General features: G+C 42.4%; 19 protein-coding genes and 5 long non-coding RNA genes across 46 annotated transcripts; 10 read left to right on the top strand and 14 right to left on the bottom strand.

The window, feature by feature from the left end:
* Positions 1–205,017: 205,017 nt before the first annotated feature.
* LOC309375068 lies at positions 205,018–810,285 on the top strand. Its single transcript, XR_014170792.1, has 2 exons — positions 205,018–205,138; positions 808,645–810,285. It is a non-coding gene; the product is annotated as an uncharacterized lncRNA (long non-coding RNA).
* Positions 297,680–326,071, bottom strand: LOC309375073. Its single transcript, XR_014170798.1, has 3 exons — positions 326,006–326,071; positions 299,832–300,014; positions 297,680–299,146 (listed from the first exon to the last, which is right to left on the bottom strand). It is a non-coding gene; the product is annotated as an uncharacterized lncRNA (long non-coding RNA).
* Positions 666,106–697,445, top strand: CDH5 (cadherin 5). Of its 2 annotated transcripts, XM_081921635.1 has the most exons (13): positions 666,106–666,269; positions 680,702–680,886; positions 682,129–682,328; positions 685,453–685,741; positions 687,212–687,328; positions 688,244–688,411; positions 689,426–689,613; positions 690,540–690,793; positions 691,256–691,386; positions 692,418–692,542; positions 693,870–693,978; positions 694,704–694,949; positions 695,225–697,445. In XM_081921635.1, the coding sequence occupies exons 2-13, from the start codon at positions 680,880–680,882 to the stop codon at positions 695,731–695,733; spliced, it is 2,343 nt and encodes a 780-aa protein (XP_081777761.1). In that variant the 5' UTR covers positions 666,106–666,269; positions 680,702–680,879; the 3' UTR covers positions 695,734–697,445. The 2 variants fall into 2 exon arrangements, with proteins under 2 accessions (XP_081777761.1, XP_081777762.1); XM_081921636.1 differs by lacking the exon at positions 680,702–680,886 and having other exon boundaries at positions 666,107–666,269.
* On the top strand, positions 707,739–753,353 carry BEAN1 (brain expressed associated with NEDD4 1). The gene is made up of 6 exons (XM_081920429.1): positions 707,739–707,913; positions 721,002–721,077; positions 724,981–725,100; positions 744,390–744,599; positions 745,754–745,886; positions 752,854–753,353. The coding sequence occupies exons 2-6, from the start codon at positions 721,071–721,073 to the stop codon at positions 753,206–753,208; spliced, it is 825 nt and encodes a 274-aa protein (XP_081776555.1). The 5' UTR covers positions 707,739–707,913; positions 721,002–721,070; the 3' UTR covers positions 753,209–753,353.
* On the top strand, positions 759,773–764,717 carry LOC309374997 (uncharacterized protein). The gene is made up of 2 exons (XM_081920334.1): positions 759,773–760,265; positions 762,600–764,717. The coding sequence occupies exons 1-2, from the start codon at positions 759,933–759,935 to the stop codon at positions 764,034–764,036; spliced, it is 1,770 nt and encodes a 589-aa protein (XP_081776460.1). The 5' UTR covers positions 759,773–759,932; the 3' UTR covers positions 764,037–764,717.
* Positions 767,074–783,072, bottom strand: TK2 (thymidine kinase 2). 2 transcript variants are annotated; one of them, XM_081920438.1, is made up of 10 exons: positions 782,735–783,072; positions 779,746–779,783; positions 777,783–777,857; positions 775,896–775,949; positions 774,812–774,901; positions 773,701–773,774; positions 771,084–771,172; positions 770,170–770,249; positions 768,660–768,740; positions 767,074–768,370 (listed from the first exon to the last, which is right to left on the bottom strand). In XM_081920438.1, exons 1-10 carry the CDS (start codon positions 782,907–782,909, stop codon positions 768,272–768,274), a joined length of 855 nt encoding a protein of 284 aa, XP_081776564.1. In that variant the 5' UTR covers positions 782,910–783,072; the 3' UTR covers positions 767,074–768,271. The 2 variants fall into 2 exon arrangements, with proteins under 2 accessions (XP_081776564.1, XP_081776563.1); XM_081920437.1 differs by lacking the exon at positions 768,660–768,740 and having other exon boundaries at positions 782,735–783,018.
* On the top strand, positions 784,329–791,478 carry LOC309376590 (chemokine-like factor). The gene is made up of 4 exons (XM_081923039.1): positions 784,329–784,599; positions 786,264–786,422; positions 789,191–789,286; positions 790,925–791,478. The coding sequence occupies exons 1-4, from the start codon at positions 784,537–784,539 to the stop codon at positions 791,027–791,029; spliced, it is 423 nt and encodes a 140-aa protein (XP_081779165.1). The 5' UTR covers positions 784,329–784,536; the 3' UTR covers positions 791,030–791,478.
* CMTM3 (CKLF like MARVEL transmembrane domain containing 3) lies at positions 793,554–810,285 on the top strand. The gene is made up of 5 exons (XM_081920452.1): positions 793,554–793,906; positions 801,625–801,780; positions 805,458–805,553; positions 807,062–807,182; positions 807,559–810,285. Exons 1-5 carry the CDS (start codon positions 793,784–793,786, stop codon positions 807,585–807,587), a joined length of 525 nt encoding a protein of 174 aa, XP_081776578.1. The 5' UTR covers positions 793,554–793,783; the 3' UTR covers positions 807,588–810,285.
* A 1,089-nt stretch (positions 810,286–811,374) lies between these two features.
* CMTM4 (CKLF like MARVEL transmembrane domain containing 4) lies at positions 811,375–853,742 on the bottom strand. Its single transcript, XM_081920445.1, has 4 exons — positions 853,127–853,742; positions 828,247–828,423; positions 821,082–821,180; positions 811,375–818,990 (listed from the first exon to the last, which is right to left on the bottom strand). Exons 1-4 carry the CDS (start codon positions 853,310–853,312, stop codon positions 818,817–818,819), a joined length of 636 nt encoding a protein of 211 aa, XP_081776571.1. The 5' UTR covers positions 853,313–853,742; the 3' UTR covers positions 811,375–818,816.
* LOC309375409 lies at positions 838,265–838,772 on the top strand. The gene is made up of 2 exons (XR_014170916.1): positions 838,265–838,539; positions 838,570–838,772. It is a non-coding gene; the product is annotated as an uncharacterized lncRNA (long non-coding RNA).
* Positions 853,743–858,332: 4,590 nt separating the features above from the next.
* On the bottom strand, positions 858,333–880,399 carry DYNC1LI2 (dynein cytoplasmic 1 light intermediate chain 2). 2 transcript variants are annotated; one of them, XM_081920357.1, is made up of 13 exons: positions 880,242–880,399; positions 875,627–875,700; positions 875,004–875,120; positions 873,532–873,762; positions 869,767–869,930; positions 868,975–869,068; positions 868,051–868,186; positions 866,842–866,953; positions 865,219–865,278; positions 864,607–864,648; positions 862,957–863,074; positions 862,023–862,139; positions 858,333–861,537 (listed from the first exon to the last, which is right to left on the bottom strand). In XM_081920357.1, exons 1-13 carry the CDS (start codon positions 880,370–880,372, stop codon positions 861,431–861,433), a joined length of 1,503 nt encoding a protein of 500 aa, XP_081776483.1. In that variant the 5' UTR covers positions 880,373–880,399; the 3' UTR covers positions 858,333–861,430. The 2 variants fall into 2 exon arrangements, with proteins under 2 accessions (XP_081776483.1, XP_081776484.1); XM_081920358.1 differs by having other exon boundaries at positions 875,623–875,700; positions 880,242–880,258.
* On the bottom strand, positions 870,180–873,523 carry LOC309375082. Its single transcript, XR_014170807.1, has 2 exons — positions 873,243–873,523; positions 870,180–873,014 (listed from the first exon to the last, which is right to left on the bottom strand). It is a non-coding gene; the product is annotated as an uncharacterized lncRNA (long non-coding RNA).
* A 2,654-nt stretch (positions 880,400–883,053) lies between the features above and the next one.
* Positions 883,054–901,392, bottom strand: TERB1 (telomere repeat binding bouquet formation protein 1). 11 transcript variants are annotated; one of them, XM_081920289.1, is made up of 19 exons: positions 901,272–901,392; positions 898,921–898,984; positions 898,384–898,494; positions 898,160–898,288; positions 896,824–896,955; positions 896,059–896,119; positions 895,851–895,963; positions 895,617–895,739; positions 894,010–894,153; positions 892,845–892,976; positions 891,991–892,116; positions 891,426–891,589; positions 889,886–890,253; positions 889,354–889,418; positions 887,739–887,819; positions 886,953–887,123; positions 886,022–886,134; positions 885,428–885,637; positions 883,058–883,315 (listed from the first exon to the last, which is right to left on the bottom strand). In XM_081920289.1, the coding sequence occupies exons 1-19, from the start codon at positions 901,371–901,373 to the stop codon at positions 883,289–883,291; spliced, it is 2,436 nt and encodes an 811-aa protein (XP_081776415.1). In that variant the 5' UTR covers positions 901,374–901,392; the 3' UTR covers positions 883,058–883,288. The 11 variants fall into 11 exon arrangements, with proteins under 11 accessions (XP_081776412.1, XP_081776413.1, XP_081776415.1 ...); XM_081920290.1 differs by lacking the exon at positions 883,058–883,315 and adding an exon at positions 883,534–883,996; XM_081920286.1 differs by lacking the exon at positions 886,953–887,123 and having other exon boundaries at positions 883,054–883,315.
* Positions 901,393–904,236: 2,844 nt separating this feature from the next.
* On the bottom strand, positions 904,237–920,826 carry NAE1 (NEDD8 activating enzyme E1 subunit 1). The gene is made up of 20 exons (XM_081920332.1): positions 920,679–920,826; positions 919,222–919,325; positions 919,076–919,136; positions 918,462–918,492; positions 916,998–917,069; positions 916,229–916,308; positions 915,256–915,365; positions 914,476–914,585; positions 913,687–913,749; positions 912,748–912,811; positions 911,589–911,680; positions 911,432–911,491; positions 911,216–911,349; positions 910,293–910,368; positions 908,884–908,923; positions 908,248–908,334; positions 905,975–906,067; positions 905,574–905,688; positions 905,439–905,488; positions 904,237–904,691 (listed from the first exon to the last, which is right to left on the bottom strand). The coding sequence occupies exons 1-20, from the start codon at positions 920,744–920,746 to the stop codon at positions 904,582–904,584; spliced, it is 1,620 nt and encodes a 539-aa protein (XP_081776458.1). The 5' UTR covers positions 920,747–920,826; the 3' UTR covers positions 904,237–904,581.
* Positions 920,827–920,874: 48 nt separating this feature from the next.
* Positions 920,875–935,412, top strand: CA7 (carbonic anhydrase 7). Of its 2 annotated transcripts, none has more exons than XM_081920424.1 (7): positions 920,875–921,135; positions 927,267–927,464; positions 930,200–930,318; positions 930,704–930,799; positions 932,614–932,676; positions 933,976–934,131; positions 934,570–935,412. In XM_081920424.1, the coding sequence occupies exons 1-7, from the start codon at positions 921,045–921,047 to the stop codon at positions 934,690–934,692; spliced, it is 846 nt and encodes a 281-aa protein (XP_081776550.1). In that variant the 5' UTR covers positions 920,875–921,044; the 3' UTR covers positions 934,693–935,412. The 2 variants fall into 2 exon arrangements, with proteins under 2 accessions (XP_081776550.1, XP_081776551.1); XM_081920425.1 differs by lacking the exon at positions 920,875–921,135 and adding an exon at positions 924,918–924,974.
* A 15,499-nt stretch (positions 935,413–950,911) lies between these two features.
* On the top strand, positions 950,912–960,863 carry PDP2 (pyruvate dehydrogenase phosphatase catalytic subunit 2). The gene is made up of 3 exons (XM_081922777.1): positions 950,912–951,206; positions 953,094–953,157; positions 956,257–960,863. Exon 3 carries the CDS (start codon positions 956,300–956,302, stop codon positions 957,911–957,913), a length of 1,614 nt encoding a protein of 537 aa, XP_081778903.1. The 5' UTR covers positions 950,912–951,206; positions 953,094–953,157; positions 956,257–956,299; the 3' UTR covers positions 957,914–960,863.
* A 29,823-nt stretch (positions 960,864–990,686) lies between these two features.
* On the bottom strand, positions 990,687–994,320 carry LOC309376670. Of its 2 annotated transcripts, none has more exons than XR_014171264.1 (3): positions 994,206–994,320; positions 994,007–994,106; positions 990,687–990,731 (listed from the first exon to the last, which is right to left on the bottom strand). It is a non-coding gene; the product is annotated as an uncharacterized lncRNA (long non-coding RNA). The 2 variants fall into 2 exon arrangements; XR_014171265.1 differs by lacking the exon at positions 990,687–990,731 and adding an exon at positions 992,044–992,145.
* A 19,114-nt stretch (positions 994,321–1,013,434) lies between these two features.
* On the bottom strand, positions 1,013,435–1,021,147 carry RRAD (RRAD, Ras related glycolysis inhibitor and calcium channel regulator). The gene is made up of 5 exons (XM_081920420.1): positions 1,021,018–1,021,147; positions 1,019,739–1,020,134; positions 1,016,938–1,017,011; positions 1,015,412–1,015,616; positions 1,013,435–1,014,353 (listed from the first exon to the last, which is right to left on the bottom strand). Exons 2-5 carry the CDS (start codon positions 1,020,124–1,020,126, stop codon positions 1,014,076–1,014,078), a joined length of 945 nt encoding a protein of 314 aa, XP_081776546.1. The 5' UTR covers positions 1,020,127–1,020,134; positions 1,021,018–1,021,147; the 3' UTR covers positions 1,013,435–1,014,075.
* A 17,510-nt stretch (positions 1,021,148–1,038,657) lies between these two features.
* TPPP3 (tubulin polymerization promoting protein family member 3) lies at positions 1,038,658–1,053,649 on the bottom strand. Of its 2 annotated transcripts, none has more exons than XM_081920451.1 (5): positions 1,053,551–1,053,649; positions 1,050,926–1,051,006; positions 1,044,807–1,045,000; positions 1,041,140–1,041,293; positions 1,038,658–1,039,416 (listed from the first exon to the last, which is right to left on the bottom strand). In XM_081920451.1, the coding sequence occupies exons 3-5, from the start codon at positions 1,044,992–1,044,994 to the stop codon at positions 1,039,228–1,039,230; spliced, it is 531 nt and encodes a 176-aa protein (XP_081776577.1). In that variant the 5' UTR covers positions 1,044,995–1,045,000; positions 1,050,926–1,051,006; positions 1,053,551–1,053,649; the 3' UTR covers positions 1,038,658–1,039,227. The 2 variants fall into 2 exon arrangements, with proteins under 2 accessions (XP_081776577.1, XP_081776576.1); XM_081920450.1 differs by lacking the exon at positions 1,053,551–1,053,649 and adding an exon at positions 1,052,376–1,052,435.
* Positions 1,053,650–1,067,056: 13,407 nt separating this feature from the next.
* Positions 1,067,057–1,086,256, bottom strand: ZDHHC1 (zDHHC palmitoyltransferase 1). 3 transcript variants are annotated; one of them, XM_081920338.1, is made up of 12 exons: positions 1,085,971–1,086,256; positions 1,081,175–1,081,273; positions 1,079,615–1,079,833; positions 1,078,609–1,078,784; positions 1,077,704–1,077,805; positions 1,076,642–1,076,766; positions 1,076,167–1,076,325; positions 1,075,233–1,075,345; positions 1,073,825–1,073,910; positions 1,069,882–1,069,951; positions 1,068,512–1,068,626; positions 1,067,057–1,067,669 (listed from the first exon to the last, which is right to left on the bottom strand). In XM_081920338.1, the coding sequence occupies exons 3-12, from the start codon at positions 1,079,831–1,079,833 to the stop codon at positions 1,067,134–1,067,136; spliced, it is 1,701 nt and encodes a 566-aa protein (XP_081776464.1). In that variant the 5' UTR covers positions 1,081,175–1,081,273; positions 1,085,971–1,086,256; the 3' UTR covers positions 1,067,057–1,067,133. The 3 variants fall into 3 exon arrangements, with proteins under 3 accessions (XP_081776464.1, XP_081776462.1, XP_081776463.1); XM_081920336.1 differs by having other exon boundaries at positions 1,069,882–1,069,975; positions 1,085,971–1,086,254; XM_081920337.1 differs by lacking the exon at positions 1,085,971–1,086,256 and adding an exon at positions 1,083,422–1,083,543 and having other exon boundaries at positions 1,069,882–1,069,975.
* A 2,433-nt stretch (positions 1,086,257–1,088,689) lies between these two features.
* Positions 1,088,690–1,096,400, bottom strand: TMEM208 (transmembrane protein 208). The gene is made up of 6 exons (XM_081922932.1): positions 1,096,264–1,096,400; positions 1,095,264–1,095,359; positions 1,092,783–1,092,842; positions 1,091,526–1,091,662; positions 1,090,459–1,090,543; positions 1,088,690–1,089,319 (listed from the first exon to the last, which is right to left on the bottom strand). Exons 1-6 carry the CDS (start codon positions 1,096,267–1,096,269, stop codon positions 1,089,182–1,089,184), a joined length of 522 nt encoding a protein of 173 aa, XP_081779058.1. The 5' UTR covers positions 1,096,270–1,096,400; the 3' UTR covers positions 1,088,690–1,089,181.
* Positions 1,096,401–1,096,485: 85 nt separating this feature from the next.
* Positions 1,096,486–1,111,015, top strand: LOC309376460 (uncharacterized protein). 3 transcript variants are annotated; one of them, XM_081922825.1, is made up of 7 exons: positions 1,096,486–1,096,605; positions 1,103,801–1,103,902; positions 1,104,726–1,105,709; positions 1,106,044–1,106,256; positions 1,108,175–1,108,321; positions 1,109,679–1,109,896; positions 1,110,057–1,111,015. In XM_081922825.1, the coding sequence occupies exons 1-7, from the start codon at positions 1,096,579–1,096,581 to the stop codon at positions 1,110,229–1,110,231; spliced, it is 1,866 nt and encodes a 621-aa protein (XP_081778951.1). In that variant the 5' UTR covers positions 1,096,486–1,096,578; the 3' UTR covers positions 1,110,232–1,111,015. The 3 variants fall into 3 exon arrangements, with proteins under 3 accessions (XP_081778951.1, XP_081778950.1, XP_081778949.1); XM_081922824.1 differs by having other exon boundaries at positions 1,108,112–1,108,321; XM_081922823.1 differs by having other exon boundaries at positions 1,108,109–1,108,321.
* Positions 1,111,016–1,112,281: 1,266 nt separating this feature from the next.
* On the bottom strand, positions 1,112,282–1,133,307 carry ELMO3 (engulfment and cell motility 3). Of its 3 annotated transcripts, none has more exons than XM_081920318.1 (21): positions 1,132,650–1,133,307; positions 1,132,378–1,132,478; positions 1,132,137–1,132,177; positions 1,130,343–1,130,415; positions 1,130,175–1,130,225; positions 1,128,982–1,129,151; positions 1,127,052–1,127,151; positions 1,126,042–1,126,193; positions 1,125,482–1,125,560; positions 1,124,405–1,124,455; positions 1,123,655–1,123,777; positions 1,122,504–1,122,635; positions 1,121,509–1,121,613; positions 1,120,986–1,121,094; positions 1,119,537–1,119,673; positions 1,118,526–1,118,689; positions 1,117,899–1,118,011; positions 1,117,590–1,117,694; positions 1,116,521–1,116,603; positions 1,115,749–1,115,826; positions 1,112,282–1,114,763 (listed from the first exon to the last, which is right to left on the bottom strand). In XM_081920318.1, the coding sequence occupies exons 2-21, from the start codon at positions 1,132,453–1,132,455 to the stop codon at positions 1,114,551–1,114,553; spliced, it is 2,157 nt and encodes a 718-aa protein (XP_081776444.1). In that variant the 5' UTR covers positions 1,132,456–1,132,478; positions 1,132,650–1,133,307; the 3' UTR covers positions 1,112,282–1,114,550. The 3 variants fall into 3 exon arrangements, with proteins under 3 accessions (XP_081776444.1, XP_081776443.1, XP_081776445.1); XM_081920317.1 differs by having other exon boundaries at positions 1,132,696–1,133,307; XM_081920319.1 differs by lacking the exons at positions 1,130,175–1,130,225; positions 1,130,343–1,130,415; positions 1,132,137–1,132,177; positions 1,132,378–1,132,478; positions 1,132,650–1,133,307 and having other exon boundaries at positions 1,127,052–1,127,267; positions 1,128,982–1,129,117.
* Positions 1,133,308–1,135,778: 2,471 nt separating this feature from the next.
* On the bottom strand, positions 1,135,779–1,153,165 carry E2F4 (E2F transcription factor 4). The gene is made up of 10 exons (XM_081920388.1): positions 1,152,930–1,153,165; positions 1,148,860–1,148,969; positions 1,147,523–1,147,684; positions 1,146,224–1,146,267; positions 1,145,353–1,145,414; positions 1,144,506–1,144,794; positions 1,141,523–1,141,714; positions 1,140,097–1,140,144; positions 1,139,388–1,139,432; positions 1,135,779–1,138,027 (listed from the first exon to the last, which is right to left on the bottom strand). Exons 1-10 carry the CDS (start codon positions 1,153,056–1,153,058, stop codon positions 1,137,912–1,137,914), a joined length of 1,197 nt encoding a protein of 398 aa, XP_081776514.1. The 5' UTR covers positions 1,153,059–1,153,165; the 3' UTR covers positions 1,135,779–1,137,911.
* Positions 1,153,166–1,153,433: the final 268 nt, after the last annotated feature.

Below are 1,153,433 nucleotides of genomic sequence, written 5' to 3'. Positions count from 1 at the left end.
TGAGTCTTCCCCCAGGCAATCTCCTGAGTGGGAAAACGGACTTGGCCTATAGTTTGACACTGCTAAATTCAGTGTCTGTCACTCAGGAATTAGAGGGGAGGCAGGAATTGATATACACACTTTTGCAAAGCACTGTTCCCTAATATAATACACTTTTGTATGTTACTTTCATGAACATATGCATTTTTATGCACCCTTTACACTAGTAAGTGCATTTTTGTACATATTACTTACGGAGAGCTGCACTGCAAAATTTGGAGAAGTGCAAATTTACATATTACTTTACTTCATGGATGAGCCTGTGGTCCTTGATATGCTGTTGGACTCCAACTTCCATCAGCCCTAGCTAGTTTGGCCAGTGGGCATTGGCCAGGAACAATGGGAGCAGCAGTCCAGCAACATCACATATTTTCCATCCCCACTTGCTTGCTTCAGCTTACTTTGTATGGAATAGTTATAGAGAAAAGGGGGAGGTGGCTCATTTAAAGTTAACAAATGCAGCTTGTACCTTGACAAAAACAACCATCTCATTTCTGAAAAACTAGAATTGGAGCCACATAATTAGCTAAAAATACCCGGTTCTCAGCACGTCCAACTAACTAAGGAGATTTTTTTTGCTATTTAATAACATTACTGAGAATATGGAAACTGTACTCTAATTACTTGCTGGCTAGTATACAAACAAGATAGAGAACATATTTTTGCCAGATCTATCACAATTCTCAGAGAGGCTCCCCAGCTCCCAATAAATTGTCTTCCTTGACATCTTTTTATCTTTCATCATGGAAATATACTCCAATTATATTATACTGCATGAAGATTGAATTCCCCTTCAGCAGTACCAGTAAATTTTCGGCACACGATGGAAGTTGTGAGCTCTCCAGAAGTTCCTAGCAATTTACAAAAGAATTTGGCACCATATAACTTCCAAGTGCCTTTGTCGCCTTTTATTGACAATGAAATCCATTCCATGATGTGAACTTTGGGATACTGTAGAAAAAACCTGATTGTTCACTTATCAAATGCCTGGGTAAACAAGCATTTCTTTTTTAAATATTCCTTTTGAACATCAGTAATGAGGTAGACAGACACACCAGATTAGGAAGGGCATTCCACAGGCTGGGAACCACCATCGAGGAAGCCTTGTAATAGATCAATGCCAAGTGGGCAGCACTCAGCAAGGGCACCACCAGCAGTGCCTCTCTTGCTGATCAGGGTGCCCAGGATGGTTGATTCTATCACACTCAACCTGCTCTATTCCAAAGTGACCTTTGAGCCTAAGGAGAGAAAGACTACTACAGTCCTCTGGCCGTAGACCAAGAACAGCAAATCTTACTTGCATTTTACCACAAACATACCATATTGGCCCGATATAAGCAGCACCCAAATATAAGCCGCACCTTTAAAATTGGAGGGGGGGAGAGAGAAAAAGAAAAAAAATACCTGAATATAAGCCTCTCCATTCCTCGCTGCTCTTGACTGCATACTGGGGGGGGGGGGGAGCCATGCTGCATTGCCACCGGCTTTTCTCCTTCCTCACTCTCTCCCTTCCTGGCCTTGGGGGAGGAGACGGGCAACTACACTCTCCTGGTGCTGTTTGCCCCACGCTCCTGGTTACATGTTGTAGGGTCACAAATATAAGCCGCACTTTAACTTTTCATGGTCAGAATTTGGGGGGAAAGTGTGGCTTATATTCAGGCCAATACGGTACATGCATCAGCCCCTCAGAACATATCCACTTCAACTGGTCTGTAAACTACAGTCACTTTGTGGTTCAAGGTCACTTTTGAAATTATCTCACACTTCTGAGGTGATGTTGTACTTACAGTGGCTTTCATGCTATGTTCCAGGTAACTTGGAACTCCTCTGTAGTTCCTCAGTGACAGGGTCAGGAATGGCAACTTTATTTTCTTGTATGTTAAGTCACCCGCTATCAACAATATTCTACCATCATGTGATGGACATGTATTGCAGGGGCAGGCAGACTTCAGCATCTCAGGATCTGTTTGGATGTTTACTCAAATGTTTACTCCATGAACTGGAGCTAAATGCAAATATATTGTGAGTCCATAAATTATAGTTTAATGCCAGAACTGAGCTCACAGTCCAGTTGCACAAAATCCACTCCTAGTGTCCCACCCACATCCCACGTTTTCACAACTCAGCAACTTAATTTAGAAGAGGGGGGAAATATTGACTCAAACAGTATCCCCTGTAAGTTTCCAAAAAGTAGCTAGTGGGATTATAACAAAAAGTAACCGGGTGCCAGCCCTTCTCTGGCACCCCTGTGAGTCAAACACTGCTCAGTCGCAATACCAGCACTGTAGCCAAGATTTGTGATTTTTGAGCCGCTCACTTGACAGCCTCTGGACATTTCTGCTTCTTCATTTTGCATTTGACTCCCTTTCTTAATTAGGACTTGCAATGAAGTATGAATGAATGCTCTGGCTGTCTGGCAACAAAGGTATGCTGGCACTTACTTCCCTGCTGTTACGAACACCTGTGCTAGAAGCATGTCGACATGACACAGAACCACAATGTGAAAAATGGTTAAAAGTGAGAATATGTTAGAGGGAGAAAACATCATTCTCATCATCACATTTCACATCTACAATGCACTTTATTCTCAGAAGGCTCCTCATAATAATTAGCTGTGGCTGTGGGTTATTGACACAACTTTTTCCTCATCTCCCCTTGCTAGAAAAAAGAACAAAAGGTGCCAGTTTGACTGTAGAGCAATTGGAAAAGAAGATAGCAAAACACCTCCTCATATATTCATCCATCTTTCTGTCATCTACAGGACTGCTCTTCTCCCAGGAGTCCATTCCCAACCGCTTCCTGCCAACTACTTTGAAATGTCTTCAAGTGACAAGGCTTCTACCATCCGCAAGAGCATTTTGCAGTCCCCAAAGTCTGATGTCTGGTTTGATTAAAGATTTGCTAACCATCAGCCGCACTGACGCTGGGTAGTTTAATGGTGAGAATATTGGACTTGGTCCTGAATTCTAATCTGTCTCCTTGTGCTGGTCTTTTCTTTCCAGAACTCTTTTGCACATATAAGTCACCCCCTGTGCAGAAGATATGGCATCTGTGTGCTGTGCTTTTCGGAGACTGGGAGGTGACATGATAAACCCATCAATGCTCCCATTGTTTGTGTTCTGCTCTGCTCACTTGTCAGAAGTGTTTTTAAAGCATTACAGATGTAGGATGTTGTGTGAATCACAGAATGTGGTTCTGACATGTATGCACATATGTCTATTATGTCTACAGCTGGGTGAAGAATGTCAGTGGGGGACACCCCTCCCCAATATGAATCACTCTGGAATGATGCTATTTCATGATGTAGCATTATTCCATCTGAACCATGGTGGGAGACATGCTGTCAGAGACAATATACCTCTGGGTAAAGTTGCTGGGAAACTCCTGGGGATATTGCTGCTGTGCTCATGTATTCCTTGTGGGCTGGTTTGGGAAGATGACACCCTTCATTTAGTATGAAAGGCCTGAGAAGGTTTCGTGTTTAGCATTCAAAGAAGGAGAGATAGATAAGCCCTCTGCTGATGCATGGAGTGAATAATAATCATCATCATCATCATCATCATCATCATTATTATTATTATTATTATTATTTCTATCCTGCCCATCTGGCTGGGTTTCCCCAGCCACTCTGGGCGGCTTTCAATAGAACATTAAAAACAGAATAAAACTTCAAACATTAAAAACTTCCCTAAACAGAGCTGCCTTCAGACATCTTCTAAAAGTCAGATAGTTGTTTATTTCCTTGACAACTGATAGAAGGGCATTCCACAGGGCGGGTGCCACTACCAAGAAGGCCCTCTGCCTGGTTCCCTGTAACAACAATAATAATTTATTATTTCTAATAATAATAATAATTTATTATTTCCATTATAAATAATCAGGACACCAAGAAGGAAATAGACTACCCACCATCCTTACTCCCAACCTCCATACATTCCTCCACAGGTCTGAATAGAACCATGCATATATGAATTGTGCTTTGATGTGCTCTCCCCATACAATAAAAGATTTTTATAGTGAGGTGACTCAGCCTCTGATAAGGATAAAGTTTGTTGTTTGGGGGGACATTCAGAGGGACTTCTACAATGCCAGCTGTGGCTTGGTGAGCCCTTTTTTCTAGCTGTGACTGATTTAGCAGCTCACCGCTGAAACAGAGAAGCATAGTCATTGTCATTCATGCTTTGGCAACATCTTTATCAGATAGCTGTTATGTGCTCTGTCTGTGTCCTTGAAGACTGTTTAGAAACTTCAATGAGTTCAGAAGATGCTGTCCATCTTTTGACTGAGGCAAGCCAGCAAGCACCCCTGTTTTCCAACAACTGTGTTGGTTGCGTGTTGAGGCCCTGTGTCCACCTGATTCCCTGAGGATTAAATAACAAGACAGTGCACAGTATATTGGTTTTATAGGATCGAAAAAGGCCACAACTTTATTGGTTACAGGTGTGAAGGATTTGGCCATAGGCATTGGGATAAGCAGCTAGGTATACCACTCTAGCCCATCTGCTGGCAGTCTCTCTAAGGGTAGAGCCAAGTGGTTCTAGTTGGAAGAGTGGTATGGCCCTAGCCCCTCTTTGGATGCCAGACAGGAGCCACGCCTCCCAGATACTTTTAACAGGATACCCTTACCTATGGAGGGGCAGACGGAGGCTACAACCTCACCTCCAACCAAGATCTGGGCATGGGGCCAAGTGGGCCCATTGGGCAGTTGGTCCTGTGCCCAAGAAAATGTTCTCCAAGTCCTGTCGCCATTGGCAGCAGGTGGACGATCTGGCCTACCATTAGCCAGTTCACAAAGGGAGGTCAGGGCCCTGCCCACAAAGCCACACATTGCAAAAGGCAAACGGACCTTCCAGGAGACTTGAAGTACTGGTTTTAAGTTACATATGAAGCCCTGAACTGCCAGGGTGCAGACTCAAAGTATATCAAGAATTATACCATCCGATAGTAGCCCTACACCAATGAAATTCTTTCCAAGGGATGTGTATTAAGTCCATCCTTGGCTGTTTTCTAAGAAAAACATATTTGATTTAACTGGATATTGAAACCAGTTGATAATCGCCTGCTGTCTGGCCCTGCTCAGCTATGCTTTTTCAGTTATGTTGTGGGGGTTTCAGCATTTTATTATCTGTTATTTGTTCTAAACTTCTTTGTAAAGCATTGTATAAATATTGTAAATGAATAAATAAGTAGGGCTTACTAAATGTGATGCTTCAAGTGACATTCTGCGGGAGGAAATTTGCTTTCTAAGCACAAACTGCTCTGATGTGTAAGGGGTAGCTGATAGTGGTTAAAATGCTGGATTGTGCTGAGGGGGAGTCAGGTTCAAATCCTACTCAGCTACTGGTGACCTCGGACTAGTTGCACTCTCTTATCCTAACCTACCTGAGGGGGTTGCTGTGATGATAAAATTGGTAGCAGGGAGTCACTGCTTTGGGTCCTTGGAAGAAGGCTGAAGTAAACATAATAAGTAAATAAAACAGGGGAAATGAAAATTCCCATATATAATGCCTCCCCCAAACACACACACTCTCCATTATTGATTTGGCAACGCAGCTTTGTATATTATGTTCACTTCCAAATCACCTGTTCATTGAGCACTCAACCTGATTTGTTTGCAAAAGTTTGTAGGGAGGTTATATGGCATCCCCTGTTTATTTAGCATTCATTCTGAGTTTGCAAGGAGATTATACAATATCGCATCAACCCATTGTTATATCATACTTTCCAGTGCCTTTTTCTTTAATTTACTGATATGCAGTTGAATTCCACTTGTAGGAAGGCATCTAAGATGATGCTGGTGCTGATATCTCTGGATTTTATGATGCTAACATACACACTATAAATGTTAGGTGCATGACCTCCATACACTATATATAAAGAAAAGAAATGCACCATTGAAATGACACTAAGGCAGCAAGGGAGCTGTTTTTCTGTGGTCTGGAGGACATCTTCATTCTGCAGAGATGGGTGATTGACAGCCGGGTCAAACTGCACTGTGTAGGAAAGGACACTGGTCCGGAGAGTGGTGGAAGATTTGCACCACTTGATTGTGAGCAGCCCTACATGAATGTGGACCAACTTTACAAAGCCAAGGGAGGCCAGAAAAACTGAGTGACATTTTCAGCAATTGAAATACCTCTCTCGCGCTCCTCCTCCGGCTTTGTTATACTGTCCCTGTTCTCCAAGTGCCGTTGAGTCAGCACTGGAGTTTGAGATTAAAGGTAGCAGCTACATCCAGCTTTAGCACAAGGTCACAGTTCAAGAGGAAAAGGTATTTTAAGCAGAAAAGTCTGACAAAAGAGATCCAACAGAAGAAATAATAGGTGTGCTGGGGATTCTAATAGTCTATGACCCTGTGCGATCTATCAGATAAGTAGGATTTGACTCTCAGGCACCAAGTTATGATCCTATCTCTGTCCTGGTGTTGGAGAAGTGAATGACATTCCTTCTCAGTTCCCTGGGTATAGAATGGGATCAGCTAACATCTTCATGTTAGTCATGCACAGTTGGAGTAAGAAAAAGTGGCTCATGGGGTAGAACCACTACAATAACTTCCTGGCAGGTGGGCTTAGGGGGAGGAGGGAGGTCAGTAAAGTGCTGATGCTGGAAGGGCTGCAACAAAATGGTGGGAAGGGACTGACCTCATCCCCACTGCTGAAATACTATTCCACTCCTGCTTAGGAAATTATTCAGTGGGTTGTGTGAGGATGAATCAGGTGCTATCCACTCTTACCCTGTTTCTTTCTCCAGAATGCACCCACTAGTGACTTTAGGCCTACTTGAGTCATCTCCCTAAACCTAAACACTGAATAGCAATATCCTTGGTTCACGAAATCCTGGAACATAAGGGTAGTGCCTGATATTCTTATCACTCAGGCATCCTAGAAAACAACATGTCTCAGGGTTCTTGGTGCATGGATATTGTTATTTTGGTGATTTTTGGTACCAATCTTGAGCAATGGAGGCTTCATGAAGGGATTCCCCCCAACCGTGCCACTGAGATGTATGTTATGTAGGAAAAGGAGAGAGAGAGAGAGAGAGAGAGAGAGAGAGAGAGAGAGAGAGAGAGAGAGAGAATAAAACAGGGATAGCTGCTCCTCTGCTGAGCTGCAACCTTTCCCCATTGGCCATGCTGGTTGGGCCTGACGTGGGTTGTATTCCAACAACATTGACTATCCCTGGCTTAGAAGCTTACAGTGGGAGGCAGTGAGGCTCTATCACAATCCCTATGAGGTCACAAGGAGCAGTATATTTTCAGGTGGGGATAAGGGGAGATGCGTCCTTTAGCCAAGCCAAATTGAGATGGTGGGGTTTCATCCGTTACTAACCTAGACAGACAAATGAGACAATCCTAAATTGTGTTGTGGGGGCAGGGGAAACTGAAAGGTTTTGTTGAGGCAGTAGAGCACTTTAAATATCTTCAGAAGAACCAAAACAACATAAAAAGGATCCCATCAGTTTTATGATGTACTTTTGCTCTTAATGTGGAAAGAATATATCTTCCAGTCTTTTTGTTCATTATTCTGACAGGCACAATGCTCTCTTTTTTTTAATCAAATGAAAGGAGGATGGAAATGAAAGTCAACTTTAAAATAAAAATAAACTAGAGGCAGACATCAGCCTGTGAGCAGAGAGTTCTGGTAGGCGGAAGTGGGGTGGGCAAGGAGGTCAAATTTAAGCAGAATAGCAAGACAAGCCTTTTTCTTGGAATGTTTTTTACAAAGGATTCTATGGAGCGTTCAGGTCTGCACTAAATAACAGGAAGATTACAGGGCTGTATGAAATAAAGCCGCCACATCAGATAAACTCATCCTATGTAGAGAAGCCAGTTGCTTGCTCCTCACTCTTTGTCACACTCTAGCATGACCCAGAAAAAATGCTCAGAGTCAGGGCATGAAGACCAACCATGTGAGTATTTTGTACATTTATATATGTCCAACTTGTTTTCCAAGGAAAATCAAGGCAGATAACAATAACATTACAAACTGTGCCCAGTATGATAACGCACAAATTTAACCCCCCTAAAAAACCCCATTATTTTATCAACCTTTAAAAAGCAGGTTTTCACCAAGCACCTGAAAGAATACAATGAAAGAGAGTGGTGTCTCTTGCTTGGCAGAGCAAACTGCAGGGTGGGTGCCAGAACAGAAAAAGGACCTAACCCTGGTTGCGACTGGTAGGGATGGAGGATGACTCTAATTAAATGGGATATATACATAGAATTTTGTGGTTTCAACAAGATCCAGCTTTGCTCACATGACACCACCTCTTTCATCAAGTGATCATTCATGCCCAAATTGCTTATGCATTGTTTAAAAACCTACTAATTAAAACCTAATTATTATTTTTAAAAGCCCCAGCTAATTACATGCAGAAAAGACACACACATGCGCGCACGCGCACATACACAGAGAAGGAGTCTGGGAATTAGGTATGCATCCTGTTCTGTGAGGGGATTGCACTTCCTCGGAAGGACCAGGTTCATTGTTTGGGAGCACTCGATTCCAACTTGCCACTGAGGCCTCAAATAGCTTCAGTGTTGTAGGAGAGCTTATGCCCATCTTAGGTTGATTCTCCAGCTAGGGCCATTCCTGAATCTATGGTACAGTCTGGCCTTCACTCTCTAGTGACCTCCAGCTTGGATTACTATAGGAAACCTGGAGCGCATATGCAAATTATAATGCATATAATACGAAAGAATTGCATGTCTTTTTAGTGGAACTGGTTTTTTAAAAAATGCACTTGCCAAGATCAAGTTGTTGTTGTTGTTGTTTAGTTGTTTAGTCATGTCCGACTCTTCGTGACCCCATGGACCAGAGCACGCCAGGCACTCCTGTTTTCCACTGCCTCCCGCAGTTTGGTCAAACTCATACTGGTAGCTTCGAGAACACTGTCCAACCATCTCGTCCTCTGTTGTCCCCTTCTCCTTGTGCCCTCAATCTTTCCCAACATCAGGGTCTTTTCCAGGGAGTCTTCTCTTCTCAAGAAGGCTCCCTGGAAAAGTATTGGAGACTCCCTGGCCTAAGTATTGGAGCCTCAGCTTCAGGATCTGTCCTTCCAGTGAGCACTCAGGGCTGATTTCCTTCAGAATGGAAATTGGGAAAACAAAATCTGTGCAGATATGCTTGACATGGAGATTAAAAATATAAATAAATCTATCCCTAGACACCAGCCCCACCTCACCAGCTCATAGGATCTGAAGCAGAGTCTCAGATGATGTGGGAAGGGGCATACAGAAAAAGGCAGTCCTGAAAATATCCATGTCCCATGGATGGAAAGTATCCATGTCCCAAGGGCTTTTCACAATAATGCAGTAGCAGCACCTTGAATTGCACCTGGAAACTAATTGGTTATCATTGCAAATAACAAAGGACTAGTGTGATGGAAGGGACGCGGGTGGCACTGTGGGTTAAACCACAGAGCCTAAGACTTGCCGATCAGAAGGTTGGCAGTTCGAATCCCCGCGACAGTAAACGGCGTTTCCGTGCGCTGCTCTGGTTCGCCAGATGCAGCTTAGTCATGCTGGCCACATGACCCGGAAGCTGTATGCCGGCTCCCTCGGCCAATAAAGCGAGATGAGCACCGCAACTCCAGAGTCGGTCACGACTGGACCTAATGGTCGGGGGCCCCTTTACCTTTTTAGTGTGATGGAGTCAAATTGCTGGGCATTGATCAGCATCATTCAACATTTTTAAAAGATGATCTGCCTTTTAAATTATCCACAAATACTTCAGTATGGCATGTGATTTACATTGCTAAGTAATCCAGAATGCAAGTGAGGTGGCCTAACCTAGCAGCTGACTTGAGTATGATGGCTGCCTCAGCATCAGGTGATAATCTTCAGGAGTGAGGAACCTATCCTAGATCAAGTCCTGCAGGTAAAACTTTTCAAGCCACCTGCAAATAAAGTACTGCTCACTGAAGGCAGCTCATGGACCAAATATCCTTGGATGGGCAAATCATCCCAAATAAGTCTCAGTAGCCTCCATCTACAGAGTTTGCAACACACTTCACTTTGTAAAGGTGACCAATGAGATTGAAAGTTTAATTAAAATCTGTAGAGGTTGATCTTCTATTTAAATAAAATGGTCTATTTGTGTACTAAATGCTTGCAAAGTCAGCTCATTGATGGGACATCCATATTTGATTCCCCAAGCTATGTGTCTGTTTCTGTCTTGAATACATAAATAGTTAGCAATCCTGTACAACACTTTTATGTACTGCAGCCCGGTTAATTGGAAAAGGTGTGATTTGTACTAATTGAATATGACCATGGCTAAATAGTAATATCAATACCTCAGTTTCTGCCCCTAATCAATCACAGCCCAGAGCTTCATGTGGAAGTGGCTCAGCTAAGGATGAGCAAAACTAGGTATGGACAAATCAGTTTAACTCTGATTTGTGTGATTTTCAAATGGGATTGCAAATTAGTCCATTTGCTTCCATTTCCATACTAATTTGTGGTTTTATTTTATTTTTTAAAATCTCCATGGCTGATGAAGTGAAAGTGGAAGGAACCTTGGGGAAGCATGACACTAACCCCATTCTGGTGTTTATAGGAATAAAGAATATACCTTCTACTGAGTCAGATCAGAGGCTTATCTACATTGACTGGCAGCTGCTCCCCATGGTTTTAGACTGGGGATTACCTACATTGCAAAGTGAACCTGGGACCTTGTGCATGCAAGGCAGGTGTTTTATCACTGAGCAAAGACCCTTCTTGGATACACAAAGGGCAAAAGTGAGTTGAGGTGCACAGTAGTGTGGGCAGGAGGCAATGGCGATGCACGTGCCCCCACCCCCTGCACACCTTTGCAATTGAAAGTCCAAGCTGAACACATGGAAGGATTTCAAGTCATCTTGGATACTGTGATAGCAAAGGATGTAAAAACTGAGCATAGTCAAGATGCTTTATTCTGGACTTTAGGAAAACCGCATTCATACAGCTCAGATTAAAATTGTGTAGGATCCATAGCTAGAAATTCTGAAAGAATTCAAGAGAAATGGGAGATCCAAAAAAATGAAACACGACAGGGTTTGTGTACCTCTATCATAAGGGTCAAAAATGGCCCCCAGGCCTCTCTACGTGACCCTCACCCTTCATGTCATACACCCTTCCAAAGCCACACCTACTCTCCCCTGGTCACACTAACCCTATTGTGTGCTCTCCTTGAGTCCTTTTGTCTGACTGGAATATTTCCATGTGCCGAGCTTGTGTGTGTGTGAAAACCTCAGATTTTTGTATGACTTTTTTGTACTGTACAAAAAAAAAAAACCCTGTTGCCTCACTTCACTCTGCACCCCACCACCACCACCAATGGTATTTGCCCCCTTCAGGGTTGCCCAAGAGGAGAAAATTGCCCTTTGTCTGAAAAAGGTCCCTCTTCTGTGTACTAACAACATGATCCCAAATTATCACAAGAAGGAAATATGGGAGAGAACTAACTCTAACTCAGACCTTTTAAAACAAACAAACTTGGCAAAAACATTTGTTGGGATGTTGTTCTTTTTTCTTTCCCAAACTACAAGTCAATGAGTTTACTATGGTGCACAGCATAGTGAAATATTCCGAAATCAAACCAAGGATGTGGTGTCAAGAAATCTGCTCCCTTGTATAAACATTTATTTGAGAAAACCACTGTGTTTTTTTATTCTAAAATGTTAACTTTGGCTTGGAGAACTAAGCTCCCCAGTTGAAGAGGGGAAACCCCAAAAGATCTGGGTGGAGGTGTTGTGTCCCCAATTCTTTATTGTTTTGTGTCCCCTATTGTTTTCAAAAAGAAAACTCTGGTCAAGCACTTAAACTCACCTCACTGGATCAGTTTACGCTGGTGTGGGATGTATTACTGACCAAAAAACAAACAAAAAACTACCTCCACATGTAATGTTTCATTGAGATACAGTTGATGTTCTCAGAAGTGGGAGGCTGCTTGCTTGAAGGTTTTGCCATGAACAAATGTTCCCCGTATAGAGAAAATGAGAATGTCAGGATTTGTTGGCCCCTTGCTCAATGGCATATTAATTTTCCATGAGTATGTAGGCATTTGTTCCATAGGAGAGCACTGACTATCAGTTGATATTGTGTAATGTCTCAACTGGTCCATAGTTTCCCAGATTTCTCACACTACCATCCATTCCAGGTGCACGGTTAACTCTGTCACTAGATGAAAATCAAGCAGCTGTTCAACCAAATGTGCTTCCCTGCTCATGCTGTGAAGCTCCATAGATGGGGATTATGTTTTGTTTGAAAGCAGTTAGATGTTGTTAATATGCAAAATGTTGCTGGCACATGTTTCTTTTCTTGCAAAATATGTATACCATGGGGATTTCCAACCATTTGTTCTTAAGACACCTAAAGTGTGCACAGAAAGGGGCAATAGAGGGTAACAAAGTTACAAATGTGACGTAGTGGTGGGAGTGAGGGTATGAATAGGGGGTGTATTAGGTATGGATGTGCCCCAGATTCAGCCAAAGCCCAAAGCCTAAACTAAATGAGGATAATTTGGAGGACTCTGGGTTCAATCAAGTCTGTTGGAGATAGTCCCAAATCACCATGTCAGGCCACCTGGAGCGATCTAGGGCTTTCAGGATGTTGGATGTTGGCAGCCGCCCCAGTGCATTCTACCACAGAAACACATTGTTGAAGCAAACCAAAGCAGCAATGATCCTCCATTCAGGATTCAGTATTGTGGGGGGCAGGGTGCTCCTTCGCAAGAGCCTTTCCCCAAGGGAAGGTGCTTGTAAAGAAGCATCCCACGGAATCTTGATTTTGGTTAGAGAAGGGGCCTGTGCACAGCCCTAGTGTCAGGGCAAATAGGCATGGCTCTCCCTATAGGGTTTCTGGTGAGGTTGGCAACACAAAGATCATTTGTCATCTTCAACACAGTGGTGACAGTTGCCGTCTGTCCAGGCTGCTGGAGAGCTGGGTACAGGGGCAAAAACAGCTTGCTGTGCTAGATCCTAAGGGTAGGCTCTGGGATACTACATAGGGGTTTTTTTTGGTTGGGAGGTAGGGTTGTTGCTGTTATTGATTTTGTGTGTGTGTGTCTTTATTTTGTATCTTGATTCATGTGGAAACTGTTAAATTTGGTTGTGTGTTTTGGATGTTTTATCTATTGTTTATAACTACAGCGGTACTTCAGATTACAAACACCTCGGGTTACAAACACTTCAGGTTACAGACTCCACTAACCCGGGGGTAGTACCTCGGGTTAAGAACTTTACCTCAGTATGAGAACAGAAATCGTGCGCTGGCAGCACGGTGGCAGCCGGAGGCCCCATTAGCTAAAGTGGTACCTCAGGTTAAGAACAGTTTCAGGTTAAGAATGAACCTCTGGAACAAATTAAGTTCGTAACCAGAAGTACCACTGTACTTTTGTTTTGAGTTGTGTAACTTTTTCATGTTGTAAGCTGCCTTTAGCATGGTTTTAACTGTGGAAAGAAAGCATACAAATAAAATGATTTGTGTATGTAAGCTTCGTGCTCAGTCTCCACTCTGTTGGTGAATACGGTTTCTTTCTTTCTTTCTTTCTTTCTTTCTTTCTTTCTTTCTTTCTTTCTTTCTTTCTTTCTTTCTTTCTTTCTTTCTTTCTCTTTTTTTGTCTTCCTACTTATGCTAATTAGGAGCAGGCATGCTCTAATGACTACACTTATGATTAAAAACAAATGTCAGAGCAAGATTCTTTCTATCACGTCAAGCATGAATTCTTCCCCCCTGCCGTCACCAGATGCTTCAAGAGGTAAGGGCATCGTAACAAAAGTCCCATACCCCAACACAAGGCTCCACCCTGCCAACACTACGATGGCCTCTGACTGTATTGGTTTCATTACATTTCACAGAAGGGGGGCATCACTCCCTGATAAGGAATCTGACCCGTAAGAGACCTGCTCAGTTTGTTTTAAAAGGTTTGATTATCGTCACCTACTCTTTCCGGCAGCTTTTATCTTTATTTATTGCCTAGAAACATTTGGACCAACTTATCTGGTGTTTATACTAAATGTTTCGCTGTTCCTAACCTTTCTTAGCACTTCCCCCAGCCCCCACAAGGGTTGCCCTCCTGTATCCATTCCATCAATTCATTACACTGGTCAACAACAAATTTGTTGTCTGCGTTTTTTCAGTTGATTTAGGACGAATCTGATGCGCTGAATCAAAAAACCACATTGGTTTTGCTCAATCAGGTCAAGTTTTTGAGCTATGGCCACATGTCTTTTTATGTTTTTGTTCACATGTACACTTGTGTGGAGCATTTTAGAAGAAGTTGGTGGGGGTAAAATGCCATGTCGAATAATTGTTTTGATTGGTAATGATTATTTTAATGACAAGAAGTATTCAGGTCTGATAGTTCTGGGTGATTATGTTGAAAAGGGATCAGTTTGAAGTCATAAAACCCCGAAATCTTCCATAAATTGGTGCGGCTCCATAAATTGATGGGATCAACAGAAAGAACCGGAGCAGCCTCAAGTATCCTGATCTTCAATCAGCATGTCGTCCTGTAGCTCACTGTGATGAAATTCCAGTGCCTATCTTCGGAGAACTTCCTGACATTAGTGACGAAGATGCCTCCAGTGTTAAAGGACATGAAGAAGAAGTGGTTCTTGAAGATGATGCTCCACATCCATTTTCCCAAAAGGAGTTGAATGATCTAGTTCGTGACCTCAGCTTGTCAAAGGACTCTGCCAAACTGTTGGCATCCAGATTGAAGGGAAAAAAACCTCCTCTCTGACAGTGCTCGCATCAGCTTCCTCCGCAACAGGCATCAAGAGTACCTCCATTTTCTCTCGGAAGAGAAGGACTTGGTGTACTGTGCAGATATTGTGCAGCTTCTGCTCAAGCTTGGAGTGCCACAGTACGAACCCAAAGATTGGAGACTGTTCATTGACAGCAGCAAGCGATCACTGAAATGTGTTCTGCTACACAACGGCAACCAGTTTGCCTCTATACCCCTGGCTCACTCGAGTACACTGAAGGAGAACTATGAAGCGGTGAAGTATGTGCTGGAGAAAATTGGCTATGATCAGCATAAGTGGTTTATTTGTGTTGACCTGAAGATGGTGAACTTTTTGTTGGGACAACAGTCTGGCTTCACCAAGTACCCATGTTTTCTGTACATGTGGGATAGTAGGGACCGTGCTCAGCATTGCACAAAGAAGGACTGGCCTGTGCGGGAGGAATTGGTGCCTTGCAAAGAAAGGAATGTCATCAACGACCCTCTGGTGGACAGAGACAGAATACTCTTCCCACCGCTGCACATCAAGCTCGGCTTAATCAAGCAGTTCACCAAGGCTCTGGACAAGGATGGTGACTGCTTCACTTACTTGTGCCAGGCTTTTCCAGGATTGGCCATGGAGAAGTTGAAAGCTGGCATCTTTGATGGTCCTCAGATCCGTCAGCTCATCAGAGATCCAGAGTTCGGAAACTCAGTGAACGAAGTGGTACTGGAAGCGTGGAAGGCATTTGTTCTGGTAGTGAAGAACTTTCCTGGCAACAATAAGGCCAGAAACTACGCAGAACTTGTCAACAACATGCTGACTGCTTTCAGAAACCTGGGCTGCAACATGAACGTCAAGATGCACTACCTATTTTCACATATGGACCAGTTTCCTGAGAACCTGGGTTCAATGAGTGATGAGCAGGGGGAGAGATTCCATCAGGACATGAAAGAGATGGAGACCAGGTATCAGGGTCGGTGGGATGCAGTCATGATGGCTGACTACTGTTGGACTCTGAAGAGAGACCTCTGTGCTGCTGAGCATTCCAGGAGTTCCAAGAAACGGAAGTTCAAGCCCTGAAGTTTGAAAAATGGCGAAGCGACATGCAATTTACGTGTACTTACCTTTATCAATGCCCACCATTCAGTTTACAGAAAACCTGACCTGATGGAGAGAAACGGATGCCATTTCCTGATTCAGCAGTGCAAGAATACCCTAAATCAGTTGTAGAAATCCAGAAAACATTCAAAAAGTAAAAAAATTGTTGCCCAGTGTTATTGACCAAGGTTGGGAGGAAAGACTAGATATAAAATGTTTTTTTTTTAAAAAAACAGGACTTTCTTTTTGCTATCCCAAAAATTAATCAATATGTCATATGATATCTTCCATGCAGCTATTTGCGTGTCAAGGCCCTGTGGCCACTCCGTTCCCTAAGAATTAAATAACTAGACAGCACACAGAATATTGGTTTTGGGGATCAAATAAGGCCACAACTTTATTGGTTACAGATGTGAAGGATTTGACCATAGGCATTGGGATAAGCAACTGTCTGCTGGCAGTGCCACTAAGGGTCAAGCCAACTGGAAGGGATGGCCCATGACCTATGTCAAATTGGTGCATGTCCCAAGTGGTCTCCATTGGAGGAGTGCTATGGCCCTAGTGGTATGATCTGGACATTGGACAGGAGCCACACCTCCCGAATCTTTTCAACAGGATACCCTTACCCATGGAGAGGCAGGAAGAAGCTGCAACCTCCCCTCCAACCAAGATCTAAGCTTACACAATGCCCATCTGCCTTACAAGGTTGTGACGATTGCTATGAGGTAGGCAAAAACCAAATGGCTGGTGCCAGTTTGCCAGATGGGAAAATTCCTGCCTGGCTCTGAATACGGTGACCAAAATTGTCCTCAGCAAGGTTGTACCATCCTCAAACAACCATAAATTGAGTGAGGGTGGGTGGGAGAACTGGCGCACAGAAAGAGAGGCTGAAAGGCAAGTTTGATCAATCTGAATATATCCTGGCCGTGGGCACACAGCCAAGTGCCGCCATTGTGAAGTTGGTCCCACACCCAGGGGAATGCCCTCAAATTTCTGCCATCATTGGCTGATTTGGCAGCAGGCAGATGATCCAACCTGCCATTCACAGGGAGGCCCAGGGCCCAGCTGCAAAGCCGCCTGCCCGAGAAGGGAAAATGGACTTAACAGAGACACAGTTGTCATGTTTATTCTTATATATATATTTTCTCTCAGAGAGTTAAATACTACTCCTGGAATTGTTGCCAAGATGGAAGGGCAGTCACAGAAAAGTGGCTTCCTTGCAATTCAGTTCCCTGTTGCTTTATTCATCATATGTAAGTGTTTTCTAGAAAGTAGATCCCATTGAATTCAGTAGGTCTATTTCTTTGATTGTCTCCACTACCCGTTCATAAAGAACTCTTGTGTTTTGCACATGTCTGTCTTCCTCCGAAACAGAGACCATATTGATGTGGTGGTGGGGAGACATGTCCCATAATTTGTGAAGCAAAGAGTGAGTGTTTATTTTGGCATGAGTACACAGGTCAGCAGACCAGTGCATACAATGGCATCTTGACTCATGTATTGCAGCAAAATAAACAGTCATGTCACTCAGAAGTGACATAATTTCCTATGTAGAAATAATGGATTGTATCCAACTTTCCAAAATAGACCTATTGAAATTAATTGATCTAAGTTAGTCATGTCCATTTTTTTTCAATGGATCTACTCTGAGGATAAGCACCCAAAGTTTTGTGTGAAGTGGCTCTGATAAATTAAGCATAATTTAAATGATTCCATAAAAGGTAAAGGTACCCCTGCCCGTACGGGCCAGTCTTGCCAGACTCTGGGGTTGTGCGCCCATCTCACTCAAGAGGCCAGGGGCCAGCGCTGTCCGGAGACACTTCCGGGTCACATGGCCAGTGTGACATCGCTGCTCTGCCGAGCCAGAGCTGCACACGGAAACGCCGTTTACCTTCCCGCTAGAAAGCGGTCCCTATTTATCTACTTGCACCCGAGGGTGCTTTCGAACTGCTAGGTTGGCAGGCGCTGGGACCGAACAACGGGAGCGCACCCCGCCGCGGGGATTCGAACCGCCGACCTTTCGATCGGGGATTCGAACCGCCGACCTTTCGAACCGCCGACCTTTCGATCGGCAAGCCCTAGGCGCTGAGGCTTTAACCCACAGCGCCACCCGCGTCCCTCAGTATGATTCCATACTGTTGCCCAAACCAAGAATGGTGCCAATTTTCATACATCGCTGTCTATCACTCACCACTAGCGATGGGGAAGTAATTTGGTTCTTTTCATACATGAATGTCAACCTATCTAACTCACAGTTCTCAGAACGATACACAAATTGAAACAAACCTATCCTTTGAAAATTGCATGTCTCTGAATTTCGTGGTGCAGTTCTCTGACCCCCAAATATGTATAAATATGTGCAGTGCTTTTTTCTGGGGGATACACAGCGGTACGCATACCCCTAAACATTTTGTGAATCTTTGTACTTTTGTCCATTTACTGTATTTATTTTTCCTGATTAGAACTATAAAATGGTGATTTTCTTGAGTCAAAAAAAAAAGCACTGAATATGTTTATATTAGGAAACATGTATAAAAAGGCATATATTAGTGAAAACAACAGACCAAAATCCATGTCATTGTTTGCAAATGAAAACAATAGGCAAAACTGCTTGCAAAAAAATAAAGATATTGTATTAGGAAATGTATACTAAAATTCTGTTGTTTTTTAATTGCAAACTTCTGCAGAAATCTGGCAAACTGAATTTAAGACTGGGGGGGAAACGATAAAGTGAGAGAAACTGAAACTGACAGACTTGTGTATTCTGACTCACAACACAACATGCACAATCCTAAGCAGCTAATTATAGCATGCCTTTGGGGCTGAAGAAAACATTACAGATGATGATGCTGCAGTTACAATCACTTCCACAGCTGACAAGACAGTTAGCAGAACAGGCCTGGATCAACTCTGCAGACATCCCTTCCCTTCCTGTAAACAACTTTAATAATCTAACAGGCAAGATCACCAACTGGCCATCTGTGTTAGTTAAAAGTGGAGATTCCCCAGTCAACTTTTTTATCACATGCTAGTTCCGTCCCTTTGATGGAGATGAAGGTCCTCTGGACAAATGTTTTCAGACTGCAAGAGATAATGTAACATAAACAACCTGGGCCAGCTCAGCCTCAAAGCATCTCAAAGCACCCCTTAAGGAAGCCATTGGTTTCTGATACTGCTTTGTTACCCACCAGCTGCAGAATAGGTATTCTAAGATTAGGGTAAGTGATACTGGTTTGAACTATTGGCTAGCTCACTACAGAAAACAATTGTCGCTCATTAGGAATTAATGTCCGGTATTCATCTTGCTTTCCCAATTCATTTCCAGTTTTCACTCTTTTGGTAGATCTTGTTTCTGTTGCATAGCCTTCTGGCCTCTCTTTGTAGTAGCTGCAGCAAAATGTAAAGAACTCCTGTCCATGGAGCAAGCCAACCAGCTACAGCCTTTCCTAAGACACTCCATTCTACCCACCTCCCTGGGTTTCCATTCCCCTGTCAACAACCAGCCCCATTGCACACCCACTGAGAAGGTCTGGTTTTTATAGGACTGTTTTTCATAAAATGAAATAAAAACAGCTTTTAGGATTTTTAAAAATAAAAGGTTCCCTCTTGTTTCCTTTTAGAAACCACAAGGCTCCCCAGGCTGATCTCCTTCCTTGGAGGTTTTTAAGCAGAGGTTGAACAGCCATTTGCAGGGGGTTATTTAACTTGTGATTCCTGCATCGCAGGGTGTTCCAACTCTACAATTGATTCTATGATTCCATGGTTGATGCCATTTTGGCTCCAATATAAACTATGGGAGAACAAGCTAGGGTTAGTATCTAGAATATCCTCCCTGCTCCTTTGGTCAGCACACACACACACACCCCGCAACTGAGATTAACACCCATTTATCTTATGAATTGAGCTCCTGCCCATTAAAGCTCATGCTACAATAAGACTTCGTTGTTTTTGTTACTCTCTTAATAGTTCTGCATGTACAATGGATTGTGCTGGCTGTGGCTGATGGGAGTTGTAGCACAAAAGATCAATCCCCCAAAAAATTCTAGTCCAAAACTGGATCATTGTTATCAGAATTGAAACCCATAAGGAGAGGAGGCTTAACCCTTCCCGCTCTAGCTGTGGTTCCACACTACAATATGTTGCTTGACCATGGGGGCTGCCATGTTGAAACTGGAACAGTGCCAAAAATCCATCTAACATTGGATCCCTACCTAGAATTTGAGATTGTGTTGATGAAGAAGTTTGTGTTATTTGTTGTTGTTGTATCCTAACTTCTACTCAGAGTAGACACATTGAAATTAATGGGCCTCAGTCATGCACATTAACTTCAATGGGTCTGCTTTGAGGAGAACCAGCAATAGATAAGACGGGTTGTTGTTCTCAGCAAATATCAAATTCACAAATGTCCCTGTGCTTTTGGGTGACGGAGAAAGGGACTGCAAGTCCATTCACCAATATAAGAACCTAACCATTCCCTTAACAAAATGGCTACATTTTCTTAACTTAAATACTTTTAAATGAATAAATGAAGCAATTCAGTCTTTCCTCATCTGTTTTAAAATCCATTTTGTTGACTTTTCAGAGAAATTAAAATGAGTGTAACCAACAGAAAGTGGCATTTGTTCATACTGTGGGAATAGAGATATGCTATTTGTCCAGAAGACAACCTGAAAGCTTTTCATGTGTGTCTCATTTCCATGTACTTGGTGAGCATGAAAGTGAAGGATTATCAGTGCCAACCAGAGGCAGGTGCAGTGAAGGCAGACAGCGGGTGTGAGTTTCACCATATAACCGTGACAATTAGGTATGATCCTGGCCGGTAATTCTTCGCTTGCTGTAAAGTGGTTGGTATATGACTTTTTATTTATTTTTTGCCAGGGAACACTGGACTAATGTTTACCAGGGCCTTGAAAGTCAGCTACAGATTTATTTTCACTTTGGACTTTTCCAGCCCAAGTGACTTTCGTTCTTTCACTGTAAACCACAAATCAGTAACTCAAAATGGCCTTCCCTCTAATTTCAGAAATGGGAACATAATTTGACATCCCCTGGCTGTTCCTGAGGGATCCTCAAGCAGCAGGAATGGCATGATTCCTGACAGATTCTTGAGAGAACATGACATAATTCCTAAGAGAATCACTGCTAACAACACTGATCAAATGAGATCTTCAAGGACCCTGGGTGAGAATTTCAGTATGGAGTGTTTTACTCTCCCTGTCAACCAGGGCAGGGGTGGGGGGGTAATGTTTGTGTGGAAAGCAATGTAAACCCCAAGGCAGGAAGATTAAGGATCAAACTGAAGGTGAAACTACACATTATTTTTCATAAGTGGCATTTAATACAGTAAGTGGCATTAATATGTGGCTACGCCACTTTCACCCCTTAAATAACTCACAGCTTTCCTCTCTCCCCCCAAGTTGCTTTCAGAACCAAAACCCAATAAGGAGAGGTTTATCCCTTCCCTCTTCAGCTGTGACCCCCCAAAAAACCCCCACCCCTCATGAGGCAATAACACCTGGTAAATAAGGTCCCAATTATGCCAGTTTTAAAAAACTAATTCTCATAGCTGAATGGGTGGGAAATATCTTAGCTGGGGGGTTGCAGCAGAGAAGGGAAAGGAAAATACATGCTGTATATTTGAAAAGAATCACTCCACCCAGCAGCTGCATTTAATTTAAGAAAAGTAAGATGCATCACTGCATGCTACACATTAAGCATAACCTGTCATTTGACCTTGGTGGCTGCCATGTTTGACAGTTGTTGAAACTGTAATAGTCTTGAGAGTCCATCCATCCAACACTGGATCCCAACCTATGATTTGAGATTGGGTTGACTAGCAAGTTTATGTTATTTTTGTTGTTAGTAAAAGCTCCAAAGCAGCAGTAATCTACATTTAGGGAAGGTAATAAAAACCTACATCCAATTTAAATGGGTGAGGAGAAATGTGGTTACGTACAATAAGACTGAACATTGATTAAAGATTGGGGGCTAACATTTCTATTACTGTGGGGTGGGTGGGTTCCCATTTGGTTAAAGTTAAGTGCACTTCCAGACCACTGCTATATTTAAGCAGGATTCCATCACACATTGGTAAATTCAACTTGTACAACCAAAAGCTGATTTGGTGCTTTTGTGCAAAAAAATCTGCTTCTGCTCCACCCCACCCCCCCAATAATAATAATAATAATAATAATCAGGCAATTTGTTTTAAGAAAAGAAATGGGGAAATGCATTGGGGAAAACACTGAATAACATTTGCTTGATGCAACATCATTTACCTCTCCCTCAAAAAGAGTCCAAAAATTGCTCAATGAATAACTGACATCCTCTAAGTTCCTTACAAACTTTATTCAGACACATCAAGATGAATGCTCAATAAAAAGGTCATAAGGAAGCAGCCACCATCATTGTCAACATATAACTGACAAGATGTTCTTTGTTGTATCAATTCATTTTTAAAAATGCATAGATTGAGATTTTAGTAATGTGTAAATGTATTTGCATTCATCAACTATAATCCTTTAGATGCTGATAGCCCTACTTCGTTATACCCTCCCCTTCCTACACCACACACACACACACACACACACACACACACACCATTCTAATATCTTCATGGATTTGTCTGTAATAGCCTTTCTATCCTTGTCTTGCCATTATGCTGCAGAGCTGCTCCGTTTATATATATATGCTCTTTACTTTGGTTCATTGCCTACACATTGATTATTTCACATTTGTCTACATTAGATGCTAAACAGTATTTTCCACTTACTGAGTTTGCCACCTGAAAGAATGAAATCCATTTGAATTTGGCTGGCTTCCACTCCCCCCTCCCACCCCACCGCCCCAATTTTGTTATTTCTTATATATTTAATTTGGTTGATGTTAACAATCCATCATCTGAACCATCTGTATGCTTTGTTTAGTTTTTTTGCCATTTGCCATCATGGAGATCAGCCTCATCATTTTCTGAGCCTGCCATTATGCAATGTTTTTTCAGCCTTTGTTGTGCAAAATCTTGCAGACATCCTGCTCTGAATCCTTCTGTGGTAGTGGAGGGAGAGAGACTAGAACCAGACCTTGCATACAAGCACAGTCCAAATCCCTCTCTTCCTCCAGGAGAACAGTTTCTGATTCCTGTATGGGAAGGGGAATTCATCATGGTACCACACAGGGATAGGGAACCTGAGGCCCTTTGGATGTTGCTGGGGGCTACAGCTCCCTCATCTCTAACCATCACTCAAACTGACTGGGGATAATGGAAATTGGAGTCCAACAACATCTGGAGGGTTGTGAAAGGTCATGGAAATGCTGGAACAAGATTGCACAAGAGCAGTGAAGTTTGAGAGTACCTTTATCATTTGTAACACATATAGCCATGGTGTACATACCAGCTGATACTAGCTTGATACAGTTAATGCAACAGTTGAATGTGGAAGGATCCCATAGGATAGGGATGGGGGACTTATGTCACTCCAGATGTTGTTAAGATTCTAGCTCCCATCAGTCCCAGCCAGTGTGGCCAATGGTCAAGGGATGATAGGAGCCAAATCATTAACTTGACCATTTCAGTTGCAAAACTAGACTCTTAACCTAGCCAGCGCCCCATTGTACTAGAAAGTAAAAGCAAAACATCATGCTCTACACTACAGAGGCCTCAATCTCTTCTGCTTTTATTTCTCAGTTCTCCATTTTTATGGGCCAATTACCCCCTTTTTATCACCAGTAAAATGAAAGAGTGTATCAACTAACTTTATGTTATGTTGCAAAAAGAACTGCAGCTTTAATGAATCTGAAATTTTACTTGGGAAAAAGAATTTGAGTAAATAGAGTATCATGCTATTTAAAGAAATCATAAAATACAGACTGAAAATATGCAAATCTCTTAGGCAGAAAGTCCACAGGCCTGTGCAATAGTGCTGTTTAAGGGATCCCACTGTGGCCCAAATCTTGAGAAAGCCTCACTTAAGTTTCCTTAAAATTTGTGCAATCTATGTGAGTGATGTGAGTCAGTTTATTCCCATGTGACTTAAGCACATCTAACTTGCTCTGGTCTGGGGACAATGGGATTTAAGCAATCAAAACTGTGTGTGGCATTACAGACTTAATATTAAGATCCCCTGTTAATCTGTTTATTCTGCAGTTCTCATCTGATTTTTTTCTCCTTAAAAATGTGTTATGGGAGAGCCCAAAGCTATTTGCAGGTGAGAAGTCCCAGGTTCAGTCACTGGTCTCTCCAGTGGCATTATATCTGATGCTCTTGAGCATAAGATTTGCTTGCTCACTTCCCAAGGTAAGTGTGTATAAGATTATTTGGGAGTTGATCCCGTCACTTCCTCCCATTGAAACCTTGAAATGTATCTATGCAGGCATTATGGGCCAGGCCCATGCTGTATGCATGCCATGCAGGCCTAGGCTATGAGGCACCTGGAGCTCAGGGATTTACTAATAAACTTCTAAATCAGTTTTGCATGTTGTTTTGACTAATCGCTTGCAAATAATTTCCCCTAATATATCCTTGATATAATATAATTCTGTATGCTATGTTCACAAAAGTATGTGCTTGTATACGTATTTTCTCCTAATATAGGCATGTTGGTACATATTATTCAGTTGGAGACCAGCATCAAAAAGCTCAGAGTAGTGTAGAACAGTGGCAAGAAAAATTGATGACTTATGCAGAACTGGCTAAATTGACATACAAACTGCGAGACAAGGACAACTGTGGCTTTAAGGAAGAATGGAAGCTTTTCACAAATTATCTAAAGAGACAACAAAATGAACTGGACTCTTTGGCAGGGTTTGAATAAACATACACAAATTTATTGGCTGATAACATGATAGATAATGTAAGGATATGTACAAGTTTATAACGTGCAGAGAATAACATGTGTTGAGAAATCAGAGAGAGGAGCCGAGGGAAGTCTTTGTGGCGGAGGGAGGGGAGGGGGGGAAAGGGGGGGAATGATGAATATGATACTTTGTGAAAAAATTTTTTGCTGGAATTGTAAATGAAATTTTTTTTAAAAAAAACCAACAAAACAAAACAAACCTCAGAGTAGTGCAAATTTAAGACAGCTAAGTTTCGGTTCACATATTGGTCCCCCATCCAGTTTGAAATTGCCATACCTGACCCTGCTTGGCTTTGCAAAGATGCTAGCAGTTTTATTGCTGCACCACTAGGAGGTGACTTGTAGTTCAGTTTCCTTCCAGGGCTGTTTTAAAACATGTTGCTGCCCAAAGTGGCCAAGGACAATACAGTGGTACCTCAGGTTAAGAACTTAATTCATTCTGGAGGTCCGTTCTTAACCTGAAACTGTTCTTAACCTGAGGTACCACTTTAGCCAATGGGGCCTCCCACTGCCGCCGCACCACTGCCACACGATTTCTGTTCTCATCCTGAAGCAAAGTTCTTAACCCGAGGTACTATTTCTGGGTTAGCAGAGTCTGTAACCTGAAGCGTCTGTAAACCTGAGGTACCACTGTATGTCCCTTTCCTACTCCATATTCAAGAGCTGACCATGAATCTTAGTTCAACATTGCTTTGCATGTTGGTTTTTTGATCACTGATGGTCAAATTTCATTTCAGTCTTGCAAAACTAAATGTACTCCCCATGTTCCACTCCCCACAAACTCAGGAAATAACTTGGTTAATTCCAAACACTATTCTGAGAAAATGCCAGGACCTAAGAATGCCAAACGTATATATAGCTTTCAGTACTAGAGTGACCCAACACAGTGGAATTCCTTCTAGAAAGTCCAGTGGGTTTGAAACAGGTGCATAATGAGAAAATCCATTCTCCTGTGATTTACTGAAGCCATGAACAATGTTTCAAAGAGTTCGAGGGAGCAATGTTAGCCACTTTATCCATATAGTATTCTTTAAAAAAAAAAGAAAAAATACCTGATATATTTCTGTAGAGTTTATTTCTAACTTATTGTACAATACTCTTGTATCATATTTCTCCCTGGATAGCAGACACAGAAAATGGCCTGTGTTTTCAGAACAGTGTTTGGCCTTCAGCAAGATGTTTCATTTTGCTGCAGAAGAGGCCATTCTAATTTTTCAGGAAGAGAGACTGATGGTGACTCACAGGATTTCCCATTTCTTTAGGTTTTGTTAACTGCCTTCTCCAAATATATGAACATAAGAAGCCTTGCTGGATCATGCAAAATGCTCAGCTAGACCAATATCCTGTTTTCAGAGTGGGCGACCAGATGCCTATGGGAAGCCTTCATGCAGGACCTGAATGCAACAGCACTCTCCCCACTTGTGCATTGTAAGGAATGATTGTATCCCCCATGCATCCAGACTCTAACTTTGGATGTAGAAGATAGTCATTATGTCCTATATATGTGAGGGGGGGCAGGGTGTCACAACAAGACAGCACATGTTCACTTATTACTCACTTGAGGTTAACAGAAATAAATGAGTTCACTGCAGAGTTCTTAAGAAGAACCCACTGGATAATTTGAGAGTTATTTTTATTTTTATTTATTATATTCAGAGTTGTATTTATTATATACAGCTTGATTATAATTAAATCCTTTTTAAAAAAAAGTAAAACATGAAACATGACGACCATCAATAAAAACAGTTAAAACATGTATCAAAAGCATTCAAAAGATAATCATAGGATAAGACAAATCTATGTTGTGACCACCCTTGGAATGCTTTGTTCTCTTCTGGTTTCATCACACTAAAAAGGAAAGGGTTTTGTAAAGGGAAACCAAAATTATGAAGGAACTGGGTCAACATACGCATTATTACATTTGGGGCTTTTAGTTTCTTTTTTGAAAAATCAAATGAGGGTAGGGCATGATAGAGGTCCATGGGATGGAGAAAATGTATAGGGAGAGGTCCATCCCCCCACCTCATAATTCTAGAATTTGGGGGCATCCAATGAAGCTGAATTTTGGAAGATTCAAGACAGGGAAAAGAAAGTATGTCTTCAAACAGTGCATAGTTAAACCATGGAATTCATGCTCATAAGATGTGGTGATGACCACCAACTTGGATAGCTTTAAAAAGAGACTTAGACAAGTCATGGAAGATAGGACTGCCAATAGTTACCAATCCTGATGGCTATCTATGTTTGGAATCATAAGTGGAGAGAGTTCTGCCGCACTCATGTCCTACTTCCCAGAGGCATCTGGTTGGCCACTGTGAAAACTGGATGCTGAACTAGATGGGATTTTGTTCTGTGCAGCAGGGCTTGTCTTGTGTTCTCTGGTACATATGCAAAGAGCCCAAGAGAACATACACACGCCTAAAAAAAGACTTGTTCAGTTCAAGTGATACAGATTTACACAAATTATTATTTTTCTCTTATCAAGCAAGTGGATATAAATATGTGTGAACTAGCAGATACTGGATACAGTCAAGAGCAAATAATATAACAGTGTTTTCTGTTAAAATTGCCGTGATAATTTTAAAAAGTAGACTGTAGCTAACTAAAACCGTGTGTGTGTGTGTGTGTATTTCTCTAAAAGAAAGACCATATTCAGGGAAGCCTGTAACTGCTGATATGGTGAAAAAGATGTATTGCATGAACTGGCCCTGAGATCACTTATATTCCAACAATAAGAAGCTCTTGACAGCAAGTGTATAGAATAATTTGCAGATGTCATCAGCTCCCTGGTTGCCAAGTCTTTTTCGGAAGGGGAATATGAATTGACTGAGAAATTCTGTTTTTCAATGCAAAAGCTAAGTGTGTATTAGCTTAAATTTTCTTTGCTGTATTTCTCTGACACTTACATTTATATCAGTGTGTAATAAATAAAGGAAGCACAAAGCGAGGTTGAGGTGAATATATCAAAGCTTGTCAGAGAAATTACTTTTTTTCTCCCCACTCGCATTTATACTTATTTGAATGGCCTACGAGCATTATACTGAAAAGAATAATATATTCATTCACTCCTTAGCACAGAGGGTACCAAAACACTTCTGGCATTATTTCCACATTGGACATCTTTCATCATTTTTAAAACCAATGACTAAATTTTGTAATGGATATGTTGCATTTGGCTCCATAGACACTAGACATTTGACAACAGTATCTAGAGAAGGTTGCTTCTTCTTCTTCTTCTTCTTCTTCTTCTTCTTCTTCTTCTTCTTCTTCTTCTTCTTCTTCTTCTTCTTCTTCATCTTCCTCTTCTTCTTCTTCTTCTTCTTCTTCTTCTTCTTCTTCTTCTTCTTCAACAACAACAGAGATAAGGTGCACCAGACACAAATTGGGAATTACTTCACAACAGGAATGTGCAGGCTTCCAAGAGGCATCTGGTTGGCCACTACTGTGAGAAGAGGATGCTGGTTTAGTTAGACTTTTGGCCTGATCATGCACAGATACTGATAATATGTGGTGCTCAAAGAGGGCAGGGAATGATGCCGATGTGTTATATGACAAAGCTGTGCATGCTATCTGCCTTGTGCTCTGTGTGAGGGGGGTCACTGTTTTTTTTTCCCTCAGAGTAGAGGCATTGAATTTAATGGACCTTAAATAAGTTATGTTCATTAATTTCAATGAGTTTATACTGAGTAAAATTAGTATTAGACACAGCCCTCTGTTTTATGAACTGCAGTGTTGTGTGTGTGTGTGTGTGTATCACAAATATCTTCACAAAATGGTAATATTTAAATAATATTTTTAACATATTTCTTCTAAACTGCAAAGGCCAATGAATTTTATTATTAGTGTTACTTCTTTTGAATACTTGCCCACTATTTACTAGAAGGTCCCAGGTTCGGTTTCAACACTATGATAATTGATTTTTTTTCCAGAACAATATACAATCAGAAGAAGAGGGTGGGTCCTAAAGCATATTTCTTAGGGAAAGGGATGTGTCTTCAGCACACACACACACACACACACACAAATACCGGTACACACCCTATACCAGTGTTTCCCAACCTTGTGCCTCCAGATGTTTTTGGCCTACAACTCCCATCATCCCTAGCTAGCAAGACCAGTGGTCAGGGATGATGGGAATTGTAGTTCAAAAACAGCTGGAGGCCCAAGGTTGGGAAACACTGCCCTATACAATGAAGCTGCCAGACAAACATGTCTTCTCCTGCTCCCCCACCCCCCAAAAAATATCTTCTGAACTATACTTTGGTCTAGGAGGTGCAGAGCAGGTCAGTTCAATATTGGAGTTCACACAGACCACATTCCTAAACATCCCTATGACAAAGAGTACATTACCATGGCAAAACTATCGTGTGCAGCAGCAACGAATAAGAATGAAAGGCAAATAAAATTTCAGCTTCCCACAACCACAACTGAGGGTGGGGGAAGGAATAGCTTGCTCTTCAGACAACTGACATGTGGGATGCATCAAGAGTAAAATTCTTCCCTTCCCTTCCTACTTTGCTCTACGTAAGGACAAGCCATTACTTGAAAGATTGGCTGAGTGTATATGCACTTAGTCTGCCTCCAAACATTTCCGTTCAAGCATGCCAGAGAATAAACTTTTAATGGTTCTTATATGAAAGGACTTTAATTATTATTTTTTATAAGAGAGTGTCCCTCCAGGGATGCGTAAACAATTGTGTTTAGTAGAACTGCTCCACATTCCTCAGGTACCAGATTCAGTGGCTCAGCTAAGTCATTAAACTCTAGAAACCCACCTCCACTGCAACATCCATGAAATTCAAAACAGTGAAGGATTATCTTAGTTCTATCTAAGAGGTACAGGAGAATGTAGTTGAGTCTGCATTCATTTTTAGTGAATCAGCTTGATTCACATTCCCAAATATGCAGATTGGGATTCAGATAGCTGTCAAATTGTGCATTCTTAGAATTTTGGGTTGCAGTTCTTGGTTTAAACAAAGGTGTATAAAAATGCACATTTTAGAAATGAATGCAAAATGCATATTTTAGAGGTGAATGTGTACAATTTCAGAGTGATTTTTGGTGTGTGTTTTTGGTTCAGAAAACAGGATGGGACTGACTTAAGAGTGAACATGTGTAAGACTTATTGGAATATGACTGATCTAACCAACCCTTGTTACAGCTGTTCGTGAAATGATGGAAGGGAAAGAGAGAAATAATATGATAGGGAAATTCCCACTCCTTCCTCCTTCTTCTTACTGAATGTAGCTTAACAAAGTGCTACTGTGTAAGGAAAGAAAACTGTGAGTTTAAAATATTTTCTTGCCAAGGAAATTGCACCTTAGATAAAACAATGTAGGAGGGATGGATAGAAATCAGAAAGAATCACCTTGCTTGGTGTAGATTTTCAGGTACTTCACATTGGTGTAAAAGATAATCTGCAGTTGTAGCTGTACAACTAACACAGTTGTGGTTCACTTTGAACTGTCAGTTCTCTATGGCAACTGATGTGCTGGATAAAGATGCTGCTTCTCCTTACAGATGTGGAAGTCATGTATTGAAATAGACCTCTTTCAGCTGATGTGGAAGCTTGGTAGAATTTGCATGCTTTTGTATTTATTTCAAAGAACCTGGTGCAGTTCCTTGGCATAGGATACAATATGAAAGGAACTGAAGAACGTTGGAGTGGCTTATCAATGCCAGGGAGTGTCAACACAGTGACCTCCAGTTGTTGTTGCAGGTGGGAAGAGCCAGAGGGAGAACTGGGTAGAGTAATGAATATGAATGTTACCTTTATGCAATAGGCTAGTTTTTATGTGCGAACATACAACCCACACACTACTCTATACTCCAAGGAAGCAAGAGGCATTGTCAGAGTTCAAGGACATATTCCAGGCAGGTATAAACCCTCAAGGATGGTGCAAAGCAAGGCCAGTGACAGGTGTGGCTTGGGGAGACAGGTGTGGTTGAGCCAGGCGTATGGCCCGAGAAGAGTCCTATGGCCCAGATAAGGAGTTTTGGGGGGCTGCACAGTTCTCCATCCCTACCTTAGTCAGTTGATGATACTGGACTTAGTTCTATCTGTGGAAGACAAACAGCCGAACGTCAGTTAGCATGAGAAGGGGCTACATCAATAGAGCTGTATTGCTGATACAGTCAATCTTCGGTTGTTGAATGTAATCCCTTCCAGAAGCCGGTTCAACTTCTGAAATGTTTAACAACCAAGGCTCTCAAGCAGAAGCCGTGTCAGACTTTCGGCTTCCGAAAAACATTCAAAAACCAGAACACTTACTTTTGGGAGCCAAAACGTTCCAAAACGGAGACATTTGGGAACCGAGGTTTGCCTGTAAGCAGAAACTCAGACCTCAAAAATAAAATTGGTAGAGATGGCTCTATGTGTGATGTCGTTTCCTCTCCTCTCCTTGACTTGAAGGAGTATATAGTACTTCCTGTTCCTCTCTCTCTCTTCCTTGGACCAGCCATGAGGGCAGTTCATGCACATGGCTGAAGCTGGCTAAACAGTAAAAAGGTAAAGGACCCCTGACAGTTAAGTCCAGTTGCAAACGACTCTGGGGTTGTGGCACTCATCTCGCTTTACTAGCCGAGGGAGCCAATGTTTGTCCACAGACAGTTTTTCTGGGTCATGTGGCCAGCATGACTAAGCTGCTTCTGATGAAACCAGAGCAGCACACAGAAACACCATTTACCTTCCCACCGGAGCGGTACCTATTTATCTACTTGCACTTTGATGTGCTTTTGAACTGCTAGGTTAGCAGGAGGCTATACTGTATATAGAAGTAATTTGACTTCATAGTTTTTACTTCTGACATTGCTGTGAACCAATGCAAGACTATAAGTAAGTAAATTATATTTTAAAACTTACTTCCCAGGTTGTTGCCTGATACTTTATTAAGTGGCGTAAGAATGGGGAGCCAACTAACTTCACAGCTGGATTTGCTCAAAACAAGGCTTCACAGCTTAATTCCCATGCTTTTAATTTTGTTGCCAAGGGTGGGCTTTTGAAACTGTTCAACCCCCACACGTGGGCACCTGGAGGGATAAATTGCAATTAATATGTCCTCCCCTATCCATTAAAAACTATCCCAGAGTATGGGGGGGGGAGTCAGGTGTTTTCATATTCCTGTTCTTATTTAAGACAAATAAACTTAATGTAAGGATTCCAGATTTCTGTGACACTGGGTATGTCAGCTTTCTTTCCCAGTATGGCCATCATATCTCCAGCCTCAGGCACACCTGGTATTTAGCTGAAAACCCCAGGCATCAGTACTCCACCCCCAGTCTTCATGTATCTCAGAGTGAGAGTGCTTAGAGGACTTCATGTCTGACTTCCACCTCACGCCTCCCTTTAAAAAAATAAAAATAAAACTGCTCTTTTAGCTATTGCAAATAACAACTTGGCAGAAAGCAGGCACACATTCTTTCATAAAAAGACAAACAAGAATTCCTAGAGGGAAAGTTAACCATGTCTGTAGCTCAGGTTGCGAGCACAAGTCATTTAGACTCGGCAGGTTTTCTACTACATCAAGTGAAACGGCATTGGAAAGCCATGTAGCCACCTACGAAACAGCTGTTATTCTTTCTGTCGAGCATTACAGGAGTCCTTTTTTGCAATGAAGGAACATCCAAGGGAACACTGCAGTGTGTCACTTCTGCCTGCCAACCTGAGAAAATAACTCATTCCATGGAGCAGGACCAAAGGGTGCCTGGAGCTTCCTTTTGCACTTGGTGAAGTGATAAATAAATCAGAAGCGCTTTTGCAGAGAGCAGAACCACCAACTGTATATTCAACGTGTTGCCTTCCGTGTCTCTCCTGCTACGAGTGTCAGAAACACACAAGATAATATAATAGACACTTTATCCCATGGAGAAACTGGAAGTTAATGCAATCACTCTCTATCTCTATATATAATCAAAATGTCATCATGCAACCCCTGTTGAAGAATTTCAAGGGCTGCATCACAATTCTAGGTTTGCATTAAGTCAGGGTGGATGGGAAGCAAAAGCAAAGAGAGGTTGCACAACTGCCATGACTATGGCATGGAAGCCACAGGGGAGGAACAATGGGGGGGCTGTTATGTTTTAAAACAATGGCAGAAGGCTGAATGAAGCAGGGGTGGAGGAAACAAAGGAAAACTGAAGTTTTAAATGGCAACAGTTTGCGTAACTACTTTTATACACATGAATAATTTAGGGCAACACATTCTTTATCTTTCTCACATGAGGCAGCTGAGGAATGGAAGAGAGTGGTGTTTAAGCACAGCAAAAAGGGAGGAACAATGAAAGCAGGAAAGTGGCTGTTTTAAACAACAGCAGAAGTGAGGTACAGAGACCTTGGTAAATAGTGGCGATGTCAGAAATGGCAGAGGTTTGAGTAGAGTGAGCAGGGTGTGGCATGTTGGGGAATGGAAGTTTAAAACAAGATTTGAGTACAGTGAGAAGGATGTTTGGAAAGGCTTTGTTGTGTTAGATTTCTAGTGTTGAATTCTGTGTTGTGTGGCGAGTTTCCTCCTCCCCCCAGTGGAAATAAAGACACATGACACAGATATTTAAGGGTAATGGGCTAAATATGGCCACAACTTTATGGGTTACAGGTGATGAGCGGTATTGGCTTAGGCATTGGTCCTAACCGACTATCCAGCTTCAGCCTGTTTGCTTGAAGTCCGGGAAGCGTTAACCACCAGTAGGGGGAGTCCTCCTGGTGCACATCAACTAGGAACTCCCCCGGGGTCACTGCTTGGGGGCGTGCCTTAGGCCCTCATCTCCATAGGCTTTGGACAGGGCCACACTCCCCGGAATCCTTTATCGGACTACGCTTCAATATGCGGGGGAGGTGATGGCGCTTCCTCCCCCCCTTCCATCTACATAACAATATCAATACCAATACCAATACCAATGCCTAACCACCAAGGAAGTTGTGACGATTTGCTACGAGGCAGGCGAAAAACCAAGTGGCTGGTGCCAATTTGCCAGGCCCCTTAACGACGACCAACTGAGGTCCATAGCAAGGTCAAAGATGAAAACCTTAAAGGGTGGGAGGGTGGGAAACTGGAGCAGCTGGAAGAGGCAAAGAGGGAGATCCCCGACCGCCCCTGCAATATTTTTGCTCCTTCTCGACAGGTCAGCCAAATCTCCGTAATTAAAACTAAAGTCCAGAAGATATTTTAGGACGTGTTTCAAAGTCCCTCCAAAACTGAAGGTCCCCACAACTCCAATCTCCTCCTGACCCAAGTCCAGGTCCCAAAAGTCAGTACATCCCTGCATGAGGGAATCTATCCAACTTTCCTTCTCCAGTCCAAGCAGGGCTCCAATCCTCAGAATCTGACTTTCTCTAAATTCAGTCATAGAAGGCAACAACTTATATTCATCAAATTGCCTCTGTAAGGCTGGGGCTCTCTCCACTTGTATTACATGAGGTTCAACAACAACTTTCTCCCTCACCTTCTCTGCCTGAATAGTTTCTGTATAGATGTTCACTTTTTGTCCCAAGTCAGTAACCTTTTGACCCAGATTATCAATTTTGATAGTCATCACATCCGTCTTCTGATGAAGCTGTTCCAATGAAGCACTTATCTTGCATAGTGCAATCACTATGGCTTCTTCTGTCGACATTCTTGCCAGTCCAAGAATGGTTCTCACGGTTTTTTATCTCTGCAGCTGGAAATTCCCCCAGTTCCACTCCTGTAACAGTCTCAAAGGCTCCCTCTAGAGGGAAACAATTTCTATTTGTATCAATCCTTTTAAACACCGATCAAGCAACAAATTTAGTTTCAATTTTCAGTTACTTTTACTCCTTTTTAAGTGCAGAAGGAAACAATGGAAACAATATATTTCTCTTCTTTAACTATCTGTCAACATACGTTTTATTCACAGTCAATGAACTTTCCCCAAACGTCCGTCTTACTAGCAGCCAGTTTCCAGGTTCAAAGCGGTGGTGATTTATGTTTCTTCACTCTCTCTCTGCAGGCTTACGCGATCCAGAATTTTCCCCCTCTTCTCCTGCTTCCAAGGGGAGTTTAATGATTTTAGCTGATGGAGATTTAATCCTTTGCAAAAGACTTTCCAAGACTTTAGCTTGCAACCTCTTTGCTTCAGTCTATTTACAAAAGGGGAAGGCGGGCTTCCTGTTTTAAACCTCCCCGTTTCAGTGCCAAATTAAGACGTTTAACAATCCAATTTTCCATTCTACTCACGGGTAGTTGTTTTTAAGAAAAAATTGTCCACAGGAAAAAGTCAGCGCTCTCCGGCAACAGCAATGCGGCTTCACTCCATGAAAAAAGCAGTCGATTCAAAGCACCGCGCCACCTACCCCACGTCACTCCGGATCCCCGAAACTGGGTTCCCCCGCGAGTAGGGGAGGTGCAAAAGGTGCCAGCCAAATCCCACGTTCACAGGCTTCTCCCGCCTGTGATTTTTATGGGTCCCCACCTTTGCCGTGGCGGCCAGACCCTGATTTCCATGGAGCAAATTCCTCCCGATCAGAAGAATTCCACCATTGTCCGAAGGCGCTAACCCGGAAGTTCTACAGATGCATTTTCTAAATAAATAAATAAAATCTCAATGTGTTTTGAGCTGAGAATTGTGTCGGACCATTCAGAAAGTTCAAAAGCTGGTCAAAAACCAGGTTTCAAACTGTACCTTAGCCGAGGGGGTGCAGATCATGTTAGTTCATATCAGAAGACTGGATTCTTCAGGTATCCCTAGTGTTGACACTACTTAGGGTGACAATGCATGGCCATTGGAAGGAAATGTCATGAAATATGTTTCAGAAAGGGATGGGTCAAACACTCCACCCAGCTGAAGATTGGTGTTGTTGAGGTGTTTGGGGCGGAAGAACCCTGAAATGTAGATACATTGAAAAGGTCCATAGCTCAGTGGTCGAGCATAGGTTGTGCATACAGAAGGTTCCATGTTCAATCCAAGGCATCACCAGGTTAGCTTGGGAAGGTCCTCTTTCAGAAAGCATGAAAAGTCATTGCCAGTCAGAGTGTAGACAATACTGAGTCAGGAGGGGTTGGACCTTCAGAAGGGACATTTCACTAGAGCAGAAGTGGCAGACAGAGGCAGAGCAAGGTGGGTGTGGTGGGTGTGGCACGTTCCATGTTCACTGGTTGGGGTGGAAACAGGTTCAAATTCTTGTTCAGCCATGAATCTTACATGGGCTTGAGCCAGTCATGTCAGCCTAACCTACCTCACAAGGGGTTATGATGATCTTTCAGTGGTGGCAGGAAAACAGTGTATGAAGCTGCCTTAAGGCAGAGTACAACTATAATAAATGAATGAATGTGTCAGTCACCATATAAAATGAAGTAACAATTAAATGTTGTATGGAAAATAGAAGGTTTGTGCAAGTAGAAAATTGGTCTAGGCAAATTCTCCTCCTTCTTCAAAGAAGCCTGTTATTTCCTTTAATTCGTCAGCATTTATCATGCATGCAAAAAGCATCTTTGGTGCCAGTTACGCTCTATAGATTTGATGTTTGATTATATAGCTGTGACTAGGAGGGGATGAAATCTATCTGCCTGTCTGCCTGTCCATCCATCTATCCATCCATCCATCCATCCATCCATCCATCCATCCATCCATAATTTCTGAACAATAAACAGGTACTGCAGGCTGTGGAAGTGAACACAGAGCCTTGAGAATTCTTTCTTAAATAGCTCAAAAAGATCTATCATTCTCCCCACACTTTATTTTAGTCAGAAATCCATTTACTATGGAAAGGCAGCACACAAATAAATGATTGATAATGCTGATGATGCTTAGAACCCTGTAATGCATCCCTTGAACTCTGATAATGCCACTTGTTCACCTACATGGAGGATAGAGAGGGGTGTGTGAATATCTTTGTGACATGGCCCTACTGCACAACAGTAAATTTTACCTTGGTTATTCCACCCACTTTTGCTAGGCCCCCAGTCACCCTTGGCATCCGGCCCTCAGAAGGTTGGCCCTCTGGCTAAAAAGGGTTCTCCACCACTGTTCTAGCTGGAGATTGAACTTAGACCTTCCAAATGAAAATTATGTGCTGTACAACAGGTCTCACATGTCCTCTGCTAGATTTGATGTGGCAGCACAAGGTCACCCCATTGGCTGTGTGCTTGTTTAATTGTCATGTGTGAAAATATATTTGCATAGCATTCCATGAAAAGAACATTGTCCTCTGGCTTTTGTGATGAATGTGTTGGTGCTAAAGATTGGCATGAAGGATAGTACTATAAATAAGCTTCTAATAAGGTTAGACTATAATTGTTTTATTGACACAGGGCTGATGGATATGACTCGAAGGTGTAAACAAATCTAGAAATTATTAGGCATGATTGCCCCACAGATGAGAAATTAATTCTTTCTAAATGAGCTGTTGTGATATGAAAGAGATGTGAAGTCATGCAGCTGGTGGGGGGGGGGGGCTGAATCAGTACACATGCATGGTCTCCATGCTGTATTGATTGAATGGAGATTGGTTTAGGTATTTTTTGTTGTAATAAAAATAAATAAATGTGCCATTAGCCAGTGAAGGTGAAAATTAAAGAATTCAATTCTACAAAGTAAAAAACTAAACACAATGTGCAGCTGGATCATCTAGAAAGATGAAGAATTAATAGGCTGCTTGAGAAATGCTCACCACCACTACATGTGGGGATTTGATGCTTTTGGTACCTTGTCAACAAATATGCCCACCCAGTAGGGTGTGGGTGTGCGTGCGCACGTGTTTGCTAATCTGCAACATTCTCTGACTCTCATAGGCCTCCTCAATATAGTCATAAAAAAGTAAAAGACCCCTGGATGGTTAAGTCCAGTCAAAGGCGACTATGGGGCTGCAGCGCTCATCTCACTTTCGGGCCAAGGGAGCCAGCGTTTGTCCATAGAAAGCTTTCTGGGTCATGTGGCCAGCATGACTAAACCGTTTCTGGTGCAATGGAGCACCGTGACAGAAACCAGAGCGCACAAAAACACTGTTTACCTTCCTGCCACAGCAGTACCTATTTACCTATTTACCTACTTGCACTGGTGTGCTTTCGAACTGCTAGGTTGGCAGGAGCTGAGACAGAGTGGTAATATTTGCATGTCATACTATGCCAAACTATGGCTTGGTGGCACAGACTGGAGAAAGAGAGGTGCAGCTGGAGGATGACACATGTGCAGGGGCCAAAGAAAGAACTGTGGGTGGAGAGGTGTCCTATTTGCCATCCTTTGGATACTTTAAGAAACTCCCCAAAGTCAATGCTTCAGCTTATGGAACTGGGTGTGTGCAGTGCGGCCGACTGAGTGCTGAAGGGGATACAACTAAGGGCAGCCTGAGGAAACTCCATCAGCCTTGACAAATAGCCATACAATCGAGCCTAGAGTGAGGGACGAGGGTGGTACTAGCAGGTTCCAATATTTCAATTCATTATGAGATTCTTGTGGGTGATTTGTGAATTTGAGCCTTGGGTGAGAGCTAGGAGGCTGAGAGGTGGAGGTCTGGTGGCTGAAGAGCTGTGTAGTGAAGTTCCAGTTATAACCACCACCACCACCATTTCCCCAAAATGCCTAAAGACCCCACATTGGTGGTCCGACATCTGGTCAATTTAGTTTTTAAAGACAAAACCTTTTTAAAAAAGTTTCTTATGCCAACATAGTATCTGCCTGCTCTAAACAAGCATCTCAAGTAGGGATGAAAGGGAAGTTCAATTCCATGTGCATTTTAATGTGAACCTAACTGATATGCAGTTTCTGAAACAAGGTGCAAACTGAAATGTAGCCAAAAGAATGTACAAAAATGTGTATATTAGAGGAAAGCAATAAAGAAGAAGAAGAAGAAGAAGAAGAAGAAGAAGAAGAAGAAGAAGAAGAAGAAGAAGAAGAAGAAGAAGAAGAAGAAGAATTCTTATACCGCACCCATCTGACTGGGCTGCCCCAGCCACTGCAGGCAGCTTTCAACAAAAACACAGGAGGAAAAACAACCACCATTTAAAGCTTACTGAAACAGGGCTGTCTTCAGATGTCTATGAAAAATTATACAGTTGTTTAACTTTTTGACATCTGCCGGAGGGCATTCCACAGAATGGGTGTGAATACCGAAAAGGCCTTCTGTCTGGTTCCCTGGAGTTTCAATTCTTGCAGGGAGGGAATCGCCAGAAGGCCCTTGGAACTGGACCTCAGTGCCCAGGCTGAATGATGAGGTTGGAGACGTTCCTTCAGGTATATATAACTGGAAAAAATTACCAGTACATTAAAGAGTAAAATGTTTGAAAAACTGTGCATTAGGTGAAATGCACAAAAATGTTGATGTTTTTGTGATGGCTTTGTGTGTGGGTGTGTATTTTTTTTTTAAAAAAATGCAAACAGATACAGAGCTATGAACAGGGCGAAATGAGAAACACAGAAACCAAAAGTGACTAATTCAGCCTGCTATATAAAATCTAGATATGAAAGGATATCACAAAATGCTACCATGAATTTGTTTGTACATAGCATACTTGCTTTGCCACTGAGCTGATGTTGCCATTTCACTGAAATAAATAAAATTGTTTTGTGTTCCCCCACCCCTTGCACACCCATGAGCATTAGGACTTAGTCAAAGTCAGTTTACTTGAAAACCTTTCTGATGAAATCCAGCTTTTATAGATCAGTGTTATTATCACCATATTGCAGATGGAGTGACTGAGGCTGAGAGAGAGTGGCATGCTGGTCAAAAACAAGGAATTTCTTGGCTCACACATTAATTGCTCAGCCACTATGCTGTACCAGCTGCCAAATGTACAACTGTGACAAATATATATGTTAAGCAGATTGGAAGCTGCATTTACAAATAGTGTTAAAATAGCAGCATTCCTTAGCAACGGCTGCAGCCCCTTACCCTGACCAACTGTTTTTTTGTCAACTAACTACAAAGCTAGCTGCAAACCATCACAGAGTCTTGGCAGCCAAGGCAAAAAAGTTGTTCTTTCCAGGTTCCTGGGCATCCTGGGGGCGATGCAAGGGGAACAGTTCTCCTTTAATTGTTGAGACATAATCCAGATTCTCAGCTTTTATATATATAAACTTTCTAGCATTTGTAGAACCTGGAATATGAAGCAAACTCTGCAAGCTCATTCATTCATAATTTTATTTGTATGCTGCTTTCCCTCACACAAAAATTGCACTCAAAGTGCCTTACAAACAAGAAAATAAGGCATTTCAAAATCAAACAATACAAAAACAATTTCAAAATAAAAGAACAACACAGAAGGAAACATACCAAAAAGAACATTTCAGCATGATAAATACAACATGATTACACTAACAACACCCATTAGCAAAAATAACAAGGGCCTTGACAAGTTTACCTTGGTCTTGCCAACAGTCCCTCTCCTGCAGCAGCTTCTTATTAGGCTTGTAAAGGCAAGGAGTGGGGCAGCTGGGAACACCTCTTCCAGGTGTTACTGATTTGTTTCTTAAGAAACTACTCACATTTCAATTTTTTGGCCAATTTTTTTAGCAATATCCAGTATTCAGGAAATCAGAATCTAACCAAATTGATAAAGGCTAGAGTGAAATACCCATAATCTAGACTTGGTTTCTAAGCCTTCCCATTGTGCCTGCAAGCTCCTTTTGGGCCCAGTCATGTCTCATCTTGATCTTCGCCCTGCACCTGGTGCCAGGTGTTGGGCAGGTGGTTGTGGTGGCTCAGCCAAAGCAGCCCTGCAGGCTGAATGCGGAGGCTCCCCAGGCTTAAATAGGCCTATGAACTAGAGCAGTTATCCCCAACCTTCGACCCTCCAGATGTTTTGGACTACAATTCCCATCACCCCTGAACACTGGTCCTGTTAGCTAGGGATCATGGGAGTTGTAGGCCAAAACATCTGGAGGGCCACAGGTTGGGGATGCCTGGAGTAGAGATTCCCCACCAATGGTGTATCTGGCACCGTTAAAAGAAAATGAAATGCAATTGGGAGGGGGTCAACAAAATTAATTATAGAAGCAGTGGGGTTCATGAAGGGTTGGAGAAGATGAAGGGAACCAGGGAAAGAAATCAGAATTTCAACAGTGAGTGGGATTATGTTGCATGGATAGCAGGTCCATCTGTAGATGGGCAACAATACAGCAGAGGTTTGAGAACCAATGGAGGGGTAGACCTAGAACAGATGTTTCTTGCAGGCCAGGTCTACCCAGGCCTAACCTCTGCTTAGTCACCAGATCTACCAGAAATTGTTGACTAATTCTCTGCTAGTTATGCATGTTTGATTTATTTATTTAGAGTAACTGCTTTACCCTCCTGAAAAATTACTGTGAATGCTTATGAAGTGTCTGTTCCTCCCAGCCAATTTGGCTGATGCTCAGCAGAGTTGCTCAGAATGCAGCTGTCAAAAATCAACTGGTGGCCTTTCCCACTTCCCTTCTGTGGAATAAAATGTGGTTGGGGACATGTTGCCTGCCCAAAATTCAGTTCCCTCCCTTGTGCCAAGACTGCTTCTTCAAGACACCGGTGTCAGTCCCTGTGCCGGCACAGAGGTGTGGACTTCAATGCTAGCAGACTTTCATTTCCTATCAATTAGCCACTAAGCTGGACAGACAATGGCTCATCATAACAATATGTTATTATGAACGTTTGGTGTAATACATTAAGGAATTAAGGCTAAAAATAGGAGGAATACTAAAGGATAATGATGGAAGAGCTGAATTTGCATGGCGCTTGAGAGAAGCGAAGTCTTATGCCTGCTATCGTGTATGGATGTCAGCCCCAAGAAAAGATGTCTCAAAGCAGAAATGGTAGCAAAGGCTTAAGACTCCTCAATGTGTCCACTGGAGTTACAAACCATTTCAAGCATTATTTAAACATTGTTATTTCGGCAAACATGCCAGCCTGTGATAAGCTTCTGTGCTGTACCACATCAAAATGCAGATTGGTGCTGAATGCATAAGAGGGGCTTCATAGAGGTAACAGTTCATTAAGCCTCAGAGGAATTTAAATTGCAAACCCTTAAAAAAAAGAGGAAGGAGGATTTGTAATGTGTTCTCCCTTTAATCATGTGATTTGCACAACATAGGGGCAGTTATAATTTCGTGAGGGTGTCTGAGAACCATCAGGATATTATTCTGTAGCTGCTTCATTTAATCTAATTGTTTCCATTTAGGCAATTTTCATGTGTTTTAATCTGTTTCATGATCACCTCTGAGTTGATTTACTGTGGCTGAATCTATAGAGTACCTGTACATAATTTGCACTACTAGAGGCTCAAGCTCAGTGTTGTAAGTGATAAAAGGTGGAGGAACTCCAGTCAATATAACACAGTTTCATAGTTTCAGATCCTATAAATCATACTTTTTTATTGGTGTAGTAATGTTAGGACTTGTCAAATTGCGAGGAGGGGTGTCAATAAGGCTCAGGTCATGGAAAGCTTAGAGGACATATCAGTAAGGAAGCTAGAATTTTTTATTTTTTTATTGTCCCTCTCCAACAAGAAAAGAATAGCAAGACAAAATGAAATCAAATGCCACCAAAGTCTTTTCTGGAAGTTATTCATATTTATTTTATTTATTTAAAAGCATGTATAAACCACTTAGTATTTTAAAAATCTCTAAGTGGCATGCAATATAAAAAAGCAAACATCATTAAGACAAAAGTACAACATAAAACCAATAAAACAGTTGTATAAAAACACATAAAAGATACACTTTTATGTGTTTTTATACGGATATATATAGAGAGGCAGGGTGGGGTAGGGTTCAAAAACATGAAAACAGAATCCAATCTTTTGGGTCAGGAAAAGTCTAGGAAAAAATATCACTCTTTATAAGACATCTGAAGCTACTAATGGTGTTTCACATATTGCAGAGGAAAGGGCATTCCATAGGGTTAACAACAGAAAATACCCAGTTTGGGGTCACCACCCTAAGGTATTCTGTGCTGTGCCACAAATAGAATTTCCCTAGATCATAGAATTGTAGAGTTGGAAGGGACTCATGGGGTCATCTAGTCCAACCCCCTGCAATGCAGGAATCTCAGCTAAAGCATTCATGACTAACAGCCAAGTAAGATCTAAGTCAGGGGTAAGCAACCTAAGGCCCGTGGGCCGGATGCAGCCCAATCGCCTTCTCAATCCAGCCCGTGGACAATCTGGGAATCAGCATGTTTTTACATGAATAGAATGTGTGCTTTTATTTAAAATGCATCTCTGGGTTATTTGTGGGGCATAGGAAATCGTTCTTCTTCTTTTTTTCAAAATATAGTCTGGCCCACCACATGGTCTAAGGGATGGCCCATGGCTGAAAAAGGTTGCTGATCTAAGTGATCTTACTGGTATGTACAGGGGCAGATGGTCTTCCAGGTAACCTGGTCCCAAGTTGTCCAGGGCTTAATATGTTAACAGGAAGACCTTGAATTTGGCCTGGAAGGGTGCATCAAAGCATGAGGTTACTAACAGAAGAATCACAGAGGCTAAGGGGCATAAAAGGGCAATGCAGATACTCAGACCATTGGGCCACCGGACACCTCCAGGGCAGAGGCCCTTTTCAGAACTGCCAGCAAATGTACAATTATTTATATTTGTTTTATTATTATTTGTATTTGCATTTGTAACCCGCCCTTAAGAACATTGAAAGCTGTCTTATCAGACCATTGGTCTATCAAGTTCTTTAGTGGCTCTTTGGGGTTTCAGACAGGGCTGGCCAGTGGCCCTACATAGAGATGCCAGAGATTACACCTTCTGCATGTAAGCTGTACCCCTAAGCTAGGGCTTTCAACAAATGGTGCCAGGACAGGTTTGCTAGAGATACTTCCAGGTATTGAACCTGCTTCTCTCTATTCAGAAAGCACATGCTATAGTCTCTCTTACATATTATTCATTACATTCTAGATAATGTTATCATCTGAAATGTGTGTAGGTGGCAGAACCAACCCCCATCTACCATGGCAAAATTCAGATCTAAATCTGGAGAAAACGTCTGCACTCTCTTTAACCACCCACCCCATCCCACCTCCCGATGATTGTGTACTTTCCCATGTCAGAAGGGGAATGAGGAAGAGGAAGAGGAGGAAAGTGGAGTCTCTGAATGATTTGGAAACCTTTGATAGAATTATGGGCAGGTGATAGGGAGCAATCAGCAAATATATTTGGAATGAGCCAGAGAGACTTAGCTATTAGCAGATAATGAGATCACGGAGTTCAGGCTATAAAACGTAAGATAATGAGACTGGAAAATAAATATACTGTACGTATTAGAACCTCCAGCCTGTGTAACACGAACATAAAGGCAGTTCCAGAATTGCAACATGAACATAACATTATAATGAAAATATGCAACCGTATTTTGTTATGCAGCCATGTAACAAATAGCTCCATAGGCTAGATGAACAAACTATTAGCTGTTTACTATAGATGGAAGCAACAAAAGGCTTTTCCCACCAAGCTGCCCTTGTGTGATGATTCCGTCAGCATCCATTATTTATTTATTTCCTTACTTTCCCATGAAAGAATCTTGCAGTAGCAGCAGCAATACAGTAAAGCAATTTTATTATAGAGTTATAGAATAACCCAACAACAACAATCCATGAAGCATTAAGACACAAATGACTCACAACAGAGAAGAATAAAACCCATTCCAAAGATCTGGTCAGTTAGTTCATTTACTTAATTCCTGCAAAGCAGAAGTCCTTTGGAGAGGTAGGGAGTAGAGATGTGCAAATCTGTCAGTTTAGTTTCTCATAGTTTCTCATTGGTACACATTACTTGACTGGAGAACTACATTGCAAAATTCAATGATGTGTGAATTTTGAATGATGGCTGTGTTTTGGTTTGCATATTTTTTTTGAAAAGGTGTAAAGTATGTAGGTTTGCCTTTAAATATGAATTACATAGAATTTATTCCTTGTCCCTACCCCAGCAGAGATAAAATTTCCAGCCCCATATTTATACGACGTAAGGCATGGGGCAGATGGGTGCGGCTTGCAGGAAACAGGCTCATGGGCCAAATCAATCTGGGCTTAATCTGGCCCGCAAACCAGAGGTTCCTCCTGCATGTGTGCTACATGAGCCAACATCTTCTCCAGTTGGATATTTCACATTTGAGGCAATAAGCAGTATTTTTAAAATAAGGAAGAAAGGAGAAGCTCTCATTACCAGCATATGGGTTACACCGTAATCACATAAATCTCAGTTCCTCTCATGGCAGATTCATAAGAGGAAGACGTAATGACAGCTACTACAGAAGAGAGCTAAGTTAGGATGGATAGGAGGGAAGCTAGCAGAAAAATGTCCTTCCTGATGGGCAATGAGCAATTATTTGGCAACCTATTGAGATATTGAGAGTGTGTGGGGAAACCAGTCTTAACTACTGGAGTCTAGCTTATACATTCATTGATAGGAGGTCATACAAAAGTATTAGAAGGTTTTATTTAATTATTTTTTGCATCAGATAGGGAGGCAGAGAATCGCCAATATAATAAATTTGTATTAATGGCATTTAAGATCAGTAAATTAAATGTTTCAGTTCCAGGGTCTTCAAATGTCATGACATTAATGCAGACTTCCCCAACCTGGGGCCTTCTAGATATTTGGGACTCCCATCAGTCTAGTTGTAGTCCAAGAAGTTTAGAAGGCACCATCTTGGGGAAGGTTGCCTTAATGCTTTTCCATTGCTTGGAAATTTGTTGAGATTGTTTTACATTTCCAGTTTGTAAGATTATTTTAATTCTTATATTTACGTAGTGGAATATTGTTGTGAAACTTTTCATGGACATGCCATTTTTATCTATTCATCATTTTTTATGGATAACCTTGCGAAGTTGTTGTTGTTGTTTAGTCGTGTAGTTGTGTCCGACTCTTCATGACCAGAGCATGCCAGGCACTCATGTCTTCCACTGCCTCCTGCAGTTTGGTCAAACTCATGCTGGTGGCTTTGAGAACACTGTCCAACCATCTCTGTTGTTCCCTTCTCCTTGTGCCCTCCATCTTTCCCAACATCAGGGTCTTTTCCAGGGAGTCTTCTCTTCTCATGAAGTGGCCAAAGTATTGGAGCCTCAGCTTCACGATCTGTCCTTCCAGTGAGCACTCAGGGCTGATTTCCTTAAGAATGGATAGGTTTGATCTTCTTGTAGTCCATGGGACTCTCCTCCAGCACCATAATTCAAAAGCATCAATTCTTCGGCGATCAGCCTTCTTTATGGTCCAGCTCTCACTTTCCATACATCACTACTGGGAAAACCATAGCTCTATACAGACCTTTGTTGGCAAGGTGATGTCTCTACTTTTTAAGATGCTGTCTAGGTTTGTCATTCCTTTTCTCCCAAGAAGCAGGCGTCTTAATTTCATGGCTGCTGTCACCATCTGCAGTGATCACGGAGCCCAAGAAAGTAAAATCTTTCACTACCCCATTTGCGAAGTAGGTTACCTCAATTTCTGTTCCCAGTTTCGAAAGTTGCCCTTCCTCAAAGCTTTGTTTCACAGACTAAGCTGATCTCATGAGAGTTGGAGTTTCCCCTCCTTCTGCCTTATTCTTCTTCTTGTCACACCCATGCCCACTCATAGAATTATAGACTTTGAAGGGATCCTGAGGATCATCTAGTCCAACCCCCTGCAATGCAGGAAATACAACCAAGAGCATTGTGCAAATCCATTATGTTTTGTATGGTTATGGAGGTGGTTGTCAGCACAATTATGTTTGCCCTAACATGTGGGTGGCGGTGGGCATGGCTAACCTGCAGAGCCCTGCAAACTCCTCATGTGCTTTTTCAAATTGCAGATGTGGAGTGGTAGTTATGCAAATATTCTTCCTGAAGAGATAGGACTACAGTTCACCATAAGAAATGTTTGACCAGTTTAGATGTTTATAGAAAGCGACCTTTAATTGAGAATAGATCTATAAACAATTATGTGTCATAATAACTCAATGGACTTCTGTGCACACATACTTTGGAATCCCCGTTCCTGGGGACAGCCCCAAGGAGATAGCTATTCATTGCTCATAATTTGCCAGAGAAGAAAGGGTCTTTGGGGAAGGGCTGTAGATCAGCGGTAGAGCATCTGTTTTGGAGACAATCGCAGGTTCAGTCCCTGGAATCTCCAGGTAGAACAGGGAGAGTCTGCAGCTTGAGAGTCACTGCTAGTCAATGTAGACTATACTGAGCTAGATGGAGTAATGTTCTGACTCAATAGAAGGCAGGTTCCTATGTTCTTCCTTGAGGGATCAGATGTTCATTGTAAAGTTACAGCTGTAGGAAACTGCATGGATGCCAGCAGGACTGGCCCAATACATTTTGCAGCCTGGGATGAAGGACAAGATGTCCTGCTGCTCATCTGCCCTCTTTCCATTCCACATACAGAAGTCAACTAGACTAGTGGTGCAATAGTATCCTCTACTGCATGTGAGGCAGCAGGGCAGTTAAAGGAGGACAGGACTGACTGTGAAGGCTTAGAAGAGGCAACCAAAGGATTGCTGCAGTTTCCCCAACATCTGCTGCCTGAAGTGACTGCCTCATTTTGCCTAATAGTAGGGCAGGCCATGGATGCCAGTGGGGGTTAATGGATTGAATTGTACTGCACAGCTGCAGTATTATGCCTGCTTCCTCTGTAGTAGGCTGTAATGAACTCAGTGCTGTTTACTTCCAAGGAAACATGCACAGTATTCATCTGATTGATTGCAACACAATTTGGCCCACCAGTTTAAAATCTTTAAAGTAAGTTTTTGTATGAGTGTATGTTTGTGTAATAAACACACAGCTCTTAAAATTGTTCATTTCCCCACTATTCAATTCCGCAGAACCTAATCAGCAATAAGAGGTCAATTTTAAAACTTTGCTTGTCAGCAAAAGGGATTTGTTTTGCATTTATGAATGGGTAATAAGCCTGCATCTCACAATGATTAATGGTTATTAACCTTCCAAAGCTTATTCAGGTACCTGAGCATCCCCTTGTCTGTTAGTTTCTATGAGTGAGTTCAAGTGCTTTATTGCACAAAGGTCTTCCATCTGTCTCTCAACTGCTTGCCATGAAGACACAATAATTAAAACTTTGGAATAATTAAAAATAAATTAATTATATGGCTGCATATGAACGATGTAGGAATTGGTTAAAAAAAGGAACTGCTAAAAATAATACTATGGGTGATGATATGAAACAATCTCAAATACCAACTGCTGATCGACAGACACAGGACCCTGTGTGGGTAGTTTAACGAAAAAGACAAAGACATTCCCGAGGTTAAAACCACTTAAGCAGCCCTTCTTCCACTCAATTCAGTCAAGAGAGGTTCACATGTCAATGTTATTCACATGATAAGGGCCTTTATTGTTAGATTGTATATGTAGCTATTCCTACATGAATCAGTGTATCATTTACAAAAGGAACTTTAAATACTTAACAGTTTTATTGTGGCATATGTTGTGGCATGCAGCCTACAACCAGATGTTATAATACATAGATGTTTAATATAAAAGCCTGCCCGATATTGAGCCAGGCCACAGGTCCATTTAGACCAGGGGTGTCCAACTTCCAAGAGACTGCGATCTACTCCCACTATAAATAAACTGGCAATGATCTGCAATCTTGCAGTAGATCATAATCAGCCTGTTGGACACCCCTGATTTAGAAAGTTATATAGTTGCATAGTCAGACAGTTATACAGTTTTAGAATTATATACATTTTAGCTTTACAGTGGTACCTTGGTTCTAAAACACGGTGGTACTCAAACAACTTGGAACCCAAACACTGCAAAAATGAGTGTTCCAGTTTGCGAACATTTTTTGGAAGCTGAACATGCTTCATTTTGAGTGCTACACTTCCGTTTTGAGTGTTACACTGAAGTCTGTCTGTTTTTGCTATTTATTTTGTGTTTTTGTTTTTGCAGCTTTTTTGTTTTGTTTTTGTGACTGTGTGGAACCCAGTTCAGCTACTGATTGATTGACTGATTGATTGTGTGACTGCAGTACATTGTTTATTGCTGTCATTTTATGGATCAATGGTCTCGTTAGATAGTAAAATTCATGTTAAATAGCTGTCTTAGGGGTTGTTTTTAAAAGTCTGGAACGTATTAATTCATTTTGCATTACTTTCTATGGGAAAGCGCGCCTTGGTTTTGGAATGGATTTCCGGAACAGATTAAGTTTGAGAACCAAGGAAATGTCATGGAAAGTACTTCTGTGTTTTCCTGGTCTTATGTATCGGCCAACTGAGGTTTAGGGAAGCCTGGTCCTAAAGCCCATGTTTTGTACATAGAACGTCTCGGGTACAATTCCCAGTTGAAACAATTTAAGGTAACAGAGCTGAGAAAGACTCTGAAGCCACCACCAGTCAACAGTAGACTAGATAATATCAGTCTAAACCAAGCTCCTCCAACTGCTGCCTTCTAGACAGCACAGGAAGGAAAGTACGCTGGGTTATGGTCCTCCCTGGATGCTTCCGATAGTCATCAGGCTGGCCACTGTGAGAATAGGATGCTGGACTAGGAATCTCTTTTTGAGCATTCATCCTAATTTCTTTGCAGGGAGATTAGAACACACTGGCTATTTAATGAACTTACATTGTTTCTGGAGATGCTATATGTAGTGGGATAGGATTGAGTTGGATACACTCTTACGTATATTATTGGTGCATTTTAGGTTGTTTTTACTCTAGGTTTTTAATGTTCAATTTTGTAAGTCACTTTGAGTTCACTTTTCTGAAAAAGGAAATAAATAAATAATAATAATAATAATAATAATAATAATAATAATAATAATAATAATACCCTCCCACCCTTACCCTCTCTCACATTACCTAGGGTTTTTTGACACCTATCCTGGAAGCGTTTGTTGACTTCTCACACTATCAAGCAACCTCTAAAAAATTACCTTGTACAAAGGTCAAACTTTTGACTCAAACAAGATTCAAAAGCCAAGGGTCAAGTACCACTGAAGAAGCCAGAAATTTATAGGAGTGTATCCTCCTATATGAATAGGATTCCAGGTGAATGGAAATCAGTGCTCAAAAGGCTTTCAGTTTTACATAGTGCAAATATATTGTCCTTCTTTGAAGGGTAGAAGAAGGAAGAAAACCACAAGACTGTGTGGTGATCTTCCGGTCTTGTAAATCCATGTATTAGAGAAGCATATTTTCAAAACCTGGCATGGATAGTTCAAGGCTAAAGTATGAATGAGCTCCCATTAATTAGCAAGGATTGCAGGATCGGGGTAGCTCTGCGCAATGTCAGCATCTCCCATAAAAGAAAACGGCAGGGTCACATTCTCCAATTCTTCTATTCTCCTCTGAAAATTCTCAGCATGAGAAAAGCTGCCTTAACCTGAACTTTATTAATGAGACATCCATTTAGTTCTTGTCAATGCTAAGGTCATATGTGTTCTACGTGTGAGAGTCAGGCATGCCAATGGGACAAGCACTTGCGTTATGTCCAACTAGACACTTCCCAATTAATGAACTAATTACATAGTATTGTCAATACTCTCCCTCCTTTCTCCCCCACCATTTTCATTCTTTTTAAAAAATTATTATTTGAAATGCAGACAGCCCCAAACATCTGCTAATCTCTGTCTGTTCATTATCAGGAGGGGGGTGGGCAGGTATGGCAGACACTTGAAGTCACTGCTGTTATGTTAACCAACCACATATTATTCAGTAGCCAATGCAAAGAAACCCCACTAGCATTTTTCTCCAGAGTGGTACATCCAATCCTATGCTCAGGTTATCTTTTTAAATGAGCAAGCCATTCATGCAAGCATATTGTTGCTTCTAATAGAGAATTAGGATGATTGAGCACCTAATGGGCCTTTCAGCACTGGTTGCTGTTTGAGCCAACATTTTCAACAGTAAATTTGTAGCTGATTATTATCTGCACATTTGATCATGTGATGCTGTTATTAGAGAGCTGGTGTAGGGTTTCCCTTTTCACGCTAATGCTGAGTTGTACCCAAATTAAGAAAATTTCATGGCTGTAGTCACACCCATTATATACAGTGGTACCTTGGTTCTCAAACTTAATCCGTTCTGGAAGTCCATTCCAAAACCTAAGTGTTCCAAAACCAAGGTGCGCTTTCACATAGAAAGTAATGCAAAATGGATTAAACCATCCCAGACTTTTAAAAACAACCCCTAAAACAGCAAATTAACATGAATTTTACTGTCTAAAGAGACCATTGATCCATAAAATGAAAGCAATAAACAATGTACTGCAATCACACAATCAACCAGTAGCTGAACTGGGTTCCACACAGTCAGAAAAACAAAAAAAGAGGCACAAAAACAGAAACTCAAAATAAATAGCAAAAGCAGAGAGACTTAGGTGTAACACTCAAAACGGAAGTGTAACACTCAAAATGGAGCATGTTTAGTCTCCAAAAAATGTTCGCAAACTGGAACACTCATTTTTGCAGTGTTTGGGTTCCAAGTTGTTTGAGTATCAAGGCATTTGAGAACCAAGGTACCACTGTACCTTCTTATGCCTCCAGCTGGTAAATGTTGATGTTATGAGCATGCACACAGGGGTAGCACTTTCACATCATTTTGGCATATATATATATATATATATATATATATATATATATATATGCAGGTTTTGGTGTCCTCGGGTGTATATACATACATATATCCCACTTTTCCTCCAGAGAGCTCAAGGTGGTCTTCCCTTCCTCTCCATTTTATTTTCACAACAACCCTTTGAGTTATGTCAGGCTGAGAGTGAGTGAGTAAGATCACCCAGTGAGTTTCACAGCTGAGTGGGAATTTTAATCCTGGTCTCCTAGGTCCTAGTTTGATGCTATAACCACTATACCACACTGGCTCTCATTGTGCAGTATTCCAGAATTCTTATCTTGTTGGAGTGCAGGAGATAAGGAAATATGTGTCTACCTGAGGCATGACAGATCTGGTTATTGTGATGACATCTTGTCTGTAGCTAATGACTGCTCTCATGGGCAGTACTTTGACTCAGCACCATCTCTGTCTGCCATCTCTCTCCTTTGAACTGAGCTCATGAAGCGAAAAATCTTGATGGTCAAAGAGAAGTGGCAGCAAACAGATATCACCCAAACACACCCACCAGCCCAACCCCCTCTGCACAGAAACTGGAATGATGCTTCTACATATGCCACACAAATGAAAATTAGAGGATCTATTCCGGATCTCTCACAAAGTCAGAATTTTTGCAGTAGAAAAAGAGGGTTTTTCTCTGGTGCATTATTCCAGAACATGAGATGAATAATGACACCATCTGGCAACATGCCGAAAAATCCAAACAAACAGTGGGGAGTGCAGAAAGGTTCTCAGTCTGGAAATAAAACAGGTCCACCCAAAAATATACTATTGGTTTCTATATAGTTGCAGAATCCCTGTGTACACAGGAAAGGTTTCGAATCCACAATGGCAACCAGTCTGGCTCGACCAGTCATGGAAGTGGGTCCTCAGACTACATTTCTCACAGGTTCTCTCTAACCTTTGGTGGAAGTGTGACCCAAGAGTTCAAAGGCAAAGTTTTATATAGGCATACAGAGACAGCACCCAGCTTTAATACAACTCACACTTTAGCTCAAGCAGCATGAATCCAAATGAGGTAGGCACATCAGGGGGAAATACTCCTTTGGATCTGGCATAAATTCACAAAAGAACCCTAACAGATAATTTTAATAGTTTCTAAAGTTTAATAGAGCACAAGCAAAGAGGCAGAAAGGTGCTTTAAGAAAATAAAGGTTTTTAGAAAACTAGCTAAGCCAGGGTAGCATGCACTGGCACAAAGGTTTATGCTCACAAGCAACTCTGCATCTTTGATGGGGATAGGGCACACTCCATTTTTTGAAGCATTCAAATTTGTAAGGACTCTTGAGCCAAGTGAGCACTGATCAGCCAGTTACAGAAGTTGCACATAGCCCAGACAATGGGCACAGCAACAAGGTAGCAACATCAAGGAGATGGAGGCAATCAAAATGTTAGCTTCTGTTGAAGTCCCTCAACTCGCTTGCCAGGTGAGAAGCTTGTGTACAGGAGAGGAAACATACCCTCTTCACTTATACATGACTAGAGAAACTTGGTAATCTTAAAGGAGCAGGCTGGGGTAGGGCAGAAATGCACACATACAGAAGTATATATGTTTGTATATTGTGTTAGCTTCACATTGAAATTAATGGAGCGGAATAACATAATGACAACATAATTTTGTTCAATTCATGTAATTAATTACGTAGGTTTTGTTATTTGCCACAGTGGACAGCGAGACAAATAATGCAGTTTCTGGCAGAAGACAAACTGCAGTGGAACTGGAAATAGTGCTTTATGCGACAAATACAGGGCAGAATAGAAAATGATGCCTTCTTATGTCCCTACTGCTCACTTAGAACCAGAAGGTTAAGCTCATTTTCTGCTTTGCAGATAAATCCTCACAAGGCTACATCATCCCCTCTCAAGAAAGCCACTGGTCACTGACTCACCATCTTCAGACAAGGGGCATGAAAGGGTGCTCACCCACCAGTGTTGCTCTGGCCCCTTCTTTAATAATTTTCTAGCAAACTGTAAAAACATGTTTATTTCCGTTTCACCAAGCCTTTGGGCTGACTTAAATTTATTGTTTTCACCTATGAGTTCTGTTTGCTGCTGGCTTTGTAAGGAAAAAAGATGTAACTCTCTGTTTGTATTGTTATATTGTGTGTGTGTGTGTACACACACATAGAGAAGTGTCCTATAAAATTGGAAAAATACATGTAATAAACAAAGCAAAGTGTCTGCTGAATCTGCTAGTTAGGCACTAACTGTTGATGGACAACTTCAAAGGACAATGCTCTCTCTTCTTAAGCTCTTTTTATCTTTAAGCTGGACTTTGACTAGACAGCTTTTCAAACTGAGGATTCTTTCAGATGGAGGCTGTCCTCTGTAAGGCAGGATACACGTCCACCCTGACAAGTACCTAAAACCAATGGGGAGAAACACCCAGGGTAGTGGGTACCATTTGCATCACTGGAATTTAGATGAGGCCTATGTCAGGCTTACAGCATGCTGGAAGATATTTTTGCCATTAATCCTGCTGTTAGTTTGACAAGGCAATTTCATCTTTCCCTTACCAATCCTCCTGTATGACACCTGCACAGAGACAGGTTGCTTGGAGTTCTCAGGATTTCTGCATAATTGGCTAATGAAACCATCTGTAATTCAGCGCTTGTTAAGTGAAATTCATTCCTGCTTGACTCCCCAAATAAGCCTTATGATTGTAGAGACACGAGCAGAACAGCTGCAAGGGAGGAGGGAGGAGAGCTTTCCAAGACCTCATGCTGTTGATTCTGAACCTGGCTATTATGCCAAGTCTTGGGCGTGTTCAGGTGAAATCTATGGGACTTATTTCCAGGTAAACATACAGGACAGGGCTGTCAATGTGTTGCTGGTATTTAATTAAGGAGCACTCTTTTTTTTGTCTATTAGCACACGATTTATTTTTACCAAGTAACTATAATAAGTAAATATTAAGAGATTTTAAAACTCTGATTACAATATTTCATCTAATATGTTCTGGTTCTGTTCAAAGATTTAAAAACAAACAAATAAACACAGAATCCTGCCTGCAGGCTTACAATCCAACAGAAATAATACAAAGGAAAAATAAATGGGGGAAAAAAAGAAAGTCTCAGGCACCTAATCTTTAAGCAGAGCCCTTCAATCTTCAATCTTTAAGCAGAGCCCTTCAAAAGTCTCAGGCACCTAATCTTTAAGCAGAGCCCTTCAAATGTTGTGGGACTCCAGCCCTATCATGCCTGACTACTTTTTAGAGCTAGTGATGGACAAATCTTTCAGTTTTGGTGTCTTATCAGTTTCTTATTTTTCCAATCTCAAATTCATTTTGCCTCACTTCTGCAAAGTCCACATGAAAACATGCATTTGTGTGCATGCTTCTAAAAATCCACATTTTGTTCATAATTTTGACTTATATACACATTTTTGCAAGCAATTTTCCTGGATATAACACATGCATGTATGTGATTTCCCCCCAATATATACTGTTACATTCCACCCCAATCTCTGAGCTGTGTGAGATTACAGGAGTTCCAGGCGCTTACCCAGGGTTAGTGTTTCCTTCGGAATGAGGCACAGCAGAGACTGTGTCATTTTTATGGCCTATTGTTTATTTACCCATGAGTCTATGAGTTTATTTACCTGAGTCTACGATGGAAGGGTTCACAGCATTAGCACCCCAAAAGGGTTATGCTTCTCCCATAGCTGATGCCTTGGATTTAAAGAGGATTCAAGCATCGGTCTGGCTTTCCAGCTTGCTGCTTTTCGCTTCTAGCTCACATAACTCTCTGGCCTTTGCTTTCCTAACTACCAACCATATTTCTTCTGGGACTGAGCCATTTTCTTTGTTCCTTTAATGACCCATTAACTAGGCTATCACCTTATCAGAAAGCTAGCCTGGCTATTCCAGGAATTAGAAGGGGGGGCAGGCATGCAGCCAGGGCTGTCTTTAGCATATGCACCACTGGGGTGCAAAGATCCTCCCAGCACCCCCAAATTTAGTTTAGCCCCCAAATTAACATTTATTATGCTGATGTCAGACACCATGTCTATGCCTTATATCTTTTTTATGAAAGAAGGGAGGGAAAAGGGAAAAAAAAGTGTCCTGCTGCGGGGCAGCTCCAGGAGGGGTCAGCGAGGCTCCAATGCCCAGCACCAGCCAGCAGGCGGCCAGCAGCAGCGCAGCCAGGGCCCCCCTCTGAGCTGCCCCATTCATGCCAATCTCCCCCTTTTAAAAAAAATAATAATATTTATTACTTTTAAACACTACAAAAGAGAAAAGAAAGAAAAAAGAAAATGAAAAGAAAAACAATACAATACAATATATAAACATTACACAGCACAGCACAACATTTACACAATAAACAAAACCTAACCAAACAAAAACAATTTAAAACTCAAATCATATCATTTCAATATCTTACCTTTCATTCACTTGTTTCAAGGACCTCCTCACACCTCCCTTTTTGTCTTCCACTTCTATTAATTGTTTCAGCAAATCCTTTCCATGTTCCTCTATTTTCTGTCATGTAGTTATCTTAACATATTTTAATCTTATTTCCCTTTTAATACTCTAATAGTCTAATTGTACTTAATCCCTTATAACATTTCTACTAAAGCCATGTAACTTCATTCCAACATTTTTCTAACACTCATTAATTTACAATATTTCTATAAATAGTCTTTAAACTTTTTCCAATCTTCTTCCACCGTCTCTTCTCCCTGGTCTCGGAATCTGCCAGTCATTTCCACTAATTCCATATAGTTCATCAACCTGGTCATCTTCTGTCCGAGGTTCTTAACTCTTTTCCAAGTCCCTTCTGCAAATCTTCTTCGTACTTATACATGCACTTTACTTTGTCTTCTGCTGATCTTATTTTTGTATTCCTTCCTTTGAGGCTGGAGAGCAGATCTCGGGGAAGCTCCCACCTAGAGATGATTTTATTCCTTCTCGACAGGGCGACCAAATCTCCGTAGCATTCATGCCAATCTCCAGGCAGCTCCGGCAGGGCGGTGTGACAATCTGAGCTGGCGGGCGCCCGAGAGGGGTGCACGGAACTCAAGGGGGCAGCCAGGCGCCAGGAAGGATGCTGTGTTTGGGAGGATGGGGGTGGCTGGCAAGTCGGATCCGGGCATCCCCCTTGGCATGCCAGCCAGTGAGCGGGTCAGCAGGAGGCAAGGCGGCAAGTTGGGTGCAGGTCTGTTGAGAGCGGCAGGGTTGGGGGCCGGAGGAGGGCTCCCGGAGAGCCCTAGTCCCCTGGCGGCCTCCTGGCAGTCAGTTGCCAGTGGGCATCTACGAAGCCGGCAGCTCCTGCTTCATAGTTTCAGTTTGTTCGCCTCACCTTGTGCAGAGTCCAGCCAAAAAGGAAAAAAGAGGGATGGGGGAGTGCAGACACCGGGGGTGAGTGAGGAGGAGAGTGATCTTTTTTGTGTGTGAATGACAAGCACTGCTGCTGGCGCGACACGTCTTTGGTAGATGAGCGCGCAAAGTCGAAAGTCCTTTTGTTTTTCTAGCTTCATAAAAATTATTTATTATTTCATAACAGGTAGATAGTTAAGAGCTTAGGCAGCTTCAGCGATGGGTGCCAGGTGCCCCCCAGAACTCAGCGCCTGGGTGCCCCAGCACTCCTTGCACCCCCAGGTAAAGACGGCCCTGCATGCAGCCTACCCTCCCACTGCTCTGCTCTATGCATATTCCATAGGATTGCAACCTAAGATTTCTGTTTGAAACCATTACGAATTGTTTCCAGTTGCTGCAGTCCCCACTGTAAGCAGCACAATATTGAGCTAGATGGACCAACAGTCTAATTCAGTATAAGGCAGTTCCCTAAGTTCCTATGATCAGTTTTGGTTCTAGTTGCATACTAATTTCTCTCAATGCTTGTGCTGTAGCACAAGTCCAGGACCTTGCATTTAGACATAGTTGGCTGGTTTTTCTTGTAACATAGCTCAGACTCTAGCTACCTCCAGTTGCTGCCAGGTAAGCCTGAGGGAGTCTATTAACAGAGGAGGAAGCCAACAGAGGTAATATGCTTAGGGTAGGAATGGGGAACCTGTGGTCCTCCAGACATTATAATCATAGAATTGTAGAGTTGGAAGGGACTCTGAGAATCATCTAGTCCAACCCCCAGCAATTCAGCTGTTCCATATGACGATTGAAGCTGCAACCTTGGCATTATCAGCACCATGCTCTAACCAACTGAGCTATCCATGCACTAAACACTGTTGGATTGAAACTCTCTTCATCCCCAGTTAGCATTGCCAGTTGCCAGGGATTAAATAATTACTTAATTGTTAAATTTCTATCCTGTTCTTATGCCCAAAGGAGCCCAAGGTGCCAAACAGTAATGTGCTGAAACAACACAATTAAATATTATTATTATTAAAATAAAAACAATGAGTATCTAAAAACATGTAGAACTGTCACATACAGTCACATAATTTCAAGGTTGCCAAGTTAATAATGATGGAGACAGACACTAGGGAGGGCATTCTACAAACTTGGAACCACCACCAAAGATGTTCTGTCACATGTTAAAGGACAGCACTCAGTGGAAGAATCACCCATGGAGCCTCATCTGACTGTAGGGCCTGATATGGTAGATGATTTTGGGAGAACTTGAACAACATTTTGAGGTTCACAGGTCCTCACCTCTGGCCTAAGAAATACTCAGATCTGAAACGAGACCGTTTCTGAAAGCACCTTGAAAGTTGAGGTAGAGACTCTGGGACAGATATCCAAGACAACAGTTTTATGAAACGCAAGATATAGTATACAGAGCAGAATAATAAACTCTACTGCAACAATAATTGTAGTTTTCCCCATGGCCTTTCTGGCAGGTTTCATTGCACTCTCTTAACTGTATGACATGTTGCTATTTATTCTGCATTTTTTAAAAAAAGGCCTTTCCAGAGGGATTTCTTCTGATAGGTATGCTTTAAAAGGCACCATTCAGTGTGCCAGCTGTGCAGGAATTTCTCAGGTGGGAATGACTAGAGGAGGTTTTCCCCTGCAATCTGTCCACACTACTTCTGCAGACAGGATAAACCGTGCAGAAATTAATGGAGGGTATCCCACACCATTTGTATATATAAACACTGAATGGGGAAATGTTTTGCAACAACACCGTCAGACTTGTGTTGGTAAACCTCAGGTCAATGGGGAATCTAGTAGACCTGTGGTCCAATTGTTCTAAGTCTATTTGCAAAAGCAGCCTCATGCAGTATTTCAAGGGTTGCTCTTAAGCTTGCATTAGAATAAAAGAACTTTGCTGTATGTCCCCAGATCTTTCTGTGAAATTGCCTCTACCAGGACACAACATGCATTCATAATACACATCTGGTCTAGGTGAGCCACAACCCAGTTCAAAGGATACATTTTAGAGGATATGCAAATATGAAGTATAAAGCACTCGGTGGAGTGTGCTTACTTGAATGAAAATTACCACATGCTGCTATTGCAGAGAAATATTCATAAACATGAAATCTGTAGAGGGATGCAGCACATATAAACTATTGTTTAATAATAACTATGGTTTAATAATAACTACTACCTTTTTTAAACTACTATGAAAACCACAAATTACCAAACAGAAAAAAGGATGTTCCCTTAAATGAGTGCTCTTTCAGTCATAATTGCAATATACAACAAAAGGGACCCATTTCTGGAACAGTCCATCACAATTTCTGCTGTATCAATCTTGTTAATTTGTCCATTTCAGCAAGTGAAAATACTGCCTTCAACCACTCCACAGTGTGGGCAGTGGACCATTAGATTCCAGAGTTTTGCAGCAACAATCTTAGCAGCCACTAACAGATTTTCAATAACAACCTGACGATCTTGTGCATATCTTTTAAAAAATGAATCATAACAGAATCCAATCTTGACTTTAAACTCTTTAACCAAGGACACACTCATCATAAAACTTTAATTTTACAAGGAGCCCTCTCCTAGGGGCCAACTAGATGACCAAGTGGAATCAACACACATATAAAAATTGTTCTGAAAATCCTTTTTTAAAAAGAGTTTTTAAAAATACATTGAATTTTCCATAAGGCTCGCAATCACCATCTAATGTCACATTGTATATTGCACTTGAAACACACTTAAAACATTTTATTTGACCCTTTGTGTATGGCTATGCCAACACCTTGCCAACAAAGGTCCGTATAGTAAAAGCTATGGTTTTCCTAGTAGTGATGCATTGAAGTGAGAGCTGGACCATAAAGAAGGCTGATCGCTGAAGAATTGATGCTTTTGAATTATGGTGCTGGAGGAGACTCTTGAGAGTCCCATGGACTGCAAGAAGATCAAACCTATCCATTCTTAAGGAAATCAGCCCTGAGTGCTCACTGGAAGGACAGATCGGGAAGCTGAGGCTCCAATAATTTGGCCACCTCATGAGAAGAGAAGACTCCCTGGAAAAGACCCTGATGTTGGGAAAGATGGAGGGCACAAGAAGAAGGGGACGACAGAGGACGAGATGGTTGGATAGTGTTCTCGAAGCTACCAGCATGAGTTTGACCAAACTATGGGAGGCAGTGGAAGACAGGAGTGCCTGGCATGCTTTGATCCATGGGGTCACGAAGTGTCGGACACGACTAAACGACTAAACAACAACATGCCGAGTCCTAACAGGAACACTTACAAGTGTCTTTTGATCGAAGGCAATACATTTCAACAGTATGCATCCCTAACTTGGTTCCCATCATATGTTTTGGACCATGACTGCTATCTTTGCTTAGCATTGGCTATGCTATCAGGGCTGATGGGATTTGTAGTCCAAAACATGTAGAAAGCACCAATTTGGGGAAGTCTGCTATAGACACGTCTGTTGGAAATATGCATTTGATCCTCATCAATCCCCATGCTTTATTGTAGTCTTTGATCTACCCTCAGTCCCAACCTTGTACAGTGGTACCTCGGGTTAAGTACTTAATTCGTTCCAGAGGTCTGTTCTAACCTGAAACTGTTCTTAACCTGAAGCACCACTTTAGCTAATGGGGCCTCCCGCTGCCGCCGTGCCGCTGGAGCACGATTTCTGTTCTCATCCTGAAGCAAAGTTCTTAACCCGAGGTAATATTTCCGGGTTAGCGGAGTCTGTAACCTGAAGCGTATATAACCTGAAGTGTATGTAACCCGAAGTACCACTGTACCCCTACTGGGAAATGTGAATGCAAGGCACACAATGTGGCAGCACTCAATCAGCTGACTTCAAGGCTTGGTCTGCTTCCATCAAGACTTACCTAACACCAAACTTTGGTCCTGAAGCCAGTTCATCAGAGAGTACCCAGCCCTTGTAACCTTCTGCTTCCTTGGATTGTGTTACCTGCTTCAGATACTTTTGGTCTGTGGTTCCGGTACATGCAACTTGACCCTTTCTTAACACTTGTTTGGCACTCTTTGCTTCTAGCACCACTAAACTGTGACCTTCTTCTTCCACCAAGTATTATATTTAGCTGTGCAAATGTGTGGGTGGGGGGGTCTTGGTAGAAGATAAGGAGCTTTCTAGATCAGACCAATAGCCCATCTAGGCAAGTGTCCTGCTCCTGCAATGGCTAACAGATCCCATTTAGGGGCCTAAAACGAGGATCCCAGTGCAACCTCACCTGTGATTCCAAGAAACTGGAGGCATATTGCCTCCAACAGTAGAGTTAGAACAGCCATTGGGGCTAGCAGCCATTGATAGCCTTATTGTCTAGTCCTCTTCTAAAGCCATGTTAATTCCGGGCTATCACTAATTCTTGTGGGAGCTTGTAGTGTGATTGCATCCCCAGAAGGTAGGCTGGGAAGGGAGGTCTGGAAAATAATACAGGGATAGTAGGTTTAGCATCCCTTCTTTCTGTGTCACTATCCCAGTTGCTTTTACATCTTTTTAAAAGAACATCTGGAGATCTTGTCACAAATCTCTCACATCACATCTGTTTCCTTGGCACTTAAATTCCTTTTTGCTCAACATGGTTGGACAACCAGGTTTGCCTCCCTCTGCAACTCATTCCTGAAACAAGTTGCTTAGCATTGGGATTCCATTCATGCAAAGCCAATTTATTTCTAAATATAAATCAACAGCAAGGTGGTTCATCAGCCCCTTAAGTTTCATTAAGATACCATCCTTATTAACTTGTAATTTAGTGTATGTTAAATTACATCTCTCCTCCTCCCTACCTCTTGCTATTTTGAAGTTGGTTTTGTTTAGGGTACTCCCACCTCCAGAGAATAATACTTCATAGAGGTAATAAAAGCATCTTGTGCCTGTTGATTTTGGGTCTCCATGACAGAGGATGTTATTAGATAATGTCTTAGTCCTAGAGGTTGGTGCAATCTAATTTCATTATCCTAAATTATGCATGCATTTTCAGCTAAATGTTCTCTTCCAAAGGAACTGCTTAATCTATAGTGTTTGGCTTGTTTTAATACTATTCTGTAGGCGACATTTCTTGCTGAAATATTGTGAATGTAAAGAGGCCTTTAACTCTGTGAAGTTTTTTTTTTTTTTGGCAAATATCTGTGTGCTAGCACTAATTTTCTTCCTCTCAGAGATAAAGTGGTTTCCTGCAACCTCTTAATGTATAATGTATCTTGGGTAAACTCAGGGAACCAGTCTTCAGAATTAAATAAAAAGGGCAGAAACTACTTGAAGGTAATCTTTCTTTTTTTGTTTTGTTTTTTAATGTAACCCATGAGAGAGGTAGTAAAATATGAAAGCCTACTACGATCTCCATTATCCACATCCCATGCTTTTTTTTTTGTTTTGTTTTCAGGCTACTGTAGCTCATGCTTTCTTATTTTATAGATTAAAAAACCCCAACCCCTCGCTTTTGCTAAATGATTTGGATTCATTTTACCTTCTTCCAGCAAAGGAATGTTTAATTTTATGGATCCTGATTTAGCACAATGTTTCAGTACAAGATTGTTTGTAAACCGGAAGGTCTTAATCTAGGAGGAATGGTCCATTAGTGCAATTGGGACACTACTTCACTAGCCCCAGTCTGTCCCCAGAGAGTCCTCACCTACCTGCCTTCTTAATTACATCTAGCCCAGTGGATGGTAAAAGTAAAGGTAAAGGGACCCCTGACCATTAGGTCCAGTCTTGACCAAATCTGGGGTTGCGGCGCTCATCTTGCTTTATTGGCCGAGGGAGCCAGCGTATGTCCGCAGACAGCTTCCGGGTCATGTGGCCAGCATGACTAAGCCACTTCTGGTGAACCAGAGCAGCACACGAAAATGCTGTTTACCTTCCCGCCGGAGCAGTACCTATTTATCTACTTGCACTTTGACATGCTTTCGAACTGCTAGGTTGGCAGGAGCAGGGACCGAGCAACGGGAGCTCACCCCACTAGCTCGTAAAATTTATTGGAGAGGACACACAGAGAAGAGTGCCTGCAGGTGTTTGATGTCAGGGTTTCAGCAGTTTTATATGGTGGTCCTTAAATTGGTGGGGTATTTATAGGTCAAAGCTGGGCTCAAAAGATGGGCAGCATTCCTGCTACTTCAGGGCAAATATAAATCCAAGTAGAAAACAAGTTTCACTTTACCCATTGGGATTGCGGAACCATCTTCTAATGAGGATCTCTATATTATCTGTATTGAACTTCAGTTTGCTGGCCCACATTCAGACACCAGGTCTGCACATCAATCACCACATCTGCTTATGATGTAAAGGAGAATCAGACCTATATACAGGGGTACCTCGGGTTACAGAAGCTTCAGGTTACAGACGCTTCAGGTTACAGACTCCACTAACCCAGAAATAGTACCTTGGGTTAAGAACTTTGCTTCATGATGATAACAGAAATTGTGCGGCAGCAGTGGGAGGCCCCATTAGCTAAAGTGGTACCTCGGGTTAAGAACAGTTTCAGGTAAAGAACGGACCTCCAGAACGAATTAAGTTCTTAACCCGAGGTACCACTGTATCATCAACTTGAGATGACAAGGCATTCCATTTTTTTTTTAAAAAAAAACAATTTTATTGTTTTTCATCAAGAACAATCCAATGGAGGCCACATTAATACAATGTTCATGCCAAATCACAATACAATCAAAAAAGTAAATTAATCAGTTCCGAATTCAATGTTTTTGGATGACTTCCCGTGTTCCGGTTAGCTGGAATTGATGTTAATCCTTGGTCCTGCTCCATTTCTCTTAATTAATACAAATTCCACAATTCCGATCTTAATCCTTTGTTTTAGCAGCTGCTGGTGTGATCACTTTCATTCGTATTTAATAAATCCATATCCATTAACTTGTAGAGGGAATTTATATCCCATAGTTTCTGTATGAAATATTTGTTTACCTTCTTCTTTTCCTTCATGTTGTAATCAATCAATTTTCTTCAACATTGCCCTGCCTTCAAAAACTCCTTTCTAAGTACAACACAACTGCATTTTGCCTCTCCAAAACTGAAAGCATTCCAGCGTCCGGCCACAACTCCTAGCTTACTTCCAGCACGTATCTCCTTTACTCCTTTCCAACTTTCTAATATATTATTATTATTATTATTATTATTATTATTATTATTATTATTATTATTATTATTATCTCCTTTACTCCTTTCCAACCTTCTAATGAACTGGTGTCTTGCCAAAACCATAATAAATCAAAATTAGAGTTCTCTTTAGTAGGCAATGTCACAAATCATCACAGTATTTCACACAGTCTATTCTTTCAAGTAGTCCGTAAAGAAAATTATAGGTTCTTGTTGAATCCCTCTTGTATTTCATATATAGTTGTAGTGCATTCAGTGAAGGCTTGCTGAATCATAGCACAGCAAATATAATGTAAATATAATGTAAAAAGGGAATAAAGGCTCCCCTTCGCTTACATAGTGTTCCAATTACGATAGCAAGAGTTCTCCAGATCAAAACCTTGGCACTCAGTACCTGACTCATTTAGCAAGTTATCTTTCTCCTTCTTCCAGAACACGTCTGTTTCTTAAGTCCAAATTCAGATCCCTCTTAAAAGAAACAGAAGTACCTCCACTCATGGTGAACACATTGGGGAGTTTCCAATACGTACAGTGCTATGCACTCTGCGTTCCTGCCCTCGCATTCCATTGGAGCAAGAGGCAGTCATTGGACAAACCGCAAGTGAAAGCTTCCCTCCCCCTGACCTGGGGGGGGGGGGCTTGCATGGATTATCCTTAATTAACTGCATGGCTGGCATCCGCTATTGTGGGATCCGCTGTTTGCCATGGCAGGAGTGCCAGAAGTCCTGATGACAAGGCATTCCAAAACTCTGGATGACCCCATTCAGCAGTTTTATGAAGATGTAACAACACAGGGGAGGGAGAACAAATTCTATGGAATACCACACTGAAAATTACACTAGGCTTAATAATACCACCACCAGGAGCTGGCAATCCAAGTGGAACAGAAACACTGCAAAACAGTGCCCCCAACTCCCGTCCTCAACCATATTTTATAGCTGCAGGCCAAATAAGCCCCTTTTTTCAGGACGTAAAGGAAGGTTATATTATTCAGTAGCCTCTGCCTATCAATCAGTGATGCTGATGAAGATCTTCTGAACCAGGTTTGGAAAAGAACTTTGGGAACTTACAGAAACCCACCATGAAAGGGAGGAAAAACCTCAAATTCTCCTGCTCTGAATGAAATCTCAGCATGAGAAGAATGCGTTGCAAAGCCTGAGCAAGGGTTTGCAAGATGGATGAAGCCTGCATTGTTTTGGCCTCCAGAATCTCCACAAACTTCCTAAAATTGGCCCAGCACTATACAGTTGTTGTTGTTGTTGGCATCCATCTGCTCCAGGAAACGATGGAAGAGTGTCCTTTTGGGGGTAAAGTTAAACTGTTGGAAGGTTACAGTGCCTGCTGTGGCTGTTGAGACCGATACAGAAGAGACATGTTTTACTGAAGACATATGAAGGTGTCCAGTTTTGCCGCTACAGGTGCACCATGGTATTTCTTCTCTCTGCACTCTTCCCAGAGGTTATGCCTCCTCTGGTCACTGCTGTAGATACACAAACTGTATGGCTCCAGGCACTCCAGTTCCTTCATCTGAAAGGAACTCCCATACAGCAGGGTTAATGTTGCCAGGCTTCATGATACGTTTGCTGACACCTTTGTAAAGCAGAGTTTGTCTTCTAGCAGGTCTTGTGCCTGAAGCCAGCTCCCTGTAAAGCACGCCCTTGGGGAGCCTACTCTGTTCCATGAAGTGTACATGACCAAACCAGGGCAGACATTAATGAGCTAGAGAATGCAGACTTAGGAGATCACAACTTTGTTTGAGACTTTGTCCTGGTGCCTGATGCCCAAAATCTTCCTGAGGCAGCACATATGGAAGGCATTGAGGCGTTGCTCCTGGTGGGTGTAAGTTGCCTATGACTCACTTCTATATAGAAAACAGAGTGGAGCCAGCTCATTCCATTAAATTGCAGAGGGCCTATTTTAAGAGGTATATGGGTGAAATTGGGGGATGGAGAATCAATATCACCCACCCAGGGAGAGACTTTTTTCTTCTTTGGTGATTTCCCCCCACTCCCACCAAAATTAATGGAGCAGTTTGTTCCTTATTCAGCTTGGGTAAAGGCTCAAGAGATACTGTGTAATTTTCACAGTATCTCAGATTAGTTCAGAAAAGTCCCATTTTTAATTAGCAATATCAATTAATTAAAATTATTGGGGGGTTTTTTCCTTTTAAAAAGTCTGAATTAATTTGAGAGTACAGTAGCTTGAGGAAATTTGCTTCTCCACTGATGGTACATATGAAACAAACATGTCAGGAAACAAGTTGTATGTTCAATATTTCCCCCTCTGATATGTTACTTAATAAACCCCACCCCTGAGGAGAGGATTCAAACATAATCTTCCATCAGCAGGTTGAAGTAATGCAGCCCAGCAAGTATTGCAAATTACGTGATTCTCTCACACTTGTAGATGAGTTCTAAAAACCACTTAATGCTAAGCTACTGTGAGTGATGTGAAATCTCTTCCATTGTGGTACCAGATATGAAATAACAATACCTTTAAAATTGTATATTGTACTATATACAGAAAAGTGACTGATGTCATGGTCTCCACCAATACTGACTGAATACGTAGGCTGGATAAATGTGGATGCAGGTACAGCATTTTAGTCACTCATAATGCTGAGAAATGAAGAAATACCTATACTATCAAATAAAGTTGAGTCCCAACCAGTAGTTTTCATCTTAGCAATCCAAATATTTCATGGTTTGCTAAATGTTTGTATCCAGCTTTACACTGTATGTTATTTCCTATTTCATCTTTGTTGGTAGTAATTATTATAAAATCATTTCAGAAAAGATAAGAGTTCCATTGGGCTTTGTTAAATGGCATTACATTAGAAACATTTGCAGCCTTAAAAGCCCCCCCCCCATTGGATTTCCAGCAGTGGAATGTAAGTATAATGTAGAGAAAGGTTACATATCTGAATGTTATTTAAAAATTCAATTCTTCTGTCTCCTGTCTTTCTCTATTCACTTTCAGCTAGGAAGCAGTAATATGAGATAATTGAAGTCACCTATAGATATATCTATACTGACTTGTTTGTTTTTGGTTTTTGGGAGTATTTCCACCCAGGATGAATCATGGGGTGGCCAAATGTTCAGGGACAAACATCTTTAGCATGGAAGAATGCAGCTGTTTACTATCACAGTGCCAAGCTGATTTGGTTGTGTGGAGACTTCATAGTCAAATGCTGAGACTTTAAATGAAGTCAAGTTTAAGAGGCTCCATATCCTTACAAAACAATAAATAAAAGTTTCTATTATTCTATCAGGACAATCAAGGCATCAAAACAATAAACTTAAATATTTGCAATCCAGCACCTGAAAACTGACACTCTCAGTAAAACCTAATCATGCAAAACTTGACTTTAATAATGACAAAAAAAAGTATTTAGAGGCCCCTCATAATCTGAGGTCCTAAACTTTAGCTTCCTTAGCTGATGAATAAATCCAGCACTGCTTCACTATGCTGTATGTTTAACTTGCATGTCTTCTGCTGCATAACTCCCTTTGCCAGGACTGTGTCCTCCAACTTTGCTTTCTTAAACCACCCACTTTTACTGCTTTCAAATCACTCTTCAAAACCTACTTCTCCTACAAAGGAAACCCCTGAGGGAGATTCCCATTAGCCTTTCATGTACTCCCCTGCTCTGGCTCCAGCCCTCTCTGTAAAAGCTGTCTCGTACAACTAACCCTGTAGTTTTGGAGGGAAAACAATTTTACTTCTCCTCAGTGATTTGTGTGACAGGCCAAACGCCTACACAGAGGCAAGGCCCAAGAGGCAGCACACATAGATTTTCTTCATGAAATTTCCCTCTGTGCACATAAGAATGTTCCCTTTCTGAAACAGAATTTCCCTCCAGACATATTAGGGTTATCAGAGCAAATTTTATGTATTAGAACCAGCAAAATAAGTTTTCAATGTAAGGCAAGAGGCATCAAGTCATGCATGTAAAAAGTAGTTTTCTTTCTTGATGTATGTTAGAGGCACTATGCAGGTACTAGATTTTAGGAAGAAGAGCTATCTCAAAGCCAGCAAGACTAGGCAGCTACTTTCTTCCTATTGAATATCATTCCCTTACACCATGAACACTCTTGACAGCAGGGTGGACAAGGGTGGGGTTGTTGTTTTTTAAGAGAATGAAAGAAAGGGGGTTATTATTTTGTTTCACAAAAATGTGTATATTAGGCAAAATTACATACAAAGATGTGTACATCAAAATAAATTTGCATGAAATTTTTCATGAGTACTTGTTTATTAACAAATTAGCACGCTGTGGAAATGTGAAGAACAGAACTTAAGAGTATGGGGTGGAGGAATGAAAGACCAAGAGAAACCTAAATTGACAAATTTGCCAAATAGTAGCTGGTCATTAACTTTCCTGTATAAATTGTGTACAAGGAAGGCTCCAAGTAGTCTCTGAGATGCAGTTGGGTGTTCAGGCATCAATGGCTGTTTACTGTATTGCACGTGATTCCCTTCTGTTCGTTGCATCATGCAAAAAATCAACATCTAATAGAATTGGAGAGATGCCAGGTCATTAGATGGAGATTCTGAGTAGGAGATGCTGGACATCATGTGTTTTTATTACAGCTGATCAGACAGTTCTGCAATAACGTATTTTCCTACACAGTAAAAAGCACAGCCAGGCAGGCCATCTGAGTCCTCTAAGCTTTTAATTCATAGTGGTCCAGCAGGGAATGAGTGTTTTGACATATAATGGGTTATTATCAGACCCAACTCCCCTCCTTTCTCTTTTGATCCTCCCTACAATCTGTAACTTCAGAGCAGAATCAGTTATGCTATAAGCAAACAACACACTGGGAGCATTTCAGAAATTCCTCTTTCTAATGAAAATATTTCAGTCTCATTCTAAATGAAATCATGAGCCCAAGAGTCTTGAGCAGAGAACAGCAAGTGCCTTTCTCCTGGAGGAATGGTAGCATGAAATGTAGAAATGAAAGATTATGTATGCATTGGTTTGCTTCTGATAAGAAGAAACATCATGCTGTTATTTCAGCATCAACGTTGTCATCTCTACATTGTGATTGTACTTGGTCCAGTGAAGAGAGCTACCTACTTTGTTCTAAGTCCAGAAGAGCTGAGGACCAGCTCCCTATGTCCCATCATGGTTTTTTCTGGTCAGCTGAGGGGGGGAAATCTAGTTAGTGCATTCTGCACAGGCAGTACATCAGATTGTTCTGAAAGCCGAACCTAATCAGGGACATCCAGGCTTAGGTCAAAGATTGCACCAGGTTGAATTGGGCTGCCCAGAGTAATCTGATGTTGTCAGGGTGTTGGCTGGGAAGGATGCAGGAATCTGCTTCGTTAGTGTGTTTCCTGCAGTGACCATGCTGAGGAACTTAATCCTCTACTTACTAAGTGGTCAGTAAAGGATACAGTCCCATAAGTTGCAGGTTGCTCCTTCACAAGTGTCTTCCCCACTACATTGCACTCTCCTGAACTCAGTGGTGGGGGAAGGAGACATAGTGTCTCCCTATTACCGCTCCCCGCCCCCCATGAACATAGGTCTTAATTCCATTACGACATTAGTACCACCACCAAATTGATTTGAGGCCAGAATATTGGGTGTTCCCTGGGTCAGCCTGGGTGATGGTCAGGGAGGGGGCTGTGCTGTAGTGCACAGATCAGCCATCTGACTTTGGGCTATGTCACATAGGAGTGGGAAGAGGGAGCTTTGGCACCATTGGGCAAAAGAAGGTATAGAGGGGGAGATTTGCTGGAATTCCTGGAGGCTACAGATGATGAGTGATGTTGACAGGCTCACTTATATTGTCCTCAGAATGTGGTGCAGCTATGGACAATATGGGGAACACTGCAAGATGGTCCACCTCTTTTCAGTAACCTTAATAAGTGTCACTGAACTTAGTAAGAGATTTTATTCTGAGTAAACATGCAGACATTTGGGAAACATAAGGCCTCACTTGCCTTCCTAGCAACTGCATTTACTACTGCACATGTACAAAGTTGTTTGTAATTAGTATCTTTTGTGAGTTGCTGGGGACAAAGTAATCCAAGCTATTAAATACATTTTATAGCCAAGTCAGTAGAAACATTTATTTCCATTTTGGTTCAGCTTTGATGCATGATGATATGCATATTACATGTGTATTAGCATACACAGCAAGGGGAGTTCCCTCTGCACACAAATTTCTGCCCAGCTGTCATAATCATAGGCTCTTATTAATAATAAAAAATGCTGCTTTGATCTCTACTGTTCATGCTGTTCCTAGGGAGCACAACCTATCCAAGAGTGTTTCCCACCTGCTCTGTGTAGGAGACAAACTGAATTGAACCCATACAGGTGGCATAGATACATCCAAGGGGAGTTTTGAACTGTTCACTGTGCTAGAAATAACACAAACAGGAATAAAGAGTTATAAATAACAACATGGGGAGTCATAAAAATGTTGGGCATCATACTTTAGAGGCTTCATCAAATCTGTTTTTAAAAGAATAAGATTCCAACTGGGTTTGACAGTGACATCCTTCAAAGTCCACAACTATGCCTCAAAGCTTGGGCTAGGTGCCTGTGGTGTGCTGCCTTTCTCTGCACAAATTGAGCAGAAATGAGGAACCGGTGGCCTTCTAGATATCCTTGGACTTCCATTACCTCCAGTCTGCTTGTTCAACAACTCTCCTCAGTGTCCCACTGCCAATTTCCTGGTTCTGGGCTCCCTTCCTATGGGATTTCCCTTGTTTGGTGGGGGGGGGGTCCCCAGCTGGTGCCTGCCACCATGCTTAATCATCCAGCCAGTCCCTAACAGTACATGGCATTCACAGCTCCAGCCCCTCCCTACAGCAGCTCCCCATTCTGCCTCATTGGAGGACCAGCTGTGGCCATTATTCACCCTTCAGCCAAAGGTTCCAGGGTTGGTCACAGAAATTTAAAATACAATCCTAGTGGTTTAAAACAAGTCACAAGAAAAGGGTGAATCCTGAAAATATATCTCTCATGTGTCAGAGGCCAGGCTAAAGAGGCATGTCGTCAGTATATGATGGAATCCATATGCTGCACATGTGTTTGTAGGGGAAATCCACCACTTAGGGGCTAACACAGAGGATGCCTTCCCCCAGGCCACCACTCCACAAGTTTCTGAGGGTGGTGAAGCTACCTAGGGAGGTCCCTTCTGCTGATCTTAAGGCGAGAGAGAAAGAAGGAGGCATCTTTTCACATATCTGTGGCCTAAGCTTTTTAGGACTTTAAACACTAGTATAAGCACCTTGAATTGGGCCCAGAAACAAACATAGTGTTGGATTACGGGAGACAGCAGTGTGAGCAGGGCCAGTTCCAAGTCTGAGGGACCCTCAGTAAAGCACCACATCAACTGCAGTCATTTAGGAGCTGCCTATAAAATTCCCTGCAGAGTTGCGTCACTCTCTGGCAATCTAGGGAATTTAAAGGGCAGTTCACAGACCCAGCTGCCTATTGCTGATCGTAGCTGGGAATAATTTAAGTGGGGTGCAGGGCAGGTGTCAGAATGGACACTGCCAGAGCATTGCCGGGGGTGTTGTGTGATGATGTCAGGCCCAACCCTAGGAGTGCCCTTGAGCCTACTTGTGTTATTTCCCCAGTTTAGCTGTAAAGCATCAACTAAAGATGGGTTGTCATTACTACAAAGCTCTTCTGTGCACTAGAAAATGCAATAGAAATGAAATATTTCTCCTGAGGATGCATCAGATGATTCAGACTTTGTAGAAAAGTTGAAATTTATTCTTTCCTGCCTAAACCCTTTCAAATATGCATGCCACCAATATGTTCCAAATTCAATGAGTGGGTTTAATTCTTAATTAAGTTGGATCTTTCCATTTGTTCTAGAGATTTTGACAATAGAATACTCAGATTTATTTTATTTTATTTTATTATTTTGTGCGGTGCTGCGCAGATGGAAACCCAGATGCAAGCTGTGTACTGTGATCTAAATCTTTATCAGATGGCCTAATCTGGCTAGATAATTTGCATAGACTTTACTTTAAAAGGAGAGACAGACCCACTTCTTTAGCGCATCTACAATGACGGGGCAGCTTTCCAATTCTGAGTCTGCAGAGCTCATCTCACTTTTTGCAGATTAAAACTGCGGCAGCCTCAAAAGTGACTCAAAGTGACTGAAGAGCAAGACATGGGGAGAGGAAGACAAAATTTCAATGTTTGGCAAAGCACTGGAAAAAGCACAGCTATATCTGTGACTTGGTCATTGAACTAGTTCAATGAATAGCACTGCAGTTTTTCTGCTTCATTGCAAGCACAACAGTTTCTGACAAATCCTTTTATATCTTGAATTGGAAAAGAGAAAGAGGGAGGGGGCAGAGTGGCTGTGTGTTCATGGAAGGATTTTGACATAGTTTCTTAAAATTCCATCAAAGCCACAGTATACTTTGCTTTCCTTCTAATTCAAAATAGCTGTTATTAAATTATAAATCTGCTCCACTCATAAAAAAACAACCAAACAAAAAAAACACACAGTCCTGATTTAAAGGAGTTATAAATCTACAAATGAGTATAGTGGGCATGGAGTATTGTCTTTTTTTAATCCTTGCCTATTAGTAAAAATAGGCCTGATAGCCAAAGGCTTCCAAGACAGTGTATTTCATAAATATATATAGTGGATAATTAATGCAAGGAACACACACAACATATATTTGAAAACAGAAACATTCCTCAAGGTTTCTTAGCATTCCACAAAGCAGAGCTTTTCAAATTCTGACTTAGAGGGCCTAGATTGTCTCACACTTTGTCAATTTGGAGGATACTATAAAAAAATTCATTCCAGTAGCACCTTAAAGACCAACTAAGTTAGTTCTTGGTATGAGCTTTCGTGTGCATGCACGTACATAGAATCTCTCTGGAAAAGAATAATGTTGCATGTTAATTGGCCTCTCTATGGATACATGAGCATCCTTTCGTTTGCCCTAAAAAAGGCTCAGTCTGCATTCCAGCCATCATGGGCAAAGGGTCAATGTTTTGTGTGATCCAAGTGAGCATACACAAAATGCTCACAGAGGCTCAAAATGCATGCCGCTGCCTCTGCTGAAACCAGCATCTTTCCCAGCCCACTTCAGGGTCCTTTACCTGGGACAGACTTACCTGGGGCAGAAAAAGGGGCAGCAACAGTGGCAGAGATGGTGGCAAGGATGCTTGGAGTATTCATTTCCCTAATGTCCCGGCATCCACTCAATGGGAAGTAGAGATGGGAAAGAAATTCAACTCAGTTCACGTTTAAAGACAAACCTACATCATCCACATTTTTTGAAACCAGAACAAAAACACAACCATCCTTCAAAATTCATGCTTTCCCACAAGGAGTGGGAAGCTTTAGGATTTTAATGCGGTGGGGAGTGGTAGGGAGGTTGGCGAGCAGAGTGAGTAGGGGCACATTCAGCAATTTTTTGCTACACTCTTCAGCCATAGCTCTCAAAAGGCTTCTATAGGAAGCCTTTATGAAAGGAATGGCAGCTGATTCAGCTATGCATTTTTTGTGAGTCACAGCTGGATGAGGAGCTTGGTATGTATGGAATTCTTAAGCTTAGGAATTTTGGCCACCCAAAATAAAACCCAAAAAGAACTCAAAGTGTTCTTATCTGGGAAGATAATATTAGCACAGCATTTGAAGGCAATGTGAATCATACGCGAGCTATGAGATGTCTACATTTTCTAATTAAATTTCAGCCAGAGAGTCTGAAGGCGAAAAATGAAGGAAAAAAAAGTTTGTGTGTGACACTCTTTAAATAACTGCCATGTCTGTTGTCATTTTGGGTTGAGCCTGACACAGGAGTGTGTCTCAGAGACTTGCAAGTTTTCATGATGTCTGACAGTGAGTGATTCTGGCTAAAGAAGACAAATTCCAGACACTGGTGAGTGTTGTATTCTGTGGCAACTTGTGTTATCAGCCCATCTGCCAAAAGGGTCTTCAGTTTTCTAATTATCTTAAGAATGTGCCAGTGATCCTGATGAACCTTTTAAGGTTATGGAATGCCAGAATGTCACAAAATCATTTAAGGTGGGCCCTAAATGATGGGAGTTGTGTTTGAATGCTTGGGATTTATGGGTGGAGAGAGTCATGGATGGCATTGGAAAGAAAAGGGGTTATTATTATCATCTGGCCTTCACCATGAGGCCAGATGATATTGATATCAGTGAAAGCAAATTTTAGAACTTGATCCCCATCTAAAACAGTTTTGTAGAATGGAGAGCACTCTCCTCCACAAGGGCAGGCAGGCTGACAGGCAGGCAGTGCGCTCTCTCTCTCTCTCTCTCTCTCTCTCTCTCTCTCTCTCTCTCTTCCCACCTTTTCTCTAAGGAGCTCAAGGTGGTCTCATGGTTCCAAGGGCAGAATTGTTAAATTCACATTTAAATGAGAACTGAATCAAATTTCTGCCCAATCCCTATGTAGAAAATTGTCAAATAGGTAGGTAGGTGGGTAGATAGGTGGGTGGGTAGGTAGGTAGGTAAATAAATGAATGAATGAATGAATGAATGTTGTGTGAACATCCCCCTTCCCTGGGGGAAATTTCTCTAGCTATGTTCTTACTTCTTAGATTTCCTTCAGCCGCCTTCTGATGTTTTGCCTGAGAACAACGTTCCCAGATTTGCTTCCATTTTCTCTTTTGGTGAGAAAGTGATGAGCCTGACAAACTTTGGCAGTCAACTCTTTTTGGCTTCCACAAAAGTCTTCAAGTGGTACTCCTGAGGAGGAACCTTGACATTTACTTTGGATTTCACTTTAGGCAAGATTTTGGTATTGATTCTGCTTAGGACCAATGGTTATTTTCCCTGGACTGTGACTGAAACAGTAGTAAGGATAGTGTGTGGTGAGCTTGCATCTGCACACTAAAAAAATCACTAGACTTTTTTCATTAATTTTTTAAAACATCATTTGGATAAATTTAAATACACCTTCATAAAAAAACCCCTCTAATCAGAGATTTTTATTATTTCACTCCCAAATCCACTTGCAACATAGTTAACCTCCAAAATTGGGGGGGGGGGGAATTGAGGTGGTATTCTGGCATGTAATTATTTCCTGCTGTTTAGTATATTTAGTATATTGATCTAAAAGCGACAGTTCCTTCCATAACACAACATGTAATGCAGTGTGAAAGGCTTCTTAGAATTGATACAGAAGGGCTAGCATGATAACCAGGAAAACTAACACAACAATCCTCACCTCTGAATGCACCCCATAATCAACAAACAGCAAAATCATCATAATCCATCAAATTCCTGGAAGAAGAGATAAGTTCTTACCTGGTGCCAGACAAACATTACTGTGGATGGCATTTCACATGGAGCAATCAACAAATGAAAAGGCCATCTCCCATGTCACTACCCTCTGAACCTCTGTCAGAGTTGTCACTATCTATTCTGTACAATAAGGATCTGTACAGTTCTTCAGCTTACACTGGTTTCTGTTTGACCAAATAGCTGACACACCACACCATCTACATTGCTGGCTTTCTGGCTTGAACAGAGACCCATCCGAGGGAAGCAAAGGTACTTAAATTTCATCCTGGGAACTGGAGTGTTATTCCCTTTGCAATTAGATGAAGCCCCTTGTCCTTTGTGATCTAGTGACAGAGCCTTGCAAAGCAGCTCATCATATCATTACATAATAAATCTGTGATGGTGTTCTCAGTTATCACACTTCCGCTATGTAAGAAGTCCATGGAAGGGACTAATACCACATGCTTGTCCCAATCAAGTCTTCAAGCAAAGATGCAAGGGCTTAAACTGGGAAAGGAAGGAGGGTTGTGGATGAGTTGGGTTTACCATGGTAGTAGCAGCAGTCCTCTTTGTTTTGATTTAAAGGGGGGGGGGTAGAGTTTAACCAATAAATAAAGCTCCTAACATTGAAGTCAAGGTCTGATCATCCATAACTTCCTCATTTCTCAGTGCTCTTAAAATAGTTCCTTGGACACTGAACATTTTGTAAACTATTGGATCTTGCCAACATACTATAGGGCATGGTTGGTAGATCTCGGATTAGTAGAATTTAGCTTGAGTGAACCATTCAACACAAACACCTTAATGGATGAACATATTCCATTACCAGGCATAAGAGACAGACAGCTTAAGAGAGCTGACAATGTTCAGCCCTGAGATAATATGGCTCTGTGCCAAGAAAGGAATCCAGCTTCAACAGAGAATTTATGAAAAATTCTGTGTATCTGAAGAAGTGTGCATGCACACGAAAGCTCATACCAAGAACTAACTTAGTTGGTCTTTAAGGTGCTACTGGAAGGATTTTTTTTTGTTTTGACTATGGCAGACCAACACGGCTACCTATCTGTAAGAGAATTTATGGTGAGCTTTCTTAACACATAATGGAGATTTTTGTGTGTGTTTCCATTAGACTATTTTAAGTATTAACTTCAAATTTGTTCACGCTTAAGGAATTTTGCCTACATGTGAATTAAGAGGGGACATTTTTTTAAAAAAAGATTATTGAACTGCACTGCTGCAAGGGGAAGAATTTCTGCTAAAAACTGAAAGGCAGATAACATGTACATTTCCTGGGTTTTAAAATCAAATCAACTTGTGTGGCACTACACAAAACCACTCAGACCATGATTTGTCCAATTTACTTTAGTGGAGTGGTTACCTTGGTGTTGAGTAGGAGTTTAATTCAGTCCCATCATCCCTAGCTAACAGAACCAGTGTCCAGGGATGACGGGAATTGTAGTCCTAAAACAGCTGGAGGGCCAAATTTGGTCATCGCTGGTTTAATTGATTGGTTTGGAACACAACATACTAATTTCACCATGTGATACAACTTCTTCCATTTTTTTCCTATCTTCATAGCTACAAGGAATACGGAAATGCCTCCAAAAATAACTGAGGCATTTACATATGGTTTAATCTGGCACGAGATGTCGATGGGCATGGCAAATCCAATTGAGACAATTGGTTCAGCAAGGGAAGCTTGAGAAATTCAATAATTGTGAATTCCAGTACAAACTGACTTAATCTGTACCTCCTGCAGCTTTGACTGGTCCTGAATGTCCTGGTGCAGTTCTCAAAGACATAATATGTTCCAAAAAGGTTTGTTGGGGGGGGGGGAATAAATTTGGAAATGTTTATTTTGAAAAAAAATAAAAAATAGGCTTTAAATCTATTCAAATGCAAATTTTCCCACAGCTCTTAAAAAGAAACAAATGTATTAATGGAGAAATAGGATGGAATGTATTTATGCACAAACACACGTGGAAGTAGAAAAGACTTTGCTTATTGCTAACTTAAAATGGTGGCAGGGATTCCAGGTAAGACACTACAAACTGTTACTATTCAGCATGACAACTTCCTATTGGTTAATCACGGACTCTGTTACAAACACACACACACACACATTCTTATTTTTAAATCTGGTTTATTATTATTGGCATATTTTAATGTAAAGACATGTTTTGGTTGATGCTGTTTCTCAATATTGTATATTTGTTGGAAAAACACACACAATAAACTAGCCAACTAGCAATATAGGGATGGAGTAGAAACCTTTAACAATGGAAAAAAGGCAGGGGAAAACAAATGATTCTTCCTGTGAAAATAAGAGTATTGCAGGAATATTATCATCTGTGAAATACTGGGGGATATAAAATCCCACCAATCTGGATATATATCCACCAGCTATGTGTACTTGCAACAATAGCTGCATTAAATCCCTTAGCAGTGTGCTCCACTGAAGTAGCATTGCTACCATTTATTTATACCCAGCCTTTCCACTATAAAAGCCCTCAAGATAACTAACAAATGCAACTAAAAGCAACATCAAAGACGTCTCATATCAATGTCAAAGAGACTTTTTTTTTTTTTTAAAAAAAAAAAAGCAATCAAACCTGCATAGAGCAGCAGCAGAGGACAGAAGTTGTTAATATAAGAGTGGGAAATGTGGTGCTGGGCTGCAGCTCCCATCACCCCTGACCATTGGCCAGCAGAGGTGGGGCTTATAGGAGTTGGTATCTTAACTGAAAGGCCACCGGTTCCCCACTTCTGCATTGGAGCCATGCTCAGGCAAAAAGGATGAACTTTGCCTGACATCCAAGAAAGAGCAATAAGAGGAGTTCTCATTAATCTGTGGTGCACTATTACAGAAGAGGCTTTCTAATGGGCAGCCACAAGCCTGAATTCTAGATGGGAGTATCTACAGCAGAGCCTCAGCAGAAGACACAGTGCAAGACACTGTGGCGATGAGGGACAAAGTGGAATTGCAAGAAGAAAGCTGGAGGACACAAGGCCTGTTGTCTCTACTTCATCAACAATAATTAAATTCAAGTACACACAAATTATTTCCAAGGAGCCTTGGCAACTGCAATCCGCAAAGGGAACAAACCCTAATTGGCTGGGATCACTCCACAAAGGAGAAGTGCTTCAAGAACATCTCTATAGCAGCAGCAGAACTGCTAAAGGTTAACTGAAGGAATTCTCCCTCCCTACATTGTTTCCTACAGATGTGTGAATAGAAAAAGCATTTTTGAGAGCCTTAATGTAATTAAGCTGTTTTCATTTGTTAAGCAACAGGTGAAGTGTGCAATTGTTTTTTCTCACAGTGTTTTTATTTTAGTTTATTTTCAGATAGTTTAAAATGCACTTTTGCATCTACTGGACATCTTATAAAATCTCCAAAAGAACATTTTGGCTTTTAGCATCCTTAGTTATACCTTCCTGTTAATTCTAATATATTTGATTCTGAATGTCACGTGGTAACTTTCAGCAGATTATGAGACTATGATCTCAGGTCATTTTTGTAAAAAGTGAGACAAACTACTGGGTCAGTGCTAATAACTGCTTCTAATTGATCGTTATTCTGCTTTCATGTCCATGCATGGTTTAATATCAATACCCTTTGACCCACCAAGAAATTGTTATATAACTGCATTCTCACAATTTGGAGATAAAGCACACAAACTTATAAGTGGAGAGACAGTCTGAAGCTGAACACTTTGATTCAAAACCTAGCAACTCAGATACAAAGCAGAAATTACGGGTCTTTTTTTGTTAAGAGAGAAATGAAAGTTAAGATGAAGCAATAAAGACATACAACATAACAAAGCATATGGAAATTATTCATTGCACTATTATGGAAAACGTTTCCCCACCCTGCTAAAAAGACTGCATGCAATATGGTTCTTAAAGTGTATAGATGACAAACTGGGGTGTTGTCCCCCCCCTTCTATTCATTTGCATTTTCTGATTATAATGGATTTTCTAGCAGTGTGCTCTGTGATTTAGCACAGATTTACAGTGAGGCAATTTTGCTTCAGTTGTATCTATGAAGGAGATACAATTTAGCCATCTGAAGGAGAACTTCAATAGAAGAAGGAAGAAAGCCCAATAGGAGTCATCAAAGCAGAGGGGCTTTAAGGAGCTGCTTTTTTCTCCCATAAGAGGGCATACATCAAATCCCACATTCTCCTATGTCACATTTGTAGTTTTTGTGAGATGCCATTCACGTCTCTTAGGCCCCACCCAGACTGGTCTCTATTGCCTGCCTCTCCAGGTCTCTGTTGCCCCAGCCAACCTAGAGGTGCACAATGCTAGGAAAGAAGACTGGCAACAGACAGAAGTAGGGCATAAGAAGAAACTGAGTGCAACAGCACACTGCCTGCCTGAGATTCCCAACAACCGGTCTTTAGGAGCAGACTGCCTTTACCAGTGGAGGTGGAACATAGCATGAAAGATTCATGAAGAATCAAAGGTTTCTAGCAACACAGTTTGAGAAGACTATAGCCCAAGATAATGGGGGGGGGGGATGAATATTGCTAAAGTCACATAGAGCTTTTTGTTAATTCGGTTCAGCATATTGTTCAACTGAAAAGATTCTTAACTTGGTCCTCCCACACAGTAACTATCACCACTGAAGCTGGATCTGGTCTGTACATCCATGTTGACGGTTTGTGTGGCACTTCCAGAAGTGGGCCTACACTGAGTTAATAGTTCTGTAGTTCAGTGGTAGAGTACAAGGTTCAATCCCTGGCTTCTCCAGGTAGGGCTGAGAAAGTCCCCTGTCCAAAATCCTGGAAAGCCACTGCCATACAGGATGTCAGGGATTGGTCTGGACAAGAGAGATGGGAAGGGTCCCCTCGGTCTGCTCAGCTCCTCTCGGAAGAAGAGAGGGAGTGGCAATTTTTGCCCTCTCTGTCTCCAGCAGTTTCAGAAGGAGGAGGAGACAGGGCTGCGTCACAGCTGCATGAATAAATGCCTAGCTCTGAGATAGTGGAGGAGAAGGGGGGAGTTAGAGAGCAGCCAGCAGAGACCTTCCTGGAGAGCCTGGAAGATCCTCCTTCATCAAGGGCTTGTAGGTCCCTATGCATTCAAGAACAAAGGATGCAAAGGAGTATGGCTCCTGGGACTTCCCGTAGATTTTCAGGGTGTTGTTGGGAATGGAAGAGGAGGGGCTACTGCCAACATCTCCTGTGCGTGGAGACATGGATCTCTTGTCTTGCAACCAGATGACTAAATAAAAAGCCATAAAATACAAGCTGTTTGTTCTTCTTGTCTCTGAGACTAATGGGGAATGAGAGGATACTCCCCGCCTGACACAGTTTAGTCAATACTGAGCTAGATGGACTCAGTATATGACAGCATCCTTTGCTGCAATGGAGAAGGTACCAGCAAGTTATTCTTACAGCTGCTGTGCAGCGTATACTATAGTCTTTAAAACTTTGCTTTTCTCTGAGTTTTCCAGACATCAAAACCAATTTCACATTGACTAAGTTCACAAAGGAAATGAACAAGAAAGCTTTGGGATTGTTTGTGTCATTTGAAAGTGAAGACCCCTGTGACTAAAATTAACAAGACAGAGGCTCCTTTGCCATCATAAAGCATTTAGATTTGCTTAGCTTCCATTTTGATTAAAATGCCTCATGACAGCTTTATAGTATTAATTTCCAATTCACATACTCTACTTTTAAATGTTTTCTTTGCAATATAAATCACATTTGCTCGCATTGCACCAGCCAAATACACAAAGGCACAGATAGATGGTTCGAATGGATCCTAAATCGCAAACATACTGTAACTGATCATGATTACCCATTGATTATTCATGGTGATTGAAGGGAGCGTTCTGAATCCAGCATGGTGTTAGAAAAATGGACCAATAAAGGTAAATGACATTTAATTAAATGCTTTCTAAAGACAGTTTTCCCATTAGCCATGAAAAAGCCTAATGAGATAGTATGTGTGGTAACAATAATATTAATCTCATTAATCAGCTTCAGCAATCTTTTCATGTCAGCACTGGTTCAACACATGTTCATCTTTTAATGTAGGCTGGCCAAGCTGTGGCCTTCCACATGATGCTGTATCATCCCTGACCATCATCTGTGACTACTGGCCACACTGGCAGGAGTTGACAGGAGTTGTAGTTCAGCTGCCTCTGGAGAGACCACCCCTGCTTTAATGCCTTCAGCATGAAGTAGTAATTCACATGTGTAAAATCAGACACCACAGATAGCGCTGCCATATCACCCTGTTTCAGTCCTCAGCCAGTGCCTTTCAGCGGAGTCAAGTCACGTAATTTAGCTGCAAGTCGTCAAGGGATGAGTGATCGCATGATGTACATGCATGTATGTGAGGGAGTATTTTAGAAATCTAGGGATGAAGATTTCATTTTTAAAATAGTAATACAGCTAATATACAAGTAATTAAATAACAACCCTATTAAAAGAATAGCACTGAAAACACTCGAACCTATTTAAAAGTAGGTAAAAGGACCCCTGACCATTAGTCGCGGATGACTCTGGGGCTGCGGCGCTCATCTTGCTTTATTGGCCGAGGGAGTCGGCGTACAGCTTCCAGGTCATGTGACCAGCATGACTAAGCTGCGTCTGGCGAACCAGAGCAGTGCACGGAAACGCTGCTTACCTTCCTGCCGGAGCGGTACCTATTTATCTACTTGCACTTTGACATGCTTTCGAACTGCTAGGTTGACAGGAGCAGGGACCAAGCAATGGGAGCTCACCCTGTCGCGGGGATTCGAACCGCCAACCTTCTGATCGGCAAGCCCTAGGCTCTGTGGTTTAACCCACAAAGCACATACAGAAAAGCATAGTGACCACTGTTAGGCACCATCGTATGAGGACAAGTAATGGTGGGCATATCTGACAGGAGGTGTGGGCAGTAGGAGCACTCTAATAAGTACTGGGAGGCTGGGAGCCACTTTCCCTCATGGCCAGCAAGGTAGCATTGTAATTCTCTCTTCTTCTTTTTAAGAATAATTTTTTATTAACCGACCAATCACATCAAATCAAACCAAATTACATAAATTCCAAATTACACAGCCGAATTTTAAATTTTTGTTGGGGATACCCATATTTCAAGTTCCGAAGGGGATCCAATCAACTTCTTGCTTCTTACTGCTGTTTTAATGTCCACAAATCTAACCTTATGATGTTCACAGTTATATCCAGTCCTTTCTTATTGTTTTTCCACATCTCTTGTTGTTATTTTCATATATTTTTCCTTTCTCTTTGTGACCTCTGATAGTCTCCGCAAGCTGGTTAGAACAGTTTGTAATCCTGCATGGATAAAATCCAGACGTTTTCCATATAACATCACTTCCATACATCAAAACAGTCTTAGCGTCATTAATCTTCACCAATCTGCCTCCTTTCTCAAAACCTCTGAGGAGATTCACTAGGAATGCAGTCTGAAAACAAGTCCGTTCTTCCTCCCGGCTATAAATCCTTTGGCAAAATGGCGACTCCAAATTAATTGCTGCGCCATTCCCAAAAGCTCTTATTACTTCTCGATCTCCATAAAGCATACTTTTGGTTAAAGTTTATCTCCACACAGACCTTAATCATCCTGCTTGGGTCAGTTCAACCGATGATTCTAATGAAGAGGAGTTCTTGTAAATCACATAGAAGGAAAGTAAAAAAGGTCCCCTCCCCATTCAGTACCGTTGTCAACATACCCAGCCTTTGGTGTATCTTCATCATAAAATATTCCTGTTTCTCCAACCCATCGTCTTCTTTCACAGAGGTCACTTAAATTAGCAGACTTCACTCCCCTTCTTCACTTGAAATATGTGCATTTGCTTCTTTTGTAATTAATTATTCCAAATTGCTGCAACTAGTGCGTGATCAGAGACAGCGTCCAGGAGAGCCGAGGTCCACACAGGGGCATTCTGCCTAGGGCCCTCACCCCCTTCTTTCAAATTAGGGGGTGATTTATGGGCACAGCAGGCAAGGGCAGTGTTCCCCATTTCCTTGGGGTAACAAGGGAGGCTGCCTACTCCCATAACAGCCTCTTAATTACCCCGTGTGGGTCGGAGAGATGGTATTGTCGGCCATCTTCCAATGCACCCCCTAGAGGCCCACCGATAGCATTGTAGTTCTCAGAGCCAGCCACCTGTTACGGATTTTTCTCAGACTTTTATTAAAGAACTGCAATGTTTCAAAAAGGCTCATTTTCTTCCAACAGCATCATGAATACTGGGCTTTTAGGTTTTTCCAATTACTTTCTCAGACAACAAGACATAACTCTGGGGGGGGGGGAAACCTTTTACTTTCTCTGGAAGTGATTAGAATTTAGGCACATCCTCCTCTATAAGTCAGGTGTAAGTCTGTAAGTCAGAATGAACTAGTTATTATATGATTCCAATTCCCTTTTGGCATTACGCTGGGTTGGGTGGCTGAAATTAAGACCAGCTTGTCACTTGCTGTGATGTTCAGATGTGGGGGGCGGGGTGGGGAATGAAATGAAATTGGGAACCTTGGTCTGGTCTGCAGAGCATGGATTTGGTTGTCCTTAGCGGAGCAGGATGGGGTGGAGCAAAATCAAATGAGTTTCTCCTAAAAAGGAAGTGAATTTTGTGTGAGAAAGAGGGATCCTCTGGAGGGTACTTTTTTCACTCTTAAAACAGGGGTGGGAAAAGGTTTTTTAAACTGTTCTGGACAATCTTCCTAGGGCCACTTGCCAGCGGTGGGCAGAGTAAAAGACAAATCAACAAACATGCATGTTAGGTTTGCACAGTAGGCATGTTTCTACATATACATGGGTGCCAACACATTTTTGCTGTGGATGCCTGGCCTCTGGCCGCTCCCCAACCACAGCGCGCCATGCACCGCTGACCGACCACCCTGTAAAAAGTGGCAGAAAAAAAGAGCACCTATTTGTCAGAGAGCAAAAACGTTCTTGAAAATGAGGTCTAGGGTTTGGCCCAGGAATAGCTGTGACTTTCTATGACCTGATAAGAGGGTCATAGAGGGGTGGCTAACTATAGCCTTTCTAATATTTTTGGACCATCATTCCTGACCGTTGGTCATTCTGGCTGGGAATGACGGCAGAGGTGTTGGAGCCTGACAAGAAGTGGAGGAAGACTACAGGTTAACCAACCCTACCTTATAACCTTTTCTTGCAAGGAGTTGTGGTTCTATAACCCTCCGTTCCAGCCCTCGGCTCCCTCAGAGAAGCTTAGTTTCAGATGTTTCCTCCAGCAGTGAAATAAAATTTGTTTTGTAAAATAATAATGATGATCAAATTATGAATTAAAGAATTTCATTACATCTCAAGAAGCCGCTCTTTCAGATCAGACCTGAAATGATAATGTGTGTTTACTTGTCATGGCGCTCTACTGAACTGAAACTTTTATTTAATATTTCTTCTGTTGGAAATTAGCATCATAACTGCAGGATTTATATTTGCAAAACAGGAACTAAATTTTAATAATCAAGGTATGAATATATACCTTGAGTTGAAGGTGCCTTACTTGTGACAGGGCAATATTGGCTTTGAAAGCAAAGGTCCCTGAACTAATATGTTGATATATCAACAGAAGTCGCATAAATGCATCCCTTGCTGATGGCACATTATGCTGTCTTGACAGTCATAGCTATTCTTTAGTGCTAGTTTCTTTGTTCTGCATTTGCCACTCTCCCAAATCCTTAACAAAAAGTAAGAGACTTTCATTATCCTGATGATAGAAGACTGATGAGAAATAATTTAGTGAAGAGTTTCAATTTGGGAGTGGGGGCAGTCCTTATGTCTAAAGACTTTGGGGGAAATCTCCAGCTGTTCCTAAGACACAGATCCCTATTTACATATAAATAGAAATGTACACACCCATACAACCATGTGCACATGCACCCCAAATTGATCCACACAAAATGAAATGTGCAGGCTTAGATCCCCCTTAATCTAATTGATTCTGCTGCTATTTACACAGTTCTGTCGTCGGTAACTTCCTTGCAGCCGTGTGTATTTGTTAAAGACAAAAAAACAACCTTAAAAATCTGACAGAAGAAGGTAGTGACAAGGAATAGTGAAATCCAGGCTTTGAAAAACCAGCTAGGAAAGGTGACTTTCTTCCTGTTGTCAAATGTCAAACCAATTCTCCCCACTTTCCTTAATGTAAGTAGTTATGGGCATACATTTGCTTGGGAACATAATTCCAGCTCTCCGATGCTCAGTAGTAAAATACTGCAATAAGGCAACATTTATAGAATTTTCAGATGGTAAAGGTAAAGGTACCCCTTCCCATACGGGCCAGTCTTGCCAGACTCTAGGGTTGTGCGCTCATCTCACTCTAGAGGCCAGGAGCCAGTGCTGTCCGCAGACACTTCCAGGTCACGTGGCCAGCGTGACAAGCTGCATCTGGTGAGCCAGCACCAGCGCAGCACACAGAACGCCGTTTACCTTCCCGCTGGTAAGCGGTCCCTATTTATCTACTTGCACTTAAGGGTGCTTTTGAACTGCTAGGTTGGCAGGCGCTGGGACCAAACGACGGGAGCGCACCCCGCGGCGGGGATTCGAACCACCGACCATGCGATCGGCAAGTCCTAGGCGCTGATGTTTTACCCACAGCACCACCCGCATCCCTTTCAGATGGTAGTATTTATTAATTAATTGAAAATATTGACACTCTGCCCTTCCTGCAAAGCCCCCAGGATGGAAATACATAAACTTCAAAATCAAATTTAAGAATAAAAACTGCAAACAGTAGAAAACAAACAAACAAACTTATGAATGAAAGTAGTGAGACCCTTTTTGCGTGGAGCTATACCAATGGGCAAGTGTTTGTGCATCCATTTATAAAATTGTGCACAAAAAGAATCCTGATGCAGTCAAACACAGGCCAGTTTCAAGATGGCTCTTTTGTAGTGTTTTCACAATGCATACATAGCGGGAAGGGGAGATGTGAAGACACTGAAATGTGCCCCAGTACTACAATTTCTTATAGCATATATAGTTAAACTAGAATTCAGGAGAAGTGGAATACAGAGCAAGGGAGGCCTACATAAGTATAAAGGAATGAAACAAGGAAGAGGTGACGTGACCATAACTCTCATGGAACCAATGCTCTTTCCTTCATTTGCTACGTTGGTAGATCAAGCTATATGGGAGAGAAGGACCTTGGAATCAGTGTACTTATGGTAAAAAGGTAAAGGTAAAGGGACCCTGACCATTAGGTCCAGTCATGGCTGACTCTGTGGTTGCGGTGCTCATCTCACTTTATTGGCCGAGGGAGCCGGCGTACAGCTTCTGGGTCATGTGGCCAGCATGACTAAGCCGCTTCTGGTGAACCAGAGCAGCGCACGGAAACGCCATTTACCTTCCTGCCGGAGTGGTACCTATTTATCTGCTTGCACTCTGACATGCTTTCAAACCCACAGCGCCACCAGCATCCCTATGGTACTTATGGTAGGGTAGACCTCATACATTTTGGTACCTGAGGTGGACACAAAAATGGCACCCCCTTCCCAGACCAGGGAAGAAGGGGTAACAGAAGTTATCAGTGCTATTAACCCCTTAGGCTGCTGCTGTCTAACAGCTTATGCAGAGGTCTTCTTATGTGACACTGAAAATGTCTCCTGCTTTTGAAATAAAACAAAATGACATTTTTCATCATGTGATGAGAAAATAAATTGCATTTGAAATCTATCAAAGAGGAGAAAAATTTCAAAGAAATTTTCATGGGTGTGGTGCAAGGTTTTTGTAATGTTCACAGTTGTACCTCGGGTTACATATGCTTCAGGTTACAGATTCTGCTAACCCAGAAATAGTACCTCGGGTTAAGAACTTTGCTTCAGGATGAGAAAAGAAATCGTGCGGTGGCGACGTGGCAGCAGCTGGAAGCCCCATTAGCTAAAGTGGTGCTTCAGGTTAAGAACAGTTTCAGGTTAAGAACGGACCTCTGGAACGAATTAAGTACGTAACCAGTGGTACCACTGTACTTTGTTTTTAAGGTAGGCTACGAAGTGCTGGAGAAATGTTTGTTGGAAAGAAAGAAACACCCCTCATTTGTACACCAGAATACACACTCACAGCCCAACATTCTGAAAAAAATTGAAAGGAATTCCACAGCTCTCTGAGAATGAAGTCACTTTTACTGGGGAAGAAATCTTTTGAGAAATTGGAGGACAGGTTTTGGCACAGCACTGGTCTGTTCCAGCCTACATTCCTTTTTACCAGACTGCCTAGGAACTGAATCAGGGACCTTGAGCATGCAAAACATGTGCTTTGCCACTGAGCTATGATCCTCTCTCATTATTCCACATGGATGCATGCAATTAATGGTCTGTTGTCACCAAAGATGGAAAAAAGAGCTCTGGATTTTAGAGAAACTTGAAGAATAATGAATCTCTCTCTCTCTCTCTCTCTCTCTCTCTCTATATATATATATATATATGCAGCCATTGCCAGTCACTGTTGACTATACTGAACTAGATAGACCAATGTTCTGATTTGGTATATGGAAGATTCCTATGTTCTCATGTTTTTATGCGTTTGGGATAAGCATTGTTATTATTGATTTCAATTAGGAATCAGTTCCCATGAGGCATCCCAAAATGATTTACAGTATAATAAAATATATGAAACAGTTTCATGTATAAATGCACTTCAAACAATTGCATATAGAAAAAGAACTTTATTAAAACAATATAAAATTCTGGTATGATCACAAGGTCGAACCCTGGAATTCTGCCTATCACATTGAAGTAATGTTCTCAACACTTATGATATCAGAAGCACACACTTCCCCCAAAATTAAAACTGGAAGAACAGTTCAATATTACACCCCAAAAGTTTTACCGGTATTTTACATAGTACCCATACTCACAGGTGAATTCAAAGGACAGGAGATTTTCCTTTGTGTTTTGTGTTGTTGGGTGGTGGTGAGAGGGAGTAAAAACAATGAATTTCAGAGATTGAGAATGTCCAACCTCCAGTCAACTGGTGAACTATTTCTTCCATACTTCGAATGTCCTGGAATGACACTATTTCACTACATTAGTGGTCATTTTAAAGCACTTTCCAATGGGAAAATGGCAGCTGTCAGTTTGGCCACTGAACCCTTGCCCTTCCTGCCTACCTCAAGGTGTGTTCTGTAGCCCTTGTGAGGGCAGGGGAAAGAAAAGCAGGATGAGTTAAAGCAGAGGCAGGGAAGACCTCTATTCTGCTCACTAAAATTTGAATGTGGCTGCACCACTATGGAAGCAGCCCATTTGAATTTTTGCAACAACCCTGCTTGGGACTGCTGTTCAGAATGTCTAGCATTGTGACTATCACAGGCACCTCTCACATGTATTTTGCAATGTGATTAGTTAAGAGTGACACGGCTTCAGCCTCACCAACATGCCTGCTCCTTTATTTGAAAGTTGCTTTGGGTTAGTGTAGAATCTCCTGCTTCCTTCTGCAATGCTCCTGTCATGGTGTCACATTTAATTTTGCTATGCAAGTGGGATCTGCCCTTCAGCTATGCATTGCGTTGGTGTATAGGCACCAGCTATACAGTGGATTTGCATATACACCTAATTATCTCCTCATCAATGTGTCTGTTATGTATAATTAAAGCTGTATATTTTAAAAGTGTTTTTCAAGACTGATGTTAATTATATTTGGTTACATTTTTCACAATTACTGTTAGTTACATTATATCTGAAGATAAACACATGCCAATATTTGGCAAGCTCTCATCCTGGTAAATGACATATTGTGCAATTATATATTGTGGGAAGTTTACTCAGCTCTGATTATTACCTGCTAATATTATTTAGGTTTGCTGTATTTACCTGTAGGATAAGAGAGAGGGGGATCATCTGTAGTTTGCGACCTGAGGGCTGAATAAAGTGTCTGGCCCAAAGGCCGAGTTGAACTGGGGCCATTTTGTTTAAGCTTAAACCAATAAAAAAAACCTGCAGGTGGAAACAACTGTGGCAGATCATTTTCACCTGAGGCAAACTGCAGCCACTATGGTGACCAAAAACTCCTAGCTGCAGGAAATAGAGGCATGGCTGTACTGCCTATCCCTTCCCCCAGCCTATACCATGATAGAAAGTGGGTGTTGCTGAATCACCCTGCACAGGGCCTATGGCTCCAGGCAGATTTGGTAGGTTGTCCTCAAAAGTATCCCCCTATCCTGACTCAGGGTTGCATAGCCCAGGGGGCAAGTCTTAAGACCAGCTCACCACCCTGAATGCTTCCTAGGGGGGCAGGGGGTCACCTGGCTGAAACTTTACTTCTCCCCTTCCTTCACCTAATTTCCAAAAGTGGTCAGATTAATGTATGTAGCTCTTCACTCACTCCTTCTTCTTTGGTTGGTAGGAAAGCACCATATTGTGGTCCATCAGGTGCCAAAATGTCTTGGGCTGGCCCTAGCTGTACCACTAAATGTCAGGTGTAATCAGTGTGGGCTTCCAAGAGGTGGTTGGCCAGCCTCTGTGGGAATCAAATTATGTTTATTAGTCTTTCCTGCTCCAAAAAAATTAACTTATTAGTTATTATTAGTCTTTCCTCCCCAAAAAAGAATGCTTGCAAAACAAGCATTAAGAACAGCCAAATACCACAAATTTGTATGCTTCTTTGTTTGCATCTGAAAAGAGCTGTGATTTTGTTGACTACATGCTTCTAAAATGGAATATTTGCAAATGGGGTGTTTGTTTAGGAGGGTGTGGATGACAATTTTGCCCAAAACGCCCCCCCCAATATTTCCCTATGGGTAACTGGAGACATTAATGTATATTTCATTCCAGTTTGTTACTGTATGTGAAAGCAGCAGGAACAAAGTTGTCCTGTATTCAGTACTTTATGTAATGTGCAGTTATCATAGATGTTGCAGTCAAGGAAAGCCAGTATACTTTAACACATATACATTCAGGTGAGAGCTATGGAAATACTTATTTTAGGGACAAAAATGTGCTCATTAATGTTAATAGGAATGTATGAGGACTGAGCAAAACACTGAATTAACTCAAGGTATTTGTTTGCGTGTCGAGGTTCCCAAGCCACCCCAAATAACTCACACATCAGACAGAATTTTTCTGCAAGGTTTTTGGCATAATTTTGGCCACAACTTTATTAAAATACAAAAAATGTGAATGGTTGCTTAGGCATTGGTTGTGACTATCTGCCCCCAGTGGGGACAGACTGACATTTTGCAAGCTTGAGCAAGTCAGAAAAGGGGAATACGTTTTGGGGATAGTGACGAAGCAGGGAACCTGCCCTCAGCCCTCCCCAAATACAACCAGGGGCTCTTGCGTGGCCCTAACCCCTTGACAGGGTTCGGACAAAAGCAATGGTGAGTCCCTGTATTCCTTTAACGGAATACCCTTGCAGCAGCATCATTAGAGGGGCAGGCACATGCAATCCATGCCCCTCAACCAACCAAACCATAAACCAATGTCTAACCACAACCTTGCAAGTTGTGACAAGTTGCTACGCAGTAGGCAAAAACCAAATGGCCCCAGCCAATCAGCCAGATGGACAAAATTCTACTGGGCCCCTGCCCCAAGAGCAGACAACCCCCTGACAGGCATAGCAAGGTCAAGCGAACAGCCTAAAATAGGGAGGGGGGACAGGCAATCCGATGCACGGAGCGAAAAGAGGGAGCTCTACGCCTCGTGCAGGGAGTTTTAACATTTCTGGCTGTCAATCACAGAATGGCAACATTAACTTCTTCCCAACAACAAAGGAAGCCCAATCACAACAGTGGCCAATGATCAATTAGCTCCCCCCCACAACTTTGGAGTGTCTTGTAGGCCCCCACCACAACACGTGCTCTCCATGAAGGAGAACATGCTTTATCAGTACAGGGCTTTCGTTTGTACTTAAACTCTTCTCTGTAGTGTTAAGTGTTTTCTTTTGGGGAGGAAGAAAGAAAAGGAGAGCTTGAATGTTCCTTTCTCAGAACTCAAATGAAGAAATTTCTCAACAATTAATGAGCATATATTTTAAAATGTCACATTGAACTTTAGAGGGACACTTACGGTGATGAGAGGGGAGCTAATGTATACTTGTGTTCTCCAAATCTATGAAGGCCCTAGAAGGGGTCCATAAAACACACCATGTGTTTTAAGAACACAGGCTAACTCCACTCTACCAACAAGTAGGAATTGGGGAGAAAAATGCTTTGATTCACATTGTACCTCTTCCCAGCACACACTTCTCACCAGCCCTATTTCACACTCACATTCAGAGTTGTTCCTCCTGGTAAGAATGTGTCCTTGAACTCTGTTCATGCCCGAATGGAATATAGAGAGGTGTGGGTAGAAACTAGCCCATTGTACAAAGGTAACATTCACATGGATTGTTTGGTCACCTTTGTCTCTGGCTCTGCCCACCACTACCATGTGGTCCCCAGAATGTTGCCCAGAAGAGAATGTGGCCTTCTGGCTGAAAAAATTTCCTGCCCTGGTCTACACAGATGCTCAGATCTAAAATAGTTTTTAATTCAGCCCTGCTGAATTTAATTAACCAAATCCTTTCCTTTCAATATCTAAAACATAAATACCATATACTAGGTGACTTTGGAGAAATCTAAATTATTTTCCTGGTTGATATTTTCTTGGCTTCTTTATGAAGTACACACACACTGTTTCTGAAGGGCTTTCTTTATCTTTCAAGATATCTGTTGCAAATTCGCCCCACCAGGAGATGGTCAATACCAAAATGACAAATCTTTTGTTCGAAAGATGGGTGGGAACCAGTTATGTATTGCTGTGGTTACCTAACCTTGCTATTTCCTTCACCCCAGATTTTTGGGAAGTAGTATTGGGTACTCCATTGATTTTAAATAAAGCTGTAACACCAGATTGTTATCCCCTGCCTGCAACTGAGATGATAGTGGGTATATGAGATTATGTGCTATCAAGTAACATGGATAAAAATAAAATAAAGGGATTTCTTTTTATTTTCAGCGATCCCAGCAATTCAGAAGAACCTTAAATACTTCCATTACAAGTTGAGGATTACTATTTATTTCCCACATATACATTTTTGCACTGCTATCCACATGGTTCTATTTTCAGAACTGTGAGATTCCAACTAAACACCAGGAAGAACTTTCTGAAAGTAAGAGCTGTGTGACCGTGGAACAGACTCCCACAAGAGGTGGTGGACTCCCTTTCCCTGGTTTAAGCAGAGGTCAGGTGGCCATCTGTCATGGATGCTTTAACTGAGATTTCTGCATTGCAGGGAGTTGGACTAGATAATTCTATGATAATTTACCATAATCGTGTATCTTTGCTGACATTCTTTCTCTTTCTAGTGACAGCGAGAGGAGATAAACCTAACCAGTACAATAGAGGTGAGGAACCTGTGGGCTTCCAGATGTTGCTAGACTCATTTCTAATTCCTTTTTATTCTTGATCATGGCGATGCTAGCTAGAGTGGATGGGAGTGTCACAGGTTCCCAAACCTTGGTTCTACATCAGGAACAGGAAAACTCTGGGCTTCCAGATATTGTTGGACTCCAGCTTCCATCATCCTTGACCACTGGCCATGCATTCAGTGTAGGAGAAGCTGTGTCAGTACAAACAGAGTAGGATTTCTTAGGTGATATTGATTGAGGCTTTATGTGGGTGCCAGAGGAGGTACTACCAGGTACAGTCATACCTCAGGTGACGAACGCTGCGGGTTGCACCTTTTCAGGTTGCAGACTGTGCTGAACCCAGAAGTTACTTCTGGGTTTTGGTTCTCACGCATGCACAGAAGACAAAATGACATCACACACATGTGTAGAAGTGCCTAATAGTGTCACGCACATGCGCAGACGCGGCGCTTTAGGCTGTGAACACTGTGGGTTGTGAACGTGCCTCCCGCACAGATCACGTTTGCAACTGGAGGTATGACTGTACACTGGAGCCTGTGAGCAAGGCATTGGGACCCTAGATCTATACTGGCTGGCAGCAGTCCTCTAGGGTCACAGGCAGAGGTTATTTCCATTGCCACCTCCTTGCTCATTTTACTGGAGATGCTAAGGTATGAACCTGAGGCATTCTGCATGCAAAGCATGTACTCTACCACTGAGTTATGGTCCCTCCTCACAGATATGGTCCTACTGGGAGGGGAAGACTTCAAAGCAGAGTTGGAGTTGATCAGAGAACAAAGCGTATCTGCCCTACCAACTGCTGTTCTATTTCTCTTAGATGTCCTTGACTCATGCTTTTCGAGTACACTAGTTACATGGAAGATAATAGCAATACATATGTGAATGTTGCTGTTCATGTGGCTGCCTCTCTGGAGAGTGGATGCATTAGCAAGCAGTTTGGCCTCACCTTGCGAAAGAACAGGAAGAAACTCCGTTCGCTGATTATACCTTAGAGTCCTAAGCAAACTCTTGTATTTTCCAGCCTCATGTTGAGTGCAATTCTTGCTCACAGGGTCACTCTTATCACTCTTTCAAGGGCAGTTCTGCTGTTTTCTGCAGGGCACAGTAACATAATGAAAGCGAAGACAGATGTTACCAGAGATGTGAGGTTGTGTGGTTCTAACATAAAAGAGTAACAACCTCAGCATGATAGCACTGCCTGAAATGATAAACTCATTTCCCTTGGTGTGGTGTTGTCCTAAGAGGCAGTGCACTGGGAGAGATATGCAAGTCTCCTTCTAGTTCATTTGGCTGATTGTTGCCTTTGCTTCTTACTACAATCCTTACCATGAAGTAAGTGCATGGAACAAATAAAAGGCTCTTCTATCAATGCCTGTTGCACAGTAGGGGTAGAATGGTGACCATGGCCTTATTGCAGGGATGGGGGACTTCGGGCCTGGAGGCTAAATGCAGCCTCCTCCCCAACCTCTTTGTCTGGCCCTGAGAACTCTCTCCCTCTCTATTCCTGCTCCGTACCCTGAGTGTTGAACCATAGCTGTCAAGCGTCCCTTATTTGAAGGGACAGTCCCTTATTCCAGCGCCATGTCCCGCTGCTGTCCCTTATTGATGGATGTCCCTTAAATTTCCCTTAAATGATGTCCCTTAAATTTCAAAGGAAGCAGCTCCTCTCCCTCCCTCCCTTCCTCCCAGCCAGGGAGGAGGGAGGCTCCAACTGTGTTGCTTGGCTGTGTTGCTCACCCAATAAGAAATCTAAGAACGACTGGGGGGTGGAGCTTGCATGCCTTGTGCTGATCAAATCGGCTGCATTCCCTGGGGACTCGCCTTTGCTCAGCGCTTCCCAGCGGAGAGGTGACGGTGGTTTTCCTTGAGGCTTCGCTTGGCTGCTGGCTGGGCTTTCTGCCTTTGGCTCAGAGGGGCTCAGAAGTTGAACATACCCGTGCTGAGTGCTTGGATCGGAATTGGATGGATACGTCATCAACGGCCCACTCACCCTTGCCGGCGAAAAGGTCTTTCTGGAGCGGGGGCACATGGTGGGGGAAAAGGAAAGGAGATCTCGTGGGGGGGGGCTTTTGAATTTGTTTTGGAGGCTCCTTCGATTGACTTATGGGGGAAAATAAAGGAGCTGGTTGACTAAAATGGTGGGTGACTGGCGATCCCGTGGCGAGGGGGGGGAGGCTGTGTGTGTGTGTGGCTAGCTAATGCAAGCTGAGGGGTTTTTGAAATGCTGGATGCCATTTTGTTGCACGTGCTGCTGCAAACTTTGCAGTGCAAAGCCAGGCCAGGGAGCCATCTTAAGTTGAGGCTGCATAGGCCTTGTGGTGCATGTGATTCAGATTCAGTTGAACCTCTGGTTACAAAGTTGGTTGGACAGTGTTCTTGTAGCTACCAGCATGAGTTTGATCAGACTGCAGGAGGACAGGAAGACTGGAGTGCCTGGAACAGGTGAGGCTGCAGGTCCCTTATTTTCAAGGCTGCTGGTCCCTTATTTTCAAGGCTGCTGGTCCCTTATTTTCAAATCTGTAAGTTGACAGCTATGTGTTGAACTCTGATCATGCTTGATAGAAAAGGGTGTGTGAGTCTGTGTAGAAAGTAGCCTACTGTAGAAAGGTAAAATTCACACCCGCATTCTGCCCACATACAACTGTGGCATGCCTTAAGTGCATTGGAAGAAAGGTGGGGAATTCAATCAGTTGAGAAATAGGTTTTATAGATAATGCTATAATGATCTTTGTTTACATGGGCGATAAACCTGTGGTTGTTTCAAGCTTTTCCTCGCTATTTGTCTCACAGCCAATTCATACCAATTATATTTGACATGATTGCCATGATGCAGTTTGAACACTTACCTTTCATCTGCACTTTCCAGGCAGAGTCCATGCTTTAAAGCACTCTTTTTGTTTTTTTGTTCTGTTTTTTGCTCTGGCGCTTTCCTCACTCAAGCCTGCTCTTTGCCACTGATTTGGAGCAAATGGCAATCCACTTGAAACTTGAATTGCCATTTGTTGTGCTTCAGCTTTAAAGATTTTTTTTTTTTGCGGGGAAAGCTCTGGGGTGAAAATAGAGCACTCGGACACAGGGCAAAAGGTAAGTTATTTTACAAAACAGATCCATGCACAAAGTAAATTGGTAATTCTGAATGTGCAATGATGAAATAGAGATGAATGAAGAGCCCCAGTTCAATCTGGGACTCTCACTATCCATCAGCTTGAGTCTCTAACATGGGATTCATTCAGAGACGGAGGTTATTTAAGGAGTTGTCAGTCTGGGAAAAGTGATCATGGTCACACACACACACCACACTTTTTTTGATGTAGTATGTAAGAATAGTATCATAATGGTGTTTTTATAGTATAATCCTATACATGTCTTCTCAGAAGGAAGTACTGTAAGGTACAATGGTATTTATTTCCAGATAAATATGTATAGGATGCAGCCTTATTTGTTTGTATGTGTGTGTATTTTAAAACTAGGCAACTTTTATTATGAACAGTTTTATTAAAATGATCATGGTCTATTAAATATTTTAAAGCTTTTTTAAAAAAAAACCCTATATTTTATTCATCATCACCATTATGAACATAGATATTGAACTCACATAGCAGCATGTTGAGTTATTTTTTATACAGCTACCTAACTGTGGCTGGTATATCACCACGTCTTGTGTTAAAATATTTAAATATCCATTTAATTATTTTTTGCATTTAGAAAGAAGGCGAAAGGGAAGAAAATGTACCTTCCATGCTTTTAATGAAGACTTATTCATGTATTCACAAGGACAGCGGTACTTACACATACACATATTATATTTTATGTATGTGGATATAAATAAGAGGAGGATGCACTTTTAAAAATAAATAAATAAAGCATATGGGTTCAGTAGGTGGGTATCTCATCCCTGCATTCAGTGAAATGTGGGCAAGTTTAAAGGTTAAAGTCAATGTAGGATAGGCTGAGCTAGTGCAAACAGGAACTGACAAGGAAAACAGTCTCTTGTTCATTCTAGATCTGTTTTCTCTGATGGCAGCAGAGTTCTAAAATTTCAGGCAGAAGCTTTTTGCTTTTTTCTGCAGTCCCTCCCCCAAGCCTGCCTAGTGGAGATACTTTGGAAATTCTTTTAACTATACTAGGGACTTTCTGTGTGGGAAGCAAGTGTTCTGCTGTGGGGCTTCTGCGTGAATTTAGACACACTCAGTTCTTTCAATTTTGTTGTTTCCTGTTTTTACATGGGCTTAGCTCAGGACAGGGATCATATAAAATCAGTTTGAGGCCTATCTGGGATTCAGTTGAACTCTTTCATGAACCAAGAAAACAGAATTATACTGGTTATCCTGTCCATGTGCTGTGGTTGACTCTCTCAATAAACGTACACATACCCCATGTTGCACACCCTGCAAATTATTGTATGGCTGCTATTGGCATATCTTATAGTGAAGCATACAGGGTTTGGAGGGCCCATAGGCAAGATGACCAATGGAAACCATGCATAGCAACTGAATGATACTGCTCTTAACTGAACATTCTGGTAGCTGCTTGCTTGCTCAGAGATGGGAAGTGAACAGGCAGTGATAGCCAGGAAGGAGCAGCATCAGGACCAGCAGGTTCCAGGGATTAACAATGCCCCATCCTTGCAAGGGCGTGGGCCTTGACAATAGCCCATCAGTGCCAACCCCAGCTGCCAGCCTCAAACACAAAGATTCAGAGATGCATTTACTTCTGATGCCACACATTTAAATTAATGTATACAATGGAGTTCAGAAGGTCACACTCATGGCAGAGTGTGCATGTTCAAAGTGGCTCCAGAAGTCTCAGTTTATTTATGACGGTCGCACACTGAGCTCTTTTTCATCTTCAGCATCCAGGCTCCTCTCCCTGTCTCATCTATTAACTTTGCTCTCTGGCTTCAATCTACAAACTAGTCTTGTCTGTTGTTTGCAAAGTTGGCATTTCATCCCCTAGGCAACTGGGTCAACACAACAGACTTTATTCCAGATAGAGAAGAAGGGACAATATAAGTGGTGTTTCTTATGGTTTTTGTTGCTGTGTTGTTGTTGTTGTTTGGAAATACCATGCACACACTGTTTGGATTTCAGGTGGATTAATTTATTCAGTGTCTTCTAAAACTTGACCAAAGAATCAGTCAAGCCAAGTCACTTAAATGAGTAAAAGTGCTGGCCATTTTCTAAGGCTGTCTTTCTCAAGGTAAGTATCTGCAGAATTAGCCAATCCAAACAATTTATAAGAATTTCTTTTTGTGTCCACAAGACTGTCTTTGGACTTGCTATAAAGTTGCATTTCCATCCACATTCCTATTGGTGTGATGGGACTCTCTATATTCTCCCAGATCTAAAGTCTTACCAACCATCTTTATTTCTGCCCAGACCCTCCAAGTGTCCCTGATTTAGAGAAGCAGTCCTGGTTTCTGACTGGAGCCTGCAATGTCCCGCTTTTCCTTAGGACATCCCTATTTTCATCAGAGAAATGTTGACAGGTAGCTCCATTTTGTTGTATGAGTCAAAACACCCTCCCTGTAATTTACACTCCTAGACCTAGAAATAGTGTAGTGAATTTAGGAATTCAGAACACTAGAGATGAGGGAGAAAATGGATCCAGTTTGCCTTTAAAGGTCAGGTAATGTGGACAAAAATGCAAATGCCGGGTTTAGGTATGCATAAAAATGCATATATTGGCAAAAACAAGGCAGAGAAATGCATTATATTTGGAAAAGGTCCCTCTAAAAATGTGTATATGCAGATAAATTTGCATTAAAATGCTGATATATTGCAATGAGGACTTCAAGAAAGGATTGGCAAGGTAAGGTGGAGCACTGGGAGAAACTAAAACTGACAGTTTTTTATCATCCCTCCTTATAATCTCTCCTCATTCCCTTCCTTTTCACCCTCCCCATTTCATTGTATGCGATTAAAATCACATGAACTATGCAAGACACACACACCCGCCCACCCTTTGGCTGAAATTGAAAGCAACTCTTTAATTTACTCTCCATCTTCACATGACTCTCCTTTCTTTTAAATTCCAAAAGAGGACTTGGAAGCCACTTCCTCTCTCTAGGGTTTCTGACCAAAATCCTTTCCCCTGCAATACGAAAGCAATGCAAGAGGCTTGTGGTGTGCCTTGCTGAGGGACCCTTCTTTGTTTTTTTCTTTTCTGTTTACCTTGGTAGAAGCCAATGAGCTGCAGAGCAGCCTCATTCCCTCCCCATTCTACAGGGACCACTTCTATGCTTTGAAACTTTGGAGAAGCCACAGAAAGAGCTTTGTGGGCCAGAAGAACAAAGAGGTCATAAGTCAGCCTGAAAACTGTAAACAAAGCACAAAAGTGTCATTGAATTGAATTGGCAGTTGCCACCATGGTTGAAAGTTATTGTAACAGAGGTCACCTCTGCATAGCAGCAAGAAACAGAGTGGTAGCTTGTCAGTACATACACATATAGGGCCCTGCTCAGTTGTTTATTCTGGCGTATACCAAATGTCTGAGCAGGCTTCTGAGAATGGACCAGGAGGACTATAGGCATGTTGGTCATACCTGATGTACAACATACATCTACAATTGCACACTGGTCTCCTTTAGATTGATTCAATTAACTCTCTTAGACCCATCAACAAAAAACTTTCAGTTTCCCCAGTCACATTAAGGTTTCCCAAATCCAAAATGCCCAGAAATTGCAGCTATTATGGGCCATATCCTTCTTAGACACATCAGAGATTCTTTAGTTGTGATTCCTGCATTGCAGTGGGTTAGACTAGATGACTCTTGTGGTCCCACTGTGGTTAGGGGGTGGTGCTCCTTATATCTGAGTCACTACTGTTCACTGGGAGGGAGAGGGGGAGGCAGGGAGGTCAGCATGGGGCAAAGGTGGCAGCAGAGCTACTGCTCCCAACCTATCTAGAAATGAGCCCAGACCAGCAGCTTACTGATCAGAATATTTCTCGTTCTACTCTCACACTGCTTCTGGTTGGCTCTAGCAAATCTAAGAAGAAATTATGGCACATCCCATATAGATGCAATACAATAAAGATTTATTGCTCGTAGCTGTGAGCCATTGAAACTATTACACATGAAATGTCTCTTGACACAAACACGCAGCATGAGCAAATACGCTTCCTGTTTAAGATGAGAACAACCCACGGAGATGTAGTGAACTAATTTTGCATAAAAATCCATAAACAGATTACCCTCATTTTTTATCATGGTAATGGGCTGGCCCAAGACGCTTTGCTGCCTGAGGCAAATGACAAGGTAGCACCCTCCCCTTTCCATGTACAGATTGGATGGAGAGCTGAATCGTCCTTCAGCAAAGGGGTCAAGATGAGCTCCAATGAACCCAAGGGCTCCAGTGCACCCAAGGGCAGCAGGCCAACTGAAGGCATGCAGGGCATGTGGTGCACACGACTCGCTCCCACTGCTATTGCCAACCCCTCAAAATTTGCTCCCTGAGGCAGCTACCTCTCATTGCCTAATGGTAGGGCCAGCTCTGGGGCTGGAATGTATTTTTCTTCTCCTGTAACACCTCTTACATCCCTGGAAGAGGGACAGATAAGAGCTTGTGAGGGCATGTAGGAACTAGCTTCCCATGCAAAGAAGGTAAACTTAACATTCAGTGCTCCACCACCTCCAGCCCCTCCCACCCCTGGCAAGTGGCCCCCAGATGACTGCTGAGATGGGAATGTGGCCCTTGAGTTGAAAAAGATTTCTCCACCCCTAATTACACGATAAATTAACTGAATCTAAAAAAGCACATTCCCATTAATTGCCACTGTTCTCTCCTCAATTATGTCTAAATAAGCCTATATTGTGCATAACCATCCCTGACCATGGGACATGAGAGAGAAATTGTCTATCGAGGAGAATCGCAGTCAGTGGATGCTGTTTGATAAGAGGCCAAGAACTGTTTTCCCCTGCCTAGCCATCTCATTCCAGACCTACAAATGTTGTTTCCTTTACCTCCTTGAAAACAATACTTCGGGCAAGTGGGCAGTATGCATGTTTATTATGCCTTAATAATACACTTGTATGATTTAAAGGCTTATGATCCTGAACTGAAGCTGAAACAGAATGCAATATCCACTTCACCCTCTGGCTTTCCTTTCCTTTCGGGGGGGGGGGAGCATTGCATTTCTTCAGTGCAAATTACCACACTTGTTTCTGTCTCCATTTCAGAAGCACAGCTCCGACTTTGTTTAAATATTAATGTGCACTTCTTTGGGATATCAACACAATGGTGTTGAAAGAGCCCAGACAATTAGAATTAGGCTACCTAAGGTGTCAGAAGCTGAAGAGGTAACAGGGTTTAGTGCGCAGGAAGAGTCTGTGGCAGAGAGCAGTACAGAAGCAGAGGCAGAAGCAGAGACTGGCAAGGAGCGGGTCAAGAGGCTGAGATAAGTCAGGCTGATGAAGAATCCAGGTTGTCTCCCCCTGCTGCTGAGATTTATTGCTGACCTGCTCCTGACACAGAACCACTGTAGAGTTGGAAGGTTCCACAATGATCATTTAGCTCAACCCCCTGCAATGCAGGAATTACTGCTGAATAATCCCTTACAGTTGGCCATCCAGCTTCTGCTTAAAAACCTGGTAGCTCTTATAATCAAAGTTCTTCCCAATGTTTGGTCCAAGTCAATCAATCTTTTTTTATTGCATATAGCCAAAGGCCTTTACAATGGACAACAGAGAATAAAAGGAAACTTTCGTCTAAAATCATACACATGACCTGTAGCAGTTTACAACATGAAAAGAAAGTTACAACATTAAGACTTAAGATTGGAGTGCATTCACATAGCTGGAACCAAGCTTCTTGGCTGCCAGAGCAAATTTGACTATCTGATGTGTAATATATAGATGGTTATCTGCTAGGAATTCCAACTGTCACTTCCTGTACAGATCAACCTGGTAGCTAATTAAGAATTCGCAATATAAATCTTCCTCTGGGCATTGTATACAGGGGGCAAGTCAGCAGGTAGTCTGTGATGTCCTCTTCCTGATTGCATCCATGTACATTGTATACTGTACATTTACGATCCATATGGGGAATTCCCAGGATCTCCCCTCTAAATATGTTGAGGGCATCTGTTGAAATCTTAGTTATACAAAGGTCCTGTGTAGTTGTGGGAAGGTCAGAGTCTCAAGGTAATGGGGACTTGAGTGATTGCTCTTAATTTGGGGGTACCAAGTAGAGTAGCAGGCAGCAATGATGGCTGCTCTGTCTTGGTTGGCATCCTGATCAAAAACCCAATTTCTAAGGTCACATAGGCTAAGGGCTAAGTAGCTCTCCATTTGGAGATTAAAAGCACTAAGCTTATCATGGCACTTTTGCCTGCACCAGTATCCCAGATAGGCTAGATAAATTCTGCCTGCTAGCAAGGGAATGCCCAATTTGGCTCTGAGGTGGGCTGCCAGTATCCTGCAGGGAAGCCCCAAAATCTGCCTCATATTTTGTAGGACCTCAATTTCAGATTTGACACCAGTTCCCCATAGAGCATTTGGGTGATGATTTTTGAGACAAAGATCTTAATAGCTGGGTTGATTAACTGCCTGCCCTTTGAATGGAAGAACCTATATAGCTGCCCAGCTTGCTAACATCTTCCATGTGACAGCCCCTTAGATATTTAAAGATGACTATCATATCACTTCTCAGTCACTCAGTCATCATCAGTTTATCTATGTAACACATTTTCCCACAAGCTTTGAAATGATGCTTTCTGGGTACAGAGCTAAGCTGGCTCAGGGTGCATTGGATCCCAAGCTAGCCCCACTGCCATCACATGATGGCAACAGGTGCAATCCAGGACCACCTGCTGCACCAAATCCAGGCAGGAACAACCATCTGCCTGTACAACCTCCAGCCACTGTCACAGTAAGACTGAGGATGCAGCTGTGGCCCCATCCATTCATAAAACTTCACTGGGTTTGGGGCAAATGTGTTCTATAGTATACACCTGTAGGATTGCAGCAAGTGTCCATTATTCAAAAAGTTTTATGGCAAACTCCAACTTTACACTTCCTGACAATGCAGCACATCAGTATCCTTTTCATATTTTGTACTTTTTTGCTTTGTTTTTTGTTCCTCAAACGCTGTGGCAAACACAACCCTATAAATATGTGACATGACTAAATGATGAAACAGCAGCTTCCTGCTGAAATTTTAAAGCGAGACAGGCATTGTTTTAGCTGAGGAAGCCATTTACAGACCAGCTGTTCCCGCTGAAAAGAGGTGGCAACAATCAGCAGAAAAGGAGAACTGCTTTCTCGGTACATATTGAAATTAGTGTTATTTCCCTCTCCCTCACTCGGCTTGGATGACGGAGACAAAAGCTTTTACTCCTAAGTAATAATGAGGAACGTAATAACAGCAAAAAGCCTCACTTTAATGAAAGGCATCAATGTTTCCTTATTCGATCTATGCACTTAGGTGGGGGGGGGGGGGAAAGTTGCCAGGTTGGTTACACAGAGGAGCCTGGTTCTTTATATAGGATCATAATCTCACACAAAAGCCTCAGTTCCCACCTACAAAAGATATACAAAGTTATTAACTGCAAGGGGGATGTAGAGTAAGCAGTCCACATGATTCTTTCCTCCTTCCCCAAACACTTGGAAGTATGTTTCAAAATGTCATATAACCTTTAGATTAGATTACTGCAATGCTACTTGAGGCTGTCTTTGAAGACAGCTTGAAATTGCAGTGAGTACAAAATTTGGTGGCCAGTTTCTTGACTGGGACCAGGTGGTCTAAGCATATCACACTGATTCTGCATTGGCCATCAGTTGGTTTCTGAGCTCACTTCAAAAGTGCTGCTTCTGACCTATAAAGCCTTATGAAGCTTAGGACCTCAATAGCCTAAGAACTTCCTCAATCTGTATGTACCGGCCCGGACCTAATTACAGTGGTACCTCGGGTTACAGACGCTCAGGTTACATACGCTTCAGGTTACAGACTCCGCTAACCCAGAAATATTACCTCTGGTTAAGAACTTTGCTTCAGGATGAGAACAGAAATCGTGCAGCAGTGGTACAGCGGCAGCAGGAGGCCCTATTAGCTAAAGTGGTGCTTCAGGTTAAGAACAGTTTCAGGTTAAGAACAGACCTCCAGAACAAATTAAGTTCTTAACCCGAGGTACCACTGTATTGTAATCTGAAGCTCATCTCCATGTGCTTCTGCTATGGGGAGGAGCCAGGGGAGGAGCAAAAGGTCCAAACTATATAAAGGACTATAACAGTGGTGGTCTCTTGACTGTGGAATGCTTCCTCTAAGGAAATGCCAACATGGTCCATTTCTGGCTCTAAGCAAAGGGATTCCTGTATGCCCAGGCATTTGGATCTTAATTTAGATGGTACTTCAGTATGATTTATGCCTTGTTTCCAGTGATCATCTTGGATAAGATTTGTCCTTCATACTCTTGTTGGATGAATGCCCTTAGTAATTTGTTTGTCTTATTTGTTCTTTGTTTCTGGTTCCTAAATGTTTGGTATGTCTACAGTATTTTGGTAAATCTACAATATTTTGAAACACTTTGGTAAAAAACAATGATTATGGCAAGGGTGATAATGATGATGATAATAGTAGTAGTAGCAATTTATTATCTATACCCCGCCCATCTGGCTGGGTTTCCCCAGCCACTCTGGGTGGCTTCCAACAAAGTATTAAAATACAGTGGTCTATTAAACATTAAAAGCTTCCTTAAACAGGGCTGCCTTCAGATGTCTTCTAAAAGTCTGGTAGTTGTTCTTCTCTTTGACATCTGGTGGGAGGGCATTCCACAGGGTGGGTGCCACTACTGAGAAGGTCCTCTGCCTGGTTCCCTGTAACTTGGCTTCTTGCAGTGAGGGAACCACCAGAAGGCCCTCAGCACTGGACCTCAGTGTCCGGGCAGAATGATGGGGGTGGAGATGCTCCTTTAGGTATACTGGACCGAGGCCGTTTAGGGCTTTAAAGGTCAGCACCAACACTTTGAATTGTGCTTGGAAACATACTGGTAGTAGTAGACAGTATACTGTGCCTCTGCAGTTTGACCTCTGAGTACTTCCAGATGGCTCCCTAGGGAATATCCTTGACCCCTCCCTGAATTTTCACTTCTCATGAATAAATGCCTATTCAAACCCTCTTACTTGTGGAGGTAAAGAAATATATAAAGGTGAAAGTTTACCCAATTGCTCACTGTGAATTAAACCTCCACCTCCCAAAATTAGTAGAAAGGCACTAGGATGTGACAAGGACCAGACCAGGGATTGGGAATGTTTAGCCCTTCAGTTGTTCTTGAACTACAACGCCCACTATCTCTGACCATTGAATATGTTGACTAATGGGAGTTGGAGCCACAAAACATCTTGGGGGCCACAAGTTCCCAATCCCTACTGAAGGACCTCCTGTGAACATGTTAGACTTTTAACATTTTAGCAGTGTGCAATGACTTTAAATACAACTGGCTCCTGAGTTTATATCCAGACTAATCTGCAATGCTTCTCTCACCAAAAACATTTACTTTAGATGTCTTACATGTGTATACGGAATAGGAAATAGTGAATTCCAGTAACAGAATGTTGAGAAACTGGAGGTGGATAACAGATAGGGTTCTGCCCTCATGATTATTCAAAACACTTTAGAATATTAAAACATCATAATTGCAATAGCCAATTTAGCACTACTAATTTGCACTGTTCATTCTTGTATACATTAAGCATAATAATGATTCTGATAGTATATTTGTTATATTTTGCATACCAAAAAATAAAATAAAAAGTCAGACACATGAACTAGACATAACTAATATCTGTCCTTAGGGAAGGGTATAAAATGCATGTTGCCATATTAACAATGTTGGTTCCATTGCCCCAGGCAATCAATTCAGAATTATTTGATTAAAAAAGCATTGCATTAGCATTGCATTCTCAAGCTGCCTCCTATTATCATTTTCCTGTTGCTTACTATAATGGCAATCAGTATCAACTCTCATTATTCCAAGCAAAGAGTATAGTCATTTTCATCTTAATGATTGAAGTTATACACCTCTATGGGGACCAATTTTGTTCTACTCGTTTAAGTTATAATGTTTTCATTGTTAATACTTGATAGAGTGCTCCTGTAGCCTTCAAGGTTTCCTTGACTCTCCTTGAAAATATCCTGGATTTGCTTTTGCTTTTTCTAAGAAAGTATCAGTGCTCCACTACTTCATACCTAACTTCATAACAGCAGCTAGAAATTGCATACAAACTTGCTGGGAAGCATCACAGCTGGAAGCTGTGTACAGACTTACTGGAAAATATCACAAGTGTCACCAGTCATGGAACAGCTAAAATAGAGCTGGGAAATTCCTTTATTAACCAAGTTATCACAATGTTTTATTGACAAATAAATAATAATATGCTTTGGAACAATAATTTTCAAGACAAGTTACAACCATTTGTTTCCCTTTCAGCATTAATAGTTAAGGATATATGTATATTATCTGTACTGTTATATTTTCTGTAATGTGTGTGTGGTTTAAAATTGAAGCCAAGTTGGCCAACATTCATATTTTTAATCTGAAGTGCAGTTGGCAAGAGCACACGAAACCACATTTAAATTAATACAGTGAAACAAGAACCATCTTTAAAAAACAGGGGAAGCAGATAAAAAACGCCAACTGTCACAAACTTAAAACAGACTGGTAGTCTCCCGGAACATAAACATATTCTAACAATGCTAGTTTAACAGCAAGGAAAAGATACAGAAAGTACCTGGAGAGAACTAATCCCCAAAGCACCACCAGCTCCACAAAGCTGCAAAGATCACCACCTTATTTTGCAGAGCTATCAACAACAAATTCAGATTTCACCCAGATGTTAGCTTCAAATACTCCTTCTAATTGTCTAGTTAGCCATCTGTAATCAATAGGCACATCCGGAATAGAATCATGGTTGAACTGCAGAATTAGAAGTAGTGTCATTTTTATTGTGCCTCTAGTGAGATTCTAATGTGATTTTAATAAAAATCTAATTGAAGGTAATGCCATGTGAATTGATTGTTCAGGGGATGCATTGCACAGTTTATCACGTCTATAAGAATGCTTTGCAATTAACTCAAAACTGCAGAGCAATAATGTAATTCTGTTCTTAGCAACTCTTAAAGCTCTTCAAATATGTTTAAACAGTTCATTTAAATTACAATAACATATAAAATGCCTTTAATGTTAAATACTAATGAAAAGCTAATCAATATTTGTTAAGTATTCCAATTAATTGAGCAATCTAATTTCTGCTACCTCTGAAGCTATTTAAATACCCAGAGGCATACTTAATAATACTTAATAATCAATTATATATTACTTTAATTCATTACGAATATATGTATTAAGGCAAGTGCATTTGGACCAGGTTTTACCAGCGAATGACCTATGACCTCTCTCTTGAATTATAAATTAAGCTCAGCACATATAATCAGACTGAAAGCAAATGATTTTTTTTTTAAAAAAAAAAAGTTTTTCACCCTCTCCTCTTTTTTTTCTTCCTCCTGGAGAGATCTGGTATTACAAGAAATAACAAGTTTTACAACTTGAAAAGATTGACAAAGTGATACACCTCCATGCATAAGCTTCTGTATGAAAGAAGCTTGCCCACCATTTATATCTAAACAGCAGCTGATCTCGATCTAGGACTGCATCTTTTGCAATGACCATCCAGCTTTAGTTTCTCCTGGCTCTTGCAGATCCTGAAAGTGACAGCTGCAAATAGTTTGGCGATATAAGGTTGTCTTCAATTTAAGTTCTCCTCAGTGTAGACCTATTGAAATTAATAACCTTAAATGAGTTCTGCCCTTTAATTGTGCAATGGGTCTACTCTTGCATATGACTATCATGGGATTCAAGCTATATTGTCTCTTAAAAAAATCATTTATGAATTGCTTCCAATGAAACACTGTGAAGCTATCAACAATTAAACGTAAACATTTTCAGTTATTTAGTTTAAGCAGATAAAATGGGATAAAAATCTTCACTCAAAAGATCTCATGGGAGGGTGAAATCTTCAAGCGGCCAATTCTTTATGAAATTGAATGCATGTTTGTACTTAATTTTGCAGACCTTTTATTAAAATTTGGACTTATCCCCCACTTTCATTTGTAATCGTTGTTTGTTAATTTAATTTGTTTATTAAAAAAAACCTCCACCAAACAAAACCTAGTTTGATATCCTAATAACTGTACTGAAATGGTGGGCTATTCCTGGGCCAGTCTTTCACCATTATGAAACATATTTCACCACCTCCTTGTTTGACACATAGTTATCCTTGGAGAAAGCAAGAAAACCCATCATGCAGTGAAGATACAGTTTGGTGGGTTTATGGTCACAGCAGCTACAGTGAAGTTCAGTCATCGTTCACCATTTTTACAGCAGTACACATGGTGGTGTAAAACAACAACAGCAATATAATGCAACACAGTGTAAGATATGGCATAAACATGGCAGCCAGAGAGCCAATAGATAGAACAAAACAGAAGCACATGAAATAAAGCCTGCTTGAAGGTGTGCAGTGATGGGGCCAGGTGCTCCTGTATTGGGAGGCCATCCCTAATCCTGGATTGCCACAGTGACAAAGGCTCATTCTTTGTTACCTAGTCCCTTACTTAAAACAGAAGCAAGACTTAGGACTTCCGGAGGCGGCGCAAAACGGCAATGGCGGTCCTCTTTACTCAGTGAAGAGGGGCTCCGCGAAAAAGGGTCGTCCGCTACGGCGAAGCGGAGACCCATTCAGACAAACCGCAGGCAGAGCGAGCCTGTGGCCGTGGGACTCGGCGGGTGCCAGAAGCCCCCCCAGAAGCGAGGAAGGGACCTCGTAAGAGGCTCCGGATCGTGAACGGGGGAGCGGCGCTGTGAGTTCATCGCTCTTTTCGCGGAAGTGAAGCCGCGCTGCTGTTGCTGATGAGCGCCGACCTTTCTTCTTGAAAAACATCGAAATTGGCTGCAATCTACCCGTGAGTAAGGGGTACCAAAGAACTGATTAAGGATTAGTTTAAATTTGTCTATTTCGGCTGAAAACGGGAGGCGAGTAACAGGAAGTCCGCCTTCCGGTCCTGCTAATCAGAGCAAAGCAAAAGAACCCGATGCGGGCTGAAGCGCTAAAAAGAGATTTTGAAAGAAGTAAGAAGGGGCATTAATAGACTGTGTGTTTCTAGAAATTGAAAAGAGTGAAGAAGTAAATTTTTTGGTTCATTGTGTTAGAGAATCCTCCTCCTACTGTGAAGAGATGTGGAATTGAAGGGGATAACCGAGTTATTGGACTGCCAGTGTTGTAAAGGAGTATTGTCAGGCTGCTGAAACTTTTTTCTTAACATAAACTGTTGCATTGATGGATACACTATCGCTTTAATACTGTCATTGAAACCTCTCCGTTACCTTGTGGCACTAATTTGAAACAGAACTTTCTGAAAGCCTCCTTTCTGAACTTGGGGACTTCAGTTGAAATAGGAGCTTTGATGGTGGAAAAGAAACTTTCTTTCCTATGAAAACCCCCCCTAGTGGATTTGCGGAGGCATTGAGGTCTGGGAACTGTATCCTATTGGGATTTTTTGTGGTTTAATTGTTTATACTCTGGGCTTGCCTTTCTCATGGATTGAAAGACTATTTGACCTTGAACAGCAGCTGGGGAATGAGTGGCCCAGCGAAAACAAGAGCAGCTAAAGCTAAGGAAGCTTTAGCTGAGGAAGCTAAAGAAAAGAAAAAAGATAAGAGAGCTGGGCAGCTTGTCCAAACAACCTTGATTCATCATCGTAGATCCTCGGTGCCAACTGTGCTGACGGCGCAGGAGGAAGAAGTTGAAACGCCTGCTACAGAAGAAATGGCAGCTGGAGGAACTGATCTAGTCTTGAAACAAATTTTGGAACAACTGGCACTTTTGAATAAGAAGGTGGACGATCAGTCATCTAAAATTGATAGAGCTACATCTACTATCAGCAAGTTAACAGATCAGGTTTCGCAGCACACCCAGGCTATTGAGAAACTGCAAGGAGCTACGGCGGAGAACTACAAACTAGCTGCGGAAGCCAATCAAAAAGCTGAGCAAGCGTGCAAGAAGGTGGAAGAGATCAAAGGGGAAGTAAGACCTTTGAAAAGACAGGTAGGAGAACAGCAAGCCTACCTGTCAATGGTGGAACTGAAAAGTAAGGAATGTAATCTTAGGCTGAGGGCTGTCCCAGAGTTGGAACAGGGCAACCTAGAGAAATTCTTGACGGAGTTGTTTTCTAAATTTTGGGGGGTTGAAGAAGATAAAGATTTCAGGATTGTGACGGCCTTCAGACTGGGAAGATCGGTTAAGAAAGATAAGTCCAGAGACTGTTTGGTTTGTTTGAGAACAAGAGAGGAAAGAGACAAGATATTAGGCCAACATTTTAAAAAATCCCTGGAAGTTGAAGGCAAAAGGGCAGAAATTTATAGAGATATTTCTAAATATTTGTTGGACCTTAGAGCCACATACACAGACTTGGCCAAATTGTTAAGATACAACGCAATCCCTTATAGGTGGGAATTTCCTCAAGGTCTGTCATTCACCTATAGAGGAAAGAAGGTAAGAATTAAAACACCAGAAGACCACCAGAAGTTCCTACACGACAACGAGGAGGACCTCCAAAAGAAAGCTGCAGATTCCTGGCCTCCACCACCGGGATTGCCACCAGGAGCCATACCATCTGGAGGCGGCCCGGCACCACAGCTTCCGGAAAAGGACGACAAATTAGATACCCAACTGTGATACCCAAGAAGTAGGCCGGGATGTCTCTACAGCTTCTTAGTTGGAATATAAATGGCGGGAATTCTCCAGAAAAACGCAGAAAAGTATTTCATATTTTGAAAAAAGAACAATTGGACATTATTTGCCTGCAAGAAACGCATGTGACAAGACTCCACAGAAAAGTGTTAATTAATAAAAGGTTAGGCCAAGAATTTATTTCATCGGATAAAGTTAAGAAAAGAGGAGTGGTGATTTATGCAAAGGAGAACTTGTCCCCAAAATTTGTATTTAAAGATGAACAGGGCAGAATTTTGGCAATTGAAATCCAGACACAAGGAGAAAAGTTTTTAATTCTAGGAATCTACGCCCCAAATGATGGAAAATCGGAATTTTTTAAGAAGCTGCACGAGATTATGCTGGACTATTTGGACTACAACAACATTATCATGTTGGGAGACATGAACGGTGTCGCCTCAGTGAATATGGATAAGTCACAAAGTGCTAATATAACGAAAGATGGCAGACTACCAAAAACCTTTTTTGAAATGACTGACAATTTGGATTTGATTGACATATGGAGGATCAAGAACCCTCTAGGGAAAGAAGGAACTTTTTTTTCTGAGGCTCATATGACATGGACGCGAATCGACCAAATATGGACAACTAGAGGGCTGGCACCTAAGACCAGAAAAGTGGAACAATCCTGAACTGTAATATTACAACTCAAGAAATTGAATGCGCCATTCAGAACCTTCAACTGGGCAAATCCCCGGGACCTGACGGGCTTACTTCCAAATATTATAAGGTATTGAAGGATTCATTGATACAACCATTGCTGGAAGTTTGCAACCAGATTATGGAGGGGAGGAAGGCACCGGAAACGTGGAAAGAAGCTTTCATCACGTTGATCCCAAAACTAGAATCTGAAAAAACTCAACTTAAAAACTACCGTCCTATCTCACTCCTAAATGTGGATTACAAAATTTTTGCAGACATTTTGGCAAGTAGGTTTAAGAAAGTCTTAAATGAAGTGATTCATAAGGACCAAGCAGGCTTTCTCCCTGGTAGGCATTTAGTTGACAACACAAGAAACATCATCGACATTTTGGAGTTTTTACAGATTAATTCAAACACAAGAGCGGTGTTGATTTTTATTGATGCGGAGAAGGCCTTTGACAACATTTCTTGGCTGTTTATGAAGAAGAATTTGGAAAGGATGGGAGTAGGGCGGGGGTTTGAAAATGGAATAGAAGCAATTTATTCAGAACAAAAAGCTAAATTGATAGTAAATAACGTGGTGACAGAGGAGTTCAAAATTGAAAAAGGGACACGACAGGGGTGCCCTCTATCTCCTCTGCTGTTTATTTCAGTCCTGGAGGTGCTATTGAACATGATTAGAAATGACCGGTTGGCACAGGGAATTGTGGTCGGAGAGAAACAATATAAACTGAAAGCATTTGCAGATGACTTGGTATTAACACTACAGGAGCCAGCCTCTAGTACTAAAAGAGCGTTAGAATTAATTTCTGACTTTGGTCGGGTGGCGGGATTTAAGCTGAACAAACAAAAAACTAAAGTCCTAGCAAAAAATTTGACAACTACTGAAATAGAGGAGTTCAGAAAAGAAACGGAATTAAATGTGGTTAAAAAAGTAAAGTACTTAGGGGTGCACTTGACCTCCAAAAATTTGAATTTGTTTAAGGACAATTATGAGAAATGTTGGTCAGAGATCAAAAGAGACTTGGAAACATGGTCAAGACTGAAACTTTCCTTGCTGGGTAGAATAGCTGCTATAAAGATGAATGTATTGCCGAAAATGTTATTTTTGTTTCAGGCCCTCCAGATCGTGGACAAGGTGGAATGTTTTGGAAGATGGCAGAGGGATTTATCTAAATTTGTCTGGCAGGGCAAAAAGCCCCGAATAAAGTTTAAAATACTAACAGATGCGAAAGAAAGAGGGGGGTTTGCCCTGCCGGACTTGAGGTTATATTATGAAGCAGCAGCCCTCTGCTGGTTGAAGGATTGGATTTTATTGGAGAACACCGATGTCCTTGACCTGGAGGGATTTGATAATGCTTTTGGGTGGCATGCATATTTGTGGTATGACAAGGTTAAAGTTCATAAATTGTTCAAAAACCATATTGTCAGAAGGGCAATTTTCATGGTCTGGTCAAAATATAAAGACTTATTGGAGAGTAAAACTCCGAGGTGGCTCTCACCGATGGAGGCCAAAGCACGTAAAAGACTCAATATGGAGGCCCACTGGCCTAAATATTGGGAAATAATTGAAAAAATTGGAGATAAATGGAGGCTACAGAGTATGGAAAAGTTAAAAAACAAGGTGCGAGATTGGTTGCATTATGCTCAAATTCAGGAAGTTTTTAAAGCAGACAAAAAAGTGGGTTTTCAGGAGGAAAAATCGAAACTAGAAACAGAGTTGCTTGAGCCAAAATCTAAGCTAATCTCGAGAATGTATAACTTGCTGCTTAAATGGAACACACAGGATGAGATGGTCAAATCCTCTATGATAAAGTGGGCACAGGACTTGGGGCATAACATTATGTTTGAAGACTGGGAAAGGTTATGGAACACCGGAATGAAATTCACGGCATGTACTGCCTTGAAGGAAAACATTATGAAAATGATATACCGGTGGTACATGACCCCAGTCAAGCTTGCAAAGATATATCACCTGTCCGATAATAAATGTTGGAAATGTAAGGAAGAGGAAGGGACATTTTTACACCTCTGGTGGACCTGCCCGAAAGTGAAGGCCTTCTGGGAAATGATACATAATGAACTAAAAAAGGTGCTGAGATTCACCTTACCTAAGAAACCGGAGGCCTTCCTTCTGGGCATGGTAGACCAGAGGATGGTCAAGAAAGATAGAACTTTCTTTATGTACGCTACTACAGCAGCGAGGATTTTGTTGGCAAAGCACTGGAAGACACAAAATCTACCCACATTGGAAGAATGGCAGACGCAGCTGATGGACTATATGGAGTTGGCTGAAATGACTGGCAGAATTCGAGACTCGGGAGAAAAAGAAACGGAGGAAGTATGGGAAAATTTTAAGGACTATTTGAAAAAGCATTATAAGTTGTATGAATGTTAAAAATGCTCCTATCTAGGAAGGTATAGCTTCAGTATCGGCAAATTTCTGAATTGATAAATAAGACACTATAAGATAGAAGTGAGACAATGAAATATTTTTATTGTGTGGAAATTAAAAATTAATGCAATTGTACTGAAATGTTTACATCAGATAACACGATAAAATGGAAGATATATTGTTATGTATAAAATAAGTTAACAAATTGCTGAGGTTTTGGTTACACAGGGAATGCAGTGCTCGGGAGAAGGGGGGAGTCCATTGGATCTATGGAAGTTTGTATTTGAAAGTGGAAATTTGTTTATTAAAAACCTAATAAAATATTTATAAAAAAAAAATAAATAAAACAGAAGCAAGACTTGAAGAATCTATTCAGTTTTGCAACAAAGTTCCTGGGTAAGTTTATATTGTAGCTCATTAGGATCCCAGCGCCTTAATTTGAGATTGGAAGCAAACAGGTAACCAGTGAAGCCACTGGAAGATTAGTGTCATGTTATCTGAATGGGCATGATCAGAACCCTCGCAACTGCATTCTGGATCAGTTGACGCTTCCAGGCTGTCTTCCAGAGAAGCCCCACATTAAGTGCATTGTTTTAATCTAATCTGGAGGTGAAGAAAAAAATATGATGGCATGGAAAGAGGTAGCTGTGGTCAAAAGCTAAAGAGGAAAGCCTAAGCAGGAAGGGCTATATAGGCCACCTGCTGAAACAATTTTGAATTATTTCAAAGGTTACAAATATCAGGAGCCAGCAACAATTGGGATTCCCTACAATGGTGGAACAATATTACCTTCTATTAGCTTTTTAAAGCTGGTTGAAGTTTCTGTTCCAGTGCAAAGGAATTTCAGTTCTAGTCTTGTGGAGAGGAAACATTGCAACACAAGTTGTAAAAGGTATTAAATCTAATACATTTTCTAATCTAATACTATCTAAATCTAGATGGTAAAAGTGAAAAAGACCAGTTGCCTCCTTGACCCGCGCCTTCAAAATTAACATGTTAGGAATGGCAATTTTGAATATTTGGTGATGTTGCAAATCTGGGCGCCTACCATACTAAATTTAGTTTGTCATATTCTATGGGTTAAATGACTAATGATGGGAGCATGTTCTTATTCATGAAAGTGGCTGCTAGGAAGTGTGTTGTCCTAAGATATACCTTCCTGTCGGTAGAACTGACAGCCATGAAATGATGGAATCAGGTTCTTGTCCTTCAGTGTTGCTTACAGTTAAAGCTGTCACACACTTTTGAAAACAGGCTGTCAAAGAAAGAGCCCTCATTCTGACACAATGTGGAAAGCAAGTACTTGGAAATGTCTTAGACTGTCGGCACTGTTAAATGTTGCTGCAATTGGGTGCATTTAGGTGGGGGGAATCTCACTTCCAGATTTATTTCCCTACCTTTCAAGATTTATTTTTAAAGCTTGTGGGACCTTTCATGCAACGTTTGCTTGCCCTCACCCAAATCAATAGGCCTAGCTATTATAGCAGCCTTTCTCTGTCCTAGTGCCCTCCAAACAATGTGGACTGAAATTCCCATCAGCACCCAACAATGTGAGCCATTGCCAGGGATTGCACCAGGTTGGGAGAAGGCTGTTTCAGAAGAATATGTGTAATATCAGCTTCCCCCTGGACTACATTTCAGGAATTGAACCATGCAGCTTAAACACAAACAGAAAGTGTGAAAGTTTGGGAGATTGTGGCCTCCCACAACCCTCCAAACTTTATTCACAATAGTGATGTGAAATTGCAAAAATGTATCCTACTGCCACATGGTTCCATAAGTTACGTTTTTTACAATAATGTTCAGTCTTTACCAAACTTGGGTCTCCAGCTCTTTTTGGACTGCAACTCCCATCATTCCAACCTGGCAAGACTAGTGGTCAGGGATGATGGGAACTGTAGTCCAAAAACAGCTGGAGACCCAAGTTTGGGAAACCTTGCTGTAGATGAGATATTTAGAAGATTCAGTGGCCAGAAGAACATTGGATACCAGGTACAGATGACAATATGGAGGGTGGTGGTAGGATAACTGTGGTTGAGAAAGTTAATGCCCAACTATGTTAGAACAGTTCTGTGATGATCAAACATACAACAGGCTTGCTGCCGCCCATCTAAGCTGGTTCCCATTATTCAGCAGATGCCTGCTAAGATACAACAGAATGGCTGTTGGGAACAGTCCTGCATGTTAAATAACGGAATGTTCAATCATGCACAGCAGTTACTTGGCTTCTCAGCATTGGGCAGCTTGCAGCCGAATGTGTGAACTAATTGCATTTAAAAGCATTGGGTCCAACATGATATGAAAACTCTGTTTTATTTCATATGCAATTCTGATTTACAAACATATCAGATTATGTAGCAGTCTTTGAGAGTTGACCACACATGTGTGATCCAGCCCTGAATATCTTCTGAATTCATCACACTGGAGCAACGTGGGGGGAATGCAGACTCAGTGTAGAGCTGAAAACATTAAGTTTGATTTACCAGCAGAACTCAAAGACACACTTAGAACAAAAGCAAATTTACTGCTACAACATCCTTGATAAGTGACCATTCAGCTTCTGTTTTTTAAAAAAATCCAATGAAGGGATGGCGCTCAGTAGCAGAGTATCTGCTTTGTATGCAGTATCCCAGATTCAATCACCAGAATCTTCAGGTATGATTGGGAATGTCCTCAGTCTGAAAACCTGGAGTGCTACTGCAAGCTCAATACTAAGTGAGATGAACAAATCATCTGATAAAGCAGCTCCCAAAACACAGCCATCCTTCAAAATGTGCACTTCTCTGAATTTTGCAATGCAGCTTTCCAGCAAAGTAATTGTTATAAAAATGCATATACTGGTATAAAGTGTGCATAAAGATGTATCTATTAGTGAAAATGAGAGAGGGGGGGAATGCATTACATTCAAGAAAATTGGTTTGCAAAAAAACTGCATAGAAAAAAATGTGTCTATTAAGAGAATTTTGCACTAAAATGCTGATGAATTTTCATGAGGACTCATTAAACAAAATGCAAGCTGATGTGGGAAACTTCTTTTAAGAGTGAAAAAAATTGAGAAGCTGAAAATGACATGGGTGCACATTGCTACCTGTACCAGCCAACCCATGTTTTGAGATCCGCAGGGGAAGCCAACTTTGTGGTGCCTTCAGTGAATGGGGCCTAGAGGGGTCACCACACAAGATGGATGTCTTGCCTATGGAATGCCTTCCCTGTTGAGATTAGACCACTCCCCATGTTATATGCCTATAGGTGACAACTCAAGGCCTACTTGTCTGACATATTTTTGGCACATAATTAGAGTGGCATCACTTGTTGTCTTGTCTGCTATAGTCTGTACTGTTAATTTATTTTAAATGCTGTACCTTGTTAGCCATCCAGGACCCAGGAAGGCTAGAACATAAGAAATAAAACAACAGCAAAAACAAACAGCATTTTAAAAAAACTGCTGCCAGTTTTCATCTGCTGTTTTATGCCTGTTATTCATTTACTTATTTCATTTTTACCTGACGAACAGAAGGATTTCCTTGACCACAAGGGAAAGCCTAGGGAAAGCAAAGGAGAGTGAAGGCAAAATAGAAGGAAAGGATCAGACTAGACCAGAACATATAGTAGAAGCACAGGGACATAAGAAGTTGCCTTGTACAGGATCAGACCATTGGTCTATCTAGCTCAGTAAAGTTTGCACCGTCAGCAGTTCCTCAGGGACTCTTTCCAGCCCTACCTAGAGGTGTCACATGCTGAATCTGGAAATGCTGGCATGCAAAGCATGTTATCTACCACTGAGTTACAGACTTCCAAGGGAAGGAGGGAAGGTACAATAACACGTCTTAGTTCATGACAATCTCATCTACACTGACCTCCAACAGCGGGGTCTCCTTTAGTTCACTGTCTCATTTTAGCACTTGCATAGGAGTTATAGGATTCTCTAGTGGCTTCATGTAATGCACTTTTTTTTTTCTTAGAAGGTCACCCTCTGATGGGAGAAAGGTGTCCTGGCAATGCTCAATTACTGTCAGAGTTCCCTCACTTGATTCACAGTCTTTAGCGCCTGTCAGTCAGCTCTATTACACCAAACAGAAAAGTGTCCCACAGAATTTTCTGGGCAATAGTGTGGCCTGTGACTAAGCCCTTACTAACCCAATCAATTCTGGTGCATTATTTGTTGCAAGGCTGCATTACTATTCTGATTTCCCTGCTTCTCATTATTGGAATTTCTATCCCACTCTTCCTCCCAAAGGAGTCCAAGGTGGCAAACAACAAAGTACTAGAACAGCACAATTAAAAATAAAGTTGGTAAAAAACATTTAAAAGCAATCACATATCCTCATTATCACTGGCATGCTATTTTTATTGCTATATTATTTATTCATGACGTAGAAGTGAAGCAGGTTTCCCTTTTCTAAAAGCAAGGCTTCATAAATCTATTATTCTGTACTTTAAAAAAAACAAAAAAAACCCCACTAACTCCTGCTAATGCCAAACCAACATTTATCAAAAGTGTGGCTTTTTAGATCTGCAGAAGAGAAAAAGCTGGGCAGAATGTTGTAACTGTTTGAGAACACTTTGGAATACGGTTACTATTGAAATCAGGCAGACACTCATAATTCTGATGTTTAACTGCCTGTGGAAGAACTTTCTGTTTCAGCTAGCATTTTTAGAGAATTAGTTTGATTCAGACTTAGTTATTTGATCTGCATTCTATCATTCTATCATTTTATTATGTTCTAATGATTTTACTGTACACTGCCATGATTATTATTTTTTTAATGAAGAAACCTCCTGTTCTGAGTTGGCAGGTAGGAGGAGATGCAGAAGCCCTAATTAAACATTAACCCTGCCCACAAACTAATTTGGGACAAGATCTGGGATGAGTGGTCCCCAGATTGATCCAAAGTGGGTCAGCCTAATTGTGACCTTATGTTTCAGGGCTATGGGACAATGGGAGGGGGGCATATCAAAGACCTAGTGAATACCAACCATATTTGTTACTTGGTTTTTCATTTCAGTTCAGACAAGGTATACATGATTTTATTATATATGATAAACATTCATTCACAAGGAGCTGGATAACAAATTCATGGCTGTGGCCATCAGATGTTACAAGAACAGAACAATCTTTTTTTAGATCATCCTAAAGGATGTGGATCTGACCTTCAGCTTCAAGGAGTTGTCCATGCATCCAGGTGCTAAACTGGTTAAACACTTGGTATGTAAGAGAAGCTAAAAATCAATACAACATTTAACCAGAAACCAGCGTAGCATAGCAAACACAGGAACAATGTGCTGACGGGCAAGCATCTCCACACCACTGGAAGTCAATTTAGAACAGTCATGGGTAAACAAGAAAAAAGAAAAAGAAAGAGAGAATTGCAGTCATCAATCCCAGAGTAGAAAAAGGCCTGAATCGGAACCTCGGCATCAGCAGGAGACAGCAAATACTGCAACCAGGAAGCTGTGCTTCTTAGATGGTAATGAGAAACCTCAGAGACTTTAGTTATGTGAAACCTGAAAGCAGAGTCTAATATGAGCTCAAGCTTGCTATTAGCTGACCTCCATGTAAACTGCAGCCCATCAAAGTCCACTGGTGAAGGGGACGGAGGGGGAAATGGGCTCTGCAGAGAATGGAATAGTGTGGAGATCAAATTATCATGACCTTTGTCTCACTAAAAAGGCGCTCTATAAGCAATTGTGATGCACTGAGTTCTCTCTATTCCAGAAACAAAAGATGCAAACACAGAGACACTCAAAGTTTAAAAGATTGTGCTAAAAGTCAGACCCATGCAAAGCTTGTCTGAAGCCCGTCACAGGAGTCTTGTTAGAATAAAGTTATAAAGATTTTTTTTTTAATGCAGCCTGTCCCTGGCAGCCCCCCCCCAGGGACTTAGCCCTCCAAGGCCCAGGGCAAGTGTACCCAGCTGCCTCCCCCACCACCACCTGCACAGGTCTGCTAAAAGTTACTCAGAACTGTGGCAGGCAGGGGCAACATTAATGCACTGGCTCAGAAAAAAATGTAGCAGTCAAAAATGTCCCCCAGCCTCCACTCCTAGACTTGGAAGACAAGAACAGTTTTGATGTAATATTTTTTATAAATAAATAAATAAATTTGACCTAAACAGTCAAATTCAGAGGGTTTGGGCAAGTGAAAATCTGTATAAATCTAGTGGGAACATGCTCCTCTAGTCTCCTGGGCATGTTTACAGCCACAGTCTGTAAGAAATGGAAGCAATTTCCCCCTTCCTTGCTAGGTGAGCCTTGCGTATGTGAAACCAACAGAAAACTCTGCAAATGCACAGGGGTTTGTACAAAAGCCCAGTTCTTAGATAAGTCAGACACAGTGGAATCCTAGTCATGTCTCCTCAAAATTAAGTCAATGGAGCTTACCCCTTGGAAAACTTGTACAGAGTTGTAACCTGAAGCGTATGTAACCTGAACCGTATGTAACCCGAGGTACCACTGTATAGGAAACTGCTTTATATCAAGCCAGATTGTTCCCAAGTCTATACTGACTGGCATGGTTCTGCAGGGTTTCAGATAAAGGAGTCTCTCCCAGCCCTACCAGGAGATGCTGCAGATTCAACCTGAGATCTTCTGCATGAAAAGCAAATACTCTGCCACTGAGCTGTGGCCATTTCCCTAAGGAATCAGACAGTTCTTAAAGTACCCTGGACCCAAGTTATTAAGCATCCTGTTAATTCATACATTGAGTCCTGAGCTTGGCCCAGTAGCATATGGGCAGTCAGTTTTACTCCCAGAGCTATGTGCTGGCAGTCAGTAGTCTGCCCCCACCAACAGTCTAGCTGCAGCATTTTGCGCCAGCTGAACAGGCTTCTATGACAGCGTCGAAAGAGATCTTCATTCCAGATTAGCATCCCCTTATGTAGTTACATTCTTTCTAATTTTATGTTACATTTATCAAAATTTGTCAGTGCAGACAAGCATCCCCCCATGTAAAACAATGATTTTAACAGGAGCAGGTATGATACGCTGCACCTCATATTGTGGCATGGAACAAAACGCTTACTAAAATTCTGATCAGACTCCCAACTTTAATGGCTCCTCATAAAATACAAAGGGGACCAAGAGAAAGGGGAGGGAGGAGGGAAAGGCATCTGGAGAAATTGTCATTCCTGCGAAAGTGACATCTGGATCAGCATTTTGCGGTCTTCTATACTGCTAAATGCCTTGCTGTATTATGCGCCAGATTCATTAGTACGAATTAGGCTCTGTTCGCATTATGGTATGTAATCAATTATATTAGATAGGGAATATCTTCTGCATAATTCTGAGTTATAATATCCTTGCTGCCTGGACTGTGGGGAAGTTCATAAATTGACATTGTTGAGTTTGCAGGCATCTGAGATGGGATCACATATTCTTGCTCCAGTCTGCCTCTCTCTTGCTCTGTACTGGATAATTAGTTCTGAAGGAAATAAGGCTGCAAGGCAGACATGGCCAGATTACTGAAGCTGGGGGCTACAATATTGGGTGATCATTTAGCAGAATCAGCACTGAGGAAAGGAAGTAGGATGGCGCCCATTGGCATCCACACACTGATTATTCCCATGTATACAGAGTCTACATATGCATAGCAGGTGAGCATGCAGTCTAGTACCTTGCATTTTGTACAATAGTAGTTCACACAGAGAGCACCTATGTGCACACAGTTTGCACAGGTCTAGGGTGTTTTGTATGTGCACATACAATGAAAGCAACGTACTGGACTAGATTGACAACTGGAATGACCAAACCCCAGGGTGTTCACCAATGATTCCTCATCATCCTGGGGGGAAAGTGACAAGTAGGGTGCCCAAATAATCCTGGGAACTTCAGTTGGCCCTCACAGGACTACAGTTTCCAACACCCTTAATAAACTTCAGTTCCCTAGAGTTTTGGGAGTAGGAATGAAAAGTGCTTCAGATCCATTGTGTGCACGCAGCATAAATGTTTTCTAAAGCTGTTAAATTTGCCAATGGCTTTGACAGGAACAGCAGAACACTAGGCTCCCCCTGCTTTCCCAGAAACATTCTGCAATGGACACTAGCTGGATTCCCTCCCAGCTGTACTCCAGCAAGGAAGAACAGAGAGTGTCAGCTCTCCACTGTCATTGCCAGGCTGCCTGGGACACTAGCAAAGCCAGCATCTTTGAAAACAAATATTTAAAAGGACGAAACTAAAAGAAGGGAAACATAAGAAGCCCCTGCCAGCCACAACTGTATGCCCCACTCCCAGAATCACGACTTCCAAACTGGAACTTAGATGGTTGCTCCTAATGGGTTCCATTTCACCTCATCCATAATATCACTCCTTTGTGATGATTAACAGAAAGACAAAGAGAGAGAGATTGCTACCATTTTTTTCTTGGTGTAAATTTTTAAGCAACTTCATGAACTGAGCATTTTCTGGGGAAAGCACCTCAGCCCCCTACCCCAAAAGGAAATTCTTTTATTTAGAAGTCTCTCAAGAGGATCTACCTAAGATTTGCCACAGTTTGCTATTTTTTCAGTGACCCATACCTAATGAGCAGCATGGCACCACTTAGCAACAACACACACTGACAGCATCATTTCTGCAAATTAGAACATCCTTGTTGTTAATCTCAGGGAAGAAGCCAATGGAGTCGGAAGGCAAACACTCTTCCCACTCCTAACTGCTTCTCAACATTTCTGTGTAGGGAAAAGAGTGTGAGAAGAACCACAGGTAGCTTGTCAGGTGAGACTTTTGCATACTGCTTCTGTGGTATTGCACAAACACCTGAATTTAGTGATCAGAGGACTTTAGACATTCTCTGACCCCTCCCTGCCTTCCACTCTTTGATTCTAGTTGAACTGAGAAAATTCCCCCAGCTAATTCCAGCATTTCAGACAGTTGTGGTATGGTACATCTTCTAGCTCCTTTAGCTCTTTTGCATCCAGTTTGTTCCCCATCAACAATTCTGATGTGTGGAAATAAACATTAATAAAAACACAATCTGGATGAGACTATATGTGTGATTGCAATTTTTAAAACTGATTGCACATGGACTCTTGCACACTGGTGATGCACACACACATTAGGAAAGGAATTGAAAGTAGTACCTCCATTGTGTGGCTGCATTTGGAAGCCTGTGTACAGTTCTGGTTGTCTCACCTCAAAAGGGATATTGTAAAGATGAAAAAAGTTCGGGGAAAAAGAAATCAAAATTATCAAGGAGATGGAGTCAAGGCTTTTTTCAGCCAGAACTCACTCAAACTCAGTTCTGGCCCCTCTCAGGTGGGGGCCATTGCAATGTAAGAGAACAAGGAAGGCTTTCACGATGAATTCTGGCGCCTCTTTTTCTAGAAAAATAGCACTGGATGTAGTCATTTCCCAGTTAGGAAGATTACATTATTTAGTTTAGAGAAAAGACACATAAGAGGCAATGTGATTGAAATGTATATGCATGGCATGAAAATGGGGGGGGGTGGATAAAGGAAAGGTCTTCCTTCCTCTCTCATAATGTTAGAACTCTTGGACATCCACAAGTGACTGTGGAGAGCTACTGAAATAATGAAATATGTTTTGATTTAAAAATCACTTGGCTAGGTCCCTAAATCTCTATTATCATGATCAGAGTGGGTCTCTAAAAGCAAGCAGATGGCGACATACATTCTGGTGGCCAACCCTTCAGATATTGCTTGATTTCCAGTTTCTTTGAGCCCCAGCCAACCTGGTCAGTGATGATAGGAGTTGTAGTCTATCAGCTTTTGGAGGATCACTGCATCATAAAAATGCAGACATGAAGAAATGAAGGTGACTTATGTTGGGTCACATTATTGGTCCACCTAGGTCAGTAATTGTCTACACTAACTGACAATAGCCATCCAGGATTTCAGATGGCAATCTTTCCCAGCGCTACCTAGAGATGCCAGGAAATGAACCTGGGGCCATCTGCATGCAAAGTGTGTGCTCTTATCACTGAGCTATGGACCCCTCCTGTGCTCGCCTGTCTGAATAAATCTGTCTTTTAGGAAGGCTCTTGTGAATTTCCATGGCTCGAGTGAGAGTTGTTATTGGGGGAATATGGAACAAAACGATAGGGCTTTTCTCAGAACACTGGAGTTTCTTAGGATTACTGGACCGTGGTGTGATGTGACAAGTATCTGCCACGTACAATTCACTTTCTTCCCTACACTCGCTCTGGAGAGGGAATTGTGTATGCAACATGGTGATTTGTTTTGCCTTACATTGACGGTATCATTTAAATAGGCTCATGTGGCAATACAGAAGGCACTGTCTTCCCCCCCCCCAAAAAAAGGAAAGAAAAAGAAAAGAAAAGCATGTATGTCACAGAAGAAATGTCAACCCATAACTTCCAGTTCACCTTAAAACTTTAAGAGGACAAGGCTAGATTTTAAATGAATTAATGATTTTAGTGATTTTCTTGATTTTTTTCTGCCTGGATTCCACCATAGCCAGCAACCTCTCCATCGATGGTGGGCAAGGCAGGTACAGCAATGGCTCAGCTCACCAAAAGGGTATGGGAGAATGTGATGCTAAAGTCCAACGCCAAGATGAAGATCTACCAGGCTTGTGTGTTGAGCATGCTGCTTTATGGAAGTGAGTAATGGCCATCTTACCATCACTACAGCAACACCTCCTAATGCCCTTCACATGCACTGCATCAGGAAGATTTTGGGTGTCACATGGCAGGACAGAGTTTCAAAGATGCACTCTCCCAAGCCCACATTCGCAGCATGTTTGCACTGCTGTCTCCATGACATTTACGCTGGCTTGGTCATGTTCACAGAGTGGAAGATGGCAGTATCCGCAAGGACATACTATATGGGGAGCTGACTTCAAGCACCAGGCCCATTGGCAAACCATCTCTGCATTATAAAGATGTCTGCAAACATGACATGAAGGCTGGCAACATCAACCCAGCTGTGTGGCAATACCTCTTGCAAACGACTGTGGTGCCTGGAGACAGATAGACAGATTGTGTACAGCAGTGACCAGAGAAGGAATGACTGCTGGGAGGAGCGCAGAGAGAAGAAACACAATGGAACATCTGCAGCAGCACAACTGGATGCCTTCATCTGCCCCAGCTGAAAGCAAACATGTCTCTCCCCTATTGGTCCCTACAGCCACATCAGGTGCTGCAACCTTCCAACAGTTTGACTTCACCCCAAAGCGCACTCCTCCATTGTCTCCTGAGACAGACAGATGCCATAATACCAGCAACACCATAAGAATAATAATAAGCTCATGAAAGTTCACAAACATTTTAGTGTGCATTTATCTTAATACACATTTTTTGCAAGCAATTTTTTCCTTACTATAATGCATTTTTAATGCTATATATTTTGTATGCAATTCTATACACAATGTCTCCCAATATAGTGCACATGATTTGGTTGGAGAACGGCATGGAAGAATTCCAAGCAGCACAGCTTTTGAAGAACAGCTTCATTTCAGTTTACATATAGTTTTGGGAACTAGACTGGGCAGACTTGGGTGTGTGTTTGCTGGAAGGAAAGCGTAGTGCTAATGTGCTCCAGGTGATTGCCATCACTGCAATCATCTGCTTTTCCACCAGGTACGTAGGTGAAGAGCTGCCTAAGGCAGCTCCTTGGCAATGTGCCAAGTGTGATGCTATTTAACACTGCACTTGGAGTTGATTCAGAGTCTCAGAGCCTCTCTGCTAGCTGTGCCAGCAGCAAGTTACTTAGTGCATACCCAGGCCATTGAGACCAAGCTCCTGCAATCACCGCCCACCATAAACCACCATTGGCAGCAACAGCAGCAGATGTTCTATGTTCCAGACAATATTTTATTCTCTGCCAAATTATGCTGTTTCAAATGTGTATTCTATATTTGGGCACCTTCAGTAATGTCTTATTTTGAAATCTTTAAGATAATATTTTAGTTTCCTGTTCACTGTGTTGCTTTTAATGCACACTTCATGCTTTGATTTTTTCCTAGAATGGCTTATTTTGGATTGTTTTGTTTGATGTTTTAAGGTAGGCTGTAAACCACTGAGATTTCCCCCCATCAAAATATAAAGCAGTGTAGGAATAATAAATAGTATGTTCACATTCATTAGGTAGGTTCTTATTAAAATGTGAAATGAAACCAAATTTCCCCCCCTTCCCTTATGTTTCTCAACTCAGCACCAAGTTTTGGTAGACGGTAAGCTTGTTTGTCCACAGTCACTGATGAGTGACGTAAGATGCAGTGAAAATTTGCCAATTCGCTCATGATTTGAAAGAACAACATCATAATATTGGATAATAGAAGGGATACTGCTGTTAATTAAACAGATGACAGGTATTTAAATGAGGCAGACACATGGACAGCCTGCATTCCTGCAGCCTGAACAACAGAACTTTTTCTCAAAAAAAGAAAAGCAAAACATTGTAACTGCTGCCAGTCAGACAAGACAACTTGCAGACATCGTCTGGAATATGAATGGCACTGCACAATAGGCAGAAGCTTTGTAGAAAGTACATTTTCCCCGTCTCCTCTTGCAATGTCATCTCCGTTAACAGATGCCAAAATGCCATTAGAACAGGGAGATGTCAAGAAACAATAGTGTCAGCAGCTGTATTAACAGCTAAGCGATGATCAAGACTTTGCTTTGGAAGTTGACGAGGGAATCTCAAAATAATCCCAGCCACTCAAGAAGAGTCGCAGAGAAATAAAGTTGCTGCCCACAGACACTTTTGTCCAGTCTGCCGGTTACTTTTCTGAAATGATCCAAGCCTATTTTCCAGCTGGAGGAGTGGTATCAGACACTGATCTCAGCACCTATTAGATTTGTCTATCTGTCTCCACCTTTAAATCAGGGGTGGAAAATGTTGGTTCAAGGGTTTAAAAATAAATTAAAAAGACATAGAAAGGAAAATTCCTGAATGCCAAGATCCAATTTTGGGGCAAGTACTCTTGGTGAAAGAACCTCAGCACAGATTTAAAATCACAAAACAAGGAGGCTGTTGTACCTGGAGGCCAAATTGATATTTTGCTGCCTTCAGCAACCAGTGCCTTGTATGAAAAAGTATACAGGCGATTTCACTCACTTTATCATTTCCACCCATTTTATAATGAGATATCCTCAAAGTTGTTGCTTTGAGGCATCAAATACAGTTTATGGTCTGAGATGGTAATCTGTAATCCTAACTAGAATATTCATGAATTGTGAAATGTCATTCTCGTCCCCATCGGCTGTAGAAAACTACTCCATTAAAAACAATCATAATATTGGGCAGAGTTTGTCCCATACTAAATGGGAACCAGGCAAATTACAGAAAGGAATACAGAGGTCTCTTATTTCATTACCCCAGCAAGTATGACAATTGACAGTGCAATTCGCTACAGCAGGGGTGTGGGGTCTTCTTAAACTTTAGGACCACATTCCCTTCCAGGTGACCTCTGTGTAGTAGAAAATGTGCAAGAAAAATCTAGGAGGTGTAGGTTTGGCCTTAAGCAGCCAACCCTTCCTGCGAGTCCTCGCAAGAGCACTCCTGCCCTTGGGGGTGGCCCAGCTGGGGCTTGATTACCCGGATTAGGAGCCCTAATCATCACAGGTGGTGGCTACAGAGACATCCAGCCCTGTCTGGTTGAGGCAGGTACAAATGGTGCAGGGCAACATAGTCAAGTAGGGTGAAGATGATAGACCAAAGGCTGTTGAGGCTCCCTATGACTGGATCTGGTGCTGTATGTGAGTGAAGGTCTGGTGAGCGAATTGTGTCTTTGGACTTGTTCCTTTGGGGTTATTTCTCAGTGTAAGAGGGTTTTCATAGAATCATAGAGTTGGAAGAGACCACAAGGGCCATCGAGTCCAACCCCCTGCCAAGCAGGAAACACCATCAGAGCACTCCTCACATATGGTTGTCGAGCCTCTGCTTAAAGACCTCCAAAGAAGGAGACTCCACCACACTCCTTGGCAGCAAATTCCACTATCGAACAGCTCTTACTGTCAGGAAGTTCTTCCTAATGTTTAGGTGGAATCTTCTTTCTTGTAGTTTGGATCCATTGCTCCATGTCCGCTTCTCTGGAGCAGCAGAAAACAACCTTTCTCCCTCCTCTATGTGACATCCTTTTAATGCTGTGTAAGGTGGTTTACTGTTTGAAGGGTTTTTCTGTTGCTGTTTGAGGAGATTTTCTTATTCTGTTCAAATAAAAATATATTTTCCCTCATACATTGACTACCAAAGATGCTTTAAGGAACCTGCGGTGTTAACTGGCAAAACACTCTGGGAGGTTGGGTACGTGCTAGTGGTGGGTGGGGCCAGAACAGCAGCATTAAAAGCTGTTTCCTTAAAAACAGTCAGTTCCTCAAAAGTCTGTCAGAATAAAATGGTGCCCACTTGCTGTCAAAAAGAAACAAGGAAGGAACCGTCTAGCTTCTCTAGAAAAGGAGTTCCAAAGTCTGGAAGCAGCCACTGAGAAGGCCTTCTTCTGCATCCTCACCAAATGTACCAGTGAGGGTGATGGGACTGAGGGAAGGGCCTGCCCTGAAATTCTCAGAGCCCAGGCAGGTTCATGTGGGAGAATATGGTCCTTCAGATAGCTTGGACCTAAGCCTATCTCCCATTCCTTTCCCCCTGTGTGTTGTGTGTCATAGATGTTAAGTTGGCACTTAAAACTACAATGATTGCAGTAAGCAACACACACACACACACACACACACACACACTGGGCTGCACTTAATTTAATGGGTTGAAATTATGGTCCAAAATTGCCAGTACCACTATGCAATAAATTCTTAACTATTCTGGGGGTGACTTGTAGTTCAGTGGTACAGGATGAGATTTACATGTACAATGTACCCGGGTCAATTCCTAGTGTCTCCAGTTAAAAGACCATGTGGGCCATTGATATGAAACCTTTTTCAGCAGTACAGACCAGGAGCAGCCAATGTGATGCTCTCCAGATATTGTTGGACTACAGCTCGCATCATTCAATGTGGCTGGAGCTAATGGGAGTTGCAGTCTAACAGCATATGGAGGGTACCACCCTGGCTAGCTCTGATGCAGGCCTTACTGACCTGGTTAGGCAAATACTTCTACCATTACCAAGACTCTTAAGCAGAATCATAGATTCATAATCAGTGATTATTATTACAAATTTCTATAGCTCCAATTGCATTGCATTGCTTTGGTGTGCTGGAAAACCTATGCTGGCATTATTATAAATCAAGAGCCTGAAGAAATCTTTCTTTTTTTAAAGGAAACAAAAGGGGAAAGTCAATTTCCCCCTTCTCTAATCTGTTACAGTTTTTACGAGTCAAGTCAATAAATCTTGGAATTCAGCAGAGCATATTTCTGTGTTTTGTTATTATTACCTCATCTGGTCACCTAGGGTGAATGTCATCCTTTCGATTGCAATATTTCTATCGATTGCTTTCCTGTCCTCTGCTTAATGGTCACATATCTGTGACTTGTTTCTTGGTTCTTTAAAGCCATAACGTACCTCAGTACTAATCGATCCTGACAAGCAAGAGAAGCAAACTAATAATGTGACCTCCAAGTTTAAAAATCTCTCTCTTACATTAAAGTTGCAGCTGTGTTCAGGGCAGTAGGAGAAACAACATTAATGCAGCCTAATGAAAGTGGGTGTGAGCCATAATGAAAGTGGGTGTGAGCCAAGCCCAGCTTTGCTATACATAATGGTGGAAAGGGTTTGACACACCAGCATATATGTGCTTACAAGGAAATATTTCACTGTTATGGTGCCTATGCCCATCCAGATGTTGTTTTATTCTAAGCAACCTAACCAACTCAGTCCAGTGAAACCTGGAGGCCGCAGTCTTCCTGCCCTTGAACTGTACCAAGTACTGGTACCAGCTGTGGTAGTCCTCCAGATGTTGTACTTATAATGCCCATCATCCCTGACTATTGGCTGTGCTGGCTGAGGCTGAGAGCAGCAATAGTCCAATGTCAGGAGGGTGCCACGTTTACTTGCTGTGTGACGGGTCATCACATTATCATGGAACGAAACAGTGTGGCAGCATTCCAGGGGTAGTTCACCCTGTTTTTAAGGTGGATTAACATCTGACTTGAAGGCAGGCTCCTATGTACTCTTTCATCAGAAGATCATGACTGTATATGGCATATTTGCAACAATCTATATACAAAGCTCATTGGTTCTGCCAAGCAAGAACAGAGTCATGTTTCATATCCACAAGGGAAAGCTTATAACTTGTAACATCCTTGCCCACCTTCTTGCAGATCATCCCCAATAGCAATCTCCAGAATTGTGTTTTTAATCTGTTGCCTCTCACCTCTGTTCTCAGCATTTAAAAAATATATATTTCCCAGGAGGGAGACTGATAGAAAATCACTAATATGTTGCTTGCTGAATCCCCCTGCCCTTTCTAGGAACACCGCCAATAGTAAGTAGTGAAACACACTTAGAAACTTACAGATAATGGTATTGATCATCTTTCTGTGTGGCTCTGTGTATATCGCTCTGACTCTTAAGTAACAATATTTCACCACAGAAGCATTTAAGCTCTCCTGCTCCTTCAAATTCTTGTGAATTGACTCAATAGCAGATGAATAGCTAATGGGGGAAATAGACTGAAAAGATTATTTCTGCAAAACTATTAGGACCATTTCCACCCTCCATTTCCATGTGAAAATAAATAGAATGTGATGAATGTTCCATAATTTATATTTTTATTTTTTTTAAAGTACACACATACTCAAAGCCAGCATTGGAGTACATCTTAGCAGTAATCACGGAAGAATAAGCCTTTGCAGAGACTGAAACAGCTCTTAAATATCTGTAACATAAACATTTTTACTTTCTTAGAAAGTTCCCATTAACAATGCTAAAGTTGCTGTTAATTATCAGTCACATAGCTAGTAATAGCATGTTGTAAGAGAACAACATTTCCAGTTTGAGCATATATGCTTCTGTTATGCATCCTGGGAGTGGGATTAGGGTGCCTTAGTTATGATAGCTACTTATGCATCACCCCAAAAGTGGAAATCAACCAACCAGAAAAAGAAAGAGGGGTATGGTTTTGCATAATATTTGACTATATTAATATTTATATTTCTTACCCATCCTTCACCAGGAGATCCCAGGGCAGATTATAAACATTTTAAAATACATTAAAAGCAGGTAAAACTATATTGCAGGAGGGGGGAGATAAACTAGTGTGGGTCCTAAAATATATATCTTAGGTGACAAATTCCAGGATAAAGAGAGACATACATAATGAACATGCCAAATCCAGCTCTGTGGGGAGGGATTTCCGTGGTTTAGGGGATGCTACAGTGAATGCCTTCTTCTGAACCACCACCTCAACCTTCTGAGAGCAATATAACTACCTTCTGAAGATCTTAAGACCCAAGAGGGACTGTAGGGAAGGAGCTGGTCTTTCCATGTTGAAGCAAGGGGGGGAAGGGGCATATGCCCCGAGGGGCAGCAAAATCACCAACCAGCTGGAAAGCAGTGTGGGTGCAGAGTAGTGAGCCACATCATAGGTGGTGTAGCTGGGGGTGTACAATGGCACAATCAATGGATAGTGTGAGTGGGCATGGAACTCATCATTAGTAGTGGTAGTATCATTGCTTTGTTGTTGCTGCTATTGTAAATAGCTATGTTGGCAGTCTGGCCACCATTCTGCATTCTCCCCAATGCTCTTGAAGTAGCTGTCTGAGGTTTGGTGGGTAAGACATGGACTTCTCTGTTGTGGCATCCTCACTGAAAAATGCTGTCTCTGCAGAAGCCTGTCAGACCCTATCACTGCTCAGTTTTCATTGCTTGGTGGCTTTTTGTGTGTGAAGACTTTGGTGAGTGTATAAAATTAAATGGTGCTTTTGACCTTTTGCTGTAGGACAGTGGGCTAGGTGGAGACATTGCCTGTTCTTTCCTTTTTCAGCCATCAAACACCCACAAACCAACTATTGTATTGTAGCCATTTTTATATACAAATGTCATAAAATTCATATGCAACAACTGTGTATTGTTTTATAATTTCTTCTTTTATGTAAGTTAATTTTTCATTTTTAAAAAAGATGTCAAGAAATGTTGATATGCCACTGTGACTACTAAGTACTGGTTCCAATCGGTTTATTGGGTGGAGGAGGTTCATGGACACCATGCTTTCAGTGTCCCCCCCCCCCTCTGAGCCCCATCATTACTACTGACACTGCCTCCCATTCGCTTTTCACACAACCAGCCACAGGGAGAGTAGGTTGCATGCATCTCCGCTTTCCTGCTCAGGGAGGGCAGGTTGTCCCCCTCCCCATCTGGAACAAGAAACCCACCCTCCCTGCCCTACGCAATGTTCTGACTAGCAATAGAAGCTTATCTTAGAAAAGCTCTGAAATTATATCAAGGAAGCCTATAATGCAGAGCCATCTGTCTTGAGTGAAGGCCAGTGCTGGATGAAATTGATGGATCTATAACCAATAATATTTCACTCAGTTGGGCTCCTGCTGCCGGTGCCACAGTGATAATCTCCTCCCCTTATGTCAGCTGCAGGAATGTGTGGTATTTAATGAAGTATGGCTCAATCACAAGCACATCAACTGCAGGGAAAGGGTATCTGGGCTGTCAGCATTTGCTGCTGCTCAACAATGTGGAAACTGAGAGGGGGGATGAAGAGGGACTCTCTTATATATGTTGCAGGCCAGAGCATGGTGTGTGTGATCTTAAAACATGTTTGATGTGACCTCACCCATTATTCCAATGACCTGGGTAATCAACATGAAGCCCTGGAATGTTTGAGAAATGTGTCCCAGTTCAGTGCATCATTAAGACATATTCTTGAGCGAATGTATCTTCAGATACACTTAATTCTCTGACAATATCAAGGAGTCAAGGCTAAAGCAAGCTGCAAGCATAGGTTGGTTGGGATAGGGGTGGTGTAGGGGAAACAACCCCTGAAGAATCAGGGGCTGTTGAGTCACATCAGCTTGTGACAATGACATGATGCTTATTTCAGCAGTTCAGGATTCACTGCCAGTCCACCATTTAGAAAGTGACTGATGATCCTGATGGGTGCAATTAATGCACCTTTCCTGCCTATATGAGCAAGGACTGCTGAGTCATAATTGAATTAACCTTAGCTGTCACTGAGTGCATAAACCTTAGCTGTCCCATGTGCAAAGGCTCCCCTAAGCAATGTGAGTCTTTTGTGCACTCACATGAACATCTGAGATCCTGCTTGTGTCCAGCCACTGTTAGAGATACAGAAGGTGAGACTACAAGGCACAGGTTTCTTAGTGGTGGTATTATAGTCTCTCCTAAGTGGCATGTTAGGCTGTCAGTTCTCCTTAACAAGAATTCAACAAGACCTTGGGCTTAATTCTGGGTGGTTTTGTGATTTAACTATTTATTTGCGGGAGGTAGGCATACTTGGTGTTTCTGCAAGTTTGTCAGGGGAGGAAGGTGGTGGTTTGGGCTTCTTTGAGTGTTAATGATTGTGTTTTCTAAGGACTAGGCATGGACAGATCTGTCAATTCTGGTTCTCTCAGTTTCTCATTTATCCAATCTTAAATTAAGTTCTCCACATTCTGCAGCAATTTGATTAAAAAAAATCCTCATGAAAATTCATCAGAATTTTATTGCAAATCGTGTGAATTAATGAATAGTAAATAACTATGGATTACTGTTTTACTATATGACCACAGCAGAGAGACTCCTGTGGGAATAAAGATGTTTGTTTCTCAACAAGGAGGAATGATTGCTGAAGTTTTTGGAAGTAAAGTTGTTATGCTGGACTAAAGGAAGACTATCATGGACATTTAGTGATCACAACAATTGGAGAGCCCCTTTGAGACTTTTTGTGTGGAAGGGAAATGAATGAACCTTTACATTCACCTTTAAATATGAACTGAATCTAATTTCTCCCCCATTCTTGCTAAGGACCAAGCCTTTCATGTGGCAGGTCACAGAAGCTTCTAAGCAGGAATCGCCCAAGCCCACTTTTTGACATCTCCTGAAAACTGCTATTCAAACAGACCTTTGAAATATGAATCCTTTCCCCCAACCTGTTTTTCTGGTGTGTTTCTGGATCTTACTGTAATTTTGAATGTTGTAGATCACCTCATGGTATATTTTATGAAAAAGCATGGTCTATAGATATTTAAAGAAATTAATAATGAAATCTACTCAACAACAATAGCAAAAGAGCATAGAGGTATTTTTAATAAATAAAAATATGGTGTTTGGGTTTTCTTAAAGTCCAATCATTTTAGCAGTCATTCAAGTTTTTGTTTTTGTTTTAAACCCACCAACTCTCCTTTCAGATTGTAAAGAGTATCAATGGGAGAAGGACCCCTTCTGCTGATTAATTTAAAGCACTTGTTCATTAACTGTCTGACAGTTCTGACAATTAACGGTTTGGGTTGCACTGTCCTCATGTAGCAATATTCCCAGTTGGACTGTCCTGCTGTTTACAATGGGTACTACAATTAGAAGAAGCCCCAGGCAAAGTTATAATTTTCTAGCCAGCAATAAAACTGTGAGATTAACAATGGTTCTGCATAATTACTATTTCCCAGCAGAACCTTGATATTTATTTATTTATTTTAAAAAATGTCTTTAGCACACTCAAAAGAGTACCCTATAGCAGCCATTTCATTACCTCTTATCTTGGCAGACCAATATTAGGTCCATATTAAATTCACATACGTTAATTGCCCTAAAAGGGCATCAAGGAAGAAAAACACACAGACCAATTCCAGCCTGCCTTCAACATATAATTTCATATGTCCTTTTATGATCAAACAATGCTCTGTGAAACAAATATTTAAAACTTATCTTTCAAACAGAACTGCCCTGATAAGAATGATTTGTAAACCTTTAATGAATTCACCTCAATTAGCCTTTAATTAAGTAGCTCATTAAAATCTTATTTGAATACTGCTCCAAAACCGAGGAGCAACCAACCTTACTTTGCTGTTATAACAGAACAGGCAGCCAATAAAGTTAAAATTAAACAGTTTCGGAACAGGATAGAAGTCTGATGGTTAGTCCAATAACATTTAGAGTTCCAAGTTTGAAGAACAATGATCTAGGGCACAGATGTCATACAGTATACTGGTCCAGCCTGTTTGACCATGCCCAAGCAGGGGAAGAGCTATGGCTCAGTGGTAAATCATGTCCTAAATTCAATCCCCAGCATTTCCAGGTATCACTGGGAGAGACCCATTCATGAAACTATGGGGAGCTGTTGCCTGCCAATGCTGGAGTACATGGACTAATGATCTTACTTGGTATAAGGCAGCTTCCTATGTCCTGCTTTCCTGCAGTTTCACATAGCAAGAAAAGTTCAGTAATGGTGGTCGAACTATTTTAATAATAATAATATTTTTTTATTTATACCCCGCCCTCCCCAGCCAAGGCCGGGCTCAGGGCAGCTTACAAGCAATAATAAAAACAAAAACATTTGTTTAGCAAAAATTATCTACCACTTACCATAACCATCATCACAGACGATGATAAAGATTTCTTATATCCCTGTTCAACCTGTCTGCATTCAACTTTCTTTCACCATACATGGGGTAGTTGCCTGAGATGACCAGAAATGCTTACAGGAAACTTGGCAAGGAAACTTTTCTACACTGGAAAAGAATTATTTCGTTTCTTTCAGCTAATCAATGTTGTCAAAGAGCTATTCATGGGAAAGTAGACTAGAACTAAAATCAGCTGCCTAGGAACTACATATATGTCCTATATGTCTAAACAGAAATAGGGATGGAAGGATCTGTCAATTTCAGTTCTCTCACATTCAGATTTTCCCAGTCTTAAATTCAGTTCTTCACATTTTGTAATGATTTGCAGTGCTTTGGAGGTAGGGCTCATGAAAATTTATCAGCATTTTACTGCAATTTTCTCCTGATATTTTATATGAAGTTTTGACTAATGTATCCATTTTTTGTAAGCAATTTCCCCTGATATGCATTCTTGTGTGCTATTTTAAACAATATATTAATTTTTATGCACACTTCCCACTACCATATGGATGTATGTAAGCTTTGGTTTATTGCAGAACTACATTGCAAAATTCAGATAAGTGCAAATTTCAAACAACAGCTATATTTCATTTCACATATTGTTTTGGAAAGTGCAAATTTGATAGATACAACTTTGAATTTCCCATCCGTTTCTACTAAAAATAAAATACTAATGGTGAATTGAATTTCTTCTCCATCCCTTCTCAGAGAGAAACATGCACAGAGAGTAAATTCAGGACTGCAGCACAAGTAGGTTTAACTTCCCAACTTCGTTTGCCATCTTATAATGAGAAATAATAATAAAACAGTCACAAAATGGCATTTCTCCAGGTTTGCATTCTAAAATGACACATTGCTGCCTGGAATTCCATTTCCAGAAGGGAATTACACAGAAAACAACATTTCCTCCTTCCCTCAAATCCTTCAGAAGCAAATGTGTATATAATGAATCTGCCTTTCTTATGAGTATAAATGTGTAGTTGAAACCTGTGCATGTTTACCTGAAATGAGGTCCCACTGCAATCTTCTGCTTAGATTTGGGAGCAAGCCCTCTTGAACTAAGCAAGATTCACCCCTGAGTAAAGATACTCAGTGTATTGGGTTGTAAGTTTTTTAAAACAATGTTTCAATACAACAGGAAAGAGAATCAATATAGATCCGGCACTACCTGCATAATGCTGCTCCAAATACCTGTAGGACAGTATGACAGAACAGGGGGAAATTGTGGCAAAAACCATTATGAATTTTAGCTCAGCCACTCAACGTATCAGAGCATTCTTTCATAGGCTGAATCCCAGATATATCAGGAAGAGAAACATGGACCCTGAAATGCACATTTTTATGCAACTTTGCCCATTATGGACATTTTTTTGCTAAGAAATTTTACCCAATACAATGTATTTTTATAATTTATTTCTGCGTTTTTATGCACACTCTGCCATAGCACATGCATTTTTGTATGGGATACTCGGCTGGAGAACTGCATTGCAAAATTTGGAGAAGTGTGAATTTCAAAGGAAGGCTGTGCATACCTGGAGATTTCTGCATTTTTCCAGAAAGTGAACATTTAGTAGATTAAACCTTTCAGTGCACGATTATTGAATTTCTTCCCCATCCTTACCTGGAGGTCTCATCATATGGGAGCTCTTCAAGGAATATGTGAGGATTAAGAAAGATTATTGTCATTGGTCCCACATACTTATGTGGCTCCTGGTCATGTCTCTTGCAGCAGAATGAATATATAGTGTAAGCAGAGATTCCTCACAATGCATTTTCTGTGGGTGGTGTCCAATCGAGTTCTACTCAGAGTGGAAAGTAATGGACCTAAGTTAGTCGTGTTCATTAATTTCATTGGGTCTACTCTGTGTAGAACAACCACGTGATGCATCCTTGTGACTATTTGCAGTGTGGGGTGGAAACATGAAACCTGTGGCAATCTATGTATTCTCAGTTCTATGTGACTCCTGCATCACAGGGGTTCATGTAGATGACCCTTGATGTCTCTTCCAACTCTACAGTTCTATGATTCTATCATCGGCATCACTTTTAATTTGTATACCGTCTTTCTATCTTACAATACTCAAGGCGGTTTACAAGCTGAAGAAACAACTTATAACAATCTAATGCAATACAAAAATCTGATAATAAACATAGCTTTAAAATAAACAACCTACATCAAATAAAGTAACATTCAACAATCATTAGAATAGTGTAGAATAATGATATCAGCATGTAAAAATTAAACAGAAATCCACTCTTAACAGTTACAATAAATAATTTCTAAACTACAATCAATAAAACAACGGTGCATAAAATAATACAATACAAATTGAGAAGTAGAGACTGGAGGGTGGGGCAAGGCAGTTGGAAGGAGGCCTTGCCTGATGGAGTCTCTCCCCTCACAGTTCTTCCTCCAGGCACAGCTTTCTTATGAGGAGGGTAATTTCAGAAGCATCCTGAAACCAAAAGGAAGCTACAGTCATCCCAACGTCAGTGCAACAATGCTTTCTCCACTCCAGTCATGCACAGGAACATGGTAGAGTTGCAAACCTCAGTTTTAAGTAGTGGGAGAAAAATCAACCCTCAGTACATTGGTTTGTTGCTAATGCCTCATTTGAAATCACCCTTGCCTAAAATTGATTTGTAAAGGATCAACATCTCATTTAAAATAGGCTAATATGTATCATTCGGTCATTGCAATGTGACCTTAAACTCCATTTAAGGCCCCAGTGCACTGCCAGATTTATGCAAAGAAGACCTAAGTGCAAATGAGGATAGAATACACACACACATACATGTTGATTCCATAAGATGTCAGAATCTGCTAGCAATTACTAATGTACAGCATTATTTCTTTCAGTGAGGTGTAAATTATTGCATATTTGGTGCTAATCTGATTTATGCAGCTCTGCTTCCTAATTCTAAAAGTTATTTGGCACCTCATCAATGGACATTGCCATTTGAGGTTTATTCAGTGAGCTGAAGCTGTGTTGTTTATTAATGAGGTTCCTTGCATCTGCAGAAAGTTCAAAATGTCTGTCACCTGACATTGTAGATGTGACCTTGAAAATGCCTTTACACCAAAGAATTTTCATAGCCAACAATATGACTTGATAACCAATGCTCAGACTCAATTTAAAACTCTGAAGTTCATGTATCATTAGCACCAAAAACCAGTGAAATTGCATTACGTAAACAAGAGTCTGGAGGGGCTGTGAAGCTAGGGCTGCCTTTCCCAGCCTGGTGCCCAGACTATAACTCCCATCAGAACGGTGTAGTATGGGAGTTGTTGTCCAAAACATTTGGAGGACAGGTTGGCAAAGGGTGGACTTTGGGAATGTTGATGTTGCCAGTTTCTGGAGGTTGAGTATTGGGATCATATGGGGGGGGGGGAATGACACAGTAAGAGTTTTCAAAATACTCTTTAGCTTTATTGCATAGAAAATTGACATTACTATCCTTGGCTATGGCTAGGATGGAGAACTGTAGGGGCTGGAAAACATCTGATGGATATTAGTTGCAGGCAGTGCTATTTTTCTAGGAAAAGAGGTGCCAGAACTCACCACGAAGGCCTGTCTTGTTTGATAGTAATGGCGCCCACCTGAGAGGTGCCAATACAGAATTCCCGCTGACAAAAAGGCCCTGACTCCAGGGATGGTATACAAGGATTTGGAGCATGCATAATACATGATCGAGAGGATTACAGCATCTAGCATCTTATTTAGATATTTATAACTTATGTAAATGTTGGTATGAAGAGCCATGTAAGACCTTTAGGAGGGATGCTTTGGTATAAGTAAGATCCATGGTGTATTAGAAAGTCATGAATGAACTACAATATTGTCTTGCATAATCACTTCAACTGTGTAAAAATCCTGAATGATGAGAATAGCCATGTTGAGGTTATATGACTGTTTTGGGTTCAGAACTTGGGTATTATGTTAATGTGCTTTCATCTTTAAGGCAGTTAATTCTTTTGGGAGGTATTGTATGGGATAATTTCTTCCTGGTTCTAGTCTAGGTACATTGTGGCCCAGGGGGATTTAGTGTACCACAGGCAGAGAAGAAAAAGAAGAAGAGGAGGAGGAGTTTGGATTTGATATCCCGCTTTATCACTACCCAAAGGAGTCTCAAAGTGGCTAACATTCTCCTTTCCCTTCCTCCCCCACAACAAACACTCTGTGAGGTGAGTGGGGCTGAGAGACTTCAGAGAAGTGTGACTAGCCCAAGGTCACCCAGCAGCTGCATGTGGAGGAGCGGGGACGCGAACCCGGTTCCCCAGATTACGAGTCTACCGCTCTTAACCACTACACCACACTGGCTCTCAGAGAACGCAACATACCATACAGATAAGGTTCAGGATTCTTCAAATTCTGGAAGATTTGCCTTTGCATTGCCCTTCTTGGAATATACTTTGAGAAGGACTGTAGCTCAGTGATGATAATAATAATAATAATAATAATAATAATAATAATAATAATAATAATAAATTTTATTTATATCCCGCCCTCCCCAGCCGAAGCCGGGCTCAGAGCAGCTAACATCAAATGTATAACACATTAACATAAAATCAGACAATAAATTAAAATACATCCTCAAATCAGATGAAACTTATGCCTTGCAAGCAGAAGGTTCTGTGTTCAATCCCCAGCATCTCAAGGTGGGAAAGACCTGTCTGAACCCCTGGTCTGACATGGTATAAAGCAACTTCCTATGTTCTGTGGCTTGGATCAATATTTTTGCTGTATATCAAAACGAAGAACTCACATCCACTTCTTTGACCAAAGAACAATGAAGTAGAGATGTAAGCCCTGAATGGACACTCATGCCTATACCTATTAGGGTGGGGGATTAGGATGGCACCCACATTCCCTGCTTCCAGCCTCTATATGTATATCTGAATCCAAGTTGTATATTCATAGGTTCTGGATGGATATAGAATCAAGTCACCCACATAAGTCTCTACATATATAGGCTCTATTCAGATCTTATCTGAACACATGGAGGTTTGGCGCAGACATACCAGGTGTATTACTGATTTATATTCTGTACAAAGGCAATTTCTTCTCGGCACACATGCAACCCCCCTCCTACAGAGCCATATTCACAAAAATATGCTATTCAGGGCTATAGAGAAAACATTCAAGACCTCATGCAGTTTAGAGCTTTTTAACCCAGGTATATTTAGGCTGCATACACATGGCATTTTATTCTACACTCAACAGAGACTGTGTTTATTGTTTTCTACTTAGTCCACACACAGTCTAGATCTATTGCATATTTTTTGCAGCAGGAAAGCACCTCTCGAGAAACTGATTTCATTTCAAAAATAAAAGTTCATTGTCTAGTGATCCTGCATTACTCTGCAGTGTGTCCATTTGAAGACAGATGTAGGCAATGTGGGGATGTATTCAAACCTGTCAGATTATGTTGGAGGTGGACGTATATTGAGATGACAATCACTTCTTCCTTCTTCATTCACCTGGGCCATTTGTAAGGAGGAAAAGGCATGGATCACTTAATAAAGGGGAGGATTTTCAAATGGGAATCCACACCTGCTCTTGTGGGTGGCAGGATCTAGAATCAATCGAGACTGAAAGCAGCATGTTGACAGCAAGCACAAATGATTTTAGATTGAAAAGAAGTACATTTTTGTACTACAAACAGGTTAGTGTGTATGCAGCTTCTAATTACCATTCTAGTCAAATTATGGCCTTTTTCCTAGTGAAACAGACCCACAGTAATGCCTAATAAATTAATGAAATTTTATCTAGACTGATGGGTGGCCAATTTGCTGAGGGTTCAAAAAAACAGCATGCCCATCAAATTATATTTGTGTAGCTGATATGCTCTCACACATGATTGTTAAACAATGTGAGTTTATCCTGCACAATATAATTCATTGCAGTGATCTGTTCTGTCAATGGCTCCCTCTTCCACAACTTCCAGTTTATTGCACTCTAACACAACTGGGAGATTGAGATGCTCCCTTTCATGCATTAAAAGCTCATGCAAAGGGATCATGGAAACATGGGGCTAGTCATAGAATCATAGAATTCTAGAGTTGGAAGTTCAACCCCCTGCAATGCAGGAATCTCAACTAAAGAATCCATGACAGATGACTATCCATCCTCTGCTTAAAAACCTCCAATGAAGACGACCACCTTTTGAGGGAGTCTGTTCCACTGTCAACAGCTCGTACCATCAGAATGCTTCCCCTCATTAGTTGGGATCTCCTTTCTTGTAACTTGAATCTATTGGCTTGGATTCTACCCTCTGGAGCTGGAGAAAACAAGCTTGCTCCATTTTCCATGTTCCAGTCCTTTAAATACTCAAAGATTGCTGTGATATCTCCTCTGTCTCCTCTTTTCCAGCCTAAACATACCCAACTCCCTCAACTGTTCCTCATAAGGCTTGGTTTCCAGACCCTTTATTATTGTAGTTGCCCTTCTCTGCCCACCTCCCGCTTTTCAATAGCTTTCTTTAATTGTGGTGCCCAGAACAGAACACAGTAATCCAGGTGTGGTACTGTTACTTCCCTTGAGCTGGACACTATATTTCTGTTGATGCAGCCTATAATATCAGTAGCTTTTTTGCTATTGCATCACATTGTGGACTCATGTTAAATTTGTGGCCTACTAAGACCCCTTGATCATTTTCCCGAGTACTACTGGCAAGCCTGGTGTCCCATATCTTAGATTTTGCTAGTTTTGGCCAAGTTCTCCAATCTGCTAAGGTCATCTTGAATCCTGATTCTGTCTTCTGCAGCATTAGCTACTCTTCCCAGTTTGGTGTCATCTGCAAATTTGATGATAATTCCCTTGAATTCTTCATGCTACTTATTTATAAATAAATTGAACAACAATGGGTCTAGGACAGTCCCCACATTCTATTGGCACTGTACCCTTTGTACCCCTTCCATGGTCATAGGCATCAGATAGGACTTTAGGGGGCAGGTAAAACACTTGTATACTATTGGTAGGTCTGTTGTCGAGATATACGTGAGAACCAATGTTTATATCAATTTCTTGTATCTACAAGAATCTTTCCACTCCACTGTGGATAATCTGGCATGAATACTGAAGAGAAAGAAAAACTTGCAGAAGCCTTAACATGTTAGAACTGGAGCTCCACCTGCCCTGCACATTAAAAGCAGGATCATAAAACTTTCAATAGTCTAGTGGTGCCACACCTCCAATAATTATAGGAACTGTAGTTTGTTAAGTGTGCTGACAGTAGTTCAGGGCCCCACTAATCTCTACACAAAACTACAGTTCCCAGAATTCCCTGGGAAGAATTATTGATTGTTAAACCACTCTGAAAATTCCAACTCCCCACAGCCTCAGCCAGCATTGACAGTGCTCAGTGCCTTATACTGGTTACACTTGCAGTAGAACATTTAATCTGGATTTGCTTTTTTTCTGGGGAAATCTGATAAGTAAAAAACAAACAAACAAAACAGCTGCCTGTGTCCCATCTTAATGCTCCATTTATATTATAAAAAATGCAGTCCTAATCCCAATCACCTGAGAGTAAGCCCATTGAATTTAATCAGACTTACTTCTTATTACGCATGGTTAGGATTGTACCTGAACCTCTAAATGGAAGCACCCAAAGAGATGTCACAATCAACTGTATTACAAAAGTAAAGTTTCCTAAAAGAGGGGTGCTATTTTTGTGACTGATATAACAAATAAAACAGAACAGAATTGTCTGTGACAGGAAACACAGTTTGGGGAAAATGATAATTCTTAAAGTCTTTATGGTGATTCAGAAGAAAATAACTACAATAGATCTCTTGCAGTGTGTCAGTTTTGATGCATGTAAACCTTAAGCCCCTTAATTTTAAACATCTTATCAGGCCTGTATCAAATGGATTTAATAATGCCTCCTTGAGATATACTCCTAATTTCTCTTGCATATTAATGCACCTCTTGATATTTACAATTTTATCTGTCTGCCTCAAGGAGTGGAACATTATTCCCCCACTCCCTGCTTTAAAACTGAAGTCATTTGGTACATTAACAGCATATCCAACACCCAAAATGAAAGCATTGCTGCCATCCCACATTGCTTCTAGGGATTTATGCCACTGGGGGAGCCTAAGCAGTGCTTCCATCCCACCATACCTGGAATTCATGGGATTAGAATTGACACATAAAGGTTACTGGATGCTGGATTACAGGAGAATATGTGGGTTGCTCCTCAGGCAAAACCTCTGAGAAATGTTGAGGGCATGTCAAAAGAGCTTCAGTAAGAGCAGTGAAATTTCCGAGGATGGTTCAACACATCCCTCCAGGAGTGTTATGTTCTTCTAGCTATACACAGCACAGCAGAAATAATATAACTGAGACCCTTGTACAGAGCAAAGTACATCTTTTAAATACCAGCAATTGAGTAAGATCTCATAACAAAGAACAGCATACGGGAAGTGTAATAAAGTGTAATAAAAATGTGGGGTTTCGACAAACAGAAATATTGTTTATTTACTTACATTTATATCCCACTTTTCTTCCATCATGGGATCGAAGGCAACGTGCAGGTGTTTGCAGATGGATAGCCATCCAGGCACTGACCAGACACAGGCCTGCTAAGCTTTAGCAAGGTGGTAATAGGTGGCGCTGTGGGTTAAAGCCTCAGCGCCTAGGACTTGCTGATCGAAAGGTCGGCGGTTCGAATCCCTGCTGCGGGGTGCGCTCCCGCTGCTCGGTCCCAGCGCCTGCCAACCTAGCAGTTCGAAAGCACCTCCGGGTGCAAGTAGATAAATAGGGACCGCTTACCAGCGGGAAGGTAAACGGCGTTTCCGTGTGCGGCTCTGGCTCGCCAGAGCAGCGATGTCACACTGGCCATGTGACCCGGAAGTGTCTCCGGACAGCGCTGGCCCCTGGCCTCTTAAGTGAGATGGGCGCACAACCCCAGAGTCTGGCAAGACTGGCCCGTACGGGCAGGGGTACCTTTACCTTTACCTTTAATCTGATGTGCCTTTTAGATCATACCATGGGACATTTCCTTCATTTATTTATTACTTCTCTTCCAGAACTAGCAAAGTTAACAGTTTATTGTGCTTTATTGTACATGACATGGAGTCAGTCACAGGGTCATTTTCCATCTACCTCTAGGTTTCTCTTGGTCCATGAGATTTGTAAGAAGGGGAGCTGTCCCAAATGTTGCCTGCGGCACACTAAAGAGCTCTGAGTCATGTTATCAAATCACAAGAATTGGTGGTTTGGAGTTAACTCACTGGAATCAAAGCACTCCAGAAAGGCGTCCTATATGTCATTGCGAACTGAAAGGAACAACTAAAGTGAATACCATTTGCATTCACTGGGTTGGTTTCTGTTCCAGACATGGGACGAATAAGCGAACATTGGCAATTTCTGATCCCATTTCCTTTTCCATCCAAATTCTCCAGCATCCCTATCAGGTAAGAGGTTTAAGAAGGCAGCCTCAATCATGTGGACTCTCATTTGCTGTTGTTGCTGTTTAAAACAGTTTAAACTTAAATTCCTATTTCACAATAGGGCTATTTTGGGCCTAATGATTCTTGGAAGTTTGGCTCAGGATGCATTTTTGCATGGGTGTTTTCAATTTTTAACCTCCCCCACCCTTCCCCCCTGCTGCTCTGTGGTATATCTGTGGTATATATCCGTCTCCTGCGGTATCCTTGTGCTTTCCCTTGTAAACCAAGGCAACCAAAATTGAACCTGCCATGTACTAATGAAGATAAGAATGTATGGCTGAGGAGACTAAATAGTTTTCCTCCACAAGGAGATTTTCATCACATTTTTCATTTCGGAACAGCCCACCTAAAATCTGAAAAATAATTAAATGCGCACCTAAGCCTTTTTTAAAAAAAGAATCTCATAGAATCCTTATTAATAACACTTTCTTGGGTTTGTTTATGAGATTAATGAGGTTCAATCATTTTATTGATCAGGAGGGAGTGGAAAAAACACAACTGCAGAGAAAATCATATAGATAGAGATTTGTCTGGGGAGCAGTACAGGCATTATTAAGCCTGAACTCTCTTCCTGACTTGTTTGTATTTATGTACTGTGTGTTTCACAAATCAGACAATTCCAGATTTTTCACACAATGTTGGTGCAAGATATGGAAGCCCACCTGATTCACAGAGTGAATATTGTGTGGCTCTTGGCCCCATTTTCTAGAGCTGTCTGCAAAGAAGCAGTTCTGACATCTGGCAAAAGCTATCTCTCCTTTTCTAGGTAGCCTGTTTGGCATGAAGGAAGTGGGGTGCTTGTGCAAAAGAGAAGCGTGAGGAGGAGCAGGGGAAGGGAATGACTTCTACTTTTGTCTCTGTCATCATCAGCTGCTGACTTAGGCCCTGCCACTGGAAAGGTCAGATGAGTATAAGAAGGAGGACGGGGATGAGCAGTGGTTGTAAGTAAGAAGCAGGCAGGCAGGGCTGGTTGAGGGCATATGGAGATAGGTGGGCCAATGTCCCATTCACCCTAATGGACCAACGTCCATTGGGCGTTTGGCAGGAAAATAACCAAGGCACAGAGAGCCAGCATGGTGTATTGGTTAAGAGCGGTGGACTCGTAATCTGGTGAACCGGGTTCGTGTCCCCGCTCCTCCACATGCAGCTGCTAGGTGATCTTGGGCCAATCACACCTCTTTGAAGTCTTTCAGCCTCATGTACCTCACAGAGTGTTTGTTGTGGGGAAGGAAGGGAAAGGAAATTGTGAGCCACTTTGAGACTCCTTAAGGGGAGTGAAAGGCAGGATATCAAGTCCAAACTCCTCCTTCTCCTCTTCCTCCTCTTCTTCTTCTTCTTCATCATCATCATGATCATCATAGCACTGGTACCAAACAGGTAACCCTATGCAGTGTGAAACTGGCACTGTTAGAGGTGCCACATTAGATTTGTTCCACATTTGTAAGAAATAGATCTCTTTAGTTGTGGCCTCACCTACAATTTGGAACAAGTTGTAGAATGTTGGTGCAGATTTTCATCTGTTTTTAGCTTATTGCTGGTTTTAATTTTAAAATGTTTGGGTTTCATTCAGCCAAGTGTTACTCAGGGTGGACCCACTGAAATTAATGGTCTCGAGTTATTTATATGTAGGACTCTCAGTAGGTCTCCTCTGATTAAGAATTACATTGAATATCACTCTTCATGTCTATTGCCAAAAATATTTAGCAGATCACCTGCAGTTCACATCTATATATGAAACTAGCAAAGGAGAGTGTCACCTTTCCTATTGATCAGTGAGTCCTCTCCTTTTTTGTTTTCACTTTCAGAATTTAACAATAACCTGAAATACCATAGGAAAATATGCATTGGTGGAGGGATTTTTTAAATTAAATATTATTTGTGAGTTACTGTTATATATATTCCATTATTTTATTCTCCGCCACACTTTCTTCCTGGAGTTTGTCTGTGGCAAGATAGTTTTACAAATTGTGCAGCCCAGCAGTCGTTTCACACTTTCATATGTTTGCTAATGATTACTTGAAGGATTAGGTTTCCATCCAGTGCTGCATCTGTCTTCATTTGGAAGAGGCTCTTTGATTGCTTCAATTTCTATGGTTTGAATATGATTTCGCGTTGCAGGAGGTGGAGGCAACAAGGGAATGCAGATTTCTTAAGGTCCCTTGGCTTATTCAGGAGGAGTGCTAATCAAGTTGGAAAGCAAGACAACTTTTCTCGACTTCAGAAAAAACTCCTCAGCCACAATAGCAAGCCATGGCTTCCTGCTATATGATGAGATATAGCAGATATAGAAATGTATTTTAGAAGTAAACTTGTGAGGGTCAGTGGCGGGTGGAGCATAGGCAAATATGGGAGGAGCAACAAATATGGGAGGAGCAACAAATGTAAATGTTACCTTTGTACAGTAGACTAGTTTCTGCACACACTCAAATACAAGCAAGAGACATTATCAGAGTTTAAGGATAAATACCAGCCATGCAAAAACACTTGGGATGTAAAGCAGGGCCAGTGAGGACTTGGGACAATTCTGAGGGTCAGACAAGGAGCTTGGAGGGCCATATTTGACCCCTGGGTCAATAGGTTAGGAAAATTAGTTTAAAGGTCCATAGCTTTATCATAAGGAATCTGCTTTGTATGCAGAAGGTCCCAGATTCAATTCCTTGAATCTCCAGTTAGGGCTGGGAGAGTACCCTGGAGAGTTGCTGCTAGTCAGTGTATAGAATGATGAGCTAGATGAACCAATGGTCTAACTCGGTATAAGGCAGTTTCCTATTTTCCTAAGGTCCTAGTCTCACTTTAAAAAATTGAGATGCATCAAGCTGTCAATATGATCATTCCTGAGTGCCCTCTCTAGTGACGTGGGGGCCACAGTGCTCTTTAGTATTCTTGAAAGGTGTGGGTGATGAAATAGGCAGGATGACAACGAGAACACAAGTGGTATAGGACTCAGCATGAAGCTAATCAACTTCGCATTAAAGCACACCTTTATTTTTATTATTGATTGATTGATTGATTGATTTCTGATTCTCTCTAAGTTCCCAATACAGTGGTACCTCGGGTTACAAACACTTCAGGTTACAGACTCCGCTAACCCAGAAATAGTAAAGGTAAAGGTAAAGGTACCTCTGCCCGTAGGGGCCAGTCTTGACAGACTCTGGGGTTGTGCGCCCATCTCACTTAAGAGGCCAGGGGCCAGCGCTGTCCGGAGACACTTCCGGGTCACATGGCCAGCGTGACATCGCTGCTCTGGCGAGCCAGAGCCGCACACGGAAACGCCGTTTACCTTCCCGCTGGTAAGCGGTCCCTATTTATCTACTTGCACCCGGAGGTGCTTTCGAACTGCTAGGTTGGCAGGCGCTGGGACCGAGCAGCGGGAGCGCACCCCGCCGCAGGGATTCGAACCGCCGACCTTTCGATCGGCAAGTCCTAGGCGCTGAGGCTTTAACCCACAGCGCCACCTGCCTTGAGTTAAGAACTTTGCTTCAGGATGAGAACAGAAATCACTCAGTGGCGGTGCGGCGGCAGCGGGAGGCCCCATTAGCTAAAGTGGTACCTCAGGTTAAGAACAGTTTCAGGTTAACAGCAGACCTCCAGAATGAATTAAGTTCTTAACCCGAGGTACCACTGTAGAGGAATTTATGCAGCTTAGCGGTTACCACAGAAAATGCCCTTTCCTGGGACATCAGCTCATGAACTTGTGAGGGCAGTGGAACTATCCAGAGGCCACCCTCTCCCCATCTCTACATTGAGAGGGTCTGCAGGCAAGACATGAAGCTGCCATTTTATTCACTAGTTGCAACCTCTCTGAACCATCTTCATATTTAGATGCATGTAGCACACATTACAAGTTCATTCTGGACATAGGCCCCTGGGTACCTGAGAACCCACAAAATTCCCCATGAAGGGGCCGGGTGCCCACAAATTTCAGTGCCAGGGCCATGCACACTGCATGGCACCCATGGCCGCGGGCACCCACAGTTGCGGGGCCAAGTTGACACTCCTAATAATAATAATAATAATAATTTATTATTTATACCCAGCCCATCTGGCTGAGTTTCCCCAGCCACTCTGGGCAGCTTCCAATCAATTGTTAAAAACAATACAGCATTAAATATTAAAAACTTCCCTAAACAGGGCTGCCTTCAGATGTCTTTTAAAGAGAAGATAGCTGCTTATTTCCTTCACATCTGAAGGGAGGGCGTTCTACAGGGCGGGCACCACTACCGAGAAGGCCCTCTCTGTGAGTGAGGACAGTGTGGAGGGCTTATTTCGCTGCCTCCATTACATCCTCAAGTTGCCATCCAGCACGGCTGTTCAGGGCTGTTAGGAACTTGTTAACATCTGTTCCAGTGAATGAAGTGCTGGGACTGTCAGAAGCCTGCTTTTGCAAAGCAAGTTGAATGTAAAATAGTTCATCTGCACAATCTTAACACCAATCTTGCTTCAGAATCCTTACTTATGTGTAATGTACTGCTTGGTCTTGCTTTGTTGGATTAGTTTGAGTTGTTGTGGCCTGAGGATGTGGACAAAGTGATTGAAGCATTATGGCGGGACACATGTTCTATTCATCCTTGCCTCTCTGGGCTGATAAGAGCCATTTGTGACCAAGTGGCTCCAGGGCGTGGTAAACACCTTGTTGTGACTTCCTGTATTACAATTAATGAACCAACCAATCTGCCCACAAACATGCCTCCACTTAGAAACATCTATTTTTCCTCTTTTAACTTTTTCCCATTAACATCATTCAGGAGTGCTATATAGTTGAAAAGCTTGCTCACACATTGCAGAATATGCTGCAATGGTTTTGTGTAGCTATTGTTGACCTTCATGTCAACTAGCAGGAAGGCTGGAAGACTTTCTGAACTCACAGTGAAAGTGACAAAAAGGGCCAGCTGCATGTGTGCAACACTTCATATCTTCAGTTATAGCCAACCTTTTGTGACCTTAAATGTCCCAGAAGGGCAGTCCTTATGCATAGCATGAAATGTTAGTCTGACTGTTGAATGAAGAGAGCGCTTAACCAGGTCACTTACTTGGCCACATGAGTCAAACATCTGATAGGTGCCTCAACACTGTTATCACTCTTACAACTCCTTTTCTATTTTAGTTATCCATTTTCTCAAAGATGAGAAAGGAGAAATTGCTAGAAAGGTGAGAAACCTACACACACTTTTTCAGCTTTACAGTGTGTGTGTGTGTGTGTGTGTGTGTGTGTGTGTTTGTCACAGTCAGTTATATCTCTAATCAACGCTGACTGTGAATTTAAAAAACTAGTCCAGAGCTCACACTGGATAAAATAATGTTTAGTTAAACACCTCTATAAACGTGTATCTCTGTACATATGTGGGCACTGTGCAGAATATCCGATGACTTGATAGAAGTGGCAGTTGGGAGCAGCAAGTGTGATTCAGGTTCATAGTTTCCCCACTGTTCATTGATCACTGATGTTGCTGACAGAATAAGGCCCTACCTGCACTATACATTTAACACACCATTACACCATTTTAAATAGCCAGGGCTTTTCCCAAAGAATCCTGAGAACTGTAGTTTGTAATCATGTTGAGAGTTGTTAGGTGACCACACTTCCCTCACAGAGCTACAATTCCTGGAGCGGTTTGATAGTCAATGCTACTTCTCAGGGAACTCTGTTGTTAAAACAAATGATGAACATCAAAACTATATTTTATTTCCCTAATTTTTACACCGGAACTAAAATGGACTCCAGTAACAATCCAGTCAGTGGTGCAGTTTGGTATTTTTTTTACTCTGGACTTAATGGCTTTTCTTTTTTGAGAGGGGGGTGCTTACTAGATGGTGATGTTTATTGCTTCACTTACTTCAAAAATGTGGTAAGTCAGCCTAGCTGTGTTTCAGGACTTTCCTACTCATTCTGCTGCAGAATCCAGGTGTGTGTGTGTGTTTTTTTTAAAAAAAACTGAGTCCTACCCATTGTAACTGGACACACCATTTAGGTCACAGCTACATCTTTCATTAAAGAAACATTGTACCACAGTAAAGTAATGGGTACCCACAAAGCATGCTGGGAACTGCAGTTCACACCATAGAGCTAGAGTTTCCTGGGAAGAGGAATTGATTGTTAGTCCACCCTGGGAATTGTAGTTCTGTGAGGGGTATCCTTGCAACACTTAGCACCCTTAACAAACAACACTGCACAGGATTATTTGGGGGAAGCCATGACTGTTAAAGTGGCATAGTCGTCCTTTAAACGTAAGCTGCAGATGTGGTCTCAATCAAGTAAACCTCTATCTGAATTACTCACCATCAATTATATTCCGTTTAAAGCATGCAGCTACATTAGATACAGATGGTGTTTCTCTTGACATTCCTATTCACAATTGGAGACAGCACTTCTCAGGGTATATAGCTCTTTTCAATTCGGAGGCTAGAATTCAGAATATACAAGGTCTGAAGTACTTTCACATTCATCAGAGAGACGTTCAAAAGCAGGACATCACTCACATGAGACAATCCCTGAGGATGAAAAGAATAATATACAGCTGATGCCCAAATTGTCAAACCTATAAAATGGGGAAGGGGAAATATACATTTTTGAGGGTTCACCCGAGAGCAAAGCAAATATAATTTTATGATTAACTGTAAATTTAAATCCACAATGGAGATATATATTGTATGAAAAGAAAACACTCTGAAGCTTTTAATATTCCTGGGATATTTTCCCATACAAGGGAACTAATGAACACCCCCTTTGCCGCCCAACTAGTCTTAAACTCTAGAATGTTGAGTAAGTAAAAATATCTGAGACGTTTGCTAGCTTGCTTGATACAGTTTCTGAAAAGTTCCCTTTTGTCTGCTTTGTTTCCTTTCCTGGAGATTTCACCCACTGCTGCAGGGGGAAAATGGTGTTATTTCAGCTGGATCTCATTTAAGGAGTCTTGTTGTAAATTCTGCAGGAACCTCAAACAAATATGAGAAAATGGCCAGTGAGGGTTAGCCAAAGAAAAGGAGGTGAGTGGGATGGCAGGAAGAGAAAAATAGAATAATTTCAGCCACTCTGCTTTGTTTCTTGCAATAATAATAATATCATAGAATTGCTTGATTCTCCAAAGCCACAATAAACCTTGAGTAAATAACAACCACCACCGTTATTTTTTAATATAAAGGATTAATTACATTCTGCCCAAAATGCCAGAAGTCTGGTTTTGATCCAGCTCAAAATATGTATGGCCTTCTGAGCCACTGAAATGGAGGAAATCTGCCCAGATTAGCTCTTTTTTTAAAAAAAAAATTGCTAATTTATACAGAAGAAAGGTCACTGGTTTAAGTTGCCCAGATGCAGAGTTGCAGTGGAGCCAAGAAGCTGTATGTAATATTGGGAATGGAAAATGCATAGAGAGCCACAATTCTCCTAATAAAAATTGTTGTTCTTCCATTCAGAGAATCCTTTCCTGTAATCTAAAACGCTGACAGTTGAGTGCCAATGGGATTGTAGCCAAAATGGGCCCACTGAAAAAAGAAGAACATGCTGGGGGGGGGGACACCTCAAGGTTTGCAGAAGAACAAAAAGAATGGGGGGAAAAACAAAAGGTTGAAAAGCAAGCAAACCCAAAAACAGTGCAATGAGGACTGAGAATGCTCAGCAGAGTGTTGATTGCCAGTTTGGAAAAGCAGAACAACAAGCACACACAAATTAAAAACATTTATAAACAATCAAATGTCCCCACAGCTAGATAAGTTCAAGGTTACCAAGAACAATGTATTTCAGTCATCCAATACTCAGGTGAACAGGAATGCTTTTTGATTTCACCTTTGTTTTAATAATGATGGAGGGAGACAGACAGCAGCCCAGAGGGCATTCTATAATAACGTTGAACAATGGCCACCCTACACTAGCACTGAGATCACCAGCAACCTTGTTTTAGATTTTAGAAACTGAAAAGACTGAGAAATAATTGTTGAAAATGGAACCCCATTGAGTATTCACTCTGTACAGTGAATGTGGTCTCCCCCCAGATATTGTTGGACTGCAACTTGCATCAGCACTAATGAGCATGACCAATGGTCAGAGATGATGGGAATGGTGGTCCAGAAGCCTCTAGAGGGTGCCAGGTTTGTTACCCCTGCTCTACACATATCCCACAGTTATGCTGAAAAGCTCTCGAGCCACAGAGGACACCATCCTGTTCTTTTGAGCATCACTGTCCCCAGTGGCCTCCAGTGACATGGATGGATGCAAATAAAAATACACAAAGCATAATTTTATTTTACTTTGTTTCCTTTTCCAGACAAATATTGTCTCCTAAAGCAGCACACATCAATTAAACAAAGTTAGGTGACGTGCTCTGCTTTGGGGGGTGTCAAAGGATTCCATTAGAAATGGAAACAGGAACAGAAATCACCACAATTTGCTTGTTCATCCAAGGTCAAGAACAGTAATCATGCAAGCAAATATGTGTGGTATTGTTTGTCTGTAAGCGTTATGTAAATAATTCTGTTATTTCTGGCATTGTTTTTGATGTCTCCATTCCACTGAAATGCATAGAATTTATTTCCATAATTAATTATTTTAGTTTCGGACATACTGGATAGCAAGATGAACAGCACAGGTTTTAGTGAAAGCCAAACTGCAGTCTAGTAGAATGGAAACAATGGTAACTGCTATGAACACAAAATGGGATGGAAATCACTCCCTCCTTACATCCATATCTGATTGCTAATTCCCAGAGCAGTTAAACCATTAATCCCTCTTCCCAGGAAATTCTGGGAATTCTAGCTCTTTGAAGGAAATAGGGAACGCCTAACAACTCTCAGCATTCTTAACACAGTTCCGAGGATACTTTGGAGAAAGCCAGGACTGTTTAAGAATGGTATACAGTACTAGTGCTTCAAATGTATAGTACATACAGTGCCTCAGTTCCATGGAATTCAGGAACTCATCGGTGCCATTGACTCCACATCCCATTCTACTCTGGACCTCTTCATTCTACCTTGGGAGCAACATTGCTCTCTCTCCACTGAGATGTTTCTCATTTAATTAACAGATGTTTCACAACTGTTAATAAAAATGCCCAGCCCTCTTTTTGAACATCTGTTTTCTTTGTGTTTCCCACATATGACATAGTAGACATAACACGCTACACAAGGCACAAAAAACCTCCAAATGTCCTCTCTTTGTGTTCCAGCATACTGTGGTGGTCTCTCCTTTCATTCTGGAGGACAATTAAGAGTCCAATCCTTTAGCAAAAGGCAATCTGACAAGGGGAAAGGAATTGTCTTCATTCTCCCCCTGCCCTCTAGCATCATCTGAATTTTATAGGACAAAAGTCCTATGTGGCCTTTTAAAAGGCTCAGATGAAGAGGAGAGGGCATGGGTGTTCACCCTGGCTGACCCTCTGACCTATTCCTATCAGGATTTGTAGCCTTGATCATGCAGTGTTCTAAACTGCATTGTGTACCTAAACCGCATTTACAGCAGGCACCACCCTGCTCCAGACCTTGTCCTTCTTCCAAATTTTGTGCACAGCAATGTGCAATGGGAGTTTGCCATTGATTTCCATTCCTTCTGTTCAGTGAGTGGGAAGAGCAGAGACAATGTGCTAGGATCATTAAAAGAACCCAAGTAGATCTGGCCAAAGGCACACCTTGTTATCACAGTAACCAACCCGATGCTTCTGGGAAGCCTGAAAGCTAGACATGAGAGAAACAATTCACTCTCCACTCTCCACAGTAGCATACTGCTACTGACAGAGAGCCATCCATGTGGTCTTCCACAAGTTGGGGGTCCTCTTTTAATCATGGAGGTGTTCTGGGTGTTCTAAGGTTCTAAACTGAGTTAAGAACATTCATGAATATGAGAAGTCTCCCTGCTTCAGAAGTTCACCCTCCAACTCATAGAAGTTGATGATTAATGGGGATAGGGTGTCCATGCTTGTTTGCATGTGTGCCTGTGCCAAGATTCTTCCTGCAAAGTATCTTACCAATGCAAATGACATCAATAAAACACTGTACAAAATGAGTTGTGATGCAATCATGTGCAAAAATCACATTGATGCCTTTTTTGCAGTGTGTAATCAGTATACACATGCAATGAACTGACAGGACTGAAAGATGCAAAGTATATAAAAAACAAGGGGATGCAAAGGGAGAAATCCATTCATCTCTAGTCACACTGTGTTGTCTGATTGACCAGCCTATTAATTTCAGTAACTGAAAAAGATAATCCTCCACACATGGTTGCAGTTGGAGGGAGGTTCCAGTTGTGTGTGATTCGAGCAAGAAAGCAGCACATCAGCTAATGTATCTTAACTGCAGATAATGTTCTGCTTTAACTGAAACAGGATGATTCTTAGATTTCAAAAGACAGGATTTTGGAAAAGTTATTCTTCCACTTTTTTAATAAATAAAGATTAAAGAGCAGCCTTGAAGCTGAAAAGAACGATGGGTTCCTTCCCTTAGCAGTCTGGATAAAAAGTATTTGTATATTTTGGCTTCTAGTAGTCGAACTAGAATTGCTATATAAACGTCAGCTGGAACTGAGAGAGCCAACAACTTGGCCTCCCCTTCCCTACATCTAAATTCTTATTATTGCCAGACCAAACTACCCCACCCCCTTTCTGAATGCAACTTTTAAGAATGGCTTCATTGTAAAAAAAGGGGGGGGCAAGAAATTAACTCAGTTTTCCAATGGAAAGGCTATAATCTGGCAACAGCTGTTTATAGTTATATGCAACCCATGGTTAAAGCTTTTAAAGTCTGCTTCTTGTTTAGCTGGCTTGCAAATGGTGTGTGTGCATGTGTGTGTGTGCATGTATGAGTGAGAGAGAAGTGGGTGGCAGGTTGAGAGGCAGGTTAACCCCTTATTGCATCTTAACAACACAAGGCCATTTAAACAAGGACAGGGGGGTGGGAAATCCTCCATGGCTGACGTGGCAAAGAATTCTAGCCAGCATCTGTGAATGAGAAGTCTCTCCCCTTTGTTTTCCTGGCTTGAAAGTTAGAGACTAATGAGTGGTGAACATTTCTTGAAGCAAATCAGCAGAAACATTGCCAGAACCATTTATATAAGCCCACATACACAGCATGCATCTCTTACACTCTTGAGTTAAAATATGAACAAAAGAAGAAATTTCTGGGTAGCTCTCTCCTTCTATCCAATTCGGGGGGGGGATGTTTGCTTCAAAGTATTATTTGCTTGCACTTGGAATTTCTTTGTTTTCCCCAGGTTCTCCTTTTGTAGAATGAGGTGTGAGGATAGTGAGAAGGAGATCTTTCGACAGTAGTTGAGTGTTAGTGATCATCTTTTATGCCTGACAACTCCACAATGGCAAGACAAATGACTAGTCTAATCTGTTACATACCGTTGGGCTGTATTTCAAGGGTCCATTTAAAAAAGAAGTTGAGATGAAGAGAGAATGAAGCTATTGCTGTAAATAGAAAGTTTGGCTAATGCGAGACAGCAAAGCGACTCAAGAAAGGAGAGGGGGGGAAGGTTTTATGTGCAAACTAATTATTCTACTGGGTCAGCCAAGCCTCCAGGAAATAGTTTGCAGTACAGCTGGCCACAGTTGTCCAGGGAACACATACTTAGCTAATCTATCGGCAAGCATGCCATTTTGTATTTTTGTGTTTTTTTAAAATGATGTGTAAGCGTATTTTGGAAGTGTTTTAATTCATACCAAGTGGAAAATATTACTTGAGCTAGAGAAGTTACATATTCACTTGCATTTTTGTGTTTCAGAGAAGACTTACTATTTCAGGGAAATATTCATAACTGAAATACTGTAAACTGGGGAAAACAACAACAATAACAAGGAATGATATCAGTGGTGGTTGCACAATGGCACTGGTAGGCCAGAAGGCAGGGAACCGAAACAGTAAGTGGAGCCTAAGTCAGGGACAGGCAGAGCAAACTCATTCCAGTTTTGTCCCTATCTTCCTCTCTGCAAGGGTAAAGTTGAGACTGTGGAGGAGGAAGCTGAAAGCCAGTCAGTGGGCACAGAACATGGCAGCTAGGTTGCTTGTGATGGCAAAATCCCACCAGCATATAGCACCCTGCTTGTCGGATTTGCACTGGCTAGTAACCAGCTGCTGGGTCAAGTTCAAGGGGTTGGTACAAACATGCAAGGCCCTATACCGTTCAGAACCTGGCTACCTGAGAGATTGGTAGCCAGAACACTCCAAGCAGCCTTTGAAAGGCACAGCCCTGATACTCCCCAGAGGAGGAGAGGAGTGGTGGTGATAGATGGCTCCCTACTGAGGGGAACAGAGGCAGTAGTGTGTGGAGGAAACAGAATGTCATGGGAGGTGTGCTATCTTCCAGGTGCAAAGATTCACAATATAATGGAGAAGTCGCCAAGTCTTATAAAGCCATTGACCACTACCCCTTCTTTCTGATTCATGTTGGTACAAATATTACTGCCACAATAGCCTGCAACACATAGCAAGGGACTATGAGACACTGGGAAGGGAGCTGAAGAGACATGGGGCACTCCTTTCATCACTCCTTCCTGTTGAAGGTCATGGCTGAAGAATAGAAAGGAAAATACTTGAGATAAACCACTGGCTGTGCAGGTGGTGTCGTCAGAAAGGATTTGGCTTCTTGGATCATGGTCTCCACTTCCTTGAGGTAGCACTTCTGGCAAGAGATGCACCTCACAGCAGCTGGTAAGAATGTGTTTGCCAAGAGTCTTGAGAATCTGATTAGGATAGCATTAAACTAGATCTTGAAGGGGAGGGAGAAAATAACATGAACGACAAAAGAGCACCTGGCACTGGGGATAGTAGCTCCATTGATGCACAGGAAACTGAGGTGGTGCTCCAGAAACCTGCTAAAGGGCAAAAAACTACAGGAAGGAAGCAGCTGCAGGGAACAACTCATGATTTCAATTGTCTCTACACAAATGCACAGAGTAGGGGAAACAAACAAGATGAACTGGAGCTTTTAACACAGGGTGGCAAATATGACCTGGCGGGATGAAACTCATGACTAGAATGTAGGAACTGAGGAGTATATCCTGTTCAAAAGGAATAGACCCAACAGGAAAGGAGGGGGAGTAGCATTATATATAAAGGATGTATACACTTGTGAAGAAATCCATGACCTGGAGCATGAAAAGCAGATTGAGAGTGTATGGGTAAAAACTGTAGGAGAGATAAACAACAGTGACCTTACTGTGGGTGTCTGCTATAGACTGCCAAACCAGATTGGAGACTTGGATGATGCCTTACTAGAGCAGATTACCAAACCTTCCTAAAGGAGGGAAATAGTAATCATGGGGGACTTCAGCTCCCCCAATATCTGTTGGGACTCAAACTCTGCCAAGACTGTAAGGTCTGACAAATTCCTCTATTGCCTTGCTGAAAATTTCATTTACCAGAAAGTGGCAGAACTAACAAGGGGATCAATTTATCTTGGACCTAGTCCTCACCAGTAGGGAGGAACTGATGGATGAAGTGGAAGTGCTTGGAAACTTTGGAGGAAGTGATCATGCTCTCCTGGGTTTCAGGATACAGAGGCAAGGGAAAACTGAGAGTAGTCAGACACACACTCTGGACTTTAAGAAGGCCAATTTTGAAAAGCTGAAGGAGTTACTGGGTGTGATCTTATGAGGAGCACTGGAAGGAGCTTGGTATGTTTAGCCTGGAAAAGAGGAGACTGAGAGGAGATATAGTCATCTTCAAATATCTTAAGGGCTGTCACATGGAGAAGGGAGCTTGTTTTCTCCTGCTCTGGAGGGTAGTACTTGAACCAATGGCTTCAAGTTGCAAGAAAGGAGATTCTGACTAAACATTCAGAAAACTTTCTGACAATAAGAGCTGTTCAGCAGTAGAACAGGCACCCAGGAGAGGTGGTGGACTCTTCTTTCTTATAGGTTTTTAAACAGAGGTTGGATGGCCATCTGTCATGGATGCTTTAGCTGAGATTCCTGCATTGCAAGGGGTTGGACTAGATAACCCACAGGGACCCTTCCAACTCTAAGATTCTATGATTCTACGATCCCTTATATACCCAGCAAATCCTTGCAGTCTGTGAGAAAGTTTTTTCTGCAATTCTGTAGCCGTCTCAGTCCATGCTAAATAGGTTGCCCCCCAATGTCCCTAAGTTGACCTACACTAACTTATGTACCATTTCAAGCATTACATTTATCCTTTGGTGGTGGGGGGGATGTATTGTACTGTAAATAACCAAGTTCAGCTCCAGCATTTCCCCCCCAACATAGCAATTGTGTTTAATGAGCAGCACTCCATTGTCTTGCTTCACATGCACAAATCTAAACTCAATTCAGCTGGCTAAGTCTTCAATGAAGCATTGCATTTATGGGAGGAGACAGCCTATAAAAAGGCAACTGATTGCAGCAATTAGAATATCTTGATGACACCATCAGCTGAAAGAAAACAACAGCAACTCCATTTACCCCAACTAGGGGGTTCCGGGTTGTTCTTTGGAACTCGTGTCAAGCCTAACATACAAATTAAGGGGTTGAAAGGCATGCTCAGTTACCATGGTTACATGTAGGAAAATGTCAGCTGCACTACTGGAGTAAATGTACGAATGAAAACTCCTGACATGTGTACAGACAAGAATTATTCCAGCCCATGGATTCTGGAAAATGAAAATCATCTGGAGAAATTAAATAGTTATCATGTTCACTTAGCAGCGCCCCTTTCTCAGTTTAGGTGTAAAACTGCCCCGATAATCGGTGACAGCGGGATGCATGAAGCTGAAGAACAGAAAGTTGAATTGCCCGTCTTCTTGTCACAGGAACACAGGAAGCTGTCTAACAGTGAGTGAGGCCATTGGTCCATCCAGATCAGTATCATCTACAGCTCTAGCAGGGAGTACTTCCCTGTCCCACCCGGAAATGCTGCAGGCTGAACCTAGGAACTCTTGCATGCAAAACAAATGTTCCAGTATTGAACTATGCCCCTTCCCCCAGTGTGTTTTCGAACTTTGGTAATGCCTCTCGCTTGCCTTAATCTTCCCAAGTTTTGTTCCCACCAAAGTTTTGTTCCCACCAAAGAAAGATACAGCTTCTACTGCAGAAAGACTTTTCAATGCTTTTTATGCTGAAAGAACTGATTTCAGCGAGATGTTTCTTTCTGAAATATAGTTGGAGAAACGAGAATCTGCTTGCAGATGACATCTCTTATCTTCTTTCAACAAAATGTGAATCTTCCCAGCTGTGATGCATTCAATTTGAGAATTAAAATATTGAAGCCAAAAAATAAAAAATGAAAGACAGCGTATGAGTGTGTACAGAAACAAGCCTTCTGTAGGAAGGTAACATGTAAATCCATTTCTCCACCCACCTTTGTTCCTCTTCCACTGGCATATGGCCTTATTTATTTGTTTGCTAGTTTATTTCATTTATAGCTCACCTATTCTTCAGGGACTCAGGTGGCGCTGTGGGTTAAACCACAGAGCCTAGGACTTGCCGATCAGAAGGTTGGCGGTTCGAATCCCCGCGACGGGGTGAGCTCCTGTTGCTCGGTCCCTGCTCCTGCCAACCTAGCAGTTCGAAAGCACATCAAAGTGGAAGTAGATAAATAGATACCGCTCTGGCAGGAAGGTAAACGGGGTTTCCGTGCACTGCTCTGGTTCACCAGAAGCGGCTTAGTCATGCTGGCCCCATGACCAGGAAGCTGTACGCCGGCTCCCTCGGCCAATAAAGCGAAATGAGCGCCACAACCCCAGAGTTGGCCACGACTGGACCTAATGGTCAGGGGTCCCTTTACCTTTACCTATTCTTTAAGGAGCTCAAGGTGTTGTTCATTGTTCTCTTGCTACTCATTTAATCCCCACCACAACCCTGCTGGGTATGTTAGACTGAGAGGCAGTCACTGGCCCAAGGTCACCCAGAGAGCTTCATGGCTGAGTGGGGATTGTCCCTGGTTGATAGTTGTTTGCAGTCCAAGGGGTCCAGATTCTTAAGGAGTACCACTGCTGCAGAGATCATGCCCTCATGTGGCGAAGCATTAACCACACTCTGGACCAGGGGTCAGCAAACTTTTTCAGCAGGTGGCTGGTTGGTCCATTGTCCCTCAGGGGGCCAGACTATACACACACACACACACACACACACACACACACACACACACACATATGTGTGTGTGTGTGTGTGTGTGTGTGTGTGTGTGTATTGAGGGGAATGAACGAATTCCTATGCCCCACAAATAACCCAGAGATGCATTTTAAATAAAAGGTCACATTCTACTCATGTAAAAACACGCAAATTCCCAGACCGTCCGCAGGCTATATTTAGAAGACTATTGGGCCTACCCATGCTCTGGACCTAACCAGTTGGGACCCCTTTGATAGATTTAATAAGCCAGAAGGGATAGGAGTTAAGAGAGCACATGGTCAGGCATATTGCAGCAAGCAATACTGAAATTGATTCCACATCATCGATCTTGACATTAGATACTTCAACTGGAGCTGAAACCACTGCAGAATCAAGTACACTCCAAAGTGATAACAAAGTTATAATAAATGCAGGAGGCACATCCCATACTGTAAGGAGGAAGATGATAAGTCCACTTCTCCCTCCCCTCCTTGGCGGACCTTGAGGTCTCAAATTTCAGTGACCTCCTGTTTGACGCCAAAATTTGGAACTCCTGCCACCTCTAACACTCCACTCTAAATCCTAATTGTGACATCCCCTGTGGTGCCCCCAAGGCTGCAAGCCCAGTGTCATTGAACCAGCTGCACTCTCCTAAATCCAGCTCTGCTCCCCTTGTCTCTCATTCAAGGGGAATGCCATGAAACCAAAGTTCCTTTCTACCAGTTTCTCACTCCTGGTTCAAGTTACATGTGTGTCTCCCACAGTGCCTGCCTCAGGCCTGTGCAGGGAGGGGGCAGCCAGGTAAACTTGCCTTGGAGGGCTAAGTTGGACAGGACCCCCCATCAGGGATCAATTGCCTTTTTGTTTGAGTTTATAACCTAATTCTATCAAGACTCCCACCCCAGGCCTCAGACAAGCTCTGCACAGGCCTTCCTGGCCTACAACTCCATATTCTGAGTGACAGTGGTGGGTGCCCCTGCCTCTGTGACCTCCCAAAGTGTCAACCCAAAGTGGCAAGCCCTTTGGCATTGGCCCCTTTAGGGATGGCCCTGCCAGGATCGACCCCACTGCTTGCAGAAGAGCCTGTTCTCATAGCAAGGCAGGCTCTGGATCCCATCCACAGCCAGCTGTGTTCACTCAGCCTGGAATCAAACAGTACCCCACACTGCAATCAGCACAAGCTCTCTCTTACCCACAGGCAGATATTTCACAGGACGAACTGATGTAAACAAAAAAGCACACCCACTCTTGCTGCCTAGGAGAGCAGACCAAGCAGGGGCCAGGAAGCTGCCAACCAACCCCTTGTTTAGTCCTTGGTAGGTTTGCTCCCAGTGCTGGGATAAATTGCCCTAAATAAATATTGAAACAGTGCGGTCCTCTCCATCCTTGTGCTCCCAGTTTCTCATCACCTGTCCCACCTAGCTTTTGGAGGGTGTTGTGCCCAAGTGCCTTCCAAACCCTGGAGTTGGTACTGTGTAAGGACACACACAGAGCTTCCTTTGAAAGTCTAATTGTGAGATAATATCCTTCTCCCTGCTGCCTTTAACTATGTCTGGAGTAAATCCAAAATAATAATACAAAAAGATTGATTCCATGACTTTTGCCAGTGTAGCAGAGAAATGAGTTAGGCCCCAGTTGCTCGTGATTAATGTATAAATGTGCAAGAGATTAGTAATGCAATTGAAATCACAGGGTTGTGGGCTACAGGAATGCAGCTCCATCATTCTTGGCCCTACAGTCTTAAGTGACAAAAATAATTTCAAAGGCATATGAAAAATGTTAGAAAAAGTTTAAAGCAAATGCCAATTGAGAGAAGGGTAATGTGTTACATCACCTTCAAGTTTGTTCGGATTTTATACAGCAGTATACATTTAGATGAGAGTGTATGCATTTCCAGGGCTGGCCCCTACCATTAGGCAGAGTGAGGCAACCGCCTCAGGTGGCAAATGCTGGAGGGAGGGCAAACAGCAGCTGTTGAAGAACAGAGCTGGGTGGGTCAGGCAGCTTGCCCTTTGTCTCCTTAGCTAGCTGCCCTCAAATGCCATGGACCACACTGTTTGGTCACCAGTGTTGAGATCACATTCAACTGCAAGTCTGGTTGGCTTATCTATGAGTAATGAGAGGAAGCATCTTGCCCTTTGCATCAGGTAGGAAACGGTTGTGGTCTGGACCAGCCTGTTCCATCCAATTTAGCAGCACTCATGTATATCAGTGGTTCCCAAACTTTCTCCCCCCATGGACCACTTGAAAATTGCTGAGAGTGTTGGCGGACCACTTAATGTTTTTTCTGCCTGCTGTAGCAATTGTAAAGTGCTGTGCTAGATGCTGTATGGTTTTTAATTGGATTTTACTGCTTCTTTTATTTCTTATATATTATATTGAATATAATGAAATACAGTTTGAGGAATAAAAGAAGCAATCAAAATGCAATTAAAAATCAATATGAATATTTAATATGATGGATGTGCCATCTCTTGTCTTCAACCACAACTCCATAAACATACCACCCCTGAATATGGCTCATGGACCACTGGTGGTCTGCAGACCACACTTTATATGGAAGCATATGAATTTGTTTATTTTAAGGTATGTTCTGCTTTGGTGTTTGGACAGAAACAACGAGAGAGAGAGAGAGAGAGAGAGAGAGAGAGAGAGAGAGAGAGAGAGAGAGAGAGATGATAGATATAGATATCCCAGCCATATTGCCATTGGGAGGGTGTCCTTGGAAGCAGTGTCCTAAGCATATTCTGATATTCTGGTTTTCCCCCTCCAAGAGATCCCAGCGCCCTGCCATGATGGAAAGTTTGTTTTTTTAAAAAAAAATAATGTTTTATTATGTTTTTATATATGTTGGAAGCTGCCCAGAGTGGCTGGGGCAACCCAGTAAGAGGTGTGGGGTGTGAATAGTAAAATTATCATTATGGAATGGGACGTCCCTATTTTCATCTGAGAAATGTTGCAGGGTAGGGAACTGGCATTTGTGGTTTCATTGACATGGGGAGAAAATGGAAGAGAATCCGTTTCCACACAGAAAGAGCAGAAGGAAAAATGCTTTAGCTATATCAGAGCCTCTTCTGTTGTTTCTTCACAGCCACCTACCAGTAGGACTGCTATCTGAAATTGTTATTGTTAGTTTTAATACAAAATGTGTAAACAACTTACAGCAATTATTAAAAATAAAATACACAATGCAAAACATTAGTGAAACAATAAATAATAAAAGCAGATGATTTTTAAAAGCCAGCAGACATAAAAAGCAGCAAACAGCCCCCAAGGGGCTAAAATAATAGACTAAGGTTGCAGTCTGAACCCTAATTACCAAGGAGATAGCGCCAGTGCATTAAATAAGGGCTTGCTTCTGAGTAGACATGATTAGGAGTGTCAAATGACATGTGATGGTAATGAGAGAGAGAGAGAGAGTCCTCAAGGACATGGGGGTCCTTTCAGAGAGACTGGGGGTCCAATCTGGATCATGAGCCTGTGATAGGGATCTGTTCAGCACAGATATGCTTCAGTAACATATTGGGAATGAAGGAAGAGAAAATTGAACAAAAAGAAGCAAATGCTGCAGAAAATTGCCCATGTCCCAGTGCCAGCATTAATTTTAGAAATTCTTCTCATTAAACTGGAATCCAGGAGGAGGAGAACACTGGATAGACCAAACCGATGGAACAGCACAGGAACGGAATGCAGGTTTCTATTCATCCCTAATTTTCTTTAAAACCAATCATCCTATTTTGGACCTGTGTCACTAGCCTGATTCACTTGTTCTTTCTCTATCCCCCTTCCCGTTCTTCAATTTCCATGCAACACCCATTCTGTTTCTTCCTATTTCCACAACAGTGGAAATGTTTTAGCTGTTTTTAATTGATCTTAAATATACTTTTATTTTTATTATATTGTTTTATCATGTAAATCCTGGGCTCCTTTGGGAGAAAGGGCAGGATATAAATGTAATTGTTGTTGTTGTTACACCAAGCCCACAACTTAACTTGTGTGCATTCAGGTTTACGTGTGTGACAAAATAAAAATAAAAAGTGGGTGGGATGTGGGTGGGGTTCCAGAAAAAATAACTTTGGCTGTTCCACTTGCCATTGAACCCAGTGTGTTTTGATAATTTTGGCTTTAGGCACAATCCCTGGAATGTAACCCCAACCTAAATTGTGGGCTTACTGCATTCTGATTGTTTTTTTTTAAATGGGGGGTTTAGAATGTATACAGTATATTTTCTCTCAAATTTCTCTACATTTCTCAATGTAGTTATTCACAAAATACACATTATTTAAAATGGGTTGAAGTCATGCCAAAATCAGATTTTGGTATGCCATCTTAATACAAAATGGTGGCTAGCAGCCCAGCTTTAATGACAACCACTGCTCCAGTGTGGTGTAGTGGTTAAGAACGGTGGACTTGCATTCTGGTAATCGCATCCCCACTCCTCCACATGCAGCTGCTGGGTGACCTTGGGCCAGTCACACTTCTTTGAAGTCTCTCAGCCTCACTCACCTCACAGAGTGTTTGCTGTGGGGGAGGAAGGGAAAGGAGAAGGTTAGCCGCTTTGAGACTCCTTAGGGTAGTGATAAAGCGGGGTATCAAATCCAAACTCCTCTTCTTCTTCTTCCAACCTCAGGAACCCTTGGGCCAAGTATGGCAATGATATCTTGGGAGGCAGCTGAACCTATAGAGAGCTGATAGGCAGACAGGGAGACAAATCGCTTTCCAAAATATATACAGTAGATGGATTACTGGTGGATTAGGTCAGTTATTATTGGAATTCATGAAGAACAAATCCTCAAGCATCCCCACTGGGGACTGCCATCGCTTCAAAGACCAGGAGCCCTCCAAGAGGGGGACCCAGATGCTCTGCATTACACCCCTTAGATGATAAGTTGTAGAATCCCATCACAGTGATGCCAGCTTAGTAAGCAATTTTAGATTCATGGATGAAAAATGGAATAGAACTATTGGCGCACAGCTGACTCCCATTCTAATAAGTGCTTATTAAGACGTGGGCAGCCTTTCAATTATTTTAACATTATTATAGTGCATTTGTATTTATGAAACTCAGTTGTGTCTGTAGTATTAAGTGACGTTTCTGCCAGCAACCCACTGAGCAGTATTACCAAAATGAAATGCCGAGTCTAATAACATTCATGGGTCTTATCATGCAATTAGCATAACTGTAGGAGATCATGCAAGTGGAATGATATTGCAGCTGACCCATTATCAAGGCAATGATATTTTACATGGAAATGAAATAAATCTGGGGCCCACAGACAGCAGGAGGGGGAGTGTAATTGTTTGTTTGCAGAGAAAGAAAAGACAGAACCCAGAAACGAAGGCATGTTTGCTGTACAAATAAGACAATAAATGAGTTCTAGTTTTAAAAGAATGGAACAGCGGCCCTTATTCGTCACTCAAATTCCAGAACTGCTCTAAAGTAGAAATGACAAAGGGTACAAACAAAATGTTTCAGCTTTATAATACAGTATGAGTCCCCTGTTCCCTGAGGTCTATTGTATCAGATACTATTGCTCAAACAGATAGAAATATCACATCCTTTGATAATGAATGGCGATGATATGGCCTAACTCAGATTCTGCTTTGTAGATTATTATCAATGAGAGATTACTGGTGTTTTCGTGATATAAACCCATGGTCCAGACTTGGCTTGCCATGGGTTCAAACTTGCCCCATGAGGCTCTTTCCCCCAATCATAGATACAGGTATCTGAAGAAGTGTGCATGCACATGAAAGCTCACACCAATAACAAACTTAGTTGGTCTCTAAGGTGCTACTGGAAGGAATGACCACCTGCCCCACATACGAGCCAAAGTGTTTCCCCTCCCTTGATATAAAGGCTGAATACCCTCATAGGCAAATTTCTAGGGGCCATTTGTCAGCAGTGAGCAAGGTCTCAAAGTTAGAGTGGATAAAGCTTTTGTAAAAAAACAAGAAGCAGCTACATTTCCAGCCATACAAAGTGAGAGGCTTCTATGCAAACCCACAGGGCTGGCCCACCCATGAGACAAGGTGAGGCAATCACCTCAAATGGCAGGATCCACAGGTGGTTGCAATGGCTATGGAACACTTATTGGATCTGCCACCTTCACGGCAGCCCCCCACCCCCACCCCACATGTCACCTCTATAGCAGCCTCTTGGTGGAAAGGAGGAGCTGCTGGTCTCCTCCTACCCTTGTTCCCAATGTAGATATTTATTAATTTATTTCATAATATTTATATACTGCTTGTTTGTAGGGGGCCCCCACAAAGCAGTTTACAAAAAAAGATAAAATAATCAATTTATTGAACATATACAACCATAATTATAAAGATGGTTAAAACCACAACAAGGATAGACTCAAATAAATTGTAACCCATACAAACTTTATAAACATTGATTTCCCCCTTTGTTCCTGGTGTAGAACTTCATTCACACCTCATTCCCTGGCTGGAGATGCCATTTTGTGGTTCACCTCAGATGCCGAAATGTCTGGGGCTGGCCCAGCACACCCATGTCTGTTTCCATTCAGGCATGCAAGAGGCATTACCACAATTCAAGGACACATTCCAGCTGGGCAAAAATACTCAAGAAGGAGTAGAGCAGGACCAGTGATGGGCATGGTCTGGGATGGGACATGACTTGGAGAGAATCCCAAGGGGTGGCTCAAGAAGCTTGTCACACTTACATGATTCAGACACCACTAGTGTAAAAGTTTGTCAGAGCTGAACAAGCAACCCCCATGGAAAACAGCAGCCAAACATCTTCACAGTCCAGGAATTGATAGTTGAGGGTCAGAGTGAGAGGACACATTCACACCGTACATTTAAAGTATTAAAGTACAGCACTCCTGGCTGTAGAGAGAAACCCTGTATATGGAAGCTGTTTAATGGTTTATTATATTTTTATATATGTTGTGGCAACCCAGTCAGATGGGCGGGGTACAAATAATACATTAGTAGTAGTAGTAGTAGTAGTAGTATTGTTTGTTAAGGATGCTGACAGTTGTTAGCAAACCCCTATTCCATTCCCAGAGTTACAGTTCCAGAGTGGTTTTGCATTGAGTCCCTCTTCACCTGGAACTCTTGTTTGTCTTGGGACTCCTCCAAGCTATAGCTTGGATTGTTCTCTGTATGACACAAACAATTCCCAGTTCTAGCCCTGGAGTAGCTCTTAAGAACATGGCTGCTGCTGTGCCATATTGCATCACCATTGTTAAGCCAAAGAAAAGCCATGCCGTGACAGATCTCCTTGCTTGATTGGTACAAGTAATGCTAAATTGTCTCAAAACAGCTGTTGGGTGAGCTCAGACACCTGAATCCCCATATTCAAACCAGACATAGCTTTTCCTGTTGTGTCAAGCTTTTACCGCTGACCTGGGTGAAGAGAAACTGTTAACGCCAGACACCAAGCTCTTGCTTTTCAATAAATAAGCCAGATATATATTTTAACTCACATGTCAGACACATAAGTTTAACTTTAGGTTGTTGTTCTTTAAAGCAAAGAAAAATGCAACATATTTCAGTCCAATCACACTTACCAGAAATTATATATTAATCAGGGATTTCAATTTTGATAAGATGTCTGGGTACTTCCTATCCAAATAAGCTTCTTAAAATGGCAATTCTTTATATTTGCTCTATCCCAATTATTTTAGTTATTTAATATATTTATATATTGCTTAATACAAAGACAGTCTCTAAGCAGTGTACAAATATTACCAATATTATTTTTGCCTTGAAGATATTTTTCATTAAGCTTCAGTTTTGTTGTATTAATTATAAACAAACTAAAACATGAAAGAGACAGGCAATAATGATTAGGAATAAATGTTACCTTATTGTTAAAGAAGAATATAAATGGGGGAAATTGCTGGTATTAAGGTGAGATTTTCTTTTTATGTATAATTCTCTGGTTGTGTGATAGCAGATCCGATAGGCCATTAAGACATTTATAAGCGATAATTGTTTCTATAAGCCATAATTATGGCATGCCTTGCTATTACATATCATCAGTGTTGTGGTGCTATATGATTAAGAACTAATTCATTTTGTATTCTGTAGCTGATTGAATAGTAAAGAAAATAATTTTTCATCAGCCTGGCTTTAGAAAATATTTTTTTATAAATAGTCTGGATGTGCCTGATTTTCAGATAAAACACTCATCTGATGGAAACAGTTGGTCTAATAAACTAATACAGTTAAATAAAAGGAGGTCTATGACTTCAAAGTACTGGAGTATAAATTAGGGAATTCTTAGGCAAGGCTTAATCTGCCACCATGTTCTTTTCAGGTACCTTTCAGATCTGGACTCCAGCCCCCCATCAGTGCCAGTCAGCATGGCCAATAGTCTGGGATGGTTGGAGGTGAGGGCACCATCTTGGGGAAAACTGGCATATGTTATTGACAGCATATTTAATTATAGACCTGATTGTACCATTGAAGAGCTGCAGGTGACCTGTGATAGCAAGTAATGAACAAAGAGGGACTCAATGAATCTCACTTCTTGGGATACTCCTATTCGAGCATTCCTGTTCGACAGAAAATAATTCCCATCCCCACCAAAATACCTAGTTGGACAACTGTAGATGATGAGGCTTGCTGCTCCTGAAGAATCCTGAAAAAATCCATAGGAAAGGCTTTGGAGGGCTGAACTATCATGCACTGGCCTTGGTAAAAAGATTTGTAATTGCAGTCAATCTTAAGGTAGAAAGTTCAACACACTTCTTTTCCAGATTGTGCATTTACTATATCTCCCCCACATTTCCTTTAGAAAAATTATAAGGAACTACTACCACTTCCATTAAGTAATTTAGGTCTACATATTCTTCCAAATGTTGATTTTCAACACTGCTCAAATCAATATTGATCTTCTTTCTGAAGTGCTAATAAAATGCAGTTAATGCCATTATAGTGGGGAAGATCATCAGTTCCATACAATCTAAGGGGCAAGCAAACACGGAATATAAGAATCTCTCTATATGAAACCTCTTGAGATTAGGCAAGAGAAAAGAAAAGAAAACCTCAAATACATCTGCATCCACAAATCACTATTTGCCTGAACTCCGCATCATCCACACAAAATATTGATATCAAGGGAGCTTTTCTTGGGAACAAGTGGTGCTTTCTTCAGAGCAGTTTGCACAGCAGTGTAACAATATTGCAAGAACTGCAATTATCCAGCCTTCATTATTTTGTAGTATACCCACTGATCTCAAAAAACCCTTTGTTATATATATGTACAAACTGAGGTACAGTATAAGCATCACCAGCTGAGAGAAATCCTGCAATGAAAAACACATGTCTATGGAAATAAAGCCTATTGCTCCTCATTATACAGAAGCTTATATAATAGTCCAAAATGTGAAAATAACCTCATGAATTGCAATAACGCCCTTGTGGGATTCCACTATTCAGATGCAGTCGAATCTCAGTTCATATTTTCCGAGCTGCCCCTTTGTTCGACTCGGGTGGCCTGGGGCAAGCTAACAGCAAGGAAACTTTCCCAGGTTAGGGTGAAAAATGGAGTGTTTGTTAATGTTAAGGTTGTTGCTGATGTAACAGACCATGTCCGGGGACTGTGTTTGGAGGTGAAGAGGGAGGAAATTGCTAGGAGTAGAGAATGTTGGGTGTGGAATTGGAAGGAGCATGGAATGACAGTTTCAGTGCTGGCAGGAACTTGTCCCATTGGTAATTGGACCAGGTGTCCATGGGCCCTAATTTACAGTCCTCTGTTCAAAGGATCTTAGAGGGCACTCCTCTATCTAATGGGCTGCTTCATCAAAGTCTGGTTTGCAGATAAAGAGTTCTAGAGAAGTGAATCTGGCATCCTCCTCTAGGAGATAAGACTATAGCTTGGTTTTAATGCACATTACCAACAAGCAGAAGGTCCCAGATTCCATGGTTGGCATCACAACTTAAAAGGATCATGTAGCAAATAATCTACTGACTTGTGCTGGCTACAGAGAGTTTTGCTCAGTGCTTCCCAAGTGTCAGCTGCTTGTCAGCACTGGACAGTGTTAGAAACTGAGATATGAAAGATTGGAGCTAAATGACACCTTAAACCTAGGTGATGTGCGCAACAACAGAATGTCTCGACATGCTTTTTTGTAACAAGAATACAAAGCTGAAAATGAATGAAGTGCAGCTAAAATATTATGTTCATTTTTCACATGGTCTAGACTCTAGTGCTTCCTCCACCCAGCCCCCTAATATCCTTAAGAGGGTCTTTTCCCCAGTCTTCAGAGAGAAGCAGGGAGGTAGAAAAAGGTCCTCCTTTCTTTCCACTCTGCAGTTTTAATCTGATATCTTAGGCGCAGTACTGTGCCCAGAGCTGAGAAACTGCTTGCGCTAATAAAATTCCCTGTTGCAAAATGCACCTGGAACAATAGGAGTTTCAAACACTGCTGGAGAAACCCTAGGCCACTGCTTCACAAGTGGTGACAATCAGCTGATTGTTGGTGCCAGGAGAGCACTGCACAGACTTTTGTGACTGCACAGTTTGCTTTCAAACTGTGTAGGCAAAAATGCTTCAATTGGCACTATCCACCTGCCAAACTTAGCCTAAGGGTATATGTGGAGATAATTGTCAGGCTTGCTGGGCAGTTCCAGTAACCCCCCCCCCCCTGGCCCACATGCCCCTGTTTCTGCTTGGTTGCAGGGCATTGTGATGCTTAGAATAACTTCTCTGGTTTGTAAATGTGGCCACAGAGCCCCACCTCCAATTCTGAACCTTGTTCTCCTCCGTAACTAGGAGGTCCCACTTGAGCTTAGTGAGGCTTACTTCTGAGTAAGCATATATAAGGTCACATTTTTTGAACACTCTTGTCTTGTTAAAATAAGGTTTTGCTTTTGAACTTGAAACATGTCTTTTGTGAATGTTGTAAATGTGACGAGAGCTACATTTTAAAGCAAATATACCTTGCAGTCAATGTAATGTTGACTTTCACTTGATGTTGACAAAGTATGCAAAGTGATTTTAAAATTCAGAGCAAAAATTGATTGGCTAATTCATGCTTGTCTAAAGGGGTCTTAATCTCTGCCTTAGTTGTTACATTGCTAGTTTTCAAAAATCTGAAATTATTTTACATGCCTAACCTATTTCACCGGATTTCAGAACTAAGAAACTGGCAATACAACAGAACAATCAATAATATTATACCTTGTGACTCTGAAAACTTTCTTTTGCTGTCTGTTTTTACAGCATTGCTTTACTATCACAATCCTTCCAAAGCATCCATTTTAGGGATTGAGATGTATTTGTTGGCAAAATACAAGAGCAAAAGGCTTAAGGAAGGGATCTAACAGAATTAAATGTTTGGCAATTCAGCATTCAGCAGAAAGCTGAAGCAAGGTGCAACATAATCCTTTGTAGCTTACACAACATGTAATTAATCAAGAATTAGGTTTAATACTGTTCTTTGCCATTGAAGTGTTTGGCCCAGAAGCTTTAGGGGGACAGCTGTTCTCAGCTAGATTTGAATTTAGATATCCACTTTCTGCCTGTAATAGCAAAGCATGGGGTGACAATTGTGTTTGTTGACTGCTGGATTCAAGCTCCACAATGATATTGGTAAGTTTCAGACTAATTTAGAAGATTCTGTACAACTCATTGGAAGAATATCAGTCCCACTCTTGCAGGAGGATCCATTTGGTCTCAGGGGAATGATTCTCAAGGAGAAGGGGCTGACTGGTGGACCCAGTGTCTAAGAAAGCAGGGGGTTGGAATGTGCTGCTCCTCTGAGCCCTTCCACTTTGTAATTTTGCTGCACCATCACTCTCCTCCTATATGCAGCACTGGCTGTTAGTGGGATTTTTTTTTTTGGGGGGGGGATTCCTTGATTGGACTTTAAGTGCCTTCCTGTTGTCAGCTAGTCCAAAATGCTGGGAATAATTTGAGTGGCATTCTGGGTGTCATGGATTAGTTGGTCATCAAACACTGAGTTCAGGCAGGTGAAGTAGCTGGGGAGAAAAACTTCAGGTTTTATTGAATTAAGGGTAACCCTTGGGGACATGCCAGTGTTTTCTGCTTGCTGGGACTTTGGGGTGGGTTGTCCTTTAGGCCTGGCATGTGCATTTTGGGTGAATTCTGGACAACAGGACACAGGTGCATGTGTCTGGCTTATACCCAAGGCTCATCGAGTCATCACTTCTCATCTTTTGTTGGGGAGTGGTAGTCTGTGACAGTAGCACATACCTAGGGGTCTGGAGGAATGCTTTCCTACCAGAGTTAAATAAATTCCTCACCTGTCTTTGCTATCTGATTAATTTGTTGTTGTTGTTTGTAGTTCCTTCAAGTTGTTCTGTTAATAAATACTACCATCATCCCAATGTCTGGTCTCATAAGTCTTTTTTGTGAGTGTAGGTATCAAGGAGAAAAATTGAGCAGCACATCATGACAGCCCCCAAAGCAACACACCTTGAGGAGAGTAAAATAAAAAGGTGTCAGACACTTTTGGATTCATTATTATCACACGCATACGAGAGAGAGAAAGGGAGAGTGAGAGAGAGAGCACTAGTTTAGTGAGTGGTTAGAGCACTGGAATAGGAGCTGGGGGACCAGGGTTCAAATCCCCACTTAACCATGATGCTCATTGAGAAACTTGGCTCAGTCAAAGCCTCCCAGCCTAACCTAACTCATAAGGTGGTTGTAGGGATTAACTGAGGAGGGGGAGAATCATGTACACCACTCTGAGCTCATAGGAGGAAAACATGGGATATAAATGCTGTATTACAGTTTCCAGATGTGCCTATGGGCAAACAAACATTTGTGAGCCTATGTCTTATCACTTGAAAAGAATTTTGAGTTCTGCTCTTAAAGAGCATCTCACATCCAAATTGATTAATTAAACTCCTGTCCAGAGAGATGTCCACTACCTCCTCAAAGAGAACACACACACACACACAGAGAGAGAGAGAGAGAGAGAGAGAGAGAGAGAGAGAGAGAGAGAGAATTTCAGTTCCTATATCCAAGCACAAACAGGTAGGTTTGCATTGAAATGAAAACCAAACTGAATTTCTACCCTATCCTTATTTATAACCTTTTTCGGGCATGTACTTTCCATGTCGAGGGGAAACATTGTTCCAGCCAGTAATTTTATAGCACAAAAGGCAAGCGGGAAACATGACCTGATGTTTTAAATTATACTCCTAGGTATAAATAGTCATTCTACTTTGTTGCGAACCAAAGTTTAATTGCTTCAGCCATCAATTACAGGGTGTGCTTTAGTTCAGGAAGTGCATGAAATACATAATAAACTTGGTTTAAGTCAATGATTTAAAATTGCCTCCCCCCACCCAGTTGGTTCAAAATTACTGTTTTAAGTTGCCATGGGGCAATTCCAGATGGGGGCAAGGGAGGGCTTTATTTTGTAAATGGGTTGTGCAGATTTGATTTTTCTGTGTACATGATTGGCACATTTATTTGTTATTTACTGAATATATTTCTATCTCACTTTCTCCAGTGCGAAATCCTCCTAATATGCTTTTTTTTGTGCAAAATAATCTCCCCTAATATAATGCATATTTGTATGCTGATTTCACTAACATGTACATTTTAGGCACGCTTTCCCCAGTATATGCATTTTTATACACATTACTTAGCTGAAGAAATGCATTCCAAAATTGAGAGAAGAGTGAATTTCGAACATTGGCTTCTGTTTTGGAACTTGTGAATTAAATATTAACTGAATTAAATTTCTGCCTCATGCCTACCTGTGTGTACATATGTACCTTTAAACAAAAGGCCTGGAAAGGTGGGGCCCTGACTTACTACAGCTTCCAAAGCCGAGGCTGCTTATATTTTTACTCATTTAATTTCCCATGCTTAGGGGAAAGCTGGATTGGCATTTACATTATGACTATGTCATACGGATTGAGCAAGAAAGTTGTGTGTATGTGTAGCTCTAATTCCATAATAAGCTCCTGTCTGGAAGCATCCACATTTTAAGTCAATTCACCTAGGGTGACAAAGGTTTAGAATCAATAGCGCAAGATTGAGTCACACATATTTGAGCAGGTGACATTCTCCCTCACTTTTAATTCTCAGTTGTATTGGGGAAGGAAGAACAAAGAATTCAACTTTCAATTTTCGTTTTAACAATGAATTGAGAGGATTGTTATTACCCTGCATTTTTTCTTATTTGGTTACCTTGACTATCTTCTCCCTTTGCAAATCCATTTGCACGATTTGGCTGTGTGCTTACTGACTTGCTCATTGCTTGCCACTTTTTTTAAAAAAAGTAGGAAGCTTCCTATTCCACCTGCTGACAGAAATCCATGTTGAAATGAGTAGCTCTTGCCTACAGGTGTATCAACAAAAGGAAACATACACATTGCATGGTGCCAAAAACATTACCAGACAAAAGTAGTTATTTGAGTGAGTGCATTTCATTTGCAGAGCCTACAATGTAATGTTTGCTCAACAGCTGACATTTTAATAGGAAGGATTACATGCCCATTACTTCCCTTCAAGCAGTTCCATTTCCACTGCCACAGCCATCAGGCATCCTGGTGTGCAGCACACCTCTGACATCCTTTAAATTCTTCTTCATAACACACCTTTTCCATAAAGCCTTTGGCTCAACCTTCTCAGTCTCATGTCCTGCTGTAACTCAGCCTGTAACTAATAGAACAGTGCATCCAGTGTGGGCAAATCCTGGATCTTGAACTGAATCAGGCCAATCTGAGGCAATCTAGGATTTGCTTAGAATGGGCTGAGGCAGCCCTGGTTTGCCCTGGGTCAGATCAACCCAGAGCGAGCTGGAGCTGTCAAGAAAAAGGGGGGAGTGGAGGAGGAGGCAATTCAGATGAGACTCTCTGCCCATCCTCATCTCTATCTGACCCTAGGGCTGTGCAAGGTCCTCAGTTTGGTTCAGGCCTTGGATCGTTTCAGATTCAGAGCAATCCAACTGAATCAGGACCTGATCAAGATAACTGAACCAGGCACTGATATGAATTAGGGGGATTGAAGAAGGAATCCATTTTAAATTGATTTGTACATTTAATTTGGTGGTTCCCACCAAATCAAGCTTTAACCACATAGAACTGTGTCTTTCATTGCCTTATGTCCAAGCCACTTATGCACTGTCAAGTTTTGTTATTGTTTTAAAAAGCCCAAATAATTATGTGCACAAATGTGTGTGTCTGTGTGTTGTTGTTGTTTTTTGTTGTGTGTGTGTGTGTGTGTGCTGTAGCCAAGCCCAATGCAGTGCTATATTTCTACAGCATTTTTATGAGTATTATTTATATTTGTATACATTTTTTGACTTATCTGTTTATGTGCTGGGTATGTTAGGAAACATAGAGTGCATATGCAAGCAATGCATTTAATAATATACTGTATATAATAAATCATGAATTGTTTCTTTTTTATCAGAGCAGGCAAATAAAACCCTCACTTTTCACTAGAATCAAGGAATAAGATGTGAACTAGAAAAAAATCCATTTGGGTAAGCTCAACATAAAGATTGTTAGGGGGGGAATGTCCCTATATGCAGGTGAAACAATGAACTATTCTTCTATTTGTTTGCTCTGTCTTCATTTCCCCTTCCACTGGTATTTCCCTGTTAATATTGTCTAAAGAGTGTCAATGGTTAAGTATGTCTCCTATAAGGAAAAAAGTTGTTTCAATATATTACCTTGCTCATTTCACCTGATGTATTCTAGAAGGAGTTCTATATCCCTGCCTAGTTATCTCTTTTCTAAGTTGAAGTCTCCTAGCTACTTCTCCTCTGTTTTTTGTTCATCTCTAAGTCTTTTCCATTTCTTTTACATCCTCATTATAACAGGGAGCTGGAAACTAAACACGGCAAATTTATGCAGTGACATTGTGACATTTTCTGTCACAGTGTCACTCATCCCACTGTTAACACTCCCTAAGACTTTACCTCTGACTGCAGCGGTCAAGAATCTATGACAACTGTAAGATTGGTTTCTTGAGCAGTGAAAGTTAATTTAGAGCCCTACAACTTGGTACAGAGACCTTAGATTACTTTTCTGAATGCATCAAGCTATGCTTGCCACAACTGTCATTCATCTGCCATTTGACCTATCATGAAAAAGAACATAAATAATCCCCTAATATTAAAATGATACTTCACTCTGCCCTGTTTACCTTTTGTATTATTCCATCACTCATTGATCCACCAAGTAACCTTGCATGACATCCCAGGACTATTTCATTTTGAACCAAGGGTCTACTTTCTGTAGATTCAACTCGCTGTGTTACCTAGATCACATTGATCAACTGTGTCCAGTTCCATGAGATCTCAAGGTTTATAGAGGATATCCACTGGTGCACCTTCAGGACCTTGGAGAGCTCCCAGGGTCCTTCTGGTGCAGCTTTGCAAGTCATCTTCATAAGCATCTTGCTCCAACTGAAGCCTTATATACGTTTTCTGGACCTGGACCACAGCCTCCTTCCCAGAGGAGCTGACTGGCTGTTAAAAGATCCTTACCTTATTCATTTGAACCCACCCAGATTTTGCAATCATAATCTGCGACCCTTCTTCGTGTGCTCCCTCCATGGACGGTCAGGAGGGTGGCAATATGAGAACAGGCCTTTTCAGAGGTGGCTACCTGCTTGTGGAATGCTCTCCCCAGTGAGGCTCACTTGTTGCCATCATTACACATTTTAGTTTTAAATTTTCTATGAGTAACTTAGAGGTTATATCCTGTTTTTAAATATTTAATATTTATATTTTTTCTTTGCTTTCTCTTTTAAAAGGTTTTAATGTTTGTGGAAATAGCATACAAAAAAATCAGTATATTATGAAAAGTTGCTTGCTAAACTGCACATTAGTCAACACTGCAGACAAAATGTATTTATTATGATAAATCTGCATTATAATGCTAAAGAATATCTGCAGAAATGAGAGAACTGAAATTGACGTATCCTTTCATCCCTACTCGAGAGCAAGGCATTGTGGTGCAAGCCGTCCCTGGGTTGTTGCTCCCACCACCATCTATACAAGTGGGATTTGCAACAAAATGTTGCAGCATAAGGTCCTCATGGTTCAGAATCCCAGTCACTTTATTCTCCTGCACCATGCTATCTCAATTTACATGCTGACCCCACAATTACTAGTCCGTATCCCATTCTTACTGGACATGTTCAGACCTACTGAGACTCAGGTTTTCTATTTTTTAAAAAAAAACTTTTTCAACTTAGCTCACTGCTACCTTACTTTTATGAGTGGATGATGCCACTGTATGGTCTTCTTGGTTAAAAGGACAAATTAAATACATAAATGCAGTTATACTAAAAACCAGAGACATCACTTTGCCAACAAAGGTCCATATAGTTAAAGCTATGGTTTTCCCAGTAGTGATGTATGGAAGTGAAAGCTGGATCATAAAGAAGATAATTTTGAATTATGGTGCTGGAGGAGACTCTTGAGAGTCCCATGGACTGCAAGAAGATCAAACCTATCCATTCTTGAGGAAATCAGCCCTGAGTGCTCACTGGAAGGACAGATCCTGAAGCTGAGACTCCAATACTTTGGCCACCTCATGGGAAGAGAAGACTCCCTGGAAAAGACCCTGATGTTGGGAAAGATGGAGGGCACAAGGAGAAGGGGAGGACAGAGGACAAGATGGTTGGATAGTGTTCTTGAATCTACCAGCATGAGTTTGACCAAACTGCGGGAGGCAGTGGAAGACAGGAGTGCCTGGCGTGCTCTGGTCCATGGGGCCACGAAGAGTCGGACACGACTAAACAACTAAACAACAACAACAATAACAAAGACATCTCAGTACTGGCTTGACATATAAATCTTTGTTCTGTCCTGTTCTGTTTCACTTTGCTTTGAGGGAATTGTTATTATTCATAAGGATAAAATGTAACATTGTTCACTTATAACCCAATAATAATAATAAATAAATAAATAAGGGAATAAAACTACCTTTATTCACAGATATTGTGTTCTGCTCTCATGGCTAGTAACTAAGTTATGCTGAACTGAGCTAATTCTGATTTGCATTGTAAAATCCTTACAGTTTAAAACACATGTGCAAAAGTACCCATTTCCGAAACAGAAAGCTAAACAACCCTCTGACCTGATTGCCAACAGTTACAAACTCTGTTGTCAGATCATCTTCAGATGCTGCCCTTGAAAGAAAGCAAAGGAAGGAAGCATAATCAGATCTGGATTAATTATTTACCCCATTAACCTCTAGTAATTTATAACAAGCTATCATTAACACTTTGAGTCAATAACTGTTGTCTGTACACTTCCAGTCCCATGTTCACGGTGTCCTCGAGCTTCAGAGAGAATGTGCTGATTAATTGAGCATTCAAAGGAGTAACGATATTTATAAAACAACACCCTTGACATTCTGTTAGGTGGTCATCTTTTGTTGATTTTAGTAACTTTGGTAATGTTTAGTATATATGCTGATTCTATAACAGAGCTAGAGCAAAAAAGTGGGAAATATTTTCAGATCTCTCTTCCCCCACCCCACAAAGCATTTATTTGTTAGCAGCTTTTCCCGTATGTATGGCCCTTTACAAAGTAAAGAGGGCAGGTCCCTGGCTGAAGGAGCTTCCAATGTAAAATTTGATGCGGGAGAAACTACAGAGGAAGGGGATAAAAGGGAAAGAGAAAAGGGAGGGGGAAAACCTCTGGTCCTCCAGACTTTTAATCTTTTATTTTGATACTGTTGTAAATTTGTCCCCCACCCCACAGGACCATATGATGAATTGTTGGTAAGAACTCCTAATAGTAGTAGCAGTAGTAGTAGTAGTAGTCATAGTAATACCATTTAAACAAAAAAACTAAAAATTATCATGCCATATTTTAGTGCATTGAACACCTGATGCACCTGATGCACAATGATAATGAGAGCTTTTGGAGGTTTGTATGAGTTCTCATCCTTTAAATGGTTTTAATAAGGTTTCTGTGGAGGGATTAGTTCTCTAGGCCCACTAACCTAAGCAGCAAAAGTCATTAATTAAAATCAACTTTTTGTGTATCATGTTAAATGAAGGACTGCTATGCACCAATCGGTGCCTGTGCTATAAACATCAGCAAAGACCTCTAGAGCAATTTCTTGATAGATGGATTTACATATTAGTGGAGTAAATTTAGCATACACTGGTGCTCTGTGTTCCGGAGGACTGAGGTGCTAGGGGAAGAGCCCCATCAATCCATCTATGTTATGAACTATATTGTCAATTGGAAAAACAAGTGGTGCATACAAATTGATGCTTGTGCAAACCTCTCTCTTTTATTCCCCTGTGATGGAAGGGAACTTCAGAATACAAGCAATTTTTTTTTAATGAAATATAACAGCTAGCTAGTCGATTTATGTGCCAGTTAAGCTGCAGTCATTAGCCTTACTTAGGCACTGGAGAGAGAGCATGTACACCAGCACCACTGCCTCCATTCCTGGATTTTCTTTGCAGAGAGTGGAAAGGTTTGAACAGAGATTCTAGTTCCGTGTGCATTTGTCTGAACACACTTACAACCTTTCTTTCAACCACTAACAGTGGACCAGAGGAAGCTGCCTTACATCCAGACCATTGCTCCATGTAGCTCAGTACAGTGGTACCTCGGTTTAAGAACAGGCCTGTTTACAAACTATTCGGTTTACGAACTCTGCAAAACCCTCTTTGTGGGTTTAGGCATGAGGCATTCCTGGTCCAACTTGAAGATGCCAGGGATTGAACTTGGGACCTTCTGCCTGCAAGGCAGATGCTCCACCACTGAGCTATGGCTCATCCCTGCTAACCTTGATTACACAGAGTTCCCAGTCAGGGGGTAATGATAATGATGTACAGCCAAGCACAGTTACTGAGTAGCCCTTTGGCTGTCCCTCTCAATGCCTGTGGAAGCAGGCCAATGGGCCTTCTAGTCTTATATCAAAGGGTTTAGGGAGACCCTGGTGTATTGCTACCAGTAATACTGCCCTGATAGTGTTATACACTGCCTCTCAGTTTGCCTGCATGGTTTAGAGAAAGCTTGCATTGCACATCAACATTTTTTCCCCTTTCTAAAAGCATCTAGATAAATAGATGTTCTTTATAATAGCTTCATTGTATAGTGTTACATTGCATGGCAACCTCTATTTCCTATTAGCACTTTGCAGCTGCTTTGAAATTAACGTGACCAACAGGAATAGAACTTTTCTGACTCTTGTATTATGCCCTTGGCTTGACTGTCCTCTCTTCTATAGCATTATGTTAGGCTTTCAATCAAATCCTGCTACAATTCGGTACTTATGCCTTAATCTTCCACTGAGGGAAAACATGATAGCACAATTTCCCCTGGCATATACCTTTGGAAAATCTTCAAATTATGGGTTCAAAATATGTTCTTTAAAAATTCAATGTTTCCACAACAATGATACATCATAATGAGTCAAATTCAGGATGTACTTTTAAAGCTTTGCATGAACTGAATTTAGATATTTTGTATCCCTGCTCCTTTAATTAACATTATTATTACTATTATTGTTATTATTGTTATTATTTTACCCAAACTCCCCAGTAATTTTTTGTAACATGTCCATACAATTTCTATAAAGAAAATTAATTTAATGGCCCATCAGTTCTGCCACATATATAGAATCATTGAATCACAGAATTCTAGAGTTGGAAGGACCCTGAGGATCATATAGCACTACCCCCAGCAAAATGAGGTGTGTGTATGTGTGTGCGTGCACACACACACACACACACACACAATTTGAGCTGCAAACTTCAATTGGTTGCATCAAAATAATAAACCAATTAAAGCTTTGTTTCCGTTATTAACTGGTGAGAAGACATATTTCCAGACTATTTGGGTACAGGTGTATCACTGTGAATAGGGAATTAATATAATGAGGAATGAATCTGAGTGGGTTGAAACCAATGCTAGTCCTGCTCAGAGTAGACTCATTGAAAATGGTTACCATAACTAACTTAGGTACATTAATTTCAATGGGTTTGCTCTGAACAGAACCTAGATAAGACTCATTACTTTTTATTTCTCTTTGTAATAGCAATACGTAATAGTAATATGTTGGCAGGGATAGGGAAGCCTGCAACACTCATGGTGCATGCCATTTCTGACATGAGACCTTTTAGTATCTGTACTGTAATTTGAAAATCATTCAACAATTTCATGAATGATTCAAGTTCTTCAAGACTTAATGCAAAAACTTGTTGGTGTGAGCCTGGTTTTGAAAACTGTTACAGAATTACCTTTTTTTTTTTAGCGTATAACACGCCCCCGTGTATAAGACGCCCACTATTTCTGGGCACTCAAATTTAAGAAAATTGAAGAAATTGGGGGGGGGAGGATTGCCCAGAGTTGTGGAGCTTTTTGGGGGGAGGGGGTTGCCCAAGGTTGCAGAGCTTTTTTGTGGGGGGGGGGTTATGTAATCACTAACCCGACTGACAAACGCTGACAATTGCTCGACAACAGCCACCGGCAATCACACACCCAATAGCTTCAGCGGCAGAGAATCCACAGCCATCCTTGCCACAGCAACCAATCACCCACCCAGTTCCCGCAGCAGCAGCCAATCCAAAGCAGCCCTTGCCGCAGCCAACAATCACCAACCAAAGCACCATTGATAAGCTGCAGCTTGCAGCTGCAACCAATCAGCTGTCCCCCGCTATGCACTATCTATGTATAAGACGCCCCCCGTTTTTAAACATTATTTCAGAGTTAAAAAACCTCGTCTTGTACATGGAAAAGTATGGTGGAAAGTTTCCACTTTTGTAAACACTTTGCTCTGTGTGTTAATGTGAGTGTCAACAAGGTTTATAATCTTGCTCAGCTAAGTGAACTGACTTAATTTGCTCCTCCTTGAGCAATACAGAGATCACAATATAATTAATTACCATTTGAACTTCTTCAAATTTTGTGATACATTTCTTGTGTACATTTTGAAACAAAACACATTTTAAACACATGTGTACATTGAGAGAGATGAATTATGTTTTTTAAACATATTTTGTGATAATATACATTATATGAGTACAGCTGAATGCAATTTTGGGTGTGGATTCCCCCCCCCCATCATAAATTAATGCAGAAATTGGACAGATTTACAAATGAGCACATGGGAAGTTGACATTGAAAGTGACTGATGTGTCCATCATTCTAGTGCAAATACTGTATACCAGCTGAGAATGGTGCGAAAGCAACTTCCATTTCTGGATTGGAAGAACTCCAAGCATTGGTGACTTCCAGATGGGATTCCTGCAGTGTACTCCATGTGAAGCTTCCCTTATGCTTGATTTGGAACATGCAGCTAGTGCAAAAAGTTGAAGGTGTGAGTCCTTGTCAGCATATATCAAAGATCTGCACTCAGTGATTTGTTACTTTTCCATGTTCAATATGTTACATTTGAAGAAGAAGAGTTTGGATTTGATATCCCGCCTTTCACTCCCTTTAAGGAGTCTCAAAGTGGCTAACATTCTCCTTTCCCTTCCTCCCCCACAACAGACACTCTGTGAGGTGAGTGGAGCTGAGAGACTTCAAAGAAGTGTGACTGGCCCAAGGTCACCCAGCAGCTGCATGTGGAGGAGCGGAGATGCGAACCCGTTTCCCCAGATTACGAGACTACCGCTCTTAACCACTACACCACACTGGCTCTCATTTGGTATATAAAGCCCTTAATGGCTTGGGACCATTAACTTGTGGGATCATCTTACCTCATATGTGCCAACTCAACCTGTGAAACTTGCACTGTTGCAGGTGCCACACAGTACTTGGCCAGCACTTGTAATGTGTCAGCACATACCCTTTGGAACTCCCTATCGATTGACAATAGCCAAGTGCTTTCACTGTACTCCTTTCAGCACCTCCTTAAAACATTTTTCTTTAGGCAAGCCTAGCCAGACATGTAGAAGGTAGCTTCACTTTATTACTTTTTAACTACTGTGTTATTTTAGTCAACTCTTCAAATACCTATTTTCATCTGCTTTATGCCAACAATTTTAATGTTTTAATATAATTTTTGTAAACTTCTCAGAGGTCTTTGCATTTTGTTAAATAAAGTACTGAAAACATGAAAGTACTGCTTTAAAGCCCATTTACTCTACGCTAATGCACATAAATACCTGGATTTTTTAAAAAATCAAGTGATTCCCTGTGAACATTCTTTTGAGTGTCAACCCCCCCCCCCAAACGCACACACAAATAGACATGAAAGTAATCACAAAACTTTATTGTCCAAGTTCAGTTCAGGACTAGTAAATGATCCTATAATTGCATGATATAGCCCACTTCACATATTCTGGGGCCAAATCCCAGAAAACATTGAGTTTTTGCGCAGCCCAAGTCATGACTGGGAAAACATACAATGCTAAATGCTAGAGAAATACTGTAATGCAGCTTAAATCAAACATTCCGACCCTGTAACCTACAGTTATCCTAATCTCCTTTGGAAAGCCCCTACATCTTAGACTAGTCATTTTCCCCTTCTAAACAACCTCCAATTCTCTAACCACTTCAGAAACTATATTTCTGTGCATCATTTATTTTTCCTCTTCCTCTTCTCAAAGAGATTATGACTACCCCACTTTAGAAGAAAAGAGGAAATTATACAGTCACATGCAGTTATTATGGCAAAATCTTTGGTTTACAGAAGCATCTATTTATGGCCCCTAGCTCGAACCAAAGTCTGACATTTTCTTCAGGGAATGATAGTTTCCTTTAATAGAAATCAACTGTAGTGGTCGTAACAGGAAACTGTAATTCTCTTCTGTACTGTAATACTTGTTAGTTTTCAGTGTCTCGTCATCATACGTGTTATCTATAAACTGGGCTATATATTAAAATATAATTAAAATGAGAAACGGTGATATAAAAATTTTGAGTTTAGGATTAGCCGGTTGCGACATGAAAGACCACCCAGAGCCTTGTGCCTGAGAATTCAAATACTGTGCTTTTCCTAAAGAAATAACAGATGTCACATCTGCAGCATGCATTTAAAGCAGTATCATACCACTTTAAACAGTCATTGTTTTCCCCCCCCCCCCACACACAAAGCATTGTGGGAACTGTAGTTTGTTAAGGGTGCTGTTAGGGGACCTCTATTTTCCTCATAGAGCTACAATTCCCAAAGCAACCTGGGAAGAGAGATTGACTATTAAACCACTCTGGAAACTGTTGCTCTGTGAGGGGACCAGTGGGTCTCCTAACAACTCTTGTGGTGCTTTTCCAACATAAGGGAAGTATCAAGCACTCTGAAATTATCTTCTAATTCCCAGAGTGTGAATGCCCCTGAGGAGAGGAAGGAGATGAGAAGTTTGCTGCTCAGTAGGCAAGGTGCCTCAGAATTGCTCCCTATCATATTATCTCATATTCACAGTGGTGCCATTGGGGTGGGACTTTGGGGCAGATGCCTAGGACCCTGTTCAGCAGAATGAGCAGGAGGACCCCCAACCCACATAGGACCATTAAGTCCAGAGACTAATGGTAACCAACTGCTTCTCTTTTGCTTTTGGTATTCACTGGTGAACAAATGAAAAATGGCTCCTCAGCTGTGAGGTTGCATGAAGTTCTGCTGTGCAGCAGTGGGTGGATAATGAAATGCTAACCAGAGCTAACAAGGCACTCTGTCTGGAGAGCACTAAACTGCCCATTTGCCCCTTTTCAAGCCTAACGATGCCAGCTGTTCTTAATGAAGCTAGAATCTTAAGTTGCTTTGCACTGTTTTAGTCTATTTGGAGAACAGAAAACACAAACCATCTGAATAAACATATTCCATTCAAATTAGAGGCCTATACTGTGGTCATCTTTAACTTTTTTTGAGGCGGAAGGGCAAATATGTGTTATTCTTCCTGATTCAGAGCAGCTGGTGTTAAATCTCTGCAGCCCTTTTGATGAGATGATTATATATGGAAGGATGTAATGGGAATATGAAATTGTAAGAAGTGATGGGCAAAGCTTTCAATTTCAGCTTCTTTTCTTCTTTCTCGTATCTTAAATTCAGTTCTCCACATTTCCACATCAGGGTGCTGCTTTTTTTTTGCTTTTTTAAGAAGTACTCATAAAAAATCATCAGCATATTTGTGCAAATTTCTCTTAATACACTCCCTTTTTACGCAACTTTGTCCAATAAATATACTTGCAAAAAAAATCCCCCAATAGGATACATTTATTGTGTGTTTTTTGGTACATATATACACACCTGCATGCACTTTACCCTAGTGTATACATTTTTGTGCACATAATTTGGCTGGAGAAGAGCACTGCAAAATTCAGAGAATTTTGAAGGATTGCTGCGTTTCAGTTTGTGTAATGCTTCAGAAAGGTAAAATTAAGTAGGTATGCTCAATCAAGCAATGTAAAAGTTCAAACACTAGAGGTGGGACTGCTTGGGAATGGGGAAGGAAGAAAGAAGTCTCAGAATTCCAGGCATGTATAATGCCCCAACATTACGCAGAGGAAAGCAACTGTCTCAGGCAGCACTGTATGGGTTGTGATGGGGCAGTGGTGGCAATTATCCCAAGCCATTCCTCTTGAGCCCCCCAGACCACAGGACACAGCTATGTGTGCCATATTGCCTGCCCTGAACCTTGTAGATTAGCCTGCTACTATGATTCAGCTTGCCATCTTCCTGGCTTCTGTACATCAAATGGGAGGACTATCATAGGCTCCTATTGACAGTCCTCCCATTTGATGTACAGAAGCCAGCCAGATAGCAAGCTGAACCTGCTGGATTATGCCTACAGTATCCTGAATCAAGTACCTAAAGGGGGCCTGAAAGCAGGGCCTTACTGCAATAGCCCTATCCTCACTTGTGAGTCCCAGCAACTGATATTCTGAAGCATCCTGCATCCAACAGTGGAGGGAGAACATAGACATTGTGGCTAGTTGCCTTATCCTTCATGAATTGGTCTGATTCTCTTTGAAGGCCATCAAAGTTTGTGGCCATTGCTACTTCTTGTGGGAGCAAATTCCATTGTTTAATTATGTCTTTTGTCTCAGGCAGAAAAAAATAATGCCTTGGATCAGCCTCAGATCTCTCTGTCTCCTAAGCAATTTCATATATTTTGGATTAATGGTAGACACCACTAAGAGGCTGCACACATGTGTTTCATTACATGTACACAACCATGACCCTCAACCTATTGCGTGAAACATATGGAGAAACAGATGTAGACCACCACTTCAAAACATGATGATGAACACTCTTAAGCTACAACAGCAGGCGGTCCCTTTCCCCCCTTATAGCATCTCACAGATGGTAAAGACCATTATTTTTACCCACCGACTGTGCTCCCTATGTCCTTGTGTTTGGGGGCTCTGAGTATATAGAACATGAACCTGTGGTCCTCCAGATGTTGTTGGACTCCATCTCTGACTCCATCTATGAACTCCCCTTAGAGCCAGCCAGCACGGCCAATGGTCAGAGATGATGGGAATTGCAGTCTGACAATATTTGGAAAGCCACATACCCCCCAGCCCTGATATAGGGCTGAAGTATGCACACCTGAACACACATCAACTTCTGTATATGCAAAGAGATTCACATTATGAACTCCTGACCTTAGAGGTAGGTAGGTATTCTTCTTTGCCCAGTTCCTGCAAAACAAAAACAAAACTCAACCTAATGAAATATCTAAGCTGTGGATATAACTTTTGACCTGGATCTGAATTGCTAATACTGCCAGTTCCCAGATTCATATTAGGAGCTTGTTTTGCTTCTGTTGCTGATGTCCATACTGGTCAATGGTGGACATTGTTTCAAGTTGTATAGTCAAACAGTTACTGGGGGCAATAAAAAATTGTGAGCTCTGCCTGCCCTCCTCAGAATCTTCTCTACCTACAGTCTGATCCTGTGTGCATAGCTCTAGCTGAGAGGTTAAAAGTGTTCCAGTATGTTTTACAACCTATTCTTTATTTATTTGTTTGCTTAACTCATTAATAGCCTTATACAAAGCTGGATCTAGACACATCAAAGAAGCGTTTCAGTTCAAAGCCTTGTAAATTTAAGCAGGGAAAACAGGTAGAGAAAAACGGGACTCTATGTTTCCATCTGATGGCACAATGTTATATTGCACATATAACATATATAAATAGCTTTTTCTTTAGTAGTCCAGCTGCATCTCAAGACTCAATTATGCATAAAATTTAACTGCAACAATGGATGACATTCAGTGATGTGCACCTGTTTGTGCAATGGAGATCCATTTATGCAATGCAACCTCTGACTAATCTTCTCCTCCACCAGCCTCCCATATGCATCCAAAATCTGCTTCAGAGGTCCCAAAACATGCAGAGCTGATGATGGGGTGCACATGGGCTGCAAGGGGGAAAATTCCATTGCATCAATAGACACTTCCTTGTGCTATGTTGGATCTCATGACAGCCGTCCACTACAAAGGATCATCCAAATAATTCTCAATACATTAATCCACAACCTCCCAGTCACTATAAAATCAAACAACTCACAAATCCTGCCCAACAGCAGTGATGAAATCACTTCAATCAAATGCCTATTGGATTTTGTGATCATAAGTGATAGTTGTTTGCCTATTCCTAAGTAAATCTTAGAAACTAAATAACTTACATGGCAAAAAAAAAAAGTATTTTGTGATACCTTTAGTTTCTTCCTGATAAATATGCATTCAGAACTGGTCAGAGGAAACTTTTAGAACTCCATTGCCCTTCCACAATGCCCGCAAGGCATGCTGTCAGTAATGTGATTTTACTGTACCATCTCCTTGGAATGCTGTACATTTTTATACTTTTTAAGGTGAACACTTACTGTCACTTTAAAGATTACATATCGTGGAAGTGTTCTTATTCAGTGATTTCCCATGCACCCTGAGCATTTGCATTGCTCGAGGTGGTTTCTACTTTGAAGAACTTTAAAATCACAGAGGAGCTGTCCCTTACAAAGATTTTTACATCACTGGGTAACTGCTCTCCCTTTGAGAGTTTTCATGTTATTGTGCAATTCCCCCTTTGAAGATTTACATAGTGATGAAGGAGAGCCTTTGAAGATGGAGTCATTACCAGGGTGGGAATAACCTTTTTTAAATATAAAAAAGAGGATAAACCCCCAGAAAAGTTTCCATCATTAGACTACCCATCCATGAAAAGCTCCTCTAATAATTAATTATTCAAAACAAAAATATCTCACAGCACTTTTTTGTTCTAGAGAAGCGTATGTAGAATGATGCAAATCCAATGATGTGGATCAATCCAACCACAACTTGGTGGCCCAGATTAAATCACCAGGATGTATGGAATACTTCCAGTTCATAAGAGCACCAACTCATGGGGGCCGAGCTGTTTTGGAACCCCACAATAGCTTTTGGGAGGGGGCTACCTCCCAATGCTGAGGGGACAAAGATCAAACATTCAGTGGCTGGCTCCTCCTTCTCCTGCCACCTCCTCCAGACAATGTGATGTTGTGTGTGTGATGTCACACACACACACACACATCATGCACAATGCCAGGCCTCCTCAATCTTTGGCGCAAGTTGACGCTCTGTAAGAGTATAAGTATTGTCTTACTGGAACTGGATTGTGCCATAATCCAACTAATCCAGCAGACATTGGCCACATTCACACCATGCATTTAATTTAAAGCTCTATGATACCACTTTAGACACTCGTAAAAAGGTAAAGGACCCCTGACAGTTAAGTCCAGTCGCGAACAACTCTGGGGTTGCGGCACTCATCTCGCTTTACTGGCCGAGGGAGCCAACATTTGTCTGCAGACAGTTTTTCCGGGTCATGTGGCCAGCATGACTAAGCTGCTTCTGGCGAAACCAGAGCAGCACACGGAAATGCCATTTACCTTCCCGCCAGAGCGGTACCTATTTTTCTACTTGCACTTTGACGTGCTTTCGAACTGCTAGGTTGGCAGGAGCTGGGACCGAGCAACGGGAGTTCACCCCGCCGCGGGAATCGAACCACTGACCTTCTGATCGGCAAGCCCTAGGCTCAGTGGTTTAGACCACAGTGCCACCCATGTCCGTTAAATGCTCATGGATTCCCCCAAATAATTCTAGAAGCTCTAGCTTAAGAGTTGTTAGGGGACCTATATTCTCCCTCACACAGCTACAATTCCCAGAGTGATTTAACAATCACACTTCCCAGGGAACTCTGGGAAATGTACCTCTGCGAGGGTAAGAGACAGTATGCTTCTGAATACCAGTTGTTGGGAATCACAAGTTGGGAGAGTGATATTGTTCCCTGCTTGTGGGCCTCCCATGTGGTTGGCAATGTGAAAATAGGATGCTAGACTAGATAGGCCATTGCTCTGATCCAGAAGGCTCTTCTCAGGCTCTTATATTCTTAGGATAAGAGAGAGTCCCAGGCACCTTTGCATCACTACTTAAGAATACTTACTTTGGTGTCCACTGTATGGGGAATGCATGGGACAGGAACAAGTGGCTTTGAGATTTTGAGGAAAACTACAGTATATTTAAAAAATCTAACATTTCACTTGGTTGGACTAAGCCCTGGTTACCCTAATGGCCCAGCCTCAGCTGACTTTAATCAGGGAGTAGAAGAAATGAAGAGTGGAAACAACACAGTAAATAAAAATTCTAGAATTCAAAGAGGGCATTTCATCATATGAAATCACATTTCAAAGGCATCCTTTCAGTTATCTATGTAAACTAATAACTCAGCCACATAGGGGCCTAGTTTTGCCCAAACTCTGAGTATCTATAAAATCCACCACTAGGTAGAGGGGAGAAACAGAATGACAAGAATGAAGAAAGGAAAAAGAGAAAGAGGGGGGGAAGAGACTCAGAAAACGTAAGGAAGAAAAACGAATGTGCTAGAGTCCATTTAATGTCACAGCTACCATGGCTACATCACCACATTTGTCCATAACATTATGGTATAATGATTTGCCAGGGTAATATTTAAACTTACATCATAGCCAATATAATTTATAGAACTTGCTTTTTGCTTTCTAATGATGCTCTAATGTTAAATCCACATGGTTTTCATTCCATGTACAGAATCTGCAAGCATTTCTAAAAAGTCAAGGCCAGACATCATTTCCAGTAAAAATATATACCTTTCAGTGCTGTGGAACTTGATTGTGACATTTCACATGTGGCAGCTAATGCCTGCAGTAAATTTTGATCACTGTTTCAAAAACAGAAATCTGTCATCACATCTTAAGATTGTCCAAATGCAAAAACCAGATGCCCAGTTCTCAAAAATGTTTAGGCTGCAATCCTGTGCCCAGTTACCTGGGAGTAGATACCATTGAACTGAATGGGATTGACACCTGGATAGACATTGTGCTGTTCATGGTTATATAATCCCCCCCCCAAAAAAACCCCACTCTATAAAAAGAAAGGTACTTCTTAAAGTTATAATGACTTTTATCTTAGGCCATACACTTCATTTCAACCTAATGAAAGTAGGACAGGAAGAGTTGCCAATAGGCTCTAGAAACCTTAATGCTTAATGTGTTTTTTATTGTAACCCCACCCTCTGTCAAGTCCTAAACACTACTCTTTGAACAATCAGAAGTAAGGAAACATCCTCAAATAGGTGGTTTGTTTTTTGTTCTTGTTTTTTTTAAAAAAAATAAAAGATTTTCATGAAATATAAAAGAACGAGCAATATGTCTCTCTTTTTGTTCAGATTATAAAGTCTTTTGGTTACCTTCAGTGCAAGACAATATGGTATCTAGAGGTAGGAGGAGAGAGTAGAAGGGACAGGGTGGGTGATAAACTTACACACCTTTTTTGTCTTTCCATCCTTGCACACAGACCATGCTAATCTTCCCTACTTCATTCCAATGTTCATATATGCACTGCCAAAGCGAATACTCAGAAGATGGCAAAACAAAGGCAGCCCTGGCTTTTGAGGAGAAGAGGAAGAAAGTTCTTCTGGGGGTTCTTGCGATGGATGACTTCATTCCAAACTGATTTGGGGAGAGTGTGTCCTTCACTACGAGCCATTCGCAAAGCAGGGGAATGCTTTGTATTTTATCCTACGGCCTTTATCATTGTTTCTCTGTTCTGTCTGAGAATCACACAAGGAGAAGAGATTCGTGGCTCTGAATATGGGTCATCAGCCTTCTGCACATCATTTAATCCAGCACAGCTAGCGAAAAAATGGCCGTGCATTCTCATACTCATTTTTAGAACCAGGTATTTTAAAACAAACCCTTGACATATTGAGAGCTGGTACTTGAAGTTAGTCAGGCCTTAGCCTTTTCCCATCCTTCTATTGAATATTCTGCCGCTAAATGTGAAAGGTGTGGAGACTTCCTTTAGAAATAACTTTGTTTGAGTAGAAAGCAGTAAGAGTTGAACAAAAGATGTATTGACTGAGCGGAGAGCGTTTGCCCTTCTGGGTCTCAAGAGGGGTGGGGTTACAAATGAAGTGAAATACAATCTTTGTGTTAAATTCTTACAATGATTTTTCCATATCAAAGATTCCATCTGAATAAATTTAGTGCTGGGGTGTGTGTGGAATAACATTTCGTGTTTTTTTTTAAAAAAAAGAGCAGCTGAAATCGCTTTAGTACTGCAACATCCCTCAGTGCCTCTAAGAATAATTTCCTGAATTTTTCCAACTGCTTCCTATTGCAATACAAAGGGAGCGATTTGTACAGGGTGATGGGGATTCCTTTGCACTAATTATTTGCATTGATTAACAGGGAGAAGTTGAAGCTGTGGGGATGAATTGTTTTCAAGTAAGTCCTGGCAGACCTCAGCGAAACCATTTCAGCCTATCATTTCTTTTAAACATTTCTAAACTGCTCCTCATCTAAATGAATCACAGAATGAAGCACAATGATTAACTCCAAAAACAAGACAATATAAAAATGTAGGGTGGTATTCAACATTAGTCCTACGCCAAGTAGATCCATAAATATTAATAACTATGACTAGTTTAGGTTCATTAATTTAAGTGGGTCAACTCTAAGTAGGAGTTATTTGAACGCAACCTATAATCCATTGTTATGCAGCAGAAACTAAATGCACATACATATAAACACACACAGCTAAAACCAAAAAGCTAATCACACAAAATATAATGCATTTAAAAATGCCTGGGCAGGTGAAAAAGTCTTAATCTGGTGGCAAAAATGCTGTAATGTCCACACACCCAGAAAGAAGACTTAAGAAGCAATGAAGGGATAGAAAATTATAGATTTATGAAATATAGCAAATAGAACATCTGCATCATGACTGGCCAAGTTCAGAAAGTTTGGGCAGCTGTGGTTCTATATAAATCCGGCTGGAATACATCCCTCCAGTCCTCTGGGCATGTTTATAGCTGCAGCATGTGACTGACTTCCCAGCCAAGAAGTGGCAGACCCTCCAAGAATCCCTAATTTCCAGGGACAGTGTCAGACTTACAGAAGCTGTCCAAGATTCTGATTTGCAAACTGAGACAGGAGCTGCTCCAGTCAGCCTTGTGTGGGAGGGGCTTATCCTCTATATCCCTGACTCTGTGTGATTTGCTGTTCAGAGGTCCCAAAGAAAGCGGATTTCCTGAGGGAGGGTCCTGTCAGTGCACTGTGCAGGAAAACCCAGGGACAAGCAAGAGGGCTGGCTTTTCACCACTCCTCTCTCCTCCCCTCAGCAGTGCTCCCTTGCACCAGTCACACTGTCCTAGATCTGCCTCTGCAGGAACCACAGCTAAAGAATCTCTGATTGGCCATTAAACTTCTGTTGAAAAACTATAATGAGCAGACTGCCACTTTCCATCAAATGCATGGAGTTGGTTATGTGTGTGTGTTTCAGCAAAACATGCTAAGATTCTCAGGGAACTAAATCCTTTTCAAGATACTATGACTGGCTGGCATGGAATAGGGCCCAGTAGGCAGAATAGCCCTCTTATTTCCCACATGCATGTGGAAGGTGCATCACTATGATTTCCAGTGGCTAGGGAATGAAGCATCGACTTTGCAGGGCCGCTTATCTCTCTGCTATGAGCAGCAAATGCTAAGCAAATCAGCAAACTAGATGTGAAACTCTTGGATTTGCATAATTTATACAGACACACCATTTGAATGTTTAGTGTGCAGAAGAGTGGGCTGCCTAGGAGAGACATTATTTCTGGCCTCACAGAAATGGTAGGATATACAAGGAGACCCGGCTATCTCACTTGATGCAGAGTGCTCCAAACTGCTTTCCATTCTACTCTGCATCCTTTAACATAGTTTGTCATTATCACATAAGAAGCTACTTTATACTGAGTCAGGCTGTTGGTCCATCTAGCTCAGTACTGACTGACTGGCAGCAGCTTTCCAGAGTTTCAGACAGGGGATAATTCCAGCCCTGTGTAGAGATGCTGGGTCTGGAACCTAGGACCTTCTATATGCATGCAGATGTTCTACCACTGAGCTATGACTCCCCCCCCTTGTAGATTTTGGATTGCATGTGTGTAGGGTGCTTTAGCATTAGGTATGGAAGGACCAGTCTGTTTCTGGTTTGTGTAGCTTCCACCTGTTTTCATTCTGTCCTGTTTCCACATTAAACTGCAAATTCTTCACCTTTCCAAAAGCTCACCTTAAAAAAAAATCTGCATAAGAATTCAGCTTAAAATGCACATTTAAACACATATTTTTGTAAGTATTTTCTCCCAAAACAAGCATTTGTAAATCTATTTTGTTATTTCTTTGTACTTCTAATGTTACTCAGTTCTGAGGTCAAAAGAATGATGGATTGCTATGTTCCAGTTTCCACAATAGTCTGGGGAAAGTGTGGATCAGGTCAGGTCTTATTAGCACTTACAAAGTCTGAATTCCTCAAGCCACTCTATTTGGTATATATGTCCCATTTCAATCAGGGCACAGCACAAACCAATCATAAATATTACATTCAATCATCCTAATCAAAAACGCCAATTCTTGTTTTCATGGTTTGAGCAGCAAGCAACCAGTTCAATGGCACATGTCCACTCTCTGCAGAGACTAATGGCATATTATGCATTTTTGCTGCTATCACTCACCCTCATCTCACAGTCAGGATGCATTCTACACTTTCCAGCCCATTATTTGTTCCCAAAGCCTGAGATAACTGATGGGATGCTTCACTGGTTCTTAAAGTTATTCATAATGATACATGTATGTTTTGAAATGCAATGATACTGAAATGCTGAAGTAGGCAGCCCTTCCCCACAATATCTATCAAAGTGAAAACTATCTGACACTGCAGTCTATACATTACTGGCGATTATAGGAAATTGACTTCTTAAACGATATGGCAGCTGCAGACACGACTGAGGTTAATTTCATCTCTTAATGAGCCTATTTGCAACCCACCCCTTCAGAAGCTGCATGGCTATACTCTGTTTAGCAACAAGAAAATCCAAATTGTCACACTCATAGAGGTTAAATACAAGTGTGTGTGTGTGTGTGTGTGTGTGTGTGTACATATAAGCACATAGAAGGGACTATCACTCAATTTAAAAAAAGCTTAGGCTGAAAGTGTAAAAGGAAAAGGGAGAGAAAATTGAGGGTAATCGAACTGCTGGATCCACTGACCTAATGGGGCTTATAAAAGCAGAGAATCATGGAGTTGGAAGGCAACTCAAGGGTCATCCAGTCTAGCCCCTGCCACACAGGAATCACAGCAGGGAATTATGCTAACAGGGGAGGGGTAAAAAAGGGGGAGGGGAAATCACTGTATCAACAACTGCTTCCTAGTTTGGGATCATGTCAGGGGGCTGGGAACAGTGGCAGAGGAACCCTCTCTGGTACTCGGGGTGGGACGCCGAGGGGCGGGGTGAACCGCCCGGTGGCACATGCATACCATCCATATGGGCGTCTGTATGGGCTGCCTTTCGCATGGTGATGCCGCACATGCGCAGTCCGTATGGACATTGCGCATGTGCCACCGGGCGGTTCACCCTGCCCCTCGGCGTCCCACCCCGACAGCCTGCACGGATGCCGCGCAAGTGGTGCCCATACTGACTGTGCGCGCCCTCGGCCACTCTACAGCTGGGGGGAGGCCATCTTGTCACACACACCCCAGAGTGGCACCTGGGGTGGACCGCTCCCTCCACCCCCCATTTCATACGCCCCTGGCTGAGAAGGCTATGGCCCCTGCCCCAGCAAGCCTTACTTTTGGTCCAACCAATGTTGAGCTCTAAAGACAATGGGGCAAGGGTCACAGAAATTAATTCGGCTTTGTCAAGGAGGCACCCAATATCCATATCTCCTTTTTTTTAGATACTCTCTCTTCAGAGGGAGAGGGAGATCTGATGATTCCCATGGCCCCTAGGATGACCACTCAGGAACCAACACACCCATAAAGACGCAGGAATGGCAAAATGGTTAGATTTATTGAACATAACTGTAGATGATCCGCAAAGCCAAATTATAAAAGTGCAGGGTTTGAATTCATTGCTGGACAAGATGACATTTGGGGTCCCCCTTCCAACTCTACAATTCTATTATTCCCATTGGGCTCTAGTGCCCATGTGATCTCAAACTCCCTGCCCTTGGGGGAGGCCATTTCAAGTATTCTCACTAAGGGATGGGGGGTGGGGGGCTAATTTGTGTTTTAGTGGGCTAGGCTGGGTTTCTCCCCCTTAGTTTTTTCTTTTAAAAGAATGATTTTGGAAATCTTGGCATCTCCTTCTTGCTGCCATTTTGGCAAAAGAGTATCAGGCTCTCTCCTGTGAACACCAGGAACAGAATATATAAGACGATGCATGGAAGAGATAGAGAATATACCTTTTCAGAGCTATCTACACAGGTGTCGTGTTTTGTTCCTTCTGGTCTTGAATCTTTTGTGTGCTGTGCACCTCAATAGGAATAATGAATTTGGTCTGATGCTGAGCTAGTGATAGCAGCAAACTACAGGGCTTCAAGTGGTGATTGTTTAGCCGATGCAGACTGCAGAGTCGGAATCATTCTGGGAAGGGAGGAATACATTCAAGCGGCTGAATTACCTCTTGCATTGAAGGGAAGGTTATCTGTGTTAGTCAGGGCTGAGGCACAGCTTAACAAACTATTACAGAATGGTATCTTTGATTCTAAATTAAATGTCAAGCATAGTTACACAATGGCAAGCTGGCCCAGTTGTCTGGCAAAAAAAATGAAAAAGTGCCCTGCATTGCATAAGTAATGTAAAAGGAAAAGAATGTCTTCTGGAGGAGGCATGAAATGACTGTGTTCTGACTAAAGAAGTGACAGGAGAGGGAAGCCACAAATAATGGGCAGAGAGATGTAAGTGGTTAAGAATGTGGGACAGAGAGAAGGGACTCTTGCTTTGAAATTGCTGCTCCGTAGTAAAGCTTACCAGGCCTCAGCAGGTATGATATTCTCAGCATAAGTGACTTCACAGGGTTGTTACAAGAAGAAAAATGAGGGAGGGGAAAACCTACAGACCAGTCACATTTTACGCAGACTTCACTAACAGAATTGCAACTCTGAGTGCTTGACCAAAAAGAGAGAGAAAAGAATAAAATGAATAAAAGTGGGTGGGACAACATTGCTTGCTGGGGTGTTTCCCTTTACAACCTTGCCTGCCAGGGTTTTTTTTCAGACTTTTTAAGCTCTCCAACTTGCTTTCTAGGCTCCGGGAGGTTCTTGTGAGAGACCACACAGCCCCAATCCCAGGAAATCTTCAGCAGACGGGGTGGTTCCTGGGGTTGTTTGGCTTTGCATCATTTTGCTTTTTACCTGCAAACCGCCAGAAAGTAACACACATGTAAGTAACCCTGAGGTGGCAGAGGCAGGGCAGGAGGTTTAGGTGGCAGTGACAGCAGCAACAGGGCAGGGCGGCCACCGCTGTCTAAATCATAGCTGTCAATGTTTCCCTTTTTTAAAAAAGGGAAATTCCCTTATTCTGAATAGGATTCCTCACAAGAAAAGGGAGAAGTTGACAGCTATGGTCTAAATACATAGAGCACCTAAATCCACTCCCCCAAGTCAACAGCACACAAGTTCTATGGCTTAATGGGTTGCCTCTATTTTTGTATTTATTATGTATCTTGTATTTTTTTATATTGTAGTTCTATGAACCACCCTGAGATCTACGAGTATAGGGCGATATTCAAATTTAAATAGTAGTATAATCATTATTATTATCATCATCATTATCTTCATACACACCTGCAGCTTGATCTTCATCTGCTGAAGTTATAGCTCTTTTGTTTTTGTTTTTCTACTTTTTTTTTTTTTTGGTCTTCCAAACAAAGACAGATGGATACTGCGGTTCCCAGTCCATCTCAATGCCCTAGAGGAAAATGTCCTGCTGGTTCCTTGAAAAGTACTGCTCTGAAAAAGAACAGATTTATGGAGGTGTCAGAGATGCTGTGTGTTTCTTTCCCATAATTCAGTGCTTCTGTACTAGAAAGAAGAGCTTTTTTCTTTGAAGAATAATAATAATGAAAAGTTGAAATGGATCTCTTGTTTAACACAGTGCATACAGAATGTCCAGGTCCCAACTAGTGATATTTGACACATTAGTTATTTACTAGAAGGATGGCTACACCAAAAAATGGAGATATTTAACACTCACCACACTAAGTTGCACCATGATTCAGATTCTAAATTTGAGGAAAGGGTTGGGGAACCTGTAGCTCTCCAGATGTGAATGAACTCCAAATCCCATCAGCCCTAGCCATTATGGTCAATGGTAAGGGATGATGGGAGCAGAGCCCAGCAACATCTGAAGGCAACAGTTTTCTCATCCCTGTTTTGGAATCCACAGCAGGCATCCCTAAACTTAGCCCTCAAGCTGTTTGTTTGTTTGTTTGTTTTTTGACTACAACTCCCATCATCCCTAGCTAACAGAACCAGTGGTCAGGGATGATGGGAATTGTAGTCCCAAAACAGCTGGAGGGCTGAGTTTGGGGATGCCTGCTGTGGATTCTAAAACAAGTATGCTGTGAGTGTTGAATTTTCAATTGAGTAAATGGGATGGAAAAAACAAAGGTAAAGTTGGCTCATTGGCTTTTGCTGTTATGAAGACTCTTTGCTCTGCATGGGGACAGCCCCTTTCCTTCCTGGTTTCCCTACTTATTTATTTACTGCTTAATAGATTAAAATATCTCCAAATAGTATACAACAAGCTAAAACAACAACAAATTACACAGTATGTTGTTGTTGTTGTTGTTGTTGTTGTTGTTATTATTATTATTATTATTATTATTATTATTATTATTATTCTGCCCTTCATCTGAGAATCACAGGGCAGTTTACAATATAAGAACACAAAAATGCAGAACACAGTAACTTACAAAAGCAATACCCACCCATTTTAAAAGGCCATAGATTGTTTAATTAGCCAAAGACCTGGGAGAAGAGAAATGTTTTTATCTGACGCCTATATATATGTATTAACCTTTAATACAAGTTACTAGCAAATGAATACTAATATAATTTATTTATTCTGACACACTTCCCCATCCAACCCCTCTCAGATTCCTGATTCTCATTCAGGATCATACCTATCCACCCCAACTCTGTTTGGACCCCAAGCGAAACTCACCGATCACTCCCAAAATCTCACAACAAAGAGGATTTATGGGTTTAATGGCGCTTCCTCAGGCTGCCCACAGCCATGTTCCAATCAGCACTCAAATCAGCTGTGCTGCACACACCCAGTTCCAGGCTACAGCCGGTTTGGGCTGGTGGGTTCCCCGGGTGGGGGAGAGAGAGTCCAATGGGTGGAAAATAGGACACCCCTCCACCCACAGTTCTCTCTCTGGCCTCTGCACACTATACATTTATTCTTCCAGCTGCAATCTTCTACTGACACAACTACACACGATTTTAGGTGTAAGGCGAATAAAAGACAGATCCCTCCTTCAAGCATCTTCAAATAATAGAACTGGTGCTGCTGCCAATACTCAAAATTAGTCAAATTTTAATAATTCCCAGATGTATAATGAGCCCTGACTTCAAGTCAATGAATTTTAATATTTTTGTCATTCAAAAAGAGATTGATTATGAGTTAATCAGAAGAAGAACATAAAATATAAATTACGACCAGGATGGAAGGAGTCTTTGAAAACCTTGTATTAAAATGCCTAGGCAGACTGGTATGAACTACTTGCCAAGATGTCTCATTGGCATAGCTCAGCTCAGTCTTAGAGGAAAAGGTGAGTGTGAGCTTGAATCCCCACTGAGGCCACCTACAAGCCTGTGGATTGTACCATACCTTTGCAACCATGGAGCACAGCTGGACTCATGGGGATGTCCTGCCATCCCACACCTCAACTGAGGCAGATCATACATTCTCACAATGCTTCTACTGTTGATGTTACAGTGGTACCTCTGGTTCTGGACACGATCCATTCCGGGGTGCCATTCGCACCCTGAAAAGTCCATAACCAGAGCGGCGCTTCTGCACATGTGCGAAGTGCAATAGAGCGCTTCTGCACATGTGTGAACAGCACAGAACACTTCTGCACGTGCGCGCATGGCAAAACCCGGAAGTAAACACTTCCAGGTTTGTCGCGTTCTTAACCTGAAAAAAACGCAACATGAAGCGTTCACAAGAAGAGGTATGACTGTATTCCATGCTTGTCTACAATGATCCTTCTGCCATAGGACGTAACAGAAAACAAGCAATGAGCAAAACCACTGAGCTCAACCTATTTACAATCACAAGTAAGACCAAAGATCTTTGGTAGAGCATCTACTTTGTATACAGAAGGTTCTGTTTCATTCCCTGGCATCTCTAGAAAAGTCTCCTCCTCTGAAACCCTGGAGAGCCTCTGACAGTTAGCATAGACCAGTGTTTCCCAACCTTGGGCCTCCAGCTGTTTTTGGACTACAACTCCCATCATCCCTAGCTAGCAAGACCAGTGGTCAGGGATTAAGGGAACTGTAGTCCATAAACATCTGGAGGCCCAAGGTTGGGAAACACTGGCATAGACGATACTGAGCTAGATGGACCAATTGTCTGGCTCAATATAGGACAGCTTCTTGTGTTCCTATGACTTAATATCCCCAGATCTCACGGCAAAGACGGCAAAGCTGTTGGAATATTGTAGCATATGGATTTTAAAGCCTCTATTAATTTGCACTGGTTTTTAAAATGATGAAAACATTTAACACACCTGTCATTTATCACACATTGTGCTATTAACACATTCAGCTAAATACTAATTAATTAGTAGTGGCTTTCTTCAAAAAAAACAGCTGGGTTGGTTAGCCATGGACAATGGGTCCCTGAGTCTTCATTAACTTTCATTGCTGTCTCTGATGGATTTGTTCTCACAATTCATAGATGACAAACCTCCTCTCGCCTCCTCTCTCCTTAAGAAATAACTTCTTGTTCAACAAGGATGTGCAAGCAGATGTTGATCTGTTGCTGACTTGTCTGCTCGTGCTTTCTAATTGAAGCCACATAGCTGTGAATATTTTTACAAGCCTAAGGTTGGTTATTCAGTTTCCTGCAAAAAAAAAAATGTTAATAGCCCTACTCTTTCACCCCATTTATTCTGGACACTTGAGAAGAAGAAAAGGTTACAGTGCTAAGATTTGCCATGCATGGTTTCAGCTGTTTCCTATTTCCTCTGAGTATTATAGAGTTCACCTTGGGGTGTACTTGAATTTGCCTAATTGGCTAAGGGCAAGTCAAAACCACAGGCTTAAACTAGTTGAAGTGTCACCACTGTGGATTGGAAGAATGTGGGAAGCTCTCTGATCACTACTGCCCATACAGGCAGGCAGCACCTACCCTGGGTTTCAAGCACAGAGTATTTCCAGCCCTACCTGGAAGATGCCAGGAATTAAACTAGATACCTTTTGTATATAAAGCAGATTCTTTACCACTGAGCCATAGCCCTTTGAGGCAACTTGGAAGATGCAGAAAAAGACCGACCAAACTAATAGCTCCAAAATTCCTTGGGGAAGCCATGGTAGTCAAACATTTAAATAGGCAGTGTAGACACGTTGTTTAAGAGCTTACAGCCATGCTGGATCAGGAGAAATGCTGATCTTGCCCAACATCCTGGTTCCTACAGTGCCCAATCAGATGCTTATGGAGAACCCACGGGCACAGAATGAGTATAATCCCTCTCTCTCATTTGATTTAAATCAGTAGGTCAAACAACTGAAGTTTTAATTACAGATAGAACTCTTCCTACCCATCAGGGAGAATGAGATTCAAGGGCATTCCACCGTGCAGATGAGCATCATGGAGCTACCTCTCTTCCCCATTACAAATCTGATTCCCTTCTTTCTGGATTCTGGACTCAAAACAAGTAGGGTTTGCTTGTTTTTTTGGATTTCAGAGTGCAAGTACTTTATTTCTTTATTTATCAGTCAATCACTTAATTATCACAACCTCTGAGCGGTTTCCACAAAACAGAAAATATGCATTAATATTGACGATAAAATCAGATATCAAAAACAGATCAGCTTAAATTTGTTCGAAATAAAGTCAGCACTTTTAAGAATATACACTATATATATAAAAAAAACATATTGAAATGTGTGCCAAAGGTCCATGTCTGAGGAGTCTTGCTTAAACAGTGAAGTTTTTAGCTGGTGCAGAAAACAGCACAGCTAAGTTATCCGTGGGCAGGGAATTCCAAAGCATAGGTGCTGCCCCACTAAAAGATGGATTCCTTGCAACTGTGGAATGAACATTATATGGCATTATGATCTCGCTTCTACCAAGTAACATCCATTGGCCTTTAGTGCACAGCTGAATCAAAGTAACAGCCCTCTTTAGGTATTTGTCTACAGTGCACATAGAAACGGGAGAAGAGGGAGAAGCCGGCTAGCTTTTTCCTGCCACTGTCCCCATCGTTCTCCATGTGATGAAGGGCACAAGTCTGCATCTGGAATCCCCTATATATATGGAGGCTCCTTATGTGGTGTTGATTTTCCAGGGATCTGCATCATGTGGGGAGCCTACACAAATACAGCAGGCCTTCCACTGCAGACAATCAGGGAACCAGCAGTAGTGGTCAGCAATGCAGCGGTGCTTACTTGACCTCACATCACCAGCGTTCCTGCCAGGAAGGGAAGGGGTGAGGTGGCAATGAGGGTGGCACAGTAAAAATGCACCTGTAGAGCCCACCTGGTGGTCCCATTTGCAATGCACTGACCTCGTCACCACCTCAACCCTGCTCTCTACCCCCCTGCAGTGATGTTGTTGATGGAGTGTCAGGTAACTGCCCCCCACCTGCTACTGAGTTGTGGGAGGAAAGCTAGCATGCTCACTGATGCTCTCCCTCCTCAAGTGTTCACTGAATACAAATGCTCAAAGAGAGGTGTAATGTTCCTTATAGCCATACCTTCCAGGATGCTGATGGGATTTGAACTTGTTCTTGAGCTATTTCCAATAGTTTCATTCTAATATCTCAGAAGCCAAACATGACAAAGTACAAAGCACATTGGAGCTAGCTCCAAGCTATGCTAGGTAGTTCTCTCCTGCTGAAGTGGTTTTGATAACATGCAAATTTATTTAGATTTAATTGGCTAATCAATTAGAAGCTGGATGGTTAATGAACTAAGAGTCTTTAGTCAATCAATAGGCCTAATTACATTGTCTCTCTTTATCCATTACCTGCCCTCACTGAATTAAGTAATATTTCAAAAGGTGCTTTGAGAAACCGAGGTCATCAGCCACATGGGGCTGCATAAATCGAAAGCAGTATTTTATTACATCAATATCTGCCTTCGTTCTGGGGGGAAATATAATGATGTTTTTGGAACCTAATAGAGTCCAGTCTTTACAGAGGACAGACTTTATTCCCTGTTAGGTTCAGACCTTTCAGCAGTTCCCTTGGTAATAATTTCTGACATTGGAAATAGCTCCGAGGTATTTATATAGTTAATCCTGTTTCTGCCGATAGCCTTGGCTGCCGAGACAATTTTGTAAGAAAATGTTCAGCAGTTTGTTCAAGACCTTGTATGCTGGCAACATTGATACATTTTTATTCCTTCCAAAATTTTGTGACATGGCCGATCACTGATTTACGTCAGAGGAAGTGATTGTCTCAGGTGTTATAAGGATGGAGTCATTTTAGTCAACCCCCCAGGCCTGTGCTCAACCATTTTCTTTGGGCAGAAACACTACAGGTATATCAATATCCTACTGCTATGTAGTTTTTTAATTTATATGTCTATGCAGAATCCAGCCATTCTCACCTGAGAGCGAATCATATTTGTCCCCATCAGCCTACACTCAATCCCTCACCCTAACAAACAAAAACACACAACATCTGTTTCACCAATCGATTCAAAGTCAGGCAACATTTGCACAAGCATAATGAAGTAATAGAGTTCTAACATGAAAGAATGGACAGTACCACTTTAGGCTGCCATTGCCAGAATGCATTCCTAAATGCTCCCCTGGGCAAACAATAACAGCAACAACAAAAACACCTCTCACCAGGAGGAAAAGCTTAATGCTTCACTTTTCAGCTGTTTCTGGCTGCTGCTTTCAAGCTTGTTTTTCAGGGCTAGGGATTGAGAGAAAATTGATTCAGATCACATTTAATGGCACCTCATCACCCTTTTTGAAACAATCTGAAATGGAGCCATCCTTCAAAATTCGCACTTCTCTGAATTTTGCAGTGCAGTGCAAAATTTTGCAGGGGTGCCTCTTTAGACCTAATGGACCAGCCATTGCTGCTTTAAAGTTTGTCCCATGTTGTACTGATTTACCACAGGTATTGGAGATTTTTATTTTATTTTAAAAATATTTAATCTGTTGATGTGTAAACCTGCCATTAGTGATGGGATTAGACAGCTTCTTTGGGGCCCATCAAAACACGTTTCTCACTAACTACATTGTCCATAGTATCAGCAAGAGGGCAAGAAAGAGAAGGAGAGAGAGAAATCAAAGGCAAGGGAGGGAGACAAGGCTCCCCAACAGAGCATACATCTCTGTAAATAAGTGGATTTCAAAGGAGGAAAGATAAAGCCTTAGCTGTTTAAGTTGAAAGTCAAAGCTGAATATACAGTTAAGTCAAGCAAGGAAAGCTCTTTATTTATTTATTTTTCCTTGCTAAGGAACACAAACTCAGCCTGAATTAAGCTTTCGTATCAAAGCCCTTCTTGAACGCTCACAAGATTAATTTTCACATTTAATAGCTCCGCTCCTTAAATGTTGTATTTGAGATTAAAGTACACTGATGAGGCTGACACCACTAAATGTAGGCAGGCAGCTCTTCTTTTGTTGCATTTTTGGGGCTCATCATTCCTGCTTTTTGCTACCTGTCAAGTGTGTTGTACTTAAACACAGGGATGACCCAAGATGATTTGTTGCTAAAGGGCAAAGAGTTTCCTCCCCATTGTCCTGCCTCCCATCCAACATACGCAGACAAAGGCTCTTATGTGCAAGTAAGAAAAAGATCTTTATGCAGGCAAGTAACGGTACAGGCTTGGCAGCAGACACAGGGTTCAAAGGTCATGATCCAGGAGTTGAGGAGTTCAGGCAAGATGTTCAGAATTGCACAGAAGCCATGGTGATGTCTCAACAGTTTCCACACCCTGCCTGCCAAGCTTTTAAAGATGAGGAGTGACACACTCACTTATGAGACTTGCTTGTTTTGCAGGCTTGCAAATTCACACTCCTCCATGATTGGTGGTAGAGCTCCCATCTGCGAAGGTGCTGCCTGGTTCTAGGCAATAATATTTCACCCTCTTGTTCAGGCTTCCTCATTCACTACTGTCTCCTGAATTTCCTGTACTCTTAGCTGCCCACAGCCCTCCCCAGCCTCCACTGAGAGTCTCCACTGTGCCTGGAGGCTGGGAGAAGGAGCCAGCATCCCTGGAGTTCCTGGAGTGGGGCACACTGGGAAGAACAGTTCATACCAATCAGCCACTCTCCCTGTTTCTTCTTCCTCCTTCTCCAAGCCCAACCCTGATAGTGCTGTGAGGCTCATGACACCCGCTCCCATCACACTGTCTGGTTCAAGGCTTCCTGGGACAACTGCCTCCAGAGCCAGCCCAACAAAGAGGCAGGATCAAGCAGCCACCTCATGCAGCACCCAAGAGAGGTGGCCCCAAGGAGGAAGAGGAAGAGGAAGCTGGCTCCCTGATGCTGCTTTACATGGTGGAGTTGCCATAGTGGCTGTGTAAAGTGGCAGCAGAAGTGGGACTGTGACTTCTTTTCCTCCCCCTCCAGGTGCTGCCCCTTTATGAGCAGCCTTGGCAAATACAGTGGTGCCTCGGGTTAAGAACTTAATTCGTTCTGGAGGTCCATTCTTAACCTGAAACTGTTCTTAACCTGAGGTACCACTTTAGCTAATGGAGCCTCCCGCTACCACCATGCCGCCGCCGCGTGATTTCTGTTCTCATCCTGAAGCAAAGTTCTTAACCCAAGGTACTATTTCTGGGTTAGCAGAGTCTGTAACCTGAAGCATCTGTAACCCAAGATACCACTGTAAGCTTATCATGAGGCAAAGTGAGGCAGCCAGGGCCAGCCAAATACATTTTGGCACCTGAGGTGAACAAAAAATGTTCCCTCTTCCACCGTGCAACCTGATTGGAACATTTCCATGTTTGTACAGTACCAAGCAATAATAATAATGAAGATATTTTTTGCAGTTATACTGGTGTGGGACAGTGGGGAAGTGCAAATAAGGCTGGAAAGATGAGAAACTGAGAGAAACCAAAACTGACATATTTGTCTATTCCTAGCTGCAGTTGTTATGAAGACCCCTTCCTGAGACTGCTGCTGCCAAGTGGAATAAATCATACTGAACTGGGATAGATGGCCAAGATAATCTGACTTTGTACTAGGCAGCTTCCTAACCAAGTGCCCTGAAGCCTAATGGAAACCATGTTGTTTGGGAGGTCCTCAAATACAGGAGCATCCACTGACTCCCCATCTGTCCCCCTTGTGGGTCAAAACAGCATCATACAATTAAGTTTAGATTGCTTTCCATATCTCACAATTTCAAACCAAACCAACAATGCTTAAAAAAAAAACCTATTACAATTTGCTTTTTCACCAAGTGCCTATGTTAAAATAGAAGAATTTTTCATCTCTCCATTGGACTGAGATTTTAAATTCAACAGCCATTCAGAAAAGAACGTAGAACAATATATTTCAAATTCTCTTGAAAAAGTCCTACATCTGTATTAGGAGCGAGAAAACGAGGAGGGAGGAGAGAGACGACAGAACAGAACGGTGACATTTTCAAAGAGATCTTCCATAGCTATATTATCTTTTCAGTTCGACATATTAAATTCATCCTGAATCTCTGACCTTGTTCGGGAGCCATAGCTGGAAATGAATATACGGATAGTCAAATAATCAACATTCTTTTAGAAGTCGTGCTTGCAAGTGCGACAGAATGAACAGATACGGCATGTGATTTACATAAAGCACAACCAGTTACTTTGGTCTTGAACTTTTCATGAGAGAAAGACATAATTTAAAATGTGATCATGAATGGCTTCTAATTAATGTGATATAAAGAGGTCATTGAAATTGATTAAGAGACATTTTATGAAAATGAAGATGCTGCGCTCTTTGAAAATGCTCAGAGGTTCACACAAGTGTGCAGTATTTTTAAGCTTCCTGTGCCAGTATTCCACAAACACCAGAGTAATGACTGTCCCCGGGTAGTTTCCCATCCATCTGTTGAGATTATAAGTCCAGGAACAGAATAAACGCTCTTGTCATTAATGTTAGGCTTATACATTAAAAAGAAACTAGTTAAATCAGTTTCCAGTTCTCAGAGGTGGTTTACATAAATGTAAACTGCATTAAAAATTCTTTGTTGACCTACCTTTTAAAATAATTATTCTATTCTGCTGAATGCAAAGGATGCAAAAAAAGGTCAAGTAAAATGAGTAGAAGCATTTTCCCTAGAAGCACAGATGAAATCATTTGGATCTTTTTAGCTTAGAAAAAAATAAAACCTCAAAGGGATGGAAGTCTGGAGAAAGTGGAAAGAGTTTTTCTCCTTCTCCCAAGTAGACTTGGGAGGGTCATCCAATGAAATTGATTAGCAATAGATTAACATCTGATATGTATTTCTACAGAATGTGTAATTCATTTATTGGATTCATTTCCACAAGATGTGATAATAGTTTAGCTATACAGTGGTACCTCAGGTTATATACGCTTCAGGTTACAGCCTCCGCTAACCCAGAAATAGTACCTTGGGTTAAGAACTTTGCTTCAGGATGAGAACAGAAATCGTGTTCCGGCAGCACGGCGGCCGCAGGAGGCCCCATTAGCTAAAGTGGTGTTTCAGGTTAAGAACAGTTTCAGGTTAAGTACGGACCTCCGGAACGAATTAAGTACTTAACCTGAGGTACCACTGTATTTAAAAAGAAAAGAAAAGAAATTCATGGAGAAGAGGCATATCAATGGCTTTTACTTATTCTGGGGAAGTATCTGATTAGCACATGTGGGAACCAGAATGTTGGGTAACATGAGCCTTTGTTCTGATCCAACAAGACTCTTATCATGTGGTTCACTTCCAGATTTTTCTAAAATTCATTCATTTGTTTGTTTGTATATTTAATTTGTATGCCACGCTTCATCCAAAGATCTTAAAGCAGTTCACAGCATAAAAACACAGAATAAAACCACAATGTACATAATAAAAACAAGAACAGCACAAAACAATAATCATTCTAGAGAAATGTTGATACCCTTTTAGGGGTGTGCAAAAGGAAAAAGAATCAAAACAGGCTACTTGGAATGGATTCAGGGTTTGTCCAAGCAAAAGTGGACTATTTCTGAAGCACCCCAAAACAGTGACCTCCAAAGTACTTCAAAGTCCTTTGATGACTGGGATGTTTTTAAAAAACCAACACATTTCTCCTGAAACTTGCCTTATAAGGAAGGTACATTAGCACATATAGGGTGTGGGAAACTGGGGCAGGGTGCTAAACAAGTATCGGCAACTCCCATTTATGTTTTGAGGCACTGCGTATGTCAACAGGCTGCGCATAAACCTGTCCCGCTCCCTTCCGTTCTGCCCCACCCTGTTCTGCCCCTGCCCCTCCCCCTTCCGGTGCCAAAAATTGCACGCACGTCAGCAGTCACATGAGTGCCAACCACCCTCAACTTGGGAGTTGCCAGTATGCTCAATGAGTGTTCGCTGAGTGTTGAAAGGGAGGAACGAGTGTGTGAGAGTGTGGAATGACCACTCCCCGCTTAAAACGGGGGGCACCCTTTGCGTGGACGCGTGCAGCCCCTAGATCTGGAGCGGCTCCAACAGCATAGGCTTGGCTTTGCCTTCCCTCAGGTGGGATACCTGGAGGTCTCCGTCTACCTCAGTCAGTTGTCCAATCCCACCTGGGGGAAGCGTTGCCAAGGAGACCAGGCCAGGTAGGGGAGGGATTACCTGCCCACACAATAGAGGGAGGATCTTACCTGGGAATCCTCACTTGGCTCCAGAGCTTCTCCCACCCTACCCACCCTCAGTTAATGTCTTATTTTGCAGGTTAACTTTTCTTCACAGGTATGCGGGCGCTGCTACGTTAAGGTCGCTGTTAAAGGGCTGGAAAGGAATTTCCCTGCATTGGCAGGTTTCACCTTTCCCGTAGCAAAACGTCACATCTTTGGCGGTATCAGGCCTTGGGCGGAATCCTTTAGTCCATCTTCCTCTTTGCGGCAGCGATACCAGGGTTCCCTGTTAAAGGGGTTTTCTGAAGGGAGGCTTTGACCGTACGCTGAAAGGTCGTCATTGCTCTCCCCTGCGGCAGCGGCGTAATGGGGGCGGTTATCTCTGCTTCAACATATGTTCTCCAGAGCCGGCCCATCCCCCCCCCACACACACTGGATAACCCTGATGCTCCCTAGGTCCCCGGCTGGGGACTGGGGAGGGAGAACGCCCAATGCCTGAGCCAAGGTCTACCCACATTTGAAATTTAATAAAGTTGTGGCCAATTTAATCCCATAGCACGTTGTCTTGAGTCGTTATTCCACATGACGGGGGGACCGCACGGGATCTGGGGACTCCGCCTGTCCACGCAATGGAGTATCTTGAAGGAGGCCAGGGCATGACTGGTCACCTAGAACCATTGTAAAATGGGATGTGGGATGTAAAACTGCAGTCAAGTACAACATTCCTACAGTGGACATGTTAGGGGATGTTTTGTACCGCTCAGGAGAAGACTTTCTGTTTCCTCCTGAGCTGGGACAGACTTTCACTACATGTGACTTGAAGAGGGTGTGTGGTCTGTTGTACTAGCATAAGGGACCACATGGCCTCCATGTTCTGATCAGTGTGTGTTCTCCATTTTCTATGTTGCTGCGTTTTTGGAGAAGTGACTGCTTAGTCATAGCCACTTGGGACTAGCTTCTTTATGGAATAGTTCTAGTTGTTATGTAACCTAAGCCTGCCTTCAGGGATATGTCTGTGAACCTGAATGAATCTGTGAGTAAACTACTTTTATATTAACGTTAATCAGATTCTTGGGTTTATTCTTTTTAAGAGGGATTAGAAGGGATTTTACCAGGAAGGAATCTTTAATAGTAAGACTCAGATGACTCAGCAACTAGCTGATCACTGCGTAATTTAAAAAGGGGGATGTTTGGAACTCTGCTAGAATATGGAACTTGCTAGCGCAAGTTAGGAAGGATATCATTAAATAATATATCCTCTCCTTCCTCCCTAATCACCCCACAAACTTTAATACACAAAAGTAATAGGTAAGTAATGGATGCACCCTTCAGTTGTCCAGCTATTTGTAGTCCCCATAGTTATTCATTGATTCATTCATAAATATACAGTTCTATGCAGTTCTATGAAGAGCTCCTATCACTGTACAGCTGCCACGCTTTTCAGGAACTTCCACGATGCTGACCTTCCAATGACTCAGTGCTACATGGACCCCCCTTCAATTATTTCAAGTCCTCTCATCTGAATGTAGTAAGCTAAAGAGGTTTCATGCGATGAAGGGCAGTCTCAAAGCAGAATAAATAGATGAAAGCCTAAGCCAGCCTTTCTGTGATGGGACGATGAGCTGCTTGTGCGTAAAATGCAAGTCCCTCAGAGTTTGATCAGGTTTTCAAACCTCTGCCTGTGACGGAGCCCCTCCAGCATGGCTGCGTCAATCACTAGTAGAATCCGAAAGTGGCTGCTTTCGGAAACGTTTCCAACATAAAAGCTCCTTAACGGAAACACGTCGTCTGGCCTCTCGGCGTGACAGTTTCCGTCGAGGTGTGGGTGTCCCTATAGGAGGTCCTGAGACCTCCCCACTGGTTTCGCTTGAAGCGTCTCTGAGCCATCCCTCCGACTCACTTTCCCTTGGAGTTCTTGCTCGCCCTCTACTGGTTCCCTCTTCCGCTGCTACTGCTCTCTCAACCTCAGGGAGCCTTTGCACCTGCGGCGCTTTAGATGTCAGTTCCCTGACATCCACCTCCCCTCCAGGGCCCCCTTCACCCCCTCCCGTCTCCTCTCCTACTGGCGGTGAGGAGGTAAAACCCCTGAAAGAACCTCCCTCATCTTCCGACGTCGCGAACACTTCCTTCCACTTGTTGCTGTTCCTACTCTCTAGGTACTCTTCGTCATCAGAGTCCACTCCATCTTCCAACTCCGACTCCGTGAACCCTTCCATTTCCTCTTCCTCATCGGTGGTGCCGAAATACTCCCTCCTAAACCTTGCTATAGGCTGAGGTTTCCTCGGGAACCTTTGGTGGAACGTTTCTGTTAAAACCTCGTCATTGACTTCCTCTGCACTTACCCAGGTGTTTTCTGACTCCGGTTCCCCTTCCCACGCCACCAAATACTCCACCTGATTTCCCTTCCACCTGGAATCGAGGATTTCCGCTACATGGTTGCGGCGTTCCCTCTCTTCCAAGGCTGGTCCCCTGACGTGCTCCCCTTCACGTCCCCCCCTGTATGGTGACAGTAACGACCTGTGGAACACTGGGTGCAATTTCATGTGGTTGGGTAATCGGAGTTTGAAAGCTACCGGGTTGACCTGCTGAATCACCTCAAAGGGTCCCAATCTTCTGGGCCTCAGTTTCTTACAACCCCCTTTGAACGGCAACCCTTGGGTTGACAACCACACTTGATCCCCCACCCTTATGGTTTCACCTTCCCTTCTGTTCTTGTCTGCCTGCTTCTTATATTGTGCCTTGGCCCTTTCTAAGTTGAGCTGGAGCTGCTGATGGATGGCTTCCATCTCTTCTACAAAATGTTCAGCCGCTGGAACGCTCCATCTCTCCCCTCCTTCCCCTGGAAATGCCCTGGGGTGACACCCGTAATTAGCCAAAAAGGGACTCATCCCTGTGGACACATTCTCCGCATTATTGTAGGCAAATTCTGCCAACGCCAACTTTTCGACCCAATCGTTCTCTCTGTCATTGACATAACACCTAAGATATTGTTGAAGAATGCCATTTGCCCTTTCCGCCTGCCCGTTGGTTTCAGGGTGCCGGGCAGTTGAAAAATTAACTTCCACGTGTAGCAAGCTCATGAGCTTCCTCCAGAACCTGGAAGTAAATTGTTTGCCTCGATCTGAGATCACCCTCGAGGGAGCCCCGTGCAACCTAAAGATATGTTCCACAAACAACTTCGCCGTTTCTTCCGCTGTGACTGCATGTGAGCATGCTACAAAATGGCACATCTTAGTTAACAGGTCTACTACTACCATGATGGCTGTTTTCCCCTTGGACCTTGGCAGATCCGTCATAAAATCTATTGATATCGCTTCCCAAGGCCGTTCTGGTGTGGGTAAAGGTTCTAATAACCCTGCCGGCGCCCTTCTTTCCCCTTTGGCTCGCTGACATTGGTCACACCCTCTTACATACTCCCTTACATCTTCCCTCACCTTAGGCCACCAAAATTCCCTGGTAACCAACCACATGGTTTTGTGTTGCCCAAAATGTCCCGCCGTGGGGCTATCATGCAACTGCTTGAGTACTCTCCCCCTCAATTCACCTTCGGGTATATACAGTGCCCCTTTGTAATACAATGCCCCATTTCTTTCCTCAAAACCTCCGGGGCTCTCGCCCTCCCCCCTGAGACCTCTGAGCTTATCCTGGGCATATTCATCATTTTCCGTTTCCTCCACCAGTTCCCGTTGCCCCACCAGCGCCGCCCCACACACCCAGCGGTCCTCCGGGATGACATGTCTCTCTTCGATCACCTCCTCCCCTTCCCAATATTCTGGTTTGCGTGAGAGCGCATCCGCCCTGACGTTTTCTGGGCCTGGCACATAACAAATCTCAAAGTTAAATTTGGAGAATTCCTGTGCCCATCTCACTTGTCGTTGGTTGAGCACTCGAGCTGTTCTCCAATACTCTAAATTTTTGTGGTCGGTGCACACTTGCACCTTGTGTTGTGCCCCAATTAATAAATGTCTCCACCTCCGGAATGCTTCGTGAATGGCAAGTAGTTCCCTGTCATACACCGTGTAATTCCTCTCGGACTTATTCAGTTTCCGCGAGAAGAATGCACACGGTCTCCACTCCGACGCACTCCTCCCCGGTTGAAGAAGGACCGCCCCTATAGCCCGGTCGGATGCATCTGTTTCCACTCTCATGGGTTTTTGTAAATCCACATGCAGAAGTTGTTCTTCCGAGGCGAAAGCCCTTTTCAGTTCTTCAAAGGCTCGATCCGCCTCCACCGTCCAAACAAATTTCTTCTTGCTGCTGAGGCAGTCGGTGATGGGCGCCGTCAAGTGGGCAAAGTTCTTGATGAACTTCCGATAAAAGTTCCCAAACCCCAAGAATCTTTGCACGTCCTTCTTGGTCTTCGGTGTCTTCCATTCCAGTACCGCTTGAACCTTGCCTGGATCCATGGCCAATCCCTTGTCTGACAAGCGGTACCCCAGGAATTCCACCTCCTTGGTATGAAACTGGCACTTCTCCAGTTTCACCCACAGCTGGTTGGCTTGCAGCCTGCCCAACACCTCTCGAACGTCCCTCACATGCTGTTCCTCATCTTCCGAATACACCAACACGTCGTCTAAAAAGGCCACACAGTTCTTGTAGAGCAAAGGTCCCAGAACGTGGTTTATAAAAGCTTGAAAACAGGCGGAGCCCCCTTGTAGACCGAAGGGCATAACGAGGTATTCAAAGGCTCCCAAAGGGGTAAACATGGTGGTCTTCCATTCATCTCCCTTCCTTATGCGTATCAGATTGTACGCCCCCCGCAGGTCCAGTTTTGTAAAAATCTTTCCCTTCCTTACTCTGGTCAAAATGTCGTCAATTCGGGGCATAGGGAAAGCCAGGGGCTCCGACACTGCATTGAGGCCCCTAAAGTCACACACCAGTCTCGGTTTGTCTGTGTTCTTTTTGTCCACAAAAAACACTGGGCTGCCCCCCACCGCTCGGGACTCTCTGATGAAACCTCGCTTCAAGTTTTTGTCAATGAACTCCCTCAGCTCCTGCATCTCCCTGTCTGACATGGCGTACAGCTTGCCTACTGGGAGTTGGGCCCCTGGGAGTAGGTTGATTTGACAGTCAAAGGGTCTATGCGGTGGCAGTTTGTCTGCTTCCCTTTCGCTGAATACGTTGCTCAGATCTGCGTATTGCAGGGGCACCTTCCCTTTGCCCATCACTTCCATCCCCGCTAGGGTGACTCTGTCTCCTCCCGAGACCTTCCCCTCCTTGCAGTGTTCTAGGCAATGCGCTGACCCAAAGGAGACCACCCTCTGATGCCAGCCCACTAGCGGATCGTGTAGCGCCAGCCAGCTCATCCCCAAAATGATGGGCGCTCCTCCCAGGATGGCCACATTAAACGCTATCTGTTCGGTGTGCCTTGCCACTCTCATTATCATCGGGACAGTCTGTTGGCTAACTTCTCCCCCCAACAGCTCTCTGCCGTCAATCGTAGTCACCTGCAAGGGGTTACTTAAAGGGATGGTCTGTATCTGGTGCTCAGCTGCAAACTCCTTACTCATGAAATTACAGGAGCTGCCTGAATCCAAAAGCGCCTTGACCTTTAGTGGGTGTCCGTTTGGCAGTTCTAGTAACACCTCTATCACTAAAGCAGGTCTGGGAGGTTCTGGCATGGGCACTTTCATTGCTCTTTGGCCTGGCTGCTGTGCCCCGACGGTGGCAGCCAGGCGTTGGCTTTTACTTGCTCCTTGCTTTCCTCTTCCTTTCCCCCAACAGCTCCTGCCATCCCTTGCCATTCCTTTCTTTGTGGGCAGACTCTGGCAAAGTGCCCTGGCTGTTGGCAGAGATAACATCTCTTGGCGCTCTTTCCCTCCTTCTTCCGCCCTTCACTGGGATTTGAAACTGCGCGCGCCCGCGCTGTTCCAACTTCCATCGGCTCTGCCGGCGGGAAAGATGGCTCTGGAATGTCTGGAATGCGGAACTCCCTCCAACGGTCTCCTTTCCCTTCCCGCCTTTCCAAAGCCCTCGCCTCCTGGCGCGCTCCTATGCCCAGCGCAGATTTGGTTAATTGGTCCATAGACTCCGCCCTGGGCCCCCGGGAAAGCTCATCTTTGACGGTTGAAGAAAGCCCCTCTTCGAAAAGCATTTGGATGGGCTCCGCCGATAGGTCCCACCCCAATTTATGAATCAGCATAGTAAATTCAGTCCAGTACTCACGGACAGATCTGCTTCCTTGCTGGCAAGCCATTAACTGCCTTCGCACCACCCCCTGCTCAATATCGCTGGAAAACATCAGGTCCATGGCACGAAAAAACTTCCTCGTGTCCTTTAAGATCTCATTATTCGCTGCCATCAGGGGTCTAACCCAATCTTTCGCCCCGGATTCGAGATGGCCAATCACATACGCCACTCGCGATTCCTCGTCGGGGAAGTCATCAAACTGCAAGTTTAGAGCGTATTGCATCTCTGTTCTAAAGGCATGATAGTTCCTGGGATCCCCCCCGAATTTCTGCACCAATCCTGGTACCTTTCTGGCGAGCGGGGTGGTTTTCTCCTTTCCCTTTTCTGCATCCTGAGCCCTCCTCTCCTCAAGCCTCGCCGTTTGCAGCGCCAACTGGATCTCCAACGCTCTGTACCTTTCTTCCAGGCTTGGACCCCCTCCAGCTGCTCCTGCACCCCCGGTTCCGGCTGGGTTGCTCATGATGCTTCTCTCTGCACAAGCTGGCTTTCGGTGACTTTCGGATTGCTGTGATGGGACGATGAGCTGCTTGTGCGTAAAATGCAAGTCCCTCAGAGTTTGATCAGGTTTTCAAACCTCTGCCTGTGACGGAGCCCCTCCAGCATGGCTGCGTCAATCACTAGTAGAATCCGAAAGTGGCTGCTTTCGGAAACGTTTCCAACATAAAAGCTCCTTAACGGAAACACGTCGTCTGGCCTCTCGGCGTGACAGTTTCCGTCGAGGTGTGGGTGTCCCTATAGGAGGTCCTGAGACCTCCCCACTGGTTTCGCTTGAAGCGTCTCTGAGCCATCCCTCCGACTCACTTTCCCTTGGAGTTCTTGCTCGCCCTCTACTGGTTCCCTCTTCCGCTGCTACTGCTCTCTCAACCTCAGGGAGCCTTTGCACCTGCGGCGCTTTAGATGTCAGTTCCCTGACACTTTCTAAAACTTGTTTAGAAATATCTGTGCAGTTCAAAAATATCAAAAGTATTGAACGTTCATGTATTCAGCACTAGAAAATCAGGAGGAAACACAAACGCAATCACATTAGCTGAGTAAATCTGACTCTTGTTCAACAGAGGCAGTGAACATTACAACCCCAAAGCTTTAAACAGCCATACCATACTGGGATATTGCCAGAAGATATTGTTTTTGCAAAGTATCTCATGATTATCAGTACATATTATCCCTCGGTAAGGGAAAAAACCAAACCCTTGGCAGATGTGAGGCTATATTAGGTCTCGCAATTCTACTTCTCTCATGACCTGCCTTTTATTGGCTAAAGATGGTGAGTTAAGTCTGTCTCCAAGATGGCTATAAAAAATATAATGTTTCAATTTCTCATGGCTCCCATGTTCATTAAAGCCTTCTCTTTTTCCTCCAGCAATCTGCCTCGCTTGCAAAGGGCATTAGAAATAAAGATTGTATTTCAGCTGAAGACAGAGCGAGCACAAAAGCTCCCCTAATTACGTTACTAATTACTTGAATAGTCCTCCATTTGACAGTATAATTACACCAAAGGAGGGTGAAATGTCTCCATTACCAGGGAAAGAACTGGAATTTGTTTTCATTCCAGAATTCATAGACTATGAAGCTGGATGTATAAACTTCACATGAACTCCAAAGGGCAGACAAACTTTCTAAAAATAGCTATTTTTCAAACACATGTCTTGTAGAAAAAAATAATAATTTGTGGAACATGTGCTTTTCATTAAACCCATCAGACATCTGAGCTCCAGGACCTGTTCACCTCCAACCTCTATGCTTGATTTTCACTGCTGTTCATTACAGATATTGCCCTCCTGCGTTTCGCCCATTTATAAACCATGACTGATCCAATGGGATCCTAACATTTTTAGTACATGCATCAGACAAAAAGCATTTAATGACTTGCTAGGGATGAGGAAGAAAATGGATTTTATTTGCATGTCCATGAGAAACTACCCAATTTGCACTTCTCAAACCAATCCATGAACCAAGACACAATTATCCTTCAAAATTCAAGCTCCTCTGATTTTTGTCATGCAGTTCTCCAGCCAAATAACATGTACAAAATGCATACACTGGGGAAAGCTGCACATAAAAAAGGAATAGCTGCATATATAATAGTGAAAACTATATACAATAAATGTTTTATTTTTTGGGGGGGATGCTTGCACAAATGTGTATATTTCTAAAAATAAAAATTAATCCATCTATTTAGTGAAATGCCCACTAAAATGCTGGTGAATTTTCATGAGAATTTTTTTAAAATCCTCACAGATTGCTGCAGAAATGTAGAGAGCTGAATTTAAGATTGGAAAAATAAGAAACACAGAAAAACAGAAATCCATCCCTTTACCTGGCACATCATTAGCATATTCCCCCCACCAAGGGTAGGGCAACTAATTCATGATGAATTCAACTCTAGCTCTCTTTTCTTAATGCATTTTGATATATTTTGCAAAATTAGCAACTCTGCCTAAAACTCTGGAGGATTCCTGCCTGTCAGTTTGGGCAATACTAGAAAACTCGTGCAACTTCTTACACAGCTTTGTATACCTTCTGAATAGGAGAACTGAAGCCCCACATTAGTAAAGTCCTGTTCAGCCTCCTTCTGGTTTTGGGGGTAGATAGGTGAGCTATTAATAGCATCTAGGCCAGGGGTGAGGAAGTGGAATCCAGCCAATTTGACAGCTTGGTGGGGGATACAAAGCAAAGTCTCAGAACCTAATTTGGGGAGTTTCATACTCCTGGCATCCTTGGGCAACTGCCATGGCCCCTATTGCTTGAGCAGGGCCTGCTTCTAATGCTTGAAGTTCTTTTTGACTGGGTCTAGCTGCCCAGTTTCATTTTTCCAAAATGTCCCCGGTGCAGTATCACTCAAGGGCAGTATGGGAATGCAGCTAGCCTCAGCCACTTGGTGCTTTTTGCAATGTTGCTCAAAGCATTGCTGCCTAATAAGCCCAAGGCGGGCACAGAAGTGGAAGAGGGGTCCACAAGAGGTCACTTTGATTTTTGTGCACAGACACCTGGGGGCTGGAGCCAACCACGATCCTTAGCCAAACAATGGCTTTTCCGTGTCTGCGCTTGAATGCTGTATTTAAATATGGCTTCTCAGCTTATACTACACATTTTCAAGCTCATTGTTGCATCTATTTTATTTATTTTATTTCAATGATTTCTGTATTGCTTACTTAAAAAGGTAAAGGCACCCCTGACTGTTAGGTCCAGTCACGGATGACTCTGGGGTTGCGCGCTCATCTCACTCTATATGCAAGGGAGGCGGTGTTTGTCTGCAGACAGCTGCCGGGTCATGTGGCCAGCATATCTAAGCCGCTTCTGGCAAACCAGAGCAGCACACGGAAACACTGTTTGCCTTCCCGCCGGAGCAGTACCTATTTATCTATTTGCACTTTGGCGTGCTTTCGAACTGCTAGGTGGGCAGGAGCTGGGACCGAACAACGGGAGCTCACCCCATCGCGGAGATTTGAACCACCAACCTTCTGATTGGCAAGCCCTAGGCTCTGTGGTTTAGACCACAGCACCACTCGCATCCCTGTATTGCTTACTTACAATAGCCTAAAGCAAACAACAACAACAAGAAAACTCAGTACAAATAAATATGTTATAATTATAAAATCAGAATTCAGTTAAATGCTGGCTGGAATAATAAAAAAAATACGCTCCAGTATGCACTAGAAGTTCAACAGGGAGAGAACCTGTTTTGCCTCAACTGGCAGGGAGTTCCATAAAATCGGGTCCACAATACGGAATGTGCAGTGCCTGGTTAATACAAGACTTGCATCTGAGCCATGGGGGACCACAAACAGTGACTCATGTGAAGACCTCAATGACTGATCAGGGATAGAATAATGTATTTTTACAGGAAATTGCCCCAAACGACGCTGCCAACCTGGGTTTCCATACATTTTTAGCAATTTCCGTCCAGATACTACTTTGACTACACTGTTCCATATATGTCTGAAAATTTCGGAAATATGGCACCCTAGGATAGTGGAACCTTTGGCCCTCTGTATGTTGCTGAACTACAAGTTCCTGTTAGTAAATTCAGCTCTGGTCCTCCGAGCTGATACGGCTCATCTTGGCTTGAGCCCAGCAGAGTATATACCCAGAGTCCGCAACGAAAGGATGAGGCAGGTATGGCTACATTGCTAAGCTTTATTCCTAAGCTATGCAGAGAGCATACAAATATACATCTTGTCTCTGTGAGAAGCAGAGAGCAACTCCAACAAAGAAACAACAGAACAAGGAAACAGGAAACCAGTAAACGTCACATCCCGTCTCCCTTTCCCGTGGGAATCCAACAGTATCTGGACTGTGTAATGAAAAACATAGTCTTGTGACTACCAGCAGCTGCTCAGTGAGGGGAACAGAAACCAACAGTTCCACCAGTCATAGCAAGAATGGCCAATGGCCAGGGAAACTGGGAGCTGTAGTTCAGCAACATCTGAAGGGCCAAAGGTCCCCCACACTCGTAATAATGGACATAATCTATAAAGCCGTTAGGGAATGTCAAGATGATACATGCAATATTTAGTACTTGGTGGAATCACAGGATGTGTGGACTCTACATGGCTCTGATGTAAAAACTCACTTCAGAAAAGTAGTTCCAGGCAGCAGCATTAAGCTACATAATAAACCACAAATCAGCAACATTTGTGCTTACAAGAATTTTACCTATTTTTCACCAGCCAAACAGCAAAGCTGCCTCCAAAACTGCTGCAATATACCAAATTCCATGTGAATGCCCCACTGAAGCAAGACTATTATTAAGAATCTGTTTTACATTAGTAGCAGGATCTCCAACCCACTTACATTTTTCTCCTGCTGAGCTGACAACCTCCATCAACACCGGCCTGTCTGCACATCTAACATCAGGAAACACCTAACATAGCTATAATAAATTCAAGCCTTTAGACTCCATCCTGCCCAGCGGCATATAAATCAGATTCAAACTTTTGAACTGTGTTTATTTTTTCACCAGGGGGAAAAACCCCTCCTCTTATTTGTTCAGATATGCAATGACTGACCAAATTGAAATACTAGAAAAAATACAGCCTGCTTTGAAGAGAGTCCAGCATAAGGCACTGAAACATATCTGGCTATTACTAAGAAAATGGATACACATCTCAGGAATTTGTACCAATGATTTTAAATTAAATATGATTTGCTTTCTAAGCATGGGATATAAGAGTTTATTGTTCCATTCTTGGAGGAACACAGGAGAAATATTTTTGCCACAGTGCAGCAAAAATGGGAGGCATCTAGCAAGAGTTGTCCCATAGTGTCTGCCCCTAAATAACAGAATGACAAAATGTTTAAATGAATGCTGCAGATGAGAGGAGGACATCTGTGCCGCAGTAAAAATAGTACAACAGGCCAGTCATCAAAAATATCTGGAGGGCTCCCCTCAACCCCAGCTGAGGCTGATGCAGGTTGTAGTCTAAAGTGTCTGGAGGGCACCAGGTTGGTAAATGGGATCATCTTAATAGATGGTCCTGGTTGCAGGCAGGCTCTCAACCTGGTTCCCCCCACCCTGGCATGGGTGGAGCTATCGCACTCACGCCAGGGTGGCACCACATTTACCCAGGGCTATTGCCCAATCATGTCAAAGGGTGATAGTGGGGTGAAGTATAAAAGAAACAGCGCGACGTGTGCCAGGCTCCTGCTTCGCACTGCTGAACACCCGCCCACCCTCCCTTTAATTTAGATCCTTTGGCCTTGCTTTGGACTTTGGCTGGTTGTCTGGCTTGAGTCAGGGGCCGGGTAAGAATTTTTCCATTTGGCAAATTGGCACTGGCCACTTGGTTTTTGCCTACCTCTTAGCAATTGTCACAATTTTGTAAGGTTTGGCGGTTAGGCATTGGCTTATGGTGAATGGGGGAAGGGAGGTCAGCCATCACCTGCCCCTCCAGTTTCTAGGGTATTCTGTTAAAGGAAGCGGGGGCCTGGTTCCTGTCTGAAGTCTGCTTGAAGGGTGAGGGCTATGCCAAGCCTCCGGGAACACCAGGGGAGATGCAGGCGGGTTCCCCCGAAGCAATTTCCCTTTGGGTGGTTTACCCTTACAGACTTCCTGCAAAGGGAACAGGAGTCAGATATAGTCTTGCCAATGCCTAAGCCAATACTGCTCTCATTCCTGTAATCAATAAAGCTGTGGCCAAATTTTTGCCCTGAAACAAAACCTTAAAAAACCTTAAACAAAATAACCGTGTCCGTGTGAATTTAGTTATCCTAATGGGGGGTTGGCTTGAGGGTCTTGCCACACAAAGGCTGCAACACACATTTTCCAACATGCACACTGTTTGAGGCTTTTTAATAGGGAAGTGTATGTTTATATCTGTCCGGTGATCAGTTGACTGAAAGCTAGACAAATTTATATCCAATTAAGGTCTACTCACAGTAAACCCATTGACAGTAATGAGCATGACTAACTTGGCCCCATTAATTCTTGAGCAAGGCTAGCATTGGCTGCCACCCAAAAACTCAGTCAGTAAAGCACACAACTCTTAATTTCAGGGCAGTGGGTTCGAGACCCACATTAGGCAAAAGATTCCTGCATTGCAAGATCCACATGGTCCCTTCGAACACTACGGTTCTCTGATTCTCTGATTCTCTGACCCTCCCACACATCGGTTGTAGGAACAGATGCAGCTCAAATGGGAAATGTACAAAACTGACTACAAGTGGAGAATGTTCAATGCATAAAACAATATAGCAACAGGCCATTGCAGTCTTCAAATGCCACCTATGGGGAGTAAAACAGATGTGCCTTAAAGAGGAAGGGCCATAGCTCAGTGGTAGAGCACATTGTTTTGCATGCAAAATGTCCCAGGTTCAATTCCTGGCATCTCCAGGAAGGATTAGGAGAAATTCATGTCTGAACCCCTGGAATGCCTCTGACACTTACTGTTGACTATACTAGGCAAGATGGACCAATGGTCTGACTCAGTAGAAAGCAGCTTCCTACAATACTATCAAACACTTTGAATAACTAATTTGGAAACTGTGCAATGAGAGGAGGGGGGATTTAATGTGGTGTCACACAAGTTGAGATTTAAACATAGAACATAAGGTAACTGAGGCTGCTGTGCTTCTGAACTTTTTTTTTTTAAAGCTATATGAAAAGGCATATTCAAAGATTTTCCTGCCGTTCTGAATCACTGTGTCATGTACTCTCCCGAGGATTCTGCACCGTACAAGGTGGAACCTCTTTAAAAATGGCGTCAGCATTATAGCATGAGACGCCAGGTAATTTGTAATTGCAAGTGACTTAGAAAAGTCACAGGGGACTTTATCCAATTCAGTAATTATTCCTTTCTACTGAGCCCTGGTCTTTCACTGTTTCAGATCAGTAGGGGTTGGCCTTGTAGAGAATACTTTGCGGTAACTTAATTATATCAGATTCAATTCCTGATAAAGGTGCTGTTTTATGCTTTCAAACAGGGACATTGCAAATACGCAAACAATTATAAAAAAGTTACATTATTAGATTGAAAAGTTATTAGGTTCCCACCACCTGTATTTATGCGGGAATCTTATAACTGTGTATTTTAAGCCAGCCCCTCTGAAATCAGCGGGACTTTTTGCTGCATAGGTATGTATAGAATTGCACGGTTGATCAGAAATGTGGTGAATTAGAGACTGCTCGTGAAAAGATTTGCATGTGCTCTTTTGAAATCAAGTATGGGCTGTTGGTTTTAATTCCTCTCATTAAGCATTTGTTTTCATTTCATTTCAGCCAGTCTTCCTTATCAGCTGAGTCCATTACCATTTGATACCCAAACCAGAGGAGTTTTTGTTTTATTTTAAAATCCGCATTCTGTCAAGATCCAGTTGCTTCTAATTTATTGCAATGAACCCTGGGCAACAAGATCCTCAAGGTTTCCTCTCCTAATGCACACCACCTGGTTTCTGTTAGGCTTAAGGTAGACAAGGACATTAGGTCATGTCACTCTGCACGTTGTAAAAACAACCATTTTAGAAGGTGGCAGACTTGCATGTGAAGTGAAACAAAAGCTTCCACTGTGCCTTGACACCCTAGAAGTTCCACAGGGTTTCAATTAAATACAGATTGAATAAATAGGTATTCCTGTGACTTGGGTTTTACCTTCTCTCTTTCTTCATCATGCCATGAAAAATTCCAGGACTGGAGGAGGGGGATAAACTCCTTTTTTTTTTTTAAAGAGAGAGAATGAGAAACCTTTCTGTATGGACCCAGGAGACAAGAAGCCAAAAATATAGCTGGTTAGGTCAACTCAGCATACAATAAGTATGCCAGAAAATTTGAAAGATCAGTAGCAAGCCTAAAAATATATATAAAAAACTATTACGGATGGACAGCTGTCACTCTGTTTCCTCTTTTTGTCCATTTTGCATAGCATGTTCATTCCATCCTCTTTCTGTATTAATCTGTTGTTGTTTTTTTAAAAAAAGGAATTTCATATGAAAGTTTGTATTTATAATTATTTTATCTCAAGGGACACATTTCCAGGCCTTCTTTACCCTGAAAAACACATTTTGTAATGCATTTCTCTACATTATTTGAGCCAAGAACTCTATCACAAATTTCAGACAAAAGCAAAAATTTGAAAAGATGAGTATGTCCTGAGCCACTCATTGCTCCAGGAAGTTCTGTTCAGACTATTTCTCATTATAATCAACAGATACTAAAGCTGTATAAAAGCTTCACCTGGTCCAAAATGATGTGGACAGACTGCTGACTGGGACCAGTTACAGAGAACACTTTACTCTTTAAAAACAAACAAACGGACGAACAAACTTAATTGACTACTAGGCCACTTCCTAAATCCAGAGATTTCCTATGCAATCCATGTAGCTACTGTATTTGGGTTTTCAAAAGGCAGGGGTTCTCTGGGTTTAGGAAGAGAAGTAGTGAAGGAGAACACCACATAAACGAGGAGGAATTAAAGGAGTCACAAGGGGTACACAACCCCCATTAAGCTTAGGTATGGATGAGCCTTTAGTCAAGAATATTAGTGAGACACTTGGGAAGTGTCAGTTCATACTGGAATTTGAAGCACGTCTAGTTTTAAGAGTTACTGCTTTAAAGGCTTATAAAGACCTTGTCTCAAAGTACATCCATTTTTAAATTACTGAAAGAAAACAAAATGTGCATCATTGTTATTTTTGCTATTTATCATTTGCCAGCTATGTGATGCTGACAATCCCTTTTGAATTTTAAGGATTAAGAATGCCAGAGGGCATTACATTAACATTATGTCTGGGTTCCCTCTCCGCCTACTCTTGTCAAAACAAAAAAACTGAGAAATCTGTCACAGAGAGATAGAAAAATTGAAGAAATCTAATTAGTGCTATATGTTTGGAAACTATTGCCAACAAAATCTGTTGGTTTAAGTCATATTATGGAACAAAGACGTTTATATTGTTTAATTATGATTAGATCCTGAGTTGGGAATATTCCAGTCTGCTCCTCATATTACCAAAAACATAATTTCCACAATCTTGAGAAACATCTCTTGTTCTTGCCATGATAGACGTGAATATTATAATTCTATTATTTTTAATGTATTTTCAGATGTGTGACTGCTACAGAGGCTCAAATAAAGTATTATCCCCTGGACAATAGACGATATGCTGCAAGAGCCAAAGGAAGAAAATGAATTTCATTAGAATAATCACAATATAAAGGATTCAGCTTCATGCCCCGTGACAGTCATTTTCCCTCAATGGGGAATCCTCTTCGTATTGACTTTTCTGATAAGTAAAGCCTGCTGCAACTTTTCCGCATATTGCAAAAGGATTGTAGGGAGGGTTTCTGTGAGGGGTGAATCCATTGCTGCAGGCTACACAGCCTGCAAATTTCACCCACTTCTTTCATGAAGAAAAAAAAAGTTATAGCCATTTTAAAAAATCCCAGTAGGTGAGGGAAGCAAAGGAAATTCAAATTGCTAAGCTGAACTGAGCAGCCTCTGAATTGGTCAAAGCTGAACTGGACTGTTTTCCAAAGCACTTAATCAGGTGGGGCAAAGCAAATCCTGTAGTCAGTGCACACTCCAGCCACATACAATCTTCTATGTGACAATAGAAGGGGGTCCCCATTCTGACTGAGCCAAAGAGATTATTGAACCTCCATTTGCCATAGGGCTAAAGCAGGATGGGGTATCAGGTCCAAATACTAGTTTATCTGTGCAATTTGGATTTGCACCTGAAATCCAGCAGGGAATAAGCATAACCCCCTGCGTCCAGTAGGGTTGAGTGATGTATTGAGACATTGTCCAAAATCAGTTTGAAGTCCACATCATGGTAACGGGTTCATAATATTCAACATGGTGATATATCATGAATCACAATGTTTGTGTGTCCTATGTAAAAGACATAACGACGTGGGGAAAACCATGAAGCTGGTTGTCACTTCTCTCGTGATTGCTGCTGCCCCAGTTGCTCTGTACTGTAGAATAACAGTTGTAAGAATGTTACAATGGGAAAATTACAGCAAACATATTGTATTCCGTCCCAGATAACTTTAGCAATTCTCCCCATTTAACCAAAATTCAGAAAGTAAATCTGCTTGCCAGGTTGGATGGAGGTGCTATCTTCCTGGCTTTTGGGTAGCTGTTGGTTACTGGAGGGGGGATGGAGTAGATAGCGGGGAGGTTGGCACAGTACAGACACACCAGTGAAATTCATCTAATTTGAATTCCATTTTTGAACTGGCCTAATCCACATCTTCCAGTCTACTATGAAGAACATAATTGTTTTTCAAATTTCACTGTACCAAGATGTGTCAAAAATGCATATTTTAGAATTAAATATAAATATTCATGCAGGACAAAACAAATGCATAAGAACATGCATGAAATAGATGCAGCTCAGGAAACAGACTGAGATGTTCGTGCCTAACTAGAGTAGGAAGACAAAATTAAAGCCCAGGATGAAGTAGGCTACCATAAAGGAGATTAAGTGCCATATGCAAGTCTTCTCAGTTCATTTCGTTCGAGAGTTAGCATGTCTCTAAACGAAGCTTTCTAGATGTTTATGTTGGTTTTCAAACTGTTTATGAAACCCCAGCCTTGAAGGTTTACAGATGGGACAGTAAAACTTCGCAGTGGTGTTGGCCTTTCGTTTGCTTTTCTTCAACATCCACTTTCCCTCCCCCAGTTGCCTTTAAAACACCAATCTGGGCCAAGAATTGGGAAGCCATTTATTATTGTGCTTGCTGCCAAATAGTTTCAGCATGAAAATAAGCCCTGTCAAGGCCAAAGATAATACCAGGCCTCCTCCAGGTACAACTGGCCACACTTATTAAAACAAAGCCAGGCTTTAGCTTGGAATCTGATGAAAAAGAACACCAGGTGTCCGTTACTTAGTTTTATCGGGGTGGAGGATATGAATGCCCTAACAAATAATCTGTCCTCAGCACGGGGATCAAGCTCTTGCTTCATCCTTCTCTTTCCCTTCTGTTGTGAAGACGGCTGACCTGACCACACCCAGCTTCACTGTGCAACTATTGGAGTGTGTGCACGTGTACACATGTGCTCACACGTGATAGGTGCTGCCAGATCAGCATCGTGTTAAGAATGATCCTGTTATTTTAACTGATTCTCGGTTTGTTTCTGAGCTCAGGTCAAGGGGCTGGCTAGGACCTTTGAAGCCCTAAATGGTCTGGGACAATATCATATCAGGAACCACATTCCCTTCCCATGTGAACCCTTGTGAAATAGTGGGCCATCAGGAGTGGAGGTGTGGCTTGTGGATAGTTATGAAGGCCTGGAGAGGAACATTGGGCATCCGGGCCTGAGGTTTCCCAACTTTGCTCTAAAAGCGTTGCTTTATTACATACAACCAATCAGGGGAGCATGAATGCCAAATCCCAACCGACATATGTTAGGCTTTTGAAAGGCTTCCTTGAATGACTTAAAAGTAGCTGAATTAATGATCCTAGTATTTGGTATTTTGCATGGTTGTTTGCTACAAGCTTTTTAATAAAAGGGTTTTCGTAGGACAAATAAAGGGAAGGGAGGAGGCAGGGAGGGTTCGTTCCTCTAACAACCTTGCCATTGGGACGGGACTTTGGGGTAGATATCCAGGGCTCCATGAAACAGAATGAGGAGGAGGGCCTCAGACACAGCAGGGCCAACTGACCACATCTGTACACCAGATTTGGCCAAAGCCTTGGCCCATAAGTAAAGTGTACCAAAATGGACAGATCTGATAAGCAGCTGGATTGGGTTGAGACAGCTCTGGATTGCCCTGGGTTGATTCATCCCCTTTTGCAATGAACAGAGGCTGTCAAAAGGTGGGGTGGTTGGGTGCAGGGGGAGAAAGAAGAGCAGGTAGCAACAACACAAAGTTGTTTTTGTTTTGCAAAAGGGCTTTCAAACAGCCCCACATTGCAATTTGGCTATGCATGCCTGTTCCCAGCACCACTGATATCCAGCTCTCTGGTTTCTCCCCCCCCCCACCCTTTTCCTCAGATGCAACAAATGGGCACATTAATTTCACTCAAGCATATCTTATATTTTGTTACCTAAAAGCACCACTTATGCTTTGAAGCTGTTCTTCAACTGTTTTTCGGGCTTTTATTGCTGGTTCTCCTAAGCAGACAAAACAAGGCAACATTACGTAGGTATCTACTGTTGAAGGAAACAGACATGAAAAGGTCGGTGTCTTGTGTGGTATTCAGTTCTTTAACCGTGCAATTTCTTTTATTTTTAAAGAGGAAAGCTACCATCTACTCCATAGCAGAGGTTTGATTTGTTGCTACTGCTGTTCTTTTTAAACATGCTCCTATCTGCCACCACAACAATAGCAGCTCCAGTGAAATAAGTGGTGGGCTCCAAATCCCACATGAAAGATCAACAAGATACCACTTAATATATTAAAAATATCTCTAAGCAGTGTACAAAAAACTGAAGCAACAACAGACAACTTAAACAGAATATTGCAAAAAAATGCAGTTACATATAAAACAAAAACGTAACACCAGTTTTTTTCAAGGTCCTGCTTCAAATGCAGATGAAGAGAAAGTTAAATTGCAGTTCCCTACCCATATTTTGACGTGGGTATGAAATAAGTTACATTATCAGCTTCTACCAGAAACTCTTTTGAGGTTCTGTTCATTTAGGATTTGTGTTCTGCACTGGAAGCCAGTGCAAAGGGTACCTAAGAATGCTAATGCTATGGCTTGTAAAAGCAATACTTGTGCCTAGTAATGACTCTGTTAGAAGAACACAACAAATCTTGTAACAGTAACATAAGGATAACCAAGTCAGGAAAAGGCATCAGTGTCAATTCATCTGAGAGTGTTTGGATAGAATCCAAATAATATGCTTTTAAAAGGGGAGCTAATAGTAATAATAGGTATTTGTATTCTACATGCATCTCAGACTCTGGGGAACAGAAGAGGTCCAGATTACTAATTAGTTTAAATAATGATTGACATCATTAAGGTGATAATGGGTCTGGAAACCAAGCCTTATGAGAAATGATTGTGGGAGCTGGGTATGTTTAGCCTGGAGAAGAAAAGACTGAGAAGTGATACGATCTCCATTGTCTAAAATCTGAAGGGTTGTCACATGGAAGATGGAGCAAGCTTGTTTCTCGTGCTCCAGAGCACAGGACCCACACCAATGGATTCAAATTCCAACTAAACATTGAGGAGATTCCCCATGAGTTTATGGATTTCTTTTTCTTTTTAAGTCCTCGTGAAAATTAATCAACAGATCAGGATAAAAGCATTCCTTAATTCTTATGTGGACAAAAGTGCACATTTTTGTATGCAAATTTGGCTAATATACACATGTTTGCAAAGCAATGTTCCCTAACAGAATGCTTTTCATATGTTACTTTCACTAATATATGCATTTTTATGTACATTTTACTGTAGTACATGCATTTTGTGCATACTACTTGGTTGGGGGGGTGTGGGTGGTGCTGTGGGTTAAACTACAGAGCCTAAGGCTTGCCGATCACAAGGTCAGCAGTTCGAATCCCCATGACGGGGTGAGCTCCTATTGCTCGGTCCCTGCTCCTGCCAACCTAGCAGTTTGAAAGCATGTCAAAGTACAAGTAGATAAATAGGTACCGCTCTGGCATTTCTGTGCACTGCTCTGGTTCGCCAGAAGCAGCTTAGTCATGCTGGCCACATAACCCGGAAACTGTATGCCGGCTCCCTCGGCCAATAAAGCGAGATGAGCGCTGCAACCCCAGAGTCAGCCACGACTGGACCTAATGGTCAGGGGTTTCTTTACCTTTACCTTTTACTTGGTTGGGGAGCAGCATTGCAAAATTCAGAGAAATGCTAATTTTGAAGGATGGCTATGTTTCAGAAATTGCAAAACAGGTAGGTTCACCTTTAAATGTAAAGTGAATCAAATTTCTCCCTCGTCCCTACTAATGGATCCATCCATCCCAAGCAACACGTTGGCTATGCATGTCTTAAAGAAAAAGCAGAGAGCAATGTTCCTCTATAGGATGGAGAAATATCACCAGTGTAGAATTTTTTCTACAACTGGATTTAGTTTTTATAATGCTATAGCTATAAAATGAACTCTTTCAAAGGGGGGGCTGGGGAGCTGCAGAGATTGCAGTTGTAATGGTATATTGAGAATGGGTTCATTTTGCAATGTTACCCTATCTTCATTAAATCATTGATTAATCTCTCCCACTTTCTGTTCTTTTTATGGTCTTTTGCAATAAAACGATCATCATCATGAACTTTTAATTTGTATTATATCATGTAAGTTATGGTGCCACGCCATTGAGGTTTTACAGTTCAAGCTTCTGAATTATGACACACATACATTAAGCTTTTATTTCGTCCTGCCATCTTAATTTGCTTATCAAGATAGGGGGTGCAAAAGAGCCCCTCGAGATAGATGCCATTTATGATCAAAAATGTCACTGTCGTACGCTAGATTTCTAATTCATTTCATAGAGTATTTTGTTCACTAAGGACTCAGCTAAATGCTTAACATTATTCCACCACTACTGCTACTTGCATGAAGAATAAATTTAAATTTAAATTGCTGTTTTAGGTATTTTAGAATATGCAGGCACTTAATAGATGGTCTTGTTTGGTGTGTGTTTTTTTAAAAAAATACCTCAAATACCTTACCATTCACTTGAAGAGGGAAGGGAGGCAGCTACAAATATTTGGAAATTACTGTTAGTTCCACACTGTCTGAATTGCAGCTCAGAAATGGTAATGATCTCATACATTTCTAATTAATGGCAAAATATGTGTTGCCATGTAATTTCCTCAGCCTTAAATTCCACCAGTTACATTGAAGGATTCTGTTCTGTTCTCTGTATGATATCCAGACCCCGCCTAAAAGACCCTGAAGTGCGGCTGACAGCCAGTGTGCACAGTACTGAGCCAGATGGGCCAATGGTCTGATTCAGTATAAGGAAGCCTCCTATTTTCCTATGCTGTGGTCACACTGAATCGTCTGTTCTACCGTAAACAGGTGCCTTCTCTTCCATGTGTTGAAATACAGAGAATATAAAATATATCCCAAAGGACTGTTGGGGGGAAATAACAGCAAAAGGGTAATCAATAAATGCTGGCATGAAGATTAATGATTACCAGGTACTGAGGAGCAACAGTACAAGAGGGCTATATAGCCTTTATATCTTGCTTGTGGGCTTCATGGAGACATAATCAAAGCTTCAGTTTTCCAAGGTTTTCCTAGAACAGGCGTCAGCAAACTTTTTCAGCAGGGGGCCAGTCCACTGTCCCTCAGACCTTGGGGGGGCTGGACTATATTTTTTTTGGGGGGGTGAACGAATTCCTATGCCCCACAAATAACCCAGAGATGCATTTTAAATAAAAGGACACATTCTACTCATGTAAAAACACACTGATTCCCGGACCATCCGCAGGCCAGATTTAGAAGGCGATTGGGCCGGATCTGGCCCCTGGGCCTTAGTTTGCCTACCCATGCCCTAGAACAACTCCACCCATCTCCCCTTTCTGGTCCTTATATCCAGAACTAACAACGTGTCACCAGCTTCTATCTTTTTAAAAAAGTCACTACCAGGAAAATAACCATAGCATGCCATAATAGGCATGTCACAGCAGAGGAGGGCTTGAAGAAAGTCTCCCCAAGTTCCAGGGTTAAAGGATTCTATCACCAAAACTGCATCATTCTGTGTTGTCATAAGGAGACAAGGGAGCAGACCGGGAGTGGGCATCAGCTGCTGAAGAATCCATGAAGTCTTCCCCTCCTGCTGCGATTAGTTCTCCTCCCCCCTGGTTTCCCAAAACACAGAGAGAGATGGAGAGGGTGGAGCAATGAGAGAGAAGATGATGGAGCCTAGGACTGCAGGGATGCATCACATTAGCAGTGGGGTCATTTTCCCCACAATGCATTTCAAGCTGTGTTTGTATGATGTTGTTCATATCAGAGTAAGGGCAGATAATTATTTAGCCAACATACATAATGTTTTGGGTTTTTCTGACCCTGGACACACACACACTCATGTGCCTCCATGCTCATCTGCGCATGCAGATGACCTGTCAGGACATTTTCACATCACTGTACTCCACATCTGGTTTTCTGGTCACTCTGAAGCGGCTTTGAGAAAAGAATTTGTCAGAAAGCAGTACAGGGGTACCTCGGGTTAAGTACTTAATTCGTTCCGGAGGTCCGTTCTTAACCTGAAACTGTTCTTAACCTGAAGCACCACTTTAGCTAATAGGGCCTCCCGCTGCCGCTGTGCCACCGGAGCACGGTTTCTGTTCTCATCCTGAAGCAAAGTTCTTAACCTGAGGTAATATTTCTGGGTTAGCCGAGTCTGTAACCTGAAGCGTATGTAACGCGAGGTACCACTGTATTTGTTAGGATTGATATGGAGTGTGGCTACATGTGAATGTGGCTTAGAAAACCAGCAGTGGGAGGACACTGGATGTGGAGAAAACAGTAATGTGAACATACCTTAAGACTCACAAGCCTGTTCATGTCGACTCAGAAGTAAGCCCCACAGAGTTAAATGGAAGTAAATGTACATAAGACTTCACCTTTAATAAAAAGGTTTCATTGTCTTACAGCATGCTAAGAGAACAGAAAATACATCAGCAGTGCCCAAGGTCGGCACAGGATAATGAAAGGTTTGCAGTGGCCAAAGATAATCAGCCACGGGGTGCTTTCAAGCTTGTTGTGTATTTTACCTCTAACTTACATTTTATTGAATGCATTTTTCAAGTGCTGTGTTTCTAACTGATCCTGTTGGGAGGAGGAGATGGACTAGCTATAAGCTTAACTACTACTACTACTTTTTAAAATTGAGGTTTAGTAATATTTACCCAAGTAATTATAGCAAATTGGTACATAGAAGGGTTAGTCTCCTTTCATTTTGCTTTGAGGGCTTGGCTGAATTTGGCTTTTTTTATTGGGGGGAGGTTAAGAACTGTAGCAAGGGGGGCTTCTTTCTTTCTTCTGCTTTTCTCCAGCTTTTCTATAATTTCGCTTGCTTTTTAATTCTTGCTTATAAGGATAGGGCCCAAGGTCGCATCCAGCAAGCTTCATGGCTGAGTGGGGATTGGATCCAAGGTCTCCTTTGTCCATGTCTGTACTTGGAAGCCATTGTTGAAAGTTGGATAAAAAAATATGGAGCTAATAATAATTAGCAATGGACAAACTCCCTCAGTTTCATTTGGAATGCTAAGCCAAACTATTTTAATCTTTTTTTAAAAAAAATGTTAAATGCTTGCAAGCCTAACTCCAAACATTCATAAACCCCACCATGCACCAAACAATGTCACAAGCACAGGATTTGAAATTATCACTGCCTGTAACCATACACTTTCAAAACATTCTGTGGGTTATAACCTTGTTTTCTGAGGAAGCTCCACAGCTTTTTGATTTTTGTTCTCAGGGATGAGAGCAAGGAACCTCAAGTCTAGGAAGCAAATGTGGCCCTCAATGCCTCCCTATCTATACTTCCATATTTTCCCCACATTATGGCCCACCTTCCAGGCCACCCCGTTCCTCTCAAGACCAGGCTCATGCCCTCTTCAAGTTCTTTTGCCTGGCTGGAATCTGTCCCTGAGCTGTGATAATGCCTCTTGCTTGTATGGGTGAGGATGGAGGAGCATATGGGTAGAAACCTCTGGCTTTGTGGAGCTGGAATGCAACCCACTGTTCAAAGGTAAGTGTCTCATCCTTTGCTCCATCCACTTTGCCTCCTGCCCCACCTGCTGCTTCTTTGCAGCCCACAGAAGATTGCCTACCAGGGAATGCGGTCCTGGGCCTAGGGATGCAGCATACTGTCAATTCCCATGGTGACATTCCTTAAAGAAAGGGCTTTCTCCATTTCATGGCTCCTTGCACTCCACAAAACAAACCACAATTTGTTTTGTTTGTTTGTTTCGATGACAGTTCTTTACGTAATTAACCTCAGCATGTTTTCCTTTCATATTGGCTCTAGAGGCAGATGCATCTCATCCCCTCAGGGAGTTAAAAAGATGCTTGGCATGGCTACCTTGACTGGCCGGGAGGGGGCACCTCTACATCTCTGGTGCTCAGGCAGAGACAAGGAGAACTGAGAGCTGAGTAAACGTCTCACAATTTCTGGGGCTGGGCAAATACAGTCACAGTGCAAACCTAAAATGCCTGCTCAGAAGTGTCACTGAATTCAGTGGCACTTACTCCTAGGTAAGTATATGACTCTAGCATTAAATATAAGATAGATGGATTAATAAATCTTATTTCTCCCATTCTATATTTGCCTAAGTCTGTCATCACATAGCAGTTTGCTTGGTCACCCGCAGATGGCACTGTGAAATACAGCATGATGGCAGCCTTCTGAGAGTTGCCAAGCCAATGCAACAGTGGCAGAATGGGGAGGGGGGAGGTGGTGGCAGGTGGCCCAGGTGAACCAATGGTGCCATTTCAACCGAAGTAGCAGAGAGCAAGGAGGAAGGAAGCAGCAGCCAGTGGGAGAGTAGGGCAGGAGCTGAGGAGATACCCTGTTCTGTCTTGAGTGTTCCTTTGCAGCTTCCTATGGCACCAACCTTCCTGTATCTCTCACATCTTTTTGTTCTGTTCTTATGTGTCCTCATGCCTAGCATTAGGATGGCTTAGGTTGCTTTAGCCTGCAACAATCCAACCACCCACACATGTGGGAAGAAGTCCAATTTAATTCAATAGGACTTAGTTCCGAGTCAACATTGTTAGGGCTGCTCTGCAAGACTTCAAATGCCGATGCACTACTTCACCCCACAAATGCTAATATGAAACAGTAGCAGAAGGTGCGAACACACAATTACATGCAAGAATCTTTGCACAATGCAGAAGAAATGGCTGGTATCAAACAGAGGAACACCGGAAGGCGTCAAAAATTTGCAGGGGATGCGAAATATTGGGGAAAGTCCAGATAATAGGACCTGTTCCAGTGGGAGCCTTGGAGAAAGCAACAAAGCAACTGCCTTGCGTCAACACAGAGTCAAAACCCAATTTTATGTATGAGATTTACAGGGTAATCCTATGCATGTTTACTCAGAAGCTTCACTGGGTTCAATGGAGTTTCCATCCAAGTAATGTAATAAAACTTCAATAACATTATTCATTTCATAATATTTGCAGATTTGAAGGTGGGGGGTGATTCTGGGTCAGCAATTGCTGCTCACATTTGCGTGAAGTACCGGTATATCTGGGCCTGACAACAAGCACATGTATGAACAGTGGGGTAAGGTAGGTTCCCTACCCCTGCTCAACCAACATTTCTATACTTTCTGTCAGGCTCTAGCAAGGTGGAAACATCAGATCATTATTTGCAGTGTCCTCAAAACAGAACACCCCCAGCATAGCTGATGCAGAGAATAAACCTCTTCCTGAAAATGACGTAAAACTATCACAGGCCTTGACTTAACTGTGCAGGAAATATACAGTTTATGTGGGGGCGGGGGCATTGTTCCAGGCTTTGAGGGGTTTTACAAGAAGTGGGATATCAGATACCACTTAGTCCTTTGGTACTTTTTTTCTTCTTTAAAAAAGGTTGCATTATGTAGAAATGTAGGCAGTTACTGCACAATGGTATCTCCGAAATGACGCCACTGCATTCAGTAAGGCTTACTCTAAGGCAGCGGTAGAAAAAGTAGCAGGAGTGGCGAATCTTGGGTCCTTCAGATATTGCTGAACTACAGTTTCTGTCCAACCTAGAAGGCACTGCCAGTGGTCATGGGTGGTGTGGGAAGATGGGAGTTAAGAGACAGAGAGGACCAAAGAATCCTGGGAGCTGTAGTCTGTTAAGGGTACTGAGAGTTATTAGGAGACTCCTCTTCCCCTCACAGAGTTACAGTTCCTGAGTTTCTTGGGGGAGGGATTGATTGTTAAATCATTCTGGGGACTGGAGCTCTAGAAGGGTTATCCTAACAACTCTCAGCACATGGAACAAACTACAGTTCCCATGAATCTTTGGAGGAGGCTAAGACTGCTAAAGCAGATATGGCTAAGTGAGCTAAAGAGAGCTTTCGGAGTAAAAAAAAGTGGGTTAATTGAGGAGGCCTTTTACTTTCTCTCTCTCTCTCTCTCTCTCTCTCTCTCTCTCACACACACACACACACACACACACACACACACACTATAAATTTCAATTTGTGTACCTCCTAAATGGTAGCTCAGGCTTACACTTGATCAGATACAACAAAAGGTCCCATTGACTTGCAATTGCAAATTGACACTAAGACTCTGCTCTGGACATTGTTGGCTCTCTCCTTGTTTTTTGTTTTTATTGACTCTCTTCCACTCTAGTTGCCTGGATTACTCACTCCAGACATCATTTGGTATCTGATATTGTGTGGTGCCCTCTAAAGCCCTCATGTACACCTTGACCTAAATCACTGCATCTCTGCAGTTCATCCTGAATAAATCTTTCCCTTGACCTCACAACAATACAAATTTAGCTCTTTCATATCCCCTGTTCTTGCCCTCTTTGCTCTTTCCAGCTGGCTTTTCCCGTCTTTTTTTTATCTCAACTTGGCATTAACTTTAGAAAACAATTTCTCCCTTTCTTGTTAGAGAGACCACGTGCGTGTGTATGTGTACGGATAACTCTATTTGCATTTGTAAATTACAACTTGATTCTGTCATTAGGGATAATTTGAGGAAAAAACTAAATTTACATGAAATTAAACACAGAATTAATAAATTGCATTACGGTTGGTTATGCCAGTTGTCTCAAAGGTAACTTTAGAATAGAATTAGACACATTTAAGGAGGGTAGTTCAATGTCTAGTAGATTTTGACCACTGGAAACACTAGTAGAAAGGTAGATGTGTGTCTGTGTATAAACAAAGGATTGAATGCCATGGTGACTGGTGGCCATTGGAACTGGTAAGTTGGAAGGAAGGAAGAGCAATAGGAGGTGGAGCCAGAATCAATGGCAGGCAGGGCCAACTAAATCTAGTTTGGTCCCCATCCTCTTCCTCCCTGCTAATTAAGACAAAGTAAGAGAAAGCTGAAAGTCAGTGCCAGTCCCTGGACTGGCTATAAGTAAGAATGCATGCAGGTGGGACTTCCTGAGAACAGACTAAGGTTGATGGGGTATTGCCCAATCCACCCTACTGGACCAGCTACCCCTGACCAGAAGAAAGGGACATATTAAAGTACTCCATTGATACTCACACTCTTTCCTGACACAATGCTCCCCTGAAGTTTTGGACCACAACTCCCATCAGCTCCAGCCAGCACAGCCATGGCTGAGACTGATGGGAGTTATAGTTCAAAGCATTTGGAGTGCATTAGGCTGTCAAGGCTGCTTTACCCCTTTTAGCAGGGTGGTAGGTCTCAGCAAACCTTCTTCAAAGTCCAGGAGCCAACCATGCAATGTAAGAAGTTCTTTTTTCTCCAAATACTGTGGCCATCATTAAAACAAAACATGCTAATGAAAAATGCTAATGCTAACAAAAAATTAGCTTGCCTCTAATGCATAAGGCACAAAGATGTGATTGGTCAGAAATCCAAAAATGAGTTTTGTGATAAATTGGGGGGGGATCTACAGTTCCAACATGACTTTAATGGCTTTCATCACCCAGTTATGACACAATTTTTGACATTACTCTAGCACAAAATTATGTCTTGTTATTTTGCTGAGACTCATTAGACATAAATCATGCAAGGCCTTTGCCAGATAGATAAAGAGGCAAGCGTGTCTCCTGCAATCATTTTTTTGTTAGTACTACCTGTACCTTTTGGCTGGTGTGAGATGATGACTGTAGACAGGTGCCCTGTTTATTGTTTGTTGCACTTTGCCCAGGGAACATGAGCCGGCTGCACTTTTCATTGCTTTTTACTCTGCCGTGTATTAAAAGGACAAACTTCCCCTCTCTGACACATGTATTGTCTGGCAGAACAAAAGATCTGCCATGGCAGGACCAGCCACCGTCTGTGGAGGATAAACAAATAAATGTACTCACTTATGTGTCTGTCACTTTTATGAGTTGCTCCGAGAGGTGCATCACTCACCGCTTTCCTGCACCCTTTAGTTAAATCCCTGTCGGCATCTTATTATCGCCACTGCCACCCTTCACCTTTGAAGTGGCTGCAGAATTAAAAGGTTCGTTTTCTGGGCCCTTCCTATGGATTCCATTGTTTTGATGGCAACTAGTCAGCCCTGCAAGCCCACGGCAACTTGCAGCGAGCAACGGGCACATCGCACGGGGGTAGCGATTAATCTCCTCTCAGGCACACAGGTGACATTTCTATTGTCAAGACATAAACCAGTGTAGCTTGCAGGGAAATAAGCAGGCTCTTCAGGAAGGATAATATGTTACACAGACAGCATTCAGTGCCAAAGAGTCTTCTTTCTTTTCTTTTCTCTTACTGGTAATGTTTAATAGTAATTGCCAAAAGCTACTGTTTATTGAGGGCATGAATGCATTTGCTGAATATAAACAGTTCTGCTCCAGAGACCAATCTCCATTCCTTTCCAAGAAATTTGCCTGTGACACTTCCCTGGGGAGTTAAACCTGACACTTGTGAGGCTGCGTGTGCACACAAAATAATTAGGTGACCAAGGTAGAAGTTGCTTTACCATTCTGTGGGTACAAACCAGGTCATAAAGAGTTGGGGAAGAACCAAAGATCAGTAGTAGAGCACATGCTTCACATGCAGAATGTGCCACACTGCAGTGGCTTAAAAAATGCTTCTGCCATTGTGGAAATTGTAGGTGGGTGGCACAGTTTATAGGGCCTTTTTGTGTATGTTGCATTGTTTAGACATAGAACTACTTAGGGGTAACATGATGTGGCAAGAAAAGTTTTTCTCCTCTGTTGTCTTACTAGAATTCATGCACATCCAATGAAGCTGAATGCTGGAAAATTCAGGACAGACAAAAATAAATAACTTTTTCACACAGAGCATAGATAAACTATGGAATTTATTCCCCAAAGACGTAGCGATGACCACCAACTTGAATGGCTTTAGAAGAGAAGTAGACAGGATGTGGCCACCCATGGCCACCAGCTACCACCTTCAATGTCAATATTATTTCTAGTAGCAAAGGTGGCATGACTCTGAATACCAGTTGATGAAAACTGCTGGACATTACAGGTGGTGTAAGTGTTTTTGGGTGTAGGTCCAAACATTTCTATAGCTAGTGTAGGCTTCTCATAGGCCACTGTGAGAACAGGATACTGGACTAGCTGGGTCTTTAGCCTGGTCCACAGGGGTCCCAGAACTTCTGCCCCTCTTTCCTTTTAACATGTTTGTAAGAACAAAACACATTTGCTTACGCAGCAGCTTTCCTACCAAAAACCAGCCCAAATTTTGTTTATACATATAAACATGCAGATTTGTGCCCTGAGTCTTTTAAAGACCTAGCAATGTCTCCACAAGGCATGCTTTCTTTGCTTTCTAGCTTCATGCTTTCTGAGATTCAGTTCAAAGCTGCAGCACATGGAATAAAGTGGAATCATCATTCCATAAACCAATAATCGGAAACACCTGAAAGCAGTTATAAACCATCACTTCAATCAAGCAGATTGCTCAGCCTGTTTGTAGCTGCACCATCCAAGCAGTACTTATTTACCAGTAAATTATTAAGGTGCAAAGTCCATAAATCTTAGAAAGGGTGAGGAAGGGCTGTGGCTCAGCAGTAGAGAACCTGCTATGCATGCAAATAGCTCCAGGTTCCATTCCCCACATTTCAATTTAGGGCTTGGACATACCCCTGCCTGAAAAACCTGGACAGCAACTACCAGGCAGTATAGAAAGTACTGACCTAGATGCTCCGAGTCAGTCAGAAGAAGGCAGCTTCTTATGAGGAGACATAGGTGGGAGCTGAGTGGGAACCAAAGGTGGACAAACTACCCCAGAACTAGCATGGCATGTCCTCCACCACCCCTCTCTTAACATCCCATACACAACAAACAAACACATATACCTCGGGTCACAAACACTTCAGGTTACAGACTCTGCTAACCCAGAAGTAGCACCTCGGGTTAAGAACTTTACTTCAGGATGAGAACAAAATCGCACGGCAGCAGTGGGAGGCCCCATTAGCTAAAGTGGTACCTCAGGTTAAGAACAGTTTCAGGTTAAGAACGGACCTCTGGAACGAATTAAGTTATTAACCAGAGGTACCACTGTATAATTAATTACAAAACATTTTACTGGGTGGACATTGAGATGTATAATGTAAACTATTTTTGGTCAGACCTCCAGCAGAATGGAAACAGCGCTGCATGCATCAAACAAAGGGCAGAATATATACCAATATTTCCTTACACCTCTACACAGGTTGCTACTGCTTGAGGTGGGGGGTTTTCCCTTCATATAATTTCATTTCATTTCATTAAATTTATATTCCACCCTTTCTCTCTCAACGGAGTCTGGGTAGCCCAACATAGCAGCCATCCCAAATAAATGGCATTTTGCTCATTTACCTTGCCATTTGCTTGGAATCACAGCTACTAGTTCCGTACAGGTAGAATATCTATTCACAAAAGAATAATGGCAATTCTTTTTCACGAGACACTTTAAAACCCTCCTGCTGTGCCATCGATAAAGGTGTGAAAAGCTTCTCTATGGGGAGATATTGTAAAACAACCCTTTATGTATGATTATAACGCAGATTAATGCTGTGCATTAATCCAGGTTCAGGCGCTTGCTGTTTGCGAGAGCACTCTGCGGTTTGCCAAACAACCAGTCATAAATGCTACTGCTCAATATTACTCCCAATGACATTTGAGCAATATCCTCCTCCTGCTTTCTTTCATAGCCCTTTAGGAATTTGTCCTGCTTCATTGTATAACGGCCTTGGAGAGCAGGAAATTAGAGGTGGGAATACAAAAGGACAAAGTAATCCTGCTTGCGGTGTCAAATTAGAAGATACAGTGCAGTGAAAGAATGCCACGTCCTCCTCCCCCCTCCACCCCCTCCCAACTCAGACACTACAGTTGTTAATCCAGTACAGAAAGAATAGAAATCACTCTTAGGGGTTGGTGTGTTTACCAAACAGCTACTTTCAAAGCCCCTTTAGTAGGGACAAGCAATTCCCTGTTCTCCAAGAACAGCCTAATGCATAATGCATAAGGTTATGGGGAGGGGGGAGTGTATTCACGAGGGTGGCTTGGCTTCCATCAAAAAGAGAACAGTGAGAAATTATGATAGAACAATTTTCATTTCTGCCACATTGTTTTTATAGTACATTCATGCCTGGGAATTGAAGGCTTTGGAGTTTGGTCTGCTGTAGATGTTGTGGGGCCTGTCGCTATTTTCTCGCTGACAGTGACACTAAAAACAACAGCACCCCGAGACAAAAAAAAAACATTAAAAAAACCACACGCCTGGAGATAGTTGTGGAATGCAAGTTGAATCCCTGCCTGTCCACTTTTGCTGTGTTACAAAAGAAAGAAAGAAACAGTTTAGGGAATGTTGCAGGGAGGGGGGGAGCAAATACATTCTGCAGCTGGCATAGGATGGTGTCAACAGAATTGGAGCTTCATGGTCCCCTATTGAAGAACCTCACATTGTGTATGATGATGTGTGATGATGCGGCTGAGCAGTGGCAAAGGCAGGTAGAAAGCAAGGAAAGCTTTAGTAAACCTGCCAAGTAAATATTTCTAAAAGAATGCTCCTCATTCCTTGGCCATCTCTTAATAACTTTCTGTGAACATATTGAGAATAAACAAATAAAAAGAAGTGCGGGCTTTTTTCCATTTCCATTTCATATTTTTTTTTTTAACAAATCATCTCCCCTAGTGGCTTTCATCTGATCAAACATTGGAGTCTTCTTAACAGCTGGTTTAATTTTCTCCTTTACCTGTAAGAGCAAAGGCATGGTAAAATCAGCAGCATATTGGAATTCCCTGGTACAATTAGCAAGCAAAAAGACTTTGTTTAATGTATAGGCTGTTTGTTTTTTATGGAAATTAGAGGGATAGATTGTGCAAACAACATCAAGTATCTCTTATCTTTGGATGAGCCATTAGACCTGCAATCCTACGTGCACCTACTCAGGAGGAAGACCCATTTGGATGTAGCCGGGATGCTTCAGAGTAGAAATGCCTAGGTAACCCACGCTGTTATTCTTATTATTAAGGGCAAGAGAATACATTGCAAAACCAATAGAAGGTCTATTCAGCTGACTTTTCATCCTCTTTTCCCCACACTACTGGAGTACTATACTGGAGTATAGTAGTGATGTATGGAAGTGAGAGCTGGACCATAAGGAAGGCTGATCGCCGAAGAATTGATGCTTTTGAATTATGGTGCTGGAGGAGACTCTTGAGAGTCCCATGGACTGCAAGAAGATCAAACCTATCAATTCTTAAGGAAATCAGCCCTGAGTGCTCACTGGAAGGACAGATCGTGAAGCTGAGGCTCCAATACTTTGGCCACCTCGTGAGAAGAGAAGACTCCCTGGAAAAGACTCTGATGTTGGGAAAGATGGGGGGCACAAGGAGAAGGGGACGACAGAGGACAAGAAGGTTGAACAGTGTTCTCGAAGCTACCAGCATGAGTTTGACCAAACTGCGGGAGGCAGTGGAAGACAGAAGTGCCTGGTGTGCTCTGGTCCATGGGGTCACGAAGAGTCAGACACGACTAAATGACTAAACATCAACAACACTGGAATACACCTAGTAACCTGCTTTTCAGGGAAAATTCCAGAAAGTCAGTTTGAAAGATGAGGCAGAGGGGCTGTTCCACAGGAGTTTGGATGAGACCTGGGTGTTGTTTTGAGCCTGTTTTCAGCCACTGCAGTTTTCTCCAGGTTCCATGTTGTGTGATGCAGCAGAGAATGCATGAAAGGAAATGTAAACTTTATCCTAATCAGAACATGTGCTTCAAATGTTGAAATCTCCTGAAGTGTTACTTCTTCAAAGTGTTTTTCTTCTCTTTTGTCTAGTGGAGCCCCAGGGCTGCTAAAGATGTGGTATACCCTGCTTGATGTGTATTCAGTGAGCAATAGTTATATATACAGTAGAAACATATATTTAGTTTATAAATTATTTGCTACTGGTGTTTTCTTCATTAGATAGGCTAGCGCAAGCATGGATGGAGGGACCACTTTGCAGATCAGACTGAACCTGCGAACTGCTGGTGATTTGTGGCCACATATAGGATTACATTGTTGAGTGGAGAGCAAGTTGACTAAAGATAGTTGTAAACCTAGTGTCTGTTTCAGGGTGTTCTGGACATCTAGGTTAAACCATGATAAATTAATTTTCAGACATTGTACTAAACCAGCCAGCTGGGAGAGTTTGAAAATGTTATTCTCAGCAGTTTCCATGCACTTTGAGCTAGGATCTTCGTGACAATTTCATCAAACTATTTTCATTTCACTTCTCAGCCCAAAAGCTGCAGGCATCTGCTCTTGACCCTACCAATCAGGATCTTGAGCTAGTGTGTCATCAGGATTCACTAATATTAATTTCCTCACTGAATGATAAGGGAAAGAATGCTAAGATTGTGTCTAGTATATTAAGAGTACACTAGAACAAGATAGTAAAAGTAAGTTGCAAGGAATAGCAAAGTACTAGAATGGTTCATGAGGCATAATAGATTAATTCATAATTATATAGAAATCCAAAGAAACTAAAGATACCTTAATTAAAGATCTAGTAATTTGCCACAGCTATACACAACATTACAGTCATTAAACATCAGGGGTGGTGAACCAGAAACAAACTCAAGTGTTGTATGATTGCACACTGTGTCCAATCTAATTTTTCAGCTAATTTTAGTAGCTCATGAGATGTTTAGCCAACTGAATACAGTTTGCTTTTGCTTGTTTCAAATCATTTTGGATACTGCAGAGCCCTATGGTAAGGGAAACAATGGGAAAAAAATTGCAACCTAATTATCACTGGTTGTATGCTCTATAATGTACTTGTATAAAATCAGGTGTGATGTAAAGATATTGTAATAGTGAGTTAATTCATTGTTTCACTGCCGGGAAAAGCATGAGTTCTCCAACTTACAGCTAGTGTCTCATCTGTTTTGGCCTTAATAAACAGCTGTCCCTCCTCACAAACTCTCTTTCTTTCTAGTTACATCCAGGAGCAGAACTGGTGACCACCTCCAGGCCAGAACAGGGGAACTACTACTACACAGTTCTTCACGTGAGACAGCAGGCTTGATGGCAACTATAATGTCTCCCATTTCTTAGTGGTCATACAAATTACTTGTGGGGATGAGTTCCTCATTTTTTCCAGATCAGTTTTCCATATTTACACAACAGTTTGTAATTAAAGAAGAAAAAAAATTCTCATGTAAATTTATCTGCTTTTTATTTCATTTTTTTCCTGTAACATTCTGTATGCACTTTTACCCAATATGATACATTTTTGTACACTATATTCAATAATCTATGCATTTTTATGCCCATGTCTACATGACATATGCATTTTATGCATGTTGTTTCACTGAATACTTGCATTTCAAGATTTGGAGCATTACAGATTTAGAAGGGTGGATGTGCTTTGGTTCACATCCAGTTTCAGAAAGTGAATTTGGTAAGTTCACCTTTAAAAGAGAAGTGAATTGAATTTCTCCCTCATTTCTAATAATAGCTGTGGATTTTATTTAGAAATGTACATGTTAAATATCTATTTTCTTGCATTTTAATTCTATTTTACATTCTGTAATTTGGGATTCTTTATTTTATTTTAATGAAATTTATGTATTGCTGAATTGTGAAAAAATAAACACCTTTATGCAGTCTGCTAAGATTTTAAAATTATCAATCAAAACCATAAAAAAGCAATTAAACCATTTTAAAATAATTGAAAATAATGGTAAAAGAAATTTAAATGTGCCAACATTTATGTGATTGAATAAATATTTTCCTTCTTTTTCTATTCTCTCCCCGCCCCCATTCCTTCTTTACGCTGGATGTCTGAATACCAGCTTCCTTGCCTTTCAAAAGATGTCTCATGAGCATAGGCCACTGAGGAAAGAAACAATGCCTTTTGGTGGATGTTTTACAAGGCTAGAGTATTGAGAAAAGACACAATTCTGAAGGCTGGTCAGATTGTTTGCTCAATGGCTTGCTCACCTCATTTGGAAGGCTTTGGAAGGGGTTCCCTAGTGAACAGAGCTATGCAGACACTTACCTGCAGGCTTCTAAGAGATAAAGAAATTATCTCTACTGAGAGGAGCAGATGAGAACTTCAGTAAGGTCAGGTTAATACAGTAAGAGAACAGCAGAAAATTGAATTGTTTCTCATCAATGCAGGGCATACGCTGAGAAGACCAGAAAAAGCTGGGAACTTAAAGGGACATGAAGGCAGCTGTAATCTAACAGGCATTATTCAGGCTTTGTCCGACAAGACGATCAGAATTCAGAAGTCATCTGATCTTGGAAACGTCAGGCTCCAGACAGACAATCAAGTTCTGGAATTAGTGGGGAAAGGGAGAGAGAGAGAAGAAGTGAAAAAAGCAGCTGCATCATCCAAATCAGGTAGGAGTCCAATTCCAGAGTAGTGGAGGCCAGATGCAGCCACACAGAGGAAGCAAACATGAGAACATAAGAAGATCCTGTTGGAGCGGGCCAATGCCCCATCTAGTCCAGCATCTAGTCCAGCATCTTATACTCCCCAAGGCCAGCCAGACACTCTGAGAAGCCTGCAAGCAGAACCTGAGTACAACAGTTCACTTCCCACTTGCAATGTCCAGTGAGTGGTATTCAAAGTTGTTCTTACTCCAGCAGTGAGAAGGTATAACACTGGAGGTATAACATAGCCTTGTCCTTCATGAATTTGTTTAATCTGCTTTTTGAGTTATCAAAATTGATGGCTATCACTATCTTTTGTGGGAGAAAAATTCAATTTCTTTGCACTGTGCAAAGAAATCATTTGTTTGGTCTGTCTTGATTGAATATTTTGACATTCAGCTTCATTGCAGTCTTATACAGTCCCTCCCCCCTTCCTTATCTCTTTTATCCCCTATACTAGAAAGCCTGAAATGTTAGTCTAGTTGATCCAGCCCCTTGATCATCTTGGTTTCCCTTTTCTGAACCTTTGCCAACTATACAATGTGCTTTTTGAACTGAAGCAAGCAGAACTGTACACAGTATTACCTACCCTCCAACATTTCTGTGATGAAAATGGGGACATCCGATTCCATAATTATAATTTTACTATTTATACCCCACACATCTTACTGGGTTACCCCAGCCACTCTGGGCAGCTTCCCACATATACACAGTTTTGTATGTGTAATTTTTGTCTAATGTACACATTTTTGTAAGCACTTCTCCCTTTTATAACGCATTTTTGTATGTTATTTTCTCTAATATATGCATTTTTATGTACACTTTACCTAGTGTATGCATTTTTGGGCAGATTATCTGGTTTGGAGAACTGCACTGCAGAACTCAGAGAAGTATGAATTTGAAGGATAACAAAAAGTAATTTGTACAATTTTACTAGGAAAAAAATGTTCATATAAATAAACACACAAACGAACATTAGAGAACACTGATTTGCAAAAATGAGGCAGTTAGGCAAAATTGCATATGGAAATGTGTACATTGGGAGAAATTTGCCCTAAAATGCTGAGGAATTTTCATGGGATCTCTCATGGTGAAGCAATGCAGACATTTAAACTTAGGTTTGGAAAAATGAGAAACTGAAATTCGCATGTTCGCCCAGCTTTAGTTACGGAACATGTTTGTAAACTGCACTGTGTCCCCTAAGCTAGCCTTCTGCCCTCCCATATAGTGGAGGATGTGGCCACATTGCCAGTCTTAGAGTACATTTAGACTTTTGTCATGTGGAATTGGGGGAAGAATCTAGTCAGTAACATGTTTTGGGCTCAGCCTGCTCCCTGACTGCTAAGGTTGGGGAGCTTCCATGACTTGTGCCCATATATCAATAGCACTGTTCCACCAGGCTTTTCTTTTAAGTGGGCCTTAGTGCCTTTTTTGCAAAACTCACTCTGAAGTGTGATTAATATCCAGGACTTAGACCAATCAGAGAAAAACTTTCAGATTTCATGCTATTTGTTTAGCTGTTCAAGAAAAGGTTCTCTCTCTCATCAAACATGCAAATTTTGACACTTCTGCTCAACTCTGTGATTCAGCAGGGACAACGAACTGTTAACAGAAGACGCAAAGGAAAGCAGAGTCCTTCCATCTTCACAGTAAGTTGAAATGTGGTCAGACGAGATAGAGGAAAATAAACTTAAGGATGGAGGACAAAGGAATTCAGGTCAAGATAATAAAAGAACATGTCAGAGGATATCTGGTATGCTTCAGTGAACTCAAGTCATCAGAGGCTGATGCAGTGAACCCAAAGATTCTGAAGAACATGGCTGAATAAGGTCAGGTCACTGGGTATTTTTTTTTCCTGGTGGGTGACAATTGAGAGACAGGAAGAGCTGAATTTTATTTTATAAAAATCCCATTGTTACCTCTGAGCAGAAAGTATGTCCTTCTGGTGGTCTGGGATGGTCCTCTACATTGGATGCCCAGCTGTCGGGAAGCAAAGTATCTTCAAAATCCTCAAGCGGCTCCTTCTTCTTGAAGTTCAGTTAACATTCTGCCTTCAGCAGAGAATGCCAACTTTGTGCTGCAGGTTGAGCAGAGGTTTTTTGTTGTTGTTTTTGTCTTCCCTTAGCCAGTTCTTTGATCAGTATCTCAGGGCTGAGCACTGTCAATCCAAGAACCAGTACGGAACAGATTTGATCATTCTGACTTGATTGCTTCAAGCTAGGAATGAAATATTTCCCACAATGTGTAACTTGATTCCTCGTGGATGCAGCATGCATCCCCCAAGGCAACCTTCCCAACCTTATGCCTTCCAGATTAAAAACTCTTATGACTCTCATCAGCCCCAGGCCCCCAACATGGCCAATTGTCAGGGAGAATGGGAGTGGTGGTCTAAAACATCTAGAGGACACCAAGGGGAAAACAACAACAAGGTGCCGTATTTGATCACATGCCTTATGCAGTGGAGATTCATGGTTCAGTTCCTAGAATCTACAGGTTAGGCTTTCTCAAAATTCAGATGAGAAGAATGGGCATGGACACAACCTCAGAGGCAATTTAGCCAAAAAGCTCTTTTATATTATCTATTAATATATCATTTTTTTCAGTGGGCCTACTATTACAGCACACACTGGGAGTACAATAAGGACCACAAAAGATCACAATACTTAAAATAAATTCCTAGAAGTCTTAGTACTCATTTACTCCTCAATTTCAGCAACAACGTATGCTTCCTGTTAACCACTCTCCAGAGGAAATCCTAGAACAGGGTTGCCCTTGTGGTCCTCCAGATATTGCTAGACTGAAACTCCCATCCTTACTGACCATGCTGAGTGGGCTGATGGGAGCTAGAGTCACCACATTGGAAGTCACCACATTGGCTATCTCTGTCACAGGAGAAGCCAAACGTTATTGTTCCTCATAGCAGTGGCACAAAATTGAAGAATAGGGAGAGGACCCTAAAACATTCATCTCTTCAAGCACTTGGCAGAATGTGTCCACTGAAGAAACTCAGAGATTATCATGTTCCTTATAATGTATGAATAGCTAATCTATGAATATATAATTTAACTGAGGCTAGCTGTTTACTGTTTAAGATTCAGATAGTTCTTCCCCACAAAACCTGATCTCCAGAGCAAGAACTCTGTGAAAAAGATACTTTAGACCCCTCTAAACATAAACTTCATGGAGCATTTGCAGTTCTATGTTCTGCTCCCTTCTGGAATTAAAGGGTTGTACCCCAGTTTGCATGTGCACAGTCTTGAATCGCTCACCAGATTGTCTCTTCTTGATGCCCCCTCACCACTTATATAAAAAAAACCTCTAAGTGTTTACATGATGAATAGAAAAGATATGTAAGAAAATACCAAGTAGATATAATTTTTTATTTTTTTAAAAAAAGATAAAAATCAGCAGCTTTAAAACAAATATGCATAAGAAAATTATATATTTAAGGAGGTGCATTCAAAGTACACAAGGGCCACTGAAGTTAATTTGGCACTTGAGCCAGAAAATCTCTCAACTGTGCCTTTCCTCCTCCAGTAAAAAGATGCAATAATAATAGAAGTGTGCTGTCCTTTCATGAGGGCAACTCAGCTGCTGAGGCAGCTGCCTCAGTCTCCTTAATGGTAGGGCCGGCCTATGAAAATAATCCCCAAAGAACATACAATGACCTCGTGCTGGCAACATCATCTTTTTTTAGAAAGGATGTTTTCCCTTATGAAATGCCAACAGGTTTCTTCCTATGAACTCTTATCCTTCACATCAACTAACGCTCCCTGCTGTAATCATTTGGCTTTAAATATTTAATTTAGAAGACTTCCCCTGGTTTTTATTCTTAAGATAAATATTATCACAGCAGTTATTTATAAATACAGTTCCAACAGCCTTTTTAAAATGTGCTCTGGTTTTGCATCTTTGCCATCAATGTTAATGTGCAATAACCCATTTAATTACTGTAGCAACATTTGTGTTAACCGATGCAAGTGTCTCTTTAAGGCAGCGGCCAGATTCATTCTTGAAGAGAAAGTAAGTACGTTAGGGAATGGGGAGCAACATAAAGCCATTACCATGGTTTCTGTCATCACGTTCAGCTGTCTCTGATAGCCTGTGACATCTGCGACATCTGTCATGTCGGCTGGGGAAAACAATCTTAGTGTCCTCTTTCATGCAATGCTTTCCTCCTCACTGAAAAATGCTAAGTTGAAGGAAGAAGTGGAAATACCTGAAGAACAAAGGTTAGGAAGCATATTCCAGGCTATGAGATGTATGTAACTAAGTCCTACTCAGAGTAGACTTGTTGAAATTAATAAACCTAATTTAGCCCCATATAGAATTCCACACTGGGGCTACATACAACTGAGACGTATTGAGCTTCCACAATTTCAGAAAAGGGCACATAGGAGCAATCTTGTTGAGGCCCCGCCCTCTTTTTGTCTCACTGTTTCACAGTGCAAACAGGGCTTTGGCAGAAGTGCTGATCACATCAGGTAGAAACTCTCTTGGAACATTCAGGAAACCCTAAGTCTCCACAAGCTTTGCAGAAGGGATATCCTCACTATCAAATTAACCCACTCCAGGTTTAATGGTTCATTCATGACATATTAAACCCCTCATCATTTCCCTGTAGGAAAGACCAGACCAAGGTCTATCACCTGTTCCATAGGTTTGGCCTTTGAAGTACTGAGACAGCCACATGCATGTCATTGAGGCCATGACGTCCCAAGCTGCCATTGTGGCAGTGGCCTCAGCATGGATGTTGAATTCCCCCAACACAATAGGGGAGAGGTTCTCCAATGCCACATCTGAGACCACATCAGTGAATCCAGTCAAGGATGTTGTTGGAAAGCAGGGTGAGAGTTATACCAACAGCAACCCTATTCCAGTCACAAATCAAGAACAGACCATCAAATCTGGTAACAGGGCAAGGAAGATTGAACTTTCATGAATGACAGAGAATCTTCTCCATCTGCCACTTCAGTCTGGGTCGGTGGCTGCATTTTATACCTGGTTCTGGAAGCAGATCTGGGTCAAAAGTTGCAAAAATTACTCTGTGCCGTAAGTTGTGATTATTGTACAGTTATCTTATTTTTTTTAAAAGAGAGAGAGAGAGAGCGCATTATATATGAAAACAAACCATATGTGTAGTTAAATAGGGTGTTAGTCAAAGCTCTCCATACAAAGTTCCCCACTCACTCTTCTCAATGAAGTTAAATGACTCTGCACATCTGCAATAGGTTTGCACAGATTCATTTAAGCATTAAAAATATACACAAATAGTAATATAAGAAGCATCACATACTGCATATTGTCCATCTATTTCAGTCTTACAGGATCCCAGGGGTATTTTCGATCACCTGTTCTTTGATCCCTTTAACTGGAAATGCCAAGGATTGAATTAGGCTTGAGTCAAAATGTCAGGGGGCTGAAGTATTCTCCAAAATATTCTCCCAGACTACTTTCACATCATCAAAGCATGTTCATTTCTCCCCTTGACAGGTGCTTTGGCATTTTTAAAGAAAGTTCTTGGTGACTGCATGATCCAGCCAACCGGGTAACAGTGCGATGACATCATGCTGGCACATAGCCATTCAGATTTTGCTACATGCTGACATAACAAACCCAAATCAAAGCTTGAACAATGCTTCCTACCATCACTCTGAATAGGGAAACATTTCGGGGTACCCAAATTATCATTGAAAGGGGAGGACAAAGTTTTCAGATGTGATTTTTTTTTTAATGTGCTCTGTCCCATTTTGATTCAGGCTTACACTGAACCCAAGATCTTCCTCATGCAAAATGTTCTTGTCACTTAATAAGGCTTCCCTTCCATGAGCAACATTAGATTATGGCACATGAGTTGAACCACATTCAATTTCAGGTTCTTAAAAAAAAAATCCAATTTCTCATTTAATATTTTTGATATTAGTAGTTTAGAAACTCTCTCTCTGCTAACATGAGGACTATAATCTTACCATATATCTTAGTGGAGGCTGGAGTTCCTTGCAAATGAGACCCCCAAGTCCTTTAAGGGTTTCAAACTGGTCATCCCTGTCTGTTGGCATCTGTCCATCTCAAGAGACAATAGAGTACACCTTCGAGGGTGAAGCCAAACTGTTAGAGAATCACAGTGTCTGGTGCCTCCCATGCTGCTTTTGCTGCGTTGCTGTCCGGGGCACACCTTGGCAGTGTGTATGGAGATGTTGGGCTGCCCAGATGGCAAGACCCCCCTATCAGCCTCGTTGATGGGGTTCAGAGGAAAGCAGAGCAATATATTTGGCACCAGTTTGGCTGCAGGAGTTGCTGGAGATGATGCTATCCAACTGCATTAGGGACTCCACTCTAGATTTGTGTAGACTTTACTCCTTGGCCTTTTCTTCTCCTGAAGATGCCCCACAAGGCAGTGGGTATTGATTTTTTTTTCTCAGGGTTTACTCCTCAAACCTTTCTCATGCATGAGTGGGGCAGTGGAGGTTTAGGATCAGAGTTTTCCTTCTCCTAGACGGTCTACCTTCCCAGGTTGAAAAGCCCCACTTGACTCTCATTTTACACGCAGTGGTTCTCAACTTGTGGGCCCCCAGATGTTGTTGGACTACAATTCCCATCATCCCTGAGCTCTGGCCTTGCTAGCTAGGGGTGATGGGAGTTGTAGTTCAACAACATCTGGGGACCCGCAGGTTGAGAAAGGCTGCTCTACAGCATGTGCAGTAAGTACCTTCTTGAGTGTTGGACCCATATTGGTCTCGTTCACTCAATCCACCAGAGCCTGTCTTCACATGCAGGGGAAGTCCCTAATTCATCAAGCATTTCAGACCCATTGGCGACCATCACCTGGTTTAGCCAATCAGTGGAAGCTGTTTCCAAGGTGTGGCTGCTGTCGCATGCTGACAGCTTCTAGGAGCCACAAGTGAGAGCTGAGTGCAGACAGAGGACCAAAGGTGGACAAGCTACCCCAGAAGGAGCATGGTGTGGCCCTCACCAGAGGTACCACCCCTCCCCTAACACCTCTGACCATCCTGGTACTTTCGTATTACTATGAGGCTTGTGAGCTCTGTGTCTTGCTTTTATTCAGGTATATTTAATAAATCTCTGAATCTTTTATGACATGATGCTTCATTCTGTGACCTAGTTACCTGAGTTGGCTTTCACTTGGTGCTTTGGTTCTTCCCAGGAGTCAAATATTTGCCATGCATAGTTCCCGGAAATAGCTAGCATATGCATTGCTAACTCTCCATTTTAATTACATATGTTTGACAGCGCATTAAAAAATGGCAAGATAAATACAGATTTTGAGCGTATTCTTTGGGGAAAGTTTACAAATGGAGAACATTTCTGTAGCGAAAGTAGTCAGCGTACAGCTACAGGGCAAAATATTTGATGTGCAATCACTCAAGTGAAAGTTAGCACCGGCCAGATTTGCTGATTGGTTATGATTAATCAAGTGGCCACCAGCAGTTTCCTCCTTTTAAGAATAAAATTATTCTCATTCATTTCCTACAATGCCAACTTTGAGTAGCTGAAATAAGTAATTGATTAGGAGGGCAGTTGCTTTCATGCCTGGCTGGCATCTGGTTGGCCATCTATGTTAGAAACAGGATTTCAGAGTAGTGCTACATTTAGAGTTGGGGCTTATTCCACTAGCTTTCCTGGTTATAGTGGGGGGGGGGCATGGAAATGAGCACTAAAGTTCCACTAGATTTCCTGAAATGGCTTTAATGTCACATGCAGGATCATATAAAAGGCAGAGACAATCAGGTAAGGAAACATCAGGGAAAAAGGAATAAAGTGATGTCTGAATGCAAGTTAGATAAGGGATGGGGATCCTGCAGCCCTACAGATGTTCCTGGATTCCAGACCTCAGCAGCACTGGCAATGCTTTGGGATGATTAGAGTTGTTGTTTAGCATCAGCTGAAGGCCTACAGGTTCCCCATCCATAGCCGGGGTGGGTCTAACAATACTCCTATTTTGTTCATATAGTTACCCAAATATCTAGAAGTTGTTAGCAAGGAAAAGCTGTGTGAGCCTTGCAAGTTTAAATTTTTATACTCTCTCAAACAAGATAAAAGTCCAATAAAACAGATCTTTCTAGAATTAAAAAGCCCCCTATACCTAAACAAGAATGCAATCCACAGACTGGGACTCCCTAAATTCTCCTTTCTGTGCCTCCTCATGCTACGTTAAATGCCATTAAATGCCATTGCAGGTGGTCTCTTAACTTCCCAGAACATCTTCTGAGAGATGCAAAGGACAGTAGATGAGAACAACCTGTGGTGAGAGAGGCCATGCAAAGGTCAGAGGTTTCCACACTCAAGGGACTGTGGAGCAGGTCTGGAGAGCAGTTGTGGCCAAAGGGCCAGATAGGCAGGCATGGAGAGCCACATTCAGCTTCCAGGTCTGGGGTTTTCCACCCTCCTGCAATATAGACCCCACTCTCATTCTTGCTGGGACAGTCATAAGCACTCTGCAGAAGCTGTTAGATAATATAGCAAAGGTTCTAAGGTGGTAAATCAGCAGGTAACAAAGGCTCTGTGCTTTCTTTCTCAAAGACGGATAGTAATGCAGCATTGAAGAGATGAGCAGCAGGGATTCAGCAATGGACCAAGTAACAGAAGGGATAGTTGTATGTTTTTCAACCACTTAATTCTATGCAACTTTTACTTCAGACACCCAGCATGCATGCATGAATGAATGAATATTGTATTTGCATGTTGGCACTCCCTATGCATACAGATGTACACAAGGGAGGGGACTCTTCTGATATTGCGGGAGCATAGTGGTGGGGTGCAGCAGGCCCCCTCTACACATTCATCAATATGTGCAGAGGGTCAAGTGTACCCCTCTAACATCTTCACAACTTGTATGTTACAGCTAATGCCTAAATGAAACTGAACTGAAAGAGATGCACAGTCTCAAAGGTTTTGATCGATGTAATTTTCATTGGAGGCTAACTCAGTTCCAGTGGAATATTTTTACATTTGCTTTCTAAATTTTCTTGCTACTTTCTTGCTTCTTTCCACAGGCCTTCAGGGCTGAGAAGGCAGCAGACATAAACAAAATACATTACTACCTCAGCTAAATATGAAACAATTTGCTATCTCCCTCTCTTCCCCCCCCCCCACGTCAGAGGTGATAGGAAGTCCTATTTTGTCTGATACTGCCAAATACTTCACTCCACACACACCCTTTCCTCAAAAAAAATATGATATAAATAGTTAAGTATTTTGTTTTCCATTTCAATTACTTTCTGAAGCTTTTAGTGCTTCCAATAACTATGTGAGTGATGAATTGGCATAAATAAAATTTTCGCTTTGTGCTGTGTGATAGCCAGCTCCAGCTCCCAAGAGCAAGCTAGCTCATGGGCCGCCAGTGTTTGATCGCACACTCATTGAACACTAAAATCTCCCTGGCTGAAATTCTCAGGGGAGGCAGGATTGGGGCCGTCACATCCATTCACTCTCCTGTTTAGCTTTCTAGTAACGTTTGGCAGATGCATCCCCGGGGAATGCAGCGTTCCAAGTGGTAAGAGCTTTCAGTGCTGTGATTAAGATTAATAACCTTGTGGGCACACATTTTCACACAGTGGCTTTATTTTAGAAAGACATAACCAGATGTGCCTTCACTACCGCTCTGATTCTGTCCTCAGTGCTTATTTCAACTCTAGCACACACACAAATTGGAAATACAGATACATCCACATCTGTGCATGGGGGAAAAAAACCCACCACAAATGTATTGAGGATCTACCTGCCCAGTCCCCATTGTACTTCCGACAAAAAAAGGGGAGAGCTTCATTTATTAAATATATTTCCAGCATCTTCATGTAAATTGCAAACACTCTATGTACACATCTCAGCAGAACATGACTGTGGCACAAAGGCTGTTCTTCTGCATTCATTTGCTTGATATTTATCTCATCTAATATGTAAATTAAGATGCTGCAGCAGTCATTAGCATGAGCTAATGTTTCCTTTAAGCTAAGAGAAATCTCTAGCTGATGCAGAGTGGAAGAAATAACTGTACCCATCTCTAGAGCTAATGACGGTCTTATCAGCTTTTCCTTTGTTGTGAACTGGAGAATGAGCACATAAAAAGAAGAGAGAAAGTACATGAATAAAAAATGGAAGGGAAACGCTTTTTCAGCCCAAAGACTGCATTCCTTTTTGAGCAATCTTCCTGAAGTCACATCCCAGTTGTGCTGGGAAGGTTCAGAGTCAAAAGTGGGCAGAGAAATAAATGTATATTGGACCTTTGTACAGGAGGGTAGTTAATACAGAGACCCACACATCCCTCTCTGTGCTCTGTCCAGGGCAAGCAAGAAGCAATATCGGGACTTCAGGGAAAGATTCCAGCCAGACAAAAACACTCAAGGTGGGAGAATCCTGAAGGTCAGCTAGAGAAGTCTGGAGGGCCAAACAGTGAGGCCTATTATATGACCATATTTTCTATTAAAATAAAAGGCTACAACCTGGGTAATAATTTCCATTTAGCTACTTTCTTTTTCTGGGCAGGTAGGGGGCAAGTATTCCTTAAGGCAGGCATTTAACCGGAAATGGCACCATATTCATTAGCAGACCTATACCTTGCTGACAACCAACGAAGGAGGATTCAAGTAGCTTCGAGTAAAATACCTCAGAAACGAGGAAATGTTCCATAGGTTGCCTGCTTGGTGGCCAGTGGGGAGGGAGGCAGGAAGGGAAAGACTCTGAGTGTGTGTGGTTTTATATTTTAAAACTCCACTTAAATCACAGCACCTTCATGACCACAGGAATAAAACAGAGTTGGATTCTGCTTCCTGATGCTAAGCACCTTTACTTGGGAATAAGCACCATTTTGTTGGCTAATACATTTTTAAAGCAAAACTAATAAAATGAGCATCTGTAACTATGTACATGCCTGGCTGGCTGCCATTTGACTCTAAAAATCTTGTTTTTCTTTTTTAAGGACAATCTTGCAACCAGTATCAGCCATAGTGAACTGCGGAAATGCCCATGCCAGCCAAGGTGCTGATGGAAAGTATGTTTGCTACTGTCTCCATCATCTGCTGCTCTTTGGGTGGCTTTCTGGGCTGTGAGGTTCTAGATTTGTCCCCAAAGCCCTGCCCTAGCTGTACCATTCTTGGTGCCACAGCCTTTCCAGAGGTACCTCCAGACATCCGTTTTACCTGTGCATTCATGATTATATGTTCTCATTATGGTTCTGCTTTCAACACCATTTGCCCCTGCTAAAGTTTTGGGGGCAGACATACTGTTTTATTTCCAATTGGTTCCCTGGTCTCTTGCAGAAATCCTGTAGCTTTTCATACCACAAATGCTCTGGGGCTGATGTTTGCTTTTGTTTTGTCCTGCTTTTGTTGTGCTATAGCACAAGAGTGTTTTTCCTGATGACAGTAATGTGATAACACCAGGGAAGCATCACAAAACAACTATTAAATTGGAATGGTGTGTGGAGGGCCTGGCATAAATCCACTACTAATGCACTATTATTACAATAATGCACTATTATTGCATCAATGACATGCTGCAGAATATACCCTCCCCAAAACCTAAAATCCAACCAGCCTGAAGCCTCACTCACCCACCCCTATATTTTCCTTTCAATGCCAACATGATCTACAGGTTTATTGGGAAAGAAAATCTTGCTGTTCTGCTAAAGGAGGATGGCTTTGCATTGCTTATTAAATCCGTGTGAAATCCAGTACTGTCTGCAATTATCTCCTTTGATTTGTAATTTGGTTTGGAATGCCTGCTTCTCACCTGGGAACTTATTTTTTTGAACCTTACAGCTCTTGGCAGACTCCTAAGGACCACAAAGCTGCTGCTGTTGCTGCTGCTAAGGACCTCGGTTGATTTCCATAAAGTCGCTAATCATGTCAAGTGTCACTCTTGTTGGCAAACTTGAGAGTTCCCAGGGATGAATGTAGAGGGAATAGGGAGGTCAGCGGGAAGAAAGAAAAATGTTAACTCACTAAAGTGAAGGGAAACAAGAGAACAAAATGTCGCAGCTATCTGTTACCTTTGGGCCACACTAATTAGACATGGAAGTTAGTCTGCCATTGATTGTGTAGGATGTAGCGGGGAGTTTAAGTTGGGGCATTTGGAAGACATCAGGAGCACAGGTGGGAACTGCCACTGGTCCCAGGGAAGAGCAAAGAAAGAGAGAAATTGTTGAGAGAGACAAGGCGGTGTGTGTGAGCTGCAATTGAGATCTTGATTGATTGTGCGTGTGCGCACGCGCACACACACACACACATACACATACAAAACCACTAGAGATGGGGGAGAAATTGGATTCAGTTTGTATTTTATTCCAAAACAATACAGAAACAGAAGCATAGCCATCCTTCAAAATTCTCACTTGTCAGAATTTTGCAGTGACATTCTCCAGCCAAGTAAAGTGTACAAAAATCATATCCTGGAGCAAACTGTGCAAAGTGTGTATATTGGTTAAAACAGCATAAAAATGCATTATATTAGAGAAAGTTGGTTTACAGAAATGTGTATGCAAAATTGTTTAGAAAAATGTGTACACGAGGAGAAGTTTGCAGTCAAATGCTGTCAAATTTTCATGAGGACTCTATAAAAAATTGCATTCTTATGTGGAAATATAAAAAACAGGGAAACTGAAATTGACAGACTTGCTGATCCTGAGTTGATTCATGCACATGTGTTTGAATATAAAACATGAGAAGCATAACAGGCTGCCAATGAGGCCAATGGCCCATGTCATCCAGCATCCTGTTCTCACAGTGTCCAACCAGATGCCTGAGGGAAAGATGTGCAGAGAAATCTTATGCATACTTACTTGGAAGCATTTCTCACTGTCTACCTCTACATGACAACCTAGTGTCTCTGGGAACAGTATACCATAACCAGGACACCACCATAACCACAAAGGCCACCCCAAAATGGTGCCCCTCTCCCCACCTGGGAAGAAGGAGTGAGGAAAGATCTACATCAGGGATAAGGAAGGCTGCCCTGGTGAATGCTGCCACATGAGGTAGTTTCCTCAACTTGCCTCATGTGCATACTGGCCCTGCTGACAGAGTTGATAGGTATACAGTACTGGGACTGGTGCTCATTGGGACTGATAGGGTTGAAGGCAGGGAGACCAGCACTAGGTGGAATCAGAGCCAATGAGAGGCAGAATCATTGAGGACAATGAGAGGACAAAATTTTAGTTTTGTCCTCCTCATCCTCCCTTAGCACTGAGAGTAAAGAGGAGGAAGCTGACAGGCAGTGCTGTCCCCTGGGAATATTGTAAGCCGGAAGGTGGAGATTGGTGGAGGGTAGAATGAGGTTGGGACACTGGTGGCGCTGTGGTCTAAAACACTGAGCCTCTTGGGCTTGCTGATCAGAAGGTCGGTGGTTCAAATCCTCGTGATGGGGTGAGCACCTCTTGCTCGGTCCTAGCTCTTGCCAACCTAGCAGTTTGAAAGCATGACAAAAAGTGCAAGTAGACAAATAGGTACTGCTCTGGCGGGAAGGTAAACAGTGTTTCCGTGGGCTGCTCTGGTTTCAGTATTCCATTGTGCCAGAAGCGGCCTAGTCATGCAGGCCACATGACCCAGAAAATCTGTCTGCGGACAAACACTGGCTCCCTCGGCCTGTAAAGCGAGACGAGCGCCCCAACCCCAGAGTCATCTGCGACTGGACTTGACTGTAAGGGGTCCTTTACCTTTTTTTTTTAGAATGAGGTTGGTGAGACAGAGCCCTATTCACCCTAATGGACTAACCTCTGCTACAGAGATAAGGAGAGACAGACAAGTGGGAGTGAGATGAAGTAAGTAGTCCTGGGAAATGGGTGAAACTCTAAATGTTAGACTGAAGAAAGAAACCATATTTTTAAAAACCACCACATATAGTATGGGGGCTGAACTATTTAATTTACTGTATTCTTTTTACCTCCTGCCCTTCTTCTAAAGATGCTTTATCTTTGCAGCAAAATACACAGATTATTGAGGTTCAAGGCTAAGCGGAGATTTGAAACTTGGACATTTAAACTTAACCCTCTAATCACTACCCTGTGCTTTCTTTCAGATGGTGCTAATTAAAAGCCATGACCATGTTTGTAAAGAGACTAAAAAAATAAAATAAATCCCAGAATGAAGTTTTTATCAAAGTAGTTGGACTGCATAACTTAAGGCTGGGTTGGGATATGTGTAAGTCTCTCCGTACCGACCAAAATTCTAAACCACCCCAAGAATGAGGCAGAAAAATTGAAGCCCCTTTCGTGGGGGAAGGAAACTCTTAGAGAAATTGGAGGAGAGATTTCAGCACAGCTCTAGCTTGGATGCTGTTGTGATAGCTAAGAAATTGGAGACTCATGAAGGCATAAGCATCCCACTGGCACAACAGGCAATATATTTCTGAACTTGAATTTGTACTGATGTCAAGGTAATTATTTTTGGCTTAGTGTTCCCAGAATCTAAAGAGTAGGATGTCAGGTTTAGCCATCTATGTAAAATAGGATCTCACTTTGCACTGTTTCCGTATATGACTGTGAAGCAGAACTAATATATTTTAACTGATAAATACATCAAAGGGAGTATGTCTGAAGCAATAAACAGTTCCTATGGTTGGGGAGCTGTTTATGCACTACAGGAGAGTGTAGTTTGGGGTTGGCTTTTTTTTAAAAAAGCAAAGCTTTGATGTAGCTATCATGGTTATAATGAAAGTAGTAGCTGGATTTTATTGCTGTTTAAACATCTCTAGATTCATGACAGAGGCACTACAGGGTCTCAGTGGTTGCAGTCACCTCGCTCTGAAGACCTGTTTGCCCTCTTCCACAGCAGAGAACCATTACTGGAGTTGGCATGACATGGAGCTGCAGAATGAGCAAATGATTTTGTTTGTGGGCAGACTCATCAACTCAGGTGTACCCACAAAAGTCTGCCTTTAGGGGCTACTAGTTTTTCAGGCTCATCTCTGCTGTGGCTCAGAGTATACAGGATGGTCTTTTCATGGGCAGAGATGGAGAAGAATGTTCTGGGTCCCTGTGTTGACAGACCTGGAGTTTGATTTTGAGTGGTTGAGAGTATTCCCGTAGCCTTTTGATGCAAACATCACCACAAAATGTATGGAAGAAATGGGTAGCACCTATGCTCTGGGACACCTTGTTGATTGCCATTATAAAACACCACTGTTTTTAGATGCCTGCTGAAAACTTGTCCTTTTTAGCAAGCCTATCCAGACACATCATTAGCAATAAATGTTTGTTTTAAATGCTCCATTTGTTCTTATATGTATTTTCAATTATGTATATTTGTTTTTATTTGATTTGTATATTTCATATATGTATATAATTGGGCTTGTATATTGCTTGGAGATTTATTTATCTTTTGCTGGTCTTCAGTTCTTCTAAATAAAATGCATTGTCTCAAAACATGATGATTAACATGCGTCAAAATATTTCACGGAAGGCGTGTAAGTGGCAATATGATAGAAGTCTTTAAAATTAGGCATAGCATGGAGAAAGTGGCTAGAGAAAGTTTTTCTCCCTTTCTCATAGCACCAGAACTCATGGACACCCAAAGAAACTGAATGCTGGAAGATGCAGGACAGATAATAGAAAGCATTTCATGCAGCACATGGCTAAACTATAGAACCCACTCCCCTAGGAGGCAGGGATGGCCACCAACTTGGATGGCTTCAAAAGAGAATTACATAAATTCATAGAAGTGAAAGCTATCAGTGGCTACTAGCCACAATGGTGTCAGGCTTGAGGGATTCTATCCTCCCCCAACAGCATCAAGGAAGAAGCAAGAAAGTTCATATTTATCTTGTTATTTAGTTCTCATTGTGCAAGAATCCAGTTCTTAACTCCATAGTGACGTTGCTCACCCTGAGCTCCTCCCCTTCTTTCTCCAGCAACAGCCTGTGGCCCTATGGGTGGCCTCAGGAGTCAAATGGCTTTGAGCCCTTTGCTCTTGAATTTGCTTTCCAAGGACGTCTCTGCTGGCAATTCTCTCCCTTCCCCCCTCCTAACATAACACCTCATAACTTGGCAGCTCTGTGTTCTGCTGTAGTTCAATCCTGTCTCCTTCTTCTCTTGAAACTACTGGGGAGGGGAGGTGATCCCCCCACTTCTTCTCCTCCGAGGGAAGCAAAGGAGAAGGAGGGGGAGCTTCCCAGCCTTCCCCTCCAGCCTTCCCAGTTCAGTCCCTGACAAATGACTATTTTCAGCCTCCATAGTTGGAGGCAGTAATGTTTCCAAATACCAGTTGCTGGAGACCACAGGAGGGGAGACTGCTCTTGTACTCAGGACCTCCTTGTGCATTTCCCATTGCCATCTAGTTGGCCACTGTGAGAACAGGATGCTGGACCAGATGGGCCATTGGCCTAATCCAGCAGCCTCTTCATATTTTTGCTAGCATTCCTTGCTAGTATTTTCGTGGTGGTGTTTGTGTGTGTGTGTTTTAAAGAGATTAACAGAAAAGAACTCAAGTAACAAGCAAGAATATTTTGCTCACCTGAAGTCTCACTGGATTTTTTTATTTTAAAATAATGGATTTTTATTGAATCTTTTACAGTTCATGGCATGCTGCTGCCTGTATTTTGATCTTCAGCCTTTGGTGAACAGAATGTAAAAGAAAAAGAAGAAGAAAGCATGCATACAGTTTAGCTTTGGAAGGTCAAATTGATTTTGCAACACTAAAATGAAATTGAATTTCTGTACATTTATTTGCAAATCAGCTTTCTTAACCTATGGTATGAGATTGGTCACAGGGAAAGAGAGGTGGGGAAATGCAATATATATTCAGAGCAACTTTGTACTTTAGACCAAAAAGCCAAATGCACCATCACTAATATGAATCTGGCTGGTGGTGCTTTTTGTAATCACTGAAAGAGAAACTGGCACACCTTGTCCCGTGACCAAATGCTCTGATGCAGGGAAAGCTTTCACATCTAACTGTGGGGATGGATGTGTGAGTCCAAACATTAAAAAATACAGAATCATAAGACTGTAGAGTTGGAATGTACCCCTAGTTCAACGCCTTGCAATGCAGGAATAAGTTGCCTTATACTGAGTCAGACCATTTGTCTGCCATCGTGTCAGCATCCATACTTTACCACTTTGCTGTTATTTCTTTCCCCAACAGTCCTTTGGGAAATATTTTATAGTCTCTATATTTCAGTACATGGAAGATAGGGTACCTGTTTATGGTAGAACACAAAGCTCAGAACAAACATAGTCCAGAAAGCAGCCTTATATTGAGTCGTAGCATTGGTCAATCTAAACTCGGTATTGTCTATACTGAGTGGCAGCTGTTCTTCAGGATTTCAGATGGCAGTCTCTACCAGCTCTACTGAGAAATGCCAGGGACTAAACTGGAGAGCTTCTGTATGGAGAAAGGAACTGCTCTACCACTGAGCTATGGAACTTCCTCTAAAGGGAAGTTTTAAAAAGTTAAAAGGGAAGTTTCCTAAAACAATGAATTTGTCCCTTTAAAGTGTTGCAGCTACAAATGTGTGAATCTGTCATTCTTGCTCAACTGGGCAATCTTGGCTCAGTCATTCAGCCTATCAGCCTAATCTACCCCATGTGATGATAAACACAACCTCATATACTCTATTCTAAGTTCCCCAAGTGAAAAAAGGTATGGATTCCATGTAATAATTAAGCCAATGCTGTTATTGAGTTGAGACTTTGACTAAGGAATGCAAACACATCATGAGAACAGGTGATACATTGTTCTAGCCTTATATCCTTTGGTAAAAAATAAATGATAACATTGAAAAATAATTAGACACATTGATGGCTTTAGAGAATGTATAAAATAAGTTAGAACTGACTGGTCTAATTCTTGTAAAAGGAGAAGTTACAACTTTCTTCCACAAAAGACCTATCGAAGAATATTTCCTCTTTCACTCGCTGTGACCAATCCCTTATAAGTCAGCCACATGCTGTCTACCCATCCCTCAATGGTTATCACCTCTCACTTTTGGGATTCTCCTTATTCAAAGCCTGGATGCAGCTGTTCCTCATCAGGCCCCCTTGTGCTTTGTACCATAAGGGCCCTAATTAAAATCGCTTTTCAGCTGCAGCATGAGGTGGGTGGAGCTTTTCCTCTTCCTCTCAGTCTTCCACATTTCCAGCACTTCAATGCTTTCGTGAAACGTACGGCAGCACTCATTGTTCCTTTTTATGATGATGTCGAACAGAAGTTTGTGTAAAACATCCAGGAGCTTTTATTGGCTGAGTAGGATTTGTTCTTTGTAATAACTTAACTACTGTATTCAGACTTGAATGCATTTGAAAGCTGCAACAAGAGACGTGGGTAGGAGAGAGAGCTGCTATTAGCATCTGCTACATGCCATTTCCCTAGCTTTATCTTCCTAAATGTTATTGTTAAACATGTCGCCCCTTCCTACCCCCAAAAAAATCATTTTCCCAAAGTTGCTGTGCACCTTTTAATTCCCCTGGGAGGAAAGCCTATGTTTTCCTACCTTTCTAAAGCCTTTTCGGCCCCTCCCCAACACACTCTTTGTTTAAGGTTTTTTAAAATCCTAATTTATGAAGAATCCGAAAGAGTGAATTAAATGGCTTGGTTATTACTTTTGTCCCTTTGTGTCATCATCTTACTGAATATGCTTGACTAAATTATAAGGTATTTCAGAAATATATATGTTGATTGCTTTGTTATATACAACTGCTACCAGATATTGGGAATTATAGCATAATGTTAATTTATCTACTATAAATTTTGGAAAGTTGCTTGTCTGTCTGTTTTCTATAGGTTTGGATGCTCCTTATTGTTGCCAAACTTGGTGTGAAGGTTCCCAGGAACTGCATTTTGGTAGGTGGGCGAGATGGATGTACTATCTAAAGATAGTGCTAGGTTTCTGCAGGGGTAGAAGTAGCTCCAGTATTTTATTTATATTTAATCTTTTTTTAGTGAGGATTCTTCAGGATCAAAAGGCAGGCTAGCACCAACAAAATGGAATGTGCCTGAACCCTCTGGACTTCCTATGAGTACATTTTCAACACCAGCTTTCCAAGGACAACGCCAGTGACCTTCTCTCATGCACTACCAGCAGCCCAAAATGAACTATGAAGCAAAATTATATTAAACCCTCAGCAATCTTAATTGTTTTCATTTGCCTCTGTTCACTTTGAAATTCTAAGGATTAAAAAAAAAGACATCCGAATAAGCTAAGAATAATAGAGTTTTAAAAAGCTTAGCAGCACTTCCGGTTCCGGTCGCGGCAGCGAGGAAGCGCGGAAAACCCCCAGCTCGGGTTTTTTCGATCACCACGGAGGCTTGGGGTTTCGTAAGGGCTCTACGTACCCCAAAAACCCCAAGGGGGAGACCCTGGGGGGATAGGTCGCCTGGCAGCGCGGGGAGCGGGACCGCCGACTTTTCGGGCTTTTCGTCAGAGAGGTCACGAGAGTGGCGGATCTGCGAGCGCAAGCAGGGAAAGACCGACTCCGTGGTGAGAAGCCTCTAGCTTCCACTGAGAAAAGCGACGGACTACCATAGGATTTTGACGGATTCCCCAGTGTGTATACTTAGAAAAAGACGCTGGTTAAAGCTGGGAGAACCCTGGATGTCGTTGGATTTTATTTGTTTGGTGTCCTCCCGGCGGACGGATAAAATGGCGCTGATACGAAGTCGCAGGAATGAGGAAGGAGATACACGCCAATCCGACTGAGTGAGTAGAACAAACCCACGACGAGAGAAGAGACTATGGATTTTAAATTTTGATTTAATTTAAAAGAAGAGGAGGACGTGGTTTGGTTACTTTATTCAGCATTCAGTCAAGCAGGGATTTTGTTCTTTGTACTTTCCGTTGAAGCGCCAGAAGACCTGCTGGAGCTTCTAGTGTACTAAGCCCAGTATTACTGGTGAAGAATTAGGAGAAAGAGAACTTTAGACTTAGATTTTGTGGCTACAATATCACAGACTGGTGCCATAAGGTGTACAGAGGTTTCTAGGTCAGCCCCCACAGCGCTAATGTTTCTTTTTAAACTGATGCGCAGGGGCTTATTAGCTGCCTTATTTGAATATAGACTTGAATACAGACTTGAATATAGACTCTCGGACATTCCTTTATATTCGGACAATCTATTGGACTGTATATCGGACATTCTATTGGATGTGCTACGGGACATACTATTGGAAAACTAAAGGGGGGTAGTTTATTGTTTTACTTCATTAATATTTTACTGCTGCTGGATTACCTCACCCCCTGGTGGACGGGTCGGCGTATATAAGAGAATTGATAAGAGACCTCCCGAAGACCCCGAAGAGTGTGGCTGGTGGATTCGGCGGGAGACGGTGATGGTACTCTAAGACTTTACCCATTAACCTTATCCACTAACAGCTACAGGGGGAGTTTATTTGCTAATCCTCCCCCCCCTCCATTCATTCAACCGGACGGGAAACACCCCACTTTACCCCATCCTACCCTCCCCTTCCTTGGGTTAATTCTATTGATCGCTGTTTAATTTTTTATCGGCCCTGGTCCCTCTCTATTGCACCTGGTCCCCGGCCCCTTCTCTCTGTAACCTATCCCTGCCTTCAACAGTAGTGGATTTAATCCCCCCCCCTCCCCTCTCCGTTACATGAGAGTAAAGAGTGTGAGCCCGATAAGGGAGAGATAAGGGAGAGATTTAGCGATGATGGGGAGAGATGGGAAAAGGGGAGGAGGGACTCCTGGAGATAGGAAACCCTCAAAACAGGAAGAGATCAGAGACTTGGACTGCCTCTGGATTAAAATTAAAGAGGAATTCAAACAAAATGAGGTACACATAGAAACCAAACTGGAAGAAATACAGGAGATGATTGATAAGAAAATAGAATGTGCAGTAGGAGAACTTTCAGTTAAGATTCAAGAGTTAACAACTAAATCTAAAATAATTGAAGAATCCAACAAAAAAATGCAGAAAGAGATAAGGGAACAGAAAAGGGAGTCAGCAAAGATGAAAGAAGATCTGAGGGATTTAAACAAAGAACAAGAGCGGATCTGGGATAACCTAGCCATGACTGAACTAAGACAAAAACAACTCCATCTAAAATTTAGGGGAGTGGAAGAGGAAAGGAACGAGGATATAAAAGGAAAAATGGTTAAGGAATTATCAAATTGGCTGGGTTTAAAAGAAGAAGAAGTGGCCCTTACCATTGAGAATGCATTTAGAATTAAAACAAAACCCCAACACCTAAAAGCAAATAAATTTATAGGGGACTGTCTAGTAATTCTCAACTCGTTGGAAATGAAAAATCTGATCTTAAAAACAAGTTACCGGAATAAATTAAAAATTGGCGGGAGGCCCATTATTATATACAAAGAAATACCAACAAGACTGTTGCGTAAAAGAGAAGGATTTAGACAGGTGGTGGGCATTTTGAAAAGAAACGACATACAGTATAGATGGGAATTCCCGGAAGGGATCACCTTTTTCTATAAAGATAAGAAATTTAGACTACTGGATTCCCAGGAAGCTGAAAAATTCATGAGAAGATATGAGAAGGAGCTTGGCAGGATAGAAAGCAAGTCACTAGATGGGGAGGTGGATGAAAAACAAGAGAGATGGAGAGGGAGGGGACCGGGAAGGGAAGAGGGAGGGACCGAGGATGAAAATGAAAAGAGTGAAGCCGCAGTGGGAAGGGAAGCGGCAGGAGAGGAGGAGGTCCTAGAGAACAAGGGCGCCAGACTTTAAGCTGGTAGAACGGTTCTGAGAGTTTACTGTATTGCAAACTTAAACGATAACTTCTTCACTGAAATTTTTATCCTGGAATGTGAACGGACTGAACGAGAAACATAAAAGGAATAAAATCGAGAAAGTTTTGAAAAACAAGAACTATGACGTAATATGTTTTCAAGAGACGCACATAGCAAAAAAACATAGACATATTTTGGTAAATAAAAAATTAGGAGTAGAATTTGTCAACTCGGGAATAAATAAGAAAAAGGGAGTAGTGATATATGTTAAAGAAAAATGGGACCCGACTTTAATTTGTAAAGATGATGAAGGAAGAATAGTAGGAATTCAACTCAACTGTCAGGGAGAAAAATTAAATGTGGTAACGGTGTATGCCCCTAATACAAACAAAGCCGAATTCTTTGAAAAATTAGAGCAAATATTATTAGAATTGGAAGATCATAAATTAATACTGCTCGGGGACCTAAACGGGGTACCTATACCGAATATGGATAGAAACATAAAAAAGGGGAAAATAAACCAAGGGAAGTTACCAAGATCTTTTACAAATCTTGAGGAAAACCTCGACCTAATTGATATATGGAGGTATAGAAACCCGGCAGTAAAACAATTCACTTTTTTCTCAGAACCCCACCAGAGCTGGGGTAGAATAGACCAGATATGGGTATCTAGAGCAATTGTGACGAGAGTAGGGGAATGCGAAATTCACCCTAGAACCCTATCAGACCACTGCCCAATAACTGTGGAAATAAAAAAGAAGCCTTCAGGCCCATACAGATGGAGGATGAATGATTACCTCCTTGAAAATGAGGAGGTTATGGACAAAGCCAAAGACACCCTTAAGAATTTTTTAGAGTTAAATTTGAATAAGGGTACGACCATCGACATAGTCTGGGACGCCAGTAAGGCGGTCATGAGAGGCCTCCTGATACAACAAAATAGCTACAGGAAGAGATTGAGAAATCAAAAGAAAGAAGAGATCCTCACTCAACTAAAAGATTGTGAAAAAAAACAAGCGATAAAACCAGGAGACGATAGAGTTAAACAAACCCTTAACATACTACAGGCACAATATTCAGCTTTACTAGAACAGGAGGTGGAGTGGAAAATTAAATATATGAAGCAGAGATATTTCGAGTCAGCTAATAAACCTGGAAAGCTGCTGGCGTGGCAGTTAAGGAAAAGAAAAAAGCAAAATGTGATAAATAAACTTATAATAGATGATCAAAGAGTGGAAGAGACAGCTGAAATAGAAAAAAGATTTGTCCAATTTTATGGAAAGTTGTACGAAAAGGGAGAGGAAGAGGAAGCAGAAATAGAAAGATACCTGGTAGAATGTGGAGGGATTTGCTTAACCGAAGAGGAAAAAAAACATCTAAATAAGAGGATCACGATAGAGGAAACAAAAGAGGCCATTAAGAAAATGAAAATCGGGAAAGCCCCTGGCCCGGACGGATTAACTGCCAAATATTATAAGTCATTAGGAGACTACATTGCACCGGTACTTACTGAGGTCATTAATAACATCTTGCAGGGAGGGACGATTCCCGAGTCATGGAGGGAAGCACATATTACGTTAATACCAAAATCCGAAACAGAGAAAACAGACATAAGAAATTACAGACCAATCTCCCTGCTTAATAATGACTATAAGATCTTTGCAGAGATCTTGGCGAATAGGATTAAAAAGTCCCTAATGAGGATCATTCATAAAGATCAAGTGGGATTTCTACCGAATAGACAACTAAAAGACAATGTCAGACATGTAGTGAACATCATTGAATATTTAGATATGAAGATTGATATCCCGGCCGCATTGATATTTATTGATGCTGAAAAAGCATTCGATAATGTTTCTTGGAATTTCCTAATACGGTGCATGAAGACATTGGGAATAGAGGGCCCTTTTCTCGAAGGAATAAAAGCAATTTACTCAGGACAAAGGGCCAGCCTGATCATAAATGACAATCTCTCCAGCCCCTTCCCAATAAGAAAAGGCACAAGACAAGGTTGCCCCTTGTCCCCCCTTCTATTTATCACGGTTTTAGAGATATTGGCAAATAAGATAAGGGAATCATTAAGAATAAGGGGAATAAAAATTGGGGAGAAGGAATACAAGTTGAAGGCTTACGCCGACGACCTGGTGTTAACCCTAGAGGAGCCAATGGACAGCGTTAGTAACACTGTAAAGATTATAGAAGAATTCGGTAAGCTGTCGGGGTTCAAACTGAATAAAAATAAAACTAAAATTTTAGTGAAGAACCTAGATGGACCCGCCAAGAACCAGCTGGAACAATCGGTAGGCATTAAAGTAGTGAAAAAAGTTAAATACTTGGGAATATGGATCTCGCCAAAGAATATAAATTTATTAGAAGACAATTATACCAAGGTCTGGAAGGAAATTAAAAAAGACTTAGATACCTGGAGTAGATTAAAGTTGTCATGGTCTGGCAGGATGTCCGCGATCAAGATGAACATCCTACCAAAATTACTGTTTCTTTTCCAGAGTATCCCCATAATTAGAGGAACAGCCTGCTTTAAGACCTGGCAGAGAACTTTGGCGAGGTTCATATGGCAAGGAAAAAGGGCCAGAATTAAGTTTAAACACCTGACAGATGCAAGAGAGAGGGGGGGCTTTGCAGTCCCAGATTTGAGGCTCTACTATGATGCCGCCTGCCTCTGCTGGGTAAAGGAATGGGCGACCCTAAAAAACCCAGACTTATTAGATCTTGAAGGTTTTGATGCCAGATTTGGATGGCATGCCTACTTGTGGCAGGATAAGGGAAAAGCCCATAAGAGTTTTTCAAATCATATCATCAGGGGTGCCTTGCTTGAAGCTTGGAATAGGAATAAAAAAGTGATAGAAAACAACACGCCCTGGTGGCTATCCCCAATCGACATCATAACACTTAAAAAAATAAATCAAGAAGGGGAAAGATGGACATATGAAGATCTATTAGTTAAACGGGAAGGGGGCTGGAGGATTAGACCTTATGATGAGTTAAAAGGGAAATTAAACAGTTGGCTTCAATACCATCAGATTAATGCACTGTGGCTGGAACATAAAAAAACTGGCATGAGTGAGAGAAAATCGAAATATCAGGTAGAAATATTGGACTCAAATAGTAAACTCCTCTCTAAAATGTATAAGCAGTTGCTGTCCTGGGAAACCAAAGATGAGATAGTTAAGGGGGTAATGGTTAAATGGGACAGAGATTTGGGACATAAGTTGGAACAGGAGAAATGGCAGGAATTATGGACGAAAGGAATGAAGTTTACGGCTTGTGCTGCCCTTATAGAGAACTTAGAAAAGATGATGTACCGTTGGTACATCACCCCGGCTAGTCTGGGGAAGATGTATAAAACCGGAGACAGCAATTGCTGGAGGTGTAAGAACAGGGTAGGAAACTTCTTCCACATGTGGTGGACCTGTGAGGCGGTGAAAGGATTTTGGGACCAAATCTACGACGAATTAAAGAAAATATTAAAGTATAATTTCCCAAAGACACCGGAGGCGTTCCTGTTGGGAATGGTAGGGGGCGTGATAAAGAGAGAGGATGAAACCCTGTTCCAGTATGCCACGGCAGCGGCTAGGCTCTTACTGGCACAGAATTGGAAAACATCTTATACACCTACAGTTGAAGAATGGCAGTTAAAACTATTCCAATACATGGAACTAGCGAGACTGACACAGAGACTTAGACATCATAATAACACCAAACTAAAAAATGACTGGAGTAAATTCCTGGGTTATGTTGAGGTAAATTTAGGGGTGAAAAAAACCTCAGTGGATGGACTTTAATACCTGCAACGTTTAAACAACAGATTTAATTTTGTAAGCAGTGACTAAGCTATAAGAATTTCTGTAACCCAAACCGGGTTGGATGGAAGTTAACATGTATGTAATATTTGTTTTTCTTATTTTCTTTTTGCTTATTGACTCTTTTTTCCTTCTCTTTCTTTTCTTTTTTTCTTTTTTTTTCTTTCTTTTGGCTTTTTCTTTGTTACTGTTTTAAATGAATGTATGTTGATTTGTGTAAAACTCAATAAACAGATTTAAAAAAAAAAAAAATAAAAAGCTTAGCAGCAGGGCTTATTTTCACTTCTGAGCTAAAAATGCTTTAACACCAGATGATGGGGGGGGGGGAGCTCTGTGCTTCTGATTCCAGACATAATACCTACAGCAGTGCTTTGCAAAATGTGAATGGGCCTCCTGGAATTGTCAGTGGAAATGTGAGCTTTCCCATGAGGCACAGAGTCCTCCTAGAATATGAATTGATTTGGGTCAGAAGAGTGACACTGAGCTAACCTCCATCATCTTTCGAATTTTAGAATCCCTGGAGTGGAATGTCAGTTTCGGCACTCTGTCTTTCTCTTCGTTATGAGAAAATCCTTCTGGATTTAGAGTGGTCACTTACATACTATCAACAACAAAAGAAGAGACAGGTTTGCATAAAACATGTATATGCTAATTTATGTGTGTAGATGCAGATTTAGAAATAATGACTATAATTTAAATGAAACTACAACCCGCCTTACCCGAGTGGAGAAGCCTCTCACCACATGACCTGTGTGCTTTGGCTCAGTCTACTGTCTAGGTCCTAACTCTTGATGGACAACTTCAAGGTCCCTGCTCTCCCTTCTGAACGTTATTCTTCTTTCAGTTTCAGTTTAGATCTTCTTTCAGTTTAGATCAGGATAATCCTCCAAACCTACAGAGTGCCCTCTGCAAAGTAGAAACCATGGCCACCCTTTCAGAGCTCACTTCAGTACTAGGCTTGACAAACTGAATTATTTCCTTAAAAATTATAAGCATCCTCTCTCTTCTGAAACCAGAAAATCTGGCTGGAACATGAGAGATATTCTTCTTTCTGATGGTCCTCAGCCTCCGGAACTCCCTGTTCCAAGAGACCCATCTGGCTTTCATATTAGTATCTTTTCAGTGTCTTCTTAAGACTTTTTCCTGTGCAGGCAGACACTTATCTTGGCCAAATACAGCCCACTAGCTACATATTCTAGCCTGCTGGGGACTGTTGCTTTTGTGCTTGAAAACAAACAAACCCAGCTTTATCAAGTCTCTGTGGTCATCAAACATGGCCAGCGGACAACACTCTGCTTAGTGGGTCACAAGATGTGCTGGCCTGCCTTCATGTTTTGCAAAGAAAAGGATGGCCAGTTTTAATTTCCGCTTGATGTTTTATGTAAATAATGTTAACTAAAAACCAGTTATCAAAAGCAGAAAACCCTTTAAAGGCATTTGCAGCTTCTGTTACCCAAATCCTCATGCATATTCCTATCCCTGTTCCCAAGAATTTCCTCCCGAGGTCCACACATTGCCCTTGATGTCAGTGGCAGCACTGCATGCAAATTGAACGCAAAAGCACGGCTGTGAATATTGCAAGTTGCTTTTCCCGCCTTCCGAGCTGCACAAGTAGGTATCCCCCCCCCCCCATACTTTGCTATAAATTCATGGGGGAAACTATGAAATTTACCATCTTGCCCTGAGATATCTATAAATGTATGATAGTTTTTACAATTCATAACATAAAAAATGCAAATGATTTACTGCATTCTGCAATAACCACCAACAACCAAGGACGTTTGTGGTGTGCTCTTTATGCACAACATGCCATAAATAATTTTAGCATGAGTCATTATCATGTAGCTATAAAAATGCCTGCCCAGCCCTATAGAGACAGGCCTCTGGTGACGGAAGGGAGTAGACCATCCAAATGCCTTGCATATTGGGTAAGTGGGTTTCTAGCCTGGCTCTTTGGCCCTCCTTCTCCCTGCCCCATAAATGCTATTTCCAGAAGCTACACTGAGACTTTTAACAAAAGGACCTTTGGACTGCAGTCCTAGGCACACTTACTTGGGAACAAGCCCTGTGGAACTTTGTTGAACCTGCTTCCAAATAGGAATAGAGGAGTAATTCAATTAAATTTGCATTCAAAGGTAAATCTATCAAATCTGCATTTTGGGTGTGCGGGTGGGATATGAGAACCAAAACACAGTCATCCTTCAAAATTCACATTTATCCAAATTTTGCAGTGCAGTTCTCTAGCCAAACCATGTTTACAAAAATGTATATATTAGAAGGGAAATGTCCCCCAAATTGAATATATTAGTGAAAATAACATACAAAGATGCATTATATTATGATAAATTTGCACTAAAATGCTGAAGCATTTTCATGAGCATTTAAAGAAAAAAAACCTCAAATTGCTGAACAAATGTAGGAAAGTGAATTGAAATTAGGGAAAATGATAAATGAAGGGAACAAAAATTTCCATCCTTACTTCCAGGTAGGGGGCCACCTGCCAGTGGTACGCAAGCCAGAAGCAAAAGTGGGTGGGGCAATGAATGCAAATCTTCTTTTACTGTAGGCTAGTTTCTTTGACCAAACTGTGGGAGGCAGTGAGAGACAGGAGTGCCTGGCGAGCTCTGGTCCATGGGGTCACAAAGAGTCGGACATGACTAAACAACAAACAAGTTGCTACACACTCTCCTACACCTATCTTTGTCCTCCATCCAGATCATCAAGAGGCATTATCAGAGTTTAAGGACACATTTCAGCCAGGCAAAAACACTGGAAGAAGATGTGAGCAGGTGAATGCATAACCTTGCTGCAGGTTATGGCCTGTGGAGAGCTGAGAGGGCCAGAAAGAGCACCTGGAAAAAACAAACATGGACAGATTTGTCCATCTTACATGTATATGTGTGTGTGTCTATGGCCTTTTAGTTTCTGCTGCAGGACAAATGTTGCCTATGACCAAATGAGATCCAATGCAATTCAGTGCAATTGGGGAAAAGAGATAGCTCGGAGGGAGAACATATGTTTGGTACAGGAAAATCCCAGATTCAGTCTCTGGCATCTTCAGGTAGAGCTGGGGACACTCCTGCCTGAAACCCAGGACCGGCAATACCATTAGGCAGAGTGAGGAAACAATCTCAGGTGGTAGACACTGGGGGCAACAACTATTCAACCCTTCCTTCTGAACCCTCTAGCCATTTCCCTCCGCTGGAGATCAGAATGATTTCCACTACATGTCGGTTAAACACCCTCTTGAGTAGCTTGCTGGCTTACATTGCACTAGAGGATGCCATTCCACCACAATTCACAGCCCCGGCCCACCCATGAGGCCAGGTGCAGCAACCGCCTCAGGTGACAAAATGCCTTAGGCTGGCTCTGACCATTTAAGTAACAAGATTTAACTGCCAATCCACTTAGCTTATGTATATGCAATGGGCTGCTGGTGCTGGTACCATCTTCTCCTTTGCCTCAAGCAGCAAAATGTCTTCGGCCGGCCCTACTGAAACCTTGGAGAGCAGCTGCCAGCTAGTCTGTCAGTTGTCTTACTTGGCATCAGTCAGCTTCCTATGTTCTCAGTTCATGCTTCTGGGGCCTCCACGCCGTCTCCAAATTTTATGGCACATTTCTAGAGTACGGAACATCTCTTAGAAATCTGACTGCTGAGCAGCAAGGCTAAATAATGTACAGCAGGTGCTGATTAGAATAATAAATGACACAAAATGATGCCTGGCGTATAAAGGAAATTTTGTTCCTACCATTGTCAGCGGAATAATTGCACTTCTCAAAGCTCCAAAATAAGGGTAATTCCAGCTGCATGGGAGTAAACAAAAACCTCCCCACTCCTTTCACTTAATATTCTTTTCTCTCTCCTTTGCCCTATTCCTCAGCTTCCGTATTATTATCTCCTTCTGCATTTTGAAATAATGATCAAGTGTCATTACTGATTAACACATTTTTTTTTTACAAAAGCCACTCAAAGAACCAAAAGGAATCTCCCAAAGGTGCATGATATAAAGAAGGACAACCCCCACCTCCCAATTATTTGCATCTGCAGAAAGAATAAGTTATTCCATTGTCTTCTCCTTTGAAACTATCATGCTTCAGCCTTTTGCAAGCTTCCAGTCAGATTCCATTAATCATAGCTGATCTGGCCAGAATGATTTGCTTTATCTTTGTTTGTTTTTTCCCAGCGCAGGTTGTGGACTAATTGATGGGGGCAGCCTGGGCCTGTCCTCTCCTTACAGAAAGGAGCTGTGGTGGTGCAGATACTTGAGAGCTAAGTCCCTGTGTTTGCTTGATAGTTTTGCCTCCTTTCTAGGCCACTGAGTAGGAAATAATAAGACACCTAGGGTGTGTACACATTACCGGTGGTAGAGCTCAGTGAAGTTGTCCCCCCATCTCAGTGTGTTTTACAGTGCTTTCCCTCCTCTCTGTTTATATCAACATGCTCAGTAAGTGTCAGATTCATTTCTCTTTGTGTTTACACCAGGAGGCATTGACAGGGCAGGGATGTCTTTACCCTATGCAAATATTTTTACACCTTGGCTAGAAATGAATTAGGAATGGCTGTGAGTGTGAAGCTGCTTTGAGAAACAATGCATCAAACAGCAGTATTTTGCAACAAAGTACTAACAGCTTTGTTGCTGGCTGCAGCCAGGCTAGAAAACCCATTCTGTGCCCAATAACCGGTGCTGTGGCCCATTGATTACAGCAAAATACTGGGCAAGGCTTCTCTGTGTGATGGGATCATGGGGAAAAGCTGTCACACGAACCCATGCTGCAGAGGAGAGGGGAAGCCTATATAAGGCTGCTTCCCCTGGAACTCACATCCATTTTGCTTTGAAAGCTTCCTACCCATCCACCCTGGGGTTAGAGCCTTCACTGAGCAATTTTGGGTCACTGGTTGACAGGGCTGAAAATGATTTCCGCCCCCCCCCCTCAACCTGATAGGCACTTGGTTTGCAGATGGGTGTGTTTTGCCTTTCCCTCAGTGAAATTATGGCTTTCCTTTGTTAGGCAGAAGAACACTGTTTGTATGAGGGTGGAATTGGTATTGGGCATGATCAACATAGTATAGGGGAGCCTATAAGGGGCTTGAGATATGGATTGATCATGGCAAACCCAAGCGTGGGTTCGGTATCTGCCTGGTTGGAATTTGCCCCCTGTTGATCATGCCCAATACCACAGTTGATCATGCCCAATACCACAGCTTGTACCACAGCAAGGTTCAACACTGGCCAGCTCCTGTCATACAGGTTTGGAGTGATCCAATCCCAGTGGATCCATTCTGTCAACATGGGGCTTGTGGAATGATGAACTGATCCTTAGACCCAATGCCATGCCAACCCTTGCCCTGCCTGCTGCTGTCAATAAAGGTTCGTCCTGATTTGGTTGTACAGTCTGGTTAGTTTGCTGCTCTCATGGTTCACATAATGCATCTGCCTTGACAAATAGCAAGTTATTGGAAATCAAAGGGATTTACCGTGAAGGGCTAGCTCAACAGAAAATGGGATGCAGCAATTCTGGAATGTCTACCATATCACAACCGATTGGTTAGGGACCTTGCCAAAAAAAGAAAAATTTAATATTGTGTGGTGGTCATTCATAACATATGCTAACACCAATGAACACTCATTGGAACCTCTATTGAGTCAGTTGTATTATGCAACATGTACCATCCCTCTGTGGTCTCAAGAGTGGCTATCTCTGCTCATATTTGTTAATACCAGAGTTCCCTGTGAAGAAGGAATGCCCACTAGTTGCCCACCCTGCAAGAGAAAACCAAACCCTGAAATGTACAAATATAAGAGCATCAGCCCCGGTGGAATCAGGCCAGAGGCTGAACAGGAAGTTCTAGGAGTAGGCAACCAGATGCCAACGGGAAGCCTGCAAGCAGGATTTGTGTGGAACATCCTTCTCCCCACTTGCAATTCCCAGCAGATTCAGAGGCACAAAGCGAAGGTTCAGCCTTTAAAAATATATATTAATGCCCTTGATTAGACTTGGCTTTTGTCTGGCTGTACCCAGGATCTCTGGTTAGATCCTGCAAAGAAAAGAAATTGTGAACATTCAAAAGGGTGATAGAATTTCTGGATGAAAGAAAAACTGTATTTGCTATAGAAAAGGGGGGGCAGGGCTACACTTATTATGTGTGGTTTGATAACACACAATATCCTTGTGAAAGAGTTATCAGCAATTCCTAATGCTGCCATTTCTGCTCTCCTGACAGTGGCCACAAGGGAGGCAAAAGAAACCTTGCTTGTGTTATAAATTCTATAGGCACAAGACAAAGAAAACTGACAGCAGCTATGTTGTGACCCTTGTATTAATAAGATCCAGAAAGTGGAGAAGCTTGTAGACATGCAGTCAGGAAAAAAGAGAACAATTAACATGCCTTTGATGATCTCAGGCTACCCCTTCGCCACCACTAAGCAAGATCTGAATCTTCAAAGATGCTGATTAAACGACCACAAATTCTGGAACTGGAATGAGTTACTTGATACTAATCTTTCTTTCTTTCTCCTTCTCAAAGACAACATGTCATCACAATTCTGGAATGTTGCACAGTCAGGGGAACTGATGGCAATCATGCATCAGAAGCCGTGTATTAAATCAAGGGAGGGCAAAGCGGTGCTCATCACTGGAGGAGCCTAATAAAGGTGATTTCTTTTGTTTGGGGTTTTGCTGCAATTGAATCCTAGAATAAAGGAAAGGGAGCAAAGGAGACTTACCTAAAGCAGAAGCCTCTGACGCCTCCATAGCAAATCATATTCTAATCTCCATTTGTGTGACATATTTCATTCCCCTTAGACTAAGCAGTAGCCTGGGATAACTATGAAAATCGTTTTCATTAAATATGATGCTTTATGCCCCCAACAGTCATGAGGTACCCGATTAAAAAGTGTGTGTGTACCTATAGATCTATATCTTCCATACATACACTTCCCTCCACCCTCTCCTGAAAGGCCTAAATCCTATAATACTTTATAAAGATCTTATTATACACCAACTAAGCTCTCTCTCTTTCTCTCTTCCTCTTCTTCCTCTCCCCCTGCCCTCTCTCTCCTGTCCACTTTCATCTTATTCAGTTTGATTAAGGTCATTGGTGTAAAGTTGTTCCTGGTGTAATCCTATGGACATCAGAAGAGCTGCATCTCAGATCAGTTAGGCACACTGAGCCAATATTTGGTGCCCTACCTTTGTCAAAAATAAAATGATAATGTCCCCTTTTATGGTTGGACCCTGCATATCAGCATCCCATAATAAGATAAAACCAGATTCTATTACTTCAGAGCTCAAATAATTTGTACCTACTAGGGCTGTGTAAAAGATTCAGATGAATTCCAAATCTATAACTAAAGTGGAGCTGCTTCCGGCTGAATGGGATTGTCTGAAATGAACTGGGGTCTCTCTGAATTGCCCCAACACAAAACGGGGATCTTAAAAGTGCCGAAGAGACTCAGATGTTAAAAAGCCACCAGAAACATTGTGTCTGCAAAACTGAAACCTTTTACACTTAACTCTCCATATAAGGAAAACACCAGTGTAGAACTGTACACACAAAACAAATGTACAACAACATGTTCTGCTGTAATCCAAATCCCATGTGTATTTTCCAGAAACAATTAAATAATCAGGTATCAAATTAGTGATAGGCATCTGTTCCTCCACTCAGATAGCACTGAGGCAAAAGTTTTCTGTAGATCGGTTTTGGATGGGGGGGAAATGCCATTGGAAATAAGAGGATGGATTGCCAATCAGCTGAAAGTTCCAGGTGTGACAGCACTGCACTCACACACAAAACTTTGGGCAGTGCAGGACTAACTAGTTTATGGTTGATCTGAGTTGGAGAGAGGTAGTCAATGTGCTTCTCTCATGAAAATGATGGACTACAACTCCCATCAGCACCATAAAGGATGATGGGATTTGGACTCAAACAACACCAGGAGGGCACTATGTTGCCTGCCCTTGGAATAGGGATGTGTTGGTTCCCAATCCTAAATTGGCTTGGGGGAGGAACTTGTTTTGCATGCTCTGTGTTATTTCATTGTTTTGGTGCACCACTTGGTTTTATCCAGCCTTAAGTCTTTTATGATAGATAGGTCACAATGGCCAGATTCAAAGTGGATTCTGGGGAATGAGAGATATGACTGACTTTGGTGAGCATCATGAAGCATCAGGGTAGTGAAGAGGGAGCTTACTTGTTCAAGGGGATCTGGGCTAGGGAATGCCACCTCCCTTGGGCTTTGATGACCTTATTGACTCCTAGACTTACTTCTCTTCCCAGTTCTATGTGTCACTGCCAGTTCTTGGGAGGAATAGGAGTGGGGAGCTCGGCATGGTGTGGGTGCAGCGGAAGGGAAGTCAGGTTGGCTTTGTTGCCATGCGCACACAACACAGAGCTCCTCATACCTCTCAGGAACTGGCAACAATGTTCAACATTGAGAAAGCAGGTGAAGAACACCAACCACTCCTAGGATAGGGTGGTCAGTCACCCACATAAAGTGAGCAGCAGGTAATGCAAAATTCTAGCTCCTACCTTGGTATCAATAATACCTGCACTTTGTCAAGGGAGATGGGCTTTAACTAATTAATAATGTTGTGGATCAGGCACTGACATTAATAAAGTCATGGCTCATAGTTCAACCTATTTACAGTTTCTCATTTCCAGGGATATGGGAATGAAAGTATTTAAACAAACGAATCTGCCAGCATCATGCTGACTTTGTCCCAGAGCTCTCAGAACCAGACATAACAAGTTGCTCATCCCATTTCTGCTTGTATACTCTGCATTCCTCTGTTTTCTTTCTATTAATAATAAAGCAGTGTCACGGATAATTAAAAAGAAACTCAGTCCCAATATTTATTAAAGAATAAAAATATGATCTTTGGGGAAAGCTGTCACATACAATAAAGCCACACTATCTGCCTAGAGTTACAGTGATTTTTTTAAAAAACTGTTAAGTCTAGAGGAAGAAATCTAGTGAAATGCTGTTAAATTAATTGCTGCTCTACAAGGGAAGCTTTAAAATGCTGTAATTAATTGACCTACTGCTTGAGACAATTTTCATATAGTTAACAACCACTCTTGCAAGAGAGGAGAGTGACAGCTCTCTTTCATTTGGAAAGAAAGAAGGAGAGTAGAGAGGGGACAAGAAGCATGGAACATTTTTTATCATGCATGTTGATGCGCTTTCTAATTATTCCCTCTTTGATAGAAAGATTGTAAAAAAGAGAAAACAAATCAAAATAGTGCAACAACATAGTCTACTTTTTCATCACCATACATTATTTTTCAGAAAAGCTCTAAATTTACACCATATGCTGACTAAATTAATAATGATCATTACTCAGGAAGGAAGATACAGACATTGTATATTGGATGAAATTAGGATGCAACTTAATTTTTTAAAGCAGGGGTGGGGAATCTCAGCCCTTCATGCCTTTTACCTGGCCCTTGAAATTCTCCCAAGGGTTGCCATATTTCAAAAAATGAATTTTTTAAAGGAAATTCACCACAGAAGAATCAACACTTCTGACATGGGTTGCCATATGCCCAGGTTTTCCTGGACATTTTTTACCATTTTTTTAACCAATTTTTTAATAATTATAATTTTTACCAATTCAGCCTGGGTGCTATTTCCAACAGACAACAGATATATCCAGAAGATTCCAGGTGTATGGCAGCCCTCCCCAAGGCCATTTTGTCAAACTAGACCAAGGTAGTTTGTTTTTGGCTGGCTGGCATGTATCATTGAATTTTGATAATACTTCTTGCTTGTCTGGATGGAGGATAGGGATGGGGTGGGGAGTGAGAAGGTAGAAATTATTCTGCTGTACAAATGTAAAATTCACATTCATAAGGCCCACTTTTGGCTTTAGCTCTACTCATCATTGGCATGTGGCACTGAGACAATTGCCCAGAAGGGGATGCAGCCCTCAGTTGTTGTAAGGAGACCACTGATCTCAGGTAAGAGAAGTTACAGTGTAAAGCTTGGCCACATGAGATGATAGCTCTGATTTTACTTCAGCAATCATCAAACTGACCCTGAGTCATATATAGCTGCAGCTGCAGCATCCATCTTGCTAGCCCCACTGTCACTGGAAGGTGGCTTGCCAGCCTGCTCCATCGTTCTTCTCCTTTGACAGAGCAGGGGAGATTGTGGTCTCAAAGGGGCCTCTGTGATGTAGTCCTCTGTGTCTGTGGCACTACAACCACAGGGTGGAAGGACACTGGCACCACAGGCTCTTCTGGTGGAAGTGCTTTTGGGAGCTGGACCTGTGAGCCCTTCTGCTCCAGAGTTCTCACCCTCATCCTCAAATTCCAGCTTATCCTGCCAAAGGTTTTGGTTGCCAAAGACTGTGTTCTTTCTGATTTGAAGGCAATAAGCATACTTATGGATAAAGGCTATAGGTTTTATTGGTTACACAGAAAGCATTGGACATTAAGAATCACATCAGACCTCCATCGAACCTAATTAGACTAAGCAAGGCAGACTACTGAGATCTTACATTATACATGAAGAGCAGATGTTCTACCACTGAGCAATGGCCCTTCCCAATAAGAGGTGTGTGTGTGAAGCTGCCTTACACTGAGATAGACCACTGGTCCTTCTAGCTCAGTATTGTACACAATGACTGGCAGCAACTCACAGTCTGACTTGGAGATACCAGGGATTGGAACTGGGACCTCCTGCCATTGAGCTGACTCCTGGTGTGTGGCTACAGCCAAGTAAGCAGTGCTTGTTTGTGGCAGGAGAGGTGGAGCATAATTGCCTCTCCCTCTCCAAATCATGCTGCACATGTGTGTGCATGCAAAACCAACTGAAATCACATGTCCATCTGAAAATGGTACAGCTACCATTATATGGCATTGCAATTGTATGAGTATACAAAGCTATCACTGTGCCCATATAATCTTCTTTCAAATATGAGTCGTCGTGTGTTGTACTATGCTTAGAGTTTGGATTTTAATCTGCCTTCTTCCCTTCCCTTCCCCACCCCATTTTTTTCCCATGTTGCAGCTATTGGGTACTATCCACATCCCACTGGATAGCAACCCCCACCCTCATCCAAAAAAATAATCTGAATGGCTTTTGTTTGCACTATGCATTTGCATGTAATGGATTCTGCTTAGGTTGATTGGAAAAATAAAGGAGCTTTATTTAATGTGGAAATTTGGGTTTTCTGCTCTACTGGATGAGATTACATAACAAAGGAAGAACTGTGGCAGAAATTGCTCTGGCAAAAAGAAAATCAGTTTGGCCAGCACACATCAAAGAAGATATCTTTTGGCAATGGTTCAGACAAAGGAAAATAAAACGTCAAGAGAATTTGGTTTGCAGCTAAATGGTATGTATAATTAAAGAATCTGGAAACACAAACCTCAGAGTATCCCCTTGGCATAAGGTCCATGTCCCATCATATAGGTTTGGAATGAGAAAGATTCACTAGCCAACAGGGATGGGGCAAAATTTTGCTTCAGTTTGCATTGAAAGGCAAGCTGATCTAATTTGCACTTTTGATGTGGACATGTATTAAGGAAAACCAAACCGTAACACTTTCCAAAACAATATGCAAACCTGATGGCAACCATCCTTCAAAATGTGCATCTCTCTAAAGTTAGCAATGTGGTTCTCCAGTCAAGTAATGTGTTCAAAAATTCATCTACTGGGATAACACACACATTAGAAATGCACATATTTGTGAAGCTAACATACAAAAATGCATTATATGTGTTAAATTGCTTTGCTGGGGGAAAAAGTACGGTAATTAGAAAAAGCTGCATTTAAAATTTATATATTAGGAGAAATTTGTGCTAAAATTGTGGTTAATTTTCATGAGTACGTAAAAGAAGAAAGTGCAAACTGATGAGGAAATGTGGGCAACCAAATTTAAGATTGGAAAAATGAGAAATTGAAATGGGCAGATTTGCCAATGAACGTTGAGAATTGGCACCCGTGACAGGTTCCCATTCTGCATACATGGTGGCTGTCAGCTTTCAGAACCGAAAAAAGATCTCTACTGTTAATCATGCTAACCATCCACTTAGCAAATGGAAACAAGAATCATTAGAACACTGCCATTTGGAGAGATAATAGATATATCTTCTGCATAATATTCATTAAATGGTCTATGCAAAAAAAGAAGAAGACGAAATACATTGTTGCATTAATCAGAAGAGAAATAGCTAAACCCGGCATTGTATTCCTCAATTCATGTACAACTGCTTAAGCTGATTACAACAAAATCTAACGGACTGAATATTTTTCATCTGAAGGTTAAATTCTCAATTAATTTTCCAGCATGTTGCCGTCTCTAGTAAGTGCTGCTGCTAATTGCACTGAAACAATAGCATTCTCTGTTTGAAAGGGAGTGTGTGGATTCCAGACACTGTCAGAGATCTAATGGGCCCAGAAGTGTTTCAGTGCATATAAGAATTGCTCTATAAAGCCACAATCCAAATTCCCAACCCCACTTGCTTTTAAAAGATGGCTTGTGTGGTAAGAGAGCTGTTTATTGTACATTTTCTTCTTTTTAAAACTTGAATTCAGAGCTTTAAATGACTGCTATTTACAATAATTTCTGACAAACCCTTTCTATGAAAATTACTGTGTACTGAAGCCATTCTTCTTTCTTGGAGTACAACAGAAATATGATTTCTAAAGCATTTTTTCAGTTCAAAACAATCAGGAAGAGGAGCAAAAAAAAGTGTTATGTTATTTACTGGTCGGGGGTGTATTTTTGTATTTTTGTTTTATTGGAATACTTCCCGTTTTCAGTTAACAACTGTTAAAGCAAGAGTCATATTGAGAACAGAATATCATGAGACCATTTTCATTGACTGCACCACTTAAGGGTTATAGGCAGGGGGTTGCCATGCCTGAAATCCAGCATACTTTGATTGACATAGAAAACTAGCAGGCATTATAATAATATATTAGTGAAATAATATAATATAAACACTGTGTTTGATCGTGGCCACATTTTTAACCTACCTGAAGAGAGATGCTGTTGTTTAAAATTAAAGATCATAATTTTGGGGGGAAATAAATAAAACAAGTGTGTGTGTGTGTGTGTGTGTGTGTGTTGATGTTTTCTTAGTCTTCTTAAGCATATTTTTAACTTTAACAGCTTGGAAAATTATGACGGCTAGTGGGGGGAAATACGAAGGATCAATAAAATAGTATCAAAATACATTTTAGTCATCATCTTGTGAGCTGGTACATTTGGATATGAGCATTTTTATATGCAATACTTACGTTTATAATTTATTTTATTATATTTTTAATACATAACAGCGTTTAATTTTCTATCATCAATGCCATTCCTTATATATGCTACATATTTGAAATAAGTCACACACACACACACACACACACACACACACACACACACAAATATCAATAGACTATATATACACAATAAACAAATAATAAATAGCAAGTACGTCATATTTTGTATTTTCAACCACCTGAAAACCAGCATTTTCATTATCTCCCTGAACCCCAGGGATGAGGAACATATGGTACCCTCCAGATGTTGCTGGACTCCAGCTGTCATCATCCTCCACCATTGGCCACACTGGCTGAGTCTGGTGGGAACTGGGGTCCACTTACAACTGGAGGAGCACAAGTTCCCCCTTCCTGCTTTAAAGCATTGCAGAAGCAGATGAGCCAGCCCACTCTTCGCTGTTCCAAGTTCTTTTCATACTTATTCCAACTGACCTCCATTTAGTCTTTCTTTATCATCTCCCTGCATCTAGTTTATTATTGCTAACTTGATCATTTTTCAAGTGGAATTTATTTATTTATTTTTTAAAAAAAACATTAATGCAGAAACAAGGATGGGATCGATGAACAAATATGGAAGTAACACCGACTAGAAATAAACTGATTCATCCACCTATAACTGTGGTCTCTTATTTAGTGGCGTGACATGTCCACAGACAGCTGTGATAATACTTTCATACTAGAAGGCAGACTACATGAGGAAAGATTAAACAAAATGGGTATAGTGTAGGGATGGGGAACCTCAGCCTGGAGTCATTTCTGTCTGGCCCTCTAGACTCTCCCCTGGGCCACACCCACGTCCCAAGTCCCATCCCTCGCTAAGTTTGCTTTGCAGTCTCCTTTCGTTTACTTTGTTGGAATGGATGCTTTCCTGATAGAAAACTCAACTTCTCTCTCTCTCTCTCTCTCTCTCTCTCTCTCTCTCTCTCTCTCGTCGTTTAGTCATGTCTGACTCTTCATGACCCCATGGACCAGAGCACGCCAGGCACTCCTGTCTTCCACTGCCTCCCGCAGTTTGGTCAAACTCATGCTGGTAGCTTCGACAACACTGTCCAACCATCTCGTCCTCTGTCATTCCCTTCTCCTTGTGCCCTCCATCTTTCCCAACATCAGGGTCTTTTCCAAGGAGTCTTCTCTTCTCATGAGGTGGCCAAAGTATTGGAGCCGCAGCTTCAGGATCTGTCATTCCAGTGAGCACTCAGGACTGATTTCCTTAAGAATGGATAGGTTTGATCTTCTTGCAGTCTATGGGACTCTCAAGAGTCTCCTCCAGCACCATAATTCAAAAGCATCAATTCTTCGGCAATCAGCCTTCTTTATGGTCCAGCTCTTACTTCCATACATCACTACTGGGAAAACCATATGGTGAAATTCACATTCAGTGCTGTGCCCCCTTTTGCCCTTTTGTCAACCCACTACTGGTATGTGGCCGCTGCCCAAAAGGCTGAATAAGGTCCCCCACCCTGCTACAGTGAATATAGGTGTTCAATAATAATAATAATAATAATAACATGGTGGGAATAAGTCCAACTTTGCAAAAGAAAGTCAGGAAGAATGGTGAGCCAGTTGGGACTATGAAGAACATAATGGTCAAGATCCAAAGAAATGAACTATATACCAAATTCTATACCAAAGAAATGAATTTATTCCCCCTAGGAAAATTTAGAGTTTGGTTTCTCCAAAAAGCAGCTCTCCAAGTTGCATGGCATGCATCAAAATGTCATTTTTAATATGGCACTGGAAACTTTAAATGATAAAAAGTATTTTTTTAAAAAAAAAATTCCATAAGGAATGTGAAGCTCTCAGGTGCAAATCTTTAGATTCTGGCCAAGGAATGGAAAGGAGGAGCAGAAAAATAAACAAAAGCACTGGAACAAGCCACGTGAAAATTTCACTCCACGCGAAAATTTCAAGATTAATTTTCTTGCTGACAGTATCCATCACTGTAATTCACATTAATTTGGGGCATTCGTTTGTCTCAGACTAGCCAATCATGGGAACAAGTGACAGAGCATCATGATTTCCAAAGAGTAGCAAAATATTAGTCTACTTTGCCAGAAGCCTTTTTACAGATTAAACACTGCAATAAATGCTATCTGGGAATCAAGTAGCATGCGTAAAATTCATGGTGGTGATTCTTAAATGAAGCAATTTCCATGCATTTGAAATGATGTCAGGACTTCCGGTCGGCACCAGCGTTAATGGCGGTCCTTGCTTCGAGCTCCGAAGCAGGACTGCTCCGTGAGTTCGGGTCTGACCCGCTACGGCGAGCGGGGGACCCCTAAAATCACAGGCGCTGAAGCCTGTGAACAAGGAGATTCGGTGGGCACCTTTGCGCCCCCCGGTATCGCGAAAGAGCCTTTTTAAAGGCTCCGGAGCGGCATCGGGTGTGAGCGCGGTGCTGAGGATCGCAACCCAGCTCACGGAGCGAAGCCGCGTCGCCATTGACGGAGAGCGCCGATTCCTTCCTGAAACTACCGATTGGAAACAACACCCGTGAGTAAGAACAGTAAATAAAGGGAACGGGACTTTAAAATTTAAGAAGATTTGGCTGAAAACGGGAGAGGCAAAAAATAAGGAAGTCTGCCCCCCGGAACTACATGATTGACTGAGCAACGAAAAGAGCAAGCTGTGTTTAAAGGGGACGTTTTTATGCTTTTTAAATTGGTTAAACTTGACATCGGAAGAGGACCTCCCCCCCCAACGAGCAGGAGAGGGGGGGAAGAAATCTGACTTAATTTTATCTGCTCAAGAAAGGAGACTTGAATGGGAAACCTTCCACTGCCGATACCTCTGGCCAGGCTGCCGGGGCAGTGAGCGCCTGAAGTGAGCTGTCAAACTTGATTGAGGATACAAAGTAAGATTTGTCTGATACAAAATAACGGGACTTTAGCGGACAAAAACTGTAACATTTTAAACTGCAAAAAAGTAGGGTTTTTATTTGGACTTTCGCTTTTGGAACTTTGCACGGCTATTTCTTTCCCTGTTTCTTTGTCTCTGCATTGGATACAATGTACTCCCTCTAGAGGCTTAAAAGAGAGACTGCTGCATTGAGATATAAACAGTGGGATTTTCCAACTGCAACTGTTCCTGTGGGAACGACCTTGAGATATGAGTGGCCCACTGGATGAAATATCAACAAGATCCAAGGCAAAACAGGCTCAGGCTCAAAAGAAAAGAGGCTCCTTGACAGGAGCAACAGCAACACAGGAAAGAACAACAACGGTATCAATGGATTCCATGACACAGGCTCTACTCAGGATAAATGAATCTTTAGAATCGCTTACTAGGCAATCTACAGAGAACTCCAAGAAACTGACTGAACTGACAACAAGATTGGATTTGAACACGACAATAATATCGACTAATACAGACTCTATAAACCGTTTAATTCAGGAAAGCGCAGAGACGAGGAAAATAGCCGAAAACGCGAGGACCACGGCCGAGGAAACCAAAGGGAAATTTGTTCCTATTGCAAAGAAGGTACATGAGCATGATGAAGCCCTGGCCCTTATGGAACTCGAGAGGAAAGGCAAGAACTTGAAATTGAGACTGGTACCTGAGGAGGAGGAGGACAAGCTCGGGGAATTTCTTACAGACAAGTTCCAAGAATTTTGGAGTGAAGAGTTGGGAGAAGAGGAAGAGGAATTTACAATAACTACAGCCTTCCGGATTGGAAGAAAGCAAGGTAAGAAGCCAAGGGATTGTTTAATAACTTTTAGATCCAAGGAAGAGAGAGATAAAATATTGAACCTACATTTCCAGAGGGCATTGGTTATCAAAAATTCCCAAATACAGATCTTCAAAGATATTCCTAGATACTTTTTGGAGGTGAGAACACAATTTAAAGACCTAGTCGACATATTAAAACAAAACAACATTCAATTCAGGTGGGAATTCCCACAAGGACTGTCATTTAACTTCAAAGGGAAGAAAACTAAAATAAAAACAATTCAAGACAAAGAACACTTTTTGGAGAGAAACTTTGAGGACTTTCAGAAAGGAACTGTAGAGGGGGGAACACTGGACATTACCAACCTATCGTTTGGATTGAACCAAGCACCGACTGACGAGGAACAAGAACTTGGAGCAGTGGGTGGGAAAAGTACCCAATAACAAAAATGTCTCTGCAACTTCTGAGTTGGAACTGTAATGGTCTAAACCATCCCCGAAAAAGAGATCAAGTTTTTCATATACTAAAGAAAGAACAGTTAGATATAATTTGCTTGCAAGAAACTCATATTGCCAGGATACACAGGAAACTTCTGATAAATAAGAGATTAGGATTGGAATTTGTTTCCTCGGACAAAGTTAAGAAAAGAGGGGTGGTGATTTATGCCAAGGAAAAATGGGAACCAAAAATGATCTTTAAAGATGATGAAGGAAGATACCTGGCAGTAGAAATCCAAATTCAAGGAGAAAAGATTTTAATTGTTGGAGTTTATGCACCTAACGAGGGGAAGGCAGAGTTCTTCAAGAAGTTGCATGAGACTTTAATGGACTTTATGGACCTTAAAATTATAATGATGGGAGATTTCAACGGAGTTGTCTCCACAAACATGGACAAGGCACAAAGGCAAGTAATATCCAAGGATGGGAGACTACCAAAGACTTTTTTTGAACTCACTGACACCATGGACTTGATCGACATTTGGAGAACTAGGAACCCTCTGGAAAGCTAAGAATGTTTGCCGAGATAAAACAAAGTGAGAAAAACGTTGAGCTCAAGTTAGAACAATTAGAAAATAGAATGGAGAAAATGGATAAAAAGATAGATGAAACTGTTAACGAATTGAAGGGCCAACTAAAAGAGGTATTCAGAAGGACACAGGCAGTGGAAGAAGGTTTGAAAAAGACAAGATCAGAAATGAAAGATGTGAGACGTGAGGAGGATAAGATAAAAGCCGAGATACTGGAATTAAATAAAAGTCAAGAAGATATGAAAGATTTAATTGCTATGAATGAACTTAGACAAAGAGAAGCCAATCTTAGGATGAGAGCCGTTCCCGAAGTGCAAGGAGAAAACATAAAAGAGAAATTAACAACTGAGCTAGCCCTCTGGTTGGGAATCCCAATAGAAGAGATGGGAAAGGCAATACAATCTGCATTTAGATTGAAAGCAAAACCAACCAGAAATAAAAAAATTTTAGGAGACTGTTTAGTTACATTTAAGGAAAAGGAAATGAGAAATATGATCCTCCAAAAAAACAGAGGGAAAAGGCTGAATATAGGGGGAAACTACATAGTAATCTTTAAAGACATTCCAGTTAGGCTTCTAAAACGCAGGGAACCATATAAGGAACTGGCCCAGACGTTGAAAAGGAACAATATTGAGTTTAAGTGGGAGTTCCCTGAAGGAGTCTCCTTTACTTACAGGAGTAAGAGACAAAAATTGACAAACTTAGAAGAAACCAGTAAATTCTTAAGGAAATACAAAGAACTAAAAATACAAAAAGAAGAAGATAAATGCGAGGAGGCAGAAGAAGGAAAAGACCTAGAGGGTGAAACAGAGAGGACAGAGGGGGAGGCAGAAGAAGAGGAGGAGGAGACAGTGGGAAGGGTTTAAGGGGAGACAGTAGGTTCACATAAAAATTAACAATCATGGCGTTAAAAGTTTGGAGCTGGAATGTTAACGGGTTGAATGACAAAAGCAAGAGGAATAAAATTGAGCACATCCTAAAGAGAGAATGTTTAGATATTATTTGTTTACAGGAAACCCACATAGCAAGAAAGCACAAAAGAATCCTGATTAATAAAAGACTAGGGAATGAATTCGCATCGTCGGACCGAAGCAAAAAAAGGGGGGTGGTTATTTACATCAATAAACAAATTGAAGCGCAACAAATCTTTAAAGACGAAGAAGGGAGGGTAGTGGGAGTTCAGATTAATTGGCAAGGAGAAAACATAATAATAGTGGGGACATATGCACCCAATGACAAAAAATCGGAGTTTTACAAGGTGATAGAAGGAATGTTATCCGATTACCTTGATCAGAAAATTATACTACTAGGAGATATGAACGGGGTGGTGTCCCTAGAGATGGATAGGTTAAGGGATAGTACAGGTAAAGAAGGAAAGCTACCCCAAACCTTTTTCTCAATGGTTCAAAATTGTAATCTGGTAGACATTGGAGATTTAAACACCCCCAGGAAAAGCAATACACTTTCCATTCAGAACCGAATGACTCATCCTCGAGATTAGACCAGATTTGGATCTCAGCAGAATTAGTGCCAAGATCGGTACGGGTGGAGATCCAGGCTAAAACGATCTCCGACCACAACCCAATAAAAATGGAACTGAAAGGTCTGGAAAGAAGATCATATAGATGGAGAATGAAAGACTACTTGTTAGATGACCAAGAGGTAGTAGAGAAAGCTAAAAAAAGGCTAAAGGAATACTTTGAGGACAACTTAGGTAACGAAATAAGACCAAATGTGGTGTGGGATGCAGGAAAGGCGGTGATGCGGGGCTTCTTCATCCAACAAAGTGTAATTAAGAATAAAAAAAAGAGAAAAAGGGAAAAAAGAAATCCTCCAGCAGATATGGGAGAACGAACAAAAACTAATTAAAAATCCCAAAAATAAGAGAATAAAAGAGAATATCAAAGTTTTGCAAGCTCAGTATGCGATGCTGATAAATAGGGAAATAGAATGGAAAGTCAAAAAAATAAGACAGAGAAGTTTCGAATATGCTAATAAATCAGGGAAGCTACTAGCTTGGCAACTCAAAAAAAGGAAGGAACAGAACACAATAAATAAAATAGAGGTGGAGGGAGAAGAAAAAAACAAGCCTAAAGAAATAAGGAAAGCCTTTCTGGATTTCTATAGAGGGCTCTTCAGTAACACCGAAAAGAACAATCTGAGGAAAATAGAAAGGTTTCTAAGAGGTAAGAATATAAAAAAGATCCCTATAGAGGCGAAAGGAAAATTGAGTGCCCCAATAGAGGAAGAAGAAATTAAAGTAATAATAAAGGATTTAAAAAAAGGGAAAGCCCCAGGACCAGATGGGTTCACCGGCAGATTCTATAAAGAGATGGAGACAGCTGTGTTGAACCCACTGCAAGAGGTAATGAATAATATCCTCAAAGAGAGAGAAATCCCAGAGACATGGAAGGAGGCATTAATTACATTAATCCCCAAACAGGACTCAGACCTACAACTGATTAAGAATTACAGACCAATCTCCCTATTAAATATCGATTATAAAATCTTTGCAGGAATTCTGGCAAGGAGACTAAAAGAGGTTCTGGTAGAAAGAATAAACACAGATCAAGCGGGCTTTCTGCCAGGCAGGCAGATGAAGGACAACATAAGAAACATCGTAAATATCATAGAATACCTAACGGATAGGTGCGATAAACAAGGTCTGTTGCTATTCGTGGACGCTGAAAAAGCGTTCGACAACATAATTTGGGATTTCTTATTAAGACAACTGGAATACATGGAAGTGGGCACTGAATTTTATAATGGGATAAAGGCAATCTATACGGACCAAAAGGCAAGACTAATCATAAATAATGTGGAGACTGCAGAAATAACAATAACAAAGGGAACAAGACAGGGATGTCCATTGTCCCCACTGCTATTCATAATGGTGCTAGAAGTCTTACTAAATTCAATAAGAGAAAACAAAGGTATAATGGGTGTTACAGTTGGGCGGAATGAATACAAAATCAAGGCATTCGCAGACGATCTGGTTGTTACAATGGAAGACCCAAATGACTCCATAAAAGAGGTACTTGCAGAATTTGACCAATTTGGGAAGGTGGCAGGTTTTAAACTAAACAAAAGAAAAACAAAAATGATAGTTAAGAACATGTATACGGATAAAGTCGAGGAGCTGCAAAGAGAAACGGAAATAGAGGTGACCAGGAAGGTGAAATATCTAGGAATATGGGTAACGCCAAAAAATATAGATCTATTTAAAAACAACTACGAAACAGTATGGAAGGGAGTCAAGAAAGATATTGAAACATGGGGTAGGCTTAAACTGTCATTTTGGGGCAGAATAGCCACAATTAAGATGTCCGTGCTCCCAAGAGTACTGTTTCTATTCCAGAACATCCCCGTGATTAAAGGCATGAAGATATTTAAGGACTGGCAGAGGGTGATCTCAAAATTCGTCTGGCAGGGCAAAAAACAGAGAATAAAATATAAATTGTTAACAGATGTGAAGGAAAGGGGCGGCTTTGCCCTGCCAGACCTGAAACTATACTATGAGGCGTCATGCCTTTGCTGGGTGAAAACATGGATAAAACTGGAAGATAGGGAAGTGTTAGATCTAGAGGGACACGACAACCGGTCCGGGTGGCATGCCTATTTATGGCACGGCCGCAGAAAAACACACAAAGAATTCGGAAACCATATTTTCAAGGGCCCATTGATTGAGGTATGGGAGAGGTATAGAGATATACTAGAGCCCAAAACACCACACTGGCTGTCGCCATTAGAAGTTATGAGTGTTAAAAAAACAAACATGAGGGCTAACTGGGCTACTTATGAACAACTATTAATGAAAGAAGAAGGAAAGTGGAAAATGAAGCCGTACGACCAGGTTAAAGAACAAGTTTACGATTGGCTGCATTACCTGCAGATAAATAATATGTTTAAGAAAGACATTAAAGAAAAAGGATATATTGACAAACCCTCTAGATTTCAGACTGAGACACTTAACAATAATTACAAAACCCTATCTAAAACATATAGTTTGTTACTAGATTGGAACTTAATAGATGAAGAAGTCAAGCCGGCAATCATATACTGGGCTAGAGACCTTGGCCATAACATTTATTTTGAAGAATGGGAAAAACTTTGGAAACAACATATTAAGTTTACGGCTTGTGTGACACTGAAGGAGAACCTAATGAAAATGTTTTACCGCTGGTACCTGACTCCTGCAAAATTAGCTAAAATGTATGGATCCTGCAATAAGTGTTGGAAGTGTAAGATATGGGAGGGGTCTTTCTACCATATGTGGTGGGAATGCCAAAAGGTCAAAGAGTTTTGGGAGAGTGTGTATAACGAATTGAAAAAAATTTTAAGATACACCTTTGCTAAAAAACCCGAGGCTTTCTTGCTGGGCTTGCTAGGGAAGGAGGTAAAAAGGAAAGATCACAAGCTGTTCCAGTACGCAACAACGGCGGCAAGAGTTTTATTGGCCGAAAGTTGGAAATCAGAGGGTCTGCCGACGATTGAGGAATGGAGAGCAAAACTGCTAGAATATGTGGAGATGGACAAAATGACAGGGAAAATCAGATACTTAAAAGATCAGAGGTTTATCAAGGACTGGGAAAGCTTTACGAATTACCTGGAAAATTTAAGTGAGGGACAAATAACATTGGTGGGTTTTAAGGGAGTTCTGTAACGAGCAAAGGGTATTGTCGAAAGAGAAATGGTAGAATCAAATCGATCAATGACATTACAAACTAACAAACGCGAAATTTTACAAAAAGGTTAGTACGGATGATTTGAGGAAAGGTTGAAGGAAGTCATATTTAAAATCTGTGAAAATGAGAATTTAATTTTGTGTATTATGTTTCTGTACCTTTTATTTTGAAAATTAATAAAAAGCACGTGGGGAGAAAAAAAAGGAACCCTCTGGAAAGAGAGGGAACCTTTTTCTCGGAAGCAAAAATGACCTGGACTAGAATTGATCAAATTTGGATTTCTAGCAGTCTGGCACCAAGAGTGAAAAAAACAGAAATCTGCACAAAAACCTGCTCCGACCATAACGCAGTAAAGATGGAAATGAAATTAACAACGGCTGGAACCTTCAGATGGAGAATGAATGACACCCTATTGAGAGACGAAGAAATTTATCAGAAGGCCCAAAAAATATTGAAGGATTACTTTGAGATAAATTTGAGAACGGAGGTGGAAAAAAGAATAGTATGGGACGCAAGCAAGGCCGTGATGCGTGGATTCCTAATTCAGCAAAATTCTATAAAAAGGAAGAAACAAAATGAGAGGAAGGAAAAGATTTTGAACCAGATAAAGGAAGGAGAAAAGAAACTGAGATCTAAGCCGAAGTCTCAAGAGATCTTAAGAGAAATAAAGTACCATCAAATGCAATACATGGAGTTGATGAATCAGGAAATAGAATGGAAGATAAAGCAAATGAGACAAAGGACATTTGAATCGGCAGATAAATGCGGGAAACTGCTGTCATGGCAACTGAAAAAGAGGCAAAAATTAAACACGGTGACATCCCTGGAAATAGATGGGAAAATCATCAACAAACCAAATGAAATAAGTAATTGTTTTCAAAGTTTCTTCAAAAAACTTTATGCACAAGGGCCTACAAATGAACAAGAAATAGAAGAATTTGTTAAAAAATATGGACTACCAAAGATTTCAGAACAAAATAAAAGGATCTTGAATGAAAAAATTACAGAACAAGAAATAGAGGGTGCCATTCAGAACACAAAACTAGGGAAATCACCAGGACCAGATGGTTTGACTGCAAAATACTACAAAGATCTTAAAGAATGGCTAACACAGCCATTGAAGGAAGTATGCAACCAGATATTAGAGGGGAAAAAGGCTCCCGAATCGTGGAAAGACGCATTCATCTCACTTATACCGAAGACAGAAACTGAGAAACATCAAGTTAAAAACTACCGCCCTATATCACTCTTGAATGTGGATTACAAAATTTTTGCAGACGTTTTAGCAAAAAGATTTAAGAGAGTTTTGATGGAGGAGATTCATAAGAACCAAACAGGCTTTCTCCCAGGGAGACATATGGCAGAGAATGTGAGGAACATTATAGACATTTTGGAGATGCTAGAGGTGGACATTAATAGGAAGGCAGTGCTGATCTTTGTGGATGCGGAGAAAGCCTTTGACAACATTTCTTGGAAATTTATGAAGAAGAATCTCCATGGGATGGGGGTAGGTCAAGGGTTTGAAAACGGTATAGGTGCAATATATTTTGAACAAAGAGCGAAACTAATTGTGAACAATGTGGTAATGGATGAAATACCAATAGAGAAAGGTACACGACAGGGATGCCCTATATCCCCTTTACTGTTTATATCGGTCCTGGAGGTTTTGTTAAATATGATCAGGAGGGACCAGCTGGTAAAAGGAATACAGGTCGGATCTAAACAATATAAGTTAAGGGCATTTGCAGATGATTTAGTGCTAACTTTGCAACAGCCAGAAGCTAGTACCAAAAGAGTTTTAGAATTAATGGAGATATTCGGCCAGGTCGCAGGATTTAAATTGAACAAACAGAAAACAAAGGTGCTGGAAAAAATCTAACAAAAGAGGAGAAAGATAGGCTTCAAAGTGAAACTGGGTTGGAAATAGAAAAAAAGGTCAAATACCTGGGGGTGAATCTGACATCAAAAAATGTGAATCTATTTAAAGATAACTATGAAAAATGTTGGACAGAAGTTAAGAAAGACCTAGACATATGGTCCAGGCTGAAACTTTCCTTGTTAGGCCGAATTGCTGTTATCAAGATGAATGTATTGCCAAGAATGTTGTTTTTATTTCAGACGCTGCAGATTCTAGACAAAATGGACTGTTTCAAGAAGTGGCAGAAAGACATATCTAAATTTGTCTGGCAGGGCAAAAAGCCCAGAATTAAATTTAAGATTTTAACCGATGCAAAAGATAGAGGGGGCTTCGCCCTGCCAGACTTAAGACTTTATTATGAATCAGCAGCTTTTTGCTGGTTGAAGCAATGGCTACTTCTTGAAGACACAGACATTCTTGATCTGGAAGGATATGACAATAGTTTTGGTTGGCATGCATATCTGTGGTATGACAAGGTAAAGGTTTATAAAAGTTTTAAAAACCATATTGTCAGGAAAGCATTGTACAATGTTTGGAATAGATATAAGGATTTATTGGAAAGTAAAACCCCTAGGTGGTTGTCACCAATGGAAGCGAAAGCAGTGAAAAAAATCAACATGGACTCTAATTGGCCTAAGTATTATGAAATTTTAGAATATGATGGCGAGAAACTGAAGCTACAAAGTTTTGAGAAGCTAAAGCATAAAGTTCGAGATTGGTTACACTACCGTCAGATAAATGAGATGTTTAAGCAGGACAGGAAACTTGGTTTTCAGAAGGAGAGGTCAAAGTTAGAAACAGAATTGTTAGAATCCAATACTAAAAATCTATCTAAAATGTATAATTTGCTGCTGAAATGGAACACACAGGATGAAACAGTGAAATCAGCTATGATTAAATGGGCACAGGATATTGGTCATGACATTATGTTTGATGACTGGGAACAGTTATGGACCACCGGTGTTAAATTTACGGCATGTAATGCCCTGAAAGAGAATATAATGAAAATGATCTATAGGTGGTACATGACCCCAGTCAAACTTGCAAAGATCTACCATCTGCCCAATAACAAATGCTGGAAATGTAATGAGGCTGAAGGTACCTTCTATCACCTTTGGTGGACTTGCCCAAAGATTAAAGCCTACTGGGAAATGATCTATAATGAAATTAAGAAAGTCCTTAAGTGGACATTTGTAAAGAAACCGGAGGCTTTTCTCTTGGGCATGGTCGGCCAATTGGTACCAAAGAAGGACAAGACATTTTTTATGTATGCAACTACAGCAGCAAGAATCTTGTTGGCAAAGTATTGGAAGATGCAAGAATTACCTACTCTGGAAGAATGGCAATCGAAGGTGATGGAATATATGGGACTGGCAGAGATGACCGGCAGAATCCGTGACCAGAGGAAAGAGACAGTGGAAGAGGACTGGGGGAAATTTAAAATATATTTAAAAAATTATTGTAAAATTGCGGACTGATAAGATGACAAGCGGTAAGAAACAAAGAATTACAGCTGTAAACCCTAAACTTTAAGAAAATGTAAAAGGGACTAGATTAAATACTGACTGATGAGTTGCTCGAAAAAATGGCAAAATAAGGATGTGGTGAAGGGAAGGCATGGGGAAGTCAAATTTTTGTTGTACGTCTTTGATGTTTGTGTTTTGTTTTGTATTGTCTTTAATATGTGTAAAAACCAATAAAAATATTATAAAAAAAAAATGAAATGATGTCAAACTCTTATACAGGATTACACTAACTCATCTGCAACATGAAATGTACAGCCAATACTTTTTTTAATATAGTTTAACATCTTCTTCTGAATTGCAATCCCTCCTTAGTTATGTTTCCCAACCAACTCACCCAAAAGCAAGGCACAGATGAATAAAAGGTTATGGACTAATTCAGACAAATACATGGGAGAGCATCTTCTTCCACCACTGACTGACCTGTGCAATACATTAAGCAGAAGAGGTCTCGTGCATTGCCCTGGTCATAACAGAGACTAGAAGCATTGGAGCCAACTCCTACGGGCTGAGGTCCCTTCAGCTGCTCCATAAAATATTTGAGGAGGCTGCCCCCCCCACAAGATTTATGGGCATTGCCATTCAAATGGTGTTCATGCACCACATCTTGAGATTGATTATGTGGCATGGGGCACCCCAGACTAGGAGGGTGATGGCATGAGATAGTAAATTCTTGGTGTTTGACCCACAACTGCTCACACCCTTCCAAGTGATTTTCAGTCTGCCCCCCACTGTAGCAATATTTATGAAAAGGCTAAAGACATTTTTATTTGGCCAGGCAATTGATCCATGAAGCAATTTTTTTCTGGGGGGTGGGGGGCTACAGATATAATGGCCGCTGCCTATCCTATTTGATTTGATTTTGTGGTTTTAGTGTTGTTTTACTGACATATTGTGGATTTATTATTCTTGGTGTTCATTGTCCTGTGCTCCAGACTGGAGGAAGTTTGGGACAGAAAATATTCAATAAATCTATAAAACTCGAGTTAAGGTTGTTTGTGTTCCACAGTGCTTCTTCCAGAAGAAGTTCTATACTTGCCTGTAAATTTTGTCTGGGGTAGGTGACAGAAAATTCTACAATAGGTAGCATGTTGTTCGTAAACCTCCATTCATCTCACAACAGCACTCTTAAACTATTCTAACTGAAACTTTTCTCACATTGTAAATGACATAAACACATTATTGTGAGTTATAAAAGAGCCTGCATGGAGGAACGTTCCAAGATAGGTAAAGATTCTAAAGGGGATGATAAATCGATGGAGAAATGCACAGCACAGTGGAAATTGCTCTTCAGCAATTTGGACCAGAAGGCTAGAAAGATTTTACTCCAAGCAGAGACTTTTATAGCAGTATTAAAGCATGTCCAGCTGTCATTGGATAGCCCCGCTCCTTGTGGCCTCAAAGACAGAGATAACATAGCCTGCTAATTGTGTTAGGTGAGTTTTTCATCCTGAGGGCCACATTCGTCATGGGCAAACTCCCAGGGGCTGAAGGTGGGTGGGGCCAGAGGAAAAACTGGGAGGAGCAACAGACTTGAGTCTTTGTAGAGTAGGTCACATGAAAGCCAGACATTTCTACAGGCATATCACTTCAGCTGCAAGAGGCATTTCATAGTTTAAGGACATGTTCCAGCCAGGGAAAGCAATAAAAGAGGGCTGCAGAGGGATGTGGTGTGGGGAGAATCCCAAGAGCCACACAGAGAGGTCTGGAGGATCGTATTTATCACAAACACCCCAGCCTGAGGTTCCTCTTCAGCCTTCCAAAGAGTGGTTTCCAGTCCTAGCAATGATTTCATTAAAACTTTGGCTAGGTCTCTAAAGATTATGCTTATTCCATGCTACTAGGTGCCAACATGGGAAGCAGGGGTGTAATAATGGCAACTTTCAAGATGTGTGTTGTTTTGTGTGATTGTGGGCATTTTCCTCCTAGGCATAGATAGTATCAAAACAAGGTTTACTTTCTTTTTCTGTAGTATATACATTTTGAATACTTTTTGGACATACTCTTCCTCTAAAGTAAACATTTTTGTCCATTTTTCAATGCTTCCCCCCTAACATGAACACATTTTTGTGTCCATATTTAATTGAAACTGCAAGTTCCTGCATTTTCCCTGATACAAGACAATCCTTTATGCATGTAAGGGAGGGGGATATACAAGCCAGGAGGAATGAAAGGCTCGATGAGGGTGGGAACTGAACTGGCCCATGATCACAACTTAAGCCATTACAATCAGAAACAGAAGCACTAATCAATGGAGAAGCGGTTTTTGAAAACTCACAAAAGAGAAATAATCAAAACCATTAAAAATGCAATCACTTCCAACTGGCTGTGCCTTTGTTTGCCTTTGCTGCTCCCGTTGACCAGGTAGACTGTGCTGAGAGAAAGCAGGCAAGTCAACAGACAGCAAGGAAGACCCACTCACTGATATCATCTTGACCAAGTGTTCCCCAAAACCTGAATCTGGCACCAAATTAGACCCCTCCTCTGCTGCCTACCCACTTTTAACTGGCATATAACTCCAGCAGCATAAAAGCAATTTACTTTCCAGACACTGTGCTTGGCCATCTCATTGATTAGAGCTTCCTAATTATTTTCAAGTGATGTTTAATGGAAGAAAATACTTTCAGGATTAGATTTGTCTCATTAGCAACATGTAGCATTTCAATTAAGCCCATTCACTGTATCACCAACCATACATTTTTCTCAACCGCTGCTTCTCACTTCAGCTCTCCATTCCATTTTGACCAGCTTCTCATTGCTGTGCTTCTGTGCATTTTAATTGAAGGATTTCTTAAAGCTGGATGGTTTGACACATGTACTTTATGAGATTTTATAAAATAAAAATAAAAAATAGAGGGGAGAGAGAAAGAGATAAATGCTATTGGAAGCAGTGTGGAAAGAAAAGTCATCTGGAGGTGAGAATAGAAAAAACTGCAGGGGTACGAATGATGCACAGAGCTCTCTAAGGAAAGAAAATTTGTTCATGGTGCACTTCGCAGTGTGAATCATGCTGTTTTTCAGATAAGCTGCAAAATAAAGTTTAGCAGGGCATGTTGTTTTACAAGTTGATGATGATCTTTAGGGCCGTGTGAACTTTCAGTGCAAACAATCTTCTGGCTTTGATTTGAAAACCTTTCCTTTTATTTTGCTTCGCTGTTGCATAAGATGTACTCCTACCTCTCATTTGGGGATTTATTTATTATTGTAACATACTCACGGTCCTGCTTCTTTTCTGGACCCCCACTTTTTGCCCACAGACATTTCCCACACATAATCTTCAATGCCAGCCCTCTTGTAGGCACACCCATCCACATGTTTTACATCCTTCCACATAGAATGCCTGGAAGAAAATGAAAAGGAATACTTAAATAATTCCCAGGATGATGTGTTCAATATTGCAAGAAAATTAGATGTTTCCTCATTGTAACTTATTTACATTCAAATTTTATTTTTGCCTCTCTAGGCTCAAATGTCCATTCAAGGTCACATACAATATATTGAAACCCATTCTTATTTTTCATATTATTTGTTATATTTGCCTATTGTTTTTTTTACAAAAATCTCAAAGCAACTTCCAGATCATTAACATAGAAAATCCACAACACAGAATAAAACACAATAATAAGGATATTCATCCAGCAAGAATAAAAAGGGCAAATTCTACCCCACTAAAAATAAGCAACCAAAACACACATCATGGTTGCTAATTCCATTTTTAACATTGGATGTGTTAGGTCATTACCTTTCCTTCTGAAATGGTGGGTGTGTAGAGAGTACAAAAGAGAAAAACAACAGCTGCCAAGATTACAGTTCCTAGAGTATGTAGGAACATAGCAGTCATAGCTGTCAACGTTTCCCTTTTTAAAAGGGAAATTCCCTTATTCTGAATAGGATTCCTCACAAGAAAAGGGAAAAGTTAACAGCTATGATAGCAGTGATGGCTGATCCATTAAGGCAAGTGGGGTGCTTCCCCACCAACATCAGTCTTCCCTCAGCCAACCTCAAGCCCATGCCTTGTTACTTACATCCCGTCCAGGTGGTGACACCGGCTGTCAGATCCCTCCTCCTTAAGTCTCCAAGTTGCAATTAGGCAGGTGTATGGAGAGAAAGAAACAGAATTGTTTGGTTCTGCCTATCAATCACTCTGGATTCACTTCCTGTTGACTTCATTATCTTCTGTCTTACCAGCCTCAGTGGACACCAGCCACCTGTGGAACAAGTTAGCCAATTGGTCCCTATAGCTCAGTGTTGTCTAGATTGACCAGCAGCAGCCCCCCAGGGTTTCACACTGGGATGTTTCCAGCCCTACCAGGAGATGTCACTGAAAACTGAACCTGGGACCTTCTGTATGCAAAGTAGATGCTTTACCATTGAGCCACACCCTTTCTCTGTAGAAAACTATGCCTATTTGAGAACATAAGTGCAAAAACTATGCATATCAAGTTACTAGAACTACCTCTTTATTTTTAACAGTGCTAAAAAAATTTTTTTTACTAACATCCAAGTGTCAGTGCAAACAATAAATATTGCAGACGGCTAAATGATTCACATGGGCTCAGCGTTCTCTTGAAGACAGCAGCTCATGCCTACGAAATAATTCCAGTGTTGCCTGTGTGTATTCTAAAGCCAAGGAAAATGGAGTTTAAGCCTCCATTTTGGCTCCTCTCCAGGTTTCCAATATCAAATAACTTGAGTTCAGTTTAATGCTATGCTTTCAGGATTACCTCAGGATATTTGATTTAATGGCAAACTTCTCGGGCACAACTCTCTGTCGTCTTTTTTCTTTTTTTCCCTTTGGAAAGGAGAAAGTTAGGAGGACCTATTTTATTTTTAATTAATTTTATGGGGTATCATGTTCAAGGTCTTGCACCTTGGTAGCTTTCCATGTATTCATAAGTGTTGTGCTTTAAATGGTCTCCGTAGTGAATCGTTTACTGACTTTCCCTCCATTGTCTTCTCTTTCTGTTAATTCTTTGGCACAACCTTGAAGGTTACAAACTTCCTTTATGTGTGCATCTGTGTCTTTTGTCAAAGTCTACTAATGCGATGGAACATGACGCATCAGTGCATTCATTAAAGCCACAGAGCAAACTCAAGGTTTCTTTCCCTTCCTGTTATGGTTAACAAGGTGCTCTATATTGCATTTTAATCTTGCTCATCTCTTGCCCTGCCCCTTGGCCATTGTGATTAGTGCCGAAAACACAATCCAGAATCGATCATTTGCAGTTTGCTTTATAGTGCTGGTGTCCCAGGGTCACATTCCCTTCTGTACAACCACCTGAGGGCCACATATGCCAGCAGTGTGTTCATCCAGCGGTAACAGTGGCTGGAGCAACCAATGTATGTTTTGCCATTGCACAGTAGGGTAGGTTCTAGACACACTCACACACCCCTCTCTGTGCTCTGTCTAGGCAAGCAAGAGGCATTATCATAGTTCAATGACACATCCCAGCCAAACAAAAGCAGCAAAGAAGTGTGTGAATCAGGGCCAATGTGGGGTGTGGCTGGTGAGAGGGTGTGCAAGGAGAGTCCCAAGGTCCAGAAAGAGAAGCTTGGGGGTTGCATTTGGCCCTCAGGCATGAGGTTCTCCACCCTTACTTTTGTAAATCAATTAATAAAGGAAGCTGCCTTGTGCTGGGTGAGACCATTGGTAATTCTAGTGCCCTATTGCCTACAGTGCCTCTCTCCAGGATTTGCAGCTGGAGTCCTGCCCTGTGCCCAAGGTTCCTTTCGGGCCTAATACACTCAGGTTTTATTGTCAACAACTGAGCTGAGGTCCCTCCTTACACAACCAGCAGCCCTTTCTTGAGTTACACTGAGTCAAATGGCTCAGTGTAGCTCAAGAAAGGGCTGGCGAAGTCAGATGGCTCAGGTGGTGAACTGGGGGGGGCAGAAGATTGCATGCCTCTAGAGCAGGGGTCGGCAACCTGCGGCTCCGGAGCCGCATGCGGCTCTTTAACGCCTTTGCCGCGGCTCCGGGGTGGAGGCGAGGGGAGGAGGCGCATTTCCCTTTGTTCCTGTGCAGTCGCTGTCATCTGTGAAGCGGCGATGGAGAGCAGAAGGCAGCGCCGCTCTCCTCGCGAGTTGGGCGCAGGGCAGCGGCAGCAGGAAGGCTCCCCAAGGGCCGAGCGGCGCGCGCCCGCCTTCCCCGCGAGCCATTGTTTTTAGTGCGCCGCCTTTCACTCATTGTTGCTGACTGGCTTGAGGTTGTGCAAACAAGGCTAGGCTTTCCCTCCGCACGAAATCTGGCTGCCACTTTAGCGCGCAGAAGGCGAAGCGCACGAGAGTCCGGCTCCGAGCAGCAAAGGGGGAAAGGAGGCACGCGCCGTCCCACCCCTTTCTCCCCCCCCCGGAGAGAAAAATGCCAGACAAGCCATAGTACGTTCCTAAAGGAGGGCTCTCCCCTCCACGCTGCCCAATAGCAAGCCATGACCGTTCCTGCTAGCCAATGGCGAGGCGACAGAGGACTTTTCCTTTTCGGGCGGTGGCGTTTTGGCGCGCCAGCCGAGCTCGGGGGATCCGAGCGCCGGATTCACGCCTGCTCAGCGGCTCGCTCTGCAGAGCTTTCTCCGAAAAGCAGTTGTTGCGGAGAAAAAGATATCAAGTTATAGGTTCCTCTCTCCGCGCCTCCCCGGTTGGCACCAGCGGCAACCACGCGAAAAAGCGTGCTGGTTTCTAAAGAAGTCTCGTTCCTCCCAAGGCACGTGTTCACTTTTTGCAGAGAGGCAGTTGCAAGGCGAGGAAAGCTCCTGGTAATCATAAAAATCCCATAAGGATAATTAAATTGGGATGGGGAAACTAGCTGGGAATTGCATTAGGGCCACGATCCGCAAACCGCTTCCTCCGGAGCAAACAAATAAATCCCAGTGGAACTTCGACCTTGCTTGTCGACATAATAGAGTGGTTACTCCTGTCGCAGGGTCTATTGTTCAAGAAGTGGCAGTTTAAACTATTTGCAGGCTACCGATCCACATCAGCCGCTAACGCAACGTAAGGAGTTTGTGGATTGGTCTGAACGTGACCATTTGTGCTCTGCGAGCAACCCTTCGCTGGGGAGAGGCTGTTTAGCGCGGGAAAGACTCTTGCCTTAACCCTTGCAGAGCCGCTGCTAGTCAGCCGTGCTCAACCCTCACGGTCGCCAGATATGGCTGGGAAAGACTCTTGCCTTAACCCTTGCAGAGCCGCTGCTAGTCAGTGCCTGGCAGTGCCGGGCTAGATGGACCAATGGTCCGAATCGAATTGTTACAATACTGATGAGACAAATACACCAGTCGATGGCAAACCTTTATTCTGAATGTGGCGGTGATTTGGAATCACTACCCTGCTCCAATTTCACCTTGTCAGTCACTAATGTGGATTAAAATGCCACCCACACACGCGAAAGCACGTATTGGAAATCAGGCTTTGGTAGTTACAGCACGTTAACCAGTCTTGAGTAAGGTACCAGTACTTACTGCCTGGAATAAAATTGGCGTGATGCATGTGGGTACTGGGAAGACAAAAGCAAAATACTGCTAGATACAGGACTCACGGGATTAATGATAATAATAATAATAATAATAATAATAATAATAATAATAATAATAATACTTTATTTATACCCCGCAATGGTTTTGCGGCTCCCAGTTGTTGTTTTTTCTTCGGAAACGGGTCCAAGTGGCTCTTTGACTTCTATCACTCACCCCCTACTCTTCTTCTTGCTGCTCCTCTTTTCTCTTTCACTCTGAGGAAAAGGTGTGATCTATTATGGGTTTGGTCACCAAGAGAATCCCAAGTACCATCCTCTTCTTTATTTATACGGCTATTAGCCCATAAAGTATGTACGAACATAAGAGCACAGAAGCATAAAGACCCATATATCTAACAACAGAAGGTGAACACCACGATGCAAGGGTGGGTCATCGAGCAGTGACAAATAACAGCTTGGGGCCCGGAAAGATCCAAGGGGCGGTTCACAGAAAAAGGAAAACTGGAGACGAGATCCGTAATGCACTCTCATCATAACTGTCCGATTAGTTTTTGATGTTGTTGTTGTTTTTTGGTGGTTTTTGTATGTGAGATAACCGCATTCAGGAATCTCGCCACCTGCAGAGTTACAGAAGGATCTGTATCCTGCAAAAGCAGTGCGGCATGTGACTCAACAGGCCTGCCAACCAAGCGCAGTAAAGCAGGATCCAAGAATTTAGTCCTGGCTATGCTATGTAGGGGACAGTTGAACATTATATGTGGAAGAGATTCAACTCTTTCCCCGTCACACTCGCATAGTGGAGATACCAAACCCTTGGAAAATCTGTGGCTCAGCAGGTTCGATGGAAAAACATTGAACCTTGCACGAATAAATGCAAGTCGGTGTGGTACAGATGAAAGAGATGACATGTATGATGGAAGGCCAAGTGGTGGGGTTATTCCGTGATACCTGGGGGAGCAGACACCCCCACCCCGGAGAGGTTGTGTTGATTTTCAATGTCTGCTAATCTTTGCTCAATAAGGCTTTTGGCTGAGCGTAAGTTCATCTTTAAGGAGTCCGCTGGGGAAATTCCGATGCTCAGAAGTTTGGCATGGATTTTTCCTACCATCCTCACTTCCCTGTGGTGGCAGCAAGTTACTTTAAAAAAAAAAAACAATGTGACAGGGGCAGGGAATAAAAGAAGCAGTGGTTGAAGAGGAGGATGAAGAGGGAAAGCAGAAGTATCAGGGAGGAGGAGACAGTCGTGGAGAGCAGGGGGAGGTGGCATAGTCTACTCAACTTAGGTGGCACCATGTACAGCACCAGCTCTACTTTCTCCAATATGCTCTAGATGGCTGCCGTGTGTTTTAATCAACCAATGAATATGTTACAAATTGGAAAAGTTTACATCAAAGTTTACAGGGATGGGAACCTGTGAGTCTTCAGATGTTGCTGAATTACAACTCCCACCATTCCTGATCATTGGCCATGCTGGCTGGGACTGATGGGAATTGGAGTCTAGCTGCTTCTAAGGGGGCCAAAGGTTCCTCATTCCTGGCTTTACACGATTTGTAATTCCCAGAGTGTGAATTGTAGCTTTGTTAGGACAATAGGGGTCTCCCAACAACTTTCAGCACCTTTAACTACAATTCCCAGGCTTCTTTTGGAGGAAGCCGTGCCTGTACAATCATACAGGCAGATGGTGCCTAAGTTTATATAGTTGCCTTTTTTATTGCATTCCTCCATGCACACCTGGTATGTATTTGCCAGATTGAAGTCAATCACATATGGAAATAAATACCCTCTTCTGTTCATAACTTTTCAGGAGAGAGGTTTTGGGCTTCCAATACGCATAGAAAGCAGAGCACCAGCTGTGTGTGTGTGTGTGTGTGTGCCTAGCCTGCTTTTCCTTCTTGTTCTCCTTTTGATAGGGTGCTGCAAAATTTATAAGCCGTATATGAGGCTATGTTAAGGGTTTCCTCTGTAGTTTATGATTCTATTACAATTGAGACTTCACATACGCCATAATCCTCTATTTGATAGACTTGGCCAGCTGTACACCTTAATCAAAGAGGCATATATGACATTCAGGAGTGTGCTTAGAATTTGAGTGCAGTGGTAGGGGACAAAGACAAAGAAAAAAAAGCTGGAGATTTGAAGACTGCATCAGCAATAAAATACTGAAACAATAGGACTCTGGTGATGTTCTGTCAGGGTTAAAATGATATGTGAAAGAAGCACCTGGCTTGACAGTAGTACATGTGAAAAGGATCTAGGAGTCTTAGTAGACCACAAACTTAACATGAGTCCACAGCATAATGCAGCAGGAAGAAAACGGTAATGCTATTCTTGGTTGTATCAACAGAAGTATAGTGTACAGGTCAGGGGAAGTAATACCACCACTCTAGAGTGCCTTGGTCAGACCACACTTGGAACAATGTGTCCAGTTCTGAGCATTACAGTTTAAGAAAGATATTGACAAACTGGAACATGTGCAGAGGAGGGCAACCAAGATGATCAAGGGTTCGGAAACCATGCCTTATGAGCAACAGTCGAGGGAGTTGGATATGTTTAGCCTGAAGTAGAGAAGACTGAGAAGTGATATGCTAGCCCCCTTCAATGATCTGAATTGCTGTCATGTGGAAGATGGATCAAGCTTGTTTTTTCCTGCTCCAAGAGAGTAGGACCTGAACCAAAGAATTCAAATGACAATAAAGGAGATTCTGACTAAACATTAGGAAGAACTTTTAGATGGTAAGATCTGCTCTACGGTGGAATTAGCTGTCTCGGAAGGTAGTAAAGACTTCTTCACTGGTGACTTTTAAATGGAGGTTGGATTGCCATCTGTCAGTGATTCATTAGCAAGGGGGTGGAGTATGATAGCTGTATATACAACTATAGACTCATAGAAATGGAGAGTTGGACAGAATCCTGAAGGTCATCTAGGCAAAGCATGTCTTTCTAACTGCTCACAGTTCAACCATTTAATTATCTGTTCTGGGACGTTTCCTGGCATCGACGTCAAGCTGACTGGTCAGTTGTTACCTGGGTCTTCTCTCCCCACCACCACCTTTTTGAAAATGGGCACAACATTTGCCCACACCCAGACTGTAGGGACCTCGCTTGTTCTACTAAAATTCTCACAAGTCTGTGAGGCAGGTTAGACTGAAAGACAAAGTAGCCCAAAGTCACCCAGTTAGCTTCATGGCTGAGGGGGGATTTGAACCCTGGTATCCCAGATCCTAGTCTGACCCTCACACCTAGGAGTTGGGAACTGTTGGCCCACCGTATGTTGTTGAACTATGTCTCCCATCAGCCCCAGCATGCATGGCCATTGGCCAATGGGCATGGGGTGTTGGGAGTTGTAGCTCAGGAACACCTGTAGGGTCAAAGGTTCCCTACATCTTCTCTAACCACTACACACACTGGCTATTGACCGGAATACATCAGATCGGACATGCAGAAATTGGGTGGCTGTGAATCCCATGTTACAAAGAACAGTGTTTTGTTTGATGGGGTCTCAGAGGAGAAAGATCTATTTGACAGAGAACTCTATTTGAAGTATTGTCTGCTCCAAGTCCAATTTAAAGATAAACAACTCTCAGAAAGGAGAGCAGTTGCTTTGAATTTTCCCACCAACAGCTAGCAATTGGACAGCAAACTTAGCAGGCACAAAGGTCAGGGGGGCACAGTCTTCTCCAGTATGACAAGATGTTTTATATTTCTAACAAAATTGTAGCCCCAATTTCTAAGCTTACATCTGTATATGAGAATATGCAAATTTTAGGCAAATTATTGCCCTCTCTCTTGACGATGTGTAAATGACCACCTTGTATGACAAAGGGGCCCTGCTCTCCCTTTAAGGTACTGAGATTCTCATGCAATTTAGGGCATGAGTTGGTTGGTTGTTTTGGCACCTCACTGCTGCAACTGGCACCTACATTTATGCTTTGGAAGACCGCCGAGGCAATACTTTAGCCAGGAACTGAAACGTGTGGGTCAGTGGCTCTCTGCCTAATGCAGCCTCACTTTATTGGTGCACTGTAAAAATGACTGGGGTCATTCTGTTAAAAACAAAAAAAAGCCCAAATTGATACCAAGTTCTTCTTCTTCTGGAAACTGCTATAAAACACATAAAACAATGTGAAATAAATCTATCCTTTTCTGCAAAGCAGTATGTTGCTTTTTGAACGCCAGCTTTATGTAGCAACATGACATCTACTCATCAGCAATATTTTAGGAGCTCGTTGAAATAATGAAATAGCTTCCGTTAGATCCATTAAATTTTTTATAAATTATACCTGCAGTTTAGTCCATTAAAGTGAGAAGTGATGAGTTGCTCTTAGAATATCAGCTAGACCTTCCCAGAGACCATTTAATTATTCCATTCAAGAGTTTGTTTATTTTATTTTTATTATTATTATTTTGCATAGCTCTGTATACTTCTACTTAGTTCTTTAATCTGAATGAGTGTGACTCCCCTTATAAACCAAGAGTGAGCAACATTTTATCTGTTGAAGGCCACATTAAGGGAAAACCTGTCACGGGCCACATGGCAACAGTCATGACATGATAGCAGGAGATAGAACCTAAGATGACAAAGGTGTTCTGGATTAGAAGTAGGATTGCAGAGGCAACCCTTCATGGGCTATACAGTCAGAGACTCAGTTTGCACAAACTATGGCTTAACATGACTATGTGAGTTCCCAGAGAGGCTGCTGAGTTCCTCCCACAGTCCTTCAGCTGCTGCACCAACCAGGGTTATGTCATTGTTTGGCTCAACCCATGATCTCCTCCAGACAAACCATATGCTGTAAACTAAGAACAAATTTTCAGATTTTTGGACCCATCGCCACCAGCCAACGTGGCCAATGATGATGGGGATTGTAGTCCAAAACACCAGGTTAGGAAAGTTTGGCCTATGGTGATCCATTCCAACCTTCTCCTTTCATGGACTGGCTGGGTGAGGAAGAGTGGTGTGTGCCGCCTGCCCAAGCACCCTCCAGGCACGACTCAGAGGAAGAAGACTTAGACCCAGGAGAGTGGTAGTAGGATGCTGGAGACCAGTAGGAGGAGGGAACAAGTTGGGAGGTGGTAGAAGCAGGAAGCATGAGTGAGCATGGGGAGTCAGAAGAAGAAAGCCATTCAAGGACAGTGGGGTTGCTGAGGGTCTCATTGTGAGCACAGACTCTGAAAGAGAGGACAGAGAGGAGTCAGGGACTGTTTCAGTTTCACAGCAATGGGCTGGTCACTCTAGAGCAGCAGCTCTCAACGTGTGGGCCCTCACATGTTGTTGGACTACAACTCCCATCATCCCTGAGCTCTGGCCTTGCTAGCTAGGGGTGATGGGAGTTGTAGTCCAACAACATCTGGGGACCTACAGGTTGAGAAATGCTGCTCTAGAGCGAGCTCTCCTCCCCTCACACTGAGAACACAAGAGCATTGCACATTGCTGAGCAATGGACCAGACAGGCCCAGAGGGGGGTCCCTCCTTCTCACTGTAGGTTACACCTGCCTGCGAGGTTTAGTCTATTTGAACTCTATTGTGTTCTGACTTTTTTAAATGAAAAAGTTGGTTGTACCTTGAGTCTCAATCATCCCTCTGACCTGTGCCTTCCTCACAGCCCTGACATCTCCCCTCTTACCAACCCAGGAAAATTCTGAAGAAATGGACCAAGGGTACATCCATCCACTTTAGCTAGCCTTAAATTTCCATTTCCACAAATTTGTTTCAATACATCCAAGTGAACAAATAGGGTAATTATAATCTATTAAGAAATGTGCTTGCAAAACATTATTGGCTAATTCATTTTTCTTTTCTTTTTTATAGGCAATCAAGTGAGAAACTAGAAATAATTTAATATATTGTTGTAAGGTTAGTTGCACTGCCATAAACAGTTGTACAGAAGACTGCAAAATCAATTGCAGAAATAAACGCATTTGCAATTAAAGTTTAGAAGAGTGTGTAAAACAAGCTCTTTTACTCCTCACAACTCTTTAAATCAAACTGACTCACGCTATGGGTAAGGAGAGAAACCTTCATTTGTCCTCAATGGTGGGTTTGGCCACAGATATGTTATTCCCCAGCCCACCCCCCTGCCTAGGTCGAGTCTGGGGAAAGTCTGAGGGAAATGCTATTTTTGCATGTTTCAGTCATCCTTTAGAATATGGTAGTTAATGAAGTGCCCTCCACATGTTGCTGAACTCCCATAAAGTCCAGCCAGGGTTGGGTGAATTTCTCAATTTCAGTTTGTCTGAGTTCCACATTTTTCCAATATTCAGTTACCTATATTTTCACACCAGTTAGCTTTAATGAACAAGCAAACAAACCAGTCCTCTTGACAATTTAGCAACATTTTATGTGAATTTCTTCTGTCAACATTTTTATATGCGATTCCCAGTAACATACACATTTTTACAAAGTACTTTCCTACAATATAATGCATTTTAGTATGTTATTTTCACCAATATGTGCATTTTATACCCTAGTATATACTTTTTTATTTTTAAGCACTGCTTGGCTGGCCAACTGAATTGCAAAATTTGGCAACGTGCAAATTTTGAAGGATGTCTGTGCATTGTTTCAGGAAGTGAAAATTAGATATGTTAACCTTTACAAGTGAAGTAAATTGAATCCACCACCCACATTCCTAAGCATGGTCAATCATCAGAGTTGATGGGAGTTGTAGTCCACATCATCTGCAGCAGCTCTAATTGCTTTAGAAAATCTGATGACCCTTGAGGTCCCTTGCAACTCTACAGTTCTGTGATTCTTGGTCTTCATGACTGATATCTTTTTTAAAAATTATCACCTTAGTTAACTTAAACATAGCAGAGTTGTTGTGGAATAGAGGAGTACTCAAGCCACAATGCCAAGGGCTACTGTTGCTGATTCATGAGCTCTGGGACTGGGATCAAGCTTGAGGAGATACACTGGGGAACCAATTGAACTGCTGTTTTTCATTAGCAGCTTGTTGGACCAGGCCAACCCTTCCCCCAATTCCCTTTCATTTCCCCCCCAATAAGTTTCCAGCAAAGAGGAGGTGGTACTTATCAATGAGAATGCCTGGAAGAGAAAGTTGCCACTGTAATTTTTAAAAAGTGTCAATCACGTCAAGCTTCTATTCTCCCCAGGATAAACACAGATCTATCAGAATAATGGTGGGTTTGGTATTTTGTCTGCTGTGTTTACAGCGTACATGTGTCATTCTTAGCTTATCAGATAAAGGTTACTGCTAGGAACAAGGTTAGCTGTCCAGGGACAGAGGGAAGAGCTATGCTGAAGATCGACCAAAGAAAAATTAGAATTCATAATAAGTCTCATTATTGTGACAATGATTTTTTTTTATTCATACATCTTTTTAGGTTGATACTTTTCATAGCATAGAACCACTTCCGACTGAAAAAGAAAACTCTGATTACAAGAAAGTACAAGTCTTGAACCAAAGCTCAAAATTACTCAGATTAAAATGTTCCTCAAACAAGCCTATTTCAAAACTCCTATGGGGTCAAAAATCTCTATTTTCTGCATTATTTTACTGTCTATTGCAGTCCTTTGACACACACACAATTTTAAAAGCTTTTATTTCTTCCCCCTTTAAATCTGAGCCATGTAGTCTTTTAGACACTATTCTGTGCAAAAAAATATCTACCAGTTTTTTCAAGTTCTACAGACAGAAGTCAAGGCCAAAGTCAATACAACCTATTTATTCATTATTAATCTATTTGTTGCATTTCTATCCCAATTTTTCTCCAAGGAGTTCAAGGTGGCTTGCATGTGTCTACCCCTCATTGTTTGACCCCACAGCAATGCTTTGAGGTAGGGTAGGTTGAGTCACTAACTGGCCCCAGGTAATTCAATGAGCTTCATAGCTGAGGATTTGAACCCAGGTCTCCCAAGTCCTAGTCCAACACACTAACCACTATGCCACACTGGCTTTCTACACTTAGGGACTCTCACAGGAGTGTTATTCATATGACAAGTTGAACTGCTGATTAAAAAATACTTGCAACTTAAGGGATATAGGTGGCACTGAGGAAAAGATGCTGCAGTACAGAGTGCTTTGTTTCCATGTGTCTGCCAGCCAGCCATGCCTTCTTTCAGGATACTCCATTCCATTCCTCCCTAGTTTACCACTACCACTCCAAAACCGTTCTTTGCCAAATGTGCATGTTCAGTTCTCACTGGGCTCAGTTTTGGTCCACCCCTTCCCCACCAGTAAAGAATGTTTGTACTTTGTCAAATCCCCCAAGTTTGTGATTATCTTTCATTTGTGTGTAGATGATATCATTTTGGCAACATAACTACCCACATTTTGTTAATGTGTCTGCTATTAGCATATGAGTTTTACACAGGAAGAGTGCAGATGTGCATACAAAGTTTACAGAGTCCTTGATGAGCCATCTTGCCTGGCTGATGGGGGGCAGGACTGCCTTTCAACAACTCTATGATGTAGGTCATTATTACTATCCTATACTACAGGTGGAAGTCAGAAGCTGAGAAATAGTGCCTTGCCAAAGGCAACTTAGCAAGTTCTTGTCAGAGGTAAGAGAAATGAACCCAGGACACATTTCAGCTCATAGCAGACGACTCTTTGTGTACAGCTGCTGTAGCACTCTACAGCAGTTAAAATGGTACAAAAAAAGGTAAAATGGAAATCTCTCTGCTAATATACTAACATTAGGAGTTTAGGATGCAATGTAATTTTAAAGATAAAATTTAAAGTACTGGATTTATGGTATATATGACTTAGTACTTCTGGTTTTTGTGTCATTAACAGCCAATCTATATTATGCTCAGTTGCATAATACAAACATCCTTGGGACTGTACCATTCCAGGTTGTGGGACTGCATAATTAAATGTTCTTCCACATCAAAACCATACAGAGCACACAGAGCTAGCCTGACTGGGAGAAGGTTCTTGGCTCCTTTTCCTCCATGACCTGCTGTAGTTTCTACATTCAGAAACAGTCCCCCCCATGTGGTTCAAAATTCAGTGCCCCATCAGTTTGAAACTATAGAGCCTTACAAACTCTCTAGTGCATTATTTATCTGGACATGAAGATTGACTTCGTATACACCATCCATGAGCACAACCTCATAAGCAACAATGACACCCCAATGTGATGAGAGCACCAGGAGATATAGATTGGAGGCTATATATAGAATGCAAATACATTCAAGCACTCTTGCCAGTTTTGCTTTGCCCTTACTGTGCAAAGACAAGAAAAGGCACGGCCTGCACCACCCCTTTCCTATAGCCCCTGTGCTAAAAAATAACTGTGAGGGTTGGCTAATGCAAACTACTGCAGCAATGGAGCCTTAGAAACAATGGATGCCATCCGGCGATAATGCCCCATCTATATGGTTCAGTAAGGCCAGTTCCTGGGATTTATGCAAACCCTTTTGTAATGAAAGTAGGAGTAGTTGTTGGCTTGTGTTTCATGTTATGTTAGTTTTAAGGCATATCACAGCAGCAGCAGCCCACTCATATATGCTACTCCACAATCTCCAACCAGTAGTGAAACCACAGGATGACTTTGGAGCCACAGCTTAGACTCTAATCCTAGCCATGTCTGTGGATAAATAGATCTTAATTCTATGGGGCTTATCCCCACTGGCTGAGGAAGAGGGGGACGGGGGGAGCGTACCGCCCCCGGCAGCACGATCCCGTGGGGTTCCATCGCAGCTGCCCCCCCCATGCTGGGCACCCTGCCCCCAGAATGCATGCCACACCCCTTTGGGCAGCGTGCCCCACCCCTGCCTGCTCTCTGCCCCCGGTGCTGGAGCATGAAGCTCCGCCACTGCTTATCTCCAGTTTAGTGGGGTTAGGATTGCAGCCTCCTCCTTTCCTTTTAAGAAGTCAAAACAATCCTTTACCATCTTTTCAAATCTACCCCTCCCAAAAAGACAATATTGGGGGAGAATATTCATCATCTCATCTACAAGCGCTGAAAAAGAATCTCCAGTCCAGCACTAACATGAATGGCCTTAATATGAGCTCATTTAAAACATTTGGTACAGGTGGATGGAGGGGGAGGAGACAGCTCACCAGGCTTGTTTTGCTATCTGTCTGTTGCTGGGACTGCAAAACCAGAAGGTGCATCAAGCACTTGTGCGAGATCTTTATCTCTCCACCCGAGTCTCCTGTTTTAATAACTCTCTTGTTTCATTGCACATTTTGCCTATAGATATTCATACATAAATGTTTTCTTATACGATTGTGTATTTTAACTATAGAAGTTCATATTTCACTGCTGCTGTGACTTTATACTTGCAAACTGTTTAGAGGCCTATTTGGGTAGGAAGCGCTATGCGAATTAGTAAATAATAATTATGTATAGTGGTTCATGTGTTGTCTGGTGTACTAGGATTTATGCAATTCGTTCTTTTCCATTGTTTTTAATGTAGTTCCTAAAACTATTTTTGCAGAGAGGGCTAGTGGTGGATGTTCCAGTCGAAGAAGCAATTGGTAAATATTTCAGCACCGGTGTCTTGCTAGTTAAAAGTGCTGCAGAGGCAAATAGCCATCAGAAGTGACATGAAGGCAATGGAATCAATCAGGCTTACTACCCTAGGCAAGCTCAGAGGCAGTGCCAGTGATCTGAGCTGAAACAATGAAGTTTTGTGACTAGAATATTACTGATTTAAACTGCCCAGGGAGCTCTTGTGGGCTTCTGTTGCCAGTAATCCAATATAAGTTTTACTGGCTCATTACTGCCAATTAGATTAGCCTTTTACTTTAAATAAATTATTGAGAGCTGACAGTGAACAATGCAAACTTTTACAAAGTGGAGCATTAATTAGGTGTCTCACTCTTTGTAAACCTCTCATTTTGAAGAGGGCTCAAATAGTCCCATTTTCTCTCATTTTAGAAAAGCATTGCAGTAACAAGACAATCACTGTTGTAGAAGAAGAAAACCATTTGATTTAAGTTACTCTTTCAAATTGCCTCTTCTTGCTTAAAATTCCTCTTTGGGAATGTAGGAAGGACTAAACTGGTGGGGGGGGGTGGATTAAAAGGTTATGTCATGTTAGCTTAGGTTCTAAATAGATGCACACATTCTTAAATCAAATGATGTTCTTTTTAAAAATGTCTCTTGGGAAACTGGCCATGCCAAGTTGGGCATGCCAAATCTATTCTTTACGGAAACTGTATTTTGTAATGTTGGTAGTGCCATCTCTCTCACACTCCCTCCCTCACTAAGGGTCAAACTACTCATATTTTCTGGGAGTGTCTTTATGGTATAGCATAAAGAAAGTTCTGTGTTCAAAACTTCTCGGTAGCAAGTGATGTGACAGACTTCTGACTTAGACCATTGCTTGTTTTATTGGGGCTTGGGTTATGCAACAGAAGAGGTCCATTGAGTATGGGAAACTCAGGCCCAGTCAGGTTAGTCCACGTATGTCACGTTAAGTTCTGGCCAAGACAAACGGGTTCCCTACTGGCTCAGTCACATGAGATTCTGATGAGCAGCGATCAGGACCATAGACAGCTCCAAAGCATCCTGTTAGCTGAGCTGTAGAAATATATGTTTATAATATATTGAAAATCAATTTTAAAAATTCTATTTTAAAACGAACAAAAAAGAAATGTTTGGTGCCTCAGGTAGAGCTTCACCTTCCAGTTACTCCACCTCCCCGGGACTCACTACCATCTTTAAAGGGCCTGTGGCTGATCCTGCAGTCATATGCTCCTGCATGGCTGTGGAGCAGAAGAAGCTACAGGTAAGTTCTCCTCCAGAATCTGAGGACCATGGGACAGCTACATCCTCAGACTAGGGTGGTGTAAAAGGGGATGGTGAGGGTTCTGTCCAGAGAGGGGGACCCGTAATTCTTCCAAATTTGAATTCTATTTGAAGCAATTCTGGGACTTGGATGCAAGGGACATGACATTAGAGAGCCACTGGCAGCTGGATAAATAGTCTCATCTACTTTGCATGCAGAAACCCCAAGGTTCAATCCATGGCATCTCCAGGTAGGGCTTGGAGAGAATGCTGGCTCAGTTGCTGGATAGCCACTGCCAGTCAGACAATATTGAGCTAGATGGACCAATGATCTGACTCACAATAAGGCAGCTTCCTGTGTCCTGATGTTGCACGATTTTATTTCATTTTTTTTTAAAAAAGCAAAGTAATATGTATACTAATCTGGAGACAAAGTTCTTTGCACTTTTTAAAATGCAATTTTATTCCCAAGAGCGACTTTTGGGGGGGAGGTGAGTTATAAATTTGAAAAAGCAAATAAATGTTCCTTAAAATCACTTCTTCCTACCATATACCATCCCATCACCTATGCTAAAAGCAAATCCCCAAAATTTGGATAGGGTGTTTCTTTTCCCCTTCTCTCTCTCTCCCTTCCTCCACCCCCCCCCCCCCCGTCTCTCTCTCTCACACACACACAAAATTTTAAGCTCTCAATTAATACACTTCTAGGCTGCAAATCTTATCTTACTTATCTTAATTAACCTGCAAAAAAAACAAACCCTTGCAAAGAGCTTTGTTTTAGATCATCTAACAGTTCAGCTCTTGAATCGCTTATCCAGCACGTCCAAGTTCGTATAAGATTCTTTAGCAAAGAATTCACTGCTTTGTAAGACTACAGATAACACTAACCTGTGCATCAGCAAAATGTGGTGATGAATACTTGTTATGCTGCTTTGATTTAAGTGGATATTTTATGCACACATTCATGTTTTAATGTCCTTTCTCCTGGCTGGAATCTTCAGGAGCAGATGAGGTGGGGGGAAGTCACATACAATTTGCAAAAGTCCCCCACATCAATATGATCCACATTTTCAAGCTTAACACAGTGAGGTTTTGTTTTTGTTTTTCATTTTTTAAGCAGAATAAAAAGTTAGAGGAACAACAACTTCCCACCCCTGCAAATAATCCCTAAAGGTATAAAGTCTGCTGACGTTTTACATGCCAGGCCACAGCCACTAGAGGATTCCTATAAAAAGTGTTTATATGTTTTCTTTGTCATTCCCATAATTATGAACTCCAGAGCCTGCAAGTCACTCACCAGGGGATGCTATAGACTGTCTGCCTGCAAGGAGTCATTTTTTTAAAGTTGGTCTAGGCTGGGAAAAGTTTAATAATGACTCATTAAAGTGGGGTTATAAAACGGAGGTGGTAAGAGAGCAGTAAAGCACAAGTAGGAGGAAAATAATGGGAGTGTGATGAAGAGCTACATTGCAGTGCAGAGTAGATTGGGTACTTTAAGGCTCATTCCAGTTGTTTACTGAGGAAGTTTTTTATTTTTAAAAAAATCACTGTTAATTGCAGATGGATGCAGAGTGCATACGTAACAGTGGTTGTGCTGAGGTGTGTATGTTTGTAGATAATTACTTCCAGTATTGCACTGTCACATATAGAAATTATATACTCTTTCCAGCCCAAGGTCTGCACTGATGGTCAACCACCCTTCCAAGGGTCACATGCCAGCAGGGGCCAATTTATATGCAGTTACACAATCAATCTCTCTCTCTCTTTTTCTCTCATTAACATACAGCAAACACAGGCATACACACAACCAACATTTCCAGCTCTCTCCATTGGGGTGGCAGTGGTGTGGGCATAAAGCATGTTCTCCCTCATGGAGAGCACGTGTTGCAGTGGGGTTTACCAGGCAACCCCTGTTGCCAGGCAGGATTCCTATGGAAGCCTGTGGCAACGATTGGATGGCTGGGTTGCTGGAGTAAATTCTATGTTGCAATTTGGTGGGAGGGATCAGATGTTTTATTTTTTTTTTTTTATAAATATTTTATTAGGTTTTTAATAAACAAATTTCCACTTTCAAATACATACTTCCATGAATCCAATGGACTTCCCCCATCTCCCGAGCACTACATTCCCTGTGTAACCAAAACCTCAGCAATTTGTTGACTTGTTTTATACATACCAATATATCTTCCATTTTATCGTGTTATCTGATGTAAACATTTCGATACAATTGCATTAATTTTTAATTTCCACACAATAAAAATATTTCGTTACCTCACTTCTGTCTTATAGTGTCTTATTTATCAATTCAGAAATTTGCCGATACTGAAGCTATACCTTCCTAAAAAGGAGCATTTTTTAACATTCATACAACTTATAATGCTTTTTCAAATAGTCCTTAAAATTTTTCCAAACTTCCTCCGTTTCTTCTTCTCCCGAGTCTCGAATTCTGCCAGTCATTTCAGCCAACTCCATATAGTCCATCAGCTGCGTCTGCCATTCTTCCAATGTGGGTAGATTTTGTGTCTTCCAGTGCTTTGCCAACAGAATCCTCGCTGCTGTAGTAGCGTACATAAAGAAAGTTCTATCTTTCTTGACCATCCTCTGGTCTACCATGCCCAGAAGGAAGGCCTCCGGTTTCTTAGGTAAGGTGAATCTCAGCACCTTTTTTAGTTCATTATGTATCATTTCCCAGAAGGCCTTCACTTTCGGGCAGATCCACCAGAGGTGTAAAAATGTCCCTTCCTCTTCCTTACATTTCCAGCATTTATTATCAGACAGGTGATATATCTTTGCAAGCTTGACTGGGGTCATGTACCACCGGTATATCATTTTCATAATGTTTTCCTTCAAGGCAGTACATGCCGTAAATTTCATTCCGGTGTTCCATAACCTTTCCCAGTCTTCAAACATAATGTTATGCCCCAAGTCCTGTGCCCACTTTATCATAGAGGATTTGACAATCTCATCCTGTGTGTTCCATTTAAGCAGCAAGTTATACATTCTCGAAATTAGCTTGGATTTTGGCTCAAGCAACTCTGTTTCTAGTTTCGATTTTTCCTCCTGAAAACCCACTTTTTTGTCTGCTTTAAAAACTTCCTGGATTTGAGCATAATGCAACCAATCTCGCACCTTGTTTTTTAACTTTTCCATACTCTGTAACCTCCATTTATCTCCAATTTTTTCAATTATTTCCCAATATTTAGGCCAGTGGGCCTCCATATTGAGTCTTTTACGTGCTTTAGCCTCCATCGGTGAGAGCCACCTCGGAGTTTTACTCTCCAATAAGTCTTTATATTTTGACCAGACCATGAAAATTGTCCTTCTGACAATATGGTTTTTGAACAATTTATGAACTTTAACCTTGTCATACCACAAATATGCATGCCACCCAAAAGCATTATCAAATCCCTCCAGGTCAAGGACATCGGTGTTCTCCAATAGGATCCAATCCTTCAACCAGCAGAGGGCTGCAGCTTCGTAATATAACCTCAAGTCCGGCAGGGCAAACCCCCCTCTTTCTTTCGCATCTGTTAGTATTTTAAACTTTATTCGGGGCTTTTTGCCCTGCCAGACAAATTTGGATAAATCCCTCTGCCATTTTCCAAAACATTCCACCTTATCCACGATCTGGAGGGACTGAAACAAAAATAGCATTTTCGGCAATACATTCATCTTTATAGCAGCTATTCTGCCCAACAAGGAAAGTTTTAATCTTGACCATGTTTCCAAATCTCTTTTTATCTCTGACCAACATTTCTCATAGTTGTCCTTAAATAAATTCAAATTTTTGGAGGTCAAGTGCACCCCTAGGTACTTTACTTTTTTAACCACATTTAGTTCTGTTTCTTTTCTGAACTCCTCTATTTCAGTAGTTGTCAAGTTTTTTGCTAAAACTTTAGTTTTTTGTTTATTCAGCTTGAATCCCGCCACCCGACCAAAATCAGAAATTAATTCTAACGCTCTTTTAGTACTAGAGGCTGGCTCCTGTAATGTTAATACCAAGTCATCTGCGAAAGCTTTCAGTTTATATTGTTTCTCTCCGACCACAATTCCCTGTGTCAACCGGTCGTTTCTAATCATGTTCAGTAGCACCTCCAGGACTGAAATAAACAGCAGAGGAGATAGAGGGCACCCCTGTCGTGTCCCTTTTTCAATTTTAAACTCCTCTGTCACCACGTTGTTTACTATCAATTTGGCCTTTTGTTCTGAATAAATTGCTTCTATTCCATTTTCAAACCCCCGCCCTACTCCCATCCTTTCCAAATTTTTCTTCATAAACAGCCAAGAAATGTTGTCAAAGGCCTTCTCCGCATCAATAAAGATCAACACCGCTCTTGTGTTTGAATTAATCTGTAAAAACTCCAAAATGTCAATGATGTTTCTTGTGTTGTCAAATAAATGCCTACCAGGGAGAAAGCCTGCTTGGTCCTTATGAATAACTTCATTTAAGACTTTCTTAAACCTACTTGCCAAAATGTCTGCAAAAATTTTATAATCCACATTTAGGAGTGAGATAGGACGGTAGTTTTTAAGTTGAGTTTTTTCAGATTCTAGTTTTAAGATCAACGTGATGAAGGCTTCTTTCCACGTTTCCGGTGCCTTCCTCCCCTCCATAATCTGGTTGCAAACTTCCAGCAATGGTTGTGTCAATGAGTCCTTCAGTACCTTATAATATTTGGAAGTAAGCCCATCAGGTCCCGGAGATTTGCCCAGTTGGAGGTTCTGGATGGCGCATTCAATTTCTTGGGTTGTGATATTACAGTTCAGGGTTGCTCTCATTTCCTGGGGTATTTTTTGTAATCCATTAGTTATAACAAATTGGTCCACCTCTGAGCTTTTTTGTGGCCTTTGAGAATAGAGTTCTTTAAAATATTTCTGAAAGGACCTTCTGATTTCATCGGGTTTCTGAACCATTCTCCCTTCAATCTCTAGATTTGTAACTGTGTTAAGTTTTTGTCTCTTTTTCAACTGCCAGGCTAACAATTTTCCACATTTGTTTGCAGATTCAAAGGATCTTTGTTTCATTTGTTTAATTTTCCATTCCACCTCTTGATTTATCAGTTTCGAATATTGTGCCTGGAAAAACTTCACTTCTCTCAATACTTCCTTCGATTTAGGCCTGGATCTCAGTTTTCTCTCTCCTTCTCTTATTTTCTCCAAGATCTTCTCCTTCTTTTCATTCCAGAGTCTTTTTTTTAATACAATGGGATCAGATGTTTTAAATCCTGTGCTCTTTCGCTGCGAGCTACGGAACACCCGCCAACCCGCCCTAATTTTATCGGTTTGTGTTGACCTTGCTATGCCTGTCATGGGGTCGTCTACTGTTGGGGCAGGGGCCTGGTAAGAATTTAGTCCATCTGGCCGATTGGCTAGGCCATTTGGTTTTTGCCTACTGCGTAGCAAATCGTCGCAACTTGTAAGGTTGCGCTTAGGCATTGGTTATCAATTGGTTGGAGGAGGGGTTAGGATTGGCTGGGCCTGCCCCTCCATGGTTGCTGCGGAAAGGGAAATTCCATTAAAGGAATTCAGGGGCTTGCCATCTTTTTGTCTGAATCCCTGGAATGGGCCTAGGGCCGGCAAGCCCTGGGGAGCATGCGGGGAGAGGTGAGGGTCTGTGACTCAGCTCCTTCTCCCCAATATTGTTTTTCCCTTATACTGGCTTTCGGTGGTACCCGGAAGTCAGTTCTGTCCCCAGGCGGGGGAACAGATTGTCATAACCAATGCCTAAGCAACCACTCACATTTATGTATTTCAATAAAGTTGAAAAACCTTAAACAAAAATTATGTTTGTGTTGTGAGTTATTTGAGGGGTGGCTTGGGGACCTCGACACGCAACTGGAAATGTTGCTTTTTACTTTAAGTAGGTAATTCTTGACTAATTCAGGAAAGAGACATTAGCTGAGGAAACAATTGCATTAAAAAGGTGCATATTTGTACATTTTAATACATTTTTTAAAACAAAAATACCCTGCCAATGCTGCTAATTGTATTTCTTTCTCCTCCTCAATTTATTTGAATTCTCCCATGAAGCTGCTTCCACGTGCAAAACATTCAACAATAATTTTCCTGTCTTTATGCATCAGTAATAGGGAGCCTGTGGCTCTCCAGATGTTGTGGGACTGTAACTCTCATAAACTCTGGTGACAGGGTAAAGTGGCTGGGGCTGCTGGGTCCTGGGGTCCAGCAGCTTATGGAGGGCCACAGGTCCCCCACCCCCATTGTACACTGTGCAGAATCTAGTTACCACAGTGAGCTCATTTACCAGTGTTGCTAGCATTACAAAGATTTCCATGGAAACAGATTCTAAAAACCCATTATTATGCCATGCATTTTGGATCAATGGTTACAGAACAGAGAATTATGAGGAAAACACATATTCCTGCTCAGATGTGGTCAATAGACTTCACAGCACTATCTAAAGGAAACACACAAATGCTAAGCAGAAGTAGCATTTTACAGCATTGATTTTACTTAAAGGACAGGAACACATATCCATGACTGCATTGGATGCTCATTTACCATGTGAAAGTCTATCCTTTTGTGTGCATTATGGTGCTCCCATCACCTATGCAAACATATACTTGAAGCACCCATTTCTACTACTCTGAAAAGTAACACATCACCCAAAAACTCACCATGTTCTGAAATAGTATATTATACCTGTTACACATGTATCTGAAATGAGAAGATTGGGATGTGAGGCTTATCATGCCAGTGTTGCAAAGTGGTTAGTGTGCCAGACTAAGGCCTGTGAAACCAAGCTTCAAATCCCTCTTTAGTCATGAAGTTCACTGACCACTCTTGGACCAATTATTAACTCTCAACCTATCCGACCTCACAGGGTTGTTCTGAGGATAATAGGGAGAGTGGTAGAGCCATATATGCCACCTTTACCCTTTTCTGGGGAGAGGAGAAGGGTGCGATATAAATGCCATAAATTAAAAAATCCACTCAGTGAATTAAGCATGACGGAATGCATTTTTGAAACCGATCTTACAAAACAATCCTGTGCATAGAAGAAAGTTCCATTCAGTACGTGTGGGACATATGCTCAGGTCAAGTGCATATAGTATATGGGGTCTGCATAATGTTGCCCTTCCAGGTGCACTTCTACAGGACCTCTAGGGTGTTGCTATTTATGGACCTTAAGGTCCTCCGTGGGGCATACCGGGAGAGGCGGTCCCATAGGTACGAGGGTCCTAGGCTGTGAAGGACTTTAAAGGTCAAAACCAGCACCTTAAATCTGACCCTGTACTCCACCGGGAGCAAGTGCAGCTGGAAAAGCACTGGGTGAATATGCTCCCATGGCAGACACCCCGTGAGGAGCCTCACTGCGGCATTCTGCACCCTCTGGAGTTTCTGGGACAGCTTCAAGGGCAGCTCCGCGTAGAGCGAATTACAGTAGTCAAGCCTGGAGGTGACCGTTGCATGGATCACTGTGGCCAGATCAGGGCGGGAAAGGTAAGGGACCGACTGCTTGATGCGGTGAAGGTGGAAAAATGTCGCCTTGGCTGTTGCTGTAACCTGCGCCTCCATGGAAAGGGAGGTGTCAAGGATTACACCCGAACTCTTAACGGAAGGCAATGGCACTAATTGGGCCCCCACAAGAAAAGGGAGTTGTTCCCTCATCCCCATACCATCCCAACCCAGCCAGAGGACCTCTTTCTTTGAAGGATTTAGTTTCAATCGGCTCCCATGAAACCATCCAGCCACAGCTTTCAAGTATCTGGTCAGTGTGTCCGGGGCTGAGTCAGTGTGGCCATCCACCTCTGTTGTTAACCTTGTGTTGCTTCAGACTGCAGAGGATATTGCATGTTCGAATATTCCTAAATATTAGAATCTAGAAGGTACTAGAAGGTAAAAGTAACCTAGACCTTTTTGGTTTTCCATCCGTAGGGTTTTAAAAAGAGAGAAAGAGAGAACGTGTGATCATGATTTCCTGCTTTCATTCCAAACTGATATTTTCCAGAAACATTTTACCAACATGATGAACTATTTGTCTAGACTGGGCCTTGTAAAATACAATTGGCCTATGGTCACTTTAGTAATCACAAGCCAAGTTTGTCCTTCCTTGAACTGAGAAAATAATGTCCAAGCCAAAAGAGCAGAGGCAGAGGAGGTGGCAGCTGGCTACTTAGTACCACCTGCAAGGTTAGTGCTGGGGATCACATTTCCCATCTGTCTCATGAACACAGAAAACAGATATTTTACATCCAAACTATCCTGACAGATTTCCCCTTTTATGGCTGAACGGAAAGCCAAATCACCACTTCAGCCGATACTCTTTTTAAAAAAACACACAGCAACTGTAGCTTTTTAAAAAAAATTCTGAATGAATCAATATGGGGGTGATACAAAGGATCTCCCTCCCCTTGACCCCATACAGAGAAACTTGGATAACATCAATATCTCCTGGGAGTTCAAATTATAGAAGAAGCTCCCCATCATCTCCAAAATTTGGAGCAAATTGTACTCACATTTGTGTCATCAGAGAAATTGTGCTGTGAGATTTAACAGGGCTGCTATGAAAGCAGCCTCCAAAACACGAAAGACAATTAAATTCTGTGTGTTTACAAGTGGAAATCTGCTGTAAATAACCATGTCAATTGGATCCTACTGTGAGAAGCTTGGATCGGAATATCGATATGCAGTGACTGTGAAGAAAAAGAACAGGGGAGGAACTGGTGGAAAGAACTTACGGAAAAGAGTAGGAAGGGGGGGAGGGATAGGCTAAACTGAGTTCTAGAAATAATGTTCAAGCTAGATCTGCAAAATTAATTTGCTTCCTAAATTTCACCTCTAGATTTTTCTTTGTGAATGTTATTACCAAATAGATGGTGATTGTTATTATTGTTATCATTATTATTACAATGATTGTAATTGTTGTTACAATTGTTTTTATTACCCACCCTTCACCCTAAGATTCTAGGGCAGGTTCATCCCCACTGTCAAACAAGGGGTAAACCCTCTTTGGTTTGACTGTGGGCATCTGTTAGAATTAATGAATCATAGAGTTGGAAGGGATCCCAAGGATCACAGGGGAAAAAAAACCCTGCAACACAGGAATCTCAGCTAAAGCATCCATGACAGGCCATCCAACCTCTGCTTAGAAACCTCCAATGAAGAAGAGTCTACAACCTCCCAAGGGAGTCCATTCCACTGTCAAACAGCTCTTACTGTCAGAAAGTTCTTCCTGATGTTTTGTTAGAATCTCCTTTCTTGTAACAAGGAAGCCATTGGTTCAAGCCCTACCCTCCAGAGCAGGAGGAAACAAGTTTGCTCCTTACTTCAAACATTCCACATCTAAACCCAACTTGAAATTTCACAATTTAAGATTTGAATGGAAAAACCGGGGATTTTCTTGCCATTTGCAACTGGCTGCAAGATAGTGGGGAATGTACAGTATTGGTACACATCAGGAAATGAGTGCAGCAGAATAGACACTGAATAGAAACTGTGGGGTGGATAAAAAATATACAGAGGACATCACGGAGAAATGGACCTTAAGTCCTGTGTTTATATGACATTCTTTACAAAGCATCTGCGATTTCTCTTTGTGCACAAGAATGTGGAGTCCCTTTCTGTTCTCATTGCTTAAGATAAGCAAAGTTGGAAATGTTTTCAATAAATTCTCCACTTGGCTCTATTTGACTAGGAGTGGCTGGAAAACTGTCCTTCATTAGCAATGGCACCAGAGTTTCATAGCTATTAAAGTAAATATTTGCATAATTCCCATAGTATTAAACAATGACATTTCAACCTGAATCTTGAATTGTCCCACCGGTGTCTTGTATGTGAAAATAACCAACACTTAGGCAAGAGAGTATTCCATCACCATAACAGACACATTTCAGGAATATTCTAAAAGCAGCTCAGTAGTTTAAACCCAACTTTTTCAAGTTGGCTTCATGTTTGATTCTAATTTCTCTCTACTCATCAGTCCTTCCCATCACTATGGCTTGGCACAACAGCCTGAGTGCTGCCCCTAGTTGTCCTAGGTGTGGTTGAAGGGAAGGGCAGAAGTTCTCCTCTTTCCTCTCCAGCACCACAAGGCAGCAAATAGTCCCTGAAGAAAACATGGCTTAAAGAGATGGCAAAGAGCACAGATTGGAAGAGAATTTTTCTCCAGTTTGGATAGAAATCAGAACCAGAGAATAATTCGGGGGCTGTTGATATTCGCCCTTTAGTTGAACTGTGTATTATCAGTTGTGTACTTGTGAGCATGGTGCTCACTGGGATAAAGTTATAAGTGCTTCCATCATCTGATAGATGTCAATCTATTTACTTGAAATATTTCTATCCTGGCTACAAACAAGTAGTTCTGTAGGCTGCTTATGGAATATAAGACATCAAAGTTTGATATAAATTACACAGAGAATAGTCAGTCTCTGCTTGCTTGAATGTTTTCTAACTAGACAATACTTGACATCAAAATTTGCAAAAGATAAAAGATAACACCAATGTGAAGTTTTGGAGGGAAATTTATTTGAGCTTAAAGCTGGTGTATGCTATTCTTGGAGTACAATTGCCCTGTTTAAATAACCCATTAATAATCATAATATTACTTGTGTAAATACAACCATCTTCTCCTCCCCCAATATTGTGTGAAAAAGTTCAAACAAACCTCAATTTACAGCATATTTACACTTGCACTAATATATGAATTCTAGCTATTGGAAATTTCATTTTCATTTTATTCCCCCCAACACACTTTGAATAGCTGCAGCAGCAATTACTTAACAATCTTTACTAAAGAGGCTTCATTTCAAAAAGCAATGAACTAAGGCAAAAGCCTATTATTTACCAACCAATTCAGCAATAAATATAGATAAGAAAAGACTGCTTGGCTGATATTCATTTATGATTACAACTCAGCTATAAAAGCAGATGCCATTCAAAAAAAAGAGAGAGAGAGCATCCCGTTTCACTGTGTGGCTCCAGGTCTTGCGGAAGAGCAGGCAGAGCCAGAAGCCAAACCCTTGAAGGGTAATCAAATGTGATTGAGTTTGAAAAGCAATACATTACCTGGAGGAGGTGAAAGTTCAGGTGGCTCATTCATGCATCAGAGGAAGGCTTGCTCAGACAAAAGACGCATCTGCATTAGAAAAAGAGGCTGCATTTCGAGTCTTACTGGCTTGGCTTTGGCAAGATGATCTTGAGCATTTCTAAACTGGATCCGCATAATAACTAACATCTCAAAAGTACAGATTACTACTACTTTTGAAACATCTCACGCTTTTCGCCCAAAGTTTGAAAGGTTCAGACCCAGAGTGTTAAAGAGGAGACAAAACTGATGTCAGGATTTCTCTTTATTTAACAGGCTTTTTACACCACTTCTAAGCAATTTATGCAAAATGTAAATTAACTTTACTAGTAAAATAAACAAACAAGCCTATTTTTCCCCCAAATGATAAATAAAATCAGCAGTTTTTAAAACATACATTACGAAGGTTGGGCTTTCGGCAAGGCAAGATGGCAACTGCCATGGGCTTGGTGAGCTGTCTCCGTTTCATAGCTGTTAAAGTATTGGTCTCTTTCATAGAGACAGTCTGCTTTGGCCAATGTAAACAGCAGGAGAGCATTGAATTAAGGATGAAGAGGATGGTGAAAAGCGGACATGAGGATTCTACCAGCAATGGGCAGGCATGGTGACTGAGATTCCAGTTTAATTCACTATATTTATCCATACACATTTTGTTTGTCATGCTATGATGCGCTTCAGTGGCACAATTTAATCCCTTCCAAGTCCAGGACAGTTCTGAACATGGTAAATCAGGTGTTACTCCAATTCCCAGCCATGCCTGGCACAGATGCCACGGATGAGACGGGAGCTAAACTCACAGTAAATTGAGATTAATGTTTGGTGTGGTGCCAGCTGAGGGAGGTTTTAGCATGTTTTATATACGCCTGTAGGGAAAATATGAAACAGCCTTTTCTCTTTTAATTCTGTCACTCACAATTCTACTCGGTGGAGACTAACAGAGCTGTTCCACAGAAACCAAGCTGGCTGCTCTGCTCAAGGGGAAAAAAATAACACATCTCATTGCTATTGAAAGAAACTTCAGCATGTTGAAAGTTTTTGCTTTCTTATGCATTTTTTTCTTCACCAGTGCAAGCCACTACCCAAGTCTGAGGAAGAACTTATGAAGAGCCTTGTTGGTTCAAATGAAAGGCCTAATTAATTGAGCACTAATAGTTTCCACAGAAGCCAACCAGATGGGAGGCCCACTAGCTGCCCATGAGCATTCTCCCATATATGTTCCCCAGCAACTTGTATTTAGAACCATGCTTCCCCTGATCCTGAACAAAGCATGCAGCCTTTATAACTAGGGACCACTGATAGCCTTGTTCTCCATGAAATTGTCTAGACCCTTTGAAAAGTCATCTGACTGATGGGCATCACTACATCTTCTGGTAGCAAATTCCATACTTTTCTATGTGGTTCATTGTATCCTGTCCTTTATCTCCCACCTTTCAGCTTCATTGCAGGACCCTTCATTAAGTAGGGGAACTTCTCTTTATACACTCTCTCCATGCCGTGTAAAATTTTGTATTCCTCTATCAATCCCCTTCCCATTTATCCTTCACTTCGTTGGACAGCCAAGGCCACAGTGCAACCTGCAGGGATGTAAGAACGCATTGATCTTCATTCAGTCCTGTTTTCGTCCCGTGCAGTCCTGTTTTAGCAACATTGCAGTTCAGCTTCTAGCAAAAAACCTGCATTATTTGCTTCACTGTCTGCATAATTTTACACAATTAATTACACAATTGTTTCACACCATTCAGTCCAATGCAAAGAAAGCACAATCCAAATGGAGGGGGAGTCATGATTATGAATCATTTGCAGACTAAAAAAATACAAGTACCACAAATATTAATTGCATTCAATAGATCGATTTTCCATTCCAAATATGGGGTAAGTGAAGATTGGTAATTTACACTCCTGTTTCTGTCAGCATTCTCGATATCCCTAGCGACTCAGAAGCTTGGGGAGTCCCTGATCTGACTTGCGAAGGATGCGATCTGGCATGGAAACATGACAGCCTTCCCTGGATCACCTCGATTCATTTCTTAGTTCCACTATCTCCACTTCACATGGCTGTTTTTTTTTTAAGGGACATGCCTGTCACTCATCGATCAGGTCCATTGGACTTACAACCCTGTTCGGAGTTCAAACAGATTGCAGTCTCAGATAACAACATCCAACTAACCAGAATTCATGCTATATTTATACGGCAACTGAGGTGGGTGGTGGGTTAGGGATTTGACTGTTGTCTCTATTTTAGTACTGCATACCACAGAACAAAGGCACCATTTCATGTATTTTTAAAAATGGCAAGCTGCCACCCCCTGTGTTGTCAGAAGCCCTAGCCCTGTCTTACTAACAAATAAAATCCCAGACCTTGCTTTGCCTGAAATGAGATATTCATGTATACTCAATTCCGGCAGGATAATGCCCCTCCAGCCAAATGGCTTTCAGTTTCTTCCTCATGAAATTAAAATGGCTCTGCGACCCCCGTGCTAGGCCAGCCTACACATTCACAAACAGCCAGATTAAAAATCAAAGCCTAGGTAGGGTTTTTTGTTTTTGTTTTTGTTTCTTAAAAGTAATGCTATGGTTTTCCCTTGCATGACAATATTTTGCGCTGCTCAGGATAGACTCTTAACACGTGTGGGAGGAAAATTGCAAAGTTATTTCTCCTATAGACAGGATGATATATTTCCTAATGAGCAGCTTTCAGCAAGAGGCCTACTCTGGGTTTTTAAATGGCATTTAACCCAGAATGTTCAACAATGTGTGTGTATGTGTGTGTGTGTGCCTAAATCTTCTTAAAACAGGCTTCCGTTGCTGGGGTTTAGTAATCACCGAGGGATGTTTATGATAACAACTCACTCAGTAATTAAAACTGAATGCGGTGGCTGTTCATGAATGCCCAGACTTCACGATGGCTGAGAACAATTAGCAATGGATACTCAAGCCACACTAATTACACTGAGCTTGCAATCAACATTTTTGAATAGCATGTTTTTATGTGAAATTCGCTTTGTCTCCATGTAGGATTCTGGGACTATGTGTTTGGTTCTCTTGAGGCTCTTTGCACTGAGAGACTTGGAAAGTTTTGTGTGTTTTTTCCCAGCTTTACTGATGCATTCTTAATAAACAAACTCCAAGGCTTAATGTAATTGCACCAGGATGTCAAAACCAGAAAGCAAATGTAAAATAAGCCTTAAACAGAATCTTAAACTGACTACCCCCTAAGTATCCAAAAGAATCCTGATTATTCTAACGCCTCATGGGACAGAACATATAAATGGCTGCATTCATGCAAATTCTAAAATGTCCAGAATATTTCAAAGGGTCTTTCTAAACAAGAACATATGGCAGAGTTTCCCAGAAACTTTCCAATTTAGGGATTGGAACTGGAATTCTCCAGGAAGGCAGTTCCAAAGAAGTGGAGCTGTTATCAAGTCTCCATCCTCTCACCATCTCTCCTCTGGTGACATTTGGTAACATAAACGTATGTAAGGATACCACTAACCATTTTCAGTCCTTCAGAAGATGGGGAGAGCGGGTCAAACTAGGAAAGGGGTATATATTCATAAGCCCCCACTCTCAACATTCTTGCATACACTGGCCTCATTTTCTCCTCTCTCAACCTTCATGCATTCCATGACAAAGCCAGCAGGAATATTCTAACCATATTCTGCTCAACACAGAGCACTGATTGGGAAGACTGATTGCACTGTGCTGCTGATTGTGGGAAGGATTCAGCTGCAATGCAGTCAGGTCTTTGCTTTGAACGCACCAAGGACAGGAGAGGAGAGATGGGCTTGCAGGCGGCACATGATGCACCCATGCCACGACACAATATGAGCTCTCCAGGATGCCGTTGAACACTGAAAGAGGGCTACTGCGTTGTGCATTTCTCATTTTTTGCACCAAAAATGCATTGGGGTTGGCAGCACAGCCAATGAAAACTGTGGATGGTAGCTAACTAAGTTCTACTCAGAGTGGGCCCATTCAAATTAATGGCTATGGCTAATTTAGATACATTAATTCCAGCAGGTCTAAGTAGAATATAACTTAGTTGGATACAACCCTCTATTTCTAAATGAAATGAGCAAGCTTTTTCTAAGCCCTTTTTTTTCTGGAGCAGGCAAACTGATGAAGTGAACTTCATGGTTGAAGAGAGATTTGAACTCTGGTCTTGGTCTGACAGTCTTAGTTCTATGCTGCATTGCCTGTTATGATGATGCAATGATAGGAAATGGAGAGCTGGTCTGCCTCTGGTCTGCTGGATGTTCACTATGTCCCCATAGCAGGAGTGACAACGGTAGAACTAGGCTTGACTCTGCACCTGGTAAGGGATTCTTCCTAAGTCAGGAGTAGTCAACATGGTGCTCTCCATGTGGTTGGACAACAACTCTCAGCAGCCCCAGCCAGCATGGGAAATGATCAGGGATTATGGAAGTTGTAGTCAAGAACGTATGGAGAACACTGTTACTCCTATGCTTTGGGTTACTCCAGTTCTATGTCACTTCAGGAAAGACCACTGTCCTCCTATATTTTTATGAAACTGCATGAGATAGATTTTATTTAGCCTTGGCAAGCCATTCATCTGACTAAGAGAAGGCTTCTGAAAGCACAATTTTAATCATTTCCAAATTGACCTCACTTATTTTTCAGGAATTGAAATTAGCTTCCACCAGAAATAAATTTAGCTTCTTACTAGCATTTTTTAAAGTTATTATTAGCTCACTATAATTTTACCATAAATATATTATTATAAATAAAATTATTATGAAGTTGTAGGCTGATCAGGAAAGACTCTGAAAATTTATATTGATTTGAAAACATTCAATTATGATACGGATAAGTGGCTCTCTAGACTACTCTGAAGCCAGTGAGAGTGAGGCTACTTTAAATGTTTAGTATAATATAATCCAAATAGCTACAAACTGCATTTAATGAAATTCTCCAGAATGGAAACAGCCTATTGACTCCTAAAACTATTTCATAATAGGCTCTCACTATCCATACAACACTGCACCATAACGATGATTAAAAATCCATCTGGGATTCATAAGCAGCTGTCCTCCGAGGCCAAGTCATCTGACCCAAGTAGAAAAATATATAACTCCTTCTAAAGAATAAGACCACTGTCAACCCATTGAGCAGAGGAAGTGCAGTTTCTAAGGAGTAAACTACACAGAGCTCAGTGGTACGTGCTGCTGAGAAAACCTGCTTGGATTGTACTATGCATTTCAGAGTCAGAGGTGCGGAGCCACTGAAGGATTAAGTTATTTCCCCAAAAGAAATATGGGAATTTGTATTATTCAGATGTACAATAAATCCAAATGTTAGCTGATATCTTCCTTTCTGTAGCATATCTCCAGCCATGGGCCAGATCTACAAACTTGCAGTGCACCAAACCAGAACTTATCCATCAATGACCGCTCCCCGCTTAAAACGGGGGGTGCCCTTTGCGTGGACACGTGCAGGCCCTAGATCTGGAGCGGCTCCAACAGCCGCTTTGCCTTGGCTTTGCCTTCCCTCAGGTGGGATATCTGGAGGTCTCCGCCTACCTCAGTCAGTTGTCCAATCCCACCTGGGGGAAGAGTTGCCAAGGAGACCAGGCCAGGTAGGGGAGGGATTACCTGCCCACACAAAGGAGGGAAGATCTTACCTGGGAATTCTCACTTGGCTCCAGAGCTTCTCCCACCCTACCCACCCTCAGTTAATGTCTTATTTTGCAGGTTAATTTTTCCTCACAGGTTTTGCAGATTAACTTTTCTTCACAGGTATGCGGGCGCTGCTATGTTAAGGTCGCTGTTAAAGGGCCGGAAAGGAATTTCCCTGCATTGGCAGGTTTCGCCTTTCCCGTAGCAAAACGTCACAACTTTGGCGGTATCAGGCCTTGGGCGGAATCCTTTTGTCCATCTTCCTCTTTGTGGTGGCGATACCAGGGTTCCCCGTTAAAGGGGTTTTCTGAAGGGAGGCTTTGACCGTACGCCGAAAGGTCGTCATTGCTCTCCCCTGCGGCGGCGGCGTTACGGGGGCGGCTATCTCTGCTTGAACATATGTTCTCCAGAGCCGGCCCACCCCCCCCACACACACACACTGGATAACCCTGATGCTCCCTAGGTCCCCGGCTGGGGACTGGGGAGGGAGAACGCCCAATGCCTGAGCCAAGGTCTACCCACATTTGAAATTTAATAAAGTTGTGGCCAATTTAATCCCATAGCACGTTGTCTTGAGTCGTTATTCCACATGACGGGGGGACCGCGCGGGATCTGGGGACTCTGCCTGTCCACGCAATCATCTGTTGTGGCCTATCAGATACTTGACAAAACCACCATTTTTGAAGCCACAGCAAACTAAGCAGCTTTTTGAGCCTCCTGCAGCCCCAGTACATCCAAACTTCCCTTTGATTTGTGGTCCATAAGCAAGCAGACCTGTTCTACAGGAGAGTTTTAAGCTGCTTATGTTGTATTATTATTTTTTAAATTACTTTCTCCGTCTATCAGCTGTGCAGTAACAATAACAAGCAATCTCTCAACCACACCCCATACCAGAGAGGCCATTTGCACACAGTTTTGCACTGATAAATTTTCTAACCAAAGCTTTTAATGTGCCATGAACTTTGACATGGTGAAGGAGAGGATGGAATTGTTCAGGCATCCACCTTCACTCTGAAATGATGGTGGTTCCAGGCCTGGCAGATCAGGGTTTTGTTTTTGTTTTCTGAATCTGTTGACTGAATTGACCATTCTCACAGGAGAGAATGTAAAGATCCATGCAAGAATGTAATTGACATGGCAGGGCCAGCTTTTTCATTAGGCAGAGTAAGACAGCTGCCGCCCAAAAAACAGTTTTGGGTTTCCTGAAAGGATAGCAAATGCTCCCTTCCTTTATTTATTACTGTTAGATTTTTACTGCTAGGGAAATGGAGAGGCAGTTGTGTGATTTTCTGCACCAGGCACAGCTGTTTATGTACCTTGAGTTGTGGCGGTTGAACTGATGGGGCAATTCCACCTCAGGGAGCAAAATGTCTTAGACCAGACTTGTGGAATGCGGCAGTCGGTTTTAAGTACCTGAGTACCACTATTACAGTAGTAATCAATAAACACACGTACATATTTAAAAGATGGAATTCCTGAAAAGTGTCCCAGAGACATATCACGTGGAAATTTTCTTCTAAAGCAACGCTCCATATGCATTGACTGGGTCATACCTGGGGCTGCCATACATCTGGATTTTCCTGGACTTTACCGGTTTTCAAAGGCGGAATTGACGTCCAGGGGGGATTTCCAAAAGAGTGGATCTTAGGCAAGTCAATTGAAAAATTGTGGTTTTTGGTGTGTGTGTTTTGGGGGGGACTCAATAATTTTGGGGGTGTCCTTGTTTTTACTTTTTGAAATATGTTATACCCCTTTAACTAAACATCTTTTCTAGAGCACAAATATACCAGTCTGTTGATCCATACTGCACTTCAAGATTGCCATATTCAATTTCTGTTGAAATACTGCTTTTTCCTTTGGTATTTGACAAGCTTTTTCCATTCAGCTTTTGTCCCAGAGGCTTTGGTATTAAAACAGAATGGGCAATGCAATGTATGCATGTATGTCAACAGCAAGGAAGACTTACAGAGCCTTATAAATCATGTGGACTGCTAGCAAAGTCTTGATTTTTAAAAAGGGGGAACCATGATTGTAGTTCTATGGAGCTTTTGTCATGTATCTCAGCTCAACATTGTTTGTAGTTTGACTGTACAATGAACAAAGCTTGCTAGTGTGCAAGGAAGGTCACGTATACACTGAGACACAGTATTACTAAATGAGATAAGGTGTTTCTGCAAAAATTCATATTTTTTTCAATTAGCTGTATTTTGCAAACTGGAAATGAGAAGCGGAGACCTATGAAATTTAATTGAAAGGACTCAATGCTATAGTCCATATGTAGCCTTTAGCTTACTTTTCTGCAGATGGTAACATGGGGGGAAATGGATGGCAGAAAGAGAGGAACTGGGGGAGAGGGAGAGAGAGGATGGGATGGGATAAAAAGTAAAAAGGGGTGGTGCCAACATCCTTTGGCTCTGCCTCCACCCATTTTGGTGTATAACCTCCTGATGTTGTGAATAAAACCTTAGATTTTCATAAAGCCAGCCCCAAACCATGTCATGTTCATGGGTTGTTGTTGGTTTTTTTAATAAATCAATACTGTTATTATGATCTAAGCCAAAGGATCATGAACAGTACCAAAGAAAGCATCCCTAACTTGTCAAGGGAGTGATTTTGACAGCGTAGTGCCCCTTTTTTGGGGGGGGGGAGAAACCAAACAAACACCATCCTTTCTTGAGAAATGTCGACATCAATTTACAAATTCATGTTCTCAATTGACACAATCCATTCTTGGTAATCTAATTGGTCATGTGTCACTCCCATCCCATTGGCTGTATCTCCCATGGGACTGATTCAGGAAGCATTGTCCTCACTTACAACTGCTTTCATGTGCCTTCACCATACACACACACACATTTAATTGGCTACTTAATTGTCTTACCATCTATGATCCCTGCTTGACTGCAGTCAACTATGAGCTAATCCAGAAAGGGAAAAGAACAAACCAAAAGGAAAACATGTTGTGTAATAGCAGCCAGGACAAGTCAAACAGAATCAAAATAAAGAAGGTCTTTGTTTCATAACACCAAAACTGTGTTGTTGTTTTTAACTTGCAATTTGAAACTGGAAAACATAATTGCAGTTCAGCTTTTTGAGTTTCATCATTTCGTTTCATTTCATTTCATTTAATGTGCCTTTCCAGGTTAAGCATGTTATTCTAAATCCTTAAAGTCACTATAAAGGACCATTACTCCACCACTGCTAATTAGCAGGATTCTAGGAAACTTTTTTTTTTTACAGTTTAAACCAAACCTTACCTGGCCTTTCCTACTAATTCCTTATCAGCATTCTGTACATCCCAGGGCTGAGCTCATATTGATTTGTTCTACTTAAAGGAACCATGCCAATCAAATGTCCCAAAAGAATATGGTGTGTGTGTGTGTGTGTGTGTGTGTGGTGAAGAAAACCTAGTAAAATGAAAAAAAAAACCTGTAATACAGGGCAAGAGAAATAGCCTAAGCATTTTAATCTCTCCTGTACAGTGGTATAATATCAGAGTGGTATAATACCTTAGCATTAAATGATAGATCTTTGTTAGGAAAACACCTACTCCCTGAAAGAGTGCTTGCAATACAATGTGCTGAAATTCTTCCTTGGAGTCTGCCTTGGTGGATCTTGGAGTCTCAAATTTCAGCAGTTTCCCATGTGATGCCAAAATTCAGTGCCCCCACATCTCATGCCACATTCTAAATAATAATTGTGGTTCCCCCCTGCAGCGCTCCTAAGGCTCCATGCCCAGTGCCGCCAAGCGGTTGCACCCCCCTGCATCTGCTCCTTTAGACTTGCCAGCTGGCCCTGGAGATCCTGCCTGTACCTTGGAAGAATTTGACATATTATGGCTGTCTAACCAGTTCCTTCCCAAACCTTCTTTCCTACCTTCTGTGAACCCTCCTTTGCCAAGATAATCTCCTGGGTGAAACACTGCATTGTTGTAGTCATAGAACGGAAGACATAGTGGCTTTGGCTACTTCTGACAATCTTCTGGTTAACATCTTGTACTCCTTAATCCACCTTCCCAATTCAGAAGTCAATGAGAGATGTGTGAGCAACCTCTGCTTCAAAACTGGACACCCCCCTTGCACTCTGCCCTTTCATGCACCTACGGCGAAGGCTCAGCCCTGAGTGATTGGCTTATCTTAACAAGTAGGAACCCTAGGCTCAAATCAGGGGCCCTATAGATTCACCCACTGAGGTTTCTTTTTTGGGGGGAGGGCAGCTTATTCAGACCTATTTCTGCTTCTAGGACAAAACTATAGAACCTGAAATGTCAACAGGAGGCAATTACAGAGAGGGTTCCAATAAGGCCAGGAACTCATCAGGTTTCATTCACAATAGTCTTATATGTTGCTATAGCTTGGGGATTATGGGGGCTGTAATTCCCTTGACCCTTGGATGCTTCTGATATACTGCACATGCTTAGCAATATCCAAAACAATTGAGAAACCTAAGTACTTACATAAGAACATTAGAACAGCCCCGCTGGATGAGGCCAATGACAAAGCTGAAAATAGGCATTCATAGCTACAGAGGTCACGTGACAAGGTTGGCACAAAGAGTACCTCCAAACAATGTACCTGCTTCTTCAGAATGAGTGCAACCCCATCCTTATCTTCTCAGTACAAGAGCCACCCACCCACAAGGAATCTGCCTTCCCAGGGTTCAGACACAGGATATCTTTCCTCATCAGATACATTGTTCACGCACAGCAGCCACATCTTAGGCCTTCATTAAACTTCACCTTGCACTCATCCTGGCCAGATAGGACCCTGATGCCCCACCTCTGATAAGGAATGCAAAGTGTTGGAGGCACATGCTTCAGCCATGCTTCCAGGCCCCATCACATTCCCAAATACATCGCTGTGAATTCAATAGAACTGATTCAGAATGGGTTCAGTTTTAACCTGAATTAATTTAGGGCATCCAATGTAAGATGCTCTCCAAGGTAACTGGAATAAGTACCCCCATTCCAAATCAGATAGTGGGCATCAGCCTACTGTTAGCTGTAATTTATTGACAAACCGCCAGAAATCTTTATACAAAAATGTTCTCCCTTTGTAGAAGCTTTTATTCTTTTGCATGAAAGTCGGGTGTTCCAGGAACTTGGACTCATATGTATGCCCTTCACGTTGTGTTTTTAAATAAAGTTCTTCAGAGTGACACGGTTGTACAGTCTGGAGTTTTGCCAGATGGAGCTTCATTGATCTTTTAGTCAACCTCTGTTTATTCAGCACCTGATATTCTGGACAGTTGTGAAGGAGAATAGAAAGAGCCATAAGCAGGGAAGTGGATTTATTTGTAGAACTGTCCTAACGGAGAAGCCTCAAGGGACACCAGAGTAAGAGATGAGTTTCCGACAGCAGGAGCAAAAATGGCTAAACCGTTTCCAGACATCTCCTCTGTGGACTCAAATGAATTTCTCAGTTTTCAAAAGGAGTATCTGATAGGCGTGTACACTGGTCACAACAATCCGATCTGTATCTCTAACTTTGGAAAGTCCTAAGTGTCAGATAGGGATGTCTGGAGAACTGCATTTGGCCCCTGAGTGTGATATTCCCAACCCCTGCAAAAGGGGGGTTGTACATAGGGCCAGCCTACTCTTACTCAATACTATTGCACTGCCACATTCTGACTCATAGAATGTAGCATTGTAGAATTGAAAGGTACCCCCAAAGGTACTTCATCTAATCCCCTGCAATGCAGGAATCACAGCTAAAGAATCCCTGTCAGATAGCCATCCTACCTCTGCTTAAAAACCTCCATCAAACATAGTCCACCACCTTCCAAGGTAGTCCATTCCACTGCTGAACAGTTCAGCAGACTCTATGGCAGAATTCCCAGGGCAACCAGAATCTCCCCCATTCCATTGGAGCAAAAGATTGCTGGAGTGGATCATAGAATCCTAGAGTTGGAAGAGACCACAAGGGCCATCAAGTCCAACCCCCTGCCAAGCAGGAAACTGCCAAGGTTGTCAAGCCTCTGCTTAAAGACCTCCAAAGAAGGAGACTCCACCACACTCCTTGGCAGCAAATTCCACTGTCGAACAGCTCTTACTGTCAGGAAGTTCTTCCTAATGTTTAGGTGGATTCTTCTTTCTTGTAGTTTGGATCCATTGCTCCATGTCCGCTTCTCTGGAGCAGCAGAAAACAACCTTTCTCCCTCCTCTATGTGACATCCTTTTATATATTTGAACATGGCTATCATATCACCCCTTAACCTCTTCTTCTTCAGGCTAAACATGCCCAGCTCCCTTAGCCGTTCCTCATAGGGCATCGTTTCCAGGCCTTTGACCATTTTGGTTGCCCTCCTCTGGACACGATCAGGGCCCTTTACTTGAAGAGGCACCTTTTAATAAAAGCGGAGCTTACAATTGAGACAGATCTGATATTCCTATATAAAGCTGCCTATTGCTCAAGAGTTCTTTTCAACAGAGGACAGCCCAGGGCTTCAAATGTCCCTGGTATAGCATATCTCTGGAGAAGTGTGGAAAGTTAAAAAGGCAGCCCTTGGGATCATAGTAGGAAATCAAGATGGCTGCTGCCTAGTCACTCAGTGCCAAGCGTTATAAAAAATAAAAAAGGGGAATTGATGGTGAGCACTGTTGGGGTGTGATACATCATTTTAATTATATTGCAGAAGCAGGTTTTTAAAAACAACAACCATGTTTCTTAATTTGAATATCATATCTGCTTGAAGATGCACACCCCCCCCCCCCGTAAAATTTTCTTGTGAACAGGTCAGACCCAAGGGTCTTGTGTTTTCAGCTGGATCCTATTCCCTTGAAAGGAAGTTGGTTAAACAGGGATGGCAAGAATGTATGGTGTTTAAGCAACATTCCTTTGCACGCCATCTCCATTCCTAGCAGGAAGTGGCTGCCAAGCTGCCCTCAAGCATAGCGCTGGAGCTGTGGTCTGTCAAACAAAGCAGGCTCAGCATATTATGTCTCTAGTGGGCTGTGGTCCGAAGCAGATGATTAATCTGTCAGGTCTTACTGGAATGCTTAGGAAACCTGGCTGGCAAAGGCAGGAAGAAAGGTCAAAGCGTAAATTACACTTGCAGTGGGTTTAAAGCAGCCCCGTATATTAACCAAGCTATTCCCAAGTGAACACCTCCCTGCTTCCCTTGCACTTAACACTTTCCCTCTAATTTGATCACAGAAAAGTCTCTAACGGAGATGCAGCTTATTATTATGACTCAGCCTTTCTTTACTGTGCTTGTTTTTTTGGCCTAGAGGATAGATAAATAGATCGGCAGATGATGGATAGAATCCAGACAGTGTTAAGCATGTTTAAGTTCTACTGATTTCATTTAGAAATTGAAGTAGGTGGTGGTGAAATTTTACCCCAAAGTATGAATGAGATCACTGAAACATCCAGTCCAATATTGTCTATCCTGAGTGGCAGAAAATCTCCTGGATTTGTGACACCGGTCTTTCCCAGGGGTGCTGCCCAATCCTTTGAGCTAGAGCTTGAACTTGGGACCTTCTGCTTGTGAATTATGTGTTTTGCATGTGAGCCATAACCAAGGGATGGAGGAAGAATCTCAAGAGCCACAATTCTGAAGTGGAGCACTTCAACCAGTTTGTCCAGACCAGGGATGGAGGAGAAATTTGATACAGGTCTCATTTAAACCCAAATCTCTCAAACGCACACTTTCCAAAATAATACGCAAAACAAAATTGGCACTTATCCAAATTTTACAAAGAATTTCGCAAACCAAACACTGTTTACAAAAATGCATATGTTAGGGGAAAGATTTGTAGTGTGACCTTGGCGCTAAGCTTCATTCTGAATGGTGCTCACCACAAATGTATAATTCCCAGAATGCTTTGCCATGTCATCTCATTACTATTTTCCAGAACGACTTCAAGACTTAAAAAAGTTTGCTGTACTTGCTGTTCTTGACACACACAAAAAGACGCAGTACCCACCAAGTGCTGCATTTTCTAGTGAAATTTCACTGCAGGTTCTCAGACCTACTGTGTTTAAAACAGTCAAACTGAAATTACCATAATTTCAAGGCAAGGGGAGGGAGATAAAAACACTGATGACATTTTTTAAAATATATATATATGAAAGAACACGAAATGGTAAGAACAGTTTTGACTCAGCCTCATATTAATACGCAACCTTACAAGACGGCGCTTCCTAGCACTTACTTTACAGGTTCTAATTACATTTCCATCTAAACTTCTCCTGAAAAGAATATCTCCTGTGTATCCGACTGTGGGATTTGCAATGCTAATGAAGTCAACACCTGGCACAGTGCACAGCTGACACGACTCCCATCTTCTCTCCCCACCCCACATATTTTTGTCGTCGTCTTTTGGCAGATTTCAAATCTGTTGCTGTTTCATCTTAGTCTAAAACAGGAGCGGGGAACTGCAGGGCTGAAGGCCAAATGTAGCACCCCTGGCTTCTCTTACATGGCCTTCAGGATTCTCCCAAGGCCATGCACCTGCCCAAGTAACACCCCTCTCCCGTCCTGCTTTCCTTGTGGCTTTTTGCACAGCTGCAATGTGTCATTGAACTCTGATAATGCCTCTTTCTCACTTGGAAGGGGGGCAAAGGGGGGTATTTCTGGGATGATTTGAAGCATGTTAGAGCACATAACCGTGCCTACTGAATTGTCATGAAAGCAGCATGGGGGGCATCCTTGAGTAACCACCCAGCAGAGCTCTTCAAAGTGATCAATAAGCTGTTGGCACCTATATTGGTTGGATAGGGTCTGGACAACTCAGAGAACCTCTCTGAATTGCTTACTGGGCACTTTTGAGACAAAACTGTTCGTCTCCATTGTGGACTAGTTCAAGCAGCTCCAAGTGAGCTTTGTCCTTTATGGGATCAGAATCCATTTTTGCAGCCTAGTGGCATGGGCAAGGTGCTTGCAAGTATATGCCCAACAGCATGCTCTGTTGACCCTTGCCCTTCATGCCTGATAAAGGCTAGTTGGGGATATGACTGTGTGTGTTCAAAGTGTGGTGAAGGTGGTGGTGCCTGCCCCCTTGATATTGCAGCCACTCTTGGGGGGCACCCTGGACCCAACGGAATTTAAGAAGTACTGCCCAGTTGAATTTATTCCACTTTGGGGCAAGAGGCTTGACAAGGTTGTAATGGGGTGCCTGCAGGATTTAGCACTAAAGAGTGGGTTTTCTGGGGGAAGGCAAAACTGCTCAGATCAGACCTGTGCCTAGAAAGCACAAGACAAGCAGAAAATTGCTCAGACAAGTGGAAATGTGGAAAAGCCCTCACAAGGTCTGGTCAATGGTCAAAGATGATGGGAGTTATATTCCAACAACAGCTAGAGGGTCACAAATTTCCCAACCCTACTTTATAGTCCTTCTTGATCAAAGCTATCCAATGGCCAATCTCTGGGTGGGCAGAGCAGCTCTAAAATCTTATTGCCCCAGACCCATGGGTTTCCAGTTCAAGCGCCATTTGGAGGACAATTTCAATTCAGTTCACATTTCATAGAATCATAGGGTTGGAAGGGACCCTAATGGTCATCTAGTCCAACCCCCTGCAATGCAAGGATCTCAAAACGCCGTTCCCCATCCAATTTGAAACCATAGTGGACCCTGCTTAGCTTTGCATCTGTGCTAGCAATTTTATTGCCACACCACTTAATTCCCACTTTCCAAAGTGATATATGAATCGACACACAGCCAGCTTTCAACATTTTTACTTCTCTGAATTATTTTGAAATGCAGTTTGCCTGCCAAGGGATGTGCACAAAGATGCACATGCAAAGGCAAAATGTGAATACAAATGCATGAATTAGTGAAAATAACATGTAAAAATGCATTGTATTAGGGAACTTGCTTTGCAAAAATGTTAGAAAAATTGAATGCATTTTTATGAAGTATTTTTTTTTGTAAAGGAAGGAAGGAAGGAAGGAAGGAAGGAAGGAAGGAAGGAAGGAAGGAAGGAAAAAAAGAACTTGCAAACTGATATGGAAATGTGGGGAGCTGAAGACTGAAAAAATGAGAGAAACAAAAACTGATATAGTCACCTCCTCACAGTGTTAGATCACGATCATACAAATTTCAGGCTTCCCCCTGCCTTCTAACACATTTAAGAATTGGGTCCAAAGTCTTCCAGGTACAGCCATTTATGTCACAGGAGGGTATGGCTCTTCTGAAATTAGCCACAGGCCCATTGCCTGAAATATACTTTTGGAACTAGATTATTCAAGCCAAATAACATCAGAAAGCAAAGTCAAGATCTATTTTAGACCTGAAGTATTGGAAGAGAGTGAGTCATAAATGTTGGGAAAATGCATGAGATAATAATTGTAAATTGTTTAGATATATCATGGTTGGTGGGCAGAAACATCAAAACAAGACGTATTGTCACAAACGTGTTATTAAGAATGTGGGGGAGAACCTAGAATTTTCTTTAAGAGCTATTAGAAAATCTCCAACAATGCTGAAGCTGGGGTTTTTGAAATACCACCATCCATCTTTCCTAATTATTTGCTCTCTTTGCATGTCACTTTCCCCATCTGTTAGTATTTCACATCTAAGCAGATAAAAATATTCTCTATATGTTATGTATGCAAAACTGAGAATATGATTTAGATCTCCCAGAAAACTGTTAAGGAATTCCCCTACCTCCATTTTATTTATTTATTTAGGAGGGGGGCACTTCTTTCTCAAACACCTTTTTGGATTCCAAGAGTAGAACAATGAATTTTATAAGCTCAAAGGCTCTCATTGGGGTGTATGGGGAGCTAGGGGAGGGGTAGTCCCCCCTCTGGTGGGAGACATGTCAGGCCCCTTCTGGGGAAGAAGTAGTAGTAGTAATAATAATAATAATAATAATAATAATAATAATAATAATGATGATGATGATGATGATGTATTTATACCCTGCCCATCTGGCTGGGCTTCCCCAGCCACTCTGGGTGGCTTCCAACAAAATATTAAAATACAGTAATGCATCAGACATTAAACCTAAACAGGGCTGCCTTCAGATGTCTTCATCTAGTTCATCCAACCTTGTTCTCACCCTGCATTCAGCTCTCACCTGTGGCTTCTAGAGGCTGTCAGCATGCAACAGCGACCACACCCCAGGAATGGTTCTGACTACACCAGGTGAGGGTAGCAGATTGTGGCATTTGTCCATTCTTTTGAAAATGTTTGTACAGGGGGAAAGAAAGAGTTAATAGGCAGACCAATAGAAAAGCCAGAGGCAGAGCCTACCTGTTTATAAAAGGGCTTAGCCCGAGGGTTAGTTGTTTGGTTGGTTGGTTAGGAAAAGGCAGTTGGGAAAGCAGTTGGCAGACAGATTGAAATAGAGAGAGAGTTAGTGCAGTTGGTTCTTGTGTGAGGGGAGGTAGAAGTTAGAGACAGAATAAAATAAGACTAAGAGGGTAAAGGGTAACAGCGTTTCGAATGCATTTAAAGTTTATTTGTGTTTGCAATAAACTACAATCTTCATTGTTAACTTAAGAACCTGACTGAGACTAAGTGATTTACTGAGGAGGACCTGGTTGGTGGCAGTGGATTAGTGGTGTACGAGTCAATAGTCCGTGAGACAGCCGGGGGCTCCGTATGAATGCCACATAGATGAATCTCAATCCTTCAGCGAAGAAAGGCTCCAGTGGATTGAGCAGACAGACCAACAGTGGGTCCAATGGTCAAGAAGGCAGCTTCTGCATGTGCTGTAGGAAGAAGTGATGGGCAGATGGGGATCATGAACCTGGGAAGAAAAAATATCCTGCCTTGCAAGACATCTTGGGGAGAAGAAAAAGCCAAGGAGTAAACCCTACACAAATGCAGAGCTGAGTCCCCAAGACAGTGGAATGATGTTGTGGTGCTCATCTTGCTCTTCAGGCCAAGGGAGCCAGCATTTGTCCACAGACAGCTTTCTGGGTCATGTGGCTAGCATGACTAAACCGCTTCTAGTGCAATGGAGCCAGAGCGCATGGAAACGCCGTTTACCTTCCCGCCGCAGCAGTATCTATTTATCTACTTGCACTGGTGTGCTTTTGAACTGCTAGGTTGTCAGAAGTTGGGACAGAGCAACAGGAGTTCACCCTGTCACAGCGATCTCAAGGAGCTCAGTGGTTTAGACCACAGCGCCACCCTGTGTGCCTCCTTCTGGCAACTCCTGCAGCCAAGCTGGTGCCAAATGTATTGCTCTGCTTTCCCTTGCAGCACAAATCAGCCAGGCTGAGGGAGAGGTCTTGTCATCTGGGCAGCCTAAAACCTCCATACACACTGCCCAGCCTTGTGCCCAAGGGAGGTCACTGCAAACGCAACGGTTTGACTTTACCTCCAGAAATGCACTCCATTGTCTCTTAAGCCAGACAGATGCCAACAACAAAGCTCTCACCTTGATTGTTTCATGAAAAACATTGTTTTATCTTTTTGACCATGTTATGTTATTCCTTTGTGTCAAAGATAAAGGAAAGCTAGGGATTTAGTATATGAATAATTTTCTTTCTTTCTTTTTAAACTTCCTTTCCCTTACCCACAGGTTTCAGCGAGAGTCCTGCCGCTTTTATTCCCCCCCCCCACATTTGATTAAGAAATAAATATGATGTGCTGCCTTTTGTAGTTGAGTGAAGAGCTTTTGAAATGTGGAACCTTGCTGATGCTTAAGGAAATGAAAGTTGTGTAAGGATTGTAAGAGAGGTTTGATTTCAAAACGTAATGAGAGAAGAAAAGCACCTTGCAGGTTGAACTGACAGATGAATTAGCTCTTTAGGAGTCTCATTTTGAAGGTTTGATCAAAGTGATTTGGACCACAAAGTTATGCAGTATGCTGGCTGTCGAGGCAAGTGCAGTGATCCATGCAAGCAGAGGCTTCCCTGCTCTCTTCAGTGTTGCAAAATGAGTTGGGAATATTTTCTGGTTGCTAGAGGGATGTTTGCAAATTTCTTCTCCAAATTCCCCCCCCCCCCCCCAGATTTTGAGGCTCCAAATTACCTAGTCTTGTTTTCAAATTGGAATGGATGCATTATTTATTAATTATGTTTCTTACACACATTTGGGACGCGGGTGGTGCTGTGGGTTAACCACAAAGCCTAGGACTTGCCTATCAGAAGGTCAGAGGTTCAAATCACCGTGATGGGGTGAGCTCCCATTGCTCGGTCCCTGCTCCTGCCAACCTAGCAGTTCGGAAGCACACCAGTTCAAGTAGATAGATACTGTTGCGGCAGGAAGGTAAATGGCGTTTCTGTGTGCTTTGGTTTCCATCACAGTGTTCTGTTGCACCAGAAGCAGTTTAGTCATGCTGGCCACGTGACCCAGAAAGCTGTCTGTGGACAAATGGTGGTTCGCTTGGCCTGGAACGAGATGGACGCCGCAACCCCATTACTGGACTTAACTGTCCAGGGGTCCTTTACCTTTACCCAATTCAGAACTAGAAATGGTTTTAAACAAACAAAGAAAATGACTTTACGCGAGGGAAATGATAATTTTTCTTTAAAAATAGGAGCCAAGCAACACCCCCAAAATGCTGTTAATTAGGCACAGCAGCAGCAACAAGAGCAACCAGCCACAACGGCCAGCTTAAAACACTGCCACAGCAGCAACCATCACCAACAACAACACATCTTCATGTCAGATATATTTTGGCCCTTATTTGGAATGAATTTGCATATCATGTTTAACCTTGGACTTGACACAATTCCACTTTGGACATATGAAATTCAGGAAAAGAGACAGAGAAGTTGGACTATCTGATCGAACTGGAGCCAAACCTAAGTCTTAAGCCTGTTGGGATTTGTCTGGTTCTTTACTGGGAGGAAAATGTGAATAAAGGTTATATTGTAGTAGAAGGGGAAAATCTTGAGCTGTTTTTACTTAAAATGTGTACATTTAGCAAGACAAGGCAGACATATAAACAGTGTGTTCCTGCATCCTAAATGTCTAGACAGTGCAGAAAATGTTAATAATTGGAGAAATGTTTTAATGGGCCTTTTCCCTCCTAAGGAGAACATAACATGTCAGGGTTGAAAGTGCCAGCATTGCAACTATTGTATTACTTGAACTTGATGCAAGTGATTTCCTATTCAAGTTTTGAAATATAAGTCTTGAAGTTATAAGGGAATAAGCTTCCAAAAATCTCTCAAGTTATGGTTAGCAAGACCTCTGAGTTAAACAATTGAGAGGTGTGAAATCCATGCATCCTTTTAGTTTTGCACTGTTTTTCTACACGGCATACATTTTAAAATACAGTGGTACCTCGGGTTACAAACTTAATTCATTCCGGAGGTCTGTTCTTAACACGAAACTATTCTTAACCTGAGGCGCACTTTCACTAATGGGGCCTCCTGCTGCCACCACACCGCTGGCACACGATTTCCATTCTCATCCTGGTTCAAAGTTCACAACCTGGAGCAACTACTTCCGGGTTAGCGGAGTTTGTAACCCGAAGAGTTTGTAACCCGAGGTACCACTGTGGTCACTTTTTTGCATTTCGTACCAAGCTGCCTTTACAACAGTAGTGGGAAACCTTTGCATTCCAAGGGTTGCATTCCTTTGCTGGGAACTTTATGGGAACCGTATGGCCAAAAAGTAGGTAGAGGAATGGAAGTGACTTACCTTTTCCCAGTTGGATACATTTATTATTTTAAAGCTGAACAAAAGTATACTTAGTTTTTCATTTATTATATGAAATCTTTGTTCCTTTTAATTTGATCAGAGATTGAACATTAAACCCATTACTGCAATGTAGCAAGATTACCAAGCTGCTGCTTGATAGCCCAGAGAACCTAAACTCATTACAGTTTTCCTTAGCTTACATATTGTTAGGGACTTTCGTTATACATACCAGGATACCTTATCCTTGGGGTCCCTTCCAACTCAACAATACTGTGATTCTGTGAACATGAAGAGATGTGCTCATAAAATCCAGTCTTTGCCTAAGCAATCAAGCTATCTGGAAATTTCCACTTTCTTTGTCTAGTTGGTTGGTTTCAGGTACATATTCCAAAAAACAAAATATGTCCCAGAGGGAGGGTTGCATGAAGCATTTCCTTATTTCACCCTTCAGAAGTACATTCCAAGAGAACTTACCTCAGAGGATGAATTCCCCTGTTCTGTCTCTTCCAGCCCAACAAGCCCTACCTCTCTTGGGGGGGGGGGGTGAAAAGCAACCCTTCCAGCTCTACCCCAAATCTCAAATGGCACTTTGGCTCCCGAGTCCCAAGACTGCATACTACCTTTCAATTCCCTGATCTTCCCTTCAAGCTATGTGATCCCCCTTCTACCTTTAAGTTACCTCTCCATGTCTCCTTTTATATGACAGCCTTAGGAATGTAGAAGTGAATATTTTATTGGCTGCATTTCTCTTTCTGAGCCATATCTTTGCTTTGTTTACTTTCGGCACAACTGAGGTGCACCTTGTGTTGACCCTACATGTCACTCAGTTCTTTTTTGATGCATTTGCCAAAGGGACTAAGTTGAAGCCATTGGTTGACTGCTCTCCTGTTGCTCCAACCACATCAGGTCAGGGCCACCCTACCTACAAGTGAAGCAACCACCTCAGATAGCAGATGCTGGGGGAGAGTGAAAACAGACTCCTAGCTTTTCTCCCTAAGTACCAGGGCCATTCGCCTCTGTTGGAGATCATAGTCATGCATGCAAAGAACTACTGAAATAACAACTAAATATGGGGAACATATGGGTCAAACTGAATATATTATGATGCTCACTTATGAAATGAGTCGAGCTGCAGCCATCCTGTCCCTTGGCATCATGGATAATGGCTACTGATGGTAGGCCCTCTATTAATGACTGCTGAAGTCAACTGAAAAGACTCGTGATTTAATTTGACATTTTGAGCAGCCCATTAATGTTCAGAAAGGTCAAGATCAACCTGGTGTCTCTCCGTCCCTTGGTTGTACTTGTCTTCCATTGTATGAAACCATCCTGTCCCCCATGAATTGTCGGCACATAGGACATTTTTATCTGGACAATGGGTTGCAATGAATCTCTGCTTGCTCATTTTTCTCACATTTCCATCAGCTATGATGCTGCTGTCACAAGGGTGAGTTGTAATAAATTCTTAAAAATAGACCCCCATCTTTCCATCAGCAGTCTCCAGGGTAGCTTACATACACAATTTCAAGAATACAAGAACAAAATACAAAATAAATCAAGCTAGAACCAAGCATAAAAGCAGTGTGTTATAAGCACAATATCACAAAGAGTCACATAATTAAATCCATGCAAAAGGTGCTGGATAATGTGGCTGGTTTCACCTGGTATCTGAAGGAGGGGTGAGCAATCTGCAGCCCCATAGCCCCCATGGATCTGTGACCCTTGACTTCATTTTAGGGAGGAGGAAGACCTGACAGTGTGAAGCAGGGGCAGTGGGGACTGCAGACAGGGGAGGGTTCCAAAGGCAGTGGTGGAGCATATGCTACTGACATCCGGGGTGGTCACATGGCACTCAGGGCATGTGGGGGGCTAGGCACAGAGGCAGCCCGCGGTGGCTGCACCAGCCCCCGCTTCCCCCAATGCCAAGTCACTGTCCAAAGGCTAGATGAAAGGCCTGGAAGATTAGATTTGGCCTTCATTTCTGAGGTTCTCCAACCCTGGTCTACTGACATCTAGGCAGGGTAGATCCAGAAATTGGTCTCTTAGTCGTATGAAGTGGAGCTGCCCAGTTGTAAGCTTTTGTTCAGGTGAAATGAAGAAGGAGGAGGAGGAGGAGGAGGAGGAGGAGGAGGGGGAGGAGGAGGAGGTGGTGGTGGTTCTGGAAACCTCAGTACATTTCAAAGATACACATACGGTATTTTAGCCCACTTCTGACCCTCATGTTTAGGGTTTATGGCCAGACCATGAACAAATGAGTCATGTGTGCATTATGGACAACAAAATACATGATGTTCCAGCACTTGGATGAAGGAGTCATTGGCCTTTCGTAAAACAAGGGATTAGCAATTTGCACTCCCTGTCCTTATCTGAACTGGCAGTATATTGACAAAAGTGCAAAGAAGAAAAATATGTGAACATTAGCTCAGCTTTTCTTGAGACTTTGACATTGCAGTCGGCAGGGTAGTTTGTTTTTCTTTCCAATTTATATGGTCAAAACATCTCATCCAAGTTGTTTACTTTTGTAAGTCAGTGGTAGAGCATCTGCTTGGCATACAGAAGTTCCCAAGTTCATTCCCTATCATTTCCAGGTAGAAATGGGAAAGATACATTTGCCAAGATCCTGGAGAGCCACTTCCAGTCATTGTAGACAATAGTGAGGTAGATGGACCAAGGGTTTGACTCAGTGTAAGGCCACTACTAATATGTATTTTTGTTTGAATGTCGCTTTATTTGATTCATTCAAAGCATCCTAATAAACAACCCCTTTAGGTCTGTTTAACACACACACGTACACACATACTCTAGAAGTCAATTAGTGGAATGTTCAAGTCAAACACTTTAAAAAATGAAAGGGAATTTTTTTGGAGCATTCCACTTGAACACTGAAGCATCTGACTCCTCCCTGCGTCTAACACCCTTCCAGTTCACATCCTTACCTCAAGAAAGGAGAGAGCAACTGGAGACCACACAAATGGAACAGACAGCTCCATCTACTTCAGGAGACGCCATCTGCCGTATATCCCCTGACCGCAATTGACAAAAGTGCTGCTGAGATCATGGGGTCACTGATTGCAGATGGGAATCATGGGGTATGTCAGCTATGCAATCTCCAGCTACAACCTTTGAGAATCCCAGAACACCTCACCTGGGCTGCATGGAGCTGTCATTTTGCAGCCAAGGATCAAGGGGCTAGCAAGCTCCACAATTCACAGCTATAAATACTTGAGAGCACTGTGTGGCATCTCTCACAGGCAGAGATCACATGGCACCATAATTTCCACTGCAATCTTTGTGGACTGCAAGCAGAGATCATGGGTCATTGTAACTGCTCCTAGGCTGCTCTGAACTGACACAAGCTACACAGCAAAGTGTGGTACAGTCAGCTGCAGCTGTTGGTCTTTGGGCTGTCACATAGTCTGAATTATTTGGGACTCCATGAAGCCTCTCCTAGACAGTTGAGGGTCATTTCACTGGGAAATCCTCAATTTCTGTCTGCAAATGTTTGTGGAAGTGGAGTGTGAGAACCAAATCAAATCAAACTCAATGGGGATGTTCACCTTGAACTGGGACCTCTAATTTGTGGGTGGGTGCTCATATCTGCCACCCAGGAATACAGTGTTAGAATATCAACCTCTTCCTCCAACTGGAGCATTTCTTCCCCTGCAGATGTCTGTAGGGATGGGGGGAATGTTCCATTTGAAAGAAGTAGCGCAAGACACCTTCCTAAGCCACTTAGATGTTTGTTTTTGCAATCAAGCAGTATATAAATTTTATAAAATAAATAAACATAGGGCTAATTTATCTGCAGAATGGAAAATGGTGCGTTTGGAAGGAATGTATCTGATTCAAACCATTCCCTTGAAACAAACTCTGAAGGGACTCCTTATAAAGGCTGATCAAAGGTTGCCTCTCAGTACCAATCAACTGATGCTGAAAGCACACCTTCAAAGGATTTTTCTGTAACCACGGATCAGCTGTGACCTCCTTTGATGGGCAGATGAATGGTCCCACTTACCTATCAAAATTGGCCTGCAAGAAGTGGGGGCTTGCTGGCTGGATCCAGTTCCCCACCACTAATTTAGCTTAACACTTTTACGCTCTTATGGATGGGGAAAGACTTCATTTGGACCAATATTCACAATGGACTGACCCAAGCCAACCCTCCCAAACTTTCTTGTGGATTAGAATGGAGCTCTCTGTCAAATTCTGCACTTCTCCAGATTTTACAATGCCATTTTGGTGCACAAAACCTATGCTCAAAAGTATGTGTAAAGTGTAGAAAATGTACATTTTAAGGAGAAATGTATTATAAACCACTGAAAATGTGCAGGCAAAACAGAAATGGGACAGAATTAGGCCACAGAATTCTCCTCAGGTAGAATTCTTTTCCTATCCCATCCCCTGATATCCTTTCACTGTGGATGCCTAGAGTGGAATCCCATAATGTAGCCACTGAAGCTTTGCGACAATGACTAGAAACTCAGCCTCTGAGATTTTACCACATGCTTTCAAATATACCTTGAAAAACTTGAGAACTAGATACTCTGCTCATTACTAAACAAAAACAAAACAGACTAGAAGAGAAACCCTACAAGAAGAAAGAGCTGAAAGAACAACTCAGCAAATATTCCCTGCTGACGGAACTGTGACTTCTTCTTTTCTATTGCCCTGTGAACTACCACTGTCAACAATATTAGTTCCATTGACTTTAAAGTACCCCGAAAATATTCTGTCGTGCTTTATTACCTTGACGATAATTGTATGATACCTCAGCAACAAACTGTGTCAGTACACACCTCATTTGAATTTCTCGGAGGGGCTTTCTGTGCCTGCCTTTCTGTTTGCATTCTCTCCAGACCTCTGCTAATTCATATTTTATGCCTGCTGCAAGATTCCATTATCAATTTAAGTTTAAAAAATGTCACACAAAATGGCAAAGAGGATCATAAAACTGAATCCATTCAGCTCACATTACAATTTGCCTTCTTTCCAAGAGCGGTCCTATGGAGATCATTCATCTCTGAGGTTTCACACACCATCAAGCCAGGAATGAGCTAAAAGGGTGTGTGTTGCTTTTTATGAGCATTTTCTGTAGGTGCAAGAAGTTCCCTTTCAGAAACTTTTCAGGGACTGTGACAAAATGTTCTCCCATTCAGAGTTAAAGGAATCAGGAATCCCCCTTGACTGGCCTCGAGAGGAATCCAGGAGATGTGATACTCATCCACAGTCACTTTTGTTTGCCTTCAGTGATATAGTCACACACACAAAACATCCTTTCCTACATAACACTGTGATTATTATTTACTCTACAAGTGGCTTCATGCTCCCTGACTGGATGAAGGTCATGCAGCAAAAGGAGAAAGAAGTTACATCCAAGTGGAGGGAATGTATCAAAGCAGTAACATATCAAAGGAACAAAAGCTGTGAATGAGTGTGAAAAAAAGTAAAAGTTCTTCAATTGGAAAAAAAAGTTTAGAGGAACATTATCGTGCATTCCCAAAATACCGATTTTGTCCCCAAACTGTTGAATATTTTATTGACTTGAAATATTGACATAATTTGTTTTGCAATTTTCATAGGACTGTTAGTTTTAGGTTATTTACATAACATTTATTGTTAACTAAAATTGCTATTATGCATTCAATAGCTTTACTTTGAGCACTGGATGAAAATACCCATTTAGTACTGAACAAAGAATACTCATTTGTAGGTGCTGAACTGAAGGACATTTTGGTGGGAGATTTTGGGGGAGGGAGATATTTAAAGGTTGTTGTTTTTTTAAAGACATTGGGCATGCCACTGTGTTGGCAGTAGTGGTCTTTTTTAAAAGAAAAGAAAAACCACATTACTTTTTAACACTGTTTTAGTTTGTGGCCTCTTTTTTAATGGCTGCTACTTGACACCCCCCTTTATTTTTACCCAGCATGCCACAGAACTTAGCAACATCACTGGGCAATCAGGGGTGTGGTGGCTGCTACAGGTGGGCTGCCAACCCACCCCTTAAAAACACTGTATTCTAATTACAACTGGGGCATGGGGGGGATAACCTTAAAGAGTTCTGGCAAGACAAACATATTTAAGAACTACATGCAGCACTGGCCACCACTAACAAGGCCTCCTCCCCCCCCAAAAAACCAGGATTTCCCCTCATCCTTACCTCATAGCACACAAGCCCACTTTTGCCCCTAATAACTCCTCAAAACCTCTCCCCTGAAATCTCCCCCCTTTTCCGAGCTCCAAGTTCTCATTTGAGAACTTTCTGATAGTTATACATAATGCTGCAACTTTTATAAATAAATGCAACTTGTATAAAGCCAATACTGAAACAACTTGTCAAATGGATATTAATCACAGCTCTAAATAAAGTTATAAACAATGATGGAGGGATTTCTAAGTTTCAGATTTCAGAATTCATACAGGCACCACTGTTGCAGTTTCTACCTCTTTCAAAAGTCACCTCTGCATTCCAGTCCAAGAAAGATGTCTGGGAGGCTGCAAAGTGTCTTGTGTCTGCAAGTGAAACACCTAAATCAAGAGCTCAGCAACCTTGCTCATTTAAAAACAGGAAGCGTGTTCAACGGCCAGGGATGGTGGGAGTTGTAGTTCTGGTGCATCTGGAGGGCTAAAGGTTCCCTAAACCTGCTTTAAAACTAAGCCGCCGCCCAAAAAAGGGAGGGGGAAAGAATGGAAGGAGAGCCCTGTTGGATCAGGCCAGAGGCTCACCTAGTCTTGCATCCTGTTCCTCACACTGGCCTGGCATATGCCTATGGGAAACCTGCAAGCAGGTCCTGGGCACCACAACACTCTCCCCATCTGTGATTCCCAGCAACTGATATTCAGAGGCATTCTGCCTCGGACAGTGGAGGTAGAGCATAGCCATTAAGCTCTGAAAGCCATATCCTCCATAAGGAATTTGCTAGACTTCTGGGTGTGTTTTATTCCCTCTACACAACCTTGCAAATCAGTGAAATAAGCTTAAACATACTCATCTACTTTCTGCAGTGATGGTGGGCTTCTATGCATTGAGTGAGTGTCAAGCAGTACTATGATTATTGCTGGTTATACTTGAGTTACTATTCCAATATATGCTTTCTTTTCCCTGCTGTCTGCTCTCCCCCCCCCCCCCGCCCCTTCTACAAACAAACAACAAAAATTCTTTTGCTGGCACCTTCTGCCTTTCCTATTTCGATAAATGAAACCCCTACTGTCTCTAATGCCAGTTTCCATTCAAGCCACTTTGCAGGTCCTGAGTGTGGATGACATGACTTGATGGCCTCCCTCGCCTAGTTCCATCCCCTGCATGCTACTTCTGTCTGCCTCTTTCACCCTCTTTTCCTTGCTGTTATCATGACACAAATGCATTCTCTCTCTCTCTCTCTCTCACACACACACACACAAATTGCTTTCAAAACCAATACTTTTGCCTCCTTTTGTGCTTAAAGTAATTATAACCTACTTCCCTCTCTCATTTACCAGCACAGCATTCCTCTTGTTTATTGGAGCCTGTATTGCTATGTTCACCACCACAGCAGCAGTGCAATTTGACACTCCACCCAGATCTTTGGTTTCCTCTTGCAGCTTCAGTCCTCTTATTCATTGCAGGGATGATTGCTTTGGCTTCTTGCACAGGAAAGCAGTACAAAACAACAACAACGAAAAACCTTCAGGAACAGAGCTAGAGAGCTCCATATCCAGAAAGAGAATGAGGGTATTTACAATGCTGTTGTTTTTGACTTTGCTCTGGTGCAAATTCAGGCCAGATAGGAAGACTTCTTTCTGCCTGAAGGCTACATTGCCCTCTGGGGGCCACATGCAAGTGGTGGCCAAAATAGGTGGTGCATCTGATTTTAAAATGAATGCTGCTTTTTGCACTAGACTAGTTTCAACACACACACACTCCCTCTATCCAGGGAAGCAAGTGTCATTATCAGAGTTCAAGGGCGCATTCCAGGCAGGCAAAAACACTAAATAAGGGTGTGAAGCAAGGGCAGTGAGGAGCATGGCCCAGAGAGAGAGGGTGTGGCCTGAGGAGAGACCCAAGTGGCCTGGTGGCCATGTTTGACATCCAGAGTTGAGGTTCACTACAACATCCTTTAGGAATCCCTCCAATGGCAGCTTTTTTCTTGATAGTTGCATAAGGGTTAAAGAAGCCTTACCATGACGTAGCATGAGATAGCCATCTTAGGCAGGAGATGGTAAGGAATAAGAATGGTGGCAATGTGTTAGAGGACAAAACTGTGTTCCCTGTGTCCCTGCACCCTGTAAACTAGACTGCTACCTTCAGGTATAGCAGAGTAGACTGTTCCATCATCAGTCTGATCAGCTTCTGTACTTGTAACCTGGGCAAGGACACTTTCCTGTCCTTTGTGCCTCAGGCGGCAAAATATCTTGGACTAGCCCAGCACATTGGCACTGGGCTGACCAAAGCACAAGCTGACCAAACGAAGGGTCAAACATGGTTCCATGCTAGATATTCAATGTGGCTTCAAGCTAGAGTGGCTGCAGGAAATGGAATCACAATGCTACAGTCACCAACACAGCCATGTCAAAAGAGAACAAATAAAAGGTAGACAAAAGAGTAAGCAGAAGGGAGACAGAGTAATCCATGAAACTTTGGTTGGAGAAGGGGAAGGCAATGGACCTAAAGAGCTTTAAAAATAGAACCCTATTGAACTGCTTAGTCTAATTCCATTTACATATGCAAATAATAGAATCCCGAACTGGCCATTCAGTGAAACTCAATGGTGGGAGATTTAGGACAGACAATAGGAGGAACTTCTTCACCTAGCATTCAGTTAGCTGCATGCTGCTGCAAGATGGGCAATTGTCACTAGCTTGGATGGTTGTAAAAGGAGATTAGATGAATTCATAAAAGATATCAATGGCTGCAAATCATGATGGTCATATGCTGCCTCAAAGTGCTGAGGTTGCCTCTGAATTTCCCATCACTGGGGAACAGGTGTGGGTTATTGCGCTTGTGTCCTGCTTGTGGGCTACCCAAAGGCATTAGTTTGCCCACTGTGAGAAACAGGGTGTGGGGCTAGACAAACCTTTGGTCTGGTCCAGCAGGACTCATCTTAGAGTTGCTAGTAGTTGAATGCAGATCATATGTTGATAAAAAGCCAGTCAATTCATAAATACATTTTCATAGCTCTGCCTAAGAACCTGGTACGATGAATACCTTATTAATGAACTTCCATGCACTAACAATAATTGATAGATCTCATCCATATTAACAAAATTTTATATGTGGCAGTCTTCCAGTACATCCCCAAATGTGCCTCTGGGGTCAAAGAATGTTGTCAGAAAACCCAAAGCTCATACGATTTCAGGTGCCATAAGAATCACCATGAGAAATGATCAAAAGATGTTTGAAGTAAGTCATTTCCAGGAGCTAATATGTTAAAGTAGTTGCTATGAATGAATTGGTGGATTTTTAAAAAAGTTTAGCCAACCAACTTGATCAAACTACATATTTCTACAGTCTGGAATATCTACTTTCCCTCTGCTTCTTTATATCTGTTTGCATCTCTGGGCTGATTAATACTTTTCTCTAAACAAGTATAGATGGAAGAAAGGAAATCTAATGAGAATCTTTCAATAGGATCTGATAAAAAAAAATTCAGCTGGAACATGAATAGATCAGCACATTCTTACCAATTTAAAAAGTTCCAATTACCACTACCTAATCTTCACCTCTCGGAGTAAAGGGGGAAAGTGTTAGAGACTTCCTCAGTAGATCATCAAGAGAACTTTCATCCATAAAAACAGAAGTGATCGGTTTTATCTAAGTCTGTAAGGGTTACTCCTAACCAAGAACACTCTTTAGAAATCACACACACAAACACAAACATAGCACAAACATCTCTTGTTGCAATCTCTCAAGAATGTCAGCTTTTCAACAAAAAAGGTCTCTTAGAATTTCTCGTTCATTTCTTCTGGGACTTGAAAACACGCAGGGCTAATAGAGCCATGAAACCATAGCAACTTCGGATACACCACATGAGAGCAACTTATGAATGAAATCTCTATATGTGCTAAGTTAATTAAGTAGGAAAAGTACACAAGACATGGTACCACAGCTGCTAGTTCTGAGAGACAATGTAGAGAATGGAAAGAGAAATATAATGGGGAGGACAATAGCCCAGTCATGACACTGCCTACAATATTTATTGGAATTTTTGGTGCTTTTAATTGTGAAATGTTTTGAGAATCCAAAAGGGTTATTAAGTGGGGTGAAAATAATACCGATAAGGGCTTATCCACACTTTCTTTTGTGCTGCATTTTTAGGCACAGTTCTGGGATTTCTTTTCCAACTGAAGTTTCTGAACAGTCTTCAGAGGCAGCCCCACATATAATGCGCTATAGTAATCTAACCTAGCGGTTACCAGAACATAATTGTCCCTCTACACCTTTGAAGCCTTTCCCAACCAGATGGCCCCCATAGGTTTTGGAAGACCATCAGCCTCAGCGAAAAGGGAACGCTATACTTCTGACTGCTCTAGCATGACATCCATTCACACAACTCAAATCTAGGTCACAGGGCTGGGGACCTGCGGCCTTTCAGATGTTTCCGACCATAACTTCCAACATGTCCAGCCATCATGGCCAGGAGTCAGGCATAATGGAAGTTGTAGTTCAATGACATCTGGAGGGCCACCTGTTCCCCAGTCCTACCACACTAGAAAAGAACATATAGAGAAGATGAATACACAGAATTGTTTGTGGGTTCATATCCCAATTCCATTATGAAACTCAACTGTGTGACTCTCAGCCTAGCCTAACGCACTGAGTTGTTATAAGAATGAAATGGGAGGAGAAAGACAATTTTTTTTTAATGTCAGTAAATAAAGTCAGCAAAAGTTGAGTAGACAGCAAGAACCTCCAGTGATTTTGGACGGGCTACAACTTGGTCTTTATTTATTTATTTATTGTAGACATCTATCACAATTGGTAGCAACATCTCTCTGAAGGCTTAACCATTGTCAGAAAGTCCGCATGTGTTTTCACAAATTAAAATGAAAAAAGGAGCCTGGAAAAAATACTTTTAATTAACACTGATTAAAATTTAAAGCATGAAGCAGGGACATGAATATGAATTATAATTGTTATGGGGGACCAAAAAAAGCATTCTTTGCCAAGCACAGCATCACTTTTTTTTTTCTTTATGAAAATCATTATGCGGCAAATACATACCACAGAGTAAAGGACATGAAAGTAACCTCTTTTAGTTGTTATGTGTTCCTAATTCAATTAAATGGGAACAAAACTAAAAAGAGGGATTACACTTGCAAAACCACTTAGCATTGCTAGTGGGAGCCTGCTAGAGACCATTTGCTTACACAGAAATTTCCAGTGATCCCTTATCAGTCCTCTTCATATCTGAAATAATAGCAAAACCCACAAAGGCAACATTCCAAGCCACCAGCTATTTTTCGATCCTATGACTTGAGGAATCTGACAACATGATCACCTTTCTTTAAGGTGACCGTTGGCAATGGCAATTCCACCAGTATATATAATCTGCAATGGCCTATGGCAACAAACTATAAATATTTATTGACCTGATATATCAAAAGTACAAAAGTGGGCATGACTAGGTATCAGTGAATTTGTCAATTTCTATTTCTCTCAGGATCCATTTTTTTTTCAGTCATAAGTTCATTTCTCCACATTTCCACGTCAGTTTCAGATTTTTTTAAAAAACAAAAAGCTCTCATGAAAATTAATCAGCAACATATTGAGAAATTATCCTAATTTACACATTTTAATGTGATTTCCCCTACTACAATGCATTTATGTATTTATTTTCATTAATACATGTATTTCTTAGCACACTTTATCCTAGTGTGTCCTTTTTTGCACTTTGTTTCTTTGGAGAACAGCATCAAAAATTTGAGGAAGTGCAAGTTGAGTAAGATAGCTGGGTATCAGTTTGAGTATAATTTTGGAATGTGTGAATTAGGTACGTTCACATTGAAATTTGAACCAAGCCACCCTCCACCCAGTCCCTAGTAGAGATTAGGTATGGCCCAGGGGACATGAGCCTCACACATATGTATTCTTCATGGCCATCTAAACAGAACTTCACTGGGTAGAAGCTGATGTTAGCCACAAAGATAAGTGTGTCAGAGAAATAATCACATTTTATCTGAAACAAAGGGAAGGGTTTCTTCCACACTGGGCATTTGATGTGGAATAGCCATGATTTGCTCACTCACTTTTTACAGAACATCTGCAGGATGTGGTGAGCAAGACTTTTTCCTCCCATGTCATCTCTGTTCACCCCCCCCCCCAATTTGTTTGAGAGCTCAAAAAAACCTGACTTATTCTGCATATTGAAACAGCTGTACTATTTCCCTAGGTGTTGATGAGATATCACACAGCTGTTCTGGACTATGTGCACCATTAATGTGCTCTAGACATTTCTCTCTCTATGGTCTGCTTTTCCTCTCTGGAAATCGACTATTACCACTTTCACCCTGCCCTTTAAAAATAGCATTTTCTTTATATCCTTTTCTTTTCTCCCCTCCCTATATTGCGGCAGGGGAATTGTGGTTGTGCAGTCAACTCCCCCCTGGCCGCGACCCCACTATTTTCCCAAATAAAATTTTGTGCGTGTGTGTGCACACACACAAAATATTTGGGACTGAGGAGAAAGGGGACTGATCATTTAGCTACATCATGCTATTTGGATTCCAGGAGTCCAGAGCAGAGCAAGCCTCTGCTTCCTAATTGGTTCCTCTGCAGCTGCACCTTTAATGCCAGCTTTAATCTCATTGTTTAACCAAAGGAAACTGTAAACTGGCCGTGTATTGCCATTAACAGAGGCTACATGTCAAGGAATGAGATGGCTGTGCTAAGCATAATGTATGCCGCCGAGCTTCTAACAAGTTGTTTCTGGCCTCTTGGAGAACAATATGCTGCCGTCTCCCCTCCCCTTCTCCCCGCCAATTCCCTCCCTCTCCCCCCCACCCCTTTGCAAATGTCTGTCCTTTTACCGCTCATTCACTGAAGGCATTTGTCTGCTGCAGAAATCGAGGCTGACAGGGAAGGTCATTGTGACCAATTGTAAGTCTCAGCATACAAATGTGCCTTTTAGCTGTTGGCTCTGCAAACAGTGACCGTGTCATATTATTGATAAATCCTTGAAAAGGCTCTAATGTATCTTCATTTCAGGAGATGTTGCGGGTGGGGCTGGGGAGAAAAAGAGAACCAACCTCAAAATGAGCACCTTCAAGGTTGCTCTGAGAAAAGAAAAAAAGAGCGCAAGTGAGGCAAAGTATTCGAGAGAGAGAGAGAGAAACAGGAGAAAGTTGCCATTCTCCTGAAGATTAAAAGATAATAACGCTTCTATCAGAACCACTCGGCTACACTGTATTGATCTCATCAGGGAGGCCACCGCAGGTCTAATACGAACAGAGCCATTTTGGAATTAATCACGGGGGGTTTATTATGGTTCATAGGGCTTCTCATTCAAATGGCGTTGTTTGCAATATTTATGGCCTAGATTGGTTGCCATTATTAAGTGTGAACGTGCCACATGGAGATGGGCCCGCTGAGTTTCCAACACAAAGCCATTTTTCAAAAGTAAATCTTATCTAAACTATGCACAAAAAGCCAATTACTTTTTGATTTACATTTTAATTTCACATTCTTTGCTCTACTCCCCCCGCTCCACGTCTATACAGATGCTTCTCTCAATCATTTTGTTTGGATTAACAGGGGGTAGCACGAAGGCCACGATCCCCTCACATCTTTAAGCAGACCATGCTAATGCACATAGATTTAAGGGTGGGGGAAGAACACCTTTTTCTTTACCAAAAAGAATATATATATATATATATATATATATATATATATATATATATGGTGAAATCTGAACTGTAATTTCTCTGCTGGAGAAGCAAATGAAGGAAGGTAAGAAATACAATCTCCCGGGAAGGTTATTGACCATCTGCTGAGCTGGAAGATAAAATTGCACCATTAGGGATTCCATTTGGGGAGCGAAGTAGGCATTTTGCTGTGTCGTTATCGTCCCCCCTGGGTCAGCCACAGCTAATTGCTGTTTAAGTTTCACATTCTCTCCTTCCCTCTTTTTACTCACTTTGTTTATGCCAAAATCTATTAGACTCCCCTTGTCGTTCCTCCAAAAGAATTTGCTGCTCATATGAACTCTGCTGAAAAATCAGCTTTCCAAATCAAAACCCCGTAATTCCTTTCCTCTTAGAAATTCAGGCTTTCTGGAAAACAAGGTGATAGCTGTCTGAGAAAGCAAAGTGGACTGTACCACTTCCAAGATGGCATTTTTTACTTACTAGAAAATATGATTTGCTGGTTGTTCTGGTTTATAGAGCAGCTTCCTCTAGTACATGCTTTTTCTCTGGACCTTCCTGTCAGCAGTGATGATATAGTGAAAGAAAGCTTTTTACCATTAATGCAGTGTGTGTGTGTGTGTGTGTGGCGCACCAGAGACAGCCTAGCTATTAGCCAAGGTGAGGCTGCAGTGTCAGGTGGCAAAAGCACCCCGGCGGCACACCCAGAGGTGCCGCACCACTTCTGCCAGTGGCAGAGAAGCACCACTGCCAGCAGCGCCCATTTCGGGCAAGAGCGCATACATTTTGAGTGAGATCTCAAGCAAAATTAGCATGAACTTGCCCAAAATCAGTACCATCGGCAGTGCCGCTTCTCCGCCAGTGGCAGATACAACAAGGTTCATGGCAGCAGCAGGAGCAGGTAGCTGGCGGCATTGCAAAGTAGCACTTCCTGTTCCACCTCAAGCAGCAAAACGAGACACACTGCCCCTATTTAGTACCATCTATGGCATGTTACAGTTTATTGCAGGACAGGTCTCTTTTCCAAGGAGCCTAAAAATCATAAGAATGAACAGGTTCTAAATTGGGGCCACATCCATACCATACATTTAAAGCCCTACTACACCACCTGGACAGTCATGTCTTTCCCTAAAATATCCCATCAGCTGTTGTTAAGGTTGCTGAGAGTTTCTCGGAGACCCTTATTCTACCCACAGGGCTACAATTCCTATAGTTTCATGGGAAGAGAGATTGATTGTTAAACCTCTGAGAATTGTAGCTCTGTGGTGGAATTAGGAATCTCTTAACAACTCAGCATTCTTAACAAACTATGCTTCCTAGAACCCTTGTGGGGAAGCCGTGAGTATTTAAAATGGTATAATACTGCTTTAAATGTATGCTGCAGATATGGCCTGGCTTACATTTGTTGTATGGATATGACCACTAGAGCTTCTGCCTATATGTGTCTACTCCGTCCCATCTAGCTGGAATCCATTGTCATAGCAAATGAGTTGCATTTTCTGAATTTTCCAAGTATTTACATTTCATTTTGTTGTCCTCTGAATTACGATATAGCTGTTAGCTGTCATTACTCCAGTATAAAAGCATGCCCCGGGCATCTGAATCACCCATTAGGATTAATGGGGCTGTGGCTGCATATTCAAAATGCCAATGTCCTAAAATAATGATGGTGATGATGATGGGTTACAGATCGCCACACCCTTTCATTATGATTAGTTTTGGCATTTCATCAATTCCATTCCAGTAATGACTATCCAGTGTATGGCACTGCAGCTGTGACAAAAGTTTATGGCTCATCTAATTTTTGGAGGTTTCATGCACATGATAAGACACATAGATACTTACTTTACAATGTAAAGATTCCTCTGAATTATTATACTGTATCTAAAAAAAAATTAAGCAAAGGCAGCACTGGCAACAGCTCAACAGCAAGCTGATGACCCAAATAATCAATCCATTTGCTTTGCTAGTCTATTCAGATCTATTCAGACTATTCAGTCACAAATTTCCCATAAACGTGACCAAGAATTTTCAGCAATTTACAATAAGAAAGGCAAAGAATTGGAGTTCGCATTTGATTCATAAGGGCGCACTAAGAAATTCAGTAAGCTGCAGAAATCAATCAATTTCAACCAGACAAAGGTTTCCAGATGTCTGTGAGATGGAGAGGAGGGCTATAAAGTTTGGTCTGAGGTCATGGCTTGGAGACCAGACATAGCTAGATTCTCACATTCTTGTGGGTCTGAGAGTGAGTTGAGGAGAGGAAGGAAATGACCTTGTCTCACATTATGTCTCATTTCACATGAGATCTTAGAATCAAACCTACATCTCAGCCTGATTTACCCTGTGTTAACAGTGGGGAACTTACAGCCCTTGGGCCTAATTAGGTCCCAATTTGGCCCACAAGGTCATTTTCCCCCAAACCACACTGACCTCATCTGTTGGCCAAGGAAGGATATAGCTACAAAAGAACAATCAGGAGCTTAAAGTGAGCTCTCCACTTCTCCTTTGAAAAGTGTTCACAGCTGATCAGCAGTGACAGGTGGAACCATAGAGATCTGCTATACTAGGAAGTTCTCTAGTGCATCTGAGGGGGCTCTGTTTCGAAGCAGTTTGCATTGAAGTGGTTTGCTAAAACAGAGTGTTTGTTCCCTCTGCAGGGGGCCAACAGTCTCCTTCCTTCTTTCTCCCTTCCCCGAAGACTGTGCTGCGAATGATAGGCTATTTTTACAATGCAGGAGTCACCCAATAACAGAAAATTCAGAACCACACATTTTAAAATGGAGAGACAGCTGTCCATAGAATTTCAGAAAATAACCCCACAATGTTTTTTGTTGTTTTCTCCAGTTCTTTCTTTTACACTATAATAAAAAATAAAATAAAGGTTCACTATGATAGATAGATCTGGTATTATGCCTAACTCATGGCAGCAATCTATAATTATTCCAATCTTTAAAAAGGGTGAGAAAAAGCTGCCGTCCAACTATCGGCCAATAAGTCTACTGTCAAGCATTGGGAAATTGTACGCCAAACATCTGTTAAATAAACTAACTGCTTGACTTGATGAGAATAACATCATAGGTCCAGAGCAGTGCAAATTTCTCCTAATGTATGCATTTTTATATTCAGTGTTGCCTACTACTGTACAGACAAGTCCACAGACCATTTCCCCCATATACAATGCATTTTGTAGGTTACTTTCACCAATATATCAATTTAAATGTGCATTTTAGTATATGTAATTGTGTACACATCACTGCAATGAACTGCAATGCAAAATTCAGAGAAATGTGAATTTCAAAGGATGGCTATGCTGCAGTTAACTCTGTATCAGAAAGTGCAAATTAGGTAGATTAACCTTTAAATATGGACTGATTCAGATTTCTCCCTCATCACGAGGACGGGAAATGATGCTTATATTCTGGACCCAGAACCAGGTTTCCCAATCAAAGGCTGGGGTTGTATTCAACTAACTATAACTAGAGTGCACCCATTGAAATTTATGCCCATTACCAACTTACGTCCATTAAATTCAATATTTCTACTCTGAATACAAGTTGGTTGGTTGGTTACAACCTAGGGATTCTATCCATGTTCAGTTAAATGTGGTTAGATTTTCCTTGCAGACATTAGTGCTAAACATGCACAGGTAAGGGGTGGAAGGTGAGGTCAGCACATCCCCCCAATATCATCATCATCATAATTTATTATTTATACCCCGCCCATCTGGCTGGGTTTCCCCAGTCACTCTGGGCGGCTTCCAACTGAATATTAAAAACAGTACAGCATCAGACATTACAAACTTCCCTAAAGAGGACTGCCTTCAGTTGTCTTTTAAAAGTAAAATAGTTGTTTATTGCTTTGACATCTGATGGGATGGCATTCGACAGTGTGGGCGCCACTACCGAGAAGGCCCTCTGCCTGGTTCCCTGTAACCTTACTTCTCGCAATGAGGGAACCACCAGAAGGCCCTCGGCACTGGATCTCAGTGTCCGGGCTGAACGATGGGTTTGGAGACGCTCCTTCAGGTATACAGGACCAAGGGCATTTAGGGCTTTAAAGGTCAGCACCAACACTTTGAATTGTGCTCGGAAACGTACTGGGAGCCAATGCAGATCTCTCAGAACTGGTGTTATGTGGTCCCGGTGGCCACTCCCAGTCACCAGTCTAGCTGCCGCATTCTGGATTAATTGCAGTTTCTGGGTCACCTTCAAAGGTAGCCCCACGTAGAGCGTGTTGCAGTAGTCCAAGCGGGAGATAACTAGAGCATGCACCACTCTGGCAAGACAGTCCGCGGGCAGGTAGGGTCATAGCCTGCGTACCAGGTGGAGCTGGTAGACAGCTGTCTGGACACAGAATTAACCTGTGCCTCCATGGACAGCTGGGAGTCATTTTGGACTGGTCCTTCAGGGGCACAGTTACCCCATTCAGGACCAGGGAATCCCCCACACTCGCCCGCCCCCTGTCCCCCCAAAACAGTACTTCTGTCTTGTCAGGATTCAACCTCAATCTGTTAGCCGCCATCCATCCTCCAACAGCCTCCAGGCACTCACACAGGACCTTCACCGCCTTCACTGGTTCTGATTTAAAGGAGAGGTAGAGCTGGGTGTCATCTGCATACTGATGAACACCCAGCCCAAACCCCCTAATGATCTCTCCCAGCGGCTTCATATAGATATTAAAAAGCATGGGGTAGAGGACGGAACCCTGAGGCACCCCACAAGTGAGAGCTCAGGGGTCTGAACACTCATCCCCCACCACCACTTTCTGGACACGGCCCAGGAGAAAGGAGCGGAACAACCGTATAACAGTGCCCCCAGCTCCCAGCCCCTCTAGATGGTCCAGAAGGATGCTATGGTCGATGGTGTCAAAGGCCGCTGAGAGATCCAACAGAACTAGGAAACAGCTCTCACCTTGTCCCTAGTCCACTGGAGATCATCAACCAGCACGACCAAGGCAGTTTCAGTCCCATGGTGAGGCTTGAATCCCGATTGGAAGGGATCCAAATGGTCTGCATCCTCCAGGCGTGCTTGGAGTTGTTTGGCAACCACCTGCTCAATCACCTTGCCCAAGAATGGTAAATTTGAGACTGGGCGATAGTTGGCCAAATTGGCTGGGTCTAAAGATGTTTTTTTAAGAAGCCATTTAATGACCGCCTCTTTCATCAGGTCTGGGAAGGCTACCTCACAGAGGGAAGCATTCACCACCCCGCAGAGCCCATTGCCCAGCCCTTCCCGAATTGCTTTTATCAGCCAGGATGGGCAAGGATCAAGGAGACAGGTGGTCGGTTTCACTTGTCTAAGCAGCCTGTCCACATCCTCGGAAGTAACAGATTGGAATCGATCCATCCCATGTAACAGGACTAGACAGAACTCTAGCACTCTCCCACCCTGGCCCTGCTCCCACGGTGGAGTCTACCTCCTTCTGAATCTGAGTGACTTTATCTGCAAAGAACTTTGCAAAAGCATTGCAGGAGATCTTGGGGTCCCTACCAGGCCCCGGTGGTGCAGGTGGTTCCGATAGATTGCGAACCACCTGAAAAAGTCTCCTGCTACTGTTTTCTGCAGATGCAATGGAGGCGGTGAAGAAGGCCCTCTTCGCCGTCGCCATTGCCACTTGGTAGGCTCGACGTTGAGCTCTAGCCCGTGTCCGGTCTGATTCAGAATGAGTTTTCTGCCACCAGCGCTCTAGCCATCTCAATGATTGTTTCATCACCCTCAGCTCCGGGGAAAAACACGGGGCTGTCTGGGCCCCATGCAATCGGAGAGGGCGCTTCGGAGCCAGACAGTCAAGAGCCCTGGTTAACTCCGCATTCCAGCGGGCCACCAGGGAATCAGCTGAAAGGCCATCAACTTGGTATAAAACATCCCCTACCACTCTCTGGAAGCCAATTGGATCCATTAAGTGGCGGGGGCTTTGAGATCTCTAACATTCGTTTAACTACCTGAAGAGTTGAATTGGTAGATGGATTATTGCAGCAGCACACAAGGATGCATGTAAAGAAGGATCCTTTTGCTTTCTGGCTGCCAACTGAAGTTTTATTTACTGCAAGATTTGCAGATAGTACTTTCAAAAATTGCACTCCTTATTTGTATACTCCATGTGGGTGCTGGTTAGGGAATGTTCTGATGGCCCTGGTGGCAACTGAGTTAGAAAATGTGTGTGGCTCTTATTACTTTTTTATCTTCTCAGAACTGCTGAAAGCATAGTTCCTGACAACACTGCAAGTGCAAAAATGCATTTTGGGAAATCCCCACAGTAGAGGCAGTCACACATGAAATGGCAACCTTTCAACTTGCATCAGTTTAATGGCCAGCTGAGAAGTTCTAAACTTACCCAAAGTGAGATGGGGGAGGGGAAAACTGGTTTCTGTCTTTATAATTGAAGAGCCATGCATGTAAATCTGCTCAAAAGAACAACCTTTTTCAGGAGTTTGAACAAACATGTGAGAGAATAAACTGGAGAAATTGAGGTGGCATGCACCCAAGCTCTCCCCCCATCTTATTGTTAGATATATGGGTGGTGTTCACCTATGTTTTACTCAGAAGAGACCAAGGAAATTAACAGCCCTAACTTAGTTATGTTCATTAATTTCAGTGGGTCTACTTACAATGAGTAAATATAGTTGAATACCACCCTGTGTTTGCAATTGTACCTGGTGAAATGAGTAGGTAATAACTTACATTGTGAGATAGGTCAGATAGGATATTTATTTATTAGACTCTGTAGGCCCCATCTGCACTATAAATGTAAAGCATCATCATACCACTTTAAACGACCATGGCTTTCCCCGAATTCTGGTAGTTGCAGTTAGTTAAGAATTCTGAGCGTGGTTAGGAGACCCCTCTTCTCCTCAAAAAGGGGGCTACAATTCTCAGAGTGGTTTAACAATCCATCCCTCTTCCCAGGGAACTCTGAATTATAACTATGGGGAAAGGAGGAGAGGGGTCTCTTAAGAACTCTCCACACATATATCAAACACCTTATGATTCTTGGCTCCCAAGACTGATACCTCCCCTCCATGTCTTCATGTAACAACGGACTAGGCTAGGTCACTGGAGGAGAACCTCCAACCTGCAGACAAGCAGCAGCCCTCCAGCTCCTGCTATCTTTCCATTCCTTTCCCCTCTCCCTAGGCTACAGCTCCCTCCACACTCTCAAATACTTTTTGCCTGGCTTGAATTGCAGGCTCTAGCCCCACCCACCATCACTGCCATCTGAACCACAGAAGGTTGTCCACTGCTAGGGTTGCCATACATCTGGAACTGCCAGGCCATAGCCTGCAATCAGTCGTTGGAAACTGTGTCCAGGCAGAAATTGCTTAAACGTCTGGGAAAACCCGTACATATGGCAACCCTTGTTGGCAGTGTCATTTTTGGCGATTTCCCTTAAAAATCTTAAATTTTTAAAGAGTTTTTGCACACACACACCTGCCCAAAAAAGCTCTTGTGTCTGGATTTTCACTTTTTGAAATATGGCAACCCTATCCAGTGTAATGTAGCCCTCAGACAAGAAAAGTTCCTTCATCCCTGAGCTAAAAGCTGTTAGAGGAGTACAACTGAGAGACCTCTATGAGAGACTCTGTAGCTATATATACTGTATATATTAAAGGATTAAATATCCATTTGTCTTTGTGTGAGAAAGTCAACGTGTGAAGCTAATATTGCTAGGCCTTTAGCCATCCTCAATTCCAAACATGTCTCTGAAAAATTAGCTGCCAGCTGAAGAGTTAAGGTTGCTTTCTATTACTAGAGTGCTGTTATTCACTAATCCCATATGGAAAAAAAGTTTGTGGCCATTAAGCTAAGTATAAACCTGTAAGCACAACAATGCTGCCTTCTTATAACTTAAAGACCTTTACATGTGTTTAGAAATAGGCCTAAATGATGAAAAGTCTGAGGAGCACTTAAATGGTTTTTTAAGTGCTCCAACAATCCTATTTGGTTTTTGAGTTTAAGGAAAACTATTGTCTGCTGCTTACTCACCCACTTATAAATGAATTAATCAACAGTTATTTACAAGGATTGAGAACTGAAGGGTTGTAAGAAGTCTGAAGGAAAGTGGTCACAACCTTATTTATTTTTTTTCAGTCACAGGGAAAAGTTAATGAAATTTTAACTAGTGCTGTACAGTGATACTTCGGGTTAAGAACTTAATTTGTTCTGGAGGTCCGTTCTTAACCTGAAACTGTTCTTAACCTGAGGTACCACTTCAGCTAATGGAGCCTCCCACTAGCGCCGCACCACCACCGCCCAATTTCTGTTCTCATCCTGAAGCAAAGTTCTTAACCCGAGGTACTATTTCTGGGTTAGCGGAGTCTGTAACCTGAAGTGTCTGTAACCTAAAGCATCTGTAACCCGAGGTACCACTGTATAGTGATGGAGGAAAGGCCACCATTTGAAAAAGAACAAAGGGTTTACTTTAAAACTGTAGAGAATTGTTTTGCCATAACTAGATAAGCAACATTTCTTTATTTATTTCTAACTTCCTTCTTCACATTTTCAATTCTCTCATTCTATTTGATTAAATATGTATTTTCCAGATGAGTCAATTGCATCAGGTACATGTATGTAACCCCCTGCCCATTATTTATTTGTTGCTTTTGTCTTATTTTGTATCGGTTTCTCTTTTTTATATATTGTATTGCAGTACTGAAAACCTTAATAAAAATGATTACAGCAAAAAATGTGCACCTGGCAAATTTCCCCTTCTCTGTCACTTGTGCATTGAGAGAGAGATTTTATCTCAGTCCTACTCAGAGTCAACCCACTGAAATGAATGAACCTAAGTTAGTCAAGTTTCTTAATTTCAATGAATCTACTCTGTGTAGAGCTCACTGGAAGGACAGATCGTGAAGCTGAGGCTCCAGTATTTTGGCCACCTCATGAGAAGAGAAGACTCACTGGAAAAGACCCTGATGTTGGGAAAGATGGAGGGCACAAGGAGAAGGGGATGACAGAGGACGAGATGGTTGGATAGTGTTCTCGAAGCTACCAGCATGAGTTTGACCAAACTGCGGGAGGCAGTGGAAGACAGGAGTGCCTGGAGTGCTCTGGTCCATGGGGTCACAAAGAGTCGGGCACGACTAAACGACTAAACAACAACAACTCTGTGTAGAACTTTGACAACACCCCTTTGCCAAAAAGAAAGAAATAAAAGAAAGTCAAAGAGGACATAGGAAATAATTCCTATGTATAGACACAAAATTCAGAAGTAATAGAAATGCAGTGCTTCTCACCATAGTAGGGAAAGCATCAGGGAGCATGTGTGCTTGCTCACTCTGATGATCAGGTATTTCTAACTGTTGATGGGAGACTTCAAGACTCCTGCTTTCGTTTCTTATGACTTCTAAGCTTTACACCAGACCTGGATTGGAATAGCCCTCAAACAGAAGACACTTTCAGATTCAAACAAGGACTATCCTCTGTTAAGTAGAATACACGGCCACATAATCTGTTTGCATAACTAAGCCCCCACCACTGAATCATTGCTCTGCACAGGCAGATGAGGGCATGCTTGTGCTTGAATGGTGATGTATCTCATAGGCTTCTCACATATCGGAAGTAATGCTCAACTTCTTGGGCCCTAGCAAGTAATAAAAAGAAGAAAGTGAATCTCAGCATGTGCAGAGGCTATGAAGCTTTGCAGCATGGAGTGAGCAGGAGGCTATGAGGATCTGATTGATCCAGAAGGAGGAGATATTTATGGATCAATTCCCCCGCCCTGGGGTGAACTCAAAAAGGTGGCACTTTTGTGTCATGCCAAGACATACCTTTTTAAAACATTCATTCATTTCAATAATGAAATACCATGATGTATCTCAATGTGAAATGATGGTGGTTATTTTAGGAAACTTAAGCTGTGCATTGAAAATGTCCAGAATTCTGAAAGAATTTTTAACACTAAATCCCACCAGCATAAATCTCCAACAGACTTTTAAACGTGTGAATTAAGGAGAGTTTATTTAATCACATAAATGTGTTCAAGGACACGTTCCAGCCTGGCAAAAGAACTCAATAGGGATGTGGACCAGGGCCATAGTATGGTCTGGTCCATGGAGGAGGAATGGGCTGTGGACAATCCTAAGGGCCAAACAGAGAAACAGGTAAACTAGCTGAAGCAAAAGATACAGGTGCTCTCAGGTGTTAAGGTCAACAAAGCCCTCCTTCCCCTATGCAATAGCTCTACCATCATCAGAAGCTAAGGGAGGGTGGCAGCCCAGAAGAGGGCATTCTCTGTGGCAGCCCCTAAGTTGTGGAATTCCTTCCCTTCAGAGGCACACCTAGCAACTTCACTTTACAGCTTTCACTCCTGACGCTGTAATTTGTCTTTACTGTTTTTAATTCTGAATTTTATTTTGTTATAACCTGTCCTGGCACCTGCTGGTGAAGGATGGGTAACTTATAAAAATATTAATATTAATTAGCATATTTGTGTTTGCTCTGTTAATTTAATGAAAATGAAGGCAAGCTGGCTTTTTATTAAAATCCCTGCTTCCTGTTCTGGTCACATCAACCAACTATATTACCTGGACATCTAATGAAGCTCTGGGGCATTTCCTTCCTTTCCCCCCCAGTTTCCCTCACTGTCGCTTCAATGGCTATTGGTATAATAAAGCACAGTCACTGCTGCTATCTAACATAACTAGCAGAGAGATGTGATTTGAGCAGACCGATTTTCTGTTCGTGTGGGAAGGCGACAAATGGCAAGGCATAGAATCAGCTAATGAGTAATTGAGATAATTGAAGAAATTTGGTGTCAGGCCAGAGAATCCATGTATCACTACTGTACCCAAAAGCGAGGCTGAAGAATGTTGAGAAATATCAAGAATGTTGTGCTGCTGTTAGCCCCCTCCCCCCATCTTTACATGCAATACTTCAGTGGCAATGATTGAAAAATGCCACCTCTGAAAGGCAATAGGCCTTGGATTTATATATTTTGGAACGGCCATCATAAAAAGGTATCCATTGAACCTGTGATTCTAAGGCTATGCCAGTGTTTGTCAGCCTTAGAGTTGATTACACTCATTTTCTGTTTTAGCCCAAAGCACATTTTTATGGGATCCTCCTCCGTAGATGTTCTCTGACACAATCTGCTCTTGGTTATTGAAGTTGCTGAGCATGTTTATAGCAGTGGAATTAAGGAAATGGAATTATGATAATAAAATCTGCTTTCCCTACATGACCTGTTTTATTCAATACCGCTATCTGTATCAAACAGAGAAACTCAGAGCAAGGTTTCTTCTCTTTGGGGATGACTTCAGTGGGTTGCAAGTGCTCCCCAAAAATATCATCTTCAGGCTTTCTTGGGTGTAATGGATTATCTTGACCATTTCAATCCAGCTCCTAGCACTGACATTTTGGCAAAGAAACTGCGATATTTGCCCTGATGGATGGCCTATTTTCCTCTTCAATCTTGCCAGGGTTTTTGTTATCCTCAGCCATGATATTCTTCTGTGGGGATGTGATTGTGGGGACATAATTATATTGCAATTCCTCCCCTACCTGTAGAGGCAGCACCTGAAAGCAGTACTATGAATTTTTGCTTCACCTCCATGATACCTATATCAATTGGGGGGGGGGGGGAGTCCTATAGGATTCACTGAATGTTCTTCAACTGATGGGTAAGATGAGGGTATGAAGGTGCTGAACTGGTGCCTGAATGTAGTAATGGGCAGGAGGGGGACCAATAAATTGAAAGCGAGTCCTGATAAGATGGAGGCACTGTTGGTAGATGGTTCTATGGACCACGAAAGTGGCTTGGGCACAGTTGTATGGTCCATGACAGCGTAGGTACACAGCTTGGAGGTACTCTTAGAATCTTACATCCAGCTATGTCGCTAGAGATTTTGGTGGCCTTAAGTACTTTTACAAGCTTCAAGGGGCTGCCCATGAAGACAATGCAGAAGCTTTAGTTGGTGCAGACCAGGGCTGCAACTGCTAGACGTATGTGGATAATGCTAATTTCTAAAGAACTTCATTGGAAGCCTTTTTACTTCCATGTCCAATTCAAGGTGATGGTGCAGACCTCCAAAGCCCCAATGGTTTGAGGCACAGCAAGGAGTCCCTCTTCCTATACCAGCTAGTCTGTGCTTTAAGATCTTCTGCTGAGGCTCTTTTTGGAGACTGTCTTAATCAAAGGTACTCAAGGGAGAAGAATTATTCACCTTTTGGAGTATGAAACATTTTCAAAGAAAAGGTTGGCCTGATGCCCACACTGCAATTTTTTCACCACCAGGATAAAACATTTCAACCCACACAGGCATTTTAAATCATTATGGCTTCATCTTATTATTTTTAATGAAAATATTTTGAAGGGTTTTACTTCTTCTTTCATTTAATTGTATTAATGAATATCAATGGATTGCACACTGTGGGAAGAAGAATGATAAATAAATGTTTTATATAAACAAATTAAAATGACCTAGTCATTTCCAGACTGTCACTATTTTGCAGGAGCAATTCAACTGCATACAAACCAATTTAGGTTTCTGCAATTAAAACAGCACTCTTGCAAAAGAAAAGAAAAACCCTTCTTCTTTTTTTTTAAAAAAAGGACTTTTGCAGTAAGAAAATTAATGGTACAATGTGCTAGAAAGTGTGGGGAAACAATTGATTGATGAAAAGTCATATATACACAAAGAAATCAGGATGAATAAAGAGTGTACATTGTATAACCTCCACAGAAGCCTTATGCAAACAAATGAGGATGCATGATCAATAAAGAGACGACACTGTAGTACCACAATGCAAACTTTGTGCAAACAAACCAAAATGCATGCTCAATACTGAGCAGACATTGTATGGCATCCATGCAAACTTTCTGCAAACGGATTAACTGAACGCTGTAGCCCCTGCTCCCCATTCCCTCAAGCTTTTGGCAACAGTATATTAAGGTCCTCTAAAATGTTGATTAACCTTTGATTCCCAAATCATGGCCTCTGTCTTTCCTTTGCTTCCTCACACTAGTTTTTAGGAGAGCCACCCTTGTTTGTCTTAAAAAACAGTTGGTGGAAGGAAATTCCCATTCATTTAAGGATTGCCTTTTTCAAACACTATTTATTTCAAGAAGGGGAGTTAGTGCAGTCAATTAGTTTTTATGTTCATGAATCCAAGCAAAAGTGTGACCAAGAAAGCTGTATTTTGAATTTCACACTGTGATGTTTTATTGTTTGAAAAACGCTGCCTCCAAAAGGCAATAAGGCCTTAGATTTATACAATGTTTCGTCAGTGAAAAATGCAGCATCCGAGAGGCAGCGGACCTTAGATTTGCATGACCAATTTTATATCTAGAAAATCTAATCACCTTTCCATCATTAGATTTTCTAGATATAAAATTGGTCATGCAGTGAACAGTTCATGCATAGCAACATTGTAACACATTATAGGGTAGAATTCAAAATGCAAGTTTCCAGAAATTCATCCTGCTGCTCTTCATTTTAATGCCTAGCCCATGCCCTACCCCACTGCCCTCAATCCCTTCCTACTTGCAATTTCTACTGTCTTTTGTTGATGGTTCTTTATCTCTAGACTGGGCTTGAACTGGCCACCCCTGCAAACAGAAGACTCCTTTTCAAATACAACAGGGGTGGAGAATCCCATAACACATTAACTGGGGGACATCCAATGAAGCTGAATGTTGGAAGATTTAGGACAGAGAAAAGAAAGTTCTTAGCTACATAGTACATAGTTAAAACTATGGAATGCTGCCACAGGAGGCAGTGATTGCCACCAGCAGGGCTATTCCTATGTTCTTATATTTCACCAACAAAGGTGAATACCCACATATTTGTAGTGAAATATTATGCCGTAACTCTGCGTGCAGTGTCAACATTTTGCGTGGAATTTCTCCAGTCATCTGGAGATTATAAACCTGCTATTTGCCCTGTTTTCATGTTTTCCCCTTCTGAGAAGGAATTTGAATAGGAAAGCAAAATGTGGGCATATTTATTTCTCTCAGTTATATAAATCTGAGGGACTGAATGTTTTCCACTGAGCCAGTGTACTGGTCAGTAAGGATCTCTGCCAGCATCTCTGAATGGCATCCGTTCAATGGCAAAGCCGGCCAAAACCTAACAGCCGACAACATCTAATTTCTGAGCATATTATAGGGTTACGTCTCTGACCAATTTTACTCTTATTACACGTTTAGATTGAATCTGCTCTCTCATTCTGAGCCAATGATGAAAACTAAACTCTCCATATGCTTAATTGCTGTCATAATGGGAACATCAAAGTGTGCACTGGGTTTGGTATGACAATTGCTGTTTATGGAATCGTTCCCTTATTCCCTATAATGTTTTTCTGGTAAACCGATGGCTGTTGTTCTCCCCCCCGATCTTTACGCATATCCATTGAATTTGGCACAGTGGGAAGTGCAAAAGAACTGTTCATTAAATGCCCCTGGCCTTAAAAAGTGCAGCTGGATATAAAAGTAAGCCAAAGAAGGTAATGTAACGAGGTGAAATACAAACATACTCTTGTTGGTATGTTCAGAAAAGTGGGTAAGTTCCCAGTTATTGTTAATTTATGTGCTCCAAAATCTTTACAGGAGAGTTGGGCACTTTGCTCAAAGTATCTGAGATCTAGTCTATCCATGAAGCTGAACAAGGTTATGGAGTTGTGTTGAGTGGACCACTTTGGATCATGGGAGTGTGTGTGGAACACATAGGATTCCGCTTCACTCTACCCTTGGAAGCCTTGTACAGAACAAAAAAAGCATGATACATGGGGGTTGCCATCTCCCCTTCCCCGTACAATTATTCAGGAAATGGACTGCATCTGTTGAGTCACTTCCTATGAGAGTTTCCACCTTCTGTGGCAGGAAATTACATACTTTACCTATTTAGATATTTTATTCTTCAGTGCACTGGGAGAGTTAGCAACAAGCCGGAGTTTAGAGTAGGAATAAGTAACCTGTGGCCTTTCAGACATTGTCGGACTACAACTCCCATTGACCATGCTGACTGTGGTCAGTCAAAGCTGGTACTAAAAAGGCAACAGAGATGTTTCCTGTCTGATATTCAAGGAGATGGTATCTGCAGAAGGCCCTCGCCTGCAGAGCACAATAGGTGATTGGGTATATTGCAGCAACCTTTTAGGGTATCCTGGTCCCAAGATGTAAAGGGCTTTATAGCTTTATAGACCAAAACTGGCAAGGTGAACTAGTAGCTAACTGCTAGAACACGTAATTCAACAAAACAAAAACATAGCATGCATAGAGGAATGGATGAGCAAAGCAGCTGTCAGAGTTCAGCATAAGTTAACCAGCCACTCCATGGTGAGAACCCAAGGTTAGCTCCTACACACAAATACTTTTCAGAGTTGCACTTTCCTATCCGATTATGTCACCATTTATAGGTAGCAGCATTCTGCAGTCATGTGATATATGAAATGCTCCAGCCTTTCAATGCAGCCTTGAACTGTCAAATACCAATCATGATAGATAGATCTCCAGCATACCAGGAGGTAAGTGTGTTAATTATTTATAAAAGGCTCTACAGGCTCTACAAGCACTCAGGCGTGCATTAAACTTGGTCTGAGGAATTACAGGGAGTCGGTTTTTCTATTGATTTGGTCACAAAAGAGTTACTAAAGGAGAAAACGTATAGCCTTTTTAGTGGAAAGGTAATGGCAGCTAACATGAAATGATGCTATACAACTATCTCCAAGCTACTTACAACATTCTCTTTATTGCCCTTGCTTACATAATTTAGCAATGCCTCCAAGTGATAAATTGACATTTAAGCTGAAAGTGAAAATTAGTTGCTTGGGTAAAAAAAAGAAAGAAAGGTGGAGATTTTTAACCTTCCTTCTGTGGGCTGATAAAGCACAATCACATTATTGATTATTATTCCATTCATACTACAGTTTTCAGCATCTGAAGTTCAATTCTTACTAGCTGATCTTGCTCTAACACTGACAGAAGATGCTACTGAACTTTGCTTGATGACAAGCTTTTTGCCATCACCATACCACACATGTATATTACCTAGGGAAGGGTGGCTCTGAGCAATTTTGGGTTCTCCTCTTTCTCGTTCTTTCTCCTCCTCCTCCTCTATATTATTTATTATTTATATCCTGCCTTTTCTTTAGTCTGGGACTCGAGATGGCTTACACAGCTAAAACAGAACAAGCTAAAACCATAGAAAGGGCAATCATTAAAATGTGATGGTGCGGGAGAGACCAGTTTACCAATATCTTCCGATCATTCTCAATAGTGGCACAGCTTCTTTCTTTCTGTTCATTCCCCACAATGCCCAGATCATAACATTATTCTAGGTTGTTCTGGGGAAATGCATGCACAAAATGGTGGCGAATATTTGGAGAATATTCAGCAGGTGTCCATCTTTTGGGGAGGCTTGACAAAGGAAATTCTCAGAAATTTTCTCAGAATTATGAGAAATTTCAACTCAGCTCTGCAGTCACTAATACATCCTTTCCAACCCATGTTCAACTTTTAATGGGACAAAAATCCACAGCAACCATCTCTTTCATTGCTAACTCCCCAGTATTTTGCTTTTGTCACTACACCCCCTGATCCTTAAATCCTAATTCATCCATAAATTGGGCATGTTATGCAGATATTTATGAATCATGAAATTTGAAAGGCTGGCTATAAATTCAATTTTTTATCCCCCAAATGGAAGTTTTTCTTGAAATTTTGTCCTCTGAATCTTCCCCCCTCTCTACTACAATCTACCACTAGAGCTTAAATTGGCAAAACTCACAGCTCAAGGGCAGCTATAAAACACCCCTTGTGACCACTCTCTCATTTTTAATAGATTTTCAGTTTTATATCAGTGACATTTATATATGCCAAGACTGAACATGCTCATTATGAGTGTTTATTAAACAAAAAGGCTACTAGTGGTATGGTGATTAATCAGTCAGTGTTGATTGAAATCCTTGATGAAATGAAGCACGAGCTGTTTGAAAAATAATTGAATGGAATCATATAATCCATGAATCATCTCCGGAATGCACATTTATTAAAGCAGAATTCATCACTAAGGTATTTTGTCAAGCAGGTTTTGGTACCCTTGGGAGATTTTACTAGTGGATAAAAAAAAGCACGCCAGATGTTGCTATATCTAAACTGAAAAGAACAGACATCAATTAAATATAAAGTGCAGCTGTGTAATATTCTAAAGACTTCTGATGTGTGAACTTATTGAGGAATAAAATCAAACAAGCATTTACAGCAGACAGAGATCTGAAATTCAACAGCAGTAGCATTCCAATTAACATTACCTCTCTAGGGTAAGTGGGGGCAGATGACCCCCCCCCCACCAGCATTGAAAGAATGTATGGGGGTGTTGTTGCATGGGGGGTGTGGACTAGCCTCCTCACTGCTGATGCATGCAGCAGACATGTGCTATTGCATGCACATGGTAGTGCTACAAACAAGGCAGACCTTGGGGGAAAAAAATCAGAGATGATATTATTGTACATATCATTTGCATCATGGGCCATTGTGCTACCAGTGGCTACTAGTCATGATGCCAAATCACCCCCATTATCAGAAGGAATACTCCCCCTCCACAAGGCACTCTTGGGTGAGGGAGGGGGTGTCTTGCCAATCATCTCCCATTGGTCGTTGGCTTGGAGGATTAGTTGATGTGGGGTCTCACCGTACCAAATGCTGAGCAGCAGAGGAAGCGTCTCATCAACTTGAAGCCAGAGTAATGTTGCCCATGTTAAGGAGCAGGGGCTCTGAATCACACACCCCCAATCGCACACACATTTCTTTGTCCACAGAAGGAAAGCAATGCTGCAATATTGCTGCATATGATCATTTTACAATCAATTTGCAATGTAGTTATTTGCACAGGTGTCCATACTGCCAATGTGAAGGGGGAAATATCATGGCAGTGAACAGGATAAAATCAGCAATAAAATTTCATTCATAATACAAGTACAAAATAAAGCGCAGATCAATAGATCAGCTCAATTAGGCAACGTAGTAGATCACTCTTACATTGATCACCTCTCAAGGAAGCCTGACCAAACAGAGGAGATTTAAGCAGGCATCTAATTGCCAATACTGTAGGTGCAGTTCAGGTATAGAAAACCTTTGGCCTTCCATGTGCCAATAAACTACAACTCCCATCAGCCCTAAGGATTATGTTCAGTGGCCAGCATTTGAAGGTCCAAGGTTTCCCAACACAAAGTGTAGTTAATGAAGCTATTACTGTTTGTCTTGCGGGGAGGGGGATGTCACCACAGGTGTAGTGGACAACCAAATTTCCCTGACTGTGTGGGGCAACGGGGGGGGACCTACTATATATGGCCATGATAATCTATATCTGGACCATGATAACCCATCACAAACCACTCAGTGACTGGTCAAAGAGAAAGGCTTTAATCTTGTACAGAAAATATGGTATTACACCTACATTTTAAAGTTACAGTGTGCAGCCACATAACCCACATTAAAGCCACACTATTGTGTCTCTGTGTTTTCATCCACTTCAAGAGCCAGACATTCCAGATGTCCCAGAAATGTCATTGTATATCAGCACCTTCAATTGATTCATCATCTGTTTCCTGCATTTTTCACCTTTTCTTATATGTAAATGAGACAGAGCATTAGCATGAGGAGGGGTTTAATGGTCTATTAGCAGAACATAATTGACCATAAGGGAAAATTATGGCTAGTTTTGAGACATACGTGTTTTAATAGGACAATATCCTCCTATGTAATCGCTTCATTTATCTTCCAGGTAAGACAAATAATTAGAAAGGTCATGTCAGAGGATCAGATCCATGCCAGATTAATTATGGCCAATGGTGGGGCTTGGAACAAGGAGCAGATGATGAAGGGAAGGCAAGAGGGGACAAGCGGAACATTCCGGGTGCACATGAAAAAAACTTTATGCAAAGTAGTTTAATTTCTAAAACTACAAATGTTTAATTTTTCAAGCCTACATAGTTTGCTTACTTATTTGTTTGAGCTCCAGGTGCAGTACATTTTGAAACAACCAACAAAACGCAATGCAGGATGCAAACAATTCATAATGGTAAGCAAGCCAAGAATAAGAAGGAATGTGGTTTCCCCAATCAGCATTGCAGAGGTTCTTCAGAGTCATCTTTGCGAATGGGGGTGAAGGGAAACCCAGAGAGCAGGCACAGCCATGATGTGCACCCTGCCATGTTAGCTTAGTCGTAGGAAATGGACAATTTTTAAATGTGCAAAGACATTTCCTTACAGTGGGAGCGACCTTATTCATACAAATTGCATTTACCTCTTGGGAATGGGATGGGAAGGCATGCATTTCAACTACAATGAATGTCGTGTGTGTGTGTGTGTGTGTGTGTGTGTCCTCCTTTAAACAAGCACTTTGTAATCTATTACTATTACTACTTAGTGTTACTGCTGCTGATTATTTTCCTATCTTGCTGGGAGCACATACTGGAAGATGCTGTACTTTTAGTGAATTCAAGATGTGTCATTTATATTTAAAATATCTATAAGCAGCTGGGAATCAAGCAGGGGAAATGATCGCATTTTGCTCAGCTGAAGATAAATGTTTGCCACTTTAGAACTTCAGGAGGGATGACATTTTGTCAGACTCCCATGCCAGATTGTTATGACGCCGGCTCCGCTCTAACTGCAGCTACATAATGCTCCTAAGTGATGAATGTAAGAAGAGGGTTAGAAATAGCAAAAAAGAAGAAGAAAGGAAACAAACTTATTCGGAGAGAGAGAGAGAAATTCTATCTAAATTTATCTATTCTACTTTACAGCAAAAGAAAAAGGGAGGAAGCATATATGTATGGTGGGAAAACACTACCAACTCTGTGTCCTGTATGAGTTTCTCATAGGCATCTGTGACCACTGACAGAAACCAGATACTGGGCTAAATAGTCCTTGGATCTGATTCTTATTTTCTTTTTGTTAGCTAAGTCCTTTAGTAATGCAGAGTCCAGAGAGAAAAATCCTGATAACACTTTACTGATCAAAATGGAACCAAAACAGTATAATTTAAGGAGAAAGAAACAGAGATTTTGTTTTTCTGTATTTAGGTCTTGTGCATAGCAGGGAGATGTCCAAACACACATAAAGAGAAAAAAATCTCCCTCAGAACTACAGAGCCAATCAGAGCACATCCTAACTCAGTGAAGATCAAGCCACTTTGCCTGGTTGCTAAGCAGCACTGCCATTTGTCCCCCTCTTGGGAAGTTGTCTCAAAATCTTAACAATATTAACTCTTAGGTCACAGCATGATCTGATCCAACAAGACATTTCTTTTAAAATTATAGGCTTGCAGAATTAGAAGGGACCCCCCACAGATCATCTAGTTCAACCCCCTGTCAATGAAAACAATCCACTGTGACAGAGCACTTGATAGGTGACCATCCAGCCCCTGCTTAAGTATTTGCAACGAAGGAGAATCCACCACTTTCTGAGGCAGTCTGCTCCTCTACCAAACAGCTTTTATCATCCAAAAGTCCCCCTCTCCTGCCACGCGTGCACACACACACAGAAACACACAACGTTCAGTCTAAACTATCTAACTTGTAATTTGAACACATTGGGTTTCGGTTCTACCTTCTGAAGCACACGCTATTTATCACCCGGTTCATAGGCTGAGGCTTTGTTACTGGCGACTTCCATTGTGATTGAAAATCACAAAGGCTGCAGGCTTTGCAATCTTCTCTTCCATCTATTGCATATACGTTCCCAACATAAAATGAAAACTTTTTTTATTCATATTTATTGCCTTTGCAAATATTGCTAGCAAAGGACTTGCTCCCTCCTGAAAACTGTCAATACCCCCTTTTTTGCCATTGTGTATTCTGCTGTGCAAAGGCGATATAGATATATACAGCTATAGTTATGCAGTGTCAGACATGAAGCATCAATTCTAAATAAACATGAGGTCACAGAGCTCAAGATTCAGAAAGCCATTATAGAAAATTGCAGCCTTTGACTGATTCCAAAATCCCAAAGCTCACATAAAAGCTCCAGCCTTATAATTAAAAGTGGGTCAGCTTAAAAAGGGACCATTCTTATCACCTACCTGCCAACTCTACCTCAGTGGGTGGTGGACTCCCAGATGCAGCCCACAAGCTTTTCCCACTGCTGGCTAGGAATTCACAAAATGGAAACCATGCAGAAGGGAGGAAAGAGCTTTCTGCTGCCACCAGTGATGGCAGAACTATATATAATGGACTTAAGTCAGGGGTCAGCAACCTTTTTCAGCCATGGGCTGTTCCACCGTCCCTCAGACCATGTGGTGGGCCGGACTTTTTTGGGGGGGATGAACGAATTCCTATGCCCCACAAATAACCCAGAGATACATTTTAAATAAAAGGACACATTCTACTCATGTAAAAACACGCTGGTTCCTGGACCATCCACGGGCTGGATTGAGAAGGCAATTGGGCCGCATCCGGCCCCCGGGCCTCAGGCTGCCTACCCCTGGCTTAGGTTATAGCCTACTGGAGCTATAGGGAACCATAGCTCAGAGATAGAGGATTCACTTTGCACACGGAAGGTTCTGGGTTCAATCCTTGGCATCTCCAGGTTTGAAACCTATGCATCATGCATTCTGTTATTCATTTTTTTTTATTAACAATTTTGGGGTAACTTTTGTCTATCTGCCATTTTCCACAACTTTCAGGTCCTTCATCTATCACTCTCCTTCACCCCAATACTTCTTGGGTCCATACATGCTGACTTTTTGGTGGCATTTTATTCACTTTAACTTGCTCTTATGGGGAGAGATTACCCTCATTCATTGGCCAGGGAGATGTGGCAGCTGCAGAGAGCTTGCTTTCGCCACCCTGCCAGAAGTAACACACTGTGGCCATGGCTCAGTGATAGAGGATGCAGAAGGTCCCGGCTTCAACCCCCAGAATCTTCAGGTAGCGCTGAAAATGTGACCTGTTTGAAATCCTGAACAGTAACTACCAGTCTTCATGGACAATGCTGAGCCAGATGGACCTAGGGTCTAACTCAGTATAAGGCAGTGTCTTATGCTTAAACTACCCAGAGTCCTGAGGCTGCAGAACTGAAAAGAAGCACTCTGGCCCCATCCATTGGCCAGAGGATTAAAGACTGCCGACTTGTGTAGTTTTGATGTGTTTTTGATATTGCAATGTTCCTGTAAGCCACCAAGACAATAATTTGATTGAAAGCCAGGGGTACTAAATAAATAAATTTTGCTTCATATTTATGTTCTTCATACAAAAAAGGGGGGTGAGCAGGACCTAGGCATGCATCACCCAAACAGCTTAAATAACTTACCCATTGGTTTTAAGGTGGCTGCAGGATCGCAAGCGGCTCATACAAACCCGCATGCTAGAAGCTGTGCAAGAGCCTCATTCTGTGTGCTAGTCACCACTGCCAGTCTGTTAAAATGTCACATTCACAGCCACAAGTTAAATCCATTCCTCATCATGATTATGTACGGTTCATTGCTATATAATGAGCTGATCAAACTGTTTGTCTCGCTTCATATTCCTCGCTGTCTAATGCTTTCAATAATTATTTATATTCCAATAGGCAATCAGGAATTCTAGAGTTTCTCAATACCCCTTCTGCTTTTATTTGGGGATGTGGAGATAAAGAGCTGCTGTTGGCTCTGTTTCCACAACTTATTTGATGGTATGATATGAGTGCATGCAGGTGGATTATTATTATTTTTATTATTATTACTTTATAATCTGCATTCTCCAAAATAGGCTTAACTTTTGCTTGGATTGTGTTTGTTTGTTTTGGTGAGTTACTAGAGGCTGCACCTCCGCTCACTCTGCTCATCATTCTCTTTGCCAGTCCACCAACATTAAACCCTTAGAACTTCCCTTTCCCACCCCATGCAACTCCTAAGCTCCCTTTTCCCTTTTCCAGCCCCATTTCTGAAGTAACTTCTCTCCTCTTTCTGCAGCCCTGCTTTGCACTTCCATGTCTATTTTTTGTCATCCTCCTCTTGTGCTACCATGCTGGTCACAAACCACCCCATGGTAACCTCATACATTTTCCTCCTTGCAAACTTTGCAACTACTATGCACCCTTTTAATCTTCCACCCTATTATGAAGCCGCCATCCCCTCTTATTCTTCAGACCTTTACATGTCCTTGCTTTCATCTTCAAACCCATTCCCATTCCTCCTACTCCCCCTTTTATGCAACCCCTTTGGACCCCCATTTTTACCTTCATTCCGTTTTTCCCTCCACCCTATTACTTTTATTTCAACTCTTCTTACACACAGATCACCTCAATTTCACACACCATCATCACCTTCCCCTAGCTTTTCCTACTCATTTCTTCAGCTCCTGTCTGCACACATACCACTTCCATTGCCATGCTTGCTCCTCTCTCCTCCTCCTTTGCACACTGTCCTGAACCCCTGGCCTACCTGGCAGCAAGTCAGTATGCCAAGTCCAAAGTTCAAATTCTGTGGGTTGATCCATGCAAGCAAAGTCCAAAGGTCTGGAAACAAGGTCCAGGGTCAATCCAAGTAGTCAAGGATACAGTCTAGAGTCAATCCTGAAGCACAGTCCTGTGGAGGTCCAGGAGCCTCCAAGTCAAGGTCCAGCAGCATTGGTATTTGAGCAGACACCAATCAGCATTGGTATTTGAGCAGACACAGCACCTCAGTTCTGCTGCCCTTTTATACATGGTGATTGCAGCATCCAGGCTTGATGAGGCATGTGACCCTCACCTGATCCAAGCCTACAGCTGAGAAAACACACACCTCCCCCCCCCTAGCTAGTGAGCTCCACCTGGCCAGCTAGGGAGCTGGGTTGTGGGTCCTTGCCTGTCTCAGCCTCTTGGAGCGCCCCACCCACTGCTCCCTATCCCTCAACGTGCCATATTTGTGGAGAAAGGGGCTCCTCTGACTCTGGTGATGGGCCCTATGGCTCTGGTTCCTGTGCACTGTCCCTCATCCCCTCATCATTCTCTGTTGCCCCATTACTATTTCCTATACCAACCTCTCCTTTTCCCATCCCCAGCTTGCCTCAGTGTTTCCCAGTCCTGGCTACACCCCTTTCTGGGGTCCTCTTCCTCCTTCATCTGGACACACACACACACCATACTGATTTATGTTACTGTATTTTTAAGATGAATACAATCTTAAGAGCAAGACAATCATGCTTGTTTAATTACAGAATGTTCAGTTCAGTTGATGGATGTTGGACATGTATGTATTTGAATGCTACTAAATATTGCTTGTAAATGAGTATAATGCATCTGGGAGAAGTTTAAAACAACCCTTCCCCCCCCCCTCCTTTCAGTGTATCTCTCTTTTCACTCTACTCAAAAGGTTGAGTAAAGTGGGGGCAGAGGGTAACTGAGAAAAGAAAATGTGATTTTAAACAACGGTATGGATTTGAGTAAAGCAGTCATCTCTAGTACCTGGGACACTGGGAGATGCCCAGAACAGGGTTTCCACACAGCAAAGTCAATATCAAAGGCTGTTGTCTAGCAGATCACATCAAACACTATATAGCTTTCTTTAGAGGTTGCTCCCCTCATGCTGTAAGCCTTCCAAAGAGAGCTTACCTCTCACATAAATGTAGCCCCCCCTGCATAGCATTCTGGGAGATCATGAATGTAATTCATTTGCTATTATGTAGGAAGATGGCAACTGTCATTTACCGTACATTGAAAATAATGCTGTAGCTTGTGCCTCTATGCAGAGGAAATCTGAGTGTCTCTCCCCCGCCCCCCGATATGTATCTTCAAAATACATTATCTTTAAAAGTATTACCTTTGATTCTATATTTCCTCCCAAAGTACTTTCATTTTCATACTACTGAAACACTGCTGACATTTAGAGAGACCTTTACAGAAATGATATACATAGATATCTTTACTGATATGCATAGGATAAGAAGTAGTGTGGAGTAGTTCCCCCACCCTCACCATCGTGACAACAGCATTTAAAGTAGGCCTAGCCCTCCTGTTAGGCAGAAGCTCCCTGGCTGTATCCATCTGGTGGAAGACAGAAGCTCTATTTTGCCCTTTGTCTTGTGGTGAGCCTGGAGAAATGGAACAAAATCCAATCACATAGAACAAGGCAATTAAGAATGAAGAGTCAAGGGTGGGCTAAGGGAGTTCAATTTTCAATAGTGGTGACATTGCCTCCTCTTAGATCAGCTGTACAAGTTCATATATACCAGGCCCTTTCCCCACGTAGCTGCAGCACTGTAGGAACTGCCTTTCTATGATAACATTTTAGTTGGCATGCATGTTCGAATGATCCAGCCAATTGCAGACCATTTTGCCATGCAATTGGCATCGTCCCTTCCAACTAAGTGCCAACCACTTGAGGGAAAACTCAGCCTGCCTCTTTGGTTGCATCAGACATATACAACCCACTGTCATCTGGCTTTGCCTCACTAGAAAGCACTCACAGCACTGCTGTGAAGTCATGCTTTCTTAATTCAGAAAACCTTTCTAAATCCAAAGATTGCTCCAAGACACTTTGCGGCCAGAAGCGATGGGCAATATGGTGCCTTCTTCTTTCCACATACAGAAGCCAATTGGACTGGCAGTTCAATCTTTCTATAATACTGGCAACAGCATAGTGTCTTCCACAGCACCTGGGGGCAGTAGAGTGTCTTTTGCAGATTCCCACCCTCTTGAAGTGTGGGCAAGGTTTTACCCTCAGTTCTTGTTCTCAAAGTCTACTTTTTTAAAAATAAAAATTAATTGTGAGATTATTTTCATTTGCCTTAATCACTGTAGTGGATAATTGTTGGGAAAACGTGTAATTAATTGATGCAACAGTTTGACATAAGACACAATTGACAAAAAGCTTTGTAGACATTTTTATCTGAAGACATGGAATGAAGTAATTAATACCTCATTAGTTCTGAATGCTTTCAAATGCTTTGGAATATGTCTGCATTTAGTGCTTAATCTTTAAGATAATATATCTTCTACTGGTGTAAACTACAGAAGATAATAATAATAATAATAATAATAATAATAATAATAATAATAATAATAATTCCTTTTCTGAGTTTTTATTTTTTAAATTAATTATTTGACATCCTCCAAATGTTGCTGGACTCCAACTCACATCAGTCCCAGTCAGAATGGTCAATGATTAGAGATGTTGAGAGTTGGAGTCCAGTGACAACTGAAAGGCGCCATATTGGTCAACCCTGTACCTTCAATGGAACCTTCATTCCAACCTTCATTGGAAGCTTTGAAACAGAGGCTGGATGGCTATCTGTCATGGATTATTTAGCTGAGATTCCTGTATTGCAGGGAGTTGAACTAGATGACCCCTTCCAACTCCATGATTCTCTGAAACCAGCATGAACAGTATAAAATGTCAATGTTTTCCTTCACACCTTTTCTGATCCCATTAATTATCAACTCCCTCTCCGCCAACACAACTGATTCAATTTGCATTTTTTAATTAAAAAAGCACAATAACTTGTGTCTTAAATGTAAAGGTCTATTAACATAATGTATTGATTGGCCCTGATTATATTGAATGTGCAGATCAGTTCTTATTCCCTAAGCACCTACATCCCATCACCACAAGATTTTCTGAGCTGCACTGAAGATGCCCATTTGTTCAACTGAGAATCAGGATTTGATATGATGTTTCAATATATTTCTCCTAGAAACGTCCCAGTGTAGGGAAAAAAGTGCTTTGCTTCAGACCCCTGAAGGTATCAGATGGTTTGAAGGAGCTCATTTGATGTTGAATGACAAGCACTTTCATAGGCAAGGACAGTTAAAGAAAATGGGGATGCGAAAAAAAGAGAGATTTTTCAAGAATTTACAAAGAATAGCCTTTTACTAGTGAGAGCAATGGGGTCAAGGGGAATTGGGAAATAAATGACACTTTGCAGGATCTGCTCCCCATTGTATGCAATGTTGGAAAAAAACTTTGGAGAGGGCTTTGACTTATTCTCTTACACAGGACAAACTTTGGTCTCATGGAAATACTTTAACGTCAGGCGTCCATAGTCTTGCACATCTTAACTATCTGAGTTCCCTGGTGCCCCATGAAGTCCCTTTTAATGTGAGCAAGGGCAGATTCAGCTTTGCAACCTTTCTCTTGAATGCTCACATTTTAACCACTCCTTTGTTCTTAAAATGCTTTCATTCTCAGCCTCAAATCATCCAATTGTATTCTACTGAAAATAATACTGTACTTAGGTTTTGCACTATGCATACAGGTTGCAGGTACATTCTTTATTTCTCAACAGCTTTGGGGTTTACCTGCTAAGTGTTCTACCAGTTTATCTGGCCTACTTATTGGGATCTTTTCTGATCTGATATCTCTGAACTTTGCTAAAGCGTGCTACATTTGGAAATTCTGGAAATATTCATAGGTGAGTAATGGAAATAATGTCTGATATCAAACCATGAAAGTGTCTTTAGATGTAAAGGCACATATCAAACATAATTTGGCAGGGGATATATGTCTCCCTGGCTTACTTATTTACTTCGCCACACTGTGAAGTTAGTATTAGTGCCAAACACAGGTAATAATGGACTTCTATTAAATGTCTGTAATAGAGACATGTGGAGCATCACTAAGAGATTTCTCTAGTCTTGCTGAACCTTTTTTTTTTTTTTTACATCCTAGATGATCCGTGGGTGGGTGGATTGCTCCAACTCTCATTCTATAAGTCTTTTTTTTCCTTCTCTTTAGCACACCTACATGTAAATGCATGGACATGGACATTAAGGCTCTATGAAATTCCAACTCTGCCATTTCACATACTACAGCTGCAGAAGTATATTTTGAGCAGATGATATAACCAGTTCTAGGACAATTATGTTTTGCAAATATGTTTTTACCCCAAAGAACAAATTCTTCAGGCTTTTAAATCAATGGAAGATTGTGTATTTATTATAATTTCTTTTTTATGAACCAAGCCTGGTATTGCTGAATAAGTTTATGAAACTATGTTTGCAAAAGTTCTTTTACATTTAATGACTGTGGCTGCAGGCCAAATCCTTGATGTACTGTGCTTGTTTGTGTGTGGATGGCACAGAAGTATCCCTATTCTCAACCTAAACAAAGCTCTGTGAGTGTGATGGCCTGGGATTCGGACTCGGAGGCTGAACCTGAGGAATCCCAGCCTGCACAGGAGTCCCCGCCTCCAGAACCAGCTGAGCCAGGGCTGGGGCTTGAGCCTGAAGGGTCCTCACCTGTGCTGGATCCTCAAGTGCAGGCACCATCTGAGTCTGCTCTGGCTCCTGAGGTGATAGAGGACCCATTGCCTGCAGGTGCTCCACTCTCAGCCCCGTCAGGGAAAGCTGAGGTTGCCTCTGAGTCCGGTAACCCTCCAGCCTCTCCTGAGCTGCAGAGGCTCAGGGCAGAGAGGCGGAGGGAACTAAGTTCCCACAGGAGGAGTGGTCGCCTGAGGGCCAGGAGAGGTGGGTCACCTGTGGACCGGGGCCGCCCTATGCCTCGGGGCAGATAAAAGCCAACCACCCCCAGTCCCAGGTTGTGGGAGCAACATTGTTGGTAGCCTGTTCCTGCCTGCACTCTGTCCTGTTCTTCTGCCAGAGTTCCTGACCTCACCCGATTCCCTGCCTTGGACCCAGCTGCAGCTTTGACGGACAGCCTCCATACCGCACCCTCAACCTTGGACTAGACCCAGACCTCACCGCGTGGTTAACCCTCGGGACCAGCACAGTGAGCTTCCACCTACAAAAAGATGCTGGCATTCTCTCCTCTGCTACAAAGTCCCCCAAAATAGGGTGGAGAGGGAGTAAGCCAGCCTAGGATCCACTGGTTGCCAACCCAGCCCCACTGCCATCACTGGGTGGCATTGGACCCAAACCCTGTGCCAACTCCAGGTTGGTATAGGACAGAGCAGGGATTTGCTGGCTTTCACACCACAGCCAATGGTGTGAATGATATTTAATACAACATGGCAAAAAGCCACAGTGCCATAATGAAACAAGTAATGCAGTGTAAAAGGAACATTGGAAACAGAGACAGAAGTGCTATCATTATAGCCAAGAAAACTAATGCAGTAATTCCCATATCTGAAAGCATCCAATACTTTGTTTTTGTATGAGTTGAGGCTTATGACTCAGACAATGTTTTTGTTTTGAAACTTGCTGAAATCAAATAAAAATATTCCCAGTATTTTTTTTTAATCAATGGAAAATAAACAATTGCAGAATGGGTCAGCCTTCCCCAGCCTGCTTCCCAGATGTTTTGAACTAAAATTCATCAGGGCCAATGTTCAATGTTAAAGAAAATTGCAGTCTAAAACATCTGGAGGGTGCCAGCTTGGGGAAGGCAGTTAGGTAAGAAAGATTAAGGCAGGTATGCTTCTGCAACTTCTTATGGCATCTTCTAGCAGAAGCAAGCCAAAGCAGGTGTGTGAGGAGCCCTGGAACAAGCAAGTCACTGATATGAGAGATTATATTGAGGACTTCAACAGGCTTGCACACCATACAGCTAGGAATGTAAATGCCACTTGTGTTAGATCATAATCACTGCCTGCCATCAATAATGGGTAAACATTCACAGTGTAATAAAATTGAACGCTAACCAGAATAGCCATCAATTAAGGGAGTAACTTCCCTATATAATGGCAAATTAATTTTAACAAAATATCATACTGCACATTTGATGTTCAGGCTTGGTTTGAAAGGGTCATAAATAAGGTGGCCTTAGGAGCTACTTTCCAGAGAGCAGTCCTCTGTTGAAAGGCTTCCTGGTGTACATCTGGTTGAAAGATAAATAACTCTTAGAATGGGGATAAGAGTCCTTGGAGCGGCTTCATCAAGAGCGAGCACATAAGCAGCCTCTGCTTGGTGCTGAAAAAAGAAAGGGGCAAAGAAGAGTGGCCATGTATCCAACTTGACAAGAACCATCCTCTGTTTGAAGGACTCACAGACTACTGTCTGAAGGAGACCTGTTTGAAAGACAGCCTGATCCAAATCCAGTTTGAAGAACCCTGGGAAGCGAAAGCAGGGACCTTTAAGCTGCCCATTAACTGTTAGCACCCGGAGAACAGACTGCAAAGGTGCAAATGTTGCCTGTGGTCACAGTGTTCCCCCCTAAGGTGAAATATGGTTTTCTCAGTAGTGATGTATGGAAGTGAGAGCTGGAACATAAAGAAGGCTGATCGCCAAAGAATTGATGCTTTTGAATTATGGTGCTGGAGGAGACTCTTGAGAGGCCCATGGACTGCAGGAAGATCAAACCTATCCATTCAGCCTTGATTGCTCACTGGAAGGACACATCCTGAAGCTGAGGCTCCAATACTTTGGCCACCTCATGAGAAGAGAAGACTCCCTGGAAAAGACCCTGATGTTGGGAAAGATCGAGGGCACAAGGAGAAGGGGACAACAGAGGATGAGATGGTTGGACAGTGTTCTCAAAGCTACTAGCACGAGTTTGACCAAACTGCGGGAGGCAGTGGAAGACAGAAGTGCCTGGCGTGCTCTGGTCCATGGGGTCACGAAGAGTCGGACACGACTAAACGACTAAACAACAACAACAATAATTAGTCACTTTGTGTCTATTATCATGTGCAAATCTGTGTCCTCTTTTTGACCTCATTTTTGGTGATGTATTTCCTCTGTTTTGGTGAGGGGTAAGTGACCAACTCAAACATCAAGCCCAGCAGGACAAGTGGCACGTAATTTTGATGGTACAAGTTCCATCAAAATAAAGCTCATGAGATGACTTTCAATTGGCATGTTTCTAACACTCTAAAGGAAAGCAAATGGAAGGGAACCTACTACTGTATTACACCATATTTTAGTGAAAAGGCAAAGTTTTGATATGCCATTCTGAGAACTCAACTTGCTCACAGAGTTCAGGTTGTGTGTACGAAGCTACCATGCATGGTGCCAGATCACCGGGCTACTTATCCCAGTGCTATATATTCTACACAGAAACAGTTGCAATATTTCTTTTTCCCCTGCTGCAAATATTCATAAAGAGATTCATCAAGATTTTTGGCAATGTCAATTTCATTTCCTTCGGTTTCTGACCTAAACTGAGTCTTCAGTTATCCACAATTCTGCATCAATATGAGAATTTTAAAAATAAAAATCCTCACAAAAAATCTACAGCTTTTCAGTATGAATTTTTCCTAACAAACACATATTTACATGCAATACTGACTAAAATACATATCTTTACAAGCAATTTCTCTTAATATAATATAATTTTTTGTATCCTATTTTCACATATGTGCATTACTATCTACACTTTTGCAATAGTATGTTTATTTTTGTAAACATTGGTTGGAAAACTGCATCGCAATATTCGGGTCACTGTGAATTTTTAAGGATGGTTGTGCTTCGGGGTGAAGAGGGTACAGAGAAAGATTGATTGCATGAGCTGTCTTCTGTTCACACAATCACTGGATTCCATCTGGTTATATTCCAGCTATTTTCTCTAATATCCATATAAAACAAATAAATAAAAACTTCCTTTTCACATACACCTTCAAAACATACTAGATGTCATGAATTGGCTGGTTCTGAGACATAGGAAGCATTGGGCAGGGTGCTGCAGGTGGCTGAGGCAGGCAAGGCCCATAGCATGTTTTCTGACCCTTGACTTTGGATTTTGGACTATGAACTTTGGATTTTGCTTGTGTGGATTGAACCCTGGTCTTTGAACTTTGGACTTGACATACTGACTTGCTGCCAGGTAAGCCAGGGGTTCAGGACACTAGAATATATTCTCTCTGATGTCCTGAGTCAACTTTATTATATATCCTCTTTTCTGTTTGAAACTCAAACTTCAACTCAAAAGTAGTTATAAATCTAGACTGTTGTTATTGCTGTTGTTATGTTCAATAGTTAAGTTTTGAAGTTTGTACAATTTTTCTTTTGGATTAATTCACCCTCAAAAAGATATTACACACACACACACACACACACACACACACACTAACCAAGGATGATTAATCCTGTTCATCTTATTCCCGAGCTCACTGCAGGCTAGGATATTGTTGTCTACACTAACTTCACTGTATCTGTGTACAGAATACCCTTGGCATTCTCTAGAGTCTATCTTCTCCAGGATCTATATTGAAATCTGGATAATCTGTTGCTGATGCAACTGGTGATTTTGGAGGTCTTAACTAAGCTTTATATCTCTAATAAGTTAGAGAAAAGAAGTTATTTTGGCTGTTGAACAATGATTTGTCCACAATATTGTTGTTGCTACATGATTACATTTATTCTCAGTACGGGGGGGGGGGGAATGTGGGGAGTGACCGAGCTTGGAAAGTATGCTTGTGGAATCACTATATTAACAAGCAAATATTCCCTGTATGTGGTTCGCACAAGTAGCTCTTTCCTATGAGCTAAAAATGATATGCAAATAAGCATCTGATTCTAATGTGTCAGATTGCCTCAACCTGGAGTCAGTAAAAGGCTTTCCCACCCCACCCCACCCCACCTTGTATCCTATCCTAGCCACACTGGATCCAATGAGACACCAAGAATGGTGGCCATATATATGAGTAAGTAGAACCTTATAGTCTATATGGATTTCCCTGCATTAGCAAGACTCATATATGCAGTTATTTGTAAGTACATATCGTGTACTTATGTTATACCAATATTTCTGTAGAATACACATCTGAAGAATACTACATTGTGTGAATTATTGGTAGCAATATAAATTATGGACATGTGGTTTGTCTCATTCCTCAGTGGTCCACCTCTTCCACAGCTGGTTGCACTAGTTAAGAGTAAGTACAAAATGCCACTGTTCACTCTTAAGTACACTTAACATCCTTTTTAACTCAGCATATGGTGCATAAGAAAAGAGTACAGAGCACAGCAGAATATCAAATTAAGATAACACAGAGGCCAAAAAGCCTGATGTGCAAACATATGGAATCAACAACTAAGCCTTGATGTCTGAAGATGGACTTTTTGCATTTTAGACTAACAATTACCAGAGCTGAAGTTAATATTTTCAGTGGGGGCGAAGTCAGGAGTTCCTCCCGTTGTCCCCCCTCCTCATTTTTGCCAATGTGATTTTATTATGACTTCCCCAGATTTGAATTATGGTGTTAGATTTAGAAGGAAAATTTCTAAATTTAGGGTACCAGCTGGATGTGGAAACCTATGCCTCTCTATATACTGTTGGACTCCAGCTCCCATCAGACTTAGTAGTGGCCAGTTGTCAGGAATCATGGAAGCTGTAATGAGTGCAGCAACATCTGGGAGGGATGCATAGGTTCCCCACTCCTGGTGTAACCAATTGGATTGGGTAACATACCTTTAAAGCTGATCAATGATAATTAAGAAACAGGAGTGTTTAGCAGCCAGTAAGGAGACCCACTTTGTGTTTACATCCTGGTTTAATTAAAACACACTGGTCTCTTACATTCAAAACATAATTCAATGTCAGTTTATGAAATTCAAATTGTGGTTTAAGATCCTGGTTAGTGAATTGTCATTAAACCACAGTTCCCCATTTTTGAAAATGCACCTAACTTAAAACAAAAAAAAATTCCTTCCAGTAGCACCTTAAAGACCAACTAAGTTAGTTCTTGGTATGAGCTTTCGTGTGCATGCACACTTCTTCAGAAGCATGCACACGAAAGCTCATACCAAGAACTAACTTAGTTGGTCTTTAAGGTGCTACTGGAAGGAATTTTTTTTGTTTTGACTATGGCAGACCAACTATCTGTAACTGAACCTAACTTAAAATTTAGGACACATCCACACCATACTGCTCTATCAAATGACTTTCTCCAAAGCATCATGGGGAGTGTAGTTTGAGGCTTCTGAGAATTGTTAGAAGACCCATATTCCCTTGACAAAGCTCCTTGGGAAGAGGGATTGACTGGTAAACCAGTTTTGGAATGCTTGGGAACAGAGGAGGAAAGGGAATGGGAAATCAGGGAATTGAGTATGCAAACCAGGTTGATTTTTCCAATGTCCATTGTAACTGGAGTGGGGAACCTCTGGTATGGGGGCCAAATGTGGCTCTCCAGGTCACTCTCAGGAGTCTCCCCAGTGATGACATAGCCTTCATCAGTCCTGCCCTGCTTGTGGCTGCTGGAAAATGTGACCCTGAATTCTTGCTTTACTTTGCCTTTCACCTCACACATCACTGGTATGCAGCCTGCGGAAGATTCCCCATGGATAAATGTGGCCCTCAGGCTAAGTAGGCTTCTCTTGCTGCTCTATGTGCAACCCCAGAATTCTGAATAGCTTCAAGTATTTCATGTTTGGTGATTTGACATTGCGATAAAAAGCCAGTCCCCCCAAAAAATATTACTTGTGGAATCTAATTCAACTTTCAAACAAAACTTGAGCTGCTCTAGCAGGCAAGAAAACCCGCAAAATTATTTGTTATACCTGCCAAACATGATATACATTCACAACTGAGGTATTGCACATAAATCACTGAAAAATTACATCTCACTTTGCTATACAGTTGTATTTGCATTTTCTTTACAAAAACATTAGATGTTTTGTTTATGTTGGTTCCCAGCAGGGAAGCTTATGTTTAAAATGTGCATGTCAAATGAGTTTGCAAATGATTCAAGAAGCTAAGGGAAATTACAGTCACACCATGTATTTGTGCTTTGCCCCCAAATTGTACAGTTAAGAACCTCTGGGGTGCTTGAGCATTGATTGGGGCTGACCATTACATGACCCAGCATGAGGATATAGCTCACCAAGCATAATCACTCTACCAAGTCTTCTAAAACAGCATGTCTGATGCTTAAGATTTGCAGCACAAAGCATTTTTTGGAAATTTCCAAACTGTGTCCCGAAGCAGCCACAAGTGAGGTGCCACAGGGTTCTGTCCTGGGACTGTTATTGTTCAGTGTCTCTGTAAATGACTTAGACAAAGGAATTGAGGGGATGCTCATCAAATTTGCAGATGACACGTCACCTTATACCTAGAGACTCCAAGAAGATGGCTGGGATGTCAGTTCCAGTTGTGAGACCAGGCAACCCTATCCTGATGACACCAGTGAAGCTTCAAGAGTGCACTAGCATATCGGATTCCAGTTCCAATTCAATAGTGTTTCCTGCATTGAAGGAATGCAGTCCCTTGGGGTCCCTTCCCCAATTCTATGATTCAGAAAGCAGCTCCCCATAATCCCAGAACCACACCTGGGTGGTAGAGCTTGTTCCAAATTTAGAAGACTTATTGGCAATATATATATATATATATATATATGCTTTCGTAGATTTTCACGGGTACAGGAATGCAGGTTTTGGTGTCCTCGGGTGTCTTCCCGTGTAAAAGTTGGGGTGTCTAGGCGACGTTTCGACGAGGTCTCACTCGTCATCTTCAGGCTGGTGCTTTCGGCTTCTTGTTACTGGAACAGAGCAGGATCTCAGTGTTTGAGTTCCTATAAATACTGTTGAGGGGGTGTGGTGTATAGCCTCCAATGTTCTGGGCAGAGAGGAAGTTCCCAGGCTAGTGTGCCTTTTCTTCTTTTGTTCCTTAATTACTTGAGGGATATCTCATCACTGAGTTGCACATCACTTTAAATTCCAGAGAGGTGCCAAACCATGGTGGCACCTCCGGATGCTGCACCCCCCTGCAATCCCTACACAGATCTGGCTGACACAGGCCACAAAACCACAGCTCGCCCCTATACACGAAGCCAAGCCAGAGCACAACTAAGTGCAGTACAGCCATCTTCTCAGAAAAACTCTTCACAAAGTTCAAGAGGTCAAGACACAAAGACTTTAGCAACTAATCCACACCTAATGACCCACCTAAGTGGTACTCAGGATATCACTCAAGAAATCACTCAAGATATCCCTCAAGTAATTAAGGAACAAAAGAAGAAAAGGCACACTAGCCTGGGAACTTCCTCTCTGCCCAGAACATTGGAGGCTATACACCACACCCCCTCAACAGTATTTATAGGAACTCAAACACTGAGATCCTGCTCTGTTCCAGTAACAAGAAGCCGAAAGCACCAGCCTGAAGATGACGAGTGAGACCTCGTCGAAACGTCGCCTAGACACCCCAACTTTTACACGGGAAGACACCCGAGGACACCAAAACCTGCATATATATATATATATATATATATATATATATATATATATATATATAAAACCAGCATAGAGGGCAATATCCACACTCACACCCCTGCAGGCTTTTAGGTGACTTCAGAAAGTGGGCAGCATCACTGAGTTGCACATCACTTTAAATTCCTTGCAATGCTCTAAAGTAGCATCATTCCAAAGCATTGCAGGGAATTCTGAAAGGCAGCTACCAGCCACATGAAGTAATATTCAACCAAAGTGAAGTGGGCAAGCAGGTGAAGCCAGCAGGCACCAGCACCAAAGGACTTTCCAAATGGATTCTGGTGTTACTAGGTGGCAAACATCTCTCCCTTGATCAGGGGTGGGGAACTTGTGGCCTTCCAGATACTGATGGACTAGAGTTCCCATTGGCCCTGACCATGCTGTCTAAGCTTGATGCGTCCAGCAATATCTGGAGGGCAACAGGTTCAACATCCCCACTTTTAAGTATAATATGTTAGGATTTCACGTAACTGATGCTGGTTAGTGTGATTAGTATAAATCACATGAGATGTCTAAGAAGAGTGTGGGAGCGGAAGACTGCCTTATCTCTTCCATCTGAGAGTGTTATTGGACTGTACTTTCACTTTTGCTGTATGCTTTCTGTTTTCTGCCAGAGTTTGGAGAACACAGACGTGATTATGGATTCTCTGTATATATTGTGACTAAAACGTAGTTTAGATCTACAGATGTCTCTGTCTTCTTGCTGTGTGATGCCAGAAGACTTGTGTGCACTTTTCATATGAGAAGTGTCGCAGAGGGACACTCTGGAGTGAAGGGACATGCCATTCCAGAGACGTGCCTACTGGGAGACGCTCAGAGGTACTGGGGGGTCTGCCCTCACCCCAGGAACGTTGACCCTCAACATAATAATGGTATTTCTGGTTCCAATTGGTGTGGATCATAATATTTGTATTTAAGAACAGAATGACTCTCTCTCTCTCTCTCTCTCTCTCTCTCTCTCTCTCTCTCTCTCTCTTACACACACACACACACACACACTTAAAAAAACTGCCAACAACACACAAATGTGCAACAGCTAAATCATGTCAGTTTCAACATCAGGTACAAGTGAGAAAACACTGTTTTTCTTTCGCTTTTAAAGAACTGATTATTTTTCAAAGTAAGGAAAACCTGATGTGATTTTTTTTTAATGCTTTCCTCCTTTATACACCTGACTACACTGGCTGCCGCTTTCTCAAAGAAACATCTGTTCGTCGACATCTAGAATTGTAGTCTACAAGCATAAATACTGATTATGTCAAGGAAAGTAGAGGAGCAAACTAGTAAGATTCCTCTTAGAGAGTGTCTTTTGGACAATGATACACAATTTCAAATGACATTTTTGCATCCTGCTATCAAAATGAAAATGCCAGTAAAATACACCTCCTTTTTGTTTTGTATTTCAGTTATCCACAGTTACTACACAACTGAAATGGCTGCAGCTTTGGAGGCAGTGTTAAGATGTACAAGAGAGGAAAGTTTAATGGGTAGGTTTTTCTCACTGCATGGGGGAGAAAACTTTTGCATTTACCATCACTGGGAGATTTCCCTGACATTTCTGCAAAATTTCATCCTAAATTTACAAGCTTTCCTTCTGAGATTTTCTTCTTTTATTCTCCAGGATGGTCCATTTGTTTTCTAGGCATTCTGGCAAAGAAGGGCGAAGCTCATTCCTGATCTGGTTACATGCTTCTTCAGATTTTGCAGTGCAGTTTCAGTACACATAAGTATGTATTTTATGATAAAATGCATACTTTACAGAAAAAGTATGAAAAGCTGCGAGAAATACTTATTGTAGGGAATATGCATAAAAATGTTCTTGGAAAATGGAAGAAAAGACAAAAGTTCTATTCAATGAATCAATTTGGAAATTGAATTGAGAGACAAGTCCCACAAACTTTGGCCTGCCACCTTACTCTTGTTTACAGCTGAAGAGCAAATTTCTGAAGTGGGGTCCTCCTGTGCATATAGAGGCTCTGCATTGCAGAAATTTGCAACTCACAGAGAGCTGTAAACAAGGCTTATAAATAGAGCACTGAAATGGGGAAGAATCCTTGGCAGTGTGCACCCATTCATACTTGCAGAATTTGCATCATGTGTGAATAACCAGTGAATAACCAAATAGGGCTAAAACATGGGAGGGGAGTTGGTTGAAGGCGAAACATTCAGAGCAGAAGCTGCAGTGATTTAATTGAGATACCCGATAAGAAAATAGCTATCCATTCCCCCCCCCCCCCCGCACACACACCCAAAGCTGAGCATCTATTCTAACAGCAATGACTTGCATTCCCCACCCCCACAAGATCAGTAGAGCATTACCCTTCTCAACATTCTCTGAGGAAATGGATTCCTGATTTTAAAATTCAATAGTGTATCTATGACATACAATAGTCCTACCCAACCTGATGCCCACCTGATTTTGTTGTTTCACAACTCCCATCATCCTTTGCCAATTGCCATGTTATCTGGGGCTGATGGATGTTATAGAGACTATCGTGACTATAAATCCTGGAAGACCTGCTCCCTGCCTTGCAGGTCTTTGCCACATGGCCTGGGAGAGTTGGGTCCTGGCTGACTCCAACTACAAAAGCTGAGACTATGGAACAGAGACTTGGGCTGGGGGAGAGGCATAGCATGGGGTGGTGGGTTGGGGTGGCAGCCATGACCCTGGGTGCATTTTTGTGAGGGGGCGCAAACAGACACCCCCACAGCAGGCTCCTGCAATGGAGCCTGGCTCTGCACAATGGAGCCTGGCCACAGCTCCACCCTGGGTCAGGCCTGACCAGGGGGAGGAAAAGCAGAAGAGTGGGTGGCAACACTGCTGCCCACCTTCCTTGGACACATCTCACCCGATGGTGGAGAGCAGGATAAGAGTCGGCAGCAACTTCCTCACCCCTCTCCTCTCCTGGAATGTGTGGCACACAGGAGGGTGTCCTCCATCTCCTGCCCCCTTGGGGGAATGCCCTGCATACCTGCCCTGGGCAGTCTGGGCATACGCTTTGCTCCTGGGCTGGGGTATTGTTGGGGGAGGTTTTATTGGGGGGTGTTGTTGCTGCTGCTGCTGTTATTGACATTTTTTTGTATCTTTGGTTTAGATTTTATGATTTAAGTGAAAATTGGTTGTGTGTGTGTTTTTTTAGTTTTGCTTCAGTTATGTTTATAATTATGTAATTATTTTCATGTTGTAAGCCACCTTGTGCATGGTTTTGATTAAGAAAAGGTGTCACACAAATAAAATGATGGCTGGATAGATGTAGCCTAACAACATCTGAAGAATACCAGATTGCAGAAGGAATGTATAGACAAGAACCTCTGTTAATGGAGATTCCACAACATTTTAGGAAATTGAGTCAACTAATTAGCACATTAAATGTATTTATCTGGTCTTAACTGGCTTATCTCTTTAACGTTAGCTGATGGGCTTTTCAACGGTCTACTCCTGTGTTAGCATCGGGCTGCCTTTGCTTTTGAGTTTGAAAGAGCAGTAAGAACAATTTGGTTGTTATCCAGCATGGGTTTTATGGATTTGTCCACTCCTGTTGAGCTAAAAAAGCACCTGTGTTCAAGCCATCACTGCTGGAGGTGCAGCATAGGTAGTTGATGGCACTTTCCTCCTATGCCAGCAGAATCTTCGATGATGCTATGTGTGTGAACCCTGGGCAAAAGTGCCCTGAACTGGCTAGAGCTCACAGTATCCAATTTTATTCTCAAGATGAAAAGGGCTGGAATGGAATGCTCAGAAGAGCTGGAGCACACTCTTGACAATTGACAGCTGACAGAGATGTATCGATCAGGCACAAGGTACAAGGCTTCGGGATCCTGTAATTAAAAGGGCAGAGTCTTAGCTGTGCTCATCAGAGAAGACAGAAGCCCCTGTTTTAATAAGACATTTCCAAACTGCTGTATAGCGAGCTGGTTTTGCCTTCCCCAGAACTCAGCCCTGAAATGTTCTTTCCTTGTGCACTCAAGTTCTGTTCACAAATGGTTTAGGTTTTTAAGCACATCTATGCAGAGAAAGCAGAGATGAAGAAATTGTCTATAATCTTTTGAAAATGTTCCTTGCTGTTTTGAGGTTACTGATCTTCATTTGGTATCTTGCCTGAAGAATTTGTCCTAATTAATTGAGTATTACAATTCTGATATTTACACTATTGCAAACATGGACTGCAGCTGTTTTCTCTTTATCTCTCATTTGCATTGGAACTAAATGAGTTAATCCATGTTAGACTCCTTGTTCAATAATATAACCCCATCATTGGCCTTTTCAAGGTAAACATCCCGCCAGCTGTCACCAGCTCCAGCATCTTTGTCTGACTTTCTGGTTCTTTTCATTTCTACCACTGTCAAATTAGCGGCATTTCAGTATGGTTTGTTTGAAGTGCATTCACACTCACATGCACACATGCAAGCAAGCAAGCACAAAGCTGAGACCGGCTGATCTTTTATTTTATTAAAAAGCCATGCTTATCTTATCTTAGAAGCTGTCGTGGTAGACACATTTCTTTCTAGCATTTCAGAATCAGAAGACCCCCAGGGCGTTTCAAAGAGGTGTGATGACTGATGGAGCAAGGGAAATTTGATCATCTCCTCCGTGAATCGGACACCCACGTCTTTGTAGCAGAGAATTCCCCCAAGAGCGTCAATGAAAATGGAATAGAAGTCAAAATACATTTTTCCAGCTCTTGTCACCAAGAGTTGGATTCTTAAAAAAAATAACAATCCCGTCATTATATATGGAGAAGACATAACACAGTGGCAGAGCACATGATCTGCCTGCAGAAGGTGCCACAAACATAGGGCATTAAAAGCTGTCATTGGTCTATGTAGCTGCCAATCCTGAGCAAATAGTCTGAACTGCTATATGACATCTTCCATTGCTTATATATAACATGAAATCATGTTATCGAATTACACTGAGATGCTACCAAGCTATTTTCAAATTACGGAGGGGCATTTTTGGAATAATAAGTATGAGTGTACAAATTTTATCAGATATTAGGGAATATGAGGCTGAAACTAAATTTTTGGAAATTTCTTCAGTGAGAGTTCTTTACAAGAAGTTTCTGGGTGTGAGGAATTCAGATCTGTTGTTTTTTGTGATTGGACAGTATTTAGCTTGGTAAGTCTATGTTTGATGAAGAATCACATAAACTGCTTTCAGAAAACCTGACCTTGCCTGACCTTGCCTCTGAATCAAATTTTGGACCTGAACTGATTCCCTGGCTGGTTTGGACTGCACTGCACCTTCAACCTTGCTCTCTGTGTGAAGTGTTTTGATAAAGGGCTTATGCCTTATGGAACTAGGAACCTAGCTCATGAGGGAACCCAGGGGGTGTGATGGAAGGGTTAAATTTATCCACTCAGTCATGAATCTCACTGGGTGTCCTTGGGATGGTCACCATTTCTCAGCCTAACCTCTTTAATAGGGTTGCTGTAAGCGTAAAATGGGGAAAGGGAAGAATTATGTACACCATCCTGAATTCCTTGGAGGAAAAGTGTGAAATAAATATATTCATTCTTGATGTTCTTTCCTTGAAGGAGCATTGAAAGACAACCTACTATAGACCAAGGATTCATTCTGGTATTCATTCATGTAAGGATCTCTAGATATTTGGCAGATCTTCACACTGGGCAAGATTTCAAGTCCTATCTTGCCAAAATAGCTTTTGGAGTGGTTGTAAGTCAAAAGGGGAACTCACATCGATTTGAGAAAGTCTGTATGTTTTTCTACAATAAATTTCTTAAATCTTTATATATGTGGAGAGCATATAATGAATGGAAACTGTGAGACTATGTGCCTACAAATGATCTCACCTCCCTGCCACAGATGTTTACAGAAGCGCAAACTGAAAAATAATGAACTAAGACACAATTATCTTTGAAGCTGAATTTATAGCATCCACCTTGTACATTCAGGGGAATTGTCTCCCAAAGCTCATTTTGGCAGGATCCCTAAATAAGTTTTCAAATTGATTTTAATTCTATCCTATCATGAGATGATTCATTACTGTACACATCCATTCACTGAAGTGCAGCCCATTCAAATATTTGTAGGCTTCATGCAAATACTTTAGGGAAATCGGGTACTTGATTTCATTTTATTCATGCACAAGCATAGAGGCAAAGCTAATTATATTTTCAAATTTGCATGTCTTTTGACCTAATCTGTTCACTTTAACTGAATTCCATGAGAACTAACTATGCCAGAAAATGGCCATTTTAAACAGTATTTTTATTGCTCACGTGTAGCTTGACATGTGTCCGCCAGCCCCATTTAAACAGTTCCATTTAACACATTTGCTTGCACAACAGCCCTGAAGGGAATTAATTGGAGAGCTATTATAAGCAATGCAGGGCCTTACAACACACACACACAAAGAAGGAAATACCACCTTAACTATTATGGCTCTGTCTCCAAAAGCATCGTGGCAATTGTAGTTTGGCAAAGTGTTGAGAATTCTGTTAGCAATCTCTCTCTACTCCCACCCCACAGGCTTTGTGTGCTTCCTATTAGAGGACACTTTAGAAGGAGTATTGCTGCAGAGGGTCAGTAGGAAAATGTGTAACATTTAGAGCAGTGGCTCCAAATTAGCTGAGTACTGCGGACACCCTGTTTTTCAAAAGCCAAGCCATGGACCTCCTATGTTTGAAAAGCTTGATATCTTTGTGGTAGTTTTTGTTATGTGAATGGTGTCATGGACCTCCTGGGTGGGTTATGCAGAACTCTTGGGGTCTGCAGAACACTAATTGGGTATCATTGATTTAGAGGTTTTTAGTTTAGAGAAAAGACAAGTAAAGGTGGGGTGAGGAAAATAATTGCACAAAAATAATAATTGCACATAAAGTGCATATATTGGTCAAATAACATACAAAAATATTAAGAGGGAAATGCTTTGCATATGAGGTAAAATTGGACACAAGCGTGTATTTTAGGAGAAATCTGCCAATGAATTTTTATGAGGATTCTTTTTCTTAATGCAAACAGATGTAGAAATAAAAAATAAAAAAGAATTTAAGATTGGAGGAAATGAGAAACAGAGAGAAACAAACGACAGATTCACTCATCCCTAGTGAAGGCCACCAACATGGACAGATTTTAAAGAGGATGAGACAAATTCATGGAGGTAAAGCCAAGAGGGTTTGTTCCACTGCTTCCACTGTTGGTAGATAGCATGCCTCAGAATACCAGCCATTGGCAATAGCACTGTGGCACTCAGTTCCTAACTGCAGACTTACCAGACACATGGTTGGCCACTGTGAAAACAAGATGCTGGACTAGTTTGGCCACTGGGCTGACCCAGTAGCACTCTTCTTAGGTCCCTCTGCATGTGAGGGTTTCTTGCAGTGCACACAGAGTAACATACTAGAGCTGCATGCTAGGGTTGTGCCAATAAAAAATAAAAAACCTTTCCCAACCAGTCACTGAGTGGGCAATATCATACACTTGGCTTGGGGGCTCTTTAGGTTGTTGTTTTGTTTCTGTTTTTTTACTAGAACCCTAAGATCCACTAACAAAAAGAGAGAGATCAAGTACTAAGGAATGTTGAGCCCATGAATGTTCTTTGTGCACTATAACTCATAGTCCTTCCTCACGAAAATCCACTCCTGGTTGCTTCCATTTCCAGCATACTTCATTTCAGCTATACAGTTTAAAGGAGGGCACATTTGTTGCTGTTGTTAAACAAATTGGGAATCAGAATTTCTTGCCCATCTGCTTCAAATACTCCAGAGGTCTATAGTAAATCCTGATCTGCCTTCAGCCTGTCCCTGGTGTAGCTGAATAGTAATCTCCCTACAACCAGTCACTGTAAAAGTATTAACAGCACCCACACCATTTCCAATTGCTTCTCATCCTTTCATGTCTGCAAAACAAACATATACTGGACAGGGAAACGGAAATGCCTCTCTGGCTTATTTCTCCGCCCCCAGCTCTCTCCTATGTGTAGCAATGGGAGTTTATAACACAGGTATCAAGTTGACTGAAAAAAGACAATTGTTGATATCCAGTACTTGCTAATAGGGAAAGATCTACATTAATATGGTTTTTGCACATTGGTGTAAACAATTAAAAAATCCATACGTGGGTGTCCCCCCAGCAAACAACAAACAATTACCAAGTTTCTTGCAGCACACCTACCTGAAGAACTAATGTGTCATGAGGCACCCTAAATGGAGATTGTTCTAGAAGGCTATTTCAATTTTCAAATGGTTTTAAAAAGCACATCAGTGTACAATAAAACTCAGCTGGAAATGGATTTAGAAATTTGCTACCACTGCGATAGTGCCTGGTACAATGTTGACTTTTTAATTGGCAACTGTATATAGTAATACTCAAAAATTATGATAATCATGGTGATTAAAGTATTAGGTGATTTTTGCCAGACAAGACTAGTTATTTAAATAGAAGATTACATCCCTGTATTAAGGGGGGGGGTGCAAGAGGTTTGTATCTTTTGTGGGGGAAATGTGACTATTCACCATGAATGGATAACCTGTGGCCTTTCAGATGATGTTGAACTACAGTCCCCACCATTCCTGACCATTGGTCAAGCTGAAGAGCTGGAGATGATACGATATGGAATCCAAGTACACTCAGAACACAGCAGGTTCCCTATCTGTGATGTAAACAATAGTAGGAATTTTATGGAAAAATGTTTATCCAGTACACACCTTTAGCCAAGGAATGGATCCCGCAAGGCATCCACTTCAGACAACATAGCCCCAGGGTTGCAAAAAGTTTCAATGTACTCAGAAATAAACCATACAAACTTCAGTGGGACATACTTTCAAGTAAACTTTCACAGGACTTGAGCTTTGGTGTTGTGGCACACACTATAGGTAAATTTCCCAAGCTTTTAGAAGTTCAAGAGATAGCATTTACCCAGATTTGTTTCTTTTGGAAGAAAGATAAGTGGAGACTGGGGACAGACAAATCAGTCAATTTTGGTTTCTCCCCATTGATCATTTTTTCCCAATCTTAAATTAATTTCTCCTCATTTCTTTTCATGAAAATTTGTCAACATTTTAGTGCAAATTTCTCCAAAGAAATGCATTCTTATGCAGTTTTGATAAAAACACATATTTTTGCTAGCTATCTGCCATGCTTTAAAGCATTTTGTATGTTGTTTCTCCTAATGTATGCATTTTTATTTACACATTTTCCTAATATATGCATTCTATACACATTGTCTGGTTAGAAAACTGGATTGAAAAATTCGGAGAAGCTTGAATGATAGCTGTGTTTTGGTATGCATCCTGAAAAGGTTGGTTTTCATTAGAAGAAGAAGAGTTTGGATTTGATATCCCGCCTTTCACTCCCTTTAAGAAGTCTCAAAGCGGCTAACATTCTCCTTTCCTTTCCTCCCCCACAACAAACACTCTGTGAGGTGAGTGGGGCTGAGAGACGTCAGAGAAGTGTGACTGGCCCAAGGTCACCCAGCAGCTGCATGTGGAGGAGCGGAGACACAAACCCAGTTCCCCAGATTACGAGTCTACCGCTCTTAACCACTACACCACCCTGGCTCTACATTTACAAATGCAAATGTAGTAAAATTTCTTTCACATCCCTACAATGCTTAAGATGTTCTCATGACTTTGAGCTTATTTACAAATATACAATTTGAACATTGGTTTAGCACTCTTAAAAGCAGTTATCTCATGTAAAATCCCCAAGGAGATGCACTCGGAGATACTTGGAGTCCTCCAGAGCTCAAAGCTCACTCTCTCTGCTTCTTTCTCAAACAGCAGCTTCAATGGGGGGTATGTTCAACTAACTGAGTCTGGCTCAAGCCCAGTGACTTTGCTGTAACATGGGGTTGCTAAGGGAATGCTCTCTAGATGTTTTTAGATTACAGCTTTCATCAGCTCCAACCATCATAACCAGTGATCAAGGGTGATGGTGGTTGTATTCCAGCAACTTCTGGAAGGCATCATGTTGACTTCCCTTGCTTCAACTCATTATAGAAAGGATCAAGAAATGCCAATGGACCCAAACCACAAAGGCTTCAGTTTCCAACTCCTCTTTTTAAGAGGGATAGACTATGAGCCTAAAGAGGCACAAAGAAATCAACCAGCAACTAAGCAAATAAAAGGAGAAACTATCAATCTGTTTATACAGCTTTGCAATTTCTAAGCTTCTTCCACTGGGATGTGTGTACAGTGCACTGTAAACACATACAGGTGAGAGTCACCTGGTCACTTTGTATACAGCCACATATCTTGTGATCGACCAATCTGGAAGTCACACACTGTAACCATTAAGAATGAGGATAACCACCACCCTCATAGAATCAATAAGCATTCGGAGTTCAAAGCGTTATTACATTTTCAATTTCTGTCCTAGTGAAAGAATGTGATCTCTCACCCTCTGGGTTTCCAAAAGCCATTACAATAAATCAAAATCCAAGGCATGCCAATGTAACATGAAGGGACCAAGGATAATTCCCCCCCCTTTTTTTAACAGGAGGCAAACTCAGACTCTTCCATTTCCTGTTAAAAGTTGTTTCTATTGCCACTCAAAAAGAAAATCTGCAGGTGGATGGAAAACGTACTTAGTTTGAACACAATGCACATCTGCGTTCCCAGAAGTGAAACTTGACAAATAAGCAAACCAAGACTTCATGTTTATTTCAAAAATGTTAATGGCATTTTAAATATGCTTCTACAAATGTGTGTGTATGATGACAGATGCAAGCAGGCTTGATCCTTAGATGAATTCAATTGGAATATCATGGGCATTCATGATCCTCTCTGTCTCGCCTTCCTTTCTTTTCTGCTTGGACACTTCCATAGGAGGAAGGAGTTCAAATTGTGTGTTTGAATTAGCATATTGTCACTTTCTTCCAGCTGAAATTTACTCAAGATTAAGGGTGGCCAAGGTTGTCATTTTTCCAGTCTTACATTTATTACTCTACATTTTCACACCAGTTTGCTATTTTTATTTTTTAAAAAATCTTATGAAAATTCAGCAGCATACTGCAAATTTCTTCTGCTATACACATCACATTCAAATCTGTCTTACATTATTGCAAAGCTCTTGCTCCTTAAATAATGAATTTTGTTGTGCTCTTTTCACTAATATATGAGTGTTTATGCATTCTTCACCCTAGTATATACATTTTTGTACAATTGCTTGGATGGTGATCTACATTATGGAGTTCAGAGAACTGTAAATTTCAAAGGGTCACTGCATTTTGGTTCATGAATTGTTTTGGAAAGCATGAGTTAGCTAACTTGGCCTATCAATGTGAACTGAATCAAATTTCTTCCCTATCTCTACTCATGAGTTATGAAAAGCAGCATTTTCAATAAGCTCTGCCCTTATACATGGCTATAACATTCTTTTCAAGTATGTCAAACGTAAAACCAGGTTTCCTTGAAGGATCACTCAGATATTGCTAACACAAAATCAGTCAGACTTTTCAAAAGGTATCAGGGCCATTCATCTCTTCCATATTCAGAACTTGACCACATTTTGGGAGAACTAAACTATTCATGCCTCCCTTTGTTGAGCATCTTAAACCTTAGACCTGAGAGCATGAAAACATGACACACACCCCAAACATAGCTCATGTTACAAACCAAATGACAAGCTGAAAATAAAAGCTTCCATTTTTTTGATGATTTTGTGAGTACCATTGCCTTCTAAACTGGTGCTGGTAAACTAGACACCTCCTTATTGCTTCCATAGATAGCTGAAATATTATTTCCCTCATGTGTTTGGGGGAGAATGAGAGACTAGAAGCCCTAATGTGAACAGTACAGCTAAATTGTATCAGTATGGTATTCAGGGGTGGGTTTAAATGTTGTGCGATACAGGCATCCAATGCATCCTGTCACACTAGTAGAAATTAGTATGATACTACTGTATATGAATCATGCAGATAGATATTCAACTTGTATACATTTTAAGACAGGGGAAAAAATCTTAAAGTAAATTGGCTGGAGGGAGGGGGGGAGGCCACTGTTCTGTACCGGCGTTACTGACATGAATATTTCATAATCCCCAATAATGTTTACTTTGTAACATGATGGGTTTAATCTGTCTTCCCACTAGGAGGCTGTTATCTTCCATAATATGTTTGTTCCCTCAGGATCTCATCTTATCAAAGATTTCATCTCATTCTTAACCTTCAGGCCAGCTGTTGCATTTTCATTACAGGCAGCTCTTTGTTCTCGTCGACTCTCCTCCATCTAAAATATCAATCAAGGATCCTCTGATCAGCCGGTCCAGATGGCAGGAATTGTTCATGTAGGTCTGTTGGAAAAGATATGTTACATTGATACCCAAACGGAATCCGGCTAAAAGGGATAAAGTTGCTACTAAAAGTATATTTCCAGCACTTTGAACCACCAGTGGGATAGTCAACACATATCTTGAAAGATGCCTCAGGAGATAGCCTTACAGCATTGATCTTGATTTCTTTCATTCGGCTTCTGTTAGAAGCAGCATTGCGAGCAATTACATTTGTTTTAAAAATAAAATACATGTAGATCAGCCTTCACCAACCTGGTGTCCCCTAAACATGTTGAACTACAACTCCCAACAGCTCCAGACAGCTCAGAAAGCTGATGGGAGTTGTAGTCCAAAACATCTGGATGACACCAGGTTGGCAAAACACACTGGAGCTGCAAGCAAATAGCTTCTCAAAATTCTCCAGCACATTTCTGGGCAGAGAATTGGGGTTGAGGGAGGCTTTCATCCCCACTTGCTTTCAGACTACTCTTGAAAACTGTTACTCAGACAGGCCACTGCTCTTTTATCCTAGTTAATGTAATTTTGTATGTTGAATACAACCTTGCTGTGTTTTTAAAGAAAAGTCTGTAATTATTATTATTATTATTTTCAAAATCACCCCTTCATCAGCTTCCTCTGTACAGTACCCTTAAAATATTTGTAAGCTCCGTTATCACCTTATCCACTTGAAAGAACAAAGAGAGAATGTCAGTTCTATGGTACTCCTGTCTGAAATCATCCTGAGGCTGTGCTCTCAGCATTCCCTATCCACTAGGTCACTGGTCACATTCTCTTTGTGACTTAAGAAGTCACTTTTGGTCAGAGAAATTCCCTAACATTTAGCCTTTCCATGCTCATCCTCTGTCCTATTTCTTCCCCAGGCACTTTCCATTTACCTGCACTCATTTGCTGGCCTTTCACTTCTCTAGCTTTGAATGTTAAGTCAGGTCCCACAAGATTTCTCTTGATAGCTTCCCGAGGGTCTGCTGAACTCATCAGGTCAGCCTTGCTTTGAACCACTGTCTCTCCTGCAGCCTCTTGCCTGGTTCATAATTTCCCCAGGGAAAACTGACCCACTTCTAAACTTAACCTCTTAAATAGGCACTGGGAAAAGTATACAAATTATTCTATTTATAAGCAAGTTTATACCACTGCTGACAGCAAAAAGGCTGATAAAATGCACCACACATAACTTGATTTCATATATATATATATATATATATATATATATATATATATATATATATATATATATATCGCTGTTGTGCTGACAATAAGTAATCCCATCAGGATTGCAGCACAGATTGTGCAAAACCCAAGGGAGAGTTTGTGAGATTTACATGCTAGTGAAAGAAAACGCTACTAGCTGGCAAGAATCACTTGGAAGTGTCATGATTACCTGGATGATTAATTCAAATTTATAACTCAGTTTTGTCATTCAGTCCTTATAGAAGACTGGGCTATCAATGACCACTAACAATGATTGACCTGATCTAACAGGGCTCTTCTCATGTTACAAAAATAAACATATAAATATCTACTTGCTGCAATTGTTGAATGAAAACCAAATACATTCCATATTTTTAAAGAGTATCACAGAATACAATGTGGTTTGGTAGGTTAGAACCACGTACAACAGGACCTTCCCTCTTACTCTGTGTGTAATAAAAGATACTGTACTCATTTCTGACCACATCTTGAGGGTGTTCTAATCTAAACAGAAGGCTTTGGGGTTGCTTACTCTGTTGCTGATTTCTGTCCATTTTTTTAAAAAAAAAAGGGTTTCTTATTTGGTTTCTATACTATCTGCTGTCTCCAGGATGCTGGCTTGTATTCTTTGTTGTGGAGTTATTGTTTCATTAATTAGTTGTTGCAAGACACCATACAGCACAAAATAATCTAGATGCATATAATGAAATAGATATAAGTTCCCACCCCGGCTTCCAGTTGGGGTTACAACCAATTGAGTCCTACTGGGAGTAGAACCATTGAAAGTAATAAGCCTAAATTGGCCATGTCCATTAACTTTAATGGGTCTACTGTGAGTAGGGCTAGCATTGGATACTAGCCCAGAACTCAAAAGGGAGACCCCAATATGAAATTGTTGGAAGCAGTATTTTCAAGCATATATGATTCTATTCATTTAGGACTCAGTCAAGACATGGCTACCAGCCTCCACATGGCAGGCAGTGTGCTTTCAAATACTAGTTTCTGGAAACCACAGGAGGAAAGAGTGCTCTTGTGCTTGGGTCCTGCTTGCAGGCTTTCCAGAGGCATCTAGTTGGCCATTATGAGAACACGATATTGGACTAGATGGATCTTAGGCCTGATCCAGCAGGATCTTCTTATGTTCTTAAGCATCTCTCTCACACAGCAAGTGTTGAACTAGCATAATGAAACTGGGAATATTGGGTTGTTGTCTGTTATACTGCTGTTCTGAACAGTGACTGTGCTTATCTTGTATATATTTCAGCTTTTCATTGAAATGTGGCATACTGTATGACTTGCATTTCATGGTCTTTTGATCTACTCAGCTATTAATCTGTATCCATCTTTCCAATGAGACTAACACTTCTTGCATTTGATGAAGTGAACATTAGTCCATGAAGGTTTTGCCACAATAAATCTGTTAGTCATTAATGTGCAAAAGATTCTTGTGCTTGTTGTGAGATTAACATAGCTGACTTAAGTTTTCAAATGTTTAATCCAGCAATTTTATCCTAAGAATTCTTTAATTAAGTAACAGGCATTTTTAAATAATATGCACCCAGGGTCCCAAACCTTTTTGGGTCTGTGGACACATTTGCAAACCAGAGAAACAGTTGTGGGCAGCACATATACACTGCAACCAAGCACACATCTCAACCTATTATGTTGGATTCAACAGAATGCTTTCTTTCAAATCTAATTTTGGAGTGGGACGGGAGCCTGTGTCAGGGAAGACCTCTGTGGGTCAATAGGCACCCATGGACATAACCTTTAGGACACATGATATAGACTAATGCATTGCTGCATCTAGCTTTTGTAGTTCTTTTGCAATTGAAATATATGTTTGCTGTTCTGCATTTTAAAAAAGAATAAATCTTTTCTAACCATGTCCCCTTTGTCTAAATTGGAAATTGTCTTACTTAGGCTCAAGCCCCACTGAAGTCTGAATGGATTTTAACTCCAAATGGACATGTATAAGATCATGCTGTAAGACTTCAGAAATGCATCATGCATTGTTTCACAACTGAAAAATGAGCAGCATGTAAGATTTGCTGTGAAATAAGTTTAATTCTTTCCTCCTTCCCACTTTCCAATTCCATCCCTCCATAATATAATTAAACTCTTCCGGCCAACCTACTGTTTCAGGTAAACTCAACAAATGGACTGATGGCATAATTAAAGTGACTCATATGCAATTTAAATGGAGCAGATAGCACTGAGTACTATTTTGTGCCCAGTAAAGATAATAGAACAAAGAGGAATGTGTAGAAAGTTTTGTTTTGTTTCCAAAAAGCCAATTTTATAACAGAATTGCTGGAAGCCATCTTTCATTGAGAAGATCATAAATGTATAAGAGAAGCTCATTGGGAGAAATTACTGAAGGAGAAATGACATTGCTAGATATCAGTTGTGTTTCCATCAGAATATTTAGAAATACAGAAAAGACTTCCCTAAGTCATTACTCTAAAATAAATGTTTGCTGTACTTAGAATATTTGTTTTATTTATAAAATATATTTTTCTGTATCTCACTGTGCATGATCTCAGGGCAGGTCACATCTATTTAAAACAAACTATACAAATAAAACAAATAGAATACACTTTGAAATGCAGGCATCCTCCATCTATTAAAAGCATAATTGTGAATAGCTCTGGAATATGTCGGGTGTCGGGTGTTTCCTGACCCAGGAACCATCTGGGCTCCATAACAGTATAGAAGGTGCTCAGAATTACCATGTCTATGGACCTTTCTTATGTGGCCATTCCACAATTAGTCTTGAGCCTTGACAGGGGCTCCAGATGTATTAACTGGAAGACCTTCAGAACATTAAGAAGCCATTAGAATTCCATAAGTCTCTGGGGGTGGACATTCTTAAATACGCCCCTTGCAAGCACTAAAAGTGCTATGGTCAGACCAAGCCAACCATTAAAATGTAGCTCTATCAACCAGCTGACCAGTTGAAGCTTGGCTAGTCAGAATAGAAAGAAAGAATCAGGAAGGATAAATGTTTCAAAAGGGTTGGCATACTGTCTCTGACCCTGGAGGCAGAACGTAGCCATCATGACTAGCAGCCATTGATAGCCTTATGAAAGCTTAAGATAAGGAAAGCATCCAGGACACTTACAGAGGTTCTGTCATGAAGTAGGCCTCAGGTCAGAGTGGCAGCAGAGCCAGGGGGTGCACTTGTGAATAAGTAGGTTCTGTAGAGTCCCTAGAGCAGGGATAACGATCGCATGGAAATGGAAACAAATGATTTTGAACATGCAGCCTGTCAGAGTGGAGCTGCTGAATGCATAATCCTGTAGGCCTGTAAAAGTGTTTGCATGCAAAACACCCATTTCACATGGTCTGTCCTGAATTATTTCAAGGAAAGAGTGTTAATAATAGAAGGGGCTTGAAATGTCTAAACTGTGCAGGGAAGATCAAATGCCCAGGAACATCTGCCAATCAATTCAAAGGGTGAAAATCTACCTGCCCAGTGGCTAAAGAAGCTGACCCTGGCAAACTCGAGTGTTGTTTTCTTTGCTTCAGAAGTACTTTACTATTTTGCTTGAGTTTCCCTTGACATTCTGACAGTGCTTCAACAGTCTTTTCACCCTCAAAATAAAGAGCATCATTATCGCTGCACAATATTGAATGCTCAAATATTTATTGACTTCAAGATCCTGGTTTTAATAAGCTGTTTATTAATATTTCAACTCTGTTATATATAATCAGCAAGGAAGTATCAGAGTAATAAAGCAATTCTATCATCAGCAAGAAACATTTCAATAAACCAGAATCAAAACATCACAAGAATAAGAAATACTGATGATATTAAAAGGAGGGTGATAACAGTGTTTGTTTATGGTGTCACTAATGAACATAAGAAGCATTGTAGTGCCTTAGACTGGCCTTCCCCAGTTTGATGCCTTCCAAAAGTTCTGAACTCCTAGTCTGTCCCAGAGATCATGGCTAATAGTCAGCAATAACAGCAATTGTAGCCCCAAACATCTGGAAAGTACCATGTTGGAGAGGGCTGCCTTAGATTGCAAGTCTGTGCACAGGGTACATGTGTCTTGTTTATTTATGTATTTATTGCATGGTGTTTATATACACCCCAACCAGCCCTACTTACCCAGGCCAATTCCTGGGGGGGGGGTATATCTTTATCCTTGGTGAACTATTGTTGTTGCTGCTGTTATTATTCCTTGCACACATTTCTGTGTGAACTTCTATTGCGGTTCTCAGGTTGCAGAACTCCTTCTCTAGAAAGGCTCATTTGGCCTTAGGATGGCATTTATGCCTCCTATTGCCAAAACTTACCACAAATTTGCTTAATATATAATGTGCTAATGCATATAGATGCGCCTTTAGAAATAACTACTATAATTTAAATAGAAATACAATATACCTCACCCTAGTGGGGAAGATTTTGACCACAGATAATCAGTCTCCTCTCCAGGTGCTAACAGTTAATGAGCAGATTCAATGCTGTGCACTTTGGGTTTTGTAATGCAGCCAGCACAACAATGCTTATAAATGTATAAAAATACTTATGTGTTAGTACATATAAAATTGCACTGAAGAAATATAGTACTGCAATGGGTTTGAAACATATGTATATATACAGAGGGAGAGGGAGAGAGTATAATTTTGCCTCAGACTTCTTTTCTAACAACACATGAGCAACTCAGATAACTGAGTGTGCAATGCAGCAGGTGGTCCAATGTGGGTACCTGGTCAGAACTAACTAACAAATCCCACATAAAAATGATCCGTCCTCCATCTTTACTGATTGCTTCCATTTAGGGGAATATATTTAAAATGTATTCTCCATCATTCCTCTTATCTCTTCAATAAAAAATATTTACTGGTTCCACCGGAAGGCCATATCCAATTATTATTATTTTTTATGAGTTTTACCCAAGACTATTTCAAAATTTTCAGCAATCTTCTTGCAGTTGTGGCAGATCTGCTTGTAACCAGCTACAGAAATGGAAAGACCTCCAGCCAAACACAGCACAGCCTTCACAATGTTGTTAATCCACCTTCTGTTCTCTCTTCTTCCATTTCTGGATTGAAATATGTATTTAAACATGTAATAGGTAAGGATGAAATTGTTGGGAAACACATGCAAAATGAACACTTGCCATAAATACACAGTGAAGATGAGCAAAAGACAGTAAAAATGCCATGCCTTCTTCATTCAATAGGACATTTTTCAAGGACAATGGGTTGTAAATTTGTTGTATACAACACAGCTTTACCAATTGGTCAGTTACTTGATAAATGTATAGCCTGCTTCTCCAAAGCTGAAAAAGAGACAGGAAATTTCAGCAGTAATCAAGAGCAATTTAGAAACCAAGCTGAAAAACACAACAGAAGTGAAATGTTTTTACTTGACATTGAAAACTCAACAAAGGTATTACCCAGCATCTCTCCCTCAGGAGAGAATTAAGGAGACCTGACACCTTAGCTCCCACTGATTTAATCCTGAAACAAAGTCTATCCATAAGATCTTAAGAAGGATCACAGGGGATCCTCTGACAATGAAAGCCATAAGTCATAAACATAGCATTGGAAGTGTTCGTAGAATGTATATGTTTTCAAGCAATGATAATCACAAGACATAATGATATCATAAGCAATTGGCTTGAGTACAAGAAGACCACCTGGGTAAAGCTATAATCATCACGTAACCAGAACTGTAGAGCAGTGACCCTCCAAACATATGGAGAGAACAGCTTTGTTGTGGAGAAGAGACTAGCAACTTCTCTCTTTCTCAGGGGACATTGTGTTATTCTAAAGCAGCAATGCGGCAGCAAGCAAAGGCTATAGCAGCCAAGACTGCTGCTTGTGGCTGGAAAGCCAAACAGGAAGTTTGTGACTGTTGCCATGGGAACAAAGGGGCAGTCCATTCTGTGCTGAGCACCGGATGTTAGCTCAGTGGGTTTGTCATATGACCTGTGCTGGAAGTACATGGGTGGAGTTTATTCTAACTGCTGATGAGTGCAGACATGTTTTCTCTGTACTGAAGTAAAAGACAGGAATAAAAGATGTAAATAGATTTCTGTCTGCTTCTTTCCCCTCCCTGGGGACACCAAAGGGGAGAGAGGAGCAGTTGGTGTGTTTTCCTCACAGCCTGAGGAAAATCGCCGGAACGGACCTCGCGTATGTTGTTTCCTGCCGGGAGTCGCCGGAGGGAGGTCTAAGGAATTCAGCCGGTGCCTGAACAGATAGGCACATACCTCAAGACGGGCCAGAATTCCAACACATTGTAGCAGGGAGAAAGGAAGAGTCAGACCATTGCTCCATCCAGTATTGTCTACACTGACAGTCAATGGCTGTGAAGGATTATACACAGGGGAAGATTCCTAGAGATGCCAGGGATTGAACTTGGGACATTCTGCATTCAAAGCAGATGCTCTGCCCAGTGTTGATAGCATGCCTATTTGTTTGCTGTAAACCTGGTGTGCATGAACTTTACCTGCCATTAATTTTAGCTGGTGCTCTGTAGAAGGAGGGGCTACAGCAGTCTCCCTGCTTATCCTTATATTTTGCCCCCCCTTTTTAATGCCATTTTGTTCCTTCGCATGTATGTACATTCTTCCACCGACAGCCACTCTAATTACAGACAGCCCTGCAGATAATTTTGTGGGTGGTTGATCTATTTTCTTTTCTCTTTTTTAAGGCATAGTGTATACTCTTAAACTAGAGTGTTATTTAAGAATTAACTGGGCTCTTACAGTGACACTGTGCTCTGCGTAATTGAGTCAAAATCGCTATTCTGCACAGTCTGCCATCACTATGTAATTAGTACTCAGCCAGCCTCTTCTGGCAACACACATCTCTTGCCCTCTTACTGCAGGGTCAGGCTGTGTAAGTGCCCCTTAAAAACAAAGACAGCGTTTCTCCTTTGATTTCCATTTAAAAGTAACAGATCAGCAGACCCTTGGGTGAAAAACACACCGAAAGGGAAGAGAAGCAGAGGAGGAGAAGGATGAAGCGATCAAAGAATCCTGATGAACACACGGAAATGGGCTAAACAGTCTCAAATCTCCATCCCACTATGCATTTCTGTCCGTGAGAAGCGTCCTCAATATCTCCCCTCCCGGCCCTCCCTTCTTTATCAACCAATGCAAACTGTTTCCCCAAAGCAGTTCCAGCTTGGGGCTTAAGCCTAGGAACCCAATTGCTGTCCGGAGCTATTTCAAATGTTTGCCTCCATTGTCAATTTTCCATTTATGGAAGAAATTGAATGCTGGCTTCAGGCCATAATGAGATTCCCTGATTGTTAAGTCTCATCAGTTTTTCTCCCCAGTAATTCCCTTCTCTCGTATTTTGCTATCTTCTCCTATAATCTTAAAGGCAGAAACAGGCTTAGGAAAAGGAATACTACAGAAGGTCATTCAGGTGTGTTTTTTCCAAGTTGTTTTTTCTTTTTTTTAAAAAAAAGCATGGTTGTCACGACTAGGGATGGGCAAATGTGTAAGTCTCCATTTCTCTCATATTTTCCCTATCTTAAATTCACTTCTCCACATTTCCGGGTCAGTTTGCATTTAGTAATAATAATAAAAAAGTCTTCAAGAAAATTCATCAGCATTTCAGTGTGATTTTTCTTCTAATATATACATTCCTGTACATAAGCAATTTTGCCTTTTATGCACATTTTTACAAAGCAATTTCCCTTTTAGAATGGATATTTGTATGATATTTTCACTGCCGTAGAATTTTTTTTACACATTTAGCAAGGGCTAAAGGATTCTAGGAGCAGCCAGGATGACTATGGAGCAGCTTCCAATTTCTACCACACTTGTCATAGACTCCAACCCAAATTCTTATGAATGCAAATGAAATAAAAGAAATATCAATCTATAATCAATATTTATTGATCACCAATCGCCATCATTAGGAATAAAAAAAATGTATAAAAAAAGGAATACTGTGGATTTGAGGAATCATCTCGTTAAACACAGAGTTCCCTAATTGGCAAGGGAGGTGCACTCTGCACATGCCTATAGCCTTAATTTCTGAAGCTCATAGTTTCAACTTATTTTTTTTACATTATTCTTTGTTAACCTATTTTCTGCTCTAGGTCCTTTCTGACCTTTTAAAAAATTATTCCTAGGACTTTATTCATCCCCTGAACATTCCCATCAGCCCAAAGGGGTCAATATGGACTACTTTTGGAAACCTTGTGCTAGTGTATGGTATAGCTGACCAGGATGAAGGTGGCTCTGAGCATGCATGTTAAACCTACACACCTTACAGCACACAAAGCCAAAGCAGCCTGCCAGCCACAAACTGCCTGACAAGCCCTTCTCTGAATACATTGTGTGCATTACCAAGAAGCCAGAAAAAAATAATCAGTACTTTGGTGGGATATGTTCAGCCTTGTGCATAATGAAGTATGTAGTTTTGTGATCCTCCATAAATATACTCAGTTATTATTCCCTCTGCCTGCAAACAGAAGGAGGAGTAGGGGTGGGTAGAGTAAGTAGGTTAATTGACAATTTGGAAGTCTTGAATAATAAATATAAATAATTTGTGTGTGTGTTTGCTGTGTAGTCTTGACTTACATTATACCTGTGATGGGATTTTTTCCTCTGCTAATCATCTTGGCAAAAAAAATATGTGATTGTTTGATGGTACCTTTCTCAAATTCATCAATTTTAATGCAGGAGAAATACCTTACAACATATGGTAGATTCCTGGAAAGCTGTGGCCATGAATATTAGAAGCACTTATTCAGGACAGGCCATTTTAAAACAACAATTTTAACATAAAGCAGGACATACACTTTTCAGCTGCTTGCAGGCATAGTAGTTTCGAGAAAGTGATTCATTCCATAGCAAAGTAGAGCCTTCTTGCTGATGCCTATGGACTGCCGATGAATTACATCCCCTTAGGAACTTATTCAATGAACTATTAACTTGTTGATCCAGGAGAAAGATCACTTTCAGAAATCAGTATCAAAAAGGGCAGCCATTTCTATATAATGTAACTACCAACCAATTTCAGCTGTACCCATATTAGGGTTGCCATATTTGTCTTTGCCCAAAATTGTTGAGGTTGTTGTTGTTGATGATTTTGCAAAATCGCAAGGAATTTGGACGTTTTTGAGCTGTTTCTGAGGAAAATTAGCAAAAACAACACTGCTGACATGGGCTGTGATATGTCCAGATTTTCCCAGACTTTTTCTTTTTTTTGCCAATTTCCACCCGGACACTGCTTGCAGCTGCAGTATTCCAGATATGTCCAGGAAATTCCAGACGTTTGGAAACCCTAAAATTTCCTTTCCTAGCTCTCTGCTTCTTTCTAGCTTTTAAAAATAGGCAAACAGTATGAAATTGATGGCTCATCCCCACATATCACTGGAATGAGACCCCTGGAAAGTGGTCCACAAGCAGGACATAAGAGCAATAGCCTTCTCCCATTGTGGTTTCTAAGGGACTGGAATTCAGCTGCTGCCTTTGATCTTAGAGGCAGCATACAGTCACCGTAACAAGTAGCTACTGGTAGCCTTATCCTCCACAAATATGTCTAATCTAATATTACAGCTGTTTAAATTGATGGGTGCCACCAGATCTAGTGGTATCAATTTCCATGTTTGACTGTGTGCTCTGTACAGAAGTGCTTCCTTTGTCTGTCCTGGATTCACCTCTTTGCCCAAGGACTCAACTTAAATTACCGTATTTTTTGCTCTATAAGACTCACTTTTTCCCTCCTAAAAGGTAAGGGGGAATGTGTGTGCGTCTTATGGAGCAAATGCAGGCTGCGCAGCTATCCCAAAAGCCAGAACAGCAAGAGGGATTGCTGCTTTCACTGCGCAGCGATCCCTCTTGCTGTTCTGGCTTCTGAGATTCAGAATATTTTTTTTCTTGTTTTCCTCCTCCAAAAACTAGGTGTGTCTTGTGGTTTGGTGCATCTTATAGAGCGAAAAATACGGTAAACTTTATTTTGGTCTACCAAGAAAGGATTCTAGTTTTGCTAGGTGTCTGACAGCATATAATTAGCCATGTGCATTCATCTCTCATAATCTCTAGTTTGTAGTTGGATCATTTTATCTCCACCATTTCCTCCCTGGAAAGCAGCAGAGAGGACGCAACCACGTAATATTTTTCATTACACACTGTTGACTATTCAGTTTTTTCCCCCTTCCTTTTTACTGTACAGTAATCTAAAATAAATCAGTTATGTATCTGTCAGCTTAATCTTCATTACAATCTATTATTGCAAAGGTTTCTACAATCTGACAGAAGATTTACTGGGTATAAAAGCCTGCCTGAGGGCAGAATGTAATTAGAGGAGGGACAGAATCAAAGTACACAGCGCTTGTTAGTCCTGCTAGAGAGGAAGATGTAAAAAATTCTCACCATCAGTAGAACCCATAAAAAAATCAATTTTTTCTAGCTTTGCAAGAACAGAGGGACCTGCATAACTGACATCCATTTACCACAGAGGAAACAAAGCCAAGAATAACTAACTGCAAATGACATGAGCATGAGGTTAAGAAAGTCAAGAATCAAAATCAATAGACGGTATCCACATGTTTAGCCCCCTAAATCTCTTGCTTTAAAAGCCCCTTTCCAACATTCCATCCTGCGACCAAGAGAGCAAACCTAGGCTGCAAAATCAGAATAGCAGATTTTCAATGGGTGAGGTGACCAGAAGCAGAAAACAAGATTATTTCCCACACCCTTGTAGAGCTGGCGCTACCATTCAGCCAGGGGCGGGCAGATTTTTAGCTCACCAAATTCTTGCCCATTGTAACAATCTGTAAGATTTGGGTGGGGGTGTTTTTAGCCATCATTTTCCATATTGTAGTTCTGCATTTCTGTAATGTGGACTCCCACCATCAAGGTCAATGTTCAAGAATGATGAGATTTGTAATTTGCCAACATTTCCCTATCCCTGCGTTATGACCTATGGACAATGTGGAAATAAAACCAAACTGTACAAATCTGAAAGTCCGCCAGTTACTTGATGTCAAAGTCATCAAGTGATAGGCCATTATTCCAGAGGCCGAGAAAAGGTGTGTGAGTTGGGCCAGCTTAGAATTAAGACATTATAAGGAGAATACCGCAACAAAACGTTGCACTGTATTGCCAGTGCCTCTTGTTCAGGATTTCAACCAGTTTGAAACAATAGCCTTGTAGGCTGTAGTTTAGGGACTACAGAGGACACATTTTCACCACACTCCTGAAACCTTTCCCCACAGTCCGATGAAGTTCTAAAAGACTTAGGACCACTTTTGGAGGTCAGACCTGAATCTGGATGCTTTATTACAATATAGCCAAGGAGTGTTTGACATGGGAAAGAGAGTGTGAACCTTCTGGCATGCATCTCTGTCTTCTGCACACACTGAGTATATACTATAAGAAGTTAAAGGTCCAAACAGGCTAATCCCTTCTTCATTATTTCATCGCTCCCCATTAATGGACACCCTCAACATTCCACAACTCAATTGTGCTCAACCATTGACTTTATTTCTAGCCTTAGTCTGCCCAATGTCTAACTCATTCTCAGTAATGGCACCCGCCCTGTGGAACACCCTCCCTCCAGATGTAAAGGAAATAAACAACTATCTGACTTTTAGAAGACATCTAAAGGCAGTATAGGGGAATTTTTAATGTCTGATGTTTTACAATTTTTTATATATGCTGTAAGCCTCCCAGAGTGGCTGGGGAAGCCCAACCAGTTGGGTGGGATATAAATAATACATTATTATTATTATCATTATTATTATTATTATTATTATTATTAGACTTCCTTCGTTATGTAACTGGTCCATAAAACAAAATGTAGAAAGTAGGATTTTAGCAGAGTTGTGAATGGGTACCAGCGTATACCATTCCAAACAGAAATGGCATTGGCATTCAGTGTAAATTTTGGCATTCCCTCTGCAGACAAGGAGAATAATTGTTCTAGATTTCTTATCTGCATGCCCTCGGCATTTCATAGGTCCTGGAAGCTCGCAAGCAGTTTTTGAGGTATTTTATGTCTTTAACTTACAAACCTCTAGACTTTTGTGTAACTAAGGGTTCCCCTGAGTATTCAGAAACCACTCCCTTATTTTTGGGTAGCTCTGCTTCACTTCCAAAGTGGTAGGCAGTCGACCACCCAAGTCTTCTATTAGAGGGAATGATGATGATAGATAGATAATGTCAGTTCCATTACCACTTTTTTCAACTGCACTTAGCTGGTTAATAACATCCAAAGTACCACTGCCATATTCAGCTGTTGTCTAGCATACTTAGTTGCAGCTCATTTAGTCCTGCATATGCGATAATAAATGTAAACCACTTTCCACTTCAAACTAGAAATTAAGGAATTGTTGCATACTCAGATCGTTTGTCACCTTGTTGTTGTAGTTTCAGAACTATAATGTTTAGAAGATTTCAGTTTCATATCTTTTATACTTGACATTCCAATGTAGTTCTGTGTCTGTGAGTGGATCACAGTAGCCTTAAAAATCTCCAGTTATGGCTAGTGATGGGGAGGAGTTTGATTCAGTTTGTGTTTAAAGGAGAACGTACCTAATTTGCATTTTTCAAAACAATATGTGAGCCAAACCCATATTTTCAAATTCACACTTCTCTGAATTTTGCAATGCAGTTCTCCAACAAGGTAATGTGTCCAAAAACTCCACGTACTAGGGTAGTTTGTGCATAAACAGATATATATAGTAGTGAAGGTAACACACGCAAAAGCATTAGATTAAGAAATCTGCTTTGCAAAAGTGTTTAGCTTGTGCAAATTTGCATATTTTAGGAGAGATTCACATGGAAATGTTAATGATTTTCATGAGGACTTTTTAAAAATGCAACCTGATACAGAAATGTGGATAAATGTGGAGGTTGGAAAAATGAGAAATAAAACCAACATTGACAGAGGTGTCCATCCCTATTACGACTAGCATAGGCTCTGTGCCAGGCTTTTGTGGGCCCAAAAGGGTTTGTTACATATTTCCATCTTCTTGTAATCCACCCCAGGACCTTGTGCTGAAGGGCTAATAAGGAATCCAAATAACAATAACACCTATCTTTTCACTGCTGGGTATCCGCCTGTAGATTGCTGCTCCCAGGAAGGAGGTTATTAGGCATAGTTGTGGCCTCTTGCTTGCTTGTCTTTTCATGAAGTGGGTTGTCTTTGACCTGCCTTTTTAGACATACTAAGGATGTGTTTTCATTTTGTTCTGGGTTTTTTATACTTGGTTTCAATAATTGTATCATTTTGTAAGTCACTTTGGGTCATGCTTGGGGGGGGGGAGCAACTAATAGATGCAATTAATAACAATTCATCATAATATTTAATAGACCCGGCTAGCTCTTGATCAGCTCTCACTGCTTTTTCTTTTGAGGAAATTAATACTGGGAATCAGAGCTAAGTTTAGAACATGGAAGGGGGTTGAGGGAGTTGAAAGCATCCTTTGCATTTTCTATTCTGGTAACTAACATCTTCCAAGGAGATTTCACTTGCCCACCTTGCAGTTTTTCACTCTGTAATTTAATTATAGAAAGCTTGTCTTCTATTTCAAGCCAAGTCAAGGACAACCATCAAATCGAGGAGCAGAGCCAAGCTGGGCTGACTGAGCCTTTCTCTGGAATGTGTGGAATTGCTCCATGAGAGCCAAGGATTTTTTTTTCTTCTTCTTCTGCAGAATCCTCTGAGATTTGACATGGGACTGATTTGATTCCCTCCCATTAACTAGATGAAGTATAAGCCAGAAAAGCAAATATTTGCTTAATGGTAGCTGACAGGCCATAAAATTAATGTGCTGCATGTACACTGATAGAAGCTCAGAAGAGCATCTGATGCTTTTCACATGATCATATAGACATACTTTTAGATTATGAAAGCTTTAATGCACATCACAGTAAATGGTCTCCATATTAGAAATTAAGTAGGCCACAACTAGACATATTTTTAAATTTAGACTGTACCATCATTTAGCCAACATTTCTATTAAAAGAAATGTAGAGGAATAGACTGCAAGTATATTAATATCTCATTCATTATTATGTTTACTGCTCTTTCTCATCCTGCATGTGAAATGTAGTCCTAAGCTACATTTAAAAACATCCCGCCTCAATGAATGAGAAAAAGGCATTGCAATTAAATACTGTTGAAGGGGACAAGACATCATGAGGTTACTTCCTCCCATTGAGCTTTTTCAAATCAATAAGCACAGGACACTAGGAAGACTGCAGAGTGATGGAGAAAACAGTTTCCAGAAGACTGCACTGTGTTATGTTCTTGAATATACTGGTGGCTCTTACTGTACAAAAAATGTCCACACAATAACTATTTTCATTAGAAGGCAGAGATCACAGGACTGTCACCCCTCTCTGCCTGAAGCTATTTGCTTTGATCCATATATGTTTTGCATAAGTGAAAAAGCAATTCCAGTTACAGACCATTTGAAAAGATTCCTCAGGAGTGGCTTTTGGAGGGCATGTAGGGAGGAGGAGTCGGAGGAGTCAGGAAAGTCCCACTGCATGAGCAAAGTTCCACTCATTTATTTCTTGCTCCAATTCATTGTCTTTGGACTTGTTACCTCCCTCAATGTATAATAAAATGCTCTCATAATGGAGGCCTATTATGTACAGCACTATGAAGATACAGTGGTACCTCTCGTTAAGAACTAAATTCGTTCTGGAGGTTCGTTCTTAACCTAAAGTACCACTTTAGCTAATGGGGCCTCCCGTTGCCACCATACCACGGTAGCGCAATTTCTGTTTTTATCCTGAAGCAAAGTTCTTAACCCGAGGTACTATTTCTGGGTTAGCGGAGTCTGTAACCTGAAGCGACTGTAACCTGAAGCATCTGTAACCCGAGGTACCACTGTAAAATGGGTACACAAGTGTGCAGCTTGATACTTCTGGTGTCCCAGCAGACCCAATGGAATGACCCTGCTTCCCATGTCTTCCTGTGTTGCAGTCTGATGGAATGGTTGCTTCCAGATGACAGCTGAGGCAGCTGCCTAATTGGGCTATTATTTTAAGAGAGCCAATTGGGTACCTCTGCTTGCCATCTCTTTTTCCCCCTCTCTCCCTGCTACAGCCTGCTATGTGACAGTTGAGGGAGGAGTTATTTTTTCAGCAGAGATGATTGAGAAGCCCTGCTGGTCAACTCTCTTTCTCCATGTTGCAGCCTGATAAGAATAGCTGCTGCCAGATGACATGTGAAGAAGTGATGACCCAATGAAATTGAACCATTTGCCTCGCCAATGGAGTGGCCCAGTGATGTCTGTCCTTTTGCTGCAGCCTGATGGAAGAAATCATTCAAACTTCTACATAGTGGCCTATGTGTCCACACATGTGTCCCACATGCATAGCAACTCAAATTATCTGTACCCTACAAAAATGAAGGGTCTGTGATGCAAATCTCTTATGTGTCAGGGATATTGCTCTGACTCAAGTCAGACTTTAAAGGAAACAAAAAAAATTTATATTTTTATTTAAGGACTATTAAATGTATGCTACACCATTATGGGAAGTTTATTGACTTTATCTGCTGAAGGCAATTTGCTATAGCATTGAGAAGCTAAAGAGCCATGTTATCTACAATAACCAAGTTTTTTAAAGCAGTAAACTTCAGTTCCATTATCAACCCTTCCAGTTCTTAATTACATACACAGGAGGATAATTAAGATTACCAAGAGCTTTTCTGACCTAGTGTATCTCTGATCTATCCATCCTCATCCAACACACCATCAGTATAATAACTTGTTTGAAGATTTGTTGACCAAAGAAAATTGATGAACATGCTAGATGGGAAAAGCAAGGCCTTCTGTTGAGATCATCATAGGGTTAAGCTGTTTTAATTGTTTTTCTTCTTCTTCAGAGAATCTTGGGAATTACTGTTCTGCTAGGGGGAAAGCTGCAGGAACCCCTAACAGGAAATTCCTGTTAAATCAAGATTCTAGGATACTATGAGAGAAACCACAAGGATTAAGTTTACTTTGAATTCTTGGATAGGCCCAAGGGATTATTTTGTGATTATTGCAATTAATGTACTCATCTCCTTTTAAACCATGGCCTCAAGACAATTTACACATAAAATAATTTAAAACAGTTAAAAATACAATAACAACAACAGACACACTTAAAACAAAAGGACACTCATGGTAAAGACCCATTTATTGTTTCCAGACAGTACAGATACTGTGTGCCTGCATATCTCAACAGGAATGTTATCCAGAGAATTGGGGGAACCCCACTAACAGTCCCACTCTGTGTTACTGTGGTGTGGGCTTCAAAAATCTTTGCTTTCAGTTTCATATTTCTCCAATCTTAAATTTTGTTCTCCACAACAATTAGTGACTTTCTTTAACCTCATGAAAATTCATCAGCATTTAATTGTGACTGCCTCTCAGTATATATTTTTGTATGCAGTTTGGATTTATATAGACATTTCCTCCAACAATCTATTTTAATATAATACAGTATTATAACAACAACAACAACAGTTTCCACTAATGCATTATACATACATTCTTGCACACATTGCCCTAATACACACAGGTCCCACTTCCCGAACATAATGAGTTCCCAAGAAATCATTTGGTAGGTAAGTTTTCCCCTAATGAGTTGACTATTTCCATTATTTCCTATGGAAATGTTTCTAATCCATGATTTATCCAATCTCTCTCCCTCCCTCCATGATTTGTCTGAACTCTCCTGCTCCCTGATTTGTCTGATTTCTCTCCATCCCTCCTTCTACAGATTCAGCCCAAAATGACTGCTGCCAACCAGCAAAAAAAGGAAGGAAGTGGACAAACTCCAGCTGCTTGAATATCAGCCATTTGTGTAGCAAAACTATTCATCTCGTCCACTTAATTCATGGAGTCTGTCTTCACATGCAGGGGAAGTCCTTAACTCTCTGGGGGTTTGAGACTCATCGGCTACCCTGTACAAGTTTGCTAAATCCTTCATTAAAGCCATCCAAGCCAGCAACTATCATCACATCTTGTGGGGGAAAGTCCTGTAAATCAACAGTTGTATTTTATGGAGCACTTTCTGTTGTGCCTCTGTGCTCCTTGTGGTACAGCCCTTTTGAATCCACTGCTCAGTTCTCTAATAAAATACATTTAAGCAACTTTATTTCATTCTGAAGAAGGGTCTTTGGAGAACTGAACACTGCATTCAGAGAAATGAATCCAATAATGGAAAACATCATACCTATGTTATCTATCTCTTTTCCCAGGTATAATAGGGTAGGACATACGAATATATGTTGCCCTCTTCTGGATTGTGCTGTAATTAACATGGGGAAATGCTCCATTGCTTTCTGCTCTGCTTCCATTTAGTGCGGGATGAAGTGTGTGTGTGTGTGTGTGTGTGTGTGTGTGTCCAGTTTTAAAAGCACCATTTGCTTTAATGGATTGTCATTTCCAGGTCACTTGAGGTCAATCTATATGAACAATGTTTTTGAGCTGCTCCTGTGTTATGTAATCAACCCAGGGCTGGTTGAGCCTCCAGCCATTTAATTTTCAGAGCCTGAATTTAGCTGACTGTAAAGCTAGTGAAAAGCCAGCTTGCAGAAAGAGATTGGTTGCTACCAACGATGTAGCCGTACTTACTAAATGCCTAACTCTCTAAATCAATTAGGGTCAGAAAGAGAAAAAACTGAAAAGAGACGCTTGATTCTAAACAGCTTAAAGCTATCATTCTGCAAAGATTACTTCCTTCCCTCTTGACAACATCTGCTTTTCTGGGGATAAGCAATACTCTTACCACCAATTGTGCCAATACTTTCAATTTAGGGAAGTTTCATCCAAATTTCTCTCTGGATTTTGGGATTAGAATCAGTTGGCCTTCTTGCCAAAGTGGAGCCAATGCATTTGGAATTCTCCTTTGTCTTTAAAGACAAGAGGAAAATACTTCCCAAATTTTGTATGAAGCACTGAGCCTTTTGGGTTTTGTATAGTTTTCAGTTCTTTAATCAGTATCTTCCTTCTACGCCTCCTTGATGAAAAGCAAATTCCTGATGTGAACTTGATGTGTCTTTGAAGCAGCTCTCCTGAATTTGATAACCCCATTGCCAATCGCACATGCACACATCAGTGAGGCAGGGGATGAGGAACAATATGTGGAGGAACAGAAGTAACTCAGAGCTGGCAAATTGACTGTGCTTCAATTCCAGAATTAATTTTAGGAATTCTCTTAAATCTTCTGCTGGAAAATCCTCCAGCAGCACATGTGAGAATGCAGTGGAAATGAGCACTAGCTCCACCTCCCTTCATGTTGTTCTATAGTCACCTTCCAGTTTGAGTACGTTGTCACAGTATGGAGCTTTTTGTTTCCATGAGGATTCCCTGTAGATTTGAGAACCATGATTCTTCAGAGTTCTAAAGGGCCCAGGGAACATCTGCAGAAACAACAAAAGAAGAGCCTGCTGGATCAGGCCAGTTATCCACTATGACCTCAAGGTCTCACTCTTGGTCAGTCTCCTCATCAGCATAGTTTAAGAATACAAAAACGTAAGGAGAGCCAGCTGGAAAAGTCCAGTCACCCATCTAGCCCAGCATCTTGTGCTCACAGTGGCCAACCAGATGCCTGTGGGAGGACTGCAACCAGGACCTGAGCACAACAGCGCTCTTCCCTCTGGGAGCCTCCATCAACAAGTATTCAGAAGCATACTGCCTCCAGAAGTGGTGGTAGAACATAGCCATAAGCCTTTGTAGCTATTTATAACTTTATCCTCGCTTAATTCCAAGTTGGTGGTCATCACGCTCTCCTGTGGGAGTGAATTAGGTTATGCATGCACTGTGTGAATAAGTACATACATACTCTTATCTGTCCTGAAACTTCCAACATTCAGCTTCACTGGATGCCATGGGAAAGTTACAAAAGGCTCCCTGCGGCAGACATTCACCTTCCACCGACCTGTCCCTAATTTGTAATGACTGAAGAGGGGGATTAAGCTTGAATTTGGAAGGAGTTGTATATAAGAGAGAATCAGAGGCATGAAAAGGAAACATAAATGGGGCAATTCTCTCTCCTCTAACTTTCCACAGATTTAGAGCTCAACTCTCCAAGGTCTCGGGTCTAAGGCTCTTAGACTCAGCCTGTGGCCTATTAAGTGAAGGTTCTAGGAGTCAGGCCTTTGGCCTCGTATCTGAAAAATAGCTGACTAGCCACTGATGCCCTGTTCAAAGGAAGCATCATGCATATATGCTTACTTAATACAAGGGAACATGAAAAGGGATACCATTAAAGCCTTCTGTAGAAGTGCAATGCTCTTTTGGAAGTAGCAATCTTGCATAGGCAAGATTCAACTGAAGAAAAATGTCTCATCAAACCTTGTATGTTTCTTAAGAAAATGAAAGACTTTTTTTTAAAGCCTTTAATAGCTATCATAAAAAGGAAGGATAAAATTTGTGAAAGGCTAAAGCTGTCTTGCTGAGTGGAGATGATTGATGGTGGTATGCAATTCATAACAAACAGCTAAGTGAGCATTATAGCCATGAGATGTTGCCCAGAATATTGCAATAGGCTAACTTTTGCAAAGACAATTAAAGTTGTCTTTGCAAAGGGTTGGCATTTTTTCCAGGTCTGCTTGGTATATTTGTTAGATTATCAGACTAGGGAGATGATTTCGGTCTCTCTCAGTCTTGCATCTTCCCATTCTTAAATTCATTCCACCCTATTTCTGCATCAATTTGTGCTTTTTAAAAAAAAGAAAAAGAAAAACCTATGTGGAAATGAATACATTTTTCTGCACATTTCTCCAAAATCAGTTTTCATGAGTAATGCATTTGTAATGTTATTTTCACAAATATATGAATTTTGTGCACACTTTCCCCTAATACATGCATTTCCACATGCACTTTTTATTGGCGAACTGCATTCACTATTAAGAAACAAACTTGATCAATCTTTTAATATGTATTTCTCCTAATAAACAAATTATGCATATTATTTTCACTAATGTATGTGTTCTAATGCACATTTCCCCCTGATTCACACATTTTTGTATGCATCCTTTGGTTGGAGAAATGCATTAGAAATGTGAATATCAAAGGATAGATGTGTTCCAAGAACTGTATTATTTGGAGAAGTGAGAAATAAGTTTATACCTTTGTTGGTATCTGTCTGTCTTGAGAGACAATGGAATGTGCCGCTGGGGTGAAGTCAAACTTCTGCTTTAACAGCAGCAAAGTGACCTCCTCAGGACACAAGCCTGTGGAAGTCCAGGGCTGCCCAGATGACAATACCCCCATCTTAGCCTTGCTGATGTTGTCCAAAGGAAAGCAGAGCAATATGTTTGGCAACAGCTTGGCTGCAGGAGTTGCTGGAAGGAGGCATACAAGGTGCTGTCCAACTGTCTTAGGGACTCCACTCCGGATTTGTGTAGGATTTACTCCTTATACTTTTATTCTCCCAAATATATCCCACAAGGCAGCAGAGGCTTAGGACCAGAGATTTCCTTCTCCTAGAAGGGCTACCTTCCAAGGTTGATAAGCCCCATTTGCCTCTCACTTTCCTCTACAACACATGGATAAACTGCCTTCTTGACCACTGGACCCACTATTGGTCCCACTAGAAGTCCCTAACTCACCAAAGGTTTGAGTGCCATCAGCTACCCTCACCTGGTTTAGCAGCCAGTTGAAGCCGTTCCCAGGTTGTGGCTGCTATCACATGCTGGCAGCTTCTAGGAATCACAAGTGAGAGGTGAGTGCTGGGTGAATACCAAAGGTCAACAAACTACTCCAGAAGAAGCACAACATGTCCCCCATCAGAGGTACCATCCAAAATAAGGTAGGTTGGTAATAATATGTGAACTGAACCAAATGTCTCCCCTCTCCTTAGCCATGGAGTTTACTGGGTTACCTTAAGCCACTGTTTCATTACTGCTTGTCCCAAATCCTGCCACTGAGTTTTTGCATAATTAGCTCCCACCCCCACTTGATCAGACTAGTAAAAATAAATTTTAAAAAAACTACCTCTAACTTATGCTAAAAATAGTTCCACCCACTTTTTGCTTCTAGCCTTCCCTACCTACCACTGGTGTGCAGCCCCATAAGTTGCTTGGGAGGGAATGTGGCCCACAGTATTAGGGCTGCCTTTCTGCATACATCCCTGCCTGTTCTTTGAGCTCTGCTGGAGAAGCATTGCTAAAAAGCCCCTTATGACATCCATCTGGTGACCACAAGGAATGTGGTGTTTAGCATAGCAGCGTAGTAGCACCGATATTGTTGAACGCAGCACCTAGTTTTAGATGACAGCTTAAACTGTCTTTATTTACACACGCTTATCCTGCCATGTTGCCGCATTTTATGTTCTTCTTATCTTTGCCTTTTTATGTTTTTTACTTTTGATTTTATGTGCTCTGCTTCAAGAACATTTTTGTCTTGATTCAGCTGTATAGGAATAAAATAAAATAACACACATGTGTTTCCAGGCATGGTAATCATTTGCAAGGAGGAGGATTTTGTGTCTGAAAAATCCAGGCTAAACCTGTCCATGGAGGCCTGAAATGCCAACCCCTGGGAGGAAAAAAATACATACTTTTCAGAATGCAACTCTCAGCAAGATAAGCCTTGAGAGTGCCCTACGTTGCTCTTTCCCAAGGCGGGCTGGTGGGAATTTTATGTTGTGAACTGCCCTGAGACCGGCAGGTATAGGGCGGTATACAAATTTAATAAATAATAATAATGATAAAAACAAAGGTGTCTCCATGTGATTGTATCTCTCTCTCTCTCTCTCTCTCTCTGTGTGTGTGTGTGTGTAGCAATTTATTCAGTGTGCACATGTGTGGAGTATACTGGCAGTCTGCAAGGAAAAAATATGCACTATGATTTTGTTTTCTTTCTTTTCTTTTTAAAAAGTACCATTTCTGACATTACTTTTGGAAATTCTCCCAGTTACACTGGAAGGGAAAGGGGGGGGGAAGAGAGGGCAGCATGAAGCCACAGAATGATAACAGTATGTAACGAGGAAATTTGCCCATCCTCAAATGGGAGCAGAGGAAACAGCAGAAGCGGGGTGAGCTGTGAACCATTGCTTATGATTGCTGCAGCCTTTGCCCTCAAATTCTTGGCTGTGATTCACCTCTTTGCCTGCTTCCTTCCTGCCTGGCTGCTCTTACCTCACAGTTGTTTTGGTCCTGATGAATATCCTTTCTGGACTGGATGCTGCTTAATCTCACTGCCTGGATTCTGCACAAGATGCTCATACATTGTTATGCCCTCGGTTGTGTTTCCCAAATGCTTGCCATGCCTGTGAAAATTGAGCCAATGTCCAAGTTTGATGTAACTCCTCATTCTCATCCTAAAATATTCTCAATTTAAAATAAAGGGGTCATTCAAAACCTCTCTTGTAAAGCTTAGCCACTCCTCCACCCAATCCAGTGGGTTTTGGCTGGGAATAAAGTTATACTAGGGAGGCAGCGCACAGATCGAATTGGCATTTGGATGCATATAAACTCAGCCCCAACACTGACCTTTTCCAGTTTCTGGTATCTCAAGATTAACTGGTTGCTTTGGGGCCAAATAAGGTATTTTATTTTTCTTTCCTATCTATGTATTAGATATGTTGGCAGATTTTTTCATCTCCTCTGGACCTATGAGCTGGGGTAAAGAGCGGTAAATTGTTCAGGTTAATTTGGTCACATTGGTCAGCCATTTTACTAGGTAAGGATGAGGTTAGGTAAGTACTCTTAGGCAACTTGGTGAATGAATAGCAATCCCTGAGACTTGCTGATCTGGCCTGCGGGCAAAGTACAGATAGACCTTTAGCAGAGATAGACCAGAAAATGATTATTGTCCTTCAGCATATCATCTCTGGTTCACAATATTCCTGAGCAACAGCGCTGCTTTAACGTTTATGGTTCATGAGCACCATAGCTCAGTGGTTACCAAAAGGTAACCTCTACTTTAGGTTTGCAGTGCAACAGCAGGCAAACAAGAGAAAGCTGAAGGATAAATGGCAATGTTAGCACTTGCTACTCTCTATACTCAACAAAGCAAACCTGCATTTTTGAGAAATGTGAAGTGATACGTCATGGCACAGTGTCAAAAGCTGCAGGCGCTGGATGAATGGGCTTAAGAAGGAAAAGTCCTGAGCAGAAAAGCAGACCTTCAATCCGCATATTATCTCTCGGCAATATAGAGAAGTGGTTTTTATTTTTTTAAGAAAGGAGGGTGAAGAGCAATGTGGGGGAAGGAAATTAGGCTTCTCTGAGTAGGTAATTTAAGATTATAGTGTAAATTCAAGAAAATGATGATAAGGTTAAGCAGCTGGTATGACTCACTTAGAATATATGCACAGAGCTGGTTACTACATTGGGAAATGATGTTGTAACGTCTGAAAAGATAAAGAGGTTTATTCTGGAGATGGAGATGAAAAGGGATGGCCGGAAGGCAAACCATAAAAGGTGAATGTCACTGTTTTAGAATAAAAGAGCAGAAAAAGAAAGGAGTAAAGTGCCTCACTTGGAGATGTTTAGAGGCACTGAAATTGCTGACCTATTGTTGTTGTTGCTGCTGCTGCTGCTGCTGCTGCTGCTGTTATAAGGTATTTAATATACCACTTTTGCTTTTACTTTCTTTTTGTGAGCGCAGTCCCCCACTACCACAAATTATGCAGTTGAGTTTCTTGTATTTGGGGAAATCGCAGGGGTCAGCACACCTAAAGTGCAATGGATGAGCCACACGCTAGGAAAACCACCTTCAGGATCATGGTGTCTCCCCTGCCAGGTAAGTATATACCACTTTTCATAAAGCAGTTTGAAGGTACGGGCCACAGAAGCCTGAACAGTTTCCCATCAATGGCAAACAAAAATGAATGGAATTGCAGAAGTGAATCAGTAACAAAATGGATCACTTAGTCGATCTTAAAGCAGACTCACTGAAATCAATGGGACTTGTAACAAACTTAAATCCCATTGATTTCAGTTGGTCTACACTAAAAGTATGAAGAGAAGTCGTGATCCAACCCAATGAATGTAATTCTTATGAGCAAGTAACAAAATTAATTGAACTTTTAATAATGAAGAATACAACTAAATGGAGAAAACCAGTCGCAGGCAGTAGTTCCAAATTTGGAAAAACAATCTTAGCTCTCCTCCTTCTTCTACTTGTAACAATTGATTCAAGGATGAATGAGAGCTGAAGAGAGGAGGTAGTGAAGCTGGCTAGGGAGTTGAGTTTGAAAAGGGACTAAAAGCTCAAGAAGTGCCCTGCTGAATAAGACAAAATGTTCATCTATTCCAGCATCCTGTCATTACATTGGCCAACCAGATGCCTATGGGAAGCCCAGGAGCAGGACCTGAGTGCACCAGCACTCTCTCCACTAGAGGTTCCCACCTACTGGTATTCAGAGGCATTCTGCCACTGGCTATCTATCCCTCCCTCCTCCACCTATCAGACAGGACGGGACAGGACACTTGCTGACTATAAATAAATGTTGTATTTCAATGGACCTCCAGCATAATGATTGTTTATAGGCAGCTTTGCTTCACAGGGCAGCTTGGAACAAACAACATGATATCATATTTCACACAGGGGCATAAGTCCACCCTTTGAAAACGATGAGTAAATGCTTCTGTTTCATAACTTTACAAGTATGCAAACAAAATGATGCATACAAGGGAAGAAGCATACCGGCCTTTCATTTTTGAGCTGATGCGTCACCCAGCAAAGCAGAAGAGCTCTTGATTAGTTTTATGAGTGCTGACACCCTAATGGAATGGACTTTCTAGGCAACCACTCTTTCAGATTAGCCTTTTTAAAGCATTTTGCTAATTGTTTTTCCCTCACTTGTATCAGCAGGAGAGCCAATTATAGCTCTGTCTTCATTTTATGATAACCTTCTTTTTCAATAGCGTCAGCCACCTTTTCACCTTTTCATTACTGAGATACGGCTTGAAGCTCAGGGATAGAAACAGGGCCAACGTTAAAAGTCCATTTTTCAAAAATGGGATTTTGCAGTCACTGCTCACCTTTTTCAATTTGATTTCACACACCTTTACACCTTGATACTTACTAAAGAATATAGTGCCTCCAACAGGAGCAAACTTAGGCATATATTTTGCGGTGCATAAATTTGCTTTATTAGCCATACTTTTGCCTAACATTTCTTTGGCAAACCATGTCATTATGTTGTTGATGTTTTCTTTGTGATACCAGTTTGTGTTCTCGTTCTCTCTCTCTCTCTCTCTCTCTCTCTCTCTCTCTCTCTCTCTCTTTCTCTCTTTCTCTCTCATGGTAATTTCAAACAAATTCCTCTAAGGCTGTCATGTGACCTAGCCCCAAAAGTACATTCAAATAAACATGTAAACAGGCCTTTAAACACAACCCTGTGAGCTGCTTTGATGGGTGGAGGGTTTTCATTCATGTGCATGCAAAATTCACCTTGAGCAATCAGAATCCAGCACAAACAGCACTGTTTCCTACTGCAAGCCTCCAGACTGAACTCTGTGTTTTAAGGGTGGCATATAGGCTGCAGTACCAGTCTACCTGAGCCCTCTGTCAGCTGGCCCCTATGGGTCATTCCTGGTCCACTAGACCCTACAAGTCCTAGTCTCAGAGCTTGTCTCTTGTAGAGATTTCTCATCAACAAGCAAGTTGCTTCTACTATGGAGAAAGCCAGCCTAGTGCCCTCCAGATTGCAGAGAGGAATCAGTAACAATAGGGGATAGAATAGCAGAAATAATTGGCAAAGAGATATGACAAAAAGTTGGAGGAACATGGGAGGGGAAAATATCCAAGAGTTTGGGGAATGCATGTGAAATTTCATAGAATCATAGAACCGTAGAGTTGGAATTGTAAAGTTGGAAGGAACCCCAGGGGTCATCTAGTCCTGCAACGCTAACAATCCCTAACAGATGGCCATTTCATGGTCTTCTAAGAATGCTAAGCCACTTCCAAGATTCCATCATATTTGCATTTAATTGATAGCAATGGACTTTCAGCACATCCAAAATGTCACTGGCCATGACAACTGATTTTTTAAAACTTTATTTTTTTAAAAAAAAGAAAAGAAATTCTTCTGCACACATATGTGTGTGTGCATGTCACACCAATTACTGTACTGAGTGAGAGTCTATGATTCCAGCAAAATAACAAAATAGGTGCTTTCAAAATGCAATGTGGTGGGTTTTATTTTTATTTTGGAAGTGTCTAGAGAAAACCAATATGCAAAAATAATTTAAAAGTAAGATAGCTGAGACCCAGTTTATATAGGAGAGGAATGGAGATGTACTTTTTAATACCAAGCTGTGAAAACAGCTAGGCTGGGTACCGATGTGAGTGTAATTAATAAATAACACTTGGAAGCAGAATGACATTCAGGGAGTTGATGGAGGGGGAGCAAAAGTCTAGCAGAGAATGAAAGAATGTAAGAGGCAGCAGAGCACTGATAAAGATCATTCTCTAGAGTTGCTGATCTACGCAAACAATAAAAACATTATGGCATATGGGGTGGAATCTATATGATGCCAACACTAGCAATGGAGAAGAAATGCAGTACACATTTAAAGGCAAATTCATTCATCTGGGAGATTGGGGGGCAGGAGAGCTGGTCACAGCAGGAGGGAGAGATTTCCTGGATTCTTCAGCAGCCTGCTTCATCTCTGTCTCCTGGCACTCCTCCTCTCCTGCCTCTTATTCTGAACCCTTCTCTGTGCCAGTCACTTCCTGCTCACTAAACCCCATTGCCTCTTCAGCTTCTGACATCTCCTCCTTCCAGTCTGCTCCCTCTCCCCCCTCTGACCACTCGTCGTCATCCCACCACCAATCTCCTGGCTCTGAGCCTTCTTCCCCTGGAGGTTCCCTTGGGGATTCTCCATCTGGTGCCTCCCACCACTCTCCTGCATCCAGCCAGTACATGATATCATGTCACATTTGCAGACATCTTTATAATGCAGAGTCGATCTACCAACAGGCCTAGTTCCAGAAGTCAAGCACATCCTTGGGGTTCCTGCCATCTTCCATTCTGTGTACCTGACCAAGCCAGTGTACACATCACTTAGACATAAGTGTGAACACTCTGGGAATATGAGCTTGAAGAGCACATCTTTGTTTGAGACTCTATCTTGCCCTGTGCTGCTCCAAATCTTCCTGACACTGTGCATATGGAAGGCATGGAGGTGTCACTCCTAGCGGGTGTAAGTTGCCCATGACTCACTTCCATAAAGCAGTGTGCTCAACATGCAAGCCTAGTAGACATTTCATCTTGGTATTGGTCATTAGCATCACATTTTCCCATACCCATTTAGAGAGGTGAGCCATTGCTGTAGCTGCCTTGCCAATACCCTTGTCCAGCTCAGCATCAAAGGAAAGGCTACTGGTTATGGTAGTAGACAAAACTCTCTACTATATAATGTGTGTGGTCACCCTTGCTGATGCATGGAGTGCTGGTGATGTCTTGACCCAAGATGTTGGTCTTTGTCAGGCTGATTGTAAGGCTGAACTCACTGCAGGCTTGGGCAAATCGGCTGATGAATCTCTCTAGAGTTTCCTCGGAATGTGCTGTCAAGGCTGTGTCATCTGCAAACAACATCTCACAGATAAGAACCCACCACACTTTTGTCTGGAGATGTGCCAAGTTGAACAGAGCCACGTTGCTCCTTGAATGGAAGTACACACTGTCTTCAAGTTGAAGGCATATGAAAGCAACAGGGAGAAGACTGTGCCAAAGAGTCAGGGTTGAGAACACAGCCCTGTTTCACACTGCTCTTTATAGAGAAGGTGTCAGACTGGACAGTGCTGCACATGTTCTTGTGGAAGGTCACAATCATATTTTGGAGCTAAGGTGGGCATCCTATCTTGTGGAGCAGTGTGAAGAGTCATTTCGGCTGACAAAGTCAAGGGCATTCATCAAGTCTATGAAGGTGATGTATAAGGAGTGTATCTGCTCTCGGCATTTCTCCTGCCACTGACGCAGTGAGAAAATCATGTTAACTGTTCATCTTTGAGTTCTAAAGCTGCACTGTGACTCAGGATAGACTCTGTCAGTGAGTAACTGTAATCTGTTGGGAACTACATTGGTGAAGGCTTTCTCCACAATTCTCAGCAGGGAGATTCCATGGTAGTTGTTACAGTCATGGCAGTCACTTTGTTCTTGTAGAGCAGGGGTCAGCAAGCTTTTTCAGCTGTGGGCCGGTCCACCGTCCATCAGACCATGTGGTGGGCTGGACTATATTTGGGGGGGGGGGGATGAACGAGTTCCTATGCCCCATAAATAACCCAGAGATGCATTTTAAATAAAAACACACATTCTACTCATGTAAAAAAACCAGGCAGGCCCCACAAATAACCCAGTGTTGCATTTTAAATAAAAGGACACATTCTACTCATGTAAAAACATACTCATACCTGGACCATCCGTGGGCCGGATTGAGAAGGCGACTGGGCAGCATCCAGCACCCGGGCCTTAGGTTGTCTACCCCTGTTGTAGAGAGTCACAATGCTGGAGTCATGCATGTCTTGTGGCATGGGTCTGTTTCCCAACACTGCAAGATAAGGGCCCGGAGAGTTTCTTCAAATAGCGCCCAGTTAAACTCCTACAAGAAATAGTGATGGCTGCCAACTTGGATGGCTATAAAATAGAATTAGACAAAATCACAGAGGATATGGATTTCAGTAGCTACTCACTCTGGTGTCTATGTTGTACCTCCACCATCGGAGGCAGTATGCTGGGAATCGCAAGTGGGGGGAGGGGAGTGCTGTTGCATTCAGGTCCTGCTTTCCCAAAGGCATCTCTTCAGCCACTATGAGAACAGCACGTTGGACTGGGAGAGGGGTGGCCACTGGCTTTTCTTCTGCTCTTATGGGAGTGAACTGGGAATTGAGTCACATATGAAGGAACTGTTTGTACATGCACTTCCTCATCCAGCTGGGAAATCACACACCAGCCCTCTGCAGTAGCTTATGGATCAGCATGCCAGCTTATCACAGCACTGTAGAACCAGCCATGTAGAAACATACCCCCATGTCAGAAGTTAAGCACTGCTGTACCAATTAGATAGGTAGCATTGGAACAGAAACCTGTGCTTTCTACTTCTTGAGCCACAACTCAGCAACTCAAAAAGCGGAAAAACACCAAACAAGTTTTTTAAAAAATAATAATAATAAAAATCAGGCATGTTCTATTATTAATAAGGTGGTTGTAAGTCATCATGGTAATTAAATTTTCATTATACTTTAAAATTCCTTGTGACCCTAATGCTGTGCCTGTGATGCTGTTTTTGTCACTGCACTGTGAAAAACAGTGATAAATGTGAGCACAGTGTGAGAACATAATCAGGGATGCTAATTTGTTATAAATGCTTTTAAACATTGTCTTTTGGTAATGTGCACTGGCAGCAAAATAGCGCAATGGGAGACTCATCAAGATTTAGACCACCGTTCTCCTGACTCTTTAGTTTTATTTGTTTCTAATTTACTATGATGCCCACTGCTTATTACTAATATTCTTAGAGGGCGGAAATGACCATGGGTATTATTTGTAGCCTAATTAGATTATTTTCTCGCTGTGCCATTTTCTAATGCATGGGATGAGTGAAGTATACAGTACTATCAAAACTACTTAAAACCAGTCATGTTCATTCACACTGTCCAATGTAACACCTCTGGCAACGTGGCTTCTCAGTGACTACAAAGGTAGTCTGTTCTTTTGATGTCTTCCCCCTTCACCACAAGTGATGACACTGAAATTGGGAGCAAATTGAAGTTCAAGTTTCCCAAGTTAGTAATTCTCAGATATAATTTGAACTAGCTACTTTCGTCTACCACCGCACCAGCTGTTATGGGTCCTTTCCTGACTCACATTGTGATCCTCACTGGCAGTGGTACTTGGCTGCCCATTGGGGCTGTTGACAGAAAACAGGGAGACCAACAGAAGGGGGCACCACAGCCAAGGGCAGGCACAGCTAGAGCCAATGACTGATCACAAAGGGAAACCTTTCTTGCAATTTGCATCCAAAAATAATAAAACATTTCCCTACACAACCCCCAGGATGGATCTGGCTGAAATTTGGCACAATAATTCCTCTTTGGAGGATGGAGGGGTTGCCTGCAAATTTAATCCATCTAAATGGGGGGGGGGGAGTTGTAGCTATTTTTAGATTTCCCATTATGGCAAGAAAAGAGAGTTTCCTATTTAACAGCTCAGTTTAGGACCAGAATAAAGGAACAAACTGGAATGTTACACAATGGATCCAAAGCTTTCAATATGGTGCAGATGCTGATAGGAGGCAAATCAGTAGTCACTGCACACCCCAAACATTCAGAACAGATATTCCCTATTTGCAGTCTGAAGAGTCTAGAGTCTATTTTGCCACTCATCTTTCTTGCACTTCATTTCCCTGCATGCTTAAACCAGGCATGACATATACCCCTCTTGTGCTACTTTTTTTATTCTGCAGTTTCATCACAATTAAAGAGAGAAAATATTTGTATAGCTTCAAGGTGTGTCCAGAGACAAAAACCCATTAATGTATTTGAAGTGTGCTTTGATAAGACCATAGTGTGATGTTAACAAAACATTATTGTCTGTGTACAAGACAAACAATGGCCTATTTGCCAATCCTCCACAAAGGCTCTTCAACTTGAGCAGAGATACATGGACATGGGAGCTTGCCAGAAAAGTTAATATTAGTTGGCTACATTTACTCAGGGTGTGGGTGGGATGAGAGAGGGAATCTTCCACTGGCATATTCCATAGACACAATATACATAGAAAGAAGATCCACTACATAAAATGGCACTGATCATCTTTTCATCTTAACTGGAGAAAGGATGCCGAATGAAATTGATATCCCTGAACTGAAATGTAATTATGATAAGGACATAAGAGGAAATCTGTGCTATCAGGCCAAAGTCCAATATCCAGTTCTCACAGTGGCCAACCAGATGCCAACATGAAGCCTGCAAGCGGGAACTGAGTGCAACCACACTCTCCCTACGTGCAGTTCCCAGGAACTGGTATTCAAAAGTGAACTGCCTCCAACAATGGACATAGCCATCAGGGCTAGTAGCCATTGATAGTCTTACCCTCTGAATTTGTCTGTTATAATGAGGGCTGTTTTAATGAATCAAATCACTTTTCTGACCATTCAGAATCATTACATGTTGAATTTTTGGAGCAGAGAAAGAATTTACAAGTAACAGAGCCCTTTCCCGGGCCAATTCCAAAAGCATGGATAGTAGCATGGTGAGGATAGCTTGCGTGGCACCACCATCCTTGCAGCCACGTTTTTACTGGATTTGTATGAACATCCCACCAGACAATGCCCTTGCTGTGAAAACACAACTTTTTTTAAAAAAAAAAAGGACTTGGGTTAAAGCACTAAAGCTAAATTCAGATTTGGGCTGAAGCATTGAAGCTAAGAGAATAAAGAAATTCATTGGCCTTCACGTCCACCTCTGAATTCAACATGCCTTAAGCTACCATTGAATCCTCCTCTAAGATTGAGGCAACCACCTCTTGCCAGCAGACTTAATGTCAGCAGTGATTATGATTTCAAATGGAAATGGTCTGGAACATCAACCTCCAGCCACTGACCCAGAGGCCAGAGCAGCATTTCCAGCCTTCCTTTGCCCTGGTCTCTCTGGTCGAGTTGCCAGAGACATGAAAGAAAATGACACTCAGCATTAAGCAGCAAAACAGCCATCGCTCCTTGCACAACCTATTCAAGCAGAAAATGAGATATAAGGCAGTTGGCGTCCTGCGTGTGCCAGGGAGAACAGTGTGGGTAAGGGAGGGGGGAATCCCATTCTACAAATTACTAGGAGCATTTTCTTGAATGACTTTAAAAGCTTCTCTTGGGTTAGAATCACAGAATTACAGAGTTGGAAAGAACCTTGAAGGCAGCCTAGTCCAGCCCTGATGACCAAGGCTCTGTTTTCTCATCTATATTATTGATATTTTAACAATGCATAAAAAGAAGAAAACAGATGGGCATAAAGTGTAAAATAAAGTAGACAAACAAAATAAAATGACCATTGGGGATCTGAATAATCACATATCCTAAGTTTTTCTAATTCTTCAACACCTAATAAATGGAGAAGCTGACACATTTTTCCCTGTCTATTGCAGTCAGTAAGACATACAGCACAGCCAAAGGGATGAATTAATAATGGGTATTCTTTTGTAAAGATAGGTAATACAAATTACAGAAAAGATTACCTTCATATGTATTCATACCATTGCACATGGACTGTTGCTAGGCATTTTTGTCTAGTTCCCCCATTTTGTTGATTTTTATTACATGTACATTACCTTTATAACTGCTTCCTTAAGTTCTTGTGTTGTACAGTGGTGCCTCGGGTTAAGAACTTAATTCGTTCCGGAGGTCCGTTTTTAACCTGAAACTGTTCTTAACCTGAAGTACCACTTTAGCTAATGGGGCCTCCCACTGCCACCACATGATTTCTGTTCTCAACCTGAAGCAAAGTCCTTAAGCCAAGGTTCTATTTCTGGGTTAGCAGAGTCTGTAACCTGAAGCGTATGTAACCTGAGGTACCACTGTATTTGGTTTCTTTGGTTAAGGATCTCTCCTTTTACAGGTGGAGGCCAGCTGGATTTAAGTGCCCGAGGGTCAGACCAGAGTGAAGTCTGCTGGCTCAGTCTAATCCACCTCTGGGGCAGAGCCAGCCAAGTGGCCTGGCCAGTTAGTGGGCAGGCTACAAACCACTTCCCAGGCCAGCACAAAGCCCACTGTAGGGTTGCGCCGGCCTGTGAAAAAACCCTAAAGCGTGCGCCTCACTAGATCATGGTGGGTGAGAGAGGCACTGTCCCACAAAGGTTCCTGACCATCTAAGGTAAGTGTGCTTCCTTAAGTTATTGTGTTGCATTTGGTTTCTTTGGTAAACTAGTTCTCCTTTTACTGTTATCCATGGTTTGGTAGAAAATATTCATTGTGTGTGTGTGTGTGTGTGTGTGTGCGCGCGCGCGTGCGCGCATTAAAGTCTTAAAGCAAATTTTTTCAATTGTTGAAGAAGGCAGAAGCCAAAATGTTTTACTCTAAGACTTCAATAAGTATGTTACGCTAGTCACTATAATAAACATATAGTCTTAGGATGCAATCTAACCCTAGTTAGATTGGGCATAAGTGCTACAGAATTTGATAGGATTTACTTCTTTTCTGACTAGATATTGTTAAGATTGTGCTGATATATATCCACTATAAAGAAATGTGACAAATTATAACTGCACAGTGTGCTGTCTCTTTCCTTCTGGAACTTCAGGGTGAAGACCTGCAAAATTGCCAGTGCTGCTGGCTTCTGGGTACATCTAAGTGCAGCACTGTGGTATCTGACATAGAAAGCTACTAACCTATGATTTATATAAAAAAATATAAAAAACTTCAAGTGGATTTCCTCTTCTCAAGAAATTGAGATCCTCAAAGTGATGCTATTTTCTTATGGGTAGTTTAGGGTTTTGCTTCCCAAAATGTCAGCTTTCATCTTTATTTTATTTTTTTCTACTGGTGAGGAATGGAAGCCACAAAATTGTGGAGCCATGTCTAGAATATGAAAGACACACCGTGAGCTGACATCTTTGAAGTCTCAGAGAGGATATAAACACCACATAATTAAGAAGCTACAAATGCAGTGGGATCTGGGAGGTCAGCATTCTACATTTTAAATATATATGTTCTTCAGATCTCATCTAATGTTCATAGAACAGGAGTGGGGAATTTATTTTTTATTTATTTTTTGTCTTGTGGGCAGGCAAACTATTCATTTTGAATTTCCCAGTAAGCCCTACCAACAACAAATGGTCTGGTTTCAGGCAGCCTGGCATTAGTTATCCATGTTCTGGTAACCTCTTAATTAGATGACCGCAATGTGTCATATGTTGAGCTGCCCTTCAGAATGCTCCAGGAATTTACTCTGGTTCAAAACACAACAGCTAAAAGATTGCCAATAGGGAGTGGTCAGTATGAGCATATTCCACTGGTGCTTTGCCAGTTGTACTGCCTCCTGGTCTGTTTCTGCTCCCTTTGCCATGGAGATATAGATCACATAGTCCTTCAGAGGTGGTTGGACTACAGCATCCATCACTCCTGATTATTGGTTTGATGGGAGTTGGAGGACAATGACATCTGGAGGGCCACAAGTTCCCCATCCCTCCTTGCAGCTTTGGACCAGGTAACATTAAGGATCACCTCATGCAACTAGACCCAGAGGTCTTCATTGGAGGCCCTTCTCCAAGTGCTCCTGCCAAGTGAGAGGTGGTGAGTGGCCCCTGAAGAAAGGGCCATTCTAATTGTGTCTCCCTAACTTCAGAGGTTCGAATCCCCGTGACGGGGTGTGCTCCCGCTGCTCGGTCCCAGCGCCTGCCAACCTAGCAGTTCGAAAGCACCCTCGGGTGCAAGTAGATAAATAGGGACCGCTTTCTAGCGGGAAGGTAAACGGCGTTTCCGTGTGCAGCTCTGGCTCGCCAGAGCAGCAATGTCACGCTGGCCACGTGACCCGGAAGTGTCTTCGGACAGCGCTGGCCCCTGGCCTCTTGAGTGAGATGGGCGCACAACCCCAGAGTCTGGCAAGACTGGCCCGCATGTGCAGGGGTACCTTTACCTTTACCTTTAACTTCAGAGAGCCCACCCAGAGCTGCTACCCTTTTTGATATTTTCACAGCACCAGATGAAGATCTTTTTTTTATAAAGAAAACAATCTTCCAGACCTTTAATTTATTGCTCAGTTTAAACTTGTATCTCTCCCATGGGGGTGCTTACATTTTAATTTGTACTTTTATCTTGTCTTTTGGACTTCAGATATTTTGTATTCTTCATAATTTTAGCTGTTCTGAGAACCAAGCTAAAGAATGGCATATAATACACAAAATAAATATACAAACAAAAGTGGACATTGTGTATCTGTGTCCTTTGTACACAAAAGCATATGTATACTTTCCCCTCATGTGCACATATAAAGAAGACATATAAATTGAAAGGTCCAGGAGTTTATTTTTTCTTGGAAGCCATATCTTCTTGCTTAAACCTAGGCAGGAATATTGGGATAACCCAATATGGGTCGTCTTGCATGTTACAGAGGGGCAAGAAAGATACAAGTCTTGGCTCATCACAAAATATCCATACAAGAAGCAGCAGCTATAGTCAATCTCTGCTTCCTTACAAGTGCATCTATATCAGGGATGGGGAACCTGTGACCCATCAGCAGTTACGGGAATCCAACCCCATCAGCATATCCAAATGTTTAGGCATGTAGTGTAGTCCAACAACATTGGGAGGGTCACAAGTTCTCCTCCTAGATCTATGTGATATACAACTTCCTAAGCACCTACATTTACACCGTACTGCAAATTTTTATGTAAAACCTTCAAGAGCAGTGCAGTGCCAAAATCTCACCCCACCACCTCCCAGTTATTGAAAGTCTTTTTTCCTTCTTGCAGAGGCTTCTACATTTCTGCATCATTTTCATGGAACTTTAGAAACCCCTTATAATTTTTGCAAGTGTGGTGTTTTGAGTGTGGTGTTTTGAACTTACTTATCATGTTGAGATGACCAAGGTTGATGTAGGTGTTTTTTCTCTCCATTAAACATTCCCCCAGTGTTTTGCAGCATCCCCAACTGCCTGTGCTTCCTTGAAGTGTGGGCATCTGGGGAGACTGCAGAATGCAGACTACTGGTAAGATGATTTATAAAATTAAAGGAAATATATGCACAATCTTCAACCACATCAAAAGCAATATATGCATGGCAAAAAAAACCATGCACCCCTACCATGAGAATTTGACGAAAATTGTCTCTTTTGACAATTTTCAAATGCAATTCACCTTTTCATTATTTAATTGAGAATTGATGTGAGGGTGGGGGTTTTTTTGGAACAACACTACTTCTAGAGCAGGAATGGGCAACCTGTGACCCTTCAGATGTTTTGCATTATAACTCCCTTGAGTCATGGTCATTGGCCTTGGGTTGATGGGCGTTGAGCTGCAACAACATCAGGAGACCCACAATTTGCCCATTCTAGAGCCAAATGGAAATACCTACTTCACAATTCCAAAGCCCTGTTCTCAGGCCATGAAATGGAAAGAGCTATTCTGGTGGTTTTCAGTGGGGATTGTGATGAGAGAAACACACTGCAGCTTCTCACAGTTGCAATTGGCTAACAGCCACCATTATTTTTCCCCAGAATGCCACATTCTGAAGGGAAGTCAAGGGGGGAGAGATGGCCACCACCCAAATACAGCATCTGTCACTCAAGCAAAATAAACATCCCTTTCCAGAAGATTCTGTTCAGATACAGAATGCAAGAAAGAAGTATGTTTTCTTGTTGGGCTATTAATAGCATAACTTTTAAAAATGGCAATGAGTTCTACAAATAACTGAAAACTACCGAATCAACGAGCCTGATTAAGTGATTTCAAGAATGGCTTGTATGTATTTCTTTGCTCCTATATACTGTATTAGCATATATGTTATATGCAAGGGACTTTGCCTTACATAACAATATATCAGCCATACACTGCTGTGAAGGAAACAGGTCATTCAAATGAACTCTGTACAGGAAGAAACTTCATCCACTCACAGAGTCACATTACCCAGAAGGACTCCCTTGAGGGTAATAAAATAGGTTTGCCACAGTTTCTGTGGTGTCCTGCTTTAAAAATCACCATTAGGAAAATTGGCTGTAGCCTGCACAGGCTTGAAAATGAAGAACATCTGCAGTGCTCTTTAGGACTGGAGATCAAAATTTGCAACTAAGTCTGTACTTGTCTTCGGGCATTCCTTTTTTATATAAATATTTATTAAGGTTTTTAGGGGAAAAAAATACAATAATAATAAACATTATTGCTTTGTTTTAACAAAGTTTCATAATATTCTTGAGCTTCCTCACGTCTCCCGCTCCCATTTACATCTTTAATAAATTTTGTCAAGCAAATTATCATCTTATTTCCAAATCTATAACCACGTGCTTAAATACCATAAATTAATTCTCCTACTAATTGTTTCTCTTAATCTCTCTTATCCTCAATTCTTAATCTATTTTAATGATGGCCAATTATTTATAACCAAGCATCCTTCTTAACATTCCACTAAGTCACAATATTTCTGCAGGTAGGTCTTGAATTTCTTCCAATCTTCTTCAATCCTTTCTTCTCCCAGGTCTCGGATTCTGCCAGTCATCTCCGCCAGTTGCATATAGTCCATCAGTTGCATCTGCCATTCTTCCAGCGTGGGTAGATCTTGGGTTTTCCAATTCTTAGCAAGTAGTATCCTTGCTGCTGTTGTTGCGTACATGAAAAATGTTCTATCTTTCTTTAACACCTTCTGGTCGACAATGCCCAGAAGAAAGGCCTCTGGTTTCTTGGTAAAGGTATACTTAAACACCTTTTTCAACTCATTATATATCATTTCCCAGAAGGCCTTCACTTTAGGGCAAGTCCACCAGAGGTGGAAGAATGTTCCTTCATTTTCTTTACATTTCCAACATTTATTATCAGACGAATGGTATATTTTGGCAAGTTTAACTGGGGTCATGTACCATCTGTATATCATTTTCATTACATTTTCTTTCAAAGCATTACATGCAGTGAAATTCAACCCAGTGGTCCACAACCTTTCCCAGTCCTCAAACATAATGTTATGCCCAATGTCCTGTGCCCATTTTATCATAGCCGACTTAACCATTTCGTCTTGTGTATTCCATTTCAGCAGCAAATTATACATTCTTGAAAGTACCTTAGTCTTAGGTTCTAACAGTTCTGTTTCCAGCTTCGATTTCTCCACCTGGAATCCTAACTTTTTGTCACTTTTAAAAATTTCCTTAATCTGAGCGTAATGTAACCAGTCTCGCACTTTATCCTTCATTTTCTCCATACTCTGCAATTTCCAGTTGTCCCCATCTTTTTCTAAGAGTTCCCAATATTTTGGCCAGTAGGCTTCCATATTGGGTCTTTTCCAAGCCTTAGCTTCCAAGGGTGAAAGCCACCTCGGAGTTTTATTTTCCAATAAGTCTTTGTATTTTGTCCAGACATTAAACACTGCTTTTCTGACAATATGGTTCTTAAAGGCCTTGTTTATCTTAACTTTGTCATACCACAAATATGCGTGCCAACTAAAAGCATTGTTATAACCTTCCAAATCTAACACGTCAGTGTCTTCGAGAAGAAAGCTTTCGCAGATGACCTAGTTTTGACATTGCAGGAGCCAGAATCTAGTACGAAAAGAGTATTACAACTGATACATGATTTTGGACAGGTCGCAGGATTTAAGCTAAATAAACAAAAAACGAAGGTGTTAGGGAAAAATATGACAGATACAGAGTCAGAACGGTTTCAGAGAGAAACAGAATTATCATTGGTAAAAAAGGTAAAGTACCTAGGGGTTAATATAACAGCCAAGAATCTGAGTCTATTTAAGGATAATTATGAAAAATGTTGGTCTGAAATTAAGAGAGACTTGGAAAGTTGGGCAAAATTGAAACTTTCTTTGTTAGGCCGAATTGCTGCCATTAAGATGAATGTGTTGCCAAAGATGTTGTTTTTGTTTCAAACATTGCAAATTGTGGACAAAACGGAGTGTTTTCGGAGGTGGCAGAGAGACATTTCTAAATTTGTCTGGCAGGGCAAAAAGCCCCGAATCAAGTTTAAGATATTAACAGATGCAAAGGAAAGAGGGGGCTTTGCCCTGCCAGACTTAAGGCTGTATTATGAAGCTGCAGCTTTCTGTTGGCTGAAAGATTGGCTACGTCTTCGGGCATTCCAAGGTAGTCAAAGGAAATGCTTGAAGGCACACTCTATTGGAAAACGCACTGGATATCACTTCAGAGCAACTAATCGAAGTCAGTGGTAGGCAACATGGTGCTCTTCGGAAGTTGTTCAACTGTAACACCCATTATTCCTCATCATTGGCTATGCTGGCTGGAACTTGGAATTGTAGGTCAACAACATCTGGAAGGGACTGCATTGGCAATCCCTGATCTAAACACTCACTGGGCTGGGTTGGATGATGTGAACTCCATTTACTCTGCTGGGTATAGGTAGAAGAGGGGAGAGGGAGAGAGTGTGCTTTACTTTCTTATCACTCCACATGACTAGTCCACATCCACTGGCCATGCATATGCAGTGGGATATGGGTGGGCGTGGTAACATTCCAGTAGTGAAAGCTAGATTTTTCCCTTTTTCATATCTTTTCAGACTTTATTTATTTGGACAATTTATATACCATATATATATATGGGGGTGTATCTAAGCAATTTACAACATATCTCAGAACAACCTAAATAAAATCAAAGAAGACTTGGAAAAATTCCACATTATGGTCCCATTTACAGTGCCCCCTCTCCCGGGAGCAAGGCCCAATGTAGGAAGGTGAACAAACTAGAAAAGGCAAAAATGCTTGCAAAAATGGGCCCGTGAGGCAAAATTGCTTACAAAAATGTGTATATTAACAGAAATCAGACTCAAATGCTGATGAATTTTCATGACTGTTATTTTTTAAGTTGTAATCATCGTCATCATTGCAAGCTGATGGTAATGTGGAGAACTGAGTTTAAGATTGGGGAAAGGGGAAATGGAGAGAAACTAAAATCGACAGATCTGCCTCTCCGATAACATAGGTGAAGAAATGTTCAACCCAGCTGAGCAGTCAGATACATGTCAGTTTACCCAGTGGAACCAAAGGATCCTAAATCCAAGCACGTCTTTTCAAAGAGATTGTGGAATTGGCTTAAAGATGCAAATGCCTTAGAAGTTCAAAGGTTATTGACTGCTTTCTGCATACATCAATTTTTTTGTAACCAATTTTGGATATTTTGATGGAGAGCAGTTCAAAGGTATATTTCAGCTGTGATGCGCACTGTGGCTCTATATTGTCTCACTGAACTGATTAAGCCTCTCCATCTTTGATTGGTGGCTTCCATGTTCTAAAACGGCATGGTAAGCATCAAAAGAAGTGAGTGTTTGCAAAACTAAAGCAGCAAAGCACTTTCTTCTTGAAACAATCCACTTTCCTTATTCAAATCTACCTCCCCTTCCCACACACATTTTAGGAGCTCAGATAGCATAAATAATGCAATATTAATCATTAAAAAGTGTTGTTAGCAGACCCCCATTCCCTTCACAGAGCTACAATTTCTAGAATGTCCTGGGGAAAGGGATTGACTGTTAAACTACTCCAGGAACTGTAAGCTCTGTAAGGGCAATAGGGGCCTCCTAACACCTATCAGCAGCGTTAACAAAGGATAACTCCCAGGATTCACTGAGGGAAACCATGGCTATTTAAAGAGGTAAAATACTGCTTTAAAGCTAGAGTATAGGATGCGGGTTGCGCTGTGGTCTAAACCACTGAGCCTCTTGGGTTTGCCAACCAGAAGGTTGGCGGTTCTAATCCCCACAATGGAATGAGCTCCCATTGCTCTGTCCCAGCTCCTGCTAACCTAGCAGTTTGAAAGCACACCAGTGCAAGTAGATAAATAGGTACCATTGTGGCGGGAAGGTAAACGGCATTTCCGTGTGCTCTGGCTTCTGTCACAGTGTTCCGTTGCTCCAGAAGCAGTTTAGTCATGCTGGCCACATGACCCAGAAAGTTGTCTGTGGACAAACACCAGCTCTCTCGTCCTGAAAGCGAGATGAGCGCCACAACCCCATTGTCGCCTTTGACAGGACTTAACCATCCAGGGACATGGGTGGCGCTGTGGGTTAAACCACAGAGCCTAGGACTTGCTGATCAGAAGAACGGTGGTTCAAATCTCCGCGACAGGGTGAGCTCCCATTGCTCGGTCCCTGCTCCTGCCAACCTAGCAGTTTGAAAGCACGTCAAAGTGCAAGTAGATAAATAGGTACCGCTCTGGCGGGAAGGTAAACGGCGTTTCCGTGCGCTGCTCTGGTTCGCCAGAAGTGGCTTAGTCATGCTGGCCACATGACCCGGAAGCTGTACGCCGGCTCCCTCGGCCAATAAAGCAAGATGAGCGCCGCAACCCCAGAGTTGGTCACGACTGAACCTAATGATTAGGGGTCCCTTTACCTTTACCTTTAACAATTCAGGGGTCCTTTATCTTTTACCTTTACAGATGGGGTCTTAGTCCCAAGGTCATCCAATGAAGTTGAAGATTGGGAGATTCAAGACAAGCAAAAGGAAGGGCTTATTCACACCAGACACAAAGTTAAATGATGGAATTTACTGCCACAAATTGTAGAGATGGCCACCAACTTCAATGTCTTTAGAAGGGAATTCAGTAAATTCATGGAGGATAAGTCTATTATTCATGATGACTAGATCAAGTATCAGAGCCAGAATTCCTCTCAATATCTGTTGTTGGGGATCATCAGCAGACGAGTGCTTTTCCATTCATGTACTGCTTGTGAGCTTCCCATAGGAATCTAGAACTAATGTGGGAAACAGGACGCTTAGCTAGACATGCCTATAGTCTGATCCAGCAGGCCTGCTCTTTATGTACATGAAACATTTTATACAATAGATGATGAATCTAAAACTTCATTGGGCAAATTCCCTTTCCTTCATATGGTCTCAAAATCAACTTTTATACTCAGTCTTCCTTTTTTAAAATATTACAATGGTGTACTGCATTGCCATGACCTTTTCAGTATATCATCCGTTGATTGGGCAGCCATTTCACTGTTTCTTATGTTAATCCCAGAGCCCCACTGGGAACATACAAAATGGCAAAGATATTTCAAAAGCTTAAGATTAAAATGCTGCAACAGTGCTTCGGATGTTAAAAGTGGCAGTGCTTTTATTGGTTCCAATTAAAAATAAGAACTGTGGAAGAGGCAGGTGCCTCGTGTCATAATGATCCCACAATATAATATCGGTTTTCTTTTTTTAAAAAGGGGGAAAAATTATGCATAAAAAAGCACAGAGTATCCGTATTTTCATTGACCTTCATGGGGTTTGTTGCTTCTCAGCACATTAGGAAACCAATCCATCGATCACGGGTAGCAGGAAGCTTCAAATGAATGTGTCACCAATGTTACGGAAGCAAATGTGTATTAACTGCACACTTATTGCAAAGGAAACATTTAGAGGGTGTCAATGGTTCTATGATCATGCATAATACTCCAGGTGTTAAAAAAAAAATCTGACATACTGCTCTCCAGGGAAGGGTTGTATAAGGAAGTAGAAAATGTCAAATAAATGTATTCAATGAACTATCATGAAACAAATGGGGCAGGGGCTGCTCATTCTTGCTACCACTCTCATCATGCAATAATACCCTGGGAGTTTTACTACTGATAATGGGAGCTGCCCTGTTAGCTCCAAGCTAATTTGGCCTGAGGATTTGCAAAGCCACATCCTCCAGCATGACTATAAGGACATGTTTGCAGTTTGACAATTTTTATCTGTGGCTCCATCAGGGCCCCACTTAGCAGAATTAGTGCTAAGTGCAGGGGTGCCTTCTCACATTTTATTTTTCAATTAAATTTCAATACTTTATTATTCTACATCCATCACAAATACGATTAGATCAAATATGTCTTTGAAAAACAAAACATGAGGATGATATAACATAATAATCCAGAAATTTGGGGCATATTAAATTTATCGCTCTTTGAAGTAAGTGGAATTCTACATGTTGCCATTTTGAAAGCCATCCCTCGTGAAGACCAGAGTCTAAAATTACTTCACAGAGGACTTAAAAGTAGCCTTAAAAGATAAGACGTTTCCTGCCTTCAGGCTTACAATCTAAAAGACACAGCACAAAAGGAAAAGGGATTGGGAAAGAGGGAGGGAGGGAGGGAGGGAGGGAGGGAGGGAGGGAGGGAGGGAGGGAGGCGAGAGGGTGTGGCATGGGGAGAGAAGGGGAGATGGAGGGAGGGAGGAGAGAGGGAAAGTCTTGAGGGCCAAACAGAGAGGTCTGAAGTTCCTCACCAGTGATATGGATAGTATTATTAATCAGAGAATTTAAATAAATTTCCACCCATCAAATGAAAATTCAGATGCAAAGAGGGTAGAGAAGTGTTCTATAACATTTTTTTTTCCAGGGAATGGAAGCAACATAAAAAGAATGACAGAAACCTTTGGGTCCTGCCAAGTAGGCATTGCTCCCAGTGAATGCCTGTTCATTTCCATGACTTGTAAATATCGCCTGAAAAGTATACTGAAATGAAGATCACAGGGTTTTTAGACAGCTCCTCAAGTATACAAAGAATGGGTGAGGTGGGTGAAGCCATGGAGACCAGCCCTATTCTTTGCTGCCAATGTACCCTGCAGCCTTATGCACATTGGACACACATGAGAATGTGAGTTTTTGAAGAGGTCTTCCATGTATGAGTAAGGAATCTCCATGTGCGGAGGACCTCTGTGCTTGTATGTTGATATGCATATAGACACTTCTCCAGGGCACCAAACAAGTGTAGGGTCACTGGGCATGACCCTTTCCCTTCAGTAAGGGGATTCTGTTGCCTGAACACGGCTTAGATAACCTGGAAGCTTGCACCCGTGTAAGGAGGGATTAACTTGCCTCCTGTTACATACAGGGTGGGGACTTACTGAGGATTTTTTAGGTAGGGTTGCCATATGTAGGGGATTTCCCAGACACAGCCGGTTTCTGGGGGCCAGCATCTTGGTTTGGAGGGGTTATTTTTTATGTTTTTTAAATTATGTTTTTGTGGGGCACACACATGCTCAGAAGGCACTGTGCCCTGGAACAGGCCTGGAACAGGCTGCTGGGGGTCACACTAGGTTTGGTGCTGTTCCTGGCTGCCTTCAGGGCTTGTGCAGCCTTCCCAGGGCCGCACTATGCCCTGTGTCGTTTCCGGTGGTCGCCTGGTCTTACATGACCTTTCCGAGGCCACTCAGCCTCCCATTGTGAGCAGGAGGCTGAAGACAGCAAAGGTAAGAGAGGGGAGGAGTAGGGGTGTGAAGAAGGGGTTAGCAGCAAGGAGGGGGTGAGCAAGGGAGATGTGGCGGGTGGGGGTACCCCGATGGGGGGTTGTCTTGGTTTTTGATCCCCAGAACATGGCAACCCTATTTTTAGGGAATTGCTACAAGCTGTCCTAGATCCGCATGTACAAATTCCAGGGAGCCAACAAATCCTGGGCCTAGGGGTATTGTAGAAGTCCTGCTTTTCCATTCCAGCTAGCATTGGGTTGCTTTGAACCAAGTGATTAGTGACATAGGGATTTTATGCATTAAATTTCCTTTAGCAGATTAGAAGAGCTAATGTTTTGCACACAGAAGATCCCAGATTATATATCTGAGATTTGTGCTGTGGGAACTCATGAGCTAAGTAGGTCTGGGAGATGCCCCTGTCTTGGGGCCCTGAAGGAACAACTGCCAGTCAGTGTAGGCCATGGGTAGCCAACATGGTACCCTCCATATGTTGTGGACTCCAGCTTCCATCAGTCCTACCCAGCATGGCCAGTTGTCAGGGATTGTGGGAGTTGTAGTCCAAAGTATCCGGAATGTACCACACTGGATATCTCTGGTGTAGATAACAATGATGCAGATGGACCAATGACCTGAATACATGATAAGGCAACTTCTGGGCATTGTCGACCAGAACGTGTTAAAGAAGGACAGAACATTTTTTATGTACGCTACAACGGCGGCAAGGATACTTATTGCTAAGAGCTGGAAAACCCAAGATCTACCAACACTGGAAGAATGGCAGATGCAGCTGATGGACTATATGCAACTGGCTGAGATGACTGGCAGAATCCGCGACCTGGGAGAGGAGAGGGTTGAAGAAGACTGGAAGAAATTTAAGATTTATTTACAAAAGTACTGTAATTTGGTTGAATCCTAACAAGGAAGCCAGAGCAGAAATAACTGTCTACCATTAAATTATAATTTTTTATTTGAGTTTAACCTAAATATTGTAATTAAGAGCATAAACAAGATGATAATTTGCTTGGAAAAATTCGTTTTTAATGATGAAAGTGGAAGCGGGAGACGTGAGGGAGTCCGCAATAGAATGAAAGGATGTTATGAAACCTATTCTGTTTGTTAATCTGTAAAAAATCTTAATAAAAATTTTTATTAAAAAAAAAAAAAAACAGATGCTCAAGGCCCATGGAATGGCAACTCTCCACATTCAACTTTTAAACAAACTTGCTGAATTCAATAATTCACATTTTTTCATTTTGTAATAGCGATTAACTGCATTTTCATCAGGAACATTTTAAAACATGTTTCACTTTTCACAATATTAATGTTGACAGTGCTCCTTTATCAGTGTTTTAATTAACAACAGGTAAGGGAGCCCCAGCGAGGATGACATGCTGCTACTTCTCCTTGATTTAATGTCTGCTCTGGAGACTTTGCCTGCAACTCAGAGCTCAAATTGTCTTATCTTGTACATTTCTGCCTAGCATTGCTGCCTCATGTAATTGTCATTTTCACCGTCTGAAATATTTAAAAACACAGCACTTCTGCAGAACAACTGTCTGTTCTTGAGAGGCACACGGGAAGCTGGATGCTTTTGATCAAAGACAAGATCCTAACTTGAAAGGAACACTTCACTGGCAAATACATTATACGGGGTTTTCTGGGTGTGTTGTAAAGGAATGGGGCTATCTTGATTTTAAATAGAGTGAAATTTGCATTGTGGCTATTGTCCATATTTTCAGACCTTAGGAAAACAGAGAAGAAAGAGCTCAAAAAGCCAATGAGTTCTAAATTATCCATTTGGACTATTGCATAAATTGCTAGGGGAGGGGAAGCCCTTGAATTCATGAGACACCATGTATGGAAGCCTCCATGTACCTGTAGTGTCCTTCATATGAAGTCTCCAGGTATATGAACGGCTATTCAATTCTTTCCTTCCCATATCTCCTGCATAGGATAAGCTGACCGCCATGCAATGCAAACACACATTTCTCTCTCCTTTTCCAACTGAAGTAATCTCGAAGGGTATGACCCTGTTCAGCTGGCCATAGACATGGTGGGTTCATCTGCCCCTTGTCTTATTGCATGTTGAAGGGAAACAATATCCAGCTGGATCCAGGAAGTAATACAATCATCTTTGTGAGGGCATGATGTCACCCTTATTAAAGAAGATGGTCACATGGCTACTCATGAAGAAACCTTATTTGAACCCAGAAGATCTGAATAACTATTGAATAATGCTAAATACTCCCTCCTTGGGGAAGATAAGCATCACTTAAGCGAGAGGTTCCCAGACAAGTTCAGGCACCCTTTGATGAGACTGCTTTTCTGGATTCATTTCAGCTGTGGTTTTGACACTCAAACAGTGTGGGTCTGTCTGTGAGATAACCTCTATCAGGAGAGAGAAGGGAGGGATGACAGCCTTTTGATTCTTGGCAACTTTTGATACCATCTAGCATGGTACCTTTCTGGAAAGGCTGTTTGAATTGAGTCTGGGGCATGGGGCTTCATGGCAGTCTTCCCATATGTAGTTGAATAGCCATTTCCATGATTAGACAGTGCTGCAGAATTTCTGTGCAATCCCATGGCAATTATGTTTTGGGGTCCTGCAAAGTTCTGTGCTTTTTCATACCAGAAACTGCTGAGTGAAGTCATCCAGTGAATCTGAGGACCCATCTGCATTATACACTTATAAGCAGTATCGTACATTTGGGAAATGTAGTTTGTTAAGTCAATCCCTCTTCCCAGGGAACCTTGGGAATTGCAGCTTTGTGGGAAACCTCAGGTCAGGTCAGGAGCCAGACTGTGGACAGAAACCAGAGGCCTTCCTCCTGGGCATAGTTGATCAAACAGTGTCAAAGAAGGATAGAACTTTTTTTATGTATGCCACAGCAGCAGCAAGAATTCTTATCGCGAAGCATTGGAAGAAACAAGACCTACCCACACTGGAAGAATGGCAGACGCAATTGATGGACTATATGGAACTGGCGGAGATGACAGGCAGAGTCCGAGACCAGGGAGAAGAGTTGGTGGAAGAAGATTGGAGGAAATTTAAAATTTATTTACAGAGGCACTGTAAAATTTTTGAATGTTGATGGTATTGATTTGAATTGAAGGGGTTCTAGTAACAAGGTTAGATCGGACTTATAACAGATAAATAGATAAACTAAATAATTAAATTTAATTAATTTGCTGAATTAAATTTTAAAAGGGATACAAAAAAGGGAGATGTGAGGAAGTCAGGAAAATAAGTTAATCAAAGATGAGAAACTAAAAAAGAGGGATTTTTGTTTTTTCTTTTCTTTTTTTCTTGTATGTGCCTTTTTATTTTTATCTCTTTCTCTTTCATGCTTTAATGTTTGTATTTTTGTATTTTGTGACTTTGTATTTTTGTATTTTTGTTTTTTCTGTATTTTTCTAAATCTTTTATTCCTAAAATCTAATAAAATATTATTATTATTTAAAAAAAGGAGCCAGACTGTGGACACCCAAACCTCACTTTCTGGCATTCTAAGCCCCCCTCAATTCACACCCCTCCCCCCCAGGCCACCCCCTTACCGTGCTTACTTCATATCATAATACATATACACACACCTGGTTGGAATGTATCATTGAACTCCAATAATGCCTCCTGTTTGTCTAGTTGGAGGCTAGAAAGTGAGCGTGTGTACAAAGGTAGATTATACATTTGCTGCTCTGCCCACTTTTTGCCTGGGCCCACCTGTCACTGATATGTGGCTCTTCGAAGATTACTGGGAAGGGAATGTGGCCCTCAGGTTACACACCCCTGATATGTTTTACTTTTTATGCAGTTTGAATCTAATTTTGTATACTGCCTAGTGAGTTTGTTGCATGAAGTGACTGAGAAATGCAAATGATAAATAAATATATATCCCTCAATCTTTATTATAAGTCATTAATGGAACTGCTGCATCCATGGACCTGTGCATCTCTCTTTGAAATGCTATGCCTCTTGTTGTCTGGTTTTGATATTGAGATAAGAGCCTCTCATCTTCTCAAGTGCTGTTGCCTCAGTGACATAGCAATCGACTCTATGGAATGGGAAAGTTATAAATATGCATGAAAGCAGTATTGGGCCTCATTTCTATAACTGTCTTACTAGTTACACACACATGATTTTGAGCATTCATGAAGAATTCAATGTCTGACATTCATTCAAACTCCCAGAATATATTTTTTTTCAAAGGAAGAGAAACTGCTGAGGCAAATTAAACATGCAGCAGAATGAAGTGGGAGAGTCATGAGGGGGCAAAATGGAGTGTTGCAATTGAGACTTCAGGCCAGCGTTGGAGGCTAAGGGACTCCCCTTAGAAACACAGAATTGTAGAGTTGGAAGAGCCCCCGAGGGTCATCTAGTCCAACCCCTGAAATGTGGTAATTTCAACTAAAGCATCCATGACATATAGCCATGCAATATCTGCTTAAAAACCTTCAATGCAAGACTCCAAAATCTTCCAAGGAAGTCCATTCCACTGTTGAACAGTTCTTACCATCAGAAAGGTATTCCTGATATTTAGTAGGCATCTCCTTTCTTATAAATGGTTACTCATAAGTAAGGATGTCAGAGAATTCCAAAGAAAACAGGACAGGAGTGGAAATTGCTAATGTTCACTGATTTGTTCCATGTCTGGAATGGAAATCAATCTAGTGAATACAATCTGCATTTGCTGCTGCTGTTACTTTGAGTCCTCAAAGAAAATGCAATTGATTACAAACCCCATTTTCATTGTGTTTCCTTTGCATTGAAATTAATGGGATAGAATGATGAAATGCCAATATAATTTATGCCAATTATTACATAAATAATGTAAGTTATATACTTTGACCACAGTGGGAAGTGAGATGAATAAAATAGGTTTTTGGCAGAAGACAAACTGTGGAAGGACGGAAACAGTGCTGCATGCATCAAATACAGGGTTGAATGAAAAACGATGCTTTCCTGCATTCCTACTGATGAGTAATTGTATGTGAGAAGACAATGAACAGGGTCCTGGCTCAGCACACATCTAAAACCACCATCTTCCCCTACTTCACCTCCTGTAAACCACCATCCCCCAATAAAACCCTTTCTATGGCAAGAAAAGAGGGAGTCTGTGATGGCAAAGGCAGGCATTTCAGATTCCCAGTGAAATGGTACTTTCCTGCTGAGGAGGGCAAAGGAACTAAATGCCCCAGTGTTCCTGATGAGAATGTGATGCAGATTGCATCTCCTTCCACCAGGGGAGTTCTCTGCTTCCAACTTTGCTACTAGCACCTTCCCCTGGTCCTCCTGATGTGTGCTTGGAGATCCCAACTATTGATAGTGCAACAGCGAATATCAATCCATGTGCAACCTAAGGACTCTTTCTATTGGTGCTAAAGTTAACTAGCCAAGAGGGAATGGGTGGAGCTGTTTAGCACGCAGGCAGAGTGGCATGGTATTTACAAGAGTGGCATGTGCTCTGATTGACTGTGTAGTTCTGAATGAGGGTTTTTTCTGTATGTTTGATTGTATATCTCTGCTATGTGCAAGGCCTGAAGTAAGAAAGAGAAAACCTCTATGCTCCTTTCTCCTCAAATAATATGCTGTTTTCCATCTGGTTTCCTTAGTTAAGTGCTGCCAGGATTCCTTTTCTCTCTGGACTCCGTCTATGTTACGTTAACACTGGAAAGTAGAGGAAGGCAATTAAGGTGGCTTTTGAAGTGCTGCGAGTGTTTTGTGTGTGCTCATTTGGATCAATTTCCTTTTGATAGCAAAGCCTATTGGGGGCTATAAATGGATGTGCAAGCATCCCTCACTGCCGTCATATCCTCTACAAACCATGGAAATAATTTTGCAGCTCTGCTTACACACACAAACATTTCCATCACCTCTAGATGGAATTGCAAAAGGAGAGCAGTGTCATTCAGCACTTGTACAGGCCCTGGGAGAGAGCAAGGAAAGGAAGATGGGATGAGCAAGTGATTGGTACCATTAAACACATCATTGGCTACTGTGTCTGCTGCACCACACACATGGGCCTAACCCCTGGCTTGGGGAAGGACTGTACCTGGGTGGTGGAGCGTCTGCTCTGCATGCATAAAGTCCCAAATTAAATTCCTGGCATCCAGATATGGCTGCAAGAAACCTCTGGTTGAAATCCCTGAGAGCTGCTGCCAGCCATTGCAGGCATTAGTGAGCTAGAGGGATCGATATTCTGACTCAGTATGAGGCAGCTTCCTGTGTTCCTGTTGTGCTTTGCCATGCCACACATATTGCAGTAAGGCAGGGACTAATTAGGGGCAGTCACCTGCCCATTTTACTTGCATCACACTTAGCGTGCATGCTTAGTATACATATATAAGGACATGCAATGTCCTTAATAAATAAACACTACAAATAAATTATTCATTGCCATGAATAAGAATTGGGCTATAAAAATACTAATAAGCCCATTCAAAGTACCACAGTTCTGTCACCAGAAAACAACTATAAATTCAACTTTTAATAAAATGTGCTCTCCATCATTCTCTCTTCATAAGACTTCTCTTGCTTCTTCTTTTTTACTATTATTATTGCAGTCTGTCTAATGAATTATCAGAATTCTGCTCAATAATCTATTGACAAGCATGCCAGGGTCAGTCCAGCATTTCTCTTTTATCTTTACTGTCTCTTCCTGCAGGCAGCTCAGCCGATCACTACATGCCAGAAAAATCACATGCGGCAGTTTCTAATATTGATGTTAAAAAAAAATTCTGGATACAATTGCATTCTTACCCTGTTCTGAAAACTTTTGCCTCTATGGGGCATGATTTGCATTCATTGCACCAGGTTGTTTCATCTGAAAGCAATCCTTAACTGGTGGTGCTGGGAACCCAACTTTTCCTCTAACCTTTGTTGATCAGGTCAACTGGGAATAACTTTCCCTGCCACACTTAAGTATTTATTTAAGTCAGTCAGTCAGAGAAGAGGAGTAAGAAGAGGGAACAGCAACTTCTGAACACCTTGTCCTCTCCTTCAACAAGGTGGTGCAGATAAGGCCCAGCAGGAAATGTAAGTGAATGAACAGCAGCAAACATGGCAAAGGGAAGCAGAGGGCACCGTCCACGAAAAATTTGCCCGACAGCTTCCCAAAACCTGGGATTTCAGATTATCCCCAAACCTCCTGGGGCAAAGCACGCATAACCTTATCATGGGGTGGGTGAAATTTTCAACCCAAGGGCCAGAGTCCAATCTTGATAGGTGATAAATAATTATAGAAGTCATCTGAAGGAAGCCCTGTATAGGGAGATTTTAAATGTTTGCTGTTTTATTATGTTTTTTATATCTGTTAAAAGGCGCTCAGAGTGGCTGGAGCAACCTGGTCAGATGGGTGGGATACAAATAATAAAATTGTTGTTGTTGTTGTTTCTTCTGGGGGCCACATTCCAGTGGTGAATGGGATCAATAGTGGGCACAGCAACAAATGCAAGTTTCATCCTTTGTTCAAAAGGCTGGTTGCTACATACGCTCGCACCCTCTGCCATCAATCCTAGCAAGCGAGGGACATTTTTAGAGCCCATGTGTACATTCCAGCCAGGAAAAGAACTTATCAAGGAGAATACAATGAAGGTTTGGTGAGAGATGTGCTCTGGTGAAAATGCCAAGGGCCAGATAGAGGACTTGTGGGCCACATTTGCCCTCCCTAGCCCTATGCAGCTGCAGAAGACTTAGAATCATTACTTCAAATAAGTCAGACAGTCACCACCTGACTTGCCCACCACAACTAGTACCATAGGTATGAAGTGGGAGGCTGGAATGGATATACATCCAATGCCTGGGCCAAAGTTCCACCTAGATCTGTAATCAAATAAAGTTGTGGCCATTTTTAATCCAGATTGTTGTCCACTTGAGGTTGTACTGTCACACCTCACATAGTATTAGGCCAGGGAGGGAGGGAGGAACTGGGACTGGCCCTGTAACATTGACTGTTTGGTCTTCCTGACCACTCTAATTGTGGTTGTTTTCTTCGGGGGCGGGGTGTTTTGGGGTTTTTTTGTGTATGTGTGTGTGTGTTTTGTCTCTTTGCCTCTTCCTTGCCCTTATTTGACTCCATGTTTCCCCTCCTTTCTTTCTTTTCTAAAATAAATAAATAAATTCCCTGGGCACACACCCTAATGAAATATGCTGTGCACGCCTACAAACAACGCAATGGCTGAAAGTTATTGTGCTTTCACTGTGACCACAATAACAAGCAATGAGCTTTCAGAGAAAGCAACCCATGCCACCAGAGGTCTATATATATGAAACAGGCTTCTGCCTTCTCAATCCAGTTCATGCTTCTGATGAACTAAGTTGTTGCCTGTCAAAACTCTGGCCAAAATAAACTGGCTCAGCTGTAAATAGGAATCTATGTATATTCCAGTGTGAACTGATCGGATTTGCACCTCCAGGACTCATTTGCAAATTGGAACATAATTATCCTTCAGAATTTGCACTTCTTTGAACGTGTGATACACTTAGCTATGAAAGGAGTACCAAAATGAAAGCATACATTGAGATTAAATGTTTATAAATGCAAGTTTTGTGGTAAAATGTTATTTAAATAGTAATTAAATATAATTCTTTTCATAAAGATATTTTGTGGGGAAATTTGGAAATTGAGATGGAAGTGGTATTGAAGTGAATTGTGAGTGTAACCTGCTACAACATTTGAGTTCTGCTTCCGCATCAGTTTTCTGCTCATCAAGCTTCTTTGCTAGGTCATAAGGCTAGCTTGGTAGTAGTGAAAAACGTATTGTCTGTCCTTTAAAGCACAATGCTAAACACTGTTCAAATATTGTTAATCTCCTTCAATTAATGATCTGCCTTTTTAAAATCCTTCTTAGATGGGGATTGGGGAAATATGCAATCTTTTTTTCAATTGACTTTTAGGATATAGAAATGATGGTGTTCACATTTAGCTCCCACTACATCCCCTTTAATTCCTGTACTGGACAACCTATCTTTCCTCCTTACAGTTAAATATGTAAAATATAAACAATGGAAGACAGGAGATTTATAGAATTAAAGGTATTCTTCCTAATAGTCAACCTATTTTCATGTCTGCCCTAAAAGGGGGTGGGGGTGGAAATATACTACATACATAGATTCAGTTAATTCAAATTATTACATTTGCTAAATCTTTAGCTTGTAAGGGGGATTGCTTACGTTCTCTAACTGCTTTTGAATCCTTATTTGCTGAAATATCTCTGAATTCTAAAGGCTTGGAATCCAGTATTTACAAATTTCTAATAAGACAGGCAATGTCAGACTGGTGAACATAAATGGGATCAAATTTGAGTAAATGATCCTTTAAAAACTATATAGGATTCAAGAATCCACTTTAAAAATGATACTTAGGTGGCATTGGAATCCAGTATGTCTTTCCGAAATCAATACAACTATCTCTCCACTGTGCTTGTGATGCTGTGATTCTATTGGAACTTATATGCATATGTGGTGAGAATGTGAAGTTTTAACCATTGTCTCAAAAATCATAGATCAATCACTAATACCAGATCGAGTCTTGGCTATGCTTTTGATAGAAAGCCATACAAATCCCAGAGTATCTCATAAGACACATGTCTTTCCATTACCGGCAGTGGCAGGAACATCAACAGTCAGTAAATGGAAATCTGCTCACCTCCCTCTGTTGATTATAGGTGTCATAAAGTCTGGGATATAGGTCTCTGAGCTTCTCACATATCAAAGAAAAGTAACTATGGGAGAATCTAAATCAGATCATTTTTATGCCATCTGGTCTAAATTTTTGATATACATCAATACAACAGGGACAGAAAATAGACTCCCAGTAATCCAATTAAGTTTGTGAAGAGGTTATATTTTAGAAGAGTAGGGTAAAATGATTTATCAGTGTCTTGTGACTATAATATGCATATTATAAATTAATGTAGCACATTATTTTCCCCTTTCTTCACCTCCCTGTTATCCATTCTGGTTCCTGCCCCCCCCCCTCCTATCAGTATGTTTGATGCTGGTTGTATTTTGTCCTTACTTTAAAAATTAATAAAGTTACTTTAAAAAATATTGTTAAACTTTCTGACAAAGTTTTGCAGAAATGAATGCACACCCTTTTGTTCCATTTGATATGGCATACCTGCTTCTTATAGTTTATTTTTGTTCTTATAGAGCAGTAAATGCATATATCGTCTTCCTATGTACAGAAACATTCCATCAACTATTAGTGCAAGAATACATTTTTTTTGTACCTTATTGCCTAGATAATAGAGTAAACCTTCCTGGCTCGGTGCAATCTCTAAAATACAAATTTGGCAAATTGCCCCTAAACTTTGCAATGCAATTATCCCTTGTGTTGAACATGTATTGACTTTACTTTAGACATGTAGGAGACTTCCTTATCCTGAGTCAAAAGACCAGTCCATCCAGATCAGTATTGTCCATGCTGACTGGTAGCAACTCACCAGGATTTCAGGAAAGAGACTTCTCCAGCCCTACCTAGAAATGTGGGATTGAGCCTGGGACCTTTTAAATGCTAAGCACATGCTCTTCCACTGAGCCACGGCCCTTCTCAATAATAATAATAAACGGCCCTTCTGAATCCATATAGACCTCTGAATCAAGCATCAACACATCCAGTGTTGTGTCAAGTCACTGTTTGGTCAGCTATTAAAGTTTCAAGCATTTCCATACATTTCTAAAACCAGTTTTGACACAGAAGGAGCAGACTTTGCACTAAAGGAAATCAGATGCTCAAAGCACACAAATCACTGGCTTTTTTTGAAGCACTGGGAAAGCGTTGATTCTCTCTAGGGTAGCTGTCATTCCTTCCACAACAGCCTGGCATTATAGCAACCTCCCACCCCTGCTCAGCTACATTTCCCTACCTCCACTCAAAATGTATTTTCCAGCTAAAACAAAGAAATGTCCAAAATGTTGATCTCAGAACACGAGGCATGACGTTTTGCAGATGGGAGTACTTTCTTGCTTGTTTAAATAGCCTGCTTTTCAGAAGAACCCCACAAAATGGTCTAACTAGAAATATTAAAACAAATGTCATTAATTAAAACAATGTAATACAGCAGCAAAAAATGAGCTGCAAGGGATTTGTAAAACAAGAAAGATAGTATTTAGAGTGCCCTGGTGGTGCTGGTGGTTAGAGAAGGGAGAGGACACCTTGGATAGAATATCAGGAGCTAGACGTTGGACAGCTCTCTAGAGTGTTCCAGCTCCCCTTATGGCAAAATGGTGCTCAGGTGGACCCTTGGTGGTGGCGGGGAAGGAGTGCTCATCTCAACTGGCCACTGGGAGTTAGGTGGTGGGCATCTCTCCAGACTGTTCTGTCTTCCTTCTCTCCCCAGAGTTCCACTCAAGGTCATCTGTTTGAATTATTTTTAATATTATGTTCTTAAATTATTTCAACTGTCTTGAGACCTCATGATGAAGGGCACATAAAGAATCTTAATACAAAAAACATTTGAAGAATAATAAAACAATAATCAGCACTTAAAGCATATTAAGGTTTAGATTAGAACATTTAAGTGTTGATTATTGTTTAAAATTTACACAATCCAACACACTCACTCATCCAAAGAACAGATTATTTAAATGCTGAAAACAACTTGAAATACCTAGGTTAATTTTTTTAAAAGGTCTTCTTCATCGAGCAGTTGAAACTTAAAAGTGAGAGTTCGCTAGCTAGAGTGTGGCCTCAGAAATGGACCCCTCATATATCCATGCTTAGTATCCACCCATATTGGGAGGCGGAGAAGGGCACCCTTATCAAGTGTGGCAGGGTTGTCTGGGAGGAGGGTGCCCTTTATGTTTTGGTGAAAGCCCTGAGGATCTCATGCGGCAGGGATGGGAAACGTGTGGCAGCCTTATTAGACTACCAACTCCCATCAGCCCCAGCAAGCATGGTCAAAGATCAGGGATGAGGGGATGAGTCTGTTGACACTTTAAGAACTATAGGTTCCCCAGCCCTGATGGAAGGTGTAGGTGAACACGTGAACCACACCAAAATCCCAATTTAAACTGCATAATTGTAAATTCGGGTGTGGGGAAGGATAGTAGAAAGATGGGTTTCCAATTTTAAAAATATAATAATAACTAAAAATGTGACCTGGAGCAATTTTTCTTTTTCTTTTACTTTTTGCATATTTGATAGCTTGTATGAGCTGGACCATAAAGAAGGCTGATTGCTGAAGAATTGATGCTTTTGAACTATGGTGCTGGAGGATACTCTTGAGAGGCCCATGGACTGCAGGAAGATCAAACCTATCCATTCTTAAGGAAATCAGCCCTGAGTGCTCACTGGAAGGACAGATCGTGAAGCTGAGGCTCCAATACTTTGGCCACCTCATGAGAAGAGAAGACTCCCTGGAAAAGACCCCGATGTTGGGAAAGTTTGAGGGCACAAGGAGAAGGGGACGACAGAGGACGAGATGGTGGGACAGTTTTCTCGAAGCTACCAACATGAGTTTGACCAAACTGCAGGAGACAGTGCAAGACAGGAGTGCCTGGCGTGCTCTGGTCCATGGGGTCACGAAGAGTTGGACACGACTAAACGACTAAACCACAACAAAAATGAGGCACAAAATTGGAAAACCCCAAATCCCCGACCATTAAAGATTGGCAAATTAAATTATTTGAGTATATGGATCTGGCAAAAATGACGCAGAACATTAGACAGCAAAAAGGTTCAAGGTTTATCGACAATTGGTCTAAATTCATAACATATATGGAAACCAATTCTAGAGATATAAAAATCACAGTAGGTTTAATATAACCCTTGCGATGTGTTTACGCTAGAAAATGAAAAACTGCAGAATGGATTTAATATTCACATAACCCAAAACCGAGATGGAGGGAAGTCAAACATTATTTATTGTTAATTAATGTTTGTTTTTTGGTTGGTTTAGGTGTTTTGATTTGGTTGATGTTTTCTTTTCTTTTTTTTTCTTTTTTTGGTATGTGTTGGCTATTTTTCTTTTTCTTTCTTTGCTGTTGTTTGGTTATAGAAAATGAATAAAAAGAAGTTAAAAAAATGAGGCACAAAGGAGACAAAACATGTGCATACATCTTGGAAAGGATGGCAGCATTAATTAATTCCTCTTAAGGGTAAGCAAGATGTCATCTGAGAACAGAATCATGTAGAAACACAAGAAAATGTTAAAATGCAAAACAATTCCTACAATCAAGCTTTCAGAGTAATAGAGGATTTTGTATTTTGAGTTATTTTAGGGAAGGAGGGTAGGTTTCTATGTCACAAATCCGGACTTGTAAGAGTGTCGCTATCTCCCAAATGACTTTAATCAAGTGGAAGAGATGCAGAAGAAATGCTTTCAAGCAGGAGGAGTGCTTTTGGCAAGCAGATACATGGAACATACTGATATCGGTTTCTTTTTTCTGTGTACAGTTATCACTGTTGCATTTTTATTATTTCAAGATGTTTGCAAAAGCCCAGCATCAAAGCTATAACTTTCACAAATGGAAGAGACCATCTCTAAGCAGTGAGGGATATGTGTGATTACATTGTATCAAACACATACATGCTGCCCCATAAAGATTTTAGGTCTGGGACATTGTGTAACACGCAGAATGTTGTTGGCCAAGCTGCCAACACAGTCATTGTTGCAGTTGCTACAGTTTGAAGAGGCGACATATGTGAGCATCCGTGACAAGTAGGGAACCCTCCCCACCACACACACACACACACACACAAACACAAAGATGGAACCACAACTCCCAGATTCCCAGTTTTCATTCAACACAAAGAATCAATTTCGAGCATTTGTAGAACCTGAGATACAAAGTGAAATGGGCAGGCACCGATTTTCGTATTTTTTCCTGTGAAATTAGCCTGCTATCCCCTTTCCATGTCTTACTTTGAGATAACATAACATTTAAAATAGGGTGGAGAATTTTGAAAGACCATTTACGTACATCTATCTCCAACCATCTATGCCACATCCAACATTGCTCAGAAGATTCCCCAACAATCAGGAGTTTGTTTGTTTGTTTGTTTGTTTGTTTGTTTGTTTATTATATAAATAAATATATCCCAAAGGTGCCCCAGGTGGCAAACACTTCAGTGCTAAATATACAATTAAAAAGAAAGTGCTAAATTTAAAAACTGTGGTAAAACATCTGAAGCAAATTTAAGAACAAATATAACCAAAATATGTCTATGGATAGGCCCACCAAAACAGAAAGGTTTTCAGCAGATGTTTAAAGGAAAGCAGTAGTGGTGGCTTCTTAATGTGAACAGACGGGGAGTTCCAAAGAATAGGTGCTATTTCACTAAAGTAATGACTTCTCACAAACACAGACTGCCAGGTGTGTGGGTGGGTGTGGGTGTGTAAGAGATTACATCAAGAAAGAGGTTTGAAAGCTCAGCTATTTAAAGCTCACCTATTGAAAGCTCACTTTTAAAGCCCTAAATGGCCTCGGTCCAGTATACCTGAAGGAGCGTCTCCACCCCCATCATTCTGCCTGGACACTGAGGTCCAGCGCTGAGGGCCTTATGGGGGTTCCCTCATTGCGAGAAGCAAAGCTACAGGGAACCAGGCAGAGGGCCTTCTCGGCAGTGGCACCCGCCCTGTGGAACGCCCTCCCATCAGATGCCAAAGAGATAAACAAGTACCTGACATTCAGAAGACATCTTAAGGCAGCCCTGTTCAGGGAAGTTTTTAACGTGTGATATTTTACTGTATTTTTGGTTTCTATGGAAGCCGCCTAGAGTGGCTGGGGAGGCCCAGCCAGATGGGCGGGGTATAAATAAATTATTATTATTATTATTATTATTATTATTATTATTATTATTATTATTATTCCCCACACTTGCAATTCCCTGGATCCTGCAAAAATGGTTGCAATTGCTTAGATCCATTTTTGCAGTGTATGTATATGTGTGTGTTGAAATAACTTCCACCATGGATTAGAATACTGTCTAACTTCAGTCAAGTAGCCATCAACTTGGAGGGCTTTGAAAGTCATTTAGGCAATTTCCTGGAGAATAAGTCTTTCAGTGGCTGCTAGCCATGATGGTTCTGTCACCATCCAGCATTTCAGTTGGTGTGCTCCCCAGCAACTGGTCTTCAGAGGCATAAGTGAGAAGAACAGTAGTCCTGTCTCATTTGTGAGCATCCCAAAGGCATCTAGCCGGCCACTGTGAGGACAAGACCTCCTTGTCACTTTCCCCTCCATATAATTCCCCACGATGATCTCATTGTTTGTCTTCTTCTTCTTCTTTAATTAAATGCTTCTGCTTGCATCTTTGCAAGACTGGAGATACTGAGAAGATGCCAAAAGCTGCCAATTATATTGTCTTATCAAATTTGCACAGGCTATTAAGTAGGTCAATTGTAAAAAGAAAAGATTAATGTCTTTGAATGTACGGAAGAAGCACCTAAACACACTGCTGACGGCTTACTCTGTCGAACAAGTTCTTTAATCTTTGGGAAGCTTAACGGAACTCATTAGGGAATTTAAAGATGGAAAGTAAACTGGGGTAATGAATGCTATATGGGTGATTATATTGCATTACTGAGTCCAGTTCACAAAAGCATTTTCACCGGCACTCTTTCTCCATATAAACTCTCCCAAGCCATGCTTGACAATGATGTGCATAATCGATAGTCATCTTTCTTTCTTTTTTTCCAATTCTTTTTCATTATTCCCACCCTTTCTTCTCTCATTTGGATACTTCTGTTTATTTGATTTTCACTTTATCACATGTATCAGTATAAAGGGGGTCTGGCTATTAAAAGACTCATTTATATTGTTACTTGGCTTTTTAATCACTAATTTTAATGTTTTATTTTATATTTTTGTAAACCATTTAGGGCTTTTCTTACAATTGAACAACATATATATTTTGTTAAATAAATCAGGAAGTTTGAAACAGTAAGAGTTGGGTTGTATTGAAAGGTAAGGGGGTGAATATATGTCTGATCAGCTCTGCTAAAACCAATGTAGTAGTTGGCAAGTATTTAATAAAACATAAGTAAAAATAGTAATAGACAGGTACCAGCATGCATCAGACTATACACAGACAAACCTGGTAGCTACTTCCATGATCATTGCAATACTCCTTCCAGGCAGGATCAGTGATGGAAGACAGGGAAGGCACATTTTATTGACAGCAACAGAGTTTTGCCTCACCCCAAAATAAGAACTTTCCAACTTTGTCTAAAGGAAAATATGGGAAGTTGCCTTTCTGATCAAAAGAACTTACCAAAGAAGAGCAAGGATATTGATTTATTGAAAGATGGGATCCAGGACTGGCCCCAAGACATTTTGGTGCCTGAGGTGAACCACAAAATGGTCCCCCTCCCAACCAGGGAAGAAGGGGCAAGTGAAGATCTACATTAGCAAGGGGGGGGGTGAAGATCTACATCAGAAACAAAGGGGTGAATCAAATCAACTTTACCCAATGGTGGGAAGCAAAGGCCTTCTCAGGAGACCCCAGAGGGCAGCCCCTGCCATTTCCTCCCTAGAGTGAGGAGAGACCAGCGATGCCTCCTATTCACCGAGAGGCCACTGCGGCATTGGATGAGGTGTCAAGGATGTGTCAGATCCAGCCTCCCATGGGTGCACCACAACCATCACTACGGCAGCAGAATATGATGCATCCCTTGGAGGCCAGATCTGCTGCCCTCATGGCTGCTGCCACTCAAGGCTATCACCTCACCTTGCCTTATCAAATCAAAGAAAATACTCCATATAAGTCATTTTTGCTTTTTTAACTGCTTTGATTAAGAGAAGAGCTTAATGTGTAGAACATGGACTATCATAGTCCCATTACCTGATTCTGTAATCTATAACTTATATAGGTACTTAGAAATCAGGTTTTTTTATTTTGTTTTGCCTTACAAACGGGAGAACTTCTTACTTCCTTTAATTATGTTCCCCCTTTTCCTCATTTTCCTTATTTCTCCTCTATTTTTTCAGTCTGTTTTCTTCTGCTCTTTCTTTAAGTATATATAATTTCAGATATATTTATAAAAAAATAATTTATTCATAGTGATTTGCTCTTTACATGATTCTTCTCTTCAGAGACCACTTTTGTATATGTTATTTTATTAAATTTCTGTCACTCAATTTTTCTCTTTTTCTTCCAGTACTTAAATGCACATAACTTTCCCCCATCGTTTATCAATATGGCTCTAACATTCTAACAGATTGTTTCATAATATCTGCTTATATGACTGCTTAACAACCCCTCAGTTTTCTCTTCATTTATTTTTGGTTTTTTGATTAGATAGGTACTTTCACAAAGCAGTTGTGAGACAATGCTGTTCTATCTGAATCAACCACATGATGACATGGAAGTATATTTCTTAGCTGAAAAAGAGGAGAGGAACAAGTAGCTCCTTATTCTTCAGGTGGGCACTGACCAAGTCTACACTATTAGGTATGGATGCTCCCCCTGACTTGGTGACAGCTCAGCTTCCACTTCCGAATCTGTATAAGGGCCTTATAGTGGAAGGGGTTGGAGTGCCAAGCACCCAGGTCTCCCTGCTTTGTTTATCTGTACATTTGACACAGCCTGCTCATATGTAATGTGTTTTTTGGGGGGAGCAATGGTCCTCCTCTGAAAAGGATACCTCCAATGGGAACATGATAGTTATTGTATCAAAAGAGGTATTCAGTGCAGTGCAGTTTTGACAGGTTCGGTCAGCAATCTTGATTTAGAATTACACCTAATCATACCCAAGCATTGGCCCCAACCTGCTCCTTGATCTCAGTAATGATTCTTCCAAATTTGGTGACAATATCTTCAGTGAATTGACAGACACACAGAGAGACAAACAGACAACTTTCCAAAATATATAATAGACAAGGAGATGCTGTGGGGAGGATCTGAACGTAGACATGAACAAAAGAAAAAAGAGACACCAACCAAGACATTTTTTAAAAAAGAAGAAGTAGGAAATGTAGCAGGGAGTGTAGTCACACCTTAAATGGAACAGCAGGAGACCTTTGAAGAAAAGATCTTGGCACATGCAAAAGAAAGGACATCTGGTGTAGAAAAACAACAATATGGCAAAGGCTGATGCCTTAATGTCAGAAGAAGAAGGGGAAAGGCATTACATGCCAGCCGTCTGCCTTGTATTTCATTAAAGGTCAAGAAACCAATCGTGTTCCCCAAGCTGAACAATGCAATTAAGATCCAACCTATATACATAGCAGATTATATAATAAAAATGTTCTGCGGTATTCCTGAAATAGCAGATTACACAGTAAATATGTTCTGGGAATGTACCATTTCAGACTGCAGGAAGCGGAATGCTTCCCCTCCCCAATATGAAAGGCTCCATCCATATGCTTGGCACACATACTTTGCACACAGAGAGTCCCTGACACCTCCAGTTGAAAGGATCTGCCTGAAAACCATGGAGAACAACTGCCTGAGCAGACAACTCTGGGCTAGATGGAAAAAATAGCTGCCTGGGTTTAAAGCAGGTTCCTATGAAGCTGTGCAATCCAGGAACAGCTGTGCCAAATGATTAGCTGATCAGGGCTGAAGGACACCTCCAGATACTGCTGAACTACAACTCCCACCATCCTTAGCCATTGCCCATGCTTGCTAGGGCTGATGGGAGTTGTAATTCAACAGCATCCAGCCCTGGAGTGGTGGTAGGACATAGCCATTGCGGCTCATAGCTATTGATATTCTGCAGGGTAAAAACATACAAGCATAAGAAGAGTCCTGCTGGGTAAGTCCATAGGTACATCTAATCCTGCATCCTCTTGCCCACAGTGGCCAACCAGATACTTCCATAAACCTTATAAGTAGGGCATCAAGGTAGCATCCATTCTAGGGTGTTGTCCCTCCCAGCAAATATTACTCAGTGGCATACTACCTCTGAAGTTGGAAGTAGCATACAGTCATCATAAATAGTAGCCATAAACAGATCTATCATCCATAAATATGTTTAATTATCTTTGAAAGTCATCTAAAAACTGGAGGCCATCAACACAACTTACAAAGAAAGACTGTTTGTGTGTGTGTTTTATTATCTGTTCCTTCATCTCCTCCACCACCTCCAAAACTAGGATAATGATCATTTGACAAGAATATTGATCTTACTAACAGCATGCTAAGGGGGGGGGGGGAGCAGAAGTCAGGACATAAATTTGATATTTTTTTTAGCAGAGCTAAACCTTAACAAAGCTCTCAGCCCATTTAAGCATGTGAAATTAGCTGAATGAATGAGAGTAACACAGCTGGTGGCTATTGTGGGAGGAAAAGCTCAATTGTTGGTAAGTTCAAACTGTGATGTTAAAGAAATAAACAACCCAAAATCTGATGTTTTGGAAAATACTCAAGCCATGCTCAATCTATTTCCTTAATAGGCATCTATGACTTTAATTATGACAATGGATTACTGGAGGAGGGAATGGAAGAAAGAAATTAAAAATACAGTTTGCATACTAGACATGTTTACTTAAGCCCACGCCTACGGATATGATATATCATGGATAGATGTAGATATAACAAACCAGCACAAAAGCAAAATAGTCAGTGACAGCAGAAGCCTCCTGCCCATCACTGCATGGGTCGCCATTACTCATTGGTCCCATAGGATATGAATAAAATGATTTCAACAGAGAATACTGACTTCTGAAAGCAATGGTCAACCTTTTAATGCTCTCCCAACATTGCCAAAAACAACTCCCCAGGATTTACAATTATCAGAGCAGCTCCATTGCATGCCTACGCACAGTATAGATTTTTGCATAATACAAAATACCAACAATGGACAAGCTTCACAGCTTCTCTCCCTTAGTCCCATTTGATATCTAGGTAAAGTCACTGAGGACACATTTGGTTCTGATCCTGACTGCATCTTTGACATTGCTTGCAGCCCCAGCTATTAGTAGCAATTTGACAAGAATATGCTGTAATCATTTCTCTCCTTTAATGGTATCATTCAAACAGAATTCTGAAGAATAGTACATTAACTCTCTTAGGCATCATGTAAAGAGATTTGTCAAAATTCGATTTGTACAAAATTCTCCTGAAGGTTAAAAAAAAAAGGTGCAGAGAAAAAGAAATTACAGCCAAATAAAGCAACTTGATTAATCTCACTTTTCAATCAACCTGTAAAACAAAAAAAAGACACTTGACTCAAACTGTTGGCAGAGTTAGACATATCTGATCAAATTGTTGGAAATCATTTTTATCAGTGTTATGATGAATAAGATGAGCTTACTCAGGCAGGGAAAGGAGAGCAATCAGCTTGGTGCTGTTGGAACAAAGCACACTCCTCCACCCCACCCCACCCCCACCCATATCAGCACAGCTTGCTCCAGCAAAGAAATAACTGGGAACTCAACAGGCTCCTGGGTGCTCTTCTGTAGCTGTGCAAGTGCGTGTCCCACAACAGGCATCACATATGATGTCAGAGTGGGGCAGGTGGGCATGGTTTAAAGAAAATGACTTCACAAGCCAAATGGGGAGGCTGGGGGGGTCTGGCCCATGGGCTGCAGGCTTCCCACCTCTGCCTCAAACAAAATGCTATATTAATGAAACAGGGCTCTTGTAACTCCAAATAATTCATATATGGACACCTATACGGCCTAGGACCCTCGTACCTACGGGACCACCTGTCCTGGTATGCCCCAGAGAGAAACTTACAGTCTTCAAATAAAAACATCTTGAAGGTCCCAGGCCACAGAGAAGTTAGGCTGGCCTCAACTAGAGCCAGGGCTTTTTCGGCTGTGGCTCCGTCCTGGTGGAACACTCTGTCACAAGAGACTAGGGCCCTGTGGGACTTGACATCTTTCCGCAGGGCCTGCAAGACAGAGCTGTTCTGCCAGGCCTTGGTCAGGGCACAGCCTGACTCCCTCCCTTGGCAATCTTCGCGGAGCTTTGGCCCAATGGTGGCCAGTGACTTGAATTTAATTAATTTTATAATGAATGATTTTAGAGTGTGGTTTGTGCTGTACATTTGTACTATTTTATTGTTGTTAGCCGCCCTGAGCCCGGCTTCGGCTGGGGAGGGCGGGATATAAATAAAATTTATTATTATTATTATTATTATTATTATTATTATTATTATTATTATTATTATTATTATAGTGGGATGCATAATGGGGCAGGGAATCACTGCAAAATGCCAAGAAGATAAATGAAGATGGCATGAGACATTTAGCAGAGCATTCCTATACATGTCTAAAGGTAAAGGTAAAGAACCCCTGACAGCTAAGTCCAGTCACAGATGACTCTGGGGTTGCAGTGCTCATCTCACTTTACAGGCTAAGGGAACTGGCGTTTGTCTGCAGACAGTTTTTCCAGGTCATGTGGCTAGCATGACTAAGCCACTTCTGGCACAGCAGAACATCAAAACCAGAGCAGCGCATGGAAACACCATTTACCTTCCCACCAGAGCGGTACCTGTTTATCTACTTGCACTTTTTGGCGTGCTTTCGAACTGCTAGGTTGGCAAGAGCTGGGACTGAGCAACGGGAGCTCACCTCGTCGCAGGGATTCAAACTGACAATCTTCCAATCGGCAAGCCCAGGAGGCTCAGTGGTTTAGACCACAGCACCACCCGCATCCCATTATACATGTCTACTCTCATTCAATTCAGTGGGACTTGCTCCACAGCCGAAAACGTAATAACGAGCAACTGGGTAGATTGCTGCTTGCATGCTTTCACTTATATCGCCACAAGTAATAGGGTGAAAAACTTAATTTTAAACATGAAAGCGAAACATTCAAAGAGGGGAGTCTTGAGAGGGCTGAGACTCCTGTGGTCAAGGCCCTGAGATCCAGCCTCCAGCTTCAATGAAAATGAAAGGAACCTTTAAGGCTTTGAGTGATTATGATGCCTGAGTTTGCTTGTCACACAAACAACTAGCAGTGCATTGCAGTACATATGCTTGTTCTCTGTTATGAAGAACATTCTTGCTCAAATATCACACACTTTCTCTGGCTGGCTTATTTTCAACAATTAAAGTCAGCCCTACTGTTGTGAAATGTCAGCAGTGCAGCCACCCACGCTGGGCATCAACACCTCCTCCTCTTCTGTCTTGTCTCGCTCCTTTAGAGTAAGACACCAGCAACTAGTTTCCCCACTCTCACATTACTAGAAAGGAAGGGGGAAAGGCAACAGCAAACTCAAACGCTTTTCACATTTGCACTCAGTTTCACTGGCACATGAAGTGTGATAAGCAAAGGACTTTGCTGTGTCCAAATGTTGAAAGCCACACAGAAGGCCATTGCCCATCCATGCTTTCAATTTCTGACTGGTGGATCTGACCAAAGTCCAGTTAACTTAATGCTTCAACCCACACTAGGAATGGGTAACTTTGTCAATTTCAGTCTCTCTTGGTTTCTCTCCCTGCCTCCCAGTTTTAAATTAAGTCATTCACCATTTGTGTATCAGTTTGCATTTTTTAAAAAGTCTTGAAAATTCATCACCACATTAGTTTGAATTTCCCCAAATATAAACATTTTTGTATGCAATTTGGCATAATATACACATTTTTGCAGAGCAGTAGTTCCTAACCTAATTTGCTTTTGTATGCCGTTTCTGCTAATATATGCATTTCCATACACAATTTACCCTAGAATATGGATTTTTGTAATCATTCATTTGCTGAAGAACTGCATTGCAAAATTTGGAGAGGTGTTAATTTCAAGGAATGGGTTTTGGTTTGCACATTGTATTGAAACATGCAAATTAGTAGGTTCACCTTTAAATGCAAACTGAATTGAATTCCTCGCCCCCTCCCTGACCCAATCTATAATTCGTAATTGTGTGACCTTTGAAATGGGACTCAGGTGGCACTGTGGTCTAAACCACTGAGACTAGGACTTGCTGATCGGAAGGTAGGCGGTTTGAATCTCCAGAACGGGGTGAGCTCCCATTGCTCAGTCCCTGCTCCTGCCAACCTAGCAGTTCGAAAGCATGTCAAAGTGCAAGTAGAGAAATAGGTACCTCTCTGGCGGGAAGGTAAACGGCATTTCCGTGCGCTGCTCTGGTTCGCCACAAGCGGCTTAGTCATGATGGCCACATGACCCGGAAAAACTGTCTGTGGACAAACGTCGGCTCCCTCGGCCAATAAAGCGAGATGAGTGCCACAACCCCAGAGTCATTCGCGGCTGGACATAACTGTCAGGGATCCTTTACCTTTACCTTTTTTAACCTTTGAAAGGATAAATTGCATTCATACCAAGTATAGTGTGGTCTGGTATAATCCAAAGATGGGAAGAATTGTTGCATTTGTGGTATTCTTACACATGTTATCACTAGCTGCAGCAGTCCTCAGGCAATGACGCATGTGTAAGTGAGGTTCAAGTGCAAAGAAACCACCAAACTCACAGAAAGGCAGACTAGTCAGACTGTTCTCACTACAGGTATTCCGCTCTCAAAAAGGGCAACTCTCAGTCAAATAAATCTGCCGCACCCAAAGATCCAAAAAAAGGAAATAAAAGAAAATAAATAAAGGCAAGCTTAGCCTGTAAAATCAATTATTTATACAAAGTTTCATCTAGGAATATAAATGTCACCAAAAAACATCTATTCCCAAGCAATTATTTTAAAGCAGGGGTGAAAAGGGGTAGTAAGATAAACGGCAGGCAGCTCAGAGAATTTTCTTTTTTTTAAACCAGACACACAACTACAAAAAGCAACCAAGTGTGATTTATGAAGCAGCCGTCCTATGGGATCAAACCCCATTGAACACATTGGGACTTACTTTAAAGTAAATATGCATTGGATCAAGCTGCAAGTTTGGGTACCTTGCTGCTTTGCTCAAATTATTCCTTTTTAAAGCCCATTCATTTCTATTCTATGCTACACAAGAGCTATTGCTCAAGCTCTGTTTTGATGGCGTGCCATGTTTTCATATGAGGAAGGGAGAAAGCATTTAGCTTCCAGAGAGAAGTCTCAGACTTAAATAACACAAAACCAAAGACACTGTTGGCAGACTTCAGTCAAACAACTGCTGATTTTTTTTTATCACATGACATCTTAATGCAGTCTTGGGCTTAAATACTAATTAATTTGCCACCAGAAACCTGCTGTTAATCAGTTGCATTTTAACATACATTCTGAGTGACATTTAAATTATCAGCTACACTGGGATTATCTGCACTCTTGCAAATTACCTCTTTATAAAAGTCAGAGTAAACATAATATGTGCAATGGAACCATTATTAATGTCCTGTTTACCCCCTGTGTTGTGCACTAGATTGTGGGACGTCTTTTTAGATTGTTTCAGTCTGCATGTTTCAAACCACAGCAGTCAGAAAACGTCCAGGAACTAAGGATGCTACTTTCAACAGAGTGGTTTAACAATCATTCTCCTTTGACTGTAACTCAATTGTAGCTCTCTGAGTTGAACAGAGGTCTCCTAACAACACTCAGCACCCATAAGAAACTACAGTTCCAAGGATCCTTTGTGAGAAGCCATGACTGTTTGAAGTGGTGTGATACTGGTTTAAATGTGCAGTGCAGATGGGACCTCACAGTCTCCCACCTCTCCCACCACTGTTGTGTGCCCCCCTGGAGCGGTGCCCACAAGGGAATGCCATGGATGCTTTTGTTGAGATCCCTGAAATTGCAGGGGGTTGGACTAGATGACTTCTGGGGTACCCAGAAACTATCTAGTTCTATGTTTCTGTTATTCTATTAATATGGCTCCCAGGCTGGAAAAGGTTCCCCCTACCCCTGCCTTACAAAAGAAAAGTGAAACAAAAGTAGAAAGGCACCAATTTCTTACAGAAAGAAGAAAAAGGCAAAGAGGTGAAAAAAGGTAAGAAAGGCATGGAGCAGAAGCCTGGAGCCAAACTAAAAGAAAGAAAAAAGATCACACTAGGGAGAAAGAACATATTTTTAAAAGTGAGCTCATTCAGCCATAGGTTAATTTCCTTGGGGAGGGGATGGCATAGCACCAGTACTGGATGGATTCCAGAGAAAGTTAAAAATTGTGTCCAAACTCTGCCCTCAGAGGACTGCCAAGGGCACTGACTGGATGCATTTGGAGCTCCACATGTGTATCCATGAGGAAATGTTGACCTTTCATGGTGGGTGCAGCGGGGGGGGGGGGAGCTCCAGAACTTTCTGCTTTCCATTTGGGCAACTGCGGTTAGGCCTTTTATCATTTTACAATCTAATCTATGCATTGTATTTAAAAGCCTCATTATGATGAAGGCATATGAAAACGACATAGTCAACCTGTTCAGACAAGCCACTGATGCACAAAAACAGCAGCATTTTTCCAAAATGCAAGAGTTTGCCACTCTTCACAGTGGTGGGGGGACTTTTTTTTTTCAACTTGAAGGCCACATTCCCTCCTGGGCAGCCTTTTAGGGGCTGCATGCCAATGGCAGGCAGGGGCAAAGTTAAAAGTGGGTGGAGAAATTGATATACATTTTACTTTAGTACATTAGGCTGGATTCTACACACACTGAAAAATATATCTATCCTTCATCCAAGCAAGCAAGAGCCATTATAAGATTTCAGGGACACATTTTAGCCAGGCAAAAACACTCAAGGAAGGTATGAAGCAAGGCTGCAGAAGGGTGTGTGGCCTGAGGAGAGTCCCGAGGGCCAAATAAATAGTCTTGTCAGGCTGTGTTCAGCTCCCAGGCCTGAGGTTCTCCACCCCTGAAATAACTGCGCTGCCATCACGACTTGTTCCCAAACCAGCTGCAGCTTATGGTATCTTACACACCTCAATTAAAATGAGAAACACAGACTGCTGGTGATAAAAAAGAAGTAAATATAAACCAATGCTTCCCACTCTAATTGTATCTAAAATAAACCTTTTTGTAAACCTGATTCCTTTTCTTGTTATTATTTGTAACTCTTCAGAGAGGGTGTAATGGGGGGGGGGAGCTAAGGTTGACACAATGGAGGGCAGACTAATCAAATCAAAATAGTCACAAATCACCAGCTTTAGCTTGCTAAATTCGGTTTCACACTTAAAGTATTACTTTCATTAAATTCCTCCCACACCCACACACGCCCAGTGGGAGATGCAATCAGCCGGCCAACTCTCATCTTTTCCCCTCTAAAGGGAGAAATTCTAATAGGCTCAGACCTGCTTAGATGGGAATGACTTCAAGGAACTGCCAGCCAATTGCATTTAAAATTGGAAAGAGTCACAAACCACATACTTTTTCTGATGTTTTCTATTCCTCTTCCTACAATGTGCTTCTCCCTCCCCTTAAACAAAACACTATGTGTATGTGTTTACACAAGCTATTATTTTCAGAGTTATCCACCTGACATTTCATTTTAAATAGAAAAGAGGCGTAGGAGGTGTGTGTGTTCTTCCCACCTCAGTAGTTCTTCCAATTTTTCTTTTTTTAAGAAATCTTACTTAAAAACATCTCCTCCATTAAAATAAAAACCAGTGCGTGCTGAAATTCTACATTTTCATTATAAATGTCTCTCACCACCTGAATTAAACCTGAAGTCTTTATTAAGAGCAATAAAAGCACTATTGGTTTTATAGAAATCTGGAGAGAGTGGCCAAAAATTCCCTTAAAGAAGGAGTAATAAAAAACCAAAGCCTTCTGGCAGGGTATCTGGTCCAGACTGCAGGGCTATGCACCCAATCCAGCCGTATCCTGGACTCTGAACTGCACTAGGTTGACCCAGGATTTGATCAAATCAGGTTGAGGCAACCCTGGGTTGCCAGAGATCAGATGTAGCCCAACAGGTGCTAGACTAGATGGACTTTTATGAAAGAGAATAAGATGAGCCTTTACATAAGAAGTGCCCTGCTGGATCAGGTCAAAGCGATAGTTTCACCTTTGCTATTAGCCACCTTCAAAGTTATTTTATTGGTTAAATTACTGTAATGTGCCTGGCTGCCTTTCTAGGCTGTTTGGAAGCTGCAGTTAATTCAGAATGTGGCAGCTAGACTTCTAACTTGGTCTGAGTATCATGCCAGACTGTTGCCAGTTGCCGTGTGTTTCTGAGTCCAATTAATTATTGTTGTGTGTGTTGTTGGTTTTTTCCCCTTTTGGGTAAGCCACCCTTGGAATTTCTGGTGCAGAGTGGCATAGGGGACCTCAGTGTCAGAACCTCTACTTTGAACACAGAAGGTCCCAGGTTCAGTTCCCAGCATCTTCTGGCAGGCCTGGGCACTCTCCCATCTGAAACCCCAGAGAGCTGGCTGTCATGTTAAGAGCTGCTGCAAGCAAAATCCCTATTTGGGCCTTGTGTAGGGTAGGAAAAAAATTGCTATCCACCACGAAGAATGAACTTCAAGATTTACTGCAGAACAGCCTTGAACTAGTTACAAATAAACATTACAAAGATACACATTGCACTTAAACAAACCAGCCGTGTGGTCCAGTCTTCTTTTTTTGTCCTTAATGCAGTTCAGTAAACGTTCCTTTCTATAGTATGCAAGTTTCTTGCTCATAATTACAGCGCTTAGCCACTACTACTGCTACTGCTACTGCTGCTGGATCCACCAACAGACAAAGAAGCTGAGCTCTCAGGTTTCACCTTCCTGCTAGGTCGGGTTGCCATATTTCAAAAAGTTAAAACCAGGACACCCCGAAGGTTGTTGAGCTTTCCTCACCCTAAATTTCAGTGCATATAAACATTTACATTTTTTGCATATTAAATATGTATCTTTAACATGCCAGTGAGTGGTCTGTCTCAGTACAAGGCAACTTCCTATGCTCCATATCAATAAACAAAATAATAGGTTTTTAAATAATAAAATAAGTAAAACTGATATGGCATTGTCAGGCTCTGGTGCTACACTCAGCTCTGTTAAATATCAACTCAAAGCAAAAAAGGATGAGAAAGAAAATAGGGTTGCACACCTTTTATTTATGGATGTCATCAAATTATTTTGCTGAATCTCCAGCTCAACCCGGAAGCCTTATAATGCTGAAAAAGAGAAAAGAAACAGCAAAGATATAAAAATGTTCAACTATCCACATAATAGCCTTGAAAAATGTTCAGCTCTAAACATAATTGAAAGTTAAAAGTGAGGTTCTTCAGCAAGCAACACCTGTAAACATAAATAGCTTGTTTGGAAGTTCACGTACACAGATGTGGAAATCAGTTCTTTTATTTAAAAAATCCCACTCAGATTTAAAATCCTCTTCCATCTCTTAAACTCCTGAAAATCAGGCTTACGGCTAAGAATAAAACAATGGTACTAAATACCTAGGCAGTTCCAGCTCTGACTTACTCCATGGGTATAATTAAGAGACCTGATGCAGCTATAAACGTGTTTGCTAGATTAACCCGCACACTTGTAAGAAAGTTCAGAATTCAGCATCTAAATGCCACATTGAATAGGCAATGCATCCCAAGTTGAAGAGGTAAACATATATGCATTCTTCAAAAGTTGTATATCCAAACTCTGTAACTACTTCAGGCTATCTGATGATCCAGTTGTAAAAGCAGTGGTCAAGGCTGGCCAACACGTCAGTCCCCTGAACCTCAGTAATGGATGCTTCCTGTCTGCTCCAGTAAATAAAACTGGAGAGCCCATACAGACTAGTCTAGATTAAATTAAATCATTTTCATCCTCTTTTTCTGCCTCAAGGACACACAACGCTCTTTTAAATTGTGGTGGCTTTTTTGAGGGGGTTATTAGGTTGTTGCTGCTTTTATTTTGATTATGTATTTTGTGGTTTTATATTTTTATTTTATTCTGTGAAACATCCTGAGACCTGCGGGTATAGGGCAGTATATAAATTCAATAAATAAATATAAATAAATAAATTTAAAAATGAAAATGAAATGAGGACATAAGTAAAACATAATCATGACAAAAGCAAAACTTTGTGGCCTAAAGAAAACCCCACCCTTAGACCAAAGTCATACAGAAACAAAATTGTTCTCCATAAGTGTCTAAAAAGAAATGGGAGCCCAATAACTCTCCAAGGAGAGCAGATTGTAGAATTATGGTGCCACCAGCGAAAAGGTCCTACCACAGGCACTCACACATTTGATCTCACATAAGAGCAGGACCACAAGCAATGCCTCAGATAGCTTAACTGGTGGGTGGGTAGACTCATAAGGGGACAGGAGATACCAAAGGTAGCCTGGCCCCAAGCCATGTCCACATAGGAACACAAGAAGCTGCCTTATAATGAGTCAGACCATTGGTCCATCTAGCTTTGTGTTGTCTTCTCTAACTGGCAGGAGCTTTCCTGGACTTCAGACTTGAGATTTCCCCAGCTCTCCATGGAGATGCCACAGGTTGAACCTGGGACCTTCTGCGTGCAAAGAAGATGCTCTACCACTGAGCTATGGTATTTCCCCATGAAGAAGCATGGGTGGAAGCCCACTGCACAAATGGCACAGGAAGGAATAGAAGTCTTGGGCAGTTCTAGAGAAGAGCTAGAGAAGCTTTGGGCCAGGGTAAGGCAATGAATCCAGGCTGCCTGTCTTCCTTCCTTCCTTCCTTCCTTCCTTCCTTCCTTCCTTCCTTCCTTCCTTCCTTCTTTCCTTTCTTCACTGCAATGAACAGACTAACAGCAAAACCACCCCAAAGCTTGAATGGGCTCCATATTTGTAGCTGCTGGGGTTCAACTGACCATTGGCCATACTGGTAGGCTTATAGGGAATGAAGTCCTACAGCATCCAGGGGGTCATAGGTAGGCAACCCCTAATCTAAATTTAGACAGTGGATGGTAGAAGAGAAAGACCAGGGAAGGATGGGAGAGAAGAGGGAATTGATTGTTGCTGACAAATGCAGTTGCATGCATTTAGTTATGGCTACAGATGAGGACTGTGGGACTACATTAACTGAATATGAAATTCCATTGCTCCTACCAAAGACACCCTGTTAACAACATCGCCTGCAGTTGATGTACAGTAATGTAACACTGTGTCAGGTTCCCTGACACGTTTTAAATTAAAATGAAGCAGATAGTTGCTTTGCATAGCAAACCCGACTCTGTTAACAAGCCACATATTGCTCCTGAAACCCAATTGTGTTTTTTTTAACAAAAAGCAGCCGTGACATTAATTCAAAGTGATTTGTAGGTACAGATGGGCACCTATGTAGATGCTAAGTGAGATAGACGTTGACCTTCCAACATCTCCATCAGATGTAAGCTGCTAACAAACCCACATGGGTTTCAGACATCTTAGGACACACTGATACCGTATGCAGATGTAACTGCACAGATTGTGCCGTGCTCATTCCAATTCAAAACCCAAATTAATTATCACAAATAACACATAAACATACATACCAATTACAGATTGACTAGATTCTTCTCCCAGCTGATGGTGTTGGGTACAGGAAGTATCCTTAATAGGTAATCCTTCGCCCAGCGCCCTACTCATCCAAATTAGGCCCTCTCCACTAGGGATGGGGAGGAATTCAAGTCAGTTTGCATTTAAAGATGATCCTACTTAATGTGCCCTTTCTGAAGCAATATATGAACTGAAACACATTGAACCTTCAACACCTGCACTTCTCTGAATTTAGAAATGCAGTAATGTATACAAAAAATGCATGTATTGGGCTGAAATGTGTATTAAAATACATGTCAGTGAAAATAAACACAGTAAAATAAACAGAGTAAAAATGTGTTCCAGTAGGGAAATGTGTATTATAATGCTTTAATCATATGTGGTATAATATGCTTTTGAGACCTGTTTTTTTGCTTGCTTGTTTTTGGCTATAACTTGTATCTGGCTCACCAATTAAATTTGATGATGATGATGATGACAATGACAATGATGGCTAGGGGAAATTGCTTTGCAAAAATGTGTACATTGGGAGAAATTTACACTGAAATGCTGCTCCACTCCAATGACGACATTGTTTTTTAAAAAAAATCACAAATTGATGCATAATTGTGATGCATGAGAATCTAAGAAAAAACAAAATTGACAATAAGTGGGGAAATGAGAGAGGTTTATAAAATTGTGTCTATTTAAAAAAACAATAAAAGATTAATTGTGAGAACTGCAGTTTTTCTCTCTCCCTTATTATTAAAACTTGTAGTCATTCAGTGAAAATGCTTGGCAGTAGATTCAGGACTACTGAAACTTCAGCTTCAGGTTTCAGCTTCAAGAACGACATCTTCGCAAAACAGTTGTAGAAGTCACTTCAGTAAGATATGGTTAGTTAGATGGCTTTCAAATGGTTAGTTAGATGACTTTCAAATGAGGTTAGACAGATGCATGGGGTGAATCTATTGATGACTGCTAGTTGTGATAGCTAGGAGGGACGTGGGTGGTGCTGTGGTCTAAACCACAGAGCCTAGGGTTTGCTGATCAGAAGGTCGGTGGTTCGATTCCCCACGGCGGGGTGAGCGCCTGTTCCTCTGTCCCAGCTCCCGCCAACCTAGCAGTTCAAAAGCACGTCAAAGTGCAAGTAGATAAATAGGTACCGCTCTGGCAGGAAGGTAAACAGTGTTTCTGTGCACAGCTCTGGTTCGCCAGAAGCGGCTTAGTCATGCTGACCACATAACCTGGAAGCTATACTCCAGCTCCCTCGGCCAGTGAAGTGAGATGAGCGGCACAACCCCAGAGTCATCTGTGACTGGAACTAACGGTCAGGGGTCCCTTTACCTTTTAGTTGTGATAGATATTTGTAACCCCCAGGGCCAGAGGCAGTATGCTAATGAATACTAGGGGTGTGCAAAAGTGTTGAACAAATTCTGAAACAAGAAATGAAGCAGAGCTTCTTTGGACAACTTCAGAGCTTATTCAAGACAAAGAGAACTCCGCTAACCCAGAAATAGTGCTTTAAGTTAAGAACTTTGCTTCAGGATGAGAACAGAAATTGTGCTCTGGTGGCGCAGCAGCAGCAGGAGGCCCCATTAGCTAAAGTGGTGCTTCAGGTTAAGAACAGTTTCAGGTTAAGTACGGACCTCCAGAACAAATTAAGTACTTAACCCGAGGTACCACTGTATTTTAAAAAATGCTGCAGAGAGTGCACCTGCAAAAACAAAAAACATTTCTTCCATATAAGGAAAATGTACCAGTGGTGGAAAGCAGGAGGGAAAGATCTTTTAGGGCTGACAGGTCCAGCTTTCAGTCAGAGGGATGATTTTTACCAGAACTCTCCAATCACAGTGCTTTGGGGAAGAAATGGTAAAGTATCACTTTGTTCTTGTCTGTTTTGTGCTCTGCTAGTGGTGCTTGCTTAGGAAATGTTAGACAATCAAGTCTTTTGGCCTCTGTGCCGCATCCCCACACATTAAATCAGAGCACACTTGGTTTCTAGGATGTTTGGTGTCAGTTGAGCACAACACAAGCTCAAAAGTGTTCCCCTGCCTCTCATCAAGATCCTGCCCCATCATTCTGATGTTTTCCACCTCTATATGGCAAGACAGACCTATTTTCAAATCATGGAGATCTCAGCTCGTACTTCAAACTGAATGAGTACTGATGGTTCTAGGTTCATCCTGCTCCCTCCTGACCCATTTCCTCCCCATCCTTCAAATGCCCCCCTGTGCTTTGCAGATGCAGACTTCACAAATAGCTATGACTGAGTTATGACTAATTCACTGCACATAGTGTTGAAAATCTACCCTAGAGCTACGAAATAATAATAAAACCCATGTATGATTGAGAAAGGGTTTAATCACTGAGATGCAAGAATCCACACCATTTAGAAGCTATAAAATTGTTTGTTTGTTTGTTTGTAACTTGTGACATGGGGGAACAAACCAAAATCCCCAGTTGGGCAATACTTTTATCAGAAGCAACCAAAATGCTTCTGAATACCAGTTGCTGGAAACCAGAGGAGGGGAGTGCTGTTGCACTCAGGTCCTGCTTGTGGGCATCTGGTTGGTCACTGTAAAGACAGGACTAGACTAGATGGACCACTAACCTGAGCCAGCCAGCTCTTCATACAGGAAAGCCAGTGTGGTATAGTGGTTAAAGCATTGGACTAAGACCTAGGAGACAAGAGTTCTAGGCCCTGCACAGCCATGAAGCTCACCGGGGAACCATGGACCAGGCACTGTATCTCAGCCTAACCTACCTCAGAGGGTCAAATGGTTGATATCCATCTGTCTTAGGAGATAGTGCAAGAATGCATCTTTGGAGGTGAAGTCAAACCGTTTGAGAGTTGCAGCACCTGCTGTGGCTGTAGAGGCTGATGTGGGAGATAGATGTTTTGTTGCAGAACAGAGTGGTATGTTTTATGTAGTACCCCTTCGTCAAAGGTTGGGGACCTTTTCCAACCTGAGGGCGACATTCCATTCTGGGCAATCTTCCTGAGGACCACATGCCAGTGGTGGATGGGGCCAGATGCAAAATTGTTTTTTCCTACCTTTGTACACTAGGCTACTTTCTACACTCACATACCTCTCTTATATCCTCCATCCGGAAAAGCTAGAGGTATTACCAGAGTTCAAGGACACATTGTAGCCAGACAAAGCAAGGCAAGTGAAGGGTGGGACTTGGGAAAGTGTGTGTGGCCTCATGAGAGCTCCAAGGGTCAGACAGAGACCTGGAAGGCCACAGTTGACCCCCACCCCCAGGACTGAGGTTCTCATCAGGGCATACTGGCGAATGCCTCTGATGTCAAAATAAGATCTGACTGCTAGTATGGTTGTCTTCGATTTGTGGTTTGGGGGAGGCACTTCTCCTTCACCTCATGCAACAAAGTACCTTGAGCAAGACCTGCTGTTTTCCATTTGGTAACTATTCAACAGTAATTAGTCAGCAATGTTTGTGAGATGCCCACATGGCTCCAAAAAGAGGGGGGGAGCAAAACAGGAGGAAAGAACACAGCCAACGCCGTTTCTCATTTTTAATCTCTGCTAATAACAATAAAGCAGAACAACCCAGGGATGCTTAAAAGGATAATATTTGCTTTTCAATTACCATACTGACTGAAGCTGCAGAAGTCACTTCACAACACTGGGTGCTCCCAATATTGTCTCTCCAAATACCCACTTGTCAAGGCAGTGGCCTCTTTCTGCATCGTGATGCTTAGAAAACAGAAACTGTAATTAAAACATTTATTAAGCCAAACAGATCCCTGCCTCCCCAGTGTAGGGCTAGGAGGAAAAGGTGCAGCCTTGCTTTAAGGAGTAGAACAGCCTCAGGCAGGAGGTTTTATGAGGGTGGTGTGTGTGCTTGGGCGACTGAAGAAATGAAGTATGCACGGCACAGTAACCTCACTCCCATGCTGGTGCCTCCCTCCGGCTTCATTTATTTTATAATGTACTAAGTGAAGCATTCGGTTTTTGTAGCATTTCTAATTTTCTGAACCCATTCTTAGGTTTTATCGAATCTTGAATGGTGTTTGAAGAGTCCTTAAGAATTCAAAATCATCCCTAGCGGAACAAACATCTAAGTTCAGCAATTATGCACTAAGATATTTCAGGTTATGATTATGCACAGTGCCTCTCTTAGTCCCATAGAAATAAACCTTTTATTGTTGTTTGTAATGTGCTCTTTTAGAACGAAGCTCAAAGAAACTCCACTTCTGCCTTCAGGCATAACTGCAGAGCTTTGAAAAGTTCCTCTAGTTCTTTGGGGAGAGGGAGACGGATGGAGTTTATCAGTTTCATATATTTCTATCTGACAATAAGGCCAAGGGTGAACTCACCAATTTCCCAACCCAAAGGATGGATTAATCCAGGGGTAGCCAATATGCTGGTGGACAACAACACCCACATTGGCTGTGGCTGATGAGATCTGGAATCCAACAACATCTGAAGGGCAGCACTTTGGCTAGCCCTGGATTAATGCATTTGTTATAAAGGTTTTCTTCCTGACACTGTTGGAACTTCCTTTAATGAAGAACTTAAGAAGTTGTGCATTGAACTATTGATCTAGTGTTGTTGGTTTAGACTAAAGGAAGGTCCAGCATGTTCCAACCAAGACTAATCAGATGTCCTTTCGAAGTTCACAAAAATGGCATGATGGCTATTCTCAAGGACTTAACAAGCCTTCTAGACACAAATTCATCTGATTACATTTTTGTTTTGGCAGGCTTTCAGCATGACTTCTGATTGCTTTTTAGCCTTCCAGTTTGTGGAGAGATGGTGAAGAGGCTACCAGCCTCCACTATGTCCCACTTTCAGCCCAGCATGATGCAACACATCCAATCTGGAAGTGGAGCATAACGATAGCGGTACTTCTAGAAATGCTTGCCAGAGCACACTACACCTGCATAAGTGGTAGCTGTAACATGTTGGAATGTCACAAGAGAAGTTATCTGGATGAGGAAACCTTAAAGTAGAGTGCCACAGAGTTGACACCCGTCAGAAAAGCACAAGATTTTTCAAGTGGTTTGGGATGTACGATGCTTTGGACATTTTCTAAGGGAGCACTCAAAGCCCAAGATCCACTGGGATGTGGGGTGTTAGGAATAGTGAATATCTGGCTGAGCCTAGGCTCAGACATGGTTACACCAGCGTCCCAGTGTCAATCTTCCATCCTATCTCAGCCAAGGTTGGCATAAGCCCTGAAAAGGGGGTGTGGGGCTTATCCTTATTCCAAACTCCTTTCAGCCTGGTCACATGACCTATTAACAAGCAGAAGTTACACTGACAAACAGTTTGGTATGGTTTTATAGAATTTGTTTTCCCTCTACCAGGCTTAGGCATATTATTATTATTATTATTATTATTATTATTATTATTATTATTATTATTATTATTCCACCCATCTGGCTGGGTTTCCCCAGCCACTCTGGGTGGCTCCCAACAGAATTAAAAGCACAATAAACCATCAAACATTAAAAACTTCCCTAAACAGGGCTGCCTTCAGATGTGTTCTAAAAGTCAGATAGTTGTTTATTTCTTTGACATCTGATGGGAGGGCATTCCATAGGGTGGGCGGCACTACCAAAAAGGCCTCTGCCTGGTTCTCTGTAACCTCACTTTTTGCAGGGAAGGAACCACCATGTTAGGAATGAGCCAGCTCCCAGTAAAGATTTGCAGCCAACTGCAGAAAGCAGCCAGGAACAGAGTGGGTTAATTTTCATGCAGGATGAACAACAGAGAGAGCTAACTCCCCTGCCCCTTGGAACGCTGGTTGATAAGGGAACGGCTGCGAGTGGGCTGGAACCCAGCCAAAGCTCTTGGGAAGTTCAATCAGGCGGGAACAGAGAAGGAAGTAGTTTGTCACACCAGGAAGAAGATGGAGCTGATCCAGTCCCTCCTAAGAGTCAACTAAGGGGCGGGCTGTTAGATTGGAAACAAAGCAAGAGGCGCAAGGTTCACAAATTCAATATCTTCTGTAAAAACCAGAAACAGTCTTCAGAAGGGTCATCTTGATTAATGATGCCGGAAGCTATGTTACAGCCGTCCGAAGCTATCTATTTGTTTTTGCAATAATTTCTCCTTTTTAATTAATGTCGTTTACTGTGTTATCAAGCCACAAACTTGAATGCATGACACGCCAGAAGGCCCTAGGAGCTGGACCTCAGTGTCCGGGCAGAATGATGGGAGTGGTTCCTTTAGGCATAGTGGGCCAAGGCCATTCAGAAACCTACTGGGAGCCATTGAAAATCCTTTAGGACCGGTGTTATGTGGTCTCAGTGGCCACTCCCAGTCACCAGTCTAGCTGCCACATTCTGGATTAGTTGCAGTTTCTGGGTCACCTTCAAAGGTATCCCCACGTAGAGCGCATTGCAGTAGTCCAAGCAGGAGAGAGCATGGACCACTCTGGTGAGACAATCCACAGGAAGGTAGGGTCTCAGCCTGCGTACCAGATGGAGCTGGTAGACAGCTGCCCTGGACACAGAATTGACCTGCGCCTCCATGGACAGCTGTGAGTCCAGAATGACTCCCAGGCTGCGCACCTGGTCCTTCAGGGGCACAGTTACCCCATTCAGGACCAGGGAGTCCTCCACACCTGCCCATCTCCTGTCCCCCCAAAACAGTACTTCTGTCTTGTCAGGATTCAACCTCAATCTGTTAGCCGCCATCCATCCTCCAACTGCCTCCAGACACTCACACAGGACCTTCACAGCAGAAGTACCCCTACTTCTGAAAAGAGTTTGCTGTAGATGTAAACTTCTACACCAGCATAATTTACTGCCACATAAATTACACTGGCTTTCTAGGATTTGCATTGTTCTGGCTGCTGAGTTCTAGGGGTTGGATCCAACTAAGTTCTACTTATTAGACTTTTTGAAATTAATGAAATGAAGTTACTTACGTCTATTAATTTCAAAGGATTTGTTGTTGTTGTTTAGTCGTTCAGTCATGTCTGGCTCTTCGTGACCCCATGGACCAGAGCACGCCATTCAAAGGATTTACTCCAGAGTAAAACTAACAATGACTACAAAGCTATAAATCTATGCAGATATAATTGCCATGCGAACCTCTTTCAGCCCTAAGAATGCTTACCTGCCATCCATTTGCTATGCTGTGGAAAATCCAGCTTTATGTCATTTTAGATGTTCTTGTGCACCACAGCATTAAAAAGATCCGAAAAATGTGTGGCAAAAAATGTGTGTTCCATTGATATATGAATCTCATTTTGATTTTCCTGCTGAGAAGATTTTAAAAGTTAAATCCAAAGGGTTATTTGAAACCTAGCTCCTGCATCAAAAGCAGTGTGACACGATGAAGGACAAAACAGAAGTTTTCACCCGGCAGATGCAACACATATTTCCAGCAATGCCAGTAAATATATATCATAAGATGCTTCTTTAATGCATAGGTTGATTGTCGCTCTCCAGAACAGTCTTGCTTTCATCATTGTAATTTTTATGGGGATTCTGTTACTCTACTTCATTGCCATAATGTTTTATTATTGACATAACTTTGCTACAAAGCACAGTGCTGAGTTTTGCAGACCACAGGGGAGCATTATATTATACAACATCTTCTATCAGCAAATAAATAGGTTTCTTGCAAAACTTGCATTTGTTAATCTTTCTAGGGCAGGGTCAAAGCATTAAAAGTGTGCTTTATTGACTCATTGTGGTTCCCTGACAATAACAACAAAAGATACCCCCAACACTAACATCCACCGCTGAGTCGTCACCCTGGCCCAATGCATGTTTTGTACATTTTAAGTTGTCTCTTAACTGTTCTTATCCATTGTTCCCTTCTCTATTCAGTCTCAGCCATTTGACTTTTTGTTAACAGTACATGATCTGATATACGTCTACTCTGCTGATACACAGATTGAAATGCAATTATCCATTGGTTTTCACACTTCTCCAGATTTTGCAATGCAGTTCTCAGTTCAAAAAATATACTCAAATAGAAAGTAAAATGTGTGTTTTAGCTTAAGATGCATACATTGCTTAAGATGCATTGTGGGAAAGGACCACATTAAAAATTAATGCTAATTTTGTGCATTTTTTTCTAACTTGCAGATTCATGTGGAAATGGGACCGAAGAGTCATCTGTCCACTCATTCACCACCTGCTTTGCTTCTGAATTCCCCCACTCTCATAGTTCCTTCATTCCAAAATTGCCAAAGGATGCTGGGAACTAGCTAAGGAACCTGAATGAAGAAAACTGCTTCTAGTCACACAAAGGCATTGAAAACTGTATTCAGTGTAGACAAGGCCTCCAGATGTTATTGGACTTCAGCTCCCATCGTCCCTGGCTATTGGTCATGCAGGCTGAGGCTGATGAGAGTTGGAGGGCATCACATTAACAAACTTTGGTATGGGAAGTGCTGAGCAAAATGGCCTAACTGGACTGCCTTGGTTCAGCTTCCTGTGTGAGTTTTGTGTTTGACTCCCATGAACAATTATGTTATTCTCACACTGCATGAAAACAGATTGATTTCTTGTCTGTTCAGTGATGCTTTGTGTTCTGCTTTGTTTTCTTACTTTCTTGCTTCATCTAAAAATAGATGCTGGGATCCTTCACGTGCTTCAGAGACCTATTTCACCAATTGTTCATCTCTGAGAAGGACAGAAGGGCACGAAAGAGAGTTGTCCCTCTGCACAAAAGGACCAATGTGCCCTGGAAATGGCAAATAGCAGCTCTTTTCTAGTCTTTTGTCATTCCTGCAGTCTCTTGAAAAAATTCATATCACTATAGTGCTTTGAGAATGTTGCAGAACAGACTGTTCCAATGCTACATCAAAGATCCTCTCCCATTGCTGCCATACATTTATCCTTTCTTTAAGCTTATGTAATATTTAAGAACATTAGGATTTAAGTACTAAGAATGAGCTAAAACAGGCCTCCCAGAAATTCTCCATGCTATTTGTTGGCAGGAAAAATGGATTTAACCAAAGATTCTTGTAGAGGGAAGGAAAGTGAAATTATTCAACCGTTTTGTCTCAGAACCCACTCTTCTGGGAAAGTCCAGCTTGCTTAATACTGAATTAAACTCTATTGTTCATTGATATTGGTGGATGAAGGAAGCTGCTCCAGAACCCAGCAACCCCCCTTGATGCAATCAAAAAACAATGGGAGGATGACATAGGCTATGAAATTAACCCCACCCAACAGACTAGAAAGTGGACTAAACCTCCCTTTATATCCATATCAACAAAAAGAAGAGAACTCACTCTGAAAGTCACTTACAGATGGTACTTAACACCATGGAAGCTGGCGCTGATATATCCAGGAACCTCACCAAAATGCTGGAGAGTCTGTACTTCCACAGGCACATACCTCCACATGTGTTGGGTATGCCCCCAAATCCATTTTTTTCTGGACAGCAGTCATGCAAGGAACAAGCAAATAGCTAAACAGGTACTAGAACTCACCCCAGAACTGGCCCTACTGAACATCTTCTAAGATAACAATGCCTACTCATGCTATAAAGAGCTCATATCCCACCTACTCTCAGCAGCCAGAAACATCATAGCCAGACACTGGAGGGACCTGTCAGGAATAAACAAGGATCACTAGTATCAAGTAGTATGGGAAACAGCCTTACTAGAAAAGCTAACTAATAGACTGAAACTAACACAGGACAAATAGACGAGGATGCCTTCACTCTAGTATGGCTCCCCTTTATCACATACACAGCCCAACAAGACAACAGCATGAACCCACCGACAGCATACGAATCAATATGACTAACTTAATCCAACCCGCGTGCCCCTCACACACAAACAAACAAATCCCACTGCAGCCAACCAAAGACAATCAACCACACTACCAAGGGAACATAACAGGTGAATAGAAAGAGAACCTACCCAAGTGATGCTGACCCAAATCCCCACACACATACACTAAGTAAAAGAACATAAGTTTTACCACCCCATCCCCTCTCTCCTGTCTCCCGCCCTCTTTCCTTCCCAATCCTATACTGCATATAACACCAGTGTCTCACAATAAATGATCTGTAGAAAACACAATCTGAAGAAAGAGACAATGCATGTGCTTTTGTAAACAAGGAAAATCTTTAATACAAAATAGTTTTTTAAAAAAAAATACACTAGGGGTTAGCTAAGCCGGTGAATGCAGATCAGTTGCTTGGGGTGAAGTTAAGATCCTAGAAGGGGCTGGGAATGTTTTACTGGTAGTGTAAGACACGCACTCCAGGTTCCGCCCAACTTGGGGGGGGCTGGCTGTGGCTGTGGGTAGGCCCCACAAGGCCCAACAGCCAAAAGTGTGTCATAGCTGCCAAACAGTTGTGAGTTTTGCCATTCCTTGTAAATCGAGGCATTGTGTTTACTGGGCTGCTATTTCCCCAACATGCTAAACAGCTGAACAACTCCAACACAATCAATGGATGCTCACATGTTCAACATTCACCTAAAGATTCACAACATGTCCAAGTTTACTGAATGCAGTCATATTGGCTGAGTGTTAGGAAGCAAAATTTGCAAACTTTTCTGTGTTGAAATAAATCCTCTCTCTCTCTCCTCAGAGAGATCAAACCATTAATAATGAGCTTATACATCAAATATATAAATATTCATAACATCTCCCATGGGTAAAAAGCCAATAAGTTCAGCAATGTGCAGGACACTATTTTCATTTATATTTAGAATATTGTGACTGTTACAGTCCCAGAGTTACAAGTACTTGCATTTTATGATTAGTGGCAGCTATTAAAAGTAGCGCTAACAAAGTATGTTTTGCAGAAATATACCACTCCCTCCGGTGTGTAGGCTGCAGCTAAAATATGGAAACCTTTAAAAGCAGGGATAGCGAAAGGTAACAATTTAAACTATTTCCCAGAGGAAGCAAAAATGTACCTTTTCTAATGAAATAATTGGTTGTAGTAGAGAAAAGAGGAAAGATACTAGCACAGTGATGCTGTAATGATGGTATATATTTATAACTGTTTTCTAATTGCAGGTACAATTTCCTTGGGGATTTTATTTCTGTGAATCTCAGGGCAATCCCTGCCTGATTAGCACCTCCTGGACTAATGACCTTCAGATTTCCTACTTTCTTCTTGATCTGCAATATACTTCTGGGCTCAAGAAAGCACTAAGTTCTGTTACAAAATACACTTAGAAATGTCTACATTGAGATTATCTGATTTATATAATGCAACTGATTACTTTGGGTGTCGGAATGTCAGGCCCTCTGGTTCTCAAGTTCTGGCCCTTGGAACTATCCCAAGACCTGGGGACTATCTCCCCAGGTCACACACCCTCACAGACCTTGCTTCACACTCTAAGTATTTTTGCCTAGCTGGAATGTCCCACTGAACTCTATTAGAGGCATTATTAATGCCTCTTGTTTTTCTGGATGGAGGACAGAGAAAGGTGTGAGAGAGCATGCGAAGAAATCAGCCTATTGTGCAAAGGTAAATTTTATACTGATTCCTTTGTTCACTCTAGCATGTGACTCCTGGAGGGTTGCCTTTTATATGACTAATGCCCCTCCTGTTTTAGAGTATGTATAACACTTATAGTGCATGGAGGCCCATTTCAAATGAGCTGTGGATGATATGCATGCAAAAGGTTCATCTCTGGAATCTGATCTGGAAAAGACTCTTCTCTACAATCCTCATGAACTTCTGCCAGCCAGTGCAGATACTGAGCTGGTTGGACCGATAGTCTGGTGCTTCCTGTGCTTGAGATACTAGGCACATGCAATGGCATTTCAGTAAGCTCTTGTTAAAGTTGTTTTTAAATTGGATCCAAGTTATCAGGTGTTATGAGCACGGAAGAGGCTTCTATATTCTGTGTTAGTGCTAACGGTACATATGCAGCAAGCTTAAAAGAACTACAGCTGGTACAGCTGTCTTGCACTGGAGTTTGGTAGGTCCATGCAGCAATCACCAATGTGTCTTGGAAGATGGCGAGTTAACTTTCCTCTCCCTTTGGTATCGTCCACATCTTTGCCAGGCAGTCTTTGGGAAGGGCTATAACTCAGTGGTAGAGCATTTGCTTTGCATGAAGGATCTCCAGCATCTACAGGTAATGCTGGGCGAGACCTTTGCCTGGACCTCTAGAGAGCTGCTACCAGCCAGTAGGCAATACTGAGCTAGATTGACCTATGGTGTGGTGTGACTTAGTATTAGGCAGCTTCCCCTCTGCTCTCCACAAAAGCCAGAAGTAAAGTAACTGGGTCTATAGAGGGCCTCACTCTATATTAGTATTGAATGTGAGTAGACTAGAGAGAATATCCCCTGGTCTGCTCAAGCTTCTGCCTTCAACCCATCCAACATTTGGTTATCAGGCAGGGAGCTGGCCAATGCTATGACAGACCATTCCAGCAGCTTCCCGCATATTGGACTCAGATTAGAACTGTGGCAGAGTAGGATTATCAATTGCACATGGAGCAGCAGATGCCCCCATTGCATACATTCAACTCCCAAACACATAGGAGTTGCATAAACAGTGATGGGAATATGCCAACAGGAGGTGGGTACAACAGGCTTAATCCCACTCTGCCTCTTATGGTAATCATGGTAGGAGGTGCAAAATGACTGAATATGACTAGAGCAGGGGTCACAACATTTTGAGTCCTGTTGGTACATTTGGTTTTTGAATGAGCACCATGGGTGCCACTCCCTCTGGTCACTTCTGTCTTCCTGTCTGGAGATCAACCCTCACTTGAGACACAGAGAGATAGAAAGCACACAAATATACACTTCACTTTTCCAATGGATCTTGGTAAAATCAGATGCAGTTGAACTAATCTGAGCCTTGAAAGGCACATAGAGCTGAAGAGAAAATAGAAACAGGTGTTGCTCTTCCAACTTCCTCCTTCAGCTTTATGTACCGTCTTTTCTGTGTATAACCCCCGTGTATAACACGATCCCTGTTTTTGGGGACTCCAAATAAAGAAATCCCCCATATGCACTATCCATGTATAAGACTACCCCCAATTTTAAATGTGAAAAAATAGGGGGGAAATATGGTCTCTTATACATAGAAAAATACGGTGTATTTCAAGGGGGGAAATGGGTAACCATCCTTTCTGTCTCATTACCAATGGTAGTAAATGGTAAGGACTCAGAGGTTTTATGGGTGCCAGAGTGTCATTGTGTCCATAGGCATCATATTGGTGACCCCTGGGCTACTGTCTGCCATGATTTCCCAGCATGTGCAATACTTACAGGTCTTTTGCATAGGGCCTTTTGTCAATCCTGTTCCATACCACTTACTATTATTATAGTATCATCTGGCCATGACAGGAATTCCTTACCTAGCCATTGGAAAATGTTGTACAACCTTATGTTAAAGATCTAATTAAGGCAATTCAAACTGATGCTCATTTGGAGTTTCTAAGAACTGAATAATTGCCACTGCCCTTGTCCCTGGCCATAAAATGTTAATGAAATATTTCCTATTGACTTTGACAAGCATAGGATCAAGGCCCGTATTAGCATTGGAGCAGATCCCCCCTCCATAAAAAAATGTAAAAAGCACAAGGAATCCTTTTAAAAGATATTTCCATTTTAATGACGTTTCTTAATCCTGAAAAGCACTTAACCCTAAGGGAGTAACTCAGTGGCACATGGCTGATGGGAACAGCAAAAGCAGTTGACCTACTACCCACAGAACAATAGCTTGCCAATGAAATTAATCTCACTTATGAATGCCAAACTACAAGCAAATCGTTTTCATTAAGCCAACAATGGGGAATATTGTAGGCAGCAAACAAAGCAAACCAAAAACATGTTGCTAAAGAAAAGGCTGGGTGATTTGATGCTGTCTAGAACAGTCTCCACTTTGTATTATGGCTTCTGTTTTCTTTTATAGGCAGATTTTACAAGCCAGTGTCTCAATGCTAAGCGTACTCAGGTTATGGGATTCATGAGCTAGTTATTGTTGGTGGTTTCTGAAGCTGTTGTTATCCCCACTGTCTTCAGCTGAGTGCAGGGCAGATTGATTTTAGCATGTTCCCCCTCTGCTCTGTAGCGGGACAGCACTGTGTGAGTTTGGCTCCCTTGGGATGAAAAAGAACAGGACACACATAGTGTGCTTTTTGTTATACTGTACTGTATTCACTTTCTTCACAGGAGCATAAATGGAGGCAAATGTATGCCAACAGTGATATAGGCACCAGCCTACAACAGCTCTCCCAGGTCGAAAAAGAATGGTCTGTCAAAAGCCATAGAACCATTTTACATATACAGTTGTACCTTGGATCCTGAACACCTTGCAAGTCGAATGTTTTGGCTCCCAAATGCCACAAACCAGAAATGAGTGTTCCAGTTTGTGAACGTTCTTTGGAACCCGAATGTTCAACAGGAGCTTCCTGCAGCCAACCAGAAGCCGTGCTTTGGTCTCGGAACATTTTTGAAGTCGAACGGACTTCTGGAACGGATTCCATGCAACTTCCAAGGTACGGCTGTAATGTGGAAATTCACTTCCCAGTTTTCTTTTACACTCTTGAGCAGGGCTGGGGAGCTTCAGGTCCAGGGCTCAAACATACCTTGCCCTCTACCTACTCTCATCAGCTCACAATCCCTCTCCCCAGGCCACAGCTTTCACTGGATCTGCTCTGAACCCCAAATCTCTGTGCCTGGCTGGAATGTGTCCCTGAGCTCTGGTAATGGCTCTTGATTGGGTGGAGAACAGAGAGATGTGTGTGAATGTTTGCAAATACGAGTTTCTTATATGAAGCTAAGACATATATTTGTTGTTCTGCATATGACCCTCTGAACAGAAGAGAACGTGGTCCTTCGGCTGAAAAGGTCCCCCACCCCTGCTCTGAAATAACCAAGAAACAAACCCCAGAATACTAGTGAAATGACAATAGCATGTTTTATTTTTAAATACTGGGTTAAAACGAGCAGTTCTCCAGCCAAGTAATGTATTCAAAAATGCAGTGTGCATAAGAGTGCATGTGTTGGCAAAAATAACACAAAAATGCAGTATATTAGGGAAAACCACTTTATAGAAATTTGTATATTAGACGAATCTGAACACAAAAATATGTATATTGGAAGAAATTCATGCTGATGAATTTTCACAAGGACTTCTTCTGTAAAAACAAATCACAAACTGAAATGGAATTACAGAAAATCGAATCTAAGATTGGAAAATTATAAATTAAGCGAAACAGAAATTGACAGATTTGCCCATCCCTACTAGCAACATAGAAGCCTTGCATTCAGACCCGCACAATACTGGAAACCATGCCTGTGAGATTCCTATAGACTACTGTGGGAAATAGGATGCTAGACTAGATCTGGTCTAATGATCCAGCAGGGTTCTTATTATGTTCTTGTTGGTTTTTACACCAGGAACAGCATAGCTGTTGCAGCACATTAAAATCTATACAAATAGAAAGGAAGGATGTTTCACCCACCGCTGCAAACCATACACAGATATCAAGCACACTTCTTGCCAAGCCATCACAAGGTCTTTCAGCTTTAGTCAACAAGGATAATAAACTGGAATTTTGGATTTGAAAGAAATATAGACCGAAAAATTTAATGTGATGCAGAAAAGTTTTATGCATACATAGTTACAGTGAACTAGTTATGTGGGGCGGGGTGGGAATCAACAGTTGGCATTCATATCATTTGTTCCCAAATAATAGGCTCACACACACAAAAAGGTAACTTTTCTATGAAATATAATTAATAGTCCTTGGGCAAAAGTGAAGAGGTGGAATACTAATGGAAAATTTAATCTTGAGGATAAAAATGCTGAAAACATTTGAATATTTCACAAACACATATCCATTATTTAATATTCAGGACTAATTCAAGTCCCCCCCCCCCCAAAAAAAAGAAAGTTAAATGTTCCATTTGTTTTCCATTTAAGTTGGTTCAGATATTATCTCACAAACAGTGAGGGATTTTGGAGAAGATAAATGCAACCAATGTTGTCAATCGTATTATTTGACTCTAGCCTTCCCTGTCTTAAGGGAGACTTTCACGAATCTGAGATTCCAAACAATGACTGGCATCCATGTAAGTCCTTGCCCAAACAAAAGGCATTTTTGCTCACACAATACTGTTCTCACTGATTTCCACAAGTTTCCTATTCTGCTACACACCACCCTGTGCAACAGCTACCCCCATTTTGGAATGTTCTCCAAACTCCAGGTGAATGAACAGTGTTCTGGTTACACTTCCATGGATTCAACCCAAAACCTTCTCTTAATGGCAGATAAAGGTAAAGGTAAAGGTACCCCTGCCCGTACGGGCCAGTCTTGACAGACTCTGGGGTTGTGCGCCCATCTCACTTAAGAGGCCAGGGGCCAGCGCTGTCCAGAGACACTTCCGGGTCACGTGGCCAGCGTGACATCGCTGCTCTGGCGCGCCAGAGCTGCACACGGAAACGCCGTTTACCTTCCCGCTAGAAAGCGGTCCCTATTTATCTACTTGCACCCGAGGGTGCTTTCGAACTGCTAGGTTGGCAGGCGCTGGGACCGAGCAGCGGGAGCGCACCCTGCCGCAGGGATTCGAACCGCCGACCTTTCAATCGGCAAGTCCTAGGCGCTGAGGCTTTAACCCACAGCGCCACCTGCGTCCCTAATGGCAGATAACATGATGTTATTTTAGATCAGCCTTTTGAAACCTGGTACCCTCTATTGGTTTTGGACTGCAACTCCCATCAACCTTAATTATTGACCATGCTGGCTGGGGTGATGGGACTTGTAGGCCATCTGGGGGGAGCTCAAGGTATCATACATGGTTTCCCCCCCTCCTCATTTTATCCCTACAACAACACATGCCCTCCCAGTTCCTAGTCCAAAACTCTAAGCACTACATCACACTGGCCAAGGTGATGGAATGGAAATCATACAAGCAAATACAAGTACCGTTCTCTACTTTTTTCCAGTTGGCAAACATTATGAAAATAATTAAGTTATTTTCTGCATTGTGTTTGATGTTGCCATTCCACTGAAATGCATTGAAACTGATTCTATTATTAATTAGATTAGTGTTGGCCACTTGGATAGGAAGGTGAATAACACAGGTTTATGTGGAAGTTGAACTGCAGTGGAACAGAAACAGCTCCGACTGCAACAAACATAGGATAGAAACCCCTGCCTCCTTACCTCCCTCCCTGTGTCTTGCAAATGTAGCATCAGAAAGAACCCTCCATGACCCCTCTGGATAGTGGACCGCATGTACACAATCATCACATTACTTCTTCAAATATAATCACTATACAGTTGGATTGGCAGCTCAGTGTGTGAACTGACCATTTTTAGAAATAGCGTGTTGAACTCCATCTATGGTACTATTACTATGATGGTCCATTGACACACACTCACATGTTGCCACTTGGTGTTATAGCCCCAGTGCTGGACAGAATAGGGAATCCAAACTAATTCAGTCTCTATTGGCAGGGATGATGTTTGGGTGGAAAAGACCTCTCTCAAAAAGACTTTGCTAGATTATAAGACTAACTGGCTTGGAAGTAACCCGGACAAGAAAGGTATTGACCTGAAGGGAGGTATTGAAGGTGTTTTTTATTTCATTTTAATATACCAAAAGGTGATGGATACAGACTGCACAATGCATGCTCAGACATCTCCTAATAAATAGAAGAGGGCTAGGTGTGTTTCCGTGCAAACTAATCCTACAGCCCACAATGAGCACCTGACAGCCATCATAAGGGGAAAGAGGAGGAGAAATATTAGGAAAGAAACAACAGGACAGACGAACAAGATAAAAATAGATTAAAGAAAAAGAAATGGGAAGTATAACAGCTTTGCTGCAGGTGTGAATTGCTGTTCCTTGGTGTTACATCTCAGTAAACAGAGAAGATGCTTGGCAGAGTGTGACTGCTTTCCAATCAGGGGGAGCGACGTGCTGTGACTGGTAATGGGACGCTCTCTCAGCCTGCCTTTCAGAGGGCAAGAGGAGAGGGCAGCAGCAATGATTATAGGACAGATAGACCAGGAAAGGGATGCCCCATCACTCAACTAAGCCGGGAAATGCTAGCATTTCACAATATCTAATCATCATCAAAGCACTGTTTGTTTTGTATCTGCAGATACAGGGCCAAAACAGATGCGACATGGGAGGTCTAGGTTTTAAGTTCTGAAACTATTATAAGTTCATGTGTTTGTCTGTAAGATTTCTTTCCCACCCTTCACCATACAGTCCCAGGGTGGGTTGCAATGCTAGAATACGCAATTATAAAAATAGATAAAGCCATTGCAGTTATAAAGCAAGCAAAAGAATTCCAAGTGGAACAGAACACTGCATTCCTTTGGGTGACTCCAAGGTGTAGTATTACAAAAGGGAGAAAATGTCACTTAACCATTTGCTGTACAACATAACTTGGCAAATCTTTGCAAAGGGATGGGGAACTTGTGGCACTTCAGATGCTGAAGGACTACAACTCCCATCATCCCTGATCAGTAGCCAGGATAGCTGGGGCTGATGGGAGCTGGAGTTCAACAACATAGGGAGGGATACAAGTTCCCCAGCCTTTCTCTTTCATGTCCCCCCATTTAGTCAGTACAATGCAGCATGTGGACGTGAGCTGAATTTTAGTCAGAGCAGTGGCACTTATGGAGGAGCATTTCTCTGATCAAAGTGCTTCCTAAAGCTACCATTTCCATGCCAAGGTAAGAGAGACAGACAGAGAGAGATTCCTGCAATTGTAATATGAAGTAGTACAGTCCTGGACAATTTGAGTAGCTCCATGCATATACAGTGAAACTGTAATGTCTCCACATGCATTGCCCACAGCAAAAGTGCATCGAGTGAGCCACCCGAGATCTGCTTAGAGTCAGAAAAGTTTAGCACCAAGGCCCTAAAGTCAAATCAGACTTGGAAATGCCTGCTTAGGCAAAACTTCCAAAGACCATTACGTCCAAAGGTGCTTGAAGAAGAAAAGTAAGAAATGCAGACCAGTCCTAAACAGGCTAAACCTGATGCACATATGCACACAGAACACTAGAATTCTTTCAACTTTGGGACTAGCAGCTAAACTCAGCTGAAAACAACTGAAATTGATTGGCCTCCATAAGCTGCTGTATTTAGAGTTCAGTGCAGATGCAATACCTGAACACTTGTGGCGCAGGAACCAGGCTCAGCTGATAATCTGTGGTGGCAAAAATAAAAATGAGCACCCATTCCTGCTATAAGTGAGCCGTGTGACTACTACAAAACTGCTTTTTTTCCTTCCTAAAAGAGAATAACTAGGCATTTGACCTTTTCAAAATCCAGCTGCATACATATCCTAGTACACAAGCTACAGAAGACATTCTAGTTACAAGTAAGATTGACATCACTTATCTTTTCCAAACCCTGTTTTTTATTATTTACTGTCTCGTCTCCTTTGGAATTCGTTGAACTGGAACATTTGATATAAGTTGCTTGGTAGTCCAGAAGCAAATTTTACATACTTATAAATAAAGGCTGTAAGGCTACCATTAAATTACACCCTCACTACTAAAAATTCCATTTTTTATTATTACTATTTTTCCTCCATGTGCTTTTTTGGATCATAAGATACTTATTTTTATATATGAAACAGCCACAGAGGTAGTGATCAGAACTTGAAATTGACTCATCTCCTCCCATTATTCACAATAAAAAAGGGTCTAATATGAAAAACACCCTGTCTCTCAGGAGGCTGAGACAATGCCACAAAAAGCTCATTGAACTCTTTTAAAAACTGAGCATTCTTTTAAGCTGTATGCATACTTTTTATTTTTTTAGAAAAACGTATTCAGAATATTAGACCCACAATAGACCCACATCAACAGATAAATGATGCCAACCACTCAGAGCCACCAGCAAGCAGAAGTTATCATAAATGACTATGAAGAGGCACTGCATATCAGAGCAAGATATAAATAACAATGTTTTTTTAAAAAAATAACAACACTAAATTGACAATCTAATGAAAGAGGCGAGAATCACAATATATATTATAATCAGAGCTCTGCATCCCATGTTCGTCCTACTCAGAGTAGACCTATTAATTTAAATGTGTCTACTTGAATACGACTTAGTTGGAAGCAAAGGAAAAAAGAGGCACAAAACCACCAGGGTTGGCGGTTGGATAATCTAGTCCAACCCGCAATGCAAAAATATGCAGCTGTCCCATATGGGGATCAAACTTGCAACCTTGGCATCAACAGCACCATGATCTAACCAGCTGAGCTATCCAGGCTGAGTCCTTGTGACTAGGTCTACTTCAGGGGTGAGAAACTAAAGCCCTGAGGGCCAACCAAATGCCAACAGGTCTCTCTGTCCAGCCCTTGTGGTTCTCCTCAAGCCATGCCCATTCCCCAAGCCACACCCCTCACTGGCCCTGTCCCGCATTCTCCTTGAATGTTTTTCCTTGGCTGGAATGTGTCCTTGAACTGTGATGATGTGTTTTGCCTGCCTGTATGAAAGATGGATGTGGATGTGTGTGTGTGTATTTTGTGAAGCTAGAACACAGCCTACTGTACAAAGATAACACTGGGCAACAATTTTTTACTTTTTGAATGTTGTCTAGATTTCTACAACCAATTTAGGGTATTTTTGCACTGCTGAATCAGGAAATGGCATCCGTTTCTCTCCATCAGGTCAGGTTTTCTGTAAACTGAATGGTGGGCATTGATAAAGGTAAGTACACGTAAATTGCATGTTGCTTCACCATTTTTCAAACTTCAGGGCTTGAACTTCTGTTTCTTGGAACTCCTGGAATGCTCAGCAGCACGGAGGTCTCTCTTCAGAGTCCAACAATAGTCAGCCATCATGACTGCATCCCAGCGACCCTGATACCTGGTCTCCATCTCTTTCATGTCCTGATGGAATCTCTCCCCCTGCTCGTCACTCATTGAACCCAGGTTCTCAGGAAACGGTCCATATGTGAAAATAGGTAGTGCATCTTGATGCTCATGTTGCAGCCCAGGTTTCTGAAAGCAGTCAGCATGTTGTTGACAAGTTCTGCGTAGTTTCTGGCCTTATTGTTGCCAAGAAAGTTCTTCACTACCAGAACAAATGCTTTCCACGCTTCCAGTTCCACTTCGTTCATTGAGTTTCCGAACTCTGGATCTCTGATGAGCTGACGGATCTGAGGACCATCAAAGATGCCAGCTTTCAACTTCTCCCTGGTCAATCCTGGAAAAGCCTGGCACAAGTAAATGAAGCAGTCACCATCCTTGCCCAGAGCCTTGGTGAACTGCTTGATTAAGCCAAGCTTGATGTGCAGCGGTGGGAAGAGTATTCTGTCTCTGTCCACCAGAGGGTCGTTGATGACGTTCCTTTCTTTGCAAGGCACCAATTCCTCCTGCACAGGCCAGTCCTTCTTTGTGTAATGCTGAGCACGGTCCCTACTATGCCACATGCACAGAAAACATGGGTACTTGGTGAAGCCAGACTGTTGTCCCAACAAAAAGTTCACCATCTTCAGGTCAACACAAATAAACCACTTATGCTGATCAAAACCAATTTTCTCCAGCACATACTTCACTGCTTCATAGTTCTCCTTCAGTGTACTCGAGTGAGCCAGGGGTATAGAGGCAAACTGGTTGCCGTTGTGTAGCAGAACACATTTCAGTGATCGCTTGCTGCTGTCAATGAACAGTCTTCAATCTTTGGGTTCGTACTGTGGCACTCCAAGCTTGAGCAGAAGCTGCACAATATCTGCACAGTACACCAAGTCCTTCTCTTCTGAGAAAAAACAGAGGTATTCTTGATGCCTGTTGCACAAGAAGCTGATGCGAGCACTGTCAGAGAGGAGGTTTTCCTTCAATCTGGATGCCAACAGTTCGGCAGAGTCCTTTTACAGGTCGCAAACTAGATCATTTTGGGAAAATGGATGTGGAGCATCATCTTCAAGAACCACTTCTTCTTCTTCATGTCCTTCAACACTGGAGGCATCTTCGTCACTAATGTCAGGAAGTTCTCTGAAGATAGGCACTGGAATTTCATCACAATGAGCTACAGGACGACGTGCTGATTGAAGATCAGGATACTTCGTGGGGCGGCTGCCCCATTAACTTAGTTTTGATCCCCCAACTTTATGCTTTGCTGGACCAATTTATGAAAGATTTCGAGGTTTTATGACTTCAAACTGATCCCTTTTCGACGTAATCACCCAGAACTATTGGACCTGAATACTTCTTGTCATTAAAATAATCATTTCCAATCAAAATAATTATTTGACAAGGCATTTTACGCCCACCAACTTCTTCTAAAATGCTCCACACAAGCGTACATGTGAACAAAAACGTAAAAAAAGACATGTGGCCATAGCTCAAAAACTTGACCTGATTGAGCAAAACCTATGTAATTTTTGGATTCAGCGCATCAGATTCATCCTAAATCAGCTGAAAAAACGCAGACAACAAATTTGTTGTTGACCAATGTAATAGTCCCATCTGTTGCTCCTCCCACTTTTGCCTCTGGTCACATGCACCACTGGTCACATGCATCCTTGGAAGGTTGCCCAGAAGGAAATGTAGACCTCAGGCTGCAAAAGGTTCCCCATCCTGCTCTAGATAGTTAGTGGCAGATTTCAGCGGAGTGCTACTGTAGATCAAAATTAATCTCTTCTCCAGATCGAATACAGACTCTCAGTACCCACAGATGTGATGTCATACAAACCTCTTTTCCAAGATTGCCACCCACCCACTCTTCAGAAATTTCTATCTCCTAAAAAGAAAAAGCAGTTCATAAACATATGGCTTGCTTTGCGTAGAACAATGAATCTCTGGTGTCATGCTAATTAAAAAGCCACTATTACATTACATCCTCAAGGGCTCATTTTATAATTTTTTAGGATTATAGCACATTGATTAATTTATACCCATTTTTAATCCCTTAGTATTTAATGAAGCCTAGGAACTTGGGAGCATGTGTGTATAATTTAGGTCTGAATAATTTTGTTACATTAGCCAGAAAGTTGAACCAGCAATTTCATTAGTGGATGTCGGAACATGGCCAAGGATGCCTACACAGCTTACATCAAGCTTATAATTTAGACTCAAAGAATCTCACATTTTCTCAACACAATGCAAATGTGTTGGATTCTGCCTTTGTTTAGTCAGCCTCTGCTGGCTCTAGGATAAGGGACAAGAATTATAAACTGGAAGAAATACCATCCATGCCTGGCATAAGGAATGCTCAAAACTTTCATTTGGTCCACACTTTTAAGGAAAACAGATTAAATATGGACTAATAAGTGAATTGGCAGGCAGCGACCCTTCAGTTTTTGCACTTCTCTGAATTTTGTGATACAGTTCTTAGCTCAAAATCATTTGCAAAATACAAATATTTTGTTGCAATGTATGCATATTTGGAGGTAAAGTGCATAATGAAAAAATGTGATGTCATTTTTAAAAGCAAAACAATGCCAGCATGGGATAGAGCAAACTTATGAACGAACACATGCAGAACAGACAAGGCCAGAAATAAACTGTTCTGTCCAAACACTAGGGATGGAGGAGAAATTCTATTCAGTTCCCATTGAAATGTGAACCTACCTAAACTGCGCTTTATGAAACAATAAGGGAACTGAAATGCATCCACCCTCTGAAATTCACACTTCAGCAAATTTTGGATTGCAGTTCTCCAGTTATGGAACATGGAGAAGAACACATGTACTGGGGAAAGGTATGCATTAAAATGCACATATTCATGCAAATAACATACAAAATTGCATTATCTTAGGGCAAATTGCTTTACAAAGATGTGTATATTAGGCAAAATCGCATACAAACAACTGTACAACAGTAAAATGCTGGTGAATTTTCTTGAGGACTTTTTAATTTAAAAATCACAAATGGGTGTGCAAATGGGAAGAAATGTACTTAAGAGTGGAAAAAACGAGAAACCCAGAGAATGGAAAGTATAAAAAATTGCCACTCCTTACTCTGGACCTCCAGCTTCAACCATAATTGTGGCATGTATATGCCTTGCATGTCAAGGAGATCTTCAAACCATACACAACATCTTTGTTTTGCTCAGTTAATTGAAAGAGTCACTCCACCACCCGCACCCTGCCTTTGCCTACATTTTAGGGACTTGGAATCATTTATCCTCTACAGTCATCCTGAATGCTGGCACTGCCATTTTATGGAAGTACATTTCAGTTTCCTTTCAGAGACCATGTGTGGTGCACAGCTCTTGCTAAGGACAGATAATTAATCAGCAGGCAGATTACTCCCTGCAAAGGAGGTGGGCAGAAATAGCGTTATTTACTTGGACTCCCCACAATTACACTCATTTTCTAAATATTTTTGAAAAATTGATTGGCCTGTCATGTTTCCACTTCACACGGCAGAATATGATTACAGTATGATTAAGAGGCGCATTTTTCTTTGACAGTGAAGTGCACAGTTTGAAGAGAGCACTAATTATGGGCTCAGTTTCTTGGAGAGCTTAAATATAACACATCGAATGCTGTGACAGGGGCTTCATTGTAAGCCCTTTTAATTGCTGTCTCAATGAGCAACATGTAATTTGTGGTGTGTGCGCAGTTTAACGAAACAGATTCACTAGATTGTTCTTTCGTTTTTTAGCATTTGTAACCCGGGGTGGAATACACGGTACAAGCAGGATATGCTGGGATCATCACATTGGGACAGTGGGGTGAGGAGATGTCAATGTGTTTTTCTGCCTGGAGATGGGTGGGAAGGGCCCTTCAGGCAATAGCAATAGTTTTGGTTTGGGATTGGCTGAGCAGTGGAAAGAGCCGATTAGCCAAAGAATGAGAGATTGACAGAAATGGCAGTTCAAATGGAAGGGAAGCAGGCATGTGGGGGAAAGAACATATTGTGGTAATGGGAGAGTATTGTGGAGGAACATTTAAAAAAAAAATCACCCTTTAAACTCCATGTGATGGGATATTCCCCCAGTTACCCTCCACTGTACCATAATATAGGGATAGCAAACATGGTGGCCTATAGCACCCATCATCCCTGGTCATTGGCCATGATGACTAGGGCTACCCCTACCATAATAAATCTGTTAGTCATCAAGTGTCACAAGACTGTTGTTTTTGTAGCTTAAAAGTGATAGTTGGATTTTAAGAAATACTACCTAAAATAGACAGTAGCCCAAACAAAGTATTGTTTTGCTGCATTGTCTCTGACTATTTTTGTACATGACTTTAGCAACATTAGTGTTTCTTCCTGAAGGTTCCTGTATGTAGGTAGGATAGCTAAATGATTCATGACTTGCTGAATCAATAAAAGCAACCAGTGAAGCTGAAAATGCCTTTTGAAGTGAAGTATCCCAGGTTGTCTTTATAGTGCCTGCCTAAAGTTCAAAATAAGCAAGACATAAGGGAGATGGAGGATTAATTTCTGGAAAGCTTGACCTGCAGTCTGAGGCAGAATTTGCTGAGAAAGCAGTGTAAGTTAGATCAAGATCAGCCCTACCATTAGGCAAAGTGAGGCAGTCCCATACTTTTGCTCCTGAGCCCTGCAGCCATTTTTTTTATATATAAATTTTTATTAAGATTTTTTTTTAAAGGTTACAGAAAAACAAGAAAAAACAAATAGAGAAAAAGTATAAGTAAAAAACAGACAATACAATAAAAAACAATACACAAACAATACAAAAACAATACATAAAAGAAAACAGTACATAAAAACGCTTTACTTGCTTTCATTCACTTACTTCCTTGACCTCCTCACACCTCCCATTTTTGTATTCTAGTTCAGTTAGATATTTCAGCAAATCCTTTCCATCTTAATATACTGTAATTTAATTTCTCTTCTTTCATCAATTCATTTTTACTTAATTCTTTATATCTTTTCTGCTAAAACCACATAGTTTTATTCCAACATCTTTCTAACATTCCTTAATTTTACAATATTTCTGTAGATAAACTTTAAATTTCTTCCACTCTTCTTCCACTGACTCTTCTCCTTGGTCTCGGATTCTGCCAGTCATCTCAGCCAGTTCCATGTAGTCCATCACCTTCATCTGCCATTCTTCCCGGGTGGGTAGATCTTGTGTTTTCCAGTACTTTGCGAAAAGTATTCTTGCTGCTGTTGTGGCGTACATAAAGAAAGTTCTATCCTCTTTTAACACCAATTGGCCGACCATGCCCAAGAGAAAGGCCTCTGGTTTCTTCTGGAAGGTATATTTAAATACCTTTTTCATTTCATTATAAATCATCTCCCAAAAAGTCTTAATCTTTGGACATGTCCACCAAAGGTGAAAAAATGTACCTTCAATCTCTTTACATTTCCTCCTGCAGCCATTTCCCTCAGTTGCTATATGGCATGTCCTGGAACCCTGCTGCCTCAGGTGTGGTGGAGAACACTATCCCATCACCAGTGCCTTCCTAAAGTAAATAAACAGTCCATCCGGTCAACTTCCACATTTGAAATGGGAGCACCTTCTTGTCCTTTGCCTCAGGTAGGAAAATCTATTTGGCCATCCCCAGTTTGACTGATGGATAAATGTTTGTGTCAACCAGATGCAGGGGGCTGGAGAGATGATGACATCTATCTGTGTAATTGCACATTAACATAGCATATCTCAGGGGGTAGAATAACTCCCAGTGGCAACGTCATTCTCCAAAGAAATCTGAATGCTGCCATCATATGCGCTTCAGCTTGTGAAGAAATAATGTTAGTCGCAGAAGCACTATTCAGACATAAAAAAAAATCACATGAGGACATACACTGCATAGGGGCCCTGTAACCAATGTCCCTGGCCCCACCCACTCCAAACCACAAAAAAGTCTACCACTTGCACGTCCAGATGGTGTATAGAGAGGGATATATGAGCATGTGCAGAAAATAGCCTGTAGTTCAAAGATAAAGTCTACATTGGTTGTTATATTAGTTTTAGTCTCCATTCGCACACACCACTGGTTTGTGGCCATTAAAAGGTGGTGCAAAAGGGAATGTGGTCTTTTGGCTGAAAATGTTCCCTCAGCCCTGTGCTAGTCACAAGTGTTGTCATGCTATACAGTTTATCCACAGTCTTATATGTTCAGGAGTGAGATGCCAAGCCCCAGCCTCTTTGGTGTGTCACTTTCATCCTGTTTTACAGCCTCCATAACTTGGAGGGTGAAAATCTGAAGCAAGGAATCTCTTGTACTCAAGGTGGAGATCAGGTTGGGGATCTTCCACAGGTATAAGACACTTCCTGCTTCTGACATTCAGACCTGATTTTAAAGTTTTACAGCCAGTAGGGAGGGGGTTAGCCAATTTCAGTGCATTTGTTATCTCAGTGATGCTAAACCTATGGCCCACCAAATATTTGGTGGACTCCAATTCCCATCATCCTTGACCATTGGCCATGCTAGATGGGACTGCTGGGAGTTGGAGTTCAGTGACATCTGGAGGGTCATGTGTTCCCCACCCCTGCATCATTGTAGGATGTCTTTCAAAATCTGTTGAAAGCAACTCTGATGCAGTATTGGAAGAGTGGGTTATAATGCAAGCCCATTATAATTTAAGCCCTGCCAGAATTCATTTTTATTGTGCATTCATGCTTGTGTTTGTACCTTCAAAAGTTTTGCAACTTCCTGCTGAACTCCCATATCTTTTTATACCACAAATTTTCTGCTTTATCCTTGTTCCACTTGTGATGCACTAAAGCCTCTCTGGGTAAACAACAATATTGGTGCATTTGGATGTGAGAAGTATTGTGTTATATTTCTGGGTTATAATGCTAGCACTTCTGGTTTCTAATGTTCCTTTTACACTACCCACAAGTCACTCATGAAAACAGTGAGAAAAAGCTGTATGGTGGAATATCACCCCAACTTTTATCATATGCCATGACACATGGAAAAAGTGGAAAAATTACAATGCAAAACTCTGATTTTATGGGTTAATGGGGTTGCAAACAGATGCAGCTTTTACATTGTGTGAAATATCACGTGAAACATAGAAATCATCAGGCAAGGAAAATTGGGGAAGTGGGGGTGGGGGTGGGAACTGTGGTCTGAATGCAGCCTTTGTCCCACCTTTGTTGTGCTAAAGCCCCTCCAAACAAAAATAATGTAATGGCTCTCAGGAAGCATGGCAGAACAAACTAAAGCAGAATAAATTCAGCCACAGTTGCACTATTATTTAGTCCATAGCATGTTGCACCACAACAAAGCATCAGTCTGGAGGGGCCCTCAATGGCTGTGCTGGCTAGAGCTGTCATCCAAAACACCTGGAGGGCACGAGGTAGGGGGTGATTTAAACAAACAAAACAGTTTCCAGAAATCTTAGTGACCTGTGGGCAACTTCTAATATTCAGCAAAGGAAACTGACTCAGATTGAGGGTTTCCAACTTTTTGCTGGCCCCAGTCCATTGCCTTTCACAGCAACCCAACCTGAAGAAATTAAAGCAGGTGATGATTTGCCAGTAGTATCAATCCATGCCAAGAAAAGCACCTGCTACGTTTCTTTGTGTCAGGCTGCTGTTAAAAGTACAGAAGCAGAACTTTTTTTTAAAAAAAAAAAAAAGACGTCTGGCAATCTTATTAAAATATTCTGTGATTCCCAGCTCACATAAACATGGGTTATTCCAAAATAAGTTCTGAAAACTACTTCAGTTGCCAAGATGAAGGCTCATGTGTCTGGTGAGAATAAGCATCCCTTCTGGGTGTGTAAGTTCATCTTTCCCCCACCCCACCCCACCCCCAGTCCAATACAGGTAAGCACAGGTGTTGAAATGGTAGTCACTAACACTTTGGGCAGGATAAGTCCCACATAGAGAACAGAGGGAAGCTGGTTTCAGGGATTAGGAGCCTAGTATCCAGTCCTTGATTTCCAAGCCTTGATTAAATTCTAACACCTACTGCACCTATGAATTTAGAGGAGTCTACAAACTCAGGAGGTCCGATCACCTCCTGGCAAATAGAAGGGGAAGAAATGGAGGCAGTGAGAGATTTTACTTTCTTGGGCTCCATGATCACTGCAGATGGTGACAACAGTCACGAAATTAAAAGATGCCTGCTTCTTGAGAGAAAAGTGATGACAAACCTAGACAGCATCTTAAAAAGCAGAGACATCACCTTGCTGACAAAGGTTTGTATAAAGCTATGGTTTTCCCAGTAGTGATGTATGGAAGTGAGAGCTGGACCATAAAGAAGGCTGATCGCCGAAGAATTGACGCTTTTGAATTATGGTGCTGGAGGAGACTCTTGCAAGTCCCATGGACTGTAAAAAGATCAAACCTATCCATTCTGAAGGAAATCAGCCCTGAGTGCTCACTGGAAGGACAGATCCTGAAGCTGAGGCTCCAATATTTTGGCCACCTCATGAGAAGAGAAAACTCCCTGGAAAAGACCCAGATGTTGGGAAAGATGGAGGGCACAAGGAGAAGGGGACAACAGAGGATGAGATAGTGGGACGGTGTTCTCGAAGCTACGAACATGAGTTTGACCAAACTGTAGGAGGCAGTGGAAGACAGGAGTGCCTGGCGTGCTCTGGTCCATGGGGTAACGAAGTGTCAGACATGACTAAACAACTAAACAACAACAAACTCAACACTACGAATGTACCAACAAATTGCAAAACAATACCGAGCAATGATTTGCAGATATAAATGATGCTTTCTCTGCTTCAACAGACTCTTGAGATGGGACTGATTCAGACATGCCCGCCACATTCCTTGATGTTCCAACATTTGACTTCTCAGAGATTGCTGCTTGGCAGCTAAATAAATTAATCACATTCATCAGACCCATCTTAGCATCTGTATTCAGTAACTGGGAGGGGAAGAGAAATGAATCCACCCACACTTGCTATCGGGGACATATACTGTATAAATACAGATAGCAAAGCATGACTAACCATTTACAAATGATCTCTTTGATCTCACAAGAATATGTCAAACCCTTCCTTCCTCAAAGCTCTTTTCTCCCATATAGTTTACACTCCCAATTTAGATGTGTGTGTATGAGTTTTTTAAAAATTGGTTTTATTTAAAGGAAATATAAAAAGGATAGACAGCACTGAACTTTGAAGCCTGCATCTTCACTTGCATGGTGTGAACAAATTATTTAAGACAAATTATGGTGCTGTCAGGTTCATACTCCATGTTTTGAAATAAATGTTGTCATCTAATTATACAGGAGTTGGAGTTTGTTTAACAAAATTCCTCCGATCCCCCCCCCACCCATGTTGCCTTTCCTTGCTCCTTTGATTGCATTGAGGCACTTTAGGTTTCTTTGCCCTTTGTGGCATTTCATTGTACTGCTTAGTGGGATGCTTTTATCATATCTCTTCAGCCATATACCAAAGAGAGGGGGAAGCATTGAAGTCTCAGCAGAGCCCTTGACAGTTTTCAATTAAAGAATCATTAAAAATCATAGATGTAAAAGAGATAAATAAAAACTTTCCACTAATGACTTTGACATTCTGAGGTTTGCAGGGAGGAAATATAAACAATCTCATGATCCAGATTTCCTCACTCCTATTTTTAATCTGCAGATACTAATTTCCAACCCAAATGTCTCCAAGCTGGTTCTGCCTCAGGGGTGGGGAACCTGTGACCCTCCAGATGTTGCCGGACTCCAATTTCTAGAGCCTCAGGCAGAATGGTGAATGGTCTGGGGTGATGGGAGTCCAGCAGCATCTGCAAGACCATTAGTTCCCCATCCTGGTCTATTGCTCCTGCCATTCATGGCCTAGGATAGCCTGACCTTAGTAGTTCATGCTTAATTGATGTCCTCCCACCACCACCCATCTAGACTACTGCAATATGCTCCATGTGGCGCTGCCCTTGAAGATGGTCCAGAAGCTGCAGCTAGTGGAGACTGTGGCTGCCAGGTTGATGAGTGGGGCAGCCTGATGGGAATATGTGTCACTGATGCTGAAGGCACAGCAACGATGAGCCACTGCACCCACTTCAAGGTGCTAGTACTTATGTAAAAAGTCCTAAAAGGGTTGGAACTCAAGTACCTAAAAGATTGCTTTCCCTGTTATCTTGGGCCTTACAAGAGCAGAAGAACAGAACCACCACAATGTGGTGCTCCCTGTACCCAACTCAGTCAGTCACCCCAGAAGGATACCATTTCTGATGGTACTGGAAGCTGATGAGAAATCAAGGAAGATTAACAGAGTCACATTCCCTTTGTGTCTCTCCTCAGGGCAATGAAGGCAGCTTCTGTACTCAAACCAGGCCTCAAACACAGTTGAAATGGATCTAGAAAATCTGTCTCCTCCAAGAGGATCTGGAACTGGTTGGCAACCGCCCTCTTAAGAAAAAGTGGGCATTTGCAACTGATCTAAAATTATTAGTACCATCCAGGTCTAAGGAGGGCTTTTTCTCCAAATTTTAAACTGCCAAACTCACACACTATTTCATAACCCAGCAAGTAAAGTTACTACTCAGGAAACAGTCACAGCTTTTGAAAATTATTAAGGGCTTTGTGTCAAACCTCAGGTTCCCATCCAGAGACACTTTAGGCAAGACTAGAGTGATAGATCCATTCACAGAGTTCAGACAGCAATCTCATAATCAAATAAAAAAGTGGGGAGGAATCAGTGAGAACCTATCTACAGGTATTGATGGCCAGAAAATGGTTTGACAAGCTGAACAAGAAGGCAGGGGCCTCCTCTCTTTCTCTACCTATTGTTCACATGCCAGTTAACAGAGCACTCAAAATAGCACTTTGTTTAACCATTGTTTAAGAAGAAAACTTGCTGGAGTTTCATCCCTATAATTAGCACAGAAAGGAAAAAGAATGAGCACAGCTTTAAAAGCATTGGATGCAGAGAGGAAAATAAGTGATTGAAATTGCAGCTCTGTAGCAAAGTTTTTTGTTTGTTTAGATTTTAAAGTGGAGTTTACCAGGATCCCTAGAAGGCTACCCTATTTCATTTTTAGTTATTTTTGTTTTGTTTGTGTTTTTATTCTGCAGAACAGAACGAAGCTGAGATAGATTCCTTTTTGGGCCAGGGAGAGCTCAGGGCCACTGTTAAGAAGAACCACCCCCAGATAGCTCTCACCTATTTCAAAATGTTGACCATACCTGACGTAAGCAATGGGAAGAGGGCTACCACAGTGAATATTACATACTCAACACATACCTGGGAGTGGGCCTCCCCAGTTCTTTAGGTTCCCTGTGGATGCTTTGCCCTCGACTCAGTAGCTCAGGGAACAGGCTGTTCAGTCTGTTGGGTCAGGGAAATCAAGAACTGTTTCTGAGCAAGCTTGGTGGGGAGGAGGAGGGACAACCTGGTCAAGTTCAAAGGTCTGAGTTCTTTGGAGTGGCAGGTATCAGTTATGAAGAAAAACATAGCTAAATTTGCTTCCCAATGGTGTAGTGGTAGCCACTGGCTTGGGTTGCTTTACAGAGGAATTTGATGGCTATGTTTCATTCCCCACTGCTGAGAGCATTATAATTCTAAATAAGAGTTGCTAGGACTGCCCTTCTTGCAGGCTTCTTTCCCAGCAGGTTGGCCAGTGTAAGAACAAGATGCTGGACTAGAAGAGCCTTTGGCTTGATCTGGCAGACCTTTTCTTATGTTCTTACGATGGTTGGTGTTGCCCAGAGTTGGCTTTTCACCTTTATCAAAACATAATGCATCAGTTGTGGTTGTTTATCACATTAAAATGTAGTGGCTAAGGAAATACCACAGGACAGTGGCAGAGCACATGTGTTGCATGCTAAAGGTCTGGGGGTTCAACCACTGGAACCTCCAGATAAAAAGAAAGAATCAGGCATATGATGATGTGAAAGGCCCTGGAGAATTGCTGCCTGTTAGAGCCAGTAGCACTAGGCTGGCTGGACAAATCGCCTGGCAGCTTCCCATAATCACAAGCTCCAAGTGAAATGTTACCTTCCCTCCCCATTAATCTTCACACAATCTCCTGTCGCTTGAGTAATCATATTGTGCCCGCAACTCTCAAATCCAATTTTATCTTCTTCTTCTTTTTTCTTTTTTACTTCCGAGTGCTTTAATTGTGTTAATTGAGTCCTCTAACTATGGTTTATGGCTTAAAAACTACCACTGGGCTTTCATGAGATGAATTAATTGGATATATAAATCCATCTTCTCCTGTAGAAGGCAACTTCAACAACAACAAAACGGGCCGATGTTCAGCTGAAAACAACTCAGTGATTTCTCACTCGATCTGAAATATTTTTGTTTTATCCTCACTAGTGTGCAGAGCCATTTGTCACTGGGCCTTTCATTTGCTTTGAGGTGAAAGGACTGACCCTTCTTATATTAGTTTATTTAAATGCCACTGAACCTTTTCAAAGATGCTGCCCCATAAGTAATGCTACATTTACTGTAAATCAGACTTGGCAAAAGCATAGCTGGCCTTCACATTTTGCGAGATTAGCCCCCGAAAATAAGTCTTGTATCAAAGCATGGCCTGGTGTATTCTGGCACTTATCTGCTTCTCTATAGTCTAACCAGAACATGCATGGTGGGGATAGACGGGGAAAGGGAGCAGGTAGATAAGGGGGGTGAACTCCAAGAGAGTATAACAGAACAAGAGTAAGCATTGCCCAATGAAGTTCACACATTCAGCACATTACAAGTCAGGGGTGAGAAGTTTCAGGCCCCAGGGATCAAATATGGTCCTCCAAGCCCTCTCTTTCTCAGAACCCACCTCACACGACACTCTCCCCAGGCCATTCTGCTTACCAGTCCTTGTTTCTCTTTATTTACTGCAACTGCATCCCACCTCTTCCTCCAAGAAGCTCAAGGCGGTGTACGTGGTTCTCTCCCTCCTTTTTTTAATCCCTTCAACAACCCCATGAGGTAAATTAGGCTGAGGCCTAAGGCCACCCAGTGAGCTTCATGGCCAAGTGGAGATTTGAACCCTTGTCTCCCAGGTCCTAGAAGCAAATGATATGGAAAAGAACAACAAACTTGCATTATATTTCACTACAATTCCAGAAGTGGTTTTCACGTTGTGTGAAAGCACAGATATAAAGTGGAACTTAACAGGAAGAAGTCCATTAAATTCTGGTGGATACTACTGTGTGTGTGCCCATGCGTGCCACTCTGGTGTGTGCATGGTGCCTACAACAGTTTCTCCAGTTCACAAATGTGCCCTCAGGTCCCCAAAAGGTTGGTGGCCCTGCCTTAAGCTGAGAAGCTAAATGACATCGTGTAGATGAAGCCAAGCATTTTGTTTAGCTTCGTTTTGTTTTAAACTCACCATTTAAGAAACCATTAATCTTGCAAGATCTAAGCAAGCATTAAACACGCTTCAAAGAGATTTCTTTTATTTACTGCACTTAGAACTTTCCGAAGGCTAGAAGTCGCTTGCTTAAGGGCACAAAGTGTACACATGCTGGGAAACTGTGATCAGCATGATTCCCTGGCATATGTCCATGCTCTGCGCGGCCCTTGCTCACTTTATGCACTTACTGCAGTAAACACCCTGTGACAGCAGTGGAGCTGAGAGTGTGGTACAAAGAATAAGTATCAGGGACAGACTCAATGCAGTCCACATTTAAATGCGAATTTAGCTAATTTGCATGTTCTGAAACCAGAACACAGCCAGTCACTGTCCTTCAGCCTAGCCTACCTAATAAGGTTGTTGTGGGGTTGAAATGAGGAGGAGAACCATGTATGCCATGATAGAAATACAAGAAATAAATGAATAAATAAATCCTTAGAACTGTGCACGTCTCTGAATTTTGCACTGCAGTTCTCCAGACAAGTAATGTTTGCAGACGTGCACATTCTAGGATAAGTTGTGCTTAAATATACGTAGGCAAAAAAGTACCGTATTTTTCGCCCTATGGGACGCACTTTTTCCCCTCCAAAAATGAAGGGGAAATGTGTGTGCATCCTATGGGGCGAATGCAGGCTTTCACTGAAGCCTGGAGAGCGAGAGGGGTCAGTGCGCACGGACCTCTCTCGCTCTCCAGGTTTCAGGAAGCTCTCTGCAAGCGTTGGGAGCCCACGGGAGTTCCCGTCAGGCTCCCTAGGCTGGCGGATAGCAGCCTGCATCTCGAAGCCAGGGGCACACACAGCTTCGGTTCCCTGACCTGGTTTGGTGCTTCTCCCCGCCGCCAGCCTCCAAACCAGGTCGGGGGACAGCAGGAAGGTGCGCCCCTGGCTTCGAGATGCAGGCTACTATCTGCCAGCCTAGGGAGCCCGACGGGAGCCCGCGCTTCTCCCCGCCGCCAGCCCCACAAGCTGGGGGACAGCGGGGAGGTGGAGCGGCACCATCCCGCTATTCCCCGACCTGGTTTGGGCTTCAGGCAGATATCCGCAAGGCGTGGAAGCCCGGCAGGAAGTCGCGCCGGTCTCCCAAGGCTTGTGGAGAGCTGCCTGTTCTGGGAGCTGGAGTCGGGGGAAGCTCAGGGTTCCCCCGCCCCAGCCTGAGCTTCCCCCGCGCCTGGGGGGGGAATTTTTTTTTCTTTATTTCCCCCCCCAAAAAAAAAAACTAGGTGCATCCTATGGGCCGGTGCAACCTATGGGGCAAAAAATACAGAATACAAAAGCAGATTGTAGTAACAAAACCAATTTGCAAAAATATGTATATTCTGTATATTCGGCAAAATTACATACAGAAATGTATGTGTTGGGGAGACAACACACGCTCAACAAATTTGGAGAACTGAATTTAGGATTGGAAAAATGAGAAGCTGTGAGACACTGACAATGGCATATTCACCCAGTGACTTCTCCCATACAAATAACAGCCACCACTGGGATGGATCTATACTGTGCAAGTTTCTTTCTGTTTTCTGCAAAATTAGTTTCATTATGTCCCTTTTGTGGGCTGACTTTTTAAAAAGACATTGTATGTACAAAAAGAAAGATGGCTGACCCCAGAGGTACTTGGGGGCAGCTGTTGTTGTTGTTCTCTGTACAGTTTCCCCAGGAACAGACAGTACCTTATGACATATAGTCATTTCCTGGGAGCATTTTCAAGGAGAGATTTCAGCATGCGGCTACAGGGCTTAAACACAGCAGCTCAAACTGTTACAAAAAAGAAAGAGGCAGCCCTCAGACCACCTCACAAGTACAATATGGGTCCCTGTGCAGTTAGGTCTGTTGATTATGTGGCATTACCTGCAGATCAATGTTCCACTCTGTGCATGGGTCCAAGGGAGGCAAAATGATGAAGTTCACTTCAAAACGAAGAGCAACCTAGAATCCTCCCCATCTGCAGCCACTATAAACAATGGGGTTTAAGGGACATCCCAAATAATCTGAACATCCCACTGCTGCATCTTTCTGAAACATCCACATTCATAGAGACAATAGAAGGCAAAGCAAATATGTTTCCCTTTATCCCCTCCTTCTGTCTTCATTTTGCCAGCTTAACAATATCCCCCCCTTAATATTACTTTATTGATCATGGGCTGCCACTATGGGAGAAAGACTGAAATTGCAATACTCAAACATAGACTTCATCATTCCTCCCTTTGGCCTTTCCTAATGCACTGCAAGTATTGCTGATTTGTTTTTCTGACAACTCGGTCCTTTGACCCTGAAACAGTGCATTTGCCACCACCGTTTATCCAAACCTGCCCCATTCAGAACCACTTCTCCTCGCTTGTTATTGCACTATTGAATGGCCCAAGTGCAGTCTGCTTAATTAGATGTAAGCAAGAATGCCGCTATTGAGATCCAACCTCAATCTCATCCATTTCTAGAGCCCGGCAGGTCAAGTGTAGATTAAACTCAAGAGCTGCTATAGCTTTTCTTATTATTTATTCAATAATGTCAAGTTTGGCGCTTCGGTGGGTAGATTACAAAGTCTTATTTCAAACTCCTCGCTCAGAGTCGGTAAGAGACCTGGAAGCTGGCCACCTTTCACATCGCACAAGAGGCACCAAAGTGATGCTGACACAAATATATCCATGCCCCCAGCTGAAATTGCAAATGTTTGCCAGTATGAAACCCGCTTTCAAGTTCAAAACTGAATAAACAATGTGTGTCCCATTCCTTCACCTCAAAGGGAAATAAAACAAAATCTGGTGGAAAAAGAGGTTTGTGTCCATCCTGTTGGCTCAGTAGCAGGGACCTGTAGTGTTCCTCCTTGTCATGCAAATGAAATGTACTCGTCTAGATGCTTGTGTTGCTCAGGGCTTCCTTTGACATCATGCTCTGCTTTTCAGAGGGCTCCAAAAGGAGTTCAGGACCTGTACTCATGAATGCTAATAAAAAAAAAAGCAGGCTGATTCTATCCATTTTTGGATGTCATCCAGGGGTTCTTGCCATCTGAGGGTGTGTGTGTGTATGTGTGTGTGTGTGTGAAAAGGTATGGAAATAGGCTCCAGGAAACCAAGTATATTTGTGCATTGACAGAAACAACTTCCCAGCAAATGCAAGTCCGTGCAACCATTTTATTATGACAGATGAATAATAAAATTCTTCTCTTTCCACAGGGTATGCAGACAAAGGCCCTCAGTCATAAAAGCACATATTTCACTGCATTCTGATTTTGGGCTCTTAATATAAAAAGAGGACACATTTGACGGCTTCCACCATAAATTGTCATGACTGGCTTTTGGTTCGTGAGCATTTTCAAGTTGTTTGCATATCTTAACTATAGACTAACAGCCTTCTGCTCCTCCAAGTCATGTGTTTCATTGTATCTTTCAGCTATAGAACTACAGTGTTTGTTTCATTGTTGTGCTGTGACTTTTGTAGGCAGGAAATCTGAGACCACATCTGGAATGTTACATTTGATGAATATTTTAAGTGCAATATTTATCTGTGAACATCTGGTTTTAATAAGGGGAAATCCAAATCATGAATGTTCAGTTCTTGTCTTGCCCCTATCCTGTACAACAGGGAATGGGCACCTGTGGCCCTGCAAATGGTGTTGGACGGCAGTTCCCCTAATCCATGTCTCATGGAGTTGAAGCCAGCAACATATGGAGGGCCACATATTAAGTACCCCCTGGTATAGGGTCAGTTGGACTGTGAAGCACAGCAAATATTGTCTTCTAGGCAGCGACTGTGCATGTGTGTGAGGAATAGTGGGGCATCTCTTGCATTCTCATGACTGCCTTGCCATGAATTGAGCAGGCAACACTCACCATCTGACCACTAACTGTTGATCTTTTTCCTGCAGCCATCATACACTGTGGTCTAAAGAGTAGTCCCTAAGCTTCTAGCTCTTGTGGTTTTGGAAGGTGCCTTGGAAATTAGTACAATGAAGTCCACAAGTCCACAAGTGGCTCAGAGGTCTCAAGGGGTTCAGAGTGTGAGGTTGCAATTAATTCCACAATGACCTGTTCTTCTCCTGTAGCTGTTGTTATCTATTCCCTTATTCCTGTTGCCCACAGCTAGCTGATCTATGCATTCTTCCCTCTTTCCATTCCAACTACCCTTGCCAAAAAAGAAAGAAATGCACAGGACCTAGACAACTGAATAAATCACATGAAACAAGCAAAAAGATGCAAATAGGCTTCATTTACACCATGCATTTGAAGGGCCCATTTTGGATTCTGACATTTGTGTTTGCACAGCCTCAGCCTAACCCACCATTTTCACGTTGAGATGAAGTGTTTTATGCATGTTGATGTCACACACAAAAGCAGGACTGCAGGAATATTTTTCTCCCTGGAGACCCCTCTTTCTTTCAATCTTTTAACAAATGCTTTTGCTACCAAATGGAGACTAGCCCAGGTTTGTATTTAGAAGTAAATTTTCATCAAGGATGCAAAAGTGTATATATTAGCTGGCAAGGAGGTTTACACAGCCTTAGTAATAAAGGGCAGGATCGTGACGTTCTAGTGTGGGGTGTCCCAATTTAGCATTCCATTTATTTGTAGAAGTCCTACAGAAGTTGATTGAATGCTTGGGTCAAAGCAACACTTGGAATATCACGTTCTCCGATCATGAGTAAGAGTACTTGTCTAAACAATGTGAAACAGTCATATTTGGTCCTCCCCTATTGTAATTATAGTGCCTACACAGTAATTTTCCCGGTGTACAAACCTAGTAGGCAGCTATCTTTTATGCAAAAACACCAAAACAGTAAGAAAACTCAAACACCACCCTTCTCCTGAAACCATTAATTTGCCGCTCTTAAAAAAAAAAACTTTCAAAAGAAAAGAAAACTCCTTCATACTAGCAGCAAGCTATTACGTTTTAGGAAACTGAAAGTGCTTACCACTTTGTTTTAATTTATTTCATACTTTTTAAAATCCCATGTTTCTTCCAAAATATTGCCTCACTTTTATCATCACAATGATGTCGGCTGAACTGAGATATCCTGACTAGTTCAAGAATTCACAGAAAGTGAATGGCTGAGTGAGGGGTTGAACTCACTGTTCCCTGGACTGGATGCCTCTATCTGACGCTACATCTGCACATTTTAACACTCACTGCTTCACCCCAAATAATTATGGGAGCTGTAGTTTGTTAAGGATGCTGAGAGTTTTATGCATGGTCACAGAATGGCAATTCCCAGAGTCAGAGCTGTCTTTACCTGGAGGGCACCAAATTCAGGGGGGCGCCACGCGCCTGCTGCTGAAGCTGCCTAAGCTCATAACTATCTACCTGTTGTGAAATAATAAATAATTTTGATCAAGCTAGAAAAACAAAATACATATATACCTAGATATTACAGAAATGTATACCTACTGTTTCACTAAAAGACTTTCAACTTTGTGCGCTCATTTACCAAAGACGCACCACACCAGCGGTGGCACTTGTCATTCACAATGGCGGGGCTTGTCAGACTCAACGGCACTGTGCAGGAGAAATTAACTAAATTTGGGGGCGCTGGACAGGTCTTTGCACCCCGGTGGCACCTATGCTAAAGACTGCCCTGTCCAGAGTGAATTTACAGTCACAGAACGGCAATTCCCAGAGTGAATTGACAGTCATAGAATTATAGAATTATAGAGTTAGAAGGGACCCCGAGGGTCATCTAGTAATTTCCTTTTCCCAGGGAACTCTGAGAATTGTAACTCTGTGAGACGATGGTGCAAACAAACCAGAAATAATGCAGGATTAGCTCTGCCAGTGTGTTCACACTGTGCTGGCTACCCTCCCACCTCACTCCCTTCCCTACCTGCTAGGAAGTTAGTATAGTCTGTCCCCCACACCATCCACTTCTAATTGCCATGCATTTTATTAGAAGGATTCACTGACATATGAAAAGTAGCTCTTTTCTGCACCCATGATTGGAGGAAGGAACTCAGTGGATACCCTGAGAGGAAGGGGGAAATGTACCAATTCAAGTAGGGGTGGGGAACCTGTACCCTTCAGCTTAATTTCATGTAGTCATTGGCCTAATTTCAATACCCACTGCAAATAATCTGTTCAGACAAGAGTGATCTGTCTCTACTGCAGTAGCCTGTTTGGTGGATGGGAATAGAGAGTGGGAGGGTCAGAAAAAGAAAGAGAGCAAAGAGTGGGAGAATAAGAGAAGAGCGGGATTAGGGGGAGCAGAAGTAGAGATGGATAGGGTTGGGTTCCATTCTGTTGGGTTTTGTCCCCACCCACTGCTGGCAAGCGGCCTCCAAAAGATTATGCCCAAAAGAATAGTCCCAAAGAAGAAGAAATATTGTCTACCTGGGGGTGGTTGATCTGAGAGAAGACTCTTAAAACAAGACTGTTTTGGTACCTCACTCCTTCGCTCAAACTGGTGATGCATTCAGTTAAATAATTTCCCACATCTGGAGCATGTGTGAATCAGCCTATAGTGACAGTGATCATAGAAGAATGATGGCAATTATTTCAGAATAACGTGGAATGCAAAACTGTCATTTTAGGCTGGGTCACACATGCACATGCAGAGTTGTAGGGCTTAGAAAATCTCACCTGGGCTAATGAGACGTAGCTTCAAATCCGCAGTCAGCCATGGTACTCAATGGGTAGCCTCAGACTAATCACACTCTTGCAGCCGACCTTATCCTGGGGCTGGTCTTCTGTGCATAAGATGGAATTTGGACACTCAGGGGGTGGGGAAAGAAAACTGGGGCAAGGATTGGGAACACTCCAAGCTGCAATATTTTGTTGCAGCAGCACCCCTCCTTTGTTACTTTATACTTCTGCTGGTCTTCTACAGTGAAAAATGAATTGAATCTTTGCATGCACATACCCAAGAATGTCTCATTTCCTCACTGCTTTGATGTTTGTTATGATTTTGACTGATTTGTTTGCTGCATATATTATCATTGTGCTGACCTGGAGTCATTATGGAAGTGATTGCCAGTTTGCTTCAAAAGTGAAGAAAAGATATTATTCATGTTGCAAACAAATCTGTCAGCTGCTTTTACTATAGAACCAGCCTGAGTTTCTACAGACTGTTTATCCCCCTCACTTTACCTTGGCAAATTTCATTATAATGTACAGAAACATTTGTGCGAGCTACAACGTTCATACTTAGTGGGATTGGGTCTCCCTCTACAGATGAATTGATAATTGCACTTCGATTTGCTGCTTATCGCTACACCATTAGTCAAATAGCCTTGATAATTCATTGATATCCTGCCAGCATTTTGTACTCGATTTGGCAAAATCATTATCCGCTTTATCATCGCGATCAGACATGCACTCTTCATCCCCCTCTCTGAGAACCGATACCAGATTTCAGGCTGTCAGACACTTTCAAATGCCATTCCTCCTGATAATCGGTTTTGCTCTGTTGCTCATTTTGGAAGGAAGCCATGTAGCACTGATATTTAACAATGTCCTGGGAAATGATAGGAATTTTTATTTTATTTTTGCTCTAGACACATTTGAAAATATGTAATATCACTTCCAGTGGTGTAGGAAGGAAAAACAGACATTGCAAGGACTTTGGATCAGAACAGAATTCCAGCTTTTGGGGATCCAGTAACTTGAATTTCATCCTAGAATTTCTTTCACTACATAAAAGTGTGGATGAAGAGGAGATAGAGGGAGACATGAGGTTGGATCCAGAGACGAGAAAATCTGTGAGCTACAGTTTCTCTCAGTGTCTCATTTTTCCAGTCTTATTCAAGTCTCCAAATTTCCATGTCTGTGTGCGAATTCTATTTTGTAAGTCCTCATGGACATTAGCAATCATTTTAAGGTTAACTCTTCCTAATATACATATTTTTGCAATGTTCCCTAATATATATGCATATGTATATATTATTTTCAGAAATGTATGCAATTTCATTCACACTTTATATGAATTTTTCTATGCACTTATTAGTTAGAGAACTGCACTGCAAAATCTGAGAATTCCAGATGATGGGATTCAGGAATTGTGTCCTTTTGGAAAGTACAGAGTAGGTAGGTTTTCCTTTAAATGCAGACCAAATCAATTTTCTCCCTTATTCCTAATCCAGATTTAGTCATGTTTAGAATAGTCCCATTTAAATCAACAAGACCTACTTCTTTAATTCCCATTGATTTCAATGGGGCTGCTCTGTGCATGACTAAGCTTGGCCCCAACTCACTGCTTTCACATGACAGGAAGCTAGAATGCAAAATTAATTCCTGTAAGAGATTAAGTCAGCTCTGCTTTTTAGAACTAAATGTACATTTAATTTCTAATTTAGCTCTCCTTCAATTATTTATTCCCACATACGCCTGTATAGCGCAGTGTTTTCACTCATGCAGATAACACATAAATAAACAACCAAAACTCTCTATAAATTAATCAGGTTATTTTTCCTGCAGAATGCAAGAGATGAGGGGGAAAGTATGAATAAAATTGTAATTCTGCCTTTATGTAGCAGCTTGCTACTGTGGGGATATAATTTAAGGTTGTATCCAACTAGGTTCTACTCAGAGTAGACCCAGTGAAATTAATGAACTGAAGTTTGACATGTGCAATAACTTTAATGGGTAGCCTTAAGTGCTTCATTTTAAATTAATTAGTTAGTTCTTAAGGGGCTCTTCCCTCTTTTTAACGCCCTTCTGGCCATTATAAATTTATTTGCTTTATTTATTTTGCAGATTTATAAACCACTTCACAGCCCGAAGCTATCAAAGCAGTGTCCAAAAGATAGAATGGGATAAACTTCCACAGATGCAGAATTTAAATACAAGTTAAGATATAATAGATACAGATATTAAATGCAGAGCTATAGGCTCATAAGCAAAATAAAAATGTTTCTGAAAAATTGTTCAGTTAACATCGGGACATAAAGCAACCTTCTAATATCCACTGGCAATTCCAGAGGGCTGAAACTGAAACACTAAAAGCCTAGTTTCTATTACAAACTAAGCTCACCTCTAGGTCCTATGGTACTCTCAGCAGTGCCCCATCTGAGAAGTGCAGTTGTCAGGCAGGAATATATGGGGAGAAGTGGTCCCACCTGTAGTCTGAAGTGTTCCTGCCCATTGCCAACACACCAAAGAAGAGTTGAGACTATACATTCTAGAAGAAGGTTATATTTAATACATTGGAGGATCTGCAACAAACAAATTGAAACACAAGAAAAGAAAGAAGAGTGTGGGATGGAGCCAGTTGAAATAGCCTGGTTTCCACCTCATCCCTCATGAGCTATTTGGCTCCCACATGCCATAGCATGCTCTACTCTGGAATGAACCAACTCTCTATTCTTGTAGGAGTGTAGGGTGGAAAATTCACTTAACCCTCAAAAGGAAGGATGACATTCTCCCCTCTTTTTTCTGTTCCACTGTCCAGGCTGAGGAATTGCAGAGGAAGTTCTATGGCAAGACTAGTGCAGTGACTTGGGCAGTTGACAAGGCAAGTGTCCATACATCCCTAACTTAAATATACATTTTCAAGTAAGTCCAGTTTTAATACAGCTATAAATCTTATCTCTGTATCAGCCAGTCAATTACGTCAGGCTTCTTTGTTCAGAGACAGCCTTCCTACTTGATTAATTATGGGTATTAAGGACTAGCAATTTGCGGTATTTTGCCACTTCTGTGCCATGTTCAGCAATGAACGGAGTCGTGGTGCTTACAAGTGTAATTTAGGAATAAATTAGCATAATAATTACAAGTGCCGCCTAAAAGTCTTGATAGTGCTTTTAATATTTATGCTTGATAAATATTGCTCGATCCATCAGTTTATGCAGCACAAAGTGAAACTTAATGCAGGAAGGTTATTAACATAAAAATTAGCATAAAGAGGAGAAAACAAGACACAAAGGTAATAAAAAAATAACAGAGGTGGCTTCCCATTGTTCTCTCAGAGGACAGACTTTTACACCCACAAAAAAACCCTGTGTTCATGAAAGGAAATTTCAATTAATTATGAATTTCTATTATGTACCTAACACACAGTCACACTTTAAAAATTTCACCCTAAAATAGAGTTCTTTTCATTGTTATTCTATCCCTTGGCTAGTGTGTTTCACATTTTGTCATGTCTATGAATGGCCATCTTTCTCACATACTCTCTCTCTTTCTCATTTCTTGGGAAATTGAAAGAAAGAAAGAAAGAAAGAAAGAAAGAAAGAAAGAAAGAAAGAAAGAAAGAAAGAAAGAAAGAAAGAAAGAAAGAAAGAAAGAAAGAAAGAAAGAAAGAATTTAGACAATTTACTGCTGTTACTTACTGATAAAAATTGCCTGCCAGGATCAGATACACTACCTACACTAGCATTCTTTTGTTTTCAAAAGCTGCTGGCCAGGGGCTTCAGAAAGCCATGCCTCAAAATGGTGGCCATTCCCAGCATCTGCTAAGTAGAGATATACTATCTTTGAAGATGAAGGCTCCATCTTCTTATCATGGCCGAGGCCCAGCACAAAGCATACTAGGGCAACTGCTGTGGCCCTGATGTCACAGGAGGACCCACCCATTTTTATCTGATTCAGCAGGGCTCCTACTGTGTCATGAAGTATTTCTTTCTGATAGGAACCCTAGAATTTCAACATCCATCTGCAGGGTTTTTTTTTGGGGGGGGGGGTTCGTATTGTTTTCAAAAGTTATTTTTAGCTAAGTGTGTGTATGTCACTGCTTTCTTTTGTGTGCACACTGCCCCATGATGAATATGGCCACAGTTGCTACAGGTGAATAAGGAAACCGTTGCTGCCCATTTTTAGTCTCAGACTGAAATGTCAGAGACATGTTGGAGGAGCCTGGAGAGCTGATGCTAATCAGCGTAGATCAGGGTTCGCCAAACTTTGGGGGCTTGGGTAAACATTTGGGAATCTAAGAGCCAGGAAAAAAATAGAAAACAGTGATGCTCAGAAACACTTCTAAAAAAACAGGCAAAACACCAAGAAACTCTATTATTTTTTTATTTTTTTTTTTTATTATTATTATTATTATTATTATTATTATTATTATTATTAGTTTGTATTGTTTTTGCTGTTTTGCTGCTTGCTGCCCTGGCTCCTTTGGGAGGAACAGCAAGATAACTAGTAAATTAATTAATTAGTAGTAGCAGTGACTTTTTTAAAATGAACATTTAAAAATACTAAAAAGTATAAATGACCTGAAACACACATGTATATGCATATGTGTGATCCAATTTCACCCCACTCCCTTAAAAGATTTAATATCTAAAGGCTGGGGTGAATAATAATGTATTTACCTGGTGCATAAAAGCAAATAATGATGGTGCCAGGCATCCCTCCCTGGGGAGAGCATTCCATAACAAAACTATATTCCATAATTCCATAATACACATACCCCAGAACAGATAAGGCACAGACCAAAACAACAAGCCAACCGCCAAACAAGGCCCCTATTTTTATGTATTTATTTTTTTTAAGTGGCAGGGCAATGGGTTCGTTATTTGTCAAGGAAGGCATTTGAGAGTAGCATTGTGCCCAAAGTCAACACACTGGGGAAGCTAGGAGTAGCTAATATTGAGTTGGAAGAGTTAATGGCCTGACTTGATATAGACAAGCTTCCTATACTAAACAAGATGGCCTGAAATTCCTTGACAGTATACACCATGAAAAGCTGCCCTCCCCTTCCAACTTTAATTGACCATATCTACTTTAGCATCGCCTATCAGAAGATCATTCTGGGGGCCCTGCTACTAATCCCTTGACAATATTCAGAAGAACTGCTAATTGCCAACTTAGACATTTGGCAGCAAAGATATAGTAACCTCACAAACAGAGTTTTGTTTTTTTTAAAAAAATTAACAAGCATAATAATTGCACAGACACAACAGATGCTAATAACGATTTTAATTTCTGAGAGGAAAAATATTAAGATTTAAAAGCACTATAATAAAGAGGCCTAAGAACAGAACAAGAGGGTGGGGGAGCATCGCTAGCATGAGACAATTTATGTTTGATCACAATCTGTAATTGAAAAAGAACCTTCACACACTGCAATAATCTTGAAAGTGGCTCCTGGAATATGAATCTGCTCCCCTATTCATGTGATGCATCTACTTTCCCCTCACCCTCATTTCTGCTAATTGTCAAAGCTATTTGCAGCTAAGTATCATTTTCCTCTTTCACAGGGTTTTCGATGTCTCAGAAGTGTAAATGCAAAGTTACTAGCTGGGGTCACTAATGGCTTCCCTCACACCTGCCACAAGAATGGGGGTGCGACAGAAATTTCCATGGGCTTCTGGATGTTGATGGTCTGTTTTTTTTGTTCTGCTCTTGAATTATTGTTTCTCATGGAACAGCTGGGAAGATAACTGATGTTCCTTTTGTTTTGTTTTTGTGAACATTTTTAGATCACTTAACAGCTTTTAAATAAATAAATAAATAAACAGTGTGCTAGATATTAACTCAGTATCTTACTCTCTGATAAAAATGGAGGGATGTTGTCCCATTGCTGTTTGCAATAGCAGATGGCACTGCAAACTACAGCATGATGACAGAACACCAGCAATGGAGGGTGATGGGGAGGGAAACAAAGATGGAGATTGGGGCAGGCAGGCACGCAAGCAAACAGATTGGTGGCCCAGGCAGGTGCATAAGCAAGAGGGTGAGCAGCCAAAGAAGGTCAGAAGCTCAGGCAGGTTGGTAAGCAGCTGACCCAGGCAAACCATGGAGTGAGCAGGCAGCCTAGATAGGCAGTCTGCTTCAGGTGAGCTGCAGAAAAACACCCAGAACAGGTTGGGGCAGCTCTCCAGCAACCCTCCTCACAGTGACAATGCCATGTTCCCTCAGCAGTATTGGAGGCTAAGGGGGAGGTAAGCAGAGGAAGGTGGGCATCCCAAGAGAGCCTCTGAGGAGCAGTCAGGATAAACCAGGGCATAGTCTTGCTCTGCTGCAGCAGCAGCCTGACACTTCTCTCCTCCTTGGCCTCTGATGCAGTTTGTGCAAGCTGTAATGGGAAAGGGCATGTTTTGGGAGAGCTGTAAGGGGGTTGGCAAGGTTAAAAGGCATCAGGAGATATTGAGGGGGCAGGATTGGGAATGAAGTTATATATAAGGTAAATAGTCTGAAATCAATGGTGGTTAAGCAGCTGTTGAAATAAAGTAACTAAAGACAGAATTTCTTTCCACTTTTTAAAAAAGGTAAGCTTACAGAAACAGAAAGGTCTGGACAAAACCCTCTCAGGAGGTCCCAAAAACAGATCACTGAAGGTGCCTTGTGAATCACTGAGGGAAGTGTCTTATTTGTCTTATTAGGTGATTGCCAACCTACAGTTCTGAGCCAAAGGCTGTCAATGAAGATGTGCAGATCCTAGATAAATATGTCACATCAGATGTTACTGTACAGCCAGGTGGATAATGCACATCCCACTAGATATTGGTAGTCTACAACTTGCATCATCCCTGACTAAGCTGGCTAAAGTCAGAGTCCAACAACAACTGGTGGGACCATGTTGGCTATCCTCATGTTGGACTAGGACCAGGGAGGCCCAGCTTCAAATCCACACTTGGCCCCTCACACTGGGTGACCTTGGGTCAGTCACTTTGCTCCTCTTCTCGGTGTAACACACTTTGCAGGGTTGCTGTGGTATAATCATGGGAGACTAGAATCACATATGCCTCTCCAAGTTCCTGGTAGAGAAAGTGGGGAAAAAATATTGGGTACCAACTTTATCACATTGTTCCATATTGAGTTGAAGTGGAAAGGTCAAAGAAGCAGACAGGTGAAGGCTCTTTAGGTAGGATAGAAGAAGAGGTGGAAAAATATTTATGAGATTTGAGAAACTTCTACATCATGTAATAAGCACTGGGCCTGGTATTCGGTCTCTGTTGTAGTTTATTATGCCACACATTTTTAAAGGTTGCTTCTTTCCAGATTTCCTTCTTAACTATCACTAAATATTACATTGTGCTGGGAAATGGGATTTTAGCAGCCATGAACACAGCTAAGCGCACTGACACCCCTCTGATTTGGTTCCCCCCACCCTCTTTTGCACTTCTAAAGAGCTTTGAGATCCACTGGGATGAAAGGGTCTCTCTAAATGCAAGCTACGGCTCAGGTCTCTGGCTCCTAAACCCTCACTGCTTACAAGTGAAGTTGCCCTAATGATTAACCGGCAGTACCATGCTCATTTCTGTCAAAAGGCTTGCAGCATCACAAAGACAGGATTACGGTTTCATTCCATGATCAAACAGGAAGGTGAACTTGATTGCAAGACCAAGGAAAGGAGAGGGGGAATGGGGGGGGGAGCCCTCACTCACAGTGAGTTGCAAATCTCTCTAGACCATAGCAAGAGGATACCAGATACGGAGATTTTATAGGTATACATATGGAAATCAAACCTACAACATAACTGAGATCTGCTAAGTATAGTAAAGGTAAAGGTAAAGGGACCCCTGACCATTAGGTCCAGTCATGACCGACTCTGGGGTTGTGGTGCTCATTTTGCTCCATTTGCCAAGGACGCCAGCGTACAGCCTCCGGGTCATGTGGCCAGCATGAATAAGCCGCTTCTGGCGAACCAGAGCAGCGCACGGAAAACGCCATTTACCTTCCCGCTGGAGCGGTACCTATTTATCTACTTGCACTTTGACGTGCTTTCGAACTGCTGGGTTGGCAGGAGCAGGGACCGAGTAACGGGAGCTCATCCCTTCGCGGGGATTCGAACCACCGACCTTCTGATCGGCAAGTCCTAGGCTCTGTGGTTTAACCCACAGCACCACTCGTGTCCCTTAGCTGAGTATAGTAGCTAAGGCTAAATTCACATGTCCATAACTTGATTTTCCATAGAGTGGAGAAGGAAGTGTGCATGTGTTTTCATTGTTTGCATGTGAGATTGAGTGAGAGAAAGAGGTGTCTTCTTAGATGCTCGATAAGACCTGATTTAGTTTTAATAAGCAGCAGCTCTTGTCAATACATTGCAGGTTGAGTGGAAGAACCAATCCCATACTGTGTACTTTGTCCAGAATATCCTGCTGGCTTCCTATATCTCAATATATGCCCTTACAGCAAGAGCTAGAGTTCACTTCTTCTTCTTTTCCCCTCTGAAATTTGGCCTAAATTTACATTAATATGTACAAATTAGCATATGCAAAATATATGCAAATTTGTAGTATGGACCTCTACCCCAAGTTTTTTAAGTACCTAGAAATACCCCACACTGGGGGTCTCAGGCAAGGATGTGTGCCTTCATCACCCACCTGCTTCTTTTAACTGGAGACACCAAGGATGAAACCTGGGACCATGCGCACACAAACTGTGGACTCTGTGCCTTAAGTATTGTCCTGTCTCCTTTGTGGATACTTGGAATCTGTACTGTCAGCCACAGGAATTCTCAATCTCTTTATTGCAACTGTGGCAGGCTCAGCTTTCACCATGAACTGTTGTCACTGTTGTAGTTTTTATCAGACTGTCACCTGCTGGACAATCATGTCTTCTTTTTAGTATTGTGCAAGTCTTATTTGTCTTGTATCGTTTCATTTTAAGCTGGTCCAAGTCTGCCCAGAGAAAAATGTTGTTGAAAAAAAATAAACAAAATGGACGCTGACTTTGGTGCTAGCAATAATTGTTGAAAAGCAGGGAGTGAAGGAAACAGACATAATCAATCAAACATAATATTTCTTTTCTAAACTGCATATGAATGGCTTTTAAACTTCCAAGCAGTGAGTTGCCACGAGAGTCCTGCTCCCATCTATATTTACAAGTAAACAGTCGGCACCAGCCTATTAGATCTCTCATCTGTGTCCTTCTAGCTGGATCAAGCAGTGAAGGGAGAACAAATTTTTCATGGGTGATGTCATCTCGATAGACTCCAGATACCTAAATGCTCACCCAGAGATGTTCTGCAAAGCCGCGGAAACCACTTATGGTGGCACAGTGATCCTTCAGATAAATGTGTGCCCTTTTCTGCGCACTCAGTAGATGCTGTATAAAAAGGTTTAAATTGGTTTTAAAGTTCTGCCTAATTTAACACCTACTGCAGAATGCAACTTTAACTGCCCTTACGGTTAAGAAAAACAGAAGTGTTGCTAAGCCCAGAGGGCATTCTTGTACATCTTGCATACAGTTGGATTATAAAAGAAGGAAAGAATAAATGGGGAAATGAATTGCATCTTTGTGGATTAAGGTGTCCAAAGACCAAGAAGGACAGCGCTCCTGTACCTTTCATTCCTTTGAAGAAGTGACAGGTTGGCAGGTGCAGTTTGTTGTGCAGAAGAGGGATAATAAACACAGATATAAGATTCAGAAATTACTTAGCAACAGAATAACATAAGGCTTCGTTAGAAGCTTGATTTGACTCAGAGGGGTAATGGCAATACAGTTCAACTCAGGAGGGGGAGAAAAGACCCTGGATATCATTCTTAATCTATCATTGGCCTCAGGTAACCAGTGCTAAAGCTATGTTATGTAAAGCAAATTACATTTGCGTGTTGAGGTCCCCAATCCACCCCCCAAAATAATTCACAACGGACACGTAATTTTTGTTTAAGATTTTTGGCATGATTTTGGCCACAACTTTATTAAAATACAAACTGTGAGTGGTTGTTTAGGCATTGGTTAAGACTATCTGTCCCCCCGCCTGGGGACAGAACTGACTTCCGGGCACCACCGAAAGACAGTGCGGGGGAAAGCAAGTCGGGGAAGAATTGGAGCTGAGACACAGACCCTCAACTCTCACCCGCCTGCTCCCCGAAGGCTTGCCGGCCCTAGTCCCATTCCAGGGATTGGACGAAAAGATGGCAAGCCCCAGGATTCCTTTAACGGAATTCCCTTTCCGCAGCAACCATGGAGGGGCAGGCCCAGCCTATCCTGAACCCCTCCATGGAGGGGTAGGCCCAGCCTATCCTAAACCCCTCCTCCACCAGATTTATAACCAATGCCTAACCACAACCTTACAAGTTGTGACGATTTGCTACGCAGTAGGCAAAAACCACCCAGCCAGCCAATTTGCCAGGTGGAAAAATTCCTACCAGGCCCCTGCTCAAAGGCAGACGACCCCATGACAGGCATAGCAAGGTCAACGCAACAAACCCCTTATTCTAGGGCAGGTGGGCGGGTGATCCGTTGCATGCAGCAAAAGAGAAAGTACAAGGCTGCGTGCAGAGTATTTAAACCTTTTACCCCTCCCACCAAAATTGCAACATAACTTTTGCCCCAGCAACTTGGCAATCCAATCAATGCCCCCTGGCCATCTTGGAGAACTTACCCAGCAACAAAGGGGTGGCTCAGTAGACCCCACCGCAACACGTGCTCTCCCTGAAGGAGAACACGCTTTATGGTACATTGCATCTTCCCTTATCCACTCTACTCCCGACACTTTTAAAAATATACTGTGCAGGACATAAAAATCTATGAAAAGTACAAACTAGTTACAGATTCTGAAGGAAAGCTGTTTCTTGTCCATATTGCTGTTTGAACAAGTGTCTCTGTTTATATGCTGAGACAGGAAACATAACAACTCGACTCAGTTCTTCTGTAGGGTCTCACTCATGTTGATGGCGATCCCATATATCATCAAGAAAACATTAATCCATTTAAGATGCCCAGGGTGAAATTCTGGCTAATATGCAGACAAATGAGAATGGACAACAAAATCTACAGGCTTGGTTAAAGGTTGCATTTGAATCTTCTGCAGTCCAAAAATCTTAATGAAAAAAGCACTTGAAATTGAGCATCACTTTAATGCAACACAAATGGCACTCAGGCAATCCAGTTGGGGTCCCAAGGTGCCTCCCCATGAGAAGGGCTTTGGAAGTGCCAGTCAAAGCAAACAAGAAAGGCTTTGAGTTCTCTCTTTCTCTCTCTATTTTTTTAAAAAACACAGAGATGGATTGAGCATGAAGAACTGCCAAAGGCAATGAATTTCAGATCGGAAGGGGAGAGGGAACTAAAAGCAAAGTATCCAAAACAAGATCTCAAGTTTCTGAAACCAGGAAAAAGTATTCTATGATAAACTGTAATGCAGGGAACTTCAGGCCCGGGGGCCAAATAAGGCCCTCCAGGTCTCTCTATCTGGCCCTCAGGATTCTCCTCCAGCCACACACCCTGCCAAGCACCTCCGTTCACCAATTCTGTTTTGCACCCTCCTTGAACGTTTTTGCCTGGCTGGAATGTGTGCTTGAACATCTCTAGTTGGGCTGTATTTTTTTCTGCTCTAGGAAACACTTAAACTGTTGAAGAAGAAGAAGAAGAAGAAGAAGAAGAAGAAGAAGAAGAAGAAGAAGAAGAAGAAGAAGAAGAAGAAGAAGAAGAGGAGGAGGAGTAGTAGTAGTAGTAGTAGTAGTAGTAGTTTGGATTTGATATCCCGCTTTATCACTACCTGAAGGAGTCTCAAAGCAGCTAACATTCTCCTTTCCCTTCCTCCCCCACAACAAACACTCCCTTGAGGTGAGTGGGGCTGAGAGACTTCAGAGAAGTGTGACTAGCCCAAGGTGACCCAGCAGCTGCATGTGGAGGAGCAGGGAAGCGAACCCGGTTCACCAGATTACAAGTCCACCGCTCTTAACCACTAATTTTTCTCTGCCACACAGCGGATAAAAGTGAAAGAGCCCTGTTCTTCCTCAGTGCCGACACTAAACTGTGCAAGAACTCAAGTTAAATGTGTTTTAAAACCACATTACTGTAGGCCTATTGGTCTTAGGTTGGCAATGCTTAGGGGAGCAGGGTTAAAACAGATTGAAGATTTACAGTGAGCTGGGTTCAGATGCTCATGCTTGGGTAAATTCAAGATTGAATTGTTAAAAAGCAAGCAAGGTGTTCTAAAAGCATTTGTTGTCACTATTTATTATTTATACCCTATAATAACTACAGCAATGTTATCAGGACAGATCAAAGAGCCACCTTTCTCTCTTTTATTTTTAGCTAAAAGGATTTGAGCCTTTGACATGTCCTCATGTACTTTGAATGTACTCATCTTAGTGTGTGGACCACTACCAGCAACCCACGCCCCAAGCTCCCCACAATGGCATTATTCTAAAACATACACAGAGGATAACACTGGTCTACACCGTAGGGTTGTCACAAGCTACTCTCTCACACTCTTGGCACCATAATATTGGTGCACCGATACTGGGATACTTTGCAGGGCTAAGAAAACCTGTAATTTCTCAATCACAATACTTCCTGCAATACAGATACACTAATGATAGATTTTATTTGTATTTACATTAGCAGAGTGGTTTTTTTAAATGTTCACAAACTCAGGGGGGAAATTGCATGAAATTAAACCTGAAATGGGATGAGCATCAGCTCCTGTTTTCACTCCTACATTTTTCTTTTGAGCAGAGATTCTGTTGGAAAGTCAAAACTACACTAAAATCCTGGGTTCCTCAGTTACTTTCTCTGGTCAACTATCTACCATGGAAGAAGAAGAAGAAACCCCTTCAGAATGAACCAGTAAGTCCTTTTTCCATTGTTTGAATCTAGAGAGAAATTCTACAGTGACACATCCACCAAAGAAGACCCCAAAGAATGAAGCAACAATTCAATTCTCTAGAGAAGAGATGTCCTAGGTCTTTCTGGAACCCTTTTTGGGTCCCCCCTCAGGGTTGTATGACCCTCAAGTTGAATCACAGCTTTGACTTCACTCATTGGCTGAAAATACTGAACAGTGGGAGCAATCTCACAAAGCAATTGGGTTGCATGGCACATTTTGCCTCATAGCTTTTATTCTAAAGGGACGCCCATATCTCACAAAAAGGGGAGAAGCTCAGAGTCTGGACCATCTACTGGCTCTAGGACCAGCATGTGTGATACCCGTACAGCTTGCTGGGTGGGCCAGAGCTGCTTTGCTAGATTCCTGGCAGGTAAGGAGGTTGGTGCAGTGCAATCAGACCAGTGTAGCCAATCCAGGGTTCCTACCAACGTGTTAGCACCATGCTGACTTCCCCACCACCTTGACCCTGCCTCCCATTAGGCAACAGTGACCCACCTACTGAGAAGCTAGCGTAGCCCCCAGCAAGTCATTTCTCAATAGCCCTATTCATCATTTACCTCCATCCTCCATTCTAAGCAATTGAAGATATATTGGCTGAGTCATCTCAGAGTCTCTTTGCCAAAATAAATAAATAAAAGGAAACCAATGCCAGTGACTTGCCTTACAGCAGGTTGTTGCAAGGAGAAACAAGCAAAGACATGTGCATTGCTTTGAACCTTCAGAAGCAACGTGCAAAGGAATAATAAAACAACTTCAAAACAATGAAGGGAAACCTTGATGCCATTTGCAGTATGGATTTCAGCAGTAATAATCTCAGCAAGGGGTAAAGGCCCCTCTTTGGTTTCTCCATGATAACATTTATGTACACCTACAATCAAACTAGAGTGACTACTTATATACATCACCAAAACAGAGGAAATGTGCCCTTTGAGAAGGGACAAAGGAGGACATGGGTTTACCCAAATTTTGCACATAGAAACATGTATGTATAGAGGTAAATATATTTATTTGTTTTTACTTATTTAGCAGAATTTGTATAGCACTTAACTGTAAATAAAACTTCCAAGCAACTTACAAAAAAATATAAAGTATACATTAAAATTGTCAATCAAATTCAATGTTAAAAACAAATTTTTGAAAAAAGCAAACTGAATAAAATCAGCAGTTAAAATTATACATTCTAAACTCAAGTTACAGATAGCCTTTATATGTCTGGGTAAACATGACTACACATAGAAGATTTTAGCAAGCACCAAAAAGAAAACTGCAGAATATGCCGGCCTGATGTCATATATGGGGTAATATGAACCTTCAGATAAACTGTTCCCAAGCTGTTAATGGATGTATACACTAATTATAACCTAATAGTCCCCTTGAAGTTGGCTCAGTTAACACATTGAAAGCCAGCAAGGATGTTGTAGGCCAGGCATCCCCAACCTGCGGCCCTCCAGAGTTTTGGCCTTCAACTCCCATGATCCCTAGCTAACAGGACCAGTGATCAGGAATGATGAGAATTGTAGTCCAAAACATCTGGAGGGCCAAAGGTTGGGGATGCCTGTTATAGGCTGATAAGGTCTCACTCCCATCAGCTATCATGCTGCAACACTATGCACTAACTGCAGTTTCAAGACCAAGCACAAAGGAAGTCCTCCATAGAATGCACTGAAGTGATCCAAATTACTATATTTTAAATAGAAAAACAATAATCTCACCTAGTGTGGAAGATTGGAAGCAGGTGATCTATGTACCTGCTCAGCCTGCTGAGCAACAGTTGCTAAATGTTGGTGGGCAACTTCAAGAGCCTTCCAGCTCTCCCTTCTTAAGGTTATTTATCTCTAAATCAAACTTTTTTTGTATTGGACAGCCCTCAAAACAGAGGTCACCTTCAAACAGAGGACTGTCCCCTGTAAAGTAGGACATATATCCACTCTGACCAAAACACACACAGCAGTGAATGGCAACAATATTTGTCATTAGTTTTTTTTATACCTCACAGTAAACAACCACACTATTATCAACACAGATTTGATTGACGTTTTTGGTATACATAGGAAATTTAGGCAATAACCACATATTACTCAAATCAAACAAGACAGAACTGTGTACACAAAGGTCCCAATGCATGTTTCTGTCCATATCATGACGCTCATCCAAGTCCCACTGATCTGATTGAGTGACTCTTTTGAGTGAATGAAGTTGCACACTCAAGTTCTGACGCACCAGCAGTGGAATGTAACTTATAGTACATGACTAACAGGTGACAAGTTGTCAAGAGCCACTGAGCTGGCCAGAAACATAGGTACTCCTAAGAAATGAATGAATGAGAGTAGAACCAACATTTTTTTTGGAACATCTATTTGAGATTTTTCTCATTCCTTAGGAAAAATACACTTTGCCAAATTTTCTTCATATATTCTCTACATTTTTTGTGCCTCCCACCACCACCACCACCCGACACACAAAATGCCCAGACATGACTCTAGGTCTGAGACATTGTAGAAGATGCAAAATGGTGGTTAGGCTGCCAACACAGTTGCTGTGTAATGTTAAGGGATCTGCTCCAAGTAAAACATAAACAGAGATGGTCCATTTCAATAGTCACCCCATATTCTCTGTCAACTAATAGGCTGGAGAATTTTAAGAGGCTGTTCTCTCACATGTCTAGTCTCGATACAGCACACACACACACACACCCTCCAGATAGCATTCCTTCTTGCTGATAATAAATGGCAACATAAGAGTTCTGGAATTGAGCAAAATCCAATATTCACTGTGAATAATATAATTTGTTCTGCCTATGACAATGGAAATGTTTTTTTCATTATAGTATATTGTTCTTGGATGGTTACAATTTAGATTAATTAATGGAGCACTATTCCGTTTTCTGTTCTTTTGTTTAAAAGCAGCCCATAGATTAACATATCGCTCATGAATATTCAGTTGTTCACTCACCCCTAAAAACATATTTAAAAATTAACCAGTTGGAGTTTCTTCTTCCTGTGTTGGCAATTAAACATGCTGATAGGGTAAATCCTGACCTTGAAGATGGCTGTATTATCACAGGACAGCTGCATAAACTGCATTTGAAACAGGGGAAAACATGCCTGTGATGTGAACAGTGACCTTTCACCTTCAAGGCTTTAATGTTCTTTTAAAAATAATTGGAGAAGCTGAGCATCTAATGGGTATGGAAAAGGTGTGAGCACACGAAAAGGCCACAGGCAAACTGAAATCTTTTAAATATGAAAATCATTCTGAATTGCAGAGGATTTTCGGCATAGTTTTTGTTTATGAGCTTTATATCTACATATGAAGCTTCTGTGTATTGAATGCAATGTACTGAGGTCCCTGGGAGGGTCCCTACACCTCCTTCTTTAAGATGGCACCACAGGAGGTTACGGAATAAGCCACATCTGATAGGCATCTTCTTATTCCTTTCATTGCCACTTAAAGTAAACCCACCCTAAAATATCTGAAACAATCAGTAACTGCTACCACCAACTGGATTAAAGAGCAGTAGGGCTCTTAGGTATTACAAAGGAGAGCTCTAACAGGAGTATCAAGTTGTAATTCCGCAAACAGGGCCATGGCTCAGTGGCAGAGCACAGAGTATGGGAAACAAGCAAGGAAGAACTAGCTGCACAAATACAGGATGGGGGGCACCTGGCTTACTAGCAGTAGACGTGAAAAGGATCTAGGGGTCTTGGTGAATCACAAGCTTAACGTGAGTCAACAGTGTGATGCAGCAGCAGCAAAAAAAGCTAATGCTATTCTAGGCTGCATCAACAGAAGTTTAGTGGAGGTCGTTAAGCAGAGGTTGGATGGCCAACTGTCTTGGATCCTTTAGTTGAGATTCTTGCATTGTAAGGGATTGGACTAGATGACCCTTGGGGTCCCTTCCAGCTTTACAATTCTATGATTCTTTGCATTCAAAGAAGAACTCCAGTTCAACCATTGGCATCTCCATGTAGAGTTGGGAAAGATAACTTAGACGGATGTGCACATAAATGTGCATATTTTAGGTTAAAATATGTACTGAAATGTGTTTTTCTTCATTACTTCTGTTCTAAAATAATGCAAATTTGTGTGGATACTTTTTTCTTTAAAAATATTCATATGAAAACAGATATGGCCCCAAATAGACTGGTCTTAACAGCCCTTCCAATTACTACCCTAGAAAGGCTGGTCCTGGTATTAGCCACGTAAGCAATAAACTGTTTACTAGCCTACAGTTTGAACAAACTAACTCACCCAGTATATGTTTCTAAGGGAAATAATTTCTATCTGGAAATATTTGTTTTATGAGTATCCATAATTCCACCATCCCTTATTATGAAGGATCTTTTCTTGAATGCATAGTCTTTATTTTTATCTGTATTTCTTGTACTCTACTGATCACCCTGCACCTGAGGTTATAATTACAGCTTTGCAGAGACTGCAGCTGACTGCAAGGGGAGGAGGAGGAGGAGGAGGATGCTATCAGAAAATTGTGAATTCAGGTGAGCACTATCAGCAGGGAGCCTTACATACGTAGAAACAAAAGCCCCGTTGTTATGCAAATGCTCCTGTTTAATGAGCAAATGAAAAGGATATATGACACCACTGAACTTTCTTATTCTTTTTTTGCATTCTTTCAGGGGTGCTGTTGCGCAAATTAGAGCATTTATTAGTTACCAGGCAATGAGAAAGATTGTGACCTCTGGGTTTCCCATCCCTTCTATGCTTAAACTTCCCTCTGCTGAATAAAGAGCCCAGTTTGACAGTAAATATGGGCAGCAAATATCAGACATACCAACAGGTTCCTGGACTGCCAAAGTCATCATTTGCTGTTTGTGCTTGTTGGAGATGGTTGGTAACAGCAGCAGCAACCGTTGCAAAGAAGTTCTGCAATGATGAACAAGCTTAGGATCTCCCTCTGGGACAAGAGAAATGGCAAGTTCACTGAACTACATATAGGAATGAACCTCATTGCTTGTTTGCAATGCGTTACTTTGTTATCTTGTAACAATTATCTTATTGTAACTAGTATTTAAGGCTGTTCTGCAGTAAAGCTTTAAGGTGCATTCTTGTGGTGGAGAGAATTCATATCTGCACAAGGTCCAGATCAGGGATTCTGCTGAACAACTGGAAGAAGGAAGGTGTTAGGGGAAGCCTAATGTACTCTGACCTCTTAAACCACACCCCAGCCACAGCTGGTGGCAGTGAAGGAGCTTCAGAGACTCCTTACTTACACACTCACAAATAGATGGACTCTCCTGGGTCTGTACACTCATGCTGTGCCATCATACTTATATTGTGTCATCACACTTCAACCTGAACCCAAATATTTTCTCCATGACATATTCAAGGGCTGGTGGAGATGTGCTCCACCTCCTCCTCTGACAGTTCCAGGGGCCTTTCATCAGATACCAACCCAGAAGGCCCCTCAAGGGAATCCTCAGCACTAGATTCATGGGGCCCTGCCTGCTCCTCAAGATCCTCAACCTGTGGTGTGTCCAGTTTGTCCTCTAAGGGCCCTGTGCCTGATAGAAGTTCAAGGCTAGACATATTGTCCTTCACCTCAGGGAACAACATGTCTTGAGCCAACCCTGCTTGGTAGCAAAAGTTCTAAGACCAGGAAACCAGATATAAAAGAAGACTGGGTTCCTTTTCCTTTATGCTTAGTAGTTGTGAACGAATGCATATTTTACTACTCACTCCTGTGTGACAAGCTGTTAACTGGGGAAGAAGAAGAAAATGGCACACACACCCTTTATACAGCTATTAAAAATATAGGATCCCTGAAAACCTTTGCATTTGGTCACCCTAAAATGGAGGAGGGAGTGCACATGTGGTGAGGCAAATAAAGTGAGTACTCTGTTGCAGTTTAGGATTACAGATGAGTCCTAATTCTGAAAAGGTTGAAGGCTACAAGCCATAAAAGAATAGGGATGATGATATATCAGGGATTAGTTACCGTATTTTTTGCTCTGTAAGACTCATTTCTTCCCTCCTAAAAAGTAAGGGGAAATGTGTGTGCGTCTTATGGAGCGAATGCAGGCTGCGCAGCTATCCCAGAAGCCAGAACAGCAAGAGGGTTCGCTGCTTTCGCTGCACAGTGATCCCTCTTGTTGTTCTGGCTTCTGAGATTCAGAATATTTTTTTCTTGTTTTCCTCCTCCAAAAACTAGGTGCGTCTTGCAGTCTGGTGCGTCTTATAGGGCAAAAAATACGGTATATGGAAAGGGAAACACTGAGGGGAAATCACTCCACAGCCCCTTCTTTGTGGTGGGATTAGCTGGAAAGGTTAGACTGTGCATTATCAAGTATCACTCTAATGATGTATCAGTGCATGGATTTTATCAAAGTAATCTCGAGATAATAAGGCATTATGCAGGTTTGATGCACACCAGGTCAGCCAAAAGCTGCACTTGCAGATAAAGGGAGAGAGAGCATACTGGAGCCACACACCAGAGCTTTAAAAATCCATTAATTTTTCAATGATTCTGAGACTTAAAATGAAGATAAGATATTCTCTTCTACATATTAAACTACAAACCTAACTTATCAGACCATTTATTGTTTTTTCCACAACTGATGTGGATGAAAATAAGTTATTGACAACTGTCATGATCCACAAGAGTGTCCACCACCAAGGAGGGGTACTGGCTGAAACAAAGTTCCTGACTCCCCAGGCAGGAAAGACATTGGAGTAGGGCAAAACAAAGTAAGGGAAGACAAAAATGTGACCTTTTCAAGGTGTGGATTCAAGTTCACAGACAGAGCTTTTGCATCAGAAGACATCAAAGCTGTTCTTTTAATTTGGGTGGGGGGGAAAGTGTTTTGGTTTAATAGTTAAATGTCAAACATGTGAGGGATTAGGCTGCTGGTAGGAAAGCTCTTACTCCATATGCTATTCTGAGGCCTTTCCACCATGGCAGATATGGAAGGAGTCAGGACTACTTCAAAATCAGCCTTATGCGGTAACATTAGCCTGTCAGAATCATGCATTGGTTCAGAGCATGGTCAGAGCTGCTTCCCTGAAAGTCAGAGAAAGAAGGAGCATCACATACAGCCACCATGAGACCAAATCATGAATGCACAATAAAAAGGACATCTGGAACAGCCCAGAGAAGTAAATCCTGGGTTGGATGAACAAGTAGTCTGATGAGATAAAAGTATCTGTTTTGTTTCCCACAATGGGATAAAAGCAGCTGAAGGGGGGGGGGAAATTTGGAGGTGGAAAATTGGCAGGGAGGGTTAAGTTGCTCCTTCCTCCTCTGTGGCCTCCTGTTGGAGATGGCAGCCTTGATGACTGCTTTAGGTTAAAAAGCAAAACAAAAAACATTGGAGCAAGGGAAAACTATGCATGATTACCACCATGTGTCATTTGAACCTGTTTAGAAGAGACGGTAACGGGGTGTTCCAGGAGGATTTGGCATCCAGCCTAGCTGAAGAATTGCATTTCAGATCCTTTGCACTTCTTCCTGGCTGCTGCTTTTCCTATTTTGTTTTTATTACTGTGGGGTATTCTGCTTTTATCTTTGTTTCCTTGAAAGGTCACCCAGGAAAGTGAATACAAACTACCTTTGCATTTTACTTTATTTTTGCCTCCTCCCTTATTCTCCAAAGCAAGCAGGCATAATAAGAGTACATTTAACTATTTGCATAACACTTTTGTTCGCCAGCTCAGAGAGGCTGGGGAGAAAACAGACTCTTCAAAACTCTTCTTTTTTTCTTTTCTTTCTTTTTTTAAAGAAAAACGTCCATTGGATCTATTTTCTTTTATTTATTCCAAAATCGGTGGTTCTGTTGTGAGCATTAAGTCAACTGTCACACTAAAGTAAAAATCTTCATCTGACTTTGATAGCCTATTCTGCAATACCTTGTCCTTCTGCATTTAGCATTCTGCACCAGTTAGAAGGGTAGGAGAACACCTTAAAGCAGAAGTGGGGAACCTGGAGAAAGGGGCTGTGATGTAGGGAGAGATGAAAGGACCAGATAGTAAGGTCTGGGGGCCAGATAGTAAGGTCTGGGCCTGTGGTTCCACTGCTTTGAAGACTAATGAATTTATTATGGCATAATCATTTGTAGACTGTCATCTACTCCATCAGATGTATCAAGAGCGTCCTCAATTCCATGTAGAATTGGGGAGGATGCTGGTTTGCTCCGCATTTTGGAGACAACCTTCCAAGTTTTCTCCCCTCAAACCCCCACACAGGTCAGAACTTTGATCTGAATATTAAGCCATTTAATCAATGGACTGAATAGTGCAAGGGTCTGCACTGTACTTATGAGGTCATCTGAGGGCCATATTTCTTTCAATTCAATTACCCAGAAAGTGGCAGTGCACTACTGGGAGCAAAATACCTGTGGCCCTCCTGAAGTAGATTCAAATTGCTCAGGCCAGGATGGCCAATTGTTAGGGAATATGAGAGTTGTAGTACAGACTCCCACAGGTTCCTCAGACTTGTTTTAGTGAATGCACCCTTACGAATCTTTGGGCTTGTGAAGTCCTCCTCGCCTCTTTCATGCATGAGAGGAGAAGATATAAAACATTCACTTTGGCACAAACCATGGTTTCCTGAGTTCATGCATAACAGGAAACTGAGGGTTGTTCTAAAGCGAAAGCAGTAGATTTGTTCCTTGAACATGAAGGAAGAGGGGATCGTGAGGCCTATGCAAGCTCATTTGCTGTCATCTGAAAAGAGCTATAGTCAAACAGTGAAATTTTGCCCCATGTTACAGATTAGGGTTAAGGGTGGGTTCCCAGTCTGAAAAGGTTGAAGGCAAAATGGGATCAAAGATGTATAGCTGTACACTATTTTCCTCCCTCCCTTTTCTTTTCTTTCCTTTTCTGTGCCTACTGATGTTGGTCACACCTGTCTGAATGCACAGCCTAACTCTTTTTATACTCTCTGGATCTTCTTGGCAAGAATTGTGATTCTTCCCAGATCTGACATAAAGCAGATTGGTTTCATAATAGCACTGAATATTAAGTACAATTCTGGCTAGACATCTAAATTGCCAAAGGGACTAGGAGACACCAAAGAGCATGCCAGACTGGCAAACAGAATATATGCAGAGTAGCCCTCTGGAGCAGAATAAAATACTTAATGCGGAAGAAGCAAAAAAGAAAAGAAAAGCAACCACAGAAGGTTAAGTATAACGACAGCACAACAGTAGACGGGATAAATGGCACTTTTGACAGGCAGTATATTTGGAGAAATGAGACAATTAGACTGTAGTGAGTGAGTGATTAGCTGTTTGGGGTAAAACAGAAGTTGGCTTTTCACTGGTGGCACCAGTATTGTGAAATGCACTCCTTGCACCCGCTGGGTGTTGCTAGAGACCCCCTCAGTACAGTGGTACCTCGGGTTAAGTACTTAATTCATTCCGGAAGTCCGTTCTTAACCTGAAACTGTTCTTAACCTGAAGCACCACTTTAGCTAATGGGGCCTTCCGCTGCTGCTGCACCGCCGGAGCACGATTTCTGTTCTCATCCTGAAGCAAAGTTCTTAACCTGAAGTACAATTTCTGGGTTAGCGGAGTCTGTAACCTGAAGCGTATGTAACCCGAGGTACCACTGTATTGGCATTCCACCAGCTCTTGAAGACATACCTGTTTAGGCAAGCATTCCCCTGAACTGGAAGATCTAATTGTTTTAATTGTTCTGTAAACTGTTTTAATTGCTATGCTTCTTAGTGGACTTGGTTAATTGTAAATTTTAATTATGTATGGATTTTATAATTGATTTTGTGCTTTTAAACTGCTTACAAGCCATTGTGGCATTAAGCTGTAGAGATGATAGATAGATGATAGATTAGATAGATGATAGATAGATGATAGATAGATAGATGATAGATAGATAGATAGATAGATGATAGATAGATGATAGATAGATAGATAGATAGATAGATAGATAGATAGATAGATAGATAGATAGATGATAGATAGATACCGGTAGATAGATAGATAGATAGATAGATAGATAGATAGATAGATAGATAGATAGATAGATAGATATAGATAGATGATAGATAGATAGATAGATAGATAGATAGATAGATAGATAGATAGAGATAGATAGATAGATAGATAGATAGATAGATAGATAGATAGATAGATGATAGATAGATGATAGATAGATGATAGATAGATAGATAGATATAGATAGATAGATGATGATAGATAGATAGATAGATAGATAGATAGATAGATAGATAGATAGATGATATAGATAGATATAGATAGATGATGATAGATAGATAGATAGATAGATAGATAGATAGATAGATAGATAGATAGATGATAGATAGATGATAGATATTTTCTTACAATACTTGGCCAATTGACACTGATCTACATTTGAAGAACACCCTCCCTATTCACCCAGGCATTTGATGCCTGGTGGAACTCATCAACCTGGGAAGATAGTCCATCTAGGAGAAGGAAAACTCTGGTGCTAAACCTCTCCTGCCTTGCAGGTTATCTCCAGAAGAAAAGGCTAAGGAGTAAACCGTGCATAAATCCAGAGTGGAGTCCCTAAGACGGTTGGATGGTGCCTTCTACCCCTTCTTCCAGCAACTTCTGCAGCCAAGCTGGTGCCAAACATATTGCTCTGCTTTCCTTTGGACCACATCAGTGAGGCTGAGAGGGGGGGTCTTTTCATCTGGGCAGCTCAGGACCTCCATACACACTTGCGCCCTGGGGAGGTCATTTCAGTGGTTTGACTTCACCTCCAGAAGCACACTCCATTGTCTCTCAGCACAGATGGATGCCAACAACTGTTCCTGGCAACCTTGAAATTATTACCTACAGGGGTATGTGAGTGCTTTAAATGTTCATCATTGTTTTTCCCCCCTATTATACCATTTTACTACTTCACTGTTTATCACCCTGGGGTCCTTAATAGGAAGGGTAGGTTGCATTTTTTTAACAACAGCAGCAATTTCCCCTGAAGGTTATTTATAGATGGCCTAAAGAGGCTGTAACCCTCATGCATGCTTACTTGGAAGGAAGCCCCATTGAACTCAGTGGAATGTTCAACATGCAGAAGATGGTGCTGCAGATTATTCTGCTATCCTGTATCCTCAAAATCAGATCCTACTTACAATGCTCATTGCTTTGCCCAATGAGAGTTATGAATGCAAGTCACATTCTACAATGAGGTAGTCTTCCTAGTAACCCATGCTCCCCTTCCCCCTTCTCTTTCAAATTGCTTTCAGTGGAAATCTCCATAACAATACCCTAATTGCCCATATATTTATTCAGACTGGGCATTCTTCATTATTGCATTTTCTTGTTTGTGCAATTAAAACAATTAGCACTGCCCTGGTTTATTTTCCTCTTCCTCATAGGAATGCCCCTTCCTCATGGAAAGCTGAACTGGCATTTATTCCTAAAATATTGCAACATATGTACACGTCTACCTATAGGATTATAACTAAGTGCTACTCAAACCCATGGAAATTAATAGACCTTAGTCAGGAGTGTTAATTAATTTAAATGGGCCTACTCTGAAACAACGCAGGTGGCGCTGTGGGTTAAAGCCTCAGCGCCTAGGACTTGCCGATCGAAAGGTCAGCGGTTCGAATCCCTGCGGCGGGGTGCGCTCCCGCTGCTCGGTCCCAGCTCCTGCCAACCCAGCAGTTCGAAAGCACCTCCAGGTGCAAGTAGATAAATAGGGACCGCTTACCAGCGGGAAGGTAAACGGCGTTTCCGTGTGTGGCTCTGGCTCACCAGATGCAGCTTTGTCACGCTGGCCACGTGACCCGGAAGTGTCTCCGGACAGCGCTGGCCCCTGGCCTCTTAAGTGAGATGGGCGCACAACCCCAGAGTCTGTCAAGACTGGCCCGTACGGGCAGGGGTACCTTTACCTTTACCTTTACTCTGAAACTGGGATGTGGGTGGCGCTGTGGGTTAAACCACAGAGCCTAGGACTTGCCGATCAGAAGGTCGGCAGTTCGTATCCCCGTGACGGGGTGAGCTCCCGTTGCTCAGTCCCTGCTCCTGCCAACCTTGCAGTTCGAAAGCACATCAAAGTGCAAGTAGATAAATAGGTACCACTCCGGCGGGAAGGTAAATGGCGTTTCTGTGCGCTGCTCTGGTTCACCAGAAGCAGCTTAGTCATGCTGGCCACATGACCCAGAAGCTGTACGCTGGCATCCTCGGCCAATAAAGCGAGATGAGCGCCACGACCCTAGAGTCAGCCATGACTGGATCTAATGGTCAGGGGTACCTTTACCTTTACTCTGAAACTAACACTGAACACAACCCATAGCAACAGACTTATCTGGGTGTTCAATCCCTCATGAGATTTGAATCACATAAAGGGGAAGGCTTGCAGGCATTGCCCCCACATCCCATCCCTATTGTGCTTGAGATGAATGTCTGAAGCAGGAAGCCTGTTCTCTGTGCATTCATCAACCTGATGCCCTCCAGATGTGCTTGACTAACTCCCATCAGCTTCAGCCAACACAGCCCCCCTGAAATTTATAAACTTGCATGATCAGGATTCCGAAGCCCAATGGGAGCATGCAGTGCTTTTTTTCTGGGGGGACCCAGGGGTACGCATACCCCTAAGCATTTTGTGAATCTAAGTTTAAGGGACAGTATTTCAATATTAGTAGGAAAATGAAAGTACCCATAAACATTTTTTTAGGGGGAAAAGCACTAGGAGTATGGTACAGCATTCTACACCTGGTTTGGGGAAATTATTATTATTATTATTATTATTATTATTACCCTCTTAAATTGTAAGATCCATAAATTATGGACATTCAGATGGCACGGTGCAGTAGAAGCTTTAATTTCCTAATAACATTGGCTGGTTAGGATAACAAGAGTGTTAACTGCTAATTAGGTTACAGAGTGGATATAATAACAACACAGAAAATGTTGATGTGTTCATGGATTCTACACAGTCCTTTGATACCTATTACTTAAATTAGCTATGGTCACTTGTATCCCAAATTAGCTAATAAATCACAGCCTATTTGTGGTCTGCAAAGCGTACACAATTATAAAACGCTCTTGGTTTTACAGCATATATTCCGGAGCTGAGCAGTAAAACAAAGTCAGTCAGACTTCAGCTGTCTGAGTGGGCATCTCCATTCTACAGTAATTCCTGCTTCATTTGGCTTTATAGCTTCACACATTTTATCTACACTGAAAGGCTATCTCAGTGAGAACATGCACTGTTTTCTGATATAAATTTAGCTCAGTTCTTGCTAAAATATACAGCCACTTTGAAGGTCACTGAGTGCACAGTCCCACCCCTCTCCAAACATGATTTAGCCTGTGAAACACCCAGCCTGGATCCAGCCCCAAATCAATTAAGAGGCAGGGGTAACGTTTAATTAGTTGTTGTTTTTTTAAGAAAACAACTAATGAAATGCATGGTCAGGAGGAGAACTGGGAAGGAGGAGATGCTAGTCCCATTCCCTGCCCCTGGACCAAAAGCAAGATGGTTAAATCCTGTGAGGAACATTCTGGCAAGGCAGACCCCTACAGACATCCTGCCCATGTCCCACCCTCTGATCACTCCAGACAGCCTCACCTGAACCAATCCAGTGCTGTCTCAACCCCTCCAGATTGGCCCAGTTTGGTTCAGGCCTCAGCCAAATCCAATGCACAACCCTAGAGTCCTATCTGAGGGGCCTTGAATCAAAGAACCTTTGGATTTGATAAGATTCTGTGGGGTCAGGATCAACCTAATACATTTTGCTACCTGATAGGAAGTACAGGATGGTGTGTGTTCCTCTCACATTCCATGTACCATGTACCAACCAGACAAGCAGTGGAATTTATTTACTTTGAGCATTTGTACCCTACTCTTCAGATGAAACGGCCCCTAGAGTGGCTTTCGTAAATCAATTAAAATAAGTCCCTGCTTGCAGGCTTACAATCTTAAAAATAAAAATACAAAGGACAAGGAGGGAAGAGAGAAAACTCAAACAGTTGTTCTTATAATGACCAGTTGACACAGTTCAGGAGTAGGAGGTTCCTGATACAGCTGGTCTTTCAGCAAAGCTGATGGAATGAGCTCTGCTTCCTGTCTCTCCCACGGATAGAATCTGCCTACAACAATAACAGCAGGATACCCCTCTCCACCTGAGGGAAACTGGCTAGCTTAGAGGATGCAGAGCAGGCTGTATGGTAAGACACGTAACCCTGTATTCCAACAATGTACCACTGCTCCCCACTCCTGGATGGGCTGGGTTGCATATGGTGCTTAAGGTACCACCTTACCTTCAAGGATGGGAACCATTTGGCCTTGGTGTCAGAGGCTGAACTCACCTTTCTCAGCTTTGTAACAGCATCCCAGCTCCTCATTCCCAGGTGGAAGGCTTGGTGTACTTGGTGTACATCCAGGGTTTGGTGGTCTCCTGCTCCCCAGCTAGGACACGACCCTGATAGGCTAGAGCTCCCTGTTGAAGATAGCCCTATTCTTTAGGGTAGAGAATTCTTCCTAGTAGTTAAGCAATTAATAGGCAATATTCTTCCTATATTTTCACAGGGAGACCATTGAGGCTGAAAGATAATAACTTCCTGACAACCACACAGATCATGAGTCCACCACAGGGATACGCCTTTGAACTTGGCTGTGAAGGTCAAGTTCAAGATTTCACACATTTTAACATGGTGCAAAACTGAGCTACCACATCACCCCAACCAGCAGTGCCCTGATACTGGCATGCAGTGCATTGTTCCAGCTTGCTTGCCACATGTCACAAAAATGTTTTGAGAGTAAAGCACGATGCGCATTCGACTTGAATGTTGTATTCATATTGCTTTTTGTGAATTAGATATGATATCATCCGAAGGGCACGGGATTTATTTTTGAAGAAGAGCCTGTGGATACTTATTGGTCTGTGATTTTGTTATCGTCGGCTACAAATACTGCAGGGAATGGTTCTCTCCCAACTGTTTTTATTCCTTTTTAGCAGAAATACATTGCACCAGTGGCAGAGGACACGATTATGCGACAGCAATGAATGAAGCCATAATTCTGTTTACCAGATATTACTTACACTAGGAGAACAATTGAGTGTGATCATTGAAAGTGACCATGGGGATTACTGGGAGACATTTACTTGAGCACTTTTATTACATTTTCTTTATAAGTCTTTATTGAGCCAAGGCATACGACAATAAAACTGGATTATGTTTTTATCTTCTATTTCAGTATAGAGTTATAAGGTTAAATATTAATAGTTTTTTTCTCACCAGCCTTAAAATATCTAATTATCACTAAGCAACATTTATTATATTTGGAGGGACTTATCTCATATTTTGTTGATTTTTTTATTTAGAAAATACACTACTCTAGCTATAACCACACTACTGGTATGTTCTGTGATGTACACTAGTAGTTTTTAAGCTGTGCTCAGGGCAAGCATTCTTGGACAGCTCTCTTGATCCCCTAACTCTTGCAGGGCCATTGTTGGTGCCTGCCCTTGGGGCACCTTGGAATAACAGAATTGTAGACTTGTAGAATTGGAAGGGAACCCATGCAACGCAGGCTCTCAACTAAAGCATCCCATGCGAGACACCCATGCGAGGTGGAACCCCAAAACATGGAAACCCCAAACACAGAGACAACTGCTCCTTAGCCTGATTGTGCCTGTGTGAAAAGAGTTGTGAACTCCTGGTACACACACCTTGTGTGAACGAATAGAACTTTTTGCCATTTTGTGTTGGGTTTGGAGTTGTAAAACTTGGGTTGTATGATGGTTGCTTTTTCCTTTAAAGGTTCTTCTGCATAGGAGGGTCAAAGTTAAAGGTACATGGGGATGTTTTGCTCCAGAAGGACAAAGGAAACTTCTAATTAAGGGGCAATAGAAACTCAACCAAGATACTGTTCTCCTCCTGATTGGTTAAAAGGTTGGGAGGGGAAGTGAAAATATTGACTGTAGCTCAAGGTAGGAAATAGGATACTAAGAAAGCTATGGAGTCAAAAATCAAGGAGTTGGAGTTGAAAAGCTGCAAGTAAATAAGGAGAGGCAATAATTTCCACCTCTCCCTAAAGGGCAGTACTGTGTTTGTGTGTTAATTTATTGGTACCGCCACCCCTATTCAGCATTCAGCAGGTAGCAGACACCACCACAAAAGAAGCAGCCTCACAAGATGCTCAGCAATAGTGCTTCAGTTCACTTTCCTGTCTGCACTAAATGCCCATTGCAATTCAAATCAAAAAGACCAGACCTACCAGAAGCCAAGCAAATTAAGGGCAGCATGGAGTAACTGGGAAAAGGTGCACCCAAGGCCAACTAAAGAACACCCCAAAACTTCTTATTCATCTCTCAAGGGTTTAGCAAAGGATGGGAGGGCAGATGCTACCAATGAAGAAGAGGATGAGCTCAGGGTGGCATTGCCAATAAAAAGGAATGATTGGCTCAACAAGCTGATTGGCTCATCAGACTCACATGTTCTCTTTCCTTCATACCCTTCGTCCTTCACAGGGTGTGGGGGGGGGTCTGCTCCCATCAGAAGGACAGGAATGGCATTCTATGTTCCGTCTCTGGAAACATCGGATTCTTGAACCTGTTCCAGTACATTTCATTAAGAGAGCCTAGCAAATGATTTAAATTAGTTCCAAACACTACTAGTTTGCCTTCAGCTCTTGAGATAATTAGTGTCAAAATATTTAGCACCCTATCATTCAATACCTATAACATATGCTGCAAGACTGGCATCAATAATTAAAAAGTAGCTGCAACTTTACAGTATTGTGTGTGCGCGTATGCTTTCTACAGCAATTGGCTTGGATTTCTTGTTGTTTTACAAGCAAATTGCTCATTAGAAGCAAATGCTGTGTGTCCATAAATTTATGCACTAGGGAGCTGGGGAGTGCATCTTGTGCCAGATTTTGAAATCTGGCATCCATAATTTTTGTGGCTCATGTTTAAGGGGGTGGGACACAAATCATTTGTAAAATATAATTTAGCGGAGGCAAGGGAGAGAGAGAGATTGGCCAGGCAAGCCTCTTTCACCCACGCAATGGCTGGATCTGCCACCTGGTTTCTCTCATCCCAGGTAAGCTTTTTTGAGGGTGGGACAGGGGGAAAGAATCAGCCTGGGGGTAGAGAAGGAAGGAAGCTGAAAAGTGCCCAATCACCCACGCAGAAGGATTGCAAAATTTGAGATTCCCAATTCATTTCAGATCCCACAGCTTGCTGCTTTTCAGGCTTGTTTCCTGACCTCCAGCCCCCACACTGGAGCTGTTTTTTCTAATTACCATTGGTAATAATAATAATAATAATAATAATAATAATAATAATTATTATTATTATTATTATTATTATTATTATTATTATTATTATTATTATTATCAATTTCTACCCCACCCATCTGGCTGGGTTTTCCCAGCCACTCTGGGCGGCATTCAACAGAACATTCAAAACAGAATAAAACTTCAAACATTAAAAACTAAACAGGGCTGCCTTCAGGTGTCTTCTAAAAGTCATATAGTTGTTTATTTCCTTGACATCTGATGGGAGGGAGTTCCACAAGGTGCGTGCCACTACCAAACGGCCCTCTGCCTGGTTCCCTGTAACCTCACTTCTTGCAGTGAGGGAACCGCCAGAAGGTCCTTGGCGCTGGACCTCAGTGTCCGGGTAGAACGATGGGGGTGGAGACTCTCCTTCAGGGAGACCGTTTAGGGCTTTAAGGGTCAGCACCAACACTTTGAATTGTGCTTGGAAACATACTGGGAGCCAATGTAGGTCTTTCAAGACCAGTGTTATATGGTCTCAGTGGCCACTCCCAGTCACCAGTCTAGCTGCTGCATCCTGGATTAGTTGCAGTTTCCAGGTCACCTTCAAAGGTAGCCCCACGTAGAGCACATTGCAGTAGTCCAAGCGGGAGATAACCAGAGAATGCACCACGCTGGTGAGACAGTCCGTGGGCAGGTAGGGTCTCAGCCTGTGTACCAGATGAAGCTGGTAGACAGCTGCCCTGGACACAGAATTGACCTGCGCCTAGTATTGTACTAAAAATGGAAAAGACAGTAGAAGCAAGCAAATATGATGTGGAATGAGTGCAAGACTAACTAAAGAGGACTGTCTTGCATGCACACTTGAAAAGACCTTTCGACTACTTTGGATCTGTCCAGCACATGGTATATATGAGAGTTTCGCTTCACTTAAAGAGTGCTCTCACATTAAGCTGTACCTAAGCAACAAGTCATCTCCAGACTACACAGAATTGGATAAGATGACAGGGAGAATTTGAAACCAGCAGGACCAGAAATTCTTGAAAGATTGGAGTAAATATACAAGTTATTTGAAAGACAATTGTAACCAACTGACTACGCTTGTAGGACTACAAGAAGTTTTGTAAGTAGAGCTATATGAAATATTGCAGAAAAGATTTATGAGGATGGATTTTAAGTTATGGACTATTAAAAGTAATAATTAGGATAACAACTGTAAGATTAAGAGATGAGTTTTGAAAATCATTAGATGTTGTTGATGGAAGTCTCAGGCTAAAATAGCCAAAATGTTGTATAAGATGAGATGAGATGTTCTGTTTGGAAAATATATGTAAAAACTAATAAAATGTATATTTAAAAAAAGCAACAAGTCATCCCTACCTAGGCTCAGCTACTCGTGACATAGGATGCTGCATTGTCAATAACCTCTTACCACATCATTGCAGCTATGCATATCCATAAGGCATTAGGCTGTGATTTTTAACTAATATGGAGGGAAAGTCACCCAGCTCAATGGCTATGAGATCTATTGATTGATTATCTCTGTGATTAGCATGTTCTTTCCTAATATGGCCTATTATGCTTTATGGAAGTTCCTCAGGGTAATTCAATTGTAGGTTAGGTTTACTGAATTTATGAGAAACTTCCCACAACAGAAAGACCCAAAGTGGCTTGCAATATGAATACAACATAGTAATAAACTGCATATTAAAAACATAGTCAGGAGTCAAAACATCCCATCATTGGCGCTGCCTTAGGGCCAGGAAAACAAAAAAGTACTTTCCTGGTGCCAAAACAACGAGATTTTTTAAAGCATTTTATGATGTGAGAAGCTAACAATAGATTCACATTTGCTCACTTTCAAAATTACTATTTGTGATCAGATCAGACGAATCTTTATTTGAATCAGCCACTAGCCATAGCAATGAAATAAAATACAATGTACTGAAGATAGAGGTAAAGGCTTAGGTATACAAAATACATTGTACTATTTGTGATCTTCTGCCATCATCCAAGAAGGAAAAGAAAATGCAAGTGAGATCTAGACTTGGGGGGGGGGGGTCCATTCTAATTTTTACGAGAATCTGCCTAATTCGCATTCGATAGAAAATTTATATATTACTTGATTGTAAAAAAACAACAACAATGAAATTATCAGTAAAAAAAAACCAACCAGTTAAAAAGAACAATTTAAAACCTTCAAAGAATCATTAAAGTCAACGATAAATTTAAAAACGCATGACAGCATTTTATTATTGTAATATGTGTGAATCACTTAGACATTTTGTTATTTTAAGCAGTATATAAGCTTTGAAAATGAAATGACATTAACATTATGTGATGTTTCTCCAACCTTTGGAAGTATGAAATGTTGGTTTGGATGGTTCTGGGCTGGCACAGAGACACAGTGGAAAATATTTTCCCCTACTTAGTTCAAAATAGATGGCCCTGAATTATGCCTCCACAGAACTGTTTTAAATTGCTGCTTTCCTTCAAGACTTGAAACCCTTCTCCTTCTAGTTAGTGCTTCAAATATCTTTTGGAGGTCTATATGGGCCACCTACAATTTCTCTAGAGTAAATGTTCTCCCTTTTATTACAAAAGACATTTTCTTTAAGTTAATAATAATAATAAAAACTTCCCATACAAAGGGGCAGTAAGGTTTTTTTCCTTCAAAGGGATGAGTTCTTTGGCAATCCCTTTAGAAATCAAAAAGAAATTGCTGTAACTGATCTCTCTTTTCTGCTCCTGAGCCTCAAGCGCAGCTGCCAGTTCCCAATACAATTGGTCTTCTTGCAGTTATGTTAACAGCATTCATGACAGAGGAAAGCAAGAAAGAAGGGAGGGGCAGTGGAAGAGGGAGAGAGCCAAGGCAATGCTGTAATGCCGCATGAGTTTAAAGACAGGCACACCATGATGCAGTGTTTTGTTTGGAACACAGGTAAGAGCAAGAGACTCAAGGGCAGGGCTGCATCAAGACAGTTCCCAAGGCAAAATGGCAGAGGATGGGCTGAATACTCCACTCTGAGATAGATAAAGTAAGCCAGAAATAGGCCACATGCACATAACACATTTAAAACACTCATATACTACTTTGGCATGGGTTTCCCCCAAAGAATCTTGAGAACGATAGTTTGTTAAGGGTGCTGACTCCTTATTCCCCTCACAGAGCTTAAACTGTGACAGCGGTTTTACAGTCCATCCCTCTTCCCAGGGAACTCTGGGAATGACTGCTCTGTGAGGGGAACAGGGACCTCCAACAACTCTCAACACCCATAGCAAACTGCACTCCCCAGGATTCTTTGACAGACACCATTACTGTTGAAGTGACATCATAATGCTTTAAATTTAAGGTTCAAATGTGACCATAGTTTCTAGGCCCAATTCAAAGCACTCATTTTGACCTATAAAGCCTTAATAGCTCAAGACTACAATACCTCAAGGACTGTCTGCTCCCATATGAACCGAGCTGGACCTTGCAATCATCATCCGAGGCCATTTTTTGGGTGTCTCCCTCACAAGGTGGCAACATGGGAACAGGTCTTTTCTTCAGTCGTGTGTTTTGCTTTTGTTTTATTATGTACTTTTTATTATTCATTTTATATTTTTATGTTGTGAACCACTCTGTGCTCTTCAGAAGAAAGGAGGTATACAAATTTAACTAACAGCAACAACTGTTGTAGCATAATGGCTAAGAGTGTGTATTGTCAGGAGCTCGTCCTACACTCAAGTAGGACCCTGGCAGAGACACATGCCCGACTGGCATGTTCTCTCCCTCCTGGTCGATCGTTCGGGAGTTTCAAAAGCTTTCTTCAGCTCGAACATCACAACGACCAATGTCAACAGACACTGGCACACTTAGGGATCTGCAGTGTCTTCGTGGTTCGCGTGACAGACCTCAGCAACTCAGCATTTTGGCTAATCTACTTTATTTACATATAAACATACACGGAGCACTGCAACATGGCTCCCTCTCTCTCTAGCATCAGACAGCAAAGAGAAAAAACAAAGGACAATAGTCCCACTTCACAGAACACAGTAACATTAACATCCTGCCTCCATCACTTCCCACTCTGTGGAGTCAAAACATATACCGTCATGTGAAAGACAACAATCCCATGGCTGCAATCACAGAGCAGGAATTCTAACATGTATCAGGTGTTTTGCCAACCCTCTAAAGCAGGGATAAGGAAGCTCTTTTCAGCCTAATGGCTGCTTTATCCTCTGGGCAATATTGTGGAAGGATACATACCGATGGTGGGTGGGCCCAGAGACTAAAGTGTGTGGAACTACATTTTACTTTTGTATCACATTCTTACACACCCTCTCTATCCTTCATCCAGACAAGCAAAAGGTGTTATCAGAATTCAAGAATGCATTGCAGCCAAGCAAAAACACTTAAGGGAGGCGTGAAGAAAAGCTGGTGAAAGGTATGACCTGAAAAGAGGGAATGTGGCTAGGGAGGGAATGTGTCCTGAAGAGAGTTCTCAAGGTTGGCTAGAGAGTCCTGGAGGATGACATTCCACTCCTAGGCCTGAGGTTCCCCACCCCTCCTCTATGGTGTGACAAGGTTCCTCTCATCATACTACACTAGGGAGCTGTCCAGCAGAGCAAGAGTAGAACCAAGGCAACAACCATTTAAGGAATCATCATATTAGGAGCTGGGTAGAAGGAAATGTTTAAAAGATAACCCTGTTATTTCACCCGTTTCTGGAGCATCGGTTTCGGTTGCTTCTCCGGAATAAGGCACAGGTAGGAAAGTTCTTGTGCTCATTAGCGCTGATTGCAAATCCTGTTGGAATCAGCTGCACTCAGCACGAAGCATCCATTTGGTGCTGACTGCAAACTCTCTTTGCAGCCCAACTTGAGTTCAAGCCGGGCTGCAAAGGAAGGAACTGGAAGCACACTTGAGAGTGCACTCCCAATTATTTCCTTTGAAGATGGGTCACCTGGCATCATAGTGATGTCAGCCAATTGACAGGTGGGCAGCCCCACCCAACTGTCAAAGTGACCCATGGAAGGTGGGGGAGCAGAGGATCCACCCCACCTGCTGGACATTGTTCACTTCTGGTGTATATGAAATGATGATACAAACTGAAGGGGAAAGTTTTCTATGAAGCTAACCTGTAAAGGAAGTTGCATCCAATTAGTGGAGCTATTCCTATCCCAGCATTGCCTGGGGTAAGTGGTTACAATCAATACCAGGTTCTTCAACTTATAATGTTTGGGTCCATGTTCTCTATCCATTGATTTACCTTTGATGCCTCAATCAAACTGTTGTTTATAACAACAGCAACTTTAGCTAATCTCTCAGAAATAATGAGATTAATCACAGTAAGCAGTACAGAAACCTTGTTTTGACTGCTTCTACCTCTTCAGGGACAACAAGCTTCATTTTCAATGTAAGAGAGGGAGAAATATTTGATTTTGTCTTTTGAGTTTTGTCTTTTTCAAAGTCCTTCATTATTCAATATGCAAGGTTCCACCACAACCACTTGAGAGATTTGCAGTGGATATGGAACTCTTAGCCATATTTATTAACATTTTTTTAAAAAATCTAAATATTATTATTAAAACTAGGCATAAAGGTAAAGATACCCCTGACCATTAGGTCCAGTCATGACCGACTCTGGGGTTGCGTGCTCATCTCACTCTATAGGCCGAGGGAGCCGGCATTTGTCCACAGACAGCTTCCGGGTCATGTGGCCAGCACGACAAAGCCACTTCTGGCGAACCAGAGCAGCACACGGAGACGTCATTTACCTTCCCACCAGAGCGGTACCTATTTATCTACTTGCACTTTGAGGTGCTTTTGAACTGCTAGGTGGGCAGGACCTGGGACCGAACAATGGGAGCTCACCCCATCGTGGGGATTCAAACTGCCGACCTTCTGATTGGCAAATCCTAGCCTCTGTGGTTTAACCCACAGCGCCACCCGTGTCCCAAAACTAGGCATACAATGCTCCAAAAATCACATAAACATTTTGAGCAGCTTATTCAGTTCCAAAGGTAAATGCTATATATGGTAAACCATTGTTTCTAAGATGTCATTTGACACCCCTTCTAGCCCTTCAATTTGATGATTCTTTTATTCCAAATCTTCTCTTTAAAAAATGAAATGGGGGGGGGGAATCTTTTCAGCAACTTCCAAGACAAAGACATTCACATCTTAAGTTCTCTTTTTAGGCAAAGAGAACTAATGCAAAACAAAGGGAGTCATCTTGAGCCATAACGATGGTGAATCTTCCAGAATCCCAATTTGGACAACCCTAGTTTTGTATTGTTTTTTATTTTGGAACCAATCCAGGTCACTGTTCTTGCAATGACTCTTATGAACAGAAGACCTGCAGCAGCACTCACCCCTCCTATTGTTTCCAGTAACTGATATTCAAAAACATACTGTGTGCAATAGTGGAAGCAGAATATAGCCATCAGGATTAGACCCTTGTGTTTTGAGGGTTCTGTGTCCTTACCTGCCAGTGAGGAGATGGCTGCCAAAGGGATTGCAGGGTTTAAAACAGGGTCGAGAAACTGTGGCCTTTCAGTTGTTGTTTTACTTAATCATCAATCAGTCCTAGCCATCATGGACAATGGTAAGTGAAGTTCTGAAGTGCAGCAACATCTGGAGAACCATAGGTTCTCCATCTCTGGTTTAGAAGTTAGAGTGAGTTCAAAGGGGGCAGAAGTTCAAAAAACTCCCTCCTCCACTCTCAGTCCTTCCCTATTGATTCCTACCCAGCCAGATTCTAAACACATGCTTGCGGAGTAAAGAAGGAGAAAGCAGGTGGGAAGAGGGTTGCAGGAGAAAAGCAGGGGGTAGGGGAGAAGTGAAGTGTGTTCATTTACCCCAATTCCTTCCCCACTGCACATCACCACATCTCTCAGAGCTTTAGAAGCAACATGGTGCAAGCCTATCTTACATTGTGTCCAATTATGCACCCACACACAGGGAAACAAATCAAGAAAGCCAGCAATGCTGCTCCACGTTTTGGAAGTCCCAATCTTTCTTTCTTTTTGTGGTTTTCTCTGCTTCCCCAGTCCAGTCTTGGCTCAGCATGCCTTTTGAAACCAGACAAGGCTTGTCTCTTGCATTAGCAGAGATCAATCTTGAGTTGAGAAATCCATTCTTGGAATTGACCTTTTGAAGTGGCAGCCATGGAGTCTTCAGGGAAACCTCTCTTGGTTCCAGAGCTCTGAATTCAGCCCAATCATTCAACGACATGATCGAGGGCACAGAAAGAGCAAAAAATCCAATTGCCGTTCAGGGTGCCGGCAACTATTAAGCTTAGCGAGCACGGCTAAAGCTTCAGTTGTGCTTTTGACTGCAGAGCTGATAAATAACTTTCCAAGTGTAATTAATAATCACAACAGCCTGTCCAGAAAATGGAAAATGAGAAGGTCAAGGGCAATGATTAATCCAAAATATCCCCTAATGTACCAGACTCCTGTGGTCATTTTAGCACATGTTCAAAATGGTGATGTGCTCATTCAGACTTGCAGTTGCCTTAAAGCATGAGTACAGAGCTTATGCGCCCCCCCTCTGATGGTTTTATATTACACACATCAACCTCAGCTAGCATGACCAATGGAGATGGGAAGAGCTGTGGTCCAGGGGTAGAGCATCTGATCTGCATGCAGAAAGCCCAAGGTTCAATTCACTGCATGTCCAGGTAGATCTGGAAGATACCTCTGTCTGAAATCCTGGAGTACTGGTTCCAATCATTATAAACAATACTGAGCTAGATGGATCCTAATGGTCCGACTCAGTATGAGGCAGTTTTCTGTGTTCAGGATATGAAAGAAGATGCAGTTCAGAAATATTCTTATTACTCTATGAACAATAATCTGTGTATTGGGGGACTCAGCCAGCACTGCATTAGTAGAAGACAAGAACAGGGCATCTCAGAAGTATTTCTCGGAAGTGCCCCTCCATTTTCATTGTTGTTGTTGAATGGGTGAAGGAGGGACCAGCCCTTTCCCACCATGTCTACTAGATCCACCCTCCTCACTTTCATTCATCTCGCAGCAGGTCTGAACAGGGACCTTATGCACCTACTGTACATGTGTAGACCCTGTGCAATCAAGGTTTTTGATGGCATGATTGAGAGCCTGCACCCATAATACTTAGTACGAACCTTCCCAAATCACTTTGCCAAAGAAACTGTGGTAGTGTGAATCCCCTTACTACCGCATTCTTTTCAATGAAACTTTGCTTTTTCTTGCTCCGTCACTGTCTTTCTCATTTCCCCAAATTTCAAGCCTTCTTCCTGTGATTTTTTTCTTCTTCTTCCCTGCCTCTTTCTGTGTTAATTCTTATTTTCTCTTCCCTCTTTCATTTCCTATCATTCATTTTGGGGATGGGCAGTATGCTGGCTGCTTGGGGGGAGTCAGAGCTTAGAATAAACCCCACTTACACATACACTCCCATATTTTATCCCCCCAATGCACACATAAGAGTGTAAAAAGATGGTGACTTACAGTGCCATCCTATGCTTGTCTACTCAGAAGCAACTCCCATTCAGTTCAATGGGACTTCTAGATAAATTGCTACAGAATTTCACAGGATTCAATCCCACGGACATGCTTATTTGGGGCTGAGGAGCTCAATGGGGCTTACTTCTGAGTAATCCTCTACGCACTTTGAAGTAAGAACCGCTGAATTTAATGGATCGGACTCCTAAATATATATGCATATATATGCATAATTAACCAAGTAATGTGGAGAAGCAGGGTTTGAACTCTCTAATCCCTACACTAGCTGTCCTCAGAAAGTTATTTACACTCTCAACCATTTGTTTGGAAACCTGAAAGTTTAACTTAACTGGGAAGCTTAACTGGGACTGACTGAACTCAATGACTGAGCTCAATTTCTCTCACTTTCCTTCTCCCTCCCTCTGGCTTCCTTCCTTCCTTCCCTCTCACTTTCCTTCTCCCTCCCTGAGATATCCGTGCCCCCTCTTGCTTCCATGCAAGCTCGGATAGGTAGCCTAAAGCCTCCCTTCACAGCTGAGAGATCCCCCACCCCACTCCTGCTTGCACGCAAGTAGGAGTTGGGATCAGGGCTGCTCTGATAGGCAGCATGAAGCCTCCCTTCACAGCACTGGGGTCAGGGAAGGTGGAGGCAGCCTGGAAGCTGCATCTTAGAGCCCCTGCACCACCATTATATGGGGACTTCCCATTGCCTTGGAACTCTGTGCTGGGGGAAAGGAGAGAGGAGGGGAGCGTCTGGGTTTGGGAGAGAGGCGGGGAAGAGACGACGGCGGGATGGACAACGGCGGGGAAGAGAGAGATTACGGTATTTGCAAAGCGCAAGTTCCCTGAGAGCGCCAAAAGAAGGAAACAGTCCAACTTTGCTCCTGAAAAGCTCCCGCGGGAAAATTCCCGCACAGAAAAAAAAGTGGGGAGGGGGGAGGAAACAGGAAAAGGGAAAGTGCGGGGGAAAGCAAACCCACTCCCCCCCATGGGCGGGCAGCAGTTTGCCCCGCCCAGGTGCAATTTATCCTTCGTTCGCCACTGCCTCATCCTGGCGCCCTGCCATCGCGTGGAGACCTCCCTGGGTCCCGGACTCCCGCTGATGGGCTCCCCTGATGGGCGCGTGCCGTGGCGTAGGGTACCACTAACCCTAATGGGTAATACACCCCTGGTTTGACCATACTGCGGGAGGCAGTGGAAGACAGGAGTGCCTGGCGTGCTCTGGTCCTTGGGGTCATGAAGAGTCCGACACGACTACACAACAACAGCAAATATATATACTGAAAGCGACCTATATGCTAACCCTTCAGGCTTTCTACTGAATGCAGAAGGTCAAGAAGATAGAAGACATGGCCCTGATCCCCCTCATTATGTTCTGGAAACATGTTGAAAGCCACCTTTGAAAAAGATTAGACTCCCTTCCAGAACAGCCTGCCCAAGGATCATGGAGAAGCTGCCATGACCAAAAGCTTCCATATATTCCCTGCCTCTTTGCAGAGCAGGTCTGCCAGCTGCAAATGAAAACTGTGTCTGCTGGGAGGAAGGTATCTCTGGTTCTGACCCTCCCTGGAACTTTATAATTTCCATCCAGATTCGTGTGTCCCAAGCAGATGTGTGATGTGCTCCTTATTGAGAGAGACTAAACCATGTGAATATCTGAGGGTTATGAGTACTATAACCTGAAAACCACTGTGATATTGATGTTCTCAAGTGACGTATCTTGACATTGCAAAACCCAGGTTCAAATTCCCTCTCAGCTATGAAACTCACCTAGGTTCAGTCACAATCTCTCAGCCTACACTACCTCACAGGGTTGCTGTGAAGATACATTGAGAGGCATGAACCTGATATGCCACCTGAGTTCCTTAGAGAGAAGACAGGTAAAAATAACACATAAGCATAAGGTACTGCCACAGAAAATGAAGAGAGATGCCAGACGGCATATGTAATCTTTGGTCTAATCGCAACCTCCCAAAAGGTCTTTGAGAGATCACTGTCAGAAGAATACAAGGCAAGATGAAAGAGAATGAAAGTAGCCAAAATGACATAATGGGAACTGGTGGGGAGGCCACCCAAGAGATGTGTGATCAGTTGGAGGGAACAAAAGCTCCAGTTTAATTGCATTTTATTATTTTATGATAGTGTCCTTCGGGATCTTTTTGCATCAGATGGTAAGGCTGAAACAAAAAGCAAATGAGTAATCCACATCCGCAGTGGACCAAGCTTGAAGCCTGGTCTTCCATCATCACGGCTTAACTGGTGTACTTCGTAGAACTGGAAGGGACTTTGGTGGCCATTTACTTCAACCCCTACTCCATGCAAGATCTGCAGTGCAATCTACAGCACCCCTGACAGATGGCCATCCAGTCTCTGTTTAAATACCTCCCTCGAAGGAGAGCCCATGATATCCTGCAGATGTCTGTTGCACTGCTGAACACCTCTTGCCATTAGGAAGCATCTTCTAATGTTTTTTCTGCCATCCCCACCCCACCCCCCGTCATTCTGCTTCCCTTTGGGCAACAAAACTGCTCTGTCTTTGACAAGGCAGAATATGTCGCATGCAGTTTTCCCTCCATTTGCAGTGTGCTTCAATTAGAAAATTTGAAGAAAGTAGGTGCAGTCCAGCAGTGTCAACAAAGTTGTCTTGCTGTTGAGCTCTTCAACAATGCCGGAAATGCTCTTGACAGACTAAGACTTGGGAGAGCAGGGTTCAGATTCCTACTCAGTCATGGGCCTGCCACTGACTCTCAGTCTAACCGACTTCACAAGGTGATTAAATGTGGAAGGGGAGATCTATTTATGCCATCTTGTGCTGTTTGGGGGAACAGTGGGATAAAAAAGCATTAAATAAACCAACAAATAAATAAATTACCAAATTACAGACAATCAGTTTCAGTGTGCTGGGCACATTTACACCACTTGTTACTTTTTTCCAGGATAATGAGGAACCATTAATGAGTACGGTACTCTTTGGGTACTACTCTATTCTGCCTTGGTCAGACTACACCTGGAATACTGTGTTGAGCTGTTTGGCTTCGGTCAGTGAACCAGCTACAAATCCACCTAACAGTTACCTCATTCAACCCATATTTTACCAGCTTCCTCGTAAGAATATTATGGGGGCTTTGTCTAAAGGCACACCACTCCTGGGGGCTTCTGGGAGTACTATTGGTGGTTCACTGCCACTTTTGTCCTTGTGGGCCAGCTACGTACACCTTCTCCAAGGTTCATTCCCTGGGAGCCAGTATTATGCAGTGGTTAGATTGCTAGACTAGGACCTGGGAGACCAGAATTCAAATCTCCACTCAGACATGGAGCTCACTGGGCAACCTTGGACCAGTCACTGCCTCTCAGCCTAACCTATCTCAGAGGGTTGTTGTGGGGATTAAATGAGGAGGGAGAGAACCATGTTCCTTGGGAGAGAGAGAAAAGTGGATATAAATGCAACAAGTAAATAAACTCCAGTTAAAAAGGTCAAGTATCAAATGATGACAAAGACTTTGGCCTGAGACTGGAGCCACTATCAGTCAGAGTTGACACTAGTGAGCCAGATGATGTGGTATGAGACACTACCGTGTGTTCCTGCAAGAGAACAGTTAGATAGTTATTTATGAATTCACTTCTTGGTGGGGAGGAAAGGAGAGAGACAAATATCCTTCCTTCTAGGGCACAAAATCCCTTATGAGGAATGGCACTCCTAGAAAAATCACTGTGGTAACTTGTCTTTCTGGAATCCTGTTTCCTGCAGAAAGTAAAGGGGGAGAAGACAGCTAAGATTATCTGTCAACTACCTCGCAACTTAAAGGAGACAGCAGTTGTGGGAGCAAAGTCAGTGCTAAGAGGGAAAGTGTTTTCTCTTGAAGATTTGTTGCACGACAGTTAAAATAAATGTGCTTCTAAATGCCATTTGAAAAACCCTGTGACACACCCTTCATCATAAAACTGGCGTGGTATGGCCAGGGAGAAAAAGTGGGAGTGAGAATGCGTTTGGCAAGTCTGCTACCTTTCTTTCCCAAAGCCATACACTCAGCGCCATCTCTCTCTCCGTATGACAAACCTCCATCTGTTATTTACCAGTTTTCACTGCCATCTCTTTCCCAATGGAACTTGGGAAGGAAAGGCTGGTGACCAGGTTGAAAATTCTCAGGTAGTGGTCTTAGCTAATAAAATTATTATTGTTGTGATTATGATTATTACTCTCCCTTTCAAAGAGTCACAGTTCCTAGAGTTCTCTAGGGATAGGGAACAACTATGAAGCCCTATATTCAATGGTCGAATGGTCAATCCCTCTTCATAGGGAACTCTGGGAATTGTAGCTTTCTGAGGGGAATATGGGATTTCCTAACAACTCCCAGCACCCTTAAGAAAGTTCCCAAGGTTCTTTGAGAGAAGCCATGCTGCTTAAAGTGGTAGGATCCTGCTTTAAATGTATTGTGCAGATGGGGCCCCGGCTGTAAAGGCAAGCCCTTCCTCACCCACAGATTCTGAGAATTTGCCCACCCTGAATATTGCCAGTTTTCCCCAAGACACCTTGTGGGGAAAGTGTGTGATTTATGGGAGGTTATTAGGTTCTTACATTGTAGCTCAGGAACAGGAAACCTCAAGCTTGGGGCTGAATGCAGCCCTCCAGACCTCCCCATCTGGCCCTCAGAAATCTCCCTATACCATACTCCCTACCCAGGCACAGCCCCAAACCCAACCCACAACCTTCTCTGCCCCTCCTTCGCAGCCTCCTTGAGGGTCTTTTGCCTAGCTGAAACACAATGTGATAATGCCTCTTGCTTGGCTGGATGAGGGATGAAGAAGGGTGTGTGAGTGCGTGTAGAAAGTAGCCTACTGTAAAATTCATGTTCTTCCTTTATCCACTTTTGCCTCTGGCCCCGCCCACCACTGGCATGTGATTCTCAGAAAGCTCCCAAAAGGGAATGTGGCCCTTGGGTCAGAAAAAAAGGTTTCCCATTTCTGCTTTATAATGTGTGTGTGTGTGTGTGTGTGTGTGTGTGTGTGTGTGTGTGTTTCTCTATATACGTTGTAATGAACAATGAATTCTTTGTGCATGGAAAACAGCTGAGCTTAATACCTTACAGATCTCTCAAAGAGACGTCTGTCTGCTCCCAAATGAATTTTTCCAAAGCGTTGTTCTCCTTTTCGGGCTGTATGCTTTAGAAGCCTCCTGTGGGTTGGAGGAAGTCAGAATGAATTTACACTTTTCCCTACTCCCACCAACCCTCCTCCCCCTTTGTGAGCTTGACAATTATCCCTTTTTATTAGAGAGTGTGGCTGTGATTTAGAGAATATGATCCTGTTTAATACAAGTGAATTTCATGATAAAAGCTCTTCAGGTAACCGAGGCATAACACACACAAAATGAATAGCTCTTTTCTTTGAATATACAAGCCTTTCTTCCCTACAAGAACATTGTCACTTTATCTTAGTACCTGCAAGATTTGCTCCCATGTCACAATGACTATCTTTCCTCTCTTACATGCTCTTGTGGCTTTTAGAAAGGAAACAAAACCTTATCACTCTAAGAACTACCCAGATTGCATAGGTGGGGGGAAAGTTATAGAATGTGATAGGACTTTTGGGGTGGGGATGGCAAAGTGAGGATACAGTGCCGTTCCAAATGTGACTATAAAGTCTTTGGATTTGTTGTTGTTGTAGTCTCATTAAAGAGCGAAATTTTGCACTTCTGAAATTTCCTCACTGCAACATCTGAGAAGTGTAACACAAACAGATATTACATTTCAGACATTGAAAGTAAAACAGTCCCTGCCAGGGCTTTTTTTCAGCTGGAAATCACCGGAGCTCAAATTCGGCACCTCTCTTAGAATGGCCATTCCAAGAGAATGAGGGAGGCATTCATGATGAGTTACAGCACCTCTTTTTCTAGAAAAAAATAGCACTGGCCCCTGCTCAGACCATCTCCCCCCAGACATCAATTCTGTCTTTGAAATCCCAAAAATGTCCAGAGAAATCCAGACGTATGGCAGCCTTAAAGAAGGCATAGTGTATTCTTGGAGGATCAAACTTATTCTCTCCTCATGCTCCTGCCTCCCAGCATGGCAACAAGAAGAATTTGGAAGCTTTCGCTTCCATTTTTTATTAACCACTGCATCTTGTGTTAATTTGTCTGAAACGAACCAACTTCAAAGTGTGGTTTATGAAGCTGCCTTCTTTCAACAAACCATAGTTAAGATAAGCACAGTTTAGGGCTTGCGCCGAACACTAAACTGTGGTTAACTGGTGATAACTGTAGCATCCACAATGCATTCACTGTAGAAATGATGATGTGAGAAGTTGGGGGAGGGGGGAATCACAGCAACAGGTTTGCCCCTGACCCTTAATTATTTATCACAAATTATGCTCAGGCTCTGGGGGACGCGGGTGGCGCTGTGGGTTAAAGCCTCAGTGCCTAGGGCTTGCCGATCGAAAGATCGGCGGTTCGAATCCCCGCGGCGGGGTGCGCTCCTGCTGCTCGGTCCCAGCGCCTGCCAACCTAGCAGTTCGAAAGCACCCTCGGGTGCAAGTAGATAAATAGGGACCGCTTTCTAGCGGGAAGGTAAACGGCGTTTCCGTGTGCAGCTCTGGCTCGCCAGAGCAGCGATGTCACGCTGGCCACGTGACCCGGAAGTGTCTTCGGACAGCGCTGGCCCCTGGCCTCTTGAGTGAGATGGGCGCACAACCCCAGAGTCTGGCAAGACTGGCCCGTATGGGCAGGGGTACCTTTACCTTTACCTTTATGCTCAGGCTCTTATGCACATCAAACAACACTGCTCATAGCCACATATTGCAGAGTTGGAGACTACATCAAGGTGTGCTCATGCAAGATTCTGTTCACAAGGTCCAGTCAATGCATGGAATGTTGTTGCCTGCAGACATGATCCCATCCTCCTTCCACGTGTTCACCATGGCCATCAGTCATAGAGGCTTTCGTTGGGATTTCAGGGAGTTGGACTAGATGACCACAGGGTCCCTTCCAACTCTACAATTCTATGATTCCAGGATTCTATTATTTCTATCCTGTTCCATTGCCTGCACAGCTAATTTGATTTACTTAGATCTAATTTGATCTAAGGCAGGGACAGCTAATGTCAAACCCTCCAGATATTGTTGGGCTACAACTCTCATCATCCCTGACCATTTCCCATGCTGGCTGAGGCTGATACAAGCTGTAGTCCAGCACCATCTGGAGAGCAGCACATTGACTACCCCTGACCAACGTTACAGGTGTGTCTCCATCCAAGCTATTCTCAAGATCCATATACTGTTTGGGAGGTCAAAGTCATGCATAGAATTTTAGCAAATCGCCAATCTTCCCTGAGTGTTCTCTCTCTCTCTCTCTCTCTCTCTCTCTCTCTCTCTCTCTCTCTCTCTCTCCCCCCCCCCCCAATAGCTTCATCTGCAAAGTGGAATTTTACAAAGAGCAGAACAATCCAAAAAGAAAGAAAACCAACTCTACAAAGTTCACGCTGCCTGAATTTAATTAGAACCATTCCTCCCTGCACTATTTATCAACAAAGAATCCTGTTTCCCACTACTCAGCATGTAGCCAGTGCCACTTACTGGAGTTTAAATGTTCAAGGAGTGAGCACTGCCAAAAATGACCGCATTACCCAGATACTTTCCTGCATCTCATTAACAGAGTTTTCATGTGAAGGGGGGAAAAAGAGCAACGTTTGATTTTTGTTTCAACTTGGACACAGGATGGGATTGCAATAATAATGGTTGTCAAAGGCATGAAATGCCCACAAGGATTTGGTCAGAGACGTTACAGATGGAAATATCTGCATGTCCTGCCAAAATACCCACAAGTAATCTTTTTAAAGTTTAGAACCTCTCTGTCTTGCTGTGTGTGGGATACAATAGTTCCTAATATCTGGCACGGGGAGAGGAAAGCCTCCAGGACACACTGGGGTGGGTGGCTTAGAGCATTGGGGGGATTTCTTTCAAAATCTTTCAATATAGTGCTCCTTTGTCTGAAAGAACGCTACAGTATTCCAATCTAATAAGCCAAAACCACAGTTAGCTAAACTGTGTCTCAACCCTTTTTGTGGGGAAAGGAGGGGGGAGTACTTCGCAGCAACAGACTTCTTTTCTGTGTTCTTCATGAATTAGTTCATAAAAACCCAGCCACACTGGAAAAGAAGGAACTTTGGGTGGAGTTTTTTAAATCACGTAGGTGGAATCAGACCTAGAACTGGGGTGGAGAACATTCAGATAGTCATTTTCCCTTCTGGGAAGGACCAGAGGCAAAAGACTTCTGTTTGTTTTTATGAGGTCAGTGAGATCAGACCTTAAACTTGAACCTTTTTGAGACTGGGGGTCGCATTCCCTTCTGGGTTTCCTTCCAAGGGGCACATGATAGCTGTAGATGTGGCCAGAAGCAAAAGGCTTAGTCCTGGTGAGGTTGGCAGGTAGATGGCATAAGATATAGAATAAAGCCTATGGAACAAGATTTAATGCTGTAAGTTAACCCTAAGGCTAGGCTACACACACCCCTTCCACTTTCGTGAAAATATTCTACCCCAGGAAAAATGAAGCGGTTATTTTCTGCTGCTTTCAGTTGGACTAGGCTTCCTCTTAAATTTTCAAGAGAGGGGTTGCGCAACTTACCTTACTGCATCTCACCAGGAAGCTTTGCAGAGAACCTCATGTTGCTTCCAGCAAGCCATACTTCTCAGAATGCCTTGGGATCAGTGTGGTGCAAAGTGACATGATGTGCTGCCGTCAATGGCGACTAACCCAGATTGCTATGTTCTACCTCCACTGTCAGAAGCAGCATCACTGTGGAGGGATGTGTGGGTCCAGAATTGGCCTCCACAGTCACTTATGGACACACTTGTGTTTATGGAAGACAATCTTACTTGGCTGCGAGTGATCACTGAAGAAGAAGAAGAAGAAGAAGAAGAAGAAGAAGAAGAAGAAGAAGAAGAAGCAGCAGCAGCAGCAGCAGCAGCAGCAGCAGCTTGCAGGAAACTGTAGGAAGGGAATAAGGGAATGTGCTCTTGTGCTCATGTCCTGTTTGTGGTCTTCCTAAAGGCTTCTAGTTGGCTCTTGTGTGAACAGGATGGTGGACTGGACAGGCCATTGGCCTGCTCCAGCAGGCTTGCCTTATTTTCTTATGACACTGAGCCCAAGGTATTCACAGTGCTGGATCTACATACAGTCCCTGGACCCCCAAGCCAGAAATGCTTAAGGAATGTAAGCCTTGAAAAAATGCCAGAAATGTGTGGCAACCTTTGTTGCTGCTGAAAGAATGCTGGTTTTACCCCTTTAAATATTTTTAAGCAGACTCCTCTCTGCTTATAATGGAAGATTTTTATACCTGAATAATGCATCTTCTTCTAACATAAAAAGGAACAGCATGGGGTATCTAGCTGTTTTAATAATCCCCCTGAGGGCACAACATTTTCTTTCCCCAATTGATTCTTTTTGTTCATTCTACCCACACAACTGCAGTTCAGACAATTCCTTTTTTAAAAAAAAATCATCTGTTTTCACTTCTATTGGCAAAATAGAAAGCCTTTGGGGTCATTTGTTTATTACTGAAGGCACTCTTGAAATTCACAATTTTGCTGAGAGCACCAATCATCTAAGAACTATGGAAATATCTAACAATTCACACAGTAAAGAACTGATTGCTTACGTATCAGGCAAAGTGTCAACATACTAAGAGTGAAGACAGATAGGCAATATCAAGGCTGCATACACGCTATACATTTAAAGCACATTTCATCCGAAGAATCCAGAGAACTAGTTTGTATTCTTTGGAATATGTTTTAAATGTAGGGTGTGTACACAGCCCAAGTATGGAAGAATTGGTTGAACCCTTATCCTGTCAATGTCTACTCAGATGTAAGCAGCGCTTAATTCAGTGGGAGTTACTTCCAGGTAAAACGTGCACTGGACTGCAGCCTTTGTCCGTCATATATTGTTGATGAGCAACTCAGAAATCTCTCATTTGAGTCTCATTTCTGATTATGTCCAGATTGAATTGTGGAATATATGCCTCATTATATGCTGTGAAGTTCAATTTCAGTGCAAGCTTGTTGTACATTTCTCTATCATTACTGAAGTGGAGACAGTATTGGTTGGATTTGCAGGAGAGAGAAAAAATTGATTATTGACTGGCAAAGTCCAGTAAGAACATCATTAGATTAACTTCAGCTAATGCAGAGTCAGCCACTAAATCTTGCCAAAAAAAGTCTCGATATTTACACAATTGACTTTGGACTTGACCTGTGTGATGACTGATAAGCTCTTGTTAATGTTTTATTGATAGAAATGCTTTTGCTTATTTGTTTATTTGTTTATTTATGAATATTTAATTCTTATCTATAGCTCAGGAACTGTTGTATAAATGTACCATTTCCTTTCGGTTATGTCCTGTAACACATACACAACAAATTACTATGAAATTTATCAACGGTTGCAAAATATATGTGTGATTATCTACTGAGAGAAGCATATAAAGAAGGGCCAGGCTTGGCTTGAAGATGAATAGGTGTGCAGGGCAGCTGCATACTTAGACATTCCCATTCCCTAACATCTCCTTCCGTTCAACCATGTTCTGACATCTCAACATTAAACATTTCTCTTCTTTTGCCCTGCATTGATTGTGTTGGAAGCAAGGATCATTCAGTTTGTAACTTAGGGGTTAACTCTGTTAGCAGTAAGTCAGCCAACCAAGGCTGTGTGTAGAGGTGTTGCCATTTCCTCCAAGAGAGCAAAGGATCATTGGCCTCTTCTACCTCCCAGAGCAGTTCAGGAGAACTAATCCCATGCTCCGTTGCAGAAAACCGTTCACTTAGGCTGCAATCCTAAAACCATGTACGGTAATCAGCATTCACCAAAAGCTGTATGTTGAAGGTATCAGATGCACCTCTGTGGGGAAGGAGTTTCACAACTTCAGTTTGCAAACACACACACACACATACACACACACACATGCAGAGAAAAAGATAGCTCCACCTGAACATTCATATCCATTTTGGGGCATATTTTTTCTTCATTGGGTGCATTTTTACATGCACTTTTCCCCCCTAACAAGCATTTTTGCAATCAATGAACATTGCTTTACCAAATACAATGCATTTGGGGGGGGCACCTTTCCCTATTCTTGGGAACAGCAAACCACAAATTCCAAAAGATAGTAGTGCTTTGGTCAGTATATTAGCTCGAGAGGGCAATTTAGGTAGGTTTGCATCAAAATATGAATGGGACAAAAAATTTCCTCGGCCCTAACTTCCACCAATGGTACACTCCCCCCCCCAAAAAAAATGAATCACTTAAAATAAAATCCCCTGAAAATTCAGCTCTGCAGCTATTCAAGACCTGGCAGCTCTTGACCCCTAAAGAGCGAAAGCTGTTCTGCATACATAACAAAAGAGTCTGAAACACTCAATTGGAGTGCTATAATTTCTGATGTAGTAAATAATTTTAACATTTAGCAAAAAAATGTAGGGGTGGGGGAGAGAGAGAACCATACGAGCTCTTAATATCTCCCATCATGTCTTTTCAACCTCTTGCTCTCCTAGCAAGAAGGGCCTTTGGGGGGAGAGAGATGGAACCTAACTAACAGCAACCGGTTAGAAGTAAATGAATCAAAACCATTGATCAATAATGGATGAATTCACTGGCTGGAAAGATTTCCAATACAGGCTCTGGGGCCAGAGGGGCAGCATAGGCAATGGACAATGAGCACTGCCTGTTTCTTCTTGCTGACCAAAGTGAAAACTGAAAAGGCATTTTTTATAATAATAAAAAAATGTGTTAAGGTATGCTAAAGAGAAGCCTCTTAAGCAAGTTAAGCTATCCCCATTTGGAGTATGTTTGGTCCTGGCTGGCATTTAATTAGCATCCTGCCATTTGACAAGGTGAGATGCATTCCCGCCTCCCCCCCCCCCCACTACAGCAAACAGAGGGCTTAGACTCCAAAGACTCTTTAAACTCAGGCATGGGTTGTTTTGGCGGCTTCCTCCCTGCGGCAAAACCAGTCGAGACATCAAAGGGTAGAACGTCTCTCTCTCCAAGTGATATAAAACAAATAATTTGGAAACAGTTATACTCTGTGAGATTAAATGGCCCTGGATGGCAAATTAATTCTTTCAAGCGACAAAGTGACAGGATCCCTCACTTTCTTTGTACTGAACCTCAGCAATCACAGGTCTGACAAGGCCCTACCCTCTCAGGAAGCTATAAAACACAATGATGGATTTTGGCATGTTTGTATAGATGGCGTGCATGCAAATGATCTGTTTGTTTAGTAGCGCTTCCTACGTGTTTGAACTCAGCATTAAAAATAAATACATCCTTATGCAACTTAAGGAAAAACGCTTTAATACCAAGCAAAATAACTCAGCAGGGGACTTTCTGTCATCTGCACTAGGGATCCCAGATCAAAATCTCAGATGTGACACTTGGGAGAGAAAGTGTCTGAAATAAAGAACATTCATTACGGTTCTATTTAAAAAGTGATTCAAGAAGAACAGAAGAAGAGTCTGACTGGCGCAGAACAAAACACGGGTAAGGACCGTAGCTAAGTGGGAGAGCATATTCTAGGCAAACAGAAGATCCCAGTTTCAATTCTTCACATCTCCAATTAGGGCTGGAAAAATGCCAGTCTGAAACCTTGGAGAGCCACTTCTAGGAACTGTAGACAATCCCGAGATGGATGGACCTGGGAAGAGGCCTCTTCCCTAAACATAGCAGCAGCTGCACACTCCAAAGCAACAAGTTCTGCCATAGTTTTTAGTCTCAACTTTTTCACCCTCCAAAAGAGAAATCAATCACCTCAAGAAGTTACCTCCAGGAAGTCCTGAAGCAGAACTTGAGGGCAACAGTCTCTCCCACTGTGACTTCCCAGTAACTAGCATGCAGTGGCACAATACTGATGAGCATGAAGATGGCATCCAGCCATCACAGGTAGACCAATCCTTCATGGCATTGTCTAGTCATCTAAGCCAGTAGCTATATTGTAGCAGTGAATTCTGCAAAGCAGTTCTGCACTGTGATAAGAATAGCCCTGCTTGATGACACTAAAATGCCCATCTGCTCTAGCATCCTGTTCTCACAACGGCCAATCAGATGCCTATGGGAAACCCACAAGCAGGACCTCAGTGCAATAACTCTCTCTCCCCACTTGTGATTCCCAGCACCTGGTATTCAGAGGCATGCCACCTCTGAAACTGGAGGAAGCACATAGCCATTATGGCTAATAGCCATTGGTATCCTCCATGAATTCATCTAATTCCCCATTTAAAATCATCCAGGATACGAGTCTTGTGATAGTGAATTCTGTAGTTTACCTGGATGCTGTGTGACATAGTACATCCAAAAAGCAACTAGCAAAAACCCACACTGTAGGGAGGAAGAGCTTAAATAGCAGCCTGATTGCTTCTCTCCTATTGGGCACTCCTGCCCATGTGTTCCCCAATACTCCTCCCTTCCCCATAGGAGAGCCCAGCTCATGTCTTCTCCCAAGTAAAAGATATATGGCAAATTAAGCTTCACTGTGAGGGAAATTTAGCAAAGATTTTTTTCTTTCCTCTGTTGAACCACAGCCCCCAACTAAAAGCCTTCCACAGTCTTCAGCCACCTTCATGGAACAGGATGCTTCTGAGAAAAATCCTACATCATGAAACTTCTTAACCAGATCGCTACCCCAAAGGTCACCAAATATTTATCCATTGACACCACTGTGAGACCACCTACCTACCCAAGTCTTCTGGGTGGCTTCCCAAGAAACCAACAGTATACAGAGATACAGCACCATTAAATAAATAATTAGTCCCACTACATATGTCTTTAAAACTCAGAACCAGCGTGATGATATAGCTTAGAAATAGACTAGCATAAAATTAATATGAAACCCCACCCCACAGAAGAAGAAAAAGCCTCTTCTGACTATATTAAAGATTAAAAGGCATGTGAGAATTTAAATTTAATTTAAATTTAAAAAGGGGTCTTCACCACCACCACTTTGCAGGGGACAAATGGCCCGAGGAATGGGGATATTCTACACACTTTTCATTTCTATGAAGTACAGCAAAACTCTGTTTTTATATAGTATTTGTTGCTTTCCTAATAAGGAGCTTTCGAATACAACTGATTTGGCACTGGTGTACATGTGTAAGTCGAATTTGACATTTGCCAATCAGAAGCACATTCTTCTGAGCCTGCCATCAGCTGCTATTTGAGGGAACATTGTGTGGTAATTGTTTTAAATGCTGACAGTTTTAATGGGGGCCGACATGTTGCCATCCTACCAGTTATATTATTAGTGTCGGCAAGGAGCCATTTAGACTTCAACAGTTATTTTGCCATTCAGTTCTTGCTCTTTGTTTCTGGATGGATGGACAGTAAGCTGTAAACACATTTCTGCAATGCTGTCTTAACACAATTACAGTGTGCAGCCTTGACTGGCTGCATGGGGTGGGGGTACTGTTATTTGTTGAAAGCAGGACTCCGGAGGTAGAATCTTAGCTGGTGGCAGTCAGAAACCAACGCAGAAAGTCAATCATTGTGAACTGTCTATGGGGAATTAAAAATGAACTGCTGTGTTCTTTTTCTTCTCTCTCTCTCTCTCTCTCTCTCTCTCTCTCTCTCTTAAAAAAAAGAAGAGATATCTTGCCAATTCACTGCATTTATATATCTCACTTCAATTCAGTCTGAATCATAAGTACGGATGGGCAACTCTGTCAATCTTGGTTTCACTCACATTCTCACTTTTCTGAAAAGTGCAATTCTCTACACTTCCACATCAGTGTGCTTTTCTTTTTCTTCAAAAAAAGTTGTCATGAAAATTCATCAGCACATTATTGCAATTTCCCCCCTAATATACACATTTTTGTATGTAGTTTCTAATGTTTGCATTTTTTTTTGCAAAGCAATGCCCCCCAATACATTTTATATGTTATTTCCACTAACATATACAATTTTATGCATGTTCCACCATAGTGAATAAATACAGTTTTGTACATGATCCTTTAGAAACTGCATTGCAAAATCCATTAAGGTCTTTCATCTTCTAAAATGGAGATTCAGAGACTTGGTCCATCTACAAATACTTCTTAGCATGTATAAAAAGTCACCTGCACCTGATTCTGAAAACTTCAAGATCAGGCTCAACTCCATCAAAAGAAGAGGGGAAGAAATGACATCTCGCCTTTTCAGCCTAACATAAATAAAAGCTGACATTTTATTTCAAGCACAAGTCATCATTTCTGCAGATGAAGGCACACAGAAGGAAGAGGAACATAACTGTCCAGCTGGCTTATTTTTGATGTTTGCTCTGCTTCCTCAGAGCAAATTCTAGATCCAGCTTGCCATAAATGAATGATGAAAGGCCTAATAGTGAACTGGAACCACCATACAAATATATACAGTACAGGAAAGAAGCTTAAGTAAATACTTAGTTTAAAATCCTGTCCCTCTTTGCCTACCATGTTACTTCATGTCCTGTATTATAGTGCACAAACTCTGTGGGCCCCTCCAGACTGATATTTCCTTGTGAGTTATTCTGCAACATGCTCTTTAAACAATAACAGTGCACTAGTGGTGAATTTATTCTGCGTTAGTTTATTCTGCAACATTTCCCCTATGCTACTGCATTTCTGCTTTCCAGGGGGGCTACAATGCAACAAAAGTGAAACAAAAATAAATCAGAATATTTGTAGTATAAAAAGTCATGGGATTTCATCAGGACATTACATGATATACATTGGTTGGAAATAAAGCAGTTTGGCCATCCCAAAAGGCCAGTAGCATCATGAGTGTGCAATAAAAAAGATATTTACAGGGGACCTATAGATGATTATACAGGAACTCTTGCTCAGCTCCCATTGCTTTTAACAGAGTTTGCATGGAAGAATTTCCAGGTCAATTGCGCCCAGTGCATACTTTTCTCTGGCCAGTCCAGAATAGTCTTCTGATAGTGATCCAAGCCACGTACCATGTTTGAAAGGCTAAAGGAGCATAAACAAGTATCCTGGGTGGTTTCTCCCCAACTTTGGAGCTGCAATCCTTCAGAGACTGTACAACTTGTAAAAAAAATCAATCTGGCATGGTTTTATTACATATGTAATATTGCATGAACCTAGTTATAGGCCTCCAAGAACATTGGTGATTTGTGGAATGATGCCTTTGCTTAAAAACTGAAATGATTTTAAAGTTAAATATAGTTACATCTGGTCCAAGGGGGGTGTTGTAAAAAGAAAACAAAAAAGTCAGCTGCATCTGAATCATTGTTTATGACTGATATATATTGCAAATAAAGAAAAACACAATGATAAAAAAGGTAGGCAAGGATTTTGTGGCCACACATAAGCAACGACTCTGTTGCTTTAAAGAACAGAGCTATCCAACATCTTGAGAATCTATTGTTTGCCTCGTGCCAAGGTAATAAAGATTATGAGCTCTTCAGTTAAGTTTGGGCGGCGTATTAATATACCTCACAAAGCAGCATGATTGCTTTTATGCTTCAAATGCTCTTGAAGACATGTGCGTTTATGTATCCTATTGTTTCTTTTAATAATCTCCTAAGGAAGAACTGTTAGGTCCTTGTGCTAGAATGAAAGGCTGGGCATCAGTGTATAAGTAGAACAAATTTAATATTTACCAGCATTATTTAACAAATACAACACTTTTAAAAATAGTGCAATTTGCTGCATTAGTGGCTAAATGTCCACAAGTCCTGGTGATTAGGAATGCAGCAGATTGCACAGATGCTAATTAAAATAACTAAGCTCTATTTCTTTTTCCTAACCCTTTCACATTTTTTTAATCTTGATATTAGTTTAACGTTATCGAAAGTAAGTAGCCATGAGTGAATTTCCCTAGGCTTTAATTGAACTGTATCAGATTAACCCAAACAATCTCACTCTAACATAAAGAAGTAGCTTAATTAGAGACAGTTGGAAGAGTCAAACCTCATCATGCCCCTACCCATTGATAGGCTCTCTAACCCTCCCCTCTATGAGCATCTCCATTCCTCCCCTACCCACTCACCATTTTCATATCCCAGTTCATTTCTGGGCCCCATTCCACTAGCATTTAAAGCCCTAAACAACTTAGGTCCCAAGATAGCTGAGACTGCCTCCTTCCCTCCATACCATCTTGGGTGTTAAGATGAACAGAAGGGCCCCATTTGGTAGTTGTGCGGGTGGCCCAAGAGACTAATTTGTTTCGATTGCTTTTAATTTTTGAATTTTATATGGTGGTAACCTGCTCTGGGCCTTGCTAGTGAAGAGCAAGGAGGAAGAAGAAGGAGGAGGAGGAGGAGGAGGAGGAGGAGGAGGAGGAGGAGGAGGAGGAGGAGGAGAGGAAGAAGAGGAAGAAGAAGAAAACACAAATATGAGACTAAGGCTTCAATACTGTACCCACACCTGTGCAGGTTAGTCTCCCTGAATTCCATGTGACTTTCTCCTGAGTAGACATGGATGGGTCTAAAGCATCCCCTCCCAAGAATCCTGGGAATTATAGTTTACTCCTCATGGAAACTACAATTAAAAAACTAGACTTCTCAGGATTCTTAGGGGAGGCTCTAACGGTATGGTATGCATGCAGCCATACAGTGACTCGTGCTGTAAATACAAAAGCAATCACCCACAAACTCATGATGTTTTCCAGTGTGGTTCAGGTTAGCTCCTTTCATCTTCACCCTATCCTGGATGTTGACTGTACCAATCAATCAAATCAATTACTCACATCAAATTGAATGCAAATTAACGTAATTGTCTATTAACGCAAGTAGCATCACAGACAGAACTCATTTTGATTCTCATTGTGCTTTTCAGTATCGCAAACTGGGTGTTAAGCCTTGTCAGCCTGCAACGTCTTTCCGGGAGAGCAGTGACACAGACGCTGCCCCCAAATTGAAATGCCAAGCAGCAAGAAGGCTAAGAAACCCCAAGAGGTTTCTGCCACATTTAACTCAAGCCATTGGTATTCTGCTTAAATGCTCTTAAATGTAACAAACAGAATGGGTGATGGCAGCTAACCCAAGTTAATAGGCCAAGCGTCCATCAGGATGTCTCTATTCCTCTGGCACTCACATTTGTCCCATACTTTTCCTAACCTACATCCTCCAACACACACCACAAATTCACATTTCAAAAAAGGCCACCTTTTTACTCTCAAATAGATAAAGATCTCCATTCAGCTGTGTTGCCAATTGATCCTTGGCACGAGGTGGAGAACCATTCCTAAGAGATATCGCAAGGGACCCTTTGCCCGTGCAGCCTTTGGCAGCAAAGTAGCCCAAAGAGCCATTGTGGAGGATGGAAGGCTGGTGCATGGAAGTAATAGCAAGCAGGAAGTGGCAGAATGAAATGGGTGAATGAGCACCTCCCATTCTAGCGCATTAAGGGAATAGCAGAAGTGGGAGAGCAAGAGCAGAATACAGATGAAGACGACAGACAGGTGGCTCATGAGAAGCCAAATTGCTCTGTGATTTGATCTAATGGGCAAGTGACAGGTGCAGGAGAACAGCAAACGAGTTCAGGAACCAGTCTGATGAACTTGGAAGAGGGAGGATTGGGCAGCGGCGATATTTAAGTCTTTATGTACAATGGATTTCTTTTCACGAAACATATAGCGCACCCAAAGATTCTAATAGGAGAGGTGTTCCCATGTTACATTCAACGAGTGTACAGTCTGTGTACCTATGTACACAAAAAGTCAAGCTGTCCTCTTATTCACATGTAGCATTCAATGAGTGTGCAGTCTGTGTACACAGAAGCTGAGCTGTACAAATCAACAAATCTTTCAGACACACACATACACAAAAAGCCTGCTGGATCAAGTCAATGGACCATCTAGGGCAGCATCTTGTTTTCACAGTGGCAAACCAGATGCTTGTGGGAAACCCGCAAGCAGGATTCACGTGCAAGAGCACTCTCCCCTCCTGTGGTTTCCAGCAACTGATTTTCATTACTGCCTCCAGCTGTGAGGCCATAGCACAACCAACATGGCTGGTAGCCATCAATAGCCCTCTCCTCCATGAATTTGTCTCTACACACTTACATGTGTGTAGAGACACTACACATGTTCCTGTGTTCAGTGTAATGTGTGAGGAAGCCTAATGCATCTCCAAAAGATACTCAATATTGAGCTTGTTTTATCTATGAAATGTATGCACTTTATCCCTTGAAAACTGGGAGACTTACAGCTTACCCTGGGCAACTGAGTTAAAGCAGAAGGGACGGGATCTTCCCGAGAAACCAATTATGAATCAGCATTCCTTTGCTTGGTTTTTTTGACTCCATCTGTCCAAGCATCTTACAAAATGTCAAGGCAAAGACTTGTGGCAGTGCCTTCCACCATAATACCTCCTTGAAATTTTAACAGCACAATGCTTTACACCTCCGCACGTAATATTCCTGCAGGGTAATCATACAATCATTATAAACACACACACAGCCTCACAGCCTAACTCGCAGCACCCAAGGGAGAAGTCTGCTTTGTCAGCTCCTGACCCTGAGGCCATCCAGCTCAGCATTGCCTTCACTGGCTAGAGGCAGAGAGGCACCAGGATTTCAGACCAAAGTCTCCCAGTCCTACCTGAAGTTTCAGGGATTGAACTTGGGACCTTTTGCATGCTCTGCCACTGAGCTATGACCCTTTCCTGAAGGACATACAATCTCCATGTTGCAGATAGTAAATATTGCACATTTTGAAGCGACTGGAAGCATCAAAACTGACTGCTTTGTCCAGGCCCATGGAAATATTATTCAAACTTTTACTGGCAAAACTTCTTCAAAACAGAACTGAAACATCAAAAATATCCATACACTATCTTGTACTGTCCAGCACAGGCTCAGCATCTTACAAAATATGAAATAATCCAAACAAACCTATAAGCAAAGGTTTCTCTCTCTCCAGCCTGCTTTCCAGCTGTCAGGCTGTTTGCTCCTGGAGAGCCATTATTACATGCTTTGTTCTCTGCTGAGTTCAGAGGAAGACTAACAGAAACCACCCTTTCAAGATGGCAAATTTGCAACTCAATACCTTCATCATATGATCAAAGGTTCACTCTCAGTACAGAATATAGAAATAATCAAGAGGTAATCATTAACTAGTTACAGCTCAGAGTCCTTTAGAAAAAAGTGTCCATTGGTGGGGGGGGGCAATATTAGCAATACACATTTAGCCATTTTCCATTTTAAACCTTCATTAATACATATACACTTTTCATTTCTGTGTGAATTAAACCATTCTACTTAACACTCAATGCCAACATGGCCACAACCTGCACTCAATATAAAGGGACAACACCCTTGTCCAGGACAATTTCCATTTTAAGCTACAGTTCAAAATAAAGAGTAGTAAGCCTCAAAAAGAGTTCTTGTAGGCAGCTCTCTCATGGAAGACGGAGCTGCACTTTGTCACCTCTCAATGCAAAGTTCAATCTCTCTGGACAATTCAACTGGACAGCTGGAAGCTGGTTCAGCTTATCCTCTGTAAGTAAGTGATGCAGAATCCCTGTTCTTGCATATCCACAGCAGAGGAAAGCAGTTCACTTCTGTCTGAGTTTGAGTTTCCTCTTCCCCCACCCCCATTTGGTATCAAGACAGACAATAATATAGTATTTAGACTTCACTGAAACAAAAACTGACAACATGCTATACAGCAATTGCCTACCATGCTCTCTTTTTCTAACCACTCTTATGGTCTTCCACACTCCAATTTAGAAGCACTATAAAACCTGTCATAGTTGATGAGAAGTGCCACAAAGCTGCAGTATCAGCAACTTGTATCATCAATTGGAATGCTGGCAAATCCACAGTGGGACACCTTAACTGTCAAGCTGTGGGTTGATTTTTTTCTCCCCTTTTCTGGATTTATTGTCAGAGAGTGTGTGTGTTTAAGACTTCCGTGCATAGCTCAAAACTTTGTGTGTGTGTGTGCATATGTACTACTCTACTGGATGTGAGAACTTAAGAAGATCCCTTCTGAATCAGTGCAAAGCCTCTCTTACTCCAAAAACTGATGAATCAATCAATTTAAGTTTCTCACATTTTCTCATTTCTCCAACCTTAAATTCAGGTTCTCCCTATTTGTGCATCAGTTATTTGGTGATTATTATTTTTTAACTGCTCACAAAAAAATTGTCAGCATTTCAGTGCACATTTTTCAAGCAATTTCCCCAATATAATGCATTTTTAAATGTTGTTTTCACTAATACATGCATTTCTATGCACACTTTCCCCTAACACATACATTTATGTACACGCTGATTGAAAAACTAGGTTGCAAAATTCAGAGGACAATGAATTTCAAAGGATAGCCGTGTTGCGGTTCATATTTTGTTTCAGATAATGTAAATGAGGTAGTTTCATATTGAAATGTGAACCAAATTGAATTTCTCCCTCATACCCAGCCTCCTATCTCTCACAGTGACCCATTTGCACATCCCCACCAATCCATACATCAGGAGATAGTGGGCTACCAGCAGCCACCTTTTTTGGGGGTAGCAGCTATCCATTCCCCGCCACAAAATACTCCTCAGAGGGGGCAGTCTAGTAAATCTAAAAGGACAACAGGAACATAGGAAATTGCATTATACCAAGCCAAAGACTTGGTCTAACCAGTTCAGTATTGTCCACACTGATAGGCAGCAGCTCTAAAGGGTTTCAGGGGTTCAAAGTTTAAGACAAACTAAAAAAAATTTAAAAATTGAAGTAGAAATGGAGGAGAAATTTCCAGAGGGAAATACTAATCCCAGAGGAAGAGCAGAAGACAGACAGACAGACATCAAAATGCAAATTTAATTAGGATTATACACGTTGCCAAATTTTGCAATACAGCTTTGGTTCAAAAAAGGGTGCCCCAAAATGCATATTTTGCAGGAGGGAAATGCATACAAAGATACATATTTTCAGAAGAAGAATGCATTCAATTTAAATGCAATTTTATGCATTTTAAAAACTGCAAAAGAAGGGAAAGAAAAGACCTATTAAAGGACACGTGTGAAGTTGACTTGAAACAGAAAGAGGACTTCTAGAAGTGAGGCAGGGGGGACCTGTGGCTCTCCAAATATTGCTGGACTGAAACTCCCATCATTCCTGGCCATTGGCCATGCCGGCTGGTGATAGGAGCTGCAGTCCAACAATCTCAGGAGAGCCACAAGCTCTCTCTCTCTCTCTCTCTCTCTCACACACACACACACAGAGAGAGAGAGAGAGAGAGAGAGAGAGAGAGAGAGAGAGAGACTCATTTGAAGGTGATACAAGTGTTAGACAGCCTATTCCTAAAACTTTGGAGTAGACAAGAAATATATTGAGATGAAACACAGATTAGACTACAATCCTAGCTGGGACAAATTCTTTCAAAAGTGTGGATCACTGAGGAATAAATCAGCTGAATTGACATAGTAACTTGCTAATGATGGCCATCTGCAAATCCTACCCAGCAAAGAAAAATGAGAGCACTATCAGCAGTGATACTTGTAAGGTGGAATGGTTTGGTTGACCAGATTTTTCTTTTTCTGAAGATCTAATTTCAATCCAATAAAATCATGGCCTCTTTGAACTCAATTACCATATCCATACCTCCTTTTGACCTCAAGGGAATAGTGTGCTATTAGAGTTTGGTATTACAACCTCCATTGCATAGATTCCTTCCCCCCTTTTATTTTATTTTTTTACAAAAGCCTTCCCCTTTGAAAAACTTAAACTGGACATATTTAGCAGCTGTTTGCTCTAGCTGACCTTAATTTAATCTAGTTTTTACAGAGGTATTGCTTAGGGGGGTTAAACATTCTTGTTGCTAACCATACTCCTTCTAATTCTGGGCCCCTGAGAGTTTCCCAGCTCACAGAGGGGAAATTCACTTAGTGAAGCGCCATTGGAGTTATCATTTTATATATATGCATATAATTGATTTGTAATTATCATCAGGGAGGCAATGCCAGTGCTAACCTAATTGTAAAATATATCGTTCCTTTCAAGTCTTAATGTATCGCCTCGAGTGAGCCTCACTTAGGCTCCGACAGACTACAGTAAATAGACTGACAGCAGGAAGCCAGGGAAATAGAGTTCCCCACCTCTCAGCACAATAAAAGATGTTCTCTTTTAGACTATTGTTCAGTCCATTAGTGTAATGCCTGGATGTTTTTCTCACAGTGGGATGCAGACCAGGTGTCAGGGCTTCAAAGCAACACCATATTTTGCAATAAAACCCAACTTGCTGTAAATTTTCTACCATCTGTTCGTCTCAGCAATAAAGAGAATTGCTGTCTCATCTGCATTTTCTTCTTGGTATCTCATATACATGCAGCATTCGTTTACCCCAAAGTTTAGTAACAGATCGTCCAAACCCCACAACACCAATTGAAGGAGTGAGTTATTTGGGCTTGTTGCCTTGACTTATGAACATTCTGATGTACTCCATTTATCAAAGTACTGATAGATAAAATCTGCATTCTGCAATCATAGATTGAGGTTACCCCCCTGGCTGCCAGTTATAGAATAAGGACAGGCAGGAGGGAGGCAACGGCTCTGGTAGAGATGGAAGGAAGGGAGGAGTTGAGCTTAGCATTTGCCTCAGCAGAGGAGGAGGAGGAGGGAGGAGAAAGCAAGGCAGGAATAGCAGCATTTTTCCTTGGAATATGGGACAGTCGCTTACAGTATTATAAGGGACAGGTGGCAACCCTAAGGCATGATTCTGGTGCTCCTGCTGTGATGATCCACCAGCAGACCAGATTGCCCAACTTCTGGGTGGCACAACGTCTAAATGTCAGTTACCAAGAGTGGGGTATCTGTTGCCTCAGAGCCCTGCTTGGCCACTGGGAGAAGCAGAAATGCCGGACAGATCTGAGCAGCTTCTCTGCTGGGTGGTCTTTGTTTTTATTTTTATACTGTGAATTAATTTTGTTACCGCCCTGAGACCTGTGGTATAGGGCAGCATACAACTTTAATAAATAATAGTAAAAAAATAATAAGGAAAATTTGAGACTACAGTGGTGCCTCGCAAGACGAAAATAATCCATTCTGCGAGTCTCTTCGTCTAGCGGTTTTTTGTCTTGCGAAGCAACCCTATTAGTGGCTTAGCAGATTAGCGCTATTAGCGGCTTAGCAGCTTAGCGGCTATTAAAGGCTTAGCGGCTTAGCGGCTAAAAGGCTATTAGCAGCTAAGCGGCTTAGAAAAAGGGGGAGCGAAAAAAATCGCAAGACTCGCAAGACGTTTTTGTCTTGCGAAGCAAGCCCATAGGGAAATTCGTCTTGCAAAGCACATCGAAAAACGGAAAACCCTTTCGTCTAGCGGGTTTTTCGTCTTGCGAAGCATTCGTCTTGCGGGGCACCACTGTATGTGTGAATGCCTCATGTACACTAAGCCATGGCACAGCAGCTTAGAGTGTCTTTATTTCAACCCAGAATAAAACTTTGTAATTTCAGAATTATGGCACAGCAGCAACAGCTGAGACCAAAAATGTTTCCTTTAGGTTCTTTATCAATATGAAAGCTCTACAAGGAATGTTCGCTCATTAGCATACCATGCAAACTCCAACAAAAACATAGCCTATCCCCATATTTCTGTGATTCAGATTCACAGGTTGCAGGCTTCTTTAGACCTAATATCTCTATTTAGTCATTCATTCAAAATGTTTCTATGTCACCTTACTGCTTGACAACATACTTCCAAAGCAATTGACAGTAAATTAAAATACAATAACCATGAAGCGTTTGTTTAGTTTTTAAGGGCAATGGTGACTTTGGGAAATGATTATTTAAAATATACTATTGCTTGTCTGTTGGTTTTCCTAAAGCTTGTGAAGGAATTGGACATTACTGTCCTGAACTGCTTGTATATAAAATGAGAGTGCATATTTTCACTCATTGGGAGAGTATAGGGTTAATTTGGAGTCCTAGCGAGTGCCCCAAAACTCAACATGGAGGCAAAGGCACCCAGTCACTGCTGATGTGATTAACTGCACATCTCTCCCTTGAGCAGGTATCTCAAGGGGAGGAGTACATGATTGACAAGGGAGGTCTTTAAAAAAATATAGACATCCAAAAGGTAGGTAGACCAAGGGGTCACAGCCCTAGTAAATATATAGTGTAGGTACAAGGCAGAAAGTTAGGTACAAGGCACAGTGCTAGTAGAAAAACATGGTTCCAGCAGCTCTTTAAGTTAGGAACTGAAGCTTTTGCACTGAAGCTGCTGGAACCACACCCTGTTGGGAAAAGGGGGGGGGCAAGTTTCCATCCGCTTTTTGTGTTGCCATCACTCAAGAAGGCTCCATGCCCTTTCAGCCTCAGTTTATGAAGCTGAACTATCCTGACAAGCCCTAGCTGCCTTGTCTGGGAGTCCTGACTCATCCTATGGCTGAGTGTTGGGCTGGAGCCTGGGTTCAAATACCCACTTAACTCAAAAAGCTTATTTAGTGATCTTGGGAAAGTAGCTATTTCTCAGCCTAACCTACCTTAAAAGTTATTAGGAGAAAGGGGGCTAGGGGTATGGAGCTTGAGCTCCTTAGAGGAACATGGGTGGGACAAAAAAAATGTTATGAATAAAAGCCAGTTTTTAAAAAGCTAGAAGAGAAATTGACAGCATATTTCCCTGCAAAAAGAATACCCAAGCCACTCAAAGCCAAGGAATAGTTTACAAAAAGAGGGGTGGGTTATAGTCCAGTAGTTTTGCTGGAATAAACAAGAAGGCCTCACACCAAGAGTCAATGATTCACTGATGTATCATTAAAAATCCACTACACCTACACATCAATTGTGTTGCCTCCAGATATTTCCTGACCCAAACAGCTGGCTCTCTTCCTGCATGCTTTTAAAGGAAAATACTTGGCTGCAAGCCTCCTCCTCTCAATACCTAACCAAATGTTTAAAACAGAACATCCATTCACAGAAAAGTATTGATAACATTTCACTCAGGGGGTCCAGTTAGGGAATGTCATTGTCTACTTTCCATGTTTCAAACCGCATGTATTGTACTGCAGAAAGACCTTACATAAAGACAGGAAGGTGCTATTATTACATTGAAAATGGGCCTATATACTAGCCAAGCTTCTCAGTCCAAAGGCACAAGTCCCATTGCTTCGTCAGCAACAAGAAAAGCAAATGTTGCTGATAATGTTGCTCAAATGGTCGTTAAAAATTACAAAGCTGGAGGAAGGCACTGTCCTGTGCCCAGTTCAAATTGAGAGAGTAAACCTAACTCTATGGAAGGAAGATCTAAGGTTTTAAGGCGTGCTTTACTTTGAAATAAAATTTTGTGAAAATGTTATATTGCTGGTATTTAACTCCATCAAAGCTAACAAAAATGTATAGAAATAGCTCAAGCAGTTGTTGGAGATGCGGTGAGGCAGAAGGCACACTGTTACATATGTGGTAAAAGTGCAGGAAAGTAAAGGAATTTTGGGAGATAATTAATAACAAACTTTAAAAGGTATTTAAAATCTACATTACAAAAAAAAAACCCGAAGCCTTCCTACTAGGCATGATAGGCACAAACATCCCAAAAATATGAGCTAGCTACAAATTGGAAGGGAGACACAATCCCAACCAAACTGGAGTGGGAAGCAAAACTGCTGGAATACACAGAGTTGGCACAAATGATGGGGAAACTAAGAGACCACATGAAACAAACATTCAGGAGAGAGTGGGACTTGTATAGAAAATATCTCTGTGAGAATTGTAAAATATGACTTCATTGGCAGGTCTAGAATGACTGCTGCAGAAGTATAGAAAACTACAGGAAAATAAAATAATGGAGATTGATTTAGACTGATAAAGAAAAGTGTGACATGTTAAAGCATTTAGGATCCACAATGGGGTGATGGGAAGTCGTTATAGAAATTGTGTATAAGGGGGGATAAAACTAAGAATATGGGAATATGTACTTTTCTTTTTTTGAATGTATGGTTTCTTTTTGAATTATCTAATTTTCTCTTTCCAAAAGAATGTTCCAACCAAAACACAGTCACCTTTCAAAAGTCATACTTATTCTGCATTTTGCAGTGCAGTTCTCCAGCCAAGTAAAGTGTCCAAAAAAGCATATACTGTGTTAAAATGCGCATGTAAATGCATATGTCAATGGATAAAACATAGAAAATGCATTACATCAGGGGAAATTGCTTCACAAATGTGTGTCTTAGGCAAAATTCCTTCCAAATGCTGAAAATTAGGAGAAATTTGCCCTAAAGTGCTAGTGAATTTTTATGAAGACTTTTTTTTAAAAAAATCACAAAACGGGTGTGGAAATGTGGAGAACTGAACTTAAGATTGGAAAAATGTGAAACTGAGTGAAACTGAAATTGATAAATTCATAGACTCCTACCTATGAGGCAGTACAAAGACTTCAAAATAGCATTCAGCAAATTACAATCTGCAAAATAAGGCAAGCTGTGCATGGCATGTTCCCTTTGCTTTTAAGTGCATATGCACTTAATGGCAAGATGCTTCCACCCATCACTCACATCTTTGAGTTCTGGAGACTCAGATCCTGCTTGGGACATTCCCAGTGGATTCTTTTGCCCACTGTGGGAAGCAGTTTGCTAGAAGAGATAGGCCTTTGATCTGATCCAGTAGGACAAAGAAACGTTTTTCTCCCTCTTTCATAATATTAGAACCTAGGCCCATCCACTGAAGCTGAGCAATGGGAGAATAAGGACAGACAAAAGAAAGTACAGTGGTACCTCCGGTTAAGAACTTAATTCGTTCTGGAGGTCCATTCTTAACCTGAAACTGTTCTTTACCTGAGGTACCACTTTAGCTAATGGGGCCTCCCACTGCCGCTGCCGCTGTGCAATTTCTGTTCTCATCCTGAAACAAAGTTCTTAACCTGAGGCACTATTTCTGGGTTAACGGAGTCTGTAACCTGAAGTGTCTGTGACCCAAGGTACCACTGCACTTCATCACATAGCACATAGTTAAACTGTGGAACTTGCTCCCCCCAAAGGGAGTGGTGGCCACCAATTTGGATGGGTTCAAAGGAGAGTTAGAGAGGTTTGTGGAGAATAAGGCTACCAATGACTACCAGTCAGTAAACTCCTGAATGCCATCTGCTCAAGATCACAAGTGAGAGATTTCTGTTGCCCCCATGTCCTGCTTGTGGGTTTCCCAGAGGCAACTGACTGTCTCCTGTGAGAACAGGAGTCTGACCAAGCAGGAATAATCTTATCTGAAGTTTCAGGGAGGATGTCTGAGCATTGTTCTGGGAACTGACATTGTGTGTAACAGGGAGAGTGCATTTCTAGACCAGACCTTAATCGTCACACATACAAAACTAAAAAGCCAAAAATGCTTTAACTTTTCCTCATAATGGAGGTGCTTTATAAATGTCCCACTAGCCTCAAATTCAATAGAATTTACAGCAGCTTTCAGCTAACGTTCCACTGGGACTGAAAGAAATCAGGAGGGACAGCCTGAGCAGTGAGAGACAGTGAGAGAGACAGAGCCAAGAATTATATTTTTCCTTCTTTCCATAAGTCACCTCCGTAACATAAAATATTTGCGGCTGATGGAATGTCAGGTATTATGTTCCAACACAGAAAATTACATCAGTACTCACAAATACGCTATCCCCCCAGCACAACCGCAACACACACTACAAATAAAACATCAAGGCTGCACACACGTACAAAAAAGGGGGGGACACACTTACACACATACCCAGCAAATCATGTTGCAAAGCTGCTGCCCCCAGTACAACTGGGAAGATTTCAGAACCTAAAGTCATCATCTGTCATTCATGAATATTTTATCGCGTATAGATCTCTGAAGGAATTTTATTACTGCTCCATTCCAAGTAATAGATTAGGCCAGATAGTGCTCAAAAAAGGGCTTGCACTGGTGCTCTGAGAAATGGCAGGAGACCCGACAGCCTATTATCTGAATTCTAAACTCTGCAATGTGTTCAAGAGGCACGTTATGAAGGCCTAACAAGGCAATGGATTTGTAGATATCTCAATTATGGTTGTAGGAAAACCCACCATGGGGATGGCAAGATGACTTTTACTGTTGCTGTTGAGTAGAAGAAAGGATGCTTCAGGAACCCAAAATAATTTCTATCTGAGTCAAGCTTGCTGTGAAGATGATGATGATGCATCTTTATCTTCCTGTCTGTCCCATTTGATTAGTGTCACATGCTACTGCAATCTCCATGTGATTGTCCCATGTGGTGATCCACTGAACTTCATGAGGCAGCAAAGAACTCCCAGACTGACTCCACTCACCCAGGCTCACTATTATCTCTTAGGGCAGAAAGGAGTAGCAAAGAGCTTCCTTTGGAGCCGAAGGTTTTCTGAGCAACAAGGTCTACCTGAGCTCTTATGTAGGGATTAGGGAATCTCTGGGCCTCCAGATGTTGCTGGACCAGAACTCCCATCTTTCCTGAACATTGGCACGGTTGGTTGAGGGTGATGGCAGGTGGAGTCTAACAAAATCTGGAGGGCCACATGTTCCCCATGCTTGCTGTGTTTCTGGTCTTGCTCTTTTGACCTGACTTGAGCCTTCTGGGTTGCCATTTGATCCTGATTGCTCTTTGCTACTGAGTCCTGGCCAGTGGCTCTCTAGGATTTCAGACAGGAGTTTTTGTTTTTTTGTTTTTTTCCCAGCCCTGCCTGGAGATGCTGAGAATTGAATCTGGGACTCTTGGCATGTCAACACTTCCTCCAAATTTCTGCCATCAAGACACATACATGTTAATCTGGTGAGAGCACAGTGAGGAAAGGAAGGAGATCTTTCTCTTCTGCCTCTAGGGCCTGGTATGCTCTTTGGCTATGAACAACAAGAATGCTGTGAACTGCAGTTTTCCTAAAAGTATTGTTACAAGAAAACTCATTTCCAAACCAGGAAATATGCAACTCATTGACATCACTTCCTGGCAGAAAATCCCATGGAATTTATGGGACTTTCTTCCAAGTAAGCATGAATAGGATTGAGCTGTAAATCCTCTCCCATGTTGTACCTTCATTCAAATATTTTAAAAGGATTTTCAACACAATGTGGGCAACAACAACAACAAAAACAACAAACCCTCTGCCAGTCTGAAAATGCCATAGCCTTGTCTCAGCAGCCCCAAGATCCAATGTGCTCAGAATAAAAAGCAAGATAGAGATGTAATTGCCTTGCCTGTTACAACTCACTTGTGCATCATAGATTTTTTAATATCCTGCAAAACACATGTACTGTGGAAAGGAACCAGGTGAGAGCCATAAACACATGTAGTGTTATTTTTCTTTATGATAGATACTAATGGGGAGCTCGAAATGAAGGCTTAGGTTTTTAAATAATAATCAATTGCAGCCTTCCTGCTTTTGTTTATTTACCATGAGAACAACTCTGGAATGGCCGCATTGCAGGGCTACGTATAAGTTATTGTTAGCCATAAAGGGAATGGCTGAGCAATCAAAAGCATCCATTCACCCCCACATTTGCAGTCTTGTCTGCCTCTGATGCCTCCCTCTTTGCTAGTGCAAGTTTGGTTCCCCTACTGATAACATTATAGGGCCTTTCAAATGTTAAGTATTGGCATAATTCTACTGCAACTGAAAACAACCAAGATTTTTGGAGGGGAGAGTGAGTTGCTCAAGGCCTTGGGCAATTCACTTGCTATAGTAGAAAAGGCAAGCACAGAGGAAGAGGGATGTTGGAGAAGTCCAAAGGGAATGAGAATAGCTGATCTTCACTGATTTGTCCCATGTCCAGAATGGAAATCAATCCAGTAAATATGATCAGTATTTGCTGCTTTAGCTGCTTTCACTCCACAAACAATATTTTTGCATTGTGTTTCCTTTGAATTGAATGAATGTGGTAGAATAATGCAATTACCACATAATTTACATACATAATGTAGGTTACATAATTTTGCCACAGCCAACAATGGGACAAATAACCTGGTTTGGAAGATGGCCTGCAGCAGAGTGGAAACAGTGCTGCATGTGAAAAATACAGGTTAGGATGAAAAATGCTGCCTTCTTACCTCCCTACATATGCCCCTAATATGCTTAATATGTTGTTCTCAGAAAACTCAAGAGTTCTTCAGATGTTCTAGTCATCTGCAAAACCAACAGACAGTGAAAATCATCAGCCAGGTGCCTTCTCTACTCATGAAGACTCCCAGCACATTTTAGAATCTGAGAGCAAGGGCAAAGAGCCTTAGGTCTGACAACCAAAGGTGGTCCTCCAAACCTCTCCATGCTACACCTCCTTCTCAACCACACACTATCACCGCAGGACACAGCTCTCAACTACTGTCCTCCCCACCTGCAAGTGCTTTTGCCTGGCTAAAATGTGTCCATGATCTCTGATAATGCCTGTCTGGATGGAGAACAGGTGTGTGTGAATGCATACAGAAACTAGTCAACTATACGAAAGTAAAATTTGCATTTGTTGCTCTGCCCACTTTTGCTTCTTTCCCTGCCTGGATAAATATAGAAAGTAGCTACACTTTAATGCTGCAAGGGATGGTGTTTTAAACTCTGCAAACTAATTGTTTAAGGGAGGATAAGCAGTAAAATAATACATCCTATCCTGCCCACAAATCCATCCAACATTCATTGCTAGAGAAAAATCCTTTCATTTGCTTGCATAGATAAAGGCCGACTTATTGATCATGGTTGCCTTTCAAATTGCATTTGTAGCAAAGTGCCATTCTATAATGATGCTACATTATTAAATTAGGGATTTTAGAGGTCTGAAAAATACCTGTAAGGGGAAAAAATAGATCTATCTCAAGTTGTAATAAATGGAATTAAATCCACTAAGTTAATTCAGAGATATTAGCTATGGGAATGTCTCTCAAACTTAGTTCTGAGGACACAAACTTAATTTGATAAATCAGTTGTGAAGCAAACAATTTGTGGGTTTCAGACAGGTTTTCTACAGATCCTTACTGGGATATGATTAATTAACTAAGCCCAAGTGGTCTAGGACAGTTATAAGCTGAACCTGTACTGCAGATTTGAGAGAAATGGGGACAACACACTTATCAGTACAGATCATGCCCATTGTGGTAGATTCTTGATCACATCAGGGGCGTAGGAAGGGGAGGCAGTGGGGGAGGTTGGCCCCGGGTGCCATAACTGAGGGGGAGTGACAAAATCCCCCCTGGGCGTGATCGCCCTGCCCCCTGGGTGCCCAAGCAGCTAGCTCCGCTGCTGGATCACACCAGGTCCAAGAATCACATGGCCGTTAGTCCTGTTTCATTCATTTAGTCAGGCAGTAAATACAGGGTCTTTTCAATGATGGCACCTATCCTATGAAATTTCATTCTGAGAGATGTGCCTGTGCACCTATGTTTCTTTAAATCCAGTTCAGTAATTTGAAAAACTCATCTGTTTTTGTCTTGCATTTAATTGAAGCTTTTATTGTACATGCTTCTGGGGGAGGTGTTGATATCTCTCCCAAACTTTATTGCATTGGGTTTATTTAACCTGCATTAGATTTACACAGGCCCTCTGTCTTAACCAATAGCAGTGTGTACTAGTCATCCTTTTGCTTTTCACAAAAACATATTGCATGAGTAACCACCTTAATAAGAATATTTTGTGTCATGGATTCATGAAGTGCTTTGGTCAGTTCAGATTCCAAGCTGTTCCTTAACCATAATGGATGTCTTAAAGATTTCACATAAATTACTGTCTTCATTTAGCTTCAAATAATCAAAGAGTATAGCATGAAATCATTTTGCAAAATTGGTCACGTTGAATAGTCATCATTAACCAGTCTTCTGATGGGTTGCAGTCCAATAAGCTCAGAATGATTTAGTTCAGGCCAATAGACTGATGAACAGCAATGTGCAGGAACCAACATGCTTTGGGTATTAAATGTGACACCTCTAGTAATTTAATAACCCATCTGTGTACTGGACTTAGGTCAAGGGGGCCTGGGTTCAAACCTCTACTCAACCATGGAACTCATTGTGTGATGCTAGGCTACTCACCAATGAAATTTGAGCAAGCCATTGTAGCTAAGACAATTTATGTTTAGATCTCACATTTCTTCTTTGGAATTTAAGGTGACATAAGATTCAGGTGGTATTTCAGAGCCAGACCTGCTTAGCTTCAACAACTGCTTCATGTACCTTTAGATAAGAGATAGTGAATCTATGGTTGTCTTCCAGCTCTAATCATCCTTCTCCACTGGACATGCGGTCTGAGGCTGATGGGAGTTGGAGTCCAATAGCACCTGGAGGACCACAGAATCCCCATCAGTGCTTTAGGTCATACCCTTGAACCATGGATAGCACTGCCCCTATTTATTGACCCATAAATCCTATCAAAGCATATAATCAAGTAACCCTCCTTCAACCAAACAGAGGTTGCCAGTATTTGCATGCACCAAATGTCAGAAAACTGAACATCTCTGACCCTTGTTTTCTTACCTTTTGGTATATCTTGTACAGTGGACCCTCGGGTTACGCTACCTTCGGGTAACATAATCTTCGGGTTGTGAACGTGGCAAAACCGGAACGTGACAAACTTCACGCATGCACAGAAGCGGTCCTCCAGTTATGAAATTTTCGGGATATGGCCGGGCCTCCGGAACAGATCCTGTTCTTAACTGGAGGTACCACTGTATATTTTTGAGCTTTTTTGTTACAGAAATCTTTAGAAATAAAAAGGTGTGGAGGTTCAAGGAAATAAAGCATACCCACTTTTTATTTACTCTGCTCATTTACAACTGGTGAGCCAAACTTTCTTGGCTACAACATGCCTCAGCATGAGTACAGAAAAAACTATAGTTTTTCTGACATATTGGCTCAAACTCTAAACAACAAATGAAACTGCATGACAAGAATGAAATGACTTGCTTTTATGTTACTGTCGGATGAGGGAGCAGCTGGATTTATATGTGTGTGTTTTTAAAATGAGTCTGAGCCTATTGCCAGCATCTTTGCAGGAAGGATGGAGAGTTAAATGGACTTTCGTATATTGTGAGCTAGTTTCCACAATACAATGTGCACCAGTGGAGAACTGTACAGAGTACAGTTCTGGTGTTCTTTGCACCAGGCACCATCTGCTGGAGCATTTGCCAGTGCTTTAAGCTGGGAGAGTTGGAGAACAATTCTGCTCAGAGTCATCTGACACATGGTACCTTTGTTAGGTGCACTAGCCTCAAACAGTGAGTGGCCCCAGCTTACCCCCTGACCTTCATGGCTCACCAGAAATGTGAACCCAGGCCTCCCCAGCCAAAGTCAAGCATGCTAATCATGTCACTGTTGGGATTTGCAGGATACTGGATAAGCCTGCAGGCTTCAGGATGATGCAATACTCTGCTGGGTCAGAGTGACTCAGCAGGAGTGTAATTAGTATCACCTGCTTTAAAAGGAGAGCCTGTGTAACAGTGGGTGTGGTTGGTGTGGTGGTTGTCCTGTATGGTGGTTGTGCTGTAGAGCTGTGGTGGAGGAGAGTATTCGTTTGTAAGTACTCTGTATGGACTGTTTCTTTTGTACATGCCTGTGTAAATAGCTCACATTAAAAAAGACAGAACTGGACAAACCTGGAACTCTTAGCGTCTCTGCTGAAAGCTTCGCGTAGAATACGCGACAGGGTTATGGGCCCAGCACGCTTCCGCTGCGCAAGAGTACAGGTGGCAGGTATCTAGCCGTGGGTGCTGGAGGTGAGCTGCAGGGATGGAGCAGTCCAGAACTGGCGTGTTGCTGGAGAAGCTGACGGCCACAAACTACAGCATCTGGTCGGTCCGCATGCAACACTTCCTCAAGCGTGAGGGACTGTGGAAGGTGGTGGAAACTCCACCGCAGCCCCCTGAGGAAGATGAGGACGACGACGAAAAGCTGGCACTAGCAGAGGCCCAGCTAGAAAAGGATGAGAAAGCTTTGGCTACGATCATCCTTGGAGTGGACGACAGCCAGCTAGTCTACGTAGCTGATAAGGTGACGGCAAGTGAGGCGTGGAATGCGCTCAAGGCTGTCCATGTGCGAGAGACAGCTGGCTCACTGATAACACTGACCAGGAGACTGTACCGGTGTCGGAAGAAACCGGGGGACTCCCTGGTAAACCACCTAAAATTCCTAACAGGCTGTTTCCAGGAGCTAGCCTTAAGAGGGAGGCCTGTGGGGGAAGAGGACAAAGTCTTTATAGTCCTGAGTTCCCTTGATGACAGCTATGATATGCTGGTCAACTCCCTCGAGTCTGTAGAGACTGATAAGCTGACTCTGGAATACGTTACCGGACGGTTGTATGCAGAGGAGGACAGGCGTGCAGAGCGAAAGATGACCTCAGCCCAGCTGTTGGAGCATCCCAGAGGGAACAACAGCCGGGAAGAGCAGAGGTCTCGGGAGCCGGAGAAACAGCCAGGAGGAGCTGCTGCAGACCAGCCGGTGGTCAACAAAGTAAAAAGGTGTTTTTGCTGCAACTCCAGTGGACATCTGCTGCGGGACTGCCCGAGAAAACAACAAAAACAGCAGAAGCACAAGAGGCAGCAGAGAGAGTCTACCGCTTGGGTGTCTGCAGATGGTCAAGAAAATGAAGAGCTGTGGGTTCTGGACAGTGGAGCTTCTCAAACCTTTTGTAAAAGAAAAGGACTGCTAACTGATGCTAGGGCTTCAAACAAAAAACATGTAAGTCTTGCTACGGGCCAGAAAGCTAATGTGGTTTGTGAGGGGGAGGTTGTGTTCCCACAACTGGGACACACATTCAGGAATGTGTTGTGTGTGCCTAGTTTGCAAAACAATCTCCTAAGCATTCCTGACTTGGCAAAAGCAGGCTTTGAAGTAAACTTTGTGGGAGACCAGTGCCAGATAAAGCAAAATGGGGCAGTGTTGGCAAATGCTAACCTTAGAGCTAATATGTATGTACTGCAGTGTGAGTCTAAGGTTGCTAATGTGCAAAATGTCCCAACCCATGATATGTGTATTCATCTCCTGCACAGGCGTCTGGCTCATGCTAGCTATAAGGTGCTAAACAAAACATTGGAGTTGTGTGGGGGGATGAAAAACATAAAAAGTTGTGATAATTACTTAGACTGTAATATCTGCAAGGAGGTTAAAAGCAGGGCTTGCCCAGTAGCAAGAGCAAGCCAGAGAGAAACCAAAAAACCACTGGAGTTGATTCATGCTGATGTAACTGGTCCTTTTCCACCAAGTGTCTCCCATAACAAGTACTGTTTGATCCTGGTGGATGACTATTCTAGATTTGGCTGGGTCTATCCATTAAAGCAAAAGTCTGACGTTGCCCAAACTTTGAAGTTCTGGGTAAGAAGGGTAGAAAGGCAACTTGGCGAAAAGGTGTGCTCTATTCAGACAGACAGGGGAGGAGAGTTTATGGCAAGCTCCCTACGAAACTGGTTGCGTTCCCAAGGGATCAAACATAGGCTTACCAATGTGGCGACGTCTCAGGAGAATGGGGTAGCAGAGCGTAGGGGAGGTGTCTTGCAGACACAAATGAAAGCATTGTTAGCAGATGCAAATCTCCCAATTAAGTACTGGGCTGAGAGTATTAAGACCGCAAATTATATTGGGAATCGCTTGTGGTCAAGGGTACTAGATGACATACCCTATAAAATTCTCTATAACAAAAGTCCCAGTTTGCAACATTTGAGAATCTTTGGGACAAAGGCATGGGTTGACATACCTGTAAAGAACCGAAGAAAAGGTGGGAAAAGGGCACAGCAGTTGCTATTTCTTGGGTATGAAAGTGGTACGAAAGCTTACAGGTTTGAAGATGATAAAAATCTTTTGAGTTATAGTCGATCAGCCAGCTTTAATGAGCAAAGAAATTGGCCCAAGATACATGCAAACCTGCTGCCAGAAAAAGTTTTACTGCCGAGCATACCTGATAATGCAGTTGAAACAAAGCTGAGAATTGGCAACTCTCCCAGAGAAACTGAAAGGGAGGAGGTAAAGGTTGAGCATTTTTCTCCAGCTGCTAGTATGGAGCAGGGGAAAAAAGAAAGTGCAACAGGGACAGGAGGAGGTAGATCTACAGAGTCAATCCACCCCAAAAGCAGTCCTGAAGGTAGCCCAAGGGATGAGATTAATGAACCCAGGAGGTCTGCAAGAAGTAATAAAGGTCAGCCTCCAGACCGTTATGGGTTCCCAGCCACCATAAACCAGGTTTGTGTAACTGAGCCAGAAAACTTTGAAGAAGTGCAAGAGTTACCTACTCTAGAGAAAGAGGCGTGGTTAAAGGCAATGCAGGCAGAGTATAACTCTCTGCTAAACAACAATGTGTTTGTCCCTACAAAATTGCCTGAAGGTAAAAAGCCCATAAGCTGTAAGTGGGTTTTTAAAGTGAAAAAGCTGGCTGATGGTAGTTGTCAGAGGAAAGCCAGGTTGGTGGCAAGGGGCTTTACACAAAGGAAAATGATACATTATGATGAAGTGTTTGCCCCAACAGCAAAGGCTGAAACAGTAAAATCAGTTTTAGCAATGGCAAGTCTGAGAGGGTTAAAAGTTAATCATTTTGATGTTGCCTCAGCATATTTAAATGCTCCTATAGACGCCGAGGTGTATTTACAGCAAATACCAGGTTATGAGCTGGAAAAAGACAGCATGGTGTTAAAGCTGCAAAGGGCATTATACGGGTTGCACCAAAGTGCACGTCTATGGCATGAATGCATAGACACAACTTTGAAAAAGATGGGATTCAAACAAAGCCTGGCTGATTCCTGCTTATATTCAGCAGTGGTGCAAGGAAGTGTTTGTTATTTACTTTTGTATGTTGACGATATCTGTCTGATAACAACTGCACAAAAGCAAGTGTCTTGGTTTATGAACAGCCTAGGTAACAAATACAAACTGAAGTATTTGGGAGAGATTCAGAATTACTTAGGAGTAGAGGTTCAGAGAAATGAAAAGGGCATCTACTCTCTGAGTCAGAAGGAAAAAATCGAAAAATTACTAAAGACATATGGAATGGAGAGGGCAAATGAGGTTGATACTCCCATAACTACCCAGTACAAAAATGAACCAGAAGGGCAAAAATGTGAGAATGCAACAGCGTTTCATTCTCTGTTGGGTTCTCTGTTATATTTAAGTTGTTGGACAAGACCTGACATAACATTGGCAGTGCACATGTTAAGCCAAAGAAGTGCAGACCCGGCTCAGAGAGATTGGCTAGCACTTAAAAGAATCCTAAGGTATCTGAAAGGCACAAAAGATTACAAACTGGTGCTGGATACAGGATATGATCAGCAAGTGTATGCATACGCTGATGCCAGCTGGGGGGACAGAGAAAATGGAAAGTCTACCACTGGCTATGCCATATATATTGGAAATGCCCTGGTTCAGTGGAAATCCCAGAAACAAACATTTGTTGCCACAAGTACTTGTGAAGCAGAGTACTCAGCCATAAGTGAATGTGTATCACAAATAGAATGGTTTGCTTGCCTAACAAAAGAGCTTGGAATACCTTCTGAAATGCCAATCACTGTGCTAAGTGACAACATGGCTGCACAACAGCTTGCTAACCAACAGAACTTTAAAAGCAAGAGCAAACATATAGCTATAAGATACGGAAATGTGAAAAATGCTTTGGAAAGAAATGTGTTAAAGGTACAGCACTGTAACACAAAATGTAATGTGGCAGATTTGTATACAAAATGTTTGGATGCTCCTAAATTTCGAGACTTAAGAGAATTATTAGGTCTGAAGCCTTTGACTTAAGGAGGAGTGTTGGGATTTGCAGGATACTGGATAAGCCTGCAGGCTTCAGGATGATGCAATACTCTGCTGGGTCAGAGTGACTCAGCAGGAGTGTAATTAGTATCACCTGCTTTAAAAGGAGAGCCTGTGTAACAGTGGGTGTGGTTGGTGTGGTGGTTGTCCTGTATGGTGGTTGTGCTGTAGAGCTGTGGTGGAGGAGAGTATTCGTTTGTAAGTACTCTGTATGGACTGTTTCTTTTGTACATGCCTGTGTAAATAGCTCACATTAAAAAAGACAGAACTGGACAAACCTGGAACTCTTAGCGTCTCTGCTGAAAGCTTCGCGTAGAATACGCGACAGTCACCCCCCTTATGAACTCACTATGCCATGACTCTTGGATGGAGACAGCTGCCAGCATTTTTGGACGTGGGTACAGGTTCTTCTTTGGCTTTCATGATGAGCTCTTGCACTTCAAAATATATCACTACACCACTGTTACCTTGGTGTATCAGCCATAATGGCACCAGTAGATTTATTACCCCTGTGTGGTACTCACAGTGACAGCAAAATCATGTCCCAAGGTTCATGTTTGCACATTTCAGCTGGTTTCTGCTTGGCACGTCTGTCTTTAGAAGCCAGCTCTTTCTGTGGCAGAAGCTTGTTGTTTCAGTTGTGTTTTCAGCCTGCTGAAGTAATGCAGCAAAGCCATATAAAGCAGCAAGGATGTTTACATCATGGGGAGAAGCCTGAAAACTACCAGATTTCACTGCAACTAATCTAACCCAGGCGTGGAAACACTGCAGAGAGCAGCTTAAACTATATCTGGATCTTGTCTTGGAGGGACATGAACAAAAGTTACACAAAAAGGTTTCTTCTTATATGAGAAATGGAGCAAGAGTATGCAAGCCGAATTCTGCACCAACAGAAGTTTAAAACCATCTTCAAATGCAGCCCCACATATAACAAACTGCAGTAATCCAACCTATGTCTTACCAGAGCATAGACAACTGATGTCCAGATAGAAGTGCAACTGGGCCACCAGTTGAAGTTGATGGACTGCACTCCATGCCACAAAGGCCACTTGAGCCTCAATTAGCAGAAATGGATCCCGTCCTTCTTCCCAAAGGAGCCCAGGGCTCCAGAACATGAATCACATATATTATTTATTCCCTTTGCTTACATTTCTATCTCAACTTTCCTCCAAGGAATTCTAGGTGATTTACATAGTTCTTCCCATCTCCATTTTATCTACAACCCTCTGGGTTAGGTTAATCTGAGAGTCAGTGAGTGGCCCAAGGGTACCCAGTAAGCAGTATGGCTGATTGGGGATTTGAACCCCCAGGTTGTAGTCCAACATGCAAATCACACTGACTCTCATAATCTTTCCCCTGTTGCCTGTTTTCCCACTTAAAAAATACCCCCCCCCGACTAAAATATTTGAGAGGGCAAATATTGACGGTGGGAGATGATTTAGACTGGGAAAACAAGCATCACAGAAAGGTTCAAGCATATACATTTGCCTACTTTAGCCTACTTCAAGGTTCTATAGCACTGAAGACACAGTGATTTGGTAGTTCTGATTTTGTGTGGCCTAGCACTTTGACTTTAGGTGAACCTTGGGACTAAAGCACAACAGGTCCAGATATGGATAGGCCACCTGTTTTCCATGTTTGAGCTGATAGCTCAGAAATATATTCCTCAGGGGCTACGTCATTAGTTGTTTGCACCAGGCAATTCTATTTTCCTTAATTTTCCTCAGCTGGCAAACTGAGACCATGGACCTTTGGAAGCATAAATGGCTTCATCACCTGAACATCAGGGTTTTGTTTGGGTGAAGGGAATACTGGAACTCTCCTGCTGTCCAGATGATAACTGCTCCTGGGGCCTTCAGGGGCCCTGCTCTCCTTTCTTATGGTTCTTTATCTATAAACACGCACACAGCATCCACACTCACCCCTCTGCTCCCCATTGCGCCATCTCACACCTGCTTTGAATTAAAAGAAAAACCTGCAGTGGTAAAGTTACACTCATCTGCATCTAACCTTTAATTTGGTTCTTAGAATAAAAGCAAAGCCAGATCTCAAAATAGAGGGAAGGAAGTCAGCCTTAAGATATGGCATCAGCACTCCCAGCTAAGATGTTTTCCAAAGGAAGAGGTCATGGTTCAGACTTCTGAAAGTCCTGCAGTTTCTTCAGATGCTATCTGCAGAAAATGGCTACAGCCTGCCTACCAGCTTACTCACATTATGTAGATTTTACATCTTTAGATAGCCAGTATTCCCTTTTCATGCAAAATGTGTTCCATGCTTTGTTCGCCGCTGTGCTTTTCCACAGTGAGAAGATTTGTGTGCCATCCGCCCTCTGCACACCCTCCTGTTGCTTAGAAAGGGCTTTTGCATGCAAGTATTGCATTTCAATAAAAGTCAGATCATTCTCTGCCCAAGACAAATTGCAATTGCCAGAAAGCCTTGCATAGGGTTGTTTTTTTCCTCTTTTCTTTTTTTCCAATTTCAGCTTGAGTTTTTGTATGACAAATCCTAGGCTGATAGCCTCTTTCCCTGCACAAAATATATGGCGCTGGCTATAAGTCTTTAAAAGCCTTGATGTATTCCACCCCATTAGTTTTTATGGTTGAATTTATGTTGTATTACAAAGAGATGTGCTGAACTGCCTGAAACTACAGATTTGCCAAACTATCCAAAAATACTTAAGAGAACAAGCACATACACAAAAAAGAGAAAAGATAAAGTTGCAATCCTGGCCAGCCTATAGGCACCTAGTCCATTTTGCCACTCTTGTCACTGGCAATAATAATTATTTTATTTTATTTTAAGTGCTGTAAAACACATCCAACTGAACCCGACTTTAAATCACACTTTGGCTGGGTGCTTAGAGAACTATTGATTTAAAAATGCAGCAAGTGCACACCAGTGACTGATACAGCCTGACACAGTCTAGCCTGCCCCATCACTCACAGAGATTCCATCCTTTTGGTGCCTTACAATATGCAATTCAACAATCCCCTCTGTTCTGGCTCAAAGAGAGGAAAAGGGAGAGAGAGAGACAACCTCTGCATAAATGCTTTAGCATGTCAAAGCCAGCTCACAAAGGAGTTGTTCTCCCCTCGAAGAAGCAGCTTCATTAGCAGCATAATAGATCATCTACCCTTATACTGGTTTCAAATACTGTCAAATTAGGTTTATCTTCTGAACAGCTCATTCAAAATGAACATTGCTAGTCGCCTGAGCCCTTACATGATTATAATTAAAAGGGCAATGAGAGGTACACCTCTAGAGGAGAAACACCAGAAATTAAAGTCGGCTTCAGAGTGATTGCAGCCTGGACAGCTCCATGCATAATAGAAATTACAGGGCACAAACCTGCAAGTCTGCAGTGTTCCTCACCATGTTCATCTTGTCTTCAACATGGGCCACAAGGAGTCATGTCTTTACTAGGGTCTATGAAGAGTAGAGCACAGCATTATAAAAAGACGAATAGTCCCTTAGATATTTGTTTAAAACGTTTCAATTGTATACTGTCTAAATCCTATATTAACCATCCCCAGAGGATTTTGATGGTATCAATAAATGTTCTACATGAATCTACATCAGGCTTCCTCAACCTCAGCCCTCCAGATGTTTTGAGACTACAGTTCCCATCATCCCTGACCACTGGTCCTGCTAGCTAGGGATCATGGGAGTTGTAGACCAAAAACATCTGGAGGGCCGAGGTTGAGGAAGCCTGATCTACATAGATACATCATAGGGGACACCAGAGCAAGAGTGGCCTACAAGTTTGATTCCTATAACTTCCGTAACTTGTGAAACATTCACATGGATCTCACTAACATGCCTTGCTACATTCACAGATCTGTCAGAGCTCATCCTCTGGGTGATCAGAATGTGGGGCCATAGCTGACTGGCAGAGCAGCTGTTTTGCATGCAGAAGGTTGCTGGCTCCATCACCTCCATCACCTGGAAAACTTAGAGAACCATCACCAGTCAGCATAAATAATACTGAACTAGATGGATCTATGTGCCAGCTTCCTTTGTGCCTAAATTGTTAATAAAGTGTCTCTTCCAAATTACTACAGTATATGGAACCTGGAACTTCATGTTGAAGACAACTATGGTAACAGGAGTGAACTACATTGTGTGAAGATACTGAATAGTTGAGGGCTGCACATACTTTACCTCTCACAGGAGGCAACTGAGGAATGGAATAGGGTAAAGTGTAAAACTGTTTTTTTTCCCTTTCCGTGTCTCTCCCTTCTCATTGTACCCAAAGAATGTACCCACTGAGCCTATAAGGTTCCCTTCCCCTTCAGCTCTATGATACAATTACTCTCAACCCTCAAGGTGTATTCTCTTTCTTATATGTATAGCTTCTCTTTTCATAACATGAAAGAGAAAGCCTTGTGCATGCAGAACTGTGGGTCATGGCAGTGTTTGTAGATGGCAACTCCCTGGTCTCAAAATGGTATATAACCATCATAATTCAGATTGAAAGTCACCTGTAAAGAGATACCCAAGGTCCATTATCAAACAGGCAAATATGCTGGCCAGATGCTACAGCTGGAAGACAATTGCATATTCATTCCCTTTCTTGAGATGTATATTTTTACCGTGTCATAAACAGTTTTCCGCAACTCTACATCATGGTGTTCAGATTCACTCCAAATTCAGCCTGTTCAGGCCTCAGAAAATGAACTTTTAACAAGTAGCAAATTAAAATGTCAAGACCAATCATACCGGAGCCTTGTTTACAAGATGGTTATTATTTTGGTTTCCAAAGCCTAGAAGGTTTGTCTTTTCGGGAATTAGCCAGCTACTGTTATCACATAAAGAAACTGCACCCGATAACATTCTCTGGCTTTCTGACATCTCAATTTAAATTGCAATCTTCCTCGACCAGGCCACTGTGCTTCCCAATTCTGAAGCCTTTCAGAATCAATTTCAATAAAAATGTGCCGCTCGGTGCTGGAGGCGAAGCATGGGACTAGGCACCCTCCTAACAGATATTTATTCGTTTAGGCCAGCTGATGTGAGGTGGGAGGAATGACCTTCACGTTCTGCATTCAGCACAAGAAACCGTGATCTCCACAGAAGATGCTTTTCCCTGAACTAAGTAAGCTTTGCAGGATCCTAAGCCCTACTTTCTTGAGTTTTAAGAGGACAAACACAATCCACACACATTAAAAAGATATCTGAAGATATCTGATATCTGAATGTATCTGAAGAAGTGTGCATGCACACGAAAACTCATACCAAGAACTAACTTAGTTGGTCTTTAAGGTGCTACTGGAAGGAATTTTTTTTGTTTTGACATTTAAAAGACTAAGCTTTCGTAGCATTTTCATTAGGGGTGAGTTTCCTCTCCCAATTCCACAACAGAAATAATTCAGAGGATCCAGATTATTTTGCTAAATGCCCTCCAAATGTTCAGCAACATAATCCTGAACCTGAATTGGTTCCAGAGGCTACGGAACCCGTATTTAAATGCTTGACTAAAGGCATTCCTTGCTTGCTAAAGTGGCCTTGTGTCCCACAGAAGACAGGCTTCTATTTGAAAGGCTGTTAAAGCACAGTTCTCTGTTTAAATCGATCATTTGAAGCCCATTGGTAACAACTGGGTTGAAGCCAATGACAGGCAGAGCCAACTAATTCTTCCTCCTTGCTGCCGAGTTCTGCACAGGAAGCAGGGTCATCTTACCTATAGGCACTAGGGGTGCGGGGCACCCGGGCACCGGGCTCTCAGGGGCACCAGGCTGAGAGTCCAGGGCCCGAGAGTTGAGTCCAGGAAAGAGCCCACCCATCGGTCAGAGCACTGCAGTGGGCTCTTCTGCTGTGGGTGGCTTTGCGCCACAAGTTCGAAGGCGACTGAACCAGCGAGATACTAAGGTAACTGGCTGGCTCTGCCCTCCTGCGCACCTGGGACTGGGCAACCGGGGGGGTTGAGCTTGGTGAGGCAGTGTCCACATTCGACCTAATAGACCAGCCTCTACTGATTTGAAGGACTGTCCATCCAAGTCAAGTTAAATATAAAGAAATGAGATTATGTAGCACCTGCACAGCAGGGCCTCCCTTTCCAATTTTGTAAGGGTTTCGGGTTTTTGTCCTTTGGAAAGCTCCAGTTTCCCCCTCACTAATGCTAAACCCTGATGCTCAGATGGTGCAGCCATCTAGCTTTCCAAAGATCCATGGTCTATCAAGGTGCATGTTTGCTAGGTGGGGAAAATTATATACAAAACGATTGCTTGGTACAACAACTAATGAAGCAGCCCCAAGGCATACATTTTGAACTGTCAGCTCAGACGCTATGAAAACCCAGGATTAGGCCAAATAGTTTCATCTTTATCTTATTTATTTGAAACAGCCTACCTCAACCAAATGCTTTGGACAGCAACTTCCATCAGCCCCAGTCAGCATGGTCAGTGGTCAGGGTGAGGAAAACTTATCAAATGCTTAGAGTCGAATATGCATCCCTGGCATCCTAAAAAGGTAATCAGTTATCCCAGCTAGTGACACCTCCCTGCAGCATGCAAGTAAGGGTGGGGGGGCAGAAACGCTGCCTAAACCTATAACCACTTACACAGAGCATCATACAAAGTGAGATTAGTGAACTTCAGTGGTTAATGCTAGAGGATATCAATGTAATGGACGTCTATGAAACTAGGCAGGATGTCCCGATCGATAGTGAATCTCACTGGTCTGCATCTATGACCTTGGGAGCTCACAGTACTTAAACAAAACAAAAATCAAAGGGCAGCTAGAATTAAGAGCCTGTGGAATTGGGATTCATTTTAAAAAATCTGATTGCATTTCTTAGGTCTTCAATAACCGCTGCAGATGGTTTCCCCACTACAAAAAATAACTGTCTACCCATTTGATTTTGTGTTATATTTAAGATTCCCAGGTGTGCGGACATGATTTTCATATTTTCTTTGGTTCATACCTTGGAATGTTAACTCCATTCCAGTTTAGTTTCAGGTCTGGTTTTGAGATTGAAACAGCCTTGTGACCCTGTTAGAGGACTTTGTACTTGTTAGATAAATCAATATAGTGTGGCTTCAGGATAAAGCAGGGCTGGCCGGCCCATGAAGTGAGCTGAGGCAGCCGCCTCAGGCAGCAGAATAGCAAGAGGTAGCATGCCCTGCTGCCTCTGCTGCCAGTGGAGCAGCAAAATACTGCAAGATGCTACAAGATCTTGCTGGAACCTGTCATCATCGCCACCACTTTGTGGTGCTGAGGTACTTTGGTTCTATTCATTGGATGTTAGCCTATATAGGAACACAGGAAGCTGCCTTATACAGAGTGAGACCATTGGTCCATATAGTTCACTATTGTCTACACTGACTGGGAGTGGGGATAGGGGACAATTCCCAGTCTTACCTGGAGATACCAGGAATCAATCCTGGTAGCCAGATGCTGTACCGCTGAGCTATTGTCCTTCCCCTTCAAGGATCACTCTTGTTCCCCTTATGCTCTTTAATACCTACGTGACACTGCTGAAGAAAGTGTTTGAAGGTTTGGGCTGCAAAGTCATCAGAATGCCAGTGGCATCTAGCTCTAGTGCTCATTTCAGAGGCAGTTCTTGGGTGAATGGGGGCTAACAAGTTAAATCCAGGCAAGACAAAAGTGCTGTAAGTCGGAAGGTCACCATTTCCAGTGGGTGGTTTCTACTTGGTCTTCAATGAGGTTTCACTTCCCGTGAAGATGAAGTACACAGTTTGAGAGCTTGAGTAGTAGCAGTAGCCAATACAGTTGTACCTTGGTTCTCGGACGCCTTGGTACTCGTACATTTTGGCCCCCAAATACTGCAAACCCAGAAGTGGGTGTTCCAGTTTGCGAATGTTTTTTGGATACCAAACATCTGATGCAGCTTCCAATTGAGTGCAGGAAGCTCCTGAAGCAAATCAGAAGCCGCACCTTGGTTGTCGAACGTTTCGGAAGTCGAATGTCCTTCCGGAACGGATTATGTTTGAGAACCAAGGTATTACTGTAGTGCACTCCATCAATTTTGGCCAATGTGGCAAATTGGGACATAAATGGAGAAGTTGCACTTGGCCATAATAATCTATGCCCTAGTCACTTCTAGGCTTGACTACTCTAAAACTGTGCATTCTTTCTGGGCTGGATATGTAGTTGTTATTATCACTAGTTCCATTAATGTAGAGGTTATATTGGGAAGTTTTGTACTGTACTTTTCTTACCACTGTTTATTTTTAATTGTTTTGTTTTATTTTATATAGCAAATAAAACCAGCAACAATAACAATTTACTACTGCTCATTTTTACTTGTGCGTAAGATGCCCTGAGACAGTTCTGCTCATAAAGTTGACCTATAAAAACCTTTAGATAAATAAACGTTGCAAGCTGATTATTGATCCAATAGTTTTTCTCCACTGACTGAAGAAATTTATTAAATTTAATTTCAGCTGACTAATTCCTATGTTGTAGTAAATGCCAGCTGAACCAAAATTAAACAAAGATTATTTACCAACTATACTGATACACTGCCAAAATTGGGTAAATATTGGGGATGAAGATATCCAAAGGTATTGAGGCAGAAGGTTTTTTTGGGGGGGTGTTAATGGCCACGTTGCAAATTTCTGCTGAGACAACTAATTGGGGGGAAAGCCTTGAGTTTGAGCAAAAGTTTGGTGTGCAATAAAGTGAGGCTTGTATAGTGATGGGAAATTACATTTTGGGTTACAGTTGTGATGCCTTTCATGATGATCTTACATTTGAAAAAGCTTCAAAATGATAGAGGGCTTAATAACCTATACTTGGAAGGCAGAACGTTGAGTGCTGTGTAGGACTTATTTCATGATATTCACTCTACAAGGCATTCTGCTTTGCACAAGGGGATTGCTGTTATTATTTTACAAGGAGAAAATAATGAGGATTGGGAAATTTTAAAGAAGCAAATATCTGGACCATGTACCACCTGGGTTTATTGTGCAATTGAGATATTTCTTGTTGACTTAATTCCCAGAGGATTCAACCTGCAAAGAGGAATATGTTCAACTTAATGTCATGTCCCATAAGATAACAGAATATTTTTATTTATGAGCATTGTACAAATATATCTACCAGAAGTATGCATCAGATTCAAACAAATCTCAAATCCTGAGCCAAATTGAGGTGCATCAAAAGGAAGTTGGGCTATTCAGAGGTAAAGCAAGGTATGTGAAAGGCAATACAAGTCCAAACAGGGTCTGCTGAAGCTCACTGTGGTGCCTCAGCAGTCCATTAAAAAAAAAGAAAAAGGGGGGGGGGACCTGGTATGAAATTGTCTGGCAAACAGCCATAATGGAAACGTTGTCACAAAAATTGAAGGTGGCAAGAGGGGGGAACATAATGTTTACACTGTACGGTATAATTTTCAAAAAATATACAAGTGAAGCAGCACATGTATGAGAAGTACCTAAAGCATATTTAGCTCACTCCTAAAAAAATTTAGCTCTGATTATTCTGCGTTCCCAAGTTGATTTATGGAAGAATCCATTGAATTGGTTTGCTGTAACCAGCTCATTATGTAGTGTAAAATAATTGTTTTGTATTTACCCCCCTAGTGATTTTCATCAGTCATGTTTTATGATTTATGTGTGTACCATTTTGCAACAGAAAATTATATATATATACACACCCCACTCACCCCCTGTCATGTAAAAATCTGAAAGGGTATCTAATGAGGAGTTGAGTGCCCCATCTTCCCCTATTTAGAAGAGGGGGGGTCACAAAATGTGGTAGGTAGCCAATGCTAGTACTACTCAGAGTAGGCCTGCTGAAATTGAACATAAGGTACTCAGCCTTGTTCATTTCAACAGGTCTACTCTAGGTAGGACAAGCATCAGATACAACCCCAAGTCTCTTCTGTTATTAAGAGGTAGGTTTTGTGACTCATCCCTAAACCTTCTTCTTTTGTGGGACATTACACCTACCCATCCAAGTGTTGTTTTGGACACTGAACCCCATCCCCCAATGGCCAGATTGATTTTCAGGCTCAGCAGCAGCCTTCTGCTTGCCAGTCTCTAGTTGCAATTTACCCATTCTACCTGGACAGACAGAAAGGGAAAAGTCTGCATTGTGAAGGCTGAAAGCTGCTGCTTACAGTTTAGATTCCATACTGTTTGCACATTTGTTCTTAAGCAACTGGGGGGAAAATATCTCCCACCTCACCCTAAAAAAATAAATAAATGGGGTGGCTTATCATGCTGAAAGCTAAGACTCACAAAGCAATTACATATTATTATTATTAGTTTTCTTAAATGGGAATCTATTACATTTTACAAGTTCTGTTTCAGAGTCAACCCATTTGAAAAGCTGTCAAAACTCAAAATGTGATAATAAGTTATTATTATCTACCCAGCGGGTGGTGCCAAGATACTTGCAAAGGAGAGAGAAAGTAAGGGGTAATTGTAGGATCTCTGTTATCTTTATCCTTTAAAAAGGGAGAATAGCTATTAAGATCTGGGTTTTCGAACAATAAAGCTCCCCACAGTTCAGCTGTGGCCCAGTTTAAAGTAAAATGTAGCTGATCGTAGGTAATGCTTTAAAATTCAACAGTATTTTAAATAATCCTTTGTCTAGACATCAAACATCTCAGCACTGTACCCTGTAAAGCTGATGGATTTCTAGTTAAAGATTAAAACTTTAATAAATAAATAAACAAACACTGGCCACAGTTCAAAGAAATCTCTCCAGTGATGCTGGGAGGTTAAAGCTATATTATACTGTATTCATCTAAACTTTCAAAATCTGTAGTTTAACAGTTAAAGGGCAGCTTAACAGTTAAAGCAGAACAAAGACCCATACAAAAAGTGCTTCACATGGGTTTCTTCCACAACCAGGTGCCAAAAATGTTTTTAAAAACCACTGTATTCACGGCCCCTCCAGGAAAAAAAATCAACTCAGCCTCAGCTAGCTAAGTTCTTTGATAAATCGCTTTTTTCATTTGCCCTGGAAAGCCACACATATACCCACCCATAAGATGAAACCTAAGATCATTTACAGAGCACAAGGGGGTCTCCATATGAAGCAGCAAACCAGGGCAGTTTTTGAGGATTTAAAGTTTTCTGCCATTATATTTTATGGCAAACATTACTCGCCCCTTACTTTGTTTTGAATTAAATGCGACAACTAATATATCCTGTCCAAAAAGTTGTGCCATTATAGATTGGAAGAGGGGTACGGGAAGAGGAAGCGGCAGGGGGAAAGCGTATACAGTATATTTCTTCAGGGTCGTAACAAACTTTCTGAGTTGATCATGTATCAGGAATGCCAGTTATAAACTTGTCAAGGCTGTTGCACAACCCGCACTGTGAAAAACAGGGAAAGCACGATAATTCATTTCACCAAGAGGTTCAATGGCGACACATGGCATCCCCTTTATTTTTAACTCCGTCTGTGCTACATCCTGAACGACACACCAGAGAGTCAATTTAGCAGGGCGTCCAAAAGTGTGGGATGTCTGTCTGCAGGGAGAGAAGTGCAGGTGGGGGGAGCTGGAAAAAAAAAGTTATAACAATCGATAAAAATTGACAGCAGGAATAAACCAAAACCAAACTGACAAATCTCATATTCATGGCACTCTCGTAAGTTCTTATGAGGAGAGGCAATACCTGTTAAAATGGAACATCAGGAGCTCTCATCAAAATGAAATAGCACAAATGACATCAGGCAGCACATGGACGGAAGTAGGGCAGGTGGCTCGGAAGAACTTTTGTCAATTCAAGTCACTCCCGTCACCTCTCACAGACGGTTTGTGGCAGTGAGTGGGATGGAGAGTAGCTAGGAAAATCCACTCACAGAACAGCAGCCTTTGGGTTTCATCTCAGGGTTAGAGCAGAACATTTCACCGCCTGAGGTGAAGCAGCAAATGGTGCCCTTCCCCCTCCAAGTCCAAGGCCAGATAAGTTATTTGCAACTTGAGTAATGGCCCCTCCAGGCATATCTTTCCTTGTGCATTTGTGACTATTTGCATGCATGATGCTATCAGGGTGGTTACACGTGATTCCACTTTCAGTGCCATTTGTGTCTGCAAACAAATTGAGGTGGTCACACAGCTTCATTTCCAGTCAGTGCATATCCTGTAACTTCCTGCTGAAATCCTGTAGCTTTTCTATACAAGTGTTTTCATGTGTTTTTTGTCCCACTTTCATTGTGCTATAGCAGACAGCCCTGGTGTGATAGCACTAGGGAAGCAACACAGAACAAAACACAGCAGAATAAATTCACCGCTAATGCACTATTATGGTATTAAGAGCATGTGGCAGAACAAACCTACAATAAAATACCAGTCTGCAGGGGCTCTAAAAACAACTTGTTTCTTGCCTTTCATGACACCCAAAATCAGTTGCCTGAGGTGACTCCCTCACTCTGCCTAATGACCAAGTTGGCCCTGCTTCAACTTTGGCACACATCAGCTGGAAGAATTACCACCAAGAAAGTTATTCTGTGAGCACAACTAGGGACAAAACAAGTTTATTATTCATTCCTTCTCTCCAAGAGAACTCTGGGAACTACAGTGCCAGAAAAGAGGGAGAAATCTCTAACAGAAACCTCAGGACAAATGCTTACTCCTGGCCCTTCCATATCTGATGGTCTACACATGGCTCCACAACATTATATAATGTTAATCTGATCTAAAGGTCCCAAATATGAAATCTTGAATGGCTGGGTGAGTGTGAACCCATGTTTGACAGGATTTACTTACCTTATGAAACAGTTACATAATGAAAACAGACTAGCACTATTTTTCTCACTGGGTTTAATGAAGTCTTACAATTCTCCCCCTGCTCCCCCCCTCGCTTTCTTTACATGTGAGCCAAGATAACATAAAGTATGGCACATAATCTATGCTCATTATGTACTGGATCCCATACTCCCTACACAATCAAAACTTCTATTGATTTCAGAAACAGGATTCTCACAACATCAGATCTCCAGTGTGCAGGTATTAATCAAATAAGGATCTTTACCCAAGTTATATTAATCAAATCTTTAACAATCATAGCATGACATAGTCTCTCAAGGAAGGTCATGAAGCACAACTGATTAAGTAAAAAGCTGAATGTTAAATGATGGGGGGGTTCACACAGTGGGTCTCTGGTGCATCTCCCCCTCAAAGGACAAGCCAATGGTGTTCAGACCCACTATACTTTCTAATTGAGATATCCGACACTTGGAGTCTGGATAATGAGTAACCGCAAATATATTGCAGAGGTCTGCACTCAAGTGAATGAGTGAGAGTCTCCTGTGCCAGAAAATCAGTTCAGCGATAACAAGAATGCTCGAGTGATTTTTAGGCAATTCTGTTCAGCATGGGCTTTTCAACCAGTCAGGGATGGATATTACACAGATGAAAGGAGTTGTCAACGCTTGGTTGAAAATGCAGAACACCATTCAAATTTTAGTGGCAATAATAGCACACAAAACAGGCCGCAGAATGGCCAATCTTGTGTTGGGGGGAAGCATCTGCATATGGAAAGCAATTTACTTCTGTTATCAAGCCATGCTTTATTCCAAATTAATAGAAAACCATGACAGTAAAGTCATTGCCCAGAATTGCTTGGTCTCTGAGCACACACACACAGTAACCGCACGGCAGGGTTTAAATTTCAGAATAGGACCAGTAGGCCCAAGCCGTTCCACCACATTTCCAGTATAGAGGCTACCCATCACTTGAGATGTTGAAGAATTCTGGCAAAAATAGAAATGGGAATGGGAATTGCTGGTGTTCGCTTATTCATCCAACAACCAGAACGTAAATCAATCCGGTGAACAGTCAGTATTCACTGTTCTTGTTGCTTTCTGTCCACAAATGATACATCATCGATTATGTACCTCCATCCTCCATTTGCAATTTGTCTCCTTTGCACTGAAATGAATGGAGTGAAATTATGTAATGACAACACAATTTACATCATTTATATAATTAATTAAATTGCATAATTTCACCACAATGGACAGTGAGGCAAATAACATAGTTTCTGACAGATGAATCGCAGCAGAAAGGAAACAATGGTGCATGTGATGAATATAGGGCGGAACAGAAAGCAAAGCCCTACCTATCTCTTTCACCAGTTCTGCTGACTCCCATTGGTTAATAAAATGATACAACTAGTATCAATATAAGGGATCAACATTTTGCTCCTTTTGTTTCCTCTGTGTTTTCAATGTTTTTCTTGTGCTGTTCTTCAGTTCCTACCACCTGAGCTTAAGGCATTACAGAAAGGGCTATGCTAGGAACAAGGTGGAGATTTGGCACTGTGTTGCATTCAGCTGCTGTTTGCTTGTTTACACTATCTAGGACAGGTAAGCTTTGAAGAAATAACATTTGTTTTGCACATCTTTTCTTGGGAACCATTTACAGATATATATACTATATATATATATTCTTGCCAAATACAGATTTTTCTGTCCATTTAATCACTGTTTTCTAGCATTATGCTTTAAAAATAAATAAATAGCAGTAAGATCCAACAGGGCGAATTATATGCTGATTCTTTGTTAAAGTAAGCATCTGGTAAGTACACTCCTGCCAACACACGCTTTAAGAAAAATAAAAAGAGCTTTTGGATCATAATTTCATTTTTCAAGCTTTCCTTCTTCCTATGCTGCCAGCTGCAAAAATACAATGTCTTCCATACCCAGGAGACTGTCAGTCCTCTCTCCATCTCTAGTAGCCTCCCATTATTGTGCACTGTCCATAGGTGAAAGGGCCACCCAAGAAATCAAAGCAAATTTAACCACTGCTACCAGGACTAGGATGGGATGCGCGGATGGAACTAGCTCCCAGGACTAGCTCCCATTGCTCGGTCCCTGCTCCTGCCAACCTAGCAGTTTGAAAGCACGTCAAAGTGCAAGTAGATAAATAGGTACCGCTCCAGCAGGAAGGTAAATGGCATTTCCGTGCGCTGCTCTGGTTCGCCAGAAGCGGCTTAGTCATGCTGGCCACGTGACCCGGAAGCTGTACACCGGCTCCCTCGGCCAATAAAGCGAGATGAGCGCCACAACCCCAGAGTTGGCCACGACTGGACCTAATGGTCAGGGGTCCCTTTACCTTTACCAGGACTAGAATCAGAAATCTTTGGATTTGTGCGTAAGTGTACTGGTATGCAGAGTCACCAGAGCATCTTTCTGAACTGACCCTAACAAGACGGTCTAAAAAAGGACTTCCTGTCTGAGTCAGAACTTCCTGTCTTGAGTGGATTTTAGTTTGCTCCTTGGTTCCAGCTCCTGGCCCTTTCTTCAGATCTAATTCCTTAAATTATACTACTGGTTGCTGTTTCTGGAGTTCAGTTTGTCACATTTCTCCATTAAGTTGAGGGGTTTTTTAAGGAGTGCTTTCTTCAGGGGATACTCAAGTAGCAGCACCTCTTTTTTGTTGTTGTTAAAAGTGTGGCACTTACTGTAGCAACTTCATGGTGAGTGCTGGCACCTATTTTTCTAGAAAAACAGCACTAGGTTTAAGTCCTCATGAAAATTTGTCAGCATTTTAGTGCACATTTCTCTTAATATGCACATTTCAGCAAAAATACATTTGTGTATGTTAGTTTCACCAATATATTCATTTTTAAGCACGCTTCCCTTATAAAAGCACTTACTAAAACATATTTGGTGGGGGCAGGGGGTTAGACAGCTACAACAAAATTTGCAGAAACAAATATTTCAATGGGTAGCTGTGTTTTGATCAGTGTATTGTTTTGTGAAATGCAAATTAAGTAGGTCTGCATGAAGATGTGAAGCAATCCAAATTTCACCCCATCCCTACCTAATTCCTCAGCTCCCATGAGGGATTATTGACCAAATGGTCCCAGAAACCAGCTTGAAATCCTTGTTGTATTTTAACCAGCTGTTCCCTTTGTGTAGTGTGTAAGGAATCGCACATGACACTTCCCAAAGGAAACCGGTGTCCCTAAAGGCAGGCCAGAACATCCTGCAGCTCAGGAAAGGGAAAGCAAATCTGACTGATGTCAAAGGGCAGTAAGTGAAGAAATACAGATCTTTAAGACAAAGCTACAAAAGCTGGTCACATGCAGACTGAATTCTCCAACAAACAACCCACTGCAGCTTCCACTTACAGAGTTCATAATTGTTCTGGGAGGTGCATTACGAAGTAATCAAAATGATAACAATTCTCAAAAATTACAGTGGGTTGTAGGGAAAGATTAAACAGCTTGGTCTTATTCTCCCTGGGAAACAAGAGACTTAGCAAACACTGAATTAACATTTTTTAATATTGTGAAAGGGAATTAATAAGCACCAACCACAAGGGAGAAATGTCAGGCATTAGAACTATAAGCAACAGGCATTCTGCAGTTGTTTGGGAAGAGGAGTCTTTTCGTTTTCTCCATATGGGTGGACTATATCTAAAGGTAAAAGTAGGGCACTCATGAAACAATGCATGTCACTTGACTTCTCAGTCCTTTGCTCACTGCTAGTGATGGGAGAACCCCAACCCACCTTGTAATTGGCTCATGCTAGGGCTTCAATTTGTAATTGGCTCATGCTAGGGCTTCGGTTTGTAGGCAGTGGTCCAGAGAGAGTCAAGAGTTCAGAACTAAGAGCTTGGACCAAAGAGCAATCAGGACCTGAAAACAAACCAGAAGACGGGACCTGGCAACAAGCCAGGAATCAGAACCAAAGTGCAATTAGGGTCAGAGGGGAAACCAGAAGACAGGCTCAGAAAACGGAAGGATAGAAGAAGCTGGAGTACAGAACAGAGGGAGAATCAGATCAGAAACACAAGGTATGCTCTCGCACACGTACTCAAGGTAAGGCTTCCTGTCCAGGGGGAGTCAATGGTCAGCCTGAGTGGGTGGGCCAGGCCAGATCTAGAATATTTTCCCTTAAGAGCTACATGGCTCACCACATGGTACCCTGGTCAGCAGAAGTGAAGTTTTCAAATGATTATTGTGTTTTGACCAGTAACTTCTGAAACTAGCAAGGACTCTTCACCTCTTATCAGCTTCAAGCCAACAAGATCACTGCCCTCCACATGTTACTCAGAAGAAGAGGAGAGAGCAAGCATGGTGGCAGGGGGCTGCAAGGCCAGGCATTAAGCCACTCACCCCTAAAGCCATGCAGCCCTTCCCTCCTATCTCTGTATTGGCCATTATTTCTGCAACTTCCAAGGAACACATTTTGGAAATCACACAGCTCCAAAATAAAGTTCTCTTAGTGTGTAATCCAAAGCTCTTTGAAAGCACTGGGAACCCTTGGGTTTCAATTGTGAGACTGATTTCTCCAAAACAGTGCCTCTGAAGTGGCCTTAGTGGGGATTTTGATTAGGCTTTAATTAAGGAATTAATTAGTTTGGGAATTTTTTTCTCGGAGCCTTCTGAACATTCTGTTCCCTTGTGCCATTTTGAACCCACATGGCTTTGATAGACTTGAAGCTTATCTCTTAAGTCTATATGCTATACATCTGAGTGGCATTCATGGAAATACCTGCCGGTGAGAACATAAACCTATCAAAGATTTTTAAAAAACCAAGAATGTGCTTTTGAATGGCCAGGCTTTAATTGAATTTCAGGCCTAGTTTGTGACTGTGTTTCATTGTGTATGTGCCATAAAAATGAACTGAGCCAAACAGAAGTATTTCTATTGGGAGGGGTGTTAAATATAAATATATATATCACTTTATCTTGATGTAGGAATTGGAGATCTTTAACCAACCCTTGTGGGGATTTTTCCTAGAGATTTATGGAACCTATTTCCCCAAATTAAAATTGAAGATTCAGATATTCATTTAATATTATCCCAACAGCAATTCTGTTGCCAAGTACTTCTAGTAATGAAGAGTAACTGCTTTCTTGGTTTGATCTCTGCGTTTAAGGTAGCTCATCCTTGGCAGAATATTGGCTGCTGCACTCTGAAACATGACCAGGAGTATGGAGAGGTGGGGAGGCGCTGTCTTAAATTTCAAATGCATTCTGTTAGCTTGTTCTTATTTTATTTTTTGCACTTGATAAACCAGCAAAGCACTTGAAGCTGCATTCAATAAAAACAAGATATGAAAAAAACAATCATTAAAAAAGAGCATAAGCAGCAGAACACCAAAAGGGGCCTGATAAATAAATAACAAATAATAAATAATAATTGTATTACTACCCTTCATGCAAAAATTCACAACATAAAAATACAAAATGAGACACAAAATATGGTACATAACAAAACAAAAACAAACAAATACCTGCCTCCCACCAACACATTGTGTGTGAGAATGGGTGTGTGTGTGTACAGAATGCATCAAAATAAAGGTCTACTTAAATAAAGATGTTTTCACTAGCTCTCAAAAAATCAAAAAGGAGTAGGCTAGGTGGGCCTCCTGGAAGAGGGAGTTCGGAAGTCTCAATAAGGCTCTGTCATGTGACCAGCAACCAGTGGTAGCTGGTGCATATTGGTACTGGTAGTTAGTAATGGTGGACAGAGTTTCCTGTACAAAACCAAGCCCACCACCACTAGTGACCCCAAAATGCATGGATGCAGGGCTAGGTTTAATGGTGAGGCCCATTTGTGGACTGAAAACAACAAGAACAGCAAACACCAACTGTATTCACTGAATTGAGTTCCACCGGTTACAAGTATGTGTCTGAACCCACATGCGTGTCCAGCACTCACATGTATTCATACACACACATGCTGACACACAGTCACACACATAATGCCATAAGGGAAGAAAGAAATGGGAGATCATACAATGCATCAGTATATCGCCCACCCTATAAATAATATTATTTATAAATAAATAATAATAACAAACATTAACTATACAGTGGTACCTTGGCACTCGAATGTAATCTGTTCTGGGAGTCTGTTTGACTCCCAAAACCATTCGAAAACCAAGGTGTGGCTTCCGATTGGCTGTGGGAGCTCCTTGCACTCAATCGGAAGCCGCGTTGGACATGTGGCTTCTGAAAAATGTTCACAAACCGGAACACTTACTTCCAGGTTTGCGGCATTCGGGAGCTGATTTGTTCAGGAGCCAAGCTGTTTGAGTACCAAGGTACCACTGTACTCAAATAGTAAACAAAAAATACTCTGACCCACCAATTAGCAGATAAACAACTACCGCCCCACTTTTAGCCTCCCCGCTACACCCAAAAATCTGGAGCCCAGCAGTGGGTGAGTCCAGCATCTTTTTCCAGGGATGTCTAGCATCTCTTCTCTCCCTTCAGAGGGGAGCAGCAGCAAGGCAAAACAGGAAGATGGCAGCAAAAGTTTTACCTGCTTTGCAGTTGGTCTGGCAACTGCTCTTCTCCTGCTGTATATTGTCTATAATTCAAATAGAAATGCAATGAATCTTACATTGAGGCCAGCTGACCTGTGTGCTTCCTTAGGCTGCTGTTCATGTGGCAGCTGTTGATGGGAGTCCAGGCCCCTCCTCCTCTACCTCCTTAAGGTTTCTTCCCTCTAAACTGGACAGCCCTTCAAACAGAAAAAGCTTCTAAAACAGAGGACTGTCCTCCAAAGAAGGACCCATAGCCTCCTGCCAGCAACAGGAGATGGTTTGAATTGATTATCTTTACCCTGCTTTTTTGTCCGTGGACAAACAAAGTGGCTTACAAAATTTACAATCATTCAAACATGAAAGTGTGTGGGGGTGGGGATGTAACCTAAAGATAGCAACAGATTTTACAAAACCAGAATCCAAAACAGCAGGTTGTAAAGCTAGCTACTGTAGATGCTTTTAAAAAAAAGCCAAACTAAATGTAAAGCTAAATGTGTATTTCTATGTACCATGGGTTGCTTTTTTTAATAATGCAAATAGCATCCTTGGAGAGGACTGATAATTACCAGAATCTCAATAGGGACAAAGAGGAAATGTAACCCTTTCATCTCCTTGATAAGGCTCAGAAAGAATTGTCTCCCCTAAAACAGCTATTTGCATTGGGAATACACACACACACACACACACACACACACACACACACTTATTCCATGAAATAGTAAAATATTATTTCCCTTGCATGGAGGTACAGTGATCTGGAAAGCTCCAGATGTTGATTTTCTCTCTGTTTGCCATGCATTTGTTTATGCTGTAATGTAGTAAACTGTAAAGATCTGTAGAAATTTAATATCTGGCTTCCTGTGTACTGTACTAACCTAACTTCCCTTAGGCTATTAATAATTGTGATCCATTCTGATGGATTATTATTATTTTTCCTGATCTTTTCATATTGGCTTGCCAATTGTATTTTATTATTCATTTTACAGCTTCTGCTTGTCAATACTGTGTTTTATTTTGTGACGGCATGTTCTTGGTTATGCCATTTAACCCACACCTGTGCTTCTTTCTGATGGCTTTGTAGTAGAAAGAACCTGGGGAGCCTTGTGTGATTAGAATTGTGTGCGTTGGTTCCAATTTGCTTCTTTTCTTTGTTCTCATATACCTGAGAAAGCAATGACCTTTCTGTAGAACAGCCTTCCTCAACCTGAAGCCCTCCAGACAATTTCAGCGTCAACTCTCTCATCCTGGACCATTGGCCACAGTGGTTGTGGCTGATGAGAGTTATAGTCAGGGATGGGCAAATCTGTCAATTTCACTTTCTCATTTTTCCAATCCTAAATTCAATACTCCACATTTCCACATCAGTTTGTGATTTTTTTAAATGTTCTCATCAGCATTTCAGTGTGAATTTCTCCCTATATATAATTCTTATATATATAGAGGTCCTTCCTATCCCTACCTGGGGATGTCAGAGAATAAACCTGGGACTTTCTGCATGCACACTCAGCAACATCCCTTCCCCTATCCAGTTCATATTCTGTAACAGAAATGCCTTATTGTAGTATAGCCCATACATTCTTTCCCCCAGACAGTGGCCATCTGTTTGGGAACAGCTTTTCCCAAAGGCCTGCTTGTTAAAAACAACTTTTCTGGAGTCAGGATGCCGGTGAGAATTACTTCCAGCCAAATTTCTGTGGGTCTGCATTGTTAGGAAAACATATTATGGAGTATTTAAAATGACTGCCGGAATGTAATGAAGTGCAATGGCTTTATTCGCTATCATCACTATCTTGGGTGCCAGTGTTAATGAAGGGCTATCACACCTTCAACTCTTAATTCCCACATCCTGTTGTTTTGGGGGGCAGGGGTGGACTCCAGTCAGCAGCTCTTTTCCCCTTAATGATTTCAGCAATTCCATCCCCTGCCTGAAGCCTTCCTCCCCCTTCAAATAAATAAATAACCAATAAAAACCTTCAGGGTTGTTCATAGCAAAAGCAGGCTTAAGCTTAACTAGCTTGGCAACAGGGAATAGAGAACATACACTCCAAATGTCCCCAATTATAAGGGACAGTTTCTATTTTCTAGTCCCTATCCATCATAGATCATGACCCCTGTTTCTCTCTTAATATTTTGCTAACAGAGGCAAAAATTTAGCCCAGGCACCCCCAAACTTGGCCCTCCAGATGCTTTGGGGCTACAATTCCCATCATCCCTGACCACTGGTCCTGTTAGCTAGGTATGATGGGAGCTGTAGTCCCAAAACATCTGGAGGGCCGAGTTTGAGGGTGCCTGATTTAGCCCATCCCCAGGATCTCTAAGAGTTAAATATCTGAGTACAGTTCTCTATTTGAAGCATTATTTGGTCTAGTCTCAAGGAGACATGCATGAATCTCCTCCTCCTCATTCAATACCCACAGCGACCCTGTGGGAGGTTGAAGCTGGTACTCACCTGCCCAGTCCTCATCCCCATATGTTTTCTCTGCAATCTGGGCCTCTGGCTAACATTTCTTAGGAACATGTGTAGTTGCCTTATACTAACTCAGTATTTTTCATATTTCTGGCTACAGGAGTTTCTAACTATGGAGTTGCCAGGTCTTTCCAATTCTAACTGGAGATGCCAGGTTTTGAACCTGGCACCCAGGGCAGGCAAGTCAGATGCTCTTAAGTTGAGCCACAGCCCTTCCAAATAACAGGGATGTGTATGAACATAGGAATCTGCCTTGTTTCAGGTCAGCCCCTTGATTCATTGTCTGCACCACTGGTTCCCATCCCCCCCCTGACCACGTGAAAATTGCTGGTGGTCTTAGCAGACCAATTATTGGTTTTTCTGCTGGTTGTATCAACTGTATTGTGCTGTGGTTTTTAATTGTATTTTTTCCATAGAATTCAAATTGTAATCCAATAGAATAAAATACGCAATAAAGCTCAATATGAATAATTAATACCAACATGCCATAAACCTCTTGAATGGAACTCATGGCCCACTGGTCCTTGGACCATGTTTTGAGAACACCTGGTCTATACTGACTGACAGCAGCTCTCCAGAGTTTCAGGCAGGAGTTTTCCAAGGCTTACCTAGAGATGCTGGTGTTTGAGCCTGGGACCTAATTTATGCAAAGCCTGCATTCTGCCTTTGAGCTATGACCTCTCTTTCTCCTCCTTGCAAATCAACCCATAATCTGCTTCCATTTCACTCTAGTATCTTCTCTGCAGAAAAGGTGGACTGCCCTTCCAATCATTTTAGCTGCAAAGCTAGTCCAACTTCTAGTGTCTATTCCTCTCCTCTACCCTTCCCCCCAGTCTCCTTCTCCGTTTCTTAAACGAAGCAAACACTTAAATAAGCCACCCATGAGAAACTCTTTGCAGATGATTTCCAGAGATCCCACACAATGAATTGAGGGCATCCAGTCTCCTCAAACTTATCTTGGCTAAAAATATAGATGATCAGCATGTTTCGGCCTTGATATACGGCAGAGCTGACAACCTAAAATAAGACATTTTCCCCCAGCGTGAAAATAATACAAGGATTTATGTTGACATCATGCAATGCTTTCCCTATCACAGAGATGATCCTTTTGCCTGGCATAGATTCAGCGAATACGCATTTCAGCTTTGACATAAGGCTGCGTATATAACCAGCCTCTCTATGCATGTTACCATGAACTGTGTTTTTCCCCCACTGGGATTCAGAACTATGAATACCTGCAGAGGAAATGTTAGCTCTCCTTTTTTTAAAGAAACAAAACATTTCAATGCTTTGCTGCAGATTAAGAGAGACATCTTATCCCTGAACATCTGAATTCAAAAAAGTATGCTGAGGCAAGTAATTATTGAGGGTTTAGATCTTGAACCTAAGTCATCCAATTCTACAATAGCTGCTCAAGTCCTGGTCAATCAAGCATATAGACCTCCAAAAGGAATGCCCTGCTATTATCCTAACTAAGATAATAGGAAATGGCCTTGTAACAAGTCAGACCATTGTTGGGATAGCTAACACAATGCCCTCTGGATGTTGTTGGGCAGGCATAGGCAAACTCAGGCCCTCCAGATGTTTGGGACTACAATTCCCATCATCCCTAGCTAACAGGACCAGTAGTCAGGGTTGATGGGAGTTGCAGTCCAATGATACCAGGATGACATCAGTTCTCCTAAGTTTCTGAGTTTCCAAACGCTACCTGGAGGTCTAACAGTCTATATTTCCATGCTTCACTTTACTGCCTATTTTATTATTTTACATCTCTGTTGAGGTTCTCTCACCAAAATGTAAATGCCCCACTCTTAAATCCTGGCATCGAGGGTTCTTTATTTTTCCTTGAACCAACAAAATTAATATTGGATATTTATTAGTTCACAATCCACACTTTTATAACAATACATCAATATGGTATACAACATGCAAAGTATAATAAAATCAGTAAAAGTATCCATAAAAACTATTTAAAACAGCAATAAATACTGATTGGTTAAAAGGAGAAATGCATATGGTGCAGGCATGTCTGAAAATACTGTTTTCAGAAGACATCTAGGAAAGGAAAGCAAGGGTGGTTTCTTATGAACATCTACTGGTTCTACCACACTAAACAAAGGCTTGGTCCCTTGCAAAGGCCAATCAAACCTCAGGGACATGGGGAACCACCAGAAGTGCCCCAACAGAGGAGCTCAGTGATTTAGATGGAGCATGATGGCATATAGTATAAATTGTGCAGACTAGTCATCACTGCTCTGAGACCCTTCTTCCTCTTGGCATTCTGACCATCTCTCACCTCTTTCTGAATAGATTTTGGGGCAAATTCTGAAGCTTGCAGCCAATATCTCTGTCACCTCACATCCTTCATTTGGCTTTGATACTGTATTTGAACTTCCAGGGGGGTCCCTGACTTTCCCTTGAACCTATGCTCCACCAATCCAGCTTTCCCGTAGACAGTTCTAGATCCTGCAAAAGCCACCCAGTAAGGTATGAATAAGCTGTTCCCATGCAAAGCTGAAAGCTAGACAAATGATAGGCAAAAGATATACATGTTGCAACTGTTGGATATTATGACATGCTCAGCTTTCAAGATGACATCATGCTGCAGAACACTATTTGGGACGCAAGCATTATAACCCCCACACATCAGGTTTATAATATGTCCGCCCCACTCGAGACCACAAAGCCTTGGACAGCCACTTTGCTATATACAGTGTGGCCAAAATCAACATTGAATTTTAGTGAATCACTGTGGGGAGTTACCTTTTTATCAAGGGTAGATGGTGACCATAGGGACTGGTGGGGCATAAGGCAGGCCCCCATATTACATATTTGTTGCCAGAACAGGTGACGAACTTGCCAAGCCCCACACCTACCTGCACATCTAAAATATAACAAAACATTTTGCTGCTGGAAAAGTTATGAAGCAAAAGAAAAGGAACCAACCAAGGATGAATTACATTTTGGAGGCCCTCCAGGTGACAAACAAGTTATGCGCTGTGCATTCAAGGCCCAGATGGATTTCCTAAAAGCTGAGAGTTCTTTATATGCTGGAAGGACTATTTTTACTCCTTACATATTGAGCAGACAGTCATAAGCCCACATGTTGATCTGAAGAGAGAACACAATCTGTGATAATCAGCTCATTGGTATTCTTACAGCTATCCACTGCCCTCTATCACTGCGTACCCTCTATCTACTGAATTCCATCGGGGATCAAGAGCCCATGTGCAGACTTTGTTTGGAGGCTGAATCAACTGGAAAGAGAAAACCAATTGGAAAAGAGAGCTCCAGTTATATAAAAGAAGATGTGGGGGATGTGAACAGATAGGATTGACTGGTTAAAGCAGAAAACAAGAAAACAGAGGCTGCCAAAAACAGGACTGCTCTCTTAGGTCACATCCACACTCTTTATTTAAAGCACTATTATACCACTTGAACAGTCATGAAGAATCCTGGGAAATGTAGTTTGTTAAGGATGCTGGGAATTACAGTTCTGTAAAGTCAGCACTAACAACAAACTTCAATTCCCAGGATTCTCTGCAGCTGTTAAAGTGGTATAATGGCACGTGTATGATGTGGATGGGATGCTAGTGACAGTGAAATAGTTCTGAATAGTGGTGCAGTTAGGTAAGTTTTAAACTCTGGACTTAATGATCTTAGGTGGTACCTCACCTACTTCATACTAAGCAGAGCTTTAGACTTCTGTGCTGGTTGTACCATTCCACCTAAAAAAAAAAAGAGTGCTGCTCAGCTTCCATGGGGCGTTACCTTTTTATTTGTTGTGGCTATTGGGATTGGAAGGCTGTAGGGCAAGAGGTCAATAGTAGGTGAAGCCAGAGCAGGCACAACCACGATGGCAGGCACCACCACAGCCAATGATAGGCAGAACCAATTAATTCCAGTTTAACCCCCATCCTCCTCTCTGCTGAGTTCTGTGAGGGCAACACCAAAAATAGGGAGGAGGAAGCCAAAAGCCAGTGCCCTCTACACTGCTTGGAAGCAAGAAGAAAGGCAAGAGGGAGATAGAGCATTGACAGGCAGTGCCTCACTCAATCTAATAGAGCAGCCTCTACTGCTTTTTATGTCCTGAGAAGAGCTACAATATACAATAGCACTATACTGTACACTTCTAAATGCCAGCTTTCAAGGAAGGCAACAGTGACAAACTGTTGCCTTCTTGCCTTGCTTATAAACTTCCCAGAAGCACCTGGCTGGACACTGATGGAAGCAGAATGCAGGACTACATAAGCCAGACTTCCCAGCCTGGTATTCTCCAAATGTTTTGGGCTACAGCTCCTGTTTTCTCTTCATGGTCACTGCTGCCAGACAGTGGGCAGCTCATAGCAGCTGCTGCAGAGTATCCTGAACCCCTGGCCTACCAGGCAACAAGTCAGTATGTCAAGTCCCCAACCCAAGTTCAATCCACATGTCCAAAGTCCAAACCGAAGCACAGTCCCACAGAGATCGTGGAACATCCAAGCTGAGACCCATCAACATCAGCAGTTGAGCAGACACAACACCTCAGCTCTGCTGCCCTTTTGTACTTTGCATGCTGACTGCAGCATCTGGGATTGATGAGGCATGTGACCCTCACCTGTTCCAAGCTTACTCCAGCTGAGGAGAACCAACAAGAACCAACTAGTGGGCCCATCTGGCCCACTAGTGAGCTGGGTTGTGGGCCTTCCCTGCCTCAGCCTCTTGGAGTGCCTCACCCACTGCTCTGTATGCCCCATATTCATGGAAACAGGGGCTCCTCTGGTTTTGGTGATGGGTCCTGCTGCTCTGGTTCCTGTACACTGACCCCCCATTCCCTCGTCATCCTCCATCACCCCATGAGTATTTCCCACACCCACCTCTCCTTCCCCATCCCCAACATTCCCTGGTGTGTCTCAGTCCTGGCTATGCCCCTCACCAGAATCCTCTTCTTCCTCCCCAGTGTCCAGCAAGTTCATAATAGAGAGTGGGTGAGGAGGAGAAGAGTCTGCCACCGCCAAGGCCTTCCACATGTGATGCACTGGCCTTGAGGTGTTGGCAGAGGGCAGAGCCACCCTGGGGGGAAAGAAAGTGGGAGTGGAGTGGAGCACAAGGAGGTTTTGCGTGCCGTGTCCCGTTGGTGGAAATGCTCTGCAGGGGGGCACAAAAGATGGGAGGGTTGAGGAGGGTCAGTTGGGGGGAGTGAGAACTGTCCCTATTTTCATCTGAGGAATGTTGGAGGGTATGTGCTACAGTGGTACCTCTGGTTACATACTTAATTCGTTCCGGAGGTCCGTTCTTAACCTGAAACTGTTCTTAACCTGAAGCACCACTTTAGCTAATGGGGCCTCCCGCTGCTGCTGCGCCGCTGCCACACAATTTCTGTTCTCATCCTGAAGCCAAGTTCTTAACCCGAGGTAATATTTCTGGGTTAGCGGAGTCTGTAACCTGAAGCGTATGTAACCTGAAGCGTATGTAACCCGAGGTACCACTGTACTGCATTTAAAAGTTTAAATGTTTATTTGATTGCCCTTGAATCTTCCCACCACTCTTGTCATCCTCTTTGAAGGCCTAGGGAATGTGTGGAGAGATGAAAATTCACATTGCACATTTTGTATTCCTTTACTTTTGTAATCTATTTTAAAACACACAAAAATAAAGATTGGGTTTTTTAAGAGAGGGAACATGTGTGTGAGAGAAGTGACAGTTCTTCAGTACATACTCTAGGAGGAAACCGATTCTCTCAACCCATTTCAGCCTAGGTTCAACTCCGGATTTGTGACAAAATGGGCTTTCATTGCCCTGATGGATGACCATCTTAGGGACAGGGCAAATGTAATCCTTTTGTTCTTTGTTGATATCTCAATAATTTTGATACCCTTGACCAGGGTACCATCCTGGAGCATCTCTGTGAGTTATGAGTTAATGGCATTGTTTCACAGTGGTTCCACTCCAACTTAAGGGGCCAGGTTCAGAAAATAGTATGAAGGAGGATCAAGTGTCTTCCTTATGGCATTTTCATTAGGATTTTCTTGGGGGGGGGCGGATATAAACCTGAAGAAGAAAATGGAATTTAAGTTTAGGAAAATGAGAAACTGACAGATTTGCCCATCCTTACTTTCAGTTGAGTTTAGCCTCTGGTTCCTGCCTTTCAAACCAGAGTCCTGTTGTCAAAGGATGCTCTATTGTATAAACAAGTCCATATCATCTGCACCTCCCAGAATTATGATCCAGATATCAGAAAAAAATTAATTTGTAGCAGAGCATTCTTCGTGAAAAGAAAAGGCAAACCAGGGCTTAAGCAACTTTATTTTGATTCAGAAACATTCTCCAAATCTTTTGGAATGTTTATTTAAGAGGAAACTCTGCTAGCAATTAGAAACTGAGCACAGCATTAACTAACGTTCCCGAATCAGATTTCTAGCATAACCCATAATATCTACCCTTAGCTATGCAGATCTCTTGATACTAACAACATAGTTTTCTCAGGAAGAACTCCTTAAAATTCCTTGGGATTTAGTTACATCCCTTTCTTGAGTAATAGAAAACACAAAACTTAGTCACTACCACTACCCTACAAACATTAGTGCTTTGGAGGGGGGAGAGTGATATAAACCACAGGTCAAGAGTTCAAGCCTGAAGCACAACTGGGAATGTTACATGTGTACATAATTGGTTCCAGACTCTGAGTGCTGGTTCAAAGTATATTTTCTTTCCTGCCCAACATCAACAGGTCTCATTTCCATTCATTTGGGATTCCAGACATTCACAGCAGCTGATACCCAACGAATCCAGCAAAATCAAGTCTCTAGCTGCTAAAACAGCCAACAAAGCATTTTGTGTTGATACAAATTCTATTGGGTTGGTCATTGCAAACATCAAGTGCCCGATTAACAATGGAACCCTCCAGGCAACCTATTTGTTGAGCATTACAAAAACTTATGGGGAGGTTAGACTATATCCAATCTTTGTTGAGCATTCATTCCAAAATTGGCTTGTGGGGTGATTACACAACAATGAGCATTCACAGTGCTTTGCTTGCAGAGTGGCTATACATCTTTCCAGTAATCCTTTGTTTGTCTCATGCTTTTCAATGCATTTCCCTGTCACTTTCCAAACCGCAAAAAGTCTGTTTGTGTCTTTTAAGTGGCTGTGGCACTTTAATCCACTTTAAGGATGCAAACCTAATTTTTTTGTACGCTTCCATAAAAGTCAGCAGTTCGGAGCCTGCCTACGTTGCCAGTGTAAAAAAGACTAGCTTTCTTGCACTTGCACAGCAATAGCACATAGTCAACAAGCACATAATGGGTGTGAACTATTGTTTACAATAGGTATGAAAAATTGTTAACTATTTAGCACATTAAAAATAGCAAATTTAAGAAAGAAGAAAAAAGAAAGGAAAACCAAAGGACGAAAACCCTTTAGGATAAAGTAATCATCAGTACATCCTAAAATTGAACATATAAATTGATACAAGTCATCCAAACATTCACACAAAATTGGTGTTTATAGGAAATATGTTCAAATTTAACAAAGGTAGTAAGGTCCTCAGGCTACTGAGTAATAGAGAGTTAGTGTTTATCTTTACAGGCTCAAAGTGTAAGTCTCTTAGCTGCCATGAGGGCCCACAAAATCCACTTTTGTTATTCATAGTTAACATGATTTATATACTACTTGATTATAAATAGAACCTCTAGGTCTGGTACTCCACAAATGGCAAAGATTTCTGCCTAACGCTCCCAATCAAGTTCTCTGTACTCATTCTGTGCAGATTTGTGAGCTTGACTGGGTTAAATATATATATACAGATGCCTAGATATGCACAGTTTAAAATGTTCTTTGTGCAACAAAACATGTTATAGTATAAACTTTTAAAGAAAGAAAATGGAAACCGATTGCTCATTGCTCATGTTGCTTTTAGGATAGAGGCACATAGATATGTATCAAAGCAGCATGAGATGTATCAGAGGAAAGGAGGTGCATCTTAAACCCCTAAATTCTAATGAGCCTACACCCAGGGACATGAGATGCTCAATCTGTCCCATTAGTTTTTCGTGCTTCTGAAAACCACAAGGATCCCATTACTTCGCTCTTGTTTTCCACTGGTCCTGTTTTTAACCCAGTCCCGTCGACACAGGAACGCTGAGCTAGCTGCTAAAGGGGGCAGTTGTACTCTGTACACCCAGCCCTGCATGGCATTCTGCACACACTGAACCACAAAAGCAAGCTGCACGCATCTCTTCCCGTGCTGAAGATCCCATTATGCTCATAAACTCATTTTAACCACAGTCTCGCTTTTTAAAGAAAATGTTAATATGAATCACATGTTCAGTCAGCTAGGCTCCAAATGGCCAGCAGTCATATTTGAGCTTACTTAAAAGCAGCCTCAGCACATAAAACTCTCCAGGTGTCAAAAGATGATCAAATAAGCACACCCCAGAAAGCTGTAATTAAAACAAGGAACATGATCCAGCTAAGAGAGTCATAAAGCAACCTGGGGGGGGAAATGTATATGAATGAATGCATCAGAAAAGAATTTTTCAGCTGCGATAGTTGGCCATGCGACGCACAGAGCTCTCATAACCTGAGGTTGCATATAATCTTAGATGGAAGTATAAAGTATGCTTGAGAAATGAGTGATTCCAGTTTGAATGTGGAAGTTAAATGGAAGGAGAGAATGCAACAGACAGTATTGGCATTTTGGTCTGATTGCAAAGTTTCCTACAGAGGACCTTGAGAACGTCTAAAGTCACCTACAGATACCTCCTTCACCAGAGCATTTTGATCATTGTTTGTACTATCTCTGCCTGGGACTCATGCAGATCTTTATAATAATACTATTTTTAAAATCCTTCCGAACATGCATTGGCCTCAGAGTTAGGCATCCAGCATGTCCTTTTCCATTTACACAGTAGCTTAGACACAAACCAGGAGCACTAAGCACCAAGTACAATAAATCACACTCGAAGGACGTAAAACAATTTATCTGTCATTTTACATCACCAGTTAGAGGCATACATTTTTGTTTCCAGCTGAAAATCTCTATATGTACACACTGCTTAAATCAAAACTGCCGAGTGAATTTGGCCACGTTTTGCCGAAGAAAAAAATGTCTGCAAGCATTTTGGAGACGGGGTGAAAATCAGATTGTTAAACTGCATTTTGTTCCCATTTATAAAATGCTACAGTTTGACACTGTCATACATTTAGAAATTTGGGGGCTGATGGATTGAGGAAGGGACTCCCAATACTTTGCTGTCAACACTTTCCCAGCTTGTGAAGCGGCAAAACATGAACTCTATAACTCTACTGCCCTCTGCTGATACTTTGGGCATTTTTCTACCCTGTGCATATTAATAATAATAATTAAGCAAGATACCTGATTTTTTTATATATATCAGCCTCTTATGTTGCTAAAACATATCAAACCATAGTCTGATAAAATCAAAGACGGACTCCACTACAAAATATATTAACATACTGCAAAACTATTGATTTTTAAAGTGTAGGAAATGTTCAGATTGGGGTTTGAATGTAACTCTGAGAGTGAGAGAAATTAATAGGCTGCACCCTCTGATACCACCTCTCTAAGTGTCCCTGCATTGCACTTAGACCTTGGGCATACAGCTGGTGCAATCAATAATGACTTTAGCAGTAATAATAATACTGCTGATTTAAATGATGATGATGATGATGATGATGATGATGCTTACTAGTAGGGGGCTGAAACTAAATATAGCAGCGCACCCTCCCTCCCTGCAAGAATGCTCCTATTCAGAATTTGACTCAGCCATGTTTAACAGAGGCAGATGCTTCAGATAGCAGTTTGCCAAAGTGTTCTCTGAAGTACCTTACCACCTCTGTTAAATCTCATTGCTGCTGTGTTTAACAAAGGGGTGTATGTGCTTCAGACAGTGTTTTGGCAAAGCACTCCCTTCTCCTTTAAGCAGTTTTGGTGGTTCACCTGCCACCTGCCACTTTCCTGGGCCACAAACTGCAGCATGACAACAGCCTTACATTGTTATGTATATAGTATGGGGGGAATAGGTGGTCCGATCATCTATGCTTCATAGGTTTTTCACAAATATGTTCATATTTCATGGACAACCAGTAACCACTAAACCTTACAATCCAGTTGTAAAAACAACATAAAGCTCTCTTCAATCATTCACCCCTTATGCGATGAGAGCAGTCGCTCACTGGCCCTGTCCTCCCTCATCAAGTTCCTTGCCAGCCTCAGGCCTCACTGTCTACACATTGGACACATATGTGCGTAGATAGGCTCCCAACACCACTTAGAACCTTCATATTTATTCCCAACCCATCGGGGGAAAACTATTGTGGGAAAATACTGATTGACTCTGAACTTGTGTCAGTACTGGGAAGCTATAGCTCGACCTAGCAGTACAGGAGTGAATTCTCCTATTCACACAGTATCTCTTCACTCCTTTGATTTGAGAGAGAGAGAGAGAGAGAGAGAGAGAGAGAGAGAGAGAGAGAGAGAAAGAGAGAGAGTTTCCCCTATTCATATTAACACATAGGCGACAACCCTGCCAAAAGTGCAAAAACCATACTAGCACTTCAAATTAATGCCTGCAAATGCGTGCAGCACCATGAGGGGAGAAAACGAGGACACGGAACACAGCTGTCACAAAAGCAGGCTGCAGTCTAGAGAGTCGAGCTATACTCATACAAGCGGCTGCAACAAGCTTAAAACAAAAGAGCTGCAAATGAAAGGGTTGTCAGCTTTTAATTACGATAATGGACAGGAAATCAGCACCCTTCTTGCAGTCACCCACAGTTGTTGAGTCAAAAAATGTTGCCCAGACATTTGATGGTTGAGGACTTCTCTGTACTCCCAGCTGCCCTGGACTCCTTTGGTAGGAAGACAGACAGACAGACAGACAGACAGACGGACAGACAGACAGGATAAATGCACTAAAAAATCATCAAAGATTTTTCTCTGTGGGTTCATAGCAGGCATGGGAAACCTCAGGCCCAGGGACCAAAACGTGACCCTCTCTAGTCTCTCTGTCTGGCCCTGGGGACTCTCCAGGCCTATTTTGCACCCTCCCTGACTGGAATGCATCTGTGAACTCTGATATTTTCTCACGAGCTCAAAGCACAGGGGAAACAGAGCAGATCATCCACCTGCTGTCCCTGTTCTGGACTTCCACACATCCATTGGCCTTTTGTGAACAGGGAGCCTATCTACATATAATTGGTATGCATGTACACTCCAAATAAATTTACAAAGGAAAGTGCAAACTGGGGGCAGGCAAGGAGAGCCACCAAGATCCTGTTCCCTCTTTCATGCACTCATGGTACATGCTTCTGGGTCATACTGAAAGGCCTTGAATCCACAGCCCATGTTCCCACAGCTGTCTCCCAAGAGACAGAAGGAGGCCCTCACTACCCAGCAAAAGGACAATAACGATATGTACAAGAACATCTATGAAGAAACTGATTATTGGCTTTATTGATGCTCTTGGAACATTTATGTTCTACCTAAGGGGAAACTACTCAAGTGCTACATATCAGGAGATCAGATAACTTATCTGTTTAAAAGTGCAACCTTTTTGGCCATCATTGCTAGCACTTAACCTTCTCCTCTGCCATAAAGTATATATTCTACCCTACTACAATTGGAAACAAGGCACAGGCGGTGGAGATAATGTGAAGCTTTAAAGTAGCAGGGGAGGACCACCATACCACTGATGTTACACTCCCCTGCCAAAAAAAAGCTCCCAAAAAATTTTCTGCCTCTGAAAAATCAGCAAAATGCCTATGTCTGAATTACCAGAATGGATATGACTATTTCTGACATGTACCAATTTCACATGTGTGTTCATTCAGAATTTTATCCCAGTATATGCATTTTGGAACATTTTTGGAGCCAACAATTATATAGCAAAATTATGATTCAGTATTGTCTACATGGACTGGTAGCAGTCCTTCAGGGTTTCATAAGAACATAAAATATGCCTACTGGATCAAGCCAGCATTCTGTTCACACATTGGCTGACCAGATGCCTGTGACATGGGTACAACAGCACTCTGCCCACCTGTGATTCCCAGCAACGGGTATTCAGAGGCACGGCCCTTATTACTCTCCCCATTGCACCACACTGGCCACTCCATGCAGCATTCAGTTTCTGGACCGTGACAATAAATATTGCCTTTGAAGAAGTTGAAACTCAAATCCAGTGCCTGGACAGTAACTTACTAGCTGACTAGGGACCAGAGGGCAGCATATACAGTTCCCACAGCTACCACAGTCCAAAACAGCTAAATATCCCCTTCTACAAGAGCCTATGGCTCATAGGGGCAACTCAGCAGTGTCCCAATAAAAGGCTAAGTCAGGCACACTTGCAGAACCTTGGAGGACACCCAATGCCCTGCTGAGATAGCTTCACCAGTTGTTGTCTGGCAAGTCCCAGACTCTGGCTGAAGCTTTGTATACATACCTGTGGTTCAGTAAGCCCTGCCTCTCTTGCAGAATTGGCTGGCTGTGAAAGGGACATCATCTTATTCTATAGCCTTTGGTTCCTGCAGGCCTGGGAAGATAAGGGTCCCATGGTAGGGTCATCCTCTAAAACAGAGGAGGATACCCAGGCTGTGTCCTCCTGTCAGTAGGGTTCCAAAGGTGGTCCTGGCAATTCTCCTTCCACCCACCACCACACAGCAAATACAAAGATGGTGCTTCATCCTCCCCTGAGTCCTCTCCTGCACAGTTCATGGTTTCTGGGTTGTGGGTCATAGTTTCAAGCTAGCACAGTGGAACCTTGGTTCCTGAACAGCTTAGTTACCTGGAAGAAAGTGTTCCGATTTGTGAATTTTTTTGGAAGACGAACGTCCAGCATGGCTTCTGATTGGCTGCAGGAGCTTTCTGCACTCAAGCAGAATTTGCATCTTGGTTTTGGAACAGTTTTGGAAGTCAAACAGACTCCCGGAACGGATTAAGTTTGAGAACCAAGGTACTACTGTACTGCCTTTTCCATGTAAAAATGTAAAATTAGAGTGTAACTAGTATTTTGCCACTTTCTTTCAGGTACAGTGGTACTTTGGTTCTCAAACGTAATCCGTTCTGGAAGTCTGTTCCAAAACCAAAGCGTTCTAAAACCAAGGTGCGTTTTCCCATAGAAAGTAATGCAAAGTGGATTTATCCGTTCCAGACTTTTAAAAACAACCCCTAAAACAGCAATTTAACATGAATTTTACTATCTAACGAGACCATTGGTCCATAAAATGAAAGCAATAAACCATGTACTGAAGTCACACAAACAATCAATCAATCAATCAATCAGTATATGAATTGGGTTCCACACAGTCACACACCCCAAAAAAGAGCCACAAAAACAAAAACGCAAAATAAATAGCAAAAACAGACAGACCTCAGTGTAACACTCAAATCATCAGCATAACACTCAAAATAGAAGTGTGGCACTCAAAACAGAGCATGTTCGGCTTCCGAAGAAAGTTCGCAAACCGGAACACTTACCAAGGTACCACTGTACTCATAAGCCAATGCTTTATGCTTGTCTCTGCATTCCTTCCACTTTTCTTCCTTTGCACTGCCAAACACAAATTATTGTTATTATTCTTTTTTTTTTCCTCCCTCACTTCATTTTTGGAAGGAGCTCATATTAATGCAGTTATTTTGCTTAGCAGTTGCTGCAGTCTAAACTTTCAATGAGCCTTTTTACACCAATAACATCTCTGTTTGTGCACAACGATTAATGTCAACACAGCTCTGTGGATTGTGTTTGTTAATTAACTGCCACTGTAGAGCTAGTAGGCAGAGTACAAAACAAGGTGTTTCTAATAGTTATTGCTTTCCCCTTTAAAGAAAAAAAAATCCAACATTCTTTGGCAGTTTTATTATTCCTATGCGTTGTTTAGTTTTAATCATTAACAACAACACTCCACAACTGGGTGTTTGGGGCCTTGTTTTCTTTCACCAGAGCTGAACTAAACAAGTCTGTGTGTGGCCACTTTCTGGCTGTCTCTGTTTTGCAGATGGGATTCAGTTGTATTCCAGGAAAACTAGGCTGGGCAATAAAAATGGATTTAGTGCTCTTGTGCAACAAATCTGAATAATAATAAAAACAAATCATGAGGTTGTAGCCCACATTAGCCATAATAATAATAATAATAATATAATAATTTATTATTTATACCCCGCCCATCTGGCAGGGTTTCCCCAGCCACTCTGGGCAGCTTCCAACAAAAGATTAAAAGTACATTAAAACATCAGTCATTAAAAACTTTCATAAACAAGGCTGCCTTCAGATGTCTTCTAAATGTCTGGTAGTTGTTTATTTCTTTGACATCTGAGGGGAGGGCGTTCCACAGGGCACGCGCCACTACTGAGAAGGCCCTCTGCCTGGTTCCCTGTAACTTCGCTTCTCGCAGTGAGGGAACTGCCAGAAGGCCCTCGGCGCTGGATCTCAAAAATAGGACCATTGAAATTATTGGACAATGTATAGCCTCATTCATTTCACAGTTACCTGGCTGCAACCCATAGTCTTTTAGCAGTGTGTTCTATCTATAACCTCCACCTAAACAGTCAGAAGGAATGCTCAACAGAGAACATCATAGAACCTCCATGCAAACTTTGTGAAAGCAAATCGGGATGAATGCTTAGTGAACAGGTCATCTGGAACAGTGCTGTGTGATCCTCTCTGCACCTCACTCATGAAGGTGGCTCAAAATGCATCTATCCAGGGTCAATAAGTTGCCTACAGAGGGGGCCATAACTCTGGCAGATTATGATGATTCCATTTTATATCCCACCTTTCGTCCAGGGCGTATACAACTAACCTCTCCTCCATCTTATTCTCACAACAGCCCTGTGAGAGGCTGAGAGGCTGTGACTGGCCCAAGGTCAGCCAGAGAGTTTCATGACTGTTGGGAGGTTTGAACCCTGGTCTCCCAGTTCCTAGTCCAACATTCTAACCACTGTGCCACACTGGTGAACATACAGTTTGCTCCAAGTTCAATCGATAGCCTCTCCAATTCAAAAAGGATGGAAGACCACTATTCAGGGGTAGAAGATCTGCTTTGCATACAGATGGTCCAAAGTTCAATCTCTGGTGAAAAGCACGGATGTAAGGCACCTCTCAGTGCACATACGTGCCAGTTGTATCTAATTGCTGGGGATGATTCCATATTTCTGGTACTGGCACCTGGCAAAACTGTATTTGCATTTTGCCTACTTGGGGAGCAGCTGTAGCAATCAGGACTGGAGCCCCGTGATCCCAGTTTCAAAAGGAAACTCCTTCAACCTGTAAGTTAACAAAGTCCTATACTGGGTACAAGTTCAGGCATCTGCTGCGTAACGGAGCTGATCCGTCACTCTCAAGAATTTCTTTTCGTTGGAGACATGAAAATACAACATTAATTGTAACTCTGTATTCACTTGATGTTTTTGGAGTACCACTCCTATTGGAGTACTGCTTGTATGTATTGAATTCCTTGTAATAGCAGGTACATTGTGACGAATACATATGTTGTACTTTGTTTGCTACATATTGTGTTTGGCCTGAACCTCTGTCTTTTCTATTGGTGCATGCTTTCGTAGGTTCCTTCATTTCTGGAAAAAGTCTGGCAGCTTTATATCTTCAACAGCTTTCAGCACTGTACTTTCCTGTAATAACTTGCCAGCTTAATAAGGGTGCTGTGGAGAGGATCCTTGCATAAATCACTACAAAAAGGCAGATAATATAATGTCATACTGCCCTCTGCTGAACCCAGTAATATCCAAGTTGTTTTTGCATACCTTATTGTCACTAGTCTACACTGATTGCATGGTTGGTTCAGTTTACACTGTTCTGCTCATCTCTCTTGCCTGAGTGGTGCTTACCTGGAATCCCACAGTGCTTACCTGTTCCTTGTTTCCCTTTGGAAGGGAGTCACTGGAGGCTTCTTGACATTTGGTAATACATGACTTTAATTTGGCTGTATTTTTGAAGGTTCTCTTAGTTCACATCAGTTGGAGACCCAAGAGGCCTGCACGGTGAGGATGCTGCCTAGAACACTCCCCAGAATCCTCTGCAACACAGAGTGGTATGGTGGCAAATCATTCCCTCTATTTATTCTCAGTGTTCACCAGGCTTACGGGTATCCCATAGCTTGCAGAAGTATAAAATATATTTAGCAAAAAGCAGGGAGATCCCCAGGACAGCCCACTGAGGAATGAAAATACTACTGTGGTCATGGAATGATGCCTATTGGGAAAGGGGAAAACAGAAAGCTGGAGAGGGATAGGATGACAGGAATCCTATACAACTGTGTCAACTGAAGAGCAAATACAGTGGTACCTCAGATTACAGATGCTTTAGGTTACAGACGCTTCAGGTTACAGATGCTTCAGGTTACAGACTCTGCTAACCCAGAAATAGTACCTCAGGTTAAGAACTTTGCTTCAGGATGAGAACAGAAATCGTGCTCCGGTGGCGTGGCAGCAGGAGCAGGCCCCATTAGCTAAAGTGGTGCTTCAGGTTAAGAACAGTTTCAGGTTAAGAACAGACCTCCAGAACGAATTAAGTTCTTAACCCGAGGTACCACTGTATGTCAGTTTCAGTTTCTCATTTTACCAGTCTTAGGTTCAGTGCACCACAGGTCCATACCTGTTTACAAAACAAACAAACAAAAATTAAGTTATTATGAAAATTCAACAGAATTTTAGTGTGCATTTCTCCTAATGTACACATTTTCTGCAAAGCATTTCCCCTTAATAGACTGCATTTTTGTACACTATTTGCAGTAATACATGCATTTTTATAGCATATGATTTTTTGTACACAGGATTTGGCTGGAGACGTATATTGCAAAAAAAAATTTAAGTGCAAATTTAGGACAGCTGTGTTTCAGCCTCCACATTGTTTTGGAAAGTGTGAATTAGGTATGTTTCCTTTAAATGCAAACTTAATCTTTTTTTTTCATCTCTACCCCAGAGAAAACTTTCAAAAACTCTTTGTGACACACCTGAGTTCCCTGGTGTGTATGCAGGGGTTCCACAAAAGCCAACGTTGATAGGAAAAATGGCTCCCTGAAGACAGAAAGTTTTAAAATGCACTGCTGTGGACAAACAGGAAGTGAAGTGGTATTACAATGCACAAGGAGAAGAATGAGGAACACAATATGTTCCTGTTTACAGTCCTTAGAATTTCACAGTTCACTTTTTTGGGTGGGAGGGGGTTGCAATCTTTACATGAGCAGACTTTGTTCATGTACAGCTAAAAGGACAGGATATATTCTGAGCTATTTACAGATTTACAACTACTTCATCCTCATTTTTACAGCTGTGCATTCCACAAAACGAGCCCCAGTCTCCAACAAATCTGTTGTGGTTAAGTCCTTTGAAGGCAATCCCTCCCTCCCTTTCTCTCAACTGAGCCATATATCTGAGCAGGTAAAAGTGTACACACATTTAAACACTTAGCAAACATCAGCTCTAATCAGAGGCACAGCACTCAGAACAGACAACACCAGTAAATGTCATTAAAACTCTTTTTATAGCTTCGTCTGGTACATATTCCCTTTATTGTCAATTACTGTCCATGGTTGACATGTGGTTTCTTTTCACCTGAAGCAAAAGAATAATAATGTCATGCACACAGACATGTGTGTGGGAGCATTATTATTTTTTTAACCATGTGGAGTCAGAGCAAACTTCTGCTTTGGCAGACCATGTCCCCCTATTTCTGAGACAAGAGATTTTATTTTTATTTTTCTGATTTATTTTTTAGAGTGTCTTTCAGCTGACATTCTCAGGGTGGTTTACAAAAGATACCATAAAATAAAACATAAAAATCACAAAATGGCAGCAATTAGGGATAGAATTCTCTGAAAAACTTTATTTCAGGCTTATTGAGCTTTATCCACATGGATTTGTTCTAATTCCTGTCTCAGTTCTTGATCTTGATGAGAAACTAAGGGTTGTCTGCTATTTTACCAGAAAAAAATATTGAATAGTATATGCATGCATTATTTCACATCCATTATTAGAAGTATAATATAATACACCCCATGTTTCCTAAAATAACCTGAACATAACCAGATAAAGTGCAAGTAGATCAATAGGTACCGCTCTGGCGGGAAGGTAAACGGCGTTTCTGTGCTCTGCTCTGGTTCGCCAGAAGTGGCTTAGTCATGCTGGCCACATGACCCGGAAGCTGTATGCCGGCTCCCTCGGCCAATAAAGTGAGGTGAGCACCGCAACCCCAGAGTTGGCCACGACTGGACCTAATGGTCAGGGGTCCCTTTACCTTTAACCAGATAAAACAATGCATGTAACAGCTTAAAAACACCTCTTTTTTAATGCATACAGAATTATGTTGCAGAGGTAGAGTGCTGTATGGGACTTAATTCTTGTACACATATGAAGTTGTATCCAACTAAGTTCTACTTGGAGTAAATCCATTGGAATTAGTGGAATGAAAAAATGGAAGCAGTGTTACATGTAACATACAAGTACAAGGTGGAACAAAAAAATGACATCTCCTTACATCCCTCAACTGGACCCTGTGCTATGAATCAGCTCCTAAAGCAATTGTACAATTAGTTTTAAGTTGTTCTGAGCCTCATTCTGTGGGAATCACTATCCAAAGTCCCCACTCTCAGAAAACTTTATCCAAAAAAAAAACACCCTCAAAAAGTTGGAGGGAAGAAATATGGGAAGTGATCTGTGCTAATACAGTACATAGTGTAATCTCTCTTTCCCCGTTCTGCATCTTTGAAAATAAAAATGTAGAGATGAAGGCACCCTGAGGCAACCTAACTTGCACAGCTTGCATTTTTCCAAGCAAGCTACAGCTTCACAGTGACCTTGGAGATATCTTTTCAGCTGAATGAACTTCTCTCCATCATTCTCCCTTCCTTGCTCAGGGTGAGGACATCCTTCTTTCATTAAATTACTGTCTTCCACGCCATCTTCTTCTGCTTTGATTCTTATTCTGCTCTCAACCTTGAACATTTCCACTTTTAATTTCTCTGTTTCTTCCCGGAGAAGAACACAAGAATTGCTGCCTTTTTCTTTTTCCTGTAATGTTGTGACTGCAATGGCACATCAGACATTTTCTCTAATGCATTTGCAGCGCAATGGGGTATCTTCATTAGCAATGGTGTGGAGAATTTTTGGAGGTTCAGGGAGCTTTCTGGATCAAGACTCTTAGTGCAGGGTGGCGGGTGGGGGCTGCTTTTACACTCTGCTCCCCACTGCAGTTCCAGACCAGCTCAGTTGGCCTGTTGATCTGAAATGTGCATGAGAAAAAGCCCCCATTACTTTAAACAAGCCAATTTCATGATTAAGAAAGTTGTGCAAGCTTATTTAATGTCAGACCCAAAGGAAATGTACATACATTTCTAACTTCTGGCTGGGATCATTGAGGAACTTCTGAATGGAGGGGGCGGAACAGAGAAATCTTTTCCTTTTTTCTGCCTGCTACAAATGTGAGTTTCTGTGTAGAACACTGTTTAGACAGCTCTAAAGTCAAAAATTAATTAGCTAATTGTTGAAGTGAGATTACAAGGTGCTAAAGTGCTGAGTTGGTTCAGGTTGCCAGTCTCCAATGTTATTTTTTCCCTTCAAAGTGTTAATATGTACTTAAATGTAATGTACCCTGTCAAGTAAACTGTCTTGGCACAACGAAGTGTGCATATTCTTTTTACTGCGGTTAAATGTTGTCGTATATGCCCATCAAGCTGGTCCCTAATAAGCCGTGCACCAACATACCTATGACAAAAGCTATGCATGACCCTAACTGCAAACCGTACTTCTGCCCTTGAGTCAGTAGTAGCCTGCATGGAAGGAGGCAGCACACCTGACCTCCTGGCATCAGAGATACTGCTATTTATTTAGAAGGAGAGGGGCAAGACATCCAGCATGTGAAACCCAATCCATATCAGAACCCTAGAGTGGGAGGTGCAGAAGGGGTTTTAACCGTTTGTCTCTCACTGCAGTCCTGATTCAGATCTGTGGGGGACTGCATCTGAAATCTATACATTGCAAACAGTGGCGTAGCGTGGGGGTGCAGGGGGGGCCAGCCGCACCGGGCGCAACATCTGGGGGTTAGGGTTAGGGGGCGCAAATCCACGGGTTAGGGGGTCAAATTACTTGCCTTGCCCCAGGTGCTGACAACCCACGCTACGCCACTGATTGCAAATAAAGTCTCATTCATGGCAATGTGGCCTTTTTGTGTTTTGCAATGCAAATTGCATGCATAGTTCCCCCTCCATAAATCCAGATCAGGACCACAATGGAGGGGCCAAAGGGTTGAATTTCCCATACCCCCCTCATGCCAGGGTTCTGATACAGACCAGGGCACATGAGGGAAATTAGTAGAAGACCCTCTGCACTCAAGAGCCAACTGCACATTAAGGTCATCTGTCACTTAGAAATCATACTCAGCCCTGTGTTCCATCACAACTTCTAAGGTCCATCAGGATCACTATGGGGACAGTCATGAACTACATTTAAAGTACACTACTACAATACCACTTTAAATACTCATGGCTTCCCTCAAAGAACCTGGTGACTAGTTTGATAAGGATGCTGAGAATCCCTATTCCCCTCACAGAACTACAATTCCCAGAGTTCCCTGGGAAGAGGGATTGGTTGTTAAACCTTCCGACGCCCTCTATTTATTTGTATTTAGAACATATTTATAAACCGCTTAATAATAAAACTGCAAACAGTGTACATAAAACAATATAAAATTAACATCAATGAAGCCCTCATGAAATCAGCAAATGTTAAAAACTAGGATACATTATTGAAATGATGTATCTGGAGAGGCTTGTTGAACTGAAAATGTTTTTTGCAGGCATCTAAAATGGTATAGTGAGGTGTCATCCCTAATGCCAATTTTGTATTATTATTTTTTTATTCTCTGGCATTTCAAGGCTTTCTTTGCTATTCATTATAGATTTCAGCTCCCTTTTTAGTGTTTAATTGCCACTTGAATTCCCTGCCTTTCCATTTTTTTCACCTTTTGCACAATGCACAGAGATGCTATTGATCATCTAGCCAGTTTAGTAAATACATAACTGTGGTTGTGAACAGAGGTGTTCTGGAACAATTGCCTTCAACCTTTTCACACCTTTAACCCAAATGTGCATTTGAGGATTCACTTCTTAATTTCCTACCATGTATTTGGTAATGCTGCTGTCATGACCCACCTTACGTTAGGCTGAGACCCAGTAGTATGTCCTGTTGAAGAGGGTGGGCTCTACCTACTGCAGGCTAGTTGCTGAGAGATGGTAGACAGTGCCCTCTGAGGACATAGAAAGTTGTTGGAGAAATAATTACTGGGGTTGCTACACTCTTAGGGACATTCCCGAGTTGTTTGGGACTGCCAAGTCCTCTTTTGCTCCATGCTTTCCACCATGAATAGGCTGCTTACTCCAGTCCCAGGACTCAGCTACATTAGTAAAGAAAAAGCACATTGTATGAGTTATGACACTGTGACACCAGATGGCGCTGTGGAGTCCCGTCTTTTGCCAAAGGGAATTCCCCTTTATGAAGTTTACAACACGTTTGACTGAATCGCTTTTTTGATGTGTCTAGATCCAGCCTCAATCGCCTCCAGCCCCAAACCCCAGCATCAGTGCCGGCCCTTGATCCTTCATACCAGGGAGCAGTGATCTCTTTCTCACTCATTTCAAGAGCATTCTGCTGTTATTTATCCAGCCTAGTTTTAGCACATGCTTTTAGGAAAACGCTGCAGGGTGTTGATTCAGTTCTCTTTTGGAGCACTCCGCTGCTGCATGTCTCGCAAAACTCCCAAGGACCAGATCAAGCCAACCTTTGGGGCTTCCAACTGTCTCTTGCAGCATTAAGTAAGTGAAGGGAGTGAGCATTATTAATTCACTCGTGGCTGCCGTTGCAGATCCATTTTCACTGAGCTCTTGAAGTCAATGTAAGTCATGCAGCTAAAATCCTTCTCATGGCTTAGAAACTCCACAACACCCCATAGTCTAAATTACCTTGGCTCTCTGCCAGCCGCTTTAAATAAAGGAAAACTGCCGAATACATTAGCACCGTAGAGCCCCATGCTTCTTGTTTACCATGGAGGCTGCGCGCATCATTTGCTTCAGCTGCACACAATTTATTTTTATTTTTTATTTTTCTTAGGTCTGCTTATTAAGGATGCTAGTAACACTCCCAGCGGGACTAGCAGATATTACCTTTCATACTTCACAAAACAAAAACACAGCCATTTCAATGGCTGTATTCATTGTTTCCAAAGGTCTTAACACTACCAAATCCTTCAAAGCCACAAGGCCAGGCCTGGACAACTTGTAAGCTCTGGAGCAGAACATAGTCTATTAGCCATGAATGACAGCCCAGCGTAGGTTTGATAAGCCCTATGGTTCGGCTGACAGCAGGGCCAGCCCTTTCCCAAAGGCACACTATGCAATTGCAGGGGGGGGGCAGAATGCCAAGTGTATCTGCTGCATAAGTGATGGCATTCCATTCAGGGCAACCTTTTAGGGGCTACATGCTAGTGATGGGCAGGGCCAGAGGCCAAAGGGAACAGGCCAATGAATGTACACCTTTGTACATTAGACTCATTTCTACACACACTTGCACGCCCCTCTCTATTCTCCAGCCAGACAAGCAACAGGCATTGTCAGAGTTCAAAGACACATTGCAGCCAGGGCTGGTGAGGTGTGTGGCCTGGGGAGAGTCCCAAGGGCCAGAAAGAGAGGCTGGGAAGGTCTTCTTCGGCCCCTGGGGCCTAAGGTTGCCAACCCCAAGGAAGTGAATACCTCACCCACCTTTAAGTTTAAAGTCCCAAATAGCTTGGGACATAAATACCTGAAGGAGTATTTCCTCCCACACCAGTTTGCCTAAGAAGTAAGCTATTCTAATGAGGTTCTTCTCCAAGTAGCCCTAGCTGGTGCAGCGTGTTGTGTAAGTACAAAGAAAAGGGCCTTGTCTGTGGTGGCACCCCACTTTTCAATACCCTTCCCTGGGGAATTCAGTTGCTGCTACTACAACCTTTTCAGCACCAAGTAACAATATCAACCCAGCTATTTTGAACTTGTGTTATGAACTCTGTTTCCTTAATCATTTTGTGGTTTTGCGCCTCAGTTTCATTGACTTTTATGGAGGATGTTGTGCTCTGCAGGAGCAGCCAGTGAAGAGTGGTGGTGTCGTGGATCTGGCCTCCTGGAAGCTGCATTGCTGCTGTGTACCGGGAAGGTGTGGAGGTGGGTCAGGGAGGTAACAAGGTGGGGATGGTGGAGACATTTCTGGTTGGTTCCACAAGTGTGGCTGTACCACCCCAACCTCACCACCAACCTGCCCCCGGCCACCCCATTCTGATAAGTGGCTGTGACACTGGTGCCAGGTGGCGAGGTCCACTTGGCACTGCATCACCAGACCAGCAAACACTCCTTGTGTTATTACATTGGTTTTTATATTTTTGTGCAGTGCTCTGGGATGCATTTGTATGTAGACTTGGGTTTAGATTTTAAAAAATAAATAAATCAAAAGCAGCCACCAGGATGCCCCAGTTTTCCTGGAATGTGAGTTAATAGGACAAATATATATTTACATTGAATCTCAGTGATTATATATATATATATATTTCTTTGCAGCTTAATAAAAACTTCCCCCAGATTTCTTGGAAGAAGAACAGCATCATTTTTTTTTGCTCTCTTTTCCTTTTTGCAATTCAGAGAAGTGCCATTTGTGTACGGCTCTGTAATCTGTACTTAAAGCAGCTGGGATGCATCTGCTATAAATCTTTTTCAAATGTTGCAGTCGGAAGCTAATCCTGGGCATGAGCAGAAACCTTAGAAAAACCTCAGAACTCAATATGAAAGTCGATACCGATAGATTCCATCACCGAAGGCCCCTGACAACACACGGCAGCCTCCACCTGCCATGGGTAACAAACTGGAGTATGAAAATTGAATCCTTCTCCAGTGGTATGTCACCATCTGCTGGCAGATGAGCACCACCAATGCAAATAAATCACTCCATTCTCATAAAAGGGATGCACACTGCTCACACACACGCCTTTTCCCACATATGCAACAGTTTTAACTCATTCCTCAATTCAGCTTCAAAGTCTATTCTACCTCCAGGGTAAGAATGGATCACATTTAATTGAGTGGAATGTGGTGCATTTAAAACATGGAACATGCAGACATATGGGTCAGCTTAAGCCTCGCTAGCACAAGAATCACAGTTATAAGCATGATCCAATATAATGACCTGCCTCTCAAAACCACAGTAGGTGATCGCAAAATGTGAACCTATGTTTCATGACGGATCTACTCGCTGGCATTAAGAAAGAAAGAGAAAACCCTGGGATAGACTGAACACAGCCTCTCACATGTGCAAATCCTCAAGCACTCTTCTTTTTCCTACTGTACAGGAGAAAACAGCCAATACAGAGAAAAGGTCACTTTCATTCTTTGAAATAATTAAGTAGAGCACTGCAGAAACCGTTTGATGGGATTTACTGCAGAGATTGTGTTTAAGTAACTATCCGAGTAAAGGTATTAAATCAAATCCACATATACTCTGAGGTTAGCATAAGATCCAAAGAAAAACATGACATTCCCCACGCAAAAGGCTAGCAGTACTGTGTTTTCCTAAATCTTCAGGCCAGCAAAGACACACAAGGTTTTACTTACTTTTCCTTAGTTTTGTGGGAAAGAAAATCGGTTTTCAGAGACAAAACGATCCAAACCTTTCTAGGAAAAACTATCATACAAGATCAATTGGGCAGGCATGTGCTATGGCAGCTTAGAGAAGAGGTGAGGAGCTACAGGACCAAGGGTTGAATGTAACTTTACATCCCTCACCAGCCCTGCTTTGCACTCACCCCTTCACCTCACTGGAGCACTTGTTTGGGTAATGAACAGAAAGGGGGGGTGAAGAAAATAGTCCATAGTATGAAGGTAAAATATGTTGGCAGTTTGGGTGCTGAGAAGAGTAGCTGACTTCCAGCTTTCAAGACTATCCCTGTAACTTTATCTCTATATTGACCTCTCTCTATCGCTTTCATGTTTATAGTAATAAACCTGAGGTTGCATCTAGCTTGACAACTCCATGCTCCCTCTCACATTCTTTTTCTGGACTTCAAGGAGAGAGGTCATTTTGAATTTATACTCCTGAGAACAAAGGGTTCTTTCTTTCTCCAACTAGACAGCTAGCTAGGACTACAGCACTCTTTCCTATTAAGAATATACTTCCTTTAATAAACATAAGCTTTCTTATTTTACACCAAGTCTCAGTTTGATAACCTTTCAGCTGAAGGTGTGCTCCAAGCAAGGATTTGTTCAACTGAAGTTAACTTCTGCTGCTGCTGCTGCTGCTGCTGCTGCTGCTGCTGCTGCTGCTGCTGCATATACAGTGGTATCTTGGGTTACATACACTTCAGGTTATATACGCTTCAGGTTACAGACTCCGCCAACCCAGAAATATTACCTCGGGTTAAGAACATTGCTTCAGGATGAGAACAGAAATTGTGCTCTGGTGGCGTGGCAGCAGCGGGAGGCCCCATTAGCTAAAGTGGTGCTTCAGGTTAAGAATAGTTTCAGGTTAAGAACAGACCTCCAGAACGAATTAAGTTCTTAACCCAAGGTACCACTGTAAACTCCATTTGCTAACAAGATCCACTTTTGCCTCTAGCCCTGCCCGACATTTTTTTAAAGGGTTGAAAAGAGAGGCACCTACCTTCACAGTTATTAATTTCCAGGTTGCAGGTTATTAATATGTCAGCCATATAAATTGTTGACAAGAGGACAATTGGGAATTGGAAACTCTTGCTGATTTAACTCCAAGTCACTGTGAGTTCTACCAGTAGCTCCTGATCGACCTTCCACCCACTGCTGGTTTAGATAGGTTTGCACTATAAAAGTGGGGAAGGTATGCAAATTTATGGAAGGCATGTCTAGTGACAGCTATAACCCAAGTAGTTACATGGATTCTTAGTTTTCACGGGCAGCCACCCAGTACCAGATGTTGGGATCAAAAGGGGGAGTTGTCCTCACCATTGTCTCCTCCAGTATGGGTGCACACCCACCCATAATGCATCATAATTATGGGCTATTGCTGGCTCACAAGAATAGCTACGTGTTGTCAATTAACACTTGTGATAGCTAGAATGGTTGCAATATATCTTTCAGGCAGCAGGTGGTGGTAGTACAGACAGATGTGGTGACATTTGTGTTGCTGATGCCACAAAACTGAAACGGGGAGCAGAACTGTCATCTTTGGCAATGCTAGTATTTCTTTTTTAAAAAAAAATCTGTAGCAGCTGGCTTAGGAACACAGGAAACTGCCTTATACCAAGGCAGACCATTAGTACGTCCAGCTCAGAATTATCTACATGGACTGGCAGAAGCTCTCAAGGGTTTCTGATTGGGGGTATTTTCAGATGGGGGGGTATTTTCAGTATGTACTACTTGGAGTTGCTGAGGATTGAACCTAGAACCTGCTGCATGCAAAGCAAATACTGTACCACTGAGCTACAGCACTTTCCTTGTGACTTTTAAAGGACCAATCTGTTGATCCAACAGAGCTGATCCTTTGTTTCTATTCTTCTTATTTTATGCACAGCATAATCTACAACACTGGTTTAAACCTGACATACAGTTAATAACATATTTCTAGGCAACCAAAGCTTAAAGCAAGAATGACATACCTACTGATTTGGAACATATTCATGCCACAAAGGTATATTGATTGATACCATTTTGAAACTGCTGTGACTTTCCTTATATGATGGATGGAGACTCTGTGGCCCTCCAGATATTGTTGAATACAAGCTCCCATCTGCGAACAGTGGATGTAAATAGTAGGCCTTTTCTGAACACAACTGAGGAATATGTACAGTTGGTGTAAGTGTAGGAGCTAAGAATGTCAGAACATCAGCCCTCCTTCTGCAATATGGAGATAATGCTGTCCTACCTTACTGTTGATGGCAAGGAAAAATAGGTATATAAAAGGAGAAGTCCTTGGGTGTTAAGATCCAGGTTTGGAGCTGGTGAGAGGACACCAGCAGAAATCTAAAATCAGCCTGGAAATATAGTCTGTTAGGCCTTTAAAATATGCTCTTGTGAGTTACGTTTTTCCCCTAGCATAGAAAAACACCACACATTTGGAAAGTTAAAAATGGTTTACTTACAAATTCTTCAAATGTCAGGTTCATGTGCTTTTCCATTCATCAGTCAGAAAACACACGTGTTACAGCCTGGCTTAGTTACAGTGATGAAAGTTCCTAAATTATTGGTATAGGAACACAACAATGGCTTGTAAGAGCCATCCGGTCTGAGCTGCAGCAACCAACTCAAACTCTCTCCACACACTGAGCTTCTTTGATAGACTGAAGGGGAAACAATGGGCTTAATTACCTTCCTCACAAGGTGAGGAGAAGTGAGATAGCAAAGCATAGCAAGACAGCTAAATCTATGGCATTAACCTCTTCATGCACGAATTAGACTTAAGCGTGTTGTAGGGGACACGGGTGGTGCTGTGGTCTAAACCACTGAGCCTAGGACTTGCCAATCGGAAGGTCGGCGGTTCAAATCCCCATGACTGGGTGAGCTCCCATTGCTGAGTCCCAGCTCCTGCCAACCTAGCAGTTCAAAAGCACGTCAAAGTGCAAGTAGATAAATAGGTACTGCTCCGGCAGGAGGGTGCACTGCTCTGGTTTCGCCAGAAGCGGCTTAGTCATGCTGGCCACATGACCCGGAAAAACTGTCTGCAGACAAACGTCAGCTCCCTCGGCCAGTAAAGCGAGATGAGCACCACAACCCCAGAGTTGTTCGCAAATGGACTTAACTGTCAGGGGTCCTTTACTTTTTTATGTTGTAAGGATTTAAAATGTGTTTGAGCACTTTGCAGGAGCTCAGGAGTTCACATGCATTATCCTTAAAGATATCCTGTAAATATATCCCCCCATCACCACCTCATATTGCAAGATGTGACATACTGTGGTTCAGTGGGCAAGGTTGGCTGCCATGAAGTGAGTTCATGGCAGAGATGAAAATCAAACTAGGGATATCTTGATTCACCGCTCAGTCTCTCAGCCAGTTTGTTGCACTCTGCATGAAGGCCTTTCAATGGATGTGAAGCTTCAATTTTTCAAAGATTCAAATTTTCTAAATGCCAGATATTTGTTATTTAATGCATCCTCAGATTAAAAATATTTATGACCCCTGTGGATTTCACCAAAGTTGGCACTTTGCCACTTCACTTTCATCGCAAGCCACCAGTAAACTATTTACAGATTTCCCCAAAGGATCAGCCAGTCAAACAAGAAGATGACTTAAGCTTGTCTCATCATTTGCAGCTGCTGTCGGGTGGATGAGTTTTTTGTAATAAATAAAAAGTCAAGGCCCACAGATACTTCTGGCATCAGCATCCAGGAATTTACTTCTCTGATGTGAATAACAATGGCACATCTGCAGACTGTAAGGAAATATAAATAATGGGAAGGGATTTCTGGAGAATTTGTCTACATCTGTACTTTGAAGCCACTGAAAAATGTTGGGAGTTGACATGAAAACCTGAACATACACTGTCAACATTGCAGAATCCCTTTGAAACAGCATCTTATGCACTTGCTATGTATTAGCCCAGTCCTTCGTTAACAAGGGAGAAGCTTGTAGTGCCATAAAGATGAAAACAATGTATTATTGAATAATAATAAATAGTATTTTTTCATAAAAATAAATAGAAACAACAACATATTAGCCTTTTAAAGTGCCACATGTATGTCTTAGCTGTATGCAAAAGGCTAAATGCAGCCAGCTACAGCTCTGAAAACTGGTCAGAGCCTTTCCCAGTTGCCAGTGATTTGGAAAACACATTTTGAAATGTTCATTTTGTGATTTCTAAATGTACACCTACATATGCAAAATGTAAGTGTAATAAATACATGTATTAAACAGGGAACACTCAACCAAAGTACAGAAATGGCTCCACAGCAGAGAGAGTCAGTGTGGTGTAGTGATTAGAGTGTTGGACTAGGACCTAGGAGACCCAAGTTCAAATCCCCACTCAGCCATGAAACTCACTAGATGAACCAGACAGAGGGCCTTCTCGGTAGAGGCGCCCACCCTGTGGAACACCCTCCCTTCAGATTTGAAGGAAATAAGTAGTTATCCTATCTTTAAAAGACATCTGAAGGCAGCCCTGTTTAGGGAAGTTTTTAATATTTAATGCTGTACTGTTTTTAACACTTGATTGGGAGCCGCCCAGAGTGGCTGGGGAAACTCAGCCAGATGGGCGGGGTACAAATAATAAATTATAATTATTATTATTATTATTATTATTATTATTATTATTAGGCCAAGCACTGCCTCTCAACCCAACTGACCTCACAGGATAATATGGAGAAGAAGATACCTTTGTGTGCTACCTTTGTGTGCCACCTTGAATTCTTTGGAAGAAAGGTGGGATTAAAATAAATAAAATACATAAATATCCCAGCTGAATATGCTGGGACGCAAATAATTGAAATATAATAGAGGGAGCTGAAACAAAATGTTGAAGTGTGAACTACTTCTTTTCAGGGTTCTAGCCAGCCAGCCATGCCCTTTCCCGGATACTCCATTCCATGCATTCCCTATCCCCTTCTTCATAGTATTCCATGGCAATGAAGCATGCTCAATCATCTCAGGTTTGCTTGGGAAAAAGCTTCACCATTACATTCTTTTCTCCACTACTTCAAATCTTAGGTTGCATAACTTTTACTAGTTACAATGCTGAGGCTTCTATCCTGATTGCTAACATTTCTTTTACACTGCGGTACTTTGCTGTGGAACCATGACTTTGTGATTGATATACCATATTTTAAGTGGCAGGAAAGAACTGTATGTCAGCATACTGCTACAAATTTCATCAGCACAAAACTCCCAGGTTTTTCCAAGGTAGTAGGGTAGCAAATGGATGGCTGTTGTTGTTTTTTCTGGAAACAATAAAAATGGAGGGGGGCAGCTAAATCTCCACTAGATTTCCAGAAGTGGCTTCAGTGTCATGTGAAAGATCACATAAAAGTCCAAAATGAACAGGCATGGAAACATTGTGAAGATGGAATAAAAGGCTGTCCTTAGTATTTACTGGCTGCCCCAGGTTGACTACATAGCACCTGAGTTTGCTAGTCCTTCTCATCTTAGGGTAGACCCACACTGGCATCAGTAAGGCTTCTCCCTCCAGAAGTGTGACCAATTTCCTCCCACATCACTGTGCTATAATTTATACCCCCATGTTTTTCACTACTAAATGCATTACAAGCCTAATGTACAATACCTGACAGAATTCAGAATGATTATGAGTATTTATAGCCATCTTGCCATGGAAAGATCAGACATAACTTACAATTGGCAAGGCTACAAAACGTTGATAGCCTTCCAATCAGCCTCATTTGTAATCCGATGGGAATTCATTATTAGAATTTTAGCTTGATGGTATTTGATGCCACACACAACTGCTCTTTAGCTCATTATTTTTAGGAAAGCTAATGGCAAGAGAAGAAAAATGATAAGAAAGAGATGCTGTGAGAAATCTGCTAGGTGCGCTCATAAAAACAAATACGCCTGTTCAATTTCTCATAAGTAGGTACAAGTCAAGCAGGATATGCACAGGATATGCTAATCCACACCTCAGGAGCCCTCTGCAACCTTCCCCTTGCCTGTCAAGGGCCCACCAAATTTGCCTGGGGCAGGAGAAGGTGAGGCAACAGCAAAGGCAATGGAAAAGACTCTAGCTCCTTGGCAGAACATCCATCAGAGATGGGGAGCCCATGACCTTCCAGATGTTATTGAACCACAACTCCTCTCATCCTTGTTCATTGGCAGAGAAAAGTGCTCAGTCACTTTTAACATCAAAAAGGTCTGATGCCTGTCTGCACCCATCAAAAGAGCAAGCCAAGTAGACTCAGGGATGTAGCTGGTTGCTGGTTTGCCAGGATCTACAGTTCCCATCATCCTTGGCCATTGGTGATACTGGCTGAGGCTGATGGGAGTCAGAATCTGGCAACACCTGGAGGGTCTCAAGTTCCCCAGCCTGATAACAAGGGAGACGACTAGGACTACAAATTCCAGTGTTTTCCACAAAAATGTGAAGCTATTTTGATAATTTCACTGGGGAGAGAGCCCTCCTAATTTATAAACCTTGGGCCAAGGGCCACATTCCATCCTAGGCAGCCTTCCAGGGGCCACCAGGCTAGAATGGGCAAAGTAATGAATGCAAAATGTACCTTTATAGAATAGGCTAGTTTCTACACACACATACCTTTGTGTTCTCTATCTTGCAAACAAGAAGCATTATCAGAGTTCAAGGACATATTCCAGCCAGGCAAAAACTCTCAAGGAATCCAGGAGGGTACATAGCAGGACTGGTCAGGGGTGTGGCCACAGTGGTGCTGCTTGGACCAGATAAAGAGTTTTGCATTTGGAGCCCTGGCTTCTTTACACATTTAAAGAGTCAGAGGAGATCTGAGGTGCAGCTTGGCAACTCTACGAACAAGGTGGGGGAAGCAGTTTCAGTTTCTTTCACTTTCTCATTTTACCAATCTTCAGTTGCCCACCTTTCCACATCAGTTTGCAATTTGGGGAGGCAGGAATTCTCATGAAAATTCATTAGCATTTTAGTGCAAATTTCTCCTAGTATACACATTATTATGCACAATTTCCCAAAGCAATTTTTTTCTACTGCACTTTTGTAATTTAGTTTCATTTTATGTACCTTTTGCACTCACACACGCATTTTTGTACACTTTCCTTGACTAGAGAAGTGCATTGCAAAATTCAGAGACGTGTGAATTTCAAAGGACAGCTGTGCTTCAGTTTTAGAAAGTGTGGATCAGGCAGGTTCACCTTTAACTGTGAAATGAATAAAATTTCTCCTCCATCCCTAGACAAAGTATAAGGCAGCTTCCTAGGTAACAGCCACACCATGCACTGAAAGCATTTGGCTCTCTCCTCCCCCCCCCCAAGGTATCCTGGGAACTATAGATTGTCCCTTACAAGACTGCAGTGCCCAGCACCTTTAACAAACTACAGTTCACAGAATTCTTTGGGGAAAACTGTGTGCTTTAAATGTATTGTGTGGATGTTGATTCTGGTTATTTTGCCTTTCTGAGGTCAATATTTGCCAAAATGGTTACAGCTGTCTCTTTAGCAATAACCTCTTGCCCCCAGCAATGAACTGTATATCTGTTGTGATCTACTACCAAGATAAACATGACCACAGACCACAGCCTCCGACCATAGACAAATACCCATTCTACTATATACAGCGTTGTTGCTGAAGGCTAGGTTGTAAAGCAATGTTTGAACACACCCTGGGCTTCAGCTCGCATTCTTATGACTTCTTAAACTTATGCCTTCCCATGAGATCTGTCTTACGCTATGATGGATCCAATGTGTTTTACTCATTTCCTTAAGCCTTCGTTCACTTCCAAAAGGTGGGGCTACATTTTTTAAATGCTGGACTTCAGGCAGACCTGAACACTATGTATGAAAAGCCAGCAGGCAAAGGTAGTTATTGTAGCTAATTGAGAAGGCAGATTTGACTGAGTCAGGAATCCAAAAGGGTCAAGAAAAGTGCATTAATCTATCTTGATAATCCAAAGAATTTGGGAATTCAATACCCTCTCAACATGCATTCTAGTTTAGACTTCACAAAAAGATTACAGGCTCGTGGGCATAGCCCGGGGGGGGCAGGGAGGGGCATCTGCCCCTCCAAATCAATAAAAAATACATAGCAAACACAGCTTCTGCCCACCACCCAACCAAATGTCTGCCCCTCCTAACGAAAATCCTGGCTACGCCCATGTACAGGCTAATGTAATTACGGTAACACAGAATGCTGCATAGAAGCTTTCCCCTTACTCAGAGCAAAACTTCAGAAAACACATGTCTAAAAAGGGATATGGAGAGCTAGTGTAGCATGGCAACTTAAAGTATATATGTATTTCAAACAAACTGATTTAATATAGGCATCTCCTCTTTACATGGAGCCCTGGGGAATGAAATTCTGTGGAGGGCGTGGGGACTGCAAGTCCCCTGCCATATTCTGATTCCAAACACTTCAGCTGTTTATAATGCACAGGAAATTTTGTATGGCAGCCCTAAGTGGTACGATACCGGTCTGAGTTTGTGCTGAGGATATGTTTCTCTCCTATGTTTTTATGTCAGCCTTCCACAACCTGGTTCCCTCAAAATGCTTTGCAACACAACTGCCTCCAGCTCCAGCTAGGCAAAAATCAGAAAGGATGGAAGTGACAGTCCAGCAACATCTGGATGGCACCATGTTGAGGAAGCGTGATTTATGCAGTGCAGGGATGGTACAACCTTGGCTCGCCAGATGTTGCTTGATTGTATCTGCAGGACCACAGGTTCCCCATGCCTACCCTTAAGCATCACTGGGAAAGTGTCTGGAGGATCCTAGCTTGGATACTAGATATGTACTTGCATGTATGGGTAGGTGGGTGAGCATTATCTGTGTGTCCATGTATCTATATCTATCTATATATGTGTGTGTGAAGGGAAATGCTAGTTATATTATTTGAGTGTACAGCGACAACTAGAGGAAATGTGACTTCTGCAGTTATTGATGGGTTGTATCCAACTAAGTTTTACACAGCGAAGAACCATTGACATTAATGGACCTAGGTTTGTGACACTGGATACAACCCAATATTTTGAGTACCGCTTAAAGAGTGTTTGTAGCAAATGCCTTCCTTCCTTCCTTTCTCTCTCTTTCTTTCTTTCTTTCTTTCTTTCTTTCTTTCTTTCTTTCTTTCTTTCCCCCCCCCTCTCCCCACATGTCTCTCCAAATTTTCTCTAATATACCAAAAAATGGTATTTTTTTAATTTTAAAAAATGAAAGAAAATACATTTTGAGGAACAGGGTCAGAGGTCTAAGACTCGCTAAGCACAACTTCACCCTGCACTATGTTTTGGGAAGACAGGACATACAATGTGTTTCCGTCCATTTATAGCCAGCCTGGAGATTTGTATACAGAGGAAATCCTCTTGATAGAAACCCCACTGGACTCAAGCACTGAGTCTAACTGCATTGCTCAGCAAAGGAAACAAGGAGTTCCGTTCTTCCCCAGGCCTTTCTGGTGTTGCCAAGGCCACTGAAGCCATGGGTCTGCAGCAAAAATGTTAAGAACTCAGAGAGACAACCAAATGGGATGATGAGCATTGGCTAACCCTGCACTGGCTAGCATTGGGTCCCCAAACACTTTGCTACTTTCACACAGAATAACTGCCTTGCAGTGGCACCTCAGGTTAAGTACTTAATTCGTTCCGGAGGTCCATTCTTAACCTGAAACTGTTCTTAACCTGAGGTACCACTTTAGCTAACGAGGCCTCCTGCTGCCGCCGCACAATTTCTGTTCTCATCCTGAAGCAAAGTTCTTAACCCGAGCTACTATTTCTGGGTTAGCAGAGTCTGTAACCTGAAGTGTCTATAACCTGAAGCATAAGGATTTCTTCACTGGATTAGACCCAAGTCCATTTGCTCTTTGTTCAACACTAGCCAGCTTGATATTTCTAAAAGTTCAGAGCCAAACTAGATGTTACTTTAATTGTTAGCAAACACAAGTGTTTTTCTTTTCTTTTCTTTTAAATCAGCATGGGGTCCCAGTTTGCTGTGGAGCCACATTGCACAGAAAGTTTTAACTTTTCCCTCCTCAGCAAGTTTCAACACACACACCCCTATGCCACAGTTAGAATCACACCTGCAAAAAGCTCAATGAGATTAACATCCACAGGCTCTCCAAATGTTGTTGGACTCCACTGCTCATCGATCCCAGCCCAGTGGAGGCTGGTCCATTAAGATTAAGGGGTTGCCATTCCACCAACCTCAGCCAGCCCCCACTTCCCTGCTTTCTAACAACCAATCCAGAAGGTCACATTTGATGCCAGCTTCCTCCACCTCTTCTCCTCTTTCTTAGGCTCATTGTTGCCTTTGTAGAACTTAGCAGGGAGGAGGATGGAGGAAACTAGACTTTGTTGTCTCTGCCTGCAGTTGGCTGTGTCTCCACCCACTGCTGGGCTCCCCATCAGTCCCTATGTGCACCAACCACCACTGTCCAGCCTGCATGGCCAGTGATCAGAGGTGATTGAAATTGCAGTTCTACAATGCCTGCAGGTCGACAGGTTCCCCACCATGTCCTGTGAGGAGGGGGAAGGAAGCACAGATGTAGAGCTAATAGCAGCCTTAGGGGGATTCAGATGGGGGGAGCAGAGAAAGCACAGGAAAAAGAGATTAAACCCTTCCTGGATCTTCAAAGCACCCTACAGCACTACTAATCAGCACAACAATAACATGGGGAGATCCTAATCATCTCCTGCATCCTGCCTGTTTTCTGTGCATCAGGGATGGGAAGCCGATGGCCCCACAGATGTTGCTGGACTCCAGCTCCCATCAAGCTCCACTCAGCACAGCCCATGGTGAGGGATGAACTACCATTCCATCGCATTATCATTTTAAGATAGCTTCATCATCACAATAACAATGCAATGAGACGCAAAAATGTGTATATTAGTCAAAACAAATACATGTTTCTTAGGATATGTTTGCCCTGAAATGCTGGTGATTTGTTTAAAATAAAAATAAAAATTGTGGAAATGTGCAGAAGTGAGTTTTAGAAGGGAAACATGAGAAACGTGGAGAATGAAATTTGTCCACCCTGAGTGGGAGCAGACTATTGTTGACTTTTATTCCCAAGCAGGTTACAGGTGTGAGGACACAGTTCCAAATGAAGACAGCAGTAAAGAGCAAAGGGTTAACCCACCTACCCCCACACACCCCAACAGTAGGGATCCAACAACAGGAATCTAGATCGGGATGCTCTGCACCTATTTATTTTTATAAAGCAATTGCTAATTGAGCAAATGGTGTTGTTGTTCACTTTGATGGTAAAGGTAAAGGTAAAGGTACCCCTGCCCGTACGGGCCAGTCTTGACAGACTCTGGGGTTGTGCGCCCATCTCACTTAAGAGGCCAGGGGCCAGCGCTGTCCGGAGACACTTCCGGGTCACGTGGCCAGTGTGACAAAGCTGCATCTGGCGAGCCAGAGCCGCACACGGAAACGCCGTTTACCTTCCCGCTAGTAAGCGGTCCCTATTTATCTACTTGCACCCGGAGGTGCTTTCGAACTGCTAGGTTGGCAGGCGCTGGGACCGAGCAGCGGGAGCGCACCCCGCCGCAGGGATTCGAACCGCCGACTTTTTGATCGGCAAGTCCTAGGCGCTGAGGCTTTAACCCACAGCGCCACCTGCGTCCCCACGTACTTTGATGGTACTTCCACCTTAAAATTTCCCCGCTTTGCAAGGATGAGCAAGACGTATATCTGTGAAATAAATTAAAGAATTTTTAAAAATTCATTTTGAAAAAGAACACTCTTTGCTGAGGAATCATGCAGTTTTAATGTCTAGCAAATCTCCTTACAGGAAACTGAATTCGGACCTGCTCTAGGATATAATCAACACTTGGTGAGAAAAGAGTAACTGGAAGTGACCGGCATCATTACCCAATTCTGATGCAAGTTCCTTGAAACAATTATAATGTTCTGACTCATGAGAACAAGGAGGTTTTTTTGTACACTGTTCAGTTAAGATGTGCCATTGCTCCATCTTAGCCCTTATATATAAATTTCTTTTCCTCTCCAAGAGCCCCTTGTTTCAATGCATTAGATTACTGACGTTATTTCTTTTTCTTAAAAAAAGACTCTATTAAGGTTCCATGTATGCACATGTAAAAAGAGTAGGCATTCTGCAGTAGATTTGGAGAGGGGGGTGGCAAATCAATCCCTCTTCCCAGGGAACTCTGGGAATTGGAGATCTTCCCTGCTCTTAAGTAACCAACTACAGTGTACAAAAGCATAGTATAAAGAGCAGCAGGTGAGCCTCCAAGACATCATAAGGAAGCAAAATACACTGGATGAAAAGGGCAAGAATGGCTTGCCTTAAAATAACACACACAAAAACCAAGTAGCACTCCCTAAGTCTTAGCTTATGGCATAAGGTAAGTGAGAAAAATGATTTAAAAACCTTATCATCAATGGAATAGCAACTCAAAAAGAAAAATGATCTGCAGATGCAAGGCCAGGAGCCGTACATGTATAATTCAGTGATGTTGTGCTTTTGCACTGCATATTTATTTGCTTGGATTTTTTAAAAAAGGTTTTCTAAAGTGTACCTTCTTTTGTTACATGGGGCGGTATCCCACTAAACAGCTCCACTAGCACAAGGTCTGTGCAATGGAACTTCACTGCTGTCTCATTTTTCCATACAACCCCTAAATCCGTTCTGAGGGTTCCCCACACACACACCTCCCAGAGCAGATTTAGGGGGGTACAGGGCATCCACAGGAAGAGGAGAGGGCAGGAGAGTCCCACTGCTCAGCTAAAACTATTTTTTCAGAACGGTTTAGCTGTATACCACCCATGGTATCTACCCATGGGTAGAGTTTATTAAAATCAATAAGTAAAGGTACCCCTGACCAAAATCAATAAGTATACAACATTTGTTGTTGTTGTTTAGTCGTTTAGTCAAGTTCGACTCTTCCTGACCCCATGGACCAGAGCACGCCAGGCACTTCTGTCTTCCACTGCCTCCCACAGTTTGATCAGACTCATGTTTGTGGCTTCGAGAACACTGTCCACTTCTCATGAGGTGGCCAAAGTATTGGAGCCTCAGCTTCAGGATCTGTCCTTCCAGTGACCACTCAGGGCTGATTTCCTTAAGAATGGATGCGTTTGATCTTCTTGCAGTCCATGGGACTCTCAAGAGTCTCCTCCAGCACCATAATTCAAAAGCATCAATTCTTCGGCGATCAGCCTTCTTGATGGTCCAGCTCTCACTTCCATACATCACTACTGGGAAAACCATGGCTTTAACTATACGGACCTTTGTTGGCAAGGTGATGTCTCTGCTTTTTAAGACGCTGTCTAGGTTTGCCATCACCTTTCTCCCAAGGAGCAGGCGTCTTTTAATTTCGTGACTGCTGTCACCATCTGCAGTGATCATGGAGCCCAAGAAAGTAAAATCTCTCACTGCCTCCATTTCTTCCCCTTCTATTTGCCAGGAGGTGATGGGCCCAGTGGCCATGATCTTCGTTTTTTTGATGTTGAGCTTCAGACCATATTTTGCGCTCTCCTCTTTCACCCTCATTAAAAGGTTCTTTAATTCCTCTTCACTTTCTGCCATCAAGGTTGTGTCATCTGCATATCTGAGGTTGTTGATATTTCTTCCGGCGATCTTTATTCCGGCTTGGGATTCATCTAGCCCAGCCTTTCACATGATGAATTCTGCATATAAGTTAAATAAGCAGGGAGACAATATACAACCTTGCCGTACTCCTTTCCCAATTTTGAACCAAACAGTTGTTCCATATCCAGTTCTAACTGTAGCTTCTTGTCCCACATAGAGATTTCTCAGGAGACAGATGAGGTGATCAGGCACTCCCATTTCTTTAAGAACTTGCCATAGTTTGCTGTGGTCGACACAGTCAAAGGCTTTTGCATAGTCAATGAAGCAGAAGTAGATGTCTTTCTGGAACTCTCTAGCTTTCTCCATAATCCAGCGCATGTTTGCAATTTGTTCTCTGGTTCCTCTGCCCCTTCGAAATCCAGCTTGCACTTCTGGGAGTTCTCCATCCACATACTGCTTAAGCCTGCCTTGTAGAATTTTAAGCATAACCTTGCTAGCATGTGAAATGAGTGCAATTGTGCGGTAGTTGGAGCATTCTTTGACACTGCCCTTCTTGGAGATTGGGATGTAGACTGATCTTCTCCAATCCTCTGGCCACTGCTGAGTTTTCCAAATTTGCTGGCATATTGAGTGTAGCACCTTAATGGCATCATCTTTTAATATTTTAAATAGTTCAGCTGAAATATAATAACTTCCACTGGCCTTGTTATTAGCAATGCTTTCTAAGGCCCATTTGACTTCACTCTGCAGGATGTCTGGCTCAAGGTCAGAAACCACACTACCTGGGGTATACGAGACATCCATTTCTTTCTGGTATAGTTCTTCTGTGTATTCTTGCCACCTCTTCTTGATGTCTTCTGCTTCTGTTAGGTCCTTTCCACTTTTGTCTTTTATTATGGTAATCTTTGTACGAAATGTTCCTTTAATATCTCCAATTTTCTTGAACAGATCTCTGGTTTTTCCCATTCTATTGTTTTCCTCTATTTCTTTGCATTGCTCGTTTAAGAAGGCCTTCTTGTCTCTCCTTGCTATTTTTTGGAAAGCTGCATTCAATTTCCTGTATCTTTCACTATCTCCCTCGCATTTTGCTTGCCTTCTCTCCCCCACTATTTGTAAGGCCTTGTTGGACAGCCACTTTGCTTTCTTGCATTTCCTTTTCGTTGGGATGTTTTTAGTTGCTGCCTCCTGTATAATGTTACGAGCCTCCATCCATAGTTCTTCAGGCACTCTGTCCACCAAATCTAAATCCTTAAACTTGTTCCTCACTTCCACTGTGTATTCCTAAGGGATTTGACTTAGATTGTATCTTACCGGCCCAGTGGTTTTTCCTACTTTCTTCAGTTTAAGCTTGAATTTTGCTATAAGAAGCTGATGATCTAAGCCACAGTCAGCTCCAGGTCTTGTTTTTGCTGACTGTATAGAGCTTCTCCATCTTTCGCTGCAGAGAATATAATCAATCTGATTTCGATGCTGCCCATCTGGTGATGTCCATGTGTAGAGTCGTCTCTTGTGTTGTTGGAAAAGAGTGTTTGTGATGACCAGCTTGTTATCTTGGCAGAACTCTATTAGCCTTTGCCCTGCTTCGTTTTGAACTCCAAGGCCAAACTTGCCAGTTGTTCCTTTTATCTCTTGACTCCCTACTTTAGCATTCCAATCCCCTATAATGAGAAGAACATCCTTCTCTGGTGTCATTTCTATAAGGTGTTGTAAGTCTTTATAGAATTGCTCAGTTTCAGTTTCTTCAGCACCAGTGGTTGGTGCATAAACTTGGATTACTGTGATGTTAAAAGGTCTGCCTTGGATTTGTATCGAGATCATTCTATCATTTTTGAGATTGCATCCCAGTACAGCTTTTGCCACTCTTTTGTTGACTATGAGGGCTACTCCATTTCTTTTACGGGATTCTTGCCCACAGTAGTAGATATGATGGTCATCCGAACTGAATTCACCCATTCATGTCCATTTTAGTTCACTGATGCCCAGTATGTCAATATTTATTCTTGCCATCTCATTTTTTACCACATCCAACTTACCCAGGTTCATGGTTCTTACATTCCAGGTTCCTATGCAATATTTTTCTTTACAGCATTGGACTTTCCTTTCGCTTCCAGGCATATCCGCAACTGAACGTCCTTTCGGCTTTGGCCCAGCCGCTTCATCAGCTCTGAATCTACTTGTACTTGTCCTCTGCTCTTCCTCAGTAGCATGTTGGACGCCTTCCAACCTGAGGGGCTCATCTTCCAGCGTCATATCTTTTATATGCCTGTTGTCTTTGTCCATGGAGTTTTCTTGGCAGGGATACTGGAGTGGCTTGCCGGTTCCTCCTCCAGGTGGATCACGTTTGGTCAAAACTCTCCACTATGACCTGTCCATCTTGGGTGGCCCTGCACAGCATAGCTCATAGCTTCTCTGAGTTATTCAAGCCCCTTCGCCACGGCAAGGCATTGATCCATGAAGGGGATACAACATTAAAACAAAAGAAAATCAAAGCAAGGTAGTAAATCTCAGAAATCACAATGCTAAAACTATTCAACAAGAGAATAAAATAAATTTTAAAGGCTTGTGCAAACAGAAACATCTTTACCCAGCACCAAAAAGAGTGGCCACATTCACACCATTCATTTAAAGCATTATTATATCACTTTAGACAGCCATGGTTTCCGCCAATGAATTCTGGGAGCTGTATAGCTTGTTATGGGTACTGAGAGTTATTAGAAGACCCATATTCCTCTCACAGAGCTACAGTTCTCTGAGTGGTTTAATGGTCAATCTCACTTCACAGGGGACTCTGGGAATTGTAGCGCTGTGAGGGGAATAGGAGTCTCCTAACAACTCTCTTTGGTGCGACGTGCTTGCAGCTCAGAACACAGACGTAGCCTGGATCAATAACTCAACCCTTGCTGTGTTGCATTCAGCAAAATAACTTCAGCTCATTATAAGACATTCAACATCCTTCCTGGATTCCTCCTCTCTCCTCCTGGAATCCCAGCCATGTACTTTCTTATGAGGAAACTTAATTGTAAACAGCCTCTGCCAAGAAGGCTTTGAAAAATGTTCCCTCATTAGTTGCTTAACCTTCCTGAATAATAGATGAAACAGATTTTTTTTAAAAGTGTAATTCATCTTTAGGGCTCTGTGTCATAAAAATGTAAAATAATGTAAGCAGAGCTCAGTCATCATGAATGCAGTGAGAAAAAGCAGTCCCTTTATCCATTTTAAGCTGTAGTGAATAACAGAGGTGAGAGATTATCTAACTCAGGATTGTTATCAAAGTCGCCTATAAAGAGATGTGGTTCCTTTGGCTACATTTATTATAACAGAGCTGTGAAGCCTTCAAATTAAGCTCTTTTTTCCTTGTCTATCCCCAGCGTTGCATAATTATTCTTGCATTATTTAAAGAAGACATCCCATTCCTGCTTAAATGCAGCACTGGAAGAGTCTGGGTTGGATTTCCTACTGGTTTTTAAAAGGTTAACAGCAGCTACCACTGAAGTGGAGAGTTCATCTGATCAGGACTGTCACACTCCTTAGTGGTTAGCTAGTTTAAACTCTGGACTCTGGGCAGGGGGTGCTCTTTAGATCACATTTGCTTTACTGAAGGGCCACGATTCTTCATAGGCAACCTTCTGTGGGCCACATGCCTGTGGTGCACAGGGCCAGCCATAAACAAGAAAGTGGATGGTGCAATGGGTGTGACTCTTTCCTTTGTTATGGTGGGCTATATCAGAGGTAGCTCTAGAGACACAGAGCTTCTGGAGCACCCCAGCAGGCACAAACACTACCGTGTGCAATGGGAGAGGCAGGGGGCGCCAGATTTCGGCATCACAAAAATTTGGGACGCCAAGGTCTGCCACAAGCTACATTTCCAGCCCTTCCCCTCAAAGAACTACAATTCCCAGAGTGGTTTAAGAACCAATCCTTCTTCCCAGGGAACTCTGTACAGTGGTATCTTGGGTTAAGAACTTAATTCGTTCTGGAGGTCTGTTCTTAATCTGAAACTGTTCTTAACCTGAAGCACCACTTTAGCTAATGGGGCCTCCTGTTGCTGCCGCGCCGCTGGAGCACGATTTCTGTTCTCATCCTGAAGCAAATTCTTAACCTGAAGCACTATTTCTGGGTTAGCGGAGTCTGTAACCTGAAGCATATGTAACCTGAAGCGTATGTAACCTGAAGTACCACTGTATAACATTACGCACCATGTGGAGAAAGCGAATGAGGAGAACCTATGTTCATTCTCTCCGAATACTGGAATTTTGGGGCATACAATGAAGCTGAACTTTGGGAAATTCAGGCTAGTATTTATTCACACAGCACATAATGTAGTTAAGTCATGGAATTTGCTCCCAAAAGATGCGGCGACGGCCACCAACTTTGATGGCTCAAATAGAGGATTGGATAAATGGATGTAGGATAAGGCTGTCAATGGCTATGTTCCACCTCCATTGTCAGAGGCTGTGTGCCTCTCAATACCAGTTGCCAGGTATCGCAAATGGGGAGAGGTCTGTTGCACCCAGGCACTGCTTGTGCCCATCTGCTTAGCCATTGTAAGAACAGGAGGCTGGAGTAGATGGGCCTTTGGCCTGATCCAACAGGGCTCTTCTTATGTTGTTAAGGCAGCTCCCTTTGTTCCTCTCAGATTTCAAACCTTATACTCATGGTGCATCACTATAGAGAGATGCATTTTGGCTGCCGCATCTGCCGATGGACTGCAGTGTTTAAACTGACCCTTAGCTTGCCAAGGAAAATTGAGGAAAACGCAGGCCTCTCTTTCAGGGGTCTAATAAAAGTCGGTTGTTACCATTCTTACATTGTACTGATGTTAGATGATGACAACGATCCTGAAGTCTTTCCCCCACCCCTCTCCTGTGGCCTGTCCCCTGTGCTGCCTCTTTTGCGACTAGCTGGCTGAAGGTAAGTTGAACCAGTAATGAGTCAAAAAAAGTTTTTATCTGGTTTCCTCCACTCCCTTCTCTCCCTGGCATTAGTAAGGCTTGGAACAATAACAGGATGCAGGATGGGAAAAAGGCGGACACCCAGCTGGGAAACCTTGGAGACTGTAAAGCTGAACACTCCCTGTATTGCTTAATGCAGTGAAATAACGGATTTCACTTAGTTCTTTATATTCACTCTACTTTATCCAATCGAGGCTTGGAGGCTGATTTCGGATTCTTCCTGATTTGGAATAAAGCCCAGCCCAGGTAAGAAACGTGGTCTTTGGGGAGTGTTGTTCTTGGGATTTTTAAATCTGCTACTTAAAAGCAGCTTTGTCAAAGTTTGGTGGACTAAGGTTCCCTTTAAAACATTGTGGTGGAACTTTAGCCCTCCAGATGTTGCTGAACTACAACTCTCATCGGATCCAACAGGCATGGCCAATGGCCAGGGATGGTGAGAAGTGTCGTTCGGCAACATCCAGGGGATCAAGGGTTCCTCACACCTGCTTTAAAGCATCCAATAGTCCAGGATGTACTTTTACAACAAGCTAGCTTTCTTGATCCTGCCACTGTACAAAAACTGCGTTGCTGGGAAGGACTACCTGGAGTTGCCATAACAATCTCAGATGGCATAGTGGAGGATTTGTGTTTTTGAGAAAGGATGTTCAGGTCAGGTCACCAAGAACCCAAGCTGCTGCCAATAAAAATTTAACAAGGAAATTGAGGGGTGGGGGACAGAAAGATGTTCAGTTATCCAATGTGTACCTGGAGAGCCTTAATGCAAACGTTTGTTTGAGAGACAGGAAAGCTTTCCCCAAAGAATGCTAGGAGCCATAGTTTGCTAAGCATGCTGGGAATTGTTTTGTGAGGGGATTAGCTGTCTCCTCACAAACCTCAGCAGCCAGGGAACTGCAGGTGGTATAAGCATGCTTCAAATGTATCCTGTCTGTGTGACCTTAGAACTAATATATGCCTTAAATTTTGTCATGTGGATCGGCACCATGTAGCTGATTTATGTTAAATGAAATAGCCTGAGTTAGACTGGGCCCATAATATAAAGAATGAGGGATGGTGAGTGGACTGGGACCACAGAGCAACAAAGACTTAAAACCACCCTTCCCTCATATCATGGTCCTGATCCAGCTCAGGGGAAACAATACCAGCTATTTATTTAACAAAAATCATCCACACAACACCAAACCATGTGTAGTATTCAATTAAGGTTTGCTCAGAGTAAGTCTATTGTAATTGATGGGCCAAACCTAGTCATGTCTGTTCATTTCACTGGGTCTGCTATGAGTAAAACATATTTTTGTACCACCCTATGTAAAAAACATAATGTATACATTGACACTTGTCTACTGTAAAAGTGTCAGATTTTCTTTCTAACAAATACTCTGCTAATATGTGAAAACACGGGCTGTAGCTTATTGCTGAACATATGTAGATGAATCAGAAATAAGACTTACAGAGTCAGATACATATGTGTATATATTGGCTGTTCTATCAAAAATTGATAAAATGGCCTTGAAAGCTTGCTTTGATATCTTACTGGTTTGGGACAATAAACTGAGGCACAAGCCAGACAAGATGGAAATGCTCTTAACAGATGTTTCATCAGCCCAAGTGAGTGCTGTTCAGCCTCTTCTGGTGTGGGCTGCACTCTCCCTAAAGCAGGGGTGTTGAACTGAGTCTGGATAGTAAACCAGACCTTGACCTCTCGCAAGCCTTGTTGGTCACTTTGAAAGGTGGGCAGAGTTGTCAAATTTGTCAGTCACTTGACATCACCACAATGCCAGGTGAAACTTTTTAAACTTGTTTTCATTTGAAATCAAGTCAAAAGGGCAAAGTCTCAGGGGGTTTCAGGTTCGGCCAAGCAGCTGATGCGTGACACCTGCAAGCCCTGCTTTAATCCATCAGGGAATCATGTCTTTACCTGCCTCATATCTGACAAAATATATGATGTCAGGATAGGTAGGCATAGCTTGGGGGGAAATGGTCTTTAGAAGGCTTACTTAGACTTGCAGGACAGAGGTGCCCAGCCACCACACTTAAGGTTCAGAAAGGATAGGGAAGAGATTTGGTTCAGCCTTCCTGAAATATGAGAATGAAAAATACAGCTAGTCTTCAACATCAGTTCTTCTCCAGAATTTTGCAATGTTTTCCTATCCCCAGAAAATATGTAAAAGATGCATATAATAGAAGAAAGTGTGCATGGAACACATATATGTTATAATAATATACAAAATTGCATTGTATTAGGGGAAATTGCACAAAAAATGTGAATATTAGACAAAACAGCCTACAAAATATGTGTGCGTTAGGATGTTAGTATAATGCCTTATAGAGCTGTTGTAATGATGACTGAGAAAATGCATAAAAAATACTTAGAGCACTGCAAAGAGCTATGCAGTCTTTTATCTATTGTTAAATATATATATTTTAAAAACTGATATAGGTCTGGAGAAAAGGATTCTGATTTGTTTTTAGTTCTCAGATGAGCAATTCACTTTGTCAAGTTTTGGGAAATGAGAACACACATCAGCCCAGAATAACTGGTTAGCTTCACGTATGCAAAGTCCCAAACTGTTTTAGGCTTCAACCATTCATGTGAAGATTATAGCAAAAACTGTACAGATTCAAGTATGAAGCTTAATTTATGTAGAAGCAGGGAAATGCATGTATGCATTGAATAGGGTTGCCAACTGTTCAGACCCCAAGATGCAAAGGGGCAAAGAGCTTGTGAGCAGAGAGGTGGAACCTGGCAGATCAAGGGGCCCCTTGTGGAATGGGGCAAAGTGGGGGTTCTGTGGGGGCAAATGACTGCATGTGGAAGGTCAATGCAAGATCTTCACCATGCCCAGTGTCATGAGGGTGGAGCCTGATGGGGTTGGAGGAAGAGGGAAAAGCAAATGGCAAACATTCTCAAACTTAGCAGAAAGTCACCCTGAGATATTACTCCATTCCCTGGAGAGCCCAAAGGTCAGACTACAAACTCTGGTCCCTTCCAGATGACCTGTTTATTGAACCTCCATCCTGATTTGTTTGCAGAGAGATCATTGGCTACTTAATGAGCACTTGCTCTCATTTGTTCACCATAGTGTCAGAGCAAGTGTTATCCCGCACTTTCTGAGGCATTTTCCTATAGCTTTCCTTATGACAAAAAGTTTATGGGGGTGGGTTGTGGGGGCTGTTTCACAAGAGCTGCCAATCAGTTTTAATTGCACAATTTGAATTAGCTGGTATGTGGTCAAAAGCCACCCCAAAGGAGTGATGGCATGGAAATGCCTTGTGTGTTGAGAAACTGAGGAGACCTGGATTCAAATCCTCACGCAGCCATGAAGCTCCTGGGTGACCTTGAACTGGTCATCCCATCTCTCTCTCAGCCAGGTTTGTCCTGAGGATAAAGCACAGAAGACCTTGTACACCACCTTGAGCTCCTTGGAGGAAAGTTGGGGTTCCATAAATAAAATAACAGAAGAGATCAAGGGGCAAACTTTCACTTAAACAGTTAACAGTTTGCAAAGAGCTTTGCCAAGCTGAATAGACTTGCCTCATATCCTGCTTTTGTTGAAGCAAAATGGAGTAATTGAAAACAGGATATATGTAAAGGGATTTGTATAGTCTTTTTAACCTTTGGAGGCATTTTTGATGGATTGCCTTTGCCAAGTTGAATTGTATGAACATCAGATACTATTTAAAGAGAAATCCCTCTCTTTCTCCTCTTCTCAAGAAAACAGAAATCACATGGCTTCCTAGCACAGTAGTAATTGGCATTTGAGTGCCCTTCTTTGACAACAGAGGGAGGAGATGTTATTTGGGTGTTTGTTTGCATTTGTTAATTTATGCTAGATGGGGGGAAAGCAGAAGCAGGTTCGGTTTCTTGCAGCACAACAAACTTGGCTGCAAAGTGCAGGAAAATCTACAAACATACCCCTTCCTTGTAGGGTACCCACATGTTCTACTTCAGTTGTCTATTTGAAAGTGTTGCATGTTTGAATTGCTCAAAGTCCAGTCCAACATCAGTTTAAAGAAGGGAGAGTAATTTGCTAAGTTGCTCACCAACAATTATCACCTGGATAGCAAACAGGGGTCACCTCACCACAGTCTTCCACACTGTGGCAAGAGGTATTCCTAAATGACTTGATGGGTGGGGCAGAGCTGCTATGGCAGCTTCCCAGCATGTGGGTGGCTGCTGCTGGAGAAGGAGGGGTGAGGTGCTGGGGAGTCAGGCGTGGTGCAAGCGCACCAGCAGGAGTGCCAGATTGCATTTTACACCATGCTGACCTCTCCACCCACTCAGTAAGCAACAGTAACCCACCTGCTGGGAAGCTAGCATAGTGGCTCTGCCTCATCTAGTGAGCAGCTTCTGGAGGCACTCTTTTGAATGACAGTAATTATTTTTTCCATTTCTAACTCTCCATATGCATTGGCATATGCAAATTGTATGTAGACCTGTATACTGTTTTGTCCTCTTATTTTGATGGTGCATAAGTAGCCATCCTTGAGTGATAGCGGTGATAGCGGTGGGGGGTAGTTTCTTACAATGCAATCGATTTGGCAGGGTATACATGAATAATGGGTGTGAACCACACACACACACACATATTCCTTTTCAAGCTAGGCTAGGCATAGTCTGAAAGAACATGAAATAGCTGAACCTAAGCAAGTTTGAATTTGGTTAGTACCTGGATGTACGACTGCTTGTTATGTGCCCTGAGTTTGCTGCCTTGAGTTCCCTAATGAACAAACTACACAAACCATTGCAACCAAAACAGATAACCATGGTCAGATTTTGGGACAAGCATTCATGCTTTAGTAACCCCCAAAATGGGGGTTCTTCCATTCACTCTACATGAAGCAGTCCTCTATAAACATCCCAGAAACTTCACTTGGAATAAAATGCCACATCAGACTTCTTACTGGGTGAAGTATTTCACTCCAGTATCATTCAGCCTGTCTTTGCTACATAAGCACATAAAGCATAAGAAAAGGGAGCGTGTGGTCCTCCAGAAGTTGTTGGCCTGTGGTCAAGGATTAGGGGGATTGTAATCAAGCAATCACCAGGGGACCACAGGTTCCCCACTCCGGAAAGGAGAACAGTCCTGCTGGATCAGACCCAGGCCTATCTAATCCAGCATTCTGTTCTCACAGAAGTCCACCAGATGCATACAGGAAGATAACTTCTGACAAGGAGTAGGAACTGCATCAAAGAAAAAAGGAGGGCGTATCCAGCATTCCTCTCCCCTCATTTTCTGACTTCCTCTATGATTATCTATACACAAACAGAGAAATGTGGAAGCCTCCTTATCACTTGGTGGCGCAAGGAAGTTCCACCAATTACCCTGGAGCTCCACGGGAGATCATCAATGCTCCTAAGAAATTATCTTATATTGAGTTGAAGCATCTAGCTCAATATTGACTACAGACAGTGCTCACAAAGTAGCACCCCCAACCCTACCTAGAGATGCTGGGGATTGAATTTGGGACCTTCTGCACCCAAAGCAAATGCTATACCACTGGCAATGAGATCTTCCCACTTTTTTCCTGTTGGGGTTGGGGGGAATCCTAGAGCTATGATCTCCTGCAATCTGACCTGCCCTCCTCATACACCACTGCCTGCTAGATTAGACCAGAGGCCTATCTAGTCCAGCATTCTGCTCTCATAACCACCAATGGGAAGCTGGCAAGCAGGACATAAGAACATCAGGAGTGCCCTGCTGGGTGAATCTGCCAGTTTTGGTTCTCTTAGCTCTTAGTTCTCTTAGTTCTCACATGAACATTTGCCAGCATTTTAGTGCATGATAAACTCATGCTGGTGTGTAGATTTCACTAATATGCATGTTTCTACTAGCAGTTTCCCCTAATTTCATGCATTTTGCATGTTATTATTTCTATTCCCCTAATATATTCATTTTTGTACACATCATTTGGTTCAAGAAACACATCACAAAATTCAGAGAAGGGCGAATTTTGAAGGCTCCCTGAATTTCAGTTCACATATCGTTTTGAGAAATGTGAATTTAGTAGCTTCTCGCTAAAATAAGAACAAACCTGAATTCCCTGCCCGATCCCTACCCAAGCTACATTAATCCATTGTCTTTGTCTTGCCAGGGATAGAATAGCGTGACCTTTAGGTCATAGTATCCATTGAAATCACTGGAGTTTCCATTCTTCTGCCATCTGCAGGAAGCCAGCCATCTGGCCGTCCTCTGCCCATTCCTCACTTCCCAGCCAACTCATGGAAACCTTCTGACAGCACAGAGCTGGAACTGAACACGTCCGCAGAGTCAGGGTCACAGTTTCTCATTCTTCAAATTTTAAACTCAGTTCTCCACAGTTCTACAGCAATTTGAGAGTTATTGTTATTTTTTAATCCTCATGAAAACTCGCTGGTAGTTTGGTGTGTATTTCTCCTAATAAACACATTTTTGTATGCAGTTTCCCTAGTGTACTCATCTTTGCAAGCAAATTCCTCTAATGTAATGCATTTTTTATTTTATCTTCATGGATATATTCATTTTTATGCATGCTTCCCCCTAATATATGCAGTTTCATAAACATTGATTGGTTGGACAAGTTTATCACAAAATTCAGGTAAATGCAAATTTTGAAGGATGACTACATTTCAGTCCTTGTATTGTTTCAGAAAGTGTGGATATGATAAATTCACCTTTAAAGGTGAACAGAACCCAATTTCTTCCCCATCCCTACTCCTGAAGAACCTTCGTGAATGGTGAGATGTGGTTGTTACAGACTAACCACTCCCTTTCAAAAGATCGGTTTTGTAGAACTATTTTACAAAGCCACTCCAGCTGTGAACTTTCTTCCTGGCACTCAGCACACTTTTTGCTCTGCTCAGAGCTCTTGGGTGCCAGAAGGAACTCAAAGTGGGTGGAGATGCAAAACAATGTGATCTCATGAACAGTCAGAGGCTTGCAAACTGTTGGCTGTTGCCCTCTGTCGCCTCTGTGCCAAACTGTAATTGTTGTATCTTTTTCTAGCTCACTCCCAACAACATCATCCAGGCCAAGAAATCCTAATAAGCACAGGTTCTATTAAGGATATGAATGTGAAAAGTGTTTCCTGCTGAAATAAGTAAAACTAAAAGCAACTGTGTGATCACAGAAGTAATTAAAGCTATGAGGCCCACTCATAGCTAGTTTACAACATGGTATGGGCATTTCCTTTGCTAGGTCATATTTATCTACTCATGAAGCAACATGGGTACAACAGGGCCACACATTTAGATCCATCCCTGAGATCATGCAACCCTTCCCAGTTTCAAACACACGGATAGTGTTGGGTGAATCTGGACCTCAAAAACACATTGATGGTTTAACATTAAAAAATATTTTCCCCTGTTCTATCTGTTAGCAAAGTCACTTAATTAACACAAAGTCCAGAGAGAAAATACCTGATATCATTTTACTGAGCAAAACTGAACAAAAACAGAGTATAATTTGAGGAGGAAGGAACAGAGAGGTTTTGTCTTTCTTTCTTCAGGCCTTGCAGAGAAATTTAATTCAGTTCACATTATATGCAGAATTTATCACATTTGCACTTTCCTAAATACTTTGAGAAGTGAAACATAGCCTTCCATTGAAATTTGCACTTATTCAAACTTTGTAATGCAATTCTCTACCCAACCAGTGTTTACAAAAATGTATATATTAGGTAAAAGTAGGCATAAAAATGAGTATGTTGATGAAAATGACATACATTACATTTGGAGAACTTGCTTGCAAAAATGTGTACATTTTTCAAAACTGCATACAAAATGTATTTATTAGGAGAAATTTGCACTAAAATGCTGAATAATTTTTATGAGGATATTTTGAAAGAAAATGTGTAAATTGCTGCAGAAATGCAGAGAACCAAATTTAAGACTGGAAAAATGAGAAACCAGGAGAATCAAAACTGCCAATTCCTTCCATCTCAATTCCTTAGGTTCATGGTTCAATGGAAACATAAGAACCCTGTTTAATTAGGCCAAAGGCTCATCTAACTCAGTATCCTCTTCTCATAGTGGCTCACCAGAACTTTGATCAAGACAGTGTTCCATTTTCAAAATGTAACCTCTGTTTTATTTGGGGTGCAGGGGAAGAGAGCTAACCTAAAGGAAACTAAGATGCCTTGAACTTTTTTGACATGTTGTGATCATTGCAAAACTGCTTAGTGCAGCATTTTATGGAATGAACTAAGATGACCATTTCTGCTGTTGCTTCAAAGTCCAAAGGCACTAATACTCATCTGGTGGGTGTAATTCTCTAGCAGAAGCAACAGGATAAGGTATCGCCATTTCTCATTTTTAATGCCCTTATTTCCTATTTTGCCTTCTTTAAAATAGACCTTGCATGAATGTTGTATGCACTCCTAAAGTGCCTATATCAGGAATGACCCTTTTTGGTCAAAGATAGAAATAATTACCTCTAGTAATTTTTAAATAACTAGAGGTTCTTTTAATGCACACAGAGAGCTAGATGATGTTTTCTTCGTAACTTTTGATGGTCCATATTATGAGCTAATCAGACATGCCTGATGTGGAAGCTGGAGAGAAATAATGTGGCAGTAATAAGAACTCAGTAACTAGAGACTGAAATCAAAATAGTCACTGTTGTAATACTGGAAGGCGTGATACAGAATCTTCTTTCCGGGGTTGCCTCTAGACTTTCATTATTTTGCACTGGAGCTTAGTTTTGAACACTTAAAGTGGAGTGTTCAGTCATCCTGGGGCAACAGTTCCACTTTTAAAAAAGGACTTTTGTAGTTAGGAAAGTGACAGAAATGTGCTGAACAGTGAGTGATGAACAACTGATTGTGCTACAGGCTGTATAGTGAATGTAGATAGAGATTGATTCTCCCTCTAATAAGAATTCTTCATGGAAGATCTCCTGAAGATCTCCTGTTTTGCTTAAGGGATGTTTCCTCTAGATCACTGAGTAGTTGCAATAAATAAATAAATTCTGACTTCAGTGAGGATCAGGAGAAATTTTCTGCTGGCTACTTGAGAGAGAGGAAGAGGAAAAAATGGAGACTTTAAATGCATCTGCATTTAATTGTTTTAACTAGTCATACGTTTCATTTGTGCATCTAATTTTATTGATCTGTGACTGCTGTAAAGAATTCATTCAGTTAATGAGAAGACTGTAAGCACCATGCAAGCAAATCAGGATGACTGCTCATTGTCATATAACGTTGCAGCAAACAAATCATAATGAGCGCTCAATAAAGACCGGATATAGTATGACTTCTGTGTAAGCCTTGGGCAAGCAAATCAGGATGAATGCTTGATTAACAGGTTGCCTGGTGAAGCTCTGATAAAGGTTGGATATGTCACTCTCTGTGGTAAAGGACCACAGATTGAGGGCTTCTCAATAGTCCACTTCTTTACTTGAGATGTGGCTTGGAATTCTCACCACCGACCAAGGTTGTAGAGAGATGCAAGTGTCTGTGTGTATTGTTCAGTTTCCTTGGAATGAAGGACAGCAAAGACTGTGGTGTCTTTAGGATATATGGTTTATCTGCACATATTTACAGCCTAAGCCTATGATGAAGGGGCTCACAGCATTAGGTCTTGCTTCTCCCATAGCAACAGCCTTGGATCCCAGGAGAAATCAGGCATGACTCTGTCTCTCAGCTGCCCAGCCTGCTTCTAGCCTCTAGCTTGCACACAACTCAGCTGGGACCTTTGTCTTTCTAACCACAAGCCAGCTGGGGGAGTGAGGTACCCATTTCCCTTGTGTCATAGAGACACTTCCTTTGGCATCTTAATGGCCCATACTTAGACCATTACTTCACCAGGAAGCTGGCCTGCCTATTTCAGCAATTGAATCCTTGTTGGATCCAGGAATTAGAAGGGACTCAGGCATATAGCCTAACTACTCCCCACACAACACTAATACAATAAGGTAGTTGCTCAGGTTCATAGTAAAACACAATCAAGGCCAGTCATTGCACTAGCTCTAGCTTCTGAACAGCCTTCAATGGCAACTTCTTGTAAAAAACATGATAAGAGTCAATCCTTGAGATCACCTGATCATGAATGAAAGCACTACCAGATCTGGAGAAGGGACTGAGCAAAGTTGCATGTATAAAAGCTGATAGAAGACTTTGGTTGGGAGAGAGGATACAGATGAGGTGCAGAAGTGTAATAAGAGTTTATTTGCTCCTTGGCATGGTGTTCCAGAAAAATTGCTTACCACAGCAATTTCCTAGTCAGTTGATGGCCTTCTGGATACATACAGTATACATACAGTATATCCCAAATGTCCTGTTATATGTTTATGTCTGAACCCTCATACATGCCCAGCTTGCATGAGAACCCTAATATACCGTTTTTGATGAGAAACAGAGCGTTGTATGTGGAGACAAAGGTGCATTGTTCTAAAAGTGTGAGTGTTCCAACCTTTATACCAAAAAAAGAACTTTCCACAGCAAGAACTAACAAAAGAATTATTACAAGGAAAAGAGAGTAGGCATCCTACAGAGACAGTAAACCATGTGAGATAAACATAGACATATACACCATGGCAGCATTTTACTGTAGCTACATTCCTAGCACTCCCGCTTAAAGATAAAAGACCTTAGAATCCTAAGAAGCATACGCATAGAGAGTGAACATGGCATGTGTTATGGGACTCATGAAAAATAGGGATAGAGGCAAGATTATACCTTATCTAGGAGGCTCTGGACCAAAAGTCAGAATGAAGATTTCGATATCTGTGAGAATTAAGCTCTCACCTCTGAAACCATCACCTTTGTCAGGCAATAGAGATCTCGCCCTTTCCTTGGTCTGATCTCCAGCAGAGTGCTAAAACTCAGAGTGGCGTGAAGTGGGGTGGAAATTGTTAGAGCTTTAGGGTGCTGCCTGAACCTGCGCAAAACCTGTCCTTGAACATGATTTGGGGTCTCATATACTTGCATGTAAAATGACTTGCAAAAGGGGACAGGAAAAGATTCCTTTCAACTATAACGTTTAATGATTGTTCTCAAGATTATCATGGTGTCTATGGAGGTGAGCAGGGCAAATTCATATGTTCAGGCAAAACAAGCTTTATCTTACTATTTCTAAGTGTTATCAATTAAGCCTTAAACGAAATCGGTGTTTGTTTGAAATCCAACTTACAAATCCCTGAGGAAACTGATTAGCAGGCTTTCCTGGTGGCGAAATAGTTTATCAGTATATGCTTCCTTGCAATCAGTCAAAAAGCCTGATGTTTCATTCTACATCACAAGCAGGGTAAGGGGTCACTGAGAGGTTGATACTTCAATATAACACAAGCAAGATTGAAGCCCTGATCCATAAAAATGAACCAAAGAAAAGTCATATCAAGTGTCCCTAATTTCAGCCTAGTGAAAGTTAGGGACAGAAAGAAAGACAAAACACTGTTTAAGACACACACACCCTGCCTTACTTAAAATGCTTGGAAACTTCTGAAAATAAGAACTTTCCAACATTACAAAATGTATCCTTACATTAAAAAAAAAAACTGAAAGGACTCTTTCAATGAAAAAAAATTCCTTTGTAAATGCAAGCAGAAAATTGGTTTCTTCCAGTAATAGCATTCTATTTATGTTAGGAGTTGCAATAAAGCCCTTTGTCTATATAACATAAATGCATTGCTCATCCAGTCATAGATGCCTTGTGGTGAAGAAAAAAGCACATATATCTGAAAGTGTCTTTATTATCTCTTTTAGCTGAGTATCATGAGGCTTCACTTACTGAAGTAATATTCACTCATTATCCAAATCCTCTGTCAACACTAGATTGGTAGATGAGATTGTAACCATGCATAAATGGAAATTAATCAAGTGTGGTGCCCATCATATGTAGATTCAGGGCATGATCCACAGCCTCCTTCTGCATCTTTTATAATACCAGCATACCTTTCCCAACCCTCACCCGTACAAGACTATAGAATAGTCTTTGTTTTGCTCATCTCTGTATAGGGATGGCAGGGGGAATTCAATTCAGTTCACAAATAAAGGCAAACTTACCTTGTTTACACATGAACTAAAATACAGCCATATTTTGAAATTTGCATTTCTCCAAATTTTGGAATGCTGTTTCCAGCCAAGTATTGTAAACAAAAATGCGTATGCTAGGGTAAAATGTGTATGGAATGCATATATTTGTGGAAAATAATATACAAAGAAGCATTATATTCAGGGAAATAGCTCTGCAAAAAATTGTATATCAGGAAAAATTATAGACAAACGTGTTTATCAGGAGAAATTTGCACTAAAATGCTGGTGAATTTTCATGAGGACATTTAAAAGGAAAAATTGCAAAATGATGTGGAAACATGAGGAACTGAACTTGAGAATAAGCTATCAATGGTTACAAATCCTGATGGCCATGTTCTACTTCCACTGTCAAATCTCTAGATACCAGTTGCTGGTAACCACAAGAGGGGAGAGCAGTGTTAAGTTCATGTCCTGCTTGTGGGTTTCCCATAGGCATTGGGTTGGCCACCGTGAGAACAAGATTTTGGACTAGATGGGTCATTGGGCTGCTGTCAGTGTGGTTCATGATATGATGAGTCCTGCCCTGTCTGAAACAGGTCTTTAATTTGACTCCCAGCTCAGTGGCAGAGCTCATGTGTTTTGTGTGTGTGTGTGTGTGTGTGTGTGTGTGTGTGTGTGTGTGTTTAAAAAGGTCTTAGGTTCAGTTGTTCTAATCTTCAGACAGAGGTGGGAAACTCTGACACCTTGGAAGGTTGCTATCTGTCACTGTAGATGAGAGTGGGGAACCTGAGGCCTGAGGACAGCATGTGGCCCTCCAGGGTTCTGGGATTGCCCCAGGCCATAGCTCTCATTTGTCCTGCTCCATGCCCTCTGAGTATTTTTGCCTGGCTGGAAAGTGTCCATGGAATAGCTGTCAACTTACAGATTTGAAAATAAGGGACCAGCAGCCTTGAAAATAAGGGACCTGCAGCCTCACCTGTTCCAGGCACTCAAGTCTTCCTGTCCTCCTGCAGTCTGGTCAAACTCATGCTGGGTAGCTTCGAGAACACTGTCCAACCAACTTTGTAACCAGAGGTTCAACTGAATAGAATCTGAATCACATGCACCACAAGGCCTATGCAGCCTCAACTTAAGATGGCTCCCCGGCCTGGCTTTGCACTGCAAAGTTTGCAGCAGCACGTGCAACAAAATGGCATCCAGCAATCAAAAAACCCCTCAGCTTGCATTAACTAGCCACACACAAGGCATGCAAGCTCCACCCCCCAGTCATTCGTAGACTTCTTCTTGGGTGAGCAACACAGCCAAGCAACACAGTTGGAGCCTCCCTCCTCCCTGGCCGGCAGGGAGGGAGAGGAGCTGCTTCCTTTGAAATTTAAGGGACATCATTTAAGGGACATTTAAGGGACATCCATCAATAAGGGACAGCAGCGGGACATGGCGCTGGAATAAGGGACTGTCCCTTCAAATAAGGGACACTTGACAGCTATGGTCCATGGACTGTGATAACAATGTAGTTGGACCTGTGGTCTGATTCAGGGCCCTTCCAGACTTTCTTTTTATTGCACATTCATGATTATTTGTACTAATGACATGATCCTGTTTTTAATCCTATTTGCACTTGCAAACCTTTGGGGACGAACAGACTGATTCACTTCAAATCAGTGTATATCTGATAACTTTCTGCTGAGATCCCATAGCTTTTTATACCACAAATGGAGGGGAGGGGGTTGCCCCACGTTTGTTATGCTACAACCCCTCCAGGCAGCAATAATGCAATAGCACTGGGGGAGTGTTGCAGAACAAATTAGAGCAGGATAAATCCACAGTTGGTGCTCTATTGTGTCAATGACATGTTGCAGAATATACCCACTGCAACAAAACACCAATATGCAGGGGCCCAGAGTATAAGCCAGTTTCCTGTGTTCTCAAATTACTGGCAAGAAGGGATTTGCAAGTGGAAACATGCAAGTTCCAAACTTTTTACTCATGATGCAAACGTTGTAATATTAGAGGAATCTTGTGGCTGGTTTGGAAAACTTCAAGAGAAATGGTATATTGGCTTCAGCAAACAAACTGTTCCAGGGAAGAAGGGGCTGACAATCCAGTTCCCAAAAGTCAAGAAGAGACAAATGTATTTTATCTGGCGACACAAAGTCTGCTCAAAAAAGCACTTGGAGGAAGTGAAACCCTTTGCAAGTTTTCGGAATGTAAAAAGAAATGAATCTGAATGAAATGGAAGGAAAGGGCCAGACGAGAAGTACTGTAGCCATCTTTTCAATGATGCAGGGAAGCTGCTGTTTTTGGGGTCGGATCATTCGTCCATCTAGTTCAGTACTGTCTCCACAACCTGCTCATCTCCCCCTTGAGTTGAGCATGTCCTACACACAACTCACAGCCACCAGTGCCCAGCATCAACTGCCTGAGGCAGCTACCTCACTGTGCCTAATTATAGGACTGGCCCTGAGGTGGTGTTTCATAAATTATAATCAATAAATGTCACCTGGTATCAGGCATGTTTGCAATGAGAATGCAGTGATGTGAGCTTAGATAGACCACCACTTCCACACCTGATAAAACAATGCAGCTGCAACCCCATCACACCCATGATTCATCAAAATCTGGGCAGGTTAAGGTAATCACAAGAATAAAGGCTCCCATAGTATTTAGATGTATTGTGATATACCAGGGTCCTCCAGATATTGCTGACTACAGCTCTCTTCATTTCTTAGCTCTGGTCATGCTAGCTGAGCCTGATGGCCGTTGGAGGCCCACAATAGCTCACCACCCACAAATTTCACGTCCCTTCAATAAACTGAATTCAGTGTGGTCTCACTCTGTTGAACCATCAGACTTTGGAGGCCTGTAAAACTCCAGGCTGGTTCAGACATTGCCAAGAGGTGCAGAAAGATGGCAGGTGAGAGACCTGTGCTTCAGTTTCCTCTCTTAATGTAATATATTTAGTTATTAGTTCAGTTAAATTGATTGTAGGCTGTTTCCCCCAAAATGCTGCCTGAAATGCCACACACCCTTTGCTGTTTTACATTGCTGTTTATTTATATGCTGCCTATTGACCAAAAAAAGGCCACCAAGGCAGCTCAGAAAGAGTAAACAAATACATGCAAATACAATAATGCAAATGCAAAATAATACAAATGCAAGTGATATGATTCAAAGCAAAATCATAACATTTCAAAAGTATTAAAAAACCAGCATATACCGGTATTTGTTCCTGCCAAAAACAAACACTTAAGCAGCAGCTTTGCCTTATAAGGGTCAGTGAGAGCCAGTGTGGTGTAGTGATTAAGAGCGGTAGACCCGTTATCTGGGGAACCGGGTTTGTGTCTCCGCTCCTCCACATGCCGCTGCTGGGTGACCTTGGGCCAGTCACACTTCTTTGAAGTCTCTCAGCCCCACTCACCTCACAGAGTGTTAGTTGTGGGGGAGGAAGGGAAAGGAGAACGTTAGCCGCTTTGAGACTCCTTTGGGTAGTGATAAAGCAGGATATCAAATCCAAACTCTTCTTCTTCTTCCCAGGCAGGGGGAGTGGGGCAAGCAGATAGAAAATCTGCTTGAAGGCTCTTTTGGAATTTTCTGGTGGAATATGTGGTGATTGCCACCCAATGGATAGTTGTAAGGGATGCGTAGAAAAGTTCAAGGAGGAGGAGACTATCATTGGCTAATAGTTTTGGTGGTGATATACTACCGTGGTACCTCAGGTTAAGAACTTAAATCGTTTTGGAGGTCCGTTCTTAACCTGAAACTGTTCTTAACCTGAGGTACCACTTTAGCTAATGGGGCCTCCCGCTACCGCTGCGCCGCGTGATATCTGTTCTCATCCTGAAGCAAAGTTCTTAACCTGAGGTACTTATTTCTGGGTTAGCGGAGTCTGTAACCTGACGCGTCTGTAACCTGAAGCATCTGTAACCCAAGGTACCACTGTACCACCAAACCTAGAGGTGGCATGCTACTGAATAGCAGCTACTAGGGAGCAACAGGGAGAGAGGGCTATTGTCCTCATGGCCTGCTTCCCAGAGGCATCTGATTGGCCATTGTAGGAAGCTGGATGCTAGACAAGATAGGGCTTCAGGTGCATGGGGAGAGTTTCATTGGAAAGACCCCAACAACATCTGTAGTCATTGTTTGTATTGCTTTACAGGGCTTTCTTCCACAGAGATGGCAAGATGCTGCCTTCTCCTGCTTTCTTTGACGCTGGTTCCCACTAGTGCTCATGGAGAAGATTTCACAAAGACTGCTGTTAACAGCAATATTAACAAGCGCATAAAGAGAGAGTGGATCTGGAATAAAATGCATATTATCGAAGAACACAATGGGACTCTACCACATCATGTTGGGAGGGTAAGAATATATTTGTTGAATTTCAGTCCTGCCCATCCTCCCAAATGAATGTAATTTTTACCCTGTTCTTTTACAATTAATGATTGATGAACCATCAATTCATAGTTCAGTTGTAAAGGATGTGCTTTATATGCAGAAAGGCATAAGTACAATTCCTGGAGTCTCCAGTTGAAAGAAACTATCAACGGCTACTAGCTAGGATGGCTATGTTCTGCTTCCATGGCCCAAGGCACTTGCTGTGAATACTGTTGCATGAAGGTCTTGCTTTTGGGCTTCCCATAGGCCTCTGGGTTGGCCTCTGCAAAAACAGGATACTGGATCAGATGGGTCATTGGCCTGATCCATCAGGCTCTTCTTATGTTCTTACAAGCAGGTAACTAGTGACAAGGAAGATCTCTGCCTATGAGTTGCAGAGTTGAGATAGGTTGACAAATTGTCCAGCGTTGTATGAAGTAGCTTCCTATGTTTTCCCAGATTCCTTTTCATTTCTATAGTCTGCCTGTGTGCCAGCCTCTCATCCAACCTGTGGCTGCTGTTGCTGAATGCCAGCTCAGCTCTGAGAAGACCTTGCTCACTCATGATCTGGGCACCACAGTTCAAGAAGGACACTGACAAACTGGAACGTGTCCAGAGGAGGGCAACCAAAATGGTCAAAGGCCTGGAAACGATGCCTTATGAGCTGGGCATGTTTAGGGAGCTGGGCATGTTTAGCCTGGAGCTGGGCATGTTTAGCCTGGAGAAGAGGAGGTTAAGGGGTGATATGATAGCCATGTTCAAATATATAAAAGGATGTCACATAGAGGAGGGAGAAAGGTTGTTTTCTGCTGCTCCAGAGAAGTGGACACAGAGCAATGGATCCAAACTACAAGAAAGAAGATTCCACCTAAACATTAGGAAGAACTTCCTGACAGTAAGAGCTGTTCGACAGTGGAATTTGCTGCCAAGGAGTGTGGTGGAGTCTCCTTCTTTGGAGGTCTTTAAGCAGAGGCTTGACAACCATATGTCAGGAGTGCTCTGATGGTGTTTCCTGCTTGGCAGGGGGTTGGACTTGATGGCCCTTGTGGTCTCTTCCAACTCTATGATTCTATGATCTGATTATGGATGAGGAGGCCAATCTGGTCTGAGACCTGGGTGCTCCCCTGTGTATTCAGTGCAGTATCAGGGAGGGTGAGTTGCTGTGGTCTATAGAGATTCTCTCTCCCCCTTCAAACTCTCTGTCCAGTTTGGGGGGAGATCTAGAGTGTGTGTTCCTGGCCCTGGGCAATTGGGACAGATTGGAGATTCTGCTGGTTTACTGCCTGCCTCACTGAAGATCAGTCCACATAAGACTGAGGAACTGTTAGTGGGTGGTTCCCTACACTGGATGGCTGAGAGGTTGCCTACTCTTGATGGGGTTGTACTCCCTCTGAAAGAGTGGGTATGCAGCTTGGGGGTCCTTTTAGATCCATTGCTGTTCTCAGATGGCCTTGGTGGCTTGGAGTGCCTTCCATCAGTTTCAGCTGGTGGCCCAGCAGCACCCCTATCTTGACAGGGATGGCCTAATGTTTGTCATCTATGCTCTGGTAACCTCTAGGTTATACATTATATACATTATACACAGGGCTGCCTCTGGAGATGGTTTAGAAACTTCAGCTGGTGCAGAATTCAGTGGCCAGGTTTCTCATTAGGGCAAGACAGTTTGAGCATATAAAACCAATCCTGACCCAGCTGCTCTGGCTGCCAATTAGTTTCTGGGCCCAATTCAAAGTGCTGGTTTTGATGTATAAAGTCTAAAATGGCTCAGGACCGCAATGCCTCAAGGATGTCCTCTCTCCATATGAACTGACACTGAGAACATGCTCTGAGGCCCTTTTTCATGTGCCTCCTCAGCGAGAGGTCCGGAGAGTGTCAACACATGAACGGGCCTTTTCTGCAGTGGCTCCCCACTTGTGGAATGGTCTCCCAAGGGAGGCTCACCTGGCGCCTTCCTTACATATCTTTACATGTAAGACAAAAACATTCTTCTCCCAGGCCTCTGGCTAATTAAACAATTTATGGCCTTTTAAACTGGGTGGGAAGGGATATTGTTTTTGTTTGTTACTATGTTATGCATTTTTGTGTTTATATATTGTAAACAGCTAGTCATTTTCAGGTGAAGGGCCATATAGAAATTTAATAAATAAATAAAATAAATAGAAATTATTCAGCAAACATTAAACAAGCGGTGCACACCACAGCAGTTCCAGGAAATTATTTTGCCCATGAATCTACATGAAAGTACCTAAAGTCATGAAAGCTGGAAATCTATCATTTTCTACGAAGCCCTAGTATTATAGCACTATGACCTTTCTGCAAAGCTTAGATGCATTTGCGGGTCTGAGAGCTAACACAAGCATGTTGAGAAGGAGTCAGATATATGCTGTTCCTTTCTTGGAAGACGAACGAGCAAACATACAAGGGAAGGAACTCTCTTTGGGGACAATTCCAGGAAAAGAGAGGAAGCTTTGCCATGTCCTACAGAACAAGCTCACATTAGCAGACAGTACTTGTTGCAGTACTCACAGACTGTCAGGCAAATGCACTGATCCAGAAAGGTCCCCTTCACTTCACTATGACAGCCTGACAGAACCCTGCTAACATTCAGGGAGATGAAAACATACAGCTGCCTCCATCAAGGACAGCATCAAACTCAGCAATGAACACCATCTGAAAAGCTTTGCCTGAGTCACATGCAGTCAATCGAGGGGATTTCATAATGTACTGTTCCATTGACTATATTGTTGTATGCCACCCCTATCTCCATGCGGGACGAGACTCTAGGGGTTCCAAGCAGCTTACCCAGGGTTTGTGTTTTCTTTTGGAAATGGGGCACAGCAAAGACTTTGGTGTCTATATATATATATATATATATATATATATATATATATATATATATATATATATATATAGTTTATTTACACATATATACAACCTGAGCAATGGGTTTTATGAGTCCCTGGCCATTGGCTAGGCTTCCTATGGCTTCTGGGAGTTGTAGTTCAGCAGCATCTGAGGATTATGTTCCTAGGATTCCTTACTGACTGTCACAATTTTGTTCTGCTTTCACATTTTAATTCTTATTTACAGACTTTGTTGTACTTTTTAGATCACATCAACCATCAGGAATCCCAATGCTAAATACGTTCTTGAAGGGGAAGGTGCTGGGACTCTGTTTAGAGTGGAAGACAGCACTGGAGATGTGTCTGCAAATGAGAGGCTGGACCGAGAGAAGAAAGCTGAGTACCACTTGAAGGCTCACATTCTTGACCGTTTCACTAATAAGTCATTGGAACAACCCTCCGTGTTTCGTATCATAGTCTATGACATCAATGACAATGCCCCAGTATTTGTACAAAAAGTGTTTAATGGTTCTGTCTTGGAAATGTCACCACTAGGTAAGCTCATCTCTCTTTTTTAAAAAATGCTACTGTGCTTGCATGCAAAAAAAGAGTACCTTAACAGAAACTAGGCATGGGGAGTCACTTTCTGCCCAAGGGACAGATTCAAACCTAGCCAACCTAGGACCCTAGAAGTTGTTTCTCTGCCCAATAGCAGGCAAGGCTACTGGGCAGAGAAAGGGGGGGGGGGCAAAAGTCAGCAGGTTGAAAGGCCAACAAAACAAAAAGACCAGCAAAACATTTTTTTAAAAACAATGCATTTAAAAAAAATTTAATTTAATTTAATTTTTATGTATTCTGCAAACATTTTACATATTCTTAAATTTAAGTCTCCTTTAAGGCTTAGTCTTTAAAGCATCTAAAATGAATGTAAGATACATAAAATGTTAAGTTTAATCAGGGGAAAGCCACAGATAACATGGAAAGTGGCAGGACAAATAAAAATGATAGATGGGTAACATCAAATGATGTCACATGATTGGCAAGTGGGCAGAATTTGCTAGAAATGGGTTCAGAGGCCGGAGGTTTCCCACCACTAATATAAATGAAAAGAAGCATAGATCATCCAGTTGCAGTAAGAAAGCTAACTCTCCCTTAGTTTCTTACGCTGAATACTTGCAGAAACAGACCATGGCTCAGAGCCACTCTAGTCATGTGGAGCTAGGTGTGCAGTGATTTATGGCCTTGGATGGAGGTTCAAGAGACATCTAGCCAGCTCAGCCAAGCCCAGATTAGCACTTAGATGCATAATGTTCTTTGAGAGCTTACACACACACACACACACACACACACACACACACACACACAGTACCCACCCTAGATCCCTGGTCTGTAAGTAACCTCTCCCTTCTCTTAGTTAACCCTTTCCATCCTTGACTCACCACTTGTATGGCTAGCCCCAGAATAGCTTCCTCTTTCACCAAGCCTTTTAAGCTGATATCTTTCCCAGTCTACATCTGCATTGGAATCGTTTTAAATATATTTTTATTGTTTCATCACTTGTTTGTCACCCTGGGCTCCTTTGTGAGGCAGAGCAGGCTATACATTTATTTATTTGATTGATTAATTGAGCATTCTTATTACAACCAGTGTGGAGAAGTGCACTAGAGTTCTGGACCAGAAGCCTGGGTCAGTCACTGTCTCTCAGCCTGGCCTACCTCACAGGGTTGTGGCAGTGATGAAATGGGGAGAGGAGGGAACTGTGTACACTTACATGGCCTAAAGTGCTTTGGAGCAAATGTAGGATAGAAATGTCCTAACAGCAGCAGCATTAAATAGGAGGGTTCAAAGTGGTGAGGGAGGAAAAGGTTTGTCTCAGGAGAGTCAATTTTTCACACCTCTTTAAGCAGATTCATCACAGTTCTTGTTGGCAGTTTTTTACACGAACAGAATATGAACACTAATAATGGAGTATCATCTTTTGGTAACAATCTCTCTCCCCGCCACCCTTACTCTTGCTCTCTCTAGGAACATCAGTCACTAAAGTGACAGCTGTAGATGCTGATGACCCCACAATTCTTGGCAATACTCGTGTTTCCTACAAAGTTATTCAGGGAAACCAATACTTCAAAATAGATGATACTGGTAGGTATGATATCAATAAATCAGCTGGTGAAAAGTAATCCTGCCAGACTCAACTCCTCCCAATTCAGGAAAGCTAGTCCTGGGAAGTCTGAGATCTATAAGTAGAACAAAGCACTCTTATTGTTCACGCTAACAGGCAAGCCTGAGTAGAAAACTTCTGTGTAGAAGGCAGGCCACACCACATCATCTGTCAAGTCAGCTTGTTGATCTGTCAGCCTTTGAGAACTTTCAGACTCACTGTGAAATAATATACTTCTGCATACCCACCTGCTGAGTCTTCCAAGCAAGCAGAAACCAATGCCTTTTTGACAGGAGTACCAACTTGGCCCTGTAAACATGGGTACCCGGGGCTGTGAGTGCCATGCAGTGTGCATGGCCCTGGCACTAAAATTGTGGGTGCCCAGCCCCTTCGTGGGGAATTTTGTGGGAGCTCAGGCACTCAGGGCCCCAGGGAGTTGGCACCTATGCTTTCTGATGGTCCCATTTAGTTTCCAAACCAATAGATATGAAACCACCAAAGTTTGGGATTAGAAGGATCTTTGAAAAGTTCAAAGGATTTCTCACCCCCTCATCTGCTGATGAGGAGCAAACAATGACAGCTGGCTTTTCTAGATTTGAAGCAGGTAGGTAGGTAGGTAGGTAGGTAGACCACACCACACATAAAGTTTACCTTGGAAGGATGAAAAGGGAGAAGAGAGGACTGCCTTGGAGAAGACGGCTGGACAACCAAAACTGGCAAGTAGTGATCTGAGGGAGGGGGTCAGAATTCTGTTAACTCTTTTGAAAATTAAAAATGCTAAATTAAAGGCAAGCAGTAGAAATTTAGGTTATACAGATTAATCTAATAGTAAAAAAAAAATGTTGAGGTGATAGATGAGGCAGATACATGTTTAGCTTTCTTCTTTTCTTTTACAGGAACAATCTACACAGCTGTACCGGATTTGGACAGAGAAAAAACCCCTGTTTATACAATTGTGGTAGAAGCAGTGGATGGCCATGGTCTACACTCAGAAGAATCAGGCACTGCTACAGTCCGCATCTCACTGACTGACATCAATGACAACTTCCCAACATTTAGGAAAAGTTAGTTTTGCCAAATCAATGAATTAAATTTAATGAAGCCATCTACTCCTAACTCAGTTGATGGAAATTGCATTCAGTTGAATGTAATGCAGTGGGGGGTCTAAATCTGACTAGATATTTAGAACATTTGTATATTGCATGACAGCATGTCAGACCACTGATGCATCCAGTACAGCATGTCTACACTGGCTGGCAGTGGCTGTCCAGCATTTCCATGCAGGGGGCACTGCATACTGCTAGGCAGAGTAGACAGTATTAAGCTAGATGAATCAATGGTCTGACTCTTTCTATGGGTGTTATGCAATTCTACTTTTACTCAGAGTAGACCCATTGAGGTTCATGGACACGCCTAACTTAAATTCATTAATTTCAGTGGGTCAGCTCTGAGCAGGACTAAGTTGGTTACAGCCCTGTGTTCCTTGAAGCTAACACAGCCTTCTGTCCATGCCACCAACTGACACACCATCATTTCCCATTCATTCAGTGAAAACAAAGAATGAATGGGTGGGTCTACAGCAAACAGTTAGATTTACACACAGAAGCTACAGTTTAGGGCCTCAAATTAGAAGGGGCCTCTAAATACAAAAATATTGAATTTCAAGTTTTACATAACTGGTTAAAAATAAACAGGCATATTGCAAATGGGGATGTAAGAAGGCTGCACTTTCTGTTGTGATCTGTATTTGTCACAATCAGTGCTGTTTCAATTCTGCTGCAGTTTGGTTTCTGCCAAATATTCTGTTATTCATCATGTGGTCCATTAGTTAACGTATGTTATGTAAGCTACTCCAGGGGCACCCTGTTTCCAACAGCTGATCCTGATACAGCCCCTTAGCCAAAAGGATACCCAGGCCTCAGAGCATGAAAACACTCAAGATGGCCACACATAAGGCCAATGCCACACAATTTAGTGATAAAAACTGAAATGAGCAAAATGATGATCCTTTTGTTATCAAGAACATATGTTCTGATTTTCCTTTTATTCCAACGTACTTTTATTTGTTTGTTTTCCAGAAAACTTCCATTTTGAAGTCCCTGAAAATACCAGGTTAGATGGTGAAGTTGGTAGACTGGAAGTTGAAGACATTGATGAGCCACAGAACAGAAATACAAAGTACAGTTTTGTCCAAGGACCTTACCAAGATACCTTCAGAATAGAACCAAACCCCTTCACAAACGAAGGAATAATTAGACCTAAGAAGGTATGGTAATGATCAGGGTATCATTGTTTACATCAGGGGTGGGGAATCTTTGTGAGCCCAAGAACTACCTTCACTTAATTTTCCAGGAGCATGTGCCCATGGTTGGTAGGGCCAGTACAAAAGGCACACACACATCCATTCATACATCTAGACACATCCAGTAGACCTGAAGGAGTGTCTCCACCCCCATCGTTCAGCCCGGCCACTGAGGTCCAGCTCTGAGGGTCTTCTGGCAGTTCCCTCACTGCAAGAAGTGAGATTACAGGGAACCAGGCAGAGGGCCTTCTTGGTAGTGGTGCCCGCCCTGTGGAATGCCCTCCCATCAGATGTCAAGGAAATAAACAACTATCTGACTTTTAGAAGACATTTGAAGGCAGCCCTGTTTAGGGAAGTTTTTAATGTCTGGCGTTTTATCATTTTTATTATTATTATTATTATCATTAATTCTGTTGGGAGCCACCCAGAGTGGCTGAAAAACCCAGTCAGATGGGCAGAGTATAAATAAATAACTATTATTATTATTATTATTATTACCCACTCTCACACAACAGGCTAATAATTGACTAAATAAATCTACATGTGTACAAAACTTCCAGAAGAGTTTGCAAGAGTTTCCATTAAATTCCAGGTTCATTCCAAATTGGCCTTTGCAGACCAGAAAAATATATATAACTCTCTCCATAGGAGCAGGGCCATAGCTCAATGGTAGAGCATCTGCCTTGCATGCAAACACCTCGGGTTCAATTTCCAACATCTCCAGGTAGCACTGGGAAAGACCTCAGTCTCAGACCCTGCAGAGCTTCTGTCAGTTAGTGTAGATAATAGTGACCTAGCTTCCTGTGTTCCTAAATATTAAAAAAATGTTTGTTGTATAAACAGTGTCCCTTTTTATTGTGTACTGATAATGTTTGCATGTGTGTTTTTAGCCACTGGACTTTGAGAAGGTATCCTCCTACAAGTTTGATGTTGAAGCAACTGATGCCGACATTAACTATGCATATTCCAGAACGAAAGGATCCAAGAGTATTGCAAGTGTAACCATCAAAGTTCTCGATGTTGATGAACCACCTGTCTTTTCCCAACCTTTCTATATATTTGAAGTTCAAGAAGAAAGTGACATCAAAAAGGTTATCGGATCTGTGTCGGCACATGACCCAGATAGAGCAAAACGGAAAATAAGGTAACAGAAAGTTTCTTCTGTACCCAAAAGGTGCTTAGTCAACTGAGTTTGCATCCCTTGCAACAACACTTTATCCACAATACAGCCCAAGATAATGTGTTGAAGAAATGAATTTTTATACTGTATAATGCAGGGATGAAGAGCCTATGGCCCTCCAGATGTTGTTAAACCAGAGACATAGCCTGGGCAGGGCCAATGAGGCCATGGCCCCAGGTGCACATTTCTGATGGGGCGCAACTAGGCACCCCCATCACATGTGACTGGGCCTTTGGGGCTGGGGCAGTGGCAGAGCCTCCTTCTCGTGGTCGCATGCCCTGCCCCTGAACTAACCGTGAGGGAGGGAGAGAGCACCATGCTTCATGTTCCCCTTCCAACAACTCATCCCCCAGCCCCAACTCTGTCTCTGCCTTGGCTCCTCCTCAGATACTACTTTGATACCATTTTTTAATGCACCCTACACAGATATCACATCCTGAGATCCAATTATTTCAAAATATCCACCACGGGATATATTTCTGCCTTGAAGCCTTTGGACAGGGAAGAAAGTGCCTGGCATAACATAACTGTGGCAGCCAATGAACTGGAGCAAGACAGTAAGTATGAACTTGTGTCACTAGGGAATTTGACAAGAGTGAGGCACCCAGCCATTCCCTCTTCTTTGCAGATTGCAATAAGCAGGCAAACTACAAGTCCTCCCTCTTTGAACCTTTTTACTGTTGTATCCATGCCGTGAAAGTCATTCTGCAGTGGGGACCATCCCAAGGCCTTGTGCCAAGTGGATGGCACCAATCATGAGGGTCTTACTATCTGATTCACTCCTTCACTCCTCCAATCCTGTCAAGGATATGATTTTATGTTAAAAACCCATATTTGCATGATAATACAGCATCACGGAATGCAGGGAGGGAGGGAGAAATTCAAATCAGTTCACATTTAAAGGTGTATCTACCTAGTTCGCACTTTCCTAAACTATAGCTATACAGCCATCCTTCAAAATTCACAGTTGTTTGACATTTGCAATGCAGGTTTCTCACCAAGACATGCTTATAAAAATGCATAGAGTGAACATAAAAAATGTGTGCATTGGTGACAATGCCATACAAAAACATGTTATCTTGGGGGAAATTGCTTTGAAAACATACATACATTAGGTCCTGCATACAAAAACGTGTATATTGGGAGAAATTTGCACTAAAATACTGGTGAATTTTCATGAGAATGTTTTTGGAGGGTGGAATCACAAACTGATGTAGAAAAGTGGAGAGCTGACAGAAACCAAAATTGATAGATTTGCCTATGTGGAATGAACCATCTAAAAAGCATATTCCTCAGCTCTCTGCAAGTTGCATCCAATGGATATTAGAATTGGATGCAACCCTATGTGAGCCAAAACCCTGCTTTTTAGGATTCAAGATCGCATGAAGATAGCCCTAAGCAAACAATTGTGCATTACGTGTGGCAGTTCTCTGCAGAAATTCTTACATGTCTCAGAGTTGAGGCCAGCCACCAAGGTTCCTCTGCTCCAATTCACTCACCGCACTGTTGTGGTGTGAATACTGGTTGCCTCTATTTGATTTCAGATAGATGCCTGATTGATAAATCTGTGATTTTCTTCTTGCTTCAGGAATTGTGCCCAATCTAGAAACCCACGTACCAGTTTACATTAAAGTTACTGATATAAATGACAATGCACCAGAATTTGCTGATGTTTACAATCCTAGAGTGTGTGAAAATGCCGCACCAGGAAAGGTAATGTATCAGAACCAAACTGCTAATACTACTCAGCTGCACAAACCAGCAATCCTTGCCAGGACTGAATCTTCCCATTTTGCCCCCCTTAAACCTATGTGCAAATCAGAACACTGATCTGCAGATATATTCTCAGAAAATATTTCCCAAAATTAAACCCCTTATTAAGGAAATGTCTTTGGGGTTCTTCAACTCCAAAAGTATCATTATTAAAAATGCAATTGCAAATAAAACAAGGCGGATTTGGTATTATATCACCAAGCTTATTTATTGACAAATACTAGAAACTTGAAACCCAAAATTAGTGATAACTTCCCAACTTGGGAAACCCTAGAATATAGATGTATAGCTCCTTTATCTTGATGGACTGCACTAGGATCACAATATATTAAAACCTAGGATTCTCCTGAAACAGGATTGACAGCTAGAAAATATGGAACACAATGTCTAGTAAAAATTGACCGATTTTCCTATGCTAAACTGACTTTGTGGGGAAATCCCACTTTAAAAATCAGGGTTTGGTGGGGAATGGTAAAATGAAAGAACAGGATGGAGGCAGGCATATTGACTTTAGACCAATTAATAGATGAGAATGATGAATTTTATACTTGTGCTATATTAAAAGAAAAACACCACCTATTTGATTCAGCCCAGTGGCAATATTTGCAGCTGCACCATATGCTAACATCTTTATTTGGACCGGCAGCTTTTACAGCATCTAATACACCTAAGATAATAAAACAATTGGTTAAATCCTCTCAGACTAAAAAGCCAGTGAATGTTTTCCACAGATACCTGGTCTCAATTAATCAATTTGACATACAGCATCTGAGAAATGAATAGAATAAAGAATTCTATTTTACCTAAGCAGTGGGACAATAATTTAGCTTCTATAGTTAATTTTTTCTACAACAAAAAATAATATTAAGAATCTATTGCCCTTAGTTTCAAAGCTGTTTATTTCATATTGTATCACAATTTCAAGTATTTTTATATTTTTCTTTAATTTTTGCTTTTGTTTTGTTCCTTTTCCTTTACTTTTTTTTCTCACTGAAATTTTTCGATAAAATATAACTAAGAAAAAACTGATCTGCAGATGAAGCCACATAATCAAACCTGTACTTATGAGGTGCTTCAAGGACTGGCTCTTTCTTCTTTTTAACCTTTTACACTGCTCCACAAAAGCCCGTGGCTGTGTGGTACAATATATTTTTCAAATTGCTCCCAGGGAGTAACTGTACCTCATAACATGAAGTCCCTTCCTGGGCAATTGTTTGAGGGAAAAGATGGCCATGTATATTCACAACAACCTTTTCAATTCCTGTAGACTGTTATCATGATTTCTGCTGTGGACAAGGATGAAATGTCACCAGGAGTGAAATTCAAGTTTTCCTTGGTGTCTGAAGAGAGCAACTTCACTCTAATTGACAATCACGGTACGTTTCTGTGGATTTCATGAGATGGCAAAAAGGAAACATTGCGTGAATGTTAACTAGCCATGCTCCAAATACAGCTTCATGGTTTGCTTGTCCCTATTTATAAATTACTTAGGGCTGTCTATATATTGTATTGTATATATTGTATACAGTGGTACCTCGGGTTACATACGCTTCAGGTTACATATGCTTCAGCTTACAGACTCCGCTAACCCAGAAATAGTACCTCAGGTTAAGAACTTTGCTTCAGGATGAGAACAGAAATCGTGCTGCGGCGGTGTGGCAGCAGCAGGAGGCTCCATTAGCTAAAGTGGTGCTTCAGGTTAAGAACAGTTTCAGGTTAAGAACAGACCTCTGGAACGAATTAAGTACTTAACCCGAGGTACCACTGTATTGTATTATCATTTATAAAACATTTCTAAACTGCCATCTCATTCAAAACTATCATGGTGATGTACAGCACAAGCACTAAAACATCACAAAATTATAAAATACAGAACAAATGACCAACACTGAATCAAACTGGTTCTCTAAAACTGCTAATTTCCCAGAACAAACCACTCCTGTATAGAAGAAGTCTTGATAACTCCTGGCCACCCAGACATTTTCTGGGTTCCTTAAAATATTACTTTGCCTCAGGAGCCTCAGGAGCAGATGGCTGGCATTCCTACAAGGCAATCACCATTTGAGATTATCACTTAATGAGACACTATTGCCTTCCTCAGATAGCACAGCGAATGTCACCGTCAAATACGGACAGTTTAATCGGGAACTAGTCAAAACCCATTACTTGCCTATCATCATCTCTGACAACGGCTCACCCCAGCAGAGCAGCACAAACACCCTTGCCATCCATGTCTGCAAGTGCAACGAGGAAGGAGACTTCACTTTCTGCGAAGAGCCAGCAAAACAAATGGGAGTCAGCGTCCAAGCACTACTTGCCATCTTGATCTGCATCCTCACCATCATTGGTAAATCTACTCATAAATATTCACATTTCTGGCCTTCCCAGGGGATAGGGGAAAAGACCCCTTATATTACATATAAGGAACATAAAGGGGTGGCTGAAAGGGATATGAAAATGGAGTAATTTTGCTCTTTAAGGTCATGCGGTAGCAACCATTTTTCAGAGATGGCTACTTCTCCCACCTTGCCAAACCTCAGGTTGAATCAGGTTATGTTTTCTATTCAACCGCATGCTTGTTTTGCTTCTCCATTCTACAACTAATTTATTATTTGTTTGCAGTGATTATGGTGCTAATAGTTATGAGGAAGCGACACAGGAAAGACCTGAACATTCTCAGGAAGAATGTGACGGATATCCATGAGCAGCTGGTGGCCTACGATGAAGAAGGTGGTGGTGAAATGGACACCACCAGCTACGATGTGTCAGTCCTCAACTCAGTCCGCCAGACCAGCATGAGGTCACCGAGGATGACCATGGAGAACAGGCCTTGCGTGTACTCCCGGGTACAAAAGCCCCCAGGAAATGGGATCTCAGGCACCGGAGAAATGGGCATTATGATTGAGATGAAAAAAGACGAAGCTGACAACGACGGGGATTTGCTGCCGTATGACACTCTCCACATATACGGTTATGAAGGGGCCGAGTCCATTGCAGAATCCTTAAGCTCTTTGGGATCAGGATCCTCAGACTCTGACATCGACTATGATTTTCTGAATGACTGGGGTCCCAGGTTTAAAATGCTGGCAGAGCTTTATGGGCTGGAACCCAGTGAAGATCTTCTGTATTGAGCGTTCTGTATTGACAGGTTCCCCCAGCCTTAGCCACAGACAATGTGGCTAAGAGAATGTTGGTTCAGAAGACAGAACCAACTAGCAATTCCTGCATCCCCAATACCTAAATCAGCTCAACATACTTTTTTCTGAGCAGGTTTACATGACCAGGATGATAGACAGCAAAAGCGATGACTTTTGAGCACTTCAGAAGGGACTCCATGAGCATACTAATGCATCCTGCACATGAGGGAGGACCCTGATTGGGCCACATAGAGTCCTTTCTGGTGCACTCTGACACATGTATGAATAGCAAGGGAAGGGCTAGATCTCCAGGCACACACACATTTCGAAGTGTGGCTCTTTCCCAGCCAAGCATTAATGATCCTTTCTTGCTTATTTTAGTTACTTAGAATATCTGCCCTTTTAAGTCAAAACCCACCCATGATTCTGGAAGGAACAATTTCCAGGACTTCAGGGAGTGCAAATTTCCTAGTCTCGAGTGTAGGTTTCATTTGATTGCAATTTCCATTATGCATGTATATACAGGCTAACTTTTTATTCATTTTTTAATGTTCTTTTTTTTCTTTTCAAACACAGCTGAAGAAATTCAGCTGCATCAGGGAACTTTTCCAAGTTACAAGCCTCATTAACTGTGAAACTATCTTAATATTTTTCTTCTTGCTGGTGCCCCCCACCCCTTCTTCCAGGTACTGTAAACATGGATATTTCAAGCATTTGATGCTTCCAAAACACCAATAGGAGATTCATCACTGATTTGACCTTTCCAAAACTACCCTAGACCTTTCCCAGGTGCTGTGTTGCCTGTTATCCAGTGGAAGCTGGTGTCCATTGAGAATGGAAGAGCAGAAGATAAGGAGGCCAACAGTAGGGGGCACTAAAGCGAGTGATAGGAGGGGCCAACTAATTCTAGTTTTGTCCCCATTCTCCTCTCTGCTGTGTTAGACAATGGCAACTCTGAGACTAAGGATGAGGAAGCTGACAGCCTGTGCTACCTCTTGGACCTGTGAGGAAGTAGCTAGGTGGGGGCCAGCTGAGGACAGACCCAACTTGGAGGGGCCAATGCCCCACTTGCCCTAGTGGACTAGTCTCCATTGCTGTTACCTCCTCCCCCAGTCTACCTTACGACTGTGCCCAAATATCTACTGGTTCTTCATCCGCCAAGTCCCGCCCCCACCATCCCCATTCTTCTGTTTACCATGCTGTCTAATGAAGACTTCTTTTAGAAAAACTCCAAATCTTGCCACCTATTGTGTCATATTTTGGTTGCCCTGATACAGATTTTCTTTTTTTTCTAATGGGCCAGCATGACTACCTTTACTTTTTCTGTGAGCAGGGTATACTCATTTTCACTAGCATGCAAAATCCAAACTATACATATAAGTATGGTTCTACTAAATAATGTATGGCTATTATTTGTTTAACAAAATATTCCTACTAATGAAAGTAGTTGGGTGTAATTAATGTATGTGATGTTTAACCAGTGAGGTTAACTATAAAATCATTTAAAGCTATTGTAAGGCAATTGTAAACAATATCCAGTTTTTAAAGTGTCCTATGATCCTTGTATTTTGTAATCTGTTTGTGTTAAAAGCTACTCTACTGTACATCAATGGTTTTTGCACTGGATAGTTTCATTTCCTATTTAAGTTGTATGTATGTACGTTGTGGGTGGGGAGGGTTACCTACATAAAAGCCAAATTCATGTATACTTGCATTTGTCTGCTCATTAGTAAGATTTTCAGGCAAACCTGTGGTATCTTTAGTGCATTTAAAAGCAGGGAAATCTACAAACCGGATGATAATATCTGCTTATCAGATTGCTGAGGAACCACTTCTTCCCTTATGTTTGTAAGTCACCCCCAAGGCATAAAGGGCTATAAATGTAGTGAGGAATGGGGTGTAGCTCAGTGGCACAGCACATCCTTTGCATGCAGAAATTCCCAAATTCAGTCCCTGGCATCTCCAAGCAGAACTGGGAGATCTTCCTGACTGAAACCCTGAAGAGAAACCCAGCCAACCAGCATCCACTATACTGAGACAGGTGGATTAATAGCCTGGCTCAATATAAGGTGATATTGTTCCTGTGTTCCTAGAGCAGCACTCTCTCATTTGTTGGATTTGTCTTACTGTATGGCACACTTACCACAAAAAGTGCCTATCTCAGGGATAAGCTCATTGAACTCGGGGGGGGGGGGTTTCTTCAAAATAAAATAAACACTCCATAGCCTAGAGAGTGAAACATGGCCTAGTTAGCAAACATGGTTCTTGCCGACTTAAAAGATGCTTTGCGAAATAATTGCTAACATCCAGCATATTTGTCAAACAAAGTAGCAGAGAACAGCTGCTGAATTATGTTTCACCCCTGGGCACCTTTCAAAATAATCACTTGTGCTGGCCTATTTATGCCTTCCAAGGTGTCAATGAAAATTCCCTTCAAAGAACTGTGGCACACCTGAGAAGGAGCTTGTGCTTGCACTTGGTGAAGGCATCACATAAGCAAGGTGCTTGGAGCAATGTTCATGTGACCTATGTAAAAGGATACAGGATGGTGTGCAATGTTGCAAATATTCATCGAAAGGTTGGGTTGGAGCCTGTTCAGGTACAGCTGTATACCTTTTGGGTCTCTCATGGAGGTTCAAGACCCTGTGTTTTGTAAGGGTATTATTTGCATTGATGGAATCTGCTAATGCATATTTCTTCCTGCATAGGCTCTGTTCTAACCTAACAATGAACACATTGTGATATATTGGTCACAAGTGAGACCTGATGGCATGGTCTTGTTCCCGATAACCATACATTTGCATTTATGTAAATAGGGTTTGGACTTCTTCACTCACTCACCCTTGCCCTGAGACATGGAGATTACAAGCCCAGAAACAGGATCGTCTTGCATGCCCTTCATGGAAGGCTCGGTATAGGAAGCCTCGTTCATCTTTCAAACCAGCACTCCTGCTGAAAGCAGTTGGGGTCATTTACCTTTTCCATACTCCCTTTCACACACCTGACCCAGCTGAAGAGTGTGAGGGAGGCAGTCCAGTGAGACTGTCCCCTCCTTTCCATTTCTACATGTTATATCATTTCTCTGAGTACTTTAAAACTGCCCTGGGTGCAACAATGGAAAGGTAGTATAAAAATGAAATAAATAATAGCTAACTGGTCATCTCATTGTCCAGAAGATTTTAACACTTCAGCAAAAGAACAGAACGGGCCAAAAACCTCATCCAGTTCTCCCAGTGGCCAACCAGATGCCTGCGAGAAGCCCACAAGCAGGACCTGAGTACAACAGCACTCTCCCCACTTGTGAATCCTAGCCACTGGTATTTGGAGACATGCAGTGGTACCTCGGGTTAAGAACTTAATTCGTTCCAGAGGTCCGTTCTTAACCTGAAACTGTTCTTAACCTGAGGTACCACTTTAGCTAAAGGGGGCCTCCCGCCGCCGCCACACGATTTCTGTTCTCATCCTGAAGCAAAGTTCTTAACTCGAGGTACTATTTCTGGGTTAGCGGAGTCTGTAACCTGAAGCGTCTATAACCTGAAGTGTCTGTAACCCGAGGTACCACTGTATTGCCTCTTTCAGTGCAGGTAGACCATAGTCATTGTGGCATGGCTAGCGGGGATTGTTCTCTTCAGGTGGTCAGTATCAAAGTGAACGCTCAGTCCCATTAAGGAAACATAAACCCACAATCCTGTTGTCATTAACATGATGGGCCATTGGCTCTCTTCAGGTCTTTGATAGTGGAATTGAGTGGGGGGCTGCAGGGATGAGCATGCTAGCTCCATTAACTTGGGTATACTGTGGATCCAAAAATGGCTGTTGGCAGGGAAGAAGCCCATCCACCTTACTCTTGTGGTATCCTTGCTGGGGGTCATGAGATTCTCTCCCCTAGGCAAGTTAACAGAGGGCTTGCTCTCTCCAATAACTTGCACAAGGACAAGAAAGAAAGCTTGCACCCCAGAAACATCAGGGAGGGGTGTCTCATCACTCCTAGCAAGGACCCTGCTGCTTCCTTCCTGCCTCATCAGGCTCACTCTCTACCAGCCGACACTGCTGCTGCTCCACTTCAGTGCCTGCCCATCGCCTCTCCAGGTTTCCTTTTGTGTAGACAAATACAGTGGTACCTCGGGTTGCATACGCTTCAGGTTACAGACTCTGCGAACCCAGAAATAGTACCTCGGGTTAAGAACTTTGCTTCAGGATGAGAACAGAAATTGTGCTCCGGCAGCACGGCAGCAGGAGGCCCCATTAGCTAAAGTGGTGCTTCAGGTTAAGAACAGTTTCAGGTTAAGAACGGACTTCCAGAACAAATTAAGTACTTAACCCGAGGTACCACTGTACATTTGGAAATCATGGATCTTGTTTGTAGCATAAGTAATTTGGCCCTCAAACAGCCATGTAACTGAGTCTTCAGTGAAATCAGCATATATCTATATTTAGTTGAGGCATGTACACAAATGAGCAGCAGGTGGCACTCAGCTCCAGCAATGCCATAATTAAGACAACCCACTTCTGCAGTTCTGTTCCCTGCCATTGCTTTTTGCATAGACTGAGTACACTGCCATCAGGATTGGATGCTTTCATGCATAGCCCTGCGCTGCCTCTAAAACGTGGTCTATGCATGCAGCAGAATGAAGTGGGAATGCAGTGGGGACGTGAGGTGATAGAATGGCAGTTATCACTTCAGAAAATAGGGCAGAGGTCAAATTTGCTCCTCTAAGTTTTTGCTTTCTTGTTCATTTTAAAAAACAGAACTCCCTGCAAACGGAAAACTAGCAGAACAGGGAACAAGACTGGGCTAGACTCTTTCTTCCTAATCTCCTAGTTTTGAACAGGAAGGTTTTTATTTTTCTTTATGAGGAAGAAGATTTTAAAATGTCCCTACCCAAAATTTGTCTGACATGGTACAATCCAGTCTGCCACCTCAGACAATGTGTAGACTTGCCCTGGGCACTGGGAAGAGCTGTTCGCAGGGCTGGCATCAGCTATATACTCACCAAGGTCCATATGCTAATAGGAGGAAATCCTAGGTCATTAACACAATGGGCCATTAGCAACTCAGTACTATTGGCACTGCTCATTCCCTTGCCTAATTCTGGGCCTGATCACAACAACTTCTAGAGTTAGAGGACAAGATGTGCCGTGGTTACTATTCTTTTTCTCTTTCCTCTCATTTGCTCATTGGGCAAGTGCAAGTGAATAGGCAACAACAGCAAGAAGGAGGAGGAACATCTAAGCCAGTAGCCACCTCTAGCTGGTTCACAGCAATGAATTCTGGGACAGTTCCAGGTTGTCTGACAATTCCCCCCACCTCTGCCAATGGGCCCTGGCAAGCTTACCTGGCTGCAGGGCAGCACTTTGAGCAGTGCCAAGCACCTGGCTCTTGCCACATTTTAGTTTCCCACAATGACTCAAGAGAGATGCTAGGATGGGGGTATTTGGGAAAATTTAAGAAGGGTCTAGATCATGGGTAGGCAAACTAAGGCCCGGGGGCCGGATCTGGCCCAATCGTCTTCTAAATCCAGCCCACGGACGGTCCGGGAATCAGTGTGTTTTTACATTAGTAGAATGGGTGCTTTTATTTAAAATGTATCTCTGGGTTATTTGTGGGCCATAGGAATTCGTTCATTTTTTTTCCCCAAAATATAGTCCAGCCCCCCACAAGGTCTGTCTGAGGGACAGTGGACCGGCCCCTGCTGAAAAAGTTTGCTGACCCCTGGTCTAGAGCCAGGCGCTTGATACTCGAGAAAAGCAAAGTTAAGGGTAGCCCATCGCAGGTTTCATCAGCAAGCCCTGCCAGGGCATTAGATTTTTGTATTTTTTTATATTTGCTGCTATGTTTTGCTATGTTACTATGACTTTTTTAATAGTATTTGTTTGAAATGTGTTCCTGCTTTCTTTGATGTAAACTGCTTTGAGCACGAATATTTTGTGGGAAAGTGGCATACCAATAAAAGGACTGAATGAATGAATGGTGCTGCAAAAGAGATAAAAAGGATTAGAAACTTCTGAGGGCATTGTCAAATCATAATAAAGGCAATCCAACAGGTCCTTCAAACTGAAAAACAGCTATATGTGAGCTTCATAACAAACCTTTGTTTGCAGATGATGCTGTTGAATTTTCAAGAGCTCTCTTGGTCTCTATAAAGGAATCTTGACCCCCTATGGGAAAACACCAAAGTAAAAGTCTACGTCACTGCCTTTGTTCTGCGGATACTCAAGGGTACGCAGTACCGCTACCTTTTTTTTCTAGAAGAAAAGCACTTCATTGAAGTGTGGCACTTACTATAACAACTTCATGGTGAGTACCAACACCTTTTTTCCTAGAAGGAAAGCCCTGGGCTATGTAAAGTCTCCATGCCCCTCTGCAAATGCCTTTTCTTTCTTTCCCAGACTGCAAAAATGCCGTGCCACCCATTTCTCTTTATATGGCAGTCCTTATCAGCAGGTCTTCATACAACACCTTCCCTCTGACACATGTGCCCGTTGCCACTGGCAGCTCCATACATTTTGTGTGAAAAACCAGCAGACATATAACTTCACATTTTTTTTCTCCAAGGTGCCATTGGGTGCATTTTCTTCTTGCTGATACCCTTCAGAGCACAGTGACACATCTGTGGGAAGACCCCTTGTTCCAAATTTTGCTGTATTTTTAAAAACAGGAGACAAGCCCAAGTATCCCAAGTATATGACTTGCTGGAGACGAGCAGGAGGGGAGAGTGCTGCCATTGTGCTCAGGCCCTCTTTGTAGATTTTCCACTGAGGCATCTGGCCAGCTACTATGAGAACAAGATGGCGGACTAGATGGGCCACTGGCCTGATCCAGCAGGGCTGTCCTTGTGTTCTTCAAAATGCCAAAACTGGTTCCAGCATAGCGTTTTGCCTTATATCACACCCCATAGAATTATTTTGTGTGTGGATTAGGGGGCAAAATCTATGAACTCAAATTCTGTGTTGCGTTCCTTCAGAATTGGCCTGCTAAGACTTCCTGAGTGACCTGCCACCCAATTTATCAGCAGTGCTGTTGCCAGTAGAAATGGGGGGGGGCATACCACACAAAGGCTGTCTTTGCAGCTTCCCCTTTGGAGAACACTTTCTTCTTTTTAGCAGCACTTAGGAAATTTCAGCAGAGCACTCAGGCACAGGGTCATCAAATCATAGAACTGTAGAACTGTAGGTTCACTTCCTTTGTTATCTTAACGACTCATACTTAGGCCATTACCTCACCAGGAAGCTAGCCTAGTTATTCCAGGAAACGAATCCATGCTGGATCCAGGAATTAAAAGGGACTTTGCATACAGCCTACCCCCACCCTAAACTCATAGCAGGGCAGCATATTTGGAGGTGAGGCAAGATAAAATGGAGGGGGGGGATCACTTGTATCCTACCATACTTCCAGCACCCAATCTCCTTCTCTTCCTTTTCCCCACTTCATTTGTAAAATATCATATCAGTTTTGAGCCACCCTTGGATATTTTTTTGCCCCCCATAGATATATTTTTTGTTCTCCATGAAGGTCAGTCTTAATGCATTCAGCCTTTCAAGCATGGCCTTGTTTACCAACAGCCCTTTCAGAAAGTGCAAAGGATGCATTTTAAGTGTCTTATATCCAGTAGCTCTTGACATATGCTTTGCTCTCTGCTCTCTTTCTTTAGGCAGCATAAAGAGTTCTCAGAAACAATGGTTTTGCCCTTCTCCTTTATCCATCACTAAACCTTGACTCTTTCTTCTAGCAGGATTTTGTATGCCATGACCCTCAATGAGCCTCTTTGTGTGCATCCTTTCCTTTTGGTCTTCTAAACCTCTCTCACATCCCTCTGCAAATGGATTGTCCATCGTCTCAATCTACTGGCAGCCCTTTAAGGATGCTATTCTCTCGTGTACCTAGGACCTTGGCCTTTTCGCCCTTCCTTTTTCCTCCAAAATATAAAGAACTCCAGGCTGATCATCTTACCACCTCTTTTTTACAGGTCAAGCTTATTTAAAACACATACTGTCAGAGGAGAAATGTGTGTCACATTCTCATAAGGGAACTATGGACACTTCATAGCCAAAGCTGTGAAACTGAATCTCTATTTCAGTTCATAACAGAGAACAATCCAGGAGAATACAAAGGGCTGCAAAGCTGAGTAACTTGACAGGCCATTTCTTTTTGGGGGGGTTCTCAAAGTTTCATACCTGAGGATAAACTGGTTAGCTTTGAAATGATCTCCTTCAGAGTTCTTTTTCTTCCACCTCTTCTAGAAACGTGCCCTTTCTCAAGTCCCAAGGATGCTAATGTGCTCCCTGCTTAAAATGTGTCATGGGTTGCATGCACTTGGCAAGAGGCAAAGATGGCCTCCAGCAGTGTGAAATTCAGAGTCCCATCTTCCATTTAACCACCACAAAGTGCCAAGTGGGAGGTGATATTCTCAGTAGGAAAACAGTTCAATGATTATTTAAAAAATAAAAACCCTGCTGGTTTATGACCAGAGTTAAGACTACCTCATGTAGGCCCAAACTCCACAAAGCCAGGAAATGAGAAGCTAAGGCTGCCACCTTAACAGATGTGCCTGGGATCAGCAGTGATGTGCAGTGTCATACCTTATGCTTTTCAGTGATCTTTCAGGCCAAAATCCAGATGAGCAGGATGGTGTCATGACCCCTTACTCTAGCAACAACCTGGACAGTGAGGCTGCAGGGGCATCAGCTAGGGAGGCTATTGTGCCTGAAACTCATGAACCCCTGTTCCCCTCACAGAGCTACAATTCCCCGAATGATTTAACAATCAGTTCCTCTTCCCAGTGAACTCTGGGAATTGTAGCTCTTTCAGGGGAAGAAGGGGCCTCCTAACAACTTTCAGCACCCTTAATTCTTTGGGGTACAGCTCCCAGGATTCTTTGGGAGGAGACATGGCTGATTAAAGTGGTACTGTGGTGTAAAGTTCAGTGGAGCCTCAATGTACAATTACCCATTTAGGTAGCAAACACTTCACAAACAATGCAAAAAAGGGGGACTGTGGATGCCACATTAAAAATCTTCTTTCAAGGCATTCCACTTGAAGCAGCTCTTAAAGCTAGTCCACAATGCAACTGAGATACCTTGGATACAATTGGAGAACATTCCCATGGAACCTTCAATTTATGTGCTCGCGTTTCTGCATCCCTCTAGAGCAGCAATTAAAAAACTGGAAAACCCAATCTTGCAGGTTCCCTTTCAAGTCTGAAAACTATGGGAAGTGCAGCTGGCACCTGCAGTGTCCCCTCGTATACCTATTTTAGATCACCTAAGGTTCTGTTATACAGACAAGTTTAGGCATTATAAACAGTGGGCAAGAGCAGGAGTATTCAGGATACAGGACACTCTCCCGAGAGGATGCTCAATTACCATGGAAAATTTAAAGAAACAGCTTGGGAATATTTCAACTAATTGGTTCCAAATGCAACAAATTTGTATACAATACATTCACTCATTTATTAAATCCAAGGGCTTTGATCCCCAATGAAGTCTGAAGCATTAGGAATTAGATCTAATACAGAGTTTCAAGATGAAGCTTCTCTACTTTATAAAACATTATTGGACCTACAAATGGACACTGGGCAGAGTCTTTGAGAAGTGCTGAAGCCAACTTAGGCCAACAAATTGATGAGCACAAATGGAGCTCTTTATGGTCTAAACACCCACTGCTTACCATTTTGGCTAAATTGCAGGAAGCCTCTTTAAAGATCATATGAGGGCACTAGATGTCCGTATGCCTTTCAAGAGTTAACTACTTTCTCGCTCTTACGCTGGAGAGGATGTATTTTTAAAGGCACATTCCTCCACGTGTGATGGGAGCGTCTATTTCTTAAAGATTTCTGGACCCAAATTTTTCCATTGCCATCCATCATTACAGGGCAACATCTTGTACCCGATCCCAGGTTAGCCCTACTGTCAATGCAAAATGATATCAATCAAGTGTTCAGCATAAAGAGTTGGTCTTCTTTCTTATGACAGCAGCAAGACAAATAGTTGCTTCCAGTTGGAGGAGGAAAACCCTCCCACCACAGAAACCTGGACCCAATAATATGTGCAGAACATGTAGCACTTATGGAATGCTTAGGTCACCATTGGAGGGCGATAAGAGGATTAACAAAAAAAGATGGGTTTGACTCCAAATGACCTTAATTGTACAGTAATCCACCTTCCATCTCAGTTACAGCAGCCACTACAGATAAATTATCTTAACATTTTAGATCCACCCTGTGGATGACTGCATACAAGACGTAACAACTGTACATGTATTTGTCTTGGAATACAACACTTTGTGTTTGGAAATTGTTTTTAAAATTTTCAGTGAAGTTTGGAAATGAATAAATAAATCACAATTGTCCCTTTAGGTGGCACTTTTTTGCCTGCTAGTTTGATCTGTTGATTTTTATTTTTTTTAATGCCACTCCTAGAAGAAAAAGAGAGCAGGAAACATTCATACACCTGAGATGGTGCAGCTGCGTTGCTGAACCAGAGCCAAAATATTGCAATGCCAAACTGATTTCTTTTTCTGGAATAGTCATATTAAAGTGGATAGAACCAGCATCACCTGAAAAGTTCTGAGTCATAGCTGGGGAACCAACTCAATCACCACAGAATAAATTTGATTCAAGTCCTACTGCTAACAGCATAGCATATATTTCCAGACTTAGATTCTTAGCATCATGCTGGGAACTAATCATTTCCTAATTAATGCATTGCTTCCAAACTGTCACTTTTGATAGCTGAAATTGCTTTTGATCGCAGGGCTATTTTCATCCAATGATTTCTTAGAACTGACCTAGAGAACACTAGGTAAAGAGAAAATAACGTAAAGACATCATTTTCATTGTGCTTTCAGGATGGCTTGTGCCCACATGATCTCAGGGCAGTTAGACACAATCCCACTTTTTATACCATAAATATTCCAAGGGTTGTTGTTTTTGTCCTACTTTTAGCATCATAGAAGGTACCCAAGGGTCATCTAGTCCAACCCCCTGCAATAAGGGAATCACAGCTTTTGCTGCACAACAGCATGCCTCCAGATGGCAATAATGTGGCTAGGTGCACACTAGACCTTTAAAGCACATCCAAAGCATATTCTTTCCTTCAAATAATTATGGGCAGTGTAGTTTACCCCTCACAGAGCTATAGATCCCAGCAACAACTGTTAACAAACCATAGTGCCCAGAATTCTTTGAAGGAAAGAATGTGTAATAACAATGGGAAAGCTTTGCAGAACAACTGATAAAGTGTGTGTAATAAATCCGTCATTAATATGCTATTCTTGCATCAAATACTGCTACTAACGCAAGAGCCAGTGTGATGCAGTGGGTAGAATGTTGGACTAGGACTCGTGTGACCAGGGTTCAATCCCCACTCAGCCATGATGCTCACTGGGTGACCTCAGGTCAGCCACCGCCTCTCAGTCCCTAATCCATCTCACAGGGTTGTGGGGACTGAACGAGGACAGGGACCACCTTGAGGTCCTTGGTGGAAAACCTGGCATAGAAAGACAATCAATCAATCAATGCTACAGAATGCATGGGGGGGGGGATGCCCGGGAGGAAATCCACCTGTCCAGAGGAGCCCTTTTCTTTCTGCACTCGAGATGCTCACATCTTCCTTTCCCTGTTGCTAAAGGCCCTGATTCGCGGAAGGTCCGCTTTCTTCCTCTTCCTCCGGAGCGCTTGGCTGAGCAGAACTTCTACCCCAGCTGAGAAGGGCAGCCGAGGAAGAGCCGCTGCCTGGCGGGGGAGGTGGGGGGCGTCCCGGCGCCAGTCCCCTCGGCGCGCTCCGCTGCCCGCCTCTTCTCCGCCACGTCGAGGCGCTGCTGCTACAGGCGGACCGGGCGGCTGAGCAGGCGGGCGGCGGGCTGGGCCCTCCGAGGGAGCCCAGATGCCGCGGCGGCGGCGGCGGCTGCCTGCAGGCGCCAAGCGCACGGCCACGCGGGGCTCTCTCGGCAGCCGGCAGCCCGGCGCCGCGCCGCAGCCACTGGGAAGGCGCTGCTGCCGGCGGCGGTCGGAGGTCACGGAGCGCCGCGTCCCGCCTCCGCCTCTTCGCCGCTGCTCTGGCCGGGCTGGCGGCGGCGGCGAAAGCGGAAGTCTGCCTCTCCCGCCGCCTTCGCCGTCGTCGCCCGGCTGCAGCCGTCGGAGCGCATGGAGAGATCGGTCGCCTGAATGGGCTCCGGTAAGAGGCAGGGGACGGGGCGACGGATCCTGCGGGAGGGAGGGCGGGCGGGCGGGGAGGTCTGCTGCCGGGGCTTCTCCCCGCCAGCCCACGCGGCTGTGCACTTGCACCCTACATTTCCAAAGGCTTCCTTCCTCCATCCATCCTTAAGACGAAACCCACGCGCATCGTTCTTCCCGGGCGCGCATCCCTTGAAATGCCCACGCACCAGGTCAGCCCTCCTCAAGCCGGTGCTCTCCAGATGTTGTCAGACTCCAACTCCCATCAGCACCAGCCAGCATGGCCAGTACTCAGGGATGATGGGAGTTGTGGTCCAAAACATTGGGTGGGGGCGCAAGGTTGGAGAGGGCTGTGCTAAATTTAAACGGGTGCATGTCTGTTTCATGGGAATTCACCTTTTGGTTGGCGGGGGGGGGGGGAGGAATCCAAATGATTTCATCGGAAATAATATAACCCTTTCCATATTTTTGCACTTAGCAAGGCAACGTGGAAACGCAGGCAGGGTAGAAACAGCGCTCTGGAATGTATGTCTAATTTTTTTAGAGTATGGAATAAACCTCTTTTTTTAACCACTCCCCGATTATGCAGCTCAAGTGGGTGAAAGGGAAAGCCTGCATCTCTGCATGGGGTGGGAGAAATGTGTTGCATGTACACCTGTTAGTCACATCTATGAATTGGTCTGTGTTTCCCTCCCTTCTTAATTGGTTTTGTATAGTTGGAGGGAGAGGAAGGGAGGAGGAGGAGAGCACCTGTGCTGATGAGCATGTGGTGTCTAAGAGCCCTGCAGTGAAACACATCATTTTGGCACAATTGTGTCAGCGGCGGTGGGGTTTTCTATTGAAACTTTTAAAGCATCTGTAACACATTGCATGCGTAAGTACAGCTACAAAAGCATCTCTCTCTCTCTCTCATTTCCTGCTCCATTCCTGGCACAAGGGATGGGGCCCCTTGCAGCGAGAAAGCAGATGGGCTTCTGTTTCCTCCTTTGACATTATTTGATGGGAGGAGGAAAGAAAGACAATAAAATAATATTTACATGCTAATCGTTGCTGGGTGTTTTATAACTGCACAAATGGTAGCAGAAGGAGAGTGGGGGTTTGTTTTGGTTTTGGCAAACTTAGACAATTGCATTTCAAAACCTGGTATACATCTAATTGATTTATTCTCTGCAGCCCCGGAGGGTAGGACTGGGTCTAATGGGCTTAAGTTACAATATGGTGGACTTCCATTGAACATGGGGGGGGGGGATTGATGGGTAGAGCAGTTTGACCGTAGAACTGGTTACCTAGAGGCGTGCTGGGCTCTCCCACACTGGAGGCACACTGGAACATGGGAAGCTGCCTTATATTGTGTCAGACTGTTGGCCCATCCAGCTCAGTATTGTCTACACTGACTGGCAGCAGCTTTCCAGGGTTTCAGGCAGGAGTCTCCCAGGTCTGCCTGGAGACACCAGGGATTGAACTTGAGACTTTCTGTATGCAAGGCAGATGCTGTAATAAAATATTAAAAGCACTATATGCAAGGCTCCATACTTAACTCATCTTAAACGAAAGCAGGACAAGTCAATCCTCTGAATCAGCCTTCTTCAACTTAATGCCCTCAAGAAGGTGTGAGCTACAATTGCCATCAGCTGTAGCTAGTATGTCCAATGGTCATGGCTGGTAGGAGTTGTAGTCCAAAACATCTGGAAGATACCAGGTTGGGACAGATACACTGCATGCAATGATGCAGTTAAGGATAATTTTAGGCTCTGGACTTCAGATAGCACTATGTATCAATTTAAAATGTCAAAAACCAAGCCTGTTGCATTTTGGGAGTTTTCCTGCTCATTCTGTTAAGCAGGACCCTGAGCTTCTGCCCCAAAGTATTGTCTTGATGATATCATTCTGTTTATTTATTTATTTATTTATCTATCTATCTATCTATGGGGAGCCCCTTTGTTCCCAGCACAAGGGCACTACTCCTCTTCTATTTTGATTTCAACCAGGAAGAGACTGAATGTAGTGAGGGCAGAAGTCAGGTGCATTTCCTGTGCAGGATGAGAACCTGCAATTGGCAGAGGGTTGGTGTTCTCTGAGTGTGAGACAGGGTGCAAGTGTATGTCTGGGTGGGTCTTGTGTTCTTTTAGTAAAGCTGTTCATAATGTGTGAGATACCTTCTAGGGTCACTGATTGACTGGAGTACATTTTTGTCAATAGGCTCCTGTTGTTTACATCATATGCTTGGGATGGAGGAAGGTGATGGTGTGACTGTTGCAAGTACTTTTGGGTGAAACTGATTATCTTGACACATTTCAGTTGGAGTTCAGAGCTGGTTACAGGACTGAATCAGCTCTGGTCGCCCTGATGGATGGCCTTTGTTGAGAGAAAGGCAAAGTGAGTGTGACCCTATTACTCTTCCTCAGTTGCTTTTGGTGTCTTTAACCATGATACTGTTATGTACTGAAGTTCTCACCCTGGGCCAGCAGGGGGATACTGTAGATAGTTTTCACTCAGGTCCACATATGCAAATAAGGGATTGAAAGTGACGTTCGGTGATTGAATAGTTACAGAAAGTTGTTACTGTTGCTTTGTAGTTGAGCTCTATATAAGCAGGTTGGCTGAACCCTTCAGCTCAGTGCTGTTCTGGGCCTGTGAATAAACAATAGCTGTTTGAAGAATCACTGTGTCGTCTGATATGTTCACCCACAACTTAACAGATACCTTCCTGAATTGGCCATGTGAGATGAGTACTGAGGCACTGTTTCACCAGGGTCAGTTTCAGAGTTATCACTGGGTGATCACTTCTTGGCCTCCTGGCAGCTGCATTGTGGGGTGGCACAGGGTGTCATCCTGTCCCCATTAGTATTTAACATCTACATGAAACTGTTGGGAGTGGTCATTATGAAATTTGGTGTGAGATGTCACCAGTATATGGATAATCTACAGTATTTCTCTATAACATCCAAATCAGGAGAGGCCATATAATATGTTAAGATTTCATACACCATATAGGAAAATAAAGCAACACACCAGTCCCCTAAACAGTAACAAAAAGACATTAGCCATTTTCAGACAATAAACTCACACCCACTAAACAGCAGATAAACACAAACCAGTAGATAAACAAACCCCAAAAACCATTCACATCAACCCAACAGCATTCCCCCCCTTAACCTTCCCTTTCCACCCAGAAGTCCACTGCAGATCAGTGGTGGGTGGGTCCAGGGTCCTCCAGGATTTGTCTGAAACCTCCCCTCTCCTTTCAGTGGGGAGCAGTGGCAAAGCAGAGCAGCAAAGAGAATTACAATGCCATCCTAACCCTGTCTGTTCAGAAGAAAGGCCTAATTGAATCCTGTGGGCATGGATCTTCCTTGGTAACTGGGGCTAGAGTTGCACCCTTAGCGTGCTCACTTACACAGCCCACATTTCTCTCTGCCCCTATGAGGCCTTAAGACAGCAAATCCTTTGCCCACTTAGATGGGAGTAAGCCCCACTGAAGTCTCATGTCTTATGCTTGAGTAGACATGAATAGGATTGCCCTGTAAGAGAACAGAAAGCTGTGCACATTGCTCCCTCAAACAGGAGGCTTTCCAAAATGTAAGTGAATGACTGGATTTTATTTCCACTCACTGGAGCGAATGTTTAATGGATTCCTAAAATCTGGCTAGTAAACTGAGTGGGTGTGCTTTGACAACGTCATGTACCACTAAATGACATCTGCTGTGCAAACCAAAACAAACTGTTATTAAGACTCTTCTCTCCCCCCACCACACACACACCAAGTTCTTTACCTCCACCATTCTCTTTTCTTGGGAAGCATTATCCATCTGGGAAGAGGCAGCCATTATTCCAATCAGCAAAAGTAATCTGCCGGTGTTTACGAATTTGTTTGCTCCAGAGAGTGCATGTATGCATATGTCCGTGTGGGAGATCAGTAGCTGCTTTAATAGTCAGCAGTTGCTGTACTCTGAGAACATTCCCTTGAAAATTCCCACAAAGAAACCGATCAGGAGAGGGGAGAGCAAAAGCCTTGCTGCATTCACAGAACTGTTTATAAGATTGCCCAAACTTTTAGCCAGCTTCAGTAATGTAAGGCTCATTAAATAAAAGAGAACAGTTGTCCACCCAGCCCCTCTCGTTGAGCAGGGTTGTCCCAATTCACTGGCCATATCCCCTCCTGGCAGTTGCCTGCTCTGCCTTAATAAGAAACTACAACTCTGTGTTTATCATTTATGTGTCATTTAGGATCCCTGACTGGTTGCATGCCAGTAAGTTCCTTCCTCACTAATGTTGTAGTCACCTGATGGACATGGCTAGCAGCAACATCAGTGCTGGGTGTGTGACCAACAGGCAAGATCCTGATCTACTCCCCTTATATGTTCAGTGGACATATAGGTGTGTTGTGTGTATAGCCTGGTACTTGAAGACCTTTTAATGTATATGTGGGGTGTCTGTATCTTGGTAGTTTGAAATTTGCTATGCAGGCACACTTCCTCTTAGGACAGTGTGGCAAACGAAGTGTTGCCATCTTTCTCCCCTGCCAGGAGTTGTTCATTATGTCTGATTAGAAAAGCCTGTCTGTCACAGCAGATTACAATAGATCAAGTTAGGTGAACAACACTTGTGCCTTGGGCACCCTAGGCCTGGGCAGGGGCGCCTGTGGTCCTCCATATGGGCTAGAGCTACCAACCATCATCCCTGACCATGGACCTTTGCTGGAGTCCAAACACATCTGGAGGACCAAAGATGGCCACATCACTGCCATAGAGCTTACTGAGTTTGCGACTGTTTAGGTTCATTGATAGCAATTTCTTTCATTTGTAGCTGTTAGAGACTCGGGCTGGGACTGGAGGGGCCCTGGTTCAAATTCTCATTCAGCCATGAGGTTCAATGGGTGACATTGCAGCCTCTCAGCCTAATCTACCACACAGGGTTGTTGTGAGAGTGAAATTGTGGGGCAGGGGGAGTCACGCACACCGCCTTGTACCCCCTGGCCAAATAGAAACAAGATTGGTTGGTCTGGTGGTCATTCAGGCTGGGAAGAGCTTGTGAAACCAGCTTTCCTGATCTGGAAGTGGAAACAAAAATAGAAGGCAGCAGATCATTTCAAGGGCCCAGTGGCAGAGCACGCCTGCTTTGCATGCAGAAGGTCCCAGGTTTGGCCCCTGGCATCTCTGCATAGGTTGGGCAAAGGCTCCTGTCTGAAACTCTGGAGAGCCGCTGCCAGTCAACGTACACAATACTGTGCTAGATGGACCAGTAGTCAATATAGCAGCTTCTTCTCTTCGCTTTCTGGGTTGAATAATCTTCCTGTAGGCATGAACGTTGCTGTTACACACAAAGGAGCCCAATGAGATTAACTGAGTTTTCCTTGTCACGCTCTGAGTGGTGAATCTGCAAAGCCTATATTCCTCTAAGATAGGTGTTTCTGAAGTTGAGAATGGGAATAGTGTGGCATTCAACATAAGAGAGAGGGGGCTTTTAGGGTGGTTGCTCTTGTTCTGTAGAACAGCACTGAGATACAACAGGCGCCAGACAAAAATGGAGGCGTTTCTTTTCCGACAGGCTTTACCCAGCTGGATGAATAAGTCTCTGTTATGGGTGTCTGCTTTGGGTCGTTTTGAAATTTCTCTACTTCTATTTCTTTTATTGCTTTTAGCAGTTTTGTTCTGAATTTTGTGCATTGCCTTGAAACATATGCCCAGAAGGCAATAAAATAACAATAACAACAGTGATGATGATGAGTGTGAGTGTGAGTATGACTGCAAAGGTCTTGATTCACTAGAGAACCAGGGAATGACCTTGGAACAGCTATAGCACGGCTGAAGCTGGACGTTTACTGTCATCTAATAAATAAGTCCCATGAGTTCAATGGAGCTGACTCCCAGGTAAGTGTGAATAGGATTACAGTGCAATCCTATACACGCACATGATAGCCAGGGGAAAAGAGTTACAGCAGAATATTTCTGCAGCTATTTAAAAATGGGTTTAGAACTTGGTTACCACCATTAAAGGCCTCTTTAAGTGTGAATGCCAAAGTGTGAATCTTAAAGAAAGCTCTTACAAATTGTTATTCTGGTGGTGTCTTACTCTATTGAGATCCAACTGAACTTTCCCTGGGGTTAATAATAACCACTGGCAGTGTAATTCAATGCAAGCAGATATAGGTCATATTTACTGGACATGTCCTAGGGTCATAACATTTGGAAGCTAGTTCTTAATCACATAAAGGAAATGGCATGAACCCTATCGTTGAACCCTTTAACTGTATTATTTTGTTATGTCAGACCAATAATCCCAACAGATGATTAGAACATGCTATTCTTACAGCGGAAAGGAGACAATAAGCAAGAGGGGGAAGAGACATCTTGTTAATATAAAATTCTGTTATTGTGGATATGATCGAATCAAATTATGTCGGTGTTAGAGAACACAGACACACAAAAAGTTTATTGGAAGATGGAGTAACTTCATAATTAATTGGAACTTGGAGGTACAGGATTTCCTGCCACCATTTGCAGTACTGGGTGCAATCTAGAATCTTATGTAAGATTTTGATGGTGATGATGATGACTAAATAGTACAGATTCATGTTGATTTATTTGCTGACTGGTGAGAAGGACACAAAATATGATTCTTTTAAAATAATATTGAATTTGTGTTTGCTGACTACATTAAGTCTTTATTTTATCATAAATATGTAAAAGAGAGGTGCAGGACCTGTCGCCCTTCACACCCTCCAGGCTCCAACTCTCATCAGCTCCAGCCAGCATGGCCAACAGAGAGGATTGATAGTTGTAGGCATGCAACTTCTTGAGGGATGCAGATTTCCTGTCTCTGCCATCTTAAGAGGCATTCCTTCCTGTATGAGGAGGAATGCCAGGTAAGGATGGATACCTCTTATAATAAAACAAACACAAAACACAACTACATCATCTAAAACCAAACAAAGGATTTCCCCCCTTTCTCTCCTTGCTGTGGCTGAGTTGTAGTTCAGCAACAAGTAGTCCATTTAGGTTGCTCCCTGAACAAGAATGTGTCTCAGTTGCTTATTTTGGAACACTTGGTAGTCCTCAGTTCCCGGAAAGGAAATATTTTAACATGGATTTTGTGTTTAATTTCAGTATGGGTTAGCTTAAATTCTTGACACTTAGGCAGGAACAGCATATTCTGAAGGAACAGCCCTGGTGGCACGCTCACTTGACCTCCCAACAACTGAATTGTTGCTCCTTGCTGGGAAGGGAAGGGCAAGGCAGTGGTGAGGTTGGCACAGGGCAAAAGCACCAGCAGAGCCAATTCAGCCCTCCTGGCAGTACGTTTCTACCATGCCAACCTCCCTGTCACCTCCCCACTCTCTTTCCTAGTAAGCAGCGGTGACTCAGCTGTCAGGAGGTCAGGTGGGTGCCACCATCCACCATGGACTAGCCCTAATACATACAGATCTGCTTTAGTGTTTACCTCACACAGAGCTACAGTTCCCAGTAGCCTTAAGAAGCAGCAGTTCCCAGGATTCTTTGAGGGAAGACATGACAATTAAAGTGGCATGACTCTGCTTTAAATGTATGGCATGGATGTAGCCCTGGGAATGCTGGGAGTTGCACCTGGGGTCTTCTACTTACTAAACAGTGGCTGAGTCCTAGTCTTGTCTTTCCTCGCTGTCTCCTGGTTCTGAGCTTTGCAGCATTTGCAGCGCTTCCCTTGGCCTTGAAAGAAGTGGCATATGTGACTGTGAAGGGCAGAGCTTCTTAATTAAGCAGCTGCTGCTTAGCTCCCATGGTCTTAACCCATCTGGGAGCAGGGCCTTTAAGAGCCAGCTGAGAATCTTTCTACAAGGAATTCTGCCCCAGTTTTAGCACCTTCTTGATTAAATGCACGCAAGGCACTGCCCGCTCGACGCCCTTTTTCAGATCATGCCTGCTTGTACAGCTGGCGCCTGTGCAATCTGGAGCTCCAGAAACCGGAACCAGAGAGGCCAGAGGTTGAGAAAGCATTTAAGTCCTGCCCAACCAAATCCTTCATCCAGCAAGACAGAATAATCCCTCTGTAAGCTGGACGCTGCTGCAGGAAGCAACAGACACGTTTGTCCAGTCTGAAGCCCGCTCTGCTTGCTCCGCAGCTATGTGCAAGACTGAATTTGGTCTGAGGGTGCCAGGATATAAATATCTGGTGTATCTAAAGCCTAAAGAGATTTGGACCAGGGCATCTTAAGGGCTGCTTTCATTTGTTCTGCATTTGAGGCCTCTTTCCAGGGGCTGTTGCTGAATGAACATAGAAATCTGCCTTACACCGAGACAGATACCACGGATCCATTTGGCCAATCTGCACTAGGGTATGGCACTTCTGGCCTGGGGGCCAAATGCGGCTCTCCAGGCCTCTGTCTGGCCCTTGGAACTCCCTGATACAACCCTCACCAAGGCCAGTCTACCCATGAGGCAAAGGGAGGCAGCCACCTTAGGCAACAGGTGCAGCAGATCCTGATGTAGATCTTTATTTCCTCCTTGTTCCTGATGTAGATCTTCACTCACCCCTTCTTCCCTGGGAAGGAGGAGGTGCCATTTTGTGGTTTGCCTCAGGTGCCAAAATGTCTTGGGCCGGTCCTGACTCCCGCTGGCCCTACTTTCCACCCTCAATGAGTGGTTTTGCCAGACTCTGGCAAAAACAAGCAAGTTTCTCTTGCTCTGGGTGGATGATTGAGAGGGTTATATGTATATGCATAGAAAGTAGTCTACCATATCAAGTTAAAATTAACGGTAGTTCCATCCACTTTTGCTGCTGGCCACACCCATAACTCACATATGGCCCATGGAAGGTTGTCCAGCAGGGAGTGAGTCCCTCTGGCTGAAACAGGAGCTTGTCCCTGGTCTACGCTGACTGTCAGCACCTCTCCAGGGTTTTAAACAGAGATTCTTCCCCCAACTCTATCTGGAGATGCCAAGGATTGATGGAATCACCTCCCATACACTGTATTATTCTAGGCGTCCAGCCAAGACTTGTCTCTTTCAGAAATCTTTTAGCAAATGTGATCCGGTTTTTATGGGGTCCAATTAGCTCCTGACTTTCATGCTGCCTGGCTGCCTATTTATTGTTCTGTTTTGTTCCACTTTCCCATGGGGGAGTGGAGTTGTTGCTCTGTCCTCTTGCCGCTTTTATGTACCGTATTTACCAAAGTGTACTGCCTATTTTCCCATTTTTGGATTTTATTCATTGTGTTCTTGGTTTCATCTTGAATTCATTTATTTACAATATTTCTAGCCCACCTTAATGAGCGGTGCCCGTTTTCACCTGGTTTTAATTTTTTGTTTTTAAGCAATTTTTATTATTTTCATTAAACATTGCAAAAAAAAATAATCTAGACGAAACCACGCAAAGGTTTTTTTCCCCTGTTACAAACCTGTCCCAAGCAAAGTACAGTACAGAAGCAGGGAAAGTATCTGCCAAAGCCAATAATTCCATCTTCCCATTGCCCCAAAGTCACAGCCTGTGCAGTCAAGGTCATTTGAGGTTAGTTTCTGATTGCCTTGCATTGAACTTGTGTCAAGGATGACTTGCACACTGTGGAATCTGCACAAGTCTAGCAAGTTGGCAGGAGAGGTACCAACATTTTGCCAGGCATAACTCCTTTCCTATTACACTAATTAGAATGTGGTCTGAGTCATATAACTGATTTTAGCTTGGACTGGCGGATTTGTCTCTTTGCTGTTTCTTTTCTCCTCCAATTCGTGAGCAGCCAAGTAGTTTAAGGCTGCAATCCAATATATATAAGCCCTACCAAAAAGCAATGGGGCTTACTTCTGAATTGTTATGTATAGGACTGCCCCGTAACAGGATGAAATTGCCTCCAGATGTTGTTGGACTCCAATTTCTATCAGCGCTAGCCAGCATGGTGATGATGGAGGCAATCTGGAGGGCACCAGGTTGCCAAAGACAGGTCAGGGTAGTTATACAGACCTCGTCCTCTTCCCTTAGGTACATCAACCATGATTTCAAAATTGATGCTGTTGCATAATGACAAGAAGTGTTCCATAACCTCATCCCCCGTGCCCCTTGTTGTTGTTGTTGTTTAGTCGTTTAGTCATGTCTGACTCTTCAAGACCCCATGGACCAGAGCACTCCAGGCACTCCTGTCTTCCACTGCCTCCCGCAGCTTGGTCAGGCTCATGTTTGTAGCTTCAAGAACACTGTCCAACCATCTCGTCCTCTGTCGTCCCCTTCTCCTTGTGCCCTCCATCTTTCCCAACATCAGGGTCTTTTCCAGGGAGCCTCCTTTCTCATGAGGTAGCCAAAGTATTGGAGCCTCAACTTCACGATCTGTCCTTCCAGTGACCACTCAGGGCTGATTTCCTTAAGAATGGATACATTTGATCTTCTTGCAGTCCATGGGACTCTCAAGAGTCTCCTCCAGCACCATAATTCAAAAGCATCAATTCTTCGGCGATCAGCCTTCTTGATGGTCCAGCTCTCACTTCCATACATCACTACTGGGAAAACCATGGCTTTAACTATATGAACCTTTGTTGGCAAGGTGATGTCTCTGCTTTTTAAGACGCTGTCTAGGTTTACCATCGCCTTTCTCCCAAGGAGCAGGCGTCTTTTAATTTCGTGACTGCTGTCACCATCTGCAGTGATCATGGAGCCCAAAAAAGTAAAATCTCTCACTGCCTCCATTTCTTCCCCTTCTACTTGCCAGGAGGTGATGGGCCCAGTGGCCATGATCTTCGTTTTTTTGATGTTGAGCTTCAGACCATATTTTGCGCTCTCCTCTTTCACCCTCATTAAAAGGTTCTTTAATTCCTCCTCACTTTCTGCCATCAAGGTTGTGTCATCTGCATAACTGAGGTTGTTGATATTTCTTCCGGCGATCTTAATTCCGGCTTGGGATTCATCCAGTCCAGCCTTTCGCATGATGAATTCTGCATATAAGTTAAATAACCAGGGAGACAATATACAGCCTTGCCATACTCCTTTCCCAATTTGAACCAATCAGTTGTTCCATATCCAGTTCTAACTGTAGCTTCTTGTCCCACATAGAGATTTCTCAAAAGACAGATGAGGTGATCAGGCACTCCCATTTCTTTAAGAACTTGCCATTTCTTTAAGAACCATGCCCCTTACCCTACCCTATAAGGGAAGATAATAACTCAATAAAATTCAAAACAGTAACAATTATTTGCATGTATATTCAAAATCCAATTAAAACTAGTTCAGTTAACTCAACAAAATTGATGAAATTGGTCCAATTTGATACTTACTGATGTGCCAAACTTAGCTGCTTTTAAGGTGGCAAACGGCAGCAGGCTTTTTAATGTTTGATTTGTCGTTCTTATTGCCGTTCCTCTATCTTATATTGTGGCTTTTAGATGCTGCAGTTTTTGTTTCTTTATATTGTTAATTGGGGGGGGGGGTTTAATCCCTTGCTGGCTTTGATGTTTTTAAATAACCATTTTAAAAATTGCAAATTGGATTTTACCGTTTTCATAACGTATGCAGCCTCAGCTATATTGGTGAAAAGAGTGGGGGGAACCTTTAGTCCTCCAGAAGTTGCTGAGCTGCAACTCTCATCAGCCCCAGCAAGCATGGTCAAGGGTGATGGGCATTGTAGTCCTGCAACCTCTGCAAGACCAAAGGTTTCCCACACCTGCTTTAAATAATTACGTAGATATTTGGCTTAGGATTCAGCTTCCTGAGAGCCTCAGCTTAAGAACAATTGTGCAGATTTGGCTGTCTCTTAAATTATTAACATTTGAGAAGGGATGTGGTTGTTTGTTTGTTTAAATGTTGTTAAAAGATTTATAAGCCACTTTTCAGACTGAAATCATATGGGGGCCCCAGGAGGGTATCACATGAGTTGTAAGAACAACCACATCTTTCTCTCTCCAAGGAAACAGAGATGGATCTACCCTCAAAAGGGAGATCCAACATTGGTTGCCCCCATTGAAAGGCTGCAGAAAAGTCCACAACTGGCTTCTCTCCAATGTCAGAGGAAGCATTCTAGGAGTGATTAAGGGGTGTGCCACGAGGCGCTGTGAATCTACATATTCTCCTAGTAGGCCCCCAACATGCTCCCAGTTTCCAGTGGGAGAGAAATAAATTACTCCAGCTCCAGAGCTGGTGTAGCTTGTCTGTTTGGGGGGATGTGTTGAAGCCCTGATGGGCCCCAACATTCCCTCAGAATTTAGGGTTTGTAAACAAACTGGGGCAAGCATCCCCTCTCCTCCTCTTTTGCATGAAGGAGACAGAAAAAATGGCTTCTGATTTTTAAACTAATCAGTTTCCCATAATTTCTGAGCTTGTTGGAACTGTTGTTTATTTAACCCAGGGGTAGCCAAGGTGGAGTCCTTCTGGTGTTGTTGGACTTCCAACTCCCATCAGCCCCAGACAGTATGGCCAATAGTAAAGGATGATGGGAACTGTAATCCAGCAACAACTGGAGGGCACTAGGATGGAGGAAGCTGGTCTAAATGGTGTGTTTACCCTATAGAGCCTGGTGTGCTGGCTCAGATTCTAACACCAGAAAGATTCTGGCAAAATATACCTCAAAATACAACCCTCCTCTAGCATCCTCATACCCCAACATAACATCTGAACCAGTCCAGAATGAATCAACTGTGGCTTGCCTTTGAGCAGCTGAATCCTTCATGGGAAATGACTTGTTGAGAAAGCTCTGCAGCCCTCCAGAGTGCCATGTCCTTCACAGAGAACACTTTTATGATCCTTCCTGCACTCGTAGTCTGTATGGATTCCTAGAGGGATTAAGAGCATATTCCAGTTCCATATTGAACTGTGGTGTTGTTCTGCTCAGAGGTGTCTTAAACATCAGTCAAGGACTCAGCCTAGAAATATATATTGCTTGCTGAGGCTCAACAATGACTCCAAAATGGTTATTATTTCTTATTAAATGGGAGGTGAGTGATTTCTCCTGGATGATTTGCTGTTTTGAACAGAAAGGCAAAAAAGGGGGGGCAGAGGGTTCAGAGAATCATTTTTAGGATTTTATGCTGGTGCCCAGCTGCCTCACCATGACTAATACGGTCTTCGTTGAAGCATGGAAAATGTTCTCAGATTTTCACACAGCAGATGTATCATTGCTGGGTCTCCTTCTTCCTTCAGATCCCTCTTCAAAACCTACCATTTCTGTAGCCTTTGGCTTTACCTGTGTTGTCCTCATCCGCAGCTGAGATGAACCGTAAGTACATAGAAATTTTCTCTGCTTATATTCATCCCTCATTATCCTCAGCTTTCCTAGTCTTCTATTCCCATTTTTGCTTGTCACCCAGTATTTCCTTTCCTTTGTTGTTTCTCCTATTGATTGAAGTGTGTAAGACTGTCATAGTGTCCTGACCCATAGCAGTAGCCATCACTGGGGAAAAGTGGTGGTACAAAAGAGGCGGGACTGGCCAAGTCATCTTTGTGCCTGGATGAGGTCAGGATTCTGAAGGGTGCTGAGTTGGGAAACAGAAGCAAGATTTTCAGGACCCTGGACAGTGATCCTACAGTGAAGAACAAGAGGAGCAAGTTGCCTCAGCAATGGCCTGCAGCACCTTCCACAGCTTTACAGTCTCCCCTGGAGGATCAAGACTGAAGCCACACATTCTGAGAGCACCAACTGACCAGTGCTCTAGTTGGCAGGGCTTGAGGCTGCCATGATATAGTCCTTGGAAGCTGTTCAGAACTTTCTTCATCTTCAGAGGAGTTGGTAGTTCCTTGGCAAAGGTTAATCATCACAGATCAGGGAGCCATGTGCAGAATCTGTTGCTGACAGGTTTACTGGAAATGAGTTAGGTTCATCTTCTCCTTGGAGCTACTATCGCTCGGGGACCCTTGAGTCATCTGGGGCAATTGCACCTGTGGTACCACAATGCATCCTACAGAATGTCAGAGAGCTGTAACCTAAAAACGTGCATTTTCCACTGTTGCCCCTGTACTATGGACCACCCTTCCATCATTTGCTTCTGATGTATTGTAAAGACTTGACTTTTTGCTCAGGCCTTCCTTGACCCTTAAGGTTGGACCCTGTTGTTGTTATTTACTTGCTTGGATGCCCTGCATTCCTGTTCTTATATGGTTTTTGTACTATAATTTTACTGGTTTTATTTTATCTTCCTTTGTATTTCAGATTGTTTTAAATGTTATACACCCCTTAGAGGTTTTAAAATATTAAGTGGTGCTTTAAAATTATTAAATAAATAACTGCATTTTGCCAGACCTTTTTAGTTGTTAAATTTGTGTTGATAAAGCTGACCAGTTAATCAACTCAACACTGTGATTCTAGTTGGTCCCCAGGCATAGGCAGCTAATTTAGAACTTTCTGATATTCTGCACCTGTTGTGAATTGATTCAGGAGGACGTATGTTTCTGGGTCACTTCCTGCTTGCCTCCTTTGAGGTTGCCTCAGCTTCCTCTGCCATCAGATTCTAAACAAGTCACTCTTTGTGCCTTCTGTTCCCTTAAATATCATACCATTCCCCAGAGCCCTCCTCTAACACTTCCAATTAGTACAACAGAGACCTGTTTTGATAGCTTTGGTGCAATTTTATTTTCAAACACAGCTTCCATGTACTGTGAAGCCAAAGAGCATTTTATAATAAGGAGAAGGTGGGGGTGGGAAGGAAAGCGGCTGCAACAACAAGAAGGTGAGGATTTTTTCATATGGCTTTGGAAACTAATCGGGTTATTGCACAGACGAGACATGAAGCAGGCAAATCTTGAATATGATACGATTTATATCAGCAATAAGATTGCATACTGAGACGAGAAAGGGCCTTGTGAATCCATAAAAATGGAATATTCCTATTCAGGGTTATAGCTAGCTCTGTTCTTTTCCAGGAAACTCGATTCCACGCCCCCCTATCCAGTTTTCCATCTTTTGCTCCAACAGCAACTCAGTATTCAGTGTCTACTGAACATGCCCAGTCATCATTGGGTATTAGATTTTTTTTACCAAATAAGATTTTTGAGATTTCTGCAAAACATGAGGTTCCCCCAAGTTTGCTGATATCTCCCTCTTGCATGGATGGCACTATTTTACCTACATAAGGATCCATACTCATCCCTAAACTTTGCAAATAAAGGGAATTGTTGTAATCTGCACTTCTCTGAGCAGTAGGAAGTTCTAAAGATTCAGAGGGTCACTTTCCTAGTGGAGAGATGCGTACTAGAAACCTGAATTGCTTTTGTAATAACTAGCTGCTGCTTTGTGGAGAAGGGAGAAGGATGCTTTTTCAGGACTAGCTGTGTGTTCTCAAAAACACGTGTTTTTCTGTGTTTCTGCCTGCTGCTCTGCTGATCAGCCTGTGTTGTTAGGAACCGACAGTTTGAGCAGGTGGGAAGCAAGCAGACGTTGTGGTCGTCTAAAGCAGCACCAGTCTTTCCAAAACAACCTTCATAGCACCTCAGTACTGTTTCTTGCCAGCTAGCAATAAAGTTCAAACTCTCCCCACCAAAAAATAAATAAAACCTATTGCAGACTGGAATATCGTTTTTCACTTTGGGGCCATTGTAATATTTGTGGACGTTAAGTATTTGTGGCTACTCAAATAGTTGTAGGTTAGTTAGTAAGTTTGTGGGCAGCTATTTGTAAGACAGTCTTGTCTTGGGGGTTTTTAATATTCCTGTAAAGAGTGCTAGATTGGGGTATATATGTTTTGTGACTTAGAGGAGGCTGAGTCGACACTGCCCTTGTTGGGGAAATGTCCTTGTTTCCAAGATTCTGACTTTTAGATACCTGCTACTAATGACTTGGCTGCGCAGAGAATGTTTATCCGCCAAGTGCTAAAAGCACAGAAGCCAAACTGATCTCATTATGGGTCTCCATGCAAAGCTGGGCCTCCAGGTTTCTGCAAGCCTGTGGCTGCCTATGCCATACAAAACCAGCGTGTGGTCAGAGGCAGTGATATTTGGGGAATGCATTGGGGGTACTGACATCTTCTGCTGGAGCAGCTGTATGGAGAATTGCAAATCACAAACAATTACGCCTAACTGCATGGGCTTTGGGCTATGAAAGCTGACACAAAGGCCTTGAATTAAATAGACTGGAAGAGAAACAAAAACCTGATTTAGGCAGCCTGCCTTTTGCAAGGCTGGCTGAAGGCTAGGCTACCAGTCTCCTAATCCTTGATTGCAAAGAGCAGTTGGTTTGTGGTCAGCCTCTCATTTATTTTCACTTTCAAATTATTCCATTACATCATTGCATGGTGCCAAAGTATTAAGAGAGGAAGGTGGCCTGAGCCCAGGGGGTGGCAAGGATGCCGGTATTTATTTGATTTATGCATATACCACCAACTCATATAATCCCACTCTACCTAAGGTATTTTTCTTTAAGTTCATTGAGTCTGTTCTGAGTAGGACTAGGACTGGATACATTCCAAAATATTGGGATATCAAAATGAATTCCCACCCAAGCCCACCCTTGAAAAACTGGCAGGTGCCAAGGGCCCCCTGTGCCCTCTGCCTTCCAACTGCCAGTGAATGTTGGCAGCAGAAAACAGGGCCCAGCTGTGAATGCTGAGCCAGCCAAGACAGAGATGTGATTTCTCTGTCTGCCTGGGGCTTAAAGAGGCAGGGAGACAATTTCAGAGACTGGTTGCTCCCCACACCCTTCCCCAAGAATATTTCATGGCAGGGATGAAGTCCCTGTGGCCCTGCAGAGGTTTTGATTGCACTGTGACCTCCCATCACCCCTGACTAAAGATGGTGGTGGTTGGCATTCACATTTTAATGTAAACATACCTTTCTCGTACTTCCTAAAAAAAAAGTCCAAATTTGGAAAGGTAGCTGAGATTCATTTCACACATTATCCTTCCAAATTTGCACTTTTTTGAATTTCACAATGCCCAAGCTTAGAGACACAATTCAAATTAGCAGAGGTTTGCTTGAGTCCTGCACTGTTTTCCCACTGACTGATAAAAGGAAAGGCAAAGCCTGGTTTTTGCTCCTGAGTTGTGTGGAAAGACAGCAAGACAAAACTCTCATCCAAGCAATGAGTCTTCAATGAGTCTTGCAAAGATCTGAGCCCTTGTTAATGTACATATTTCACTGCTTGATCAACCTGCCCCTGCCCCCTTTTTTTCTTCCTCTCTTTTCCCCCCAGATGAAAAGAGCATCCAGCCTTGCAGAAAGGAGGAACTTCAGTGCCTGCTGAACTGCCTGCGTTGCCACTTCAAGAAGAACTGTGGCAAAGACTATGGGTCCATCAAGATCACCTGTTCAAGTGAGTAATCCTTCAGGATATTCTTCAGCGGGATCAGTTATATTCATACTGACCAGGCCAGAGACCTTCGATGGGTCTGAGTGGTTTGGTTGGTACCTCTATAGATTATTATTATTATTATTATTATTATTATTATTATTATTATTCCCTGCCCATCTGGCTGGGTTCCCACAGCCACTCTGGGTGGCTTACAGCATATATAAAAACACAGTAAAACATCAGACATTATTGCCATCATGTAGGTATGCATGTCTACGGTGGTTGGACTTCCCTTTGAACACTGTGAAAGAGTTAGGAAGATCATGAGATCATGGCACAGCCCGCCTTGGATCATACAGCTTCAAAATGCTAGGATTGCGTGTCAATAATATCCTCCACTAGGAAAGTTAGCACATTAGAAAGAACTCTTTCTAGGCTACCCTAACCTTCTCCATAATCTGTTAACTGCAGCTGCCCCTGAGCAGGGAGTTCTTGAGAAAGGGAAGCATTTAATTATGTGACCTCACTACTTTCATCATTCTGAAGCCATGCACCCAAATATGGCTGTACTGTGTGATTCTTCTGAAGTTGTAGATCATCTCCCCCCCCCCCAAAAAAAAGGCAGTTAAACAGCGGAGTTGATCCAGTAAGGGGGGAATCCAACATGAAATTTCAAGTTAACCAGCTGTGGGCATGATGAAGCACATTGTTCATGTGTTTCTGAGCACAATTCAAAGTGTTGGTTCTAACCTTTAAAGCGCTAAATGGCCTTGGCCCAGTATTTCCAAAGGAGTGTTTCCACCCTCATCATACAGCCCAGACACTGAGGTCCTCCTCTGAGGGTCTTCTGCTGGTTCCCTCACTGCGAGAAGCAAAGTTGCGGGGAACCAGGCAGAGGGCCTTCTCGGTAGTGGCACCCTCCCTGTGGAACACCCTCCCTTCAGATGTGAAGGAGGTAAAGAATTACCTAACTTTTAGAAGACATCTGAAGGCAGCCCTACACTTTTGCTTGGATGGGATGTTTTAATCTATTTTTTAGCAAATATAATTATCTTTTAGATTTTTCTTTTTACGCATCTATGTATCGGTTTGTTTTTTGCTTGAAATATCCCTATCATTGACAGGAAGACAGAGTTCAGTATGGAGTGTGCATGGCTTCAGAAAGACAGCAGATGTCAGCTGAATCCTCCATGTGCTACTCACAAGTAAACTCTTTACTGCATAATGAGTCAGGCACTTTTATAATAGGATCAATTAATGGTATCTGCAACCAGCTGGCAATTTTAGAGAGCACAGCATTTACTGACTGGGATTCTGTTCACATTCGTAAAAGCACATTGCATGCCAATTCCTTCCCCATTGTATTACTCCTCCCCACTCCATCCTTCCTAATTCTAACATTTGTTCTGTGCACTTAAGAAAAGAGCATACTTAAGGGCGAAACTGCATGAGATGTTTAATGTGTCTCTGCAATTAACATGCACCCAGGATGGGGATGTAATGTAAATTGCTTCAAATGGAAGGCAGCTGATAATTATCAGGATCTCTATGGGGGAGGGGCAATGCAATCTTTTCCAGCAGCCAGTTTAAGGAAATCCCTCATCTGATCCTGATATTTGCATTGGGAGGAAGTCCTTCATTGGCCATTTCTGGAACTAACAATGCCAACTAACAATGTGGGCTTTCAGGAAGAGATTTCCTGGTTATGTGGGTCTAACCTTTCAGGAGTTATGTCAGCAAGTCTTAGACCCAAAGGTTTCCTCGATAGGTGGATGGCCAAACTCTGCCCACATATTCTAACACTTAGTCCAGTGTTTCCCAACCGGTGTTCCGCGGCACACTAGTGTGCCACCAGACGTTGCCTGGTGTGCCGCGAGATGTTGCCTGGAGGGAAGCGGGTGAGTCGGCGGCGAGAGGCGGGGCGGCGGCGGCGAGGAGAGGCCGCGCCTCCTGCTGCTGCCTGGCGCTCCTCCTCGCAGCCAGCAGCGCTGCCTGGGCGCCTCCGCGCGACTCTGCCTTGCTGGGTTTGGTCTCCCAGCAGAGACGGGTCACACGCACCACTCCCTCCCTCCCTCAGCCTGCGCGGAGGGAGAGCCAGAGAGAGGCATCGCTCCTGCGCGGCGGGAGAGGGAGCTTGGCGCGTCCGCGGCTTTTATAGGGCGCCCGGCGCGCACCAGCTCGATAACGGGCACCGGCGCGGCGGGGGGCGGCTGGCCTGTCTCCTTGGCAACCCCATTGAGCAGCGCCGGCTCCCCCGGGAGGGCCATCCCCCCGCGCCGCCGATCGCCAACACCGCCGACGCTGTGGCTGCCCGAGCCGAAGCCCGAGCCCGTCAGTCAGTCAGTCAGTCAGTCAGGAAGGAGAAATGGGGAGGGAGATGAGGGAGGAAAATTGCACGCAGGGTGAAGAAAGGAGAAGGGTGAACGAGACGAGCTTCCAACCCAAAAAAGGGCTGGAAGACTGGGAGGATGAAGGATCGGGAAAGAAAGTGACGCCTTCCCTGCCCGCGACGTCGCCCGCTTGTCATTGGCAGCGCAGCGGGCGCCCAGAGGGGCTGGGCACCGGCGCAGGGCCGCTCCGCAGCCGCGGAGGACAGCTGCGCAGCTAGCAAGGTGCGCCGCGTAGAGCGCGGCCCTTGTGTGGCCCGGTGGCCAGGCAAGCTCGGGCGGGGACCCCCATGCGAATCTAAGACGGGAGAGCAAAGAGGGCAGAGCAAAGGGGGTCCCTTCCCCAACCTCCGGCTCTGAGACTTCCCTGCACCCCAGAAAAGTTTTCAAATACAAAGTTAGAAACATGCACTGAAGAAAAAAGTAAAAGAACAAGAAAAAGAAAAAAAGAAAAAGAAGAAAAGAAAACCAACCATTCAACACATTTTTTATATAACTAACTGGACTTCCTCGCATCTCCCTTACCCTGCATTCTTTATAATAAAGATATCAGCAAATTATTACCTTGTTTCGTACCTTATTTTGTACTTTTCAAATACTATACCTCTAAATTTAACATACTTTTCATCAGTTACTTATATCTTAAATTAAACATAGTATTACCTTAGATTTTGACCTTTTCTTACTTAAAATATAATTTCCTGTTTCCCAAATCTAATTGCTGAAGCTATAGTTTCCGAATCGTGTAAATTTTTAACATTCATACAACTTATATTGCTTTTGGAAATAGTCCTTAAATTTTTTCCAGTCCTCTTCCGTTGTTTCTTCTCCCAAATCTCGGATTCTGCCAGTCATTTCAGCCAGTTCCATGTAGTCCATCAATTGCGTCTGCCACTCTTCCAGTGTGGGCAAATCTTGTGTCTTCCAATATTTTGCGATAAGTATTCTTGCTGCTGTAGTTGCATACATAAAGAAAGTTCTATCCTTCTTTAACACTTTCTGGCCAACAATGCCCAAGAGGAAGGCCTCTGGTTTCTTGGGAAAGGTATACTTAAATACCTTTTTTAACTCATTATAGATCATTTCCCAGAAGGCCTTCACTTTTGGACAAGTCCACCAGAGGTGAAAGAATGTCCCTTCAGCCTCCTTACATTTCCAACATTTATTATCAGACAGGTGATATATTTTTGCAAGCTTGACTGGGGTCATGTACCACCTATAAATCATTTTCATAATATTTTCCTTCAAGGCATTACATGCCGTGAATTTCATTCTGGTGGTCCATAACCTTTCCCAGTCCTCAAACATGATGTTATACCCAATATCCTGAGCCCATTTTATCATGGCTGATTTGACTGTCTCATCCTGAGTGATTTTCTCTTCAACCTGCCCTCCATCCTCTTGCGAAAAACTCTTTGCCTGCCCTGCCCGTATCTCGTTTTTGCTTTTTAATTCCACACACGCACCCTTCGGACTTCGTGGCAATCGGGCGCGCGGGTGCGTTTCCTAAGAGAGTGAGGACCCCCGCCTCCTCCCCACCTGCTCCCTCGCCAGCCAGCCAGCCGCGCGCCCTAGCCGGAGAGCCCCGGCTGTCCCCGTCGCGCAATCGGCTGGATCTCCCTTCAGCAGGCCGTGCTCACAACTCGGCCCAGGGACCCCCAGCAGCGGATCTCCGGCCCAGCTGAAGAATCCAGCAACAAGCCCCCCCCTCCCCAATCGCTCCGCCGAAATATGCTCCAAAACCCCCCAGATAGGCCGCCGGCTGCCAAGTCTCGTGGCGCCCTGAGCGAGGGTCTCTCCCCAACACCGCCACCTTGAACTGCGTTCTCCCGGCTACCCGAGCGAACCAGCGGCAGGACCCCGGTATGGGCCCCCCCAATATTTTTTATAAGTCGGCGCCCCTGATAACTATAACTCGTGGTTCTGATGTCCCAACGCTCCCACGGGGCACATTTCATTCAGGCGGAGGAGGGGGTCGTTGGCTAACGGCCAACAGGCAGAAAGGACTGTCCAACAATGCGATTATCCACACACACACATCTGATCCATGGATTAACATCAAAATCCTTGCATTAAAGCTCACTCCTAAGGAACCAGTGGGTCATTAGGCTTTCAGATGCACTTTGAACAAAGAGATGTTCAAAGGGAAAGCTGCTTTTAATAACGCTGCTTTTGCAGGTACTATTGGTCTGGGTCTCATCCAGCATCTTTTCAGTACACCCAGTTAGGATTCAGCAGTCCAGTTGTACACTCTTGGGTATTCAGCATTAGCTTAAGGCGTGCAATAATCACATGCCCACTTTTGCAGCATCTTCATAGCATCCCAAGTCACTCTTGGAATGCTCTCTTTATCATACCCTGCAAGTGTTTACTTGTGTAACACATCCTACCATATCTTGCAGAGAAGCACTTCAGAGAGGGCCAAAACCCCCCACACTTGGTGCCATTTTCATCTACACATGCAGCAGAGTAAGTTGACCCAGAATAGTACCAATTCAGATGGCAGATGGGAGAATGACAGTGCTGAATGCTTTCCCATGTAGAACAGTCCCTGCAAATAAAAACTTAGCATATTTGGAAGAGGGATGCTAGCCTAACCATTACCTTCTATGCTGTTACTATTTTTTTTTTTTTTACATAAGTAAAAAGTGACCTTTCCCCATCTGGCATGGTGGTGTGCCTCGAGATTTTTTTCATGAAACAAGTGTGCCTTTGCCCAAAAAAGGTTGGAAAACACTGACTTAGTCAAGTCCCATTCTATCTGCCTCACTTCCTTGTGTTAGAACCAGCCTACAGGTTCAGGGAAAGCATAATGCAGTTCTGGAACTATAATGCTTTCAGAAGTTAGGAATGACATGTTTAAATAATGGCCTGTTTTCATTTACCTGGTTTGCAAAGTATTTTGCTAGTGCAGTATGGTGCTTAGGAACATAGGAAGCTGTGTTATACTGAGTGAGACCATTGGTTCACCTAGCTCCATATTGTCTGCACTGACTGGCAGTGGCTGTCCAGCATTTTAGATAGGGTTCTTTCCCAGCCATACCTGGAGATGCAAGGGATTGAACCTTCTGTATACAATCCAGATGCTCCACCCATGAGCTATGGCCATTCCCCATATAGCACTTTGGAGTGGAGACCTGAGTTCAAATCCTCATGTAGACTTGGAGCTGATTGAATGAGCTTGGACTCATTACTTTCTCTCAGCCTAGACTCCCTTACAGGGGTGCTAAAGGCTTAAGGTCCAACCCTTGTTGGCCTTGTTGTTTTCAGACATTCCAGTTGGTTAGTACCAGGGACAGAGGCTTTTTTGTGCTGGCCCTGTGATTCTGGTACTCTCCCATTTCTTTTGAGAAGTTCTTCCATTTTTAGATTGGTGCTGAACATGTCTTCTTTTAAACTCTGGGAGGCATTTTATAATTGTCTTGTGCTGTTTTAAATGAGTTTGCTAACTTTTGTATTGCTATTCTTTGTATTTCTTTATCTGTAATAAGTGTGTTTTATTATGTTTTATATCTTTGTAAGTACAGTGGTACCTCAGATTACAAACACTTTGGGTTACAGACTCCACTAACCCAGGAGTAGTACCTCAGGTTAAGAACTTTGCTTCAGGATGAGAACAGAAATTGCACGGTGGCAGCGGGAGGCCCCATTAGCTAAAGTGGTACCTCAGGTTAAGAACCATTTCAGGTTAAGAACGGACCTTCAGAACGAATTAAATACGTAACCAGAGGTACCACTGGAATTTTGAAACAAAAATTTTGAAATAAAGAACCTTGAACTATTTGCAATTCATTATCACAAGATGTGATGAAGGGCAGTAGTTTACAGGACTTCTTAAAATCATGGAAGGGTTTTTCATGGAAGGGTCATGGTTTAGAGAAAGATTGGTTGCTTTGTATACCACACAGCTCAGTTTATCAGGAACCGTCTAGTAAGTCAAAATTCAGGAGATTTAGAACAGCAAGGGTGCTGTCCAAGAGGGAACAGAGGCAAGAAGAGATGTTGCTTCCGCACTGGTTTGTCTTTATTTGAGCAGCTTAATGGTTAGTGTGGCTGCCCCACCACTTCAGGGCCCTTATGCAGAGCACTTGAGAAATCAAGCATCATACTCACAAGAAGAGTTCAGGGAGTGTCCTTCTGCTGCTAATGGACCTTGTACCTCCATACAGACATGCCACTGTGTCTTTGCTTGAGGTCTTAATGAGGAGGTAAAACCAGTCAGGGTGCGTTGGTTCCTCCTGACCTGCAGCTTCTTTGATGTTAGGTATATTCCAAGGTGAGTTATTAATCTCCACTGACTCCTGTGGAATCCCGTCAGTGCTTGATCTTCCTCTTTTGCTAAGGTCTCACACGCTTGAAGGCTGGTCCTGCCAGGAGACATGGTGGGACATGACCGGTTGCTAAACAGAACCTCTGTGTATGGGGGCTTTATATAGCTGAATACCTCCTTCTGGGAAGTGGGCCATGGAAGTGATGATCCCACTTCCACGGCCCACTTATGAGGATGATGCTCTCAAGCATCATCTGGTTGGCAGCTGAACTGAATGCTAGCCTACAGTGGCTGCCAACCTTTTTTCTATAAAGAACCACAATTCCTCAGAGGTAAGCTGTCAGTCTGCATACTGACTGTGGGTGGGGTCAAAGTCAGGGGTGAATGGGGCTACTCTCTTCTTCTTTTTCTGCTCCCCATCTCTGTCTCCCTCTTCCTCCCCACTGAGCAATCTGCTGCAAGAGGGACAGATTGCTCTTGCTGGATGACTGGTCTCTTGCAGGGGGCTTTTGTAATTAGGTCCTAGGGTTGCTGATTGCACACACCTGTTATACTAGACAAACCTTTGTCTGATCCAGCATAGCAATTCACACTTCCTTCTTACACACACATGTCTTCTCAGAAGCATGATTCACTTTGAATTTGCTAAACCAATCTAGCATATTGCTCTGTGGATACTTTCTGTATAGGCTGGAGGACAACTCATGCTTTCAAATGCCTTCACTTTAATATAAGCATGTCTTCCGTGTCTGCCTTTGCCCCTCTCTGAGAATGCATTCATACATGGGTGACTCAAAGAATGAATAGGTTTTCCCAATATGCCAAGACATCTGGGAGACATTGGGTGGGTGGGTGTCCATGGGAGAAAGAGACATTGCCAGGAGAAGGATGTTGGCAGTGCATCACCGCAGCTGAGATCGGAAGCAATTTCCAAATTACCCCCGGTCTGCTGAGTCATTAACGCCTTAACCTAATATCCTGTATTCATTTATTTAATGGCCAGATGAAAGGAAGTGATGGAGAGCATTTTGTTCCGGCTTTTCAAGGAAGCCAGATGACCACAGTGTCTGCCGAGGAAGAAGTCAGTTGCTACAATGGGAGCGGTTCAGGAAGGCGAAATTGGCAAGGCGAATCATTAGATGGAAATGGAATGCTAACAACGAGTTTAAGAAATGACGATGCTGCTGATGATAATGATGGGGCAGGGCTAATCTCCAAACAAAGTCTTGGGAAAGATGAGACTTCTCTATACTTCTTTATTTTGCACACATACAATTTCCTGCCAAATACTATAAATAACCCGCGTAGGAAAACCGTGATTCCCCTCTCCTCCTGCCAGTTGCCCAGGGTTGTAGTCACTGTTGGTTCTACTCTCAGTAGACTCTTAAAATTAATAGCCATGGTTAACTTAGGTCTATTGTTTTCAATGGGTGTCTTTTGAACAGAACTTAATTGGGTACAGCCAAGTGTCTTGCTACCAGTGGACCCAACTTTGGGAGGAGAACGGTTAAGTGGTAGTTTATCTTCTACTGACTTCTTAGAGCAGCCTTCCCCAATCTGTAGCCCTTTAGACTACAACTCCCATCAGCACCTGTCAGTGCAACCTCTCCCTATGTCAGTGCATGATGGGCATATGAACACATGGTTTTGAAAGCAAAATTTGACTGTAGCATTGGCTTCAGTTAGTAGTGGTGCCCACCCTGGGAAATGCTCTCCCATCAAATGTTAAGGATATAACATTTAGGAAACATCTGATGGTAGCCCTGTATAGGGAAGTGTTTTAAGGTTTAAGGTTTTATTATGTTGTAAGCTGCCCAGAGTGGCTGGGACAACCCAGTCAGATGGGTGGGGTGAAAATAAATTACTACTACTACTTCTACTATTGAAGAAGAAGAAGTAGAGTTTGGATTTGATATCTTGCCTTTCACTCCCTTTAAGGAGTCTCAAAGTGGCTAACAATCTCCTTTCCCTTCCTCCCCCACAACAAACACTCTGTGAGGTGAGTGGGGCTGAGAGACTTCAAAGAAGTGTGACTAGCCCAAGGTCACCCTGCAGCTGCATGTGGAGGAGCGGAGACGCGAACCCGGTTCCCCAGATTGCAAGACTACAGCTCTTAACCACTACACCACACTGGCTCTCCATATTGAAGCTGATATAGCACTGGATGAATGTGATCCTGCGGCGAAGACCCTGTAAGGAGTCTCGTCGCAGCATTCTTCACCTGTTGGAGTTTCTGGGTCAGCTTCTAGGGCAGCTCCACGTAGAGTGAGTTACAATAATCATACCTGAAGGTGACCGTTGCATGGATCACAGTGGCAAGATCAGGGCGATAGATTTTATAGTAGTATAAAATCAAAGCTTTTTTTAAAAAAAAAAGTTGTTCGGATCTGTGTTGTGCCAGGGCTATGTTGAAGGGGGAAATATTTGCTTTGTTTAGCTGATAATTTAGCAGCCTGTCTTTCATTGTACATATTCATGTCTTTATCAGCATTGTTCATGTCTTAAAGCTTATATAACCAGGAAACCGCGGGGGGGGGATGTGCAAGTGTCATTTATCGAGAGACAATGAACCTCATTCTATCCACTGTCTCATGTGAACTTTTGTGCAAGGACTGCATGCCTACAGGGAAAGTGAGAGATTTTGTATAATGAGGCACAATTCTTGGCTCTGGATTTTTGACATTTTGAGCCAAAGTGAAGATAGATTATACAGTGGTACCTCTGGTTACGAACTTAATTCATTCCAGAGGTTCATTCTTAACCCGAGTTACCACTTTAGCTAATAGGGCCTCCTGCTGCCACCTCACGATTTCTGTTCTCATCCTGAGGTAAAGTTCTTAACCCGAGGAACTACTTCCAGGTTAGCAGAGTCTGTAACCTGAAGTGTTTGTAACCCGAAGTGTTTGTAACCTGAGGTACCACTGTACATGGTAAGATCTATTGTTGTAATCAGATGCAGAATCTGAAGGCCTTGGTTCATTCCAGTTGTTCCAATTGGTTCATTCCAGTTGTTCCCCCATACACACAAGTGAAGAATGGGAGGGGCCACACCTGCTAATTATGTCCTCGGTGTCCCCTAACATTCAGCAGGATATCTGAAATGATTTCCCTATTTGCCTACAGCTGTATTGCATAGGCCTATTAAAAATATTAAAGATTCGTGATTTTCTGCTCTACCATATTGAGGTTTTGCCTCTTCTTCTGCTTCCTCTGGTGCTTGGTGCCAACAGGACCAGCCCTATCACTAGGCAAAATGAGTGCCTTCCTCAGGCAGCAAATGCTGATGGGCAGGAAGCAGCAACAAGTATTGAAGAAGAGAGCTATATGTGCTGTGCAGCCTGCCCCACATCCCCTCAACCAGGAGCAGGGAATCTTCTTTAGCCCAAGAGCCACCTTCCCTTCTGGGCAAATTTCGGGGGGAGGGGGCAGGGCCAGAGGCAAGATTGACTAGAGCAATAATTGTGGCTTTTGAATAGTGACTATCCTCCATCTGGGCAGGCAAGAAGCATTATCAGTCCAAAGACACATTCCAGCCAAGCAAAAACATTCAAGGAGGGTGCAGTGCAGGGCTGGTCAAACGGCCTGAGGTGAGAGGTCTGGAGGGCCTCATTTGACACGGAGGCCTCAGCGTCCCCCTCTCTGCCCTATGCTCGCCAGCAACAGACAAGAATGTCAGCCCCTTACAAGAGCTGAAATAAGATTTAACTGCCATTCCTGTCTTTGCCTCAGGCAGCGAACTGTCTTGAGCTGACCCTGGGTGCTTCCTTTCCACCACTACTTCCCTTTCTGAACAACTAGGGGACCCTGCTTCCCCTGTTTGCCCTCAGCCTTCCCAACCAGCTTTTATTCAGAGATTTTCAGTGGTTCGATAAACTCCTTTGGGAGATTCCATGTGAGAAGGGGTAATTTGAGAAAACCCCTTGCTGGAACAGGCAAATGTATTTGGGGGAGAGATGTATCTTGTCAAAAAAGACAGTGCGCATTAAATTCAATATATTCTGGGGGGGGGGGTCACACCGGCTGAAAAATTCTCTGCCCTTTTGCTTTTTTTGCCTTTGCCTTTTGGTGCTGCTCCGCTTTCCCTTTCATTTAGAATTTAGCTAAAAAAAGAAACATGAAGACAAGAAAACAGAGATCTCTTGTAAGATCTCTTATTGTAATTCTTTCAATACTCATGTGTTATTGTTTTTATGGCCAAACGGTATCACCCACACAGACGAGGAAGAGATCAGTAGGCTTGGGGGAATCAAAAGTTTGCAAAAGCACAACATCATATTGTGGGGGTGGCATAAGCCTAGTAAGGAACAAGCATGCTCATAACATTTTGCTGTAGAACCCATTTGTTCGTCTATTTTTTAAATGTGATTTTCTTCATCTGCACTGAATTCATTATGGTGCAGGCATAGCCCAAAGTGACTAGCTCAAGGTCATCCATTAAGCCTCACAACTGAACAGGGACCTGAATATAATTCTCCCCAATGCACGTCCTTGCAATCTATCCACTTCAACAGGGGTAACCATTGTCGTGCTCTCCATGCGTTTTGGACTACAACTCCCATCGTCCCTGATTATTAGCCATCCTGTCTAGGAATGATGGGAGATGTAGCCCACAACATCTGAAGCACACCATCTTAGCAACCCCTGCACTACACCCTTACAGGGGACAAGAAAAAAGAAGCAATGGCTCGGAAATTCTTCTGGCTCTTCATATGAATTCTGGTTGGTTGCTTCCTAGATTGCCAGAAGCTGCCTGTATTAATTTTCCACGGTAACAAGATTCCAACTTGCTTGTCTCAGTCTATGTACAGAGAAGCTCAACAGGAGCATTTCCTAGAATGGCCCTTGAGTCACTGTTAATTAGAAGTGAACATTTTATCCCAGCCATCTTCAAGTTGATCACTCTTATCTTTTCATTAAGCATTTGATTACAAAGTGGAGGCTGAAATTGCAGTTGAGCAGAGAACTTATTGATGCATAGCAGATGCGAAGGTGAATTTCAAAAGGACCCTCGGGTGCTAAACAGAGCAAGCATAAATGAACAATGCAGCCAATAACCCTGACAAAAACAAATAGGAAGGGCCCAGATTTGTCAAGTGGCATCAGCTCACATAGCATATGATCACGCCTGTGAAGTTGGGGTTGCCCTTATTTAGTTGTCAATCAGTGTCACGATTCCCTGCATGGGAATTCATGTGCAGAAGCTGAGAATGTGGCTATGGAGGTAGAACTTATCCTGAAAAACAGGAAGTTGTTGTGATCGTATCTGAAAAGATGATGCACAGGATTGACTGCATGATCCTCCAGTGTGGCTTGTAATAGTTTTTGCCCTTCCCAATGTGCTTTTGCTGTTTGTCACATATACAGTAGCCACTGTATATGGCAGCCACTGTATATGGCAGGGGGTTGGACTCGATGGCCCTTGTGGTCTCTTCCAACTCTATGATTCACTTTATGTGTGGCATTAGCTTCCCTTATAATAGAAAGTGTGATTGTCTCATGCAGGGGTTGACAAAGTTTTTGTGGCTTGGGCCGGTTCACTGTCCCACAGACCCTGCGGTGGGCTGAAGTGTGTGCGTGTGCACGAATACGCAAATGCTGTTTCCAGTGCTCCTTCTGGCATGGAGGAGGCGTGTGCAGCTTTCCATTGGCTGCAGGAGCTTCCTGCAGCCAATGGGAAGCTGGCCAGCGTAGCGGAATGCGGTCCCTGCTCTGTTCTGTGCCAGTTTAGTGCGGTGCATGGGAGCCAACCAAGCAGGCAGTGGGGGTCCCCGAGCAGGCAGCGGGGGTCCATGGGCTGGTTAAACGACGCCCATGGGCCACTTGTGGCCCATGGGCCTTAGGTTGCCGACCCCTGGTCTCATGCCTATCAACAGAGCAGTTCACTGACACCCAATCCATTTCTGGACCCAACTCAAGGCGTTGGTTTTGACTAATACAGCCCTGCATGACTTGGGACCCCCACTACCTGAAGGATAGCCTCTTCCTATATGTATCTTGGCAACCCCCTAAATCAATAATAGAAGCCCTCCTTCAAGTGCCCCCTCACTCTGTCGGGTGGCTACAAGGAACAGGACCTTCCTGGTTGTGGCCTCTCAGCTATGGAATGCGCTCTCTCGGAACCTTCTTGCATCTACATTAATATATTTTTGGCACCAGACAACAACTTTTTGTTGTTGTTCATCCAGTCTTTATAGGGTGAACATATTGCTTTAGGGTGAACATACTGTTTCAATTTTGTGGTATTTCTAGTTCAGTATTGAAATAAGTTTATTCCCTGTCAGTTGAATTGCTTTGTGTATCCGCTCTCGTGTTTTTATGACAGCTAATGTGTTTTAGAATTGTGTTGCAGTGCCTCAGGTATTGGTTTTGGTGCACAGTGGGTTGTATTTTTTTTTTTTAAAAATGTTCAGCTGTAGTTTTCATCTGCCTGTTGTTCAGAGAACATGGCTGAAGCCTTCTCCAACCTTGTGCCTGCCAGATGTTCTGGACCAGAACACTCATCAGCAAAAAGACCTGTCCTGGCTGCCAGTTGCCCTCCTTCTGTGTATCATCAGGCTCTGGGAAAGAAAGTGTGATGTGGGGGTGACAGTGCAATGTGGTCCATCCAGCCCTGCCCCCTGTCATGCTCCTCAACAAATGTTGAATGCAGTTCTGTGTGCATCCACATGTTTGTGGGTAGAGTTTGTCCACCTGAGGAGGGACTCTAATTGGGCAGAGTCCTTGCTTGCATTGTGGAACATCCATATGTGCATAGAATTCCTTCAAACCATCCTTTGAACATCCAGGTGATAGGAGAACATTGTGATCTGTGCTAGACTAGAGTCCCCCGCAAGCCTGCTCCATGTGTTCATTCAGCTTGTGGAGGGGTTCATGTAGAAATCCCTTCTTTGATATCTCTCTCTCTCTCTCTCTCTCTCTCTCTCTCTCTCTCTCTCTCTCTCTGAGGGTACAATTTTTTTCTTCGGAATTTAGGGGTGAGCTTATCCAAGAGATATCTTTGTATCTCCGCCTCTCCACATTGTTTTGTTTAAAATCCAGTTTGAAGTAGCATTCTGAAGAACTTGAAAACTGGCTTTGCTGACTCGGGGCACCAGTCACTAGAAATGGATTATTACGCTCTTTAGCCGCTCAGCCGTTTTGATGGGGTTTGTGCAAGCGAATTCCCCAATGGACTGAGCCCAAGAGAAAATGCAAAGTAATTTAGATCACACAAAATGAAGGTTATTTGGGTTATCTGGTGATGAAAATTAATAAATGATGAGGCAAAGCATAAACCTTTTAACCTCTGAAGCTCAGCGAAGGGAGAAATAACTTCAGACTTCTACTTAAACCCTCACAGCGATATTAGATGGGGTTTTGAAATTTTTATGGAATGTACACCAACCAAAATTGTACTATAAACAGAGACCAAGATAAAGGGTAGAATGCAATAAATAGCACTCAGTGAAACTGCTGAAACACTATCCTTACCTTAACCATGACATTCATTTTATTTATTTAAATGCATTTATAAACCACTTAATGTTAAAAAAAATAATTGCATGGTTATAGTCTAAAAAACAAACAATGTGTCATTAAAACGTTAAAACAAAAACATAACCCAAAGCCAATAAAAGAGCAGTATAGAAATGCATAAAAACAAATAAAAGGGATATAATAGAGGACTCAGACACATGACACAGGATATGAACTTATGAGTTGGGGAATACATGGGCAAAAATTGCATATCAGCTTTCTCTCTCTAATTTCCTTCATGCAGTATTCATCCAAAGTAATCACTTCTTAGCTAAATGAAACAAACACAGTACTACTTCAAAGGTCCAAGAGCAACTTAATATGGAAAAATAAAGCTCCAGAATATTTGCCAAAGCACATCCTGCGCCATAGAGAGATAAGATCAGGAATGTACTTTGGCACAATAATACAACACAGCTTTAACTTCTGAAAAATTGGGGAAAGGAATTAAATAGATTACAGCATATCGAAAACATGGGCATGCCTCACAAGGGCTTCTTGTAGGTTTGTGGTCCAGCGGTTTGTTCGGGTTTGTTGGTTTGCCACTGAGGAAGGCTATTTGGTAGAAATGCACCTGGCTATGGAAGATTGACTGCAGCAGATACCTGTCTAGTTCTAACTGTGTATGTTATTCCACCCTGGGGTGTACGGATTATTCTGAAAACAATAAAGCATGTTTAGTATGCACATCTAATAGTATATTTACATTCATCCATTGGCTGTTGTGTATTGTGAATGGTGATGTAACCATTGACTGCTGTTGGCTTATGTCACTCTTTCTGGCTTGCATGTTCCTACCCATAATACTATTCCATTTCTACATCAACCTGCAATTTCTTAATCATCTCAAAATGTTTAAATGCAGATTTTAAAGGTGTTTAAACATTTAACCTAAGAACATAAGAGGAGCTTGCTGGATCAGACCAATGGGATCTTGTCCAGAATCCTGTTTTCACAGTGGCCAACCAGATGCCTGTGGGAAACCCACAAGGAAGATTTAAGAAAAGGAGACCTCTCCCCTCCTGTGGTTTCCAGCAGCTGGTATTCAGAAGCATTTCTGCATCCAAGCGCACATTCAGAGAAGTGCAAAATCCAGTGGACAGCTGAATTCTGATCTGCACATTAGTCTAGAAATTACAGATCAGATCAGACCATTACATTTAGGAGTTCACGTATATCAAATTCCTGAAGCATTCCTCCTCCCAGCAGCCTTCTGATTTTGTGAACACAAATTCTTCCTGCACATCCGTGGAATAATTCATCTGAAGACTAAGTGCCATCCACACTGTTGGAGGTTAAGGCTACCGGTCAAGATTGTTAAATGCAATCTCTAGCAATGCAATACATGCAACTGAAGACCAGCTTCTAAAGAACTATTGTGGAAGAGGGGGGTCTATTACCTGCACATCTTCCTTGAGGCCTCTGGTTGGCCGTTGATCCTATAACAAGGAAGTTCAATCTTCCGTTATGGATCAGAGAGAAAACTTTCTGCTGGTTTTCCCCTTTACAGAGCAGATCTTGTTTCAGCATGCAGGTTGTGAGAGCAGCGTTACTGGTAACAATATGTGCATCTTGGTGTATAGATGATTAATCAAAGTTGTAATGAAAGCTGGTGACAATCTGCTTTCCACATTAATGTTGGCTTGGTAACGCATCACAGTAACAGCCTGTGATAAGATGTGTTTGTGTGTATTTATATATATGTGAAACAAGTAGAGCAGGTTAGAATGGTTGACTTGCTTATTTTTGGTGCTCACATATTTTTAGAACAAAACGAGTCAGAGTCGGGGGGGGACACAACGGTGTGCCACTGCAGTGAGTCAGGATGACATTTTGCACATCACAGACACTACCCAGTTTCAACATTGGTAAAAATATTTAAAGAAACTGTCATGTCAGCACTAGAGAGGAAATATTACATTTATCCTCCCAGCGTGCAGCTTGGTGGAGGAGAGGAAGCTGGCACCCTTAATACATCAAATGGGGGCAATATTGTTGTATAAGGAATGCAGAGAGGACATGTATAGGGGGCACAGCTGAAATGGACGCCACATGTTAGCAGCGGGCAAAGGCAAGAGTGGGCAGAGCAACGAGCACATTTTCCCCCTTCTAAAGTAGGCTAGTGTCTCCATACACAGATTGACATAGCCCTCTCTATCCTCCATCCAGACTAGCAAGAGGCATGATCAGAACTCATTGACACATTCTAGCCTGGTCAAAGCACTCAGGGAGCCAGGCAGGGCCTGGAGAGAGTCCTGGGAGCCAGAGACAGACACCTGAAGGGCTACATTTGGCCCTTGGGCTTTAGATTTCCCACCTTCTGCAATAGATGCTCAAGGTGTTTTTTCTTCAAAGTGAACGGTGAATAAATTAGCAGTGCTGTTCTGCCTCTCCTTCATCCTTTAATCAATTTGAATTTTTGTTTTACTGTGAGACTTTACAGTTGAACATGCAGCAAACACAGCATGAGAATTTTACTGACGAGCCAAGAATTTATTCCTTGCTGCAGAGCCTAATAAATAGTGAATAATCGCTTTCTTTTTTAAAAAAAGATAGGTGCACTAGCAAAGCGTGCTGAGGAACACATTGTTCACTGACGACGTTCCATCTTTTATGCAGCAGAGTAGCAAAACGCCATTCAGTGCCAGAGTCAGAGGAAATGAGGCCATAACTAATGTCACCAGCGATCATTATGACAGGGGTCATGAATTCATACATGATCCTTCCTATCTCACTTTGCAGACTTCATTAAAAAAAAACCTGTAACACTTTAGGTAGATTTGATTTCTCTTTGGTAGCTGAGTTTTTGTTTTAGAGTGGGACTTTTTCAAACCAATGTGTATGTGATTTCGAAAGTAAACAGAGATTTTTGAGGTGAGGGAAGATTAGGGCAGAATCTACTTACAGCACAGCAAAGATGAGCAAAACTAAAGAGGCATTCAGGCACCACTACTCCGTTTTCCCTATGTCTCCTAACCTAATAATTTTTTGCATCGTATGTGATCTTTCACACGACATATAGAAGTCACTTTTGGAAATCTAGCAGAAATTTAGCACTCATGTCCATGTTAACTGCTTCCAGAATAAATCTGTTTGCAACCCATTAACCCAGAAAAATCACAGGACAAAACATGGGGCAGAATATTCTTTCCTGACTTCAGGTGGGCCAGCAGAAACCACTACTGATGTCAACAAACAAAGCCACCCTGACCTATTCACTGGAATTATTGCAGTGTCTGGAAATGGTTTATGGAAAGGGACCTGAAGCCCCGTTAAAAAAGCTTGCATGAGTTCAGAATGGTTTTTCTGCCAGAGAAAGGGGGCGAGGGGCAGCATCATACACCATGTGCCGCTTTGCCTCCCAAGTGATTTGTTTCGCTGTAGCAATATTTATCATCTTGATGAAAGATGCCCTGGCTCTGAAGATTGGAAGGGTTTTTTTGTTTTGCTTTGTTTTGTTTACCTGCTTAATTTGAAGCAGCACCTATACAAGGTACTGTGACATCAACATAATAACCTGAAGCCAGAGGCATCTGAAAAGATTTATTTCCAGAGCTCCTTTGCGGTGACACGCTTTTTTGCTTCTGACATTCTCAATTTGCAGGCTGCTGGTGATCCAATCTGATTCCTTCTGACTCTTTAATAAGGATGTCAATGCACCAGGCGGAGGCCATTATCTGATAGCTGCATGGAAATAAGAGGCAGAGTTAGTGATCTCAAGGGGTGGCCAGCTCTTTCGCCTCAGATGAGCTAGTCAAGGTCACCAGAATGGTAGATTTTCTGTCTATTAGCTTGTGTCGTACTTCGTTAAATATATCCCTTTTGAGTGCACCTGAGGAAACGTTTATTAATTGCTGCATGGGGTGTTAATGCAGGGACTTAGCATAAAAATAATTTTAGGCTGCCAGCTGCACATTACAGGTGAAATTGGAATGCAAATGGAAGCTTACCAATCACCCAGGAGACAGTGTATCACAGCCTAGGTAAATATTACTAACATCAATAGGACTACTTGTGAGTAAATTTGCATAGTTGCAAAATGGAATATTTGGCTATATCTTCCCCAGGCACCTTTGTTAAGCAGGCTAAAGAGATCACTGGTGGTCTTATTTTCACAGGGTGTGTAGCACGAGGGATGAGGGATTGTGTTGTGATTGGCTTTTGAGATCCATCATATCCTGAGTTCTCGTGTGCCACTGTGGACATATCAGTGGGGTGGGGGGAACTTGGTAAAATTCGTTTCTGCTTCTTCCATTGCCTCTTATGGAGTTAAATTTCCTTACACCTTCCCTTTTGGTGGTGTCAATTCCATCTGGTTACATGAGCATTGCCAGTGGCCGGTGAGGGTTTGGGTGTGATGAACCTGTGTCTGCCCCTCACTGCACCCTTTCCCTGAATTTGCGGACTCCATTTTCATCCTGTTCAGTATATCCCATTGGTGAGCAGTTGGATTTTCATAGGGATGTGGGTTTTATGTTAACATGGCCTCCTTTGTGTGTCTGCCCCTCAAAACAGTAGCTCTTTGGAGCAAATGGGCCTACTATGTTGTAGTATGAGATGTGGGAGAAATTTGGTTCAGTTTGCATTTAAAGGTGAACCTACAAAATCCACACTTCCCAAAACAATCTGCAAACCAAAACACAGCTATCCTCTGAAACTGGCACTTCATTGAATTCTGCAGTGCCATTCTCCAACCAAGTAACATGTACAAAAATGCATATACTGGGGGAAAGGGTGGATTAAAATGCATATATTTGTGAAAATATCATACAAACATGCATTTTATTGGGGAGCATTGCTTTGCACAATTGTGTGTATTAGTGAGTGGACTTTAGCTGGTGATGGATGGACTGTAGCTCATTGGTAGGAATCTGCTTTTAATGCAGAAGGTCACAGGCTCAATCCCCAAGTGGTAAAAAAAAAGTGTGTATTAGGTAAAATTGCATGCAAAAGTTCATACGAGAGAATAGTTGTTTTTTCATGTAAAAAAATCATGAACTGATGTGGATATGTGGAGAATTAAACTGAAGACTGGCAAAATTAAGAACTGAGAGAAACCAAAATAAACCAATTTGCCCATCCCTACCAGTAGTATCGCCTCAACTCTCCCTCTTCCTCTCTTCCTCACTGGTGTGTAGCAATTTATCTGAACCAGACCATCCCCATCACTGAGTTTACCCACTTCACTGAAGGCAAGGCTGACACTAGCATGTCGGATTCTTCTGTGCTGGTAGCTGGTGTAGTGATTGGAGCAGTTCTCTTCCTTTCCTGCGTGGCCATCATCATCGGCAGCCTGCGAAAGAATAGGTGCTTTCAACATCTCCAGCTGAGAAGAGATGCCAGTTACAGTAAGAGAACTGTTCTGATTTTTTAAATAACTTCTTCAAAAATATAGATGTTCTGCAAACGTTTCCAGTGTGTTTTCCCACCAGCCCCTTTTCATTCTGTTGCTGTCGAGCTTAGTTTGCAAACTAGACACAGCAAAGCCAGGCTTTGTGTGTTTGAACAGGGCCTTTCCACTGGATGGAGTGATATGGCAGATTTGGGGTGGCATGGAAGGCTACAAATCATTGGTTGCTTGACTTACATTTATTGCATTGTACTCCCAGGGAGAAGCGCTTGTAGGATTTTCTGCCTCAGGTGCCAAAGTAACTTGGAAAGCATTGGGTACCAGTGTGCTTTAAATGTATGGTGTGTATGAGACCCTAGCGGCATGAAAATAACCTGGGATTGGTGGGGAAAGGCGTAGAGACCAAGGCATTTCACCAGTTTCCAGAGATGATTTAAGAATTTCATCCATTCAAGAGCTCTCAGTCAAACATGCTCTGCAGGGGTCTGGTTATCCAGAATGGTTTATCAATCCCTCTTCCCAGGGAACTCATCAATTGTAGCTTTGTGAAGAGAATAGAAGTCTGCTAACAACTCTTGGGGGGGACGCGGGTGGCGCTGTGGGTTAAAGCCTCAGCGCCTAGGGCTTGCCGATCGAAAGGTCGGCGGTTCGAATCCCCGCGGCGGGGTGCGCTCCCGCTGCTCGGTCCCAGCGCCTGCCAACCTAGCAGTTCGAAAGCACCCTCGGGTGCAAGTAGATAAATAGGGACCGCTTTCTAGCGGGAAGGTAAACGGCGTTTCCGTGTGCAGCTCTGGCTCGCCAGAGCAGCGATGTCACACTGGCCACGTGACCCGGAAGTGTCTTCGGACAGCGCTGGCCCCTGGCCTCTTGAGTGAGATGGGCGCACAACCCCAGAGTCTGGCAAGACTGGCCCGTACGGGCAGGGGTACCTTTACCTTTTACCTAACAACTCTTGACACGCTTAGAGTTCCCAGGATTCTTGAGGGGGAGTCATGGCTGTTAAAAGCAATACGAGAATGCTTTTTAAAAATGGGTGGTGCAGATGTGATCTGGGGGGGGGGCAGTTAGGTCTGAAAAGCAGCATACAAATTTTAAATCTACAAAATGCCTGTTTGCGGTGTTGTGGGACCAGTATTTTCTTCTTTCTTCCAGCTCCAGAATGCTTCTATGGCGGCTCAGTTGGAGAACTAAGATCCAGTTGCATAGAGGAGTTCCCTCCAGCCTTCTATTTCAGCACTTATGTGGAGACACAGGTCAATGTCACCTGCCCCGACTCACCTCCCCAGTAAGCACCTTTCGAATGCATTTTTATTACTGGGGTGAATGGTGTGGAAATGGCAGCTCTGCTGGGTTCAGTCCCAATGTTCTTCCACCAGAATATGCTCTCAGCATTGAGTGTTAGTGAGAGACACAGGCAGGGTCTCCAAACCCCAGTGGCTGCTATAAATGATGTGGGAGAAACAGGTGATGGGAAGGCAATAAAGACCTACAGGTGGAAGTCTGTGCTGTGAGTAGTGATGAGGGCAAAGGCAAGTTTCAGGGATGGAGTGGGACTCAGGTCACATGGTGCATTTGAAACACATTTATACCACTTTTAACAACCATGACATGTTAAGGGTGCTAAGAGCTGTAGTTCTGTGTGGGGTAAACTACACTCCCCAAGATTCTGGCAACCTTGAAATTATTGGCTATAATAAAAAATACAATAATTGAAAATATTAAATTATTACAATTTTATTTATTAAATCATTATATTTGTATAATTTGTTTTAAGAACTTAAATGAAACAAAAAACTTTTTTCCCCAAATGTTTTTAATAGGTTTTATCCATCTAAGGCCTACTCAGAATTGAGGAACCAGAACCTAGGTTAGCCATACCCATTTAACTTCAGTGGGTCTACTCTGAATAGGACTAGCATCAGATACCACTCAATGTTTTTAACTGGTTTGGGGGTTTTTTGTTTTGTTTTTTGTTTTGTTTTAATTGTATCTTTTGCTATTTTGTTTTTTTGCTGCCTTGGACTCCTTCGGCAGAAAGCGGGGAGAATGGACGTTTAATAAATAAATAACTGGGGTGGCTGTAGCTATCTTCCTTTTATAGATTTCCATTTGTTGCTCTTCTGCTGAGCACACGGTAGTTACAGCAACTTGTCAGGATAATAGATGGTCTCTCTCGTTTAGCTCTCCAATACAGTGGTACCTTGGGTTATGAACTTAATTCGTTCCGGAGGTCCATTCTTAACCTGAAACCATTCTTAACCTGAGGCGTGCTTTCTCCGCGGCAGCTGCCACCACGTGATTTCCATTTGCATCCTGGGGCAAAGTTTGCAACCCAGAGCAGCTACTTCCGGGTTAGCGGAGTTTGTAACCCAAAACGTTTGTAACCCAAAGTGTTTGTAACCCGAGGTACCACTGTAGAACAGGGTTAAAAGGACTGAGAAATGAGGCTGTCTGAACAGTGTAGGGGCCCAGAATTATTTCGGGCAAAGGCAAAGACCACCCACACATTACACCCAGTGCTTTTTAAAAAGGGGCTACTCAATGGTATGCAGTACCTGCACCTCTATTATTTTTTTAAAAAGATTATGCCACTTCTTTTCCGTCTCTGCCCCTCTCCCTACCTCCAAGGAACCATCTGCACTACACATTTTTAAAGCCGTTTCATCCCATTTTCAACAGTCATGGCTTACCCCTAATGAATCCTAGGAACTGAAGGTTGTTTCGGGTGCTGAGAGTGGTTTGAAGACACTTCTTCCCCTCACAGAGCTACACTTCTTAAAGTGGTTTAACAATCCATACCTCCTTTCCCAGGGAACTCTGGGAATTGTAGGCAGTTCAGTGTTCAGTGGCCTACTGCCTCTTAACAGTGAAGGCAGACCATAGCCATTCTGACTATAAGCATTTTAGATAAAGCTTCACTAGATCAAGTACCATGTAAAGCAGCCCTTCCCAACTTCCTCTGGATTGTACCAAAGGATTTCCATGTTATGGGATCTGAGAATCTACCCTGCTGCTTTTAATGAATAAATAGCATTAGCTTTCTGCCAGCCGTAGCTTTTTCATTCACTAAAAATAAATGGTGTGGGTTTTTAAAATAATAATAATAATAAATTAATATAATATTTCCCGCCTATATTCCTCCAAAGGAATGCTTTTCAAAAGTGCTCCCATGGATGAAAGCATTATGTTGTAGAAGTTGATGAGTAAGAAATGGATTTTTAAAATAGTTTTCTGAGGGTGGAAGCTGAATGAATAGTTTCCAAATCACCAACAGAGCCGAAGAGGTATGCCTTGTGTCTCATATTCTCTTTGGCACAGGTGGGCAAGAAAAACAAAAGAGGAGGGCTGAATGGTGTAATTCATGGCGCTGTCTGATGAATCGATTAATAAGCACAATCAGTTATTTAACTACAGTTTTAGAATGAATAGATATCCAGTTTGAGTTATTATCGTATGAGAAGGGCAAGCTGACTTGTCTCCTCTGGACAGCTTGAATTCTTAAATGAATTGTGTGATTGGTTTTTCACTCCACTGATCCAAGATGAAGATTTGAAACAGAGCAGCATCAAATAGTAATGAAAAAGCCATACATACACATACACACACACATACACATACACACACACACACACACACACACACACACACAACACACACAACTTTATTTATTCATTCATTCATTACTGGCATCCTCAGGTTCAAAATTGAAAACCCAGAGTTTGCTTTGTGTTATATGCCGGGAGTAGGGTTTTAATACCGAATTGCAAAATTGTTTTTCAATTTTGCTAAGATCCCCTCCATTTTATGAAGTAATACTAGCCAAACATCTAAGGGCCAATTCACCACTTGCAAACTGTACATTGCTTCTCAGGTCTACAACTGCATAACTAAATGGGGCTGTCAGGTCCTCACCCAGAAATGATCCCTCCAGGAATGCTAAAGTGACAGGTATTGAAACAGGACTGATGTCACCATATGGCAAAGAATTAGCATCTTCTGGGGTTTAAGCCCTTGCAAGACACAGATAACCACTCAACAGTTTGCAGGATGAATCTGAGCCTGTGTGTGTGTGTGTGTGTGTGTGTGTTTTCTGAAGAACGTCTAGGGCAGAAACACTATTTATATAAAATTCTAATTGGGAAATTAATTTATGAAAGATGCCTTAGGGGTGTTTAATAATTTAATTGCTTTGATGTACAAATGACTGAAAACTCATTTAGGACTCAATTTGATTATCTCTCTAGATGTATCCCTAATCGGTTCTCACACTAGATTTAAGAAAATTGCTACAGCTTTCATTTGAGTTTTATTTCTTTATCTTTTTTAAAAATCATAATCCTGCCATGCTCACAAGGCAATCAGATGGAAGCCATGCGGTCAATTTGTCTTGACAACCCTAACTAGATGGTAGTGATATCTATAATCGTCCCTTTAGGTGAATTAATGGCTTTCTCATGGACCCAGGATCTCTGTGAGCATGGCAGATTTATTTGATGTGAGAGGTATTTTTTAAAAATGGCAGATGCAAAGTGGTGTTGTTGTTGTTGTAAAGGAGGGTTCAAATGATATCCGGCTGCCCTTCATCAATAGTTTCTGTTTTGTGCTGGTGCAGTTAATGCTTCCAGGGGTCTCAAATTCTCAAAAACTTCCCAGAACATCTGTTACAACTGTTTCCATTAGAGTCTCAGTAAAGCCGTGCTTGGGGACCTGCACCCTTTCAAATGTTGCTGACTATAGCTAACCATTGGTCATGCTGGCTGATTGGGGGTTGGCAGTCCAGCAACATCTAGGTCACATCCACACAATACTTTTAAGTCACTCTAATATCACAGTCTTGAATTATTCTGGTAATTAATTTATTGTGGGTGCTGGGAATTGTAGCACTGTAAGGTCAGCATCCTTAATAAACCACAGTTCCTAGGATTCTTGGGGGTGGGAACCATGGCTGTTAAAGTGATATGAGTCCTTTAAATATATGGTGTAAGTGAGATCTTTGAGCCTGCAAAATAAAACTGCCATCATAAAGTCTGTAGCATAAAATCCATCCCAATTCCCAGTCCCAAAATTCAAAATCTGAAAACCCACATTCTGCAACCAACCTATGCAAAAGCAAAAATGATTTTCAGTGTTTCATTCCTTCTGCCTTAGAAACAGATGACAAATGCAGCTAAAACTCAGCAACAGAACAGTAATGAAAAGAATCCAAACTGAAGACAAAACAAAAAATGATTCAGACAATAACTTTTGTTCCACTGACTTTATTGGCAAGGTAGCAAGACGCTGAGTAACACTGACTTCCTTTTCTCCCTGCTACAACTGTGAAATGAAAAGGTTATCATATGAGCCTTTTGAAGCCTTGTTTGGTTCATCATTGAAATATTGTCCTAGACTGTTACTACCCATGCGAACTGGCCATTGACAGTGAGCTGGACACATAACCCTTATGGAAAACATCAACGTCATTTCTTAGCTTGTACTTCAAAAAGTGTCAGGATCATCCTTCCCATCTGTGTGACTGGAGAGTAGATACTCCGTCGATCTCACCAATTCTCTAGGATCACTCAGCTCTATGCTACCAGAAATGGGGGAGATCCTGACTATGGATCTCAGGTCTGGTTTGAGTCCAAGTGGGATTGGATTTTGTATTCTCTACACACAAATGCACACACTAACTTCTTAGAGCATGCTCCATGTGCTTTCTGGTTATCATGATTTCCCTTTACTAGTTGCATGAGATGTTTTTTGTTTGTTTGTTTATATACTGCTTAATTCCAGAGTAAGCTTCCAAGCAGTTTACAAATATAACAACCAATTACACAAAAATTTGAATATAAGCATCCATAATTAAAACGCACCATAAAACATTCCCATTAACATGTTAGAATCTAAACATCCATAATTAAAATATGCAATGGAACAATCCCATTAAAAGAGCACAGCAATTAAAATAGGAAACTCGCATCAAAAGATCAAGGGGATGCCTGTGTAAAAAGGAGCATCTTCAAAATTTTCTCTCTTCTGTGTTCTCAAGATCAAAACTTACGAATTTCAGCCTGTTTAGTAAGCTCTTTCATGTTGCCTAGGTGTGTCTGTGTGGTAAAGTCACTTCCACTGAGACATGACAAATCACACTGCTACTACAAGCCGCCAAGATTGGAATCAGGATGTGCTATGAACATATATAGTAGCTGTCTATGTGCTGGGTCATTGATCCAGCTAGTTCAGCACTGTCTGCCATAGATTGAAACAATTGTCTAGGCTCTTGGGCAGAAAAGGTCTTTCTCATCACCTTGCAAGGGGATGGACCAGATGATCCTCAGGGTCTCTTCCAGCTCTACAGTTCTATTATTCTACCTACCTGGAAATGTCATGGCAATGGAAGCTGGTCCATGGGGCCAATTGGGCAGAGCCCCGCCAACCTCAGTGTGCCCCCAGCCAGCTCCTCGTATATCTGCCTCCTTTCTTACATCCAGCCCAGAGAGTGGCACTGCTCAGCAGCCTCCTCCTTACTCTCAGTGTTGCCTTTATACTCTCAGTGTTGCCCCACCTGCCATTGGCTCTGGCTCCCTGCCTTCCACCCTACCAGTCCCAGTGGGAAGCTGCCACCACCGGGCAATGGATTGAGCCCGAGACCTTGCCAGTATACATAGCATGTGCTCCGTCACTGAGATACTCAGTTCTGAGATATTCAACAGTTCTGTTGGAAGCAGCAACTCCCATCCACCTCTCACACACATGTATATTATAACGCAATGCTGTTTTTTAAAAAGACAATTCTAATTGAAATCTGACATCTTTTCATTGTAGGGTTATTAGAATCCCATCATCTCTTTAAAATTACAGTAAAATTTAACCTACCATTCTGTCAACTGGTGCCTGGGGGTTGGGGTAGGGAACCTAAAATAGCATGTTTCACACAGATAACAGCCCTCTACCTCAGTGAAACTAATTCAGGAGATCCTTTTTTTATGGACTCTTTGATAACTTCTTATTGTGGGCTCTTTAGGAAACGGCACAACATCCTTGTTCCTAATATATTCCCAGCTACTTTTCTTGCAAAAATGCTTGCCTCATCAACTTTGTATTCCTCTAACCCCCCACTTCCTCATCCTATCCTCCCACCCCACCCCTGACTTTCTCCAGGGGTCTTCCTTCTGTCATTGCCAGCTTCTGAAATGCATCCTATGTTTCATTACCTCCAAAAGGTATATCTGAGCAGTGTTCACAGCTTTTTGAAACCTTAATTGTGCATTAGAAACCAATGAAGCAGACACCTTACTCAGAAGCCCACAGGGAGTAAACATTTGTATGTTCAGAAAGCATTAATCCTGCATTAGCCTCAAGGTTTTGGACTGCAGTGAATTAGAACAGCTTGGTTTTGATTGCTAACAAGAATTATATCCCTAAGACTGCATTCCTGTGCATACTTACATCACTGTCATCAGTGGGACCTGTAGCAAAATCTTGCAGTGTGGAGTCTGTTTCCCCCAACAACATTCTGCCCTGCATTGGGCTGTTTCAGGTCCTCATTGGGCTGTTTCAGGAAATTCTCCCCAGCTGATATACCTCCCTCTTTTGTGTGGATGGTGTCATTTTAGTTTAAAAAAAGCAACAGGACACAGAGCCTGAACATCAGAAATCAATAGAATGATATGTAATATTTGTATAGCCAGTGTGGCTAACCTAACACTGAAATAATCTGCTTCTTGTGACTTGGTATTAGAGGGTGGGGATTCAGTACAGATCACATTTGAAGGCAAACCTACCAAAGTTGCATTTTCCAAAACAATATAGCTTCATAACACAGCCATCCTTCAGGATTTGCCAAATTTTGCAATGTGTACGAAAATGCATATACATGCATGTACATAAAAACACATATATTTGTGAACACAACATACAAAAAATGCATTATATTAGAGAACATTGCTTTACAAAAAAAGTGTAGATTAGATATAACTGCATACAAAAATGTGATTATTGGGATCATTTTTTTTCCAAAATGCTGCTGTGTTTTCATGAGAAACTTTTTTAAATTACAAATTGCTGTAGAAATATGGAGAAATGAATTTAAGCTTGGAAAAATGAAAATGGGCAGTTCTGTCCCTCCCAACCTAAGAGCAAGTGCTATGAATAGATAGGCCATCTGCTAAAACTTTTCTCCCTGTTTGTCATTTCTTCTTCTCTTATAAGCACAATTCTCCTCTGATATTTATGCGGCAAAGCTAACCTGAGGCTCTGTTTTCTTTCAGCTATGATGAGTGTGTGGGGCCTGGAGCTGTGCAAATCTGTATTCCTACAGATGACCCTCCGCCTTACTCCCTGATAGACCCTTGTCGATGGAATGACTCCGCTATAAACATTCCCTGGGAAGAAGAGGTGTCTCCAGGGGCTGCAGGAGAAAGGGATGCTGGGTATTTGGTCGGACTGCAGGGCCTGCCGCAACCCATCCCTTCCATTTCCTTATCCTCATCATTCCCGATGGAAGCTGCCCCTCCCTACGAAACTGTTGTGTGTGAACAGAACATCCCTATTCCACTGGTCCCACTGGATTTACTGAAAACCTCTACGGAACACTATCAGACTTTTTTCAACAGAATAATGTAAAAGGGCAATGATTCCTGACCTGTGCTTCTGAAGGAATCCTTCAAGACTAAGAAAGGGTGATAAGCTGGAATGATAATCACCCACCTACCCATAATACTTAACAAAACTTTATCTATTTTCTACTTGTGGATTTTGTTTTTACAGGGGGGGAAATGAAAGTTTACCTGCACATTCCTCTTTGTGTTCTTCTCCCCCTGAAATGTAAAACAATAAATGCATCTACTAGGGCAGTGGTTCCCAAACTTCCCTCCACACCCAATGGACCAACTGACAATCTTAATGATTGTTCTGCGTATTGTAGCAACTGAAATGCTCTGTACGAGATGCTGTACAGCTTTTAAATGTATTTTTATTGCTTCTTTTCTTTATTGTAACATATTGCAAAACAATAGAAGCAATAACAGTACCATCAGAAATCAATCTGGATATTTAATGCAATGGATGTGCCATCTCCCGTCTTCAACCACAAATCCACAGACACACCTGAGTGAAGCTTGGTCCATGGATCACAGTTTGGGAACTCCTGTGCTAGGGTATCTCCTGTAGGTCTTTTTGTAGCATTTGAAAGCACATCGGACTAAAATACTTCTAATGTAGATGTATGTCATACGGTCAAACCTAGTTGTCAGGTTTGTTACAGTGCTTTGCATGTCTTAGAACAAAAGGAATATATGATAAAGGGGTTGCATCTATCTTTTTAAGAATTGTTAGTAGATGTAAGCCAGTGACTTAGTAATAGGAGAGGATTCAGTGTTTCATTTAGCTGTAGAGTTCAGCTCAAGAGAGATAAAAAGATATCCTTAGTTTGTATCAGAATATCCCCATTTTATAAATAGGGAAATGTTTGTGTATTTAAGTGAATGAGGCGGGAGGCTTCCCAGTTAAATTTCTAACTGAGCTAACCCAGTTCCAAACCCAAATATTATATCTACTTTCTGTCACAAACCTTTTCCCCTATCCACCTCAGTAATCAAGCTGTCTGGGGAGATTTATTGTGACATGAGACACGATTATTATGTTGCATACCAAAGAACTGGAAAGCAAAAGAAAATATGCATTTCCCTATTTTTACTGGGAGAGGTCTTACTAAAAAGAGGCATGTGATGCAATCATCTGAGTGCTGAGTTTGGAATATAGAAGAGCTGTGTTCAAATCCCTTCTTCCACAGCTTGCTAGGTGGCCTTTGGCAAATTGCTAGCTTTGTAGCCTCTTCTCCCTCACAGGATCACTGAGGCTAAAAAGCAGCTCTGATCTCCTTCTTTTCTGCATAAGACCAAGGTACATCTAACCCAACATTTTGTTTCTGACAGGGACAAATCAGCTGTCTCTGACACGTTCACAAGCAGCCAGGCATATAGGTGATGGATCGCCTTGCCTTACTGTGTCCCTGGTGTCTACTATGCAAAGGTATACTGCCTCTGCTTGTGAAGATCATGTTTAGCAATTGTACCTAACAACTATTCAGAGCCAAAGTAGAGTTGATGTTAAATGTGTATTTGCATGTAATGTGCAGAGTTCTTTTTTAAAAAATGCAAACAGTGTCAACTTGGGGCGGGGTAGTAGCGGCTGATAATTATCAGGGTCACAGCAGGAGTGGAAGGGTGATTTAAAATTTTCCTCCCCTGCTGCATTCTTGGGGGAAATCCCAAAGCCAATATTTGCGCTGGGGGGGGGGGAATGCCAATAGAGCAGGCATAGGCAAACTCGGCCCTTCAGATGTTTTGAGACTGCAGTTCCCATCATCCCTGACCACTGGTCCTGTTAGCTGTGGATGATGGGAGTTGTAGTCCCAAAACATCTGGGGGGCCGAGTTTGCCTAAGCCTGCAATAGAGTATTGTGTCCCCCTGAACAAGTCAGGTCAGGAGTTGCAGAACCACGGACAGCACCAAGTGAGCAGACAGCCTTTTTACAGCCTCTGCTCCCAGACTACCTCCCCCAGGCTCCACCCTCTTGTAGATAACTTTAACTTCTTAAAGGGCCTACCCTCTGGCCTGAAGACAGGCACTCATCCTCCATTCCATCGCCTCCCTTCCAGTGTATGCTCTACACTGCTGGACCAGTGACCATCAGGAGGCACTGGATTCCTTAGGCTCAGGAAAAGATGCTAGTGGAAGTCCTGGCTCTGACTGCAGGCCCTAGTGGTAGGGAATGGCTCCTGTCTGGCAAGCTGGGGGGGGGGGGAGTGTCTCCTGATCTCCAAGAGCAGGCTCAAAGTTGTGAATCTAGTCTTCCTCTGTAGCTGGAGACTTGTAAGCCCTCCAGCTTTGAGCCTTGATCACTGCTAGACTCTGAGGTCATGACAAATAGCAGCTCCAGAGAAGAAGAAAAAATCAGGAAGGAAAAGAGTAAATTCCCCACTTGAGACCTGCTACCACCCCAATACTTATCAGTCCCTGCCCCAAACCTTTTTTAAAAAAATCCTGTATATTAAATGCCAATTTTAACATCATGTCTAGCTTGGCCCTCAAATTTCTCCACTTTATAAAGCAATGAAATGCACAAATCTGACTGGAAGGAGCCAGTGTGATATGCTGGACTAGAAACTTGAGAAGATGCAGGTTCAAATCCCTACTCAGTAGTGAGGCTCCCTCGGTGACTGTGAGCCAGTTGCTCACATCTCACCTACCTCACAGGGATGTTGTGAGGGTGGGAAAGGTGCAAAAGAGACTGTGCCCAAGTTCCTTGGAAGGGCATCAGGATAAAAATGTTGTTTGTTGTTGATGGATGGTGATTAACAGTAACATGCAATCTAAACCCCACAAAGACATCCAAATTATCTCATAACCTTGCTGCAACAGGTGGATATAAGGCAAGGGTTTTTCAGATGGTATTCCAAAGAATTTTGGGGTGTTCAGAAGATTATCATGGGCTCCTCAATGGATCGTGGATTCATTTTCACCAGAAAAAGGTTCTACTTGGTTGCAGCACCAGAACTTTGGAAAGCCCTTTTACAAGCTGTTTGTTTATCCCTCTCAGTGATATAATTTTGTATCCAAGTAAAGACAGTTTTATGCTTCCATGACTTCGGGACTTAAACCCCTCTGGTGCTTTATTTTGCTGCTTTTTTATTTCTCGTATATGATTCTGTGAGTATGGTCACAGCCACACCATCCATTTAAAGCCCTCTTATACCACTTTAATGTTTCCACCAAAGAATCCTGGAAACTGTCGTTTGTTGAGAGAGTCCCTAACAACTCATAGCACCCTTAACAAACTACAGTTCCTAGGATTTGGGGGTGGGAGGGAACCATGTATATGAGTTTTGAATGGGCAGTGTGAATGAATGTGTGAATGAGTATATGTGTGTGTGTGTGTGTGTGTGTGTGTGTGTGTGTAGCAATTTTGATACTGCACTGTTTTACTTATTGGAATCATGTTATTTGTTCGCCCCTTTGGGAGCGCAAATTGAAAAGTGGTCTACAGGTTTTAGGGGGAACCTCAGTCAAAATGCCTTCTGAGTGACCCTTCCTCCTCGTTGCTAGTCACCCCTGCCCTCTCCCTCTGGGCCCAATCTGTACAATTGCCTGGAAGGAAAGGGTCAGACTAGTGGAAGCTTTGCTGCTCCATCTTCTCCCTTTTGTCATTGTGTGCAAGTTGGGGGTAGGACAGGTGTCCATTCATAGACATTCCCTTCCTGTGTTTCCTTTCATTAGGGAGTAATAATAATAATAATAGTCACTTATGGTGATGGAGCTATATCAGTCCACCAGGGCAAAAACAGAAGAAAGAGGCTTGTGGCACCTTAGGGACATTGGAAGCTGCAAAGCAATGATGGCCTTATATGGATCTGTGGCCAAGATCTCCAACAAATTGACAGCAAGACACACTCCTTCACTCTTCCCAACAGTTCTGCTGCAATGCAACAATAGCCAGGCTAGCTGAGCTACCATTGGACCAGCCCTGCCCTCCCCCCGCCCCCCATTGCCTGGTTTGACTGCCAGACAGTGTCCCCTCCATCTATTGCTCTGGCTGCTCGCACATGCCTGGGTGAGGGCCATAGGGAAGGAACAGAGCTCAGTGGTACAGCATCTGTTCTGCATGCAAAAGGACCCAGGTACAAGCCCCAGCATCTCCAGGTAGGACTAGGAGAGACCCCTGCCTGAAAGCCTGGAAGGCCGCTGCCAGTTAGTGTAGGCTATATTTAGCTGGGTGGGCCAATGGTCTGACTCAGTATAAACAGCCTTCTACGTTCTTATCTTTCCCAGAACAAGGCTTAAACAAGTAGAAGAAGGGGGGAAATTGCATCCAGTTCTACCTTCCTTACATGGTGTGGCGAACCTCCACTGGTTTCAAACACCAGTGTGTTTGGATCTTGCTTGTTTTCATTCATAGTTTTCACTCTGAAGTGTTTTCAGTCTAAAATACTCTTCTCTTTGAATCTTGGATCATTATCAGATCTGGAATGTGAAAGCCCATTTTTATATTTCTATTGAAGGAAATTACGATTATTAATTTATAAATGATGCTTGAAAGATCCATCCTGGTACTTTGGGGAATAAGGCATTTCTGCTCTATAACATTATGGTGTTGTTGATTGCAACTCAAAAGTAATCACAGGTCAATTCATGGAAGACTCTTGAAGCAGCTGTCTAATTAGATCGTGAAAGCAAACACTTATCTTGCTAACTTGACATGGAGTAGGATTTGGCAGGTGGTTGAGATCCGGAGTCTTTGTGGTATGCCATACCCTGACTCACTATAGATAAAATCACTGTACCTTAGAGGGGCAACTGCAGACTTTTCTCCTCATTATATTGCAGCAGCAGGAAAAACCGTGCTAGGCAGAATATGGTGAAATTCTCCATAGAGACATCATTGCAAAGCCAGTTTTTAATCCTAACACTAAGGGTTGTATACAGCTAAGTCATACTCAAGAGTAGACCCACTGAAATTTTAATGGGGCTTAATATAGTCATTTCCATCACTTTCAGTGGGTCTCCTTGAAGTAGAGCTAACATGGGCAACAACCCTCAGCCCATGAGGGCCACCTCAATCTCTGAGCCGTGAGCGACTCCAGCAGTTCCAAACACCCGCCCAGGGTTCAGTTTCCTAGGAATTAAGGTCAGTGAAGACTCTGGTGTTTTTGGGATATATGGCTTTATTTACACTGAGCACAAGATGGAGGGGCTCACAGCAGCTACATAGATATTGCTCCCCCTTTAGTTTTCCAGGGGAGCCCCAAAGTCCAGTGGCGTAGCATGGGGGGTGCAGGGGGGCCGGCCGCACCGGGTGCAACATCTGGGGCTTAGGGTTAGGGGGCGCAAATCCACGGGTTAGGGGGCGCAAATCCACAGGTTAGGGGGCACAAATTACTTGCCTTGCCTCGGGTGCTGACAACCCACGCTACGCCACTGCCAAAGTCCAACACAGTGCAAGCAAATCTCTTTGTGTGCAGCTTCTAGCATTCAGCTTTTTAGCTCATGCGCACAATAACAACAACTCTGGCTAAAGAGGATCATCTGGACTCCAGCCAGGTGAGGGGAATGTGGGGAAATGCCCCACCTATCCTGAAGAACACCACCCCTTAGCTCATTCTCTGAGGTGCTGATGAGCACTTAACTGGCCTGCTAAAGCCATTCCCTTGACAAAGGGAGTAGTTTGGCAGGCTTCCTTGCATACATTCTGCCTTTACAGATACCAGATGGAAGGCTTGGAAGGAGGCCCAAGGTTTCACGGAGACTTACCCTCCCAACTCATAACAATATTTTGCACCTGAAGCAGAGTAACAAAGGCTCCCCCATTTGTGGAATGCCCTCCCTGGTGAGGTCCATCTGCCTGCTTCATTATTAACATTCAGGAGAAATTTTTAAACATGTCTATTTATCCAGGCATTTGATGGATGAAAGACACTGTCCCACTAACGCTGAAAATATTAGCTGTGACAGTATGTGGTTGTTCTGAAAGGTTCTTAGATGTTTTAAATTGTTTTTGAAAGTTTTTAAAGTTTGATTCATTTTTAATGCTAGTGTTTTATTGCTGGGCTCCTTTGGGAACTAGGATGGGGACACAAATTTATGAATTAACATAAAATAAATGTTGAATTTTGCCTAGGAACAACAAATAGGGTTGTAACCAACTAGAGTCTACACAGAGCAGGCACATGATTTCCTCCAAAGAATCCTGGCAGGTTTGTTTTTTTAGGGTACTGTAATGGGAACTGTAGCTCTGTGGGGGGTAAACTACAGTTCCCAGGATTCTTGGGTGTCGGTGGGACGACATGTGGTTTAATAAAAGTATTTTGAACATATGCTGTATACACAACTGGAAATCAACAGGCGCAAGTTGGCATCTCAATAGGTCTTACTCCGAGTAAAAAAAAAGTTGACTGCCACTTTCCAGCGTCCACTCCAGACGCCCAAGAGCGTCAGACACCATCCCAAGCGGCTCTTTTCACTTTCGTTTTGACGCGCCTCGAATTCCCCACCACTTCCTGATTCGGGTCGGCAACGAAGTCCTTTTGATCCACCCTTGACTGACAGCCGGCGTAGCCATTTAAATCCCAGGCAGATCAATGAGCAGGCCAATGAAGAGGCTGAAGCAGAGCGAGCTCCGATGTAGCCACAACTTCCTCCGTCCGGATGAGTCCTTAAAAGTGCTCGGGCACGTTGTGTGTGTGTGCGCGTTTGTGCCTTAATTTTTTATCTAAAAAACCTCAGCCCCTCTTGCCCTTATTTCAAGGGAGAAGGCGTCGTCTCCGCCTCCCGCGCAGGCTGGCTGGGCGCGATGAAGAGACCCGCGGCCGGGGCGGGCGCCGCGCCAGAGCTGCTCCGGGACTACCTCGCCTTCTACCGCGCCAACGGGGCGGAAGGGAAACTTCTGGTCTGCAACGAGGCGGCCGTGAAGAGCCGCGCGCGGCGCCTGCTGGCCTCGGAGCCCGGCTTGGCGGGGGCTCCGGGGGGCTTCGACGTCGCCGGCCTCGCCCAGAGCTGCCTGGCGGCCAAGGGGGAGACGGGGGGCGTCGTCTTTCGGAAGCTGCTCAAAGCCTTCGAGTTCCTGGAGCTGATTTGCGTCAACCTCTTCCTCTCCCCGTGGAGGAAAGAGATCAAGTCGCTCAAGGTAAGCGGGCAGCCGGGTCCCCTTGGAGGAAGCAGCAGGGGCAAGCTAAGGCGATGCCCTCCAGGGCTTGCTGCCCTAGAGGTCCCATCGACCCCAGCCAGACATGGGGTGGGGGAAGTTTGTTTTATTTTTGCATTGTTACCCCCACTCTTTCCTCCCAAGGTGGTGTACCTGGTTCTTCCCGCCCCATTGCATCCTCACAGCAACCCTGTGAGGCAGGCCTAGGTTGAGAGGCAGTGGCTAGTCCAATGATCACTCCAGTAAGCTTTGCAGGAGAGGGGGGGATTTGAACATGAAAGCATACATCTGAAGGCAGCCCAGTTTAGGGAAATTTTAAATGACTGACGTTTTAATGTATTTTTAATCTTTTGTTGGAAGCCGCCCAGAGTGGCTGGGGAAACCCAGCCAGATGAGCGGGGTATAAAGAATAAAGTATTATTATTATTATTATTATTATTATTATTATTATTATTATTATTATTATTAAATGCACATTTAAAGCACATTGTTTCCCCCCCCCCAAAGAATCCTGGGGTCTGCAGTTTCCCCCTCACAGAGGTGTCCTTACTAGCATCCTTGATTGTTGTTGACAAACAACAGTTCCCAGGATACTTTGGGGGAAGTCCTGTGCCTTAAAAAGTGTGTTGGATATGCTTTAAATGTGGCGTGTGGATCTGCCCTGAGCCTCCCCATTCCTTGTCCAATTCTCTCCACTCCCTGCATTACATCATCACAGCAACCCTGTGAGGCAGGTTAGACTGATTGGCCCAAGGATCACCCAGTATGCTTTGCAGCTGAGTGGGGATTTGAACTCGGGCCTCCCTGTCCCTAGTCCAACACACTAACTATTGCACCATATTTTCATGCAGAAACATCTGGAGGATGCCACATATGGCTACTTGTGTCAAGCAAAACAAATATTGTTAGACTCCATCTTCTTTGTAGGACCACAGGTTGCCGCACCACTGTTTTCCCCCATCTTACATTTTCACCTTCATGAGGGAAGGTAAAGAAATCATCATGGGCAGAAAGAGGAACTTAGAGGGAGGGGTTGCAGAATTGAAGGAGGAAAAACAACAGTTGGGGTGCCTTTCATTTCACACAAAATTGGCACACAGTGAAAAGTGTGCTATTAGGATTGTTTCCATGGGCACCTTTTCCTTACTGTCATTGACCATTCTAATAGGGTTCAGGTAAGCTGTTCCATTTCACAGATGGGTTTCTCTGCCTTTCTTGGGAAATCCTGTTATTTCCTAAGCTGTGCTGTACCTGCATAACATATTTGGTGACAGGTTCTGCTTATTGTACAAGCAGAAAGTTGCTATGTTGCAAATCCCACAAACTTTTTTAGACTCTGGAAAATTATCATTAGATAGGACTTATCCTTGAGGAAGCCATACTGGTTCTTTTTCAGCAGCACTTGTTCTTCTGCATGCTTGATAATTATCTATTTCCACCAGTTTTCCCAGAACAGGGATGCTAAGACAACAGGTGTGCTAATTTCCTGGATATCTCCCTCTTCTCAATGCTGTTTTTCTAGAAAATTGGGTGCCACTATTCACCATGAATTTGTTACAGTAAGTGCCACACTATTTAACAAAAAAAGAGGTGCCAGTACTGCGTACCTTTGAGTAACCCCATGGGAAGCACTGCCTCTCCTTATTTTAAGTCCTCTGGTGTTGAAGATGTTTTTGGGGACAAGGTCATCTTTGTTAAAAGATGGGCAATTTCACATTTGAGTCCTTTTAAGAACTTTTTAGTAGATTCAATCTGAACCAGGTGATTTGTTTGTTTTTAATTTGTCCATAAGGCCTGGAACAGGGGCCACCTACCTTTTCGGAACAATGGGCACATTTCGAATTGGAGTGCTGGGGGAAGCAGAGACAGGGAATCTGTGTCTCTCCAGATGTTGCTGGATGACAGCTCCCACCATCTGTGGACCATTGGCCATGCTGGCTGGAAGTGACAATACCCAGTCCTAACAGCATCATTGGGGGGGGGGGTGTCAAAGGTTCCCCAGCCATGCCATAAAGAAAAACAGGAGTAAGGAAAGGCTGAAGTTCTAGTAGTCATTGGAAGCTGACAGAGTGGATCCTGTAGTTTGTGTTGTGTGAATAAGTACTTTTCTTTTGTGTCCTGAATTTTTCAGTATTCAGGTGCTAAGAATTGTACTTGGAACCTTCTACATGCAAAGCTTGGGCACTAACACTGAGCTATGGTTCTTCCAACATTGTAGAGCATTGTATGGGCTACAACAACCCATAGCAGTACCGAGTGCTTGGTTTTCCCCATCCATCTTGTTTCCTAACATCATTCTTCTCCCCCCCTCCCCAGACTTTTACAGGAAATTTTGTCTACTATGTGCAATCTGTTCTCCCAGAAGGCGTAGTAGAAAAGCTACTGAAGGAAATTGGCTACGTTGCAACTACCACCACAGAGTTTTCACTGGCCAAGAAGCTCAGTGAGGAGGAAACAGAACAAGCTGCCTTTGAAATATTCCTTGCACGAATCCAGTGTGAAGACCTCCTTGAAATTGCAGAGGATGTAAGAGACAGCGATCTGGTGGATATCCTACAGAAGAGAAGAGCCCAAAACCATTGCTCTCCTGAAGATAACCTAGACAGAAAGCACTGGCCCTGCCAGAGAAAGGAATACATGATTATTGGAGGAAGAAGTGAGATGCTTAATCTTCAGCAGACCCACAGCAAGCAGGCCTCTGAAGAAGCTGGAAATGGTGGGCAAAGAAATGAACTTTCTCTCGAATTGACTACGGAAGAGACTCCGCTGGCTGCTTCCAAATTCACAAGTGAGCAAAATGCAAGCCAAGCCCAGGGAAGTGCTTTGGCAAACTCCTGCATCAAAAGTTCTGATAGCGAGGATTTCTTGATTAAATACAGCGACATTGTCATTGCGCAAAAGCCGCTCCACTTTGCAGAGACCCATCCAAAAGCCTCAGAGGACAAGACTCAGAACACAGGATTCCCTGGGTCAAGGCGGGGCCCACCAGCAAATAAACCATGGCCACTCACTTTCCTTTCTCCTGGTGCCAGTGGCCCCCAAGCCTTAGCCATACTTAATGATGTTGCTTTGGAAAGCGAAGTCCCTTATAGCTACAGGAGCCAAGAATCCTCTCGGGAGACTATTGAATCTCAGATCTGCGATGCCATGAGCTGCCTTGCAATTCATGGATCAGACTCAACAGATCAGCCAAAAGAACTGAAAGGGAACACTCTGCTACACAACAATAAATTCACGGCATGCAACAATGCAAGTAAAGAGGGAACCTGTGACTCATCCTTGGCTAATCTTAAGGAAGATGGTGTAGAGAGTCTTGTGTATCCCGTAGAGGAAACAGCAGGGCCAGAATTCCTAAGTAGCAAGAGAGGCATCCAGGAACTGCAACATTCTAGGATGAAACTTTCAGACCAACCTGGTGGGGATAGAGAGGGCTTCAACGTTGACCTCTACTCATCAGAGCTCTTCTGCGATATTGCTGGGTGCAATTGTCCCACAGGTGGTTCAGGTTATGAGAGACTTCTGGTAGGCATTCCGGGAGCAGGGGAAGCTGCGGAGTACCTTAGGCACATGGGTGAACCACCCAACTCAACTTGTATCACCCACCCTGAGGTTGGATATCATGGCGGTGCTCCAGCAAACATTCAGTGCAGAGGGGAAGGATGTCACTCCTCTTTTTCAGACTCCGATCGTTGTGTTGTACCAGTGAATGAAACTAGCCCAGAAGGTTATGTCATTATAAACAAAGATGATTAAGAAATTAGTCAAACAAAGCCTTTTGCATCCAAACGGCAGGTGGCTTCTTGAGAACGGAGGGTGTAAGTGGTGGATTGCCTTGTGCCAAGCAGCTTCCTTCTATGTCATTCCACAACCATCATTTGCCTTTAGTGGAGTTTAGAGGAAAGCAGAGGAGGGCAGAAGGAATCTATTGAGGTACAATAATAAAGCAGCCAAATCTTGTGCCTATTTATTAAATACTCGACTTAATTAAGATCTACTTCTGTGTACACTTATGTAGGACTGTACTGTCCTATAGCAGGAAAAAAGAACACTCACCTAAACCTTACTGAGATATATATCCCATACCAACGCCATGATGCTCCCTTTCTCCTAGTTAGTCCCAATAACATTACTCAAGACGATTTTGTGCTTGCGTTCCCAACAAAGACCCCTACAAAAATCAATAGGTACCTGCTAAGTCATGAACCCCTAGCCCTCTCCTTCTCACTTATTGCACAAACAGCTGGATTTAAATTTCAAGCAGAACACAGACTGTATAAGTGAAATGGGTAGACTTGCTAAAAAAGGGTGGCTTGTCAGTGTTTGCAAACTGGTGGGCCTCTGTAGAAGAATAAAATTTCTCTGCTAAACTATTTCTGCATCAATGGGGGGGGAGGGAGTTGTTGGGGTTTTTTTGGAATAAAAGTGTGAAAATGATTTTCTCTCCCTGTAATCTTTACAAAAGTAAATGCAATACACACAACCCAAAAATGTTAACACAGAAGGCAATGGGAACCTATAGGTTTGTGGAGCCAGGCGATCAGAAGCAGGCACATCAATCCTATCTGTATTTTCCAAGTGGCAAAAGGGATGCATCCCAGAAAGTTGCAGAGAACAGAAAAATGGGAGAAGGCTCATACAGGTTTTAGGAACTAGAAGCTGCATTAACCTCTGGCAGTTGATGGGGTCCCATGCCTTGGCTGGGCTTATTGCTGACTCCTGCCCTTTAATTTTTTGGACAACACTGCTCCAAGCAGCTGAATTTAGTTGCTGTACTCCTTTCATTTCCCACAATGACCCTGATATAATGCTACACTGGAACGTTGCGGGGAATTAAAGTGGCAGCTCCCAACCAACACCATTGCCAGGTAAACTCTTGACAGCCAGTCATGGCTACATAAGCAGTTGCACTCCCATCTAGCAACATAGGAAGCTGCCTTAGACAGTGTCTGACTGTTGGGTCTATCTAGCTCAGTATTACCTACACAGATAGGCAACAGCTCTCCAGGGCTTTGTGAAGGGCTCACGGCCTTACCTGGAAATGCTGGGGATTGAACCTGGGATCTTTGGAATGCAAAGCCCATGCTCTACCACTGAGCTATGGCCCTTCTCACGAGGGGTCAGTCTCCATAATAAAGATGCTACTGTCTAGCGGGAAAGGCTTAGCATTACAGAATGAATGTGACTGGCATAGCACTGCATTCTATTATGTATGGAAGACCACTGACAAACACACACACAAGCAAGCAAATTGCATATGAAGTCCTAACGTTGGAATTAAAGAGAATGCAGATAAGGGGCTAGATTGGGGATTTCGTCAGTGACAATTCGCATTGCTAAGTCACCAGGTAATGAACATGCACATGTGAACTGGATCTTAGGATCGAATCCCAGATGACGTTTCAATCCAAGTAACAGATGAAAGTTGACTGGTGACTAGTGTCTTCTTTTGGTTACAATTATACATGTTTGGAAAACGTTGCATCTTTTATGGTTTATAAATCTGGAACATGACCGCAATGTTTCTAGGTTAATGTGACATAAATCAGGTCATTTGGCAATACCATTAAACTAGCTAATTATAAATTCCTCTGCTGGGCATTTGGATTTTTATTCAGTCTTATCCCAGCTCAGAAGTGTAAAAGTATATTTGAATAAAATCCCAAGAACACTTCCTCTAGGGGTTTGCTGTGGGTTTTTTCCACCAGTATTTCAAAACTAGCCCATTCATCTAAGAGAGAGTTAAGATCCGTTATACCTCAGAAATCAGTGTTCCAAAGAGAATAAATTAAGCAAACTGCTTTAAAACTGCTCTGTTTAATATAAATAAGTATTCAAGAGATGTCTTTAAACAGCACTAGAAATTTAATGAAGTAGTAGAAGGAATGTTAAAATGTTTTTGAGACACTGCGTTTTCGAAACCCTGCAGTTACTTTCCATAAACACTCTTGAAAAGGTTTACACAGATTAGGTAGCCATCTGGACAAAAACATACACATTAAAAATAAAGCAACTTATACTCTTGTTCCATTGCAATGGGAGTGTGTCCCGAGTGGGATATATTCTGTACTGGAAGTATTTTGTACCCACATTCACACTTATTTCAACTAGGCTTAGGTTGCCAATGAAAGACAGAATACGTACAGTGGTACCTCCGGTTATGAACTTAATTCATTCTGGAGGTCCGTTCTTAACCTGAAACCGTTCTTAACCTGAGGTACCACTTTAGCTAATGGGGTCTCCTACAGCCGCCACGCCGCCGGCGCACAATTTCTGTTGTCATCCTGAGGTAACGTTCTTAACCCGAGGTACTACTTCCTGTTTGTAACCCGAGATACCACTGTATAGGAGATCTGCACACAGTATGCATTTTAGGCCCAGGCTATCTGAAGGGCTGCATTCTCTCTCATGAGATCTCTGAGGGGAGGCCCTACTCTCACAGCCCCACCACCCTAACTGGCACATTTGGCGAGGATGCATAAGAGGGCCTTCTCAGTGGCTGCTCCCAGATTCTGGAACTCCTTTCCTAGAGAGAAAAGAACAGGCTCCCACCTTGTCATCCTTCCACCAGCAGGTGAAGAGATTTATTCCGGCAGGCTTTGAGGAACTGGCTGTTTTTAAGAAAAGGGCTTTTCATAGCGCAGTGCTGTTTTTTTACTAGATGTATTTTTATATCATTTTAATTCTACTTTTAAACTGTTTTATATGTTTTTTAGCAATCTGTGTTTTATCCGTGTTTGTTTCAATTGTTGTAACCTGCCTTGAGTCCCAGTTCGGGGGGGGGGGCAGGATATAAATAAAGGAAAAACTGCATTTATCGTCATCATGTTAAAACACACATTGTGACCAATCTTTACAAAAGAGCTTAAAGAAGTACACCTGTGGAGCCCGGCTCACAATGGTGCCCTAGATATGTGCTTTAAGTTTAAAATCTTCAGGGCTGCATCTAGACTAAAGCAGCCATCCTATACACACTTGCCCAGCAGTAATAGGAATGACATCTAAATCGATCTGCCTAGGATGCTGCTGCAGATGAGTTGCACTTAAATCCCGTTGAAATCAATGGGACTTAAGTGAGCCGTGACTAGCTTTGCACATTGATATCAACAGAACCTTAAGTGTGGATCCAGCCTGGTGTACTCAGACATATTTATATGTAACATCCTTCAAGAACTCAATGCTCACAATTCAGCAGGGTTCTGCAGACTAGGTTGGCAATGTTGACAAAACTCCACCGGAAGCGCAGGCGCCATTTGCCGGCCATTGCTTCATCTCAGTCAAGGCGCAATTGAAAAGTTCTTGCCCTTCCCTCCTCCTTTACTCTCTGGCAACCAAGTGCTAGCTAGAAAAAAGCACTAAAGCCTGATGGCAACTGCCTCTCTCATCCCTTTAAAAGCCATGGGGAGAAAAAACCCAGCAGTGACACCACAGCTTCCTATTCCTTGAAATAATCATCAAATGGGAAATACATTCTACATATACATCCAAGTGGAGATGTGATAGGTTTTGCAAGGTTCTTACAGTTAGAGCTAATCTAGACATCGCAACAGTCCACAGTGGAACTGGAAAGAAGTGTGAAACTCCACCCAGTGCCTGATTTTTCTTCCCAACTCACAAAAAAAATCCTTTAAGTAAGAGTAAGATTTGAATATACATGGACGTTTCAGACAGGCCTTCTTAGAAAGCAGTCTATGACATAGCTTTATAATAGCAGCAACATTTTGGAATAATAGAAGTTGTCAGTGTATAACTACAGGTAAAGATGGAAATTTATAACAAAACCTGTTTTTCCCTAAGTTCTTGTTCAACATAAAAGGTACTTTACAAATTACAAGGAGTGTACAATATTGCATCCTACCAAAAAAAAACCCCTCATAATTATTATTCAGAGAAAGGATGTAATGAGGTGTGCATATAACATTTTTTCCTCGGGTCTCCTCCTTAGAACTGGTTTCTACAAGCAAGAACTGTACATTAAGGGAAATCTGTTTCTATACACAATGTTGCCTGGTGCAAAGGGTTAATATTCGGTCCTGATTCTCTTCGTATTTTTCCATCATATCCTGTAGGTCGTGGTCAGCCTGAAGCACCTTAGAAAAGAAACCAAACATTTGAAGTGTGTCATTCAGAAGCTGTGGGTGATGTCATTAAACATTGTATTGATGCTAACATTTAGGGTAGCTTTAAAGACTTAAGGAAGTGCAGACATCACTGCTCACTGCAGACATCAAATGAAATTTTCTCCAGCTTCCTGGAGAGTCAGTCAAAAGCTTGAAAAGCCCTGGAAGGTCAGCTGGGCTGGGCAAGGTGTGTGTGCTGGCATTAAACCCAAAAAGAGGAAGGGGTTGGCTTAAAAACTCAATATTAATATATACTTACAAGAACTGGGGAAGGAACTTTGAACATTGTTTGTTTAATGAGCCACTCTTCATAGAGCTGGTGAATAGCTGCTAAATATTCCTGTCCAAAAAAGGAGAAAATATTTTGTTTTCTTTACAATATATGAGGAACCTCAGGTCTGGGAACCAAATGCAGCCCTCCGGGCCTTTTTATCCAGCCCTTTATTTGGCCAAGGCCATCCTCCTCACTAGTCCTGCTCTGTGCCCTCCCTTCTAGGCTGGAATGTCCCTGGAAGTACGATAATCCTCTTGGATGGAGGCCAACGAGTGGTCTTTGTCTGGCCACACCCAACATCCGTATGCAGCCTCTGGAAGGTGTCCCATGAAAGGGAAAAAATCCCCCCACTCATGCAATAGACACAAAACTCTAGGACACAGGTGGGGAATCTTTTTCAGCCTGTTCAGACTCCTAGGAGCTGCATGCCAGCAATGGGTGTTCCTCTCTTCATCCATTCCCCATCCAAGCAAATGGGGGAACCCCCTTCCCCCTCCACTAAACACTCAAAGCTGGCCACTGTACTCCATGCTCTGGTAACATCGAAACTAGTTTGTTGCAAAGTGTTCTATGTGGGGATCCCCTTGAAGACGACTCGGAAATGTCAACTGGTCCAAAATGCAGCAGCCAGATTACAGGCCGGGATTCCTTTTAGTTTACATTTAAGCTCAGCTTTAAAACAGCTGCACTGTTTCCAGGCCCAATTCAAGGTGCTCACATTGGTGTTCAAAGCCCTCAGCGACTCAGGCCTCAAATATCTGAAAGACCACATCCTTCACCACAGAAACTCTTGGGTGCTAGACAGCAGAGGCAGCCATCTTGATTGTTCCTCCACACTCAGCAGCTTGTGGGGGGAGACAATAAAGGGCATTTTCTAGAGCAGCCCCTAAGTTGTGGAATTCCCTTTCTACAGAGGCGCCTCTGGCAATTTCATCATACAGTTTTCAGCAAATGCTGAAGACGCATTTCTTTACCCTGGCCTTTTGACAGCCAGGATGTATATTTTTAGGACCCATCCTATTTTATGTGATTGTGGGTTTTCGTTATTATGTTTTCTAAACTGTTTTCAATGTTGTCTTTTAATTTAAAATGTTGAAGCCCAGCCTAGGCCCTTGGGGTGAAGGGTGAGGTGATGATGATGATGATACAGAAACACTTTCACACAGAGAGAGTGTTACATCCTTCCCCACAGATCTCTCCCGTGCAGCAATCTGGCTTGAGGAATGCCTCTCGTTTTATCTAATGGAAGTCTTTTTCCACAAGCCTAACTGCTAAGTTGAGGGAGGGGGCGTTATGGAATCTTGTCAAGATCACAGGAGCATTAGACATGGAAAAAACTTCCAGACTGATACCTCTGGCAGAGAAAACGTACACCTTGCACTAAGGCGTCATATTCTTTCCATTCTTCTTCCACGCTGCCAAGTTCTGGTGTGGTTAGCCTTTAAAGGCCCTTTGGGTGAGTTCATTCCAAAATGCTAGAAAACTCCCTCCTTACCATAGGAATAACCTTTTCCTCTTCCCTGCATCTTCTCTTCAGTCTCTCATAACATGTCTCAGGAGAGGTCTGTAGATAAACTGTCATTTAAAAGAAAAAGAAAGGGGTTTTGAATGGTCCGTCCTGCTCTTGAAGGCTCAGAGACGAGTTACATTTCTGGCTTAGTGTTCAGGAAAAAACCTACACCCAGCCTATCCGGTATTTCATTTACAAATCTAGTACAGGTATCTCACAGTTTACATACATTTAACTTGTGCACATTCAGTTTTACACATTTGGCAATAATTATTTTATTTTTTTTACAAATGGGGCAGGCATCCAAGAAAAAAAAAGACTTTGGCAATCCCACCTGACATTGAACCCAATGTATTTTGACTAAATGGGATTTTGGCTCTCTGTACTATCCCCTGGAACATAACCCCCGCACAAGTTGAGAGTCACTTGTATTATTATTTAGTAACTTATATATCACTTAATGTCTAAATAGGCTTTTCAGTGTTTTACAAATCTAGAGAACGTCAAGAATGCAGATGCTTCAAAAGCAGTTTACAAGTAGCATTAAACTATATTTTTATCAAATACAAACAGAATAAGATCAATATGTAAAATGTCAGAATGCTTCTCACAGGGCAGCTGGGGAGGAAAGGGAGAGTTCACCTGGATCAGGCCCTAATGTCTTCTTCCCCCCCTCCTCCCTGCCCCACAGTGATCCTGGTGGTATGAGAGGAAGGTCCAGGTGGAGGAGGCTTAGAGGTGGTGTTTACCTGTGCCCTTCTCTCTCCAAGAATCCTTCCCACAGGATGGTTGATGGCAGAAGGTAAGCCTAAAATGCTACCACATCTGGCTAGCTCAACTAGTAACCTGAAGGCAAAGAAAGTGATGGGGGGGGGGCTTCCAAAGCATAAGCACTTTACCTATCAGATCAACTGAAACATCCATGTTCTTTATGATCCACTCGAACCATTCTGTCAATACCACGTAATCCACCTCCGGCATTCTCCCACTGTAAAGAAGAAAGACATAATATGGATATATCTGAGGAAATGTACAGAGCTGTGCAACTTAAATAAAAAATATTTTTAAAGAGAGCTTTCACTGTTATACAACAGATGGTGCCATCCTGAGGCAACACGCACACACACACACAATTTGCATCTGTCTCCTTGGAAACCCTCACTGTAAACCAGCAATGACTTCTAACCAAATCACAAACGAGCCAAAATATTTCTATACAAGCTGACTGGTGTATCAAACACGTTCACTGGATTGATTTCAAACAGGTCTGAAAGCAATATTATCTGCAACTATACACAATCTGTGTTTCAAAATCCACAAATGGAGGTGGTGTGGAGTAATTTTAGGGTTTTTATCCTCTTCATCTTTAAGTCATCCTCTATCCCTTTCAAAAGCCTTAAATATTCTTTGGCTGAAATGCTGATTTTCACTGTTTATTTCATAAAACTTATTTATCACTCAATAGTTTAAAAAAAAACACAAAGAGGTTCACAAAAAGAGTAAAACAATAAAATTATCAGTAAAAACAGCTATTCCAAACATTAATAATTAAAATGAGTGATAAGCTAAACACAGATTAAAACACATTAATATTCTACATATGTAGGTAGCCTTGTCTAAACAAAAATATTTTTAGCTGGTGCCTAATCTGACATCAATAGGCAGGGAGTTCCAAAGGGTGGGTTCTGCCTCATGAAAAGGTCAAGTTCTTACAAATGCAGAACAAGCATTCTGTGGCACCTGCAACACTGCCAATTCCATAGATCAAAGCAATTCCAGTGGGCATATTTGGGGTAAAGCAATCTCTCAGGTAAGTTGGTCCCAAAGTGTTAAGGGCTTGACCTTGCCCTGCTAGCAGTCTAGCAGGCTAGCCCTAACTAGCCACCAGTGCAGGTCTCTGAGCACAGGTGCTGAGAGGGTCTCACTCCTGTCAGCTATTGTACTGCAGCATTCTGCATCACCTGCAGCTTCTGAATCAAGCATAAAGGAAGATTAAAACACATTAGGCTTTCTGCATTGCAGCCTGATGCACTGAATCCAATAAATCCATTACTTCTTTCCTGAAGTTAAACACACAAACGCTAAACAGGCCAATTCCTCAGTTCAAGACCATTTTGCTGCCTGAGGCAGACAAGATAGCAAAACTCTCTCCCCATCCCCTTAAAATCAATGTACACAAGCCAAAGGGACAGGTAGTTAAATCTTTCTGATGATAGGAGAGCACATCCACTGCACCCAAGGGCAGTAGGCTAGTTTATGAGGTATAACAAAGCCTGTGTGGCATTCACAACATTGTTCTCCGACATCTTACGGTTGTTGCCTGCCCCATGGCATCTGCTGCCTGAGGCAGCTGCCTTGCTTTGCCTAATGGTAGAGCCGGTCCTGCCAACTCTCTTAAGGCAATTTTGAAAACAGTAATAATATGTACAGGCTCTAAGCTCATGCAAGACTCTCAGCAGGCTTGTGTGTTCTGCCCAATATATAAAAAGCAATGCAAACGAATGTTTTAACATGCAAACGAAATAGCAAGTGTTATTCGCCCACCCCCACCCCGCAACAGACCATGGACAAACACCGAACTTTTCCGATTTATTTTTGCTTAATAAAACCAGCACGTTTCAGAAAATCAGCAAAGTGACTATGTAGCACAGATGCCACCTTGTGGATTAACAGGCAGGTGCCTTTACCCCTTCCAAAGAAATGCATTAATTCTGGGGTCTTTTCAAGCAGAAATATAAATTCCTGTTCAGCACAGTCACATGACAGCATGGCAGCAGCAATAGCAGCTAGCATGCACATTTTGGCACAAGGAACTGACAAAAATTTGCACGTCATTTGTAGCCACTGTGGGTGGTAGGCTCCAACTGAGAAGCACATGTTCTTGCATCAGGTATCCTTATTCAGAATACACTAGTAGGACCTGCAACAAAATGCTGCAGCGTGGAGTGCTTCCTTTCTAAGGCTTCTAGCCAATCATGGCTTCCTCCATTTTACTCAATTCCACCCATCCCATTTTCTGATGAACCCCCCAACCCACCCCCAATAGTCCTTCAGTATCCACTGAAACTATTCAGTTCTCATTGGGCGGGGGGTATTTTTAAAGGGGGGGGAGTTCTGCCCTAAAGGTTTTTTCTGTAAAATGCTTTGGTATGAACCTCTGCAAACCTTGCCATTTCCCTGAGGCTGCCATAGCCTTCTCCATGTGGGTGGGTGGTATCACTTTGGCTACATAAATCCACGGCAATCATGCCTGATCATCAGAAATATTCAGAATCTATTTTGTACATGACATTAATCTTGAATCTCAAGAACATAAAAAGGAGCAGGTTTCCACCTTAACCTTTACTTGGCATCTGCATCAGCAAATAAAAAACACACCATGCTGGATCGAAGTAGTTAACACAATACAGCAAAATTTCAGATATTCAATGCAAGAGAATAAGCTAAAAGCATGGTTCTAACATTACAAAATGTAAACACAAGCCAATATTTTTTTAAAAAAACTGGGTACTGTACCTTCGGTAAAGGTTTTCTACAAAAATGTATTTGGCGCTGTGGATTGACCTCTCCATCATTCTAATGGGTGAAATCTGCAAATTGAGGGATTTCAAGAGACATTTAGCCGTTTCCTTACCCCTGTCGCAAGGGAGGGCATCCACACAGTATTGATACAGAAACTGTAACAGGAAACGGATTACGAAAGCCAGAATACAATACTGGGGGAGGGGGTGTCATAGATTCATGATAAACAGCTATATCAGGAACAAGATCAAGAAGCACGCTATGACTATTTAAAACCAGCCAATACTTTTATTTTTTTTACAGTAAAAGAAACCTATAGGACCACAGCAACTTCTTATTCACACACACACACACACACACACACACACACACACACACAAAACTACCTGAAGCAAATGAATAGTCTGTGTCCATTTAAGGGCTTAAAGGCAAGGGCTTGCAAGGCCAACCACACTCTTCCTGGAAGGAAGTTCCATAGTTAAGGAGCTGCTACTGAGAGGACACCATCCCTCATGCCCACCAATCTGTGATCATAGTGGGCCTCTTAGACCACAGGCAGTCTGGTGTGCATCTCGTTCTACAGAGCAACATAAGAACTCTGTTGAGGGTGCTGGTTTTAACTGACTTGGCACCTAGGAACTTTCAAGGACCTCCTTCTTCCATGTATTTCTTCCTACATAATATCCAAATGCCACAAGACATTACCAGGAGCAGGGGCTTTTCTATTGGTGGCACCCACCTTATGGAATGCATTTCCAAAGGAGATCTACCAGGCCCTCCCAAAATGGGGATTTAGAACAATATGTTTGTTTGGATTTCTGGCCATCCTGACCAATTTCTGACCTTTGCACTGTAGGCTGCATTCCAGCCAGGCAAAAACCAGGTGTTTTTAGACTCCTACGCATCATTCCATCCAGCCAAGCAAGAACCATTTCCACCAGTTCAAGGACACATTCCAGCCAGGCAAAAGCTCTCGAGGAAGGCACAGAGCAGGAGCAGCAAGAGGCAAAGCAAGAGGTCTTGAGATGTGCATTCAGCCCCAGAGCCCAGAGGTTTCCCACTCCTGGTCTAGTGTTAAAAGAAACAAATGTAGTTCAAAACCTACCATTGGCTTTATATGCTGGTCCAACATAGTCAGCTGCACGTAAGTCTGCAACGTTATCCCCCAGCGGGATGCGTCTTGGTACATTAAGCCCTGAAAGAAGGAGAAGCAGCGTTGCTTTCCTCACTATTTTTATTGCATTTTCATAGTTGTTAGAATAATGTCTGGTGGCATTATCACAAAATAAAGTGAAGCCGTATGACAGAAAATAAAGCTTGGAGATATATATATAAATATTAGCTTAGAAATTATTTTTTCAGTGATTTACAAGTAAACTCCGTTTCTAGATAGATCTATTTCTTGTGATTCCTTTGCTCATAAAATAAAATAGTTCTTGGTTTATTATTTATTCATTAAATTTATATTCCAAGCCTTCCTCCCAAAGGAGCTCAGGAGGCAGGACAGAATAAGCAACCATCTTGATTCATCCATAACAATGCGATACGGGAGGAGCTCTTGAAGATTCCCAATGAGCTGCTGTGGAATGTCTGGTTATAATGAGCTCCAAGTCATAGGAACATAGGAAGCTGCTGTATACAGAACGAGACCACTGGTCCTTCAAGTTCAGTATTGTCAGCTGCTATGGCCCTTCAGGATTTCAGACAGGGTCTCTCCAAGTCCTTTCTGGAGATTCTCAGGATTGAACCTGGGACTTTGTGCATGCAAAGCAGATGCTCTGCTCCTGGGCTACAGCCCTTCCCTATGAATCCAAAATCAGTTTTTTCAGATAACCAAGTAGGGCAACCTTAGGCACATATGGCATATCATACTCCATAATACCTTTTATTATCTCCTTGTCAAATGGATGATATTTACTAGCAGCTCCAGGAGATGAACCAATGGCACAGTCATTTTGTTTAGTGGGCGCAACAATTAAGGTAGGACACGGGAGGTTATCTATTCAACAATTTTCATTCCTAAACTAAGTAGCTGAGGCAGCAGCATTATGAGAGCAGGGTCACAGCTGCACTTTATTTTTGTTTCAAATCACCACCGTAACCCACATTACGTTCAAACAACAGAACCATGCCTACAAAACAACAGTAACTCATTATTTTTGTATTATTATTGCTATTAGATAGCTTACCAGAGGGTTATGACCACGAACGTTCCTCCATTTAGATACTGGTTCAGTCAACACCTGAGTGTGAAATTTATAAAAATTAAAATTAATGATAAAACATTTTTGTTTTTTGCTTAATTTGCTGTTAGCTCTGGCTCTTTCTTTTGTGATGCTGCCTTCAGTTTTAGCTGGTTTGGGTGACTTGCTTTAATCATGGCAGCATTTTTCGCAGGGGTTGTACTTGACCGCATGCTTTGAGTGACAGGCGCGCTATCACTGAGCTTCAGCCTTTCCCCAAATTCCTAATTCAGTCAGAGTTGGCAAGGTCCTTGTAGGCTATTTAATCCAACTGCTTGCTTGAGGTTGGAAATCCAGGAGCTATTCACCCTGAAGTGAACCCACTGCTGGGTAACTGGTTCCATTCTCAAACAGCTGTTACCATCACAAAGCTTCAATCAAAAATCTAACCTCCTGTAACCTACGCTCATTGAATCTTCTCATTTCAGACAATCTCTTCCCTCTTTAATGCAGCAGCCCTTCCAGGGGCTGTACTTTCTGGAGATTGGGGTGAGTCACTGTTGGTGTTCCCCCCATGGCTAGATGCATGGCTTGGATGCACCAGGAGCGATGCAGCTAGTACTGGTAGAACTCCTTTCTGGTTAAGGTCAGACAGGCCCCTTCCCTGGTGAACTTCTGACACCTATTGAAGACATTTTAATTCCAGCAGGCATTGTAATTAATGTTTGACTTTATGGTTTTAATAGATTGTATTTTTTTTGTATCGTATCTTGTAATGTGCTTAGATGCTATTGTAGAAGAAGCATATAAATAATTCAAATAAACAAAAACTCTGAAGAGTGCTGTCATGTCCCAGCTTCAGTCTTCTCTTCTCTAAGCTAAACATAGCCACTTAAGGGCTGCTTCTACAAGATACTCAGGATCACTTAACAATTAAAGCATAATTCAGATGTGATAAGAGATCCTGTGTTTGCACTCCATTTGCAGATGATTATGGGTGGTGGTACGGGACGCGGGTGGTGCTGTGGGTAAAACCTCAGTGCCTAGGACTTGCTGATCGCAAGGTCAGCGGTTCGAATCCCCGCGGCGGGGTGAGCTCCAGTCTTTCGGTCCCAGCTCCTGCCCACCTAGCAGTTCGAAAGCACCCCTAAGTGCAAGTAGATAAATAGGTACCGCTTTACAGCGGGAAGGTAACGGCGTTTCCGTGTGCGGCGCTGGTGCTGGCTCGCCAGAGCAGCTTTGTCACGCTGGCCACGTGACCCGGAAGTGTCTTCGGACGGCACCGGCTCCCGGCCTCTTAAGTGAGATGGGCGCACAACCCTAGAGTCGGACACGACTGGCCCGTACAGGCAGGGGTACCTTTACCTTTACCTTTATGGGTGGTGGTGGGGGGTGGAATGTAATGTACTCCTGCATTAGGTGACAACTGAGCTGCCTATTTCACTTGCTAGCCTAGAGGCTGCATCTGTACAGAGGAAGGCAATTTTAGTTCCTGCTCTGTGTAGCTTTGAAGGAAAACCAGTTCCCATTTACTGGCATTCACCAACATTTTATTTATTTATGAATGAATGAAAAGAAACTTAAAAGATAAATCTGAAACCATATCCTAAGCGTGCTTAACTCAAAGAAACTTATCAGGGCTTCCTTTTTCATTAAACGTATTTTAGATTAGAGCCTGACTTGGGTCATACACACCCTACATTTAAAGTACGTTTGCCCCTAAAGAATCCTTTGTAGTTTACCTGTCACAGACCAACAATTCCCAGCACTTTTAAATGACAATTCCCAGGATTCTTTGAAGCAAGCCATCTGCTTTAGAAGTTATTCAAATGCATGGTGCGGATGTGACCTAAGATCAAACATCATCTTGTGTGAAATCTCAAAACACATCACCTCAATGCTGGTATTTTTGGCAAAATAATCCAGGCATGTTGTCTTCCCACTTGCAATATTCCCCTCGATGCAGATCTAGTAGGAGAGGTGGGGGGAAACAATACACAATATTAAATTTCAGCAAACAAAAGACTTGCAAACAGAAGTGCTGCTCAAAACCTTGTGGAGGAAAAGCTGAGAAATGCATTTCTCCCCTAAGGAGAATGTGAATAATGGTGCAAAAGTAAACTTCTCACCTCTGAGAATTCTACACTTTTCTGTATGTATCTTGGCATCCATAAGTTACCTTTTTACGAGTTTAAAAAGACTAACAAGTCACTTCTGTGTTTTTGCTTTAACTTCTCTCCTCTTCTGAATGTATATTTCACAAGTGTTTTACAGTTGCACATGTTGCAAACGGAAAATGCACTGTTTGGTTTTCTGAAAGCCATGATGAACAGGGAGAGCAATCTTAATCCCTGAACCACTGAACTAGAGTGGTGCTTAGGATGTGGAAGAGATTTCTCTGCACCCAATGATATTGTGGATAGGGGAGAAGCTACCACCAACAGAAACTCTGCTGCCAGTAACCAGCATGGCTCCTTGAAATGGGATGCTTCAGAGACAGAGAGGCAAGACCTGGGCAGACCAAGGAGCCACTGCATCCTAAGCCAATTCAACCACCAGCAATGGACCTAATCCCAGGCCATTCTGCTATGCCAGCTTGGAACTAGAGCAGTGAAAATCAGTATTTTTGCTCTCCCATCAGGCTCGCAATCCTGCAATCTTTTGCACATGTATAGTACTGTTTCACAAGGATTTTTTTTTAGACTGAAGTCTGTGGTAAAAGGATAGTTGGGTATTTTGTATGTTCTTCCAAAATGTATCAAATATAATATAGGAAGGCTACGGTCAATAGGTAGGGTCTGAGTCCCAGTTCAGGGCCTGCACTGGAAATTCTACTGAGAGCCTAACACAAGCCACGCTCTCTCACCACCTCTGTCACCCCAGCTGTAAAATGGAGATAACTATACTATCCCGCTTTATACTTGATTTTTTAGTGTTAGTTCATACATGTGGAGCACTTAAACCTTTTCAAAACACTCCCGTTACATATCAGACAGTTGCTGTCTCTACTGTACTGTCTTTTCAGCACCTGTTGATGACTTTCAACAAATCTTCCAACAGGTCTCCTATGTGGATATTTTTATCCCAACCAGTATCTGTATTAATCTGAAACTGGTTTTATGCATGCCATGGTTTTAAGAGTTCGTATAGCTGCAATTGTTTTTATACATTTTTATTGTATTGTGGAATCACTTCTGAGATGCTTCAGAGGAAGCGATTTGGTTTTTTTAAAAAAGAAAACTTTATTAGTTTTCAATTTATTATAGAAACACGAAGAAAAACGATAACAAAAACTCAGTAATATAGCCAACTAAAGGCACAGAATACAAAACCTATGTTAAATAATAACATCCTACTTAAAATGACAACATCCGTATTTCTCCAGGCACGCCTGGGAAGAGGTACCTGTAAATCTGAAATTAAACTATCTGAAATAAAATCCCACCATACTGAGTAGAAATGATCAGGATCTTTCTTTCCCCATGAAAGTTGTAACTTATGTGTTATTTTTTCCTGCAATAATTAAATTCCAGAGATTTTTATACCATAAGGATATAGTCAGATATTTTTTAACGATTTCCACTGTTGTGCTATAGAGATCCGGGCAGCTGCCAGCATCTATTTCAAAAGTTCTTTTTGGCGAAATGCCTTCATAGCATTTGTCCAGTCCAAATATTTAGTAAGAATTAATCAACAACAACAACAAAGTACAATTATTTCCATCCCTTATGACTGGAGGTATTAAAAGGTAAACTAGTACTTCTGCATTCAAGTGTGTCTTTCTATGCATTTTATAACTATCTCAAATATCAATAACACTGCCTTTATTGGGGGGAGTGGGAAGCCTTATACTTACAACTGTCTTCTTCCGTCCTCCATTTTCCATGTGTTTATCTAAAAAATAAACAAACCACTAGTTAGAACATTAACCTTGACAATAAGGCCACATACACACCATACATTTAAAGCACTATCATAACACTTTTAATAGTATGGCTTCCCCCAAAGAATCATGGGAACTGTGGCTTCTTAAGGTTGCTGGGAGTTGCCATGAGACCCCCTGTTCTGGTCAGAGAGCTAAAGTTACTTGAGTTCCCTCGGAAGAGGGAATGATACACCACTCTGAGAATTGTAGCTCTGTGAGGGGAAATAGGGATCTCCCAACAAATCTCAGCACACTTAACAAACTACAGTTCCCAGAATTCTTTGGGGGAAGCCATGACTGTTTAAAATAGCACCATAGTGCTTTAAATGTTGAGTGTAGATGAGGTGCAGCTCTCTCAGCTTAACCTACCCCACAGGGTTATAAGAATAAAATGCAAAAAAGAATCATGTACACCTTGAGCTACTTGGATGAAAGAGGCAGGACAAAAAATGTACTAAATAAGACAATTTAAATCATTCTATTGCTGATGTTCAAGCCATGAGTGCCATTGCACACGGAACCAATGCAGATCAGTAGCCTTGGTTTGCAGTAGTGTGTACAAAATATGGTGGGGGGGACACCCTAAAGGCTAGGTTCATCCAGAACAATTAAGTGAGGGCTGAGTATACTCAACAGCCACAGAAAGCTAGCTGTTGGGGAGCAGAAACAAATAACTAGGTGGGAATCTTCAACAGAAGCATTACACACTGCAACATTTTGCTGAAGGTCCCACTTGAAACAGTTCATTCAGCTTATGGTATGTATTGCCATGTTAGAAGTAGTGGGCAGCCAGTATGTCTCACCAGTCAGAAAACATCACATGTAAGGACTTAGGTCTTTCAACTTAGGTCTTTTCTGCAAGGAGAAAAGCAGGTATGGTCTGCTGCAAGAGCTCTTGTTGCCAATGCAATGCTGCAAGTCATACTTTAGAAAGGCACAAAGGTGCAACACATTCAGCTGCACAGTGCAAGGCCCTCCACATATCAGATGTTGAGAGAGACAGCTTGCAGCACAGGAAGGATGTGGTAGAGGCAACACTATGTATACTGCTAACAAGAAGACAAAGACTCACATCATACAAGAACAACACTACCACAAGGCATTATCAACGTCACAGACTAAAGCAAAGTCAAGTTGCTAAACAACAGATTATTTACACACAGAGAGAGGTGAACACTCTTAATGGCTAAATAAAACCTAGAATCATAGAATCATAGAGTTGGAAGAGACCACAAGGGCCATCGAGTCCAACCCCCTGCCAAGCAGGAAACACCATCAGAGCACTCCTGACATATGGTTGTCAAGCATAGAATCATAGAATCATAGAGTTGGAAGCTATATGCTTCCAAATACTACTTGATGGTGAATGGCAGTGGGAGAGGGTTATTTGCCCATGTTTGTGGGCTTCAAGGAGGTATCTGGTTGGCCACTTTGAGGAACAGGATTCTTGACTAGGAAAACAGGCCTTTGAGGTGATTTAGCAGAGCTCTTCCTTACACACACAGTACAGTCCTTTGTCAGAGTTGCATCTCCACTGTTTAATTTTCCATTTACAGGGAGATAGCAGGGGGTAGGGGGCAATAATTCAGGCATAGTTATTTTCCATGTAGATTCTCTGGTGATGAGAGGCCCATGAGAGGACTGTACTGCAGGCCTAATTACAGCAGAAACATAAATGAGCACCATGTGTCATGGAGCTCTACCATGATCCCCAGGAGCTGTAGCTAAACCCACATTCCTAAGTGTGAAAATGGGTTGAAATTTCTGAAACACCACCAGAAAAAAAGTTTCAGCACAGTCAGAACACTGCAGTTCCCGGCTGGGGAAAGTCAAGTGCTGGCATAGCAACAACTTTTGGACCGTCTCATACATGTCAGAGCCAGAAGGCAGATATTTTGGAAAACTGCTTCCAAAGATGTATGCCAATCTCCTAACAATGTCTACCCATTTTTCCCCATTCCACCCTACATCTTCCATGGGGGGAAATGGGTAGTAAATACTTTCCTGCAGAAATCTATTACAGGGCATTATTAAATAGAGTGCTTCAAATACTTTTTCTGAAGCATCTCATGATGCTATATTTTGTTGCACATCCAACTTGTGAATAATTATCCATTCAGCAGATACCTATATCTGTGTATATTACTTTTTCTTGACTGAAGGATTTTCGTTATTACATTTGTGCATTATGACCCGAGTTTATAAAGAAGCTTCCTCATTTTTTTCAAGTCACCATCATTTATGTGCAAAGCCAGAATAGAAAGTAAAATGGTATAACCACTGTATGTTTTTTATCTGTACAAAGGGAAGATGAGAAATATCACTAACTTCTATCTCTATCTCTCTCTCTCTCTCTCGATACAGAATTTGTATCCTGCTTAATTGTAAATAAGCCCTCTAAGGAGTGTGTTTATGCACAACCAATGTCCCTTGACTCATTTTGAGTCTGTGTGATATCATATTTCACACATAACACACGCTTTAAAGTGGGGTCGTTGGAGCGGAGGGAGAAACTGCAAGTATTCGAAGAAGCGGAACCGAAGGTAACCATTACACATTACTGCAGAATCAGAAATAAAACTCATTTGAATTCAACAGAGCTTCTTCCCAGCTAAACTTACATACAGGTTGTGGCATGTATCTACAATAGTCCAGGCATCAATTCAAATCCACGTGCTAAAACAACATTAACAGCACGACCCTAAAAGTGTCCACTCAACGGGAAGGCTCACTGTGCTTAGTAGCTACACGAGCTGTAGAGCGCACACGAACTACAGACACTGTTTTGCATCTTCCAAACCAGCAAAGGAATGTTTCTGATGGGAAAAGAACAGCGTCTCCGGATTTTATTTGTTTTGGGGTTTTTTTTTAAAAGAATATTGATTAGACATGCAGGGGACTAAACTAGGAGCAGACCTACAGGAAGCGTCTTGAGAAGATCCAGTCACGCAGCGGGAGCGCGGATCTCTTTGCAGAAGTGGCTCAGGCTTTGCGGGCCTGCCCTTCCAGGTGCAGAAGTCGCAGGCGAGCTGAATCCCTCGCGCGCACCGGGAACCTAGAAGGGGCGGGCGGCAGAGCGATTGCAACAACCACATCGCCCATGTCCGGGGGCAGCTCTCGCAGGCTGGTGCTAGCTGTGCAAAGCCAAGCGATGCAGCGACCGCTTCCTTCCGCCTCTCTTGCCGCTGCAGACCGTCTACTTCCTGTGCAAGATCGTGACGCCTCCGCCTGCTCCCGGAGGCATGCGAAGCATTTGCAAAGCGGGAATTTTAAAGGCGCAGCAGGGCTTGTTGACCATCGCGATCTAAGCTGTTCGCGTCGGGGGTTGTTATTGTTGTCGTTTCGAGGAGGAGGTGTTCCATTTGACACCATCTGGCATTTCAAACGATGATGTGTCTCCCTTCTTCTATTGACCGAATGCATCTGCCTGCATTGACTAGGGCTGCAAACCTATGTACGCCTCCCTGCGAGTAAGCCGCCCCATCGAGCAGACTGTTGCTGTCACTTCGGGCGCAGAGTGAACAAGAGGTTCCCCTCTGCACGCTGAAATTTGTACCCATATGTTGTGGACTTACGCGGTTGAATGTGGAATGCAACGTAAACCTATGTATTTATATAACACTGACTGAATGGATACTCTGAGCATACAAGCACCACTTCAAACATTACCAGCCCCGAGCGTGAAAATTTTTCTTCGTGCATTTAAAGGACGTGGCTTTTCCCGCAAAAATCGTGGCAACTGTCGTTTGTGAAGGGTGCTGAGAATTGTAGTTCGGGGGGGGGGAGAACTAAAGTTCCCAGGATTCTTTGGTGGGAAAACCATGTACTTTAAATGTATTCAACAACACACGTGTACGCAGATATCAGGAGAGACTCGAAGATGCTTTGGGTCGGGTGTGCTTTTTATTTGGGATTATTAACCTAGCAAAAAAGCATTGTTGTAACAGTTTTGTGGCAAAATAAACCCTGATGTTCCTCTTCTAAGGTATCTCCAGGTATTGAACATGAATGGTTTTGTGTGTCCAAGTTTTAAAGCAAAACCTTTTGGCTTCCGCCAAAACCCCATCTTTTGATTCAGACATCAGATGAGCCGGAAAGGGCGGAAGCTGGTCGATTTTGCTTTCGAAAGGTGTGTTTTGTTAGTCGCTCTAATCAATTTGGTTTTGGAGATTAACGGAGTCCTTCCACCATACAGGGAAAACTTCCTTGTTTGAGGCTTTCATCCTTTATATATATAGGCCCAGTGGTTGTTTTTAGCAGGTCAACCCGGCCGTATTAAACATTTCATGTTGTCAACCGCCCTGTGATTTTCGGGTGAAGGGCGGTACATAAACGGAATAAATGAGAATTGAAACTGGGCTGTTAGGCAGCTGAATTAAAAGATAACAACAGGGCATTGAAATAAGAAGATACCATTGCGCCCCCCCTTTTAAAAAAAAAAATGCTTGTAAATGTCCACCCGCCCTGCGACGTAGCATTATTCCCGATTCATGGATCCCCTCTCTTCCTGGTCCCCCTGCCTCCGTTTTGATCCTCGCCGCAACACCCCTGCGAGGTGGGTCAGGCGGAGCGAGAGGAACTAAGCCAGCGGCTCAGCCCAGCAACCGCAGGTGGGGCCTTCCGTCGGCAGCGTAGCTTGGGGCTCGCGGGCGCGCCACAACCCAACCGGCGCTCTTTCCGGCACCGCCCGCCCGGCGCTTCTGCTTCTCCTCAGATGTGACCATGGTGGAAGTGAACTACCTTTTCCTGCACTCCGTGAGGGGAGGCCTCAAGATTGCCCGCATGGTATGAAGCCAGGCGGAGGGGAGGGGGAGGGGGGAGCTGAGGTTAGATTTAAAATTTAAAAAAAGTTTTTAAAGCCTTGGCGTGTGGTGGTGGGTCTTCATATGTGCCTCCCTGCAGTCTCTTTGTAACCTCAGGGGCTCAACAGTGAAGCAAGAACAGAGGGGGAGGCAGTCTCTGAGCTTGTGCAGAGCGCATTCACTTTAAACCCCAGGATTCTAAGTTTTGGGAGGGGGACGTGGAGGGTAATGTTTCCAGATCCCTGGCATCTTTGCCTCTTCTGTTTACAAATTAAGTGCCCGGTAAACAAATTGCTGTATTTTGTGTGAGAGTACATATATTATTATTATTATTATTATTATTATTATTATTATTATTATTATTATACTGCCCTATATCCTGGGGTCTCAGGGCGATTCTCTGAGGTGGTGAGTGCTACTTGCATATTTATATGGATGTTGACAAGTTGGTTCACACCCATGAGGTGACTGCTGTCAAGCAATGCCACTCTGCCCTGTGTCTGTGTGCCTTAGTTTAAGTCAACCTTCAAAACGTTTAACTTTGTTTTAGTGTTGCTTTCCAGCTCTTCTCTTTCACTGGAGCAAGGAGTGTTCCATGTTTGTCATTTTTAAAGGAACTGGAAAATTTCAGCAATGCTGATTTTTGCCTCTTGTAGCCAGCCATCTATTTCCACTTCTCTGGATGTCACCCTGTTAAACTCAAATAGGACCTGCTTTGGAGTAGATTTCTGGTGTTCTGGTGTTACAATACAAGTGTTGCCAGATATTTATTTATTTCCATGTATCAATCGCTTCTCATAAAATATCTCAGAGCGATTTCAGAACAAGAAGACCAGCACCAATTATTGCTTATATGAAAGTTAAAAGATGTTTGAAAATGCTTTTGTATATAAACACAGTATCAAATCCAATACAGATATAAACTGGAATAACACATACATTCTCCCTTATCTGACTATTAGAATATATGTGTGTGCGCGCGTGCACTGTTAAATCCCACTGCCTTATTATGATTATTTAATTCTTTGGGGCAAACTAGATGACAAGTGAATTCACTGAATATGTTTGGAGTTTTTGTTTTCTAAATAGCGGCATCTAGTCTGAGGTTTTTGCCACACGACAAAAGTAGCGTTCAAAACCATATGGTAGCTGTTTGTGTTCTTCAGTGCACACACATGCACACTTCTTTGGGGACCCATGTACAGAAGGCACCTCCTTAGTCTTTTTTTTTTTTTTTTTTTGAGGAGGGGAAGAAAACAGTACACCTCCAGATCTTTGAATCATAGGGAAGGCAAGTTGTATTCAGGCCCATTTTAAAGACACACGATAGAGCCAGTGTTTCCAAATAAAAAATTGATTGAACAAATACCAAATTTTAAATTTATAAATTACGGTAGGATTTTAAAGCTTGGGTGTGATTATTTTAGTAACTTGAAGGTAATAGCTCAGGGATAGAACAACTGCCTAAAACCCTGGAAAGTCACTGCCAGCCTTTGTGGCAAACAATACTGAGCAAGATGAACCAGTGGTCTGACTATATGACAGCATCCTATGTAAATAGTTTTGCAACATTGGAATATTTGTAGTATGATTATGTATGTATGTATGTATGATCCTAAGTCAATATTCTGTCTTTCTTTCTTGCAGCTTGTAGCTTTTATGGCAATCATCTGTTTTGCAGTTAACAGATCTCATGAAGCATTTTTAGCACTCGTGATCATTGAATTTGTCATTACTTTATTATTCTTTTTACTATATCTGCTGAATCTGCAAAAAAAGCTGAATTTCTTATTTTGGCCCTTGGCTGTAAGTATTAATGTGCACAAATTATTGTTGTGTATACATGTCTTGCAAAAGTACAAAACCAAACGGCAGGAATTGTGCTGGTATTTCAAACTTCTGCCCTTCCATTTCCAAAACAACTGTTGGGAGCAGGGAGCATCCTCCTCCCACCTGTCCTTATTACCACAATACAAGACAGTTATTAACATTCAGACAAAAAAAAAGCTACACTATTGAATACCGTACAGCAAAATAAGAAACAACAAAATGTTATATTTTCAGTCCTTTTAATTGTTTATTTATTTTTAATGCAGTTAATTCAATTTAAAAACAAATTGAACTGAAGAGTACATATATAGAGGTGGTTTTTAACTATTATTTTGGGGGGCTCTGGAGGTGTTGCCTCCCCCCACCCTGGCCTTCTGAGGACAGAAATGTGGCCTTAGGGGAATCAGCGATAGATCTGGGTTGGCTATAACATATTGTTTTGCTCTCTTTCTGCATCTTATGGCAGGGAAGGAAGTACCGTATTTTTCGCTCTATAACACGCACCCGACCATAACACGCACATATTTTTTAGAGGAGGAAAATCCGTAGGCATGCCACCCGTAGGCATTCCCTCCATAACACGCACAGACATTTCCCCTTACTTTTTAGGAGGAAAAAAGTGAGTGTTATGGTAAAAAAATACGGTACTTAGCATACCTTGGGGATGCATTCAATTTTGTTGTTGAAACAGAGATTAGGTTCAAACAGATCTCTTTCACATAGAGTATTATATTTGGATGTAGGTGATTCACACATGCATATCTCCCAGGCTGAAATCCTAAAGACACATTTGCAAAAAAGTAAATTCCACTGAACACTCTGTGATTAATTCCATGCATAGGATTGCACTGCATGCCGATAAGACATTTTAAGCATATACTTAAAAATGTAAAGCATGACTGCTACAAATGCATGTTTGCAAACAGAATTACACTACCAGGGAGCAAATAGAGGCAGTACCTCCCAACTAACCATACCTTCACCATCTGAAATGTGTGAAATGGCCCTCACATCTGTTTGTATTGCAGGTGAAGTCCATATGATAGGAAAACCATGTGCAGTTTAAATTGCAATAGCAATTTAAATCGCATAAATGCAAATGATTGCTTGGTGGTGCAATCACTAAGTGTGTGAAGTTAAAATCTAAGCTTGTTATTTTATTTTGTGCATCTTATTCTAATCAATAATAGTTCACCGCCCTTTTTTGTTTGAGGCAACATGTTTACAGTGTCATATATTACAAAAGTGAATATTGTGCCTTTAACTATCCTATTTGCCCCCCCCCACCATATGGTTCAGTATTGTTAACTTAGTTAAGAAACACAAGGTTCTGTAACCTACAACAGAATATGCAGCAGAGAAATGATAGCCAGAATCCTGCTTGATTGTGTTTGAGAAAGTAAAATAATAAATACATAACTGACCAATAACATCGGTTCTGCCCCGCCATCAAAAGCCCTGCCCCCCAACATAGTCCTGCCCTCCCAACAAAAATCCTGGCTACAGCCATTTCCAGATTCAAGGGATGTTCTGACAAAGTCCCATCCAGGGGTCTTTCCCAATGTCTGTGGGTTTATCAGCACCATCATCACAATCTGCAAGCTATGACTGTGAACTATCTGCTATTTTAAGTTTCTCATATAGTACCACTGTGGGCCACTGCTGGGAATTTAACATGGCAGATGGTTCACCCACCCACTACTAGGTAGGGGGTTGGACTAGATGACTCTTAAGGTCCCTTCCAAATCAACAATTCTATGATTCTATTAAATAACAAAATCCCTGATCATGGATCTCCCATGTAATGTCTAATTTGAGCTTGAACGTGCAGATTAGAATCTGATGAGCTGTTCACTTGGGGATTTTTTTAAAAAAACAATGAACTGTGAACTCTACTGAGTTAGCACTACTGAGAGAAGGCCACTTGGTGTCACTGTTGCTTGGATTTGGATGTCTATCTCCTTTTACTTATCTTTTGAGAGAGCATAAAATGATTAAAATAATGTAGATTTGCCATAGAAGTCTTCGTTGCTGTCCGACATAGGATTATTTGAATTGAATACGTATACTTAAGATTAAACTACAAATAAACAGTTTAAATTATTCCCCCCTGCAAAAAAGAAAAATCCTTTTTTCTCTCTCAATAAACAAAGGTAAACCTGCGGGGGGCGGGGTGGAATACAGAAAAAGAGAGCAGAGAAATGGGGTCAAAAGATGAGAGAGTGATAAGCAAAAAAGGGGAAACTCAGCCTGTTTGACACCAGGTGGTGATGGGGTTGAGCCTTCTTTGGGATGGTTCTCAGACTCTGTAATTCTAGCCTCCTCGGAATGCCACAACTTTGATGGGATTTGGCACCAGGTTAAAATGTGTGTCCTCCTGGGCATATGGTGATTGCAATCTAGGCTATTCAAGGTCTGAGGAAGTGTTGAAATACTGCAGTTACATGTGATGGCCTCATACCTAACTGATAATTTTAGTTTTTTAATTGTTTCTTTGCACAATGTGTTGTTCTATTATATTTTGGTAACTGCTGCATGATTCTTTTTTGTAAATAAGGAACAATCTAGATGTTTTGATAATATATAAATATCTCTGTATCTTGGGTGCCAAAATAACTTTCCTGGCCTCACGTATGTACTATGCACCCTGGCTTACGGGATGCCATTGACTACACAACCTCAGGTAGCAAAATGCCTGGTCCTGGAGTCAACATTAAGCCATGTTATTTGCTATTATTTTCCAGGATGCTTTCAACTCCCTGGTGGGGGCGCTGTTTCTCTTCATTGTGGGACTGTGTGCAACAGTAATAAAAACCGTAGTTGAAACTTTGGTTGGAGGGGTAAGTAAGAGAGTCTGGATAGTATTGTCTCATAGAAATGAAAGCCAGAGGAGCCTTTCACATGTGACATTCCCAGCTTGGTAGACCATGGCTTGCAAAATTATGAATGCTTTCAGACACTATTTTAATCATTTTTCGAGACATTTCCTTACTTGATCATGTTTGATTTTATGTGATCTTTCACACAATATAAAAGCCAGTTTTGGAAATCTAGCAAAATCTGCTCATTTCCATGTTAATTGTTTCCATTTGCAACACTGTTGACCTAGAAAAGGTAGGATTGTGGGGTAGGATTTTGGGCAGCATCCTGGCCACTAGCCATGTCACAAATTTTGGGGTGGTATTCTAGCATATATTCCAAAATGTCTGTCCAGGCATTTTCATGGGTGAATCCGGGGGGGGGGGGAGTACATGTGCATAAAGGGTGGGGGTTGATAGCATATGATTCACTGGTGTCATGGTGGTGTCTCTTGATCAAAAAGCCACAGTTCCATAATGTAGTGTAAAAAGAATGTTACTTACTGGGACAGAAGTGCTAGCATCATAACCAGGAAAACCAACCCAATAATCCCCACATCTAAATGCACTCTGTGTTTGGGCTCCAGCCATTGGTGAGAACTTTTCTCCTAATACAAATAGCTGGTTAGGACGGATCTAAATCAGGACTATAGTGAAGCATTTGAATCTCCTATCCCAGGCCAGGATCATGATTGGACCTCCCACACCTGCTTTTTACTCTTAAAGAAAAATATAAATGTGTTTCTAATTGCGTCAGTGGAATTAGATCTAGTTTGGCGCAAGTAACAGTGAAATCAATGGCGTTCTGCAAACGTTAATAATTTCATTCAGTGAGTTGTTATTCTACCAGTGGGACCAATAATAGTATTTTCGGCATTAAAACGGAACAATGGCATACAAGTTCATATCATGTTTCTTATATGAAAGAGAAGAATATAATTTACATCCAGACTTGCCAAGTGCAACGGTGCCCAATCAGTTCTGTTAAAGTAGGTATGTTATCCTTCTCCACCATCCCCATTTGTCTTAGGTGCAACTACAGTGGTACCTCTGGTTGCGAACGGGATCCATTCCGGAGCCCCGTTCGCAACCTGAAAGGAACACAACCCGCGTGGGTCGTGATTCGCTGCTTTTGCGCATGCGCATGACGTCATTTTGTGCTTCTGCGCATGCACAAGTGGTGAAGCCCAGAAGTATCCCTTTCCGTACTTCCGGGTCGCCGCGGGACGCAACCTGAAAAAAGTATCATGAAGCAAACATAACAAGAGGTATGACTGTACCGTATCCCTATTTTACCATGGTCAGAGTAGCCTGTTGAGATGAGTAAGTATTGGAGCCTCCTGGAAGAATACAACTGATAGAAGTCAGGCAAGGTCAAACCGGAGACGATTTCCCCAAAAACGTTGGGGCAGAGATTACTTTATGGAACACAAGATAAAAAGAATTCAGTTTTTTTCATCTATCACAAATTAAACATTAAAATTGAAATTCACAGGACAGGACTCTTTGATGAGCTGTGGCAGATGCTGTAAACTAGACACAGGCTGTTGCTGTGATTCAATAAAGAATAATGCCCAGAACATTTTACTGGCATCTGAACTACTTTCTTTTCATTTGCAGGTGTTTTGTCTGATCCTGTGTGCTCTCTGCATAGTAGATGCTGCTTTTCTTTTGAGGAAGATTACATTTAACCAAGGAGCAGCGGGGGATGATAATAACAATTAGAATGATCAATGGCCAAAGTCTAATTTATAAACATTTGGAAAGCCTGTTTCAATAGGCTGCTTGTGCCAAATTTTATTTATAGTTTCCTAAATCTGAAGAGCATGAGCTAGCCAGTAACGCAAGTCAAATTGATTTCAAAGAGATATTTTAAAGCAGAAGCTTAACTCTCCCAGGAAAGTGAGCAGGGTTCTGAAAATGTTTTTCTGCTCTTAGATTAGAAGAAACGCATTTATGAATGTTAATATATAGTATTCTTATGTACTACTTTTCTAAACTTGTTTACCTATTCAGCTGTATGAGCCATCTTGAATTAAGAATAATCCTGTGAATTTTATGGAATACCAATTCTAACCAACATTACATTTCAAATTATTATCATATGCAGCTTTATGAACTGGTTTGTGTTAATGTTTTTAATTAAAAAAAACTTTACCTGTAATAATACTGAATCATAAGTGTACTGTATATTGTTGAGCACACTCCCAATTTCCCTTAAAAAGTGCAAGGGTGTGTTGCACTGAAGGGTTTTATTTCTGAGTAAACAAACATAGGATTGCAATGTAAGTTTATTTTTCCTGAGAGAATATTGGAAAGTCATGAACTTTTTGTAATGCAGGGGCGGGGACCAGGATTTGATCTGCATGCTATTTTCTGAGCTCCCTACATCCTCCAACGGGCATTTAGGACTTCTGCTGAACCTTATTTAGCCAACAGAGTAGAGGTTCCCCATGCCTCTTGCATTGTGTGCTTTACAGGCAACTCCCTGTTTGCCTGTAAGAGTGTCTGTATATACAGGCAGCGACCATTCTGCACGCATCCAATTTACACATGACCGCCAACACATAGAGCTCAGTGGAAGCAAGCAGATTCCTAAAAACCAACAGCACAAGCTCAAAGAGCAACACTGTAGCCAGTCAAGGAGCCAGTTTAGTTAAGTATACAGTGTTAGACACAAGCCATTAGTGGGTGACCACAGGCCAGTCACTCAATCTCAGCCTAACCTACGCAGGAGGCACCATGTCATTTCCTTAAATTCTGTTTTGGCCAAACAACCCAAGATCAAACCATTATTGCTGATCCTGGTTTGTTTCGCTCAACCATAGTTAAAACTCATCATGGCTCCTTCCTACTTTGGACAGAATGACAAACTGCTGTTAGCTTAAAGGGGAGTAAGGTAAATGTAAAGACAAATGGACTTATGATGTCATGGTTTCATGAATTACTGGAGCCTGCGTCTTCAGATGCATGATACCGGCCATCATGCATCCAGTGGCGTTTATAAAAACTTACATCATTAGTAGTAGTCGGACCCTGCCCATCTGACTGGATTGCCCCAGTCACTCTGGGCAGCTTCCAGCATACAGTGGTACCTCGGGTTACATATGCTTCAGGTTACAGACTCCGCTAACCCATAAATATTACCTCGGGTTATGAACTTTGTTTCAGGATGAGAACAGAAATTGTACAGCGGCAGCAAGAGGCTTCATTAGCTAAAGTGGTGCTTCAGGTTAAGAACAGTTTCAGGTTAAGAACAGACCTCCAGAACGAATTAAGTTCTTAACCCGAGGTACCACTGTATATAAATACATTGTAAAACATTAAACCTTAAAAAGCTTCCCTATATACAGGGCTGCCTTCAGATGTCTCTGCCCTCTCTGCCCCCAAGAAACAATACTTCTGTCTTGTTGGAATTCAGCCTCCATCCGTTAGACCCCATCCATCCTCCAACCACTCACACAGGACATTCACCGCCTTCACTGGATCTGCTTTAACTAAGAGGTAGAGCTGGGTCTCATCCGCATACCCAGCCCAAACTAAGTCTTCATGCCATTGTTATTTTTCTGCCAACAGGGTGTGACTGGTGAGAATGGGCTGCTTGTGAACGTTCAGAGTCATCTATATCACATCTTCACCATATGGTAAAACCCACTCTTAAAAACCACTTCAAGAGCCACTGATAATCCTGGGAAGTGTCATTTGTGTGGGGTGCTGGGAACCAGGAGTGCCAATTTAGTCCCATGGGTCCCGGGGCTGTGGGTGCCATGCAGTGTGCATAGCCCTGGCACCAAAATTTGTGGGTGCCCGGCCCATTCATGGGGAATTTTGTGGGTGCTCGGGCACCCTGGGAGTTGGCAGCTATGCTGGGAACTGAAGCTCTGCAAAGCCTGTACCCTTTAAATCACAGTTCCAAGGATTCTTTGCGGGAATTCAAGACTGTTAAAAGGGGTACAAGCGTGTTTTAAATGTCCCGTGTGGAAGTGACCGTGGCTGTTGGCCGCTGGGTGCTCTAGGAAACAGAGACCAGGTGGATCTTCCATCTCTGATGCAGCAAGGCTCTTCGAATCCTTCGAAGCAAAACTGCAACGGGGCGCAAGCTCCCCGAGGGTCACGTCCTGGGGTTTGCAACAGATGCACGGACTCGCCTGAGGAAGTACTCCCTGTTTCCAGCCGCTGCACGAGTCGGGGGCGGGGGTCGCCTAACGTGGCGCCCGCCCGGCTCTTCGTCGGAAGGGGCGGGGCGCACGAGATTGCCGCGCGGCAGCGGCTGCTCGGCAGCGTCCCCAGCTGTAGATTTGGCAACCGCTGAGGAAACTTTTTTTTTTTCTTCGGCTCGGCGTTTTCTGCCCCCCATTTCCGCAGAATCAGGATTTCCGTTTCCCTCCCTTTGAAAACGAGAGAAAAAAAACCCTCTCAAACTCGGCGGGGCGCTCCGGTCTCCGCTCTTGGCCAGGCGACGCCTCCGCGCAGCCGAGCATGGAGCGAGCCGAAGCGGAGGATCCCGAGTCCGGCGGCGCAGTTCCGCCGGGGGCTCGCCTGCTCCTATCCTTCAAGGAGTTTCTGAGCTCCGGCAAAGGGAGGCTCCTGCTGGCCGAGGCGGTAAGATGGGGCGCGGAAGGGGGGGGCGGGGGCGAATGCGTTGCAAACTCGAGTCAAGGGCTGCGCGTGGGGAAGGGAGGCGGAGAGGACGAGGAAGTGGGGCGGCGGCGGAGAATCTGCAGTCTCTGCTCGCAAAAGGCTTCCACGCCGCGGGAAGTTTGCCAGGAGCAAAGGAGGGAAACGAGGTCGGGTTCCTTTGCCCTGAACGTGACCCTTTCCCACAGCAATCTTTCCTGTGCCCGTGGACTCAGAATCGAGCTCTGCCCAGTAGGCGCTTACTCGCAGGTAAAGCGTGCGCGCTGGATCGCAGCCTGAGGCCCTTGGAAAACCAGGACTGGCTCCAGCAGGCGTCCTGTAGGATTCGCCTAGAAACGAGGATTTTTTCCCCCTCGCCTCCCAGGGACCCCGATGGTGGCCACCACGCCCACCCCGGAGGGGAGAGGGAGAGACAAGAGAAGGCACAGGCCCGGGCGACTTCTGTACTAGTAAAAACAAAGAAAGAGGCTTCCGGCACCGTGAAAGCTAAGCAGTTTATTACGGCCCAAACGCTTTTCTGGGCTAGAGTCCACTTTGGAAGCATGAAGTTGCGGATGTGAATAGCACTCGTGGCGTTGGGATTGTAGAATAGTGACGTATGAGGGAAAGGAACTGTATAAAGTCAAAGAGATAGTGAGGACTGGGGTTAATAACGGTGGCCTTTTCCAGGCTGGCTGTATGTTGCAACCGAAATCAGTTTGCATCCTGTCATATTAAAGTTGAGCAATTAAAGTGGATTTGGCCTCTTGGGCGACGAATGTGCTTAGCACCCCCACACACCCCACAGTCTTTTTAAGTTGAGGGGGAAATGCAGTGGAAAACGTGGGATAAATATTGGTTGGCGTGAGGTCCTGGCAAACAAATCAGAATGAATGCTCAATACATTGGATATGCCTATAACAGTCCTAAGGGCATGGACTGAGGCAGCCGCTTTGAGCAGTGGATTCCACACAGGTGTGGTGTCCCACCGCCCTGGAGAAGTGAGCAGAGGCAGCAGCTTCTGCTGAGATGTCGCCACAAAGTACTGTGGCACAACCCTTGTAAGCAAGGCTTCAGTGGGGGTGGCAACAAGAGGGGCAGCGAAACAACAGGATGAGCCACCCCTGACATCCCGGCAAAGTTTGTGCAAAACAGATGAGGTCAACAACCAAGCCTGGAAGAAAGCAGTGATGGTACACAATGTAGGCGATAACACAAATCCTATCGTGGGTAAGTTAATTAACTCACTGTAGCGTGATAAGGTATGACTATCTCATTTAAAACCACAAATGATAGCATTCAATCCCTTGATAAATTCAAATCCAGCCGTTTCATGTTGTAGTCTTCCACTGAAGTTCCTTTATTTGAGAATAGCTGCATTAAGGTTATAAGGCCTGGTTTAAAATAGCTTCCTTTGCTCTAGTCTCCCCTCATCTTGCCCTTAGAGCTTTTTCAGGGCTGCAGATTACCTGGATATTCATACCTGGTGATGCAACTTTTGAGAGGGATAATAATATAATAATTTATTATTTATACCCCACCCATCTGGCTGGGTTTCCCCAGCCACTCTGGGCGGCTTCCAACAAATGATTAAAAATACATTAAAACATCAGTCATTAAAAACTTCCCTAAACAGGGCTGCCTTCAGATGTCTTCTAAACGGCAGATAGTTGTTTAATTCTTTGACATCTGATGGGAGGGCGTTCCACAGGGAGGAACTTTTCACACAAAAATTGAAAGGGGCAGAGTTTTGGAATGCTCTGTTGATTGTTCTAGTGCTGAGATCTCTTCTAGGGAGTCTCCTAAAAGCATCTCCATCTCTCTCTCTGTGAGTGGGTGGGAATATATGGCATAACTTTTATAAAATGATGTGCCTTGTACAAAAAGTGGATACTAGATAGAAAAAATTCTATCGCTGCCTCTCCCAAAATCTGGTGTTAAGTGAGTCATCCAATGAAACTAAATTGGCAGGAGATTCAGGGCGGACAAAGGAAAGGACTTCTTCACAAATCACATAATGAAATTATGGGATTCACTGCCACAAAATGTGGTGGGGATCAGGAATGCAGATAGCATCAGAAGGGGATTCAATAAATTCACAGAGCTCCATCAGCACCTGTTTAGTCACACTGGCTACCTGCAGTGGCGTAGCGTGGGTTGTCAGCACCCGGGGCAAGGCAAGTAATTTGTGCCCCCAACCCGTGGATTTGCGCCCCCTTACCCTAACCCCCAGATGTTGCGCCCGGTGCGGCCGGCCCCCCCTGCACCCCCCCATGCTACGCTACTGGCTACCTGGGACCTCCTTGGTTCTCATGGGACTTGGTGGCGCTCTTGGGGGAGAGGGCTATTACTTTTGTGTCCAGCTTGTGGGCTTCCCAGAGGCATCTGGTTGGCTGCTGTGAGGTTGTTGGACTAGGTGAGCTGTGGCTCTTAAGTTAAGGTTACCAGACGTCTCCGTTTCCTGGGGACAGTCCCCGGATTTACAAATCAAAATCCCCATACAAAATCCATTGAAGTTGAAAAGTGTCCCCGGATTCATTGAATCTTGTCTTAAGTTCTGATCCTTTTTCCAACCCCATGGTAGTGGTGAGGAGGCTCAGGGACCTCCAGGCCTCTCTGTATGGCCCTCAGAGCTCTCCCAGGCCACACCTCTCAGCACCCCTGCATCATGCTGTAAGTGTTCGTTGCCTGGGTGGAGTATATCCTTGACCTCTGCTAGTGCCTCTTATCTGGGTGGAAGATAGAGAGAGATATGTGTAGAAACTGCCCTACTATATAAAGGTGAAGTATACATTTATTGCTCCACCTACTTTTGATTCTGGCTTTGCCTTCTACTGGCATGTGCCACCCCCCAGAATGTTGCTCAGAAGGGAATGCAGCCCTCGATCTGAAATAAGTTCCCCACCCCTGTTATAAAGTTTCATCATCCAAATTCCAAAGTCGGCTGCAGGGTGGTAGGGGGGAGATGATTGAGCCAATCTGATTCAGTTCTGGTGTGAAGCCTGGAGACAAACAGAGCCTTTCCTCTTACCCCTTACAGGGTCACTCCATGAGCTAGGTGTATGTAAGAAGGCAGGCATGTGGCTGTGATTAGTAATGCTGTGATTACTAAGACCCAGCATGGGTTTCTCAAAAATAAATCACTCCAGATCAATCTGATTCCTTTTTCTTTCTTTTTTCTTTTTTGATGGAATTACAAACTTGGTGGATCAGGTAAATGCTGTGGACATAGTGTATCTTGATTTCAGTGAGGCTTTTGACAAAGTTCCCCATGATATTCTCACGAGGAAACTGGTAAAAAGTGGGTTGAACGAGGTAACTGTTGGGTGGATTTGTAGCTGGTTGACTGACCGAACCCAAAGAGTACTAATTAATGGTTCCTTGTCATCCTGGGAAAAAAGCGACAAGTGGGGAGCCACAGGGTTCTGTCCTGGACCCATTGTTGTTCAATGTCTTTATAAATGACTTGGATGAAGGAATTGAAGGGATGCTCATCAAATTTGCAGATGACACCAAACTGAGAGGGGTAGCTAATGCCACAGAAGACAGAATCAGAATTCAAAATGACCTTAACAGATTGGAGGACTGGGTGCAAGCTAACAAAATGAATTTCAGTAGGGACAACTGTAAGGTTCCGCAGTTAGGCAGGAAGAAACAGATGCACAAATACAGGATGGGGGACACCTGGCTTACTAGCAGTACATGTGAAAAGGATCTAGGGGTCTTGGTGGACCACAAGCTTAACATGAGTCAACAGTGTGATGGAGCAGCAAAAAAAGCTAATGCTATTCCAGGCTGTTGAGTGCTCACTGGAAGGACAGATCGTGAAGCTGAGGCTCCAGTACTTTGGCCACCTCATGAGAAGAGAAGACTCCCTGGAAAAGACCCTGATGTTGGGAAAGATGGAGGGCACAAGGAGAAGGGGGTGACAGAGGACGAGATGGTTGGATAGAGTTTTCGAGGTTACCAGCATGAGTTTGACCAAACTACGGGAGGCAGTGGAGGACAGAGGTGCCTGGCGTTCCCTGGTCCATGGGGTCACGAAGAGTCGGACACGACTAAACGACTAAACAACAACAATTCCAGGCTGCATCAACAGAAGTATAGTGTCCAGATCAAGGGAAGTAATAGTACCGCTCTATTCTGCCTTAGTCAGACCACACTTGGAATACTGTGTCCAGTTCTGGGCCCCACAATTCAAGAAGGATATTGACATGCTGGGATGTGTGCAGAGGAGGGCAAACCATGATGATCAAGGGTTTGGAAACTAAGCCTTATGCAGGCACTTGAAGGAGCTGGGTATGTTTGGCCTGGAGAAGAGGAGATATGATAGCCATCTTCAAATATCATAAGGGCTGTCACATGGAAGATGGTGCAAGTTTGTTTTCTCCTTCTCTGGAAGGTAGGACTTGAACCAATGGCTTCAAGTTACAAGAAAGGAGATTCCGACTAAACATTCAGAAAAACTTTCTGACAGTAAGAGCTGTTCAGCCGTGGAACAGACTCCCACTAGAGGTGGGGGACTCTCCTTTCTTAGAGGTTTTTAAACAGAGGTTGGATGGCCATCTGTCATGGATGCTTTAGCTGAGATTCCTGCATTGCAGGGGGTTAGACCTTGGGATCCATTCCAACTCTAGGATTCTGTAATGTCCCATTTTTTGTTTTCCCCTCCTTTGTCCTCCTCCTTTCTGCCCTCCCTTCTAATACAGACGTCACAAACAGTTGTTGACAATGAATAGCAATTTCTTGGGCAAGATTTGCTTTTTCTTCATTTGCTGTATTTTTCTCCAGTAGTTATTGTCTCTGCCAAAGTGGCTCACATCAAACAGAAAGAGGGAGGGGGAGACAGGCCCAGCCATTCAGTTTACAAACGAGAAAAGCAAGGTATGCAAGGAAAAAGGGAGTGGAGGGAAGAGGTAGAGGCAGGGGGTCAGTTCAAGGCCAGAATGTTTGATGTATCATTGGAGAGAGCAGTAAAAGGCACTGTGAAACATTAATTATGTCCGGTTCCTTTCATAAGTTGCATGAATAACTGCATAGATCCTCACCTACCTGCACCATGCCATGTGGCAACATGGAGGGGTTACTAGATGTGAATTTACCTGTGGATTGTGTTGCTTAGTGATCATGGTATCACAATGGGATGTTATCTTTTGTGTTTGTGCATTACCTCTTGAATCGCACTGCAACTTTGTTTGGTTTGAATTTTAAAAAGAACAAACCTTTAATACATGGGGAAGCAAAGGAAGGTCAGAACACAGGGGTGAGCTACAAGAGGGTCTTTATATCCAGTTTGGGCCACGTTGATCATCCCTTGCTGCTGTTCTTGCTTGAACAGCAATTGGTAGCTCGTTTCGTTGGCTGATGGACAGAGCCAGAGTGTGCTTTCCCTTGGCTTCTGCAGCCCAGCAGGGAGATGGAGCCGGAGGAAATGATCTCCTTGCAGCTGTTCCTTCTTTGACCAATGGATGATGCCTGACTGGCTTCCCCCATGCCATGATGTGATTCCCGGGATGCAGGCTTCCAGTGGCCCTAAGAGAATCTACCTCAGAGTGTCCTTCCCATCTGCTCTCAAGTCCCAGAGCAATAAAAAAAACCCTACTACCTGAGTTGTCCACCTTGCCATCACCATGCCATTTGGAACTCCAAAAAGGAAGGTCTGTGCGCATATGAGAGAGTGTGTATAACACAATGAATCTAGCTTCAAATATAGGCAGCGATATAAACACCCCCTCCCCCCGGCATCCTGTGTTCATCACAATCAGCGCTGCATCCATCCTGCAACCATTTGGCTTCTGCCATTCCCTAATGGTGAAAGTAATGTAATTAATTACATAATCAGTTTTAGTGGAATGGAAATGTCAAAAATGTTGAAGAAATAAGTGTCATTTACATTTTTTTTAAAAAAAAGATAGCTAATACCACTCGTATTTGCCTATGTGGTTTTTGTTCCTATAAGACAAATCATTTCCAGATTCTAAATAAAGCATGTTGTGTTACTGTTTCTGACTCTTGTTTCCTCAGAGTAAGCATTTGCTGCTTTGCATTGCTTGCTTGGAGTGGTTTAACAAATCTTTAAAAAGGAGGAAGTGCTGTCAGCTTCCTCTACAGAGATTCCTTGGAACAACTGAGCAGAATAAAGTTAAGATGGACTCGTTTGCTTCCTGCTGTCTCTCCTGCAGTGTTTACTCAGAAAAAAGTTCCCCTGTGTTCAGTGGGCCTTGCTCCCTAGTAAGTGAGTTTAGGATTGCAGCCTTAATCTTGCTTTGCCAAAAAAATGACATTGTTTGGAGGTTTGTGCTCCTGATGATGCTTTAGTTTGCCATATGTGGACTTCTGTATTTTAGAATTGGAATCTACTGATCAATCTCTGGCTGATTTCCAGGTAGACAAGATTCAGATTCCCGGGTTTCTTTTAGCCATACTAACTTCCCAGCTCTACATTAGGCTGATGAAACTAAAGCAGTTTGGAAAGGGGGAAGCAAGGAATGGATGTTTGCATGAAAGGGCTGAACTCCATTCTGAGACTCAAAACCAGTTCTTTTGCTGAGTATCAGAGGTGCCAAGTTTGTTAATACAACATGTCTTTTGGATCTTTGGCTCTGATTGGTGGATATTGGAATTCTAATAAAGAAGGCAGGTCTTGCAAGCCTGAAATGGGCCCAGCCCTGTTCTAAAATACAACTTAGAAAGAAGTGCAAGAGAAGCCCCAAATAGTGCATTAGTGGTGGATTTCTACTGGACTGTCTGCACATCATTCCACTTTGTTGGTTGTTCTCCAATATGACTGTGTTATTCCCATTTGGAAGGGTACTCTTGCACTGTAGCACAATGAAAGCAGGACATGAAAAAAACCAAACAGAGCATCTGTGGTATGAAAAGTGACAGGATTTCAACAGGAAAATATGGAACATGTAGTGCCGGATTTACATATAAACTAAACAAGCTATACCTTAGGGTCCCACTCTCTTGGGGGCCCCAAAAATATTTAAAGGAAAACACAACAGTGTTTTGTGTTGTGTAGGCTCCTATTTGTATGTGCAAATGGCTTTAGATACCTATTAGGTCCATAATTTACCATATAAAGGTAAAGGGACCCCTGACCATTAGGTCCAGTCGTGACTGACTCTGGGGTTGCGGCGCTCATCTCGCTTTATTGGCCGAGGGAGCCGGCCTACAGCTTCTGGGTCATGTGGCCAGCATGACTAAGCCGCTTCTGGCAAACCAGAGCAGCACACGGAAACGCCGTTTACCTTCCCACCGGAGCGGTACCTATTCATCTACTTGCACTTTGACGTGCTTTCGAACTGCTAGGTTGGCAGGAGCAGGGACTGAGCAACGGGAGCTCACCCCGTCATGGGGATTCAAACCGCCGACCTTCTGATTGGCAAGCCCTAGGCTCTGTGGTTTAACCCACAGCGCCACCCGCGTCCCTAAATTACCATATAGCATATATTAAACATAAAAAACAGTGACAATTTGTTGGTGACAAATGGCAGCTGGACATATAAAGGGCCCCTTATCTTCAGTAGCTTAGGGCCTCATCAAACCTAAATCCGGCCCTGGGGATATGTCCCTATCTGCAGGCACAAATGGTATTGAAGGTATGATTGTGTATAACTGCCCCAGTAATATAATGAGCACGAATTGCAATGAATGCTGAATAACCCAGATGACCAATAATGTTCTCCTTTGTGTTGCAGGTGCTGTCGTTCATCATCTTCATCTGTTATATTGCCTCCTCTGCTGGGTCTTTCCTGATTGTACCACTATTAACTCTTCTGGCGGCCCTGTGTTTTTTCTTTGCCTATTCTCTAAAGCTTAATGAGAGGTTCAAAGCAGTCTATTGGCTTTTGGCGGTAAGTGTGTGGATACATGCGATCAATCTGAGTCAAGTCAATGAAATGGTGGTTGGGGGGCGGCGGGTTGCCAGTCACTGTCTAGACTGGGCAGTAGGGAATCTGTGGTCCTCTGGGTACAGTGGTGCCCCGCAAGACGAACGCCTCGCAAGACGAAAAACCCGCTAGACGAAAGGGTTTTCCGTTTTGGAGGCGCTTCGCAAAATGAATTTCCCTATGGGCTTGCTTCGCAAGAAGAAAGCCCATAGGGAAATCTCCGGGGACCTCTTTTAAATGCTAGCGGTGGGGAGCAAAGCCTTCCCCCCCCCTCCGGCCTTCAGAAGAGGTCCAGGAAGGCCGGCGGGGGCCGAAAGGCTTTGCTCCCCACCGCCAGCATTTTAAAAGCGGTCCGGGATAGCAGGGAAGCGCTTCCCACTATCCCGGATGGCTTTTGAAGGCAGGCGGGGGGGGGAGCAAAGACTTTTGCCCCCCGCCAGCCTTCAGAAGAGGTCCTGGACCTCTTCCGAAGGCGGGCGGGGGGCAAAAGTCTTTGTCCCCCCTGCCTGCCTTCCCGGGAGAGCGGGAAGGCAGCGCTGCTTCTCCGCTCTCCCGGGAAGGCAGGCGGGGGGGGAGCAAAGACTTTCGCCCCCCGCCGGCCTTCAGAAGAGGTCGGGGGACAGACTGTCCCCGGACCTGGTCTGAAGGCGGTTTCCATAGGAACGCATTAATTGATTTTTAATGCATTCCTATGGGAAACCGTGCTTTGCAAGACGAAAAACTCGCAAGACGAAAAGACTTGCGGAACGAATTAATTTTGTCTTGCGAGGCACCACTGTATTGCTGTCTGGAACTGAGGGCAATTGGGAGACTAACAGCTTCAGGAGAGTCACAGGTGACCATCCCTGCATAGCCTTGGAGTGAATATCCAAGGTTGGCAAGGAAGATGTGAAGGAGGTGCACATTTGAAGTGAAAGAATGATGGGTAGCTGGGAATTTTGGGAGAGCCTGCAGTGTTGATGGGCATAACCTCCTAGTATCATGACTGCTTTCGTGCCCAGCTACCACAGGCAAAAACCTGCCCATATTGTCTCCCAGAATGACTTGTAGTGCCAGGCTGAAAGATTCATCTTGTGCACAGCAGTCACTGTGTACCATATGAGGTCTCTGAGGTGCACATCACTGTATCTTAAACTGTTCAGCTGCAACATCATTTGTCAGTTTTGTTACTATGTTTGGATGAAATCTAATTTACGTTATTGCCATCATCATCAGTTAGTGCAACCAGAAGTGGAACGTGCAAAATGTTGCCGTGTGGAATGCCCCTTGTTCACAGTTCCAACCAGCTGCCCTCCATTCCATTCGCCCTGTAACCACTGACCATGCTCAGTCCTCACCGAGTGGTTTGGGGGGTGGGCTAGTTGCTGCTCACTTAGAGGGTTTTCCATTAATATTTTCCGTATATCCAGTGCTTTTTTCTTCAAAAAAAGTTTAGGGGTACTCTCATTTTTCTACTCATATTGAAATACTGCCCCTCAATGAGGCCAAACTTAGATTCACAAAATGTTTAGGGGTATGCGTACCCCTGCGCCCCCCCCCCCCGAAAAAAATATATATCTGCAAACCTTGGGATTCCCCCCAACACACTGGAACTTCCCTGTTGCCTTTCAGAGGTTTCATTTTGATGGCAAATCTGTTGTCACTTACCATCAGAGCTTATTTTTAGATGGAGTTGAGTATTCATATAACATAGTGACTGTGCAACTGAACCTCTGCAAATAACTCACTAGGTATCCTTAGAGAAGCCACTCTTCCCTGACATTAGTTCTCAAAGATCTTTGGGGAAGTCTCTCTTAGTGGTCCCCTTGGCTCAAACACATGGCTTGCTCCCACCAGGAGCCATGCATTTGACAAAGACTTTCCTATTTTAGCAGGCATTTAAAGATATTTTTATGTTTCTAGGGTGAATTTTAATTGTTCTCATTCTTTGTATGGGTTTAAAAGATTTTATATACACTTAGAAATTCTAAATATATAAATACTTTAAATAAATACTACCGTAAATAAATTAAAATTGTCTTCCGCCTGACTTAGCCTATCAATAGTTACTAGCTGCTCCTGAAACTGACCACTAGGTGCTGCTCTGGCTCCAAACAAATTCCCTATTTAGCAGTGCCATGTTTGAAAAATGCAAAGCTGCACTCCAGCTTAGTTTCTCAATGACAGCATATTATTTCCCATCAGCCTCTTGATGTTTCTTCCTGAGAAGCTGCCGTTAGAGATATAAGCAGCAGAGCTAGGCGTTTGCTGTAGAAACCCAATGAGGACTTGCCCTAAACATTGCCCCATTTTATAAAATACTTAATAGGATGCTCTCCAAACAATTGTAAAAGGGAGAATTAGCAACAAAACATTCTCCTGGAAAAAAAATAACACAAATGTTTTACGGGGAAACTTCTCTACTAAATTTCAGTGGATTTCAAGGTAATGAAGCAAAGCCATATGTGTTGTGTCAAAAGAAGGCGCTCAAGTATGCTTCTGTGAATCAGTTTTTGTTTCAAAAAGCACCGAGCAGCTTTTCTTTTCCTTTTAACCCAATGAATTGTCTCAAACAAAAAGCACCCAGCGGCACAAATCAAGAATAGACATTGTCACCTGCACAGTAGTAACAATGGCATAGAAAGATGATACTGTAGGTCTGCTTTTGTGGAAATTCTGCAACTGCACTGCAGCGGTGAGGTCTGAGTAACGTTAGGTCTATGAACAGCAACTGTGGACAGTTCTCACCATGGTGCATAATAGCAACCTCTTTCTGATCACCAAAGGATTTCAGATTCTTGAAGGATTTGCATCTTACGATGGCCAACTAGTTCTCTCATCTTTTCTAGAACTTGGTACAAAAGATATCCATGTATATTGCTTCTCAGAGAGGCTGCAATGAAATACCCTTCAGCCCTGTGTAGTAAGAGCGATTTACCTGGAAGCTTCTTTGTGACCAGCCAGTGGGCATGTTTCTGTGTTGTTCGGTTCATCTGGGCCCCACTGAACTGGCCTGAGGGTCTTTGATTCAGTGGCACATCTCCATATGGAGCCTCTAATAGTTGCATATGATTAGAGCTGGATCAGGGCCAGTTGGTTTGATTAAACGCATGTCCAGCTTAAGAGCTTGCTAAAGGCAAGAGAACATATTGGTCCAGCGTATTTTGCTGCCCACCACACTTTGCGGCTAGTCAGGTTTTAGACTAAATTCTGTGCTACTCAACACTGGGTTCCAACAGTGGAGCCATTGCTCTGCTTCTTGTTCTTCCCAAATAAAACACCCCAGCTTAGGTGAAGGAGCCTATGCAACAGGTGTCGCTGAGAGCACCCCAGCAAGTGTGCAGAGGAGTGGCACTTCTGCAGTTCCCATGAGAATCCAGAATTAGTAGGGTATCATAGTTGAGAAGCATGTGCATCTGAGTCTGGCTGAGACACCCAGCGCAAAACCTAAATAAACCTCATATGCAGTTGGGTGCAGAAGCTTGATTGCATCCTGTTAATAACTTGGCAGAGCCACCAGTGTTGAGCTAAAAGTGATTTGGGGCTTTCAATTGACTATCTGGTTTTCAGCAATTAAGGGGATGCGTGTTGTGCATAACCTTGCCACCCATCCAGCTTAAAACTTCGTCCCTAACTTGATTTCAAAACGTTTTGTCTTGCAGGACTTTTTATGTGGCATCATTGCTGCTATTATATATTTTGCCATCTCGATTGCCGCAGTCTCAAAATATTCTGACACAGCATCCAAGGCAGCAGGAGTAAGTTGATGTTTCAGGCTGGTTCATACCTGGGAGTTAATGATAAGGGGATAAATCCTACCTACCTACCTGGTACTGATAGGTGTTTTGCATCCATTCCATGCAACTAAGATTAAACACCCAAAACAAAGGAAGATCTGTTGAATGGTATTGAGATACTCATACAAAGGAACAGCTATGGCCATCGTAATATAGAAATAAGAGCTGTGGTATTTAATCTATTAAAAACTTCTGATCACCTCACTAATCTTCCTGCCATCTCCCCCACATTAACCCCCTAGAGCTTTCCCTTCCTACTAAGCTTAATGTTCACCTTCCCAACCCCATTTCTAGAGCCCCTTTTCTCCTCTATTCTGCAGATTCACCCTTTTTCACCTTCACCCCCTTATTTATGCTTCCCTTGCCCTCCTTTTGCACAAGCCTTTTGCATCCAAACAAGCTCCATGATAACCTCCTGCATCTTCATCCTGTCACACAATGCAGCTATTAAGCACCTTTTTCACCGTCTGCCCAATTAATGAAGCTCCATGGCCACTGCTGTTGTGCAGCCAGCCTTCACAGTTGCTCCCCTACAACAACCTAACTTCATGCAAATGCAGAATTGTGGTGCGACACAACAAATCCTCCAGTGGGGGCTGTGTGATTATATTATTATGCTTTATTATATCAAGAGGTGTTTTACAATACACCCACATCTGTGTGTGTGTGTGTGTGTGCGCGCGCGCGCATGCTTCAGAACTAGTTTTTACAAGAGCTGAATTCAACTAATGTTTATTTCTGATATGACTGGATATGTTTTCCTTACACACTCCCACCCTAAGAAAAAGACCACTTTGCAGAATTTATTCTAAATTTTTTTTTTTCATTTTTGCAAAAAAAAACCAACCAACCAAACAAACAAACCCATACCCTGGAATGTCCTCCAATTTCTTTGCTTGTGGTTAGGGTGGAGGGTTTTGAAAGGTTACTTCCACACAGCTCTAGTCTTCACTCAGATGTAAACTTTGTGTTTTAATTGTTAATATTTCTTTATGTTTGATAACTGTCATGCTCAGAGTAGATTCACTGAAATCAGTATGACTTTGATGTGACCCTTTAAGTACAGTGGTACCTCGGGTTAAGTACTTAATTCGTTCCATAGGTCCGTTCTTAACCTGAAACTGTTCTTAACCTGAAGCACCACTTTAGCTAATGGGGCCTCCTGCTGCCGCCGCGCCGCTGGAGCACAATTTCTGTTCTCATCCTGAAGCAAAGTTCTTAACCTGAAGCACTATTTCTGGGTTAGCGGAGTCTGTAACCTGAAGCGTGTGTAACCTGAGGTACCACTGTACCTCCTCAGGAGGACTAGAAATGCTTGAAATTCCCTAAAATAGGGACACACACAGCAGCTGATGCCAGCAGGGAAATGTTTTCAATAAGCTGTTCCTGCACAATTGTTTCCCTTTCATTCGTGCTTTCAAAAACTGTCTTTTCAAAAACTGTGCTTTTCAAAACCTTTTGCTCTTCAGGTGCTTGGATTCATCGCCACAGTTGTCTATTGCGTTTACGTCTACCTAACCTTTAATGACCTGATGACATATCTCAAGCAAGGAGATTCTTCAGATGCCCCTGAGCCACGTAAATCAGAAGGTAGGTACAAACCAGCTTTGCATTGCCATCAGCCACAGATCCAAGCTCATTTGTGGGCTATATTTGCACTAGATGTAGATCTGCAATAGATGGGAGCAAGCCTTCTCTCCAGTATTGCTATCCTCTGTTTAGAAGCTAAATTAAAAAAAAAAACTTTCAGCTTCTGTATTTAGAATAAATGATCTGGCTGTGTTGTGCATCACACATTTCAAAATCCAATTTTTAAAAAAGTTATAGGAATGATGGGGTATTGCAAAAAGATACCAAGGTATGGAAGCATGGTTTGTTGCAAATGCAATGCATTTATATTGTGCACATATAAAATAAGGCCCACCCCAACCCTGACATTATTATTGACAACCTCTCTCTCTTTCAGATGATGACTCGGATTCAGATTCCGACTGAAGCAACAGTGCCTTGAGAAGATTGCAGAGCCAAAAGGGGAGGACAATGGGCACTCTCTTCTTTTAGCAATTGTAACCTTTTTATGAACTTTTATTTCCATTGTACAGATCATCACCAAAGCCACTGCTGAGGATATGCTAGTCTCATGAAAGACTTCCTCAGAAAAACTGCTGCTGTTTGAGCCTGGATATGTTTTCCTCTGTCTTTTCTCATTCAGCACTACAATGTACTGTTCAGTAAATTTTCTTAACCTTTTTTTAAAAAACAGACTATAATCAGGGTTGTGTACATTGATCAGACAAGCATGAAACCTGTTCAGTACTGGACACAAAACTCTAAACCAGTCTGAACTTCAGCACTCTTTTAAAAAATCAATTCCTTAGATTGAGATTTTAAGCTAGAGAGAAAAAGGAAATATGAGAAATGGATTTTGTATGTGTGTGTGTGTTGGAGACCTCTTTATTACTTAATAGATGCAGGAAAAAGGCTATGAAGAAGACATATTCCAACATCATTGATGCTTTACATTACATGCAGATGCATGGAAATATCCCATTTTTTATTTTTTTTTGTTTAGGAAAAGCAGCATTAGAAGAATGACTAAGAGAAATAGGGATACTTAGTTTTGTTACCCACAATTTCTGAACACCATATCCCTTGTCTATACATAGAGCTGCAAGGTTCCAAAGAATGGGCTTGTGTTTGTTTTTTAGCAAGGGTTGAGGAAAACAGCTGGAGAAGGAAACTTATCATATTACATATGATAAGCAGGTGAGAAAGTGGATATATGTCCTAACTTTCACCACATTATAGTCCCCCTTACAAAGCTTTTTGTCTTTAGAAGACCAGCTTCAAAGCTCTTGCACAATAGTATGCAAGATGTAAGTACATACAGTGGTACCTCGGGTTAAGTACTTAATTCATTCTGGAGGTCCGTTCTTAACCTGAAACTATTCTTAACCTGAAGCACCACTTTAGCTAAAGGGGCCTCCTGCTGCCGCTGTGCTGCCGGAACACAAATTCTGTTCTCATCCTGAAGCAAAGTTCTTAACCCGAGATACTATTTCTGGGTTAGCAGAGTCTGTAACCTGAAGCGTATGTAACCCGAGGTACCACTGTATTTGATTAATGGTAGTAGGCTTCAGGGGTGCCCTGTTTTGCTGAGTTGGGTGGCATGTGCTTGGGTTTCCTATAAAGCCTTTGTTTGGTATTTTTTTTAAGTCAGGCTGTAGGTCAGTGGTAGAGCACATGTTTACTCTCTATTAAAAGGATTACAGCGGAGTCAAAAAGACCTCCTGCCTGGGTACCAAACTATCTAACTAAAGGTTTTCAAAAACACAAGTAACATCAGCAAAGCAGCCCACCCCACCCTGCCGCTTTCGCTTAATGTTTTCAGAGCATGCTCATTGTGGGAATCTAACATTTTCCTCCTATACATTATACACTTGCTGCATCAGGGTAGACTTTGCAGGATTAGATAAGGCCCATGGCAACTTCATGTACCTTCATGATATATCTGGCTTAACAAATAAGATAGGCAAGGATATGTAATGGTGATTTATTTTCAAGCAATGAATTGTTTTAGAGAAAGCAGGCAAGGATGCTCACTATCTGTTATTCTTCCACTGTATGGGACTTTAAGCAATAGCAGCAAATGAGATCTTGGCAGTGACAATCTAAAGGTGCATCAACTTTGTCCTTGAGATGATGCACAGGAAAGTTTGAATTTCTATTGGGGGGGGGGCAATTACTATGCTTTTATGAAAAGAGGATAATCTTAACAAAGCTGAACTGATATGAACAGGCCTACACTGTTTGAACCAAAGAAACAGTTGGGAAACATTAGGATGCAGTTTTCCTCTAAATCAGGCATCCCCAACCTGCAGCCCTCCAGATGATCCCTAGCTAACAGGACCAGTGATCAGGGATGATGGGAATTGTAGTCCAAAACATCTGGAGGGCCGAAGGTTGAGAATGCCTGCTCTAAATCAACCGTTATTCAGTTTACAGAAGTGCATTTGAGGAGGTGGAAAAGAGAATTGGAATCTGCGTTTAATGCGGTAGCTTGAATAATTTACCCCAAAAAAACTACCAGCAATAGTGATCCTGAAGAACAGTAATACAAGCTGGAACAGCACTTGTAGGGCAAAATCAACTGGGTACATCCAAGTGAGAAAGAAGTCACAAATACCTGCATTGTTTTTAAACTGCATCAGTAGCCCATCCTTAAACTGTGAGTTATGACTATACATTGCAAGCCCGTATTTCTTTTTCCACTTTTTTGTCAACTAAAAGGTTAATCTGTTTTGTATTTCTTTCTACATAGTATTTACCACATATGATAAGCCACAATATATTGATAGAGTAGTTTTGTAGATACATTAAGACTGGGGGGGGGATCCTTATTTCAGTGACTTTTGCTATCAGTGCACTAGAGGTACTTTTTTCAGGCTTGAAAATGACAAAAATACTGCCCTCTTGAAGGCTGGCTCCTTCACAGGGTAACTAAGTGTCCTGTCTTAGTCTAGCGCATGGGCTTGGGAGTCTTGAAATGGGCATTTTATATTTCTGTCTTTTTTTACAGACACTTGAATGTGATATATTTTTTAATGTGTCTTCGCTTGACTTTTTAACACTGCATGTCAAAGCTGGCACAGAATTTATGAACCATGCTGGAATAAACTTCATTGATATTAAATGTGTAGCCATACTTCTGATGTCTTTTTAAATCTTCCAGGCAGCTCTCACAGGTTATTCACAGGGCACAGAAATACATTGGCATCTTGGGACATTAGCATCTGGAAGTGAGCAGGACAGACCCTTGGTTTTTTAAATGCCCCTTTTCCAAAGCAGCTATTTCAAGAGCCGGCTATAATTCTTTCTCTACCACCCCACCCCCCCATTGAAGGGTCTTCGGGAGGCATTTAACCCATTATATTTATGTCAATAAAGCCACACGACTGTGTGCAAAAGGTTTATTAGATTACATTTATTGAGTTTATATCCTGCCCCCTCCACCACAAGGAAATTTGAAAGCTCAGCATGCACACAAAGTATCCATGGGGGTCATAAATAGCCACCGGAGGCGGGGTGTTCTGTGTTCATCTCCCAACCTCTGTCACCATTGCAGATTTGAAGAACTGCACTTTTGCTCCTCGTGGGTTTTTTACAGTCCCTTGGACTTCATTGATACTTATGCAAAAAACGAATCAATGGCCATTGCTTCATTTTTGCCTGAATGGTAAAAGTTCTCAGCATCATTAAACTATTCAACAACTCACTTGGAGGTGGATTAAAGCAGTGTTTTTCAACCACTGTTCCGGGGCACACTAGTGTGCCACGAGATGTTGCCTGGTGTGCCGTGGGGAAAATTGAAAAATTAAAAAGATTTTTTTTAAAAGTCACATTTTCGCCCACTAGGCAGGCGCCGGACTGTGTCCACCCTATTTTCCATCTGTCCTGGGTGGGGATCAGATCGGATGAGAGCAGACAGGCAGTCCGCTCTCATCCGATTCCCCATTGAGAGCAGCGGGGCTCTGACATCTCCCTCTCCGCACACGGTGCGGAGACGGAGCTGTCATCCGCCGGCTCAGCGGGGCCCGCTGAGCAGAGAACGGTCCACGACGTTTTTGTTTGCCATTAAAGAAAAAAATATTAAACATTTTCTAATGGTGATGTGCCTCGTGATTTTTTTCATGAAACAAGTGTGCCTTTGCCCAAAAAAGGTTGAAAAACACTGGATTAAAGTGATATGTCATTTGAGGAATAAGACAAAGGATGGCACAAGTTGCTCCTATCCATTTATTAAACAAATCCTTTACGATGATTTCATACAAGATTAGGATTCAGAAAACCTATGGTTTTCTCTACATACAAAAATACAGATTTTTAAAAAACACTATGAAAACAGACATGTACCATGAGATTATTTTTTGTAGAGCTCAGTATCTTGGTGTATCAAAAAGAATAGAGGAAATATTAGCATTGATCAAAACAAGACAGCCACATTAAACTGTAAATTACCAATAAAAAGTCATGCCAATATACAAAGCAAAACTTACAGAAGTACACCGCTTAAGAATAAATTTTAAAACGGACAAGATCAAGCAGCGCTTTAGTGATTGCATTCAGTATCACAAGAAAAGTAAAAAATCATTACTACAATCCATCTTGAAATTTATAAAATGTATACTAATATTGCAAATTAAAAGGAAGTGCATGGCATATAGCTATCACTTGTCTCCATAATGCTTTCAGGACCAGTTGAACTAAATTTTGGAAAGGTTTCACAGCACATACAGGATTCTGCACATATGGAACGAAAGGGGGTCTGTGCACAGGAAAGCTTCCTGCATACCCAAGTTAAATATTTTTTGCTGCTAAACCAGGAAGGCAGAAGTCATCTGAATGCAGAGCAAAGTAATATAATTATGGTGCAAATCTCTTTTGTTAGTGTAAAGGTGCTGTGATTTGCAGTGAAAGCATCTAAGGAAACTGACTGATCTACATGTCAGAATAAAACATTGAAGGCCTAGGTAGGACGAAAGCCACTTTCTTCTGAAGTCTACAGCAAAGCCTGTAGTGACTGCAACAAGATGGTAACTGGAGCAACTTTCTAACCTCTGTTCTTAAGCACATTTACTGTAAGTTAAGTCCCAAGCATTTCAATTATTATTGTTTGTTCAGAGTGTGCTTGGTATTGTACTCTAGGCACATGACTAACCACAGTTATTTGGAAGTAAGAACATTTAAATCCTTGGGACTTGCTTCCAAGAGTGTTTAGTGTGCTGTATACCAAGCAATGGGTTCTCTTAACTCTCTTCTGTACTTAGCTGGAATGTCTGTTATTTCACAGTACCCAATAAATCAAGAGAATTAAGGGCAGCTGCATGCTACCAAAAAGAAAACTGGATCCATTCTACCTAATTCAGGAATTGACTGATTCAAAAAGTTAACTCTTGAGTTAACCAAAAGATTCTTCTGCAACCATGTGAGAAGCCCACAATTTGCATTAAATTAAACATTTATAAGCAAAAAGTTAATAGCAACTTTCTGGTTTTAATACAAAGAGTATTTCACATACTAGATAACTTAATATTTGAAAGCAAACTAAAATTTTGAGTTCCAATACACAGGCTTCTATGGTCACAAATCTCATTCTGAACAAGAAATATCACAAAATGCAACCATGTTTTTGGTCACCAGAGTTTTGGTTTGTGAAACAGGTCTGCTGGAACACAGCATCAGTCAATGGGAGGGGAACTGAGACACAGATTGCCATTACTTGGGGTTTGAATTTCCATGTCTAGCTCAAGTTTACTGGATTTCAGAGGCAGTCCCTTAAAAAGCAAGATGTGTGGAAATGCAACCTTACTACATGTTTGAAACTGCTTTAGAAGGAGGAAAAATGACCAGTTCACCCACTAGTGCTATTTTCAATGTACTGCCTTGGGTTGGCACATAAACTGGGTATCACTCCTTTACTGCCAATTCCAAATTGGTTCCACCACTAACCAATTTTACTTTCTACGTAGATTAATTGGGGTATTCAAAGCGCCTATACTTCCTTAAAAAAACTTTAGTTTGGACATGACAGCACAATTGGAGCACACCTTTCAAGTCCAACTGGAAAGCAGAGTCCTTAAGTGCATATTCCAAAAAGAAGCCTTGTTATTTCATTAAGGCTGGTATTTAACAGAAGTTTAAAGAAACTACAATTTATGAGCCATTCATGGTTACAAAAATAGTGTTTGTGTGTAGGATCTTAATTTGACTGAGCACGCATACACACACGCACACAAAGGCACCCTAGGTGAGACCGTGTCTTGTTCATCAACAGATATGAAAAGGCATGACAAGTGTCAACGTCTCTAATCCAAACTGGGATGATACTATGCATAATAAATATACAGTTTACCTTTTCAATATTGGTATATCAGTTACTTAAACTTCAATATATACAAATAGGTTCCATCCGCAATAATGCAGATGTGAAATTTGTCCACAGAAGACAACTTAAGTGCATCAGTTATTCCAGGGTGTCTAGGTGAATGAGAGCTATCCAAGAGTCACTAAATCTGATAACAAATATATGCATTCTCCCCCTGCAAACTTTCACCAAAAGGTGCAATAACGGCAGTGCAGGAGTGCCCTAGGCGTTCATAACATGCAACAAGGGAAATACCAATACACATTCAAGTCTGAAACACTGGACAAATGAAGACAGTATTGAAAGGCAACAATGAAAACTAAGATGTTATAGTGTCTACTGGCCCTGGAAGTGTCAGTCTCCATCTAGTTTTACTGAAATGTTTAGACAGAGAAGTCCTCAGACAGCAATAGAAAGTGTCTGTGGCACACAAAAGTGATTAGCCTCCCCATAATAGACAATTTGAGTACATGTGTACTCAAAAGTGTCTCACTGAGTTAAATGGAGCTTACGCCCATGTCTGTAGGTATATGATTGCAGCCTAAGCCACATTAAACATGGCTTGTTGGCAGAGCTCATGACTCCTGTCTTACCAAAAGGCCCACTTCAAGAATTGAGAGATTTCATATTACATCTTTGCAAGTGAAAGACATTTTTAAAAGTTACAATCTAAGTCTTTTGCTTCAGAACAGCCTTGCACTCTTGAACTTGAACAGGACAACTCCAGAGTAAAAGATTGGTGGAATGTATAGAAAAAAGGAATCAGATATTTCCTTCAAACTATCTATTTCTGTGCCTCTCAAGACATTTGAATTAAACTGCAACAGCGGTGTACTGTATTTTACAAAATCATCTGCAGCTGTTTTTTAAAAAGTAGATCCCACCCTTTTGCTTTTCACCTAGAGGATATTAGCACAGCTGTAGGGACCAGCCCTAACTATAGAAGTTAAAACTCCAAAAATATCTACATGTTGCCTTGGGTACTTACGTCTTCATAATTAACTACAAAACAAAGGCTGACAGCAAGCTTTAAAACAGATTTTAAAACTTTCCATGAAAATCATAGGGAAGAAATTAACTCAATATTGAAATCACAAAGTCCTCTAATATAAATATAAGAATCAAGGCTACTGTACAAACTATGCATAAAAAAACTGCTTTTGCCAAGTTTAAAATGATGCATACTTAAAATAGGTAAAAGCAGGGGCGAGGGGAGAGAAACAACTGATGTGGTCCAAAAGGCATGCGAAAGAGTTATTCAGCTACTATCAACTACTAAAAGGAATTCAGCCACCCCTCCAGGACAGATTAAGACAGGCACTATCCCAGATTAGTGATTAACATATACATAAACCGGGTTCCAAATAATATCACACTTTATAAAGTGGATTATTTTGTTTTGGACACAGGTTCAGTCATGCTTTTGAAACAACATAATAGGGAGTAAACCATTCCTACTAGGGCAAATGAATCATTTGCACCAAGAATCCATCTTGGGAGGGACACAAAATCTGATTCTCTATAGAATCTACAGAGAGCTAATCAAGGTATACATGGTTAATCTCTTACATCAGTGGACACTCCCAACACCATACAGATCACTACATTTAGCTGGACAGGTGAACACATATGCATAATGGAGTGAAAAATAGAATAAATTGCTGTACTAGAATATACATACATATGACAGTCACTCAGACGCTGCCACTTGCTGCATTTCATTACTTAAGTTGTGGTGATACTGAATTTAGTCATACTCATAGTATACCCACTGAAATCAATGTACTTAAATCCATTTATTTCAACGGGTCTGCTATCAATATGACTTCGCTGGATAGCATACATAGGCTATGAAAAGGACACTAGATTTCTAAGGCAATATCAAGTATCCCTGTTCTCTACCACAACTTTAAATCCTGTAAACATTCAATCAAGAGTCATCTTTGTATAGATCATACTCACACTCCCAAACAGAACTGCGACTCACATGGCATTAAGAAACTTTCTTTCAACTTAAGCTAAACTTGGCTGGAAATGAAAACAAGCAAACAAATCTCATAGTGCACACGGCTTGTGCAGCTGAATCAGTTTGCTCTTAAGCAAGCACTTTCAGTAGAATGTAACAAGTTGAATAATGTTTGCAAACTTGAAAGAAAATGTCCAGTTTTTATCTGCAAGTTCTTCAGATATCATTGTCATCTCGTTTTCCTATCTCTCTATATAACATTTGTACTGGTCTGACATCACACTGTGATGGTAGTCCAAGTCGCTAAGATGTGCAAGAGGCACATGGGCTGAGCAGTGACTTGGGTATCAGCCCTTGCAGAATTTCATCTCAGAGTCTGAATGGATGGTGGGTTGGGAAGATGCTGCTATGACCTGCCAAGGGGAAGCTCTCTTCTCTGGCACTAACAGAGGCTTTGTCTGACAAAGAAAACTGGGGAGAGGGCACGTTGAGGTGCGAAAATTAAGCAGGCAGGGGGAGAGGTTGTGATCCTGGAAAGGAAAACGGAGGGGCAGAGATGGGGGTTAGTGAGCTGAGCAAGCAGGGGAGTACTACCTAGTTTTAACTTATGCACTGTGCACAAAAAAACTAGAGAGCTCTCATCACTGCCAATGGGATCTTAATGTCAGACTCCCTCACTAGCAGGTCATATTACAAATTGCTCACTCACTTTCAAAAACCATTTGTAAAGAGGCTTGATGATTTGCTATTCAAGCAGTGCAAGGTTAAAGGACTTCTTGAAAATATGGATCTATGTGCATAATTCTTGGGATCACTGCTTCTGCGTCTAATACTCCCCTCTCTTCCCGCCAAAATCAAATAAAATCCTAAAAAGAAAGCCTCGTCATAGTATCAGGGACACTGCAGGGGAAATTCAGAACAAAAATGTTCTTAAATGTGTGTCCAAGCAGTCTGTGCTTCAGGAATGCCTGCATTTCATTGGAGCATATTGTCAAAACATACCATAAAATATACAATCTTTTTATATTAAATATGTACCATCACACCAAACCTATCCCTTTCAAATTACAAATGTGTCTCCAATCTAAAAATGTATAGCTATTCTTTGGTCCCAAAAATACCAAACAAAATGGTTTTCTGGTAGCTTGAGTTATTTTTCTTATTTTTAACAAATTGGGCAGAAATCAGAATACACCCTTGTTATTTGAGGAAATCAGCCATGGCAATAAGCAGAGTACTCTTGCATTACACAACTTTAAATAAAGTTCCCATTCAAAAAGTAGACGTTTATATGCTTTCAAAAGGTTCTGGGATTATTACTAAAATATAGCTCTGCACATGACTAATAAGTCAAGTGACTGGCATATCTTCTGCTGACAACAGGACCTATGCAGAGGAATGGATTTCCCTCCAGCCACTCCAGGGACAGCCCACAATTTTCAGGCTTATCTCCACCGCCTCAAGGAGTTCAAAATAGCTTTTTTGAAAAACGGAAGCCAATGCATTCTTAGGATACTGAATCTCACTCAGCAGCTGGTGTTGAGATCATACACAGCCTTGGACAGTCCCAATTTTTACTTTTATTTTTACTAATTTTTACTTTTATTTTAACATTTACTTCAAGTGTTAGGGGGGAAAGGATCTTAAAGGCTTAAATATGCTTTTAGGATCCAGAAGATTAGAGGGCTCACCAATATCATGCAACATGGTCAACATATATAAAAATGGGGACTCTCACACTCTACAATCAGTGACATTCAACAGACATTCACAATTCTACTTCCTAGCTTTCAAGGTGCATACACAACTGTCCCAGGAATAAGTGTACCTCCACTGATAACTGTTCATCATCATCATAATGGAAACATATTGAGAAGAATTACTGATTTCATATACTCATTTTGTGGCTGACCTAAACAACAGATGCAAGAAGCATGAAGCAAGAAGCTAAAGAGAGATTCTAATGACTGGTTCCAAATCCCCTACCCACAGAGTACATTACTTTCCCCATGAAACACTGCTGGGAAGATTGAGGGAAAACCGGAATTATATAGAATGGTATGTAAACTAAATGAACCACATAAATGCTACTCAGCAAAATAAGTCTTCATCTGTGGACAATTATTCAAACATTTTGTAGATCTGCTCTCATGCCTAAAAAAAACCTTACTATTCAGATAACTTTAGCAAAATTCATAAAAAGATTCTAATTCAGAAAACAATGCAGAGCAATCTGGGTAATCAAAATTTGAAGTCAGACACACACTCTCAGGGTATGTAATTACAATGGTACCACGGTTTTCAAACATCTCTATTGATGAACATTTTGGTTTTCGAACGCCGTAAATGCTTCGGTTTTCAAACACACCTTGGAAGTCAAACATGCCACGCAGCTTCTGCTGAGTGCAAGATCCTTAGGCCTAGCGGTCAGCTATTGAGTTTTCGGTTTTCAAACATTTCAGAACTCGAACAGTCTTCCAGAATGGATTACATTCGAAAACCGAGGTAGCACTGTATATAGCTTTAGGAATATTGCAGTATGGATATGAACTCAACACAAAACAACCCTGACCACAATCGGTTTTCCTATGGTTGAATGGAAGAGGAACAGAGAGGCTCAATACCAACTTCACATTATTCCCTTGTAAAGTGGAAAAGGAAATAAATGTGTAGTGTATTGAGGCGTTACATCCCAGTTCATACCTGGTTGTGGTCACAAATGGAGTGGGCTTTGTGTTTTCTGTTTAGCAGAAAACTTATTTTCCACCAGTCAATCCTCAAACTGGCGTGAATGGCTGTTATAGATACACAGTGGAACTGTAGGAGTGTTAGAACTAAAGTTAATTGGGGAATCTAGTTAAGGGAACATACACAGTGGCTGTGTAACTCAATACCTGATTTATGTTATTGCTATCTCTTTCCCTGATGCACTATGTCTACGGTTGGAAACTCCATTTTCAAAAGAACAATCTTTTGCCAGTTCTGACTATCATATTTATACTGGATGGTGGGAATGTAGACTGAATACCAATCTTCTCTCTGACTCTGCTAACTCAAAGTACTGTGCACCAAGACAATTCTTCATTCTAATGTATCCTTTTCTTCATTTACCACATTTATGGACAAGTATCTTCATTTGAAAAGTTCCGCAATTATGGCCTTCATGCCAATAATTTCTCAAGTCCTCTCTCTCTCTCTCTTTGTACATGCAAATGCTCACGGCCACCACATGCTCCTCCTTTTCCTATAAAAGTGAACATTTATTTTCTTTAAAAAAAAAGTCTGCAGGCTTTTATTTTTCTTCTTCTGGGAAATCCCATTTTGTGTGAGATTTTCACCCATCCAGACGCTGAATCTCTGGGCGATGATCCACTTCTCTGGATTCTGTCCGAGCACGCATATAATCACTGGTCTGCCTTGTGTTTTGTTGTCGGCTGTTAATTCTCCAATTTTTAACAGCTAAAAATAAATTCACAGCATAAACTGCAGTTGCCAGAAAACCAAATATCTAAACAAAAACAAAAAAAGGAAAAGAATGACATTTTATTGAAGTGATTAAGACTTTAGTAGTTTTATACAGAAATATTGCAGCTGATTGTTGGCTTTTGTGTGTTGACCTTATATCTTCAATTATAATTACATAGCGTACATTTATCCTTCATGCTACTTCAAAGTTCTTTAAAAACAAGCCAGACATATTAAGTCTCTTCATTTTGTTGATTGGGTATTTAACTGCTTGCCTTTTTGGAATTGTCTGTCTTGCTGGTACCTTTAATAAAGGGAGATCCATTGATAAGACAATAAGGCACAGCACCTGAAAATTACTAATAGGACTTCTCTAGAGACCTAAGTTAAGGAATCCATACACCCCAACTGCTTCCACTTATAACAACAGGACAGTCATTTAAGCATTGAAAAATGGTTGATGAGCTGATGTCATGCTAGATAGAATAAAAGCCTTTCCCATGCAGCTGATGAAAAATTATCCAATCATAGATTTGTTAATCTTTAAGGTGCTACAAGACACTGCCATTTGGGAGTGGGGAGTTTTCCTTATAACCTAGAGCAAAATTTTGCCCCTGAAACTGGTGAGTGGAAGGCCAAGAACTGCATGTCAGTGGGCTTGGGAGGAGCCAGCAGCAGTGGACAGACCCATTCACATATATACTTATGGGGATGATTGGCATAAGGAACGTTAACCCTTGCCCTCCCAGGTACCCCCTCCCTCACAATCACATTTTCCCCAGCTGGCGGTGGAGGGAATACAATTTACATTGCAGCAGCAAAATTCTGCAGCAGTACTGATTTGGCCGTGAGTTTTCGGTTGGGTGCCTATATGAGCCACAGTGAAGGCCTCCGGGGCCACATGCAGCCCGCAGGCCATGAATTGGCAACGTACAACATAGAACCTTCCTGCCATTCTCTGCAATGCATAAGAATCTTGCACTTTTAAAACTCTTTAAAATTTGCTGAAGAATTTTCAGGGGTTGCAGAAGAGCCATAGCTCATGGTTAAGAGCATCAGCAGTGAATGCAGAAGGCCCCAGCTTCAACCTTCAATATTTCCAGACAGAGTTGTTGTCACTATCTAAAACTCTGGAGAGCTGCTGTCAATAAGTGTAGACAAAACTTAGTTAAATGGACCTTTGATTTGACTGTATTATTTATTTGTTTATTCAAATTTGTAGTCTGCCCTTCACTTAGCAGTCCCCAGGGCAGCAGTAATTACAGGACAGTAAATTGCAGTCTTACAGTAATTAACACTCCTTCTTCCATATCTTTTTGACCAACCCTTCTGCCTATAACCACTGAAATGGTGGTCCCATACTATTGTCTCCCTGCCTCCTCTCTCTTTCATTGCTCAGGCATTTATCAACCACCTCTCACCTCACAAGATCAAAGGAAGTTACCAGAATACATGCTGTTATTCAAATTTTAAACTCAGTTAAAATATGCAATAAACTGCATGAATAGCAGCAAGGTGCAAATAACCAATGAATTGCATGAATGGCAATGCACAATGGATGACAAATGTGCAATATGGAGCCAGGGGTGCAAACTAGAAATAAAGTACAGATATCATAGCACAGCAGAGGACAAAAAGACGCATTCATATTATATATCAAGACCTCATGCACACACACAAAAGAGGTACATAGAGTTAATACACAGAGTAAATGTTTTTAGTAAAATACTAAAAGGAGTAGCTGCTGAATATCTGTAGCCCTCTTTATGATTAACAGTATTAACTTCCTAAGGAAGCTTCTTACTGACACAAGCTAGTGTTCATGTGGCTCACTACTGAAATAGGACAGTGCTAGACAATATTGGTGATTTATGGCATAGCACTGTCTACTTGAAGTTGCAGGTTTCACCACTGTTGCAAACTATTGACTAGACTAGCATGTCAAAGTTAACATCCTATTAATAGCCTCCTCGTTGCTTGCAAGCTGACTTAAAAAAAAAGCAGGAAATGATTAATCTTCAGAAAAAGAAAGTTGAGCAAAACATGCAATGCTGTTTAGCACTGTGAAAAGGATACAAGTTAACCGGTTATCTTTCCTATAAACTAATGAAAATAAATTAACATTGTTTCTTACCACAGCTGCAATTTCTGCTCCTTTGTTATGGTTTAGAGCAGCAAGTACAACAGATGCAATGAAAAAGAAAAAAGTGCAGAGTCCAGTATTGACCAAATCCTATTAAAACAGAATTAGGCAAGTTATTTCACAGTGATAATGTCTATGTGACTGGTTGAAAACAGAACAATTTTAACAGTTTGCACACAATATAGTCTTTATGCAAAAGATGTAATGATACAGAATAACACATATTATATACACCAATAGATAATTACTGCACTATAGTTTAGGGCCTGGCACTGTAATGAACAGGGAGGGAAACTGCTAAGAAAACAAGTAAAGCTTTCTGTAATTTGTTCAGAGCTTCCTTCCATTCCAAGTGATGAACCTTTGTGCAACATGTCTATTCAACCAAAACTACTGTTCTTTCTTCAAGCCACAAAAATGTTCATGACCGAGCTATAGAGTATATATAGATTTCTTTTTGACTGCTAGCTCTCTGGAAATTAGAAAGTAACTCACATGTCTGCCACATGCATCTACTGCATTATATAATACAGGATATATGTACTACATGTTGACTTTTTATTTGCATGGTACAGGATCTGTGTTGACATATATGAATATATCATTTCACACAGTGAAAGAAAAAAAATTAAATGTGTTATTTTCCATGAAACATAACAAAGCTTTCAGAAACTCCTGCAGTTCAGTTTCATTGACTTGCTGTTACTTAGCAAAGAAACTCAAATAGTTTCAAGCTCAAAGCTTTCCAAACCATCTATTAATATATTGCTACAGGCATAATTATAATTCTGAGGAGTTACAGACATAAAGAAAACTTGTTTGGTATTTTATTGACTTACCAACATGCAAATAACAAAAACAAACAAACAAAATACATAGAACAAACACTCAAACTGATCATAATTTACATATGCCGTTTCTACCACTGCCAACAAATTTGGTGCTCTGGTTAGTGATACAGGCTATATTTTGGATGCTCTCTATCACAAATACAAATTTCAATATTACTTTTCTCCCAGCCTAATGTTTTATAAACATCTTAAACTCCTTCAGAAAGTAAAAACCAGGGGTTCTCAACTATTAGCTTAGGCAAACCAAAATGGTGAATTGTAATATAGCAGAAATATGTTTTGGGTTCAAATTGGCCATTTCCTTGAACATAAACCTGTGAATTACCGTAGGTCAACATGCAGAGATTTTGGGGTTGTATGGACATGTTATTAACAACATAGTGAACTGGTGAAAGCAGAATGCAGCGAATTCAACACTATTCTCAATCTCATGTTCAAATAAGTAGAAGACTTGTGTAATTTGTACATTCACTGAAACAGAATTTTCTGTCTGCAAAATATGTAATCATACAAGGGAAACAAGGAATCAAGTTTGCATTATTGAAGGCTACTATGCCTTTGAGCCTTACTGTTCTGGCTGGAGAACAGTGCAAATCAATTTGATTCCCAAGCAAGCAAATAGGAAGAGAAAGTTCTGTCTACAGCGTATAAATGCAACTCCTTAACAATGTATACAAGCATCTCACTTTCCTCTTTCCAGACATGCTTAAATTGCTTATTCAAACCCACAGAATGTTGGCTTCAAGTTTTACCCAGACCATGTCCTGACACTATGGCACAGAGATAGCCCCAAGGACTTAAGGAAAGCAACAGTTCTGATGTCTACCAGAAAACTTCAACCTGTTGTACATAGCATGAATGGGGCTGGACTGGAATTGAGCAACCTCACATAAAGGGGATGAGGACTATTGCTCAAATACTTATTCCCCATGGAAATTTAATACTTCGGGGGCTTATTCAGAAAGATGATACTTAAAAATTCTTCTAAACCAGTTCAGTTAATTAAAAAGAGAGGAGGTATTCTGAATTATATCTCAGTGCAGGCTTTACTATGAAATCTTGTTAGACAACACACACACATCGCACAGATGAAAGAAATTCAGTTGAAATAAGAGCAGCTTTGAGACAGCAATTTCTTTAGTAAAATAGTTCCAGGATAGAAGAGTTTGCAGGACAATCTACGAGAAGATTCAAAATCAATCTAAACTGCAAATATCCTTTATCTCATTCATAACTGATTTAATGAAAACTGCAGTTTTCTGTATTATTTCAGGTCATCTTGCTCCATCATTCAAGAAGTCTTATTAGCTGCCCCAGTCAAAAGGAAAGCAGTGTCTAAAGAGTTATGAATGGAAAGAGTTATTTTATTTTATTTTATTAGTCCAGTGGGCAAACTTTGGCCAGATACCTAGGCAATGCCTCCTAAACCCCAAATTACAAAATAATTCCCTAAGTGCCAGTTTCTTCAAGTGCTGGCAGACTCTGAGCCTTTCTATCCAGCGGCTTCATGTGTTTATTTTACTCGGGCAGGCAGAGTGTTGGCTATCGAAACAAGACTGGACTTTCTGAGTTGATACAAAACAAAAGCAAAGGAAACTTTTCTGGACAATGCTGAAACTGAACTCTTTGTGCTAAGTTCAGAAAGACCAACATTATTATTTGGTCTCATTCCAATGTCTACCAAGAAGGACAGGCAGAAAAGTTTATACAGGAATGAAAAAACAAAACCACAAATATCCAGGATACTGCTTGTTGATCTGTTATACAAAAGCTCTGTGGATTATTCTATCAAATATAACCATCTACTGTATATGGTTACACTAATTTTTAAAAAGTAACCTTGCTAAGGAAGATTAGCTCAGATAGACCTCGTGTAAAACGTATGTTACGTTACCTCACAGTGACTGAAGTTGCAAGCATTAGTGAAGATTAAATATATTATGATATATTATCTGCACATTTTTAATGGCTAAAGTTAAGAAATTGAACTATTAAAAGCCAATTATAAATTCCAATTTATTGTTAACGTGATTTTGGTAACAAGGGAACATTTTTCCACTTATGAAGGGAATGCCCTCTGGCATCCATATTCTGGCCAGATGTTTTTGAAGAGGGGGGGGGGGGAGAGAGAGAGAGAGAGAGAGAGAGAGAGAGAGAGAGAGAGAGAGAGAGAGAGAAAGAAAATATGCCCTATTCAAGCCTCCCCACAACTTGCCATTTTGATCTAATGGAATGACCAAACAGCAATTGTCTGAACTAAGGAATGTGGATGCTGGCTGCAGCAATAACTTCTTTGGCCCAGAAATGAAAGATGCTACACGACTTAAAACTTCTCATTGTGGTACAAGAATATGCAGACTCTGGCTATTGCAGAGAAAATAACATTTCTAGGCTGTTCGGTAGGGTTTCATTTCTTATATGTCAAATTCATAAAAGCTTAACATGTAGCACGGGTTTTGGAAAAAAGTGTAAGTAAACCAACTGGCTGAAAATAAAGGCAGATGATATAGTTGTCTGCCTCATTCTGGTGTCCAGGAATAAGATTCCTGTGGGGCTTGTTACGAATAGGCTGCATGGGCTTGCAGGTTTTCCAGTTCATAAAAGAATAAAGAATGTTCCTGTTCCATTAGAATAGAAGGGTAGAATACAGTCCATCCACAGCATTTGACAGACTTCCAGTGCTGGCCCATGCAGGAAGGCCTACAACAATACAGAGGCAAGTTGCCAGCAATATAGAAACAAGAACAAAAACGTTCCTTTACAAATCTTAGATCTCTCTTTTTTGTATGTGGTGAAAGCTACTAATGGGCAGAACTTCTTATCCCCAACCTGCTCTTCTGTTTCCCTAAAGCAACTGCTGGAATTCCGCTGAATTAGAGAAAAAATAATAAAGGGTTATCCTGAGTGCAGGACAGCTATCTCCCACTCTTGAATAGCCCAGCCTGTCTCCAGAGACAAGAGGTTTCTTAGCCAGTATTAATCTCTTCATTGGTTATTTTAGAAACAGACCACTGGCCAAGGGACACGTTAGATCACTTAAATGCCAGATACTGGCATTTAAGGGCAGAAATATACAAAATCTCTAGGCAGCTGACAGTTCTGAACAAAAATATATAAATGGGTTCTTTTCTCTTGACACTGGCAAAGGGAAAAAAAATTTTTTCCAGTCTTAGTTCCACATACAAGATGAAGGATGCTAGGAATCTAAAAACAAACCATTTCTTTCATTAGCCCGTATAATTCTAACATCTACAACCAATTAAAAGAAAGTGTTTGATTACACTTCACTATAACAAAATAAGTCTGCACATTGCTTTGATGTTAGCTCCTAGGGTATTTATATAATACAATACATTTCGCCTTGGCACATTTGGTCATTAAAAAAATGCAGAGCTGCTGAAGGTCAATGGCCAAAACTTTCCATTACAATATGGAACAGGGAACTAAGCTGATTGTGCAGGTCACAGAATATCATTTAGAAACTCTGAATAGATACAGCAATTTTCTTATATGCATGGCAATTATAGGTCTTGTGTTTATGTTAGACGGAAGCAAAGAGTCAAGCACATTTAGCCAAAGCCAGAACATAATGGCATGGCATAACAAGCTTTCATTGAAATTATCGTTCCATGCTCCCATATACAAAGCTGGATGAAGTTCTATAGAGGAAGAACAGAAAATAAAGGACTAAATGGAACAAACTGCAACAAAAGGATAAGTAAGTATATTTTATTGAAAGATTCTGAAGATGCCCACAATGACTTTTGCTTTCAGACCTTCATTTGAAACACAACATCTTTCTCGTTGAGCTATTTCAGCAACCTAGGCATCTGAAATCACTAGTGGTTAGAGCAACCTTAGAATTCTCTTAGATAGGGATACCAAAAAAATTATATTAACATGGAGTTAAATCAAAAATGTATTGCAAGGGATGATTATCTAGCTTGGCTCATGACAAAGAACAGTTCTCTGTTCACTGCCCTTATTCCTGATTTCACATATTTCTATTCTATGTGACTGAACCAACTTCTTTGCCACATAATGTTCTTTCCTTGAAATCCTCACTCAAAATCAATAATTGGTTTCCAATGCTAAGTCAAATTTCTAACATTTAGCCAAACCATTTGTTGTCAGAATCATAGTGATTGAAACTAGATATCATCCTGTGCACTATTTGAAACATGATCTAGTCAAGCCAATGATATGGGAATGGGAAAGGGCAATTATAATAACTAAAATACATAACTTGATTCATTTCAATACATTTAAGCAAGCAGTATGAGTGAATATAAACTCATCTGAAACATGTGTTCAGATGCCCATCACATTCCTTTATGCTACTTGCACACATCCTTGCAGAGCTGATCTATTTGTTTTATTTAACAAAGGGGAAATTTCCACTATAATTTTTCATACTCTCATAGCAAAACTATCAGAGACAGGAGTATGACTTATCCACTCTTTCTCTGGACGCATTTTTTCCAGTTTTCTTCCTAGCATGCCATACTACAGTCCTTTACAAGCTTCACCTTCCATTTGTTGCATTTTGAATAATATTTCAGATGGCATGCAATTCCTCAGTGGGATCACTGCTGCCAAATGTAAAACATTTCTCTCTTTATTCTGTTGCTACCAGAAAGTTGTGAATACTCATCATGTACAGTAAGACAAAGGAGGCAGAACTTCAAAATACAGTGTTCCTTAATCTAAACAGGAACAGAGATTAAGGATCATTGACTGGCCTAATGATCTAATTTACTGTGGCCAGCAGCTGAGACAGACTCATGACGCCACATAGTTTTTCCCCTTTCAAAGGTTTTCAGCATGTACACACAATTCAGGATACATACTAGAAGGTGGAGCACACACTCCTTGGCCTACCAGAATCCAAGAGATCAAGGAACCAGTATTCCAACCTGCCAGTCTCTCATGCATACCCACAGAAAGGATGGGAGGACAAGTGAAGTAAAAGAATAAACTACTGAATGTATCTGTTGAAAGAATTGCTCTGGCTGCATATTAGCTGTCGGGCCAAATTCAATGTACTGGTTTTGGTGTACAAGGCTGTATACAGCTTGGGGCAAAGATACATGAAACATAATACCAGTCCTTATATGCTCAATTGATCACTGTGCTCTGCAATGAGGGCTTCCTGCAGATACCATCTTATCAGGAGGTCTGTTCTACAAAATGTAGGAATTGGGCCTTTGGTGTTGTGTCACCCACTCTTTGGAATTTCCTTCCCTTGAATATTAGACAGGTGCTATCTCTGTTGTCTTATTGGCACCTATTGAAGACCTTCTCTCAGCATGCCTTTTAAATTGAGATCTTTCCCAGTCTATTATGTATATTGTATATTGTTTTAGCATTTGTTGTTTGCCACCCTAGGCTCATTTGGAAGGAAGAAAGGATATAAAGGCAGGGTCAAGAGGAAACTAACCAAAAGTTACAGAAACTGCAAAGGACCAACAAAACCCATTGAGATATCAGAAGAGTGTAAGGTGACTTTTTGGATTTGCCTTATAGGGATTCTAATGAATTCTAAATAGACGGTGTGCAACAATTATGTGAAATTTATGCCAAAAGGAAAACAGTGAAATCTGTAGCCCCTATCAGTTGCTTTCCACATTCTAGCCCTGCTGCTGTGTCTGACATACAGGCATGTAGCAGGAGAAACTTTTCCTACTACTAATCTCCTTATCAGGAAAAAAAATATCCCCAGCCAAATGCCTGTCTTCAAAAGAGTACAAGAGCAGGACTTGTGAAAACAGTGGCAACCCTATTCCTAAAAGAATGTGAGAAAGAAGATAAATGCATAAAGCACACACTTCCAACTTCCAAACTCAGAAAAGCAGGTTAATCCCAAAATATGACTGTTTTTAGAAGAGGGATTGATGGCCCACAGATTTACAGATTGACTCTACCTTGTAGTATGCACTCATTTCATATATTTTTTTAACCATTTGTAAATATAAAGTACAGTATTAAACAAAATCTGCAGACTATACTTTCCTCAGTTGTGAACAATAAAGACTAGCACTGAAGGAAAGTCTGCATTATGCAGGGGAGGGGTATGATTTTACACACAATTTCAGCTTTATATACTTTATCATCCAATATTTCATAATCCTTATTGCACCAGTGGGGTTCACTTTGAATATAAAGCAGCACATGAACTCTACTTGCTGCAAATAACATTTACCAATGGTTTCAAGTTTCTGTACAAGGCAGGCAGTGCTTGAAGTCTAAGCTTCAAATGTTTATTCAGCTATTTTTATAAAGTGAAGGTTTGGATGAAAACTTACTGTAATGTTCCAGTTGATCTGTGGTATTCTTGCATGGAGATTTAGACTGAACATAAGCAACAAAACTCCAGTAACTACCGATGCACTACAGCTGACAAATTCAAAGAAATAAAGGCCTTCACAAGGGGAGCATACCATGATGGTTTCTATGCAGATGAAGGAAATCAATGCCAAAACCTACGGGGAGAAAAAGTGGTAAAATATAAATAGTTCTGTAACATTCTGAAGACGGCCACAAATTATCCTGAAATGTTCATTGGGAATTTGATACTCAAGAATGTGCAATGAAACTTCAGTAAGATTCAGTTTAAAAGAAGAAATCAACACAAGATGCTTGTCTCACTCATATACCAAAGCATATTTTAGTACTAAAATAGCAATTCTGTGCACACTTACTTGAAAGTCCTACAGAACTCAGTGGGTCTTGCTTTCAAGTAAACATGCGTATGATAAGGCCCAGTTTAGTGATCCTGTGGCCATCCATATGTTGTGGGGACTCCACCATCAGTCCCAATCAACTAGGCCAATGACCAGACATGATAGTAGTTGGAGTTTACCATCATCATCTGGAGGGCCACAGGTTCCCCATCCCTAGCTTAGGCTGTAAATCGATCAAAGTAGTATTGGTACTGGTCCATTTCTCCTACTATAAAGAATATGCTTTTCATTCTGGCTTTTAAAGGCATTTGGGGGTTCAGAATAGTTAGCAACTAAACTTTACTGAGTAGTACTATGAAGGCAGGTGGCGCTGTGGGTTAAAGCCTCAGCGCCTAGGACTTGCCGATCGAAAGGTCGGCAGTTCGATTCCCTGCGGCGGGGTGCGCTCCCGCTGCTCGGTCCCAGCGCCTGCCAACCTAGCAGTTCGAAAGCACCTCCGGGTGCAAGTAGATAAATAGGGACCGCTTACCAGCGGGAAGGTAAACGGCGTTTCCGTGTGCAGCTCTGGCTCGCCAGAGCAGCGATGTCACGCTGGCCACGTGACCCGGAAGTGTCTCCGGACAGCGCTGGCCCCCGGCCTCTTAAGTGAGATGGGCGCACAACCCCAGAGTCTGTCAAGACTGGCCCGTACGGGCAGGGGTACCTTTACCTTTTACTATGAAGGCCTATTTCAATTGAGCAAAACTATACACAAACAAGACTAGGAAGAAACTAAAGAATTCAGGTATATATTTGAGAGGCTAAAATGATATGCAAGGAGATAAGAGCTAAAGAATGCACGGTGTCTCTTATTCTCATTTTCTTATTCTTAAAAGGGGGCAGAGGTATAACAATCTCTCCCCTGGTTGATATGAATACGAAAGTGATCTTACCCAACTTTACCCAAGAGAAGTTGAATGTAATTGAAAGAGATAACAAATAATACTATAACTAGTATTGCACTGAGGTCAGTAGTCAAAATGTTACAGACGTTAATTTAGATTTCACTGCTTTCCCCCGCTCATCAGAGCTATAGAAGTAAGATTTGTTTTGAGTTCCACCAGATCACATCAAATGAAGGGGTCCTTAATTTTAACATGTGTGACAATTATTTAAGTCCTACTGGGATGTCCCAGAGGCAAGGAGTGGAGGTAACAGTGTAAAAAGATACATCTTGCCAACAAGGTGTGGTTGCTAAACCTCAGGAACTCACTCAAGGGGCAGTTAGCAGGAAACAGGGATGTATTCTATGCTTGGCCCTTCTTCTACTTTCTAGGCCATGAGGTGTTTTTCGACCCAGACCTGGCCAGCATGGCCCATGGTCAGAGATGGTGGGAGCTGTAGTCTAATAGTATCTAGGAGACCACTAGTTTCCTATCCCTGCTATAGGCCTTTGCTTCTAAAAGATTCCATGACTCGGTTTCAGAGTGTACTTGAACCAACAGTACTAGTGGTTCGGGCCCAGGATATCTAAATGAGGGGTGTGTCCTCTGTTAACTCCACTAGCAGTAGGCCTGAAAATGTCCCCCTCTCCCTCATTCCCATTTAACCAGAATTTGGCTCAGTGAGGTCATCTGCTCTTTTCATATTTTGCTGCTGTTGCCAGAGCAACAGAGAGACTAGAATCAGAGGTATAGTAAGGAAAGGTGTGGGATTCTGACAACATAAGATCCTCAAATATCTTCTTCGCATACCAGTGGGAAAAGATGGGGGTTTCTATTGGACCGACAAAGGTTGCTCTAAATGTGCACACCTGGATTTCCAGCATTAACTTTCCTCACTTGCATTTCTCACATGTTCATGTCTCCTGACACCTGAAAATCAATGTTCCTTTTCAATCAGTACAGTTCATGAGTTCGGTTGCAAATCTTTGAGTAATGTACATGCAGGTCCTGTTAGCCGAAATTTCAGTTATCTGAATGCAAATAATTATACCCAATCCTCACGACACTGCTTCAGATATCTGAACAGCCACTTCCTTACTTATTCTTGTTTTGCTGGTCGGCGGCAGCCATTTCAATAGAAAACCATGGAGGGAGGGAGGGAGGGAGGTTGGCCACATCACAGATTAGAAATGTTCCCATAGAAAATAATGGAAACCATCAGCTGACAAATGATTTTCTGGGAATGCATTGTGTTCAGCTAGTCGGATCCGCATGCATGAGTAAACAGCATGCTCCTTACTGGAGTTTGGACTTGGAGTTTGGGAGTGTCCCAGCATGCTATAAGATAGATGAACACATCTCTGTCATTGCCCCCTATTTACCAGTAACAGTCTCACTTTTCTGTCACCTGATAAATCATTGCCCTGGTTTTGTCTGTATTTTTGCCTTTTTACAGAATCACAGGGCTGGAAGGGACAACAGAGGTCTTCTAGCCCAACCAATGCAGGAAGTCCATTGCTATAGGCAGTCATGCAGCACTGCTTAAACATCTCAAATGAAGCAAATTCTCCCACCTTCCATCTGTTCTACTGTGAAGGTTCTTGTTACCACTAGGAATTTCTCCATAATTTTTGGCTGAAATTCCCTTTTCTGGTTATTTGAACCTGTAGGTTTGGGGTCCTACTCCATCCTTCAATCTCATTCCATCAGGCTGCCTTAGTGGGGGGGGGGGAAGGCCAGTGCTTATTCCACCAGCTTTGCCAAAAGACCAGCTCCATCAGGCACCTCCTATCCCTGAACTCTTTCTTGCCAGTTGGTCATTATAAGAGCTACTATTTAAGGAACGATTCCTGAGTTTGTTTTCTTCTTCTTCCCTTGTGTGTAGTGGTTTTAGATTGCAAGCTTGTGGGCAGGGACTGCTTTGTTTTAATAGATTGTAAGTAAGCCACTCTGGGAGCCTTTTTGGCTAATGAGTGGAGCACAAATGATGTAAATAAAAAAGCAAGCGATCCCAGGACTTTCTCCTACATAAGTGATATGCCAAATACAAGATTGTTGAAGAGCATCCCATCTTAATCTACACTACTAAATTCTACCCCAAAGAAACCAGACCCAGGGCAGAGCACCTGCACACATTAAAGGACAGAGAGGGAAGATAATGCAGAATTATTTCTTTCAAGATAGCAAGCACAATGTTTTTGCTTATTCTGACCATAGTAGAAATGATCACCAGATCTTGCAGTTCAGGTTCACATGAACATAGTAAAGCTGAGAAATTTGCATCATGTTATTGCCAATATATGCTCCTGAAACATGGATGTAGTATAAGTTCCAAAACACCACCCCTGCATTTCTCCAAATCCCTTCAAAGTACTGCAGCCAAAATAGTTTGCCCTAATATTTTGTCATACTGCAAAACAATGTTGCAGAACAAGTTTCTGCATTTAACATGATAATGTAATATTATTTTAAAAAGGGAAATCAACTAATGAAAGCTTCAATCCTATGCACACTCATTCAATTCAATAGGTTTTTTTCCAGTAAACATGAAAAGGAACAGACTGGAAATGAATTGTTGCTGCACAAGATCTTCTTGGCAAATTGTCTATACTAATTATGACTGTCAGCATTTAAGAAAAATGAAGAGAATGCATTGCAATATGTATTCAACCTCAACAGAAGACTTCATAAGGAAGAAAATTGCTACCACTACATTTTCTCTATTAAATATCAAATTTGCTGTGTTTTATTTTTTGATAAATCAAGCAACATAAGCACTAAAAATAGTTCCCTCAAGATTTTTAAAAGAAAGAAAATAGCTTTCCTGTTTATCTGAAGAAGCCCACAAAAAGACTTATTGTGTGGTTCAATCACATAATGACTTATGATTTCACAAAAACCACTGAATAGTGAACATTTTTCCTGCTTAAGAATACCCACAATATTTTTGTAAGAATATTACACTACTAGGATTTATTACTTAAACTAGTGGTACAGCATAAGTAGTCATATACAGCATAGATATAAGTAAAATGCTTTTACACCTCCTCAAAATACACCCAAAGACATTTTTAAAAACCTCACACATTCAAATTTAGATTTATTGCTTTCATTTAACTTGGCCAATTCAATAGTCTAAATCTAAATAGGCTTCATTCCTTGTAAAGCGGGTGCATTTCTCACATCTAACACAGCTGGCATAAATACAAATATTTCAGTAATATGGCTTCAGTGCATCCCTGCCTCTCCAAGAGGAAACTATCTTTCATCACAGCAAAAATATGATTAATTTTCCACCTGGCATCACTAGGGCTGGATTTGCACATGTCCATAGGTGCACTTTTTTTATTCTACCCGTGGAGTCCTCTGTCATGTACACAGGAATGCAATAAAATGAGTCAATCCAATTAGTTCCTGTAATACATCAACAGATTCCTCACCCCTGACAAAAAGCACCTACATGCGTTACGGAGAATTCCTTTTTACAACAAAAAACATGGCACAGTCCCACTTACTTTCAGTGGAAGCCTCACAACTGTTTTGTGATGTAATTGCAACATGTGAAATTGTACCAGAAAAAATGTTAAATATATTTATTGAGGCAAGCAAATCAAAGCCCAAAACATTCCAAAGGGCTGTCTGCCATAGCAAACACTGTCATGCACGGCTGCTGTTTGATAGTGGGGAGGCAGGAATTAAATTAGTTACATGGGCATTGTTGTTGCTTTATTCTGACAAATATGCTTCTTCACTCTTGTGACTTTTAAGTTAAGATTTCTTAATAGTTCAATCATAAGTTGTCATACTTGATCTACCATCCTTTGAAAAAAGTATACAAGTAGTGCAAATATTAACCAACTGTTGTTTAGCAGCTGCTTTGCCAGTTTGGCTATTTGGCTTGCAATGAAGTCTGATGTTGCCCTGTGGCATCCTCTTGGTGAAAATTTTCCTTTCAACTACACTAAAATTAGCAACCATTTAAAAGTATTGTTGTCATATTGCTGATGAAGAGACTAAATATATTATTATGTAAGAATATCACATCTTAGAAAATTATATTTAAAATAGGATTGCATTTGTAAAGTGCTATTATTAAATTTTTATATACATTTATATGCATTTATTGTTTCTAATTAACAGTACACTGTGGAATCAGAGGCATAAGTATGCAGAGAAATACTGTTCACATGTTCTTGGATATTATAATAGTCCATGTCACCAGTGCCATTGCTCAATCTGATGGTGATGATGATTCTGTTATTTGCATTTGAAATATAAACATGTGTTCTTCATTATAAAGTTTGTCCAAAGCATAAGGTATGCTGATGAATGCTGTTAACTACATGTAAAATCTAAGTATGAATTTTTATTTTCAACAAAACTCCTCCCCCACACTTTGAACAGAAACCTCTGAAGCAACTTTCACCGAGGATAAAGTGAGGTAACTCATAACTCCTTGTAAGCCATTTTTCTTGGATCTGTGGTAGGCTCTGCATTAGCAGTGAAGGTATATTTTGCTGTGGCTCTATAAGCTTATGAATGTAAACACAAGACATCTCCTTTCTCCTCCATAGCCACTTTTGATACAACAGGTTTTCTTCTAAAGTCCCCCCCCCCCCGGCCCTTAACGAATGATATTTTAAGTAGAGAAGGCTTTCAATGTTCCAGTTTGTATGTACAGCAATGGAGGCAACAGAGCTGAAACATTCATAGGACTTCACACTTTTTCTTAGCTTTAAAACCCACTGACGTAGCGATGAACAACAATTTATTGCCGCATGAACAAGCTCTGGATTCATGTGTTTCCTCCTTCAGTATGGCTATGAGGAGATCAGAAGCTTTCAATTTCAGCATTATGCCCAGGACTGAACATACTGCAGTTATACCCAACTGAGGTTTGTCTGAAGCTGACTTGTTTTAACTATAGTTAAAACTATAGTTTTAACTAACTATAGTTAAAACTATAGTTTTAACTAACTATAGTTAAAACTAACCACATTTTGTCTAGATTTGAATCTAAAGCTTAACTGATTGTTCTAAAATGGAAAAGAGACGTTTCAAACTATTCCTCCCGGTCACTGGAGCGGGAGTAAAGGTAAAGGGACCCTTGACCATTAGGTCCAGTCATGATCGACTCTGGGGTTGCGGCACTCATCTCACTTTATTGGCCGAGGGAGCCAGCATACAGCTTCTGGGTCATGAGGCCGGTATGACTAAGCCACTTCTGGCGAACCAGAGCGGTGCACGGAAATGGCGTTTACCTTTCCACCGGAGCGGTACCTATTTATCTACTTGCACTTTGAGGTGCTTTCGAACTGCTAGGTTGGCAGAAGCGGGGACCGAGCAACGGGAGCTCACCCCATCGCGGGGATTCAAACCACCGACCTTCTGATTGGAAGTCCTAGTCCAAAGTTCACTGTGGCTAGTTCCTTTAATGATAAGCCATAGTTTATTGTTACATCAGAAGGAAGTCACACAGACTAAAGAAGAAACTCAGCTATGTCCTTAGATTAAGAACTCTAACTTTATACAGGAGTCTTATTTTAAGATTTTTTTTAAGTAAATATCAAGTATTCAAATTACATTGCCAGAGAAGGAAAAGTATTTTAATGAGAAAATAATCAGGAGCACAGTGTGACCTGAAAGGACCCCATTATACAAGAATTTTAACAGCTCAGATAAAAGTATTCACAATCCTAAGAATCCAGAGTTGTAATCTGATGGCCCCCTCAGATGCCATGCCTTAAAAGGCAAAATGGTCTAGAAAACAGAATCTTATAACAAAAGCAAAAAAGATAAAAAATACTGGCCACAATACTAAGAGCACTCTCAGTTATACCAAAAATGCTGAATAGTTTCAAGCTTGCCCTGCCATTTCCTGTGCCAGCCCCAAACTCCATTAAAAGCACTATGCGAAATAAATTAATAATAATAATTTGGCCAAAAGGTAAAACAGAAATTATCAGGCTTACTAGAGGTTTTGGTTTCTCCTGTTAAACCTTATGGAAAGGCACAAATATCAAGTGGATATCATGTTTCAATTACAATTTTTGTATTGTGATAGGAATTTTATGGTCTTAGATATATGGCAACGTTCATAACCACATGTACATAGATCAGCACAGGAAAGCCAACCTGGAACCATTTTGATTCCTAAACTGAGCAAATGTTTCTCTGCATGGTCAAAATGGAAAAGTCTCCCCATTGTCTCTTTCCTCACAAATCCTGTCTTAAGGACACATTTAAGATACAAGGTGTGAGCCTGTGACCTGGCCCAGGAAATAAGTATTTTACCACTACAAAAGAATGGCCAGGCTCCCCAGGAAATCCAATCAAGTAACTTGCCAGACAGGAGATAAACTGTAACAGGAGAAAAACAACATTTAAATTTCTGTGATGTAGGTGGGATGTATCTGAGGGGTGGTCTTAGGTTACACCCCTTCTGTGATGTATGCATAATGTTTCTGGGGGTGGTCTTGATCTACAGAATGGGAATTTCAAAAGTCTTTATAAACCCTTGCACAGCATTGTTCTGGGTCCTCTTCCTCTCCTGCGTGTGAGGGGAGCACCCTGTTGCAACAGATCAATAAAGATCAAGCTTACTAGCTGCTTTGCTTCTCAATATTCTCTGGTTGGCCTCTGTTATTTTCTCCTACCAATAGGGAACCTATGTAAGGACTCTGTATGGGCTCTTGGATACCCCATAAGGGAAAAGGGCATATTTTTATTTACAACAGATGGCGACCACGCACGAAGGGACTTTTGGTTACCCGGATTCTGGAAGCGAGGAAGGACTGGTTATCCAGCGCGCACCAGGCAGTTTGCCAGGAGGAATAGCCAGTCTTCCATCGATCCCAGGGTCTGGAAATAACTGGAGGTTCAGCGGGGCTAACCAGAGGAAGCAACGCTTGATCAGGCCGGCCTTAAACAACCAGTCAAGAGATCGTGGGATCACCAGGAACAGCGCATGCGGAAGTGAGTATTAAGTAGGAAACACGGGTAGTGGGTTGGGTTCTCTAAACCACAGCAACCAAAATTCTTTAATTCTTCCTTTTCCCTTCAAATCTAAAATTTCTATTTTTTTCCTCATATAAAAATTGCCTTCTCCTCCTTTCCGTCCCCTTGATTTCAACACCAGCCCTAGCCTTCGGAGTATGCCCAGGCAAAAGTTGTGTGTGACTTCTTTCATTTCCCTTCTACAGTCTATATGCCGACCTATTCCTTCGGAGTTTTGCCCAGAAAAAAGGTCGTGCTTTTTCTTCTGTACTGAAAACTATAACTCCCAGGTGCAGCCGCACCTCTGCCATGGCGATCTTTGTTAGAGATGACCTGTGAGCAGAGAAAGCAAGGGCACCTGATTCCTTTCCTTCTTTGTCATTTCTGAGTCCCAATCTGGCACTGCGCTACGCAAGCGTCCAGTAGGGAACTCTCAGGTTAGATTGTAAGAGGCAGGAGGTTGCTGTGGGCTCCCTGGCTGAGAAATGACCAAAGGGGGGTTTGAGATCGCTGACCGCACTGTTAGCTTAGTAGCCAGGAAAGGCCAACAGCTGTACCAGCCTAGTAAGTCAGGCCAGACGAACGGCGGTGTGTCACAGTACTAATTCTCGGAGTTGTCCAAATTGAGTCTACTGTGGGTTATTTATTGTGTTTCCTGAAAAGTGGGGATAAAACCCCGGCTGCAGTATAAAAGTAAAAGCTAGCACTATTAAAATTCTTAAAATGGGTGCACCTCAATCAAAAGAAATGAACCTGCAGACTCCTGATGGGAAAGAAGCCTAGTGGTGCTTATTTCCGGCCTGGACTCTGACAGTCCCCTTCAATTTGTGTTTAAGAAACGTTTTTTCTGTGTTTAAATTGTACTTAGGTAACATCCAGCAGCTGCTTATCTTAAATGTGCCATCTAAAATAAAAATGCAAGCTTGCTCCAAATTCTAAATCTAAGGAAGCCATGTTGAGCCTTATCAATCTTAAACAAGACAAAATGGAGAATGAAGTGTGCAAATGTTTGTTATTTGAGAGAGGCTCCAAAAGAGAGTTTTCCTCCCACGTGGTAAAATCCTGTATACGTGCTACTTGTGTTCTGAAAGGAGGATTACCCCACCTCCTTCCTCTAGTTTAAGTGAGGAGGGTGATTTTAAGTCTAATGGTAAATGTTTTGTTGTAACTTTTGAGTTTGTGAGTACACCTGTGTTCCAGTCTATTTTGGAATGTGAAGTTAACCTAATGTTTCTGCTGCAAAAAGCCTAGTTGAGCACAATTGCTCTCTCAAGCTAAAATGCAGTGTCTGTATTTCCTTAAGCATATGACTAACAATATGGTCTGAAAAATATCTGAGTCCAGTTTTAACTTTAATTTGGTTGGACAGAAGAGTTATTGTAAGGCTCCTGATATCAGTCTCTATAAGACTTCCTGGCCTCTTTTCTTAGAAAATGCCCCCCCTTGTTTCATTCTGTCTCTTTCAGGGTTGTTTTTTTTTTCTTCTTCTTACTTCTGTGCCAGGTAAATTTACTCCCGAGTAAGCTTCCTTTAAAGGAAACTGCAAGGGGGGGGCATAGATTAGGCTTACTATTCCTATGCAAGTTCAGGAAAAATTGTCAATTTGTATTCCTTTTAAATCAAATCTATGGCTGTTTTAACTATGCTTTATAAGAGATCCTCTCCCTATCTTAGGAAAAATGTACTCTTTAGTCTAAGGAAGTAAACTCAAACTAATCTCAAGATCTGCTAAAAGGGTTCTGTATAAAGTTGGGTACTTTTATTTTCCTCTTCCTTAGTACATGATAGGCGCATGGCTTGTGATAGGCGCATGGCTTGTGGTCTCTTCCCCAGTTGTGTCTGTGTACATAAGTATGTGTGTGTTTCTGGTAGTACAAATCTTGCTATGAACCCTTTATTTTAGGGTTGGACTAGATGACCCCAGGTCCCTTTCAACTTTCCCAATTTGTGGCTGATGAGTTGAAATTCAGCCCAGATTTGCTCTTTGTTTTTAAAGGTGAGAGGTGAAAGCTGTGATGTTTTGAAGCAGAACTGGTGATATCAGGCATTTGAGTGATTACAGTGTTTATCATTTTGTCTATTATTTACAGAAATCAGACTTAAAAGTCTACTCAAAGTTTAAGCACATACAAATTAATATAATCAGGTAGAATGCGCCTTGACCATACCTGTAAATAAAGGGCAGAAGATTTTGTCTGCAAATGGTAAGGCTGAAATGACTGAGAATGTAAGGGCGTGGCAGATTGTTCCGCGAATGGCCAAAGGGATATTAGCCCTTTCCTGTACATAAAGGAAGCAGTCACTTTGCTTGGGCTGGAATTGCTAGCTTTGGTGAATACTTAAATTGCTGAGTTTCTCTTTTTTGTTTTAAAATCTAACCCTATTTTTAAAATCTACTCCTTACCCTTCCCTTCCCTTATTCAAATTCTAATTTAGCCAAAAGATGCAACATTTTCAATAGTATAAAAGGTTTGCTGAGACATGAACTCTGCACATGCACAGAGGCTAGATCAGCTTAAAAAAAAAAGAGAGAGAGAGAGAGAGAGAGAGAGAGAGAGAGAGAGAGAGAGAGGAAGGAGGGGGGGAAAGGGGGGAGAGGAGGTTTGCAGAGCATGTGCTTGCAGGGAGAAACCTATCCAAATTTCCTTATGTAAAACTTGGAACCATTGAGGGAAATCACCCTTAATGTGTCTTTTGCTCCAAGGGCTACTTAATCAAGAGGTTGCCAAGTTTCAAATCTAACATGCCAAATTCTTTTCACAGGTAAATATCAAAGCACTCCCACTGTGAGTTCCTCTCTTGAGTAGTTTGCCTCCCCAATGGGATTTAAATTTTATAAGTTTTTTTGTGTGTGTGTGTATGCCTATGCATTTTAGGAACAGCATTTCCTGACTGACTTCTCACATGAAATAATTTTCCCTCTTAACAGAATATGTGAACCCCATTAACAAAGTGTTTGTCCCTTCTTTTTCCCCACAGCACGAATGATAATGAGGGGATGCAAACAGTGATTTAAATACTCTATAAAAAGTAATTGCATTTGTATTTCTTTTCATCTTTCTTCCCTTAAAGCCAGTCACTTTCTTTCTGTTCAGCAAAACAAGTCTGAATCCCTGCTATATTAGTTTATTTCCCTCTATCTCTTTGTGGCTTTGACACTTTAGGTTACAAATAATCTGTTTTCATTTATTTAATCAGTTTTTCCATGATGTCTATGAAATTAATCAAAGCACAACCAAACATTGTTTGTGGAATGGTATTTGTTTACCTTTTTGCCTGAGTATTATTATTTTTGGTTCCTCATAGGTCATTTTGTGTGTGTGTGTGTGTGTGTGTGTGTGTTACTTTGGGGACATGTTCATCACATGTTGAAAGTCAGTTTCATGAAGTTCTTTTCTCAGATAGCACATGGTGAATTTTAAGATATTTTCCCCATTGTTTTCCCATTTTTTCAGTCCAGTAGTAATCTGTGTGGTTTTGATAATATCTTTGTATTTAATAATTCTTTTCTAAATCTGATGTCTTTGTGTCAAGTCTGTTTTCATCTGACTGGTAATCTAATTTTTTGCTTTTTTAATTTTTTAACCTTTGTTGTATTTTTTACAGTTCTCTTTCTATACATGTGGAGTAATTTTTTTATTTTAATAATATAAAAAAACAACAAAAACTAAGTGAAGGAAAGCAAACAAACTTAGCAGATAATAACAGTAATTATATGAAAATGTGATAATAATATTAAATTGAGTAAAATGCTTAACATGCTAAGATTTTATTATTTGCAGCTAATAACTCAAGGAGATTTTCTTGGGGAAGGGGCTTTTGATCCTTCCTTTTGTCTTTTAAGTCCCCCCAAAACCCTGCCCCCTTACAGGATATCACTTCTAGAGAGGTGCAATTATGAAAAAGCAGCAACAACCCCTCAACTCAGTTCTTCGCCATCACAAGACCTGCAACAGACACCAGAGTTACCAGAGTTTAAAAAATGCCCACAGCTATCTCTTTCAAAGGATATAGACTGACGGGGCAGTGGGGCTGACAAAGGGGGGAGGAGTTGAATTGCAAGGACATTTTCTCAATTTGAACCGCAAGAATGTGCTCCAGCATTGAGAATATACATGCGTAGAAGATCACAATTGTCTCAAGATATGCAACTGATATTTAATTAGGTTTTTTTGTATTATGTTATTATGTAGGAATGTTGAAATGTTTCTTGACAGAGTGATTTCCACAAAGGGGGGGCTATTTTTGTGTGTAATTGTTTTTATGTTTAATGTCTTATTCCTTACACCCCAAGTTTTTTCATGGAGGATTCTCATATATTACATGCTTTCCGATAGATCAGGCTATATTGAGATTAAGTCAACTGATCATATTTGCTTGTCTGCTTTGTTTTTTCTATACACGAAGTTCCCAGAAAGAAATTGTGTTTTTACTCTTTCTTTCTTTCTTTGCAGTCACTTTCTTAATGTTCCAGAAAACTATTTTGAATCCCTTCTATGACTTCTCTGAATCCCTTGCAGATTCAGTACTGTCTTTAAGTAGCAAATTGTTCTGTATTTATTTATTAATCTTGGATTTCCCGTATAGCTGTGAAATTAATCTAACCACAACCAAGTATTATTCTTGGAACCATATTTTATCAGGTAGTTTTGAAGCAACACTCTTTATTATTATTTAGGATGTTTTGATTAGAATGCCAAATGGAAATTGGTGTAGATCATGTCTCAAATTTTATTTATTTGAGGACCTCCACCATACGTGGAATTAGGTTCCTTCACTTTGTTTATATCTCCAACACATTATTTATTTTATTTTATTTTGCTAACATCTGCATATCATTTTCATATAGTATTTCCCCCGGATTGCACACAGTGAATCTTAAGGTTTTTTCCGCATAATTGCTCTCATTTTTTTTATCTCAATTGGACAACCAAATTGTGTGCTTACTCTTCTCTACCGAATTTTAATTTTACCAAGGAGAAGCTTCAGGATCCATGAAAGCCCAGATAACAAGAAAAGTGTATATGCTTTGGTTTAGCAGGAATGATCCCTTATAGAGTTAAATTGACTTATTTGGACAAGTGCCTTTTTAAGAATGGTTTTCTTTTAACAGTTTGTTTTGATAAGTTGAGAACCATGGGGCAAATTAAATTCAAATTGGACTCAGTTTGAATTGGGCAAGTGTATCCAGGCTGCAATTAGCTTTTTGGTCTTTAAGTGCAAGTGAGCAACCTCCCATGAGTGCAAGACCAACGCCAATAAAATAAAATCCCATAGAAAGGCCAAGGCAAAGACATCTCTCTCATGATATGTCCAAACCTGTGGCAGCTATGGTGAGTGCCAGGCGACATGGTTAAAATAAAAGCCCCGAGGGGATTCAACAGACAGGATGTGTTGCTGTAGCACTATGCCAGTGTGAGACCACAGAAGAGCTAGCTTGACACCTGAGAAACACACAAAAATGGCAAAGGACAAAACACCAACTGCATTTTTCAGTCAGTAGTGGACCTTCCTGCTAAATGTAAAGCATAGCCACTATTGAGAAAATGTTTCTCCCAAGAGCTAGAATGCCACAAGTAATTTAGTAACAAAATGCAACATATGTTATTTTTATATGATATATTTATACAAAGGCATCCATTTACAACATACGATGTTATTATTTGTGGGGCAAAAATTTTTAAGAAAAATTCTAGCCCCAAAGGGGGGATAATGTGATAGGAATTTTATGGTCTTAGATATATGGCAACGTTCATAACCACATGTACATAGATCAGCACAGGAAAGCCAACCTGGAACCATTTTGATTCCTAAACTGAGCAAATGTTTCTCTGCATGGTCAAAATGGAAAAGTCTCCCCATTGTCTCTTTCCTCACAAATCCTGTCTTAAGGACACATTTAAGATACAAGGTGTGAGCCTGTGACCTGGCCCAGGAAATAAGTATTTTACCACTACAAAAGAATGGCCAGGCTCCCCAGGAAATCCAATCAAGTAACTTGCCAGACAGGAGATAAACTGTAACAGGAGAAAAACAACATTTAAATTTCTGTGATGTAGGTGGGATGTATCTGAGGGGTGGTCTTAGGTTACACCCCTTCTGTGATGTATGCATAATGTTTCTGGGGGTGGTCTTGATCTACAGAATGGGAATTTCAAAAGTCTTTATAAACCCTTGCACAGCATTGTTCTGGGTCCTCTTCCTCTCCTGCGTGTGAGGGGAGCACCCTGTTGCAACAGATCAATAAAGATCAAGCTTACTAGCTGCTTTGCTTCTCAATATTCTCTAGTTGGCCTCTGTTATTTTCTCCTACCAATAGGGAACCTATGTAAGGACTCTGTATGGGCTCTTGGATACCCCATAAGGGAAAAGGGCATATTTTTATTTACAACAGTATCTAATACAAAGTCGAACATTGCTTTCTAATTATAGGTATAGATGTGGATCAGGGGCCAGGAAACCCTAAAACAATGAGGAGCCATTTCTAAAACTCAATACTGTCTTTGCATATTGAATGACTGCACCAGCACTTTGAATGAAATACAGTGCACAAAACTTCAACAATCAGTTTTTGCACTCATTAAATACTGAGCTTAAGTAAATACCAGAATTACTGTTTTAAAGAAATTTAATTTGAAAGAATAACTGATCAAGATGCGACTCCATACATGCTCCAGGAGCATTTGTTTACAAATAAGTGAACTAGAAACAGTAAGTCTCAAAATAAAACAAAAATGTTTTTTGGACACAGTGTGTTATCTCTTAAGAGATAAACACCTGCAAACACACAAAAAACAACAACAACTGATGGTCCAGACTCCAAATGATTCAGCCTCAAGATGAACTGAGATACATCTCTGAGGTCCTTCTGGGTTTCGATCGTTCGGGAGCCAAAACGTTCGAGAACTAGGCTGTTTGAAAACTAAGGTATGACCGTAGTTGCACCCAGTAGTTTTGCAATGCCCTCCCAGCAGATGTCAAAGAGTTAAACAAGTATGTAACTTTCTGTAGACATCTGAAGGCAGCCCTGTTGTTGGAAGCTTTTATGCTTTCCCCTCCTGTATTTTTGTTGGAAGCCACCCAGAATGGCTTGGGCAACCCAATCAGATGGGTGTGGTATAATAAGTAAACCATCATCAGTTATGGGGCTTTACTTTCAGTTAAATGTGCCTGATAAGACTGTCAACATTATAGCCTGATCCTTTGCATTCTTTTTTGGGAGTAAGTTTCCATGAGTTCAACCATGAATGGGGCTTAACGCTTAAGTAAGTATGTACAGGATTCCAACTTTAATATTTCAATGCAATATTTTAGAATGAAAAGTAGTTTGATTTAGTTGCTTTTTAAAACAAATTGTAAAATGGCAAGTCTTTTCAGACTAAAGGAAACACTTCTTGCTTTTGAACTACATGTTACTTCAGCATAGCAGAATCTGAGGAGTTTCTTCAAACTTAATAATCAAAAAATGGGGCAACAAAAAACAGCTTCCGCCTATATTAGGTTATGTGGGTGACGACTCTTTCCCTGTTCATTTTGATTTTAGAAAAGTTGACATTAGCAGGGGTCAGGTATACAGAGAAGTGAATTAAAGTGGCAGAGAAGGTGATAAAAGGAAGAAAGTTCACAAAATAAGAGAAAAATTAACAACTATAGGGGTTAAAAGTTTGACCAACAATTCATGAAATATTGGTTCACTTGTACTGGAAAAAAAATCGTATACCAACACCTCAATGAACAATATATGGTGTGACATTAGCACTATTCACTAAAATATCAAAAGGGAAAATGCAGGGGATCCCAAGTACCTGGCTGGGGGTCTACAGTGGGTAAGGAATAACAACAACAACAAAACCCTTATTTTCTCTCTTAGCTAGAAAGCTATTGTATCTTTTAATTTCAAACTGAAGGAAGCCTTGTAAAAAGTTGTCTGCCTGGTTGACCGTGACAAGTAAAACACAATTAGAGGTGACAAGGCAAGGGATTTTTTTCAAGGTTGAATTAAATTTGGAGAGCTTATCTGCACAGCTAATCATTTTACTAGGAGTGACTGTTTTTCCATGTTTGACAACTGAGCTCCAGCAAATATACTATCAAGCTATTAAAATATTTTCCACCAGAAAGCTACAGAAAGATAGCATGCTTGATTCTGCAACTGTATCCAAGAGTCTGTTTCAGAAGTGGGGGGGGGGGGAGTCAGTTTGAGGGTTGTATTCCCTTCTGTGTAACCTTTTGGGGGGCTACATACCACTTCAAGATGGGACCAGAAGGTAAATTAGGTGGAGCAATGAATGTAAATGTTACCTTTGTAGTAGAATAGTTTCTACACACACACCCTCTATCCTCCCTCCCTGCAAGCATGAGTTGTTCAAGTTCAAGGACACATTCTAGAAATGCAAAAACTCTCAAGAAGGCATGAAGAGGGCCAAGTGAAGTGTGGGGCCTAGGGCCAGGGAGGGTGGGGTACAAATGTATTATTATTAGGGAAAATTCCAAAAGCCAGATAGAGATGCTTGGAGGACAACATTCACCCACCAGGGCCTAATTTTCCCTACACCAGTCTATAACGAAAAAAGAAAATATGTGAAAAGTATTTAGTTCATATCCTTCACTCAGATCTTCTCTGTGAAGCCCAAATCCTTAGCATTACATCCTATATCTTTCAGGACCTTTGCTGCTTTTATTATAGCAAAATACTCTTTCATTTTTGTAGCATATATTCTCAATCCCATGTTGTAGTTAATTGAGATCAAAAGGACAACACTTTTTCTTCCTGAAGGTTCTCAAAGTAATTAATTCTAGTAAGTTGTAAACATGTCCAAGAGGCACTACAGGATAATATGCTATAATTTGAAGATTCGGGTACTTAATTGCGTAGTTACCAATCCACAGAAGCATCAAGTCTCAAAAGCTAAAGCAACAAATAGCCACATAAAGCTCAGTTCAACTGTTGACTGCACAATCTCATTCAAGTACAGGGCAAAAAACAATTAAAGGACAATTAAATAGGCTACAAAAATCCTTAAGTATGGCAAACGTATGGCTAAGTATTGAGGGATAGCAAAATAATAGAAGGAACTTCACTAGGGCTACATGAAAGAAGTTAAATAAAGTAGACTTTGTTTAGATTATCTGAATAGATGCTTAAACCTTTTTCTCTTTCATATTATATTCCATTTGTTTTGATGTTACCTTCCACTAACTTTTTATCTGTAATAGAATGAATAGGAATCATGAGAATAGAATGAATAGCAACCAAGTGAAGAAGCTGCTGTTTGTGGAAATTGAGTGAAATAGTGGAAGTTAAATGCTTGGGATGAAGATGCAACATTGGGACTCCAAAGAGATTGCTGGGATGAGGAAAGCAGCCTAAGATCTTGTGGATTTCAGCCATATGAAGATATCTCTTTTAGATGCAGACATTCCAAAGCAGGAAGGGGAAACTGTAGCCCTCCAGATATTGTCAGACTCCAATTCCTATACACCTCAGTCTTCCCAGCCATCATAGTTAATCATAACTTGTGATGGGAACTGTACTCTAGTAGTATCTGGTGGGTCATAGGCTCATCAGTATTTTCCTAAAAGACAAACTCAGAATGCAGAGAAAGCGTATTGAAACTACTTCTATTCTTTCTTGACTCTCACCCATTCCTTTCCCAAATGTCTCACTCATTAGAGCATGACATATACTATTTGACTCAATTGCACAGATCTCAGGTCAAACTTGTAACTCAACCAGAAGTGATTCTGTGCCAGCAACATCTAAACATCCTCTTTAACCCTTTGCTTACTGCAATATTGAGCCATAAATAAATAAATCCAAAGACCACAGTCATAATTGTACACTATGTCCCTTTCCCTAGTTTCAAGCAGCAAGAGTTCCCTTTAAGAAACACAGAGTCTAGGCTTGTGGAATGCAAACTTTAAAATCAAATCAATAAGAGGCTGAGAGGACTCCACCTATTTGAGGTTTAGAGATTGTCATTAACTTTGCACAACGAAAATACCTTGCCAGCCAAAATGCCTGGCTGCATGGCCTACACACATACAAAAGCAAGAAGTCGGGCAGAGAAAGAGAAAGCTTTGTGGCAAATTACTTCAACATGTTCAATATACCAGCAACAGTATTTTCTACCAGATAACCTGTAGCTAACAATTCAAAACAGGCACTCAATGCTACAATCTATAGAACATGACATGCTTTAGGGAAGTAATGCACTACAGGAGATATTGATAAGTGCATTAAAATCCTGGACTGCTCAAATAATAGCTCTTGACTGTGGTTTGGACACACTCAGAACACTTCAGCAGCTTTTTCAAAGGACTTTTGAAAAACTACCTTCTACCCTTGGCTGAAACAAAGCCACACAAATGTGTTTCAAATTATGTCCCAAAAGTACACCCTTCCACTGGCTGGTTTATATATATTTCATATTCTCTACAGTTTTGAAGCTTCCCGCTATAATGTTTAAGCCATCTGCCAATAACATGTCAGAAGGCCTCCAAAGCTGTAATAGTACTAACTATATCATTTTTTTTTCCATTGGGTGAGGAGGCCTCTAGCAGATCTTTTCCAAAAAGATCACAAATTTCTAACAAAATGAAGGTATGAAAGATACAAATTTCCACTTGTTATTTCTTTAGCCACCCAAAACAAGTCCAAATGAATCCTAGAGAACACAGAAAACACTGATGACCGAGGCATGTACAACTTGTTCAGAACCCCTGCAACTAGAATATCTCCTAAACTTCCAGTATCAAGCGTTTCATTTGCCTAGTAATCTTAAATCAAATGGTGTCAGTGAAGCCCAGTTAACACCCAGGATATGCCCCGGATGAAGACACTAGACTGCAATTTAGCAGAAGATGCAGTTTTAATTTTAACCAGAACAAGGCAGCTTGCATGTTGCTTTTGACAACCAATAATTTGTTTCTGATACATTTGGAGATCACAGTAAGAGTCCCATTCTGCTCTAAAAATAATTTCATATTCTTCAATCACAAACCTTGCATTCCACAGCTCCAAAAGCAATTTCACACAATTTGCATGGCTTCACAATGTGGAAAGATGTGCACAATGCACATCTGTCTGTGTTGTGAAGGGATAAGAAAAACAGGAGTTGGATTCATGGGAAAATGTTGAACTCAAGGAAATGGGTCATATGAACAGTCAGTGAGACACTGACGGAAAGCTATCACACGAGGAATGATTCTCAACTGAGCCCTGGAAACCCCTATCTGATGGAATATTCACAAAGATCATTTCTATTTTCAACCACCAACTTGGTATGAAAAATAACATTATCTAACTGTCCCAGTTTGCACATAACATTAAGCCAAACCATGGCTAAGTTATCATTGTGTGAGCATGCAGGAACTCAGAGAAAACTGCAATGCTTCACTCTTCACCTTGTCCCACAACTGCTGCACTTCCCAGAGCTATCATTACATCCCAACACCAGCTTGTAGTTTATCTCCTGTAGATAAACCATTAATGGTAAGTCAAGAACAAAACTTGCTTTTTCTGGATCAAGACAAATCATGACCCTGGGTTCTGACAGAATAGTAATAATAAATTATTATTATTATTATTATTATTATTATTATTATTATTATTTATACCCTGCCCATCTGGCTCGGTTTCCCCAGCCACTCTGGGCAGCTTATGACACATATAAAACATAGTAAAATATCAAACATTAAAAACTTCCCGATATAGGGCTGATAAGCCAACCATGAAGCTCTCAATAACATAGCAGCAGCAGAACCAGGGGAGGAGCAAGGTGGCCATGATTTTTCCTGTGGGTATCTGTATGCTCATTTGTTTATGTCTGCTCTGCTCCCTGATATAAATGAATATTTGGTATGAAGAGGCATATTATGTAGAAAGGCAAGTTAAGCATTACAGAATTAACCAAGTTCTAAATTGCCACTGAAACCTTTCTGGTCTTTTATGGTATAAAAGGAAGCCACACAGCTACTCCTTCCATTTCACATGCCCTGAAATTTTCATTGATTAATGCTTCTGACTGCCAAGTTTTCATGTTTTGCTCCTTAAATATAAGGGCTATAAACTTATTCTTTAAAATGGAAATGGAAATACTCAAAATTCTCCTCAGATAACTGCACTCCATGGTCACAGTAAACTCTGAATGACGTCTCCATCAGTACCCATTTAAAAGCATACATTTTTGTGGCATGCTGACACAATAGTTTCAGCAATCACCTTTTGTTTGTGAACTCTCTGCCGCTGGTCTGAGTTTAAATAAGATGTTAAGACATTTGTTTCACTGCCTTTGAAAACAGTTCAAAAATTGCAGCTCATACCAAATTTGGCAGCCAGTTTATTAACTGGGACCATGCTGTCTGAGCACATAAACACCAATTCTAGCTCAACTACACTTCCTGCAAATTTGTTTCTGAACCCAATTCAAAGTGCTGACCTATAAAGCCTTATAGAAATGTCTGAAGGGTGGCACTAAGAGGCTGGGTCCTTCCAATGGTAGCTTCCCTACTTATGGAAACACACCAACCTGTCATCTAAGAGGTTTCTCCAAACATACACAGATCCTAAAATTATTTTAAACGAATGGAAAAGTTAGCAGCACTTTAAAAAAAACAAACAAACAAAAACTAGTAAACCAGGGAACCAAGGAAAAGGAAAATTGGGCCTTCAGCCATCCCGTATCTAAACAAGGAGTAAAATTATCTGGATCACACATGTATTTAAATACCACTCCAAATAAATTTATGCAGAAAGCTTTTTTTTTTTACAGTAAAGACAAATTCGCAGAACTAGAGTCTCCCATTATCAGACCCTACACTATTCTAGGAATACAGATACAAATAAATTATATGGGTGTGGCTAATGATATGGTTCCTTCAAACATGAACAGTGTCCTAAGTGACCTTCCTATTCAGGATACATTCCAGTGACCATCCAGAATGCTTTTATGTCTCTTGCTAAAGCTAAACACAGTTCAAGCCCAACAACTGGAATAAGAATTATGAGTATTAAAATATGCAAATTTATAGGGCCGTTTATACATTATCTGTCCCTATAAACAGCCTAACTGCAGCTTTTGTACCAGCTGAAACCTCTGGACCAGGCCCAAGGGTAGCTGCACAAATAGTGCATTGCTGTAATCAAGTCTTGAGGTTACCAATACATTAATCACGGTGGTCAAGCTATTCCAGTCCAATATTAGCTGGGGTTTGCTTACGAGCCATAACTCATAAAATCACCATGGTATGGTGTGCAATGGGAAGAGAAAGTACACAAACCCAAAGTTCCTGGATGATTATGCATGCAACACCAAACTATGGTTTACTGTCAGAACATTTTTTTTGTGCTCCTTTGATCTGTACTTCTGAGCTTGAAATGTAATTTTAAAAATAGCCTGTATTCCAGCAGCACATTGTTTAAACACACCGATAAGAAGAGTGGCACCTAAGCAAAGCACACAAAGACAAGCAACACTAAGCCAGTCTAAATACCCTCTCTCACACACATATCCGTTTGCCAATTACATTTACATCAAGAGACACATGAAAGATAGAATATGGACACAATGTTAGGATATAAATCTGAGGTGCACTAAAAGGTTACAATTAGCAAAACACAAAATGGGACCAAGCCAGTAAAGCAGAAGCTAATGTTCACAAAAATAAACAATACTATAGCAGACTCAATACACAAATATTTTATATCACTATTTTAAAAAATCAAAGCCGTTCACAACATAAAAACATACACTAAAACCATTTAAAAATAAAATAAAATATCAGAATTACTTTGTAAAAAGTCAGTAGAATTCAGTGTTAATGATTTGGATTAGGTGTGTTTTCAGGAAATGTCCAAGCATGCTACTGTCATTGTTCCCAAATAATTTGGGGGGGAGCATCCCAGAGGAAAGGTACCACCACAGAGAAGGCCTGTTTCTGACAGGTGGCAATTTGCAGTTCATGGCACAGCTAACAAGGTGTCCCTTGAAGATGCAATTGGTCTATACATGAGGAGGCAGTTCTGTACGTAACCTGTAACATTAATCACATTCTGTACTTTTCACGTTTAATAATCATCTACCACAACTATTTTTATGACTCCCAACTTATACTATCATCTTTTATGCCAGAAAACAATGGGGGCCATCATAACTGATTCCAGCCACAGAAACATTTTGAAGTCACACTGCACTTGATCCACATGGCTTGTGATCATGCAGATAGATCAACAATTGTCTGATCACAGTAAAGTACAAGTCGGCAAACCTTGATTTCAACCCTTGCTAAATCAGCTGATCTTATCAATGCTATGATCTATCAGAACAAGGATATTGAGACTTTTTTATCACAAAGAGGCTACAATATGTCAGCTTGTGCTTTTTAAAACAATAGTTTCTCAAGAACATATTTAGTATGTAGAAGGCACTACCCTTTTCCCCTTTAGATTACAAGCTTCTTTTGAACACCTACATATGAATCACCTGACCAGTATCTGGCAATGGTATTTAAAGGCAGAATTTTAAGCAAAGAAATATTCTACAAGTGTTTGCAAAATGTATGTAGATGGAAGTCAAATTAAATACCCCCCCAACAGCTGTAGCCATAAATGAAATTTTCCTGGTACTTCTAACTCCTCCAAATCAAAGGGCCACAGAAACATGAAGATAAAAGTATTTTAATGGTGCAGTTCTGTGCAACTTACATGAGAGTTTTACTGAACTGGTACTTAATTCTGAGTAAGCATACATAAGACATATTGTGGCACAAGTCTATATAGATCAAAAGACTACTAAGTAGATTAGTGATGGGAAAACTCTGACCTTCTAGATATCGTTGAACTACAACTCCCATCATTTATAAGCATTGGCTATGCTGGGTTGCACTGACAGGACAACAACATGTGGAGGGCCACAAGTTCCCTATCCCAGAAGTAGACTGGGTGCATGTCACACTTAAAAGACTAAGAAGATGACAGGAATCATTGGGTCAAGATGAGAAATCAGACCGTGCAAATATATCCACCCAACACACCCTAGAAAAACAGGAAAGGGTAAGAAGATGGAACAGGTGACCTTCTAACATCTAACTGTTTTTTCATCCAGTCACAATAGGTGACCTTGAAAGATTACATAAATCATCACCTATCATCTAACTGCTTGCTCCCTTTCCCTCCCTAATTCAAATTCCTGCCCAACAGGATAAACTCTGGAAGGAATGGTGGTACCATTGCAGAAAAGATGGGGAAATATGTATCCTTCCCCAAAAAAGAAAAAACTTAAGTAACAGTCAGAAGAATAGAAAGGGAAAGGCCAGTGTTACCTTACTGATGAAATACCTAGAGAGAATCAATACATAGTTGTGAAATTTGCCTTACATTTAAATCAGACATTTTCAAAGAGGGATGATTGGGGCAATATAGAATACTGCATTTATTTTAAATGTAACCCATCCTTCCTCTCAAAAGGGGTCAGGCAGGTTTACTTCTCTAAATCTAAGTCTGGTAGCAGTTGACAAAAGAAGCCTTAAGGAGCACCTTAAAGACTAAGTGAATTTATGTGACAGAAGCTTTTGGGAACTAGCATTTTATCTGATGCAAGAAGCATTATCCTCAGTTGCCAGAGAGACGCCAGCTGTTGAGGAATGTAAGCAGTTTAGCTAAAATAAAATACATGAACTGCACCTTATGCATTTCATGGTCTTTTGCTCCATTTTTTTACAAGGTCTTCTATGCTCCCTCTCGCCCAGGTATGTGTGTATTTGCATCTCTCTACCAACTGGATAACACATCATGCATCTGGAAAAAAAAGTGTGTGCTAGTCTATGAAAGCTTCTGCCACAATGAATCTGTTACATCTTTTAAAAAGTTATATCTATAATCTGCCTGCTGAAACAGAAATCCCACTGAGTTCAACGCAGTTCAAGCCTGGGAAACTGGATATAAGATTGCAGCCTTAGGGTACCCCAGGTTTCTCTCCTTTTTTGTTGGCATCTGCCTAATACATTATTCATTTCAGCTATTTTTATCCCCCATCCTCCAGCAACAAATATGGCTAAGAAACCCAGGGTGTGTCCACCACCTTAAAAAAAAAAATTAACAACCACCTTAGGAGGTAGATCAAGCTGACTGGCCCCAAGGTCACCCAGGGAGCTTCAGTCCTGATTTGGCACTCTGTAACTACTACTACTATTACACTCGAAGCTAACCCTGTGGTATTTGGCTGGAGTGGTAACAGCACATCTGGAGCCTCCAAGCCCATTCTCTAAATATGGGAATCCGCGAGAGTCTCTCTGAGAGAATCTTTTGGGTTGAAAAAACAAGCCTTCTCCACTGGGGGGGGGCGGGGGTGGGAACAGCAATCACCATGCTATGTGGCCATGGCTCAAAAAAGAAGGAGGGCGACCCACACAGGAGGGCGATATTAAACCCAAAAACTCTCGTGTGTGCGTGTACGTGTGTACGTACACACGCGGACACACACGTTAACCGTCGTGACGATAATAATTAGAAACAGCGATAAGGAAAGGCGAGCCCCCCCCCCGACTGCAAACGACTCCCCCCCCCCTCGCGGCTCGGTACCCACCACTTGGGCGATCTTGAGCCTTCCGAAGGTGCCCCTCAAGTAATCGGGGTCGCAGCGGAGGCCGCGCAGCCCGTGGCCGTGACTGACGGGCTCGGTGGTGGGCTGGTAGGGGCTGCTGGCGCCCGAGATCATGGAGGTGCTCGACGCTTCCCCGTCGAAGCCCTCCAGGTCCTCGGCGCGCCTCATGTCGCGGTTGCTGCTGCCTCCGCCGCCGCCCTCTTCCTCCTGCGCCTGGGGTGGGGTCGGGGCCGCCTGGGAACTTCGGCTGGCAGAGGAAAAGAGGAAGGGGAAGGTCTCCTCCTGGCTTCAGGCGGCGGGCGGGGAGGGCGAGGACAACAACAACAACAACGGTGGCGGCGGCGACAACGCCGAGGAAGCGGGAGGCATGTTGGGTCGCCGCCGCCGAGGCTGCCGAAGCGAAGCGGACCGCCCTGCCCTGCCCACTTCGATCCCGTCCGCCGCGGGCGTCTCCCCTCCCCTCAGGCCGGCCTTCCGCCTCAGGAGCTCCACAGCGGGCGGCGTCGCCTGGGTCTTCGCTTCCCGCCTCTCTCACGAGGTGAAGCTGCAGCTGCGGCCACCAGAGACGCCGCCGCCGTTCCCGCTGCCTGCCTGCCTGCCTGCCTGCCTCTCTCCCTCCGGGACTTGCCGCTGCTCCTCGTCGGCGGAAAGGGAGGGAAGAGGAAGAGGGAAAGCCCGCCCTGAAGCGGAGTCAAGAAGGGGCTCGGCTGAGGAGGCGGCAGCCGCCGAGGGTTCTGCCCCCTCAGGGAAGGTCCTGAGCTGGACTCAGGCCCGGATCCTGTGGGGAAGGCAAGGGCTGCGCAGAGGAAGGTCGCCGCCGCCTCGCCATTTCCTCCCTCCCCGCCAACCGCGAACGCGAGGTAAATAGAGAGAGAGAGAAATAGGTAGTGACACGCACGCACACGAATATATAGATGCACAAATACACATACACAGAGAGATTTTTATATACTCTCTTTCCCCACATATTCAACAGTTAATTTGGGGGAGGCGGGGTTCACCTGTTGAATTCTTAGGCGCCAGATGGAGCAGAACAAGGACGCATCAGTCAGTTGCGTCCTGCAAAGTTTTCAAAAGCCACAAATACTGTACTGTCAAAGGTATTTGAACACTTAACATTGAAAATGCTGATACACTGTTACACCCCCACCCCAGTCTCCATGAAGATTCCAGTGGTCCAGGCACTAACCCCAAGGTTTATATTTCCTTTGAAGGGAAGGCGCAGCAGAGATGTCTTTATGATACGTGGCTTATATACAACCTGGAGAGACACGCAGCGTTAACACTTCCAGAGGTTCTTGCTTCTCCCATGGCCAGTTTTGGATGCCACCAGAAATCAACCGTGGCCCTCTGCTCAGCTTGCTGCATTTTACGGGCTGCCACTTTTCTCTCCAGTTTGCCTCCAAGCCAGCTGCAACCCTAAACCACAACCCTCCCTCCAACTCTGGCGTTTGTCCTGCTAACTAACCCGGAGCTGACCCCATTGATGACTGCCAGAGAGACTTTGCCTTTTTAATGGCTCATCACCTTGCCTTTTGTTCTCTGTGATGGCTCTTCTCCCAAGTCATTTCTTCAGCACAGAAAAACTAGTTTGGCCTAGATTTTGATACTGCTAAATTCAGTGTCTGGCAGCCTCTCTTAATAAGCCAAGCATTGATTAAACTACAATACCCACTAGAACCACACCAGAAAATTATGGGAGAATCTGGCACCCAGGAATTTAGGGGAGTCGAAGCACCCACCCACTAACTCTTAACACTATGAGTCAGTTCTTCCTGTTTTTTTGTTGTCTTTATCCAAAGGAAAACCTGCTTTCCTTTGCAGCCTTTGAAGATGTCCATTCATGTGTTTTAAGGCCTTTCTATGCTCAGTAAGCTTTCACAGCTGCATTAAATAAAATTTACTCTTAGGAAATACTGAACCTTCAATCCCTATCTATCTATCCAAGAATGTATAACCTGTAAAGTATTCTGGGATCTGCACATTTGCAGCAAATAGCAGAATAGCCTTAAAGTGATCTTTATGCTCTTAAATGGGATCTTAAATACAGGAATGCCGCTGGAGTGTGTAAAGTGTAACCCAGCCATTTTATAGAACTGTGACACCAAAAAAGTGTTTTGGTTTATTAAGGCTGCATCTTTTTATGTTATTTTATATTATGGTACATTGCTGCAGTAGCTTCTGGCTGTGAAGCAGTTTATAAAGCTATATCTTAACCAAAAGGCCAAGAAGCAATAAATCTGCAAAATTAATTCAAATAAGTTGGGATTTTTTGAACACAAGAAGGAATTTAAATCATTACGGTTTAAATGGACATAAAATAAAACCTTGCATTAGATACCTAAGAATCTTAAGACAGAAATTCTGGAACAAATTTCTGAAACATGCCTTTGTTATCCTTCCTTATAATTACAGGAATTTAAGGTGACGTGTGTGAGAAAAAGACAGATACAGAGATATGAAACATTAAAAAAACACACTGTAAAATTAACATTGGCAGTAAACGCAAGAAAACTCACAAAAAAAACCCAGAACTGTCACAGCATTAGATTATACATTAAAGTCTGGACAAATAAAAAGGTCCATGGTTACCCCATAAAGCTCATAAAGCTGTTTTTAAAAAGAGATTAAACAAATTCATGGAAGTAAATGCTATCAATGGCTGCTAACTATGGTGGCTATGCTCTGCCTCCACTGCCAGAGAATTATGCTTCTGAAAACCACAAGAGAATGAATGCACTTGTGCTCGTCTTGCTTGCAGGTTTCCTACAAGTTGGCCACTATGAAAACAGGATGCTGAACTAGATGGGCCATTGACCTGATCCAGCAAGGTCTTCTTATGTTCTTACCTAAGTTATGTAAATCTGCTTCAAGTTCCTTATATCCAAGATCCCATCAGTTGATATACCAAGTTCAGTGTAATGGACTTGAGACAGCTTTTCCTTTTTCACTGCATTTTTTTTATCAAGCATAAGGCAAGAATAAAAGGCTACTTGAGCTGCTGGCAAAATAGCTTATTTATTTCCTGGAAAAAAATTCTTGAAAGCAAGATATTTTGGGTAAGCTATAATCTCTGGTTCCCTTAGTTGGAAACAACTGAGCATACAGGACATGCTCATCATTGGGGAAAAATGCACATTTAATAATAATTTTTAAAACCCTTATTCCAATTATATACCCTTTTATCACATCTGATAATGAATGAATCCAAATATATATTGCCTAGTTTAAAATCTGGGTGTAAAAATCCATAGTTAATAGGTTTATAAATATTGGGAAAAGGTTTGTTTGTTTGTAAAAAGGTTCTAAAGCCTGGATGCCAACAGAGATGAAAGGAAACAGTCACACCAAAGTGATGCAAAGCTGAGATGGGTGAGGCTGTCATTTAGAACGATCAAAGGCTGCCTGATCTAAATAACTTTCACTTTTCTCCCGGGCACACTGCATATTTATGAAGGCTTTTTTGTATTAAATTGCAGAGGACATTTGTGATTTCTACTGCCCTGATGTTTAAAACTACACAAGTGATAAACTCCAAAACACCAGTTTCTTCATTTCTTGTAAGTCTTGGTGGTTTAGCTCAGGACACCAGATGAATTTGCTCACACTGTGCTCCAGATCAGAGTTCTTCCTCCATGTCCCCTTACTATCAGAAGTTTAGTTGAATGGGACATTACTCATGACCTTTATAGGCACCCAATTTGTGACATTTCATTTCCCGGCAAGCCCAATTGACTCCTTCCTTAATACTTTGCCAATGAATTGTAAATAATATTTTATTTGGCCAAGCCTTCATTTGGACTTTTAAGAATTCTCTGAAGTAAGTCTATCTTTAGCATGCTGTATACATGTTTTATTTCATTTATTGTATTTTGTTTTTGAAATCGTATGCCACTTTGGAAACTTATTTGGGCCAAAAGACAAAGTAAAAAACAACTGGATAAATAAAATGGGTGATGTTTGTTAGAAGCTAGTTCAGAGGTAGCCAATGTAGGCCAAAACAACTGGAGTGTACCACAACCCCCCTGGAGCCCAGTGGGTAAGGAGGATGGGAGTCCATAACATCTGGGGGGCTCCATGTTGGCTATCCCTGGGGTAGTTCATTCTGTTGCTCTGGTGTGATGTCCTGAATAACTTAATCAGCACTACATAATGGGCCCATGTTTATTTGCCCTCTGTTCAAAAAGCAATAGACACAATAAGCTTCTGAGTGGTTTCTCTCCCCACTCTCATTACGGTATATCTAGCTTCACAATGTGAGACATACTAATCAGCAAATCAATCACCAATTCAGTCTACTCATCTTGTCTTTTCATCCTTCAGACACATTTAAAAAAAAATCTTGAATGCTGCATGCCTTAAACTTAAATGTGATTTCAGCCATCTGTTTGTTTGTTTTAAAAAGAACAATTTCAAAATACAACATTCTGCTCTGGGGAAAGGGAGTGAGGTTTGTGATGTCCCAGTTCCTGCCACTCAGTCCAATAAGTAGAAGAAATAGGATCACAGCAAAAATCCCCCAACAAGCTGATGTCAAAGCACCAAAAAGGGCTTAATAAAAATGTAAATGTTGTATACAGGAAAAGTTACCTATATGAAAACCACAGTACTTTATATTTTGTATCTAAACAGTAAACAGAGACCCTTTGTGTGTGATCTTGTATAAATGCACATGGTCCATCATTATGTATGTTAGGGCTCAGGCTTCTTTTGAAATGCACATCTTTTAGACTGAACAAGCTGATTCTCTCCTTACTTCATCAGGGTTTCAAAGAAAACTGCATTGTAATGCTTGTGATTTGTCGTGAGTGCTGCTACAATCCTGTTTACTAACAGCATTTCAAGCTACAAAGCTTAACGCTCACCACCCAAACTACTGGTATGTCATTATCCCCACCCTTTTTTGTCACCACCATCAAAATTGTTTGGGTCTTAGGCCCCAGGCTGGTGGTTAGTCCCCCCCACCCATCCCAGCTTTGTAAGAAGCAGTGAATTAACTCATGGAACAAACTGGCAGATTGTCACAATGGCTCAGCCATTAGTCCGCTCCAAAATGGCAGTTATTGTGCACTGCAAGGCAGCCATACAAACAAATTATTGTATATAAAGGTCAAAACATCCTTTGCCTCAAACCACAATTTGAGAACTGCCCTGCTTAGTAAAAATGAGCAACTCAACACTGGTAAAGCAGTCTTGGTTGGTGTTTATTGAAGCCATTAATTAAAGAACATGTCCTCATTTTTGCCAGCACTAGAAAGCAAGATTCCACATGACTGCACCTGGTTAAAGCCATACAACTGGACTAAGGGTTGTGTTGGATACATCTGCAGTCCTCATTGGAAGTTAAAAACATCAATAAACTTAGTCATATAGGAGAGTGAACTTTCATTTACAGCATGGATATGGTTAAGTTCAGTCACTTTCAATGTAGTTAAATTAAATAAAATACAACAAGTTCTGTTCAGTTTAAACAAGTTTTAAAATGCCAATAAAAAGTGCAAACTTTAAAAAAAAATCAAGCAGCATAAACATAGCATTTTGATGGAGGGCCAATCCTTAATCCTTTATATTTGCCTTCTCTCTTCAAGTTGAATAGATTATTACTTTAAGTTTTAAACATGAACAGTAGATGCAATCAATATACCGTATATAAATATAGCCATGTAATAATTTTAACAGTCTACCATACAAGTGTATCCTGAAAAATAAAGTTAATTGTATTTTTAAAATGTAAAGGCTTTTGCAGTTTGGCCTTTGGTTCCAATGCTTAAGAACACCAGAAAAGACAACTGTGCAGCTTTCCAAAGTTGCTAGACTTTGGCAACCAAAAAACACTACATTACTTACAGCTTTCTTCCTTTGAGAAACTAGGAGCATTCACTTGCAGAGTTTCCTTAAGCACTATCCGAGTAGAGGTGGGAAATCAACTTCTGTTTGGATCCAAGCACTCTTTTGCACAACTGGAAAGTGGTATGTTACTGGCTTTTGCTCATTTGCAGCAGTTCTAACATTCATTTTATGAAAATGAAGAAACAAAAACAACAAAAACCCCAGTAGCCACTTGTACACATTGTTGATATACAAAGTGAATTATCTGCATAAATGACAAAACATGAACAGAAAGAGGCAGTTGTGTACTGAAGGCTTGCATTGGAACCCCATACCATCACAAAACACTTGCTTGTCCAACATACTTGTTTCCAATATGTTATGCTTTATCTCTAGGCAGCCAAAATCAGCTCTAGACTGGCCAGCCAATCATAAGGCTGGTTCTATGCCTTTTGCACATGTGGCAAGGAGATTGAGACAGTGGTAAATTTCCCTGTGCTAGAACCCAGCATGAACTTAACCATCCCAACACGCCATGCACTTATGCATGGCATAAAATGTGCAGCTGCCTAACGGTATAATAAGCTGCACGCCACGAGGACAGGATGCAAGTCACATCTGCTAGAGTGGCCACAGTTTTCTTTAACATACATCTGGCAAATCATATGCCAGCAGAACCACACACCAAATTGCCCCAACCAAAAACTCGTCAATTTAAGATACAGGCAACTGTGGATGTAACAGGTTCTGAAATTATAAAAATGTAAAAAAAAAGGGAAGGAAAATAACAACACATAACTGGCACAAGTAAACATGCTTTTAAGTTAATGCAAGTAAATACTCTTAGCTTTCTAGGTAGTGTTAGACAGACTTACAAAAACAAAGAGACGGCCTCTTGATGTAACACAGGGTTTGAAATTACATCCAGTACTGTGTTAGTGGTCAATTCATTCTGTATATTTAACAATATATATATGTATGTATATATAAATATTAGGGGTGTTCTATTCAGAAACAAGATTCAGCATAACACACAAATTCTTATCAATAAAAAGTAAACTCTGCATAATTCATACGGTGGTTTTTTCCCTTCTGTGTGTTGATTACAAAGATGTTTAGTACTATAATGCAAGGTAGTGTTTCTTTTTTAAATATATTGTACAGAAACTCAAAAGTGCCATTTCAGTTAACTGTGGGAGTCTTTCATAGCTCAAGCTGGCCATGGGTAATTATTTGAGTAGCAATGAGGGACAACTGTAAGATTCCTTTCCACATTTAAAAGGCTACACTAAAGGGCTATAATTAAGTCATTAGTTTCTATGTTTTAACAATGTAAACCTACAAACACTTGTAATTTACTGCGAAGTGGAACAAAATTTTTGGGAGCCTATAAGAAAATTATTACAGGTTTCACAAACCTTAAGGCAGGACTGAGTTTTCAGCTACTAAAATAAAGATTTGTATTTCATAACACATTTCATCATGGGAAAGTGATATGTCACTCATTGCTCTTAACAGGCCATGTGATTGGCATTTAGAAAAGGGAAAAAAACCCAAGGCAGAAGCTATGAGAAAACAGGATTCAAAATTAAACATTACTATAAAAAGTTACTGAGTTATTCAAAGTAAAGTCAAACAAACAAACAAAGACTGTTTGTACTACAGTGCACAAGAGGTTCAAGCACCTTCCAAAAGACATCAGTCACTGTGCCAGGCACTTGGTCTAAACAAGCTTCTCCCTGTGTCAGCTGTGACAAAAAGGGCACCCACCACATTTCATGTAGCTTCTTGTTAAAACAAAAAAACAAAAATGCAATTTATAAGAAGAAAAATTCCCATGATACTCAGCATATAAGCTTTGGACACTTTCCAATTGTAAAGGCTTTTGTTTTTAAAACATGATTATCTGATCTCTATTCAACACAGGATGTATTAACACTGCTTTTCTCCAGTCTGTCCAACATACTTTTCACTTCTGAGCCAGATCTTGCACTTATTTTAAATGCAGCATCTTACACTCTCTTCATCTAACCATCACTCTACTACACCAGATTCTCCAAGTATAAATATGTTTTGAATGGCCAACTCCAGTATACTTGGAAAAGGGGACTTCATTAATCCTTAGTGCCAGCAGCCACTGGTGGCTTTTCAACAGGAATCCCGCATCTCACTTCTCTGTGCTCTTCCCTAGGAATTGCAGCTGCACCTTGTTTGCCACCCAAATCAAGAGAATTGCCCTATTTATATTCTAAAATGGTTATCTTAAAACAGAGGAATTTTATATGCAAATCTTCCTGAATGTGCACTTGATACTGGGACAAGCCAATGAAGGTTAAATTTCATTTCCCCCTGCCCCAAGAAAAACTTATAGCATCTGCCATAGCAGAGAACTCCTGGTCTTATCAGATCAATGTACATAGTTATTTGGTCATTTACATATGCAGGTTCAAGCATTAATCAAGCTTCGTTCTCTGTCGGAGAGGAGTTGGTCGTTACCATAGAGTCTGGTTTGCGAGTCATTCTATCCAGTTCTTCTTGGACATTCGTCAAAACCGTTTTTTGACCTAAAGAAAAATTGAGGTTACTATTTCAGCCAAAGCACTCAAATAATAAGAGAGTTGCAAATATGCTTTCTATGTTGTCGTGGAAGATTCTAGAATCACAACAATAAACAGAAAGCAAGGTGTGGATAACGTAGACTGGGAACGGCTTATTTCTCTGTGAGACACAACTCTAGGTTCATTTATTTATTAAAATATTTGGCTATGACATTAGCCAACCATCCATGGATTTCAGTATGTTCTATGCAGAGTAAGTTAATATGAAAAAAATATTAATGCTTTTAGAAGCATAGGTAGCTTCCTTATACTGAACAATCTGAGTATTGTCTACACTGACTCGCAGCAGCCCTTCGGGGTTTCAGACAGGTGACATTCCCAGGCCTACCTGAAGATGCTACAGATTGAACATAAGATCTTCTGCATGCAAAGCAGATGTTCTACCACTGAGCTAGGGCCCCTCCAGTGCTGCATTAGGCTTCAGACAGTACCTGATTTTTTGGCTGTGGTCTGCACTCCTCCGGCACCAGGACTCCCAGGAGAGCCAGTCTTTTTACTCAAGAGACTGTTGAAGAAGCTGGCTAGCACACCTTCACTTGCAGCATTATCTAATTAAAAGGAGGTGAGAAAAGTTTAAAAACACAGGACTGTGGCAGATTAACAATCCTTTATGTTCAAAATATACGAAAGGCATAAAATGATGGGTGGGAGGGAAACGAATGTTACAAAGAATGTAATTCCTAACTGGCATATCAACCCATTCCCTTTTCAAAGAGGTCTATACAAAAAATTAAACATATTAAAATACAGTGGTACCTCAGGTTACAGATTCTTCAGGTTATAGACTCTGCTAACCCAGAAATAGTACCTTGGGTTAAGAACTTTGTTTCAGGATGAGAACAGAAATCGCGCCGCGGCAGCACGGCGGCAGCGGGAGGCCCCATTAATCATCTGGTTAAGAACAGACCTCCAGAACAAATTAAGTTCTTAACCCGAGGTACCACTGTATATTGTCTTATATTTTATTCCTGCTTCCCAATTTACTGGCTCTTCTAGCAAAACTGGTCATCACTTCCATTCAGAAATAAAACTGTCTTCCTTGTTGGGTCCTAAACTGTGGCAATAATATATTAAATCCCATTACTTTAATAGTCAACGAAATCTGAATTTTTCTGCTATAATTATATTATTATTATAGGAGATTATTATAGTTATATTATTAAACTATGGATGCAAGTATTGTTCATAATTCTCTCCATCCCTGATAACTTAAAAAACATTTTAAAGCCCCAACAGCTGCCCACTGAGTATGCCACATGAATATTTGATTTTATCACTAAATTAGTATCTGCCTTTCATCTAACAAGCTCAGTGTTCCAAGAAAAGATTACAAACAAAATAGGTTGTTTGAGTTGCAGTGCATACTTTTAATTGTTGGATCTGGCTTCTTAACAGATGCTATTGGCGAGGCACTGGGGACAGTGACAGGGCCTGCCCTGCCCTGGGGTCTTGGTGATCCGGAAGGCCCTCGTGCAGGAGATTCCTGGACAATCACAAATTGCAACAATGCAATTAACAATAAAGGAAAAAAGGAAAAAAATGCAACTGCTAAAGTGTACTCCAGCACTTCTTTGCTCAGAGATTCCCAAATTACACCAGTGAACTTCTCCAGATTAAAGAGAATTGAGGAAGCAACAGCAATTTATATTTTCTCCAAAAAAAAAAAAGTAGCAGCTCTCTGCAATTTAAAAGTAAAATTTCAATTGCAAATCTAATTGCATAAATTACTTTATGTTTGGGTTTAGTGAAATATAAGGAAAACTGCTATCAGTTAAATTTTAGAGCTTCCACTATTTTTGAGTGATACTGGCTGCGTTCAGACATAACATTAATCCACAGAGTGTGCTTTGTTTAAAATATGACTAGTTTACCTGTGCATGCAGCTTGAGCACTCCCACTCTGCTCCTCCCTTCCTCTGCTTCCTGATCATGGCTAGTTTGGAGAGAAATAAACCACGAGCACTGCCTCACACATAACACTAAGCCTGCTGTTTCATAGTTTGCTTCCCTACTCAACTAAGGGTGAAGTGGGAGAGCTTTAACTGCACACACCAACACACAGCTCATGCACAGTTAAACAAAGCATTCTTAAAATGAACTGTAACTGTACCCCAGAGCTTACTGTTACATCCCAATGCAGCCTACTAAGTTCTCAGAATGGGTTCCCCCTGCAGTGTGTTTTATTTCTTTCTTGCCTTTCTCTTTTTAAATGTTCAATCTCTTTACATATACGCAGCAGACGATGTTCTCCTCCCACTTTATTTAGTAGCTTGTGCTTCCCTAGTCAACTGCCCATATATCATTTTGAGAACTCTGGAGTTTGCTGTAGAAGTTGCATGTTTTCAATGATACCCCATTTATCACTGTAAAAAGTTTGTCAATTTCAAGTATCAGTTTTTGGGTATACCTTAGCACAGATTTGTAAATGTATTCAACTGGTAAAATGATCTATTCACATAGTGTAACAGAATAGCAAAACACCTTCAGTTGCTTGGGATACTTTTTAAAATGTTATGCATAAACTGCATGCAATATTCCAAAAAGATACTAAGCAAGCATTGTAGTAAGGTTTGTTAATTTCAATCATTCAGGCTATGGGGCTCATGCTTACATTTTAAACTACTAATTAAAGGGTAAAGGTAAACGGACCCCTGACCGTTAGGTCCAGTCGCGGACGACTCTGGGTTTGTGGTGCTCATCTTGCTTTATTGGCCGAGGGAGCCAGTGTACAGCTTGTGGGTCATGACTAAGCCACTTCTGGTGAACCAGAGCAGTGCACGGACATGCCGTTTACCTTCCCACCGGAGCGGTACCTATTCATCTACTTGCACTTTGACGTGCTTTCGAACTGCTAGGTTGGCAGGAGCAGGGACTGAGCAACGGGAGCTCACCCTGTCGCGGGGATTTGAACTGCCAACCTTTCGATCAGCAAGCCCTAGGCACTGTGGTTTAGCCCACAGCGTCAACTGTGTTACATTTTAAACTACAAATTACTTTCTTACAAACACATACTTACAGAAGCTCTTGTAGGTGTGGCTGGCTGCTTGGCAAGGTGAGACTGAAAAAGAACAAAGAGCTCTTAAATATACTAGGGGGAAATGTCCCAAAATTTAAAAACATGTGGCAATGATGCTATCTTGTGAACTTGAGCTTAACCTTACTCAATGTGATTCTGACACTTTTACAAAGTTATTCCCAAATGATATCACTAGAGGGCACCAGAATTAAACAGGAAAAGAGGTAGGATTCTGCAGTAGTTGCATTACATAATAAGTGGGGGTTAAGTTACAAGAGTCACGTTTATGCAAAAATGAAACTGTTGACATATGCTTCTCAAGATGCTATGGAATTCCTCGTGCTGTTGTTAAATGCTTCATGTGATAAAGTTGAGTCGTATCTTATACACATTTAACATGCAAATTCAGCTCAGCTGCAGTCCATTTCAGCCTTTTTCTTCTGCCAGCATCTCCCTCTGTCTCCCTCCTCCTCTCTTCTGCTGGCTTCTACCAGTCACTTGCCTGGAGGAGTCAGGGGAGGCAGTGGAGACATGGGAGAGGCCTCCCCAAGAGATTTCCTCCCCACCTGCCAGCAAAGGAAAAGTAATTCTGGCTATATGTTATTTTCTTACCTGCTGCTTCATAAGAAACACTTGTTCATCTTCCGCTGCAAGTTCTTTATCATGAACTAACTGATGAGAAGAGGAATAAAACACAGAAAACTTCATTATAAACAAAAAATGGCTGCACAAATTATAAGGGGGGGCATTACCATGAAAGGTGTATATATAGTAAATTATCCCTTCAGTGTCCTAATAATCTGGGATAATTCCTGCTCTCTGCTGTCTGACACAAGTTATGTAGTAGACGTGTGTGTGTGTGTGTGTGTGTGTGTGTGTGTGTGTGTGTGTGTTTGTGTTCTTACATGCATGCAACTCCAGTGAGGGAATCCTGCAGCAGGCACAGCCGGAGAGATTATCTTCCTAGCAGCTAAAATTTAGTACCACAGCTGCTATGCCAACATTCCCACACTTAGAGCCCCCTCAATGTTTTGTGACTCCAGTTCCCATCAGCCGCAGCCGACATGGTCAATGGTCAGTTGGTGGGAGCTTTAGTATGAAAGATCTAGAAAGCACCATGTTGGGAAGGCTGTACGAGCCATGGAAGCTACAGGAAGACAGCGAGCATGTGGAAGCTTCTGGACACAACAACTCCTTGCAATTCTTTCTGACTCCTTTCTTGCTTGGCTGGTTTCAGAAGGGGGGGGAGAAGTACCCCAATTAGTATTCAATTCTTGTTGGATTAGTACCCTAAATCCATTAGGTCCTTAAACACATGGCAGCAGTAGTAGGCTGTTTGTTGGTTAAAGAGAGGATTTCCAACTTGGAGGGCTTGAAGACAGATTCAGTATATATATATAGAGTCTGTGACCTGGCCTCCTCTTGTGCATCATTATTTTTTAAATGTGTATCAATAACATTCCCTAGGCAGTTTACAAAATTTAAAAGGCAGGGTGGTATTCAACTAACTCATCCTCAGAGCAGACCCCCTGCAAACTGTAGACTTGGAAGTCAATTAATTTAAAAGAAGCTACTCCAAGTACGAACAACATATTTTAAAATATGTTGCTTTAAACATTAAGATTAATAAAAATCCAGGACCAGCTGTTCTGCCAACAACTCCATGGGAAATTATGATTTAGACAGAGCTGATCTACTGGAAGAGTTTGAGCCTATGCATTGGGGGGGGGGTTTCAGACTACAGGTCACATGCTAAATTTCCTATCATCCTGATTCAATTTCACATATTGTAACACAACCCCAAATACACTGCATACATACACCAAATACACAGCAAGCAGTCTACAGCTAAAGCTTGCACCAGGATGTATTTAGAACTACATTAATCAATTTTCTTCTACTCATAGTACATTGGATCCAAGCCACTATTCTTTTGTCATATGGAAATGCAATGTACTACATTTTGTCAGGGATTGAGAGCTGTGTTTTGTTTGCTTTTGAAACCTTTTGCATTAGTCCAATCAGACTTCAGTACACCTGCCTCACTGCAGTCCCCAAAGAGTTACAAAAGTAAAAGGAATACTGTAGGCTAGGCAAAAAAATGAGGGTGGCAGTTTATAAAGTCAAATTATTGGCTTAGCATTCTTACCATGGCTCAGGATACTGAATTCAATGTAGTGGTCACTTACAGCCCTGCACACTTGATAAAGTAAAATATAATTCAATGGTGCTTACCTTTCTTACAGGAGGTTTTACAATGAAGTCTTCATATGGATCTTCTGGTTTCACTGTTGTGAAGTTTTCATGTAGAATTGAAATTTTCTTTTCATTGTCCCAGCCAGCAGGTCTAGCAAGAGAAAGGATTCATGTCAGCACATCAGCACATCCTCTTTTTCAGAAGTACAGCATAATGGTGACTGGCACAGGTACATTTTGAAAATATTTGTTTAGCTTGCCTTTTCGCATTTGAGAAAAATACAGAAAAAGTGTTATTACACTGTTGTACATTAAACGGGACATTCTTCATTCTCCCACAAAGCAAAACTGTCCTCAATGAAGTAAGAAGTATAATGCTAATTCACATTACTGTGAAATGCAGGAAACCAAAAGAGACCAATTCCCTGGATCACCTTACAGTCAACTGCAAGCACTACAGAACATCTGGGTGCACTGGCAAGCACACACTCAGCAGGAAGATGGAGCCAATCCTGGCTCTAAGTGTACCTGCATTGATCACATTTATACTTTTAAAACTGTGCTGTGTGAAGTGACCTTACAACTGAAGAACTGCACCTATGCCTAGAAGCAAGGATGAATCTGGTGCAACCTGCCACAAAACCATCACCCCTTTCCTTATGATCAGTTGTAATCAGGTGAGCCCTCAACTCCTTGGGGAGGAAGGAGACAGAAATATAACACACAAATGAATGTATGGTTTGTGTTGGAAGTGGCCTTTATATTGGCCAAATATCCCAAAGAGAATGTTATGTGGAGTCGTATTAACTTAATTTTTCCTGAGCAGCACTACTATCCTTGCATGACACAACTGTGGCAAAAGACACTCAGGGGTGGAGAAGCACCAGAGCAGCTTATTCCACTTCACGGTGGCAATGGGAAGGGGAGACACTTGTCTCCTTGCAGAAACAACAGCAACTCCACATCAGATAATATAACCTGGTGCTTCAGAAAAGCAGTTCTAAAGTTCAGGCAGTAAGTATGCAATCTTGAGTGTTCTTATTGGAAAGGAACTTCCATTAAATCAACGTAGACTGACTTCTGGCTAGCATGATTAAGAGTTGTATATATATTGTGCTATCTTATTTATGTTTAATCTACTACAGTGTCTCCTTTTCATCCATCAGCCCCCCCCCTCATCTTATTCTCAAATTAAAGGGGATTTTCAAGTCTTAGTGTAAATGTACAAGAAATTGCTCTTCTACTTACATGAAAACTGCATCCTTTTCTACCACTAAGGCAGGTGCGATAAAATGAAAGCCATATGTTTTATGTACAATGTACTTATATAACAAATCAAGATTCTTTTCCTCTTTAACTGATGAATAGATCAAGGCTGCACCATCTATTAATTTGCATTAAGGAAAACTTTGAAAATGTTATTAAGATCAATTGAAATTAATCTGCTAAATTTGCATTTTATGTTTTTTAAACAGAGCAAAGTTTCCAGAAATGAAATACTTGAAATACTGTAATGGGATGGGCCCTATGTGCAATTCCTTAACATGAAATGGGCTGTACATTTCAGTGTCTAATGAAATACAAAGGGAACAGAGAGCTTGAAAGTAAAAAAATTAAGGTGGCAACATGACTAAAAGCAATCTGCTAGGTTTAAACAGAAAGTGCCATTCCTAAGCGATCCACAGTATTTACTAATATATGTATATATCATATAATACGTGTATTAATTCCTACTTATAATTAACTAATGCAGCACAATTCTATGCATGTCTACTCAAAACCAAGACCCACCATGTTCAATGTAAATATGTAAAAATGGAGCAAGCATGGACATAGTGGGATTTAATTCTGAATAAACATGCAGAGAATTGCACTGTTAGTTGTAAAAATTTTTTAAAAAATATAAGATTGAGCAAATTGATCAGTCCTTAAAGGCTGCCAGGCTACTACTGAAAAATAAAGTGTGGAGATAAAGTGTTCGTCTTTACGTATGCAGTACAAAAAATGAAATATACAGGAAACAAATGATTTTTTTCAATAATGAGGGAAAAATAGACGCAGACCATACATTTGGGTTGAGATGATGGAATACTGAGCTTTATGTAAAGTGACAGCACTCAATATGGCACTGTTTTTTATTCCACTACTTATGCTCAAGTAAGAAAAAGATACATTGTAAGCAGAATCTACGAATGTGCGACTGAATGAAGTCAAAATGTTCTTCTCTGTAGTCAAGTTCCTTTTCTAATACACTCATTGCATCACACTGAAAAAGAAACACAAAGAAAAGTCTTAAGAATTCTAAAAGCCTGAAGTGGAAAATGTGTGCAGAAAATACACACTTTTGCATAAATTAGTGTTCAAAGCAAGCTTGGTTTGGGGTCATTAAGCAAAATACTTCAAAAGCCATCAGATATTGTATACCATCAAGTTTGGACAGACAAAATATCTTTTACTAAAATATCACAAAAGCACACATTTAAACTTCATAGACATCACATACTTTAAGACACCTTACTCCTCAGCTTTGAAACAAATTCAGAAAGGTATTTTAATTTGCATATTCATGCTTCAGAAGATAAAAGTTTACAACTATTGATCACACTTTAAAGTTTGGGGCTTTTCTGTGGTGCGTGTGTATAAGATTAGAAACTGATCTTCCATTCTCTGAATTTAACTGAGAGACATTTTACAGATTTGAAAATATGGATAATAACTAATAGAATAGAGAATCCTGAAGAAAGAAATGGACTGCACTCAATGCTCTTCCCAGACATACTAAAAATCCAAATGTTTTTACATAAACACACAAATACTGACAATTACACTCTTTTTTATGGGCAGTGACAAACACTCACAATGTATATCAGGATCACAAGAAACGCAAGAGGGCAATAAAACATATCATTAGCAATAACCAAAATACTTTCCAAGAATTGCCAGTAAACGAGAGCTCAAGCTTACCTTTGTACAAACTACTATCACAGGGATGCCGAGGTTGTGAGTCAGAACATTATCTCCAAGTGGTAGAATTACATTTTCATCATCTTGTCCTGATGGGCCTCTTCTCTGCGGTGACCCCTGATACCCATCTTCAGGTTCTACATATTCCTGAAAAGCCTTCACAACTATGATAAAAAAGAATAGTTTTACATGTAATTATAAAATACTGTGGGTGATATACAGCACTGGGTGAGGGTAATTTCTCATTCCTGCCCCTTCCACTTTGGAGGGTCCCTCAACCTTTTGGAACCTATCTGGTGGGCACACAGAGCCTGGAGACGAGGGGAGATAAGAGGGAATTCTCTTTGCTGCCAAGCACCACTTGAAAACCACGCTTTAAAGTTATGCATAGGGGAATATGTTTTGAGGTTAAGCAAAATGTGGAGGTCCAGTAAAACTATTTATTGTTTTTTAAGCTGCCCTTCATCCTTTTGGATACCAGGGAAGTTTGCAAAAGAATCAAACAAAAATACAGAAGAGTTACTAAAAGATTAAAATGTCTAAAAGAAATTACACTCATAAACAAAATCAATACAGAAGAAGCAACATATCAATTGTGAGATTCCAAACAATGTTTACCTCTCAGAGGAGAAGATGAGCCTTCAATTGACCAGCTAACTGACCAGGAGGGACTAGTTAACAACATGCAAAAAACCCGGGATCCTGGTCTATGGTTCCCAAAGAAGCCAAGGTGCTTTTAAAAAGGTCTGAAGTTAGCATACAAATCCTGACTTGTTTGGAAGAAACAAACCAGGATTCCTCCCAGGTTCCCACATCACAACGGGCTAGCAGTTCCTGGTTAGTTTTACCCACCTGCACAAAGGGTGGGGGAAGTGAACCAGCTGGATGCACCAGCATGCTGGTCACTCACAGTAAGCCAGGATAAGCCAGGAATCCTGGCTTATTGTGAAATGCAGATGCAGCCTTTAACTTGCAAGTTTTCTTTTTAGCATAAAGCAACACTGTCTCCCTGCATAAAGTATTAGTCATTACTGTAATGAGTTTTAATTCAGCATTCAGAGACCATTTGTGTACATCTTGGTTTGAAACTTCAACACTGCACCATTTCAGAAAAAAATTAGCAGACTTTGAAATGGTATTCCATTAAACATGTTATCACTAATTAGTAGATGAACCTTGGCAACTCATCCAACAGGCCCCACAAGCAGAAGTGAGGTAGGCATGTGCTGGAATGCCTTGTGGCACTGACGCTGCTGCTGCTCTCTTTCCTTAACCCACAGGGGAGGTAATCAGAGCAAGTAACAGTTAAAATCGTGGGCAAGAGTTAAGCACAGCTACTTCTCTTGGAGCAACATTTGCATTCCGCTGTTGTGGAAAACCAGGGAAGCCTGGTAGTGTGGACTGGAAGGGAGGGAGGCCTCTCAGACAAGAATTGTCCACTGGCAGCAGAGATGCATGTTAGAAATGAGGTGAGTGTCTGAGTCAAGGAAGGGCTGCAGCAATAGGATCCTTAGGCTGCCCTTAGTTGCTGCTTTAGGTATAATGATCCTTCTGTGGGGGAAAAGCACAGAATCAGCAATGCTCTGCCCTCTGCATTTTTCAGCAGTTTACTTGGCAGCTTCCATTTCAGCAAAGGAATGAACACCACAAAAACTGCATGAAATGTGACAATGGGGAGACACAGAAATGGCAATTTATTTTGCTGAAGCTCAGAAACAGGCATTGACTTTGGTCACAATAGGCATCATTGGCACATGACTTGCCTCATGAGACAGATATGGAGTGACGTAATCCCCAATACAAAATGTACTTCTTGGTAGGAAGAAAGAGATTATTTTACCCACTGAATTTGATAGGATCCTATTGGTTAAAAAAACTGCACAATACAGCTTTGACAGCCACCTTTTACATTGTCCCACTAGTTTAAAATGAGTGCACCGTTAATGTGCAAGTCTGCAAAAGCATCGGGAAATTCTTGTCAGGTTGCATTTCTTTACAAAGAAGCAAAGTGTCAGAAAACTTTGGGACAGACAATGAGAAACCATTTATTTCAATCAAACTTGCTATACTATGAATGAACTATATTTTCAGGAACATTACGGCATGGTGAAGAGAGGTTCTCCAAGTTCCAGTAATAAGTCCAACCCTGTGCAGTGGAAAAACATTCCGGCACTGTACACCTTATCAAGGGAATGTGCAATTAGATACCACTGTCTCCTATCCTGAACTATCATCTATTTAAATGACATTTCTATTGTGCACAAATTCTGCATAGGTATTTTCATGAGCACACTTTCCACCTCATTGCATTAATATATAAATACAGATTCAAGTTTTCAATATAGCAACCAACTATGCATACCTAAGGGCTCACACAATGAAGAATACTAAGTAGCAACTGTGGTTCTCCTTACAGTCTTTTTATGAACTTGGGGTATTATAACCTTGAAATTGATGCTATCAGTGACAGGAAAGCCAACACTACAGGATGTTTATTGGTTTCACAGTTGACTATCTTTAAATTATGCCTGTTTCTGGAATTCAGCAAACTGCCACTGTGCAGAAATGTTCCATACCTCACTCTGACTGTCCTCAAAACTTACGGGACTCCTGCATGCATTAACTGATGACCCATGATTACTCACATGTAAAAACCTCAAGTCATATTCTCTTAACTGCACTTCTCCCACCTCACAGGGGGTCTACCTTTGTTGACCAAGCATGACTGAAGCTGTACAACATGAATATATTTTAGTAGGGCTTGCACAGATAGACCATCAGAGTCTTCTAGATGTGGAGATACTTTAAGAACCAGACAAGTTCTATTATTTGCTATCAAACCCCCCCCCCCCCATGTATGTGTGCACATTGCTCTGAATTTAATAGTCATTATTACTTACTAGTTTATTGCTCTTAGGTACTCTCTTAAATTTTGCAATGGATTTTATTATTATTGTAAGCTGTTCTGATAGCCAGGTTTGGCTGGAAAATGGAGTAAAATAATAAACAATCTCCATGCTAACCAACCTTCTTGCCAGAGATTTCTAAATAATATTTAACAACATAAGCTCTTGATGATGTTAGCAAGTAATGAAGTCAGTTTCTTAAGCAGCCTTCAGTGTGTCTTGCTCCCCAAATATATGTTTTATCTATATTATTCCAAAGTCTCCACACCTTGTTCTGCAAGGATATGGAAAAGAAACTGTATTTGATTTGTTTACAAATCTCAGAGTTCTCACAATTCCAAACTCTGTACAGTGATACCTCAGGTTACAGACGCTTCAGGTTACAGACTCCGCTAACCCAGAAATAGTACGTCAGGTTAAGAACTTTGCTTCAGGATGAGAACAGAAATCGCATGGCGGCGGCGTGGCAGCAGTGGGAGGCCGCATTAGATAAAGTGGTACCTCAGGTTAAGAACAGTTTCAGGTTAAGAACGGACCTCCGGAATGAATTAAGTTCTTAACCCAAGGTACCACTGTAATAGGAATGACATTTTACAAGTCACATGTGCATTAAACAAGTCCAGAACATATGCCCACAGCCACAATGCTCACCGAACTATCTATATCGTTTCAATTCATGTGCAAAGCCTAGCTGAAAGGAAGACTCCCAAACATGAACTGCTGCCAGGGAGAATAAAGACAATGATGGGCTACACGACCACTGGTGAGTTACAATAAGGCAACTGCATATTAATTTAAAAGCGATCATCCCCGAAAGTTGTAGGGATACAAAATAAACTTTCAGTCTCGCATTACTTACATTGCTGTTCCATATCTCTCATTTCTTCAGGGGGGATTTTCAGCTTATCAATATGTTCACGCAATACACTTGCCCATTTCTGTAAGGATTCCATAACAGTCCATGGTCTAGACATATCTGCCACAAAAATGACAAGGGTCTCTTGCAGCGATTCTGCTGAAACAGCGAATTTCAAGAGCCCTTTATGGTACAAGTCCCCATCAAGAATCCAGACGTTACAACGGGTCTGATCTGAAAGGAAGGAGAGATGTCCTCATTAAGAAATCATTTTCCACAGTTATTATCAGCATTAGCATCACCACCTATATACTTGGCATTTTACAAAGAATGAGAAGACAAATCCTTAATCCCACAGGGACACCTATCTCAAATTTAACACAAGTGAGACAAAAAAGGAAGAGGAAGGAACTGGAACCAGGATCAAGCAAATAATAGTATATGTGTGTATTGCAGTCACACAATTTGGCTTAGCTACAATGGATATTAGGACTAAGGGTTACTCCACAGCAGTGATGGGGAGCCTATGGCCCTTGAGATGCTGCTGGATTACAACTCCCATCATTCTAGATCACTGGCCATACTGGCACTGGCTGATGGGAAGTAGAGTCCAACAACATCTAGAGGCTCATGTGTTCCCCACGACTGTTCCAAAGGCTTCACAGAAAAAGTGGTTTTTTTAAAGGAGGGATTTGAAAATAAAGGAAGGACATGTCTAGACAGAAAGAGAGGAAGATCAAGGTCATTTCAGGGAGCAGGAAACTTGATGTTGTTGGAGCTGACTGAGAAAGTCACAAATATGAGTATGCCAAGATATTAAGAGCAGAGAGATAAGAAGTGGATAGCCATGGAGGATTTTCAAGTGAGGACAAAAGTCTTGTGCAGTATCCAGGAGGGGATAAGAAGTGTAGGGATTTAATGAAGGGTATCACATGGCTAGAGCAAAAACAGAGGTGAATCATTTTGGGAGCATTTTTCAACATATAAAGAACAAATGGATTAAATCACAGCTGCAATTATTATTCTGGGTAGTGGTGCTCACCCTTTGGAATGCCCTTCCATCAGATGTTAAGGATACATAACATTTAGGAAACATCTGAAGGCAGCCCTGTATAGGGAAGCTTTTTAAGGTTTAATGTTTTACTATGTTTTAATATATGCTGTAAACCACCTAGAGTAGCTGGGGCAACCCAGTCAGAGGGCGGGGTACAAAATAATAATAATAATAATAATAATAATAATAATAATAACAACAACAACAACAACAACAACAACAACAACAACAACTATTACTACTACTACTATTACATATATTCACATGGGACTAAGCTCTGTTGAACACTGTTGAGACTTCATTCCATGTGAACATGCATAGTCAGAGGCTTTGAGAAGGCAGTAGAAAAATCAGCTGCCCTTTAGAAGAGGCCAGCCTTCAACTTTAAGCACAAGACATGCAAGTAAGGCAAATACATTACCATCTCTGTCTTCATCATGGATATTTAGGTACAGGTATTCCAGGCCTCTTCCTTTCTTCCCATGCTCTGCTCCTTGGATTTTAGTCATTAGTGTTGTTTTGCCCGAGCCATCATCACCTGCCAATAGGTTTAGAGGGCAGAAAACAAACATCAAGAAGCTCATCTCTTCCAGAAAATGATCAAGCCTCCGAGCTGAGAATTTAGTGGGCGCTGGAGAAACAACTCATTTATTCTGTTATAGGGTAGCAAAACAGCCCCATTACAGGAAAGAGAGACTCTCTTGGTTTCAGCATCACAATTCACATTCATAAGCTGAACTTACTCTTTCACTTACTCTACAAAAAGGTCACATTTGCATCTTTAATATTTTGAATGTATCTTCTTAAAGCTATTAACATGCACCACAAGCTCTTTTGTCAATACATTAGATCTAAGATATTTTGTCAGCACAAAAAAGATACAAGATCAACTTTAGCCTGGCTATTATTTTATTACTTGCTTCCAAATAGGCTGTGTACTAAATTAAACAGCTCATTTTGTTCTTCAGTTAAATTTGTCTTTAAAAAGTAATCCAGTGTCAGAATTCCCATAAGAATCTCCCACTATTACTCACTGATACTTACCAAAGACAAGAATATTTTTGCCTGTGGGTAATTTAGACCTGGATCGTGTGGCAACTTCACTCAGTATTGAGTGCCTGCATAAAACAAGTTCACTTATTAGTTTGTCTGAGACATAACACAAATCAAATGAAACAAAATAACTGTCAAAGGGCATTTCTGTGCAGGAAAGGTTTATGTATTTCAGGGGTGGAGAACCTCATGCTCAGGGGTCAAATGCAGCCCTCCACAGGCCCCTCTCTCTTGCCCTTGGAACTCTCTCCAGGCCTCCCACTATCCCCAAGCCACACTGTGACCAGTCCTGTTCAGCACCCTGCTCAAGTGCCTTTGCTTGGCTGAAACATGTCCTTGAACTGTGATAATACCTCTTGCTTGCCAGGATAGAACATGGAGACAGTCAGGGGTTGGATGTGCAAGTGTAGAAACCTCTGGCTTTTGCATGGCTGGAATTTAGCCTCTTGTACAAATGTAAGAGCTGTGTCCATTGGTTTACACACTTTTACCTCTGACCCTGCCCTGGCACAAAGACTATGGGCTGAAAGAAAACCCAGAAAACACCAACCTATCACTCACTAGGATCATCCGCTGACTTCCAAGTCAATTAAGTCAGGAGGAATGAGAAACCTGCTTCAGCCAAAGGGACCAAATCCCTCATGAGCGACCTTCCAGGTGCCATATTCCAGCAGTGGATGGGGCAAGAAGTAAGACAGAGTAAGAGATGTAACTTTTACCTTCGTACAGGCTACATTCCAGCCATGCAAAAGTCATAGGTTTCTGTTCACACACAGACACTTCTCCATCTTCCATCCAGGCAAGGAAACAGCATTATCACAGTTCAATAATACATTCCAGCCAGGCAAAAGTACTTGCAGAAGGTATGCTGCAGAGCCAGTGAAGGGTGTGGCCTGGAAGAGGGTAGGGCAGCCAGGAGAGAGTCCTGAGGGCCTAGAGGGGTTGCATGTCCCTTACCAAGTGAGCTTGCTTAGTGCTCCTGCATGTATACAGAGGGCCAAACAGAAATCACAATCCAGCTCCCGCAGCCATCCCTACATAGATACAGTTGTGTAGTACAAAAGGCAGGTGGGTGACATGGCCAGAGGTTTTGGATTATGTTCCCAGATTGTATAAAGGCTCTATGCTGTTGCCAACCTTTTTTTTAATAAAGCAACCATTAGATATGCATGCTTGTTCAGGAAATGTACAATGTACAAGGAAACTTTATTTAAATCAGTTATGTTATATGATTCTATGTAAGTTGTCTTCACTTAAAATTATGTATTATTTATTTCAATACAATCAGAAAGCTCAATCCATCAGTTTTGGCCTATAATAGAAAACTACCATGACTGGAACACTAAGTGTGATGAGTTATGTGCTGTTTTTGTCTATGCAGCACTGCAATGACACTTGGTAGCAAAGGTGTTTTTGGAAACCTGATCTCTCATGAAATTCTGCTACTCTGAAGACAGCTGATTCACTGCTGATTGCTCAAATGATAGTAGTATATTTTAAGTCCACTAATCTTGTTAGTTTTGCTTAATAAATGAATTTTTTAAAAAGCAAAAAAAATACCACTTGTTTAGTTTCCAGTTTCACTTTAGTTACTGTGGATGAAATTTCTGGTTTTTTCTGTTTTAAATAGATATACACATATATCTTCAAGAAAAGCAGAACTCACTGATAATGCTGTCTAATTCCACTATGCAGGGAGGGGGCAATGCTACTACCGTCAGATTCTTTATTACTACAACTAATGCTTTCCTTAAGTATTGAAACTCAGTAAAAAAAAATATTTCAAAAAAAGAGGGGGGAGAGAAATAGTACTACTGAGCACCACTATTCTGAAGGGAATTTTCAATGTATTCCTAATTGTGATATACTTCTAGCAATATGTCAGCAGACCTGTATCCACCAGAATGCAAACACAGACACTCATGGGTAACAGATGCTCAAATCCCTAGCCACTTAAACCTCATTAGCAATGTGCACATTAGCCTTTCCTTTATCCTCACTTTAAATTCTACTGAGTGGCTTTACTCAAATTCTAGATCTTCTCCTAGAGCACAGAAGTGGAGCTGGAAGAGACATTTTTAGGCCAGACTGCCAGGTTTGGCCAACTTCTACAAAACATGTAGGGTTTCAGTAGCAGCTGAAAAACAAGAGTAAGCATCTGTCCAAATAAATAAGACCATGTCATACTAAATCACTCAGATTGCACATATAAAACAAAACACAATAGCCCTATTAGTATTTGTTTGTATAGATCTGATATACTCTCTCTTGCTCAGGAGTACATCGTTATAATGCTACCTCCTTCACAATAGTAAAATTCCCCCAGGAGATAAATCAGTGGCATTGCTTTCAGATGCTCTCCACTGCAAGAGGCAAAATCAGAACCCATAATGCTTCAGTGGTCACAGACCGTATCTGATACTGGAAACAGCCTCTTTGTATATCACAATGTAACTATTACTACCTATTCCTATAAACTCCCAAGGGAAGTTACATAATACTGTTAAAAATATTGTGCATATGCCAACACCTGAGCATAAACAAGAATAAAGGGAGCATGAATTTCTGTAGTGTTTGCTGAGGGTCAGTTCTGCAACTTGATCTTGCAGTCCAACAAACATACACATTTATTTATAAAGCTATTTATAGACCACACCTCATACAAAATTCCAGAGCAGGTTACAACAAAATATACAAAAGAGCTAAGATACAACCAAAAAAATACAAAATAATCCTAGAAATGAAGACTGGATACAAAGGTGCTGCACAAGAGAAAACGCATGAAAAAAATAGTTGATCAATATAGGGTATTTTTTAATATAAATTAAGCTATTTTACAATGGGGCTACAGAATCTCAAATATATTCACAGGAAAAAATGATTTCATAATAATTTGGTTTAGTATTTGCACCTCTTTTTTCTATTAAAATTAAAGTCAAAGCTGCTTACAAAAAAAGATAATGCCATAATTGATTTCTCCAAGTTAAGAGCATTATGTCCACTTCTGGGCACTACACTTTTAAGAAGGATATTGACAAACTAGCATTAAGAGGATGACAACCTGGATGGTGAGAGGTCTGGAAACCAAGCTCTGTTTAGAATGGTTGAAAAGTATGTTTAGTTTGAAGAAGAGAAGGGGAAGTATAATACCAATCTCCAAATAGCTAAAGAGTTGTCACATAACAGATGGAGCTCTATTGCTCAAGAGAACAGGACCAGAATCAATGGAGGGAAAATGCAGGGAACAAAGATTTCGTCTAAATGCTAGCGTAATTTTCATATTGGCAATAGACAGTGGAACCGACTGTCACATGAGGAAGTGGGCTTTCCTAAGCTAGGCATATATAAAAAAACTGGACAGTCAATGTCAGGGGTGCTGTAGTTGCAAGATCCTGCACTAAGTGGGGAGGGCTCCTAGGTCTCTTCTAACTCTATAATTTAAAGAATTTTTATTTTTAATTTTACTGGCACTGCATTTTCAATCTACTCCATCTTCTAAAGCCGCCAAGATTTTATAACCCAGCCTATCAAGCAGGTGTCTGTGGGCAGTTCTGCAGCATTTGAAGAGTCCTTTGTCAGAGTGCTGTAGTTGATTCTACATTAAGCAGGTGTTTGGGCTAGATATCCTCCAAGGTCCCTTTCAATTCTATAGATCTACAATTGAAGAAAAGAAAGACCAGCACTAGATGCTTCAGAGTTCAGCCTGGCACAATATTCCTGGACAAAAGCTGTCAGGCTAGAACCACACGTTGGTTTAGATATTTTTCTCTGTTTAAATAGATGGGTCTGAGTGTAGGAATGTTGTTTTTAAATATACGAAGAGAGTAGGCTGGGTGAAAATACAAAGTGCATCCACTGCTCATCTAAACCACCATCACATGAACACTTGAGAAGTCAGCCCTGCTACGGCATGGGTTTCTGCTGCATTCACACTGAAAGTAATCATCAACAAAGCAACCCAGAGCCTGTCATTTTATCTCATTAGCTTTTTCAACAACCATGGCTGCCAGCTAGGTCAAGATTAGGGCTGCTGGCATCGCATTTTAAGTGGGCACAAGAGGGTAACGCTGCATTTTTGTTCCTGGGCCTCCATGGGGGGCGGGGAGATCCCTGCTGCATAATCCTTCGAGGGAAAGCGGGGGTGGGGTGGGGGACAGAGAAGAGATAATCCTACTTGAAAAGGGATGCTCTGGACCCCACCGACACGTAGCTTCTTGGCTTCGGTGCCTACAGGGCTCACATCTATGCACCTATGTAATTGCACAGCGAAAAAGAGACAGGGAGGGAGAAGCGACCCTTCCTACCCCAACCAGCCCTTCTTCCTCAAGGCTCATAACTGCACGAGGAGCCCCTCCCAACACTAGGCAGAGCCGGGCTTGAGCTGTCAAAGAGCCACTGGCGGGATCCTGGGGCCTCCAGGCAGACCCGGCGGAGCCCCGGCAACGGCTGCTCCCGGGAGCACGGAGGCTCCGAGCCCACCGCTGAAGCCCAGTTCCCGTCAGGACTGTGGAAGGCAGACAGAGCAACCGCTGCCCCTCCCTGGCCAATGCCAGGCCGGCAGCCAGGAGCCGCCAGGAGCCCAGGCCAGCCTAGCGCGCTTCCTCACCAAAGGCTCTGCCCTTCGTCCTCCTCGCTGGCGAACTCGGCGGCCACGGGCCCGTCCGGCCCCAGCAGCTTCTTCTCCGCCAGCACCGGCGCCATCTTGCCAACGGCAGCCACCACAAAGAGTGACCTCATCCGCCCAGGCCCCGCCGAGAGGACCCCGCCTTTCCCACGCGCAGCGCCGAGGACCCCGCGCGTCCTGCCCGGTGCCGAGTCGCCGCCACCCACTCAGGGCCCTTTCTCCGCACCCAACTCTCGTGGGCACGCTTCGCCGCCTCTAGCAGAGTCTTCTCCGTGGGGCCAAGTGGCAGCTTCAAGGTGGCGCTCCTGCCCGACGAGGGGACGGGAGCTTCGTTCTAGTCAGGCAGCGTCCTGGACTCCTAAGGAACGGTACCAGATTCTGGACGATGAGTTCAAGCTTTTTGGGGCCGCCGCCCAGTGTTTGTGCGGAACAGGGACCCCTAGCGGAGACGGAGAGCGGCGCAGACTCTGCCGGCTACGCCCAGGCTTCGTAAAAGAACGCGGCGCAATTGTCGAGGCAAAATTGATTGGAAAGCTTGCATGTTCACAAATTGTGTATCGCATCTACACTCATTAGTGGAGTATAGGGAGGGATGCTGTCACAGATGAGGGGTTGCCCCAAAGGTGCTGAAAACACCAGTTTCTGGAGAATAAGGGTGGGACGGTGCTTCTGCGCTAGTGGTGATGTTTGCAGGCTTTCCTTAGGCATCTGGTTGGCACGATGAGAGCAAGCTGCAGGGCACTTCTTAGGTGAACATGCTGTGTATGGAACAGCAAATATTGTATGCAGTATGGAACAGTTGCATCATGTCATAACAGATAGTGAGGTGCGAATTCAAGCCTGCATTAAGTTTGTAAACTATAACAGGCAAAGTTCTCAAAGCAGCTGTCAAAATTTTTAATGCGCCTGATTTGCAAATTCGCCCATTCGATGGAATGATTTAGAACTCAGGTGACGACTTCACCTTTTGACTGGGCGCAATACCAGCAAACATCACAAACAAGCCATAGGCAGGCTTGTTTATCAGGACTATCCCTGTATACAGTAGGGCTTATGAGGACTCAGACCCATAAATGGCAGCTTCTGGCCTGGCAGAGTTCCAAATCTTGGATCATAAAGCCAAAGCCCACCACAGGTGGCAGGGCACCACCAGCAGGGCAACCCAGGGGTTTTTGTAGGTGACTCCCTACAGGTCACCCTGCAAGGCTAACTGTAGGTAAAGAGGTGACCACTATAAGGATTGCTCACCAGGGTTAGAGGCTGGCCTCTGGATGAATGCCACATGAAACTGGCCTTACTGACCCTGTGTAAGAATCCGGTTGAGCTGTATACTTACTACAGGGAAAGGGACCAAGTTCTAATATTGTGGCAATTCTTATATTATTAGAGATTATCATCTTGCATTACTTCTTCACTTTATTATAATTGCACCTGAAACTTTGGAAACCTAGACTGGGCACTCAGCTACATTGGCAAAGAAAAAATGTTTTATATGCACTGTTTAAGCATTTTAACACTGACATCAGATGGCGTTGTGGAATTCCATTTTTGCTAACCCGGTTTCTCATACATAGTTTGCAGCATGTTTGACTGAAACGCTTATTTGATGCGTCTAGATTCAGCCTTGAAAGGAACTTCTTTTTCTTGTTCATTTCGTAGCAAAATATTTCTCAGAATGGGTGCGGACTTAAATTTGAGAGAATGGGGAGATATTGGTTGTAGAATATATGAGTAAAATCAGAGGAGAAATAGGAAATGGGGTGCCTATGGTTATACTCAGGGGGACAGGGCACTGGAGGTTGGACATAGCAGATAAGGAAAAGATGGGATAGATAGGTGACAGATCTATCTTCTGATTCTTCTCCCAGCCTACATTATCTATGTTGCTCTATCAACCATCTGTTTAGAGATTTTTTAAATATCAAGCAGTAAAATTAATGCTTTTAAATAAATAAACCATTCAGCCTGATCAAGTCTGCAACCACCCACAATTTAGTCTTGGATGAAGGAACTGGCCTAGTATGTATTACAGAAACCTGGGTGGACAAGTTGGGGGTGCGATTGCTCTTACCCAGTTCTGTCCACCTGAGTATTTGGTTCAGAACCAGCATAGGCTGATGGCGTGGGGGTTGCCATGATCCACACAGATTCCATCTCCTTCACCAGGAGGGCCCATGTGTTTGGAGAACAGATTTAAAGATACTGGATCAGAAACATGAAACTGGGATGCTACTGTTATATTATGCACCCTGCTGCCCAAAATTATCCCTGCCCAAGCTAACAAAATTGATTTCTGGGGTGGTACAGGAGAACCCCAGCACTGTTGTTTTGGGGTATTTAAACATTCAAATGGGGACCACCTTATGTAGAGCTGTTTGGGACTTCATGGCCACAACCATGGGTTTGTCCCCATACATCACTGTCCCAATGTAAGTGGCAGGACATGTCCTATGCCTAGTCTTTGTGACAGGGCATTTGGGGATGGTGTTAAGAACCCTTCCTTGATATTCAAATGGTCCACACATGAAGACTGAATCCCTGAATGCTCTGGAGGATTTTCTAGCTGAAACCTGTTGGAACTCAGGTTTCACTATGAAATGGCAGGATGGAAAGGGTAATAGTAGCAATGGCAAGGGGGAAACCAGTTATACCTTAAATGCTTTTATCCACTGAGAAAGTGAAATGCCCTAATAAACACAAAATGCATATTTAAAGTATAATGATAAGTTTTAGCAATAAACTTGTTTTTCATTTGTGTAGCATTTTCATATTTATTTTTAAAGAACATTTATATCCAAAGCAATTAAAATACTGTAAGATAGAATAGTTACCAACTTTCTTGATTATACATATTGATAAATTATATTCAAAATAAATTTACTGATTAAGAGGACTTATAGCACACAAAATAATCAAGTACAAAATGGAGTACTCTCTTTAAAATCAAAATACTTGTTACATTTTAAACAAACGAAAAAGAACCAACTTGATCCTGTTTCCTTGACAGAATACATGTAACTTATAAGATGTCATATGTTTTTCTTGTTTTTATTTTTCTGTGAGAGAGAAGAGAAAAAAGGAAACTAGACAAGGCAAATGTCAGTGCATTGGCACAGACAAATATTTGTTATCAAGTTGTGATTCATATGGCTATACAGGCTGGACATATCAGGTGAGAATAAGGTGTGTGAGAGAAGAATATGGCTTTTTTAGAGCTCCAGCTCTGTCAGTACTTTATGTTGTGTTAGCAGTCAGAGTCAACATTTGCTTACCGGACAATTTATGTGACCCTGATAAGGGTGGTTTCTGCCATATGTTAGCTGCATGACCTACTGAGGAGAAAGCCAGAACCAGTTGCACAGAAAAGCAGAGCTGCTGGGCTAGTTTTGGCAAGGGACATCTTCAACTGACAGCGCAGCAGACTTTCTTGTATGGAGAAGAAAATGTAAACTGGGTGCAGAGGAATGGGAAGAGCTCCCAGGCTAGTTCTGGGAAGGAGGCATCCCAGGCTTGGAGCATCCACTTGTCAGGTGGCAATAGTAGTTTTGTGTGGAAATTTTCACGGGATGCCACAGTGCTGCTTTACATCTTGAATAACTTCCATCACCAAAGGAGAAAGGAACACTGGGCATAATTCCATTAAATGGGTGGAGCTAATGCAGGCCCTCTCAACAATTGTCTCATTGCTACAGTACAGATCAGGTGTCTCTGACTCCCGGTCAGTAACATTCTCCCTGCTGAAATACAGAAGGTTCCATTGGTATTGGCGTTTCACCAACTCTTGAAGACATACCTGTTTGGACAAACATTTTCCTGCTATCCTGATTTGATTGCTGCTTTAACTGTTTTAGCTATTGTGCTGTTCTGATGGGCTTGCTTAGGTATATATTTTAATTATGGATGTTTTAATGTAGTTGTTGTGCTAATTATTTTAATTACAGGTCGCTTTATTTTTATAATTGGCTTTATAGTACAGTGGTACCTCTGGATACAAACAGGATCCATTCCAGAGTCCTGTTTGCATCCCGAGCAGAACACAACCCGTGTCTGCATGTGTGCGGGTCACGATTTACGCTTCTGCACATGCGTGTGACATCATTTTGACCATCTGCGCATGCGCGAGTGGCGAAACCCGGAAGTAACACGTTCCGTTACTTCTGGGTCGCCGTGGAGCGCAACCTGAAAACGCTCAACCTTAAGCAACTTCAACCCAAGGTATGACTGTATTTTTCTTATTTTGTTGGCTTTTATTCACTTGAAAATGGCTGCTTACCCAGTCACAGGGGTGGGTGGCTGTTGCAGCCTGTTGCGCCAGGCCCCTCCCCCTTGGGAGCAACATCAGGGCTATGCAGCTGGCTATGGGGGAATTCCCAGGCCAGCCACAGGAGATTGGTGAGCTTTCCCACCATAGGCTATTTGATTCCTGGCCAATCCAGCCAGGCCAGGTGGAGCCAACACGCCCAACCCCAGGACAAATAAATGAAACATTTTCTTGAGAACAGCCTTGGTATTTCTTCTTGAAATGAAATGTACTATCTAAATGCTTTTATGGAAATGGTCTCATTGTAATGAGAGCCAGTGTGGTGTAGTGGTTAAGAGCAGCGGACTCATAATCTGGTGAGCTGGGTTTGCTTTCCTGCTCCTCCACTTGCAGCTGCTAGGTGACCTTGGGCTAGTCACACTTCTTTTAAGTCTCTCAGCCTCACTCACCTCACAGAGTGTTTGTTGTGGGGGAGGAAGGGTAAGGAGATTGTTAGCCACTTTGAGACTCCTTAGGGTAGTGATAAAGCAGGATATCAAATCCAAACTCTTCTTCTTCATTGGTTATAAACAATAAAATTGATTGAAGTACAATCAATTAATATTGTTGCAAAATACTATTGAGTCCCAGCGATGATATTTGAGTTTAATATAACCATACTTTCATAGTTTACACTTACAGAAGTAAATGGCTACTTGGATTAAAGTTCTGGTTTTTACTCAGTGAAAGCCACTCCTATTGTAGGGGCAAGTGTCATTATTTGCGTAGTCCTGCCTCCAACACTAATGGATAACCACCATCCACTGAAGAGAAATAATTTTCAAAGTCAGCCCAATGGTTCTTTCCTTTCCTCTCATCCTATCCCAAAGGTGTAAAATACTAGCACAAAATTAATCTGAAATATTACCTGTAAGTGGCAGTATTTCTTAGCAAGGTCAACATTTGTCCTTCCCTTCTGAAACGGGTAAGTCCATAAAATTAAATTCCAATGATGGCCCATTTTCTTTACACCATCCAAAAGAAATCTTATTTCTTCTGATGTAAAATTTTTCCTAGTTCTCCGTTTGCTTTTTTCAACAGCTGCTGCAGGTATATCTGGCAGATGAATATCAGTTTCCTGCATCATTAATGAAAACAGTACACATTCAGCAGATGTACCAGAGCTCAATGGTAACATGCATACAAGGAAATAAAGAAGGTCCTATGTTCAGTCCCAAGACCAACACAAGCATTGTACAGGGATGTATTTCCCCAAAGTGGGGCTACCAGAGCTTTGGTTAAACTATTTGTTTGTTTGTTTGTTTGTTTGTTTGTTTGTTTATTAACAATAGCTTGTGGTTTTACGGATATCCTTTCACCAGTTATGAATAATATTTATCAGTGTGCTGAGGCCGGGTCTCAGTTTAGAAATTAACACTTATTACAAATAACACTGTCATATGTACTAGAACATATACACAAATGTTAACATGCAGAACATTTGCCATTGAGGTGTCCATACCCCATCTTTAAATGAGAAAGTATGATCTTCATTCAGATCCTGGTCTCTAAGCCTGTGTTTCTGTTGGATTATTTGTTTCTTTGAATATGCATCCTGTTTTGTTTGAAGATCTGCTGTTTGAAACAAAACATTTGCTTATTTAAAATTACTGAAAGTTATGGAAGGCAAAGGGCAGAGCTAGATTTTATGAGAGAAATGCAGGGCTCCCCAAATCCTGTGTTTTCCATCACAGCTATGGGGAACTTTTGGGCTTTCATATGTTGCTGATCCATGGCACTGGCTGTGCTTGTGGGGGCTGATGGAAGTTGTAGTACAGCAACATCTGGAGGGCCAAAGGTTCCACATACCTGCTTTATCATGATGCTAATGCTGGCATAGGCAGCCTTTGTAGGGCAGATTTCGTGGGCAGATTTCCCAGCTGCTGACTCTCCCCTGCAAAGGTATCCCTGGACATGTTATTTTACTGCCCCTCCCCCCAGGTTGCATGATTAGTAGAAGCCTGGTTGCAACGAAAAATGAACCAGGGAGGGCTCTGGGAGGAGGAAAATCAGCTAACTTGGGGGATCTGTGGTTGAAGTCAGGAGATGACACATCCATTGAATTGAATTGAATATTGGCATATATTTGCATTCTAATTGCTTCTTTTATTTCTTACATTTCATTTTATTGTATTTTATTGTATTATAATTTAAATTATATGAAATATAATAAAAAACAGTATATAAAAAATTAAAAGGCAATAAATATAGACCGGTAATTAAAAATCATACAGCGTATTGCACAGCATATTACAATTGCTGCAACAGGCAGAAAAATCATTAAGTGGTCTGCCAAGACCCTCAGCAATTTTCAAGTGGTCGGGGGGAAGGTTGAAAACCACTGGGCTTCAGCATGCTCCACATGAAATTTTATGAAAAATGATTACTATTACCATTACAGTCTGTAGAAGTATTCTTGCTAGAGATAATAGATCTTTTTATCTTCCTTTTATATTTCAGTTCAGTTTCTAGAGTAACTTTGTGTTGTTCACATAGATATTGACAAGACCGCAAAATCTTGCTAAAATTTCGGCTGTTTAAGGGAATTCCTACTGTTATGCAACCTGAAAGATATAGAATATTACTAAAATATCATGCGACTCTTTAGAAAATGCATTTTAAAAAGGATTTCAGGCTGAATTTTTCATATCTGCTTTTAGTAAATTGTGATTTATATATTCTGGTCTTTGCAGGTTTAACATCAGTAAATCTAGCAAGTACTTTTTGGAAATTCATTGTTAAACCTAATATTGAACCAGTAAATTGAATAATAGAATTGTAGAGTTGGAAGTGGCCTTGTTATTGCTCAAATATTCAAAATATTCAAAATTGTGGAGTGGGATCCTTCTTTGCTTAGATTTCCAAAACAAAATTGCTAATTTTTAAGACACCATACAAAGTGATTGTGTCTTTAAATGTAAAAAAAAAATTCTGGCATTTTAAAGAAAAGAACTACAGTGGTACTTCGGGTTAAGAACTTAATTTATTCTGGAGGTCTGTTCTTAACCTGAAACTGTTCTTAACGTAAGGTACCACTTTAGCTAATGGGGCCTCCCGCTGCAGCCGCACGATTACTATTTCTGGGTTAGCAGAGTCTGTAACCCGAGGTACCACTGTATCTGTTAGTGTCTAGAAGCCTAATTTAGGCTTTTTACAAAACAGAACAACAACAAAATTACCTGTGCACTGCAACTCTGCTATTTTAGAAGCAGACAGATTACAGTTTATCCTCCTGCTTGTTATTCTTGAACATAATGGATCTATAAAAGAGAAATTAATATGTTGGATTAATATGAAGCATATGGTTAAGAATTCAGATGTTATGTATTTTATGTAGTTATAGATCATAATAACACAAAATTAAGATAAAGATAAATAAGAAGTTGCTAAACTAAGTTATTTACCCAGCATACCAGATGAAATTTCTAAGGCATCCCTTTAGTTAAGGTGGGTAGCCAACAAAAAAGTCCAACATTATGTCTCAAAATTCTGTTCAGTGGCGTAGCGTGGGGGGTGCAGGGGGGGCCGGCCACACCGGGCGCAACATCTGGGGGTTAGGGTTAGGGGGTGCAAATCCATGGGTTAGGGGGCGCAAATTACTTGCCTTGCCCCGGGTGCTGACAACCCACGCTACGCCACTGATTCTGTTTATAAAAATGACACCTGTTAGGGTATGTCCATTATAGCATCAGCCTTAGCATCCAATTTTCAGCTTTGTGGAGCTTGGGTTACTATTACAGCCTTAACTCTGGTCTTAAAATAATTGAATACAAATATGCTTATATTTTAAAGGCAACAGACATTTATTATCATGAACAGTTTTAACAATAAAAAGTCATACTAGATTATGAAATTTAAGACAAATTCATCATTGAATATGTGATGGAGTAATAGTATTATTCCACACGGGGAAAGATGTAGCATGCTTGGTCAACATATAATGAACAATATACGTATAACATATTGGCTTTGTTTAGATATCATGCTAAACCATAGTTTAGCACCACATGCATTTTAGCACAACATGCATAAGCTATAGCATACCTTGAAAGATATAGAATATTACTAAAATAGCATGTGACTCTTTAGAAAATGCATTTTTAAAAGGATTTCAGGCTGAATTTTTCATATCTGCTTTTAGTAAATTGTGATTTATATATTCTGGTCTTTGCAGGTTTAACATCAGTAAATCTAGCAAGTACTTTTTGGAAATTCATTGGTAAACCTAATATTGAACCAGTAAATTGAATAATAGAATTGTAGAGTTGGAAGTGGCCTTGTTATTGCTCAAATATTCAAAATTGACTAAACATCAGGAAGAACTTTCTGACATAAGAGCTGTTCAACAGTGGAATGGACTCCCTTGGGAGGTTGTGGACGCTCCTTCCTTGGAGGTTTTTAAGCAGAAGTTGGATGGCCATCTGTCATGGATGCTTTAGTTGAGCTTCCTGCATTGCAGGGATGAGGGTGGATAATTAGATGAGCCTCAGGATGCCTTCTGACTATAGTTTTATGAACCACAGTATGTTGCTCCAACCAACACAACAAACCACTTTTAACCAAATGTAAAAAGCAAAAGGTTTTGACTGCTTTTGGCTATTCAGGAGAGGAGAGCAGGGACCAAGTGCACAAGCCCAAGGCTTAGCATGATGTGCAAATGCAACCAATAAGTATGGTATATGGTAAAGATATATATGTGCTTATTTTTCATCCAATTTAAAATAAACTAATTTCTAACAACGATCAACTTAGTAAAATGTCAGAAATTGAACACTTTTGATTAACAGTACCTACCTGTATTTTGTACCAGTTCAGATCTTCTTTTACCTGCAATATCTGTCTGTTTACACAAAAATTCACTAAAAGAATAAGAAATACATTCTTAAAACTTGACCTAATATATATTTCATTGTGTTGTATCATGCTTCTCGACCCCCACAATTTCCCACATAGCACTGCAGTGAATAATGCTAACCAGGGAAAGGGGGGCATGTTTCATATGCACATTGAAGCTTGGGATAATTTTATTTATTGTCTGCATTTATCTGATATAAATCATTTTCTTACACTTCGCTTCAAATAAAAATTCTCAGGGTAGCTTCCACACATGAGGCTATTCCAGTAGCCTGAAGAAGTTCAAAAGCTGAAAGTAAAAGGTTTCATTTTGAAAGAGGTCTACAGCTCCCTACATATTCCAGATGGAATTTCAGTCCATTAGAGTTCATGACAAAGTTTAATAATATTAAATGCAGTTTGCTAATTTGATTCACAATCAGGATTTAAAAGTATCAATTTAAAATTGTATGTAGGATCCAAGATACAATACCTTAGCTGTACTTCAGACTTCTTAGATTCACCAACAGTGTTTTTATCTGTAATATGTTTATGTTGGTGGGTTATGTTGGGTGTCCTCATTTTATCAGCTGCATGAAGATTAAGTTCATTTCGACTGACTGAAGCATCAGTTGGATTCCTACTGGCAGGCTTTAGAAATTCATTCTTTGAATAGTCTTTTACAAATGTAGTAGTAATCAGTTTAGCAGACATAGAATCTAGTAATTGTTGGTTCACTTCTGTATGTGTTATGTCACTTGAATTTGGCTTGCTTGCATTTTCTTTAAGATGCATAGGGGTAGTCTGCAGGATCACTTCTTTGGGAATATCATCAATTAATATTTGTCTTCTCACTTTTTTCTGTGTTTAAAAAAATAGCAATTGAAGGTCATACAAAATACATCCAGTGGGATGGGGGAGGGTGGAAAAACATGGCTACTTATATTGAAGGTTCAAGGCAGGGATGATCAACTCAGGGAGTGGACTTGACCTAGTTTCACACCTAGTCGTAAAAGCCAAACTTTGTGGATTAGTATGAAAACATCAATCACACCCCATTACTTCTTTCATAATCTTATTTAACATTTCAGGTATGTATTTTTCCAGTGTTGTTTCCCTTTAAGTTGAAGTCAATTTTAATTTGCTGAACTCAGTACTTGTTTTGACAATTGCATTTTGGTCCCACAAATTTAATATTACTGCATATATACTTTGAAGCAAGAAGTATTTGTCAAATTCAGGTCAAATTGTTGTTGTTGTCTTTTCATGCTCAAGTCCCTTCAAAATAAGCAGCTGAAAATACTGCATAAAAACAAGACTGGGGCATAAAAATAATGAAACCTAAGAAATCATCCAACACAAACAAGACTTAGCGTTCCAAAGCATTTCAGAATGTGTAAACAGATAAGAAAGATGTTTCTTCCTGTGATATCCTAACCTTCACAGATCAAATTAAAATATTTTTAAAAATTAATAATTCACTACTGGAAACAACTGGAATTAAATTACTGAGGGAAAGCAAGTGATCACAGAAGTTCATGTTGAATTACCATGATTATGTGGCTGAATATGGGGGAGCAATAATTTTACAGGTGGGTAGGATATTTTATCTGAAGTACTATAAGTAGCTGAAATATGTTTGTTTGCATAACAAAGAATGGTCATGTTTGTGAATTTACACAGGCTAGGAATACTAGAATAGAAACAAACATCTTTAGCTAAAAAGTGAAGCCAAGGCAGGATGGAAGCTTGAAAAAGGTGCTGTTCCCCACAGAAGGTATACCATAAACTTGTTTTTGCTAGCCCTACCTTCTGGACTGACTGGGAGGAATAACCCAGATGATGATATCCTCCTTCCACCACAGGAAAATAGGGGAAATTTATTTTTTTAAAAAAAACACACCAGACTTACGTTTCCCTTTTTTAATTCATTCAGACACCATTTTCTTGCATAGAACTATTCCTCTGTTTTTAACATTCTGCATCCATTCTTATTTTTATAAAAACTACAACCCCCCCCAAAAAAGAACCACCTGTTGTTGGTCGTTTTCAAGTCCTTCGATTCTACGTAAAATTTCTTTGGCTTTGTCCCAGTAGTCTTCAAGGATCATCTCTCTGTTCTGCCAATCAACCTTCAAGTGTTCTGCATCATCCAGTTTTAATGAATGTTTTCCTAGCTTCAGTGACAACTTCTCAGCTTTAGGAAAAGTTAGAATAAGGCACGGTAAGCTGGCTTTATAAAAACAGAATTATATTTCATGCTACATGACAAAGTCTTAAAATATTGGCTCCCAATGAGAGTGACTTATTTAAGATGTGTTTTATTTTGCCTTTTACATCTCTCTGCAGTATCTAAAGGACCTTATACAAATACAGCCCCAGACATACTTCCTTCATTAATATTTCTGCTTCATCAAGGGAAGATGGAAGCAAGAAGAGATCAAATTAAAAAGTAGAAGAAAGTGGGTAGGGAAGCTCTAACCTGGGTGAAATAGGAAATTTTGCAGATAAAGCAAATGGTCAAGTGGCTAATGGGCAAGAAGATATTCACAAATCTGCCCTATAAGTTTTTTAAAACAGTAAGGAAAATAATCTTACTGATCTGTTTGCAATTTTGCAGCACAAAGGTAGCAGCCTTATTTAGTTCTTCATCCTGCGATTCAGTTAGTGCCTGAATCATAAGTGGAAGGCCATTGTTCTTGACCAGAGCAAATTGATTTTCTTCTAAAAAAATATATATCATTAGTTTCTTGGAACATATTTGTCCAAACTGTACAGTTGTAACAGTACCTCTTATCATATTTGGAAGAATAAGCAATAAAATTACAATGGGATAAAGTTATATTGAATTTTCAGCCCAACTTCAGTTAGTCATATCTAACTTATTTGCATACGCTCAGTAACATGCTGTAGTGTGACTTCATTTACATGAATCTGTCCTATTAGTTTTAATGGAAATATTGTATAGTGCCTTTTTAAGACTTCAGTGTTAAAGCAGAAATTTATACTTCGCTACCACTAATAACTCTAACTTGGCTTTGACAGTTGATTATCAGGATTTTGTAGAAGTTCCTAGATCCTGCACTAGAAATAATCACTAATGAAAAAGATGCCTAATCATAATCCTTTTTATAGTACAAACCTAACCATGTTTACTTAAAAGTAAGTTTCACTGAGTTCAATGGGGCTTAGTCCCAGGTAAGTGGATATAGGATTGAAGCCTAAATGTAGTAAGTTTCAAAATGATGAATTTTTTTATTTGTTATTTTATTTCAATGAGGGATAAAGCAGCTTGTTTAAACCAACCATGCATTACTCTAGCAACATCAGGTTTGGTATCTTCATAGGTTATTATTAAGCACAGTAATTGTGCACTGGAATTCTAATACAAACTGCATTTGAATGCAACATCTAACATGTTCAATTTAAGAAAGACAGAACCAGTATCCTACCGCAGCCATCTGTACAATGTCCAAGGGTAAGTATAATACTATTTTTTTCTCCCGGATCCAGATGTTTGTAAGAAAGCAGTGTTAGGAGATTTGGCACAATATTATACCTTGACAGGTTAATTCCAACAGCAGCTATTGGTACAAAATAAATTTAAAAGAAAAAAACACCCATTAAACTCAACATGCAGTAAAGAAACATACAGTGGTACCTCAGGTCAAGTATTTAATTCGTTCCGGAGGTCTGTTCTTCACCTGAAACTGTTCTTAACCTGAAGCACCACTTTAGCTAATGGGGCCTCTTGCTGCCGCCGCGCCGCCAAAGGACGATTTCTGTTCTCATCCTGAAGCAAAGTTCTTAACCCGAGGTACTATTTCTGGATTAGTGGAGTCTGTAACCTGAAGCGTCTGTAACCTGAAGCGTATGTAACCCGAGGTACCACTGTACTTTTATAGAGTGCCTGTTCCATCCTTTCTTCAAGTTATCTCAAGCTTTCATCGAATACCAGGTACAACACTTAACTACAAGATTTGTGAGGACTGGGAATTAGAAGAATTTGCAACTCCCTTCCCCTCCTTGCAGGATCCTTAACTTATTTTGATGATATTTAATGTTTGTCATGTTAATAAATAAAGTCAGAAGCCAAGGCAGATCCTGGTAATATAAGTAATGAATGATCTGAGAATACCTAATTCTATAGGGAAGGGACGCGGGTGGCGCTGTGGGTTAAACCACAGAGCCTAGGACTTGCCGATCAGAAGGTCGGTGGTTTGAATCCCCGCGACAGGCTGAGCTCCCATTGCTCGGTCCCTGCTCCTGCCAACCTAGCAGTTCTAAAGCACGTCAAAGTGCAAGTAGATAAATAGGTACCACTACGGCGGGAAGGTAAACGGTGTTTCTGTGCGCTGCTCTGGTTTGCCAGAAGCGGCTTAGTCATGCTGGCCACATGACCTGGAAGCTGTACACCGGCTCCCTCAGCCAATAAAGCGAGATAAGTGCCGCAACCCCAGAGTCAGTCACGACTGGACCTAATGTTCAGGGGTCCCTTTACCTTTACCTTAATCCTATAGGGAGGCATGCACCTAACTAGAGCCTGGATGCACCCTTACAAGCTTCACTTTCTGTTAATATGTTTATATCAAAAGATATTTCAATCTGTTCACTCACAGTTGTCGGCAATACAGGCATCAATCGTTTTTGTCACCACTACGGCAAGTTTCATGCTTGCAACTGAATTGTGTCTCAATTTCACAAGAAGCTCATCCAAAACAGCTAATCCACCAACAGAAACAAAAAGTTGCTGCATTCTTGCTTGAAGAAACAAAACAAACCATAACAATTACCAGTCATGCTTCTCTCGTAGTTTGCTTTAAGCTAAAGTTTTCTAGGCTTTCGGTCAAATACAGAAGGTCTCCAGTTCAATCCCAAGCATCTCCAGGTAGGGCTGGGAAGGACCCCTGTCTGAAATCCTGGAGACACTCCAATGCAATGTAGATGATACTGAGCTAGACAGATCAGTGCTCTGACTCAATGTAACAAAACTTTTGTAAATTAATTTTAAGAGAAATTATTCACAAAAATTACTTTTATCATGATCTCAATTCATCCCTTCATCAAATTGTTTCCTGCAGCAACCATTCCATCTGGTTATTACAAACCCTCCAGCATTTCTCAGATGAAAATAGGGACATCCTATTCCATAATAATAATTTTACTATTTACATCCCACCCATCTGACTGGGTTGCCCCAGCCACTCTGGTTGGTTTCCAACATATATAAAAACATAATAAAACATTAAACATTTTAAAACTTCCCTATACAGGGTTGCTTTCAGACGTCTCGGAGGTCAGATAATTCCATGCCCTCCAAAATTTCTCTGATAAAAATAGGGACATTCTAAGGAAAAGCGGGACGCGGGTAGCGCTGTGGGTAAAACCTCAGCACCTAGGGTTTGCCGATCGCATGGTTGGCGGTTCGAATCCCGCGGCGGGGTGAGCTCCCGTCTTTCGGTCCCAGCTCCTGCCCACCTAGCAGTTCGAAAGCACCCCTAAGTGCAAGTAGATAAATAGGTACCGCTTTATAGCAGGAAGGTAAATGGCGTTTCTGTGTGCTGCGCTGGTGCCGGCTCGCCAGAGCAGCTTCGTCACGCTGGCCACGTGACCCGGAAGTGTCTCTGGACAGCGCTGGCCCCCGGCCTCTTAAGTGAGATGGGCGCACAACCCTAGAGTCGGACACGACTGGCCCGTACGGGCAGGGGTACCTTTACCTTTAAGGAAAAGCAGGACATTCTGCCGGTTTCTGTAATTCCGGCATTGTCTCTGGAAAATAAGAACACTTGGAAGGTCTGTTATTATATAACACTATGAAAGAGCTGGTACCTGAATGTACTGCTTTTCCTATGAGTTTTCTGTTTTGTATCAAGACTGAAAGCCATTATTTTAAACTCTAAACTGCTCTGAATGCTTTGGTAGAAAGGCAACATATATATATTTACTATTTTAACAAATGAATATATAGTGATTTCTAGAAAATGCAGTACAAGCTAGAGAGGATGTGTCAACTCACTGTGCCATGGAAAAGCCCTGCCCTCCTCTCTTTAAAGCAATACCTGGTTCCACTGTAAGTTCTAGAATTTGAAGATGATAATATCACCAAAGTAGCTGCCCTATTTCTGTGCAGAAGACGCATGAAATTAAGCACTAGAAATGGCAAAAGAAATCCCAGCAGGCTTTTCACAGAAAAATAATGTGCTGGTACAATGGTTGATACTTACAATTATTTGCAACTGTGAGCCCAATGAATGAACATACTGGGCGAACTATCTCAGGCTTTATACTACTTTGCAGCCAGTCTTTTGCATGAGGAAAAACCAAACTGCAAACTTTCTGATTCTCCTCTGTTGGTAACAAAACAATGGCACACTTAGATCTGCATTGAAAAATACTTGTATTTTTACTCCCTGTCATCAAACAAATAATGAAAGGAAATGTTTAACAAAAAAAATTACCATTCTGGGGATTATTTACGCTTGCACAGAGAGCACTGCAAGTTGAAGACCACAGATGATATTCATTAATTTTTTGATCCAAAAGTTTCACATCACATACTGAAAGACTTGTTCTGTTAGGAAATTAAAACAAAAACATAACAAATAGCAATTAAAGCTTGGGGGAGGAATTTTCAGTTTAGTACAACATTCTTGCTTTATTACTTACCTGAATAATTGAAGCACAGCATTAAGGCAACCAGACTCTCTCGCACACATCTGCCCACGCTCTATAAAATGACCACATTTTGGCATGTAAAGATTTAAAATAAAATATATGAAGTGTTTCAAATATTAAGCAATCAATAGTTCAGTGAAATCTTAGAACTGTTTCACACATGTGGTATGAAACATGCTTGTCACTGAGGGCCTCTTTAGACACTTTTTATTGTGCATTCATGACAATTTGTGCTCATGATGCTAGCAGGGTGGTCATAAGTGATCTTACTTTGTGAGGGGAACTACAGTACCCAGAATTCTTTGTGGGGAAAAGGTATAGCGTGTACACAGCATGGTAGCATTGAGAAAGCATCTCAGAAAAAACTAAAGCAGAATAAATCAACCAGTAATGCACCTTATTGTGTCAAGGATATGTTGCTGAATACACCCACAATCAATCACATGTCTGCAAGGGCCCTGAGTATACACCCTGCAGGGCAGAGCAGCTAAACTTAAAATGTAATACAGTATATGAAATATATAGACCATAGTGATTTATGCACTGCTACAGCTGAGCATATCCTTAGAAAATATAGTAGTTAAACTTGCTTAAGTACCTGTGAATAGCAATAGGATTTATAAGCACATTATCTGTGAATGTAAGTCTAATTGACCTAACTGCAGTTAATATTCATCTGGAGGCTACTCATCATAATTTAAATTGTGTTTGTGTGTGTGTAACTGCAATTTCCTTACATGCAGCGGGGGGACTTACTGTTATTTGAAACCAGTGCTATTAAGAAATAAACAGACATTCTTTTCAAATTCACACTGGAATCGTTATTAGTTAGGTGCCTGTGAAGGTCTTCAAATGATCCAGAAGTGCATAATGTCTGTTGGCAGAATACTGAAACAAAATAGATATTCCTCTGAGAAATTTAATAAAGCAAACAGAATCAAACTTTCTTATAAATTCTAGAATAATTGTGGGTATCTGTATCAGTCTGTTGGGGGGGGGGAGTGATTCAAATAATAGTAGCCCTTGGAGATTAAAAAAAACTCAGTGTTGCCATTTTAATGACAGAGTTGTGTTCTTTTGTATAGACACTGACCTATTTCTATTGACCGCCAAAATATTTTTTGGCTACAAGGTGGGTGAGCAGGGGACACTTAAGAAACATACGTAACAGTGGGGATGAGACATTTATACACAACTTGCCCTAGTGCTGTTCAAAATCTAAATGAACCCACTGGAAGTGGTTATTTGTAGTACACAGATGACACCCATCTCCGTTTCTCTATATTATCTGAATGTACAAGCGTTTAACTGATGTTTGGATGTGGTGGTGTGATAATGAAGACTGAATCCTGATAAGATGGAGACTCTATGGACAGAGGTGTCCTGCCTGGTGGGGCAGAGCCTCAGTGCTAGCTTCCTGCCAAGAGTGCTGCCACTGCTTACCAAGAGGGGAAGGGGCAAGGAGGCAGGGAGGTCAAAATGATGCAGGCACTGGTGGAACCAATCCCAAAATGATGCAGGCACTGGTGGAACCAATCCCACTCATGAACGTAAGAAAAGGTCCTTAAGGTGTTCCTAATTCATCCCTAGCCAGGATGTGAACACTTTAGCATAAGGTAAAGAATCCCTGCACCATCAGCACATAAATGAATGAGCTGTGAAATGCATGGGAAATGGGGGAAGAATTTCACTGAAGGTGGCAATGTGAACACAGCCTAAGAGTGTTTTTTTTACCAGTTTTGGCTGGTGCACCTGTTCCTGAATAAGCACAGCTTGACCACAGGAAGCTATATATTTGTAACCTCAGTACTGGATTACTGCAATGTGCTCTATGTGGGGCTGCCCTTAAGATTGCTTCAGAAGCTGCAGCTAGTTCAGAATGCCATGGGTAGGGTGAAAGGGGAGCATGTAATGCACCCTTTGAAGAAGCTGCACTCACTGCCATTTTGCTACAGAGTCAAATGTAAGCTTTTGTTGTTAGTATATGTACTTGAAAACTATAGTCTTTTGCAGAAATGAAGCAAAACATGAAAACTTAGTATCTTCAAATGTGATAAAATAATGATATGAAAAGAATACAATTGTGCATTACCATTATTCTCAGCTAAACCTCCTAATGTAAATAAGGCAGCTTCCTTTACCATGCTGTGCACACTTGACTTTGCAAGGTTATATACAAACATCAAACCACCTATTTCTCGAAAATAATCACTTGCATCACCTAGAAAAGACAGAAACAATGGGGAAAGTGTCAACTTTTAAAGGAATATATTTTAATAAAACATGGAGCAATGCAACTAGAACTCAACATCTTACTGTTTTGTTGACAGGCCGAATAAATAGTAACCAATGCCTCTTTCTGAGTAGTAGGATGATCCATTTGATATTTTAGACATTCAAGTAGTAAATTCAGATCAGTTTTCATCTCTGTAAGGATAAAGCAAATAGTTTTTCAAATTATTTTACATAAATTTTATTTTCATACACAATTAAAACTGCTGATTAATTAACAGCCAGAATCCCATTACCCTTGGCAATCCCAACAGAGCTGGCTCAGAGTCCAGTAGATTCTGGGCCCAGCCCAGCCCCCAAAACTACATTTTGGGAGTTTCCACTGGCTACCACCAGTTAGGTGAGCGCATTGAGCACTCCTCATTTATGGGGTTTCTCAGTGACATATGTCAGTGGAGTCAGGCAGTGCTAGGCAGAAGGACATCTCCAACATTGTAGATCAGGTGCTTGGATCTCTGCAAAAGACTATATCTTTTTCTTACTTCCATTTGAAGATTAGCCTGGCAGACTGCTAAAATAATGAAAAGTAACATGGATATAAAATAATTTTGGCAAATTTACCACATGGCATTTTCTGATCTTTTCCATTTTCCATTTTGACTGTATTATTTTCCTTAGCCTTTAACTGCAAAACAGAGGAGGGGTGGTTATTCACTGTCTCTATTATCAAAGCACAATTTTGGATTTTTAAAAAGAAAATTAAGGAAAGTAAATTCAGTTTAATAAAATCTAACATTTGTATTAATGTTGATTACCACTTCTACAGGAACACAACATACTCAAGATCCCCTAACATGCATGCATAATATACGAAGAGATGCAAAGTAAATAATTTTTATTCACCCTTCGTGGATGGTGTGGCACATCTAGTTTATCAGTGTTTAGAACCAAACTGAGGAATTACTCCAAATTAATTAGCACATACTGCAAATAGATCATTTAATTTTATTTTTGTCCATATGAACCTAGAGTGGCATTAAATCTACTAATTTAGAAACAATTCTGAAATTATTAGCATCTTTAGTGAGTGTTTGAGAGAAACAAATAGTTTCTAAAAGTTTCTGTTAAATTTCTGGAACCAACCCACTGCCTAATTTCTGCCCAACCCACTGGCAAGTAAAGTTGTAATTATTTCAAAGACCATGAAGAACAAGAGCTGGCAAAAACACACTTTACTCTCCTGAGCTTGTATAGCATATTACCTCCACAATATTAAATATAAATAAAGTGCAACATATTTTACAGAGACAGTAACCATTTCGTTGCATGGGGGGAGTGTCCATCAGTCATCAAGAAAAAGAACAGAGGGTCTGTTTTTATTATGGTATAAGTGTTTGTAGAGCAGAGGTTACTTCCATATTATTGGGGTTTAAATAATAACAATAACTTTTACAATAAAGAAATAATCAAACTTTTTTTTGCTACTCTATTTAGTCTAACTGGATTCATGTACCATCTTGAGAACGTTCTCAAGTTAAGCTCTTGTGTTCCTGAACTTAATGACTTTAAGATCTATAACTGATTGGTCAGGAAGTTGATTTACTGAGTCTTCACTCATGTATCTGAGAGAAGCCTGTCGTCTCTCAGCCTGACCTGCTTCAGAGGCTTGTTCTGAAGCGAGGCAACCCATATACACATTGCCTTGTGGGGGGGTGGGTGGGGTCAAGACAAATAAGTGAATATTAAGTGAATATTCCTGCATTGCAGGGGGTTGGACTAGATGACCGTTGGGGGTCCCTACCAACCCTACAATTCTCTGAAACACAAAAATAATAAAAACATGACCGGAAGGGTAGCTATGAAAAGTCCTCTGCAGCAAAAAAAAAACCCCCAGCCATGTCTTCTGGCACGTTAAGCACTAACAGATTTATCATGATTCACATAAGAATGCTGTATGGAATAACGTGGGATTGTAATTCTATCTTTTGTATTTATTCGTGGTGCTTTTAAATACGAGGCAATAAATAAACGAATACTTAGCAGGGAAGGAACAGGAAAGTGCCAGCGACTTTCTCCCTTATCCCCTTTCTGACAGGAACCTGCCCATGGGCGTAACCAGGATTTATCTGGGATGGGGGGGGGGAGAGAGAGAACCGAGTTATCTGCCACGCAATTAGTCAGTTGCCAAGTATTTCTAGTTATTTACTTGATTTAGGGGTCCTCCTAAATCTACGCCCATGAACCTGCCGTTCCGCTCAAAAGGCGTCCCAGGTTGAGGGGGGAAGACGTGCCCTGACTGACACATCTTTATCGTAGCACTGGCGGCGCCCCTCTAAGCAGAAGAGGCTTCTCCTTTTCGCAGCCAAGGCGACGACACTCCGCTCACTAAAAGGAGATACTCGCTACCTGGAAAGCCTCGCAAACGCCGCCCCCCCGGTCCCGCGAGCGGCAAAACCTGAAAACTCACCGGCCGAGTTTTTCCCGCCTAAACGAAACTCCGCTTGTGAGGAGAGGTGGTGAGCGAGCGAAGGAGCCGCTCAGCCCGAGCGAGCGCCACCTCATTTATTACCCCCTTTCCCCGGCACGGTTTGCCTCAGCTGCGGCGGCGAGCCTCGGCTTCATTGCTTCCTTTGGAGCTGAGCGCTCCCACCTGGGCCAAGCGGGCTTCACTCTCTCCAGCTGGTGGGCCGCCTCCGATTAGGGAAAGAAAACACTTGTCATAACCAAATCATGAGCTGGATATTAAACTGAGGCTGCAATCCGAAACATGCTTTACTGGAGGGGGAAAAACCCGTACAAACCTATATATATGACTTAAGGCTTCACAAGTCCGATGAGGTGTACTTTGCGTGTACGATGGAAAGACCTATCATATAAAATATACTACTGTTTTTCCTTTCAGAAATCTTAAAAGGCGTGGAACACCCTCCACTCCAAAACGCACTTTATCTCTATTCCTTCTTCAGTATTACTTTTCTGGTGGCATCCTCATCTCTTGAGACTTGAGGGCTCAGAGGCTCCAGGCATCCCCAAACTTGGCCCCCCAGTTGCCTTGGGACTACAACTCCCATCATCCCCAGCTAACAGGACCAGTGGTCAGGGATGATGGGAATTGTAGTTCCCAAACAGCTGGAGGCAGTGGCGTAGCGTGGGAGTGCAGGGGGGCCATCCGCACCGGGCGCAACATCTGGGGGGGCGCGCTCCATGGGTTACGGGGCGCAAAATCCACGGGTTAGGGGGCACAAATTACTTGCCTTCCCCCAGGTGCTGACAACCCACGCTACGCCACTGGCTGGAGGGCCGAGTTTGGGGATGCCTGGGTCAGACTCCGCAAGAGACTCTTCTGCAGTCAGCACTCTCAACCAGATTAATTTTTTTTTAATTAGGAGATTGGGAATGCTCTGAGAAGTAAATGGGTACAAATCAAAATCATGTTAGTACAAAATATCATGTGTAGTACACACACTAACAGAGACCAAAAAAAGTCAGAAGTGAAAAATTAGAACCTCCTTGAGCCCATAGGACAGAGTTAGTTTTTCTTCTTAGTAAAGTTAAAGGCAAAGGGACCCCTGACCATTAGGTCCAGTCGTGACTGACTCTGGGGTTGCAGCGCTCATCTCGCTTTACTGGCCGAGGGAGCCGGCATACAGCTTCTGGGTCATGTGGCCAGCATGACTTAGCCGCTTCTGGCGAACCAGAGCAGCGCACGGAAATGCTGTTTACCTTCCCGCCGGAGCGGTACCTATTTATCTACTTACACTTTGACATGCTTTTGAACTGCTAGGTGGGCAGGAGCAGGGACCGAGCAATGGGAGCTCACCCCGTTGCAGGGATTCGAACCGCCGACCTTCTGATCGGCAAGTCCTAGGCTCTGTGGTTTAAACGACAGCACCACCCACGTCCCTTTTAGTACATCTACCACACCTCTAATCACACCCCTACCATTGGCATGAAGTAGGTCACATTTCAGAAGGACCAGCATAGAATTAGCTAGATTCAATTTTTATCCTACATTTAGTCCCAAAAACTCAAGAGTAATTGTTTCCCTTCTCTCCCCACACCTCAGTCTTACTCCATATTTAATGTCTTTGGTAAGTTTACCAGATTTTTTTTCAGTGAATCCGGGGACACTTTTCAATTTCCTATTAAATAGATGGATTTTGTCAGGGGACTGATTTGTAAATTCGGGGACTGTCCCCAGGAAACGGGGATGTCTGGTAACCTTAGTCTTGGGGGATAAAAGTCCCAGGGTAGTTCTCATGCTGCCTCTGAACACTCACTGGAAATGCCCCTGAAGCTTAACTTTAGTGCTGAGGTTTAGGATCAAGATGTCAGAATGTAAATTGTTCATTTTACTTGCTAGCCTGTGCCATTATTATTTTTTAAAATTGTTTGTGCTCCCTCCCCATCAGTAACATTTACCATAAGTTTCATGCCCTACTATTGAGCTTCGAGAGGCATGGAGTGGTGCAGTTTTAGAATGCAGACACAGCTCTGGATCTAAGCCAGCAAAATCAACACCTGCTTTCCAGTATTTTAAAACCACCAAGTCACCCCACATATTTTTTCAGGAAGGGGATCACTTCAGAGGTGTGTTTTAGATATGGGAATTATTTCACCTCAGATCAGACTTCCAGGTCTACTAGTTGGTGAGGAAGTAATTAACGTGCCATCCAGCCGTATTGGTTTGTCCATGAAAAATAAGGTGTACAAGTAATGCATGCACATGCACAAAGGTGCCTAATTCACATGAACAAAGATCGCACATGAAAATGCCTCCACTGAAAAGCAGGGTGAGGCAATCCACAAGCTTTGATCTTTATTGGGTTGTTTTCACACATTTATTTTAAACACCAAGTGATAAAAATCCGTATGTGAACACAAAGGAGCCACCTCTGCAACAGTGATAAGTTCAATTCACACAAAGCACTGGAACTGCAAGCAGATGGTAAATATTAAAATCTCATAAAAACCTGCTCACCAAATAAAACATTTCATTTTACCTACTTAGTATGCCTTTTGCTTTAACAGAGCCAATACTATTAGCTATAGTTGACATGTCCAGCATGCTACAGCACCAAATCACTGTTTGGCTTACATGCATGAGCCCCTTCCTAGAATGCGGTTTCAAAATTGACATTAAACCCATGGAAGGGATTATCCCAAATCATATACTTCCTTGTTTTGCCTGCCTGTAAATTGGGTAGTGAATAATATGTACTCTTCCATCACACTAGATCAGGCTTCCTCAACCTCGGCCCTCCAGATGTTTTTGGCCTACAACTGCCATGATCCCTAGCTAGCAGGACCAGAGGTCAGGAATGCTGGAAATTGTAGTCTCAAAACATCTGGAGGGCCAAGGTTGAGGAAGCCTGCACTAGAACTAAAATCCATGTCAATTGATTTGTAATTCTTTTAAACTTGCCTTTGATCCCATGGAGCCTCAGGGCAGTTTAGAACAATCTTAAACAAGGGTACCTCCTCTTGTACAAAGTAACACCAATGTACCTACCAAGTATGATAAATCCAATTCTTGAGCAGTCTCCTCTAATTCACTGGAATTAATGTTAACATGATCACGTACGGTATGTTTGTACAAACCATCTTCAAGTCCAAGTCTTTCAACTAATCCCAGGAAAACATATTTAATCCTTTCCCCAGCAACATTACAGATACTAACAACTGAACTATTACTATAAGTAAAGGAGGAGAAGCAGTCAAACAAATATATTGGGAAGACCAAGAACACCAGTTTCTAAAATTGCTATTACTACACATTCTCTTCCAGAATGCTTTAAATCTTGTTCATAGTTTAATATATTAATAATATTCAAAGGTGCATAGTGCGTTAGTGTATTCATTGTTTTTTTAAAAAATCCTCTTTCTGAACAAAAGCAGCTTACGTTGAAAACAACACTCCATATTATTTGCTGTACATTTGCTTCAAAGAGGTATTTATTTAACACATAGGTTAAGAAACACTTTTCGGAGTGATATGAGCAGGCTAATAGCAATGGTCTGTATTGGGTCCCACTCCCAATAGCACAGAAGAAAAATGCTGCTTACATCTAAAATAATATGATGTTGATAGTGATGACAGTCAACCTATTCCAGTGCCTCTTATTAAAATACAAGATAAAAATATTTATTACAGTTCAGAATAACATTTAATAATCAGGGAAAATTACAAAGAAGGGAACGTGGCAGCAAATATAGCAGCAATCATTTACAGAACTGCAAATTAAATGCAACCACAGTTTTAAACAATGTACTGTGCTTAGCCTATAACTTGAATGTTGCAGATGTCTGTGACATGCCATTGTAAATGTAGGTGTTATTAAAAATTACAAATTGTTTTGTAATTATTTTCACAGCCTCTTGAGCAGCAGCTCCTGTAAAACAGCAGGGGAATTGGGAGAGAAAGGAACAAAGTTAGAACTTCATAACTCAATTGATGCAATACAAAATTGTTTTTCTTCAACTGCCACTTTATGCCAGTGAACTGAAAACAGAGCATAACAATTCCCATAACCAACTTCACTCAGTGGTAGAGAGCAAACAACTTATTAATTTTAGGACATTTTTATACTGCTTTATATATAGACTCTTCAAAGCAGCATACAGCAAAACCCATGAAGCTTGTTAAATAATATCTGTAGTCACAGTAAAGCAGAGTCTACAACATCTTTCTTACCTTGAACAATGTGTACACATTGGAAATATTTCAGTTTTGGAAATGATATACATTGTTTTTATCATAGCTGAGTCAAATACACTACTATCTCATATCTTGAATTCTACATAGCATGTATTCCAAACACTATATATTCCAGAGACATTTTAATTTTGACAAGTAGGTTTAAAAACAATTCAAAATGAACACTTCATTGTGCACCTTCCATCTCTACAAATCTATGATTCTATTATTCTTACATCATTTTTAAAACTATGTTATTGTTTTATGGTATGTCTGTAAGTTGTCTTGAGATGGATGTAAAAAGAGTCATAAATTAATTAATAAGACGAGTGAAAAAACTTCCACTAGTGTTATAAAAGAGAATATAAAGCTGTAATATTTTTTCACGTGCTAATAAGTGTACCACTAGAGAAGAACTGGTTGAAATTATAGTATATCTTACCTCCCAAAAATGCTGCAATCATATGTGGCTCAGCAGCTCCATAGCGACAACTACACAGGAAAAACAACATTGTAAAATTTGTAATACCAAAACAAAACCCAGGAAAACTTTATTTTTATTTTATATAGTACTTACAATTCATGAACGTAATCATCCTTCACTGTTACAGGTAATCCATATTCCTGAAGAAAACTGTTGAGGCAAGATTTCAGTTTTCCAATGTCGTCTTCCACTTGATAATTATAAGCACCTGGAAATGATTTTTAAAAATTGTACATAGATATAATTTTTGTAAGAGAAGATAATTTTTTTAAAAATCAAATGATTTAATAAATCTCAGTAATCTAATTTGTAAAATATATAGAGGTATAATAATGGTATATGCCTCATCCACACAATCTATATATTTATGAAAACAGAATATTATTAAGGTTATACCCAAGGGCCACTTAAGGAAATTTTCAATTTATCCATTGTACTAAACACATATTTTGCTAACAGTGTTGCAAACTGGGCAATATTAAAATCAAATTTACCTGGATATCTCCCATGGTGTTTAAAGAATCTATCCACAGCTCGTAACATTAAGTACAGAACCATCTCACTATCAGGGTTATCCATATGGGAAACTTTAAGGGAAAAATAGTGTTAATTGTGTACCAATAAGCTGAAGAAAAGTGTTGCATTGCTTTTATAAAAATCCTAAAATCACCTGAACTGAAATTCATTTTCACAAGAAATTGGTTACACAAACATCTCTGTATGGTTTGTGAATTACAGTCAACAGACATAAATGTGTTTGACCAACACTGGCCTTTGGGGACCCAAATGCTGTGATAAAAGGTAAAGGGACCCCTGACCATTTGGTCCAGTTGTGACCGACTGTGGGGTTGCACGCTCATCTCGCTCTATAGGCCGGGAGCCGGCGCTTGTCCGCAGACAGCTTCCGGGTCATGTGGCCAGCATGACAAAGCCGCTTCTGGCGAACCAGAGCAGCACACGGAAATGCCGTTTACCTTCCCGCCGGAGAGTGGTCATTATTTATCTACTTGCACTTTGACGTGCTTTAGAACTGCTAGGTTGATAGGAGCTGGGACCGAGCAACGGGAGCTCACCCCGTCGCGGGGATTCGAACCGCCGACCTTCTGATCGGCAAGTCCTAGGCTCTGTGGTTTAACCCACAGCGCCACCCGTGTCCCTCAAATGCTGTGATAGGTACTGCCTAGTTGCTAAGGTCTATGTTCTGGGATAAGTGCTCAAGAGGGTGGTTGCCACCGAACTTCAGCTCTTGGATGAAGGTGATTATCTAGACCCATTCTTGTGTTCCAGCCCAGTTTCATAACCAAAATGGTCTTGGGTCTCTTTAGATGGATGACCTCTGTTAGGAGAAAAGGAGGAATGAAGCTGAGTAACATCCCTTGGATTGCTCAGCAGTTTTTTATATAATTAACCATGGTATTTCACTACCATGGTTAATTATATAACAGCTCTGTGGCTTGGGTGTCAGAAGACACAGTGGTTCCACTACAACCTGCAGGGTGGATTTCAGGCAGGTAGTCTTCAGGAAGAGCTGCTGGGTCTCTGTGAGATTTCCCAACATACAGTCATGTCTCCCATGCTATGTAACATCTGTATGAAACTGGTGAGGCCATCAGGGATTTGAGGGCAGGGTGACATCAATACACTGATGACACCCAGCTTTGTTCTCCTTGGCATCTGACTCAGGTGTAGTCTACAAGTTCTTGATTGGGCTTGAATACAATGGTGGGCTGCACAAGCTGGGACTGAACTCCAACAAGATGGAGTGCCTGTTACAGCTTTGGCTGATTTGTCGGCTACGGTCATTCCTGGACATGGATAGCCATGCCACAGTGACTCGTGCGCTGGAAGCCTCCCAGATAGACAGGTAAATGACTGTAACGTGCTCTGCATGGGGCTGCCCTTGGAGCTGGTCTGGAAGCTGCAGCTTATGCAGAATGCAGCCACCTTATTACTGAGTAGATTGGAATACCAGAATGATGTTAACACTGGTCCTGAAGGAGCCAAAATGGCTACCCATGTGCTACCAGGTAAGATGCTTGTATTAATTTATAAAGCCCTAAACAGCTTGAGAGCTAAATGTGTACCTTCTCTCCTGGTGGTGAATTAAAATTGGGGGGCGGGAGCCCTGTTAATGTTTCCACTTAGGTATGATATCTGCTATGCAGCAACCCATTTAACAGCCTCCACTGTAGAGCCTCAATTGTGGAATATTCTCCCTCTTAAAATTCATTATAAGCTGTTTTGTTTTCTGCTCTGCATGTATTTATATCACTATGCTGCTGTTACATTGTATTTTAGTTCTGTTGTGTTATATCTCACCCTGGGCTCATTGTGATAAGAGGGTTAAAATGTTTTAAAATAAACAAAGGGAAGGACTGATCATGTGCCAAGCATTTGAGGTTTTTCCCCCTGAGAATTTCCCCTACTAAGTCAGCATGAATGGTTCATGTATGTCTACAGATCTAACAAAATAATTTCTGAAATTTGTTTTCACCAAGAAATAGCAAAAGCAAGTTGCACTTTCACTCTCCTCATCACTGCTGTAACCATTAGCATATCCCATCTATAATAAGGCACAAAGATCAAAGCTACTTTGGGGTCACACATTTCCCCGTAACTAAGATCCCAATTCCATTTTCCATGTTACAGCAGAAACAAAGGAAACAACAGAATGACATAATCCCTTTCAGGTCATTATTTCCACATCACTGTCTGCAGATGAAAACACAGTAAAAGAAGACTGTAGATAATAAAGTCATGTTCTTACTGATCTCATCTTTGTTTGAAGTATTCAAACCATACTCTTCAGAAAGAGATCTACACCGCACTACTTGAAGAAATGCTGAATTAGTGCCTAAATAGAGTTGGGAAAGAAGATAAGAGAGAAAAGTATGTGTAATGAAGGGATAGAATTTTTAAAAAAGAAAAACAACTAGCCCTTGAAACCTAATCATTTAAACAAAAAACAAGAAAAGGATAAACCTGGCAATTATATAAAATTCACTGAGTTATTTCTAGTGGCTTTGTAAGGATTTGAACCTCCTGGTCCACAGAAACGCTAATGTGAGATGCTTCAAACAAAGATAGATTTTCTCCAGGCACTAGAATGACACCAAAAACTCTGTAGAGACAGAAATGTTTATGCATATACAGTCATGTGAAAAAGAAAGTACACCCTCTATGAATTCTGTTTTACATATCAGGACATAGTAACAATCATCTGTTCCTTAGCAGATCTTAAAATTAGATAAATGCAACCTCAGATGAACAATAAATGACATGTGTCATGATTTATTTAACAAAAATAAAGCCAAAATGGAGAAGCCATGTGTGAAAAACTAAGTACACAGTAACAAAGACAATGTAACACAGTATAAACTGAGAGAAAACCATGAATACTTACAAAGTAGTTTCAGTTCTTTCTGAGAAATAGATTCTGGTGCCTATGAAATAAAGTGTCATGTTAACATGCCAATTCTCTTAACACGTTTTTAAAATGTTCATTAGATGTTTGAAGTCACATTTATTTAAGTAGAATAATCTTATTAAGCAGCCACTTTCTCCTAATTCCGCATTGTCATAAGAATAAGTAGCAAATAAGACAAGAAAATTGAGGAATATTGCCCTGATTCAGTAAGTAATGTTTAAGAAAGTGTATGCTCAATATAAATTTGCTGCTTTGGTGTAAACTGCTTTGTTGCATTTTCTTTTTAAAAAATGGTATTATGTGGTAATGATTTTCTAGTGGTGAAATTTCTGCTGTTGGATGAGCTGCTCCAACGTCACAAAAGAAAATAAGGCCATAGGGAAAGAAAGACATTGGTCTTTGTTCCCAATGGATGCCAGCAAGAGAAAAAAGGCAGGAAAGCATAGGGTGGGGGAAGAGTTTGGGTTTATTTATTTTTTAACTGTGAAGGGAGAAAGAAAAAATAGGCAGAAAAAATAGGAAGAATCAAAGAACTGGCAATGTAAGAATTAAAAACAAAAACAAAGGAGTGAGGAGCAGTTTAAACATATTCTGTTTAAAGGAAGGAAAGGAACTGGAGTGGAGGCAAAGACTCAGGAACTAGTTGATGCTTTGGTACCATGTGACCCTGCCTTGGGACAGTGAGTATGTTAGTCCACACTTTACTGGATGCCTCCATCACACAATTCCTAGGAATTAGAATCTTCCATGAATTTTCACGGCTGTAACATTCATCCCAGTCACAATGAAACAAGGAAAGTCATATGAACAGTGGTGTCTTTTAGTTAAAGGCTCCATACCAACACGGGACGCAGGTGGCGCTGTGGGTTAAACCACAGAGCCTAGGAGTTGCCAAGCAGAAGGTCGGCAGTTCGAATCCCTGCAACGGGGTGAGCTCCCGTTGCTTGGTCCCTGCTCCTGCCAACCTAGCAGTTCAAAAGTGCAAGTAGATAAATAGGTACCGCTCTGGCGGGAAGGTAAACGGCGTTTCTGTACGCTGCTCTGGTTCGTCAGAAGTGGCTTAGTCATGCTGGCCACATGACCCAGAAGCTGTACAATGACTCCCTCGGCCAATAAAGCGAGATGAGCACAGCAACCCAAGTCGGCCACGATTGGACCCAATGGTCAGGGGTCCCTTTACCTTTACCAACACAATATGTGATTTTATCATTTTTTTAAAAATCTACTCGCAATTATCAACAGTTCTGTCGATCAAGTACAAACCTGTGAGTACAGATCATTAGCTCTTTAGATTGGGTCATTATATAGGAGCCGCTTTCCATGTTAAGATAGAGAAGGAAGATTAAAGAGACGGAAGATTCAAAACATAACTTTCATTAGCTCACCTTGCCTAATGACTGGAGCAGCTTGGCAGCATAGTTAGCCACAGCTTCGGCATCTTTCTTAGCTTTGTCACGATATCTTTTTAAAAAGGGGCAAAAACGTAAAACTTCAGTAAGACCAATTCCAGAAATCAGTAGGCTTCATCTACATCAATATTCATTCTCATGTTACAGATTGTCAAAGACAAATGAAAAGACAGGGACTGCGCCAGCTTCCTAAGATCTATTTGGATTAAAATTGATACTTAGAAGGTCATTATTACTTTATATGTTTTTGTACCGAAACAGGAATCTCTGTACAAAACAGGCATGTGAGAAACAGCCACTGAAAACTATTAATATTGTCATCTGCTTGAATTCACATATCAGGAACATGAACACAGTTAAGGGAACAAATACCTTTATGGCTAAGTAGTTAGTGGAATGAGCAGCATTCTAAAGATTGTAGTCCCAGAACTTACTTGTGAGAACTGCCCTGTAAGTGAACTACAGGTAATGGAGCATTGGCAATTCGTTTGTGGCTGAAAAAAATACTATGGGGAAAACAATTACACATTTGGTTCCCTTTTATTGAGCTCTGAAGGAAGAAATGCTAGAGATCATGGAACAACAAAATCTACATGTGCTTCTATACAGCTGCTATACCCTGTCTTACACTATCGTGTCACCCATGCTGATATTACTATTCCAATTGGATCACAGGCCCTAAGAAAGTGGCAGACTCTCCTTCCCTGGAGGTTTTTAAGCAGAGGTTGGACGGCCATCTGCCATGGATGCTTTAGTTCATATACCTTCATTGCAGTGGGTTGAACTAGATGACCCTTGGGATCCCCTTCCAAATCTACAATTCTCTGATTTGGGTGTGTGTGTGTGTGTTATCATTCAATATTTAATACAATATAAAGTGAAAAACAGACAATACTTACATATTTTGCAGCTTGATAAATTTACTAGAATCTGCTATCATATCTGGAATTGTGCCCCGGACAGGTAAATTTCCTCGACCCTCCTTTGCCACAAATTCCTTTACAGCTCGAACCAAGATCCAAAAGTGTGGACTCTTAAGGGTAAACAAAAATATCACACTAACTTTTTCTATTTAGATAAGCAGAATACAGTAGCAAGCTGTTTGTGTTTATTACCTGCTTTGAAAGAGTGATACAACGATCGTCACTGAAAATGTCTTCAATACAACCTGGTATCTAAAGGAAGGTGGGGGGAGAACAAATTTAAGCAAATTTTCCAACAAAGGCTTCAGGAATTATGCGGCTAGAATACTGTGGAGGAATCTTATTTTACCTTAGTAGCAGCTACAGCTGTGTTCACGTTTTTAATAGCTTCTTCAAAGTTTTCTTCATCTTCTAGGCCTCCATTTTCATTTTTTAAGATTCCTAATAAGAATAGAAAAAGCAGGACTTTAAACATAGATGATCTTCATTATTATTTAGCTCCTTAAAATTCAAGTGACTTTGTCAGGTTCTCTTAAAAGTTGATACTTCTGACATTTTTATGTAAATTGCCTTGAGATAGTGGCTTATAAGATTAATACATCAATGATGGTGATGATAAAAAATAGTAATACCATTTATGCATATTTTACATGTATTCTTAAAGCACAACAGAGATCAAGATAAAGCTGCAACGCTAAACCATTGATTACTTCTACATAGATGAACCTCCAAAGTGAAGCCCCTGCTCACACACCTTCCATATCCCCGGGAGGAAGATTTCTGCTTAGTTTTGTAGTGCTGTGTACAATCTAGGGATCCTGATTTAAAACACACACAAAATGATTATTTAAACAGGACAGCTTTATAAGCTGTATTTTGAAGTTGGTTTCCTTTAGAAACTAAGCATTGCTAGCTTGAAATATGGGCCCCTGGCTTGCAAGCAATGCTAAGCGAAGATTCTTTGAAAGTGAAACTAAACCCAGCAGCAGGATAATATAATAATAATAATATCATTTATACCCCAGCCACTCTGGGCGGCTCCCAATCGAGTGTTAAAAACAATACAGCATTAAATATTTAAAACTTTTAAATTAAATATTAAAATATTAAACTATTTTTAAAAAGGGCTGCCTTCAGATGTCTTTTAAAAATTGGATAGCTGCTTATTTCTTTGACATCTGATGGGAGGGCGTTCCACAGGGCGGGCGCCACTACCGAGGATGAAAGGGGACAGAGTGTGAGAGCCTGATGCTTCACTCAGACTTGTGAAGGCTCATTCATATAGTGCTAAGTCCTGGGTTAACTCATGAGCACCCTGACCCGCTTGATGCTACAATTTTCCTGATCCCTGACCAGTGGCTATGTTGGCTGGGGCTGATGAGACTTGAAGTTCAAGAACATCTGGAGGCCATAGGTTAGCCGCCCCGCCCCCCATATTAATATATAAAAATGTATTTTAAAATACTGCACCTTTGGTATATTGCTAATAAGTTCTTGCTTGACATTACCTTGCCTAATCATCTCTCGGAAGGCTTCCTTTTCTTTGTAGTTCTTAGGCATCTGTCCACTGTTCTAAATAGAAAATTATATATGTGAACTATGTAAAAACAAAGAGCGGCCAACTAGCAAGAGAGTATTGAGTATGCATCTGTGTTCCAACAAATAGCAGAAATTGTTCTTTGGGGCACTATTTTCCACATTTCTAACTATGTCTGACCAGGGGTAAGCTATCCAGGCATTGATGTTCTTTTTAATTTATATAAAGTGAAATCTTTACTTGTTTTAACATTTACATTAAAAGCAATTATCAATGTTTAACAAAAACAGCAGCAGGATCTCAAGCTTAATCAAAGACGATAAATCAAGGCAAGTGCCTGATACAGTTGTGTATTGGTGCAGCACCCAGGTACAGAATCATACAAGGTTCAATTGAGCCCTACCCCCCCCCCACACACTCCCCAGAATACAGGCCAACCTGGAACAAAAGTAACTTGTGAGGCAGAAAATGGGGTCTGAATAGGGATATGGGAAGTGCATACAGACCTTCAATTGCCTGAAACAACTGCCTGCCCATGAACTTACATGCTGAAATTGGTGGGTGAGGGATAAAAGAGAACACAAGGGAATAGGGTATTACTGAATCCTGGGGGGATTCCCATGCAGGTACTTTGCCTATATGCAACCAGATTTTTAAAAACATTTTTGTTCCAAATAAATATATCTGGAGAGCACTCAACTGGTTTGCTTTTTAGCTGCATTTCTACACCCAATCTGGTTGTTTAAATTGAGTTGGTCAGTAGGATTTAAGCAGCCAGCCACACACCAGACTGTAGCCTCTGTCCTAAAACATATAATAATAGCACTTAAGCTTCTTTGGGAAGCTTAATTTCCATAGTGCTGAAAAGAAAGCACCAATATGTTAGAATATTACCATGGTGTCTACATACTTCATTATGCCATTTTTCTAGATACTTGGATACGATCACAATCCATGGAATGTGGCTGTGTTCCTGCAAATGCAAAATTATACTTGTTTTAAACAGATGAATACAGCAACCCTGAAGCATGGAAGCTGTTGAACTAAGTACAGGCTCAATGCACCACAAAAATTAAGCATTCAACAAAAACAGATAAATTAACTGAACTGCTTTCAATAAACAGGTGTCATTAACATACTTGCAGAATAATTCTTCCAAATTGTGCAACAGATCTGAAGAACCCACACAACCTCCTCAGCTTTATGAGTTTGCATGTGACTTTGCAAGTTGCCCATTAGTGAAGACACAGAATTTTCTTCTGGTTTAAAATCCCAACAGCATTCAGGTGTGGCCATAAAGCCTTAAATAATAATCAATGATTTAGTTATTTTGAGCTATTCAATGCTTCTTGGGCTACTCGCTGTGGTTTTACAACAAACTTATGTTGGAGGTGTATGGAGAAGCAAACCTGTAATGAAGGATCTGGTTCAAAAAGTATGCTTAGCAATTTTTTCTTCAAACAGGCCTCACACTGCTTATCTCATGGAATTCTACTGCAGCATTAAATTCTTCAAAATAAAACCAGAAACTAGAATAGGTGAATTCACTGCAAGTCTCAAACTCAAAGCACTATTTTTAAAAAGAGTCTTTCGTAGGCATTAGTTACAGCCTGTAAGCCACTTCTCTTAAAATGAGTGTGTGGGTTGTCTCTAAAGCCTGCACCCATATTGCTAGACAGAACACAGAGCTTATACTAACCTTTTTCTCCATATGATCCAAATCATAAGACTGAATGTGCTCCTTCAGTTCTGGAAAAGGATTGTCCAGTCTCAAATCATCCAATGCATTGTCTGGGTGAGATTCCACAACTATCAAAATATTGAAAGAGATTTTGATTTGAAAGAAAAGTTGATGATAACATATTCAACTTTACATGCTATTTATCCGCATGGTCCATCTAGCTCAGTGTTATCTACACTGATAGGCAATGTTTTCTAGGATTTTAGACAGGGTTTTCTTCCAGACCTACCTGTAAATGCCAGAGATTGAACCTAGAACCTTCTACATACAATGCGGATGCTACCACTGAGTAATGCCCCTTCCCCTCTGGAAAAACCTACTATTTGCTGGAGAAATGGCATACAATATAAAGTAGAGGTAGTCAGATCTACAGCTTGGGACTGGATTTTACATCTAATTTTGCTACCAACAAGATGAACTACATGATCACAATCCATTTCTAGATTATTATTTTTTAGTATGTTCACTCACTATGAAACACACTGAAGTGTCTCAAAAAATCTGTCATGTTATGATTCAATAACAACAACATTTTAAAAGATGGGCATGTATAAGCTATAAGGCAGATGTGGCCAACATGGTATCTTTCTGATGTTGTTGGACTACAACTCCCATCAACCCTGCCCACTGCCCGCACTGGCTTGGTCAATACAAGCTGGAAACCAACAATAATTGTAAGCCACCATGTTGATTATCCCAACAAAGGAGAAGCTCTTAATTATTAAATGAATCTCTTACCTGGGTGTTCTTTAATAATGATTCTCATATATCCTATTAATCCATAAGTCCTACAAACTAACAGCGGAATGTTATAATTCCAAAGGACTTCAGCAAGCCTGAGTAATGTACTGAAAAATATTAAGATATGGAGTCAGAACAAGAGAACAGAGAGAGAGAGTGACTGCTCTATTGCAAAAAAGAAATATTTTGTTCTTTAATAGCAGTCCACAGCCTATATTTCTGTTGAACATAAAGTTAAGTAATCACAAAAGTTATTTTAACCAGCACCTCAAGATATAGTGTATCTTAAATAATTCAAATTTATTGTTTTAAGTATATTATGAAAAATAGCGAGCAATGTAGCAACTTTTTCTGAATCTTTATCAGAGTATAGAGATGACTGAACTCCTTTATCAAGATGCAGGCCACAAATTAAGTAGAGAATTCCTTTATAAGGAATGGTAGGTTAAGAAGTTGATTACCACAGCAGATCTCCTTAGGGCCAAACAAAGCATTTAGAAACAAATGCAGCACTGGGAAATCAGACCGTTGTTTCTCTACTACAAAGCAAAGGGCAGAAATAATTTATGCACGTTCCCTCTGCAACCCCCACTTCGTTCCCAGGCACACATTTTCTGAGTCGGGTATGGACAAAACATCTAAGGAGAAAGGTTGCAAGGACACAATTTCCACTCCTACCCCTTTTGCAATACCTAAAGAACTCAGATTTCTAGAACATCTAGTTTGGCCCTTATCTAGTGAATTTCCCAGCCAAGTGTGTATTTTTTTGGTTTCAGTGGAATGGCAATAGCTAGAGGAAAACACAACTTAACTAAATGGAATTGTGCTCAAACATAATGGAAATCAATTGGATGCAAGCATTAAAAACAAGTATGATATACTAGCTTTCCCACGTAATTTACATATTCACTGAAAAAGCCTGAAGAATATTTGCATTTTACATGATAATGTTAATTTGATTCTTGCTTACCTCTCTGGGAGTTGAGTTGCAATCACTATATTAAACCGGCAGAAAAATGAAGGATCATTGTCCAGAAGTTTATCTGGATTCTTAAGAAAATGCATTAGACACATACATATTAGATCATTAAGCAATTACTCATAGAAATATTAAACATTAGTTTCACTTATTGGGCTAAGTGCATGAATTGCAAACTTACTTTTAATATGCACATATATGTAGGACTAAGGTTAACTTAACGCCCGCCCCCCCCCCCAATTTAGGATTTTCCTAAATCCTATAGATATGAACAAATCAACCCCTGGAATTTTCTGTAACATTCAAGCATCAATCAAGGCATCAACCACATAAACATAGCAGTCACCTCATTCACCCTGCACAGAACAGTGATAACTGTATGGCACAATTTGGCCAAGATTCACTGTCACATGCACACTCTTTAAAGCTGCATTAACAACTGCCAAGTTCACCCTACTTTTGGAGTAAATCTATGCTCTGCTATAATATCAATTCACACAACATGAACAGGATTTGCTACTTAAGTGTGGCTGATGATGCCTTTTCACACCAGACCTTTCCAGGGTGATGCAGTGATGACAAAGGGTGCTGTGGAGGAGACAGGATGCTACAGAACTCAGCTGGCTTGGCTACCATTTGCCTTCACTTGTAATTCTCTAGTTGCATACCAAGGTTATAGGTGGCATGCACGTGCAACCTTCTCTTTTATACTTCTCCAATTGCCAACACTCCAGTATACACAAGGATGTTTGCTACAAACCTCTTCCACGAAATTTCCAGAGACATCATTATTCAATTCTTGTAATAGTTCTGTGGCGCACTGGGCTCGATTCTGTTTAAAAATAACAATTGGAAGTATTAGACTGTTATGACTACAATCCTACGCATGCTTACAAACTTCTCTCACAAGCGTGTTTGGTGGGGATGCAGAGAGGGATGTTCCCTCTCCTTGATGGCTCTCTCCTTGTCGTCCTTCTGTCAATAGGTCCTTCTGTCAACAAGACATTCTTGTTCCAAAAGGTTTTTAGGAACTGACTGCTTTTAATAAAATGGCTGTGCTGTGCTGTTTTTATTTCAGTTATTTGTATATATATAGTTTTGATTCTCTATCAACATTTAATTGCTTTTAATGACTGTTTCGCCGTCCCATATTTTTAGCTTTTCTTATTTTTATCTGTAAGCTGCATTGAGTCCCTGTCAGGGAAAAGGGTGCGCATTGATACTACTACTACTACTATTGATTATGGTGGAATTTACATTTAAGTCAACATACAAAGAACTAGATCCAAGGGCAGCCCCACATAGAACACATTACAGTACCCCAGCTTCAAGGTTACCAACACATGGAGTCATCAGGTTATGTACTGCTGATGAAAAGTGGTGCAGAGAAAAGAGGACAATGGAATTTGATGTGGGCTCTACTTTCTCACAGGCACTAGCATAGCTAGAGGGGGAAATGACCAAAGTTCTGTTTGGGTAGAACATTTTGACCTTTGCATGCAAGCAGGTGGCTAAGAAGTCTTAATTTTGAGTGAACTAATTAGAACAAGTTCTTCCAAGCATTTGTGTGAATTTGTAAGGGTTCTGATTGGCTCTTACATAATTTGCAATCTGTTTATCTGTATTTTAGTTATATTATTTAGTTATGTGCTGCAATTCTGTTCACTCCTATCTGGAAGAAAATCCCTTTGAACTCATTGGGAGTTACTTCTGAGTAGACATGTATGAGATTGCACTGTTAATCTCTTTGTTATGAAAGAGAAAGTAAAATATATTTCACCAGGTAGGTCCAATGTACTGTTATTGTTAATCACTTTCCATAAACATGTTTCAAGGCAATGTACAAAACAGAATGAAACAGCTTAAAACAGTTAAACATAACACAGAAAACAACAACAGATTTTTTTTTAACAATTCAAAGTGGACACCCATGGCTGAGACCCATTCATTCACCTGGGAAAACATGTCAGAACAAAAATGTATTCAACTGTTTCCGGAAAGTGCAAATAGTGGGCTATTGCCACATCTTTATTCCATAGAACAGGGGTTGCCATACTGAAATCCCTGCTCCAAATTACTGTGGAGTGGGCTTTTGAGCTCTTTGGAACTTTAGGAGAAGTTATCCTGTAGACTACAGTGACCTACTGCATAGGTAAGAGATAAGATGGTCTCTCAAATACTACAGAGTCACTTTCCTAATACAGCACATTTAATATTTTCTTACCTGGCCAATGCTGCTTCTTTGCAGGAAAAAACTAAAAAAAAGCAGAAAAAGCAACCACACATTTCAGAGTTTTAACTTGATGAAACATTTCTCAAAATAAAATATATCACTTTATGGAATGTACTCCAAGAAAAGAGCCCAAACACATTTCCTCTCTCCAATAGGAATGTTCTTGTTGGAATTAATATTTTGGATTTTTGTAATTCAAGTGATTATGGCCCTATCAACAGCAGAACATTGAGACAGTGGAAGAATGCAGTAACAGGACCCAATCAGTCCCAGTGGGGCTTACTCTAAGTGCCAATTAATTTATCAGTGCTTATAACAAGTCTCACTTGCCAAAGACCAACCAAGAGCACATTCCCGGTTGTTTCTGCATAGCCACATCTTTACTTGCCCCACACGCTACAGCACTGTGCTCCTCAGAGCCCCACTGAATTCTTCCCACGTATTTTAAATGGTAATTTTGAAATAGGCCTGGTACAGACAGAACATTGCCCAACCTGCCGATCATATAGTTTAGAGGTCAGCAGTGTCCCTATGGGTTTGCAAGCAACTCACCTCCCACACCTAAACACACTCGTTCATTTTCAGAACTATGGTGCACACATTACCTATTGCCAACATCTTCACCGGTGACTTGATTCCCATCAACAATTGTAAACGATCCAACACCTTGAAGAAACAAATAAACATGGTGCTTACACCAAATTACAACTTTTCTACTCAATGAAAGTTGCACATTTGTTTTTATTTATACCTGGCAGAACTAAGTTTTTGAGGATCTCAGTTCCTGTGGCCGTTGCATTTATCACACAAACGTGTGCAGATTCTAAAGCTTCTTGTCCGTGGTCACCCCATAATCTGCAACACAAAAACACTGACATCATCAACATTCCTAATTCAAATTTTGAGAGAGGATGCATACAAGAAATTGATGCATTGATAAAGGATGGTTCAGAACATCACTGTTAAGTGTTGCTTCTTTATATAAGCATGGAACTGAGTATCTTTAAAAAACAACAACTAGGAGATGAAATGAGAAGTGGCTAGTCTTGAAAATGGAACAGGACAGAAACTTTCGTATAGTAATTATAGTGTTAGATCAAGATTGGGGAACAAATAGCTATCCTGATGTTGTTGGATTCTCGATTCCCAGAAGCTCCAGCCAACATGGCCAATAATCAGGGACAATGGGATGTATTATGGAGGACTACAGGTGTTAAGACTTTGACTAGAAAGATCCAGGTTCAAAATCCCATAAAACTTACTAGGTGGTGTTGGACTATGCACCATCTCTCAGCCTCAGCCACCTAACAGAAATACTATGATGATGTGGCCCTGAACTCCTCAGAGGAAGAGCACAATACAAATCTGTCAGAGTGATAGAACAATTGGCTAAAAGAAGAAGAAAGCTTGATTTCTAACAGACTCAAGTTAGAAAATATAGTATGGTTTTTGAGCACTTTAAGGAGGTTTGTAAGCCTTATTTGTAATGTTTATACTGTGCTTAAAGCTCCAAGGAACTCAGGCTGATGTGAACATAGGTCTTCCCCTTCCATCATCATAACAAGCCAGTGAAGTAGGGTACACAGAGAGCTTTAAACCTGCACACACAACAAAGTGCTCCTTTGGGTCAGAGGCTTTTTGGCTGTCGCTGGGAACAATATAAAAGATACACTAGAACTTGCTAGGGAAGAAGAGGCATCTGTTAAAAGTGAAGCGAGTCCCTGAGATGTATACCTGGCATAGGAAGGAGAGAGATCTCTACTGGAGGTGGGGTGCACCTGTCCAGCGTAAGAAGCCCCCGATCACCCACTGAGCTCCACGGCCAATGGGAGATCTGAACCTGGGTCTTCCCAGTCCTGAACAACCGCTGTAACCACTAGACCCACACTGCCTTTGTAAAAGTTTGTTAAGGGAGCTGTTCGCTTTTGTTTTTAAGCCCTAGGCTTAGCCAACAGAGAGAGGCCTTGGGCGGGAGGAGATGGAGGGCGTCCTGGCTCCGGTGCCGCCGAGGAAAGTCCCCTGAGCGGCGACTGGACCATCCTGGGGGCGCCCCTAGGAAACAGCCAAGGAAGGATCCTGCCCTGGCAGAGCCTCTCCAAGCTCTCTGCCCAACCCGCCTCCCTACAAGTGGCAACGCGAGGCGGGCCGTTCCCCCTGCGCTGCGCCCAACTAGCCCTCGTTCTCCTCCTCCTCGCCCTCCAGGCCGACCTGAGCTGCCGGTCGTAGCGCTGCTCCTTCAGGCTGACTCTGCCCTGCTGCTGCACCGTCGCCGCCATGACGCCCCTTCGCCGAACCGAGGACGGTCCTCTCCGCCGCACTTCCCCAAGCCTTCCTGAAGGGGCGCAAGAATGCTCAGCGTCCGCCAACGCGCTTGCGCAAGCCGGCAAGCTCCGCCAGCAATTCGCTGCTTTGGCTTGACGGGCAGGGTCGCTCGTCCCGCCTCCTGCCGCGGCGCGGCGCTTTGCTGGATGGGAAGTTTGCCGCTGGTGCATCCGTTGCTGTTTACTGTGGGATCGGCGTGGCTTATGCGCGTAGCTTCCCGCACACCTTCCTTGGCATCCTCCTCCCAAATAAATGCGGCATCGCGGATTTGCCAGTAATATGCGATTGAATCCCACTGGAGAACAGCGGCAGCCTAGGAGCGCCCTGTCTGATAAGGAAAGTGGTGAGGATGGGGAAATGCACCGGAAAATGAGAGAATATTTGCTTTTATGCAGGGCGCTTCTCTTTGGACCATGCCTTCAGTGTAAATAATAGACCAACGGTCTGACTCGTATAGGGCAGCTTCCTATGCTCCTCTCAAGCGCCATTATTTTGTATTTTATTATGTATTTCGTGCTCTCATTTTGTATTTTTAGGTGGTGAACCGCCCTGTGATCTTCGGGTGAAAGGCGGAATACAAATTTAATAAATACTAATAATTTCCTGGTGCACATCTCCATCATTTATTGCAGAAAAGATTGGTGGGGAGAGAGCAGGTATGTTGCGCAAGAACTCCCAATTGTACAACTCGAGTTTGCTGGCATGTGACTAAATCCCACCTGAAAGTAGCAACAACCTGGAAACACCCAAAATTCAGTTGGGTTACTCCTAGTGCTAAATAGGTGCGAATGGTATGTTCACCTTACAGAGCAGTCCTATGTAAACCTGTTCAGAAGTTATGAGCTCCGTGGGAATTCCCCTCTGCAACTTTAATGTTATAATGGAGAGATAATTTACTGCAAGTGAATGTTTCCTGTTTCCCAGCTTTCTTATCTCACATTATGCTTTTTTCTGGCTTCGTATTTGCTGTGTCAATACTGTACATTCTTCCCCATTCTGGGATTGTAGCAACGGTTCAGTATTTGACATTCTGCTTATTGAAATAAAATGGCAACATTTTAAGATTTATTGTCTTCTGTGACTACCCTATTGTAGATAGTCTGGAAATGGATCACTAATTCATAATTCATATCAAAAGAACACTGGTACGGAAAGCATATAGGTTAAAAATATTGGACATAATCCCATTTAATGCAGTGGCTGATTTTTTGTTGCAAATACCTCTCTCCAAGCACACACTTTTTCATATACATGTATTTGTATTCCCCCTCCAACTCTGTATGGCTTTTTGTTTATTACAATGCAATCCTGAATATGTCTATTCACCAGTAAGTCCCACTAAATTCAGTTGGGTTTACTCCCAGCTAAATGGGCATAGAATTACAGCCTTCCTTTCTTTTTTTAAAACGTGCATTCTCATTCTGCAACATACATTTCAAGTTGCAGTCCTATTTATCTTCATACTGAATGCAGTGGCACTTATTTTGGCGTAAACAATCACTTAAATTTTTTTAAAGAAAAATATAACTGAATAAAAGCTAATCTCTAGATCTCATTTGTTCACCTTTTGAATGATTTTTACATATGCTTTCAGATATATACAGTAACTTCACAATAGAGAATTTGTTTGGCTTCCTTTACGCTAGTGCATAACATCAATTGCATCTACAGTTCTCCTTGTAGCTCTTGAGAATGTCAGTAATTCTGTTGTAACCTAAGGGGAGATACACTGTACAAGGATAAGATACTATTTCAGAAATGCGAGTGGGGAGAATTCTTGAGTACAGAATATTTAGCACAACCAGTGGGTGTTCTGTTCAAGAGTCACTAAAACAAATGGAGGCTGGCTGTGTAAGACAACTACAGTTATTGGGAAGTAAAAATATATTCTTTTAAAAGCGGTTCTGGAGCAATTATTTGACAGATTAATAGGGAGCATAATCCAATGAGATGCTGTTCTACACAAGCAACATTGAAATGCATGCTATTTCAGCCCCTTGATCATTTTAGTAGCAATTTTCTGCACTTTTCCCAGCTCTACAATGCCCTTTTTGAGATGCAGTGGCCAGGATTGTACACAGTATTCAGATATGGGGTTTATTGAGCTAGTTTGACGGGGCATAATGCTAGCACTTCTGCCCTTCTTTCCAATTCTCCTTTTACACTGCAGTACCTGTTGTGTGATACAATTGTGGTTATACTGCAGAAGATCACTATATCGCCCAGGTTTGTTCATATGAGCAGCGATGACATGATCATGAAAACCGTGGGGAAATTACCATGTAAAACTCCAGTGATTTGCAAAGTTAATGGAACTGTGAACTGATTTTTTCTGGAAACACAGAAATGAGCACTTAAAGTCTTTTGGAATCCACTTCTAGATTTCCATAAGTAGCTTTTGCATCATGTGAAAGATGACATAAGATGCAAAAATTAAATGGTAAAGGAACTTTGGGAGGAAGGAATAAAATGCTGCCTGAATGTAGCCTAGGAATGATTGTACCATATATTTGTATAAAGTCATGATAATACCCTCAGTTTTGTTTCTGATTCCTTTCCTAATGATGAGCTATGGAATTCACTAGATGTAGTGATAACTGCCAACCTGGACAGCTTTAAAATATTAGACAAAAACCATGAAGAATAAGGCTGTCAATGGCTAGTAATGATTATAGATGTAATCTTCCCTGCTGGATTGCACTTCATATCTGCTTCCTCACATATTTCAGAGGTTCCAGGTTGAATGCTGTTTCTCATTAACTTTTTCGGTTATAGTGACTTATTTTATCATGTGTCACATAAGAGATAACAAATATAGAAGGAACTAACCTTTCACTACCAAGTTAAATTGCCCCTCCAAGGACAGGCCCCAAGTGGGGGACAAGAATCAAGGTTCTCCCTTTTACTGCACAATTGTACATGTAAGCCCCATTGAGTTCTGTGGGCCTTACTCCCAAGTAAATGAGTATAGGACTACAGCCTTCTACTTGCAGGATGCAAATGACTGATGGAGCATTTTCTCTGTTTTTAGCTATGCTGGTGGGCCTAGAAATGCTTCACATCTTTCCAGACAAAACTGTCATTTTTGGGTTTTTTCAGTTTCTAATTTTTCCATGTCAGTTCATGATTACAGTGGTACCTTGGTTTGCAACCGTTTTGGATTACAACCATGTCAAACCCTCCCTGGAGTGTGTGTCCCTTTTTTTGGATTACAGTACAACCAATGTTTTTTGGGAGGCCCCATTGGTGAAAGCGCACCTTGGGTTACATCCTGTTTTGGTTTACAACCGGACCTCCGGAACGGATTGTGGTTGTAAACCAAGGTATCACTGTATTATTATTATTAATAATAATAATAATAATATAAACATGGGGGCTCTAGGTGGTTCCATCTCCCCAAATTTGGGGGGAGGTGGGGGGTCCTGGGAGAAAGCATTCTCTTTTGGTGACTGATGATGTATCTCTTTACCCTAGCCTTTGCGAGCTGAGATGTGTGTTTTCAAGGCCCACCCTATTCCTGTGAATGTAATATGTTTTAACTCTTTTTAAGAGGCACTGACGAGATGCACTGAATCTACCTATATTGCACACAATCGTTGTTGCATCAATAGCCCTTATGGAAGACCAGCAAAATGAAAGGAGCTGTGTGTGTGTGTGTGTGTGTCATTATCTATTAACAACAACAACAATAGCAACAACATTTATATCCTGTCCTTTCTCCCAAAGGAACCCAGGGTGGCAAACACACAAGTAATAACAAATTAAAACATATAAAGACAATTTCAATGCAGATCCAGAAAGATCTCTACTTAAAAGGCTCAATGGGAGAAGAATATCTTCTGTTGGTGCTGAAAAGACAATAGAGAGAGCACCTGTCTAATATTTGCCACGAGTGAATTCGAAAGGGTATGCGTAGAATTCCAAATCCCCCATCACAAACCCCAGTCTAACTGGGTATCTCTTTTTCTGGGATCATATTTTAAACAGCCCTAGTTGTACACAGTGGCCTCAGGAGCAGGAACTGCTGCTGCCTCTTTAAGAGACTGACACTGTCCCACAAGTGAGCTATTATAAAGGCAGGTAAGCTGCAGCAGCTCGGATTAAAAGAGCTGGCAGCAAAGCAGAACGAATCCGCCTGCATAATGACCGGTCATAACTGCTGGGGATATGGGCAGAAAGATGGTAGGTTATATGCAGACCCTTCCTCTTCTGCTTTGAATCCATCCCATCCTTTCTCTGCTCTTCTGCTTATTGCACTTATTGCTGTACTCCTTGCAGATGCCGACTGCATGCCATCTTTCCTAGAAAATAGGCAAAGTGCAACAGGCGCTTAAGTGGTTAATGAATAAGCAACTGTTCAATTATTGCTCGGAAGAGCCTCAAGATTCATTGCCTTTCTGCATGCTGGGGTCAAAGCATGACTTGCCTTTGCAGCATCTTCTTGTAAGTTTATTCTTCATTAGAGAAGTGCAAAGACACCAAGTCTACTGACCTTTGTTCATGACCTGTGCCCCTTTGAAGGGCCTTTCCAGATAACGTGCTGGTCAGCAATATGTACCTGCATGCCAATCAAGCATTAGTCGGCATGCAAATGGAAAATGGGGTAGCCTTTTCGTGGGAGGAAAACTGGAGAGAAAATGCATGCTCTAGCATTGATCAGGGAAAAGTGCACAGCATTAAAGCAAATCTATAGAAAATACAGTGGTACCTCAGGTTAAGTACTTAATCCGTTCCGGAGGTCCGTTCTTAACCTGAGACAGTTCTTAACCTGAAGCACCACTTTAGCTAATGGGGCCTCCTGCTGCCGCCGTGCTGCCGGAGCATGATTTCTGTTCTCATCCTGAAGCAAAGTTCTTAACCTGAAGCACTATTTCTGGGTTAGCGGACTCTGTAACCTGAAGCATATGTAACCTGAGGTACTACTGTAAGTCCTCACAAAATGACTGATTAGAGGCAGGGGAGCATAGCAATTCTGGTGTTTACCATTATTTAAAAGGGCTACTTGGCTACTTCTGTCATCAGATTGTCATCAGGAGGGTGAATGAAGGTAGCCCAAAATGGCATTTTCATGGACCAATGGTGGAACACATTAGAGGTTTGCATGCATAAGATCTCTGGGCAAATGTTTGGCTTCTCATGTGAAAGGTTTTCAAATAACATGCCTGGGGAAGATATTTGCCTTGGAAAGCCTCTCCCAGAAAGCATATATGTGCTGAACTAGATGGTCCAGCTACCTCAGTGTGAAACAGCTTCATGTGTGGTCACTGTTCAAAAAAACACAACAGTTCACAGAAAAACTGCGGGCGTTAGAGAATAATGCTAGGAAAACACAACACAGCTGCCCATGGAAGGAGCCATATTTCCAAGGCAGAGCAGCACGTAATACTTTGCATATATAAGATTCCAAGATCCAGTCCCTGGCATCTCTGGGGCACCAGGTGGTAAGGAAGACCTCTGTTTGCCAGGCAATGTAGACAATACATTGGAGATGGAGCAATTGCCCTGCTGCAAGCACTGTCCTCTGCAGAATGGCAGGCAGCGCTAGCCTGCTTTGTGTGCAGGGTTTAGGCTGACTGGGCTAGCAAAGCAGACATCCAGTGTCACTTCAGGAACGCTTAGCCTGAAGCTGAGCCCTGTATAGGAGCAAGAGTTCTCTGCTTTCAGTTAAAGGGCCTCAGCTCCGAGGGAGTGGCAGAGACTCTGGTTCTACGGGAGCTTCTGCAATGGAGTCCTCTGAGGCAGTGTAATGTCCTCAAGTCGCAGAAGCACTGGCTCCACTTGTGTGGAAGTGCTGCTGGGACTGCATGCAATTCCCCATCTCACTCAGAATCCTCAACCTCATCTCTTGAATGGAGCTTGCATGCTGACAGTGGGCTGTTGCCCAAGGGAAGGGGAGCAGAACAGGTGTCTCCCAAACCCACTGGCTACACAGAAACTGGGACGGTGTTTGCGCACATGCCACACAAATGAAAATATTGAGGCTCTATTCTAGTTCTTTCACAGAAGTCAGGGTTTTTGTGGTAGAAAAAAAAAATTATTACGTTATTCCAGAATACTAGCTGAATATTGGTGATGTCATGCAGCAGCATGCCAAAACAATCTGGAAAAAATACACAGCAACTATGCCACTAGGAATGGTGTGTTCAGAAAAGTCCCTAGCTGCTGCAAAAGCAACACCTGGAGGGCTACAGTTCGTCACCCTGGTGTAGGCAACACTGAGTAAGATGTACCAATGGTTCTAATGCCCTTTGCCTGCCATATTTCACTAAAGTTACCTAGTCAGTAAAAGAATGTTCTACTAGTCTGATTACTTCGGGTTTTTCCATATAAGTCTTACTAAGACAAGCTTTAGTTTGTCCCCTGTAAATGATGGAATGCAGTACCCCAAATCCTTCTGAGGATAAATAAAAAGCCACCTCACAATGTCTGAAGGTAAGAATGATGTAACAGTTTTTCCCTTTTTCCTTCTCAAAGGACCTCCTGAGTGGTACAAGTCCTACCCCATTGCCCAAGGAAATCATCAGTCTCCAATTGATATAATCCCCACACAAGCCATTTATGACCCCTGCCTGAAGCCCCTTAGCATTTCGTATGAATCGTGCTCATCTATCGACATCTCCAACAATGGGCATTCAGTCATGGTAGACTTTAAGGATGTTGATGACAAAACGGGTAAGTGGTGCATGTTATGTTCAGTGAGGGGGAGGCGTCAACAAAGTTCACATTTAAAGCTGAATCTGTCAAATAGGCACTTTCCGAGATAATATGAGAACTGAAATACAGCCATTGTTCAAAATTCATACTTCTTCAAAAATGCATGTATTTGGGGGAAAGTGTGCACAAAATGAATACTGTAAATTAGTGAAAATAACATCGAAAAATGCATTATGCTAGGATTGCAAAAATATGTACAGTAGTCAAAACTGTACACAAAAATGTGTTTCTTAGAAGAGATTTGCATGAAAAGGAGAGGAAGGAACGATGTTTACTTTCCTCTAAGCCCCCTTGGTAGAGAAATGATATTAGCATGTAACAAACAATTCCCTCTATTTTCAAAGTGCAGAGGTGAGTGTGGATCATTCAGGGGCCAAAATGGCACCATCCATGCAAAAGGAGGGAGGTATCAGCGAGCTTGGAGGAACTATAAAGTTTGCAGAAGTACCAAACATTATTTAGAAAAAGAAAGCCTGAATGGGAAGGTAAGAGCAAAAACAGTCCAATGAGGACACCATACACTTAAAGCCTATTGCTTCCCCCAGAGAATCCCGGGAACAGTGGCTTACCCCTCGCAGAGCGACAATTCCCAACAACCTTCACAAAGCACAGTTCCCAAGATTCTTTGAGGAAGCCGTGTATGGTATAGGTGTGACCATATGTTCAGTGGCTGCAGAACACAGGCTGGCTATTAGAGAACAAAATGGAAAACCAATTGGGATAGAGAATGGAATGTAATACCCACACTGCAGCATTCTACTGCAGGCTCCACCTGAAATGATTTCCTTGATTGGTGATTTTCTTGGGAAAACAGCACAAGGAGAAAGAGTTAAAGAGTTAATCCTTCCCTTCTCTTCCACCATCACACCCACAATCAACTCTCTCTATTCTTGGGGCAACACTGGAATTAGGGGGAAAAGCCAAATCAATCAGATACGTAGGACAGAGGAGAACTGCTGGGGAAACTTTGCTGGCCCATTGAATTTGTGTCTGTGGGGAGCATAAGTGCCCCACTCTTCTTTAGTCTGTGCCTACACACTGGTATGGTGCTGTTCCAGGTTTCTTCCAGCTGGGAAAGATGCCTTAAAAGCTATAGTTACAGAGCAGCTAAGTCTCCAGTGACAGGTGAGGAACGTCCATGGTGCCATTTATCAAGTACAGTATTAAGTTGCAGCCTTTGGAATACGTAAGACTTAACTTGTGAAGAACAGTAGTAGATGCCATTCAGCAAATTCTTCATTTACAGTGGTATTTAGTGACAATGAATGGGGCTGTAATGAATCCATTCTCACTTAAGCTTCAGTAGGGTGCTTCTGTGCTGCAATAATGCATGAGGTCAAATCCATGTCTGAGTATATGCTTGTGCATTATATGGCAGGGGTGGGCATCCTGTGGCCTCTTGATGTTGAGCTCCTCTGTCTGCGCCAGCCATCATGGTCAGTGGTCAGGGACATGGACGTAGCTGTGGGGGCAGGGAGGGGCAGCTGCTTCTCCTAAAGCAATAAAAATACATAGCAAACTGAAGTTCTGCCCCCCTAACAAAAGGCCTGCCACCCCCCAACAAAAATCCTGACTACGCCCATGGTCAGGGATGATGGGAGTTGTAGTCCAACAACATCTTGAAGACCTGAGGTTGAGGAAGTCTGGTCTGCGATATCAGAAGTTCTTCTAGTGCACACTTTGTTTGCACTGGGTTGTCATCACTCAGGCTTGGCTCCAAGTGTGCCCTCTTGGCAGGGTGGGGGTGTCCCCAACACAGAGGCGTAGCTGAGGGGGCGCAATGGGTGCCACACCGTGGGGGGGTGGCACTTACCACAGTGTGCCCTCTGCCCTAACATCTTGTAGGAAGCACTGCAGCCCAGTAGCAGAGCACAAGTTTGACATGCAAAGGGTCCCAAATTCAATCCCTAACTAGGAAAGACTCCAGCCTGAAATCCAGAAGCTCAACAACTTCAACCCTAAAAAAAGGGCAACAGCTTTGGTCGGCCCTCATGCATGTTCACTTCATCAAATCTAGCCCTCTTTGAAAAAAGTTTGGGCACCCCTGGTACAGACAGTACTGAGCTAGAGGTTGATATTTAGGAATCTCTCTCTAGCTTTTGGGGTTGAATTTCTTTGTGGATTTATTTAGTTCATTATTTAGTTCAAACAGTAGATGGCACTGTACTTAGCTATATCTGGATAGAGACTGGCATTTCTGCACACAGTTAGCGGCTCTGGCTGCGTAAATACTGTACATTTAAAGTGTGTGGCTTCCCTGAAAGAAGCCTGTTCTTGTTGAAGAGAGACTGTTTCTCTTCTCTCTTTTTTGTAAGCAGCTTATAAGAACCTTGCAATGTCAAGAATATGCTGCCTGGGTTTGCTTGCTTTCCTCCTCCCTCCCTGTACATTTCCTTTTCCTTTTCGTGCTGTGTCTTTTTAGACTGTAAGCCTGAGGAGCAGGGACTGTGCTTATAAATCTGTAAGCAATTCTGGGAGCCCTTCTGGCAATGTGAATACCAGTACCATCTGTAAATAAAGCAGATACAGTATTGCAAAGATGTCTTATCACTTATTGAAAGGAAACCAAGCCTTGTTTTGTTGCACCTGGGACTTTTCCCTGTTAGAGCTATTGAGGTGGGTGGAGGGATGTATAATATGGTCAGCTTCATGGAAACCAGTTGCCAGTTTTCTGTCTGTCTTCTTGGTTGCAGCGGTCAGTGGAGGGCCACTGGAAGATCCTTACCGGCTGAAACAATTCCATTTTCATTGGGGGGCAAGCCAAGACTCCGGATCAGAGCACACCATTGATGGCAACCCTTTTCCTTGCGAGGCGAGTCATAAATCTTGGATGTCTTTTAACCCCCCCCCTTTAATATACAAACTTGCGCTGGGGTTGCAGAGAAAATCAAAGGATGTCAGATTGTTGTGGTCTCCAGAAATCACACCAGTGATGGAGAAGCAGGGCCAGCATCAGTGCTGATTTCAAGTGAGATCGCTCCAAAACGGGCACAATTTCACTTGAAATCAGCACTGATGGAGCTGCCACTTCTCCCTCAGCAACTGATTTGGCAGAGCATGTGGTGCAGGCAGCAGTGGCAGGTAGGCTGGCCCTGGTGGCAGCAGGAGTGATGTCAGGGCATCACTTTCTGTTTTGCCTTAAGTGACAGAACAGAGTGTGCTGCCCCTGAATACTGATGTTTGACTTGTCTCCCCAGCTCCATTTAGTTCACTGGAATGCTAAGAAATATGTGACCTTTGAAGAGGCAGCAGCGGCTCCAGATGGCTTAGCAGTGATTGGTGTTTTCTTAGAGGTAAGAGCCACAAAAGTTGTTGAACTTAGAAACATTGAAGGTTGGAAGGGGCCGCAAAGATCATCTTGTTCACCCACCTGCAGTGCAGGAATCACAGCTGAAGAATCCCTGACCGATGACCACCCAACATCTGTTTAAAAACCTCCCATGAAGGTTTTAGTTGTTATTTCCTTTATTTCCATTGTATTATGTGTGTGGCACCACCAACGTGCATGACACTGTATAAGAAGACCAGTCTTTGCCATGAGGAGCTTAGTCTAAAATTCAACACAAGGGAGAGTATAGAGCAGCGGTGGCGAACCTATGGCATGAGTGCTGGAGTGGGAACACGGAGCCCTCACTGCTGGCACATGCGCCATTGGCCCTGTTGTTTTTTCCATTTGTGTTCACATTCCTTCCCACACTACTGCGTGCATCCACTGCTTAAACCAGCAATTGTATTCCGTGATTGATCTGTTTTTCAATTGGCTACGGCAGTGGCTGTTTCTGATTGGGTGTAACAGCGTTCGTTATTTGACCCTCATGGTTTTTTCCCTGCACTTTTTTAGTGCTGCACGGTAGTTCCCAGCTAGTTGGGGAGTGCGACCGGCGGGAGGGGGGAAGAGGGAGAAGGAAAAAATGGTGGCAATTTTTCTGTTCTGTCTCTCCCAAAAAAGCTCAACAACTTTGGGCACTTTGCGATAAATAAGTGGGTCTCTAAAAGGTTCGCCGGGACGCGGGTGGCGCTGTGGGTAAAAGCCTCAGCGCCTAGGGCTTGCCGATCGAAAGGTCGGCGGTTCGAATCCCCGCGGCGGGGTGCGCTCCCGTCTTTCGGTCCCAGTGCCTGCCAACCTAGCAGTTCGAAAGCTCGCCAGAGCAGCGATGTCACACTGGCCACGTGACCCGGAAGTGTCTTCGGACAGCGCTGGCCCCTGGCCTCTTGAGTGAGATGGGCGCACAACCCCAGAGTCTGGCAAGACTGGCCCGTACGGGCAGGGGTACCTTTACCTTTACCTTTAAAAGGTTCGCCACCACCGGTATAGAGGGAGGGTAAAAAGAGAATGAGATGCATTCAGCTAAATTGCACACAGTTAGAGGCTCTGGCTGCGTAAATACTGTACCATACTTTTAATGCACATTTAAAGTGCATGGCTTCCCTGAAAGAAGCCTGGGAATTACTGGTATAATTTGCTAAGGAAGCTGACGGTTGTAGGTCTGTAGGAGTAAACTACAATTCCCAGGATTATTTCAGGGAGCTCATGTGGTTCAAATGTATGGTGTGTACACAGCCTAAGTTTCAGCAAGGGATGACGTTTAAGGCAGGATGTAATGTGGCCCTCGGCTTAATTTCTATACAGTAGCTACAGTATCTGTTCAGAGCTTTGGCAAGTGTGACATGTCCTTTCCCCAGCAGCCTAGGAAGAGAGGAAGGAAGGAAGTGGCCCTACCTGCTGCTGGCAGGCAACCCCAGAGAAGATGCAGTCCCCAAAAGAAAAAAAGGTGCTCCATCCATGATCTAAGTCTAGAGGTCGTACCACAGAAAAAAGAGGCTTTGAAGAAGGATTTGAGGGAAGGAAGAGGGGGGGCAGGTGTTTTGGAAGGCAGGAAGGACAGAAAAGGAGAAAGGGTAGAGTTGTCCAAGACAGTGGGGAACCTCAAAAGACTCTTCCCTTTTTCTGGTAGCATTTTCCAGGCACTTGTTTCAGTGTTTGAGGGGGAAATAAAAGGCTGAAAAACAAATTGGTGATAGAGATTGGCAGCTCCTGGTTTGTTGAAACTCTTACTTTTTTGCAAAATCCACATTCTTAGGCATCTCTCTTGTTTTAAACTCTTAGATTGGAGAAGAACATGCCAGTATGAACAGATTGACAGATGCCTTGTACATGGTCAAATTTAAAGTAAGTTTAAAATACAAATGCAAAGTTTGTTTTGTGTCATGGAAGACTGTTCAGAAACTCCAATTGGTCTAGAATGTGGCAGTCATGATGCCAATGGGATTGGGTTGGTGGGGCGGGCACACAGGAGAGATCCTTCTCAGTGGCTGCTCCCAGACTTTAGAACTCCCTTCCTAAGGAGGCCAGTTTGGCTCCCTCCTCCTCATCCTTCTGCCAGCAGGTGAAGTCTCTTTTATTCTCACAGGCTTTGGCGAACTGACTGTTTTTAAGGAAAGGCCTTTTAATAGTGCTGTACTGTTTTTACTATCTGTATTTTAATAGATTTGTTTTAATTCTATTATTGTTTAATTGATTTTAGACTATTACAGTATATTTTGTTTTTAGCATTTTGTATTTTATCTATGGGGACGCGGGTGGCGCTGTGGGTTAAACCACAGAGCCTAGGACTTGCCGATCGAAAAGTCAGTGGTTCGAATCCCCGTGACGGGGTGAGCTACCATTGTTTGGTCCCTGCTCTTGCCAACGTAGCAGTTCAAAAGCACGTCAAAGTGCAAGTAGATAAATAGGTACCGCTCTGGCGGGAAGGTAAATGCCGTTTCCGTGTGCTGCTCTGATTCACCAGAAGCGGCTTAGTCATTCTGGCCACATGACCCGGAAGCTGTCTGTGGACAAACGCCGGCTCCCTCGGCCTATAGAGCGAGATGAGCGCGCAACCCCAGAGTCGGTCACGACTGGACCTAATGGTCAGGGGTCCCTTTACCTTTACCTTATTTTATCTATGTGGTTACAATTTGTGTAAGGCACCTTGAGTCCCAGTCTGTGGAAAAGGCAGGATATCATTATCACCATCCCATTACACCTTCCCCATACCCATTGCATTGGTAACCAAATCATTTCTGTGCTCAGGGTACTTCAGACTGTCATTGTTTTTGGGTGGGATTCAACCATACACCAACAAATTCAGCTTGTGCAACAAATCTGCTTCCCCCCAAAATAAATCTTGATCAACATTGATGTAATTAAATGACCGGTGAAATTAATATGATGCAATGCTTCCCATAAATATCTCCCCACCTGGAATTTTGCAAAGTCCTAGTCTTACATGTTAACATGATGACACGTCATGTATTTTTTTCAGTTCCCGTCTCCTTTTTAGCTAAATCCAATATTTGATCAGCTATTGGACAAGAGCAATAGCTTTGCTTTGCTTTTGCAGCTTCCAGAAGGTTTTGTAAAAACAATTTAGTTTGTACCTTTAATTTCTACTTTTAATTTTCTAATCCATGCCCATGCTTTTCTCAGGGAACCAAAGCCCAGTTCAAGTCTTTTGACCCAAGCAGCCTCCTGCCCTCTTGTCTCGATTACTGGACATATCCTGGATCCTTGACAACACCTCCTCTTAATGAGAGTGTGACCTGGATAGTGCTAAAGGAGACCATCAGAATATCCGATAAACAGGTAAATCTTGGGTGGCAGAGGCTGTCCTTTTTTTGCACAGAAGTGCCCATGCTGTCTGCTCTTAAAATCCTGGACACCACACACACAAAAATGCTATTTTATTTAGGAACATATGGGGGGGAAACCCAAGAAGGGAGAGAAGCAGCCTTGAAGTTTCTCATCAGTCATTAGCACCTGGACAGCAGACTGTCATGTCACCTGGTCACAGTCTCCCTCTACAGTGAGATAGATTGCATTTCTGTGTTGATTTATTTATTTCTATATTTGCAGCTATCAGTTAGGATATGCAAATACCATGCAAATCTGTGTCCTCTTTGGTCCACTTTTTGGACAACATGTAAATTGCCATCCTAAATCCATTTGCGTTTTCCTTTCTTCATGAGCTCTGGCGTGACTGATTTCCTTAAACAAGTAATATCAAGTCCCCTGAATTTACAGATGGAGAAATTCCGTACCCTGCTCTTCACCACAGAAGAAGATGAAAGAATCCAGATGGTGAATAACTTCCGTCCCGCTCAGCCTCTTAAGGGAAGAGTGGTCCGTGCTTCATTCAAGGCTTAAGGAGGTGTGCGTGCATGTAGGAGAAATAACAACTGAACCTCAAAACATCCAAAGGGCTTCAAACAGAAGAAACAGAAGAAAATGGATAATAGACCCGCAGCTTAGAAAACCATCTCAGTGGAACTCTGAACATCCAAAGTATTGCATGGATTAAATGAAAATATAATGTACCGTGCCCATGCTAATCTGGGCTCCCTTCCTAAGTACTGAAAATTACTTTCTGTTATTATTTTTCAAAATAATACCTGGGACAGTCCTTATTTTGCAGTTAGGTCTCTTGGAGCAAACTCCTCAATCTGTCATTATCTTCCAATGAGAAAAATGGTGGGGTGTTGTGAAAGGTGTCCTGAGAACCTTTCCCCCAAAGGGTGGGATATAAACCCTTAAATTAATACAGTGGTACCTCGAGTTAAGTACTTAATTCGTTCTGGAGGTCTGTTCTTAACCTGAAACTGTTCTTAACCTGAAGCACCACTTTAGCTAATGGAGCCTCCTGCTGCCGCCGCGCCGCTGGAGCCCGATTTCTGTTCTTATCCTGAAGCAAAGTTCTTAACCTGAAGCACTATTTCTGGGTTAGCAGAGTCTGTAACCTGAAGCGTATGTAACCTGAAGCGTATGTAACCCTAGGTACAACTGTAATTAGGCTTTGGAAGACAGGGGTGGGCATGGTCCTTATTGTAAGAATCATCTTATTGCATCTGTTTGATGGACACAACTACAGTACAAAATAAGTTTCTAGCCTTCAAAGTAGCAGAGAACAGTGTATTGAGGGCACAGCTGAGGGCTCAGAAAGCAAAAGGTGCCTTTGGCACTCACAGAATGGGGTTCTGCTCCCTATAAAGCTACTTAAAGCAGTCCACTTAAACTTTTGCAAACACTAGATTCTGGGAGAAGCCAACGAATTGCAACTGGAAGAAACTGTTCAGATAAAACATATAAATCTGGCTGTTCTAATAAGGGGTAACAGATGAGTTCCTCACTGAATTTAGGTGACTAGGTGTTTCAGATCATTGTAATTCTACTGAACATTCTGTTTTATTCATAGTATAAGTAAAGGGCCTGGCTGGAACAAAATGTTGCATTGCGGAGCTCTCCTGTTCACTGCACCTGTCAGCCAGCCAGCCAGCCATGCCCTCCTCCACTTCCCCTCCCACCCAGTTTTCTGGTCCATTCCACTTCCAACAGTTAGTCAGCATTCTGTGCCCACTCAGCATGCTCAGTCCTCATTGGGATTTCTTTGTGTTTTCTTCCACCCAACAAGCAGCAACACCTATGGCTAAGGATGGAGGAGAAATTTAATTCAGTGTACATTTAAAGCTGAATCTATAAAATTTGCACTTTCCTAAACAATATGCATACTGAAGCACAGCTATCCTTTGAAATTCACACTTTTTTGTGATGCAGTTCTCCAACCAATAAAAATGCATTTATTAGAGGAATGTGTGAATGAATATGATGGTATCAGTGAAAATAACATACAAAAATGTATTATATTAGGGAAATTGCTTGACAAAATGTATATGCTGGTCAAAACTGCATATAAAAGTGTGTGTTTTTAGGAGACAGTCACACTAAGATGCTGATGAATTTTAATGAGGATTCTTTTTAAAATGGCAAATTACTGCAAAAGGTGGATAACTGAAGTTAAGACTGGAAAAAAGAGAAGCTTACAGAACCAAAACTGACAGATCCTTCCATCCCTCCTTAAAGCCTCAACATCAGAAATAGAAGGAATGGTGAATGCAGGCAGATTCAGATGTGGAAGAAGGGACTCGCCAATGAGCAGCTGAACAGGCATAGCAGACACTGCACTGGCACAAAGTTGTGCCACACTAGGACAAAAGGATTAATGTCTCCTGGTCAGTTGACTGTCATAGTCCAAAGATAAAGTAGCAGGAAAACTTGGGAAATTGCAATGAAAAGTCTTGCAGGTTTTCTGATTAGAATTAACAGGACACCAGGGGCAATATTTTTTATAATCATAGACATTTAATAGTTGTGCTCTTAGATATTCTTATAGCAGTGAGGCCTATAAAAAGCAAAAGGAAGTTTTGCTTGACTGAAACTATGGGTTGCTTTGTTGCTCTTGACTGAACTCCATTGCCCTTCATGGTACATATATTTTTGTTCCAATCGATCCTCTTTAGAGTTGTACCTGATGTATTATAAATCTGACTTTGCACAATAAAATAAAAAAAGGTTCAACCTAATTGTAATCTACCCTCACTCATTTTCCTGCTGATCTATAATGTTGATGCTGTGATATATTTCCAAAGCTGCCCTCTCTTCATCAAAATAAATGAGAAATGGGGGAGGGATTCAAGCACATACCATGAATTTAGGTTTGTGCAATTGAAGTGGATTAAAGTGTTCTGCTGCTCTAGTACAACAAATTCACTTTAACAAATAATCTGACTTTTTGCCCTTTGGAAACAGGCAAGAAAATGCATTGAAAGGTGTAGGATGAACAAATAACTAACAAGAAGATGCAGAAACACCTGCAAGCAAATCAGGAAGAATAAATAGACCTGCTGGGTCTACCTGACAAACTGTGGAAACAGGAAACACAATAGTACCTGCTTAACATTTCCCTAAAGGGAGATGGGGAGACACAAAACTGCAGGCAGACTTTCAGGCTGTGCCCACACCAGACATTAAACACATTCAGCCAAAGGATCCTGGGAACTGTAGTTTGTTAAGGGGGCTGGATATTGTAGTTCTCACAGTAAACTATGTTTCCTAGTATTCTTTGGGAGGGGTGTGTGCTTTAAATATGTAAGCAGCTGTAGTTTATATTTCTGACAAAAATGTTCGTCTCATAAAGAACCCTCTTAATTAAAGTTCTGAAGAACTGCAGGGCTCCCGAGATAGAAAATCTCAGCTTTTTTATGAACATGAAAAGATGTCTTATACTGATTCATTCCATTGTTCCATCTTGCTCAGCATTGTCTCACAGCCTTTCTGTGTGCATGCACACGAAAGCTCATACCAAGAACTAACTTAGTTGGTCTTTAAGGTGCTACTGGAAGGAATTTTTTTTGTTTTGACTATGGCAGACCAACACGGCTACCTATCAGTTTCTTAACCTTGTGTTCCCAGATGTTGCTGGCCTACAACTCCCATCATCCCTGACCATTGATCGTGCTAGCTAGGGATGGTGGGACTTGTAGTCCAACCACAGCTGGGGACCCAAGACAGAGAAAGGCTGGACTCCATGCTGACTGACAGTGGCTCTCCTGAGTATCAGGCAGGGATCTTTTTCATCTCTACCTAGAGATGCTGGGGATTGAAGCTGGGGTCTTCTGGGTGTAAAGCACATGCTGTTCTACTGACTCATGTCCTTTCCTACCATGCTCTTTTCACCCTTGTTCCCCTAGGCTCCAGACGGTCAGCCACTGTCTCTGCTATATAGGTGACTTCTGTATACTGGAGGCATACAGCAAGTACTAACTAATAAAAATGCATAATGAAAAAGCTAGTTTGCACATGCCATCTAGTGGCCTTGGTTGACCTAGGCAGCAATTTTATGCCCTTACAGTGGCACTTCTAGTTATGAACTTCATTCGTTCCGGAGGTCTGTTCTTAAGCTGAAACTGTTCTTATCCTGAGGCACGCTTTCGCTAATGGGGCCTCCCACTGCTCGCGGCATCTGGCGTGCGATTTCCGTTCGCATCCTGGGGCAAAGTTCGCAACCAGGAGCAGCTACTTCCGGGTTAGCGGAGCTCGTAACCTGAAGCGTTCGTAACCAGAAGTACCACTGTAGTTGAGAGTAAGTCCCCATGTATACAATATATTTAAAACAGCACCATACCACTTTAAACAATCATGGCTTTCCCTCCGAGAATCCTGGGAACTGTAGAGTGCCCTTTGACCATGCTGCTTGGGGCTGATGGGAGCTGGGAGTCCTACAACCCCTAGGGGGTCACAGGTTCCCCACTCTTGCTTTTTGAGGATAGAGATCAATCCAAATTGGGGTTGTCTAAGAACCTCCTTTGTTCCTGAGAATTCACAGCTGGCAATTCAGCTAGCTGTACACTTGTAACACTTGAGACAATATTGAAAGTTGCTTTTGAATCCTTTCATGTGCCGAGAGTTGAAGGAGGTGTTGCTAGACATGCCGTCTCTCTTGTGGCACAACAGGCGATCATGTGGGGCGCATTCCAGGTGTGACTGATCAGGAAATGGGTGCAAGTGACAAAGTACAGCGAGGCGACTTGCACCGGTGGGGTTTCAAAGTTGCACAAAGGTTGAGGAGATAGATACAACATGAAAGCAATCCAGAGGCTGCACGATAAGGCCATATGATAAGTCTCTTATCACATAGCTCCTTGTAAAGGCTTTCAGCAACACCCTTCTTCACTTCTGAAGGTATTTCAGGTCATTCTGGATAATAATAAAAAAATACTGTGCTGTGCCATAGGCAACGCTTGCACTTCTAAGTTCCCAACATACTTGCTGGGAAATGAGGACTGTTGAAATCTTTGAGGGTTCTCTTTCAGTAGGGATGGCGCAGAAATTCAGTTCACATTTAAATGTGAACTTACCTAACTCACACTTTCTGAAGCAAAATGTGAACTGAAACACAGCCATCCTTGAAAATTCAAAAAGGTTTCCAAATTTTGCAGTGCAGTTGTCCAACAAAGTAATGTGTTTGAAAATGCATATACTAGGATAAAGTGTGCATTAAAATGCTTATGTTAATGAACATAATATACACTGTATATTGCCTTGTATGAGGGAAATTTGCTTCGCAAAAATATGTCTTTTAGGTAGAATTACATGCAAAAGTGTGTGTATTAGGAGAAGAAACCAGCACTGGTTTCATGAAGACTGTTTGAAAATAAATACCATATTTTTCGCTCTATAAGACGCACCAGACCACAAGATGCACCTAGTTTTTGGAGGAGGAAAACAAAACAAACAAATATTCTGAAACTCAGAAGCTAGAACAGCAAGAGGGATCGCTGCGCAGTGAAAGCAGCAATTCCTCTTGCTGTTCTGGCTTCTGGGATAGTTGCACAGCCTGTGTTTGCTCCATAAGACGCACACACATTTCCCCTTACTTTTTAGGAGGGAAAAAGTGAGTCTTATAGAGCAAAAAATACGGTAAATTGCAAACTGATGTGGAAATGTGGAGAACTGAACCTAACATTGTAAAAATGTAACATTTCAAGACTGATTGTTTCTCTCATCCACAGCTTTAAGTGGAAGTAACAGAAACTGAGCACTGAATCATTATTACCAAGGCTGAGGTGACTCTCAGCTATGTCACATAATGAGTTGTGAACTGGCAGTGACAGAAAGAGATACTGGGTTTGTGGTGGATAGCTCAATGAATATGTTGGATCAGTGTGCAACTGGCTCTAAAAAGGTGGATTCTATGTTAGGCATCATTAGAAAAGGAATTGAAAATAAAAGTACTGATATCATAACGCTGTTACTTGGCTGGACTGTGTATCAAGCTAGAAAAAGAAGGTTATGGGAATAGCTGCCACTATATCAGCTGCCACTATGTATGTGAAGTGTGAATACTTTGATGAGTAAAGGAAGGTAAACAAGTTAATACCAGAAGGGTACGTAGCTGGTGCATATGCATGAAAGGACAGGGAATTAAATTTACGGGACTGAAACTAAAATTAAAGGGCAACTCAGTAGTGAAGGAAAATAAAGTTGTATTTTGACCATTGGCACTTAGATGCAATATCTTGTCCCTTCTGTATTTACTCTGTTTGAAATTTGTTTGCGTTTCTGGGACCACAGGATTTGCTCTCTTTTATTCTCAAGGTTCAAAGGTAGATTCTGCTCTAGTAAAAGTGGATAATGTTTTGCTGTGACCTATGGCTGGCACGTAGAGCCAGCCTGTCTGGGTTGCCCATTCTCATATTTATGGAAAAATTGGCCTTGTGCATTTATTAAAATACTAATCTGTCGGTAACTGAGTGTAACTGCAAATTTACAGCTAGAAGTTGTACTAGACGTGTCCACTGCCTGCAGTAGGGAGTGTGTGGCACTGTGGTCTAAACCACTGAGCCTCTTGGGCTGATCAGAAGGTTGGCGGTTCAAATCTGTGCAATGGGATGAGCTCCTGTTGCTCTGTTCCAACTCCTGCCAACCTAGCAGTTTGAAAGCACACTAGTGCAAGTAGATAAATAGGTACCACTGTGGTGGGAAGGTTAACAGTGTTTCTGTGCACTCTGGCTACATTCACAGTGTTTCATTGCGCCAGAAGTGGTTTAGTCATGTTGGCCACATGACCTGGAAAGCTGTCTGTGGACAAACGCTGGCTCCTTCTACCTGAAGCGAGATGAGCGCTGCACCCCATAGTCACATTTGACTGGACTTTACTGTCCAGGAATCATTTACCTTTACTGCCTGCAGTAGGGTATAGAAATGTGGCGATAAATGACTGCTGGAAACCGTTCCTCCTGTTTATTTAACATTTATCCTGATTTACTTGCACAAAACTTATGCAAAGGTTAGACTGCATCAAAGCTATACAGTACTGAGCATTTGTTATTATTTGTTTGGGGGAGGTTATACAAACCTGTCCAATTTGCACTGTCTGAAATAATACACAAACAAAAACACAGCCATCCTTCAAATCTTGCATTTTTTTGGATTTTACAATGCAGTTCTCCAACGAAAAGATTTATAAAAAAATGTGAATGCTAGAGTAAAGTGTGCATATATTGGTGAAGATAAAATGCATTCTTTTAGCAAAAACTATGCACAAAAGATATGTACATTGGGATAAACGCACACTGAAAGGCTGAAGAATTTTCATGGAGAAATTAAAAAAAATTGCAAATGTGGAAATGAGGAGAACTGAACAGAAGATTGCAAAAATGAAAAGTGGAGATAAATGAAAATGGACAGATTTGCCCATTCTTAATCCTGATCTGCATTCCGGGTTTTTATATACATGTTTGAGTTCACCATTTCTTCCTTCTACACTTTTCAGTGCATTCCTCCATCACTTGCATAACTGCAAAAAATAAATAAATCTGTTTTGTTTTTGTTTGTTTGTTAATTTAGATTTGTTGTGTTAGGGCAATAGAGCATGTTAATCTGCTTTAATTGCGCAAACCTAAATCTACTTTGTGTGCTTAAATCCTTTCTGCAAAATATTGACAGTCTGGAGGCTGCCTGTGTCCATATAGCTGTTGGCTGGCCAGACGCCAAAGAGGGCAGGGCCCCTGCACTTTCAGCAGCTGTGTAGAAATTTGAGCCTGTGGAGCTTGTCATGTAAGCTGCACCCACTGAAATTTCCCCTCCTCCACAATTATTAAAAGTGCATGAGCTCTGTCCTCTGCTGCTTCTGCTTGCCTCCAAGATAATTCAGGCTGCAGTCGTATACAAATTTACCTAGCAGTAAATTCTGATTTACTTATGAGAAGACATGTATAAGATTGCATTTTTAGAGTTGTATCTCTCCCCCATCCCCTGGCACTGCCTTGTTAAACGAGAAAGTTAGGGTGTGTGACTTAGGGTGGAGTAGTGTGTAACTAGTTTTGTCCTGGGCAGAAATATTTCAATAGATTGGTTCTTTCAAAGGCATCCTCCTCCCTGTCCTCTTTTTTAATGCATAGTTTGATATTTTTCAAAATAATGCAGATGACATGTTTATATTTTTACTGAGGATAATGTGGGAATATAGTTATTTGCAAAAGGTAAGTACGAACAGATTTTTCTTGTCTAGCAGAACACTTCTTTTTTACATTGGGCTTGGTGGATATCTTCTTTTATGAACTACACAACCCCCCACTACAAAAGTTTATTTACTACAGTATTGCCATTAGCTCCCGAATTGCCTTTTGTGTTTTCCTGAATATGATTTATTACATATTTATGGAAACGGGAAGGAGACTTTTTGGATGAGTAACGTATTTTTCCTTGTATAACACCCCTCCATGTATAAGACGCCCCCTATTTTGGGGGACTTCAATTTGAGAAAATGGGGGGAGACTGCCCGGAGTTATTCAGCTTTTTGGGGGGAGGATTGCCCAGACAGCGTCTGTCCCCTTGCCCGCCCTATTGCCGCAGCAACTGCCAATCAACACCAGTCCTTGCCGCAGCCACCAGTAACACAACCTGCAGCCAATGAGAATCTCCAGGTCGCGGCAGCAACCAATCCCACATCCCCAAAATTAACTAACCATGTATAAGACGACCCACAATTTTGAACTTAATTCTTTAATTTAAAAAAACCTAGTCTTGTACATGGAAAAGTACAGTAAGTTGATTAATTCCAACAAGCTCCTGGCTGTCTGTTGTTTGGTGTTTTGTTTACCTTGCTCAATTTTTAGTTGAAAAGACATGACCCTAATGAGAAATGAGTAAGTTATCTATGTGTTTCCTGAATGCTGAGTTTACTTTTAGAGGAATATTTTATTGTCTGAGCAGAACCCCTGCAGGTGATATTAGACTTTGCTAATAACCCAGGATTAGTGTGCTGATCTTTACATTAAGAATTAAGAAGTTGGAATATTTATTCATCCCTTTCAGGATAGGTCTAAGATAACAACCATCACCAGGGTCAATATAGTTCATTTAAGGGTATATTTTATATCAGGTTATGCCCCTTGGTGGGGCCCCTGCCAGCTTAACCCTCCAAGGCCTGGGGAAAGTGTACCCAGATGCCTCCTGCTCTGCAAGGTCCTGGTTTAATGTCAAATCATTGCCCTTACCAAATTTACCATCCTGCTCCATATTTAAATATGAGTGTCTAAAAATCGTGACTATGCAGGAAAACATTATGTCCCCAACTTCAGTGGAACAAACATCAGATCTCTGAAGATGTCAGCATTTCTGTGCACTATGGACTGTATCAGTACAAAATTTATATTCAGTGTTAAATATGGGTATTGGTAGTTTTATGTAACTAAAGGTTGTGGACCAGGAGAAGACTGTGGATGCTATTGCCAGTTTGGTGCAGTTTAGGGCTGCAATATGTCCAGATTTACCAAGATTTCCAAGGTGGAATTGACATCTGAGGGGAATTTCTGAAAGGCAGCGCTTTGTTCTGGATCTTAGGCAAGGTTTTTACCTTTTGAAATCCTAGTTATGCTTGGAAAGTTTGTCTTAAAAAGGGATTTGTTCCAGTTCCAATACCTTTCTCATGAGGTCAACCTGGCAAGGCTTGCTTGGGCAGGTTGTTGAAGAAACGAAAGTGGATAATGGCCTGGTTTGTTTGATAATGGCAAGCCATGACAGTGCAGCCTCTGTAGCTTTTGGGGTAGGATTACTGTTGGCCTGGTGTAAACAATAGAGAAATGTGCCTTTTGCAGTGAGCTTGAGAAACGGAGGTTGCCAGGGTGATGGCGGGCAGGGGCGGGATACTGGAAGCTGAAGGGGAGGGGTTGTTTGCTGCAAGTGCTGCTGGGAAGGATGGAGAGCAGAACTCCATGTGGGGACTGAAGGGCAGCAGTCATGCTGGCTGGCTGGAGCAGGCTGTTACAGAGAGACACGGGCATGGCATTTAGGATGCCTCTGAATCCAATGCTGAGCTGCTAGGAAGGACAAGTCCTTCAGGATGTGAATGCTCTGTAATCCGTCCATCTAGGTGCAGGTTGTATATATGTGCAAGCAGGTCATATATCATTAAAACACCACAGTTTTGCCTCATTGCCCCCAAAGGGAACACAGACCCTGGCAAGGGTGCCTGATACCCTTGGAATCTCGTACTGCCGATGGAGATGGGGTGGCGAGTTATTACTCCATTTTAACTTCTGTGTGCAGGCAGCCTTGAAATCTCCCCTCCAGCCACCTTTCCCCTCCAGTTCCTACCTACAAATCTTTTTTGGAATGATGTGTGCTTTTTATAGAATTGCCCTGTTATTAATTGAGGTTAATCACAGAGACTTATCTATTTTCAGACAGTTCACTTCCAGTAAACTATTTAAGGGAGTAATCTGGATTAACAACATAGTATGAATGAACACTTTAATGGAAATCAGTTAAGTAATAGCCTGGCAGGTAAGAATATGAGCTGTGAGCCAGGAAGCTTTTGCTTCAAAATTTCGCTTTAGTCATGAACTACTGGGCAGATATAATGAAGTCACTATTTCTCAGGTTCAACCCCCTGTCTTCAATATGGAGATAATAAGGCCTGCTCTGCAAGGGTGTTATAAGGGTTACTAAATACGTGTTTGCATTGCATTCAGGAGTAATACCTGTGGCTCTCCAGATGTTGCTGAACTACAACTCCCATAACTAATTTATTTATTTATTTTTAATTGTACTGCAATTAATTCATATAAAAATACCAAAGTAATTTACAACCATTATATCTATACAATAAAAACCACATAAAGCGTGAAACTCACATTATGATCAGCTAAGTATTACAGATGATGTCTTCATTATTAATTAAGTTAGCTATATTCAGGGTTGCAGCCTTGGTTGAGAATTCATTGGTCAATAAACTTTTGCTCACTTCATGCTGATAGAAATCTGGTTGTACATAGGCACAAATGATTTCAGTATGGAAATTGGGGAGATGACATATATGATGGTGGAGAAAGTGAACTGGGGGATGATTTTCTCTCTCTCCCCCCTCTCATAACACTGATGAGGTTCATCCAGAGAAATTGGCAATAGAAAGTACTTCTTCACACAACACCTAATTAACTTGGGGAATTTGCAGCCACAGGATGTGGTCAGCTGGCTTAGAAGGCTTTAACAGGCTTAGACAAATTCATGGAGAATAGAGCAATCAGTGGTTATTTTCCACAATAGCTAAATGGAAATATCCAGCAAAGGTTACTGGGGGAGGGCGAGGATGTAGGGGAGCTTTGGCCTCCTCACCCTGCTTATGGTGCTTCCTAGAGGCACCTGATCAGTCACTGTTAGAACAGGATGCTGGACAGAGACTTTGTACATCATCATCATTATTCACAATTTATTAATTCTTTTAGCAATTATCAGTTCTCGACAAAACTAAATAAAAAACCACCTCATATCATGTAATGCAAATAAATGTAAATTAACATAAAACTGAAATATTTATTCTAAAAAAATTCAAAGCCTACGTGAATTTGCTTTTGCAGGACATATTTCCTTGACTATATTGTATAAAAGCCAGCCAGTTTTCCTAGAATGTGTTTCTGTATCCACTTGCCATTTTTGCTCTGAAACAATATTTTTGCCATTATAGCCAAATCCCAAACATTATTAAGCCATTCTTCCCAGCGAGGGAGTAATGTAAATTTCCAGTTTTGTGCCAATAACATTCTTGTAGCTTTTAATAAATAGGAAATTTCCTTATTTTTGTTTTAATAAGATAAATGACATATAGTTCAGCAATATCAATACAGGATCTAAGAGTATTTCATATATCAATATTTTTGTCATCAATCTAATACACCTTCCAATATCTTTCTGAATAACTCCATGGACACCACATATGTCCCATTCTCTGTTTTGCACGCCCCCAACATATTGTTCGGAGTTTGGTGGAGGTTGAAGAACTGGTCAGGCAAGTTTCTTTGAAGACGAAGACCAGCTGGCTACTTCAGTCCCTGGATCAGAACTTTAAAGGGATGAGCTGGGTTACGATTAGCTGTATCTACATGAGCTATCATAACTGCTGTTACTTAAAGTTTTCAGCGGTGGTCCCCCACTTGTGGAATGCTCTCCCCAGGGAGACACACTTGGCACCATCTTTTGTTAAAGGCACCAAAGACCTTTCTCTTTGCCAAGGCTTTCATTCCTTACTTTTTCAGGGATAGGATCTGTCTTCTATCTGTTCTTAACCTGTGGGTCCCCAGATGTTGGACTACAATTCCCATCATCCCTGAGCTCTGGCCTTGCTAGCTAGGGGTGATGGGAGTTGTAGTTCAACAACATCTGGGGACCCACAGGTTGAGAAAGGCTGGATGGGACCTGACTTCTATCTGTACAAATGTGTTTTTTAGGCCTTTATGAATTATGTTTAACTGGTTTTTATGTAAGTTGCCTTGAGTCACTTTTGTGGAAAAGTATTTAACAAATATAAACAACAACATCATCATTAAGTGTTTGCTGATACAGTGGCGTAGCGTGGGTTGTCAGCACCCGGGGCAAGGCAAGTAATTTGCGCCCCCTAACCCGTGGATTTGCACCCCCTAACCCGTGGATTTGTGCCCCCTAACCCTCAGATGTTGCGCCCGGTGCAGCCGCCCCCCCCTGCAGCCCCCACGCTACGCCACTGTGCTGATAAGAGGACAACATATTCATGCTAGTCACCAGACGTTCAGCATTATCTGAGATCAATCTGTGGGTAAAAAAGACTTCCAGCATTTATTAGACTTTGTCTGTCCTCCAGGGACTTTCACACAGTACACTTCGTTCATATCTATTGTCTGTCTGCTTGGGGCAGACAGCTATTGGAATGATACAGGTCAATGGGCAGACACTGTGTGGAAGAACTTTTCATTGGAGCTGGAGATTTTACAGTGATATTTGGGTATGTTTCTGCCTTATGCACCTCTAAAAGAAATGAAGGTTGTTTAAGGTAGTTGTTCCTTTCTGTGCTGTGGCTTTATGCGACAATCTCATGCTGTACTTTTTAAAGGAATGAATATAGGAAACTGCCTTACTCAACTGCAACATGTGATCCATCTTGCTCAGTAATAGAAGTGGGAATCCAGGGTTTCAGGCAGGTGTCTGTCCAGCCTGTCACAGAGCGAATCACTTTTGGAAACTGGGGTTATTAGGCTGTGTTATTGAAAGTGTTATAATTGTGTATGGGTTGATCTCATGCTGGATCAGCACAGCAGTATTTCTGGAAATAAAGACAAACTGGACTGCCATTAGCACTAATGAATTTCTCTGCACATGAAAAGAAAGAAAAAACACTTTGCAGGTTTTGACTGATTAAATTTTTATTGTAATTGTATCTTACATCAAAAGTGGTTTGTTAAATGACAAATTGAAGAAAACTGAGTGCATTGAAAATGTCCTCTTACCTAAACATCCTAATATGCAATAACAACAAAGTGTTTTGTTTGGCATAAGCTTTTGTGGATGAGAGTCTACTTCATAAGTTGCGTGATCCTAACATGCAGCTATTACAACAACAGTATTTTATTATCTGGTGATCTGTTACTCATACATTATTGGTTGTATGCAACTCTGAGTAGACCCATTGAAATTAATACACACGACTAACTTAGGTCAATTCATTTCTATGGGTGTACTCTGAGTAGAACTTAGTTGGAATGACCCCAGTTAGTTTTGATGTGGCTCGTGAGCATCCATTGCAATTTCCAGGTTAAAGAAATATATAAAAGAGAAGGTTAAAGAAATATATAAAATGCACAGGCCAGAAGCAAACAGGACCACAGTACAGGAACAATGCTATTCTACCAGCTGGATTTATATGCTTTTATAATTTTATTATAAAAAGTAAACTATTTTCAAATGGATAATATATTTTATGATTTTTGCCTTTTATCTTTACAGATAGTAAATAGACTTGGCCAGGAAGTGCTCCTGTCCTTGAGGAATGAGCTGAACACTTACTGGTAACTGTCACCACCAACATTTTATATATGTAGACAGTTAGTTACTGTTTAACTCTTAGTATCTTAAGTTTGCTTCTGATTACCAATACTGTGAAGTTCATCACAAGAAATTCAGCATTGGCTACGTGCAGTAACTACCATTTGCAGCCCCAGCCCTTTTACTATCTAAACCTGATGATTGTTTAGCAACTCAAGTTGTGCGGGGTAGGAGTGAAAGCACCTTTCCACATGGTTGCACCACATTGTCCGCTTTTAAGCAGCTACTGTATGACTGCCACTCATCACTGAATACACCCACAGAGGATGTAGAATATGTGGGTAGGAGTTTCATGCTGGAATGATATCTCTTTTTAAAAAACTAAAATTAAAATGCACACGCTTATAGTTAAAACAGAAACAAATAAGCAAGAAGGGTAAACCAAAAATTAGTATACTATCAATATAAGGTTTACCCACCCTACAATGCTTAGTGACAACATCTTTAAGTTACATTAAAGGGTAAAAAGTCACGAGGCCAAAACTTTTCTTTATGCTAAATTTTATGCAAAAAGGCACCACGGACATTTACAAATGTTGGATGTCATGGAAAAAACCATGTTGCAATTTGCAATATTTGCAACTGTCTCTGTAATAAAGTTCAGACTGGGGTTTTTCCATCATAACTACCAACATCCTTTTCCTCTCCCTTCTTCCTCCCTGCCTTTACTGAACTTTTGAATTTCATGTCCATTTGACCTGTTTATCTTCACACCACCAGCACCCACTCTTTCTGAGGATAATACTTCATGATGTGTCAGAAAGTAAAAATGCCATGCAAAATTTGTTATGTATTTATTACACCCACCCTTCCTTCAAGGAGCTGAGGGGTGCATAAGTGGTTCTTCCCTTCATTCTCTCCTTACAGCAACCCTGTGAGGTAGGCCAGAAGCAAAGATAAAGAAACGTGCCCAATGGCTGGGTGGGGATTTGAACCTCCCTCTCCCAATCTTCTCTAACCACATCACGCTGCCTTGGTTAGTTTTTAAGCTGCCACAGAATACTCATCGCTTATCCGGCCTGAAAAAAAAAGCTCTGGTGGGTTTGAAAGTTTACTCTCTCCTTTGTGACCTTTGAGATAACACCCAGAAAGAGGCCTTGACACTGCAATCTTTAAGGTTAAGACTTTCCTGTGTGCTGTGGCTTTTTAATGGCGATGCATTTATCTTCATATATATATATATATATATAAAATTTTAATGTCCAGTACCACTTTAGAGACCCACTAAGTTTGTTCTTGGTATAGGCTTTCATGTGCATGCACACTTCTTCAGATTTGATGTTTGATTCTTAGCCACTGTCTTTTGGGGTTTTTGTTTAACCATTTAGTGTTTAGCTTTTATTGCATTTTCTTTTTATTGTACACAACAGAAGAGGAGCCTATTGGCTCTGGCCAGTCACACATGTAGTTCAGCATCCTGTTATCACAATGGCTACCTAGACGCCTCCCTGGGAAGCCCACCAGCAAGCAGGTCCTGGGCTCAAGGGCTCTGACTTCAGCATTTTTCAGCACCTCTGACAAGGGGAGGGCAGACCAGAGCCACCAGTAGCCTAATGGGGTCTGGTTTGGATAGCTGAGACATGTCAATAAAAGTATCATTAGGGTCCCCCTAATGGGAATTAAGGCGGCCACCGTCCTAAGCACAACTTTCCTTGCCCTCCTCTTTGCTCCCGAGTCCTAATGTTACCATTAAGCCTCTTAAGAGAGAAAAGCAGGCCTTTCTATGGCAAGGTGGAACAGAACATCCGCTATAACGCACACCCCAGGCCTGGCGCGAAGCAGGCAACAGGTCGCTGGTGACCCGTATCCTTCACAGCCGTGGGAGGGAAGCTGGGCGGACGCCAGGCACCTGGGGCAGAGTCGCTCAAGGCCGAGGTGAGCCGAGGACGCGGAGGCAGCAGCGTCAAGGCAGAGAGGAGAACCTCGCCGCGCTGCAGACGCCGGCGGCGGATCACCTCGCGTCAAGCAGGCGAACAAGGCGCGGCGATGGCGTGAGGCGACCATGAACTGATGGGGCAACTGGCATGAACGGCGGCGGCCCCGATCCCTGCCTCTGCCAAGCCAAGCGGGTAAGGGTGTCCTGCGGGAGCCGAGGAAGGAGACGAGCTGGGTTTGGCTGCGGGAGGAGGAGGGGCCGAGCCTCCAGCGTCGGAAGCAGCGGCCGCCTTTGCCTGCACGCTTTCCTGCTGCAAGGAAGCTCCGTTGAGGAAGGTCGCTGGGGCTTACTTGGGAGCAGACGGGCGTCGGGTGGTAGGAGACAAGCCCGGAGTCTTAGGTATAATAAGCCTACGGCCACAGCCACACCCTTCAAGGGGGCTCCCTTCCGAGGAGAAGTAGAAATGGCCAGGCTTGTGCAGGGCTGGTAACAACGCGGTTTGTCCTACTCAAAAGGAAGCCCCGTTGAGCATAGGCGTACAACCGGTGCCAGCGCACAAACCTCACAAAAGCTAGCGGGGTTTACTCCCGAGTAAGCGTGCCTAGGACTCGCTCGCCCCAGCCGCGGAAGGGGAAACTGCACGTTTTAAAGGCTGCGATCCGGTGGACGCTGAAGCCAATAGGACCTGTTCCTTAACTTCACACGTTCACATTCCAAAGGCATTCAGGGAGCAGGTTTCCGCGCCGTGCACTTCTTGCGCCCGCGCGCCCCTTTTTCCAGCAGACCCGCATGGCTGGGCGGGGACGGTCCGCGCCTAACACGCGCCACTTGGCTCCGCCATCGTCGCCTCACGCCCCTCTTTGCAGCCAATCGCTGAGCGTTCTGGGGGAGGAGCCGAGCTGGTCCTCCCTAAAGTCGTCAGCTTGTCTTTAGTGTGTTACGGGCTGAATTGTCCAACTTGTTCTCCGTGCAGCGGAGAGCTGCCCAGTGGCCCGGAGAGGGGGCGGGGGGAGGGAACCAAAGCAAAATGAAATCTATCGGCGCGGCTCGGTCTTGTCTCTCTCAGAGGTTTCACTGATGTGTAAGAAGTCAGCAGGTAAAACGAAACGCTGTTTATTTGAAGTTCTTACCTGTGATACATTTCAGGATCAGATTTTCTAACCTTGCCACCTGTTAATTGCTGCCGTAGATCAAACGACTGTAAAAGGAACCGTTTTGAAAGCTGGCAACTCGATTCCAAAACTTCTCAAATTTTTCTAGAATGTCAAGCTGTATTCTTAGGAGCTCTCTTAACATTTGATTTCCCCCCTTTTAATTTTACTAAAAGCATAGTCCCTGGCAAAGAAGCGAAGAGCCAAAGTTTTGGGGTGATCGTCTACAGTTTAGAAATTCAAAGAGGTAGGTTTATACTGTTGCTGTACTTCTCCCAACTCCGGCCTGCTTAACAGTGGTTTTAGGAAATGTCCATTTATTCTGTTTTCAGGCTTTAATCTTAATGGAGGGACAATGTCTGTGTTTTATTTGTGTGGATTAGTATAAATGTGAATATATAAAGCTGCTATCCTAACCTGGGAGAAAACCCAACTGGATTCAATAGGACTTTATTTTGAGTAGCCACAATTAGGATTGTGCTGCAAGTGCGTAATCTTGTCATGGAGGAATGGCTGCTCTGTCCTTGCTTAATTTGTTCCTCCTTCATTTTCTTTTTTTTAAAAAAACTTTTGTTGGATTTTTTTTTACTTTGTTGAACTTGCTGATAGCTCTTTGGCAACATGAGGAAAAAGTAAACAGACGCCATTGCAGCTAAACTGCAACCAAGAAGAGAACCACTTTGATCAAGTTCCAATGTAATATTACCTTGGCTGATCTATTATGCAAACAATGTGAAGTTTATGGTGATAACAACAGTATTCTGGCAACATGCAATGTTGCTGTAACTGGTCTTGATAATAAATTTGCAGCATAATCCCATTAATGTTTATGCAGAAGTAAGCCTTATTAAATTCAATGGTAAGTGTGGATAGGATTGAAATCTAAAATGCTGTTCATTTTTGGAGAATTAGCATTGAGGGTATTTGATTCATTGAGAATCCATGAGGATTTACAGTGTGCTAAGCTTCCCTTCTCCCCTTGTTGGGGGTGGAGAGAGACAGATCAGGGAAGGCTGATGGTAGCATAGCATAGGTGGTTGTCAGACTGCCCCCTCCCACTGCGCCATGAGCTCTGAAACTGAGCACTGTAGCTCTACAGAGCAGTGAAGTTTCAGAGGTGGCTGTGTAATTAAGCCCCATTCTGAACAGTGCAGCAGGGGAAATTGGATTATCTCTTTCTTTATGCTGTTTCGGATGGCTCCTTTTCTGTTGTTGAAGGTTTGGGTTAGGGAGTAGAATTGGCCTCTAGGGCCAATTTCTGCTTCCACCCCTATTGCCTTCATTAAACAAAACTGGTCTCTCCATGGGTTTAGTAGTTTACTCCTCTCACATTTTCATTGTCAAAACTTTTATCTTCTAACATTCTTACAGGAAAGCTTTTAAATATTTTCAATCTTTGAACTTCTTTCCCCAGCAAGCTTTCAGAAATATTTATCCCAGATGGTATCTGTCTCTGATTTGAATTGATTTTCTTTACTTGCTGTTGTCGCTTTAAGTTGTTTATATATATATGTGTGTGTGTGTATAGTTTAAACTGTTTTTATATATGTAACTGTTTTATATATGCTTATCACTTTGGGATGCCTCATAAGTGAAATAAAAATAATCTGTCTTGCTCTCTTCCCCCTTGTTAGAAAGTAATATTTTTATGCATACCTGGGGAGTTGAATGCCAGTGCAGAAATCCTAAGCTGTAGGTAGCTTCGTTCAACTGATATACTAATTGGCACTGGACCACCAAGTTTGCTGTTAGAGGAAATAAGAGCTTCTGTTCTGAAAGCAGTTTATTTTGCATCCTTCTTTTTTAATCTCCTTATTTATTTTGATTTTCAGCAGGTTTAGAAGCAGGACGTTACCTATGTTCAGAAATATAGCTGGGACATGTATTATTAACAAGGTAAATAAATGCCAGATGTTTTGTATCTCCATTCTCTTTGGTTATATAAACAGAAGGAAACCATATTGATTGTAGGTGGGAGAAAGGGAAAGTGACAGAAGGAATAAGGAAGTGGGGGGAGGAAAATAGTAAAACAAAGAAACAAAACACCATACATCTTGAAGATACACAGGAGGAAAGTCAAGCAATTGTTCTTGTGAAAAGGGAAGTTCACAACTCCTGCCTTCAACCAAAGTACAGTGGTACCACGGGTTAAGTACTTAATTTGTTCCGGAGGTCCGTTCTTAACCTGAAACCGTTCTTAACCTGAAGCACCACTTTAGCTAATGGGGCCTCCTGCTGCTGCCGTGCCGCAGGAGCACAGTTTCTGTTCTCATCCTGAAGCAAAGTTCTTAATCCGAGGTACTATTTCTGATTTAGCGGAGTCTGTAACCTGAAGCGTATGTAACCTGAGGTACCACTGTAGTGGGTGGGCCAGTCATTATTGGCAGTGTGGAGGTTAAACTAGCGCACCCAAATTTTGGCTTAAATGTTTGAAAAGAGATGGGGGTGCTGGCTCTGCTCTGTGACTCTTTAAAATCATCAGCCTTGCCATCAGAACTGGAGATGGTGCCAGTTTATTTTAACAACTCTGAGCATTGAGTATCTTCTTTATTAGTGCACATTTCCTTCTCTCTTACCTGCAGAAGGTTTGTGCGCGCACACGCGCACACACACACACACACACTTAATGGATTTCTTACCTTTCTTCACCATAAGGTCTTGGGGCATTATTGTAACAATATTAAAATCAGACAATTTACAATCAGAATAATTAGGTGGATCTGATTGATAGATATAGATAGATAGATAGATAGATAGATAGATAGATAGATAGATGGATGATAGATAGATAGATAGTGTCAGGAGTCCCATCAGTCCCACAGCATGCTGCCCTGCCATACTAGAGAAACCAAAGTACCATATTTTTCGCCCTATTGGATGCTCCGGCCCATAGGATGCACCTAGATTGGGAGGGGGGAATAAAGGAAATATTTTTTATTTCCCCCCCCCACAGGTGTGGGGCTGGGGCGGGGGAAGCCCGAGCTTCCCCCAACCCCAGCCCCCAGAACGGGTCCCAGAGCGATGCCGAAGCTGCATGCAGCTTCGGCATCGCTCTGGCTGCACACCTGGAAGCGCAGGCAGCTCAGCGCAAATCTCAGGAGCCCGGGGCCAGTTGCCAATCAGCACCTTAAGCATGCACATTTGTAGCCTGCAAAGCCAAACTCTGCTTCAACAACTGTGTATGGTGATCACCAGAAGTTTAATGAAACCTTTCTTTTTGCTGAATACATGATAATATAGACACGGAGTCACCAGGCACCTTACGTAGCCCTTCATATGTAGTTAGTGGACTGTGTTTGGTTTGATGTGTTTGGCAGAGGTGTGTCTGGTACCTCAACTGTACAGCTTCCAGTGACTGTTGAATACACACCTCTTTACCCTGACTTTTGACACTTGAGGTGTATATTTTTAGGAACCACTTTATTTTGGTGATTGTAAGCTGCTTTAAAGTATTTTTGATACTGTGTTTTAATGTTGTAACCTGTTCTGGGGCCTTAGGGTGAAGGGAAGGTAATTATTAATAATAACAATGTGTCATAAGCTATGTAGGCTTGCTTCAACTCTTAGGACTGGAAAGACAATAAAAACTGTATTTGATGTTTTTTTTCCAAGAGAGAGAGAGAGAGCAGAGAGGGGAGGGAAACTACAAGTCAGTTTCTGACGCTTCTGTTGTGTGTACAGCCAGACATGTAACTACAGTTGCATTCTAGATTCATAAAGCAAAACTAGATACTAGATATATTAAGTACAAAAGAAAAAAATTAACAGAACAACATTTTAATAGTTTCAATGTAGCTGCCTGTTAAGCCAGTAAAGCTCAGTGTTTTGTCTGCTTACCTAGAAAGAGAAGTTTGCATTCATTCTCTAAACCAAGAGGTGTTTAACGTGCCAGACAGTTTTGGGATGGTGAGCAATGACCAGTAGCAATTCGAGTTATGTCAGCGGTGGTGCATGTTGGTCAAAGGAGTTGAACAGAGCGTAACAGAAAACTAAGATTAGAGCAACCTTAACAGCTCTGTTCCTGAAGAAAGCCAGTCTGAGTGATAGTTTCCAGGGCTACTGGCATTCTTTTCCACCAATAAGCTAAGCAAACCCCCTTTACTGCCACCTTGACACCACTCCTTGCCCCCTTGAAAGAGTTAGAAACAATCAGTGGGCTCTGTAACCTATTCCAAGGCTTATAAACTCAAGACAGTGCTTTTGTACTATGCAGATTGAGCATATACTTTCATTAGGCTAACTCATGATTGTTTCCAAAACTTCCATACCTACCTATGCTGACAGAGTGACCTCAAACATATTGACTCTGAAAAATGCCCCATTGTTTTTAGTGAGACTTTACTTAGTCTCAAGTGGGTGTGCATAGGATTCCAGGTAGAGAGAAGCTAGTGCAATTGAAGGCATTTCTTCGCTTAGCTATTTTGCATATTTCATGCTAGCAGTAGGATTAAGCAGAACATCTGATCCTTCTTGGAATAATTACACAAGGTATTACAAAATAGGTGTCATGTCTGGGGTTAGTTCAGTACAAGTCCTCTCAACTTGAATGTACTTCAGTTCATTCATAGCTATTGAGAGTAGATTCAGATTGGAAGATAGCATATTTTGGATATGAAGCAACTCTGCAAAGGGTTGGACAATGCAGAATATATTTTTGGCATGTAGCCTATCCCTTAGAAATAAACACTGAAAATAATCCTGAGTGTGTTGGCATTTGAAAATGTAGGGTTATTTCTAAGTAAATGTGCTTTTAACATTAGCATGCCAGGCTGCATTCCACCAACATCTAAAGTTGTCAGTTTCAGAATCTGCTTAACTTGCTACTAAATTCTAAATTTATAAAATGCACAAATTATTTATAAATTTATGATTAAGTTACAAAACAAATTATTTATTTATTCTCAGTGGTCTCTTGGTATAAGTCACAGCACGGATGTTAACATGAAGCATTGTTGCCTTTTAAAAAAAATTTAATAGCTTTATTTTTACTTGTAGGCTTTTCAGATTGTCCTGCTTTAAAGCAGAACCAGTTCTTAAGATGTCAAGTACTATGACCTCCTGGAGTATCATCTCGGCAAGAAACATTATCTCCACTTTGCATGGAAAAGGACATTTGTATTCCAGGTGCTTTTCGAGCCAGAAGAAAGTAGCATGGAAGGGTTTGCTTGCCAAAGACTCCTTTTCTTCTTTCCTGTCAAGATGCGGTTGTGGCATGGACAGCATCTTCACTGTGAGAAAAGCTTTCAGACACACCTCCACAGAAGAAGACGACTTCTCCTTCCACCTGACACCATCACAGATAAATGAAATCTTAAGGGCTAATGAGTTGTCATATACAGTACCTGAATTTGATGGGAAGAACCCGAGCTCAGTGTTGAAATTTGAGAGTAACCACTTGGCTGCCAACGCCCCGAGTGAAGACCGTAGAAGTGCAGCTACATGTTTGCAGACCAGAGGGATGATGTTTGGAGTCTTTGATGGCCATGCAGGCTATGCTTGTGCACAGTCGGTCAGCGAGAGGCTGTTTTTTTACATTGCTGTTTCTCTTCTGTCTCAACAAACGCTGCAAGAAATCGAGTCTGCCATGGAGTCCATGAAACCAGTTCTGCCTATTCTGCAGTGGCACAAACACCCCAACGACAGGTTCTTTCACGAGGTCGCCCCAATGTATTTGGAGCAGCTCAGAGTTTATTGGCAAGACTTGCTGAACCTGGACATGGAGCCATGCCATACTAAGAAGGATGCACTGATCTATGCATTTAAAAGGCTGGATTCTGATTTCTCTTTGGAAGTCCAGGCTCCCACAGAAAACGAATTGGTAAGGAACATAGCTCTTCAGGTGGCTTTCTCGGGCGCAACAGCATGTGTGGCTCACATCGACGGTGTTAATTTGCATGTTGCAAATACTGGTGACTGTAGAGCAATTCTAGGGGTTCAAAATAATGATGGGATGTGGTCCGCCCTCCCTCTTACTCAAGACCACAATGCCTTCAACAAATTGGAAGCTTTAAGGTTAAAAAGTGAACACCCGGCCTCTGAAGAGGACACTGTCATTGTGAACAACAGGTTGCTAGGAGTTCTTATGCCCTCCAGAGCTTTTGGAGATGTCAGATTTAAGTGGAGCCAGGAACTTCAGCAGAGTGTGCTAGGAAATGGTTGCAACACGGAGGCTTTAAACATTTATGAGTATGCACCTCCAAACTATCATACACCTCCTTATTTAACTGCAGAACCTGAAGTCACGTACCACAAAATAAGAAAGCAGGATAAATTTTTAGTGATTGCTTCGGATGGGCTGTGGGACATGTTGAGTAATGAAGAGGTGGTCAAGCTTGTTGCCACGCATCTGCTTGGAGACAATGCCCAGAAAACGCCACTAGCTTTTAAGAAACCAGCCAACCTGGGTTACATGCAAAACTTCCTTCTTCAGAGGAAGGGCAGGCACATCCGCTCCTATGACCACAACGTGGCTACCCACCTCATCCGAAATGCCATTGGCAATAATGAATATGGAGAGATTGATCCAGAGAGGCTCATGGCAATGCTGACTCTTCCTGATGATGTAGCACGGCTGTATAGGGATGACATCACAGTTACTGTGATATATTTTAATTCAGATATAATTGAAGGTTACTACAGAGATAACGAATAATGGACTTGTCTTTATGAACCGTACATGTTCTGTGGACCACTAGGGATATTTTAAAAAAAATATTAAATCCCTAGCAATACCACTGTGCAGAAACCCCCCCTGTCTTGTCTTCAGAAGTCTTATAGTGGCTCTTTTAATGAAGAACTCATGTGAAAATTCTAATAGCCTGCTTTGATTAAAACAGCTGCCCCCAAGTATCTAGACGTTTTGGGACTGCCAACTTCTATCATCCCCAGCTGGTAAAGACCTGGTGGATGGGACTGATGTGAATTATAGTCCAGAACATCTGGAGGGTCCTGGGGGAGGGGGACAGCTGGGGTAAAGCAATGCAAAATTATTTATTTTAGTAGAACAAAGATTGTAAGACATCCTGGGCGGAAAGGGCATCCTTGTGCCAGGGTGGATGAGAATGAAATATGCTGCTTGTTAATCAAAGCCATAAACTCAAGTGGCCAAATATCATTGCCATTGAAATTTATGGCAAATTTCTCTGTAAACTGAGAGCACTTACGCTCAACAATATTAGAAAAATGAGCTAGATTGGTGGACAGCACTTTTCATTTGAAGGCTAAGTTGCAAGATAGCCATGAATGCAAATACTGTATGGCAGGTGAGGAGGGGCTTGGTCTAGGTGTGCCCCCAGGACTGATTGTTTCCATGGGAAAGTCTGCTAGGCACTATTCTGGTACAAGATTTTTTGAAATGCATAGTAGCTGAACAAAAGGGGCACATATTAGAAAACAATATTTCACTGAGACTCACTTCCAAACCAGCATGTTAAATCCTTTGCATTTATTCCTGTAGGGAACATTTGTTTCACAAAGCAGTGCAACCATTTAAAATAAAATGTCAGTTTGATTGGCTCTCCTACTCAGCTTCCTGCAGTGCCCTATTTAAAATATGAAAACTTGCTTTCTTCTTATTCTGACTGTGAGATTGTTTATGCACTAGACTAATTGCTGCTTGAACGCATTTATACTGCACTACAGGGATTCAAATCTCTTGCTGACTGCTTCTGCTGCCATAGTACCAATTGTATCTGTGCCTCAGAACTTCTCAAGCCTATGGAAATGTCCTTTTTAAAATACCTCAGAAGCAATTACTACTTTTAGTTATGTTGCACCCTTGCAGAGCATATGGCTGAATACTTCTAGTTTTCAGAAAGTATCCTTTTAACGTGTCTGGGCATCTGGATCTGCTATCAGTACAACTCACATCTTTTGAAATAAATCATTACCAGTGGAAGCTAACTATTTTTGGCTCATTGGGGAACGTATTCTTTTAATAGCTTAAAAATTATACAATGATATTTTTTGTTTTTGTTTTAAGAAAAGATGGCTGAAGTTTTGTTTGTAGGCTATATGGAAATGCAGTCTTGAATTTGCATACAGTGTTCATTGTTTTATGCGTATTGAATCTTCGTGAAGAATGCTTCCTAAAGAGCCCTTATTTAGAGTTCTGTATAGTTTGAATCCTGCTTTCAGATAAGACCTTACCTTACCAACTGCTCACTTGAAATCCAATTCATAGTTAACAATTGCATCCTTCATTCAAAACCATCAGATAAAGGCACATTTAATACATTTCAGTCTATCGCTTAAAGAATACAATGGCTTTGTACTAGGCAATGAACAATCACACAGGTGAAATTTTCCACTCTGTGAGTCAAAATTGGGACTTGTTTGGAGGCCACATCTGACAGTACAAATTTCAGGAGTAAAGCCCAAGGAATTAAAATCTTAAATGTCATGTTCTGTACAAAGAAATGTGGGCAGGTTGGGTGAATGGCATGAGCTACAATTCATGACTTAGTTTTGATGTGGATTAGAAATAAGTTTTATCTCTTTCCAAGTGATATAACTTGAGGCTTGCAGGAATGCCTTAACTGAAAGCAGAAGAAAGTGAGTAAGAGGAGAACTAGGAAGGAAGGAAGTGGGTGGCATTCACAACATGTATTCAGTTCTGTAGAATTTTAACACTTTTTATTTTGGAATTAATTTCTAAAAAGTATATTATAATTCAAAAGTTTGCTTTTTCTGCCAGCACTTTAAAACCAAACTACTGTGCCTGGTTTTGCACACAGACAGGACTTAAATCATAAAATATTGCTGGATCTGAATGCATGTCTAGGCATTACTTAGCAACGGACCTGAATATTGTGTAAGATCTCCATCAAATGTGATGTTGAAGTGTATTAAATGTGCCTTTATCTGTTGGTTTTGAATGAAGGATGCAATTGTTAACTATGAATTGGATTTCAAGTGAGCAGTTGGTAAGGTAAGGTCTTATCTAAACTAAAACTAACTAAAAGTAATATCCTTTTAGTAGATGCAGATTCTAGCTTCAAGTACAATCTGTAATACCTGAGTAGAAGGGTTTTCTTATCATTTTAGTCAATTGTGCATAAGTAAGATTGCTACAAATGAGGCTCTTTCATGTCAGCTTCAAAAGAAATAGTGTGTGTTATTTAAACACACTAACCTTTAAAAAAATGTTTACGAAGATTGTGTTGAACTGTACTTGTTAACTGGCAATTACTATTTAAGAGACCACATTTGTGGGTTTTTCGTGTAAAAACAGACTTAGCATGTATTTATAACTGCTGTATGCCTGCTATAAAAATTTAGAGTGTGAAAATTAATACTTAGAAAGTGTTTAACAAATATGCACATTATGCAGTTGGCTGCACATTCTACTCTTTCTGTAGCTGCAGCAATACAGTTGATTGGCATTAACTACTGTGCTTCTGAGGGAACTTCTGAATTTCCTCAGGCTGCTGTTACTTTTCAGGAGCATGTGACTTTCCCAAGTGTCAGTATGACACTTCATTCCATGTTTTTGTTTCTGATCTAAACACAATTCCTAGCTGGCTTACCCTCCTGGTGTATCTGACCCATTGAATCAGTTCAAAGCACCTCTGCTAAATAAATGTATGTTTCTGTTCCATCAATTTGGATCATGTCCGGTCCCACCTGAAGTCCTTTGCCTGTTATTTGATTCATGCCTGTTATTTCTTTTTCACTTGCCCATAACTCTGTCACTAACAATATCCTACCCATTAAATTTCCTTGTTTGCTCCATCTGTTCTGTAATAGCTCCTCTGTGATCAAGCCCTACCCATTAAATTTCCTTGTTTGCTCCATCTGTTCTGTAATAGCTCCTCTGTGATCAAGCCCTTGTCCTTCTTGTGCTCCTGTTTCTGTGACTTCTGTCATGCTATCACCTATCAACAGTATAAAACAATGTCTTGATTCACACCTAATGCTACACCATGGTTTATTAAGCTAGAGTTATTAAAGCATGGCTTAGCATGTGTTAATTCTGGCCAGCGGCTTAACTGGTGTTTCTACTACCAACAAACTACAATCTTAAACCATGCTTTATTGTTGGCTTATGAACCTTGCTTTGTTTTAACTATGGCTTGCCATTACACAGCAGCCTTAACTATGGTTTGTTTGACCACCATACACCCCCCAAACACTAGTCAAACTACAAAGGCACAAGGCAAGAGCAACATTGGAGAAACAAACCACAGTTTCTTTGATCATGTGTGGGGCAAACCATTGTAAACTTGCAGTTTGTGCAACAAACCATGGCTTAAACTAATTGTAGCTTAGTGTTATGTGTTAACCAGGCCAGTGACCTCCTTGTTTGACAAGCCTACTTCCTGTCTCTTAAAGTCTTCCTCAAAACTAATTTTACCAAACAATTTCAAAAAACATAAGCTGGTCCACGTTGCCCAGTGTTGTCTGCTCCATCAGTGGTTTTCTAGGGTTTTTCCCAGCCCTCTTTTGAGAGCACTTTTAACAGAAGAGATGCTGGGGATTGAACCCAAAACCTTACACAAGCAAAGCATATACTGTACCACTTAGCTATGGACTTTTCAGCTCTGTTGTCTTGCTCTTCCCCACCTCATTTACTGCTTTTCTTGGTCTGTTCATGATCTTTTCTCCATTTCTGTATACTGTAGTGTCTTTATTGCACAGTATAAATTCTATGCAAGGACGTCATTTTTGTGCTGTATAAACCTAAATATTTAGTAATGCAAGCAGATATAGCATAAGAAAATAAGAGCAGCCCTGCTGCATCAAACCAAAGGCCCATCTAGCACAAACAGGGTCCAACCAGGTACTTCTGGGAAGTTTGCCAACAAGAAGAGTGCAATTGCCATCTCTTGTGTTGTGCCTGGTATTCAGAGCCATGCTATGTCTGATACTGGAGATAATGTACAGCCATTATAACCAGTAACCATTGATAGCCTTGTCATTCATGAACCTGTCCAATTCTTTAAAAAGCTGCCTTAAGTTGATGCTCATTGCTGCATCTTGTGGCAATGAATCCCAGAGTTTAACTATGTGCTATGGGAAGTACTTTCTTTTGTCGGTCTCAAATCTTCCAACATTCAGCTTCATTGGGTGACACAAGGTTCTAATATTATGAGAGAAGGAGAAAAACTCCACTTTCTCTATACTGTTCATACTTTTAACACACCTCTGTCATGGCCTCATTCACCTTTTTTCCCTAAACTAAAAGCACCAGATGCCGTAACCTTTCCTCAGCTGTATACACATCATACATTTAAAGCACCAGACTTTCCCCAAAGATCCCCTTACAGAGCTTCAGTTCCTAGCACCCTTGACAAACTACAGTTTCCTGGATTCCTTGGGGGAAGCCATGCACTTTATATGTTCTTTAAATGTATGGTGTATACACAGTTGTCATAAAGAAGTTCCAGACCCCTGATGATTTTGGTTGTCTTTTTCTGTATCCTTTTTTCCATTCTACAATATCTTTTTTGAGATGCAGTGACCAAAACTGTACATTGAATTTTAAGTACATAGATCATTATAAAGGTATTGAGATAATGGCAGTTTTATTTTCAGTCCCTCAGAGGCAGGTTTAGAGGAACGTGACTGGTTCAGTTGCACTGGGTGCAGAGCCTAGAGGGCACCACAACTATTATTTAGAATGGAGCATGAGAGGCAGGGGACAAATTTTGGCGTTGCACAGGGTGCCACTGAAATTTGTGACCCCAAGGTCCACCACTGAATCCCTTTCCTAATGATTCCTACCGTAGAATTCAGTTCACCTTTTCTTCACACCTGCTGCATATTGGCTCAATGTATTTATTGAACTATGCATTACAGCGTTACAGTTGCTTTCCTTGTTAGTCACAACTGGTTCAGATGGTGACACTAAGCTGCATAACTCCAATTCTGCAGGGAACAGGAGTTGCACAATTCTCACAAGAAATGTTTCCAGTATATTCTGCTCTCGGATGCTCTCGGAATCCATTGTTGCTTAAAATCAACTAGGAGAAAAGGTTATATTTTCAACAACATTAAGTAGCAAAGAACAACAATTCAGGTGTAGAAATCAATATTTATCAACTTAATTGCAATACTGCTAATGTGCCTGTTGCAACGGGAAATATATTTTATGTAAATTGCTATTTTAAAATGTTGCTTATTATACTGATGGTGTTAAGCTAGAATGTTAGTGCTCTGGTTTGCAAAGCTGAAGAGAAAATATGATTAAATGTGTATACTTAATATATTTACATACTTTTCTAAATTGTAAATATTGTACATTTGGGAATAAAGGTATATAATTGGGACACAATGTGTTAAGAAATTCATTTGACTACTTTGTTCAGTGTTTTGTGCCTTATTCTGATGGCGATGAAATGAAAATCATTGTAATATACTTTCTAATTAATGGTTCTGAATTGAATGGATATGAATCATCCTCCTAGCCTGCCTCATTTACAAACCACTTAAAAAAAATATGTAACAGCTTGAAAGCCAAATTAGGTGGAGAATGAGATCTTTGGCCTTTCTTGAATTAGATTACCACACAGAGAGAGAGAGATTCTCAAGAGAGGGTAAACATGCAAAACCACAATAAAAAACCAAAAGCAATCACAAGAAGGGAACAACCAGTTGAAGCTATGCTACAACCCAGAATAGGAACAGCTAATGTCAGGGAGAGTGGAACTCGTTCTGTTCTTGGGATTCCAGTTTATATGCTTGCTTTGCGCAACAAAGTCTGAATGTCAATGCAAAAGTAACTATACTAGTCTCTTGAAAATTTTATCTACAGGTGTCCTTCAGTTTTCATCATGCAATGACTGAATAAGGATGTGAACTCAAAAGAACTGAAGGATCTTAAACCCCAGTGCTTGATCCTAACACTACAAGCCCAGGCTGTGCTTTCTTGACAGTTATTCAGCATTGCTTCACATGTTCCAGAATTCAGTTCTCTGATACTAAAAAGAGATTCTGGGGCTGTTGCATGGTATAAGGCTGCTTTGGCCCCAGCTTTTCACACCTCCCTGAGAGTTTGCTGCAGGAATGTCCTGCATCCATAAACACGCTTCAGTACACATATGCTTGGGAATTTCAATGCAGTCCTGCTGCTCAGTGTCACTATAATATGGTTGTGGGCCTTACCATCCTATTATGCTAAGGGAAGAGAGACCATTTTGTTGTTGTTTGCATAACTTGCTAATTGATGGTGGAGTTGAACCTCCATGCTTAACCTAAATGGTGAGAACAGAAACAAGCAGTTTGTGCTGTCTGAATTTGGTAAGGCAGAGCTGGTTAATGAAATGCAGTAGGAAATGGGTGAGAAAGGTGTTGGGAGCAGCCGGATCTGTTTGCAGCTGCCCCATGTGGTGCATCACTGAATTGCCAGAAGTAGTTTCTCAGTAGTGATGTGGGAATCTGTCATTTTCATATTCGCTTTTTCCTCCAGTCTCCAGTTCTCCACATTTCCACATCAGGTTGCAATTAATTTTTTATGCAAATTCATTAGTATTTGAGTGTGGAATACATGTGAATGCAATTTGGTCTAACTAGGGTTGCCATATTTCAAAAAGTGAAAGTTGAGCTTTTTGGGGGGAAAGTTGTTGAGCTTGTTGAACACACACTTTTGTACAGTATAATTTCCCCTAAAATAATGCATTTTTTAAATGTTATTTTCACTCATACATGACACTTTACCCAAGTATGTACCATTTTGTACACGTTACTTGGCTGGAGAACTGTATTATCAACATTTAGAAAATCTAATTTCAAAGGATGGCTTTGTTTTGGTTCTCATATTATTTCAGAAAGTGAATTAGGGTGATTCATCTTTAAATGTGACCTGAATTAAAATTCTTCCCCATCCTTTCTTATCACTTAAGTGCCTTTAGGCCCTGGACTGACTCCCCCACCCAGACTGATCATTGGAAGAAGTATAGAAGGGCTTCCTGTTCTAGTTGAGCCTTGTTTGGTGGTCTGCCTGAGATCTGGCATCTTCTGTATTCTTAATTATTCTTTGAACCTGACTTCTGGCTTGCTGTACAACCCCATCTCCTGATTTGCCCTTTGGCCCGAATCCCGACACTCTTCAGTCTTGACTTCTGGCTGATCCAATGGCTCTCTTTTCCAGTCACCTGGTTTACCCCAGACTGTTATCTATACCCCATGCTGCTGCTTTTGGCCACTGATGCAGCACTCTCATTTTATGGCTGTCCTATCTGCTTGCTAGTTTCCTGCCTGCTGTTTCTATTTCTGTATATAAGCAGGTTATTTTTTAAAAGCATGAGTCCCTGCTTCCCTCTCTTCCCATGGAAACCAAAGTTGCTCTGGAATTTTCTTTCTATACAGGAAGTGAGATGAACAATCTGTTTCATCCAGAGATTGCTTGATTATTTGTTTGCATGTGTGAGTCACCTCATAACCTAAATTCTCTACGTAACGTGCAACCATTAAGTTTCTAAAAGGAGCACACCATAATGTAGATTAATATACACAACTTGGTCTAAAAAGTCCCACAGCAAACAGAGAATGAAATAGCATATCATAGTAAAACAACCTAATCATATAAAAATAACTAGAAGGGGCTAAAAACTGTTCAACTGCCATTAAAACAGAGGCCAGGAGAATGTAAACAATCTTAAAGAATTACGGAATTGTAGAGTTGGAAGGGAATCCAAGGCTCATCTAGTCCAACCCCCTGCAATACAACCTGTTTCCTGATTTTTTTTGCAGTGAGGTTAAGTGACATTGCAAGAAAGCAAGTATTATTCCACACTTCCCAGTGCATTTCCCCATCATTTTTCTTACCTGATTTTGTGGGGGAAGCTGGTTTGTTGTGCATGACCTTCCAAACTGTTGCAATTGCACAACATGAATCTGCTGGCATGTGACTGAATCCCACCTAGAAATAGCGATAGTCTGGAAGTGCCCTCAATAGCCTTTCAAAAACAATGTAAAAATGGAATGTTAAAAGGCCTCAGAGAGGCCTTGTAGAAGCTGGAGAGGACTCTCCAGGGACAGTATTCCACCTACATGGGACAACTACAGAGAAGGCCTTCTCTTTTGTAGCCACCCTCAGGTTGAGGGGGCACTTGGAGAAGGACCCCTGTAGCTCATAGGTACATAGAGGCATTTCTTCACACACTGAGGTCCAAAGTACGGTATTATCAGAGTCACTTTACATAATGCACATGGAGTCCAGAGAGAAAAGAAACTACAGTGGTGCCTCGCAAGACGAAATTAATTCGTTCCGCAAGTCTTTTCGTCTTGCGAGTTTTTCATCTTGCGAAGCACGGTTTCCCATAGGAATGCACTGAAAATCAATCAATGCGTTCCTATGGAAACCGCCTTCAGACCAGGTCTGGGGACAGTCTGTCCCCCGACCTCTTCTGAAGGCCGGCGGGGCGCGAAAGTCTTTGCTCCCCCCCCGCCTGCCTTCAAAAGCCGTCCGGGACAGCGGAGAAACGCGCTGCACTCCGCTCTCCCGGGAAGGCAGGCAGGGGGGAGCAAAGACTTTTGCCCCCCGCCGGCCTTCAGAAGACCTCTTCTGAAGGCGGGCGGGGGGCAAAAGTCTTTGCTCCCCCCCGCCTGCCTTCAAAAGCCGTCCGGGACAGTGGAGAAACGTGCTGCAAAAAGCCGTCCGGGACAGCTCCCCCCCGCCTGCCTTCAAAAGCCATCCGGGATAGCGGGAAGCGCTTCCCTGCTATCCCGGACTGCTTTTAAAATGCTGCCGGTGGGGAGCAAAGCCTTTCAGCCCCCTGGACCTCTTCTGAAGGCCGGAGGGGGGGGAAGGCTTTGCTCCCCACCGCCAGCATTTAAAAGAGGTCCCCGGAGATTTCCCTATGGGCTTTCTTCTTGCGAAGCAAGCCCATAGGGAAATTCGTTTTGCGAAGCGCCTCCAAAACGGAAAACCCTTTCGTCTAGCGGGATTTTCGTCTTGCGAGGCGTTCGTCTTGCAGGGCACCACTGTATACTTTTCTGGATTAACTGAGCAAAAATGGTAAATAGCAAGAGGAGAAATAAACATAGGGGTTCTGTCTTATTGATAGCTTTAGTTGAGAGCAGGGAGATATTCAACAACAGGCAGAGGGGGAGACTTCAGAACAATCTAGGAGATCAGACCACTTTGCAAGGATCATGCCACTCTGGCTGCTAGGCAACAAACACCTACTAACTGAATGATCCTTGCTGCTGCTCTTCCAACGCCCAAGCCATGTAAAGTTTTATAGGGTGAAACCAGCTATTTGAATAGGGTCTGGATGCAAACTGGAAGCTAATGAAAGTGAGAAATAAGGACTAAAGCTTGGAGGAACCTAAGAAATGAGAGGAATGTGGTCTCATTTGTACTTTCTCTGTTAGCTTCTTCTCTGTTTGCAATTCACAATAGGATAATTGTAGTGGTGGAGGTGGCTTGGTGAGCAATTGTCCTTTATGCTAGTCACAAAGAGACAAATTTATAGATTTGTCAGGGATGGAGGTGTTATTAAATAAATGCTCTCACTGTCATTATGTGGTGAGTGAGCTAATTTAATACTGCTGAGTAAAGGTCCAACATAGTTTAACTCTTTGTCCAGAGAAAAGGCAGAGGATGTTTGGTATGTTGTATTTAAAAAACATATCCTGATTTATAATTTTAAAAAAGAAAAGGAAGTTTATGCAGATTTAGGGTCCCTCCAGATGGGTGCTTTACTGCATGTGTATTTTGTAACATGTTCCTGACACAATAGTAGGGCATTAGTGGTGGATTTATTCCGCTTTATTAATTGTTCTGCAATGCTCCCCCAGTGCTACCACAGTATTTCTGTCTCGAGGGGCTATAGCACAACAAATCGGGGGGGGGGACGACTCCCCCAGAATATTTGTGGCATGAAAAGTTATGCGATTTCAGCAGGAAATTGGGAATGAAGCAGTGCCCCCCCCAAAAGAACCTCTGGCAGGCACATGACTGTTAGCATCATGGGCACAAATCATAGTGTCCACCTGCACACTAAACAAACACCTGAGGGTGCCCATCCCTGCAAGCTAGTTTTCCATGAGAGTGTTTCCTAGAGCTGTTGCGTCATTTAAGGGGATCGTTCTCCTGTGGCTGAGATCAGCTGGATAGTAAAAAGCATAATAGTAATGCTTAGTATTTGCATAGAGCTTTCAAGTATTAAAAGGGCTTCACATATATTATCTAATTGCATTCCAAGTTAGTGTTACTATCCCCCCATAATGAAACTTGAGAAGGGAGGGTGAAATGGGCTGGCTTAAGGGCACTGAGTGAGCATTCTGTAGAGGAGAGATTAGAACTGGGGCTTCCTGACTTGTAAGCTGCGTACACATTACTGCTTACTCCAGCTCCAGCCTCCAGTGCACCCCTACCTTTGGTGTTTGATGCTGAGTATGCGTGATGTTGGGACGCGGGTGGCACTGTGGGTTAAACCACAGAGCCTAGGACTTGTCGATCAGAAGGTCGGCAGTTTGAATCCCCACGACAGGGTGAGCTCCCGTTGCTCGGTCCCTGCTCCTGCCAACCTAGCAGTTTGAAAGCACCTCAAAGTGCAAGTAGATAAATAGGTACTGCTCTGGTGGGAAGGTAAACAGCCTCCGTGTGCTGCTCTGGTTCGCCAGAAGCGGTTTAGTCATGCTGGCCACATGACCTGGAAGCTGAATGCCGGCTCCCTCAGCCAATAAAGCAAAATGAACGCCGCAACCCCAGAGTCGGCCACGACTGCACCTAAGGGTCCTTTATGCATGATGTTAGCCATAAACCATAGATATCCTCCAGCTTCTTGAGAGCTATCCCTGTTGGATGTGCTTTCCCTCAGACCAGCTTTTGAAGATAGAAAGTTATGGTGAAGCTGAGTTGTGTACATTTCAGGTAGCCATTGCACATGAGCAGATGACAGAGTTAATGAATTGGAGTTCTCTGCAGACAGAGAAATTGGGTAATGGGCATTGGGTGAAGACATCTCTGCCCACTCTTTGGTCTGTATAGCAATCTAAGAATGTGAGTTGAAACACAGCAGGAGGGAATGACCTCCCTGCATTTCAAGCCTATATGCAAAGCCTAGGCTAGCCCTATGGCATTTGCATGATATAGCAGTGGTGTGGGATGAACCCACATAAATGTAGATGCTGTGTATCTCATGGCCATTTCAACAGGGCCTTATAGTTGCAGACTCTGACATGTTTTATGCTGTTCACTTGCTCATTAGTATCTTCTGGGAAGATCTTGAAGATGGCATAGCAAGGACCAGCCACAAGGTGTCAGCATTTAATTTGGCATGGGAGAGGTTCACAGAGAATGGGCAAAGTAAACTTTCAGATGGCGCTGCTAGAGGCCAATTCACACTTCACTTTCAATTCAAGTACAAAATGTACCTGTTTCTAAATGTCCGAAAAACACCCATGCTGCAGTGGAAAATGAAAAAAAAAAAAAGCATGCATGTGTTGCAGTGAATAGGTAGACTTGCAATAAACAGGGGAGGAGAACCCGGTTTTCCTTCTTTCCATATTGAGCTGGCGCCTGTATTGCCATCACCGAACAGGCACCCTATTTGGTTCCTACGTGTCTTACTTTTGATAGTGGGATCACTTAAAGAAGTGTCTCCATTTTAGGCCTTTGTACATGGGCAGATTGATGTGGAAGAAGATGGCAATCAAGTATGGTCTACCATTAGCGGGACGCGGGTGGCGCTGTGGTCTAAACCACTCAGCCTTTTGGGCTTGCCAATCGGAAGGTCACCTGCTGATGGGGTGAGCTCCTGTTGCTCTGTCTCAGCTTCTGCCAATCTAGCACTTTGAAAGCATGCCAGTGCAAGTAGATAAATAGGTACCACTGTGGCAGGAAGGTAAACGACTTTTCTGTGTGCTCTGGTTTCAGCCACAGTGTCTCGTTGCACCAGAAGCGGTTTAGTCATGCTGGTCACATGATCCCGAAAGTTGTCTGTGGACAAATGCTGGCTCCCTCAGCCTGAAAGTGAGATGAGCGCCACACCCCATAGTCGCCTTTGACTGGACTTAACCATTCAGGGGTCCTTTACTTTTACCTAGAAAGATCATTAGTCTGATCCAACGGGGCTCTGCTTATGTTTACTGATGTGTGTTCACTATGTAATGACGTACTGTAATCTGGTATCTGCTGCATAATTTCACAACTTGTAAAATGAATAGTTCTTTTTAAAATGGGGGTGGGATTCTCCTGGCTGTGCAAGAAAGCTTGAAAATGTGTAGACAGCAAGGGGAGGCTAGTGACTTGTGAAAATACCAAGCATTAGGGATAGTCCTATGGCACCCTGACAGTTTCCTGTCCTTTTCCTGGGGCTGGATTAGTTTATAGGCTAAATATTCTACCGCAGGGGGTAGGCAACAGAAGGCCAGCTTTAGAAGCAAAATGTTCTCTGCACGCAGAGTTTTAAAATATTTTGTTTTATTTTGGGCCACAGCCTTCGCTACAGATTTTGTTTCATGTTATTTGTGTGCTTATTTTAACCCACCCAGAAAGGAGCTTTTTCACTGTTATTCCTGAACCGCAGCTCCCCAATGCTACACCCTAACATGATTTCTTAAACACAGGGGGGTTTTTAAGCTGCTTGCTATACAGCATTGGATGTCTGTAGTCTGGAGTTTGGGAACGAGACATCCTGCACACATTGGCCACGGCCACGCCATGCATTTAAAACACACAACACCCCACAAAGAATCCTGGGAACTGTCATTTGTTGTGGGTGCTGCAAATTACAGCTCTGCGAGGAGTGAACTATAGCTCCCCGGATTCTTTGGGGAATGATGCTTGCTTTAAATATGGGTGAAACATGTGCAGATTAAGTCCCATCAGAGCTAATGGTACTGAACCAAACAAACTCTGTCCAGGTGGCCACTTACCTTTCACTCAAAAGGAGGAAATATTTTGACCCACCCCTTCCAAAAAGACCAACATTTGCATATGCTGATATATATATATATATATATATATATATATATGCAGGTTTTGGTGTCCTCGGGTGTCTTCCCGTGTAAAAGTTGGGGTGTCTAGGCGACGTTTCGACGAGGTCTCACTCGTCATCTTCAGGCTGGTGCTTTCGGCTTCTTGTTACTGGAACAGAGCAGGATCTCAGTGTTTGAGTTCCTATAAATACTGTTGAGGGGGTGTGGTGTATAGCCTCCAATGTTCTGGGCAGAGAGGATATACACACACATACATACACACACATTAATAAGTAATTGCTATAAAGAAATAGATACATCCCTCCATAGTTGGGGGGCTGTGACAAGGTGACCTGTGTGTCTGCTCAGTCCGCTGTCACAGTGCAGATCCTCCAACATCTCAGGAAGGCAAATTGGGACACCCACACCCCCACACCATCTTGCCTCCTCCGCCACTGCCGCCTCACCTTGTGTCACGCTAACCTGAGGCATCCTTAGAAAGCCCACGCTGCGGCAGCCGCAGGAGGGCATCCTGGGTGGGGGTGCAAGTGCAAGTGCAAGCAACACCCCCCCTCTCTCCGGGGCTGATGGGTGTTGCTGTAGAGAAGAAGGGTGCTGTGTTGGTGTGGAAGGGAAGAAGCTCTCCTGCCTCCTTCCCGCTGCTACCGCATAAGCTGCTTCTGCAGCCCCTGTCCGCAGGCTGCATGAAATCGGGGCACCCCAGGGCAAAGACAGAGCCTGGGGTGCCTTCAAAGGAACCATGAGCATCCCACTTAAAATGGGACGCTTGGAAGGTATGCTGGTGTTAACTGTTGCTGAAATTCCAAGAGGAAGCCTAAGCATCTACATGTGAGTAAGGGTCAGAGTTTTCATGATGAAGTGGTATATGAATCCTGTCAAATAAAAGCTCCCTCTGGCTCTGTGTATTTATAAATCCTGCACTAAATGTCCTGCTCATGCTCCCTGCCTGGGATTGCAAGTGCTGCCATCCAGCATCTGGCAGGCTACAGTTGATAGCAAGTTGAGTCACTCAGCGGCTGTGTGGTCCCAGGCTAAACTTGTGGTGCTTTTGTTCCTTAGGTAACAAAGGATGGGCCTGTTCTACCTTTCGCTCCATTTTCAATATGGAGCCATCTCTTATGCAGCCCAAAGAGTGCCACCCATACACAAAAGGGAAGTATCAGCACACTCAGGGGAACCCCAGCATTTTCAGGATTATTATTTCTTAATGTGGAAAACTCTGAGGAGGTAGACCCCAAGCACAGCCCAGTGAAGACACAACACTCAGCAGCTGCAGAATTCTGCTGAACATTGCAGGGGGAGGAGGAGGATGGAATGGAGTACAGTGGTACCTTGGTTCTCAAACTTAATCCATTCTGGGAGTCTGTTCAACTCCCGAAACCGTTCGAAAACCAAGGCACGGCTTCCGATTGGCTGCAGGAGCTTCCTGCACTCAAGCGGAAGCTGCGTCAGATGTTTGGCTTCCCAAAAAGTTTGCAAATCGGAACAATTACTTCTGGGTTAGCGGCGTTTAGGTGCTGATTTGATTGGGAGCCAAGCCGTTCGAGTACCAAGATACCACTGTATCCTGGAAGACAGCTAGGCTGACTGACTTGAGGCATGAACAGGCACACCATGCTGCAAAAGTTTGTTGCGGGAGCCACTTGTAATAGCCTTAATATTGAGCTGGAAGGAATCTTTCTAGTTACTTTCATTTCCTTTTTTAGATGGGATGGTTAATATGATAAATTTTTTAGTTGTATCTCTGCACAGGCTTTTAGAAACATTCCCCTGCCATCTTCATTGCCGGCTAGTAATAAATACTTAAGAGGGCTCCACTTGTCAATTCATCTTTTATTCATCCTGCTCACAAAGACAAGCAGAAGAAAAATAATGTTTCAGAGAAAGAGGTAAAAAAATAATGTGTCATTTCAAGATTAACAACTTTAGTTTCGAGCCTGTTTAACAATTTTCTGCTATTTAAATTTGGGGCAGGAGTTTCTAAGGTGTTGAAATGTCACATCAAATTTCATGTAATTATATTTCATGTAAAGAAAATTCCAGATATGGTTGGAAATGCCAAGGCTGTTTTAATACCTGCTGTAGAGTTTAAGCTCAGAACTTTGGTGATGATTTTGTATTATGCCAAGGGATAGACCAATCTGTTGAGTTTGGTCTCTCTCTGTTTCTCATTTTTTCCAGACTTAAATCCAGTTTTGTATCAGTTTTTTTTTTTAGTTCTCATAAAAATACACCAGCCTTTTAGTACAAATTTCACCTAAAATGCACATTTTTGCAATAATTTTCCCTCTTATAATGCATTTTATATGTCAATTCGACAATATATACCGTATTTTTCGCCCCATAGGGCGCACCGGCCCATAGGGCGCACCTATTTTTTTGGGGGGGGGGAATAAAGAAAAAAAATTATTTCCCCCCCCCAGCACAGGGCTGGGGCGGGGGAAGCCCGGGCTTCCCCTGACCCCAGCCCCCAGAACAGGCCTAGGGAGCCTGGCGGGAAGTCGCACCGGTCTCCCCAGGTTTGCAGATATCTGCCCGAAGCCCGGAGCACACTACTTAGCGCGCCCCGGGCTTCGAGATGCAGACAGCTCTCCGCAAGCCTTGGGAGACCGGCGCGACTTCCCGCCAGTCTCCCACGGCTTGCGGAAAGCTGCCCGAAGCCCAGGGCATGCTTCTCAGCGATTTCGCGCCAGGCTCCCATGGCTTGCGGAGAGCTGCCCGAAGCCCAGGGCGTGCTTCTCAGCACGCCCCAGGCTTCGGGATGCAGACAGTTCTCCGCAAGCCTTGGGAGACTGGCGTGAAGGCTTGCAGATAGCTTCCTGAAGCCTGGGGAGCGAGAGGGATCGGTGCGCACCAACCCATCTCGCTCTCCAGGCTTCAGCAAAAGCCTGCATTCGCCCCATAAGATGCACACACATTTCCCCTTCATTTTGGGAGGGGGAAAAGTGTGTCCTATAGGGCGAAAAATACGGTAAATGTTTATGGATACTTTGCTCTAATTTACACATTTCTGCACAAATTATTTGATGGAGAAATGGGTTGCGCATTTTGGAGAAGTGCAGTTTGGAGAAGTATGACTATTCTTTTTGTTTCCATACAATAGAACCAACCAAAATGTCACAAAAATGTGACATGTTGTTAAGTTATCCAGAACTCTTCATCCATGGGAAATATGTTCTGTAATAAATAAATGAATACAAACAATGCCTATTGTTCCACTATAGTCAATCACTCGCTGCCTGGAGCATGATTAAGCCACAGTTACCGTATGTACCAGTATCTTCTCCCTGGGAACGAATGACATTTAAAAATTTGTCTGAATTGTTCCTGAAACACTTTCTTGTGAAAGATTATGCTCATTTACATATTCACCTATGTAATTCTCTAAAAAGGAAAAAGAACCAAACCGTACAAATAATTCAAAGCACTGTCATTCAACATTCTTTCCTTAGTTTCCCTTAGGAATGAAATTAACTAGACCAGAAGCTGCATGCAATATGGTCTAATCAATTTCACCACTCCATCAGATTGTATGGGAGACACAGCTGCAACTGGGATGGGAAGACTCCCACTATCTCCCACTATATTAATCAAGTCATCAAACAAATGGAACAACGTCCTTAAACTGGCATGTGCCAATTTGCATAATTTCTAGACTTCATTATTCCTTCTCCTATTTACAAGTTTGTGGGTAAGCAGGCCTATTTCCAGGCTTCCCATTTAAAGAGTAATTGGATAAATTATGGATGGAAGCAAAGCTTACATTTCTGCTTGGCTATGAGCTCAAAGGAATAGTTATTTTGATCAGGCTTTGTTAGCTGCCATTTCCATTTTAACAATTTGGTCATAAATTATAAATGAGCCAGAAATATTCATTTCCCTCTTTCAGCACTACTATCATCTCATATTTTCTGACGGAACTCCATAATTTATTTTGGTGCACAAAAGATCTTGTTTTCTGCATTCTGCAGTGAGTAGTTGCTGGCTGTGTGTGTTTCTATAGATAGAACCAAAAAGAAATTCCAGTTCATGATAGAAGAATATTGTCAAAAAGCTTGTCATTCACAAATTCCATTGCAACACTAGTTTTTAAGGGGCTTCAGTTTAGGAGTTCATCTTGAGTGAAGGAGCCTTTGGCAGATCTCAGAACTGATCAGAATGCATGAAGTGAACCTATGCATGTTAACTCAGAGGTAAGCCCCATTGAACTTGGAGAGGCTTCAACATGCTTAGGATGGCAGCCTTGCCATGGTTTTCTGTGACAACGCTCTGAAAGTCTGGCCGGATTAAAATTATTTTATTTCCTAGACACTTGTTTTAGCTCACATCTCAAGCTTGCAGAAGTCAGTGTCACAGCCATCTCTTCCCACCCTAAAGGTAGTGTGTGAGCCAACTACCGGGTAAGCCAAAGTGATCTGCTCCAGAGAATTATGATCCACTGTTCCAGGCCAAGTTATGCCAGTTCTAAAGAGAGGCTTCAAATGACAGCAACGTTATTCCCTTGAGCTGCCTACATATGTACTTGTAGACAGGAGCGGCTGTCAGGTTTTCCAGTTCAAACTCTGCTCCCTTGTCTTCACATCTGTCACGGCACATATACAGCTTCCCGGTCTTACGCTGTCCCATACTTGATTTAAGCACTTTTCATGTTTATCTCATCAAACTTTTCTTTTTAACACTTTGAAAACAGCTGCAAGAAAAGGGGGAGGTTGTGTCTTCAAGACGGACATGAAGACCTGTCAATTAGTGTGGTGCACAATCTTGCTTGAGGAGGGAATGCAGTTTTGTGATGGACACAGGGTCTCTGCTCTGTGCAAAGCTGGCTTCTGCTGCAAAACCCAAGAGCAGACTTCTCTTAAATTTGGGTGGGGGAGAGGGTGGCTTCCACAAAAGGCTGGGCAGTGGAACAATGTTTATAACCCTAGAACACTCTTTATCTGGCCTTACAGCAGGGATGGGGAACCTTTGACCCTCCAGATGTTGTTGAACTGCAACTCCCACCAGCCTCAGTAAACATGGGGAATGGTACAGGCTGATGGAAATTGAAGTTCAGAAACATCTGGAGGGCTACAGATCCCCCACCCCTCCGTTAGAGCTTCCTTGTGGCTGCTCACTTCATCAGCGACGGTCAAAGAAAAAAAATGAAGTCAGGACTTCCAGGCAGAGGGCACATTCCTATAACCTTTATAGCGCATGGGACACTGTTTCTTTTTCTTTCTTTCTTTCTGGCAGCAGAGGTGTCGGCCCTGATCTGTTTCCCAATTCCCTATGTGCCAATGCACTTCCCCACTTGAAGATTATATAAAGTGAGTTTATTGTAAAAGTACTTGGAAAATAGGAGAGCATTGCAAAACTGTTAACAGTAACACTGTTACATGAAGCCAGCCGTTCTTGCTCCCTGAATGACCAGGTATGTTTGACACAGTGCTGACGTTAGCAGCAATGTTCTGTTGTCTGTGAAGATGGGAACAGAGATCTTGCAATATATATATATATATATATATATATATATATATATATATATATAAAACATACTATTATGATGATGATGAATTTTACCAAAAAGCACTTGACACTACTCAATAAATGAGGATACAGTTTGCTACAAAAACAGTTAGTGCCTGCCCTGGTTCTTTTGACTTCAAACATATTTTTGCTTTGGGCCATACTTTTGAAATTCAGATTATTCAGAAAGTATTAAGAATATAGAGAAACCAAGAATGACTTGGTGTCTGTTAAATGTAGTGAGCAAAAGGAGCATGTTTGTAAGTGGAATGTCCTGGTAATCTGATACATAATAGCTCTGCTAAGAGATCTATTTATGCTGGTAATTGGAAAGAGAACTGGGGATTCCCCTTCATGCAATAAGTAAAGGGGAAGCCATGTGCTTTTGCTTGCTAGAGATTTTCCAGAAAACTCTGCAACAGCTGACCGGTGTACATATTATACCTATGACTAAAATTCATCAGTTTGAATTAGGGGTGGGTGAATCTGTCAATTTCAGAGAACAAGGAGCCACAGATCTTGTTGCCAGCAACTAGAAGGCTCTTACATACTTTGAGCCCCTAGTCCATACCCTAACCAAAACTGCTGGTAGTGATGGATTTGTCTTCATGTCACTGTTGTGAGAGAGACATAAAAAGAAACAACCATAACAAACATTGTGGTGTTTTATTTTCATATTGAATGCTCCCAAGAGTGGGGCCTTTGGACCTTGCCGCTCCTACTGAGATGGTGCCCTGTGTGCCTGGAAAGGTTGTAGGCTGCTGGGCCAGAGTAAATGCATTCTTGACCACAGTTAACTTTGACAGACAGTCCCGAGCGATATATGTGAAAGTGGTCACAGGCCAACGTTCACGAAAGTCTCCTGGGCTCTTTGCACCAAAAATAGCTCACTGTTTTTATATCTGAAATCAAAGGGTTGCTATTAAAAGCCTTCGCCGCTAAGCCAGAAGAGTGTCTATCCCGTTTTGTTAGTCAGGACAGTTTATTTTGGTTGGGAGTGTTGACACCACCACTTCGCAGGGAGGCAGATAGAAAGGCAATCAGCAGCCTGCAAACACCAAAGATAAACAGTACAAAGGACACAGTGACTTCCACGTGAGTCCCTGAAGCTGTCCTGATTCTTCATAGTATTAATGTCTTTCAAATGACACAACATTAATCCCTCTTACTTTGCACACTTTGGTGCCAGTTTGTTTACCTGGATGAGAGGGGAGAGGGGAGATGTGCAAAAAATGGCTTGGAAGCAGCCTAGCATCTGTTAGCCAATCAGTAAGAGTCTCCTGTTTAATTTCCTGCGGGAATGGCAAGATGGCTGCCTGGCTGCACTTTCTAGACAACCACTAAGAGCAAATCTATACATCCATGGGGGGTGGGCAACCCTGCTTGTTTCTTGATGTGTATGTCTCAGCCTCCTATTAAGCAGAGGAGCCAGATCAAGGGTGGAGAAACTTGGGTCCCAGAAAGCATGGCCTACGGGATGATCTGGAGCATCTTAGGTTCCCTACTCCTGGGCTAGATCAGAAGGGACATATGGGTAAGAGAGTCTAAACCCTCCTCACCGAGTTTTCCCATGCCCCATTGCTTCAGGTATTTTTATCTCCCACCTTCCAATATCAGATGCACCCTGCAGTGCATAGATGAAGGGGAGCAGGGAGCTGGACATGATGGCAGCAGAGGTGAGGGCCCAGGGGTGCAGCTCTGCTCTTCAGCGCCCTATGATTCAAATCATGTGGTATATAACAAGCGAAGAAGGGAAGGAAGGAAGGAAGGAAGGAAGGAAGGAAGGAAGGAAGGAAGGAAGGAAGGAAACTTTCTAAATCAGGGATCAATGCTGGGGAGAAGGAACCTAGTGGGGTGGTGATGACAGCAAAGACCATTATTAGGGAGGAAAATGTTAATTCAGGGCTTGGGATCCTGTGCCCCCCCCCATATGTTGTTGGTCTACAACTCTCACCATCCTTTATCTGACATCAGCAGGATGGCCACAGGCTCCCCAGCCATGATTTAATCCATGCTATATAGGACTAAGGGACACGGGCGGTGCTGTGGTCTAAACCACAGAGCCTAGGGCTTGCCAATCAGAAGGTCGGCAGTTTGAATCCCCACGATAGGGTGAGCTCCCGTTGCTCGGTCCCTGCTCCTGCCAACCTAGCAGTTCAAAAGCACGTCAAAGTGCAAGTAGATAAATAGATACTGCTCCGGTGGGAAGGTAAACGGCGTTTCCGTGCGTTGCTCTGGTTCGCCAAAAGCAGCTTAGTCATGCAGGCCACATGACCTGGCCGGTAAAGCGAGATGAGCGCCGCAACCTCAGAGTCATCTGCGACGGGACCTAATGGTCAGGGGTCCCTTTACCTTTATATAGGACTAAAAGCTGAAAGACTAAATGGGCTGGAGGGAACTATTTTTGGATGAGCTAGCTCACACTAGCTTCTTGGCTACTGTAGCTTACAAGGAGGCAGAGGCAGGGAGAGGCAAGGCAAGGCAAGGCAGGGTGGGTTGGTGTGGCGCAGTGCAAACACTCCAGCAAGAGTGCTGAACTGGCTCCGCTGGTGCAAATGAATTGTGTCAACCTTCCCAGCATCTCACCCCATACATTAAGCATCAGCATCCCATCTACTGGTTAGCTCATATAGGGGCTTTTCTCCTGCTTTTCTCCTCAGTATCCCTTGGAGTCATTCCTGGTCTGAAGTAAGGTAAGGCATGGAAGGTTCAGATCCCTTCATCTGCGCTCCCCTTGATGTAGAAAATCAGGCATTCAACCCCATCTTTATATTCGAACAATGCAGATACATGAAAAAGAAGCATCGCTGCCTGATTGCATCTGTTTTGCCCCTGCAAGTTACCCAAGTTCTCAGCCTCTGTTACTTTTGCCCTAGACTCTCTCTCTCTTTCTCCACTCCTTTTCCTCCTTCAAAATTTGTGATGCTAAAATAACTCTACTGATGTTGATTATGTATGTTGTACCCATGCAAAAGAAGTTTGACTGCACCATACCCTTTATTCACCTGTGGGCATTTTACTTGGGATGCTACTTTCCTCCTTCTTCTTTTGCTGGCTTTTAAAGGCAGGCTGATATGCATGAAATAAGTAGGTGAGGCCTTTCCTGGAACAGAGAAAAGTAATGGGGAAAGCTTTTCCTGCTAAATTATCCACATATCAAGAGCAGAGCTCATTTAAAAGGTGGCAAATTTACAGGTTAACATACAGTTCTTGACCAGCTTTTCATTAATCTGCTCTTTTAAAAACTGCATTTATCAGAATTCACTGAGTAGAAGCGGCGGTGGCGGGGGGAGGGACACTCATAATAAAGCAAAGAAAGCCTAACAACGGTAACCAACACTACACTGCAGAGGTCTTTTCAAAGTGGAGCTCCTGCCAAGTTTCCAGGGAATGTGTTTGATAAGGGCTAGCCAACCCTGTGACCTTACTAAATATTAGCCTAGTGTGGGAATAGATGACACATGGTGCTGATTCTGAGTAAGAATAGTAACAATGCTTACTTTACAGTAGATAGCTAAAAATGGGCTTGCTTTGCGCCTTGGGTAATTAGGCCAATGCATACTTAAAAAATGAATCTGTGAACCAGGAAACAGGATTCAAAAATAAGGTGAAATTTATTTATTTATTGCTGAGTCCATTAAGCCATCTGGTCTAAACCTCTTCCACAAAGTAGGCCTAAACCGTCTCACTAGTTCTCCACAGCTCTTCCAAAACATACCAGACTGATCAGGAAATTTGGGAAATAGCTGCCTCCAAAAATTCAAATTCTAAGTAAACCATAGAGGGGATTATACCCCACTGAGATTGGGAACATTGTACCCAGAATGTGCATCAAACTGTTGTGGAGGGGATTTCGCAAAACATGACATTTATATCCCTCTGTGGTGGTAGTGCCTACAGGTAGTGAACTTTGGGGAACCAAACACCAAAACTGGGCAAAAAAACCCCAAATGCTTTTCTTTTCTTTTATTTCTTTTTTGGGGGGGCGGCGGAAACCTAATGATTTAAGTGAGAAATTTTTTATCAATATTGTTTATGATGCCTGAAGTCCCTCTGACTGTTTAATATAAGAACATTATTTGTCGTCTTCTTCCCATAATACAAAATAATGCTATGTTAGCTCAGCTGTCATGCCGTCACAGTTGGCAGGCCTAGTTTTGTATTTGTTTATTGGTATTTCTGTTTGATACACATAAATCGTTGTAGGTAAAGGTAAAGGTACCCCTGCCAGTACGGGCCAGTCTTGACAGACTCTGGGGTTGTGCGCCCATCTCACTTTAGAGGCCAGGGGCCAGCGTTGTCCGAAGACACTTCCGGGTCACGTGGCCAGCGTGACAAAGCTGCATCTGGCGAGCCAGAGCTGCACACGGAAACGCCGTTTACCTTCCCGCTGGTAAGCGGTCCCTATTTATCTACTTGCACCCGGAGGTGCTTTCGAACTGCTAGGTTGGCAGGCGCTGGGACCGAGCAGCGGGAGCGCACCCCGCTGCAGGGATTCGAACCGCCGACCTTTCGATCGGCAAGTCCTAGGCGCTGAGGCTTTAACCCACAGCGCCACCTGTGTCCCTTTAAATCGTTGTAGTTATCAATAAAACAAAATGAACTCAGATATGTATTAATTTACATGTATATGTCACCATAGAAATCCCATCACAGAACTCAAGGCTGTAGGCAGTAGGGACGGAATAGAAATTTGATTTAAAGGTGAACATACCTCATTTGCACTTTCTGAAACAATAAATGAACTGAAACACAGCCATCCTTTGAAATTTGCACTCCTGTGAATTTTGCAGTGCAGCTCTTCAGCCAAGCAACATGAACTAAGCTGCAATTGCTAGGATAAAACAAATTGCACATGTTACTGAAGATAACATACAGAAATGCATCACAAGAAGGGAAATTGCTTTGCCAAAATGTGTGTATTGGGCAAAATTTTGTTTTAAATGTATCTGTTAGGAGAAATGTGCACAAAACTGTTGATAAATTTTCAAAAGGCCTTAAACAATTGCAAACTGAAAACTGGAGAAATAATCTTAAGATTGGAAAAATGAAAAATGAGAAAAACCAACATTGACAGCTGTTTTCACCCACCTCAAGTCTAGAACGGGTTTTTGAAGGCTTATGCGTCTTGAATAAGGGAGCATTCAACCCTCCTATTTTTTGGCTAGTGACAGGAAAAAAGCCCCCCATGGATCCTGGCCCTCCCTGGAATTTTGCATTCTCCATTGATGGAATTCTGTGTCCCACATGAAGGGGCTTCCACTGGTTTAAGGGATTCCTGGCAAAAGTTTCCAGTGAGCTGAAGCTGTGTTGATAAACTCAAACCTTCATTGATTATCCATTTCTGGGCTCGCCCTGCAAATCTGTTGGATTCTCTCTCTGCCTGGTTCTCTTGGCAACAGGAGTTAACCACTGTGAGTGAACTGTGACGTAAGATTACAGAAGTACAATCTGTTCCATTGGTTATATAATAGCTGGTCAAATGGCATGGGCTGCATCTGAGACTATTCAGATTCATCTTCTCAACAGCCCCACAATTTTATCATCAGATGAATCTAGACATTTACTGCATTATTCATACATGATTGCAAACAGCATCCGTTTGTACTGAAATAATCCTCCATTCCCCATTCAGTTTTACATCCCTCAACAAAAACAACACTGATGATTCGGGGGGGGGGGACACACACACGTAAAGATAACCAACTGTGATTTTACAATTAAAAGTTCCATTAATTATTCATCAAATTTGCATCCTGCTTTTCTCTACAAATTGCTCAGGGCAACACATGCAGAATCATGGTGCAATCCTAATCATGCTTATTTTGAAGCACCCTCTTTTGAATTCAGTGTTGCTTACTCTCAGGGAAGCGGGGTTAAGAATGCAACCTTAGCCGTTTTAATTCTCACAACAATCTTGTAAAGCAGGTGTGGAAAAACCTCTGGCCCTCTAGATGTTGCTGAATTACAACTCCCACCAGCCACAGCAAGGATGGCCAACGGACAGGGATGATATGAGTTGTTGTAGGTCAGTAACAACTGGAGGGCCAAAGGTTCTCCACACTTGCTACAAAGTGATTTACTCCACAGCCAATCAGAGAGCTTCACAGTAAAGCACTGAGGAGGGCTTAACCCTCCCCCTCCGACTCTTTGTGACCCCATGGACCAGAGCACGCCAGGCACTCCTGTCTTCCACTGCCTCCCGCAGTTTGGTCAAACTCATGCTGGTAGCTTCGAAGACACTAACCATCTCGTCCTCTGTCGTCCCCTTCTCCTTGTGCCCTCCATCTTTCCCAACATCAGGGTCTTTTCCAGGGAGTCTTCTCTTCTTATGAGGTGGCCAAAGTACTGGAGCCTCAGCTTCACGATCTGTCCTTCCAGTGAGCACTCAGGCTGATTTCCTTAAGAATGGAGAGGTTTGATCTTCTTGCAGTCCATGGGACTCTCAAGAGTCTCCTCCAGCACCATAAGCATCAATTCTTCGGCGATCAGCCTTCTTTATGGTCCAGCTCTCACTTCCATACATCACTACTGGGAAAACCATGGCTTTAACTATATGGACCTTTGTTGGCAAGGTGATGTCTCTACTTTTTAAGATGCTGTCTAGGTTTGTCATTGCTTTTCTCCCAAGAAGCAGGCATCTCTTAATTTCGTGGCTGCTGTCGCCATCTGCAGTAATCATGGATCCCAAGAAAGTAAAATCTCTCACTGCTTCCATTTCTTCCCCTTCTATTTGCCAGGAGGTGATGGGACCAGTGGCCATGATCTTCGTTTTTTTGATGTTGAGCTTCAGACCATATTTTGCGCTCTCCTCTTTCACCCTCAATAAAAGGTTCTTTAATTCCTCTTCACTTTCTTCCATCAAGGTTGTGTCATCTGCATATTTGAGGTTGTTGATATTTCTTCCGGCAATCTTAATTCCGGCTAGGGATTCATCCAGCACAGCCTTTTGCATGATGAATTCTCCATATAAGTTAAATAAGCAGGGAGACAAAATACAGCCTTTTCGTACTCCATACATACCATTTTCCTTATTAAAATCCAATGCTGAAACCAGGGGGCATGGGATATGTGGAGAAATATATGGATGCAAATTTTCCCTAGCTGGGGAAAGAGAGGCATTGGTGAGGTGATTTGAAATCAGGAATATGTTGGGGAGGGGGCAAAAGGTTAACCCCTCTCTCCCTGGTCTCTAGAGTCATGGTCCTGATTCAAACTCCTCCCCACACCCCTTGTAGCTGCTGTTAACTATTCACAGAACTCATGTGTTCCACCAGTTAAAACTGTTCCGTTTGTAACAGCAAAACATGCATCCTTTGTTATTTTTTAAAAATTGTGTTGCAGCTGTCAGAACTTTGGGGTACCTGGTTCATAAAAGCAAATAATTATCAGCTCTCATTATGGTAATGTATTTTGCATGCACTTATTTTGGTGTTATCTTGCTTTTTATTTTATTGTGTGCATGTGTCTGGTCTGATGTGTCAATGAGCAATAAATTTGCATTTGGAAATCAAATAACCTTGGAGCTTACTGGGTTGGAGGGGGGACCTCTATAGTGAGGCTCCTTCCTTTTGCTACAGGGGGTGGTGTCTGCCTCTTCAGAAGACATGATGAAGAGGGCCAGTCACGACTCTCTTCCTCCTCTCAACGTTTAGCCCAAAGTTTCACCACTCGGGGGAATGTGTTATTCATTAAAGTCCTAGAACATTGCCACTGCTGCTTAGGCTTCTATTAAGAACGAGCATTTCCTTATCTAATTTGTATGGATGTTGGTGTACTATGCGTGGGGTTTTTCCATTTCCTTTTTCTTTCCAAGCAGATATCTCCAAGGCCTTCCCCCCCCCAGGCTTGGACTATGCATTTATTGCTGTCATAATTCAGATACACTCCCCCACCCCCACTTCATTTTCAATCCTTTAAACAGAGAATCATAGAAGCAAGGCTAGCCAGCCCAACACTGAGATGAAATGAGTCAATTGTTTCTTGGGGAGCTGCAAATGGCATGCTCTGGCATCCTGCTCACCTCCTTCCTGGGTGGGCCAGCCAACCAATCACCTCCCCAGCCAGCCAGTGAGGCCAGGACTCAACTTTTTGCTCCTGAGTCTTCCTGCCTGCCTAATCCTTGCTCTGGGAAAATGCCAAGGGGCTCCTTTCTCAGAGTGAGGCATTCTGGGTGAACTGGCCTGGAGGGTGCCTGTGCCTCTGCTATGATTGGCTGCGGTGGCCAGAAAGGATGCTTAAACTTAGAAGTAAAAGTAAATTAAAGTTGCAAGTAACTTTTTAAAAAAAGGAATGGGGGGAGGCATCAGGAGCAAAGCAGATGATGCCACTGCTACCACCACAAAGGGGTCAAGGTGGCAGGCAGTGGTGGAAGCAGGAAAAAAAGTGGAATGGCAGGTGAGACTGAATCAGGAGTAGCATTCTAATAAACCAAGATAAGCCAGCAAGCCTGGCTTATTGTGAAAGCTGAGTTTAATTGCTATTATCTATTTTACTATATTTGGCATGCTTAGCTGAGTCTAACCCTGACCTGAAGGCAAAAAACAAACAAACAAAAACCCCCAAAAAACAAAACCAGTTCCTTTCTGCTGAAGTTGCACACTGGTTTGTTTTCTCCCTTCTGGAGCGCACCACACTGGTTACTTCTGTTGCCAAACCAGGCAAACTGTGAAGCTTACTAGCTGTTCTGGATCCCCGAACGGGTTACTTTCCTAGTAAGAAAGACACCTGGCTGCATGGCAACGTGGCTTTTACTTACAACTGGGCCATAGTGTTTCACATGCTTTGAGTCATTGTCTGAAAGATGCTTAGCAAGTGCTGTGCCAAAACATTTGCTTTTCTCACTCCCCTCCACTTCCATTCGCACTCATTTGCCAAGTGTCCATGACTGAACTCCTCATTAATTGCATTGTGCTTCCAAATTACCAGCTGCAAACACTGACGGAAGCTTTCGAATGGCTTTCTAACAGCTCAGGATAAACAGATTCTCTCAATGGGACACAATGAGGTAAATCCAGCCTAAACCCCTGCATTCAGTGATGCCAAAAATTAAACTCGTGGACATATGCTTTGATCTCACAGCAGTCCTTTGTGTCAGGATGGATGGATTTAAATCAAGGCAATTTAAATAAGCCAGAAGCGAAAATAAGTCGCTGCAAATCATTGATCTGAATTTTTAAAAAATCCACTTGTACTTTAGATACCTATTCTATTGAATAGAAGTGCATACTGAAAGTGCACACTAATTGTGTGCTATAGCTGTTAGAGACAAATGGATCGATAATGCAAGTACAGAGAATAAGCCAATTTGATGAAATCAGATAACACCTACGCATAAAGTGTCACCCACATGGACCAGGGCAGAGACTGCATTGGGAGCCTCAGGCTCCGAGCATCTCTCTCCAGCCCTCGGGGCTCACCTCAGATCACACTCCTCCCCAGCCCTGCTTCATGTTCTCCTTCAGCATTTTTGCCTAGCTGGAATATGGCCTTGAACTCTGCCCATGCTTCTTGCTTGCTTGCCTGGATGGAGAATATGGAAGTGGGAGCGAGTGGGTGTAGAAACAAGCTTCCTGTACTAAGGTGAAATGAACATTTATTGCTCCGCTCACTTTTAACTTTGGCTGGCATGTGACCTGCAGCCTGCAGCCTGCTTACACACACAACTCTGGGCTTTGTCCTTCTCATGAACAGCCAGGTAAAGAAGGGGACCCATCCATTTGTCCTCTGGCACAGAGCCACTTCCTTTCTTACCTTAACAACCCATTCTTAGGGCCATTACCAAGAAACTGGCCAGGCTATTCTGGCAGTTGAACCTTTGCTGGATCCAGGAATTAGAAGAGACTCAGCCATACAGCCTAACCACCCCTCAACTCACAACAATATAGACACAGGCTTGCATGCACGTAGATGAAACCTTGCATGCCTTTTTGTTATGGTAGTTCTCAGTGCCAAAGAGACAAGCCACTGATCAGTTATAAAATGGTTTGTCTCTTTGGCCATGGGAACTGTTCCTTACAATGCACTTTGACTGCTGCTCCAGAAAGGGATGTTGAGTTTGTTGAGTAAGCACCTTCAGACTTTGCATAGTAGAACTGAGCAGGGATTGCTCATTTTGACAAACACTGCAGGTAGGAGAAATTCAGGCAGCACAACAGTGTGCCAGCCAACCTGCTCTGAGCTGTTCATCTAAAGATCTCCCACTGATAAATAAGAGAGGTGGAGGTGTCAACTAGATAATCCAAAACAGTTCAGCAGAGGATGCTTAGTAGGCATATTATGACATATCATACCCTCCAGTGTTTCACAAATGCCTTCCTCATAGCAGAAAACCCTTTCTATTTGCTTTTCTGCTTTCATACTCTTGTGCCATTGCCTCATTCACAGCCAGCTTGCTCAGCACTGGGGAATGAAGCAAGGATCATGCTTTGGCAGGGCTGGTAGTGCAGGACCTCATGAGGCCTTGGGGCCAATGGCTAACTTCCAGTCCACTTTGAAAGCCTTGGGACCTGTCACACATCCTTCGCTGATCAAAGCCAATGGCAGAGGTGGCTTTGAGTGGCCAGGTATCCTACTGGACAAAAGGCAATCTATTTCAGGGGTTGGGAACCTGTGTCCATCGAGCTGTGCTGAACTACAACTTTCATCAGCCGCACCAAGATGGCCTAAAGCCAGTAGTTTAGCACATCGGGATGAACACAGGTTCCCAACCTCTGAAATGTAATGTATATTTGTTAATACACAGCCTTAAGCATGTTCATTTAAGTAATATGGAAACTCCGAACTTGCCCAAAAGCTTGCTGAATTCCTTCTTAAAACATATACCTATCAAGTCTTGGAACAAGAAGTCAACTTGTGTGGGCCAAGGCAGAGATGAAACTTTGTTCACAAATCTGAAAGACCTTGCTAAAACTTGTAAACTTTTACATGTTGAGAAGGGAGTCCAGAAAAAATATTTGCCTTATTTAAGGTGTTACAATAAATCTGAGGATGGAAAAAGTTTAAAAATACACACTGTGCTTATATATCTTCTCCATTAATGGTTGTTCTTTTTACCTCTCACAGTTAGGTTCATTTGTTTAACTGCTAATTGCTATTTTAGCAAAATAGATGGAAAGCATTTCTTACTCAGGCCCTAATCTCTACAGCTGGGGCAGGGAACCTGCAGCCCTCCAGATGTTGTTGGACTCCAACTTCCATCAGCGCCAGCTAGTATGGCCAATGGTCAGGGGTGGTGGAAACTGAAGTCGAACAACATCTGGGGGACTACAGGTTCCTCATCCCTGCTATATGGTAAAAATATAAAATTAAAAGTGAGTTTTGTGCTACAAGTAGAACTTAATAGTGGGTGCTTAGAGTTGCCACCTTTTCCTGGGCTTTCTCTCATGTGTTTAGCAGCAGCAGACTGAAGACACAAAGGATGTCCATCTGCTCTGCCAGCTGCACCATTACATTATTTTCATGCCATAAAAAGCTTCACTGAATAATTTCCACAATCTCCTGCACAAGAGCCAAATCAGAATATTAAAGGTGCCAATTCTATACTCACTCAGAATGACAAGATTTAAAACTAAATTAAATCACTTCTTTACATATATTACATTTCTATACCACTCTTCATCACAGGGCAGTTTACAATACAACTAGTTCTCCCTCTCTGAATAACTGAGGGGACTTCCAAACCGGGACTTAATATTGTAAATACAGTATGTCAGTGAGGTATCCCAAATGGGTCATTGGGAGCAGGATTTGGTTGGTTTTTTAAAAGCCTATTGGACCCCACCCCCAGGGTAAATTGTTATTAAATAGGGGGAACGTGGTTAGCATTTTTGTGACAATGTTGTGTAGATGTCATAAAACACTTGATTGCATGAGAAGCTCCTTTGTTTGGAAGTTGCCCTGAGCAGCAACTCCAGTGGGTTGTAATGTGAAGAGGATCTTTTCGTACCTGTACACAGAAAGTGACTATAAGGGAAGCTGCATTTCCTTACCTAGGTCCAACAACAACAATGTCCCCACCAAAAATCACCTCCTCCCCACACTTGGGGGGTAAAGGGTTAACACTCACCACATTAATCACACTTCCAATCCATGTAAAAGTCCCCTGCAGCAGTTTTTTGTGGGGAGTGAGAGTTGCCCATTCTTGTTTCATTAAACAAGAAACGCTGCTAAATGTAAGGACAGTCAACATCAAGATGGCCATCTGAATAATGTGTCAGGTGCTGAAATTTTGAAATCAGCTTCCATTCAATTGTACAGTATTTGCCTTCTTACTTTTTGTTACTATGGAATTCTGCTGGAAAACAACTCCCCAAGCCTTTAATTTCCTTAGTTGGATTGGCTGCAGCCCAAAGATGTGACTTGGTGGCCTTTCTTGACTTCTAAGGGGGGGAAAGGCTGGTATGAAAGCACAGCAGTTGAAAATCGCTTTGAATGTGACTCTTAAGTGCAGCCTGTCACTATTAAATGGGACTGCAATTGAGCTGTAAAAGGACAGCTTTGCTCCTAATCAGATGTAAGCAGTTTATGCAGAATGGTAAACCTGCGTCTGGTCAGGTCAGCATTCTGGCTCTAGTTTCAAGTGAGTCATCACTTATTTATTTATTTTGGACTACTCTTTTGTGCAAGCATGCTAGATCATGAAAGGTGTAGGTGCACATGTAAACAAATACCCATGGACATCAGGTTTCTTGGCTTGGAGCAACAAACACACACAGAGCTGCTGTTTTGTGCAAATCTGGTAGACTGAGAAACTTGTATTTGGGGGGGGGGTCTTACAGGTGAACAGATACCAGTATGCATATTCGAACAATGACAATCACATCTCAGTATTTTATATACTGCACATATACTGTGATGTTGGAAAGGAAACAGAAAACAAATGCCATTATGTTTCTAATGCTAGTTAATAATAACCACAGTAACTACTTCGGCAAGCAAACATTTTCACGGCAGGCTTTTGGCCATCCACAAGTAACTGGCAGAAGTAGACCTTTCCCCCAAAATAGTAACCATTTAGTTCTGTTTTTCTGAGCCATGCCATACTAGCCTGAGTCTGTCTTGAAATGTTGCCTTCGAGATTAAAGTTCTTTCCTAAAACTGCAAGTGAGAGGGTCCCATTCAAGTTACTATTGTTTCCTTAGTATAGCATTATATTCCTTTCCAGTCCCTCTTTTCCACAAATCAGAGATATTTAGATTTCTTCAAGACTTGACAGAGGTACTGGAAAGGATTGATTTAGAAGTCAAAATAAAGTTTGATATTACTGTATATGGTGATCTACCGTATTTTATTGATGCAGAGCAGGCTGGAAGCAGGATACTGGGTTACATGGACATCTGTCGCCTCCAGCAAACTCTTCTATTGGTGTTGTTGTCAACTATATTTGTATACCGCCCTATACCTGCAATTACAACATAAAACCACAATATAAAACCACAAAACACATAATAAAACAAAAAACAACCCAATTTAAAACCCCTCCCTCATATGTTCTTATATTTCTATACATTTGTTTTGCAAATTCTGTTGCAATGGCTACCTTAAAATCAGAGACCCTTGTCCTGGCTTAAACCTTTATTATATGGGAAATGACATCATCTGCAATAGATTGGCTATTTCCAAGGAACGGAGCAGTGCAGCATCAGGCACATTAGCAGGTTAGATCACAACAATTTATTCCCATAAACACTCCAGTGATTCATCCTCCCGTGACGTCACCGTCGGATGTGCTCCAGCTAATTCAGACTAGAACGTTCTCCCTTTTCAGCCCCTGTCTGATTCACACCTGTGTCTGACACAGGGTTTACTATTGTCGCTGTCAAAAGAAGTGCAGCAGGAGAAAAAATGTGGGCAATTTGCAATAAATTGCTTGTATCATATCAAGTCTCAGTCATTCGGCTGGCAGCGTGTGTCTGGATGGAACGCTCGGCTTTTGCATTTTCTGAAGCTGGCGTTGCTTCCTATAAATGGGAAATCTCGAAGAGGCTAAAGATGATGGTGATGACACACCTTGAGAACGGATTGTCTTGGGCGCAGGTGGGTAGTAGCTTGACTGGGAGATATAATGAGTCATTCTGTGATTTAATCAAAGAGGTTAGTATGTACCCAGTGCTGGGTTGATTGGAACAAGGAGGAAGGAGGGAACCGATGCCTCACAGCAGAAATGGTGTACTACGAAGGCGGGGAATCTTCTTTATCCCAAGGGCCATATCCCCTTCTGAACAACCTTCTGGGGGCCACATGACAGTGGTGGGTGGGGCCAGAGGCAAAAGTGGGCAGAGCAACTAATGTAAACTTTATAGTTTCCACATGTGTTCACACACCCCTCTCTCTTTCTCTCATCCACCCAGGCAGGCAAGGTACATAAGCAGAGTCAAGGACACATTTTAGTAAGGCAAAAATGCTAGAGAAGGGTGTGAAGGAAGGCCAGTGAAGGGCGTAGCCTAAGGAGGAGGGATTTGGCTGTGGAGGAGGTATGAACTCAGGAGAGTCACAAGGACCAGCCAGAGAGACCTGGAGTAGGGCTGGGTGATGTATCGATATACCACCCCAAACCGGTTCAAAGTCCATATCATACTATTGGTTTCATAGTTTTTGACCTGGCAATATATCGCGAATCATGATATATGTGTGTGTGCTATGCCAAAAATCACAATGTGGGGAAAACCGTGAAGCCAGCCAATGCCCCTACATAGCTCCATGCTTATTTCAGACATTGCTATATAGCAGTATATCGTGATGTTTAGCTGGTGATACATTGCAATGTTGAAAACCAGATATCGTCCAGCCCTAGCCTGGAGGCCTGCTGTATATTCTCCATCCTTGATGTGCTATAATCTAACCCAGAGATCTGAGGCCAAACTTCACAGGACATAGAAGAGCTGTGATTTCATGAGAATTTGTTTCTTAAAGCAGTTGCAGATGTGCTCTGATTTTGATAAGAGCAGAGGCACTGGTAGCGGAGTTGCTGAATGCTTTCCTCCATTTCCTGATCCAAATTGCCCCCGTCCCAAGCTATTTATTAGGAATAAAATGCAGGACCACTGCTGCTTCTCTGATTCCCACCCCCCACAACACACACACTGTTTTAAGGGCAGGGGGAGGAATCAGGAGACCCAGCTGTGGATTGCCCACTTCATGCTTGGTTTGATCCTGTTATGGAATGAATCCTTACTCTCCTCGTCCCTTACTTCCTATAAAAGCATTCATCCTATTAAGGATGTAAGAGGAGGAATGTGTGTGATGGTACATTAGTGTTCAGCAGAAAATGGTTAGCCCTGAACCGTGCAACATTAGGAAAAAGAGGACAAAAGGAGGAAGATGATTGAATAGGCCTGCCCAAGGATGGCAAAGAAATTTGGTTCAGTTCTAACTTTGATGACAACCTACCTAATTCACACTTTCTGAAACAACAGATGAACCAAAGTAAAGTTATCCTTTTAAATTCTCACTTCTCTGAATTTTGTGATGCGGTTCTCCAACCAAATACTGTGTACAAAAAGGCATACAGTATATTAATGAAAACAACATGCAAAGGTGCATTATATTAATGACATTTGCTTGCAAATATCTATGTTGGGCAAAATTGCATTCAGGTAAGTATATATTAGTATACTAAAATGCTAACAATTTTTCACAGTGACTTAAAAAATAATAATTGCAAACTGAACCAGAAATGTGCACTTCAGACTGAGAAACTGAAAGAGGAATTGATAAATTCACTCATCCCTGCTTTTTGCCTGTTAGAAGTTCTCCAAAGTCTCCTATCTCTCTAGCTTTTTAGAGTTTGTGGAGAATGTCAGTATGTGTACTTGATCTTTCCAAAAGCTTTTGACAAAGTCCCTCACTCAGTGGTGACTGGGGCCCACTGGAACTGGTAGGGCAGAAGGGAAAGAAGCCAAGAGTAGGTGGAGCCAAAAGCAACAACAGGCAGGGCCTACCATAGCCTTCCCCAACCTGGTGCCCTCCGGATGTCATTGGACTACAGCTCCCACCAATCCCAATAAGCATGTCCAATGGTCAGAGTTGTAGCTCAGCAGAATCTAGAGGGTACCAGGTTGGAGAAGGCTGGCTTTCCACCTTAGTGACAGCCAAGCCAAAAACTCAAGGTCTGTCAATGACTTTGCTTAACACAGTAGGCCCACTACAAACATAAGCAGTTCTTTGCGAAACAATGTGCCATTAGATTATGGCATGCATTGGCATAAGATGTGTCAATGAATGCTGACCTCAATGGCTTTACAGAAAAAATTCAAATTCCTGGAAAATAGATCTACCCAAGGCTACCAGCCAGGGAGGGCTGAAGGGAACATTCATGACTAGAAGCTGCATATCTCCAGTCAGCAGGTCCTTGCGGCAGATGACAGAGGATGGCTCATGAGCTTCTTAGGGGAATCTGGTTGGCAACAGAGCCAATCTGATCCAGGAAGGTAAGCCTTACATTAGCACCAGGTCCTTGATGGCATAGAGCTGAGCCTGTTCAGTGCATTCCCAGGACAAGTGGCTATTTTTGCTGCTTTGATTCACATTGCTGTATGTGCCAATATATTTTCAAGGAAGGACTGTTCTGTTTATCTGGCTGCAGCTACCAGCCTTGTGCCAGGAACTAAAATAAAACAAAACAAAATACACTCTTCTCTCTTTTGTTTTAAGCAGCAGAACTGTAACGTAGTTCACAGTCTTGCTTTTCTATTTATTTCACCTTCTTCTTTCTTTATTTAACTGTATTCTTATTTAGTTTCGCCCAGTGAAATGTGGGCATGTTTAAGGGGGTGAATGTAGCGTAGGGGAGGCTTAGCCTCCCTCTGCACTATAAATTTAAAGCACCATGATACAACATTAAACAAAGAATCATGGGAACTCTAGTTTGTTAAGGGTGCCGAGGATTTGTTGGAGACCCCCCAATTCCCCTCACAATTCCCTGAGTTCCTCAGGAAGTGGGACTGAATCTTCAACCACTCTCAGAATTGTACCCTGGCCCTTAGTTGCTCAGGGCTTTATATGTTTGTTTGTTTATTTTAAAATAATTTTATTAAAGATTTCTTAGTTTACAAAAGTACATGCATTGTCTCTTTTTTCAGGTTGTGTTTTCTACAGATAAGTTTCATTTGTTGTGAGACATTAGTGTTGCCTGCACCATAAGGTTGGGAAGAAAAGAGGGGGAAAGAAGGGGTGGGTCGGCGTGGCAAAGATTCTATTCTTCTACGTAGTGTATGTGTGGGGTTTTGTGTCAGCGTTTCAGGGCTTTATAAAGGTACACATGGACCTTGGACCTTGTCCTACAGTGAGCCTTGCACGACTTGGATCTGCTCCCATTAACTAACTAATGCCTTCCCATCGGCTCTCTTACCTGTGTATGCACCATCATAATCAAGAACACTAAAAGTACTTCTGCTGGCATGCCAAGTAGACCATTTATTGCTGGAACCTCAGGGTAATTGTTCCCATCTCTGTAAAACAGAAGAGGATTGTTTCCATAAATAACTTCAGGGAATCCTATCCCTCCTATGGTGGCAGCCAGGAAGCAGATAAACAAGAAGAGTTCTTACCGAAGTTGTTTATTCGCTATTCACAGAGAGAGAGACAAAGGAATGTGGTCTCCTTTTGATAATGGCATTGCTCCAAGTAAAGTCCCACCTCCTCAGTCTCTTCTATTCTACATCACCCCTGCACTGGCTGACCTGTGCTTTCTGCCTCTGAGCTTTCTGTTCTACTACTCTCAACGCCTGGTTCTAGGGGGTCAGGAATGCTTTCTAGAGACACTGAGTCGTCAGCTGTCTCTCCCCTGCTGTTGCTGCTGCTGCTGCTTCCTGCTGCTCTCCCAATATTTCCCAGCTTCTCCTCTCTGCAGCTTCTGAACTATGGCCTTCTGCAAACCACTGTTCTAAATCTATACTGTCCTCCTCTTTTCGGGAAGCTGCAGGAAGAGGGTGGGGGCGGTTCCCTCCATTCCTCCTCAGTCCAGTCCCTGACAATAACCATGGATGTCCAACTAGCTATTCCCTTAACACTTAGCAGCATTTGATGGTGTGCATAAAATATAAAGGCCTCCCATTCTTCTGTATCCAAATCATCCTTCCAGTATCTTCATGGTAACCATCCACATTCCAAACAAATCCTATGTAGATTGGGCCCTATGTTTTCACAGTACCAATTGCCCACTTCCTTACATTTGCACATGGGGATTCAGAGTTTGGAGTTACTCACTGAAGAGCTGTTCAAGCTTTCAGCAAATGTCTTTTAAAATGGAAAGTGGGTGATGATTCACAGCCCCAAGTGCTAACGCCTAGCTGCCATGATTAGTGCCTCATGAGGGATGGAAGCATAGGAATTTTGCAGTTTGAAATTATGAGTAACTTGAGGGTCTCAGGCTGAATCAGTAGGCATTACTTAATGCCCATTCCTTCAGCAACTCATTAGAATGATATAGTCTTGTTGGCTTCTCGCACGGGGAGGGTGCTGCTTTATACTGATTCAAGCCACTGGCCCATCAAGCTCAGTGTTGTCTACACTGATTGGCAGTGTCTCTCCAGGTTTCAGAGAGAGGAGCTGACTGGAGATGCCAGGAACTGAACATGGGAAATGGTGTGTTGTTTTTGCAATAGTTATGCCCTGATTGAAATGAGTAGCAGGTTCCTCACTGACTTACTTGGACGTCAGAGGCCAATAATGAGAGCTTGGGGGAAATCCACCCTTGATCCTGATTATAGTTGTCTGCATATGAGAGCAATTGAACTCCAGGATAATTTTTGCAATGTACTGTCAGCTTGCCAAATGCAAAACTGCGAGATGTCAGCACCCTTGTAGCAGAGCTCCCTGTGAAAGCAGAGAGATTCTGGGCCTGGTTGATAATCTTCACATTCTGTCCACAAGCACTGCACCTTCTGCACTAAGAAGGGACCACAGTGTGAGAGTCCAGAGGTGACAATGCACAGCGGGTTATGGGGAATCATGGTCATATATATATGGAATTATTCAGGAAGCTTAAATGCTGTTCCAGAATGAGGTTGAGGGCCACTTGGAAACTTTTCAGGAGATGGTCTGGATGCAGGTCCTTGGGCAAGATTGCCTCCATGGGCCAATCTCCCTTGCTGCCATTCAGACGGGGCACACTGGGTGAGGCAGATCTGCTACACTAGTTTCCTAGCAAGTGGGTCATTTCTGCTGGGAGAGAGAGGCGACAGGAAGTTTGGTGTGGTGCAAACACACCAGTGGGGCCAGCCCAGTGCTCCTGCACTGCACCAACAGTGTTTGCACTGCACCAGCCTCCTTCTGCTGCCTTGCCCCTCTCCCTCCCATTATGCAACAGTGACCCATCTGTCGGGAAGCTAGCTCTGCCCCATCTGGGAAGCCACTTCTGCTGCCATTATCACCACCTCCTCTTTCTCATTGCTATTACTCCTTGATTGCCTGGCAGAGAACCACTGAGCAAGCAGGCAGCGGCACAGTTACTTCTCCTTCTCACCACCACTGTGGGCTGAGCCAGAGGCATATGAACAGGCAAGTTGCAGTTGTGAAGAAGAGGAGCAGGTCCAGGGAGTCTCTTGTCAATTAGTTTTGTTGGTTTGGTGGCCCTTGGCAGATGCCCAGCTATGCTGAGTCTTGATGCCAGCCCAGTCAAAAACACATAGCTGGATACTGCTGAGAACAGGGCCACCCCACCCATGAGACAAGCTGAGCGAATGCCTTAGGTGGCAGGATCCACAGGGGAAGCAGTTCCACAAAGAGATCTTTATTCCCCTCTTGTTCCTGATGTATATCTTGACTCACCCCCTTCTTCCCTGGTGGGGGACATTTTGTGGGCCGCTCCTGATTAGGAATAAAAATGCTACATTAGCTGGACCATTGACCCTATCCAGCAGGGCTGCTCTTATGTCCTTTAGAGGACCTATCTGCACAGTACATTTTAAGCAGGCTCACACCACTTTAAACAGTCATGGCTTCTCCCAAAGAATCATGGGAACTTTAATTTGTTAAGGATGCTAAGAGAATCACCCCATTCCCATCACAGGACTTCAGTTCCCAGAGTGGTTTAACAATCAATCCCTCTTCCCTGGAAACTCTGGGAATTGTAGCTCTGTGAGGGGACTAGGGATGTCCTAAGAACTGTCAGCAACCTCAATGAATGACAGCTCCTTGGATTCTTTGTGGGGCAGGGGGAGCCAGGTTCGATACTACTTTAAATGTGTAGTGCGGATGGAGTCATAGCTATACTTAGACAGACCTCTTTTCCATCCACTCTAGTTCTCTCTATTCCGATTAGAAGCAACTCTTTAAGGTCTCACAATTGCTCTGAGCTCTGCAAGCTGAAATCCTTTTAATGGAGGTGCATTGGCGAAGAATGGTATAGTGTGTAGATGAGGGAAGGAAGAACCTTACACAAATAGCTCCCAGTGCAGAGCTAATGTGTGATGTAATGTGAGACACATGCAAAGATTCTGCAAGGGAGACTTCCCATTCTTTTAAACCGGAGCTTTCCAAACGTTTCATATTGGTGACACACCTTTTAGACATGCATCATTTCGTAGCACAGTAATTCAGTTTTACTAGCAAACTGGAGGTTAACCTGACCTCTTTCCAGACCCAGGAGGAGTGTGGGGAGCATTCACACAACACGCCTCCACTGCAGCTGACACACTAACATATCGTGACACACAGTTTGGAAAGCTCTGTTTTAAACAAAGGGTGTTGCTTACACACACACACACACACATCTTTTCTTGCAGGTGACCTCTAGCACCCAGTTTTATCACTGCCTTTTAAAACTGCGGGTGTTTATTGAATTGCATGGTACTTTTTAATTCTTACCTGCCAACTTTGTACCTTGGACAAATCCGCACCATACGTTTAAAGCACATTCAATGCACATTTAAAGTGCATGACTTCCCCTGAAGAAACCTGGGAATTTTAGTTTTCACCTCACAGTACTACACTTTCTAGCACCCTTAACAAACTACCATTCCTAGGATGCTTTGGGGAAAGCTACGGGCTTTAAATATGCATGGAATTTGCATAAATATATAGTGTGGAGCTGTGTGCAGTCTTTTTTTGTATTGTTTTAAAATTTATCTGCTCTTACTTTCTGTGTTGCTTTTCTCTGTTTTTAAGCTGTTTTGTTGTATATCACCTTGAAATGTGTGTGGAAGACATCATCACCATCATCTTTACCTCTTTGGTGGTACGTGTGTTGTATGGGGAAGTGATACCCTTTGCTTCCGCTGTTAAGTACACTTTACAACTCCTTCACTTGCAAGGTGTGTACAGGACATTTCAGATTAGAGAGTGGCATTTTGATGAAGGCTATATTGTGTGGACACTACAAAAAATGTACATAATGAGTAGCACTAGGGCCACAATAAGCTGCTGTGTGGAAGTGCCCTTTGAAAGTAACAGGACCTAAATATGCTTAACATAGACAGGTCCATGTCCAGCAATTGTTTTGCTCCATTGCTAAAAATAATTAGAATTAATCCAAAATGCCAAGGCTGGTTTCCGTTTTGGGGGCTGCATGGAATATTCTTGATGCCCACACAGGCAAAGAAAAAAATATCAAACCAGGAGCAGCATTTTGCCTGGCATCCATTTAGCAGGCGAAAAGCCAAATCATTTTTGCAGATTGATTTTAATCCCAAATGGAATAACAGCAAGCTAAATATACCAGCAGCGTGAAAAAGGAGAGACCATAAGCAATGAGATGGCATGAGAGATGATGAATCAGGCCAAGAATAAACGGCTTGCTTATTTATTTATTTATTTATTTATTTATTTATTATTTACTTAATGACAAAACAAGCTACAAACAGCTCTTGCTTTTTCAGCTGCAACCTTGGTGAAATACACCCTGAAATACACTTGACTAGGCAGAAATAAGTCATTTCATCTCTGGGTTTCCAAAGGAGTGCATAAACAAGGCCAGCCCTTCCATTGGGCACCATGAAGCAATCAGCTCAGGTAACAGATCCTGGGGAGTAAACAGTAGGAATGGGCAAATTTGTCCATTTCAGTTTCTCTTTTTTTCCCAGTCTTAAGTTCAGTTTTATACATTTCCATGATAGATTGCAGGTTTTGTTTTTAAGTCACTGCGAAAATTCATCAGGATTTTTTTGCATATTTCTCTTCCTATATTCATTTGTGTAGGCAGTTTTGCCAACCATACACATTTTTGCAAAGCAATTTCCCCAAATATGCATTATGTATGCTATTTTCACTAATATATGCATTTGTAGGCACACTTTACCCTAGTACATGCATTTGTGTTCACATTACCTGACTGGATAACCGTACTGCAAAATTCAAAGACGTGCAAATTTCAAAGGATAGTTGCATTTTAGTTCATGCATTGTTTTAGAAAGTGAAAATTTAGCTAGTCTGCTGCCACAACTGTGAAGATAGACCCTGCCCAATCACTAGCATCGAAGTAAGATTGAATGTCTGTCTGCCAGCATTTGACTTCAAATGAGAGACCACCATCTTATCCTTCACCTCAGGCAGCAAAATGCTGTGAGCCAACCCTGGGAGAAAGTTGGGCTCCAGCTGTCCCTAACAGCACCTCATTGATACAAATTCAGAATGACAGAAACCTTGCCTCAGTCTGAGGCTCCCTATACACCATTCATATAGAAAACTGTCATACAACTTTAACAGTCACTCTGGATTTGTAGCTCTGTGAGGGGAAGAGGCATCTGCCAACAACTCTTGCCACCCTTAACAAACCACAGTTCCCATGATTCTTTGGGGGAAGCCATAACTGTTTAAAGTGGTATCAGACATAGTGCTTTGAATGTATAGTGCTGATGGGGCCTAATTTAAACATTGATACATATTTTTATGACCACTAATGTATGTCTTGGCTGCCTTTGTTTAAATGGAGTGCCTTTTACTGGGTGACTGTATTCCTAAACTATGTCGATGTACTCGTGTTCCCATCTTGGGATGGTGCCTTTCTTCTGTCAGTGGAACGAGCAGAGAACGCAATCGCAAAGAGATGTTTAAAATAAGAAATTTATTTTGAGTAATCACCCATTACCCCCTCCCATTCTCGTTCCTAAGTATTCTCATTCCTAAGGGAATCCCTTCGGAGTTCTAGTAAACAGAAACAACCTTCAGACGCTGCCTGTGTAAACTGTCCTGTGATAGATGGGAACTGGAGAGCTTTACAGGCAGCATTTGCTAAAGCGACAGGAATGTTGAAGCAATGGCGGTCGAGAGATTACTGTGCTGAAGCGCCTTTACAGACACAAAGCCCATCACACTCTAAAAACAGCAGTGACGGGATTTGCATAGAACAGCTATGTGGCACTGGGAACTGCCTTCCTCGAGTAAAGAGATTGAGCATACAATCTGAACTCTTCCCAATCGACGGATCGTCTGCAATGTGCTCTGCAATGTTTATGTGCTTCCAGAGGCCAGTTCCTGGCCTGTGGGGGTCTTGGTAAACCCTGATTTCCAGCTTACCAGGGCCTGCAGCCAGTGGCTTAATGAGCTGATATGAAACCCAACCACATTATGGCTCCGGCTCGCCTGGGTAAAATGCCCTCTGGCCCCCCTCACCCATTGGTGGGCTCTACTGGAGGTGACAGGCAGCAGTGCTACAAACATTGCTGGGCTGCTTCCATTCTAATTTTCCACAATGCCCCAGACTAGCATTATGGAGAAGCAGCAAATTAAAATGGTGCCTAGTTCCATCAGCCTAGTGTTGCTCAGAGATCCGGGAAGTGGGGGGATCTGAAAGAAGCCTCAAGGCAGGCAACAAAACAGTGGGCCATGCCAGTGTGCTGCGGCCCTGGCAGTTGTCCAAGAATGCTGGCCGCAGACACCAGCCCTGGTGCTTCCCACTTAAGTGATAGGAAATTCCAGGAGAGTTGTTTTTTTTTATAGGGTCACTTTCCATGGGATGAGAGAGAACACCAGAAATCTGTAGCGTTTTGCAACATCTGCAGGTCAACAAATGTGCATCAAGAACATGAGGCAGCAGCATAGAGGCAGACCATGCTTAAAAACATTTTTAAAATGTTTGTTCGTATTTATTCTTTATTATTAAATTTCTACCCTCCTCTTCTTCCTAAAGGAGTCCTGGGCAGCAAACAATAAGAGATAAAATAATAAAAACATAAGAGCTCCACTTAAAAGACTTATGGAAAGAGGAAGGCTTTTGGTAGGCACCAAAATGACAACAGAGATAAAGAGACACCACCATGCCCCCCCCCAGCTCACTGAAGAACACGGATGGAAGCACCTGTCAATTTCTGTTCTCTCGGTTTCTCATTTTTCTAATAATAATAGATACCTGTGTATCTGAAGAAGTGTGCATGCACACGAAAGCTCATACCAAGAACTAACTTAGTTGGTCTTTAAGGTGCTACTGGAAGGAATTTTTTTGTTTCTAATAATAAATTCAGTTCACCAGACTTCTGCAACAATTTGCACAATTCAACAGCATTTTAGTACACATTTCTCTTAATAAACACATTTCTGTATACAGTTTTGACTAATGTGCACATTTCCCATAATACATTTGTACATTATTTTTATGCACACTTTCCCCTGATAGATGCATCTTTGCCAACGTTGGCTGGAGAACTGCATTGCAAGATTCAGGTAAGTGCAAATTTTGAAGGATAATAATAATAATACTTTTTTATTTATACCCCGCCCTCCCCAGCCAAGGCTGGGCTCAGGGCGGCTTACAAGCAATAATAAAAACAAGTTGAATGATTACAACTTAAAAACAAAATTAAAATACAACATTAAAATATTGAAACATTAAAATATTAAAATGTAGCCTCATCGCAGGAGGAGAAGGAAAAGAAAAAAGAAAGAGAGGGAGGGAATCAAATTGGCTCCAAGCCAAAGGCCAGGCGGAACAACTCTGTCTTACAGGCCCTGCGGAAAGAAATCAGATCCTGCAGTGCCCTGGTCTCATGAGGCATAGCGTTCCACCAGACCGGAGCCAGAGTTGAAAAGGCCCTGGCTCTGGTTGAAGCCAATCTAACTTCCTTAGGGCCCGGGACCACTAGGGTGTTGATATTTATGGACCTTGAGGCTCTCTGTGGGGCATGCCGGGAGAGACGGTCCCGTAGGTACGAGGGTCCTAGGCCATAGGCTGTGCTGTTTCGGAAAACGTGAATTGAATAGATTCACCTTTAAATGTTGACTAAATTGAATTTCTCCTCCATCACTAATGAAGATAGCATTCTTAGTGGCTGTGGAATGCTGACTAACTGGTGGAGCAGTCAGCAGAAGGATGGAAAACCTGAACAGTTCATTGCTGGTCCCATTTGTTCATGAATATTAAGTGGGACCTTCATATTAAGAAGAGGGAATTCCTCTGAATACCAGATGCTGGAGGAGTGAGACAAACTGGGAGCAGCCCTGCTTGTGGCCTTCCTGGAGACATCTGTGAAGGTTAGGATGCTGGCCTACAAGATGGCTGTTTGGTGTGCTCCAGCTTTGCTCTTAAGGCCACTCCATTATTTGCAGTCCAGCTTTCTTGTTCTTTGCTTTTGAGCTCGTATGTGACTAATGTCCTTTTCAGCACCCCTTTAATGAAAGCTGGATGACGGTGGTGGAATTTTTCAGAGTACTTTTTCCAGTATTCTGACCACAACAATAATCCTTTCATAAGAAGGAGGTGTAAGTTCACAATCCCTTTTCTTAAGTGGTTGTCTCTCCCGTTGAGTTCAGTGGGCACATTTTCCCTCCAGAAATTATGCAGCAATAACTTAATTAAGTTATTAAGCGTTGAGTCATTTGGAAATTTCAAGTCAAACAATACTCTTTTTAATTTCCATGGTATTATTCCCATTGCGGTCCTCCAATCTTAGGCCTTCAATCAAACTGTTTTATTGATGGATAATATAAATGTATTTATATGCCTCTTAGTCTGCTTCCATGCTTTTAGTCTGAATCCTGAGGAAAGTAAGAAAAGATTACAGAGACTTTGGTGGCATCAGGTGCATAGAATAACCATAACACAGGACTGGCCCTACTAACCTCACAGAGCTACAATTTCAAGCACCCTTTAAAAAATATAGTTTCTAGGGTTCTCCGTGACTGTTAAAGCGGTATAAAAGCACTTTAAATGTATGGTATGGATGTGACCTAAGATTTCAATCCAGCCACTTCTGTATGTGGAATGGGGATGGGCGCCATTTTGTCTTTCGCCACAGCTAAATGTATTGGCCCGGCATATTAAAAATGCATAAGCATCATTATTATGAATTTTAACTAAGAGAACCTTAGGCCATCCTCTGCCACAGCTAGTTTTGACGAGCTGGCTCATGGCAAAGTCTGTAGTTCCTTATCTGCAGATTTCTAGAAGGTGCTAGTACACATTCACTATTGTAGTCAGCAGCTACTTAATCACAATAAACTATGTCATAGTGAGGGAACAGAAACAAATGCCTAGCAGCGGGAAATGGAGGACAGAACTGTTCTTATTTAGGTGCCCTTGGATCATTTGTAGAGTTCACGGAAACCGTACAACCCTCCATATAGCAACTATAGCAATTTCAGAAATCTGAGGGGAAACATACTTGAATGTTCCTCACATTCAGAATTCTTTAGTCGGGATGTGGGAGAAGTTTGATTTCATTCACATTTAAAGGTGAACTTGCTGAATCCACTATTTCTGAAACAATATATAAACTGAAACACATCCATCCTTCAAAATCCAGACTTCCCCAAATTTTGAAGTGTAGTTCTCAAGTCAATAAATGTGTACTAAAATGCATATACTTGGGTAAAGTGTGAATAAAGATGCATATCTTAGTGAAAATAATACACAAAAATGCATTATATTAGGGGAAATGCCTTTGCACAAATGTGTGAATTAGGAAAGCATGCATGCAAAAATGATGTGTATCAGGCAAAAAATTGGTGAATTTTCACAAGGGCTTCTTTTAAAAAAGCACAATGTGGAAATGTGGAGAACTCAGTTGGGTTGGCTTATGCTGATGGAAGTTGTAGTTCAACATCAGGAAGCACCACCTTGGCTACCACTGCTATAAAACCTTCTTTCTAACACACAAGGTTTCCGTGGGTAAGGATGGGTGGACCTGCCATCCATTTTGATTACTCTCAGTTTCTGATTTTTTCAGTCTTGACAGATTGACCCACCAATGGAAATGTGTGTTAGGGAAAAGGTCGATAACAATGGTAGCCAACACAGTGTTCTTCTTGTGTTGTTGGACTACAACTCCCATCAGCCTAAGCCAGCATTATCAATGATTAAAGATAATGGGAGTTGTATCTGACTCCAGCAGCATCTGAAAGGCATTGTGCTTGCTACTTCAGCCTATATTTTGGTATTTTCCTATGAAGGACCTGAGATATCATTGAAATATATGAGTCTCATATGCATTCTAAAATGCTACTGTACCACCTTATTTTCTGTAAGTAGCCCTCATTTCCAAAATTAGCTACCTAATAACTAGAAAGCATACCCTTGGCATTGTCCATTTAAGTTGTTTCCTGATACTTTTATAGACATAGCTGAATGCCAGAAATACAGAACAGCCTGAAATCTACTGGCGTAAAACTGAATTCAGGTGGGTTCTCTGATAGGCTCTTGATGTGTGGCTGACGTACACTTCTTTCCTTCTTTTTTTCTTACATCAAGCAAAACACTGGCTAATGTACCATTTGAAACATGAATTAGACATAGGCAACTATGCAGATTGCAGAGTCCCACTCTCTAATTTTCACGGTGAGGTGGTAGTGGAAGAGGGACACTTCCTAATTGAAATAAGCAGAGCTAGCACCCTCAGCAAAAATATTGTAATTCAGTACCATGGTTCAGATTTACAAATCAGCTCACGGTGGCAGTTAAACAAATGCCCTGAAACTACTCTAGCCCCAGTTTGTTATAAAAAGCCAAAAAACTTTTGATGTTTAAAAATATACTGTGAAGTTTATCTGTCAAACTAATGATAGAACAGAGCAGCTTGAGAATGAGAGAGAGAGAAACCTTCTTTTAGCCTGCTTATCTTCTGCCTGACATTTCGCCACCAAACATCAGTAAGCCAGAACCGACCGAACCGCCATCTACAGCAATGGAACAATCTGTCACATGGTTTCTATATTTTCCTCTCTTGTTTACTGCCCAGATCTCATCTAACAGCCAGTTAAAAAGCAAGGTGCTAATCCCAGAGAACAAGGCACTCAACTTCTCACATCCACACGTACTGTTCTGCATGGGAAGGGAAGGGGGGAAGCAATGCTCAGAGAGAACCATTGTGCACTATTGTCTTTGCTGGTAGGGTTCTAATTCCTTTCTGTCTGCTGTTGATTCCTCCCTTGCCTGCCCCCCATTCCACCCAGGCAAAAGATAATCTCTTAAATTCCTGCTTCTTATGCAAACACGGTATCATTTGTATTAAAGCAATGTCCTTAAAGAGCTGGGGAGAGGAGAGGGAGGGAGAGAAAGCGTTGCATAAAAAGTGCATGCCTTTCAAGCTCTTTTAAAAGCTCTTGGACAGTGCAGCTGGATGGCTGGGATTGCCAGCGCAACAACACCCCATTCCCAGGGATTCAAAGCATCACCATTATCTCAGTCTCATGGTAAAGGTTGGAGGCAACCAGCCTGGTAGGGCATGGAGTTCCTCTCTCTGGCGATCTGATATCAGATGGTTGATCCGCTGCCTGATGGAATGCATACACTACGTGCCTCTACTTATGCTCTACTACTGTTATATTTGTAAATAAAAACAGAGGTAACCGACCTTTTTGGGCCAGTGGACACATTTGGAGTTTTCAGGAAGGGCGCCAGTCACAAAATGGCCACCGTGGAGTATGCGGCACAATTAAAAATGCCTGCTATAGCACATGACATAACACAAAATGGCTTCCACATCTTCAAACAGAGCAGACAAAGAGACAAGGAAAAGAAAAATGGTGTGTCTTTGCCTGTCCCCAAGGGGAAAAGGCCCCTACATGAGCCACTGCCACACTCACAGGGAACGCTCTTTGCACATCTTTGGGTGTCCATGTATAGTTTATTTTTGAGGGAACAATTACTGAGGCTTTTTGTGGGCCCCACTAGAGGCACTGGTGGGTGCACTGGCACCTGTGGGCTCCAGGTTGGCAAAACCCTGCCCTTGGAACTTCCATCTGCTTGGAGGAGCTTGTGACCTTGCCATGTTTTGGTTGGTTGTATTTGATTGTGAACTGCCTTGGACGTTCAGGTTGTGAACGTGATCCATGCGGGATGCACGTTCGCAACCCACAGCATCCGCAACCTGCAGCGGCGCGTCTGCGCATGCTCGGGTTGCGATTTGGTGCATCTGCACATGTGCAAAGCACGATTTAGCGCTTCTACGCATGCGCAGCTGCCAAAACCTGGAGGTAACCCATTCCAGTACTTCTGGGTTTCGGCAGTCCGCAACCCGAAAAAACGCAGCTGAAGCGTCTGTAACCCGAGGTATGACTGTATAGAATATAAATTGCAATAAACAAATAAATATGTAATTTTATTGCCTCTACGGCCACAGCTCAGTGATAGATAGGAATAGACAAATCTTCTTGTGGTTTTGAGTTTTTCTCAATTTCTCATTTTCCTAATCTTAAGTTTAGTTCTCACATTTCTGTGTTTTTTATTATTATTATTATTATTATTATTATTATTATTATTATTATTATTAAAGTCCCAATCAGAGTTCATCAACATTATAGTGCACCTTTGTCCCAATATACACATGCTTACATACAATTTTGCCTGATATTTGCATGGTATGTTATTTGCACTAATACATATGCATGCCTTAGTTCCTCTAAAATATGCATTTGTATATGTATTATTTGTCCAGAGAACTACTGTATATCACAAAATCTGGAAAATTTTGATACATGGCTGTGTTTCAGTTCAGATAGTTTCAGAAAGTTCAAATTAGGTAGGTTCGCATTAAAATCCTAACAAAGCCAAATTTCTCCCCGTCCCTGATTAGATGCAGAAGGCCCCAGATCCCTTTCCTGGCTTTTCCAGGTTGTGATGGGAAAGACTCCTGCCAGAAACCCTGGAGATATGCTGCCTGCCATTGCTTGCCCTTCATTCACATGTCACCATATGCCAACGTGAATGGTTAATAGCCTGCCAACAGAACACCTCTGCTCAGAGATCTGCACTGGGAACCCATTGGTATATAAAGCCCATAGCATATTGAGACCAGCTAATGTGTGGGATTGCATTACCCCACTGCTACAGGTGCCACATAATAATATTTTAGGGTGGCAGCACCTATGGATCTCCCTGCCTATTGACATCAGGCAGACCCCTTCACTGTCCTCTTTTCCGCTCTTGCTTAAAACATTTTTATTTAAGCAAACCCATCCAGACATGCAGAAATTGCATATGTCTTATTTCTTTTTACCTGGTGTTGATTTTAAGCATCTTTTGATATATTTATATTTAATACCAGTTTTCACCTCTTTAATTAGTCAATCATTTTAATGTTTTATTTTATATTTTGGTAAACTGCTTAGCAGTTTTCTTGCAATCAAGTGGCATATCAATGTCGTTAAATAAAATTAAAATAGAGGGAATTTTGATGTGGCCATGAGAGACTTAAGCTGTCAATCCCAAATGTGCTCCATGTTGCAGCTGTGGCTTAAAAGTGGGTCTGAAAATGCTGAAGATAGTGGTTTCAACTGGAAGGTGTTCTCAAAGGGGGAAATGGGGGAATTTTTTAAAAAAGAAAACCCATCTTGAAGAGAACAGCTACATGCAGCAGTTAATTAAAGCACCAGTATACCAGCAATGGAAACAGCCAATACTTCACTATCAGTCTTCTTTTATCTTTACAGCTGTCTGTATTGACGTTATAAAAGCCTAGTTAGTTACTGGGGTGGGGGTGCCAGAGAGAGAATGGAAGCCATATAATGGCAATGTTCTAAGCCCATGCTGGAAATTGACTCATGAGTCACAGAAAATACTTATTAAGTAACAGATGGCAACTGCAACTGCCAATGGGGGGAAATATTTGCCATTTTAACGGAAAACAAAGAAGTCTATGTGGTTATTAGGAACTGAATTAATTTTTTAAATATTTTTTTTTTTACCAGGAGTGTGCCTTATGCAAAATACTCTCTTGGCAGGGAACAGAACATTTTAAACATTTATTTGTTTATTGTTTCTTCTAAGTGCTGCATACCAGCAATATTTCCCTGTAGCTATTTAGAATACAATTGCAGGACCTGCCCTACCATTAGGCAAAGTGAGGCGACCGCCTCAGCTGGCAGATTCTGGAGAATCAGAGTGATAGCTTCTCCCTGCCCTCAGTTATTCCTTCTGAGGAACACCCTCTGGAGTTATACCCTCTGGATGACAGAGCTAGCAGAACCTGAGATCTTCTGCATGGAGAGCACACGCTCGCCACATGAGCTACAGCCATCCTCCCCAAAGTCCCCATGGTGATCTGCCACAAGGTGAGCATAATGCTCCTCCATGCAGTGGCGTATAAGAAGCTACCTTGTACCGAGTCAGAGAAATGGTCAGGCTAGCTCAGTATTGTCCACACTGAGCGGCAGCACTGAGTGGTAGCAGCTCTCTAGGGTTTCAAGCTGAGGTCTAGAAATGTCATGGACCGAACTTGGGACCCTCTGCATGCAAAGCAGATGCTCTTCCACTGAGCTACGACCCTTCCCCAAGATTAAGTAAAGTTCTTTTTTAATGAGCAGCATCTCATTGAAACCTGAATCAAAACCACAAGAAGCACTGAAGGTGATTCACAGAACAGCAGCAGCCGTGCACACAACAAAAGCCACTCATTTAGGTTTTTAACTAATGGGAGGCAAAGAAGTGGTGACAGAAGTAGTTGCAATGTCTGTTGTTGAAACAAAGGTTTTAATCATTATAACCTGTGAGCAAACACACACACCCCCCTCTAAGTGGGTCAATGGAATACAATAGTGATTTAATGACTGTTCTTTCGCTGGGGAGGAAGGAGTGAGAGTTCTGACTGTGTGTGCCTGTGCTATCATCGGAGAGCCCTGCATGTGTCAATGTGTGTAGGCTGGTTTTTTGTAAGAGTGTTCAAGTGTTCCTGGGTGGGTGTATGTGGGAGAAAGATCTCCCCCCCCCAATATACACTTCATAAGCTTGTAATCAATAACTTCCTACTAAGTTACCTGCTTGCTTTTTCACTTTTACTTGGAATGGGATTTTACGCAGTCCGTTGTCAATATATTGTTGTATTTCTATCTGCCAGGGCTATGGTTTTGGTCCTGAGGCTTTGGGGTCATTTTCAGGGGCCCCAGGAGACATCATACTGGCTTCCCCTAAGGGCACAGATGTGCTAGACCAGCAGTGTCACATGCCTACCTGTCACACATGGAACTTGCACGTGCAGCACCAACAGTGATATAAATAAGCTGTGCTTGGGAACAGAGGAGTGTTCTGGCCTCATTGTTGCAGACTGGCTGGACAGAGCAGCACACGGAGCCTGGAAACGTGCTTTGAACATGCTTTTGAAGACATTTTGTTGTTGCTGAAGAAGGCTTTCCCTGAATAAATGACAACGACAATGACAGTATAATAATTGCATAACTCACAGAAGCCAACTCCAGGGAGCTATGGGTGCTTAAAAGGGTAAAGGGACCCCTGACTATTAGGTCCAGTCGTGACTGACTCTGGGGTTGCGGCGCTCATCTCACTTTATTGGCCGAGGGAGCTGGTGTACAGCTTCCGGGTCATGTGGCCAGCATGACTAAGCCACTTCTGGCGAACCAGAGCAGCGCACGGAAACGCCGTTTACCTTCCCGCCGGAGCGGTACCTATTTATCGACTTGCACTTTGACGTGCTTTTGAACTGCTAAGTTGGCAGGAGCTGGAACTGAGCAATGGGATCTCACCCCGTTGTGGGGATTCAAACTGCTAACCTTCTGATCGGCAAGTCCCACAATAATATAATTGCGGGGACTGGGCACCCACAAAGTCCATGAAAAAAGCCAACAGCTGGCAGCAGCGCTGCCTCCAAGAGAGAAGCAGTTCAGCTCCACCCTCTGCAGCCAGCTAGGGAGGCACCCTGTGGGGGGGGGGGCTTGGATGTGGAGGTATAGTCTCTCTGCCTGAAGTCCAAGCCCCTCCCACAGACAAGGGTACCTCACTGGCTGCAGAGAGGAGGAAGAGGAGCTGCTACCGACCATTGTAACACAGACATGCGACGTCACACATACATGCCTGCATATGGTGCGTGTGACATCCCACACACTACATACAGGTGTGTGCATGTGATGTTGCATGTCTGTGTTGCGGCAGCAGGCACCCACAATCCTGAGGATGAGATGGCACCCCTGGCGTAACTATAGAACTGGTTTTCCTTTCTTTAATTCACTGTGTATGTACTCCTTTCAGTTTTATCTTACCTTATTGCACCCCACTCCTGTAACTTTTTTTGCCATGAAGGAGGTTATGAATCTGCATACGAGAAGAGGTCTTCAATTTTCTGCCCCAGAAAAAGAAAAAGAAAACAATGGAGGAGGAAGAAGCTTGATTGTCTTTATCCCATTTCCCAAATGTGATTTTCCTATATAAATTACCCTGATTTCTTATTTTTAATTGTAAGTGTGATGCCACTGTACAATACTTTGTGTAATCAGCCTGTTTTTTAAATATTTTACTTTATTAGTACTGAAGTGTTGTGAAGCTATAGCTTGCCTTTGAAACTAGCTCCCCCTTTTTTGCTATATGCAGTAACATTAATCCACCGTGTCATATATTTGTAATGTGTTTGTTTTGCTCCCTGAATTTGAGAAAATGTCTTAGCTGAGTCATTATGACAAATTTCCATAATTTGTCAGCCCATTCTTGAATAGATGGTATTGTAGACAGTGTCTACTTTCTTGCAAAAAAAAAAAAGTTCTGGCAGCAGCTACTTAGTGTGACAAACTGACTAGATATAAATAAGCTTTCCTGAATCTGACATGCTATAAAGTGCCATGTACAGTGAGAGCCATATATAAACAACAACAACACAGGGTGGCATTCAACTAAGTAGAAATTAATGGACATAACTTAGTCATGTCCATTAATTTCAATGAGTCTGCTCTGAGAAATAAAGAGCAGGGCAACAAAAATGGTGAGGAGCCTGAAGGAGATGGTCCCAGCAGGAAATGTTGAAGGTGGACAGATTACTTTGCCTGGAGAGGAGATGATGGAGAGATGACATGATAGCATCTTCCAGTGTTTGAAGGGCTGTCTCATAAATGATGAAACAAATTTGTTTTCTGACAGTCCAGAAGGTAGGAGCTGAAGAAAGGGGATTTCACCTACCCCTTTTGTTTTAGGAAGAACTTTCTGCTTTGAGGGTCAAATAGATTGTCTTGGAAGATGGTGAGTCGTCCTTCATTAGAGATTCCTAAGTGGAGGTAGTATGGCCACCTAACAGGGCCGGTGTGGCAGCAGGTCTCCTGCACTGGCAGAGGATTAGACTAGATGGCTTTTGGGGTTCCTTCCAATCCTATGATTCTATAATCAGTTGTAAGGTACTTTGACCACCTGTGCAACCTAAACACTTGTATTGTTTGATTTCCATAGGAATATTTAGCTGATGACAGCCTCTGTTCATGACAAATATTTTCAGCTCAAGAGAGTTTTTCAAGTGGCCTATCCATAAAAACCGAGTGTGATTTACAATGAGATGTATTCATGAGCACAACCATTAACTGTGTCCTTGAGGAGATCCTGCGGTCACACTTTCTCTGCTGCGTTATTGCAACTGACGCATTGTAATATATTGCACCATGAGAACAGCTGAGCTTTAAATAGTGGCTTTGCAGCATATGCTGCCTTATACTTATTTTTAAAAAGCATTTTCAACTTATCACTTTGGAGCTGGTGGGAGCAGCTGGAGATGGCTGTATCTCCAAGAAGAACATAATCATGGCCTCCCCATTTTGCTCCCAAAAGCTTAACGGGAATGTAAAGAGAGAGGGTTATAGCAGCTGAAACTTTATTTTCTAATCCTACCAATAGCTGAAATGAAAGAACAGGTTGAAATTGTGCGTAACAAATAAGAGTGAATGTCCAAAAAAAAAATTTCAGGAGTATCATTTCTGTACAATCCATTGAGAGATTCTGCTACGTGGATGAGGCGGGCCAACTTGTTCCTTTCGCCTGAATTCATTTGAACATCAACAATGGCCATTAGGCTACCTGTGTAGGGCAAAATTCAGAAGGCCTCTCTGCCACTGCTGTATTTTACAGAGACATTCTATACATGCCAAGGCAGACGTAAGCCCCATAACTGGACTAGAATTGTAAATGGAGGCTGCATACACACTAACCTGTTTGGATAACAAAAGTGTAGTTTTTCTCCACCTGGAATTATTTGTGTTCACCCTCAACATGCTGCTTTCAATCTAGATTGATTCTAGTTCATGTTGCCTGCAGGGGTGGGTGTGGCTACTTGGAAAACTTCTAGGTTAGGTTAGGTTAGAGAAAAGACAAGTAAAAATAAATTCTGCATGATATGGAGAAAATGATAGAGAAAAGCATTTCTCCTTCTCTCATAATGCTAGAGCTCATGGGCACCCATTGAAGCCGAGTGTTGGAAGATTCAGGGCAGGGAAAAGAAAGGACTTCTTCATGCAGCGAATAGTGAAAATATGGAACTCGTTCCCACTGGAAGATTAGACAAATTCATGGAGGAGAGGGCTATCGACTGGCTACTGGCCACAATGGCTGTGCCATGCCTCCAGTCTTCTGAATACCACTTGGTGGACCCACAGGAGGAGAGAGTGATCTTGGGGTTACAGCTTTCCTACAGGCATCTGGTTGGGCTCTGTTGGCAGGATGCTGGACTAGATGGGCCATTGGTCTGATCCAGAAGGATCTTATGTTCATATGTAATCCACGCTTCTCCCACCCTGTACATGCCCCTGGTGAATGAAGAAGGAAGTGGCGGTTGTGATCTTGGATGCCTCCTACATCACCAGGATCACTTAGGTCTGCTTGCAAATGGACACATTGCAGGATAACACAGATTCAATCTGCAATGAGTGTTCATTTTCAGAATGAAACTACTTTCTCAAGATGCGCTTTCCATGGGCAAAAAATATATATGCAATAGATCTAGTTTGTTCGTGAACTACGTGGGGAAAAACCAGTACTACTCTGTTTCTACTCAGCCCTGGTTTAAAGAGGAAAGCATCCTTAGGAAGCTGCAGTTTTGAACTGAAGAGTGGGAGAGAGAAATGAGAGTGCAACCCATGCCTTGCCAACTTGCTGTTAATTTTCAGGCTCTTCCCTTGCTACCTCAGAGTTCCAAAGCTTGAGTATTGAATATCAGGCCCAGCATCACCACGGAGCATCTGAGGCCCAAGCACCACATCAGGTTCCACTACAGTGCTGGTGCCTGCCCACTCAAACTTGGAGTCACCCCTGTTTGCAATCAGCAGGGAAATAGTGCAATGTATACACACACATACACACACACACACACACACACACACACACACACAGAGAGAGAGAGAGAGAGAGAGAGAGAGAGAGAGAGAGAGATCCTCTGTTCAAAATAGCAATTTATCAAGGTGTGCTTCATTTAAAATCAACAATAATCCCTCTGAGGCTTACATGTATTTGCATACAACTGCTGGAGCTCCCCTAATTTAGGGGGCAAGCTACTGCATAAAGATTTGGACTTGGTCTGCCATTTTCTGTTTGGTTATTAATTAAAATTAAAAATCTGCAAACTTTGAATGCTATGGTATGCTTTTTGGACACTTTTAAAAAACCACTAGCTCTCCCAATGCCTTTACTATAAGAAAAAAGAAACATGATAACATATTATAACCAGAAATACTTTATTATAAAATCTGCATGTAAACAATTTAACAAATTAAACAGTTAATGAAAGTGCAAATTAAAACTTCAAAAAACTATATTTATTCTGCATTTTTTCCCTTTCACTCATCCAAATGCGCTTTGAATGGCCTTTTACCAGCCCACATTTAGTTTTTAAAAGATCATTGCTTTTTAATATATTTACCAAAGAGAAGAGTGTACGAGCCTGCGTACATGTATTCAAGTTTTGCTCTGCAAAGGAGACAAGTTGATGGTGATACATTTTGCATTTTGTGTGTGTGTGTGTACCATTGTCCATTCTTATCTTTGCATCCCTGATGTCCACAGGACAGCTGGCAAATATACACAGTGAGAATGCAGGCATACAAAGCCGCTGAATGAAAATTAGTTCAGTAGCTTGCACACACTGAAGCTTATAAACCGTTTTACCCATGAAGACACAGTATTCTTACTTCCAAGTCTTGCTTCGGTACTGTAAGGCATCAAGGAGCATATTTTTCCTCCCAACTGTGCAGCTTTGTGTTTTCAAAGTCCTTTCCCCCACACACACTTTCAACAGTCAAAGGCATGTTCACAACCCACGCTAAACACACACAGCATCTGGTCCTGCTGAAAGCCATTTTTTAAAGGACTGACAAGTCGTGGCAGGATTTGGATTTGGCCTTGAATGCCATCTTCTTGTTATTCTTGGCTACAATTCTCCCAAGGAATCGCTTGGCCTTCTTGCTGATGCTCTCCCGCCTTTTGGTGTTAGCCATACGCCTGGCATTGTCTTCTTTGCTGTCTTTGCGTAGCCGGATTTGCCGGATGATCCCCTCAAACAGGTCCTTGACGTTGTGATGCAAAGCAGCTGAAGTCTCGATGAATTTGCAGTCAAACACAACAGCGCAGGCACGTCCCTCTGGAGGGCAGAAGGAGGACACCGAATTATTTAAAACTGACGTGCCAGCAAAGCACATGCTCTCCTCCCAAATATTGGTGGAAAGAGATTATACAAGGGTTGAAAATCATAGGGTGGGAGATTATCATTATTCAATTTATTACCCACCAGCAGCAGGTTATGGCAAATTAAAATTCAGTATTAAAAACAGTTAAAACAAATTTCAGTCACTCACAGGAATAAGATACTAGAAACACTTATCTCAAGTGTCAAATGTTGGTGCAAGTGTGGGCGCATACATACATAGGAAACTGCCTTATACTGAATCAGACAATTTAGGTAAGACATGGTAAGCATGTCTTATAGTGTTTCAGGAATCTGCTTGGTTAGATACATGGGTATGGTCTGTAGCTAAGTGATAGAGCATTTGCTTTGCATGCAGAAGGTCCCAGGTTCAATCCCCGACATCTCCATATAGGGCTGGGGATGTCCCCCATCTGAAATATTGAGAGCCTCTGCCATTCAGTGTAGATTGTACTGAGATAGATGGACCAATGGACTGAGTCAGTATGTTCAAACTTGTAGCCAACCTCTATAGGGTCAGGCTGCCAGGATTACAGTGCCTAGGTTTAGACAACTTACTTCAGTGACAAATGGCTGGTTCACACACAAACACAAGCATCATTTGACTTCTTTACACTGGGTTGGCTCCAGAGTATGTGAACCGGCTCCATTTCCTATATCTATATTGCTATATTTGCGATATATTGCTATGTTTTCAAGGATCCTGCTTGGGATTAGATCTACAGTGATCCAGTGGCACATGGAAGTCATCATTTGTATCTTGCAATCAAACAGTAAACATGCATATGTGAAACCAGCCCCCACAAACGCAGTGTTGGGGCTTTCACATCTCCTGCATTCTGCCCCCCGCCCCACCTCCCTGCAGCAGTGCAGGTTGAATTCTTGGTGAGCTCAGCGATTTAGGAAACTCTTCCCAAGAATCACTGTTACAACCCCACCAACTCCCAACAGCAAAGTGCCCAACACTTGATTTATATTAGGAGAAGGTAACTAACCATCTACGGAAACTTCTCGTGATCGGACCAGGTCACTTTTGTTTCCTACAAGAATTATCGGAATGTCCTCCGTCTGCCTTGCTCTTCGTAGCTGAATTCTCAGCTCAGAGGCCTTCTCAAAGCTAACTTTGTCCGTCACTGAGTAGACGATAATGTAAGCATCCCCCATTTTCATACAGTGGTTCTGGAGCCATTGACTATCATCCTACAGTTAAAAATAGAAAAAGAGAGGTTTGTACTGAACAAAGTAAACATTAGGTTAGACATTTTTTACTTGGTAACTATTTTAGCAACTTGAGTTGGGGGAGGAATCCCCTGTGGATCGAATTTTTAAAGTAAGCCACTAGACCTCATGGCTGGGGAAATGAATATTGTACAATCAAAACACTTAAAAAAAATTAAACTTCTTCCAGAAAATCCTCACAAAAGGGCACTCCTATACCTGCCTGGTATATATGAGCCTTGGCCAAACCAAGGTGGCTATATGCCAGGGGTAGGCAACCTAAGGCCCACGGGCCGGATACAGCCCAATTGCCTTCTCAATCCAGCCCGTGGACGATCCAGGAATCAGCGTGTTTTTACATGAGTAGAATGTGTGCTTTTATTTAAAATGCATCTCTGGGTTATTTGTGGGGCATAGGAATTTGTTCATATTCTTTTTCAAAATATAGTCCGGCCCACCACATGGTCTGAGGGACGGTGGACGAGCCCACGGCTGAAAAAGGTTGCTGACCCCTGCATATGCTATCTTGTTAAAGCTCTAAGTAAGAATGGTTACTTGGATTTAAAGAACAAGCCAGCAGAATATGGGTGGAGAGTTTTTGGCCCTCCATATGTTGCTGAACTACAACTCCCATCGGCCCCAGCAAGCATAGCCAATGGTGATGGTGTTATAGTTCAGCAATATGCAGCAGCTCAGAATTCCCCAGACCTGCACTGGAGGAAAGATATGGAAGAGACCAAGAAGGGGTAAGAAGGCACAGCAATGCAAGCATTTATAGTACTGTAGTATGGCTGGGTACACACTGTCCTTTTAAAGTACATTCAAAACATATTCCCTCCCCAAATAATTCTGGACGCTCTAGTTTGCTTTGAGTTGCTGGGAATTGTAACTCTGAGGGATAAACTACAGTGCCCATGATTTGTTGAGAGAAAGTGTGTTTTGAATGTGTGCACACAGACTTAAGTTTGCGACATCCAGATCTTTGTGCTTTACTGCTTTATGAACTGGTTATCTGTTTAAAGATATTACTAATTTACACAGAATGCTGCTTAACTTGTTGCAAGCAAGCACTAGAACACATGAAAATAATTCTGGCTACAAAATGGGATACAAATCTATGCAGTGCTTTTTTCCTTCAAAAATGTTTAGGGGTACTCTCATTTTCCTACTCATATTGAAACACTGCCCCTCAATGAGGCCAAACTTAGATTCACAAAATGTTTAGGGGTATGCATCCCCCCCCTGCATCCCCCCAGAAAAAAGCACTGAATCTATGTAACATTTAAAGTAAATAATGCCTTACCTGCTCCCAAATGTCGAACACCACCAGAGAAGCTTCCTCACCATCAACTATGATAGATCTGTCATATGTGTTTCCTATAAAGGAAATTAAAAAGACATTAGGATAACATAATCCCCCCTCAAGATTCATAGAATTGTAGAGTTGGAAGGGACCACAAAATGTTTATTGTAAGATGTTTGTTGCATTAAGAACATCAGAGAGTCAGATCCAAAATCCAGTTAAGACAACTCCATGGGACTGTAACTCTTAACATGCTTTTCAGCAAACATGCTTAATATTACATTTAGTACAACATTACGCATGTTTACTGCAAAGACTACCAGGAAAGTGGCCATAGGATGGTAGGATTTGGGAATATAGCTCCATTTTAAAATCCTGGGACTCTAGTCAAAGCAGATGTGTTTTAAGGCTGAGGTGCCAAATCAGTTGAAATATAAAACAGCAGCTTAACTGTGCAGTTAAGCTTAAGCACCTGAACAAACTAGATGGTGATACAACTCCTTATCTGGTGCATAAACAAAGCAGCCTCTGCCATCCTTGTACTGCTTCCAATTATCATCCCTTCTAAATTTATTGTTGTACAAACAGTTCCAGCACAGCACTTGGTAGGAAAAGAACATGGAATGAATGCAATGTAAGCCATGCTTTAACATTTATTTTGCTTTATTCAGGTTTGATTGGGAAGAAGTGGTGGAGGTGGCTATTCAACTATTCAAGCAACAACAACCAAAGTATGGAAGATAAAACCCACACAAGGCATATTTTTCAAATAACAAAATGCAGCAGGCAGAATTTGAGCTTCCTTCAATCCACTTTTTCAGTCGAACAACAGACACATCTGCCATATCCACAGGTGTGATTTTTTTTTTAATCTGACTATATCCTTATGGTGTTAATTTAAAAAAAACCTCTGGAATTTAGTCAATGCAGAACAAAAATAACACTCATTTCTCTTCAGTAAAGTGGGATTTTATTTCATAAAGTTTAATTTCAGGTTTACAAGCATCTCTGCCCATGCCATTCAGAGAAATATGGTAGTCATTATTTTAGGCTGGGTGTTGTTAGTTAACATGCTTAGGTTTTGTATGTTTTGTCTTTAGTTGGATACAGTAGTTTGGTTTGGTTGGTTACTTGTCTCTGTGGTTCCATAATAATTTGAAAACTAATCAAAATAAATTTCAAAAAGGCAACAGTTTTAATACAAAACTTTCTAAGTAATTCCAAGTTACTTTCCAAGTAATTATACATTAATCCAACCCCCTGAATATTCTCCAACAAGTTCCCCCTCCCCACCAAAGAATCATTTTAACTTATTCTACAGCAGGCATGGGGGATCAGTGACCTTCCAAAAGTTGCTGGCCTTCAATTGCCATCAGCCACAGCCAGCATGGCCAATGGTCAGGGTTGAAGGGAACTGAAATATCAGAAAATCTTAGAGGGGGGGTCAAAGCTTCCTAGAAGCTGTGCCCCTTCAGTGTCCTCAGCACCATTGCTAGGGAAGCCCACAAGTATTGTACGGATGTCTGATTTTGTCAATGCTAGAGTTCTGTGTTGTCAAATGAAACAGAGTTGGCCTGAACGCTACTCTGTTTTACACACAAAGAGAATGGGGGCAGGAATTTGACATTTGACTTCTTTACACTACACATGCTTCCCCCATTTTTCTGTTCTCTTTTTATTACTTCTCCCCAGCTAAACTAGGGAGAAACCCCACTGGTGCATATCAGAATAAAGCAAGGGAATAAGATCAGGTGTTTCACATGACACACATGTATGGACATTTCAGCATACTTGTAAACTTTGTGTCATTTTGAAAAACTTTTTTTTTTATTTTACAGTTTAATACTCTTTTTCTTCTGAATTACATATGGGGGAACCATAATCTTTGCAGTGCTTTGGGTCTCTAAAGATCTTAATCCACCCCCACACATAGTACAGTATTACCATGGGGAATTTGCTACTACAAAAGGGGAAGTGGCCACCAGCAGAGATGGCTTTAAAGAGAGGCAGTAAAAAAATCATGATGAATGAAGAAAGCCTATCAGCTCCAGAGGAACAATCTGGTTAGCCACTGTGGGGAAAAGGATGCTGAGCTCTGTGGACTATTGGGCTGATCCAGGAGGGCTCTGCACGCAGAAGGTCCCAGGTTCAGTCTCAGGAAGCACTGCCAGTCAGTGCAGACAATACTGAGCTAAATGGACCTATAGCTCTGATGATTCTGTATGCTGCCATTCCCCATGCTCCTAATTCTTTGAGGAAGTTCCATCCCAGCATTGATGCTCAGCATCTCCTGGGAGGGCTGGGGAAGACTCCCTGCATGAAAACCCTGGAGAGCTGCTGTCAGTCAGTGTGGACAGTAATAAGCCAGTAGGTGGACCTATGGTCAGGCTCAGTATAAAGCAGCTTCCTGTGTTCCTTGATTCGTGGACAGGTGGTGGTGGACTGATCCATACATTGCTCAGCCAGGCAGCCCTCTGCAGATCCATTTCCCCAGCAGATCTCCAGATCTCCTGCTACCTTTTGAATTTATTTATTATTAATCCATTTCTATCCTGCCTTTCCCCGACGAGCTGGACCTGGCACACAGGATTCTCCACTCACTTTTGATTTTGTCATCACAACAACCCTGTGAGGTAGGTGAGGCTTGCCCAAGGTGACCCGGGGAGCTCCATGGCTGAGTGGGGATTTGAACCCTGCTCTCTTGGGTCCTAGTCCAGGACTCCTAGTCCAGCCATTGCACCACGCTGCCCCCCCCCGTCTGCGCCCCACCCCCGGAGTCTGCCCCTTTCCTCCGCACTCACCAGCCTCCTCGGCATCCGGGCAGTCCTCCACCCCTCCGAAGATCCTGGCCAGGCTGGTCTTGCCCACGCCGTGCTCGCCCAGCAAGATGACTTTGTAGAGGTTGCTGTCCGAGTCGCTGCCGGAGGAGATGACGGAGTCGGACGAGTCGGACGCCCAGCCCTGGCGGTGCGCCTCGTCGTCGTCGGCGGGGCTGTAGGAGGTGCAGCGCATCAGCTGCGAGAGCTCGCCTCGAGGGGACGGCGGCAGCGACGCCTGCAGCTCGCGCTCGTCCACGGGCATGCTGCGCCGGTGCAGGTGCTGCTGCTGCTGCAGGTGGTGCGCCGCGAAGGGCGTGCTGCCCCGCCGCTTGTCCAGGTACCTCAGCTTGTCGCCGCGGTTCAGGGTCATGGGGGCGCCTGGGGAGAAAGACGTTTCAGGACGTTTACACGGCACTTTCACTAATCCGGAGTAAGCGCGCGCCCGCACCCCTTCTTGGCTATGGTGCGCCTCCCTTCCACACTGGGCGAGAGGCACGCTTTTAACAGGAAAGAGGCAGGGGCGGACATCACAGCAACACTCTCTCTAGCTCCGAACTCAATCCGGAGTAAGCGAGACGCTCCAAATCCACACACTCACAGTCGCTAACAGTGCGTTGAGAGAGAGTGAAAGAAGCGACTTCTCGCTCTCCCCCAAAGGATATCAAGGGCTACTAGTCACGACGGCTATGTTCCGCCTCGCCGTCGGTGGCCCGAGGCGATGCCTCTGAATGCTGGAAGGGGGCGAGGGAAGGGCTGCGCTCCTGCTCTCCTTGCGGGCTTCTCAGAGGTGTCTGGCTGCCCACTTTGAGATCAGGACCATGTTATCCTGATCCAGCAAGCGCTCCTTGTCCACAGGGAATGAACGCCCCTTCCTGCTCCTGATCAAGCAGTTCCTCGCGGGGTTCCATCCCTAATCCGGAGCAGAGTTACGGATCCATGCATGACAGAGACGCAGAGCAAAGACACGAGGAGAAATAAGTTCTTCCACGACTCTCGCCACTGCCTGGTGTGCTCGACCATCGAACGCACAACTGGGTGGGTGTCTCTGCCATGTCCGGCCCGGGACAGAAGCAGCAAAGCGGATTCCGCCCCCACCAAGTCCTCGCTCGACCCCTTCCGAAAGATCCTGGCGAGCCTGATCGCGGGATGCCCCCCCCCCACCTGCAGCGGGACTCTGCCGTCGAACAACCGCCCCCGACCCCCCCCCAACGCCCAAAGCTACCCCGCCTTAACAGCCACGCATCAAAGGCAGTCGACTTACCTTGGAAGTGATGTAGCTAAGGGAACTGGGTCCGGAAAAGCGCCTTTCTCTCGTGCTCCCTGTCCCCACTTGCTGCTGCGTCCCCTCAGTCCTTCCCAGCACTGAGCGATGCTCCGCTTCTGTTCCCTTTCGGGGCTTCTTGGCGCCCATTTATGCAGCTCCCGAGAGCTCAGCCCCGCCCCGCTGGTGACGTCGCCACGAGCTAGAACCCAACCAGGTTCTGAATTAGAATTCCAGCGGGGCGTCTCCTCCCCGCCCCCCTCGGCCCGGAGGGGGCGCGCAGAGGTGCCAGACGGGAGCTGGGTGAGTCACCGCCGTTTTTACCCCCAGCGGAATTGGGGATCGTCCCTGCTATTTTAAAAAAATGGATGGAAAGAAGCATATGCCCAACCATAAGCCGGCAGCAAGCAACAACGAACTATTATTATTATTATTATTATTATTATTATTATTATTATTATTATTATTGAATATACAAGCTTTCTGAGTGACAGAGGTTGTTTGGCAGACAGAGAAGGTACCTACGAGGTCCCTTGCAACTCTGTAATTCTTTTGTTGCTATGTTTAACTGCACAGAGCCCATTGGCAAGCAGATATAAATGACAAGGAATGCAACAAAGTGTGTCGAATTCCATGACAAACAACTTCTAAATAACATGTTAGGAATTCTGCCACTTAACCATTTATACCAGATAATATTTCCGATATTCCCTAAATTTCATTATAATTGCAATAACTGAGAATGAGGTAGCTTTAAAAGGCTGATGAAATCATAAGTCTTAATCACCATTTCATATTTATAAGGTGACATAGACAGATCACAAGATGCAAACCAGGTTAAGAATATATAACTGCTTCACCCTGGTGCCCAGCAACTGTTTAGGACTCCAACTCCCATCAGTCCTAGCAAGCATTGGGGTTGATGGTAGTTGTAGTCCAAAGCAGCTGGAGGGCACTCGATTTTGGGGAAGCTGCAGGAGAGGAAGGAAGGCTGGCCCTTGATTTGTACCTGTCCTGCTGCTGCAGATTGACCCCAGAATGAGAGGATACAAGTTGCATTGCACACACACAGTCGTGTTTCTCAGCTGCCAGTGCAATCCCCTGCAAGTTTACTCAGAAGTAAGTCCCACTGTGTCCAAGCAAGGGGAGTCTGTGCATAGGATGGCAGCCTGAGCTTTTACAGCTCAATTTTTCTCCCCCACTCATAATACTCAAACTCAGCTGAATTTTGGAAGATTCAGGACAGATAATAAGGTACTTCTTCACATAGTTAAACTATGGAATTTGCTCCCACAATATGTAGTGATGGAAACCAAATTGGATGACTTTAAAAGAGGAACAGAGGAGCAAAGGATGCTATTTTATACTGAGCCAGACCATTGGTCCATCTATCTCAATATTGTCTACCCTGTCGACAGTGGCTCTCCAGAATTTCAGACAGGATTCTCTCCTAGCTGCCCCTCCCCTGCAAAGTTGAGGATTGGGCCCGGGACTGGCATTCTCTGCCACTGAGCAGTGGCCTTTCCCAGTTGGGATAATACACATTCATTGAGATTAAGGCAATCAGTGGCTGCTAGTCGTGATGGTGATGTTCTCCCTCCACTGTGGAAGGCAGTGTTGAAGGGCTTCTGAATATCATTTGCTGGGAATTGGGTAGAGAAAGGACATAAGTCCTGCTTGTGGCCTTTCCAAATGCATCTGGTTTCCCAGTGTGAGAGCAGGATACTGGGCTGGATGGGCCTTTGGCCTTGACCCAGCAGAGCTCTTCACATACAGGGCATGACTTGAGCTTCATAGTTATTTTTTAATCATCATAGGGTACTTTTGAATTGATTAGGAGAGTCAGTCTTATTCCCATCTCAATGCAGGGTAAGAGCTAGAGACTCGGTCAGGGACATAGAAAGAATCTGATGGAACAGTTTACCTTTAAGGAAACTCCAGGAAAAAGCGTTCTGATTTCCTTGACAGTTAGCTTGCAACGTCACCATCTTTTTACAACTTGACAGCTAGCTGCTGTTGCTGAAGTCATTGACTCATCCCTGGTGCTGTTGATTCCAGAATACATCAGGCTGGAGCTGTTGTCGGGGACATTGCTCAGGGGCACAGCACCTGCTTGGCTTGCAGAAGGAACCAGGTTCAATCCCTGGCATTTCCAGGTACGGCTGGGAGAGACTTCCTGTCTGAAACCCTGGAGAGCCACTGCCAGCTGGCATGAGGAAGATGGACCAATAGGCTAGACTCCATATAAGGCAGCTTCCTGATATGTCCCTATATCAGGACTTTGCAATCAGCTGGTTGTTGGCACTACGCTTGCATAGCACCCCCCCCCCTTGGCCCGACTGCATCCGAACTTGCCCCTGATGTCCGGTGTAGGACAGGTGGGTGCAGCCTGGCCAAAATGGCCTTGCGGGCCAAATAGGGAGGCCTGTGGGCCAAAGGTTCCTGACCCCTGCATTAGGACAAAGCAGCCCTGTGCCAATCCAAATGCTGGCACTCCACTGCTCTTTGACACAGAGTGGAACTAGGATAGCAGCAATGGGACAGGTGGGTGATTTTAGTCTCTGGACTTAATGTTTCCTGGGGAGATAGGGACTCTTTCACGCACTTCCTTCATACACGTCATACATGTCTTTGGGGGCCCTGATGGCACCTCTAGTTTCCACAGCCTTAAAAGAATGACTAGATCTGGATCCAAAGCTATATGCTCACATGTTTACAGTATGGTATCTTCTAGCTATAACTGGAGTGGAGGACTAGACCTTGGTAACCTTCCACAAGCCCCTTTGACAGGTGGGCAGACATATGACAACAGGTGAACGTAACTTCAGTCTCTGGCTGCAAGGGCACTCTCAATTCCTGGCCCAGCCCATGCATGAGGCAGGGTGAAGCTGCCACCTTGGTCAGCGGAAGCCCTGAAGCAGCTTCAGGCCCACCTCTGATGCCTCCACTGGTGGCAGAGATGGCGCAGTGGGATGGTACTTTGTTCCGCCTCAAGCAGGGAAATGTGATGTGCTGACCCTGCCTGATTCTTTCTTCACAGCAGCTGCAGCTAAAACAGGCATGGGAAAGGTGGGCATGGCTCACAAAAATAGCCTGGTGGGCCAACCTTCTAGGCCTAGGAGGCCTAACTAAGCCTATGGGCCAGAGGTTCCTCACCACAGATCTATAATAAGATCCCAGCTGCTTGAGAGACTGTCTGATTGCCCAGTGTCTTTACTGGCATGGAAGGGAGAGACGCTCTGAAAGCTGCATCTACATTAAGATATGCAAAATTTTATGCAAATGCACACCCCTTTGTTCTCCTTGCTGGCAATGCATTTCCTCTTATTTGGCAGTGCACAAGTAGCCATCTTGCCACAGCTACTGTTTGGGGAAACAGCTGAGCGCTGGACTATGGGGGCAAGGACACACTCTGCTAGGCCTGGGGCAGATGAACGCTTCTCATTTTTCAAGGACTCACCCACCTCTAGGCTACCTTTTCACCATTTGGTGGGCATGTTGCTATTTACTAGTATTTATTGCTTTGCTCCTTAGCTGCCTTATCGCAAACACTCCTACGAGGAGATTATAAATTGGCCCAGTGTGCCACGGTGGGATCATTTCAGTCCCGTTCGCCTGACTGATTACGGCGAGGAGTGTTAATGTGACAAGGAAAGGTCACAGGCTGCTCTCAGCAAGAGCCCCTCGGCCTATCTCTCAACAAAGAGATGGTCTTGTCAGTTAGAATTAGTCGGAGCCACTGGTAAAGTAGGTGAAGACGGCATTCGCTCCACTGAATCAACCAGGGATGTCACCCTGCCAAGCTGTTCACTTTTAACAGGCAGGGTAAATTTCACATGAACCAGCATACCTCCACATGTGCTTCTAACAGGGCCGTCCTACCCATAGGCGCTAGGGGTGTGGGGCACCTGGATGCCGGGCTCTCAGGGGTGCCAGGCCGAGAGTCCGGGGCCCGAGAGTTGAGTCCGTGGAAGAGCCCGCCCGCCGGTCAGAGTGCCGCGTCGGGCTCTTCTGCTGTGGGCAGCTCTGTGCCGCGAGTTCGAGGGCGATGGAGCCAGCGAGACTCTGAGACGGCTGGGTGGCCAGCTCCACCGTCCTGCGCACCTGGGACTGGGCAACCTGGGGGGGGGCACCAGGCAGAACTTTGCACCCTGGTGCCGCATATGCTTGATAGCCCTGGCGTTTAAACAGACCCAGGATTCCCAGTTGGCTGCCAATCACGATTCAAGGCGCTAGACTGATGGAGGGCGTGGGGCTTAGGTTTCTTAGGCAATGCCTCTTACCAAAGAACTGCCCTGCCTCATGACATCACCAGTTACAAATTCAAGTATAGCTTCATGGGCAGCAAGTTCAGGAATGTATGGAAGAAGTGGGACTTGCAAGAAAATATGGCAACAGTTCTTGTTTCTTGTTTACGGTGCCAGTCAGCCTGTCATGCCCTCCTTTGAGCTACTCTGTTACATTCTTCCACCTTCCTGTTTTTCTGTTTTTATTCTTAACAATTAGCATTCTGGGCCCACTGAGCATGCTCATTCCAAATTGGACTGCCTTGCAGATGTTCTCCTCCCACTCCATTAGGGTCATTTATCCCCACCCTTTTTTGGGGTCACTCTGCAAGCTTCAGGCCTAGCTGATTCTTACATGCAGGCAATGCAGTTTGTCTATATAAACATCAGAACTTATGAGTCAGCACCAGAAATCTATCATAACATGCAGCACTGAGGGTTCAAATCCCCCCCTCCTGCCGCAGTTGATTAAGCAACTACAACTTGTAGGTGGAGGGTTTTTTTAAAGTAATTTTTAAAATGGCATTAAATTAGGAGGTTGCCATTTGTGGGGGAGGGGGAACTGTACCAAGGCAAGAGCTGAGATAATAAAGGCTGGAATTATTGGTAAAATGGGGAACATGAAAACAGAAAAGCATAAATTAGTCTTTCTTTTTAGCAATTACTGCTTTTGATTGTTAAATTGTATTTTTTGAATGTCTCCTAAAAGGCACATTTGTTACATTTTTACGAATGTGCAAATTTATTACATTTAGTCAATGACTTATACCTTCGGTTAAAAAGAAGTGAATGAGTCAACCAACAAGAAGTCAATAATTGGTACCCAGTTTTTCAAATTCCTAATGTTCTACATTAAAAAAAAGAAAAGACGCATGAAGTTCAATCATATGCATCATTATTCAGAAGTAAATCACATTCAGGTTGCATAAAAATATACATGCAAACAAATCAGGATTTGTTGAAAATCTTTCTCCCATGAATTAAAATTAGCTTCTCCCTGCATTTGCAATACATTTTGCAGACTGATAAGTGAATCAAACATTCATTCAGTAGACTATGTCACTCATTGCACATGAAGTATGCAGGTTATCCAGTTTTTTGTATTTTTAAAGTGATTCATGTATGTGAAACTTAGTATCCCATCTTAAAATATGTTGAAATGCTGCTTTGGAGAAGAAGGGGGGGTGCAGGTTAGCGGCAGCATCACTTCAAGCAAATCAGTGCTGTGCACAACCATCATCTACTATAAATATGCCGTTTCAGGCAGCGGAGAAACTGTATAGCTAAACTTAAGCTGGGGAGTGCACTTCCACTTCTGTATCTGTACATAGCCTGCATGTTATGATCTCTGTCCCAAGTCAATGTGCTTAAGGCTGCAGTCAGGGTGCTCTGCTTTAACAATGGATGCACTGACAAGGAGTGGGAGAAACTAAAATTTGAAGGAGTCTTCGGTTTGAACAGCTGTTCTCTTCAAGTCTGGTTTTACAGATGAAGAACCATAAGAAGGAAGAGCAGAGATCTTGCAGTTGCCCATCTGCAATTAGCACCCGGACAACAAATGGAGCAGGCACACTCATCGCCTGGTCACAATCTTCTCCACCATACTGAGTTTTATTATATTTTCATTCAAATCACACTAATAATGTCTAAGCCTGCATCTATATATAGAAATGAGCATATGCACAGGCATGTCCTCTTTTATCATTAGCCAACCAGATGCCCATGAGACGCCCACAACAAGGAGTAGAACGGCACACTGTCCTCCTGCAATTGGTATTCAGAAGCCTCTGACCATGGAGGCAGAGACTAGACTCCAGAGCTCTGGTGGTGGTAGCAACTGCTACCTGCCTCACCTTGCTGCTGCCTGTCCTGGTTGAGTAGCAGCAGTCATGGCTCCTGCAAAGGGAGATTGGAGCTGCCTTAAAGGGAAAGTCACAGCAAAAACTGTCCTGCCCAAAGTGATATTACAGATATTAATACTGCACGGTTTGAAGTGACTGAAAGCATAAAAACTGACTCCTTTTGGAAGAAACCATTGTCCAGACCCATAAAAACATTACGCAAAGTTAAATGCAGAGCTTTCTTCAATAACATAACAAAGTACATCAAATGATACATGCAAACATCCAGACAATGTCTTGTGCTGTCCAGCACAGGCTCAGCATCTTAGAAATAAGAGATAACTCCCAAAATCAAAACGGTGTCTCCCCCATTCAAACCTTCCTTAGCCTGCCTAAGGCCTTGCAGCTTCTAGGAGAACTTCATTTATTCTCAGAAAGCTTTGAAAGCAAGAGAATTTAGACAACTCCCTTCAAAAGGGAGATTTGCAACCAAATACCTTTGTCACCTTATCTAGCTGCTAGAGAACAATAACCAGTTAATTATCACCTAGTTAAAGCTCAGAGAGAGCTCTTTTTGCTGTTCTTTAGCTTCAATGGAATCTCCCTGAGTTAAACCTTTTCACCAACACACTTTTAGCCATTCCCACTTCAGTCTCAATTAAATCACTTACACTTAACAAGCAATCCCAGCAGCTCTTCACTGTGATATGCCAGTGGCCACCCTCACCACCTGGAATACATCTGCATGGACCTTCTGCCTTAAGGGTGGCAATTATGCAGTTGTTATTAAGCTCCCCCAAAGGCACTTATTTACCATTTCTGTTCCTCTAGCATGAATTGGCCTAGTATTTTCTTTATTAATTGCTTGTTCGTGCATCGGCCCCATTGTGAGATTTAACATAAGCTATTGGTTACACATTTCCTTGGAAACCAAGAGTTATATAACTGTTCATTTCTATAGATGGATCCTGCATCTTGAACCACTATGCTGTAGCACCACATCACTTTCAGTGCAGTTGGACTTGCACTACAAGCAGTGGTGGCTGGTCACCGTCCCCGGTGGGACAGCCAAGAGGCAGGACTGGAGGCAGGACCACAGGGGCCACCAGAGGTGAGGCCAATTTGTTCTGGTTTTATCCTCTTCCCTTGCAAAGGTACTGGTGGCTATGTTCTGCCTATGGAGACAGTAATGCTTCTGAATTCCAGTGACTAGAAATCACAGAATTGCTCTAATGCTTGTTTCCTGCTTGAGGGTTTTTCATTGGGGTATCTAGTTGGCCACTGTGAGAACAGGATGCTGGACTAAATGGGCCCATTGGTTTGAACCAATAAGCTTTTCTTGTCTTGTTAGGTACCATGAGCATTGTCATAGAACAATTTCTTATCATTTAACTAAACTCCATCCTGTGAGGCAGGCTAGGCTGACTCTGTTTTGACAGGACACCAGTTTTTTTAATATTCCTTTATTCTAGCAGAAAATAACATTGCAAAAATCATTCAAAAAATAAATTTGCAGAAGCTGCCTCCCCACTCCCAAATAAGGATTGAGCACACTCCGTACCTATTAGGGATGTGGAAAAAATTCTGTTCAGTTCACATTTAAAAGAAAATCCATCATATTTACATTTCATGGAATGATGTGAAAACTGAAACACAGCCACCCTTTGAAATTTTCACTTGTTTGAATTTTGCAATTTGGTTGCCCAACCATAATAAAGTGTGGATAAAAATACATATTTAGTGAAAATAATTTACAAGCATGCATTAAACTTGGGGAAACTGCTTCCAAAAATATGTAGATTACTCAAAAATCCACGCAAAAATGTGTTTACTTAGGAGACTTTCATACTAAAAGGCTGATGAATTTTCATGAGGATTTTATTTTTAAAAGATCAGAAATTGCAGAAATTGGAAAACTGAATTTAAGATTGGAAAAATTAGAAACCAAGAGAACTGTAACTGACAGAACTTTGTATGCCTAGTAGCCATGGAATGTTGAATGTCTGTTAGAAAAGAAAAATTAGGATAGGTTGGAGAGAGAAGGGAGTATGAAGAAGAAGAAGAAGAAGAAGAAGAAGAAGAAGAAGAAGAAGAAGAAGAAGAAGAAGAAGAAGAAGGCGGCAGCAGCAGCAGACTGGAACTTTAAACAGGAGCCCTCTTATTAGGAGGTGATGATCTTCCAACATTTTGTTGCTGCTCCTTCTCCTTCTATCTATTTACTACTCAAACACTTGCCTTGGGGGGCTGTGGTGGTGGTGGTGGGAACTGGATGCAAGCAATTGGGAAATTGCTTGGCTGCCAAAGTGTTTAAGAGGCGAGTGTGTCATAGTCTAATTTCAGATATCTGTTATTTTTAGCCTTTAGTCTGATTTATATCTATTTGTTTATTCTGGCACATTGATCCTGATGAGATGCCGTGGTGTCAGAATTTGGGAAGCCTCTTGGTGCCCTGGAATTTGAGCAGCTGATTCATGAGCAATACTGGATGTGGTCACCCATCTGCTCCTATTAGATTTCACGTTTGGAATAAATTCAGAGCATGAGCTCAGGGTTGGGGTGGTTTTTCTCCCCGCCCCCTCCTCCGTTACTTTCTCCTATACCATTTCAGAGTCAGGGCAAAGAGTGCAGCGTTCCTCACCAGTACTTTATGTATGGGTGGCATGCTAAGAATATTGTTGCAGTTACGTGGACTGGGTGTGAAGACTGTGTTAAGGGATGTGCATTGGAATTGTACCTTTGAGGCCTGCTTGAAATCATGGGAGTCTGTGTCAGACCCTTTTGGCCATCTAGCTCAGCGCTTCCAGTCCAAGGGGAACCCCATTGCACATCCCCTTGTGCGCAAACTCAGAGGGATGACATGCCAATGGTGTGGGGGGGGCAGTGATAAAGGTGGACAGAGCAATGGATGCGACTCTTAACTTTGTACAGCCAGATACATTTCAGCTCTACAAAGGTAGAGCTTTCTGCACACTTACATCCACCACATGCACACATTGTCCATCCAGGCAAGGAGGAGGTGGCGTCAGTGGTGTAGCGTGGGTTGTCAGCACCCGGGGCAAGGCAAGTAATTTGTGCCCCCTAACCCATGGATTTGCACCCCCTAACCCTAACCCCCAGATGTTGTGCCCGGTGCGGCTGGCCCCCCTGCACCCCCCACGCTACGCCACTGGGTGGCGTCACAGTTCAAGGACACTTTGCAGCCATGCAAAAGCACTTCAGGAGGGTGTGGAGCCATGTGGTCTGCGGAGGGTCTTCAGGGACAGAAAGAAATGCCTGAAGGGCAACCTTTGGCCTCCAGGCGTGAGGCTCCCACTGATGAGCTACATGACCAGGAAGCAGCTCTTCAGGGTCTCAGAGAGGGGTTTTACTCAGACCTAGATGGAAATGCAGGTGATGGGACCTGGGACCTTATCATAGGTGCCAACTCCCTGGGGCCCTAGGTGTACGAGCACCCACAAAATCCCCTGTGAAGGGGCCAGGCACTCACAAATTTTGGCGCCAGGGCCATGCACACTGCATGGCACCCACGGCCCCAGGCACCCACGGTTGCAGGGTGAAACTGGCACTCCTGGACCTTATTTCTCTTAGCTTAAACGCACATAATTGGTTCTGTGCCGTCGAGGGAGCATTGGGCTCCGTTTTCTCAAACTGTAGCTGCTCCTGATCCACTTTCTGAAAAGGAAGGGATCTGTGACAGTAGTTTGGTGGTGTCTGCTGTTCAAATAAAGAAAAATGCAGGATTGCCAATGAGCAAGCCCAAATCTTTAGTTCTGCCTTTTGGAGTCCTTTTGGTCCCAACCATTATTTTATTATATTTATTGGAATAATTATCCTCTCTGACCTTTTCAACTAGCTAATCCAGGGAGGGATCTTAGCAACAGTTCTTTTTCAGATTGTCCAGTGGTTTAAAATGAAACACTCTGTAGACATGTTCTGTGAACACATAGATTGGGGCAGAAGCTACAGCCACAATGATTTATTTATTGTTTTATTAATTGCCTAATGCAGGGCAGCTTCTAATTAAAAAAAAAAAATTCAAAATTCAAAATATTAAATCCTTCTCTCTCTCTCTCTCTCTCTCTCTCTCTCTCTCTGTGTGTGTGTGTGTGTGTGTGTGTCTGAAGAAGTGTGCATGCACACGAAAGCTCATACCAAGAACTGACTTAGTTGGTCTTTAAGGTGCTACTGGAAGGAATTTTTTTGTTCTCTCTCTCTGTGTGTGTGTTTGTGTGTGTGTGTATGATTCCATTTATGCCTTCCCATAAAATGTCTCAAAGCAATTTCGCTGTAAAAGCATCAACAATAAAATTAACTTAAAACAATTCCAGCTAGAGATGCTCCAGATACAGACTTGTAACAAATATATTTATTTATTTGTGCATCTACCCAGCTAAACAATTTTTAGACCTCACAATGAACATGAGGAAGCTGCCTTAGACAAAGTCAGACCAGTTGCTCAAGTAGCTCAGTATTGTCTACACTGACTGGCAGTAGCTCTCCGGAGTTTCAGGTGGGAGCTATTCCCAGTCCTGGAGATACCACAGACTGAATCTTGGAGCTTCTGTATACAAGGAAAATGCTCTACCACTCAGCTGTGGTCCCCCACAAATCCCAGCAAGGATCTCAAATCCCATTCAGCAAAGTTCATGGTCAATGCGGAATCAAAACTTGAGTTCTCAAGCTTTAAACAAAATGTTAAGTTTGGGGTGTCACGGCTTATGTCAACCTCCAGAAACAAGGCATCGTTGTGAGTCAGCCCAGGGGGACTGATATTCTTTTTCCAATCAGCCTTCTGTGCTGTCAATCAAAAATGCTTCCCAGATTCCAGAGGCATATGCCATTATGATCCAATGGAATCTTTCCCGTGGAGGTTTTTATTATCCTCGGTCAGGTGGGTGCTGCAGGAAATTCTTGTTCAGCATTCTCATGCGCTGCCTCCATTTGTCGTCCAGCTTGATGAGAGGGGCTTTCCAGCTGCTGCCCGCATTTTTAAAAATACAGCAACATGTAAGTGCCTAGATATTTATACAGAGTTTTAGGGGGGAAATGAGGTGGTTGCAAGTGGGACATGAAAGCCCTTTATGGTTGCAAAAAGAATTACACTTAAAGATTGGAAGGATAAGCAGCCACCATCCATTATGCAATTTGAATGTATATCATATTGTTGTCAATCAAGCTTAGATATCTATCTGGACATCTGGATTGCCTATATTAATGTTTATATTTATATTAGCAGGGAGTGCCTGGCACCGCCCAGGAATTTAAAACATAAAACGAACGCCCAAAATATTGTAATTTTAAAATAGATATTGTAATCTGTGGGTTTTAGGGCTCTGCGCACATATGTACACATGCACAAACACCAACTCAGGGCTCTGACCTGACTTGGGGAACAATTTGTGGGAGAGGCAGCTAATTAGGGTTAATTTGGTCCACCATCTCAATTAAAAATGGCACCCAACATGCAAACATAGATGAAGACCACCTTCCCCACAGTGGGGAACTTTGTGCCGAGTTTGGCAGCGATATCCCCAGAAGCACCCAAATTGGCACAGGTTAGAACCACCATGCCAGATTTGGCAAAGAACCACCAAATGGGGCAACAGTGCCTTCAGGGGTGTTCCAGTTGGTGTGGTTTGGACTAAATATCATCAAGCAAGGATGAGAACGTCAGGCCCAGAGGCAAAAGGTGGCCCTCTAGGCCTCTTTCTCTGGACTTTGAAGTCTCCCCAGGTCGTAGCCCTTCTTGGCCCTGCTTTCTCCTATCTGGAATGTGTCCTTGAACCCTGATCCTGCTTCTCGTTTAACTGGATGGAGGATAGAGTGCCTGTAGAAACTAGCCAACTGTACAAAGTTAAAATTCACATGTATTGTTCCCCCTACTTTTGCCGCTAGCTCCGCCCACCACTGTCATGTGGACCCCAGGAGGTTGCCCAGAAGGCAATGTGGCCCTTGAGCTGGAGCAGGTTCCCAGCTACTGTCATAAAGCAATGCTCTAGTTTGTAGTTTTAGGATCTATTTGCAGGGAGTGTGCAGCAGCTACTTTAGTCATAAATGTCTAAATAATTGCATACAAAATAAGCACAGATTTTTTACATTTTATACTAATGTGACTGCTCACATTTTACGTATTTGCTCCTGCTGTGAAATTTATGAGTAAAAGTTATTCAGAGGCAAGAGCGGCTATTGAATTCTGTGCCTCCCCCCCCCCTTGTATTCAAGACAATTAACAGCGGAGCAACGTGTCACCTGATTTTCTAGCCTTCTAAGGGTGATGGATGTCAGTATCTAGGCAACAACAAATAATGCCAGCTTTTGCCAGACAAGGCTGTTTGAATTGATCATGCTCAGACACAGAGGACATGCCTTTGCCCATATAAGAGCATGCTCACGGAAAAACCAAGATATCAGAATGACAACATTTGTCTTCACATTGCCTTTGGAAGAGATGGTTCATTTTAATGGTTGAGTTCTGGACCATACCATTTCAGGCTGAAGGTGCCTGACTGAGCTTTTAGAGTTCTTTTTAAGAGTGCCAAATAGCATGCAGCCTCCGTAGCACTTGGGAGTGATCTACTTAATTCATACTTTCCAAACAATACACAAATGGAAAACAGTCCTTCAAAATTCAGACTTCTCCAAATATTGCAGTGCAGTTCTCTAGCCAAGTAATATGTACAAAAATGTATATACTAGGGTAAAGTGTTCATAGACATGCATATATTTTTATATATAAGCGCGCGCACACACACACACTGCATTATATTAAGGTAAATTGATTTTCAAAATGTGAATTATGTAGGCAAAAATGTATATGTCTGGAGAAATTTGTATTTAAAAGCTGGTGAATTTTCACATCTTTTTAAAAAAAAAATCCACAAGCTGATGTGAAAATGTGGAGAACTGAAGATTGAAAAAATGAGAAACTGAGAGGAACACAACTGATGGCTTTGTCCACCCCCAGTCACAGATCTGGACTTGCATTGTTCTGTTTTTCTCCCTCTACAGAAAGGCTTATTTTTCCCCTGGCCCCTTTAGATTCTTTCACAGTCTCTCTGTTGTGCATAATGACAGAAATGAACATTAATTCTGATTCGCATAAACCTCCAGCACCATCTGCTGGTGGGAGAATCTGATAGGAATGGTAGGTTTCTTTCTACATGACCAGCTTGTCCCTGCACAAAGTTTGCAGGGAGCACAGACAACATCAAATATTTACTGAGCATTCATTCTGGTTTGTTTAGAGGGAGGTCAGGTGCTGTATCATCAAGCCAATGTTAACCCAGACCTTCCAGTGCATTTCCCCATCACTTTTCTGATCACAAAAAAGTCATATTTGGGGTGGACCTCTTGTGAAAGAGCTCGAGATCAGCTGAATGCCTAAGATTCCACCACCAGGCTTCCCTTCATTTAGAGCTTGACCACCAGCCTCTTTTCCCCACTGACCTGCATCCCGCTGGGTCCAGCTGGCCAGTGTGAAGGCTACTCACCTTGGTCAGGTAGTTTGCCTTTCTCTTGAATAAACTTGGAAAGGCTCAGGCTGGTTTTGCTTCCTGTGGACAAGAAGCTGGCCCTTCTTGTGGCAAACTGCATGAGACGCCAGGATCTCATGGTTCACTGAAACAGCAATTACAGGAGAGGGAGCCATTCTAGGCCAGAGCAAAGGCAGAGATTGCCTTTCCAAAGCTGTTATTTACACCATACAAGTATTACAGGGGTAATAGTGGGTGAATCTATTTCTCTCATTTTCTGATGGGCATATGGGGTGGGTGTTAGGAGAGGAGTAGGCCCCCTGGTGAGGAACACATCATGCTCTTTCTGGAGTAGTTTGTCCCAACGTTCATGGGGCATTAAACCTTTAACCCAGCAGATGGTGCTGTTGTCTGTTCTGCTCCTTTGGCTGTATCCTCAATCTGCATCACACTTTTCCCCTAACAGATGAAAGTGCTATTCTCACTTTTTCAGCCTCTCTGCTTATGCAATTTAAAAAGCATGTATTCCAGGCTGCTTGTATAAAAGAGGCAGGATAGCTCCCACCGAACTGGAACTGCCAATAGCTGCCTCTCCCATATAATGCTGGCTGCAGGATATTGAAGAAGGGTGATCTGATGTAGTATCCTTAATATCCTCTGGGGCCCCGTCAGCCAGGAAGATGCAGGACATTAAAACACAGGATTGTATTTGGCAGCATACCGTCTTCTTTGATACACTGTCCCAAACCTGCCATCCTCAGACAATGACGCTTTTCACACAGGACCCTTAGAAATGCAGAGCAGGCCTGCTTTTGCTGTCTTGGAGGTCAGCAACCTTGTATGCAAGCGCTTCCTGACCAAAGGGCATCTCTCCCAACCAGCCATGAATAGTGGCAGCACCAGCCCTACTGTTAGGTATAGAGTGCAGCTGAGACATCAGGCAAAGATGGGAACAGAGGCAGATGTTGGATGATGGGGGGGGTGGGGGGGGGTGTAGGATGGCCATGTGTCCACAGAGAACGGTCTTCTGTTTTCAAGCGTCATCAGGGGGCAGTCCTCTGCTTGAAGCTGCTCTCTGTTTGAGGGCTGTCCAGCCCAAGTCTGGTTTAAAGGTAAGAAAAGGGCAGCATGAACACCTGGCCAGCAGTTAACAGCACCTGGCCAGCAGACTGAACCCACCAGTCAACTGGTACCTCCCCCATGCAAACTTTGTGCAAACTGGTATCTTTTTGGGTGATGCAAATCCTCTTTTTTAGCAATGCATAACTGGCCCCCTTATCTGGCTGCAACATGGCTCAGAAGCTACCCTATTGCCCTCATATGTGTTGGTAAACACTACTCTGTTGCCAGAAGTAGGATTCAAATCTGATTAGCTCTGTACATGGAATGGCAGAATGCCATCTAGGCCACCCCAGGCAGTCATGTGTCTTGAGCCTGTCCTGAATTGTGTACTATCGAGTGCCTAAAACAAACCCACCCGTTTTGTTTCTGCAATCCCAGGCAGGCAGCCTACATATTCCCTGGTGGGCAGTCATAGGTAGCCAGGAGGTCTACATTCAGATGGTAGTTCCCAAGTTTGCAACAAACTCTTATTCAAATTCTGTGTCCAAATTTGCTTCTGCAAGGGAGGCAGCAGCTAGGAAACAACTTAATTCCCTCTGGAAAAGGGGGCCTGGGCTGCTTGAGGTGGAGCCATAGCTCTGCGGAAGAAGACCAGCTTGGCACACCAAAGCTCCTGCATTCAATCCCCATCACCCCCAGGTATGTCTTAGAAAGATTCCCTTCCTGGAACCCTAGAGAGCTGCTGCCAGTCTGTGCAGACAACACTGAACTCAATGTACCATGAATAGTCTGACAGCTTCTTATTTCCTGTTGAACTGAGCAGGGATGGTGGGTCAGCCATCGCCTGACATTCCTCTCAGGAGCCTGCGCTGGGAAAACTGATAAAGAGAGACAAATGTGAGGGAGAAAATAGCAGCAAGGCCATAAAAATCAGCGGCTGAGATATTGGCCCACACAGGCTCCAAGAGGCCTGGCAGGAAGCCATTTCCGTCGCAGGCAGAGAATTCCATGCTGGCTGTAAAACAACATCGCTACTCAGCTGGTGCGACTCTCCCAGCCCACAGAAATATCTGGACTCTGGGAGAGCGGGTGCCTGCAACACTCTTCCTGAAGAGACAGGACACTTAGGGGGGCTGTTTGCTTTCTACCCCACCTCAAGGTGAGAGCACTGGGACCACTGGTCCATCTGGCTCCGTATTGTCTACTATAGTGGATGGCAGAAGTTCTCCAGAATTTCAGACTAAGGGACATTCACAGGCCTCTCTTGAGATGCTGCAGATTGAACTCAAGGCCTTCTGCATCGTGCAGAGCAGATGCTCCAACACTGAGCTCAGTCAGACTGGGTTAAAGGATACACATAGTGGAGCTACATTCTGGAACCCAGCATAGGAAGAACATAGGAAGGTGGCTTTTACCAGTTCAGATAATTGGTCCATCTGGCTCAATACTGTCTGCACTGACTGGCAGCAGCTCTCCAGGGTTTTAGGCACAGGTTCTTCCCAGCCCCCGTGAGGAGATGGAACCTGGGACTTTCTGCATAGCCGAAGAATGTGTTCCACCATTGTGTAAAGATGCAGGATTTCTGGCCTTCATGCCACTTTCCTCCCCCACCCTTATATGACCCCCAACTCTCTAACAGGTGGGGCTGGGGGCTTTGGCACCCGAGGGAAAAGGAGCCACTGAACACATACCTGGTCTAGCCTACAGCAGCTGGGAAGCCCCTCCCCAGATGCAAACTCAAAAGGAGGGACAGGGATGGGGTTCAATTCACACTGTAATGTGCACCGACCTAATTCGCATTTCCTGAAGTGAAGCACAAACTGAAAAACAGCTCTCCTGTGACATTCTCAGGTCTCCAACCAAAGAACGGGAAGGGAAATTCATATATTTGAGGAATTTACACACAAAAATGCATGTACTGTATGAGGCAACTTACAAAAATGCATTCTCTTAAGAAAAAATTGCTTGCAAAGGATGCATATATATTAGGCTGAATTGTGGACAAATTAAGAAAAATGTGCACTAAAATGCTTAAGAATTATTAAGATGGTTTTTTTAAAAAAGTCACAAAGGGATGCAGGAATGTGGCAAAACTTGGGAAAAGGAGAAAATAGGAGAAATCAGAATTGACAGATTCGCCCATCCCTAACCGAGAGTCAGGCATGAGGCGTTCTCCTTCAGCCACTTGCCATCCTTGCTTCAACTGCAGGAGAAGAAAACAAAAATCGTTCTACTGAGGTCTGGATCACAACACAATTGGGATCCCAGGGGCATTGTTTTATGTTGAGAAGCTCTGACTCAGTCGTCTTTTTACTCAGACCAAGAAGATCTCATACCACCACATCAGTTTGTGATATTTTTTTTAAGTCCACATGAAAATGCATTAACATTTTAGTGGACATTTCTCCTGATACATGTTTGAAAGCACTTATGAAAGCTTGTAGCCAATGTTAATTCTACTCAGAGTAGACCCATTGAAATTAATGACCATCAACTAACTTCATTGGAGGGAAATACATGCATTTTCCCATTAGTGCAAATTTCTCCTAATATAATGCGTGTTTGTATGCCGTTTATCCTAATATGCGAATTTCTGCTGGGCAGTTTCCTCTAATACAATGCATTTTTAACATTATTTTCATGAATATGTGCATTTATGAAGATACTTCACAGCAGTGTATGTATTTCTTGGCTGGAGAACTGCAAAATTCAGACAGGTGTGAAGTTTGAAGGACGGTCACTATTCAGTGTGGTATTAAACAGATTTGCCTTTACATGTGAAATGAATCAAATTTCTTCCCTGTCCTCCCTGCCCTTTCCTCCTGGGTTTAGCTGTGCCCACCAATGGCATGGTGCCCCCAGCAGATATCCCCCTGATGGAATGTGTTCCTCCACAGGGCGAGGAATTTCCCCATACCTGCATTCAATGTGCAGTATTTAAAAAGGATCAGCTGCCTTGTCAGTTGAGGAGCAAGATGATTGTGAGTAGTACTTTTATTTTATATACTGCTTTTCTGATGCAATCAAAAGCGGTGAAATGATGCCGATGGAAGCACTGGGGTCCCCTGCAAACAGGAAGTAGACATCATCATGGGTTGGAAGAGCAAGAGCTATGAGGAAATGCTGTTAGAAGCCTGGGAAGCCATCTTGTTGCCCTGACAGAAGCTTTGTGGCCCTAGAAGCTGCACGATAAATGAAGCTTTCCTTTTATTTTCTCTGCGGTGCAGGAGACTCCCATTATTAGCACTAGAGAGGAAAGCAGTGGGGAGGGGGCTGGTTAGAGTGAGGTAAGGGAGACATTTGAGGTGTAGAGACCTTTGGTAGGCTGCGCAGGCGGGTGCCGCAGATAAAAGTCTGAGTTTGTGTAACTTTGGGAAGCGAGGTGCGTGGCCGGGTCACATTGCAGCTGCGTAAACCATTCAAGGACAGGCACCCCTTCCAGCTATTGCTCTGGGGCTGGAGTGAGGCCGGGCAGAGCCGAACCCCCACGAGGGCAAGGGGGCGTGTCATTAGGGTGGCCCTTCCTTCAAACGGGTGCGGCAGCCGCTCCTATTTCTTCACTTTGGCATCGTAAGTGCCGGCGTGCTTGTAGGCCGACACGTAGCCGCTGTTGTCCACAATGTTCTCCCGTCCGCTCTTGCCTTTGCCCTTCCCGCTCTCGTCGAAACGTTCCTTGTGGGAGCCTGTGTACTTGGACGTGTCGGTGAGCCTCTCCACCGCGCCCACAGCCTTGGCTTTCTGCCAATCACAAAAACAAGGGAGGGGGTCAGAACCATTCTTTGTTCAGCAACGACTACCATCGCCCCTACTTCAGAACATGGCCTCCACATCACCTCCACCTCCTTTACTATCTACTATGCAAAAATATGAGGAGCTGCTTTGTACCAATGTGAACCCCTGACCATTAGGTCCAGTCATGACCGACTCTGGGGTTGCGGCGTTGATCTCGCTTTACTGGCCAAGGGAGCCGGCGTACAGCTTCCGGGTCATGTGGCCAGCATGACTAAGCCGCTTCTGGTGAATCAGAGCAGTGCACGGAAACGCTGTTTACCTTCTCGCTGAAGCGGTACCTATTTATCTACTTGCACTTTGACGTGCTTTCGAACTGCTAGATTGGCAGGAGCAGGGACCGAACAATGGGAGCTCACCCCGCCGCGGAGATTTGAACTGCCAACCTTCTAATCGGCAAGTCCTAGGCTCTGTGGTTTAACCCACAGCACCACCCGCATCCCTGACACATAGAGTACCACTGGCTTTACCAACAGCTCTCCAGCATTGCAGGTAGCGGTCTTCCCCAGTCTTGCAATTTGGAGGCTCCTTCAACTGGCACATAAGAGCCCTCCTGGATCAGACCAAAGGCCTATCCAACTCAGCGCCCTCTACTCACAATGGCCAATGTTATTTCTGTAGGAAGCCCACAAGCAGGACATGAGCCCAATAGTGCTCTGCTGGAGACTGGCCTTCAGAGGCACACTGGCTCTGATACCTGAGGGAACATAGCCATCATGATCAATAAGTCTTGTTCTCAATGATTTTGTCAATCCTCCATGAGGGGTGCAGGTATTAAACCTGGGGCCTCCCATAGGAAAAGAGCAGGAGCTGTATTGGTCGGGGGTGCTTAAGGAATTCAGTTTCCATGAGTTCCAAAGCAGACGGACCTGATCCATAACTGCTGTACTATCATAAAGACTGGAATACCTGCTGTACTATCATAAAGACTGTACTATCATAAAGACTGGAACATAGTTATCCACCCTATTTTACACTTCACTGAATTTTTCACTGAGTTCCTGGCTCAGAAAACGAAACAAAATGCATTAAAATGCATATTAAAATGTGTACAGTACTTTTCTTCTAGAAAAAAGGTGCTAGTACTGCATTCCCTTGAGTACCCCTCAGAAAAGAGTACTGGACTGTACATAAATACATACCGTGAGATAAAAGATGTATACAAATGTACAATTTATGATAAATTGTGTATTGAAATATTATTTATACACAAAATTCCATACTGCTTTCTTTTCTGCTAGTTAATGGGACAGAAGAGGTTCATAAACGATCACTTGTGGAATTGGAAAAGGACTGATCTGTCCAGAAGTACTGAGAGTGAGTTAAGCCGTACCATACGAGAAAGCTGCAGTTCACTACCAGAATGCACACTTTGCATACAGACATTTCCTGGTCCAATTCACAGAATCTCCAGGTAAGGCTTGGGAAACCCTGGAGAACTGCTCCTAGTCAGTGGAGTTCAGGTGGGGAACCTGCTGTCTCCAGATGTTACTGGTTTACAACACACATCATCCCAGGCCATGCTGGCTGGTGCTGATGGGAGTTGGAGTTCAGCAACATCTGGAAGGCCACTGGCTCCTCATCCCTGTCCTAGACCCAACCTGGCCTGCTTCTGGATTCCCACCCGGAGTCTGTTCTGCTTCTTCCTGCAGCACCGGCAGCAGTTACTCACAGTGACGCCCACGTTAGTCGGTTCTTTGCCTGCCACCAGCTGGCAGATGGATTCATACGCTTCCTCTTTGCTTTTGTCCTTAAACCTCTTTGGAGCCAGCTCCTCCAAGGCCTTCTTGAACTCCTCATAGTTTATGACTCTGGCCGTCTTCCCTCTGGAACAGAATAGGCACAAGGGACTCAGGAGCCAAATCGCAACTACCTTTGCCCCTCTGACTCATACACCGGGGGGGGGGAACCTTCTTCAGTCTGAGGGCCACATTTCCTTCTAGGCAACTTCTAAGGGGCCATAGGTCAGTGATAAGTGGGGCCAGACGCAAAAGAGGGCGGGGAATGAATACAAATTCTACCTTCGTACAGTAGGCTTGTTTCAATACACATTCACACCCCTTAACCACCTCCTTCCAGGCAACCCAGAACCATTATCAGAGTTCAAGAATACATTCCTGCCAAGCAAAAGCATGCAAGGAGGGTGTCCTGGCTCCCAGTTGTAGAAGGACAAGAACTTGCAAGCTCTTCCCATTATTTAGCTGGGTTTTGGTTCCAGGCAATTTCTACCACTCAATCTATTCCTGCTCTCTGGAGCAACAGAGCACAAGTCCGCTTCATCTTTTACATGACCTCCCTTCAGATATTTGAAGACTGCTATCATGTCTCCTCTTAATCTCCTCTTATCTGGGCTAAACATACCCAGCTCTATCCTGGGTGTCAACTTCTGGACAAGCTCTAGCTTGTCAACGTCCTTCTTAAGTTGTACCATACAGAAGTGGACATGGTACTCCAGATGTGCTGTGACCACTGCAGACTAGAGTCCACTTCATCCGATGTAGTCAGGCCAGGCCAGACTGTAGTCCACAAAAGCTTATGCCATAATGAGACTAAGACTGTGTACACATTACCAGCTTAAAACACAGCTAGGTCGTTCTCAATTCAGACTGAAGTTGGTTTGGAGTGTGTACGCAATTTAACATGGCTACATCTCTGAAAATATTGATATATACCAGCTAACTAGCTAGAATAACTGAAACATTTGTTTAAAAGTTTTAGAGACTGGTAGTTGGCAACACCTATCAGTGCTGAATGCTGGCAGCTTCTGCAGCAAACTGGCAGAAATTGTGTTTTTGAGGCCTCAACCCCCAGAGAGGAAAGGTATGTTTAGAAGGACCACAACAAAGGTGCTTCCAAACTAGGCCCACTATCCTACAAGTATCTGTCTTCAGTCTGATTTTCTACATGCAGGGAAATATTGTGTGAGAGAGAGAACACTTAGATATGCAATTCCTCATTTGTGGCTTTAGGTGATGCCATCCAGAAAATAGCTTTACTTATTGATTCTGTTGCCTGCATAAACCAGAGGCAGGGGAACATTTTCAAGCTGGAAGTCTACATTCCCTCCTAGGCAGCCTTTAGGGGGCCACATGCCAGTGGTGGCCAGAGCCAGAAGCAAAAGAGGGTGGAGCAATGGAGACTGATTTTACTGTTTGTACAACAGGCTTGTTTCTACACAGACTCACACACACAGTTCCCTGCCTCCATCCCCCATCCAGACAAACACAAGTCGTCATCTGAGCTGCAGGACACATTCTAGCCAAGCAAAAGCAGTCCAGGAGGGTGCAAAGCAAGGCTGGAGAGGGGTGTGGCCTGAGGAGAGTCCTGTGAGCCAGAGAGACTTGGAGGCCACATTCAGCTTCCCCATCCCTGGTATAAGCTGAGTTTTGACCAGACTCAAGTTCAGAACAGGTGACACACATGCCAAGAGCTTTCCCCAAACCACTAACTGCAACCAGTCCACACACCTCTGAGAAATGGGGCTTCTGGTAGTTAAGTCACATGTTAAGCTTAATGCACAGCCAGGCATCTATGTCTCATTTTCCTTCAGAAGCTGGGCCTACCCTGGGGTCACAAGTCTACATATTACACTTGTGTGCTACTATGACTGTTGTTTTTTTGTTAAATTAATTTATAGCTGCAGAGGGCCTTACTTGCTGTTGAGATCACTGCAAGCCCAGAAGTTAGGTCTATCACTTCTCTCCCCAACTGTGATCCCACTAATAATTTTTTTTAAAAAATCCTCTTCCCGGCATTGCTACAAAGCTTTAAAAAAATCCAATTGGTGGCAATGGAAACTTTTTAGTAAGCCATATGCAGGAGGGATATTGGGAAGGTGGAGGGGTCAAAGCTGAAGAGGGAAAAGATATACCTGGTGGGCTGGCCCAGCTCATCTCTCTCTTTCTCTCCCTCCCCCCCCCCACATTAAACTGTAGCTGTTGCTACTGCAGCCAAAGTGCTTTCCATTACAAGAGAGTTACACTAGCAGCAGTCAATAGCTGTTTGTTTTTTATTTTTGCCAGGACCAAAGGCTTAATTTCTCAAACAGCAGCTGACATGGAGCAGTTCAACAGTACAAACAAAAGTGTTCCTGCCAATATTGCTGAATCAAACCGGGACAGCACCATTGAGCAATGCATGCTCAGTCTCCCCAGAAGCACAGATGTGAAACACAACAATGCCAAACTGAAGCTGGCATTGAGCCAAAGAAGCTGTGTGTGTGTATCTTTTTAAGCTGGTGCTTGGCATTGGCACAGAAAGCTAAGCCTCTTTTTTGTGGGTTGGGCTGTTTTCTGCTAGGTTTGTAGTCTGGCTACAGACATGGTTTTTGAACATGTGCAGAGTTTCTGCCCCTTGTCGCCAGTAGTGCAAGTCTTCTGGAAAATTATGTATTGGAGTAAAAGAAAAAAAAGTCACTGCCCTTAATCAATTGAGGTCTGGTTTATCTATTTTACTTATATTTAGTAAACAGATAAACATGCGCTGTGTTATTTTTACAAGTGTGTTATAAAAATATCTCAGACATTTTTTCCAGAAATCAAAAAATAGATTAGGAAGGTATTTGGTTAAAGTAGCATGTTACCCCTAGGGAATAAGCACCATTGAGCATAATGGGATTTCCTTCCTAGTCAACATGCATAACATTGTGCAGTAAGTATTTGACTTGAGGGGAGCAGGGTTCAACAGGGCATAAGAAGTTGCTTTATATCAAGTTAGACTATTGGTACACCTAGCTCAGTGTTGTCTATGAATTTTGTGGTGTGGGGGTGGTAATGCTATGGGACCTCTTCAACTTGGCAAAGCTTATATAGATACACACACACAAAACAAACAAACAAACAAACAAACAAACTGGTATATCTATGCACATTCTGTACAGCATACATAGGATGTATATTTCTTTCTGGAGATGGCTGAAATGACCACGATGGTTGTAACAGCAAATAAAATTGAAATTGACATAGCTTAGGGCCTCAGCATGTCTTAATGAAGCCTTACTTGGTAGGCATTTTTTGTGCCCTATATTAAAACAGAAAATATGAATGGAAGTCTGGGGAAGGGCTGTAGCTCTGTGGAAGAGCATCTGCTTTGCATGCAGAAGGTTGCAGGTTCAATCCCCAACATCTGAGGGAGGTATGGGAGGGAAACCTGCCTGTTAGGGTACCAAGGATCTGATTTAATATAATGTTCCTATGAATTAGTTCATTGGGCTCTTGCTTCAGCGCTGTGGCAAAGACTTGCCCACGGGTTTCCGTCCCACCTGAGTCTCTTCGTTTTTGTAAATTAAGAACCAACACGAAGCAGAACCAGAAGGAAGTGAGATGGAAGCAGGCACTTACTTCACCTTGCTGAAGACAATGTCCACATCTGTGCTGGTGACCCCTTTGCCATCAGTTACTTTGCAATCCTTACACAGTTTGGCCCAGTTCTTGCCATTCATTTCTTGCCCTGTAGCTTTGGTGTCGCCGTAGATGGCAAACTTTCGGAAGCTCTCCTCCAATGAAGCCATGTCTGTGCTCTCAGCCATGATGTTCTGTAAAGGACAAAGGGGGCTGTTCAGATCCAAGCAACAGGCATTATGCCTGCCATCATGTACACATTTCCTAAAACTCCTCTAGACATTTCCATAGCTGTCAAGTGTCCCTTATTTGGTGGGACAGTCCCTTATTCCAGCGCCATGTCCCGGGGCTGTCCCTTATTGATGATGTCTCTTAAATAAGCTACTGAAGGTAATGGGGCCCTTTCTATGTCCAGCTTGCTTTGTCAACAACAAATTGTTACTGTTTTTTTGTGTTGAATATATCCTATATAGTAATTTATGGACCTAATAGGTATCTAAAGCCATTTGCATGCAACAAAATATATATTTTATAAAAGTAATTGTTGATCCCTTATTTTGGCTGCTGATCCCTTATTTTTGAGGCTGCTGGTCCCTTATTTTCAAACCTGTAAGTTGACAGCTATGGACATTTCCCCCTACCTGGGGATGGTGGAATCTGTCAGTTTCATTTCCCCCTCATTTATCATTTTTTTCCAAACTGGAATTCAGTTCTCCACATTTTCACAGCAACAATTTGCAATTTTTGTTAAAAGCGGGAGGGGGAGGGGAGTCCTTAGGAAAATTCATCAGCATCTTAGGTCAACTTTCTCCTGATACACATTTTTGCAAAGCAAATTCCCCATATATAATGCCTTTTTATATCTTACTTTCAGTAATGTATGTATTTATATGAACACTTTAGTATATGTATTATAGTACACATTACTTGACTAGAGAGATGTATGGGGTGCTAGGGGTGGGGAGGTGCCTCTGGTGGGGGATATATTGCACTCCTTTTGGAGTAGTTTGTTCATGTTTGGTCCCCTGTCTGCACTCAGCTCTAACCTGTGGCTCCTAAAAACTGTCAGCATGCAACAGCGGCCACACGCCAGGAAACGACTTTGACTGGCTAGCTAAATTAAGTGAGGGTAGCCAATGTATCTCTATCCCTTGGTGAGTTGGGGACTTTCCCTCCACATGAAGACAGACTCTGGTAGATTGAGTAGACGAAACCAATACTGGGTCAAACAGTTATGAAGCCAGTTTCTGCACATGCTGTAGAAGGAAGAGGGTAGCAGATGGGGCTTGTCAACCTAGGAAGATAACCTTTCTAGGAGAAGGAAAATCCTGGTCCTAAACCTCCGCTTCCTTGTGGGATATCTTTGGGAGAAGAAAAGGCTAAGGAATAAACCCTACACAAATCCAGAGTGGAGTCTCTAATACGGTTGGATGGCACCATGTACGCCTCCTTCTGGAAACTCCTGCAGCCCAGCTAGTGCCAAACATATTGCTCTGCTTTCTTTGGACCATATCAGTGAGGCTGAGAGGGGGTCTTGTCATCTGGGAAGCCCAGGACCTCCATATACACTGCTCAGGCTTGTGCCCCAAGAAGGTCACTTCAGTGCTGCTAACTCAGCGGTTTGCCTTCATCCCTGGAGGCATGATCCATTGTCTCTCGAGACAGACAGATGCCAACCACTTGGCTAGAGAACTGCATTGCAAAATCTGGGGAACTGCAAATTTCCAAAGGATTGGCTGCGTTTCAGTTCACAATTTGTTTTAGAAAGTGTGAATTAGAAAAATCCACATTTAAATGCAGAGTAAATTGGATTTCTCCCTGAGCTCCATTGTTGGTCTTAGTGCACTGTCTGAACAGATTTCTTGGTTCCTGAGATAAATCAGGGCATCATAGATAGAGCACTTTTCTCAAACCTTCTGTAGAAGCTACTGGCTTTTTCATATTTATCATAAACTTTCCCCCTACTTCTGAAGTTCAGTATGCGAGCACCATTGTTGTCATAATCCGAAAAACCAGAACATGGACAAGAGGAAAGTGCAGTGTGTTAAGGAAAATTGCTTTGCAAAAGTTATGTATTATAGGCAAAAAGGTGTCTATTAGGAAAGATCTTCACAAAAACGCTGATGAATTTTCATGAGATTTTTTCCAAGTTTTTAAATTTATTCTTGCAATCATCTATGCAAATGTGGAGAACTAAATTTAAGATTAGAAAAATGAGGAAACAAGGGAAACCAAAATGGAGAGATTTGCCCATGCCTAGCAAGAGCAGACCTATCTTCTCAGCAAACGCCCTGGCTTGCCCTGTGTCAATGCCAGCACTAACTGGAATTTCCCCGCACAATTATTAACTCAATCCACTGCTACTTTGGGGAAACGCTGTCCATTTCTCACGGACATTTACCCTCAGCTATCCTCTTGCTCGGGCTCCCTGCCAAGATCCACCCATGCCCGGGGCAGGCTATTAGGGCACTAGCCAGCCTGGGGGGCCTGCCAGGTCCAGGATCTTAGTTACGGCCTGACATTAAACAAAAACAGGCATGTGGGCTTGGCTGCTGGGGCGGCCACAGTTTGTGTTGCCTGGCGACGGTTGCTAAGGGCGGGTTGTGCTACTTGGACGTGGTTGCTCTGGGGAGGATAGTGTGGATTAGCATATGTACTTAACTCCACACTAACGGACATAGACATGTGTGTGAACTTTTTTCCCTTTCTCTCTCTCCTTAAAATTTCTCCTCTGCTGGATGAAGGTATCTCCTGGAAAGGAGCAGTGGAGCTGCAGGCCCTACCCAACAGAAGTCACAGCCACACTTGGATGTACATGAATCTGCATGCACAGAAATACAGTGGTACCTTGGGTTAAGTACTTAATTTGTTCCGGAGGGCTGTACTTAACCTGAAACTGTTCTTAACCTGAAGCACCACTTTAGCTAATGGGGCCTCCTGCTGCTGCCGCGCCGCCGGAGCCCGATTTCTGTTCTTATCCTGAAGCAAAGTTCTTAACCTGAAGCACTATTTCTGGGTTAGCGGAGTGTGTAACCTGAAGTGTATGTAACCTGAAGCGTATGTAACCCAAGGTACCACTGTACACAGCAGCAGGTGTACAACTGCAAAAAAAAAAATAATGGGCACAAATTATGCAGGTTTGGCCATTTGGAAAACTGCAATAACATACGGGCATATTAAACTATGGGTTTTTAAACTGCGGGAGGGGGGTTATTTCTGTTTGTTTGTAACTGTGTTATGTGTTTTTATATTGCAAACTGCCCTGTGATCCTCGGATGAAGGGCAGTATAGAAATTTAATAAATAATAAATTAAAGAATGATGATAATGTACAGCTGTGTACTTATCCAATTGCAGAATCCTTGACTTTGCAAATGTGGAGAACTAAACTCAGTGTACCTTGGTCAGTGTGCTTTACCCCTGAGACACACATGCGGTAACCCGTGTGAATAGCCACTCATAATTTAACTTTTTAAAATTATTTGCTGCAGGCCTCATCCAAGAAGCCTGAAGCTCAAACCTGTATGTGTTTTCCCCAAATGTGCATCATTTTATACTTTACTTACATTGAACCTTACGCTCCCCAAAAGGCTGGTTTGACGGCTCCCTCTCCTGAAGAAGCTTTGTGCATGTCTTACATTTTAATGTTGTACATTTATTTTATGTTGTAAACTGCTACATTGTATGATTGAAAGTTTTCCTTTTATTCTCTGTTGTCCTTTGTAAAGACCTTTGGCTATACAGTGGTACCTCAGGTTACATACACTTCAGGTTACATACGCTTCAGGTTACAGACTCCGCTAACCCAGAAATATTACCTCGGGTTAAGAATTTTGCTTCAGGATGAGAACAGAAATTGTGCTCTCCAGCAGCAGGAGGCCCCATTAGCTAAAGTGGTGCTTCAGGTTAAGAACAGTTTCAGGTTAAGAACGGACCTCCAGAACAAATTAAGTACTTAACCCGAGGTACCACTGTATACAATAAAACTGACTGACAGACTTGCGGCATGTTCTATAATAGATGCCCCTTTGACTGAGATTTAGGTTGACAGCAAACTGTGGGCCCCACAATTTGTCTCCCTGACATGCAGAGGTAGAGATGTTTGCACAGGTGAGCAAAGCAAACTGCAGGTTTTCTCACTTTTCACACAAAAATTGAGACGCATGCACCTAAGATTGGCTGAGACTCCCTTACTCACATAGGAGCCCTGATTGGTTGTGAGTCACAGTCGCAGCCAATCAGGGATCTTCTGCTAGACAGGGAGTCGCAGCCTATCAGGGCTCCCTGGTACACGTCTCTGTGTGTTTAGGGATAAATGCTCTATCTGCAGTTTGCTCTCAGAGGGCATCTGTCTACCCCCCAGTCAGAGACATAGCACACAAAGAGCTGCACTTTAGGGACACCCACTTGCCCTTCACACTCTACATGTTTACTGTGGGCAACGTCAGTTGTAGCCACAGCAAACATGATTGACACATAAATCGTGAAGCACCCAGGTAGAGGGCAGCAGCTCTTAATCCTTGTATTTATTTAATGTATTTATTTAAAACCAACCCTGCCTTTCTACAGTTGCTCAAGGTATGTATGGATTCTTTCACCATTTGGCCAACGCCTAACTAAGTCAGTCATTATGCTTGGCTTGCTAGTTGCATCTTCTTCAGAGATCTTAGCTACACAAATACACACATACACAACTTACGTGGGCAACACAGAACTTATCTAAACAACAGTCTGGTTCAGTTCAGACAAGATATCACATCCATAGCTTGTGCTGACTGTAGTTTAGAACCTAAACCACCGTTTCTACCTCCAAAGCTACAACAATTAAACTATGGTTTAGAGCTGCTCATCTGCTTTCATTTCACACATTCAATCCTGTCCAGAAGGTCCAGCAGACTCTCAAGGCATGGCAAAGGATCAGGGATGATGGGAGTTGGTGTCTAGTAATATCTGGAAAGCAAAAGGTTCCCCATCCCTGCTATACAGTTCCTGGCACACTCTACTTCAGTACCTGGTACTACTAGAAGTGAAACCCTAAAGAAACTGCAACCTTTGGGGAAAAGGAAATATCTGTCATAGCAAAGCCCACCACTGATTCTTCTTCTGCATGGCTGCAAACATAAGTGGGATCAACAGTCGGCATGATAGGGTCAGTTCAAATTAAAGAAAGGACCCCACAGGGGCTGCAAAAGTCAAAGGTATATCAGAGCTCAACCTGTGAACATCTAATTCCTCAGCTGGGATGCTCAAGAATTTTATCCAGGCTGCATTTTTAAGGAAATTGGCCTGACTTGCACTCCTTAGACAGAGGGTTCCTCCAAACTGGTTTTTCCCCAGGGTGTATTTGCAACATGTCATTGATGCAGAAATAGTGCTGGCTTTTTACTGGAATATCCAAACATTGTTCCCCTTTTTTAGTTGCTCTGTGAATATTCCCCAATGTTACCACGTCATTAGTGTATTGAAGGGCCTCTCTGTTGGGCCCTTGGAACTCTTTCCGGGCGCACCCCCTCCTCCACCACACCCCTGTCTCCAGGCCACACTCCTCACTAGCCCTACTTCACACCCTCCTTAAGGTTCTGCCTGCCTGGAATGTGTACTTGACTGCCTCTTGCATGCCTGGATGGAAGTTAGAGGTGGCTGAGTAAGTGTGTGTAAAAATTAGCCTAATGTACAAAGGCAAAATGAACATTGTCCCACCTACATTTGCTTCTGGCTCCTCCCACCACTGGAATGGAACCTTCAGAAGGTTGCCCAGGTGAACATGTGGTCCTTGGTCTGAAAAAGATTCCCCATGCACCCTTTAACCCCTGCTGTGGTCCCAGATGGAATCAGACCCCCGGCAACTGCTATTTGCAATAGGAAGAAAGCTCCCACTGACTGAAATAGGAGTTTTCCTCTCATTCCAAACAACAGGGGATGCAGACAGAGGGTTAAAACTCACTTCCCTCCACACTGTGGTTCCGATTTAGTTCCCTCTGATCCAACCCCACACTGGCTATTTAGTGTAAAGCGGCCATCCCCAACCTGGTGCCCTTCAGATGTTTTGGACTACAATCCTTGTCCATTGGTGGGGATTGGGGAGAAATTTGATTTAGACTGTATTTAAAGCATACTTACCAAATCACTTCAAAGCACTACGTGAACACAGCTATCCTTCAAAATTCACACTTCTACGAATTTCGCAATGCAATTCTCCACCTATGTATTGTGTACAAAAATGCATATACTCTAGTAAGCATGCATGTAAATGCAAAGATCAGTGGAAAAAAACAATCATAAAGGCATGTTAGGCAAAATTACAAACAAAAATGAGCATATTAGAATAAATTTGCACTAAAATGCTGATAAGCTGTTGTGGAAATGTGGAAAACTTGACTGGAAAAACGAGAAACCAAGAAAATCAGAAACTGACAAATTCACCCATCTCTCGGGGATCTTCCCAAAGGGCTTTCGCACAGAAGATGGAGCAGCCTTGTGCACTGTTGCTTCAGCGAGCAGAGCACAAACTAATGGGTGGAAATTGCAGGAAAGCATATTCCAGATAAACCTCCAAGAAAGAGCTGTCCAGCAAAGGGACAGGCTGCCTTAGGAGGTGATAGGCTCTCCTTTACTGGGATCCATCCATCTCAGTGCTGTCTACACTGACTGGCAGTGACTCTCTTTGGCTTCAGACCAGTCACTCCTTGTCCTACCTGGAGATGCCAGCAAATGACCCAAAGACCTTCTGCATGCAAGGTTCTATCACTGAATTACAGCCAGCTTGCCTGGTGCAGTTTTCTATTCTGCCAGTTCAGCTGAACTGCTAGAAGCAGAAGCCTGAGAAATGATATCACCAAGCCAGAACAATGCCAGCGGCACTCAAAGGAGAGCATCTCGCTGGCCGCTTTTCTGCAAGCACGTAAATCCAGACATACGCAAGACCAGAGGGCTAAAGGCATGGTTGTGCATGATGCCAAAAGCACCTCTGTAAAACATCTCTCAGGCTTTTTGCGTGCATATGTGCATTCTCAACATCCGAAACAAAAACCAGAAGAGTCGCATTTAGAAGCTGTATACCAAGTCAGACAATTTGTCCATCCCGCCCACTATTGTTTACTACTTTGACTGGCAGTGGCTCTGCGGGGTCTCAAGAGCTGTTTTTAAGTATGTTTAATTCATAATTTGAATGTTTTATAATTTTTGGGTAAACCACCTAGAGGTTTTTGTACAATCAAGCGTTATAGAAATGTTTTTAAATAAATAAAATCCATGCAACCTGAACCTTTAACTGGAGACGCCAGGGATTGATCCTGGGAAGCTGCTGCATCCATCCATTTGGGATTATTACTAACACTTAAACTGCACAGATGTTACAGTCCAAGATGGACAAGAGGAAACCCCTAACTTGCCATTTTGTGCCTATTGGTCTGTGCTGGGATTCTCCCGGAGGTTACTGAACTAGATGAGGATCCAGTTTTAATCATGCTTAAAGAAGACCCATTGATTTTGATGTGTCTGTTCTAAGCACAACCAAGTCTGGATCCAACTCTGCATTTCTAAGCAAGAATGCACACACAAGATTCCTTACCACAGGTTAGTTATGTTTCAACAGTTAAGAGGTCCTGGATTGCAAATTTTAAAATTCATCAGCGGATGATGGGCGGAGATTCTAGAAAAGAACAGAGCAAAAGGTAGACAAAGCAATGTCAACTCACCCATGTTCTATGTAAAAAGAGATGGGGGGGGGGAATCAATTTAAAGCATTGGGTAAAGAAGAAAAAAACCATAAAAAGGAGAAAAAAGGCTGCAGTTCAAACACACTTTTCTAGTAATAAGTCCCACTAAACTCAGTGCAGCTTATTTGTGACATGCAAAATTATGTTATGCAAATAAATAAATTCCACTGAGGGAAAATAAACAGAGAGCACTATCTTCTGCTTTCTATTCCACAATGCTATTAACAACATGCATACCCTGGAACAACTAAAGAGCACCTAAAAGAAGCTTTATAGAGAGTCATGGGTGGATCTGCCGACTCAAGGTACTTGGTGCAGATCTAGTGAGTCAAATATTCATCAAAGCACAGCTGATGCCAAGCTAATTCCTCCATTTCCAGGTTTGCAGACACAACACAGGGATTTCTAACAGAGATTGCTCCCGTTGACAAGCTGCCCATTCTCACAATCTGGTTAGTTAAACAAGCAGGGGAAGGAGGGTGTACCCGGTATTTATATTATACATGCACAGGGAACTAGGAAAGAGAAGGAATTATTCCGAATTAGTTAGTCTGGAGCCAAGTGACATCATCGCCTCGGGTGCAATGCTGAAAAACAGAGGGAGACCCCGCCACAAACACCCGCCTGGACGCGGCACCCCTGATGACCCTGCGACAGCAAACATCAAGCAACAGCCTCGCGGCTGTTTGTTTACGTGGAAGTAAATAAATCCCATTGAAGTCACTGGGACTCCCTCCCGAGTATGCATGTAGAGAATCGGGACTGCAACCTTAGCATAGTGATGGGAATAAACGAAGAGATCGTCGGAGGTACATTGACTGAGAGAAAGGGAAGGAGCGGGATGCAAAGGTTTGGTCAGCATGCCTAGTGGGTGGATGCAGGAGGAACGGGGAGACGGGGGTTCCCCAAGCCTCCGGCTGCAAGAAGCCTGCACTGCCCACGGGGATGGGGATACCCTGGTTCCTCCTTACCCCACTCCGGATCCCCCTCGCCTGGCTACGCCTTACCCCCCGCGCGCGCTCCTTACCCTGCTTGCCTTCCACTACGCGGCGCCTTGCAAAAAAAGGGGGAGAAAACCACCCCTCTGGCTCTTGGAGACGCGCCGCTGCCGGCGGGGCGAGGCTCGGCTGTTGATTCCCGTCTCCATAGAGACCCCAGTGACACAGCGCGGGGAGGGAATAGGAAGCGGCCGGGGGGGGGGGCGTGCAAAAGCGAGGAAGAGCCAAGACACCTCCCTCCGGGGAAGAGGGAGGCGCAGGCGCGCTGGGCAGCCCCTCCGCCCGCCCCAACGTGGGCCTGGCGCCAAATGGGCCATTAGTGCGACGGTGGAGGATGCTGAGAGCCTGGGATTGCTGCTGCTGCTGCCTCCGGAACATTAGCGGGGAATAAATGGATGGCATCGCGGGGGGGGGGGCAGCAGGAGAGAGAGATGCTTGTGTCATCCTGAAGTTCTCAGCAACCTTTCCCTGCGCGCCCTTCTCTTTCCCCAAAGCTAGAGGCTTAGCCCAAAGACCGGTGCCAAGACTCTGAGCCTTGAATTGTAGAGTTGGAAGGGATCCCAAGGGTCATCTAGTCCAACCCCCTGCAATGCAGGAATTTCAACTAAAACATCCAGGACAGACAGCCACCCAACCTCTGCTGGAAATCCTCCAAGGAAGGAGAGTTCACCACTTCTTGTGGGAGTCTGTTCCACTGTCAAACAGCTCCTACTGCCAGAAATTTCTTCCTCATTTCTAGTAACTTGAATCCATTGGTTTGGGTCTTAGATTCCAGAGCAGGAGAAATCAAGTTTGCTCCATCTTCCATGTGACAGCCCTTTAAGATATTTGAAGATGGCTATCCTTCCTATCTCCTCTCGGTCTCCTCTTTACCCGGCGAAACATACCCAACTCCCTCAGCCATTCCTCATATGGCTTGGTTTCCAGATTATTGGTCATCTGACTCAGTGTCTGACAGTGGCCCTCCAGGGTTTCAGGTGGGAGAGACATTCACAGGCCTGTCTGGCGATGCCTGGGTTTGAACCTGGAATCATCTACATGCTCTGCCGCTGAGCTCTTAGGAGCTCTAAGTTCCTCTAAGGAAAGCAAGTGAATGCATGCATATCCTGCCCCCTCACCCAGCCATTTCGGTTCTTAGAAGTCACAGGGCAAGGTTTATAATGCAGTGGTAGAGCATCTCCTTTGCAGGCAGAAGGTCTGAAGTTTCATCCCAGGTAAGGCTGGGAGGGGACAGGATATGCATGCATACCCTACTTGAAATCATGAAGAGCCACTACCAGTCTGAGTGGACAATACTAAGCTATATAGAACAAAGGCCTGGCTGAGCAGAGGACAGCTTTCTATGACATACAATTAAAGCCCATGGCTTCCAGTGACAGAGCCCCCCCCCCCACTGTGACTAGTTGTAAGGGGGCAGGCCATGTTTGCCCTGGTAGTGGGTGAGCGTCCATTCGACTTTGATGAGACTTTGATACATCTGCCATTATAGGCAGGAGACCTTTTTCAACCCAAGGGCCACATTCCCCAGTAAGCAACCTCATTGGGGCCAGGTAGAGCAACCAGTGTGGCTTCTTTGTTCAACAGGTCACATTTAATAATTATAATTTATTATTTATACACCACCCATCTGGCTGGGTTTCCCCAGCCACTCTGGGCAGCTCCCAATAAAATATTAAAAACACGATAAAACATCAAGCATTGAAAACTTCCCTAAACAGGGCTGCCTTCAGATGTCTTCTAAAAGTCAGATAGTTGGTTGTTTCCTTGACATCTGATGGGAGGGCATTCCACAGGGCGGGCAGCACTACTGAGAAGGCCCTTTGCCTTGTTCCCTGTTACCTCACTTCTTGCAGTGAGGGAACCACCAGAAGGCCCTTGGCACTGGACCTCAGTGTCCGGGCTGAACAATGGGGGTGGAGATGCTCCTTCAGGACAGACTCTGTGGCAGCAGAAGAGAACAGAGGGAACTCCAGAGGAACTGGTGGGGGGTTGTTGCTGCTGCCCCCTGACCTCTGCCCCCTGGGATGTTTGCTTCACTCTGCTTAATGGTAGGACCAGCTCTCAAAACAAAGACTTTAACAAAAGTTGAAGTACTTTTGAGTCTAAGTACTTCAACAGCACAAGGATTTTTACATGTCCAAATGAGTTTAGTGAGATTTATTTCCAGGTAAGTGTGCACAGGATTGCAGCAAAAGAGAAGACGTTTCCATCAACAGGAGATGTTTGTCTGTGGCTCCCACAAAAATGTGTTCTTGTCCCATTACAAATCCCACACAGGACTATTAAACTGACTGTGCCATCTTGCAAGCAGAAATTAAAAGCACTATGTTACAACGAGAGAGCACTTTCTTTGAACAGTCAGGGTCCATTGATTAGCTGGGCTATTTTTTATCTGTACATCAAGCTTTTAAATGTGTGATTTATGCCATCTTAAATCAAAACATTAGGTGAGTAAGCTATAGATAGTATCCAGGACTGTTTCTATTCCTCAAGTACAGAAAACTTGCTACTACAGACAATTCAGAATATGAATAACCTTAGGCTCCTAAACATAACAAAAAGCAGTCTTCCAGTCCTAAAGGTTTTGAAGAGTACCTGCACATTTTTCAAGGCTGGTGAACACATCAGAAATGTAGGGGGATTTTGAATAGGATTTCTAGTGTCGCAGTTACCTGCCTGGGACTCGGCAGTCAACCCACTGGCTATATGCCGGTTCCCCCACACACTGGAATCCAATTCCCATTTGCCTATGCAGAGCAGAAGTTCCAGTTGCCCTCCCACATATAATAAGCACAAAAGAGGATGCCTAGGGTTCACCCCTTAAGAGGTTTGCCTTTGCATCCCAGAGAAAGAGAAGCTTGTTCAGAGTAGTAGAGGATCTAAGGCTGTCACACTGGATTTTGCAAAGAAAAATAATGGGGTACAACTAGAACTGAGAGAAGCAAAAGAAGGGAGATTTTGGGCTCTAAGCAGTGCTAAAAATCAAACTGTGGGCTTGTAAAATACCAAGAAATACATACTCCAATGCATTTGGTTCAAAACTACCTTCAAGGGCACTGATTGCAAGTGAGGTTCTCTTCTCAAGCCAATATTATCTTTATTTTCAATCAGTGATTCTGAAGAAGGTTGTTTTCAAGCAAAACACATTTTCTTTTTTATTATTTAACAAATACTGCCTTTTATAATGGTCACTTCCATACAACCTGTTTATTGAATTTTCATCTTGATTTGTTTGTGGAAAATTAGATGAAGTTGCGTCAAGCAAGTGTTATCCACACTTTTCATTGCATTTTCCTTTATTTCCTTATTGCAAAAAGCACAATATTTAGGGGAAGTGGGCTTGTTTCGCAAGAGCTCCAAATCAGCTCTAATTAAGCAGCCTGGGGGGGTTGTATGACGGGGTCACCAACCAGCACTCTCAGGTGCTAAAGCACCCATGAAGTGTGTTGTGTGTGTGATCTCCATAATGAGGACCGGCAGGACATAGCTGATTTCCCATGGTAAGCACAAGGTTGTCCAGAGGTAGCTGTTGCTCTTTTAAAGCCATCCAGTTTGTTGGCCATCACTGCCTCTTTGTTGGCCATCACAGCAAGTTCCATAGTTTTAAATGTAAAGATGTGCTTTCTTTTTGTCTCTCCTGAATCTTCCAGCATTGGAAGACCCTGAATTCTAGTACAGTGGTACCTTGGTTCTCGAATGAAATCCATCCCGGAAGCCCGTTTAGCTTCCAAAATGTTTGAAAACGAAGGCACAGCTTCCCATTGGTTGCAAGAGCTTCTTGCACTCAGTGGAAGCTGCATCACACGTTCAGGTTCCCAAACCCATTTGAAAACAGAAGCATTTACTTCCGGTTTTTTGGCGTTCAAGAACCGAAACGTACGACAACAGAGGCATTTGGGAACTGAGGTTCCACTGTATTATGAGAGAGAGATCTGGTTGACCCGTGTGGGAGCAGGATGCTGGCCTGATGGGCCTTTGGTCTGATCCAGCTGGGCTCTTTTGCGATGCAGTTTGAAAACTAAGGGAGGGGCCTAGTTGAAAATAGCACAGACGGTTCTCCCACTGCAAAGCTCAGATGAGCTGAGAAAACGAACAGAAGTCAAAGGCTGTACACTGCCATTGCCATGGCTGGTTGACCACTGGGAGTGGTGGCCTGGCCTGGTTTCCAAAACCATGTGAGAGTTTTAACAGCTTCTATCCTATCCACAGAAACACCCTAACTTAAGTCAAGGCTGCAGCTAAGTTCGCAAGGGGCTGTGCTTAGGTGTTATGCCTCTGGCTACCCATTGTGTAACTGTTTTGTTTAGGGCAGGACACCGTTGTTAGGCAAAACCTGCACGACAATCAGCAACTGAGGCTGAGGCAGAGGGAGATGAGGACACAGACCTCTCCATCAGGTTAGCTAGGACCAATGGAGGCTGTTCCATTTGGGCAAATGGGGCTCCGCGCTCAGTCTGCCTCCACCTGCCCACCTGCCTTTACACTTGCATCTAGTCCAGGGGTTGGCCCAGCCTATCAGCTTCCTCATCCTCAGTGTTGCCCCTTGTAGAACTCAGCAGGGAGGTGGATGGGGACAAAACTAGAAAGAGCTGGCTCTGCCTAACCTTGGCACTGACTTCACCTGCTGTTAGGCTCCCTGTCTCCTGACCCACTAGTCCAAATGGTGACCAACCAACAATCGATAGGACTTCTTGCCATTTGGCTGCTCACTTAGAACTGTCTCCTCCAGGGCTATCTGACCAAGTCATTCTGCAAGCAGAACATTTTTGGGTACCTGAATGTTCTGGTTTTCCTCTTCCCTCCTCACCCTCTTTTTCTCTTCTGCTGTTGTGAACCTGAGGGCAGGGTGTGTGTCATAATTTGCTCTTTCCGCCTGGAAAAAATGATTGTGCCTGGCAAACTTTTATGTTTCTCCTTCACAAACAACCTAATAAAGGAGTGCAGCACATTTTATAACCCTGTTCCCTTCTAAATGAGCACCCAAGAACCAGAGGACTGAAACATTGACCAGAGGCGTTGGGAGTCTTTGTGATAGTGGCTGATGTCAGCAAGGAACGAAATGCACATTGGCTCATTCTTCTATTCCCACAGTCGGGCAGAGGCTGAGCTGATGTGGCCGGAACTCCTAGTTCTGTGACCTCCTCAATTCCAGCTAATGGGATTCAGGCTCGAGCTTCAAGTCTGATGGTGTCGCATGAAGGCAGCTGAACAATTCCCAACTGTGGCTCTCTACTACTCTGGGACTTACAACACAACTTCTTCTTTCTCCTTGCCTTCTCTCCCTTGCTTATTCAGCCAGGCAAGGGAAGAAGCTGCCCACCCTCCTAGCCAGGCCTGCAAGCAGTTGTGGGAGCAGGGCAGGTCGTTTGTGTGACACACACCATCAGGAATCCAGAGGCTCCTGCAGCGGGAGACCAAAAGGGACCAGAGATATCTGTTTGGCCCCCATAGAAGGGATCTCCATGGTGTCAGGGAACATCTAGATCAAAGCGTTGCTGCTGCTGCTTCCGCTATGGCCTCGCCTCTTGGACTGTGGGGGAGGGAAGCAGGCAGTAAGCTGGGGATGGGGTGGGAGAGGTCAATGGACGGTACAAGCCGTCACTGCCTTTCACATGCGGTATTGTTTCGCTCTGAATGGAGAGGATGCCAAGAACAGAACAAACAGGCTGCACAACAGAGGAGAGGAGAAATGTTTTCGGCTGTAGTGAAAGCAAAGGCGTCTCCACGGCAGCAGGCCCTGTGCAGCTAGCAACCGGGCAGGGCTGAGCCAGCCCGCCCCAGCCCATCAGCTGCATCCCAGGGTCCCAGAGGTGTCACCTATGACTCTCAGCAGGAAGAGAAAGCAGGCATTCCCCATGCAAAAGGGCTCCCTTGGGAAATGACTCTCCAAGCTCATTCCCAGCTTAGAAAAGGGTTGGCTCTGACCCTTAGGTGAACTCCCTAAGGCAGATCCATCTCTGCAGGACTGAAGGTTTTCTAATTGCCTAGTTCTGAGCAGGGCTGTAGGGTCTCCTGTGAACCCCCAACCAGCAGATTAAGAAGTGATGCAAACAAACTCCGTGTTGCATGTTTAGGTTCACGTCATTTATATGTTACTGTATGTCATCCATTTAGAGCAAAAGAGGAAGAGTTTTCCTAAAGATTGAAGTCAGATAGCTGATAAGAGTCAGAGAGGAAGTTTTCACCAAGTGAGGCAAAGAGGAGCTGCGCTAATGCCCCTTTCATTCGGACTGCCCACATCAACTAGCTTTCTGAGGTTTTCACTAGTTGCTGCCAAAAAAATACGTCTAAAGATGCAGACTAGTCACTTGCTTTTGAATAAAGAAACGTTGAGAGGATCAGGTTGCCAACTTTAGCACTAGAAATCCACAAAGACACAGACTCTCCAAGGCATTTGCCATGTGATTGGCAGACAGCAGCAACTTTGTTTAACCATTTTTTAGGTTCAAGTCACTGTTCACCCCTCTCAGACCCTGATTTTTCAAACATGGAAGGAGTGGCAGGTAAATAAAGGATGTTGAGATTCTGAAATCAGAAAGACCTATGGTTCTTGTTTTACAGAGGGCAATTTAAATGTCTGTAAGTTGGCAGCATCCTCTTTGAAAGAGTGCTCTGTTTCAGGAGTGGGAGACCTGTGGCCCTCCAGATATTCTATGTCCCATCAGCCTCAGGCAGCCGGGAAAATGGTCAGGGATGATGTGAGCTGTAGGCCAACAATACTGGGAGTGCACCATGTTCCCACCCCTGTTCTATTTGAAGGGCTGTCCAGCCCAACTCCAGTTTAAAGATGAACATCCCTATGAAGGGAGACCAGGCATCCTTGAAGGTGCCCATCAAAAGTTAGCACCTTAGACAGCTATCTGTGCTGCCACACAGGTCACCTGGTCACAGTCTTCTCCCACTGTGGTGAGATGTGTTGCATTTGTCTTTAAAATGGTGACCTTTACAAAAAATGCATCTATACAGATAAATTAGCATGTGCACATTTTGTGCAAATCCATACTCTCCTTTGTGTCACTATATTCCCTCTTTTTTTGGCAGTGCATAAAGGTCCACCTTCCTTGCTGCACCTACCAGAATGAACCTCCCACACCTCTCCTGCCTTAAAAGAACTGGTTGTGCAAGTCTAGGGAAGATTTGCTAGCTGCCCAGAGACCTTAGTAAATGCAGCCTTACGCAAACCACCCATCCAGGAGTCAGATTCCGTACCCTAACAGCGGTGCCATCAAGTCCATACTTTCAAGCAGAAGTCCAGAGTCCTCACCAGAAGGAACAATAGGGTTGGGCAGACACAGTAAGGCTTGCACACCACATTTTGGAATAATACACATTACAGAGCCCCCTTGTAAGAACATAGAATCTTAAACCCGAAGTTACCTAGCTGCGCCTCTATCCTAACTGCACACCCACATATCATCAGAGGCAGCCCCCATATCCCTCAAGCTTGCCTCCTCCCAAACTGGTGGGTAGCTAAGCCAAGCCCACTTTCAGGGAGCTGGGCAGATCTTCCACTCCTGTCCTTGGCTGACAGTATAGCACTCTAAAGCAAAGCTTGCTGATTTACACCGCCCTACAAACCAATTGCCTTAATTAGATTTCCCAGCAATGCCTTGGGCTTTGAGCCAGCCTGCATCGATCGATCTGTTGGCAGCGGAGGCCGGAAACAGCCAGATCTTAGGAACTGCACTCAAAAGGTAGAACGTACTGATGATCAGATCAACAACCATGGCAGCATAGCTGGCTGGGGCTGATGGGAGTTGTAACCAACCCAGACATCTGGAGGGCACCTGGTTGACAAAGGCTGATCCATGGGGTGCACATCTGTCCTTCTACACCCTGTTCTCTGGTGCTTGGCGTAGTGTGGCCAAGTCACTCCCTTCCTCCTGGCTTGCTCAGCACAAAATCTGAGAGGTCTGCAGTCCTTGGGTGTGGTCTGTCAGCTAGCATCATGTTATATCTGGGCTAATGGAGATTCTATTATTATGCAGCTCTGATCCTATTTATCACACTGGAACACCACGACTTTTGTTTCAGCAGCGGCAAAGGGAGGCTAATGCCAGAAGCCATCTGGAGAGCATGCCCTGCAACATTTGTGGGATGGAAATAGGGCCATGCTTGTAAACACCCTGCTTCTCATGCCGAAGATCGCTTTGCGGGCTCACCCCACCCACTGCTGTTACACCTTGTTCTTTGCGGTGGTCCCTCCTGCACAGATTTAAAAGAGGGGAGATTTTTCTGTGCATAGATTTTCAAGGGTACAAAACGCTATCAGAGCAGCTGAAATGCATCCAATTTGCATGCATGCACAACTGCATAACACTGCAAGCAGAGCCAGCTCTATCATTAGGCAAAGTGAGGCAATGGCCTGAGGTTACAGATGCTGGGGGCAGCAGACCCCTTGGTGTTCCTCCTAAGCTGTGTATGTTACATGGCCTGTCCTATCCCCAGCCCCACACTCTGTAATTAGCCTGCTGCCACAGATGTAGCAGAGGATGCCATGTCATCTTCGGTGGTGAAGTTGTACGTATCTTCCATTGCAGATCCTGGATTGAGCAGGTGTTAGACTAAATGACACTGAAGTTGTATTCTCACTCAATGATTCAGAATCTAAGTGTTTTGTAGGATTGCAGCCTTAACATCTACAGCCCTGTGGGAGAGCCTGCAACTTAAATAACGGCAAATTTAGCAATTCACATTGAGAAAATAGGAACAAGGAACCACTAAGGAAACAAAAATAAGGACAGGGGACAGAAAACAGACTTTTACCTGAGTAAATAGGGACCTTTGGAATTCACAAGCGTGTAAACAAAATTTAATCTCTTTTTCTGGAAGCACTCCCCCCTTTTTAATATAGGTATGCATTTCTCCATAGCATTTTTAGCCCCCTCTTGAAACAACAATCTCCCAGAGCAACTTGCATAAGATATATGAAAAATGAATAGTATTATGAATAATGTATAATTAAATTAGTAAAAACAGGCCATTTAGAGACAGTCGGTGACAGCTGGCTCCCTGTTCCTCTCTAGCTCACAGGGTAGCTGGTTCTAGAACTGGTTGAAATTATTCAATGGTAAAGGAAGGGCATTCTGCACAGGCTCAGATGCTTTCTCTGGCATTCAAGTAAGTTCTGCTCGTAGTGCCAGTAGGGAACCTTATTTTGCAGGGGAGGGAAGACATGAATTTGTGCAGGAAGCCCAGAGGGAGATGATTATTACACAGCACGCCTTCTATGACACTAGTTGCTACAAAACACTAGCAGTGTCTACTGGGCTCTTATGCAATATATATACCTGGTATCCACAGCAACTCCACATGTAACATTGCAACATATATGGGGGAAGAGCTGCACCCCACCACCAGGAGGCAACATAACATTGCTTGGCTAAACCTAGTCATTACCTGAAGCCAGGTTCACAGTCATGATGGAATGGTGAAAAGGGAGTGGTACAGAAGCAGCATCTTCCTGCAACCATAGCTGAGCATGCAGTTCCCTTCAACACACAGTGGTGTCATTCCTTTTATTTCCAATGTTCAGGCTACGAGTGCTGTTGCTTAAATTGCCAAAACAGCACTGCCCATGCAGAAGAGAGAGCTGGTAGCAGACTTGGGAAAGAATCCCAAGATTTGCACAAATAAGCTGGTGAAAAACCCAGAACACAAAATGATGGCTGACTGTTTGGGAGGAAATGGGGAGGAAGTGGTGGTGGTTATGGTTGGAATTCTGAACGGGAAACGCTCTGTCCTACAAGAATTTCTTGGCAATCCCACTTGTGAATTCTGTTCTACCCCAGCTCAGAAGAGAATCAGTACAGTACAGTGGTTAGTTTCAACCCAGGAGTAGCAGCTCACTGAGTAACTTTGGAGCAGTCACCATTTCTCAGTCTAATTGACCTCAAAGGGTTATTTTGAGGATAAAAATGAAAGTGGAAAGGAGCCATGATGGCTGCCTTGAACTCCTCAGCAGGAAAATGATAGGGGTGCACTGATTAGGGTGGCAAACTTACAGCTACATATCACAAAGAAAGAGGAAATGCATCACACACACAAAAAGAGGATGAAAGGAGAAACAGAAGTGCATGTGCTATTTTAGACATGTAAATTTAAAAATAATTAGTATAATTTAATACTGTACCTCTCACCACCATAGAGATTGTGACTAGGCGACCTACGTGCATGCACAGTGTGCTGTCCAGACACTAAATATGGATGGGCAAATTCAAGGCCCCTGATCTCCCTTCTTAGGATTCATCTTTAAACTAAACAGCAGCCCTTCAAACAGAGGAGTGTAAAGTGGAACACGAAACAACACCATTAATAACTAAATATTCTCATTGTTCCATGGGAATTAAGAATAAAGAGACTTCTACTTCCTTATCAGCCTTTAAAAAAAATGGCCATGGAGTTCCCAAGGCTGTTCCACATTTAAATGTCCATTACTCAACAACTTGCTGCAGTTTCCATTAAGCTCAGTTGCCCCGTGGAGACCTACAATTGTGCCTGTGTAGTGGGTAGATGGTCTTGAAAGGCCACAGGAGCAAGTAACTGCCAATATCTTCCTAAGGATGGCAGGAGGCCAGCAGGTAGTTTCTGCAAGCACCCACAACAGCCAAAGAGGGAGCATAAGCCCCGGTTAAGTGTCACGGAAGAGAGTCACTGGAGCCAAGGTGGAGGGGGGCACCCTAGGGAGATCTGAAAGGAAATGAGCCGATACAAGTTAGACGGCAGGCATCCTGCAACCTTGTGGGGCAGCTGCTGGATTCCTCTTGGCAGCTGAGCACAGCAGGGGGAAGGAAATGAGACACTGAGCTGACTGGCTGAGAGCAACTGCTCTCCAGGGGCAAGCCAAGGGCACACAGCAGGAGGGCAACCAGCAAACTCTAGCTAGGCCCCTGGCTTTCAGTGGGCACTTGCCCTGCTGTTTCATCCACACAGCACATTTCACAGGCTTCAAACAAGCTCTCTTTCCCCTTGATGCAAGGGATAGGACACCTCACTCCCATTGCACTCATCTGCTTTGCTCAGCACGGCTAAGCCTGTTGCAGTGTGCAGCCTTTGTGAAGCTGGTGCCTTCCAGGTTTTGAACTACAACTACAGTGGCTGTGCAGTCCAAAACATCTGGAGGCACCAGCTTCGCAAAGGCTGCCCTGTAGCGATGTTGGCAGAAATATAGGCGCTGCCACCACCTCCAGCATCAGAACAAGAGGAAGGACACAGCCTCAAACGGATTTCTCCAAAGGGAGGGGGAAAGGAGGAATTTGGAGAAGAAATCGTAACACATTGAAAGGTGGACGGGAAACCATCTCTGCTCTGGTCTTGGCTGTAGATGTTCCCATGAAGCCACCTGCACACAGAACATCTCAGCGAGAGATTGGCCAAGCAATCCACACCCTACACAATCTGGCAACAGCAACATGCAGTTTTTCATTCCAAACCCAGAAAGGACCACTTGCTTTTGTCTTAAATGTCTTCCAGATGCCTCTTAGGGGATTAGAGAAAGGGAAGAGTGCTGTGTCTGTCAGGTTTAATACATCAAGCAACCCAGCACACAGCAGCAGCAGATGCAAGTAGAGTTCAAGACTCTGGTGCACTTCTGTTCAGAGTCTGCCCTCTAGAGGCCATTAGAGGTTTCTTTTTGTAAGAGCCAACGATGCTCAACTAGATCTAACAGTGGGAGATCTGGGATTGTGAGGGAAAGGGAATCTGGCTGGGACTAAGGCATTGTGGGAGGAGGTTAAAAGTTCCCTTCCCTTCCATTTTCCAGATGAAAATCATCACCCAAATCACTTTAAAGCTGCTGTTTGGCCCTTAGAGACCACCTGATTAGAGAGCATGTAGGATTGGTAAAGATTACTCTAGATTCGTAATCCCTCAGTTTTGACTGCTGCAAGTATTGGCTGCTGTAGGACTTACAAGCCTACTCTGTAGATTACTTTAATTTGCAGATTTTGAAGACTGGTTATTCTTCAACACATCTAGAACCAGGACTTAGGTTGAATGTTGTACTGTATTATGAGTCATTTCTAATATGCTGAACATAGAAAGATGCCTTCTACCAACACAAACCATTAATCCATCTAGCTCAGCACTAACTCTGACTGGCAGTTCTCCAGAAACTCAGGCAAAGCAGAATCACTCCCATCCCTGACACTGATATCCTTTTATTCAAGATGCCAGGAATTGACCCCCAAGAGCTTGTGGATTGAAACAAATGTGCTCTCCTATTTGAGCTGTCCTTTCAGAAGACAAATCTGATTTTATTTCTACTGATGATTCCCAAATGTTCCAGTAGAGATAAAATCAGATTTGTCTTCTGAGTATTGAAAAGTGCAGTTATTTGAAGAGGTACTGAAGGGCTGACTGCACCCCGCCCAAAAAAAAGGTTACAACATTTTCAGAGCGGAGGGGTGCTGCATTCAGGATCCAAGCGAATCTGCACTGAAACATTTTGGGCCTCTAAAGAGGTAAAACTGCTGCTCATCCTCACCAAAGGCACAAAGGTCGGGGGGTGGAGAAAAATGTTTAGCAAAGAGCATAGAAATGTTTTTTTATTGTAAACAGAGCTGTTCAAGGAGCCCGAGAATATTGCTGCGTGAACATCAGAAGCTGCTTTGCAAGAGGCCAACCTATTTGTCAGTCTAGACCAGTGTTGTCTTCCCTGGCTGGCAGTGGTTCTCCAGGGTCGCAGGCGCAGTCTCATGTACTGTTTACCTGTGCCTTTATAAACTAAAGATGCCAGGGATGGAACACGAGACTTCTAGGGCAGAAGTGGGGAAACTGTGGCCCGCCACCTGGAAGGGATGACAGATTCCCCGCCCTGCTCAAACTGCAGAGCATGTGCTCCATCACATGGTCCCTCTCCATAGCAAGCAGTGAAACACTGAGGAGGTTCACAAGCACCCAGGAGCCTCGTCCTAGGACCTTATCTCCTTGCACACCTTGCAAAGAGCCTTATTTTCCCCAGACAGCATTTTCAAGGGACGCCACCCACTCAAAGTCCCTGGTTCTGGCCCCTGGCCATCAATGCAAGTCCTCCACTGTGAGGCCAGTGAATCTGCATTACAAGGCAAGAATAAGCCATCACGGAAAAGAGAAAACCCTTTCAGACAGACAGATAGAAAAACAGGGAGCTGTTTCCAGAGGAGAGTGTAATCCATGCTACTGTAGGACGAGTGACTTTCCCACCCTGCCCCTTGCATTGTTGTGGTAGCTGCTTTTGGCACCCCATAGGAATGCACTGCGTTAAGCAAAGGGCACAGGCTTGCTTCCGTGGGAAGCTCTGTAAGAGAGCTTGAAATAAGATTCCAACCACCTATAAGGCTTAGCCTTAAACCTTCAAACCTCCTAGTACCCATCAGTGAGGAAAGACTGTTACCCAGGAGCAGATTTCTACAATTCCGTTGGCCTTCAAAGGCAAAATGACTTCCCTGCAAAAGCTACAAAGATGATGGAATAAGCCCTCTCCCCCATCCACAAAAGGCAGGTTAACAAGGAGCCATGAACAGCCAGCTCCAGAGAGCAAGACAGATGACTCAAGATTAAATCCTTGAACAGGAATATATTTGGAGAGTGAGCAGCCCACACATCCCTTCTTCTGCCTTGGCTCTTAGGATGTCTAAGCTGCAGTTGAACTGGTGGTTGAGTCCCATACGTGGCAGTCCTGATCATCCACATGCCGTTTACTGGAGCATTTTCTGTGGGGGGGTTCAAATGATGTTTCACCGGACCAGGGTTTGGGGACAGGTGGCTCCCCACTGCTTTTGCTCACAAAGATGGTTGGGATCTTAGGAGACAGTTCCAGCTCTTCCACCCGCTGCCCTGCAGGTGGCTGACAGTTCTTGTCTTTTGGGTTGTGCGTGGTGTTCTGGTGCTTCTCTCCTCCCCCTCTGGAGTGGACAGTGGGGAAGGGGAGATGCCGAGCGTTGCTCTGGGAAGCTGCATTTGGGGCACTGCTCCCCAGACGCGTCTGAGCCACGGGGATCTCATCCATGGACTCGGCTGACTCAGAATGGTAGTCAGCTGGAGGACCTGCGGCCTGGACGGGACCGTTGCTGCCTGTGGGTGTGACTATTTTGGGAGGGGCAGCCGGCATGGGAAGGCGAAGGCTGGAGGACGAGGATGTTGAGGAGGTGGCACCTGTGATGGAAAGTTCTGCAAACATAAGAGGAGGAAGAGGGTGTTAGGAAATTATTTTTCCCTCCTTCAGCAGCAACGGCAGGGAACCTCCAGACCACAGACCAAATTAAGTCTGGAAGGGCTCATAATATGCCCTGTGAAGACATCTTCCACAAACCACACATGACCTTATATGTGGTATCAGATGTGGGCAGGTAGAGATGGGGCTGCAAATCAATAATTGGAAACCTTAAAGTGTGCCCCTAATTGTTCCTTGGCAAGTAAGGCTTGCCATCAGCATCAATCACCTGATTGGTGGTGACAACAAGCCTTGCAGGGATTGGCTGTGCTTCTGAATTCCCAACTGGCATGTTTCAATTAGGAACTCTACAGTGCAACCAATCCCCACACAAAGAGGGGTTTGCTTTAAGTACTGACCAGCATTTACACTAGTAAGTTCTGTTGCATCATCTGATGACTGACAGGAACTGACAGGTAGGCCACCTTGCCCACCTAGCATACTCAGGGGAACTCAGGATCAGGCCCAGCAGCTGGATCCTATCCACCACCCCTGTTCCACAAGAAAGGCCAAGAGGCAAACAGAACAGAGCTCCAGTACATGTATGTTTAGAGCATGTAGAAAGAAGTGATCTAGAGAAAGGAGAGGTGGCAGCTCTGCAGTTAAATCTGGAATCTACCGATTGGTCAGCTAGTGGTCACATGTGATAATAAGAGTTATATGGTTTCTGCTGCTGAGAAGAAATGCTCCAATGTTTAGAGGCTGTGCAATGATGAAGGAAGAGAAAACACCATTCATGACCCCAAAAACTCTATTCAAATACTTTCTACTTCTGACTCTCTCCACCTTTTCCTTTTACCTGGTTGTAAAGCTGGAAGAGAGGACCATGGGCCATCAGCCATCTTGGATCTTTCTTCTGACACAGAAGAGGGGACCTTATGCAACTTCTTTCTCCTTTTCTTCTTCTTCTTTTTCTGAAGTTACACAACAAGACAAATCTGCTTAAAATCATTGCAATTTTAATGGTTAGAACCGGGGTGGCTAACCTTTTAGTGGCCTGAGGCCCAGATTCACCCTTGGCCAGCCCACTGGGGTTGAATGCCAGTGGTGTGGCCAAAATACACTCTCATGCTACACTCATGGGAATAATCACACAGCCTCCTGCTTCAGCTGATCTGTGCCGATCAACTGAAGAGGGAGTGTTATCACTCCCTTCCTGCTCATAAAATGATTAATCTGATGACCAGGGAGGAAGTGAGTTGTGTTTCCAATAGGGAGTGGGCTGAGCAGAGAGAAACAAAAAACAACAATGGCTTTGCAACTGCCACAACAGATGGGGACTTGGGAGCAGGGAAAAATGCTTTGGGTGGCTAGCCAATCCTGGATTAGAGTGACAAAGAAGGACCTGGATGACCAGAGTTAAAATTCCCACTGAGCCTTAAAGCTCGCAGGGTGACCTAGGAGCAGTCATTCTGAGGATGGGGAGGGGAGGCACTGAGCAAGGGCAAAGAACAATGTGGTCCGACTGAGCCCCTTTAAGGAAGGAGGGAGGAGAGATAAAAAGTAAAACAATGAGCAAGGTGGTAGGTATCAAACTAGCACCACTTCCTTCCATTTTAAAATAGTTTTATAACTGTGATTGAGAGTCAGTGTGATGTAGACATTAGAATGTTGGTCTGGGCTTGGGAGATTCAGGTTCAAATCTCTTCTCAGCCATGACGCACACTCGGTAATCTTGGGCCAGTCACTATTTGTGTGTGTGTGTGTGTGTGTGTGTGTGTGTGTGTGTGTGTGAACTGCCTAGAGGAGGGTTATTGTTTTTTACAGTTAAGTGGTATACAATTTTAAAAATAAAATAAGTAATAAATACCCTCAGAATGAGAGAGATGATTTTCCATGAAAACATGGAAAAGAAGGAGAAAGTGCACATCTGACCCTTTTCATATTTAGCCTCAGTACAACAAGGCTTTCAGTTTAAGAGCATTCAGAACCCCATTCCTCACACTGCCATCAAAGTATGAACTTTGTAATTTTGCTTCAATAGAAGGATACAAGCAGATAAAGGGCTACTAACCACAGAAGGGAAGATGTCAAGGATACAAGTTCAGCTGTAAATGATAACAGCTGCAGATGAAAGAGGAAGTGTGGCGTGATGACTTATGCCCCAAGATCAGGCGCAGCAGCACAGCCCCAGCACAAAAGACGACAACTCACAGCTCTATCTCTCACCTGTGGCTGGTCTCCATCTTGCACCTCTGATTGCTCAGGGGTGAGGATGAGCTTGGTGTCTGAGCCATCACTGCGAATGCAGAACTTGGTTAGGCTGAAAACAGAACAGGCAGTGCTGATTTCTTACATACCAATCCATCTACAATGCAATAAATAAAAGCTTCACCTCCTTTGTCGGTCCATCAAGCCTTTGCTACTGGAGTTCTAGTCTGAACTCCCAGAATTTCTTCAGAAAGAAGAAATGCCTTCAGTTTTTGCTTTTTTAAAATACAAAAACAAGAAGTAACAAAATAAAAATGTCACACCGTGCAAATTATAATAGTTTAACATAATTTTCTTCTTCATGTGAAATCCATTTGAAATGTGGAGAATTTCTGTATTTTTCATCTTAATATTATAATTTGTATTTAATCTCTTTTCCATGATTTGAGGAAACGCTTTGATAAAAGTTGCTCAGAATCAGAATCAAAACTTTATTAGCAAAGCCAACAGGCCACAGCTATACAAGAGTTAAAAGTGAAAATAGGGATAAAAGGAAGAAAAGAACAAGCAAAAGGAGGTCCGTCAGATGAACAAGTCTGTCACTCAGATGGTGGCCCTCAATTTCGCAGCTCTCTCGATGTACCTCGCGACCTTCTCTGTTATCTGACTATCTGTATCAGATAATAGAAAATACAGTGTAATGTCTGGTGAACGGCCGGGGTTGGAGAGAATGAGTGGAGTAATAATCTCGTTCCTTAGGTCTTTGTAAAGGGGGCAAGATAGAAGGACGTGGGACACTGTTTCCGTGTTACCATCTCCACATGGGCAAAGTCGTTTTTCAAATGGAGTCTTTTGGTAACGACCTTCGAGTACAGCAGAGGGAAGAACATCCCATCTAGCCAATGTAAAGGCACGTCTGTATTTTGGGATGGTTAGTTTAAACAAATATGAAGCTGGAGAGTCAAAATGAGAAGGGGGAAAGTAGGTATACCATGGGCACAGTTTCTTTAAGATAATCAGGTTGTTTTGTCGTTCAATGTCTTTCAGGCGCTGGCCTATTAGACTCTTTGCTTTAATGAGGCCCATTGATAGTAGGGACTGTGAATGCAGACCGCATGTAAGGAGTTTTTGATGCACAGTTTTGAACCACTTGCTTTTGTGAGGGTCTTGCATTACTAGAGGCAGTAGACCAGGTGGATTTAGATTAAGACGAAGCCAATAGTTGAATGTTCTCTGCCAGGTCTGAGTTTCTACAGATGGAAGGCAGGCCTCGAGTCGTAATGCTGCGTTTGGAACACAGGAGGGGACGCCGAATATCTGCCTTAGAAATTTAGACTGAACAGTTTCAAGACTGGAGCAGTGGTTCCCCGTCCAGATTTGTGCCCCGTACAGTAACTGCGCCAGAGGTTTTGCTTGAAAAACTTCAAGGGCTGCTGGGATGTATCTGCCCCCCTTCGTGTAAAAGAAGTGGGACAGCATCTTGATACTTTGAGCTGCTTTTTCTTTGGCACATTTTTGATGGACATCCCAGGACCCGGTCGACTGGAAAACGATACCCAGATATTTGAAGGCTTTAACCTGTTCAATTGTCTGGTTATCCATCCTCCAGCTGTACTGTCTGTGTTTCCTTGCAAAAACCATAATTTTGGTTTTCTGATAGTTTATTGCAAGTTGCTCTCTCCTACAGTATGCTGAAAATTCACCTATGAGCCTATTTAAGCCTATTCTTGTTCGAGATAGGAGTATCGCATCATCAGCATACAAAAGCACTGATATTGATTTGTCAGCCAGTTTGGGGGCGTGGAAGTCCGGAGATGACAAACAGTTAACCATATCATTGATGTAGATGTTGAATAGAACTGGGGCCAGGATGCAACCTTGCTTGACCCCCTTACTGACAGGAACTGGTCCTATAAGATGGCCATTTAACGAAGTTCTTACATGCAGCACCGTGTCTTTATATAAACAGCTGATCAGAAATAATAGTCTTTTGTCAATACTTGATGTGCTCAATTTATCCCAGAGTCTTACACGTGGAATTGAATCGAAAGCAGCCTTTAGATCGATAAAGGCTGCATATAACACCCCACGGGATTTTTTGGCATATTTGTCAATTAAATAGGCTAAGGTGAAGCAATGGTCTATGGTGGATCTGCCTTGCCTGAAACCCGCTTGCTCTTCCGCTAGAATAGCTTCAGTTTCCAGCCAGCTAGTTAGCTTGATATAAAGATGTTTGGCATATAGTTTGCTGGGTATAGGCAGAAGGCTGATTGGTCTATAACTCGCCGGGTCTGTCATGGGTCCTTTTTTATAGATTGGGATAATTATTGCCTCAGTCCAACCATCTGGGAGTAAACCCGTTGAGTCGATCCAAGAAAATAAAGACGCCAGCAGGGGGGCCCACCAGCCAATGTTGGACTTCAGAAGTTCGGCAGGGATGTAATCATTCCCTGGGGCCTTGTTGTTCTTTAATTGTGCGATTAAATTCTCAACTTCCTTTGCAGTTACTGGTGGCCAATGAGGTAGGTCCTCCAATTGAATGCATAGTTTGTAATGTTGGGCTTCCTGGTCATAGAACAAAGATTGAAAATGGCGCAACCACTCCATTGGTTCCACTGTACAGATGGAATTAGTACGCTCCTGGTCCAGTAGACCAGATATGGTTCGCCAAAAGCAAGTAGTATCTTTCTCGTGCGATGCCTTAACCAAACTGTGCCATGCGGCTCTTTCAGCTTCCAGTTTCTTTCTCCTTAGTAATTGTTTGTAAGACCGTCTCAGATAAATATAAGCATTAAGTAGGAGGGCAGTCCCTGATTTCCTGTATCTCTGGTAGGCTGTTCTCGTTTGTCTCCTTGTTTGCCTGCACTCCAGGTCAAACCAGCTAGCTCCGTCCTTTGCCCTCTTTGTAGCGGAGCTATGTATCACTGTTGTTAAATGGGGTTTCAATCTTTCCAAAAGTAATTTAAAGCGTTCCATAATCGCATCTACTGAATTGCCTGATACAATAGCGGAGCGAATAAGCTTTAACTCCACTGACTGAAGAAGGAGGGTTAGATTTTCATTCAGTATTGGGGACCATTTGAGTCTTTTGGGGGCAGGTATATCCAAATTTACAGAAGGTATATATTGTGGCTCGGCAATAGAATAGTCAAAAGGCCGACCTGCAAGCTCTAAAATTAGAGGTAGGTGATCACTCAGAGTATTGTGGCCCACTTGGAACTTCCTTACAAAGCTGTGAGCAAATCTTGAGATTAAGATATAATCTATAACGCTTCCCCCAGCCTTGGAGAAATGAGTATATTCCCCGGGGCGGTCCCCCTCTATATTGCCGTTTAATATCAGCAGTTCCCTCCGTCTGGCAGCCTGCACTAAGCAGAGACCTGGGAAATTACTTCTACTATCTTTGGACAGTCGTGTCGCACCAATATCCGTCTGTTCTTCAGGGTCCATAAATAGGTTGAAATGAGTGTATAGACTGTTGTCATCTGTTCCTATACGAGCGTTGAAGTCTCCACACACAATAGTCAGGGCAGACGGGTAAGTAGATTCGAGAGGCTCTAAAAACGCCTCTAGCTCAGCCCATGTAGCCTTGACAACGGGGTTTTTTTGGCCTGGGGGAATATAGACATTGACCAGCAAGAGAGTAGTTCTCTTGAAGCTAAGTAGAGCGGCTGTTGCTAAAGAATTGCAGCTGGGTAGGGCTGTGTCCCTTTAGTAACATATATACACAGGGAAACTTCTCTTATAGCCCATTCACACAAACAGCTAACCTCTCTACTTGTACCTATGAGATTATGTACATTGAGAATGGTGTTATGACACCTCAGATGCCTGGAAAAACTGGAAGTGCTAATTTTTCCTCCCCTCAGAGTGACTTCATTAAACTACCTGCTGTGACGCTAGAACAGCTTCTAGGTAAGCTCAGTTATATGAAAAGAAACTTGACATCAGCTTTACTCACTCTTTCCCAGATGCTAATCCTGAAGAGTCTTCCACCTGGATCTCAGGATTGGTATATCCAAGGCTTCCTACATAAAACTGCATTTCCTGAAATATGCAAGAGTTATTTTAAAACAGAGGCAAGTGAACAACCCAGGCATCCTGAGAAGTTAGTTTCCCTCTCTTTCTTGTAAGTCAAAATTACTGTAAAATTTAGCTCAGGTACCTGTAGATTTCAACATCATCGTTACTTTTTAAAAGCCTGGTCCTATAATATATTTTCCCAGAAGGAGGCCCCAGTATGTTCCATGGGGTTTGTTCCCAAGTAAACATGCACAGATTGCAGCATCTTAAAAAATCTCAACAAAAATAAAAATGAGAGACACTTGCATATAGTTCACTTTTTCTAGTTGTATTTTAGATGATAAAAAGATGAAAGGCTTGGGCAATTGTTTATGAACTATATAAAATTATGCTGTGTTTAGTTGAGCACCAACACTATCAATCACTTCATTTTAAAAGTCACTAGCTCCCTATTAATGCCATGTTCAAGTCATGGCTTACACCTCCCTTTGACAGCTTGGTTTTAGTCTGCACAAGTTTCTTACATATTTGAAATTCAGCTCAAAGCTAGATTCGAGTATACAAGCTAAACTGTCTCTCACCATGCAGTGCTGAGAGAGTATGGAAAATCACTTTGTACCCAAAGTGCACAAAATCCACTTGGAATGGATGATTTCTTTAAATTGTACAACTGAATTTATTGTCATTGTGAATACTGTCTATACATTCCAAGAGAGGATTGATCAGGCATATGCTGCATGAGAATCAATTTTTTATTATTCTTTTTAAAATTCTTTTTAAAAAAGTTGTAAATGCTGTGTTTCTCTTAAAAGAATAATTTGGTCAGTATTAAATGATCCAAATATAAGGGTCATTTATATAAACCAAATCAATGCCCTCTGCTAGAAACATTGAGTTAAAGGAGATTTTTCTATCTATATCAGGGTTGGGAAATCCAAGGACTTTGGGTGCAACTTGGCTTGACATGGGTCCCAATTGGGCCCACAAGGTCATTTCATCCAAACCTGATGCCAGGTGTGGGGCAGGGAGAGGCACAATTGGATCAGCTGCCCGACTGAGTTCCCCAATCCCTGCAGAAAGCAGCTTTGCCAGCTCTCTAGAGAAAGACCTTTTATGGTAAGATTTTAAATACATTCCCAATGTAGGTTTTAAAAAACCACCACCACAGTGCTGCCTTTTACACTTCATCTCTAAAGAGCAGGCAGAGTACTCTGACTCTCAATCTCAGTAATGGGTGCTACCATGCTGAGACTGGAAGATAAGCTGCAGGAGCCAGCAAACTACTCTGTGTGCCTTGTCAGGTCAGATCCAGCCCATAGGTGACAGGTTGGTCACCCCTGCAATACCTGAATAGGCCTCACTTGAGGAGGGCAGGATTCTAGCTGCTTGACAGGATCCTTCATCTCCTGAGGGGGGCGTTGCTGCACAATGTATTCGTAGGTGGTCAATCGATGCCACACTAATGAAACAGAAAAGAGAAGAATTAAATGATAGAAAATCTGCCAGCTCAAACACTGCATGAATAAAGGTGGAAAAGCTCAAAATTATTAACTAACACCCTCCTTATGGGTTTTCAATAAATAATATATTTTTCATTGTTAAATCAAAGAGTTAAGTAAACAGTGCATGCAAAATACTCCAATCCAAACAAAACAGTCATGGGTGGTCCTTGGAGAACTGTGATGGGAGAGTACTATGAACTCCACTGTCTATCCAGACTTATCCAGACCATAAGTGAATGTATGCCCCAGCCACCTTCACCTTCATTCACACTTTAGAAAGATATTTGAATGGGAAGATACAATTGCCATTCTGCTTATTACTACCCCACCATTTGAAAGTCAGGATAGACACACACTCAACCACTGGGGAATGGAAGCAGACAACTGTAGGAATAAAAATGCTAAGAAGAGTAAGATGAATCTGAGCAGAGAGAAGAGAGACCAACTACATCAGCTTAGCTGGGACCAACTGCTATTTGGCCTCTCTTCTCCCAAAACTGCCTCCTCAGTGGCCGGTTCAGCTGGTCACTTATAAGGGGAATTATGTAACTTTAAGACTTAGTATCTGAATTTGCTTGTCTTTTCTCTTCTCTCATTTCCTTTTCCTTTTGTATTGTGCTTTGATTGGAAGCCTGTGTGCAAATACTTACTTCTTTTTATAGTCTCTACAGAGTATTTATATAGACAATAGAAAACATATCCCAGTTGCTCCTTACACAGCATGTGCACAGCGGGGGTTCCCAATTAACATGAACTGCAGGAAAAAAGTGATACCTACTGAGGTAAATGTGGAAGATCAGCAGGTGACCCAACAGGAACAGAGTCAGCAGCCCCAGGAGAATCAGAACCCCAGTCAAACCCAAAATGGCAGGTCCTTGTGTCTCAATGGGAGCAGCAGGAAGGAACACAAACCACACATCCGTCTGGTTCTTAAGGCCTAGAAAACAGAATTATACAAATAAGGAGATTGAAGCCAAGTCTGGAGCCATGGAACATCTGAAGGGGAGTGATACTGAGAAGGTGAAAAATACCTTTGCTGCTCAGGTCAAAGGGAACAATTTCTAAGAAGCTTTGAGCTTGAACATCTCTTTTTAGATGTTAACTATTTAAGAAATTGCATCATGCTGCTCTTGATTATAGAATGCTGTAATAGTGTATGATAATTGGGATACTTAATCACTAGAGGTGCTCCCTGAGGGAACCTAGTTGAACAAAGTGTTCACATTGAAACAGTTCAGAGTGTGGGTTGATACCTTCAAAGTGCTGGTCTGTGCGCAGTCTCATGGGATTAAGGAAGAACTCCACAAAAACGTAGCAAGCAATGAGTAGGATTAGGAGAAGGCCTAGGATGGCAGATATCACGCTGTTCAGAAAAAGCCTGCCAAGGAAATAGGTCAGTTAGCACTACTCTGTCTGTTGAATGATCCCGGTTCTAGCATTATGAGAGGAAGGAGGTTCTTCCCATCCACTTTCTCCATACCATTCATAATTTTCTACAACTTGCTTTTCTTTCTAAACCAAAAAGCCCCCAACGATATAGTCTTTCCTCATAAGAGAGTTGCTCATGCCCTTTTCTGCAACTTTTTCCTGCTCTACAACATCCTTTTTGAAAGTCCACTCCCAGAACATGGTATTCCGAGAGGTCACACCATAGATTTGTATAACAGCATTATGATATGGCAGTTTTGTTTTCAATTCTGTTCCTAATGACCCTGAACATGGAATTCATATTTTTATAGCTAATGCACACTGGGTTTGTGTTTTTATTGAACTATCCACCATGACCCTTAGATCCCTTTCCTGGTCAATCATTGTCTGCTCAGACCACATCAGTGTATAAGTGAAGTTGGGGTGTACATGTAGTGTGGCACACACTACAGAACTCTATCCTAATTTAAATTTGACTTGTGACACACATGCCAAAAAAGGTTGGCATCACCTACTTCAGAGCTACTAAAAGAGGACAAAGCTTAACCTTCAGTAGCCAGATGGAACAGAGCAAGAAAGTGAGCTCTATGTCCAGCTGTTTGAGTTAGGGTTCAAAATAAGCATTTGGACAGAGATCCCTAATATTTAGCTAAATAAGTTCTAATCTGTGCTCCCTTTGAAAAGCTACTGAAGAAGTAGGCATACAATTCTGGCTGTAAACTTAACAGTGCTCTCTGATTTGTACGGAGTATGCTGTAATTTTGAAAAGGATAGAAACTAGGTATTTGGACAATAGTGGCTGAAGCACAAGGCACAGGGATGAATCAACAGTCTTGCACAGTAGCTTTGCTTGTGTGGATTAATGCTGTGAAAGACATGACCCATACCAATAGTTCCTCTCTCCCACACAGTTGTTGAGCCACATGCAGTGATGATCAAATCCACACACACACTTGTTGCAGGTCCCACAGTGCTTTGATCTGGAGCTCCTAACAATAAGAAAGGAATGTTCATGTTAGAGTGGATAAAGCCTGCAAAACAGAACTAATTACAGTTTGTTGCTCATGCCTCTCACAGTCTGGGATGCTACATTAGACACATAAAACACAAAGAAAAGGGGAAGAATAGAACACCTAAGTCTACTAAAGACCAACATTACACACTCTCTTTCTCTCAGGCTACAAACCCAATGGAGCCTACTTATATATTTTGCAACAATGCAACTCCCACTTAAATGCAATGAAGCAGCATGAGACCATCGCTCTTTTCTTAATTGCTGCTGACTTTTATGCTTCCTGCCAGCACACCTGAGCAAGATCATTCTAGCCTCTCTCTTAATGCTACAATAAAAATACTGAAAAACAAGTATGTTGGGCAAGCCAAAATCCCTGCCTAACCACTGTGTCCAATGCACAAACACAATGGTGCTGGTGGCTATTGCACTGTCAATGACTTCCTGCCACCAATGTAGCAGAGCCACTGGCTTCCAGTGAAATGAAGCAACAACAAAAACACAGGACCCTACCAACAGGAAAAATCATTGCCCTGGCAGTATTTGTTTCCATAACTTGAACTGAGGAAAAATTAAGGACTGGACTGCTTCTGGAACCACAAATGGGTATTTAGTTGACAGCTCTCCAATTCTCCAGTTCCCCAATGAAGGTAGAATATAACTCCACAACTATTACACACATGCTTCATCTGATATTTCCAATACTTGACTGCTGTCTGTGAGAGGATTCAATGCAATAAACTTACAGAAAACACAAGGAAGAGCAAGACTATTACTTACACATTGACATCACAGATGTGACAGTGGCGGTTTTCAATGACGTGAGCATGCTGGCTTCGATTGAAAGTAGTGAGTGGCCCCTGGTAATTCTTCTCTCGCACACCGTCATCAGCTGGGTCAATAGAAACTGCTGTAAGATGAACTACTAGATGGCAGAGAAAAAACACTCCGGGACACTGAAGTGGACACAGTTAAGGGTTGTCTCTACAAATATACTGACTTCTCATTTGCAGGGTCCCATTTAAGCGGGCAAAATATCAGTTTTTAATCTCTTTGGTTAAGAAAAAGGTCTCTTTTGTCACCAAGTGAGTCAAAGGATTCAAATTACCATTCATTCACAAAGGCACAGGAGAAGTAAAATTAACAAGGGATGTGGGCAGCGTTGAGAGCAAAAGGACACAGCAAAAGGGCACGAGCCATTAGTGTACAGAAAATTGCATTTATTTTTTTAGAAAGCGTAAGATATTACTCAAATGCAACAATCCTACAAATTGCAGTAAAGTAAAGGGACGCAGGTGGCGCTGTGGGTTAAAGCCTCAGCGCCTAGGACTTGCTGATCGAAAGGTCGGCGGTTCGAATCTCTGCGGCGGGGTGCGCTCCCACTGCTCAGTCCCAGCGCCTGCCAACCTAGCAGTTCGAAAGCACCCCCAGGTGCAAGTAGATAAATAGGGACCGCTTACCAGCGGGAAGGTAAACGGTGTTTCCGTGTGCGGCTCTGGCTCGCCAGATGCAGCTTTGTCACGCTGGCCACGTGACCCGGAAGTGTCTCCGGACAGCGCTGGCCCCTGGCCTCTTAAGTGAGATGGGTGCACAACCCCAGAGTCTGTCAAGACTGGCCCGTAGGGCAGGGGTACCTTTACCTTTACCTTAAGGGTATAGTCTGAACGATAGGAACAGTCAGTGATTTTGCTCACTAAAGGTTTTCTACCATTCCTAAATAACCTCACCAGTAATTGTGACAGCTTTATTTGCAATACTATGCTGAAACATCAACATGTAAGGATACAATGTACCCAGCAGGAACCCAGTGCGCAGGCAGGAGTGGCACAAGGACACCAAAGCCAACCACGGCAAAGAAGAGGTAGAGCAGCCAAGCAACAAACTGGAATGGATGTGGAGGCCAGCTCCAGCCATTTCTCCGGGCATGCTGGGACTGGACCTCATGAGCTGCTTCATCACTCTTCTCTGGTGCTGTCTTATTAGGTGGTTTATTGCAGATGTTCATCTACCAGAAGCAGAAAAGAAAAATGAGAAAATGCTTTCTTGAAAGAGGTCCAGAAGACAAATTTTACAGGGATAAAACCTCTCTGTCAAAGCTTTCCGTGCAGAAAAGGCCTGTCTAAACACCAGAGACGTGGCAACATAATGTGCCACAGCTTGTGTAGCTTTATTTATCTGAAAGATCAATTGCATTGCCCAAATATACCCACTTGACTACTTTGATCTGCGGAACTGGCACTGTTACAGGTGCCACATAATATAATTTGTTCTACATTTGTAGGAAATGGATCTTTAAGTATGGCAGCACCCACACTTTGGAACCTCCTGCCTACTCACATCAGGCAGACACCTTCACTGTCCTCTTTTCAGTGCCTGCTAAACACAGTTTTCTTCAGACAAGCCCAACCTGATTTTTATAATGTTTTAATCTGTTTAGTTTATTGCTGATTTTTTTTATTTAAAAAAGTTTCAAACAGTTGCTTTTAACTGTTTCTACTGATAACGTTATTGTTCTGTAAACCACTTGGAGGTTTTTAAAAAGCAAGCAGTGTATAAAAATTATGAAATAAATAATAAAAAGACCACCCCATAAGACAATACTGCAGCTTGCCTTGTCTCTTTGGAGGTTTGCTTAGACCAGGTTTAAAGGTTACATCTGTTATACTGTTAGGTGTTGAGATAGGTGCAATGTTGTCAAGTGTGCTATTGCTCTAGGTGAGAACTGTGTAATGCTTTGCATCCCAACCCCCGTAGATGAATGAGTATGTGTGTTTTAGTGCACTGTGGAAACATATCTCACCAAACATAAGTAAAAACAAAAAAAAATTCCTTCCAGTAGCACCTTAAAGACCAACTAAGTTAGTTCTTGGTATGAGCTTTCGTGTGCATGCACACTTCTTCAGATACATGCACATGAAAACTCATACCAAGAACTAACTTAGTTGGTCTTTAAGGTGCTACTGGAAGGAATTTTTTTTGTTTTGACTATGGCAGACCAACACGGCTACCTATCTGTAACTCAAACATAAGTAGTTCTGAAGCAAAGTTTTCCCTGCCCTGTCCATATGTCTGCCTTTAACCAGTAGGTATGTCTAAAGACTTTCTGCATTTATGCTAGGTACTTTGAAAAGCAAACAGAGGGAAGAGGAGGACTGGATTATCTCCACAAGTTCAGCTACTTTGTCTTCTGCACAAATCTAATACAAGCACCCTTACTTGATATTTATTACAAACAAGCAAAGACGTCACATGAAAACTCTAAGCTTCACAAGGTGTGTGTAACCTGGAGTAGCCCAAGGGCATGGAAGACTATAAAAGTTGCAGAAGTCATGGAGGCTTCCCTTACCCCAGCCGCAAGATGGTGGCCTCAGTTTCTCAGTGCAGGCTCCTTTAATCTGATCATGTAGCTCTTAAAATGTTCTCATAAGGCCCACAGTCCTTTTCTCTGTAGATAAAGTAAATTAGAAGGATTAAATCATATCAAAAACAATATTTTGAAAAAATACGATACATAAAGGCTTCTGTGCCAAAGCCTTCAATACAAAAATGATACTTTACATTTTAAATAGTGCTGTTTTTAAAAACAATTTTGTATCTTTTGGTGGGTACTTTTTGACCCATTTCATCTCTATCCAGTGAGGGCAGGTGTGATGGAAAAGCCCACCAAATAGGTCATCCTTTATTGCAAAGCAAAGCCCACTTCATTCTCGAATATATGAAACTAGCTGAACTACGAAAGCTAAAAAGAGGCAAGCTATCCACTGTCTGCTTTGGATGGTGAAACTGGAACACAACAGACATTTCTACAAGAGGTGAAAATTCATGATTCTCCTTTAACAGATGTTTTTTGGGGGGTTTTAAGCAGAGGCTAAAGCAACTGATTTTATGCATTGGCAGAGGAGTGACTTTTGATGCCACTCCCTAGGGAACACAACACTAGTGTATTGCCAGGTCTCCTAGACACTTTCTTATAAATACACACTACAACACAAGGATTGCACACGTGTGCTCACAATACTCAAACACACAACACCCAAATTTTCGTAGTCAGGGATTGCAAAAAATTTTTGAAAGAGAAACAGTCTCAAGTGGCAACCACAGAAAGCTTGTGTAGTATGTAGTATTGTCTGGATGTCTCTAGTTAAAATCTGATCTCAATCATGTACGCACTAGATGGGTTTAGGGAAGCCACTATTTTTTCTGATCCAGACTTCTTCATTTGGAAAATAGAGATAGTAATATTAGACTGTTTTACAGGATTGTTGTGAGGATTAAAAGAAAGTGTTGTAAACATTCATATTATTATGAATCACAGCAGATGATTAAGGAGACAAAAATATATAAATCTATAGCTCTGCTAGACAGCACTTAACAGAAGCACAGGTAGTACTGTGCCCAGAGCTCAGAAACTGCTCATGCCAATGAAATTCCCTGTCGCAAAATGCGTCTAGAACAATGAGAGTTTTGAGGTGGTCTTACTACCACCTTAGTAAGAACTAGCTGGTGTTTAAAAGTTATCAGAATTATCAAAGGCTAATTGAGGAAGGAAATATAGTGATCCGGCTGGTTGGAACTGGAATCAAACATATTGTCTCCAAGCTGGGAAGAAGGGGAGTTACGGTATTTTTCTACATGCCTTTCCGTGTTCTGAAAAGTGAAAACTGAGGCACCTTTCAAAGTTAGGTGTAGTATATCAAGAGATGTTGAGAGTCTACTAGTATGGAGAAATTAAAGTGTCAGTTCATAAATCACAACTGTCCAAATGCCTCAAATAGGATTTAGGAAAAAGCCAGTCAGTGGAAGGAAAGCACAAATAATGGAAAACTTGCATTTTCAGTTCTCAACATGCTACGCGGTCCAGCCATGCCCAGGAAGCTCAGTTAAACATCAAGAGAGCTGTGGACTCGAAAAGATTGAAAACCTCTGGTCAAAAGTGTCTAGCCTGCCTGAAAATAAATCTGGATGTCTGAACAGTGAATAATAAACAGGTTGTCTGAAGCACCCAGTGTATAACTATACCTGTAACACAGGATAACTAAGACTTCATGCATCTGATGAAGTGGACTGTAGTCCAGGAAGGCTTATGGCCATAATAAATTTGTTAAGTCTTCAAAGTCCCACAAGCATTAAAAAAAAATACTTATACTACTGTGGGTCCCAATCAAAGGGGTTCACTCCTAGGAAAGTGCATAGATAACTGCCTGCATAACTTCCGAGTAAAAGTGTACAGGATCGTGCTTGCTATTCACTTCCGTAGAACGTTTATTATAATTCCAGCACTAATTAAACAGAGGTAGATTTAAAAAATAAAATAAAATAGATTTAAACTCGACAGCCAGAGAGAGAGACCAGCTCTTCTCAAGCCAAGACGCCCGTGATGGCACAGAGTCCCTTCCTCAATCCCAAAAAACACTTCCATAGAGGTTCGTGGAAAACCACGAGCACCCCATAAGTCCACGATCCCCCTCCCCCCGCGGGAAAGGCCTCACTCCGGCGGCTGTATAAATCCAACCCCCACCCACCGGGGGAAGGGGGGCCCGAGTCCGTCCTCCTCACCTTCCCCCCCCCCCCCGAGCTCAGTGCGGCCACGCACCCGCCTCATGCCCGGGATCGGGAGGGCGCTGAGGGGCCCCCTTCCTCAGGGCAGGCCCTGCTGGACCAAAGGCTCCTCGGCGCGGGTCAGGCCGCGGGGCCCGTCTCCATGGCGACAGCAAGAGCAGCGGCCCGACTCCTCCCCCATCCTTCCAAGCCCCGCCCCGCCCCGCCTCTCGCTCCCTGCCGCTCGCAGTTTCCTCAGCTCTCCCCCAGGTAGCCCGCCCCCTCCTGGCAGGCACAGGGTACTTCAGCTCTCGCCGCGAAAACACGGGCGTATCCGGCGGCTTCATTTTTTTGGCACCCGAAAGTCCTAATGCTCCTCGAAGGACAACGGGCTCCTTATCACGCTGCTCGCTTCGAAAGAAGACTCGTTCGTTCCTCACAGCCCCACTCAAATCTCGTTTCAAATACAGAGGGGACCAACGCCTCCAGATTGAAGCAAAAGGCACACCAACTCCGGACCAAAAGTGCCAAAAGAGAGAAGTTTCTTCTCCTACTCATAATACAGTACCAGAGCTCCTGGACATGCAATAAAGCCGAGTGTCTGAAGATTCAGGAGACCCAAAGGAAAATGCTTCCTCACACAGCACGTAGTTGTCAGTCATATGGCTGTGGGGTGGGGTTTTTTAAAGTTGGAATATAGGGTATACTTTTGTTTATATTTTGTGTTATTATTTATTGCATTTGTATCCCACATCTTCCTTTTCCTCCTCCAATTCCTACAACCCTGTGAGGTAGGTGAGGATGAGAGTGAGTGACTGGCCAAGGTCACTCTGTGAGCTTCATGGTCAAGGATGGATTTGGTCTCCCAGGTCCTACTCTGACACTCTAATCCAGGCATCCCCAAACTCTGCCCTTCAGCTGTTTTGGGACTACAACTCCCATCATCCCTAGCTAACAGGACCAGTGGTCAGGGATGATGGGAACTGTAGTCCCGAAACATCTGGAGGGCCGAGTTTGGGGATGCCTGCTCTAGCCACAATACTGCACTGATTGTCTACAAGGGAACTTCCATTTGTAATATTTCATTTCCTCATCTTTTAAGAATACTTTATTTGCTTTCTGAGTTGGCTGCGAATTCTCCTTGCACTTTTGTTGCTCCTTTTATGCGTAATGTTTATTTTGATACTAAAAAGGATACGCTATTCAGTTGATAATGGTGTTTTACAGAAAATGGTCTCTCTTTTTTTGTATTAGCTGTTTATTAAAGATGTTTTAACCCATGTTGAAACCCGTTTTATTTTGCTTAGCTGGTATAGAAATTGATTAAATAAATGGAATTCACTAGCACAAGTTGTAGTGATGGTCTCCAACTTGGTTGGCTTTAGAAGATAAGTCAAATTTATAGATAATAATGGATACTAGCCACACAATGGTTGTGGTCTACCTCCATAATATTGGAGGCAGTATTTTGTTGGAGATATCAGTTGCTGGGAATCACAAGCAGACTTGCTTATGTCCTGCTTATGGCTTCCCATAGGGAACTAGTTAGCCTCTGTGAGAACAAGATGCTGGAGTAGAGGGCCCATTGGCCTGATCCGACAGGACTCTTGTTCTTAAAGTGACACTTTTTATTCCATGTCACTCATGTATCTCAGAATATCAAAGACAGTTGCCTCTGAACTTATGCAGAAAGTCTTGCACCCCCTCCACCCACCCACCTGAAATTAAATGACAGGACTTCTGTGGTCTAGCACAGGGGTGGTCAGCTTTAGAGTAACTCCCTAAGGGGGTTGCATCAGCAGTGGGCAAAGCCAGAGACAAAGAGTGTTCTGGATTAAGGAATCTGGAATAGACTCCTGATTCAGCTTTCACAAGACAAAAGTCCCAGTCCTGTGCTAGTCTACTCGGATGTAAGCCACACTGGGTTTGATGGTATTACTCTCAAATAGATATACAGAATATATTTATTTATTTATTAGTTAGTTAGTTAGTTAGCTATTTCTTTTTTACTTTAGTGTGCTATACAAACAGGTATGGTAGAAGCATACCAGCTTGTTTTCAGATAGCTAAGGAAAATCATCCTTTCCCTAAAACCAGGGGGAAAGTTGTTACAAAATCAATTTATGTTTATCAAATAAAATAATGATGCAATTGTTCTCAAACTACATAGAAAAAAATGGAGAGGGAACTCACTTAAACAAGAAAAATGAGGAACAGAACAGGAAGGAACTCTGATGAAGCAGAAGAATAGGGTAGTTTCAGGTGATGGACGCTGCATAAGATGAGACTGGGGGCTGCTTCTAGCCCCTTGGAGTGCTGGTTGCTGACCTGTACTCTAGCACTTCTTTTCTTACAATCTGAATACTTATTTGGTAAGAGTAGATATATGAATGTTATCCACATGTACACAACACGTGTGAATACTGTCTCAAAATACTTGTTTCTGTTCCTTTTGTACAAAATCAGAAAACGAGTTCAAAAACCTGGTATCTACAAACATGTTGAATTTAAACTTCTTTTTTAAAGAGCAATTTCCCTAGGCAATAAAAGTGGTTTTTAGAGTTCCATATTATCTCAACAATTTATTCTGAAGGTTGTACTTACATTAAATGACTAAAAAGCTTCCATTGTGGCTCCAGTAAGGTTATACACACAGACGCTTCATTTTTGCCTGAAAACCAGGACACTCTGTCAAATGCAAAAGCTTGCATACCTTCACCAGAAAAGGCCCCAAATGAAGAAAAAAGCCAACAACTTCCCTCTTGGATTACTGCATTTCTTTCATTTAGGCTGTACTGGACTCCATTCTCTCTTGAGGCAGCAGCACTGATGGAAACTGACTGGCTGGGAAACATGAAGAAATCTCTAAATAGAGCTACTGGAGTAAATCCAAAACACTGGAAGAAACCTAATGTGCAAAATATTTAAAAACAAGTGGATTGCCACTCCCTTTCTGGCCTATGACGATGTGGAAGCTGTGCAAGACCACACCCTATCCAGCCTTCAAAATAAAAACCCCATTTAAAAGTTGAAATATACAGAGAGAAATAATGGAGTACGTATTTTCCTTGGAGAAGGGGAGGGTACTGAAGGGTAGACATTGAACTGGGCTAGCAAGCTTTAATCAGACGACAGACAAGGGAAGTTGTATTTTAAGGAACAGACGTCGTCCTTCCTTTCTTTTTTATCTTCAGTGTTCCCCTTTCCTTCTCTAACCAGATGCTACTTCCAATTTGGGTCATGAGGTGGATAAAACCCACCCCCATTCCTAGCTTCTTTTTTAAGAGTTTTTCTAGCATATGCACGATACGAGACAAAATGTTCAGGCAGTATTCTCATGTTTTGTGAGAAATCAGGCCACTCTCCCCTTTTCATTTGTTTTTCTTCTGCTCCACCACAACCCCAGAAAAATTCCTGCAGACCCCCATAATGTGAGAATGCACCCTCCCCAAATCTCTACTTCCTGTTCCTTCTGATCGTATTTTCAGGGTAATGGTGCACCTAAATGCTTTTCTCCCTCCTGTTCTCAGCATCTTATCTATCCATCCATCCATCTATCTATCTATCTATCTATCTATCTATCTATCTATCTATCTATCTAAATTGCATCCTGCCCTTCGGGATACAAATCTGTCCAAGGCAGCTTACAAGGAATATTAAAAAGTCACCAGGATATTTGTCACAGGGCAGTTGATCATAGATCTTATTTGGGCGAGGATGGAAAAAGTTCAGTAAGAGCAGGCCATGAGGTGGTCTTTGCTGCCTCTCCTGAAATCCTTCCTGCAGGACAGCTGATGGAGATCACCTTGGGGAATGTCCAGCAGTTTGGCTGAGCGCAGGAAGCGTCTGATGTCTCCAATGCCCTCAAGCAACTTGGCCTCACACTCCAGTCAGCTGGGGCTGGAGCAGCGAGCTGGGGGTAGTGGGTCCACATGCCCTAGCATGGTTGCTTCCAGTTGTTGTCTTCCAGATGCAGGGCTATGTGCTAAGATTTCTGCTGTAGGAAGGTGGGGTGCTACTTCTGTGAGGCTTTCACCCATCCTGCCCATGTCCTCTTGCAAAACAGCTCCCCTCACCACTCTGCCCTGAATTGGGGGCTAGATGCCACCAGTAAGGCATACTAAGTGCCTCTTCCTAAGCAAAGCCCCCTGAAGACATTCCTATGAAGCCAAAGTGGAGAACCAGCAGGAGGTCACCTCCACCTTCTGTTGTTGCTGGTTTGTTTTAAGGGGGAGGCTGTCAGGCCCTCTGTCCCCTCCCGCTGCAGGAAGCAGCTTCAACCCCAGGCCCAGTCTTGTTCCCTGTATTCCCTCCAACCATCCTTTCTCTTCCTTGCTTGGAGATACCGCTGGTCCTTGCCATTAGTTTAACTTGCCCCCCTGTCCCTGCTTCCAAGGAGGCTCTAATAGCCTTGTGCCGAAGAATAAATACATTTCCAGGAGTGCTAAGGTAAAGGTACCCCTACCCGTACGGGCCAGTTGTGTCCGACTCTAGGGTTGTGCGCCCATCTCACTTAAGAGGCTGGGGGCCAGCGCTGTCCGGAGACACTTCCGGGTCACGTGGCCAGCGTGACGAAGCTGCTCTGGTGAGCCAGAACCAGTGCCGCACACAGAAACGCCGTTTACCTTTTCTCTATAAAGCGGTACCTATTTATCTACTTGCACTTAGGGGTGCTTTCGAACTGCTAGGTGGGCAGGAGCTGGGACCGAAAGACGGGAGCTCACCCCGCCGCGGGGATTCGAACAGCTGACCATACGACTGGCAAGTCCTAGGCGCTGAGGTTTTACCCACAGCGCCACCCGCGTCCCTGGAGTGCTACAAATCCACAACTCACAAATATTTGAAAAAGGGATTTCCAGCTCCTTCATCAAAGGACGTCAGATTCACAAGAAGCCAGTGCCGGGTCTTTTGGGTAGTGGTGCTAGGTTTCTGAAATTCACTGCAAAGGGAGGCCCATCTAACCTCATCAATTCAGCTTTGCTGTTATAGAGGACAGGGAGGTGTACAATTGTATATGAAATACTTACACACCACCTTTCGGCCAGAGGTTCCTACCTGCTAGTTTAAAAATAAAAATACACCAGGATTTAAATGAGAACTTCTTTCAAACACCTCAACTAGCCTCTTATTCTCTTTGCCTTAAATGGCATGCGATCTTTTGTGAACTCTGGCTTTAATTATTGTTTTGACTGTTGAAGTTTATTGCTTGTTTTGTATTTTGGCTTTATTTACTGTGCCCACTTAGAAATGGGCCAACAAATGTGAAAGGTACAAGTTGTGATGATATAAAATCAACTTCAGCCACAAGCACTCTCATAGACTCTTATAGCCTTTTGGGTTTTTTTAATGAACCATTTCTTAAAACTCTGCAGTGCCTCCACCCTTAGATTCATATTACAGCATCACTTTATAAAGATATTTACACACCTCCGACATCCAAGAGGTCCCCTCCCCACTTGCCACAAAGCAGATGAAGGCCAAGTATCTGCCTGGCGACACTTCCCCTGAAACAATTGAGCCTTATAGCGCACCTGGACAACCTGTGACCCTCCAGGTGCTGTGAGACTCCAAATCCCATCAACCCCAGGGAGCATGGCCGATGGTCAGGAATATGGGGAGATGGAGTTTGGCAGCAACTGGGGGGGAGACACAGATTCCACAGCCCTGCCTTATAGTGAACTGCTGTCACAGAAGGGGAGGGTCAGCAGAGAGAAGAAACCCCTGACATTTCTGATTGGTTAAAAAGAAATCACATCCCTGATAAGCAGCCACATGGAGACAACAGGTGGCATGATATCTATTTCCATGAGCACAGCTAAAAACGCTTCATCTGACGGCGTTCCTGCCGACGCTGCTTCTTTTCGTTGGGCTCCTGGTTGGCGGCTGAAGAATCTGCAGTGAGCCAAGGCCCCAGGATGTTAACCCAGAGGAGATAGAGTGCTCGACCCGGAGCCTGCAAAAAAAGAGAGAGGAAAAGATTTTAATTTTTTACAGATCCTTCAGGTATGCAGCAACCCAAGTTACAATATATATATATATATATATATATATATATATATATATATATATATATATATATATATATATGCAGGTTTTGGTGTCCTCGGGTGTCTTCCCGTGTAAAAGTTGGGGTGTCTAGGCGACGTTTCGACGAGGTCTCACTCGTCATCTTCAGGCTGGTGCTTTCGGCTTCTTGTTACTGGAACAGAGCAGGATCTCAGTGTTTGAGTTCCTATAAATACTGTTGAGGGGGTGTGGTGTATAGCCTCCAATGTTCTGGGCAGAGAGGAAGTTCCCAGGCTAGTGTGCCTTTTCTTCTTTTGTTCCTTAATTACTTGAGGGATATCCTGAGTGATTTCTTGAGTGATATCCTGAGTACCACTTATCCTGAGTATACACACACCAATAACTATTTTCATGCCAGCGTGGTATTCTATTAGTTACTATAAATAATAGGTGGTCTGAAGCCATGTTCCTTTGTCACTGCATGCAAAATGAAGTCTGACCAAACAAAGTAAAAGTTATTTATCATCGTGTTTTTTCTTCTCACTCTTATTTCATAAACCAATTTTTCCATAAACGTGAACTTCCAGGCCTGAACTTCTTTAACAAGATTGAGCAGCCTGATATTAATTCTCATTTCTCAAAGCTACCCCTTAATCTCTATAGGACAGCATTAGATGGGCAGTTGATTCAACATTTCTCCTTGCACCTGGAATCTGGAGAAAAACTATGACTTTTATTCAAACATCGTAAGATGTTGGATCTAGCCAAAGGCCCATCTAGTCCAGCATGCTGCTCTCACAGGTGAACCAGACCCCTGCACCAAAAATTCTCAGCAAACTGCTATTCTGAGCTTTATTGCCTCCTACAGCAGACATGGTATTTACAGACTACCTCTTTGCAGAAATGACCTTTTACAGTCCTCTCCCAATTATTCTTTTCCAAAAAAAAAGAATAAAACATTGTTTTGAACACAGCTAAGAGTATAAGGTTGATCCAGGCAGGTAGCGGCTGGGATCTGCAGACACAGTGGAAAAGGAAAGTTAAGAGGTTCATTATGTACCAAACAATGGAGCTAGAAAGACTCACCAAGAGCCAGAAGTACCACACATAGAGGGAAAAACAGCTGAGGACTTGGATTATGGCTGTAAGCAAGATCACATCCTTCAGATGCCTGAGGATAAACAAGAAGAAGCTGGTGTTTACTAGTTCAGAGCATAAAAGCCTTGCCTAGCCCTGTGGTCCCAAAACCTTTCACTAGCAGGAAGAGCTACAGAAAACCATCTCTGCCATAGTCTGGAGACTGAAGGAGAGGGGGCTCCAGGCAGGGATGGCATGGGAGTGGTGGTGGTCTCTGTGTGTGTGTTCCAGAAATAGCCTGGTTAAAAACAACAAGAAATATGACTGCTAGTTGATGCTGGCGCATAAGGTTCACTCACCTAATCTATAGGGATAACAATTCAAAAATCATATTGCTCACTAGGGAGCAAAATGCTGCTCCTCTTGGCTTCACCTCCCTAAACACAGCAAGATCCCTTAAGCGGCCACTCTGCTTTGCTGTCTTTCTCAGTTGACTCTAGCGATGCCACTGATGCTGGAAGTACCGGGGCAACCAAGGCATATGGTATAATATTTTCTGAGAACAGCCAAGGAAAATGTGAACTTTGAATCTGAATAAATCTATTATCCCACAGCTCATAAATCCCAGTTCCAAACGCATAACTTAGCTCCTTGGAGGAAATTCAAATCTTCATTGTTACAATCAATGACCATCATATACTTTTTAATCTATAATAGGAATCATCAAGTCCATTCAGATTTCTAAAGTTATTTGTAATTTGTTTGCACCAACTGGGATGACAAACAGCAGAAAGGACAAGGAGTGAGAACGGCAACGTGTTTTAGGGAACAGTGAGAAGGAAGGACTTAGGAACTTCATTCTTCTTAACCACTGGGTATACAACAAGGAGGAAGGGTCCCGTCCCCCCGCAGTTTCTCAGTGAAGGAGCTGGAGAACAAAGCTCTGAGAAGCAGCCAATGGCTCCCCAAAGACACCAGTACCTTTATATGATTCCTGCTCAGGGGTGAAGGAGATCTGTGTATGCACTCAGGCAGCAGATCCTGCTCACCTGGACTTGTGTAGTGTAGACACTCACTCTGCCATCCCCTGCTCCATATTCAGGTCAATTCCACCATCCGCAAGGCTGCCGTCATCCGCAAAAGAAGGCTTTGCCATGGAGCTCATGGAGCGGTAACTGGCCCCGTAGATCATCAAACTGAACACAAATGCAATCTACAAGGAGAAGACAAAAATCAGCAAGGTAAAGTTACCCAGATGGTATTGGGCTCCAACTCTCATCATCTCTGACACCCCTGGCTATGCTTGGTGTGATTGCTGGGAATTGGGAGTCCAGAATCACAGAACTGTAGAGACAAAAGGGACATTGTAGCACTCTTTCAACTATAGCATCTGTCCAGCTTTTGCTCAACTTAGGAATGAAGGCCATGGTGGGGTGGGGTGAGGAGAAGAGGAGGACATAATAAAAACTTTATAAAATTATACACAGCATGGAGGAAGTGAAAAAACTGAATGGCACAAGATTCTGGACAAACTGCCTCCTCACACATGCACACTCACACTGCCTCCTCACACATGCACACTCACACTGCCTCCTCACACATGCACACTCACACTGCCTCCTCACACATGCACACTCACACTGCCTCCTCACACATGCACACTTAACTTGAATCAGTGTCAGAAGATGTGGTGATTGTCACTGGCTTAAATGGCTTTTTACGGTCAAGAAGGTGGTTTGTGCACATGCTGTAGTAGAGGGAAAGAAGGGGGCAGATGGGGCTCGTCAACCTGGGAAGGTAGTCCATCTAAGTGAAGGAAAACTGATCCTAAATTTCTGCTGCCTTGTGGGGTATCTTTGGGAGAAGAAAAGGCTAAGGAGTAAACACTACACAAATCCAGAATGACGTCCCTAAGATGGTTGGATGGTGCCTTGTAGGCCTCCTTCTGGCAACTCCTGCAGCCAAGCTGACACCAAATGCATTGCTCTGCTTTCCTTTGGACCACACCAGCAAGGCTGAGAGGAGGGTCTTGTCATCTGGGCACCCGAAGACCTCAATACACACTGACCAGGCTTGTACCTCAGAGAGGTCGCATAAGTGCTGCTAACACAATACTGAGCTAGATGGGCTCAATCTTCTAACTCAGTATATGGCTTCATATGGTGATACAGTATTTTTACTAATTGGTATAAATTCCATTATTTTCAGGGATAAATGAAGGGGCTGGGAGACAACATGGTTTTGGATTGCACTTCCCTCAAGAGATGACAATTTATGCTATCAGAATATACCACCTTCCCCAACGTAGTTCCCTCCAGACATTTTGGACTCACCCAACTCCAGGCAGTGGCTGTTGCATAGAAGACCACAAAGTTAACAATTCCATAAATTGCCTGAAATTAAGGGAAGCAAAAGTCAGAAATCACATAAAAGGGAAGACACAAAGGATAGTTTTGAATCTTCTTGCATCAAAAACATTAATGTAGTATAAATAAGTTCTGGAGGTGAGTACCATTGCAGCCCAAACAACACTGTGGACACATAAGAGAGAGGAGGCAACAGACTAGGGGGAACCCCAACTTTTTCAGAAGCAAACAAAAAACCATTAGAAAAAAAGCTGGGGTGGAAGAGAAACCCACAGAACAGCCCAATGAGTGCTGTGTGAGCTATGGAATACTTTCTGACTGTTTGGGACAGGGAGGGGAAAACTGGGGTGGGGGAGTGGGAAAGGAGGGGGAATGAACTGGGAACACTCCACACTACAAAGTTTTATTGCAGGTTCCACTAGTCTGATCTAAATCTGAATGAAGCCGCACTGGTGAAACCCAAACCCACCATTCCATCTTCAGGCACAGCAGTTTATGAAGTGACAGCTTCATACTAAGTTCCTTCCCTCCCAGACAAATATGGACACAGGCTGTCTTGTTGCTATTGATAGCTAAGGGTTGTTTTTGTTTTTTTTAGAAAGAATGACGAGCAAAGGCCTATGGAGTAGCTACTTTAGAAGAACAGAATAGTTAAGATAGGGTCTGAAAGGGCTCAGGACAGAGTATATCCATTCCACCTTCCTCTCCCTGGTTATTCCAATAAAAAACAAACCAACCCTTTGAGATGGGCAAAGCATCATCTCCAACCTCCCCTCTGATCAGCCCAGTGATTGACTGTGTGTTAAAAACAAATGGTTTGGATATAATGTGCATTTTGAAAACAATAATGTAAACAGCAGCTGCAGGATTGGGACTGTGGCATAAACAAGCTTTTGGTTTCTGCTTTGCTTTTATTATTTACCTTTGTGCCATAGTCCCACCACAAGCCACCCTTCCAATGCTGTCCTTTGCCCTGGCAGGAGATCTCCTATTGGCACCAACAACATGTGTATTTTAATGAACTGAATAGAGTGAAAGATTACGAGTCATGGGGTGTGCAGTATGTGTATATGAAGTTAACAATGCCTAGCTTATTATTTTTTAGTTGCTATTTTGTTAATGTTGTTAATATTGTTTTATAGATTCTAAATGCCATATTGATTTGTTAATCATATAACATGACTTTTGCTGCAATCATGACATTTATCTTACTTTTTATTTCTGTTTGGTTAATAGTGTTTTACAGGTGGTAATTATTTTATTAATGATTTGCTAATTAATATGATTTATGCTGTATTTGTGATGTTCTATTACAGGGGTCAGCAAACTTTTTCAGCAGGGGGCCAGTCCACTGTCCCTCAGACTTTGTGTGGGGGGCGGACTATATTTTTTGAGGGGAAATTGAACGAATTCCTATGCTCCACAAATAACCCAGAGATGCATTTTAAATAAAAGCACACATTCTACTCATGTAAAAACACGCTGATTCCTGGACCATCCACAGGCCAGATTTAGAAGGTGATTGGGCCTGATCCAGCCCCCGGGCCTTAGTTTGCCTACCCATGTTCTATTATGTTGTTATTTATTGTTTATAAGGCACTTTGAGATTCATCTGAATGAAAAGCAGCACAGAAATGCAGCAAATCAAATCATCAACAGCTTCCCTCCCATGGCAAACAGCAGCTTCAGGGCACAGGGTAAGGTGGGGGGCAGAGAGGCAGTGACAGGAGGCTGGTTTGTTTGGACTGGAGCCTACGACAGAATAGTTAAACCCCATTGCCCCACAGTTCTGACCATGCACATCCCCTGCCCTCTGACTGCTTTTTGCAGTAATAAAAAGGTGCATGCTGAACATGTTGCTTGGCTCAGTTCAGGGATTTGAATTCTGAATTTCCTAGGTTCTGGCCCTGATTATCACTAAATCACATTGCCTCCAACCATCACCTAGTCTCAAGCACCCCAGGTAGGCAGGATCTGCCACATGCAAGCTTCACTATCAAATGGCTCACACTCAGACTAGAAGGATTGGGGGGGGCAGGGGAAGGCTGATAATTCTTTCCATGAAGAAACTGAACTGTCAATCAAAAAGAAAAGGAGACTGGCTTTCCAGCAGCTATGCAGGCCCTTGAACTCCATGTTACGTAGGGCAGGGATGGGCAGTAGTCCAAATCCAGTGCTCACCCATATAATATCTGTTCCCCTATCTCTCCCACGCTGACATTTTAGTCTTAGAAGTGGTATCTGACAGCTTGCAGCATGTGAGGTATCAGTTCTTACTCCTTTGGGCCTTGCACAAAGTAAAAAGGGAGGGAAAGACACCTAGCAGGTAAGCTATTCAGAACTAAAGGTTGTTTGTTTTTTAGAACTGCAAATACTTTCTGCCCAAAATATCCAGGCTGGCCTTGTCCACTGTATAGAATCTATACACACAGAGCATCACACACTTACATTAGCTCCCAAGATGATCCGCAGATAGAACTTGAGGGTATCCTTGTTTTCTTCAAATATCTGCTTTTTACCTTTGGTTCCCACCTTTCCCTTTGGCTGAAAAAAATGAAAAATAGGGATTGAATCAAATGATAGAGGGATTGAATAATAAAAAAAGAATTACCCTTATTTTCTGATCTTTCACAAGAGCCTGGGTGAGTTATTTGCTCTCTTGCACAACAAGGTTGTGAAATAGTTCAAGGCTGTGATATTTGAATCCAGGTGACTCCTACCCAAACCCAACACTCTAGACTTCTGAATTGCAGAGGAGAGTAGAACCAGCAAAAAAACTAAAACTGAAGTGGCAGTGTTCCGAAATGGAGACGGGGTAAACAGACGAAGAATATGCAATTATTACAATTACAGAACTGTAATATTAAAGTGGGAGAGAGTATTTACCTTAAGTAGTCTAGGTTCCAACAATTCCAAACGGTTTCTCAGCTGCATTATTTACTACATCTTGCTGCCCAGTTACAACCTTAAGCCCATTAAAATACTGTACATATAACAGGAGTAATCACATATTCTTCCTCTTTCTACTTATACCTCTATTCCCCCCCCACCCCGTCTTCGCTTGTTTCCATGTGTCTTTTAAAATTGCATGCAAATTTGGGGGCTGGCCTGTCACGCCAGTTCTTTGTGAAGTGCCACATAGACGGCACCACGTTAAAAAAATAAAAATAAAATAAAACTGCACAGAAAAGGGAGAAATATGCAGAGATGAAAGCTGATCCTGAAAAATATCGAGGGCTGCATCCGAATACGTCGCACATGACATACACCAGCTGACATAAATGGAGTCAACTCCATTGATTCCAACGGATCTCCTCTAAGTATGATTTAGCCAGAGAGAACCCACAACCTTCTTCCGACCCCGATCCGTGCCAGGCTTGGTCCCCGCACACAATAATCCCCACCCCACACGCTCGAAAGCTCTCCACGCTCGGGCCCCTTCACTCACCGCCATGGTGGCTCTACGGCGAGTCCCAACGACAGGCAGGCAGAAAACCCACCAAGTCAGCACAGCAAGACTTCCGGCACAGGAATCACTACGTCATCGCTCGGGCCAGACGCGGACAACTAACGTCTATCCTTGGAGGACTACAACTCCCGAAAAGCAACGCCCCGTCGTCATGGAGAGACGAGGAAGCTGAGGAGGGGAAAGGGGCGGGGCTGAGAGAAGGAATGGGGGCGTGGCCTGGCCGTTGACCTCCCGGCTTTACTGTACTGTACTTTTGTTTTCTGCTTTTCCCGCAAGGTCGAGCTCTGGGGAGCTATGGAGGCATGCGAGCTGCCTATGGAGGTAAGGAGCAGGGGAAGAAAAGAGGCTGCTACTAATGATCGCACCAGCTTTGCAAGGGGATTGGAGGGGGGCACAAGTCTTAACTCAACACGCGTTGGTGCGCGCAGACATGTCTACAAACACGTGTCGGCGCATAATTGTTTTCCTCCTGCCTGGTACTCTGCTTCACACACGCCCTCTCATTTGTCATATGGAATACTTGCCTCTTTAATAGCTTCCCCTTTGCCCTGCGGTTTTATTTATTAGTAATCTGGGAGGCTGCTTTACGCCGAGTCAGAGAACTGCTCTCCATGTAGCTCAGTATTGTCTGCACAGACTGGCAGTACAATAGTTCCCTAGGAGCACAGGCGGATCTTTCCCAGCCCTCTCTGATGATGCCTGGTCTTTAATCTGGCATCTTCTGCATGTTGTTCTTGTTGCTCTTCAGGTACCTAGCCCGCAGCTTATCTGTTGTAAACCTTGGTTCAGAAGCTTTAAAAGATACCACATGATTGACTGATTTTTAATTAACGTAGAAAAGCTGTTCCAGGGAAGTGGTTTCCGGATGGTCACAAATACCAGCCACTCAGTGCTGTGAAGGGTGCTGAAAAACGAAAGAATTTGTTTCCCCCCTGAATTTTCCACTTGAACAGTATTCAAATAATGTGGTTCTGTGTGCGTGAGAAGCAGCCTGAATAAGGAACCAAAATTACCCCAAAGTAAGATTTGAACCATCCTGAGTCATACATCCCTGCCACTTGGAGACTATTACCTCTGGGATACTAGTATTCTGCCTGGGCCACAAATTGCAGTACAGTACTCTCAACTATGATGCTCCTTTTCATATCTATCACAGGAGATCTATGGCCTAGGGTCGCCCCATGGTTATTTTGGGGTACAAATCCCACTTCATTTGTAGTGGCAAGAAAATAATTTACTTAGCATGGAGACATCATATATTAATAACACAATGTGTGCAAGCAAAGCTTTGGATGGGGCTTGATGCTCCAGTATTTCCTACAGATAGATTATGGTTGTGGAAGTGCATGATAGGGAATACACCCCACCCCCACCCCCCAGTCCTTTATTCATAGGTGTGTCTGCAAGAAAGACTGACTGTTTTAACACACACCCCTTCTCAAATTCAATGTACTGTACACACTTTTAGTAGACTGGGTTTGCCAGCAATAGTAAAAAGCAGAAGCCCTTATCACCTATGCAAATTAGACGTGCTCCAGCAGTTGGTATTCACAGTGAAAAACTAGTACCTAAACTTATTAAATGCCTATTAAATCAGTGTGGTTGGAAAGGGGAGGCGAATGATTGCCAGAGTCAGTTTTGTAGGGAACCTAGGTTTTAAGGAAATAAATTGTAGTGAACTGAACTTAGATCAGGGAAAAGGTTGTCGGATCAGTAGAGAGAGGGATAGACTCTAAGAGTAAGGGACAGGAAACCTAACTTAGGACAAGTTCATGCATTTGTGAAAGTCACTTATTTCTTATCCGCACTCCCTCCTGCATGTGAACTCATTTGGAAAAGCCTGGACAAGAAGATACAGATTGTATGTAGATATAGCTCTCAATATCAAGGAGCCATTTCTGGGATAAATTCCAGAGGGGTAGTAATACTATTCTGCTAGAAGCACAAAAAGGTGTATTTCTGTGCCAGTTCTGGAACAAGATTAAAAGAGGTCTATATCAGCAATCTCAAGGATACCTGGTGTTGAATACTCACCACCTACCGTATTTTTTGCACCATAACACTCACTTTTTTCCTCCTAGAAAGTAAGGGGAAATGTCTGTGCGTATTATGGAGCGAATGCCTACGGATGGCAGGGGGATCTGCTGCAGTCGTGAGCAGAGGATTCATGGTTCCCCTTCCTTCCCTCCTCCGTGGCTCGCTTTGAAACAGCAAAGCGGGAGAAGAGCCGCTGAGTGGGGAGGAGAGAGGGACAGAGAGCCTGCTTGCTTTAAAGGAGCAAAGCACAGATCCACATGGATCCTCAGGATTTTTGCACTGGGTCACCCCAAATTCACCATCAGATCACATAGCATGTCCATGGCTACAGCTTGCACCAAAAAAATCACGCAGCCACTGTTGCCTGGGGCTGCAGTGGTGCATAAACGTGGTTACAAAGCATGGATCCACGTGGATCCTCAGGATTTTTGCATTGGGCTACCCGAAACTCACCGTCAGATCACATGTCTGTGGCCACAGCATGAACCACAAAAATCATACATCCACTGTTTCGTTTAGAATATTTTTTTTCTTGTTTTCCTCCTCTAAAAACTATGTGCGTGTTATGGTCGGGTGCGTGTTATAGAGCAAAAAATGCGGTATTTGAGTATTGGGTACCTTGCCCAAGAAGGAGGTCCTTATTAGGGACTGGCTTATAGTTACTGCAGCCCTGAGGACCCAAGGATGACTTTTGCAGGAATATCCTCACAGTCACTTATTTCAAGGCGACTGGGGCTGCCCTTTCTTGTAAAAAGCAATTCATCACTAGATGTTATTAGCCACAATGGGCAAGGAACCAGCCAACCAGCAGCTGCTGTATGTCTCCCAACGCCATGTCCACAGCCTGAGGTCTTAGTAACCAAAACTCATCCAATAAAACATGACCAGCTTCCCCAGATTCTACTACAGAATTAGCTGTGCTCAAGTAGAAATGAATGTGAGAAATTTATGAGAATTTTTTTCCTTTAAATGTTTGGCAAACATGTCACGGCATGCATTCAAGGGTTCCTTCCATATTGTCAAATGCTCCATGAAACTGTTACGAGAATTATAAGGTCTGAGATATAAAATAAATGTTCATAAATGTACCAGGCAAACACATACATAAATATATAAACCACATGTCTGAAACAGTACAGGAAAACAGTCCTAAAGCCATTTTGTCTCTTTCAGTGACCTCAAATATTCCTCTGCAGTTTGGATGGAAATGGGAAAAGCCTCCCCATTGTCTCTGTACTCACAAATCCTGCTTTAAGGGCACATTTGTGTATGAATAGGGTGAGACTGTGACCTGGACTCAGGAATTAAGTATTTACAGTATCATCACAAAATAATGGCCAGGCTATCCAGGTAAACCCATTAAGAGGTTTCCTGCCAGACAGGATTCTGCTGTAGACCGCCCCTTCTGTGATAGGCTGCCCCTTCTGTGATGTATGTACGATGTATTGAGGGGGGTGGTCTTGAGCTACAGGGCTTGCACACCATTGTTCTGGGTTCCTCCTCCCTCCTGCATTGAGGGTGAGCACCTTGTTGCAACCGTTTAATAAAGATCATGCTTACTAGCTGCTTTGCTTCTCAATATTCTCTGGTTGGCCTCTGTTATTTTCTCCTACCAATAGAGAACCTACATAAGGACTCTATATGGACTCTTGGGTACCCCATAAGGGAAAAGGAGCAGTTTTTCTTATAACAAAACACAATGATGATGTTTGAAGGGCTGGCTTGTATGGTTTCCTTTAAAAACTGACTTCAGTGGGAGTTCACTTTTCCAGTGTGGTAAAAATTTTGAATGGTGGAAGTCACTCTAAAGGGGATAGAAAGAGATGATGAAGAAAATAGCTCAAATAATATGTAAAGACCCCAAATGGTGTCTTTTATCAATTTCTGATGAGTTGAATACGGACTTAATATGGGAACTACTTGTATTTTTTCTGTTTGTAACTTCTCATTTGACCATATCCTAGGGCTGGAAGGAATCCTCACATTTTTCATTAAATATTTGGTATAGTAAAGTAATATTTACCTTTATTTCTGAAAAATTAGCTCATAGATTAAGGGTATTTCAGGACGCAACTAAGCCTATTGATTTCACCTCCATTTGGTGGCCAATTGGTATTTATATGACAAGTCGGTTAGGGGAAGGCAAGTCCAAATGAAATACGGTTTTATTTATTATCCATAACTTTCATTTTGTATTATCTTTACATCAGGTCAGTTTTTGTTTTAACATTTAATATATTGTGTGGCCTTTTGAGAATGTACATTATTTTATATTATTACGGCTATGAACACAGGGGTTCTTAGGTACAGTTTTTCTTTTTATTCTTTTTTGTTATTTTACTTTATTTTACATTTTTTACTGGACTATTATTTTAACTTCATAATAAAGTTTTGTTTTTTAAATGCTGTCTAGAGGGCAATTACAATTGTTTAAAAAACATAATCTCTGTAGACAAAACCATACCAACAACACAGTTTCAAGGTGGAACAGGTTTTTAAAACACAGATTATAGCTTGGGTGGTTTTTCAGTTTGTTGTTGTTTCCACCTAGGAATCATTTTGGGTCCAAACAAATCTTGTGGTAGGAGGGAGAAGAGGGGCATGAACAAGAGACAAAAAGACAGATTGATAAAAACACAGAATATTTTGGCTGCTTTAACATCTCTGTTTATCAGAGAAACCACCATGTCTCAGAAATTGATTTTTCTTTTCTTTTTTAACTTCTTTTTATTCATTTTCTATAACCAAACAACAGCAAAGAAAGAAAAAGAAAAATAGCCAACACATACCAAAAAAAGAAAAGAAAAGAAAACATCAACCAAAACAAAACACCTAAACCAACCAAAAAACAAACATTAATTAACAATAAATAACATTTGACTTCCCTCCATCTCGGTTTTGGGTTATGTGAATATTAAATCCATTCTGCAGTTTTTCATTTTTTAACGTAAACACATCACAAGGGTTATATTAAACCTACTGTGATTTTTATATCTCTAGAATTTGTTTCCATATATGTTATGAATTTAGACCAATTGTCAATAAACCTTGTACCTTTTTGCTGTCTAATGTTCTGCATCATTTTTGCCAGATCCGTATACTCAGATAATTTAATTTGCCAATCTTTAACGGTCGGGGTATTTGGGGTTTTCCAATTTTGTGCTAACAGAATCCTGGCAGCTACAGTTGCATATTGAAACATTATATAATCTTCTTTCTTAATCTCCTCTCCGATCATTCCCAGAAGGAAGGCTTCGGGCTTTTTGACAAAGGTGTATTTAAGTATTTTCTTTAGTTCGTTGTAGATGGAATCCCAATTTTTTTTAACTTCTTCACATTTCCACCACATGTGGTAGAAGCTTCCCTCTTTAGATTTACACTTCCAACACCTTTTGTCGCCAGTCTTATACATTTTTTTGCAATTTCACAGGGGTGATGTACCAACGATACATCATCTTTTCCATATTTTCTCTGAGGGCAGTACAGGCTGTAAATTTCATTCCTTTAGTCCACAACTTCGTCCATTTTTCAAAATCCAAATTATATCCAATGTCTATTGCCCATTTTACCATAACCTCTTTAACCTCTTCGTCCTTGGTGTCCCAATCTAATAGCTGGTTATACATTTTAGATAGCAGTTTAGTTTTACTTTCTATTATCTCTACCTGGAACTTTGATTTTTTTCTCATTCATTCCAATCTTTTTATCTTCCTTCCATAAATCAATTTCTGATGGAAGGAAGTCAGCAATTGATTTTTCAATTTCCACCTCATTAAAGAGATTTTACTCCCTGGTCTGAAAAATCTTTTCTAAAAAGAAAAGGAGGGCAACCACAGCAACATCCAGAGAAGGGCAAAATATATGTTGGCTTCTCACTGGTACATAAAAGAGAATTTATAGGCTCAAAAAGCCCAATGCATCCAGTCAAAATGCCTTCTTCAGGTATGGCAATTACAAGTTTTCCTGTTTCAATTTTGTACGATCAACTCCAAGTCAATCATTGACTGCTTTAATAGCCTTATAATATGCGACCTTGACAAGGGTCAGTAATGCCTGGGTTTTTATAGACGAGTTGAACTGAAAAAGCAGACATTGCCACTTGCAGAATACTTCCTTCACCCAAGCAGGCAAAAGAGTCTGCTCTTTCATGATGAATACCTGCCCTACCTCCCTTCTTCTTTGGCGATCACTTGTAGCCCTTAACAGAGTGTCTCTAAGTGACTGTGGAGGCCAATTCTGGATCCACATGTCCTTCCACAGTGGGGAAATAGGTTTAGGGGGGGAGTTGATCACGGTGAGGATTTGCCAAACGTGCCTTCCTCTTAGCTCATTTCTCCCTTTTGCATCTTCAAAGTACATGTCGGCTTTGCTAAAGGCTATTCTCAAATTGGAGCACTCGCAGGCCAGTGTTTCCCAATTATCAGTGCTTATACTTCATTTTTTAAGATTTAGCTTGAGAGCGTCTTTAAACCTCTTTTGTTGTCCACTGGCATTCCACTTTCCATTCTTAAGTTGAGAATAGAGTAGTTGCTTTGGAAGACGATAATCAGGCATCCGAACAACATGACCAGTCCAACAAAGTTGATGTTGAAGAATCCTTGCTTTGACACTGGTGATCTTTGCTTCTTCCACTGACATTAGTTCACCCGTCTTCCCAAGTGATATATAAAATTTCACTTTACCTACCAACTTTACCTCTCTTCCAACCTCTTCCTCAACTCAGTTTATCACAGACTTCCCATATTCCTTAAGCCAATGAAATGATGTAATGCTTCCTTTTCTGTGGTAAAAACACTGCTCATTTATCTTGCATATTGGAAGAAGGAGTAAGCTTGTTTTCTCCTACTCTGGAGGGTCGGACTCATACTGAAGTTACAAGAAAGGAGATTCTGACTAAACACCAGGAAGAACTTTCGGACAGTATGAGCTGTTTGACAATGTAACAGCCTCTCCCAGGAGGTTGTGGACTCTCCTTCCTTGGAGGTTGGATGGCCATCTGTCATGGATGTTTTAGCTGAGATTCCTACACTGCAGAGGATTGGACTAGATGACCCTTGGGATCCCTTCCAACTCTATGATTCTATCAGCCAAACAGCACAGATAATTTCTTCCCACATATTGTAGAACTGTTTTTGTTCCGCCCAGTAATTTGCCAGATCTTCCTCCATTAATTTCACAATTACATCCCCATTTCTTCTCTCTAATCAGATATAATTTTGTTGCACAGAAAGGATATGAGCTGGATGGCCAGATATTTTTGATTAAGGTCCTGGGGAGGCCAAAGGCTGCAAACCCATCTTAACCGTTTCAGTAGTTGTATTAGTATCCTCTCATGTCCACAAAAACACATGGGAATCTTGATTAAAATTGGCATGTCTTATTCCTTGCAATTTAAATTGCCTTTTTAAAATTGGCATGCCCTTTTGCTGAAAAACAAGTTTGCACTCATTGTCAAGGCTTTTCTCTTTCTTCCTTGCAGATTATCACTTATATCCTGAGCTTCCTGCCCATCGCAGATAGGAAAGAAGCCTCTCTAGTGAATCAAACATGGTATTTCGCAGCCCAGGACACCTTACGCCAGGTAACAGCTTCTTGCTTTGGTGTCTTACCCATACTTCCTCTGTTCTTACAGGGCTGCCCTGCGGGAGAGTCATAGCCCCATTTCAGACATAATGCTAAGCCACAGGTCACCTCCAGACTGTCAGTATTTTGCGGGAAGGATTCAAGCACAATACCGGAAATTTAGGTTTGCGTCATTAAAGTGGATTCAAGCATTCTGTCACTGTACTGTAACTGATCCACTTTTAAAAAAACAATGGCAGTAGATTTTGTAGTTAGGAAGTAGAGAATTGCACGGAAAGGAGTAGGGTAAACAAATAATACACGCCGGGGAGGATGCTGTTGTGCTCAGGTTCTGCTTTCAGACTTCCCAGAGGAATCTGATTGGCCTCTGTAAGAACAGGATGCTGGACCAGATGGACCACAGGTCTAATCCAGCAGGGCTCTTCTTATGTTCTTAGGACATTGGGACCTTCTATATGCCAAGCAGGTGCTCTGCCACTAAGCCATGGTCCTTCCTCAAAGGCAGGCTCATCCATCCACAAGTCCCCTCAAGAGCAATATACACAACACCAGGAGCTGCTACAACAAAAGAACACAAACAAAAATAGATTGAGAGAGATTTGTCATACTTTCTTTCCTCTGACCCTTACTCTAAGGAGCTCAGGGCAGTGAATGTTGGGGTTTTTTTAACCTCACAATAGTCCTGCAAAGTAGATTAGGCCAAAAAAGAGCAGCTGTGGCCATCCCAGGGTACTTCTTTTGCTAACTGAAAAAAAACTGAAGCCGTGTCTCTTGGTCCATATCTAAAAACTCCTCACCATGTAGTCCCTCTCAAATTCCAGGAAAGCATATTTTATAACATCCCGGCTACCTCTGCCTCGCTCCGGACAATCCAGAATCTGTCCCGAAGGCACGTGTGCAACGTCAGGATGACCAACTTGGACGGTTCCACCACTTCCCGGGACATCATCAAGTCCGTTGCCAGCTTCCTGGGGCCTCACCTGCGCAGCTTGTGCCTGCACGGGAGCAGCCTTACGGAGGCCAACTTCAGTGAGCTCCTTCTTGCTTGCCCCCGCCTCACAGCCTTGGATCTGAGCGGCTGCAACAGCCTTTTCATGTCCGGGACCCTGCTCTCCAAAGAGGAGACCTTCCTGCAAGCCCAAGAAACATTGATCAACCTGCAGGAGCTGAACCTGTCCGGTGTGCGATACTTGTCTGACCTCACCTTCAACCGCTTGGCCAGCTGCTGTCCATCCCTGGCCAAGCTCTCCCTCGCCCGTTGCCACATTACCTTTGAGGTGGACACTTACTACGGCTCTAGTAACTACAACTCCTCGGCTTTGCTGTCTTTCCGCAACCTCCTGCACTTTGTCCGGGAGCGAGCCAGCACCGTGAAGGCCTTGAACTTGAGTGGCACCAGTATCTCGAGCCAGGCTATGAAGTCCCTGGTGCAGGTAGAGAACCTTTGCCTGCAGGAGATGGTGCTGCAGGCCTGCCGGGATCTAACCAATGAGGCTGTGAGCATCCTATGTCAGCACCAGCCCCACCTGACCGTGCTGGACCTGAGTGGCTGCTCTGAGCTGTCTGATCGGGCTGTCCTTGTCATCACCTCCCGGCTCCTGTCCCTTCAGCACCTGTGTCTGGGAAAGTTGCCACGTGTCACCGATGCTGGCTTCCAGGGCATTTCACACCTGAAGCAGCTCCAAAGCCTGGATGTTTCTGAATGCAGCCTCATGAGGTGCAGTGAGCTGGTGAGAGCATTTGGGACTATGAAGGGACAGCCCAAACTGGTCTCGCTGAACATTGCCTTCTGCTCTTTACTACGGGTAAGTTCTAAGGTGTTTGTTTGTTATTTAGCAGCCTTTTACCAGATGATGCTCAATTCTCGGTGGTTTCACAATCAATTCCTCTTCCGGGGAACTCTGGGATGGGAATGAGGGTCTCCTCTCAATACCTTTAACAAACTACAGTTCCCAGGATTCTTTGGGGAAAGCCATGACTGTTTAAAGTGGTATGATACTGCTTTAAGAGTATAGTGCAGATGGAGCCTCTGTGAGGGGTAAACTAGTTCCCAGAATTCCTGGCTGGAAGTGGGGATGTGCTTTAAACGTGTGGTGTGCATGCAGCCTTCAACTAAACATTTCCCCCCCTCTTCTGCAGGACAACTTGGTCCTTTCACTGGCTGAAAGCCTAAAGAGCCTTCGGGTTTTGGATCTCTCTTCCTGTGTGTCCATCACTAACAGAAGCATCCAAGCAATCGCTTCACACCTCTTGCTCTTGAGAGTCCTGCGTTTGGCTTGGTGCAAGGAGCTGACGGATTGGGGCCTGCTGGGGGTTGAGGAGCCCAGAGAGGAGCGTGAACATGCCAGAGAGGTTTGAGTAGACATTTTTCTAGTTATGTGAGCTGGGAGTGGGGGAAAGGAGAAATATTGTGTAATGACAGTATCTTTGATACTCTGATTATTGTTGATGTTGTTTCCCTCCCTTTTCCCCCCCAAAGAGGCCCATAATAAGAAGCTGTTTCCTCTTAATCCAGTGCTTAATTTGTTCTTTTAGCTGAGAGAAGGGCAGGGAAACTGGTCAAATCTGCTTCTTTCTGCCTGTCTGGAGGCCAGGAGCCCAACTTGTAACTCTCTTGTCTTTACTGGACTAATAAAGAGATAGCTGAGGTTTGACATACTGGCAGGGGCAACCTTCTGTCCTTGAATAGGGGAGCACATTGTCTGTGGTGAACAGGGCTTCAGAGAAGAGACTGGTAGCTTGTCCAGAAGTTGCTCCTTTCCAAGGTGCATCCTTTGCCACAGTCCAGATGCTGCAGTCTACATACCCTGCCCCGTGCTGAACTGCACAGCTTGCAGCGACTAGAAACAACCGCAGTTTTATCTTCCTGTCATCACGGCAGGAGCCTTCCAAAGGAAAAGGTACCTGCTTTCTCAGAACCAGCGTGGAAAACTTTGCCCAGTTCAGATGTGGAAAGTACCGGTGGCTGTTTATCAGTTTTCTAAGTTGTAGTACTCAGCTGTTCCTAGTATTGACACTATTTTGGTTTAATCCTAAGAACAGCGATTCTGGCATGCTGGCTAGTTAGGCGGCCAGTGGGTACTCAGTGTCTGGTTTTGCAGAGGTGATAAGTAACACTCACTCACCCAAGATTAATCAAAAGTCTGTGATCTATTATTCATTTTGAATATTTGTTATGGTCCTGCGGCAACTGAAGCAGAGTGTTCTTTCTGGCAGGGAGGGCAGATAGAGATTCCTGCTGCTGCCACTTCTCTGGCCAATGGGTGGGGCCAGACTGATCTTCCAGATGGCCAGGATCCTGTTTCTGCAGAGCAGGGGATATAACCTCCCAGTGGCCAGGTAGTTCTTCCCTTGTGCTTTGCTGTCTCGGGGGCAATTCAAGGCAAAGAGAAGGAAGCATTTCACAGAATGCAAAAGATACAGTGTTCAGTGAAACTATTTCCAGGGATGCCCACAATGATAGATTGCATTGGGGTGGGGTGAGTTTATCTGTCAAGGATTCAGTGGAGGCTGGTTCATCAGGGCAAATGGGACACTGCCCCCCCCCCACAAACTCAATCTGCTCTCAGCCTTCAGTTCAGGTTTGTCAGCCTTCTCCTCCTTAGTCTCATTGTTGCCGTTGTAGAGCTTTGCAAGCAAAACTAGAATTACATGGCTCTGCCTCTACTTATAGTTTGTTTATTTTTATTTAAGGCATTTATATACCACTTATTATTCGTTAGCATTTCTAAGTGGTGTTGGCCTTTCTGCCTTCCTCCCAACCAGCCACACTACAAGGGCTATTAACTAGGACAGGAGAAATGGATTCCCCCAGGTTTGAAAGTAGTTTGCCTTTTATTCTTAGACAAACAGGAAATGACCTTCAGATCATATCAAGCTTGTGAGCCTCCTTGGTGAATTATCGTAAGCAGAACGCTGGGATTAGTTGGCTCTTTGGTTCCTGTTGTCTCGTGGCCCCCTGCTGCTTATTGTGAAGTACAGCACACAAGAAACTACAGGCTGCATGAGCCTTGGGAGGCTGTTTAAACAGGGGTTAGGAGCTACTTTCACACCACAGCCTTAGTCTTTACTGTGTACCGTCTGTTGCAGCTTAGTTTACTCAAATCCACAGCATTGGTCCTCACCTGTGTCACCCAGATAGGAAACAGAGAGTCTCAAGATGGTCCCAGCTTCCTTTTAATCCCTCGTTCTGTTGCCTTGACAGAAGGATGCTGGCCCAAAGTTCAGCAGGAACTTTGGCAACATGGGATTTTTCCAACCACCTCCACAGGATTTGGAGCAGGACACCCAGATTCTTATTGACCTCGGCAAGCAGGATGCTCAGCAGAAGCACAAAGCCTCCTTGAATGCCCTGACTCGTCTTCAGGAGCTTGACCTGACAGCCTGCACGAAACTCACAGATGCAAGCATAGCTAAGGTTTGGACACGGCAGCTTGCAAATACAGACAGCTATGGGGAGACCATTGCTTAGTGGGAGAGTAGGTGCTTTGCTAGATGGGACACATGATCCAGCCATAGACAAATTCCTATGAACCAGAGTGTTCTTGCAAAAGAAACCATCTACAGCCTTGGCTTCAGGGTAGCAGGAGTACCACCATAAGAACGTCAAAAGCCGCCTTACTCAGAGTCAGACTATTTGTCCCTCTTGGTCAGTGTGGGGTGGGGAACTTGTGGTTCTTCAGATGTTCTTGGGCTATGAACTCCCATTGGCTCCAGCCAGCACACCATTTGGAGGGCCACAGGTTCCCATCCCTGGTCCACACTGACTGGCAGCAGCTCTCCAAGATTTCAGGCATGAGTCTTTCCCATCTCGAGAGTCTTTCTTATCTGACATAAGATTGTCAATGATTGCATCTGGGACCTTTGGAATGCAAAACAGATGCCCTAGTACTACTGAGCTGTGTGCCCTGCCCTTTCAGTGGCACCTGTTCAAATTAAACATCTATGGAGCACCAACAGTACAGGCCATGGGAGGGATATAATGCTTCCAGGTAGACTGACATTAGACAAGCAAGAGCAGAATGTGTGGGTAGTGAGACGTCAGTGAGTAGAGGGACCGGCCACACAACCATGGAGAGAATGAGAAGCTTTAGAGAAGAGGGTTTAGAAAAGTGGGTCACGGAGGAAGAGGAAGTGGTTCGATACACAGATGGAGAGAAGCTTGTCAAGGCATTTAAAAAGTGGGAGGATTAAACGGGTTGGCAACAGGTCACATTCTGCAGAAAATCCAAAAAGGAATGCAAGGAACGTCACAGGTATGTAATCAGTTTGGTTGGAGGGAGAGCTTTAAAGTCCAAGCTCCTACTTCCTTCTCTTATATGAGACCTGACCAAGCTACCCAAAACTCCCTGCCCATTAAAAGCTAGCGTGTCAGGGAGAACGGTTCCAAGCAGTTGCCATCTTTCTGATGTGGTTGTTTTCTACACATAGAGAGGCTTTGACCTGGGAGAGCATTTGTACACATGTGGTCCCATCTGCAACTGCACTTTGAAGCGGTACACTCCAAGAAGCCTGCAACTCGCTATCTTTCTAAGCATCTTGTTCAGCCCCCAGAATGGCTCTGAAAGAAGTTCTCTTCCTCAGTTGCTACACACTGGAGTCCACATGTTCACTTTCTTGGTGTGGAGCTCCACCCTGAATGGTTTTGGGCATGGCCAATGGCAGAGCAAAAGCTTTTACAGCCATTGGCAAGGATGCTCTTTTGGGCACCTTTCATCACAGTGCCCAGGCAGGGCCACCCAACTTCCTGTCCTTGTTCTGTTATTCCTCCTCAGGTCATCGACTTTCCCGAGCTGCAGCGCCTGTCCCTCAGCCTTGTGACCAACATCACAGACACCAGCCTCACAGCCATCGCTCAAAACTGCCGGAGCTTGGAGCACCTCACGCTAAGTCACTGCACAAACCTTACCGACAAAGGTTTCATGGAAGCAGCTGGCTCCCTGCACCGACTTCAGCATCTCATCCTTTCTGGTTGCAACCAGCTGACTCCCAGGTGAGTAGTGCTGCAGAGTGCAAAGATCACTGGCGGGTGGAGAGGAGAGGTAAAGGCAAGCCAGAGGCAGGCCTTTGAAAGCTCCTTCGAGGCCTGGTTGGCTGGGAGGGACTGAAAGAGAGGCAGAGACCATCAACAACTGGTGAACTCTCCCTTGCAGGACATTGAAGGCCATTGGGCAGGAGTGCCAGCAACTGAAGAGCTTGGACGTCTCCATGTGCAGCAAGATCAGCATGACAGACGTGGAGCATTTCCAGTCGCAACTCCCGCTGCAGAGTCAGACTAGCATCCAGTCACGGTTTGTGGGTGGAGCAGACCTTTCCATCACTCTCTGATGGAAGTTTTGTAGGTTGAGTTCCCAGAGATAAATGGTGGTCAAGCTGGCTCTCCCTCCCCACGCTGCCTCAGTGGCAATAGGGGACTTGTCTTGGGAAACAGTTCCTGTCTTGGTAGTCCCACTGGCCTACTGTTAAATGCAGCTGCGCCACTGCCACTGGGTGGGTCCATAAAATGGACCAATTCTTCCTATAGAGGGGGCATCCTCACCCAAGCCTGCCTCAATGGAGGAGCTGGCTGTTGCGCAAGCCTCCCATCACTCCCATTCCGCAAGCAGAATGGGGAAGTGCATCTTGGGCTTTGGGAGGGATTGCCTGGAGCACAGCAGATCCCACGCTAGCAGGAACAGTAACCAGCAGCCATAAGGCAAGACGGTAATGGCTGCTGATGTAATCTTTGGCACAGCCAGTGCCAAGCACTTACTTAGCACCCTGCTTTCAGCAGCTGCACCACCCCTTTCAGTGAAAGGGATTTTAAAAAAAATCAGCTGGAAAATTGCATCTAGGGAGACTTCTTCTTTCCAGGTCCCCCTGGTACACAGCTGTTTTAGAGGTACACATGGAGACAGTGGGAGGTCACTCCCACAAAAGCAGTCCATGGCATATTCAGGCACCAAAACTTTTCCTCTTGTGCATTCCTGAAAACAATATAAAGGTGAGAAAGCCACTGCCCTGCCAGCCTCCCACTCATCTTTTCGAAAAATGCACTACGCTTATGCACCAGGGTTTTCCATAAACATCACCAAAGCCACTGCACTAATAAAGGACTTTAGTATCTGTTTTACATACTTTGGATTTTAAATGAATGGAGACGGCAGCCTGTAAAACTTTGACTTGCCCTCCTTGACTGAGACGGAGAAGGAAGAAGCTGCCAAGACAGTGCCACTCCCTGGACTGATTGCAGGTAGGAAGGCAGGCAGGCAGGCAGGCAGGCAGGGGCTCACGGAGGTCAAACTCAGTTTGGTGGGTCATTTGCTCTAATGGATCAATCTCCATTGCCAGCACACAGTTTAGGAACTATAATGGCACTGGGTTCCAATCAGGACTCTAAAACCTATTGGGTGCTCCTTTTAATAGGTTGCACCTCCAGCTAAGCATTGTGTGACAATGTTCTGCGATACAGTCACACACACCCTGCTCACAAGGCATTTCCTGCACCTCCACAGTGAGCAAAGCTGTTCTCTGTTCTACACACGTGCAAGTGTTGAATAACATATTTTTGAAAGATTTAAATCTAGGCCCTCTGACCTCTTGAAAACCACTTCATTCTTTTGTGCAGACAGCCACAGCTGCAGTTTCCTTTCAGGGCTGAGCCCTCCTATTTTGAGCTTCAGAGACCTTGAGCCCCAAACCAGAGAAAGCTAAGTCACGCTCAGGGCTCATCCCAGTTAGAGCCCTACTGGGCTGTGGCTGCTGCCCAGGGATGCCACCATACTGATACCAGGCCTGAAGAGAACCCACAACCAGGCCCACCATAAGGCAGCTGCATAATGTTCACTTACTTCCACGTACGCCATTGGGCTTCTCATGCAGGGGCTCCTCTGCAGAGTACTTCAGAAAAGCAGCTGCTGGTGTGGCCAGAAGAGTGCAGCTCACTTGTTTTAAAAGGGAGACAGGGAATCTATGGTCCTCTAGATCAGTGTTTCCCAACCTTGTGCCTCCAGATGTTTTTGGCCTACAACTCCCATCATCCCTAGCTAGCAAGACCAGTGGTCAGGGATGATGGGAATTGTAGTTCAAAAACAGCTGGAGGCACAAGGTTGGGAAACACTGCTCTAGATGTTGCTGGACTACAGGTCTCATAATCCCTGACCATGGGCCATAATAGCTGGGGCTGATGGGAGCTGGAGTCCAACAACAACACGAGGGCCACAGGTTGGGCCATCCGTTCACTGGGCTTTTTAAAATCCCAGTCACAACCTCCAAAGCATCACACATCAAGAGGAACCGCCTGCTTTCTCAATGGCAAGCAGAAAAACCGATTCCTCTGGTTTGTGCACAGTCATTGCAAAGCTTCAGCCACTCACAGCAGTTACCAAAAAAAACTCCATAAAGATAATTCCCTTTATTATTAATAATAATATTAAGGCCTCTGTGCCAGAGGCAGTACCACAGTGAACATGTTACAGTAGAAGCACCTGAGCAGGAAGGAATTCAAGGAGTCTGGGAAGTCCTTTACAGGAGATACTGAAGGTGGAAATGTTTCCTATGATAGTGGGCAGCTACAGTGCTGCAAGATTGATGAATAACACAGACAGGCAAGGGGGTAGGAGGCTAGGAAATAGCCGCTCCAGTGCAATTGGACTCAGTGTTTCTAAAGAGGCATAGTGCTGTGGAAATACATGTGTGTGTGTGTGTGTGTGTGTGTGTGTGTGTGTGTGTTACATCTAGAAAATTTCACAAGAAAACCAAAATCACATTTACTTACAAAATGACTTAACAGAAGAACAAAGGAATTGGCTGCCCATGGGAATGCCACCTGAGTGTCAGCTTCCTGGCCTTAGCCAACCTATGGGGAAACTTTGGCTCTCCACATGTTCCTGAACTACAACTTCCCATCATCCCTGCCATTTTCAATGAATGCCTGGGGCTCATGGGATATGTAGTTCAGCAACATCTGGAGGGCCAAAATTTCCCCACCATGGGACTTTAGTGTCTGCATAGTATCTCCCTTTACCCCACCGCCGCTGGGAGGCTAGCAAAAGAAAAAGAAAGAAAAAAGTATGTGGAATGGTAAGAAGCGCAAAATAAGAAGTTACTTAAAGCTGCTTAATTTGCATGATTGACATTGGCCATTGAATCCATCTTTTGTCAGTGCATAATTGAGGGAGATAGTTCAAAAGCAGCAGATACACACACTTAACAAGTACCATGGCTTAACAAGTACCATGTCACATCCTGAAAATATTTTCAAGAAAACTTTGGATGCATTTTAAGAGCTTTTCTCTGAAGTAGGCACTGATTCAGGAGCCTATGAAGAAAGGAAGCATTCTGGAAAGAGGGGATAAAGAAAGAAGAAACACCTCTCTCCATATGTTCCTCCTTGCTACAGCTATGGGGAAAAGGTCCCTGAAAGATAGTTATGCTACAGTTTTAGGCAGAGTGCCTCACCCTGTCACAGCTCTCCTGTTGCTCAGGCAGGTGACAAAACATACCTGATGCTGTTCTCATAGAGCAAAGGAGCCAGTTTTGTAAAGTGCTTGTTTCTGCCTTTCAAAATGTGGCAAAGAGAGATCCCGTAGACAGTATTTAGCTATACAGGACTAGGAAAGAGGTGGCATTGCCATTCTCTCTGTGGAAGGAGTCAAAGTTTCTTAAGGTGGGAGATCTATTTATGTATTCCTCGGAAAAGCGAGGGAGGGGAGGACTCTGTCCTCCCCCAATCATATTTCCCCAACTCCTTTAATTTTGCATAATATAGGTCACCTGCATAACTGAGGCAACCTCACTGTATAGCAAGGCTAAATGTGAAATACAATCCATTGGTAAAGCAGCAGTTTTGCTGACAGAATCAACGTCTCTGTGCGGTGGATTATCATCACATGGGAAAGTCTAAAATAGGGTATCTAAAAATACAACCCAGGATCCACAGAAGGCAAGCCTCTCTCTTCTTTCTTTTAAAGCAACTTTCTAGCACTCATTGTTGCAGGTGTTGGCTATAAATACAAGAGAGCCCCGTGGGTGGAATCAGTGGCTCATCCCCGTTTCCCTTTCATAGTGTTCAGTTTTTGATATTTAAGACCTGTTTCGTCCTCCAATACGTTCCCAAGTCCCTGGCAAAACAACCTGGAGGAAATTATTCAAGATTCTGAGAGGTCTCAAATGCTGTAGCTGAAAGAAAGCAAGTTAGGTCAGGTTTATATACATACATATATATCTGCAAATGTGTCTATTGGGCTTTTTGAACTCAGAATTAAGATTCTAGATACATGGGCTTAGTTTGGAGGATTGAGAACATGCCGCAGACTGGCACACTCTTTCTCCCTTGCTTGTGATAATGTTGATTCATTGCAATTTGGTTTGCTATGATAACTGAATAAGGCAATCTGTGGGTCAGCACTACTCTCCAAACAAAATTATTTGAAACTGTCGCTCAAACGTGACTTACCAGCTAGCACTAAGCTTAGTGTGTGTTTTTTTCAGTTTCAGCATCATGGGAAACAATGGTGACAGCAAACATGACATGGGGAAGTGAACTGGTACCTAAGCAGGGGTTGGGGGGAGGGAAAATCTGCAGCGTGTTCCTGGTCTGGTTTGGAGGATCATCCAAAACGAACCAGCGGCTATGAGAAGCAGAGCATGCTAGAAAGAGGTAGCCTTTACTGTTCTATATGGGTGAAATCATAGCAGAAGTTTAAGTTGCTGGGGGGCTTTGGGATGGCTGGTGGAGCATCTGGGATGGGGATGTTCTCCAGATCCAGCAACCGCAGTTTGAGCTCCATAGACAGCAAGATGTCCAGGTCGCTCTGCGTCCGTTCGCTCGCCATCTCTCGGCCCAGGAGCACGTTCAACCCATCGGTCCATAAGCAGAACTGAAGAACAAGGAAAAGGGGGTTTGCTCGTCCCATCATCCATTAACTCCTAAGCTCCAGCCTGTGTGCTGAAGGAGGGGTTCACACAAGCACTTTCTGACAGGAAGCTGGTGTGATCCAGCAGAGCACTAATAAAATACTGGGCTATTTTAACGTTGCTGCAAAAGGGCAAAGCAAAAATCAGAGGGTTGTAGCCAATGCTAGCCCTTCTCAGAGTAAACCCATGGGTATGACTGGCTTAGGTTCATTCACTTTAATGGGTGTACTCTGAGTAAAGCTTAGTTGGATACAACCCACTGAGTTACAGTGGGTAACACCGTAGACCACTTCAGAATTCGTGCTGGGTCTGACTGCTACAGTACTACTGCTGTCCCTTCTCTGTGCCTAAGCATTCCCTCTCTTTCCAACTGTTCAGGTGTGCCTGCCATTGCTTTTGTAACCAAAACAACACCCTCCTTGCAGCAGGCATGGGGGAATCCCCAAAGTTTGCATGAGTACACAAAGCCTTTGGTGGGGGGCTCAAGTGGAGAGAATCCCAAAACAGCCTGTTGAGGACTGAGTAGCCACTTAAGGGGAGAAGGGTCCTAGCTCAGTGGTAGAGCATCGCCTTGCACGCAGAAGGTCCTCGGTTCAATCCCCAGCATCTCCAGGTAAGGCTGGGAGAAAAAGCTGCCTGAAATCCAGGAGAACCAATGCCAGTCAGTAGACAATAATAATAAGCTAGATGGCCCAGTACAAGGCAACTTCCTATGTCCCTATGAGGATGCTATGCAGCTACAAAATGGTGTCTGGCTGTCATGGAGATGGGAGGGGACGTGGAAAGGGATATTGCATAGAGCACACCTGAGGGGAACTGTGAACAAGAGCACTTCATGCATCAGCATTTTCTTGCAGGTTCCACTTGAACCCTGCTCTATTGCAGAGAGAGACAAATACCCCATTCTGTTAAGATACAGGAGATCCTCTGCAGCACGTAGCTACTCACCTCATAGCGCGTAGGAGCAATGAAATTCAAATGTTCCCCAACATCATAGCTGATGGAAAAGGCAAGGTCTAGCAGATCCTGCAGGGAGGAAAGTGGGAAGAGATGCCAGGCATTTTCAGTGATGCAGTTCCATCAGACCTTGGGGCAGAAGTCTAGGTCCCCACTCAGCAGAATTACTTACTAAATTTCTATTCTGGCTTTCCAACCAAAGGAGCCCAAGACAACAAGACAGACATCAAACTTCAAAAAGTTAACACAATGCAGTTTTAAAAGTTAAAATAAAAACAACTTGAAAACATTTCGAAACAATTTGAAAACCATCAGAAACCCATAGGCCACTTGAAAATTTCTGAGGGTCTTGGACCATTTTTCTGCCTAGTGTAGCAACTATAATGCACTATGCTAGATGCTGTATGCTTCTTCATTGTATTGTTACTGCTTTTTTATTTTATTTATATTTTACTGTATTTATTTATATTACAATTTGAACTCCATTAAAAATTCAATATGAGTATTTAATGCTAACATGCCTGAATGAAGCTGCTGAATGAAGCTGGTGGAGCACTGATGCTTTTCTGTTCAGGTCCTGCTTGTGGGTTTGCCACAGGCATCTGGCTGGCCACTGAGAACAGGATGCTGGACTAGATGGGACACTGGCCTGATCCAGCAGGACTCTTAAGTAACAGTAGGGGGAGAAGGTAGCTTGCATACGTGTGCACAATTCCCCTATTTATATATGTGAGAGGAAAAGAAGAACAGAATGCAAACTTACCTTGTTCTGTTTGCCAGAGCTCTTCTCCTTGGTTTGTGGGCATTCCCGGCCAGTAAGCAATGCTTTCATATCTGCCACAGGAACTTTGGGCAAAGAAGCACACACAGATTAATACACCACCAGGCAACAAGGACAGATGTGCAGAGCTCAAACCAGGAGAACCACAGGATTCAGGAGCAGGGATAAGAATATGCTCAATCCAAACCCTCCCACATGAGTTTCTTCAAGCCAGTGGTCAGGAATGATAGGAACTGGAGTCCAGCAACATTTGGAGAGCCACATGTCCCCCACCCCTGGTTTGCAGGCACCTGGATGAGCGCTTGGGGAGGATGCTTGACTAGATGGACCTTGGCAGGATGTCCAGATGCCCCAAGGGAAGACTTGTTGCTCCTCTCCTTCCACCTCCAGGAGGGCTGCTTTTATATACTCCTTTAAGATCAACCTCGATGAGACCCTGCGTATGGGCCCACCATCAAGATGTATTAGGTTGATGGGCACTTTCAGATAAATGAACTAACATCTCAGCCCTTATATACTCAATTGAGCACTGTGCTCTGCAGGTGAGGTCCTCCTGCAGTTGCCATCTGATCAGGGAGTCTATTCCACACAATATAGGAAACGGACCTTTAGTGTTGTATCCCCTGCCCTTTGGAATCCCTCCCGCCTTTGAATATTAGACAGGAATCTACTGAAGACCTTGTTCAACAAGGCTTTTAAGTTGAGATGTTTCCTGCAATACAGCCTGCATCTGTATTGGAATTGTTTTTATGATGTTTTTATCTCTTCATGTTTGCTGCCCTTTGGTAGCAAGGGCAGGATAAAATTTAATGAATGAATGAATGAATGAATGAATGAATGAATGAATGAATATAGACAGGGTCTTTTCAGTGGTGGCCCCATATTTCTGAGATACCCACTTTGGGGATTCTCAGTTCTCATTCTTGCTTTGGTGGCTTCCCACCTTTGCTCTTGTGAGTGGCACAACAGAGGAAGCAAAGCAGCCTCGGAAGCCATCATGAGAGCAGGAATATTGAAGGTCAGATGTGACACACAGGACAGGTCTGCGTACCTTTCTCCGGCAGGCTCTCGATTGGTAGACTTTCTATGCCCTCTTCAACATCTCCGTAATGCAGAAATTTATGGTTGGGAGAAAGGCGGCAGAACCAGAGCTTATCTAGCAAAGAGAAAACAAGTCACTGCATGGAGATTATGCCTGCAAGAGCTCTTCCTGCAGTAGATCCAGTATGAGCTCCTTGCCTTCCAACTTCCTGACTCACTTGTTTCCTAGTAGTCTCCTCTCCCATCAGAAGCCCAAGACACACAAATTCCAGCTGCCCTTGCAATCCCTCAGTGGAGAACATGGCCTCCAGCCACTTACCCTGTCTCCGCCGGCTGCTAATTTTGCGGAAGAGCGTCCCTTCGCAGAGGTGGAGGAGTCTCTGCTGTTGGATCAGCTTGAGAAGCTCAGGTTTCAGGCGCTCTCTCAATTCCCTGGGGCAAAGCACAGTGGAAGGAAGAGTAACACTGCCTAATATCACAAGGCCCCATGAGCTTTCAGCAGTCCTCCAGCCTCATCCCTACTGCCGGAACGAGAACATTCTCTCTGTTCTGGCATTCCCAGAGAGCAGAACATCCTCCCATTCTGTTCCAGCACTGAACTGCAGGCAAAGCAGAACTCTCCCATTGAGCTATGGCCCTTCCCCTAGAGGCTGATGGGAGTTGTTGGACTACAACTCCCATCAGCCCCTACTAGCACAGCCAATGGTTAAGGATGGTGGGAATTGTGGTCCACAACATCTGGAGAGTCACAGTTTCTCCACCCTTTGATTTAGGGCTGTAAGAATTAGAATCACAAAGCCTGTAAGCTACATAGTCCAACATCCGTCTTGAGCAGGAAATCCAAAGCTAGAGCAGGGATTGATACCTTGAGGTATCTCTTCAGGCACCAGATATACTAAAAGTATTGATACAAGGCACAAACATATAGCAAAGCCTCCTTACTCACAGGACGGGCGCAGCTAGGATCTCCTCCTGGTGCATCCGCTCCGTCTGCCGAAGACGCAGGATCTCGCTGTAGTTTAAGCTATTCACTCGACTCTTGAAGAGCTCCATTGAAGTAGGCCTTAGGGTGAGGATTCTGGTGATCTGCTCCCGAACCACCTGCATCACCTGCAGTGCCAGAGATTCATGCAATGGGTAAACAAATGGATATGATGCCCTATCCCCATCACTACCAAATTCCTCTCTCCCCTAAACTCTTGAAAGCCCCCCTCAAGCATGTTCATACAGCAAGTGCTCAAATTACAAAAGAAAGGCTGGGGGAGATGTAAACAGAATTAAGACACACTTTTGTTCCCCGACTCCCATCTAGTTTGCAACAAAAATCATGCCAAATGTATCGATGTGCACAACTGCTGTGGCATTGTGAGCGGCTTTCGGCACATTTATGTGGAAAAGCAGCATACAAATTGAAATAAATGAATAGTAGCCATCTAAAAACTATAGATAAGGAAGCCAGCCCCTCTCTGGCCTCTATGTAAGCACAGCACAGGATGGAGTATTTCAATTCAGTATCCAACAGCTCAAGACCAATATTTTGTCCTGGTTAACAGTCACCTATGAAAACTAAAACTGGAAATTTGTTTAATGGGATTTTAAAATTTAGGTATGTATCTGGTAGAGCAGGATATAGTAATCCATTTTTGTTTTTGTTGTTTGGTCAATTACTGGATTTTATGTAAGATTTTAAAAATGGTATTCTAGTTCAATTAGTTTTGGTTTTCATCTTATTTATCATACGATGCCAATGGGTATGCATGGGACTGACGGTGAAGCTTATTGGGTGACAGCAAGCCAGTTGCTCTCTATCAACCTAACTTGCCTCATAGAGTTGTTGTGAGGAAGATAAAATGGGTACCTGGGAGAATAAAATGGGCATTCACCTATACATATCAATTAGCACAGGCACATTTGCATCCTGAGCCTATGCCCCAAAGTCCCTGCTGCTAGGCCTCACCTTGTCAAAGTCTTCCTGTGTCGCACGCATTTCCTTCCAGGTCTTGTTCAACAGCTGGATGCAGATGCAGAAGAGTTCCTCGAAAAAACTTTCCTGGCCGAAAAACATGGGGTAGAAGGCCTGGGCTGTCTCAGAGCCTGTCATAAAAGAGAAACACAATCCCTGGGTCTGTTTTTTTAAATCATCTCCTCCTCTCTCCTTTCACTTATGCTCCTCCAAATTTGATAACCACCCAAGAACTTCCATGGAGAGCTTCTCTCCCCATAATACCACCTTCCCATTTCTCTCAGAAGTCTCGCAGAACAAGATGTGAATGTCCTAAAGCAGAGCTTTCCAAACTCTTCATGTTGGTGACACACTTTTTAGACCATGCATCATTTTGTGATACAGTAATTCAGTTTTACTAACAAACCGGAGACTGAACTAACCCCTTTCCAGCCCTGGAAGGAGCACAGGGAGGATTTGTATGACACACACACACACACTGCAGCTGACACACTAACATGTTGCAACACACAGTTTGGAAAGCTCTGTCCTAAAGCATGGGCGGAGAGCCTGGTGCTCTCCAGATACTGCTGAACTCCAACTCCCATCAGCCCTCGCCAGTGTGGCCCAATGGTCAGGGATGATAGGAGCTGGAGTCTGACAGCATCTGAAAGGCCAGAAGTTCCTCACTGCTTCCCTAAGGGCTGTGGGGGGTAGGGGAGGAGAGCTCCCTCTGTCTTCCCAGAGCACCGTATTTTTAAATGCCTACGTTCATTCTCTACAGCTGGACACCACTATAAATTCCTTTTCTGTCCAGGGGGACTTGTTGGTTACAGCTATGCAACTTGGTTCCCCCTCCCCTCCCATTTTTTAGGCCTTGATTGTTCCTTTTGTTGTTTCCTTCTCAGCTCTTCCACAGCACATGTGGGGGGGGGGGTGGCAGACTCTAGACTTGTGGGATCTACTCTGCTTTTTTACTGTAACTCTAGGATCCACCAACCAGAACCAGGGCAAAATATTGTCTCAGGTTCATGGACATGAGCTAAGAACTAAGCAACAGGACACACCTCCAAGCCCAGGAATATGTGCCCAGAACCAGAACCACACTCACATATCGTTCCACACAAATCCACTCCTTTTTGCCCACACCACATTCTTTTTCAGCTATCTAGTTTAGGAAGAGAAAGCACTTTATAAAGGGCTGTTAGACAATTGCGAATCAGAAAGCCTTGCCAATTTGCCACAAAATGCTCCAAATACTGCATGTAGACACCAATCTACCTCCTGTCTAAACATTTTCCTATGAAAAGCTGTGAATGCACTGGAATTGGGAGAAAGAAACCTTACTACCAGCCCTGCCAGCTCATAAAGAAGGCCTCAATGGCAGTGTGTGAATGCCGGCAGAGGGACCAGAGTCGCAAGGCATCCTGGGTTCAGAGAGAGAAGGGAAGTACTAATACTCACAAGGCTCCCCCACATGAAGGATCTCACAGAGCATGAAGCAGAGCTGGATGCTACTCCGGGCAAATGGGCACTCGTGCTTATCTTCTCGGCTGCTGTTCTCAAGAATGAACTGAGAGGAAAAGGGAGAATGTCACAACCTCCTCAGGCCTGCAAGAGTCTCAAAAGAAAAGCTCAGGGAGGCAGTATGTTATGTTATGTTATGTTATGTTTATTATATTATAGCTGGAGAACAGTGTCATGAAATTCAGAGAATTGCAAATTTGGAAGGATAGCTGTGCTTCAGTTTGCCTATTGCTTTAGAAAGTGCAAATCAGGTATGTTTCTGTTAAGTTCTGAACCAAACCGGATTTATTCCCCATCGCAGAGGAAAGCCCACCAGAGGGACAATCTGCCTAGGGTGGGGGCATCTCAAACCTGGAGCCAGCCCCATCCGAAGCACATGGCTGCTACTGATTCCTGAAGTTCTGCTATAAGTTAAGGGGGGGAGGACCAGCATCACAAAGCAAACAAGCTCTTCCATTACCCTGCTGTAGGCACTTGGGAAGTGTCTGGAGAAATAGACCATGCTGTCTAGAGCAAGGAGCCCTGGAGGGCTGCGCTGCAAATCCAGGGCAGGGTTAGTGTTATTCTGAAAAAGAAAGACATAACGCAATATTAGGGCTGCTTAGATTGGTGAGGGAGGGGAGGAGACACACACAAAACAACACAAAAGACACAATAAAGAGGCAGTGTCTCAAAATGCTGAGGGGTAGAGGGCTCTCCTTCACTGCCAGGCCCTGACAAGCTGACTTAGGGATGAGTAGCAGTACTACAAGTCTGGCTGGGCCTAGCCACCATGGCAGAAAATAAAATGCCGGCATGACCCAGCTGCCCAGGGTTGTCTGAAGAGCTGGGCCAAATATTTATAAAAGCAGGGGCCGCGGAGGGCAATGCAGGTTTCAGCAGTCCTAGCCAAGGTGGAAACCAAGAAGGTGTCTGAAGAGTCTGACGAAGACATGAAATTTGGTCTCTTTGACTGCCTTGCTGGGTCAGCAGTGGGCCCTGCTTTAGTTCTGGAACCCTGGCAGCTGTTAGGTGCCAACACAGGTGATGCCACCCTCTCAACAAAACTTGCTCTGTGGGTACTTTGAATACTTGCTGTGCTCTCTTCTTGTGGCATATAATCTATACCGGACATAGAGGCCCAATGTGACCCTCTGGGCCTCTCTGTCAGGACATCGGAACTGTCACCCATCACACAGGCCACAACCCTTCCCTGGCCCTCCTTGAGCCCTTTTGCCAAGCTGAAATGTGTTTCTGAACTGTGACAATGCCTCCTGCTTGCCTCAAAGGAGTGTCTAGAAACCTCTGATTTCTGCAAAGCTGGTGTGTAGTCAGCTGTCCTGAAGTAAGAGCCACAGCTGCTGCCCCCCATACATATTTGCCTCTGGCCCCGTCAACCCCTGGCATGAGGCCCCAAGAGGCAATGTGACCCTTGAGCTGAAAAGGGTCCTCCACCCCAGTCTATGAGGAACTTACCACAAAGCCCAGCTTCCGGAACTCCTTGGCACAAAGGGAGTGCCGGCGCTCGGTGTTAGAGCTGCTGGCGTAGGATTCGTTCTCGGAGACAAAGGCCGCATGTCGCAGGGACTGGAGGAGCTCCCTCTGATCCTGCACAGAGAATATCAGCAGGGTTTGCCTTATGAGCTGGAGAGGCTGGGGAATGAGCCTGGCACCTTCTGCAAGCTTGCATTTAAACACTGGCCTGGCAGGCATAGGTGACAAGGTGACAGAGGCATACAGGAGAACGGAGCTCTCCACCCCTTCTCAGCCAGCCCCCAAAAGGGTTACAATTCCTGTGGGACTTATTTAAAGGTAAAGGTACCCCTGCCCGTACGGGCCAGTCCTGACCGACTCTAGGGTTGCGTGCTCATCTCGCTCAAGAGGCCGGGAGCCGGCGCTGTCCGAAGACACTTCCGGGTCACGTGGCCAGCGTGACAAAGCTGCAACTGGCGAGCCAGAACCAGTGCCGCACACAGAAACGCTGTTTACCTTCCCGCTATAAAGCGGTCCCTATTTATCTACTTGCACTTAGGGGTGCTTTCGAACTGCTAGGTGGGCAGGAGCTGGGACCGAACGACGGGAGCTCACCCTGCCACGGGGATTCGAACCGCCAACCTTACGATCAGCAAGTCCTAGGCACTGAGGTTTTACCCACAGCGCCATCCGCGTCCCCTCGTGGCACTTATTTACAAGGTGCTAAAACTCCACTCCACTCCACTGAGAGTTGAACTGTTTGTGAGACAATGAAGTGTAGTTCTGCTGTGGAACAGTTTTTCCCTCCTACAAATTTCCAATCTGGGGTGGGCGTGGGGGGTGGGGGAGGTGGCTAGTGGGAAGGTGCTGGAGTGCTGATCCAGGTTTGCACAACAAGCATGTTTTCAGCAGGCAACAAAATATCAGAACTGACAGATTTCAACACGAAGAGTGTTCCAAAGTTCTGTGGTTGCTAAGCTAAAAGGCATGGAAAAGGCATGGAAAACTAAACTAAATACGAGGTAACTGTGGGACCAGTCAGGAGGTCTACTCCAGATGATCGCAGCAATCTGGGACCAAATATCCTAGGCCATCAAACTTTGGGGCAATACAATGAAGTTGAGAGCCACGAAAATGAGGAAAAGGGAGCAGACCTGTAAATAGGGGTCCATAGGGGTCCTCATCTTCTGCTCCAGGAGGTTCAGCGTGAGAGACTGCAGCACATAGAGGTAGTGGGCCATCTCATCCCCAATGGGCTCAGAGGCATGGATGATGTTCTAAGGACGGAGCACAGCAGAGTCACCTGCATTGTCTTCCTTCCTTCCCTCCCACTCCCACCCCTTATCCTCTGATGCCATATTCCAACTCCTCACAGCAGAGCTCAGTGGGGACAAGGGGTGCCATCCACCAAGGCGAAATGGGCAGAAGAGAAGACACAGAAGAAGGGGAGAAAGCTGGAGTGAGGACCTAGAGAAATCAGGCCAGTCAGTCAAAATGTAAGAGCAGGGATGGGAATCCTCAGGCCTAGGGGCCTCTCTATCCAGCCCTCAGGACTCTCCCGGGTTTTCCCAGCTGCACCATCACAGGCCCAGCTCCTAACCCTCCTTATCTGGCTGAACTATGTCTTCAAGCTCTTGCTTGTCTGGGGTGGGGGCTAGAGAGGGGGGTGCATAGAAAGCAGCCTGCTGTACAAAGGTAACAATTCCCGTTTGTTGCCCCACCCACTTTTCCCTCTGGCCCTGCCCACCACTGGCACGCGGCCCCTGGGAGGTTGCTGCCCTCAGGCCGAAAAAGCTTCTCCATCCCTGTGCCTGAGAAGTGGGCACACAGGTGAGAAAGCGCAATGCTTATGACGAGGAAATCTATGCCACACACCCCACCGCAGGCCACTTGCATGCTTTCACCTTGTGGATAAATTGCCGGAGGTTCTTCCTCCCCAGATACTCCATCATGCCCTGGAAAGAGAAAGGAGTCAGGGAGTCAGCCCCCAAACAAACCTCCCACCCCACCTTTCTTTCAGCTATGTGCACAGGTCCCCAGCACATCTGTGCAAGCATCCAAGTTCCAATTTCTTGCATCAGGTAGCAAAGTTCCCCACCCCACCCACTACTTAGCACCCTTGACAATTCACAAGCTCCCCGTGCATGCCCTAAGCAGGCTGCAGGACAAGGGTGGTGACTCATGGCCTGCTAGCCCTCTGCCAAGACCAGGCACCTCTTTGCTCTCCAGCCTGACACCAATGCAAAGAGGTTCTAAGAGGCTCAGGAAAGGAGGAGCTCTCTTTCCTGAACCTTGGAGACCTTCTTAAAATAGTGCTGCACCAAAGGGAGAAGAGGCCCTTTCCTCTTCTTTTTTCCATCTAACACCCGTGCTGGGCTAAGAGAGGCTCCTTTCCTCCAAGACCAGTGATGCCAAAAGGGAAGTAAAATGATGTGGAAGGTAACATCACCCCCCACTCTCTGCTGATCAGCTAAAGAACAACGGGCTGTCTCTGCCTGTCTGAATGTCTGTGTGCATCTACTGTATGTATGGAAAGTAGCATGTTTGTTGTGTGTATGCATGCACAGATGAACAAATAAGTGAGTGAGCATCAGTCACTTTGGCCAAGCCCACCACGGGCATGCAAATCTCACAGGGCGATGGACAATCTTCAGTGAGGCCCTTGGGTTTCAAAAGGTTAGTCACACCTGCTCTAACTGTCTCACCTCCCTCCCCACTAATGGTCCAGAATTTAGTACATCCACAATAGCTGTACACCTAGGAGAAAACACACATGCCCTGGCTAAAGGTCTGCTTGGGAGAGACTGGGAGACGCTGGGAATGAGAGTGTTACCTTTCCACCCCCACCCCCAATTTGTGATGCCACCGCTAGAGTGGGCTCTACCATCTCCTACAGGAAGTGAATCTCCTACACCAACACCACTGGCTAAGGACTACCTGCTCCTCCTCTTGCCCTTCTAGGGCCAACAGATCTCCCTTACCCTCCTGTCGGGCTCTTTGGCATTGAGGAGCAGAGCAATAAGAAGAGCCATGGCTTTCAGCTGCAGCTGCTGGTTCGTTCTAGAGGAAAAGCAAAAGATTAGTATTCTTCAAATGCTGGAGGAGACTGGATCTCACCCGCACGCCCTGTGTGCCGTACCAAAGGTCTCCCATGTATATTCATGCTGAATGCACGAAAAGTTTAGTTAGTTGCAAGACGCAGGTACTAAACCCTACAGATGAATGCTTGTCATACTGTTAACTAGGCACACAAGGACAGGATTCCTAAAGCTGCCTCTGGCAACCTGGCACCTTCCAGGTGTTCTGGATTCCCAACTCCCATCAGCCCCAGCCAGCACAGCTTGTATGGGAGTCCCAAACATCTGGAGGATAACCAGGTTGGGGAAGGCTGTGCTTAGAGAGCGGACAATGGAGGCCTTGATGGGAAGAATGCTTTTATACCGACACCTGAGCAGTAAAACCGAGAAGAGTAGAAATAGAAGAAAAAAATGGCACCTGTAGGGAGGAAAACTAAATTGGAGGTGGTTTGTTCTGGGCTTACACTTGCAAAAGGCCAATGAGACGATCCAGAGTCACTTGTTGCTTGACCAGCTCAAAGAGAGAATGGCTTGTTGGCACCATGTTCTCCAAGATGGCCAATGAAATCTGCTGGATTGAGGCATCCATCGGGACTATGTTGACATAGCTCACGATCTGCAGCCAAGGAACAGGAATGGACAGAATCATAAGTCTGGGAGGGCCCAAAGCCCCAGCCTCACCTATGTTTTTCCTGGCGTCTCCCACTGAATCCTGGAAACTGTAGTTTTCCAAGGGTGAAGATAATTGGTTTTATTTATTTATTTAGATCCCAATTATTCCCAGAACCAGGACTCAAGACAGCTGACAAAATTTAAAACAAACACAAATTGTATGGTAGAATATCCTGGGAAGATTCACAGTTCCTAGGATGTATTGGAGCAGGGCCAACCCACTCCCCAAGGCAGCACCCCACCACCTCCACCGACAGTGCAGAAACAATGGCAGCATCAGCGCTGACTTCCCGTGAAATCTCATGAGATCTCAACAAAATCTCAAGATCTCGCCAGAACCTGCCCCTATCATCACACTACTTTGCGCCACGCAACCTAGATAAGGGATGCTTTGGTGTGAGTGGTGCAGCAACAGGGCAAGGCAGGACTTCTCATTTCATCTCGAGTGGAAAATGGGATGCACCACCCTTGCACTGAAGGCACTCTTTTCTTTAAAAAGGAAACATATCCTGTGTGGGGACTTGCATAGAGGTGCTATAGAGCAGAGCACCCTAGGTTCAGACCTTAACATCAGAGCCAGCTCCAGATGTGCCCAGGTCCTTGGCATGCCACCTCAACCACAGTTAAGGATTCTGTGAGTTATAGCTCTGTGAGTGGGGAACCACAGTTCCCAGTCATGTGCTTTAAATGCGTGTTGGGTGTGCTTTAAAAGTATGGTGTGGATATGCCCAAAGCCCTTGAGCTTGTTTCCAATGGGTTGCAAAAACAAGATGAGCTGCCATTAATGGATAGGTAACCTTGCCTTTTTGATGAATGCCGGACTGAGAGTCTCCCAGGAAACGAAATCGTGCTCCATCAGCTCCACGAAGGCCTTCAGAGCATAGGCTAGAATCTCCCCTATACTGGAGCAACAGACAGCAAACAGGGTAAGAGAGCCCCAGAGAGGCCACCCAGGAGGGCCAAAGTGCAGCTGGAACAGAGACACCCAGAAACGACAGGAAGGATGCATTAGAGACACCTAGAAAGGAAGAGAGAGGGGGAGAAAGAGAAAGGAAGACAAAGGAGAAAAGAAGAGAGAAGGAGAGCGAGAGGTGACGAGAAGGAAGTTCTGTATAAGCTCAAATTCCTAGAAAAGGCCAAGGTGGTGAAGCAGGTGGTGAAGAGTTCAGAAAACCTCAACTTCTGCCCCCATAAACCCCAAATTTGGCAAATGGCATATGGAAAGAAAATTTACTTCAAACATTAAAAAATTACTTGATTAATTCTGGAGCGTTTATGGGTGAGAGTCAACCAAGTTTTACTAAGGATAGACGCAGTGCAATGAACAAACATGACAAGGTCCATTAATTCCAATAGATCTGCTCTGAATAAAACTTCACTGAGTACTATGTACAGTTGCTGCCTTCCACCCCGCCTCCCTTACTATAGTTTCTCTCTCTCAACCTACCCTACCTCACAGGTTTTACTTATTTATTTCATAATATTTATATAACACTTGATTTTTGGATGATGTTGTTGTCGTCTGTGTCTGTTTTCAAAAAACCACCCTGTCAAAGCAGTTATTTGTAAGGTTGTTGCAAGGATAACATGGCTATGGAGAAAAAAGAAAATGGGGGGAGAACCATGTACAACGGGAGGAATGAAAAAACCCAGGTCTGGTGTTGGGGGCTGGTTCTGCAATGGGCAGTTACTATGGAATAGACATACTGCCTTTAGCCACTTTTTAGGGGGATTCCTGTGTCACATCTTAATCCTAACACGCTCCCCCTATCTTTTCCATGGTAGGCTTCCTTTTTTGTTTTTAACATAACTTCTCCAGGTGTAGATGGCCTATCACACAGCTGTCTTGACTAGCTGCAGCCTGTACAGAGTTCTCTAGCCATTTGTGTCTGTGAACTCTATGGCTTTAATCTTTCCTGTTTCCAAACTGCATCGTCTCCCTAGGTCTGTTCTTTTATTCCTCTAGCACCCCAAACTGCAGCTGGGTGGGGAGTTGGGGAATCCTTATTGCGAGTGCAGTTGAAGGAATGCTACTTTAACCCTTCCCCAAACACAATGATCCCAATGAAAATCCACCCCACCTCCTCCACCAAGCTACATTTGGGGTTGAAAAAAAGGACTTCCCAGTTGACTATAAAATGCAAATTGGATTCCAGAAGTCTGAAAGCACAAGCTGGATGCTGCTAAATCATCTACAGGTTTCTGGGTTACAAGATATAGTCCTTCTCAATACATGAGACCTGCCAGCTGCAAACCAAACCACTGACTGCTGAGAAGGATTCCCCTCAGCCTAGCTATAGAAATGGAGATATGACAGGCATGGGGAACCTGAGGCCCTAGGATTCCATCTCCTATCAGCCTCAGCTTGCATGGCCAATGTTCAAGGATGGATGGGGGTTGGAGTCCTAGAAAATCTGGAAGACCACAGGTCCCTCCTCCATGTGTTATACACTGGCAAATCCTTTATGAAGATATTCTGCATAAAGGATCCTCAGAGTTGGCCAGAAAGAAGCATCAGCTGCAGCCAAAGTGCATGGGGGAAGTCCTGGTTCAGTGACAGCATCTGCTTTGCATGCAGAAGGCCCCAGGGGTCCTGGAGACCCACTGCCAGTCAGTGAAGACAGTACTGAGTTAGTTGGACCAATGGTCTGACTTGGTACAAGGCAGCTTCCTATGTTCCCCTGTGAAGTTTGGGGGTCTCTGAAGCTTTCTCCCCCACCTGGGATACTCACTTGTTATCTTCTTCCACAATGAGGAAGAGCTGGTTGAGGCCATTTCTGCTAATGAACTCCTGGGCAAAGGCGACGTCTCGGGAGAGGACCGCCAGCTTCTTCAAAGACTCAGACTTCACGTCCACGTTGTTGCTTTGAATCCCACCATGTAACTTTGCTGCCTCTTGGTCCTGCCAAGCAGAATTTTTGGCTTTTTAATTTTAGACAGATCCAAGCAGCAGACACATTTGGAATACCATGCACCATTCCAGGTCCCCCATCTCAGTGTGGAAGAAGAACGAAAAACGGAACACAAGTCAATAAAAACAAGACAATAGCAAGGACCACAAATATTTTTGCCTTTTGTCGCAGTTACATACTACTATATTTTGGTATTTCTAGGGCTGGATGTTTGTGGAGCTTTTCTGCTGACCTTTAAATGTTTTATTGCATTCTGACCATGTTTTAATTCTAAATCTCATCGGGAGGAGTTTTCTTCTGTTATAATGGCAGTATAAAAATGATTTTAAATAGAACAAATGAACAAAATAGATTTAGGAAAGGGTAAAAATCACACCTCAGGCAAGGAGGGGACATCTGAAAAATGCTTTAAAAAATCATGCAAGATAAAAAATGCTTTAAAAATCATGCAAGATAAAAGTAGATACGCAACAAGTGAGAACTGCAACAAAATGTTGAAGCATGAAACACTTCTGTTGAGTGTGCCAGCCAGACATCCATGCTCTACTCTAGAGTATGCCGTTATATTTCCCTTTCCACTTGCTCTTCCATTCTCACATGCCACCAACCAGCAATTCAGTCCATCAGCATTCTAGGGCTCAATCCTGACTAGACTGTTTCCTGTGTCCCCACCCTCACCACTTGCTTGGAGCTATTCCTCCTACAGATCTTTGGTCCTTCTGCAAATCTAAGTGACACCTCCCTCGGGTGTGGGTGGCTGGATATTATTGGTTATTGTGTAAGCAACATCACTCACAGCCTGAACATCAGAAACAGATGGAAGTATTGCACTTCCTTCTTTATACCAGAGTTGGCGTAAAGGAGCAGTTAACCCTTTTCTGGTCAAGGGCCACATGGATGCACGGTCAACCCTCTGAGAGCTGCCCATCAAAGTGGGCATGACACAGTTATCGAGGGACCACAGTTATCTCATTGTACATTTTTCATCTTAACAATTGCATAACTGAGCCTACCGGAGCGGTGGTCAGTTGCAGAATGCTCCCATTCTTAATCTCCCCGCGATTCTGGCAAAAACAAGAAAAGAAAATGGTTGCACAATCAAAATTTGGCACAGAATATAGAATCAAGCAGGGGGCAACCACTAGGAAAGAAGACCAATGATATAAGCCAAATGTACTCACTGATTCTGTGATGTACGCTTGCTGCCCATCCACATACTGCAGAGCGTAGCGCTCCGAATTATTCAAGTTCCACCTGTATTGGAGACCACCCGTCAGAGTTCTACAACAGCAGGGATCACAAAAGCATCTGCATGTCCTCAGGCAAATTCGACCAGCTCTAAAGGACATATTCCCATCCCACAAGGAGGCAGAATGCTTCTGATGGGCAGATCAATTTCTACAGTATGCAGTTCAACAGGGGGGGGGGGAGGAGGCGGAATGACCTAAGCTTGTTTTGTTTTTTTAAGAGCAGCAACACTGTTTGCTTTTTTGAATGTCAATAAAAATGGCCCCTGATTCTTTTTAATTTAAATACTTTTTAAAAATGCAGTTGTCAATCACCATTTCAGGAGCCACCACAAAGAAGAGGGAACGACTCTTCCAAGTGGATGCCACCTAGGACAAATGCAGGCATCACTAAAAACCTAAAAATGTAAGCTTCTTGCTTCAGACTTCATAAGAAGAGCCCTGCTGGGTCAGACCAAGGGCTCATCAGGTCCAACACCCTGTTCTCACGATGGCCAACCTGGTGCCTATGGGAAGCCCCAAAGAGGGGACCTGAGTGCCCCACTGCTCTCCTCACTTACAATTCCCAAGACACTGACATCCAGAGGCATACTATCTCTAACAACGAAGGTAGTACTGTTTTTACCTATATGCAAATGGATGAAAAGGTAGATTGATAGACTAATACTCAAACCATTTCAGCTCTCTTTAAACAGAGAACAGCCCTTTAAAAGAAAAAAGACCTACCTCTATTTAGTCACACTTTTAAGAAGTGTTTAGGGCTGTGTGTGAACTGCCTTAAAATGAATTAAATTCTATGCCAAAGTCAGTTGAATTCTGAAGCTTCCATAAATCCTGCACATGAAAACTCATTGTGCAATTTTGTAAAACATATGTTTTGCTCCGTTTATTCTGCAATGTTTATACATATATTCTGGTTTTGCTAATCATGAACAAAGCCAAAGAGCTTTGTAAAGCACCACTCCCTGTGTGGTAGCAAAAATCATCTGTCTTGTGGCACCTTAGCAGATTTATTATGGCATACGTTTTGCAAACTAGAGTCCAAACTGACTCCATCGTAAGTTTGGCAGCCTTTAAGGAGCAACAAGATTCTGTTTTGCTTACACAGGACACAGAAGCTCCATCATTGGACTCTGAAAATCTTATTCAGTTACCCAGTGGCGTAGCGTGGGTTGTCAGCACCTGGGGCAAGGCAAGTAATTTGCACCCCCTAACCCGTGGATTTGCGCCCCCTAACCCTCAGATGTTGCGCCCGGTGCGGCCGGGGCCCCCTGCACCCCCCACGCTACGCCACTGCAGTTACCACTCCAGCAACAGACATCTAATCAGGCTTTGTTCACAAACACACTTTCAAGCATATATTTGCAACCATCTCTAGCGCAATAAGTTATTTAAAAGTAAAAGGGAATGCCTGCAGCCAGAGTTTGAGGAAACCAAATCCTGCAGCCAACGCCACATTTTGGGCTTAGACAGAATTGTGGTGCATGTGCATACATGCAGACTTGGGCGTATAACAACAGAGTTGAAGATATTACTCATGCATAAAGCTGGAAAGAGTAAACAAAGTTAAAGCTCAACATGTTCATAGAAAACTATGGTAGATTTTTGCAGAAATGTATGGAGTATGGCTTTCTAGCTGGAAAAGGTCTGCGTAACAGTCGGCAGTTCACTCCTTGCCCTCTAAGCTGCTCTGATTCAAGGTGAAGGTGGAAAGCAGAGGCTACTCACGCGTCGCAGACCTCTTTCACAACTGCCGACAGCGGCTTGGCCTGAAATTAAAAGCACACGGCACATGGAGACCAGATTCCATACACAGGAGAAACGAAACCATTTCCATTCTAGATAAAATATGCCCAGAAGGATCCCAACCTGGACGTGGTCCTGCTTTGTAGAGCACTTAGGGTAACAGTTAAGCCAGGAACCCCTTCCTAGGACAAAGCACAGAATGGTAAGGCAGCAAGGCATTCACCTGATTAAGCTCAATGAGCTGGGGGATGGCGCCCATCATCTGGACAGCAATTTTCACAACATCTTTGGAGGGCGGCATGGTGCTGCCTCACCTGCTCCCACCTGAGAGAAGAACAGAGGAGTTAAGAAGGCCTTTAGAGAAGTAGCCACAAGAGGAATCCTCTGGAATCCCCTGCCACTGAATTTAGGAACCAGAAGCTCGTTTTGCGTATTTGCTGCTAGGTTCTCAAAGCTTTGTAACAGGGGAGGGGAATTGCAGGCCCAGATCCACACCTTTCAGTCTGGTCCATGGGACTCTCCCCAGGCCACAAACCCTCACCGGTTTTGTTCACATCCTCCTTGAGTGTGTGAGCCAGCGCTTGGCTGAAATGCGTCCTTGAACTCTGATAATGGCTCTTGCTTGCTTGGATGGAGGATAGAGACAGGTGGGTTAATAGGTGTAGATACTAGCCTACTTCACAAAGGCAAAAATTCACATCAATTGCTCCGCCCACTTTTGCCTGTAGCTCCACCTACCAAAAGTGGCTTGGAAGGAAATGCATCCCTTGGACTGAAGGAAGTTTCCAGCCCCTGGTTTATAACACCCAGGGCAGAACTTCGAGGCAGATGTCCAGGGATCCACTGAGCACAACAGGAACACGGAGCTGCCTAAAAATGAGTTGGACTCTTGGTCCATCCAGCTTAGTATTGTCTACACTGATTGGTTGCAGCTCTCCAGAGTTTCAGGCAGGCAGTCTCTCCCAGTCCCACCTGAGATGCCAAGGATTGAGCTTGGAACCTTCTGCGTGCAAAGCAGATGCTCTACCATTGAGCTCAGGCCCTTCCCCAATGAACAAGAGGACCTCCAGACACAGCAAGGTTGTCTTCCCACATTTTAAAGATGGTGAAGTGCCACAAGGCACTTTGCACTTGCTCAAGCTCCAAAAAAAATACCCCAGCTCTCAGGCTATCCCTGAAATATAACTTTTTTTGGAGCGGATATCATAAGGAGAAATAAATTACGAAATGGAACCAAATCACCCCTGACTCCGGAAACCAGTAATTAGCCGCTTAACCCTTTTTGTCCCAAAGTCAAAATTCCTCTCTCTGGAACTTTGAACACGACATGCAGATACTCTGATCTGGCAAGATTTTGCAAAGCTTCCCTCGCACCGTCCCGCCGCCTGCAGATCCCCACGTCCGTCGATCCCTGTGGGGGTACGATGGATCCTCCCCCCTGCTTCGCTTTCAGCCTCTGCCCTCCAAACTGTGGCTGCCTCCCTTCGTCCCCAAGCGAGGGGTGGAGACATACCCGCCGCGGGAGAGTGGAAAGGGACGGCGGCCCGGATGAACCACGCCGCCCGCCTCCTCCGGGAAAAGAAGGCGCCCTGCAGAGAGCAGCCCCAGCCTGGCTCCTGCAAGGGACCGGCGCGCGCCTCTGCAAGCAGGTGCCCTTGATGGGGTCCCCGGAGGACGCGCCAAGGAGGTCTCGTCCTGGCGCTCGCCGTCTCCTTCGCCTCCTCCTCCCGCCTCGTCTTCCGATCTTCGCCGCCAGAACGCGCTGGCCCGGCCTCCTCCTGCTCAACTCTCGGTAGTTCCGGGGCGGTGGCTGGGCTCCCCCCCCCCCAACCACGGGTGCGGAGGAGGAAGGCGAGCGTCCCCGCCCCTGGGGAGGGCTAGGAAGTCCGGATCCCTCCAGTACCGTCCAACACGCCGGGGCGCCCCCGGCCGGCGGCGCGCAGCCCATCTCCGGATCCTCAGGCCCCCAGACGCCTCGCTTCCCGGCCCCTCTCCGGCAAATGCCGCCGCGGCACCGGCTTCGTGTAAAAGTGGGGAAGCTTCTCCCCGTTTCCAGCAAAAGGTTCCAGGGTGCCGCATTTTTGCACGTCGAGGATGCGGGCGTGAAGAGGTTGCCGTCCAAAGGGGAGCGGGGCTTGGCAAAATCAAAAAGGTGGTGGCCATAATCCCAGCTTCCATCAGTGGTTAAGTGGCAATGATTCCTCTCCTGCCGGGCTTTGTGGTCCGGGATTTCTAAAAGTCTGTATGGTTTGGGATGGGCGGTACCCAGAGCAAGATGCTCCCTAACCGTTTGGTCTCTCCTGAGCAGCCATCTGCCATCAGGATAAGGCTCTGTGGGCGGCAGGAACCTCAGGGCAAGAGTCCCCAAACCCACTAAGAAAGGCAATGCACAGCACCTTTGGGGTAGTCACAGTGGAGTAGCGTGTGGGGGGTGTGGCTCTGGGCGCACCATGGCGGGGCATGAACCAGGCACACCCACACCCAGTGGCGTAGGGTGGGTTGTCAGCACCCGGAGCAAGGCAAGTAATTTGCGCCCCCTAACCCGTGGATTTGCGCCCCCTAACCCCCACCCCCAGATGTTGCGCCCGGTGCGGCCGGCCCCCCTGCACCCCCCACGCTACGCCACTGCCCACACCCCACAGAGTCCCCTCTCACACCCTGCCGGTGTGGGCAATCAACCAGCAGCTCTGGCAGAGGAGAGTAGGCAGCAATGCTGCCACCCACTCTCCTGGACTGGGGCTCATGAATGTGTCCCTGCCGCAGCGGGCTCCCCCATGTTCGAGGGCACACCCCACATGGCTGACCCGGGTGCTATTTGATAAGTTCCACCACTGGGTAGCCAGCATGTTCACTCTCTTGTCTCAGTGACGTCTACACTGGCTTGGTCACGTCCACAGAACGGAAGATAGCAGAATGCTCAAGGATGTGCTCTAGGGGAGCTGGCTCCCGGTACCAGACCCATTGGCAGATCAACTCTGTGTTACAAAGATGTCTGCAAAGGTGGCATGAAGGCTGGCAACCCCAACCCCATGATGGAGGCAACTGTAGCACCTGGAGACCATCAGTTAGGTTGTGCATCCATAGCAGTGACCGGAGGAGGAATGGCTGCTGGGAGGAGTGCAGAGAGAAGAAATGCCACAGTGCATCTGCATCTGCAGCACAACCAGAGGCCTTTATCTGCCCCAGCTGCAACTAAACATCTCTCCTGTATCAGTCTCTACAGCCACATAAGGCACTGCAACCTTCCAGCAGTTTGACTGCCTAGACTGACAGATGCAACCAGAGCCAGCATGGTGCCCTCAGATGCTAATGGGCTTCACTTCTCATGAGCTCCAGAGAGCATGGCTGATGACCAGGTTTGATGGGAGGTGTAATCCAACATCTGGAGGGGCAAATATTAGCCACACCTTATTTAGAGCCTAATTTGAGACTGGAGGAGACTATTTGAAAAAGAAACCAAAAGAGGCAGTTGTTGCTTCTTTTCCAGACGCTCCGTGCAATGGAAATCCTTCTTTAGCATTAGAATCTCTTTAAACTCTGCCTTGCAATACGACTGCCTCACAGCATCAGCCAGGCTGCAAAGGACATGAAATGGCTTGTTCCAACATGCTGACAGGAAACAGCTTTGGAAAGGTTTTGTTTATTCACTCAAAAAAAACAAAAACTGTACAAATATTACAGGCAAGTCTCTTGCTGCAAAAAGTATAAAAATAATCTTTATATATGAATCAAAGTTCATTTCCACCCCCCTTCCCATTGTACATTTTCTTTAGGTATCTTTTCCAGGACGTCATCTAAAGAGAAGGCAAGAAATTTATAGCAAAGGGAAGTGACGGTTCAGCTGCTAAACAGATCCCTCCGAAGGACACGAAGAAGCCTGTGAGTCTATTGGGGAGGAAGAAATGCGACACACCTCTGGGCTTCCTAGAGCATCTGTGCAATGCAGGAACTGCTCTGGAAACAGAGACCTGCAGGCCAGGAAGGTGTCCTCACAAGTGCCTAAGCACATGGGTAGCCCTCCAGATGTGGCTAGACTAGAACTCCCAAAGCTCCCTGAGCATGTGGGCTGGGGCTGATGGGAGTTGGAGTACAACATCTGGAGGACACCACGTTGCCCATCCCTGCTAAACAGGACACCAGAGGCTTCTCTAAACACTAAGCATCTGGAAGCAGAGTATTAACAAGTTTCCACTCTGGAAAGGATGCCGAGGAATTGTAGGGCTGTATATTCCATACAGAGGGAAGTATCGGCTGCACCACTTACACCCTTGTGGCCACTCTTAGGAAGCAGGACAGGGCAGCCAGCTTAAACTAGCTCTTGCTGGCCAAAAGCTACCACATGACAACACAAACATTCCCTGATTTAATATGGGCGGCTTAGTGGTGAGTGTGCTTAGGGCGGCAGGTCTAAATCCCACTGAAATCAAACTCTTCACCCAAGCAGCAGTTTTTAAGGTTAGGGTGCAAGGCACCACCACCTTCATATTCAGTGCCTGCGGCCAAGAACTGTGCAAAGGTTATGGGCCAGGGAGCGTGAGTTAGGGGCTGGCACAACTGCAGACTGGAGAGCAACACTGTGGTTACGGGAAAGAGGTCGGGAAGTGCAAAGGAGTCATAGGAGGAGGTTCATCAACCCAGATCCTCACGGGTGCAGGTGGGGAGGTGAGCAATACTCAGTGTTGGAAGGTGGGGAAGATGTGTCGCATACAGACTCCGGGAGAGAAGGTAAGCTGCACGGGCGGGCATCCAAATGAAACCAGCAATTTGGAAAGGGAAAGATGCAGTAGCTCGAATGAACTAAAAAAAAGCCCACCTTCAGCATTGACCGAGGATATTGAAATAAATCACCCAGACTTGGCCCCTTCCCTCAATCCAAGCCCCTCCATCTTGGGCTCTCACTGTCGAGCTCAGGTCCTTGCATTGCAGGCAATCCCAGCCAAGCTTCCCCACCCCTAAACAACTTGGCTGTTGGGGAGGGGGCAATTTGTTTCTCCATCCTGACTCTTTGGAGGAAAAGTGACTGTGCAAAACTGGCACCTCTACACGGCTAAAGGAGAAGAACTGGACATGTTTCGGCTTGCAAGAAACCTGGGTGATCGTCGTGCTCTCAAAGTGAAACAGAAGCGGCTGAAACCCGGGAAGAAGCTTCTGAGCACCTTCCATACATAAAATGGATCCAAGGCAGGGTTGACGAGGCGTCGCTTCCCCCTCTCCCTCTCGTTCCTTGTGTCAAGTGTGCAGTTGCCAGAGAGAGAAAAGGAAACTAACACCTCTGAAATACATAGAGACAAGCTATAAAGACAAGACAGCACGAGCCTCCCCTGCCCCTGTTGTTCAGCCCTCCTATTCTTTCCAGAAAGTGCCACCAGGAGTGTAGGGGAGCCAAGCCAGGCTTGCAGACCCAAGGAAGCTCTTCTGCTGTTCAGGAAGAATTGACCGCAGGCCACTGGGAAGGAGGCCTCGGATCTAGTGAAAGGACAGCCAAAAATGGAGCAAGAGGGAAACCAGGGGACTGCCTTGTGCAACATAGGAAAGGAAGAAGAAAAGCCAGGAAAGGGAGCTGCTGCTCCTGCTCCTGCTGCTGCTTGGTCCGCAAGTCCATCCCTGTTGATCTTCAGTCAAGACCAGAGCAGCCAAGTGTGTCACTCAAGCACAATAGCAGAAAAGGAATCCAAAAAAACACCAGGTTTTTCCAAAGACTGGTTTGTTTGTTTTTTAAAAAAACACGTATCCTAAAGTCCATCCGTATGCCAGGAGTCAGAGGTTGAGGATAGGCACATCGAAAAGGTCGCACACCCCTTCGCTCTCATCCAGGTTGTAGATGTAGTCATGGTCACCAGGAGGCGGGGAGAGACGGAGCAAAGGAGCAAATACTGTTGAAGGGAAAGGAGTACAGTAAGGCTGTGTCTGGCTCACTGTGCCTGTATGCTGGCCTTTGGCAACAAAAACCAGGGTAAGGCCCCTCCCACATGCTGCAACACCCGACCCGCATGCCTCCCTGCCCTGCATGCTTTACCAAAAGTAGAAGACCCAAGGAACAGATTGCCTATGTCAACTTGTAGCTTGACCCTCAGGACTCACCATTAAACCCAACCTTCAAACATGGGACCCTGCCTTAACTTTAGAACCTATAAGCTCCTTTGCTCTTCTATGCCTCTTTTAGGGCACACAAATAAACTGCTGATATACCAATGCCACATTTACTCCTTCTCTCTGACGAAGAGGGACGCAGATGGCACTGTGGGTTAAACCACAGGGCCTAGGACTTGCCGATCAGAAGGTCAGCAGTTTGAATCCCCGTGACAGGGTGAGCTCCCGTTGCTCGGTCCCTGCTCCTGCCAATCTAGCAGTTTGAAAGCATGAAGTGCAAGTAGATAAATAGGTACCACTCCAGCGGGAAGGTAAACAACGTTTCCATGTGCTGCTCTGGTTTGCCAGAAGCGGCTTAGTCATGCTGGCCACATGACCTGGAAGCTCCCTCGGCCAATACAGTGAGATGAGCGCCGCAACCCCAGAGTCAGGGGTCCCTTTACCTTTACCTATACCAATGCCACATTTACTCCTTCTCTCTGAGGAAGTGTAGCTGCAGGATGGGGAAAGAAGAGCAACTGGTGGGGTTAAGGACCCACAACAGGAAGTGCTTAGTATCTTCACCCATCTACAAATCCCCAGATTTGGGGGGATGGAGGAACAACCATGGCAATTAAATTACTACAGAACCAACATGTGTGTTGTTGTTCTTCAAAAAGGGGGCAGCAAAGATAAACATAAGCTTTATGTTTTGTAGCAGTTGGAGTGGACAGTTAAAACAAAAATAAGAAGTGCAACTTTAGGTCACTTCTTGGGGATCCTAACCACTTAGCTTGTGGATCCTAACCCGTTAGTCCAGATATGGAGAACATTTGGCCCTCTAGATGTTGTTGTTCTACAACTCCCATCGGCCCCAGTAAGCATGGCCGATGGCCAGTGATGATGGGAGTTGTAATTCAGCAACATCAGGAGTACAAGGGGTCCAAATGATGTCCTGCTTGTAAATAAAGACCCCCACACACACCTGTGTTAGTTCAAGACCAGTGTGCATTAGCCTACTCAGTTTATTACAGTTCAGCTGAGCTTTACCATTTGCTTACAGTTCAACTGGACCAACTCAATTTCCTATACCCTAACTTTCTAGCCTTACCCAAACCCATCTCCACCCCAAAACTGGGAAATAGCAAAAGGCTTAATCCTTACCATCAGATGACATTAGTTCTTCGAGCAGCTCAGAATTCATGCATTCTGTGTGAAGAAAGAGTTGCATTACAACCACACACTCTGCTTTGGGATTCTACAGGAGAATATTCTGTATCATTTCTAACAAAGGCTCAGGTACGTCAGTTTAGTATAAACTCCCATGATAAAGAAACCAGCTTTGGCTTTGATGGATGTTAGCTGTAAACAGAAGCAGTCAGTTGCACACCCCAACTGTGTATTTATAACACAGTCAACACGTGACTTTCTCCCAAAGAATCATGGGAACTGTAGTTTACCCCTACAGATCTACAATTCCCATTATTCTTGGGGTAAGTGTTGGCACGCCCAGGGAGAAGTGTTACATTCCAGATGACCCAAACAGATCAATGAGGCCTAAAGGAACTGCTTATTGACAGATGCCGGCTTGCAATGCAGCAAGTAATACTGTACAAGATAAAGCGATAGCCACAGGCACCCTAGTTTCACAACAAGGGCAGTGTCACCACCACAGCATGAATATTCCTGAACTAGCTGTTATTTCACATGTATCCAGCAGAGGGCCACTCTGCCATGATACTTGCTTTCTCCAAACTGAGTATAGGAAGGGCCTCTGAAAACATGGGAGAAAATGAGAGATCAAGCAGGTTCAAGGGTCCCTCACGTTCCCCCAGAAAAGTGAAACAAATATGGTTCTGCTGAAGCAACGCACCTCTTGTTGGATCAAACATCTCCGAAAGCTCTTTGGGAAGTTCCGGTACTGAAAAACAGAAGAGACGGCTCTGGTTTCCATGCTGCTCCAATAATGTCCAAAGTGCACCTATACAGGGTGCTCTCCCTTGTTTGGTAGCCTCTGTTCACAATCACGAGTCCCCCCCACACCACACCACCAACGCCTGCCATAATAATTGGCAGAAGCCCACTGTTGCTAGACAGTTCCGCTATATAGTAGTACCTCGGGTTAAGTACTTAATTCGTTCTTGACCTGAAACTGTTCTTAACCTGAAGCACCACTTTAGGTAATGGGGCCTCCTGCTGCTGCCGCGCCACCGGAACACGATTTCTGTTCTCATCCTGAAGCAAAGTTCTTAACCTGAAGCACTATTTCTGGGTTAGCGGAGTCTGTAACCTGAAGCGGATGTAACCCGAGGTACCACTGTAGAGGGTTGTGAAGCTTGATGGTATATCTACACAGTGGGCTTAAGGAGGGCTCAGTTTGAAAGCAATGCTAAAGGGCTCCCTATGCAAATCCATCTTCTCAAGCCTCAGGCTCATGATTTCCTGCAACACACACCAGGATGAGGGGCTCAGAAGCACCAGATCTTACTTATCCAGAGTATGTTGCTACTTCCAACCCAGGTTAATTTAAGCTATGGTTTTATTTGTACAGTACAAGCCAGGAGCAGAAGCTAGGGCTTTAGCTTTGCTCTTTTAAATAAACAATATTTTAAACCAGCCACAGTTTGCCCTTGCTGGATGCAGCAACTGCAAGTTAGCTTCAGCCAGAAAGCTGATGCTTCCCATTTGCCTTTCGCAACTACTCCAGTTGAGCCTTGTCTGTGAACCGGGCCTCAAAGAATCATGGGAACTGTAGTTCTGAGAGTAGCTAGTAATGTCTGGAAACACTCATTCCCACACAACTAAAGATCCTAGGATTCCTTGCAGGAAGCCACGAACATGAAAAAAGTACAAAAGCTGACATAAATATCCTGCCCACAACCCTGCCAACAGGTATTTTAGAAATCCCATTTCATTGCCCTCTCCAATACAGCATTACGTTGGGGTTTTCTTTAATATGCACTGCATGCTCCCAAAGAGAGACTTGTGGCATCAGCTGATTGAAAGGTGAGGAGCTCCACTCACCTTGCAAAAGTGGCCTGTGACAGGGGGAGGTGAGGCCAATCTACTGACCACATCCAGTTCTCCACCCTCGTTGCACATGGCAAAGCAGATGCTTTGCTATTCAAAAAAACCCAAAACAAACCACAGGCACACAAACATTGCTCCACGGCAGACTTTTAACCATAGCAACCATTACAAAACTGCTCCAGTTTCTGGAAAAAGAGGGACTTGGCACCATGCCCATTTGGGAACACAGGAACCCCCAACCCAAAAGGCAGCAACCAAAGAATTCTCACTTTCTGTGGGGTCTGGCTTGATTGGCTCAAAGGAGGTGGAGGGACTGGGCAGGATGGAGCTGCTGTCCAGCAAGGCGGAGGATTGGAGGGGCTGCGTGTCCAGCCCAGCAGGTGGGCTGGCTGGTGCTGTTGAGGGGGCAAGTGGGTCCAGCTCCCCGCTGCTTCTCGATTCTGCCGTTGAGACACCACTATCTGCAAAGGTGTAAGACATAGATGGTGACAATTTTGCAACATTTCATGGATTGCACACTGAATAGGCCATGACACTCATCTAGCAAACTCCAGGGCAGTACAGCGTTCCATTAAATGCCCACAGGCATCCCCTAAGCCTTATAAATATGCCACAGAAAAGTTACTAGCCTTCATAGGTCATTGATTAGAACTTTTCTCCTCAACATGCCTTTTCCCACATGAAGGGGATGAATTTTCATATATCCAAAAGCTTTCTGTTACACCATCCGCCATTCTCCAGACAGATGCACTACAGGCCAGATGCAACTTAGCCAACATGAACAGTATCGCAATGATGTAAGAATTAGAGGCCCAGGGTGTAGATTTTTAAAACATTCCAATATTAATTGTATTGAAGCTTTGGCTAGCATGTATTAGACTTGATTCTCTGTGTTTGCATTTTATGACTCCCATGCTGCATTCCTTTTCTATCTGACCCTGAAAGTGGCACAAATGGCCCTCCAGGATGTTATTCTAAATCTATCATGAGTTAGGACCAGAATGTAAAATCAGCTATCCTTGAAGCTTCCCCAAGGAAAGTGAGATAAAGGAAGGAATGTCAACAACCTGATGAAGGGCTGCTTGCCAGGGGAACAGTGATAGAAATGCTACATTTGAGACCATATGGCCTGGGCACTCTTGGGGCACCTCAAGCTGATTGTGGGGGTCAAGGTACCGGTATGGAGCCATGCGTGTTTTGCTTCTCGTGACCTGTAACTTTTCCTGATATATGTAGAAGGATGTTGATGTTTTAAGAACATTTAGATGTTTTATGACTCTTTTGTGTCCTGTGTGTATAAAACCCTTGTTCTAATTCTCTTAGTGGCAGGTGACTTCTTAACTTGTGGTTCAGCTAGAGAACAACCACTTAAGTTGAGCTCTGTCTTATTGATACAGTAAATGCTGACTTCCTAACTGGGTGCTGGACTTGAATTATTTCCTTGGTTCCGTGTTTTATTTACCCTCGCCTGGCTGAGAGCAAGGTGGTGTAGAAGTAAATTCTTACCACAGTAACAACCTATTATGCAACTTTTTTAAAAAACAAAACAGCTATACTTTTTATTAAAACCTAACTGGGAAGATACAGCTTTCCCAAAGAGTCAACCTGTAAACAGTTATCAAAGTTAGGTGCCAGGTTAGAATTTTAGACCAAAAAAACCCAAGCCACTGCCTTAACAATTCAACACACATTCCAGGAGTGAGGAGTGGTAGACCGCAATTTAATCCTCGAGAGAGAACACACATACACACAAGCAAATGCACAAGGCAAAGCAAATATTTGTCTCAGGCAGACCTGCCACAGAAAAAACTTGCCCTTTTCTGATGCACTTGCAGCAGGCAGATTGTTAAACTGGTATGTAAGCCATATATGGGGAACCTGTGGCCTTTCAGGTGTTTTTGTTGTACTATCGGGCATGCTGGCTGTGGCTGTGTCCAACAACTTCTCTTTTGGAGGGCCACAGGTTTCCCATCCCTGATATATGGAGTATGTTAGTACAGGTACAATATCAAGTTTAAGGAAGGAAGGATGTGTAGAAGGGAAACTTGGGAGTGTAGTGGAAGGACTTATTTTCTCTTTCTCCCAACAATGGAATAGTAGAGAAAACAGCTGTCAATACTTGATTGGGTTTCTGAATGTGTAAGAAGTATTGTAGCTCCAGTTCTCCTGAACCAATTACGAGCCAGGCACCTAACATGAGGATGTTTAGTCGCCTACTGAATATGGGCTTTTTAAAGGGAAATCTTACCCCAAGGTGTAAGCCAGACGTTTATGGAAGATCAATTTTATATTTGATAAAATAGTACTGTTGTTTTTAAGAGTCTGTATGGATAGTTTTATTGTTTGAGTTTGCTGAATTGATTTTACTGTTCTTTGAGCTTGTGTTTCTGTGTTTCATTCTCAGTGTATACCACTTTGATGGTGGCCTATTTAATAATGTGTTTAAAGAAATAAATACATTAAGACTAGTGATGATTACAACGAATGGATGTTATGTGCTTCTCACATCTTAATTTGGGATAGGAAATACAGTAACTACATATATGAAAGAATGTGCTGTTTCAGAACTAGAAAAAAGGAACGTATGTGTTATTGGCTTACAATAATTGTATGTACTGAAAATTATGTCAGATAATTTATATACAACTATAATTTTTAAACATGATGGGAAAAGCTGGTACAGTCCACTGTAAATATATTATTCCAGTTTGAGACCCAAGTACTTTACAGCTGCCTGGCTATACTACTTTCCAAGAGTTCAAACTAATTTACACTAAAGCAAATAAACAAAAAGCCAAACAATTATAAAATCACAAGGAGGCGAAACATACGATGGAAAAAACTCGGAAAATTTAAACTCTCCCTTAAGGTTTGATGAAATAGGAAGGTTTCACAGCATGTGGGGGGAACCTGTGGCCTTCCAAATGTTGCTGAACTCCAGCTCCCATCAGCACCAACCAGTATGGCCCATGGTTAGGGAAGATGAGAGCTGCAGCCTGACAATATCTGGAGGGCTACAGGATCCCCAGTCCAGTTTGGGTGCCATTTTCAAACGGGACAGTGACGGAGGCTTCCTAACCTTGCCTAGGCCAGGTTCCAAAGTTCTCAGGTAGCTGCTGAAGAAGGCAGGCCTCTGGCCATCCCTGCCCATGCCTTTCATCTGGAAGAGGCTGACAGCAAGGCCAAGTGACTCGACTTCAGTGTCATATTCGAGAGAGGTTACCGAGAAGGGAAAGCTCCTCTGCGACTCACCTGTGGCGCTGGCTGCTTTCTGCACAGCAGAGACCTGGTCCTGCGTGCTGTTGGGAACAGGCGCAGAAGGGTGTGTACCACTGGGAAGAGATGCTTCTTGGAAGTGGGCAACAGGTGGTCTCTGTGCCTTAGAGAGTGTGACTGGCTGACACTGAATGAGGTCTTCCGGGGGAGGGACAGGTAGTACCACTGGAGGAGAGCTCCAGGCGTCTTTATTTACGAGCAGGACATCAATTGGACCGCTTGTACTTTTCAGGTGGATCTGGTATTTCTTCTGACCATTTAAGCCCTAAAGAAAGGGAGAGAGATTGCTGCAAGGTAAGGCACCCAAGCCAGTGCAGTGATGCATCTATGTGTGTAAAGGACTGTATCCAATATAGCGTTAAGTTAGTTAGAATCATAGAACTGTAGGTGGAAGGGACTCCGGGGGGCATCTAGTTTAACCCCCTGCAATGCAGGAATCTCAACAATCTTAGCGGGATACTTGTTCCACTGGCAAAATGTTTTGTGCCGGATGAATGTCGTTGTGCAAGAAAATGCGAAATCAAAGCGCCTTCACAACTTGCAGCCAGCATCAACCTGCAATGCGAGATGCTGCTGACTATTCCAAGGGCCACCAGCTCCTTGAGGTTTCAGCCACAGGTTTTCCCCTGCCCAACCACATTTTAACTGGAAATGCTCGGGATTAAACCTGGGACCTCCTGCAGGCAAAACATGAGCTACGGTGGCACCAACAGGAGCCCAACACCACCAGGAGGGCCAAAGGCTAGCGATCCTTCATATAAGACTTCCACCGTTGCCTCTTTGCAACCAGGGATCATTCCTTTGTTACCCATGTGCCACCTACCTCAGGGACTGGAACCTCTAACTGAGTACCCGATGGGGCTCGGATGGCTAGCAGCGTGTCACCTGGAACAAGAGAGCAAACGCAGCATTTACTAATCTGATCTAGGTGCAGAATGGAGCAGTGGGCAGTTGCAAGCCAAGACGCACACTCTCCTTCCTTCTATTTCACCTCTTCCCTCAAGAGATGGGATGGGAGACCTGTGGCCCTCCAGATGTTGCTAGATACCAACTCCCATCAGCCTCACAAGGTTGGCCAATGGCCAGGGTTGATGGAAGTCATAGTTCAGCCACATCAGCAGGGACAACACTTCCCCACCCATGCTTTACCTGGTCTGCAAACCTTTAATGCGGCCAGTAACATTGGCAGGAAAAAAGGACATCTCCCAGACTTGTGTACAGTTCTCAGATACAGAAGGGCAGTGCAAATATTTGTGTTGTTGTTTTTTAAAGTCTGCTTTTATTTTTTCAGAGCAAAAGGCCATTTCATTCACAATATTTATCTGGCTAATGCTAGTAGACCTAAGTGACTAAAGCAAGGTGATGGCAAAACAGGGTATACATGAATGGAATCCAGCCTGAGTAGTAAGACGAGGGCTACTGCACATTCTGAGAGCTGTGAAGAATTGGAAGGTTTGCCTCATTTCTAAGAAAAACAGGCTCTAAACTCTGGAACTCTTGCTCAGCTCAGTTCATTTGTTCCTAGAGCAATGAGTGGGGTCCCCAACGTTGCTGAGCTCCCCCACCCACCAGCATAGTCAATGATCAGAGATGATCGTAGTTGTAGCCTATTAACACCTGGAGAGCACCATGCCAAGGAAAAGGTACAGCATACAGGAAGGGAATCTAGCTAGGATACACCACCACATCCTCACCTGGAAAGCATTTGCAGAGGTCCTCATCAGTCACATAGGCTAACGTTCATGAAGTTAAGGGAAAAAACCAGATGGATCCAGAAACAATGAGATCATTGGACAAAGGAACACTTCAAGACATTTAGGGGAATTGGAAGAAACAATGGAACAACAGATCTAGTTATCAGTCGGTGCTGCAGAACACGCTGGTCAGAATGTGTCCTATGTGCCCCACCTACTGGGTGCATCTCTACAAAAGCAGCAGCAGAGGAGGACATTTTGGATCCGATACGTTTACTTAACACTTTTTAAGCTCCACTCACCCACCTGTATTATAAAGTAGTTTCACACAACAGTGAATAGTTATGGCTTTCCCCCCAAGAACCCTGGGAACTGTAGTTTGCTAAGGGTGCTTAGAACTGCAAGGAAACCCCTATTCCACTCACACAGCTACAGTTCCCAGAGGTCCCAGGGAAGAGGGACTGGCTGCTAAACCACTCTGGAAATTATAGCTCTGCAGGGGGGAAAGGGGTCTCTTAATAATTCTCAGCACCCTTTACAAAATACAGTTCCAAGATTCTTTTGGAAAACCCATAAGTGTTAGAAGGGGTATGAAACTGCTTTAAATGTGTAGTGCAGGTGGAGCCTTAGTAGAGTCTTGTGGCAGCTTAAAGACTTAACAAATGAACTGTGGCACATGAGCCTTTGTGGACCACAGTCTACTTCATTAAGTGGACTTCATGAAAGCTTATGACACAATAAGTTTCAAGGAGCCAAAAGATTCTGTTGCTTTTGCAGCTGTATTTCTGCAAAAAGAACAAAACAAAACAAACCACTCCCAAGAAAGGAATATGATAGATTAAAGAAAAGTGACATCAACACGATGATGGCAGGGGAGTGGGGATGAATGATATGGAGAGAGAAATTCTTTCCATTTTCTCAAAAAGAGATCTGGGATAAGGCAGTTGAGTTGTTGGTGCTGTTTTGGTATTCTTAGCATTTCATCCAGGGACAGACAGATGCACACACACACACGGACACACAGTCACTATCTCACCATAGATGTCTCGCTGGCCAATGCTGTGGACCTGACCCAACAATAAGACTGAAAGTTCTGTATCCTGGACAGGGTAGCAAGTGATTTGAAATTAAAGAGTTGTGCCAGCACTACAGGATCGGTGTCACTGCCTTCAAGCCCCGGAAAGTAATGTTTTCCTTCTGCCATCCTAGAAGGATCATCTTGGAACGAGCATTGGAAACTCGAAGTGTAAGGGGGAAGGGGAAGGAGGAAAAAGGACTGTGGTGCACTCAAAAGGATATCGGCTGTTTTGTACATCATCCGTCACATTTTTGATGCTTTGCTGCACCCACATCTTTTGCTGCTCCAACTCCCGCTCCCGCTGCTCCAGGTCCTCAATCTCTGCCTTCAGCTCTATCAGCTTGTGGGCAATTTCACGAGTGTTGCAGCCAGGACCTACTCCTCTGGAGGGAAGCAGAATTGGAAGCAAGAAAAATGAGAGAGGCCACCTCTTGCAGAGCTTCCCTAGAGGGCATGAGCTATCAGAAACATTGCCATCGCAACCGCAAAATACCTCCCCAAACCCACAGGATTGTTCAGTCGCGCTGAGCACAAAGTATTCCTCCCTTTGTTTCCAAGCCCAAACCTTCCAGAGAGGAATTGACAGCCCTTTAGATATGTCTCTATCCAGTATGGTGCGGTGGTTAGTGTGCAGGACTAGGATCTGGGAGACAGGGGTTCAAATTGCCACCGGGTCATGAATCTCACTGTGTGACGTGGGGCCAGTCACTGCCTCTCAGCCTAACCAACTTCACAGGGTTGTTGTGGGGATTAAATGAAGAATGGGGAGAAACCTTGTGCACCATCTTGAGCTCCTTGGAGAAAAAGGTGGGCTATAAATGCAATAAATAATAATAAAAAAATATTCAAAGATCTCCTTCCACCAACACAGTTCCCTTGGAAGAGAGTTCCTCCAAACTTCAGTCATTTTTTTACTCCCAAATAGTATATCATGTCATTAGGTTTTAGGTGAGGTACATTTTTTATAAGTTTGAACCTATAAATGCTACACTGCCAAGATCAAGGTAAAAATATAATGGCGGCAAACAGCATAAAATAAATTTATATTCGTAAAACAATTATAAACACATCCCAAATTAGTATATCTGCTTAATACATCAAGCATAACTGGATCACTGCTCAGGAAAGTGAATGCAAACAGATGAATTCCTTCCAGTAGCACCTTAAAGACCAACTTAGTTAGTTCTTGGTATGAGCTTTCGTGTGCATGCACACGACTATGGCAGACCAACACGGCTACCTATCTGTAACGCAAACAGATGAGCTTAAGCAGGCACCTAAATCCCAATACTGTGGGTGCTTGCAACTCCCCTTACAACTCAATTTCATAAGCTATTTCCCTGCTATTTGTGACCACTCAGCAAACAGGAGAACAGCATGACCATTGGTGAAGCTTATTCAAAACTGCCTTAAATGCTGCACTCAGGACACAGTCAACTACTCAAATGCAAGCTGTGACTGTGCCACACTCCTCAAATGCAACTGCCCCCCATGCATCACTGAGAACAGAGCCTAGTTTCAGGATCACCAATCCTTGCTCCAATTCACGGGCACTTACTTCCACTGTATGCTGTTCTTGGACTTCTTCTCAATCAGACCTATGCCCTCAAGGACATTTGTGATGTCATAAATGCGCCGCTTCTGCCGCACTGCCAAGGTATCTGCTGCCTGTGTAGGAAACCCAAAACATTATCATGCCCTGCTCATGAAGGCCTGAGCCACTCAGAGAATAGCAGGAAGCTGACAAAACAAAAAAACACACCTCCAGCCACTTTGTCAGTTATACATAGGAACATGCCTGGACTCAGTTTTTTCTGTCTTGGGTTTGGGAGAGGAACCATCAATTAAATCTCTTTGCCTCCCACATGTTCCATTTCAGGGGGTTAGTTTATAAACAAAACAGAAGTTCAGCATGAGAAGCTGCAACCCATCTGCCATCCCGGGGTTCCTTCCAAGTGACCCCAAAGACTGCCTGATGTCATGGCAGATGAGGGCACAAATCCCACCTTTCATGGCAGAAAAGCGTAAGTGTGTGGCATTGCTTTCTCTGCTACACTGCCACACACAAAGACAACCTGGTGTAGTGGCTACAGAACTGGGTGAGGAATCCAAATCTGCACCCAGCCATAAAGCCTTGCTTGGAGCAGTCACTCTCTCAGCCTAATTCTATCTAGCCAAGTTATTGTGAATGGGAGAGGAGAAAGGAAAACATGTAAATTGTCTTGGGCTCCCTGCAGGAAGAACAGAATAATGTAAAATCATCATCATCATGATAATAATATTGCAAACCCAAAATCTGTAACATATAAAAGATGATTTCCTATTTATTACATGAAAGGGTCTATATATCCACTGTTCAGAACATCAATGAACAGTGATGTGGATTATCAGTACCCAGTGTAAGAACCAAACTCTCTATATCTTGTTTAGGCAGTATCACTGCAGGGCAGCTGGGTTGTATTCTGTGACTTTTCTGGATCCTCAGTTTCACCAAATGTATAGCATGCATAAACAGGTGATGCCTGGAAGCATATCTAGCAGTAAGATGCAATAGAGGGAAAAAATCAAAAATCCTCCATATCATTGTTGCATAAAATGCAATGTGTTAACAAATGCCTGATGTGTTAACAAAGATTTTGTAGATACCAAGATGCCCTTTTCTCAAGGTAAAGGTGAATAGGTAGGTAGATTAGAGTGCTTACTATTAGAAAGCAGGTTCTAGAGAAATTAAGAGGACTCGTAACTTCACCCAGGTATAAAAATATTCAGATGTCTTTCAGTCACACAATGCTGGGAGCACAAATGGATCAAATGGAGCTTACGCTCCGTGTCCACGTAATCTGGTATTGTCTGCTCTCATTGGCAGCAGCTCACATTACCTGCCGTTAGATTTTATTTTAATCTTCAAATGCCAACGATTGAACTCTGAGCCTTCTGCACACAAAACATGTGCTCTACCACTGAGCTATGGTCAGCAACATGCAGCACAGTTCATGTTTGTTAGATATATAAGTGCAACTTTGTCATTCACGAGAACAGTATGACTACTACATAAGAACAACCCTGCTGGGTAAGACCAAAAGCCCACCATCCTGTTCTCACAGCAGCCAGCCAGATGGTCAGGGAAGCCTGCAGGGAGGCCATGAGTGCGATAACACGCTGTTCCCCAGCAACTGATATTCAGAGAGATACAATTCTTCAATACTGGAGGTAGTACACATCCATCATGACTAACAGCCATTGATTGGTACATGCCAGGAATAAGCCAGAGACAGATATAATCATCACACCTTTCTTATGAACTTCCCCAGGGTATCCATCTTGCTTAACCATCTGGATTACAGGTCCAGCTAAAGCTTCCCATACATTCTGCAGCAGACCTTAAAGCCTTCAAGAAGTTGGAACGGATGACTCTGGCATGAAGTTGCCAAATTAGATTTCACTGCCAAACTTGACACTAGGGAACTTGGCCTCAATAAACCACCTGGGAAGAGAAAGCCACTGTCCCTTTCAGTGTTTACTGAGACTATCAATTCAGCTATGCCTATTCATCACAAGTAACTTCTAGTTAAGAGTGGGTCACAAGGATGTTTCTTGTACCTGATCTTTGTTGACCAGAGCCTGTTTTCACTTGTGTTGTGCATATTATGACACTTACCACAATCTCTTCCATTTCTCAACTTCATAGAAACATTGTTTTCTCCTTACTCAGGGTATGCATATCCACCCATTTACCTGACTATTTCATACTTCTAATAGACTCTGACTCAGAAAAGCTTCTAACATAGTAAATAAGCCTTTAAAGTGCCCATGGCCATATGCTGCTGCTAACAGACCCTGCATGAAAAAGAAGTCAAGTCCAATCCTTAGCATCTCCAGTAGGGCTAGGAAAGACCCTGGATTGTACACAAGTTCTACTCAGAGTAGACCCACTGAAATTAATGGACCTATATTAATAATGCCCATTAATTTCAATGGATCTACTCTGAGTGGTGCTAACTGTATACAACCCTCTGATCTTAAATCCCGGCAAGCTTTTGCCAGTAATTTAAAGTTTAGATAATATTGAGCTAGGGGGAACAAGGCAGCTTCTTATGTCTGCTCCTCTGGTGTTAGCAAAATACAAGAGCTGCCTTGATGAAAAGTCTCAAGCTGCAACCCTCCTTGCACTTCCGTAGGAGTAAGCACCACCTGAACAGAGGGGGGTTTGCTTTGGTGCAAAGATACACAGACCTATGCTGTCAAAGCCATCATCAATCACCTTAGACAGGGCTCCAGCAGGGCTCCTTCCCACTGCTGTTCCCTTCCAAACCAAAGGCCCTTAGATGGCCATGCAGCTTACTGGCTTAGTTCACATAAGAAGCCACATCTGGATTCAGTAACACTATACTAATGCTTTTTGTTGTTGTTTAAACAGTTTGTGGTTCATAGCATTAAAAGCTTCTTCCTGCCCACTTTTTCTACTCTAGATTTCCCATGTTTGGTCCTAAACCGTTTTGAACTGCAGAGGCGTCTGCCTGTTTCCCCATCTGCCTGCATTGCAGTGGAACCAAAAGCAGATTTCAGTTAAGGTTAAGCACTTCAGGCAAGGTTGCAAACACCTGCAGTCCCTTTCACACAGAAGCTACTGTTGCGGTAAAGCAGAAGCTCCTGCAACTGCTGGAGTTCTGCACTGGCAACAAACTGGTTACACCTGTGACTAAGTTATACATATGCAACCAGCTCAGTGTAACACCCCCACCCGCAGAGATCCCTTCATGCACTCCTGCAGTCCATACCCAACATGCAACTCAGCATTATCTCCCCATTTGGCGGATGCTGCACCTTAACGGTCATGCTTCCTTGATATGAGGTGAGGGAGGTCAGAGAAAGAGCTAGCAAACAGGTGGGGAAGCAGTTTGCCCCTAGGGTTTGCTAATTTGGTCTGAGGACCGAGAGAGAAAAGCCCAATTCAAGGCAGAATGTATTAACTGGGATTTTTCCTAACACACACACACCCAATCCTGCATGGGAATGGAGTCAAGAGATCCCAAATGTGGACACACAGCAACAGACCAAAGCTCCAGACAAAAGGAGGTGGTCGGAACAGATACCTAATAGGGCCCGATCCTTACTTTCCGTGAGCCCGATCCGGCCCCAGGAGGCAAATCCTGCCACCGCCACTCCACGCTGCATCCTTTCCCTTGTCTATATCATCGGGTGGGCAGAAAGCAATTGGGATCTATTGGTAAGGGTTTCTTAACTGTTTTCATAGCAGCAACACAACGTCCCCCCCCCCCACCAAAAACACACTAATGGGGCTGTTGTTGAAATGAAGAAAGCTAATCTTAGCGTGAAAGGGATGTGATATCAATACCGTTGTGGTACAGGGAACCCATCCCAGATCCTGGCACCTTGTTCTTACTACCTGAGTGACACGTGTGTGTGTGTTCAGCTGCCTCTGGCTGGTGAATTGAGGGGGGGCTTTTGGGGGGAGGAGGAGGAACAAAGTAGATCCAAGAAGCCCTAAGTCTGCCCAGCCGGAGTGCTTCTTGCCCTGATGGGAGCCAGCCATATCCCACCCCCAGCCATGTTGTGGAAGCAGGACCCCCCCCCCGCACCCCGTTTTCCCCGCTCTCTCCTCCTCACCAGCTTGAGGTCGAGCACGCCGTCCTTGGCCTCCTGCAGCAGAGACACGAACTTGGTCGTGAGCAGCCCCAGGCTCTTCTCGTGCCGGCTCGGGGCGCCCCCCGGTGGCTGCGCCGCGGACTCCGCCATCCACGTCCGCCTCAGGCCCTCCGCCGCCGAGGCCGGTGCAGATCCCGGGTCTCCGGTACGGCCCCCGCGCGCTGACCCCTCTGCCGCTTCCGGCCGCCGCAGGGCACGACGGGAGGAGGGAGGCGGAGGGAAGGCTCCATCTTGGGAGAGAGGGCGGAGCGCCGCCACGCTCCCTCCCGCCTCCTTCTGCTCGGCTCCGCCCACCACCACTACCACCGGCTTCCCCTCTCGTGCCGTTGTAGCGTCCCCTGCTGGCCAGTGGCGTGTAAACACTGGTGGCGCCTTGACGATTCCAAAGGGTTGCGCCTGTGGGGTGTTCGGAAAATGAACGTTTCCCCCCCCCCTCCGTTGTCTTCTTGTCCATAAGAGCAGAAT

The sequence above is a fragment of the Podarcis melisellensis genome, assembly GCF_964234715.1.
Source record: "Podarcis melisellensis genome assembly, chromosome: 8".
NCBI classification, from domain to species: Eukaryota; Metazoa; Chordata; class Lepidosauria; order Squamata; family Lacertidae; genus Podarcis; species Podarcis melisellensis.
The sequence above is the reverse complement of the archived record's forward strand: the minus strand, read 5'-3'. Positions and strand labels throughout refer to the sequence as shown.

Excerpts from the sequence above, each read along its gene's own strand:
- BEAN1 (XM_081920429.1), top strand. Across the intron at positions 744,600-745,753 it reads GAGAAGAGATGCCAGTTACA|CTCCAGAATGCTTCTATGGC; the intron begins GTAAGAGAACTG and ends TCTTTCTTCCAG. Across the intron at positions 745,887-752,853 it reads TGCCCCGACTCACCTCCCCA|CTATGATGAGTGTGTGGGGC; the intron begins GTAAGCACCTTT and ends GTTTTCTTTCAG.
- RRAD (XM_081920420.1), bottom strand. The coding sequence starts at position 1,020,126 with ATGACCCTGAACCGCGGCGACAAGCTGAGGTACCTGGACAAGCGGCGG. Across the intron at positions 1,017,012-1,019,738 it reads CCCGGATGCCGAGGAGGCTG|GAAACACATATGACAGATCT; the intron begins GTGAGTGCGGAG and ends TTTCCTTTATAG. Across the intron at positions 1,015,617-1,016,937 it reads TGTTCGACATTTGGGAGCAG|GATGATAGTCAATGGCTCCA; the intron begins GTAAGGCATTAT and ends TTTTAACTGTAG.
- CDH5 (XM_081921635.1), top strand. Across the intron at positions 688,412-689,425 it reads CTTCCCAACATTTAGGAAAA|AAAACTTCCATTTTGAAGTC; the intron begins GTTAGTTTTGCC and ends TTTGTTTTCCAG. Across the intron at positions 694,950-695,224 it reads CTGCATCCTCACCATCATTG|TGATTATGGTGCTAATAGTT; the intron begins GTAAATCTACTC and ends ATTTGTTTGCAG.
- CMTM4 (XM_081920445.1), bottom strand. The coding sequence starts at position 853,312 with ATGAGGCGCGCCGAGGACCTGGAGGGCTTCGACGGGGAAGCGTCGAGC. Across the intron at positions 821,181-828,246 it reads AGATCAACTGGAACATTACA|GATTTGGTCAATACTGGACT; the intron begins GTAAGTTTTCAT and ends CTGTTTTAATAG. Across the intron at positions 818,991-821,081 it reads GAGCAGAAATTGCAGCTGTG|ATATTTGGTTTTCTGGCAAC; the intron begins GTAAGAAACAAT and ends GTTTTTGTTTAG.
- LOC309376590 (XM_081923039.1), top strand. The coding sequence starts at position 784,537 with ATGGTGGAAGTGAACTACCTTTTCCTGCACTCCGTGAGGGGAGGCCTC. Across the intron at positions 784,600-786,263 it reads GCCTCAAGATTGCCCGCATG|CTTGTAGCTTTTATGGCAAT; the intron begins GTATGAAGCCAG and ends TCTTTCTTGCAG. Across the intron at positions 789,287-790,924 it reads TTGAAACTTTGGTTGGAGGG|GTGTTTTGTCTGATCCTGTG; the intron begins GTAAGTAAGAGA and ends TTTCATTTGCAG.
- ELMO3 (XM_081920318.1), bottom strand. The coding sequence starts at position 1,132,455 with ATGCCGCCCTCCAAAGATGTTGTGAAAATTGCTGTCCAGATGATGGGC. Across the intron at positions 1,130,226-1,130,342 it reads AAGCGTACATCACAGAATCA|AATCGCGGGGAGATTAAGAA; the intron begins GTGAGTACATTT and ends TGTTTTTGCCAG. Across the intron at positions 1,117,695-1,117,898 it reads TAGCAGCCGGCGGAGACAGG|ATAAGCTCTGGTTCTGCCGC; the intron begins GTAAGTGGCTGG and ends TCTCTTTGCTAG.
- CA7 (XM_081920424.1), top strand. The coding sequence starts at position 921,045 with ATGCGGCATCGCGGATTTGCCAGTAATATGCGATTGAATCCCACTGGA. Across the intron at positions 921,136-927,266 it reads CCTGTCTGATAAGGAAAGTG|GACCTCCTGAGTGGTACAAG; the intron begins GTGAGGATGGGG and ends TCCTTCTCAAAG. Across the intron at positions 934,132-934,569 it reads TCAGAATATCCGATAAACAG|ATGGAGAAATTCCGTACCCT; the intron begins GTAAATCTTGGG and ends CTGAATTTACAG.
- PDP2 (XM_081922777.1), top strand. The coding sequence starts at position 956,300 with ATGTCAAGTACTATGACCTCCTGGAGTATCATCTCGGCAAGAAACATT.
- LOC309374997 (XM_081920334.1), top strand. The coding sequence starts at position 759,933 with ATGAAGAGACCCGCGGCCGGGGCGGGCGCCGCGCCAGAGCTGCTCCGG. Across the intron at positions 760,266-762,599 it reads AAGAGATCAAGTCGCTCAAG|ACTTTTACAGGAAATTTTGT; the intron begins GTAAGCGGGCAG and ends CCCCCTCCCCAG.
- NAE1 (XM_081920332.1), bottom strand. The coding sequence starts at position 920,746 with ATGGCGGCGACGGTGCAGCAGCAGGGCAGAGTCAGCCTGAAGGAGCAG. Across the intron at positions 914,586-915,255 it reads CATTATTAAAGAACACCCAG|TTGTGGAATCTCACCCAGAC; the intron begins GTAAGAGATTCA and ends ATATTTTGATAG. Across the intron at positions 904,692-905,438 it reads GATTGCAGCATTTTTGGGAG|GAGCTGCTGCTCAAGAGGCT; the intron begins GTAAGATATACT and ends GCTGTTTTACAG.
- TMEM208 (XM_081922932.1), bottom strand. Across the intron at positions 1,090,544-1,091,525 it reads ATGGAGCAGGGGATGGCAGA|GCATCTGAAGGATGTGATCT; the intron begins GTGAGTGTCTAC and ends GTTTATCCTCAG. Across the intron at positions 1,089,320-1,090,458 it reads TGTGGTACTTCTGGCTCTTG|GCTCCGGGTCGAGCACTCTA; the intron begins GTGAGTCTTTCT and ends CTTTTTTTGCAG.
- LOC309376460 (XM_081922823.1), top strand. The coding sequence starts at position 1,096,579 with ATGGAGGCATGCGAGCTGCCTATGGAG. Across the intron at positions 1,103,903-1,104,725 it reads CCCAGGACACCTTACGCCAG|GAAAGCATATTTTATAACAT; the intron begins GTAACAGCTTCT and ends CTCAAATTCCAG. Across the intron at positions 1,109,897-1,110,056 it reads TGCAACCAGCTGACTCCCAG|GACATTGAAGGCCATTGGGC; the intron begins GTGAGTAGTGCT and ends TCTCCCTTGCAG.
- TK2 (XM_081920438.1), bottom strand. The coding sequence starts at position 782,909 with ATGTGGTTGTTGCAATCGCTCTGCCGCCCGCCCCTTCTAGGTTCCCGG. Across the intron at positions 777,858-779,745 it reads GAGGACGGAAGAAGACAGTT|ATCTGCATCGAGGGGAATAT; the intron begins GTAAGTATAAGG and ends CTCTCCTACTAG. Across the intron at positions 770,250-771,083 it reads TGTTTCAGTTGATCTGATAG|TTTATCTACAGACCTCTCCT; the intron begins GTAAAGTGCTTA and ends TTTAAATGACAG.
- TPPP3 (XM_081920451.1), bottom strand. The coding sequence starts at position 1,044,994 with ATGGCTGAGAGCACAGACATGGCTTCATTGGAGGAGAGCTTCCGAAAG. Across the intron at positions 1,041,294-1,044,806 it reads ATTGTCTTCAGCAAGGTGAA|AGGGAAGACGGCCAGAGTCA; the intron begins GTAAGTGCCTGC and ends ATTCTGTTCCAG. Across the intron at positions 1,039,417-1,041,139 it reads CGACTAACGTGGGCGTCACT|AAAGCCAAGGCTGTGGGCGC; the intron begins GTGAGTAACTGC and ends TGTGATTGGCAG.
- TERB1 (XM_081920285.1), bottom strand. The coding sequence starts at position 901,373 with ATGATGGGAGTTGTAGTCCCAAGGCAACTGGGGGGCCAAGTTTGGGGA. Across the intron at positions 892,977-894,009 it reads TGCCTGTATTGCCGACAACT|CTGCTGTTGGAATTAACCTG; the intron begins GTGAGTGAACAG and ends TTGTACCAATAG. Across the intron at positions 887,124-887,738 it reads AGCAGAGTTGCAGTGCACAG|GTTGCATAACAGTAGGAATT; the intron begins GTAATTTTGTTG and ends TATATCTTTCAG.
- DYNC1LI2 (XM_081920357.1), bottom strand. The coding sequence starts at position 880,372 with ATGAGGTCACTCTTTGTGGTGGCTGCCGTTGGCAAGATGGCGCCGGTG. Across the intron at positions 869,069-869,766 it reads TGATAGTAGTTTGTACAAAG|TGTGATGCAATGAGTGTATT; the intron begins GTAAGCTTGAGC and ends TTTCTTTTTCAG. Across the intron at positions 865,279-866,841 it reads TAAAACCTCCTGTAAGAAAG|TTAGTTCATGATAAAGAACT; the intron begins GTAAGCACCATT and ends TCTTCTCATCAG.
- ZDHHC1 (XM_081920336.1), bottom strand. The coding sequence starts at position 1,079,833 with ATGAACATCTGCAATAAACCACCTAATAAGACAGCACCAGAGAAGAGT. Across the intron at positions 1,075,346-1,076,166 it reads GATCTTCCACATTTACCTCA|TGTGGCATCGATTGACCACC; the intron begins GTAGGTATCACT and ends CTGTTTCATTAG. Across the intron at positions 1,069,976-1,073,824 it reads GGATTAGCATCTGGGAAAGA|CCTAACCAAGTTCTGCATTC; the intron begins GTGAGTAAAGCT and ends TTCTGTTTTCAG.
- E2F4 (XM_081920388.1), bottom strand. The coding sequence starts at position 1,153,058 with ATGGCGGAGTCCGCGGCGCAGCCACCGGGGGGCGCCCCGAGCCGGCAC. Across the intron at positions 1,147,685-1,148,859 it reads AAGAACAGCATACAGTGGAA|AGGAGTAGGTCCTGGCTGCA; the intron begins GTAAGTGCCCGT and ends GCTTCCCTCCAG. Across the intron at positions 1,145,415-1,146,223 it reads CCTCTGCAAATGCTTTCCAG|GTGACACGCTGCTAGCCATC; the intron begins GTGAGGATGTGG and ends CTCTTGTTCCAG.
- CMTM3 (XM_081920452.1), top strand. The coding sequence starts at position 793,784 with ATGGAGCGAGCCGAAGCGGAGGATCCCGAGTCCGGCGGCGCAGTTCCG. Across the intron at positions 793,907-801,624 it reads GGCTCCTGCTGGCCGAGGCG|GTGCTGTCGTTCATCATCTT; the intron begins GTAAGATGGGGC and ends TTTGTGTTGCAG. Across the intron at positions 807,183-807,558 it reads TGAGCCACGTAAATCAGAAG|ATGATGACTCGGATTCAGAT; the intron begins GTAGGTACAAAC and ends TCTCTCTTTCAG.